Raw genomic sequence first — 1,153,433 nt, forward strand, 5'->3', positions numbered from 1 at the left:
TGAGCAGGAGGAGCTACTTCCAAGAGGGGGTGCTCCACGTCACAGGGAAAGACGGAAGGGGTTGGGCCGATGGCTGTGCTGGGGGGAGCGAGGGAAAAAAGAGGCCAGTCGAAGCAATGTGTCATGAAAGACGGATTGCTTTGTTTATTCTGCCTGTAATTGAGTCAGGAGGAAATAAAGAGTGGAATTTATGGCTGGCTGCCTGGAATGCTTTCTTTGCTGAGAGCAGCAACACGAAGCAGCTGGAAAGCTGACAGTTTGCTTCGACTCCACACACCCAGTTAATGAGAGCTCGAGAGGAGAGTCTCGAAAGGAAGAAAAGGAAGATGGAACGTCGTATTGAACAGCTGGAGAAGGAGAGATCTGATTTATTGGCTAAATCCGAGGAATTAAGAATTCGTTTGGAAGAAAGCAGAGCCAGATCTGCCAGAGCTTCTGGAGGGCCCCTGACCCGGTCTTTGCAGCTGGTAAGCAAATTTAATGGGCACCCCAGACTGTACATGGGTTTCAAGATGGACATGCATTTCTTATGATATTACCTAACAACGCCCCCCCCCCCAGTAGAACCGTCATATGACTTATAACAAGTGAGATTGGAAAATAAACTGTGTGGAAATAAAAATATCAACTAAAGCCTTAATAAAAGGCTCTCTTGTGACACAGTTTTTAATCGGGATCCACCATTATGAGACAGACTTTGTTGCGAGATTAATAGGCACAGGGGGAGGCGAGCCACTACTCTGTTATCATGTTTGTATTCTAAGTTCGACTTGGCAAATCTTCCCTGGAAAGCCTAATTTATGATGCAACCTGTCTGGGAAAATTAATGAGCAAACGCCTAGATTTTATTCATCGGAACTGAGAATGATGGTGTCTGCCGCTTGAGGAGGACTTTTGGATCAGCTTGTGAGAATTTATTGCAAACAAAAGACTTACCAGCTTTTTTAAAAAAAGGGAGAGCCTTACAAAGTTCACACAGAAGGATAATATTGTTTACTTTAACTCGCCTGTGAAAACAACTCAGAGGCTATTAAGAAGAAAAAGGATAACAACAAGAAGATTGAAAGATGGGACTAGTGAACACTAAAAGCAGCAGAAATATGAGATGACTGGACCCTTACTGAACTCGAAGCATGGGAACTGGGAAAAGTTGTGGACCACCGGGATGAAATTTACGGCATGTAATGCCTTAAGAGAAAATGTTATGAAAATGATTTACAGGTGGTGCATGACCCCAGTCAAGCTTGCAAAAATCTATCATTTGCCGGACAATAAGTGTAAGGAAAATGAAGGCACCTTCTTTCACCTTTGGTGGACATGCCCAAAGATTAAGGCTTTCTGGGAAATGATATATAATGAACTGAAAAAGGTATTTAAATATACCTTCCCGAAGAAACCAGAGGCCTTCCTCTTGGGTATTGTCGACCAGGGGGTGTTAAATAAGGATAAAACTTTTTTTATGTATGCTACAACAGCAGCAAGAATACTCATCGCAAAGTACTGGAAGACACAAGATCTACCCACCTTGGAAGAATGGCAGATGAAGGTGATTGACTACATGGGATTGGCAGAAATGACGAGCAGAATCCGAAACCAGGGAAGAGAAACAGCGGAAGAAGATTGGAAAAAATTCAAGGACTATTTAAAGAAGTATTGCAAAATTAATGAGTGTTAAAATGATGTTGGATTAGAAAATAAGCAGTTACTAGCGGTAATGGATAAGCTAAGGAGAATAAGTAAGATTAAATCCAAGTTAAAATAAGGGAAGGATTTGCTGAATAACTGATTAGAAATTGGAATACAGAAAGGGGAAGTATGAGCAAGTCGGGGAAGTAAATTATAAGAAAATAAGATTTTGAAATTGTACTTGTTTTTTGTTCGTTGTGTTTATTGTATTGTTTTGTTTTGCTTTTGTTGTTATAAAAATTATGGAAACTTTAATAAAAAAATTATATAAAAAAATAGCTAATCACAATGTTCTAGTCAGTAGCAGATGGTGTGTGGGAGGGTTATCCATGTTACAACAGTCAAATAGGTTTCTTTTCCTCTTTATTACTGTAAATTAGGGGAAAGGGCAGGTTGATGTACCATCTGAGAAAAGCAGAAGTAAGAAGTATTCTTTACATCGTCAGGGGAAAAGCTTGTGCGCGCGCTTATTGGTTTGATTTTTTTGCTGCAATATGCAATTATGTCATGTTTTAGGCTGTATGTACTCAGGTATAAAACCCTACTGCACTAGGGTTTCAGTGCCCAGGCTCTGGAAACGATTCCACTGGGTCATTATTGCTCGAGCAATAAACATAACCTTCTTTTTCTCCACTGCTGCGTCTGTCAATTCTTGGACACAACTTGAGTGGGCCACAGGTATTCTATATACCCTTGCAACAAAATCAGGGGGATATTTGGAAATTTACTGCGTATTAAGTACAGCTCTTCTGAGACTATATTCCAACAACAATCTGGTCTGGCTTCTGACTCTCTGGGAGGGAAATATATATTTAAAAGAAGAATTTCATTGTGAACATTGGAAAATGATATCAATTGTGCATACTGTCCAATATTTCTAATGCAATTAATGTTAAGCTTAGAAGACTGTTTAATATCACAGATCAAACCGGCTTTGGGGCATCATTTTCCTGACATTTTAGTAGCGAGTAAATTATAAGTAATAAAATTAGGAATATCTAAAGGTTTAAGAGACCAAGTTTCCTGCAAAAGGATTATATCATGAGAATCAAGGAAATTTATAAAATCTGGGTCAGCTATTTTACATGATAGTCCGGCTACATTCCAGGACATGATAGAAAGAGTTTGCAGAGATCTATGATTTACAGATACTAATGGTCAATCCGATAAAGGGAGGACATTTCCTGTAGTGATCAGATGGGATTACCATGAGGAATTATAAAATATACATCAAGCCATTGTGTCCACGATGAATGCATTGTGTTGACTGGGTTTGATGTATTGACAATAATTTCTGATCAAATCCCACAACCCTGTGCATCACTGGCCATTTTGTCTACTGTCCATTTCTCTCTTGCTTGACAAGTCATTTACACAGCCCAGCTGCCAGTTGCTTCGCCAGGCATGCATCCTGGGCTGTGAAAGATAGTGGACAGCTTCTTTGATGTAGCTTTTCTGATATGTTAATCTCAGGATGTTGATCTTAGGGCCTGGAAATAGTTTCACATGAAGGTGATAATGATCGCTGTCCTCCTGGCCATCCTTCTTATCATGTGTATCGCTTGCTTATGACCTCAGGGGTTGCCAAACGTACTCCTTTTAGTTCTGTTTTATTTACCCCAGAAGTATGCCTTTTTAATTAGTTTTTGTAGTTTAACTTTGTCCCCATGTGGGATTTGTTGAAATGCTCAGAAGAAATCTGATTGCTTCTTACAAACACTCTGTAAAAAGTTCTTTTGTGAATAAAACGACCTGGGCCAGGGAGTAGAGAGACAGATTATTATACACACCCTTCCCAGAGTCTTGCTGGTTCAAGCTTCTGTGTGGATTCTTATTAATCAGAGTTCAATCCTTACTTTACTTTAGGAATGCCTCAATTTCCACTTAATTTGTTTACTTCACCAGAAGGATTAATATCAGAAGAGCATTCCAGTTCAGGCAAAGAAGACCATGTCATTGTGAGAACTTCATCAACTTTCTGGGTCTTTAACAGCTGGGAATTGTCGTCTGTTTTGGGCAACTTGGTGTTATCGTCAGCTGATGTCCCTTTAGTCATTTGCGTAAAAGAAGAATGAAGATCAATCAGAGAGCCACAGTTAGAATGCTGGGCTGGAAAATCTCTCTGTGTATTATCTGTTGTTAATCGTTTTGGTAGAGCACGCTCCTGTGCTGTACTTTCCAGCTCAAGTCTAGAAGCCCTGGCACTCTTTATGGGAGTAATAAGAGGGCTGATGTTACTGTCTTTAAAGTGTCTTTTCAAAGTGATATTCCATCTTCTCATATAAAAGTTCCTTTGAATTAAAAGCGAGGGAAGAGCAGGGGAGCTGAAGGTAAGAATTATCCATTTCAAAAAGATGCTCCTTGATAGCCAGGTGATTTCTGCCAGTTCAGAGGGTGAAATATTGTGATGCAGAATTTGTGATAGTGCGTGCATTATTTCCCATTTACTATCCCACCTGTTAACATTGTCCATATTATTTCCAACTAAAACTACCACTTTTCGATCCTGAAATATCAAATTTGATTTAGGAGATTTATAGGTTTTGTTTAAAGTTTGCTTATTCATTGCCTTTTGTGGTGAAGAGTGGCAAATATTTTTATTTGCATAAGCAAAAAAAACCTGTTGAGTGGGCACATTCGTCTTGGAGCTCCCACTAGTGGCATTTGCATTTCGTCCATTTGGGGAGGAGACAGCTTTAAGATCTTCTTCCAGTTTAATCTGGACTGTATTCAATTGCTTGTACAGATTAGATATTGTTCTATACATTAATTCAGTTTGCTGGGCCAGTAAAATTATTCCATCAGCCGATTTAGATGGAAGGTTCTTAGCACTGGGATGAGCAGTGGAGTTTCATACTTCTCCCTGCGAACAGCACGATAAAAAAGATTGTGAGTCTTGCAACGTATCCGGGCATTCCAAGGCATGGCCAGATGTTGGGTTGAAATAACCGACAGACGAGTAGCAAGTGTCATGTGGGAGGCATCTCTCAAGCAAGTCTCGAGGAGTCCCTTTTATTGAATATTACAGCAATTGCCACGTATGTGCTTATTGCTGATTGGTTAACACAAGTACAAAGCAAAGGTTACATATAGGCATTAATCACCAATAGATTAAAGGCTGGGAAAGGGAGCACAGAACTAGACAGGCATGAAAACCTCCTCATTAAATTATAACTAGTGATTGATATAGCAAAGCTTAAACAATTACATTCCGATAGATGTGGTCAACTATGCATTAAGAACAGGTCAGAGTGTAATGTTTTCATGAACTCAATATGAACTGAACATTCTGGGATGATGAGGGAATGTCTTAGTATTAGAACAGTTTGTGTAGCATCATGTGCAGAAGCAAAGCTTAGAAGCAAAGCTTCCCATCATGCCACAGTCATGTGCAGAAGCAAAGCTTACCTTCAGCCAGAACCTCTGTATTTTACCGGCAAGGGGGTTTAGGTTGAACTCACATCTAAGTTCTCAAATTTATTCACTGTTGGTATGCCTGTAAGAGTTTCAATAAGGTCCACATCAGCTAGGAAAGTGCTAATTTTCAATTGTTTCTTGGCAGAGCTGGGTGAGTTTTCAGAAAATCTCGTTCTACGCTTCTTTCCTCCCATATCTCAGCTCGAGGCTTCCCTCATCCACAACTCAAACCTCCAAGTGTAATCTCCATAGAACCATAGAACCATAGAGTTGGAAGAGACCACAAGGGCCATCGAGACCAACCCCCTGCCAAGCAGGAAACACCATCAGAGCACTCCTGACATATGGTTGTCAAGCCTCTGCTTAAAGACCTCCAAAAAAGGAGACTCCACCACACTCCTGGGCAGCAAATTCCACTGTCGAACAGCTCTTACTGTCAGGAAGTTCTTCCTAATGTTTAGGTGGAATCTTCTTTCTTGTAGTTTGGATCCATTGCTCCGTGTCCGCTTCTCTGGAGCAGCAGAAAACAACCTTTCTCCCTCCTCTATGTGACATCCTTTTATATATTTGAACATGGCTATCATATCACCCCTTAACCTCCTCTTCTCCAGGCTAAACATGCCCAGCTCCCTTAGCCGTTCCTCATAAGGCATCGTTTCCAGGCCTTTGGCCATTTTGGTTGCCCTCCTCTGGACACGTTCCAGTTTGCCAGTGTCCTTCTTGAATTGTGGTGCCCAGAACTGGACACAGTACTCCAGGTGAGGTCTGACCAGAGCAGAATACAGTGGCACTATTACTTCCCTTGATCTAGATGCTATACTCCTATTGATGAGGCCCAGAATTGCATTGGCTTTTTTAGCTGCCGCGTCACACTGTTGGCTCATGTCAAGTTTGTGGTCAACCAAGACTCCTAGATCCTTTACACATGTACTGCTCTCAAGCCAGGTGTCACCCATCTTGTATTTGTGCCTCTCATTTTTTTTGCCCAAGTGCAATACTTTACATTTCTCCCTGTTAAAATTCATCTTGTTTGTTTTTGCCCAGTTCTCTAATCTGTCAAGGTCGTTTTGAAGTGTGATCCTGTCCTCTGGGGTGTTAGCCACCCCTCCCAGTTTGGTGTCATCTGCAAATTTGATCAGGATGCCCTTGAGTCCATCATCCAAGTCGTTGATAAAGATGTTGAATAAGACCGGGCCCAAGACAGAACCCTGTGGCACCCCACTAGTCACTCTTCTCCAGGATGAAGAGGAACCATTGATGAGCACCCTTTGGGTTCGGTCAGTCAGCCAGTTACAAATCCACTGAGTGGTAGCATAGTCAAGACCGCATTTTACCAGCTTCTTTACAAGAATATCATGGGGCACCTTGTCAAATGCCTTGCTGAAATCAAGGTAGGCTACATCCACTGCGTTCCCTTCATCTACCAGGCTTGTAATTCTGTCAAAAAACGAGATCAGGTTGGTCTGACATGACTTATTTTTCAGAAATCCATGCTGACTATTGGTGATCACAGCATTCCTTTCTAGGTGCTCACAGACTGTTTGCTTAATGATCTGCTCCAGAATCTTCCCTGCTATTGATGTCAGACTGACTGGGCGGTAATTATTTGGGTCCTCTCTTTTCCCCTTTTTGAAAATAGGGACAATATTTGCCCTCCTCCAGTCTGCCGGGACTTCGCCTGTTCTCCAGGAATTCTCAAAGATGACTGCCAGTGGTTCTGAGATCACATCTGCCAGTTCTTTTAATACTCTTGGATGCAGTTCATCTGGCCCTGGAGACTTGAATACATCTAAACTAGCCAAATATTCTTGTATTATCTCCTTAGTTATTCTGGGCTGTGTTTCCTTTGCTGAATCATTTGCTCCAAATTCTTCAGGTTGGGCATTGTTTTCTTTATCGGAGAAGACTGAGGCAAAGAAGGCATTGAGGAGTTCAGCCCTTTCTGTGTCCCCTTTTGCATTTCACCATCTTCTCCTCTGAGTGACCCCACTGTTTCTTTGTTCTTCCTTTTGCTACGAACATACCCATAAAAGCCTTTTTTGTTGCTTTTAACCTCTCTAGCAAGCCTGAGTTCATTCTGTGTTTTAGCTTTTCTGACTTTGTGTCTACACGTGCTGGCTATTTGTTTGAATTCTTCTTTGGTGGCTTCCCCCCTTTTCCATTTTTTGTACACATCCTTTTTTAATCTTAATTCAGTTAAAAGTTCTTTAGATAGCCACCCTGGCTTCTTTAGGCACCTTCCATGTTTCCGTCTCATTGGTATTGCCTGACGTTGTGCTTTTACTATCTCCCTCTTAACAAACTCCCAGCCATCATGAACTCCCTTTCCTTTTAGTATTGCTGTCCATGGGATCTCACCCAGCACTTCCCTAAGTTTTATGAAGTCGGCTTTCTTAAAGTCAAGAAATTGAGTCCTAGTATGCTTGGCTGCTCCTTTCCGCTGTATAGTAAACTTCAGAAGAGCATGATCACTCGCGCCTAATGATCCTTCCACTTCTACCCCACTAACCAGGTCATCAACATTGGTTAGGACCAGATCTAAAATGGCTGTTCCTCTTGTTGCTTCTCCCACTTTCTGGACAATGAAGTTGTCTGCAAGGCCAGTGAGGAATCTGTTTGACCTTATGCTCTTGGCTGAGTTTGACGTCCAACAAATATCCGGGTAATTGAAGTCCCCCATTACTACTATCTCCCTTCCTTTTGCATGCTTGGCCATCTGTTCCAGGAAGGCATCATCTATGTCCTCCGTTTGGCTTGGGGATCTATAGTAAACTCCCACAATGAGATCTCTGTTATTCTTCTCTCCCTTAATTTTGACCCAAATGCTCTCACTTTGGCTTTGAGGTTCTAAATCTTGGATCTCTTCACAGGTATACACATCCCTGACATATAACGCCACTCCTCCTCCTTTCTTGTCTGGTCTGTTTCTCTGAAATAGATTGTATCCCCCCATTATTACATTCCAATCGTGGGACTTATCCCACCAGGTTTCAGTGATGCCTATTATGTCATATTTAGTTTGCTGTACCAAGAGCTCAAGCTCATCTTGTTTATTTCCCATGCTTTGCGCATTAGTGTACAGACATTGAAGTCCATTAATCATTCCCCCGTGTCTCTTATTTAAGGATTTTTTCCTCCCACCACTAGGTCCGCGTGCTGTTTGCTCCATTTGGTCTATGACATTTGGATGATCATTCTCATTAATTGATAGACTCCTACCTTCAGGAGCACTGTCTCCCTCCCCCACATTAGTCAGTTTAAAGCCCTCCTGATGAGGTTTCTGAGATTTTTGGCAAAAACATTTCTCCCAACCGTTGTGAGGTGCAGCCCATCACTTACCAGAAGTCCATCTTCAAGAAACTGCAGTCCGTGATCTAAGAATCCAAACCGTTCCTGTTTACACCATTTGCGAAGCCAGCTGTTCACTTCCACTATTTTCCCCTCTCTCCCTGGGCCACGTCGTTCAACTGGGAGGATAGACGAGATGACAATTTGTGCATTTAGTTGCTTCAATTTCCTGCCAAGAGCCTCGTAGTCTCTTTTGATCTTCTGGAGGCTATTGCTTGCAGTGTCATTGGTTCCCACATGAACCAAGAGGAAGGGGTATTTGTCAGTGGGTTTTATGATTCCTTGCAGTCGTTCAGTTACATCTTGGATCTTAGCCCCGGGGAGACAGCACACTTCCCGAGACATCTTGTCAGGCCCACAGATCACTGCTTCTGTTCCCCTCAGTAGGGAATCCCCTATCACCACTACACGCCTCCTCTTGGGTTTGGTCGGGGTTCTTCCGTGAGCTGTCCGTTCCAAGGTCGCCTGCACATTCCCTGAGGACTGACTTTGCTGCTCGTCTTCATATACCTGATCGACTGTAATGAGGGAGAGATCCTCAAATGGAGTCTGCTCTTCATCTTCCATGCTAGGGGAGAGGACCTCAAAGCGATTGTGTATTTCTAAACAATCAGAGCGAACCCTGGGCCTCCTACTTCTTTGAGTCACGTTTCTCCATATATCTGGCTCCTGTGTTGGTGAACTAGCCTCCTTCTCAGGGGAGTCCCCTGTCTCCTCCTTGGTGGGGACGGTGTGCTCTGTTGCTTCCAAGAAGAGCTCCAGCTCTCTAATTCTTTGGAGCGTAGCTACACGTTCCTCCAGTTGCTGGACTTTGTCTTTTAAAAGGGCAATCAAAGCCCTTTCACACCCTGGGTGTCCTTGGTCCTCAGGGCAGGCAAGGTGACGCCCACCTTCGTGGAATGGCGCCAGCTGGGGCTCCAGCAAGGCAGTGCAGCAGGACTTTAATCCCGAGGCCCTCGTCTCCTTAGGATGCTGGACTCATCCAATCCCCTATTATTAATTTATACTCGTTTCAGGAGCTGTGACCACTAATTGTTGATGAACGTCAAGGCTGGAAGATCTCGGCGACCTTCCAAACGTTTGTTGGCAGGAGATTAAAACAGCTACTATAGCTGATATGTAGCCAATAAAGATTATGTCAGCCCAGATAATTATTTTAGCTTTAAAAGTTTAAAAAAGATAAAATTGGCATAACATAAAACAAACTAAAAAGACCAGAGGTCAGGATGAAGCTGCCTCCCTCGGCACCATCAGCTAATGTTCCCAAAGCATACTCTCTCGTGCATGCTGTTTCAAAGTCTGCTTTTTCTGGTGTTTTCATCATATAATACTCAGTGGTCTAGCCACATAAATTTCTGCAGCTGGGTGAACCCTTGTAATGTAATTTGATCACCAGACACAGGCAGCCTTTCTGTGTTGCATCTCCTACAGTGCCATAGTTATTGGTGTTTCACAACTTTCTGACTTGTTGCAGGACCTTAGCCAGACCTAGCAGAGTATACGCAGAGTTCACGAAAACAGTCGGCTACAGACAGGATGGACGAAGCAGGAACCAGTAACTTGTACTTGTAGGTGTTTATTATATACAGTGGACTATTTACAGGAACAGAACAGAACACGGATCTTTAACTAGCTCTCTCTTACACGACTCACAACTCTCAACCTCCAACTCCTCCAACAACTAACACATTCAAGTCAGTAGGCCATAAATCATTATTCCCGTGGGAGAGCTTGACCAATCATGGAGCTGTCTTCATGCCTCTGTATCACCAGGCAGATTTTACTTCTTTACATTGCCTTGGCTGTCGGCCAACTCCTAATTGACTCTGTGTGAAGCTGCACGTATTCAAAATCCCAACAATAGTCCAGAGAGGAGTGGTAGGCATTCAGTTAATAGGATAGCTCCAAGGCACTTCAGGTCTTTCAGGTCTTTTGCCTCCTCTTCCAGAGGGAAAGACCATCTCACCCTCCAATCCTGCCCTGCTTCTGTCAGGTTCCTTTTCTTTTCTTTTGGAGGAATTTATTGGGACTGGTAAAAGAGTTACTGTCTTTTTAAGAACTCAGTTGCAGAGGGAATTCTAGGAAATCGGGGGGGGGGCACCATTTTTGTTTGTTTTGTTGCTTCTGCCAATTGTGAGAGAAATGAAATCCCTTGTTGTTGTTGTTGTTTAGTCATGTCCGACTTTCGTGACCCCCATGGACCAGAGCACGCCAGGCACTTCTGTCTTACACTGCCTCCCGCAGTTTCGTCAAACACATGCTGGTAGCTTCAAGAACACTATCCAACCATCTCATCCTCTGTCGTCCCCTTCTCCTTGTGCCCTCCATCTTTCCCAACATCAGGGTCTTTTCCAGGGAGTCTTCTCTTCTCATGAGGTGGCCAAAGTATTGGAGCCTCAGCTTCACGATCTGTCCTTCCAGTGAGCACTCAGGGCTGATTTCCTTCAGAATGGAGAGGTTTGATCTTCTTGCAGTCCATGGGACTCTCAAGAGTCTCCTCCAGCACCATAATTCAAAAGCATCAATTCTTCGGCGATCAGCCTTCTTTATGGTCCAGCTCTCACTTCCATACACCACTACTGGGAAAACCATAGCTTTAACTATAGGGACCTTTGTTGGCAAGGTGATGTCTCTACTTTTTAAGATGCTGTCTAGGTTTGTCATTGCTTTTCTCCCAAGAAGCAGGCGTCTTTTAATTTCGTGACTGCTGTCACCATCTGCAGTGATCATGGAGCCCAAGAAAGTAAAATCTTTCACTGCCTCCATTTCTTCCCCTTCTATTTGCCAGGATGTGATGGGCCCAGTGGCCATGATCTTCGTTTTTTTGATGTTCAGCTTCAGACCATATTTTACCCTCTCCTCTTTCACCCTCATTAAAAGGTTCTTTAATTCCTCCTCACTTTCTGCCATCAAAGTTGTGTCATCTGCATATCTGAGATTGTTGATATTTCTTCCGGTGATCTTAATTTCGGCTTGGGATTCATCCAGCCCAGCCGTTCGCATGATGAATTCTGCATATAAGTTAAATAACCAGGGAGACAATATACAGCCTTGCCATACTCCTTTCCCAATTTTGAACCAGTCAGTTGTTCCCTATCCAGTTCTAACTGTAGCTTCTTGTCCCACATAGAGATTTTTCAGGAGACAGATGAGGTGATCAGGCACTCCCATTTCTTTAAGAACTTGCCATAGTTTGCTGTGGTCGACACAGTCAAAGGCTTTTGCATAGTCAATGAAGCAGAAGTAGATGTCTTTCTGGAACTCTCTAGCTTTCTCCATAATCCAGCACATGTTTGCAATTTGGTCTCTGGTTCCTCTGCCCCTTCGAAATCCAGCTTGCACTTCTGGGAGTTCTCGGTCCACATACTGCTTAAGCCTTCCTTGTAGAATTTTAAGCATAACCTTGCTAGCATGTGAAATGAGTGCAATTGTGCGGTAGAATATGAAATTGGGCAAATCTCCAGGGCCGGATGGTTTGACTGCAAAATATTATAAATCTTTGAAAGAATGGTTAATACAGCCTTTGAAGGAAGTTTGCAATGAAATATTGGGGGGGGGGAGGCACCCGAGTCATGGAAAGAAGCTTACATTACACTGATACCGAAAACAGAAGCGGAAAAGACACAGCTTAAGAACTACCGTCCCATATCTTTACTTAATGTGGATTATAAAATTTTTGCAGAAATTATGGCTAAAAGATTAAAAAAGGTGCTGGTAGAAGAAATTCATAAAGACCAAGCGGGCTTTCTCCCGGGGAGACATTTGTCAGACAACACAAGGAACATAATTAATATTTTGGAAAAATTACAAGTGAATATTAATACTAAAGTAGTTTTGATATTTGTGGATGCGGAGAAAGCCTTTGATAATATTTCTTGGAGTTTTATGAAGAAAAATTTACAGGGAATGGGGGTAGGTCAAGGCTTTGAAAACAGTATAGGTGCAATATATTCAGAACAAAAGGCAAAATTAATTGTGAATAACGTAGTTACAGAAAAGTTTAAGATTGAGAAAGGAACACGACAGGGCTGCCCAATCTCCCCACTGCTTTTTATCTTGGTCCTGGAGGTTTTGCTCAATATGATCAGAAAGGACCAATTGGTTAAAGGTATACAACTCGGAGCTAAACAGCATAAATTGAAAGCTTTTGCTGATGATTTGGTTTTGACATTACAGGAGCCAGAATCCAGTACCAAAAGAGTATTGCAATTAATTCAAGAATTTGGTCAAGTTGCGGGATTTAAGCTGAGTAAGTTGAAAACTAAGGTGCTAGAGAAAAATTTAACAGAGATTGAGAAGGAGAGGTTTCAGAAGGAGACAGGATTAACACTGGTCAAAAAAGTTAAGTATCTAGGGGTCCATATGACTGCTAAAAATGTGAATTTATTTAAAGACAACTATGAAAAATGTTGGTTGGAAGTGAAAAAGGATTTAGAAATATGGTCAAAATTGAAGTTATCACTGCTGGGCCGAATTGCTGCGATAAAGATGAATGTATTGCCTAAGATGTTGTTTCTGTTTCAAACATTGCAAATTTTGGACAGGATGGACTGTTTCAAGAAATGGCAGAGAGATATCTCGAGATTTGTCTGGCAGGGCAAGAAACCTCGAATAAAATTTAAGATTCTAACTGATGCTAAAGAAAGAGGTGGATTTGCCCTGCCAGACCTTAAACTTTATTATGAATCAGCCGCATTTTGTTGGCTGAAAGACTGGCTGCTTCTTGAAAACACGGACGTCTTGGATTTAGAAGGTTTTAATAATGTTTTTGGATGGCATGCATATCTGTGGTATGACAAGGTCAAAGCACACAAAGCTATTAAAAACCATATTGTTAGGAAAGCATTGTTTAATGTCTGGGTGAGATATAAGGATTTGCTTGAAAGTAAAACACCAAGGTGGCTGTCACCAATGGAGGCCAAGGCTCTGAAAAAAATTAATATGGAGACAAACTGGCCAAAATATTGGGAAATTTTAGAACAAGACGGAGATAGATTAAAGCTGCAGAGTTTTGACAATTTAAAAACTAAAGTACGAGACTGGCTTCATTACTATCAAATAAGGGAGGTTTATAATTTAGATAAGAAAATTGGTTTTCAGGTGGAAAAGTCAAAATTGGAAACAGAATTGTTAGATCCTAAAACCAAGAATTTATCAAGAATGTATAACTTGATGTTGAAATGGAATACACAAGATGAAACGGTTAAATCTGTTATGATCAAATGGGCACAAGATGTTGGACATAATATTATGTTTGCTGATTGGGAGCAGTTATGGACCACAGGTATTAAGTTTACGGCTTGTAATGCCTTAAGAGAAAATATAATGAAAATGATTTACAGGTGGCACTTAACCTCAGTCAAGCTGGCAAAAATTTACCATCTGCCCGATAACAAATGTTGGAAATGTAAAGAGACGGAGGGCACATTCTTTCACCTTTGGTGTACATGCCCAAGGATTAAGGCCTTCTGGGAGATGATTTATAATGAAATGAAAAAGGTATTTAAATATACCTTCCAGAAGAAACCAGAGGCCTTCCTCCTGGGCATGGTCGGCCAATTGGTGCGAAAGGAGGATAGAACTTTTTTCATGTACGCCACAACAGCAGCAAGAATACTCATCGGAAAGTACTGGAAGACACAAGAATTACCCACCCGAGAAGAATGGCAGAAGAAAGTGATGGACTATATGGAATTGGCTGAGCTGACTGGCAGAATCCGGGACCAAGGAGAAGAGTCGGTGGAAGAAGATTGGAAAAAATGTAAAGTATATCTTCAAAAATATTGTAAAATTAAGGACTGTTACAAAGGTGTTGGAAAAAGAAAATTAGGTAGTTTTGGTAGATATGAGATAAAGGATTAAGTAAAAATGAGTTGATGAAATTGATGAAAGAGAGGACGTTAAACTATATTGTTTTAAATTAAATTACTTAAATGAAAATAAGGTTGGAAGGATTTGCTGAAAAAATGATTTGAATTAGAATACAAAATTGGGAGGTGTGAGGAGGTCAAGGAAATAAGTAAAGGAAGAAAGCTATGTAAAGGTTTAATCTGTTCTTTTTTATTTAATTTTCTTTTTTCTTAATTGAATGTATTTTTATACCTTCTTTTTCTTTTTTTCTGTTACTGTTGTATTCTTTTTTATATTTTGTATTGTTCTTTTTTCTTTTTGAAATCTTAAATTTTGAATAAATATTATATTACAAAATAATAATAATAAAAGCCTTCCTTGTAGAATTTTAAGCATAACCTTGCTAGCGTGTGAAATGAGTGCAATTGTGCGGTAGTTGGAGCATTCTTTGGCACTGCCCTTCTTTGGGATTGGGATGTAGACTGATCTTCTCCAATCCTCTGGCCACTGCTGAGTTTTCCAAATTTGCTGGCATATTGAGTGTAGCACCTTAACAGCATCATCGTTTAAAATTTTAAATACCGTATTTTTTGCACCATAACACTCACTTTTTTCCTCCTAGAAAGTAAGGGGAAATGTCTGTGCGTGTTATGGAGGAAATGCCTACGGGTGGCATGCCTACGGATTTTCCTCCTCTAAAAACTATGTGCGTGTTATGGTCAGGTGCGTGTTATAGAGCGAAAAATACGGTAGTTCAGCTGGAATATCATCACTTCCACTGGCCTTGTTATTAGCAGTGCTTTCTAAGGCCCATTTGACTTCACTCTCCAAGATGTCTGGCTCAAGGTCAGCAACCACACTACCTGGGGTGTACGAGACATCCATATCTTTCTGGTATAATTCCTCTGTGTATTCTTGCCACCTCTTCTTGATGTCTTCTGCTTCTGTTAGGTCCTTTCCACTTTTGTCTTTTATTATGGTAATCTTTTATACTCAATTTCAATCCGTTACCCCCGAGGATGTGGACAGGCTGCTTGGACGTGTGAAACCAACCACCTGTCTCCTTGATCCTTGCCCATCCTGGCTAATAAAAGCAAGCCGGGAAGGGATGGGCGATGGGCTCTGCAGGGTGGTGAATGCTTCCCTCTGTGAGGGAACATTCCCAGATCCGCTGAAAGAGGCGGTCAATAAACCGCTTCTTAAAAAACCATCTTTAGACCCGGCCAGTATGGCCAACTATCGCCCAGTCTCAAATCTTCCATTCTTGGGCAAGGTGATTGAGCGAGTGGTTGCTGAACAACTCCAGGCACGCCTGGAGGATGTGGACCATTTGGATCCCTTCCAATCAGGATTCAGGCCTCACCATGGGACTGAAACTGCCTTGGTCGCGCTGGTTGATGATCTCCGAACAAAGATGAGAGCTGTTTCCTAGTTCTGCTGGATCTCTCAGCGGCCTTTGATACAATCGACCATAACATCCTTCTGGACCGTCTAGAGGGGCTGGGAGCTGGGGGCACTGTTATACAGTGGTTTTGCTCCTTCCTCCTGGGCCGTGTTCAGAAAGTGGTGGCGGGATGAGTGTTCAAACCCCTGGACCCTCACTTGTGGGGTGCCTCAGGGTTCCGTCCTCTCCCCCATGCTTTTTAACATCTATATGAAGCCGCTGGGAGAGATCATCAGGGGGTTTGGACTGGGTGTCCATCAATATGCAGATGATACCCAGCTCTACCTCTCTTTCAAATCAGAACCACTGAAGGCGGTGAAGGTCCTGTGTGAGTGCCTGGAGGCGGTTGGAGGATGGATGGCGGCTAATGGATTGAAGTTGAATCCTGACAAGACAGAAGTACTGTTTGGGGGGGACAGGGGGTGGGCTGGTGTGGAGGACTCCCTGGTCCTGAATGGGGTAACTGTGCCCCTGAAGGACCAGGTGCGCAGCCTGGGAGTCATTTTGGACTCACAGCTGTCCATGGAGGCGCAGGTCAATTCTGTATCCAGGGCAGCTGTTTACCAGCTCCGTCTGGTACGGCTGAGACCCTACCTGCCCGCAGACTGTCTCGCCAGAGTGGTGCATGCTCTAGTTATCTCCCGCTTGGACCACTGCAATGCACTCTTTGAAGGTGACCCAGAAACTACAACTAATTCAGAATGCGGCAGCTAGAGTGGTGACTGGGGGCAGCCGCCGAGACCACATAACACCGGTCTTGAAAGATCTACATTGGCTCCCAGTATGTTTCCAAGCACCATGGGAGCAGGGCCGGGGCGGGAGAGTGCTAGAGTTCTGTCTAGTCACGTTGAGTGGGACCAGCCTCGGTCCAGTATACCTGAAGGAGCGTCTCCACCCCCATCATTCTGCCCGGACGCTGAGATCCAGTGCCGAGGGTCTTCTGGCGGTTCCCTCAATGCGAGAAGCAAAGCTACAGGGAACCAGGCAGAGGGCCTTCTCGGTAGTGGCGCCCGCCCTGTGGAACGCCCTCCCATCAGATGTCAAAGCGATAAACAACTAACTGACATTCAGAAGACACCTGAAGGCAGCCCTGTTCAGGGAAGTTTTTAATGTATGATTTTGCTGTATTTTTGGTTTCTGTGGAAGCTGCCCAGAGTGGCTGGGGAAACCCAGCCAGATGGGCGGGGTACAAATAATAAATTATTATTATTATTATCTTTGTACGAAATGTTCCTTTCATATCTCCAGTTTTCTTGAACAGATCTCTGGTTTTCCCCATTCTCTTGTTTTCCTCTGTTTCTTTGCATTGCTCATTTTAGAAGGCCTTCTTGTCTCTGCTTGCTATTTTTTGGAAATCTGCATTCAATTTCCTGTATCTTTCTCTATCTCCCTCGCATTTTGCTTGCCTTCTCTCCCCCGCTATTTGTAAGGCCTCGTTGGACAGCCACTTTGCTTTCTTGCATTTGCTTTTCATTGGGGTGGTTTTCATTGCTGCCTCCTGTATAATGTTGCGAGCCTCCATCCATAGTTCTTCAGGCACTCTGTCCAGCAAATCTAAATCCTTAAACCTGTTCCTCACTTCCACTGTGTATTCATAAGGGCTTAGATTGTATCTTACTGGCCCAGTGGTTTTTCCTACTTTCTTCTGTTTAAGCTTGAATTTTGCTATAAGAAGCTGATGATCTGAGCCACAGTCAGCTCCAGGTCTTGTTTTTGCTGACTGTATAGAGTTTCTCCATCTTTGGCTGCAGAGAATATAATCAATTTGATTTCGATGCTGCCCATCTGGTGATGTCCATGTGTAGAGTCGTCTCTTGTGTTGTTGGAAAAGAGTGTTTGTGATGACCAGCTTGTTCTCTTGGCAGAACTCTATTAGCCTTTGCCCTGCTTTGTTTTGAACTCCAAGGCCAAACTTGCCAGTTGTTCCTTTTATCTCTTGACTCCCTACTTTAGCATTCCAAACCCCTATAATGAGAAGAAGACCCTTCTTTGGTGTCACTTCTATAAGGTGTTGTAAGTCTTCATAGAATTGGTCAATTTCGGTTTCTTCAGCACCAGTAGTTGGTGCATAAACTTGGATTACTGTGATGTTAAAAGGTCTGCCTTGGATTCATATCGAGATCATTCTATCATTTTTGAAATTGCATCCCAGTACAGCTTTCACCACTCTTTTGTTGACTATGAGGGCCATGAGGAGATTTCACCCCTCCCATACCCAAGAATCTCCTGATCATCTCCTGATGGTCTCTGCTGACTCTCCAGAGAGTAGGAGGTGTGTCCTGCCTATCTACTTATTCTGCCCAGCAACATATCTGAGTGTGAGAGAGAGTCAGTCAGTCAGTGTATCGGAGAGAGTGAGAGTGTTGGAGATCCTAGAGATAAGATTGCTGCTAAGAGCAGCTGCAGACTCTCAGTGTAGCATTGATTTATGCTTAGAATATTCAGCTCTGTATATAGTTTTGTATCATAGTTGTAGTTACAGAATAAAAGGAAGATATTCTACAGAGCTGCTCTCCGAGTGGTTTATACTCTGCAAGACTCTGCAAACTCTGCTGCGCAACGACTGTATTATTGAGACAGTGAATCCGGTGCTCTCAGCTCTAAGCTGTGAGTCCACAGCACTGTGACCTGTTCCTGTGAGAAAGGAGGTCTCTGGCGGTGCTACCCAGCTCGCCCAGCCCAGTCGGGGTTGAGGTGCATGAGTCCAGTTGGTGCACTGGCTCTAGGGCGATGCTGACATCAGTTGTGGGCCCAGTCGTTGTGCCAGTCGTCTGACCTGGCGTTGTTCCAGTCATCCCAGGCGTCCCAGTCGTCCCAGTCGCCAGAGGTTTCTGTTGCTGATTGCCGGACGGTGGAACGGACGCTGCATGCTGGACTGATTTGCGGTGCCCAGAAGCAGAGCTGTTTTGGAGCAGAGTATTCAAGCTGCCGCTGTCGCTGTTGCTGCTGCTTGATTTATGGAGGTATGTTGCTGACTGCCAAAGGAAGAAGATAGCATCCCTGTTTGCCTGTTAATTGCGCTCTGAGTGGGAGAGAAAGTGGCTGAAGGAGTCAAGGCTTCATCTGTGTTGCACGAGGGAAGTGTCTTGCTCTAAGTAATAGCAGACATGGCCTGTGCACATTCTGGCCAGATGGCTCTGTCCTTTCCTCTCCTCACGCCTGAAACCTATGCAGTTTGGCAAGTAAAGATGAAAGTGCTTTTACAGAGGGAAAAGCTATTTCACACGATAGAAGATGACCCTCCCGATGAGGATGCAGATGATTGGGCTGAGTGGCATGCTGCAGATATGAAAGCCCGAGGGACAATTGTTTTGAGTGTTTCAGACCACTTGCTGGTGAACTTAGAGGGTCAAGAGACTGCACAAGCTGTTTGGCATAAGTTGAGAGATATGCATCTGAGGCAGAATGCTGGTTCCAGTGTGATTTTCTTTAAGAAGCTGTGCAGGCTGCTGTTGGAGAAAGGTGGTGATTTGCCTAGCCATCTATCTCAATTAAAGCGTCTCAGACAGGACCTTGTTCAGCGAGACCTGGCTATTTCAGAGGCTGTATTTGCAATGCTAATGATCAATAGCCTAGATGAGTCTTATGATGGAGTAGCTGCCCAGATTTCCACAATGCCTTCTGACCGGCTAACAGAAGATTATGTGTCTAGCGTGCTCCTGAATGAGTGGGATCGCAGACAGGCTGTTAGAGAAAGCCGGGACTGTGCTGTTAAAAATGTGCTTGAAAATGTGCCTGAGTCTTCAGCAGGGGAAAGTGAAAGTGAAACTGCTGCTGTTAAAGCTTTGAAATTGAAGCGGTGCTTTTCGTGTGGAGCACAAGGCCATTTGAGTTTCCAGTGCAAGAAGTCTTCAAAGAAGAAGGGAAACTTCAGAGGCAGAGGGGGAGGAGGAAGAAATCCCCAAGCACCTGCTACTTCAAAGGCCTTGATCTCTCACTGTTCCACTCAACGTGGGCGGAGTTTCTTCGTGGTCGACTCTGGCTGTTCAAACCACATGGCCAAAGATAAGAATCTCTTTGTTCAGCTTGAGAAGCAAGAGAAAGAAATTCATCAAGCAGATGGGACAGTTCTCACGAGTGTGGCTCAGGGAACTGTGTTCTTAAACAGCCTGAATGCAACTATTAAGAATGTCCTGTATGCGCCTGATATTCAGGACAATTTGTTGAGTGTTTCCCAGCTTGATCGTCAAGGGTTTAAGGTGGTGTTTGCTAAATCTCGCTGTGAAATTCTTAGAGATGGCAAGCTCATTTTGTATGCAAAATGTGTAAATGGATTGTACCAATTGCCTTTTGTTTCAGGTACAGGCACTGCAGAAGCAACTGAGAAAGAGTATTGCAATTTGTCTGTAGATAAGAATGAGAAGTTGCATGACCAATGTATTCATTATTACCATCGCGCTTATGGTCATTTGAATTTCCAGGCTGTGGCAAAAATGCCTGATATGGTTCAGGGTATGAAATTGAAAGAATGTCCCTACCACATGAAATGTGTTTCTTGTGCTGAGAATAAGGCAAGGCAAGCTCCCAAAGGTACAGAGTCTGGGAGAGAGGCCAAGAAACCATATGAAGTCATTCATGCAGACTTAGTGGGGCCTCTAGCGCTCTCTAGAGGCAATTCAAGGTTTTTCATGGTTCTGATAGACTCCTATTCGAAATATGTTTGGGTCTATATGCTGCAGAAAAAGTCTGAAGCCTTTACCAAGTTTCGCCAGTTTTGTAAATGGCTCAGAAATGTACATAATGAGAATGTACGTTTTCTTTTCACAGACAGGGGTGGAGAGTTTTGTTCAGAAGAGTTTGAGAATTTTCTTTCTGAACAGGGCATTGAGCATAGGACCGCCACGCCCAGATCACCCTGGCAGAATGGTTTATGTGAGAGAGTGAACCAGACCCTGCAGCAAGGAATCAGAACACTGTTACATGATTCGGGGCTACCCAATCCTTTTTGGGCTGAAGCTCTTTCGTTTTTCTGTCATGTGTATAACAGGAGGTACCAGTCTAGTATAAATTGCACCCCATATGAGATGCTTCACGGAAGAAAGCCATGTGTAAAGCATTTTAAAATTTTTGGTTCGGAGGTTTGGGTGCACACCTCGCAAGGTGACAAACTGAGCAAGCGTGGAGAACATGGTGTTTTCCTAGGTTGTGAGAAAGGGTCTTATCGTGTTCTGATCACAGACACGAAAACCATAAGGCTGACCAGGAGTATTGATGACAATCCACAATGGGACAGAGTTGGCGTTTTTCAGTGCCATCCCATTTGTGATGATGGTGCAAAAGGGGCAAAGAAAGTTAAGAGGCAGGCTAGTGTTGTTGGTGGTGATAATCCTGATGCCAATGTAGTTCCAGATGATGGCACAGATTATCAGAGCCCAAAAGCCTCAGGTGAGTCTGACGCTGACTCAGACTTAGCAGCTTCATATACTTTAGCTCCCCATTCTCCCAAAGAGGAGGAAGCACCAGAACAAGAGGATCAAAGAGTTCTGCGCAGGTCCGAGAGAACAACCAAGGGTGTACCGCCGAAAAGGTTTTCTGAAGAGTTTGCAAAGACTGCGGTCACGAGCAACTCTGGTGGAGTTTTCAAACCTAGCATGAAGTGTGCTGAGAGTAGTAGCACAAAACGCTTTATTTATTTCCTTACCTGATATTTGAAGGAAAGCGTGTATTTGAGTTCTGAAAAGTGGTTTGTTCAAATCTGCCTAATTAGAAATGTCAATTTGTATTTGAAAGGAAGAAATGTGTGTGAAGATTTTTCTAGAAGCTGCTTATTCTTTTATGTGTTCACAATGTGTATTTTGTGTAAACTTCAGGTTGAGGTTTGTGTTTTAACTCTTTCCTAATAGACACAGAATGGTTGCAGTGACTGTTTAATGATGTGATAAAGTGTCTTAGATAAGGGGGAAAAGAGATACCTGCAAATATGTTAACCAAGGTTGTAAGCAGAGAACAACTTTTGGAGTGTATGTGTAAATTGCAGTTATGTTAAAGATTCTTGAAATGGTCGGATGAAATGGGGGAGGATGAGGAGATTTCACCCCTCCCATACCCAAGAATCTCCTGATCATCTCCTGATGGTCTCTGCTGACTCTCCAGAGAGTAGGAGGTGTGTCCTGCCTATCTACTTATTCTGCCCAGCAACATATCTGAGTGTGAGAGAGAGTCAGTCAGTCAGTGTATCGGAGAGAGTGAGAGTGTTGGAGATCCTAGAGATAAGATTGCTGCTAAGAGCAGCTGCAGACTCTCAGTGTAGCATTGATTTATGCTTAGAATATTCAGCTCTGTATATAGTTTTGTATCATAGTTGTAGTTACAGAATAAAAGGAAGATATTCTACAGAGCTGCTCTCCGAGTGGTTTATACTCTGCAAGACTCTGCAAACTCTGCTGCGCAACGACTGTATTATTGAGACAGTGAATCCGGTGCTCTCAGCTCTAAGCTGTGAGTCCACAGCACTGTGACCTGTTCCTGTGAGAAAGGAGGTCTCTGGCGGTGCTACCCAGCTCGCCCAGCCCAGTCGGGGTTGAGGTGCATGAGTCCAGTTGGTGCACTGGCTCTAGGGCGATGCTGACAGGCCACTCCATTTCTTTTACGGGTTTCTTGCCCACAGTAGTAGATGTGATGGTCATCCGACTGAATTCGCCCATTCCTGTCCATTTTACTTCACTGATGCCCAGGATGTCAATATTCTTGCCATCTCATTTTTGACCACATCCAACTTACCCAGGTTCATATGCAATATTTTTCTTTACAGCATTGGACTTCCCTTTCGCTTCCAGGCATTTCCGCAACTGAGCGACCTTTCGGCTTTGGCCCAGCCGCTTCATCAGCTCTGAATCTACTTGTACTTGTCCTCCACTCTTCCTCAGTAGCATGTTGGACGCCTTCCAACCTGAGGGGCTCATCTTCCAGCGTCATAACTTTTATATGCCTGTTGTCTTTGTCCATGGAGTTTTCTTGGCAGGGATACTGGAGTGGCTTGCCGGTTCCTGCTCCAGGTGGATCACGTTTGGTCAAAACTCTCCACTATGACCTGTCCATCTTGGGTGACCCTGCACGGCATAGCTCATAGCTTCTCTGAGTTATTCAAGCCCCTTCTCCACGGCAAGGCAGTGATCCATGAAGAGGATGAAATGATGAAATCCCTTAAAGGGCCCCTAAAGAGCTGCCCATGTGGGTGGCACTGTAGTCTAAACTACAGAGCCTAGGGCTTGCCGATTGGAAGGCCGGCAGTTCGAATCCCGCGGTGGGGTGAGCTCCCGTTGCTCGGTCCCTGCTCCTGCCAACCTAGCAGTTCGAAAGCATGTCAAAGTGCAAGTAGATAAATAGGTACCGCTCCAGCGGGAAGGTAAACGGTGTTTCCGTGCACTGCTCTGGTTCGCCAGAAGGAGCTTAGTCATGCTGGCCACATGACCCGGAAGCTCTACGCCGGCTCCCTCGTCCAATAAAGTGAGATGAGCGCCGCAACCCCAGAGTCGTCCTCGACTGGACCTAACGGTCAGGGGTGTAGGGATATCGTGGAGCAGGGAGTGGGGTCCGGAGGGAGCACACTTCCCCGCCAGCAGGCAGCCACAGTCTGCCTGCACGCGTGACCTTGGGGTGCAGGGCAACCCCCCCCCAGACAAGCCACAGCTGTCTGTACATCGTTCCACCTCTGCCTGACCTTTCGCGATCTCAGCAGTTTGCGGTGTCCTGTCTGTAACCGTTTTCCTTTGAGACCTTTTGTCTCCATTCGACATACATTGTGCAAGGGGAAAATGACGCTGTGGAACAGGTGCCAAAATAACTTCATACCACCCCACGATTTCGGGACAGAAGATGTGTAAAGGTCACAGCCCAAAAATGTATTTGCCTGGCTTGCATGTTTGTCTCAATAAAAGGAGGCTCCACAGGAATGGTGGTAGCTCGCTCGCTTCAGACCACCTGTGCGCAGCTCACATGATGATCAACACCTGTCTTGGGCCTTCACTTCACAGGGGTCCCTTTACCTTTTAATGAGCTGCCCAAACCATCTCTTGATGGTGTAAAATAAGTCATTCTGGTCTGGAGAAAAACTTCTGCATGGCCTGTTGGGCTCCTCACACAGTAACAGAGGGGTAAAATCAGGCAAGTAAATGCTGGATATGCAGGCCCAGTACTTGCCAGTACATCCCCACTCCTCAGGACTTAAGGCAAAGTGGCCCTTTCTCCCCACAGTCTTCTTGGTGATCCCACTAGTCCAAAATACACACTCTCCCCTCCCCCTGCTTCCCACATGACTTCCCAGAAATGGCTGCCTTCATGGTTGAATCTCTCTGGATTTTGCGCAGGGCTTGAGGTTTGTCTCCTCACATTTTTCTTGGACAGGAGGAGCCTAGGATGGGCTTTGTCTGGATCCACAGTGACATTTGCTGTCTGAAGATTTCTGAATTAACATATCATCTTCCTGAAGATTTTATATTCACTTCCTGCTTTAACATATTCTCCCTCTCTCTCTCCTTTCCTCTCTAATCCCAGCTTATTACATTTATATTATGTTATGTACTGAGTTGAATAGGATCCAAAATGCAGCAGTCTGATTGGTCCTAGAACAATAGGCTCCAGAATGCAGCAGTCTGATTGGTCCACAGGAGCCACCCAATCCAGCTCCAGGTGGAAGTGAATCCACGACCTGATTGGCCTACAGGAGAATCCTGGAATTAGCCAATCACGTGGGGCCCATTGTGTAAATAATGTATATAAAGCAGACATTCTGGTGGAACTTCCATTTTCCTCCTCACCACTATGAGCTGAATAAAGAGCATGAAATCCACTCTCGACTCTGAGTATATTTCATATTAATAAAAGTATTGTTACTTTATTATTATTGCCAGTGTCGAACCAAAAGGCTACTGCATTACTGGTGGTGGGGGAGGTGTAGGTGGGATGCTGAGGCCCACTGGCAGTCCCTTGACCGTTTGCAAAGCTATTGCTGGTAGCAAAATCTCTACAATGAAGGATGAGGCTAAGTGCTCTGGAAACCCAAACTGGACCAGTGACTTGCGACCACAGCATGCAATCAACTTAAGTGCTTATTGCTGTTGGTGTTGCTGAATACGCTGGTGGTTCAGGAACTTCAAGATACAGCTCATTTAACTCTAATCAATTTTAAATCTACCACTTGCTGATCGTCTTATCTATCAGACAAAGTTACCTTTCAGCCTTGCCTTGTGATCTTCGGGAATACAAATCTCTAGACTTCCTGTGTTAAAGAGAATCCTGAACGAATGCTTTGAGAATAAGGCTGACTTTCATTCACTCTTTCTGCTCTGCTGTGCTAGCACCCAATGATATGTAAATGTAATGAACTAAGGTACCTATTTAATCATATTTGTGTAAGATTTTGACCAGCTTCGGCCCATCTGAAGCTGATACAGGCTCCTCTTATCTTGAGCCCAAGCAGAGTAGTCCACACAGCAGAAGGATAAGCAGTATGTGCTACATTCTTAACTTTATTTACGCTCTATGCTGAGAGAATACAAACATGCATCCTGCCTCTGTGAGAGCAGAGAAGCAACTCATCTCGGAAACAAAGAACACTGAGAGAACAGTGAAAAACAGGAAACCAGTGTACGTCACATCCAGTCTCCCATTTCCCGTGGGAACCCAACAATAACTCTGACTGTGGAATGTAAACAATTGTCTTGTGGCAAGCATTTTGCTGCACAGTGAAGAAAGCAGAAACCAACAATTTGTTAGAATAGTTCTTGCATTTAAAGTGGGTCTTCTTTGTTTTCTTACAAGGGTAACCTAGCCAGCACTTCATTCTGAAGTTTCAGAAACAAAGTTTGTTCTGGAATCTGGGTGGTTTCTCATTTAGAATCTACTTTGTATTTAGCCAAGCCTAAAGTTGCAGTCTATGCTTCCTTGGAAGCAAATTCCAATGAAACAGTAGAGCATATGCAAGAAGTAAATGTGAGATATACACTAAGTAGAAAATATGCATCTGCTGCCAAGTGAGAAGCTCCCAGCATTCAAAGTACAGGCTTCTTTAGCCCTTTTATCATTGTTGTTAAAGCCATGCTTAAGCTGGGCAGCTGAAGCAGAACATGGACTAACCTTCCTTAGATAGAATTGTTCATATCTAGGCCAGGATCAGCTAAGCTGTGTTCCTTCACATATTGCCAGACTCCCATCTTCCATCACTGCTGACCATTGGCTATGCTGCCTGTGGCTGATGGGAGTTTGAGCCCAACAAGATCTGGAGGGCCACAAGAAGTCGTCCCCCCGACTATGCCATAGCCTAAAGCACAACAACCAACTCTCCTTCCTCCACATCTTGTCCTGTTGCGCAGCCAAATGAAGATGAGTAAGGGGATAAGGCAATAATTAAAAACAATAATCATTCTACTGCTTCCTCTAAGAATAGAGCACATTTTTGCATTTCTCTGGAAAAACTGAAAGATTACTTAGGAGGAAGTGTGCCTTTTAGGTAAATGCATCTGTAATCAGCAGGCTGGTTTTAGGCTAGGAACTGCTTACTATTTCAGTTTTTTCTGGCTGAGCTGACAGTGATGAGCAAGCAAAAGTTGGACATCTTGTAATGATGCTACTATGGCAGCCGAGAGGCCACAAGTGCCTTGAGTGCCAAGAAAAACAAACATGGAGCCTGGCACGCTTCCTCTTGCGCAGCTTTGCTGTTGTCCGTGCCGATCCAAAAATCCTTTGCCTCTTTGGCTGTTAGCAGAGAGTACACAGCGGCGAGAAGCAATTGCAGACAGTGTGGGTAATAAATTCAGAGCAGACACAAAGGCCTTCTTATCTTCTTAGCCTTTAATCATATAGAATAACAGCATAAATTCAGACCTGGCGAGAACTGACACATTCTCCCTCTCGCATAGCGACAGACTGAAACACTTAGCGTCAAGCCACTCCCGTATGTGTTTCTAACCACGCCTCAGGAAAGAGACGTCACCAGAACTCTTTAACCCTGTGAGTTCTGAAACCAATAACACCCCCTCTCGTCTTGAATCCTGAGGGAAACTGTGAAACCCCTATTTACAGACCTCTTTGAGTTCAACTCACCTCCCATTGCCTTTTGCCTCCCACTGGCATCTATCCCAGGCAATTGTTGAATCCCTTCCACACTCCCAGAATCACACTGTGCTAAACCAACCCACGCACTGGTGACCTGAAACCTCTCCGGTGGAACCCCCTTCGTGGTGCGAGTTGACCGCCGGAGCACAACCTCGGGTGCTCCTCCTGACCCACTGGGATCAGCAAGTGTGTCTCCAGCAAGCTCAGAAGACTCCCCCTCTGACTTGCTGCGTCTTCGGGCCTCCTGCACTTGTCTAACAGGAGATGAAGGCTCGCTCTTGGGTTCCCTCTTAACCTGTGGAGAAACCCACCCCTGTGCTTGACCATCATCAGCAACCTGGTCTTCAGCAACAGGCTCCGCCTCTGCCTCTCCTTCCTCCCTTTCTTCCTCCCTTTCCTCCCCCTCAGAATCGGACAAGCATTCTGAGAGAAAATCAGAACTAACCTTAGGTCGTGACCAACCACCCTGCTCAAAGAACTCAGCATGCTTGCTGACCAGCAGCTTGGTCTGATCACCCTCTGGGTATGCAAACTTCCACCCATTTGTTGCAGGATCATACCCACAGAAGATCATGTCCTGGTACCTAGGACCACCCTCCTTCCGTTGCGCTGTTGGTATTGGCACTGAAGCCCTGGAACCAAACGAACGGAAGAAATGCACCTGTGGCTTTTGCTTGTGCAACAGAAAATACGGTGTGTCACCTACATCGTGATTGTAGGACCTGTTAAAAACAAAGCTGGCAAATTTCCAAGCCTCACTCCAAAAGCTCTGAGGCAGCCCAGAGTCACACAGCAAAACCCTGACAGCTTCAGCCAGTGCTTCACTCCTGTGCTCTGCCACGCCTCTCTCTTGAGGAGACTTTGCACCCGTCACCTGGTGACGAATTCCCTTTTGCTTGAAGAACTCCTTCAGAGCAGACCCAGTGAACTGTGACCCACGGTCGCTCCTGAACTCTTGCACCTTGGTGGAGAACCTTAGTTCCACCTCCGCAACCCAATCCTGGATGAGTTGCACCGCCTCCCTCTGTGACCTGAGAGAGAAACACCATAAATTCTGAGAAAAATCATCTGCCATCGTTAGCAGATACCTGGCCCCACCCAGACTCTCACACTTCATTGGTCCTGTAAGGTCTGTGTGAATCAACTCAAAAGGTTTTGTGGTTACCCTCTTTACTCCGGGAAACCTGCACCTTTGAACCTTGCTGCATGCCCTGCACACTAGGGATCCCTCACATGGTGTGATTTTACAACCTTTGGTGCAGCCGGGCAATCTCTTAACATCTTCCAAACAAGCATGAGACATTCTCTTGTGCCATATATGAATACATGAATCATGGCTGGGAACACTAGCACACTGCGCCTTTGCTTTTCCTGCATTCCCCCCACCCTCCAGAGGTGTTTCCAGAACAAAGAGATTGTTCTTGCATTCCACGTAGACAAGTTGTCTCCCCCCTCTGAAAATGGAACAGGTATCATTTTCAAAACAAATTTTGTACCCCTGCTTCGCAAGAGCAGGTATCGATAACAGGCAACACTTCATCCCTGGTACAATGAAGCACTCCAGCTCCACCTGCAAAACAGAAACATAGACATTTGCAGCATTAGAAACTGTCTTTTTTGTCCCATCAGCTAATGTAACAGTCATTCTAGTTGAAACAGCCCTGCAATTCCGCAGCTCCCCAGCAGATGGCGTCCCAATGAGGTGATGACGGGCACCCGAATCCACAACCCATTTCACCATTCTGTCCTTGCTGGTATTGTTCTGTAGTGTTGCCATGGCAGCAACAAACGTCCCGCTGCACCTGTCCTTGGCAGCCTCTGAAACCGCAACATCCTGCGTTGCTCTGAAGACTGGACTTATCTCAGAGTTCCCAGACAACTCTGCAGGCCTTATCTCCCTCTGCAGCAGATGGCTAGCCTTGAAGCCTTCAGCTCTGTCCTGTTTCCCAGGCTTCGACTTACGACGCAAACAACTCTTGGCAGCCTTTGGAAAAAGAGGCTTCTCTGAGCTTTTACTGCTCACCGCCCCCCCCCCACTGCTCCCAGGGCTCCCAGGACGCTTTCCTGCACCCCCAGTGATGGGTAAAGGGCCCCCAGCAGCTTGCCTCTCTCCAAGCTCCTCACACAGATACGTTGAAGCACCCACGCAGCTTTTAGACTCTGCAAAACTGGCAGCAACAGCAGCAGTGGCAATAGTCCCTTCGTCCCCCTCAGGGGTCCCACAGCCTTTCCCAGCTGTGCACCGGCTTCCACGAAGGTGGTCAGTGCCATCTTGCCTCTCCTGTTCTGATGCAGCCATCTCCCGGCCCTTGCTTCCGCCCCCAGCTTTACACACTTCCTGGAGAGCTAGCCAAGCGACCTCAGGCTTCCTTGCATCCAGAACAATGGGCCTTAAATCAGCACTTACATTCTCAGCCAGAAAAGTAAGCACACGCTCCTCAGCTTCACGTTGGCTTTCAACCGCCCCAGCTGACGTAGACATCGGTTGGACCAATTCCCAGAGCTTGGCTCCAACTAGGGACAACTCTGCTAAATAACTCCACTCCAGCCACGTTTGAGTGGTTAACTTCGCACATGGCAGCTTAAGCTCAAAGCCATGTTCCTGGGACTGAGCCATCTCCTCATCCCCCGGGGTAAGCTTACTCACGATTGGCATCAGCTTCCTCCGGCCTCCGGCAGATCGGCTTCTCCTCCCAGCGGGCTCCTTCCAGCCTCAAAGAAACAGCAAAGCTCCGGCTGGCCCCAGCAACCTTCCTGCTGGCTTCCCCCACACGTGGGACGTTCCTGCAATGCTTCAAAGCGTTGGCAAACACCCATAACCTATGGCAGCCGAGAGGCCACAAGTGCCTTGAGTGCCAAGAAAAACAAACATGGAGCCTGGCACGCTTCCTCTTGCGCAGCTTTGCTGTTGTCCGTGCCGATCCAAAAATCCTTTGCCTCTTTGGCTGTTAGCAGAGAGTACACAGCGGCGAGAAGCAATTGCAGACAGTGTGGGTAATAAATTCAGAGCAGACACAAAGGCCTTCTTATCTTCTTAGCCTTTAATCATGTAGAATAACAGCATAAATTCAGACCTGGCGAGAACTGACACATTCTCCCTCTCGCATAGCGACAGACTGAAACACTTAGCGTCAAGCCACTCCCGTATGTGTTTCTAACCACGCCTCAGGAAAGAGACGTCACCAGAACTCTTTAACCCTGTGAGTTCTGAAACCAATAACAAGCTATGCTCCAAGCTATGCTACAAGCTATGATTCCTTGAACAATGCATTGAAATTAGATGTCAGATTCACCAATCTGACCCGTACACCGCTATGCACCAGGATAGGTGCTGTCTGTGGTGATGCTGGGCCTGTGCGCCATAAAGAACAAATAGACGGGGGAGTGGCAAGCCTGCCCGCAAATGACTTAATTGATTTCCTACACCCCCCGCTTGGTACCCTGGTCTCTACGTGCTACGAGCCTGGCATTGGTCTACCCAAGCAAGACCAGTCTGAAATGCTCTCGTCCTCATATGCCTCGATGCCGGAATTGGAGGCTTCTATTATTCTAAGCCCAACACGCAATCAAGATCCACAGCAATTGTCAAACTTTGACCCGCTAGCAGTACCGACGCAAGATACAGCTGTTGACCTGCTACCTATACAGCCTACACGGGTCGGCAAAGCCCTTGCTCTGCAAAAACCAGCTGAACATCATGATATTCGTAATGGTGTCATCGAAGATCCTCTGGGCCAAATCAACCTAATGGCCCCTCAGTTAAAGCTATCACACCTACCTAGGGACCAGCGACCTCAAACCTGGAACCACCAAGCAGGGCAGAAAGAGGAGGAGCCCAGCTCAGGAGCCTCAAACCACCGGAAAAGAGATTGACTGCCACTATTTCCACCATCACCCTATTTCCACATCCTATCTTGGAATGTGGCGGGATGGCTATCTAAGCAGGGTGATGTCGACCTTCTGGATTTCATTACAAAATTTCAGATTATATGTTTACAGGAGACATGGTGTCTAGATCTCCATGTCCCTTCTTTACAGGGATACGAAGCCTTTGCTACCCCTGCGATAAAACCAAATTCCCGAGGCTGACCTAGTGGTGGTCTAGTCACTTTTGTTTCTACCAAGCTAAAGTGCAAGGCCCGGCAACAGCAGTGGGTGAAGAGCAACAATTTACAAATCTTACTTATTTCTAGTAGTGAAGGAGGAGATTTCCTTTGCTTTAATATATATATACCTCCCATAGGCACAAATCCCAGTAGTTACAAATCTGGGAAGATTTAGAGCTATGTTTGGAGAAGGCTGAATTAGAACTCCCTGGCATGGATATCCTGCTGGCAGGTGATTTCAACGCCAGGATAGGAAATGACATTAATACGTACTGCTCTAAATCTCAGTTCCTGCCAGAGGCAGATTGGTTTATTCCCTGGTCCTCTGAAGATAAGGTCTTGAATAAGGCAGGCATCACATTAATGGAGACTGCCTTCAAACATAATTTGTATAATTTGCATGGTACCCATATGGACAGGTCAGGGGGTTTCTTTTCTTTTCTTGGGCCTAGAGGTGCGAGCGTTATTGATTATATCCTGGTCTCCCCAAAACTCTTGGAGAGGTCACAGGGCTTCAGGACTTTCAATAGAATTGAGAGTGATCATCTTCCTATATCAATTTCACTAATTCCCCGTGGTTTGGAGGATCCGAAATACCGCAATCACTGTGCAGACCCACCTCCAACTCTGGCCCTTCGTAGGCGTAAATGGAACAGCGACCTGGAATCAAAAATCAAACAACACCTGCATTCATCAGACTTACTGGCCTTGAGAGACCAGTGTATCTTATCTAATTCTGACCCCTTTTCAACATTTCAGCAGGTCTCAGAGTCGCTCTTCCCACTACTCACGAACTCCAATCCTCCCAAACAACAAAACAATTCGAGGGCCTGACTTCCGGGTTGGCGCCATCGCCGAATGGCGGACTCCCTCCAAGCTCCGGAGGGAGTCTGCTCGGCAGGGGCTGGGTCCTACCGCGCTGGCAACGCGGGAACCCTTAAAAACCACGGGCACGGAGCCCGTGGACATGGGGACTCGGCTGGTACCGTTAGCGCCCTCCCGACTCGTGAAGGAGCCTTTTTAAAGGCTACGGATCGGGTGCCGGGGAGTGGCGTGGTACTGTGAGTCTATCGCTTCCCCTGCCGAGCGCAGCCGCATGCCATTCGTCGGAGAGCGCTGGCTTCTTCCATTGGAAATTTGGACATTTAACAACAACCCGTGAGTAATTGGGTAACCGGGCATAAAAGGAGGGGGAAAAAGAATTTTTTCTTCGGATTCGGCACGAGCGGGGGGGATCTAAAAAGGAAGTCAGTCCCCTCCCTGATTGTAAACACGCTAAAACAAGGACTGGGAAACCAAGATCGTTTCAGAAGTTTATTGCTGACAAAAATGATCAATTCCACGATGGGATACTATAAGAATTGTGCTGGAGGAGAAAAGTTGAGGGCGAGAGGGAAAAGGCAACCCCCCCCCCCTGGGAACCGGGGCGATTCGGAGAACCTGGTGGGAGAGACGGAGAATTTGACAGCTGTCAAAGTAGCTGTCAATCTTGAGAATATAAAGAGGACTTTGTTACAAGTATTTTGCTGGTTAATTCTGTTATAATTGGACATAAATATGGATACAAAATGTCGGGGGGGGGGAAGAAACAACAACTTGACTTTTGGATTAGAGGACACAAAGTTATTGCAACCCCCCTAGAGGGGTTTCGTGACATTACAAGTGGCGTATGTGGAAAACTACTCCGGGATGTGCACAGGTCTTATCTCCTGGGAAAGCAGCAAAACTGAAATATTATTTTGTCTACAGAGGTGTTCATAATACAATAGAATTTTTCTATTGAAGCAAGGAAGGAACTGGACGTAAGTTTTTGTTCCTGAATAACAAACCTCTGTAGAGATACTAGATTTCGGAATAAGAATGGCTTTGCAGCTGAACAAGACAGAAACCTGAGAAAGTAAGAAACAAAAGAGCAAAGGACCAACTACGTCACGGAAAGAACAATGGGAGGAGCAACAAGGACCAAGGAAAACTAAAGGCCTCTATCAGACTGGATTTTTGAAGTTAAACATCATTAAAACAGTAAATTTAAAGAAAACCGGCAAGATGGATTGAGGAAAATTTGGCTGTGGACTTGAGACCTCCAGGCCGACAACATATAGACTGATAATAATAATAATAATAATTTATTATTTGTACCCCGCCCATCTGGCTGGGTTTCCCCAGCCACTCTGGGCGGCTTCCACAGAAACCAAAAAACACTAAAATATCATACATTAAAAGCTTCCCTGAATAGGGCCGCCTTAAGATGTCTTCTGAATGTCAGGTAGTTGTCCATCACCTTGACATCCAATGGGAGGGCATTCCACAGGGCGGGCGCCACCACCGAAAAGGCCCTCTGCCTGGTTCCCTGTAGCTTCGCTTCTCGTAATGAGGGAACCGCCAGAAGGCCCTCAGCGCTGGACCTCAGTGTCCGGGCAGAACGATGGGGGTGGAGACGCTCCTTCAGGTATACTGGGCCGAAGCCGTTTAGGGCTTTAAAGGTCAACACCAGCACTTTGAATTGTGCTCGGAAACGTACTGGGAGCCAATGTAGGTCTTTCAAGACCGGTGTTATGTGGTCTCGGCGGCCGCCCCCAGTCACCAGTCTAGCTGCCGCATTCTGGATTAGCTGTAGTTTCCGAGTCACCTTCAAAGGTAGCCCCACGTAGAGTGCATTGCAGTAGTCCAAGCGGGAGATAACTAGAGCATGCACCACTCTGGCCAGACAGTCCGCGGGCAGGTAGGGTCTCAGCCTGCGTACCAGGTGGAGTTGGTAGACAGCTGCCCTGGATACAGAATTGACCTGCGCCTCCATGGACAGCTGTGAGTCCAAAATGACTCCCAGGCTACGCACCTGGTCCTTCAGGGGCACAGTTACCCTATTCAGGACCAGGGAGTCCTCCACACCAGCCCGCCCCCTGTCCCCCAAAAACAGTACTTCTGTCTTGTCAGGATTCAACTTCAATCCATTAGCCGCCATCCATCCTCCAACCGCCTCCAGGCACTCACACAGGACCTTCACCGCCTTCACTGGTTCTGATTTGAAAGAGAGGTAGAGCTGGGTATCATCTGCATATTGATGGACACCCAGTCCAAACCCCCTGATGATCTCTCCCAGCGGCTTCATATAGATGTTAAAAAGCATGGGGGAGAGGACGGAACCCTGAGGCACCCCACAAGTGAGGGCCCAAGGGTCTGAACACTCATCCCCCACCACCACTTTCTGAACACGGCCCAGGAGGAAGGAGCGAAACCACTGTATAACAGTGCCCCCAGCTCCCAACCCCTCTAGACGGTCCAGAAGGATGCTATGGTCGATTGTATCAAAGGCCACTGGGAGATCCAGCAGAACTAGGAAACAACTCTCACCTTTGTCCCTAGCTCGCCGGAGATCATCAACCAGTGCGACCAAGGCAGTTTCAGTCCCATGATGAGGCCTGAACCCTGATTGGAAGGGATCCAAATGGTCCGCATCCTCCAGGCGTGCCTGGAGTTGTTCAGCAACCACACGCTCAATCACCTTGCCCAAGAATGGAAGATTTGAGACTGGGCGATAGTTGGCCATACTGGCTGGGTCTAAAGATGGTTTTTTAAGAAGCGGTTTAATGACCGCCTCTTTCAGCGGATCTGGGAATGTTCCCTCACAGAGGGAAGCATTCACCACCCCGCAGAGCCCATCGCCCAGCCCTTCCCGGCTTGCTTTTATTAGCCAGGATGGGCAAGGATCAAGGAGACAGGTGGTTGATTTCACGCGTCCAAGCAGCCTGTCCACATCCTCGGGGGTAACGGATTGAAATTGATTCCATGCAACTTGACCAGACAGGGCTCTAGCACTCTCCCGCCCCGGCCCTGCTCCCACGGTGGTGTCTAGCTCCTTCCGAATATGAGTGATTTTATCTGCAAAAAACTTTGCAAAATCGTTGCAGGAGATCTTGGGGTCTTTACAAGGCCCCGGTGGTAAAGGTGGTTCCGTTAAATTGCAAACCACCTGAAAGAGTCTCCTGCTACTATTTTCTGTAGATGCAATAGAGGCGGTGAAGAAAGTCTTCTTCGCCGTCGCTATCGCCACTTGGTAGGCTCGACGTTGAGCTCTAACCTGTGTCCGGTCAGATTCGGAGTGAGTTTTCTGCCACCGACGCTCTAGCCGTCTCAGCGATTGTTTCATCGCCCTCAGCTCCGAAGAAAACCACGGGGCTGTCCGGGCTCCATGCAATCGGAGAGGGCGCTTCGGAGCCAGACAGTCGATAGCCGTGGTTAACTCCGCATTCCAGCGGGCCACCAGGGAATCAGCTGAAAGGCCATCAACATGGGATAAAGCATCCCCTACCACTCTCTGGAAACCATTTGGATCCATTAAGTGGCGGGGGCGGACCATCCGAATTGGTCCCACCTCCCTGCGGAGGGGAAGGGTCGCGGAGAAGTCCAGTTGCACCAGGAAGTGATCTGACCATGGCACTTCTTTTGTTTCACTTTTACCTAGTGTCATATCACCCATGTCACTAGAGGTGAACACTAGGTCTAAGGCATGTCCGTGACTATGAGTTGGGCCAAACTTATTCAGGGACAGCCCCATGGAGGCCATGCTTTCCACGAAGTCCCAAGCAGCCCCTTGTAAGGTCATGTTGGCATGGATGTTAAAATCCCCTAGGACAACCAAACTAGGTATCTCCAGGAGAACATCCGTGATGACCTGAAGCAGCTCGGGCAGGGAATCCTTGGTGCAGCGGGGAGGTCGGTACACCAAAAGGAATCCTGTACTGCCCCTATTGCCCAACTTCCAGAACATGCACTCAGAAAACTGGGTCTTCCCAGTAGGACGCCTGATGCAAACTAATGACTTCCTAAAAATCACTGCAACCCCCCCTCCCCGCCCACATGACCTGGGTTGCTGTGCATAAGAGAAACCTGGTGGGCAAGCGGCAGCAAGGACAGGCCCATCTGCCTCATTCAACCAGGTCTCTGTCACACAAGCCAGGTCAAATCCTCCATCCACAATCAGGTCGTGGATGGCAGTGGTTTTATTCATCATTGACCTGGCATTACACAGCAACACCTTCAGGTTATGTGGGTTTCCCCTGTTGATTCCAGTATCCATCTGGTCAGGGCCAGACCCGGAGGCAGGGATAGTCTTCAAACAACGACTAAACCTGCCTCCTCGGTAATGACATGGTCTGGTCTTAGTGTAACTCCGCCTCCTGCCCATGATCACCGAGATCGGATGTCCCAGTGCTTCCCCCCCCGTGGAGCTTGTCCCAGCCATCGTGTTGGCTGGGGCCTCACTCCCAGGCGGCCCTGATCCCGCCCCTTAAAAACAAAACACAAACTATACAGAACCAATAAAACAACAGAAAACAAAAACCGAACAATTATACCAAAAATTAATCCCCAACCAAATGGACATGGGGAATCTAAACCGGGGAAGGGAGGGGGAATTCTAGAATCCAAAGGCTATGTAACCAACTTTTTGAATTTTCTTCTATCTTTTATCTTTTATCTTTCTATATAACTTTGGTATTTTGATTTAACATGTTTTGGGAAAAAAGGGGGAATTCGTGGAAGGAAACGGGGTAGATCTTGGGGGGAAAATCTTTTTTCTTTTTCTATTTTGTTAAGTGATGCTAAGATTGTAATTTAAATTGGCTAATAGGTACAACATATTAGGTTTAAATTGGGAATGAGAGCTTGTGGAACCAACTTAGGGAAAGGGGAATACAGTCGGGAAGGGAAGGAGGGAGTCCCAGAAAGAAGGTTATGAAAACAAGGGTTTAAAGTTGGCCTCTTTATTTCTTTCTTTTCTTTATCTTTTCTATCTTTTCTATTTTGTTATTATTGGAAATTTTAATAAATATGATTTAAAAAAAAAAACAATTCGAGGGCCTGGTTCAACAAAGACTGTAGGAATCTAAGATCTTTGCTTAGGAAATTACAAAATAAGGTAAAACAGGAAGGGACCCTGTCCTCAGTGGAAAACCTGCACAGGTGGCGTTCTCATTATAAAAATACTCTAAAATTTAAGAAATCCCTCTACAGAAAGGAACAATGGGAGGCACTTGACAAAGCGATCAAATTGCGGGACGACAAAAAGTTCTGGGAAATAATTGCCCAGGGAGCCTCACCCAAAGGGAAAATTGTAACCAACAATATTTCATCTAACTTATGGTATCAACATTTCCCCCGGCTATATACAGCTCCAAACATTGCTAAACCGAGCCAGTTTCCTCCTCTTAAAAACGATCTATTAATGGGCTGGGATCCTGTTACCGAATCAGAATGCTTACAGCTAATTAAAACACTCAAGAATGGCAAAGCTCCCGGTGAGGATATGATTCCTCCTGAGGTGCTTAAACTAAATGCCCAGTGGTGGGCTGCTATTTTGGCCCAACTTTTTACGGTAATAAATGATACATGCAAAATCCCAGAAAACTGGAAACTGAGCCTGGTAGCCCCCATCTATAAGAAGGGAGACCCCCAAGACCCCTCAAACTATCACCCCATAAGTCTCCTGGACATTGTGTATAAACTTTATACTTGCTACCTGCTAAATAAACTGGTTGACTGGGCTGACCACTCTAACTTGCTTAATCCGGAACAGGCAGGGTTTAGAAAGGGCCATAGTACAACAGGCCATTGTTTGGTACTACAGACAATGATAGATAAGTATACAAAGGTACATAAGAGCAAACTTTTTGTGGCTTTTGTAGATCTCACATCCGCTTTTGATTCAATCTGTAGGGACAAATTATGGCAAAAACTATATGTTTTTTTAAAAAAATATTTTTATTACATTTTTCAGATACAAAATCAGAAGTATATGCAAAACACAATAAATACAAAAGAAAGGAATACAAAGGAAAGAAAAAGAGAAGAAAGAAGGAAAAAGGAAAAGAAAGAAAAAGAGAAAGAAAAAATCCAACTTTTCAAAACTTTTTTTAGAAAACCAACCGGACTTCCCCACATCTTCCTCATCCTGCGTTCTTTGCAATAAAGATATCAGCAAATTATTACCTTGTTTCATATCTTATTTTGTACCTTTCAAATATTATATTTTTAAATTTAAATTACTTTTTATCAATTGCTTATACCTTAAATTAATCATAGTATTACTTTAAATTTCCACCTTTTCATACTTATAACTTGGTTTCCTGTTTCATCAAATCTATTTTTTTTTATAAAATTTTTATTGGTTTTACAAAAGTTTTTATAACAAACAAACATAAAAGAAAAACAGACAAACAAACAGATATAATTTCAAAATGTCCTTTCATAAACTTCTTTCCTCGGACTTCCCCATACCTCCCCTTTCTGCATCCTCATGTCCAAATTTTATAGCAACTTATAAATGTTTTTTCCCATCCTAATTCATCATAGTCCTTTCTTGATCTAATCTTATATTACTGCAACCCTTTCTCTCTGTAAAATCTCGACAAACTAAACTTCATCAAGTTTATAATAGTTCTTAAGATAAATCTTAAATTTCTTCCAGTCTTCTTCCACAGTCTCCTTTCCCTGGTCACGAATTCTGCTCGTCATTTCCGCCAATGTCATATAGTCAATCACTTTCATCTGCCATTCTTCCAAGGTGGGTAAATCTTGTGTCTTCCAATACTTTGCGATCAGTATTCTTGCTGCTGTTGTTGCATACATGAAAAAAGTTCTATCCTTTTTTGGCACCAATTGGCCGACAATGCCCAAGAGAAAGGCCTCTGGTTTCTTAAGGAAGGTATATTTGAATACCTTTTTCATTTCATTATATATCATCTCCCAGAAAACCTTAATCTTCGGGCATGTCCACCAAAGGTGATAAAAAGTACCTTCATCCTGTTTCATCAAATCTAATTGCTGAAGCTGAGATTTCCACATCGTGCAAATTCTTAAGATTCATACAACTTATAATATTTTTGTAAATAGTCTTTAAATTTTTTCCAGTCCTCTTCCATTGTTTCTTCTCCCAAATCTCGAATTCTGCCAGTCATTTCAGCCAGTTCCATATAGTCCATCATTTGCGTCTGCCACTCTTCCAGTGTGGGTAGATCTTGTGTCTTCCAATATTTTGCGATGAGTATTCTTGCTGCTGTAGTTGCATACATAAAAAAAAGTTCTATCCTTCTTTAACACTTTCTGGCCGACAATGCCCAGGTGGAAGGCCTCTGGTTTCTTGGGAAAGGTATACTTAAATACCTTTTTAACTCATTATAAATCATTTCCCAGAAGGCCTTCACTTCTGGACAGGTCCACCAGAGGTGGAAGAATGTCCCTTCAGCCTCCTTACATTTCCAACATTTATTATCAGATAAATGGTATATTTTTGCTAGCTTGACTGGGGTCATGTACCACCTATATATCATTTTCATAATGTTTTCTTTCAAGGCATTACATGCCGTAAATTTCATACCGGTGGTCCATAACCTTTCCCAGTCTTCAAACATAATGTTATACCCAATATCCTGGGCCCATTTTATCATGGCTGAGTTAACTTTCTCATCCTGAGTGTTCCATTTAAGCAGCAAGTTATACATTCTTGATAATAACTTAGTCTTTGGTTCTAACAGTTCTGTCTCTAGTATCGATTTTTCCCCCTGGAATCCTATTTTTTTATCCAATTTAAAAACCTCTTGAATTTGAGCGTAATGTAACCAATCTCGCACCTTATTCTTTAATTTCTCCAAGCTCTGCAACCTCCAATTATCTCCAATTTTTTCTATTATTTCCCAATATTTCGGCCAACCGGCTTCCATATTGGGTTTTTTTCGGGCCTTAGCCTCTATTGGTGATAACCATCTCGGGGTCTTATTTTCTAATAAGTCTTTGTATTTTGTCCAGACCATAAATATTGCTTTTCTGACAATATGGTTTTTGAACATTTTGTGAGTCTTTACCTTGTCGTACCACAAATATGCATGCCATCCTAAAGAATTATTAAACCCTTCCAGATCTAGGACACCAGTGTTCTCTAAAAGTAACCAATCCTTCATCCAGCAGAAGGCTGCAGCTTCATAATATAACCTTAGGTCCGGCAGGGCAAATCCCCCTCTTTCTTTTGCATCAGTTAAAATTTTAAATTTTATCCTGGGCTTTTTGCCCTGCCAGACAAACTTAGAAATATCTTTCTGCCACTTTCCAAAACATTCCACTCTGTCCACGATCTGTAGGGTTTGGAACAAAAACAACATCTTTGGCAATACATTCATCTTTATAGCTGCAATTCGACCCAACAAGGAAAGTTTCAATCTTGACCAAATTTCTAAATCCTTTTTTATTTCTGACCAACATTTTTCATAATTGTCTTTAAATAAATTCAGGTTTTTAGCAGTCAAATTTACCCCTAGGTATTTCACCTTCTTTACAATTTTTAAGTCTGTCTCATTCTGAAACCTTTCTGATTCCTCAGTTGTCAATTTTCCCCCCAAAACCTTAGTTTTTTGCTTGTTCAGTTTGGCAAAAACTATATGAAACAGATATTGATAGACGACTTCTCAAAATACTTAGAGAGTTACATTCAGACACCACAGTTAAAATCAGAACTGGGATGTCAGGCAACTATACTGACCCACTGCCACTGGAGAAAGGGGTTAAACAGGGCTGTTTGTTAGCGCCCGTTCCTCTTTAATTTCTATATAAACGACACTGTTCAACATATGGCAAAGTATAAGGCATCAGCTCCTGCCCTGGAAGGCAAACACCTGAATATATTGCTCTATGCGGATGACATGGCTGTCATGGCACTCACTCGAAGGGGCCTACACAGCATGCTGGAGGGGCTCGCAGCTTATTGTTCCCAAAACTCTCTAAAGATAAATTATGACAAAACAAAAATTGTGGTATTTACTAGAGCTCGCCACACATTTAGATGGTCTTTAGATGAACACAAAATTGAACAGTGTCTTTTTTTTAAGTATCTTGGTATCACTTTCCAAGCTACATCTAGCTGGCTTGCCCACTTCAAGACTGTAGCCCTTCTAACACGTAGGACAATCGGTGCTCTGCTCAGCTTTTTTTATTCAAGGGGAGGGCAACTGGTGATCCCGGCACTAAAAGCTTTTGTTGGAAAAGTGATTCCCCAGATGTTATATGGAGTAGAACTCTGGGGATGGAATCAGAAGCTGTTAGAACGGCTTGAAATCTTCCAAAATTTTTATCTCAGAAGAATTCTAGGCCTCCCTCAGAGTACTCTGGCAGCTCTCCTAAGAGTGGAAGTAGGATTACCTTCTGTGTCTGCCAGGGCCCACTTAAGATTCCTGCGTTTTTTCACCAACCTCATAGATGCCCCGAACACCTTATTGGCTAAACAAGCCTTTGTATCATTACAAAATAATGCTACTTGGCGTAAAAACCTACTAGATATCCTATCCAGATACAATCTACCTGAGTTTAATACTCTCAAATTGTGGAGCCCTGATAAAGTTCAGGAATGGATCTTTGAAAAAGACGCCCTTTTGGACTCCACAAAGATAAAAAACTCGGGGTTTTCCTACTGGCTTCCCCGAGTAAAAGCAGTCAAAATCTGTGCCAACTACTTGGTGGAGATCACTGATCCCACTCTTTGGAGAGCTTTCACTATGGCACGGTTTCAAACATTGCCAACTGCATATCTGACCAGTAGATTCACAAAAACCCCAGTAGAACATCGTTTATGTCCTTGCCTTATGAAAACTAAAGAGGATCTTACACATTACCTCCTCTATTGCCCCATCTACTCGGGCTTTAGAGACGCATTGCTGCAAATTATACCTAACTCTATAACCAATCCTGAAGATAGAGTAAAATTTTTGTTAGTTGATGCAAACCCACGTATTACCCATGTGGTAGCGGTTTTTGTGATGAAGGCCATGAAAGCCAGGGAAAGATTTATGGATGACAATGTAAAGACCCCTTCATCGTCTGTTTAACTCGTTGCTTGTTTTCCCTCTCTTTCTATTTTGTGGGATGAAGGCATTTGTTGGCATAGTATCTAATGAATTTTAATATTTTTAACTATTGTGTTGATGTTTGTGTACAGGCATGGTCCTCACAATAAACGGATTTGTTGTTGATGTCAGATTCTATATTTTTCTTAACTGTTGGCTTTTGAATTTTAAATACCACTAAGGCCTGAATACTGATTCTATTGTGGATCATATATATATATATATATATATAGGCTCTGTTCCAGTAACAAGAAGCCGAAAGCACCAGCCTGAAGATGACGAGTGAGACCTCGTCGAAACGTCGCACAGACACCCCGACTCTTACACGGGAAGACACCCGAAGACACCAAAACCTGCATTCCTGTACCCGTGAAAATCTACGAAAGCATATATATATATATATATACACACACACATTTTTATTAAAGTTTCACAAATTTTTAAGCAAACACAAAAACACAAACAAACACAACACAAATAATAAGTATAGTTTCGGATCCTTATTTTCTTAACATCTTTCCCTGACTTCCCCACACCTCCCCTTCTTGTATTCCAATTCCAATAGTTAGCTCAGCAAGTTCTTGTCCCCAACTTTACCTTATTATTATTATACTTAATTCATCTTAATTAACCAATTTTAACTTATAGACCTCAGTTTAAACAACAATACTCATTCTTTACACCCTTTTCTAAGGTTGACCCAAATTCCCTTCCACAAATTTCCCAATTTTTATATTAATTACAAAACAAAATAACAGAGAGACAACATATAATCATACACCCTTTGGATTCCCAAAACTCTCACCCCCCCCTTTCCCGGTTTCGATCCCCAAAAAATGTCCATCCGTCTATCAACTATCAGCCTGGAGATCTCACGTCCGAGGCCCTCAAATCTCTCTCAGTCCCTCTCTGCTGGTTTTTTTGGTAGTCCTTTATATTAGACATCAAGTCTCGGAGAAGCTCTGTCCCAATAGGGTCTATGTTTCTTCCAACCAGACCTCCATGTTCAAAAGTGGAGCCCAAATCTTGTTTCTTGTTCCTTTTAAGTCCAAATGTCCCAAATGTCCCAAAAGCTCCAACTTTCGCCTTGATCAGATTTGTAATCCATAGGTCTTCAGATCTCCCCATAGGGGGATCCCTCCATTCTTCATTCTCCGATTCAAACCAAATTCTCATCATCCAGGTCTTGTTTTTCTTAGTATCCATCTTAGGAGGCCTCTGGCTCTCCTTTGTCGTCTGCGGCATCTCAGCTCCTCCTTCCCACTCCTCTGAAACAGCACATATCTCTTCTTGTTCAGCTGCATAGGTTTCTTGAGTCAAGTCCTTGACAAATTCAGCAAGTTTGTTTACTTTTAAATTCAAAGTTGTAGCATTTGTAGCCAAAGCTTCACTCTGACCTTGTAACTTTCCCAAAAGAAAAAACATTCTGTCCAGCTCAGCCTGTATTTTTCCACCTGCAGCCATTGTAATGACTCAGAACCCCCTCTAGAGGGATTCTGGTTACTTAATGTTCCTTCCAACTCCAATCCAACAGTCAAGTTAATTTGTTTCTATTCTTCTTTGTTTTCAACAGTTTAAAATCAAATTGTAACAAAAATAACCAGCAAAGATAACAGAAGCCAAATTTTCTTTTCCCCCCCCCAACTTTGACAGCTAATTTGACAGCTGTCAAACTCTTTATGTCTCCTCAACAGGCTCTCTCGCGGATCGCTCCCGGGTCCCAGGGGGTTGCACTTCAGCTCTTAAAATCGACTCTTATCCTCCAGCAAAATTACTTATACTGCCAAGTCGTGAAATTAGTAGCTTTTAGCCAATAAAGAGAAGAATGTTCTCTCGACCTTAGTTATCTACTTCTTGCTTTAATTTATCTACAGGACTTCCTTTTAGCACCTCCCCTGATCGTGCCTAATTCAGAAGAAAAGAAAAAATTTAGTTCCAATTTCCGTACTACTCACGGGTTGTTACTTTTAAAGTCCAAATGTTCAAAGAAAGAAGTCAGCGCTCTCCGGCCATGGCATGCGGCTTTGCTCCATAGGAGAAGCGGTCTACTCTCAGCACCACGCCTCTCCCCGTCCCCCGCTCCGCAGCCTTTAAAAAGGCTCCTTCGCGGGTCGGGGGCGCAAACGGTGCCCGCCGAGTCACCAAGTCCACAGGCTGCAGCGCCTGTGGTTTCTGAGGGTCCCCGCGTCATCACGGCGGCAAGACCCGTCTTCTACGGAGCCGATTCCCTCCGGAGCTCGGAGGGAATCCGCCATTGGCCGATGGCGCTGACCCGGAAGTCCCTGATTCTATTGTGGATCTTTAAGCCTCCGATTTCTGTGTCATTTTTGCATGTTGATGCATCTTTCATTTGCTTATGTGTGCCTTGTAAGCTTCTAGATCTGCAGATGCTCGGTTTGACTATAGAAAAATGGTAGTATGTTCTCTGCTATGGTGATTCTGCTCATCTTTTGCTCATGCAGGCATGTTTTGGATAATGCAGCAGGAAGCATATGTAAATAGATTAAGAATAGCAGTGAACCCTGTCGCACAATTGAAGAAAAGGATTAAACTATTATGCATCAGCAAGCTTTTTAAAAAAGTAAAATAAAACATTTGACAACACCAACAGCTTTTAAATTGGGAAGGGCTATGAATACACAGAAATCAAGTTTCAGACTCTAGTGCTAGTCTTAGTGAGATGGGATCCCTGCTGAAATTCTAGCAAACATTAAATTGAAGTCAAGCAATGTGGTGTAACATTTTACCTAGAATGGCACATTCCCCACATTGCTAACAAACTTGCAATTAAAAAACACACCAAATAAATAAGCCTGTACTAGACACATCACCTTGCCAACAAAGGTCCGTATAGTAAAAGCTATGGTTTTCCCAGTAGTGATGTATGGAAGTGAGAGCTAGACCATAAAGAAGGCTGATCGCCGAAGAATTGATGCTTTTGAATTATGGTGCTGGAGGAGACTCTTGAGAGTCCCATGGACTGCAAGAAGATCAAACCTCTCCATTCTGAAGGAAATCAGCCCTGAGTGCTCACTGGAAGGACAGATCCTGAAGCTGAGACTCCAATACTTTGGCCACCTCATGAGAAGAGAAAACTCCCTGGAAAAGACCCTGATGTTGGGAAAGATGGAGGGCACAAGGAGAAGGGGACGACAGAGGACGAGATGGTTGGACAGTGTTCTCGAAGCTACCAGCATGAGTTTGACCAAACTGCAGGGGGCAGTGGAAGACAGAAGTGCCTGGCGTGCTCTGGTCCATGGGGTCACGAAGAGTCGGACACGACTAAACGACTAAACAACAACAACAACAGAAAATAACATAACTTTTTTTTTTAAACCACTTCATTTGGAAACTAATAACATGCCTTCTTAGTGGTAAAAACAAGGTAAATTTTTAATCTGTGGCAAATGCTTGTCTGTGGTTGAAATGTTTATTGAACTGTGATGCCAGCGGAGCCTGCACCATAAAAATTATGGATCCACGGCTTCCTGGCAACGCCATGGCCCAAAAACGTAGTTTTGAAGCACGGATCCTCAAGGATCCTCACTCTTTTCGCATTGGTGCTCCCCAAACTCACCATCAAATCACACATCATAGCCACGGGCACAGCCTGCACCACAAAAATCACGGATCCACAGCTTCCTGACCATACCGTGGCCCAAAAACGTGGTTTTGAAGCACGGATCCTCATGGATCCTTATGCTTTTTGCATTGGGCAACCCCAAATTCACCGTCAAATCACACATCATGTCCAGGGGCGGAGCCTGCACCACAGAAAACTCGGACCCACGGCTTCCTGGCCACTCCATGGCCCAAAAACGTGGTTTTGAAGCACGGATCCTCATGGATCCTTACGCTTTTTGCATTGGGCAACCCCAAACTCACCATCAAATCACACATCATGTCCAGGGGCACAGCCTGCACCACAAAAAACTCGGATCCACGGCTTCCTGGCCACTCCAAGGCCCAAAAACGTGGTTTTGAAGCACGGATCCTCATGGATCCTTACGCTTTTCGCATTGGGCCACCCCAAACTCACCGTCAAATCACACATCATTCCCAGGGGCACAGCCTGCACCACAAAAAACTCGGATTCATGGCTTCCTGGCCACTCCATGGCCCAAAAACGTGGTTTTGAAGCACGGATCCTCATGGATCCTCACGCTTTTTGCATTCGGCCAACCCAAACTCACCGTCAAATTATACATCATGGCCAGGGGCACAGCCTGCACCACAAAAAACTCGGATCCACGGCTTCCTGGCCACTCCATGGCCCACAAACGTGGTTCCGAAGCACGGATCCTCATGGATCCTCACGCTTTTTGCATTGGGCCACCCCAAACTCACCGTCAAATCACACATCATTCCCAGGGGCACAGCCTGCACCACAAAAAATTCGGATCCACGGCTTCCTGGCCACTCCAAGGCCCCAAAACGTGGTTCCGAAGCATGGATCCTCATGCTTTTTGCTTTGGGCCAACCCAAACTCACTGTCAAATCACACGTCATGTCCAGGGGCACTGCCTGCACCACAAAAAACTCGGACCCACGGCTTCCTGGCCACTCCAAGGCCCAAAAACGTGGTTTTGAAGCACGGATCCTCATGGATCCTCACGCTTTTTGCATTGAGCCACCCCAAATTCACCGTCAAATCACACATCATGTCCAGGGGCACAGCCTGCGCCACAAAAAACTCGGATCCATGGCTTCCTGGCCACTCCATGGCCCAAAAACGTGGTTTTGAAGCACGGATCCTCATGGATCCTTACGCTTTTCGCATTGGGCCACCCCAAACTCACCGTCAAATCACACATCATGTCCAGGGGCACTGCCTGCACCACAAAAAACTCGGATCCACGGCTTCCTGGCCACTCCAAGGCCCAAAAACGTGGTTTTGAAGCACGGATCCTCATAGATCCTCACGCTTTTTGCATTGGGCCACCCCAAACTCACCGTCAAATCACACATCATTCCTAGGGGCACAGCCTGCACCACAAAAAACTCGGATCCACGGCTTCCTGGCCACTCCATGGCCCAAAAACGTGGTTCCGAAGCAAGGATCCTCATGGATCCTCACGCTTTTTGCATTGGGCGACCCCAAACTCACCGTCAAATCACACATCATGTCCAGGGGCACAGCCTGCACCACAAAAAACTCGGATCCACGGCTTCCTGGCCACTCCAAGGCCCCAAAACGTGGTTTTGAAGCACGGATCCTCATGGATCCTCACGCTTTTTGCATTGGGCCACCCCAAACTCACTGTCAAATCACACATCATTCCCAGGGGCACAGCCTGCACCACAAAAAACTCGGATCCACGGCTTCCTGGCCACTCCAAGGCCCAAAAACGTGGTTCCGAAGCACGGATCCTCATGGATCCTCATGCTTTTTGCATTGGGCCAACCCAAACTCACTGTCAAATCACACGTCATAGCCAGGAGCGGAGCCTGCACCATAAAAATTATGGATCCACGGCTTCCTGGCAACGCCATGGCCCAAAAACGTAGTTTTGAAGCACGGATCCTCAAGGATCCTCACTCTTTTCGCATTGGTGCTCCCCAAACTCACCATCAAATCACACATCATAGCCACGGGCACAGCCTGCACCACAAAAATCACGGATCCACAGCTTCCTGACCATACCGTGGCCCAAAAACGTGGTTTTGAAGCACGGATCCTCATGGATCCTTATGCTTTTTGCATTGGGCCACCCCAAATTCACCGTCAAATCACACATCATGTCCAGGGGCAGAGCCTGCACCACAGAAAACTCGGACCCACGGCTTCCTGGCCACTCCATGGCCCAAAAACGTGGTTTTGAAGCACGGATCCTCATGGATCCTTACGCTTTTTGCATTGGGCAACCCCAAACTCACCATCAAATCACACATCATGTCCAGGGGCACAGCCTGCACCACAAAAATCACGGATCCACGGCTTCCTGGCCATACCGTGGCCCAAAAACGTGGTTTTGAAGCACGGATCCTCATGGATCCTCACGCTTTTTGCATCGGGCCATCCCAAACTCACCGTCAAATCACACATCATGTCCAGAGGCACAGCCTGCACCACAAAAAACTCGGATCCACGGCTTCCTGGCCACTCCAAGGCCCAAAAACGTGGTTTTGAAGCACGGATCCTCATGGATCCTTACGCTTTTCGCATTGGGCCACCCCAAACTCACCGTCAAATCACACATCATTCCCAGGGGCACAGCCTGCACCACAAAAAACTCGGATTCACGGCTTCCTGGCCACTCCATGGCCCAAAAACGTGGTTCCGAAGCACGGATCCTCATGGATCCTCACGCTTTTTGCATTGGGCAACCCCAAACTCACTGTCAAATCACACATCATGTCCAGGGGCACAGCCTGCACCACAAAAAACTCGGATCCACGGCTTCCTGGCCACTCCAAGGCCCCAAAACCTGGTTTTGAAGCACGGATCCTCATGGATCCTCACGCTTTTTGCATTGGGCCACCCCAAACTCACCGTCAAATCACACATCATTCCCAGGGGCACAGCCTGCACAACAAAAAACTCGGATCCACGGCTTCCTGGCCATACCGTGGCCCAAAAACGTGGTTTTGAAGCACGGATCCTCATGGATCCTCACGCTTTTTGCATCGGGCCATCCCAAACTCACCGTCAAATCACACATCATGTCCAGAGGCACAGCCTGCACCACAAAAAACTCGGATCCACGGCTTCCTGGCCACTCCAAGGCCCAAAAACGTGGTTCCGAAGCACGGATCCTCATGGATCCTCATGCTTTTTGCATTGGGCCAACCCAAACTCACTGTCAAATCACACGTCATAGCCAGGAGCGGAGCCTGCACCACAAAAAACTCGGATCCACGGCTTCCTGGCCACTCCAAGGCCCAAAAACGTGGTTCCGAAGCACGGATCCTCATGGATCCTCATGCTTTTTGCATTGGGCCAACCCAAACTCACTGTCAAATCACACGTCATAGCCAGGAGCGGAGCCTGTACCATAAAAATTATGGATCCACGGCTTCCTGGCAACGCCATGGCCCAAAAACGTAGTTTTGAAGCACGGATCCTCAAGGATCCTCACTCTTTTCGCATTGGTGCTCCCCAAACTCACCATCAAATCACACATCATAGCCACGGGCACAGCCTGCACCACAAAAATCATGAGTTGCACTACAAAAATCACAAAAATCCCCTTACCTGCACTGTTAATTTCACCACTGCAATATTATTATTAGAGCCGATAGGAGAATATATGACTACCGTATTTTTCGCTCTATAGGACACACTTTTTACCCTCCAAAAATTAAGGGGAAATGTGTGTGCGTCCTATGGAGCGAATGCAGGCTCCTTGGTTTCAGCGATAGCAACACGAAGCCTCCGAAGCACAGAGGGAGCGCTCCCTCCACGCTCCAGAGGCTACGCGTTGCTTTCGCTGAAGCCAGGAGAGCGAGAGGGGTCGGTGCGCACCGACCCCTCTCGCTGTCCAGGCTTCAGGGATAGCCGCCTGAAGCCTTTGGAGCACAGCGCAAGTTCCTGCTGATCTCCGAAGGCTTGTGGTAAGCCGCCTGAAGCCTGGAGAACGAGAGGGGTCGGTGCACACCGATCCCTCTTGCTCTCCAGGCTTTGCTTCGCTGGAGAGGCGCTGCACATTGTTTCCTCTCTGCGCAGCGCCCCTTCAGTGAAGCTGGAGGAGAAATGGAAGGGGCTCCGTTTCTCATCCCGCTTCGCTGAAGGGGCGCTGAGCGGAGAGGGGGAGAATTTTTTTCTCCTTGTTCTCCCCTTCCTATGGTTCGGTGCATCCTATGGTCCGGTGCGTCCTATAGAGTGAAAAATACGGTATATATTGTACCAAGATATGGTTCATCTTCAAAAACAGATCAAATACATGCCAAAGTATTAAAGAGGAGAAAAAATATGAAACTGCTTACATACTGTCAACTAATATCCAGATTCAAGAAAGACTGTATGGCAAACATTTAAATCAGTGAAAAGATAGAATCTGAGTCCATCATAACAGAGTTCTACCTTCTGGGTAAAATTTATAAACTATTACTCAAATATGACACCAAGCCCGAACAAGCAAAACCTTATATGACAAAATGGATGCAAAATTTTTAAGAGCAGTTCACAGTAGAACAGTGAGAACAATTGTGAATAAAGGAATAAAATTTACTGCAAATTAAGCCCTAAAACAAAATTGGTACAGTGGAACCTCGGGTTGCAGACATAACCTGTGACTGAGGCACGTCCGCAACCCACAGCATTCGCATCCTGAAGCGCCATGTCTGCACAGGCACTGGTGCAATTTGGCGCTTCTGCGCATATGAAAGACCCAGTTCTCTGAGTGCATGTTCTGGAAGCTGGGCAATAGGGGCAGTACAGGATTCCTTTTGGTGTACTGACCTCCCCGCTGCACCAAGGATTCCCTGCCCGAGCTGCTTCAGGTCATCGCGGATGTTCTCCTGGAGATACCTAGTTTGGTTGTCCTAGGGGATTTTAACATCCATGCCAACATGACCTTACAAGGGGCTGCTTGGGACTTCGTGGAAAGCATGGCCTCCATGGGGCTGTCCCTGAATAAGTTTGGCCCAACTCATAGTCACGGACATGCCTTAGACCTAGTGTTCACCTCTAGTGACATGGGTGATATGACACTAGGTAAAAGTGAAACAAAAGAAGTGCCATGGTCAGATCACTTCCTGGTGCAACTAGACTTCTCCGTGACCCTTCTCCTCTGCAGGGAGGTGGGACCAATGCAGATGGTCCGCCCCCAACACTTAATGAATCCAAATGGTTTCCAGAGAGTGGTAGGGCATGCTTTATCCCATGTTGATGGCCTTTCAGCTGATTCCCTGGTGGCCCGCTGAAATGTGGAGTTGACCAGGGCTATCGACTGTCTGGCTCCGAAGCGCCCTCTCCGACTGCATGGAGCCCTGACAGCCCCGTGGTTTTCTTTGGAGCTGAGGGTGAGGAAACAATCGCTGAGACGGCTAGAGTGCCAGTGGCAGAAAACTCATTCTGAATTGGACCGGACACAGGTTAGAGCTCAATGTCGAGCCTACCAAGTGGCGATAGCAACGGCGAAGAAGACTTTCTTCACCGCCTCTATTGCATCTACAGAAAATAGTAGCAGGAGACTCTTTCAGGTGGTTTGCAATTTAACGGAACCACCTTTACCACCGGGGCCTTGTAAAGACCCCAAGATCTCCTGCAACGATTTTGCAAAGTTTTTTGCAGATAAAATCACTCATATTCGGAAGGAGCTAGACACCACCGTGGGAGCAGGGTCGGGGCGAGAGAGTGCTAGAGCCCTGTCTGGTCAAGTTGCATGGAATCAATTTCAATCTGTTACCCCCGAGAATGTGGACAGGCTGCTTGGATGCGTGAAACCAACCACCTGTCTCCTTGATCCTTGCCCATCCTGGCTAATAAAAGCAAGCCGGGAAGGGCTGGGCAATGGGCTCTGCGGGGTGGTGAATGCTTCCCTCTGTGAGGGGGCATTCCCAGACCAGCTGAAAGAGGCGGTCATTAAACCGCTTCTTAAAAAAACATCTTTAGACCCGGCCAGTATGGCCAACTATCGCCCAGCCTCAAATCTTCCATTCTTGGGCAAGGTGATTGAGCGGGTGGTTGCTGAACAACTCCAGGCACGCCTGGAGGATGCAGACCATTTGGATCCCTTCCAATTGGGATTCAGGTCTCCTCATGGGACTGAAACTGCCTTGGTCACGACAATCGATCATAACATCCTTCTGGACCGTCTAGAGGAGCTGGGAGCTGACGGCACTGTTATACAGTGGTTCTGCTCCTTCCTCCTGGGCTGTGTCCAGAAAGTTGTGGTGGGGGATGAGTGTTCAGACTTACTTGTGGGGTGCCTCGGGGTTCCGTCCTCCCCTCCATGCTTTTTAACATCTACAGGAAGCTGCTGGGAGAGATCATCAGGGGGTTTGGGCTTGGTGTCCATCAATATGCGGATGATACCCAGCTCTACCTCTCTTTCAACTCAGAACCAGTGAAGGTGGTGAAGGTCCTGTGTGAGTGCTTGGAGGCGGTTGGAGGATGGATGGCAGCTAGTGGATTGAGGTTGAATCCTGACAATAATGAAGTTCTGTTCTTGGGGGACAGGGGGTGGGCTGGTGTGAAGGACTCCCTGGTCCAGAATGGGGTAACTGTGCCCCTGAAGGACCAGGTGCACAGCCTGGGAGTCATTTTGAACTCACAGCTGTCCATGGACGCACAGGTCAATTCTGTATCCAGGGCAGCTGTCTACCAGCTCCATCTGGTACGCAGGCTGAGACCCTACCTGCCCGGAGACTGCCTCACTAGAGTGGTGCATGCTCTTGTTATCTTCTGCTTGGACTACTGCAATGTGCTCTACGTGGGGCTACCTTTGTAGGTGACCCAGAAACTACAACTAATCCAGAACGCAGCAGCTAGTCTGGTGACTGGGAGTGGCCACCAAGACCATATAACACATGTCCTGAAAGACTTACATTGGCTCCCAGTACATTTCTGAGCACAATTCAAAGTGTTGGTGCTGACCTTTAAAGCCCTAAACGGCCTCGATGCAGTATACCTGAAGGAGTATCTCCACGCCCATCATTCTGCCCAGACACTGATGTCCAGCACCAAGGGCCTTCTGGTGGTTCCCTCACTGTGAGAAGCAAAGTGACAAGGAACCAGGCAGAGGGCCTTCTTGGTTGTGGCGCCCGCCCTGTGGAATGTCCTCCCATTAGATGTCAAAGAGATAAACAACTACCTGACATTTAGAAGACATCTGACGACAGCCCTGTTTAGGGACGTTTTTAATGTGTGACTTTTACATTTTTGACACTGCTAAACCTCAAGAATGTCCAAGGCAGAGATTGTGATGATCTTACCTGTGAATGTAAATTATCAAACCAACTAGATGGAGACCACCAAAGTAACCATGAAAAACAATCACCTGTCTTGCGTCAATTCAGCTACAAATGGTTTTGGGACAAAAGTTGGTTGCTTTGCAGGGGTAGTAATTATAAATGGAGGTTTAACTGCAAGTTTTCTTGAGAACAGATTTTGTCAGTGCAAACTTTGAAATAGGGGGTTTCCAACGTGGTGCCCATGGGAATCATGTTGCCTGCTGACAGCTTTCCTGGAGTCCACCACGTGTTTTTAGAAAAAGAGCAGGATTAGTGGTGAATTGTGCCCAGCATGACTTCAGATTGTTCATAGTACATTTGATTGACTACAGGGGCATATGAAGGGGCAGCGGGGTGATGGTGCCCCAGGGTGCCATGCTGGGGGGAGAGTGACAGTAAGGTCGCTGTACTGGCTGCCGCTCTTGCGGCAACTGTACAGGCAGCCCCTCTCACAGTGACCGTATGGGCCATACGGGCAGCTGCTCTCGCGGCGACTGTACAGGCTGCTGCTCGCGTAGCGTCCGTACAGGCAGCTCCTCTCACGGCGGCCGTACAGGCTGTATGGGCAGCCGCTCTCCTGGCGACCATACGGGCAGCCATGCATGCACAGTCCGTACAGGACATCATCCAGGACTTGTTACCATATTATAGCTGCCACAAAATCTATTGGCATGCCACCAGAACCAGGGAAGCCTTGCCAGTTGCAGCTCACACAGTTGAAGTGAAATAAAAGACAGAAGAGTAGAAGAGTAGATCGGGAAGAAAGTTCCCCAGACTGCAGGAAAAGATAACAGTAGCTCCAGCATCTGATTCAGTGCAGGCTGCTGAGGGGTTTGACTCCTTAAGATCACCAACTGACTATGAGACACCTGGAAAGCACTCAGCCTCAGATGACCTCCACTCCAAAAGGTGGGAAAGAGGATTTGACAGTGACCAATATTGATTATTTTGATAGCAGCCCCATATTCTCAACACAAAGTGAGAAGTGTTTGGACAAATCACTGATTTGTACATCAGTTCCCCCATGGCACAACTGTACCTTCCCCACACTCAGTCTACAAACCATGGGACTTTGGTTCAGTTGGCAACATCTGTGTGTATGACTATGACCTAAACACACTGAAAGGATCAAACTGGATAAATGATCGCATAATAGATGCCTTTCTTGCCTCCAGGGTGATCATGACCAAAGAGCTAGGTCACAATGGAACAATTTTCCCACTTACCATACTTGCCACTTCATGCAGATATGTCAAAGATTGCCAGTGCAAGCTCTGAAGAACTGTTTGAGATTTGGAGTGCTAAAGAAACATGTTTTGATTATTCCAGTAAATGACAGAGAAGTCCACTGGAAACTGATAGTAATCATTTTTAAAAGGAAGACCATGCTCTATCTAGATTCCAAACATGGATTGAACCACTCTGTGATTGATGCAATAACATCCTTCTTAGCATGTCTGTATGAGATGGATTCAAAATATCCCTATAGTTTTGCGGCTGATCATTTTTTGCACCAACTGATATACCCAGGCAAGGTACCGTAATTCCAGTGACTACGGTCCTTTCACATGTACCATTGCCAATCTGATTGCTTCTGCTGCCCAATTACAGTTCATACAAAAGGATATGGCTGCCATTAGACCCTGGATTGCAAAAGAAATAATACAGTACTGTGGGAAAACCTATTTTGAAGGACAAGACAAATATTTTCAAGTGGAAATTGATGCTGTTCCTCCCAAGAAGAGACAAATCTTGAACGAGAGTTACATTACTGTGTCTCGATCATGCCCAGAGGGATGGAAGGATACACTAACCTATTGCTCAGATATCCTTGTTTGAAGGCTGCTGGTCACTATGTTTCTTGAAGGAAGGGTGCAGGAGGCCCAGTGGTGACCTAACTATGGCTTACTGTGAAGGAAACTGCAAGGACTGGTACCACTGCTTTCGCATAGGCATTGATTCAAAAGATCTTCCAGAGGTTTTTGTGTGTCCAGACTGTCAATCCACTGTGGCCAAATAGATTTTGAAACTGCGAACTGTCATATTCCACAGGTTGGTATAATACAGCAAAATCCAAACATATAGTTTTCATCATCATGGCAGGGATGGTCCTTTTCCATAGAATTCTTATTTATGGAGTTAGTTTTTATATCCTGCTTTTCTCTACTTGAAGGAGTCTCAAAGTGGCTAAAAATCTCCTTTCCCTTCCACCCCCACAACAGACACCTTGTGAGGTAGGTGGGGCTGAGAGAGTTCAGAGAGAAGTGTGACTGGCCCAAGGTCACCCAGCAGCTGCAGGTGGAGGAGCGGGGAAGCGAACCCAGCTCACCAGATTAGAGTCCACCGCTCTTAACTACTACACCACAGAAACGTATCTCTTAAAACTCTGGAGCAAGCTGTTCAGTTCAGCCTCATAGTGATACTGATTTGTGGAGGGAAGGTTGGTGATGAGCAAGATCTGTTCCCATTTCCCAACACAGAGACCATAGAGCAGTTACTTTTGGGGGCTGAACCTGCAGAGTGTTTCTGTTCAGAATTTCCGTGGCAGAAATTGGCTAAGTGCCTTTATAAACATTCAGCTTCTCAAATCGAACCCCATCATGAAACTTTCAGGTGTAGCTGTTGGAGGTGGAGGGCAGAAAAGGTGCTAGTCCTTACCTCCCTCCTCCCAGCCTATCATTGCCCAATGGGCTGAATTTCAGGGCTTTTGCATGTAAAGGGCAAGCTTGTTCTTTACTTGTTTAGACTCTTTAAACTTGGAAACAGATATTTGGCTCCATGACCAAAATGACCAAAAGGGTCAGCTTCTAGAGGACTGGAAAGATCATAATTGTACTTCCCCTACCCTCAGCCCTAACTCCGTTGAGTATTTTTTGTTATGAGACTGAGTGTTTGGGGCTGATGCTGTAGCATTCTTGTCTGGGGGCTTGATGGAAAAACAGAAAAGCGACCCTCACCTAACTCTCCAATGCCCTTCAACAAGAATGCTGTAGGAAATATTGCTAAGCCCAAAGGGAGGCAAGAATTTGCTTCAGCTCACCTTGTTAATGGCAGAGCAAAAGCTATGCGTGTGTCATTCTCAATCAGTCTACTTTCAGGACTGATTTTAGAACCCTCTTATATCAGGCCACATGGTCACTGGAGGTGGCCCCATCATGCAAACATGACTATCCACACAGGGACCATCTATTTTTGTGTTTTTTTCTGATACTGGATTTTAAGTTACAGTTACATCTTTTAAAACAGCTGTCAGTATATCACACTGTATTCCACTTGCCTTCCAAAGGAACACGTGGCTCTCCCCACATAGCGGGTTAGGTTGAGACTGCTGATCCACAGTGATCAGTAATTTTTACGGTAATTACAATCCTGCTTTCCCTTGTACCAGCTTACCTTGACTTCAGTAAGGCCTTTGAAAAGGTCCCCCATGATATTATTGCAAAACAACTAGTAAAATGTGGGCTAGACAAAGCTACTGTTAGGTGGATTTGTAATTGGTTGATGGGCTGAACCCAAAGAGTGCTCATCAGTGGCTCACCTTCATCCTGGAAAAAAATGACTACTGGGGTTCCACAAGGTTCTGTCCTGGGCCTGGTGCTATTCAATATTTTTATAAATGATTTGGATGATGGAATAGAGGGTGTGCTAATCAAATTTGCAAATGACTGCAAACTGGGAGGGGTTGCTAATACACCAGAGGACAGGGTCAGAATTCAAAATGACCTGAATAGCCTAGAGAGCTGGGCCAAAACCAACAATATGGAGTTCAATAGGGAGAAATGTAAGGTACTGCACCTGGATAGAAAAAATGAAATGCACAGGTGGGGGACACTTGGCTTGACAACAGTACCTGTGAAAGGGATCTGGGAGTCTTAGTCGACCACAAGCTGAACATGAGTCAACAGTGTGATGTGGCAGCTAAGAATGCCAATGCAATTCTGGGCTGCATCAATAGGAGTATAGTGTCTAGATCAAGTGAAGGAATGCTACCACACTATTCTGGTTGGTTGGTCAGACCACACCTGAAATACTGTGTCCAGTTGAAGAAGGATATTGTCAAGTTGGAGCATGTCCAGAGGAGGGTGACCAAAATGTAAAAGGTCTGGAATTCAAGCCCTATGAGGAGGGACTTAGGGAGCTGGATTTGTTTAATCTAGAGAAGAGAAGATTAAGGAGTGACATGATAGCCATGTTTAAATATTTGAAGGGATGTCATGTTGAAGAGGGAGCAAGCTTGTTTTCTGCTGTTCTAGAGACTAGGATGCAGAATAATGGATTCAAACTATGGGAAAAGAGATTCCACTTGGGCGTGGTAAGCCAGTCAGGGAAAAAGGGAGGCATACTATGTTTAGGGCACCGTTTCCAGCCCCTTCCCCTTTTTGGGGTGAGCATAGTCTAAAAAGGGCTGCTCAGTCATGGATACAGCTGCTGAGCTGCTCAACGGCCTCATTCCTTGAGTCAGAACGACTGACCGCCCATGTGTCGGTTCATGACTATGGGCTTCACATTCCTGCCACAGTAGTCATTTAGTGATGGCCATGGGGGGAGGGTTTGGGGAGGTTGGGTTTGGTTTTTGGAAGACGCCTGTGCGTGAATTTGTTTTATGTGTGTAGATTAGTGCACGCTGACCAACGCACAGTCTTCGCAGTAGGGCTCTGTTCTGATGGCATAAGTAGTCACGACAAACTGGTGGATCCTATCTGCTGCAGCCTTCATCCGCCTTCAGAGCCGTTGTAACACACTGCTTGTTATCACCCGCCTGTTCTGCCGTTGAGGGCTTCTTGGATCATTCTTTGTCTAACTCCTTCCCTGTTATGTACTAAGCTTGGATCCTAGAACAATAGGCAAGTAGGATCCTAGAATGCAAGAACTGATTGGCTTGCAGGAAAAGACCAATCAGGCTCCAGGAGGGAAGCAGAATCAGCTAGTCAGACGGGACTCATTGTGTAAATAATGTATATAAAAGCCTGAGGTTTGGGGGGGAATTCAATCACTGTTTTACAAGCTGCAATAAAGAGCATGAAATCACTACAGGACTCTGAGCATATTTAATTTTCTTTGACCTTACCACCTTGGGTGACCCTGCTGGGAGTACGAGATTCCCAATGGCTTCACTCTCAAGGGTCATAGGAATGTGCAAGCCCACTCACCATGACAAGTGAGATAACTGAGATAGATTGCACTGAGCCCTGGTTCTCATTAGACAAAGCGTTCCACCAAAAAGGCTCTGGCTCTGGTTGAGGACAGCTGGATATGTTTTGGGCCAGGGACCACCAGAAGGTTGCTGTTAGATGAGCGTCACACTCATGGGGGGTGTATTGGAAGATAATTCCCACAGATAAGAAAGGTCACAGACTGTTTAGGGCTTTAAAGATTAGCACCGAAACCTTGACTCTGATTCGATACTCCACCTGGAGCCAATCCAGCTGATGAACAACCAACTGAATGTGGGCTCCCCACAAAGTCCAAGTAAGAACTCGTGCACCTGCATTTTAGACCATTTGGAGTTTCTGGAGCAGTCTCAAGGGTAGCCCTGCATATTTCTCACTCTCTCGCATTTATACCCTGCTCTCCCCGGCTCAGGTGTACAGCAAGTTAAAGTAGTCTAGTCTGCAGGTGACTACTGCATGGATCACCACGGCTAGGTTGGAAAGGGACAGGTACAGTACCGATCTCCTAACCTGACATAGATTCAAAAATTCCAGTTTGGCTACATTTGTGACCAATGCCTCCATAGAGACAGAAGCATCCAGGATCACACCGGGACTCCTGATAGCGGCTACAGGTGACTATTGCGCCCCATTAAGAGCTGGGAGCTGGCAAACCAAACTGAAATTATTCTGGCCCAGCCATTGGACGCCTATCCTTAAAGGATAGAGATGCAGCCGACTCAGTTTCCTCCATCCCAGCACACCCACCTAAAAATTGGCCAATATATCCAGGGTAGCATCTGGCAGTAGATCCATGATGTTTGTGGCCAGATCTGTGGTTATGTACAAGATATTTGAATAAAGGGTGAATTTGGGGTTCCCCAATGCAAAAAGTGTGATGATCCATGAGGATCCGTGCTTCAAAACCACGTTTTTGAGCCATGGAGTCGCCAGGAAGCTGTGGATCCGTGTTTTTTTGTGGTGCAGGCTGTGCCCATGGCCATGATGTGTGATTTGACGGTGATTTAGGGGTGGCCCAGTGCAAAAAGTGTGAGGATCCACGAGGATCCGTGCTTCAAAACTACATTTTTGGGCTACGGTGTCGCCAGGAAGCCATGGATCCATGATTTTTGTGGTGCAGGTTGTGCCCCTGGCCATGATGTGTGATTTGATGATGAGTTTGGGCTGATCTAGTGCAAAAAGCGTGAGGATCCATGAGGATCCGTGCTTCAAAACCACGTTTTTGGGCCATGGAGTGGCCAGGAAGCCGTGGATCCGAGTTTTTTGTGGTGCAGGCAGTGCCCCTGGACATGATGTGTGATTTGACGGTGAATTTGGGCTGATCTAGTGCAAAAAGCGTGAGGATCCGTGGTTCAAAACCATGTTTTTTGGGCCACGGTATGACCAGGAAGCCGTGGATCCGTGATTTTTGTGGTGGATTCTGTGCCCCTGGCCATGATGTTTGATCTGATGGTATTTTGGGCTGGTCTTGTGCAAAAATCAACAGGACCCATGAGGATCCATGCTTCGGAACCACGTTTTTGGGCCACGGTATGGCCAGGCAGGCGTGGATCCGAGTTTTTTGTGCTGTAGGCTGTGCCCCTTGGTATGATATGTGATTTGACAGTGGGTTTGGGTTGGCCCAATGCAAAAAGCGTGAGGATCCATGAAGATCCTTGCTTCAAAACCACGTTTTTGGGCCAAGATATGGCCAGGAAGCCGTGGATCCAATTTTTTTGTGGTGCAAGTTGTATCCCTGGCCATGATGTGTGATTTGACGGTGAATTTGGGCTGATCTAGTGCAAAAAGCGTGAGGATCCATGAGGATCCGTGCTTCAAAACCACATTTTTGGGCCACAGTATGACCAGGAAGCCATGGATCCATGATTTTTGTGGTGCAGGCTGTGCCCCTGGACATGATGTGTGATTTAATGGTGTGTTTGGGTTGGCCCAATGCGAAAAATCTGAGTTTTCTGTGGTGCAGGCTGTGTCCCAGGCTATGATGTGTGATTTGACAGTGAGTTTGGGGTGGCCCAATGCAAAAAGCGTGAAGATCCATGAGGATCCGTGGTTCGGAACCACGTTTTTGGGCCACGGTATGGCCAGGCAGGCATGCATCCGAGTTTTTTGTGGTGCAGGCTGTGCTCCTGGCCATGATATGTGATTTGACAGTGACTTTGGGTTGGCCGAATGCAAAAAGCGTGAGGATCCAAGAGGATCCGTGCTTCGGAACCACGTTTTTGGGCCATGGAGTGGCCAGGAAGCCGTGGATCCGAGTTTTTTGTGGTGCAGGCTGTGCCCCTGGACATGATGTGTGATTTGACAGTGAGCTTGGGTTGGCCCAATGCAAAAGGCGTGAGGATCCATGAGGACCCGTGCTTCGGAACCACATTTTTGGGCCATGGAGTGGCCAGGAAGCCGTGGATCCGAGTTTTTTGTGGTGCAGGCTGTGCCCCTGGGAATGATGTGTGATTTGACGGTGAGTTTGGGGTCACCCAATGCAAAAAACGTGAGGATCCATGAGGATCCGTGCTTCGGAACCACGTTTTTGGGCCATGGAGTGGCCAGGAAGCCGTGGATCCGTGATTTTTGTGGTGCAGGCTGTGCCCCTGGACATGATGTTTGATTTGATGGTGAGTTTGGGGTGGCCCGATGCAAAAAGCGTGAGGATCCATGAGGATCTGTGGTTCGGAACCACGTTTTTGGGCCACGGTTTCGCCAGGAAGTCGTGGATCTGTGATTTTTGTGGTGGATGCTGTGCCCATGGCCATGATGTTTGATCTGATGGTGACTTTGGGCTGATCTAGTGCAAAAATCATGAGGATTCAGGAGGATCCGTGCTTCGGAACCACGTTTTTGGGCCACGGCATGGCCAGGCAGGTGTGGATCCGAGTTTTTTGTGGTGTAGGCTGTGCCCCTTACTATGATATGTGATTTGACGGTGAGTTTGGGTTGGCCCGATGCAGAAAGCGTGTGGATCCATGAAGATCCGTTCTTGAAAACCACGTTTTTGGGCCACGGTTTCGCCAGGAAGCCGTGGATCGGTGATTTTTGTGGTGGATGCAGTGCCCATGGCCATGATCTTTGATCTGATGGTGACTTTGGGCTGATCTAGTGGAAAAATCATGAGGATCCATGAGGATCCGTGTTTTTTAACCATGTTTTTGCGCCCCTGCGCCCCCCGAAACAGTGGATGCGTGATTTTTTTGATGCTTTCTACAGAGTAAGACATGGTCTACAATATCATGGTGGTTTTATTTAATTTGAATGAAAAAATCATATGAATTCACGAGGATCCGTGTAGATCCGCCTTTTACCTTTTTCCCTTGCCCGCCTGCCTGCTTGGAAGTCAGCGCCTTTCAGCCTGGGGCACATCGACATCAAGGCTTCAGCTCCCACTTACTCAGGCGGGGTGGGGGATAACAAAGGAGGGGCCGATTGTGACATAAGGCACCATAATGATGCTACAGGGACGTTTTTCCCCTGCACGTGGAGACAGGCTCCCAGCACAATGACAGTGCTGCCTAGCGGTGCTTTGAAATGACAGTAAAACATCAAGATTCAGTATTGTCTCCCGAAGCAGACGGATTCCAACACCAACTTTTGGAAGAATATTTAGCAGCTTTGCAGAGAGACTGGGTCTAAAAAGGTTATGTATGGATTGGACCCTGGCTGGGATCTTCTGCCTGTGTAACTGCCCCTGAGCCCTTAGTTGGCGGGACCTCTGCCCCAGCCCTTCTTGAAGAGCTTGAAACTTGGGGGCTGATTTGGAAGGGATGCTAACTCATAAGAGAAAGGGAGAGTTACCCCTGTTACATCATATATTAGACTTGGGGTGGGGAGGGAGGTGATTTTCTTTGTACAGATCAGCACTTTTTAAAAGTATTAACAGTGGATTACAAATTTTAAAAAAGCTAATGAGTTTGACAAACTGTACTACTGTGTACATTTCTCTTTTATTTTAGTTAGTTGTACTGTATTTATATTGTAAATAGACATAAAATAATCAAAACATTAATAAAATCAGCAGTTAAAATATACATATTTAAGAAACACATACAGTATTGAATACATTGAGGCTTGCATTGCAGGGGGTTGGACTAGATGACACTCTGGGTCGCTTCCAACCAAAATGCAAAACTCTGTGTATTTGAAGAAAGAGCAAAGCTTGATGGCAGAACACCTGCTTCGCATTCAGAAAGTCCCAAGTTTGATCCATGGCACCATATTCATCTCCTTTTTGTGCTGCTTTCATGTTTGCTACAAACACTGCAGAACACTGCAAATTCCTGTTCTCCTCCTTGAACTCCAAGGAACTCAGGGGGCCCTCTACTTCCTCCTGCCCTGTTATCCTTCCAGCAAGCCTGTGAAGGAGGTTCATCTGAGAGTGAGTGAGTGGCCCAAGATCTCTTAGTGACCACTATGGCTGAGTGGGGATTTGGTTTCTGGTTTCCCTGCTTGCTGCAGAACTGCAGCTCTTTGTGCATTTCAGGGGTTTGGACTAGATGACCCCCAGGGCACCTTCCAACTCTACGTTTCTATGATTCTACATTTTGTGGGTCTTTAAAAGCCTGGCCATTGCATAATCTCTGTTGGGCTGGTGTTGCGAATAAGTGTCTTGAGCTTTTTAATTAACCCCATTTGAAGTTGCAAATGTTTGTTAGTCTTTTGAAGTGCTAACACAAGGCTTTGAGCATGAGGGTGCTGCAACAGACTCAGGAGCCAGTTAGGCTGAGAGGGAGTAGCTAGCCCAACATCACCCAGTGCGTCTCATGGCTGAGCAGGAAATTGAGCGCTGCTCTCCAAGGTCCAAGCCCAGCACTCTAACCACTAGGCCACATGGACTCTCCTGGAATCTTGGCATCGTGGCCGTGCGTTCCATGTCACCAAGCAACAGCTGTTTGAACTGAGGTTCTGGCATCCTCAGTGTGGAGAGGTTGGCAGAGGTTTGCTGTAGTGACCCTTGCTTATTTGGATTAGAATATGGCATCTCAAAGACTCCTGGAGGTAAGTGAAAGTTGGCATTTCCAGGGGACTTAGCTTTAGGACGTAGAATAATGGTATCACCAAGTTTGGCAAAGAGCTATCAAAGGTCAAAGGAAGCTTCTGTTTGTGTTCGTTGGTTTGTTTATTCGAATGTAAGCCTGTGACTTGGGAGTGTCTTGTTTTTGATTTTGTATAAGCCTCTCTGGGAGCCTTTTTGGCTGAGAAGAGGAGTACAAATGCTCTGAATGAATGAACGAAACAAAGGAACAAACGAGTTCTCCCTGTGGACCTCTCTGACCTTCATGTCTTGTTTCAGGTCACCTTCCTTCCTGCGGAGCAGCTTTGGGAGGCCAAGTGCTTCCTGGCCTTGCTGTTGAGAGCACCTTGCTGTTGAGAGCACCTTTGAGCCCTTGGACATCTCCCACTTGCTGCAAGAGTTCAGCAGCAAAGCAGTGGAGGTAGGATGCTGCCAGGGTAGGAGAGAAGAATCTCCGCCTTGAAGGAGGGGAGTCCACTTCATGCCATTGAGTGGCCATGACACGTGTTTGTTGGGAAGGGCCTCACAATGTAAGAATAAGAACCTCAGCCCAAGGGTCCTGAGACAGCCCCACTTCCTGGTACTATCTGAGTGACCCTCTCCTTCATCTCTGACAGGTGGAGGTGCTGCTGGAGGCCTCCCAAAAGATCACTCCGGGGTCTACAATGGAGAGCAGAGAAGTGGCCATCTTAGCTTATCATCACCTGGAGAAAGTGGTTGAATACCTCCTCCAATTTCCTTTCGTGTATGGGGCACTCAAGCTTCTACCGGCCTAAGGGAGATGTTGGGAATCTGCAGGGCTTGCTCAGAAAGTAACTCTCTCCCCGAGGGGGGAGGCCAGGCAGCTAGAGAACCCGGTCCCCACAGTGTCAGCAGCCAGACTCCAAATCTCTTCCTCCATCTGGATTCCCAGCTGATTTGCTGCCTCATGGCAACAGACAGAGGATTTGGAGGGCTCCCACCGTGGTACCATAGCCAGGTTAGGTCCTTTAACAGGAAGAGCAACAGAGCAGAAGCCGAGAAGGCAGGGACAGGCCTCTGTCCTCTAGGGGAGGCAGCAAGGGGTGAGATTGGTGCAGGTTTCCCCTCTCTTTTTGCCATCTGCAGAGATGCAGCAGCACAGAGGGGCTGATCCAGATCACTGAGGGATCCTTCTGGAGTGCAGGAGACCAGTGAAGACCAAGCCATTTTCTCTCTCTGTGGCTCACAAAGGGACAAATGGAGTCCATTTTCCTTCAGCCTCTGGGGTTTTCTGGTCCAGCTTGGTTTTCCAAGGGAGACTATCCTTCAGGCGGCTACTAGGGAGAAAGGATGAGGAAGGAATTCGATTCTATTTGCATGTCAAGGCAGATCTGCATAATTCATAGTTTCTGGAAATATCAACTTCTGGGGGAGCCTTGTACATGTGGTTTTCCAGTTTGGTGCTTGGTGTTTTGGCCATTGTCAGACACGATGGTGTCTGGCAAGTCGTGTGTGGTGAAGATCTGCCACAGGGCCCAGATGATGTCCCTGGAGGTCATTGTTGAGACTGGCATCACCCCGAGTCACTTTGAGAAAGAGTCCACAATGATCAGGAATGTCTGGCCTTGGAATGGGCAGCGAAATCAATGTGGAGTCTTGACCACAGTGTATGTGTCATCTCCCACTGTTGAATCAGGGCCTTGGGCATGGCCAGTTGGGACTCTTGGCAGGTCTGGCAGTGCTGGACCCACTCTTCTACTGCTGCATCAATGCCTGGCCACCAGACGTAGCTCCTGGCCAAAGCTTTCATGCAGACAGTGCCTGGATGACTCACATGGAAAGCCTCCGGCACTCTGGTCCGCAGCTTAGCAGGGATCATGACCCAGTTTCCCCATAGCAGGCATCCCTTGTGGACTGACAGTTCATGTTGCTGGGGACGAATGGGGAGAACTCTGCATCAAGGCGACTTGCTGGCCACCCCCTCCACACCCAGTTGAAGATGCGGGAGATGGTGCAATCCTTTGCCAAAGTGCATGGCGACATCTGTGGCATGGAGCAGTGGCTGGAGCAGAATCTCCAGTAGCATCACACCATAGGCTGAGGATGGGTCGGTGTTAATGTCTGCCAATGACAGGCGGCTTAGGGCATCTGTGTGGCCCAGTTTCCTACCAGGATGGTGGTGCAGCACGTAGTCATATGCATTGAGAAAGATGGACCACCTTAGCATCCTTGGGGACTGGATCTGGGATGTCTGCCGATCAGGAGCAAAAAGGCCCAGCAGAGGTTTGTAGTCAGTCACGATCATGAAGTGGCGGCTGTAGATGTAGTCAGTCTGGGCAAAATTGTGTTCCATAGATGACAAGGTCCTGGAGTAAAATGCAATGGGGGCCTCCCGCCCATCCAGCAACTGGTGGCTGAGGACCATGCTGATTCCATACGGGGAAGTAATAGAGGCAAGCACAACGGGCTTGGTCTCATCGGAATGGGTAAGGATGCTGTCAGAGGAGAGCAGGTGTTTGACAGCATTGAAAGCAGCATCCTGAGCATAGCCCCAGTTCCAAGGGGCTTTCTTGTCCAATAGCCGGTGCAGGGGCTCCGCTATTGCTGCCTTATGGGGAAGAAAGGAGTGGTAGTAGATCAGCAGGCCCAGGAAAGACTGCAGCTCTTGTTTCAAGCGTGGTGGTGCAGCACTTTGGATGGCCTTGACCTTTGCCAGTGTGGGGTGGATGCTGTCAGCATCAATCAGGAACCCAAGGAACTCAACCTTGGGCACCCCCAGCTGGCATTTTTCTTTCTTCACCTTAAGGCTGGCATCTTGGAAATGGCACAGGACTTCTCGAAGACGGGCTGCAAGTTCTGCCTCGGACTCCCCTGTGATGAGGACGGCATCAAAATAAGGAATGACGCCCAGGAGGTCTTTCAGGACATCTTCCATGAGGTTTTGGAAGAGGTCTGGGGCCACACTGACACCAAACTGTAGTGTCTTGACACGGAAAGCCCTGCGGTGGGTCACAATTGTCTGTGCCTCAGAGGTAGCCTCAACGACCAGAAGTTGTTGCTATGCCTGGGCCAAGTCGAGCTTTGCAAAGACTTTTCCACCGGCCAGCGATACAAGGAGATGACTCACAACTGGAGCAGGATACGCATGCTGCTGCAGGGTCTTGTTGAGGGTGCACTTGTAGTCAGCGCAGATCCTCACATCCCCGTTTGCCTTAAGGGGAGTGACAATTGGGGTCTCCCACTGAACATACAGGACTGGGTCAAGACCTCTTGTTTGATGAGGTGACCTAGCTCTGCATCAACCTTGGGTTTCAGGGCGAATGGCAGTTGCTGAAGTTGCAGTGGCAGGCAGTCTGCCACAAAGCCGCAACAAAGGCAGCAATGGATTCACCTGAGGCCTGGTCTTATTTGTAGAAGGCATGCTGGCAGGCAATCTCTGATGACTGGGGAGCGAAGTGGGTCCTCAGCTTCAGCATTATTGCATCGAACATTGTATTGCTCAGTTTGGCTGGGGCCACTGGAGCCTGGGCAATTTTGAACGTAGCAGGCCCCCCCACACTGAACAGCATAGCCCGCTTCAGTTTGGAGTCAGTCACGTTATTGGTTGTGAGGAAGAACTCAAGCCGGGTGGCACAGGAGTCCCGTTTCCCTGGAACCGTGGTGTCAAATTCCTCAATGTGGCCCTGGGTGGCCATGACATCCGCTCTGTGTGATCTGCCTTGTGGCTGCAGTCAGTGATTTCAGCTCAGCTGAGGCAACAGTTTTTCAGCAGTGGTTTCAGCTTGTGGAAGCTAGCCAGGGATGCATACCTAGCCTTACATCCCACCTTCGTCACCAGTGAAGTGTAGGTGAGTTCCCACGAGGCAAGACATGGTGATACCAGCAAGAAACTTTATTGAACTACATAACAGCGAAACAGGGGCAAAGCAACTGCTTATATACATTTCTGAAAGCTTTGGCCATTCCCACTCCCAACATGATTGGCTGTTTAAACTTCCAAACTGTGACTCACAACTCAGAGTTCAAGGGCCAATGGCAGAGGCCCAAATCCTGAAATGTTCTGTGATTGGACATCATGTATCGAATCAGAACACAGGAGCTCAGAATCCTTAGTCCAGACTCAAGCTCAGGCAAACACAGACCACTGAATACATAGCATCCACCCTCCCCAATTTAGACGGCAACCCCAGTGGGGGTTCCCCAACATGCATCCTTTGGAATTTGGACCTCACCGCTACTATGTACTCTAAGTAATCATTTACCTTAAATATTCTGTGGCTCATGTCAAGGCTTCGGATTGTCTCCAGTTTTAGTTCTCTTCAGAGTAGACCAATTGGATTTGATGTACATGATGAACTTTGGTCCATTCATAAATAAATCAGCAGGAATTTCATTACCTGGCATATAGGACACCGTTACGAGTCCTTTCTGAACACATTCTCTAGCATGTTGCAGCTTCAATTGCAAGTGCTTCGTGCTTTGCTTACAACCTTCAGAAGTCAGCAAAGCCAAACATGCTTTGTTGTCCTGATAAACCTGGATTGGACACTTTACAGGAATTCTCATGTCTTTACACAATTGTAACAACCATTCACAATCCACAAGTGAATAAGACAGTGCATTCAGTTCAGCTTCACAAGAACTTAAGCTTACTGTTGTTTGCTTCTTGCACGACCAATCAAATAGGCCCTGATTGTACATGTAGCAAACTCCAGACGTGCTTTTCCTATCTGTAGTGTCACTTCCAAAACTCGCATCAGTAAATATCTCAAGACCGCAAGACTTCTGCTTGTTAAATCTCAGTCTGTAATGCATAGTGCCTTTCAAATAGCGTGCTATGCGTTTCAGAGCTTTCCAATCCTTAACGGTAGGATTGTTGACATGCCTGCTTAGCAAGTTACAGCTAACTGCAATGTCAGGTCTTGAACATCTGGCAATGAAGTTTAGTTTGCCTAGCACACTTCTGTACAGTGTCGTGTCAGAAAATGCTTCTTCAGTATCATCTACCTGATAATCTGTTGTCATCAGTGTGTCTACAGGGTTAACATCCATCAGGTTTAGTTTGGTTAATACATCAGCGATTTTCTGTGACTGGTGTACTAAAATATTACCATCTTGTAGTAGACAGGTAGCCGTGTTGGTCTGCCATAGTCAAAATAAAAAAATTCCTTCCAGTAGCACCTTATCTGAAGAAGTGTGCATGCACACGAAAGCTCATACCAAGAACTAACTTAGTTGGTCTTTAAGGTGCTACTGGAAGGAATTTTTTTATTACCATCTTGGTCTCTCTCTATTTCCAGAGATAGGTAGTTGGTTACCTCACCAAGATCTTTCATGTCAAAGTGCTCTTTCAGTTGAGCTAGGGCACTATTGTATATTTTGACATCCTTCCAAAGGTAAAGTATATCATCAACATAAAATAAGCAATACAGCTTCTTTTGCCCTTCCTCTTTGACAAATACACATGGATCAGCTTTACCTTGCTGGAAACCTAGAGAAAACAACACTTCAGTGAGTTTCGAGTGCCAGCATCGTGCACTTTGCTTGAGACCATATAGGGACTTTTTCAGAGAAGAAACAAATCCCTGTTTTACCTGTACGCCATCAGGTGGAAGCATATAAAGTGATTCACCTAAGGTTCCGTACAAAAATGCTGTATTCATATCGTGATGAGAAACGTGCAGATTCTCTTCTGCAGCAAGTTTGAGCATAAGCCTAATGCTCTCATATCTCATGGTGGGTGAGTAGGTCTCATGATAGTTGTCTCCTGGTACCTGTGAAAAACCTCTGGCTACCAATCTGGCTTTGTGTCTGACTACCTTGCCATTTTGATCTGTCTTTGCTTGAATACCCATTTGTGTCAAGCAGTTTCATCCCTGGAACTGTTGGAACTAGCTCCCATGTTTTGTTCCTCTCTAAGGAATCAAGCTCAGCCTTCATGGCAGTTAACCATGGCTCAGCATCCTTCGAGTCCAAAGCCTGGATCTCTTGGAAGCTTGAAGGTTCAAATACCTTCTTGGAGCTATTAACAGCAGTTACAGCTTTTGCTGCTTTAGCAAATTCATCAGCAAATCTCGTTGGAGGTCTTCCTTTCATGGCTCTTTCAGACCTGTGAATTAGACGTAAGTCTTCAATGCTCTCCTCTTCTTTCTTAGGAGAAAAGTGGCCTATAGTGAACAGTGGTTCCTCCAATTCTCGATCAGAGCCTTCAGAGGGTCGCAGAGAGGCCTTAGCACTCTTTAAATCCTCTGAATCATCTGATTCAGTTTCAGATTCAGAATCAGAACCTTCATCAGTGGGTGTGGGGTTTTGCTGCTGTTTATCCTCAGACTCTTCACTGTCATCAGGATTACATTGGTAAATTCCCACATTCTCCCCCCACTTGGCATTGTACTCAACACTTCTAGTGAGTCTAACTGTGTTAGTGTCAGTCATCATTACTCTGTAAGAACCTTTCTGATATCCTAGAAAGATACCATTCAAACCACGTTTGCCTAACTTGGAGCTTTGTGGTGTGTGAACCCACATGTCAGAACCAAAAATTCTCATGTGTTTGATGAATGGTTTCTTGCCAAACATCTTTTCATAGGGGGTACAACCAATCGGCGATGATAATCTGTGATTATAAGTATAAACAAAACAGCCGAGCGCTTTTGCTCAATAACTCTCTGGTAGATTTGCATCATGCAGCAAGGTTTTCAACTAACATGTTGGTCCAGCTCCGGCTCTCAGGCATGGCTCACTGAGCTTCTCGCAAGCATTTGCAATCCAAATTAATGGCTTACTGGCTGTCTAACAGAGGTGAAACCAAAGGAAAAAGGAACAGGAGAAGAGGATAAGGAGCAAACTGAGAGAATTGCAGAAACATGAAGCGGCTGGTCACTTTCACCCTAGGGCTTCCAATGGAAGGTGAAATCTGTTGAAGAGCTCATTTCTGAGTTCTTCTTGACTTCTAACCCTCTTCTCTTCTGGAGGCCACAAGGAGGGCTCTTTGCCATCTAGCCCCACAAGTCAAGTGGCGGGCACATCCCAAAAGCTTTGGCCTCCACTTTGTACTCCACCTGTCAGCTAAGCATCTGGTAAGGTCACTTTGCTTTGTTTGCAGCTTTGCACAGGGTTATCCCATTTCAACTTCCCAACAATCCAGTAGAGGTTAGTTATGTATGCCTAGCTGGGGCAGCAGGTGTCCCCAATGCTGCCTGCCTGCCCAGGGTCCTGGTCCTTGCAGGACTCTCTGCAATCCTCTTGAGTGGGGGGAGCAGGCAACCCCCCAGCAGCAGTTTGGTTCCATTCCTCCATTATAAAAAGCCTCCTTTTTATTATTTATTCACCAACAGTGGTGATAATTTCTGGGGCAACAAGAGGGTCTAATGTTACTGATACTCAGTACCCTTCTAACAGAACATCCTTTCTGTCTTTCCTGCGTGAAACAATGAATCCACACTGGAAAATGGCGGCCTATCGACTGGAGCATGGGAGGAGGCCTCTGGAAACAAGAAGACCCACACAAGAATGTCATCTGCCAGGAAAGGAGGCTCAGCAAAGACACCGTCTGCAACCTCGATCCACACCCTTATAGTGACATTGGGTATTAGAGACTTTTTGCTGATTATTTAAAGAATTACTACAGTGAGGTGAAAACGCAAGCAGGACTTGGAAGTATGAGCAACAGCTTCCTCAACCGTGTTCTACAGAAGAACTTATATAGTTTAGGGAAGTTTTTAATGTCTGACATTTGAATGTATTTTTAATCTTTTGTTGGAAGCCGCCCAGAGTGGCTGGGGAAACCCAGCCAGATGGGCGGGGTACAAATAATAATAAATTATTATTGTTGTTGTTGTTGTCAGGGGGCTGCCATCGAAAGGTGGGAGGGGGGCAGAAGAGTACAGGGAGCCTCCAACATTGTTGAGAAGTAGCACTTCGTCGAGGCAGAGGGGGAAAGGGGGGGCGAGGCGAGGCAAAGGCTCACAGACGTTACTGTGAGCCCAAGCACCTCGCTCAGCCAGGCTGGTTGGGAAACGGACATGCCGCTTCTGTTTCCCAGTTTTTGCAAGAGTGTCAAACGTAAGGAGGGGAGGCGGAGATTTGGGGTGGCCAAGTATTTATGGGGGGGGGGACCGGAAAGGGCCACTCCCGGAACCTGCAAGTGACTGTGACAGACATGAACTTTGGATCTCTGAACTGTACATAGTTTGCACTTAATAAAACCTGTAAAAGACAGGTCGGAGTCTTGGCTGTTTACTCGCGAGCAATCACCTGCAAACCTGACAATTATTGTTGTTGCTGCTGCTGCTGCTGCTGCTGTTGTTGTTGTAGTGTTTGGGCAAGACTGAAAAATGTCTGGGGAAATTAATCCTGCCGTCCAGTCAGCGCTTCCCCTGTGCAGCTCTGTTCGGGAGCTGACCTGGCAGGAATAGCAGAGTAGCAGCGGTCCTGCATCCGTGTGAGATGAGGGATAAATCAAGTCCAAAGACAGATCGGTTCTTATCTCTAGAAGCGTTTATTTACAAAGCAATAAATCCATCAGAACATTCTGGCATCTCTGTGCTCTCCAAAAGCACACACTGTCTCTCTGCAGCCTTTGCTGCGTCTCTCTCTCAGTCTCAGTCAGAATCGAAAGCACTTCTCTGAACACACACAGACTATGACGCACTTCCCTGCGTCAAGCTCCTCCCAGATACAGGACACCACGGAGTTTTAACCCTGTCAGTTCCAAACTCTACAGCCCCTCTTGTCCTGCATCTGGGTACAACAGCCAACAATGCTTTCCCCATACACAGACCCTCACAGAACTCCTCGTGCTTCTGGAAGGTTAATGGTTTAGTGAAACCATCAGCGAGGTTCTTGGTTGAGGGACAGTATTTCAGAGCAACTAGCCCCTCATGAACGCTCTGACATACATTCTGGAAACGTATGTCCAAATGTTTGGTCCTCGCCTTGAATTGCCCCGTCTCGGCCAATTTGAGGCACGGTTGATTGTCTTCATGCACCACAACGGGCAGACAATTCTCTCCACAGATTTCCTCGACCAAACACACATAGAACTCCAACTCTCTGCAAACCTCTGATAGCGCACTGAACTCAGCTTCAGTAGACGAAAGCGCTATGAGACTTTGCTTCCGGGACCTCCACCCAACTACTGAGTCCCCAAACTTCACCACTAGGCCTAACACTGATTTGCGGTCCTGAAGGTTAGCCCAATCCGAATCCACCCAGGCGGTCAGCTTGACACCGCCCTCAGCTGACATCTTGAGGCAAAAGTCTTTGGTATCTTGCAGGTAACGTAGCACCCATTTAATACCATTCCAGGCCTGCACACTAGGACTTGAAGCCTCTCTACTGAGCAGATTGACAGCAAACGCAATGTCTGGTCTGCTCCACTGTGACAGATACAATAGACTACCCAGAGCTGACTGAAAGAGTTCAGTATTTTCGAACACAACGCGTTCTACTTGCTGACACTCCTTCACGTAACCAGTCTCCATGGGTGACCTGCACAATCAGACATCCTGAACTTCTCAAGCAACTGTTCAATCTTACCTTTCTGGCGAAGCAAAAAGCTTCCATCACTTGCTCTTGTGATCTCTAAGCCTAAATACGACTTGACGTCTCCAAGCTGCTTTAACTTGAACCGCTTTCCAAGCTCCCTAGCAAACTTTTCCACCTGTTCACTAGTCCGTGCCATTATCGAGATATCAACGAATACAAGAATCACTTGCTGTTTCAAGCCTGCATCCCTAATGTAAAGACAACTGTCTGCAACACTTCTCCTGAAACCTAGCTCTTCTAAGGCTTCATGCAGGCACATATTCCAATTCCTGGCAGATTGGCGTAATCCATAGATGGATCTGTGCAACTGCCACACGACGCCTTGCTCACTGACTTCAAACCCTGGAGGAGGAAGCATGTACAACTCCTCCTGGAGGTCTGAGTTCAGGTAGGCGACATCTACATCAAAATGGTTCACCTTCCAACCTCTCTGTGCTGCTATCGCCAAAAGCGTTCTCAAAGTCTCTGCTCTCGAGGTCGGCGAATAGACCTCTGTGAAGTGGACACCCTTCCTCTGTGTGAATCCTCGGGCCACTAATCTCGCTTTATACTGTGGTTCTCTAGCTTCTGTGGGTTTAAGTCGGTAAACCCACCTGCAACTCACAGCTTGCTTTCCAGCCGGCAGCTGTGTGAGTGAGAACACACCAAAAGACTCCATTGAGTTCATCTCCTTCTGCATCGCCTCACGCCATTTGCTAGCTTCTTCCTGAGGCAATTTCTGAACATCCTCAAAGGATTGAGGTTCACATCTAGCCACACCAACCCAGACACTAGTGGCTTCATACCTTTCCGGTGGCTTACCCTTGGTTGACCTTGCTGACCTCCTCAGCGTGAACTCTGGAACTGTGCCTGATTCACTTGGATCAACCCTACCATCTCCTGTGTCAGAAACCTCCCCCTCTGACCTGCTGCGCCTTTTTGGCCGCACAGCTGGGTCTGCTGGTGAGGATGGCTCACTCCTTGGCTCAGACTTGACCGAGACCTGTGGAGGGGTCTTGGGACTCCCCTTTGGAGAGGTTCGGAGCCTCTGCCCTGGAGATCCCGGCTCTGGACTCTGTGGCTGTGGACTGTGCACCTCAGCAACAGGTTCAGCCTCGTCCTCCTCCTCTTCCTCATCCGAGTCTAACAGAACATCCGGGTTTCCGTGTAGACGTTTCCACCCACTCTGCTCGCAAAACTCAGCACTGCCGCTAATAAGCAGCTTAGACTGGTTGCCAGTAGGGTATGCGAAACGGCACACCTTTGAACTCGGCTCATAGCCTACAAAGATCATCTTCCTAGACCTTGGCTCACCCTTTCTGCGCATGGCCTTTGGAATGAGGACCCAAGCCTCACAGCCAAACACTCGCAGAAAATCCGTTTTCGGTTTCTTCCCATGAAGCAGAAACAGAAAGTACGGAGTGTCTCCCACACTTGAATTGAACACCCTGTTCTGAACAAAGCATGCTGTCTCATAACTCTCAGCCCAAAAGCACTGTGGCAAACCCGAGTCTGCCAACATAGCGTTCGCTGATTCCTGTAGGGTCCGAAACTTTCTCTCCGCCACCCCGTTCTGTTGCGGAGAATAAGGGGCAGTCAAACGATGACTGATACCTTTCTGCCTGAAAAACGATTGCAACGCAGAACCTGTGAACTCCCCCCCCCCCCCGCGATCAGATTGAAAGGAAATCACCCTGGTAGAGAAACGCAGCTCTACCACTGTGATCCAATCTCTGATCAGTGCAGCCACCTCTGACTTCTGTTTAAGTGTGAACAACCAGGTGTGTTTCGAAAAATCATCAATCAGAACCAGAATCCATTTAGACCCAGCTAAAGAAGGTGTTGGCATGGGTCCTGACAAATCTGCATGCACAAGTTCAAAGGGTTTACTGGTTCTCCTCTCTGACCTGGGGTATGTGCATGTTGTGACCTTCAATTGCTTACAGGCTTGACAATCTAGGTATCTGTCACATGCCTTGAACCTACAACCAATTGTGTTCTCTGCGGCTTTTTGTACATACGACCACGATGCATGCGCAAAGCGTCTGTGCCACAAGTGCAAACAATCATGGTGTGGTGGGACATTTGCACACTGCACTTGGGCATCTTCAATGGACTTTCCACTAGCCCCATTTTCCACCAGTCCCATTTTACCAACAGCCCCATTTTCAATGGGCATCTCCACCAGAAAGAGCCTGTCTTTCCTCTCAACACTGTAGATCTTCTTCCCATCCCTGTAGAAGGAACACAGATCGTTAGAGAACAGAACATCAAACCCAACAGCCATAACCTCTGACACACTTAAAAGAGAATGTGCAAGCTCCGGAACCAAAAAGGCTTGCACCTCAGCATCTAGAAAAGAACAATATAAAAACCCAGTTTCAGTCAGTGGTCTCTGAGACCCATCAGCTAATGTGACATAGCGTCCAGTTTTAACTGTCTTGCAGTTCCTCAGGAGCCCTCTGGAGTTCACGAGGCAATGAGAAGCTCCGGAATCGATTACAAGAGATAAAATGTCTCTCTGGCTGTTTTCCAAAGCTGCCATGGCGTTGCTCGCACCCCCACTGCCAGTGTCCTTCCTGGCTGCCATGGTTACAGCCTCCCCCCGACTAGGGCTTTCGCAGCTTCCCAGAGACACCATTGCAGCTGTGAGATGATAAGACGCCTTGTCTTTGTTTTTCTCCTGGCCTGTTGCTTTCCCACATCTCTGCTGGGAACCGGCCCTGGAACTGCCGCTTATCTGCTTTGTTGACATTCCACGCTGGCCAGTGTCCTTGCCGCCTGGGCCTCTGCAGAACAATGCCCTTCGCTGTTGGACTCAGAGCACAAACAACTCTTGGAGACTTTGGCTTTCTCAGAGCTCTTGGAACGGCTTGCACCCCCACTGCTGGGTGCCCAGCTGCCTGAGGAACGGTCTGCAACTGCCTTCCTCTTCCCAGCTCTCAGCCTCTCTCCAGCACCATCACACAGACGTGTTGAAGCATGGAAACAGCTTCCCAAAACAGCTCCAGCCCCCTCTGGGCTTGATGCTTTCTCTGGGCAACTCTCAGCCCCCTCTGGTCTGGCTCCCACTTCGGCTTGACAAGCCATCTTCAGTGCCTGCCACGCGACCCAGGGCTTACTTCCTTGCAGCCTTGGCAACAGCCAAGCATCAACGCTGGCCCTTAAAATGGCTAGCACCCTTTGCTCTCTCTCCAGAGCAGCAGCCACGTCTGCTTCTGCAGACTTCTCACTGGACTGGGCAAATACTGGATCGGCCTGGGTGCAGTCCCAAAGCTTCCTTTCTGCCAGCCAGTAGTACATGCGTGTACTCCAGGCTTCCCAATTGGCACCATGCAGCCTTTCACCGGGGTAGCTCTCATGGCCTTGCTGTGCCTGAGCAGCCATCTTCCTCCCCCCGGGGCTTAAGCGTACTCACGCGATTGCCAGCTAGCTGGACTTCCGAAGCAGCCGTTTACTCTTGGCTCCGCTCTCCAGCAGCCTCTCCCACTGCCCATCCTGGCAGGAGCTCAAAGCTGGCAGTCTTCCTCCCTCCTCACACATGTCAGGAAACACGGAACTTCCATAACCTCTGGGGAAATTAATCCTGCCGTCCAGTCAGCGCTTCCCCTGTGCAGCTCTGTTCGGGAGCTGACCTGGCAGGAATAGCAGAGTAGCAGCGGTCCTGCATCCGTGTGAGATGAGGGATAAATCAAGTCCAAAGACAGATCGGTTCTTATCTCTAGAAGCGTTTATTTACAAAGCAATAAATCCATCAGAACATTCTGGCATCTCTGTGCTCTCCAAAAGCACACACTGTCTCTCTGCAGCCTTAGCTGCGTCTCTCTCTCAGTCTCAGTCAGAATCGAAAGCACTTCTCTGAACACATACAGACTGTGACGCACTTCCCTGCGTCAAGCTCCTCCCAGATACAGGACACCACGGAGTTTTAACCCTGTCAGTTCCAAACTCCACAAAATGTCCTAGAAAGAAAGTCCTCATGATCCCCCATTGAAGCAGGGCTAGTCAAGAAATTAAATGTGAACAAGAACTGGGGCACATACAAGGAACTCCTTGATCTTAGAGAGGGTACTATCAGGCTTTAAAAAGAGAGGTTAAAATGGATATATTGAATAGTATTGGTGAAATATGCCGCATTCAGGGATAAATAACACTTTATCAATTTATGTAAGAATGTATGAGAGTATATTATATTGCATTTTTAAATATCGTTTTATTTCTTTTTTATATGCATCATTGTTCTTTCCCCCCTCACTCCCACCGTTTTCCTTGGTATCACTTAATTTTTTTATGGTGTGTAACGCCAGGTCTATAGGCAACAAAACTGCCACCCTGCAAGATTTCTTTACCTCGCAGGGGGTCAACCTGGCTTGTGTGATGGAGACCTGGGTGCGCGAAGGGGAAACAGTTACCTTACGAGAGATGGTGCCCCCGGGTTTCTCCATCCTCCACTAGTCGCAGACCGTGGGCCGGGGGGGGAGGGGTGGCATTATTAATCTGGGAAGATTGTTTTTTCAGGGCTCTGCCATTGCCATTGATCCCCGGCATTGGATGTGTTGGCCTAGTGTGGGACTCCGAGGAGAGCTTGGCTGTCTGGCTGGTGTACCGGCCACCTAGCGCACCAGCAGCCACCCTGTCAGGCCTACTGGAGGCAGTGGCCAGCTGGGCCTTGGAGTTCCCTAACCTATTGGTATTGGGGGACTTCAACATCCATGCTGATGCCACTCCCTCCTCACAGGCTCTGGACCTGGTGTCTTCCACGGCAACATTAGAGTTCTCCCAGTTTGTTTCAGGCCCCACACATCAAGCAGGCCACACACTAGATTTGATCTTTGGCGCAGGCATAGATGTGATCATGTTCCCTTCGATGAAGGTGCCATGGTCTGATCACTACACTCTGAAAGCCAGGATTGACTTTCCACCCCCACCCTGCTTAGGTGGCGAGCCAATTTGGGCTCGCCCGCAGAGGCTGATGGACCCTGATAGATTCCCTCAAGCCTTGCGGGACCTTGCTCCCCCTGACGACTCATTGACTGAGCTTGTTGAGGGCTGGAATACTCGGCTCTTGGTGACCATCAATAATAATAATAATAATAATAATAATAATAATAATAATAATGTAATGGGATGATGAGCTGCTTGTGCGTAAAATCCAAATCCCTCAGAGTTTGTTCAAGTCCGCAAACCTCTGTCTGTAACGGAGCCCCTTAAGCATTGCTCCGTCAGTCACTGGCAGATTCCGACAGTGGTTGCTTTCGGAATTGCTTCCAACATAAAAGCTCCTTAACGGAAACACGTCTTCTGGACTCACGTCGTGACAGTTTCCGGCGCGGAGTGGGTGTCCCTATAGGAGGTCCAGAAACCTCCCCACTGTTCTCGCTGGAAGTGTCTCTGAGCCATCCCTCCTGCTCACTTTCCCTCAGAGACCCGCCTCTCCCCCTGCTGGTTCCCTCCTCAGCTGCTGAGTCTCTTCCAACCTCCGTGAGCCCTTCCACCACCTGTCTTTCCGATGGCAGTTCCCTGACATCCACCTCCCCTCCAGGGCCCCCTTCACCCCCTCCCGCTCCCTCCCTTATGGGCGGTGAGGAGGTAAAACCCCGGAAAGAATCTCCTTCATCTTCAGACGTCTCAAACATTTCCCTCCACCGGTTGCGGTTCCTGGTCTCAAAGTACTCCTCCCCATCGGAATCTATTCCTCCTTCCAACTCCGATTCTGTGAATCCTTCCAACTCCTCCTCCTCGTCGGTGGTGCCAAAGTATTCCTTCCGGAACCTCGCTACAGGCTGAGGTTTCCGTGGGAACCTTTGATGGAACGTTTCTATTAAGACCTCGTCATCGACATCCTCTGCCATGACCCAGGTGTTTTCTGACTCCGGTTCCCCTTCCCACATTACCAAATACTCCACCTGATCACCCTTCCATCTGGAGTCGATGATCTCCGCCACCTGACTGCTATGTTCCTTTTCTTCTATTGCTGGTCCCCGGGTGAACATCCCTTCCCGTTCCCCCTTATACGGTGACAGTAAAGACCTGTGGAATACTGGGTGCAGTTTCATGTGGTTCGGTAACCGGAGCCTGAAAGCCACTGGGTTGACCTGTTGCGTGACCTCAAAGGGACCCAATCTTTTGGGTCTTAACTTCTTACAACCCCCTTTGAACGGCAACCCTTGGGTTGACAGCCACACCTGGTCCCCCACCCTAATGGTTTCACCTTCCCTTCTGTTTTTGTCTGCTTGCCTCTTATACTCTGCCTTGGCCCTTTCTAAATTGAGTTGGAGCTGACGATGGATCGCCTCCATTTCTTCTACAAACTGTTCGGCTGCCGGGACGCTCCATCTCTCCCCTCCTCCCCCGGGAAAAGCCCTGGGATGACACCCATAATTGGCCAAAAAGGGGCTCATCCCTGTGGACACATTCTCCGCATTGTTGTAGGCAAATTCCGCCAGCGCCAACTTGTCTACCCAATCATTCTCTCTGTCATTGACATAACACCTCAGGTATTGCTGGAGGATACCGTTTGCCCTTTCCGCCTGCCCATTAGTTTCCGGGTGCCGGGCCGTCGAAAAATTTACCTCTACGTGCAGTAAGCTCATGAGTTTCCTCCAGAACCTGGACGTAAATTGTTTCCCTCTGTCTGAGACCACCCTCAAGGGGGCGCCGTGCAACCTAAAAATGTGTTCTACAAACAATTTAGCTGTCTCTTCCGCCGTGACTGCATGCGAACAGGCTATAAAGTGGCACATTTGTGTTAATAGGTCTACCACGACCATGATGGCTGTTTTCCCTTTGGACTTCGGCAGATCAGTCATAAAATCTATCGACACTGCCTCCCATGGTCGTTCTGGCGTGGGTAACGGTTCTAATAACCCCGCTGGCGCCCGCCTCTCCCCTTTGGCTCTCTGGCATTGGTCACACCCTCTTACATACTCCCGTACATCTTCCCTGACCTTGGGCCACCAAAATTCCCTGGTGACCAACCACATGGTCTTATGTTGCCCAAAATGCCCCGATGTGGGGCTGTCATGCAACTGCTTGAGTACTCTCCCCCTCAATTCTCCTTCGGGTATATACAGTGCCCCCTTGTAATATAATGCCCCGTTTCTTTCCTCAAAACCTCCGGTTTCCTCTCCCTCCCTCCTGAGACCTCTGAGCTTATTCTGGGCGTATTCATCATTCTCCGTTTCCTCTACCAGTTCTCTTTGCCCCACCAATGCCGCCCCACACACCCAGCGGTCCTCTGGGATAACATGTCTCTCTTCGGGTGCCCCCTCCCCCTCCAAATATTCAGGTTTGCGTGAGAGAGCGTCCGCCCTGACATTCTCTGGGCCTGGCACGTAACAAATTTCAAAGTGGAATTTGGAGAACTCCTGGGCCCATCTCACTTGCCGTTGGTTGAGTACTCGTGCCGTCCTCCAATACTCTAGGTTCTTGTGGTCAGTGCACACTTGCACCTTATGTTGTGCGCCAATCAATGGGTGTCTCCATCTTCGGAACGCTTCGTGAATGGCGAGTAGTTCTCGGTCATACACCGTGTAGTTCCTCTCGGATTTGTTCAGCTTTCGCGAGAAAAAGGCGCACGGTCTCCACTCCGACTTCTCCTCCCCAGGCTGCAGTAGCACCGCCCCCACCGCCCGGTCCGATGCATCGGTCTCCACTCTCATTGGTTTTTGTAAATCCACATGTAGGAGTTGTTCTTCAGAAGCGAACGCCCTTTTCAGTTCCTCAAAAGCTCGCTGCGCCTCCGCCGTCCAAACGAATTTTTTCTTAGTACTGAGACAGTCCGTAATGGGAGCCGTCAGGTGGGCAAAATTTCTGATGAACTTCCGATAGAAGTTTCCAAACCCTAGGAATCTTTGCACATCCTTTTTCGTTCTCGGTGTCTTCCATTCCAGCACCGCCTGGACCTTGTCTGGATCCATGGCCAATCCCTTGTCTGACAGGCGGTACCCCAGGAATTCCACCTCCTTGGTATGAAACTGACATTTCTCCAGTTTCACCCACAGCTGGTTCGCTTGCAGTTTGCCCAACACTTCCCTGACGTCTCTCACATGCTGCTCCTCATTCTCTGAATACACCAACACGTCATCTAAGAAGGCCACACAATTCTTGTAAAGCAAAGGTCCCAAGACGTGGTTCATAAACAATTGAAAACACGCTGAGCCTGCCTGCAGACCGAAGGGCATAACGAGATATTCAAATGCCCCCAATGGGGTGAACATGGTGGTCTTCCATTCATCTCCCTTCCTTATCCGTATCAGGTTATACGCCCCCCTCAGGTCCAGTTTAGTAAAAATCTTTCCCTTCCTGACCCTTGTCAAAATGTCATCAATTCTGGGCATAGGGAAAGTCACTGGTTCTGACACTGCATTTAAGGCCCGAAAGTCCACGACCAGCCTCGGCTTGTCCGTGTTTTTCTTGTCCACAAAAAACACTGGGCTACCACCCACCGCTCTGGACTCTCTGATGAAACCTCTCTTCAGGTTCTTGTCAATGAACTCCCTTAACTCCTGCATCTCCCTGTCTGACATGGCGTACAGCTTGCCTACAGGGAGCTGCGCCCCAGGGAGTAAATTGATTTGACAGTCAAAGGGTCTATGCGGGGGTAGTTTGTCTGCTTCCCTCTCGCTGAAGACGTTGCTCAGATCTGCGTATTGTCGTGGCACCTTCCCTTTCTCCGTTACTTCCGTCCCTGCTAGAGTGGCTTTGGCCCCTCCTTGAGCCTCCCCCTCTTTGCAGTGTTCAAGACAATGTGCTGACCCAAAGGAGACCACTCTCTGATGCCAGCCCACTAGTGGATCATGTAATGCTAGCCAGCTCATTCCCAAAATAATGGGAGCTCCTCCCAAGGTAGTCACATTAAACGCTATTAGCTCAGTGTGTCTTGCTACCCTCATTATCATTGGGACGGTCTGTTGGCTGACTTCTCCTCCCAACAGCTCCCTCCCGTCAATCGTGGTCACCTGCAAAGGGTTGCTTAAAGGGATAGTCTGTATCTGGTGTTCAGCCGCAAACTCCTCGCTCATGAAATTGCAGGAGCTGCCTGAGTCCAATAGCGCCTTTATTTTTAGTGGGTGTCCGTTTGGCAGCTCTAGTAACACCTCTATCACTAGGGCGGGTTTAGGCGGTTCCGGCGTGGGCACTTTCACTGCTCTTTGGCCTGGCTGCTGTGCCCCGACGGTGGCAGCCAGGCGTTGGCTTTTACTTGCTGCGGAACTTCTTCCTCCCTCTCCCCAACAGCTCCCGCCATCCCTTGCCATTCCTTTCTTTGGGGGCAGACTCTGGCAAAGTGACCTGGCTGTTGGCAGAGATAACATTTCTCGGCGCCTTTCCCCTCCTTCTTCCGCCCTTCACTGGGCTTTGAAACTGCGCGCGCGCGCGCTGTTCCAATTTCCATCGGCTCTCCTGGCGGGAAGAGAGGCTCTGGAATCTCTGGAATGTGAAACTCCCTCCAACGTTCCCCCTTCCCTTCCCGCCTCTCCAAGGCTCTCGCCTCCTGGCGTGCTCCTATGGTCAGCGCAGATTTGGTCAGCTGGTCCATAGACTCCGCCCTGGGGCCCCGGGAAAGTTCGTCTTTCACGGCCGAAGAAAGCCCTTCTTCAAAAAGCATTTGTATGGGTGCCGCCGATAGATCCCACCCCAATCTATGGATCAACATGGTGAACTCAGTCCAGTACTCACGGACAGATCGGCTTCCCTGTTTACAAGCCATTAACTGTCTGCGTACCACTCCCTGCTCAATATCGCTGGAAAACATCATGTCCATGGCACGAAAAAACTTCATCGTGTCCTTTAGGATGTCATTATTTGCTGCCATCAGGGGCATAACCCAGTCTTTCGCCCCCTTTTCAAGATGCCCAATCACAAAAGCCACCCGCGATTCCTCGTCGGGAAAGTCATCAAACTGCAGATTGAGGGCATATTGCATCTCTGTTCTGAAGGCAAGATAGTCCTTGGGCTCCCCCCCCCAAATTTCTGCACCAATCCTGGCACCTTTCTGGCTAGCGAGGTGGTTTTCGCCTTCTCTGCATCTTGAGCCCTCCTCTCCTCAAGCCTCGCCGTCTGCAGCGCTAGCTGGACCTCCAACACCCGGTACCTTTCTTCCAGGCTAGGACCCGCTCCAGCTCCTGCTTCTCCGGTTCCGGCTGGGTTGCTCATGATGCCTTCTCCTGCACAAGCTGCTTTCAAGGACTGTCGGAATGCTGTGATGGGATGATGAGCTGCTTGTGCGTAAAATCCAAATCCCTCAGAGTTTGTTCAAGTCCGCAAACCTCTGTCTGTAACGGAGCCCCTTAAGCATGGCTCCGTCAGCCACTGGCAGATTCCGACAGTGGTTGCTTTCGGAATCGCTTCCAACATAAAAGCTCCTTAACGGAAACACGTCTTCTGGACTCACGTCGTGACAGTTTCCGGCGCGGAGTGGGTGTCCCTATAGGAGGTCCAGAAACCTCCCCACTGTTCTCGCTGGAAGTGTCCCTGAGCCATCCCTCCTGCTCACTTTCCCTCAGAGACCCACCTCTCCCCCTGCTGGTTCCCTCCTCAGCTGCTGAGTCTCTCCCAACCTCCGTGAGCCCTTCCACCACCTGTCTTTCCGATGGCAGTTCCCTGACAAATAATAATAATAATAATAATAATAATAATAATAATAATAATAATAATAATAATAATAATAATAATAATAAATTTTTATTTATATCCTGCCCTCCCCAGCCAAAGCCAGGCTCAGAGCGGCTAACATCAAATGTATAATATATTAACATAAAATCAGACAATCAATTAAAATACATCCTCAAATCAGATCAGGATCAGAATAAAATCCAATCAGATGGCACCCCGCAGATTAGGGTTGGGGACCTTAAATGCTCACCAGGCCCAACTGTTTGTGCTGAACTTATATGGGCTTGTGAGAAAAATTGGGAGGCCACTTTCATGCAAGTTCTTATGAAAGGGGAGAGGGAGTCAGACTGAATCCCGACCAAAGGCCTGGCAGAACAGCTCCGTCTTGCAGGCCCTGCGGAAAGATGCCAAGTCCCGCAGAGCCCTAGTTTCTTGTGGCAGAGCGTTCCACCAGATTGGAGCCACAGCCGAAAAAGCCCTGGCTCTAGTTGAGGCCAGCCTAACCTCTCTGTGGCCTGGGACCTTCAAGATGTTTTTATTTGAAGACCGTAAGTTCCTCTGTAGGACATACCAGGAGAAGCGGTCCCGTAGGTACAAGGGTCCTAGGCCGTATAGGGCTTTAAAGGTTAAAACCAGCACCTTAAACCTGATCCTGTACCCCACCGGGAGCCAGTGCAGCTGGTATAGCACTGGGTGAATGTGATCTTGCAGCGAGGACCCCGTAAGGAGTCTCGCCGCGGCATTCTGCACCCGCTGGAGTTTCTGGGTCAGTCTCAAGGGCAGCCCCAAGTAGAGCGAGTTACAATAATCCAGTCTGGAGGTGACCGTCGCGTGGATCACAGTGGCTAGGTCAGGGCGAGAGAGGTAAGGAGCCAACTGCTTAGCTTGGCGGAGATGAAAAAATGCCGCCTTTGTTGTAGCTGCAATCTGCACCTCCATGGAAAGGGAGGTGTTGAAGATTACACTCTTAACGGACGGTGCTGGCACTAATTGCACCCCCGCAAGAGATGGGAGTTGCCCCCCCCCAATCCCATATCGTCCCTTCCCAGCCAAAGGACCTCTGTCTTCGAAGGATTTAACTTCAACCGGCTCCCACGTAACCATCCAGCCACAGCTTCCAAACATCTGATCAGTGTGTCTGGGGCCGAGTGTGCTGGTCCCGGGGGGGGGGGAGGTACTGATACCGTAGCCGAAGTTCAGTCCAGAGTCACTAGCAGGGTAGACAATCACCAGATGAGACGCGAGGTCTGAAACAGGGAGCCAGGCAGGGGAACAGGAACGCTGGTAGGGCAGCAGCAGGAAGCCAGGCGGGGAACAGGAACACGGGTAGGTCAGCAGCGGGCAGCCGGGCGAGGAACAGGAACACCGGAGGGTAGAAGCAGGAAGCCGGGCGTGGAACAGGCACCACCGGGAGTGCAGATCTAGGTCTGGGTAAAAGCAGGTACTCCACAACGACGTTGCTCCCGCAACCTGGGACCGGGCTGCCTGACCTTTATTTTCTTCTAAGGCCGGGGGCGGTCCCGCCCCCCAGGAGCCCCGCCTCTCCTGGCCTTAAGGCGAGCATTCCTCCTGGGAGAGACCAGTTCCCTTCGCCTCTCTGCCCTAAGCCTCTGCAGTTCAGGAGAGGCCGAAGGGTTACTGGGCCCCGGGGGAGGCTCACCTGTAGCCACTGAGTCCTCCAGCACCTCTGGGGCCAGAATGGTCTCACCTGGTGCCTGCCCCTGAGGATCTGGCACAGGTGCAGGCTCCTCAGCATCTAGGCCTTGCCCCAGTGCAGCCGGCCCTGGAGGCGGGGACTCCTGTGCCGGCTGGGATTCCTCCGGTTCACTCTCAGACTCGGAATCCCAGGCCATCACACCGAGTCAGGGTGGCCATCCATCAACAGATAGAGTTGAGTGTCATCAGCATACTGATGGCAGCCCAAACCAAAACTCCAGGCAAGCTGGGCAAGGGGGCGCATAAAGATGTTGAAAAGCATTGGGGAGAGTATTGCACCCTGAGGCATTCCACACACCAAGGAGTGGCGCGATGACAGTTCCCCCCCAAGCACCACCCTCTGTCCCTGACCAGAGAGAAACGAGTGCAGCCATTGAAGGACTGAGCTCTGGATCCCCATGTCGGCAAGGCGGTGGTCCAGGAGTTCGTGGTCGACCATGTCAAAAGCTGCTGACAGATCTAGAAGAATCAGCAGCCCCGACCCGCCTCGATCCAGCTGCCTACGGAGATCATCTGTTAGGGCGACCAGAGCCATCTCGGTCCCATTACCAGCGCGGAAGCCGGACTGGAATGGATCCAGGGCCGATGTTTCATCCAGAAACCCACCAAGCTGTTCAGCAACCGCTCTCTCAATCACCTTACCCAGGAATGGAAGGTTCGAAACCGGGCGGTAATTGGATAGATCTAAAGGATCTAATGATGTTTTCTTTAAGAGCGGGCGCACCACTGCCTCCTTCAATTCCCCTGGGAATGTCCCCGTGCCAAGGGACAAATTGATGATATCCCCCAGGGGGGCCCGCATCTCGTCTGGACACGCTCTAATCAGCCAAGATGGGCACGGGTCAAGAGGACAGGTGATGGGCTTTCCAGCTCGGAGGAGTCTGTCCACATCGGCTGGGAATATCCGGTCAAAGTGGTCCAATACTGGACCCGAGGACAGTCGAGGGGCCTCCAGTTCCTTTATTTACTGTGGCGGAGGTGAGTCTGGGCCCCGCCCCCTGGGCCTGGTGGAGTGGGCCTGCAGGAGGGAGCGGCCTTCCCCAGAACTCAGAGTGGCAGCAGCAGCGGTCGCATCTAAGCGCCCTCTGCGACCCCGCAGAAACCGGGCTCCCTGGTTTACCGAGGAGCTCCAGAAAATGAAGCGGGACCTCAGATGGCTAGAGCGAGTATGGCAGGGTGCCTGCGACGGAGCTTCAAGAACATCTTATACATTTTTAATGAAAACCTATGAGATGGCAGTGAAGGCCGCTAAGAAGTCTTACTTCTCGGCCTCCATTGCATCTGCTAGCTCTCGCCCGGCGCAGCCTTTTAGTATAATTAGGTCTTTAATGTCCCTTGAGGGACAGCCAAAATTAAATAACAATTTGACACACAGCTGTGAGTCATTTGTGAGCTTTTTTTCGGAGAAGGTCCTGTTGCTCCGCCATGACCTCCCTGCCAATTTGGATACAATAATGGAACTGGAGGCCCCTCGACTGTCCTTGGGTCCAGTATTGGACCACTTTGACCGGATATTCCCAGCCGATGTGGACAGACTCCTCCGAGCTGGAAAGCCCATCACCTGTCCTCTTGACCCATGCCCGTCTTAGCTGATTAGAGCGTGTCCAGACGAGGTGCGGGGCCCCCTAGGGGATATCATCAATTTGTCCCTTGGCACCGGGACATTCCCAGGGGAATTGAAGGAGGCAGTGGTGCGCCCGCTCTTAAAGAAAACATCATTAGATCCTTTAGATCTATCCAATTACCGCCTGGTTTCGAATCTTGGGTGATTGAGAGAGTGGTTGCTGAACAGCTTGGTGGGTTACTGGATGAAACATCGGCTCTGGATCCATTCCAATCCGGCTTCCGCTCTGGTCATGGGACTGAGATGGCTCTGGTCGCTCTAACAGATGATCTCCGCAGGCAGCTGGATCGAGGCAGGTCGGGGCTGAAATTGTGATTTTATGTAAACTGTGTTACTTTTATTGTTGTTAGCTGCTCTGAGCCCGGCTTCAGCTGGGGAGGGCGGGATATAAATAAATTATTATTATTATTATTATTATTATTATTATTATTATTATTATTATTATGAATTCTTTCATCATTTTTTTTTTATTGAAAAAGGGTAAATATGGAAACCATGGAAGGGGAGGACAGGAAGAAAATGCATAAAGTACCGTAACTTAGACTTTATGTTAACATTTTAAAAGTTTTTTTTTAAAAAAAATCAATAAATAAGATTTTTTTAAAAAATAAATAAAAGAAAAAGAGATGCTTGGTTGAGAACTCTTCCTTGAGACTCCTCCCCAGCACATTGTCTCTGACATAGTCCTGGGGTCCCCACCTTCTTCTTCTTTGGTGATCACTCGTAGCCAAGTAAGATTCTTCCATGAATACGGTCTTAACAGTGAGTCCGTAAGTGACTATGGAGGCCAATTCTGGACCCACATGTCCTTCCACAGTGGGGACATAGTTTTCCAGGCAGGAGTTTATCACGGTGAGGATTTGCCAAATGTTCCTTCCTCTTAGCACATTTCTCCCTTTCGTGCTGAGTTTGAGCATCTTCAAAGACTATGACACCTTTGGTAAATGCTGTTCCCCAACTGGAGCGCTCGCAGGCCAGTGTTTCCTAGTTGCTGGTGTTTATACAACTTTTTAAAGATTTGCCTTGAGAGAGTCTTTAAACCTCTTTTGTTGAGCACCAGTATTATGCTTTCTATTTTTAAATTCAGAATAGAGTAGTTGCTTTGGAAGACAATAATCAGGCATCCACACAACATGACCATTCCAACGAAGTTGATGTTGAAGAATCATTGCTTCGGCACTGGTGATCTTTGCTTCTTCCAGTACACTGGAATTAATTCGCCTGTCTTCCCAAGTTAGATGTAATTTTTTTCAGACACACTGTTGATGGAATCTTTCAATGAGTTGGAGATGGCATTTATAAGTGGTCCATGTTTCACAAGCATACAGTAAGGTTGGTAGTACAACAGCTTTATACACCAGCATTTTTGTTTCCCTGCAAATGTCCTGGTCCTCAAACTCTCTGCACTTCAATCAGGAGAAGTTGGAAGCTCTCAAAGTTGGTGGCCATCACTGCCTCCTGTGGCAGTGAGCTCCACAGGTTTAACTATGTGCTGCATGAGTAAGAGTTCTGGTGTTATGAGAGAATTGTTTTGTTATTTATTTATTTATTTTATTTTATTTATATTCCACCCTATCCCCAGAGGTTTCAGGGCAGCTCACAGAACAAAACTAGAACACAAAATCACAAAATATATAATTATCCATCTGCAAGGATCTTCTGGTGAGCAATTGTAACAAGTATGGCTATGGATCTTTGCCAATGGTTTCATAAGAAACGCCCCTTCTGGTTTTTTTTAAAGCAGGCAAATTGACTCTGCCACTGAATAGAAGATTAATATGTAAGGCAAAATATCCCATGAACCAGCACAAAAGAGGCATTTTAGAAAGCTTGGAGGTGGTGGTGGGAGAGGGGAAGGAGACACGAGACTTTTGCAACTGCTGATCTATAAAAAGCAGCTCAGCCAGCAAAAGGAGATGGAAATCAAGTTGATGAGTGCCTGAGATCCTGATGAGGTTGCTAAAACCCAGCTCTGGAGCTTGCATTTCTGCAACTGAACAGCTGAAGGCAGATGCATAAAGCATCAGATTATAAAACACACCCTGTTTATCTGAAATGTGGACATTTAAAGAGCACCTTTGACTGAAGAAAATATCCTTTATAAAAATACAAGGCCAGTGGAAGTGATGATATTCCAGCTGAACTATTCAAAAGTTTAAAAGATGATGCTGTTAAGGTGCTACACTCAATATGCTAGCAAATTTGGAAAACTCAGCAGTGGCCAGAGGATTGGAGAAGATCAGTCTACATCCCAATCCCAAAGAAGGGCAGTTCCAAAAAATGCTCCAACTACCGCACAATTGCACTCATTTCACACGCTAGCAAGGTTATGCTTAAAATTCTACAAGGAAGGCTTAAGCAGTATGTGGACCGAGAACTCCCAGAAGTGCAAGCTAGATTTCAAAGGGGCAGAGGAACCAGAGACCAAATTGCAAACATGTGCTGGATTATGGAGAAAGCTAGAGAGTTCCAGAAAGACATCTACTTCTGCTTCATTGACTATGCAAAAGCCTTTGACTGTGTCGACCACAGCAAACTATGGCAAGTTCTTAAAGAAATGGCAGTGCCTGATCACCTCATCTGTCTCCTGAGAAATCTCTATGTGGGACAAGAAGCTACAGTTAGAATTGGATATAGAACAACTGACTGGTTCAAAATTAGGAAAGGAGTACGGCAAGGCTGTATATTGTCTCCCTGCTTATTTAACTTATATGCAGAATTCATCATGCGAAAGGCTGGGCTGGATGAATCCCAAGCCGGAATTAAGATTGCCGGAAGAAATATCAACAACCTCAGATATGCAGATGACACAACCTTGATGGCAGAAAGTGAGGAGGAATTAAATAACTTTTTAATGAGGGTGAAAGAGGAGAGCGCAAAATATGGTCTGAAGCTCAACATCAAAAAAATGAAGATCATGCCCACTGGGCCCATCACCTCCTGGCAAATAGAAGGGGAAGAAATGGAGGCAGTGAGAGATTTTACCTTCTTGGGCTCCATGATCACTGCAGATGGTGACAGCAGTCACGAAATTAAAAGGCGCCTGCTCCTTGGGAGAAAGGCGATGGCAAACCTAGACAGCATCTTAAAAAGCAGAGACATCACCTTACCAACAAAGGTCCGTATAGTTAAAGCCATGGTTTTCCCAGTAGTGATGTATGGAAGTGAGAGCTGGACCATAAAGAAGGCTGATCGCCGAAGAATTGATGCTTTTGAATTATGGTGCTGGAGGAGACTCTTGAGAGTCCCATGGACTGCAAGAAGATCAAACCTATCCATTCTTTTTTTTTTTAATAAAATTTTTTATTGCGTTTCTTTTCATAGGTTCACAGGTTCAGTCACAAAACAACAAGCAAGAAACAGTTTTCAAAAATAAAGAATAATAGAGAAAAAGAGAAAATTAAATATGCTTCAAATCATCTTTCAAGAAGTTACTTTCCATTGGACCTCCTCACATCCTCCCAGCATTGCATTCTTTAATCTAACAATATCAGCAATTTATTACCTTATTTCACCACTTATTATACCTTTGGATTCATTATGTTACCAATTTCAAAAATTTGTAATTTAATTTTAATACTTTTATAATAAACATAATATATTTGTTTCGAATTTATCTCCTTTTTTTGTCATCACTTACTTTATCATTTACCTAATCAAATTGCGGAAGCATAACGTTTCCTAATCGTGCACAATCTTAACATTCAAACAACTTATAGTGTTTTTGCAAATAGTCCTTAAATTTTTTCCAGTCCTCCTCAATTGTTTCTTCGCTCAGATCTCGAATTCTGCCGGTCATTTCTGCCAACTCCACATAGTCCATCAACTGCGCCTGCCAGTCCTCCAGTGTGGGTAAATCTTGTGTCTTCCAGTGCTTTGCAATAAGTATTCTTGCTGCTGTGGTTGCATACATAAACAAAGTTCTGTCTTTCTTTGAAACCTTCCGGTCCACCATGCCCAGAAGGAAAGCCTCCGGTTTCTTGGGGAAGGTATATTTAAATACCTTTTTCAATTCGTTATATATCATTTCCCAGAAGGCCTTTACTTTCGGGCAGGTCCACCAGAGGTGAAAGAATGTCCCTTCTGCCTCCTTACATTTCCAGCATTTGTTATCAGACAGGTGGTATATTTTAGCCAACTTGACTGGGGTCATGTACCACCGGTATACCATTTTCATAATGTTTTCTTTCAAGGCACTACATGCCGTAAATTTCATACCGGTGTTCCATAACCTTTCCCAGTCCTCAGACATTATGTTATGTCCTACATCCTGTGCCCATTTTATCATAGCAGATTTAACTGTCTCATCCTGTGTATTCCATTTAAGCAGCAAGTTATACATTCTCGAAAGTACCTTAGTTTTTGGTTCTAGCAACTCCGTCTCCAGTTTCGATTTCTCCACCTGGAAACCAACTTTTTTATCCATTTTAAAGACCTCTTGAATTTGAGTGTAATGTAGCCAATCTCGCACCTTATTTTTTAGTTTATCCTGGCTCTGTAGTTTCCAGTTATCTCCAGATCTTTCAATTAATTCCCAATATTTTGGCCAGTAGGCCTCCATATTGGGCCTTTTTTTGAGAACCTTGGCCTCCACCGGTGATAGCCACCTCGGGGTCTTATTTTCTAATAAATCCTTATACTTCATCCAAACGGCAAAAATTGATTTTCTGACAATATGGTTTTTAAACAATTTATGCACTTTCGCCTTGTCATACCACAAATATGCATGCCAACCAAAAGCGTTATCAAACCCTTCCAGATCTAGGACATCAGTGTTCTCCAACAAGAACCAATCTTTTAACCAGCAGAAGGCTGCAGCTTCGTAATATAGCCTTAAGTCCGGCAGGGCAAACCCCCCTCTTTCCTTTGAGTCAGTTAGTATTTTAAATTTTATTCGGGGCTTTTTGCCCTGCCAGACAAACCTAGATATATCCTTCTGCCATCTTCCAAAGCATTCCACTCTGTCCACGACCTGTAGGGTTTGAAACAGAAATAACATCTTCGGCAAAACACACATCTTTATAGCTGCAATTCGACCTGACAAGGTAAGTTTCAATCTTGACCAAATTTCCAAGTCCTTTTTAATTTCCAACCAGCATTTTTCATAATTATCTTTAAATAAATTCAGGTTTTTGGTGGACAAAGATACCCCCAGGTACTTCACTTTTTTAACCACACTTAATTCTGTTTCTTTCTGGTACCCCTCCGTCTCTATAGGTGTTAAATTTTTAGTCAAAACCTTGGTTTTTTGTTTGTTTAGCTTAAATCCCGCCACCCGACCAAACTCCGAGATCAGTTCAAGAACTCTTTTTGTGCTAGATTCTGGCTCCTGTAATGTTAAGACTAGGTCATCTGCAAATGCTTTCAGTTTGTACTGTTTCGCTCCGACCACTATACCCTGCACCAACCGGTCCTCCCTAATCATATTCAGCAACACCTCCAGGACAGAAATGAATAAAAGAGGAGATAGAGGGCACCCCTGTCGTGTCCCTTTTTCAATTTTGAGTTCCTCCGACACCACATTGTTCACTATCAGTTTAGCTTTTTGTTCTGAATAGATTGCCTCTATTCCATTTTCAAACCCACGCCCCACACCCATCCCTTCCAAGTTTTTCTTCATAAACATCCAAGAAATGTTGTCAAATGCTTTCTCCGCATCAATAAAGATTAACACCGCCCTTGTGTTCCTAATCCGCAAAAGTTCCAATATATCGATAATGTTCCTAGTGTTATCAGACATGTGTCTACCAGGAAGAAAGCCTGCTTGGTCCTTATGAATTACTTCATTTAGTACTTTTTTAAGTCTACTTGCTAAAATGTCTGCAAATATTTTGTAATCCACATTCAGGAGTGAGATGGGACGGTAATTCTTAAGCTGGGTCTTTTCCAGTTCTGACTTGGGTATCAATGTGATGAATGCTTCCTTCCACGTTTCCGGTGCTCTCTTCCCCTCCATAATCTGATTGCAAACCTCCAACAATGGTTGTATCAGAAAATCCTTCAAAGTCCTATAATATTTGGAGGTGAGTCCGTCTGGGCCTGGAGATTTGCCAAGTTGCATGTTCTGAATGGCACCTTCAATTTCCTGTTGAGTTATTTTACAGTTTAGAGTTGATCTTTTATCTTGACTTATTTTAGATAATCCATTTGTCTTTAAAAATTGGTCTATTTCCAGCTCTTTCTGAGGCCCCTGTGCATAAAGATCTTTAAAATATCTGTGGAAGCACTTCCTTATTTCTTCTGGTTTCTGAACTGTTCTGCCTTGAATCTCTAAGTTTGTAACCGTATTTAGCTTTTGCCTTTTTTTCAGCTGCCAGGCTAGCAGCTTTCCACATTTATTTGCTGATTCAAACGATCTCTGCTTCATTTGTTTAATTTTCCATTCTATCTCTTGATTGATCAATTTCGAATATTGTGCCTGATGGAATTTAATTTCTCTCAGCACCTCCTTTGACTTTGGTTTAGTTCTCAGCTTTTTCTCTCCTTCACTTATTTTCTCTCGGATCTTCTCCTTTTTTCCATTCCAAAATTTTCTCTTTATTGTGTTCTGTTGTATCCATGATCAGTGCAGATGGTGACAGCAGTCACGAAATTAAAAGACGCCTGCTCCTTGGGAGAAAGCCGATGGCAAACCTAGACAACATCTTAAAAAGCAGAGACATCACCTTGCCAACAAAGGTCCGTATAGTAAAAGCCATGGTTTTCCCAGTAGTGATGTATGGAAGTGAGAGCTGGACCATCAAGAAGGCTGATCGCCGAAGAATTGATGCTTTTGAATTATGGTGCTGGAGGAGACTCTTGAGAGTCCCATGGACTGCAAGAAGATCAAACCTATCCATTCTTAAGGAAATCAGCCCTGAGTGCTCACTGGAAGGACAGATCGTGAAGCTGAGGCGCCAATACTTTGGCCACCTCATGAGAAGAGAAGACTCCCTGGAAAAGACCCTGATGTTGGGAAAGATGGAGGGCACAAGAAGAAGGGGACGACAGAGGATGAGATGGTTGGACAGTGTTTTCGAAGCTACAAACATGAGTCTGACCAAACTGCGGGAGGCAGTGGAAGACAGAAGTGCCTGGCGTGCTCTGGTCCATGGGGTCACGAAGAGTCGGACACGACTAAACGACTAAACGACAAAACAAAAGTACCTCTCTTTGTGCATGCGTCCCTAGTCCCTTTCTGTCACGTCACTTCTGCCAGCCGGTGGTGACTGTGTTTCTGGGTCCGACTGAGTGGTTGACGCGTCCGTTCTGTCAGAAACCGGCGGGTGAGTTAAGAGAAAGGGTTTTATCTTCCACATTTTTTTTTCCTTGGAGTTTAAAGGGTGCGTGAAATGTCTGTGTATTGCAGTCGTTGGGGGTGGGTTTTTGTTTTGTTTTCTGGAGGGTGCAAAGCAGCCTTCAGTACTGCCTACGGAGACATTGTAGCAACCATAGGCACAGCAACCTGTTCCTTCTTCTGCCACCGCCTATAACAGGCAGCTAGGCCTCGTAACCATAGAAACTTTCAGAAAGTGCCAACACTCCCTGCCTAGAGATTTTTCAACAAGACGCCCAATTCCAGCTAATGAGCTCGTTCCGCTTGGCTCATGCAGCAGCCCTTGATTGGACCGCGACACCGGTAGGACGGCCCAATGAGGCTCGAGGACGGCCGAGAGGAAAGAGAAGGGGAGGGGAAGGGAAGGAAAGCGACACAACCAAGGCCGACGGAGCGGTGCGCGACGGGGCCTAACGTCAGGGATGGAGCGGACCTATCGGCTCCGGCCAGCTTAGTGGCAAGGGACCAATCGGGAGGCTCCAGCGAGAGAAAATGGGCCAATAGTGGGACTGCACGCAAGGCCACGGGAAGGTATATAAGAGCCGAGGGGGACATATGGGTCAAACCGGTGAGCTTTGAGTGAGAAAATCACAATTTGTATTGTTGCGTTTGTCGGATAGTGCGTGAGGTGACCGCGAAGTCCTGTTACCTAATACAGGTAAGGCTTGGGGTGGCCTAGTGCTTGAGCGGAGGAAGAGGCGGGGGCCGGGGCCTAACGAGAAGGGGAGGGCGGCTTCTCCAAATCTATCGGGCCTTGCGGGGTCCCCCTTGCCCTCATAATGCCACTTCGTTCTCATTTACCCAGGTTCCCATTGAGAAAAATCCTATTGCGGCTCTTGGTCCAAAGCGCGCGCCATTTTTATTCGCATTTCCTGCCAGATCCATATTCTCCCTTGGTGGTGGTGGTTGGGTGGCGATTGCAGTGATTACAGTATTTGGTATGCATGCATGAATAAAAGGGGTTTATATCGCAGAATAGGAGATGATGTTTGTGTGGGGTATTCTTTTTCGTTCCCCCTTGCTCCTTACCTGGGAGAGGGGATTTTTTGCAAAAAGCAGAACTTGCTAGATGTTTCTATATGGTGTTGGTTTTGTATATTGATAACCTTTACCGGTTTGGGGTAAATGGTAATAGCTGGGTTTCTGGTGATGGGGACAGCGACTACTCCCTTCTCCCACTTCACCTTATGAGAATGGTGAAGGCAAAACAGCTGTGGTTGCAGTGAACAACGTTAATTATTTGATTTGAGGCTACTCATTTTACAGTGACTCCATATACCAAAAAAATGGGAGGGGGAGCAGCCTATCTCTGGCACTGGATTACATACTTACTCTTTGCCTTTAATGTTGGGGTTGTCTGAACTAAAGTTAAGAGGTTGGTAGCCTTTTTTTGATGTTAGGTTTTGCAGCTTTTACATACTGCCTTTCCACATTATTTTTCTCAATGGATGCCTGTAGAATTTAGCAGTGTGGGGGGGTTCACATTCATGTTTAAGTATCAGGAGAGCTACATATTTTCTTAACCCCTTTGCTGCCTTTTCCTTGAACAGAAAAGTTTCCTGGGCCTCCTTTGTATAGGATTTGGGGTGGGGTGTTTTCTTTGAGCTGCCTGCATGTTTGCAGGCTGTGGGTCTTGGTAGCCTCTAGTCCTGATTGGCCCTCCCAGCCTTTGCTAAGGATGTGTGGGACCAGTAATACTTACTCTGTAAATCTGCCCCCATTTCCATTAAACGGGCATAATGGTATTGTCTTTTTGCTCATAGTATTGCCACTGATGGTTGATTTTACTTATTACAGGGTTTTCTCTCTCTCTGATTGTGAATATTTGGTACAAGGGCAGAATGAAGTATGCCCTTGTCTGCCTGTTGCTCATTGGCAGTGTATTTGCTGCTGATGACGACGACAAAAAGGAGGATGTGGGGACTGTCGTTGGCATTGATCTGGGAACCGCATATTCCTGGTAAGTAAAAGAAGGGTGCCTATTTGATTGACTGGCTTCTGGGTCTCTTGAATAGCTTATGGCCACTGCACCAAAATATGGCCAAGATTCTGCACTAGTGTATGCAAACGAATTGTACTGTATTACTATTTTAATTCACTTGGTACAAGTCAAGGGAGTAATAATACAATATCTATTCAACTCAAACTATTTTGTTTTAGTGTAGTCTTACAACTAAAAGCTTGAGTACTGGCCAGAAACATTAGTATTAGGCTGCCCAGAGGATACAACTAGCTTGCTTGCTGCACCTCATCATAGGGATCAGATTTTTTGCTTGATGTGATTGATTTTCTCCTGTGTGCTGTTGGTTTTGTGTGAATTCTGTTTTTGTTGGTGGTGGTCATTTTTCCTTGGTTGTGTTAATGCATATTAATGTACTGTATTTTAGGTGGATTATATTTTGTGAACCACCCAGAATAATAATAATATAATAATGAGTGGCTTCCAACATAATATTAAAATACAATAATCTATTAAACATTAAAAGCTTCCCTAAACAGGGCTGCCTTCAGATGTCTTCTAAAAGTCTGGTAATTGTTTTTCTCTTTGACATCTGGTGGGCGGGTGTTTCACAGGGCGGGTGCCACTACCGAGAAGGCCCTATGCCTGGTTCCCTGTAACTTGGCTTCTTGCAGCGAGGGAACCACCAGAAGGCCCTTGGCGCTAGACTTCAGCGTCCGGGCAGAACGATGGGGGTGGAGACGCTCCTTCAGGTATACTGGGCCGAGGCCATTTAGATGTTTAAAGGTCAGCACCAACACTTTGAATTGTGCTCGGAAATGTAATGGGAGCCAATGTAGGTCTTTCAAGGTCGGTGTTATGTGGTCTTGGCCGCTCCCAGTCACCAGTCTAGCTGCCACATTCTGGATTAGTTGTAGTTTCCAGGTCACCTTCAAAAGTAGCCCCACGTAGAGCACATTGCAGTAGTCCAAGCGAGAGATAACTAGAGCATGTACCACTCTGGCGAGACAATCTGCGGGCAGATGGGGTCTCAGCCTGTGTACCAGATGGAGCTGGTAGACAGTTGCCCTGGACACAGAATTGACCTGCACCTCCATGGACAGCTGTGAGTCTACCTCTTCCCGAATCTGAGCGACTTTATCTGCAAAAAAACTTTGCAAAATCATTGCAGGAGATCATGTGGCCCGTACTGGTCCCCGATGTAGCAGGTGGTTCTGCTAAATTGCGAACCGCCTTAAAGAGCCTCCTGCTGCTGTTTTCTGCAGATGCAATAGAGGTGGTGAAGAAAGTCTTCTTCGCCATTGCTACCACCACTTGGTAGACTCGACATTGAGCTCTAACCCATGTCCAGTCAGCTTCAGAATGAGTTATACGCCACCGGCGCTCTAGCCGTCTCAGCAATTGTTTCATTGCCCTCAGATCCGTGGAAAACCACGGGGTTGTCCAGGCTCCATGCAGTCGGAGAGTGCGCTTCGGAGCCAGACAGTTGATAGCCCTGGTTAACGTCACATTCCAACGGGCCACCAGGAAATCGGCTGAAAGGCCATCAGCATGGGATAAAGCATCCCCTACCACTCTCTGGAAACCATTTTGATCTATTAAGTGGTGGGGGCAGACCATCCAAATCGGTCCCACCTCCCTGCAGAGGGGAAGGGTCGCGGAGAAGTCCAGTTTCACCAGGAAGTGATCTGACCATGGCATTTCTTTAGTTTTGCTTTTACTATTTAAAGAAGCCTTCAAATAATACATATATTTTTAAAAGTAACTTCCATTCTCTTTTACAGTGTTGGTGTTTTCAAGAATGGGCGTGTGGAGATAATTGCTAATGACCAGGGTAACAGAATCACACCCTCCTATGTGGCCTTCACACCAGAGGGGGAACGTCTTATAGGTGATGCAGCAAAGAACCAGCTGACTTCAAACCCTGAGAATACTGTATTTGATGCCAAGCGCCTCATTGGTAGAACATGGAATGATCCTTCTGTGCAGCAGGATATAAAATACCTACCTTTCAAGGTACTCATTTTGTGCCTTTTATGTTATGGTACAGTGGTACCTCGGGTTACATACCCTTCAGGTTACATACACTTCAGGTTACAGACTCTGCTAACCCAGAAATAGTGCTTCAGGTTAAGAACTTTGCTTCAGGATGAGAACAGAAATCGTGCTCTGGCGGCAGCAGGAGGCCCCATTAGCTAAAATGGTGCTTCAGGTTATGTACAGACCTCAGGAATGAATTAAGTACTTAACCTGAGGGTACCACTGTATATATAAAGTACATTGAACAGCTTTTGGTGTGAAATTTGAACCCAGCTTGTCCCCAGCCCTAGCACTTTCCTAGAGACACTAGGTTACTAAGGTATGTATGAAGTGTTTTTCCAGTCCACACAACTTATGGCTCTGCTTTCACTCTGCTCAAGATACCAGCATCAAAGCGTGGGTTATTCTGCATCTGGCAACCTGATGGGCAGGTTGTTTGGTCCTGCTGCATCCTCAATGGAACCTCTTTAAGTCCACCACAAGATTAATATTGTAGATGTGGTGCTTTTGGTTTTTAACCATGCCCACTTGTACCTGTCTTTACAGGTCATTGAAAAGAAGTCCAAGCCCCATATTCAGGTTGATATTGGAGGTGGCCAAATGAAGACCTTTGCCCCAGAAGAAATTTCAGCAATGGTTCTGACTAAAATGAAGGAGACTTCCGAGGCCTACTTGGGAAAGAAGGTAAGATGTTATTTCAGCTGAAGCACACAAGCAAAAAGAATAGGCACTGAGGGGAGCCTTTGTGAATCTACCATGTATGGAGACTGGCCAGTGGTTGGTCTAATCCTTTACTGCTTACTCTAGTTAGCAGCAGGTCTCAGATGCCTTTCTGATCTAGAGATAATTCTAAACTGGATTGAACATGTACTATTCTGCATGCAGTTTAAGTGTTCTACCGCTGAGCTTTAATGCCTCCTAACAGGCCTGGCTGCTTGTACATGAGGAGTCCATGTCTTCTGGGTTCCCTGGGACATAAAATGGATGGGGGTGGTAGAACTGTTCTCCAAGCTGAGGCAGCCAATCTGTAGCCTTCTGGATCTGTTTGAATTCCAATTTCCAATATCCCTGACAGTTGACAATGCTGGATGGGGCTGATGAGAGCCCAGCAGCAATCCACTCTACGTAGTCTTGAAAGGTGCATTCTAGACAATCGGGATCCCTCCCCCTCCCCCCAAAAAACTGTATTAGATGTTAATTTGGAAACAGCAATCCAAATTATTCTCATTCTTCTCCAGGTCACCCATGCTGTTGTCACTGTGCCAGCTTACTTCAACGATGCCCAGCGCCAGGCTACAAAGGATGCTGGTACTATTGCAGGGCTGAATGTCATGAGAATAATCAATGAGCCGTAAGTAGGGTTTTAATAGTCTTCTGCCAGTATTTGGGATTTATGTGGGCTTTTCTCACATTTACCAAACTAACAAGTTGCTCTTACAGGACTGCTGCTGCTATTGCTTATGGCCTAGACAAGAGGGAGGGCGAGAAGAACATCTTTGTCTTTGACTTGGGTGGTGGAACTTTTGATGTCTCCCTCCTCACAATTGATAATGGTGTCTTTGAAGTTGTGGCAACCAATGGAGACACTCACCTGGGTGGGGAAGACTTTGACCAGCGTGTAATGGAACATTTCATTAAGCTCTACAAGAAGAAAACTGGAAAGCATGTTCGGAAGGACAACAGAGCTGTTCAGAAGCTTCGTCGAGAAGTTGAAAAAGCCAAAAGAGCGCTTTCTTCTCAACACCAATCTAGAATTGAGATTGAATCTTTCTTTGAAGGAGAAGACTTCTCTGAAACCTTGACAAGAGCAAAATTTGAAGAACTGAACATGGTAGGTATCTTGAATTTTAAAATGGGTAATTGCAGTAATTGCTGTACACAAAACATAAAAGTGGGAGAGATGTAATAATAATAATAATAATAATAAATAATAATAATTAATTTATTATTTCTACCCCGCCCGTCTGGCTGGGTTTCCCCAGCCACTCTGGGCGGCTTCCAACAAAGATTAAAAATGCATTCAAATGTCGCACATTAAAAACTTCCCTGAACAGGGAAGTTTAGATGTCTTCTAAATGTTAGGTAGTTGTTTATCTCTTTGACATCTGATGGGAGGGTGTCCCACAGGGTGGGCGCCACTACCGAGAAGACCCTCTGCCTGGTTCCCTGTAGCTTGGCTTCTCACAATGAGGGAACCGCCAGAAGGCCCTCAGCGCTGGACCTCAGCGTCCGGGCAGAATGATGGGGGTGGAGACACTCCTTCAGGTATACTGGGCCAATTATAGTAACATGTAGTACATGCATGTCATGGGAAAAATAAAGTGGTGCCCTCCTGTGTGAAATGTTATCCCACTCCCAAGACACTATGCTGGTCAAACTGTACCAACAGCAGAGAATAAATTGGTTCCCTAATGGCTTGAGTCAAAATTGCTTGTCCTCTAAAAGATAGCAGTGACTGATCTTTGTGGATTCTCCTGTTAAAGACAAATGAGATGTTACGAGTAGGCCCATCTGATCTCAAATAGCATCACACATGGGCATCTTGGGCGCAGGATGTATCTGATAATTTGGTGACTGTATCATCTTGTGGCCTTGTTCTGTGATTGCCTTTCCACATCAATTAAGGGATTTTAAATTCTGCTTGTAGGATCTCTTCCGTTCCACCATGAAACCTGTCCAGAAAGTCCTAGAGGATGCAGACCTAAAGAAGTCTGACATTGATGAAATTGTGCTTGTTGGTGGCTCTACTCGCATCCCCAAAATACAGCAGCTTGTGAAAGAATTTTTCAATGGCAAGGAACCCTCTCGTGGAATCAACCCTGATGAAGCTGTAGCTTATGGTGCTGCTGTGCAGGCTGGCGTACTCTCTGGGGATCAAGATACTGGTAAGTCTGAGTGACTTAAATGCTGCATGAGGTGTTGGGCAGAGTAGCGTGTACAAGTGAAAAGCTTCCAGTCAGCCTCATAACTGTTTGGAATGGAAGATCTTTGTCTTTGCTGGCTGTCAAGTTTGTCACTACAGCTAGATAAATTATGGTGATGCTTCATCACTTAAAACCTCCTTTTCATTCTTAGGGGATCTGGTGCTGCTTGATGTGTGTCCTCTGACCTTGGGCATTGAGACTGTTGGTGGAGTAATGACCAAACTTATCCCAAGGAACACTGTTGTCCCCACCAAGAAATCACAGATCTTCTCCACAGCTTCAGATAACCAGCCAACTGTGACAATTAAGGTTTATGAAGGTAAGTGGCCGACCAACATCATTTGGCTTGGAAACTTTCAGAGTATTTTGTCTTCTGGGCATTAAAGAGTAAGAGGTGAATCCAACACAGCTTAATTTTGCAATGCATGTTTCCACATTTGTGAGGTTCCTTAACATGCTTTGAGTATCACTAGCTGTTGATTATTAATAGAAACACAAGTGAGATGCCTTTTAAAAAATAACCTTGTACTTGCATGATTACCAGAGTATAATCTGAGTGATTTCATGTGAAATGAAATCCCCCCCCCCCCCCGTAGGAGAACGTCCTCTTACAAAGGACAATCATCTCTTGGGAACTTTTGATCTGACTGGAATCCCTCCTGCTCCCCGTGGCGTCCCTCAGATTGAAGTTACCTTTGAAATAGATGTGAATGGAATTCTTCGTGTTACGGCTGAGGACAAGGGCACAGGCAACAAAAATAAGATCACTATCACCAATGACCAGAATCGTCTTACTCCAGAAGAAATTGAGAGGATGGTCAATGATGCAGAGAAGTTTGCTGAGGAAGACCAAAAGCTGAAAGAGCGGATCGATGCTAGGAATGAGCTGGAAAGTTATGCCTACTCACTGAAAAACCAGATTGGAGATAAGGAGAAGCTCGGTGGCAAGTTGTCATCTGAAGACAAAGAAACAATAGAGAAGGCTGTAGAGGAAAAGATTGAGTGGCTAGAGAGTCACCAAGATAGTGATATCGAGGAATTCAAAGCCCAAAAGAAGGAACTGGAAGAGGTGGTGCAACCAATTGTGGGCAGGTTGTATGGTAGTGCAGGCCCACCCCCTACCGAGGAAGAAGCAGCAGGAGGAGATAAGGATGAATTGTAGACCTCAGTTTCCTAGATGTTGGTGCTGTAAATATTGGACTTTGAACTTTTGTTTAAACTATTTGAACTCTAGATTTGGAATGTGACCAGAATCTTCACATTGAGTGGAGTTGGAAATGCTAGCCCAAAAGTGGCTGTATACTGCTTTTCATTAGCAGTTGATAAATGTCCAGCAGGGGGGTGGGCAACCTGACAAGGGGAGCGGGTGAAGTATTGAAACCATTCTATTTAACAAGTTGGGTTGTGTGTGTTATGTGGAGAACTTTTCTACCCTCCAAGTGACAACAATAAATTTGTTACTTACACTGGATCTGGGTCTATTTGATCTTTGTAACACAAATGCTTATAGGAACTAAGAACACACCAGGACCAGAGCTATAGTTTTGTCTGCATGTTTCTTGGTCTGACCCCCTCAGAAACCACCTTCCTCAGAGCAGAATACAATTGTACAACAAATTATTCCCGTGCATGTCTGCTAGGGAGATGCGGGAGGCGCTGTGGGTTAAACCACAGAGCCTAGGACTTGCCGATCAGAAGGTCGGCGGTTCAAATCCCCGCAACGGGGTTTGAGATCCCGTTGCTCGGTCCCTGCTCCTGCCAACCTAGCAGTTCAGAAGCACGTCAAAGTGCAAGTAGATAAATAGGTATCGCTCTGGCGGGAAGGTAAATGGCGTTTAGTGCACTGCTTTGGTTTGCCAGAATCGGCTTAGTCATGCTAGCCACATGGCCCGGATGCTGTACGCCGGCTCCCTCAGCCAATAAAGCGAGATGAGTGCCGCAACCCCAGAGTCGGTCACGACTGGACCTAAAGGTCAGGGGTCCCTTTACCTTTACCTATGTCTGCTAGGTGGTAGCAGGCCATTGGGTGATGACTTGACAAGCCACTGTAACATTAGAATCAGAATTGTACAATTGAAAGATACCCTCAGGGTCATCTAGTGGTCCTTAATGTTTACATGTTTTGTTTCTAGATGAGAAATGTGTAAATGAGCTCAGAGTAAGTATGCTTTATTGTGCCAGGTCAGAATACCTCAAGCTGGATCTCTGAATAATTTAAGTAATTTCAGGCCCAGAAATATACAAGAGAGAAGCTAAGGGCTGGATCAAGCACACAAGGGAGATGATTTTGGATAACTTAATCCCTAACTTTATCAGCTGCTCAACTCTGCAGTTTGTTTGCTTGATCACACAAGAAGCAGCCCATCTACTATATTAGTTAACCATAACTAACAGACCCATGATGTGTTGCTTATTTAGTATTCAAGCTGTCTGGCTCTTTTGATAATAATAATAATAATAATAATAATAATAATAATAATAATAATAATAATTTATTATTTATACCCCGCCCATCTGGCTCGGCCTCCCCAGCCACTCTGGGCGGCTTCTATAGAAACCAAAAATACAGTAAAATATCACACGTTAAAAACTTCCCTGAACAGGGCTGCCTTAAGATGTCTTCTGAATGTCAGGTAGTTGTTTATCGCTTTGACATCTGCTGGAAGGGCGTTCCACAGGGCGGGCGCCACTACCGACAAGGCCCTCTGCCTGGTTCCCTGTAGCTTTGCTTCTCGCAATGAGGGAACCGCCAGAAGGCCCTCGGCGCTGGACCTCAGCGTCCGGGCAGAATGATGGGGGTGGAGACGCTCCTTCAGGTATACTGGACCGAGGCCGTTTAGGGCTTTAAAGGTCAGCACCAACACTTTGAATTGTGCTCGGAAACGTACTGGGAGCCAATGTAGGTCTTTCAAGACCGGTGTTATATGGTCTCGGCGGCCTCCCCCAGTCACCAGTCTAGCTGCCGCATTCTGGATTAGTTGTAGTTTCCGAGTCACCTTCAAAGGTAGCCCCACGTAGAGCGCATTGCAGTAGTCCAAGCGAGAGATAACCAGAGCATGCACCACTCTGGCGAGACAGTCCGCAGGCAGATAGGGTCTCAGCCTACGTACCAGATGGAGCTGGTAAACAGCTGCCCTGGACACAGATTTGACCTGTGCCTCCATGGACAGCTGTGAGTCCAAAATGACTCCCAGGCTGCGCACCTGGTCCTTCAGGGGCACAGTTACCCCATTCAGGACCAGGGAATCCTCCACACCTGCCCGCCTCCTGTCCCCCAAAAACAGTACTTCTGTCTTGTCAGGATTCAACCTCAATCTGTTAGCCGCCATCCATCCTCCAACCACCTCCAGACACTCACGCAGGACCTTCACCGCCTTCACTGGTTCTTATTTAAAAGAGAGGTAGAGCTGGGTATCATCCGCATACTGATGAACACCCAGCCCAAACCTCCTGATGATCTCTCCCAGCGGCTGCATGTAAATGTTGAAAAGCATGGGGGAGAGGACAGATCCCTGAGGCACCCCACAAGTGAGAGCCCAGGGGTCTGAACACTCATCCCCCACCACCACTTTCTCAACACGGCCCAGGAGGAAGGAGCGGAACCACTGTATAACAGTGCCCCCAGCTCCCAGCCCCTCAAGACGGTCCAGAAGGATGTTATGGTCGATGGTATCAAACGCCGCTGAGAGATCCAGCAGAACTAGGAAACAGCTCTCACCTTTGTCCCTAGCCCGCCGGAGATCATCAACCAGTGCGACCCAGGCAGTTTCAGTCCCATGGTGAGGCCTGAATCCCGACTGGAAGGGATCCAAATGGTCCACTTCTTCCAGGCGTGCCTGGAGTTGTTCGGCAACCGCTCGCTCAATCACCTTGCCCAGGAATGGAAGATTTGAGACTGGGCGATAGTTGGCCATCGTGGCTGCATCTAAAGATGGGTTTTTTAAGAAGTGGTTTAATAACCGCCTCTTTCAGCAGCTCTGGGAAGGCTCCCTCATGGAGGGAAGCATTCACCACCCCACGAAGCCCATCGCCCAGTCCTTCCCAGCTAGCTTTTATAAGCCAGGATGGGCAAGGATCCAGGAGACAGGTGGTTGGTTTCACTCGTCCAAGTAGCCTGTCCACATCCTCGGAGGTAACAGATTGGAATTGATCCCACTCAACTTGACTAGACAGAACTCTAGCACTCTCCCGCCCCGGCCCTGCTCCCATGGTGGAGTCTACTTCTTCCCGAATCTGAGCGATTTTATCTGCAAAAAACTTCGCAAAATCATTGCAGGAGAACATGTGGCCCGTACTGGGCCCCGATGTTGCAGGTGGTTCCGCTAAATTGTGAACCACCTGAAAAAGTCTCCTGCTGCTGTTTTCTGCAGATGCAATAGAGGCGGTGAAGAAATTCTTCTTCGCCGTCGCTATCGCCACTTGGTAGGCTCGACTTTGAGCTCTAACCTGTGTCCGGTCAGATATGTAATGAGTTATCCGCCACCGGCGCTCTAGCCGTCTCAACGATTGTTTCATTGCCCTCATATCCGTGGAAAACCACAGGGCTGTCCGGGCTCCATGCAATCGGAGAGGGCGCTTCGGAGCCAAACAGTCAATAGCCCTGGTTAACTCCGCATTCCAGCGGGCCACCAGGGAATCAGCTGAAAGGCCATCAACATGGGATAAAGCATCCCCTACCACTCTCTGGAAACCATTTGGATCCATTAAGTGGCGGGGGTGGACCATCCGAATTGGTCCCACCTCCCTGCAGAGGGGATGGGTCGCAGAGAAGTCCAGTTGCACCAGGAAGTGATCTGACCATGGCACTTCTTTCGTTTCGCTTTTACTTAGATCACCAACATCCATAGAGGTAAACACCAGGTCCAAGGCATGTCCATGGCTATGGGTTGGGCCAGACTTATTCAGGGACAGCCCCATGGAGGCCATGCTTTCCACGAAGTCCCGAGCAGCCCCTTGTAAGGTCGTGTTGGCATGGATGTTAAAATCCCCTAGGACAACCAAGCTAGGTGTCTCCAGGAGAACATCCGCCACGACCTGAAGCGGCTCGAGCAGGGAATCCTTGGTGCAGCAGGGAGGTCGGTACACCAAAAGGAATCCTGTACTGCCCCTATTGCCCAACTTCCAGAACATGCACTCAGAAAACTGGGTCTTCCCAACAGGAAGCAAACTAATGACTTCCTAAAAATCACTGCAACCCCCCCTCCCCGCCCACATGACCTGGGTTGCTGTGCGTAAGAGAAACCTGGTGGACAAGCAGCGGCAAGGACAGGCCCATCTGCTTCATCCAACCAAGTCTCTGTTACACATGCCAGGTCAAGTCCTCCATCCATGATCGCGTCATGGATGGCAGTGGTCTTATGAATCAATGACCTGGCATTACACAGCAGCACCTTCAGGTCATGTGGGTATCCCTTGCTGATTCCAGTATCCATCCGGTCAGGACCAGACCCGGAAGCAGGAATAGTCCTCAGACAACGACTAAACCTGCCCCCTCTGTAATGACATGGTCTAGTCTTAGCGTAATGCAATGAAACCACTTGGCCAATAACCTGTTTTAATTACAATCTGCTGCCCATTGTTGGCAAAAGCTGTGTGCCCTTAGGAGTTAATGGTACTTTCCTATCTGTACTGAACTGTTTCAGTGCAGTAAATCTGTTATATGGGAAATTGTCCAATCCTGAACCCTCCAGCACTAATTGTTATTAGCTTCATCTAACACATCCTGATTCATCCCATTGTTGGCAGGAGAGCACCATTTGGGGTTCAGTACCTGTAGAAACTACACATTTCATTTTCTGAGGGTCTTATTTTACTTCCATGGTACTACGAAGCAGTCAACCACCCAAATTTGATTTAAGGAAATGATTACATTAAAGGAGGTCAACTCACTGGTATTTTATTAAACACTTCCCTTCCTTTCCCAGCCATTGGACACACTGAAACTTTAAAGAGGCAGAAATATGCACACACACTTCATTTGTAGTCCTCCGGCACAAAATGTGGATTGTCTTGCATTACATGGAGGGTGGCAGATATAGATTATTAAACAGCTACATTTAGTTAAAACATTTTACTTAAGAAGAGTTACAGTACTGTCTTTGTAGATTTACCCTTTAATATCCATTCCACCAAACACTAAGCATAAGTGTTCATCTGGGCAGCCTTGAGATAGATTGTCTCCATTAGAGCCTCCAGCTCCTTCCTTCCCGTTGCTGTCCTCATTGGAAGACACTTTCCACGGAACAACACACATAGACTGGTCCAGACGAGCAGAAGGCACAGGAGTTTTAAACTCCAGCTTTGTCCAATGTCCCCTTTCTGCAGTTAAAAAACCAAACAGAAAACTATGCAAAAAAGGGGGGGTTGCAGCAGCTTCTTTTCAGTTAAAACCACTATTTGTCAATCTTGGAAAATTAGACCTGAAGCTTCTACAGGGAGTGGAAATATTGGGGATCTCTTTTCCCTCTTAACATTTTAAGTGACATACATGGGAACAGTGACTGCTGACAGCTTGTATGGTTTTAAAAGCAGCAAAGATAGATTCATGGAGGATATAGCAAACCAGTTGTTGGGAATCAAAAAGGGGAGACTGCAGTTTCGCACAATTCCTGCTTGCAGGCTCCTGACTGAGAACAGTATGTGGGACTATTTAGACCAGAAGGGTTCTTGTGGGTGTTGTGGAACACTGAAACACTGAGCGGCTCTTGGGCACCTTTTAAACTATTCCCATCTAGACCAGGAGTAAGAAACTCGTGGCCTGCCAGATGCTGTTGGATTCCTAACTTCCAACAGCTCCAACCAGCATGGCCAAGGGTGGGGATTCAGCAACATATTGCAGAGCCACAAGTTCAGATGGGTTGGGTAAAAATAACAAATTACCGTAAATTTTGCTCCAAAACACGCACTTTTTTGCTCCTAGAAAGTAAGGGAAAATGCCTGTGCGTGTTATGGAGCAAATGCACTCGACTGGATCCATGGCTGCCGTCAGTCAAGCAAAGCGGGAGCCGCTTGCAGGGCTTTGCACGGCTCTAGCTTTGCTTGCTTTACAGCCAGGAGGAGGAGGAGGAGCCGAGGAGGGAGGGAGGGAAGGAGAGCCATGGCAGCAAAGCGGGCAGCAGCCGCTTACACGCGAGGAGGGACAGACGGGAGCCATAGGGAGCCGGAAAAGCGCCGCTTAGCCAGCAACAGCTGCTGCAGCCTCAGCTGGCAACGCTCCCTAAACGGAGCAATGAGGCTGCAGAGGGACGGCAGGGCACAGGAGGGCTCTGAGCCACGAGCGCAGTGAAAACCAGTAAAAAGGTTTTTTAAAAGGCTGATGGGGACAGGAGGGCACGGGATGAGGGAGAGGGGGAAATTACGATTCTCCCAGCATCTCAGCTAATCCGCTGAGCAGGACTTGGGGTGCAGGGGACTCACCATTAGCTGCGTAAAGCAGCAAAGAGGGAGAGAAGGAGCAAAGTGGGAGAGGAAAGGAGCTGCTTACACTGCTGTAAGTGGCTGCTGTCCGGTTGGCTCCTTTAAAGCAACAGTGCTCTTTCCCTCCCCCCTCCCCTCTCAGCGCGCCGAAAAGCTCCTTTTCCACACACCCCACTCGAGCTCCTTCTCCCCTTAAATCCCTCTCCTGCATCATTAGCCACATCCTTCTCTACACACCCCACGCGTGTTCCTTCTCCCCTTAAATCCCACTCCTGCTTCATTAGCCACATCCTTCTCTACACACCCCACGCGTGTTCCTTCTCCCCTTAAATCCCACTCCTGCTTCATTAGCCACATCCTTCTCTACACACCCCACGCGTGCTCCTTCTCCCCTTAAATCCCTCTCCTGCATCATTAGCCACATCCTTCTCTACACACCCCACGCGTGTTCCTTCTCCCCTTAAATCCCACTCCTGCTTCATTAGCCACATCCTTCTCTACACACCCCACGCGTGTTCCTTCTCCCCTTAAATCCCACCCCTGCTTCATTAGCCACATCCTTCTCTACACACCCCACGCGTGTTCCTTCTCCCCTTAAATGCTTTTCCTTCCCTCCCCACTTAAAACGTGGTTACAAAGCACGGATCCACATGGATCCTCAGGATTTTTGCACTGGGTTACCCCACGTTCACCATCAGATCACATAGCATATCCATGGCTACAGCCTGCACCAAAAAACACACACGCACCCACTGTTTCATGGGGCTGCAATGGTGCAAAAACGTGGTTACAAAGCATGGATCCACATGGATCCTCAGGATTTTTGCATTGGGCTACCCCAAACTCACCGCCAGATCACGTCTGTGGCCACAGCATGAACCACAAAAATCATACATCCACTGTTTCATTTAGAATATTTTTTTCTTGCTTTCCTCCTATAAAAACTATGTGCGTGTTATGGTCAGGTGTGTGTTATAGAGCGAAAAATACGGTACGTACTATTATTCCTGACCTAGCCCACTGCTGCCTAATACTGACTGAAAGCAGCTCCTCAAGGTTTCTGCTAGTGAGAGAGGAGAGAGAGAATACCCTTACGATACGATAATCTTTATTGTCATTGTCTCATACAGGTTAAAGAAATTGGAGTTCTTGTTGGAAATGCACTGAAAAAGATATACCAAGAACTCTGGCCACAACTTTCAATTTGAGGAATAATTCCTACTCAAGAGTTGAAATGAAAAACGTATATATACTGCTAAGAATAACAGTTTGAAGCTAGTAGTAAATTTAAATATAACATGTAAGTACGATGGTTTTAAAGTAATGGTAAGTTTAGATACAACGTTTAAGTACAGAAATAATGTAGTTTCAAATATGCAGTTGTCAGGGGTTCAGGAGCAGAGGCAAGGGCAAGGGAGGAAACAGAGAGCGAGGGGGAGGAGGCAGAAGAAAGGATGAGTGATGACAACGACCCGAGATCTCCGAGTCTTTCCAGTGAATCGGAAGATTCACAGAAAGGAGCACCAGTGGCCAGGGCAAGGGGGGAGCCTAGGGGGACACCCCAGGAGGAAAGGGCCAGAGGGAGCTCAGAGGGGAGCAGTTGGAAATCGGGACCAGCGTCACCAACAGAGAGCAGGGGAGAGGAAGGGAGTCAGGTATCAAGCGCTGGCAGCTCACAACAGGAGGGAGGGCACGAGTCAGGAGTGGCCACACCTCCATCAGGGAGCGAAGAAACGGTCAGACGGAAAGTGGAAGGTTGGGCGCGCGCGCCAAGTTCAAATGCACAGGAAGGTGGCGCAGTAAGCAGCCCGGAAAGGGAGCCAGGTCCTAAAGCCCGGCGCAAGGAGACAGAAGGGTCCGGGGGGTCAGCGTCAGAAGAGTCCCGGAAGGAAGAGACCCCGGGGGGCAGAGGGACCCAGAGAAGAACAGTCAGGCGGAAAAGGTGGAGTAAGGCTAGGATATTAAGTTGGTGTACAGGAGGCGGGGACCCAGACAGAGCTTCGCCGATCTAACCATAAGACGTAGAGTTGCATGCAGCAGCTTGAGAATGGGAACTGTAACTCAATAAAGACTTTTACTAAATGATCGCTGGCTAGCGTGATCCTCTGTGAGCTAGGATCGGGGAGCAACTCTGACAGTAAGCTCCGTCTCCAAAATTGTGGGCATCTACGGCCTCACGGAGAGGAGAGAAAGCGGGTGCCTACTAGCGAGCTCACGAACGGCAGACAACATGACGGCTGAACAGCAGATAGCGGAACTCAGAGAAGCAGTGACACGACTGAATGCCGAGGCACTTGCATCCAGGAAGAGAGAGGAGGACGCAGCTGCCGCCTACAGGGATCTCCAGGTCAGGTTGGAAGTGCTTACAAAGCAAGGGGAACTGACACCCAGACGGGAGGGGATTGGGTTGGGAAGAAGAACAGGCGGTCTGGTCTCTCACTTCGATGGGAATCTGCAACAGTACCCCAACTTTAGAGCAGATGTAATGTGTGCACTGCAACTGCTGAACAAAGACTTTAGAGATGAGCAAGAGAAAGTGGGGTTCATCATGTCCCATTTGCATGGAGATGCTAAAGCATGGCTGCGCAATTTGTGGAGGGATAAGGATCCGGCGCTCCAAAATGCGGATGTCTTTATTAAAGCGATGGATGGGTGTTTTTTATCAAGCATTGACGTGGATCTTGCTCGGCAGCAGATACATGGACTGAAGCAAGGGAGGGCCAGCGTAAGGCAGTACCATGCCCGCTTTTTCGCTTTGGTCAGTGCCCTGGAATGGGACAGAGATTCGGCTCCTGTAAGAGACCTGTTTTGGGAGAGCTTGCACGGCTCGGTTAAAGATGAAATTGCGAGGGGGGAGAGACCCCGGACCACGCAGGAGATCGTTCAGAGGGCGCTGGCGGTGGGGGTGCGGCTGGAAGAACGTCCGTGGAGCAGGGACGAAGGGCGTGGAGGGCGCGAACCAGCCAGGGGCTCCTCCTTCCTTCCCAGAGAAGCAGCGCGTGCGCAATCCACGCCTCCGCCAGGAGGAGGAGCGGAACCTATGGAGGTTGGAGGTGCAAGGGCTCAGTCAGCAGCCAGAGCCCTAGCACCGGGAGCAGTGAAAGCGAAGCCTCCTAGAGGGAACAGGAAGTGTTATATCTGCGATGATCCACAGCATATGGCGAAAGAGTGTCCCCGGAGGCTCCACAAGCACACTGCAGCCTCAGCAATGGTAACTGCAGCAACGCACGAAGGAGAACCACAGCAGGGAAACGACGCAGTCTGGCTGGAGGAAGAGGCACTGGGGCCCAGCCAGACGTGTCAGTGATGCAGTCCCCAGAGATTTTACAGCCCATGGACCCCCTCCCGCCCAAGCCAGTAGTGAGGCTCACCGCATCGCTCCAGCTGCCCAATGGAATCACCATGGACGTGCCAATTACCATCGACTCAGGCAGCAATGCAGACTTTATAGGGCAGGACTTTGTCGACCGGCACGCCATACAGTTGCTGCCTGCCACGCTGCCCCTGCAGGTTGTCACGGTGGATGGCAGGGAGCTGCTAGGGGGGCAAGTAGTGAAGCAGACGCCACCAATGGTGATGCGACTTGGGAATCACAGGGAAATCATCAGCTTCAACGTCACTCAACTATCGGACACGCCCATTGTATTGGGCATGAGTTGGCTGGACAAGCACAGCCCGACGCTGGCTTGGTACCAGAGGCAGCTGACCTTCGGCTCTTCCTTTTGTGCTGAACACTGCATCGTGCCCCGGCAGGAGGGAGAGGAAGAGGAGTCACAGCTGCAGCTAGGCACGCTGCAAGCGGTTCCCCACAAGTACGCAGAATTTTTGGAGGTTTTCTGCGAGAAGGAGGCAGACAGGCTACCCCCCCACAGACCATATGACTGCACAATTGACCTGCTGCCGGGGGCGGCGCTGCCCAAAGGGAAGCTGTATTCCATGTCTGAGGACGAACTGCAGGAACTCAAAGAGTTCATAGATCATAATTTGGAGTGCGGTTTCATCCGAGAGTCCAAGGCAGCGGGGGGCAGTCCTGTATTCTTTGTTAAGAAGCGGGACACGCCCCAAAAAAGGCTGGTCGTGGACTATCGCATCTTAAACAGTGTGACCAAGCCATCGGACTTCCCCATGCCCCGAATCGACGACCTCCTCGCAAAGGTACGGAAGGGCAGCGTGTTCACCAAGTTGGACCTGCGAGGGGCGTACAACCTCATTTGCATGCGGGAAGGAGATGAGTGGAAGACAGCCATGTTCACGCCCCTGGGTACCTACGAATATAGAGTTGTGCCTTTTGGATTGCAAAATGGCTCCCACGTGTTTCAAGCGTTCATGCATCACGTGTTGGCGGGGCTCCTCTACAAGACGTGCGTCTGTTTCTTGGATGACATCCTGATCTTTTCGGAATCGCAGCAGGAGCATGACAGACACGTCAAGGAAGTGCTGAGCAGGCTACAGCAGCATAGGCTTTACGACAAGCTGGAGAAGTGCCAGTTCGACGTGACGGAGGTGGATTTCCTGGGCTACAAGTTGTCTGACAAGGGGCTCGCCATGGACAGCGCCAAGGTTCGAGCAGTGTTGGATTGGAAAAGCCCACGCAACCGGAAGGAGGTCCAACGGTTTGTCGGCTTCGCGAACTTCTATCGCAAGTTTATCAAAGGCTTTGCTATGCAGACGGCGGCCATCACGGACACGCTCAGCTCCAAGAAAAAGAAGTTCATCTGGACAGAGCAGGCGGAGCAGTCCTTTCAGGCACTCAAGCGGCTCTTCGCGTCGGAAGAGCAGCTGCTTCATGTCAACCCCAGCAGGCCGATGAGGGTGGAGACAGACGCCTCGGACAGAGCCGTGGGAGCAGTCCTGCTGCAGAAAGACCCGCAGGGGGCTTGGAGGCCGGGAGCGTTTTACTCCAGGAAGCTCAGCAAGTCCGAACAGAACTACACCATCTGGGACAGGGAGTTGCTGGCCATTCATGCAGCGTTCAAAGCGTGGAGGCACTTCCTGATCGGCGCCAAGCACACGGTGCAGGTCTGCACGGACCACAAGAATCTGGAGCACTGGCGCACGGCACAGTTCCTGAACCAGAGGCAGATACGTTGGGCTGAGTTCTTTGCGAACTTCGACTTCCGAATAGAGTATGTCCCAGGGGTCACCAACATCATGGCGGATGCTCTCTCCCGTAAGCCGCAGTATCTGGAGGAGGCAACGCCAGCGGCCGCCATGCACATCTTCGCACCTACAGTGTGGGCGTGCGCTGCGGCAACAGTTGACCTGGAGGCGGTGCGACGAGCGTTGCAGGATGACTCCTTCGCGCAAGCAAAGATGGCAGAGGTGCACAGGGGCACGGCAGCGACCGACGAGTTCCAGCTGCGAGATGGATTGCTCATCCGTAAAGGGGCCATCTACGTGCTGGGAGACGAACTTCGCGCCAAGGTACTGCAGTAGCTGCACGACGCGCCCACTGCCGGGCACTTTGGCAAGGAGAAGACGATGGAATTAGTCGCCAGAGACTTCTGGTGGCCCGGAATGAGAGGGGAAGTCGCGGTTTATTAAAAAATGATGGTTTATTCAAGCCAAGGGCTTGAATGAACATCAAGACTACAATTCTTTTCTTTAATAAGAAAGAATTCAATCGAAGAATGCGGAGAGGAAGGAGCTGGTGGGGGGGCACCCGGATATGAAACAGGGACCTCTTGATGTGCAGTCAAATGCTCTACCACTGAGCTATACCCCCTTATTGTTGTTGTTATCATTCTATTATTATTTATCTGTTATTTATTTATCTATTTATTGTTATTATTTATTATTATTGTTATTTATTAAAATCTAATCCAGTATTATTTGTTCAATCAATTACCACTGTAAGTAGAATTAATTACTGATACTATCAATTGTCTACCGTAACTGATGATGATATGAAATAATTATTCATTATAGGGGATTGATCGAAAAAAACGCTGCTCATGATCATCAATGAACGATCTAAATGCATTTAGGCAGTGTGGAATACCGTATTTTTCGCCCTATAAGACCCATAGGACGCACCTAGTTTTCAGGGGGGGAAATCAAGGAAAAAAATATGATTCCCCCCCCCCCCCGCAGCTCTGGGCGCTACTCCAAGACCTTCTCCCTGCTTTTGCGGGAGGTGCCGGAATTCCCCCACCTCCCGCAAAAGCCCACAGGAGCCCCACTTGACTCCTGCGGGCTTTTCGACCAGGAGGGAGAAGGGACTGAAAGGGCCAGTCAGTCCCTTCTCCCTCCTCGGGGAAAAGCCCCCAAGAGCAGCTCGCTCTTTAAAGGGTGCGCGGCTCCTGCAGGCTTTTCTAGGAGGTGGGGGAATTCCCCCCCTCGTAGAAAAGCCGGGGAGCCCCTTTAAAGAGCGCACGGCTTTTGCGGGAGGTGGGGGAATTCCCCCATCTCCCCCAAAAGCCAGCAGGAGGGAGAAGGGACTGATGCGGTCAGTCAGTCCCTTCTCCCTCCTCGGGGAAAAGCCCCCAAGAGCGGCGTGCTCTTTAAAGGGTGCACGGCTCCTGCAGGCTTTTCTAGGAGGTGGGGGAATTCCTCCCCTCGTAGAAATGCAAGCAGAAGCCGCGGAGCCCCTTTAAAGAGCGCGCGGCTTTTGCCTGCTTTTGCGGGAGGTGGGGGAATTTCCCCATCTCCCGCAAAAGCCCAAAGGAGGGTTGGAGAGTAGTGGCAAGGCGTCGCGCGCCTTCCCGCTGCCCCCCATCCTCTGGGGCTGGCGATGGGGGAAGCGCTGCTTTCCCCACCGCCAGCCTCATACCCGGGTTGGAGAGCAGCGGCAAGGCGTCGCGCGCCTTCCTGCTGCCCCCCATCCTCTGGGGCTGGCGATGGGGGAAGCGCTGCTTTCCCCACAGCCAGCCTCATACCCGGGTTGGAGAGCAGCGGCAAGGTGTCGCGCGCCTTCCTGCTGCCCCCCATCCTCTGGGGCTGGCGATGGGGGAAGCGCTGCTTTCCTCCACCGCCAGCCTCAAACAGCAGACTCTCCTGGCTTCAGCTGAAGCAACGCGAAGCCTCCGGAGCGCAGGCTTCGGAGGCTTCGTGTTGCTATCGCTGAAGCCAAGGAGTCTGCATTCGCCCCATAAGACGCACCCACATTTCCCCTTCATTTTTGGAGGGGAAAAAGTGCGTCTTATAGGGCGAAAAATACGGTATGTTTGGGGTTATTATCCCATCCATGTGGCACCCCCGATGAATTACGGCTATTGGCACCCATGCAGCCTGAGGTGTGAGTTGATTCTGTTGCAGAGCGCTTCCTCTTAGGCGCCATGGATAACATGCTAAAGCTACTGCCACAAACACGTGCCACCGCTTACAAGCAGTTGTACAGGGACGTGTTATTGATTCTGAAACAAATATACTAATTAACGATTGTTTTACTTATAATAAACAATGATTCTCAAGCATTCAGTTAAATGTTTAATTGTTTATCCCATTAGTATGTGCTTGCGTGTGTTATTTATTACTCTCTCTATATATATATTAATATTTATTATTATTATTTATTCCTTTTTTAATTTTTCTTAAAAAATAAGATGCTTCCTACTTCATATTATAATATCTCATTCAATCCCCTGCAATGCAGAATATACCGGGGTCCCATACGGGGATCAAACCAGCAACCTTAGCATTATCGGCCCCATGCTCTAACCAGTTCAGCTATCCAGGCTCTCTAGAATTGTGTGGGACCCCGAGGGTGATTTAGTCCAACCCCTTGCAAAGCAGGAATATATAATTGTTCCATACAGGGATCAAACCTGCAACCAGTGGCGTAGCGTGGGGGGTGCCAGGGGTGCCGGCCGCACCGGGCGCAACATTTTGGGGGGCGCGTTTGGCCGGCCCCCCTCGAGGAAGCGGGAACCTCTCCAAGGCGCAGCGCGCCGTCGGTGGAGGAAAAGAGCCGCGCAGCAGCAGCAGCAGCAGCAAAGCCGGGAGCTGCTTGCAGGGCTTTGCACGGCTCTAGCTTTGCTTGCTTTACAGCCAGGAGGAGGGGGTGGAGCTGAGGAGGAGGGAGGGAAGGAGAGCCATGCCAGCAAAGCGGGCAGCAGCTGCTTACACGCGAGGAGGGACAGACGGGAGCCATAGCGAGCCGGGAAAAGCGCTGCGTAGCCAGCAACAGCTGCTGCAGCCTCAGCTAGCAAAGGTCCGTGCGCTCTCTAAACGGAGCAATGAGGCTGCAGAGGGACGGCAGGGCACAGGAGGGCTCTGAGCCACGAGCGCAGTGAAAACCTGTAAAAAAGTTTTTTTTAAAGGCTGCTGGGGACAGGAGGGCACGGGATGAGGGAGAGGGGGAAATTACAATTCTCCCAGCGTCTCAGCTGATCCGCTGAGCAGGACTTGGGTTGCAGGGGATTCGCCATTAGCTGTGTAAAGCAGCAAAGAGGGAGAGAAGGAGCAAAGCGGGAGAGGAAAGGAGCTGCTTACACTGCTGTAAGTGGCTGCTGTCCGGTTGGCTCCTTTAAAGCAACAGTGCTCTTTCCCTCCCCCCTCCCCGCTCAGCTCTCCGAAAAGCTCCTTCTCCACCCACCCCATGCGAGCTCCTTTTCCCCTTATTAGCCACATCCTTCTCCACCCACCCCACGCGTGTTCCTTGTCCCCTTAGCAGTGGCGTAGCGTGGGGGGTGCAGGGGGGGCCGGGCGCAACATCTGGGGGTTAGGGTTAGGGGGCGCAAATCCACGGGTTAGGGGGCGCAAATTACTTGCCTTGCCCCGGGTGCTGACAACCCACGCTACGCCACTGCCTGCAACCTTGGTGTTATTGTCACCACGCTCTAACCAACTGAGGGTTCCGAAATATATGTAAATTATTTATTATTAATGAATTTTATTTTATTTTATTTATTTATTTTTTATGTTATTTGTTTATTTATATATTTATCTATGGATTTGTTTAATTAATTAATCAATTTAATCTTGGTATGTGACATCATTCCACTTATTTTCTTTTATTATTATTAATGTATATTTATCATTATTTATTTATTTATTATAATAATTTTCCAAAAAAATAAATAAATAAATTACATCCACTTATTTTATTTATTATTAGTAGTATTTTATTCTATTATTTATCTATTCATTTTTATTTATTTATTTATTTATTTATTTATTTATTTATTTATTTATTTATTTATTGTTGTTGTTGTATTATTTATTGTTATTGTTACAGGACGACAAAGAGAAATGAGGCCGGGGAGAGGCTGGCACTGCAGCATAAAGGCTGCTGGACACGCCCCCCCCCCATGGCACCTGGTTGGGCGGCCACGGGGGGGGGGGGCGTGAGTGCTAGCCAGGGGAGCTGGAGGCAGGGGGCAACGCCCCCTGCTAGGAGCGATGTTCGGGCTCCCGCCCACAACCACTCCCCTCTCTTTCAGGGAGGAGAGTCTTTACCATTACTTTAAAACCATCGTACTTACATGTTATATTTAAATTTACTACTAGCTTCAAACTGTTATTCTTAGCAGAATATATACGTTTTTCATTTCAACTCTTGAGTAGGAATTATTCCTCAAATTGAAAGTTGTGGCCAGAGTTCTTGGTATATCTTTTTCAGTGCATTGTCTCATACAGAACAACAAAATTGAAAAAATCTACATAAGACATTTAAAACCAACAAGCCAGCTATCCCAGCCTGGTTAACCCCCTAAAAACTCTGATACCCCATTTTTAAATACAATATACTCCCATAGAGACTCCTTACACTGCATTTGGATAGAAACTGTTTCTCAGGCGGCTAGTCCTAGTCTTTATAACCCTGTACCTTCTTCCAGAAGGCAGAAGCTGAAAGAGATCATTTCCGGGGTGTGCACTATCCTGCACTATCTCTGCAGCTTTCTTATGGCACCTGGAAGCATAGATTTGATCCAAGGTGGGAAGAATGCACCCAATTATTCTCTCTGCAGTCTTTACAACTCTGGACAGCATTCCTATCACCTGCTGCAAAATATCCTTTTAACTGGATAATATTTGGGATTAAACCTGGGACCTTTCTGCATGCAAAACACCTGCTCTTTCACTGAGCTATAGATGCTCTTGATAAACTTGAAGCTGCGTTATTCCATATCAATCTTTTTGCACACGTAGCCCAGTATCACCTGTTCCCTGATGCTCTTCCCTCTCCATCTTGTTAAAAACTGCAGACTCAAGGGACTGATCCTGGGACCTTTTTCATGCAACAGATGAGCTCTACCTCTGATCTACTACTCCCACTCCCTTTAGTATGTGGTGACAGTGTTTATAATCCTGGGGGGCGGGGGGAGTCACACTACATAATCAGAGGCCACATAAGCACTTTGTTTTGGATTACAGCTCCCATCAGCTTCAGCCACTACTTGCTTCAGATAAGTCAAGGTTGTGGGGAGGTTACATGGCTGGGGCTGCCATCTCAAAATTGCTGGCGATGGCACATACGCAAAGAGGATTCCCCAGTATAATGTTCCCAATGGAAGCTAACCAAAGACATCATCATAAGAAACACCCACTTATGTGATATTTACACATTGTGTCCAGTGCTCCTGTTGGGTCCATTCCACCAAATATATACAAATGGCCCTGAAACACAGCTGCTGAGTGGGCTGCCCGCCCTGCTGGTACAGATCCAGTAGCCAACAGGGTCTCCCACTTCATTTCAGCTGCAAGCACATTAAATCAATCCACATCAGTGCTCATCAGGTGCAAAGCTTAAGCAAACTGAGCTTGAAACACACATAACAGGGCTGCATGCACATTCAGTGATTCTACAACAGGAAAATGAATTTGGTAAAGAGTTTGGGACAGTTACGTCAAAGTTAAGATTCTAGCTGTAATGACAGCAAAGATTATTGGGGGGGTGGCTTAAACAGATGGGAAATGCCTGAAAAAGAGGAATCAAAGGAAGGCTGAATGGAATTTAGAATTTATTTTTCTCATTAATGTCTTCCTTTCCATAAAGGAACTTATGGCAGCATACATGGTTATCCTCCCCTTTCCTCCCTTGTATCCTCACAACACTGCACAGTAGGTTAGACTGAGAGATTGTGCCTAACCTAAGGTCACCCAGTGAGATCTGAGTGGGAATCTGATTCCTCGTCTTCCTGGATATTGTCAAACGCTACCCACTACCCCACACCACCTCCTAAGGCTGTACCACAATTCTGTAGTAACACAGCCTGCAGGTGGAAACTGTAAACAGGATCCTACAGTATTTCTCACATTCTTAACCTTTAAGGCTTTATAACATGGGTAGGCAAACTAAGGCCCAGTCGCCTTCTAAATTTGGCCGACAGACGGTCCGGGAATCAGCATGTTTTTACATGAGTGGAATGTGTGCTTTTATTTAAAATGCATCTCTGGGTTATCTGTGGGGCACAGGAATTAGTTCATTTTTAAAAAAATTCAAAATATAGTCTGCCCCCCCCCCACAAGGTCTGAGGGACAGTGGACCAGCCCCCTGCTGAAAAAAAATGCTGACCCCTGCTTTATAATGTGTAGCTTCTAAAAGCTAAAGTTTTATGGCTTTGGGTTTTTTTAAGGCAAGATGGGAAGATAAGAATCCCTTTCCACAAAGTTTGCACCACTGAGTACTTATTTGTATCAAAGCAGAAGAGATAATCAAAAAGGGTATCACCTGCCAATCCGCCATGTATGTAGAGCCTGTTCTCGACAGCCACCACGGCATGGCCATGTCGAGGAGCAGGAGGGTCGCCCCAAACTTCTGGCTGCAGCCATGTCAGAGTGGCTACAGGTGGCGAGAGAGAAATGTATTAAGATGAAGCAACAGCTACCTCAAGGTCCTTGCTCCCTGCTTCCCACACATAGGGTTGCATTTAGCTATGTTTTACCTAAGAGTAGACCCATTGCAATTAAAAGGCCTACATTAGTCATGTCTATCCATTTCGACGGTTTTTCTCTAAGTAGGGCTAACAGGATTCAACTCCTACTTTGCTCCATCTGCTGCCAGGCCCAGGGGAATCAGCTAAACATTTAGTTTGGGAAACATCTGCACAGGAGCAGAGGAAGCTTACCAGAGTCAAAGATGTGAAGCTGCTGGTCTTTGACTGGATCCACCCCTTTATCGCCTCCTCCAAATACATATAAATGGTCGAAAGGAGAGGAAAGATGGCGACGAAGTAAGACGCGCTTGCCGGAGCTCCCCTCCCTTTCCAAGTTCATGCTGTAAGTTACTCCGCTCCTATTTTTCTCTGGAAGTTGGCACGGTAATGTTTTGATGATAACGCCAGGAACTCACTCTGTGGAAGCTTGCAAAGGCAGCGCCATAAATCTCCTTAATGAGCTTCACTATCAACCTGATTAGCTGTAACTTGGGCAGCCACTGGCCGCGCTTCACTGGCCTTCCACCAGCTCTTGCTTAGATAACCGAGCTGCTCAAGGGGTTTAGCATGACGAATCTAAAACGTGGCCGTACCTCTTCGGTAGAAGACTGTTCCTTTAATGCCTCAGAACCTATGTCTAAGGTTTTGAAGCCTACTGGGCTGGATTCACCACCTAAGATCTTAGAGCCTTCTATCTCATCATTGGAGGAGTTTTTCTGCAATCTTGTGCCTCCATCAGCTGTTACTTCCAGGCAGTTAGATTGCCTACATAATCCTGCAATGACTCCAAACAACCTTTTAAACACCTCCAAGCAGGTAGATTGTCCATATGATCCCACAACGACTTCAAATACTCCCTTGCTAGGAGACAAATCGCTGTTGGATATGACCTCCAGCCCAGATGGCCTCTCTCCCTATCCTGATCCTCATCGTAAATCTTTATGTGATATAGTACGATCAGTGGAGCTGAGGACTTTGCAGAAATATTGCCTGCACTTGGCTGATGAAATAAAGGCGCTATCAGCTTCCATCAATATGTTAGAGGAAAAACTAAATGCCTTCACCAAAACCCCTGCTTCGATTTTGAATCCGCCATTAAATCATCAGGGTCCTGATAATCATGAGGCACAGAGCCTAAGTAGGGAGCAGCAGCTAGTAAACCTCCAACTCACTCCTAACAATATATAGAATCATAGAATCATAGAATCATAGAATCATAGAGTTGGAAGAGACCACAAGGGCCATCGAGTCCAACCCCCTGGAAGCAGGAAACACCATCAGAGCACTCCTGACATATGGTTGTCAAGCCTCTGCTTAAAGACCTCCAAAGAAGGAGACTCCACCACACTCCTTGGCAGCAAATTCCACTGTCGAACAGCTCTTACTGTCAGGAAGTTCTTCCTAATGTTTAGGTGGAATCTTCTTTCTTGTAGTTTGGATCCATTGCTCCGTGTCCGCTTCTCTGGAGCAGCAGAAAACAACCTTTCTCCCTCCTCTATGTGACATCCTTTTATATATTTGAACATGGCTATCATATCACCCCTTAACCTCCTCTTCTGCAGGCTAAACATGCCCAGCTCCCTTAGCCGTTCCTCATAAGGCATCGTTTCCAGGCCTTTGGCCATTTTGGTTGCCCTCCTTTGGACACGTTCCAGTTTGTCAGTGTCCTTCTTGAATTGTGGTGCCCAGAACTGGACACAGTACTCCAGGTGTGGTCTGACCAGAGCAGAATACAGTGGCACTATTACTTCCCTTGATCTAGATGCTATACTCCTATTGATGCAGCCCAGAATTGCATTGGCTTTTTTAGCTGCCGCATCACACTGTTGGCTCATGTCAAGTTTGTGGTCAACCAAGACTCCTAGATCCTTTACACATGTACTGCTCTCAAGCCAGGTGTCACCCATCTTGTATTTGTGCCTCTCATTTTTTTTGCCCAAGTGCAATACTTTACATTTCTCCCTGTTAAAATTCATCTTGTTTGTTTTTGCCCAGTTCTCTAATCTGTCAAGGTCGTTTTGAAGTGTGATCCTGTCCTCTGGGGTGTTAGCCACCCCTCCCAGTTTGGTGTCATCTGCAAATTTGATCAGGATGCCCTTGAGTCCATCATCCAAGTCGTTGATAAAGATGTTGAATAAGACCGGGCCCAAGACAGAACCCTGTGGCACCCCACTAGTCACTCTTCTCCAGGATGAAGAGGAACCATTGATGAGCACCCTTTGGGTTCGGTCAGTCAGCCAGTTACAAATCCACTGAGTGGTAGCATAGTCAAGACCGCATTTTACCAGCTTCTTTACAAGAATATCATGGGGCACCTTGTCAAATGCCTTGCTGAAATCAAGGTAGGCTACATCCACTGCGTTCCCTTCATCTACCAGGCTTGTAATTCTGTCAAAAAACGAGATCAGGTTAGTCTGACATGACTTATTTTTCAGAAATCCATGCTGACTATTGGTGATCACAGCATTCCTTTCTAGGTGCTCACAGACTGTTTGCTTAATGATCTGCTCCAGAATCTTCCCTGGTATTGATGTCAGACTGACTGGGCGGTAATTATTTGGGTCCTCTCTTTCCCCCCTTTTGAAAATAGGGACAACATTTGCCCTCCTCCAGTCTGCCGGGACTTCGCCTGTTCTCCAGGAATTCTCAAGGATGACTGCCAGTGGTTCTGAGATCACATCTGCCAGTTCTTTTAATACTCTTGGATGCAGTTCATCTGGCCCTGGAGACTTGAATACATCTAAACTAGCCAAATATTCTTGTACTATCTCCTTAGTTATTCTGGGCTGTGTTTCCTTTGCTGAATCATTTGCTCCAAATTCTTCAGGTCGGGCATTGTTTTCTTTATCGGAGAAGACTGAGGCAAAGAAGGCATTGAGGAGTTCAGCCCTTTCTGTGTCCCCTGTTTGCATTTCACCATCTTCTCCTCTGAGTGACCCCACTGTTTCTTTGTTCTTCCTTTTGCTACGAACATACCCATAAAAGCCTTTTTTGTTGCTTTTAACCTCTCTAGCAAGCCTGAGTTCATTCTGTGCTTTAGCTTTTCTGACTTTGTGTCTACACGTGTTGGCTATTTGTTTGAATTCCTCTTTGGTGGTTTCCCCCCTTTTCCATTTTTTGTACACATCCTTTTTTAATCTTAATTCAGTTAAAAGTTCTTTAGATAGCCACCCTGGCTTCTTTAGGCACCTTCCATGTTTCCGTCTCATTGGTATTGCCTGACGTTGTGCTTTTACTATCTCCCTCTTAACAAACTCCCAGCCATCATGAACTCCCTTTCCTTTTAGTATTGCTGTCCATGGGATCTCACCCAGCACTTCCCTAAGTTTTATGAAGTCGGCTTTCTTAAAGTCAAGAAATTGAGTCCTAGTATGCTTGGCTGCTCCTTTCCGCTGTATAGTAAACTTCAGAAGAGCATGATCACTCGCGCCTAATGATCCTTCCACATCTACCCCACTAACCAGGTCATCAACATTGGTTAGGACCAGATCTAAAATGGCTGTTCCTCTTGTTGCTTCTCCCACTTTCTGGACAATGAAGTTGTCTGCAAGGCCAGTGAGGAATCTGTTTGACCTTATGCTCTTGGCTGAGTTTGACGTCCAACAAATATCCGGGTAATTGAAGTCCCCCATTACTACTATCTCCCTTCCTTTTGCATGCTTGGCCATCTGTTCCAGGAAGGCATCATCTATGTCCTCCGTTTGTCTTGGGGATCTATAGTAAACTCCCACAATGAGGTCTCTGTTATTCTTCTCTCCCTTAATTTTGACCCAACCTTGCAAACAGCAGAGGAAACGATAGTAGTGATCAATATGCTTGAACATCGCTCACTCCTGCTTCCCCTATTATGCCTGGAGAAATCGCAAAGCTGCTGTGATCTCATTGCAAATGTTGACCAGGTCCTACTTGGCCCAGGGTGGTCTTCTATCATTAGAATGGCTGCCAGAGACTCCAAAATTTAAGCGCTTGCTGCTCAAGTTTGACTCGACCAGGCTTCCTGCACTTTTGAGCAAACTTCGAAATCGCCTCAACTGGTTTGGAATCTTTCCACAAAGATGCTTCTTTAACAACTGTAGGGGCGTTATTGGGAAAATCCCAAACTCAGCAAATTTGGTTAGCCGGTCTACAAGGAGGACTGAGGATTATGACCGGAATTTGCAGCAACGGACCCTTCCTATGAACCCCTCCCCACGATTTACTAGCCAACCATCCCACCGGCAAGAAGGGACTGCCTTAAGGGGTAGAGCTTTGACGGGTCCAGCTTTGGCCATTATAGATGCTTCTAAAGATTGGCAGACACAAGCCTATGTGGACCCCCCTGCAGCGATAACGATCTCCAATCCTCAAAATAGCTGCATTCCCTGTGCTGATACCATGACGATGCAAGAGACACTGGGAGATCCAGTAGCTCTTTGGACAAACACTGAGGCAGTGGCAAGGCTAAGCAAGCTACTGGAAGCTAACCGAAAAGGATGTCTTTCTTCTGTCTTACATAGTGCTTTCCCATCAACAAGCCTCGATCCTCAAGGCACGACTCTTGCAACTACAGAGCATACGGCAAACGACGAGTCTATGGACTTGTCGGTTAGTAACACCCCCTCGTACCAAGATTTTCTCTTACAGCGATCTATAAATTCGCTCCAGCCACTGGCTGCTCCTGTGACATGTGACAACTTGAATCTGAAATGCAAACAATCAAAAATCACTGCTTTTTTTCACCCTACTGCCCCTTCACGCAGTGTGCACCCCCATTTGGATTCTCAAGGATTAACCACGCAAGAGAATTCATGACTTGAGGGAAACACAAAGCGGCCTCTTACATTACTATCATGGAATGTGGCTGGTATTAAATCTAATCTGACAGATCCATCATTTGTTGCTTATATAAATGGCAGCCACATCCTTCTATTCCAAGAGTTATGGGCCTGTGAGGACTTCTATCTAACAGGTTACAAGGGCTGCCACGCAGAACTCGTTATCACATGGTAGACCGCAAGGAGGCTTGGCTACTTTTGTTTCCTTAGCCATAAATCTTCAGGCGGAAAAAATTGACATCCAGTCGTCACTCATGCTGATTATAAAGTTGCAAACAGCAGAGGAAACGATAGTAGTGATCAATATCTACTTATGTCCAATTTATAAGAGAAATTTGGTTGATCTGAGATGGCAGGAAATCCAAGTGACATTGGAAATGCTTTTTGATAAATACCCCGAAGCCACTTTTCTGTTGGCGGGAGATTTTAATGGACGCCTGTCACACACTGATCAAATCTTATTTTCTAAATTTAGCAAGTACCCGTCTTCACCTCTTATGACTACAGATCTTTTACCAAGGAAATTCAAAGATAACATAGCCACTTACGCAGGTTTCAAATGCAGGCAAACCTTGCTGGCCCTCAATTTCCTCCTGCTAAATGGGGCAGTCAGCTCAGACTACCCTGCCGAATTCACCTATTGGTCAGGTTCACGCGCATCCACTATTGATTTTGTATGGATATCTCCTGACCTTACCCCAAAAATATCCAGCTTTAAGGTGGCTTCAAGATTGGAGAGCGATCACTTCCCTCTAGAAATTTCCCTGACTGGCTGACGAACTTGATAGGCACGCCTTTGTGCACCTATCAAATGATCATCTGGAGATAAGACCTACAGCCCTTAAGTGGACCTCCAATTCGGCCCAGCAGTTGAACGAACTTCTCTGGTCTGATCAGCTCCAAATAAAAAGGGCTTCCCTTATGCAGGTGGGTGAGCCTCTACCAATGTATGACGATTTAGTAGAACTTCTAAAACCAACACTAGCTTGGCCCCCCACCAAGCATGGTAAACAGTTTTTCCACAAAAAATGGTTCGATGAGGAATGCAAAAACTTCAAGAATCATCTGTATAATGAATGGTTGGCATACAGAGCATCAAATGACCCCATGCCAAATAACCGTCTTCTCACCCTCAGGAGAAGTTATAAAGCCCTACTAAAAGAAAAGAAGCTCGAGGCAGAAAGAAACAATTGGAACAACCTTTTGATAGCTGCAGAGAATAGAAATCCAGCTTCTTTTTGGCAGTTAATTTCCAGATACCTGGGTAGGCCGCTTGCAAGAATAGAACCCCACATCTCAGCGGACACTTGGGAAAGATACTTCGCCGATCTGTATGCAGCTCATGATGCCTGCGGAGATACGGTGGAGCTGGAAGCACTGCCCGATTGGGACCCAGTTACATGCCCTGAAGTTGAAACTCTCATAGATCGATTTAAAGCAGGCAAGGCCCCTGGTGATGACCTTATATCCATCGATGCCATCAAAGCAAATAAAGATTGGTGGATCCCACTTTTAGTAGCACTTTACACGCACATAAACAAAACAGCAAAATTTCCCTCAAGCTGGAGCTCTGCGTTGATTGTATTAATACATAAGAAAGGCCCACGTACAGAGCCGAGCAACTTTAGGCCAATCAGCCTGCTAAATGTCATTGGGAAGATTTACTCGGGGTACCTGCTAAACAAACTATCGAAATGGATGGAGGACAACAATATCATTGCCGATGAACAGGCGGGGTTTCGCCCTGGAAGATCTACCATAGACCAAATATTAACCTTGAATCATCTGGCGGAAAAGTATGCCGGTAAAGCCCCAAAGGTTCTTCATGTGGCTTTCATTGACCTTAAGCAGGCATTTGATCGAATCTCTAGAAAGCAGCTATGGACAAAACTGGCTGCTACAAAGATCGATCGTCGTCTCCTTCATCTGATTATCAGCCTCCATACAAACATCTTTCTGAGAATCAGGCTAGACAATAAAGGCCTAGTCTCCAACCCTGTTAACACCACTAGAGGGGTAAGACAGGGTTGTCTATTGGCCCCAGCATTGTTTAATTTTTACATTAACTCACTGGTGACCCACATGGCCAATGATGCTTTCCACCCCCCCAAATTAGCAAGCCGATCTCTGAATGTTCTTCTGTATGTGGACGCCGCCGCACTTCTTGCCAGATCCCCTATTGGACTGAGGAGAATGTTGCAAGCTCTACATGAATACTGTGATCAGCATGAGCTCCAACCCAACTATGCTAAGACCAAGATCATGGTCTTCTCTGCCCGACCGAGACTCCATCGATGGTTGATGAACGGGATCCCCTTAGAGCAGGTTAACTGCTTTAAATATCTGGGACAAGTAATACGGTCAAATAGGTCTTTTCTGGCTCATAGAGAGCCAGTGTGGTGTAGTGGTTAAGAGCGGTAGTCACGTAATCTGGGTAACCGGGTTCGCGTCTCCACTCCTCCACATGCAGCTGCTGGGTGACCTTGGGCCAGTCACACTTCTGTGAAGTCTCTCAGCCCCACTCACCTCACAGAGTGTTTGTTGTGGGGGAGGAAGGGAAAGGAGATTGTTAGCCGCTTTGAGACTCCTGAAGGGGAGTGAAAGGCGGGATATCAAATCCAAACTCTTCTTCTTCTTCATAGAGACTATATAACAACCAACGCATCTAAAGCAGCCATCCAGATTAGATCCCTATATGCTAAGAATCAGGCTCAATCAGTGAAGATAGCCTTGAGACTCTTTCAAATGAAAGTCCTCCCCCTTCTTTTGGTGGGCATTTCTTTAGGCTCCCGTAGGGATTTTTTGAAACTGGATTCTATCCAAACGCGATTCCTTAGAGCCATCCTTAGGATTCCCCCCTCGGTAGCGGGTGCGGTTATGAGACTAGAGGTCGGCTGGCAAGCTCTACGGTATGTGGCCTTGAAGAGGAAGCTCTGGCTATGGCTCAAGCTTTGTTTTAAACCAGTGGGTATTGCCCCCTTGGTATTGAGGGACGATTTCCAATCATCGTGGGAAAGGGAGGTCACTAACGAGGTTCAATCCTGCGGATTGTCTCACCTTTACCTTGAGTCTATGACGTACAATCAAGCTAGAGCTGTGATCTCCCGGAGACTGAGTGACATTGCCAGACAAGAGGACATAGCCCAGGTAAAACCAGGGATGTTCCTAGGGGACCAGATTTATCGGATCTTACCAGCCCCCTACCTTGCAGAAATTCACTATGTGGAATACCGTAGACTTCTTACAGCGGCTAGATTAAATGTCCTTGACTCTGCGATATTGTGGGGAAGGTACAGGGGAGTACCATACGCCCAGAGAACCTGTCATTGTGCCATGGGTGTGGTTGAGTCCACTGAACACATTCTTTTGACTTGCCCTTCTTATGCAGAGCTTAGACAAAATTTTATAGACTCACTCCTATGTCAATCTAGCTTCCTACCCGGAGAAAACCAGGTTTTACACTTGCTGAATAACGTCACTAGAGCTATACCTTCCTTGGTGGCCAAATTTCTTTTTTTAGCTTTTAAGCGTCGCAAGACTATAATTGACTGTATTGATATGGGGCTATCTGTTTAGCCCATTTTAGTGTTGACTAAGTTCTAAAATTTTCCTGGAGTTTTTAACTGTGTACTGACAAATGTATTTTTTTTTTACTGACTGACGGTCAAATAAAATGATTGATTGATTGATATAAATGGTCCCCAATCACTGCTGAGGATGTATAATAAGTCCGAAGGGATGGTGGAGTGCTGATCACCTTAGGGCTCATCCAAGTTCCACCTTCTAACGTGGAAAACAAAAATATTTGTAAGCTACAATATTGAAAAATTGGGGATTGCACACAAGCACAGAAAATGGGGGTGGGTGCGAATTACACGTCACATGTGGAAGAAAGAAATGGAATTCCTAGTCCCCTTTGGTTACCAGGCGAGTGCTTAAATGCAAGGCTAATTTAGTGGTGTTGTTGTTTAGTCGTTTAGTCGTGTCCGACTCTTCGTGACCCCATGGACCAGAGCACGCCAGGCACTTCTGTCCTCCACTGCCTCCCGCAGTTTGATCAAACTCATGCTAGTAGCTTCAAGAACACCATCCAACCATCTCATTCTCTGTCGTCCCCTTCTCCTTGTGCCCTCCATCTTTCCCAACATCAGGGTCTTTTCCAGGGAGTCCTCTCTTCTCATGAGGTGGCCAAAGTATTGGAGCCTCAGCTTCACGATCTGTCCTTCCAGTGAGCACTCAGGGCTGATTTCCTTCAGAATGGAGAGGTTTGATCTTCTTGCAGTCCATGGGACTCTCAAGAGTCTCCTCCAGCACCATAATTCAAAAGCATCAATTCTTCGGCGATCAGCCTTCTTTATGGTCCAGCTCTCACTTCCATACATCACTACTGGGAAAACCATGGCTTTTACTATACGGACCTTTGTTGGCAAGGTGATGTCTCTGCTTTTTAAGATGTTGTCTAGGTTTGCCATCGCCTTTCTCCCAAGGAGCAGGCGTCTTTTAATTTCGTGACTGCTGTCACCATCTACACTGATCATGGAGCCCAAGAAAGTAAAATCTCTCACTGCCTCCATTTCTTCCCCATCTATTTGCCAGGAGGTGATGGGCCCAGTGGCCATGATCTTCGTTTTTTTGATGTTGAGCTTCAGACCATATTTTGCGCTCTCCTCTTTCACCCTCATTAAAAGGTTCTTTAATTCCTCTTCACTTTCTGCCATCAAGGTTGTGTCATCTGCATATCTGAGGTTGTTGATATTTCTTCCGGCAATCTTAATTCCGGCTTGGGATTCATCCAGCCCAGCCTTTCGCATGATGAATTCTGCATATAAGTTAAATAAGCAGGGAGACAATATACAGCCTTGCCGTACTCCTTTCCCAATTTGGAACCAATCAGTTGTTCCATATCCAGTTCTAACTGTAGCTTCTTGTCCCACATAGAGATTTTGCAGGAGACAGATGAGGTGATCAGGCACTCCCATTTCTTTAAGAACTTGCCATAGTTTGCTGTGGTCAACACAGTCAAAGGCTTTTGCATAGTCAATGAAGCAGAAGTAGATGTCTTTCTGGAACTCTCTGGCTTTCTCCATAATCCAGCGCATGTTTGCAATTTGGTCTCTGGTTCCTCTGCCTCTTCTAAATCCAGCTTGCACTTCTGGGAGTTCTCGGTCCACATACTGCTTGAGCCTTCCTTGTAGAATTTTAAGCATAACCTTGCTAGCCTGTGAAATGAGTGAAATTGTGCGGTAGTTGGAGCATTCTTTGGCACTGCCTTTCTTTGGGATTGGAATGTAGACTGATCTTCTCCAATCCTCTGGCCACTGCTGAGTTTTCCAAACTTGCTGGCATATTGAGTGTAGCACCTTAACAGCATCATCTTTTAAAATTTTAAACAGTTCAGCTGGAATACCATCACTTCCACTGGCCTTGTTATTTGCAGTGCTTTCTAAGGCCCATTTGACTTCACTCTCCAGGATGTCTGGCTCAAGGTCAGCAACCACACTACCTGGGGTGTACGAGACATCCATATATTTCTGGTATAATTCCTCTGTGTATTCTTGCCACCTCTTCTTGATGTCTTCTGCTTCAGTTAGATCTTTACCACTTTTGTCCTTTATTATGGTAATCTTTGTACGAAATGTTCCTTTCATATTTCCGATTTTCTTGAACAGATCTCTGGTTCTTCCCATTCTGTTGCTTTCCTCTATTTCTTTGCATTGCTCGTTTAAGAAGGCCTTCTTGTCTCTCCTTGCTGTTCTTTGGAAATCTGCATTCAATTTCCTGTATCTTTCACTATCTCCCTCGCATTTTGCTTGCCTTCTCTCCTCCGCTATTTGTAAGGCCTCGTTGGACAGCCACTTTGCTTTCTTGCATTTCTTTTTCATTGGGATGGTTTTAGTTGCTGCCTCCTGTATAATGTTGCGAGCCTCCATCCATAGTTCTTCAGGCACTCTGTCCAGCAAATCTAAATCCTTAAACCTGTTCCTCACTTCCACTGTGTATTCATAAGGGATTTGGTTTAGATTGTATCTTACCTGTCCAGTGGTTTTTCCTACTTTCTTCAGTTTAAGCTTGAATTTTGCTATAAGGAGCTGATGATCTGAGCCACAGTCAGCTCCAGGTCTTGTTTTTGCTGACTGTATAGAGCTTCTCCATCTTTGGCTGCAGAGAATATAATCAATCTGATTTCGATGTTGCCCATCTGGGGATGTCCATGTGTAGAGTCGTCTCTTGTGTTGTTGGAAAAGCGTGTTTGTGATGACCAGCTTGTTCTCTTGACAGAACTCTATTAGCCTTTGCCCTGCTTCGTTTTGATCTCCAAGGCCAAACTTGCCAGTTGTTCCTTTTATCTCTTGATTCCCTACTTTAGCATTCCAATCCCCTATAATGAGCAGAACATCCTTCTTTGGTGTCACTTCGATAAGGTTTTGTAAGTCTTCATAGAACTGGTCAATTTCAGTTTCTTCAGCACCAGTAGTTGGTGCATAAACTTGGATTACTGTGATGTTAAAAGGTCTGCCTTGGATTCGTATCGAGATCATTCTATCATTTTTGAGACTGCATCCCAGTACAGCTTTCGCCAGTCTTTTGTTGACTATGAGGGCCACTCCATTTCTCTTACGGGTTTCTTGCCCACAGTAGTAGATATGGTAGTCATCCGAACTGAATTCGCCCATTCCCGTCCATTTTAGCTCACTGATGCCCAGGATGTCAATATTTATTCTTGCCATCTCATTTTTGACCACATCCAACTTACCCAGGTTCATGGTTCTTACATTCCAGGTTCCTATGCAATATTTTTCTTTACAGCATTGGACTTTCCTTTCGCTTCCATGCATATCCACAACTGAGCGTCCTTTCGGCTTTGGCCCAGCCGCTTCATCAGCTCTGGATCTACTTGTACTTGTCCTCCGCTCTTCCCCAGTAGCATGTTGGACACCTTCCGACCTGAGGGGCTCATCTTCCAGTGTCATAACTTTTATATGCCTGTTGTCTTTGTCCATGGAGTTTTCTTGGCAGGGATACTGGAGTGGCTTGCCGATTCCTACTCCAGGTGGATCACGTTTGGTCAAAACTCTCCACTGGTACTTTGATTCAAAGTAACGTCAAAGACAAACTAGAACTTGAAACTACTGAACTGTACTTCCTCAAGAGATTTAGTGCTATAAGTTAGGGACTGAATTGAAACATTTTGGGGTTTTAAATCAAATTACATGTGCCAGTTTTCTGACTGATGGCTTGGATGTTATAAACAACTATTTTGTGTGTATGTCAATGGCCACTGTTAAAACACAAGTATCACCATCTCTACATATTATTTCCTTCTGATCTCACAATTCCACCTTCTGACCCACTAGTGCAGTAACTCAGGATAATACTTCATGCATCTAAAGAAGCCAGATTGTAGTGTGCAAAAGCTGATGCCATAATAAATTTATTAGATATAGACGGTGACACAAGACACTGTTGTTTTTGCTGCAGTACGCTAACCCAGCTACCACTCTGAAATAAGTTTTATTGTTATTTTCATCATCTAACAGATAGCCAGTGTGGTGTAGTGGTAAGATTGTTGGACTAAGTCCTGAGAAACTAGGATTCAACCCCCTGACTAAGGCCAAGTGAACTTGGACCAATCACTCTCTCCTAGCTTAACCTACCTCAATGGGTTGTTGTGAGGATAACTGTCAGGGGTTCAGGAGCAGAGGCAAGGGCAAGGGAGGAAACAGAGAGCGAGGAGGAGGAGGCAGAAGAAAAGATGAGTGATGACGATGACCCGAGATCTCTGAGTCTTTCCAGTGAATCAGAAGATTCACAGAAAGGAGCACCAGTGGCCAGGGCAAGGGGGGAGCCTAGGGGGACACCCCAGGAAGATAGAGCCAGAGGGGACTCAGAGGGGAGCAGTTGGAGATCGGGACCAGCGTCACCGCCAGAGAGCAGGGAAGAGGAAGGGGGCCAGGGATCAAGCGCTGGCAGCTCACAACAGGAGGGAGGGCACGAGTCAGGAGTGGCCACACCTCCATCAGGGAGCGAAGAAACGGTCAGACGGAAAGTGGAAGGTTGGGCGCGCGCGCCAAGTTCAAATGCACAGGGAAGTGACGCAGTAGGCAGCCCGGAGAGGGAGCCAGGTCCTAAAGCCAGGCGCAAGGAGACAGAAGGGTCCGGGGGGTCGGCGTCGGAGGAGTCCCGGAGGGAGGAGACCCCGGGGGGCAGAGGGACCCAGAGGAGAACAGTCGGGCGGAAAAGGTGGAGCAGGGCTAGGATATTAAGTTGGTGTACAGGAGGCGGGGACCCAGACAGAGCTTCGCCGATCTAACCATAAGACGTAGAGTTGCACGCAGCAGCTTGAGAATGGGAACTGTAACTCAATAAAGACTTTTACTTAATGATCGCTGGCTAGCGTGATCCTCTGTGAGCTAGGATCGGGGAGCAACTCTGACAGTAAGCTCTGTCCCAATAAATTGTGGGCATCTACGGCCTCACGGAGAGGAGTGAAAGCGGGTGCCTACTAGCGAGCTCACGAACGGCAGACAACATGACGGCTGAACAGCAGATAGCGGAACTCAGAGAAGCAGTGACACGACTGAATGCCGAGGCACTTGCATCCAGGAAGAGAGAGGAGGACGCAGCTGCCGCCTACAGGGATCTCCAGGTCAGGTTGGAAGTGCTTACTAAGCAAGGGCAACTGACACCCAAACCGGAGGGGATTGGGTTGGGGAGACGAACAGGCGGTCTAGTCTCTCACTTCGATGGGAATCTGCAACAGTACCCCAACTTTAGAGCAGATGTAATGTGTGCACTGCAACTGCTGAACAAAGACTTTAGAGATGAGCAAGAGAAAGTGGGATTCATCATGTCCCATTTGCATGGAGATGCTAAAGCATGGCTGCGCAATTTGTGGAGGGATAAGGATCCGGCGCTCCAAAATGCGGATGCCTTTATTAAAGCGATGGATGGGTGCTTTTTATCAAGCATTGACGTGGATCTTGCTCGGCAGCAGATACATGGACTGAAGCAAGGGAGGGCCAGCGTAAGGCAGTACCATGCCCGCTTTTTCGCTTTGGTCAGTGCCCTGGAATGGGACAGAGATTCGGCTCCTGTAAGAGACCTGTTTTGGGAGGGCTTGCACGGCTCGGTTAAAGATGAAATTGCGAGGGGGGAGAGACCCCGGACCACGCAGGAGATCGTTCAGAGGGCGCTGGCGGTGGGGGTGCGGCTGGAAGAACGTCCGTGGAGCAGGGACGAAGGGCGTGGAGGGCGCGAACCAGCCAGGGGCTCCTCCTTCCTTCCCAGAGAAGCAGCGTGTGCGCAATCCACGCCTCCGCCAGGAGGAGGGGCTGAACCTATGGAGGTTGGAAGTGCAAGGGCTCAGTCAGCAGCCAGAGCCCTAGCACCGGCAACAGTGAAAGCGAAGCCTCCTAGAGGGAACAGGAAGTGTTATATCTGCGATGATCCACAGCATATGGCGAAAGAGTGTCCCCGGAGGCTCCACAAGCACACTGCAGCCTCAGCAATGGTAACTGCAGCAACGCAGCAAGGAGAACCACAGCAGGGAAACGACGCTGTCTGGCTGGAGGAAGAGGCACTGGGGCCCAGCCAGACGTGTCAGTGAAGCAGTCCCCAGAGATTTTACAGCCCATGGACCCCCTCCCGCCCAAGCCAGTAGTGAGGCTCACCGCATCGCTCCAGCTGCCCAATGGGATCACCATGGACGTGCCAATTACCATCGACTCGGGCAGCAATGCGGACTTTATAGGGCAGGACTTTGTCGACCGGCACGCCATACAGTTGCTGCCTGCCACGCTGCCCCTGCAGGTTGTCACGGTGGATGGCAGGGAGCTGCTAGGGGGGGCAAGTGGTGAAGCAGATGCCACCAATGGTGATGCGACTTGGGAATCACAGGGAAATCATCAGCTTCAACGTCACTCAACTATCGGACACGCCCATTGTATTGGGCATGAGTTGGCTGGACAAGCACAGCCCGACGCTGGCTTGGTACCAGAGGCAGCTGACCTTCGGCTCTTCCTTTTGTGCTGAACACTGCATCGTGCCCCGGCAGGAAGGAGAGGAAGAGGAGTCAAAGCTGCAGCTAGGCACGCTGCAAGCGGTTCCCCACAAGTACGCAGAATTTTTGGAGGTTTTCTGCGAGAAGGAGGCAGACAGGCTACCCCCCCCCCCACAGACCATATGACTGCAAAATTGACCTGCTGCCGGGGGCGGCGCTGCCCAAAGGGAAGCTGTATTCCATGTCTGAGGACGAACTGCAGGAACTCAAAGAGTTCATAGATCATAATTTAGAGCGTGGTTTCATCCGAGAGTCCAAGGCAGCGGGGGGCAGTCCTGTATTCTTTGTTAAGAAGCGGGACACGCCCCAAAAAAGGCTGGTCGTGGACTATCGCACCTTGAACAGTGTGACCAAGCCATCGGACTTCCCCATGCCCCGAATCGACGACCTCCTCGCAAAGGTACGGAAGGGCAGCGTGTTCACCAAGTTGGACCTGCGAGGGGCGTACAACCTCATTCGCATGCGGGAAGGAGATGAGTGGAAGACAGCCATGTTCACGCCCCTGGGCACCTACGAATATAGAGTTATGCCTTTTGGATTGCAAAATGGCTCCCACGTGTTTCAAGCGTTCATGCATCACGTGTTGGCGGGGCTCCTCTACAAAACGTGCGTCTGTTTCTTGGATGACATCCTGATCTTTTCGGAATCGCAGCAGGAGCACGACAGACACGTCAAGGAAGTGCTGAGCAGGCTACAGCAGCATAGGCTTTACGCCAAGCTGGAGAAGTGCCAGTTCGACGTGACGGAGGTGGATTTCCTGGGCTACAAGTTGTCTGACAAGGGGCTCGCCATGGACAGCGCCAAGGTTCGAGCAGTGTTGGATTGGAAAAGCCCACGCAACCGGAAGGAGGTCCAACGGTTTGTCGGCTTCGCGAACTTCTATCGCAAGTTTATCAAAGGCTTTGCTATGCAGACAGCGGCCATCACAGACACGCTCAGCTCCAAGAAAAAGAAGTTCATCTGGACGGAGCAGGCGGAGCAGTCCTTTCAGGCACTCAAGCGGCTCTTCGTGTCGGAAGAGCAACTGCTTCATGTCAACCCCGGCAGGCCGATGAGGGTGGAGACAGACGCCTCGGACAGAGCCGTGGGAGCAGTCCTGCTGCAGAAAGACCCGCAGGGGGTTTGGAGGCCGGGAGCGTTTTACTCCAGGAAGCTCAGCAAGTCCGAACAGAATTACACCATCTGGGACAGGGAGTTGCTGGCCATTCATGCAGCGTTCAAAGCGTGGCGGCACTTCCTGATCGGCGCCAAGCACACGGTGCAGGTCTGCACGGACCACAAGAATCTGGAGCACTGGCGCACGGCGCAGTTCCTGAACCAGAGGCAGATACGTTGGGCTGACTTCTTTGCGAACTTCGACTTCCGAATAGAGTATGTCCCGGGGGACACCAGCATCATGGCGGATGCTCTCTCCCGTAAGCCGCAGTATCTGGAGGAGGCAACGCCAGCGGCCGCCATGCACATCTTCGCACCAACAGTGTGGGCGTGCGCTGCGGCAACAGTTGACCTGGAGGCGGTGCGGCGAGCGTTGCAGGATGACTCCTTCGCGCAAGCTAAGATGGCAGAGGTGCACAGGGGCACGGCAGCGACCGACGAGTTCCAGCTGCGAGATGGATTGCTCCTCCGTAAAGGGGCCATCTACGTGCCAGGAGACGAACTTCGCGCCAAGGTAATGCAGCAGCTGCACGACGCGCCCACTGCTGGGCACTTTGGCAAGGAGAAGACAGTGGAATTAGTCGCCAGAGACTTCTGGTGGCCCGGAATGAGAGGAGAAGTCGCGGACTACGTGGCGAGGTGTGACACCTGCCAGAGGGCCAAACCAGTGCACAGACCGCCGGCCGGACTGTTGGAACCGCTGCAAACTCCGTTCGAACCTTGGGAGAGAGTGGCCCTGGACTTTGTCACGGATCTGCCCAGCTCGAGGGGCAAGACGGCCGTGCTGGTGGTGGTGGACTTGTTCTCCAAGATGGCACATTTCATTCCGTGTGCTAAGGTGGCCACGGCGGAACAAACAGCCAAACTGTTCATAGACCACGTGTTCAAGGTTCACGGTCTGCCGCGGTCTATTCTGTCCGACCGAGGGCGACAGTTCATCTCAAATTTCTGGCAGAAGCTGATGGGCTTCCTGAACGTCAAGATCAACCTGGCGTCGGCTAGACACCCGCAGACCAACGGGCAAGCGGAGCGGGTCAATGCCATCATGCAGCAGTACCTGAGATGTTATGCGAATCAACAGCCTGCGACGTGGGTGGATTACCTGCCTCTCGCCGAGTTCGCCTGCAACAACACGAAGCACGTGTCCACGGGGGTCACGCCGTTCTTCGCCAACAACGGGAGGCACCACAGAACCTTCCCGGGACTGGAAAGAATGGGGGAGGGGGAGCCGCAGACAGCAGATGCGTTCGCGTCAGAGTTGCAGGAGGTCCACGATCAGCTGCGGCGGCACCTGGATCTGGCCAAACACGCCTACAAGGTACAAGCGGACAAACACAGAAGGGTTGGCGAAGAGATCCATGTGGGAGACTGGGTCTGGTTAGCAGCCCACGCAGTGCCGGCCAGGTCGTTGGCGAAGAAGAAACTAGGGCATAAACAACTGGGGCCCTACCAAGTCGAAGAGCAGGTCAACCCGGTGGCTTTCAGGCTGGCGCTTCCGGAGGGTTCCAGGATGCATCCGGTGTTCCACAGATCAGTGCTCACTCCCTACAAGGCACCTCACAGATTTCAGGAACCAGGCACGGCACCAAGTCCACTCCGAGAGAGAACCGAGCAAGGGGGAGTGGCACAGGAGGAGCGCCTCAACGAAGTCACAGAGATTTTGGACTCTAGATGGGGGGAAGAGGGGGTAGAATACTTTCTCGCCAAGGAGGGCACCCCGGCCAGTGCCAACAGCTGGGTGCCAGGCTACGCTCTAGACGAACCTCTGCTCAAAGAAGAGTTTCATGCCCTCTTCCCACACAGGCCCATGCCAGCTGATTTTTTTTGACGACTGGCTTTTCACGCCCACGCTTTCAGCCAGCACGTTCCGGGGGTTCGACTCGGACGAGGAACCGACACGCGACGCACGTTCCCCGGAGGGGTCACCCTCGGGATCTGCCTCAGAACCCTCGTATTGGTGGGACGATAGACCAGAGGAGCAGTGGCGCAGAAAGTGGCTGGAGGGTCCAGGACGAGCGACGCCCCCAGGAGGAAGCGAGGGAGAGACGGACATGGACGTTTTCGGGGATGACCCAGGTTTCGAGCACGGCGGCACAGAGATGGAAGCGGAGGTGACCGTCGTCGACGAGAGCAGGGAGGAAGAACCGGAAGACTTCAGATGGAGGCCCGCCACGGGAAGCGACCTGTACCCGACATTCGTCCCCCTGACACAGCAGCACCCAGCTCCCGCACTGGAAGGAGGGGAGGGGGGAAGAGGGGGCTTCGAGGGGGGGGATGGATGTCAGGGGTTCAGGAGCAGAGGCGAGGGCAAGGGAGGAAACAGAGAGCGAGGGGGAGGAGGCAGAAGAAAAGATGAGTGATGACGACGACCCGAGATCTCCGAGTCTTTCCAGTGAATCAGAAGATTCACAGAAAGGAGCACCAGTGGCCAGGGCAAGGGGGGAGCCTAGGGGGACACCCCAGGAAGATAGAGCCAGAGGGGACTCAGAGGGGAGCAGTTGGAGATCGGGACCAGCGTCACCGCCAGAGAGCAGGGAAGAGGAAGGGGGCCAGGGATCAAGCGCTGGCAGCTCACAACAGGAGGGAGGGCACGAGTCAGGAGTGGCCACACCTCCATCGGGGAGCGAAGAAACGGTCAGACGGAAAGTGGAAGGTTGGGCGCGCGCGCCAAGTTCAAATGCACAGGGAAGTGACGCAGTAGGCAGCCCGGAGAGGGAGCCAGGTCCTAAAGCCAGGCGCAAGGAGACAGAAGGGTCCGGGGGGTCGGCGTCGGAGGAGTCCCGGAGGGAGGAGACCCCGGGGGGCAGAGGGACCCAGAGGAGAACAGTCAGACGGAAAAGGTGGAGCAGGGCTAGGATATTAAGTTGGTGTACAGGAGGCGGGGACCCAGACAGAGCTTCGCCGATCTAACCATAAGACGTAGAGTTGCACGCAGCAGCTTGAGAATGGGAACTGTAACTCAATAAAGACTTTTACTTAATGATCGCTGGCTAGCGTGATCCTCTGTGAGCTAGGATCGGGGAGCAACTCTGACAATAACTATTCTCAGGAGAGCTATATTTGCTGCTCTGAGCTCCTTGCTATGATAGTGGGATGCAAATATTGGATATGAATAAATTTAGAAATTGGACAGCTGCATGTTTGAAATCTTTTTTCAAAAATACTCCCAAGAAGTAATAAAATGAAAGGAAAATAACTGATACGGAGGTCCAGAACTTGCACACAATTACTGTTCCCAGTTTCACTGGCTCTTCCAAACACCCAGAGGCTCGTGGGCCAGCTTGTGGGAATGAAGGTGGCATGCTCATGCTGCGGCAAGAGACCCCACCAGGCAGGTGCCGTCCAACAGTGTGCATCTGGGAGCCAGAAAGACACGTAAGAGCCTGGTAGTAGGATCAAGCCAAAGGGGGCTCATCTAGTCCAGCATCCTGTTCTCACAGCAGTGCCTGATTTCGGGCAGTGTGGGTGCTTCCCATACATAGGGCACCAAAAGAGGGAGAGCAAAATTGAGATGGTCCATTTCAGTGTGCCAAATTTTGTCATAACTTAGTGCACCAGTTTACCAAAGATTACCAAAGTCTGCCCCTGCTCAGAGGCCAGCCAGATGCCCCAATGCAAAGCCCACAAGCAGGACCTAAAAGCAGCAGCACTCTCTGCAATTGCTGTCAGGTAACGGACGTGGGTGGCGTTGTGGGTTAAACTACAGAGCCTAGTACTTGCGCATCAGAAGGTCAGCGGTTCGAATCCCCGTGACTGGGCTTGAGTCATTTGACATGATTTCTGATCAATCCCACAAGCCTCCGCACCTCTGCCCATTTTCTCTATGCCTGGTAGTCACATAGCACAGACTAGTTGTTCACCAGGCATCCTGAGTACATAAAGATAAGGAGGTAGCTTTGATGTAGCTTTTGGTAATCTTTAGGTAGCTTTTAGGGCCAGGAACAGAGTTTACATGGAGGTGGTAAAATTGTGGGGGGAAATGGCATCCGGCACTCTTCCTCTGTGCCTTTGGACGGTCATGCCGATAGAAAACCTTAGCTCTTTGCAGCTCTCAGCACAGTAGAGTTCTTTACACAGCGGCAGGAAGTGTTGCCTTGTGTGTGGATAATAAATCAGACTGAATGCAGGCTTCTTGCTAATCTCCAACAGTCTTTAATGTGAAAGAAAACATCATAAATCAGCCCGGCGAGAGAGCAGACATCCTTTCTTCTCTCAGCCAAAAAACAAAAGGAAACTCACACACAGAGAGATTCCCGTATGTGAACATAACCACGCCTCAGAATGTGAGACGTCACACAGAACTGTTAACCCTGTAAGTTCTGTTTCTCCTCATACCCCCTCTCGTCTCGCATCCTGAGGGAAACTGTGAGTGCAACCCCAAACGCAACTGTCAGGGGTTCAGGAGCAGAGGCAAGGGCAAGGGAGGAAACAGAGAGCGAGGGGGAGGAGGCAGAAGAAAAGATGAGTGATGACGACGACCCGAGATCTCCGAGTCTTTCCAGTGAATCAGAAGATTCACAGAAAGGAGCACCAGTGGCCAGGGCAAGGGGGGAGCCTAGGGGGACACCCCAGGAAGATAGAGCCAGAGGGGACTCAGAGGGGAGCAGTTGGAAATCGGGACCAGCATCACCGCCAGAGAGCAGGGAAGAGGAAGGGCGCCAGGGATCAAGCGCTGGCGGCTCACAACAGGGGGGAGGGCACGAGTCAGGAGTGGCCACACCTCCATCGGGGAGCGAAGAAACGGTCAGACGGAAAGTGGAAGGTTGGGCGCGCGCGCCAAGTTCAAATGCACAGGAAAGAGACGCAGTAGGCAGCCCGGAAAGGGAGCCAGGTCCTAAAGCCCGGCGCAAGGAGACAGGAGGGTCCGGGGGGTCGGCGTCAGAAGAATCCCGGAAGGAAGAGACCCCGGGGGGCAGAGGGACCCAGAGGAGAACAGTCAGGCAGAAAAGGTGGAGCAGGGCTAGGATATTAAGTTGGTGTACAAGGGGCGGAGACTCAGACGGAGCTTCGCCGATCTAACGCATAAGACGTAGAGTTGCACGCAGCAGCTTGAGATTGGATACTGTAACTCAATAAAGACTTTTACTTAATGATCGCTGGCTAGCGTGATCCTCTGTGAGCTAGGATCTGGGAGCAGCTCTGACAGCAACCCTTCACAGAACTCCCCATGTCGCTGGAAGGTCAAGGGTTTGGTAAACCCATCAGCTAGGTTCTCCCGGCTCGAACAATACCTGAGCCATATCCAACCTGCTTGGACACTCTGACATACATTCTGGAAACGTATGTCCAAATGCTTGGTTCTGGACTTGAACTGTCCAGATTCTGCCAACCTAAGACAAGGTTGATTGTCTCCCTAAACAGTTATGGGCAAGCAACAATCCCCACAGATCTCTTGGATCAAGCACCGGTAGAAGTCCAACTCCCTGCACAAATCCGATAACGCACTGAACTCAGCCTCAGTGGAAGAAAGTGCAATAAGACTTTGCTTCCGGGACTTCCACCCAACCAGGGATTCCCCGAACTTTACCACCAGCCCAGACACAGACTTCCTGTCTCCAAGAGATGCCCAATCGCTGTCACTCCAGCACGTAAGCCGTGCGTCACCTTCAGCTGACAACGTGAGGCAAAACTCTTTGGTATCCTGCAAATACCTCAACACTCTCTTGATGCCTTGCCAGGCATTCACACTGGGCTTTGCAGCCTCCCTGCTGAGCAGATTCACAGCAAACGCTATGTCCGGTCTGCTCCACTGAGAGAGATACAACAGACTCCCTAGCGCTGACTGAAACACCTCAGGGTTTTGGAACTCAGAACGCTCCCCAAGCTGACTGTCCTTCACGAAGTTGGTCTCCATGGGCGTTCTGACCCCTGCACAGTCAGACATCCGGAACTTCTCAAGCAACTGCTCAATCTTGCCTTTCTGACTGAGCAAGAAACTCCCGTTCTCTGACCTCGCCTTGTATTGTGGTTCTCCAGACGCTGTGGGCTTAATCCTGCAGCTCACGGCCTGCTTGCCCTCTGGCAGCTTCGTGGTGGAGGACACACCTAAGGACCTCATTGAGTTCAACTCCTTTCCCATTGCCTCTTGCCACTTCCTGGCTTCTGCTTCAGGCAACTGTTGAACCTCCTCAAAACTCTCAGGTTCGCACTGCGCTAAACCAACCCACACGCTGGTGACCTCAAACCTCTCAGGTGGCACCCCCTTCGTAGTGCGTGTGGAGCATCTGAGCACTGTCTCGGGTGCTCCCTCTGACCCACTGGGGCCAGCAAGTGTGTCTCTGACATCAGAAGACTCCCCTCTGACTTACTGCGTCTTCTGGCCTTCTGCACTTGACTAACGGGAGATGAAGGCTCACTCTTGGGCTCTCGTTTAACAACCTGTGGAGATGCCCCTCCCTGTTGTTGACCCTGGTCAGAGACCTGGTCCTCATCAACAGGTTCAGCTTCTAACTCTCCCTCCTCAGCAGAATCAGACAGACTCTCTGAGAGAACGTCAGGATTCGCATGGATCCTTGACCAACCACTCTGCTCACAGAACTCAGCACTTCTGCTGACTAGAATCCTGGACTGATCGCCTTCTGGATAGGCAAACCTCCACCCTTTTGTCGCAGGCTCGTACCCACAAAAGATCATTTTCCGGGACCTCGGGTCACCTTTCTTGCGTTGAGCCTTTGGCACAAGCACCCAAGCTTCGCAACCAAACACACGGAAGAAATCCACCTTGGGCTTCTTCCGGTGCAGCAGAAAATAGGGTGTGTCTCCTACAACAGAGCTATAGGACCTGTTTAAAGTGAAATTGGCCGCTTTCCAAGCTTCGGCCCAAAAACTCTGAGGGAAACCAGAGTCAAACAGTAGAGCGTCAGCTGCCTCAGCTAGCGTTCTGTTCCGGCGTTCCGCTACGCCATTCTCCTGAGGAGAAAAAGCAACCGTCAACCTGTGACGTATCCCCTTCTGGCGGAAGAAACTCTGCAGAGCAGACCCGGTGAACTCTCCGCCTCGGTCGCTCTGAAAGCTCTGCACCTTGGTGGAAAACTGTAGTTCCACCGCCGCAACCCAATCTTTGATCAGTTGTGCTGTCTCGCTTTTCCGTTTCAGCGAGAAAACCCAGCCGTTCCTCGAAAAATCATCTGTCAGCGTAAGCGCATACCTGGCCTCGCCCAGACTCGGCACTGGCATGGGTCCACAAAGGTCTGTATGCACAAGCTCAAAAGGCCTTGTGGTTACCCTCTCCGATCTGGGATAACTGCACCTTTTTATCTTTGCTCTTTTGCATGCCCTACAATCCAAAAATTTATCACATGCTTTCAGCTTGCAACCCTCAGTGCACTCCGGCAACTTCTGGATATATTTCCAACAGCTATGCGACATTCTCCTGTGCCACAAGTGAGCACACGAATCATGTGTGGGAACGTTAGCACACTGCGCCTGTGCTGTCTCAGCGTTCCCCTTACCTTACAGAGGTGTCTCCAGAACAAAGAGGTTGTTCTGACATGCAACACTGACCAGTTGTTTCCCACCCCTGGAAATAGAACAGACATCATTTTCAAAGCAAACCTTATAACCCTCCTTTACAAGAGCAGATACAGATAAAAGACAACATTTCATTCCTGGCACAACGTAGACTTCCAGCTCTGCCTGTAAAAAAGAAACAAACACATTTCCAACAGTGGTTAAATGTCTCTGTGATCCATCAGCAAGACTAACTGTTTTCCCAGTTGAAACAGCCCTGCAGTTCCGCATTTCGCCACTAGGTGGCGATGACATCAGGTGATGGCTGGCTCCTGAGTCGATGACCCAACGCAGCATGCTGCCCTCACTGGAGTTGTCCTTCAGCGTTGCCCTAGAGGCAGCAGCAAGGTGATAAGAAGAACCGTCCTTCTCACTTCCTCTGTCACGTCCTCCCTTCGCATTGCCACGCTGGCCTCCTCTCCTAGACTGGCTGCCATGGAAACCTGACTGGCTGCCACGAGGACTTGGCTGACTGCCATGGGAAGCGACCTTGGAGACATCCTGCCCGGCCTCTCTGGCTCTCCTGGGACAGGACCGACGCAGATGGTCGACAGACGCGCAGACAAAACAATGACGAGTGGAAAAAACCTGAACTGTGCCTTCTGCTGGCTTGCCCCCCCCCCCACTGCTGGCAGGGCACTCTGCGCCAGCTCGGCCCTCTCTGAGACGGCGTTCCTGCTCGTCACACAAATGACCAGTCACATACTGCAGCGTAAGATCCGCTGGATTCATCGATTCCAAAGTTAGACACAAATCGTCATAACTTTTGTCCAAAGAGCTGAGCAAAATATAAACTTTCAGTTCCTCAGTAAAGTTGACTTTAAAAGTTGACTTTTAAAGTTGACAGTCTCAGCTTGTTGAAAACAGAGAGCATCTCAGTCACATGCGGTCTGATGCTATCACCAGGACGCAGCTTCATCTCAAACAAGCTTCTGGTGGTGTGGATCTTTGCCCCAGCTGTGGTCCTGTGGTGCACTCTCTCTAGTGCCTGGTAGACCTCCTGGGCAGTCTCAAGACCCTCCACCAAAGGTAGCTGTGAGCCCTCCAAACTGAGCACTATAGCTCCTAGGGCTTTCTGGTCTTTCCTCTGTGAGGCTTGGGCAGCTGCAACAGCCGCTGCTCCAGCTGCAGCTTGCTGTGGGGGCCCTTGGGTCGCCTCCCACAGACCCTTGGCTACTAGCCAGGCCTTCAGCTTCCTTGACCACTCCTCCCAGTTGCTTCCATCTAATTTTGCAAAAGGGACGGAGTATGACTCCTGGCCATCTGCCATCTTTTCCCCCGGGGCTGAGCCTACTCACGTAACAGCAGCTCCTCTTGGCACCCGGTCCTAAGATGAGATCCTCCCCAGCAAGCCTCACTGCCTCAAACGTTAGGCAGCGCTCCAGCTGGCTTCCACACACAGGCACGACGTGGCAACAGCTTCCAAAGCTTGGCTAACTTCCATAACCTGTGGGAAAAAATGGCGTCCGGCACTCTTCCTCTGTGCCTTTGGACGGTCGTGCCGATAGAAAACCTTAGCTCTTTGCAGCTCTCAGCACAGCAGAGTTCTTTTCACAGCGGCAGGAAGTATTGCCTTGTGTGTGGATAATAAATCAGACTGAATGCAGGCTTCTTGCTAATCTCCAACAGTCTTTAATGTGAAAGAAAACATCATAAATCAGCCTGGCGAGAGAGCAGACATCCTTTCTTCTCTCAGCCAAAAAACGAAAGGAAACTCACACACAGACAGATTCCCGTATGTGAACATAACCACGCCTCAGAATGTGAGACGTCACACAGAACTGTTAACCCTGTAAGTTCTGTTTCTCCTCACAAAAATGCCTGTATTTCCTTTCCTATAGGTTTATGTCAGGGAACTGACATCGGAGGAAAGGGAAGTGGTAGGGCTCCCAGAGACTGGGAGAGAGTCAACAGCCAAAGCAGGGACCAGCAGGGGGAGCGCGGGGTCTCTGGAGGAGGATCTCAGTAATGCTGAGAGAGACGCAGCAGCCCAGGCAGGAAGCAGCAGGGGAGAGAAAGGGGTGAGAGACACTTCGAGCGAAAATAGCGGGGAGGTGTCAGAAGCAACTGCAGGGAGACCTATGCTTCGCCGGAAGCTGTCACGTCGTGAGTCCAGGAGACGCGTTTCCGTTAAGGAACTTCTTTGCTGGAAGCGCTTCCGCAGACAGCCACTGTCGGACTCTACAAGTGACTAGAGCAGACATGTCTGAGGAGCTCTGTCACACACAGAGGTTTGTGGGGTCGCACAAACTCTGAAGGGGCACTATTTTAAGCACAAGCAGCTAATCATCCCCTGATAGCAGTCCGACAGTCTCTGTACGCTGCCTGTGCAGGAGAAAGCATCATGAGCGACCCAGCAGGAGCCGGAGCCGCAGGGGGTGGAGCTGGTCCAAGCTTGGAAGACAGATACCGAGCATTGGAGGTCCAACTTGCGCTGCAGACGGCGAGGCTCGAGGAGAGGAGGGCTCAAGATGCAGACAAGAAGGGGAGAACCACTCAGTTCCCCAGAAAGGTACCAGGATTAGTGCAGAAGTTTGGGGGGGACCCCAAGGATTACCATGCCTTTAGGACTGAAATGCAATATGCCCTGAATGTGCAGTTTGATGAGTTCCCTGATGAGGAATCCCGAGTTGCTTTCGTAATTGGGCATCTTGAGAAGGGGGCGCGAGATTGGGTTCGACCCCTGATGGCAACGCACAACGATATCCTGAAGGACACTATGAAATTCTTTCGTGCAATGGATATCATGTTTTCCAGCGATATTGAGGAAGGGGTGGTGCGCAGACAGCTAATGGCTTGCAAGCAGGGAAGCAGATCTGTCCGTGAGTACTGGACTGAATTTACCATGCTGATTCACAGATTGGGGTGGGATTTATCGGCAGCACCCATTCAGATGCTATTTGAAGAAGGTCTTTCTTCAGCTGTGAAAGACGAGCTGGCCAGGAGCCCCAGGGCGGTGTCTATGGATCAGCTGACCAAATCTGCGCTGACCATTGGAGCGCGCCAGGAGGCAAGAGCCTTGGAGAGGCGGGAAGGGAGAGGGGAACGTTGGAAGGAGTTACGCATTCCAGACATTCCTGAGCCAGCTTTCCCGCCGGCAGAGCCGATGGAAATCGGAACAGCCCGCGCGCGCGCAGTTTCAAAGCCCAGTGAGGGGGCGAAGAAGGAGGGAAAGGGAGCCCGGAAATGCTATCTCTGCCAACAGCCAGGCCACTTTGCCAGAGTCTGCCCCCAGAGGAAGGAATGGCAAGGGATGGTGGGAACTGTTGAGGGGGAAGAGCAGGGAGAAACGGAGCAGGTAAAAGCCAACGCCTGGTTGCCAGCAGGGCACTGCAGCCAGGCCAAAGAGCAGTGAAAGTGCCCCTTCCCCAAGTGCCAGTGCCAGAAGCTCCTCGACCTGCTCTAGTGATTGAAGTGTCACTAGAGTTGCAAAATGGACACCCCCTAAAAATAAAGGCGCTGTTGGACTCAGGCAGCTCCTGCAATTTCATGAGCAAGGAGTTTGCTGCTGAACACCAGATACAGACTATCCCCTTAAGCAACCCCCTGCAGGTGACCACGATCGATGGCAGGGAACTGTTGGGAGGAGGCGTCAGCTTGCAGACCATCCCAATGATAATGAGGGTGGCAAGGCACACAGAACTGATAGCGTTTAATGTGGCCACCTTGGGAGGCGCTCCCATTATTTTGGGAATGAGCTGGCTAGCCCTACATGATCCGCTGGTGGGCTGGCATCAAAGAGTGGTTTCCTTCGGTTCCGCACATTGCTTAGAACACTGCAGGGGGGAAAAGGGGTCAGCAGGGGCCCAAGCCACCTTAGCAGGGACGGAAGTGATGGAGAAGGGGAAGGTGCCATCACAGTATGCTGATCTCAGCGACGTGTTCAGCGAGAAGGAAGCTGACCAACTACCCCCGCATAGGCCCTTTGATTGCCAGATCAATTTACTCCCTGGAGCACAGCTTCCTGTAGGCAGGTTGTATGCCATGTCAGACAGGGAGATGCAGGAGTTGCGAGCGTTCATTGACAAGAACCTGAAGAGAGGCTTCATCAGAGAGTCCAAGGCAGCGGGGGGTAGCCCAGTGTTTTTTGTGGATAAAAAAAACACGGACAAGCCGAGGCTGGTATGTGACTTTCGGGCCCTAAATGCAGTGACAGAGCCGGTGGCTTTTCCTATGCCCAGGATTGATGATATTTTGACCAGGGTGCGAAAAGGAAAGATTTTTACCAAGCTGGACCTAAGGGGGGCGTACAACCTGATACGTATAAGGAAAGGGGATGAATGGAAGACCACCATGTTCACCCCTTTGGGGGCATTTGAATATCTCGTTATGCCTTTTGGATTACAAGCAGGCTCCGCGTGTTTTCAAGCCTTTATGAACCATGTACTGGGGCCTTTGCTCTACAAGAATTGCGTGGCCTTCTTAGATGACGTGTTGGTGTATTCGGAGAATGAGGAGCAACATGTGAGAGACGTCAGAGAAGTGTTGAGCAGGCTGCAAGCCAACAGACTGTGGGTGAAACTGGAGAAGTGTCAGTTTCATACCAAGGAGGTGGAATTCCTGGGGTACCGCTTGTCAGACAAGGGGTTGGCCATGGACCCCGGCAAGGTTCAAGCGGTGCTGGAATGGAAAACACCCAAGACTAAGAAGGATGTGCAGAGGTTCCTAGGGTTTGGAAACTTTTATCGTAAGTTCATCCGAAACTTCGCTCACCTGACGGCGCCCATCACGGACTGTCTCAGCAGCAAAAAGAAGTTTGTTTGGACGGGGGAGGCGGAGCGAGCGTTTGAGGAACTGAAAAGGGCCTTCGCCTCTGACGAACAACTTCTACATGTGGATTTACAAAAAAAGCTGAGGGTCGAAACAGACGCTTCTGACAGAGCCATAGGGGCGGTGCTTCTTCTGCAGCCGGGGAAGGAGGGGTCCGAGTGGCGACCGTGTGCCTTCTTTTCGCGAAAGCTGAACAAATCTGAGAGAAACTACACGGTGTACGACCGGGAACTTCTTGCGATTTATGAGGCCTTCCGGAGATGGAGGCACCTACTAATTGGTGCACAACAGAAGGTGCAAGTGCGCACGGACCATAAGAATCTAGAGTATTGGAGAACTGCGCGAGTGCTCAACCAACGGCAGTTGAGATGGGCCCAGGAGTTCTCCAAATTTAACTTTGAGATTTGTTACGTACCAGGTCCGGAGAACGTTAGGGCGGACGCTCTCTCACGCAAACCTGAATATTTGGAGGGAGAGGGTGCACCCGAAGAGACCCATGTCATTCCCGAGGACCGCTGGGTGTGTGGGGCGGCATTGGTGGGGCTTAGGGAACTGATAGAGGGAACGGTGCAGGATGAATATGCCCAGGACAAACTCAGGGGTCTCAGGAGGGAGGGAGACAAACCCGGGGGTTTTGAGGAGAGAAACGGGGCGTTGTACTACAAGGGAGCGTTATACGTACCTGAAGGGGAATTGAGGGAAAAGGTACTCAAGCAACTGCACGATAGCCCCACAGCAGGGCATTTTGGGCAACACAAAACTATGTGGCTGGTTACCAGGGAATTCTGGTGGCCCAAGGTCAGGGAAGATGTGCGGGAGTATGTGAGAGGGTGTGACCGATGTCAACGAGCCAAGGGGGAGAGGCGGGCACCGGCAGGTTTATTAGAACCACTACCCACGCCGGAAAGACCATGGGAGGCAGTGGCAATAGATTTTATGACTGATCTGCCCAGGTCCAAAGGGAAGACAGCCATTATGGTTGTGGTAGACCTGTTAACCAAGATGGCCCACTTTATAGCCTGCTCACATGCGGTCACAGCAGAAGAAACCGCTAAATTGTTTGTGGAAAATGTGTTTAGATTGCATGGTGCCCCCTTGAGGGTGGTTTCGGACCGAGGGAAACAATTTACTTCCAGGTTCTGGAGGAAGCTCATGAGCTTATTGCATGTAGAGGTGAATTTTTCCACTGCCCGCCATCCAGAAACCAACGGGCAGGCGGAAAGAGCTAATGGTGTCCTCCAGCAATATTTGAGGTGTTATGTGAATGACAGAGAGAATGATTGGGTGGAGAAGCTGGCGTTGGCAGAATTTGCCTATAACAATGCAGAGAACGTGTCCACGGGAATGAGCCCTTTTTTGGCCAATCACGGGTGTCATCCCCGAGCCTTCCCAGGGGGGGAGGGGGAGAACTGGAGCGTTCCAGCCGCAGAACAGTTCGTTGAAGAAATGGAAGCGATCCATCGCCAGCTCCAACTTAATTTAAACAGGGCGAAGGAGGAATATAAGAGGCAGGCAGACAAAACCAGAAGGGAAGGAGAAAGCATTAGGGTGGGGGACCAGGTGTGGTTGTCCACCCAAGGGTTACCATTTAAAGGAGGTTGTAAGAAGTTAAGGCCCAAAAGGCTGGGCCCATTTGAAGTCACGCAACAGGTCAACCCAGTGGCTTTCAGACTCCGGTTACCGAACCACATGAAGTTGCACCCAGTGTTCCACAGATCATTGCTGTCACCGTATATAGGGGACAGAGAGGGGAGGGTCAATAGGGGACCAGCTATGGAGGAAAAAGAACACAGCTACCATGTAGCGGAGATTCTCGATTCCAGGTGGAGGGGAGAGCAAGTAGAGTATTTGGTAATGTGGGAAGGGGAGCCGGAGTCGGAAAACACCTGGGTCAGGGCAGAGGATGTAGATGACGAGGTTTTGATTGAAACTTTTCATCAGAGATTCCCTCGGAAACCCCAGCCAGTGGCGAGGTTCCGGAGGGAATACTTCGCCACCACCGACGAAGAAGAAGAGTTGGAGGGGTTCGCTGATTCCGAGGTGGAGGAGGATTCAGCGAGTCGGAACGAAGACCGATGGAGGGAAATGTTCGAGACGTCTGAAGATGAAGAGGATTCTTTTAGGGGTTTCAGCTCCTCACCGCCCAGAGGAGAGAGTAGGGGCGGGGGAGAGGGGGGCCCTGGAGGGGAGGTGGATGTCAGGGAACTGACATCGGAGGAAAGGGAAGTGGTAGGGCTCCCAGAGACTGGGAGAGAGTCAACAGCCAAAGCAGGGACCAGCAGGGGGAGCGCGGGGTCTCTGGAGGAGGATCTCAGTAATGCTGAGAGAGACGCAGCAGCCCAGGCAGGAAGCAGCAGGGGAGAGAAAGGGGTGAGAGACACTTCGAGCGAAAATAGCGGGGAGGTGTCAGAAGCAACTGCAGGGAGACCTATGCTTCGCCGGAAGCTGTCACGTCGTGAGTCCAGGAGACGCGTTTCCGTTAAGGAACTTCTTTGCTGGAAGCGCTTCCGCAGACAGCCACTGTCGGACTCTACAAGTGACTAGAGCAGACATGTCTGAGGAGCTCTGTCACACACAGAGGTTTGTGGGGTCGCACAAACTCTGAAGGGGCACTATTTTAAGCACAAGCAGCTAATCATCCCCTGATAGTTTATGACCTCCGGGGTTTGCTAAATGCATTCCTCTTTGGTTCCTGTTTTATTTAACCTAAACATGTATGCATGCTCAAATAGTAAATAGTTCTTTGTAGTTAAGAGGCTTCCTCTGATCTCACTTTGTCCCCACATGGGATTTTTTGAAATGCTCAGAGGAAATCTGATTGGTTGTTACAAACGCTGTGTTAAAGTTCTTTTGTGAATAAAAACGGCCTGGGCCAGGGAGTGGCATTGCACACTTTTCTCCCAGAGTCTTTCTGGTCAAGCCTCGTGTCTATTTTATTAATCAGGGTCCAGTCCTTCCTTTACCTTCAGAACGCAACAGATGACTTTCCCTTTCCTGCTGCCTGGCTCTGCAGGAGTTAGGTACAAGGAGTTTTGCCCCACATGGGCACAGGGACTGTCCCCCAGGTGGGAGAAGGGCATACCTGGCATGGAGAAATAAGCAAAACGGATCTCAGCAAGGCTGCTGTTCCATGTGGAGCAGAAGATGGAGCGTGTCTCTTTAAGCCTGCAATGCTATCTATGCACACTTACTGTGCTACCAAATACAGCAGTTCTTGTGAGGAGAACCTGAGCTTACAAGATTAAACAGCTCAGAGTGTGCGTCCTGCCTACTGTGGGGCGGAGAGACTCTGCGTCACTTCCAAGAGTCTCAGTTCTTTGTTCTGTTCTGTTCTGTTTTCGTTTTCGTCCAGGGCAGACACATTTGTACAATGTTCCATACTCTGCTGGATAATGGATAGTTTACGCTGTAAATTCCTGCCAACCTAGCAGTTCGAAAGCACGTCAGAGTGCAAGTAGATAAATAGGTACCTCTCTGGCGGGAAGGTAAACGGCGTTTCCGTGCGCTGCTCTGGTTCGCCAGAAGCGGCTTAGTCATGCTCCCTCAGCCAATAAAGCGAGATGAGCACTGCAACCCCAGAGTCGGTCAGTAACTCTGCGTGGCAGCCTGATTTATGCATATTGATGCACAGAAAACAGAAGGCTTTATTTTTGACCGCTGTGAGACTCTGCTTTTGCTCAGAGCTTTTGGAATGTGTGCTGCGCAACAGAAGCACGCCGGACCTTATCTCTCTGAGCAATAAATTATTCTCAGAGGTTATGGAAGCCGAAGCTTTTACGCTGTCAGAGAAAGCCTGCTTTTATGTGCTGTGTGCTGAAAAGCTGCTGGCTGCTGAAGAAGAAAGCCCAGCGTATATAGAGTTAGCAAAAATGACACAGAAGATCAGTTATCAGAAAAATACAAAACTTATTAAAGATTGGAACAAATTTATTTCATACATGGAAACAAATTTAGGAAATATCAAAATCACAGTAGGTGTAATATAAAACCTGCGATGAATTGGTAAAGATGGTAAAAAGACACTGCAGAAGATAACATTGGGATATAACTCAAACCGTGGTGGAGGGAAGTCAGATTAACAATACAGTATGAATTAAGGTTTTTTTATGTGGTTTATTTGTGCTTATGTATTTTGCTGTTTTTTATCCTTTTTGGACTGTTTGTGGTTTTCTGTATTTTATGCTAGAAATAAAATAAAAAGAATTTGAAAAAGAAGAAGAAGAAGAAGAAAGCCCAGCTCTGAGACCCTGCCTGGAGGGAAACAGGGAGTCTCGCTGGCTGCAAGCTGTGTGCTGCAAAGAGTTGCTGGAGGCCTCTCCTCGGAAGACGGCTGGTACGCATGAGTACTTCTGAGCCCCAAGGGAGGACCGGGGGAGGAGATGGCAGAGCTCCAGGAATCTTTTGATGTCCTGTTTGAGAAGCTCACTGGCCAGAACTGGGAAATCTGGTCCAGAAGAGCAAGGGGGTTTTTGGCTGTGAGGCTTGGGTCCTTATACCAAAGGCCAAATGCAGAAAGGGTGGCCCTAGGTCCCAAAATATGATTTTCTGTGGGTATGAGCCAGGGACCAAGTGGTGGAGATTTGCCTATCCATCAGGGGATCAGTCCAGAATTCTGCTTAGAATTAGAGAAGCTAGATTTCAAGAAGAGTCTTGCTGACAGTTGCTTGTACCTTAAAGGGTCAGGAGAGTCACAGGAAATGGTGTCAATCTTCGCTGATGACATAATTTACACCGCAAGGGCAGACAAACAGGTACAGAAGTTTGCCAAAGAGCTTGGGAAGCGGTTTCAGCTCAAGAACCTGGGTGCAGTAAAGATCTACCTGGGCGTGGAGATAGCTAGAACTGAGGATGGTAGCTTCTTGCTCAGTCAGAAAGACAAGATTGAGCAGTTGCTTGAGAAGTTCAGAAAGTCTGATTATGCAGGGGTTAGGACACCCATGGAGACAAGCTACGTGAAAGACAGTCAGCAAGCAGAACGCACTGAGTTCGAGAACGCTGAGCTCTTTCAGTCAGCTCTGGGTAGTCTGTTGTATCTGTCCCAATGGAGCAGACCGGACGTTGCTTTTGCTACCAATCTGCTCAGTAGGGAAGCTACAAAACCCAGTTTAAGTGCCTGGCATGGTTTCAAGCGGGTACTGCATTAGCTGCAGGATACCAAGGACTTCAGTCTCAAACTGTCAGCTGCAGGTGAGACGAAGCTCACATTCTGGGCAGACAGAGACTGGGCGGATCTGGATGACAGGAAGTCCGTATCTGGGATAGTAATAAAGTTCGGGAAATCTTTTGTTGGGTGGAAGTCCCGGAAGCAAAGTCTCGTTGTGCTATCCTCTACTGAGGCTGAGTTCAGCGCACTGTCAGATTTGTGCCGGGAACTGGAGTTCTATAGATGCTTGGTGCAAGAGATCTGTGGGGATTGTAGCTTGCCCATCACTGTTTGAGGAGACAATCAACCCTGTCTGAAGCTAGCAGAATCTGGACAGTTTAAGGCCAGAACCAAGCATCTAGACATACGTTTCCAGAATGTGTGTCAAAGTGTCCAGTCAGGTTTGATAGAGCTCAAATATTGTGCCAGCCACGATAACTTGGCTGATGGTTTCACTAAACCATTGAGCTTCCAGCGTCATGGGGAGTTCTGTGGTGGTTTGGAATTGGGATAAGTGGTGATACTTGCTTGCTCCCAGTAGTGCAGGACGAGAGGGGGTGTGAGGAGAACCTGAGCTTACAGGGTTAAACAGCTCAGAGTGTGCGCCCTGCCTACTGTGGGGCGGAGAGACTCTGCGTCACTTCCAAGAGTCTCAGTTCTTTGTTCTGTTCTGCTTTCGTTTTCGTCCGGGGCAGACACGTTTGTACGATGTTCTGTACTCTGCTGGATAATGGATAGTTTATGCTGTAAATAAAGTGCTTTTAGTTTTAGTAACTCTGCGTGAGAGCCTGATTTATGCACATTGATGCACAGAAGACAGAAGGCTTTATTTCTGACTGCTGCTAGACTCTGCTTTTGCTCAGAGCTTTTGGAATGTGTGCTGCGCAACAGAAGTACGCCAGAGTATCTCTCTGAGCAATAAATTATTCTCAGAGTTCTTTCCAAGGTTATGAGGACAAAAGGAATAAGGAGGTGGAAGGGGAACCAAAACAGTTTTATTAACTAATAAACAGCAGGCATGCAAAGCATAACATAAAACATACCCAATCTCCCCTTCAGCTGCCCAGAGCCCCAGGTAGAGCAGCAGGAGAAAGACCCCGACCGTCGGTCTCCCAGCACCAGGTCCTTTGATCTGGGTAGAAGCTCTCCGGTCCCCTCCCACCTATGGCTTTTATAGCCTGCCTTGATGTAATCAAGTGCACCTGGCATTACCCATGATTAGCCCAGGACCCTGAGATGGAACTAATACAAAGCGGCTGAGAGTCTCCCACTACCTGCAGCTGGGCATCCAGCCAGCACTTGCAACACAGAAGAACCCAATAAACTCCCGACAGGTGTGTGAAACACAAGAATCCAGCAGACATCAAACTGGGGGTGTTAAAGGGAAAGGGACATGCCACCTAACTCCTCAAAATACAATTCTCTTCCGCATTTCCACTACACTTACCCAGGAGTAAACACCACTGAACAAACATGCATAAATGCTGTAGCAGCTACTAGGATGAGCCGGGAACCAGGGTAACCCTGGGCTATGAACTCAGTCAGAGAGTCTCAGGGAAGTCACTCTCAGCCTCTCCATCTAAAACAAGGCTGGGTAACCTTGCTGGGCTGTTCTATGGATTATTGAGGGTGTATGTGCAAAATACTGTGAATACCCCAATCTTATTATTCATACAAGAGTGAAACAAACTGCTGCAGTATGGACTTTGCCAGACAGCCTCTCTTCCAGGATACTGCCTTCCACCACCAAATTTTCTCCTCCCTGCTTCTCAGAAGCCAGTCATTATTCCTTGCTCAGTGTGTACATTTCACCCTAAGTGAGCTGTTTTGCCCTCTCTGGGTCCAATCACTCCCCCCCCCCCAAAAAAAAGGTAGTTTTAAACTTTTGAAAAACTTCAAGCTCTTCCAAGCCTGTTGTGGGTACGTGGTGCTGTTTTACCTACTAGAAGATGCTATGCAGCTTTAGCCAAATGGATGCCCTCCAGGTATTTGGGACTACAACTCCTATCAGCTCCAGCCAACATGGTCGTTGTCATCCAAAAGATCTGAAATGCACCTTCTTGGCAAAGACTGTCTTCTCTCTGTCCCATCAACACCAGAAGCCCATTAGGTGGTGACAGGAGAGAGAGCCCCTTCTGTGGCTGCTCCTCTAGATAGGATTCCCTCCGAAGAGAGGTTATATGAGCCCCCTCCTTGTTATCCTTCCACAAGCAGACTAAGGCCTTCCTGTTCAGACAGGCCTTTGGGAACTTAAGGTACAGGCGATGCTGACCACTGGGCTGCTGTCAAGACAAACAGGATTTCAATTACTGGTTCCAAATGTGTTCTGATGTATTGTAAACTATTGTTCCTAACTAGTTTGTTTTTATGACTTTGTATTTTATAATGCTGCATCAAAATGTTGAATCCCAACTTGAGAGAAAGCTGGGATATAAATATAATAGGCAAATGGATAAATAATACACAGTAGTATACAGGATAGCATCCTCACCCCCTGGTACACCAGATTTCTGCAACCTGGTGTACAGTCATGTTCTTTTGAGGATAACGAGAATTGTTCTTTAAATCATCTGGAGGGCACCAGGGTCGGGGGAGGTTGATGTGCACAACATTTTAAAAAATTAGTTCTTTACTGAGGTTTGCATATTTCAAAAGAAAGAGTCACAACACAATCATAAGGTAATACTACCAATAAATAAGTTACCAGAGCTGCCACCCCCTACAGTGATAAACAAAATCCATACCCCACACTACAATTCAAAATGAAAGTGTGGTGTTGTGGTTAGAGTGTTGAACTAGGGGTCTGGGAAACCAAATTCAAATCTGCACTTAGCCATGAAGCTCACTGGGTGTCCTAGAGTCAGCCCCTTCACTCTCTGCCTAACCTACCTCACAGGGTTGTTTTGAGCATAAAGCGGGAAGGAGAACTATAAGGGGCACTTTGAGCAGCTTGGAATAAAATATGGGATATAAAATAAACATGGCAATACAATTAATATAGAAACCTGTCAAAAGCAGCATTAGAACATTGTAGGTGTTGTCTCCCCTTCATGGATCACTGCCTTGCCGTGATGAAGGGGCTTGAATAACTCAGAGAAGCTATGAGCTATGAGCTATGCCGTGCAGGGCCACCCAAGATGGACAGGTCATAGTGGAGAGTTTTGACCAAACGTGATCCACCTGGAGCAGGAACCGGCAAGCCACTCCAGTATCCCTGCCAAGAAAACTCCATGGACAAAGACAACAGGCACATAAAAGCTATGATGCTGGAAGATGAGCCCCTCAGGTCAGAAGTCATCCAACATGCTGAGGAAGAGGACTTCCGGAGGCGGCGCGAAACAGCAATGGCGGTCCTCTTTGCGCTGTGAAGAGGGGCTCTGCGGAAAAGGGTCGTCCGCTGCGGCAGAGTGGAGACCCGTTAAGAAAACCCACAGGTAGAGTGAGCCTGTGGTCGTGGGACTCGGCGGGCACCAAGAGCGACCCCGGAAACGAAGAAGGGACCCCGTAAGGGGCTCCGGAACGTGAAAGGGGTAGCGGTGCTGTGAGTTCATCGCTCTTTCCGCGGAAGTGAAGCCGCGCGGCTGCTGCTGATGAGCGCTGACCTTTCTTCTTTGAACATCCGATTCTAAACAACATACCCGTGAGTAAGAATCACAAGATTTGGGAAATTAAATTGCGGAATTTGGCTGAAAACGGGAGACGTCAAAAGGAAGTCCGTCTTCCGACTCTGCTTAAAGTTTAAAGCAAAGACTCTCAAAAGCGGAAGCGCTGAGAGGGGGAATTTTAAAGTTGGCTTTCACTCTGCAAATTCGGAATTTGTTACTTAGAAGTAAAAAAGACTGTATTTGTGTAAATTGTCTGGATATGGACTGGGACTTCTCCTTTCCTTGGTGGATTACAAAATTTTGAGAATCCAGTTTGCGGACTGTCAGGATACAAAAGAACCATCAATCTGCGGTAACTGTATCTAAAGCTGAATGTGCTACATTGGAGCTTTACTTTGAGATACAAATAAGGAACTGTTGCATGCACCATTGTTAAGAACTTTCTTTTTAACTTGGGTAAAGCTCTGCAAGTCCAAAGGGATATTGAAGGATTTTCCTCCCTTTTTTCTCCTTTTTTCGGACCGCTGGGAACTTAATGGTGGAAAGTTTTTACTTTTCTTCTAACTTTTGGGGAGCTCCCCCTACAGGACTGTGGAATATTTAGTCTCTGAGAACTGCTTGTTGTTTTGTAAATCTTCTGTCTGGATGTTTATACTCTGGACTGTCTTTCCCATGGGATTTGCAATTTGACCTTGACACATAGACAGCTGTGGAATGAGTGGCTCAGCAAAAACAAGGGCTGCCAAATCAAAAGCAAAACAATCTGAACTGTTGCAATCAACTTTGACTGTGCAGCCACGTAGATCATCTGTCCCAACTGTTATAGGCCTGCAAGAAGGAGAAGTTAAACAGCCAGCTCCAGGGGATATGGCTTCAGGAGGGCTTGATCCAGTCTCTAAAGAAATTTTGGAACAACTGGCAGCTTTAAATAAGAAAGCTGATGAACAGGCGACAAAATTTGATCAAGTGACAGCTACTATTAACAAAGTGACTGATCAAGTCTCCCAAAATACACAAGCAATTGGGAATATTCAAACAACAACGGCAGAGAATCGCAAACTGGCTGAAGAAGCAAATTTAAAAGCAGAACAAGCCAACAAGAAGATTGAGGAAGTAAGAAGGGAAGTAAGGCCACTGAGCAGGCAAATCAACGAACAGCAAGCCTATCTGTCTATGGTGGAATTGAAAAATCGGGAAAGCAATCTTAGATTGAGAAATATACCAGAACTTGAAAAAGAAGATTTGATTGGCTTTCTGACGGCAGAAATATCAAAGTTCTGGGGTATAGCAGAAGATAAGGACTTTAAAATCGTCACCGCTTTCAGATTGGGAAGAGTGGTGAGGAAGGACAAATCGAGAGATTGCCTGATCATTTTGAGATCTAGGCAAGAAAAAGATAACATACTCGGCCTGCATTTTAAAAATTCATTGGTGATCCAGGGTAGGACAGCAGAAATCTACAGAGACGTACCGAAACAACTTTTGGATTTAAGAACTACATACAAAGATCTAGCAGCATTACTGAGAAACAACACAATTCCCTATAGGTGGGAATTCCCCCAAGGACTATCTTTTAACTTCAAAGGGAAAAAAGTAAAAATCAGAACAGCAGAGGACCAAGAAAAGTTCCTGAACGACCACGGGGAAGACCTTCGGAAAGGAGTGGCAGGAGTTTGGCCACCACCTCCGCCTGGCTCAACACCTGCTCCACCTCCGGATCTGGACGATAAGGGAGACGCATCCCTATTGGACTGACAAATTGATTCAGGATGTCTCTGCAGCTACTTAGTTGGAATATTCATGGCGCAAATTCCCCGGAGAAAAGAAGAAGGATCTTTCACATATTGAGGAAAGAACAATTGGACATTATTTGCTTGCAAGAAACACATGTGACTAGGCTCCATAGGAAAGTTTTAATTAACAAAAGATTAGGTCAAGAATTTATTTCATCAGACAAGGTTAAGAAAAGAGGTGTAGTGATCTATGCAAAGGAGAACCTGTCACCAAAATTTCTGTTTAAAGATGAGCAAGGAAGAATTTTGGCGATTGAAATACAAACACAAGGAGAAAAATTTTTGATAGTAGGAATTTATGCACCTAATGAGGGGAAATCGGGATTTTACAAAAAGCTGCATGAGATAATGCTGGATTATATTGACTACACCAACATCATTATGATGGGAGATATGAATGGGGTGGTCTCCACCTACATGGACAAGTCACAAAACCAAAATTTAACTAAAGATGGCAGACTACCTAAAACTTTCTTTGAACTAACTGACAGTATGGACTTGATCGACATATGGAGGACAAAGAACCCCTTAGGTAAAGAAGGAACATTCTTTTCTGAGGCCCACCTATCATGGACAAGAATCGACCAAATTTGGACAACTAGAGGACTGGTACCTAAGATTAAAAAAATAGAAATCTGCCCTAAAACCTGCTCCGACCATAACGCTTTGAAAATGGAATTGAGACTTACTCCAGCTGGTTCCTTCAGATGGAAAATGAATGACACCCTGTTTAGAGATCACGAGAATGTGAAGAAGGCCCAAAAAACCTTGAAGGATTACTTTGAAATAAATTTGAACACTTCGGTGGAAAAGAGAACAATCTGGGACGCGAGTAAAGCGGTCATGAGAGGGTTTCTGATACAACAGAATACAATTAAGAAAAAACTCTGGAATGGGAAAAAGGATAAGATATTAGAGAAGATAAGAGACGGTGAGAAGAAGTTGAGACTCAATCCAAAATCAAAAGAAGTTCTAAGAGAAATTAAATTCTATCAAGCACAATATGAGAAATTGATAAATCAAGAAGTTGAATGGAAAATTAAACAAATGAAACAAAGATCATTTGAATCAGCGAATAAATGTGGGAAGCTGCTAGCATGGCAGTTGAAAAAGAGACAAAAATTGAATTTTGTTACTAATCTGGAGGTCGAAGGGGAAAATATTCAGAAACCAGAAGAAATCAGAAAGTGTTTCCAGAGATATTTCAAAAAATTGTTTACACAAGGGCCCCAGGAAGAGACTGAGATAGTCAAATTTTTAAAAATTAATGGATTACAAAAATTAGCTCAAGAGAAACAAACAACCCTGAATCATAGAATAACACAACAGGAAATTGAGGGTGCCATTCAGAATATGCAATTAGGTAAATCCCCAGGTCCGGATGGACTTACCTCCAAGTATTATAAGACATTAAAAGACTTTTTGACTCAACCATTAATGGAGGTATGTAACCAGATTATGGAGGGGAAAGGAGCACCAGAATCGTGGAAAGAAGCTTTCATCACATTGATACCAAAATTGGAATCTGAAAAGACTCAACTCAAGAACTACCGTCCCATCTCACTCCTTAATGTGGATTACAAAATTTTTGCTGACATTTTGGCAAGTAGATTTAAAAAAGTCTTAAATGAAGTAATTCACAAAGACCAGGCAGGCTTTCTCCCAGGTAGACATTTGTCTGGTAACACTAGGAACATTATTGACGTTTTGGAATTATTGCAGACCAATATGAACACGAAAGCAGCGTTAATCTTCATAGATGCAGAGAAGGCCTTTGACAACATTTCTTGGAAGTTCATGAAGAAAAACCTGGAAGGGATGGGAGTGGGACGGGAGTTCCAAAATAGTATAGAAGCAATCTATTCAGAGCAGAAGGCTAAATTGATAGTGAACAATGTGGTGACAGAAGAGTTCAAAATTGAAAAAGGGACACGACAGGGGTGTCCTCTTTCCCCTCTGTTATTTATTTCAGTCCTGGAGGTGCTTTTGAATTTGATTAGGGTTGGTGCAAGGAATACAGGTCGGAGTGAAACAATACAAATTGAAAGCTTTTGCAGATGACTTGGTTTTAACATTACAGGAGCCAGAATCTAGTACAAAAAGAGCTTTAGAATTAATTTATGAGTTTGGTCGGGTGGCGGGATTTAAGTTGAATAAGCAAAAAACCAAGGTTTTGGGAAAAAATCTGACACCTTCAGAAATAGATGGGTTTCAGAAGGAGACAGAGTTAAATGTGGTTAAAAAAGTGAAATACCTAGGGGTCAATTTGTCTGCTAAAAAATTGAACTTATTTAAAGATAATTATGAAAAATGTTGGTCAGAAATCAAAAAGGACTTAGAAACCTGGTCAAGATTGAAACTTTCCTTGTTGGGAAGAATCGCAGCTGTAAAGATGAATGTATTGCCAAAGATGCTGTTTTTGTTTCAAACCCTACAGATCGTGGACAGAGTGGAATGTTTTGGAAAGTGGCAGAAAGATATTTCGAGGTTTGTCTGGCAGGGCAAAAAGCCCAGGATAAAATTTAAAATACTAACTGATGCGAAAGAAAGAGGGGGATTTGCCCTGCCGGACTTAAGGTTATACTATGAAGCTGCATCTTTCTGCTGGATGAAAGATTGGTTCTTATTAGAAAACACTGATGTCCTAGATCTGGAAGGGTTTAATAATGCTTTTGGATGGCATGCATATTTGTGGTACGACAAGGTAAAGGTTCACAAATTGTTTAAAAACCATATTGTCAGAAAAGCTTTATTTACTGTCTGGACTAAATATAAGGACTTGTTAGAAAACAAGACCCCGAGGTGGCTATCACCAATAGAGGCAAAGGCCCGAAAAAGACTTAATATGGAGGTTGGTTGGGCAAAATACTGTGAGATAATAGAAAAAATTGGAGACAATTGGAGGTTGCAGAGTTTAGATAAATTAAAAAACAAGGTGCAAGATTGGTTACATTATGCCCAAATTCAAGAGATCTTTAAAAAGGATAAAAAAATAGGTTTCCAGGTGGAAAAATCGAAGTTAGAGACAGAATTACTTGAACCAAGGACTAAAGTTCTTTCAAGAATGTATAATTTGCTGCTTAAATGGAACACTCAGGATGAGACAGTCAAATCAGCCATGATAAAATGGGCTCAAGACATTGGGTACAACATTATGTTTGAAGACTGGGAAAGGTTATGGACCACTGGTATGAAATTCACGGCATGTAATGCCTTGAAAGAAAATATTCTGAAAATGATATATAGGTGGTACATGACCCCAGTCAAGCTTGCAAAGATATATCATTTGTCTGATAATAAATGTTGGAAATGTAAGGAGGCTGAAGGGACATTCTTTCACCTCTGGTGGACATGCCCGAGGGTGAAGACCTTCTGGGAAATGATTTATAATGAGTTAAAAAAGGTATTTAAGTATACCTTTCCCAAGAAACCAGAGGCCTTCCTCCTGGGCATTGTCGGCCAGAAAGTGTTAAAGAAGGACAGAACTTTCTTTTTATATGCAACTAGAGCAGCAAGAATTCTTATCGCCAAACATTGGAAGACACAAGATTTACCCACACTGGAAGAGTGGCATACGCAACTGATGGACTACATGGAATTGGCTGAAATGACTGGCAGAATCCGAGATCTGGGAGAAGAAACAATAGAAGAGGACTGGAAAAAATTTAAGGACTATTTACAAAAACACTATAAGCTATATGAATGTTGAGAATTTGCAAGGTCTGGAAAGATTAGCTTCAGCAATAAAATTTGAGGATGGGGGAAACTAAGTTATAATTATGAAAGTACCAAGGTTTAAAGTAATTTTTATGTTTATTTTAGGAAAAAGGTAATTTAACAATAAGTACCTTAAACTTAAAGTATAATTATTTGAAAGTACAAAAAACGCATGAAACAAGGTAACAATTTGCAGATATTTTTATTGTAAAGAATGCAGGGTGAGGAAGATGTGGGGAAGTCCAGTTGATTATGAAAAAAATTGTCTTGGAAAGATGAATCTTTTTTCTAATTTTCTTTTTTCTTTTTCTGTTCTGTTGCTTTTGTTATATATCTGATTATATATTTGTACCTGGAAAAAAGCAATAAAAAATATCATATAAAAAAAAAACATGCTGAGGAAGAGCGGAGGACAAGTACAAGTAGATTCAGAGCTGATGAAGCAGCTGGGCCAAAGCCGAAAGGTCGCTCAGTTGCGAATATGCCTGGAAGCAAAAGGAAAGTCCAATGCTGTAAAGAAAAATATTGCATAGGAACCTGGAATGTAAGAACCATGAACCTTGGTAAGTTGGATGTGGTCAAAAATGAGATGGCAAGAATAAATATTGACATCCTGGGCATCAGTGAACTAAAATGGACGGAAATGGGCGAATTCAGTTCAGATGACCATCATATCTACTACTGTGGGCAAGAATCCCGTAAAAAAATGGAGTGGCCCTCATTGTCAACAAAAGAATGGCAAAAGCTGTACTGGGATGCAATCTCAAAAATGATAGAATGATCTCGATACGAATCCAAGGCAGACCTTTTAACATCACAGTAATCCAAGTTTATGCACCAACTACTGGTGCTGAAGAAACTGAAATTGACCAATTCTATGAAGACTTACAACACCTTATAGAAATGACACCAAAGAAGGATGTTCTTCTCATCATAGGGGGTTGGAATGCTAAAGTAGGGAGTCAAGAGATAAAAGGAACAACTGGCAAGTTTGGCCTTGGAGATCAAAACGAAGCAGGGCAAAGGCTAATAGAGTTCTGCCAAGAGAAGAAGCTGGTCATCACAAACACTCTTTTCCAACAACGCAAGAGACGACTCTACACATGGACATCACCAGATGGGCAGCATCGAAATCAAATTGATTATATTCTCTGCAGCCAAAGATGGAGAAACTCTATACAGTCAGCAAAAACAAGACCTGGAGCTGACTGTGGCTCAGATCATCAGCTTCTTATAGCAAAATTCAAGCTTAAACAGAAGAAAGTAGGAAAAACCACTGGGCCAGTAAGATACAATCTAAGCCCTTATGAATACACAGTGGAAGTGAGGAACAGGTTTAAGGATTTAGATTTGGTGGACAGAGTGCCTGAAGAACTATGGATGGAGGCTCGTAACATTATACAGGAGGCAGCAAGAAAACCACCCCAATGAAAAGGAAATGCAAGAAAGCAAAGTGGCTGTCCAACGAGGCCTTACAAATAGCAGGGGAGAGAAGGCAAGCAAAATGCGAGGGAGATAAAGAAAGATACAGGAAACTGAATGCAGATTTCCAAAAAATAGCAAGGAGAGACAGGAAGGCCTTCTTAAACGAGCAATGCAAAGAAATAGAGGAAAACAAGAGAATGGGAAAAACCAGAGATCTGTTCAAGAAAATTGGAGATATGAAAGGAACATTTCGTACAAAGATTACCATAATAAAGGACAAAAGTGGTAAGGACCTAACAGAAGCAGAAGACATCAATAAGACGTGGCAAGAATACACAGAGTAATTATACCAGAAAGATATGGATGTCTCGTACACCCCAGGTAGTGTGGTTGCTGACCTTGAGCCAGACATCCTGGAGAGTGAAGTCAAATGGGCCTTAGAAAGCACTGCTAATAACAAAGCGCAAAATATGGTCTGAAGCTCAACATCAAAAAGTACAAAGATCATGGCCACTGGTCCCATCACCTCCTGGCAAATAGAAGGGGAAGAAATGGAGGCAGTGAGAGATTTTACTTTCTTGGGCTCCATGATCACTACAGATGGTGACAGGAGCCACGAAATTAAAAGACGCCTGCTTCTTGGGAGAAAAGCAATAACAAACCTAGACAGCATCTTAAAAAGCAGGGACATCACCTTGCCAACAAAGGTCCGTATAGTTAAAGCTATGGTTTTCCCAGTAGTGATGTATGGAAGTGAGAGCTGGACCATAAAGAAGGCTGATCGCCGAAGAATTGATGCTTTTGAATTATGGTGCTGGAGGAGACTCTTGAGAGTCCCATGGACTGCAAGAAGATCAAACCTATCCTTTCTGAAGGAAATCAGCCCTGAGTGCTCACTGGAAGGACAGATCGTGAAGCTGAGGCTCCAATAATTTGGCCACCTCATGAGAAGAAAAGACTCCCTGGAAAAGACCCTGGTGTTGGGAAAGATGGAGGGCACAAGGAGAAGGGTACGACAGAGGACGAGATGGTTGGACAGTGTTTTCGAAGCTACCAGCATGAGTTTGACCAAACTGCGGGAGGCAGTGGAAGACAGGAGTGCCTGGTGTGCTCTGGTCCATGGGGTCACGAAGAGTCGGACACGACTAAACGACTAAACAACAACAGGTGTTGTCTCCCCCCTTTTATTGGATTTTTTTTACAAAACACAATAATTCTTTCTTTTTTAAAGTTAGTGGTTTCCTGTTCCTTTGTTTGTTTCAGTTGCTCTCTGCTTTCATAGAGAGAGGATGCTTATTTCCTTTTTTTTTTTTTTAGAAAATAAAATTTTTATTGGTTTTACAAAGTTTTTTTAAAAACAAACAAACACTTAAAAAGACATACAAACACGTATAATTTCATAACATTTTTTCATAAACCTCTTTTCCGGGACTCCCCCATACCCCCCCTTTCTGCATCCCAATGTCCAAAATTTTATAGCAACTCCCAATTGTTCCTTTCCACCCTCTGTCATCTTAGTCTTTTCTGTATTCTGACCTTATATCACTGTATCCCTTTATTCCTGAAAACCACAACATTCTAACATTCATCAAGTTTATAATAGTCCTTAAGATAGCTTTTAAATTTTCTCCATTCTTCCTCCGCCGTCTCTTTTCCCTGATCACGGATTCTGCCTGTCATCTCAGCCAGTGTCATATAGTCCATCACCTTCGTCTGCCATTCTTCCAGAGTGGGTAGATCTTGTGTCTTCCAATACTTTGCGATAAGTATTCTTGCTGCTGTTGTAGCATACATAAAGAAAGTTCTGTCCCTTTTTGACACCAAATGGCCGGCAATGCCCAAGAGGAAGGCCTCTGGTTTTTTCAAGAAAGTACATTTAAGTACCTTTTTCATTTCATTATAAATCATTTCCCAGAAGGCCTTAATCTTCGGGCATGTCCACCAAAGGTGATAAAAAGTACCTTCAGTCTCTTTACATTTCCAACACTTATTATCAGGCAAATGATAAATTTTTGCCAGCTTGACTGGGGTCATGTACCACCTGTAAACCATTTTCATAATGTTTTCCTTTAAGGCATTACATGCCGTAAATTTGATACCAGTGTTCCATAACCATTCCCAGTCAGCAGACATAATGTTATGACCAATGTCCTGTGCCCATTTAATCATAGCCGATTTAACTGTTTCATCTTGTGTATTCCATTTCAGCAGCAAGTTATACATTCTTGATAAGTTCTTAGTATTGGGTTCTAACAATTCAGTCTCTAATTTTGATTTTTCCACCTGAAAGCCAATTTTCCTATCCTGTTTGAAAAACTCCATTATTTGATGATATTGAAACCAATTTTGTACTTTATGTTTCATTTTCTCATAACTTTGCAATCTCAATTTGTCTCCCTCCTGTTCCAAGATTTCCCAATACTTTGGCCATCCGACCTCCATATTGAGTTTCTTCACTGCTTTGGCTTCCACTGGAGACACCCATCTAGGGGTTTTGTTTTCCAACAGATCTTTATACCTTATCCAAACATTAAACAATGCTTTTCTAACAATATGATTTTTAAAGGCGCTATGCAGCTTAATTTTATCATACCATAAATATGCGTGCCAACCAAATGCATTATTAAAGCCTTCCAGATCCAAAATGTCTGTGTTTTCGAGGAGCATCCACTCTTTCAGCCAGCAAAACGCTGCTGCCTCATAGTACAGTTTTAGGTCCGGCAGGGCAAAGCCCCCTCTTTCTTTAGCGTCTGTCAATATTTTAAATTTGATTCTGGGTTTTTTGCCCTGCCAGACAAACTTCGAGATATCTTTCTGCCACCTCTTAAAACATTCCATCTTGTCAAGAATCTGCAAGGTCTGAAACAAGAATAACATTCTAGGCAATACGTTCATCTTAATCACTGCAATTCGGCCTAACATTGACAATTTCAAATTTGACCATATTTCTAGATCTTTTTTGATTTCTGACCAGCATTTTTCGTAATTATCCTTATACAAATTCAAATTTTTAGTTGTCAGATAAACCCCTAGATATTTCACCTTCTTGACCACCGTCAACCCTGTCTCCTCTTGGAATTTCTCCTTCTCCATATCTGTTAAATTTTTTCCTAGAACTTTAGTTTTTTGTTTATTCAACTTAAATCCAGCTACCTGGCCAAACTGTTGGATTATTTCTAGCACCTTTTTCGTACTAGTGTTTGGCTCTTGCAAAGTCAATACTAGGTCATCTGCAAATGCTCTTAGCTTGTAATGTTTAGCTCCGACCTGTACACCTTTAACCTGCTGGTCATTTCTAATCATATTCAGCAACACCTCCAGAACGGAAATAAAAAGCAATGGGGAAATTGGGCACCCCTGTCGTGTTCCTTTTTCTATCTTGAGTTCCTCAGTTATTACATTGTTTACAATCAACTTAGCTTTTTGTTCAGAGTATATTGTACCCAAGCCGTTCTCAAAACCTTGGCCTACCCCCATCCCATGAAGATTCTTTATCATAAAACTCCAAGAAATATTGTCAAAGGCTTTCTCCGCGTCCACAAAAATCAATACTGCTTTAGTATTTATATTCACTTCTAATTTTTCCAAAATGTCTATTATATTCCTTACATTGTCTGATAGGTGTCTTTTTGGGAGAAAGCCTGCTTGGTCCTTATGAATCTTCTCCATCAACACTCTTTTAAATCTTTTTGCCAAAATGTCTGCAAAAATTTTGTAATCCACATTAAGTAATGATATTGGGCGGTAGTTCTTAAGTTGAGTCTTTTCAGTCTCTGTCTTTGGTATGAGTGAGATATACGCTTCTTTCCACGATTCAGGTGCCTTTTTTCCCTCTAAGATCTCATTACAGACTTCTTTTAACGGTTGAATCAACCACTCCTTCAAAGATTTGTAATATCTAGAAGTCAGTCCATCTGGTCCTGGAGATTTGCCCAATTGCATTTTCTGAATGGCAGCCTCTATCTCTTGTTCTGTTATTCTCTGATTCAGATCCAACTTACTCTGATGAGAGATTTTTTGTAATCCATATTTGTCGAGGAATTTGTCTATATCTTCTTCATTTTGCGGTCCTTGAGTATAGAGTTTTTTAAAATAACTTAAAAAGCAATTTCTAATTTCATTAGGTTTAGATATATTCTTTCCATCCACTTCTAGACTTGTGACTGTATTTAATTTCTGCCTTTTCTTCAGTTGCCATGCCAGAAGTTTACCACATTTATCTGCCGATTCAAATGTCTTTTGTTTCATTTGCTTTATCTTCCATTCAATCTGTTGGTTCATCAATTCCATATATTGTACTTGATATAACTTAATCTCTCTTAATATCTCCTGGGACTTTGGTTTTACTCTTAATTTTTTCTCTCCTTCCTTTATCTTTTCCAAAATCTTTTCCTTCTTCTCATTCTGTTTCTTCCTCTTTATTGAGTTTTGTTGAATCAGAAAACCTCGCATCACAGCTTTGCTTGCGTCCCAGATCACTCTTTTCTCCACATCGGCCCTTAAGTTTATTTCAAAATAGTCCTTTAAAGTTTTTTGGGCCTTCATGAGGATCTCGTTATCTCGAAAGAGGGTGTCATTCATTCTCCATCTAAATTGACCAGTTGTTGTAAGTTTCATTTCCATCTTCACAGCGTTATGGTCGGAGCAGGTTTTTGGGCAGATTTCTACCTTTTTAATCTTTGGAGCCATCCCACTAGTAATCCAAATTTGGTCAATTCTGGTCCAGGTCATCATTGCTTGGGAGAAAAAGGTTCCCTCTCTCTCAAGAGGGTTTCTTGTTCTCCATATGTCTATTAAGTCCATATTTTCCGAAATTTCAAAAAAAATCTTAGGAAGTCTCCCTTCCTTGGTAACTGTCAGTCTTTGTGCCTTATCCATGTTAGTGGAGACCACACCGTTCATGTCTCCCATAATTATCATATTATAATCCAGATAGTCCGTCAAAGTTTCATGAAGTTTCTTAAAGAACTCAGCTTTGCCATCATTTGGTGCATAAATTCCAACTATCAAAAATTTTTCTCCTTGTACTTGGATCTCAACTGCCAAGTATCTCCCTTGTTCATCTTTAAACATCATTTTTGGAGCCCACTTCTCTTTTACATATATGACAACTCCTCTTTTTTAACTTTGTCTGATGATATAAATTCTTGTCCTAATCTTTTATTTATAAGTAATCTCCTGTGAGCTCTGGTTATATGGGTCTCTTGTAAGCATATCAAATCCAGTTGTTCTCTGTTCAAAATATGAAAAACTTGTCGTCTCCTCAAAGGCATGTTGAGCCCATTACAATTCCAACTAAGGAATTGCAGGGCCATCTTGTTATTTTTCTGACACTCCTCCAACAGCTCCAAGTTGTTGCTCTTCCTCTGATGGTGGTGGTTTATGTCCAAACGAAAGATTCAGAATGTCTAATGCTCTCCTCTGTTCTGCAAGTGGGTCCACAGTTCCCTTCTGTAAGTCCTCTCGATTTCTTTCCAAAAATTTCTCTTTATCTTGAATAGTCTTTATTTTCACCTTCTTCCCCTTGTAATCGAAGGACAATCCCTGTGGAAATTCCCACCTGAAAAGTATAGTGTTCTTCTTTAGCAGATAAACCAGATCCTTATAAAAAGCTCTCAAATCCAGGATGTGTTTAGGAATGTCTTTAAAAATCTGTACAGCTGAATTTCCAATTTGCAAGGCCTTTTCAAAATGTAGTCTTAATATTTTGTCTCTTTCTTCCTTGGATCTAAGTGTAATCAAACAATCTCTCGGGGTCTTTCTGTTCTGCTTTTTACCCAGTCTAAACGCTGTTGTGATTTTAAATTCGTCTTCCTCCAGATCTTCCCAACAGTCAGCGAACTCTTGTGTTAAAAACTCCACGAGATTGTCACCTTCGTTCTCTGGAATCAATCTCAATTTCAAATTTCTCTCTTTTCTCTGTAATTCCCACAGAGCCAGAGTTGCATCATGCTCATGCACCTTTTTGGCAATCGGTTCTAAGTTCTCTTGGGTCTCTCCAGCAATAGCTCTAGCTTCTTCAGCAATTTTACGTGTGGCAGAATTTTCCTCGACCAATTTATTTATAGATTCTGTATTCTGATCTAATCTTGCTGATATTTCTGTTAATTTTTGTGTATTTTCTGAAGTCTGTTTTGTTAGAGACTCCAGGGATTGGTTTATCTTAAGTAAGGCTTGTGTCACAGCATCCATGGAGACAGCTGTCACTTTTTCTTGTCCTATTGTTCCTGTAGGTCCTGCAGGAGTTGCACCTGTGATCGAGCCTCTTTTCTTTAGTTGCTGTTGCTGCTGCTGGTGCTGTTGTTGTTGTTTAGTCTTGGCTCTTGTGACTATCTCTTCTTTTGAGCCACTCATGTCAAGGTCGTTTCCCACGGGAGCTATTTCCTGATGGAAAGTTCCACTGTCTTGAGCTATGTCGGCCTTTACTTTACTTTACCCTCTAGGGGGAGCAAATCAAAATGTCCAAATACAAAGGCAAAGAGAATATCCAAATACGTAGGTGTCAGGGGTTCAGGAGCAGAGGCGAGGGCAAGGGAGGAAACAGAGAGCGAGGGGGAGGAGGCAGAAGAAAGGATGAGTGATGACGACGACCCGAGATCTCCGAGTCTTTCCAGTGAATCAGAAGATTCACAAAAAGGAGCACCAGTGGCCAGGGCAAGGGGGGAGACTAGGGGGACACCCCAGGAAGAAAGAGCCAGAGGGGACTCAGAGGGGAGCAGTTGGAGATCGGGACCAACGTCACCGCCAGAGAGTAGGAAAGAGGAAGAGCGCCAGGGAGCAAGCGCTGGCAGCTCGCAACAGGAGGGAGGGCACGAGTCAGGAGTGGCCACACCTTCATCGGGGAGCGAAGTGACGGTTAGACGGAAAGTGGAAGGTTGGGCGCGCGCGCCAAGTTCAAATGCACAGGAAGGTGGCGCAGTAGGCAGCCCGGAAAGGGAGCCAGGTCCTAAAGCCCGGCGCAAGGAGACAGGAGAGTCAGGGGGGTCAGCGTCAGAAGAATCCCGGAAGGAAGAGACCCAGGGGGGCAGAGGGACCCAGAGGAGAACTGTCAGGCAGAAAAGGTGGAGCAGGGCTAGGATATTAAGTTGGTGCGCAAGGGGCGGAGACTCAGACGGAGCTTCGCCGATCTAAGCATAAGACGTAGGGTTGCACGCAGCAGCTCGAGAATGGAGACTGTAACTCAATAAAGACTTTTATTTAACGATCGCTGGCTAGCGTGATCCTCTGTGAGCTAGGATCTGGAAGTAACCCTGACAGTAAGCTCCGTCTCATCAAATTGTGGGCATCCACGGCCTCGCGGAGAGGAGGGAAAGCGGGTGCCTACAAGAGAGCTCACGAACGGCAGACAATATGACGGCCGAACAGCAAATAACGGAACTCAGAGAAGCAGTTTCACGACTGAATGCCGAGGCGCTGGCGTCCAGGAAGAGAGAGGAGGAAGCAGCTGCCGCCTACAGGGATCTCCAGGTCAGGTTGGACGTGCTTACGAAGCAAGGGCAACAGACACCCAAATCAGAGGGGATTGGGTTGGGGAGACGCACAGGCGGTCTGGTCTCGCACTTCGATGGGAATTTGCAACAGTACCCCAACTTTAGAGCAGACGTAATGTGTGCACTGCAACTACTGCACAAAGACTTTAGAGATGAACAAGAGAAAGTGGGGTTCATCATGTCCCATTTGCATGGAGACGCAAAAGCATGGCTGCGCAATTTGTGGAGAGATAAGGATCCTGCGCTCCAAAATGCGGACGCCTTTATTAAAGCGATGGATGGCTGTTTTTTATCAAGCATTGACGTGGATCTTGCCCGAAAGGAGGTGCATGGACTAAGGCAAGGGAGGGCCAGCGTAAGGCAGTATCATGCCCGCTTTTTCGCCTTGGTCAGTGCCCTGGAATGGGACAGAGATTCGGCTCCTGTCAGAGACCTTTTTTGGGAGGGCTTGCACAACTCGGTTAAAGATGAGATTGCGAGGGGGGAGAGACCCCGGACCACGCAGGAGATCGTTCAGAGGGCGCTGGCGGTGGGGGTGCGGCTGGAAGAACGTCCGTGGAGCAGGGACGAAGGGCGCAGCGGGCGCGAACCAGCCAGGTGCTCCTCCTTCCTTCCCAGAGAAGCAGCGCGTGCGCAATCCACGCCTCCAACAGGGGGAGGGGTGGAACCGATGGAGGTTGGGAGTGCAAGGGCTCAGTCAGCAGCCAGAGCCCTAGCACCGGCAGCAGTGAAAGCAAAGCCTCCTAGAGGGAACAGGAAGTGTTATATCTGCGAGGATCCAGGGCATATGGCGAAAGAGTGTCCCCGGAGGCTCCACAAGCACACTGCAGCCTCAGCAATGGTGACTGCAGCAACGCAGCACGGAGAACCACAGCAGGGAAACGACGATGTCTGGCTGGAGGAAGAGGCACTGGGGCCCAGCCAGACGTGTCAGTGAAGCAGTCCCCAGAGATTTTACCGCCCATGGACCCCCTCCCGCCCAAGCCAGTAGTGAGGCTCACCGCATCGCTCCAGCTACCCAATGGAATCACCATGGACGTGCCAATCACCGTCGACTCGGGAAGCAATGCAGACTTCATAGGGCAGGACTTTGTCGACCGGCACGCTATACAGTTGCTGCCTGCCACGCTGCCCCTGCAGGTTGTCACGGTGGATGGCAGGGAGCTGTTAGGGGGGCAAGTGGTGAAGCAGACGCCACCTATGGTGCTGCGGCTTGGAAATCACAGGGAAATCATCAGCTTCAACGTCACTCAACTCTCGGACACGCCTATTGTATTGGGCATGAGTTGGCTGGACAAGCACAGCCCGACGCTGGCTTGGTACCAGAGGCAGCTGACCTTCGGCTCTTCCTTTTGTGCTGAACACTGCATCATGCCCCAGCAGGAAGGGGAGCAAGAGGAGTCACAGCTGCTGCTAGGCACGCTGCAAGCGATTCCCCACAAGTACGCAGAATTTTTGGAGGTTTTCTGCGAGAAGGAGGCAGACAAGCTACCCCCCCACAGACCATATGACTGCAAAATTGACCTGCTGCCGGGGGCGGCGCTGCCCAAAGGGAAGCTGTATTCCATGTCTGAAGACGAACTGCAGGACCTCAAAGAGTTCATAGATCATAATTTGAAGCGCGGTTTCATCCGAGAGTCCCAGGCAGCGGGGGGCAGTCCTGTATTCTTTGTGAAGAAGCGAGACACGCCCCAAAAAAGACTCGTAGTGGACTACCGCATTTTGAACAGTATCACCAAGCCATCGGACTTCCCCATGCCCCGAATCGACGACCTCCTCGCAAAAGTACGCAAGGGCAGCGTGTTCACCAAGTTGGACCTGCGAGGGGCGTACAACCTCATTCGCATGCGGGAAGGAGATGAGTGGAAGACAGCCATGTTCACGCCCCTGGGCACCTACGAATATAGAGTTATGCCTTTTGGATTGCAAAATGGCTCCCACGTTTTTCAAGCTTTCATGCATCACGTGTTGGCGGGGCTCCTCTACAAGACGTGCGTCTGTTTCTTGGATGACATCCTGATCTTTTCGGAATCGCAGCAGGAGCATGACAGACACGTCAGGGAAGTGCTGAGCAGGCTCCAGCAACATAGGCTTTACGCCAAGCTGGAGAAGTGCCAATTCGACGTGACGGAGGTGGATTTCCTGGGCTACAAGTTGTCTGACAAGGGGCTCGCCATGGACAGCGCCAAGGTTCGAGCGGTGTTGGATTGGAAAAGCCCACGCAACCGGAAGGAGGTCCAACGGTTTGTCGGCTTCGCGAACTTCTATCGCAAGTTCATCAAAGGCTTCGCTATGCAGACAGCGGCCATCACGGACACGCTCAGTTCCAAGAAAAAGAAGTTCATCTGGACGGCGCAGGCGGAGCAGTCCTTTCAGGCACTCAAGCGTCTTTTCGCGTCGGAGGAACAGCTGCTTCATGTCGACCCCAGCAGGCCGATGAGAGTTGAAACAGACGCCTCGGACAGGGCCGTCGGAGCAGTCCTGCTGCAGAAGGACCCGCAGGGGGTTTGGAGGCCCGGAGCGTTTTACTCCAGGAAGCTCAGCAAGTCCGAACAGAACTACACCATCTGGGACAGGGAGTTGCTGGCTATTCATGCAGCGTTCAAAGCATGGAGGCACTTCCTGATTGGAGCCAAGCACACGGTGCAGGTCTGCACGGACCACAAGAATCTGGAGCACTGGCGCACGGCACAGTTCCTGAACCAGAGGCAGATACGTTGGGCTGAGTTCTTTGCGAACTTCGACTTCCGAATAGAGTATGTCCCGGGGGACACCAACATCATGGCGGACGCGCTCTCCCGTAAGCCACAGTATCTGGAGGACGCCACGCCAGCGGCCGCCATGCACATCTTCGCGCCAACAGTGTGGGCGTGCGCGGCGGCGACAGTGGACCTGGAGGCGGTGCGACGAGCGTTGCAGAATGACTCCTTCGCGCAAGCAAAGATGGCAGAGATGCAAAGGGGCACGGCAGCGACTGACGGGTTCCAGCTGAGAGATGGATTGCTCATCCGCAAAGGGGCCATCTACGTGCCGGGAGACGAACTTCGCGCCAAGGTACTGCATCAGCTGCACGACGCGCCCACTGCCGGGCACTTTGGCAAGGAGAAGACGGTGGAATTAGTCGCCAGGGATTTCTGGTGGCCCAGAATGAGAGGGGAGGTCGCGGACTACGTGGCGAGGTGCGACACCTGCCAGAGGGCCAAACCAGTGCACAGACCGCCGGCCGGACTGTTGGAACCGCTGCAAACTCCGGTCGAGCCATGGGAGAGAGTCGCCCTGGACTTCGTCACGGATCTGCCCAGCTCGAGGGGCAAGACGGCCGTGCTGGTGGTGGTGGACTTGTTCTCCAAGATGGCACATTTCATCCCGTGTGCGAAGGTGGCCACGGCGGAACAAACCGCCAAACTGTTCATAGACCACGTGTTCAAGGTTCACGGTCTGCCACGGTCTATTCTGTCCGACCGAGGGCGGCAGTTCATCTCGAATTTCTGGCAGAAGCTGATGGGCTTCCTAAACGTCAAGATCAACCTGGCGTAGGCGAGACACCCGCAGACCAACGGGCAAGCGGAGCGGGTCAATGCCATCATGCAGCAGTACCTGAGATGCTATGCGAATCAACAGCCTGCGACGTGGGTGGATTACCTGCCGCTCGCCGAGTTCGCCTACAACAACACGAAGCACGTGTCCACGGGGGTCACGCCGTTCTTCGCCAACAACGGGAGGCACCCCAGAACCTTCCCGGGACTGGAAAGACTGGTGGAGGGGGAGCCGCAGACAGCAGATGCGTTCGCGTCGGAGTTGCAGGAGGTCCACGATCAGCTGCGGCGGCACCTGGAGCTGGCCAAACACGCATACAAGGTGCAGGCAGACAAACACAGAAGGGTTGGCGAAGAGATCCATGTGGGAGACTGGGTCTGGTTAGCAGCCCACGCAGTGCCGGCCAGGTCGTTGGCCAAGAAGAAACTAGGGCATAAGCAACTGGGGCCCTACCAAGTCGAAGAGCAGGTCAACCCGGTGGCCTTCAGGCTGGCGCTTCCGGAGGGTTCCAGAATGCATCCGGTGTTCGACAGATCGGTGCTCACTCCCTACAAGGCACCGCACAGGTTTCAGGAACCCGGAACGGCGCCGAGTCCGCTCCGAGAGGGAACCAGGCAACGGGGAGTGGCACAGGAGGTGCGCCTCAACGAAGTCACGGAGATTTTGGACTCCAGATGGGGGGAAGAGGGGGTAGAATACCTTCTCGCTAAGGAGGGCACCCCGGCCAGTGCCAACAGCTGGGTGCCGGGCTACGCTTTAGATGAACCTCTGCTCAAGGAAGAGTTTCATGCCCTCTTCCCCCATAGGCCAATGCCAGCGGACTTTTTCGACGACTGGCTTTTCACGCCCACGCTTTCAGCCAGCACGTTCCGGGGGTTCGACTCGGATGAGGAACCGACACGAGACGCCCGTTCCCCGGAGGGGTCGCCCTCGGGATCTGCTTCAGAACCCTCGTATTGGTGGGATGATCGACCAGAGGAGCAGTGGCGCAGGAAGTGGCTGGAGGGTCCAGGACGAGCAACGCCTCCAGAAGGAAGCGAGGGAGAGACGGACATGGACGTTTTCGGGGACGACCAGGGTCTCGAGCACGGCGGCACAGAGATGGAAGCAGAGGTGACCGTCGTCGACGAGAGCAGGGAGGAAGAACCGGAAGACTTCGGATGGAGGCCCGCCACGGGAAGCGAACTGTACCCGACATTCGTCCCCTTGACACTGCAGCACCCAGTTCCCGCACCGGAAGGAGGGGAGGGGGGAAGAGGGGGCTTCGAGGGGGGGATGGATGTCAGGGGTTCAGGAGCAGAGGCGAGGGCAAGGGAGGAAACAGAGAGCGAGGGGGAGGAGGCAGAAGAAAGGATGAGTGATGACGACGACCCGAGATCTCCGAGTCTTTCCAGTGAATCAGAAGATTCACAAAAAGGAGCACCAGTGGCCAGGGCAAGGGGGGAGACTAGGGGGACACCCCAGGAAGAAAGAGCCAGAGGGGACTCAGAGGGGAGCAGTTGGAGATCGGGACCAACGTCACCGCCAGAGAGTAGGAAAGAGGAAGAGCGCCAGGGAGCAAGCGCTGGCAGCTCGCAACAGGAGGGAGGGCACGAGTCAGGAGTGGCCACACCTTCATCGGGGAGCGAAGTGACGGTTAGACGGAAAGTGGAAGGTTGGGCGCGCGCGCCAAGTTCAAATGCACAGGAAGGTGGTGCAGTAGGCAGCCCGGAAAGGGAGCCAGGTCCTAAAGCCCGGCGCAAGGAGACAGGAGAGTCAGGGGGGTCAGCGTCAGAAGAATCCCGGAAGGAAGAGACCCAGGGGGGCAGAGGGACCCAGAGGAGAACTGTCAGGCGGAAAAGGTGGAGCAGGGCTAGGATATTAAGTTGGTGCGCAAGGGGCGGAGACTCAGACGGAGCTTCGCCGATCTAAGCATAAGACGTAGGGTTGCACGCAGCAGCTCGAGAATGGAGACTGTAACTCAATAAAGACTTTTATTTAACGATCGCTGGCTAGCGTGATCCTCTGTGAGCTAGGATCTGGAAGTAACCCTGACAGTAGGAAAAAGACAAAAGGAAAGATTTAAAACAAGTATAGCAGGAGGCTTGTAACTGCAAATTGCCACAGTTTCCCAATAGATACTGTCTCAGCCTGCTCTGGTATACTGTAGCCAAGCAATACAAAAACTTTGTATCATCATGTAACTTTCACAGGCAGAAGTCAGTTCAGTGTCCTATTGTCTTATTAGGCAGACCGTTTCAGGTTCTTGAGACAGCAGAGAGTTTTTCTTTTATATAAATCATGCAGTTGCTAATGTCTCTCTTGCCTCCCCTCTGCCCTGCTAGCTGGAGGGGAGATCTAAAGTCCAAATGTCAGGTTTAATTAATCAAAAGCAAAGTCTTTGATGGATGCAGCTTTACATTTCCGTTGCTTTCACTTTCATGCAGTCGGGGGAAGGCAGACTTCCTTAATTTTTAACCTCCCCGTTTTCAGCCAAATTTCCAGGTTATTAATTCCAAATAAGCGTTCCGTTTTACTCACGGGTTCTTTCTGTCCGAAATTTACAGGAAGGAATCGGCGCTCTCCACTAATAGCGACGCGGCTTCACCCTGCGGGCTGGGTAGCGATTCTCAGCACCGCGCTCCCCCGATGTCGTTCCAGAGCCTTTAAAAAGGCTCTTTCTGCGGTAAAGGGGGGGCGCTTCTGGTGCCCACCGAATCTCCTCGTTCACAGGCTTCCGCGCCTGTGATTTTAGGGGTCCCCCGCTTGCCGTAGCGGGACAGACCCGAACTCGCAGGGCAGTCCTTTTCCGGAGCTCGGAAAAAGGACCGCCATTAGCGTTGGCGCCGACCGGAAGTTTTTCGAGGATGCTTATTTCTTTGCTGTCTGTGTAGTAAGAAATAAACCATAGTGATGCAGCCATAAATCTCATCACTTCCCTGTGCTGGAAACTCTGCTGGATGGGAATGTGCCTGAGGCCTCATCAAAGGCTCAGGTCGTTAATCACGTCGGGAGGCGATTCTGAAGGACTCGGCCGGAGGAAAATGAGCTTTATCAGCTTGGCCAAACGGAGATCTCGACACTTTCAATGGTATATAACTTTGAAAGACATACAGAAGATGAATAATGAAATGAATGGACGTTGCTGGAAATGTCATAGACCTCAAGGAACCTTTTTTCATTTATGGTGGACCTGTGAAAAGACCAAAAAGTTTTGGAGAAAAGTTCATTTTGAAATGCAAAAAATGTAAAAAAAAAAAAACCAACCTAAAATTGCATTGGACCCCAAAACTATGCAGTTGGAATTGACTCCTTCTTTGGGGTGGAAAGCACAAATTCAACACCTACTTAACAAGGCCAAAACTTTGTCATATGCGCTCCTCCGATTTTTCTTTTCGGATGGAGCTTTGCATGTTCCCTCGGCCCTAAAGGTGTTCAAGGCAAAAGTGGTTACCGTGCTTGCTTATGCTGCCCCGCTCTGGGCCGTGATGACAGACCTTGCTCCTCTTGAGACTCTGCAAAACCAATTCCTACGACGGCTTCTAATGCTCCCCCCGTGCGTAAGCAACGCAGCCATGCGACTAGAATTGAAGATCGCATCCTTAGAAACTTGCCTGTGGAAGCAAGTCTTCAATTATTGGTTATCATTGTGGCATAGATTACCAGACCATTACCTTGTCCAATGCTTATGGCGAGATGAATTCTCCAGCCTTTGGACTAGTAGAATTCATGCCAAACTCCTGAGTTATGGAATCTCTCCTTTAGATTCCTTAAAACTAGATCAAATCACTGCTCAAAGACTGATCCGCCAAAGACTGGATGACATCGATTTACAGCGAAATTATACGCTGGGGGGAGGTGTTTGTTCGCCCCAGAACATTGGTATCACTTTAACTTATTGCGTTCCATCATACCTCTCCTCCCTTTCGACTGCTGCCCATAGGCTGGCCTTCACCAAAGCGAGGTTTAACGTTTTTCCCTCCAATGTCCTGAGACATAGATTCTCAAAGGGCCAAGCCTCCGCTATGTGCGAATGTGATAAGGAGACGCCGGAGTCGCTTCAGCACATTATGTTCACTTGCCCCTTATTCAATGTGCCACGGGCAAATTTGTTGGGATCAATCATACAGAAACTAGAGGGTACCCCACCAAAATTCCACCTTGCCCAAATCTTGCAGGATAAGGATACCCATACGACCCTGAAAGTGGCTAGGTTCCTGGTCGCTGTCCTTACCCAAAAGCGTTGCCAAGGAGCACCACAAGCTAATTAAGGCGTAGTATGCCATTCCACCTTATAGTATTTTATTGTTATAGTAGTGTTTCAGCGGCCGTTTTTTCCCACGTGCACAAGCTGTTATTTATCTGTATGGGCCTACGGCCGTAATAAATAAATTATTATTATTGACTCCTTCAGCTACTGTATTGTGAAATCATCAGTGGAACTATTTAGTTATATGGCCACAGCAGTTAGAGTGGTGTTGGCTAACATATGGAAATCTGACTTATGTCTGGAAATAGATGCATGGAAAGAGAAACTATCAGAATATGCAGTAATGGCAAAACTCGCCAATTTAGTAAATAATAGACTCATGGAGGAACATAAAAAACTTGGAATCTTTATAATTTGTATACAACTTAACAGAACTGTAACAAAATGAACATCTGTATGGATTTGTATAATAGACCTTAGGTTACAAAAATATTTCCTGTTTAAAAATAGAAGCTTTGTGTGTATATGATAAAGAAAAAAGTATATAGTAGAAGAAATCTTGTCTGTCTGATCTAGAAATGAAATCATATTTTTAAATAATTTTTGCTTTAGATTTTTATAATCATATATGGTATTTCTCCAATAGCAAACTACCTAGAATTGGAAATAATATTTAGTACACTAACCTTTGTTTAACTCTTGATAAATGTCAGCTTGCTTAGTTATTTTATACCATTGTGATTCAATGTTATATTTGCGCTCAACAAGGGAAACCCACATGACCTGAAGGTGTTGCTGTGCAATGTTAGGTCAATGATTCATAAGCCCACTGCCATCCATGACTTGATCGTGGATGGAGGACTTGACCTGGCATGTGTAACAGAGACTTGGTTGGATGAAGCAGATGGGCCTGTCCTAGCTGCTGCTTGTCCACCAGGTTCCCCTTACACACAGCAACTCAGGTCATGTGGGCGGGGGGGGGGGGTGCAGTGATTTTTTAGGAAGTCACTAACTTGCACCAGGCGTCCTACTGGGAAGACCCAGTTCTCTGAGTGCATGTTCTGGAAGTTGGGCAATAGGAGCACTACAGGATTCCTTTTGGTGTACTGACCTCCCCGTTGCACCAAGGATTCCCTGCCCGAGCTGCTTCAGGTCATGGTGGATGTTCTCCTGGAGACACCTAGTTTGGTTGTCCTAGGGGATTTTAACATCCATGCCAACACAACCTTACAAGGGGCTGCTTGGGACTTCGGGGAAAGCATGGCCTCTATGGGGCTGTCCCTGAATAAGTTTGGCCCAACTCATAGTCATGGACATGCCTTAGACCTGGTGTTCACCTCTAGTGACATGGGTGATCTGACACTAAGTAAAAGTGAAACAAAAGAAGTGCCATGGTCAGATCACTTCCTGGTGCAACTGGACTTCTCAGCGACCCTTCCCCTCTGCAGGGAGGTGGGACCAATTCGGATGGTCCGCCCCCGCCTCTTAATGGATCCAAATGGTTTCCAGAGAGTGGTAAGGGATGCTTTGTCCCATGTTGATGGCCTTTCAGCTGATTCCCTGGTGGCCCGCTGGAATGCAGCGTTAACCAGAACTATCAACTGTCTGGTTCCGAAGCGCCCCCTCCGATTGCATGGAGCCCAGACAGCCCCATGGTATTCTTCGGAGCTGAGGGCGAGGAAACAATCACTGAGACGGCTAGAATGCCAGTGGCAGAAAACTCATTCTGAATCGGACCAGACAAGGGTTAGAGCTCAATGTCGAGCCTACCAAGTGGCGATAGCGACTGCGAAGACGACTTTCTTCACCGCCTCTATTGCATCTACAGAAAATAGTAGCAGGAGACTCTTGTAAAGACCCCAAGATGTCCTGCAATGATTTTGCAAAGTTTTTTTGCAGATAAAGTCGCTCAGATTCGGAAGGAGGTAGACACCACCTTGGAAGCAGGGCTGTGGCGGGAGAGTGCTAGAGCCCTGTCTGGTCAAGTTGCATGGAATTAATTTCTTTTTTATATATATAAATATTTATTAAGTTTTCACAAATGTTAAAAACACATACAATACACACAATACAAAGATATACATACAATAACAAACAAACACGTATAATTTCAACTCCTTTTTTTCCTTAAACTTACTTCATCGACATTCTATACAAGATCTCAAAGTAGCTGTTTTACTACAAAGGAATTTCAGAAATAGACTGGAAAGAGAAGCTGCTGAATTGCAACTCATTACCAAACTTAAAACCATGGAGAGACCTGGTCTGAACAGAGACATTGTATTCTTATCTCATTATACATGACTAAGCCATTTTTCACCTTCTCACCCCCTGCCTTTTCCTGTAAGACCTATTGCAGTCGTTAAGAGTCGTCAACAGGCTCATCTCAGCTATCTGCCAATCTCCCATTCCCACCACCCTTCTGAGTAATACCCCTCCCCACCTTTTCACTATATAGAAGGATCTGGCTACTTCTGTTTCAGTGTATCTGAAGAAGTGTGCATGCACACGAAAGCTCATACCAAGAACTAACTTAGTTGGTCTTTAAGGTGCTACTGGAAGGAATTTTTTAATTTTCACTCCTTCAAGGCTTTGTAATATCTGGAAGTCAAACCATCCGGTCCTGGAGATTTGCCCAATTGCATGTTTTGAATGGCACCTTCTATCTCTTGTTCGGTTATTTTCTGATTCAGATCTATCTTATTTTGATGAGAGATTTTTTGTAATCCATATTTCTTTAGAAACTCATCTATATCCCCTTCTTTCTGCGGCCCTTGCGAGTAAGGTTTTTTAAAGTAACTTTGGAAACAGTTTCTAATCTCATTTGTCTTATAGATATTCTTTCCTTCAACCTCTAAGCTTGTAACCGTATTTAATTTTTGTCTTTTCTTCAATTGCCAAGCCAGAAGTTTGCCACATTTATCTGCAGATTCAAATGTCCTTTGTCTCATTTGTTTAATCTTCCATTCTATTTCTTGATTTGTCAATTCCAAATATTGCGTCTGAAATAGCTTAATTTCTCTCAAAATCTCTTGGGACTTTGGTTTAGATCTCAATTTCTTTTCTCCTTCTTTTATCTTTTCCAAAATCTTGTCCTTTTTCTCATTTTGGCTTCTCTTCTTTATTGTATTTTGTTGTATTAAAAATCCTCGCATAACAGCTTTACTTGCGTCCCAAATTACTCTTTTTTCAACATCTGTTTTTAAATTTATTTCAAAATAGTCTCTCAACGTTTTTTGGGCCTTTTTGTAGATCTCTTCATCTCTAAATAAGGTGTCATTCATCCTCCATCTGAAGGAGCCAGCTGTTGTTAACTTCATCTCCATCTTTACAGCATTGTGGTCGGAGCAGGTTTTTGGGCAGATTTCCACTTTCTTTATCTTTGGAGCCATCCCACTAGTAACCCATATTTGGTCAATTCTAGTCCATGTCATCATAGCTTCAGAAAAGAAAGTTCCCTCTCTCTCGAGAGGGTTCTTTGTTCTCCAGATGTCAATCAAGTCCATGTTTTCAGTCATTTCAAAGAAAGTCTTTGGTAGTCTCCCGTCTTTGGAGGCTACCTGTCTTTGTGCTTTGTCCATATTTGTAGATACTACTCCGTTCATATCCCCCATCAAAATTAAATTGTACTCCAAGTAATCCAGTAAGGTCTCATGCAACTTCTTAAAAAATTCAGATTTCCCCTCATTTGGTGCATAAATTCCCACGATCAGAAATTTTTCTCCTTGAACTTGAATTTCAATTGCCACAAATCTTCCTTGTTCATCTTTAAACATCAATTTTGGTAACAATTTTTCCTTTGCATAAATCACAACTCCTCTTTTCTTAACTTTGTCAGAGGAAATAAATTCTTGTCCCAATCTTTTGTTGATAAGTAATTTTCTGTGCAGCCTCGTCACATGTGTTTCTTGTAAACAAATCAAGTCCAATTGTTCTTTTTTCAATATATGAAACACATTTCTCCTCTTTCGAGGAAGGTTCAAACCATTGCAGTTCCAGCGTAGAAGTTGCAGAGCCATCTTACAGTTATTTACTTGCCCCTCCTGCCGCTCCGAGTAGTTGTTCGTCAGTAATCGGTAATTTCAGTCCAAATGATAGATTGGCAATATCAGGTATTACTTCTGCTGATGATCTAGGTTCCACTCCAACCACTTCTTTCAGAAGGTCTTCTTCGTTGTCTCGTAAAAATAGCTCCTTGTCACTCACAGATTTAATTTTTATTTTCCTTTCCTTGTACTTAAAAGATAGGCCTTGAGGAAATTCCCACCTGAAGAGTATTCTGTTCTTTTTCAGTAGGTCAACCAAATCTTTATAATGAGCTCTGGCGTCTAAAATGTGCTTGGGTATGTCCTTGAAGATTTCCACAAAGGAATTTTCAATTTCCAACGTCCTTTGGTAATGTAGGTTCAATATTTTATCTCTTTCTTCTTTTGATCTTAAAGTTATCAGACAATCCCTTGGTTTCTTTCTGTTCTGTCTTCTGCCCAATCTGAAAGCAGCCTCTATTTTAAATTCTTCTTTCCCCAGCTCCTGTTGCCAAAAGTCCAAAAATTCTTTTGTGAGAAAGTCCGCCAAACTATCTTTCTCACTTTCAGGCACTGCTCTTATTCTCAAATTTCTCTCTTTTCTTTGCATTTCAAGCATAGACAAAGCCAGCTCATGTTCTTCCAATTTTTTATGAACTGGTGGTATCTTTTCCTGGGTGGTGACAGCAATCTCTTTAGCTTCTTCTGCAATTTTTCGAGTTGTGGCTGATTCTTCTAAAAGTTTCCCGATAGACTGCGTGTTAGAATTCACCTTCTCACCCAGGTCATTAATACTTTTCGTGTTCAAATCAAGCTTTGCTGCAACCTCAGCCAGTTGTTTCCTAGATTCCGCCAATTGTTTGCTGGATTCCTCACCTTGTTTAGTCAAATGTTCCAAAGATTCATTTATCTTACAAAGAGCTTGCGTTACAGCATCGGTAGACATAGCTTTTGGTTTTGTCTGGTCAGCTGCAGCTGTTACTGTACCAGAAACTGAGGCCCTTCTCCGGTGTGAGGCGTCAGTCCTCTGTTGTTTACCCGATCTGGTTCCATATGCCATAACACTCTCACACCAGCCAAGGTCGTTCCCACGCTTGTAGGTTGTTTTCAAGTGGAAGTTTCCAATGGCTTAACTTCTACAGTCCCATTTGCAGCTATTTTAACCAAATCCTCTAGAGGGGGAAATCTCCAGAGTGCTTGCAACAAAATGTCTCTTTAAAAAGATTCCAAGTTTCCTGTTGTAACAATTCCCCCAAAGTCTTATAATCCAGTAATTCTGTATCTTTCACAGAGTTAAGTTAAGTTAAATATCAATTTAGAAGAATTTCCTTTAACAAAGTGACAGTCCTCTATTTGGCTTCCCTGTCAAGACAGTCCGTTCCCAGGGTTTTAAGACAGCAGATGTAATTCCAAAAAGTTCCTTTTTCATGCAGGTATATCAGATAAGTCTTCCTCCCCCTCTGCTCCTGCATGCATGAGGGGGATTTCAAATTCAATGTCTAGTTTACTGATTTTCAAAGTAGTCGTCTTAAGTTACGCTTTGCGCTCTCTTTGCTTTGATCTTTCTGCAGTCCGGAAAGGCAGACTTCCTTATTTTTGCCTTTCCCGTTTCCAGCCGAATTGTTCAATAATTTGTTCCAATTTCAGATAGTTATTTGTATCCTACTCATGGGTAGTTGTTTTCAGTCCGAATTACAGGAAGGAATCAGCGCTCTCCGACAATGGCGACGCGGCTTCACTCCACGGGCTTGAATGATGACTCTCAGCACCGCTCCTCACACCCGCTGCCGTTTCGGAGCCTTTAAAAAGGCTCCTTCGCGATTTCGGGGGGGGAAAGGTGCCCGCCGAGTCTCCTTGTTCACAGGCTTCCGCGCCTGTGACTTTTAAGGGTCCCCGCTTCGCCGTAGCGGTCAAACCCGAACTCGCGGAGCAGATTCCCTCCGGAGCTCGGAGGGAAATCCGCCATTGATCGCTGGCGCTGACCGGAAGTTGCATGGAATTAATTTCAATCCATTACCCCCGAGGATGTGGACAGGCTGCTTGGACGCGTGAAACCAACCACCTGTCTCCTTGATCCTTGCCCATCCTGGCTAATAAAAGCAAGCTGGGAAGGGCTGGGCAATGGGCTCTGTGGGGTGGTGAATGCTTCTCTCTGTGAGGGAGCCTTCCCAGACCTGCTGAAAGAGGCGGTCATTAAGCCGCGTCATAAAAAAAATCTTTAGACCCAGACAGTATGGCCAACTATTGCCCAGTCTCAAATCTTCCATTCTTGGGCAAGGTGATTGAGCGTGTGGTTGCTGAACAACTCCAGGCATGCCTGGAAGAAGCGGACCATTTGGATCCCTTCCAGTCGGGATTCAAGCCTCATCATGGGACTGAAACTGCCTTGGTCGCACTGTTTGATGATCTCCGGCGGGCTAGGGACAAAGGTGAGAGCTGTTCCCTAGTTCTGCTGGATCTCTCAGCGGCTTTTGATACAATCGACCATAACATCCTTCTGGACCGTCTAGAGGAGCTGGGAGCTGAGGGCACTGTTATACAGTGGTTCCACTCCTTCCTCCTGGGCCATGTCCAGAAAGTGGTGGGGGGGGGATGAGTGTTCAGACCCCTGGGCCCTTACTTATGGGATGCCTCAGGGTTCCATCCTCTCCTCCATGCTTTTTAACATCTACAGGTGAAACTCGGAAAATTAGAATATTGTGGAAAAGTTCATTTATTTCAGTAATTCAACTTAAAAGGTGAAACTAATATATGAGATAGACTCATGACATGCAAAGCGAGATATGTCAAGCCTTTATTTGTTATAATTGTGATGAGCTTTATGCTGAAGGGGAAGTTATTGTTACAGCAGACTTTACCATATTTTTCGCTTCATAGGGCGCACCGGACCATAGAGCGCACCTAGTTTTTGTCAAAAAAACAACAACAAAGGGTCCTAACCTCCCTTTGTTGCCTCAGCCTGGTCCTCGGACCCTTGTCATCATAAAAGAGTCCACGAGAAAAATATCCTTGCAGAGTACTTTCTGCTTTTATTATTAAAAGTCTTTGTGCAAAAGCGACTGACCAACTGTACACACCAACACTACCAGCTTTCACTAACCAACCAACCAACCCAACCAACAAACATTTCTCACTGTATATATATACAACCCGGTGCAGGTCGCTGACTCATGCTGACCCAGCTTTTTTAAGCATTAAATAAACAGCGGCAATTTTAGCCGTGACACCCCTTCTGTTTCTTAAATGCGAAAAAACTCAACAGAAACAATACATACATACACTATATACATAAACCCAGTTTTGTCATCAATTCATTATGATATGTTGCTGGCAAAGGCTTGGTAAACAAATCAGCAATATTATCTTGTGACTGACAATACTCCAGTTTGATTACCCCATTCTGTACACAATCTCTAACATTCGCATGACGGATAGCAATATGTTTTGATGCGGATTTCATTATTTCCAAGCCCGCTAATGCAATGCACGATTGGCTATCTTCATACACTTGGATAGGTAAATCTACTTTACAATCTAGATCTTTTAGTATCTGTTATAAACCACATGATTTCATTGCATGCTAGCGACAGGCTCCCATATTCTGCCTCACAGGATGAGGTCGCAACAAATCCTTGCTTCTTTGACCTCCATCCAATTATGGAATTGGCAAACATCATAACCATTCCACTTGTAGATTTTCTAGTAGCTACACAGCTTCCCCAGTCCGCATCAACAAATACTTCTAGTTTTTTTCCATCTTGTGTACTAGATATCTTCAAACATACATTTAATGTCCCCTTTAGATATCTGATAAGCCTTTTCAAAGCACACCAATTGGCAGTACTGGGTTTAGATACACGCTGGCTCAGAACATTTGTAGCACACGCAATGTCTGGCCTTGACCACTGGCTTAAATACAACAGTGATCCTATTTTTGAGTGATACAACTCAGGCTGATCAAATTCATAATCACACACTGTCTTTGGGAAATCTGGTGTCATGGGAGTCTTAACTGGCTTGCAGTTTTCCATGCCAAACTGCTCTATCAAACGAAGAATTTTCTCTTTCTGGCTCAATAGGAAGCTTCCATCAGCTTCCTGCCTTACTTCTACTCCCAAGTAATTGCTTACAGGTCCTAAGGCTTTAAGCTTAAACCTCTTTTCCAGCTGACTTGTGAGCTTCTGGATCTCATCTGTGGAACTCCCTGCTACAAGCAAATCATCAACAAAGACTAAGAACATTAGATATTTGTTGCCTGTCCCCTTGGTGTACAGGCATGGATCAGCCACACTCCTTTTAAAACCAAGTTTTACAAGGGCTTCATTTAAACACTGGTTCCAACACCTTCCACTTTGTTTGAGACCATAAACAGACTTTTTCAAACGCCAGACTGCACCATTCCCCTCTTCAAACTCAGGGGGTTGTCTCATTAACACTTCATGGTCTAAATTTGCATGCAGATATGCAGCATCAACATCAAAATGGTGCACTATGGAGAGCATTAAACGAAAAGTTTCACTCTTTACAGTGGGAGAAAACACTTCATCATAACTCTCCCCTTTAATCTGAGTGAACCCTCTGGCTACTAATCTGGCTCGAAAACGTGGTTCCCCAGATGCAAGGGTTTTCCTTTTATAAACCCACTTGCATGACACCACTCTGCCACCAGGTGGTGGCATTATGACCTCAAACACTTTGTTATGTTTAAAAGAGTCCATTTCTTCTTTCATAGCTTGTTCCCACAAAGCACGTTCCCCGGGGGTAAGTCTAAGACTTCATTATAACTTTGTGGTTCCACACAACTCACATTGCATACTCTCTCTCATCCTAGGGTCAAACGCTGAGGAGGTACACCCTTGCTTGAACGCTGGGAGCGCCTAGGCACAACTACTTCTTCTTCCCCCCTTATCTCTGGCTCTTCTTCCTCTTCCTCTAGAGAAGTATTATCTATTGCCACATCTTTTGGGGAAATCTGTGCCGCCTCCTCATCCTGCTCCTGTGTTGCCAGTGGCTGAGAAGAAACTTCTTCTCTTACTTGCAGGGGCAGTAGGCAATCTGGGTTGGCATGGATCGCAGTCCATCTGTCCTGGTCAGCAAAGTCTGTGCTTGGTGACAGAACCACGCGTCCTGGGCGTAAACTGAAACGCCATCCTTTGCCATAGGGCTGATATCCCACAAACCGCAGTCTCTGCACTCTAGCACCCCCTTTTTGGCGCTGAGCTTTGGGGATATTTACATGTGCCCAAGAACCCCAGTTATGGAGCATTGTCCACTCTGGTTCTTTCCCAAACAATACACGATAAGGAATATCTTTTATAGAGCTAGACCAGGTTCTGTTAATCAAAAAGTTTGCTGTAAGGAAAGCCTCGCCCCACAGCCTATGGTTGTGACCCAATCCTGCATCCACTAGCAGACAGTCCTTTACTGACTGTATTGCAGCCCCACATCTTTCACACAGACCATTTTCAGCAGGGCTATAAGGGTTAGTCAAACGGTGAGTGATCCCCTTACGTCGCAACCATGCCCCAAATTGTTTGTTCAGAAATTCTCCGCCCCTATCTGTTTGCAGCTGCACAACAGGACGAGCGAAGAGCTTTTCAGCTTGGGCAACCCATTCTCTGAATCTGGGGAAACACTCAGATTTCTGCTGTAACAAAAACAACCAACTAAAACGTGATTTATCATCTATTACCAGAAAAGCATATCTGGCGCCCCCTTCACTCTTCTGTGGAAAAGGGCCTATCACATCACAATGGACAAGTTCTAAAACCTCTTTAGATACTCTGTCACTTTTAGAAGCCCCAGGCTTCCTCTTAGATTTGGCCATTTTACATACATTGCAATCTAGGAAACAGTTACAGCTATTTACTTTTAGATTTTTGCACACCTTTTGCATCTCTGAAAGCACACGGAAATTTGTGTGACCCAGTTTCCTGTGCAGTTCATGTACACACCCCTTATGAACTGGCAAATTATCCTGAACCACCTGGGCTGCTTTAACAGGCTTGTCCTGCATTACATATACAGTGGTGCCTCGCAAGACGAAATTAATCCGTTCCGCGAGTCTCTTCGTCTAGCGGTTTTTTCGTCTTGCGAAGCAACCCTATTAGCGGCTTAGCGGATTAGCGCTATTAGCGGTTTAGCAGCTATTAAAGGCTTATCGGCTATTAAAGGCTTAGCGGATTAGCGGCTAAAAGGCTATTAGCGGCTTAGCGGCTTAGAAAAAGGGGGGAAATCAGGAAAAAATCGGAACACTCGCAAGACGTTTTCGTCTTGCAAAGCAAGCCCATAGGGAAAATCGTCTTGCGAAGCAGCTCAAAAACGGAAAACCCTTTCGTCTAGCGGGTTTTCCGTCTTGCGAGGCATTCGTCTTGCGGGGCACCACTGTAACCCATTTTGCATCTTTGCATGGCCACATACCTGAATTCCATTCTTTATCAGACAACCATCCTGCGTGAACTTAACACTATATCCTGCATTAATCAAACAGCTTACAGACAGTAAACAATAGTCCAAACTGCTGACAGAGTCTCTGGTAGAGTAGTGTTCAAGCACTGCAGGAAACATGTTCCCTGGCCATCAATCTTGCTTCTACAACCATCAGCAAGATAGATTGAGTCTTTTCCATTGGCTGGCTTCCCCAGGGTCTTAAAGTCCTCCCGACTGTTGCAGATAATCCTGCTGCTGCCAGAGTCCAGCAACCATGTTCCTCGAGGTATCTTTCTCTCCTCTCGAGAAAATGCAGACACAAACTGAGCAGAACGTGTGTTCTTCTTCCCTGAAGAGAACCCCTTCTGCTTACGTTTCTGCGTCGATTGCTGTCTCTGCTCCACGTCGTCTCCTGGAAGTCTAGCCCTGCACTGACGTTGGAGATGCCCAGGTTGGTTGCATCTATAGCATCTCCTCACCGCCATGGCCAAGTCCAAACCTTGGCGTTGCTCCATTGGCAGATTCTGCTGCTGGCCCTCTCGGCTGTAACTCCTCCGCTCTTGGAGTTCAGCCTGTCTATCTGACCTTCTTTCTGCTTCTTCGGTCAATCTTCCAACCACATACTCAAGGGTCAGATCTCGGGGACGCATACTCTCCATGCTGTTAATCACAGGTGTGATGGGATGATTAGCTGCTTGTGCGTAAAATCGTGCTCCCTCAGAGTTTGTGCCACTCCACAAACCTCTGTGTGTGACAGAGCTCCTCAAACATGTCTGCCCTAGTCACTCGTAGATTCCGACAGTGGTTGCTTTCGGAATCGTCTCCAGCATAAGAGCTCCTTAACGGAAACCCGCCTTCTGGACTCACGGCGTGACAGTTTCCGGCGAGGCGTGGGTCTCCCTATGGGAGCCTCAGATACCTCCCCACTGTTCTCGCTGGAAGCGTCTCTGAGCCCTCCCTCCTGCTCGCATTCCCTCAGAGACCCACCTCTCCCCCTGCTGGTTCCTGCTTCAGCTGTTGAGTCTCTTCCTTCCTCCCTGAGCCCCTCCACCACCTGTTCCTCCGATGGCAGTTCCCTGACATCCACCTCCCCTCCAGGGCCCCCCTCACCCCTCCCATTTCCTCTCCTCTGGGAGGTGTAGAGGTAAAACCCCGAAAAGAATCTTCTTCATCTTCAGACGTCTCGAACAATTCCCTCCATCGATCGCCGTCCTGGCTCGCTGAATCCTCCTCCTCCTCGGAATCTGTGAACCCCTCCAACTCCTCTTCTTCGTCGGTGGTGGCAAAGTATTCCCTCCGGAACCTCGCTACAGGCTGAGGTTTACGTGGGAACCTCTGATGAAAAGTTTCTATTAAAACTTCGTCATTGACATCCTCTGCCCTAACCCAGGTGTTTTCCGACTCCGGTTCCCCTTCCCACATTACCAAATACTCTACTTGATCTCCCTTCCACCTGGAATCGAGGATCTCCGCTACATGGTAGCTTTGTTCCCTTTCCTCCATTGCTGGTCCCCGAGTGACCCTCCCTTCTCTGTCCCCTTTATACAGTGACAGCAATGACCTGTGGAAAACTGGGTGCAGCTTCATGTGGTTCGGTAACCGGAGTCTGAAAGCCACTGGATTGACCTGTTGTGTGATTTCAAATGGACCCAGTCTTTTGGGTCTTAACTTCTTACAACCCCCTTTGAAGGGTAACCCTTGGGTTGACAGCCACACTTGGTCCCCCACCCTAATGGTTTCACCTTCTCTCCTGTGTTTGTCTGCCTGCCTCTTATATTCCTCCTTGGCCCTGTCTAAGTTAAGTTGGAGCTGGCGATGGATAGCTTCCATTTCTTCTACGAACTGTTCGGCAGCTGGAACGCTCCATCTCTCCCCCTCCCCCCCGGGAAAGCCCTGGGATGGCACCCGTAATTTGCCAAAAAGGGGCTCATCCCCGTGGACACGTTCTCCGCATTGTTGTAGGCAAATTCCGCCAATGCCAACTTCTCCACCCAATCATTCTCTCTGTCATTGACGTAACACCTCAAATATTGTTGGAGGATGCCATTGGCTCTTTCCGCCTGCCCATTGGTTTCAGGATGCCGGGCAGTCGAGAAATTTACCTCTACATGCAGTAAGCTCATGAGCTTCCTCCAGAACCTGGAAGTAAATTGTTTCCCCCGGTCTGAAACCACCCTCAAGGGGGCGCCATGCAACCTAAACACATTTTCTACAAACAATTTAGCGGTTTCTTCTGCCGTGACCGCATGCGAGCAGGCTATAAAGTGTGCCATTTTGGTTAACAGGTCTACCACAACCATGATGGCTGTTTTCCCTCTGGACCTTGGCAGATCAGTCATGAAATCTATAGCCACTGCTTCCCATGGTCTTTCTGGTGTGGGTAGCGGTTCTAATAACCCTGCCGGCGCCCGCCTTTCCCCTTTGGCTCGCTGGCATTGGTCACAACTCCTCACATACTCCCGCACGTCTTCCCTGACCTTAGGCCACCAAAATTCCCTGGTCACCAGCCACATGGTTCTGTGTTGCCCAAAATGCCCCGCTGTGGAGCTGTCGTGCAGCTGCTTGAGTACCTTCCCCCTCAACTCTCCTTCAGGTATATATAATGCTCCCTTGTAGTACAACGCCCCGTTTCTCTCCTCAAAACGTCCGGGTTTATCTCCCTCCCTCCTGAGTCCCCTGAGTTTGTCCTGTGCGTATTCATCGTTCTCCGTTCCCTCTACCAGTTCTCTTTGCCCCACCAATGCCGCCCCACACACCCAGCGGTCCTCTGGAATGACATGTCTCTCTTCGGGTGCTCCCTCCCCCTCCAAATATTCAGGTTTACGTGAGAGAGCGTCCGCCCTAACGTTCTCTGGGCCTGGCACATAACAAATCTCAAAGTTAAATCTGGAGAACTCCTGGGCCCATCTCAACTGCCGTTGGTTGAGCACTCGTGCCGTTCTCCAATACTCTAGGTTCTTGTGGTCAGTGCACACTTGCACCTTATGTTGTGCGCCAATTAGCAGGTGCCTCCATCTCCGAAAAGCCTCATGGATAGCAAGAAGTTCTCGATCGTACACCGTGTAGTTCCTCTCGGATTTGTTCAGTTTTCGCGAAAAAAACGCACACGGTCTCCACTCTGACTCCTCCCCCCCTGGCTGCAGGAGAAGCACCGCCCCAATGGCTCTGTCTGATGCGTCTGTTTCGACTCTCATCTTTTTTTGTAAATCCACATGCAGAAGTTGTTCTTCAGAGGCGAAGGCCTCTTTTAGCTCCTCAAAAGCTCGCTCCGCCTCAGTCCAAACAAATTTCTTCTTACTGCTGAGACAGTCCGTTATGGGCGCCGTCAGGTGGGCAAAGTTTCGGATGAACTTACGGTAAAAGTTCCCAAACCCTAGGAACCTCTGCACATCCTTCTTTGTTTTGGGAGTTTTCCATTCCAGCACTGCCTGGACCTTGCCAGGATCCATAGCTAATCCCTTGTCTGACAGGCGGTACCCCAGGAACTCCACCTCCTTGGTATGAAACTGACACTTCTCCAGTTTCACCCACAGCCGGTTGTCTAGCAGCCTGCGCAACACTTCTCTGACGTCTCTCACATGCTGCTCCTCATTCTCAGAATACACCAACACGTCATCCAGGAAGGCCACACAATTCTTGTAAAGCAAAGGCCCTAGTACGTGGTTCATCAGCGATTGAAAGCACGCTGAGCCTGCTTGTAATCCAAATGGCATAACGAGATATTCAAATGCCCCCAAAGGGGTGAACATGGTGGTTTTCCATTCATCCCCTTTCCTTATACGTATCAGATTGTACGCCCCCCTTAGGTCCAGCTTGGTAAAAATCTTTCCCTTCCGCACCCTGTTCAAAATGTCATCTATTCTAGGCATGGGAAAGGCCAATGGTTCTGACACTGCGTTTAAGGCCCTGAAATCACACACAAGTCTCGGCTTGTCCGTGTTTTTTTTATCCACAAAAAACACGGGACTACCTCCCACTGCCCTTGACTCTCTGATGAAACCCCTCTTCAGGTTCTTGTCAATGAATTCTCGTAACTCCTGCATTTCTCTGTCTGACATGGCATACAACTTGCCTGCGGGGAGCTGCGCCCCAGGCAGTAAATTGATTTGACAATCAAAGGGTCTATGCGGGGGTAGTTGGTCAGCTTCCCTTTCGCTGAACACATCGCTGAGATCTGCGTATTGTCATGGTACCTTCACCTTCTCCGTTACTTCCGTCCCTGCTAGGGTAGCTTGGGCTCCTGCTGAACCCTTTCCCTCCCTGCAGTGTTCTAAGCAATGTGCGGAACCAAAGGAAACCACTCTCTGATGCCAGCCCACCAGTGGATCATGTAACGCCAGCCAGCTCATCCCCAAAATAATGGGAGCCCCTCGCAAGGTGGCCACATTAAACGCTATCAGTTCCGTGTGCCTTGCCACCTTCATTGTCATTGGGACGGTCTGCAAGCTGACTTCCCCTCCCAACAGCTCCCTGCCATCGATCGTGGTCACCTGTAGGGGGTTGCTTAAAGGGATCGTCTGTATCTGGTGTTCAGCTGCAAACTCCTTGCTCATGAAATTGCAGGAGCTGCCCGAGTCCAACAGCGCCTTAATCTTCAGAGGGTATCCGTTTTGCAACTCTAGTGACACCTCTATCACTAGGGCAGGTTTGGGAGGTTCTGGCATGGGCACTTTCACTGCTCTTTGGCCTGGCTGCTGTGCCCCGACGGTGGCAGCCAGGCGTTGGCTTTTACTTGCTCCGATATCTCTTCCACTCCTCCCTCAACAGCTCCCACCATTCCTTGCCATTCCTTCCTCTGGGGGCAGACTCTGGCAAAGTGACCTGGCTGTTGGCAGAGATAGCATTTCCGGGCGCCTTTTCCCTCCTTCCTACCCCCTTCGCTGGGCTTTGAAACTGCGCGCGCGCGCGCTGTTCCGATTTCCATCGGCTCTGCCGGCGGGAAAGCTGGCTCAGGAATGTCTGGAATGCGGAACTCCTTCCAACGTTCCCCTTTACCTTCCCGCCTCTCCAAGGCTCTTGCCTCCTGGCGCGCTCCTATGGTCAGCGCAGATTTGGTCAGCTGATCCATAGACACCGCCCTGGGGCTCCGGGACAGTTCGTCTTTCACAGCCGAAGAAAGACCTTCTTCAAATAGCATCTGAATGGGTGCCGCCGATAAGTCCCACCCCAATCTGTGAACCAGCATGGTAAACTCAGTCCAGTACTCACGGACAGATCGGCTTCCCTGCTTGCAAGCCATTAGCTGTCTGCGCACCACTCCCTCCTCAATATCGCTGGAAAACATGATATCCATTGCACGAAAGAACTTCATAGTGTCCTTTAGGACGTCATTGTGCGTTGCCATCAGGGGTCTAACCCAGTCCCTCGCCCCCCTCTCAAGATGCCCAATCACGAAAGCAACTCGCGATTCCTCATCAGGGAACTCATCAAACTGCACATTAAGGGCATATTGCATCTCTGTCCTAAAGGCATGGTAGTCCTTGGGGTCCCCCCCAAACTTCTGCACCAATCCTGGTACCTTTCTGGTGAACTGGGTGGCTCTCCCCTTCTTGTCTGCATCCTGAGCCCTTCTCTCCTCAAGCCTCGCCGTCTGCAGCGCAAGTTGGATTTCCAACGCTCGGTATCTTTCTTCCAAGCTTGGACCAGCTCCAACCCCTGCTCCTTCGGTTCCGGCTGGGTCGCTCATGATGCCTTCTCCTGCACAGGCAGCGTACAGAGACTGTCGGAATGCTGTGATGGGATGATTAGCTGCTTGTGCGTAAAATCGTGCTCCCTCAGAGTTTGTGCCACTCCACAAACCTCTGTGTGTGACAGAGCTCCTCAAACATGTCTGCCCTAGTCACTCGTAGATTCCGACAGTGGTTGCTTTCGGAATCGTCTCCAGCATAAGAGCTCCTTAACGGAAACCCGCCTTCTGGACTCACGGCGTGACAGTTTCCGGCGAGGCGTGGGTCTCCCTATGGGAGCCTCAGATACCTCCCCACTGTTCTCGCTGGAAGCGTCTCTGAGCCCTCCCTCCTGCTCGCATTCCCTCAGAGATCCACTCCTCCCCCTGCTGGTTCCTGCTTCAGCTGTTGAGTCTCTTCCTTCCTCCCTGAGCCCCTCCACCACCTGTTCCTCCGATGGCAGTTCCCTGACATCCGGCAACCAGCTTTCAGGCAAACTTGAAAGGATAATGTAGGTTTGGTCAGTCTCATCGTAACGCTTACCTCTCTGCTGTAGTTGAAGAAACAGAGATTTCAGCGTTTGAAGATGAGTTGCCAAATTCTCACCTTCTTTCATAACAGTCCTGAACAGCCTTCTGGTCAGAGAAATTATAGTTCCAGCAGTTTCTCTGACATACATTGCCCTTAATAAATTCCAGCACTCAAACGCTGTGCTGGCATTTGCTACATGCAATAAATGGGAGTTGCTCAAACACAGCATAATTTGGGCACGAGCCCTTTCATCCAGACGTTTTTTCTCAGCAGAGTCCCGTTTCAAAACCTCAGTTTCAAGACAATCCCACAGTCCATCTCTCCTTAACAACTGCTGCATCTTAATTGACCAACTCAGTCAGTTGCTTTCTGAAAGAAGTTCAAAAGGGATGCCTCCCCCAATATTTACAACTTGGGAAGACTGGAAATCTGCCATCTCTGCTGGTGCTTGCTGAGCCCCTTCTGTGGGGCCTCCAGCAATCTCTCCTGACTCTCTCTTTAGAGTCCAACTGGATGGTCCTGGCTAGCACTCACCGGCTTCTAGCTGCTGCCTCTGCTGACCCTCAGGTCCCGCCTGGCTCTGCAACTGGTGTAGCCACTCTGTGAGTCACCTACTGTGGTCTTCTAGCAGTTCAAACTGTTCCAGTAGCCGATGCTGAGTCCTTTCCTGATCCTCAGATCCTAGCCGCTCCAGCATCGCTGCAGACAGTTACAGCTTGCCACCAACTGCTCCAACGCACAGCCACTGGCTCCATACACCACCAGGACTCACCAGCTCCCTGCTCAGATGCTGCCAGTCGTTTTGCACTTTGCACATGCTCAGAAACACTGGGCCCATAACCTGTCAGTGTTTGTAAAAAAAACAACAACAAAGGGTCCTGACCTCCCTTTGTTGCCTCAGCCTGGTCCTCGGACCCTTGTCAGCATAAAAGAGTCCACGAGAAAATTATCCTTGCAGAGTACTTTCTGCTTTTATTCTTAAAAGTCTTTGTGCAAAAGCGACTGACCAACTGTACACACCAACGCTACCAGCTTTCACTAACCAACCAACCCATCCAACAAACATTTCTCACTGTATATATATAAAACCTGGTGCAGGTCGCTGACTCATGCTGACCCAGCTTTTTTAAGCATTAAAGAAACAGCGGCAATTTTAGCCGTGACAGTTTTTAGGGGGGGGAATAAAGAAAAAAAATTCTCCCCCCTCCCAGCCCCAAAGAGCAAAGAAGCCAAGCGAGCAGGATCCATCCCGCTGGCTGTCTTGGCTTCCTCTTTAGCCACGCACAACCTCTCCAGCCGGGAGAGGCTGCGTGCGGCTTTGGCAGAAGCCAAGACAGCAAGCGGGATGGATCCCGCTCGCTGTCTTGGCTTCTTTTTTAGCCACGGGGCTGGGGCGGGGGAAGCCCGAGCTTCCCCCGACCCCAGCCCCAGCCCCCGAAACAGGTTCAGGAGCGGCGGCAAGATTGCACGCAACCCCGCCGCCGCTCCCGGAGCTTGCGGGGCTAGGGGTGGGGGAAGCCCAAGCTTCCCCCGACCCCAGCCCCCAGAACAGGCTGCTATCCGCGGATAGCTGCCTGAAGCCCGGGGAGCGCAGCGGGAGTTGGTGCTGCACTCCCCGGGCTTCAGGCTTCAGGCTGCTATCCGCAAGCCTTCGGAGCACTCTCCAGGCTTCAGCAAAAGCCTGCATTCACTCCATAGGACGCACACACATTTCCCCTTCATTTTTGGAGGGGAAAAAGTGCGTCCTATAGAGCAGTGTTCCCCAACCTTGGGCCTCCAGCTGTTTTTGGACTACAACTCCCATAATCCCTAGCTAGCAAGACCAGTGGTCAGGGATGATGGGAACTGTAGTCCAAAAACAGCTGGAGGCCCAAGGTTGGGGAACACTGTACTTTCAGATTATCTAAATGGGGATTAAAGGATGTTTTTGAGAGGGGAAACCCCAACACCAAACCTACCTTCTTCTCTAACAGACATAAGACTTTCTCTTATATTTTGTTGTTGTTGTTTAGTCGTTTAGTCGTGTCCGACTCTTCGTGACCCCATGGACCAGAGCACGCCAGGCACCTCTGTCCTCCACTGCCTCCCGCAGTTTGATCAAACTCATGCTGGTAGCTTCAAGAACACCATCCAACCATCTCATTCTCTGTCGTCCCCTTCTCCTTGTGCCCTCCATCTTTCCCAACATCAGGGTCTTTTCCAGGGAGTCTTCTCTTCTCATGAGGTGGCCAAAGTATTGGAGCCTCAGCTTCACGATCTGTCCTTCCAGTGAGCACTCAGGGCTGATTTCCTTCAGAATGGATAGGTTTGATCTTCTTGCAGTCCATGGGACTCTCAAGAGTCTCCTCCAGCACCATAATTCAAAAGCATCAATTCTTCGGCGATCAGCCTTCTTGATGGTCCAGCTCTCACTTCCATACATCACTACTGGGAAAACCATGGCTTTTACTATACGGACCTTTGTTGGCAAGGTGATGTCTCTGCTTTTTAAGATGTTGTCTAGGTTTGCCATCGGCTTTCTCCCAAGGAGCAGGCGTCTTTTAATTTCGTGACTGCTGTCACCATCTGCACTGATCATGGAGCCCAAGAAAGTAAAATCTCTCACTGCCTCCATTTCTTCCCCTTCTATTTGCCAGGAGGTGATGGGCCCAGTGGCCATGATCTTCGTTTTTTTGATGTTGAGCTTCAGACCATATTTTGCGCTCTCCTCTTTCACCCTCATTAAAAGGTTATTTAATTCCTCTTCACTTTCTGCCATCAAGGTTGTGTCATCTGCATATCTGAGGTTGTTGATATTTCTTCCGGCAATCTTAATTCCGGCTTGGGATTCATCCAGCCCAGCCTTTCGCATGATGAATTCTGCATATAAGTTAAATAACCAGGGAGACAATATACAGCCTTGCCGTACTCCTTTCCCAATTTTGAACCAATCAGTTGTTCCATATCCAGTTCTAACTGTAGCTTCTTGTCCCACATAGAGATTTCTCAGGAGACAGATGAGGTGATCAGGCACTCCCATTTCTTTAAGAACTTGCCATAGTTTGCTGTGGTCAACACAGTCAAAGGCTTTTGCATAGTCAATGAAGCAGAAGTAGATGTCTTTCTGGAACTCTCTAGCTTTCTCCATTATCCAGCGCATGTTTGCAATTTGGTCTCTGGTTCCTCTGCCTCTTCTAAATCCAGCTTGCACTTCTGGGAGTTCTCGGTCCACATACTGCTTGAGCCTTCCTTGTAGAATTTTAAGCATAACCTTGCTAGCGTGTGAAATGAGTGCAATTGTGCGGTAGTTGGAGCATTCTTTGGCACTGCCTTTCTTTGGGATTGGGATGTAGACTGATCTTCTCCAATCCTCTGGCCACTGCTGAGTTTTCCAAACTTGCTGGCATATTGAGTGTAGCACCTTAACAGCATCATCTTTTAAAATTTTAAACAGTTCAGCTGGAATACCATCACTTCCACTGGCCTTGTTATTTGCAGTGCTTTCTAAGGCCCATTTGACTTCACTCTCCAGGATGTCTGGCTCAAGGTCAGCAACCACACTACCTGGGGTGTATGAGACATCCTTATCTTTCTGGTATAATTCCTCTGTGTATTCTTGCCACCTCTTCTTGATGTCTTCTGCTTCAGTTAGGTCTTTACCACTTTTGTCCTTTATTATGGTAATCTTTGTACGAAATGTTCCTTTCATATCTCCAATTTTCTTGAACAGATCTCTGGTTCTTCCCATTCTGTTGCTTTCCTCTATTTCTTTGCATTGCTCGTTTAAGAAGGCCTTCTTGTCTCTCCTTGCTATTCTTTGGAAATCTGCATTCAATTTCTTGTATTTTTCATTATCTCCCTCGCATTTTGCTTGCCTTCTCTCGCCTGCTATTTGTAAGGCCTCATTGGACAGCCACTTTGCTTTCTTGCATTTCTTTTTCATTGGGATGGTTTTAGTTGCTGCCTCCTGTATAATGTTGCGAGCCTCCACCCATAGTTCTTCAGGCACTCTGTCCAGCAAATCTAAATCCTTAAACCTGTTCCTCACTTCCACTGTGTATTCATAAGGGATTTGGTTTAGATTGTATCTTACCTGTCCAGTGGTTTTTCCTACTTTCTTCTGTTTAAGCTTGAATTTTGCTATAAGAAGCTGATGATCTGAGCCACAGTCAGCTCCAGGTCTTGTTTTTGCTGACTGTATAGAGCTTCTCCATCTCTTATATTTACTACGTGCTAATTAAAGAAGGGAATGAAATCAGTGTTAGAACAGCAAAGACTATGGGAATATGGATTTCAGACCATGCTACACTATTTGTGGAGCTGGGACTGGAAGAGGATGGAAAAAGCAGGCGATGGCGGTACAATAACCTAATAATGGCAAAAGAGATTGACAGGGAATATATCAGAAAACAAATTGGTTGGTATTTTAAAGAGAACAATGGTTCGGCCGAGATCCCGGTAGTATGGGACGCTTTCAAAGCTGTTATAAGAGGACATTGTATACTGAAAGAGATTGCGATTAAGAAGGGGAGACAGGAAAAAATTAAAGAGATAGAAATTTTGTAACAACAGCAGCAGGTTAAATTTCTAAGGAGCAGACAGGAGCAGTTAAGAAAGTTAAAACAGGAATTGGATGAGCTGGATATAGTTGCAGTGTGGAAGAGAGATAATATGATCAAAAATGATTTTCAGAGAACCTCAATAGGATCATATAAGAGACTGGCAAACTATTTTAAAAAAGAAGGGATAAACAGAGGGTGAAGGTCATTAAGACCAGAAGGAAAATACTTACACAAAGCTCTAGAGAAATAAGGAAAGAATTTGCAGAATTCTATGAATCTTTATATAAAGAAGAAAATAAAAATATTAGTAGGGAAAGTTTGGGGTTTAAAATCGAAGAAAGTGATAGAGTAAGACTGAAGGAGGAAATTTCTTTGGAAGAAATAGAGAATGTAGTTAAATCATTTAAAAGTAAGAAATCCCCAGGATTAGATGGAATTACGGCAGACTTTTATAAAGAAACAATTGATAACCTGGGTTCAGAACTTTTAAAAGTATTTAATAATATCTTAGAAGGGGGGAAAGCCCCAGACACTTGGAAACTAGCGGAAATAGTAGTGATTGAAAAACTGCAAAAGGACCCTACAGAGGTGGAGTCATACAGACCAATTAGCCTATTAAATCAAGACTATAAGATATTTACAAAGATCCTGGCAAGGCGACTGGAAAAGGTACTACCTAAAATAATTAAGGAAGATCAATATGGATTTGTTAAGGGAAGATACATAGGCCATCCTATAAAAAATGTGTTAAACGTATTAACAAGCAGGGTAAAAGGAAAATTGGTGGTCTTAAAATTGGATGTGTATAAGGCCTTCGATATGATTAGACATAAATTCTTATGGAATATTATGCGGGAGGTAGGATTAGGAGAGAACTTTGTGGAAGCAATCCAGGAATTGTATAGAGAAGGGAAGGCTGTGATCAGAGTGAATGAGGCGGTTTCAGATCAATTCAATATACAAAGAGGAGTTAAGCAAGGATGTTCACTCTCACCACTACTATTTGCATTGGGTATGGAGTACTTGGCAGATAGAATACGAAACTCAGTAAGGATAAGAGGATATAAGAAAGGAAAGGAAGAAATCAAGTTAAACATGTATGCAGATGATATCCTATTATTATTTACAAACCCCTTAGAGGGTGTAAGAGAACTTATGATAATCCTGATGGACTTTAAAGAGGAGTCGGGATTGGGAGTAAATTTGGAGAAGTCTGAAATTTTATTTTGGGATGTAAATAAAGAGAAGAAGGAAATTGCAAAAATGACAAAGATGGATATCAATAGGGGGGGAATTAAATACTTGGGTGTAAATATTATTAAAAATATTGCTAGGATTCCAGATGTAAATTACAAAGAAGCGTGGAGGAAGATCAAGAAGGATATAAAATCATGGAAAAATAAGAATTTATCTATTCTAGGTAGGATTAGAGCATTTAAAATGTTTCTGGTACCAAAATTATTATATTTATTTCAAGTAATTACACTACCCATTAGGAAAATATGGTTCAAAACATGGAATAAGGTATTTAAAAATTGGATTTTTGGAAGTAAAAGAGTTAGAGCCCCAGACATGGTAAATTATTCATCTCAAGAAGAGATGGGATGGGGAATACCGAACTTAGAATTTTACTATGAAACATTCCACTTCAAAAATCTAATAGATATTGGATATAAGGATGGGATTAAATGGATAAGGCTGGAGAATGGAATAAATGAAGGAATAGGAAGAGAAGGGATATTTAATAGAGATATTAATACGGCTTTTAAGAAGACAATAGGACCAAGGAAAACTGTGTTAGGAATTTGGAAGAATTGGAATACGAAATGGATGCCAACATACTCAAGGTGGACGCCGTTAAAATATATGCAGGAGGGTCAAAGGGAACCGGGTTGGTGGAAGAAATTAGAAAATCAGGGATTTTATAAATTAAAAGATATGTTCAATGAAGAAGGGAATTTAATTACAAAAAAGTTTTTTTAGAAAAAAATAGGAAAACAATATTGGCTGAAAGTGCAAGGACTTTGTGATTTAATAAAAAGGGAAAGAGCAGAGGAAACAATGAGGACAGAAATGAAAATAGATATGGTGCTGAACAAAAGACAAATAACAGAGAAAGGGATAGCAGGGATCTTATATAAACTGATGATAAGCGACAAAGAAAGAATGATAAAGATAATCCAGATTAAATGGGAGCAGGAAGGTATGATCCATCCAAACACGGCCCAAGAATTGATGAAGAATATAAACAATATTAAAATAGAAAAGTATAAAGAATTAAGTAGAATTTTTTTTATTAAAATGGTATAGAACTCTGGCACAAATGGCGTATATAGTGAAAGGGTTTAGTCCCAAATGCTGGCATTGTGGTCAGGAAAAAGGACTATATTCACACATGTGGTGGGAATGTAATCTGGTTAAGGAATATTGGCAAAAGATTATAAAGGTAATTTCTGGATTATTTCAAATAAACATAGAAGTTAATAGGGATTTGTTATTTTTGGGAATACTGGGAAATAAGAAAGTAAAAAGTAATAAGCAAGAGTTGTACAAGATTATGATTTTAGCTGGAATGGCAGTTATTGCTTTGGGATGGAAAGAAAAGGCCAAATGGAATATGGAAAAATTGAATGATTATGTTTTTGAATATGTACAATCAGAAATATTCGCACAGATAGTGGCAGAGGATAGATGGGAAAATAAATGCCAACGAATCACAAATAAATGGGCATTTTACAGGAAATGGATAGAAAGAGGGGAAGCCAACCCTAACATACAAGCTCGAATGAACAGTCTGTGTACATGGATAAAGATATGAAGAAGGAAGGCCTGACTGGGGGCAGGGAGGGCTGGAGTGGGGAGGGAGGGGAAAGGAAAAAAAAGTAAACCGGATGGTATTTTGAATTGATTTTGTTATGTAAGCCTTTTTTCATAAACCATATATATTAATGTTATGTAGTTATGCATTGTAGTATGAATGACTTTTGTTTTGTATTCTTTGTTTTATCAGAGTTATATATGCGTCTCTCCAGGTTTCAGGTGCCCTCTCCCCTCTCAGTATCTCCCCTCTGCCAAAGGTTGAATTAGCCATTCTTTAAAGGTTTTATAATATTTGGCAGATAATCCATCCGGTCCTGGAGCCTTGCCCAATTGCATCTGGTTTATTGCTATCTCAACCTCCTGTCTTGTAATCATGCCATTGAGTAGTGATCTTTTATCTCCGGGAATTTTCTGCAGTTCATTTGTCCTAAGAAATTGCTCAATTTTATCTTTATCTTCTTTACCTTTTTTATACAGCAGTTTAAAATATTTCTGAAAGCATTTTCTAATATCCCCAGGGTTTTCCACAGATTTTCCCTCCGATACAATATTTGTGATCATATTTTGTTTCTGTCTCTTTTTTAATTGCCAAGCCAGCAATTTTCCACATTTATTTGCAGATTCAAATTTTCTCTGTTTCATTAATTTTATTTTCCATTCTATTTCTTGATTTATGAATTGAGAAAATTGAGTCTGCAAAGCTTTAATTTCTTTTGTATCTGTTGGCTTTTTGGCTTTGATCTTAAACTTTTTTCTTTCTCTTTGATTTGAGATAGGATTGTTTCCTTTTTTCCTTTTGTATCTTTTTCTTTATGGCATTCTGTTGTATGAAGAATCCTCTCATAACAGCTTTACTAGCGTCCCAAATGACTCTTGTTTCTACCTCTGTGTTTATATTTAATTCAAAATAGTCTTTTAGAGTCTTTTGGGCCTTTCCCACCACCTGTTCATTCCTCAACAACCCATCATTCATCCATCTGAAGGAACCCTGCAGATACAATTTCATTTCCAATAACACTGCATTATGATCAGAGCATGTTCTAGGACGTATTTGAATGTTTGTTGCCCTTGGAGCTAAATCCCTGGTAATCCATAGGTAATCATTTCGTGAAAATGTTTGGAACGAATTTGAGGAAAAAGTATAAACTTTCTCTGTAGGATTTCGTAGTCTCCAAATATCTGACAGATCATATTTGTCTACCATATCAAAAAACAATTTTGGGAGTCTGCCTGCATTTTGAACTTTTTGCTCTTGTGATTTATCCATAAGTGTGGAGACTACTCCATTCAAATCTCCCATTAATATTATTTTGTAATCCAGGTATTCATTGAGCTTTAAATCCAAGTTTCTAAAAAAAATCCTCTTTTCCATCATTTGGTGCATAAATTCCCAATAAAATATATTTATCGCCTTGTGCTGTAATTTCCACGGCAATGTATCTCCATTCCTCATCATTAAACAACAACATGGGGTTCCATTTTTCTTTAACATAAAAAACCACTCCTTTTTTTTACCTTATCTGATGAAATAAATTCCTGTCCAAGTTTTTTTTTCCTGTAAAATTTTTCTATGCAGTCTAGTAACATGTGTTTCTTGTAAGCAAATTATATCCAAATTGTGTCTCGCCAAATTATGAAAAACTTGGCCTCTTTTTTCCAGAGAATTTAAACCACTGACATTCCAGGAGTAAATTTTTAAAGACATCTCAATTTTTTAGGGGCCTTCAGCCCCAGCACCCAAAGGAGGAGAACTTTCCCAGCAGAGTTCTTTTGCGTTTTTCTCTAGAAATCTCTCTTTCCCTCCCACAGTTCTGATTTTTTGTTTCCTCCCTTGAAATTTAAAGGAGAGGCCCTCTGGGAATTCCCACCTGAAGAAAATATTTTTCTGCCTTAGGGCAGTTGCCAAATCTGTGTAGTTATTTCTCAGGGATAAAAAATGTCTTGGGACTTCCTTAAACAAAATCACAGCTTTTCCATCTATCTTTAAACTTTTTTTATAATGGTGTCCTAATATAGTGTCTCTTTGATCTTTTGTTTTGAAAATCACCATGCAGTCATGTGTGATTTTAGAGTCCTTTTTAGGGCCAAATCTGTATGCTTTATCAATCCACAAGTTTAATTCTTCTTTTGAAATTCCCCAGTAAGTTGAAAATTCTTGAATAAGCCAACCCCTCAGATTGTCCTGCTCCTTCTGGACTACCCCTCTCAATCTCAAATGATTCTCCCTCTCCTTCATTTGAAGAAACGCAATTGAATTTTGCGCTTCCTGCTGTACTGTTTCTAAGTCTCGGACCCTTACAGTTTCCAACTGTGTAATTCTTGCCTCATGTGTAGTTATATCTGATTTCACTGTCTTCAGGTCCTGCTTCAGTTCAACAAAATCATTCCTCAAATCTTGAATAGTTTTTTGATTCCCTCTTACTTCTGTTTTAATTTTCTGAAGAAGTTGCATTACAGAATCTTCAAATGTTGGTGTTCTAGAGTCTCTTCTTGGCTTAAGTTTTGCTTTCTCTGGTCTCTCTGACTTCTCTGTCTTGTCTCCTTTGTCCCCCCACCCATCCATACTTTCTTTCTCCCCCCCCCCAAGGTCAGCTATAGCCACAAGGGGGAGATAGTGAAGTAAACAGGCTAGGTTCCCAGCTTTCAAAAGTCCCCACTCCAAAATAAGAGTATTTCCTTTCCACAGTCTTTTAATCTGTGCAAGTCTTTTTATTTTTACTCCTCTAACCAAGTCCCCAAAAATTTATTTTCAGCCTTTAACTTAGTAACCAGAGGTTAGAGATACCGTTCCAAATATTTTTAGAGTTCTGGAAGCTGTAGTTACTTTGTATTCCCCAAAGCGGAAAACTAAAGTTGAAAGTATCCGATTCCTTTATTACGTCACAATGGAGTTTAGCCTTCCCTCACCCGGGAGGTCTGCTCCCACAAAGAAGATATAGCAGTTCAAACAGTTCCCAAATTCTTCTGCAGGGAAATTAATTTTAGTCCTTCCCCCCCTTCCCCCTGCTAGAAAGGGGTGATTAGTACACTTGAAAGTTTTCTCAAAGAATAAAGTTAAAGTTGCGGCTTTTGGTAACGTTAGCTGCTTTCACTTTTACTTCAGCGGAAGGGATCGACCTCCGTTTTTAAATCCCTTTCCTTCCCAATTTGTAATTCCAGTTTTGATCACTTTACTCACGGTTTTCAGAAGATTTAAATCTAATTTATTCTTTGCAGGAATTGGCCGCTCACGATCGCCGGACTCAGAGCTTGACGCTTTGAAGGAAGCGAATTGATTCCCCAGTGCCACCGTCTCCAACCCTGCTCACACTCAGCGCTCTTTTTAGAGCTTACCGGGGAGCAGGGGAGTCGTTCCAGGCACCCCCAGGAACTCCAGGTCCTCAGAACGCTCAATCTGAGGGGTTTTCGGTGTGCCGCTGCGCTCTAGCGGCTCTCCCCTGTCTACAAAGTGCCGGTGCCCTTTCCACGAAAGGACTCCTGTCCGCCATAATCGGGCGAGCGAACCGGCAGTCCCTGAAGTACGGTTCCTCATGGATCCTCACGCCTTTTGCATTGGACCACCCCTAACTCACCGTCAAATCACACAACAAGTCCAGGGGCACAGCCTGCACCTTAAAAAATTTGGATCCACGGCTTTCTGGCCATGCCATGGCCCAAAACTATGGTTCTGAAGGACAGATCCTCATAAATCCTCTCGCTTTTTGCATTGGGCCATCCCTAACTCACCGTGAAATCATATATCATGTCCATGGGCACAGCCTGCACCTCAAAAAACTCAGATCCACGGCTTCCTGGTCATACCATGGCCCAAAAACGTGTCCTCAAAGCATGGATCCTCATAGAACCTCATGCTTTTTGCATTGGGCCACCCCTAACTCACTGTCAAATCACACATCAAGTCCAGGGGCACAGCCTGCACCTCAAAAAACTAGGATCCACGGCTTCCTGAACATACCATGTGTCAGGGAACTGCCATCGGCTCAGGGGGGAGAAGGGAAAAGCCGGATGGATTACAGAGAGCCACCAAAGAACGTGGGAAGCAGCTCCTACTCAGCGGAGGAGAGTAACCACACCTCCAGTGGAGAGGAGCTTCAGGGCTCAGAGGAGGCGAGGCGGTGCCAGGACACCTTGCCTGGGCAAAGCGGGGAGGAGAGAGGTCCTCCGTTACCCACACCCTCCTTGCACAGTAAGCTTTCGCACCGAGAGGGGAGGCGCAGACTGGGCGTCAAGAAACTACTTTGCTGGGGAAGGTTTAAGGACTGCCCACTCACGGATTCTGCCAGTGAATGAGCCAGCCACGGGAGAGTGGGCTCTGGACAGAGAAAGTTTATTTTGGAGACTTCCGGTCGATCGCGAAAGCGGGTGCAAGCGAGATTCATCTCTTTGGAGAGAATCTGGCTTTCCAAAGGGAAAGGGGGAATTGCTAGGGCGCTGCATCCCCCCAAAATACTCTTGGAGGGAGATCCAGGAGTCAGGATCCCAGCAGAGTAGTTTTTGCGGTCTCTCCGTCGTCAGGTAACCTCCTTTGAGGTGAAGAGAACGGTGAGATTGAGACACTGGCACCGCGGGGACGCCATTGTCTGCCCTCGGAAAGCGCAGCCCCAGGCTTGCAAGCTGCAGCGATTGATTCTCAAACACTAAGAAACCCGAATTTAATTGGATTATCGAGGATAAGAGGATTTGTGTGATTCGGGAGCAGCGAGGTTCAAAAGGAGGCCAGCCTCGTCTGGAGTCTAATTCATATGCAAAGACTACCCACAGAGCGGAAGGAACAGTGAGTTACCTCAAACGGAGTTTTTTTATATATATATTTATTTACAAAAGACATTTACTTAATTAAAGAACGTGGATTGGAGTTTGGAAGGGGTAAAACCTGGAGTAAGAACGTTTTATTTGTCTTTTTGGTGGGCCTCTGAGATCGCAGGCAGAGGAAACTTCCAAGTAAATTTTTACTTTCGATTTTAAAAGAACTGCGTAGTAAATTTTTATGAAGCCCTCCTTTGATTTTTTGGGTTCTTTTTCTGTTTTGTGCCAAAGCAGTGGTATGAAGAAGTGAAGAAATTAAAATTAAAATAGACTGAACTGTTATTTTTCTTAAGTTGGTTAACTTAAATTGGAAAATAAGGAGCAGAGGGAAGATATTTACTCACCCCCTCCCCCTGCTTCTGGCTTTTGAAGACACTGAAAAGAACAGAGAATCACCATTCTCTTCCTTTCTTTTTTGTCTTTCTTCTTGGGTTACCTCTTCTTTTTGAGATGCTAAATTTCTTTTTGGGACATTAGATCATTTTTATAAGATAAAAATTCTTTGTTCCCTCTCCATCTCTGCTGATCCCTCATTTTTTATAACTGCTTTGATTTGGTTTAGCTTGAGCTTAGCGGCTCTTAGAGATCTGTATCTCTCTCTCTCTCTCTCTCTCTCTCTCTCTCTCTCTCTCTCTCTCTGTGCCTCTGTTAACCCTTTCCTTACCCAGTTAACCCTTCCCTCACCCTATGTTGTGTATACTTAAATATAATCTCTAAGATATTTTTGTGTCATCTGCTTTACTTTCTGAGTTGGTTTTGTTATCCTGAGTCTCTAGTTGTTTACTCTATCACTTTCTTAATCTTTTATTACTTTTGGTATTATTTTATTCCCCTTTCTCCACTTGATGGATCATAATCGTACTGGCTGGATTAGCCAAACAAGTGGCAAGAAAAATTAACCCTTCATTTCTTTGGATGTTATAAATTTCGATTGTGGATTAGCCAAGCAAGTGGCAAGAAAATTAAACTTCTTTTTTAAAAAAATTGACGCTATAACTCAGATTGAGAATTATTAAGAAATGTCCCATTCACAGAAAAAAGGTGGTGAAGGGGCAACACCTGGAGAAAGAAGAGGAGCAAAACAAGAGACAGAACCGAAAGGAGATCTTGTAAAGATGCTTACAGAGATAAAGAAAGACATTAAGCAAAGTGAGAAAAACCTAGAGACAAGGTTGGAACAGATGGACAAAAAAATTGATATGACAGTTAATGAATTGAAAGGACAAATGAAGGAGATGACAAAAAGAACACAGAGTTTAGAAGAGGGATTGAAAAGAACAAAATTAGAGATGAGGGAGGTTAAGAGGGAGGAGGAGAAGATGAGAGCTGAAGTTTCAGAAATTAGTAAGACGCAAGAAGATATTTGGGATGCGATTGCCATGAATGACCTGAGGCAGAGAGAGCAGAATTTGAGGTTGAGATCAGTGTCTGAGGTACAAGGGAAGAATTTAAGGGAGAAATTGACATTAGAAATTGCACAATGGTTAGGTATGGAAGTGGAAGAGGTGAGGAAAACAATTCAAAATGTATTTTGGATTAAGACAAGATTGGCCAAAGCAAAGAAATTTCCAGGCGATTGTCTAATTATTTTCAAAGATACAGAAATAAAGAATTTGATACTACAGAAAAACAGAGAAAAAAGATTGTTAATCGATGGAAATTTCATAATTATCTTTAGGGACGTTCCACTTCGCTTGTTGAAAAAATGAGATCCTTACAAGCCATTGACACAAATTTTGAGGAAAAATCAAATTGAATTTAAATGGGAATTTCCAGAGGGGATCTCCTTTTTTTACAAAGGGAAAAAGTTTAAGCTCACAAACCCAGATGAAGCACAGAAGTTCATGAGAAGATACAAGGAACTGGGAAGAGAAGAAGAAGCAGCCGGAGCTGGAGCGGGGGTAGGATTTGCGATTCCAGCGGGAGCGGAGGGAGGGGAGAGGGATCGGAAGGAGGAATTAGGAGACGGAGAAGAAGAGGAACAGGAAGAGGAAGAAGAGGAGGAACAGGAAAAAGAAGAAGTAGAAGAACAGGTTTAAGACCTTAATTTATTGGACTCACAAAGAAAGAACACAAGATGGCGCTGAAACTATGGACTTGGAATATTAATGGGAGTAACGATAAAAAAACGCAATAAAATTGAACAGTATTTGAAGAGGAAGAATTTGGATATTATTTGTTTACAAGAGACTCGTGGCGAGAAGACATAGAAAGGTATTAATTAATAAGAAGTTAGGAAACGAATTTATTTCATCAGACAACAAGAAGAGAGGGGTGGTGTTGTACATAAAAAACAAATTGGAAGCTCAACAGATTTTTAAAGATGAAGAAGGTGGGGTTATGGCAGTTCAAGTCAAATGGCAAGGCGAAAAACTGATAGTAGTCGGGATTTATGCACCTAATGGAAATAAAACTGATTTCTACAAAGAATTGAAAAGTTATTGGAATTCATGGATCAGAAAATCATAATAATGGGGGATATGAACGGAGTGGTGTCAATGGAAATGGATAGACTAAGAGCAAGTGGGAAAGTTAAAGAAGGGAAATTACCTAAAACTTTTTTTTTCCGATGATTGAGAACTGTAACCTGATAGATATTTGGAGATTAAGACACCCATTAGAAAAACAATTCACTTACCACTCAGAAGCAAATCAGTCAATGTCAAGAATCGATCAGGTTTGGGTTTCTAGTGAACTAACACAAAGAATTTCCAAAATTGAAATATAGCCAAAGGTATTGTCAGATCATAATGCAATAAAGTGTGTTATAAAAGGAATAGAATAAAAATCATTTCGATGGAGAATAAATGAGAGTCTTCTGGACGATCAGAAAATAATAGAAAAAGCACGTAAGAACTTAACGGATTATTTCGTGAATAACTGTAATAAAGGTACGAAAACTAACACGGTATGGGATGCCAGCAAAGCGGTGATGCGGGGATTCTTTATTCAGCAAAATACAATCAAAAACAAATTTAGAGAAAAGGGGAGGAAAGAAATTTTAAAACAAATAATGGAAAATGAGAAGAGTTTAATCGAAAAACCAAACAATTTGAAAACAAAGCAAAATATTAAAATATTACAAACACAATTTGCAATGATAATAAATAAAGAAGTAGAATGGAACATGAGACAGAATGAGACAGAAAAATTTTGAGTTTGCAAAAAAATCTGGAAAATGGTTGGCATGGCAAATTAAGAAAAGAAAGGAACAGAATACAATCAATAAAATTAGAGTAGATGGAAAGGAAATAGATAATCCGAAAGAAATCAGGAAAGGATTTGAAGACTTTTATAGACATTTATATAAAAGAACTGAGATAAGTGATATTAAAAAAATAGAAAAATTCCTGAGGAGAAAAGAGGTGCAAAAAATCCTGACTGATAAAAAAGACAGACTGAACGACCCAATTGAAGTAGAGGAAATCAATGAAGCTATAAAAGAATTGAAAAGTGGGAAGACACCGGGGCCGGATGGATTTACTGCAAGATATTATAAGGAAATGAAACACATCCTACTTGTGCCAATGAAAGAAGTTATGAACAATATATTAAAGAAAGGAGAATTACCTGAAACATGGAAAGAAGCATATATTACATTTATTCTGAAGCAAGATTCTGATTTAATGAAAGTAAAAAATTATCGGCCAATTTTGCTGTTGAATAATGATTCTAAATTATTTGCAAGCATATTAGCAAGCAGGTTAAAAAAAATATTGAAAGAAATTATACATAAAGATCAGGTGGGTTTTCTTCCTGGCAGACAGATGAAAGATAACATAAGGAATATAGTTAATATAATTGAATATCTGACAACCAGGAATGAAAAACAAGCAACGTTAATTTTTGTGGATGCGGAAAAGGCCTTTGACATTCTTTCACGTTATAGCACATTTCTAGAGACTGGTGTTTCTAAAGGAACTTTTATTAGTGCCCAATGCCAGTCGGTTTGCATTAAGTTTATGAATAAAAATAATTCAGCACACGCGGATTTAAGCGCCCAGCCACCACCACCCCCGCCTGCCTGCAAAAGAGCCACGTGTACCGTCGTCACGTGTGACGTACACAGGGCCGAATTCTCCCAGGGAGAGGGGATTTTGCGCCGCGTGGCAAGCGGATCCCCCCTTGGGTAGCCCAGTTCCCCGCACAGCCGTCGGAACGCCCTGACGCGCGCACAGACTTCGGGAAGGCGAAGGGACGCAGCGCGCGTGTGAATGGCGGCGGGCTTGGGGTGCCTTTCTTTCTTGCTCCCTCGAGGAACTGCTCCCACAGCACAGGGTTACAGCCCAGGACTTTTGGGGCAGAGACATACTGGCATCCTGCGCTCCTGTGGTGCAAAAGACCCCATGGGAAAGGCCTTGGGAAGACCGAGGGGGCGGCAGTTTGGGTCCACATGCCCCACCGCCCCGCACCCACCCAGCAACTCCGAATTCTCTCCTTTCGGATCCTGCGGCGCCTGACTGCGGCAAACGTTCCCACCTTGCCGGCGGCTGGTCCTCTCCAAAGCGAGCGCACCTAGGCTGCAACCTAGAAACCGCCGCCAGTGGTCATCCCTCCTCGCCGCCCCCCCCCCCAAGCCGGGCGCATCCAGAATGGGGAGCCAGGAGGGATGGAGAGGCGTGCCGTGCGCCTCCGCAGCGAGGGCGCATAGATGGCGAGAGGCCTGCAACATTCCCGGTCTGCGCTCGCCCCCGCGACGCCGGCGCGCATCCTCTGGCCCCCAGCCCAGCCTGGCTCCATTTTGATCCGATGTAAGCCTCGGCATGTAAGCCTCGGCAGCCCGCCGCCACCCCCCACCCCCGCTCGCTAACGGCGCAAGCACATCATCTAGCAGTCGCCTCGGGTGCCTAAAGAGGGCAGCCAAGCTCTCGCTTTTCTTCGCGCAAACTGGGGCTAGGGGTTTAGAATACGGATGGGGGTTAGGGAGAGGGGTTAGGGGTTTAGGATAGGGGTTAGGCAGGGACGGATTTAGGTTTGATGAGGCCCTCGGCTACTGAAGGTAATGGGGTCCTTTTTATGTCCAGCTGTCCTTTGTCCACAACAAATTGTCGTTGTTTTTTGTGTCGAATAGGAGCCCACACAACACAAAACATTGTTGCTGTATGTAGGCTTTATTTTATTTGTTTTTTATCTTCTCTTTTGGAAATGTACATCCAGGTTTTTTTTTCCTTTAATTTTTTTTGGGGCCCCCAAGAGAGTGGGACCCAAAGCAAAAGCTTGTTTAGCTTATACGTAAATCTGGCACTGGTCAGGGAACGTCAACATAAGCTCTGTAATCGCCGAAAGCCGATAGGAAACCCAGCCAGATGGGCATGGCATAAATTATTATTATTATTATTACTACTATTATTATTTCCTGCAAGGAAGGTGTTACGTACTGAGTTGAATAGGATCCAAACTGCGAAGTCATTATGAATAAAATAAGGGAAACACCAGAAATTAGAGGAATTAAAATTGGAGCAAAAGAATACAAATCAAAGGCATATGCCGATGATTTGGTAATATCATTAGAAGAACCAACAACAGGCATTGATAAAGTTTTAGAGCTACTTGAAGAGTTTGGAAAGCTGTCCGGATTCAAGCTAAACAAAGTCAAAACAAAGATAATAACAAAAAATTTGGCTGAAGACGCAAGAAATCAGTTAGAGCGGCAAACAGGGATTAAGGTAGTGAAAAAGGTGAAATATTTGGGTATTTGGATATCCACAAAAAACATAAATTTAGTAGAAGATAACTACAATAGAACTTGGAAAGAGATTAAAAAAGACTTGGACAGTTGGAGCAGATTAAAACTCTCGTGGGTGGGAAGAATGGCTACTATTAAAATGAGCATTCTCCCAAGACTGATATTTTTATTTCAAAACATCCCAGTGATTAGGGGCACAACAATGTTTAAAGAATGGCAGAGGACCCTGTCCAGATTTATCTGGCAGGGGAAAAGAGCAAGAATTAAATTTAAACTGCTTACAGACCGAAGGGAAAGAGGTGGGTTCGCTGTTCCAAACCTAAAATTGTATTATGAGGCCTCATGCCTGTGTTGGATTAAGGACTGGATAACCCTGGGAAATACGCATTTGTTAGATTTAGAGGGTTTTAATGCCAGATTTGGTTGGGATGCGTATCTGTGGCATGATAAAGAAAAGGTGCACAAGGGATTCTCCAACCATGTCATTAGAGGGGTGTTACTGGAAGTATGGAACAGAAATAAAAGACTGATTGAAAGGGGCACCCCCTGGTGGCTATCACCGATTAACATCTTAACAATCAAAAAACTAAACATGGAAAGCCAAAGATGGACCTATGAAGACCTCTTGGTTAAATCAGATAAGGGATGGAAAATGAGACCATATGAAGATTTAAAGGATAAATTAACGGGGTGGCTTCAGTGCCATCAAATTAATGCCCTCTGGAATGAACATAAAAAAGTAGGGATGAATGAAAAAAAATCTAAATACCAGGTAGAAATAATAGAAGGAAATACCAAACTTCTATCCAAAATGTATAATCAATTACTAGAGTGGGATACCAAGGATGAAGAGGTGAAAGAGGTTATGATTAAATGGGCCATAGATTTGGGATATAATTTGGATTACGATAGGTGGGAGAAACTTTGGAACAAAGATATGAAATTCACAGCTTGTGTTGGACTCCGAGAGAATATGGAAAAGATGATGTACCGTTGGTACATCACTCCAGTGAAACTGGAAAAGATGTATAGGACCGGGGACAAAACCTGCTGGAAATGTAAAAAAAAGGAGGGTGATTTCCACCATATGTGGTGGACGTGTGAAGAAGTGAAAAGGTTCTGGGGCCTCATTTACGATGAATTAAGAAAGGTCTTGAAATATACATTCCCTAAAAACCCCGAAGCCTTTCTTTTAGGAATGGTCGGAGATGAGATTAAGAAGGAAGATCAAACCTTGTTTCAATATGCAACGGTAGCAGCCAGGTAATTGCTAGCGCAAAATTGGAAAACACCTAACATCCCAACTATCAGAGAATGGCAAATTAAGTTATTTGAGTATATAGAGTTAGCAAAAATGACACAGAAGATCAGGTATCAGAAAAATACAAAACTTATTAATGATTGGAACAAATTTATTTCATACATGGAAACAAATTTAGGAAATATCAAAATCACAGTAGGAGTAATATAAAACCTGCGATGAAGAGGTAAAGATGGTAAAAAGACACTGCAGAAGATAACATTGGGATATAACTCAAACCGTGGTGGAGGGAAGTCAGATTAACAATACAGTATGAATTAAGGTTTTTTATGTGGTTTATTTGTGCTTATGTATTTTGCTGTTTTTTTTATCCTTTTTGGACTGTTTGTGGTTTTCTTTTTTTGGTGTATTTTATGCTAGAAATAAAATAAAAAGAATTTGGAAAAAAAAGAATAGGATCCAAACTGCAGCAGTCTGATTGGTCCTAGAACAATAGGATCCAAACTGCAGCAGTCTGATTGGTCCTAGAACAATAGGATTCAGAATGCAGCAGTCTGGTTGATCCTAGAACAATGCAGCAGTATGATTGGTCGGCAGGAGCCACCCAATCCAGCTCCAGATAGAAGTGAATCCACAACCTGATTGGCCTACAGGAGAATTCCGGAATTAGCCAATCACGTGCAGCCCATTGTGTAAATAATGTATATAAAGCAGATACTTTGAGAGGACTTCCATCCTCCTCACCACTATGAGCTGAATAAAGAGCATGAAATCACTTTGCAACTCTGAGTATATTTCAGAAATGCTTCCGGCAGAACCATCCAGCTTCACCCTGTAGTCATAAAATCACAATAAACAGACATCAGTAGGATGGACGGGATGTTTTAGATTTTTTAAAATAAATTGTGGATTTTGATCCACCCTGGAATATGTGTTTTTGTGTATGTGTGTGGTACCTCGGGTTAAGAACTTAATTCGTTCTGGAGGTCCGTTCTTAACCTGAAACTGTTCTTAACCTGAAGCACCACTTTACCTAATGGGGGCTTCCACTGCTGCTGCGCTGGCCCTGCACGATTTCTGTTCTCATCCTGAAGCAAAGTTTTTAACCCGAGGTACTATTTCTGGGTTAGCGGAGTCTGTAACCTGGACCGTATGTAACCTGAAGCGTCTGTAACTCGAGGTACCACTGTACATACATGAGAAGCACCCAGTTTCCCTGATGGAGTCCTGGCTGAAATTCCATTTCCCAAGCCGTGGTGAGCCAGGTTGGCAAATCATTTACTTGGGGGGGGGGGGCAATAATGACTTTTTCAACATGTGACCCAGGGAGGGCGTCCTTCGCGTGCTGAACTTGCCAAACTGGTTTGAACTCCACCTTCGGAACAGTAAATGCTCCACCCCCCTCAACTGCTAAGTAAATTGGTAAGACTCGATTTAAATTCTTTTTTACAGAAAGGTTCAACCTTCCTGGCATCCTCTTCATATGGAAAAGCGGCTGAAGATTTCCTTTTTGAGATAATAAAATACCCCTTTACAGAAAGATTCAGTCTTGCTGGCATCCTCTTTATTATTGACAAGCGGAGGAAGGTTTCCTTTTTGGAGTAGTAAAACCATACATTTTCAGAGTAGTTTTTCCCCACTGCTATCAAAAATGACTTAGGTTTAATAAGTTAACTCTTTCTATTTGGACAACATTTCGGGTCTGGGTTAAAGGCGGATCTACACAGATCCTGAAGGATCCACCACTTTTTAAAAAAGAACTCCAACAAATGCAGTGTCAAATCACACCTGGAAGGCACGCCTAAAGACTGGACTATAAAAAACGTGGATCCAACACTTTGCCACGCTGCAGCACCACAAAAACATGGATCCGAGGCATGGATCTTCATGAATTCATATGATTTTTATATTGAAACAAAATAAAAACACCATGATACTGTAGACCACATCTTAGTCTGTAGGCAGAACCAAAAAAATCATCCACTGTTTCGTGGGGCCACAATGGCGCAAAAACATGGCTAAAAAACAGGGATCCTCATGGATCCTCATGATTTTTGCACTAGATCAGCCCAAAGTCACCATCAGATCAAACATCATGGCCATGGGCACAGCATCCACCACAAAAATCATGAATCCACGGCTTCCTGGTGACACCGTAGCCCAAAAACGTGGTTTTGAAGCACGGATCCTCATGGATCCTTACGCTTTTTGCATTGGGCCAACCCAGACTCAACGCCAGATCACACGTCATAGCCAGGGGCACAGCCTGCACCACAAAAAACTCGGATCCATGGCTTCCTGGCCACTCCATGGCTCAAAAACGTGGTTTTGAAGCACGGATCCTCATGGATCCTCACTCTTTTCACATTGGGGCTCCCCAAACTCACGTCAAATCACACATCATAGCCAGGGGCACAGCCTGCACCACAAAAATCATGAGTTGCACTACAAAAATCACAAAAATGCCCTTACCTGCACTGTTAATGTCACCACTGGAAATTTATTATTAGAGCCAATAGGAGAATGTATGATTATATATAGTACCAAGATATGGTTCATCTTCAAGAACAGATCAAATACATGCCAAAGTATTAAAGAGGAGAAAAAATATGAAACTGCTTACATACTGTCAGCTAATATCCAGATTCAAGAAAGACTGTATGGCAAACATTTAAATCAGTGAAAAGACATAATTTGAGTCCATCATAACAGAGTTCTACCTTTTGGATAAAATTTATAAACTATTACTCAAATATGACACCGAGCCCAAACAAGCAAAACCTTATATGACAAAATGGATGCAAAAATTTTAAGAGCAGTTTACAGTGGAACAAGGAGAACAATTATGAAGAAAGGAATAAAATTTACTGCAAGTTAAGCCCTAAAACAAAATTGGTACAGTGGAACCTCGGGTTGCAGACATAACCCATGACTGAGGCACGTCCGCAACCCACAGCGTTCGCATCCTGAAACGCTGCGTCTGCACAGGCGCCGGAGCAATTTGGCGCTTCTGCGCATGTGCAAGCGGCAGAACCCGGAAGTAACCCGTTCCGGTACTTCCAGGTTTCCCGTGGTCCGCAACCCAAAAACACGTAACCTGAAGCGGCCGTAACATGAGGTATGACTGTACAAAAATGTTATTTCAATGGTATATAACTTTGAAAAATATACAGAAGATGAATAATGCAATGAATGGACATTGCTGGAAATGTCATAGACCTTAAGGAATCTTCTTCCATTTATGGTGGACCTGTGAAAAGACCAAAAAGTTTTGGAGGAACGTTCATTTTGAAATGAAGAAATGTAAAAAAACAACAACCTAAATTTGCATTGGACCCCAAAACTATGCCGTTGGGAATGACTCTTTCAGCTACTGTATTGTGAAATCGTCAGTGGAACTATTTAGTTATATGACTACAACAGTCAGAGTGGTGTTGGCTAACATATGGAAATCTGACATATGTCCTGGAATAGATGCATGGAAAGAGAAACTATCAGAATATGCAGTAATGGCAAAACTCACCAATTTAGTAAATAATTCACTCATCTTTATAATCTGTATACAATTTAACAGAACTGTAACAAAATGAACATCTGTATGAATTTGTATAATAGACCTTAGTTACAAAAATATTTCCTGTTTAAAAATAGAAGCTTTGTGTGTATATGATAAAGAAAGAAATATATAGTAGAAGAAATCTTGTCTGTCTGATCTAGAAATGATTTTTATAATCATATATGGTATTTCTCCAATAGCAAACTACCTAGAATTGGAAATAATATTTAGTACACTAACCTTTGTTTAACTCTTGATAAATGTCAGCTTGCTGAGTTATTTTGTACCATTGTGATTCAATGTTATATTTGCGCTCAACCAGGGAAACCCACATGACCTGAAGGTGTTGCTGTGCAATGCTAGGTCAATGATTCATAAGACCACTGCCATCCATGACTTGATCGTGGATGGAGGACTTGACCTGGCATGTGTATCAGAGACTTGGTTGGATGAAGCAGATGGGCCTGTCCTAGCTGCTGCTTGTCCACCACGTTTCTCTTACACACAGCAACCCAGGTCATGTGGGCGGGGGGGGGGGGGGTGCAGTGATTTTTAGGAAGTCACTAGCTTGCATCAGATGTCCTAAAGGGAAGACCCAGTTCTCTGAGTGCATGTTCTGGAAGTTGGGCAATAGGAGCACTACAGGATTCCTACTGGTGTACTGACCTCCCCGCTGCACCAAGGATTCCCTGCCCGAGCTGCTTCAGGTCATGGTGGATGTTCTCCTGGAGACACCTAGTTTGGTTGTCCTAGAGGATTTTAGCATCCATGCCAACACAACCTTACAAGGGGCTGCTTGGAACTTCGTGGAAAGCATGGCCTCTATGGGGCTGGTGGCCCGCTGGAATGAGGAGTTAACCAGGGCTTTCAACTGTCTGGTTCCGAAGCGCCCCCTCCTATTGCATGGAGCCCAGACAGCCCCATGGTTTTCTTCGGAGCTGAGGGCAAAGAAACAATCACTGAGACAGCTAGAACGCCAGTGGCAGAAAACTCATTCTGAATCGGACCAGACAAAGGTTAGAGCTCAATGTCAAGCCTACCAAGTGGCGATAGCGACTGCGAAGAAGACTTTCTTCACCACCTCTATTGCATCTGCAGAAAATAGTAGCAGGAGACTCTTTCAGGTGGTTCACAGTTTAACGGAACCACCTTTACCATTGGGGCCTTTTAAAGACCCCAAGATCTCCTGCAACGATTTTGCAAAGTTTTTTTGCAGATAGAGTCGCTCATATTCGGAAGGAGGTAGACACCACAGTGGGAGCAGGGCCGGGGCGGGAGAGTGCTAGAGCCCTGTCTGGTCAAGTTGCATGGAATCAATTTCAATCCATTACCCCCGAGAATGTGGACAGGCTGCTTGGATGCGTGAAACCAACCACCTGTCTCCTTGATCCTTGCCCATCCTGGCTAATAAAAGCAAGCCGGGAAGGGCTGGGCAATGGGCTCTGCGGGATGGTGAATGCTTCCCTCTGTGAGGGAGCATTCCCAGACCTGCTGAAAGAGGCGGTCATTAAACCGCTTCTTAAAAAAACATCTTTAGACCCGGCCAGTATGGCCAACTATCACCCAGTCTCAAATCTTCCATTCTTGGGCAAGGTGATTGATCGGGTGGTTGCTGAACAACTCCAGGCATGCCTGGAGGATGCAAACCATTTGGATCCCTTCCAATCGGGATTCAGGTCTCATCATGGGACTGAAACTGCCTTGGTCGCGCTGGGTGATGATCTCCGGCGGGCTAGGGACAAAGGTGAGAGCTGTTTCCTAGTTCTGCTGGATCTCTCAGCGGCTTTTGATACAATCAATCATAACTTCCTTCTGGACCGTCTAGAGGAGCTGGGAGCTGAGGGCACTGTTATACAGTGGTTCCGCTCCTTCCTCCTGGGCTGTGTCCAGAAAGTCGTGGTGGGGGATAAGTGTTCAGACCCCTGGGCCTTTACTTGTGGGGTGCCTCAGGGTTCCGTCCTCCCCTCCATGCTGGATCCTTAGGTTTTTTATGTTTGGTCACCCTGAAATCACTATCAAATCACACATGATGTATATGACCACAGAATGAACCACAAAAACCACAGAGCACAGCCAAGGAACAAACACTATATTAAATACTTTAATCCTCATGGATCGTCATGATTGTTAAATGGACTCCACCAAATTACATTGTAAGATCACACCAATGTCCATGGAATGACTGAAATAAAAAAAGCAAGAACATTGTATTAAAATGACATTCATATCCATAGCATCCACTGTGAAGAACTGCACCTGGAAATTTTTGACGCTGCTAAACTATATCCAAGGCAGAGATTGTGATGATCTTACCTGTGAATGTAAATTATCAAACCAACTAGATGGAGACCACCAAAGTAACCATGAAAAACAATCATCTGTCTTGCGTCAGTTCAGCTACAAATGGTTTTGGGACAAAAGTTGGTTGCTTTGGGGGGGGTAATTATAAAAGGAGGTTTAACTGCAAGTTTTCTTGCCAACAGATTTTGTCAGTGCAAACTTTGAAATAGGGGGTCTCCAACGTGGTGCCCATGGGCATCATGGTGCCTGCTGACAGCTTTCCTGGAGTCCACCATGTGTTTTTAGAAAAAGAACAGGATTAGTGGTGAATTGTGCCCAGCATAACTTCAGATTGTTCATAGTACATTTGATTGGCTGCAGGGGCATACGAAGGGGCAGTGGCGTGGTGGTGCCCCAGGGTGCCACGCTGGGGGGAGGGTGACAGTATGCTCGCTGTACTGGCTGCCGCTTGTGCGGCATCCGTGTGGGCTGCCGCTCTTGCGGCAACTGTACAGGCAGCCCCTCTCGCAGCGACCGTGTGGGCCGTACGGGCAGCTGCTCTCACGGCAACTGTACAGGCTGCTGCTCACGTAGCGTCAGAACAGGCAGCTCCTCTCACGGTGGCCGTACAGGCTGTATGGGCAGCCGCTCTCCTGGCGACCATACAGGCTGCCGCACGTGCGGCGTCCATACAGTCTGCCATGCATGCACAGTCCGTACAGGACATTGTGTGCGCACCCATCATCCAGGCCTTGTTACCATATTATAGCTGCCACAAAATCTTATCAGCATGCCACCAGAACCAGGGAAGCCTTGCCAGTTGTAGCTCACAGAGTTGAAGCGAAATAAAAGACAGTAGAGTAGATCGGGAAGAAAGTTCCCCAGACTGCAGGAAAAGATAACAGTAGCTTCAGCATCTGATTCAGTGCAGGTTGCTGAGGGGTTGGACTCCTTAAGATCACCAACTGACTATGAGACACCTGGAAAGCACTCAACCTCAGATGACCTCCACTCCAAAAGGTGGGAAAGAGGATTTGACAGTGACCAATATTGATTCTTTTGATAGCAGCCCTATATTCTCAACACAAAGTGAGAAGTGTTTGGACAAATCACTGATTTGTACATCAGTTCCCCCATGGCACAACTGTACTGTCAGGAAACTGACATCGGAGCAACAGGAGAAGGAGAGGCTCTCCGATTCTGCAGGAGAAGGTACCAGCACCAGGGGGAGACGCAGCTTGATAGAGGGGGAAGGAAATCAGCGTAACACCAAGGATCCAGGAGAGCAAATGGGGGAAGAGGGGAAAGGGCTCCGGGATTCTTCCCTGGACGTCAGTGAAGAGAGCACTGGTCCTCCACTACCCACGCCCTCCCTGCGCAGAAGACTCCCGCGCAATGAGAGGCGGAGACGATTGGGTGTCAAGCAGCTTTTATGCTGGCAAAGGTTTAAGAAACGCCCACAGACAGATTCTGCTAGCGACTGAGGCAGCCACGCGGAGATGGGCTGTGCAGTCAAGATGGTTTAACCCAGGCCGTTAAGCTCCTAAACGGGGACAGTTTACGCACGAGTAACTCCAAACCACTACATGTACGTTCCCCACACTCAGTCTACAAACCATGGGACTTGTGGGTTCAGTTGGCAACATCTGTGTGTATGACTATGACATAAACACACTGAAAGGATCAAACTGGATAAATGACCGCATAATAGATGCCTTTCTTGCCTCCAGGGTGATCATGGCCAAAGAGCTAGGTCACGATGGAACAATTTTCCCACTTAATTGCCACTTCATGCAGATGTGTCAAAGATTGCCAGTGCAAGCTCTGAAGAACTGTTTGAGATTTGGAGTGCTAAAGAAAGATGTTTTCATTATTCCAGTAAATGACACAGAAGTCCACTGGATACTGATAGTAATCATTTTTAAAAGGAAGACCATGCTCTACCTAGATTCAAAACATGGATTGAACCACTCTGTGATTGATGCAATAACATCCTTCTTAGCATGTCTGTATGAGATGGATTCAAAATATCCCTATAGTTTTGCGGACTGGTCATTTTTTGCACCAACTGATATACCCAGGCAAGGTAATTCCAGTGACTACGGTCCTTTCACATGTACCATTGCCCATCTGATTGTTTCTGCTGCCCAATTACAGTTCATACAAAAGGATTTGGCTGCCATTAGACCCTGGATTGCAAAAGAAATAATACAGTACAGTGGGAAAACCTATTTTGAAGGACAAGACAAATATTTTCAAGTGGAAATTGATGCTGTTCCTCCCAAGAAGAGAAATCTTGAAAGAGAGTCACATTACTGTGTCTCGATCATGCCCAGAGGGATGGAAGGATACACTAACCTGTTGCTCAGATATTTTACCTTCCTTGTTTGAAGGCTGCTGGTCACTATGTTTTTTGAAGGAAGGGTGCAGGAGGCCCAGTGGTGACCTAACTATGGTTTACTGTGAAGGAAACTGCAAGGACTGGTACCACTGCTTTTGCATAGGCATTGATTCAAAAGATCTTCCAGAGGTTTTCATGTGTCCAGACTGTCAATCCACTGTGGCCAAATAGATTTTGAAACCGCGAACTGTCATATTCCACAGGTTGGTATAATACAGCAAAATTCAAACATAGATTTCATCATCATGACAGGGATGGTCCTTTTCCATAGAATTCTTATTCATGGAGTTGGTTTTTATATCCTGCTTTTCTCTACTTGAAGGAGTCTCAAAGTGGCTAAAAATCTCCTTTCCCTTCCACCCCCGCAACAGACACCTTGTGAGGTAGATGGGGCTGAGAGAGTTCAGAGAGAAGTGTGACTGGCCCAAGGTCACCCAGCAGCCTGCATGTGGAGGAGCTGGGAAGCGAACCCAGCTCACCAGATTACAGTCCACCGCTCTTAACCACTACACCACAGAAACGTATCTCTTAAAACTCTGGAGCAAGCTGTTCAGTTCAGCCTCATAGTGATACTGATTGGCGGAGGGAAGGTTGGTGATGAGCAAGATCTGTTCCCATTTCCCAACACAGAGACCATAGAGCAGTTTCTTTTGGGGGCTGAACCTGCAGAGTGTTTCTGTTCAGAGTTTCCGTGGCAGAAATTGGCTAAGTGCCTTTATAAACATTCAGCTTCTCAAATTGAACCCCATCATGAAACTTTCAGGTGTAGCTGTTGGAGGTGGAGGCAGAGAAGGTGCTAGTCCTTACCTCCCTTCTCCCAGCCCCATTATCAGTTGCCCAATGGGCTGAATTTCAGGGCTTTTGCATGTAAAGGGCAAGCTTGTTCTTTACTTGTTTAGACTCTTTAAAGTTGGGAACAGATATTTGGCTCCGTGACCAAAATGACCAAAAGGGTCAGCTTCTAGAGGACTGGAAAGATTGTACTTCCCCTACCCTCAGCCCTAACTCCATTGAGTATTTTTTGTTATGAGACTGAGTGTTTGGGGCTGATGCTGTAGCATTCTTGTCTGGGGGCTTGGTGGAAAAACAGAAAAGTGACCTTCACCTAACTCTCCAATGCCCTTCAACAAGAATGCTGTAGGAAATATTGCTAAGCCCAAAGGGAGGCAAGAATTTGCTTCAGCTCACCCTGTTAATGGAAGAGCAAAAGCTATGCATGTGTCATTCTCAATCAGTCTACTTTCAGGACTGATTTTAGAACCCTCTTATATCAGGCCACATAGTCACTAGAGGTGGCCCCATCATGCAGACTTGTCTATCCACACAGGGACCATCTATTTTTCTTTTATTCTGATACTGGATTTTAAGTTACAGTTACATCTTTTAAAACAGCTGTCAGTATATCACACTGTATTCCACCTGCCTTCCAAAGGAACATGTGGCTTTCCCCATGTAGCGGGTTAGGTTGAGACTGCTGATCCAAAGTGATCAGTAATTTTTACGGTAATTACAATCCTGCTTTCCCTTGTACCAGATTACCTTGACTTCAGTAAGGCCTTTGAAAAGGTCCCCCATGATATTATTGCAAAAAAGCTAGTAAAATGTGGGCTAGACAAAGCTACTGTTAGGTGGATTTGTAATTGGTTGATGGGCTGAACCCAAAGAGTGCTCATCAGTGGCTCATCTTCATCCTGGAAAAAAATGACTACTGGGGTTCCACAAGGTTCTGTCCTGGGCATGGTGCTATTCAATATTTTTATAAATGATTTGGATGATGGAATAGAAGGCATACTAATCAAATTTGCAAATGACACCAAACTGGGAGGGGTTGCTAATACCCCAGAGGACAGGGTCAGAATTCAAAATGACCTGAATAGGCTAGAGAGCTGGGCCAAACCAACAATATGAAGTTCAATAGGCAGAAATGTAAGGTACTACACTTGGGTAGAAAAAATGAAATGCACAGGTGGGGGACACTTGGCTTGACAACAGTACCTATGAAAAGGATCTGGGAGTCTTAGTCAACCACAAGCTGAACATGAGTCAACAGTGTGATGTGGCAGCTAAGAACACCAATGTGATTCTGGGCTGCATCAATAGGAGTATATTGTCTAGATCAAGCGAAGGGATGCTACCACACTATTCTGGTTGGACAGACCACACCTGAAATACTGTGTCCAGTTCTGGGCACCACAGTTGAAGAAGGATATTGTCAAGCAGGAGCATGTCCAGAGGAGGGTGACCAAAATGTAAAAGGTCTGGAATCCAAGCCCTATGTGGCGAGACTTAGGGAGCTGGATTTGTTTAATCTAGAGAAGAGAAGATTAAGGGGTGACATGATAGCCATGTTTAAATATTTGAAGGGATATCATGTTGAAGAGGGAGCAAACTTGTTTTCTGCTGTTCTATTTTTTTTTAAAAAAAAAATTATTAGATTTTCCACAGTGATAACACAAACCGCAAAGCAAAATGATACACAAAAACAGAAAAAGAAAAAGAAGAAAGAGGGGGAAAGGGGGGGACAATAAACAGATAAACAATAACAACACACTTAATTATTCACAAATCCAACCTTTTAAACATCTTGGTTGACTTCCTCAAATCCCTCCCTTCTGAGTTTCCTTGTAATTAAAAGTAACAGCTTTCCAATATCATTATTAAACTAAAACAATTTCCAGTTATAGTCCATTTTATTCACTTTTCTTAACATTCTAAATCCCATTTATTTAATTATAACTTAACTTATCCTAGGCCTATTTGTTTCTTTCAAGTAATTTCTAATTTTTTATATTACAATATTTATTCAAATAGTCCTTGAATTTCCTCCAGTCCTCTTGAAACTCCTCTTCTTTCTGGTCGCGGATTCTTCCAGTCAGATCAGCTAGCTCCGAAAAGTCCATCATCTTCATCTGTCAATCTTCCACTGTTGGCAGTTCTTGTGTTTTCCAATTTTTAGCAAGTAATATTTGGGTGGCCGTTGTGGCATACAAAAATAATTTAACATCTTTCTTGGGCAATTCTAAACTTGTTATTCCAAGAAGAAAGACCTCTGGTTTCTTAATAAATGTATATTTCAACTTTTTTTTTTCAGTTATGGGGTACCGCGTCGCTCTAGCGGTTTCCCCGACCATCAAAGCACCGGTGCTCTTTCAAGCAAAAGAGCTCCCTTCCAGCAGAACGGGCAGCCAATCCAGAAGTCTCTGTTTTCTGCTGTTCTAGAGACTAGGATGCAGAATAATGGATTCAAACTATGGGAAAAGAGATTCCACCTAAACATTAAGAAGAACTTCCTGACAGTAAGGGCTGTTGGACAGTGGAACATGTCACCTTGGAGAGTAGTGGAGTCTCCTCCTTTGGAGGTTTTTAAGTGGAGGCTGGCTGGCCATCTGTCAGGAGTGCTTTGCTTGTGTGTTTCAGCATGGCAGGGGGTTGGACTAGATGGCACTTGCGGTCTCTTCCAGCTCTATGATTTTATGATTCTATGTCACTAGCTCGTACACTGCACTGTTCCATTAGATAGATATTGTTGCTATTTTTTAAGCTAAAGGTTATGTATAGCTGTCATCTATTACCATAGTCTTTGAGCCAGTGTGGTGTAGTGGTTAAGAGTGGTGGACTCGTAATCTGGTGAGCTGGATTCGCTTCCCCACTCCTCCACATGCAGCTCCTCACAGGGTGTCTGTTGTGGGGGAGGAAGGGAAAGGAGATTGTTAGCTGCTTTGAGACTCCTTAAGGGGAGTGAAAGGTGGAATATCAAGTCCAAACTCTTCTTCCAAACTCTTTGTAATAGTGACATTTCCCATAAATATGCTGAGACACAACCGAATAATGTTATAGATTTCAATGGGATTCATGGAAGGGCCAAGTTTATTGAGCAGTTTAAATGAATGGGGCATGGAAGTGCTTAACTGGTTCTTGAGCAGGGCCAAAACCTGGGGGAAGGAATCTTCCGTCTCTGTAGCAAACAGCAGGCACAACAACATTTTGTATGGAATGCAGGCTTCCGGAGGCGGCGCAAAACGGCAATGGCGGTCCTCTTCGAGCTGTGAAGAGGGGCTCCGCAGAAAAGGGTCGTCCGCTAAGGCAAAGCGGAGACCCATCAAGAAAAACCACAGGCAGAGTGAGCCTGTGGCCGTGGGACTCGGCGGGCGCCAGAAGCCCCCCCAGAAACGAGGAAGGAACCCCGTAAGGGGCTCCGGAACGTGGAAGGGGGAGCGGCGCTGTGAGTTCATCGCTCTTTCTGCGGAAGTGAAGCCGCGCGGCTGCTGCCGATGAGCGCTGACCTTTCTTCTTGGAACATTAGACTCTAAACTACAAACCCGTGAGTAGGGGAATTTAAAAATTTCGGGACTAAAGCGATTGAATTTGGCTGAAAACGGGAGACGCAACCAGGAAGTCCGTCTCCCGATTGTGCTTAAAAGATCAAAGTAAAGATTTTGACAAGCTGGAAGCACTTTAAAAAGGGCTGGGAAAAGTGTGGACTTTCGTGCAACAATTGAACTTGCTTTTAAGAACTTAAAAGAGACAATCTTGCTTTATTTTTGCTGGCTTTTGATTGGACTTTTCCTCTCCTTTGTGGATTTACAAATGACTGAGTAGCTCAAAGTCACGGACTGCCAGGGCAAAAAAGAACTGTCAAACTGCGGAAACTGTTTTTAATTCGGAAAGTGCTACATGCGAGCGTTACAGTTTGGATACAAATAGGGAAACTGTTTCTTGCACCTTTCTTGAGACTTTGTTTTAACTTGGGGAAAAACTCTATATGTCAAAAGGAATTAGAAGGCTCCCTTCAAATCTGTTTTTAACTGCTGGGACTTTAATGGCGGAATAACTCTTTCTTTCTTCTGAAGTACAGTTGCACTCCCCCTAGAGGTCTTTGGATTTACAACTGTCTGGGAACTGTATTTTGTTTTGATTCTTTGCTGCCTTGTTGTTTACTTTCTGGAATTGTCTTTCCCATGGGACTGCATATAGTCTGACCTTGACACGTAGTCAGGATTGGAATGAGTGGCACAGGGAAAGCAAGATTGGCTAAAACGAAAGCTAAACAATTGGTACAAACAACTTTGACTTCTCAGCCACGCAGATCATTTGTCCCAGCTGTTTTAGGGACACAAGAAGGGGAAGTTGGGCAGACACCATCAGAGGATATGGCTGCAGGAGGATCGGAAACAGTTTTAAATCAAATTTTGGAACAACTGGCAATTTTAAATAAAAAAGCGGATGAGCATTCGTCCAAAATTGACCAAGCCACAGCCACTATTAGTAAATTGACTGATCAAGTTGCTCAACATACACAAGCAATTGGGAATCTCCAGGAAGTGACTGCAGAAAATCGTAAATTGGCTGAGGAAGCCAATCAAAAAGCAGTGGAAGCCAATCAGAAGGCCGAGGCAATAAAAGTGGAGGTAAAGCCTTTGCACAAACAGATCAGTGAACAGCAGGCCTACCTGTCTATGGTTGAACTGAGAAATAGGGAAAGTAATCTCAGACTGAGAGCTATCCCAGAACTTGAACAGGGAGACTTGATTGGCTATTTGACATCAGAATTCTCAAAGTTCTGGGGTATAGAAGAAGACAAGGACTTTAAAATTGTAAGTGCTTTTAGATTGGGAAGAGTGGTGAGGAAGGACAGATCCAGAGACTGTTTGATTATCCTGAGATCTAAGCAAGAGAGAGATAAAATATTAGGCCTTCACTTTGGAAAATCACTGGATATTCAAGACAACAGAGCAGAAATTTACAAAGACATCCCGAAACAACTCTTGGACTTGAGAGCAACATATACGGAATTAACAAAACTACTGAGAGGCAACTCGATTCCTTTTAGGTGGGAATTTCCTCAAGGACTATCCTTCAACTTCAAAGGAAAGAAAGTCAAAATTAAAACAGCAGAAGACCAACAAAAGTTTTTGAACGACCACGAAGAGGACCTTCAGAAAGGAGCAATAGCATCCTGGCCACCACCTCCGCCGGGACCTACACCTACACCTGCACCCTCGGGACCAGAGGACTCAAAGGAAGAGACGCCACCACCAAAGGATTAACAGATTGATCCAGGATGCCTCTGCAGCTTCTTAGTTGGAACATTAATGGTGGGAATTCCCTGGAAAAAAGAAGAAGAATATTTCATATATTGAAAAAAGAACAATTGGACATTATTTGCTTGCAGGAAACGCATGTGACCAGGCTCCATAGGAAAGTGCTAATCAATAAAAGACTAGGCCAAGAATTTATTTCATCGGATAGAGTTAAGAAAAGAGGAGTGGTGATTTATGCAAAGGAGAGCCTGTCACCAAAATTTTTATTTAAAGATGAGCAAGGAAGAACTTTGGCTATTGAGATACAGACTCAAGGAGAAAAGTTTTTAATTTTAGGAATTTATGCATCGAATGAGGGGAAATCAGAATTTTATAAGAAACTGCATGAGACGACTTCCGGAGGCGGCGCGAAGCAAGTAATGGCGGTCCTCTTTGCGCTGCGAAGAGGGGCTCCGCAGGAAAGGGTCGTTCGCTGCGGCAAAGCGACGACCCACTAAGAAAAACCACGAGCAGAGTGAGCTCGTGGCCGTGGGATCCGGCGGGCACCAAGAGCGACCCCCGAAACGAAGAAGGGACCCCGTAAGGGGTTCCGGAAGCGCGGAGGGGAAGCGGTGCTGTGGATTCATCGCTCTTTCTGCGGGAGTGAAGCCGCGCGGCTGTTACTGATGAGCGCCGACCTTTCTTCCTTCTACATTGGATTACAAATCAACTACTCGTGAGTAAGACTTACTCGAAATTGGATTACAAATTTATGAATTCGGCTGAAAGCGGGAGACGAGAAAAAGGAAGTCCGTCTCCCGACGATGCTTAGTGATCAAAGGCAAAGATCTGACAAGCTGGAAGCAGCACAGAGAGGTTTTAAAGTGAGAGACATCATACGTCCAGAGAAGTCGGAAATTGAAGGAGGCAAGTTACTCTTATTTTCTTGTTATTTTCTGTACCTTATTTGGGGACTTTCTCCTCTGCTAGACCTTTAAAAACTTTAAAGACTTTAAAACCCCCAGTCTCCGGACTTGCAGTGGGACAAAAGGCTACTTTGCGGATACATTTACAACCTGAAATGGATATTTAGAGGCATTACTGTTGGATACAATTAAACAACTGTACCTTGCACCTTTTAAGAAACTTGTGGCAACATTGTGAGAGCTCTGCCAGAGGGAAAAGGTCTTTTCCAAGGATTATTGTTAATTTACTTAACTGAAGGAACTTTAATGGCGACTGAAACTTTGTTTCTTCTTTCCTGAACTGTAACATCACTCCCTCTAGTGGAGTTTGGGATTTACAACTTTCTGGGAACCAACTTTGCTTTGTCTCTCTGTGGTTTGGTTGTTTACTCCAAGGCCTGTCTTTCTCATGAAACTTTTGACAGTTTGACCTTGAATCCTAAGACAGGTGTGGAATGAGTGACAGAGTGAAAACAAGAGCTGCGTCGAAGGCAGGGAAAGGCAAACTGACACAAACAACCCTGTTTTCTCAGGGACGTAGATCTTCGGTCCCTGCTGTTTTACAGACTGCACCCTCGCCAACAACTCCAGCTGAAGAAGCTGAACAATTAACAGGCGAGGATATGGCATCTGGAGGATCTAACACTTTGCTAGAGGAAATGCTACAACAATTCGCAATTTTGAATAAAAAAGTGGATGATCAAACTGCAAAAATTGACTTAGCCACATCCTCAATTACCAAACTTTCAGAACAGGTGGCTAAACACTCACAAGATATTGGTAATCTAAACGACGTAACATCTGAAAATCGAAAATTGGCGGAGGCTGCGATTGGGAAAGCAGAGGCTGCAGCCAAAGGAGTGGAGGAACTGAAAGGAGAGGTAAGGCCGCTCCACAAACATATTACGGACCAGCAGGCCTACCTGTCTTTGGTGGAATTGCGAAACAGGGAAAATAATTTGAGATTACGCTCTATCCCAGAGATTGAGAAAGAGGATTTGACTGGTTTCTTAACGGCAGAATTTTCCAAATTCTGGGGTATAAATCAAGATACAGACTTCAAAATAACGACTGCATTTAGATTGGGAAGAGTTGCCGGGAAGGACAGGCCTAGAGACTGTTTGATTATTTTAAGGACTAAACAGGAGAGAGACAAGCTACTTGATTTACATTTCAACAAAGCACTTGTGATCCAGGACAGAAGAGCACAAATTTACAAGGATATTCCTAAACAATTACTGGATCTAAGAGCTAACTATACGGATCTAGCTGGACTTTTGAGAGGTAACGGAATACCTTACAGGTGGGAGTTTCCACAAGGTCTTTCGTTTAAATACAAAGGAAAGAAGATAAAAATCAAAACGAAAGAGGATAGCCAGAAGTTTCTACACGATCACGGAGAAGACTTACAGAAAGGAGCGGCAGCTATTTGGCCACCACCAGAGTTAGGAAAAGAGTTACCACCCTCGGATTCGGACAAAAAAGAAGATACCCAACAAGAGTAACAACAGATTGACACAAGATGTCTCTGCAGCTGTATAGTTGGAACATTAATGGCGCGAATTCCCCTGAAAAACGCAAAAGGATCTTCCATATTTTAAAGAAAGAGAATTTGGATATAATTTGTTTGCAAGAAACACATGTGACCAGGCTACACAGGAAGGTGTTAACAAATAAAAGATTAGGCCAAGAATTTATCTCATCAGACAGAGTAAAGAAGAGAGGCGTGGTGATTTACGCCAAAGAGAATCTTTCACCAAAATTTTTGTTTAAAGATGAACAAGGAAGAATCCTGGCTATTGAAATTTCGACCCAAGGAGAAAAAGTTTTGATATTGGGAATTTATGCACCAAATGAGGGGAAATCAGAATTTTATAAGAAGCTGCATGAGACATTATTGGACTATCTGGACTATTCTAACATCATTATGATGGGAGATATGAATGGGGTTGTCTCTACTTTGATGGATAAGTCACAGAATCAGAACTTGACTAAAGATGGAAGACTACCAAAAACTTTCTTTGAACTAACTGACAATATGGATTTAATCGATCTATGGAGGACGAGAAACCCCCTAAGTAAAGAAGGAACTTTCTTTTCTGAAGCCCACCTGTCATGGACAAGAATCGACCAAATTTGGACAACTAGAGGGCTGGCACCTAAGACTACAAAAATAGAAATCTGCCCAAAGACTTGCTCCGACCATAACGCTTTGAAAATGGAAATGAGATTTATTACTGCCGATTCCTTCAGATGGAAAATGAATGACAACCTGCTAAGAGATCAAGAGATTGTAAAGAAGGCCCAAAAAGCTTTAAAGGACTATTTTGAAATCAACTTAAATACCTCGGTGGAAAAAAGAACAATCTGGGACGCGAGTAAAGCTGTTATGAGAGGGTTTCTGATACAACAGAATACGATTAAGAAAAAACTCTGGAATGGTAAAAAAGACAAGATATTGGAGAAGATAAGAGACGGTGAGAAAAAATTAAGATTGAATCCAAAATCAAAAGAGACTCTAAGAGAAATTAAATTCCACCAGTCACAATATGCGCAACTGATCAACCAAGAAGTGGAATGGAGAATTAAACAAATGAAACAAAGATCATTTGAGTCGGCAAATAAATGTGGGAAACTGCTAGCTTGGCAGTTGAAAAAGAGACAAAAATTAAATTATGTTACCAATCTAGAAGTTGAAGGAAAGAACATCCAGAAACCCGGAGAAATTAGAAAGTGCTTCCAGAAATATTTCAAAAAATTATACACACAAGGATCCGAGGATGTAGCCGAGATAGAACAATTTTTGAAAGAAAATGGCCTTCCAGAACTATCTCAAGAGAAGAGATCAATCTTGAATTGCAAAATAACACAACAGGAAATTGAGGATGCCATTCAGAATATGCAGTTGGGCAAATCTCCAGGACCGGATGGACTCACCTCCAAGTATTATAGGACGTTAAAAGACTATTTGATACAACCACTAGAGGAGGTTTGCAACCAGATTATGGGGGGAGGGAAGGCACCAGATACGTGGAAAGAAGCATTCATCACACTGATACCTAAAGTGGAAACTGAAAAGACTCAACTTAAGAACTACCGCCCCATCTCACTCCTAAACGTGGATTACAAAATATTTGCGGATGTTTTGGCTAACAGATTTAAAAAAGTATTAAATGAAGTAATCCATAAGGACCAAGCAGGCTTTCTCCCAGGTAGACATTTGTTTGACAACACCAGGAATATTATTGATATTCTGGAACTTTTACAAACAAATATTAACACCAAAGCAGTGTTAATTTTTATTGATGCGGAGAAGGCCTTTGACAATATTTCTTGGAAATTTATGAAGAAAAACTTGGAAGGGATGGGAGTGGGAAGGGGGTTTGAGAATGGAATAGAGGCAATCTATTCTGAACAAAAAGCTAAGTTGATAGTGAACAATGTGGTGACAGAAGAACTTCATATTGAAAAAGGAACACGCCAGGGGTGCCCCCTATCCCCTTTATTGTTTATTTCGGTCCTGGAGGTTTTGCTGAACATGATAAGGGAGGATCGGCAGGTACAAGGAATACGGGTCGGAGCGAAACAATATAAACTGAAAGCATTTGCAGATGATCTGGTTTTAACACTACAGGAGCCAGAACCCAGTACAAAAAGAGTTTTGGATCTGATCCAGAAATTTGGTCGGGTGGCGGGTTTTAAGCTGAACAAGCAAAAAACTAAGGTGTTAGGGAAAAATCTGACGGCTATGGAAACAGAAGGGTTTCAGAAAGAGACAGAACTAAACATTGTTAAAAAAGTGAAATACCTGGGGGTGAACTTGTCTTCTAAGAATTTGAATTTATTTAAAGACAATTATGAGAAATGTTGGCTAGAAGTTAAAAAAGATTTAGAAATTTGGTCAAGACTGAAATTATCCTTGTTAGGCCGAATTGCAGCTATAAAGATGAACGTTTTGCCAAAGATGTTGTTTTTGTTTCAGGCCCTGCAGATTGTGGACAGAGTGGAATGCTTTGGAAAGTGGCAGAAGGATATTTCTAGGTTTGTCTGGCAGGGCAAAAAGCCCCGAATAAAGTTCAAAATATTAACTGATGCAAAAGAGAGAGGGGGGTTTGCCCTGCCGGACTTAAGGTTATATTATGAAGCGGCGGCCTTCTGCTGGATGAAAGATTGGATTTTACTAGAAAACACTGATGTCCTAGATCTGGAAGGCTTTAACAATTCGTTAGGTTGGCATGCGTATTTGTGGTATGACAAGGGTAAATCATATGGAATGTTTAAAAACCATATTGTCAGAAAAGCAATATATATGGTCTGGAAAAAATATAAAGACTTATTGGAGAGTAAAACTCCGAGGTGGATCTCACCAATAGAGGCCAAAGCTCGGAAAACAACCAATATGGAGGCATACTGGCCGAAATATTGGGAAATAATAGAAAATATTGGAGGTAATTGGAGACTGCAGAGCTTTGAAAAACTAAAGGATAAGGTGCAAAATTGGCTGCATTATGCCCAAATTAATGAGGTTTTTAAGTTAGACAAAAAAACAGGTTTCCAGGTGGAAAAATCGAAACTTGAGACAGAATTGCTTGAACCAAAGACCAAGTTATTATCGAGAATGTATAGCTTGCTGCTTAAATGGAACACTCAGGATGAGACAGTTAAATCAGCAATGACAAAATGGGCCCAGGACATTGGTTATAATATTATGTCTGAAGACTGGGAAAGGTTATGGACCACCGGTATGAAATTTACTGCATGCAATGCTTTGAAAGAAAACATTATGAAGATGGTATACAGGTGGTACATGACCCCGGTTAAGCTTGCTAAGATTTACCATTTGTCCGATAACAAATGTTGGAAATGCAAGGAAGCTGAGGGGACATTCTTTCACCTCTGGTGGACTTGCCCAAGACTGAAGGCCTTCTGGGAAATGATCTACAATGAGTTAAAAAAGGTGTTTAAGTACACCTTTCCCAAGAAACCAGAGGCCTTCCTTCTGGGCGTTGTCGGCCAGAAGGTGTTTAAAAAGGATAGAACCTTTTTTATGTACGCTACAACAGCAGCAAGAATTCTTATCGCCAAGCATTGGAAGACCCAAGATTTGCCCACACTGGAGGACTGGCACTCGCAATTGATGAACTACATGGAACTAGCCGAGATGACTGCAAGGATCCGGGACTTGGGAGAAGAAGCAATGGAGGAGGACTGGAAAAAATTTAAAGACTATTTGCAAAAGTATTATAAGTTATATGAAACATAAGATGTCGTATGATTGGGAACTTAGCTCCAGTAATGAAGCTTGAATATTTAAGAAATTTGATAAGATTTATGAAAGAACCAAGATTTAAATGGGTAAAAACGATATTATGGTATATTTTTAGAGTATATGGTGACCAAGAGATTTAAATCTAAATTGCAATTGAAAATATAAAGAAATACACGAAATAAGGGTATAATTTGCTGATAAATTTATTGTTAAGAATGCATTGTGCGGGGGACGGGGGAAGTCCAATGGAAATTTGAAATAAGTCACTGAAGTGGTCGTGCTTCTTTTCTTTTTTATTTCCTTTCTTCTTGTCTTTTCTTTTTATTCTTTGATTGTTCTGTTATTTCTGTAAAAATGTAATAAAAATTATTATAAAAAAAAAAAAAAAAAGAAACTGCATGAGACAATGCTGGACTATTTGGACTATACCAACATCATTATGATGGGAGACATGAATGGGGTGGTCTCCACAAATATGGACAAGTCACAAAATCAAAATTTAACAAAAGACGGCAGACTACCTAAGACCTTTTTTGAACTAACTGACAATATGGACTTGATTGACATCTGGAGGACAAAGAACCCCCTAGGCAAAGAAGGAACATTTTTTTCTGAAGCCCATCTGTCTTGGACAAGAATCGACCAAATATGGATAACTAGAGGGCTGGCACCCAAGACCAGAAAAGTGGAAATCTGCCCCAAAACCTGCTCCGACCATAACGCGATGAAAATGGAAATGAGACTTACCCCAATCGGTTCCTTCAGATGGAAAATGAATGACACCCTATTAAGAGATCAGGAGATTGTGGAGAAGGCCCAAAAAACTTTGAAAGATTACTTCGAAATAAATTTGAATACCATGGTGGAAAAAAGAGTAATCTGGGACGCAAGTAAAGCCGTTATGAGAGGGTTTTTGATACAACAGAACACGATAAAGAAAAGACTTTGGAATGGAAAAAAGGATAAGATCTTAGAGAAGATAAGAGATGGTGAGAAAAAATTGAGATCAAAACCAAAATCGCAGGAGGTTCTGAGAGAAATCAAATTCCACCAAGCACAATATGCTAAATTGATAAATCAAGAAGTTGAGTGGAAAATTAAACAAATGAAACAAAAATCATTTGAATCAGCGAATAAGTGTGGGAAACTGCTAGCATGGCAGTTGAAGAAGAGACAAAAATTGAATACGGTTACAAACCTAGAGATTGAAGGGAAAAACATCCAGAAACCAGAGGAAATTAGAAAGTGTTTCCAGAGATACTTCAAACAACTTTATACACAAGGGCCGCAAAATGAGACGGAGATAGACCAATTTATAAAAATTAATGGGCTACCGAAATTGTCCCAGGAAAAGAGAACAATCCTGAACTATAAGATAACACAACATGAAATTGAGGGTGCCATTCAGAATATGCAACTAGGCAAATCTCCAGGGCCAGATGGTCTTACCTCCAAGTATTATAAAACATTGAAACATTGTTTGATACAACCACTATTGGAGGTTTGTAATCAGATCATGGAGGGGTTTGGTCGGGTGGCGGGATTCAAGCTAAACAAGCAAAAAACTAAGGTTCTGGCTAAAAATTTGACATCTACAGAAACAGAGGGGTACCAAGAAAGAAACAGAATTAAGTGTGGTTAAAAAAGTGAAATACCTGGGGGTATTTTTGTCCACCAAAAACTTGAATCTATTTAAAGATAATTATGAAAAGTGTTGGTTGGAAATTAAAAAGGACTTGGAAATTTGGTCAAGATTGAAACTTACCTTGTCAGGTCGAATTGCAGCTATAAAGATGTGTGTTTTGCCGAAAATGTTATTCCTGTTTCAAACCCTACAGATCGTGAACAGAGTGGAATGCTTTGGAAAATGGCAGAAGGATATATCTAGGTTTGTCTGGCAGGGCAAAAAGCCCCGAATAAAATTTAAAATACTAACTGACTCAAAAGAAAGAGGGGGGTTTGCCCTGCCAGACTTGAGGTTGTATTATGAAGCTGCAGCCTTCTGTTGGTTGAAGGATTGGTTTCTGTTGGAGAACACTGATGTCCTAGATCTGGAAGGGTTTGACAATGCTTTTGGTTGGCATGCATATTTGTGGTATGACAAGGCGAAAGTTCATAAATTGTTTAAAAACCATATTGTCAGGAAATCAATTTTTGCCGTCTGGATGAAGTATAAGGATTTATTAGAAGGAAAGACCCCGAGGTGGCTATCACCGATGGAGGCCAAGGCTCTAAAAAAAAGGCCCAATATGGAGGCCTACTGGCCAAAATATTGGGAATTAATTGAAAGAACTGGAGACAACTGGAAGCTACAGAGCCAGGATAAACTAAAAAGTAAGGTGCGAGACTGGTTACATTATGCTCAAATTCAAGAGGTTTTTAAAATGGATAAAAAAGTTGGTTTCCAGGTGGAAAAATCGAAACTGGAGACGGAATTATTAGAACCAAAAACTAAGGTACTTTCGAGAATGTATAACTTGCTGCTTAAATGGAATACACAGGATGAGACAGTTAAATCTGCTATGATAAAATGGGCACAGGATGTTGGACATAACATTATGTCTGAGGACTGGGAAAGGTTGTGGAACACCGGTATGAAGTTTACGGCATGTAGTGCCTTGAAAGAGAACATTATGAAAATGGTATACCGGTGGTACATGACCCCAGTCAAGCTTGCAAAGATATATCATCTGTCTGATAACAAATGTTGGAAATGCAAAGAGGCAGAAGGGACATTCTTTCACCTCTGGTGGACCTGCCCGAAAGTGAAGGCCTTCTGGGAAATGATATATAATGAACTGAAAAAGGTATTTAAATACACCTTTCCCAAGAAACCGGAGGCCTTCCTTCTGGGCATGGTGGACCGGAAGGTGTTAAAAAAGGATAGAACTTTGTTTATGTATGCAACCACAGCAGCAAGAATTCTTATCGCAAAGTATTGGAAGACACAAGATTTACCCACACTGGAGGACTGGCAGACGCAGATGATGGACTACATGGAATTGGCAGAAATGACTGGCAGAATTCGAGATCTGAGCGAGGAAACAATTGAGGAGGACTGGAAAAAATTCAAGGACTATTTGCAAAAATATTATAAGTTGTTTGAATGTTAAGATGGTGCACGATTAAGAAACGTTATGCTTCTGCAACTTGATTAGGTAAATGACAAAGTAAGTTATGACAAAAAAAGGAGACAAATTTGAAACAAATATATTATGTTTATTTTAAAGGTATTAAAATTGGATTACAAGCTTATGAAATTGGTAACATAAAAAATTGAAAGGTACAGTAAGCGGTGAAATAAGGTGATAAATTGCTGATATTGTTAGTCTAAAGAACGCAATGTTGGGAGGATGTGAGGAGGTCCATTGGAAAGTAACCTATAGAAAGATGATCTGAAACATATTTAACTTTTTCTTCTTCTTTATTTTTCTTTATTTCTAAAAATTGTTTCTTGTTTCTCGCTTTGTAACTGAATCTGTGAACCTATGGAAAGAAACGCAATAAAAAATTTTTTTAAAAAATGTAATCAGATCATGGAGGGGAAGAAGGCGCCGGAAACGTGGAAAGAAGCTTTCATCACATTGATACCTAAATTGGAAACTGAAAAGACTCAACTTAAGAACTACCGTCCCATCTCACTCCTAAATGTGGATTACAAAATTTTTGCAGATATCTTGGCAAATAGACTTAAAAAAGTGTTAAATGAAGTTATTCATAAAGACCAGGCAGGCTTTCTCCCAGGTAGACATCTGTTTGATAACACTAGGAACATTATTGACATTTTGGAACTTTTGCAAACCAACTTAATCATGGAAATTTGAAGTGTCAGGCATAGCTCTAATGGCTTTAGCCCAAACGTAGCAGAGTTTTCCTGCACAGCGAAGAAGCTAGTCGAGGTGGAAATGACTAGTCAGCTAGACTCAGAATAACTATTTACAGGATTTATTAAAAGGAAAAAATAAAACCAGCAGAGTTTCTGCATACAAAACAAAGCAAATAAATCCTTTCTTTCTCTCTCTCTCTTAACCATACACAGCACTTCTAACTCCTAACACACCTCACACCAAACTGTGCTAGCATTCCCAGATAACAGAGTTGAGTGCTGGTCGTTAACCAATCAGAGTTAGTAGTTTCTAGGTCAAGCAGACCTTGGCTTTCTGCCAAGAGTAAATTGACACTGCCTTGAGTTAATTGTGTGAAGCCAGAATCTGCAAGTTCCCACAAAATCAATTAACAGAAACTGAACACCCCCTCACAGATTCTGCTGGACAATTAACATCAAAAAACACCTATGTAGGAGATTATTTTTCCAGCAAACCTAAACCCTTGCACATTTGCTTGTTCTTTATCTTTGCCAATGGTTTAGTTAATACATCTGCTACATTTTCTTCACTTGATACATAAGTACATGTGATTATATTGTCTTGTACACAGCAACGTACATTTTGGTATTTTACAGAGATATGTTTGGAACGTGATTTGAAACCCTCTGTTTTACTTAAGGTTATACAAGCCTGATTATCAATGTAAACTTGTACTGGTTCTCCACAATTTACATTTAAATCTGCTAACAAATGCTTGAAATAAATCACCTCGTTGCACAATTCACTCAATGCGGCGTACTCGGATTCCGTTGATGACACACTTACAACGTCTTGCTTGCGTGACCGCCAGCTGATTAAAGCTCCACCGACCATTATGACTAGTCCTGTGACAGATTTTCTATCTGGCAAATTTCCCCAGTCACTATCACAGTAGCAACTCAACATTTCGTCCTCGGAAGAATTTAATTGTAACATATAGCCAATTGTCTGTTTGAGGTATCTCAGAACTTGTTTTACCCCTTTCCAGGCATTTAGTGTGGGTTTTGAGACCAATCTACTTAATATGCCTACTGCGTAGCTAATATCAGGTCTGGACCACTGTGCTAGATACAATAAACTTCCAATTACAGAGTGATATACATCAGGATGTTCAAATTCAGGACTCTCATCTATATGAAGTGTTTTTATGAAACCTGGATCCATAGGCACCGCTGCCCCTTTGCAATCCTGCATCCTGTATGTAGTCAGTAGTTGTTTAACTTTGTTCTGCTGACTAATTAGGCAGCTGCCATCTTGGGCCCAGCACACTTCCAACCCTAGATATGTCCTAACCGGGCCTAAGTCTTTCACTTTGAACTTACTGGACAATTGCTTGGCAAACCTTTTAGTTTGTTTATCTGTTTTACAGGCATACAATACATCATCTACATAAATCAGACAAAACTCTTGATCACTGCCTGTACCACGTACATAAACACAATTGTCAGCTGTACTCTGCTTGAAACCAAATGACACTAAGGCCTCATGGAAACATTTGTTCCAAGATCTTGCAGCCTGTTTGAGACCATATAGAGCTTTGTTTAATTTCAACACTCTATTGGAACCTGTCTCATAACCAGGCGGTTCGGCTAGATACAGGTCTTCTGATATTGATGCATGTAAATATGCAGTCTGGATATCAAAATGGTTTAACAGGAGTTTTCTCTTTGCTCCAAGCGTTAAAATCAGCCTTACACTGTCCCCCTTAGCAGTAGGGGAAAAAGTTTCGTCATAATCTTTTCCAGGCCTCTGAGAATATCCTTGAGCCACTAAACGAGCTTTGTATTTGTACTCTCCTGTCACCAGAGGTTTAAGTTTGTACACCCACCTGCAGCCTACAATCTTTGCCCCCTCAGGCACTGCTACTGGTGTAAAGACCTTGTGCTCATTCAGAGAGGACATTTCTTCCTCCATTGCCTGTTTCCAGAGCTCTGCCTCCTCTTTTGGTAACTTTAACACCTCCTGAAACTCTTGGGTTCTGCAATTACACTAAACACATTTGCAGTATCTGGAGAAAAACGCACCGGAGGCACTCCTTTGTTTTGTCTTTTAGATCTTCTGTGAGAAAATTTTTCTTCTGACCCACTTTCCTCCTCAGAACTACGACCTCTCTTTTGTTGCTTAGCAACTGGTCTCTGGCTAATTCCACTTTCTTGAGAGCTCTTATCTGAACTTTCCTCCCCCTCAGACTCTGGTTCTCTATGTTTACCTTCAGAGTCATGAAGCTCCTGGGAAGGTTCAAACCAAACCTCAGTATTGGCATGTAGTCTCTCCCAGCCACTATGTTCACAAAAACTGGCATTCCTGGAGATCACAATGCCATTTGTCCCTTCAGCAAAACGGAAACCTTTCCCCAGCTCCTGGTAACCCACAAACACTAACTGTTTGGTCTTAGGATCTCCCTTCTTTCTCATTTGTTTTGGAATTAATACCCAGGCTTTTGATCCAAACACATGCAAATGGTCAATTTTGGGTTTTTTCTGAAACAATTTAAAGTACGGGGTTGTACCTATTGTTTGATGAAAGAGCCTATTTTGGAGATAACACGTGGTGAGCATGCTCTCCCCCCAATAAGACATGGGCAAATCAGCATCATCAAGCATGGCAAACATCATATCTTGTAAAGATCTGTTTTTTCGCTCTGCAACGCCATTCTCCTCTGGGGGAAAAACGTTCGTTTTTCTATGCCCAATGCCACGCTTTTGTAACCAATCTCTAAAGGCATTTGACATAAATTCGCCACCTCTGTCCGTCTGAATCCTTCTGAGTTTAATGGACAGAAATCTTTCCACAGATGTCTTTAAACTTAGTGAACACGTCACCCTTATTCTTCATGGGAAAAACCCAAGAGTAACGCGTGGCGTCATCCACAATTGTTAGTGAAAAGCGCGCTCCACCCCTGCTTACAGCAAATGGACCAATTACGTCCATGTGAACCAGCTGTAGCGGTGACTCACTAACTCTGTCACTTCTGGGGTAAGAGACTCTGTGGGTTTTAACCTTTTTACAAACATTACAATCAAGGTACTTGTTACAACTCTTTAAATTACCCCCATCAGCCAATTCAGACATTTTTAGTACACTTTTCCAGCAAGCATGCCCCATTTTCCTATGCAATAAGTGCACACAGTTGTCATGTATAGCTTTGTTATTCACTGCAGGCTGAGATTTACTGACTACTGCTGCAACTTGAGATCCTGCTTTAAGCCAAAACAAGCCTCCCTCTGACTTAGCAGTGCCTAAAATCTCACCAGCCTTCTTAATAATGCAACTGTCTCCTTCAAAATACACTTTAAACCCAGCTTTTAGCAAACAATAGATAGATAGATAGATAGATAGATAGATAGATAGATAGATAGATAGATAGATAGATTCTTTATTGTCATTACACTAGTGCAACATTGCACAAGTGCAACGAAATTGGATGCCATCCCTTAAAAACAACAAAAGCAAAACAACAGCAACAACCAAACAAACCACCTTCCAACCACACCCACACCCATCAAACTCCCAGGTCTCACTATCGAGTTACAGCATTCAAAAAGGCCACAGCTCTTGGATAGAAACTGTTTTTTAGTCTATTTGTCCTTGACTTGATGTTTCTATACCTCCTGCCAGAAGGCAGTAGTGCAAACAGACTGTATCCCGGGTGAGATGGATCCTGCAGGATGTTGTTTGCTTTCCTAAGGCAACGGGAACCGTACAGTTCTTCCAAAGGTGGGAGAGGGTGACCAATAATCCTTTGGGCTGTGGTTATGACCTTCTGGAGCACCTTCCTCTCCCTAGCTGTACAACTGGAGAACCAAGCACAAATACAGTATGTAAGTATGCTCTCTATGGAGCCTCGGTAGAAGGACACCAGCAGTCTCTCACTCAGATTGTTCTTTTTTAAAAGTCTGAGGAAATAAATTCTCTGCTGGGCCTTCTTCACCAGAGCAGTGGTATTTGCGCTCCAAGTCATGCCCTGATCCATAGTCACTCCCAAAAACCTGAATTCCGCCACCCTCTCCACCCGTTTCCCGTTGATATACAAGGGCTGAATGTCCGCCTTTTTCTTCCTGTAATCCACCACCAATTCCTTGGTCTTAGCCGTATTAAGAGCCAGATTGTTCTCTCCACACCAAACACAGAGCCGCTCCACCTCGTCCCGATAGGCGGACTCATCCCCTCCTGAAATGAGCCCCACCACCGTAGTATCATCAGCAAACTTGATGATTTTGTTGCTGGAGTAGATGGCTGTACAGTCATACGTATAGAGAGCATAGAGCAGGGGACTCAACACGCAACCCTGTGGTGAGCCGGTGTTAAGGCTAAGGGCTGTGGACACATGTGACCCTACTCTAACCCTCTGAGAACGTTCTGACAAAAAATCCAAAACCCAGAGACAGGTGGAGTTGGGGAGTCCAATCGTCTCTAGCTTGGACACCAGTCTATGGGGGAGGATAGTGTTAAAAGCAGAGCTAAAATCCACAAACAGCAGCCTCACATAATTCCCCGGCCGCTCCAGATGGGACAGAGCAGCATGGAGAGTGGTGGTGATAGCGTCTTCTGTGGATCTATTTGCCCTGTATGCAAACTGGTAGTTGTCAAAAGTTGATGGAAGACAGGAAGTAATATGACGGCGCACCAGTTTCTCAAAACACTTCATGATGATTGGAGTCAGTGCAACTGGTCTGTAGTCATTCAAACTACTGATTGTGGATTTTTTAGGCAGAGGGACAATAGTTGACGACTTCAGGCAGGGTGGGACAATAGACTGGTGTAAGGACTTATTGAAGATCTTAGTGAAGACCCTCGCCAGCTGATCCGCACAGCCCTTCAACACCTTTCCATCAGGTCCAGCCGCCTTCCTCGGATTCACCATCCTCAATACTTGTCTCACCTCGTGCTCCTCTACAGTGAATGAGGGGCCCCTATGGGCTGGTGGCTGTAATACCGGCGTCTCAGGTGGCTCCTTCTCGAAGCGAGCAAAGAAGAGACATCAGATTGCTCCTTAATGAAGGCACACAAAGTACATTTTGCAGGCATTCACGAAGACAAGGAACAAAAACTGTACCCCCCGAAATCACTTCGGAAGTACTTCCGTCTGCTAGAGCCACCTGGCTGCGCTGTGCTGAGTTCTTGGAAACAAACAATTCATCTGAATTTACGATGTGCCGAGACGCTCCCGAATCGACCACCCAGACAGCTTGTTTCTCATCAGCAATCTTGGCCACGGCGGTCACCAGCTGAGCCGACTGTTTTTGTTTGAAGAATTTCTTTTATGCTGCTGCTGCTGCTGATCTCGTCTCTGCTCCTGCACCGGCAACTGAGACTTGACCAACTCCGGACATTGTCGTTTTAGATGCGCTGAAGACCCACATCGGAAACAACGCCTAACAGCAAACGCTGACTCCTCACCAGTACGCTGCTTTTGCTTCACCTCTGGCACGGCATGAGAACTCCTTCCAAACCGCCCACCAGTAGAAGTCTCTGCAGCCAACGACCTTTCTTGCCTCTTCTGCCATTCTTCAATCAAACGCCCAGTAACGTAACTGACTGATAAATCACGCTCCTGTATGCCTTCTAGAGACAAAACTAAATTATCCCAGCTTTCCGGGAGAGAACTCAAAATAATAGCCACCTTCTCCTGCTGGTCTAACGCACAGTCTCTTTCCTGTAGCGCAGCAAACTTTAACTGTAAACTGTGTAGGTGTTCCTGCATTGTAACCCCAGGCTGTAACATTGCCTTGTACAATGCCATGCGAATGAACAGCTTGGAAACCGCTGTCTCACGCACATGGAGTTCTTTAAGTGCTTGCCACACACCTCTAGCTGTCTTGATTCCCCTCACATACGGCAACTGGGAATCTTCCAGCCCCAAGACAATTGTGGCCCTTGCTCTTTGGTCTTTATCGAGGTCTTCATCATCAGGCTTCGTAGGAAACTTACTCACCACTTGCCAGAGACGATCCCTCTGCAGCACTGCCTGCATGCGTTCCGACCACAGCAAGTAATTGGAGTCATTCAGACGCTCAAAAGCCATCTGAACTGGTTGTGAGGCCATCTTGAGAGCGATGTCCCTGGAACCCGGAACCAGCTACTCACGACCACCGAGAGAGAAAACAGGAACCACAGCACCCAGCACTCACACGCTGCAACTGTTGTCCTTGTGTCCACTGCGTCACCAGCTCACAACAGTCAGGAACCAGCCAGTGTCCATCTGCTGCACCGACAGGAACAACAACTTCTGGGACTACTGGAACCAACACCGTTGATGCTGACACCACCACAACTCAGGCTGGCAGAACAATGCCCATAACCTCATGGAAATTTGAAGTGTCAGGCATAGCTCTAATGGCTTTAGCCCAAACGTAGCAGAGTTTTCCTGCACAGCGAAGAAGCTAGTCGAGGTGGAAATGACTAGTCAGCTAGACTCAGAATAACTATTTACAGGATTTATTAAAAGGAAAAAATAAAACCAGCAGAGTTTCTGCATACAAAACAAAGCAAATAAATCCTTTCTTTCTCTCTCTCTCTTAACCATACACAGCACTTCTAACTCCTAACACACCTCACACCAAACTGTGCTAGCATTCCCAGATAACAGAGTTGAGTGCTGGTCGTTAACCAATCAGAGTAAGTAGTTTCTAGGTCAAGCAGACCTTGGCTTTCTGCCAAGAGTAAATTGACACTGCCTTGAGTTAATTGTGTGAAGCCAGAATCTGCAAGTTCCCACAAAATCAATTAACAGAAACTGAACACTTAAACACAAAAGCAGTGTTAATTTTTATTGATGCAGAGAAGGCCTTTGACAACATTTCTTGGAAATTCATGAAGAAAAACCTGGAAGGGATGGGAGTGGGACGGGGGTTTGAAAATGGAATAGAGGCAATTTACTCAGAGCAAAAAGCTAAACTGATAGTTAATAATGTGGTGACAGAAGAGTTTAAAATTGAAAAAGGAACACGACAAGGTTGCCCCATATCCCCTTTGTTATTTATCTCAGTCCTGGAGGTGCTCTTGAACATGATTAGGGAGGACCGGTTGGTGCAAGGAATACAGGTCGGAGTGAAACAATACAAACTGAAAGCTTTTGCAGATGACTTGGTTTTAACATTACAGGAGCCAGAATCTAGTACGAAAAGGGTTTTAGAATTAATTCATGAGTTTGGTCGGGTGGCGGGATTTAAACTGAACAAGCAAAAAACTAAGGTTTTGGAAAAAAATTTGACAACCGAGGAATCAGAAAGGTTTCAGAAAGAGACAGATCTAAAAATTGTAAAGAAGGTGAAATACCTAGGGGTAAACTTGACTGCTAAAAACCTGAACTTATTTAAGGACAATTATGAAAAATGTTGGTTAGAAATTAAAAAGGATCTAGAAACTTGGTCAAGATTGAAACTTTCCTTGTTGGGTCGAATTGCAGCTATAAAGATGAATGTATTGCCAAAGATGTTGTTTTTGTTTCAAACCCTACAGATTGTGGACAGGGTGGAATGTTTTGGAAAGTGGCAGAAAGATATTTCTAAGTTTGTCTGGCAGGGCAAAAAGCCCAGAATAAAATTTAAAATTCTAACTGATGCAAAGGAAAGAGGGGGATTTGCCCTGCCGGACTTAAGGTTATATTATGAAGCTGCAGCTTTCTGCTGGATGAAGGATTGGTTACTTTTAGAGAACACTGATGTCCTAGATCTGGAATTTTTTAATAATGCTTTTGGATGGCATGCATATTTGTGGTACGACAAGGTTAAGGTTCACAAAGGGTTCAAAAACCATATTGTCAGAAAAGCAATATTTATTGTCTGGATAAAATACAAAGACTTACTAGAAAACAAGACCCCGAGATGGTTATCACCAATGGAGGCTAAGGCCCGAAAAAGACTCAATATGGAGGCCGGTTGGCCGAAATATTGGGAAATAATAGAAAAAATTGGAGACAATTGGAGGTTGCAGAGTTTGGAGAAATTAAAGAATAAGGTGCGAGACTGGTTACATTACGCTCAAATTCAAGAGGTATTTAAATTGGACAAAAAGATAGGATTCCAGGTGGAAAAATCGAAGTTAGAGACAGAATTGTTAGAACCAAAGACTAAAGTTCTTTCAAGAATGTATAATTTGCTGCTTAAATGGAACACTCAGGATGAGACAGTCAAATCAGCCATGATAAAATGGGCTCAAGACATTGGGTACAACATTATGTTTGAAGACTGGGAAAGGTTATGGACCACTGGTATGAAATTCACGGCATGTAATGCCTTGAAAGAAAATATTCTGAAAATGATATATAGGTGGTACATGACCCCAGTCAAGCTTGCAAAGATATATCATTTGTCTGATAATAAATGTTGGAAATGTAAGGAGGCTGAAGGGACATTCTTTCACCTCTGGTGGACATGCCCGAGGGTGAAGACCTTCTGGGAAATGATTTATAATGAGTTAAAAAAGGTATTTAAAATATACCTTTACCAAGAAACCAGAGGCCTTCCTCTTGGGCATCGTCGGCCAGAAAGTGTTAAAAAAGGACAGAACATTTTTTATGTATGCGACTACAGCAGCAAGAATACTTATGGCAAAATATTGGAAGACACCAGATTTGCCCAAGCTGGAAGAGTGGCAGACGCAATTGATGGACTATATGGAATTGGCCGAAATGACTGGCAGAATCCGAGATTTGGGAGAAGAAATAATGGAAGAGGACTGGAAAAAATTTAAGGACTATGTACAAAAACATTACAAGTTGTATGAATGTTAAGAAACTGCACGATTTTGAAAAATATGGCTCCAGTAACTTAATTCTGAGATACAGAAAACTAAGTTATAAGTAAGAAAAGGTCGAAATTTAAAGTAATATTATATTTAATTTAAGGTACAAATAATTGACAAAACTACTTTAAATTTAGAAATGTAACATTTGAAAAGTACAAAATAAGGCATAAAACAAGGTAATAATTTACTGGTATTTTTTATTATAAATAATGCAGGGTAAGGGAGATGTGAGGAAGTCCAGTTGGTTACATTTTTTATTCTTTGTTATCTATGTCGTTTGTTGTTGTTGGTAGACTTGTACTTATTTCTTTGTGTGTTATCTTTTTGGTGAAGGGAGTTTGTGTGTTTACTTTTTATTTTGTGTTTGGAAACTTAACAAAATATTTTTTTAAAAAAAACATTTTGTATGGAATGCAGAGCCAGTTCTTCTCATGAGCAAGCAAGGGGCGCCCCTGAGGTGCTGGATGCACCACTAGAACTGGCGGCATGGTGTGAGTACCAAGGTTGGTTTTGCTCTCTGCATTTTTCCTGAAGTTGTTGAGCTGTGAAAATCATGTCCACTGTCCCCCTAGAAGGCTGAAAACCATTTTGGGATTCAGGAAGGGTCACCTCGGATAATGTTAAGAGACGATTTGCTAAGATCCTTGCAAGAATTTTGCTGGCCACAGCTAATACAGAGATGCCTTGATAGTTTCCGCAATCAGTTCTGTCACCTTTTTAAAAAGAGATTGATAATTTTGGCATCCCTGAAGTCTGCTGGGATCGCTTCTCTCTCCCAGATTTTTTTGATGAGCTTGTGAAGTTGTTGTGTAAGTTCAATTCCACCCACTTTGAAGATTTCAGCAGGTATCCCATCAGGTCCACTGGCTTTGTTGTTTTTCACTTGGTTAATAGCTGTACACAACTCTCCCAGATTTGGAGATACAGCAAGCTCATCTCTAATTTGTTTTTGCGGGATTTGTGAGAGGACCTCAGCAGCTATGGGGGAGTTGTGGTTAAGGAGATGTTGGTAGTGTCTTTTCCAGCACAGTGCAATAGCTTCTTTATCTTTTAGAAGTGTGGTACCATCTGCTGAGCGTAGGGGGCATATGCCATGATTTATTGGTCCATAGATGGTCTTTGTGGCTTTAAAGAAACTGTGCATCATGAATGTCGGCTAAGTGCTGAGTCTCTTGAGCTTTTTTTATCCACCAGGTGTTTTTTAGTTCTCTGGTTCTTAGCATTGGCATAGAGTTTTTTTCTTAGTGGCACAGTTTCTATCTCTTTGCCAGATCTGAAATGCCTTCCTTTTCTTCTCAATCATGCATTCAATCTCACTGTCATTCTCATCAAACCAGTCCTGGTGTTTCCTGGTTTGGTATCCAATAGTTTGTTCACAGACTGCAATAATGGATGTTTTTAGCTTGGTCCAGTGTTCCTCGATGTTATCAGGGAATTCTGAAAGCAGATGGTCCTTAAGAGTCGTTTGGAAGCAATCCCGCTTAATGGGAACTTGAAGGGCTTGAGTGTTCATTTTGCGGCTTGGTTTTCTTCCCTGAAGCCTGTGTTGAGGTATAATCTTGATAGCCATCATGGCGCGTATTAGTTGGTGATCTGTCCAGCAGTTGTCGGCGCTCATCATAGCTCTGGTAAGGAGCACATCACATTGATCTTTAGCACGGACAATAACATAGTCTAAGAGGTGCCAGTGGTTTGACCGAGGATGCCTCCATGAAGTTTTAAATTTATTTTTCTGTCAAAAGAGTGTTTTGGTAATAAAGCCACTCCCAACATAAGGGGGGGTTGCGGGCTCACGCCCCCATCTACATTCTCGCGGGGCTGGCTGCAGCCCCGCGGGACTCGGGGATTCCCTGGCTCATCAATATTCATCATTCTCTGTGCCAGCCAATCGGCTGGCGCCGGGGGCGGGATTAGTAGCAGGCATTTAAGGTCGGGGCAGCCCGTGCTCGCCGCTTTCTTTTCTTTCAGCAGCTGCGGTTTCCCACCCACCCTCTAGGTTTGCATTTGGACTTAGCTATGGGCTTCGGCTGGTCGCTGCAAGGGGCATGGTAGGAGTTTTTCCATTTGGCTAATTGGCTGTATTTTGAAAGCCACTTGGTTTTTTCGCCTACCTAGCAAAATGTCACAACACCTTTGGTTTTGGCGGTTAGGCATTGGCAGGGGTATTGTTATGCAAATGAGTTGGGTGGAGGAGCGCCATCACCTCCCCCAAAATCATGAAGGGTAGTTCGTTAAAGGATTCCGGGGGGCGTCGCCTCGTCCGAAACCTATGGAGGCTAGGGCCTAAAGCGCGCTCCCGAGCGGTAACCCCTCGGGGAGCACCTAGGGATGTGCATCTCAGGGGCTCCCCCTGTTGGTGCTTAACCCTTCCCGGTTATACCGGTTAGTCTGATAGGGCCAATGCCTAAAGCCAATACCGCTCTTACCTGTAATCAATAAAGTTGTGGCCATTTTTCGCCCATTTAACCTTAATTCTTGTGTCCGGTGTCTTTATTCATTCCATCTGTGGGAGGGGGCGGGAATCGCCACGCAACAAGGTTGTGTGCTGCACATATCGTCAAAAGTAAGATTCCGTTCTGGTTGCTGTTGCCAACTCCTTCTTTCCCAATAGTCCCAGGCCACAGATCGAAATCTCGCCCAGCTCTTGCATTAAAATCACCCAGGAGAATAATTTTATCTTCCTTAGGCATCTCTGATAGGATGGTGTCAGGGGTTCAGGAGCAGAGGCGAGGGCAAGGGAGGAAACAGAGAGCGAGGGGGAGGAGGCAGAGGAAAGGATGAGTGATGACGACGACCCGAGATCTCCGAGTCTTTCCAGTGAATCAGAGGATTCACAAAAAGGAGCACCAGTGGCCAGGGCAAGGGGGGAGACTAGGGGGACACCCCAGGAAGAAAGAGCCAGAGGGGACTCAGAGGGGAGCAGTTGGAGATCGGGACCAACGTCACCGCCAGAGAGTAGGAAAGAGGAAGAGCGCCAGGGAGCAAGCGCTGGCAGCTCGCAACAGGAGGGAGGGCACGAGTCAGGAGTGGCCACACCTTCATCGGGGAGCGAAGTGACGGTTAGACGGAAAGTGGAAGGTTGGGCGCGCGCGCCAAGTTCAAATGCACAGGAAGGTGGCGCAGTAGGCAGCCCGGAAAGGGAGCCAGGTCCTAAAGCCCGGCGCAAGGAGACAGGAGAGTCAGGGGGGTCAGCGTCAGAAGAATCCCGGAAGGAAGAGACCCAGGGGGGCAGAGGGACCCAGAGGAGAACTGTCAGGCGGAAAAGGTGGAGCAGGGCTAGGATATTAAGTTGGTGCGCAAGGGGCGGAGACTCAGACGGAGCTTCGCCGATCTAAGCATAAGACGTAGGGTTGCACGCAGCAGCTCGAGAATGGAGACTGTAACTCAATAAAGACTTTTATTTAACGATCGCTGGCTAGCGTGATCCTCTGTGAGCTAGGATCTGGAAGTAACCCTGACAGTTGGTATCCAGCTGAGAGTAAAAATTTTCTTTAATGTCTTCATCGGCATCCAGTGTTGGTGCATAAGTGCTTATAATAGTAGCCTGTTGGTTTTTTGTGAGCTTTATTCGAAGGGTTGAGAGTCGCTCATTAATGCCAGTAGGGACTTCTGAGAGGAGCTTCACAAGGTCGTTTTTCATAGCGAAGCTTATCCCATGTATTCAATGTTCTTGTTCAGATAGACCTTTCCAGAAGAATGTGTAGCCTCCTTTTTCTTCCTTCAATTGTCCCTTGCCTGCTCTTTGAGAGTCTTGAAGTGCTGCAATATCGATGTTAAAACATCGCAGCTCTCTTGCAATGATGGCAGTTCTGCGTTTAGGACGTTCACTGTCTGTGTTATCTGACAAAGTCCATATATTCCATGTTCCAAAGTTCAATTGTCTTTTACGACCCCTGGGTGGTGACCCCACTGGGCACGGTAATCCAGTCAGGGAAAAAGGGAGGCAGACTATGTTTAGGGCACCATTTCCAGCCCCTCCCCCTTTTTGGGGTGAGCAGAGTGGATCCTAAAAAGGGCTGCTCAGTCATGGATACAGCTGCCGAGCTGCTCAACTGCCTCGTTCCTTGAGTCAGAATGACTGAATCTGTATCCACCGCCCATGTGTCGATTCATGACTAGGGGCTTCCAGATTTCACATTCCTGCCGCCGTAGCCATTTGCTGATCACCATAGGGAGGTTGGGTTGGGTTTTTGGAAGACGCCTGTGTGTGAATTTGTTTTATGTCTGTAGATTAGTGCACACTGACCAACCGCACAGTCTTCACAGTAGGGCTCTGTTCTGACGGCATGAGTAGTCACAACAAACTGGTGGATCCTATCTGCTGCAGCCTTCATCCACCTTCACAGCCGTTGCAACACACCGCTTGTTATCATCCACCTGTTCTGCCATTGAGGACTTCTTGGATCATTCTTTGTCTAGCTCTTTCCCTGTTATGTACTAAGCTTGGATCCTAGAACAATAGGCAAGTAGGATCCTAGAATGCAAGAACTGATTGGCTTGCAGGAAAAGACCAATCAGGCTCCAGGAGGGAAGCAGAATCAGCCAATCAGACAGGACTCGTTGTGTAAATAATGTATATAAAAGCCTGAGGTTTGGGGGAAAATTCAGTCACTGTTTTACAAGCTGCAATAAAGAGCATGAAATCACTACAGGACTCTGAGCATATTTCATTTTCTTTGACATTACTGCCTTGGGTGACCCTGCTGAGAGTACGAGATTCCTGATGGATTCGCTCACAAGGGTCATAGAAATGTGCAAGCCCACTCACCATGACAAGTGAGAGAACTGAGATAGATTGCACTGAGCCCTGGTCTCATTAGACAAAGCGTTCGACCAAAATGGCTCTGATTCTGGTTGAGGACAGCTGGATATGTTTTGGGCCAGGGGACACCAGTAGGTTGCATTTAGATGAGTGTCACACTCATGGGGGGTGTATTGGAAGATAATTCCCACAGATAAGAAAGGTCACAGACTGTATAGGGCTTTAAAGATTAGCACCAAAACCTTGACTCTGATTCGATACTCCACCTGGAGCCAATCCAGCTGATGAGCAACCAACTGAATGTGGACTCTCCACAAAGTCCAAGTAAGAACTCATGCATCTGCATTTTAGACCATTTGGAGTTTCTGGAGCAGTCTCAAGGGTAGCCCTGCATAGCTCTCTCTCTCTCTCTATCACATTTATACCCTGCCCTCCCTGGCGCAGGTGTAGAGCAAGTTAAAGTAGTCTAATCTGCAGGTGACTACTGCATGGATCACCATGGCTAGGTTGGAAAGGGACAGGTACAGTACCGATCTCCTAACCTGACATAGATTCAAAAATTCCAGTTTGGCTACATTTGTGACCAATGCCTCCATAGAGACAGAAGCATCCAGGATCACACCGGGACTCCTGATAGCGGCTACAGGTGACTATTGCGCCGCATTAAGAGCTGGGAGCTGGCAAACCAAACTGAAATTATTCTGGCCCAGCCATTGGACGCCCATCATTAATGGATAGAGATTCAGCCGACTCAGTTTCCTCCATCCCAGCACACCCACCTAAAAATTGGCCAATATATCCAGGGTAGCATCTGGCAGTAGATCCATGATGTTTGTGGCCAGATCTGTGGTTATGTACAAGATATTTGAATAAAGGGTGAATTTGGGGTTCCTCAATGCGAAAAGCGTGAGGATCCATGAGGATCCATGCTTCAAAACCAAGTTTTTGGGCCACGGTAAGGCCAGGAAGCCGTGGATTCGAATTTTCTGTGGTGCAGGCTGTGCCCATGGGCATGATGTGTGATTTGACGGTGAGTTTGGGGTGGCCCAATTCAAAAAGCGTGGGGATCCATGAGGATCCGTGCTTCAGAACCACGTTTTTGGGCCATGAAGTGGTCAGGAAGCCGTGGATCCGTGATTTTTGTGGTGCAGGCTGTGCCCCTGGCTCTGACGTGCGATTTGACAGTGAATTTGGTTTGGCCCAGTGCAAAGAGCCTGAGGATCCATGAGGATCCGTGCTTCAAAACCAGGTTTTTGGGCCATGGAGTGGCCAGGAAGCCGTGGATTCGTAATTTTTATGGTGGAGGCTGTTGGAAAACAAGCCTTCTTCGGGAGAATCTGGCCCCTCTCCCAGCTCCCGGCTTGACTTTCCGGTGATCTGCCTCTGGCTGCGTTCCCAGACAGACCAGGGAGATCTTGATATAGGCGACATCTCCCAGCGTGGGAAAATGCACACCCACTTCTCCCCCTTCCGCAGGGGAAAGAAGAGTAGTCAGAAATCTATTTACATGATGTTTATTTCTGACATTACAGCTCTACAGAAAACGTGTCCGATCACTTCAGACTCCATCCAGCAAGTGACAAATACTTCCTTTACATACGCAAGAGGAAAGTCTCAAATTACACTGAGCAAATTCCAGTGAATCGCCCTGTGAAATGACTGTCCCACTGATTCCCACAGACAGTCCCATCATGTGATGTTTTCAAGCTACCAGTTTGCAGCTGCGTTGCTTTCATATTGTAACACAGGCTGTGTCCCTGGCTGTGACGTGTGATTTGACAGTGAGTTTGGGTTGTTCCAATGCAAAGAGCATGAGGATCCATGAGGATCCATGATTTTTATGGTGCAGGCTGTGCCCCGGGCTATGACGTGTGATTTGACAGTGAGTTTGGGTTGTTCCAATGCAAAAAGGATGAGGATCCATGAGGATCCGTGCTTCAAAGTCAGGTTTTTGAGCCACAGTATGACCAGGAAGCCATGGATCTGAGTTTTTTCTGGTGCAGGCTGTGCCCATGGGCATGATGTGTGATTTAACAGTGAGTTTGTGGTGGCCCAATTCAAAAAGCATGAGGATCCATGAGGATCCGTGCTTCAGAACCATGTTTTTGGGTGACGGTAGGGCCAGGAAGCCGTGGATCTGAGTTTTTTGTGGTCCAGGCTGTGCCCCTGGACATGATGCATGATTTGACGGTGAGTTTGGGGTCACCCAATGCAAAAAGCATGAGGATCCATGCGAATCCGTGTTTCAAAGCCACGTTTTTGAAACACGGTATTACCAGGATTTCCGGTTTGGATCGCAAGCAGCAGGGAGCCCGGAGAAGCCGCTGAAGGGCTTTTCCGAGCTACATGGGGGCTTGGGGGCTACGCAAAGGCACTGCGACCCCCAAAATCTCAAGGGGGACACCCTTGAGGGATAAGCTACCCAGCAGTGTTGGAGCGGTTCCAACGTTTTTTCGGTTTTGTTTTTTTAAAGGGACTCGAGAACGACGGGACTGAGAAACGCGAACGGTAAGTACCGCCGACTCCGTTTTGCGATGCCTCTAGCTCCCACTGGAAAAGCGACAAACCTCTGTAACTTTAAGAACAGAACCCTTAGTGTTTACGGAGTATTTTTTGGCTAAAAAATTGGATAATACACTAAGTGAGCTCTGGATGCAGAAGGATTTAAGTGAGGAGCCCGACCCGATTTTCGGAGTGATAATGGCGCAGGATACAAAATCGCAAGAGCAAAGAAAGGAAGTGACCATTCACCCGCTGTAGGAACAGAAAAGTGAAAGTCCTCAGCAATTTTTAAGCGAGGCAAAGGAAACTAAATAAAACAAAAGTAACGAAAAAGACCTTTAGAGACTTTGTTTTCTTTCTGGGGAGAGTATTAAAAAAATAATAGAAAGAACTGAACAGAGTGGTCATAAAGAGAGAAATATTTTGCAGCCTTAAACTTTAAACTGGAATACAAGGGAGAAGGAGGGGAGAAGAGAAAAGACGAAATAATAACATAAAAGCTTTAGAACAACTACTAAACTACAATCTCTCCTCACCATCTTCTCTATTTAAATCCTGAACCTCTTATATTACAACTTAGGCAACCGAACAAGTAAGAATTTAAATTTGATTTTTTTTAAAAAAAAAACTTAACTTCAGACTTTAACTTCTCCCTTTTGAAGACTTTGGATTCTTAATTTCTTCTTCTCTTCTGTTTATTTGGACATTTAACCCTTCTCATTCAACCAATTGGATTTAATTTTGAATCTCCTAGATTTTTATATTTTTGGAGCTTTTTAGAATCATATATGAACTGAGTTATAGAGGTATGTACTTATGATTACTGGGGTATATATTCCCCTCCATTAGATGGACTGGATTTAATTTTGGATCTCTGGATCTTCCCTCAACCCAACCCAATATTGGATTAAGCCAGCAAGTGGCTGAAGACCATAGAGTTTAAAATAAATAAATAAAAATTGGGACCCTCTTTTTTCCTTCTTTGGATCGCGGTGGACGTTGGAGGATTAGCTGTTTAGAATTTATCTGACTGTATATTAGAGACTGCGTTTACTTTTTTCCCCATTGACTGCCTTAGTGCTTTTTTGGACATAGAGGCAACTTAGATTTCTAAATATCTGTCACCTTATCCTGACAAAATATTTGAGTTGGATTAAGCTAACCAAGTGGCTGAAGATCGGACAGAAGGAAAAGAAAGAACGAACAGAGAGCTCCTATTTATAACAAAAGTTGGATATATGTTAAACTTATGATCTCTCTGATGGTTTTTTCATACAAAGGCTTTCTTGTAAGGTCATTATTTCATTAACGGCCTTTTTATAAGGCCATTATCTTTACATAACTAACGATTTTCTCACAAGGCTATTATTGAATTAACTTGAACTAACTTGAGTTAATTGTAAATTAATTTCGGACTTTAATTTAATTCTGTTTATTGATTGCAAGTTTATTAATTGGGATTTTGAATTGGGAAATTAATTGATATTTGGGGTTTGGTTTTGGATTTGGAAACTCCTCAGGTTAAATTTGAATGAAGAACATTTTAGTGTCTCTGGAAGAACTTAAAGAGACTGGGAATAATTTGATTTGCTATATTCGTTACAAAAATACCCCATATGTGTTTTGATTTTATTTGGTGAGAAACTTGGAATTAGATTGCACAAGAAAGGGAAAACTTAAGTGCTGTTGAATATATTGATTGATAATTGATTAAAATTGGTCAAGATTGTGTGCCCTATAGGGGAGAGAATAAATATTACAAGAGTTTAAATTAAAAAAAAAGTGGAAAGGGAGAAAATGTCTGGGGGAAAATGGAAAAAAGATAGAAGGAACACCATCAGATAGGAAAGCATCCAGACAAGAAGAAATTAAGGACCTAGATATTTTATGGCTAAAAATAAAGGAGGAATTCAAACAGAGTGAAATACATATGGAGAAAAAGCTAGGAGAGATGCATGAGTCGATAGACAAGAAAATAGAGGGAGTAGTAGGAGAACTCTCTAGTAAGATTAAAGATTTAACAGTTCGATCAAAGACTATGGAAGAAACAAACAAAAAGATACAGAAATAAATGAAAGAACAAAGGAAGGAGACAGAAAAGATAAAAGATGAAATAGGAGAATTGAATAAAACTCAAGATCAAGTTTTGGACAATTTAGCAATGATTGAAATGAAACAGAAACAGCTAAACCTAAAGTTTAGAGGAGTAGGAGAAGAAGCAAATGAGAACATTAAAGAAAAAATGACTAAAGAATTAGCGAAATGGTTGGAATTGAAAGAAGAAGAGGTCGCCTATACGATGGAAAATGCTTTTAGAATAAAAGTGAGGTCTTAACAAGTAAAATCTAAAAAAGTTCCAGGAGACTGTTTAGTAATATTTAATTCGATAGAGATGAAAAATATAATATTAAAAACAAGCTATAAAAAAATTAATAATTGAAGGTAGACCAATTATCATTTAAAAAGAAATACCAAGCAGACTCCTACGCAAAAGAGAAGGCTATAAACAGCTAGTAAGTGTTCTGAAAAGAAACGGCATACAACACAGATGGGAGTTCCCAGAAGGGATCTCCTTTTATAAAGATAAAAGATTCAGGATTACCGAGACCCAAGAAGTGAAGAAATTTCTGCGGAGATATGAGAAAGATCTTGGAAAAGTAGAGGAGAGATATGGAGGAAGAAATGGAGACTTAGAGGTGAGAAGAAGAAGGAGAGAGAAAGAAAAAGAACAAGAAGATAAAAGAAAGGAAGAAGAAGTAGAAGAAGAGGAAGAAGAAGAAGGAACAGTGGGAGGAGAAGAAGAGGAGGAAGAGGACACAGAAAACAAAACCACTTGAATTTAAATTATTAGTTGGTTGTAGATTGGAAAGTAGGCATAACAATGAATCTGAAAATTTTGTCATGGAATGTGAACGGTTTAAATGAAAAAACCAAAAGGAATAAAATTGAGAATGTTTTGAAAAGAAAGAATTTTGATTTAATCTGTATACAGGAGACCAAAAAGCATAAACATATTTTGACAAACAAAAAATTGGGGGTTGAGTTTATTAACTCTATCACAAAAAGAGGGGTAGTGATATATGTCAAAGAAAAATGGGAACCCAAATTAATTTGCAAAGACGATGAAGGAAGGATTTTGGGGGTACAAATTAACTTCCAGGGTGAAAAATTTAATGTGATAAACATCTACGCCCCGAACTTGAATAAAATGGAATTTTTCAAGAAGTTGGAACAAATATTGTTAGAGTGTAACAAGACGATATTACTGGGAGACTTTAATGGAGTGCCGGCACCAGAAATAGACAGACAGTCAGAAAAGAAAAAACGTAACCAAGGGAAACTGCCAAGATCCTTTAACAACCTGGAAGAAAACTTAGATTTAATAGACATCTGGAGACATAAGCATCCAATAGAGAAACAATTCATCTTTTTTTCAAATCCACATAAGAGTTGGGGCAGAATCGATCAAATCTGGGTCTCAAGAGAATTAACATTAAGAACCTTGAAATGTGAAATCTAACCTAGAACTCTCTCCGATCACAACTCAATAGTTTTAGAAATAAAAGGTGTATCACAAGGTGGGTTCAGGTGGAGAATGAATGAATATTTACTGGATAATGAAGAGGTTATTGAAAAGGCTAAAGTTACCTTAAAAGACTATTTTAGTATGAATCTTCATAAAGAAACACGTATAGATGTAGTCTGGGACGCCAACAAGGCGGTTCTAAGAGGTTTTCTTAATAATAATAATAATAATAATAATAATAATAATAATAATAATAATAATTTATTATTTATACCCACTCTGGGCGGCTTCCAAAAGAATATTAAAATACTATAATACATCAAACATTAAAAGCTTCCCGAAACAGGGCTGCCTTCAGATGTCTTCTAAAAGCCTGGTAGTTGTTGTTCTCTTTGACATCTAGTGGGAGGGCGTTCCACAGGGAGGGCGCCACTACCGAGAAGGCCCTCTGCCTGGTTCCCTGTAACTTGGCTTCTCGCAGTGAGGGAACCGCCAGAAGGCCCTCGGTGCTGGACCTCAGTGTCCGGGTAGAACGATGGAGGTGGAGACGCTCCTTCAGATATACTGGACCAAGGCCGTTTAGGGCTTTAAAGGTTAGCACCAACACTTTGAATTGTGCTCGGAAACGTACTGGGAGCCAATGTAGGTCTTTCAAGACCGGTGTTATGTGGTCTCTGCGGCCGCTCCCAGTCACCAGTCTGGCTGCTGCGTTCTGGATTAGTTGTAGTTTCCGGGTCACCTTCAAAGGTAGCCCCACGTAGAGCGCATTGCAGTAATCCAAGTGGGAGATAACCAGAGCATGCACCACTCTGGCGAGGCAGTCCGCAGGCAGATAGGGTCTCAGCCTGCGTACCAGATGGAGCTGGTAAACAGCTGCCCTGGATACAGATTTGACCTGTGCCTCCATGGACAGCTGTGAGTCCAAAATGACTCCCAGGCTGCGCACCTGGTCCTTCAGGGGCACAGTTACCCCATTCAGGACGAGGGAATCCTCCACACCTGCCCGCCTCCTGTCCCCCCAAAACAGTACTTCTGTCTTGTCAGGGTTCAACCTCAATCTGTTAGCCGCCATCCAACCTCCAACCGCCTCCAGGCACTCACACAGGACCTTCACTGCCTTCACTGGTTCTGATTTGAAAGAGAGGTAGAGCTGGGTATCATCCGCATACTGATGAACACCCAGCCCAAATCCCCTGATGATCTCTCCCAGCGGCTTCATGTAGATGTTGAAAAGCATGGGGGAGAGGACAGAACCCTGAGTCACCCCACAAGTGAGGGCCCAGGGGTCTGAACACTCATCCCCCACCACCACTTTCTGAACACGGCCCAGGAGGAAGGAGCGGAACCACTGTATAACAGTGCCCCCAGCTCCCAGCCCCTCAAGACGGTCCAGAAGGATGTTATGGTCGATGGTATCAAACGCCGCTGAGAGATCCAGCAGAACTAGGAAACAGCTCTCACCTTTGTCCCTAGCCCACCAGAGATCATCAACCAGTGTGACCAAGGCAGTTTCAGCCCCATGATGAGGCCTGAATCCCGACTGGAAGGGATCCAAATGGTCCGCTTCCTCCAGGCGTGCCTGGAGTTGTTCAGCAACCACTCGCTCAATCACCTTGCCCAAGAATGGAAGATTTGAGACTGGGCGATAGTTGGCTATCGTGGCCGCATCTAAAGATGTTTTTTTAAGAAGCTGTTTAATAACCGCCTCTTTCAGCGAGTCTGGGGAGGCTCCCTCACGGAGGGAAGCATTCACCACCCCACGAAGCCCAACGCCCAGTCCTTCCCGGCTAGCTTTTATAAGCCAGGATGGGCAAGGATCAAGGAGACAAGTGGTTGGTTTCACTCATCCAAGCAGCCTGTCCACATCCTCGGGGGTAACAGATTGGAATTGATCCCACACAACTTGACTAGACAGGACTCTAGCACTCTCCCGCCCCGGCCCTGCTCCCACGGTGGAGTCTACCTCTTCTTGAATCTGAGTGACTTTATCTGCAAAAAACTTTGCAAAGTCATTGCAGGAGATCGTGTTGCCCCTACTGGGCCCTGATGGAGCAGGTGGTTCCGCTAAATTGCGAACCACCTGAAAGAGCCTCCTGCTGCTGTTTTCCGCAGATGCAATAGAGGCCGTGAAGAAAGTCTTCTTCGCCGTCGCTATCGCCACTTGGTACGCTCGACATTGAGCTCTAACCCGTGTCCGGTCAGATTCAGAATGGGTTATCCGCCACCGGCGCTCTAGCCGTCTCAACGATTGTTTCATTGCCCTCAGATCCGTGGAAAACCATGGGGCTGTCCGGGCTCCATGCAATCGGAGAGGGCGCTTTGGAGCCAAACAGTCAATAGCCCTGGTTAACTCCACATTCCAACGGGCCACCAGGGAATCAGCTGGAAGGCCATCAACATGGGATAAAGCATCCCCTACCGCTCTCTGGAAACCATTTGGATCCATTAAGTGGCGGGGGCGGACCATCCGAATCGGTCCCACCTCCCTGCAGAGGGGAAGGGTCGCGGAGAAGTCCAGTTGCACCAGGAAGTGATCTGACCATGGCACTTCTTTGGTTTCGCTTTTACTTAATGTCAGATCACCAACATCCATAGAGGTGAACACCAGGTCTAAGGCATGCCCGTGGCTATGAGTTGGGCCAGACTTATTCAGAGACAGCCCCATGGAGGCCATGCTTTCCATGAAGTCCCGAGCGGCCCCTTGTAAGGTCGTGTCTCCAGGAGGACATCCGCCACGACCTGAAGCAGCTCGGGCAGGGAATCCTTGGTGCAGCGGAGAGGTCGGCACACCAATAGGAATCCTGTACTGCCACTATTGCCCAACTTCCAGAACATGCACTCAGAGAACTGGGTCTTTCCAATAGGACGCCCGGTGCAAACTAATGACTTCCTAAAAATCACTGCAACCCCCCCTCCCCGCCCACAAGGCCTGGGTTGCTGTGCATAAGAGAAACCTGGTGAACATGCAGCGGCAAGGACAGGCCCATCTGCTTCATCCAACCAGGTCTCTGTCACACATGCCAGGTCAAAACCTCCATCCACAATCAGGTCGTGGATGGCAGTGGTTTTATTCATCATTGACCTGGCATTGCACAGCAACACTTTCAGGTCATGTGGGTTTCCCTTGTTGATTCCAGTATCCTTCCGGTCAGGACCAGACCTGGAGGCAGGGATAGTCCTCAGACAACGACTAAGCCTGCTTCCTCGGTAATGACATGGTCTGGTCTTAGCGTAACTCCTCCTCCTACCCATGATCACTGAGATTGGTTGTCCAAGTGCATCCCCCCCTGTGGAACCTGCCCCAGCCATTTTGTTTGCTGGGACCCACTCCCAGGCAGCCCTGACCCCTCCCCTTAAAATCAAATTAAAGCCTATACAAAAAACAAACTAACAGAACAATAAAACTATAAAAACAAAAAACAAAGTTACAAACACAACATAATTAAATTAAACAAATTCCCCCACCCAACTAAACACCCACCCCACACACCCGAGGCCTCCCTGGAGCCCCATAAGCTGCGGAGGTGAGTATGGGGCCCGCCCCCAGGCCCAAGGTGGAAAAAGGGCTTCAAGGGGGAGCGGTCCTCCCCACAAGCTCACGGCAAAGTGGCAGCAGCAATGTCCCGAGGCCTCCTTGGAGCCTTATATGCTGTGGTGGAGTATGGGGCCTGCCCCCAGGCCCAAGGTGGAGAATGGGCTTGCAGGGGGAGAGGTCCTCCTCACAAACTCACGGCAGAGCGGCAGCAGCAATGTCCCGAGGCCTCCTTGGAGCCTTATATGCTGAGGTGAAGTATGGGGCCCACCCCCAGGCCCAAGGTGGAAAAAGGGCTTCAGGGGGGAGCGGTCCTCCCCAAGACTCACTGGGAAAGCGGCAGCAGCAATGTCCCGAGGCCTCCTTGGAGCCTTATATGCTGTGGTGGAGTATGGGGCCCACCCCCAGGCCCAAGGTGGAAAAAGGGTTTCAGGGGGGAACGGTCCTCCCCACAAGCTCACGGCAAAGCAGCAGCAGCAATGTCCCGAGGCCTCCTTGGAGCCTTATATGCTGTGGTGGAGTATGGGGCCCGCCCCCAGGCCCAAGGTGGAGAATAGGCTTGCAGGGAGAGAGGTCCTCCTCACAAACTCACGGCTGAGCGGCAGCTATAAGAGGAAAGTAAGAGAACAAAAGAAAGAGGAAATCCTCATGCAGTTAAGAGAATGTGAGAAAAAATTAATAGTAAATCCTAAAGACGAACAAAACACACAAGTAATAAAAATATTACAAACACAGTACTCAATGCTAACAAGTCAAGAAGTTGAATGGAAAATTAAGTCAATGAAACAAAAATACTTTGAATCAGCTAACAAAACAGGAAAATTATTAGCTTGGCAATTGCGAAGAAGGCAAAAACAAAATGTGATAAATAAGATAAAAATAGTGGAGCAATTGATAGAAGACCCAAAAGAAATAAAGGAAAACTTCCTCAAATTTTATGAAAAATTATATAAAAAAGAAGATGAAGAGATAATCAAAATAGAAAATATTTTTTTAAAATAATATTTTTTATTGCTTTTTTCCAGGTACAAATCTAAAGTCTGATATATAACAGAAACAACAAGAACAGAAAAAAGAAAAAAGAAAATAAAAATTCATCTTTCCAGAACATTTTTTCATAACCAACCGGACTTCCCCGCATCTCCCTCACCCTGCATTCTTTGCAATAAAGATATCAGCAAATTGTTACCTTGTTTCAAGCGTTCTTTGTACTTTCAAATAATTATACTTTAAGTTTAAAATACTTATTATCAAATTACTTTTATCCTAAAATAGGCATAAAAATTACTTTAAACTTTGGTCCTTTCGTAATTTTAACTTAATTTCCCAAATCATCAAATTTTATTGCTGGAGCTAGACTTTCCAAACCATACAAGTTCTTAACATTCATATAGCTTATGATGTTTTTGTAGATAGTCCTTGAATTTTTTCCAGTCCTCCTCCATTGTTTCTTCTCCCAGGTCTCGGATTCTGCCAGTCATTTCAGCCAGTTCCATATAGTCCATCAATTGCATCTGCCACTCTTCCAGCGTGGGTAAATCTTGTGTCTTCCAATGTTTTGCGATAAGAATTCTTGCTGCTGTAGTTGCATACATAAAGAAAGTTCTATCCTTCTTTAACACTTTCTGGCCGACAATGCCCAGAAGCAAGGCCTCTGGTTTTTGGGAAAGGTATACTTAAATACCTTTTTTAGCTCATTATAAATCATTTCCCAGAAGGCCTTCACTTTCGGGCAAGTCCACCAGAGGTGAAAGAATGTCCCTTCAGCCTCCTTACATTTCCAACATTTATTATCAGACAGGTGATATATCTTTGCAAGCTTGACTGAGGTCATGTACCACCTATATATCATTTTCATAATATTTTCTTTCAAGGCATTACATGCCGTGAATTTCATATCGGTGGTCCATAACCTTTCCCAGTCCTCAAACATAATGTTGTACCCAATATCCTGTGCCCATTTTATCATGGCTGATTTGACTGTCTCATCCTGAGTATTCCATTTAAGCAGCAAGTTATACATTCTTGAAAGAACCTTAGTCTTTGGTTCTAACAGTTCTGTCTCTAATTTCGATTTTTCCACCTGGAAACCTATTTTTTTATCCATTTTAAAGACCTCTTGAATTTGAGCATAATGTAACCTGTCTTGCACCTTGTTTTTTAATTTATCTAGGCTCTGCAACCTCCAGTTATCTCCAATTTTTTCTATTATCTCCCAATATTTTGGCCAACCAACCTCCATATTAAGTCTTTTTCGGGCCTTAGCCTCTATTGGTGATAACCACCTCGGGGTCTTGTTTTCTAACAAGTCCTTGTATTTAGTCCAGACAATAAATAAAGCTTTTCTGACAATATGGTTTTTAAACATTTTGTGAACTTTTACCTTGTCGTACCACAAGTATGCATGCCATCCAAAAGCATTGTTGAACCCTTCCAGATCTAGGACATCAGCGTTTTCTAATAAAAACCAATCTTTCATCCAGCAGAAAGATGCAGCTTCGTAATATAACCTTAAGTCCGGCAGGGCAAATCCCCCTCTTTCTTTTGCATCAGTTAGTATTTTAAATTTTATCCTGGGCTTTTTGCCCTGCCAGACAAACTTCGAGATATCTTTCTGCCACTTTCCAAAACATTCCACTCTGTCCACGATCTGTAGGGTTTGAAACAAAAACAACATCTTTGGCAATACATTCATCTTTACAGCTGCAATTCGTCCCAACAAGGAAAGTTTTAATCTTGACCAGGTTTCTAAGTCCTTTTTGATTTCTGACCAACATTTTTCATAATTATCTTTAAATAAGTTCAATTTTTTAGCAGACAAATTGACCCCTAGGTATTTCACTTTTTTAACCACATTTAACTCTGTCTCCTTCTGAAACCCATCTATTTCTGAAGGTGTCAGATTTTTTCCCAAAACCTTGGTTTTTTGCTTATTCAACTTAAATCCCGCCACCCGACCAAACTCATAAATTAATTCTAAAGCTCTTTTTGTACTAGATTCTGGCTCCTGTAATGTTAAAACCAAGTCATCTGCAAAAGCTTTCAATTTGTATTGTTTCACTCCGACCTGTATTCCTTGCACCAACCCTAATCAAATTCAAAAGCACCTCCAGGACTGAAATAAATAACAGAGGGGAAAGAGGACACCCCTGTCGTGTCCCTTTTTCAATTTTGAACTCTTCTGTCACCACATTGTTCACTATCAGTTTGGCCTTTTGCTCTGAATAAATTGCTTCTATACTATTTTGAAACGCCCGTCCCACTCCCATCCCTTCCAAATTTTTCTTCATGAACTTCCAGGAAATGTTGTCAAAGGCCTTCTCTGCATCTATAAAAATTAAAACTGCTTTCGTGTTGATATTGGTCTGCAATAATTCCAAAATGTCAATAATATTCCTGGTGTTGTCAAACAAATGTCTACCTGGGAGAAAGCCTGCCTGGTCTTTATGAATTACTTCGTTTAACACCTTTTTAAATCTGTTTGCCAAAATATCAGCAAAAATTTTGTAATCCACATTAAGGAGTGAGATGGGACGGTAGTTCTTAAGTTGGGTCTTTTCAGATTCCAGTTTAGGTATCAATGTGATGAAGGCTTCTTTCCACGATTCTGGTGCCTTTTTCCCCTCCATGATCTGGTTACAAACCTCCATTAATGGTTGAATCAAAAAGTCTTTTAATGTCTTATAATACTTGGAGGTAAGTCCATCTGGGCCTGGAGATTTACCTAGTTGCATATTCTGAATGGCACCCTCAATTTCCTGTTGTGTTATTCTGTAATTCAGGATTGTTCTCTTCTCTTGAGATAGTTTTTGTAATCCATTAATTTTTAGAAATTGGTCTATCTCAGTCTCTTCCTGAGGCCCTTGCGTGAACAGTTTTTTGAAGTATCTCTGGAAACACTTTCTAATTTCTTCTGGTTTCTGAATATTTCTCCCTTCATCCTCTAGATTGGTAACAAAGTTCAATTTTTGTCTCTTTTTCAACTGCCATGCTAGCAGCTTTCCACATTTATTCGCCGATTCAAATGATCTTTGTTTCATTTGTTTAATTTTCCATTCAACTTCTTGATTTATCAATTTCGCATATTGTGCTTGATGGAATTTAATTTCTCTTAAAACTTCTTTTGATTTTGGTTTTAGTCTCAACTTTTTCTCTCCGTCTCTTATCTTCTCTAATATCTTATCCTTTTTTCCATTCCAGAGTTTTTTCTTAATCGTATTCTGTTGTATCAGAAACCCTCTCATAACTGCTTTACTTGCGTCCCAGATTGTTCTCTTTTCCACTGAGGTGTTCAAATTTATTTCAAAGTAGTCTTTCAAAGTTTTTTGGGCCTTCTTCACAGTCTCCTGATCTCTTAACAGGGTGTCATTCATTTTCCATCTGAAGGAACCGGCTGGAGTAAGTCTCAGTTCCATTTTCAGAGCGTTATGGTCGGAGCAGGTTTTTGGGCAGATTTCCATTTTTTTAGTCTTAGGTGCCAACCCTCTAGTTATCCATATTTGGTCGATTCTTGTCCATGACAGGTGGGCCTCAGAGAAGAATGTTCCTTCTTTACCTAGTGGGTTCTTTGTCCTCCAGATGTCAATCAAGTCCATACTGTCAGTTAATTCAAAAAAGGTTTTAGGTAGTCTGCCATCTTTAGTTAGATTTTGGTTTTGTGACTTGTCCATGTAGGTGGAGACCACCCCATTCATATCTCCCATCATGATGATGTTAGTATAGTCTAAATAGTCCAGCATTGTCTCATGCAGCTTCTTATAAAATTCCGATTTCCCCTCATTTGGTGCATAGATTCCTACTATCAAAAATTTTTCTCCTTGTGTTTGTATTTCAATTGCCAAAATTCTTCCTTGCTCATCTTTAAACAGAAATTTCGGTGACAGGCTCTCCTTTGCATAAATCACTACACCTCTTTTCTTAACTTTGTCTGATGAAATAAATTCTTGGCCTAGTCTTTTGTTGATTAACACTTTCCTATGGAGCCTAGTCACATGTGTTTCCTGCAAGCAAATAATGTCCAATTGTTCTTTTTTCAATATATGAAAGATCCTTTTTCTTTTCTCCGGGGAATTTGCGCCATTAATGTTCCAACTAAGTAGCTGCAGAGACATCCTGAATCAATTTGTAAATCCTATGGAGATGCGGCTTCCTTTTCGTCCAGGCCCGGAGGTAGCACAGGTGTTGATTCAGGCGAAGGTGGTGGCCAGGCTCCTGCCACCCCTTTCCGAAGGTCCTCCCCGTGGTCGTTCAAAAACTTTTGTTGGTCCTCTGCTGTTCTGATTTTAACTTTTTTTCCCTTTGAAGTTAAAAGATAATCCTTGGGGGAATTCCCACCTGTAGGGAATTGTGTTGTTTCTCAATAATCCTGCTAGATCTGTATATGTAGTTCTTAAATCCAAAAGTTGTTTTGGTATGTCTCTGTAGATTTCTGCTTTTTTGCCTTGAATCACCAGTGAATTTTTAAAGTGTAGGCCTAGTATGTTGTCTCTTTCTTGCCTAGATCTCAAAATGATCAGGCAATCTCTAGATCTATCCTTCCTCACCACTCTTCCCAGTCTAAAAGCGGTGACAATTTTAAAGTCCTTATCTTCTTCTATGCCCCAGAACTTTGATAATTCTGCTGTCAAAAAGCCGATCAAATCTTCTTTTTCAAGTTCTGGTATTGCTCTCAGTCTGAGATTGTTTTCCTGATTTTTCAATTCCACCATAGACAGATAGGCCTGCTGTTCGCTGATTTGCCTGCACAGTGGCCTTACTTCCCTTCTTACTTCCTCAACCTTCTTATTAGCTTGTTCTGCTTTTTGATTTGCTTCTTCAGCCAGTTTACGATTCTCTGCAGTTGTTGTTTGAATATTCCCAATTGCTTGTGTATTTTGAGAGACTTGCTCAGTCAATTTGTTAATAGTGGCTGTCACTTGATCAAATTTTGCCGCCTGTTCATCAGCTTTTTTATTTAAAGCTGCCAGTTGTTCCAAAATTTCTTTAGAGACTGGGTCAAGCCCTCCTGAAGCCATATCCCCTAAGACTGGCTGTTTGGCTTCTCCTTCTTGCAAGCTTAAAACAGTTGGGACAGATGATCTGCGTGGCTGCACAGTCAAAGTTGTTTGCAACAGTTCAGTTTGTTTTGCTTTTGATTTGGCAGCCCTTGTTTTTCCTGCGCCACTCATTCCACAGCTGTCTATGTATCAAGGTCAAATTGTAAATCCCATGGGAAAAACAGTCCAGAATATAAACATCCAGGCAGAAGATAACCAAAACAATATGCAGTTCTCAGAGACTAAATATTCCACAGTCCTATAGGGGGAGCTCCCCTGTAGTTAGAGAAAGGGAAAAACTTTCCGCCATTAGATTCCCAGTGAACCAAAAAAAGGGAAAAAGGGAGGAAACGCCTTCAACATCCCTTTGAACTTGCAGAGCTTTACCCAAGTTAAAAACAAAGTCTCAATAATGGTGCAAGCAACAGTTCCTTATTTGTATCCCACAGTAAGGCTCAGATGTAGCACATTCAACTAAATACAGTTTCCGCAATTTGACAGTTCTTTTGTATCCTGACAGTCCGCAGACTGGTTTCTCAAGGTTTTTATAATCTGCCAAGAAAAGGAACAATCCCAGTCCAAGTCCAGTCAATTACACGAAAATAATCCTTTTTACTTCTAAGTAGCGAGTTCAGAATTTGCACAGTAAAAGCCAACTTCCTTTAAAGTCCCCCTTTCAGCGCTTCCCGCTTATCAGGGTCTTTGCTTTGAACTTTAAGCAGAATCGGAAGATGGACTTCCTTTTGACGTCTCCCATTTTCAGCCGAATTCAATAATTTAGTTCCCCAAATCTTGTAGTTCTTACTCACGAGTATGTTGTTTAGAATCGGATGTTCAAAGAAGAAAGGTCAGCGCTCATCAGCAGCAGCCGCGCGGCTTCACTTCCGCGGAAAGAGCGATGAACTCACAGCACCGCTCCCCCTTTCACGTTCCGGAGCCCCTTACGGGGTCCCTTCTTCGTTTCCAGGGTTGCTCTTGGTGCCCGCCGAGTCCCACGACCACAAGCTCACTCTGCCTGTGGGTTTTCTTGACGGGTCTCCGCTCTGCCGCAGCGGACGACCCTTTTCCGCGGAGCCCCTTTTCACAGCGCGAAGAGGACCGCCATTGCCATTTTGCGCCACCTCCGGAAGTGTCAAAATAGAAAATATTTAGAAGACTATAGTGGGAAAACTATAACAGAGGAAGAAAGAACTCAATTAAATAAACCCATAAAGATAGAAGAGATCCAAGATGCGATAAAGAAGATGAAACCAGGAAAAGCCCCAGGACCGGATGGATTGTCAGCTAAATATTATAAAGTATTAGAAAACCAACTAATGCCAGTGCTATGTGATATCATGAATAACATCTTAAGAGGAGGGAAGTTACCAGAGACATGGAAGGAGGCCCACATTACGATGATACCTAAACCTGATACTGACAAATTAAACATAAAAAATTATAGGCCCATATCATTATTAAATAACGATTACAAAATCTTTGCAGAGGTGATGGCAAGTAGACTTAAAAAATGTCTAACAAATTTAATACACAAAGATCAAGCAGGATTCCTTCCGAATAGGTTACTCAAGGATAATGTAAGGCACATTATAAATATCATTGAATATCTGGAGTGTAAGAATGAAATAACTGCGGCGCTAATCTTTATCGATGCTGAGAAGGCATTCAATAATGTCTCATGGCAGTTCCTACTAAAAAGTATGGAGAAAGTAGGGCTAGAGGGCGAATTCATGGAAGGAATAAGAGCGATTTATTCGAACCAATCTGCCAAACTGATTATTAATGACAATTTAACAAATTCATTTAAAATTGAAAAAGGAACAAGACAGGGATGCCCTCTATCCCCTCTTTTATTCATTATGGTTTTGGAGGTAATCGCGAACAAAATAAGAGCAACACCAGAGATACGAGGGATTAAAGTAGGCACGAAGGAATACAAACTAAAAGCGTACACAGACGATTTGATGTTATCCTTAGAAGAGCCGCAAGAAAGTGTTCGTAAGGCTTTGGAAATATTAGAAGAGTATGGTAAACTATCCGGTTTTAAGTTAAATAAATTAAAGACAAAAATGTTGACCAAAAATTTGGAAAAAGATGTAAGAATTAGAAAATTAGAGATACAGAATGGAATTAAGGTGGCTAAAAAAATAAAATATTTGGGAATTTGGTTAACCACGAAAAATATAAATTTAATCCAGGACAACTACTCTACAACATGGAAGGAAATTAAAAAAGATTTAGAAACGTGGAATAGAGTAAAACGTTCGTGGTCGGGAAGGATGGCGTCAATAAAAATGAATATACTCCCAAAAATGTTATTTTTATTCCAGAATATTCCAGTGATCAGAGGATCTTCAATGTTTAAAGATTGGCAAAAAACTCTTTCGAAATTTATATGGCGGGGGAAAGACCGAGAATCAGATTTAAATTACCGGTACTCACAGATCGGAAAGAAAGAGGGGGATTCTCGGTGCCAAACCTGAAACTATACTTCGAAGCCTCCTGTTTTTGCTGGATCAAGGATTGGATTAATTTGAAAAACACAGACTTGTTAGACCTAGAAGGTTTCAACAACAGATTCGGATGGCACGCTTATTTGTGGCTAAATAAAGAAAAGGTGCATAAAGGTTTTTCTAACCATATTATCAGAGGGCCATTATATGAAGTTTGGGAGAAAAATAAAAAAAACTTTTGGAATGGAAAACACCCTGGTGGTTATCACCAATTGACATCCTAACAACCAAAAAAGCAAACATGGAAGGGGAAAGACTGACCTATGAAGACCTACTGATAAGAACGGAAAGTGGTTGAAAATTGAGAACAATTTCATCAAATAAATGCAGTATGGAAGGAAGATAAAAAAATAGGGATAAATGAGAAAAAATCTAAATTTCAGATAGAAATAATAGAAGGTAAAACCAAGTTGTTATCTAAAATGTATAGTATATTGTTAGAATGGGACACTAAAGATGAAGAAATAAAGGAGGTTATGATAAAATGGGCAATGGACTTGGGATACAATATAGAATACGATAATTGGGCGAACTTATGGAGCAGAGGAATGAAATTCACGGCCTGTGTTACGCTTAGAGAAAATTTGGAATAAATGATGTATAGGTGGTACATTACACCGGCAAAATTAGGAAAAATGTACAAAACAGGAAATAAGGCTTGCTGGAAGTGTAAAATCAAAGAAGGCAATTTCTACCATATGTGGTGGACTTGCGAAAAAAGGAAGAAGTTTTGGGAACTTGTTTATAATGAATTAAAAAAAATATTTAAATACACCTTTCCTAAAAAACCGGAAGCCTTCTGTAAGGGTTGGGAGTTACTCGTGCGTAAACCTTCCCGTTTGGAAGCTTGGTTGCATAGGTTAAACCGTCTTGACTGCACAGCCCATCTCAGCGTGGCTGCCTCAGTCGCTAGCAGAATCTGTCTGTGGGCGTTTCTTAAACCTTTGCCAGCATAAAAGCTGCTTGACACCCAATCGTCTCCGCCTCTCATTGCGCGGAAGTCTCCTGCGCAGGGAGGGCGTGGGTAGTGGAGGACCAGTGCTCTCCTCACTGACTTCCAAGGAAGAATCCCGGAGCCCTTCCACCTCCTCTAACATTTGCTCTCCTGGATCCTTGGTGTTATGCTGATTTCCTTCCCCCTCTAGCAAGCTACGTCTCCCCCTTGTGCTGGTGCCTTCCCCTGCAGAATCGGAGAGCCTCTCCTTCTCCTGTTGCTCTGATGTCAGTTCCCTGACATCCACCTCCCCTCCAGGACCCCCCACCCCCTGCTCGACCGGTGGAATCGATTTCTCTCTCTTCTTCGTCCGACGAGACGGGGAAACCCCGGAAGGAACTGTCACCATCCTCAGTGGATTCAAAACCCTCTTCCCACCTGCTTTGGTTCCCACCCACGGGATGAACCTCCCAGTCCGATTCTTCCTCGGATTCTGAAAACCCCTTGAAACCCTCTTCGTCATCTGTGGTTCCAAATTGTTCCTCCCAGAACCTCTCCAAGGGTTTGGGCTTCTCCGGGAACCGGCGGTGGAATACTTCCACCATATACCTGTCATCGACGACTTCCGCTGGAACCCACGTGTTTTCAGACCCGGGCTCCCCTTCCCAAGCCACCAAGTACTCCACCTGACGACCTCGCCACCTCGAATCTATTATTTCCGTGGCTGAGCGCTGGTGTTCCTTTTCTTCTACTTGCGGTTGTGGGGGGACTCCTACCTCTCGCCCCGGGAATTCCCGCCCCTCCCTGTGTGGTGAGAGCAAGGACCTGTGTAACACAGGGTGTATTTTCATATTGTTGGGCAACTTAAGCTTGAATGCTACGGGGTTTACCTGTTGCGTTACCTCAAATGGCCCCAGCCGTCGGGGCTGCAACTTCTTGCACCCCCCTTTAAAGGGTAACCCTTGGGTGGACAACCACACCCTGTCCCCCACCCGTATGGTTTCCCCTTCCCTGCGGTGCTTGTCTGCCTGCTTCTTGTAAACAGCCTTGGCCCTCTCTAAGTTCATCTTAAGTTGCTGGTGTAGTGCTTCCAAGTTGCTGGTGTAGTGCTTCCATTTCTTCCACGATCTGCTCCGTCGCGGGTACACTCCAGTTTTGCTCCTCACCCCCCGGGAAGGCTCTGGGATGGCATCCATAATTGGCCATAAACGGACTCATTCCCGTAGACACGTGTTCAGCGTTATTGTACGCAAATTCAGCCAGCGCTAGTTTCTCTACCCAATCGTTCTGCCTCTCGCTGACGTAGCAGCGTAAGTATTGCTGGAGTATACTGAAGAAGTGTGCATGCACACGAAAGCTCATACCAAGAACTAACTTAGTTGGTCTTTAAGGTGCTACTGGAAGGAATTTTTTTATTTGGAGTATACTGTTTGCCCTTTCCGCTTGCTCATTGGTCTCTGGGTGCCTTGCCGTCGAGAACCCCACCTCGACTTGCAGCAAGCTCATGAGCTTCCTCCAGAACCAGGAGGTAAATTGTTTTCCGCGGTCGGAGAAAACCCTCAAGGGGGCGCCATGCAACCTGAAAATGTGCTCTACGAACAATCGTGCCGTCTCTTCTGCCGTCACCGCATGTAAGCAGGCTATGAAATGGCACATTTTGGTCAGCAAGTCGACTACTACCATGACCGCTGTTTTCCCCCGAGATTTGGGCAAATCAGTCATAAAATCAATGGACACCACCTCCCAGGGTTTGCTCGGTGTGGGTAAGGGTTCCAGTAAGCCTGCTGGGACCGTCCGCTCCCCTTTTGCCCTTTGGCAGCGGTCGCACCCTCGTACATATTCCTGTACATCCTCCCTCACCCGTGGCCACCAGAACTGTCTGGTGACCAGCATCATCGTTTTGTGCTGTCCAAAGTGCCCCACTGTGGGGTTGTCGTGGAGTTGTTTGAGTACCCTTTCCCTTAGGGCTTCCCCCGGTACATACATAGCCCCTCTATAGTACAACACCCCTTCTTTCTCCTCAAACCCTTCTGGTGCCTCTCTCCCATCTCGTAGCTCCCTGATTTTAGTTCTTGCAAATTCATCATTCCTAGTAAGCCCTGCCAGTTCTCTTTTCCCCACTAGGGTTCCCCCCCACACCCATCGGTCCTCATGTATGATGTGTCGTGTCTCCGGCGGCCCCTCTCCTTTGAAGTACTCTGGCTTCCGCGAGAGAGCATCTGCTCTCACGTTTTCCTCCCCGGGCCCATACTGGATTTCGAAAGAAAACTTGGAGAACTCCTGCGCCCAGCGAATCTGTCTCTGGTTGAGTACGCGTGCAGTCCTCCAGTACTCTAGGTTCTTGTGATCGGTGCACACCTGGATTCTGTGTTGCGCTCCTATCAGTAGATGACGCCAACGACGAAAGGCAGCGTAGATCGCGAGCAGTTCTCGGTCATACACGGTATAGTTTTGCTCCGACTTGCTCAGCTTCCTCGAGAAAAAGGCACACGGTTTCCATTCCTGTTTGCTCCGCCCTGGCTGCAAAAGGAGCGCCCCTATGGCTCTGTCTGACGTGTCGGTCTCCAACCTCAGGGGTTTCTCCAAGTCTACGTGTAATAGTTGCTCTTCCGATGCGAACGCCTTTTTCAATCTTTCAAAGGATTGCTGAGCTTCCTCCGTCCACACAAACTTCTTTTTGCTACTGAGACAGTCCGTGATGGGTGCAGACAAATGGGCGAAGTTCTTGATGAACTTCCTGTAGAAGTTGCTGAAACCTAGGAACCTTTGTACATCCTTCCGCGTTTTGGGGGGTTTCCATTCCAACACTGCTTGCACCTTGCTTGGGTCCATCGCTAAGCCCTTGTCAGACAACTTGTACCCCAGAAACTCCACTTCTCGGGCATGAAACTGACATTTCTCTAGCTTGACCCACAACTGGTGTTTCTGCAATTGCTGTAGCACTTCCCTAACGTCTCGTACATGTTGCTCCTCGCTTTCTGAATAAATCAATACGCCGTCCAGGAAGGCCACACAGTTCTTGTAAAGCAGTGACCCCAACACGTGGTGCATGAAAGCTTGAAAACAGGCGGAGCCTGACTGTAATCCAAAAGGCATGACTAAATATTCAAAGGCCCCTAGGGGGGTGAACATGGTGGTCTTCCATTCATCCCCCTCCCTCATCCTGATCAAGTTGTAAGCCCCCCTGAGGTCTAGTTTGGTAAAAATCTTTCCCTTCCTCACTCTCGTCAAAATGTCGTCAATTCTGGGCATTGGGAAAGTCACGGGTTCCGACACCAAATTTACGGCCCTGAAGTCCACTACAAGCCTAGGTTTATCCGTGTCTTTTTTGTCCACAAAAAACACCGGACTACCTCCCACTGCTTTCGATTCTCTTATGAATGCTCTCTTTAGGTTCTTGTCAATAAACTCCCGTAACTCCTTCATCTCCCTGTCCGACATGGCATACAGCTTACCAACCGGCAGCTGCGCCCCCGGGAGCAAGTTGATTTGGCAGTCAAAGGGCCTGTGGGGTGGTAGCCTATCTGCCTCCTTCTCACTGAAGACCTCCCTCAGATCAGCATATTGTGGCGGCACCTCCCCTTTCCATTCCACTGCCATTCCTGCCACTCGGGCTACACTCATCCTTGGTGTTTCCCCTCCTAGGCAGTGCTCCAGGCAGTAGGCTGACCCAAAGCTGACTGTCCTCTGATGCCACACCACCACGGGATCATGTTGTGCTAGCCAGCTCATCCCTAATATTATTGGGGCCCCCGCTAGTGAAGCAACGTGAAAGGCGATCGTCTCTGTGTGCCTAGACACCCTCATTCTCATTGGTGGGGTCTGGTGTGTCACTTTCCCTCCTAGAAGCTCCCTCCCATCAATGGTGGTTACTTGCAAGGGGAAATCCAAAGGTAGCAAGTGAAGCTGGTGCTCTAATGCAAAGTCCTTGCTGAAGAAATTGCAGGAGCTGCCCGAATTCAGCATCCCCTGAACCTTGACTGGGTGCCCATTCGGGAGTTCTAGCACCACCTCAATGGCTATAGCTGCCTTTGGGGAATCTGGTTTGGGCACTTTTACTGGTTGCTGGCCTGGCTGCTGTGCCCGTTGATTGGCAGCCAAGCGTTCCCGTTTCCCTGCTCCTGTGTCTGTTGCACCTCCTCCTCACCCCCCACGGCTCCCACCATTCCTTGCCAGGCCTTTCTTTGTGGGCAGACTCTGGCAAAATGTTCTGGCCGCTGGCAGAGGAAACATTTCTTGGTCGTCTTTACGTCCTTTCCCTCTCTCTTGCAACTTTCGCTGGAGCTGGAAGCCTCCCGGGCGCGCGCACCACCTATTTCCATTGGCTCCGCCGGCGGGGAAGGCTGCCTTGGTATCTTAGGAATTTGGTAGTCATGACAACGCTGCTCTCTGCCTTCCCGCCCTTCCTGAGCCCACGCTTCCTGCCTCACACCAATCGCAAGTGCAGCTTTGGTCAGCTGGTCCATGGACTGTGGGCGGGGTGTGCACGAAAGCTCATCCTTGACCGTTGGTGACAACCCCTCCTCAAACAACATTTGTATGGGTTCAGAGTCCAGCTGCCACCCGAGACGGTGAACTATCATTGCAAAACGTGACCAGTAGTCTCTAACTGACTGGTCTCCATGTTTACAGCTCATCAGTTCCCGTTTTGTCACACTTTCCTCAATAATGCTGGAAAACATCGCGTCCATCGCCTGATAGAATTTCCGTACGTCCCGCATGGCTGCATTCTGCGTCGCCATCAGGGGCCTGATCCATGCCCTAGCCCCATCCTCCAGGTGACCCACGATATAAGCCACTCACGCTTCATCGTCTGCAAAATCGCTATGCTGCAATTTCAAGGCGTATTCTATTTCTGTTCTAAACGCCCCATAATCTTGAGGTCTCCCCCCAAACTTATGCACCAGTCCCGGTACCTTCCTTGCTATGGGGGTTGGCTTGCTCTGGGCATCTTGAGACCGTCGTTCGTCCAGCCGCGCTGTCAAGAGGGCTATGTGCTGTTCCAATTCGCTGTTTCTCTCCGCCAGCGATTGTCCTCCAGCAGCCCCTTCCGTGGCTCTGACTTCTCCTGTCTCACTCATGATGCCGCCTGCTTGTTGCGCACGAGCAACTTTCGGTGACAGACAGATTGCTGTAAGGGTTGGGAGTTACTCGTGCGTAAACCTTCCCGTTTGGAAGCTTGGTTGCATAGGTTAAACCGTCTTGACTGCACAGCCCATCTCAGCGTGGCTGCCTCAGTCGCTAGCAGAATCTGTCTGTGGGCGTTTCTTAAACCTTTGCCAGCATAAAAGCTGCTTGACACCCAATCGTCTCCGCCTCTCATTGCGCGGAAGTCTCCTGCGCAGGGAGGGCGTGGGTAGTGGAGGACCAGTGCTCTCCTCACTGACTTCCAAGGAAGAATCCCGGAGCCCTTCCACCTCCTCTAACATTTGCTCTCCTGGATCCTTGGTGTTACGCTGATTTCCTTCCCCCTCTAGCAAGCTACGTCTCCCCCTTGTGCTGGTGCCTTCCCCTGCAGAATCGGAGAGCCTCTCCTTCTCCTGTTGCTCTGATGTCAGTTCCCTGACACCTTCCTACTAGGAATAATTGAAACCAAAAAGATACAAAGTTTATTAGTGATTGGAATAAATTTATAGTATACATTGAAGGAAATTATAGAAACTTTAAAACCACAGCACGTTTGACATAAAACTTACGATGCGCAAACCATTAACAATGAAGCTGCAGAAAAAAGAAAGAAGTTTTATTAAGAAGCCCGAAATTGGGAGGGAAGGAGGTCAATAAGTACGTAGAGGAAAGATTTAAAGAAAGAGACAAGGAATTGTAATGAAAATTTATTTTACTTTTATGTTGTGAATGGATTTTTTTGATATTGTTTATTTGTTTTCTTTTGGTTATTTAAATGAAAATTAATAAAAAGAATTAAAAAAAAAAGAAACACAGTATTACCAGGAAGCCGTGGATGTGAATTTTCTGTGGCGCAGGCTGTGCCCCTGGACATGATGCGTGATTTCACGATGAGTTTGGGGTCGTCCAATTCAAAATGTGTGAGGATCCATGAGGTTCCGTGATTCAGAACCACGTTTTTGGGCCATGGAGTGGCCAGGAAGCCATATATCCGTCATTTTTGTGGTGCAGACTGTGCCCATGGGCATGATGTGTGATTTGACGGTGAGTTTGGGGTGGCCCAATTCAAAATGCGTGAGGATCCATGAGGATACGTGCTTCAAAACCAGGTTTTTGGACCATGGAGTGGCCAGGAAGCCATGGATCTGTGATTTTTGTGGTGCAGTCTGTGCCCCTGGCTCTGACGTGTGATTTGACAGCGGGTTTTGGTTGTTCCAATGCAAAGAGCATGAGGGTACTGTGAGGAGAACCTGAGCTTGCAGGGTTAAACAGCTCAGAGTGTACGCCCTGCCTACTATTTGGGAGGGGGGAGATTCTGTGTCATATCCAAGAGTCTAAACCCTTTGTCTTTCTCTACTTTCGCTTTTGAAGAGAGAGGACGTGTTTTCACGATGCTGTTCACTGTGATAGAGAATGGATAGTCTGCTGTAAATAAAAACTGTTTCTAGCTGCTAAGATCCTGAGTGGACTTTATTTAAGCACACTGAAGAATGCACTGGAGTTTTGCAGCTTTCTCTTACCGCTGCTGATCTCTGCTTTTGCACAGAGCATTGGAATGTGGACTTTGGAATGCAGAGGCCTGGCCGGTAGCTGCGCAGCGAAAGCGGGCCGGACGCCAGGCTTATCTGAGCAATAAATCTTCTTCAGGTTATGGACGACAGGTTACGTCAATTAGAGAAAGCCTGCTTTGAAGTGCTGTGTGCTTAGAAAAGGCTGTAAAAGCTGAGAAGCTGCTGTTTTTGCTGCCGAAGACAAAAAGACCTCCTTTGAGGCTTTGCCTGGGAGAAAAGCAGGGAGACTGGCTGCAATGCTGTGTGCTGCAAAGAGCCACTGGAGGCCTCTCCTTTGAAGCTGGCTGGTACGCGTGAGTACTTCAAAGCCCCAATGGGAGCACTGGGGGAGGAGATGGCTGAGCTCCAGGACTTTTATGATGTCCCGTTTGAAAAGCTCATAACCCAGTCCTGGGATATCTGGGTTAGGAGAGTAAGGGGGTGGTTTTTGGCCACAGGGCTCTGGAGTATAGCCCAGAAGGAGCCGGCCCCACCCATGCCAGTTGCTGCTGAAGATGGCGGAGCAGACCTGGAGGCTGTTTTGTTGGAAGATAGAGAGCAGAGAATGCAAAGAGAGCTCTGCATGTTGAAAGCAAGCGTGGATGCTTTGCTGTTGCCCCACCTGGAGGGCGTTGAGTCAGCTCAGGCCGCCTGGCAGGTGCTGAGGAGTCTGTGTGAAAGCTCAGCAGGAGCCCAGGGCTGGGAGAAAGCCGAGAGCAGGGAGGAAGCCGAGAGCCCAGTGGGGGCTGCTGGCCATGTTCCTGAAGTTACAGCTGGGAGTAGCTGCTTTGTCTCCGAGGGGCCGTGTGATGTAGAGGCCCGCAACCAGAGTGCTGGGGAGCGTGCGGACCCAGGCTGTGCACCCAAAGGTGGGGGTGCTGGGTGTTAAGGGATTCAGAACTCACAGGGTTAAAGAGTTCTGAAATGACGTCTCACATTCCTGAGGCGTGGTCACAGACACTTACGGGAGTGGTTTGCTCTGAGTGTTCCAGTCTGTCTGTGTCTCGTACGCTATGCGAGAGGAAGAATGTGCGAGGTTTCGCCGGGTGTGATTTATGCTGTTATACTACATGATTAAAGGCTAAGAAGATAAGGAACGCCTTGTGTTTGTTCTGAATTATTACCCAACACTGCAATTGCTTCTAACCGCTGTGATCGCTCTGCTAACCGGCCAAAGAGGAGGAAGGACGTTTGGATCGGCACGGACAGTTAGCAAGCTGCGCAACGGAAGAGTGCCGGACTCCATGTTTGGCCCTGTTGGCCCTCTTGGAACAAAGGAATGGCTGAAGAGGGAGCTGTGAGAGCTGTTGCTACGCGTCGCCGCTGTTATCGCTGTGGCTCCCCCTCCCATCTGGTCAGTGGCGTAGCGTGGGTTGTCAGCACCCGAGGCAAGGCAAATAATTTGCGCCCCCTAACCCGTGGATTTTAGCACTCGAGTCTCTTCCACTAGATTAGTTAAAGAAACCCTTACCCCCTAAGCACATGTATTGTTTGTTATGAAAATACTGATGTAATTAAAGTAAAATGCATCTAAATACAAGTTTATTTTCAAACACTTTTGTCAGGGAACTGACATCAGAGGAAAGGGAGGTGGTAGGGCTCCCAGAGGCTGGGAGAGAGTCAGCAGCTAAAGCAGGGACCAGCAGGGGGAGCGAGGGGTCTCTGGAGGAGGATCTCAGTAATGCTGAGAGAGACGCAGCAGCCAAGGCAGGAACCAGCAGGGGAGAGGAAGGGGTGAGAGACACGTCCAGCGAAAACAGCGGGGAGGTGTCAGAAGCAACCGTAGGGAGACCCATGCTTCGCCGGAAGCTGCCACGTCGAGAGTCCAGGAGACGCGTTTCCGTTAAGGAGCTTCTTTGCTGGAAGCGCTTCCGCAGGCAGCCACTGTCAGACTCTACTAGTGACTAGAGCAGACATGTCTGAGGAGCTCTGTCACACACAGAGGTTTGTGGAGCCGCACAAACTCTGAGGGGGCACAATTTTAAGCACAAGCAGCTAATCATCCCCTCACAGCAGTCTGACAGTCTTTGTACGCTGCCTGTGCAGGAGAAAGCATCATGAGCAACCCAGCCGGAACCGGAGAGGCAGGGGTTGGAGCTGGTCCAAGCTTGGAAGAAAGGTATCAAGCTTTGGAGGTCCAACTTGCGCTGCAGACGGCGAGGCTCGAGGAGAGAAGGGCTCAGGATGCAGACAAGAAAGGGAGAACCACTCAGTTCCCCAGAAAGGTACCAGGATTGGTGCAGAAGTTTGGGGGGGACCCCAAGGATTACCATGCCTTTAGGACAGAGATGCAATATGCCCTTAATGTGCAGTTTGATGAGTTCCCTGATGAGGAATCGCGAGTTGCTTTCGTAATTGGGCATCTTGAGAAGGGGGCGTGAGACTGGGTTCGACCCCTGATGGCAACGCACAATGATATCCTAAAGGACACTATGAAGTTCTTTCGTGCAATGGATATCATGTTTTCCAGCGATATTGAGGAAGGGGTGGTGCGCAGACAGCTAATGGCTTGCAAGCAGGGAAGCCGATCTGTCCGTGAGTACTGGACTGAATTTACCATGCTGATTCACAGATTGGGGTGGGATTTATCGGCGGCACCCATTCAGATGCTATTTGAAGAAGGTCTTTCTTCGGCTGTGAAAGACGAGCTGTCCCGGAGCCCCAGGGCGGTGTCTATGGATCAGCTGACCAAATCTGTGCTGACCATTGGAGCGCGCCAGGAGGCAAGAGCCTTGGAGAGGCGGGAAGGGAGAGGGGAACGTTGGAAGGAGTTCCGCATTCCAGACATTCCTGAGCCAGCTTTCCCGCCGGCAGAGCCGATGGAAATCGGAACAGCGCGCGCGCGCGCAGTTTCAAAGCCCAGTGAGGGGGCTAAGAAGGAGGGAAAAGGAGCCCGGAGATGCTATCTCTGCCAACAGCCAGGCCACTTTGCCAGAGTCTGCCCCCAGAGGAAGGAATGGCAAGGGATGGTGGGAGCTGTTGAGGGGGGAGAGCAGGGAGAAACGGAGCAGGTAAAAGCCAACACCTGGTTGCCACAGTCAGGGCACTGCAGCCAGGCCAAAGAGCAGTGAAAGTGCCCGTGCCAGAAGCTCCTCGACCTGCTCTAGTGATTGAAGTGTCGCTAGAGCTGCAAAATGGACACCCCCTAAAAATAAAGGCGCTGTTGGACTCAGGCAGCTCCTGCAATTTTATGAGCAAGGAGTTTGCTGCTGAACACCAGATACAGACGATCCCTTTAAGCAACCCCCTTCAGGTGACCACGATCGATGGCAGGGAACTGTTGGGAGGAGGAGTCAGCTTGCAGACCGTCCCAAGGATAATGAGGGTGGCAAGGCACACAGAACTGATAGCGTTTAATGTGGCCACCTTGGGAGGCGCTCCCATTATTTTGGGAATGAGCTGGCTAGCCCTACATGATCCGCTGGTGGGCTGGCATCAAAGAGTGGTTTCCTTCGGTTCAGCACATTGCTTAGAACACTGCAGGGGGGAAAAGGGTTCAGCAGGGGCCCAAGCCACCCTGGCAGGGACTGAAGTAATGGAGAAGGTGAAGGTGCCACCACAGTATGCAGATCTCAGCGACGTGTTCAGCGAGAAGGAAGCTGACCAACTACCCCCGCATAGGCCCTTTGATTGCCAGATCAATTTACTCCCTGGAGCACAGCTTCCTGTAGGCAAGTTGTATGCCATGTCAGACAGGGAAATGCAGGAGTTGCGAGAGTTCATTGACAAGAACCTGAAGAGAGGCTTCATCAGAGAGTCCAAGGCAGCGGGGGGTAGCCCAGTGTTTTTTGTGGATAAAAAGCACACGGACAAGCCGAGACTTGTATGTGATTTCAGGCGGTTAAATGCAGTGACAGAGCCGGCGGCTTTTCCTATGCCCAGGATTGATGATATTTTGACCAGGGTGCGGAAGGGAAAGATTTTTACAAAGCTGGACCTAAGGGGGGCGTACAACCTGATACGTATAAGGAAAGGGGATGAATGGAAAACCACCATGTTCACCCCTTTGGGGGCATTTGAATACCTCGTGATGCCTTTTGGATTACAAACAGGCTCCGCGTGTTTTCAATCGTTCATGAACCACGTACTGGGGCCTTTGCTCTACAAGAATTGCGTGGCCTTCCTAGATGATGTGTTGGTGTATTCGGAGAATGAGGAGCAACATGTGAGAGACGTCAGAGAAGTGTTGAGCAGGCTGCAAGCCAACAGGCTGTGGGTGAAACTGGAGAAGTGTCAGTTTCATACCAAGGAGGTGGAATTCCTGGGGTACCGCTTGTCAGACAAGGGGTTGGCCATGGACCCCGGCAAGGTTCAAGCAGTGCTGGAATGGAAAACACCCAAAACCAAGAAGGATGTGCAGAGGTTCCTAGGGTTTGGAAACTTTTATCGTAAGTTCATCCGAAACTTCGCCCAGCTGACGGCGCCCATCACGGACTGTCTCAGCAGTAAAAAGAAGTTTGTTTGGACGGCGGAGGCGGAGCGAGCGTTTGAGGAACTGAAAAGGGCCTTCGCCTCTGAAGAACAACTTCTGCATGTGGATTTACAAAAAAAGCTGAGGGTCGAAACAGACGCATCTGACAGAGCCATAGGGGCGGTGCTTCTTCTGCAGCCGGGGAAGGAGGAGTCAGAGTGGCGACCGTGTGCCTTCTTTTCGCGAAAGCTGAACAAATCCGAGAGGAACTACACGGTGTACGACCGGGAACTTCTTGCGATTCATGAGGCTTTCCGGAGATGGAGGCACCTGCTAATTGGTGCACAACATAAGGTGCAAGTGTGCACGGACCATAAGAATCTAGAGTATTGGAGAACTGCGCGAGTGCTCAACCAACGGCAGTTGAGATGGGCCCAGGAGTTCTCCAAATTTAACTTTGAGATTTGTTACGTGCCAGGCCCAGAGAACGTTAGGGCGGACGCTCTCTCACGCAAACCTGAATATTTGGAGGGGGAGGGAGCACCCGAAGAGACCCATGTCATTCCAGAGGACCGCTGGGTGTGTGGGGCGGCATTGGTGGGGCAAAGGGAACTGGTAGAGGGAACGGTGCAGGATGAATACGCCCAGGACAAACTCAGGGGTCTCAGGAGGGAGGGAGACAAACCCGGGGGTTTTGAGGAGAGAAACGGGGCGTTGTACTACAAGGGAGCGTTATATATACCTGAAGGGGAATTGAGGGAAAAGGTACTCAAGCAACTGCACGATAGCCCCACAGCAGGGCATTTTGGGCAACACAAAACCATGTGGCTGGTTACCAGGGAATTCTGGTGGCCCAAGGTCAGGGAAGATGTGCGGGAGTATGTGAGAGGGTGTGACCAATGCCAACGAGCCAAGGGGGAGAGGCGGGCACCGGCAGGTTTATTAGAACCACTACCCACGCCTGAAAGACCATGGGAAGCAGTGGCAATAGATTTCATGACTGATCTGCCAAGGTCCAGAGGGAAAACAGCCATCATGGTTGTGGTAGACCTGTTAACCAAGATGGCCCACTTTATAGCCTGCTCACATGCGGTCACAGCGGAAGAAACCGCTAAATTGTTTGTGGAAAATGTGTTTAGGCTGCATGGCGCCCCCTTGAGGGTGGTTTCAGACCGAGGGAAACAATTTACTTCCAGGTTCTGGAGGAAGCTCATGAGCTTATTGCATGTAGAGGTGAATTTCTCAACTGCCCGTCATCCAGAAACCAACGGGCAGGCGGAAAGAGCTAATGGTGTCCTCCAGCAATATTTGAGGTGTTATGTGAATGACAGAGAGAATGATTGGGTGGAGAAGCTGGCGTTGGCAGAATTTGCCTACCACAATGCAGAGAACGTGTCCACGGGGATGAGCCCCTTTTTGGCTAATCACGGGTGTCATCCCCAAGCCTTCCCAGGGGGGGAAGGGGAGAACTGGAGCGTTCCAGCTGCAGAACAGTTCGTTGAAGAAATGGAAGCGATCCATCGCCAGCTCCAACTTAACTTAAACAGGGCTAAGGAGGAATATAAGAGGCAGGCAGACAAAACCAGAAGGGAAGGGGAAAGCATTAGGGTGGGGGACCAGGTGTGGCTGTCCACCCAAGGGTTACCATTCAAAGGGGGTTGTAAGAAGTTAAGACCCAAAAGGCTGGGCCCATTTGAAGTCACGCAGCAGGTCAACCCAGTGGCTTTCAGACTCCGGTTACCGAACCACATGAAGCTGCACCCAGTGTTCCACAGGTCGTTGCTGTCACCGTATAAAGGGGACAGAGAAGGGAGGGTCAATAGGGGACCAGCTATGGAGGAAAAGGAACACAGCTACCATGTAGCGGAGATTCTCGATTCCAGGTGGAAGGGAGATCAAGTAGAGTATTTGGTAATGTGGGAAGGGGAGCCGGAGTCGGAAAACACCTGGGTCATGGCAGAGGATGTAGATGACGAGGTTTTGATAGAAACTTTTCATCAGAGATTCCCTCGTAAACCTCAGCCAGTGGCGAGGTTCCGGAGGGAATACTTTGCCACCACCGACGAAGAAGAAGAGTTGGAGGGGTTCTCTGATTCCGAGGCGGAGGAGGATTCAGCGAGCCGGAACGAAGACCGATGGAGGGAAATGTTCGAGACGTCTGAAGATGAAGAGGATTCTTTTCGGGGTTTTAGCTCCTCACCGCCCAGAGGAGAGAGTAGGGGCGGGGGGGAAGGGGGCCCTGGAGGGGAGGTGGATGTCAGGGAACTGACATCAGAGGAAAGGGAGGTGGTAGGGCTCCCAGAGGCTGGGAGAGAGTCAGCAGCTAAAGCAGGGACCAGCAGGGGGAGCGAGGGGTCTCTGGAGGAGGATCTCAGTAATGCTGAGAGAGACGCAGCAGCCAAGGCAGGAACCAGCAGGGGAGAGGAAGGGGTGAGAGACACGTCCAGCGAAAACAGCGGGGAGGTGTCAGAAGCAACCGTAGGGAGACCCATGCTTCGCCGGAAGCTGCCACGTCGAGAGTCCAGGAGACGCGTTTCCGTTAAGGAGCTTCTTTGCTGGAAGCGCTTCCGCAGGCAGCCACTGTCAGACTCTACTAGTGACTAGAGCAGACATGTCTGAGGAGCTCTGTCACACACAGAGGTTTGTGGAGCCGCACAAACTCTGAGGGGGCACAATTTTAAGCACAAGCAGCTAATCATCCCCTCACAACTTTATTGAGTGTGAACATGCATCACACATTCTCCACATTTTCAGCAGGTCTATGAATACAAATCTACAAATGTAGTAACCTAGCATGGGCCATGCTATTATATGTCGTCTCACAACCATCGTAAACGACAAAAAATATCAAGAACAAAAACTAAACATCAAAATGAAACCATACCCTGGAGATGATCCAAGACTGGGCTAGATGGAGCCAACTTCCTCAATCCTATACCTCTAATTGTAATTCTTTAATAGAAGTGCAAGATATCAATCTGTATATACAGATTAATTTAAATTCGCCTGCTTTTAATTTGCGCAAATTTTTCAAAAACGGAACTGAAATCTACATTAAAGTCTCTCTCAATTGACAGTATTGCTAGATTACTCAGTCTTTCTTGGCTCATTGTAGATCTCTGATATGTTTTAATTAGTTTAAGTTTTGAGAAACTTCTTTCACAACTCGCTGTAGAAACAGTGATAGTAAGAAAGATTCTTAATGTGACAACAAAGTTAGTTAAACTTTCTTGCAGCTTCCACTTATACACCCAGCGAAGCAAATCTAAAGCTGACCAGTTTGCAACCTGCTCATCAGGATTGACCTCCTTATACAAGATAATGTGGTGCCGAAGTCGAGTTATTTCAGTAAGCATAGATGCAGCATTCAATTCTGTGTACTGAGCACACATGTGCAGAATTTGTTTCTTAATAAAATCATCTTTTCCAGTATCCAACAATGTTTGGATTTGCAAAAAAGCAAATCGCTGGTGAAGTGTATTCATCTGTGTAGTACGTTTTTTAATTTCTGCCTGAAGCTGATCAATTGCTTCCAGTTGTTCTCTGCTTGTTTCCTGTATTAAGGTCAAGCCAGCATCGCAACTCTTCTCACCATCCATCTTCTTGCGTCTTCCAACTCTTCTCTCTGTAGGTATGCAATAGGTTTTGCATACCTGCAGAGCTTTCTCAGTTGCCTTTGACACTAGACTATCACGTTTTTCATGACAAAATAAAGCCAATGCTTTTAATTTTTGCACGCATTGATCAAGCGCAAGTCCTTCTTGCTGCAGGTAGATCTGAGTATCATTTACTTCGGTTAGTACTGGGTTCCAAAAATGCAAGAAAGAGAAAAAAACATATGTCATTATGCAAACTAAAAGACTTCCTGCATCACCCCTGGTTTCAGAGGTTTCTTCCGGCCCATCTCTCAATGCTTCCAAAGCGTCTGTTATTTTCTCAGTGTGTTCAGCAAGTACGCATACAGCTTCATGCTTTGAACTCCATCTTGTGTTACACGATCGCTTTACACTAATTGGTACATGTTTCTTAAGGATATCCCACCTGTGGGTGGAGCTTGAGAAAAATGCATACACCTTTTCCACAGTGCCAAAGAAAGTAACAGACTTTGTCCCAACACCAACTGCATGCATCCCAGCAAGATTGAGCGAGTGATTGTTACATGGCACAAACATTGCTTTGGGATTCATATCCAAAATACGTTTTTGTACACCACTAATGTGTCCAGCCATAGTCGCAGCATTGTCGTATCCCTGGCCGTAGCAATGCTCTAGTTTAAGGCCATCAGCTTGCAACTTGTCACAAATTTGTTTTGTAATGACATCAGCTGATTTCCCATATAACTGAATAAAGTCAATAAAAGACTCTGTCACATGGACTCCTGAATCTTCAATATGCACATATCGAATCACTTGGGACATTTGGTCAGTGTGTGAAATATCAGGAGTGCTGTCAAACATTATAGCAAAATACTTGGCCTTTATGATATTTTGAAAGATGACTGTTCGAATGTGATCACTGAGCAGGCTAATAAACTCATTCTGGCTCTGTGGAGAGAGATAGGACACAATGTAGTCATCTGTGTGTTGTACTCTGTGAAGATGTTGTTTGGCAACTGGGTCATATTTGGCAAGTAACTTGAAAGTTTCTAAGAAATTTCCACAGTGGACTTCCGGGGTTGACGCGATCTGGGAATGGCGGATTCCCTCCGAGCTCCGGAGGGAATCGGCTCAGCAGGGGACGAGTCTTTGCCGTGCCGGCGACACGGGGACCCTTAAAACCGCAGGCGCGGTGCCTGCGGACTGAAGACTCGGCGGGTGCCTTAAGCGCCCCCCCTGATTCGCGAAGAGCCTTTTTAAAGGCTGCGGAGGGGATACGGGGGTGGCGCGGCACTGAGAGTCCATCGCTACCTCTGCTGAGCGAAGCCGCGAGCCATGACCGGAGAGCGCTGACTTCCTTCCTTGAAATTCGGCTGAAAAAACAACCCGTGAGTAATTTGGACTTGGCTTTTAAGAAATTTATCTACTGAATTTGAGACGATCGGGGGATGTGCTAAAAGGAAGTCCGCACCCCCCACCTTGCAGACGATCTAGAGCAACGAAAAAAGAACTAAGCTGGAGTGCCTACCCTGTAAAGGGTGAGTTTTAAAAAAAAAGACAGTAACTTCCATGATTTGGAAATTTTGAGCAGGAGAGAGGAGTGTTGGATGTTTTGTGTTCTGTTGTAAACAACCCCCCCTCCCGGGCCCGGGAGCGTCCTGCTTTGGAGCTGGTTTAAGAAGTGCAGAGTTTGACAGCTGTCAAAGCTGTCAAACGGACTGTTAATAGTGGAAAATTGCTACCTAAGTTACCTCTGGATTAAAAAGAGTTACAATTGATCTAAAATTGTTGGAAATAAAGAAACAATAACAAGACAAAGGACTGTTGGGGAAAAGAATACTAAGTAACCAGATTCCCTCTAGAGGGAATTCTGTGGAACTACAATGGCTGTGGATGGAAAGATACTGGGAGAAATCGAAAGGATGTTCTATTTGGTCGGAATTTTACAAGAGCAGACTACGGCTATGAGTGAACAATTGATGACCTTGACTTCTGAAACAAGTAGTCCTGCTGAATGTAACGAGGACCTTAATGAGAAAGAATCCACAGCTGAACCAGAAATGATAATAAAAGAAGATGAGAAGACAAAACAAGAAAGAGAAGAAGTGAGGTGGGAAAAATACTGAGCAGAAGCTGACGCCTGTGGAATACAAACAAGGAGATTATTGGAGCAAATCTACTATAAATCCACGAAAGATGCAGAAGACGAAAGTGGAGGCCCTGGGAGTCTATGAAATTAAGGAATTTAAAATAAAGAAATATAATCGGGGCCTCCACATAGACTCTGACTTTGATTACCTTCAGGATTCATGCCTTGTGGAAACTCTTCAGCAGCTGTTTGCAAATATGGGAAGAGACTTTGGATTGATGGTGAAAGAACTCTTTCGAGATGTGACGACTGGCATAAAGGATTACCAACAAGACCGGCAGAGAGGGACTGAAAGAGACTGGAGGGCCTCGGACGTGAGGAACCCGGGCTAGGAACTGTTATTTTGGACATGCTTTGGGAAGGGACGCAAACCGGGGATGGGAGGGAGGGAAAAATTAAGTTTTAACAACACTCACGATTATGGGATTTGGTTAAAAAGATCATTATTCAAGACAAAATGGGAAATCGATGGAAGGGAATTGAGGTCCAACTTAGAAAAAATTAATTTTGTTTGTTTTTATAAAAGGACTAATATTAAGATAGAGAAATGCCAATTTGCTGACATAAATTTGGAAATGGGGATGCAAGGGAGGGGGTAGGGGGAAGTCAATGACCAGGGTTAGGAAATAACATTTTCGGGAAAGTATGTATGTTTGTTGTTGTTTTCTCTTTTTTTTTTCTTTGTTTATGTGTTTATTTGTTTTTTGTGTTTTTGTTTTTGTCTATATAAAATGTGAAAACCCAATAAAAATTTTATAAAAAAAAAAAAGAAATTTCCACAGTTACCATCTGTATTTAAATCTTCAGAGTGACCACGTAAGGGTAAGGTTTGCCTTGCTAGATACAGAACACAATCAAGTATTCTGACTAAGATTGCCTTCCATTTTTCAAATGACCTCTGTTGTGCAAACTGGGCAGCAACATCAATAGTCTCCTGTTTATGCAGCCGCATTTCTAATTCTTTCCACATAGTAAATGCACTCAAGTGATGTGAACTGCGCTCATGCTCTACCAATCTAGGGCTTAACTTTCTCCATGCATTAAATCCACTTGACTTTCCAAATGAACTTTTCCCTTTAGCCTTCTGAAAAAGCATGCAAGGAAAGCAATATGCAGCATTGTTTACAGGAGAAAACACCAACCATGTCCTTAACATAGTCTCACCATTCTCCAAATGTATGTAGAACCAATCCTTGCAAAATGACCTGCCATTACTGTCTCTTGGAAACCATGCATCCTTATTCTGCAGTTCCTCTGTCCCTCGCCTGACGAGTTCAGTTTTCAAGGTTTCATCCATTGTTTCAGGCCAATAGCCAATATCAGTAAAAACTTTTTGGTCAATATTTTCTGGCAGATCTGGCTGAGTATAAACATCCTTAGATGAAACTGTCTCCGCTTCTAATGCAGGAACAGGAATGTCCACCGACACAGGATCAGGATTATGAGTCTCCTGTGGTGCTGCTGATGGTCCTGCTGTATTTTCATCAGTACCCACCAAAAACCGGTGAAGGCTTCCAGCTAACTTAGCTTGTTTCTCTGTCTCTATCTTTCTCCTTTTCCTGCCTTGTGCACCAGATTCTTTTTTGTATGGCATGATATAGGTGTAGTATTCTGCTGAAATTCTAAGAAAAGGAAAAAAAAAATCACTTTCTTGCCTTGCTGCACTTTTTGCACCCCTTCATTGTATAATGTCAATAGCACTGCAGTGAGAGAGAGTGAGTGAGCCAGGTAGGGGCAGAGAGCTGCGAGTGCGAGCGCACAGTGGCGTAGCGTGGGTTTTCTGAGCTTGCACAGAGTGCTTTTCCTCCCTATGGGCAGAGCCAGCTTGCTCCTAAATACAGTGGTGCCTCGCAAGACGAAATTAATTCGTTCCGCAAGTTTTTTCTTCTTGCGAGGCACGGTTTCCCATAGGAATGCATTGAAAATCAATTAATGCGTTCCTATGGAAACCGCTTGCCAGGCTGGCGGTGCGGAGAAGGGCTTTTCTCCACACCGCAAGCCTTCAGGACAGGTACGAGAACAGAGGGGAAGGAGCGCAGCACTTCTCCTCTGTTCCCGGGGCTTGCGGTGGGAGGAGGGTTTTTCCTCCCCACCGCCAACATTCAGAACAGCATTCTGAATGTTGGCGGAGGGAAGGAAAACCCTCCTCCCACCACAAGTCTTCAGGACAGCCATCCGAAGGCTGGCGCGGGGAGAAGGTCTCTCCGCCCCACCGCCCGGCTTCGGAGCAGCCTTCCGAAGGCTGGTGGTGGGGCGGAGAGCCCTCCTCCCGCCGCCAGCCTTCGGAGCATCCTTCCGAAGCCTGGCGGCGGGAGGAGGGCTCTCCGCCCCACCGCCCGGCTTTGGAGGAGGTCTGAGGACAGTGGGGAAGACGCGCTGCGCTTCCCCGCTGTCCCGGAGATTTCCCTATAGGCTTTCGTCTTGCGAAGGAAGCCCATGGGGAAATTTGTTTTGCGAAGCGCCTCCAAAACGGAAAACCCTTTCGTCTAGCGGGTTTTCCGTCTTGCGAGGCGTTCGTCTTGCAGGGCACCATTGTACCTGAGCTCTACAGTTAGAGACTCACCATTTCCCCAGTTGGCTTGGCCCCCAATTTCTCTTACTATAGAATTTGGGGCTGCTGGTAAAGGAAATCATTATTCTTCCCCCTTGCTATCCCCCCCCCAAAGCATAAGAGAGGGACTCCCAAGAAGGTGAAGTGGGACTTCACCCCAGGGTATCTCGGAAGCCCTCGAGGCAGCGACGCCTCCACCCCCTGGAAACAGCAGGAAGGGAGAGCGCTCTTGTGCCCCGGTCCTGCTTTGAGTGCTTCTCATTGACACGTCTGCTTGGCCACTTACTTTACATGGGCCCTTGTGGCCTTGATCCAGTAGCCGGGTCCTTCTTTGGAAAGAGCGAGTGCCTCCTAAGCACGTGCAGAGCACCTCCTAAGCACGTGCAGAGCGCCTCCTAAGCACGTGCAGAGCGCCTCCTAAGCATGTGCAGAGCGCCTCCTAAGCACGTGCAGAGCGCCTCCCTCCGCCCCTGCCACGGGGAGCTCAGCCTGCACGTGGGCAGGCCCTTTGCGTCACGTGCGCTTGGCGCGCTGCTCTTTCCAGCTTCCCTCCGGGCCAGCGGCTCCACCTCTTTTCCTTTGCCTCTTTGAGCCGCTTAATTCCCAGCAAGGAATTAGCAGGCTCGCTCCACCTCCTCCTCCTCCTGACTTTGCAAGGATGTAGCAGGCTCGCTCCTCCTCCTCCTCCTCCCGACTTTGCTGCTGCTGCTGCTGCTGCTGCGCAGCTTTTTTCCTCTAGCGACGGCACGCTGTGCCTTGGAGAGGTTCCCGGGCGGTTCCTCGAGGGGGGCCGGCCAAACGCGCCCCCAAAAATGTTGCGCCCGGTGCGGCCGGCACCCCTGGCACCCCCCACGCTACGCCACTGCATCTGGTGAGAGAATGTCCAGTGGAGGCACAGGAACAGCCGAAGGCCGTCTCCCGTAGCAACCAGATAAAGGGCTCTTCTTCAAAGCGTGGGAAAGGCAAGCCGAAGGCAGCTGGCAGAGACACTGAACATAAACATTTGGCAGCCTCTATGGCTGCAGTCAAGAGTTGTCAACAGGATGCTGTGTTGGCTTTTGTGATCTACAGTGGCGCTTCCCATCACCTAGTGCCATCTGCAGGATTCCTGGAGAACTGCACCTCTGTAACTTCTGGGAAGACTGTCTGTTTAGCAGATGGGACTCGACACCCACTCACGCAGACTGGCTCACTGTTTTGTTCTTTCTTACAGGATTCAATCCAGGCTTTTGTTTTGTTTTGTTTTTAAAGATATTTATTAAGATTTTCAAAATATTACAAAAGAAAAAAGAAAAATACAAAATAAAAATAGTTAAAAACAATTCAGTCTTTCAATCACTTATCTTTCATTTGCTTATTTCCCGGACCTCCTCACGCCTCCCTTTTCTGTATTCCAGTTCAGTTTGTTAGTTCAGCAAATCCCTCCCCTCTTTGTTCATCCTAGTCTTCAATCTTAAAATATTGTAAAATTAGATTTTTACCTATTAATAGTCCATTTTCTCATATTCCCTTAAACATTACAGCAAAAGACCACTTAATTTCTATCCAACATCATTCTAACATTCATTAATTTTACAATATTTCTGTAAATAGTCTTTAAACTTTTTCCAGTCTTCTTCCACCGACTCTTCTCCCTGGTCTCGGAGTCTGCCAGTCATTTCTGCCAGTTCCATGTAGTCCATCACCTTCATCTGCCATTCTTCCAAGGTGGGTAGATCTTGTGTCTTCCAATACTTTGCGATAAGTATTCTTGCTGCTGTTGTGGCATACATAAAGAAAGTTCTATCCTTCTTTGGCACCAATTGGCCGACTATGCCCAACAGGAAGGCCTCTGGTTTCTTTAGAAAGGTATATTTAAATACCTTTTTCATTTCATTATAAATCATCTCCCAGAAAGCCTTAACCTTTGGGCACATCCACCAAAGGTGAAAGAATGTACCTTCGTTTTCTTTACATTTCCAACATTTATTATTGGGCAAATGATAGATTTTTGCAAGCTTGACTGGTGTCATGTACCACCTGTATATCATTTTCATAATATTCTCTCTTAGGGCATTACATGCCGTAAATTTCATACCTGTGGTCCACAACTGTTCCCAGTCAGCAAACATAATGTTATGTCCAACATCTTGTGCCCATTTAATCATAGCAGATTTCACCGTTTCATCCTGAGTATTCCATTTCAAAAGCAAGTTATACATCTTTGACAAAATCTTAGTTTTAGGTTCTAACAGTTCTGTTTCTAATTTTGATTTTTCCACCTGGAAGCCAATTTTCTTGTCCAAATTGTATGCCTCCTGTCAGGGAACTGCCATCGGAAGGACAGGTGGTGGAAGGGCTCACGGAGGTTGGGAGAGACTCAGCAGCTGGAGAGGGAACCAGCAGGGGGAGAGGTGGGTCTCTGAGGGAAAGTGAGCAGGAGGGATGGCTCAGGGACACTTCCAGCGAGAACAGTGGGGAGGTTTCTGGACCTCCCATAGGGACACCCACTCCTCGCCGGAAACTGTCACGCCGTGAGTCCAGAAGACGTGTTTCCGTTAAGGAGCTTTTATGTTGGAAGAGATTCCAAAAGCAACCACTGTCGGAATCTGCCAGTGACTAAAGGAGCCATGTTTGAGGCGCTCCGTCACGGACAGAGGTTTGTGGACTTGAGCAAACTCTGAGGGACTACGATTTTACGCACAAGCAGCTCATCATCCCATCACAGCATTCCGACAGTCTTTGAAAGCAGCTTGTGCAACAGAAGGCATCATGAGCAACCCAGCCGCCACCGGAGAAGCAGGAGCTGGAGCGGGTCCAAGCCTGGAAGAAAGGTACCGGGTGTTGGAGGTCCAGCTAGCACTGCAGACGGCGAGGCTCGAGGAGAGGAGGGCTCAAGATGCAGGGAAGGGGAAGACCACCCCACTAGCCAGAAAGGTACCAGGATTGGTGCAGAAGTTTGGGGGGGAGCCCAAGGACTATCATGCCTTTCGGACAGAGATGCAATATGCCCTCAATCTGCAGTTTGATGACTTCCCTGACGAGGAATCGCGAGTGGCTTTCGTAATTGGGCATCTCGAAAAGGGGGCGAAAGACTGGGTTAGGCCCCTGATGGCAGCGAATAATGACGTCCTAAAGGACACGATGAAGTTTTTTTGCGCCATGGATCTGATGTTTTCCAGCGATATTGAGCAGGGAGTGGTGCGCAGACAGTTAATGGCTTGCAAACAGGGGAGCCGATCTGTCCGTGAGTACTGGACTGAGTTCACCATGCTGGTTCACAGATTGGGGTGGGACCTATCGGCGGAACCCATTCAAATGCTGTTTGAAGAAGGGCTTTCTTCGGCTGTGAAAGACGAACTTTCCCGGGGCCCCAGGGCGGAGTCTATGGACCAGCTGACCAAATCCGCGCTGACCATAGGAGCGCGCCAGGAGGCGAGAGCCTTGGAGAGGCGGGAAGGGAAGGGGGAACGTTGGAAGGAGTTCCGCATTCCAGAGATTCCAGAGCCAACTTTCCCGCCGGCAGAGCCGATGGAAATCGGAACAGCGTGTGCGCAGTTTCAAAGCCCAGTGAAGGGGGAAAGAAGGAGGGGAAAGGCGCCAGGAAATGCTATCTCTGCCAACAGCCAGGTCACTTTGCCAGAGTCTGCCCCCAAAGAAAGGAATGGCAAGGGATGGCGGGAGCTGTTGGGGGGAGAGAGGAAGAAGTACCGGAGCAAGTAAAAGCCAACGCCTGGCTGCCACCGTCGGGGCACAGCAGCCAGGCCAAAGAGCAGTGAAAGTGCCCACGCCGGAACCTCCTAAACCAGCCCTAGTCATAGAGGTGTCGCTGGAGCTACCAAATGGACACCCTCTAAAGATAAAGGCGCTGTTGGACTCAGGCAGCTCCTGCAATTTCATGAGCAAGGAGTTTGCAGCTGAACACCAGATACAGACTATCCCTTTAAGCAACCCCCTGCAGGTGACCACGATCGATGGTAGGGAGCTGTTGGGAGGAGAAGTTAGCCTATAGACCATCCCAATGATACTGAACTGATAGCGTTTAATGTGGCCACCTTGGGAGGAGCTCCCATCATTTTGGGGATGAGCTGGCTAGCGTTACATGATCCGCTAGTGGGCTGGCATCAGAGAGTGGTTTCCTTTGGGTCAGCACACTGCCTAGAACACTGCAAAGAGGGAAAAGCTTCGGCAGGGGCCCGAGCCACGCTAGCAGGGACTGAAGTAACGGAGAAATGGAAGGTGCCACGACAATACGCAGATCTTCGCAACGTCTTCAGCGAAAGGGAAGCTGACCAACTACCCCCGCATAGACCCTTTGACTGTCAAATCAATTTACTCCCTGGGGCGCAGCTCCCTGTAGGCAAGCTGTACGCCATGTCAGACAGGGAGGTGCAGGAGTTAAGGGAGTTCATTGACAAGAACCTGAAGAGAGGTTTCATCAGAGAGTCCAGAGCGGTGGGTGGCAGCCCAGTGTTTTTTGTGGACAAGAAAAACACGGACAAGCCGAGGCTGGTCGTGGACTTCAGGGCCGTGAATGCCGTGTCAGAACCAGTGGCCTTCCCTATGCCCAGGATTGACGACATTTTGACAAGGCTGCGGAAGGGAAAGATTTTTACAAAGCTGGAACTAAGGGGGGCGTACAACCTGATACGAATAAGGAAGGGGGTGAATGGAAAACCACCATGTTCACCCCATTGGGGGCATTTGAATATCTCCTTATGCCCTTCGGTCTACAAGCAGGCTCAGCGTGTTTTCAATCGTTTATGAACCACGTCCTGGGGCCGTTGCTTTACAAGAATTGCGTGGCCTTCTTAGATGACGTGTTGGTGTATTCAGAGAATGAGGAGCAGCATGTGAGAGACGTCAGAGAAGTGTTGGGCAGACTGCAAGCGAACCAGCTGTGGGTGAAACTGGAGAAGTGTCAGTTTCATACCAAGGAGGTGGAATTCCTGGGGTACCGCCTGTCAGACAAGGGATTGGCCATGGATCCAGGCAAGGTCCAGGCGGTGCTGGAATGGAAAACACCCAAAACAAAGAAGGATGTGCAGAGATTCCTAGGGTTTGGGAACTTCTATCGTAAGTTCATCAGAAACTTTGCCCACCTGACGGCTCCCATTACGGACTGTCTCAGCAGTAAGAAGAAATTCGTTGGGACGGAGGAGGCGGAGCGAGCTAAAAAGGGCCTTCGCCTCTGAAGAACAGCTCCTGCATGTGGACTTACAAAAACCGATGAGAGTGGAAACGGACGCATCAGACAGAGCGATCGGGGCGGTGCTTCTGCAGCCGGGGAAGGAGGAGTCAGAGTGGAGACCGTGTGCCTTTTTTTCGCGAAAGCTGAACAAATCCGAGAGGAACTACACGGTGTATGACCGAGAACTACTCGCTATTCATGAGGCGTTCCGGAGATGGAGGCACCTGCTAATTGGCGCACAACATAAGGTGCAAGTGTGCACTGACCACAAGAACCTAGAGTATTGGAGAACGGCACAAGTGCTCAACCAACGGCAAGTGAGATGGGCCCAGGAGTTCTCCAAATTTAACTTTGAGATTTGTTACGTGCCAGGCCCAGAGAACATTAGGGCGGACGCTCTCTCACGCAAACCTGAATATTTGGAGGGGGAGGGAGCACCCGAAGAGAGACATGTCATTCCAGAGGACCGCTGGGTGTGTGGGGCGGCATTGGTGGGGCAAAGAGAACTGGTAGAGGGAACGGAGAATGATGAATATGCCCAGGACAAACTCAGGGGTCTCAGGAGGGAGGGAGACAAGCCTGGAGGTTTTGAGGAGAGAAACGGGACATTGTATTACAAGGGGGCACTGTATATACCTGAAGGAGAGTTGAGGGGGAAGGTACTCAAGCAGTTGCACGATAGCCCCACAGCGGGGCATTTTGGGCAGCACAAAACCATGTGGTTGGTCACCAGGGAATTTTGGTGGCCCAAGGTCAGGGAAGATGTACGGGAGTATGTGAGAGGGTGTGACCAATGCCAGCGAGCCAAAGGGGAGAGGCGGGCGCCGGCGGGGTTATTAGAACCGCTACCCACACGTGAAAGACCATGGGAGGCAGTGTCAATAGATTTTATGACTGATCTGCCGAAGTCCAAAGGGAAAACAGCCATCATGATTGTGGTAGACCTGTTAACCAAAATGGGCCACTTTATAGCTTGCTCACATGCAGTCACGGCAGAAGAAACAGCTAAATTGTTTGTAGAACATGTTTTTAGGTTGCATGGCGCCCCCTTGAGGGTGGTTTCAGACCGAGGGAAACAATTTACGTCCAGGTTCTGGAGGAAGCTCATGAGCTTACTGCATGTAGAGGTCAATTTTTCGACTGCCCGGCATCCTGAAACCAACGGGCAGGCGGAAAGAGCAAATGGTATCCTCCAGCAATACCTGAGATGTTATGTCAATGACAGGGAGAATGATTGGGTGGAGAAGCTGGCGTTGGCGGAATTTGCCTACAACAATGCGGAGGACGTGTCCACAGGGATGAGCCCCTTTTTGGCTAATTACGGGTGTCATCCCAGGGCTTTCCCCGGGGGAGGAGGGGAGAGATGGAGTGTCCCGGCTGCCGAACAGTTTGTAGAAGAAATGGAAGCGATCCATCGTCAGCTCCAACTCAACTTAGAAAGGGCCAAGGAGGAGTATAAGAGGCAGGCAGACAAAAACAGAAGGGAAGGTGAAACCATTAGGGTGGGGGATCAGGTGTGGCTGTCAACCCAAGGGTTACCATTCAAAGGGGGTTGTAAGAAGTTAAGACACAAAAGATTGGGCCCATTTGAAGTCATGCAACAGGTCAACCCCGTGGCTTTCAGACTCCGGTTACCGAACCACATGAAGCTGCACCCAGTATTCCACAGGTCGTTACTGTCACCGTATAAAGGGGACCGAGAAGGGAGGTTCACATGGGGACCAGCAATGGAGGAAAGGGAACACAGCAGCCATGTGGCGGAGATCATCGACTCCAGGTGGAAGGGGGATCAAGTGGAGTATTTGGTAATGTGGGAAGGGGAACCGGAGTCAGAAAACACCTGGGTCATGGCAGAGGATATCAATGACGAGGTCTTAATAGAAACTTTCCATCAAAGGTTCCCACGGAAACCTCAGCCTGTAGCGAGGTTCCGGAGGGAATACTTTGCAACCACCGACGAGGAAGAGGAGTTGGAGGGGTTCACAGAATCGGAGTTGGAAGGAGGAATAGATTCCGAGGAGGAGGAGGATTCGGAGGCCAGGAACTGCAACCGATGGAGGGAAATGTTCGAGACGTCTGAAGATGAAGGGGGTTCTTTCCGGGGTTTTACCTCCTCACCGCCCAGAGGAGAGGGAACGGGAGGGGGTGAAGGAGGCCCTGGAGGGGAGGTGGATGTCAGGGAACTGCCATCGGAAGGACAGGTGGTGGAAGGGCTCACGGAGGTTGGGAGAGACTCAGCAGCTGGAGAGGGAACCAGCAGGGGGAGAGGTGGGTCTCTGAGGGAAAATGAGCAGGAGGGATGGCTCAGGGACACTTCCAGCGAGAACAGTGGGGAGGTTTCTGGACCTCCCATAGGGACACCCACTCCTCACCGGAAACTGTCACGCCGTGAGTCCAGAAGACGTGTGTCAGGGCTGCCTCAGGTCTCAGCTCACGAAAGACCAACGCCAAACTCTTCTTATATACAAGGACGTTTGTTGCAGTTCATAGTAAGTTCCACAACCGAGGCACGCAGCCCCCACGTCTGTTAACCTTAGACGGTAGAAGTCCCCTCTGAATCCGTCCCTCCCCTACACCAGTTTAAGAGGCTTACGCTGCCCCACCTCTTTCTCTCTTTCCTTTTCCGCGGGGTCCTTCTGCCCGCTGGGGTTCCGCTTCTTCGGGATTCTCCTGACGCTGAATCCTCAGACTGCTCTCCCCCCCTCCTGCGTGCTTTGGGCCCTGGCTCCTCCCCCGGGCTCCCTGTACTTCCGCGCGCCTCTACATTTGAACTTGGCGCGCGCGCCCAACCTCTAACCTTCCTTTTGACAGTTATGCTACTCCCCTCACTGCCCTCCTCCCCTTCCGGGAGAATGGCTTCCTCTGAGCCCTCCTCTTTCTCTGCTGCCAGAGCTGCTTCCCCTGACACACTGGAAACTCCCCCCCCCCTTCGCTGGGTTCTGGTGGGGAACCCGGCCCTGATTCCCAGCTGCCACTTTGGGGTCCCCTGCTGGCCCCCCGCTCCTGACACTCTCCCCCTGGGGCTCCCCTTGCCCTGACCACGGGCGCCCTCTTCTGGGAATCCTCTGATTCGCTGGAGAGACTCATGGAATCCCTAGCGTCATCGTCATCCTCTTCCTCGCTGTCCTGGGATTCCTCTCCATCGCTCTCCATCTCCTGCCTTCCCTGTGCCTCTGTCCCTGTACCCCTGACATCCACCCCCCCTCGAAGCCCCTTCTTCCCCCCTCCCGCTGCTCGGGTGCAGGTTCCGGGAGCTCCGCAGTTGCCGGGGTAGATGTTGGATACAGTTTGTCGACGTCAATCTCCTCTGCTTCCAGTTCAGTGTACGTGTGCTTGAAACCGAGGTCCTCTCCCAACACATCCATGTCCTCCCCTCCCCCTGTTACTTCGGACGGTGCTGTTTGCCAGGGCCCTCTCAGCCATCTCCTGCGCCACTCCTCTTCCGGTTGGTCGTCCCACCAGTAAGAGCGGTCCGTGTCCACCCCGGAGCACGATCCCCTTGGAGGGCTCGATTCTGGCGTGGTCTCCTCTGCGGAGGAGAACCCCCGAAAAGTGCTACCTGAAAGTGTGGGCGTAAAAAGCCAGTCGTCGAAATACTCTGCTGGCATGGGCCTGTGTGGGAAGAGTGCATGGAACTCGTCCTTAAGCAGAGGTTCCTCCAGAGCATAGTCCGGCACTATTGGCACTGGCCGGGGTACCCTCTCTGGCGAGGAGGTATTCCACTCCCTTCTCCTCCCATCTCGAGTCCAGAATTTCCGTGACCTCGTTGAGTGTCGCGGCCCTCGGTGACTTCCCCCCCCCTTGGTGACTCCCTGCGTGGGTCTGGCGCCGTCCCTGGCTCCTGAAACCTGTGTGGGGCTTTGTAGGGCGTAAGCACCGACCTATGAAAGACCGGGTGCATTCTGGAACCTTCTGGGAGGGTCAACCGAAAAGCTACGGGATTGATTTTGGCCTCAACTAGGTATGGCCCCAGCTGCTTGTGTCCTAGCTTCTTCTTAGCTAAGGACTTAGCCGGCACCGCCTGGGCTGCTAACCATACCCAGTCCCCCACCTGTATGTCTTCTCCTGGCCTCCTGTTCCTGTCTGCCTGCACTTTGTAGGCGTGTTTAGCTAGCTCTAAATGCCGTCGGAGTTCCACGTGGATCTCCTGCAATTCTGCCGCCAAATGCTCAGCTCCCTGCGTCTCTCTCTGCGCCGTCGTCTCCAATCCCGGAAAGGTTCTGGGATGCCGCCCATTGTTGGCGAAGAACGGTGTCACCCCCGTGGACGCGTGCTTCGTGTTGTTGTAGGCAAACTCGGCCATCGGTAAGTAGTCCACCCAAGTTGCAGGCTGCTGATTGGCGTAACAGCGCAAGTACTGCTGCATGATGGCGTTGACCCTCTCCGCTTGGCCGTTGGTCTGCAGGTGTCTCGCCGACGCTAAGTTGATCTTGACGTTCAGGATACCCAGGAGCTTCTGCCAGAAACTGGAAACGAACTGGCGACCGCGGTCGGACAAGATGGACCGTGGCAGGCCGTGCACTCTGAACACGTGGTCTATGAACAGCTTGGCGGTCTGCTCCGCTGTCGCCACCTTCGCGCAAGGAATGAAATGCGGCATCTTGGTGAACAGGTCTACAACCACAAGCACCGCCGTCTTGCCTCGCGAACTGGGCAGATCAGTAACAAAGTCCAGCGCCACCCTCTCCCACGGTTGTAGTGGCGTCTCCAACGGTTCCAACAGTCCCGCTGGCTTCTTGTGCACTGGCTTGGACCTCTGGCAAGTGTCACACCTGGCGACGTAATCCGTGACCTCCCCTCGCATCTGGGGCCACCAAAAGTCTCTGGCTACTAATTCCGCCGTCTTTTCCTTGCCGAAGTGGCCCGCGCTGGGTGCGTCATGCAACTGCTGCAGGACCTTCGCGCGGAGATCGTCCCCCGGAACGTAGAGAGCCCCTTTACGGGTTAGCAGGCCGTCGTGTATCTGGAACTCGCCGTCCTTCGCCGTGCCTCTTTGCACCTCCTCCATCTTGGACTGTGCGAACGGATCCGTCTGCAGCGCGCGACGCACCGCCTCTAGGTCCACAGCTGCTGAAGCACACGCCCATGCCTGCGGTGCGAAAATGTGCTTGGCTGCCACCGGTGCCGCTTCCTCGAGGTATTGCGGTTTCATGGAGAGCGCATCTGCTATGACATTGTTGTCGCCTGGGATGTACTCTATCCTGAAATCGAAATCCGCAAAAAATTCCGCCCAGCGTATGTGCCTCTGGCTCTGGAGCTTCGCCGTGCGCCAATACTCTAGGTTCTTGTGGTCCGTGCGGACCTGCACGGTGTGCTTGGCTCCGATGAGGAAGTGCCTCCACGCCTTCAAGGCTGCGTGGATGGCCAACAACTCCCTGTCCCAGATGGTGTAGTTCTGTTCCGATTTGCTGAGCTTCCGGGAGTAGAAAGCGCAAGGCCTCCAGTTCCCCTGTGGGTCTTCCTGTAAGAGGACGGCCCCCACCGCTCTGTCAGATGCGTCCGTCTCAACCCTCATGGGCCTGCCGGGATTCACGTGAAGCAGCTGTTCTTCGGATGCGAAAAGGCTCTTAAGCCTCCTGAAGGACTGCTCCGCCTGATCTGTCCAGGTGAACTTCTTCTTCTTGGAACTGAGGGTGTCCGTGATAGCTGCCGTCTCCTTGGCGAAGCCCCTGATGAACTTGCGGTAAAAGTTGGCGAAACCGACGAACCTCTGTACCTCCTTCCGATTTCGCGGGCTCTTCCAGTCCAACACCGCGCGGACCTTGGCGCTGTCCATGGCTAGTCCCTTGTCGGACAGCCTATAGCCCAGGAAATCCACCTCCGTCACGTCGAATTGGCACTTCTCCAGCTTGGCGTAGAGCCTGTGCTCCCGTAGCCTCTGCAGGACCTCCTTGACGTCACTCTCGTGAGCCTCCTGAGATTCCGAGAAGATCAGGATGTCGTCGAGGAAGCAGACGCACTTCTTGTAGAGTAGTCCCGCTAGCACGTGGTGCATGAATGCTTGGAAACAGTGGGAGCCATTTTGGAGACCGAACGGCATAACTCTGTATTCATAGGTGCCCAACGGCGTGAACATGGCCGTCTTCCACTCATCACCCTCTCGCATGCGTATGAGATTGTATGCTCCTCGCAGATCCAACTTCCTCACCGTTGCAAGCAGGTCGTCAATTTTGGGCATGGGAAAGGCCGTGGGCTTTGTCCTCGAATTTATGAACCTATAGTCTACGATCAGTCTTTTTTGGGGCGTGTCTTTCTTCTTCACAAAAAACACAGGACTGCCCCCTACTGCCTTGGATTCCCGGATGAAACCCCGCTGCAGGTTGTGATCTATGAACTCCCTGAGCTCCTGCAGCTCATCCTCGGACATGGAATACAGCTTCACAGGCGGCAGCGTTGTCCCAGGCAAAAGGTCAATGGCGCAGTTGTAGGGTCGGTGAGGTGGCAACTGGTCAGCCTCCTTTTCGCAAAAGACCTCCAAAAACCCCTTGTACTTGAGAGGTACTGCTTGCGCCATGCTGAGATGTAACTGCTGCCCCTCCTCCTGGCCTTCCTCCTCCTGACCGGTCTGGATGCAATGCTGCGCGCAGTAGGAGGAGCAAAAGGTGAGCTGCCGCTGGTACCATGCCATGGCCGGGCTGTGCCTATCCAGCCAACTCATGCCTAACACTATAGGCGTGTCTGACAGGCGGGTGACGTTAAAACTGATGACCTTGCGATGATTCCCAATCTGCATCATCATGGGCGGCGTCTGCTGTACCACTTGCCCACCTAGCAACTTCCTGCCATCTACCGTGACTACGTTCAGGGGCAGTGTGGCTGGTAGAAGGTGTATGTGATGCTGTTTGACAAACTGCACCCCCACGAAGTCTGCGTTGCTCCCACTGTCAATTGTAATGGGGACTTCCAGGGTGCATCCATTGGGTAGCCGAAGAGTTGCAGTAAGCTGCACCACTGGCTTGGGAGGTAAAGGATCTGTAGGCTGCAAAAGTGCTGGGGATTGCCCTATTGACTCGCCTGGTGGAACCCCAGCATCTCTGCTTCCAGCCAGGCATTGTCGTTTCCCTGAAACTGCTCTTCGTGGAGCGCTGTTGCTGTTACCATTGCTAAGGCTGCAGTGTGCTTCTGGAGCCTCCGGGGACACTCTCTGGCCATGTGCTTTGCACTGTCACAGATGTAACACTTCCTGCTCCCTCTAGGAGGCTTCGTCTTGACTGCTCCGGATGCTGAGGCTCCTTCAGCTGCCTGAGCCTTTGCACCACCCAGTTCCATCGGTTCCTCCCCCTCTTTCAGCTGAGGTGAGGGATGCGTACGTCCCAGGTCCCGGGGAATAAAAGGAGGCACTCTAGCTGGTGCGCGGTCCTGGCGACCCTCCTCATTGCGCCAAGGGCGTTCTTCGTGGCTCACTCCTATTGCGAGCGCCCTCTGCACAACTTCTGCTAGGGTTTGAGGTCTATCCCCCCTAGCCAATTCATCTTTTACAGAGCCAGAGAGCCTCTCCCAGAACAAGTCTCTGATTGCCAGGGAGTCTTTCTCCCACCCCAGCACATTCAGCAATGCGAAAAAGCGAGAATGGTACTGACGTACGGTAGCCTAGCCTTGCCGTAATCCATGCATCTCTTTGCGTGCAACATCCACATCCACGGTAGATTGGAAGCAAGCGTCCATGGCTTTGATAAATTCATCAGAGTCCCTTCGAGCAGGACCATCTTCGCGCCATAAATTGCGCAGCCAAGCTCTTGCTTCCCCATGCAAGTGGGTCACAATGAAACCCACTTTTTCCTCCTCATCTTTAAAGTCCTCGCGAAGCAAATGCAGCGCATACACGACGTCTGCTCGAAAACTGGGGTACTGCTTCAGGTTCCCATCGAAGTGGGCTACTAAACTGCCCCCCCTTCGGCCCAGACCTATTCCTGCAGATTTGGACCCCGGGAACCCCACTTTGCATGCATGATCCCACCTGGCTTGCAGATCTTGGCATCGCTTTTCTGCTTCTTCCCCCTTCTGCTGGGAGATCACAACCGCAGTGGAAAGCTCGGACACTGCGCTGCGCAGGGCTGTTATTTGCTCCTCCACATTCATGGCCGCCAAACTTCGTGAGCTTCGCAAAAAAAAAAAATTTGCGTTCTTTTTGGAGGGGACTTACTGTCAGGGCTGCCTCAGGTCTCAGCTCACGAAAGACCAACGCCAAACTCTTCTTATATACAAGGACGTTTATTGCAGTTCATAGTAAGTTCCACAACCGAGGCGCGCAGCCCCCACGTCTGTTAACCTTAGACGGTAGAAGTCCCCTCTGAATCCGTCCCTCCCCTACACCAGTTTAAGAGGCTTACGCTGCCCCACCTCTTTCTCTCTTTCCTTTTCCGCAGGGTCCTTCTGCCCGCTGGGGTTCCGCTTCTTCGGGATTCTCCTGACGCTGAATCCTCAGACTGCTCTCCCCCCCTCCTGCGTGCTTTGGGCCCTGGCTCCTCCCCCGGGCTCCCTGTACTTCTGCGCGCCTCTACATTTGAACTTGGCGCGCGCGCCCAACCTCTAACCTTCCTTTTGACAGTTATGCTACTCCCCTCACTGCCCTCCTCCCCTTCCGGGAGAATGGCTTCCTCTGAGCCCTCCTCTTTCTCTGCTGCCAGAGCTGCTTCCCCTGACACACTGGAAACTCCCCCCCCCCTTCGCTGGGCTCTGGTGGGGAAGCCGGCCCTGATTCCCAGCTGCCGCTTTGGGGTCCCCTGCTGGCCCCCCGCTCCTGACACTCTCCCCCTGGGGCTCCCCTTGCCCTGACCAAGGGCGCCCCCTTCTGGGAATCCTCTGATTCGCTGGAGAGACTCATGGAATCCCTAGCGTCATCGTCATCCTCTTCCTCGCTGTCCTGGGATTCCTCTCCATCGCTCTCCATCTCCTGCCTTCCCTGTGCCTCTGTCCCTGTACCCCTGACAACGTGTTTCCGTTAAGGAGCTTTGATGTTGGAAGAGATTCCGAAAGCAACCACTGTCGGAATCTGCCAGTGACTAAAGGAGCCATGTTTGAGGCGCTCCGTCACGGACAGAGGTTTGTGGACTTGAGCAAACTCTGAGGGACTACGATTTTACGCACAAGCAGCTCATCATCCCATCACACCTCCATTATCTGATAGTAATGAAGCCAGTCTTGCACTTTATCTTTTAATTTCTCAAAACTCTGCAGTTTCAATTTGTCTCCTTCTTGTTCCAAAATTTCCCAATATTTCGGCCATTTGGCCTCCATATTGAGCTTTTTCTGAGCCTTTGCTTCCATCGGTGACAACCACCTTGGGGTTTTATTTTCAAGTAAGTCCTTATATCTTATCCAGACATTTAACAATGCTTTCCTAACAATATGGTTTTTAAATGCTTTATGTGCTTTAACCTTGTCATACCACAAATATGCATGCCACCCAAAAACATTATTGAAACCTTCTAAATCCAAAATGTCTGTGTTCTCAAGAAGCAGCCATTCTTTCAGCCAGCAAAATGCTGCTGATTCATAATAAAGTTTAAGGTCTGGCAGGACAAGTCCACCTCTGTCCTTTGCATCAGTTAATATTTTAAATTTTATTCTGGGCTTCTTGCCCTGCCAGACAAATCTAGAAATGTCTCTCTGCCACTTCTTGAAACAGTCCATTTTGTCCAAGATTTGCAATGATTGAAACAAAAATAACATTCTTGGCAATACATTCATCTTTCAATCCAGGCTTTTGTTGTTCCAGGACTGTCCTGCGCGTTGCTGTCTGTCAGTGCACTTCTTGCTGAGAACTACAGAGTGTGTTTTGAGAACAATAAGTGCTCTATTTCTAAGAATGGACAGCACCTAGTCAGTGTTGAATGTAAAGACAGGTTGTTTGTGATAGATGCTTCTTTTGCAGGTCCAGATGACACGGAGGAGGCTCAAGCACAGTGTGCCAACGTTCCAGTTCATGATGCGTGTGCTCACCTCTGGCACCGACGCATGGCACATGTGTCCTGGGGGTCAGTGAAGAAGATCCCAGAGTGTACGCAAGGGTGCAAAATGAAATCATGTGCTAAGTTTCTAGATTGCAGAGCGTGCAAGTCCGCAAAGGTGAAAACGTGCACATACCCTAGGTCTGAGAGGGTGACCACTAGGGCTTTTCAGTTAATTCATGCAGATTTGTGTAGTCCGATGTCTGTGACCAGTATGGGCGGAGCCAAATATGCGCTGGTTCTGATTGATGACCATACGCGGAACTCCTGGCTCTTCACGCTCCGACACAAAAATGAAGCTGCGCCGCTAATCAAAGACTGGATTGTGGCTGTGGAACTGCAGTTTTCCACACGGGTGCAAAACTTTCAGAGCGATCGCGGAGGGGAGTTCACCGGGTCTGCGCTACAAAGTTTCTTCCGCAATAAGGGGATTCAACACAGATTGACTTCTCCACACAGTCCCCAGCAGAATGGGATCGCGGAACGCAGGAACAGGACTCTAGGGGAGATGTCTGCAGCTCTTTTGTTTGATGCCGGGCTCCCACAGCGCTTTTGGGGGGAGGCTTGGCGAACGGCCAACTTTATTCTGAACAGGTCATTCAATTCAGTGGTAGGAGACGCACCGTACTTCTTGCTGCACGGAATGAAGCCGAAAGTGCACTACTTCCGCGTTTTTGGCTGTGAGGCTTGGGTCCTCATACCAAAGGCCAAACGCAAGAAAGGTGAACCCAAGTCCCAAAAGATGATTTTTTGTGGGTATGAGCCAGGGACCAAGGGGTGGAGGTTTGCTTATCCGTCAGGGAATCAGTCCAGGATTCTGCTCAGCAACAGTGCTGAATTCTGTGAGCAGAGTGGCTGGGCAAGGATACATGGGAACCCTGACATCCTGTCAGAGAGTCTGCTTGACTCTGCTGATGAAGGAGAGGAAGAGGTTGAACCTGCTACTGAGGCTCAGAGTCCAGACCCAGTGCAGGCAGAGGGGAGAACTTCTCCCAAGGCTGTGAAGATCGAGCAACGCAGTGCTCAATCTTCCCCCACAGGTTCAGCTGAGAAGTCCAGAAGGCGCAGTAAGTCAGAGGGGGAGCTCTCTGATGCCAAGGATGTTTTGGCTGGCCCTAGTGGGTCAGAGGGGGTTCCTGAAGTAGTATTGCGCCGTTCAGCTCGGACAACCAAGGGGAAACCTCCTGAAAGGTTTGCCGTCACTAGCGTGTGGGTCGGAATGGCACAGTGTGAACCCGAGAGTTTTGAGGATGTTCAGAAACTGCCTCAGGAAGAAGCCAGAAAATGGCATGAGGCGATGCAGAAGGAGATGAACTCAATGGAGTCTCTAGGTGCGTTCTCCCTCACGAAGTTGCCGGTGGGCAAACAGGCCGTGGGTAGCTGCTGGGTTTACCGTCTTAAGCCCACAGCAACAGGAGAACCGCAGTATAAGGCCAGATTAGTGGTGAGAGGATTCACGCAGCACAGGGGGTTGCATTATATGGAAGTTTATGCTCCCACCTCTAGGAGTGAATCTCTACGCTTGGTCTTGGCCGTTGCTGCACAAAGAGGTTTGCTGGTGCATCATTTTGATGTGGATGTTGCTTACTTGAACTCAGACCTCCAGGAGGATCTGTACATGCTTCCTCCTCCAGGGTTTGAGGGCAATGAGCAAGAGCAAGGTACTGTGTGGAAACTTCACAAGTCAATTTACGGCCTGAAACAGTCGGCCAGGAATTGGAACTTGTGCCTGAATGAAGCTTTGGAGAAGCTAGGTTTCAGGAAGAGTCTTGCTGACAGTTGCCTGTTCCTTAGAGGATCAGGAGACTCACAGGAACTGGTGTTATTTTACGTTGATGACATCATCCATGTTGGAAAGGCAGACAAACAGGTGCAGAAGTTTGCCAAAGAGCTTGGAAAACGGTTTCAGCTCAAGAACCTGGGTGCAGTAAAGATCTACCTAGGCGTCCAGATAGCGAGAACTGAGGATGGTAGCTTCTTGCTCAGTCAGAAAGGCAAGATTGAGCAGTTGCTTGAGAAGTTCAGAATGTCCGACTTCCGGAGGCGGCGCGAACGGCAATGACGGTCTCCTTCCAGTGGTGAAGGGGAAGCTCCGCAGAAACGGGTCGTCCGCTACGGCGAAGCGGAGACCCAAGTCGGAAACCCACAGGCAGTGAAAGCCTGTGGCCGTGGGACTCGGCGGGCACCAGTAGCGCCCCCCGAAATGAAGAAGGGACCTCGTAAGGGGCTCCGGAACATGGAAGGGCTGGCGCGGTGCTGTGAGTTGATCGCTCTTTCTGTGGAGTGAAGCTGCTGTCAGTGAGCGCTGACCTTTTTTCCTGGGAACATTCGGCTAGAAAAGCAACAACCCGTGAGTAGAGGAATTGAATGAATTTGGGACTAAATTGACTTAAAATTCGGCCAAAGCGGGAGACGCAACCAGGAAGTCCGTCTCCCGGTTCTGTTTAAAGATCCAAAGCAAGGACTTTGATCTGCCTGGTGCCTTTAAAGCGGTGCTTTAAATGAACTAATCCGTGCATTAACTGAACCGATTTTGTTTTGATACTAGTGGATTTAATTCTCCTATTTGTGGACTTCTTTTTTACCTCTTCCTTTGGATTTACAAATTTATCAAGGAACCTAGGCAGTCGGGCTGCCAGACTGTTAGAGCTGTCAGATTGTGGACTTTGTTACACTGGATTGTTACATTTGATTGCTACCTGAACTGTTACACTGAAACACTGTTTCTGGCACTTTTTAGAGACACTGTTGTACTTTAAAGACTAACTCTGCTAACCATAAGAGATCTGAAGGTCTTTTGGAACTTTGAGGCTGTTTTGACATTGTTATAAATGCTTCGAGGCTTCGGAAAAACTTGAAAAAACTTTTTATGAACAACAACTTTGTTTTTCCCCTCAAGATACGTTTGAACTCCCCCTAGAGGATTTTGGATTTACAACTGTCTGGGACTTTTTTTTTTCTCCTTCCCCCTTTCTATTCTCTGGGCTTGTGGATTCCCATGGGAATTGTATACAGATTGACCTTGGCACGTAGACAGAAGTGGAATGAGCGGCACTGGGAAAACAAGATCAGCCAAAGCTAAAGCCAAACAAACGACCTTAACCTCACAGCTGCGTAGATCATCTGTTCCTGCTATCTTGGTGGCACAAGAGGAAGAAACTGAGCAAACCAGGCCGGAAGGTATGGCTGCAGGAGGATCTCCCTCAGTACTGGACAAAATTTTTGAAAAGTTGGAAGGTTTGAGTAAACAAGTGGCTGAGCAATCATCTAAAATTGACCAAAATACAGCCAGTGTTAACAAATTGACCCAACAAGTTGCTCTGAATGCACAATCAATTGGGAAACTATTTGAAGCCACCACAGAAAATCGTAAATTAGCTGAGGAAGCTAATCAGAAAGCTGAGGCTTTAAAGGAGGAGGTAAAACCTATGCACAAGCAGATTGGTGATCAGCAGGCCTATCTGTCTATGATAGAACTACGAAGCAGGGAAAACAACTTGAGATTGAGGTCAATCTTAGAACTTGAACAAGGGGACCTAATCGAGTACTTGACAAAAGAATTTACAAAATTTTGGCCTTTGGAAGAAGACAAGGACTTTAAAATTGTGAGTGCTTTCAGACTTGGAAAAGTAGCGAGGAAAGACAGGCCCAGAGACTGTTTGATTGCTTTGAGAACAAAGGAGGAAAGAGATAAGATACTGAGTGCACATTTTCAAAAGTCACTTGAAATTCAAGATTTGAGAGTGGAAATTTATAAAGATATTCCGAAACAATTACTGGAACTCAGATCTAGCTACACAGAGTTGGTGAAACTGCTGAGGAGTAATTCAATCGTCTTTAGGTGGGAATTTCCTCAAGGACTATCTTTTACATTTAGAGGGAAGAAAGTGAAAATCAAAACGGCCGAAGATAAAGAAAAGTTTCTGAGTGACTACGGAGAAGACCTTCAGAAAGGGATCGTGGGAGCCTCAGGGTCTGGGCCACTGCCTGTACCTACACCTTTGGGGCCTGAAGAACAGAAGAAAGAGATACCACCACCAAAGGGATAATAGATTTGTCCAGGATGTCTCTGCAGCTCTTAAGTTGGAATATTAATGGCTGCAATTCCCCGGAAAAAAGGAGGAGGATATTTCATCTATTAAAGAAAGAAAAATTAGATATTATCTGCTTGCAGGAAACACATGTGACCAGGCTCCACAGAAAAGTACTAATTAACAAGAGACTAGGCCAAGAATTTATTTCATCGGATCGAGTGAAGAAGAGAGGAGTGGTGATATATGCAAAGGAGAGCCTGTCACCAAAATTCCTTTTTAAAGATGAGCAAGGAAGAATTTTGGCAATTGAAATACAAACACAAGGGGAAAGGTTTTTGATACTGGGAATTTATGCACCGAACGAGGGGAAATCGGAATTCTACAAGAAGCTGCATGAGACAATGCTGGACTATCTGGACTATAGCAACATCATTATGATGGGCGACATGAATGGGGTGGTATCTACAAACATGGACAAAGCGCAAAACCAAAGTGTGACAAAAGAGGGCAGACTACCAAAAACCTTTTTTGAACTAACTGACAATATGGACTTGATTGACATTTGGAGGACAAAGAACCCCCTGGGAAGAGAGGGGACATTCTTCTCTGAAGCCCAACTGACATGGACAAGAATCGACCAAATATGGATAACTAGAGGACTGGCACCTAAGACTAGAAAGGTGGAAATCTGCCCAAAAACCTGCTCCGACCATAACACAGTAAAGATGGAAATGAGACTAATTCCAACCGGCTCCTTCAGATGGAAGATGAATGACACCTTGTTAAGAGATCAGGAGATTATTAAGAAGGCCCAAAAGACTTTGAGTGACTATTTTGAAATAAATTTGAACACTACAGTGGAAAAAAGAGTAATCTGGGATGCTAGCAAAGCGGTTATGAGGGGGTTTCTGATACAACAGAATATGACAAAGAAAAGAGTGCAGAATGAGAAAAAAGACAAGATCTTGGAGAAAATAAAGGAATGTGAGAAAAAGCTAAGATCGAAACCAAAGTCACAGGAGATTCTGAGAGAAATCAAACTTTACCAAGCACAATATTCTAAACTGATAAATCAGGAAGTTGAGTGGAAAATTAAGTTAATGAAACAAAGGACTTTTGAATCGGCAAACAAATGTGGAAAACTGCTAGCATGGCAGTTGAAAAAGAGACAAAAATTGAACACGGTTACTAATCTAGAGATTGAAGGGAGAAATATTCAGAACCCTGTGGAGATTAGAAAATGCTTCCAGAGATATTTCAAACAACTTTACACTCAAGGGCCGCAAAAAGAGACTGAGATAGACCAATTCTTAAGAAGCAATGGATTACCAAAATTATCTCAATCAGGACAATACTGAACTATAAAATAACACAACAAGAAATTGAAGGTGCCATTCAGAATATGCAACTGGGCAAATCTCCAGGGCCAGATGGGCTTACCTCCAAGTACTATAAGACATTGAAAGATCATCTGATACAACCATTAAAGGAGGTTTGCAATGAGATTATGGAGGGGAAGAAGGCACCGGAATCGTGGAAAGAAGCTTTCATCACATTGATACCTAATTCGGAAACTGAAAAGACACAACTTAAGAACTACCGTCCCATCTCTCTTTTAAATGTGGATTACAAAATTTTTGCAGACATTTTAGCAAATAGACTAAAAAGAGTGTTAAATGAAGTGATTCACAAAGATCAGGCAGGCTTTCTCCCTGGTAGGCATTTGTCTGATAATACAAGGAATATAACTGATATTTTGGAACTTTTGCAAATGAACACTAATACAAAAGCAGTATTGATCTTTATTGATGCAGAGAAGGCCTTTGATAATATCTCATGGAAGTTTATGAAGAAAAACCTTGAAGGGATGGGAGTGGGACGGGGGTTTGAAAATGGTATAGATGCAATCTATTCAGAACAAAAAGCAAAACTGATAGTTAATAATGTGGTGACAGAAGAGTTTAGGATTGAGAAAGGAACACGACAAGGTTGCCCTATTTCCCCATTGCTATTTATTTCGGTCCTGGAGGTGCTCTTGAACATGATCAGAGGGGACCGGTTGGTTGAAGGAATCCAGGTCGGAGCCAAACAGTATAAACTTAAAGCTTTCGCAGATGACTTGGTCTTGACATTACAGGAGCCAGAATCTAGTACGAAAAGGGTGTTAGAACTGATTCAAGAATTTGGTCGGGTGGCGGGATTTAAATTAAACAAGCAGAAAACTAAGGTTTTGGGGGGGAAATTGACAACTTTAGAAACAGAAAGGTTTCAGAAAGAGACAGATTTAAATGTGGTTAAAAAGGTGAAATACCTAGGGGTAAATATGACAGCCAAAAATTTGAATTTATTTAAGGATAACTATGAAAAGTGCTGGTCAGAAATTAAAAAGGACCTAGAAAGTTGGTCAAGATTGAAGCTTTCCTTGTTGGTCGAATTGCTGCTATAAAGATGAATGTATTGCCAAAAATGCTGTTTTTGTTTCAGACCTTACAGATTGTGGACAAGGTGGAGTGTTTCAGGAGGTGGCAGAGAGATATTTCTAAATTTGTCTGGCAGGGCAAAAAGCCCAGAATAAAATTTAAAATATTAACTGATGCTAAGGAAAGAGGGGGGTTTGCCCTGCCAGACTTAAAGTTGTATTATGAATCAGCAGCTTTCTGCTGGTTGAAAGATTGGCTACTTCTTGAGAACACTGATATCCTGGATTTGGAAGGGTTCAACAATGTATTTGGGTGGCATGCATATTTGTGGTACGACAAGGTAAAAGCTCATAGAGCTTTTAAGAACCATATTTTCAGGAAGGCAGTGTTTAATGTCTGGACAAAATACAAAGATTTATTAGAAAGTAAGACCCCAAGGTGGTTGTCACCAATGGAAGCTAAGGCTCAGAAAAGACTCAATATGGAGGCCAATTGGCCGAAATATTGGGAAATATTAGAAAAAGATGGAGACACTTGGAGATTGCAGAGTTTTGAGAAATTAAAAGATAAAGTGCGAGATTGGTTACATTATGCTCAGATCAGGGAGGCCTTTAATTTGGACCAAAAAACAGGCTTCCAGGTGGAAAAATCGAAATTAGAAACAGAACTGTTAGAACCCAAAACTATGGTACTTTCAAAAATGTATAACTTGCTGTTAAAATGGAACACACAGGACGAAACGGTTAAATCAGCTTCGATAAAATGGGCGCAAGACATTGGCTATAACATTATGTTTGCTGACTGGGAACGATTGTGGACCACCGGTGTAAAATTTACAGCATGCAATACCTTGAAAGAAAATATTATGAAAATGATATATAGGTGGTACATGACCCCAGTCAAGCTTGCAAAAATATACCACTTGCCAGACAATAAGTGTTGGAAATGTAAAGAAACTGAAGGAACATTCTTTCACCTTTGGTGGACGTGTCCAAAGGTCAAGGCCTTCTGGGAAATGATCTATAATGAACTAAAAAAGGTATTTAAATATACCTTCCTTAAGAAACCAGAGGCTTTCCTTTTGGGCATTGTCGGCCAAATGGTGCCAAAAAAGGACAGAACTTTCTTTATGTATGCGACAACTGCAGCAAGAATACTCATCGCAAAGTACTGGAAGACACAAGATTTGCCCACGATGGAAGAATGGCAGACGCAACTGATAGACTATATGGAACTCGCAGAAATGACTGGCAGAATCCGAGACCTGGGAGAAGAGACAGTGGAAGAGGACTGGAAAAAGTTTGCAAAAGTATTATAAACTGTATGAATGTTAAGATGATGCAGGACAGAAAATAATCTGGCATTAGTAACTTAGTGGAAAGAGGTATGAAAATAAGCAAACCATAAGAACAAGGATGAAATTTTGATTAATATTATGTCAAGCTTAAGTATCTAAATATTTGATAATAAAGTTCAAAATTGGAGACATAATATTTGAAAGCTACAAAATAAGATTTGAGAGAAGGTGAAGCACTGCTGAATATAACTTTATAAAAGGGAACGCAGGAAAGGGAGATGTGAGGAAGTCTGAAAGGAAGGTTATGGAAATTTGGTTTTTTGAAACTTAATTATGCTGTATTTCATTTGTTTTGTGTTTATTTTTCTTTCTATTTTGGTGATGGTGTTTTATGTGTTTGGTGATGCATTGTTTAAAACCTTTAATAAATATTTTATTAAAAAAAGAGAGAAGTTCAGAATGTCCGATTGTGCAGGAGTTCGGACACCCATGGAGACAAACTTCGTGAAAGATAGCCAGCAAGCAGAAAGTGCTGAGTTTGAGAATGCTGAACTCTTTCAGTCAGCTCTAGGTAGTCTGTTGTATCTGTCCCAATGGAGCAGACCAGACATTGCCTTTGCTACCAATCTGCTAAGTAGGGAAGCGTCAAAGCCCAGTGTGAGTGCTTGGCACGGTATCAAGCGGGTACTGCGCTACCTGCAGCATACCAAAGACTTCTGTCTTAAGCTGCCAGCTGAAGGTGAGGCGAAGCTCACATGCTATGCGGACAGTGACTGGGCGAATTCGCAGGACCGCAAGTCTGTGTCTGGGTTGGTGGTAAAGTTTGGGAAGTCACTAGTTGGGTGGAAGTCCCGGAAGCAAAGTCTCATTGCGCTGTCTTCTACTGAAGCTGAATTCAGTGCACTGTCAGATTTGTGCCGGGAACTAGAGTTCTATAGATGCTTGGTGCAAGAGATCTATGGGGATTGTAGCTTGCCCATCACGGTTTGGGAGGACAATCAAGCTTGTTTTAAATTGGCTGAATCTGCGCAATTTAAGGCCAGAACCAAGCATCTGGACATACGTTTCCAAAATGTGTGTCAGAGTGTTCAGTCAGGTTTGATTCGGCTGAAGTCTTGTGCCAGTCACAGTAACTTGGCCGATGGATTTTCCAAACCTTTAAGCTTCCAGCGCCATGGGGAGTTTTGTGGTGGTTTGGAGTTGGGGGTAAGTTCTGTACATACTTTCCCCACAGTAGTGCAGGGTGAGAGGGGGTGTGAGGAGAACCTGAGCTTACAGGGTTAAACAGCTCAGAGTGTACGCCCTGCCTACTATTTGGGAGGGGGGAGATTCTGCGTCATATCCGAGAGTCTAAACCCTTTGTCTTTCTCTACTTTCGCTTTTGAGGAGAGAGGACGTGTTTTCACAATGCTGTTCGCTGTGATAGATAATGGATAGTCTGCTGTAAATAAAAACTGCTTCTAGCTGCTAATATCCTGAGTGGACTTTATTTAAGCACACTGAAGAATGCACTGGAGTTTTGCAGTTTTCTCTTACCGCTGCTGATCTCTGCTTTTGCACAGAGCATCAGAATGTGGACTTTGGAATGCAGAGGCCTGGCCGGTAGCTGCGCAGCGAAAGCGGGCTGGACGCCAGGCTTATCTGAGCAATAAATCTTCTTCAGATACATTAGGTTCCATCCTTCAGAACCACGTTTTTGGGCCATGGAGTGGCAAGGAAGCTGTGGATCTGATTTTTTTGTGGTGCAGGCTGTGCCCTTGGACATGATGTCTGATTTGACGGTGAGTTTGGGGTGGCCCAGTGCAAAAAGCATGAGGATCCATGAGGATCCGTGCTTTAAAACCGCATTTTTGAGCCACGGTGTCGCCAAGAAGCCGTGGATCCGTGGTTTTTGTGGTGCAGGCTGTGCCCATGGGCATGATGTGTGATTTGACGGTGAGTTTGGGGTGGCCCAATGCAAAAAGCATGAGGATCCATGAGGATCCGTGCTTCAAAGCCAAGTTTTTGAGCCATGGTATGACCAGGAAGCCGTGGACCTGAGGTTTTTGTGGTGCAGGCTGTGCCCCTGGACATGATGCGTGATTTGACAATGAGTTTGGGGTGGTCCAATGCAAAAAGCGTGAGGATCCATGATGATCCGTGCGTCAAAGCCATGTTTTTGAGCCACAGTATGACCAGGAAGCCGTGGATCTGAGTTTTTTGTGGTGCAGGCTGTGCCCTTGGACATGATGTGTGATTTGACGGTGAGTTTGGGGTCGCCCAATGCAAAAAGCGTGAGGATCCATGAGGATCCGTGCTTCAAAACCAGGTTTTTGGGCCATGGAGTGGCCAGGAAGCCGTGGATCCGTCATTTTTGTGGTGCAGGCTGTGCCCTTGGCTCTGACGTGCGATTTGACAGTGAATTTGGTTTGGCCCAATGAAAAGAGCATGGGGATCCATGATGATCCATGCTTCAAAACCAGGTTTTTGGGCCATGGAGTGGCCAGGAAGCTGTGGATCTGAGTTTTTTGTGGTGCTGCCTGTGCCCATGGGTATTATGTGTGATTTGCCGGTGAGTATCGGGTGGCCCAATGCAAAAAGCGTGAGGATCCATGAGGATCCGTGCTTCAAAGCCAGGTTTTTGAGCCACGGTATGACCAGGAAGCCGTGGATTCGAATTTTCTGTGGTGCAGGCTGTGCCCCTAGACCTGATGCGTAATTTGATGGTGAGTTTGGAGTGGCCCAATTCAAAAGGCGTGAGGATCCATGAGGATCCGCCCTTTAAAACCACGTTTTTGGGCCACGGTGTCGCCCAGAAGCCGTGGTTCCGTGATTTTTGTGGTGCAGGCTATGCCCATGGGTAACATATGTGATTTGACAGTGAGTTTTGGTTGTTCCAATGCAAAGAGCATGAGGATCCATGAGGATCCGTGCTTCAAAACCAGGTTTTTGAACCATGGAATGGCCAGGAAGCCGTGGATCTGTGATTTTTGTGGTGCAGGCTGTGCCCCTGCCTGTGACGTGCCATCTGACGGTGACTTTGGGCTGATCTAGTGCAAAAATCATGAGGATCAATGAGGATCTGTGCTTGAGAACCAGGTTTTGGGGCCATGGAGTCTCCAGGAAGCCGTGGATCCGTGATTTTTGTGGTGCAGGCTGTGCCCCTGGCTCTGAGGTGTCATTTGACAGTGAATTTGGTTTGGTCCAATGAGAAAAACGTGAGGATCCATGAGGATCCGTGCTTCAAAACCACGTTTTTGAGCCATGGTATGACCAGGAAGCCGTGGATTCGAATTTTCTATGGTGCAGCTGTGCCCCTAGACCTGATGCGTAATTTGATGGTGAATTTGATTTGGCCCAATGCGAAAAGCATAAGGATCCATGAGGATCCGTGCTTCAGAACCACGTTTTTGGGCCACGGTATGGCCAGGAAGCCGTGGGTGTGAATTTTCTGTGGTGCAGGCTGTGCCCCTGGACATGATGCGTGATTTGACAGTGAGTTTGGGGTCGCCCAATGCAAAAAGTTTGAGGATCCGTGCATCAAAGCCACGTTTTTGAGCCACGGTATGACCAGGAAGCCGTGGATCCGTGGTTTTTGTGGTGCAGGCTGTGCCCCTGGACATGATGCGTGATTTGACGGTGAGCTTGGGGTCACCCAATGCAAAAAGCGTGACGATGCATGAGGATCCGTGCTTCAAAGCCAATTTTTTGAGCCACGGTATGACCAAGAAGGCGTGGATTCGAATTTTCTGTGGTGCAGGCTGTGCCCTTGGACATGATGGTTGATTTGATGGTGAGTTTGGGGTGGCCCAATTCAAAAAGCGTGAGGATCCATGAGGATCCTTGCTTTAAAACCACGTTTTTGGGCCACGGTGTCGCCCAGAAGCCGTGGATCCATGATTTTTGTGGTGCAGGCTATGCCCATGGGCAACATATGTGATTTGACATGAGTTTGGATTGGCCCAATGCAAAAAGCGTGAGGATCCATGAGGATCCGTGCTTCAAAACCACGTTTTTGGGCCATGGAGTGGCCAGGAAGCCATGGATTCGAATTTTCTGTGGTGCAGGCTGTGCCTTTGGACATGATGTGTGATTTGACGGTGAGTTTGGTGTGGCCCAATACGAAAAGCGTGAGGATCAGTGCTTCAAAACCAGGTTTTTGGGCCATGGAGTGGCCAGGAAGCCGTGGATCTGAGTTTTTTGTGGTGCTGCCTGTGCCCATGGGCATTATGTGTGATTTGCCGGTGAGTATCGGGTGGCCCAATGCAAAAAGCGTGAGGATCCATGAGGATCCGTGCTTCAAAGCCAGGTTTTTGAGCCACGGTATGACCAGGAAGCCGTGGATTCGAATTTTCTGTGGTGCAGGCTGTGCCCCTAGACCTGATGCGTAATTTGATGGTGAGTTTGGCGTGGCCCAATTCAAAAGGCGTGAGCATCCATGAGGATCCGCCCTTTAAAACCACGTTTTTGGGCCACGGTGTCGCCCAGAAGCCGTGGTTCCGTGATTTTTGTGGTGCAGGCTATGCCCATGGGCAACATATGTGATTTGACAGTGAGTTTTGGTTGTTCCAATGCAAAGAGCATGAGGATCCATGAGGATCCGTGCTTCAAAACCAGGTTTTTGAACCATGGAATGGCCAGGAAGCCGTGGATCTGTGATTTTTGTGGTGCAGGCTGTGCCCCTGCCTGTGACGTGCCATCTGACGGTGACTTTGGGCTGATCTAGTGCAAAAATCATGAGGATCAATGAGGATCTGTGCTTGAGAACCAGGTTTTTGGGCCATGGAGTCTCCAGGAAGCCGTGGAGCCGTGATTTTTGTGGTGCAGGCTGTGCCCCTGGCTCTGAGGTGTGATTTGACAGTGAATTTGGTTTGGTCCAATGCGAAAAACGTGAGGATCCATGAGGATCCGTGCTTCAAAACCACGTTTTTGAGCCATGGTATGACCAGGAAGCCGTGGATTCGAATTTTCTATGGTGCAGGCTGTGCCCCTAGACCTGATGCGTAATTTGATGGTGAATTTGATTTGTCCCAATGCGAAAAGCATAAGGATCCATGAGGATCCGTGCTTCAGAACCACGTTTTGGGGCCACGGTATGGCCAGGAAGCCGTGGGTGTGAATTTTCTGTGGCGCAGGATGTGCCCCTGGACATGATGCGTGATTTGACAGTGAGTTTGGGGTCGCCCAATGCAAAAAGCGTGAGGATCCATGCGGATCCGTGCTTCAAAGCCACGTTTGTGAGCCACGGTATGACAAGGAAGCAGTGGATTCGAGTTCTTTGTGGTGCAAGCTGTGCCCATGGGCATGATGTGTGATTTGACGGTGAGTTTTGGTTGTTTTAATGCAAAGAGCAAGAGGATCCATGAGGAAAAAGCATGAGGATCCGTGCATCAAAACCACGTTTTTGAGCCATGGTATGACCAGGAAGCCATGGATTCGAATTTACTGTGGTGCAGACTGTGCCCATGGGCATGATGCGTAATTTGACAGTGAGTTTTGGTTGTTCCAATGCAAAGAGCATGAGGATCCATGAGGATCCATGCTTCAGAACCACGTTTTTGGGCCATGGAGTGGCCAGGAAGCCGTGGATCTGAGTTTTTTGTGGTGCAGGCTGTGCCCCTGGCTCTGAGGTGTGATTTGACAGTGAATTTGGTTTGGTCCAATGAGAAAAACGTGAGGATCCATGAGGATCCGTGCTTCAAAACCACGTTTTTGAGCCATGGTATGACCAGGAAGCCGTGGATTCGAATTTTCTATGGTGCAGCTGTGCCCCTAGACCTGATGCGTAATTTGATGGTGAATTTGATTTGGCCCAATGCGAAAAGCATAAGGATCCATGAGGATCCGTGCTTCAGAACCACGTTTTTGGGCCACGGTATGGCCAGGAAGCCGTGGGTGTGAATTTTCTGTGGTGCAGGCTGTGCCCCTGGACATGATGCGTGATTTGACAGTGAGTTTGGGGTCGCCCAATGCAAAAAGTTTGAGGATCCGTGCATCAAAGCCACGTTTTTGAGCCACGGTATGACCAGGAAGCCATGGATCCGTGGTTTTTGTGGTGCAGGCTGTGCCCCTGGACATGATGCATGATTTGACGGTGAGCTTGGGGTCACCCAATGCAAAAAGCGTGACGATGCATGAGGATCCGTGCTTCAAAGCCAATTTTTTGAGCCACGGTATGACCAAGAAGCCGTGGATTCGAATTTTCTGTGGTGCAGGCTGTGCCCTTGGACATGATGGTTGATTTGATGGTGAGTTTGGGGTGGCCCAATTCAAAAAGCGTGAGGATCCATGAGGATCCTTGCTTTAAAACCACGTTTTTGGGCCACGGTGTCGCCCAGAAGCCGTGGATCCATGATTTTTGTGGTGCAGGCTATGCCCATGGGCAACATATGTGACTTGACATGAGTTTGGATTGGCCCAATGCAAAAAGCGTGAGGATCCATGAGGATCCATCCGTGCTTCAAAACCACGTTTTTGGGCCATGGAGTGGCCAGGAAGCCATGGATTCGAATTTTCTGTGGTGCAGCCTGTGCCTTTGGACATGATGTGTGATTTGACGGTGAGTTTGGTGTGGCCCAATACGAAAAGCGTGAGGATCCATGATTATCAGTGCTTCAAAACCAGGTTTTTGGACCATGGAGTGGCCAGGAAGCTGTGGATCCGTCATTTTTGTGGTGCAGGCTGTGCCTTTGGCTCTGACGTGCGATTTGACAGTGAATTTGGTTTGGCCCAGTGAAAAGAGCATGGGGATCCATGATGATCCATGCTTCAAAACTAGGTTTTTGGGCCATGGAGTGGCCAGGAAGCCGTGGATCTGAGTTTTTGTGGCGCTGGCTGTGCCCATGGGCATTATGTGTGATTTGCCGATGAGTATCGGGTGGCCCAATGCGAAAAGCATGAGGATCCATGAGGATCCGTGCTTCAAAACCACGTTTTTGAGCCACGGTATGACCAGGAAGCCGTGGATTTGAATTTTCTGTGGTGCAGGCTGTGCCCCTAGACCTGATGCGTAATTTGATGGTGAATTTGATTTGGCCCAATGCGAAAAGCATAAGGATCCATGAGGATCCGTGCTTCAGAACCACGTTTTGGGCCACGGTATGGCCAGGAAGCCGTGGGTGTGAATTTTCTGTGGTGCAGGCTGTGCCCCTGGACATGATGCGTGATTTGACAGTGAGTTTGGGGTCGCCCAATGCAAAAAGCATGAGGATCCGTGCTTCAAAACCACGTTTTTGAGCCACGGTATGACCAGGAAGCCGTGGATTTGAATTTTCTGTGGTGCAGGCTGTGCCCCTAGACCTGATGCGTAATTTGATGGTGAATTTGATTTGGCCCAATGCGAAAAGCATAAGGATCCATGAGGATCCGTGCTTCAGAACCACGTTTTTGGGCCACGGTATGGCCAGGAAGCCATGGGTGTGAATTTTCTGTGGTGCAGGCTGTGCCCCTGGACATGATGCGTGATTTGACAGTGAGTTTGGGGTCGCCCAATGCAAAAAGCATGAGGATCCGTGCTTCAAAGCCAATTTTTTGAGCCACGGTATGACCAAGAAGCCGTGGATTCGAATTTTCTGTGGTGCAGGCTGTGCCCTTGGACATGATGTGTGATTTGACGGTGAGTTTGGGTGGCCCAATTCAAAAGCGTGAGGATCCATGAGGATCCGTGCTTTAAAACCACGTTTTTGGGCCACGGTGTCGCCCAGAAGCCGTGGATCCATGATTTTTGTGGTGCAGGCTATGCCCATGGGCAACATATGTGATTTGACATGAGTTTGGATTGGCCCAATGCAAAAAGCGTGAGGATCCATGAGGATCCGTGCTTCAAAACCACGTTTTGGGCCATGGAGTGGCCAGGAAGCCGTGGATCTGAGTTTTTTGTGGTGCTGCCTGTGCCCATGGGCATTATGTGTGATTTGCCGGTGAGTATCGGGTGGCCCAATGCAAAAAGCGTGAGGATCCATGAGGATCCGTGCTTCAAAGCCAGGTTTTTGAGCCACGGTATGACCAGGAAGCCGTGGATTCGAATTTTCTGTGGTGCAGGCTGTGCCCTAGACCTGATGCGTAATTTGATGGTGAGTTTGGCGTGGCCCAATTCAAAAGGCGTGAGCATCCATGAGGATCCGCCCTTTAAAACCACGTTTTTGGGCCACGGTGTCGCCCAGAAGCCGTGGTTCCGTGATTTTTGTGGTGCAGGCTATGCCCATGGGCAACATATGTGATTTGACAGTGAGTTTTGGTTGTTCCAATGCAAAGAGCATGAGGATCCATGAGGATCCGTGCTTCAAAACCAGGTTTTTGAACCATGGAATGGCCAGGAAGCCGTGGATCTGTGATTTTTGTGGTGCAGGCTGTGCCCCTGCCTGTGACGTGCCATCTGACGGTGACTTTGGGCTGATCTAGTGCAAAAATCATGAGGATCAATGAGGATCTGTGCTTGAGAACCAGGTTTTTGGGCCATGGAGTCTCCAGGAAGCCGTGGAGCCGTGATTTTTGTGGTGCAGGCTGTGCCCCTGGCTCTGAGGTGTGATTTGACAGTGAATTTGGTTTGGTCCAATGCGAAAAACGTGAGGATCCATGAGGATCCGTGCTTCAAAACCACGTTTTTGAGCCATGGTATGACCAGGAAGCCGTGGATTCGAATTTTCTATGGTGCAGCTGTGCCCCTAGACCTGATGCGTAATTTGATGGTGAATTTGATTTGTCCCAATGCGAAAAGCATAAGGATCCATGAGGATCCGTGCTTCAGAACCACGTTTTGGGGCCACGGTATGGCCAGGAAGCCGTGGGTGTGAATTTTCTGTGGCGCAGGATGTGCCCCTGGACATGATGCGTGATTTGACAGTGAGTTTGGGGTCGCCCAATGCAAAAAGCGTGAGGATCCATGCGGATCCGTGCTTCAAAGCCACGTTTGTGAGCCACGGTATGACAAGGAAGCAGTGGATTCGAGTTCTTTGTGGTGCAAGCTGTGCCCATGGGCATGATGTGTGATTTGACGGTGAGTTTTGGTTGTTTTAATGCAAAGAGCAAGAGGATCCATGAGGAAAAAGCATGAGGATCCGTGCATCAAAACCACGTTTTTGAGCCATGGTATGACCAGGAAGCCATGGATTCGAATTTACTGTGGTGCAGACTGTGCCCATGGGCATGATGCGTAATTTGACAGTGAGTTTTGGTTGTTCCAATGCAAAGAGCATGAGGATCCATGAGGATCCATGCTTCAGAACCACGTTTTTGGGCCATGGAGTGGCCAGGAAGCCGTGGATCTGAGTTTTTTGTGGTGCAGGCTGTGCCCTTGGACACAATGCGTGATTTGACGGTGATTTTGGGGTCGCCCAATGCAAAAAGCATGAGGATCCATGAGGATCCGTGCTTCAAAGCCAAATTTTTGGGCCATGGAGCGACCAGCAAGCTGTGGATCCATGATTTTTGTGGTGCAGGCTATGCCTATGGGCATGATATGTGATTTGACGGTGAGTTTGGGGTGGCCCAATGCAAAAAGCGTGAGGATCCATGCTTCAAAACCATGTTTTGGGCCATGGAGTTGCCAGGAAGCCGTGGATCCGAATTTTCTCTGGTGCAGGCTGTTTCCCTGGCCATGATGTGTGATTTGATGGTGACTTTGGGCTGATCTACTGTAACAATCATGGGGATCTATGAGGATCCGTGATTCGGAATCACGTTTTTGGGCCACGGTATGGCCAGGAAGCCGTGGATTCGAGTTTTTTGTGGCGGAGGCTGTGCCCATGAGCATGATGTGTTATTTGACAGTGAGTTTGGGGGTGGCCCAATGCGAAAAGCGTGAGGATCCATGAGGATCCGTGCTTCAAAACCACAAAGTTCTAATAAAGTGCTAATAACAAAGTGCTAATAAACAAAAGATTAGGCCAATAATTTATTTCATCAGACAGAGTCAAAAAGAGAGGCGTGGTGATCTACGCAAAGGAGAATTTATCACCAAAATTTTTGTTTAAAGATGAACAAGGAAGAATCCTGGCAATTGAAATACAAACCCAAGGAGAAAAAGTTTTGATATTAGGAATCTACGCACCAAATGAGGGGAAATCAGAATTCTACAAGAAGCTACATGAGACATTACTGGACTATCTGGACTATTCTAACATCATTATGATGGGAGACATGAATGGGGTCGTCTCTACCTATATGGATAAGTCACAGAACCAGAACCTGACCAAGGATGGAAGACTACCAAAAACTTTCTTCGAACTAACTGACAATATGGATTTGATTGATCTATGGAGGACGAGAAACCCCCTAGGTAAAGAAGGAACTTTCTTTTCTGAGGCCCACCTGTCATGGACAAGAATCGACCAAATTTGGACAACTAGAGGGCTGGCACCTAAGACTACAAGAGTAGAAATCTGCCCAAAGACTTGCTCCGACCACAACGCTCTGAAAATGGAAATGAGATTTACTACTGCCGATTCCCTCAGATGGAAAATGAATGACAACCTGCTAAGAGATCAAGAGATCGTAAAGAAGGCCCAAAAAGCTTTAAAGGACTATTTTGAAATTAACTTGAACACCTCGGTGGAAAAAAGAATAATCTGGGATGCAAGTAAAGCTGTTATGAGAGGGTTTCTGATACAACAGAATACGATTAAGAAAAAATTCTGGAATGGGAAAAAGGATAAGATACTAGAGAAGATAAGAGATGGAGAGAAAAAATTAAGATTGAATCCAAAATCAAAAGAGACTTTAAGAGAAATTAAATTCCACCAGTCACAATATACGAAATTGATCAACCAAGAAGTGGAATGGAAAATCAAACAAATGAAACAAAGATCTTTTGAATCTGCGAATAAATGTGGGAAACTGCTAGCTTGGCAGTTGAAAAAGAGACAAAAATTAAATTATGTTACCAACCTAGAAGTTGAAGGGAAAAATATTCAGAAACCGGGAGAAATTAGAAAGTGCTTCCAGAAATATTTTAAAAAACTGTATACACAAGGGTCCGAGGAAGTAACTGAGATAGAACAATTCTTGAAAGACAATGGCCTACCAGAACTATCTCAAGAGAAGAGATCAATCTTGAATTGTAAAATAACACAACAGGAAATCGAGGATGCCATTCAGAATATGCAGCTAGGCAAATCTCCAGGCCCTGACGGACTTACCTCCAAATACTACAGGATGTTAAAAGACTACTTGATACAACCATTAATGGAGGTTTGCAACCAGATTATGGGGGGAGGGAGGGCACCAGATACGTGGAAAGAAGCATTCATCACACTGATACCTAAAGTGGAAACGACTCAACTTAAGAACTACCGTCCCATCTCACTCCTAAACGTGGATTACAAAATATTTGCAGATATTTTGGCTAATAGATTTAAAAAAGTATTAAATGAAGTAATTCATAAGGACCAAGCAGGCTTTCTCCCAGGTAGACATTTGTTTGATAACACTAGGAATATTATTGATATTCTGGAACTTTTACAAACAAATATTAACACTAAAGCAGTGTTAATTTTTATTGATGCGGAGAAGGCCTTTGACAACATTTCTTGGAAATTTATGAAGAAAAACTTGGAAGGGATGGGAGTGGGAAGGGGGTTTGAGAATGGAATAGAAGCAATCTATTCAGAACAAAAAGCTAAGTTGATAGTGAACAATGTGGTGACAGAAGAACTTCATATTGAAAAAGGAACACGTCAGGGGTGCCCCCTTTCCCCTTTATTGTTTATTTCAGTCCTGGAGGTTTTGCTGAACATGATAAGGAAGGATCGGCAGGTACAAGGAATACGGGTCGGAGCGAAACAATATAAACTGAAAGCATTTGCAGATGACTTGGTTTTAACATTACAGGAGCCAGAATCTAGTACAAAAAGAGTTTTGGAATTGATTCAGAAATTTGGTCGGGTGGCGGGTTTTAAGCTGAACAAACAAAAAACTAAGGTGTTAGGGAAAAACTTGACAGCTACTGAAACAGAGGGGTTTCAGAAGGAAACAGAACTAAATATTGTTAAAAAAGTGAAATACCTGGGGGTCAATCTTTCTTCCAAGAACTTGAATTTATTTAAAGATAATTATGAGAAATGTTGGTCAGAAGTTAAAAGAGATCTAGAAATTTGGTCAAGATTGAAATTATCCTTGTTAGGCCGAATTGCAGCTATAAAAATGAACGTTTTGCCAAAAATGTTGTTTTTGTTTCAAGCCTTGCAGATTGTGGACAGAGTGGAATGTTTTGGAAAGTGGCAGAAGGACATCTCTAAATTTGTCTGGCAGGGCAAAAAGCCCCGAATAAAGTTTAAAATACTAACTGATGCAAAGGAGAGAGGGGGGTTTGCCCTGCCAGACTTAAGGTTATATTATGAAGCTGCGGCCTTCTGCTGGATGAAAGATTGGATTCTGTTAGAAAACACTGATGTCCTAGATCTGGAAGGCTTTAATAATTCGCTAGGTTGGCATGCGTATTTGTGGTATGACAAGGGAAAAACACACGGAATGTTTAAAAACCATATTGTCAGAAAAGCAATATTTATGGTCTGGAAAAAATACAAAGACTTATTGGAAAGCAAAACTCCGAGGTGGATATCACCAATAGAGGCCAAAGCTCGGAAAAAACCCAATATGGAGGCCTGCTGGCCGAAATATTGGGAAATAATAGAAAACATTGGAGGTAATTGGAGGTTGCAGAGCTTTGAAAAACTAAAAGGTAAGGTGCAAAATTGGCTACATTATGCCCAAATTAATGAGGTCTTTAAGCTAGACAAAAAAACAGGATTCCAGGTGGAAAAATCGAAACTTGAGACAGAGTTGTTAGAACCAAAGACCAAGTTACTATCGAGAATGTATAACTTGCTGCTTAAATGGAACACTCAGGATGAGACAGTTAAATCAGCCATGATAAAATGGGCTCAGGACATTGGTTATAATATCATGTCTGAAGACTGGGAGAGGTTATGGACCACCGGTATGAAGTTTACTGCATGTAATGCTCTGAAAGAAAATATTATGAAAATGGTATACAGGTGGTACATTAGTCAAGCTGGCTAAGATATACCATTTGTCCGATAATAAATGTTGGAAGTGTAAGGAAGCTGAGGGGACATTCTTTCACCTTTGGTGGACTTGTCCAAGATTGAAGGCCTTCTGGGAAATGATTTATAATGAGTTAAAAAAGGTGTTTAAGTACACCTTCCCCAAGAAACCGGAGGCCTTTCTTCTGGGCATTGTCGGCCAGAAGGTGTTAAAGAAGGATAGAACTTTTTTCATGTATGCTACTACAGCAGCAAGAATCCTTATTGCTAAGCATTGGAAGACTCAAGATTTGCCCACACTGGAGGACTGGCAGACGCAATTGATGAACTACATGGAACTAGCCGAGATGACTGCAAGGATCCGAGATTTGGGAGAAGAAGCAATGGAGGAGGATTGGAAAAAATTTAAAGACTATTTGCAAAAGTATTATAAGTTATATGAATCTTAAGATGCCGTATGACTTGGAATGTTAGCCCCAGCAACGAAAGTGGATTATATATGAAATTGGATAATATTTATGAAAGAATCAAAGTTTAAATGGGTAAAAATGACAATATGTTATATTTTTAGAGTAAATGGAAAATAAGAGATTTAAACTTAAACCGCAATTGAAAGTACAAAGAAACACATGAAACAAGGTTATAATTTGCTGATAACTTTATTGTCAAGAATGCACTATGTGGGAGATGTGGGGAAGTCCGATAGAAATCTGAAATAAGTTGTTGAAATAGTTGTGATTTTCTGTTTTTTCTTTCTTTCTACTTTTTATGTTCTTTCTTTTCTCTGTTTTATCTGTAATTTGGAAAAAATGTAATAAAAATTATTATAAAAAAAAAACAAAACCACATTTTTGGGCCATGGAGTTGCCAGGAAGCTGTGGATCCGAGTTTTTTGTGGTGCTGGCTGTGCCCATGCGCATGATGTGTGATTTGCTGGTGAGTTTGGGGTGGCGCAATGCGAAAAGCATGACGATCCATGAGAATCCGTGCTCCAAAACCACGTTTTTGGGCCACGGTATGGCCAGGAAGCCGTGGATTCAAATTTTCTGTGGTGCAGGCTGTGCCCTTGGACATGATGTGTGATTTGAAAAGCGTTAGGATGAGTGCTTCAAAACCAGTTTTTGGGCCATGGAGTGGCCAGGAAGCCGTGGATCCATCATTTTTGTGGTGCAGGCTGTGCCCTTGGCTCTGACGTGCGATTTGACAGTGAATTTGGTTTGGCCCAATGAAAAGAGCATGGGGATCCATGATGATCCACGCTTCAAAACCAGGTTTTTGAACCATGGAATGGCCAGGAAGCCGTGGATCTGTGATTTTTGTGGTGCAGGCTGTGCCCCTGCCTGTGACGTGCCATCTGACGGTGACTTTGGGCTGATCTAATGCAAAAATCATGAGGATCAATGAGGATCTGTGCTTGAGAACCAGGTTTTTGGGCCATGGAGTCTCCAGGAAGCCGTGGATCCGTGATTTTTGTGGTGCAGGCTGTGCCCCTGGCTCTGAGGTGTGATTTGACAGTGAATTTGGTTTGGTCCAATGCGAAAAACGTGAGGATCCATGAGGATCCGTGCTTCAAAACCACGTTTTTGAGCCATGGTATGACCAGGAAGCCGTGGATTCGAATTTTCTATGGTGCAGGCTGTGCCCCTAGACCTGATGCGTAATTTGATGGTGAATTTGATTTGTCCCAATGCGAAAAGCATAAGGATCCATGAGGATCCGTGCTTCAGAACCACGTTTTGGGGCCACGGTATGGCCAGGAAGCCGTGGGTGTGAATTTTCTGTGGCGCAGGATGTGCCCCTGGACATGATGCGTGATTTGACAGTGAGTTTGGGGTCGCCCAATGCAAAAAGCGTGAGGATCCATGCGGATCCGTGCTTCAAAGCCACGTTTGTGAGCCACGGTATGACAAGGAAGCAGTGGATTCGAGTTCTTTGTGGTGCAAGCTGTGCCCATGGGCATGATGTGTGATTTGACGGTGAGTTTTGGTTGTTTTAATGCAAAGAGCAAGAGGATCCATGAGGAAAAAGCATGAGAATCCGTGCTCCAAAACCACGTTTTTGGGCCACGGTATGGCCAGGAAGCCGTGGATTCAAATTTTCTGTGGTGCAGGCTGTGCTCTTGGACATGATGTGTGATTTGAAAAGCGTTAGGATGAGTGCTTCAAAACCAGTTTTTGGGCCATGGAGTGGCCAGGAAGCCGTGGATCCATCATTTTTGTGGTGCAGGCTGTGCCCTTGGCTCTGACGTGCGATTTGACAGTGAATTTGGTTTGGCCCAATGAAAAGAGCATGGGGATCCATGATGATCCATGCTTCAAAACCAGGTTTTTGAACCATGGAATGGCCAGGAAGCCGTGGATCTGTGATTTTTGTGGTGCAGGCTGTGCCCCTGCCTGTGACGTGCCATCTGACGGTGACTTTGGGCTGATCTAGTGCCAAAATCATGAGGATCAATGAGGATCTGTGCTTGAGAACCAGGTTTTTGGGCCATGGAGTCTCCAGGAAGCCGTGGATCCGTGATTTTTGTGGTGCAGGCTGTGCCCCTGGCTCTGAGGTGTGATTTGACAGTGAATTTGGTTTGGTCCAATGCGAAAAACGTGAGGATCCATGAGGATCCGTGCTTCAAAGCCACGTTTTTGAGCCATGGTATGACCAGGAAGCCGTGGATTCGAATTTTCTATGGTGCAGGCTGTGCCCCTAGACCTGATGCGTAATTTGATGGTGAATTTGATTTGTCCCAATGCGAAAAGCATAAGGATCCATGAGGATCCGTGCTTCAGAACCACGTTTTGGGGCCACGGTATGGCCAGGAAGCCGTGGGTGTGAATTTTCTGTGGCGCAGGATGTGTCCCTGGACATGATGCGTGATTTGACAGTGAGTTTGGGGTCGCCCAATGCAAAAAGCGTGAGGATCCATGCGGATCCGTGCTTCAAAGCCACGTTTGTGAGCCACGGTATGACAAGGAAGCAGTGGATTCGAGTTCTTTGTGGTGCAAGCTGTGCCCATGGGCATGATGTGTGATTTGACGGTGAGTTTTGGTTGTTTTAATGCAAAGAGCAAGAGGATCCATGAGGAAAAAGCATGAGGATCCGTGCATCAAAACCACGTTTTTGAGCCATGGTATGACCAGGAAGCCATGGATTCGAATTTACTGTGGTGCAGACTGTGCCCATGGGCATGATGCGTAATTTGACAGTGAGTTTTGGTTGTTCCAATGCAAAGAGCATGAGGATCCATGAGGAAAAAGCATGAGGATCCATGCTTCAAAACCACGTTTTTGGGCCATGGAGTGGCCAGGAAGCCGTGGATCTGAGTTTTTTGTGGTGCAGGCTGTGCCCTTGGACACAATGCGTGATTTGACGGTGATTTTGGGGTCGCCCAATGCAAAAAGCATGAGGATCCATGAGGATCCGTGCTTCAAAGCCAAATTTTTGGGCCATGGAGCGACCAGCAAGCTGTGGATCCATGATTTTTGTGGTGCAGGCTATGCCTATGGGCATGATATGTGATTTGACGGTGAGTTTGGGGTGGCCCAATGCAAAAAGCGTGAGGATCCATGCTTCAAAACCATGTTTTGGGCCATGGAGTTGCCAGGAAGCCGTGGATCCGAATTTTCTCTGGTGCAGGCTGTTTCCCTGGCCATGATGTGTGATTTGATGGTGACTTTGGGCTGATCTACTGTAACAATCATGGGGATCTATGAGGATCCGTGATTCGGAATCACGTTTTTGGGCCACGGTATGGCCAGGAAGCCGTGGATTCGAGTTTTTTGTGGCGGAGGCTGCGCCCATGAGCATGATGTGTTATTTGACAGTGAGTTTGGGGGTGGCCCAATGCGAAAAGCGTGAGGATCCATGAGGATCCGTGCTTCAAAACCACATTTTTGGGCCATGGAGTTGCCAGGAAGCTGTGGATCTGAGTTTTTTGTGGTGCTGGCTGTGCCCATGCGCATGATGTGTGATTTGCTGGTGAGTTTGGGGTGGCACAATGCGAAAAGCATGACGATCCATGAGAATCCGTGCTCCAAAACCACGTTTTTGGGCCACGGTATGGCCAGGAAGCCGTGGACCCGTGATTTTTGTGGTGCATGCTGTGCCCATGGCCATGATGTTTTATCTGAGGGTGACTTGGGGCTGGACACAGTATGGCCACGAAGTCGTGGATCTGAGTTATTTGGGGTGCAGGCTGTGCCCCTGGACATGATGTGTGATTTGACGGTGAGTTTGGGGTGGCCCAATGCAAAAAGCATCAGGATCCATGAGAACCCGTGCTTCAAAACCAGGTTTTTGGGCCATGGAGTGGCCAGGAAGCCATGGATCCTAGTTTTTGGTGGTGCAGGCTGTGCCCATGGGCATGATGTGTTATTTGACAGTGAGTTTGGGGTGGCCCAATGCAAAAAGCATGGGGATCCGTGCTTCAAAACCACGTTTTTGGGCCATGGAGTTGCCAGGAAGCCGTGGATCCGAATTTTCTGTGGTGCAGGCTGTGCCCCTGGACATGTGTGATTTGACGGTGAGTTTGGGGTGGCCCAATGCAAAAAGCATGAGGATCCATGAGGATCCGTGCTCCATAACCACATTTTTGGGCCACGGTATGGCTAGCAAGCTGTGGATCCGTGATTTTTGTGGTGAATGCTGTGTCCATGGCCATGATGTTTTATCTGATGGTGACTTTGGGCTGATCTAGTTCAAAAATCATGAGGATTAATGAGGATCCGTGTTTTTTAACCATGTTTTTGCGCCCCTGTGGCCCCACGAAACAGTGGATGCATGATTTTTTTGATGCTGTCTACAGAGTAAGACATAGTCTACACAGTATCATGGTGGTTTTATTTAATTTGAATGAAAAAATCATATGAATTCTTGAGGATCCGTGCCTCGGATCCATGTTTTTGTGGTGCTGCAGCGCGGCAAATTGTTGGATCCACGTTTTTTATAGCCCAGTTTGTAGCCGTGCCTTCTAGGTGTGATTTGACACTGAATTTGTTGGAGTTATTTTTAAAAAAGTGTAGGATCCATGAGGATCCGCCTTTTACCCAGACCCAAATAAAACCATCCCTCACCACTGGTCCTGTTAGCTAGGGACCATGGGAGTTGTAGGTCAAAAAAATCTGGAGGGCCAAAGGTTGGAAACGCCTCCGCCCTCGGCCATCTTTCCCGCTCTCCCCCCCGCCCCGCCCCGCCCCTTGCGCGACACGCCTCAGCCTTAACTTTCGCTGAGGGGAGGCGAGCGTTACCGAAGCGCGCACATTTCTTTGGCTTAGGCGAGGCGACTGTCCTGCATGGCGCAAGCGCGCCTCATCAAATTACCGCAGTGTATCGGCTTTCGCGCGGCGGAGGGATACACGCGAACGTTTTCCTCTCTCGGCGGCCGTTTCGGCTCCTCCAGCCCAAGCTATTTCGGCGTCCCGCCTCCTTTCTTCTTTCCGACTTCTCCTCCGGCGGCAGGGAAGCGCGTCGCCCCGCGGAAAGGGAGGGACTACTTTGTCAAAAGAAGATCCGGCCGCGGCTAGCGTCCTCCTCCGCGCGCGTCCCCGACCGCCATTTCGTGAGTCGTCGCTGCCCCCGGCGGACGTGGATCCGAGCCCTGTCGCCGGAGCCATGGCGACCTCCGTGGGCAACGTCTCCGACAGCACAGGTACTGGCGGCGGCGAAGGAAGCGCTTCGCCCCTCAGGAGGGAACCGCGAGGAGCGCGCGAATCCCCGGGCGCTGGGAGGCGAGGGAGCCTCTCCTTAGGTGTCGGACTGAGGAGGAGGCGGCGGGGTGGGGTCCCCAGGCCTGGCTCCCGACGGTGAGAGGGCCGGTCCGCGGTGGGGGTCTCCGCCTTGGATACCTCAGAGGTTTTGAGACTACGACTCCCATCATTCCTAGCTAACAACACCAGTGGTCTGGGATGATGGGAATTGTAGTCTGAAAAACATCTGGAGGGCCGAGGTTGCCTATGCCTGGTCTAGTGACAACAACTGGTGATGATTATTAACTTATTATTTATACCCCGCCCATCTTTTTTAAAATATTTTTTATTCATTTTACATATAGTCGCATTGCATGACAACATGTCTTCATACGAAATCTCTTTGGCTCTGCTGAGCCTCCCTCCCGCCCAATGGTTTTTTACAAACTTCAATTTTGTTTCCATGCATTTCACGTCCTTTCCTGTTCTTGTGATGTCATTCCGGAAGTTAATTACATTATTCATCCTGAATTTGGTTGCCTTTCTTCTGGCAAATCTTCAGATCACCCTGCTACTGGTGTTAATTACTTACAGTTGTCTTTCAAATGTAAATTTATTCTAGTCTTTGTGGAAGGCTTGATCTCGCTGGTTCCGGATTCTTCCTGTCAGTTTCACCCAGTGATGGCAAAACTTGGTCCTCCAGCTGTTTTGGGACTACAATTCCCATCATCCCTGACCACTGGTCCTGTTAGCTAGGGATGATGGGAGTTGTAGTCCCAAAACAGTTGGAGGGCTGAGTTTGGGGGGTGCCTGACCTATACCCTACCCATCTGGCTGGGTTTCTCCAGCCAGTCTGGGCGGCTCCCACCAAAATATTAAAATACACCTTTTGTCCGGCTGTAAATCTTCATGTTTAGGGGAGCTTCTTCTTTACACTAAGCCAAATAAATAGGAGCCAGAGGGAGAGCTGAAATTGAGGTGCTCTTGCTTCTTTTCCCTCTCTTATTGTTTGCTCTCTCTTTTGCTCTTGTTTCGATGCGGGTGATGCACAAGGAGAGCCTGTGTTGAGTTCACTTAGCCTATAGAGCCTATTCACAGTAGGCTCTCCCGCAGGCCTTCTGGCGCTTCCCTCCCTGTGAGAAGCAAGGTTGCAGGGAGCCAGGTAGAGGGCCTTCTCGGTGGTGGTGCCCGCCCTGTGGAACGCCCTCCCATCAGATGTCGAGGAAATCAAGAATTAAAGAAATTTGGGGAAAATACAGTCTTATACACGGAAAAATACAGTCACTAGGCAGGGCAGCAGCTGTTTGCTGGGATGGGCGGGCAACCTCTGTGCCTTTCGGCAGCCTTGAAACCCAGCTTGACCAAACTGCCCCCTGGGGCAAATAAGTAAGTGGATTTACACTTCTTAGATCTGCTCATCTTGAGTTGCTGGTTCACTCCCCCCCCCCCCAACATGCCTCTGGTCTGAATATCCTGAATTACCTGTGCATCTCTGGCTGAAGACTTGGTTTATTGAGGAAAGACACTCGCACAATCTAGTACTGTACAGGGGTCAGCAAACTTTTTCAGCAGGGGGCCAGTCCACTGTCCCTCGGGCCGGATTATTTTGGGAAAAAATAATAATGAACACATTCCTATGAACCCAGAGATGCATTTGAAATAAAAGCACGTTCTACTTGTGTCAAAACACCAGGCAGGCCCCACAAATCAACCAGAGGTGCATTTTAAAGAAAAGGACACATTCTATTCATGTCAAAACACAATTCCTGGACCATCCGCATGCCGGATTGAGAAGGCAATTGGGCCGGATCCGGCCCCCGGGTCTATCAGTAGCAGGGTGATCTGAAGATTTGCCAGAAGAAAGGCAACCAAATTCAGGATGAATAATGTAATTAACTTCCGGAATGACATCACAAGAACAGGAAAGGACGTGAAATGCATGGAAGCAAAATTGAAGTTTGTAAAAAACCATTGGGCGGGAGGGAGGCTCAGCAGAGCCAAAGAGATTTCGTATGAAGACATGTTGTCATGCAATGCGACTATATGTAAAATGAATAAAAAATATTTTAAAAAAGATGGGCGGGGTATAAATAATAAGTTAATAATCATCACCAGTTGTTGTCACTAGACCAGGCATAAGATAGAGACATAGATGATTGATTGATTGATTGATTGATAGATAGAGGGGCGGATTTAAGTTTGATGAGGCCCTAAACTACTGAAGGTAATGGGGCCCTTGATATGTCCAGCTGTCCTTTGTCCACAACCAATTGTTGCTGTTTTTTGTGTTGAATATATGCTATATGGTAACTTATGGACCTACCGTATTTTTCACTCCATAAGACGCACTTTTTTTCTTCCAAAAAAGTAAGGGGAAATGTCTGTGCGTCTTAGGGAGTGAATGCGTGGTCCCTGGAGCCGAATTGCCCAAGGGCAAAAAGCAGGTCATGCTTTTTTTTTTTTGAAAGAGGAAAGTGGGTGTTGAAACAAAGCCGCTGAGAGATAAGGGACGCTGGAGAAAGAGTAGGCTGCCTGGGAGGGGGGAGGTAAAGACAGCAAACTTGCAAAGGGGGGAAGCAGGAAGGCTAAAGCAATAAGGAGAGGAATTAGAAGAAAAGGAGGAGCAAAAAACTTCTCCAGCTAAGGAAAAGACACTAAGGCAAAGGAGGGAAGGGAGTGTTGAAAGGAAGCAGCTGATGGTGGGATCGGGAGAGAGATAAGGGACGCTAGCAGAGGCTGCCTGGGAGGGGGAAGGTAAAAGCCCATGGATCCTCAGAATTTTTACATTGGGTCACCCCAAATTCACCATCAAATCACATAGCATGTCCATGACTATAGCCTGCACCAAAAAAAATCACGCACCCACTGTTGTCTGGGGCCGCAATGGCGCAAAAACATGGTTGCAAAGCACGGATCCACATGGATCCTCAGGATTTTTGCATTGGGTCAGCCCAAATTCACCATCAGATCACATGTCTGTGGCCACAGCATGAACCACAAAAATCATACATCCACTGTTTCATTCAGAATTTATTTTTTTTATAAAAATTTTTATTGGTTTTCCACAATTTATATAAACACAAACAATACACAATACAAACAGACAAACACATAAACAAACATGTATAATTTCCAATCCTTATTTCTTAAACCTTACTTCACCGACTTCCCCATACCTCCCCTTTCTGCATCCCAATTTCCAAATTAGTTTCAGCAAATCCTCCCTGTTTCATTCAGAATTTCGTTCAGAATATTTTTTTTCTTGTTTTCCTCCTCTAAAAACTAGGTGCGTCTTATGGAGCGAAAAATATGGTGATGGGTATCTAAAGCTACTTGCACATCACAAATAGGAGCCGACACAACACTAAACACTTGCTGTATGTCGGTTTTATTTTATTTGTTTTTTATCTTCTCTTTTGGAAATGTACATCCAGTTTTTTCTTCTTCAATTTTTTGAGGCCCCCCCAAGAGAGTGGGGCCCTAAGCTAGAGCTTGTTTAGCTTATACATAAATCCGGCACTGGGTGGTTTACTTGCAAAGGTCCTATGTAGGTAGTGTGACATGTGAATGTGGTGTAGTCTAAATCTCAGATCCTACTTGAGTGCTGTGCCTGGTCATTGGCAGCACATGAAAATAAAAAAATAGGTCTACACAATAGAAATTCAGCTTTAGGTGTCAACCTGCTCTGCTGATCTTGTCTGCTGACCTCGTAATAAGCTGCCGGCTTGAAAGGAAAATTACAGAGAAGCATACATTGAGTCCCAACTCCTTAAGAAGCCATCTGCTCCTTGCATATTCTCATTTAACTACAGTGTGTTGATTTATTTTGTTTTTGAACAAAAGAACCCAACTTGTTTGAAATGCAGTTGCAGTCAGAGGTTCTATGAAGCCCCTTCTCAGGGGCAGGTGCCCCTTCCAGGAGCAGCAGAGAATGTAGGAATAATAATAATAATAATAATAATAATAATAATAATAATAATGCAGCAACAAGACGCTGTTCAGGACACATTTCCGAATCTCATGATGATGATGACAACAATACTACTACTATTACTACTACTACTACTAATAAATTAATTCTGCCCCGCCCATCTGGCTGTGCTTCCCCAGTCACCCTGGGCAGCTTCCAACAGAAGATTAAAAAGACATTAAAACATCAGTCATTCAAAACTTCTCTAAACAGGTAAGGGTGGGGATTGGTGTACCTTTACACTGCCTGGAAGAAAGAGACGAGTCCGTGGTCAGTATTTGGTGTATGTCCGAATGTCAACCACTAGAACTTTGATCTCAGTTGGAAAACAGTTCAAAATGTCCAAATGAAAAATTCTTTATATACAGGCGATTCTCAACTTAACTTGGGGGGTTACGTTGGCTTATGAAACCACCTTGGGTTCGACAGAGAGTGGGATTGCCAAAGGCTTTTTACCCAGACACATGGCCCTTTCAATTTTTTATTTTTAGGGAAGTTTTGAATGACTGATGTTTTAATTATTTTTAATCTTTTGTTGGAAGCTGCCCAGAGTGCCTTGGGAGACCCAGCCAGATGGGCGGGGTAGAAATAATAATAATAATAATAATAATAATAATAATAATAATAATAATAATAATAATAATAATTAGCCAAGCATGGCAAGCTGAATGTGCGCAGGTTAAATGTGCGTAAGTTGCGAGTTTCATCTTTTACGACGTGAGTGACCATTGTGCCCTAAATGTAACCAACCTGTTAGCCTTTCTGGAACAGAAATGAGCATTTTTGTAAGTGGCGTGTGTGAAGTTTGCTCCATACGGCTTGAATCCTATGCCTCTCAATTCAGCTAGCTCATGATCAACATTGTATTTTTATTTTATTTTATTTATTGCTTGCCTATTTCTTGTCCTTCCTATAAAGGGGTCAGGGGGCAGCCTACACGGTTCTCCCTCTGCTCCTTGCTCCCTCGCGCCAACCCTGGGAGGTTTGGTTGAGCGACGGTTACTGGTCTCTCACTTCGCAGCAGAGCATTTGAACCTGAATTTAACTGGGCCTTTGCCCTTTTCTCTGACAGCAATTTCCCCTTCATCCCAATCCGCAGTTCTTTGGTCACATGGTTTGCTCTGCGTCTTCTTTTGGGAAACCCAGCCAGATGGGTGGGGTATAATAATGACAATAATAATAATTATTTATACCCCGCCCATCTGGCTAGGTTTTCCCAGCCACTCTGGGCGGCTTCCAACAAAATATTAAAATACAATAGTCCTTCAGATACCAAAAGCTTCCCTAAATTAAGTGATGATGATGATGTTGATGTTGGGAGCCACCCAGTGTGGCTCGGGAAACCCAGGCAGATGGGCAGGGTAGAAATAATAAATTATTATTATTATTACTACTACTACTACTACTACTACTACTATCAGCTTTCCCTCCCTCCCTCCCTCCCTCCCTCCCTCCCTCCCTCTCTTTTCCATGCAAGCTGCCTGTCTCTTTCTCTCTTTCTGCAGCACACATTATGGGGTTCAAGTCTCGCCTGGTTTTTCTGCCACAGGCGGGCAGGATGTTGGCTCAGCCTTGGGCAACACCCAGTTACAGGGGTCAGCAGACTTTTTCAGCAGGGGGCTGGTCCACCGTCCCTCAGACCTTGTGCTGGGCTGGACTATATTTTGAAGAGAAAAAAAAAGAACAAATTCCTATGCCCCACAAATAACCCAGAGATGCATTTTAAATAAAAGCACACATTCTACTCATGTCAAAACACGCTGCTTCCCAGACCGTCTGTGGGCCGGATTTAGAAGGCAGTGGGGCCAGATCCAGACCCTGGGCCTTGGGTTGCCTACCCCTGCTCTTAATATTGACAAGTGGAGGAAGGTTTTCTTTTTGGAATGATAAAATCCTTTTTTAACAGAAAGGTTCAACCTTGCTGGCATCCTCTTATTATTGACAACTGGAAGGAAGGCTTCCTTTTTTGAATCATCAATTTTCAGAGTCGTTTTTACAATTATATCAAAAATGACTGATTTGGTTCTACTATTAGAAATACATAGACCGATAATTATGAAATGATGGTGAGGTTTAATAAGTTAACAGTTTCTATTTGGACAACTTTTCTGCTGTACTTGATTGGAAGGAGAAAAAGAATCATTTCCTTCATCACAATTTAAACAATTAATTTAACTGAAACAACAACATGAGCATATGTATCCATGTTGGTTAACTGATGTGGTTGAACAATTTTTTAATAAAAAAACCCTTAAGACAGAGTTTTAGCACACATGAAAAACTTAAAACAAATCCTTATTTCCTGATGAATAGCCTTTGGACTATAACTTAAATAGAAAACTCTCTTTAGAATAAATTTTCCTCCAAAAGCATTTTATTTTAAAAATCCAATTTAAATTTAAAAAATCCGATTTAAATAAAAAAAATCCGATTTGAATAAAAAAGTCTGATTTTTTTAATTTAAAAAGTTAATTAAAAAAAACCATGGATTTTTATCCACCCTGAGCAGGAGCAGTCGTCCTTAAGAAAAAGAGGCCAGAATGGGCCAGTATAGATGGCTTTTCTTCTTTCAGTTCTCAAAGATCTTAACCTCGCTCAAGGTTGTCATCTGAACTGTTGTTGTTTAGTCGTGTCCGACTCTTCGTGACCCCATGGACCAGAGCACGCCAGGCACTTCTGTCTTCCACTGCCTCCTGCAGTTTGGTCAGACTCATGTTTGTAGCTTCGAGAACACTGTCCAACCATCTCGTCCTCTGTCGTCCCCTTCTTCTTGTGCCCTCATTCTTTCCCAACATCAGGGTCTTTTCCAGGGAGTCTTCTCTTCTCATGAGGTGGCCAAAGTATTGGAGCCTCAGCTTCACGATCTGTCCTTCCAGTGAGCACTCAGGGCTGATTTCCTTAAGAATGGATACGTTTGATCTTATTTCAGTCCATGGGACTCTCAAGAGTCTCCTCCAGCACCATAGTTCAAAAGCATCAATTCTTCGGCGATCAGCCTTCTTTATGGTCCAGCTCTCACTTCCATACATCACTACTGGGAAAACCATAGCTTTAACTATACGGACCTTTGTTGGCAAGGTGATGTCTCTGCTTTTTAAGATGCTGTCTAGGTTTGCCATCGTCTTTCTCCCAAGGAGCAGGCGCCTTTTAATTTCGTGACTGCTGTCGCCATCTGCAGTGATCAGGGAGCCCAAGAAAGTAAAATCTCACTGCCTCCATTTCTTCCCCTTCCATTTGCCAGGAGGTGATGGGCCCAGTGGCCATGATCTTCGTTTTTTTGATGTTGAGCTTCAGACCATATTTTGCGCTCTCCTCTTTCACCCTCATTAAAAGGTTCTTTAATTCCTCCTCACTTTCTGCCATCAAGGTTGTGTCATCTGCATATCTGAGGTTGTTGATATTTCTTCCGGCGATCTTAATTCCGGCTAGGGATTCATCCAGCCCAGCCTTTCGCATGATGAATTCTGCATATAAGTTAAATAACCAGGGAGACAATATACAGCCTTGCCGTACTCCTTTCCCAATTTTGAACCAATCAGTTGTTCCATATCCAGTTCTAACTGTAGCTTCTTGTCCCACATAGAGATTTCTCAGGAGACAGATGAGGTGATCAGGCACTCCCATTTCTTTAAGAACTTGCCATAGTTTGCTGTGGTTGACGCAGTCAAAGGCTTTTGCATAGTCAATGAAGCAGAAGTAGATGTCTTTCTGGAATTCTCTAGCTTTCTCCATAATCCAGCGCATGTTTGCAATTTGGTCTCTGGTTCCTCTGCCTCTTCTAAATCCAGCTTGCACTTCTGGGAGTTCTCGGTCCACATACTGCTTAAGCCTGCCTTGCAGAATTTTAAGCATAACCTTGCCAGCATGTGAAATGAGTGCAATTGTGTGGTAGTTGGAGCATTCTTTGGCACTTCCCTTCTTTGGGATTGGGATGTAGACTGATCTTCTCCAATCCTCTGGCCACTGCTGAGTTTTCCAAATTTGCTGGCATATTGAGTGTAGCACCTTAACAGCATCATCTTTTAAAATTTTAAATAGTTCAGCTAGAATATCATCACTTCCACTGGCCTTGTTATTAGCAGTGCTTTCTAAGGCCCATTTGACTTCACTCTCCAGGATGTCTGGCTCAAGATCAGCAACCACACTACCTGGGGTATACGAGACATCCATTTCTTTCTGGTATAGTTCCTCTGTGTATTCTTGCCACCTCTTCTTGATGTCTTCTGCTTCTGTTAGGTCTTTTCCACTTTTGTCTTTTATTATGGTAATCTTTGTACAAAATGAACTAGCCAGATGTTGAGCTCAGAATCAATCACAGTTGTTCCATTATTTGAAAAATAAGACTTTGGAGCCTTTTTGCCCCCAAATGACAACTGGATATTCCGTTTTGGCGACTGCAACCTTGGTCTAAGGCAGGCATCCCCAACCTGCGGCCCTCCAGGTGTTTTGGCCTACAACTCCCATGATCCCTAGCTAACAGGACCAGTGGTCAGGGATGATGGGAATTGTAGTCTCAAAACAGCTGGAGGGCCGAGTTGGGCCGCCACTGCTCTAGATCAGGCATGGCCCTACTTGTCCCTCCAGCTGTTTGGGGACTACAACTCCCATCATCCCTTGCTAACAGGACCAGTGGTCAGGGATGTTGGGAATTGTAGTTTGACGTTTAGCTGATCTGTTTGCATTCGCCCTACAGACCCCCTTGAGGTTTTGCATCACGCCAGACATTGCGCCTTTTTATTTGCACACCGCTGTCTGTCGGCTTTTGGCTCCCCTCTTCTAACTTTTTGTTTCCCCCCCATCCGAATGTCTTGGTGATCCTTCAGAACCAACAAAACGTCTGCTTTCCTTCCAAGGGCTGGCAGAGTTGGCTCACCGGGAGTACCAGGCGGGAGACTTCGAAGCTGCTGAGAGGCACTGCATGCAACTGTGGAGACAGGAGCCCGACAACACCGGCGTCCTGTTGCTGCTCTCATCCATTCACTTCCAGTGTCGCAGGCTGGACAGGTAGGAGGCTGGGGCCTTTCTTTCTTTTTCTTTTTAAAATATTATCAGTTTTTCCATGTATACATCCTCTAACAATATTTCTCTAACAATTTTCCATATTCCCCCCCTCCTCCCCTGGACTGCCCTCATATTCCCATTTTGTTTTATTTCCATATTACTCACCCTGTGTGTTGTTTCCCAAAATTTCCCCCATATGTATAATCTTACTTTTTGTTATATACAATTGTTTTTGTTTATTCAAACCCTGCCAGTGAGTCCAATTGTGTTGCTTCTTCATATATTCCATAAATGGTTCCCATTCTCTTTTAAAGTCTTGGTTATCCTTTTCATGTAATTTATCTGTTAATTTTGCCAGTTCTGCATATTCCAGAAGTTTCCCTTGCCATTATTCTTTCGTTGGTATTTCTTCTGTCTTCCAAGCTTGTGCTAATATAATTCTTGCAGCTGTTGTTGCATACATAAATAATATTCATTTTTTTCTAAATCTTGATCTAAAATTCCTAGGAGGAATGCTTCTGGTTTCTTTACAAAAGTCTTTTTAAGCACCCCCCCCCCCAATTCATTATATATCATTTCCCAATAATTTCTAACCCTTTTGCATTCCCACCACATATGATAAAATGTACCATATTTTTCTTTACATTTCCAACAGGTTTTAGATCCCTTTTTATACATTTTTGCCACTTTCTCTGGCGTAATATACCATCTATAAATCCTTTTCATATAATTCTCTTTCAATAAGATACAATCTGTAAATTTTAAATTCACCTTTCACATCTTTTCCCAATCTTCCAGTTGTATATTATTACCTAAATCCTGAGTCCACTTTATTTGTGCTGACTTTACCATTTCATCCAGCATTTCCCCATATAACGGGAGACTATACATTTTTTTTTAGTAATTTCATATCACTCTCAATTAGCTCTTCTTGAAAGTTTGACACTGTGTAGCTGAAACCTTTTTTATTGTCTTCCTTAAACTGTTCGTTCAATTGTCTATGATGTAACCAACTTTGCAATGTAGTCTTTAGTTCCTTATATTCTTTCATCTTTAACCCTTTTTAAGCCTCTATTAATAATTCTCTGTATGTCAGCCATTTCTCTCTCTTACAAAGATGCTTTAATGCTAATACTTCCACTGGCGAGAGCCACCATGGAGTTTTGGGTTCTAAAAAATCTTTATATTTATTCCATACTTTTATAAGCATTTTTCTTATTATATGATTATTAAAACCTTTGTGTTTTTTATCTTTCCCATACCATAAATATGAATGCCAACCAAATCTATTATCATGTCCTTCCAAATCTAATATTTCATCGCTCTCTAATTTTATCCAGTCCCAAATCCACGTGATGCAAACAGCTTCATAATACAATTTTAGGTCTGGAAGGGAGAAGCCTCCTCTATCTTTAGTATCTATAAGTATTTTGTATTTTATTCTAGGCTTTTTCCCATTCCAGACAAACTTAGAAATATAGTTTTGCCAGTTTTTGATGCAGACAAAGTTACTTATGAGGCTGGGTCCTTTCAATGTAATAATAATGAAACCATAATACATTTCATTTGTATCTCGCCTTCCCCTGCCAAAGCTGTGCTCAGAGCGGCTAACACAGGCTTCCTCAACCTCAGCCCTCCAGATGTTTTTGGCCTACAACTCCCATGATCCCTAGCTACCAGGACCAGTGGTCAGGGATGCTGGGAACTAAAACAGCAGAGGGCCGAGGTTGAGGAAGCCTGAGCTAACATCATAGAAATAACAAAAGAAAAAAAATGGTCCAGTAGCACCTTAGAGACCAACTCAGTTTGTTCTGGGTCTAAGCTTTCGTGTGCAGGTGCCCTTCTTCAGATACATGGAAACCAAAGCCTGTATAAGAACTAGTATGAAAAAAGAGGTCTCCCAGCATTCTCCCAGGCCCATATAAGAACAGCGTAAACAGTTGGGCCTGATGAGCGTTTACTGTTCCCAACCCTAATCCTGCGGTAAGCCATCTAACTAGGTTTTAATTTGATCTTGACTTGTTTTCAGGAGGTAATTTCATTATTGTTTGATTTTATACCAATGTTAACTCTTAACACAGCATTTGTAAGAACCAATCAGATTTCTTCTGAGCATTTCAAAAACATCCCCACGTGGGACAAAGTCAGATCAGAGGAATTCTTTTTAACTACAAAGAACTAAATTGAGCGTGCATACATGTTTTAGGGTAAATAAAACAGGAATCAAGGAGGAATGCATTTAGCAAACTCCAGAGGTCATAAACAGGCAGTAAACAGGAGAGGAAGGACGGCAAGGAAAGATAGGCATTTTTATCACCTCCTTGTCCTTTTTTAAATGGCAAGGAAAGATAGGCACTTTTATCATCTCCTGGCCCTTAAGATCTACCTAAACTAACAAAAGCTACATCAAAGCTATCTCCTATCTTTATGGCCCAGGATGCCTGGTGAACAACTGGTCTGTGTAAAATGCTCTATACGTGACTGTCAGGCAGAGAGAGAAGAAAATGGCAGAAGTGCAGAGGCTTGTGGGATTCGATCAGGAATCATGTCAAAATGGCTCAAGCCCAGTCAAAGCAATGCATTCATTGCTGACACAATGGCTTGCTACATTTTTCATAATTCCTCATAGCAATCCCACGTGACCACCACATCTCACCGTTTTTCATTTATTTAATTTTTTTTAAAAAAATGTTTAGTTTTTTGTAAGAAGAGCTTAAGATAGTAGATGTTAAGGTAGTAGAGGTATTGTATCCTCTCCATTGTCCTGCATGTGTTCATGTATCACGTAAAGATCTCCAGCAGACATTCCTGAAGTAGAGCTTGACATCCTCTGCCTATTCTTTTTAAAAATTGAGCGACTAGGCATGACCAACGTCAGTCTGCTGAGGCAGCACTGAGCATCACATAAATTGGCGGGAATGTAATTATAACTTTGATTACACGTGAAGAACCAGCCATCTGGTAAGTGCACATGAGCATAGTTAAAAGTAATCTGTTGAACACGTGAACTGTTAGGATATTTCCGTTCCACCTTAAAAGGGAGCAGGCTTTGTGAGTCACAGAGTCTGCATATTTCCTGTTCACAGGAAGTTTATATTTTGTCTATTGCTTTCCTTTCTCTCTCTGTGCCTGAGACATCGAAGCAGGCAGTCATGTTTTTTCCTTTGTTCTGACTAATGCTGAATAAAGTTGTAAATATGCTCTCCTGAGTGCATCTTTCGTTGTGTGAACTCTGCTGATAGAGCGTGCACTAGAGCTCTGGAATGTGGCAAGCTATTTCTGAGGCTTCGTGTCGCTAATTGACTGATACTGTATCTACGGGAGATCGATGGATCGCAACGGAGATGACATGGAGGCTTGATGGCCTTTGTCTTCCTGGCAGTATCCCAACATGAACAATTCCAAGTTGGCCTTCCTGTTTCCAAACAGTGAGTTGCTTTCTCACTGCAATTCACAATCTGAGCCAAGAGGTGTCTGGCGGTGCTGCAACTCTAGGTGTGTATAATGATATTGCATCCAGAGGTAACTTTTGTGTTACTGTTCCCCAATCATGGAGATTGGTATAACCAATGACACTTTCAGGAATCCATTCAAGAAAACCACTTTCACATGTCTTGTGTCGTGTCATATGAAAATGTTGTGTACAAACTGGGATCATATAATCTCCTAAGGCAGTGTGCATATCATATGTTTCACTCAGACAAAAATGAGAGACATTAGTGTTAGGACTGGTCGTTGTCCTCTTCAGATCACCACACAAACACTTCTTGTTCTTTTATAACTTTTTATTGCGTATTAACAAAACATTCTTATAAACGGTTCTTAAATATTATTCCTCAGAGTCACTTTCAGATACCTTCTGAGCTCTGCTTCTCCGTGACCAGCCACTCTCAAAATGGCGAAGGAGCTGCTCCTTTTGCTTTCCTGCTCTTTTTTCTAACCTCCTGGCTAGAGCTGGCTTGTATCTCCCCTTCTCCGAATCTGAGCTAGAACTTAACCATTGCCGTCCCTGTGAACATCCTGTTCCTCCCTGTTGTTCCTGTTGCTCTCTTCTATTAGATTCACTGCTCTCCTCCCCCCCCCCCCCCTTTGTGGAAAACTTTCTCCCTCTGGGAAACTGGAAACTTCTAACTCTAAGTCTTCCCTGACAATTAGTAATTTCAGCTAAACGCATCCTCAAATTATAGGTATGACTAGAAGAAGTGTCAGGGGGAAGATAGATACATTGAGTACTAGGTATCAAGAAAAAAATAATATACATGTTAAAATCAGCATAGAGTTCATATTTAGCTGAGTAATCAAGGCTACTAAAAAAGTCTCTGGTTCTGCTGGAACATCATGATGCTGAAGTTGTGTCCTGGCATCAAAGGTCAGGGTCTTCAGCATTCCCCATGTCACCTTTGGGCATCCCTCAGCCTTTTGAGCATGAGGACAGGCACGACGGACTTTCACACAGGGCTGCTGAACCTGTAGAGGCGGAGTCAGGGTCATGGTCCTTGCAAAGTTCGGAATGGGTTTCTGCAGGTCTTGGTGCCAGCGCATGTCTTGGCTGATAGGGATGGATACAGCAACCTGGAATCCACAAAGGACCTGAGGAAGTAAGAACAGTAGGGCATCCCTGCCCCCAGGTAATCAAAGGAACAGGTCCCTCTCACTGCAGGTTGGGGAGCTGCTGGTACGTCACTAGAGGGCGTTCCAGAGGTACCTCTTTCCTTCAATGGCGTTCCATAGGAGAAAATTTATTAGGAAAGGAAACAGTTAATGAAGGACACCCACCAATAATATCCTTAGCTTGTGTCAGAGGAATGGAAAATTGTTTAGGCAGCTGCTTGGCTCCCTGGTGAAAAAATACATGGCTGTCAATTGCATTAGAAAATAACGGACATAAATATTTCAGAGCAAAATCAGCATGTTGATTACCTTCTGAAATGACATTCGTGAATCCTGTGTGGGAGCGAAAGTGAGCAGCATAGAAAAGGCACAGTTCTATTTGTCAAGAGATTTTTCAGTGTCAAAAACAGAGAGAGTAGATTAAAATCTAGCATAGGAGAAAGATAGGAATTAGCCAAATGTGATGAAAAGATTAAACACATATTGAGTATCCACAGTGATCTCTCTGCACTCATCTGATTAGCTGTAAAAAAAAGAAGCCAGTTATAAGAGTCCTTATATGTTAAAACACCTCTAGAGGGAGCTTCTTCCTTAGAAAGTGTAAGTGCGTTTTGTACAGGAACCAATTTCCTTGGCACCTGTTGAATCAAAACCAGGCATGGACCTTTAGGAGGGTTAAAATGAACTGTCCCAATATAATCAGTAAATGTAATCTGACAGGGAAGAGAAGAACTCATTAGGGACTCGTGCTCCTGTTTAGAAAAAATGCAAATAACAAGCAGCAATATTTCGAGGCGGTGTATTAGGCAAAGGTAGCCACTCTAAAATCGCTATTCTGTCAGCAGTGGCTGGGGAAAAAAGGAGTCCTGTAAGTGAAGACATTGTATTAAGGAGAATCACGTGTATGAGGTGACCCCAAAACTCTGCAACTGCTGTAAAGTAAACTCATTAGGAATTTTCAGTTCAGGGAGGAAAGGAGAAAAAACAGTCTGTAATAGGCAATGAAGAATGAGTCTCACTGTCTGAGGTGGAATCGGACCTGTATGCTATGTCTTAATTTTATAAACCACCATAGGGAACTGAAAATTAGCAAGTTCTGCTGTCACTAGGTCGAAACCAGCACTGCCTTTAGTGGCATGGCTCAGATCTGCCACAGGATACAGTGTGTTAAAAGCAATTGGCTCTGCTGTTGTGACTTTGGTAGAAGACTGACAATCAGCTGGCACAACTGTCTTTGTTCTCCCATTTAAACCCAGGCTGGAAGGCCACCTGTCGTGGCATTGCCTGTCTTTAGCAGAATGACCTGATGGAGACAAAGCTGCTGCTAGGAGGGCAGATTTGTGAGTCTCAGTGCCAATATTCTGGCAAGGCTTAATCATTTGAGCACTATCTGTTTCTGGCTTCTGATAAATCGCTTTAAGAGCAGTCTTGCATTCAGCATTTTCATTTTCATAAGCCAATTGCTTCATTAAAACTTCAGAGGCCTCAAGGTTTGGAATTAATGTACTGGCTCCTCTTAGCTCATCAAGAAGGTCAGTAGTAAACATACTATGCAAGTCATTTTCTGTCACACTTCGCTTCAATTTTTTAAAAACTGCGAAGGGCAATGATTAGTGGGCTCTCTGTCCCTGTGCATTCTGAACAATAGAACAGATAGCAATCCCACGTGACCACCACAATTAGTCCTGCAGGAAAAAGCAAGGGATGGTACGCAGATGACTAAAAATAGCTTTAGCATATGCAATGAGACAAGAATTCAATATCTCTATTCAGACCAGGTCTCTCCATAGTTTTCAGTTTAATAATAAGTTGTAATTCAGCAAGTTGTAAACTCCATAGTTTGCAGTTTAGTAGTACCGTAGTTTTCGCTCCATAACACGCGTTTTTTTCCTCCTAGAAAGTAAGGGGAAATGTCTGTGCGTGGGAGCGAATGCTTCCCTCCTCCGTGGTTGCTGAATGGGGAGGAGAGAGGGACAGAGTGCCTGCTTCTTTAAAGGAGCAAAGCGGGAGGGGAGGGGAGCCGCTTACACGAGTGTAAGCGGCTCCTGTCCGGTTGGCTCCTTTAAAGCAAGCAGGTTCTGCTTCTCTCCCTCCTCCCCACTCAGCAGCTCTTCTCCCGCTTTGCTGGAAATAGCAGGAAAGATTTTCAGCTCGCTAAGGGGGGGGGGAGGAGGGAGAGAAGCAGAGCCTGCTTACTTTAAAGGAGCAAAGTGGGAGAGGAGCCGCTTACACTCCTCCGGTTGGCTCCTTTAAAGCAAGCTGGCTCTCTGTATCTCTCTCCTCCCACTTTGCTGGAAATAGCAGGCAAGATTTTCAGTCTCCTCCCGCTTTGCTTTTCAGCTCACCAAGGGTGGGGGGGAGGGGGAGGAGGGAGAGAAGCAGAATCTGCTTGCTTTAAAGGAGCCTACCGGCGAGTGTAAGCGGCTCCTGTCCGGTAGGCTCCTTTAAAGCAAGCAGGCTCTCTGTCCCTCCAGCAAAATTTTTCAGCTCGCTAAGGAGGGAGAGAAGCAGAACCTGCTTTCTTTAAAGGAGCCTACCGGTAGGCTCCTGTAAAGCAAGCAGGCTCTCTGTCCCTTCAGCAAAGTTTTTCAGCTTGCTAAGGGGGGGGGGGGAGGGAGAGAAGCAGAGCCTGCTCCATGCGTGCTCCTTGTCTCTTGAGTGCTTTTTCTTCCCTCCCCACTTAAAACGTGGTTACAAAGCACAGATCCACATGGATCCTCAGGGTTTTTGCACTGGGTCACCCCAAATTCACCATCAGATCACATAGCATGTCCATGGCTACAGTTTGTACCAAAAAAATCACGCACCCACTGTTACCTGGGGCTGCAGTGGTGCAAAGACATGGTTACAAACATGGATCCACATGGATCCTCAGGATTTTTGCATTGGGCTACCCCAAACTCACACCGTCAGATCACATGTCTGTGGCCACAGCATGAACCACAAAAATCATACATCCACTGTTTCGTTTAGAATTTTTTTTTTCTTGTTTTCCTCCTCTAAAAACTACATGCGTGTTATGGTCGGGTGCGTGTTATCGAGCGAAAAAGACGGTAAGTTGAGTTATCACTCAACTGCAACTATGGAGAGACCTGGTCTTAATAGAGATATTGAATTCCTGTCTCATTACATATGCTAATCATCTGCATACAGTCCCTTGCATTTTCCTGTAGAACTAATTGCAGTCGTTCACACTTGCCAAGAGGTTGACCATACACATTGAGTCCTACTACCGTCCTGAGAAAAACCCCACCCTACCCTCCCTCTGTATATCAGGGTTTGGTGACTTCTCCAACCTCAACAGGTTTACCATACCCATTGAGTCAATCACTCATCTCCTACTACCATCCTGAGAAAAACCCCACCCCACCCTCCCACTATATATAAGGGTCTGGGGACTTCTGTTTCTGTGTATCTGAAGAAGTGTGCATGCACACGAAAGCTTATACCGAGAACAAACTGAGTTGGTCTCTAAGGTGCTACTGGACAATTATTTTTTTAAAAAAATATATTTTGACTGTGTCAGACCAACACGGCTGCCTACCTGAATCTAGAATCATATAAAGAATACAATATGCATAAAAACAAGCAATCAAACTGTCAGGGAACTGCCATCAGCTCAGAGGCGAGAGGTGGAAGGGCAGTTAGGTTACAGGGAGCCTCAGGTTACAGGGAGCCTCAGGTTACAGGGAGCCTCCAAAGATCGTGAGAAGCAGCACTTCCTCCGTGGAGGAGGAAAGCCACGCCTCCAGTGGGGAAGGGATGCAGGGCTCAGAGTATGCAAGGGAGAGACACAGCACCGAACATGAACAAAGGGGGGGGGAGGCAGGTCCCCCTCTGTCCACGCCCTCTTTGCGCAGTTGGTTTACACGCAGAGTGGGGAGGCGTAGGGTGGGGGTCAAAAGACTACAGTGGTACTTCGGGTTAAGTACTTAATTCGTTCCGGAGGTGCATTCTTAACCTGAAACTGTTCTTAACCTGAAGCACCCCTTTTAGCTAATGGGGCCTCCCGCTGCTGCTGTGCCACCGGAGCATGATTTCTGTTCTTATCCTGAAGCAAAGTTCTTAACCTGAAGCACTATTTCGGGGTTAGCGGAGTCTGTAACCTGAAGCGTATGTAACCTGAGGTACCACTGTACTCTGCTGGGGAAGGTTTAAGGACCACCCACTCCCAGATTCTGCTAGCGAGTGAGCAGACATGGAATTGAGTCGATCTGCATTGTGAACGTTTTGGACAGATAATAAAGCCTTGAAAAGACCAACGGGGAGTCTTGCCTGTTTGCTCTCGAGCAACCACGCCGGCATACATAACACAAACGATTAAAATGCATCCTAAAATTAATTCAAATAAATTGCAATTAAGATTAGACTGGACAAATGACAATCCTCAGGTTAAAATTGAATGCGGTTAGTACTCGCCAGGACCAACTGTTTCCACTGATATTATAAGGACCTGTGAGCAGGCTGGGAAACCTCCTTCATGCTTGTTCTTATACAAAGAGAAAATGAGTCAGGGTGAACCCTCTGAGTCAGGACAGAACAGCTCTGTCTTGCAGGCCCTGCAAAAAGATCATAGAATCATAGAGTTGGAAGAGACCACAAGGGCCATCGAGTCCAACCCCCTGCCAAGCAGGAAACACCATCAGAGCACTCCTGACATATGGTTGTCAAGCCTCTGCTTAAAGACCTCCAAAGAAGGAGACTCTACCACACTCCTTGGCAGCAAATTCCACTGTCGAACAGCTCTTACTGTCAGGAAGTTCTTCCTAATGTTTAGGTGGAATCTTCTTTCTTGTAGTTTGGATCCATTGCTCCAAATGTCCAGTCCCTCTTGTGAGAGGGAGTTCAAGCAGGCTGCGGCCATGACCAAAAAGGCCCTGGCTCTGGTCGAGGCCAGTTTAATCTCCCTGGGGCCCGGGATCTTCAGGGTGTTGTTATTTGTAAACCGTAAAGTCCTCCGTGGGGCATACCAGGAGAGGCGGTCCTGTAGGTACGAGGGTTCTAGGCCGTATAGTAAAAGTAAAAAGTAAAGTAAAAGCCTATTGGGATATGATCTATAACAGGGATGTCCAGCAGGTCGATTGCGATCTACTGTTAGACCCCTGGGAGGGTTTGGTCGATCGCGGTCGATCGCTGGGTCCCTTTCCGATGGTAAATTAGAATCCAGCCCCGACCCCTCAGACTGCCCTCTGCAGAATGGAAGATGGAGTTTACTGAGTGAGGCTGTCTGTTTCCTCTGCGATCTGTTGGCGAGTGGCCATTCCCCTTCCTCCCTAACAAAAGCTCAACAACTTTGCCCTGTATTCCCCCAAAATGGGGCTTTCTTCCTCCCTAAAAAGGCGGTAGATCACTGGCAGTTTTTAATTATGTGAGTCGATCGCAGTCTCTTGGGAGTTTGCCACCCCTGATATAGAACAAGTTAAAGAAAATGTGTAAAAAGACATTTACCAGAAAACCAGAAGCATCTTTGTCAGGAAGAATAGGTGGTGAGATTCCGAAAATGGACCATAGTCTTTTCAGGTGTGCGACTACAGCAGCAAGGATTTTACTAGCTCATAAACGGAAGCCACAGGATATGCCAATGGCACGAGAATGGCAGTTGAAGATGAACTGGCAAAGCGGGCAGGGAAATTCTGAAACCAGCAAGATCAAATGTTTCCAAAAGGCTGGAGCAGATTTATACAAGATAGGAAAGCCCATTGTACGCAAACTGTCCGGACTCGAAGAAGACGACTTATCATATATATCTTTTTATTGATTGGTTATATTTTAAGAAGACGAGATAGAAAGTCAGGAGGAAGGCGTATGCATGCGATGAGATAACAAATATTTAAGGGAACCATGAGGTGGGGAGGGAAGGAGGGCGTCATTTTATTTCAGGGATGTCCAAAGAGGGCCAGAAGTGAACATGCGTGAGGGCCGACCAAAGTTGTTGAGCTTTTTTGAGATTTTACCCCAAACTTGTTGAGTTCTTTTAGGATTTCACCCCAAAGTTGTTGAACTGACATTCCTTCTTTATTTGAAGATTGTGGAAAATGTGATTGCATTTTATTAATATAACTGCAGGCGGAACGATTGTCCTTGTGCAAATAACCCCAAAATGTTTTAAATGACCATGCTCTTTCCCAAGGGCGCCTGCATTTCTTAAACCTAGTTGTGAAAGGATATTCGAAAAAAGAGTGCAGAACAGGTGAAAAGCAATGACCTTTTTGTCATTTATTCACATGGTATTTCCATTAATGATGATTGTAGTAGTACTGCACAGAGCGTTATTAATGCAGGAGAAATAACAAACAGCATTCCTTGTTTTAGACATAGTTAAAATGTGTGGTTGGTGTTTATTACCATACTAGGTTTTTTCCTAAAAAATAATGTCAAAAATTAGGGGGCATCTTATACTCTGGGCCAGGCATAGGCAAACATGGCCCTCCAGCTGTTTTGGAACTACAACTCCAATCATCCCTGACCATTGGTCCTGTGAGCTAGGTATGATGGGAGTTGTAGTCCCAAAAGATCTGGAGGGCCAAGTTGGGCCACGCCTGATCTAGAGCAGTGGTGGCCCAACTCGGCCCTCCAGCTGTTTTGGAACTACAATTCCCATCATCCCTGACCTACTGGTCCTGTGAGATAGGGATCATGGGAGTTGTAGGCCAAAAACATTTGGAGGGCCAAGTTTGCCTATGCCTGCTCTAGGCCACCCCCCAAATTTTCTTAAATCTTTGAGTCCCCCAAAGTAGGGAGCTTCTTGTACAGTGGTACCTCTGGTTACGAACGCTTCTGGCTACGAACACTTCAGGTTATGAGCTTCACTAACCCAAAAGTAGCAGCTCCTGGTTGCAAACTTTGTGCAGCAGGAGACCCCATTAGCAAAAGCGGGCCTCAGGATAAGAATGGTTTCAACTGAAGAACGGACCTCCAGGACGAATTAAGTTCGTAACCAGAGGTACCACTGTACATGGGGGCATCTTATAGATGAAAAAATATGGTATATCTTAATTCAGAAGGTTTTTTACTTAAAAAAACACTTCAGTTTTTCAGCTTAACGTCTTACGATTGATTATCCAACAACCAACATGAAAACAAGATTCCAAAGAATCTCCTGGACTTGCCTCCTCCCCATTGTGGGTCCTTTTGTTAACCATTTCCTCTGGCATGTTTTATAATAATCCACATCTTTTACATCTCTGTTAGGTCCAGAATTCAACATTAATCTACAAGTGTCATAATCATCCGGAGTCAGCAGACTTTTTCAGCAGGGGGCCGGTCCACTGTCCCTCAGACCTTGGGGGGGACGACTATATTTTGGGAGGAAAATGAACAAATTCCTATGCCCCACAAATAAGATGCATTTTAAATAAAAGGACACATTCTACTCATGTAAAAACATGCTGATTCCCGGACTGTCCATGGACCGGATTGAGAAGGCAATTGGGCCGGTTCCTTAGTTTGCCTACCCATGATTCTAGCTGTCTACAATGGTTTTTAAGATAAATTATATATTTCCCCCATTCCTTACTGAAATTTTGGTCTTCCTGATTTCTGATTCTTTCGGTCATTTTTGCCAATTTGGCAAAATTTGGAACTCCTAATGGGCCCAGATGAAAAGAGTGGGCATCTTGTCAGGTTGCACAAAATGCAAGTTACTTTTCCCACCACTCAAGCAGAATTTGTTTGCGTCAAGCCAGGAATAATGGTTTTGTGTTGAAGTTCTGTACATTTCTGTACACCATCAAATAATGTGATGGTACCAAAGCGGGTTGAAAGTACCTATTAGATAAGGCACTTTTTATCGTATGTGGTGGGAATGTAAAATAGTTAAAAACTTTTGGGAAATGATATATAATGTATTGGAAAAAAATGTTCAAAATGACATTTGTTAAAAAGCCAGAAGCTTTTTTGCTAGGCATTTCAGCTCATGAACTACCAAAAAAAAAAAAAAAGGAAAATATTCATGTATGCTACAAGAGCGGCAAGAATTTTATTAGCTCAAGGTTGGAAGACTGAAGAAGTACCGACGAAAGATCAGTGGCAAGAAAAACTGATGAACTATGCAGAATTAGCAAAGTTAACAGATAAATTGCATGAAAAAGACAATAGAGACTTTAAAAATGAATGGGAATCTTTAACAACCTATTTACAAAAACAACATAAAGAAATGGACTCTGGCAGGTTTTGAATAAACATTCACAATTTTATTTAATTAAAATATGGAGGAAGATACGGTAACAATATTTAAAGTACATCAACATGCAGAAAACAATGTTTGTAACAAACCAGAAAGGGAAGATGAGGGAAGTCGCCGGGGGGGGGGGGTATGTAAAATTGAATCATTGTTGATTGTAATTTGTTATAAAAGAGGAAATATTATATCTATATCTATATATCTATATCTATATCTATAGTTAGATAAATGGGGACGCTGGTGGCGCTGTGGGTTAAACCACAGAGCCTAGGACTTGCCGATCAGAAGGTCAGCTGTTCAAATCCCCAGGGGTGAGCTCCTCTTGCTCGGTCCCTGCTCCTGCCAGCCTAGCAGTTCGAAAGCACATCAAAGTGCAAGTAGATAAATAGGCACCACTCCGGCAGGAAGGTAAACGGTGTTTCCGTGTGCTGCTCTGGTTCGCCAGAAGCGACTTAGTCATGCTGGCCACATGACCCGGAAGCTGTACGCCGGCTCCCTCGGCCAATAAAGCGAGATGAGCACCGCAACCCCAGAGTCGGTCATGACTAGACCTAATGGTCAGGGGTCCCCTTTACCTTTAGATAGATAGTAAGTAAGTAAGTAAGTAAGTAAGTAAGTAAGTAAGTACCTATTAGATTAAATGCCAGACAATCTTGCGTTTTCCCCCTCCCCAGGTCTGCTCACTTCAGCACTTTGGCAATCAAGCAGAACCCACTGCTGGCCGAAGCCTACTCAAATCTGGGGAACGTGTACAAGGAACGGGGCCAACTGCAGGAGGCAATTGAGCACTATCGGCATGCCCTGCGCCTCAAGCCGGACTTCATTGACGGATACATCAACCTCGCCGCTGCTTTAGTTGCCGCAGGCGACATGGAAGGAGCGGTGCAGGCCTATGTCTCTGCCCTGCAGTACAACCCTGTAAGTTGAATTCCGCCGGGAGAAGGCAGAGTTCTCTGCGAAACCTAAGTCGTGGCTTTGAACCGGCGCGATTCTGAAAGCGATTCCGTTTTCAGATTCGAAAGCTTTGCAGCTGGCTCTTCATATTCCGAAATGTCCAAGTCTCCTCGGAAGTGGGACGCGGGTGGCACTGTGGTGCAAACCACTGAGCCTCTTGGGCTTGCCAGTCGGAAGGTCGGCGGTCCGAATCCCCGCTACAGGGCGAATGCCTGTTGTTAGGTCCCAGCTCCTGCCGACCTAGCAGTTCGAAAGCATGTCCGAGTGCAAGGAGATAAATAGGCGCTGCTCTGGCGGGAAGGCAAACAGCGTTTCTGTGCACTGCTCCGGTTTTGCCAGAAGCGGCTTAGTCGTGCTGGCCACATGACCCTGGAAAAAACTGTGGACAAACGCCGGCTCCCTCGGCCAGTAAAGTGAGATGAGCGCCGCAACCCCAGAGTTGTTAGTGACTGGACTTTACTGTCGGGGTCCTCTACATTTATCTTTTAAGTCTCTTAGTTATTCTCGAGGCTGTAGTGGTACTGCAGTATAGTGGTACTGTGCCTGTGTCTCAAGGCTTGGACTCCCCTCAGTAGTTTCCTAGTCTTTTTTTGAAGCTGGTTTGCTGATGCATAGAAGTACGGGATCACTTTTGCTCTGACCATTTGAAAGACCGTTTTTAAACACTCTTAAACAAGTGCCCAGGTGATGGCTTACACTGCCCATCTATCATAATAAATAACAAGATGAAAAAAAATATTTTTAAATAATTCCTTTGGTACCTTAAAGATCAACTAAATATAAGCTTTCAAGGTATGAGCTTGCATGTGTAATACACACTTCATCAGATACTCAGGAAGGGTGTCAAAAGCGGTCAGTTGAAGTCTCAAAAAATTGCAAAAGGTAGGTTGCCAGAATACATTTCCCTAATACGCGGTCATTTTCATTCACGACTCAGGCAACCCCTATTTGCCCTGAAGAAGAGTATTCTGCCTTAAAAGAGGCCATAGCATTTTCTTTCAGCGAACTGCAAGCTGTCAAATTAATCCCCTCTTTCCATAACCGTTCCCCATCTTCTAATTGTGTATCAGGGACGGCCAACTCCCAAGAGACTGCAATCTACTTACAAAATAAAAAAGTGACAGTGATCTACCTCCGTTGGGGGGGGGGGTTCAGGTCAAAGCTCATACACTGAAAGCTTATATTTAGTTGATCTTTAAGGTGCCACTGGAGTTATTAAAAAACATTTGTTCATCTTTCAACTTGTTAATTCTTATAGCTATCACAGATCAACATGGCTATGCACCTGAAACTGCCCATCTATGCCACTCTCCTTTCATTGCTTGTGTCTCCCCCGTTGTTGGTACCAGTCCAGGAAGAGCAGAGAACATACAGCCACATATATTAATCTGGGGCAGCACTTTGGGGGGTCTTAAGTGGGGCTGACTTTGTCCCCATGTTGAATCTGCTGTGTTATTCTTGGTGGTGTTTTCAAGACCTGTCCGTTTCCGCAAGATTCTGATGTTTAAAGGAACCAAGCATACAAAGGATGAAGATAATGAGAGACTGTACAATCTCTATATACAGTGGTCCCTTGGTTCTCAAACTGAATCCGTTCCAGAAGTCCGTTCCAAAACCAAAGTGTTCCAAAACCAAGGCTTTCCCATAGAAAGTGATGCAAAACAGATTAATCCATTCTAGACTTATAAAAACAACCCCTAAAACAGCCATTTAACATGAATTTTATTATCTAATGAGACCATTGATCCGTAAAATGAAAGCATTCATCAATGTTCTGTACTATAAAAGAAATAAGACAGTACCATAGATGATAATTTTTTTTAAAAAAACATTCCTGACCTTCACTGATGATAGTCATTGTTTGGATAGGGGGCTTTGATCCATTTCTGCGGTCATACAATCAATCAACCATAAAACGCAAAATGAGCCACAGTCAGGAAAATGAAAAAGCCACACAAACAAAAATGCAAAAATAGCGAAAACAAAAGCACCAAATATTGCCTCAGAACACTGCAATCAGAAATGGAAGGCTTCAATTGCGATGGTGGGGGGGGGGGGGCTTAAATTAGCTGCTCAAGGATGCAAACGGGATGGGGAAAAACTTGCCGTATTTTTTACTCTATTGGACGCACCCATAGGACACACCATAGGAGGTGGAGAATAAGAAACAATTTTTTTCTTGTTTCCCCCCTCAAAAACAAGGTGCGTTTAAGGTGTGTTCAAGAGCAGGCCTTGCCGCTGCCCCCCGAGCTTGTGGGGCCTGCGGTGGGGGGAAGCGCTGCTTTCCCCCACCGCCAGCCTTAAAGATCCCTGAAGCCTTTGGAGCGCAGCTGCACTCCAAAGGCTTGAGGCTTCGGGGACATCCTTTGTAGACTCCACAGGGGGGCAGGGTGCCTTCACCCCGCCGCCCCGCGGAGGCTTTGCGCAGCCCTCCGTCTCGCTGTTTTGGCTTCGAGGACAGCAGGCTGCTATCCACAAGCCTTTGGAACTCCCGCCGGGCTCCACAGGCTTGCGGAGAGCTGCCCGAAGCCCGAGGTGCACAGCGCCACGCTCCCCGGGCTTTGGGCTGCAGGCAGCTGTCTGCAAGCCTGTGGAGCCTGGTGGAAGTTCCCGCCGGGCTCCGCAGGCTTGCGGATAGCTTCCTCAAGCTTGGAACGCGAGAGGGGTTGGTGCGCACTGACCCCTCTCGCTCTCCAGGCTTCAGCGAAAGCCTGCATTCACTCCATAGGACGCACACACTTTCCCCCTTCATTTTTGGAGGGGAAAAAGTGTGTCCTATAGGGCGAAAAGTACGGTAATTATGATGGGGGGGGGACTTAAATTTGCTGCGTACAGGTAAAATGGATGAAAAAACCCTTGATTATGATGGGGGGACAAAAATTTGCTGCACAACAGTAAAAATGGAAGCTCAGGAGTCCATTCGGCTTCCGAGGCAAAGTTAAAAACCCGGAACACCTCCTTCCGGCTTTGCAGCGTTCGAGTTCTAAGTTGTTCAGGAAGTAAGCTGCTCGAGAACCAAGGCCCCACTGTATATAATCTTTTGATGTCACTATTGCCTCTTTTGGGGACTGACCCAATGCATTTAATTTCCAGGACTTGTACTGCGTGCGTAGTGACCTGGGGAATCTGCTCAAAGCCCTGGGTCGCTTGGAAGAAGCCAAGGTAGGTGTTCTGTAGAATGAGTTTTAAAACATCGGTCTTTTGAGAATGTGAACGCTTGTGCCAAGTCTTCGATGCTCCACTGATCTGCAAGACTCCCGAGAAATGGCTGAGAAGCCGAAGGCCTTGAATTCCCCCAGCGTAGTTGTGGGGCCAGATCTGGCAAGCCCCCATTAATACTTGTTTTAAGACGTTGAGTCTTGCCGCAGAACGAGACTACCCACTATTGTGATGTGACTCAGGGGCGCCACCATTCTCTGATCTGGAAAGAAACATTCCTTCCAAACTGAGGCTTGCCTTCTGACTTAGTCCGCGGTTCCTGTGAGAAGCAGGCACTCTTCTAAAGTCCTTTGCGGCTTGTAAGTGGAGAAGAACCTTATTGAATGTTTCCTTCTGAATATGGCATTGAAAAAAAGATGATTCTTTAACCTTTTCCCGCCCCCGTCTCCATAGTGGAAGAAAGGCTGGCAAACAGTCCTGGTCCTGGTTTGCTTCTTTCGAACAATCTGTCTTTGTCCAAAGGGTTGAGTGACGTGGCTGGTTTGCTCGGGAGATGAGCTGATCAAAGAAAAATGTGCGGCCGAGAGTGGGAAGGTGGCTTCTAGCAGTCCGGTTTGCAGCCGAGAATTTGAACCCCAAAACGGCTCTCTGCCAAGCGGGGGCTTTCAAATGGGACCCGAAATTGCCTTGTTACAAGCCACCTTACAAAGCTGTGCTGCTGGGACACGGAGGAACGAGAAGGAGCACCAGAGGTCCTTCCCTTCCAACCCCACGCGCCTGCTTCTGAGTGGGGTGCGTCAACAGTGTAGCTTCCGACTGGTTGCCGTTCAGGGCGGGGGGTGGGTGGGGAGAGGAGAAAGCCTGCTTTTCGGGAGAATCCGCTTTCAGGTTCTGGGAACGGACAAATTCCAAGCACCGATTGGGCAGGCAGCCGCTCCGGCCAGCCCCATTGCGTCGACTCTGAATGGGGTGGGGGCATCCAAACACCTTCTCCAAAGCACCAGGCGGACAGCTAACTCGAATCGCACGCCACCGCGGCTTCTAGCGTGATTGGTCACCGGCCGAGACATCGCGCCTGCCTTAGGTTGCTGACTTCTTTGTTTCAGAGCTCTGGAGAGACGCCTAGCTTGAAAGTGTTATTCCATTTTTTGCAAGAACTCCATTAAACCGGGGGGGGGGGGAGAATACATCTATATATATTCTGGACAAACGGCAATGTATTTCTTTGGCCATCAGTGCATTTGCAAGACCAAACCAGCACAATCTTTACCACCTGAATTGAAATACAATTGTTGCAGGAGTTTCGGAGCCTTTCTTCCAGTTTGCTGTTGCCCCCCATTAACCCCTTTCCCTTCTGCATGCCCCCCCCCCCGTTACAGACCAACCGCCCTCCACCCCCCCTGTGTTAAGACATACCCAGAGATTATTGATTGCTTTGTTGGAACTTTTTACTAATGATCTTGTTTTATTTTCTCTCTCGTTTTTGGTTTTCCAACACTGATATTACATTTAGAAGGTTTCAGGTGGGGGAAACCTTTTCCATGCGTAAGGAGAGGGAGCTCGAGGGCTGGATCTAAAGCAGAGACTCTCCTCCTCCTCCTCTTCTTCCAGGAAGGAACACACCGAAAACTCACATGAGAAATATGGTAACGGGTTTGTAACTGCCACGACAAAAAACATTTGCTCCGTGCCTGAATATTCTGTCCTGTGGCTTTGGAAACTGCTTAAATATTTTCTGTACGAGCGAGTAACGTTAGAGAGCAATTGATAGTCCTAGCCACGTTTCTTTCCGAGAAATAAACGTAAAAAAAGTACCTTAAGATTTAAGAGAGATAATTGGGAAAGGACTTAATTAAAGCATCTAACTCTTCCTGGTGGTTCATTTTTTTTATCCTTTTTCCCTTCTTTGTTTGGATTGCAGCGTTCTGCTCTGCCGATGACGCGCTGTGGTCCTGTGGTAGCGCAAAGGCGGCGCAGCGGAAACGCGCACTGCGTGTGATGGGGCCCTTGTGAATGGTGGACTAGATGATTCATCTCCACCCGGGCGGCTCCTCTAGGCCTCTTGACGAAATTGGGTTGTGATGCATTGAGGTTTCCGGCACAAATTTAAGACCCCCGTCTCCGCCCCCAGTTTTCATGCAGGCCTGTCCGGGAGATGAATCGGTCTGGTTGGCCTCTCACAGCACCCATGGGCATTGCGGCAAAGCGCGGCGGTTGGCAGCGAGGGTGCGAGCGACGTGCTGTTAGGGGGCGCTGGCGACTTCTCGCGCTTGCATTGCAGGGACCGGGACCTTTGTACAAAGCTGTCATTTGAGGTTGTGAAGGTAACATTCAGGTGTGCGTCTTGGACAGGTGAGTTTAGGCTCAGAGAGCCAAGTTTTTGTTCTTTGAAAAGAGAGAGAGAGACCGTGTCTTTCGTGCGGTACCCTGCATCTTCTAATTTAATTTCTACTTGCAGTGGTGCCTTGGTTCTCAAACTAAGTCCCTTCTGAAATCAAAGCATTCCGAAACCAAGGACGCCAGCAAGGCTGAACCTTTCTGTAAAAGGGGTACCACGGTTCTCAAACTGAATCTGTTCCGAAACCCAGACGTTCTTTCCCATGGAAAGGAATGCAAAACGGAGCCATCTGTTCCAGGCTTTTAAAAACAACCCCTAAAACAGCCATTGAACACGGATTTTGCTATCTAACTAGACCATTTATCCATGAATTGAAAGCAATAATGTACTGTATTGTACAATAAATAAAACAGTATTGTAGATGATAAAAATTAAAATTAATTTTTTTCCTTACCTGCACTGATGATAGTCATTGTTTGGATGGGGGGGCTTTTATCCCTTTCCGCAGTCACACCATCCATCCATCCATCCATCCATCAATCAATTAATCCATGCATCGGTAGTAAAGTCATTGTTTGGATGGGGGGCTTTGATCCCTTTCCACAGGCAAACAGTCCATCAGTATTTGAACTGGGTTCCACAGTCACAAAAACAAAGTAATTGAAAAAGACTCCAAAACAAAATCACAAAATAAATTACAAAAACAAAAGCACCAAACTTAATCCATTCCAGAAGTCCGTGGCACTTCCGAAACGTTCAGAAAGCAATGTGTTTGAGTAGCAGGAATTTTATGATTCTCAAAAGGAAACCTGCCCTTGTCCATTAGGGCAGTTTATAAAAAACTGCTCCAAAGGTCTTATCTTACTACACTAGGGATTATATAGCTGTTTCTGAAATGTCATGCATATCAGTTAGTATCTTGACCCTCCTCCACGAAAAGAGCTGTTTACTTGGCTGTTTTCCTATGTCATGAAGGCTGAAATTTCAATTCAGTGGAGCAGGGTCAAGATATTAACTGATATGCATGAAATTGGATTATATATAATCCCTAGTGTAGTAAGATAAGACCTATGGAGCAGGCATTTTCAATAAAAAAGTTTTGTATTGTCCATATAAAGAGGATGCCAACAAGGTTGAACCTTTCTGTAAAATAAGAATTTTAACGCTTTCTTCCGGGTTTTCGGCGTTTGAGAACCAAGGCACCATTGCAATTTTGACTTAGCTGGACAATATTTGGGAGAGACAGGCCCACAGGTCATCTGAAGAGCTACTAGACCTCAGTCGGGATGCTATCCAAACTGCGTCGCAATCCAAACAGTGGCGTATCGCAAGCCAGTTGCGAATCCGAAAGCAGCTTCCCTGGACTTGGCTGAGGAATTGCTCGCTAGGAAAGAATTGCTATATATTGAAGGATCAGCGTAACTGATAATGGTGAATTTGCACTTGGGTCCTGGTTTGCGCCAGCGCAGCTCCATCCGCCAGCAGGCTAGTTTTGGCGCGAGCGAACCTCTACTGCAGGATCACTTTTGGCCGGTCAGAGGAGGGGGACTAATGGGAATTTTTTTCTTGCTTTTCTTTTGTGCAAATATCCCGTTCCCCCTGTACCTACTGCCCCTCGACTCTCCCAAGGCCTGCTACCTGAAAGCCATCGAGACCCAGCCCAACTTTGCAGTGGCGTGGAGTAACCTCGGCTGCGTGTTCAACGCGCAAGGGGAAATCTGGCTGGCGATTCATCATTTTGAGAAGGTAACTGTCCCGGGGGTTCTGGGCTCTGTAGACATGGGAAGGCCTGGAAAAATAATAATAATTATAACGATGATCGTGATAATCCACTATAAGCCCCATTAATTGGGCTAGTAGTGTTCTCTCTTTGAAATATATATATATTTATTTTTTTCATTCATAACAATCCAATCTAAGCCACTTTAATTGGGCAAGTAGCATTCTCTTTTTAAATCATTTTTTATTAATTTTTTCATCAATAATCCAATCTAAGCCTCATTTGCTGCGGAGACTAATGGCGGTGAGCTCTGTGTCGTCTGCTTAAGGGATGACACGGTCCAGGCAATTAGAGCATTAGGGGTGACCGCCAGGGCTGGCGCACCCCCGGAAAAACCCCCATGGTGGAGTGGGGGTCGTAGGGGTCCAGCAGAGCGCAATAATTCGGCCCCCCCCCCAAATCCCCCAGCTGTCGTTTTGCGCACGGGGGCAAAGGAGGAGGCTTGAGTCCACTCATGGCTCCAACGCACTCTTCTACTGAAGCCACATACTGCCACAGAAGCAGCGGATTTTCCAATTAGAGGTAAAGGCCAAATAAAGCTTTAAAAAAGAAGAATTAGGATTAAATTGACTCATTTGGTAAAACAGAAGCCAAAAAGAAAGTCAGCTTCCGATTTCTGCGGACAGGCTCTGCAAGGGACTTTTTTGTGAATGGGAGACAGAGAGGCATTTACAGCCATGGAGATTTTGTAAGAGTTTGACTTGGACTTTTGAGACTGTTTCCTTCTTTTGGATAGACTTTAGAAACAGTTGTGTCAAGTTACCCCGGGGGGGGGGGGGAGGATACAAATTAACAGCTGGAGAGAACTTGACAGATTGATACCTTTGGCAGAGTAGGAAGCAAAAATACGGGGGGGGGGGGGGAAGGCTGTGGAAATACGAGCTTTAATCCCAGCCCTGGAACTTGGAGGCATTAAATTGGGGCTAAGCAGGAGAACTCTCTACCTTATTGAGGGAGAAATTCCTAAAGGAGGAAGGAGAACCTGGAATAGCTTTGGAATTAACATCAGTGCCTTTAGAAGACCAGGGGATTTAAGAAATACTACCTGTCAAAAAATATATATGGGACTTATATATAAAGCCAAAAAGTTGGAAAAATTTGGATTACAAAATACTAAAGAACAGTTTACATGGACGTGGAATTCGACATTGACTTTTAGTTTGAAAGTACAGCCTGGATTTATAAAAAGTTGGACTATTATTTCCCACCATCTTCTGGAAAATGAAAGGACAGGACTGAAGAGAAGTATATGATTTTATATTAATTTTATATGTCGCCTGGATTGGGACTGGTCTTGTTTGTTTGTTTGAGTTGATTTGACTTGGAACTGTTTTTTCTTTCTGTTTTTTAAGAGCTTGGGTATAAGAACTGCTACTTTCTGTATTTTATACAGTGAGGTATTCTTTTATATCCTTCCTTTGTCTGTTCTTGGGCTATTTTATGTTTTTTTGTCTGTTTTTGGTTTACTGTCTTGAGGGATTGCTAGGAGAGGGAAGGTTGCTTAAAGGGAAATAAAACTTTCATGGTTCAGTCTGGGAGTGGGAAAGTATTTACACTTCTGAGCTGAGCCAGGAAGCGCAGGTGTGGCCTTGAAGAGTTCAAAACAAGAGTGCCGAACTGTGGGAAAGACTGCTGGCCTAGATATGGTGGGTAAGCAACAGGCAGGAGCGGTTACTAGGAAATCTGCTATGGACAAAAGACGAGCAATTGTGCAGGAAGAGACATTAGAAAAGTAGGGAAAGCAGAACATACTGATTTCCTTACACAACAGTTTATGGAATTCAAGAAAGAGATGGTTCAGTCAATGAAAAGTTTTACTCAACAAGTGCATATGGATATGGAGAAATCTAATAAATTGTTGACAGAACAAGTGCATAGGGATATGGAGAACTCCCAACAAGTTACTGACAGAACAATTTGGAAAATTAGGTGAAAAGGTCAATAATTTAGAAACCAAAGTGGATAAATTGGAAAAAAACTACTGAGGAGTTAGGGCGCTTGAAGGAGAAACAAAAAGCAGTCATGGGGACAGTGGGAGGACTACAAGAGAAGCAAAATGAGTCGGAAGATCAAATCCTCCTTTTACAGCTAAGAGAGAGAGACAGGACAGTAAGAATAAGAGGCCTACCAGAATCAGAGACAGAACAGAATTTAGATCCATAAGTTACACAGACTATTGCAGAATGGAGAGCTGTTTCAGAGTAAAGACGAGAGAAAGTAGACTGAGAAAGTGGCCAGGATATGTCCTATTAACACTAGTTTCAAAAAAAAATGAAGGATGCAATCCTTCAAAAAAGTTTTGAGGACAGTCTGCTGGTTGCTGAACAGAAAGTTGACATTTTTCGGGAAATTCCACTGAAATTGAGACTTGGGAGGCATATGTACTGGTTTTTAGCAACAGCATTGAAGAGGGTGGACATCGGGTATAAATGGGAATATCCAGAAGGGATTTCATTCACATTTATGGAAAAAAGATATAGGTTGACAACAGAATACCAGGCCAAAGAATTTTTTGAAAAACATAGGAGAGACTTAGACCCTGGACATGACACGAGAACAGACCCAATAGCAGAACAAAGAGCTGCTTTGGAGCGGCTGTCGTTGGAATGAGCAACAGGTGGAAAAACAGATATTGTAACTGACTCTGATAATGGCCAATCTTAAAATATTGAGCTGGAATGTGAACGGTTTGAACTGCAAAGCTAAACGTAACAGGATTCAACTGTAATTTTAAAACAAAAGCTAGATATAATTTGTCTTCAAGAAACACACATTGCAAGAAAGCATAAAAGAGTTTTAATTAATAAAATATTAGGATTGGACTTTATCTTGGCGGATAAGGCAAAAAAGAGAGGAGTAATTTTTTACATTATTCCTGCATTAGAACCCAAATTGATTCAGAAGGATGAGAAAGGTAGGATTTTAATAGTTCAAATAAAAATTCAGGGAGAGAAGGTGATCTTGGTGGGAATTTATGCCCCCAATGAGAAAAAAGCAGGTTTTTTTTAAACAAAAAATGGAAACTTGAATTTGCAGACCAAAAGATGATTTTAATGGGTGATTTACTGGTGAAACTCGGAAAATTAGAAACTCATGGAAAAGTTCATTTATTTCAGTAATTCAACTTAAAAGGTGAAACTAATATATGAGATAGACTCATGGCATGCAAGGCGAGATATGTCAAGCCTTTATTTGTTATAATTGTTATAATTGTGATGAAAACCCCAAATTAACAATCTCAGAAAATTAGAATATTAAATGAAATCAGCAAAACAAGGACTGCAAATAGAGCTATATTGGACCTCTGAGAAGTAGACGCATGCATATGTACTCAGTGCTTGGTTTGGGCCCCTTTTGCATCAATTACTGCCTCAATGCGGCGTGGCATGGATGCTATCAGCCTGTGGCACTGCTGAGGTGTTATGGAAGATCAGGATGCTTCAATAGCAGCCTTCAGCTCTTCTGCATTGCTCGGTCTCATGTCTTTCATCTTTCTCTTGGCAATGCTCCATAGATTCTCTATAGAGTTCAGGTCAGGCGAGTTTGCTGGCCAATCAAGCACAGTAATCCCATGGGCATTGAACCAGGTTTTGGTACTTTTGGCAGTGTGGGCAGGTGCCAAAGTCCTGCTGGAAAATGAAGTCAGCATCCCCATAAAGCTCGTCTGCGGAAGGAAACATGAAGTGCTCCAAAATCTCCTGGTAGACGGCTGCGTTGACCCAGGACTTAATGAAGCACAGTGGACCAACACCAGCCGATGACATGGCTCCCCAAATCTCTTTTCTGATGAGAGCAGCTTTTGCATCTCATTTGGAAACCAAGGACCCAGAGTCTGGAGGAAGAATGGGGAGGCACACAATGCCAGATGCTTGAACTCCAGTGTGAAGTTTCCAGTCTGTGTTGATTATTAGATGATCAAAAATTTATGGAAAAAGTTAAAAACTGAGTGATTATTTTGAAATAAACATTCAGAGACAGACAAAATTGCAGATGATCTGGGACACAAGGCAGTAATGAGGGGACTGCTTATACAACAAAACTCATTTTAAAAAATTTGAAAGAATAAAGGAAGAAAGAGATTTTGGATGAAATTGTGGATAAGGAGAAACAATTGTCAAAGAAAGCAAATAAAGAGTCAGTTAAACAGGCAATTAGAACATTACAAACTCAATACACTATGATAGTTAATGAGGAAATTAGTTGGAAAATAAAAAGAATGAAACAAAAATATTTTGAGCATGCCAATAAATCAGGAAAACTGCTAGCGTGGCAGTTGAAGAAAAGTGAACAAAGAAACTCCATAAACAAAATTAACATAAATGGAAAGATCACAGATAAGATGAAGGAAATAAGAGCAGCATTTGTAAAATATTTCTCAGAATTGTAAAGGAAAGGGAAGGAATTTTTTTTTTAATTGAGGAATATATTAAAAGTAGTAATCTGCCAAAATTAAAGAGGAACAAATGGTGATCTTAAATACTCAAATAACAGTTCAAGAAGTGTTAGAGGCAATAAAGTGGACAAAAAATGGCAAATCTCCAGGTCCAGATGGATTAACAGCAAAGTATTATAAAAAAATAAGTGAACAATTGGTAAACCCATTGAAAGATGTCACGAATGAGATTTTAAATACAGGTGAAATTCCAGAAACATGGAAAGAAGCCTACATCACAGTAATTCCAAAACAAGATTCAGATTTGCTGCAAATTAAAAATTACAGGCCTATCTCATTGTTAAATAATGATTATAAATTATTTGCAAACGTTTTAGCTAATAGAATAAAAAAATACAGTGGTGCCTCGCAAGACGAAATTAATTCGTTCCGCGAGTTTTTTCGTCTAGCGAATTTTTCGTCTTGCGAAGCACGAAATCCCATAGGAATGCATTGAAATTCAATTAATGCGTTCCTATGGTCAAAAAAAGTCCAAACAAAGCCAAATTTGGTACAACAAGAGTTTATTAAGTGCTCTTTAAAGTCACACATACTGTAAAGAGCATTTCAAAAATTGAAGGAACAATAAATTAAGTTTCTAAACATGACAGAAAAAAACAACATGGCCCAATGGTCACAGAAAATCATAAAAATTCAAAAAAACCCCACACAAGCTCCCAGATTCTTGCAAACCCCTCCTCAACTGTTTCCCCAGCCACCCACCACACAGAAATTCAAATCCAGATTTTTTTTTAAAAAACAGCAGAGTGGCCCAATGGTCACAGAAAATCATAAAAATGCAGAAAAAAAACACACAAGCGCCCAGATTCTTGCAAACCTCTCCCCAACACCAAGTCATTGAATTCCAAACACCGAAACCCAAAAACCAAAACCCCCCCAAAAAAGTTTTAAAAGAAGTTTTGGAAAAGCTTCAAAAATCACCAAAAACCTCAAAAAAGGCTACCACACCGCGTTCTATGAGTTACTCCTCGAAGTCAAGTCGCAACTGTATTAACGGTGTTAAGAAAAAGGAAACAAACTTGCAAGACGTTTTCGTTTTTCGTCTTGCGAAGCAAGCCCATAGGGAAATTCGTCTTGCGAAGCAGCTCAAAAAACGGAAAACCCTTTCGTCTAGCGAGTTTTCCGTCTTGCGAGGCATTCGCCTTGCGGGGCACCACTGTATTAAATGAGTACATATATCAAGATCAGGCAGGATTCCATCCAGGTAGACAAATGAAAGAGAATATAAGAGAGGTTCTGAATGTAATAGAATACCTGGAGGTCAAAAATGAAAAGAAAGCAGCAATGTTGTTTATAGATGCCGAAAAAACCTTTAACAACGTCTCTTGGAATTTCATGACAAATTACTTGAAGAAATTAATTGTGGAATTAAATTTTTAAAGGGAATACAAGCAATATATTCAGAACAAAAAACTAAATTAATTGTAAATCAGGTGATAGCGGATGATTGTAAGATAAATAAAGGAACTAGACAAGGATGTCCACTATCACCACTCTTGTTCATTCTGGTCCTGGAAGTACAGTGGTACCTCGGGTTAAGAACTTAATTCGTTCTGTTCTTAACCTGAAGCACCACTTTAGCTAATGGGGCTCCTGCTGCCGCCGCGCCGCCACAATGCGATTTCTGTTCTCATCCTGAAGCAAAGTTCTTAACCCAAGGTGCTATGTCTGGGTTAGTGGAGTCTGTAACCTGAAGCGTCTGTAACCTAAGGTACCACTGTACTTGCTAGAAGTATAAGAGCAGACAAAAAGAGACCACTGGGATAAAAACTGGGAAAAATGAGTTTAAATTGAAAGCATATGTTGATGATTTAGTGATTACAGTGGAAGACCCCAAAAATTCTCTCCCTAGAATCATAGAAAAAATTCAAAAATTTGGGGAAGTGGCAGGATTTAAATTAAATAGAAATAAAACTAAGTTATTAATAAAAAAATTGAAGGAAGAAGAGGAAAAAGAGTTGGAGCAAAGCATTGAGATAGAAGTCCATAAAAAAGTAAAATATTTAGGGATTTGGTTAACTGCAAAAAATATAAACATTTATAAAGATATGAAAAAATTGGCTTGAGATAAAAAGAAATTTAGAAATATGGAGCAGAATGAACCTCTCCCTACTCGGAAAAATAGCAGCGGTAAAAATGAGTGTTTTGCCAAAAATGCTCTTTGTTTTTCAGACGTTCCCATTAATGGTAAAAGATGATTGCCTCAAAAGATGGCAGAAGGAAATTTCCAAGTTTATCTGGGGGTGCAGAAGGCCAAGGATTAAACATAAGATACTTACAGATACAAAAGAAAGAGGTGGCTTTGCCTTCCCAGACCTGAAATTGTATTATGAGGCTGCATGTTTGGTATGAATTCGGGACTGGTTTTGTTGCTCAAACCACTTGGCAAGAAAGGGAAGTGGCTTACATATCGTGATTTATTAAACGATCAAAAAGGAAAATGGAAATTAAAAGAGTACAGGGAGATAAAAGATCATTTTCAGAGCTGGTTACATTATAGGCAATTACATGATATATACAAAGAAGATAACAATAAAGGATTTAGTTATACCACTTCTAGATTTCAAAAGGAAGTTATAGAAGGAAAAATAAAGTTGCTGAAGGGTGCATATAGTATTCTGTTAGAATGGGAAACAAAAGATGAGGTGGTAGAATCAGTCATGATCAAATAGGCACAAGATATAGGACATAATATACAATTTGAGGATTGGGAAAAACTGGAAAACAGATTTAAAATTTACAGACTGTTCTCTCTTGAAAGAAAACTATATGAAAATGATGTACAGATGGTATACAACATCAGTACAGATAGCAAAAATGTACAAAACCGGGTCAACCATATGTTGGAAATGCAAAGAAAAAGAAGGGACCTTTTATCATATGTGGTGGGTATGTAGAGAAATAAATGATATATAATGAATTGAAGAAAATGTTCAAAATGACGTTTTTTTAAAAACCAGAAGCATTTTTGTTAGGGATTGTAGGACAAGACCTGCCAAGGGTAACAAAGAATTTATTTATATATGCTACAACAGTGGCAAGAGGCTTGATAGCACAAAGACGGAAGAATCAGGAAACCACGGCAAAGGAGCAGTGGCAAGAGAAATTTACCGTATTTTGCGCCCCATAGGACGCCCCGGCCCATAGGACGCACCTAGTTTTTTTTTTGGGGGGGAATGAAGAAAAAAAATTATTCCCCCCCCCCCAGGTGCGGGGCTGGAAGAACCAGGTCGGGGAACAGCGGGAAGGCACGCTCTGCCTCCCCGCTGTCCCCCGAGCTTGTGGGGCTGGCTATGGGGAGAAGTGCGCTGATCCCGGGACTGCAGGCAGCTCTGCGCGGCCATCGGGAGAGGGGCGGGACTTCGCGCCCGGCTCCTGGTTTCCGCGCAGAGCTGCTCTGATCCCGGGACTGCAGGCAGCTCTGCGCTGCCATCGGGAGTGGGGCGGGACTTCACGCCCGGCTCCCGGTGGCCGCGCAGAGCTGCTCTGATCCCGGGACTGCAGGCAGCTCTGCGCGGCCATCGGGAGCAGGGCGGGACTTCGCACCCCGCTCGGTGGCTGCGCAGAGCTGCGCTGATCCCGGGACTGCAGGCAGCTTTGCGTGGTCATCGGGAGCGGGGCGGGACTTCGCGCCCGGCTCCCGGTGGCTGTGCAGAGCTGCGCTGATCCCGGGACTGCAGGCAGCTCTGCGCAACCCTCGGAGCCGGTCTCCCGAGGGTTGCGCAGAGCTTCCTGAAGCCTGGAGAGCGAGAGGGGTCGGTGCGCACCGACCCCTCTCGCTCTCCAGGCTTCAGCAAAAGCCTGCATTCGCCCCATAGGACGCACACACATTTCCCCTTCATTTTTGGAGGGGAAAAAGTGCGTCCTATACGGTACTGACATACAAAATGTGAGCTGAGGACAACTGACTTCAAAGAAGACTGGGAACTTTTTACAAATTACTAAAAAAAAAACAAAACACCAAAATGAATTGGACTCCCTGGCAGTTTTTGAATAAACATACACAAATTTATTGATTGTTAACACAGTAAATAGATAATATAAGGATTTATACAATTTTACAGTATGCAGATAATAATACATGTTGAGAAATCAGAGAGAGGAGCTGAGGGAAGTCTCGGGGGGAGGGAGGTGGGGGGAGAGTGAATATGATATGTTTTGATACTGTGTTAAGTTGAAATTGTTAATAATTTTTTTTTTTAAAAAAGCCCCATTAATTGGGCAAGTAGCATTCTCTTTTTAAATATTTTTAAATTCTTTTTTTCATTAATAATCCAATATAAAGGTAAAGGTAAAGGTACCCCTGCCCGAACGGGCCAGTCTTGCCAGACTCTGGGGTTTGTGCGCCCATCTCACATCTATTGGCCGGGGGCCAGCGCTGTCCGGAGACACTTCCGGGTCACGTGGCCAGCGTGACAACGCTGCTCTGGCGAGCCAGAGCCGCACACGGAACGCCGTTTACCTTCCCGCTGGTAAGCGGTACCTATTTATCTACTTGCCCCCGGGGGTGCTTTCGAACTGCTAGGTTGGCAGGCGCTGGGACCGAGCAGCGGGAGCGCACCCCGCCGCGGGGATTCGAACCGCCGACCTTTCGATCGGCAAGCCCTAGGCGCTGAGGCTTTAGCCCACAGCGCCACCCGCGTCCTAATAATCCAATATAAGCCACATTAATTGGGCAAGTAGCATTCTTTCATCTTCTTATTTTAAATAATTTTTAATTTTTAAATAATAATTTTTTCATTCATAACAATCCAGTCTAAGCCCCATTGGGTTAGTAGCATTCTCTCTGCCGTCGTTGCATACATAAAAAGTCTTTTCTCTTGGAAACTCTTTGCCTATTATACCTAGTAAGAAGGCTTCTGGCTTTTTGACAAATGTATTTTTAAACAATTTCTTTAACTCATCGTATATCATTTCCCAGAAAGCCTTGACCAATGTACATGTCCACAATATAAGGAATAATAATAATAATAATAATAATTTATTATGTATACCCTGTCCATCTGGCTGGGTTTCGCTAGCCACTCTGGGCGGCTTCCAACAAAAGATGAAAAAGAGATTAAAACATCAGTCATTCAAAACTTCCCTAAACCGGGAAAATTGAAGAAGAAGAAAACAGTCGTCCCCCCGTTTCCCCCCGGGAAATTTGAAAAAAACCACATGTGCGTGGAATATTCAATCTATATCAAACTCTTTTTTTTTCAATTTTTCCCCCAGAAAAAAATCGGCTTTGGAAAAATAGGGGAGGAAACTGGTTTTTTTGCCCAATTTTTCCGGGTTTTTTCTCCATGCCTTCCCATCTCTAGTTTTGTGGTGTATCTATGTCAAAAACACTTCCGAGTTTGTGACGGTCATCATACTGCGTAGCAAGTCACATAATAACAGCTGATTGTAATAAAACAAGTCAAAATTGGATGCATTTCTCATATATATATATATATATATATATATATATATATATATATATATACACACACACAAGAAACCAAATCATTACATTAAAGTGTTGTTGTTTTTTAATTGTCTATACAATTAATGTTAATCCCACATTATGGGATTATTTGACTTCTCTACCCTTCCTCCCCTGATTCCTTTGAATTATCTTCATTCATGCATGTCAATTTAATCTTCAGGTCTAATTACCTCCAAATTTAATCATTGCCTATAACATTACAGCTGGTTTTTTAAAAAATCCTGCTAATGTATTAACTTGTGTACACTGCTTTTGTCAATATGCAATAAACATTTCCCATTCTTTTTTGTATTAAAATTGGAGGCATTTCTTCTACTGCAATGGGCCTCCAGCGTCCTGTTGGTACCATTAGTGATTTCTCATACAGTTGATATTCCCTGCATAGATAGGTTAGATAGATGATAGGTAGGTAGGTAGATTAGGTAGATAGATTAGATAGGGTAGGTAGGTAGATTAGATAGGTAGGTACATGGATAGATTAGGTAGATAGATTAGATAGGTGGATTGGATAGATAGGGTAGGTAGGTAGATTCAGGCATGGCCAAACTCAGCCCTCCAGGTGTTTTGGGACTACAATTCCCATCATCCCTGACCACTAGGGATCAGGGATGTTAGCTAGGGATGATGGGAGTTGTAGTCTCCAAACAGCTGGAGGGCCAAGTTTGGCCATGCCTGGATTAGATGGTAGGTAGGTAGATAAGGTAGGTAGGTAGGTAGGGTAGGTACAGTAGATTGGTAGATAGATTAGGTAGCTAGGTAGGTAAATAGGAAGGTAGGTAGATAGGTCAGTAGGTTTAATGGTAGGTAGATTAGATTAGGTAGGTAGGTAGATATATAGATTAGGTAGGTAGGTAGATCAGGTAAATTAATGTAGGTAGGTAGGATTGACCCACTTATTTAAAAGTAACCATGCTGTTACATTAGTAACAAAAATCAATTGTCTTAAATATTCTCAGGCGGTGACCCTGGATCCCAACTTCCTGGACGCTTACATTAATCTGGGGAACGTCTTGAAGGAGGCGCGTATATTTGACAGGTAAGCAAATAGGCGTATAGTATATATACTCTCTTTTTTATATAAATGGTTTTTATTGGTTTTACGTATAATCACATTACGTATTATATTCTCAGTTTAGTGGTTGCACCCATACCCAAACTAACTCCCATTGCCAGTGGGCATATGTGTTCAATCCCTTGTTGCCTTAGAGGGTGGATTTGATTTAAATCAAATTGATCTAACTCACAATTTAAATCCCTAATCCGTAAGACTTGTTTTAAATCCTCTTTTTACAGAAAGGTTCAACCTTGCTGGCATCCTCTTAATATGGACAAGCAGAGGAAGGTTTCCTTTTTGGTTCTACTCTTAGAAATACATAGACAGATAATGATGAAATGATGGTGAGGTTTAATAAGTGAACAGTTTCTGTTTGGACAACTTTTCTGCTGCACTTGATTGGAAGTCCTTTCCTTCATAACAATTTGAACAATTTAACATCTTTCTTGGGCAATTCTAAACCTGTTATTCCAAGGAGAAAGGCCTCTGGTTTCTTAATAAATGTATATTTCAACATTTTTTTCAGTTCGTTATAAATCTTCTCCCAGAAGTCTTTCACCTTGGGACAAGTCCACCACATATGGAAAAAAGTACCTTCTTTTTCTTTACATTTCCAACAAAGGTTATCACTTTTGTGATAAATCTTTGCTAGTTTTACAGGGGTCAAGTACCATCTATACATCATCTTCATAATGTTTTCCTTTAACAAAGTACATGCAGTGAACTTCACCCCTTTCCTCCATAGCTTCTCCCAATCCTCCATCATTATTGTCAGGGAACTGCCATCGGAAGGACAAGTGGTGGAAGGGCTCACGGAGGTTGGGAGAGACTCAGCAGCTGGAGAGGGAACCAGCAGGGGGAGAGGTGGGTCTCTGAGGGAAAGTGAGCAGGAGGAATGGCTCAGGGACACTTCCAGCGAGAACAGTGGGGAGGTTTCTGGACCTCCCATAGGGACACCCACTCCTCGCCGGAAACTGTCACGCCGTGAGTCCAGAAGACGTGTTTCCGTTAAGGAGCTTTTATGTTGGAAGCGATTCCGAAAGCAACCACTGTCGGAATTTGCCAGTGACTAAAGGAGCCATGTTTGAGGCGCTCCGTCACAGACAGAGGTTTGTGGACTTGAGTAAACTCTGAGGGACTACGATTTTACGCACAAGCAGCTCATCATCCCATCACAACGTGTTTCCGTTAAGGAGCTTTTATGTTGGAAGCGATTCCGAAAGCAACCACTGTCGGAATCTGCCAGTGACTAAAGGAGCCATGTTTGAGGCGCTCCGTCACAGACAGAGGTTTGTGGACTTGAGCAAACTCTGAGGGACTACGATTTTACGCACAAGCAGCTCATCATCCCATCACAATTATGTTATGTCCCACATCCCTTGCCCAATCAATCATAACCGATTTAACTTGGTCATCCTTTGTGTGCCACTCCAACAACAAACTGTACATTTTAGACATATTCTTATCATTAGTATCTAACAACTCCGTTTCCAATTTGGTTTTTTCTGTTGCAAAACCATTTCTCTTATCCATCTTATATAATTCGTTAATTTGATAATATTGTAACCAATTCACTTTATCTTTCATTTGTTCAAATGGTTTTAATTTAAAACCTTCCTGATTCTCTAACAACAAATCTGAATACCTCAACCATTTGTTTTCCATATTTAACTTTTTTTGGGCCTGTGCTTCCATTGGTGAAATCCATTTTGGTGTTTTTCTTACTAAGAGATCTTTGTATCTAGTTCGTACACTGTATAATGACTTTCTAATTAACATGATTCTTAAAACCACTGTGGGCCTTTACCTTGTCATACCATAGATATGCATGCCATCCAAAACGATTATCCAATCCCTCCAAGTCTAGCGCATCATCATTCTCTAATTGAATCCAATCCTTGATCCAGCAGAATGCGGCAGCTTCAAAGTGTATCTTCAAATCTGGTAGGGAAAAGCTCCCTCTCTCTTTTATATCTGTAAGTAATTTATATTTAATTCTAGGTTTTTCCCCCTGCCAGATAAATTTAGACAATGCCTTCTGCCATTCTTTAAAACATTTAACATTATCAATGATTGGTAAAACTTCAAATAAAAACAGCATCTTCGGCAATGCATTCATCTTAACCACCGATATTCGGCCCATCAATGAAAGTTTTAGTTTTGACCATATCTCAAGATCTCTCTTGATTTCATTCCATAATTTTTCATAGTTATCTTTATAAAGATTCAAATTCTTTACCGATAAGTTCACACCCAAATATTTAACTTTTTTCACAGAAACAAGGCCTGTCCTTTCAAAAAGGTTTTTTCTTTCCTCATTATCTAAGTTTTTTTTCTAAAACTTTGGTTTTGCTCTTGTTTAATTTAAATCCTGCTTATCTGCCCAAACTCTTGAATCAGCTCCAGTGCTTTTACTGCACTGGCTTCTGGATCTTGTAAAGTTAAAACCAAGTCATCAGCAAAGGCTTTTAATTTATATTGCTTGGATCCCACTACAATGCCTTTAACCTCCTCCTCTTTCCTCAACATGTTTAGCAAAACCTCCAGAACAGAAATAAATAGCAGAGGGGAAAGCGGGCACCCTTGCCTGGTTCCTTTCTCAATTCTGATTTCCTCTGAGACCACATTATTAACTATGATTTTTGCTTTTTGTTCAAAATAGATTGCATTGATACCATTTAAAAATTCCTGGCCAACCTCAATTCTTTCTAGGTTTTTCATCATAAATAACCAAGAAACATTATCAAAGGCCTTTTCAGCATCAATAAATATTAACATTGCTTTACAATTTCTTTTCGCTTCCAACCTTTCTATTATATCAATTATATTTCTAATGTTACGTTTCATATGTCTCCCAGGCAGAAATCCTGCCTGGTCCTTATGTATATAATTTGATAGAACCTTTTTTAATCTATTGGCCAAAATGTTTGCGAAGATTTTATAGTCTACATTAAGTAATGAGATTGGTGTATAATTTTTTACATCAGATCTATCTTGATCTATTTTTGGAATCAGAGTGATAAATGCATCTTTCCAGGTTTCGGGAGCTTTGTCCCCTCTTAAAATCTTATTACACACATCTGCCAACTGTTGAATTAGCCAATCTTTCAATATTTTATAATATTTTGCAGAAAGACCATCCGGTCCCGGGGCTTTGCCTAACTGCATCTTATTTATTGCCATCTCAACCTCCTGTCTTGTAATCATGCCATTTAGTAGGAACCTTTTATCCTCGGGAATTTTCTGCATTTCATTCGCCGCAAGAAATTGCTCAATTTTATCCTTATCTTCTTTACCTTTTTTATACAGCTGTTTAAAGTATTTCTGAAAACATTTCCTTATATCTGCAGGGTTTTCCATAGATTTTCCATTAGATACAATGTTTGTAATAGTACTTTGCTTCTGTCTCTTTTTTAATTGCCAAGCCAACAATTTCCCACATTTATTCGCAGATTCAAAGTTTCTCTGTTTCATCATTTTAATTTTCCATTCTATTTCCTGGTTAATAATTTGAGAAAATTGAATCTGCAATGCTTTAATTTCTTTTGGAATCTGTTGACTCTTTGGCATTAATCTTAAACTCTTCTCTTTGTCTTTTATTTGAGACAGAATTTTATCTTTTTTCTCATTCTGTATCTTTTTCCTTATCGAGTTCTGTTGTATGAGGAAACCTCTCATTACTGCCTTGCTTGCATCCCAAATGACTCTTGTTTCAACCTCTGTGTTCATATTTAGTTCAAAATAATCTTTTAGAGTCTTTTGGGCTTTACTAATCATCTGTTCATTCCTCAACAACTCATCATTCATCCTCCATCTAAAGGAACCCTTCAGGTATAATTTCATCTCCAAAACCACTGCATTATGATCTGAGCAAGTCTTAGGGCAAATTTCTGTTTTAGTAACCTAAGGAACCAAATCTCTGGATATCCATAAATAGTCGGTTCTCGAGAAAGATTGATTTGAATTTGAGAAAAAAGTGAAATCTCTCTTCATTGGATTTTGTAGCCTCCATATGTCCGACAAATCGTATTTATCAGTCATATCAAAGAAAATCTTTGGTAGTCTGCTGGAACTTGGATTTTTCCAGCAAAAGAAATTTATCGCCTTGTGCCGTAATTTCAACTGCAATGTACCTCCCTTCCTCATCTTTAAGCAACAATTTGGGGTTCCATTTTTTTTAACATAAAAAAACCACAACTCTTTTTTTCACTTTGTCGGATGAAATAAATTCCTGCCCAAGTTTCTTATTTTGGAGAATTTTCCTATGAAGTCTTGTAACATGTGTTTCTTGTAGACAAATTATGCCCAAATTCTGTCTTGCCAGTACGTGATAAACTTGATTCCTCTTAAATCGCGAATTTAGACCATTCACATTCCAGGAGTAGATTTTCAAAGACATCCTGATTTGTTAGGGGCCCACTGCCCCTGCCCCTAATGAAGGAGAACTTTCCAGTCCAAGCTCTTTTGCGTTTTTCTCCAAAAATCTTTCTTTCTCTCCAACAGTTGTTATTCTTTGTTTCCTTCATTGAAATTTAAAAGATAATCCTTCTGGGAACTCCCACCTGAAGAAAATGTTCTTTCTTCTTAGGGCACTGGCCAAATCCGTATAGTTATTTCTCAGGGCCAAAAAGTATGTCGGAATGTCTTTAAACAGAATTATTCCCTTCTCATCTATCTTTAAACTTTTTTTTGTAATGGTGGCCTAAAATAATATCTCTCTGCTCTTTGGTTTTTAAAATCACCATACAGTCATGTGTGATCTTAGTATCTTTTTTAGGTCCAAATCTGTAGGCTTTATCAATCCAGGAATTTAATTCTTCTTTTGAGAGGCCCCAATACGCTGCAAATTCTTCAGTTAACCAATCCTTCAAATTATCCCGCTCTTTCTGGGGTATGCCCCTCAATCTCAGATTACATTCCCTCTGTTTTAGCTGGAGAGACGCAATTGAAATTTGAGATTGTCGCTGAATTGCCTCTAAATCAGCAATTCTCACAGTTTCCAAATGCGCCAGTCTTGACTCATGTGCTGATACATCTGAATTAACTTGCGTCAAATCTTGTCTTAATTGAGCAAAGTCACTTTTTAATTCCTATATAGACTTTTGATTTCCTCTTACTTCTGTTTTAATTTCCTGAAGCAATTGCAACACAGACTCCTCAAAAGCTGGTGACTTAGAGTCCCTTCTTGGTTTAGTTTTTGCTTTCTTTGTCCTCTCTCTCCTTTCTCTCCCCCATCCATAACTTGCAATTCTTTTGTTCAAGGTCAGTCTCAAAACAAAGGGGAGATAAGGAGACAGACAGTTTCTCTTCTCAAGCCTCTCCACCAGTCTTAATATAAAAGTCAACAGTCTCTCTAACTTGTAATCCTTTATTAATTCCCCAGAAGTTAATAACACAGTCCCAATTTACAATTTATATTTGGGGGTAGGGGTACTGTTTAAAAGAGAAAGGGAAAGGGAAAAGAAAAACCTTTGAGTTCGGGCGGCTGCAGTTACTTTTTCCCCCCCAAGTAGGAAAACGAAAGTTGAAAGTGTCCTTTTCTTTACAACGTCATAATGAAGTCTAGTCTTCCCGACCGGGTAGTCCGCTTCCACAAAGAAAATACCTCGTAAATCCAAACTGTCTGCAAGGATTAAAAGAGTCTGAAAAGTATATCCCCCTTCCCCCTGCTAGTAGGAGGGATACAGAGATTAATTTGAAAGTCTTTAGAAAGTCGTAAATTTTAGATCTCGGCTTCAGCTGATGTAGCTGTTTTGTCTCTTAATCAGAGGAAGGGACTGACCTCCATTTTTTTAAGCCCCTGTCCTTTCCAAATAAATGTCCAAATTTTTAATTTATTACTCACTCTTTTCCCATCAAAGTTGCTTGGAGAAATTGGCCACTCACGATCGCCGGACTCAGAGCTTCATGTGATGAAGGAAGCGAGTCTATTCCCAAGTGGCTCCGTCTCCAACCCCACCCGCTCTCGGAGCCCTTATCAAGAGCTTACCGGGGGGTGAGGGAGTTGTTCCAGGCACCCGCAGGAACACCAAGTCCTCGGAATGTTCAATCCAAGGTTTTTAAGAGGTACTGCGTCGCTCTAGCGGGTTCCCCAACCTTCAAAGCACCGGTGCTCTTTCAAGTGAAAGAGCTCACCCTTCCAGCAGAACGAGCAGCCAACACGGAACTGATGGTGAGGTTTAATAAGTGAACAGTTTGTGTTTGGACAACTTTTCTGCTGCACTTGATTGAAAGTCCTTTCCTTCATAACAATTTGAACAATTTATTTAACTAATAAAGGAAGGTTTCCTTATCGGAATAATCAAATCCCCTTTTTTACAGAATGGTTCAGCCTTGCTGGCATCCTCTTAATATGGACAAGCAGAGGAAGGTTTCCTTTTTGGTTCTACTCTTAGAAATACATAGACAGATAATGGGCAATTCTAAACCTGTTTCCTTTTTGGAGTAACGAGTTTTCAGAAATGCATAGACTTATTAGAAATTTATAGACCAGTACTGATGAAATGACGGTGAGGTTTAATAAGTTAACTGTTTCTGTTTGGACCACTTTTCTGCTGTACTTGACTGGAAGGAGAAAAAGAATCATTTCCTTCAGAACCATTTAAACAATTTATTTCACTAAAGGAATAACAATATGGCACAGTGTTTTTACCGTTCTGTCAAAAACAAAGGTTCTCCTGTCTTTTTTACAGAAAGGTTCAGCCTCGCTGGCATCCTCTTAATAGCCCTCCCAAAGCATTTTTTGGGGATTTTTATCCACCCTGATGATAATGAAACTGAACCACTCCTTGCTCTCATTTCAGAGCCGTGGCAGCCTATCTACGGGCCCTGAGCCTGAGCCCAAACCACGCCGTCGTCCATGGCAACCTGGCCTGTGTGTATTACGAACAGGGGCTGATCGACCTGGCAATCGATACCTACAAGCGGGCCATTGAGCTCCAGCCCCACTTCCCCGACGCCTACTGCAACCTGGCCAACGCACTCAAAGAAAAAGGCAGCGTAAGAAACCCTTCTGCTTTCTGTATGTCAGAGGGTTTGCTGAATAAACCCTTACGGAGGATGGTGATCTCAAAATTGGGCTTTGGGGGGAGGGACTTGGGGAACAGTACTTAAAAGAAGTCCTCTTTTATTTTTTAATATAATTTTGATTCAATTTTCATATCTTCCCTTTGTCACGTTCATATCAAATCATATAATCACATACAACTTTGCTCATACCGAGTGTCTACTTCCTCCCCCCGTTCCCACTCCCTGGTTTACTTAAGCAATCACAATCCTCTTAGCGCAGGCATGTCCAAAGTCCGTTGGGGGGGGGGGCCTAATCCGACCCGCCAGTCAGTTTAATCCAGCCCCTGTGGCAGTTTATTTCCTAGGGTAAAATCCTAAAAACACCTCAACAAGTTCGACCCTTTAAAAATCTCAACAACCTCAACCCTAAAGAAAAGCTCAACAATTTGGGGTAAAACCATAACAAAAACCTCAACAACTTCAATCCCAAAAAAAAAGGTTAACAATTTTGGTTGGCCCTTACGGCCCTTCACTTCATCAAATCTGGCCAACTTTGAAAAAAGTTTAGACACCACTGTTTTAGAGATCGAGCGCCCAAACCAAAACCCACTGATTGATTGAAGTGCCAACATGTCTGTCAGAGCTGCTTCCAGATCCCAGCTCACAGAGGACCACGCTAGCCGGCAACACTGTACAAAAGTCTTTATTGAGTTACAGTTTCCATTTTCAAGCCGCAGCGCGCAGCTCTACGTCTTAGAAGCTAGACCGGCGAAGCTCCGTCTGAGTCTCCGCCTCCTGTACACCAACTTAATACTCTAGCCTTACTCCACCTCTTCCGTCTTTCCTTCCTTCTCTGGGTCCCTCTGCCCCCCGTGGTCTCTTCCTTCCTGGACTCTTCTGACGCTGACCCCCCGGACTCTTCTCCCTCCTTGCGGCGGGCTTTAGGACCTGGCTCCCTATCCGGGCTGCTTACTGTGCCGCCTTCCTGTGCATTTGAACTTGGCGCGCGCGCCCAACCTTCAACCTTCCTCTTGACTGTTTCCTCGCTCCCCGATGGAGGTGTGGCCAATCCTGACTCATGCCCACCCGCTTGCGGCGAGCCGCCTGATCCCGATACCTGGGACCCCTCCTCCCTACTGCGCTCTGGTGGGGAAGCTGGCCCCGATTTCCAACTGCTGCTCTCTGAGTCCCCTCTGGTCCCTTCCTCCTGGGGTGTCCCCCTAGGGCCCCCCCTTGCTCTGACCACTGGCGCTCCTTTCTGTGAATCTTCCAATTCACTGGAAAGACTCAGAGATCTTGGGCCGCTGTCATCGCTCATATTTCCTTCGGATTCCTCCCCCTCGCTCTCTGTTTCCTCCCTTTCCTGTGCCTCTGCTCCTGAACCCCTGACATCCATCCCCCCCTCGAAGCCCCCCCTTCCCCCCTCCCCTCCTTCAGGTGTGGGTGCTGGGTGCTCCATTGTTATGGGGGTGAGTGCCGGATACAGTTCGTTTCCCGCGGCGTACATCCAACTGGATAAGTCCGGCTCTTCCTCCTTGCGCTCGCCGACGTCGATCACCTCTGCTTCCATCTCTGTGCCGCCGTGCTCGAACCCAAGGTCCTCCCCGAACACGTCCAAGTCTGTCTCTCCCTCGGTCTCTTCTGGGTACGTTGCTCGCCCGGGACCCTCCAGCCACTTCCTGCGCCACTGCTCCTCTGGCCGATCATCCCACCAATACGAGGGTTCTGAGGCAGATCCCGAGGGTGACCCCTCCGGGGAACGTGTGCTCAGTGTCGGTTCCTCGTCCGAGTCGAACCCCTGGAACGTGCTGGCTGAAAGCGTGGGTGTGAAAAGCCAGTCGTCGAAAAACTCGGCTGGCATGGGCCTGTGTGGGAAGAGGGCATGAAACTCGTCTTTGAGCAGAGGTTCCTCCAAAGCGTAGCCCTGCACCCAGCTGTTGGCACTGGCCGGGGTGCCCTCTCTGGCGAGAAGGTATTCTACTCCCTCTTCCCCCCATCTTGAATCTAAAATCTCTGTGACCTCGTTGATGGGCTCCCCCTCTGGCAACCCCCCCTGCGTGGTCCTTTCCCCGAGCGGGCTCTTTGCCGTCCCTGGCTCCTGAAATCTGTGAGGTGCCTTGTAGGGAGTGAGCACTGATCTATGGAATACCGGATGCATCCTGGATCCCTCCGGAAGTGTCAGCCGGAAAGCCACCGGATTGACCTGTGCCTCGACTTGGTAGGGCCCTAGCTGCTTATGCCCGAGCTTCTTCTTAGCTAACGATCTGGCCGGCACTGCTTGGGCTGCCAACCAAACCCAGTCTCCCACCTGTATTTCTTCCCCAACCCTCCTGTGTCTGTCAGCCTGCACTTTGTATGCGTGCTTAGCTAGCTCTAACTGCCTTCAAAGCTGTTCGTGGACCTCCTGCAACTCTGACGCGAATGCGTCCGCTGCCTGTGGCTCCCCCTGCCCCACCCTCTCTAATCCCGGGAAGGTTCTGGGATGCCTCCCATTGTTGGTGAAGAACGGCGTCACCCCCGTGGACACGTGCTTCGTGTTGTTGTAGGCGAACTCGGCGAGTGGCAGGTAGTCCACCCACGTTGCAGGCTGCTGATTTGCGTAACATCTCAGGTACTGCTGCATGATGGCATTGACCCGCTCCGCTTGTCCGTTGGTCTGCGGGTGTCTCGCCGACGCTAGGTTGATCTTGACGTTCAGGATGCCCATCAGCTTCTGCCAGAAGTTCGAGATGAACTGTCCCCCCCGGTCGGACAGTATAGACCGTGGCAGACCGTGAACCTTGAACACGTGATCTATGAACAGTTTGGCGGTCTGTTCCGCCGTGGCCACCTTCGCACACGGAATGAAATGTGCCATTTTGGTTAACAAGTCCACTACCACTAGCACTGCTGTCTTGCCCCTCGAGCTGGGCAGATCCGTGACAAAGTCCAGGGCCACCCTCTCCCACGGTTCGAGCAGAGTTTGCAGCGGTTCCAGCAGTCCCGCCGGCGGTTTATGCACTGGCTTAGCCCTCTGGCAGGTGTCGCACCTCGCAACGTAGTCCGCGACTTCCCCCTGCATCTTGGGCCACCAGAAGTCTCTAGCGACTAATTCTATCGTCTTCTCTGTGCCAAAGTGCCCGGCTGTGGGTGCGTCGTGCAACTGCTGCAGTACCTTAGCGCGAAGTTCGTCTCCCGGCACGTAGATGGCCCCTTTGCGGATGAGCAACCCGTCGCGCACTTGGAACTCGTCTCTCTTCGCCGTGCCCCTGTGCACCTCTTCCATCTTTGCTCGTGCGAAGGAGTCCTGCAACGCGCGACGTACAGCATCCAGGTCTACGGTTGCCGAAGCGCACGCCCACGCTTCTGGTGCAAAAATGTGCTTGGCCGCCGCTGGCGTCGCCTCCTCGAGGTATTGCGGCTTCCTGGACAGTGCATCCGCCATGACGTTGTTGTCACCTGGGACGTACTCTACCCTGAAGTCGAAGTCCGCAAAGAACTCCGCCCAACGTATGTGCCTCTGGTTCAGGAACCTCGCCGTGCGCCAGTACTCCAGATTCTTATGGTCCGTGCGGACCTGCACTGTGTGTTTGGCTCCGATCAGGAAGTGCCTCCACGCCTTGAATGCTGCATGAATGGCAAGCAACTCCCTGTCCCAGATGGTGTAGTTCTGCTCCGACTTGCTGAGCTTCCTGGAGTAGAAGGCGCACGGCCTCCAATCCCCATGCGGGTCTTGCTGCAACAGGACTGCTCCCACGGCCCTGTCTGAGGCGTCCGTTTCAACCCTCATCGGTTTGCTGGGATTTACATGCAGTAGCTGCTCTTCGGACGAGAAGAGACGCTTGAGTTTCTGAAAGGACTGCTCCGCCTGCTCCGTCCAGATGAACTTCTTCTTCTTGGAGCTGAGCGTGTCGGTAATGGCCGCCGTCTGCATCGCGAACCCCTTGATGAACTTGCGATAGAAGTTAGCAAAGCCGACAAACCGCTGGACCTCCTTCCGGTTGCGCGGGCTCTTCCAGTCCAACACTGCGCGAACCTTGGCGCTGTCCATGGCGAGCCCCTTGTCCGACAATTTGTATCCCAGGAAATCCACCTCCGTCATGTCGAACTGGCACTTCTCCAGCTTGGCGTACAGTCTATGCTCCTGTAGTCTTCGCAGAACTTCCTTGACGTCTCTGTCGTGAACCTGCTGCGATTCAGAAAATATCAGGATGTCGTCCAGGAAGCAGACACACTTCTTGTAGAGGAGCCCCACTAACACGTGATGCATGAAAGCTTGAAAACAGTGGGAGCCATTTTGTAATCCAAATGGCATAACTCTGTATTCGTAGGTGCCCAGGGGCGTGAACATGGCCGTCTTCCACTCGTCGCCCTCCCGTATGCGAATAAGGTTGTACGCCCCTCGCAGGTCCAACTTGGTGAACACGCGTCCTTTGCGCACCGTCGCGAGGAGGTCGTCGATCTTGGGCATGGGGAAAGCCGTGGGGTTGGTTTTCGAGTTCAAAATCCTATAGTCCACCACAAGTCTTTTTTGGGGCGTGTCCTTTTTCTTCACAAAGAATACGGGACTGCCCCCCACTGCCTTGGACTCGCGGATGAACCCGCGCTCCAAATTATGATCTATGAACTCCCTGAGTTCCTGTAGTTCATCTTCAGACATGGAATACAGTTTCCCTGTCGGCAGCGTCGCCCCTGGCAGGAGGTCAATCTTGCAGTCATAGGGCCTGTGGGGAGGTAGCTTGTCCGCCTCCTTCTCGCAGAAAACCTCCAAAAATTCTGCGTACTTGTGGGGGACTGCTTGCAGCGTGCCTACTTGCAGTTGTGTCTCCTCTTCTTCCCCCTCCCGTCTGGGTAGGATGCAGTGTTCTGCACAGTAAGAGGAGCCGAAGGTTAGCTGCCGCTGGTACCAAGCCAGCGTTGGACTGTGCCTGTCCAGCCAACTCATGCCCAATACTACAGGCGTGTCCGACAGTTGGGTGACATTAAAGCTGATGACTTCCCTGTGATTTCCAATTCGCATCACCATCGGTGGCATTTGCTTCACCACCTGCCCCCCTAGCAATTCCCTGCCATCCACCGTGACAACCTGCAGGGGCAGCGTGGCCGGCAGTAACGTTATATTGTGCCGCTCGATGAAATCCTGCCCTATAAAGTCCGCGTTGCTGCCAGAGTCAATGGTGATTGGCACGTCCATTGTGAGTCCATTGGGTAGCTGGAGCGATGCGGTGAGCTGCACTACTGGTTTGGGCGGGAGGGGGTCTGTGGGCTGCAAAATCTCTGGGGACTGCTTCACTGACTTGTCTGGCTGGGCCCCAGTGCCTCTGTTTCCAGCCAGACTCCGTCATTTCCCTGCTGTGGTTCTCTGTGCTGAGTTGCTTCTGTTACCGTCGCGGAGGCTGCAGTGTGCTTGTGGAGCCTCTGGGGACACTCTTTCGCCATGTGCTGAGGACTGTCACAGAGGTAGCACTTCCTGTTCCCTCTGGGAGGCTTCGCTTTGACTGCTCCCGGTGCTAGGGCTCTGGTTGCTGACTGAGCCCTGGCACCTCCAACCTCCATAGGTTCCCCTCCCCCTCCTGGCGGAGGCGTGGATTGCGCACGCGCGGCATCCTTGGGAAAGAAGGAAGGCACTCTTGCCGACTCGCGTCCTCCACGCCCTTCTTCCCTGCTCCATGGACGTTCTTCTAGCCGTACCCCAATCGTCAGCGCCCTCTGAACGATCTCCTGAGTGCTCCGGGGTCTCTCCCCCATCGCGATCTCGTCTTTTACCGCACTGTTCAACCCTTCCCAGAAAAGGTCTCTGACTGGAGCTGAATCTTTGTCCCATTCCAGGGCACTGACCAGTGCAAAAAAGCGGGAATGATACTGCCTCACACTGGCCCTCCCTTGTTTCAGCCCATGTATCTCTTTTCTGGCGATATCAACGTCTATATTTGATAAAAAACACGCATCCATCACTTTAATGAAGGCATCCGCACTTCGGAGCGCCGGATCCTTATCTCTCCACAGATTGCGCAGCCACGCTTTAGCGTCCCCATGCAAATGGGATAGGATAAACCCCACCTTCTCTTGCTCATCTCTAAAGTCTTTGTCCAGCAGTTGCAGCGCAAACTGCACATCTGCTCGGAAGTTGGGGTACTGCTGTAAATTCCCATCGAAATGAGATACGAGACTGCCTCCTCTTCTCCCCAGCCCAATTCCCTCCGATTTCGGTCCCGGTTGCCCCTGCTTTGTAAGCACTTCCAACCTGACTTGGAGATCCTTGTAGGCGGCAGCTGCTTCCTCCTTCCTCTTCCTGGATGCGAGTATCTCGGCGTTTAGTTGTGTCACTGCATTTTGCAGGGCTGCTATCTGCTGTTCAGTATTCATCTCGTCCGACTTTAGTGAGCTCGCGAAGAAGCACCAATCTTCACCCCTCGCTGCGCCCACTCACGCTGCGAGGCTTTTGGTGCCAAAAGAGAGGAGACTGAGCTTACTGTCAGAGCTGCTTCCAGATCCCAGCTCACAGAGGACCACGCTAGCCGGCAACACTGTACAAAAGTCTTTATTGAGTTACAGTTTCCATTTTCAAGCCGCAGCGCGCAGCTCTACGTCTTAGAAGCTAGACCGGCGAAGCTCCGTCTGAGTCTCCGCCTCCTGTACACCAACTTAATACTCTAGCCTTACTCCACCTCTTCCGTCTTTCCTTCCTTCTCTGGGTCCCTCTGCCCCCCGTGGTCTCTTCCTTCCTGGACTCTTCTGACGCTGACCCCCCGGACTCTTCTCCCTCCTTGCGGCGGGCTTTAGGACCTGGCTCCCTATCCGGGCTTCTTACTGTGCCGCCTTCCTGTGCATTTGAACTTGGCGCGCGCGCCCAACCTTCAACCTTCCTCTTGACCGTTTCCTCGCTCCCCGATGGAGGTGTGGCCAATCCTGACTCATGCCCACCCGCTTGCGGCGAGCCGCCTGATCCCGATACCTGGGACCCCTCCTCCCTACTGCGCTCTGGTGGGGAAGCTGGCCCCGATTTCCAACTGCTGCTCTCTGAGTCCCCTCTGGTCCCTTCCTCCTGGGGTGTCCCCCTAGGCCCCCCCTTGCTCTGACCACTGGCGCTCCTTTCTGTGAATCTTCCGATTCACTGGAAAGACTCAGAGATCTCGGGCCGCTGTCATCGCTCATATTTCCTTCGGATTCCCCCCCCCCTCGCTCTCTGTTTCCTCCCTTTCCTGTGCCTCTGCTCCTGAACCCCTGACAATGTCAATTGAACCTGTATACCTCGTTTTTTCTGTGGGTTTCACATTTCTTCTTTATGACTGCTGCCGTCATCAATAACCCTTCATCAAAGTTACTGTGCTAACGTTCTTCATTAGATTATCTTTCCATTGATATATAATTTTATGGTATAACTCAGCGCTTTTTTTCTTTAAAAAAATGTTTAGGCTCGGGGGGGGGATAAATACAGTTGCAGTCGGTTCAAATTGGAAAAGAAATTTCCTGAAATGGAAAAAAAAAATATAAATTAAAAACACATCAAGTTTCATCAGTATATTCCTACAGAAGATTTAACTGGAAGTCTTCAATGATGGCATATGACTTTAATTACACTTCTGGTCCTTCTCCGCGAACCAGCATTGTTATGTTATTTCCATTTAGCAAAATCTGGTCTAGCTTTGTAATTCTTCATCCTTAGGGATGATCTCAAATTTTGTAACATCTTTCAATACCATGTTGACAAAGTCCTTGAATGCTAGGAGTGTGCCAACAATTTATCACTTTTCATCATGATGTGAATTTGTGAGCCTATGCACTTGTCCCCCAGCTCAAGAGGCAGAAGCTGAGACGGGTTGGTAGTCGCGTTGGCTGCCATTTTGCCCCAAATCCGGACTAATTGAGTCCGCCATTCTCTTAAGTTTTCAAACAGCTTAGTTCTTGAACTACTTGGAACCCGGATACTTCAAAGCCTGAAAGGAGTGTTCCAATTTTGGAACTTTTTCCAGAAGCAGAACGTGCTCTGTTCTCAGCATAACTTCCGTTTTGAGTACCACAGAGGGAGGGAAGGCAGGCCAGGCGGCAAGCGAGCAGCAAGGGATGTCACTGCCACCCCCCCCCCAATCCACCTCCTGCTTGCAGGCAAGTAGGAGTGAGATTGGGCTGCTCTGTTGGCAGCGTTGCTGCTTGCACGGGAACAGGAGCTGGATCGGGGCAGCTCAGCTGGGGCGATGCACGCTCCGTCGCACTTTCCATTGAGGGGGTTGTGGCTGTGCTCCCCTCAAGGGGGAGATTTAAAGGAGCCCCCACATACGCACCAGAGCCCTTGCAAGGCAGCCAGGCTGAATAGTTACTGAGGGTGTGGTAGGTGGAAGCTGCATCAGAGAGCCCCTGCACCACCCAAAGGCAGCCAGGCGCTCCCCAGCTGAGCTGCCCAACCCTGCTCCTACTTGAGAGCAAGCAGGAGCGGAGGCAGGGATCTCTCAGGAGCAGAGTGGAGGCTCCGCACTCCCCAGCTGATCGTAGGACACTTAACTCTTGGCTCTGCCTAAACCAGGCATGGTCCAACTTGTCCCTCCAGCTGTTTGGGGACTACAAGGCCCACCATCCCTGACCACTGGTCCTGTGAGCTGGGGATGGTGGGAGTTGTAGTCCCCAAACAGCTGGAGGGCCAGGTGGTGGAATGACAGAACAGCTGAGGCTGCTTACAGAACCCCCTCTAACAGTGGACCAGGCACCCCAAGAAGCAACGGAGGAAAAGCAGTCGTGGCAATTCGCACCTGAGACATACAAGCAGCGCTCTTTACAAAAGAAATCCCCTTTCGCCACTCAAGCCCTCGGGTTTACATTCCCCCATTTTCGTGACACCTCCTCCTAAGTCACCCACATTTTGCCGGCATAATAGACACCAATTGCATCTCCTTGGCTAAACAGACTCTTGTGCAGGCATAGGCAAACTTGGCCCTCCAGCTGTTGGGGGACTACAGTGCCCATCATCCCTGACCACTGGCCCTGTTAGCTAGGGATGATGGACGTTGTAGTCCCAAAACAGCTGGAGGGCCAAGTTTGGCCACACCTGATCTTGAGCATTGGTTGCCAAACTTGGCCCTCCGGCTGTTTTGGGACTACAGCGCCCATCATCCCTGACCACTGGTCCTCTGAGCTAGGGATGGTGGGCATTGTAGTCCCAGAACAGCTGGAGGATTGTCCCAAGAGCGCCTGGACTCAAATCGTCTATTGAAAACTTCCCTCTGGTGGTTTATCACCACCACAGCTACTCACTTTGGGTGTCAGTAAAGCAAATGGTCTAATTTGCCGGCGCCTCAATGGTATCGAGCGTCGGAACAACTTGGCCACAATCAGGAAATTTTGCCTGCAGTATGACTCTGTTTCCCCTCCCCATTTCGAGACTCTGGCACCCTATTGGCATAATCTAGCAATCCCAAAATACAGACGCGCTTTCACTCTTGCGAGATTGAATGTATCGCCCTGGGCTGAACTTGAAGGACGATGCCAACAGATTCCACCCGAAAAATGCTCCGGTCCCTGCGGACGCAGCCAGACCGAATTGGCGGTGCATGCCCTTTATAAAAAGGAATTAGATTATCACCCCTCTTTTTTTGTCCATTCCAGGTCGCCCAACCGCTGCCAGATTGGCAGATCAAAAGGAGCAGGTGACAGCAGAGGTGGCAAGGTTTTAAGCCGGGGCAATCAGAATAAGATCCAGTATTTCACTTTTGATTCAAAACCCCAAAATGTATTTTACACCATGGACTTTTTATCTCTATTCTTTGTATATCGTAGGGGTGCCCAAACTTTTTCCAAAGAGGGTCAGATTTGATGAAGTGAACATGCGTGAGGACAACCTGGACAGTTGTTGAGCTGGTTTTTTTTAAGGATTTGTTGATTATTTTTTTTTAATTAGGCCCCCGAAACTGACTTTGGACGTGCCTGGTATATCATATTGTTGTTTTATTGCTGTGGCCGATGGCTGACGCAAAGAACGATTCCTTCACACATTCCCCAGCTGCCCGTTCCTACTTGCGAGCAAGCGGGAGCCGGCTGGGGATCTCTCGGAGGCTTTGTGCTTCCCAGCTGAGCCATAGGTTAGCCACCGCTGCATGAAACAAATCCAGCCATAGAGGCTGGCACATGAATCGGGGTCATTGCAGCGCAGCCTTTTGGGCGCCTGTGAACCACATCCTAATATTTGCGTAAAAACTAAGTTTTGTGTTTCGAAGGTTGCTGAGGTCGAGGAATGCTACAACATGGCCTGCAAACAATTCGCGTACATACTCTGTTTTATGTTTTAAAGGTTGCCGAAGCCGAGGAATGCTACAACACGGCTCTCCGTCTATGCTCAACTCACGCGGATTCTCTTAATAACCTGGCCAACATCAAGCGAGAGCAAGGGAATATCGAGGAGGCTGTCTGCCTCTACCGGAAAGCTCTTGAGGTACCTGCGTGGAGAATTACAACAATAATAATTATTATAATTGACACACAAGGGTTAGGCATGCATACCCTGGATGCCTGGTTTGGGGCTTTTTACAAATCGCCAATCAGATTTTTTTGATCAATAATGGAAATAATGGTGACGAACTGAAAGTGAAATAGCATTTTAAGGTTCGACAAAGCATGGTGTTCATTTGGCCCGATAAGTCACTTTGGGAAAGAAAAGGGTCTGTGCCTGTTTTTATAGTCATGGGCCTCCTAGAATGATTGAAAATCTGCTTTTTCATCAGAAAAACAAAGCAAGGCAATGAAATTGAAATAAAAGCTGGACACTTGCCACTCCTTGTCAGCTGAGCTTGATCATCTGATAGTCTTATTTTCTAACAGTATTTCCTGTGCATGCTAAAAAGGCAGTCCATAGGCCCCTAATTATTATTGTTATTATTATTATTGTTAATTTTTACAAGTTATTCCAAATGGCGATTTGTTTTGCGGCCGGCCGGCCCCCGACATGTTTGAGCATAAAACAGGGGCTCTTTAAAATACGGCATTGATCATTTGACAGTTTGATCTCCTAACAGTATTTCCTATGCACGCTAAAAAGGCAGTCCATTAGGTCCCTAATTATTATTGTTTATTATATAATAATAATAATAATAATTTTTACAAGTTAATTCCAAATGGTGATTAATTTCACGCTCGGTCCCCGCAACCTTTTGGCCTAAAAAGGGGGCTTTTTAAAATATGGCATTGATCGTTTGATAGTCTGATTTCCTATGCATGCTAAAAAGGCAGTCCATAGGCCTATTATTATTATTATTATTATTATTATTATTATTATTATTACAAGTCATTCCAAATGAGAATTTGTTTTGTGGCCAGCCCCCGCCACGTTTCAGCCTAAAAGTGGGGCTTTTTAAAATATGGCATTGATCATTTGACAGTCTGATCTCCGAACAGTATTTCCTCTGCATGCTAAAAAGGCAGTCCATAGGTCACTAATTATTATTATTAATAATTTTTACAAGTCATTTGAAAGGTGGAATTATTTCGCACCCGTAACCTTTGAGCCTCAAAGAGCGGCCTCCGTCTCTTTAGAATACAGTCATACCTTGGGTTACAGATGCTTCAGGTTGCATTTTTTCGGGTTGCGGACTGCCGAAACCCGGAAGTACCGGAACGGGTTCCTTCCGGGTTTCGGCAGTCACGCATGCTCAGAAGCTCTAAATCGTGCATTGCGCATGCGCAGATGCGTCAAATCGCAACCTGCACATGTGCAGACGCACCGCTGCGGGTTGCGAACGTGCAACCCACACGGATCACGTTCCCAACCCGAGCGTCCACTGTACAGCCTTCTCGGGGGAACTAAGAGTGATCTTCTTCCCTGCAGGTCTTCCCAGAATTTGCGGCTGCGCATTCGAATTTAGCCAGCGTTTTGCAACAGCAAGGAAAGCTCCAGGAGGCTCTTATGCACTACAAGGAGGCCATCAGGTGAGCTTCCAAAGCCATGGGAAAAATAGATTGAAAGAGCTCCTCCTTATTGTATTTTAATTTTGCTGGAAGCAGCCCAGACTGGCTGGGTATAAATAATAAATTATAGCTCGGCTTTTAATACCATCCTCCCAGATATTCTTATTAAGAAGCTGATGGATCTGGACCTTTCTTCTACCATCTGTGACTGGATTAAAGACTTTTTGAGGGATTGGACACAAACAGTGAGGATTGGGACTGTTACAGCTACCCCCCTGAAGCTTAGCACTGGCACCCCACAGGGATGTGTGCTAAATCCCTACCTGTACTCATTGTACACATATGACTGCATATCATCTGATCCATCCACAGTAATTATTAAGTTTGCAGATGATACTACCATAATGGGCCTAATTGTAGGCGGAGATGAAACAGCGTATGGGGGAGGTTCAAAAAGTATTTACTTGGTGCTCAGAGAATAACTTGCACCTAAATAGTAGTAAGACAAAGGAGATGGTGTTGGACTTCTGGAGGAAGAGAGGGGAACTTGCCCCGTTGTATATCGGGGGGGGGGGGGGGAGGCTGTGTGGAGAGAGTGTCGTCCTTTAAATTCCTGGGAGTTTACTTTAGTGAGGACCTCACTTGGAAAATCAACATAATTCAGGTGGTCAGAAAGGCCCAACAGAGACTCCATTTCCTCAGGGTTTTACAAAAGAATAATGTTAAACAACAACTGATGAACTCCTTCTACCGGTCCACAATAGAAAGTGTCCTTTCATATTGTATCACAGTGTGGTATGCTGCCTGACAGCCACGGACAGAAAGTCTCTGTGGAGGGTGGTGAATACAGCACATGATATCATGGGCTGTCCCTTGAGTCCGCTAGATGACATTGCAAGGGATCGTTGCCTTAGAATAGTGAGAAAAATTCTCAGGGATGACTCACACCCTGGCCAGCACCTCTTTAATCTTCTACCCTCGGGCAGGAGATAAGAAGCATAATCAGCCGTACCAACAGGCTAAAAAATAGCTTCTATCCGTGGGCTGTTAGGCTGTTGAACAGAAAATAACATTGCGAAATTGACTTGCAAGGTGGTGCATTGTTCGATAAGAGACTGAGTGGGGGGTGGAGGGAGGCTCGTTTAATTTCATTGTACACAGGATGTGCAATGACAATAAAGGTATTATTATTATTGTCAGGGGACTGCCATCAGAACAGGGGAGGGAGGCAGGGGCGCCGTTGGGATACAGGGAGCCGCAGAAACTTCTAAGGAGCAGTTCCTCGTCCAGCGGTGGGGAAAGCCACACCTCCAGTGGAGAAGAGAGGGAAGGGGCCAGCCAAGCGAGGAGCGGGCTCGAAGATGCTGCTGAGAGCCCAAGCGGAGGTGCACACGCCACTTCTGTCGCCCAACTTGCGCAGAGGGGTGAAACGCAAGGAGGGGAGGCGGAGAATTGGGGCGTCTTAAGTTCTTACGTTGGGGGAGAAGCCGGAAGGGGCCACTCCCAGATTCTGCAAGTGACTAAGACGGACATGAACCTTGTGTATCTTCACTGTAAATAGTTGGCACAATAAAACCTGTAAAAGACAGGTCGGAGTCCTGCCTGGTTACTCACTGAGCTGATAAGGCTCATTTTCTTACGAGCCCTCCCAGCAGAGCATCAAAACAACACAGCGGAAGGATGAGATAGGTATGAGCTACATTTTTATGCTTTATTACTAAGCTATGCAGAGAGCAAAGAAATATACATCTTCTCCCTGTGAGAGCAGAGAGCAACTGAACAAAGGAAACAACTGAACAAAGGAAACAGGAAACCAGTAACGTCACATCCCGTCTCCCTTTCCCCTGAGACTCCAATAGTATCTGGACTCTTTGGAATGTAAACACAGTCCTGTGACTGCAAGCAGCAGCACAGTGAGGAAACAGAAACTAACAAAAGGTACCGGGGCTGGAGAGCAAATTTAGCGGGAACCCTCAAGAGTACCTTGCCTTTAAGACTGAGTTTAAATACGCTGGACTTGCAAAAGAAAGAGTTTGACAATGATGAGGAGAGGGTGGCATTCATAGTTGCCCACTTAGAAGGAGCAGCCCGGGAATGGGTGAGAGCCCTGATAGCGGCGGGAAACGATGCCCTCCAGGACTTGAGGAAATTTTATGAGGCGATGGACGCAATGTTTATCAGGCGCACAGTAGAAGGGCCCTATCCGTGCCCTCCCAAGGCGGGCATAGTAGTCAAGGTGGTGCTGGAGCTCCCTAATGGCCACCTGGTGGAAGTGCAGGCCTTGGTCGATTCAGGAGCCAGTGCAAATTTCTTCATCAGAGACTGCCTTGGAGCATCAGTTGCACCTGCTCCCGCTAGACTTTCCCTTGCAAGTCACCACCATTGATGGGAGAGTTGCTGGGGGGGGGGAGTGACACACCAACCCCCCCCCATGAGAATGAGGGTCTCCAAACACTCCAGGACCATTGCTTTTCATGTGACCATCTTGGCAGGACCTCCTATCATTCTGGGAATGGGCTGGCTGGCTCTCCATGATCCGGTGGTGTCGTGGCACCAGCGATCCCTCACCTTCAGGTCGGCACACTGTGTGGAACACGGTCTGGGAGGGGAGGAGCCACGGGAGAGGAAGGCAAAGGTCGCTATGGCGAGTCTGGGGGAGAAGAAGATAATTCCTCAGCAGTATGCGGATTTTGAGGAAGTTTTCAGCGAGCGGGAGGCTGACAAGTTACCCCCACACAGGCCGTATGATTGTCAGCTCAATTTAGTCCCAGGGGCCAGACTGCTGGCGGGTAAGCTGTACTCAGTGTCAGACCAAGAGATACAGGATCTGAAGGAGTTTAATTACAAGAACTTGAGAAGAGGTTTCATCGGAGAATCTAAGGTGGTGGTGGGGAGTCCAGTGTTGTTTGTGGACAAAAAGGGGACAAAAGTGCGTCGCCTAGTGGTGGATTTCAGAATTGTCAACTCCTTGAACCCCTCGCTTTCCCCATGCCTTACATCGATGACGTATTGGTGAGAGTACGCCAGGGCAGAATTTTTTACTTTACCTCAGAGGAGCTTACAACCTGATCAGGGTGTGGGAGGGAGACGAATGGAAGACGACCATGTTTACACCATTAGGGGCATTTGAGTATCTCATTATGCCCTTCGGACTACAAGGCAGAAGTCCCTGTTTCCAGGCCTTCATGCATCACGTGCTGGGTTCCCTCCTGTACTGTGTCTGTTTCTTGCATGACCTCTTGGTCTTTTCAGAGAATGAGAAACAGCATGTGGAGGACGTTCTGCAACTGTTGGAGAAGCTCAAGGAGCATCAGTTGTGGGTCAAACTGGAGAAATGCCAGTTTCATGCTTGTGAGGTCGAGTTCCTGGGGTACCGGCTGTCGGATAGGGGACTTGCCATGGATCAGGAGAAGGTGAAGGCTGTGTTAGACTGGGAAAGCCCCAAGATGAAGAAGGATGTGCAGGGATTCCTGGGCTTTAGCAACTTCTACTGAAAGTTTATCAAGAACTTTGTGCATTTGTTGGCGCCCATAACTGGTTGTCTCAGTGGGAAGAGAAAGTTTATGTGGACTAAGGAGGTGCAGCAGGCCTTTTGAAAGCTTAAAGAAGGTCTTTGCATCAGAGGAGCAGTTCTTGCACGTGGATCCTGACAAACCCTTGCGGGTGGAGACGGATGCTTCACATTGGGCCATTGGCACAGTCCTGTTACAACAAGATGCAGGGGGAGATTGGAGGCCTTGTGCCTTTTTCTCCTGGAAGCTGAACAAATTGGAGCAAAATTACACAATTTATGACAAAGAATTGCTGGCCATTTATGCGGCTTTTAAGCAGTGGAGACACTTTCTGATGGGGTGCAGCAGCAGATCCAGGTGTGGACAGGCCACAAGAACTTGGAATATTGGCACACCGTGTGTGCTTTTTCAGAGGCAGATCCGTTGGGCAGAGTTTTTTGCCAATTTTAACTTTAAGATCCAATACGTCCATGGAGAGCAGAACGTGAGAGCAGACGCGCTATCCAGGAAGCCTGAGTACATGGAAGATGAAGGGCCACCCATGGCCAGACATAGGTTCCAGGAGGACAAATGGACCTGTGGGGGAGCACTGGCAGGGGAGGCAGAACTGGTGAGACTCACCAAAGACGATGACTTTGCTCAAAGGAAATTAGGCGAGCTCAAGGAGGGGCTGGGAGCAGATGGGGGCTTTGAGGAGAAAGGGGGGCTGTTATTCTACAAAGGGGCACTGCCGTATTTTTTGCTCCATAAGGCGCACCTGACCATAAGGCGCACCTAGTTTTTAGAGGGGGAATCAAGCTGCTCTTTGGGGCTGGGGGGGGGACCGGGCTTTCCCCTCCAGCCCCGACAAGTTCTGGGAGAAGCGGGCTGCACACAGCCTGTCCGCAGCTATTTGGGGCCACACGTGCAGCCTGTCCGCTTCTCCCAGATCTTCTCGGGGCTGGAGGGGGAAGCCCGCCCCCCCCAGCCCCGACAAGCTCTGGAAGCATTCCCCACCTCCCTTTAAAGAGCGCACGGCTTTTGCGGGAGGTGGAATTCCCCCACCTCCCGCAAAAGCCCACAGGAGCCGTGCACCCTTTAAGGAGCACACGGCTCGTGTGAGCTTTTCTACGAGGAGGGAGAAGGGACTGACTGGCCGCGTCAATCCCTTCTCCCTCCTGGGGAAAAGCCCACAAGAGCTGCAGGGAGCTTGTGTGTGGCTCTTGGGGGCTTTTCCTGCCTGCCTCCCCCCCGCATTCGCGCCATAAGACGCACACACATTTCCCCTTACTTTTTAGGATGGAAAAGTGTGTCTTATGGAGCGAAAAATACGGTATGTACCGGGAGAGCCTTTGAGGGTCAGAGTCCTCAAGCAGCTCCATGACAACCCTACAGCTGGGCATTTTGGGCAACACAAGACCATGTTGTTAGTTACGCGGGTTTTCTGGTGGCCCAAGGTAAGGGAGGATGTGCGGGAATATGTACGAGGATGCGACATGTGTCAGCAAAGAGGGAAAGGGCGGCTCTGGCGGGGCTTACCCACACCGGGGAGACCATGGGAGGCAGTGTCCATAGACTTCATGACAGACCTGCCCATGTCCCGAGGTAAGACGGCTGTCGTGGTGGTGGACCTGCTGACCAAGATGTGTCACTTTGTGGCATGCTCCCATGCGGTGACAGCTGAGGAAACTGCCAAGTTCCTGGATCACATCTTTTGGCTGCATGGGGTCCCTTCTAGGGTAATTTCGGACTGTGGAAGACAGTTCACCTTGTGTTTTTGGCGCAAGCTCATGAATTTGTTGGAGGTAGAGGTGAGCTTCTCCACAGCCAGGCACCTGCAGACTAATGGACAGGTGGAGAGAGCGAATGCCATTTTGCAGCAGTACTTGCGCTGCTATGTCAATCAGCGGCAGAGTGATTGGGTGGAGAAGCTAGCACTGGCAGAGTTTGCGTACAATAATGCTGAACACCTGTCCACAGGGATGAGTCCCTTTCTTTCCAATTACGGGTGTCATCCCAGGGCCTTTCCTCCTCCACAAAAATAGCTGTTTACTTGGCCGTTTTCCTATGCCATGAAGGCTGAAATTTCAATTCAGCGGAGCAGGGTCAAGATATTAACTGATATGCATGAAATTTCAGGTATAGCTGTATAATCCCTAATGTAGTAAGATAAGACCTTTGGAGCAGGCATTTTTTAAAAAAAGTTTTTTATGAACCGCCCTACTGAACACCCAATGCCTTTCAGTGGAGCAGGGTCAAGATATTAACTCAGGCATGGCCAAACGTGGCCCTCCAGCTGCTTTGGGATTACAATACCCATCATCCCTGATCACTGGTCCTGTGAGCTTGGGATGACGGTAGTTGTAGTCCCAAAACAGCTGGAGGGCCAAGTTGGGCCATGCCTGTATTAACTGATATGCATGAAATTTCAGATATAGCTATATAATCCTAGTGTAGTAAGATAAGAAGAAGAAGAGTTTGGATTTGATATCCCGCCTTTCCCTCCCCTTCAGGAGTCTCAAAGCGGCTAACAATCTCCTTTCCCTTCCTCCCCCACAACAAACACTCTGTGAGGTGAGTGGGGCTGAGAGACTTCAAAGAAGTGTGACTGGCCCAAGGTCACCCAGCAGCTGCATGTGGAGGAGCGGAGACACGAACCCGGTTTCCCAGATTACGTGACTACCGCTCTTAACCACTACACCACACTGGCCCTTTGGAGTAGGCATTTTCAAAAAAGAGTTTTTTATGAACTGCCCTAATGACCACCGCATGGGGTAGAAAGAGCCCTCTCGACCCTTTTTCCCCCTGCGTAACTTTGATGTGTTTTTGTACCAAAAATACGCTTTTTATCTCTCCCTCCGCATCAGAATCAGCCCCAGTTTTGCAGACGCCTATTCCAACATGGGGAACACCTTGAAGGAAATGCAAGACGTCCAAGGAGCTCTGCAATGCTACACAAGAGCCATCCAAATAAATCCTGCATTTGCCGATGCCCACAGCAACCTCGCTTCCATCCATAAGGTGAGCTTTGCGTCTCTGCTAAATCTCTTTTTTTCGGGGGGGGGGGGGACGACGACGGGGAAATCCATTAGTTTTTACAAAGGAAAACAATTGGCGAAAGCCATCCCAAATCGAGACATGTCGCAAAAAGAAAAAGGGAAAATCAGAATTTATGCTGGAAGTGCGAGGAGGCACACCGATACATTTATGGTGGGGTTGTGGAATAGTTCAAAAATTCATGAGGAAATAAAAAAGATTCTCAGAATTAATTTAGAGAAAAAACCAGAGGCATATTTACTGAGTATAAGATGTAAACAAATTCCACAAGATCGAAAGATATTATTCTTATATGCAACAGCCGCAGCAAGGCTACTGCTTGCACAAAACTGGAAAGGGAAATATATACCCACAAAGGATGACTAGATAAAGAAATTGCATTTATAGAATTGGCAAGGTTAACTGCAGTAATAAGGTACCAATCAAACCAGAAAATAGAAATACAATGGAAATGGTTTGAGGATTACATGTCCAAGTACTGCTCAAAAACTAACATGTTGATATGTTTGGATTAATGTTTGTAAAGCTGGTGAAAAAAACCAAGTTAAAAGAGTTAAGAAATATAAATTTAGATTAAAATTGCAATGTGAATGTGAGTGAAGGAAGTCACATGGGTATTTGGGTAAATAGTTAGTTGGGTATAGGGTTTAGGGTTAGATGTGGGGAATCCATGTATATAGTATTATATATGTAATGTATAGTGTTGAAAATGTACGGCAACTAACATGTAAAATGAAATCAATAATAAATAGGGGAAAATGTAAAGTGTAATATAATATATAGGAGGGTGAGGGACAGTCGAGGGAAGTCGCAAGGGTGTTTTAATGTCTGTAATTTATGGTGGTAGGGTAATATAAATGTGTATTATTGTGTTTATGTGTTTGTAAATAAAATTTAAAAAAAGAAAAAAGGGGAAAAATTGTACTTTTCAGTGTCAGGTGGGGTTTTATTACTCCAAAATAAAGTAAAAAATGCGGGGGGGGGGTCGTCTTATACGGGCGATTGGGTGGGTGAATGGCTTGTTTTCTTAAATTTGAGCCCCCCGAAATAGAGGGCGTCTTATACAGGCGGGAAAGCATGGCAGATTCCTACACCCAAAAATCACATTGTGACTTCCGATCACCCCAATGCGATCCCTATGTCATGTTTCCGACGGTGCCCTTTCACTCGTCTCTCTGAGATCTCAAATGCATTGCATTTGTCCTATTTCCTGCTGTCCTTCATCAATCCACACCCGCCGAAGAATTTAAATTTTTCCAGCCTTCTTTTAGACCAGACATGTCGCAAGCCTTGCCCAGGGGCCTAATCCAGTTTACTTACTGGGGCAAAGCTCAACAACTTCGGGGTAAAATTGCCCCGAAAAGGTCAACAACGCAGTATATGCCCTGGGGTAAAAATCTAAAAAAAAAAAGCTCAACAAGTTTTTGGGATTAAATCCTAAAGAAATCTCAACTTCAATCCTAGAAAAAAAAGCTCATCATCTTTGGGGTTAAATCTTGCCGGTCGATTTAATCTGGCTTCCTGGGGTAAAATCCTAAAAGAAGCTAATCAAATCTGGCCCCCTTTGGGAAAAAATTGGGCACCCCTGTTTTAGACAATACTCTGCAAGTGTCCTGTTTGCTATGAAATGTTTGTTCTGAAACCTCTCATAAGTCTGCCTGTAGGGCAGCTGGAGGGCTGAGTTCGCCTATGGCAGGCACCCCAAAACTGGGGCCTCCAGATGTTTTGGACTACAATTCCCATCATCCCTGACCACTGGTCCTGCTAGCTAGGGATCATGGGAGTTGTAGGACAAAACATATGGGGGGCCGCAGGTTGGGGATGCCTGTCTTGAGCTCATTAGGTATGCTATCCCAAAATTATCTTTATTTTTTTTACATGTCCACCTGGCGTGGATCATTGTACCGTTCGTCTCTGCTTCATCTTTGGTTTTACTGGTTGAGACAAAAAGCAGGTGGCAATTGCTAAAATATCTCTCCCCTCCCTTTCTAGGATTCCGGAAATATCCCAGAGGCAATTGCTTCGTATCGCACCGCCCTGAAACTGAAGCCGGACTTTCCCGATGCTTACTGCAACTTGGCGCACTGTTTGCAGGTGAGGAGGGCTTTTTCACCAATATAAGGGCTAACACTTCTGGGGTTTCCAGTGTTTGGGAACCGAAGCGTTTAAGTCCCAAGGTACCACAGTAGTGGTAAGGAATTGTCCAGTAGCACCTTAGAGACCAACTCGGTTTGTTCTGGGTCAAAGCTTTTGTGTGCAGGCACTCTTCTTCAGGTACACAGAAACAGAAGTCACCAGACCCTGATATATAGTGGGAGGGTGGAGTCAGGTATTTCTCAGAAGGGTAGGAGGAGATGCCTTGTGGGGGTCAGGTGGGATTGCTATGAGGAATTATGAAAAATGAAGCAAGCCATTGTGTCGGCAATGAAAGCATTGCGTTGACTGGGTTTGAGTCATTGACAATAATTTCTGATCAAATCCCATAAGCCTCTGCATCTCTGCCCATCTTCTTTACTGTTCATTTTCTACACCTGACAGGCATGTATAAGCATTCTAAAACACAGGCCAGTTGCTTCACCAGGTATCCTGGGTCATAAAGATAGAAGGTAGCTTTGATGTAGGAGATGATTAGCATATGTAATGATTAGCGTATGTAATGTTTCTGAAATTCTTTTGTAAGAAGACAGCTGCTTGGAGATCCTGTATTGAATGTCCTGGGAGATTGAAGTGTTCTCCTACTGGCTTCTCTGTCTTGCGATTCCTGATGTCAGATTTATGCCCATTTATCCTCCCAGGACATTCAATACAGGATCTCCAAGCAGCTGTCAGAAACAGACTTGAAAGAGAAGTTGCTGAATTACAACTTATTACTCAACTGAAAACGATGGAGAGACCTGGTCTGAATAGAGATACTGGATTCCTGTCTCATTACATGTGCTAACCATCTGCATACTATCCCTTGCTTTTTCCTGTAGGACTAATTGCAGTCATTCACAGTCGCCCACAGGTTGACCAAACCCATTGAGTCATACTACCCTTCGGAGAAAAACCCTACCCTCCCTCTATATATCAGGGTCTGGGGACTTTTCCTTCCACTATATATCAGGGTCTGGGGACTTCTGTTTCAGTGTATCTGAAGAAGTCTGCCTGCGCACGACAGCCAAGTGTTATTATCATTAAATACAAGGATTAAGAAGGTGTCAATCATGGAGGCACAGGTCTGTAATCCTTTTTTACCGAAAGGTTCAGCCTTGCTGGCATCCTCTCAATATGGACAAGCAGAGGAAGGTTTCCTTTTGGGAACAGTAAAATCACCCGTCCCCTACTACCCTTCTGAGAAATACCCCACCCTCCCACCTATATATAAGGGTCTGGTGACTTCTGTTTCAGTGTATCTGAAGAAGTATGCATGCACACAAAAACTTATACCAAGAACAAACTGAGTTGGTCTCTAAGGTGCTACTGGACGTTAAAATTTTTTTAAAATATATTTAGACTGTGTCAGACGAACACGGCTACCTACCTGAATCTAGAACGTAATTCAGGGTTTTCTTTGCCTCCTCTCAGATCGTTTGCGATTGGACCGATTATGACGAGAGAATGAAGAAGCTTGTCAGTATTGTGGCTGACCAGCTGGAGAAGAACCGACTCCCTTCGGTGCACCCCCATCACAGCATGCTTTATCCGCTATCTCATGGCTTCCGAAAGGCTATCGCTGAGAGACATGGGAACCTCTGCCTGGACAAGGTGGGTCTGTGCCAGGCATGGCCCAACTTGGCCCTCCAGCTGTTTTGGGACTACAGTGCCCATCATCCCTGACCACTGGTGCTGTGAGCTACGGATGGTGGGAGTTGCAGTCCCAAAAGAGCTGGAGGGCCAAGTTGGGCCATGCCTGATCTAGAGCAGTGGTGGCCAAACTTGGCCCTCTAGCTGTTTGGGGACTACAATTCCCATCATCCCTGACTGCTGGTCCTGTTAGGTAGGGCCTCCCACATCTTTGAATAATAATATTCAAAGGGAAAAAAAGTTATTATTATTACATGTCGTTTCTGTAACATGGCTTCCTTGAATCCCCCTGCCAGATCAACGTCCTCCACAAGCCGCCCTACGAACACTCCAAGGACTTGAAAGCCAGTGAGGGCCGGCTCCGCGTGGGCTACGTCAGTTCTGACTTCGGCAACCACCCCACCTCCCATCTCATGCAGTCCATCCCAGGCATGCACAATTCGGACAAATTCGAGGTGAGGTGCACAAGAGGGTGGCCGTGCGAGTAGCTCAGGCAGCAGAGCGCCGAGACTCTGAATCTCAGGGTCGCGGGTTCGAGCCCCATGTTGGGCCAAACGAACAAACGAATCGTCATCTGTGTCAGCCCTCGGCTGTAGCAATAAAACAAGACGATCTGCAAAGAATAGAACTGAAAAGGCAACGATATCAAATACATTTGAGGGTTTTGAATCGAGAGTGGGTTTTATTCTGACTGCTCTAGCTCAAAACCTGGCCACCTTTGTAAGTACCGTATTTTTTGCTCTATAAGACGCACCAGACCACAAGATGCACCTAGTCTTTAGAGGAGGAAAACAAGAAAAAAAATATTCTGAATCTCAGAAGCCAGAACAGCAAGAGGGATCGCTACACAGTGAAAGCAGCAATCCCTCTTGCTGTTCTGGCTTCTGGGATAGCTGTGCAGCCTGCATTCGCTCCATAAGACGCACACACATTTTCCCTTACTTTTTAGGAGGGAAAAAGTGTGTCTTATGGAGCGAAAAATACAGTATGTACCGGGAGAGCCTTTGAGGGTCAGAGTCCTCAAGCAGCTCCATGACAACCCTACAGCTGGGCACTTTGGGCAACACAAGACCATGTTGTTAGTTACGCGGGATTTCTGGTGGCCCAAGGTAAGGGAGGATGTGCGGGAATATGTACGAGGATGCGACACGTGTCAGAGAGCAAAGAGGGAAAGGGCGGCTCTGGCAGGGCTTACCCACACCGGGGAGACCATGGGAGGCAGTGTCCATAGACTTCATGACAGACCTGCCCATGTCCCGAGGTAAGACGGCTGTCATGGTGGTGGTGGACCTGCTGACCAAGATGTGTCACTTTGTGGCATGCTCCCATGCGGTGACAGCTGAGGAAACCGCCATGTTCCTGGATCACATCTTTTGGCTGCATGAAAAGGCCTTGGCCCTGGTTGAGGCCAGTTGAACATCCCCGAGGCTTGGGACCTCCAAGATATTATTATTTGCGGACCGTAAGGTCCTCCGCGGGTCATGCCAGGAGAGGCGGTCCTGCAGGTACGAGGGGCCTTGGCTATATAGGGCTTTAAAGGTTAAAACCAGTTCCTTGAATCTGACCCTGTACTACACTGGGAGCCAGTGCCGCTGGTATAGCATTGGACAAATGTGATCCCGCGGTGAGGACCCCGTAAGGAGTCTCGCCACGGCATTCTGCACCTGCTGGAGTTTCTGCGTCAGCTTCAAGGGCAGCCCCGCGTAGAGCAAGTTACAATAATCGAGCCAGGAGGTGACCACCACATGGATCACCATGGTGAGATCAGGGCAAAAGAAGGCAGGGACCAGCTGCTTAGAGCAGCAAAGGTGGGAAAATACCGCCTTTGCTGTAGCTGTAACCTGTGTCTCCATAGAGAGGGAGGCGTCGAAGGTTACACTCAAACTCTTGACGGAAGGCGCTGGCACTAATTGCGCCCCTGCAAGAGATGGGAATTGCCCCCCCAGCCCCATTTTGTTCCAGCCCAACCAGAGGACCTCTGTTTTCGAAGGATTTCACTTCAACCGGCTCCCGCACAAGCATCTGGCCACAGCTTTCAAGCCTCTGGTCAGTGTGTCCGGGGCCGAGTCAGGATGGCCGTCCATCAACGGATGAAGCTGGGTGTCATCAGCATATTGATGACAGCCCTGCCCAAAATTCCAGACATGCTGGGCAAGGGGCGCATAAAAATGTTTAAAAGCATTGGGGAGAGGATTGTGCCCTGCAGAACTCCACACACCAAGGGGTGCCGTGACGACAACTCCTCCCCTAGCGCAATCCACTGTCCCCGACCTGAAAGGAAAGAGTGCAGCCATTGTAAGACTGTGACCTGAATCTCCACGTCCTTTGCTGTCACCTGCTCCTCTTGATCTGCCAAGAGAGAGGACGCTGGGGCAGTGGTTGGGCGACCCGGAATGGGCAATAAAAGAGGGGTGATAATCTCACTCTTCAAGTCTTTTTATAAAGGGCATGTGCCACTGATTTGGTGCTGCCATCTCTGCAGGGACATGAGCGTTTTTTGGGTGGAATCTGTTGGAATCGTCCCTCGAGTCCAGCCAAGGGCGAGACATTTTAATCTTGCGACGGTCAAAGCACGTCTACATTTTGGGATCACTCAGTTATGCAGATCGGGTGCTGGAGAGTTGAAATGGGAAGGGGGGAGAGAGTCATACCACGGGCGAAATTTCCTGATGGCAGCCAAGTTGTTCTGACGCTTGAGATCATTTAGGCACTGACAGATTAGACCAGGCACCCCCAACCTTTGGCCCTCCAGATGTTTTGGACTATAGTTCCCATCATCCCTGACCACTGGTCCTGTCAGCTAGGGATCATGGGAGTTGTAGGCCAAAGCATCTGGAGAGCTGCAGGTTGGGGATGCCTGGATTAGACTGCTTGACTGTTTTAAGATGTATTTTAATTAATTGATTGCCTGTTTCTATGTTCTTTGTATACTGTATTAGTTTTATCATGTTAGCTGTCCTGAGCCTGGCTCCGGCCAGGGAGGGTGGGGTACAAATATGAAATAATTATTATTATTAAAATCCAAAGTCAGTAGCTGTTGTGGGGATAAGCCACAAGAGGGAAGCTCTTGGGCAAAAGATTCCCGCATTGCAGGGGGTCATACTAGATGAGCCTCATTGCCCTTTCCAACTCCCCAGTTCTACAATTCTCTGTCAGCGATTGCTTCATCTTGGAGGAAAGCTGTGATGGTTTATGCGCTTCGTAAATTCTGGCATTTTCCTGCAGCGTTTGGGAAAGATGGGCTTTGTCCGATGTCCCCCCCCCCCCCCGTGTTTTGCCGCTTCTCGCGTGCTCCCTGCTCAAATGACCCTCAAATGTATTTTATACAATGGACTTTTAATTTCCATTCTTTGTATATCGTATTGTTTTATTGCAATTGCCAACACAAAGAAAGATTAATTCATTCATTCAGTGACTGGTCAGCCTCAGTTCTAAGCATCTCCTCTCTTTCCCAGGTCTTCTGCTATGCCCTCAGCTCTGACGACGGCACAAACTTCCGGGTCAAGGTGATGGCTGAAGCAAATCACTTTATTGACTTATCTCAGGTGAGAGCTCTTTCCCCCCTATATATCCTAAATAACGCTCTTGCCCGGGCAACCTTTTCCAGAAGATACTTGTCATTTCGAGGAGTTTAGCGATCTTAAAAAATAATAATAATAATAATAAAATTTTATTTATACCCTGCCCTCCCCTGCCGAGACCGGGCTCAAGGCGGCTAACATCAGTTATCAAATACATTAAAACACAAAATCAAACAATTGGTTTAAAATACAATTCTAATCACATTTAAAATCAAAATAAAACTCAGAGATACGGTCATCTCTTCCTGCCTCTGTTTACTTCCCTCATGCTAAAGCTCTTTGATGGCCGAGAACAGGCTTTTAATGCATAATCTGGCAGAAGGAAGAAGCGCTAATGTTGTGTACTTTCTGTTCTTGGATGCTAGACGTTGTTAGGAGGAATGTGCGGTATCGGAAGAGGGGGCTAAATAATGAATAATCGGCACTAGCAGATTCTTCAGGTATCTGAAGAAGTGTGCATGCACACGAAAGCTTATACCAAGAACAAATTTAGTTGTTCTCTAAGGTGCTACTGGATAATTAATATATTTCGACTGCACTAGCTAGTGAGGCAAACCATCCAGGCTAGCGATCAATAATCTATAAATCAGATTTTGGGGCAGAGCTTGGAAACTCATGTCTGAACTCATGGCTGAAGGGTCGTGCAACATGGGGTGATGTGGGGTGGTGGTGGTCACTTTGCCGCTTCTCAGGAGCTTTCCAGTGGCTGGTTGAAGTTCTTGCTTGGTAATATATATATAACAGGGTAGATTTGATTTAAATCAAATAGATTTAAATCATGATTTAAATCACTAATCGGTGTCCAAACTTTTTCCAAAGAGGGCCAGATTTGATGACGTGAACATGCGTGAGGGCTGGCCAAAGTTCTTGAGCTTTTTTTAGGATTGAAGATGGACTTTGGACGTGCCTGGCCTTAACCCGAACCCCAACTCTCACTCTAGCCCTTGCCTTTGCCCTAGCTGTAAACCCTAAACCTCAAAACCCTAAGTCTAACAGTAATTCTTACCCTAGCCCTAGCTCCAGCCCTAGCCCTTAGCCTTTGCCCTAGCCCTTTCCCCTAAACCCCTAACCCTAAACTACATTTCATATGATTCCTGGATGCTCTCAAGTCATGGGTGCAGAGTAGTTCTTCAGATACCCTGCCCAGTTTTGTCACGGAGCACGTCTCCTGAGCTATGGCAATCTGACCAAAACGTCGCACTTTCCTGCAGTGCAGGATTTTGCAAAAGCAACGGCAAGTGCACTGTATGAGGGAAAGAAGCTCAGAAGGACAATTCGAGGGCTGTGACATCGTCGCCGGGTTGTCGAGTCAACCTGAAAGATGCCTTAGCAGATGTAGTAGTAGTGTCAGATGCTGGTGTGGTTGCTCGAGAGTAAACAGGCAAGACTCCGACCTGTCTTTTCCAGACTTTATTCTTGGTGCAAACTATTTACAGTGAAGAGCGTCGTAAGTTCATGTCTGGCTCAATCGCTATCAGAATCTGGGAGTGGTCGGTTGTTGGGTTGGAATAAACGACAGACGAGTAGCAAGTGTCATCTGGGAGGCATCTCCCGAGCAAGTCTTGGGGAGTCCCTTTTATTGAATATTACAGCAATTGCCACGTATGTGCTTATTGCTGATTGGTTAACACAAGTACAAAGCAAAGGTTACATATAGGCATTAATCACCAATAGATTAAAGGCTGGGAAAGGGAGCACAGAACTAGACAGGCATGAAAACCTCCTAATTAAATTATAACTAGTGATTGATATAGCAAGACTTAAACAATTACATTCCGATAGATGTGGTCAACTATGCATTAAGAACAGGTCAGAGTATAATGTTTTCATGAACTTAATGTGAACTGAACATTCTGGGATGATGAGGGAATGTCTTAGTAGTAGAACGGTTTGTGCAGCATGTGCAGAAGAAAAGCTTAGAAGCAAAACTTCCCATCATGCCACTGTCATGTGCAGAAGCAAAGCTTCCCTTCATCTCCCCCTTTCGTTTTTGATTTAAAGGTGAGTGGGACAAAAATACTTCGGGATACGTGGTTTGCCAGCGCATGCCCGAAATAAGTCCGTCCACATCTCCCCTAATGTTTACTGTTGGTGCTGCCATTTCGCAAAGTAGGCAGCAATGATTTTGTTGGGTGGCTGAGGAGGAGAAAAACACTGAAACCAAAGGCGTATGAGACCAGGAATGCATTGGATGAAGCAACATAGCAAAATTAATATACATATTATGACAATGGCATATTGAAAGAGATTACGAAACCAATTCAGGTTTGGCAACCAACCGGTGAGCCACTGGGTGAATGAATCCCAGAGGACAGATAATCCAACGTCCTGTTTGATGTGGTGTGTAAGATTTTGCAAATGAGAGATTTGCTTTTGAGTGGCTTTAGAATTATCAGTAATATTAAAACAACACGTCATCCACTTGTTCACAGCCATAATGATGAAGCATCAGTAAATGATCTATAGCAGCACAATTTTGCAAAAGTCCATGTTGGAGTTCACTCTGTTCTTTATTCAAAAGGTGAAGAGCTTGTGAAGTAAAATTTAAAGCCTTTGCTGCGGAGCAGGCTAAAGAATTAATATTCCTACTATTCCGTACAGCCAATCCAGGGACTCCTAAGAGAGAAACAGCTAAAGAAATATATTCAGATCTACTGGGAAGAGAAACAGAATCATCACAATCATTAGTCAATTCTATAGAGCGGCAATATCTTAGAGCGGGACAGATGATGCTTTTTGGGTAATATGATGGACAAACGGCTTAAACAACAAGGTGTGCCATTGCTAATGTTTGCTGGAATATAATTGAATGTATAGCCTGGACACGACCAGAACCAGCCTTCAGGCAGCTCTGTATATTTATATACATAGGAAATATTTACATAATTAGAGCAATTAAAATTATCCTTGCCCAATTTCACACAGTTGGTTTTTGTGCAATTGACCATACGGGCGCAAGTGACATTAAAGGAAGCCATGTATGTGGTCAACAAATCAATGGCCAACGGTGGGCGTCAGCGCACTTGGTTACCCCAGTTCTGGTAACCGGAATAACCAAGGGTGCGGAGAGAATCATTTTGGGGTAGGGATGAATAAAACCAGGTATCATTTTGCATATCAAGAGGGTCATGGCAAACAGGGATAAGGCAAGAGCCAAGGATTTCACCAATGGATACCTGCTGGGTGAGGCAGAAGGAAGAAGAAGAAGAAGAAGAAGAGTTTGGATTTGATATCCCGCCTTTCACTCCCTTTAAGGAGTCTCAAAGCGGCTAACATTCTCCTTTCCCTTCCTCCCCCACAACAAACACTCTGTGAGGTGAGTGGGGCTGAGAGACTTCAAAGAAGTGTGACTGGCCCAAGGTCACCCAGCAGCTGCATGTGGAGGAGCGGAGACGCGAACCCGGTTCCCCAGATAACGAGACTACCGCTCTTAACCACTACACCATACTGGAACCACCGCTATTAGGAGCGGAAGCAGAGAGGGGCAAAAACAAAACGCTGAAAATGAGCACTATCATGGAATTTATATTAAGGCAGGAAATGAGACACAGAAGCAAATTATCAGGGGTTGCTTCTAGCTGCTTTTCCTTTCTAAGCTGTTCAGCTTGAAATGAGAGTGATTTTATTTGGCCCCACGTCACTGGTCCATTACGATTTCCCCGCTTGCGGGGAAGTGCAAGCTTACTCATTAAATTGAATGGTAGCTTGTAATTGTTGTAATAAGTCTCTGCCCCACAGATTGAGGTGGATTTTTAACACACAGGGTTGGATGTATGCAATGGTTTCAGAGCTATCAGGCAGAGAAACAGGCAGCCACTGTACGCTTTTGGAAGAGGTTTGAGCTCCACCCACACCCCAAACTGCAGATGCAGACTCAAGGGGCCACGTGGGGTCCCAGCAACTACTGGAAATTACAGAAATGTCTGCGCCCGTGTCAATCAAGCCTTCTAGAACTTTACCATTGATTTTATACTTACGAAGAAGTTTCTGTTCACCAATCCTCTGGATTACAGCTAACAGCTGTGGAGGGAAAGGAGAGAGCTCGTGCAAATTACTATCCATAATAGAAGCAGTAGGGTGAGAAGGGAGCACCACCAAATGCGCCCAGGACTCACCCTTTTTTAACTGCATGGGCATATGGCTCCAAAGTTGAACCATTATTGTGCCCACATAGTCAGGATCTAGGACTCCTGGAATAACCAGGATTCCTTCTTTGGCCGCAGAGAATTTGGGTAAAATTAAGCCTGCGACCTTAGGTGGTAGTGGGCCCGCCAATTGGGTGGGCATAAGCACAATTTCACCAGGTAAAACAGTGTCTTTGGCCTCTTGATTGATCAAATCAATGGTAAAATCAGAGGGCATATTTTTTGGAAAATTTTCAGCAGTGGAAACGAAAGGCGGAGGGCTCTCTATTTGTCCTGGCCCGAGAGTTGGGCTGCCATGGAGTTTCCCGAACTCCTGCACTGATTTGCCCAATGATAGCCTTTCCCGCATTTCGGGCATTTTTTGGAAGGTTTAGCCCTATTGGCATCACCATTCCTGTTTTCTCCCCCGCCAGGGGCTCTGCATTGTTTAGCAAAATGGCCTGGGCCTTTGCAATTGAAGCAATTGCCCGTAGGCTTATTGCTAGCCTGGATTGCGCCGGCAAGCAAAGACATCGCATGGCTCTGGCTGCCAACATCTGCACAGGCTTGAATCATATCGGCCAGGTCATATTTAGGGCAATGTATGATTGACTGCAAAGCCTTTTTGCAATCGGTGTTTGCATTTTCAAAAGCCAATTTTTTCATCAATTCATTTTGAGCTGTAGTGTTATCAATCTGCCTAGTGACTGATTCTTTCGAACTATCTATAAAGTGATGGTAGGGCTCCGAATGCTGTTGCTTAATATTAACAAAGGAGCTCAGCGGTTGCCCTGAGACAGGGACTTTCCGAAAGGCGCGTTGTATTTTTTTTTTTAATATTTATTAAAATTTTCAAAATGTTACAAAAAGAGAAAACAGAAAATAGCAACAAAAGAAAATACAAAGAATCCCCTTCCCACCGTGTAAAGAAGAAAGAAGAAAATTCCAAATAAAAAAACAAAATTGCAAAAATCCCAAACTTTAAAAAGAAAAAAAAACATTTAAAAACAAGTTCATTATTTTCAGACCCTTAACTGTCATTACCTTCTTTCTTAGACCTCCTCCTCCTCCCTTCCTTTGTATCCTAGTTGTTAATTATCCCAGCAAATCCTTTCCTTTCCACGTTTCATAAAATTCTATCATTACATTACCCTAGACTATTTTAATCCTATCTTTTCTATAATAAGATAAACCTTAAAAATTTAAAGCTTAAGTCTTAACCTTGCCAGCTTCTTATAATCATAATATTCTTTCATAATTCTTTGAGCATCTTTGCTAAAGCCAGGTGATTTCTTCCAACATTTTTCTATCATTCATCAACTTTATAAAACATTCTGATAATGATAAAGGGGGAAAAAAGAAAGGTATAAACAAGTCCAATCTTTATCCAACGCCCCTTCCTCCTGGTTCCGGGATTTGTCAGTCCTTATTCCCATCAGTCTAGCCCGGTAACCTTATGTCCGAGGCCCTCAAGTCACTTCCATGGCCCTTCCGCGGCTCTTCTTCATATTTGTAGTTGTAATTTCCCTTATCTCCTGCTCGTGGTAACTCCAGCTTAACAATATCTCTTGCTCGTGGTAGCTCCAACTTAGCAATGTTTTTAACTCTTCTCGACAGATCAGACCCTTTTCCGTGTTTATCGCTGCATTCCATGTGGTAATTAAAAGCATATTTCAAGGGCCCTCCAAAGTTGAGAGCCCCGACAGTCCCAAACATTTTGCAGCCCATTACCATATTTGAAGAGTCCAGACATCCCAACATAGGGGGGTCAATCCAGCCCCCCATTTCCAAACCACACCAAACTTTTCCTTTCCAAATCTGGCTTTTTCCAAATTCATTTGTCCAATCCAAAAGATCATACTCCTGTTGGGTCTGTTCTGTCAAAACACACTCCTGATTAAATGCCACAAACTCCTGTTCTGTCAAAACACACTCCTGGTTTGAATCCTGAGTATGCTCCACATATTTTCCTGCTGTCTGGTCAAAACATTCCACTGCCTGTTTAAGATTTCTAGTCGAAATGACCATCCAGTTCACCTTTTCGTGTAATTCTTCCAGTAGAGCATTTGTTTTGTAAAAGGCACACACCAAGGCTTCTGGATACATTGTCCTACAAGGTCAAATACTTTCCCACGATTATTCTGTAGCAGCTGTCAGTTCCCTGGAGTTAGTTACAGTTTCACAAGCTCCCCCTAGGGGGAAGACTTCTGTTTATTCTTGCTACGGAGTTTCCTTTTTTTAAAATGCTTTAGATACTTTGTCCACATATCTTCCTTTAAAATGCGAAAGGGAACAGTGGAATCGCAAAGTTTCTCTTCTTTTAGCTATCTATCAAAAAGCAATTGTCTTGGTGAACTTTCACGTCAGTCCTGACACCCCGCTCCAGGATCAGGACGGAGGAAAGTTACTTCCCTTTAAAGTCACTTCAAACAGTCCAAAAAAAAAGCTTCACAATTTAAAATGTTGAAATCCAATCTTTTAAAGACAATTTCCTGAGCTCTAGTATAAATTGCCTTTGCTTTATTCTGTTTACAAAAGAACGGAAGGGTGACTTCCTGTTTAGCCCTTCCCGCTCCATACCCAATTCGATAGATTTTTTTAAAGTCCGATTCTGTCCTTCTCACAAAATCTTTGTTTAATATCCAATTGTTCAAATAATAAGTGCTCATGGGTGCTTATTTTTAGAGTCCAAATTGTCCCAGGAAAAAAGGCAGCGCTCTCCGGCAACAGCTGTACGGCTTCGCTCCACGGAAATAGCGATTGACTCACAGCACCGCGCCACTTCCCCCTCCTCACTTCGGAGCCCGTTGGTGGGTTCCTTAGCGGATTGGGGGGGGCGCTAAAGGTGCCCGCTGAGTCCCATGGTCACAGGCTTCATCCGCCTGTGATTTTTAAAGGGTCCCCGCTTCGCCGTAGCGGAGAAGACCCTGTTTACCGCGGAGCCAGTCCCTCCAGTTCAGAGGGAGTCCGCCATTGCCGGTGGCGCCACCCCGGATGTCCGAAAGGCGCGTTGTACACAGGTCACGGTGCGACTGAAATGTAAAGGTGTCAACGTCGCCTGGACTGTTATATTATCATCCTGACCAGCGCCATAAAGTTGACTGGCTGAATGCTGTGGATCAGCCAGGGCTGATGCGCTATGTTTAAATTCACTTTCAAAAACTACATATTGAGCCAGGGATAAAAGCATTCGCATCAAATCTTTCCAATCTTGGGGTAGCATAGTGTAGCCATTCGCTATCCCCTCCAGCATCCCTATCACATAAGAGGATTTTAGGCCAGAATCAGTAATGGCTTTCCTTAATTCTCTCAGAACAGAATAAGGAAGTGCCTCGTACATCACCTGCTGTTGAGCAGTTCCTGGGTTTGTATAGGTGATAGGGAAAGCAGATGGCATTTCACCAGCCCATTCAGTCTTTTCCTCTAAGGACAGGAGCCCTTTCTGCCTAGCCAGAGAAAGCGCGGCGTGCACAGCTCCTGTAGGAGAGCACGCAGGGGCTGTGGCAGGCGAAGGAGGGATGGGGGGAGGATGTGGGTTGAGGCGTAGGGAGGGGTTGACAGGGTTGCGAAGGAGGCAAAAGCTTTGGGTAAGGTGGGGGATTGTCTGCAATGGCTAGAAGGGCAGGGGCCGACGGAGATGCCTGAGGTCCTAATTTAGCAATGGCATCTGCACATTTCTGCCAAGTGAGCAGACAATGAATCTGAGCCCTCGGTTCTGCGAAGAGGGTTTTCCCGATCTTTTGCCAAGCCTCTATCCCCAAGGAGCCTGCCTCAGGGTACCGGGGCATTGGCAAGCAATCGCACATAACAATTGTTCAATTTCTTTTAAAGAAATATGAGCACCCGCTGTCTAACGAGATGGAGCAGCTCCTTGGCATGCTCCTTTTGGAATTTTGTCAATCCCCCCCCCCCATACTCACGAAGTAGCGCGCTGAGACTTTTCCAGTCGAGTGAAGTACAGGGGCCGGCTGCGTAAGGGATCTGGCAATCACATCGGGGTCACCAGATGTTGGGTTGGAATAAACGACAGACGAGTAGCAAGTGTCATCTGGGAGGCATCTCCTGAGCAAGTCTCGGGGAGTCCCTTTTATTGAATATTACAGCAATTGCCACGTATGTGCTTATTGCTGATTGGTTAACACAAGTACAAAGCAAAGGTTACATATAGGCATTAATCACCAATAGATTAAAGGCTGGGAAAGGGAGCACAGAACTAGACAGGCATGAAAACCTCCTAATTAAATTATAACTAGTGATTGATATAGCAAGACTTAAACAATTACATTCCGATAGATGTGGTCAACTATGCATTAAGAACAGGTCAGAGTATAATGTTTTCATGAACTCAATGAGGGAATGTCTTAGTATTAGAACGGTTTGTGCAGCATGTGCAGAAGAAAAGCTTAGAAGCAAAACTTCCCATCATGCCACAGTCATGTGCAGAAGCAAGGCTTCCCATCATGCCACAGTCATGTGCAGAAGCAAAGCTTCCCTTCAGTCGGTCTTTGTACCTCCCCCAGCATAAAAGTCACGTCACCCCCAGCCTTTTCCGCCCCTCCCTACACTGAAGCCTACTGTGCAGAATGGCCGCTGGCAAGGGCGTACTTCCCGCCTCTCCGGTTTGCTCAGGCTCAATGTTTAGGCTCTCCCTAGCATCCCCTGGTCCCTGCACCTCTTCTCTACTGGAGGTGGGCTTTCCTCCTCCCCGGAAGAGGAACTGCTTCGCAAGATTTTTGGAGGCTCCCTATAACACAACTGCCCTTCCATCTCTCGCCTCTGAGCTGATGGCAGTTCCCTGACAAGTAGTAGTAGTAGTAGTAATAAATTTATTACTTATACCCCGCCCATCTGGCTGGGTTTCCCCAGCCACTCTGGGTGGCTTCCAACAAGAGATTAAAAAAGACATTGGTCCTGGAGGTTCTGCTAAACATGATTAGAAGGGACCGGTTGGTTAAAGGTATACAGCTAAACAGTACAAATTGAGAGCATTTGCAGATGACTTAGTACTGACGTTACAGGAGCCAGAATCTAGTACTAAAAGGGTTTTAGAATTAATTCAAGAATTTGGTCAAGTGGCAGGCTTTAAACTGAATAAGTTAAAAACTAAGGTTTTAGAGAAAAATTTAACACTGACTGAAAGAGATAGGTTTCAGAATGAGACAGGATTGACTGTGGTAAAGAAAGTGAAATACCTGGGGATTAATATGACAGCCAAAAATGGGAACTTATTTAAAGATAATTATGAAAAATGTTGCACGGAAGTGAAAAAAGATTTAGAAATTTGGTCAAATTTGAAGCTTTCACTCTTGGCCCGAATTGCTGTGATAAAAATGAATGTACTGCCGAGAATGTTGTGTTTATTTCAGACACTGCAAATCGTGGACAAGATGGATTGTTTTAAGAAGTGGCAGAGAGATATTTCTAGATTTGTCTGGCAGGGCAAGAAGCCCAGAATAAAATTTAAGATACTAACAGATGCAAAGGAAAGGGGTGGATTTGCCCTGCCAGACCTTAAACTTTACTATGAATCAGCAGCCTTTTGCTGGTTGAAAGAATGGCTACTTCTTGAAAACACAGACATTCTGGATTTAGAAGGTTTTAATAATAATTTAGAAGGTTTTAATAATAATTTGGATGGCATGCATACTTATGGTATGATAAGGTCAAAGCTCATAAAGCATTTAAAAATCATATTGTTAGGAAAGCACTGTTTAATGTCTGGATAAGATATAAAGACTTGTTGGAAAATAAAACCCCAAGGTGGCTGTCACCAATGGAAGCGAAAGCTTTGAAAAGGCTCAATATGGAGGCCAAATGGCCGACATACAGTGAAATTTTGGAACAAGAAGGAGACAAACTGAAATTGCAGAGTTTTGAATAATTAAAAAACAAAGTGAGAGATTGGCTTCATTATTATCAGATAATGGAGACATATAATTTGGATAAGAAAATTGGCTTCCAGGTGGAAAAGTCAAAATTAGAAACGGAACTGTTAGAACCCAAAACTAAGAACTTGTCAAGAATGTATAATTTGCTGTTGAAATGGAATACTCAGGACGAAACGGTGAAATCTGTTATGATTAAATGGGCACAGGATGTTGGACACAATATTATGTTTGCTGACTGGGAACAGTTATGGACCACAGGTATGAAGTTTACGGCATGTAATGCCTTAAGAGAGAATATTATGAAAATGATATACAGGTGGTACATGACCCCAGTCAAGCTTGCAAAAATCTATCATTTGCCCGATAATAAATGTTGGAAATGTAAAGAAACTGAAGGTACATTCTTTCACCTTTGGTGGACGTGCCCAAGGATTAAGGCTTTCTGGGAAATGATATATAATGAATTGAAAAAGGTATTTAAATATACCTTCCTGAAGAAACCAGAGGCCTTTCTCCTGGGCATTGTCGGCCAATTGGTGTCAAAGAAGGATAGAACTTTCTTTATGTATGCAACAACAGCAGCAAGAATACTCATTGCAAAGTACTGGAAGACACAAGAACTACCCACCCTGGAAGAATGGCAGATGAAGGTGATTGACTACATGGAATTGGCAGAAATGACTGGCAGAATCCGAGATCAGGGAGGAGTCGGTGAAAGAAGACTGGAAGAAATTTAAAGGCTATTTACAGAAATATTGTAAAATTAATGAATGTTAGAAGGATGTTGGAAAGAAACTAAGTGGTTTCCAGCTGTAATGCTTTAAGAGTTATGGGGGGAAAAGGGTTTTACAAATGGGTAAAAGTTTAATGGTAAGGATTTGCTGAACTAACAAATTGAACTGGAATACAAAGAAGGGAGGTATGAGGAGGTCCAGGGAAATAAGTGTAAGGAAGCTATGTTATGGAAAATTAATGTGTTTTTAACTGTTTTTATTTTGTATGTCCCCCCCCCCACTTTTTTTGCTATAACTTAACCCTTAATAAATATCTTCTTTAAAAAAAAGAGATTAAAAAGACATTAAAACATCAGTTGTTAAAAACTTCCCTAAACGTGCTTCTAATGTTTGCGTTTCAGGTCCCGTGCAATGGCAAGGCGGCCGACCGCATTCACCAAGACGGCATCCATATCCTCATTAACATGAATGGCTACACCAAAGGAGCCCGCAACGAGCTGTTTGCTCTCCGGCCGGCCCCAATCCAGGTAAAGGAAGTCACAGTGAAAAATGTTGATCATACAGTGGTCCCTTGGTTCTCAAACTTCATCCCTTCCAGAAGTTAGTTCCGAAACCAAAGCGTTCCCAAACCGAGGCACGCTTTCCCATAGAAAGGAATGCAAAACGGATTAATCAGTTCCAGGCTTGGAAAAACAACCCCTGAAACAGCCATTTAACATCAATTTTACACTCTAACGAGACCATTGATCCCTAAAATGAAAGCAATCATCAATGTACTGTACTATAAAATAAATAAGACAGTATTGTAGATGATAATTAAAAAATATATATATTGCCTTCACTGATGATAGGGATGGGGGGCTTCAATCTATTTCTGCAGTCACACCATCCATCCGTAGCTAAAGTCATTGTTTGGCTCGGGGGCTTCTATCCATTTCCGCAGTCACACAATCCATCCATCTGTCCGTCCATCAGTAGCTAAAGTCACTGTTTGGATGGGGGGCTTTTATCTCTTTCCGCCGTCACACAGTCAATCCATCCATCCATCTGTCATGCAATCCATCAATCAGTAGCTGAACTGGGCTCCACACAGTCACAAAAACAAGTTAACAAAAAAAGCCTCAAAAACAGAAACGCAAAATAGCAAAAACAAAAGCGCCAAATTTAATTCGTTCCGGAAGTCTGCCTGACTTCCAGAATGTTTGAAAACTGAGGCACGGCTTTCGATTCGTGCAGGCACCCTGGAAACAATTGCCGACAGCCGTGTCGGATGTCCGGCTTCCGAAAAACGTCCGGACACCAGAACACTTTCTTCCGGGTTTTTGGAGTTTGAGAACCCATGGTACTACTGTGTGCCCCAAATATTCCTTACTGTAGTCGTAAGATGTTAATGCTGTGATGTTAAAAAATGTCATTAAGACCGACCGCTCTGGGAAGTAAAAAAAAAAGCCTCCTGGGTCCTTAATTGTGTGATAAATCTTGCTTTATGTGGCCTTTTTGTAGCGCTTGCCTCTTTAAGAAGCTCTTAGGTTGGTTGGTTTGTTTGCAAACTTCAGACCAGGGCGGATTTGATTTAAATCAAATCGATTTAAATCACGATATAAATCACAATTTAAATCACTAGTCAGGCTTGATTTAATTAAAAACAACAACAACAACAACAACAGAAAGGCATTCCTGCTGGTATAATTTTTAATATTTACAACCAGATGAAGGTTTCGGTTTTGGAATCATAAATTTTCAGAGTAGTTTTGACAGTCCTATCAAAAAAGAAATACATAGACCGATTATGATGAAATGACGGCGAGGTTTAATAAGTGAACTGTTTCTATTTGAACAACTTTTCTGCTGTACTTGATTGGAAGGAGAAAAAGAATCATCTTCATAACAATTTAAACCATTTATTTAACTAAAACAATAACATGACAGCATATGTATCCATGTTGGTTAACTGATGTGGTTAAACATTTTTTTTTAAAAAAACAGGCTGAGTCTCTTCACATATGAAAAACTTAAAACAAATTCTTATTTCCCGATGGCCTTTGATGTAACTTAAACAGAAAATCTTTAGAAAGATTTTCCTCCAAAAGCGTTTTATGATTTAAATCGAAACAATCCGATTTAATTTGTTAAAAAATCCTGAAGTACAGTCCCTGGGGGTTTAAGCTCAGACTTCAAAAAGATTCTCATCATGGTGTTTAGATAACGGAGGTGTTTGGTATTTTTTTCTTCTTCTCTACTTAACATCTACAATTGGTTTTCAATGCCAAGCCTCATTAAGAACTTAATATTTTTAAAAAAGAGGACCGATGGATTTCTGTTTACAATTAGGCATTTAATTGTGCAGCCTTACATAAGACTTGAAAGACTTGATAAAGATGGAAGAGGAGGCAAGATGGCTCTCGCTAATATGAAGCAGCATGAAAAAATATATTCCTCCCTTTCTTTGAGGCGAGTAGGCGTTATGCGCTGACTGATTTTGCAATGATTTGAGATAACAACTTGGAACAATATACAGTGCATTATGAGCGAGAGAGAAGGCTAAGTGGTGTCTAGCAGCGCCCCCCTTTAGGGCCCAGAGGGGGGAGAGTTTCAGTCTCCAAATGACGTGATATTTGTGGAATACAGTTTCATTGTAATATTGCAAACAGTTTTGCCTAACAGTTTAACTTGGAAGGTACTGGTTCAATAAAGGTCAAAAGGAAGATTTGGACAATTAATGAGTTGCCGCGCCATTAAACTTCAGATAACAGATTTGGACAATTTCCCGGATTGGAATGGAGTCAGAGGAAGCTGCGCTGATAAAAAGACTGTTGGAAAAATGTATACTAACAAAGCTGTATTCGACGGATGAAAGTTTATTATGTTTGACATGATTGAGAATCATGGACTCGGGGACGAAGAATTATAAAGCGTCAAAATGGAAATGTGGAAAATATGGAAACAAGAAGGAGAGGCAGGACTGAGATGTGGAGATATGTGTCAGGATTGGTCGTTGTCCTCTTCAGATCACCACACAAACGCTTGTTATTTTATAACTTTTTATTGCGTATTAACAAAACAATCTTATAAACGGTTCTTAACTATTATTCCTCAGAGTCACTTCTTTCAGATACCTTCTGAGCTCTGCTTCTCCGTGACCAGCCACTCTCAAAATGGCAAAGGTGCCCTTCCCTTCGCTTTCCCGCTCTTTTTTCTAACCTCCTGGCTAGAGCTGGCTTGTATCTCCCCTCCTCCCAATCTGAGCTAGAACTGAACCCTTGCCTTTCCTGGGAACAGCCAGTCCCTCCCTCTTGTTCCTCTTGCTCTCTTCTATTAGATTCACTGCTCTCCTTCCCCCCTTGGGGAATCATAGAATCATAGAATCATAGAGTTGGAAGAGACCACAAGGGCCATCGAGTCCAACCCCCTGCCAAGCAGGAAACACCATCAGAGCACTCCTGACATATGGTTGTCAAGCCTCTGCTTAAAGACCTCCAAAGTAGGAGACTCCACCACACTCCTTGGCAGCAAATTCCACTGTCGAACAGCTCTTACTGTCAGGAAGTTCTTCCGAATGTTTAGGTGGAATCTTCTTTCTTGTAGTTTGGATCCATTGCTCCGTGTCCGCTTCTCTGGAGCAGTAGAAAACAACCTTTCTCCCTCCTCTATGTGACATCCTTTTATATATTTGAACATGGCTATCATATCACCCCTTAACCTCCTCTTCTCCAGGCTAAACATACCCAGCTCCCTTAGCCGTTCCTCATAAGGCATCGTTTCCAGGCCTTTGACCATTTTGGTTGCCCTCTTCTGGACACGTTCCAGTTTGTCAGTGTCCTTCTTGAATTGTGGTGCCCAGAACTGGACACAGTACTCCAGGTGTGGTCTGACCAGAGCAGAATACAGTGGCACTATTACTTCCCTTGATCTAGATGCTATACTCCTATTGATGCAGCCCAGAATTGCATTGGCTTTTTTAGCTGCCGCGTCACACTGTTGGCTCATGTCAAGTTTGTGGTCAACCAAGACTCCTAGATCCTTTTCACATGTACTGCTCTCAAGCCAGGTGTCACCCATCTTGTATTTGTGCCTCTCATTTTTTTTTGCCCAAGTGCAATACTTTACATTTCTCCCTGTTAAAATTCATCTTGTTTGTTTTTGCCCAGTTCTCTAATCTGTCAAGGTCGTTTTGAAGTGTGATCCTGTCCTCTGGGGTGTTAGCCACCCCTCCCAGTTTGGTGTCATCTGCAAATTTGATCAGGATGCCCTTGAGTCCATCATCCAAGTCGTTGATAAAGATGTTGAATAAGACCGGGCCCAAGACAGAACCCTGTGGCACCCCACTAGTCACTCTTCTCCAGGATGAAGAGGAACCATTGATGAGCACCCTTTGGGTTCGGTCAGTCAGCCAGTTACAAATCCACTGAGTGGTAGCATAGTCAAGACCGCATTTTACCAGCTTCTTTACAAGAATATCATGGGGCACCTTGTCAAATGCTTTGCTGAAATCAAGGTAGGCTACATCCACTGCGTTCCCTTCATCTACCAGGCTTGTAATTCTGTCAAAAAACGAGATCAGGTTAGTCTGACATGACTTATTTTTCAGAAATCCATGCTGACTATTGGTGATCACAGCATTCCTTTCTAGGTGCTCACAGACTGTTTGCTTAATGATCTGCTCCAGAATCTTCCCTGCTATTGATGTCAGACTGACTGGGCGGTAATTATTTGGGTCCTCTCTTTTCCCCTTTTTGAAAATAGGAACAACATTTGCCCTCCTCCAGTCTGCCGGGACTTCGCCTGTTCTCCAGGAATTCTCAAAGATGACTGCCAGTGGTTCTGAGATCACATCTGCCAGTTCTTTTAATACTCTTGGATGCAGTTCATCTGGCCCTGGAGACTTGAATACATCTAATCTAGCCAAATATTCTTGTACTATCTCCTTAGTTATTCTGGGCTGTGTTTCCTTTGCTGAATCATTTGCTTCAAATTCTTCAGGTCGGGCATTGTCTTCTTTATCGGAGAAGACTGAGGCAAAGAAGGCATTGAGGAGTTCAGCCCTTTCTGTGTCCCCTGTTTGCATTTCACCATCTTCTCCTCTGAGTGACCCCACTGTTTCTTTGTTCTTCCTTTTGCTACGAACATACCCATAAAAGCCTTTTTTGTTGCTTTTAACCTCTCTAGCAAGCCTGAGTTCATTCTGTGCTTTAGCTTTTCTGACTTTGTGTCTACACGTGCTGGCTATTTGTTTGAATTCCTCTTTGGTGGTTTCCCCCCTTTTCCATTTTTTGTACACATCCTTTTTTAATCTTAATTCAGTTAAAAGTTCTTTAGATAGCCACCCTGGTTTCTTTAGGCACCTTCCATGTTTTCGTCTCATTGGTATTGCCTGACGTTGTGCTTTTACTATCTCCGTCTTAACAAACTCCCAGCCATCATGAACTCCCTTTCCTTTTAGTATTGCTGTCCATGGGATCTCACCCAGCACTTCCCTAAGTTTTATGAAGTCGGCTTTCTTAAAGTCAAGAAATTGAGTCCTAGTATGCTTGGCTGCTACTGTCCGCTGTATAGTAAACTTCAGAAGAGCATGATCACTCGCGCCTAATGATCCTTCCACATCTACCCCACTAACCAGGTCATCAACATTGGTTAGGACCAGGTCTAAAATGGCTGTTCCTCTTGTTGCTTCTCCCACTTTCTGGACAATGAAGTTGTCTGCAAGGCCAGTGAGGAATCTGTTTGACCTTATGCTCTTGGCTGAGTTTGACGTCCAACAAATATCCGGGTAATTGAAGTCCCCCATTACTACTATCTCCCTTCCTTTTGCATGCTTGGCCATCTGTTCCAGGAAGGCATCATCTATGTCCTCCGTTTGGCTTGGGGATCTTGCTTTCTCTCTCTGAGAAACTGGAAACTTCTAACTCTTCCCTGACATCATGCTTCAGAGATCCAGATCGTGGGGACCTCCGAAAAATTTATAATTATAATTTGGACTATAATTTGGTCTTTTGTATTGTAGTTTTTTATTTTAATTGGAGTATTATGATTGGATATATTAACTGGATGTTTTTATTGGAAAATCAATAATTCTTAATTATGTGATCGACTATCTTGCTTTCTGTGGCCTTTTGTGTAGCTCTTGCCGGAAGACACGGTCCTCTTTAAGAAGCTCTTAGGTTTTTTGTGTTTTTTTGCAAACTCTGGATATCTTGCCAGAGGTATTTTAGGTAAGGATATTTCAAAAAAATTGAGTGAAATTTTTCTATATGCCACTGCTGCGGCCAGTACATTGGCAGCAATGAATTGGAAAGGGGAACCAGTCCCGACGCTATCAGATTGGAAATTCAAATTACAGGAATACATGGAAATGGCGCAAATAACCAAGAGATTGAGAGGCAATACAAAACAATAATTTAGTAAAAAATGGGAAATGTGTAAGATTTACTTATAGAAATATAATAGTGGTATAATATCGATGGCAGCGTTCAAATGACCCTTGTTTAAAGGTATAGCGGAGAAATAAGGTAAAGGGTACAAACTGTTGCAAGAACGTATTGGAAAATACAGAAAGAATAAGGTAACAATGAAGTACATTAATAATACAGTGGTACCCCGCAAGACGAATGCCTCGCAAGACGGAAAACCCGCAAGACGAAAGGGTTTTCTGTTTCGGAGGCACTTCGCAAGACGAATTTCCCTATGGGCTTGCTTCGCAAGACGAAAGCCCATAGGGAAATCTCCGGGGACCTGTTTTAAATTGCTGGCGGTCGGGAGCAAAGACTTTCGTCCACAGCCGGCCTTCAGAAGAGGTCCTGGACCTCTTCTGAAGGCCGGCAGGGGGCAAAAGTCTTTGCTCCCCCCGCCTGCCTTCCCGGGACAGCGGAGACTTCTCCGCTGCCCCGGGCGATCTTAAAATGCTGGCGGGCGGGAGCGAAGCGTTCGCTGCCGACCCCCAGCATTTTAAAATCTCCCCGGGACAGCAGAGAAGTCCCGCCCCGCTCGGGATGGCGGCGCAGAGCTGTCTGCCGTGCCGGGATCAGCGCGGGCTCTGCACTGCCATCGGGAGCCGGGGGAGAAGCCCGCCCCGCTCCAGATGGCCGCGCAAAACTGTCTGCCCTCCGGGGACGGCAGGCACATCTGCGCCGCCATCCCAAGCGGGGCGCTAAGTCCCGCCCCGCTCTGGATGCCAGCGCAGAGCTGTCTGCCGTCCTGGGACTGCAGGCAGATCTGCGCCACCATCCCGAGCGGGGCGCTAAGTCCCGCCCCGCTCGGGATGGCGGCGCAGAGCTGTCTGCCCTGCCGGGACTGCCATCCCGAGCGGGGCAGGAGCCTCCATAGGCGCGCGTCACCTCTCCAGCCGGGGGAGGGTCGCAGGGGGCTGCTTTAGCCCCCCGCGTGCTCTCCCAGCTGGAGAGGTGACGCGCGCCTATGGAGGCTCCTGCCATAGGCGCGTGTCACCTCTCCAGCCGGGGGAGGGTCGCAGGGGGCTGCTTTAGCCCCCCGCGCGCTCTCCCAGCTGGAGAGGTGACGTGCGCCTATGGAGGCTCCTGCCATAGGCGCGTGTCACCTCTCCAGCCGGGGGAGGGTCGCAGGGGGCTGCTTTAGCCCCGCGCGCGCTCTCCCAGCTGGAGAGGTGACGTGCGCCTATGGAGGCTCCTGCCATAGGCGCTCGCCACCTCTCCAGCCGGGGGAGGGTCGCAGGGGGCTGTTTTAGCCCCCCCCCCCCGCGCACTCTCCCAGCTGGAGAGGTGACGTGCGCCTATGGAGGCTCCTGCCATAGGCGCACGTCACCTCTCCAGCCGGGGGAGGGTCGCAGGGGGCTGCTTTAGCCCCGCGCGCGCTCTCCCAGCTGGAGAGGTGACGTGCGCCTATGGCAGGAGCCTCCATAGGCGCACGTCACCTCTCCAGCCGGGGGAGGATCGCAAGGGGCTGGGGGGAGATAGCGATCTCCCTGCAGCCCCTTGCTGCAAAAGACGTCGGGGAAGCGGGGAAGCGAAGCGCTTCGCTTCCCGCTTCCCCCGGACCTCTTCTGAAGCAAGGGGCTGGGGGGAGATAGCGATCTCCCTGCAGCCCCTTGCTGCAAAAGACGTCGGGGAAGCGGGAAGCGAAGCGCTTCGCTTCCCCGCTTCCCCCGGACGTCTTTTGCAGCTGTTCCGAAGTGGGGAGGGGGGCGGGGACACCTGCCCCAGCCGCCCCACTTCGGAAAGCTGTTCCGAAGTGGGGAGGGGGGGCGGGGACAGCTGCCCCAGCCGCCCCACTTCGGAAAGCTGTTCCGAAGTGGGGCGGGGGGGGGGCGGGGACAGCTGCCCCAGCCGCCCCACTTCGGAAAGCTGTTCCGAAGTGGGGAGGGGGGGCGGGGACACCTGCCCCAGCCGCCCCACTTCGGAAAGCTGTTCTGAAGTGGGGAGGGGGGGCGGGGACACCTTCTGAAGGCGGGCAGGGGGCGAAAGTCTTTGTCCCCCCTGCCTGCCTTCCCAGGGGCTTTTAAATCGCCCCGGACAGCGGAGAAGTCCTCCGCTGTCCGGGGCGATTTTAAAATGCCGCCCGCCAGCATTTTAAGATCGCCCCGGACAGCGGAGAAGTCCTCCGCTGTCCCAGGGTTTTTTTAAAATGCTGGGGGTGGGAAGAAAAGCCCTTGCCCCCCCCCCCAGCCTTCAGAAGAGGTCCGGGGACAGACTGTCCCCGGACCTGGTCTGAAGGCGGTTTCCCTAGGAACGCATTAATTGATTTTCAATGCATTCCTATGGGAAACCGTGCATCGCAAGACGAAAAAACCGCAAGACGAAGAGACTTGCGGAACGAATTAATTTCGTCTTGCGAGGCACCACTGTAATAATAGTTATATATATAAATCTTCCACCCATCTGGCTGGGTTTCAACACTAGAAAGGAACTTTGCATCGGGTAATGATAGGAAGTCTGCTTAACATTAGGAAAAGGATTGGAAAAAGGAGACTGCACAAATTTAACCCAAGCTTAATTTTTGCCAATTCATAGAAGGAAGATTTGTACATGGATACTTACTTTTTTTGTTGAATTAGGAGTGTGTATATTATTTATTCAGGTAGGTAGCTGTGTTGGTCTGATGCAGTCGAAATATATATATATATTTTGAATGTCCAGTAGCACCTTAGAGACCAACTAAGTTTCTTCTTTATATTATTTACATTATTATATTAATAATTATATTATATTTATATTGTTTATATTATTATTCAGTGTATCCGAAAAAGTGTGCATGCAAACGAAAGCTTGTACCGAGAACAAACTGAGTTGGTCTCTAAGGTGCTACTGGACCATATATGTGTGTGTGTGTGTGTGTGTGTGTGTGTGTGTGTGTTCATTCATGAATTTCAATAAAGTTAAAAAATAAAAAGCTTTGGATATCTTGTTTCGCTGCCTTACTGTATTTTAATATTTTGTTGGGAGCCGCCCAGAGTGGCTGGGGAAACCCAGCCAGATGGGCGGGGTATAAATAAATTATTATTATTATTATTATTATTATTATTATTATTATTATTATTATTATTAACCCTCATTTGTTTGCCTTCCAGGCGATGTGGCTGGGCTACCCGGGAACCAGCGGGGCTTTATTCATGGATTATATTATCACTGACCAAGAAACGTCCCCGGTGGAAGTGGCGGAGCAGTATTCCGAAAAACTGGCTTACATGCCCAATACCTTCTTCATTGGCGATCACGCGAATATGTTCCCACACCTGAAGGTATTTGATAAGAGGGCAAGTGGGAACAGTCTGCTTTTTACTACCGTCTTTTTTCTTGGAAAAAGGCCCAAATCCAAATTGTCGCGTTTTTTCAGACACGTTGTACATATTTCTTTCAGAAAAAAGCCGTCGTTGACTTCAAATCCAATGGGCATATCTATGACAACCGAATTGTTTTGAACGGCATCGACCTGAAAGCATTCCTCGACAGCCTGCCTGATGTGAAAATAGTGAAGGTCAGGAAAATTTGGGCGTGTGTAGGTGGTTTTGGAGTCTAGCTCCTAATAATAATAATAAACTTATTTGTATCCCGCCCTCCCTGGCCGAAACCTGGCTCAGGGCAGCTAGTAACAAATATATCACATTAGTATAAATTCAAACAATTATTATTATATTTTTACTGCGAAGTAAATACATCAAAACAAAACCATACATAAAGAATAATATCCAGTAAAAGAAAGAAGGAAAAAGTACCGTATTTTGCGCCCCATAGGATGCTCCGGCCCATAGGACACACCTAGTTTTTTTTTTGGGGGGGGAAATAAAGAAAAAAAATTTTATTTCCCCCCCAGGTGCGGGGCTGGAAGAACCAGGTCGGGGAACAGTGGGAAGCCACGCTCTGCCTCCCCGCTGTCCCCCGGGCTTGTGGGGCTGGCGATGGGGAGAAGTGCGCTGATCCCGGGACTGCAGGCAGCTCTGCGCCGCCATCCTGAGCGGGACGGGATTTAGCGCCTCGCTTCTGGTGGCCGCGCAGAGCTGCGCTGATCCCGGGACTGCAGGCAGCTCTGCGCCGCCATCCGGAGCGGGGCGGGACTTAGCGCCCCGCTCCCTATGGCCGCGCAGAGCTGTGCTGAGCCGGGGACTGCAGGCAGCTCTGCGCAACCCTCGGAGCCAGTCTCCCGAGAGTTGCGCAGAGCTTCCTGAAGCCTGGAGAGCGAGAGGGGTCGGTGCGCAAAAGCCTGCATTCGCCCCATAGGACGCACCCAGATTTCCCCTTCATTTTTGGAGGGGGAAAAGTGCGTCCTATAGGGCGAAAAATACGGTAAATGAGAAAAAGGAAAAAATGCAAAGAAAAGTACAGTCAAAGAATAAAGAAAAGTATTGTATTTCAATACAACAAACACTATTTTACAAAATAATAATAATAAAAATAGACTGCATATCCCTTCTGCCCTTAAGGTCTTCAACGCCAAAATTACAGCTCAGTTGCGCTCTGGTATTCCAGTCTGGCTGCCAGGGTTTACCCAGTTGGTTGAACAACTACAGGCAGCTTTTCTCTTCAAGATTTTCACTGTCCCACGCTGTGTACCCTATGCAGCCCTGTGTCTAGAGGGAGGTCAACACAAGGTAGAGACTGTCACCTGGGCGAGATTTCTTCTATCCTGGTTAAACATCTGCCTTACATCAGATAAAGATCCTCTCCTCAGCGAAGTTTTGTTAGACCCCTTGCTTTCCCCAGGGCTACAACAGTTTAACAAGAAGGTATAGCAACTTGGGCTGTCAGTGGAACTTTTGCGATTGATGTCCCTACCATCTGCCAAGGCTATAATAAAAACTAGATTGTGGGATATGGAACGCCAAGAACTAACAGTAGCAGCAGAGAAAATGTGTTCCCCTCTTTATTTTCAACTTTCTTGGGCACATGAAATTAACCATATTTACCTTGAATTAATTACCTTGCTTAACCCTCAAGAAAAAAGGGCATTTTCACTGGCCAGGTTTAATTCAAATCCATCCAACCTCCTTTGGAGAAGGTTCTCAGGCAGGGTGAAAGGAGAAAGAACTTGCCCATGTGAAGCCCACCTGGTGGAAATAATAATAATAATAATAATAATTTATTATTTATACCCCGCCCATCTGGCTGGGCCTCCCCAGCCACTCTGGGCGGCTTCCATAAAAACCGAAAATACAGTAAAATATCACACGTTAAAAACTTCCCTGAACAGGGCTGCCTTAAGATGTCTTCTGAATGTCAGGTAGTTGTTTATCGCTTTGACATCTGCTGGAAGGGCGTTCCACAGGGCGGGCGCCACTACCGAGAAGGCCCTCTGCCTGGTTCCCTGTAGCTTTGCTTCTCGCAATGAGGGAACCGCCAGAAGGCCCTCGGCACTGGACCTCAGCGTCCGGGCAGAATGATGGGGGTGGAGACGCTCCTTCAGGTATACTGGACCGAGGCCGTTTAGGGCTTTAAAGGTCAGCACCAACACTTTGAATTGTGCTTGGAAATGTACTGGGAGCCAATGTAGGTCTTTCAAGACCGGTGTTATATGATCCCTAGCTGCCGCATTCTGGATTAGTTGTAGTTTCCGAGTCACCTTCAAAGGTAGCCCCACGTAGAGCGCATTGCAGTAGTCCAAGCGGGAGATAACCAGAGCATGCACCTCTCTGGCGAGACAGTCCGCAGGCAGATAGGGTCTCAGCCTACGTACCAGATGGAGCTGGTAAACAGCTGCCCTGGACACAGATTTGACCTGTGCCTCCATGGACAGCTGTGAGTCCAAAATGACTCCCAGGCTGCGCACCTGGTCCTTCAGGGGCACAGTTACCCCATTCAGGACCAGGGAATCCTCCACACCTGCCCGCCTCCTGTCCCCCAAAAACAGTACTTCTGTCTTGTCAGGATCCAACCTCAATCTGTTAGCCGCCATCCATCTTCCAACCGCCTCCAGACACTCACGCAGGACCTTCACCGCCTTCACTGGTTCTGATTTAAAAGAGAGGTAGAGCTGGGTATCATCTGCATACTGATGAACACCCAGCCCAAACCTCCTGATGATCTCTCCCAGCGGCTGCATGTAAATGTTGAAAAGCATGGGGGAGAGGACAGAACCCTGAGGCACCCCACAAGTGAGAGCCCAGGGGTCTGAACACTCATCCCCCACCACCACTTTCTGGACACGGCCCAGGAGGAAGGAGCGGAACCACTGTATGACAGTGCCCCCAGCTCCCAGCCCCTCTAGACGGTCCAGAAGGATGTTATGGTCGATGGTGTCAAAGGCCGCTGAGAGATCCAGCAGAACTAGGAAACAGCTCTCACCTTTGTCCCTAGCCCGCCGGAGATCATCAACCAGTGCGACCAAGGCAGTTTCAGTCCCATGGTGAGGCCTGAATCCCGACTGGAAGGGATCCAAATGGTGCGCTTCTTCCAGGCGTGCCTGGAGTTGTTCGGCAACCGCTCGCTCAATCACCTTGCCCAGGAATGGAAGATTTGAGACTGGGCGATAGTTGGCCATCGTGGCCGCATCTAAAGATGTTTTTTTAAGAAGCGGTTTGATAACCGCCTCTTTCAGCGGGTCTGGGAAGGCTCCCTCACGGAGGGAAGCATTCACCACCCCACGAAGCCCATCGCCCAGCCCTTCCCGGCTAGCTTTTATAAGCCAGGATGGGCAAGGATCCAGGAGACAGGTGGTTGGTTTCACTCGTCCAAGCAGCCTGTCCACATCCTCGGAGGTAACAGATTGGAATTGATCCCACTCAACTTGACTAGACAGAACTCTAGCACTCTCCCACCCCGGTCCTGCTCCCACAGTAGAGTCTACTTCTTCCCGAATCTGAGCGATTTTATCTGCAAAAAACTTTGCAAAATCATTGCAGGAGAACATTTGGCCCGAACTGGGCCCCGATGTTGCAGGTGGTTCCGCTAAATTGTGAACCACCTGAAAAAGTCTCCTGCTGCTGTTTTCTGCAGATGCAATAGAGGCGGTGAAGAAATTCTTCTTCGCCGTCGCTATCGCCACTTGGTAGGCTCGACGTTGAGCTCTAACCTGTGTCTGGTCAGATTCTGAATGAGTTATCCGCCACCGGCGCTCTAGCCGTCTCAACGATTGTTTCATTGCCCTCAGATCCGTGGAAAACCACGGGGCTGTCCAGGCTCCATGCAATCGGAGAGGGCGCTTCGGAGCCAAACAGTCAATAGCCCTGGTTAACTCCACATTCCAGCGGGCCACCAGGGACTCAGCTGAAAGGCCATCAACATGGGATAAAGCATCCCCTACCACTCTCTGGAAACCATTTGGATCCATTAAGTGGCGGGGGCAGACCATCCGAATTGGTCCCACCTCCCTGCAGAGGGGAAGGGTCGCGGAGAAGTCCAGTTGCACCAGGAAGTGATCTGACCATGGCACTTCTTTCGTTTCGCTTTTACTTAGTGTCAGATCACCAACATCCATAGAGGTAAACACCAGGTCCAAGGCATGTCCGCGGCTATGGGTTGGGCCAAACTTATTCAGGGACAGCCCCATGGAGGCCATGCTTTCCACGAAGTCCCGAGCGGTCCCTTGTAAGGTCGTGTCGGCATGGATGTTAAAATCCCCTAGGACGACCAAACTAGGTGTCTCCAGGAGAACATCCACCACGACCTGAAGCAGCTCGGACAGGGAATCCTTGGTGCAGCGGGGAGGTCGGTACACCAAAAGGAATCCTGTACTGCCCCTATTGCCCAACTTCCAGAACATGCACTCAGAAAACTGGGTCTTCCCAATAGGACGCCTGGTGCAAACTAATGACTTCCTAAAAATCACTGCAACCCCCCCTCCCCGCCCACATGACCTGGGTTGCTGTGCGTAAGAGAAATCTGGTGGACAAGCAGCGGCAAGGACAGGCCCATCTGCTTCATCCAACCAAGTCTCTGTCACACATGCCAGGTCAAGTCCTCCATCCATGATCGCGTCATGGATGGCAGTGGTCTTATGAATCATTGACCTGGCATTGCACAGCAGCACCTTCAGGTCATGTGGGTATCCCTTGCTGATTCTAGTATCCATCCGGTCAGGACCAGACCCGGAGGCAGGAATAGTCCTCAGACAACGACTAAACCTGCCCCCTCTGTAATGACATGGTCTAGTCTTAGCGTAACTCCTCCTCCTACCCGTGATCACTGAGATCCATTGTCCCAGTGCATCCCCCCCGTGGAACATGCCCCAGCCGTTTTGTGGGTGGGGCCCACTCCCTGGCAGCCCTGACCCCTCCCCTTAAGAACAAAATAACATCTTAAACAAACAAACAAAACCAATAAAACAATACAAACAAAAAATATGTAAAAATTACAAAAACATCAAATTAAAAATAATTCCCCAAGCCCAACCAAACATCCATCCCACCCCCACCCCCCACATACAAAAAATCCAAAGAAAATTTTAAAAACACTCTGTGCCTCTCCGGCAATAACAACTGTCCTAGTGAGGCCTGTCAGGGCCCGCCCTGGGCCAGACAAGAGCAGGCAAGAGCAGGGCCCTCAAGCACTCACTCAGGGAGTCTTCCTGGGCAGCAGGCCGCAAGCAGCACGCAGTCCTTATGAGGCCCCAGGCCAGATGGTAAGTGGCAAGAGCAGGGCCCTCAAGCACTCACTCAGGGGAGTCCTCCTGGGCAGCAGGCCGCAAGCAGCACACAGTCCTTATGAGGCTTCAGGCCCCGCCCCAGGCCAGATGGTAAGTGGCAAGAGCAGGGCCCACAAGCACTCAGGGAGTCCTCCTGGGCAGCAGGCCGCAAGCAGCACGCAGTCCTTATGAGGCCCCAGGCCCCGCCCCAGGCCAGATGGTAAGTGGCAAGAGCAGGGCCCACAAGCACTCACTCAGGGAGTCCTCCTGGGCAGCAGGCCACAAGCAGCACGCAGTCCTTATGAGGCTTCAGGCCCCGCCCCAGGCCAGATGGTAAGTGGCAAGAGCAGGGCCCTCAGGCACTCACTCAGGGGAGTCCTCCTGGGCAGCAGGCCGCAAGCAGCACGCAGTCCTTATGAGGCTTCAGGCCCCGCCCCACATATGGTTCTTAATTGTAAACTATATGCTGATCTCAGTCAGCAATTTCTAGATCAACTCTGTATCCCCAAATGGAAACCAGAGTTGGAGGTCATACATTTTCTATTACTGGTGAATGATTAGGAGCTCACCAAGTTAGTGGCTAAATATCTCTGTTTGGTTTTTTGTCGTCGAAATACACTGCATCTCCCTGGAGACCTAGAGATGTGACGATAGACTGCTCTACCTCCTTTCTTTTAGCAAATGTTTTGTGCCACTGGGGAAGTGGTGATTCTCTATTGATTTGTTTTGGATGTTTGTATGTGATGCCAATAAAAGGTTTGATGATGATGAAATACTTTTTCCCTTCACTGTATATATGGAAAATGTTTGCAGTGTATGGAAAAAAACAAAAAACTGAAAAGAAAAAACTTAAAGAAAAAAGAGAAAGCACATTATCCACAAGAGAAGAGCTTTCCCACAGGCATCGGACCAGCACATGAGTAGTAGTAGTAGTAGTAGTAGTAGTAAAAATCATTTATACCCTGCCCATCTGGCTGGGTTTCCCCAGCCACTCTGGGCGGCTTCCAGCAAAAGATTAAAATACAATAAAGAGCAGCTTTTTCAATCTATTTTTCCCCCATGGCTTTTAAAATCGTGGCCCAATGCAAGATGGTTCTTTTAAAATCACAGTGATCCCTTGGTTCTCAAACTGAATCTGTTCCGGAAGTCCGCTCCGAAACCAAGGCATTCCACAACCGAGGTGCGCTTTCCCATGGAAAGTCACACAAAACGGATTAATCCGTTCCAGACTTCGAAAAGCAACCCCTAAAACAGCAATTTAACATGAATTTTACTATTGTATTGTGTTTTTAATATTCGATTGGGAGCCACCCAGAGTGGCTGGGGAAACCCAGCCAGATGGGCGGGGTATAAATAATAAATTATTATTATTATTCTCTAACAAGACCATTGATTCATAAAATGAAAGCAATACTCCATGTACTGTACTCTAAAATAAATAAGACAGTATTGTAGGTGATGAAAATTTAATAATTTGTTTTCTGACCTGCTTTGATGATAGTCATTGTTTGGAGGGGGGCTTTGATCCATTTCCGCAGTCACAGTCCATCCATCCATCCATCCGTAGCTAAAGTCATTGCTTGGAGGGGGGGCTTTGATCCACTTGCCTATGCTTGGTCAAGGGTGTGCAAGTTGCAATCCAGCAACATCCAAATGATGTTGTTGATCAGGCATCCCCAACCTTCGGCCCTCTAGATGTTTTCGACTACAATTCCCATCATCCCTGACCACTAGTCCTGTTAGCTAGGGATCATGGGAGTTGTAGGCCAAAACATTGGGATGGCCAAAGGTTGGGGATGCCTGTTGTTGTTGATGATGATCATTGTAATGATGCAGCTTCCTTCCTCCCCCCCCCCCCCAAGCTATACATATACAGTGGTCCCTTGGCTCTCAAACTTGATCTGTTCCGGACATCCCTTCGAAAACCAAAGCGTTCCAAAACCGAGGTGTGCTTTCCCATGGAAAGTCACGCAAAACGGATTAATCAGTTCCAAACTTTTAAAAGCAAACCCCTAAAATAGCAATTAAACATGAATTTTACTCTTGAATGAGACCATGGATCCATCAAATGAAAGCAATCAGCCAGCAACGTACGGCAGTCGCACAATTGGTAGCCGAACCGGGTTCCACCCATTCGCAAAAACAAAAGCGCCGCCCAAACAAAAATGCAAAAGACGTCAAAAACAGACCTCAGCAGAACACTCAAATCTAAAGCATCGCGCTCAAATCGGAGCATGTTCTGCTTCCGGAAAAAAATTCTAAACCGCAATACTTCCTTCCAAGTTTGCAGCGCTTGGCTTCCAAGTTGTTTGAGTCCCAAGGTGTTTGGGAACCGAGGTGCCACTGTGGTACAAATGGGCCAGCACCCAGTTGCTTCCCCCCCTTTAATTATTATTTTTTAAAAAATAATTGTTACTGATTTTCTTTCTTGCCCGTTTCCCAACTCCTGTATGCAGTAAATGTCTGGCATAATGGGGACCTGCCAAAGCTCGATGGCTTTCAGGCAAGATTTATACGATCTCTGCTGCAGGTACCTAACTGCGTCCCCAACTCCGTACTTCTGTTGGAAGCTGGTGAATGCCCAATTTCAGCTAGAGCGTGGTGGGCTGCCCTAAAACATTGGCTTAGGATTTCAGTATTTAATCTAGGGAAGGGTCTGTACCAACATTTGACCAATGAGGAATTTGTCAGCAAATGGCAGAAAACCATGGCTAAAAAAGCCACCTCTATTGGTCTGTCTCTCCCCCCCCCCAACTGTATTACCTGGGTTATGAAGGCGCCCAAAAGGTTTTAAAGCAAAGATTATGGGACAATGCACACAGTGACTTGCTATCTCGATCACACGCAGTCTGTAGTCCGCTGGCAGCAAGAGTTCAATATGGGTATGTCTTTGAGTTAACATCTTACATCAAAAACCTGACAGTACCTAACTATCGAAGGCTTTTCACCAAAGCCAGACTAAATGTCTTCCCCTCTGCAGTGCTGGATGGTAGGTTGAGAGGCGTTCCCTACCAGGACAGACTTTGCTCGTGTGCTCAAGACATCGATTCCATAAATCATATTTTGTTGCATTGTGCGAAGTATGAGCAGGCCAGGGCTGAACTGATACTACCCTTGCTGGTACCTTTCCCGGGAAAATCAGAGGCTCACTATGTCAGGTTCCTACTGGAAGACCGGACAAAAGCTAGAACGTTGGCAGTGGCAAAGTTTTTATCGGTGGTTGCAAGAACAAATGAGCCCTATATTCTAAACAAAATGCTTGATTAACCTGGAGGTAGGCTGTATGAACTGTGTATTGATTTGTAATGTTTTGTTGGGTCTCTGGACCGTAATAAAGATTGATGATGATTTTCTTTCCTCCTAACAAATATTCAGCATCCTCACTTAGCATTCGTTTTCCCATTTCCCTCCTCCCTGTCAACGTCCCCCAACTTCCATTTCTGGTTTGTTACACCAAATCAGGCATCCCCAACCTTCGGCCCTCCAGATGTTTGGACTACAATTCCCATCATCCCTGACCACTGGTCCTCCTAGCTAGGGATCATGGGAGTTGTAGGACAAAACATCAGGAGGTCTGCAGGTTGGGGATGCCTGCACCAAATGTTACATTCTGCTGTTTATACATAATGTTCTTTTATCCCATTATACCGTATTTTTCGCTCTATAAGATGCACCCGACCATAAGACACACCTAGTTTTTAGAGGAGGAAAACAAGAAAAAAATATTCTGAATCAAATGTTGTACTAAACTATTTAATAAACATAGGGGCGATGGGAGTTGTAGTTCAACAACATCTGGGGACCCACAGGTTGAGAAAGGCTGAATTATGGTATGTGAGGTGGGGCTTACCTGTCCCCCCCCCCCAATATTTTATTCAAGTTGGAAGAGGGAAGGAAGGGAGAGGGAGAGCTCACATTTGTGCGTGCCTGTGGCGGGCAGCTGCCTCCGAGGTGACGCCGGAACTGGAGCAAAAAGAGGAGGAGGAGACGCCGGGACAGGAGCCGTGACAGCTGGGAGGAGGGGCGGAAGGGGCTGCCATCTGTCCCTCCTTCTGGCTCCTGTCTGCTTTGCTGCTTTAAAGCTAGCCACGGAGGAGGGAAGGAAGGGTAGCCATGGCTCCCATCCGTCCCTCCACCACGGCATTCGCTTCATAGGACGCACAGACATTTCCCCTTACTTTTTATGAGGGAAAAAGTGCATCTTATGGAGCGAAAAATACGGTATTTATTGTTCTCTGGAAATGAAGTTGTAAATGTTTTATTTAAATCCTGCCAGTAAGTCCATGGTTTTCTGTGTTTTTTTTTCTGCAAGTAAGTTGTAAAAGGCTCCCATTCTTTTTCAAAGTCCCTCTTGCCCATTTCACGCAGTTTGTCTACTGACTTTCTTAGCTCTGCGTAATTCACCAGTTTTTCTTGACACTCGATGGTCTTTCTCCTGTCTTCCAGTTTTGTGCTATTGGGATTCTTGCTGCTTTCGTGGGGTGCATAAATAACGTCCAATTTTTCTCCGGCAATTCTTGTCCTAAAATACCTAATGAAAAAGCTTCTGGTTTTTTCACAAAAGATTGCAAGATGATTTTAAAAATTTGGGAAATGATATATAATGAACTGGAAATAACATTTTTTTTAAAAAAAAATGATATTTATTAAGAATTTTAAAATTACAGGAAAAACAAAAAAGAAAAAGAAAGAGAAAAAAACAAAAGAAAAACAAACCACAATCAAACAATACAAATTAGTAAAAATCAAAGTCAAAAAATATCAACAAAACAGAGCACAATAAAAAAAAAAGCCACAGAAATTTAAAAACAAATCCAATATTCTCAAATTCTTAACTGTCATTACCTTCTTTCATTGACCTCCTCACTCCTCCCTTTTTTTGTATCCTAGTTGTTAATTATCACAGCAAATCCTTTCCATTTTTCCTAATATTCTGTCATTTCATTACCTTAGTCTATTTTAACCTTATCTTACTATAAAAAACCCTAAAACTTAAAACTTGCATCTTATTTATACCAATTTCTCATAACCATAACATATTCTTACATAATTCTTTTAACATTTTTACTAAAGCCAAATAATTTCGTTCCAACATTTTTCTAACATTCATCAATTTTGTAAAACAATCCTAATAATTTTTTTTTCTCCAAATTTTCTTCCAATCTTCATCCAGCGTCTCTTCCTCCTGGTCCCGGGTTTTGTCAGTCCTTTCTATCCCATCAATCTGGCGCATTAACCTGGTAATCTTATGTCCAAGGCCCTTAAGTATCTTCCATGTCCCTTCCGCGGCTCTTCTTCATATTTATACCTGTACTTTACTTTGTCTCCTGCTCCTTTCACTCGTGGGAACTCCAGCTTGACAATGTTTTTGACCCTTCTCGACAAATCAGCCCCTTTTCCATAAAGGTAAAGGTAAAGGTACCCCTGCCCGAACGGGCCAGTCTTGACAGACTCTGGGGTTTGTGCGCCCATCTCACATCTATTGGCCGGGGGCCAGCGCTGTCCGGGGACACTTCCGGGTCACGTGGCCAGCGTGACAACGCTGCTCTGGCGAGCCAGAGCCGCACACGGAACGCCGTTTACCTTCCCGCTGGTAAGCGGTACCTATTTATCTACTTGCCCCCGGGGGTGCTTTCGAACTGCTAGGTGGGCAGGCGCTGGGACCGAGCAGCGGGAGCGCACCCCGCCGCGGGGATTCGAACCGCCGACCTTTCGATCGGCAAGCCCTAGGCGTTGAGGCTTTAGCCCACAGCGCCACCCGCGTCCCGCTCCCCTTTTCCATAGTCCACACTAAACTCCATGTGGTATTTAGAAACATGTTTCAAAGTCCCTCCAGAATTAAGAGCCCTCACAACCCCAAACATCTTGCGGCCCATTGCCAGACTTGGAAAGTCAAAACATCCCTGCATAGGGGGGTCTATCCAACCCCCCATTTCCAAACCAAACAAAACTTTATCTCTCCAAATCTGGCTTTTTCCAAGTTCATTTATCAAATCCAACAACTCATGTTCCTGCTGGGCCACAACTCCCTCCATCTCTGGCATCCGAGGTTCAGCAACATCTTCTTCCCTCATCTGATCTGTCAGAGCACACTCCTGATTTGATTCCTGGGTGGGCTCTATATAGTTACCCACTACCTGTCCAAAATTTTCGATCGCAACAGTCATCAAGTCCGTCTTCTCATGTAGCTGATCCAATAGGGCACTTGTTTTACAGAGAGCACGCACCAGAGCTTCTGAATACATTGTTCTGCAAGGTCAGAAGTCTGTTCCCACGATTGTAATCTGTTGCAGCTGCAGAGCTCCCCATTTCAAATTTAGTAACAGTTTCACAGGCTCCCTCTAGGGGAAGAACTTCTATTTGTTCTTTTCTTTTAAAGGCAGATCTAACAACAAAGTTTCCTTTTTCAGATATTTTGTCAATATTTGTTCCTTTAAAATGCGAAGGAGAACAATGGAATCACTATGTTTCTCTTCTTTTAACTATCTGTCAAAGACGTTTGTCTATGGTCAATGAGCTTCCCAAAAAACGTCAGTCCTGACACCCGGCTCCCAGGTTCAAGACGGTGGAAAATTACTTTTCTTTGCACTCTTCTCCTGCTCCCGAAGGGGGTTCAACAATTTTAAATGATGAAAGTTGATCCTTTACAAACTATTTTCTGAACTCTAGTTTGCCACGTCTTTGCTTTAATCTATCTACAAGAAGCGGAAGGCTGACTTCCTGTTTAAACCTTCCCGTTTCAGTGCCAAATTAAGAAGAATTTCTTAGTCCAATTTTCCTTTCTACTCGCAGGTCGTTATTTAAAGTCCAATTGTCCAAAATTAAGTTACTCACAGGTAATTGTTTTAAAAGCCAAATTGTCCCAGGAAAAAGGCAGCGCTCTCCGGCAACGGCTGTGCGGATTCGCTCCACGGAAGAAGCAGTTGACTCTCAGCACCGCGCCACTTGCCCCTCTTCGCTCCGGAGCCCGTAACGGGGTTCCTTTACGAGTTGGGGGGGGCACGAAAGGTGCTCGCCAAGTCCCATGGTCACAGGCTTCATCCGCCTGTGATTTTTGAAAGGGTCCCCACTTCGCCGTAGCGGGAAGACCCGTTTTCCGCGGAGCTAGTCCCTCCGGATCAGAGGGAGTCCGCCATTACCGATGGCGCCACCCCGGAAGTACTGGAAATAACATTTTTTTCCCAGTTCATTATATACCGTTTCCCTTTTTTAAAAATCATCTTGCAATCCCACCGTGTACAATAGCCCCCCCCCTTAAAATGCCTGAAACGCAGACAAAATAAAGCCACAAGAGGGGTCAGAAAACCAGATTGTAACCGACTTGAGTGGCTGTCTGCGAAATCCTTTTCAATTTCTGTGCTATGCTTCTAATGGACAGGAGTGGCAGTGAGGCAGTTAACATGCAGCCAAATGGGCGGGGTTTCAATGATAAATTATCATTATTATTGTATTATCTTGGTTTCCAGATGAAATGTCCTGACGGCGGGGATGACGGTGCCACCGGGCTCAGCATGCCCATTATTCCCATGAACACCATTGCCGAAGCCGTGATTGACATGATCAATCGCGGGCAGATTCAGATCACCATCAATGGATTCAACATCAGCAATGGGCTGGCGACGACTCAGGTGAGAAGGTTGGGAGAACAGTAATAATAACTAATAATAATAATAATAAATTTATACCCCACCCATCTGGCTGGGTTTTGGGACTGAAGGGAATTTCTTTTCTTTTTAAAAAATATTTTTTTTGGTTTTTCCACGTATACATCCTCGAACAATATTTCTCTAACAATTTTCCATATTTCTCCCCCTCCTCCGCTGGACTTCCCTCATATTCCCATTTTGTTTTATTTCCATATTACTCACCCTGTGTGTTGTTTCCCCAAAAAAATCCCAATACTGTACATATAGTCTTGCTTTTCGTTATACACAATTGTGTTTGTTTATTCCAGGCATCCCCAACCTTTGGCCCACTAGATGTTTTGGACTACAATTCCCATCATTCCTGACCACTGGTCCTGTTAGCTAGGGATCATGGGAGTTGTAGGCCAAAACATCTGGAGGGCCAAAGGTTGGGGATGCCTGGTTTATTCAAACGTTGCCAATGAGTCCAATTCTTTATGTTGTCTCTTCATATATGTTGTAAATGGTTCTCATTCTCTTTTAAAGTCTTGGTTATCCTTTTCATGTAATTTATCTGTTAATTTTGCCAGTTCTGCATATTCCATAAATTTCCCTTGCCATTGTTCTTTCGTTGGTATTTCTTCTGTCTTCCAAGCTTGTGCTAATATAATTCTTGCCGCTGTTGTTGCATGCATAAATCATTTCCAATTTTCTTTTTTTTAATCTTGATCTAAAATTCCTAGGAGGAATGCTTCTGGTTTCTTAACAAAAGTCTTTTTAAACAGGGGTTTTTTCCAATTCATTATATATCATTTCCCAATAATTTCTAACCCTTTTGCATTCCCACCACATATGATAAAATGTACTGGACGGAAGGGACTTTCGAGGAGCCACGGGGCTGGGACTGCCCAGAAGCAGAATCCACCTGCAATTCAACGAGATGATGATGATGTTGATAATTGATTAAGGAATGATTGAAATAAGAATTTATTATGATTTATACCCAGCCCATCCGGCTTGTACAGCCCTGAGCCTCTGTTTCCAAAAAGCAAGCTGGACCTTCTGAGAGAGTCCTGGTAAATTAATTTGGGCCCCTAAAAAAAGCTAAACAGCTTTGGCCCCCAATAATAATAATAATAATAGTAATAATTTTTTATTTGTACCCCCGTCCTCCCCGGCCGGAGCAGGGCTCGGAGCGGCTGTAACCATATCAATAATACAATATACATAAAAAGAAGCAATCAATTAAAATGCACCCCAAAATTAATTCAGATAAATTAAAATTAAAACGGGACAAATGGCAAACCTCAGGTTAAAATGGAAAGCAGTTAATACTCTCCAGGACCAGCTGTTTACACTGATATTATAAGGACCTGGGAAACCTTGCTCTTATACAAAGAGAAAATGAGACTAAAAAAAAGCTCCACAAGTTTGGTCAATCCAATGGGCAGTTGTTGCTTTTTTATAGTGGGAATAGATTGCAGTCTCTTGGAAGTTGGACATGCCCGCTTTAAATCATTTACTTTTCAAGAGTTCAGTGCAATCTATAGCAACTTGGATGCAAATTGAATATAAAATGTCACCATTCGCAAATAACGAAAATGCAGGAGGCTTGAAAAAGCCGAGTGTTGTTATTCAGTGTTCCTTTTTAATTTGTAGACCGCTTTATGTTTTTAAGGGGAAAAAACCCAAAGCAGTTGACGTTAATACGTCAAATAAAGCAATCCAGGATGAAACAGCGTAGAATAAAGTCTGGTGTAAAGTATACCAGCCTTCTTAGTGGTGGCGCTTGCCCCGTGGAACGCCCTCCCATCAGATGTCAAGGAAATAAGCAACTGTCTGACTTTTAGAAGACGTCTGACGTTTTTCATGTTTGATGTTTTATTCTGTTTTCAGTGTTCAGTTGAGAGTCGCCCAGTGGCTGGGGAAACCCAGCCAAATGGGCAGGGTAGAAATAATAATAAATTACTACTACTACTATTACTACTACTATTAAGGCGGGGTAGAAATAGTAAAATATTATTACTATTATTACTACAGTGGTTCCTCTGGATGCGAACGGGATCTGTTCCGTAGCCCCGTTCACATCCAGAGCAGAACGCAGCCCGCGACTGAGCATCTGCGCGGGCCGCAATTTGCCGCTTCCATGCATGCGTGTGACGTCATTTTGAGTGTCTGCGCATGCACGAGCAGCGTGGGGCCTGCCTGGTGTTTTGACATTAGTAGAATGTGTGCCCTTTTATTGAAAATGCATCTCTGTGTTATTTGTGGGGCATAGGAATTCGTTCATTTTTTCTCTCTTCAAAATCTAGTCCGACCCCCCACAAGGTCTGAGGGACAGTGGACTGCCCCCTGCTGAAATAGTTTGCTGACCCCTGGTCAATATGGTCAATAAAGAAAAGCTCTTGCCTGTTTATTGGGTTCTTGTCCACTCATTCTAAGGCAGGTTTCCTCAACCTCAGCCCTCCCGATGTTTTGAGACTACAATTCTCATCATCCCTGACCACTGGCCCTGTTAACTAGGGATGTTGGGAGTTGTAGACCCAAAACATCTGGAGGGCCGAGGTTGAGGAAGCCTGTTTAAAGGCAAAAGTTGCTCAAGTATAATCGTTTGCTTTGCCAACCTTCTGATCTGACGCTACATAGCACTGAGTCGAAGCTCTGCCCCTTGAGCTTCCTTCCGATCTTCCCTCTCCGTCTTCTCCTTCAGATCAACAACAAGGCGGCGACTGGCGAGGAGGTCCCACGAACCATCATCGTCACCACCCGCTCCCAGTACGGGCTGCCGGAGGACTCTGTGGTGTACTGCAACTTCAACCAGCTTTACAAGATCGACCCAGCCACTCTGCAGATGTGGGCCAACGTGAGTAGCTCCCTGTGGCGAATCGGAAGTCGCTGGTTTGCACCTATTGGGCGCCCTCTTGGGAAGACCCAGTCCTCTGAGTGTGTGTTCCGGAAGCTGGGCAATAGGTGCAGTGCAGGATTCATTTCCTCTCCGCTGCACCAAGGATTCCCTGTCTGTTCTCCTGGAGACCCCTAGCTTGGTTGTCCTAGGGCAGGCATGTCCAAAGTCTTTTTCGGGTGCCCAATCCGGTCAGTTTAATCTGGTGCCTGTGGCTGATTATGGGGTAAAAAAGCTCACCAACTCCAACCCTAAAAAAAGCTCAACAACTTTGGGGTTAAATCCTGCCGGTCCAGCCCCTGTGGCAGTATATACCCTGGGGTAAAATCCCAAAAAAACCAACTTCAATAAATCTGGCCCTCTTTGAAAAAAGTTTGGACACCCTGGATTTTAACATCCACGCTGACCTGACCTTCCAAGGGGCCGCTCAGGATTTCGTAGAAAGCATGGCCTCCGTGGGGCTGTCCCTGAATGAGTTTGGCCCAATTTATAGCCGCGAACATGCCTTGGACCTGGGGTTCACCTCTATGGACGGGGGCGATCTGACACTGAAGCGAAACAAAAGAAGTGCTGTGGCCGAATCACTTGGACTTCTCCACAACCCTTCCCCAATGCAAGGAGGCGGGACCAATTCGGATAGGCTGCACCCGCCACTGAATGGATCCAAATAGTTTCCAGAGAGTGGTAGGGGATGCTTTATCCCATATTGATGGCCTTTCAGCTGATTCCGTGGTGGCCCACTGGGATGTGGAGTTAACCAGGGCTATCGACCGCCTGGCTCTGAAGCGCCCTCTCAGATTGCATGGAGCCCAGACAGCCCCACGGTTTCCCCCGGAGCTGAGGGTGATGAAACAATCGCAGAGACAGCTAGAGCACTGGTGGCAGAAAACTCATTCTGAATCGGACCGGTTAGAGCTCAACGTCGAGCCTGCCGAGTGGCGATGGTGACAGCGAAGAGGGCTTTCTTTGCCGCCTCTATTGCATCTGCAGGAAACAGCAGCAGGAGACTCTTTCAGGTGGTTCGCAATTTCATGGAACCACCTTTGCCACCGGGGTCTGGTAAAGACCCCAAGGTCTCCTGCAAGGATTTTGCAAAGCTTGGAGCAGGCTTCCTCAACCTCGGCCATCCTCAACCTCAGCCCTCCAGATGTTTTGAGAATACAGTTCCCATCATCCCTGACCACTGGTCCTGCTAGCTAGGGATCATGGGAGTTGTAGGCCAAAAACATTGGGAGGGCCGAGGTTGAGGAAGTCTGGGTTGGAGGATGGATGGTGGCTAACAGATGGAGGTTGAATCCTGACAACATTTTGGGGGGACAGGAGGCGGGTGGGTTTGGGGGACTCCCTGTTCCTGAATAGGGCAACTGTGCCCCCAAAGGACCAGCTGAGCAGCCCGGGAGTCATTTTGGACTCCCTGCTGCCCATGAAGGAGCAGGTCCATTCTGTGTCTGGGGCAGCTCCATCTGGGACGCAGGATGAGACTCCACCTAAAGGAGCACCTCCACCCCGGATGCCGGGGTCCCTCTCCCGAGGGCCTTGTGCCGGTTCCGTTATTACGAGATGTGAAGCTACAGGGAACCAGGCAGAGGGTCTTCTCAGTGGTGGCTCCCTCTCCCATCAGATGCCAAGGAAATAAACAACTATCAGACTTTTAGGAGACATCTGAAGGCAGCCTTGTTTCGAGAAGTTTTGAATGACTGATGTTTTAATGTATTTCTAACTTTTTGTTGGAAGCCGCCCAGAGTGGCTGGGTAGAAATAATAAAATTATTATTATTATCATTATTATTTGCAGATTCTGAAACGTGTCCCGAACAGCGTTCTGTGGCTGCTGCGTTTCCCGGCTGTGGGGGAACCAAACATCCAGCAGTACACGCAGAACATGGGCCTCCCCCAGAACCGGATCATCTTCTCTCCCGTTGCCCCCAAAGAGGAGCATGTGAGGAGGGGGCAGCTGGCCGATGTCTGCCTGGACACCCCCCTTTGCAATGGGCACACCACCGGGATGGATGTGCTCTGGGCCGGAACCCCCATGGTGACCATGCCAGGTAAGATGGCGGCGTGAGTCAGTATAATTATGATGATGATGATGATGGATATTGTTCTGGTATTGGGTGCCGACACACACTGCGTTGAGTTGGACCTGGGATTCCCACTGGGGGTGGGGGTGGGGGATGGTTGAGCGGTTGGCCTGTGTATCCCAAGAGTTCAGTTGTGAGCCAGGTGGTTATGCTAGTGGGAGGGAAGGAAGACATGGGGGGGGTTATCCAGTTTGGGCGATGGGCCCTTCTACTTGGGCCGTTCCCTTAATCCACCAAGATGTTCCTCTACAACAGGGGTCTGCAAACTTTCTCAGCAGGTGGCCGGTCCACCGTCCCTCAGACCTTGTGGGGGGCTGGACTAGATTTTGAAAAAAATAATGAATGAATTCCTATGCCCCACAAATCACCCAGAGGTGCGTTTTCAATAAAAGCACACATTCTACTCATGTCAAAACAACAGGCAGGCCCCACTCATAACCCAGAGATGCATTTTCAATAAAAAGACACATTCTACTCGTGTCAAAACACATGTCCACGGGCTGGATTGAGAAGGCGATTGGGTTGGATCTGACCCCTGGCACTTAGTTTGCCGACCCATACTTAACAAGATGAGGACAGACCATGCTTGCGACGGAGCTTTGTATGACCTGCCACCCTCCGTTTTGCAGGAGAGACCCTTGCCTCGCGTGTCGCGGCCTCGCAGCTCACTTGCCTCGGGTGCCCTGAGCTCATCGCGAAGAGCCGGCAGGAATACGAAGACGTCGCCGTGAAACTAGGGACAGATCCAGAATTGTAAGTAGACGCGCAACTGGGGGGTGGGAGAGACCACAGCGTTGGTTGCACAGCTCACGAAGCCCAATGGGAGCATTCAGCATCCCATTTCTTTGGAGAAAAACCTTCCTGGAATACAGTGGCGCCTTGGTTCCCAAACGCCTTGGCACTCAAACAACTCGGAAGCCAAACACTGCAAACCAGGAAGGAAGTGTTCTGGTTGGCAGACTTTTCCTGGTAGCCAAACGTGCTCCGTTTTGAGTGTGACGCTTCCGATTTGAGTGCCATGCTTCTGATTTGAGTGCCACACTTCCTTTTTTTGTGCCGCAATTCCATTTTGAGTGCCACACTTTTTTTTCTAGTGTTACGCTTCCGTTTTGAGTGTTTCACTGAGGTCTGTCTGTTTTTGCTGTGTTTTTTTGCATTTTTGTGGGTCTTTTTCTTTTGTTTTTATGACTGTGGGGAGCCCAATTCAGCAACTGATGGATTGATTGTGCGACTGCGGTACATTAGTTAATTGCTTTCATTTTATGGATCACCGGTCTCATTAGAGAGTAAAATTCATGTTCAATGGCTGTTTGAGGGGTTGTTTTCAAAAGTCTGGAACGGATTAATCCGTTTTGCATTACTCTCCTTGGGAAAGTGCACCTTGGTTTTAGAACGCTTTGGTTTTGGAACAGACTTCCAGAACGGGTTAAGTTTGAGAACAATGGTACCTGTTTTACAGAAAGGTTCGTCCTTGCTGGCATCCTCGGTTTTGGAACACTATGGAGGCCGGGGGGTGGATGCAGATTCCTTTTTGAAATCATAAAATCCCTTTTTACAGAAAGGTTCAGCCTTGCTGGCATCCTAATAATATTGCCAACCAGAGGAAGGTTTCCTTTTCGGAATAATAAATTTTCAGTCGTTTTTACAGTTATATAAAAAATGACCGATATGGTTCTAATATTAGAAATACACAGACCGATAACTATGAAATTATATTGCAATGATAAACATATAAAGTTTTATGGACATGTGTGAGCAAGTATATCAGAATGGAACCGAGACTGGGATTCCGTTTTGGAATCCTAAAATCCTTGTTTTACAGAAAGGTTCCACCTTGCTGGCGCCCTCTGAATACAGACAACCTGGGGAAACTTTTCTTTTTGCAATAACAAGGATATAAGGTTTTATGGACAAGTATATTTGAATGGAACCAAGAGGGGGATTCCTTTTTGGAATCGTAAAACCCTTGTTTTACAGAAAGCTTCAACCTTGCTGGTATCCTCTTAATATGGACAACTGGAGGAAGGTTTACTTTTTACAACATACAAGGTTTTATGGACGTGGAACCAAGAGGGGGAGTGGAGGGAGGTCAACCCAAAATTACCATTTAATTTGGTTGTGACCCCCCCTTTTTTTCTTTTCCTTTCGGGAAAATAAATGAAATGTTGATTAATAAATGAATTAATAATTAATAACGAATACTTTTCTCCCGTAGCCTGAAGAACATCCGCGGCAAGGTGTGGAAGCAGAGGATATCCAGCCCCCTCTTCAACACCAAGCAGTACACACTGGAACTGGAGCGGCTCTACCTCCTGATGTGGGACCACTTCTCCGCTGGCCACAAACCGGACCACATCCTCAAGCCCGGCGAATCGGCCTCGAGATCCGGAGCTGTGCAAGAGACATGAATCCTTCAGGATACATACCTCCTTCCGGAGCAGAGGGAAGCGGGAGTCAAGGATGCGATTTGTGTGGCGACCGGAGGCTCACTCTTGCATGACGGGGAGGCCAGCAATTTCTGACACCCCCCCTGAACCCCACCTTTTCCGGATCTTCTTGCCATGGGAAGGCACAAAGGGATTGGCAGTCGATTCCGATTTCCCGTGAACGAATCTCTTTTTTTTTTCCTTCTCCCTACGCGAATCTGGAGCTTTTGGAGAGAACCTTTTTAGGAATTCCTCTTGCTCCGTCAGTGGCTCTCTTTTTACGGCATTTTAAGTCCGCATCCTTCTTCCAAGGACGGCGGGAGGGAAAATTTGGCGCCAGCAGCAGCGAAGCTTTTACGGGTTTTATAAACCACTCGAACCAACATCTGCTTTCTTAACGTTGGACTTCTCTCTGGGGCTGCCCTTGGTTTTGGTTTTTTCGGCTTCAATTCATGCTGGGTCGACTGCGTCAAAAAAGCAAACGCAATTTAAGACGTAAAGATTTGGTTTTCTCAGCTTCAATTCATGCCGGGTCAACTGGGCCGAAAAAGCAAAAGACCTAAACTTTTGGCTTTTTCAGCTTTAATTCATGCCAGGTTGATTGCGCCAAAAAAGCAAACGCAATTTAAGGCGTAAAGTGGGGGAAAATAGCAACCCGGTGCCAAACTGCGCGTCCTTCCAGGGCAGTGTCAAATTATGTACAGAGGTGCAGGCCTGCGCACTGCCACCAATGCTGAAAATGAAATAAAAGAGCGTTGGTTTTTGCTCAGGTTGGCGCATTCAGATGTGTGCTTCGCGGTTGATGGAACAATTATGTGCCGGGCCACTGGTGTTTTGACTTTGTCAAATGCAGCTCTTCCAGGTAAGTATGGGTTTCCGCCTCCACTTCGACGAGCTTTTTGGAAAGATCACGGTCGAGTGCAAACCTCCATTTTCACATCTGAAGCGTCGCTAGCCGGCTTTTAAACCCACAAAAATGATTGATCGGAGGGCAAAACGTGCATCCGATGGGTTGCATCCAAAGTTATTTTCCAAATCGCTTCCCTGCCTGACACCGAAAAGATTCAGAGCGGCGCATTTTCTGTGCTTTTGGTGGTGCTGCACATGGATCCAGGCCAATAATTGCTGGCCGGCCTAATGCCCCTTTCCTTATATTCCGAATTTGACCCTCAGGTATGTAGCCCTGAGCTGTGCTTAAACCTTTGCAGTTCTTTTCGTTTTGGCTTAATATGGGCTGGATTATATTGATTATCTATATATAGATAATATTGGCAAGAAGCATTTAGTCGTCCAAGCCCTGAGGTTAAATCTTCCATCTTTGCGGTGCCAGTTCCCTTCGTTTGGGCTTAATATGGGCTGGATTATATCAATCTATATATAGATAATATTGGAAGAAGCATTGGTCCCGAGCCCTGAGGTTAAATCTTCAATCTTTGCAGCACCAGTTCTCTTTGTTTGGGCTTATTAGGGCTGGATTATATTGATTATCTATATATAGATAATAAAATAGGCGAGAATCATTTAGTCGCTCCCGAGCCCAGCGCTTTCTTTTTGCGGTGAAGAATTCTGAATTTCGCTGCTGGCGGAGAAGCGGCAGCTGGCTATGCATCTACTTGGGAGTAAACTAGGGAGTCAAGCTTCCACTTTCTGTTCAGAGATTGGGGAGTCGAGCTTCTGCTTTCGGTCTGGAGATTGGGGAGTCGAGCTGAGCTTTCGCTTTCCACCAGAAGATGATTTCCTGGGAAGGTTAACCACTGTGTGTAGTTTTTTAAATGGCGAGGGAAGAATGGGTCTTTCCTCCCATTGTGTTTCTTTCTGCTTACTCACTGTAACGGCTTTTGTTTCCAGATATGTGTTGGAGAAATAAAAATGAAAATCACTGACTTGGAACGTTTCCTCTCTTTTTTTGGCAATAGGTTTCATTGAGTTTGCTTATTAGGATGGTTATTTGATTCATTCTTCAAAATGAGAGGCGGCTTGGCAAAGGAACCAGCCCCAGGACCAGCCCATAATAATTCATCACCATAACAATAACAACAACAACAACAATAATAATACTAGTTACAGATAGGTAGCCATGTGGGGTCTGCCATAGTAAAAAAAAAAAAATTCCTTCCAGTAGCACCTTAAAGACCAGCTAAGTTTGTTATTGGTATGAGCTTTCGTGTGCATGCACGCTTCTTCAGATGCCTGCATCTGAAGGTATAGGCATCTGAAGAAGTGTGCATGCACACGAAAGCTCATACCAATAACAAACTTAGCTGGTCTCTAAGGTGCTACTGGAAGGAATTTTTTAAAAAATTTGTTTCAACAACAATAATATAATAATAATTTATTTATACCCCACCCATCTGGCTGGATTTCCCCAGCCACTCTGGACGGCTTCCAACAAAGATTTAAAATACATTAAAACGTCAGTCATTAGAAACTTCCCTGAACAGGGCTGCCTTAAGATATTACTATTACCAGGGCTTTTTTTCTTCTTTAAGAAAAGGTTAAGGGGTACTCTCATTTTGATTCAAGAAAATCGCCATTTTATAGGTCAAATGGGGGGAAAATAAGTACAGTAAGTGAACAAAAGTACAAAGATTTACAAAATGTTAGGGGTATGCGTACGTACCCCTGTGTCCCCCCAGAAAAACAGCACTGATGATGATAATAATCAGTGCTTTTTTTCCTTAAAAAATGTTTAGGGGTGTAGTGGTTAAGAGCGGTGGACTCGTAATCTGGTGAACCGGGTTCGCTTCCCCGCTCCTCCACATGCAGCTGCTGGGTGACCTTGGGCTAGTCACACTTCTTTGAAGTCTCTCAGCCCCACTCACCTCACAGAGTATTGTTGTGGGTGAGGAAGGGAAAGGAGAATGTTAGCCGCTGTTAGACTCCTTCGGGTAGTGATAAAGCGGGATATCAAATCCAAACCATTCTCTCATTTTATACAGTGGTGCCTCGCAAGACAAAAATAATCCGTTCAGCGAGTCTCTTCATCTAGCGGTTTTTTCGTCTTGCAAAGCAACCCTATTAGCGCTATTAGCGGTTTAGTGGCTATTAAAGGCTTAGCGGCTAAAAGGCTATTAGCGGCTTAGCGGCTTAGAAAAAGGGGGGGAGCGAAAAAAATCACAAGAAAGTCATTAGTTTGCACCAGGCGTTCTATTGGGAAGACCCAGTTCTCTGAGTGCATGTTCTGGAAGTTGGGCAATAGGGGCAGTACAGGATTCCTTTTGGTGTACCGACCTCCCCGCTGCACCAAGGATTCCCTGTCCGAGCTGCTTCAGGTCGTGGCGGATGTTCTCCTGGAGACACCTAGTTTGGTTGTCCTAGGGGATTTTAATATCCATGCCGACACGACCTTACAAGGGGCCGCTCGGGACTTCGTGGAAAGCATGGCCTCCATGGGGCTGTCCCTGAATAAGTTTGGCCCAACCCATAGCCGCGGACATGCCTTGGACCTGGTGTTTACCTCCATGGATGTTGGTGTTCTGACACTAAGTAAAAGTGAAACAAAAGAAGTGCCATGGTCAGATCACTTCCTGGTGCAACTTGACTTCTCTGCAGGGAGGTGGGACCGATTCGGATGGTCCGCCCCCGCCACTTAATGGATCCAAATGGTTTCCAGAGAGTGGTAGGGGATGCTTTATCCCATGTTGATGGCCTTTCAGCTGATTCCCTGGTGGCCCGCTGGAATGTGGAGTTAACTAGGGCTATTGACTGTTTAATAATAATAATAATAATAATAAATTTTATTTATATCCCGCCCTCCCCAGCCGAAGCCGGGCTCAGGGCGGCTAACAACAATCAAAATAGTTCAACATTCTAAAACATTCATTATAAAATTAATTAAATCAAATTAAAATCAAATTAATGGCAACCATCAAGCAAAATATTGTGCAGATTGCCAGAGGAGGGGGTCAGGCTGCGCCCTGACAAAAGGCCTGGTGGAACAGCTCTGTCTTGCAGGCCCTGCGGAAGGATGTCAGGTCCTGCAGGGCCCTAGTCTCTTGTGACAGAGCGTTCCACCAGATTGGAGCCGCGGCCGAGAAGGCCCTGGCTCTAGTTGAGGCCAGCCTAACCTCTCTGAGGCCTGGGTTCTTTAGGGTGTTTTTATTTGCAGACCGTAAATTTCTCTGGGGGACATACCAGGAGAGGCGGTCCCGTAGGTACGAGGGTCCTAGGCCGTATAGGGCTTTAAAGGTTAAAACCAGCACCTTAAACCTGATCCTGTACTCCACCGGATCCTGTACTGCACCGGATGGATATGATCTCGCAGCGAAGACCCCGTAAGGAGTCTCGCCGCGGCATTCTGCACCCGCTGGAGTTTCTGGGTCAGTCTCAAGGGCAGCCCCACGTAGAGCGAGTTACAATAATCCAGTCTGGAGGTGACCGTCGCATGGATCACAGTGGCTAGGTCAGGGCGAGAGAGATAAGGAGCCAACTGCTTAGCTTGGCGGAGATGAAAAAATGCCGCCTTTGTTATAGCTGTAATCTGCGCCTCCATAGAGAGGGAGGTATCGAAGATTACACCCAAACTCTTCACGGACGATGCTGGCACTAATTGCACCCCCGCAAGAGACGGGAGTTGCCCCCTCAGTCCCATATCGCTCCGTCCCAGCCAGAGGACCTCGAAGGGTTTAACTTCAACCGGCTCCCACGTAACCATCCAGCCACAGCTTCCAGACGTTTGGCTCCGAAGCGCCCTCTCCGATTGCATGGAGCCCGGACAGCCCCGTGGTTTTCCACGGATCTGAGGGCAATGAAACAATCGTTGAGACGGCTAGAGCGCCGGTGGCGGATGACCCATTCTGAAGCTGACCGAACACAGGTTAGAGCTCAATGTCGAGCCTACCAAGTGGCGGTAGCGACGGCGAAGAAGACTTCCTTCGCCGCCTCTATTGCATCTGCAGAAAACAGCAGCAGGAGACTTTTTCAGGTGGTCCGCAATTTAGCGGAACCACCTGCTACATCGGGGCCCAGTACGGGTCACATGATCTCCTGCAATGACTTTGCAAAGTTTTTTGCAGATAAAGTCGCTCAGATTCGGGAAGAGGTAGACGCCACCGTGGGAGCAGGGCCAGGGCGAGAGAGTGCTAGAGTCCTGTCTAGTCAAATTGCGTGGGATCAATTCCAATCTGTTACCTCCGAGGATGTGGACAGGCTGCTTGGACGAGTGAAACCAACCACCTGTCTCCTTGATCCTTGCCCATCCTGGCTTATAAAAGCTAGCCGGGAAGGGCTGGGCATTGGGCTTCGTGGGGTGGTGAATGCTTCCCTCCGTGAGGGAGCCTTCCCAGACCTGCTGAAAGAGGCGGTTATTAAACCGCTTCTTAAAAAACCATCTTTAGATGCGGCCACGATGGCCAACTATCGCCCAGTCTCAAATCTTCCATTGCCTTGGTCGCACTGGTTGATGATCTCCGGCGGGCTAGGGACAAAGGTGAGAGCTGTTTCCTAGTTCTGCTGGATCTCTCAGCGGCATTTGATACCATCGACCATAACATCCTTCTAGAGGGGCTGGGAGCTGGGGGTACTGTCATACAGTGGTTCCGCTCCTTCCTCCTAGGCCGTGTTCAGAAAGTGGTGGTGGGGGATGAGTGTTCAGACCCCTGGGCTCTCACTTGTGGGGTGCCTTAGGGTTCTGTCCTCTCCCCCATGCTTTTCAACATCTACATGCAGCCGCTGGGAGAGATCATCAGGGGGTTTGGGCTGGGTGTTCATCAGTATGCGGATGATACCCAGCTCTACCTCTCTTTCAAATCGGAACTAGTGAAGACGGTGACGGTTCTGTGTGAGTGTCTGGAGGCGGTTGGAGGTTGCATGGCGGCAAACAGATTGAGATTGAATCCTGACAAGACAGAAGTACTTTTTCTGGGGGACAGGAAGCGGTCAGGTGTGGAGGATTCCCTGGTCCTGAATGGGGTAACTGTGCCTCTGAAGGACCAGGTGCGCAGCCTGGGAGTCATTTTGGACTCACAGCTGTCCATGGAGGCACAGGTTAAATCCGTGTCCAGGGCAGCTGTGTACCAGCTCCATCTGGTACGTAGGCTGAGACCCTATCTGCCGGCGGACTGCCTCGCCAGAGTGGTGCATGCTCTAGAATCATAGAATCATAGAATCATAGAATCATAGAGTTGGAAGAGACCACAAGGGCCATCGAGTCCAACCCCCTGCCAAGCAGGAAACACCATCAGAGCACTCCTGACATATGGTTGTCAAGCCTCTGCTTAAAGACCTCCAAAGTAGGAGACTCCACCACACTCCTTGGCAGCAAATTCCACTGTCGAACAGCTCTTACTGTCAGGAAGTTCTTCCTAATGTTTAGGTGGAATCTTCTTTCTTGTAGTTTGGATCCATTGCTCCGTGTCCGCTTCTCTGGAGCAGCAGAAAACAACCTTTCTCCCTCCTCTATGTGACATCCTTTTATATATTTGAACATGGCTATCATATCACCCCTTAACCTCCTCTTCTCCAGGCTAAACATGCCCAGCTCCCTTAGCCGTTCCTCATAAGGCATCGTTTCCAGGCCTTTGACCATTTTGGTTGCCCTCCTCTGGACACGTTCCAGTTTGTCAGTGTCCTTCTTGAACTGTGGTGCCCAGAACTGGACACAGTACTCCAGGTGTGGTCTGACCAGAGCAGAATACAGTGGCACTATTACTTCCCTTGATCTAGATGCTATACTCCTATTGATGCAGCCCAGAATTGCATTGGCTTTTTTAGCTGCCGCGTCACACTGTTGGCTCATGTCAAGTTTGTGGTCAACCAAGACTCCTAGATCCTTTTCACATGTACTGCTCTCAAGCCAGGTGTCACCCATCTTGTATTTGTGCCTCTCATTTTTTTTGCCCAAGTGCAATACTTTACATTTCTCCCTGTTAAAATTCATCTTGTTTGTTTTTGCCCAGTTCTCTAATCTGTCAAGGTCGTTTTGAAGTGTGATCCTGTCCTCTGGGGTGTTAGCCACCCCTCCCAGTTTGGTGTCATCTGCAAATTTGATCAGGATGCCCTTGAGTCCATCATCCAAGTCGTTGATAAAGATGTTGAATAAGACCGGGCCCAAGACAGAACCCTGTGGCACCCCACTAGTCACTCTTCTCCAGGATGAAGAGGAACCATTGATGAGCACCCTTTGGCTTCGGCTCTGGTTATCTCCTGCTTGGACTACTGCAATGCGCTCTACGTGGGGCTACCTTTGAAGGTGACCCGGAAACTACAACTAATCCAGAATGCAGCAGCCAGACTGGTGACTGGGAGCGGCCGCCGAGACCATATAACACCGGTCTTGAAAGACCTACATTGGCTCCCAGTACGTTTCCAAGCACAATTCAAAGTGTCGGTGCTGACCTTGAAAGCCCTAAACGACCTCGGTCCAGTATACCTGAAGGAGCGTCTCCACCCCCATCGTTCTACCCGGACACTGAGGTCCAGCACCGAGGGCCTTTTGGCGGTTCCCTCACTGCGAGAAGCCAAGTTACAGGGAACCAGGCAGAGGGCCTTCTCGGTAGTGGCGCCCTCCCTGTGGAACGCCCTCCCACCAGATGTCAAGTCAGCTAATAATAAAAATAATAAAGTCATACCTCGGGATAAATACGCTTCAGGTTGAGCACTTTCGAGTCGAGAAGTAACGGAGCGCTCAAAATGACGTCACACATGTGCGGAAGCAGCGAAACGCGGCACACACAGACGCGCTGTCGCGTCTTATGTTCCGTCCCGTTCGCATCCCGAGGTACCACTGTAATAATAGAGTCCCATGGATTGCAAGAAGATCCAGCCTCTCCATTCTGAAGGAAATCAGCCCTGAGTGCTCACTCATCAAACTTCAATCTGGCCCTGGGTGTAGCGCGCCAAGGGGTAAACTACAGTTCCCAGGAGCCCCAAAGGGGAAGCTGTGAGCTTTGCATGTGAGGATGACGCGACGTGTACACTCACGGGTCCTCCTCCTTCAGGGGGCAAAGAAGTGACGTGCGACTCGCCTCGTAACGGGACGCGGCCTTTTTTCGGTTTTCAATTTCACGGGTCTGAGGTGAATTTTGGCAGGAAAATGGGATTCGAACCCGCCGCTCCGGGGGGGGACGGGGCGAGCGAGCACGGCGCTGAGGGGGAATGCGCGTTCCCGCTCGCTCCATCCCTTGAGGGGCCGCTCGAAGGCCGTAAGGGGGAGCACATGCACGGCGCTCAATCCCTGCCTCCCTTAAGGCGCTGCCAGGGGCGGAGTCAGTCGCGCATGCCGCCTGCCTGACGCACGGGGGACGCTGAAGGCGGCCTCCCTCTTTCCCTCCCCCGCGCATGCGCCTCCAGTCAGTCCGCAGCAGTCGGCGTGGTACATTTTGGCGGGAAAGGGGGCCTCGTGCCGCTCCAAGGGGCGGGGCTCGAGTGTGCGCCGCTCCCTCCCTCCCTTGAGGCGCCACCAGGGGCGGAGTCAGGCACGCGAGGGAGCGTGCGTGCGCAATCCGTTTGACGGACGGAGAATGCTCAAGAGTGCATATGCCGCGCCTCCAGTCAGTCCGACGAAGTTGGCTCGTTACGCTTGGCGGCCCAAGTGGGAGTCTGGGAGGAACGGAGCGTGCGCCTGCGAGTGGGGCTTCCGCCCTCCCACCCCGACACCGCCGCCGCCTCGGGTCCGAAGATGGCGGAGGGCAACCGCGCCGCCGCGGGCCCCAAATTCCTTGCCGCTGCCTCCGAGGGGGCTTCGAGAGAAGATGGGCGAGAGGGGGCAGGGAGAGGAGAGGGGCAAGTAGAGGGAGGGGGCAGAGAGAGGGAGAGGAAGGGGTAGGGCCGGCTGCTCCTCCCCTTCTCACCCCCCTCGCAATGGCACTCCACAACCCCCCCAACAGTGACACCCCTCCTCCAACTCCTCACCCCCTCGCAAGGGCACCTCGTGACACACACCCCACTTCAGGGGTCTCCTTTGACGGCGCCCCCCCCCATGTTGACATTGGCATTTCGCTTAAGTCCTTTCCTGCCTGCCCATGCCAGCCTGGCCCTTAGTGTCATGTGGGGCGGAGTTCCTGTTCTCCCCTCATTTTTTCTCATAATGGGCACGCAAGGTTAATAAAAATCAATGTTTTTATGAAAAAAAAACAAAAGAAATGAGATTTTTGAAAAATTTAAATTGAATTTTTTGGATTGAAATTGGATTTTTTAAATTTAAATCAATTTTTTTGGATTGAAATTGGATTTTTTTATATTTAAATTGGATTTTTAAAATGAAATGCTTTGGGATGGAAAATCTTTTTCAGTTGCATTACAGCCATCAGGAAATAAGGATTTGTTTTCAGTTTTCCATGTGTGATAGAACTCAGTCTAAGGTGGGTTTTTGTTGTTGTTTTTTTAATCGTTTTGTAGCCTTATTAGACTTTACCAATTGGTAGGGTGAGCATTGCTCCCAGAACAGGGAGGAAGGAGTCAAATGACACCAAGGTTTGGTTCAGAGAAAGAGTTTATTCTGCTCTCCGGATAGCAGAAGGCACTGCGTGAATCGGTTCACAGCAAGCACAAAAGCAAGAGAAATTGTATACAGTATACCGTATTTTTTGCCCTATAGGACGCAATTTTTCCCCTCCAAAAATGAAGGGGAAATGTGTGTGCGTCCTATGGGGCGAATGCAGGCTTTCACTGAAGCCTGGAGAGCCACAGCGCCAGCCCCACAAGGTCGGGGGACAGAGGGAGGCGGAACGCCGCCATCCCGCTGTCTCCCGAAGTGGTTTGGAGGCTGACGGGGAGACCCCGCCGCCAGCCCCGCAAGCTCCGGGGACAGTGGGGAGGCGCAGCGCGTCTTCCCGCTGTCCCCGGACCTGGTCTGAAGGCGGGCAGCTAGGAGAAGAGCGCTTCTCCCCGCTGCCTGCCCCGCAAGCTCCGGGGACAGCTGGGACGCGCAGCGCATCTTCCCGCTGTCCTCGGACCTGATCTGAAGGTGGGCGGCGGGGAGAAGAGCGCTTCTCCCCACTGCCTGCCCCGCAAGCTCCAGGGACAGCTGGAAGGCGCAGTGCGTCTTCCCGCTGTCCCCAGACCTGATCTGAAGGCGGGCGGCGGGGAGAAGAGCGCTTCTCCCCGCTGCCTGCCCCGCAAGCTCCGGGGACGGCTGGGAGGTGCAGCTGTCCCCGGACCTGGTCTGAAGGCAGGCTGCGGGGAGAAGAGCGCTTCTCCCCGCTGCCGGCCCCACAAGCGCCTGGGTGGAAAATAATTTTTTTTCCCTTTTATTTCCCCCCCCCCAAAAAAAAAACAACTTGGTGCGTCCTATGGGCCGGTGCGTCCTATGGGGCGAAAAATACGGTATATATCCTCCAGGCACCCTCTCCCCCTTTCCCCAGGAATCCAGACACGTAAGCTTATACACGCAAGTTGACATCACAGACGTTTCTGTTCCTGTACTCTTAACCATAAAAGGGTTTCCTGTTCCTGTACTCTTGACCATAAAAGGGTGTTCCTGTTCCTGTATTCCTTATCTTGGGGCAAGAAGGTCACCAACTCTAAGAGTACTCCTGGCGCCGTTCCTGGGGGGCTGACAAGGTCTGTGCGTCAGTTTGGTCAGGGGGTAAGATAAGACCCAGATGTGTCATCCCTGCTCCACTTAGGAACTGACAAGGCCATTCATTAGGCGTCACGGACTGATAAAGGATAGAGCTTTGTTTATACAGCTGTGTTCTTGTTATGCATTTGCTCAAGTGCTCAAGTTAATGGTTTTTAGCTAATGCACCCTTGGAGAAGAAAAAATGAGGATTTTGGGGCCCGTTTCAGACTGCCTGCACAGTCAGATTTTAGATTTTGGAAACCCATTCCTTCATTCCCTCTTCTTTTGGACAGCCTTCCGGCTCGTCCCAAGGCACTGGCCGGTATTCTCGTGTCAGTGCTATAATCTGGGGCCGAATCATTCGCGACATTATATGCATCATATTTTGTAAACATTGCAATAAGCAGGGTATACAGGAGCAGAGAAGAAGCAAAATCAGCAAGAGGTCCAGTAGCATCAGTAGAAGTCCTCTAAACCACCCAAGGTTCGGAAGCCACTCAGTCACTCAGCTATTTCGAATAGCTTCACCATGGTCAGAAATGTTAAAGCCACAGGCTCCTCCCGTCAAATTTAACGTGGCACAAAATCCGGCAGAACCCAAAATCGGGGCCGTAACTGAGGACTCATTCCAAGGCACAGGGAGGAGGGGTATTCCTCCCAAAGCATCTGTAGGTCCCAGAGTGCAGACTGTGCAATTGGTTCGGTTTGCAGAATAGGCTACCATTTCTGCCATTTGCAACCATTTATTGTACGTGTTGCGGGCACCCCGCTCTCTCATTAACTGCTGGGTTACCTTAAGCGGTGTGGGTGCGCTGATGGCCAGAAATAAGAAGAATACCATCCTGGCCAAAACCATGGTCACCCGCAGTCCTGTCTGTGGCATTTAGGCAGAGGGACCTAACTATTACCTATTACCTGGGTTACCTCCCACAAAACTATATACAAAGCTATATATTCAAAGGGAAAGAAAAGAAAAGGATAGAAAAGGTCCTCTTCTAGTCCACGCTGGATTCTTCTGCCGTGCGTAGAGGTGCCAGCTTCCAGGGGTGGCACCAGCAGGGCGGTTGTCTGGTGGGCGCCAAGAAATGGTGAGTCGAAGGGGTTGGTGTAGATCAGTCGTAACAGTCCAATCTGATGCTGCCTTCTTTGCACTACTGCTTGCATGCAGGGAGGCAAGCCTTGTTCCGTAGTGGTTAATTTTTCAGACAAATAGGCTATGGGTTGGTCATCATCAGGGTCTGTGGCCTTCTGGACTACTTCCACTACCTTAGCCATATTGATGGGTTTTTTAGCCGCTTTCCTCATGCCTTCTAACACGATTCTATGATATGTTTCTAATGTTGCTCTCCCATTAGTGGTATTCTAGTCCCAGTTAGGGGTTTGTCTAGGATAAGCTATTGCAATTGCAGCATCAATATTGCCTGCTGCTCTCAGATGCTCTCTAGCCCCGGCATGTACCTTCTGGACCTCCTCAGTGGTGAGTATTGTATCCATAAGTTGGCTTACATTGTCATAAGTAGGCATGAAAGTTTTAAACACACCTTCAAATAGTCTAATTATTTTATTTTAGCTGGATCCTCTTCAAAAGAAGGATTCTGGTTTTCCCAATTGCAAACATCCGTGCTTTTAAATGGCACATGTTGCATAGTAAAAGTGTGTGGAGGCCGGTTGCCCTGGGCGTTGTTCGGCTCCAAGGGGGTCATACACCTGGCGGAGTGGGGCCACCAGATTGGGGCCAGGCAGGGGTATGGGGCCTTTGGGTTTTTTATATGTCTCTTTAAGTTTAGCGACTATGCGCCATTTGGCTGCCATGTCCCATGCAGCTTATAATGCCTTCTGTTTCTTCGGCCAATTCCTATCCCTGTACTCTGCTGCCCTCAGGACCAAAGGCGTCCACTTTATCGCTATATGGTCTTACATACTGAAATACCCTTTTGTACTGCCTTTTTGTGCACTTCATCTCCTTCTCTAAGTCCTTTCTAAATTCTTCAATCCCAACATCATTTTCCTCCTCGCTTTCCTCCTCCTCATCCTCTCTCTCTCTCTCTCTTTTTGACACTGACACAAAGATGAAGTACGTTAACACGGTAACACAGGTGATAATCTGGCATCTAAAATCATTCCCACAAACAGAAAGCTTAAAAACACATTAAAAAACCATGTACCAGATGCTGGCTTTTCTCAAGGTTAAATGTGATTATAGCATATACACACACAAATTGCAGGCAGAGATTAAATCACAAAAGAATGAGATCCTCTTGGAAGGTAGCATACTACTGTGATTATCCTACCTTTTCCTCTAAGATATGTGTCAGGGAACTGACATCAGAGGCACGGGAGAAGGAGAGGGTCTCTGATTCTGCAGGAGAAGGTCCCAGCGCTAGGGGGAGACTGGGCTGGGAAGAAGGGGAAGGGAATAAGTGTAACACCAGGGATCCAGGAGAGCAACGGGACCAGGAGGTGCAGGGGCTCCAGGACTCTTCGCTGGAAGTTAGTGAGGAGAGCCCAGGCACCCCGCTACCCACGCCCACCCTGCGCAGGAGACTCCCGCGCATTGGGAGGCGGAGACGCTTGGGCGTCAAACAGCTCTTATGTTGGCAGCGCTTTAAGAAATGCCCACAGACAGATTCTACGAGTGACTAAGGGCAGCCACGCTGAGATGGGCTGTGCAGTCCGAAGGGTTTAACCAGGCAATCTAATGCCCAAACGGGGCAGGATTACGCACGAGTAACTCCCAACCACTACAGCAATCTGTCTGTCACTGAAAGTTGCTCGTGCGCAACAAGCAGAAGGGGGATCATGAGTAAGACCGGAGAAGTTGGAGCCACGAAAGGGGCGGCTGGAGGCCAATCGCTGGAGGAGAGAAACCGCGACTTGGAGGAGCACATAGCCATCCTGACGGCGAGGCTGGACGAACGACGGTCTCTGGATACTCAGGGGAAGCCCACCCCCATAGTGAGGAAGGTACCGGGACTGGTGCATAAGTTTGGGGGAAAGCCTCAAGAGTATGGGGCGTTTAGAACAGAAATAGAATATGCCTTGAAGCTGCAGCAAAACGATTTTGAAAATGACGCAGCGAGAGTTGCTTATATTGTGGGGCACTTGCAGGATGGGGCTAGAGAGTGGATTCGGCCGCTTATGGCGACGCAGAATGACGCCATGGAGGATCTACAGAAATTCTTCCAGGCAATGGACGCTATGTTCAGTAGCGATGTGCAACAGAGTGTGACCAAACGGGAACTGCTGAGCTGTAAGCAGGGAGAAGGGTCAGTTAGAGACTATTGGTCACGTTTTGCAATGATCGTTCACCGTCTGGGGTGGCAGCTGGACTCGGAACCCATACAAATGCTATTTGAGGAGGGGTTGTCACCAACGGTCAAAGATGAGCTTTCGCGCGCACCCCGCCCACAGTCTATGGATCAGCTAACCAAAGCAGTCCTTGCGATTGGCGTAAGACAGGAAGCGCGGGCTCAAGAGAGGCGGGAAGGGAGAGAGCAGCGTTGTCATGACTACCGCATTCCTAGAATACCGAGGCAGCCTTCCCCGCCGGCGGAGCCAATGGAAATAGGCGGTGCGCGCGCCCAGGAGGTTTCAAACTCCAGCGAGAGTCGCAAAAAGGAGGGAAAGGATGTAAAGACGACCAAGAAATGTTTCCTTTGCCAACGGCCAGGACATTTTGCCAGAGTCTGCCCACAAAGAAAGGCCTGGCAAGGAATGGTGGGGGCCGTGGGGGGCGAGGAGGAGGAACCACAGACCCCGGAGCAGGGAAACGGAAACGCTTGGCTGCCAATCAGCGGGCACAGCAGCCGAGCCAACAACCAATGAATGTGCCCAAACCAGATTCTCCAAGAGCCGCAATTGCCATTGAGGTGGTGCTTGAACTCCCAAATGGGCACCCAGTGAAGGTTCAGGGTATGCTGGACTCAGGAAGCTCATGCAACTTTTTTAGCAGGGACTTTGCCTTAGAGCACCAGCTTCACCTGCTACCTTTGGATGCACCTCTGCAAGTCACTACCATTGATGGGAGGGAACTGATTGGGGGGGAAGTTACCCACCAGACCCCACCAATGAGAATGAGAGTGTCTAGGCACTCAGAGACAATCGCCTTCCACGTTGCCTCATTAGCGGGTCTCCCAATAATATTAGGGATGAGCTGGCTAGCGCAACATGATCCGGTGGTGGCGTGGCATCAGAGGACCGTCAGCTTTGGGTCTGACTACTGCCTGCAGCACTGCCTAGGCGGGGAATCGCCGAGGATGAGCGTAGCCAGAGTGGCAAGCACTGCGGTGGAGGGTAAAGGGAAGGTGCCACCACAATATGCTGATCTGAAGGAGGTTTTTAGTGAAAAGGAGGCAGATAGACTGCCCCCCCCCCACAGGCCGTTCGATTGCCAGATCAATTTGCTCCCTGGGGCGCAGCTGCATGTGGGTAAGCTGTATGCCATGTCAGACAGGGAGATGAAGGAGTTACGGGACTTTATCGACAAGAAGCTAAAGAGAGGGTTTATAAGAGAGTCAAAGGCAGTGGGGGGTAGTCCAGTATTTTTTGTGGGCAAAAAGGACACTGATAAGCCGAGGCTTGTAGTGGACTTCAGGGCAGTAAATTTGGTGTCAGAACCTGTGACTTTCCCTATGCCCAGAATTGACGACATTCTGACGAGAGTGAGGAAGGGAAAGATTTTCACCAAGCTAGACCTTAGGGGGGTTTACAACTTAATCCGGATGAGAGAGGGAGATGAATGGAAGACCACCATGTTCACACCCCTGGGGGTCTTTGAATATCTCGTTATGCCTTTCGGATTACAGTCAGGCTCCGCCTGTTTTCAAGTGTTCATGCACCACGTGTTGGGGTCTCTGCTTTACAAGAACTGTGTAGCATTCCTGGACGACGTCTTGATATATTCAGAAAATGAGGAGCAACATGTGAGAGATGTCAGGGAAGTGCTACAACGATTGCAGAAACACCAGTTGTGGGTCAAGCTAGAGAAATGTCAGTTTCATGCCCGAGAGGTGGAGTTCCTGGGGTACAAGTTATCTGACAAAGGCTTAGCGATGGACCCAAGCAAGGTGCAAGCAGTATTGGAGTGGAAAACCCCAAAGACACGAAAGGATGTGCAGAGGTTCCTAGGTTTCGGCAATTTCTACAGGAAGTTCATCAAGAACTTTGCACACTTGACAGCCCCCATCACGGACTGTCTCAGTAGTAAAAGAAAGTTTGTGTGGACGGAGGAAGCCCAGCGATCCTTTGAAAGATTGAAGAAGGCGTTCGCGTCGGAAGAACAATTACTACATGTGGATTTGGAGAAACCGCTGCGGTTGGAGACGGACGCATCAGACAGAGCCATAGGGGCGGTTCTGTTGCAGCCAGGACTGAACAAGCAAGAATGGAAACCGTGCGCCTTTTTCTCGAGGAAGCTGAGCAAGTCGGAACAAAACTACACCGTGTACGACTGAGAACTGCTAGCAATTTACGCCGCCTTTCGTCGGTGGCGCCATTTGCTGATAGGGGCGCAGCACAAGATCCAGGTTTGTACAGATCACAAGAACTTGGAATATTGGCGGACAGCACGGGTGCTCAACCAGAGACAGATTCGCTGGGTGCAGGAGTTTTCCAAGTTTTCCTTCGAAATCCAGTATGTGCCAGGAGAGCAAAACGTGAGAGCAGACGCTCTCTCACGGAAACCAGAGTACTTCGAAGGGAAGGGGCCGCCGGAGTCCCGACACGTCATACCTGAGGACCGTGTGGGGGAACTCTAGTGGGCACGAGAGAACTGGCAGGACTCACTAGGGACGATGAATTTGCCCGAACAAAAATCAGGGAACTCCAAAATGGGAGGGGAGCACCAGAGGGGTTCGAAGAAAAGGAAGGGGTGTTGTACTACAGGGGGGCAATGTACGTACCGGGGGAGGCTCTAAGAAGAAGGGTACTCAAACAACTACATGACACCCCTACAGCGGGGCACTTTGGGCAACACAAAACCATGATGCTGGTGACCCGACAATTTTGGTGGCCACGGGTGAGGGAAGATGTACGCGAATATGTAAGAGGGTGTGACCGCTGCCAGAGGGCCAAAGGGGAACGCACGGTACCAGCGGGTTTGCTGGAACCCTTACCTACACCAAACAAACCCTGGGAGGTGGTGTCAATTGATTTCATGACGGATTTGCCCAAATCGAGGGGAAAAACAGCAGTGATGGTAGTAGTCGACTTGCTAATCAAAATGTGCCATTTCATCGCCTGTTCGCATGCGGTGACGGCGGAAGAAACGGCACGGTTGTTTGTAGAGCACATTTTCAAGCTGCATGGTGCCCCCTTGAGGGTTCTCTCAGACCGCGGAAAACAATTTACTTCCCGGTTCTGGAGGAAGCTCATGAGCCTACTGCAAGTCGAGGTCAGCTTCTCGACAGCGAGACACCCAGAAACCAATGGGCAAGCGGAAAGGGCAAACAGCATACTCCAGCAATACTTACGCTGCTACGTAAGCGAGAGGCAGAATGATTGGGTAGAGAAACTAGCGTTAGCGAAATTTGCGTACAATAACGCTGAACATGTGTCCACAGGAATGAGTCCATTTTTGGCCAACTATGGGTGTCATCCCAGGGCATTGGTAATGAGGAACAGAGCTGGAGTGTGCCCGCAGCTGAACAGTTTGTGGAAGAAATGGAAGCGTTACATCAACAGCTCAAGATGAACCTAGAGAGGGCCAAGGCCAATTACAAAAGCAAGCAGATAAACACCAAAGGGAAGGGGAAACCATAAGGGTGGGGGATCGAGTGTGGCTGTCCACTCAAGGGTTACCCTTTAAGGGAGGGTGCAAGAAGTTGCAGCCTAGATGACTGGGGCCATTTGAAGTTATACAACAGATAAACCCCGTGGCGTTCAAGCTCAGGTTGCCCGACAACATGAAAATACATCCCGTGTTCCACAGGTCCTTACTTTCACCACACAGAGAGGGGCGGGAATTCGAGGGGCGGGAGGTAGAAGTCATGACACAACCACAGGTAGAAGAAAGGGAACACCAAAGTTTGGCCGCAGAGATAGTTGATTCAAGGTGGCGAGGTCGGCAAGTGGAATACTTGGTGGCGTGGGAAGGAGAGCCCTGGTCGGAAAACACGTGGGTGCCAGCAGAGGCAGTTGGCGACGAGCATATGGTGGAAGTGTTCCACCGACGGTTCCCAGATAAGCCCAAGCCCTTAGAGAGATTCTGGGAGGAACAATTCGGCACCACAGAGGAGGAAGAGAGTTTCGAAGGGTTTTCAGAATCCGAAGAAGAATTGGATTGGGAGGGTCATTCCATGGGTGGGAACTTTAAGCAGGTGGGAAGACGTTTTCGCACCCACAGATGAGGAGGACAGCTCATTCCGGGGTTTCCTTGGCTCGCCGACCAGAGAAGAGGCCACAATAGAGCCCACAGGTCGGAGGGGGAGTGAAGGGGGCCCTGGGAGGGAGGTGGATGTCAGGGAACTGACATCAGAGGCACGGGAGAAGGAGAGGGTCTCTGATTCTGCAGGAGAAGGTCCCAGCGCTAGGGGGAGACTGGGCTGGGAAGAAGGGGAAGGGAATAAGTGTAACACCAGGGATCCAGGAGAGCAACGGGACCAGGAGGTGCAGGGGCTCCAGGACTCTTCGCTGGAAGTTAGTGAGGAGAGCCCAGGCACCCCGCTATCCACGCCCACCCTGCGCAGGAGACTCCCGCGCATTGGGAGGCGGAGACGCTTGGGCGTCAAACAGCTCTTATGTTGGCAGCGCTTTAAGAAATGCCCACAGACAGATTCTACGAGTGACTAAGGGCAGCCACGCTGAGATGGGCTGTGCAGTCCGAAGGGTTTAACCAGGCAATCTAATGCCCAAACGGGGCAGGATTACGCATGAGTAACTCCCAACCACTACAATATGCTTCTGTTTTAAATTCTTTCTGCAGAATATTCACTGCGAAAGGAAGTTTTGTTGGGCTGCACTTGAAAGTTGATTGACTTTTTAAATAAAAAAAACTGTAGGACAGTCAGACAGTTTCCCCTATTGTTCTTTATCTGCAATTAATTTTAATCTTGATATACATATTCATGTACTTAATTGACTTGGGACAGTGGTTCAGTTAAAATTAGGGCACTACAATAGGTTAAGTGCTACCTGCTGTATGACTGAATTTTCTTATAAGAAAACATCTGATAACAGTTTGAAAGGGTGTTCCTATTAAACAGGAGGAATTGAAGCAAGTGAAATTAAGTGGTGCCCACTTAAATGAAACAAAGGATTGACAGACGCAGCAATTTGGAGAAAATGAAGGTGAAGTTTATTGCTGAGCAATAATGGACCCAGTTTGAATCCTTTCCAAAAGACTGGGGCCCCAAAGCATTCAAGTTCTGAGGTTAAATACATGTGCGCATCACAGATCATGAGACAATCACGAACACCAGCGAAAATTAACCAATGAGCGCGCTTTCTGCCATGCTCCTGGCCGTGCACAGAGTTCACTCCCAACTTCTGCTTTCCTGTACAGTAACGTACACTCTGACCTTTTCTCTAGTTTGATGGAACAGGGAAACAAGACTTCAGGGAGGGGATCTCTTGGCGCTAACTCCCCTATGCATCTGCTCATGTAGGGAGTTTTTGTGGTTTGGCCCTTCCTGTTTCGTGGACCATTTTAGTCTGGATCTGAGGGGGAGTTTTGTACCAGCGCCTTCTGATTTATGGCTTCCCCTTTTCTCTAGGTTGTAAAATGTACTGGGGGAAAGGTCGGTGTCTGGACTTGCGGTTTCAAGCAGTTTTGCAGTTAAGCTAGGCAAAGCTTTCCTTGATTCAAATGGATTATAAAAATCACTGTAAGCCCTGATTATGTGTGAGCATATGTGAATATATTGATTACTGATAACTGCTTATATGAATCAGGGTAGCCCTCCTTTTCTTGCTTTAGAATAAGCAACTAATGCTGACTTTCAGATAAGTGACATCAGAACTCAAAGAAACAGCAAAGAAAGAGCACACACTGTATTCAGAATGTTTAAGAACCCACAGTAGACATTGACTTGATGACCATGCTGAGTAAGTATAAACTCATTTCTGCATCTGAATGGCACACAGGAGACAGAATGCAACTCAACTTTTAGCATATCTATTTAATTTAAGCATATGTAGAGCAGATGGGGGGGGGGGTTGAGAGAGCAGGTACCAAGACACCGTTTAGGGGAAAGGTTCCTGCTTGATCCTTTTCATAATGTGAAACTAAATATCTGACCTGAGCACTAAGTCTGAAGACAGATCCTGGAAAACATGTGACCTTATGTCATGGGCAGTAAATTGGGACATAATCCAACCAAATGCGTGCACTTTGAAGTCCCACAGGAAGCATGATGCCAGCACATACAATAATAAGTTGCACCTGGCACCACAACTGGGTGCAGGTGGATGTCAACTCAGGCCCAATACTTTCTTGGCAGCCCCAAGTCCCGTATCATGTTTCTCTCTGCCCTAAGGGTAGATTGTCTTTGCATGTATATTTTTAAAGCTTTGCTTTCGAAACTGTAGACATTATATATATATATATATATATGCTTTCGTAGATTTTCACGGGTACAGGAATGCAGGTTTTGGTGTCTTCGGGTGTCTTCCCGTGTAAGAGTCGGGGTGTCTGGGCGACGTTTCGACGATATTTATGATATTTATTAAGGTTTCAAAGAAAAAAATTACATAGATAAAAAAAGAAAAAAAGACAGAAATAAGAATAAAAGAAAAATACAAAATACAAAAAAAGATAAAAAACACTTTAAAAAATACATCAATCTTTCCACCTTACATTCATTTCCTTGCTTCCCTGACCTCCTCACACCTCCCTTTTTTGTATTCCAATTCAGTTAGTTAATTCAGCAATTTCTTTCCCTCTTTGTTTTTATCTTAATCCTTTAACTTAGTATATTATAACTTTGGATTCTCACCAGTTAATAATCCATTTTTACATACACCTTTATAACATTGCTGCTTAAACCACTTAACTTCATTCTGACATCATTCTAACATTCATTAATTTTGCAATATTTCTGTAAATAATCTTTAAATTTCTTCCAATCTTCTTCCACTGACTCTTCTCCCTGGTCTCGGATTCTGCCAGTGATTTCCACCAATTCCATGTAGTCCATCACCTTCATCTGCCATTCTTCCAGAGTGGGTAAGTCTTGTGTCTTCCAATACTTTGCAATAAGTATTCTTGCTGCTGTTGTGGCATACATAAAGAAAGTTCTGTCCTTCTTTGGCACCATTTGGCCGACCATGCCCAGGAGAAAGGCCTCTGGTTTCTTCAGAAAGGTATATTTAAATACCCTTTTCATTTCATTATAAATCATCTCCCAGAAAGCCCTAATCCTTGGGCACGTCCACCAAAGGTGAAATAATGTACCTTCAGTCTCTTTACATTTCCAACATTTATTATCGGACAAATGATAGATTTTTGCAAGCTTGACTGGGGTCATGTACCACCTGTATACGAAACTGTAGACATTATAAACACACAAATATTGGGTAAGATTTACCCACTAGTTCTCTTATTTTAATGGCTGCAGACTACTCCTGAACCATTAGGGCCCAACTGAATGCTTTGGTAAAGGTGTGGCAGATTTCTTTTCTTTCTGTCAGTGCCCTCGGCTGATGAACAAAACAATAAAAACAATAAAAGGCACATTTTTCCAAGAGAATATATGTCTTGGAGTTGCACATAATCCCCACCAGGTGTCAGCAACTGGCAGATATTACTCAGAAATTTTAAATTAATGCCCAATAGTTCAAAGGGAAAGGGGAATGGTTGCTGCTCACGATTCCTAAAGTTACTCCAAACCTAATATCTCTCCCCCCCCCCCCAGGTGGCCGCAAATATAAACTTGAAAGTCTTTTGATACATTCATGTAAAGGTTTGAATTGCACACCCGTTTCTTTGATTTCATTTACACCTTACATACGTCAGATAAAAATAGTTCTGGGAAAAATGCAGTTCCAGTCAAAACACAAAATTCTTCCTCTTCCAATTATTCACCGTGGTACAGCAGCATACAGAATCCTAGCCAGTTTTTCAAAACTTGTATAGTTTAAATACAGAAACCAAACCAGAGATAGCTCGAGTTTCTCACAGTGCAAAGCTACTTTCCCTCCTAGCCTAAAAAAAAAAGGATTTTCTTCCTTCCTTGAGGTTTTAAATAAAACCAGGAGAACGGCACTATTTTGCCTCTTTCATTCAAAGGTACAAAATTTTGTGGTGAGATCAAGGCAACTGCACCTTTCAGCATTGCAACAGCTGTGGATTAATTCTTTAGAAACTGTTTTTACTCATGAAAACCTCAACCAAGAAGCTGAGCAAGACTGTGACTAAGTGTGTTGCTGGTCACACACAGCCTCTATGCAATTCAGTTTTTACTGAATTTAGTAAATTCTCTTTCAATAATAGCATCTGAATATATTAATTTCATTAATACTAATCAGCATAAACACTCAACCGTCTTTACAACACACTAACCAACTTTTTTCCTGTTCTAACATTCTCACTTCTCTCCTGATCTGCATGAACATCGGATTTAAACCCCCAATCATGGGTTCTTAAACCCCCAATCATCTCCCTTTGTGGCGTCCTTCCAATTATCATCCAGAAAACACACACACACTGCAAGGGGGTCGATTTACTGCTTGTACCCCCCATGATTTGGGACACTCCGACCACCTAGCATTATTTTTCACTCAGTCACCTTTCTCCGCGTCCTGTTAGTGGCCTAGACAGACTCGTGTCACCAGGAACCGCACTTCAAGGACCACACTTCGCTTTGCCAGTGGCTCTGAGCCCCAACGTCTCATGCACTCAAACATTCACTGGAGTGTCCCCATACACATAAAAAAAGCCTTATTAGACTTTACCGATTGGTAGGGTGAGCGTTGCTCCCAGAACAGGGAGGAAGGAGTCAAATGACACTGAGGTTTGGTTCAGAGAAATAGTTTATTCTGCTCTCTGGATAGCAGAAGGCACTGCGTAAATCGGTTCACAGCAAGCACAAAAGCAAGAGAAATTGCATACAGTATATATATCCTCCAGGCACCCTCTCCCCCTTTCCCCAGGAATCCAGACACGGTTATACACGTAAGTTGACATCACAGATGTTCCTGCTCCTGTACTCTTAACCAATGCTGACACAGATGGCTTACTCTATATTTGTTATAATTCCTCATAGCAATCCCACCTGATCACTGCATCTCACCGTTTTTTATTTATTTAAATTTTATTTATTTAATTTTTTTGTAAGAAGAGTTGAAGATGTTGCAACAAATTTTAATGGGTACCAGTGATCAATTCAGATAGTTCAAGAATTGACAGACGCAGCAATTGGAGAAAAAGAAAGTGAGGCTTATTGCTGAGCAATAATTGACCCAGTGGAATCTTTTCCAAAAGACTGGGCCCCGAGCTCTGTCGCCCAGGGGTTTTTATACCTGAGTACATACATCACAGATCATGACATAATCAAATACAATTGCGAATGGAAGCAAAATAAGCTAATGAGCGCATACAAGCCTTGCTCCTGACCGTACAAAGAGTTCTCTCCCAACTTCTGCTTTTTAGTTTGAACATGCAGTCTTGGGGCAGCCTTGACCTTTCTCCTAGATTTATTGCAAGAATAGAAACTTAAGGCAAGAAGGAACTTTAACTGTTACTCCCAGGCGGCCATCTGTTTATAAGGGACATTTTGCGGTTAGCACCTTCCTGTTTCACTGCATAGACTTTGTCTGGACAAGGGGGGAAAGTGCCAGCACACCAGATTTATCGCTTCCCTTCTTGTAGAGAGAGAACAAGGAGGTACTGGGACAAAGTTCATTTAAACTTTGCAGATTTAAGCAATTTGCTGTTAAGCTAAGCAGAAGCTTTCATGATTCAAACATGGATTATAAAATCATTATAAAAATATCTGGTTATACGTGGACATATATGAATATATTGATAACTGATAACTGATTATATGGATAACTGATTATATGAAAAGCATAAGGGTAAAATTCCTCCAGGTCCTGCGTCAAAGATAGTTTTTTGTAAGAAGAGTTTAAGATAGTAGAGGTTAAGGTAGCAGGGGTACTGTGTTCTCTTCATGTTCATGTATGTGTTCTTGTATCACAGAAAGATGTCTAGTAGACATTCCTAAAGGAGAGCGCAACAACCTTTGCCTATTCTTTTCTAAAACTGAGCAACTAGGCAGGACCCATGTCAGTCTGCGAGGGCAGCATTGAGCATCAGATAAATTTGCGGGAATGTAGTTTGATTACACATGAAAAACCAGCTATCTGGTAAGAGCACATGAGCATAATTAAAAGTAATCTGTTGAACACGTGAACAAGTCCAAGTTGGCCTTCCTGTGTCAGTGAAAGACAGCGAGTTGCTTTCTTACTGCAGTTCACAATCTGAACACAAGAGATGTCTGGCGTGGCTGCAACTGTAGGTGTGTATAACGAGATTGCATTGAGGGGTAACTTTTGTGTCACTGTTCCCCAATCATGGAGATTGGTATAACCAATGATACCTTCAAGAATCCATTTAGAAAACCACTTTCCCATGTGTGTGGCATGTGCCATATGAAAGGCTGTGTACAAACAGGAATCATACAATTTTCTAAGGCAGTGTGCATATCACATGTTTCACTCAGACAAAAATGAGAGACAGTAGGAAATTTAGCTAAATGCATCCACATATTATAGCTATGACTAGAAGAAGTGTCAGGAGGAAGATAGATACATTGAGTAAAAGGTAAAGGTACCCCTGCCCATACGGGCCAGTTGTGTCCGACTCTAGGGTTGTGCGCCCATCTCACTTAAGAGGCCAGGGGCCAGCGCTGTCCAGAGACACTTCCGGGTCACGTGGCCAGCGTGACGAAGCTGCTCTGGCGAGCCAGCACCAGCGCAGCACACGGAAACGCCGTTTACCTTCCCGCTATAAAGCGGTACCTATTTATCTACTTGCACTTAAGGGTGCTTTCAAACTGCTAGGTGGGCAGGAGCTGGGACCGAACGACGGGAGCTCACCCCGCCGCGGGGATTCGAACCACCGACCATGCGATCGGCAAGCCCTAGGCGCTGAGGTTTTACCCACAGCGCCACCCGCGTCCCTTGATACATTGAGTACTAGGTATAAACCCCCCCAAAAAAACAAATAATATACATGTTAAAAGCAGCATAGAGTTCATATGTAGCTCAGTAATTAGAGCTACTAAAAAAGTCTCTGGTGCTTCTGGAACATCATAATGCTGAAATCGTGTCCTGGCATCAGAGTCCAAGGTCTTCAGCATTCCCCATGTCACCTTCGGGCATCCCTCAGCCTTTCGAGGATGAGGATGGGTGCAATGGACTTTCGCACAGGGCTGCTGAGCCTGTAGATGCAGAATCAGGGTCATGGTCCTTGCAAAGTTTGGAATGGGATTCTGCAGGCCTTGGTACAAGCGCATGTCTTGGCCTATAGGGATGGATACAGCGACCTGGAATCCACAAAGGACCTGAGGAAGTAAGAACAGTAGGGCATCCTGCCCCTAGGTAATTAAAGGAACAGGTCCCTCTCACTGCAGGTTGGGGAGCTGCTGGTACGTCACTAGAGGGCATTCCAGAGGTCGTTCCAGAGATACCTCTTCCCTACAATGGCATTTCATAGGATAAAATTTATTAGGAAAGGAAAAAATTGATTTAAGGTAAAGTTAACAGGAGCTAAAGTGCAGGAAGGACATCCATCAACAATATCCTTAGCTTGTGTCAGAGGAATGAAAAATTATGTTATCAGCTGCTCAGTTCCCTGGTGAAAAAATGCATGGCTGTCAATTGCATTAGAAAATAACGGTCAGAAAGATTTCAAAGCAGAATCAGCATGTTGATTTCCTGCTGAAATTATATTCTTGAATTCTGTATGGGAGCAAAATGTGAGCATCAGAAAGGCATAGTTCTATTTATCAAGAGATTTTTCAGTGTCAAGAACAAAGAGTAGATTAAAATCTAGCATAGGAGAAAGATAGGAATTAGCCAAATGTGATAAAAAGATATCCCACTTCACACAAAAAGCACAAAATGCAGTGGAAGTGTGGGCTGGTCTCTGTCAGTTTCCTGGTTAGCTACAAAAAAATATGCCAGTTATTTTCAGAATCCTTATAAGTTTAAACACTCGAGGTGTTGAATAGGAACCTGTTTTTGGACAGAAACCAATTTTCAGGGTACCTGTTGAATTAAAACTAGGTGTGAATCTTTAGGAGGGTTAAAATAAACTACCCCAAGTTAATCAGTAAATGCAATCTAATAGGAAAAAGAAGAACTCATTAAGCACTTGTGAAGGGAAGTTCTGTCTGTCTCTGCACATGACTGTGGCATTATGGGAAGTCTTGCTTCTAAGCTTTTCTCTGCTTCTGTACATACTGTACAACCTGTTCTAAATACCAAGACATTCCCTCATTTCTCTAGGATGTTCAGTTCATCTTAAGTTCATGAAAACATTATACTCTGACTGACCTGTTCTTAATGCATAGTTGACAACATCTACGGAACACGATTATTATATTCTTTCATGTTATGATCAATCATTACTAATTGTTTTAGTCATGTTATATCAATCATTAGTTATAATTTAATTAGGAGATTTCATGCCTGTCTAGTTCTGTGCTCCCTTTCCCAGCCTTTAATCTATTGGTGATTGATGCCTATATGTAACCCTTGCCTTGTACTTGTGTTAACCAATCAGCAACAAGTTGCTTTGTGTTTGTATCAACCAATCAGCAACGCGCGCACCTGTGGCAATGTTGTAATATTCAATAAAAGAGTCTTCTCGGAGCTTGCTCCAGAGATGCCTCTCACATGACACGTGCTACTCGTCTGTCGTTATTCCAACCCAACATCTGGTGACCCCGACGTGATCCAGATCCCTTACGCAGCCAGCCCTCATACTTCACTCGACTGGAAAAGTCTCAGCGCGCTATTTCGTGAGTATGGGAGGGGAATTGACTAAATTCCAGAAAGAGCATGCTAAATAATTGCTTCATCTCGTTAGACAGCGGGTGTTCATATTTCTTTAAAAGAAATTGAACAATTGCTATGCAAGATTGCTTGCCAGTGCCCTTCCTATCCAGAAACAGGTTCTTTGGAAGTAGAAACTTGGCAAAAGATCGGAAAAACCCTTTTTGCAGAACCAAGGGCTCCGATTCATTGTCTGCTCACTTGGCAGAAATGTGCAGATGCCGTTGCTAAATTAGGACCTCAGGCATCTCCATCTCCTTCGGCCCCTGCGCTTCTAGCCATTGCAGACAATCCCCCACCTTACCCCAAGCTTTTGCCTCCTTCGCAGCCCTGCCAAACCCTCCCTACGTCTCAACCGTCTCAGCCTGCATCCTCCCCCCCATCCCTCCTTCGCCTGCCACAGCCCCTGCTTGCTCTACAGGAGCGCTGCGCTTTCTTTGGCCAGGCAGAAAGGGCTCCTGTTCTTAGAGGAAGAGTCTGAATGGGCTGGTGAAATGCCATCTGCTTTCCCTATCACCTATACAAACCCAGGAACTGTTCAACAGCAGATATTGTATGAGACGCTTCCTTATTCTGTAATGAGAGAATTAAGGAAAGCCATTACTGATTCCGGTCTAAAATTCTCTTATGTAATAGGAATGCTAGAGGGAATAGCAAATGGTTATACAATGCTTCCTCAAGATTGGAAGGCTCTGATGCGCATGCTTTTATCCCCGGCTCAGTATGTAGTTTTTGAAAGTGAATTTAAACATAGCGCGTCAGCCCTGGCTGATCCATAGCATTCAGCCAATCAACTTTATGGCGCTGGTCAGTATGATAATATAACAGCCCAGGCGACGCTGACACCTTTACATTTCAGTCGCACCGCGACCTGTGTACAACGCGCCTTTCGGAAGGTCCCTGTCTCAGGGCAACCGCTGAGCTCCTTTGTAAATGTTAAGCAACAGCATTCGGAGCCCTACCATCAATTTATAGATAGATTGAAAGAATCAGTCACTAGGCAGATTGATAACACCACAGCTCAAAATGAATTGATAAAAAAATTGGCTTTTGAAAATGCAAACACCAATTGCAAGAAAGTGTTGCAGTCAATCATACATCACCCTAAATATGACCTGGCCGATATGATTCAAGCTTGTGCGGATGTTGGTAGCCAGAGCCATGCAATGTCTTTGCTTGCCGGCGCTATCCAAGCTAACAATAAACCTACAGGAAATTGCTTTAATTGCAGGCACCCAGGCCAAAATCAAATATCTTTAATACGGTCAGTGACCAGAAAGCAATTTATAAAATATGACATTAAGAGTAGTATTGTGCTACAAGTAGCAGTAAAAATATGGCCAATTCTCAGAATTGGTGCTTATATTTATGACCAGGTTTCGAGTTTTAAGTTTTTAAAATTCAATTCAGAAGTCGCTACTGTTTATTATCGTTCCTTCGATGTTTACAGTTTGAGCTCCTTTGTAGACATCATTGCTCGTCTTATTCTTGTTGCAATGTAACAGTACTTTGCCACGGATCTGTTAATTTTGGGCTCTTTGTCAGCTAAGAGGTGTCTGATATAGGTGTCGTCTGTACTACGAGGTATTTTCCTCAGAATCGGTTCGATCAGCTCTTTTCTTGAGTCTCGATATAATGGGCAGTATAAGATGACATGCCCAATGGTTTCGATTTCATTGCTGTTACAGGGACATAATCTTTGTTCGATCAGTATTTTATTGTATCTTCCCTCTAGAAGAGCTGAAGGGAGAGCGTTAAAGCGGGCCCTGGAAAATGCCCATCGGTGTTTAGCGTTGTCTAGAACTTTGAGATAGTTTACTAGATGGGGCCTTGGGGCCCAGGCCATTTTGCTAAACAATGCAGAGCCCCTGGCGGGGGGGCAAACAGGGATGGTGCTGCCAATAAGGCTAGACCTTCCAAAAAATGCCCGAAATGTGGAAAAGGCTATCATTGGGCAAATCAGTGCAGGAGTCCGGTAAACTCCATAGCGGCCCCACTCTCAGGCCAGGACAAATAGAGAGCCCTCCGCCTTTAGTTTCCACTGCTGAAATTTTTTCAAAGAATATGCCTTCTGATTTTACCATTGAATTGATCAACCAAGAGACCAAAGACACTGTTTTACCTGGTGAAATTGTGCTTATGCCCACCCAATTGGCAGGCCCACTACCTCCTAAAGTCGCAGGTTTAATTTTACCCAAATTTTCTGTGGCAAAAGAAGGAATCCAGGTTATTCCAGGAGTTCTGGATCCTGACTATGTGGGCACAATAATGGTTCAATTTTGGAGCCATATGCCCATGCAGTTAAATAAGGGTGAGTCCTGGGCGCATTTGGTGGTGCTCCCTTCTCATCCTACTGCTTCTATTATGGATAGTAATTTGCAGGAGCTCTCTTCTTTCCCTCCACAGCTGTTAGCTGTAGTCAAGAGGATTGGAGAAAAGAAACTTCTTTGTAAGTATAAAATCAATGGTATAGTTCTGGAAGGCTTGACTGACACGGGCGCAGACATTTCTGTAATTTCCAGTAGTTGCTGGGACCCCACGTGGCCCCTTGAGTCTGCCTCTGCAGTTTGGGGTGTAGGTGGACCTCAAACCTCTTCCAAAAGCATACAGTGGCTGCCTGTTTCTCTGCTTGATAGCTCTGAAACCACTGCATACATCCAGCCCTGTGTGCTAAAAATCCACCTCAATCTGTGGGGCAGAGACTTATTACAACAATTACAAGCTACCATTCAATTTAATGAGTAAGCTTGTGCTTCCCCTCAGCTGGAAATCTACGTGTCCGGTATGGGTAGAACAATGGCCCATAACGGGGGAAAAGCTACTTGCTTTAAAACAATTGGTGAATGAACAATTATTGGCAGACCATATAGAGCCTTCAGTTAGCCCCTATAATACCCCCATCTTCGTCATAAAAAAGAAGAGCGGGAAATGGAGATTTCTCCAGGATTTAAGGAAAATTAATGAAATCCGTGAACCCATGGGGCCCTTGCAGTGTGGTCTGCCTAATCCAAATGTGATTCCACATTCCTATCAATTGGCTATAATAGATTTGCAAGATTGTTTCTTCTCCATTCCCCTACAGGAGAAGGATCATAAATTCTTTGCTTTTACTATTCCTGTGTTAAATAACAGTCAGCCCACGGAACGGTACCAATGGAAAGTCCTACCACAAGGAATGTTGAATTCCCCTACCATGTGCCAATATTATGTGAATCAAGCCCTTCAGCCTTTTCGTTTGCAGTATCCACACCTCTCAATTTACCATTATATGGATGACGTGCTTCTCAGTGGGCCACGCCTTCCCCCTCAATGGAAACATGATTTGATAACCTGTTTGTCGCTTTATGGTTTGAAAATTGCTCCAGAGAAAGTCCAGGAATCTTCTCCCTTTCATTATTTGGGACACAAAATGATAGCTAGCTACTCTATTCCTATAGTCCCCGAACTTCATGTTCCAAAAACAATGAAACATGGCTTCCGGAGGCGGCGCGAAACGGTAATGGCGGTCCTCTTCGTTCAATGAAGAGGGGCTCCGCGGAAAAGGGTCGTGCGCTGCGGCACAGCGACGACCCATACAGAAAAACCACGGGTAGAGTGAGCCCATGGCCGTGGGATCCGGCGGGTACCAGGAGCGACCCCAGAAACGGTGAAGGAGCCTCGTAAGGGGCTCCGGAATGTGGAAGGGGGAGCGGTGCTGTGGATTCATCACTCTTTCTGCGGAAGCGAAGCCGCGCGGCTGCTGCCGATGAGCACCGACCTTTCTTCTAAGAACATCCGATTTTAAACAACATATCCGTGAGTAAGAACTCTAAGATTGGGAACTAAATTATTGAATTCGGCTGAAAACGGGAGACGTCAAAAGGGAAGTCCGTCTTCCGATTCTGCTTAAAGCTCAAAGCAAAGACCCAGACAAGCGGGGAGCGCTGAAAGGGGGACTTAAAAGGAAGTTTGCTTTTTCTGTACAAATCTTGAACTCTCTATTTGGAAGTAAAAAAGACTACCTTTCTGTGAACGGATTGGATTTAGACTGGGACTATTGCTCTTCATGGTGGATTATAAAATTAGTGAGAAACCAGTCTGCGGACTGCCAGGATACAAAAGAACTGTCAAATTGCGGGTACTGTATTCAAACTGAATGTGCTACATTTGAGCCCTGTTGGGGGATACAAATAAGGAACTGTTGCATGCACCACTATTGAGACTTTGTTTTTAATTTGGGTAAAGCTCTGCAAATTCGAAAGGATTTTGAAGGTACTTTCCCCCTTTTTTTTCTCTTTCTTTTTTGGTTCACTGGGATTAATGGCGGAAAGTTTCTTTTTCCCTTCCTCGACTACATGGAAGCTCCCCCTATAGGACTGTGGAATATTTGTCTCTGAGAACTGCATATTGTTTTGTTCATCTTCTGCTTGGATGTTTAGACTCAGGATTGTTTTTCCCATGGGATTTACAATTTGACCTTGACACACAGACAGCTGTGGAATGAGTGGCACAGCAAAAACAAGAGCTGCCAAAAAAGCAAAACAAACTGAACTGTTGCAAACAACTTTGACTGTGCAGCCACGTAGATCATCTGTTCCAGTTGTTTTAGGCTTGCAAGAAGGAGAAGATAAACAGCCAGTTTCAGGGGATAAGGCTGCAGGAGGGCTTGATCCAGTCTCTAAAGAAATCTTGGAACAACTGGCTGCTTTAAATAAGAAAGCTGACGACCAGGCAATAAAATTTGACCAAGTGACAGCCACTATTAATAAGCTGACTGATCAAGTTTCTCAAAATACACAAGCAATTGGAAATATTCAAACAACAACGACTGAGAATCGTAAACTGGCTGAAGAAGCAAATCAAAAAGCAGAGCAAGCCAATAAGAAAGTTGAGGAAGTAAGAAGGGAAGTGAGGCCACTGAGCAGGCAAATTAATGAACAGCAGGCCTATCTGTCTATGGTGGAATTGAAAAATCGGGAAAATAATATCAGACTTAGAGCAATACCAGAACTTGAGAAAGAAGATCTGATTGGCTTTCTGACAGCAGAATTATCAAAGTTCTGGGGTATAGCAGAAGACAAAGACTTTAAAATTGTCACCGCTTTCAGATTGGGAAGAGTGGTGAGGAAGGACAGACCTAGAGACTGCCTGATCATTTTGAGATCTAGGCAAGAAAGAGACAACATACTAGGCCTACATTTTAAAAATTCATTGGTGATTCAAGGCAAGAAAGCAGAAATCTACAGAGACGTGCCGAAACAACTTTTGGACTTAAGAACTATATATAAAGACCTAGCAGGATTGCTGAGAAACAACACGATTCCTTATAGGTGGGAGTTCCCTCAAGGACTATCTTTTAACTTCAAAGGGAAAAAAATAAAAATCAGAACAGCAGAGGACCAAGAAAAGTTTTTGAACGATCACGGGGAAGATCTGCGGAAAGGAGTGGCAGGAGTTTGGCCACCACCTTCGCCGGAATCAACACCGGGGCCACCTCCGGGTCTGGACGAAAAAGAAGACGCATCCCTGTTAGGACTTACAAATTGATTCAGCATGTCTCTGCAGCTACTTAGTTGGAACATTCATGGTCTAAATTCCCCGGAGAAAAGAAAAAGGTTTTTTCATATATTGAAAAAAGAACAATTGGACATTATTTGCCTGCAAGAAACACATGTGATCAGGCTCCACAGGAAAGTGCTAATTAACAAAAGACTAGGCCAAGAATTTATCTCATCAGACAAAGTTAAGAAAAGAGGTGTAGTGATTTATGCAAAGGAGAACCTGTCACCTAAATTTTTATTTAAAGACGAACAAGGAAGAATTTTAGCGATCGAAATACAATCACAAGGAGAAAAATTTTCGATAGTAGGAATTTATGCACCAAATGAGGGGAAATCGGAATTCTACAAGAAGCTACATGAGACAATGCTGGACTATCTGGACTATACCAACATCATTATGATGGGAGATATGAATGGGGTGGTCTCTACCCATATGGATAAGTCGCAAAACCAAAATTTAACTAAAGATGGCAGATTACCTAAGACTTTTTTCGAATTAACTGATAGTATGGATTTGATTGACATTTGGAGGACAAAGAACCCCTTAGGTAAAGAAGGAACATTCTTCCTGGACAAGAATCGACCAAATTTGGACAACTAGAGGATTGGCACCTAAGACTAAAAAAATAGAAATCTGCCCTAAAACCTGCTCCGACCATAATGCATTGAAAATGGAATTGAGACTTACCCCAGCTGGTTCCTTCAGATGGAAAATGAATGACACCCTGTTTAGAGATCAGGAGATTGTGAAGAAGGCTCAAAAAACCTTAAAAGACTATTTTGAAATTAACTTGATCACTTCGGTGGAAAAGAGAACAATCTGGGACACAAGTAAAGCAGTCATGAGAGGGTTTCTGATACAACAGAATACGATCAAGAAAAAACTCTGGAACGGTAAAAAGGACAAGATATTAGAGAAGATAAGAGATGGAGAGAAGAAATTGAGATCGAAACCAAAATCAATAGAAGTCTTGAGAGAAATTAAATTCCATCAAGCACAATATGCGAAATTGATAAACCAAGAAGTGGAATGGAAAATTAAACAAATGAAACAAAGATCATTTGAATCTGCAAACAAATGTGGAAAACTGCTAGCATGGCAGTTGAAAAAGAGACAAAAATTGAACTTTGTTACCAATCTGGAGGTTGAAGGGAGAAACATTCAGAAACCAGAAGAAATTAGAAAGTGTTTCCAGAGATATTTCAAGAAACTTTATACGCAAGGGCCTCAGGAAGTGACTGAGATAGACCAATTTTTAAAAGCAAATGGACTACCAAAATTATCTCAGGAAAAAAGAACAATCTTGAATTATAAAATAACACCACAGGAAATCGAGGGTGCCATTCAGAATATGCAACTAGGCAAATCTCCAGGCCCAGATGGACTTACCTCCAAGTATTATAAGACATTAAAAGACTATTTGATACAGCCACTAACGGAGGTTTGTAACCAGATTATGGAAGGGAGGAGGGCACCGGACACGTGGAAAGAAGCTTTCATCACATTGATACCTAAATTGGAAACTGAAAAGACCCAACTTAAGAACTACCGTCCCATCTCACTCCTAAATGTGGATTACAAAATCTTTGCAGATATTTTGGCAAGTAGACTTAAAAAAGTGCTAAATGAAGTAATTCATAAAGACCAGGCAGGCTTTCTCCCAAGTAGACATTTGTTTGACAATACTAGGAACATTATTGACATTCTGGAACTTTTGCAAACTAACATGAATACTAGAGCAGTGCTAATTTTCATTGATGCGGAGAAGGCCTTTGACAACATCTCTTGGAAGTTTATGAAGAAAAATTCGGAAGGGATGGGAGTGGGACGGGGATTTGAAAATGGTATAGAAGCAATCTATTCAGAGCAAAAAGCTAAATTGATAGTGAACAATGTGGTGACAGAAGAGTTTAAAATTGAAAAAGGGACACGACAGGGGTGCCCTCTCTCTCCCCTTTTATTTATCTCAGTCCTGGAGGTGCTTTTGAATTTGATCAGGAACGACCAGCTGGTAGAAGGAATACAGGTCGGAGCGAAACAATATAAACTGAAAGCCTTTGCAGATGATCTGGTTTTAACACTACAGGAGCCAGAATCTAGTACAAAAAGAGCTTTAGAACTAATTCATGAGTTTGGTCGGGTGGCGGGATTTAAGTTGAATAAACAAAAAAGTAAGGTTTTGGTAAAAAATTTGACACCTTCAGAAATAGATGGGTTTCAGAAGGAAACGGAGTTAAATGTGGTTAAAAAAGTGAAATACCTGGGGGTCAATTTGTCTGCTAAAAATTTGAACTTATTTAAAGATAATTATGAAAAATGTTGGTCAGAAATCAAAAAGGATTTAGAAACTTGGTCAAGATTAAAACTTTCCTTGTTGGGAAGAATCGCAGCTGTAAAGATGAATGTATTGCCAAAGATGCTGTTTTTGTTTCAAACCCTACAGATCGTGGACAGAGTGGAATGTTTTGGAAAGTGGCAGAAAGATATTTCGAGGTTTGTCTGGCAGGGCAAAAAGCCCAGGATAAAATTTAAAATATTAACTGATGCGAAAGAAAGAGGGGGATTTGCCCTGCCGGACTTAAGGTTATACTATGAAGCTGCAGCCTTCTGCTGGATGAAAGATTGGTTTTTATTAGAAAACACTGATGTCCTAGACCTGGAAGGGTTTAATAATGCTTTTGGATGGCATGCATATTTGTGGTACGACAAGGTAAAGGTTCACAAATTGTTTAAAAACCATATTGTCAGAAAAGCTTTATTTACTGTCTGGACTAAATACAAGGACTTGTTAGAAAACAAGACCCCGAGGTGGCTATCACCAATAGAGGCAAAGGCCTTCTGGGAAATGATTTACAATGAGTTTAAAAAGGTATATAAGTATACCTTTCCCAAGAAACCAGAGGCCTTCCTTCTGGGCATTGTTGGCCAGAAAGTGTTAAAGAAGGATAGAACTTTCTTTTTGTATGCAACTACAGCAGCAAGAATTCTTATTGCCAAATATTGGAAGACACAAGATTTACCCACGCTGGAAGAGTGGCAGATGCAATTGATGGACTATATGGAACTGGCTGAAATGACTGGCAGAATCCGAGATTTGGGAGAAGAAACAACGGAGGAGGACTGGAAAAAATTTAAGGACTATTTACAAAAACATTATAAGCTATATGAATGCTAAGAATTTGTATGGTTTGGAAAGTCTAGCTTCAGCAAAAAATTTGATGATTTGGGAGACTAAGTTATAACTATGAAAGGACCAAAGTTTAAAGTAATTTTTATGTTTAATTCAGGACAAAAGTAGTCTGACAATAAGTACCTTAAACCTAAAATACAATTATTTGAAAGTACAAAAAACGCATGAAACAAGGTAATAATTTGCTGACATTTTTATTAAAGAAAGCGGAGTGAGGGAGATGTGGGGAAGTCCAGTTGGTTATGAAAAAACGTTCTGGAAAGCTGAATCTCTTTTTTTGTTTTTCTTGTTTCTTTTTCTGTTCTGTTGCTACTGTTGAATATCTGACTATATTTGTTTACCTGAAAGAAAGCAATAAAAAATATTATTAAAAAACAAAACAAAAACAATGAAATATGTCCAGCTGCAGCAATTGCTGGGCAATATCAACTGGATAAGACCCTATTTTAAAATCCCTCTTGAAGTTTTACGGCCGCTTTTTTCAGCCTTAAAAGCCCATCACTCTCCTGGTGCGAAAATCATATTGACCTCCTCTCAACAGAAGACTGTTGCCCAGTTAAAGGAAATCATGCGTCTCCACTGGGTTGATCGAGCAATTCTTAATGTTTTGCCCGATGTAGTCATAATGACAGATTCTGTCCAACCTTTTGCGGCCATTATACAGTTAGGCCCATCAAAAGTTCACATAATTGAATGGCTATATTTACATCATACACCAAAAAACACGGTGACTCCTTTAGTGGATCTCCTTGCTCAGCTCATCAGCAAGGGACGCCGTCGATGCAAAAGCCTCTTTGGCATTGATTGCCGCCAAATTATTGTGCCCATGCCCTTGGAACAATGGGAAACTGTTCTCTCCACTAGCATGGATTTGCAGTGCGCTTTAGCCGATTTTGTTGGGGTAACCAAGTACGCCGACGCCCACCTTTGGCCATTGATTTATTGACCCCATACGTGGCTTCCTTTAATGTTACTTGTGTCCGTATGGTGAATTGCACAAAAACCAATTGTGTGAAAATAGGCAAGGATAATTTCAATTGCTCTGATTATGTAAATATTTCCTATGTATATAAATATACAGAGCTGCCTGAAGGCTGGTTCTGGTCGTGTCCAGGTTACACATTCAATTATATTCCAGCGAACATTAGCCATGGCACACCTTGTTGTTTAAGCCGCTTGTCCATCATATTACCCAAAAAACATCACCTGTCCCGCTCTAGATATCGCCGTTCTGTAGAATTGACTAACGATTGTGATGATTCTATTTCTCTTCCTAATAGGTCTGAATATATCTCTTTAGCTGTTTCTCTCCTAGGAGTCCCTGGATTGGCTGTACGCAATAGTACGAACATTAACTCTTTAGCTTGTTCTGCAGCAAAAACCCTGAATTTTACTTCTCAACCGCTTCATCTTCTAAATAAAGAGCAGAGTGAACTCCAGCATGGTCTTCTGCTATCGATTATCTATTGATGCTTCATCATTACGGCTGTGAACAAGTGGACGACATGTGTTGTTTTAATATTACTGATAATTCTAAAGCCATTCAAAGCCAAATCTCTCATTTGCAAAATCTTACACACCACATTAAACAGGACGTTGGATTTTCTGGCCTCTGGGATTCTTTCACCCAGTGGCTTACCGCTTGGTTGCCAAACATGACTTGGCTTCGTAATCTCTTTCAATATGCCATTGTCATTATATGTATATTAATTTTGTTATGTTGCTTCCTCCAATGCGTTCTTGGCCTCATAAGTCTCTTGTCTCGGCTCCTCTCTCCCCCTCAGCCACCCAATAAACTCCTTGCTGCCTATTTTGCGAAATGGCAGCACCAACAGTAAACATTAGGGGAGATGTGGGCGGACTTATTTCGGGCATGCGCTGGCATACCACGTATCCCGAAACATTTTTGTCCCATCAACCCTGGCGAACTTATTTCAGGCATGCGCTGGCAAACCACATATCCCGAAATATTTTTGTCTTATTCACCCAGAACACCTCACAAACAAGAAAAGAAAGGGGGAGATGAAGGGAAGTTCTGTCTGTCTCTGCACCTGACTGTGGCATTATGGGAAGTCTTGCTTCTAAGCTTTTCTCTGCTTCTGTACATACTGTACAACCTGTTCTAAATACCAAGACATTCCCTCATTTCTCTAGGATGTTCAGTTCATCTTAAGTTCATGAAAACATTATACTCTGACTGACCTGTTCTTAATGCATAGTTGACCACATCTACGGAACACGATTATTATATTCTTTCATGTTATGATCAATCATTAGTAATTGTTTTAGTCATGTTATATCAATCATTAGTTATAATTTAATTAGGAGGTTTCATGCCTGTCTAGTTCTGTGCTCCCTTTCCCAGCCTTTAATCTTTGGGGAAATAAATCTTTGGGTCCAGGCAGCGCTTCCTTGGCGTAGGCTCTGCTCTCACCCTGACCTGGCCAAAGAAATTGCAGAGTAGCAGCGGTCCTGCTTCCGTGTGAGAAAAAGGGATAAATCAGTCCAGAGACAGTCCGTCCTTATCTCTAGTAGCTTTATTTACAGAACAATAAATTTCATCAGACACCATCAGAGCATTCCGGCATCTTTGTGCTTTTCCAAAAGCACTCTCACAGCAGCCTCTAAGTTGAGCTGCTTCTCTGTCCGTTGCTGAGACAGATCTGAAGAGCGTCAGAGCAACATCCTGTGACGCACTTCTCTGCATGGAGCTCCTCCCAGCTCCTCCCAGATCCGGATACAGGACACCAGTGAGTTTTAACCCTGTCAGTTCCAAACTCCACACCCCCTCTTGTCCTGCATCTGGAGACAACAGTCAACAATGCTTTCCCCATACACAGACCCTCACAGAACTCTTCGTGCTTCTGGAAGGTTAATGGTTTTGTGAAACCATCAGCGAGGTTCTTTGTTGAGGGACAGTATTTTAGAGCAACTAGCCCCTCATGAACGCTCTGACATACATTCCGGAAACGTATGTCCAAATGTTTGGTCCTCGCCTTGAATTGCCCCGTCTCAGCCAATTTGAGGCAAGGTTGATTGTCTTCATGCACCACAACAGGTAGACAATTCTCTCCACAGATTTCCTTGACCAAACACACATAGAACTCCAGCTGTCTGCAAGCATCTGATAGCGCACTGAACTCGGCTTCAGTAGATGAAAGCGCTATGAGACTTTGCTTCCGGGACCTCCACCCAACTACTGAGTCCCCAAACTTCACCACTAGGCCTGACACTGATTTGCGGTCCTCAGAGTTAGCCCAATCCGAATCCACAAAGCAAGTCAGCTTTACTTCTCCTTGAGCTGGCAGCCTAAGACAAAAGTCTTTGGTTTCCTGCAAATACCTCAGAACTCTCTTGATGCCATTCCAGGCTTGCACACTAGGGTTTGAGGCTTCCCTGCTCAGCAGATTGACAGCAAACGCAATGTCAGGTCTGCTCCACTGGGACAAGTACAACAAACTCCCTAGGGCTGACTGAAACACTTCAGTATCTTCGAACGCAGCGCGTTCTACTTGCTGGCTGTCCTTCACAAAACTAGTCTCCGCTCTTGAGGTCGGCGAATAGACCTCTGTGAAGTGGACACCCTTTTTCTGTGTGAATCCACGTGCCACTAATCTCGCTTTGTACTGTGGTTCTCCTGTTTCTGTGGGTTTAAGCCGGTAAACCCACCTGCAACTAACAGCTCGCTGGTTAGCCGGTAGCTGTGTGAGTGAGAACACACCAAGAGACTCCATTGAGTTCATCTCCTTCTGCATCGCCTCACGCCATTTGCTAGCTTCTTCCTGAGGCAACTTCTGAACATCCTCAAAGGATTCAGGCTCACACCTAGCCACACCAACCCAAACACTAGTGGCTTCATACCTTTCAGGAGGCTTACCTTTGGTTGACCTAGCTGACCTCCTCAGCGTGAATTCTGGACCTGCGCCTGATTCACCTGGATCGGCTCTACCATCTCCTGTGTCAGAAACCTCCCCCTCTGACCTGCTGCGCCGTTTCGGGCGTACAGCTGGTTCTGCTGGTGAGGATGGCTCACTCCTCGGCTCAGACTTGACAGAGACCTGTGGAGGGGTCTTGGGACTCCCTTTTGGAGAGGTTTGGGGCCTCTGCCTTGGAGATCCCTGCTCTGGACTCTGTGCCTCAGCAACAGGTTCAGCCTCGTCCTCCTCATCACCTGAGTCTAACAGAACATCTGGGTTCCCGTGAAGACGTTTCCACCCACTCTGCTCGCAAAACTCAGCACTGCCGCTAATAAGCAGCTTAGACTGGTTGCCAGTAGGGTATGCTAAACGCCACGCCTTTGAACCCGGCTCATAGCCTACAAAGATCATCTTCCTAGACCTTGGCTCACCCTTTCTGCGCGTGGCCTTTGGAACCAAAACCCAAGCCTGCGAACCGAAAATGTGGAAAAAGTCCACCTTCGGTTTCTTCCCATGAAGCAGAAAGTACGGTGTGTCTCCTACACTTGAATTGAACACCCTGTTTTGCACAAAGCATGCTGTCTTATAACTTTCAGCCCAAAAGCGCTGTGGCAAACCCGAGTCTGCCAACATAGCATTCGCTGATTCCTGTAAAGTGCAAAACTTCCTCTCCGCCACCCCGTTCTGTTGCGGAGAGTAGGGGGCAGTCAAACGATGACTGATACCTTTCTGCCTGAAAAACGATTGCAGCGCAGAACCTGTGAATTCCCCCCCGCGATCAGATTGAAAGGAAATCACCCTGGTAGAGAAACGCAGCTCTACCGCTGTGATCCAATCTCTGATCAGTGCAGCTGCTTCTGATTTACATCTAAGCGTAAATAGCCAGGTGTGTTTCGAAAAATCATCAATCAGAATCAGAACCCATTTAGACCCAGCTAAAGAAGGTGTTGGCATGGGCCCTGACAAATCTGCATGGACCAGTTCAAAGGGTTTGCTGGTCCTTCTCTCTGACCTGGGGTATGTGCATGTTGTGACCTTTGATTGCTTACAAGCTTGACAATCTAGGAATTTGTCACATGCCTTGAACCTACACCCAATTGTGTTCTCTGCGGCTTTTCGCACATACGACCACGCTGCGTGCCCAAATTTCCTGTGCCACAGATGAATACAATCATTGTGTGGTGGGACATTAGCACACTGCACTTGGGCATCATTAATGGACTCTCCACTAGTCCCATTTTCCACCAGCCCCATTTTCCCACCAGCCCCATTTTCAATGGGCAGCTCCACCAGAAAGAGCCTGTCTTTCCTCCCAACACTGTAGATCTTCTTCCCATCCCTGTAAAAAGAGCACGAATTGTTAGAGAACAGGACATCAATTCCAATAGCCAATAATGCTGACACACTCAAAAGAGAATGCGCAAGGTCTGGGACAAAATAAGCTGGCACTTCACAACCTAGAAAAGAGCAAAACAAAGACCCAGATTCAGTCAGAGGTCTTTTTGACCCATCAGCTAACGTAACAGAGCGTGCAGTTTTAACTGTCTTGCCGTTCCTCAGGAGCTCTCTGGAGTTAACGAGGCAATGCGAAGCTCCACTGTCAACAACAAAAGAAAAACTGTTGCTTTGGCTGTTTTCCAAAGATGCCATGGCGTTGGTTGCACTCCCACTGTGAGTGTCCTTCCTGGTTGCCATGGCCACAGCCTCCCCCCGACTAGGGCTTTCGCTGCTTCCCAGGGATACGAATGCAGCTGTGGGGTGATAAGGCGTCTTGTCTTCCTCCTGGCCTGCAGCTTTCCCATGCCTCTGCTGAGCACCGGCCCTGGGAACCTGCTTTGTTGACATTCTACGCCAGCTGGTGTCCTTGGCAGCCTGGGCTTCCAGCGGATGCTTCCCAGCGCTGTTGGACGTCGCCACAAAGCACAAACAACTCTTGGAGACTTTGGCTTTCGCAGAGCTCTTGGATCGGCTTGCACCCCCACTCTTGGGTGCTCTGCTGCCTAGGGAACAGCCTGCCACTGCCTTCCTCTTCCCAGCTCTCAGCCCCTCTCCAGCACACAGTCCATCACACAGATGTGTTGAAGCATGGACACAGCTTCCCACAACAGCTCCAGCCCCCTCTAGACACAGGGCATTCTCTGGGCAACTCTCAGCCCCCTCTGGTGTGGCTCCCACTAAGGCTTGACATGCCATCTTCAGTGCCTGCCACACGACCCAGGGCTTCTTCCCTTGGAGCTTTGGCAACAGCCAAGTATCAACGCTGGCCCTTAAAATGGCTAGCACCCTTCGCTCTCTCTCCAGAGCAGCCACGTCTGCTTCAGAAGCTTCTGCAGACCTCTCACTGGACTGGGCAAAGACTGGATCGGCCTGGGAGCAGTCCCACAGCTTCCTTTCTGCCAGCCAGCGGTGCATGCTCTTACTCCAGGCCTCCCAATTGGCCCCATGCAGCCTTTCGCCGGGGTAGCTCTCATGGCCTTGCTGTGCCTGAGCAGCAGCCATCTCCTCCCCCCGGGGCTTCAACGTACTCACAAATTGGACCTCCGAAGCAGCAGCCGTCCCTCTTGGCTCTTGGCTCCGATCTCCAGCATTCTCCCACTGCCCTTCCTGGCAGGAGATCACAGCAACTCAAAGCTGGCAGTCTTCCTCCCTTCTCACACGTGTCAGGAAACACGAACCATCCATAACCTTTGGGGAAATAAATCTTTGGGTCCAGGCAGCGCTTCCTTGACGTAGGCTCTGCTCTCACCCTGACCTGGCCAAAGAAATTGCAGAGTAGCAGCGGTCCTGCTTCCGTGTGAGAAAAAGGGATAAATCAGTCCAGAGACAGTCCGTCCTTATCTCTAGTAGCTTTATTTACAGAACAATAAATTTCATCAGACACCATCAGAGCATTCCGGCATCTTTGTGCTTTTCCAAAAGCACTCTCACAGCAGCCTCTAAGTTGAGCTGCTTCTCTGTCCGTTGCTGAGACAGATCTGAAGAGCGTCAGAGCAACATCCTGTGACGCACTTCTCTGCATGGAGCTCCTCCCAGCTCCTCCCAGATCCGGATACAGGACACCAGTGAGTTTTAACCCTGTCAGTTCCAAACTCCACATAATCTATTGGTGATTAATGCCTATATGTAACCCTTGCCTTGTACTTGTGTTAACCAATCAGCAACAAGTTGCTTTGTGTTTGTATCAACCAATCAGCAACGCGCGCACCTGTGGCAATGTTGTAATATTCAATAAAAGAGTCTTCTCGGGGCTTGCTCCAGAGATGCCTCTCACATGACACTTGCTACTCGTCTGTCGTTATTCCAACCCAACAGACTTGTGTTCCTGTTTTAGAAAAAAGCAAATAACAAACAGCAATATCAAATCCAGTGTCAGGCAAATCAGAGTGTAGCCACTCTAAAATCACTATTGTGTCAGCAGTGTCTGGGGGAAAAAGGAGTCCTGTAGGTGAAAACATTGTATTAAGAAGAATCACGTATATGAAGTTGTTGTAATTGCAGAGTCCTGTACTTAGCGGAATGATGAGCAGTACGTGCCACATGCTTAACTTGCTTTATTTACAGTTCAATGTTGAGAAATTACAAACATGCATCTTGCCACTGCGGGAGCAGAGAAGCAAACGTCCTTCTCCTCGGAACAAAGAACTCCGAGAGAACAGTGAAAAACAGGAAACCAGTGTACGTCACATCCAGTCTCCCATTCCCGTGGGAAAACCCAACAGTGCTCTGACTGTGGAATGTAAACATTGTCTTGTGACAAGCACTTCGCTGCACAGTGAAGAGAGCAGAAACCAACATCCTCCCCCTTTCTGTGAACATCACTGGGCAGCGTGTTCGTACAATATCAGTACAAACCCAATTTCTGTACATAGGTACAGTGTTGATCCCTTGATACAATCTTGGACAATACATCAGCAGGAATTTCATTACCTGGCATATAGGACACCGTTACGAGTCCCTTCTGAATATGTTCCCTAGCATGTTGCAACTTCAATTGCAAGTGCTTCATGCTTTGCTTACAACCTTCCGAATTCAGCAAAGCCAAACATGCTTTGTTGTCCTGGTAAACCTGGATTGGACATTTGACAGGAATTTTCATATCTTTGCACAATTGTAATAACCATTCACAATCTTTAAGTGAATAAGACAGTGCATTCAGTTCAGCTTCACAAGTACTTAAGCTAATTGTTGTTTGCTTCTTGCATGACCAATCAAATAGACCCTGATTGTACATGTAGCAAACTCCAGTCGTACTTTTCCTGTCTGTAGTGTCACTTCCAAAACTTGCATCTGCAAAAATCTCAAGACCACCAGACTTCTGATTGTTAAATCTCAGTCTGTAATGCATAGTGCCTTTCAAATAGCGTGCTATGCGTTTTAGAGCTTTCCAATCCTTAACAGTGGGATTGTTAACTCGTTTGCTTAGCAAATTACTGCTAACAGCAATGTCAGGTCTTGAACATCTGGCAATGAAGTTTAGCTTGCCTAGCACACTTCTGTACAGTGTAGTGTCAGAAAATGCTTCTTCAGTGTCATCTACCTGATAACCTGTTGTCATTAGTGTGTCTACAGGGTTAGCATCCATCAGGTTCAGTTTGCTTAACACATCAGCAATTTTCCGTGACTGGTGTACTAGAATGTTACCACTTTGATCTTTCTCTATTTCCAGAGATAAGTAGTTGTTTACCTCACCAAGATCTTTCATGTCAAAGTGCTCTTTCAGTTGAGCTAGGGCGTTATTGTACATTGTGACATCTTTCCAAAAGAATATTATATCATCAACATAAAACAAACAATACAGCTTCTTTTGCCCCTCCTCTTTGACAAATACACATGGATCAGCTTTCCCTTGTTGAAAACCTAAAGAAAACAATGCTTCAGTGAGTTTTGTGTGCCAGCACCGTGCACTTTGTTTGAGACCATAAAGGGACTTCTTTAGAGCACAAACAAATCCCTGTTTTACCTGTACGCCATCAGGTGGAAGCATATAAAGTGATTCACCTAGATATCCGTACAAAAATGCTGTATTCACATCGTGGTGACTAACGTGTAGATTCTCCTCTGCAGCTAGCTTGAGCATAAGCCTAATGCTCTCATACCTCACTGTGGGTGAGTAGGTCTCGTGATAGTCTTCACCTGGTACCTGTGCAAAACCTCTGGCTACCAATCTGGCTTTGTGTCTGACTATCTTGCCATTTTGATCAGTCTTTGCTTTGAAGACCCATTTGCTTCCAAGCAGTTTCATTCCTGGAACTACTGGAACTAGCTCCCATGTTTTGTTCCTTTCTAAGGAATCAAGCTCAGCCTTCATAGCATTTAACCATGACTCAGCTTCCTTAGAATCCAAATCCTGGATTTCTTGGAAACTTGAAGGTTCAAATACCTTCTTGGAGCTTTTAACAGCTGCTACTGCTGTCTTAGCAAATTCATCAGCAAATCTCTTTGGAGGTCTGCCTTTTGTGGTTCTTTGTGACCTGCGAATTAGCCTTAAGTCCTCAACACTTTCCTCTTCCTTCTTAGGAGAAAAGTGGCCTATTGTGAACAATGGTTCTTCCAATTCTTGATCAGAGCTTTCAGAGGGTCGCACAGAGGCTTTCGCACTCTTGAAATCCTCTGAATCATCCGATTCAGTTTCAGACTCAGAATCAGAACCTTCATCTGTGGGTGTGGGTCGTTGCGGCTGCTTTTGCTGTTGCCTATCCTCAGTCTCATCACTGTCATCAGGATAACATTGGAAAATTCCCACATTCTCCCCCCACTTGGCATTGTACTCAACACTTCTTGTGAGCTTAATTGTCTTAGAGTCAGTCATCATTATTCTGTAAGAACCTTTCTGATAACCTAGAAAGATACCATGCAATCCACACTTGCCTAACTTGGAGCTTTGTGGTGTGTGAACCCACATGTCAGAACCAAAAATTTTCATGTGTTTGATGTACGGTTTCTTGCCAAACATCTTCTCATAGGGGGTACAACCAATCGCTGAAGATAACCTGCGATTGTAACTGTAAACAAAACACGAGAGAGATTCGGCCCAATAACTCTCTGGAAGATTGGCATCATGCAGCAAGGTTTTTAACCCTTGAAGCAATGTCTGATTTGCCCTTTCGCAAAGTCCATTCTGCCATGGCGAGTGAGGACTGGACAAATCGTGTTGAATTCCTTTCTCAGTCAGAAAAGCTTCAAACTGCTGAGAAGTGAATTCTCCCCCGCGATCTGTGAAAAGAGTCTTTATCTTCTTACCATGCACATTTTCCAACCAAGCACAGAATTCCTTAAACCTTGGAAAAGCCTCTGATTTCTGCTTGAGATTGTACACATAAATATACCTGGAAAATGCATCAATGAGAACCATGAAGTACCTATTTCCACCCAAAGAGGGTGATAGTGGACCAACTAAATCAGCATGAACAACCTGGTATGGTTCTGTAGCTTGCCTACTAGACACCTTACCTTTCGCAGCCATTTTCACCTTGTTTGCTGCGCATGCCTTGCACTTCATGTGGTACCTGCAGGGTTTAATAGTCATACCTTCAACCAAGGCAGGCATTTTAGATACTGCCTCAAAATGCAAATGACCAAATTTCCTGTGAAAATCGTGAATACATCCTGCATGCAAACTTTTGTTAGAACCTGCAATGCAACAAGTCTCATTCTGCACCACATCATCATAATACAAAAGAAACAAACGATCAACACATTCAGCATGCAATACATAATCGTCTTTCTTTGTGATGGTGCATTTCTTGTTCTTGAAGGAAACGTCAATGTTCCGTTCATTCAGCTGCATAACACTGAGTAGATTGTGTGTGGCATCTGGTACGTAAAGCACATCTTGTATCGATAAGTCCAAACTGTGAAGAACAACAGTTCCGTAGCCTTGACTGGGGATCGTGTGGTCATCTGCCTGGTGAATCGCACCTTCCTGCGGTGTAAAAGACACGAACAGTCGCTTATCGTTGCACATGTGGTGGGTAGCTGCTGAATCAACAACGAAGAAAGATCTAGACGTCTTCTGGACCTTTGCAACCTTTGGAGTGAAGCGTGAGACCATTGCCTTGTGCTGCGTTGTCCTGGACACTGGACCTTTGCCTTTGCTTTGGCCTTTTCCACGCGATGAACTTCCGCTGCGCTGCTCTGTCTTGGCCCTGGGATATCTGCATTCCCTCTTCATATGGCCTAGACGTCCACACGAGTAGCATTTCACTGCCTTCAAAGCTTTGGCGCCCTCTGGTGGTTCCACTGCACTCAGGGATGACGTCTGTGAAGACTCCCCCTTACCCATGCAGCTAGCACCTCACCTGTCCACTTCATTCAGAATCACGGCAGTAACATAGGCTACTGTGAGCTGAGCAGTTGGCTGAACAGCAATCTGAGTGGCAACGGACTCCCAACTTGGACCCAAAGAATGTAGTATCATGAAGGAATACACAGCCTCTGGAAAGGTGAGTCCTCTCTGTTGCAGCTCATGTCTCAGATTCTGCATTTCCATCAGATGTGTACGCACATCTCCACCTTCAGCAAGAGCCATACCATGCAGCTTGGCATAGTAGTACATTGAGGAACCAGCTTCTGTCCTCAAGTGAGCCTCTCTTAAAGTGTCCCAAATTTCTCTGGCTGTGGTCTTATCACGCAACAGGCAGAGCTCTTCTGGGGATACTATCAATGTAAGAGTTCCCATCGCTTTGGAATCTTTAGCTTTCCACTCGTCTGTAATTGGAGCTGGGGGGTTGTCTGTAATAACTTTATACAGACTCTCTTTCCGCAGAATAGCCTCTGCATAGAGAACCCAGTCCGCGTAGTTTTTCTTATTGAGCTTAGGAATTCCAAAAGCATCAGCCAGCTTTGCATTATCCATCATTGCTGCTTTAAACAAGCTGCGTCTGTGTACAGCTGCTTCCAAAAGCACTTGTAAAAGTACTTTCGGTTTTCAAGCCTCCCAAGCCTGTGAGCTTGTGCCTTAGAGCCTTTGCCTGTATCACGGCAAAACGGCTTTAAAAGTTCAAAGTCCAGCCATAAAGCCATAAACTAGAAGCTGGCAGGCTGCCCGGAGCATGAGCACATACCTTCTCATCAATCAAACTCGACGCGCAGAGCAGATAACGCCGATCCGTTTCTCTGTTCCTCTGCCGGCATTCCGACTCGGCTTCTGGAGTCCATCCTTCAGTTTGATTGCGTCTTTCTGGGCCCGAAACCAAAAATGTTGTAATTGCAGAGTCCTGTACTCAGCGGAATGATGAGCAGTACGTGCCACATCACAGAATCACAGAATCACAGAACTGTAGAGTTGGAAGGGACCCTGAGGATCATCTAGTCCAACCCCCTGCAATGCAGGAATATGCAGCTGGTCCATACAGGGATTGAACCTGCAACCTTGGTGTTATCAGCACCACGGTCTAACCAACTGAGCTATCCAGGCTCATGCTTAACTTGCTTTATTTACAGTTCAATGTTGAGAAATTACAAACATGCATCTTGCCTCTGCGGGAGCAGAGAAGCAAACGTCCTTCTCCTCGGAACAAAGAACTCCGAGAGAACAGTGAAAAACAGGAAACCAGTGTACGTCACATCCAGTCTCCCATTCCCGTGGGAAAACCCAACAGTGCTCTGACTGTGGAATGTAAACATTGTCTTGTGACAAGCACTTCGCTGCACAGTGAAGAGAGCAGAAACCAACAGAAGTGACCCAAAAACTGCAACTCCTGTAAAGTAAATTCATTAGGAATTTTAAGTTTAGGGAGGAAAAGAGAAAAAATAGTCTGCAAAAAGCGATGAAGAATGAGTCTCACTGTCTGAGGTGGAATCAGACCTGTATGCTATGTCTTAATTTTATAAACCACCATAGGGAACTGGAACTGAAAAGTAGCAAGTTCTGCTGTCATTAGATTCAAACCAGCACTGCCCTTAGTGGCATGGCACAGATTTGTCACAGGAGACTGTGTGTTAAAAGCAACTGTGTTAGAATCAATAGCTGGCTCTGCTAATTTAGCTTCAGTAAAATCCTGACAATCAGCTGGCACAAGAGTCTTTGTTCTCGCATTTAAACTCAGGCTGGAAGGCCACCTGTCCTGGCATTGCCTGTCTTTAGCAGGAGGCACTGAAGGAGACAAAGCTGCTGCTAGGAGGGCAGATTTGTGAGTCTCAGTGTCAATATTCTGGCAAGGCTTAATCATTTGAGCAATCTTTGTTTCTGGGTTCTGATAACTTGCTTTAAGAACAGTCTTGCAATCAGCATTTGCATTTTCATAAGCCAATTGTTTCATTAAAATTTCAGAGGCTTCAAGGTTTGGAATTAAAGTACTGGCTAAGGCCCATCAAAAATACCATGCAAGCCATTTTCTGTCATACTTCGCTTCAGTTGTTAAAAAACTGCTCTCTGTCCCTGTGCATTCTGAACAACAAGATAGACTGCTAATAATTGTAAGGTGTCAGGTGTTTTTTCTTCACTGCTTCCTTCTGCCATATTTTGAATAACCATTTTTTGCACTGTGGTCTGAGGCCCTTGCGGGCATTGGTCCACCACAGAAGGTGGCATGGAATTTACATTCGACCCAGGCAAATCTTTGGCAAAGGAAGGTGCCAATGGAATTACCTTTGGCATGACCTCAGAGAGAGGCTGGAAATCTAGAGGTTGAGATGGAGGGAACAATATTACAGCATTTTTAAAGGCAGCTAGGGGTTGCAACAATGTGGGAGCATTCATAGAGACAACTGGTGGTTGGAGCAAAGGGTTAGAGAGCTTTCCAGTTGCGTCTCTACACAAATGCCAGGTGTGCAAGACTTGTACAGATGCCTCAGGATGTCTATGGAGTGCATCTCCCAGCTCATTCCATTTCTTAATGTCATACGTACCCCCCTCTGGAAACCAGGGGCAAAGTCTAGCAAACTCTAACAACAATTTTTATACTAGGGGTGCTAAATGCTTATCATGCCCTGCCTGAGCTAGCAAAATTATTCCTATGCTTTTCCTGCCTATGTGAAAGCTTGCTTCCCAAGATCTCACCTGGAAGGTAATAGACGCGCGTCTTTGGACTTCCGGTCAGCGCCAGCGATTAATGGCGGATTTCCCTCCGAGCTCCGAAGGGAGTCTGCTCCACGAGTTCGGGTCTGGCCGCTACGGCGAAGCGGGGACCCCAAAAAAATCACAGGCGCGGAAGCCTGTGAATGAGGAGACTCGGCGGGCACCTTTGCGCCCCCCCAAAACCGAGAAGGAGCCTTTTTAAAGGCTCCGGAATGGTAGCGGGTGTGTGGCGCGGTGCTGAGAGTCGTCATCCGGTCCGTGGAGTGAAGCCGCGTCGCCATTATTGGAGAGCGCTGATTCCTTCCTGAAATTTGGATCTAAAGTAACTACCCGTGAGTAGGATTTTAAAGACTTATTTGACTTGGAGCTAATTTTAAAGAAATTCGGCCGGAAACGGGAAAGGTACAAAAAGGAAGTCTGCCTTTCCGGACTGTAGAAAGATTAAAGCAAAGAGAGTGCAAAGCTGTAACTTGAGAAGGATTATTCCTGAAATTAAGTAAAATTAACATTAAAACAACATCCCCCCTCTTGCAGGCAGGAGCAGAGGGGGAAGAAGGATTTTATCTACCTGCCTGAAAAGGAACTTTGAAAAATTTACCCGCTGCCTCAAACCCTGGGAACGGACTGCCTTGACAGGGAAGCCGTTCAGAGGACTGTCAACTTGCTAAGGGAATTCTTTTTGAAGTGATACTTTAACTCTCTGAAAGATACAGAATTGTTGGACTGTTTTGAGCCTGGAATAACTTTGGGAATTGTGACAGTAGCCTTCTTTGAGACATTGGGGACTTTTAAAAGAGACATTTTGTTGCCAAAACTGTAAAGTGAAGTTGGATATTTCTCCCCCTAGAAATCAATTTTTGCTGAAATCTCAGCCACTTGTTTGTTAGTGTCAGCCCCGTTTTTTTCAGAAATCCCAGGGATTCATCTCCCCCTAGAGAATTCCTGCTTGGCAGGGGGTTGGACTCGATGGCCCTTGTGGTCTCTTCCAACTCTATGATTCTATGATTCTATGATTCGGTTGTAACAGTAACATTTAAGACTGGAAATTTCCTTTGCAAAACAAAGTTACATGCGTGAGAACGACCTTGGCTGTGTGTGAGAGTGTTATGGCAGATGACAGAACTACCAGGTATGGTAAACAATATAAGACTAACACTTCACACAAGCGAAGAGCTTCAATATCAAGCACTGTAGCAGCTGCAGCTGTGCAGACAAAATCAAAAGTCATGTCATCTGATGCAGTGGCACAAGCACTTTGCAAAATAAATGAATCTCTGGGATTTCTGAAAAAAACAGGGCTGACACTAACAAACAAGTGGCTGAGATTTCAGCAAAAATTGATTTGAATACAAAAAGCATCAATGAATTGGGTAAGAAGGTGAATTCAAATACACAGTCTATTGAAAAACTTTTAGAAGAGTCGACCACAACTCGAAAGATTGCAGAGGAAGCTAAGGGTATTGCAACTGATACCCAGGAAAAGATACCACCAGTGTGTAAAAAATTAGAAGATCATGAGCTGACTTTGTCTATGCTTGAACTGCAAAGAAAATAGAGAAATTTGAGAATTAGAGCGGTACCTGAAAGTGAGAAGGATAATTTGGTGGACTTTCTCACGAAAGAATTTTCGGACTTTTGGAAACAGGAGTTAGAGAAGGAAGAATTTAAGATAGTGTCAGGGAACTGCCATCGGAGGAACAGGTGGGGAAAGGGCTCACGGAGGCTGGGAGGGACTCAACAGCTGAAGCAGGGACCAGCAGGGGGAGAGGTGGGTCTCTGGAGGAAAGTCTCACGGAGGCTGAGAGAGACGCAGCAGCTAAAGCAGAAACTAGCAGGGTGAGAGGAGGATCTCTGAGGGAAAGCGAGCAAGAGGGAGGGCTCAGGGACACGTCCAGCGAGAACAGTGGGGAGGTGTCTGAAGCTCCCATAGGGAGACCCATTCCACGCCGGAAGCTGTCACGCCACGAGTCCCGAAGACGTGTTTCCGTTAAGGAGCTTTTATGCTGGAAGCGCTTCCGAAAACAACCACTGTCGGAATCTGCAAGTGACTAGAGCAGACATGTCTGAGGAGCTCTGTCACACACAGAGGTTTGTGGAGTTGCACAAACTCTGAGGGACTACGATTTTACGCACAAGCAGCTCATCATCCCATCACAGCATTCCGGCAGTCTCTGTAAGCTGCCTGTGCAGGAGAAGGCATCATGAGCGACCCAGCCGGAACCAGAGAAGCAGGAGTTGGAGCGGGTCCAAGCTTGGAAGAAAGGTACCGAGCGTTGGAAATCCAACTGGCGCTGCAGACGGCGAGGCTTGAGGAGAGAAGGGCTCAGGATGCAGACAAGAAGGGGGGAGCCACCCAGTTCACCAGAAAGGTACCAGGATTGGTGCAGAAGTTTGGGGGGGACCCCAAGGACTACCATGCCTTTAGAACAGAGATGCAATATGCCCTCAATGTGCAGTTTGATGAATTCCCTGACGAGGAATCGCGAGTGGCTTTTGTGATTGGGCATCTTGAAAGGGGGGCGCGGGACTGGGTTAGACCCCTGATGGCAACGCATAACGACGTCTTAAAGGACACCATGAAGTTCTTTCGGGCAATGGATCTCATGTTTTCCAGCGATATTGAGCAGGGAGTGGTGCGCAGACAGCTAATGGCTTGCAAGCAGGGAAGCCGATCTGTCCGTGAGTACTGGACTGAGTTCACCATGCTGGTTCACAGATTGGGGTGGGACTTATCGGCGGCACCCATTCAAATGCTATTTGAAGAAGGCCTTGCTTCGGCTGTGAAAGACGAACTTTCCCGGGGTCCTAGGGCGGATTCTATGGATCAGCTGACCAAATCTGCGCTGACCATAGGAGCGCGCCAGGAGGCGAGAGCTTTGGAGAGGCGGGAAGGGAAGGGGGAACGTTGGAAGGAGTTCCGCATTCCAGACATTCCAGAGACAACTTTCCCGCCGGCAGAGCCGATGGAAATCGGAACAGCGCGCGTGCGCGCAGTTTCAAAGCCCAGTGAGGGGGGAAAGAAGGAGGGAAAAGGCGCCCGGAAATGCTATCTCTGCCAACAGCCAGGTCACTTTGCCAGAGTCTGCCCCCAGAGGAAGGAATGGCAAGGGATGGTGGGAGCTGTTGAGGGAAGAGAGGAGGAAAAACCGGAGCAAGTAAAAGCCAACGCCTGGTTGCCAATGTCGGGGCACAGCAGCCAGGCCAAAGAGCAGTGAAAGTGCCCACGCCAGAACCTCCTAGACCTGCCCTAGTGATAGAAGTGTCGCTAGAGCTGCAAAATGGACACCCCCTAAAGATAAAGGCGCTGTTGGACTCAGGCAGCTCCTGCAATTTCATGAGCAAAGAGTTTGCAGCTGAACACCAGATACAGACTATCCCTTTAAGCAACCCCCTGCAGGTGACCACGATCGATGGCAGGGAGTTGTTGGGAGGAGAAGTCAGCTTGCAGACCGTCCCAATGATAATGAAGGTGGCAAGGCACACCGAACTGATAGCGTTTAATGTGGCCACCTTGGGAGGAGCTCCTATTATTTTGGGGATGAGCTGGCTAGCGTTACATGATCCACTGGTGGGCTGGCATCAGAGAGTGGTTTCCTTTGGTTCAGCACATTGCTTAGAACACTGCAAAGGGGGAAAGGGTTCAGCAGGAGCCCAAGCCACCCTAGCAGGGACGGAAGTAATGGAGAAAGTAAAGGTACCACCACAATACGCAGATCTCAGCGACGTGTTCAGCGAGAAGGAAGCTGACCAACTACCCCCGCATAGACCCTTTGACTGTCAAATCAATTTACTCCCTGGGGCACAGCTTCCTGTAGGCAAGTTGTATGCCATGTCAGACAGAGAAATGCAGGAGCTAAGAGAGTTCATTGACAAGAACCTGAAGAGAGGCTTCATCAGAGAGTCCAGAGCAGTGGGAGGTAGCCCAGTGTTTTTTGTGGATAAAAAAAACACGGACAAGCCGAGACTTGTGTGTGACTTTAGGGGGTTAAACGCAGTGTCAGAACCCTTGGCTTTCCCTATGCCCAGGATTGACGACATTTTGACCAGGGTGCGGAAGGGAAAGATTTTTACAAAGCTGGACCTAAGGGGGGCGTACAACCTGATACGTATAAGGAAAGGGGATGAATGGAAAACCACCATGTTCACCCCTTTGGGGGCATTTGAATATCTCGTTATGCCATTTGGCTTACAAGCAGGCTCGGCGTGCTTCCAATCGTTTATGAACCACGTACTGGGGCCTTTGCTTTACAAGAATTGTGTGGCCTTCCTAGATGACGTGTTGGTGTATTCTGAGAATGAGGAGCAGCATGTGAGAGACGTCAGAGAAGTGTTGAGCAGGCTGCAAGCCAACCGGCTGTGGGTGAAACTGGAGAAGTGTCAGTTTCATACCAAGGAGGTGGAGTTCCTGGGGTACTGCCTGTCAGACAAGGGATTGGCCATGGATCCCGGCAAGGTCCAGGCAGTGCTGGAATGGAAAACACCCAAAACCAAGAAGGATGTGCAGAGGTTCCTAGGGTTTGGGAACTTTTATCGTAAGTTCATCCGAAACTTTGCCCACCTGACGGCGCCCATTACGGACTGTCTCAGCAGTAAGAAGAAATTTGTTTGGACTGAGGAGGCGGAGCAAGCTTTTGAGGAACTGAAAAGGGCCTTCGCCTCTGAAGAACAACTTCTGCATGTGGACTTACAAAAAAAGATGAGAGTCGAAACAGACGCATCAGACAGAGCCATAGGGGCGGTGCTTCTTCTGCAGCCAGGGAAGGAGGAGTCAGAGTGGAGACCGTGTGCCTTTTTTTCGCGAAAGCTGAACAAATCCGAGAGGAACTACACGGTGTACGACCGAGAACTTCTTGCTATTCATGAGGCTTTCCGGAGATGGAGGCACCTGCTAATTGGCGCACAACATAAGGTGCAAGTGTGCACTGACCACAAGAACCTAGAGTATTGGAGAACGGCACGAGTGCTCAACCAACGGCAGTTGAGATGGGCCCAGGAGTTCTCCAAATTTAACTTTGAGATTTGTTACGTGCCAGGCCCAGAGAACGTTAGGGCGGACGCTCTCTCACGCAAACCTGAATATTTGGAGGGGGAGGGAGCACCCGAAGAAAGACATGTCATTCCAGAGGACCGCTGGGTGTGTGGGGCGGCATTGGTGGGGCAAAGGGAACTGGTAGAGGGAACGATGAATGATGAATACGCCCAGGACAAACTCAGGGGTCTCAGGAGGGAGGGAGATAAACCCGGGGGTTTTGAGGAGAGAAACGGGGCGTTGTATTACAAGGGAGCGTTATATATACCTGAAGGTGATTTGAGGGAGAAGGTACTCAAGCAACTGCACGATAGCCCCACAGCAGGGCATTTTGGGCAACACAAAACCATGTGGCTGGTTACCAGGGAATTTTGGTGGCCCAAGGTCAGGGAAGATGTGCGGGAGTATGTGAGAGGGTGTGACCAATGCCAGCGAGCCAAGGGGGAGAGGCGGGCACCGGCAGGGTTATTAGAACCGCTACCCACACCTGAAAGACCATGGGAAGCAGTGGCAATAGATTTCATGACTGATCTGCCAAAGTCCAGAGGGAAAACAGCCATCATGGTTGTGGTAGACCTGTTAACCAAAATGGCCCACTTTATAGCCTGCTCACATGCTGTCACGGCAGAAGAAACCGCAAAATTGTTTGTAGAAAATGTGTTTCGGTTGCATGGCGCCCCCTTGAGGGTGGTTTCAGACCGAGGGAAACAATTTACTTCCAGGTTCTGGAGGAAGCTCATGAGCTTACTGCATGTAGAGGTCAATTTTTCGACTGCCCGGCATCCTGAAACCAACGGGCAGGCGGAAAGAGCCAATGGCATCCTCCAGCAATATTTGAGGTGTTATGTCAATGACAGAGAGAATGACTGGGTGGAGAGGCTGGCGTTGGCGGAATTTGCCTACAAGAATGCGGAGAACGTGTCCACGGGAATGAGCCCCTTTTTGGCTAATTACGGGTGCCATCCCCGGGCTTTCCCGGGGGGGGAGGGGGAGAACTGGAGCGTTCCAGCTGCCGAACAGTTCGTAGAAGAAATGGAAGCGATCCATCGCCAGCTCCAACTTAACTTAAACAGGGCCAAGGAGGAATATAAGAGGCAGGCAGACAAAAACAGAAGAGAAGGTGAAACCATTAGGGTGGGGGACCAGGTGTGGCTGTCAACCCAAGGGTTACCATTCAAAGGGGGTTGTAAGAAGTTAAGACCCAAAAGATTGGGCCCATTTGAAGTCACGCAACAGGTCAACCCAGTGGCTTTCAGACTCCGGTTACCGAACCACATGAAGCTGCACTCAGTTTTCCACAGGTCGTTGCTGTCACCGTATAAAGGGGACAGAGAAGGGAGGGTCACTCGGGGACCAGCAATGGAGGAAAGGGAACACAGCTACCATGTAGCGGAGATCCTCGATTCCAGGTGGAGGGGAGATCAAGTAGAGTATTTGGTAACGTGGGAAGGGGAACCGGAGTCGGAAAACACCTGGGTCATGGCAGAGGACGTCAATGACGAGGTTTTAATAGAAACTTTTCATCAGAGGTTCCCACGTAAACCTCAGCCTGTGGCGAGGTTCCGGAGGGAATACTTTGCCACCACCGACGAAGAAGAAGAGTTGGAGGGGTTCACAGATTCCGAGGAGGAGGAGGATTCAGCGAGCAGGAACGGCGACCAATGGAGGGAAATGTTCGAGACGTCTGAAGATGAAGAGGATTCTTTTCGGGGTTTTACCTCCTCACCGCCCAGAGGAGAGGGAACGGGCGGGGGTGGAGGGGGTCCTGGAGGGGAGGTGGATGTCAGGGAACTGCCATCGGAGGAACAGGTGGGGAAAGGGCTCACGGAGGCTGGGAGGGACTCAACAGCTGAAGCAGGGACCAGCAGGGGGAGAGGTGGGTCTCTGGAGGAAAGTCTCACGGAGGCTGAGAGAGACGCAGCAGCTAAAGCAGAAACTAGCAGGGTGAGAGGAGGATCTCTGAGGGAAAGCGAGCAAGAGGGAGGGCTCAGGGACACGTCCAGCGAGAACAGTGGGGAGGTGTCTGAAGCTCCCATAGGGAGACCCATTCCTCGCCGGAAGCTGTCACGCCACGAGTCCCGAAGACGTGTTTCCGTTAAGGAGCTTTTATGCTGGAAGCGCTTCCGAAAACAACCACTGTCGGAATCTGCAAGTGACTAGAGCAGACATGTCTGAGGAGCTCTGTCACAGACAGAGGTTTGTGGAGTTGCACAAACTCTGAGGGACTACGATTTTACGCACAAGCAGCTCATCATCCCATCACAGATAGTGACCGCATTTAGACTCGGCACAAGACAGAATAGAAAGAGGCCAAGAGACTGTTTGATAACTTTAAGATCAAAAGAGGAAAGAGATAAAATACTGAATTTGCATTACCAAAGAACCTTGGAAATTGAAGAATCTTTTGTGGAGATCTTCAAGGATATACCGAAGCATATTCTGGACGTAAGAACTTACTACAAAGATTTGGTGGTTCTACTAAGAAAGAACAAAATACTCTTCAGGTGGGAATTCCCTCAAGGCCTATCCTTTAAGTATAAAGGAAGGAAAATAAGAATAAAAACAGTGAGTGACAAAGACAAGTTTTTGAGAGATAACGAAGAAGATCTTCAGAAAGAAGTGGTTGGAGTGGAACCAACCCCATCAGGGGGGGAAAGTAAATAACTGCAATATGGCTCTGCAACTTCTAAGTTGGAATTGTAATGGTTTGAACCTTCCCCGGAAGAGGAAAAATGTGTTTCACATACTGAAAAAAGAACAATTGGACTTGATCTGCTTACAAGAAACACATGTGATGAGGCTACATAGAAAACTACTTATTAACAAAAGATTAGAACAAGAAAAAAAAAGAGGAGTTGTGATTTATGCAAAAGAAAATTTGCTACTGAAATTGATGTTTAAAGATGAACAAGGAAGATTTGTGGCAATTGAAATTCAAGTTCAAGGAGAAAATTTTTTGATTGTAGGAATTTACGCACCAAATGAAGGGAAATCTGAATTTTTTAAGAAATTGCATGAGATTTTACTGGACTATTTGGATTATAACTTAATCTTGATGGGAGACATGAATGGAGTAGTATCTACAAATATGGACAAGGCGCAAAGACAGGTAGTTTCTAAAGATGGAAGATTACCAAAGACTTTTTTTGAAATGACTGATAACATGGACTTGATTGACATTTGGAGAACAAAGAACCCTCTCAAGAGAGAGGGAACTTTCTTTTCTGAAGCTATGATGACATGGACTAGAATTGACCAAATATGGGTTACTAGTGGGATGGCACCAAAGATAAAGAAAGTGGAAATCTGCCCCAAAACGTGCTCCGACCACAATGCTGTAAAGATGGAGATGAAGTTAATAACAGCTGGTTCCTTCAGATGGAGGATGAATGACACCTTATTTAGAGATGAAGAGGTATACAAAAAGGCCCAAAAGACTTTGAGAGACTACTTCGAAATAAATTTAAAGACCAATGTTGAAAAAAGAGTAATCTGGGACGCAAGTAAAGCGGTCATGCGAGGATTCTTGATACAACAAAATGCAATAAAGAAGAGAATCCAAAGTGAGAAAAAAGATAAGATTTTGGAAAAGATAAAAGAAGGGGAAAAGAAACTAAGATCTAAACCAAAGTCCCAAGAGATTTTGAGAGAAATTAAGTTATACTAGACACAATATATGGAATTAATGAATCAAGAAATAGAATGGAAAATTAAACAAATGAGACAAAAGACATTTGAATCAGCAGACAAATGTGGTAAATTATTGGCCTGGCAAATCAAGAAAAGACAAAAATTAAATACGGTTACAAATTTAGAAGTGGAAGGAAAGAACATCTACAATCCAAATGAAATTAGAAACTGCTTCCAGAGATATTTCAGACAATTATATTCACAAGGGCCGCAGAAAGAAAAGGACGTAGATGAGTTTCTTAAGAAACATGGATTACAAAAAAATTCTCATCAAAGTAAAATAGTTTTGAACCAGAAAATAACTGAACAGGAGATAGAAGGTGCCATCCAAAACATGCAACTGGGCAAATCTCCGGGACCGGATGGGCTGACCTCCAGATACTATAAGGCTTTGAAGGAGTGGTCACTACAACCTTTGAAGGAAGTCTGCAATAAAATTCTAGAGGGGAAAAGGGCACCAGAATCGTGGAAAGAAGCTTATATTACACTCATACCGAAAATAGAGACTGAAAAGACTCAGCTCAAGAACTACCGCCCTATATCGTTACTCAATGTGGATTACAAAATCTTTGCTGACATTTTGGCTAAAAGGCTGAAGAAAGTATTGATGGAAGAGATTCATAAGGACCAAGCAGGGTTTCTCCCAGGAAGACATTTGTCAGACAATGTGAGGAATATAATAGATATTATGGAAAAACTAGAAGTGAATATAAACACTAAAGCAGTATTGATATTTGTGGATGCGGAGAAAGCTTTTGACAACATTTCTTGGAGTTTTATGAAGAAGAATCTACATGGGATGGGGGTAGGTCAAGGATTTGAGAATGGTATGGGTGCAATATATTCTGAACAAAAGGCTAAGTTAATTGTAAATAATGTGGTTACGGAAGAATTTAAAATAGAAAAAGGGACACGACAGGGGTGCCCAATTTCCCCATTGCTTTTTATATCGGTCCTGGAGGTCCTGTTAAACATGATTAGAAGGGACCAGTTGGTTAAAGGGGTACAGGTCGGAGTTAAACAGTACAAATTGAGAGCATTTGCAGATGACTTGGTACTTACATTACAAGAGCCAGACACTAGTACCAAAAGAGTCTTAGAATTAATTCAAGAATTTGGTCAAGTCGCAGGATTTAAACTGAATAAATTAAAAACTAAGGTATTAGACAAAAAATTAACAGCTACTGAAAGGGGGAGGTTCCAGAATGAAACAGGTTTAACTGTGGTTAAAAAAGTGAAGTACTTGGGTATTAACATGACAGCTAAAAATGTGAACTTATTTAAAGACAATTATGAGAAATGCTGGACGGAAGTAAAAAAGGATTTAGAAATATGGTCAAATTTGAAGCTTTCACTGTTAGGCCGTATTGCTGTGATCAAAATGAATGTATTGCCCAGAATGTTGTTTTTATTTCAAACATTGCAAATTGTGGACAAGATGGATTGTTTCAAGAAGTGGCAGAATGATATTTCGAAGTTTGTCTGGCAGAGCAAGAAACCCAGAATAAAATTTAAGATTTTAACTGATGTAAAAGAAAGAGGGGGATTTGCCCTGCCAGATTTTAAACTCTGCTATGAATCAGCAGCTTTCTGCTGGTTGAAAGACTGGCTGCTTCTTGAGAACACAGACATTTTGGATCTGGAAGGTTTTAACAATATTTTTGGGTGGCATGCATATTTATGGTATGACAAGGTTAAGGCCCATAAAGCTTTTAAAAATCATATTGTTAGGAAAGCTTTATATAATGTCTGGATTAGATATAAAGAAATAAAACCCCGAGGTGGTTGTCGCCAATGGAAGCTAAGGCTGTGAGAAAACTCAATATCGAGGCCAAATGGCCGAAATATTGGGAAATTTTGGAACAAGAGGGGGATAAAATGAAATTGCAGAGTTTTGAGAAGTTAAAGGACAAAGTGCGAGATTGGCTCCATTATTATCAAATAATGGAGGTTTTTAAGTTGGACAGGAAAATTGGCTTCCAGGTGGAAAAATCAAAATTAGAAACAGAACTGATAGAACCCAATACTAAGAACTTGTCAAGAATGTATAACTTGCTGTTGAAATGGAATACACAAGATGAAATAGTGAAATCAGCTATGATAAAGTGGGCACAATATATTGGTCATAACATTATGTTTGCTGACTGGGAACAGTTGTGGAACACCGGAATGAAATTTACGGCATGTAATGCCTTAAAGGAAAATATTATGAAAATGATCTATAGGTGGTACATGACCCCAGTCAAGCTTGCAAAAATTTACCACTTGTCTGACAATAAATGTTGGAAATGTAAGGAAATTGAAGGTACTTTTTTCACCTTTGGTGGACGTGCCCAAGGATTAAGGCTTTCTGGGAAATGATATATAATGAAATGAAAAAGGTATTTAAATATACCTTCCTTAAGAAACCAGAGGCCTTTCTCCTGGGCATTGTCGGCCAATTGGTGCAAAAGAAAGACAGAACATTCTTTATGTATGCTACAACAGCAGCAAGAATACTCATCGCAAAGTATTGGAAGACACAAGATCTACCCACCTTGGAAGAATGGCAGATGAAGGTGATAGACTACATGCGACTAGCAGAAATGACTGGCAGAATCCGAGACCAGGGAAAAGAGATGGCGGAAGAAGATTGGAAGAAATTTAAGAATTATCTTAAGAAATATTGTAAAATTCATGAGTCTTAGAATGATGTGGTTTTCAAAATCAATTGGAGTACAGCTGTAAAGATTAAGTGAAAGAAAAGTAAGGATGATAATTAGACAAAATTAAGGGTGAGGATTTGCTGAACTAAACTTTTGAAATGGGAATGCAGAAAGGGGAGGTATGAGGAGGTCGGTGAAATAAGTTTTAAGAAAATAAGGTTTTGAAACTATACTTGTTCTTTTTTATTGTATTTTTGTTTGTGTTTGTGTGTATTGATATGTCTGTTATAATTTGTAAAATCCTAATAAATATTTATAAAAAAAGTAATAAAAAAAAATAGACGCGCGTCTTTGGGGCTCGTTCCGAGCGAATGAGATCCTAAGTCCGGGAATTGTTTTGCAGTAGATGATCCACCGCGACCGAGGGACAGCAGGTTGCTAGCTCCGAGGGGAGTCCAATCCTGGGGGTTTCCTTTTGCTGAGGTTTCCTTTTAGCTTTGCCTCACACGCTGAGGTTCCCCCCCCCCAAGCCTCACACGGTTCCCTTTTAGGTTTGCCTCACACGTTTCTTTTTAGCTTAGCCTCACATAGTTTCCTTTTTAAGTTTGCCTCACACAGGGCACCACTTGAGGCGTTCCCAAAGTAAAGGAAGGATTGAACTCTGATTAATAAGAATACACACAGAGGCTTGAATCAGCAAGACTCTGGGAAGGGTGCGTATAATAATCTCTCTCCGTGTCTCCCCAGCCCCTGGCCCAGGTCATTTTATTCACAAAAGAACTTTTTACAGAGTGTTCGAAAGAACCAATCAGATTTCTTCTGAGCATTTCAACAAACCCCACGTGGGAACAAAGTTAAACTACCAAAACTAATTAAGCACACATATTTCTGGGGTAAACAAAGAAAAGAACTACAAAGGAGTACATTTGGCAATCCCTGAGGTCATAAACAAGCAATATACATGATAAGGAGGATGGCCAGGAGGACAGCAATCATTATCACCTTTATGTGAGATCTGTTTCCTGGCCCTAAGATTAACATCCTGGGATTAACATATCAGAAAGGCTACTTCAAAGAAGCTGCCCACTGTCTTTGATGACCCAGGAGCCTGCATGGCGAAGAAACTGGCAGTGTACGTGACTTGTCAAGAAAGAGAAATGGAACAGGGATGCAGAGGTGTGGCTTGATCAAGAATCATATCAAAATAGTTTAAACCCAGTCAACGCAATGCTTTCATTGCTGACACAGATGGCTTACTCTATATTTGTTATAATTCCTCATAGCAATCCCACCTGATCACTACACTTTTAAACTTCTCCAGAGTGTGTACTGTCCAAAAAGAGACACAATTCTGTGTCTAGCTAGAATCAGGCAAGACGTTTGTGAACAGTTACAGTAGGGAATTAATTCAGGGCAAGCTGACAGCTGTAGGTGATGGTTTAGAGTAACTGGATTGAGTGTTGCAACCAGCATTTATCATTTAAATACTTTGAGGTGATTGTTTTTGGTGCAGCCTTGGGGGGATTGTTGCCATCACAGAACGGTTGTCATGGAGAGGAGAAATGCTTTTCCTTCTTCCTTCTTCCCTCCATTCCGCAGTGCTGAGTTCGAGTGAGGACCGAAATCAGGGACAAGGAGGCCGGCTGCCTTGTTTTGTTTTCAGAATTCTTAGTGTCAATTGTAGAAACGTAATTTATTTTGATCAGCTGCTGTAGAAGCATCTTTCCCTATGAAACCAGGAGCCATTAATACTACTACTACTACTACTACTACTACTACTAATTTATTTCTACCCCGCTCATCTGGCTGGGTGCTCACCCAAGATTTGACGATAGATGGTCCCATCCATCATCCCTTCAATGCGGTGAAGGTGTCCTGTCCCCTTAGCAGAAAAGCACCCCCAAAGCATAATATGCCCCCCTCCATGTTTGACGGTGGGGATGGTGTTATTGGGATCATAGTCAGCATTCCTCCTCCTCCAAACATGGCGAGTTGAGTTGATGCCAAAGAGCTCGATTTTGGTCTCACCTGACCACAATGCTTTCACCCCTTTCTCCTCTAGGTCACTCAGATGTGCACTGGCAAACTGTAGATGAGCCTGTACATGTGCTGTCTTGAGCAAGGGGACCTTGCGGGCTCTGCAAGATCTCAGTCCTTCATGGCGCAGTGTGTTACCAACCATTTTCATGGTGACCAGCTGCCCTGAGATCATTGACAAGTTCCCCCCTGTGTAGTTTTGGGCTGCTTCATCACGGTTCTCCTGATCATTGCAACGCCACGAGATGAGATCTTGCATGGAGCCCCAGGATGATTTTTATAATGGAATAAGGGCTATATACACCGAACAAAGAGCGAAGCTGATAGTGAACAATGTGATAACAGAAGAAATCGAAATATCAAAAGGGACTAGACAGGGCTGCCCGCTCTCACCTCTGCTGTTTATATTGGTCTTGGAGACCCTCTTGAACTCAATTAGGAAAAATGAAAGGATAAAGGGGGTGACGGTAGGCCAAAATGAATACAAAACTAAAGCTTTCGCCGACGATTTGGTTATAACGGTGGAAGATCCGATGACTAGTGTAAAGGAAGTGTTAGAGGAAATTGGAAAATTTGGTGAAGTGGCAGGCTTTACATTAAATAGGAAAAAAACTAAAATTCTAACTAAAAATATGGAGCAATCAATGATTGAGGTGTTTCAGCAGCAAACGGGAATTGAAGTTGTCAAAAAGGTAAAATATCTGGGAATTTGGATTACACCGAAAAGTATTGATTTGTATCAGAATAATTATGTCCCGACATGGAATGGAATTAAGAAAGACCTGGAAGGATGGGGAAGGTTAAAACTATCCTTTTGGGGTAGAATAGCAATGACCAAGATGAACGTGCTACCCAAAATACTATTTTTATTTCAGATGATCCCAATATTAAGAGGAGTTAAAAATTTTAAGGAGTGGCAAAGATCGATTTCAAGATACATCTGGCAGGGCAAAAAACCGAGAATTAAATATAAATTGCTAACGGATGCAAAAGAGAGAGGAGGATTTGCCCTGCCAGACCTGAAGCTATACTACGAGGCATCATGTCTTTGCTGGGTAAGAGAATGGATAAAGCTTAAAAATACAAAACTATTGGACTTAGAGGGATTCGACAATAGGTTCGGGTGGCACGTTTATTTATGGCAGGAGAAAAAAAAGGGTCATAAATCGTTTGAAAACCATATATTCCGGAAATCGCTAATCGAAGTATGGGACAGATATAAAAATATATTAGAAAGGGGGGTACCACATTGGTTATCCCCTTTAGAGATGATGGGAGTTAAGAAACTCAATATGAGAAGTAACTGGATCACATACGGAGATTTGGTAATTAAAGAAGGGGACAAATGGAAAGTAAAACCATATGAACAAGTGAAAGAACATGTATTTGACTGGCTGCACTATTTGCAGATAAGTGATAGGTTTAAAAAGGAGGTGAAAGAAAAAGGGTATGAGGAAAAGGACTCGAGGTTTCAAACAGAAATTGTTAACAACGATTATAAAATTATATCCAAAATGTACAAAATCTTATTAGAATGGCATACGATGGACGAGGAGGTGAAAGAGGTAATGATTCATTGGGCCAGAGATCTAGGGTACAGTATAGAGCTGGAAGAGTGGCAAAAGATATGGAATCAAAATCTGAAATTCACAGCATGCATAACATTAAAAGAAAATGCCATGAAGATGGTATATAGATGGTACTTAACACCGGTTAAATTGGCCAAAATGTATAAGATCTGCAATAAATGCTGGAGATGTAGAGAGAAAGAGGGCACATTTATGCATATGTGGTGGGAATGCGAGAAAGTGAAGGGTTTCTGGGGAAAAATATACGATGAGATAAGGAAAATGCTAAAATATAGCTTTGTAAAGAAACCAGAGACCTTTCGACTAGGGATAACCAGAAGGGAAATAAAAAGGAGGGATTTTAAACTCTTCCAGTATGCAGCAACTGCCGCGAGGACGCTGATAGCTCAAAGGTGGAAACAAGAACAAGTACCGACTCTGGATGAATGGAGAAATAAACTAATTGATTATGCAGAATTGGACAAACTAACGGGGAAAATCAGACTTCAAAGAGACCATAAGTTTTTGGAGGACTGGGGAAAATTTAGAGAGTATTTGAAAACTATATGTGAGGAGAATACAACGCTAGTGTGTTTTAAAGAGGCTTTGTGAAAAGTGAGGAATATCGCAAGAATGTAAATAAGGATATAAAGAATCTTTTTTCTTTTTTTCCTTTTTTTAAAGGTGATATTATTATTAAGAAATGTGTAAATAGGAGAATTATTTTGGATGACTGTCAGAGGAGTGGAGGGAGGTTCAACAATCTAAAATATGTGATGTGGAAAATTGAAAGATGGAAGTTTTTATAGAAAATGTAATAAAAAATATTTGCAAAAAAAAAAAAGAGATCTTGCATGGAGCCCCAGACAAAGGGAGGTTGACAGTTATTTTGTGTTTCTCCCATTTGCGAATTATCACACCAACTGTTGTCACCTTCTCACCAAGCTGCTTGACAATAGCCTTGTAGCCCAGTCCAGCCTTGTGCGGGTCTACAATCTTGTCCTCGACATCCTTGGACAGCTCTTTGGTCTTGGTCATGGTGGCTACTTTGGAATCTGCTGGATTGATTGCTTCTGTTGACAGGTGTCTTTTGTACAGGTACTGTAAAGAGCTGGGATTACAGGTAAGACCTCTCCCTTACAGCAGGTGCTTCTAATCTCAGCTCGTTACATACAGTGACGATACCAGGTAGCCTGACATCTGGCTGGTTGATAGGGGATCGAATACTTATTTCATTCATTATAATGCACATCAATCTCTGTCTTTTGTCATCTGGGTTTCTGGGGGTTGTCCTGTTTTTATTCTGTCTCTCACAGCTACAATAAACCTACCATTAAAATTCTGGACTGGTCATTTCTTCGCCAGAGGACAAATGGGCAAATTTAACAGGGGATCAAATACTTCCCCCCCTCACTGTATGTTTTGCATTCTCAGCCTTTATCCCTGAACAGTTTCATATAGTGGTTTTGGCAGACCCTTCATTTAACCTAGATTCAGGTAGGTAGCCGCAGTCGAAATAATTTTTTTTAAAAAAATGTCCAGTAGCACCTTAGAGACCAACTCAGTTTGTTTTGGGTAGAAGCTTTCCAAGTGGGTATGAACCTCAATGCTTAAAATCCCTGTTAGAGGACAAGGATCCAGAGATCACATTCAGGGTGGCCAAATTTTTCTCCAAAGGGTAGTAGGACTCAATGGGTATGGTCAACCTGTGGACGACTTGTAGAGTATGGTGGTTATAGGGTTAACCTTCTTGTGTTCTGTATCCGGGGGGGAGGAGCGTCTACACGAAGCTGTGCTGTGCTGTCGTCACAGTCTTTGTTCCGTGAGTTGGTTTCAGTTTTAGACTGAGCGTGCGTCGAGCACGGAGAGGATGTCTGAGAGTTTGGATGGTGATTTATTGCTTGTAAATAAACACTTATAGATAGAAGAAGCTGTCTCTGGACTGCATCACTCCCTCTGCTCTCACACGAAGGCAGACTGCTGCGTCTGCAATTTTTCCTACCTAGGTCGTTTTCCTCAGAGTGTGCGCAGAAGAAACGGCTGGACGGTGGAATCATAAATCTTCACGACTGTTAACGACTGCAATTAGTCTGACAGGAAAAAGCAAGGGAGAGTATGCAGATGACTCAAAATAGCATCTGTAATGAGTCAAGAATCCAATATCTCTATTCAGACGAACTCTCCCCATCATTTTCAGTTGAGTGATAAGTTGCAATTCAGCCACTTCTCTTTCAAGTCTATTTTTGAAATCCTTTTGTCATAAGACAGCTGCTTGGAGATCCTGCATTAAATGGCCTGGGAGATGGAAGTTTTCTCCTACTGCAGTGATGGCCAAACTCGGCCCTCCAGCTGTTTTGGGACTACAATTCCCATCATCGCTAGCTCACAAGACCAGGAGTCAGGAATTATGGGAATTGTAGTCCCCAAACAGCTGGAGGGCCAAGTTGGGCCATGCCTGATAATTTGGCCCTCCAGCTGTTTTGTGACTGCAAGTCCCATCATCCCTAGCTCACATGAGCGGCAGTCAGGGAGGATGTGTGTTGTGTCGGCATGCAGAGGGTCTCAAGGCCAGCTGGCTAGCCCCAGCTGAGTCGTCTCCTTCCAGCTGTCCCACTGCGAAGACCCATTGGCCTCTGCTCCAACGTAAATCAGCGACCCAGGCTTCAAAGCCAGGGCACACTATATCAGCAGAGCGAACTGCGCACACAGAATAGACGTGAGGCTTGTGGAAGCATACTACAACTACGGATTTATTAATCATAAATCAGGACAAAGAAACATGTCTCTCTCTTTGTCTGCTCTGAGAGACAAAGAGAAGCAAAAGCTATACACAACGGAAGTTCCTAGCAGGCTGTGCTGGTATGTAAACAGACATGTGACATGCAACAGTTCCATGTCTGCAACTAAAGGTGGAATGGAATTTTCCAACATCCTCCCCCTTTCCATGTAACCTATGGCGCAGTATTTCAACCCAACTGCAACCGCTGTACATATACCTGAAGTTGTTCTCTGTTAAGAACTTTAGACAACAGATCTGCAGGAATTCCGTTTCCTGGCATGTAGGACACCTGAATGAGTCCTTTCCAAACACACTCCCATGCAAAATGTAATTTTATCTGCAAGTACTTTGTTCTTTGCTTACAACTCTCTGAAGCTAGCAAAGCCAAACAGGACTGGTTGTCTTGATAAACCTGTATAGGGCATGCAACAGTTCCATGCCTGCAACTAAAGGTGGAGTGGAATTTTCCAACAAGTTGTAGTCCCCAAACAGCTGGAGGGCTGAGTTTGAGGAAGCCTGGCATAGTCCATCACAGGCATAGGCAAATTCGGCTCTTCATCTGTTTGGGGACTACAATTCCCATCATCCCTGACCACTGGTCCTGTGAGCTATGGATGATGGCAGCTGTAGTCCCAAAACAGCTGAAGGGCCAACTGGCTTATCTGCCTTGTGATTCCCGATGTCAGATTTAGGCCCATTTATCCTCTGACGCAGGGTTTGGTCTGTTGGTCCAATATAGAGAGCTGAAGGGTGCTGCTGGCATTTGATGGCATACACAACGTTCGAAGATGAGCCATTAAATAGGCCTGAGATGGGATGTTTGGCGTTGTTGGGTCCAGCGATGGTGTTGTCTGGGTGTATATGGCAGCAAAGTTGACATCTGGGTTTATTGCACGTTCTGATACCCGTTCCCATGTTAAGTCTCCTTTCTGTATTATTGTGGGTGAGGAGTTTTAGAACTATGAACTTTTTATTTTTGGAGAAATCTCTGCCCAAAGAACAGGTTTGAATACTGTCGTACCAGCAAGTCCCCCCCCCCCATTGTTTTATCTTTATTTAGCCATATAACATTACATATACATATACATATACATATACATATACATATACATATACATATACATATACATATACATATACATATACATATACATATACATATACATATACATATACATATACATATTATATATCCAACAAAAGAAGAAAAGATAGAAAAAAAGAAAAATGGAAGAAAAAGAAACTAGAAACGAAACAGTATCCAATAAACTTCTTTGTAAGGAATACAAGCCCTCCTTTCTCCTATTAGTTATTTCCTATAACTTTTTTTCTATTTTTATAATTATAACATCTCCTCTTACGACTTCAGGCTCGACTCCCTGATTCGTATCTTGACTCCCCCCCCCCACAAACGGTTCCTAATAAATCATATTTCTGTTTGTCTGTTCTCTGTTAGCAAATCTATAGGTAGCCTGTGGGATTTTAGTCTATGCTAAGCCAAGCAAAGTCCTTGGAACCACCTTTTTCCATGTAGTTTATAAAAGCATCCCATTCTCTCCTTATTCTCACATTTGAGTGACTTCTTATTGATTCTGTAAGTTGAGCTAGTTCTAGATACTCACTGAGTTTTAAGAGCCATTCTTCTTTTGTCAGCAATATGTTGCTTTTCCAGGGTTTTGCAATCACGATCTTGGCGGTCGCATATAGAAAGACTCTTTTTATTGTCTTTTGGAACGTCTGTTGTGAAACTTCCTCATAAAAATAATTCTGTTTTTTTTGGCGTGATACATGAAGAGATAAAAAAAATGATCAGATGTACCAGCAAGTCTTGCATGAAGCCTGCTGCCGGAAATAAATTGTGGATTTTCGTTGTAATAACTGTGATTGTGGTCTGTTTTACAGTTGCAGCAGCCCAGGTGTTGGCAGAGGAAAGAAGAAGCCAAAGTTGTGCTAGTCCTGTTCCAGTCCAGTCTCCAGTTGGTATGAAATCTTCAACCAGGCCAGGTAAAATCCTTGCTTTAATAATAATAATAATAATAATAAATCCATTCCTGTGACTTCCTTGGTTGTGGCTCTTCACAGTCCTTCTGCTTTTCAGTTCACGAATCTGTGCTGCTACTTTTTAAGTTGCGTATTCTCCTTCTCAAAAGAGTCCCATTTTGACATCTTTCAAAAGCTCGGTAAGAACTGGTCTACTTGGGCCAATGAAGATGCTGCTTTTGTTTTGCAAAGCAGGAAATGACCACACACCAGAGCATATACTTTTCTCTTAAAATAATCTTTATTATACATCAATTTACATCAGGCATGCCCAACTTGGCCCTCCAGCTGTTTTGGGACTACAACTCCCATCATCCCTAGGTAACAGGACCAGTGGACAGGAATGATTGGAGTTGTAGTCCCAAAACAGCTGGAGGCCCAAGTTTGGCCATGCCTGCTCATGTTAGTTATTCTACTTTTTCTTGTGTTTCTCTAATCAGATTTGAATATGCCTTCCCTCTATTTTCAAGATTTAATCTGTATCTGCCAGGGGACTTGCGTTGCCCGGATCATTTTAAAGATTTTCTTTGAAATTTGTCCATTCTTTATTGACTTTTTCAATAGCCTTTTCTCCTCTTCTCCCTGCTAGTTTTGCAAGATGGAAATACAGGTGAAACTCAAAAAATTAGAATATCATGGAAAAGTTCATTTATTTCAGTAATTCAACTTAAAAGGTGAAACTAATATATGAGATAGACTCATGACATGCAAAGCGAGATATGTCAAGCCTTTATTTGTTATAATTGTGATGATCATGGCCTACACCTGATGAAAACCCCAAATTAACAATCTCAGAAAATTAGAATATTACATGAAATCAGCAAAACAAGAATTGCAATTAGAGCAATATTGGACCTCTGAGAAGTAGAAGCATGCATATGTACTCAGTACTTGGTTTGGGCCCCTTTTGCATCAATTGCTGCCTCAATGCGGCGTGGCATGGATGCTATCAGCCTGTGGCACTGCTGAGGTGTTATGGAAGACCAGGATGCTTCAATAGCAGCATTTAGCTCTTCTGCATTGCTCAGTCTCATGTCTCTCATTTTTCTCTTGGCAATGCCCCATAGATTCTCTATGGGGTTCAGGTCAGGCAAGTTTGCTGGCCAACCAAGCACAGTAATCCCATGGGCATTGAACCAGGTTTTGGTACTTTTGGCAGTGTGGGCAGGTGCCAAAGTCCTGCTGGAAAATGAAGTCAGCATCCCCATGAAGATCATCTGCGGAAGGAAGAATGAAGTGCTCCAAAATCTCCTGGTAGACGGCTGTGTTGGCCCTGGACTTAATGAAGCACAGTGGACCAACACCAGCTGATGACATGGCTCCCCCAATCAACACAGACTGTGGAAACTTCACACTGGACTTCAAGCATCTGGCATTGTGTGCCTCCCCATTCTTCCTCCAGACTCTGGGTCCTTGGTTTCCAAATGAGATGCTTCTGACGTTGTTTCTTGTTCAGGAGCGGCTTGACAAGAGGAATACAACATTTGAAGCCCATCTCCAGGATCTGTCTGTGTGTGTTAGGTCTTGATGCGCTAACTCCAGCCTCAGTCTACACCTTGTGGAAGTCCCCAGCACGTTTGAATGGTCTTTTTCTGACAATCCTCTCCAGGCTGCGGTCATCCTTGCTGCTTGTGCACCTTTTTCTTCCACACTTTCCCCTTCCGCATAACTTTCCATTAATGTGCTTCGATACAGCACTTTGGGAAAATCCAACTTCTTCTGCAATTACCTTTTGAGGCTTTCCCTTCTTATGGAGGGTCTCAATGATGGCTTTCTGCACAACTGTCAGGTCAGCAGCCTTCCCCATGATTGCGCTTCCTACTGAACCCATTGCAGGTGTTATGGATTGAATAGCTACTGCACCTTTTCACAATATTCTAATTTTCTGAGATAGTTAGTTTGGGGTTTTCATCAGCTGTATGCCGTAATCATCACAATTATAACAAATAAAGGCTTGACATATCTTGCTTTGCACATCATGAGTCTATTTCATATATTAGTTTCACCTTTTAAGTTGAATTACTGAAATAAATGAACTTTTCCACGATATTCTACCTGTAATTTTCCCGAGTTTCACCTGTATTCCGTCGTTTTTGCTAGCAAGCCTGATTTGGTGGGGTTATTGTTACTTTTTCAGTTTGGGGCTATCGGGATTCTTGCTGCTGTGGTGGCGTACATAAATAAGGCTCTACAGTGGTACCTTGGGTTACATACACTTCAGGTTACATACGCTTCAGGTTACAGACTCTGCTAACCCAGAAAAAGTGCTTCAGGTTAAGAACTTTGCTTCAGGATGAGAACAGAAATCGTGCTCCGGTGGCACGGCAGCAGCAGGAGGCCCAATTAGCTAAAGTGGTGCTTCGGGTTAAGAACAGTTTCAGGTTAAGTACAGACCTCCGGAACAAATTAAGTACTTAATCCGAGGTACCACTGTACAAGTTTTCTCCACCCCCATCGTTCAGCCCAGATGCGTGGGTCCTTCTCCCGAGGTTCTTCTGGCAGTTCCCTCCCTGCGAGAAGCGAGGTTACAGGGAAGCAGGCAGAGGGCCTTTTCAGTGGTGGCTCCCTCTCCCATCAGATGTCAAAGAAATAAACAACTATTGGACTTTAAGAAGACATCTGAAGGCAGCCCTGTTTTTGGACGTTTTTGATGTTGAATGCTGTCCTGTTTTTTTCATATTCGGTTGCGATCCACCCAGAGTGGCTGCGGAAACCCAGCCAGATGGGCGGGGTATAAACAATAATTTATTATTCTATTATTATTCTCTTCCCGAAAGTTTCTCATTGTGACATTTTTACAAAGCTTGGTAAGAATTGGTCTGCTTGGGCCGATGAGGATGCCGTTTTTGTTTTGTGAACCCGATATCCCCCAAAATGCAAGGGAATTATTTCTATATGCAACAGTGGCTTCGAGAATCTTAATAGCATCAGACTGGAAGGGAGAAAAAGGACCATCAAAATGGAAGTGGCAACAAAAGTTAATGGAGTGCGCAGAATTAGCCAAGCTATCAGGAAGAATAAGAGACCGTGTAGACCAAGTCTTTTTCAACAAATGGAATTTATTTAAAAACGACATACATATAATGTATAAGACTATATCCTCCCCCCATTTTTAAAAAAAGTTTAAAATTGGGGGTTGTCTTCTACACGAAAAAAGAAAGATTTTTCCTCCAAAAGCACTTTATTTTAAAAATCCGATTTAAATTTTAAAAATCATTGATTTTTATCCACCATGCCCTGGTGCATGTATTCCCATGTTAACCAGTATCCCTGCACGTCAGGCTGGAGTTGCACTCCTGGGAAAAGAAAGTTGCGCCCATTGGTCACTTGTTCCTCCAGAAACCTCAGCCCTGTAACCAGTTCAACTTTGCCATCCTTTCCAGTGATTGATGGGTCCACTTTGAGAACAGAAGAGAGGCAAAGGCTGGCCAGGGAGCGGAGAGAGGAGCGCGAGAAGCAGCACAGTAGGGATATATTTAAAAATACAGACATTTGATTACCATTCAAATCGATTTAAATCACAATTTACCGGTAAACCACTTGTCAGTCAGACCGGATTTAAATCGCTAGTCTGTAAGACTTGATTTAAATCTTTTTTTAAAAAAAATCTTGCTGGCATTCTCTTAATCTGGACAAGCAGGGGAAGGTTTTCTTTTTGGAAGAATAAGTTTTCAGAGTGGTTTTGACAGTTATATAAAAAATAACTGATTTGGTTCTACTATTAGAAATACATTGATGAAATGATGGTGAGGTTTAATAAGATAACTGCTTCTATTTGGACAGCTTTTCTGCTGCACTTGATTGGAAGGAGAAAAATAACCATTTCCTTCATAACAATTAAAACAATTTATTTAACTAAAACAGTAGCATTATAACATATGTGTAATGGGTTTAGGGGCTGCTCGTGCATAAGTTGCCGCCACTCGTGGCTAGGTTACCTGGTTAAACCCTTTCTGACTGAACAGCCTCCAGCATTGTGACTGTCTCAGTCGCTGGCAGAATCCGTCAGTGGGCGTTTCTTAAACTTCTTCCAGCACAAAAGTTCCTTGACGCCAAGTCTCCTCCTACTCTCCCTGCGCGGAAGTCTTCTGTGCAGGGAGGGTGTGGGCAGTGGAGTACCCGTACTCTCTCCACTGGTCTCCGGCGAGGAGTCTTGGAGCCTCCTCCCCAATTCCCCCATCTGCCCCCCTTCTCTACTGGTGTTACGCTGATTTCCTTCCCCAGCAGATGGGCTCCCTCTCTCCCTACTGGGACCCTCTCCGCCATCCCTTTGGAGCCTTCCCTCCGCTTCCAGCTCTGATGGCAGTTCCCTGACATCCATCTCTCCCCCCCCAGGACCCCCCCACCCTCAGCCCGACCTTCTGATCCAACCTCATCCCTTTCCTTGGCCGATGATGCGGGGAAACCCCTGAAGGAGCTGTCGCCATCCTCTGAGGATTCAAAACCCGCTTCCCACCCGCTTCGAACTCTTGCCGCGGGGTGGGCCTCCCAGTCTGATTCTTCTCCCTCTGACATTTCCCCTCCTTCCTCTTCAGAGGCAGGAAAACCCACAAATTCCTCCTCGTCATCTGTGGTACCAAATTCTTCCTCCCAGAATCTCGCTAGTGGTTTTGGTTTGTCTGGGAACAGGCTGTGGAATTCTTCCACTAGATACCCATCATTGACTGCCTCCGCGGGGACCCAAGTGTTTTCTGACTCGGGTTCTCCTTCCCAAGCCACTAAGTACTCTACCTGGCACCCTCACCACCTTGAATCGAGTATTTCCGTGGCTTGGTTGTGGAGCTCCCTCTCCTCTACCCGCGGGTGGGCGGTGACTCCTCCCTCCCGCCCCGGGAATTCCCGCCCCTCCCTGTACGGTGAGAGTAGGGACCTATGGAACACTGGATGCTGTCAGGCAACTTGAGCTTGAATGCCACAGGGTTCACCTGCTGTGTTACCTCAAAAGGTCCCAGCCTCCTTGGCTGCAACTTCTTGCACCCTCCTTTTAGGGGTAACCCTTGGGTTGACAACCACACTCGGTCTCCCACCCGTATGGCATCCCCCTCCCGACAGTGCTTGTCTGCCTGCCTCTTATAAACTTCCTTGGCCCGCTCCAAGTTCATCTTGAGTTGCTGGTGCAATGCCTCCATTTCTTCCACAAACTGCTCTGCCGCAGGTACACTCCACCCTTCCTCCCCCCTCCCCGGGAAGGCCCTGGGGTGACACCCATAATTGGCCATGAACGGGCTCATGCCCGTGGACACATGTTCAGCGTTATTGTACGCAAATTCAGCCAGCGTTAGTTTCTCTACCCAATCGTTCTGTCTCTTGCTGACGTAGCAGCGTAGGTATTGCTGGAGTATACTGTTCGCTCTTTCTGCTTGCCCGTTGGTTTCTGGGTGTCGCACCGTCAAGAAGCCCACCTCTACCTGCAGCAAGCTCATGAGCCTCCTCCAGAACCGGGAAGTAAATTGTTTCCCGCGATCTGAGATGACCCTTAAGAAAAACAAGATTGATTTCAGATGGGAATTTCCGGAAGGAGTCTCGTTCTTTTACAAAGGTGTGAAAAGAAGATTGACAAGCCCCGAGGAAATAGGAAAATTCACAAGAAGATACAAAGAACTACAAGTGGGAGAGGAAGAGGTCAAGGGGGCAGAAGGAGGAGTAGGACCAAGGGAGGAGCTTGAATCAGGAGAAGAAGAGGAGCAGATTGGAAAAGAATCAGAAGAAGAGGAAGAAGAGGAAGAGGAAGAAGAGGCAGACAGATTATAAGGCAATAACTCAAATTTAATTAATTGTAAGAAGAATGACGTTAAAACTATGGAACTGGAATATTAATGGGATGAACGATAAGAAAAAACGAAATAGAATTGAACATATTTTAAAAAAGAAGAATTTGGACATCATATGCTTACAAGAAACTCATGTGGCAAAAAGACACAGGAAAATTCTGATCAACAAAAGATTAGGGAACGAATTCATATCTTCAGATAAAGAGAAAAAAAGAGGTGTTGTTTTATATATCAAAAACAAAATTGAATCTCACCAATTATTTAAGGATGAAGAAGGGAGAATTATAGCGGTTCAAATCAACTGGCAAGGCGAAAAATTGATAATTGTCGGGATCTACGCACCAAATGGAAATAAGACTGAATTCTAGAGATTACTGGAGGAAAAACTATTTGAATACATGGACCCAAAAATTATAATAATGGGAGATATGAATGGTGTGGTATCAGTGGAAATGGACAGACTAAGAAAAGTAAAGAACAAAGAAGGGAAGCTGCCTAAGACATTTTTCATGATAACCAAGAATTGTAATTTGATTGATATTTGGAGACTCAGACACCCATTGGAGAAGCAATTTACATACTACTCAGAACCGAATCAGTCAATGTCAAGAATAGATCAAATATGGGTATCGAATGAACTGACTCTGAGAATCCAACAAATTGAAATACAGGCTAAAGTGATTTCAGACCACAGCCCAATAGAAATGGAGTTAAAAGGCTTTGAAGAAAGAACCTTTAGGTGGAGAATGAATGACAATCTATGGGACGATCAAAAGTTTGTTGGAAAAACACAAAAGAAACTATCTGAATACTTTATGGATAACATTGATAAAGGCACAAAAACAAGTATTGTGTGGGACGCAAGCAAAGCAGTAATGAGAGGTTTTTTCATTCAGCAGAACGCACTAAAAAAAATAACAAGGAAAAAAGGACAAAAGAGATCTTAAGACAGATTATGGATAATGAGCAAAAATTGATTTAAAAACCTAACAATCTGAAGATAAAGCAGGAAATAAAGACTCTCCAAACTCAATTTGCAATGATAATAAACAAAGAGGTTGAATGGAATATCAAAAGGTTAAGACAGAAAAACTTTGAGTTTGCAAATAAATCAGGAAAATGGCTTGCGTGGCAACTTAAAAAGAGAAAGGAACAGAATACAATTAACAAAATTGAGAGAAATGGAGAAGAAACAGCTGACCCGAAAGAAATTAGGAAAGGATTCTTGGACTTCTACAAGCAATTATACAGAAATAAAGAAAGGAATAATAAGAAGAAAATAGAAAGATATTTAAAAGAGAAAATGGTGCGGAAGATCCCGACAGACCAAAAAGACCAGCTGAATGCCCCAATACACAAAGAAGAAGTAAAAGAGGTGATAAAGGAGTTGAAAAGAGGGAAGGCACCGGGCCCGGACGGGTTTACACCCAGTTATTACAAAGAAATGAAAGATGTGTTGATGGCCCCGTTGATTGAAGTAATGAACAACATTCTAAAAGAAAGAGACATTCCAGAAACATGGAAAGAAGCATTTATTACAATAATCCCAAAACAAGATTCGGATCTATCCCAAGTTAAGAACTATAGGCCTATTTCTTTACTAAACACAGACTATAAGATCTTTGCAGGAATCCTAGCGAAGAGATTGAAAAAGATATTAATAAAACTTATACATAAAGATCAAGCAGGTTTCCTACCAGGCAGACAAATGAGAGATAATATAAGAAATATAATTAATGTTATTGGATATCTTTCTGATAGGTGTGATAAACAAGCAAGTTTAATGTTTGTGGATGCGGAGAAGGCCTTCGATAATGTAATTTGGGAATTTATGTTGAAAAACTTAGACTATATGGAGGTGGGACAAGAGTTTTTCAATGGCATAAAGGCAATCTATACAGAACAGAGAGCAAAATTGATAGTGAATAATGTTATTACTGAAGACATAAAAATATCCAAAGGAACAAGACAAGGATGCCCACTTTCGCCATTGTTATTTATAACGGTTCTGGAAGTCTTCTTAAATGCAATTAGACAAAATAAGCAAATAAAAGGGGTAACAGTAGGTTTAAATGAGTACAAAGTTAAAGCCTTCGCAGACGATTTGGTATTGACTATGGAAGAACCAATAGAAAGTATAAAGGAGGTATTGGATGAGATGGAGCAATTCGGAAGGGTAGCAGGATTTAGACTGAACAAGAGAAAGACTAAAATGATTGTAAAAAATATGGAACAAGATATGATTGAATTAATGCAGCAACGAACGGAGATTGAGGTGGTAAAAAAGGTTAAATACTTGGGAATTTGGTTATCACCTAAGAATATTGACTTATATCAAAATAATTATATCCCAGTCTGGAAGGGAATAAAGAAGGATCTGGAGGTGTGGGCCAGAATGAGACTATCATTTTGGGGAAGAATATCTATGGTAAAGATGACGGTGCTACCCAAGATGTTATTTTTATTTCAGACTATACCCATAATAAAGGGTATAGGAACCTTTAAAGAATGGCAAAAGGTGATCTCAAGGTATGTCTGGCAAGGGAAGAAGCCTAGAATAAAATTTAAGTTATTAACGGACGCAAAAGAAAGAGGTGGCTTCGCCCTGCCAGACATGAGATTGTATTACGAGGCAGCATGCTTATGCTGGTTAAAAGAATGGATAAAGTTAGAAAAAATCACATCTTCAGAGGTTCATTAATAGAGGTTTGGGACAGATATAAAAACATACTGGAGCCAAAAGTCCCACATTGGTTATCCCCGCTAGAGATAATGAGTGTTAAGAAAACTAATATGAGAGGAAAATGGGGTACATATGGAGAACTGGTAACCAATGAAGGAGGGAAATGGAAATTAAAACCATATGACCAAGTTAAAGAGTACACATATGACTGGCTGCATTATTTCCAAGTAAATGAAAGGTTTAAAAAAGATTTGAAGGAAAAAGGTTATGTGGAAAAAGAATCAAGTTTCCAAAAGGACATAATAAATAATGACTATAAAACTCTGTCAAAAATGTATAAGATACTGTTGGAGTGGTACACGAAGGATGAAGAGGTGAAATCGGTAATGGTACAGTGGGCAAAAGATTTTGGATACAATGTTCAACTTGAGGATTGGGAAAAGTTGTGGAGAGAGAATATAAAATTTACGGCATGTACGTTATTGAAAGAGAATGTGATGAAAATGTTTTACAGATGGTACATGACACCCGTAAAATTGGCAAAGATGTATAAGGTTGATAACAAATGCTGGAAATGCAAATTTAAAGAAGGGACCTTCTTTCATCAGTGGTGGGATTGTAAGAAAGTGAAAAGTTTTTGGGAAGAGATATATAATGAAATGAAAAAAATGTTAAGATATACTTTTGTGAAAAAACCGGAAGCTTTTCTTTTAGGCATTGTAGGAAAGGACATAAGAAGAAAGGACTGTAAGCTTTTCCAATATGCTGTAACGGCAGCCAGAATCTTGTTGGCCCAGAAGTGGAAACAAGAGGAAATACCAACGGTAGAAGAGTGGAGATTAAAACTGACAGATTATGCAGAACTGGATAAATTAACTGGGAAAATTAGATACACCAAAGATCAAAAGTTCATTGAGGACTGGGGAAAATTTGTGGGTTATCTGGAAAATACCTGTGGTGTAAATACAACGCTAGTGGGACTTCAAGAGGCACTGTAAAAAAAACAAATAAGTATTGTTTATTAGAAATAATGAGAGCAGGGAGGGACAAATGGCAATATGAAAGAAGGGAATGTGTATTAAAGTTATAATTATGAATGATTGTCAGAGACGCGGAAGGAAGTCTAAAATGGTTATAATCTGTTGTATTTTGGATAAAATGTATAACTGGATGAAAATCAATAATTTTTTTTTAAAAAAAAAAAGTCCCAAAGAAATTGCAGGAGCTGCCTGAATCCAGCAGCCCCTCAACCTTGACTGGGTGCCCATTCGGGAGTTCTAGCACCACTGCTATGGCTATCGCTGCCCTGGGGGGGTCAGGCTGGGGCACTTCTATTGGTTGCTGACCTGGCTGCTGGCCCCTTTGGTTGGCAGCCAGGCGCTGTCGTTTCCCTGCGCCTGCCCTTCGTCCCCCTTCTCCTCACAACCAGCAACCCCCACCATCCCTTGCCAGGCCTTTCTTTGAGGGCAGACCCTTGCAAAATGTCCCGGCCTTTGGCAGAGGAAACACTTCTTGGTGGTTTTCCAATCCTTCCCCTCCCTCTTGTGACCTTCACTGGAGTTTGAAACCTCTCTCGCGCGCCATCTATTTCCATTGGCTCAGCCTCCTGGGAAAGCTGTCTTGGTATTTCAGGAATGCGGTAGTCATGGCAACGTTCCCCTCTCACTTCGCGTTTCTCCTGAGCCCGCGCTTCCTGCCTCACTCCAATCGCAAGCACAGCCTTGGCCAGCTGATCCATCGACTGCGGGCGGGGTGCGCGGAACAGCTCGTCCTTCACCGTTGGGGACAACCCCTCCTCAAACAACATTTGAATAGGCTCAGAGTCCAGATCCCACCCGATACGGTGGATCAACATCGCAAAGCAAGACCAGTAGTCTCTAACTGACTGGCTCCCCTGCTTGCACCCCATCAGTTCTCGCCGAGTCACACTTTGCTGGACTTCACTGGAATACATCGCATCCATCGCCTGAAAGAATTTCTTAAGGTCCTTCTTTGGCACCAATTGGCCGACAATGCCCAGGAGAAAGGCCATAAGGGGCCTAATCCATTCCAACGAAGTAAACTGGACATTGGAATAGAGACCCCCCTCTTGCTGGCAGGAACAGAGGGGGAGGAAAGTAGACTTTGGATAACCTGCATGAAAAGGGGCTACTGAAAAATTTTGCCGCTGTGTCAAACCCCTTGGAACGGACTGCCTAAATAAGGAAGCCGGACAGAGAACTGTCACTTTGTTAAGATCTTCCGAAAGTTACTTAATTACTGGACTGCTGGGTTCTTGAAAGATACTAAATTACCAGACTGTTAAGCTTTGGATATACACTGGGGAACTGTTGCAATTGACTTTTCGAAGGCTTGGGGGGATTTGATGAAAAGACATTTTGTTGTAAAAGTCTTGGAAACTTTTCCCCCTAGAGGACTCTGCTGAAATAGCTGCAAAGTGGATTACAATAACTAAGTCATTGGAACTTTCCATTCAAAAACAATTTACAGGCGTGGGAACGACCTTGACTGGGACATGAGTGGTTCAGCAGAAGAGACAACAACTAGATCTGGCAGACCATACAAGACTAAAATTTCACAACAGCGAAGAGTTTCGGTCTCAGGCACACCAGTGGTTGCAGCTGCAACTGGGCAGACAAAAACAATTATGTCAATAGATCCTGTGACACAAGCTTTCGTTAAAATAAATGAGTCCTTGGAATCTCTGACAAAACAAGGTGCGGACAATAGGAGACAATTGGCAGAGCTCTCAGCAAAACTTGATCTGAACACGCAAAGTGTAAATGAACTTGGGAAGAGGGTGTCTTCAAATACAGAGACTATTAATAAACTTCTAGAGGACTCTGCCACTACTCGAAAGATTGCAGAAGAAGCTAAAGTTTCTGCAGATGCCACTCAGGATAGGATAATACCAGTCTGTAAAAAGTTAGAAGAACATGAACTGGCTTTGTCTATGCTCGAAATGCAAAGGAAGGAGAGAAATTTGAGATTAAGAGCAGTGCCTGAAAGTGAGAAAGATAACCTGGTGGACTTCCTTTCCAAAGAATTTTCGGACTTTTGGCAACAGGAGTTAGAGAAGGAAGAAATTAAGATAGTGTCTGTGTTTAGATTGGGCAGAAGACAAGACAGAAAGAAGCCAAGGGACTGTTTGATAACTTTAAGATCAAAAGAAGAAAGAGACAAAATATTGAATCTGCATTTTCTTTTTCTTTTTTTTTTTTTAGATTTTAAAAGACCTTTATTGTAATTCAGCATTTAAAAAACATCCATACCTCAAATATAAAGAAAAAATTAAAATACAAAACCAATTTTGAGTTCCTTACTACTTAAGTACACAAACCTTATACAAATCCATTACATTATTGACTTCCCACCACCACGTCAAGAGCCATAACTCAGCAATATATTCAGCAGTGTCTTCATCTTGTCATTGTTCAAACCTCGCGGTTTTTATATCATACCAACTGTAATTTTTACATTTCCCGAAGTCAACTCCATATATGAGAGAAATTTATTCCAGTCGTTAGTAAATTTATTATTTCTCTGTTGCCTGATCTTTTGAGTCATCATTGCTATGTCCATATGTTCAATTAATTTGTTCTGCCAATCGCTGATCGTTGGGATATTAGATACTTTCCAGTTCTGTGCTAACAGTATCCTTGCGGATACTGTTGCATATTGAAAAAAGGTTTGATCGTCTTTTTTAATTTCTTCTCCTATCATTCCTAAGAGAAATGTCTCGGGCTTTTTAGGGAATGTATACCTTAATATCTTTTTTAACTCATCATACACCACCCCCCAAAACCTTTTAACTTCTTCACAGGACCACCACATATGAAAGAAATCTCCTTCTTTCTTCTTACACTTCCAGCACGTCTTGTCCCCGGTTTTATACATTTTGGCTAGTTTTTTTGGTGTGATGTACCACCTGTACATCATCTTTCCCATGTTTTCTCGGAGTCTGACGCAGGCTGAAAATTTCATATCTTTAGTCCATAATTTTGTCCATCTTTCGTGTTCAATGGGGTGTCCTAAGTCTATGGCCCATTTAATCATAATATCTTTGATTTCCTCATCCATTGTATCCCAATCTAATAACTGGTTATACATTTTAGTTAGGAGTTTAGATTTTCCTTCTATTATTTCTAATTGGAATTTAGATTTGTTCTTGCTCATTCCGGCTTTTTTATGTTCCCTCCAGATAGCATTAATTTGGTGGTATTGTAACCATCCCGCTAATTTATCTTTTAGTTCTTCGTATGGTTTAATTTCCCATCCTTTATCTGATTTTCTTAGGAGGTCAGCATATGTCCACCTTTTACCTTCCATGTTTAGTTTTTTAGTTACTAGGATGTCAACAGGTGATAGCCACCAAGGGGTATCTTTTTCTACTAATCTTTTGCACCTGTTCCACACCTCCAGCAGCGCTCCTCTTATAATGTGGTTGGAAAATCCTTTGTGTATTTTCCCCTTATCCTGCCACAGGTACGCATGCCACCCATGTCTGGCATTGAAACCCTCCAAATCCAATAGATCAGTATTGTCCAGTACTATCCATTCCTTAATCCAGCAGAGGCACGAGGCCTCGTAGTATAGTTGCAGGTTTGGGGCTGCAAACCCTCCTCTTTCCCTTTTGTCGGTGAGCAGCTTATATTTAATTCTGGCCCTTTTACCCTGCCAGATAAACCTGGAGAGGGTCCTCTGCCAGTCTTTAAACATTGTTGTGCCCCTGACAACTGGTATATTTTGGAATAGGAATATCATTTTTGGAAGGATACTCATTTTGATGGCAGCCATTCTACCCTCCCAAGAGAGTTGTAATCTGCTCCAGCTATCCATGTCTCTTTTACACTCTCTCCAAGTTCTGTTATAGTTATCTTCCACCAGATTTATATTTTTTGAGGTAATCCAGATACCCAGATATTTAACCTTTTTCGAAACCATTATCCCGGATTCCATCTCGATTTTATTTTTTAATTGTTCGTCTACGTTTTTTATCAACATCTTCGTTTTAGTTTTGTTCAGTTTGAAACCGGATAATTTACCGAACGTTTCCATTAACTCAATCATTGTGTTAATCCCTTTTGCGGGGTCTTCTATTGAAGCTACTAAGTCATCGGCGTAGGCCTTAACTTTATATTCTTTTGTGCCTATTCTAATGCCTCTTATTTCCGATGTTTCTCTTATCCTGTTTAGTATAACTTCCAGAACCAAGATAAATAACAGGGGTGACAAAGGGCACCCCTGTCTTGTACCTTTAGTGATCTTGAATGAGTTAGTTAGGTTACTATTAATAATTACTTTCGCTCTTTGATCTGAGTAAATTGATTTTATACCTTCTAGAAAAGGCCCTCTTATTCCTACCTTCTCCATGCACTTTATAAGAAAGTGCCAGGACACATTATCGAAAGCCTTCTCGGCATCTATAAAGACTAAGGCAGCGGGGATATCAATTCTAAAATCCAAGTATTCAATTATGTTAATTATATGTCTTACGTTATCCTTAATCTGCCTGCCGGGCAGGAAACCGGCCTGGTCCTTGTGGATCGCTCTGTTCAAATATTTCTTTAATCTGCTAGCCATTATTCCTGCAAAGATCTTGTAGTCATCATTGAGCAGTGATATTGGTCTAAAGTTCTTTATATCAAGCACATCCGAGTCTGCTTTCGGGATTACAGTAATGTATGCCTCTCTCCATGAATCAGGTATTTCTCCCCCTTGTAGAATATTATTCATTACATTGCACAAAACCGGGGCCAGATGTTCCTCTAGGGTTTTATAATATTTTTGAGACAGGCCATCCGGGCCTGGGGCTTTCCCCGGTTTCATTTTCTTAATTGTGTTCCTGACTTCTTCCACCGTTATTAGGTCATTTAAGAGTGCCTTTTCTTCTTCTAATAATTGTTCCCCTCCACTGCTTTCCAGATACCTACTTATCTCATTTATGTCCTCATCTTCCTTTTTTTTATACAAAGTTTCATAAAATTGCTGGAACTTTTCCTTTATCTCGTTAGGGTCTTCTATTGTTTGAGTTTCAAATTTAATTTTATTGATCACTCTTTGTTTTTTCCTTTTCCTCAGTTGCCACGCTAGTAATTTACCTGTCTTATTTGCCGACTCGAAGTATTTCTGTTTCATCATTTTTATTCCCCACTCTATTTCTTGATTTATCAATGTTGAGTATTGAATTTGTAATAATTTACCGAGTTGTTTGGTCTTCTCATCTTCAGGGTTTTTTATTAATTTCCTCTCTATTTCTTTTAGCTGTTTAATTATTTCGATCTTTTTTGCCTCTCTCAAGTTCTTTTTATATTTATTCTGTTGGATCAGGAAACCCCTAAGTACCGCTTTACTTGCATCCCAGACCACATCGATTTTTGTTCCTTTATTCAGGTTTTGATCAAAATATTCTTTCAAAGTGTTCTTTGCCTTATCGATTATATCATCCTGTTCCAATAGGTGGTCGTTCATTCTCCATCTATAGGGTCCTGATGACTTACACATTATTTCCAAAAATATAAGATTGTGGTCCGAGAGTGTTCTGGGATCTATTTCGCATTTCACCGATCTTGTCGAGAGCTCTCTGGAGACCCAGATCTGGTCTATTCTACCCCAACTTTGATGGACTCCCGAGAAATGTGTAAACTGCTTTCCTGTAGGGTTTTTGAACCTCCAGATGTCAATTAAATCTAGATTTTCTTGGAGGTCATCAAAAGTTTTGGGGAGTTTCCCCTGGTTCTTTTTCCTCTTTTTTCTACTTCTATCTATCTCAGGTTCTGGGACTCCATTCATATCGCCAAGTATGATTAAATTATGATTTTCCAATTCTAGTAGTACTTGTTCCAATTTTCTAAAGAATTCTGCTTGGTTTATGTTGGGGGCGTAGACCGAGACTACGTTAATTCTTTCACCTTGGTGAGTAATTTGGACTCCCAGAATCCTCCCTTCTTCGTCTTTGTAGATTAATTTGGGTTCCAGTTTCTCTTTCACGTAGGTTACCAAGCCTCTCTTTTTATTCACCTCTGAGTTTATAAATTCTACTCCTAATTTTTTGTTAACCAGTATATGTTTATGTTTTTTAGCTACATGGGTCTCCTGGCAGCAAATCACATCACATTTTTTATTTCTCAGGACTTTCTCTACTTTATTTCTTTTTGATTTTTCATTTAAACCGTTAACATTCCATGTTAGAAAAGTTAAAGACATTGCTAAAATTAAATATCAAGTTTATTTCTAACTTTCAATTCCTGGCTTCTTCCTCTTCTTCTATATACTCCTCTTCTACCTCACCTTCCTCTTCCTCCCTCCTCCCATCTCCCTCTCCCTCCCCCGCTCGCAACCCCGCCCCCCCTCCTCCTCGGCTCTCCCGTTTCCAACGTCCTTTCTGTCTATTGCTCTATTGTCCTTTTTGCCCAACTCCCTTTCATATCTCCTCAAAAACTTCTCTATCTCTAATGGGTTGGTCAGTTTAAATCTCTTGTCCTTGAAGAAGAAAGCGATTCCTTCAGGGAATTCCCATCTAAATTGAATATTGTTCCTTCTGAGAACACCTGTTATGTGTCTATATCCCTCCCTTTTGCGTAGCAACCTAACTGGGATCTCTTTAAGTACAATTATTGGTCTACCGCCTATTGTTAATTTTTTGTGATAGCTCGTCTTAAGTATCAAATTTCTCATTCCTATTGAATTAAACACTACTAAGCAATCCCCAAGGGGTTTCTTAGTCCTGTTCTGGTATGTTCTTACTTTAATTCTAAAGGCGTTATCTATCGTAAATGCGACCTCCTCCTCCTTCACCTCTAACCACTTTGCTAATTCCGTGGTTATTTTTTCCCTAACATTTTCGTTCGTCTCCTCTTCTATACCTCTAAATTTTAAGTGCATTTGCCTTTGTCGCATTTCTGTCATTGCAATACTGTCCCATATCTGTTCCTGTGATTTGTTCAGTTCACGCATCTCCTCCTTCACCTTTTCTGTCTCCCTTTTCTGTTCTCTCATGTCTTTTTGAATTTTTTTGTTAGTTTCCTCGAATGTCTTGGTTTTGACCGCTAACTCTTGAACTTTATTGGAGAGCTCCCCTATTGCTCCCTCTATTCTCCTATCTATCCTCTCCTGTAATTCCTCTAGTTTATTTTCTATATGGTTTTCATTCTGCTTAAGTTCCTCCTTAATTTTTAGCCACAGAAAATCTAAATCTTTAATTTCTTCCTGTCTAGATACTTTCCTTTCGCCTGGAGTTCCCCCTCCCCTTTTCCCATTCTTCCCCTGCATTTTGTTTTTAATTGTCCACTTCAGTCTTTTAGAGTTAGTTCTCTCCCCTTAGGGGCTCACAATCTGTCTCACTGGATGCGCCAATTGTGTAGTCATGAGATGCCACTCTCCCACAGTTCACTCTCACACGGTCCTTTTCTCCTTCTTGCCTGTCGAAGATGTCATATAAATCCACTTTTACAAATGGGCCACAAATGCTCTTAGTTAAAGTGGTCTTAAGGGGAGGTAGTGGTAAGGTAGTGGTAAATAATTCCAAAGTCTTGTCTGAATAAGGAAAGCAATTCAAGTCCGTGGCTTAAAATGATTATCCTGAATAATAACTCCCACTACATCAAAAATCTCTTTATAGCTACGTTGGGGTTTCCGATCTGTCCCGTTATCTCTGTCCAGCAGGGGGTCTCTATCATACATTCACAATCCTATCCTTTTCTCTCTCTACAACTGGGAGCTTAGTGAAGTATCCAATAACAAAATTACAAAATATCAAGGTATCATAATAATTGTTAGGTTGCTTATTGTGCTATTCAGGCGGTCAGTAAGCTCTTATTAATTATTGGAGGGGGGGAGGTGGGAGAGCAATATATGGGTTTAACAGGATGAGTAAGGGAGATGGGGCAGAGGGTATAGCTATCTTTAAAGAAGCTGTAAAGGGGGGAAGAAACAGAGGATAGGTGATATAAGGGGTGGAGAGAGAAGAAGTATTCAATATGGAATAAAAGGAGAAGAGATATTCAACATGGAATAAAACGGTACACAAACTTCAATATAAAGCCACCTGATCCAATCGGAAAATAAAGTTTCACCGCTTAGGGGACGGATAAGTCCTTAATGTATCTATTTCCAGAGGTGGGTAACAACGAAAGCAGTCTTAATAGTTCCTTGCCTGGGCCTCCTCTGTGTTCCCTTTTCTCCTTATCCCCACAGGATGTTTCTTCAGCAGCGTTTGTTACTACCTAGGTTTGATAAAATATTGCTGGAAGTCCACAAAAGTCCACAAAAGTCCACAAAAAAAATAAATAGTTGTCTCAGGTAATAAGCCAAATAAGCAGCCAAACTTGTATCCTCCCCAGAGTCCAAACAAGTGAATGAGCAACTCAGGCAATTCAAACAAACAGTTCTAAACCAATCTGTGTGTAATAATATAGTAATTTTTACTCCGGACTAAATATAAAGTGCTCACTTCGTTCGTCCAAGGCTTTCTCTCTTCGTTTTGTGCGTGTACAGCTCGGCTGTTAAGAGTTACCTTCCTTTCTAACTACCGACGATTTCAAAGTCTGCGCCATTTTCGCCCTCCTTCGGGTGGAGACGATACAGAAGAAAAAAAACCTATTGCAACCCGGACTCACCCATCTTCTTGTCTTTTTAGCGTTATTTTAGGATCGTCAACGATGGGGATTCCGTTTTAGGTTTGTAGAGGTTCGTCGCCTTTCTCGGTGGGAGCTAGGGGCATCATAACTCGGAGACGGAATTCTCCCTAGTTGCGCACGCGGCCCCTCCCTGTGCCTCTTCGCCGTGCGGGAAGCCACAGAAATGGAGCGCCGCCCCCGCGCTGCCGGGAAAACCTTCCCCCAGGGGTACCCCCCCTGGGCTTCCGCTTTTCTGGGGAGCGCAGTGCCCTTGCGACACCCCCGAATCCCCGAGTTATTCGAAGAGCTTTTTCACGTAGCTCTCCGCGCTCCCTCTCCGTCAGCGACCGGAACTCTTCAAAGAACTCTGGAAATTGAAAATTCTTTGGTGGAGATTTTCAAAGATATACCAAAGCACATTTTGGATGCAAGAGCCCATTACAAAGAGCTGGTTGATTTATTGAGAAAGAACGGAATACCCTTCAGGTGGGAATTTCCTCAAGGCCTATCCTTGAAATATAAGGGAAGGAAAATCAGAATAAGATCTGTCCAAGATAAAGAGCAATTCTTACGAGATAACGGGGAAGATCTTCTGAAAGAGACGGTTGAAGTGGAACCAACCCCTGCAGTAAAGGAAGCAACAGACATTTTGAACTTAACATTTGGATTGAAATCACCGACGGAAGGTGAACAACTACTTGGAGCAGTGGGAGGGAAAAGTAAATAGCAACAGGATGGCTCTGCAACTTCTAAGTTGGAATTGTAATGTTCTTAACCTTCCCCGAAAAAGGCGAAATGTTTTTCATATATTGAAAAAAGAACAATTGGACTTGATTTGTTTACAAGAAACTCATGTGACAAGATTGCATAGAAAACTCATCAATAAAAGATTAGGACAAGAATTTATTTCATCTGACAAAGTTAAGAAAAGAGGAGTGGTAATCTATGCAAAGGAAAAATTCTCCCCGAAATTGATGTTTAAAGATGAACAAGGAAGATTTTTGGCAATTGAAATTCAAGTTCAAGGTGAAAAATTCTTGATATTGGGGATTTATGCACCAAATGAAGGGAAGTCAGAATTCTTTAAGAAGCTGCATGAGATCTTACTGGACTATTTGGATTACAATTTAATCTTGATGGGAGACATGAATGGAGTAGTATCTACAAATATGGACAAATCACAAAGACAGGTAGTCTCCAAAGATGGGAGACTACCAAAGACTTTTTTTGAAATGACTGAAAATATGGACTTGATTGACATCTGGAGAACTAAGAACCCTCAAGAGAGAGAGGGAACTTTCTTTTCTGAAGCTATGATGACATGGACTAGAATTGACCAAATATGGATCACTAGTGGGATGGCTCCAAAGATAAAGAAAGTGGAAATTGGCCCAAAAACCTGCTCCGACCACAATGCTTTAAAGATGGAGATGAAGTTAACAACAGCTGGCTCCTTCAGATGGAGGATGAATGACACCTTATTCAGAGATGAAGAGGTCTACAAAAAGGCCCAAAAAACTTTGAGAGACTATTTCGAAATAAATTTTAAAACAGAGGTAGAAAAAAGAGTAATTTGGGACGCAAGTAAAGCTATTATGCGAGGATTCTTAATACAACAAAATTCAATAAAAAAGAGAAATCAAAATGAAAAGAAGGACAAGATCTTGGAAAAGATAAAAGAAGGAGAAAAGAAATTGAGATCTAAACCAAAGTCCCAGGAGATTTTGAGAGAAATTAAGTTACATCAGACGCAATACATGGAATTGATGAACCAAGAAATAGAATGGAAGATTAAACAAATGAGACAAAAGACATTTGAATCTGCGGATAAATGTGGTAAACTTCTGGCTTGGCAATTGAAGAAAAGGCAAAAATTAAATACGGTTACAAGCCTAGAGGTGGAAGGAAAGAACATTTATAAGCCAAATGAGATTAGAAATTGTTTCCAGAGTTATTTCAAAAAATTATATTCACAAGGGCCGCAGAATGAAAGAGACATAGATGAGTTTCTTAAGAAATTTGGTCTACAAAAAATATCTCACCAAAGTAAAATAGACCTGAATCAGAAAATAACTGAACAAGAGATAGAAGGTGCCATTCAAAACATGCAACTGGGCAAATCTCCAGGACCAGATGGGTTGACTTCCAGATATTACAAAGCTTTGAAGGAGTAGTTGTTACAACCTTTGAAGGAAGTCTGCAATGAAATTTTGGAGGGGAAAGGGGCACCAGAATCGTGGAAAGAAGCGTATATTACACTCATACCGAAAACAGAGACTGAAAAGAATCAGCTTAAGAACTACCGCCCTATATCATTACTTAATGTGGATTACAAAATTTTTGCAGACATTTTGGCAAAAAGATTGAAAAAAGTATTGGTGGAAGAGATTCATAAGGACCAAGCAGGCTTCCTCCCAAGAAGACACTTGTCAGACAACGTGAGGAACATAATAGACATTTTGGAATTATTAGAGGTGAACATAAACACGGAAGCAGTTCTGATATTTGTGGATGCGGAGAAAGCCTTTGATAATATCTCTTGGAGTTTTATGAAGAAGAATCTACATGGGATGGGGGTAGGGCAAGGATTTGAGAATGGTATGGGTGCAATATATTCAGAACAAAAGGCTAAACTAATTGTAAATAATGTGATAACGGAAGAATTTAAAATAGAAAAAGGGACACGACAGGGGTGCCCAATTTCCCCACTACTTTTTATATCAGTCCTGGAGGTTTTGCTAAACATGATTAGAAGTGACCAGCTGGTTAAAGGGGTTCAGGTCGGAGCCAAACAGTATAAATTAAGGGCCTTTGCAGATGACCTGGTACTTACTTTACAAGAGCCAGACACTAGTACGAAAAGGGTTTTAGAACTAATTCAAGAATTTGGTCAAGTTGTAGGATTCAAGTTGAATAAACAAAAAACTAAAGTTTTGGAGAAAAATTTAACAGCTATGGAAAGGGGAGAGGTTCCAGAATGAAACAGGGTTGACAGTGGTTAAGAAGGTGAAATACTTGGGGATTAATATGACATCTAAGAATGTAAATTTGTTTAAAGACAATTATGAGAAATGCTGGACAGAAGTCAAAAAGGATCTAGAAATATGGTCAAATTTGAAGCTTTCCTTGTTAGGCCGAATTGCAGTTATTAAGATGACTGTATTGCCTAGAATGTTATTTTTATTTCAAGCATTGCAAATTCTTGACAAGATGGACTGTTTCAAGAGGTGGCAGAAAGACATTTCGAAATTTGTCTGGCAGGGCAAAAAACCCAGAATAAAGTTTAAAATTTTAACGGATGCAAAGGAAAGAGGGGGATTTGCCCTGCCGGACTTAAAACTGTACTATGAATCAGCAGCTTTTTGCTGGATGAAAGAGTGGTTGCTCCTCGAGAATACAGATATCTTGGACTTGGAAGGTTTCAATAATGTATTTGGATGGCATGCATATCTATGGTATGATAAGGTTAAAGCGCATAAAGCTTTTAAAAATCACATTGTTAGGAAAGCATTATATAATGTCTGGATCAGATATAAAGATTTGTTGGAAAATAAAACCCCAAGGTGGCTGTCGCCAATGGAGGCTAAAGCTGTGAAAAAACTTAACATGGAGGCCAAATGGCCAAAATATTGGGAAATTTTGGAACAAGAGGGAGATAAACTGAAATTACAGAGTTATGAGAGATTGAAGTTTAAACTACGAGACTGGCTCCACTACTATCAAATAATGGAGGTGTATAAACAGGACAGGAAAATTGGCTTCCAGGTGGAGAAATCAAAACTAGAAACAGAGTTGTTAGAACCCAATGCTAAAAATCTGTCAAGAATGTATAACTTGTTGCTGAAATGGAATACACAAGATGAAACAGTTAAATAAATGTTGGAAATGTAAAGAAACTGAAGGTACATTCTTTCACCTTTGGTGGACGTGCCCAAGGATTAAGGCTTTCTGGGAAATGTTATATAATGAACTGAAAAAGGTATTTAAATATACCTTCCTTAAGAAACCAGAGGCCTTTCTCCTGGGCATTGTCGGCCAATTGGTGCCAAAGAAAGACAGAACTTTTTTTATGTATGCCACAACAGCAGCAAGAATACTCATCGCAAAGTATTGGAAGACACAAGATCTACCCACTCTGGAAGAATGGCAGATGAAGGTGATAGACTACATGGGACTGGCTGAAATGACTGGCAGAATCCGTGACCAGGGGAAAGAGACGGCGGACGAAGACTGGAAGAAATTTAAAATTTATCTCAAGAAACATTGTAAAATTAATGAATGCTAAAATGTCGAGGTTTTAGAAAAAAGGGTATTACAGCTGTAAAAGATTAAGTAAAGGAAAAGAATAAGGGAAAATTTAATAAAACCAAGGGGCAGGATTTGCTGAAACAAATTTGGAAATTGGGATGCAGAAAGGGGAGGTATGGGGAAGTTGGCGAAGTAAGGTTTAAGAAAAAAGGATTTGAAATTATACATGTTTGTTTATGTGTTTGTTTGTTTTTATTGTGTAATGTTTGTATTTGTGTTTATAAAAATTGTGAAAAACCAATAAAAATTTTATAAAAAAACAAACAAACTTGTTGTAAAGGGAATTGGGGGTTGCTTGTGCATAGAGGGTGCGGATGCTCTAGGCAACGTTCCCTGGCTAAACCTTTCCCTGGCTGGACAGCCTTTACTCCGTGGCTGTGTCAGTCACTGGCAGAATCCGTCAGTGGGCATTTCCTGAACTTCTTCCAACATAAAAACTCCTTGACACCAAGTCTCCGCCTAGACTCCCTGCGCGGAAGTCTTCTGCGCAGAGTGGGCGTGGCCAGCGGAGGTCCTGGACTCTCCCCACTGGTCTCTGTGGAAGAGTCCTGGAGCCCTCTCTCCGAAGTCCTTCCCTGATCCCCTTCCTCCCAGGTGTCACGCTGATTTCCTTCCCCAAGGGAAGTGTTTTCTCTCCCTCTGCTGGTCCCTTCTCCCGCATCGTCGGAGAGCCTTACCTCCACTCTTGGCTCCGATGGCAGTTCCCTGACACTTGTGTACCAGCCCCGGTACCTTCCTTGCGATGGGGGTGGGTCTGACCTGAGCATCCTGAGCTCGTCTTTCGTCCAGCTGCGCCATCAGGAGAGCTACATGCTGTTCCAAATCTCGGTTTCTCTCTACCAGACCTTGCACTGCAGCTGCTTGCTCCGTCTCTCCAGCTCCTCCGGTCTGGCTCATGGTGCTGCCTCTCTGGAGCTACCCACAAGCAACGTCGGTGACTGACGGATTGCTGTAATGGGTTTAGGGGTTGCACGTGCGTAAGTTGCCGCCACTCCTGGCTAGGTTACCTGGTTAACCCTTTCTGACTGAACAGCCTCCAGCATTGTGACTGTCTCAGTCGCTGGCAGAATCCGTCAGTGGGCGTTTCTTGAACTTCTTCCAGCACAAATGTTCCTTGACGCCAAGTCTCCTCCTACTCTCCCTGCGCGGAAGTCTTCTGCGCAGGGAGCGTGTGGGCAGTGGAGTACGAGTACTCTGTCCGCTGGTCTCCGGCGAGGAGTCTTGGAGCCTCCTCCCCGATTCCTCCAAAAGCATTTTATTTTAAAAATCCGATTTAAATTAAAAAAAACGATTTAAATAAAAAATATGATTTTTTAAATTTTGTTTTTTAAAAAATCGTTGATTTTTATCCACCCTGGTTGAAATTTGCAGCGGCCAAAGAAACACAGATATTGGAAAAGGAGAAAAAGGCCAAACTCCAGTATGAGAAGCAAATGGAGGAGAGACAGAGACGACTGAAGGAACAGAAGTTGAAGGAGCAACAAAGGAGAGTAGCAGTAGAGGAAAAGCGGAAACAGAAGCTGGAGGAGGAGAAGGTATTGTAGAGCTGAATGCTGTTGCATTAGAGCAGGCATGGCCCAACTCGACCCTCCAGCTGTTTGGGAACTACAATTCCCATCATCCCTGACCACCCGTCCTGTTAGCTAGGGACAATGGGAGTTATAGTCCCAAAACAGCTGGAGGTTCGAGTTCGGCCACCACTGATTTAAATAGTTAAGAGCAGGCATGGCCCAACTTTTCCCTCCAGCTGTTTGGGGACTACAATTGCTATCATCCCTGACCGCTGGCCTGTTAGCTAGGGATGATGGGAGTTGGAGTCCCCAAACAGCTGGAGGGCCAAGTTGGCACTAGTTGTATCTGTCTTAATCCTCTTTCAAAGTTGTTTTAATTTTTTAAAATCTTTATTAAACATTCAGCCATTATGTACATAAGAGTACACAATGTAACGTGTATACAAACTCCATGTACAAACTCCATATACAGTGGTACCTTGGGTTAAGTACTTAATTCGTTCTGGAGGTCTGTTCTTAACCTGAAACTGTTCTTAACCTGAAGCACCACTTTAGCTAATGGGGCCTCCTGCTGCTGCCGTGCCACAGGAGCACGATTTCTGTTCTCACCCTGAAGCAAAGTTCTTAACCCAAGGTAATATTTCTGGGTTAGTGGAGTCTGTAACCTGAAGCGTATGTAACCCGAGGTACCACTGTACAAAGTTTGCTAAGAAAGGGAAGAAAGGAAAAGGAAAAAAATAGGAGGAGGATAATAATAATAATAATTTATTTCTACCTTGCCCATCTGGCTGGGTTTCCCCCAGCCACGCTTGATAGCTTCCAACAGAATAATAATAATAATTATAATAAAAATAAAAAATTATTATTTCTACCCCTCCCATCTGGCTGGGTTTCCCCAGCCGCTCTTGGCGGCTCCCAACAGAATAATGATAACGATTTTTGTTATTCCAATCATTATTCAAATATTCTTTAAATACTATCCATTCTTTATTAACCTTCTGAGTCAAGTATCTTCGAAGTCTCTCTGTCTTTTTTGCCAGTTGTATATATTCTACCATTGGGGTCGGCAAGGTTTACCAGCCATGGGCTGGATCACTCCCACAAAGATCGTCCGTGGGCCGGACTGGTTCAGCGCGATGCCGGAAATTGAGCCTGCGCATGCCCAGATGCTGGAAATCGTGCCTGCGCAGAAGCGATTTCTGGCGTCTGGACATGCACAGACATGATTTTCGGTATCCGCTCGTGCGCAGACACGATTTCCGGCACCACGCGGCGAATCCCCCGCTGTGCTGGGGGACTCACCGAGTGGGCAGCTCGGTTCGGGGACGGCTCGTGGGCCAGTAAAACGGTCTTCGTGGGCCGCATCTGGTCCATGGGCCGCACGTTGCCAACCCCTGTTCTGACATTTGGGCCCGCCCATTGGGTTTTGTGGGAATATTCTCACTTTTTCAATTCATCACCACTCAAATTCTGGCTGCTGTCATTGCATGCATGAAGAGTGCTCTCTAACCTTTTTCTTAATTTCTGTCGGCATGATTTCTAATTAGGAAGGCCTCCAGGGTTTTTTTGTAAATGGGCATTTGAGTATCTTTTTCAGTTCAGTATATATAATAAAGGTAAAGGACCGGCGTTTGCACCACAGTGCCACCCGCGTCCCACTTCCGAGGAGACTTGGACATTTCGGAATACGAAGAGCCAGCTGCAAAGCTTTCGAATCTGAAAACGGAATTGCTTTCGGAATTGCGCTGGTTCAAAGCCACGACTTAGGTTTCGGAGAGAACTCTGCCTTCTCCCGGCGGAATTCAACTTACAGGGTTGTACTGCAGGGCAGAGACATAGGCCTGCACCACTCCTTCCATGCCGCCTGCGGCAACTAAAGCAGCGGCGAGGTTGATGTATCTGTCAATGAAGTCCGGCTTGAGGCGCAGAGCGTGCCGATAGTGCTCAATTGCCTCCTGCAGTTGGCCCCGTTCTTTGTACACGTTCCCCAGATTTGAGTAGGCTTCGGCCAGCAGCGGGTTCTGCTTGATTGCCAAAGTGCTGAAGTTAGCAGACCTGGGGAGGGGGAAAACGCAAGATTGTCTGGCATTTAATCTAATAGGTACTTACTTACTATCTATCTATCTATCTATCTATCTATCTATCTATCTATCTACCTATCTATCTATCTATCTATCTATCTATCTATCTATCATCTATCTATCTATCTATCTATCTATCTATCTATCTATCTATCGGTAAAGGGGACCCCTGACCATTAGGTCCAGTCATGACCGACTCTGGGGTTGCGGTGCTCATCTCGCTTTATTGGCCGAGGGAGCCGGCATACAGCTTCCAGGTCATGTGGCCAGCATGACTAAGTCGCTTCTGGTGAACCAGAGCAGCACACGGAAACACCATTTACCTTCCTGCCGGAGTGGTGCCTATTTATCTACTTGCACTTTGATGTGCTTTCGAACTGCTAGGCTGGCAGGAGCAGGGACCGAGCAAGAGGAGCTCACCCCTGGGGATTTGAACAGCTGACCTTCTGATCGGCAAGTCCTAGGCTCTGTGGTTTAACCCACAGCGCCACCCGCGTCCCCATCTATCTAGCTATATATATATATATAGATAGATAGATAGATAGATAGATATAGATATATATAGATAGATATAATATTTCCTCTTTTATAACAAATTACAATCAACAATGATTCAATTTTACATACCCCCCCCCCCGCGACTTCCCTCATCTTCCCTTTCTGGTTTGTTACAAACATTGTTTTCTGCATGTTGATGTACTTTAAATATTGTTACCTTATCTTCCTCCATATTTTAATTAAATAAAATTGTGAATGGGAGAGAGGCCAAGATGGCAACGGAGGTAGCAGCCTAATTAGAGCCTCCGATTTCAACTAAGCGTTTTTATTAGTTTTAGCCTCTTCAAGACCCCAAAACTGCACCTTAAGGACCTTAAAGACTGTTGGCTGTCTGTCTTGTCGCCTCGTTTTAATTAGTTTATTCTTTTATTCTTTTTTATAAGATATTTATTAAAGTTTCCAATTTTATACAAACAAAAAAGAAAAAGAAACATAAAAATATGAAAAACACATAAATTTCACAGCCTATTTTCTTATAGCTTTTCCCCCCGACCTCCTCATACCTCCCCTTCTTGTATCCCCAGATTAAGTTGTTTATACAGCAAATCCTTATCTCAACATCTTAAATTATTATAACTTCAAATTCTTACTTAAAGAAAAAGAAAACCATTTTATCATAGTTACAGCTTGAAACCACTTAATTCCAATCCAACATCATTCAACATTCCTTAATTTTGCAATATTTTTGTAAATAGTCCTTGAATTTTTTCCAGTCTTCTTCTGCCGACTCTTCTCCCTGGTCACGGATTCTGCCAGTCATTTCTGCAAGTCCCATACAGTCAATCAGCTTCATCTGCCATTCTTCCAAAGTGGGTAGGTCTTGTGTCTTCCAGTACTTTGCGATCAGTATTCTTGCTGCTGTTGTGGCGTACATAAAACAAAGTTCTATCCTTCTTTAACACCAATTGGCCGACCATGCCCAGGAGAAAGGCCTCTGGTTTCTTCGGGAAGGTATATTTAAATACCTTTTACAATTCATTATATATCATCTCCCAGAAAGCCTTAATCCTTGGGCACGTCCACCAAAGGTGAAAGAATGTACCTTCAGTTTCTTTACATTTCCAACATTTATTATTGGGCAAATGGTAGATTTTTGCAAGCTTGACTGGGGTCATGTACCACCTATATATCATTTTCATAATATTTTCTCTTAAGGCATTAAATGCCGTAAATTTCACTCCGGTGGTCCACAACTGTTCCCAGTCAGCAAACATAATATTATGTCCAACATCTTGTGCCCATTTAATCATGACCGATTTAACCGTTTCATCCTGAGTATTCCATTTCAACAGCAAGTTATACATTTTTGACAAGATCTTAACTTTAGGTTCTAGCAGTTCTGTTTCCAATTTAGATTTTTCCACCTGGAAGCCAATTTTTTTATCCTGGTTGTAAGCCTCAATTATCTGATAATAATGGAGCCAATCTCTCACTTTATTTTTCAATTTCTCAAAACTCTGCAGTTTCAATTTATCTCCTTCTTGTTCCAAAATTTCCCAATATTTTGGCCATTTGGCCTCCATATTGAGCTTTTTCTGGGCCTTTGCTTCCATCGGTGACAGCCACCTTGGGGTTTTATTTTCCAATAAGTCTTTATATCTCATCCAGACATTAAACAATGCTCTTCTAACAATATGATTTTTAAATGCTTTATGTGCTTTAACCTTGTCATACCACAAATATGCATGCCACCCAAAAACATTATTGAAACCTTCTAAATCCAAACTGTCTGTGTTCTCAAGAAGCGGCCATTCTTTCAGCCAGCAAAATGCCGCTGATTCATAATAGAGTTTAAGGTCTGGCAGGGGAAAACCACCTCTGTCCTTTGCATCAGTTAATATTTTAAATTTTATTCTGGGCTTTTTGCCCTGCCAGACAAATCTAGAAATGTCTTTCTGCCACTTCTTGAAACAGCTCATTTTGTCCAAAATTTGCAATGATTGAAATAAAATTAACATTCTTGGCAATACATTCATCTTTATAACAGCAATTTGGCCTAATAAGGAAAGCTTCAAATTTGACCAAGTTTCTAAATCCTTTTTAACTTCCGTCCAACATTTTTCATAATTATCTTTAAACAGATTTCCATTTTTAGCTGTCATATTAATCCCCAAGTATTTCACCTTCTTAACCACCGTCAAACCTGTTTCGTTCTGGAACTTCTCTCTTTCCATCGATGTTAAATTTTTCTCCAAAACCTTAGTTTTTAATTTGTTCAATTTGAATCCTGCCACCTGACCGAACTCTTGAATTAATTCTAATACTCTTTTATTTACTCTGGTTTCTCTTCAGATCGTATAAATCTTTCGCCTTTTATTCTTTTATTCTTTTATTGTTTTATCGTCGCACTGTTTACTGATACTGCTACACTGACTTACAACCTTGGAGCTCCCGGACGACGGATTGGCTTGAAATACAACCAAAGAAGCAGAGGAAACCGCTGAACTCCATTGAGCCTAACCTCGATAAGATAAGTCCAAGAACTCCCCCATGAATACCCTCCCGCCCCAAGTTAAGGCTTAAAGAGGGAAAGGTAGGGAGGCTCCCTGATCCAACAGCCTGGACACCGGTTTTCCAAACTTTACCTCTACCTTTTTTTCTACAATAAAGTGCCCAATAAGGGAAGCTCTCAACCTAGAGAATGGTGTTTACAAGACAGAGCTATAAAGAGCTGGGAATCCCCCTCACCAAAGCGGCTGAACCCTCTACAAGAGGAAGGCAGGTGAAAATATCACAATACTTTAAACCGAAAACAGATAAAATAAATAATGCTGACAAACGACACCCCCACGAATGGTCCATAGACCGCACCAGGTACGGGGAGCTAATGGAAATAGACGAAAAAGGGGTGGGAGTCAATCTGGCAACGGAAATAAAACAAGTTGCCATAGAAGATGAAACCTCAGTGATTCAACCGGGGCTGGAGCAGGAACAAGAGTCACAAGAGGAAAACCCAGTAATTAAGACAGATGAGCCCTCCCAAAGACCTAGGCCCGGGGAGAAGATGGGGTGTCACATTGTGACGAATGAGGACCTGGAGGACACAAGAGCCCAATATCTGGACTTGGAATGCCTCCCCTACATACTAACAGGGCTATATAATGATCTGTTAAACGAACAGAAGTTGCAGATAGGCAGAAAACTGGTACACATCAAAGACTTCCTCTCAGAATGCTTGGGCCTACTTACCACTCTGACTGAAATAACTAGGAGAATAGACAACTTGCATTCATATAAAATTCTCTCTAGCACACCAAACGATAACACCAGTAAGGAAAATAAAACCCGACATAATGTGGAAAAAAGGGAAAAAAATCTAGGATCAAAGCAAACCAGAAGGGAAACTTAATTGACCCTAAGAAACCCCTCTTAAAGGGAAGTGCCCCAGGAATAAAGAGAAGAAGCCCAAGAACGTAAAAATGGGAAGGAAGACAAAGCTCCCATCTCGAACAAAGAAAATGAACTTCACAAGACTATTTAAGCTATTAGAAAATTCAAATCCAACGAACCCAGCTAACCCAGTCCTGCCACCCCTTGATAAAAGCCGAAGCCCAAGCCCAAATAAAAACCTCCATAAGGCTGGGCTTTTCAATTCAACAGAGGAACTCCATAAGGCTAGGCTTCACAATCCAACAGAGCAACTAGCGCTCCCGAATGGAACCGCGGGAAAATCAAGAGAAAACCCGATACCTAAGCAAAAAACTACTCCTAAAACAACATACTCTCGCAGAAATCTAATTCTAAATAAACAAAAACTCATCATCCTACCTGTATACATGCACAAATATCTCCTTTCTCCAGCACAACAGAGAATTTATATTCTCAAGAAAACTGAATTAGCCGTTAGAGGGTTCGTCCCAGCAGAAAACATCATTAATGTTAAATTTCTGCCATCAGACAAGGACCTAAACAGAGTTGTGGTAACATTCAGAGACTGGCACACAACCAAACTAGTTTCAGACAATAAGGACAAGCTACAAAGAGTTGGATTGCAGGTGACTCGCCTATTCGAAGTGTCCGGTACTCCCATTCCTCTCATCGAAACAATCAAGACTGATAAGATAAAAATAAAGCCAACAATGTCTATGACGGACGAGAACTGTAAGATGCTTCAACTAGAGGCAGACAAAGCCCCAAACCAGCTGGCTAAAAGACCAAAAACCCTACCCCCAAACCACGTACCAGATGAAAGCTCCAACATAGAGAAGGAAAACCGCTTCATAGCAACTATTGAACAAATACATAAAGCTCAGGACGCACTAATTGAAAGATTAGCATCCATAAGGAAATCTATTACACTCCTAGCCACACCCGTCACCAGAGAATTTAACTATGCAACCTATACCACAAAACCTTTATCCAACAGTGAGTGGATACTAAGGCTATTCCTATCGCCAGAGGAACTCGGACCTACGGAACCACCTATAACAAAGAAAACAATAACACATCAAGCTGAAATAGCGGTACCACCAGGCAAGAACGGTTCAATCTTTGTGGACAACCTAGGAGCCTTAGACACCATTCACACGGACTGAAATAAGGTCACGGGGAAAGAACGCCCCTCCGGGACACTAAAATATGTCCAAGTTCACACCGTGCCAAAATGTCCCACTACACACCCCAAAACAGACATAATGAATGATAAACCCCAAATTGGCTATAAACCTAAGTTTGATTGTCCCTTGAGATGTCTGACAACCAAAAATCACAAGCTGACCACCTGTACGTGGAACATCGCAGGGTGGGGAGCTAAAAGCAAAGATCCCAATCTAATGGACTTCCTCACTAAATTTGACATCCTGTTCATCCAGGAAACCTGGTCGATAGACGAGCTCTACCTGGATAATTACCAATCGTGTATTAAAAGAGCAACACCTAGTCAAAGAGGGGGCAGACCCAAAGGAGGCTTAGCCTTACTGTTCTCAACGCAGATACAAGCTAATATTATCCAATTACCCTCCAATGATGAATGGTCTGTAGCAGCAGTTTTAGATTTCGGACAAAGCAAACTGCTATGCATAAACTTATACTTACCTACATGTCATCGGCAGGCACAAGTAGAACAACTATGGAAAGAAGTGGAAGCCCACGTGGTGCAATGGAGGAGACAACACCCGTCAGCCATGATATTACTAGCTGGTGACCTAAACGCAATGGCCTCCAGAAATGGAAACTATCCCACCCCTAATGATAAGATCATCCTACGATAAGACATGCAACATTGGAGGACTACATTTAGCACACATGGCCTACAAACAGAATCTACACTTACTGAATGGGGCTATAAAAGGAGATTATCCTGGTCAGGACACAAACTGTCAACGATAGATTATTGCATTGTTTCCCAGGACCTGATCCCTAGGATATCAAAATTCACCATTACAGCAAGAGCTGAAAGTGATCATCTACCTTTATCCCTCGTGTGTGATTTACCCTTCGATCTGCCCAAACCACAACACAGATATCAACCAGATCTAACACCCGGAACAGGCCTCAAGAAAATCAGATGGAACGGACAAGTGAGCGAGCGGATATCTAATGATGCGGATATCTAACTGGTATAAAACTGAGGAGAGCTACCGCCTCTCAAAAGCAATTATAGAAGGGTGCTTAGAAATAGAGGAGAGTGCCCCGAACATGATGACAACATATGAAATGCTTATACAAAAAATTCAAGAGTTTGTTGTAAAACCGAATTCCAAGTCTCCCCACCGTCGGAAAACTTCCAGGGAGTGGTTTGATCATGAGTGTATTACCTCCAAGAAATCATTGATCCACTCCTTCATCTGCCATAAGGATAATCCAACAGAGGATAACAGACAAAAGATGCTTGAAGCCAAAAGAAGTTACAAAAAAATTCTGACACAAAAGAAAAGATACACAATGAAGTTATTATGGCAGCAACTGATAGAGGCCTCCAAATCAAGTAACCCATCATTATTCTGGAGAATCGTAGCTGTACAGCTGGATAGGGGCCTATCACAACTATCCTGCTGCATATCAATGAAAGCCTGGGAAACGCACTTCCATAATCTTTACGAGGAATCCAGCGAAGAGTCCTATGCATTAGACATACCCGATGATCAGATACAGCCATGGCCAGCAGTCTCATTAACAGAGGCCCATCTGCTGATTGACCAACTAAAGAACGGGAAAGCCCCCGGAATTGACTGTATACCAGCGGAACTATTTAAAACCAATGCGAACTGGTGGGCCCCCTTGCTAGCCTCTCTGTTCACATATATAGATAGAACCGCACAGATCCCACACGACTGGGGGACTTCCATCATTATTCCCATTTACAAGAAAGGCTCGAGGGATGATCCCTCCAATTATAGACCTATAAGCCTCCTGAATATAATAAGTAAATTATACGCTAAACACCTCAGCGAGAAACTGTGCGAATGGATAGAAAGAGCGAAGATTCTTGATGATGCACAGGCAGGATTTAGACAAGGGAGATCTAGCAAGAAGACTGAAGTCCATATTGGTGGAAATTATTCACAAAGACCAGGCCGGATTTCTTCCAGGCAGGAATATGAGGGACAATATAAGAAATATAGTTAATATGCTAGAATTCCTATCGGTTAGAATCGATAAGCAGGCGATAATGATGTTTGTAGACGCGGAAAAAGCGTTCGACAACGTGGCGTGGGACTTTATGATGAAGAACCTAGAACACCTGGATGTAGGCAGATATTTTTTTAATGGAGTGAACGCAATATACAGAGATCAAAAGGCCAAAATGATCATAAACAATATTGTGACAGAAGAAATAAAGATACAGAAGGGAACACGACAGGGATGTCCACTCTCCCCGTTGCTGTTCATAATGGTATTGGAAGTACTTCTGAATTCAATCAGACAAAACGGGAAAATTAAAGGAGTGACAATTGGACAACACGCTTATAAGACCAAAGCATTTGCAGACGATTTAGTCATTATGACGGAAGACCCAATAACTACAATAGAAGAAATCCTAAAGGAAATAGACCAATTTGGAGAAATAGCAGGCTTTAAATTAAATAAGAGGAAAACAAAGATGATGGTAAAGAATATAGATCAAAGAACAATAGAAATAATCCAAGAACAGTCACAGATACAGGTGGTTAAGAAAATAAAATATTTGGGGATCTGGCTTACGCCTAAAAATATAGACTTATTTAAAAATAATTATGAGCCAGTGTGGAGAGAAATAAGAAAAGACCTGGAAGCATGGGGAAGACTGAAACTGTCTCTTTGGGGAAGGATCAATACTATTAAAATGAATGTATTACCGAGGGTATTATTTTTATTTCAGACCATTCCCATAATTAAGGGAAGTAGAGTGTTCAAGGAATGGCAGAGAGTACTATCAAGATTTATATGGCAGGGCAAAAAACCCCGTATAAAATATAAACTGTTGACAGATAGAAGGGAAAGGGGAGGCTTTGCCTTACCGGATTTGGGACTCTACTATGAGGCAGTATGTCTCTGCTGGATAAAAGATTGGGCCAAGCTAAAGAATAAGGAGTTACTCGATTTAGAGGGTTTTAATAACAGATTCGGCTGGCATGCCTATCTGTGGTGTGGTAAGAGGAAAATGCACAAGGGGTTTGAAAATCACATTTTTAGAGGCCCACTTATCGAAGTATGGGAAAGATATAAGTACATACTAGAACCTAAGATCCCACACTGGCTTTCACCCCTCGAAGTGATGAGCCTCGAGAAAATCAATATGAGTGGAGACTGGGCAACATATGAACAACTGCTAACGAAAGAGAATGGGAAATGGAAATTAAAACCGTATGAGCAGATCAAGGGGTACGTGTATGACTGGTTGCACCATGTCCAAGTTAACGAGATGTTTAGAAAAGAGGCCAAAGATAGAGGGTATGCAGATAAAGAATCAAAATTCCAGACGGAAATTATAAATAGCGAGGTGAAAATAATATCTAGAATGTATAAGATGTTGCTGGATTGGAATTTGGCAGACGAAGAAGTTAAGACAGTAATGATTCGATGGGCCAATGATGTGGGCCACGCTATACAATTTGAAGATTGGGAGAATGTATGGAGAGAGGGTCTGGATTTTACTGCGTGTATGACGGTGAAAGAGAACGTTATGAAGATGTTTTACAGGTGGTACATAACACCTGCGAAATTGTCAAAAATGTACAAAGTAGACAGCAAATGTTGGAAGTGTGAAGAGATTGGCCTATAATTTTTTAAATCTTTAAATCTGTCTTTTCGTTTTCGGTCTTAGGGACTAATGTAATATACGCCTCCTTCCAGGAGCTAGGAATCCTCCCTTCTCGGAGAATATTATTAATTACCTCCGTTAGTACCGGCACTAATAAGTCTATCATTTTTTTATAATATTTTGCCGGTAGGCCATCCGGACCGGGGGACTTCCCGTTCTTCATTTTATTAATAGCGTCCCGGACCTCTTTTACAGACACCGCCTTATTTAGTTTCATTATTAAATTGCGATTATAAGATCTTCGCAGACATCATGGCAAGCAGACTCAAAAAATTACTAAATAGATATATACATAGAGACCAAGTGGGATTCTTACCGGGTAGACAATTGAGAGACAACGTCCGGCATGTATTAGATATTATGGAGTTTTTAGAGGCAAGACCAGATGTCCCAGCGGCCCTTATCTTTGTTGACGCAGAAAAAGCTTTTGACTGTGTGTCTTGGGAATTCCTGCTACAAAAACTCGACAAGGTGGGTATAAGAGGCCCCTATCTGAAGGGTATTAGGGCAATCTACAAAGAGCAGCAGGCCAGGTTGATTGTTAATAATAATTTGACTAAGTACTTTCCGATTACGAAAGGTACAAGGCAGGGCTGCCCTTTGTCACCCTTATTGTTTATTTTGGTCTTAGAAACAGTCGCAAATAAAATAAGAACGACCCCGAGTATTAAGGGTATAAGAATTGGAGAGAAAGAGTACAAATTAAAAGCATACGCAGACGACCTAGTCTTTTTCTTCGAGAACCCATCTGAAACCACCAGTAAGGCGATAGAACTTTTGGAAGAGTATGGCAAATTATCTGGATTCAAGCTAAATAGGGGGAAAACTAAAATACTAATAAAGAATCTTACTGCACAAGAAAGATCACAGTTAGAACAGCAGGTGAATATTAAAGTAGTAAATAAGGTGAAATACCTGGGAATCTGGTTGTCCCCAAAGAACATTAATTTGGTTGAGGATAATTACAATAAATTGTGGAAGGAAATTAAGAAAGATATGAACATCTGGCGTAGATTGAATTTATCTTGGACCGGGAGGATGGAATCGATTAAGATGTGTATCCTCCCGAGACTGCTATTCCTGTTCCAGAATCTGCCAGTTATAAAAGGCACCACCTGCTTTAAAAATTGGCAAAGGACCCTGACCAAATACATTTGGCAAGAGAAGAAACCCAGGGTGAAACTTAAATATTTGATGGATTCTAGGGAAAGAGGGGGTTTCGGCGTACCGAACCTAAGGCTCTATTATGAGGCGGCATGCCTACTATGGATAAAGGACTGGGCCTCCCTGAAAGATACTGATCTACTAGACCTGGAAGGGTTTGATTTAAGATTTGGGTGGCATGCCTACCTCTGGCAGGGAAAGGACAAGGTCCATAGAGGATTTACTAACCATATAATTAGGGGATCACTCATAGAAGTTTGGAACAGGAAGAAAAATGTGATTGAACAAAATACTCCCTGGTGGCTTTCACCTGTGGATATCATTAAAATAAAGAAATTAAATATGACTGGTAAAAGGTGGACTTACGAGGATTTATTAATTAAAACAGAAGAAGGGTGGAAATTAAGAACACAGGATGAATTGAAAGAGAAGATTAAGGATTGGTTCCACCTTCACCAAGTTAGTGCAATATGGAGGGAACATAAGAGAATAGGTATGGGAGAAAATAAATCAAGGTACCAAACCGAAATTATGGAGAGTAATAGTAAATTACTGTCTAAGATGTATAGGCAATTGCTGGAAAGTGAAAATAAAGAAGTGTTAATTAAAGAGGTAATGATTAAATGGAACAAAGATCTAGGATATGAGATAGGATATGACAAATGGCAAATATTATGGAAAAAAGGGATGAGATTTACTGTATGTGCTGACTTACGTGAGAATATGTACAAGATGATGTACCGCTGGTATTTGACTCCAGCAAGATTAGGGAGAATGTATAGAACAGCAGATAATACCTGCTGGAGGTGTAAAGATAAGGTGGGGACTTTCCTTCATATCTGGTGGACCTGTGAGGAAGTGAAGGGTTTCTGGGGTCAAGTTTATGAGGAGTTAAAGAAAATTTTGAAGTATAACTTTCCCAAGAGGCCTGAAGCGTTCCTCCTAGGGATGATAGGAGAAGAGATAAAAAAGACAGATCAGATTTTCTTCCAATACGCCACCACCGCTGCGAGAATTCTAATAGCAAAGAATTGGAAATCCCCAGAAATACCTACAATGAGAGAGTGGCAGGAGAAAGTATATCAATACTTGGAATTGGCGAGACTTACACAATATATTAGGCGAGATAATCCGAAAAAAAAGATAGAAGAATGGTCTAAATTCATAAGCTACCTTGAGATTAATTTGAGAATTAATAATTTAACAGTAGATGATGTTTAACTCCTACGACATATAAAGATAAATGAAAATAACTGCAGAAGATAAATGTAGAATACTTAATCCAAAGCTGAGGTTAATGGAAGTCAATTGTATGTAAGGGTATGATTGAAAGTGGTTTACTTTGTAATGTTTGTTTCTTCTTTTTTTTCTTTCTTTTTTCTTTTTCTACTTGTTTTGTTACTCTTTTCTTTTTAGAAGCATCTGTCTTAATGTGTCATTCGTATTGTATTTTTTAATGATACAATTACTTTTGTATGAGAAAGTATACTTGATTGCAATAAAGTTTTTCAAAAAAAAAAAAAAAAAAAGGAAGTGTGAAGAGAAGGAGGGTGTTTTTTATCACATGTGGTGGGAGTGCAGGAGAGTGAGAGAATATTGGGAGGAAGTATATATTGAATTAAAAAAGGTTCTAAAATATACGTTTACCAAAAAACCCGAAATTTTCCTGCTAGGAATACTAGGGAATGAAATTAAGAAGAAAGACCACAAATTTATGTATTATGCAGTAACAGCAGCAAGGATAGTCCTTGCTCAGAAGTGGAAAAAAAAGGAAATGCCAACAATAGAGGAGTGGAGATCGAAGTTACTAGACTACGCGGATTTGGACAGATTGACTGGAAAGATCAGACATTTAAGAGACCAAAAGTTTGTCAAGGACTGGGGGAAATATGTGGATTACTTGGAGCATCTTAGTGAAGGTCAAATAACGTTAAGGGGATTCAGAGAAGCACTGTGAAAGAGGAAGAGGTATTGTCCAAGGTAAATAGAGGTAGAAGAATGTCTAATGACAATACATACTAGGTAATGTGTATCTTAGAATTTTATTGCGGAAGATTTACGGGCGGGTTGAAGGAAGTCCAGGAAGAAACGACTATGTTAATTTGACAGGTGGAAAACTTTTTATTTGCATATATGGTATATCTGTCTTGTGTTGTTATTCTTGTTCTTTATTCTTATGCTTTAGTATTTCATTCTTTTTTCTTTACTTTTAGAAAACTAATAAAATATTTATCCGAAAAAAAAAAAAATAGACAAGGGAGATCCACAATGGATCACTGCCTGATCTTACAGCACCTAGCTGAGAAATACACGTCGCACCACAATCACCACCTCTTCGCAGCATTTGTAGATTTTAAAGCAGCCTTTGACTCCATCCCAAGAACTCGACTCTGGGACAAACTCAACAAATCATCCATAGACCGACGTCTGCTGCTACTAATATACAAACTGTACAACAACACACGACTTCGTATAAGATGCAGCCAAGAAGGTCAAGTCTCTAATTTCATTAGAGCAACAAAGGGAGTTAAACAAGGATGCATTTTGCCCCTCTTTTTGTTCAACATCTATATAAACTCCCTAATAGACCACCTACAAGGAGCGGATACACACGCCCCAAAATTAACTGCCTATCCTACTCTATGCAGACGATGCGGTTATATTGTCCCAGACTCAGATGGGTCTCAAAAGAGCTCTTAACAGCTTATCCCAATATTGTAGAGAAGAGAAACTAGCAGTGAACTATCAAAAAACAAAAATCATGGTTTTCTCTAACAAAAGGAAAATATACAGATGGAATTTAGACAATCAGGAGAGTGAACAAGTGACATGCTTTAAATATCTAGGAGTGATATTCCAAGCATCAAGGAAGAAGACTGCCCACATAAACTACAGCTCCTTTACAGCTCAAAAAAGTACAACGGCAATCCTAAGATTCCATCGTACAACGGGAGGAAATTTCATTCCTGCTACAATTAAACTATTCGTTGCAAAACCAGCAGCACAAATCCTATACGGCGCACCACTCGTCTCCCTCTCTAATCTAGACCCATATGAGAAGATACAATCAGGCTTCCTTAGATCACTCCTGCAAACACCTAAATGCGTCCCAAACGCCGCCCTACGACTGGAAGCGGGCTTATACAGCATTAAAGCCAAAGTATGGATAAGAACCTTATGCACTTGGCTAAGACTTAACAACTCGCCGGTTGGACTACTTTCCCTGATGCTTCTTGACAAATTCCAATCTAGCTGGTTGAAGGGCATTCTCAGAAAACTGGCCACATATGGTCTCTCCCCAGAGTATTTATTAAGTTTAGAAGGGGGAAGGGCCAAGAACATAATCAAAGAAAGACTCAGGGACATTGAAACCCAAAATGACTTTAACCAACTTCCGATAACTTATAAACTTCTATACAATTCCCAAAGGCCCCATCTAGCAAACTATCTCAAAGTTCTAGACAACGCTAAACACCGATGGGCATTTTCCAGGGCCCGCTTTAACGCTCTCCCTTCAGCTCTTCTAGAGGGAAGATACAATAAAATACCGATCGAACAAAGATTATGTCCCTGTAACAGCAATGAAATTGAAACCATTGGGCATGTCATCTTATACTGCCCATTATATCGAGACTCAAGAAAAGAGCTGATCGAACCGATTCTGAGGAAAATACCTCGTAGTACAGACGACACCTATATCAGACACCTCTTAGCTGACAAAGAGCCCGAAATTAACAGGTCCATGGCAAAGTACTGTTACATTGCAACAAGAATAAGACGAGCAATGATGTCTACAAAGGAGTTCAAACTGTAAACATCGAAAGAACGATAATAAACAGTAGCGACTCCTGAATTGAATTTTAAAAACTTAAAACTCGAAACCTGGTCATAAATATAAGCACCAATTCTGAGAATTGGCCATATTTTTACTGCTACTTGTAGCACAATACTACTCTTAATGTCATATTTTATAAATTGCTTCCTGGTCACTGACCGTATTAAAGATATTTGATTTGTGAATGTTTATTCAAAACCTGCCAGAGTCCATTTCTTTATGTTGTTTTTGTAAATAGGTTGTTAAAGATTCCCATTCATTTTTAAAGTCTCTATTGTCTTTTTCATGCAATTTATCTGTTAACTTTGCTAATTCTGCATAGTTCATCAGTTTTTCTTGCCACTGATCTTTCGTCGGTACTTCTTCAGTCTTCCAACCTTGAGCTAATAAAATTCTTGCCGCTCTTGTAGCATACATGAATATTTTCCATTTATTTTTTTGGTAGTTCATGAGCTGAAATGCCTAGCAAAAAAGCTTCTGGCTTTTTAACAAATGTCATTTTGAACATTTTTTTTCAATACATTATATATCATTTCCCCAAAGTTTTTAACTATTTTACATTCCCACCACATATGATAAAAAGTGCCTTATCTAATAGGTACGGTACTTTCAACCCGCTTTGGTACCATCACATTATTTGATGGTGTACAGAAATGTACAGAACTTCAACACAAAACCATTATTCCTGGCTTGACGCAAACAAATTCTGCTTGAGTGGTGGGAAAAGTAACTTGCATTTTGTGCAACCTGACAAGATGCCCACTCTTTTCATCTGGGCCCATTAGGAGAACAACGGGAGCTCACCCCGTCACAGGGATTTGAACCGCCAACCTTCTGATCGGCAAGTTCCAGGCTCTGTGGTTTAACCCACAGCGCCACCCACGTCCCTCATTATATATATATTGTGACTATTTCCTCCATGCACTAAACTGGGATTCCCAGAAGCAACTGGCTGCCCAGTGCTCAAAACAAGATGACTAGATCAGCCATTGGTCTGATCTAGCAAGCCTGCTCTCCGTTCTTTTTGTAAATGGGAATGTAAGTATTTTTTTAAATTAACCACATACTGTTTTAAAAAGCTTTGAACTGCCCCCTTTAAAAAAGCTCAACAACTCTGACCTGCCCTAAAAATACTGCTCCCCTAAAAATACTTCAACAACTTTGACCTGCCCCCCTTAAAAACTCAACAACTTTTGTCTGCCTCCCTAAAAAAAAGTTCATGGATGGATGGTATTTTGGCCTTCTCCCTGAAAAAGCTCAACAACATTGACCTGCCCCCCCCCCCAATTCAACAATTTTGGTCTGCCTCCCTAAAAAAAGGTGCATGGATGGACTGATGGATGGATGGATGGATGGATTTTGGCCTGCTCCCCTAAAAGCTCAACAACCTATGACCTGCCCCCTTAAAAGAACCTCAACAACTTTGGTCTGCCCCCCTAAAAAAGTCAACAACCTCGACCTGCCCCCTAAAAAAAGGTGGATGGATAGATGGATTTCTGCCTGCTCGCCTAAAAATACTTCAACAACTTTGACCTGCCCCCCCAAAAAAACTCAACAACTTTCGTCTGCCTCCCTAAGAAAAGGTGGATGGATGGATGGATTGCTGGATTAACTGATATGGTTAAACAATTAAAAAACCCAAAAAAACCCTTAGACTGAGTTTTAGCACACATGAAAAACTTTCAACAAATCCTTATTTCCTGATGAATAGCCTTTGGACCATAATGTAACTTAAACAGAAAACTATCTTTAGAAAGGTTTTTCCTCCAAAAGCATTTTATTTTTAAAATCCAATTTAAATAAAAATAATCTGATTTAAATAAAAAATAATCCGTTTTTTTTTAAAAAAACAAAAAACCTTGATTTTTATCCACCCTGTTAAAACTCCTCCAGGGAGGGATTCTCGCCCAGTTTAGGGAAGTTTTTAATGTTTAACACTGTCTTGTGTTTTTAATAATTGATTGGAAGCCGCCCAGAGTGGCTGGGGAAACCCGGCCAGATGGGCGGGGTATAAATATTATTATTATTATTATTATTAGTAGTAGTAGTAGTAGTAGTATTATTAATAAATGTGTGTGTGTGTGTATATATGTGTATATATATGTATATGTGTGTGTGTGTGTGTGTGTGTGTGTGTGTATATATATATATATATATATAATATTGTATGTATATATATTATATTATTTGCATTAATAATAAAATTTTTCCAGAGAGTAACGCTCTCACAGTTACCGCTGCCTAACTCCATAGATTCAACAGGAGCACTATGAGGGAGTGCTGCATTGGACCCTGGAGCGGAGCCAGCGGCTGGAAACCCAACAGAAGAGATGGTCGTGGGGTGGCTCTGTGACCTGGCAAGCCAGGTAGTTGTCTGCCGCCCTTTCTGTCACCCTGGAGAGATGCTGCCAGCCAGAGTCGTCATCTTCTCCTCCTCCTCCTTTTCTTCCTCTTCTCTTCTTCTTCTTCTTCTTCTTTCCCCCTCCTCCTCCTCCTCCTCCTTTTCTTCTTCTTCTTCTTCTCCTCTTCTTCGGCAATCCCTCGTAGCCGAGGAAGATCTTCCATCAACACTGTTTTAGCAATGATTCCGGAAGTGACTGCAGAGTCCGATTCTGGATCCACATGTCCTTCCACAGTGGCGGAAATTGGTTTCTGGGTGGGAGTTGATCCCGGTGTGGATTTGCCCAGCGCACCTTCCTCTTCGCCCGTTTCTCCCTTGCGTCCTGAGTTTGAGTGTCTTCAAAGCCCAGGATGCCTTTGGTCAAGGCTGTTCTCCAACTGGAGTGCTCTCAGGCCAGTGTTTCCCAGTTGTCGGTGTTTATACTACATTTTCAAAATTTTGCCTTGAGATCTTTCAACCTCTTTTGTGGACCACCAGCATGACGCTTTCCATTTTTAAGTTCGAAAGAGAGTAGTTGCTTTGGATTTGCTTTGAGACGGTCTTTAAAATGCTGCCAGCCAGAGTAGTCAGTGCTGGGCCAGATAGACCACTAGTCTGGCTCCCTGTAAGGTAGCTTTGGATATATGAAAATCTGCATAGTAATGAAGTGTGGTTTGATTTAAAAGTAAAGGTGAAGGGTTCAGTAAATGTGGCCTGTTTAAACTGGCTCTTTCTACAGAAAACAGGATAGCTTTCCTATGTCAATTATCTCACAGATACTTGTTAGACCAGGGGTCAGCAAACTTTTTTAGCAGGGAGCCGGTCCACTGTCCCTCAGACCTTGTGGGACCGGACTATATTTTGTATAAAAAGAAAAAAAAGAATGAATTCCTATGCCCCCCAAATAACCCAGAGATGCTGTAAGGATATCAGGGGGTTACTCGAGAGCAGTCAGGCAAATGCCTCCCTGGTCAGCTGTAAAGCCTCGTTATTGGTGCCAAAAACCCTTCACCATGCAGAGCGCCACTATTCCATGGCTTGCTCATTCACTGGCAGAATCTGTGAGTGGGCAGTCCTTAAACCTTCCCCAGCAGAGTAGTTTCTTGGCGCCCAATCTGCGCCTCCCCTCTAGGCGCGGAAGCCTACTGCGCAGGGAGGGCGTGGGCAACGGAGGACCTCTCTCCTCCCTGCTTTGCCCAGGCAAGGTGTCCTGGTACCACCTCGCCTCCTCCGAGCCCTGAAGCTCCGCTCCACTAGAGGCGTGGTTACTCTCCTCCGCTGAGGAGGTGCTGCTTCCCACGATCTTTGGGGGCTCTCTGTAATCCATCTGGCTTTTCCCCTCTCGCCCCTGAGCCAATGGCAGTTCCCTGACATCCACCCCCTCCTCAAGACCCCCCTCCCCATTGGTGAGGTCTTTAAATGTCTCCTCCTCTAGAGCGTCGGCCGGCGATGTAGGAAAACCCCAGAAAGAACGGTCATCCTACTCCGTGGATTCAAAAGCTGCTTCCCATCCTCTCTGTTCCCTTCTCGCTGGTTGGACCTCCCAGTCTGATTCTTCTCCCTCAGACTCCTCCCGGCAGCCTTCCTCCTCTTCTGAGGCAGGGAAACCTACGAAGTCCCCTTCATCGTCCATGGGTCCGAACTCCTCCTCCAAGAACCTGGCTATGGGTTTAGGCTTATGCGGGAACAAACCATGGAATTCTTCCACCAGATAACCCTCTGTGATGGATTCTGCGGGAACCCGCGTGTTTTCGGATCTACGTTTTCCCTCCCAGGCCACCAAGTACTCTACCTGGCGCCCTCTCCACCTAGAATCGAGTATTTCCGTTGCTTCATTACAGTGTTCCCTCTCCTCTGCCCATGGATGGGTAGTCACCCCTTTCTCCCTCCCTGGGAAGCCCCACCCCTCCCTATAATGCAAAAGCAGGGACCTATGGAACACCGGATGTATCCTCATGCTATCCGGCAATTTCAGTCTGAAGGTCACTGAGTTAACCTGCTGTATTACCTCAAAGGGCCCCAGCCATGTAGGCTCAAACTTTTTGCAACCTCCCTTTGGGGCAAACCCTGGGACGAAAACCGCATCCTGTCCCCCACCCATATGATCTCTCCTGGCCTGCGATGCCTGTCTGCCTGCCTTTTGTAGACTTCTTTAGCCCTTTCCAAATTTAGCCGGAGTTGTTGGTGCAAAGCCTCCATCTCTTCTGCAAATTGCTCTGCCACTGGCACACTCCATTCCTCCTCTCCACGCTCTGGGAAGGCCCTGGGGTGACACCCATAACTGGCCATGAAGGGGCTCATTCCCGTGGACACGTGTTCAGCGTTGTTGTACGCAAACTCAGCTAGCGCCAATTTCTCTACCCAATCGTTCTGCCTCTCACTGACATAACAGCGTAGGTACTGCTGCAATATTCCGTTCGCTCTTTCAGCCTAGCCATTGGTTTCTGGGTGCCCTGCCGTCGAGAAGCTCACCTCTACCTGCAGCAAGCTCATGAGTTTCCGCCAGAACCGCAAGGTAAATTGTCTTCCTCGATCAGATACAACCCTCAATGGCATCCCATGCAGCCTAAAAATGTGGTCCACAAACAGCCTGGCTGTCTCCTCTGCTGACACCGCATGAGAGCAGGCCACGAAATGACACATTTTGGTCAGTAGACCGACCACCACCATCACTGCTGTTTTCCCCCTTGACTTGGGCAGATCTGTCATAAAATCAATGGACACCACCTCCCGGGGCCTCTCCGGTGTCGGTAAGGGTTCCAGTAACCCCGCTGGTGCGGTTCTTTCCCCTTTGGCCCTCTGGCACCTGTCGCACCCCCGGACATATTCTCGTACATCCTCCCTTACCTTGGGCCACCAGAACTGTCTGGTGACTAGTAGCATGGTCTTATCCTGCCCAAAATGCCCAGCTGTTGGGTTGTCATGGAGCTGCCTAAGTATCTTGGACTTCAATGTCTGTCCCGGCACATAAAGTGCCCCTTTGTAGTACAGGAGCCCTCCTTTCCCCTCAAACCCCCCATTTTCCCCCTTTCCATCTCTAAGCTCCCTGATTTTAGTCTGAGCAAACTCATCGTCTCTAGTCAGCCCAGCCAGTTCTTGCTCCCCTACCAGTGCTCCCCCACACGACCAGCGGTCCTCTGGGAACACGTGCCTGGCCACAGGAGGTCCTTCCCCTTCCATGTACTCAGGTTTCCTGGAAAGTGTGTCCGCCCTCACATTCCCCCCCCCCCGGTACGTATTGTATTTCAAAGTGATAATGTGAGAACGTCTGCGACCATCTGACCTGTCTCTGGTTAGGCACACGTGCTGTCCGCCAGTATTCCAGGTTCTTGTGATCCGTTCGGACCTGGATCTGGTGCCCCGCCGAAATTAAAAAGTTTCTCCACTGCCGAAAGAAATGGCCAGCAATTCTTTGTCATAAACAGTGTAATTTTGCTCTGACTTGCTCAGTTTCCTGGAGAAAAACGCACAAGGTTTCCAGTCCTCCCCTGACCCTTGTTGCAACAGTACTGCTCCGATGGTCCAGTCTGAAGTGTCCATCTCCACTCTCAGTGGCTTCCCCAGATCCACATGCAGGAGCTGCTCCTCAGAGGCGAAAGCCTTCTTTAACCTTTCAAAGGACTGCTGTGCTTCCTTGGTCCACGCAAACTTCTTGCCGCTGAGAGAATCCGTTATGGGTGCTGTCAAGTGCGCAAAGTTCTTGATGAACTTACTGTAAAAGTTGCTGAACCCTAGGAACCTCTGCACATCCTTCTTTGTTTTGGGGCTCTTCCATTCCAGCACTGCTTTCACCTTCTCCAGGTCCATGGCCAGCCCCTTGTCCGACAGTCAGTACCCCAGGAACTCCACCTCTCGAGCATGGAATTGGCATTTCTCCAGCTTGACCCACAACTGATGCTTTTTCAATCTCTCTAGCACCTGCCTGACGTATTTTATGTGCTGTGCTTCATTTCCAGAGAAGATTAAAACGTCATCCAAAAAGGCCACGCAATTCTTGTACAGCAGGGGGCCCAACACGTGGTGCATAAAGGCTTGAAAGCAGGTGGAGCCCCCAGGCATGACGAGATACTCAAAAGCCCCCAGGGGGGTGAACATGGTTGTCTTCCATTTGTCCCCCTCTCTCACTCTAATCAGATTGTATGCTCCCCTTGGGTCCAGCTTGGTAAAAATTTTCCCCTGCCTCACACGCGTCAAAACATCGTCAATTCTGGGCATGGGGCCATTCTGGGCATACGGCCTTTAATTCCCTTATGAAACCCCTCTTCAAGTTCTTGTCAATAAACTGCCTCAACTCTTGCACCTCCTGGTCGGACATGGAATACAGCTTACCCACTGGCAACTGGGCCCCTGGAAGCAGGTTGATTTGGCAGTCATAGGGGGGGGCAGCTTGTCAGCCTCTCGCTGAACACCTCCTTCAAATCTGCATACTGTGGTGGCACGCCCCCTTTGAGGATGTTTCACCCCTCCCATTGCAAGAATCTGCTGACAATGTTTCAGAAAGGAGGGGGCGGATTTTGTTCATTGCTTCTTCCGTTTCAGCCTGACTTCAATTCCGTGGTTCGCTCATTCACTGGCAGAATTTGTGAGTGGGCGGTCTTTAAACCTTCCCCAGCAGAGTAGTTTCTTGATGCCCAGTCTGCGCTTCCCCTCTCGGTGCAGAAACCTACTGCGCAGGGAGGGCGTGGGTAACGGAGGACCTCTCTCCTCCCTGCTTTGCTCAGGCAAGGTGTCCTGGTACCGCCTCCTCTGAGCCCTGAAGCTCCTCTCCACTGGAGGCGTGGTTACTCTCCTCCGCTGAGGAGGTGCTGCTTTCCACGATCTTTGGGGGCTCTCTGTAATCCATCCGGCTTTTCCCCTCTCACCCCTGAGCCGATGGCAGTTCCCTGACAGATGCATTTTAAATAAAAGCACACTTTCTACTCATGTAAAAACACGCTGACCGTCCGTGGGCCGGATTGAGAATGCGATTGGACCGGATCCAGCCCCTGGGGCTTAGTTTGCCTACCCATGTGTTAGACGTTTGATTTTTGAAGTTGGCCTGCAGGAGAGAATGAGTACAGAGTCAGATCTACTTATTTTGATTAGTGATACTGGTTCTTTGATTCTAAATATGGCTGATTCTCAGTCATTAGAATAGAAGAGCAGATTTGCTGGATCAGACCCATCTAATAAACAACAACAACAATTTAAACCCCGCCCATCTGGCTGGGTTTCCCCAGCCACTCTGGGCGTCTTCCAACAAAATATTAAAATACAATAAGATGCAAAAAATCTAGTCATCTTGTTTTGGGCATTGGCCAGCCAGTTGCTTCTGGGAATTGCAGTTTAGTGTGTGGAGGAAATAGCCACCCATTGCTGTTTGTCACCCCCACAACGGCTACTCGGAGGAACTTTCCGTTTGTGCCTGGACATTCACTTAGCTATCATGGCTAATCCCCTTTCCTGACAGCAACATCAACAACAACAACAACAATTATTATTATTAATATTAATACTCCACCTATCTGGCTGGGTTTCCCCAGCCACTCTGGGCGGCTTCCAGCAGAATATTAAAATACAGTGATTCTGTTGTAAATAAAAATATGCCCTTTTCCCTTATGGGGTATCCAAGAGCCCATATAGAGTCCTTACATAGGTTCCCTATTGGTAGGAGAAAATAACAGAGGCCAACCAGAGAATATTGAGAAGCAAAGCAGCTAGTAAGCTTGATCTTTATTGATCTGTTGCAACAGGGTACTCCCCTCACACGCAGGAGAGGAAGAGGACCCAGAACAATGGCCTGCAAGGCCTTATAAAGACTTTTGAAATTCCCCTTCTCTAGATCAGGACCACCCCCAGAAACATTATGCATACATCACAGAAGGGGTGTAACCTAAGACCACCCCTCAGATACATCCCACCTACATCACAGAAATTTAAATATTGTTTTTCTCTTCTCCTTGTTTATCTCCTGTCTAGCAGGTTACTTGATTGGATTTTCTGTGGAGCCTGGCCATTCTTTTGTAGTGGTAAAATACTTATTTCCTGGGCCAGGTCACAGGCTCACACCTTATTCAAACACAGATTAAGACAGGATTTGTGAAGGAAGAGACAATGGGGAGGCTTTTCCATTTTTAACCTTGCAGAGAAAGGATTTGGTCAGTTTAGGAATCAAAATGGTTCCAGGTTGGTTTTCCTGTGCTGATCTATGTATGTGCAGTTATGAACATTACCATATATCTAAGACTATAAAATTCCTATCACATTATTCCCCCCTTTGGGGCTAGAATTTTTCTTAAAAATTTTTGCCCCACAAATAATAACATCGTATGTTGTAAATGGATGTGTTTGTATAAATATATCATAAAAATAACACATGTTGCGTTTTGCTACTAAATTACTTGTGGCATTCTAACACTTTGGGAGAGACCATTTACTCAATAGTGTTCTATGCTTTTCACCTAGCAGGAAGGTAAGGTCCACTAATGACTGAAAAGTGCAGTTTGCTTCCCCCCCCGCCATTTTTGTGTTCTCAGGTGTCAAGGTAGCTCTTCTGTGGTCTCACACTGACATAGTGCTACAGCAACACATCCTGTCTGTTGAATCCCCTCAGGGCTTTCATTTAACCATGTTGCCTAGCATTCACCATAGCTGGCACAGGTTTGGGCATCTCGTGAGGGAGATACCTTTGCCTTGGCCTTTAGCTATGGGATTTTATTATAGGCTGTGGTTTTGGACTCATGAGAGGTTGCTCACTTGCACTTAAAGGACCAAAAAGCTAATTGCAGCTTGGATACACTTGCCCAATTCAAACGTGAGTCCAATTTGAATTTATCTTGCCCCATGGTTCTCAAGTCTTCAAACCAATCTGTTAAAAGAAAACCATTCTTAAAAAGGGCACTTTGTCCAAATAAGTCAATTTAACTCTATAAGGGATCATTCCTGCTAAACTAAAGCATATCCACCTTCATGTACCTGGTGTTTTATGGATCCAGAAGTTTGTCCTTGGCAAAACGAGGTTTAACACATATTAAAATGGATAGGGAAAGATTGGCATAGTGCCAGGTGGGACAATGAAATGTGGTTATCTAAACATTGGACTACACAATAGTGTGAGCTATTAGAAAGTATAAAATGCATGAGAATTCTCCATTGGTGTGTAAGCAATAAGACATTAAACATAAAAACAGTTACACACAATAAATTGCCCCCCTTTGTGGAAATCACACTGTCAGACACATTTCAACATTCTTACGTAATAACACATAATACAAAAAAAACTAATTAAATATCAGTTGCCTATCTTGAGACAATTGTGATCTTCTCAATCCTGGAGCACAGTCTTAAGGTTCAAAAGTGGGAAAATGTCCTTGCAATTCAACTCCTCCCCCCTTTGTCAGGTCCACTCCCCCCCCCCCGGCAGTCTATATCCTTTGAAAGAGATAGCTGTGGGCAGTCTATATCCTTTGAAAGAGATAGCTGTGGGCACGTTGAAAACTCTGTTGTTGCTGGTCTTGTGATGGGTTGACTGAGTTGAGGGGTTGTTGCTGCTCATCATTGCACATCTGTAGAAGTGATATCCTGTAAGGGGCAGGGTTTTGGGGTGACTTAAAAACACAGTTAGACAAGAAAGGGGCGAAAGGCAAAAAGGATGTCCTCCAGTTTCCATGGGAAGCTGTAAATAATAACAATCTTAGTGGATTAAACATTTTATTCATTATCACATTTCCATATAATTACTGTTATTATCTGCTAAGTTTGTTTGCTTTCCTTCACTTAATTTTTGTTGTTGTTGTTCTTTTCATATTATAAAATAAAAAATTACTCCACATGTATAGAAAGAGAACTGTAAAAAATACAAAGGTTAAAAAATAAAAAGAAAGCAAAAAATTAGATTACCAGTTAGATGAAAATGGACTTGACACAAAGACATCAGATTCAGAAAATAACTATTATTAAATAGTACAAAGATATTATCAAAACCACACATATTACTACTGGACTGAAAAAATGGGAAAACAATGGGGAAAAACTTAAAATTCACCATGTGCTATCTGATAAAAGAACTTCATGAAACTGACTTTCAACATGTGATGAACATGTCCCCAAAGTAAAACACAAACACACGAAATGAGCTATGAGGAACCAAAAATAAATGCTAAGACACACAATTAATAAGCAACCTGAAGTAACCTGAAGTAATCTGTTTTGGCATTCTAACATCCGAAATGAAAATAAAAGTGTTTCTTGATGTGACATCAGCTGTAATGTTAATAGCGGAATATTGGGAAATGAGTTAATACCAATAAAAATGAATGGCAATTTTAAAGTTGTGCAAATAACTTGCACTAGCCAAAATGACAGAATTAATAAGAAATGCTCAGGCAAAAAGGTAAACAAATACCATTCCACAAACAATGTTTGGTTGTGCTTCGATTAATTTCATATATATATAATGGAAGAACTGATAAAACGAACTTAATAAACGAAAACAAATCATTTGTAACCTAAAAAAAAAATGTCAAAGCCACAAAGAGATAGATGGAAATCAACTAATAGAGCAGGGATTCAGACTTGTTTTGCTGAACAGAAAGAAAATGACTGTTTGCCTTTAAGGGAAGAAAGACAAAAAGAAAAACAAATGCAATTACTTTTTATAGAGTATTTAAATCACTGTTTGCATCCCGTCATTATCATTTGTGCTGTGGGAGAAAAGAAAGGACACTCTGTTAAAAGGGAAAATTATTTCATGTGAGAGGTCTGTCAGGAAATGCTGTTCCTAAAATGCATAGGCATATACACACCTGTTGAAAGGGAAAATTATTTTATGTGAGAGGTCTGTCAGGAAATGCTGTTCCTAAAATGCATAGGCATACACACACACACACACACACACACACACACACACACACACACAACTGTTATAAAATTTAAATCCCATGGGGGGGGGGAACTACTCAAGAGAGGAACTCACAGTGGGAGTGCTTTGATATTTACCTGTGAAAAGAATTTGGCATGTCCAGTACTTCACTCTTTTGTATTAGTAGCCCCTGGAGCAAAACACATTAAGGGTGATTTCCCTCAATGGTTCCAAGTTTTCTTTTACATTTGGAAGAAACCTCCTCTCCCCCCTTACAGTTCCCCCCTTCCTCTCTCTCTCTTCTTTAGCTGATCTAGCCTCTGTGCATGTGCAGAGTTCATGTCTCAGCAAACCTTTATACTATTGAAAATGTTGCATCCTTTGGCTCAATTAGAATAAGGAAGGGAAAGGTAAGGAGTAGATTTTAAAAATAGGGTTAGATTTTAAAACAAAAAAGAGAAACTCAGCAATTCAAGTATTCACCATTCAGCCCAAGCAAAGGAGTGCTTCCTTTATGTACAGGAAAGGGCTATTATTGGTCATTTTATCTGGTCATTCGCGGAACAATCAACCGCTCTCTTATTTATGAGTAAAAATGGCCAGGTAAGGAGTAGATTTTAAAAATAGGGTTAGATTTTAAAACAAAAAAGAGAAACTCAGCAATTCAAGTATTCACCATTCAGCCCAAGCAAACGAGACTGCTTCCTTTATGTACAGGAAAGGGCTAATATCCCTCTGGCCATTCGCGGAACAATCAACCGCTCTCTTATTTATGAGTAAAAATGGCCAGAGAGTTAGAATTCATAGGATTTTTTATTTATTATTTTTTTAACATTCTCAGTCATGGTCAAGGCTAATTCTACTTAACTATATGAATTTTTATGTGCTTAAACTTTGAGTAGACTTTTAAGTCTGATTTTTGTAAATAATAGACAAAATGATAAACACTGTAATCACTTAAATGCCTGATATCACCAGTTCTGCTTCAAACATCACGAGCAAATCTGGGCTGAATTTCAACACATCAGCTACAAATTGGGAAAGTTGAAAGGGACCTGGGGTCATCTAGTCCAACCCTAAAATACAGGGTTCATAGCAAGATTTGTACTACCAGAAACACACACATTCACCTCTCACCTTTAAAAACAAAGAGCAAATCTGGGCTGGATTTCAACTCATCAGCCACAAATTGGGAAAGTTGAAAGGGACCTGGGGTCATCTAGTCCAACCCTAAAATACAGGGTTCATAGCAAGATTTGTACTACCAGAGAGACACACACATACTTATGTACACAGACACAACTGGGGAAGAGACCACAAGCCATGCGCCTATCACAAGCCATGCGCCTATCATGTACTAAGGAAGAGGAAAATAAAAGTACCCAACCCTTTTAGCAGATCTTGAAGCTAGTTTGAGTGAGTGTTTACTTCCTTAGACTAAAGAGTGAAAGTTCCTAGATAAATTATCTTTAAAGACTGAAGTGAACATTTTCCTAAGATAGGGAGAGGATCTCTTATAAAGCATAGTTAAAACAGCCATAGATTTGATTTAAAAGGAATACAAAAGTGACAATTTTTCCTGAACTTGCAGAGGAATAGTAAGCCTAATCTATGCCCCCCCCCTTGCAGTTTCCTTTAAAGGAAGCTTACTCGGGAGTAAATTTACCTGGCACAGAATAAGAAGAAGGGAAAAAAAACAACCTGAAAGAGACAGAATGAAACAAGGGGGGGGGGGCATTTTCTAAGAAAAGAGTCCAGGACGTCTTATAGAGACTGATATCAGGAGCCTTACAATAACTCTTCTGTCCAACCAGATCAAAGTTAAAACTGGACTCACATATTTTTCTTAGAAGGAACACCATACTTTCATAGGCATATACTTAATGAAGTACATACACTGCATTTTAGCTTGAGAGAGCAGTTGGCTCAACTAGGCTTTTGCAGCAGAAACATTAGGTTAACACAAGTAGCACGTATACAGGATTTTACCACTTGGGAGAAAAACTCTCTTTTAGAGCCTCTCTCAAATAACAAACATTTGCACACTTCATTCTCCATTTTGTCTTGTTTTTAAGACTGATAAGGTTCAACATGGCTTCCTTAGATTTAGAATTTGGAGCAAGCTTGCATTTTTATTTTAGATGGCACATTTAAGATAAGCAGCTGCTGGATGTTACCTAAGTACAATTTAAACACAGGAAAAAACGTTTCTTAAACACAAATTGAAGGGGACTGTCAGAGTCCAGGCGGGAAGTAAGCACCAACTGGGCTTCTTTCCCATCAGGAGTCTGTGGGTTCATTTCTTTTGATTGAGGTGCACCCATTTTAAGAATTTTTAATAGCGCTAGCTTTTACTTTTATACTGCAGTCGGGGTTTTATCCCCACTTTTCAGGAAACACAATAAATAACCCACAGTACACTCAATTTGGACAACTCCGAGAATTTGTACTGTGACACACCACCGTTCGTCTGGCCTGACTTACTAGGCTGGTACAGCTGTTGGCCTTTCCTGGCTACTAAGCTAACAGTGCGGTCAGCGATCTCAACCCCCCCCCCTTTGGTCATTACTCAGCCAGGGAGCCCACAGCAACCTCCTGCCTCTTACAATCTAACCTGAGAGTTCCCTACTGGACGCTTGCGTAGCGCAGTGCCAGATTGGGACTCAGAAATGACAAAGAAGGAAAGGAATCAGGTGCCCTTGCTTTCTCTGCTCACAGGTCATCTCTAACAAAGATCGCCATGGCAGAGGTGCGGCTGCACCTGGGAGTTATAGTTTTGGGAATTATAGTTTTCAGTGCAGAAGAAATTGCACAACCTTTCTGGGCAAAACTCCGAAGGAATAGGTTGGCATACAGAATTAAGTGGAAGAAATCACACACAACCTTTGCCTGGGCATACTCCGAAAGGCTAGGACTGGTGTTGAGATCGAGGGGACAGAAAGAAGGAGAAGGCAATTTTTAGATGAGGAAAAAAGTAGAAATTTTAGATTTGAAGGGAAAAGGAAGAATTAAAGAATTTTGGTTGCTGTGGTTTAGAGACCCCAACCCACTACCCGTGTTTCCTACTTAATACTCACTTCCGCATGCGCTGTTCCTGGTGATCCCACGATCTCTTGACTGGTTGTTTAAGGCCGGCCTGATCAAGATTTGCTTCCTCTGGTTAGCCCCACTGAAACTCCAAGTTATTTCCAGACCCTGGGACCGATGGAAGACTGGTTATTCCTCCTGGCAAACTGCCTGGTGCGCGCTGGATAACCAGTCCTTCCTCGTTTCCAGAATCCGGGTAACCAAAAGTCCCTTCGTGCGTGGTCGCCATCTGTTGTAAATAAAAATATGCCCTTTTCCCTTATGGGGTATCCAAGAGCCCATATAGAGTCCTTACATAGGTTCCCTATTGGTAGGAGAAAATAACAGAGGCCAACCAGAGAATATTGAGAAGCAAAGCAGCTAGTAAGCTTGATCTTTATTGATCTGTTGCAACAGGGTACTCCCCTCACACGCAGGAGAGGAAGAGGACCCAGAACAATGGCCTGCAAGGCCTTATAAAGACCTTTGAAATTCCCCTTCTCTAGATCAGGACCACCCCCAGAAACATTATGCATACATCACAGAAGGGGTGTAACCTAAGACCACCCCTCAGATACATCCCACCTACATCACAGAAATTTAAATGTTGTTTTTCTCTTCTCCTTGTTTATCTCCTGTCTAGCAGGTTACTTGATTGGATTTTCTGTGGAGCCTGGCCATTCTTTTGTAGTGGTAAAATACTTATTTCCTGGGCCAGGTCACAGGCTCACACCTTATTCAAACACAGATTAAGACAGGATTTGTGAAGGAAGAGACAATGGGGAGGCTTTTCCATTTTTAACCTTGCAGAGAAAGGATTTGGTCAGTTTAGGAATCAAAATGGTTCCAGGTTGGTTTTCCTGTGCTGATCTATGTATGTGCAGTTATGAACATTACCATATATCTAAGACTATAAAATTCCTATCACAATTCAACCAATATTCAAAGCTTCTCTAAACAGGGCTGCCTTCAGATGACTAAAGATGATTGGGCAGAGGGGGCAACTTTTTAAATAGACAAGCTTTCCATTTCCCTTGCTGGGGATGCCTCCTCCTGGAGACATTTCTACCTCAGAAATAGTGAATCGGGTCCAGTTGCTCGCTGTTAAAACCTGTCCGGCTTGGAGCAAGGCGCTCCTGGCAGATTCTGCTTGTAATATGAGTGTAATGATGAAGTGAAGAGTTGGCGAAGAGTTTTGACGAGGCTTCCTGGTGCTTGATAACACCTGAGTCTTTTGCATTCACATTGAACATTAATATTGAAGGGGAAATAAGCTTCCTTAATCTACATTTTGATCAGGGAAATTCCAGGGTGAGAGACTCCTCAACAGTCCACCTCGCCAGGGTGCCAGTCCCCCCGCGGATCCATGCAGTCAGTAAAAGAAGGAAGTCCCAGCACAGGAATTTGGAGCAAAACAGCAGTCAGTAGACCATGCTCTTTATTGTTGCACCTCAGGTCCCCCCCCCCCAGGAGTAAGAACCCCGAGCATGGGGCAACGTCGACTTTTAAAACTTCCCTCTTTTCTCCAGAATACACTTCGAGCAGCATCATTGATACATCATCATTACATCACTGACATGTCACCAAAGGGGAGGGGTGACATTAGTTCAACCTTGGCAAACATGTCCAGGCAAGTCCTTGGTACAAGATTAGCGCAGGCCAGGCATGGCCCAAGTTGGCCCTCCAGCTGTTTTGGGACTACAACTCCCATCATCCCTAGCTAACAGGTCCAGTGGTCAGGGATGATGGGCATTGTAGTCCCAAAACAGCTGGAGGGCCGAGTTTGCCTATGCCTGGACTACAACTCCCATCATCCCTAGATAACAGGACCTGTGGGTCAGGGATGATGGGCATTGTAGTCCCAAAACATTGGGAGGGCTGAGTTGGGACACGCCTGGCATAGGCAAAACATGTCCAGGCAACTCCCAAGTGCCCACCATCAAAGGGCAAGAGAGCTCCCTTTGCACATCCATCGCCTGGGGCAAGTCTGGCGATGGGCTTTTGGAAACTAACTGCTCAGCAATTGTCACCCCTGGGTGGGGTGTGTGAACATGTCCTAACGCTCAAGGGGTGGTGGTGGGAGGTGGCAGGGGAAAAGAGTCCTTTTTCCGAGGGCAAAAATGGCATTGGAATGGAGGAAATGGGGTTGGTTTTATATGATTGATCAAGCAAGGTCTCTTCCCTGAGCTGTCACGTCGAAAGGATGCATTCAGGCATAATATTTGTGACATTTAACAGCTTTAAAGATGTGCCCCCCCCGTCATTTCTGTAATTAATTTGATGTACTTCCTGGCTGAAACACGCCCTCGTGGTGATAGAGCCCATGCTTTGCATTTGGAAGAGCCCAGGTGCAATACATAGCTTCTCAGGTAGAGCTGGGAACGTTCCCTGCCTGAATCCCTGAGGACCTGCTGCCGGCCAGTGTTGACAGTACTGAGCTAGGTAAACCAATGCTCTGACCCAGGATAAGACAACTTCCTATGTTTTTTAATGACTGATGTTTTAATGTGTTTTTAATCTCCTGTTGGAAGCCGCCTAGAGTGGCTGGGGAAACCCAGCCAGATGGGTGGGGTATAAGTAATTATTATTATTATTATTATTATTATTATTATTATTATTATTATTATTAGGCAGATTGGGGATTTAATTAATGTTACACTTCGTAATCGGATTGTTCAATATGAGTGCCAGTTATTTCAGATTAAGAACCTTAATCCTGCTTTGCCCCTTATTCCTGAATGTTTTCCTTGTGAATTCTCTCATACTTGTTTCACCATTGTGATTTTCGTTTACAAACTTTATTTCACAGAGTCGTCAATTCCAGATGAAGGTGGGTCTAGGATCTATTTGCCTGCTTGTTCTTATTTGAACTAACCCCACCAGCTTTGGCATTCTCCTTCACTAGCTGGATTTAGGCAACGCTAGCTTCCTGTCTAGAACGGCGTTGCTTAGAGGCCTTCCATAACCCGGGCAGAGCTGCCTTCCTCTTAACCATTCAATTGCTTGCATGCAACTTGTCAGGGAACTGCCATCTGTTCAGAGGCGAGAGGTGGAAGGGCAAGTGTTATAGGGAACCTCCAAAAATCTTGCGAAGCAGTTACTCCTCTAGCGAGGAGGAAAGCCCCACCTCCAGTGGAGAGGAGGTGGTGGGACCAGGGGATGCTAGGGAGAGCCTCAACACCGAGCCTGAGCAAAGCGGAGGGGAGGGAAGTACCACTTTGCCAGCGCCCATTCTGCACAGGTTTTGGCGCAGGGAGGGGAGGAGAAGGTTGGAGGTCACACAACTGTTATGCTGGGGGAGGTACAAGGACCGACCACTCCCAGATTCTGCTAGCAACTGAGCCAGACATGAACTTACGATGCTCTTCACTGTAAATAGTTTGCACTAAGAATAAAGCCTGGAAAAGACAGGTCGGAGTCTTGCCTGTTTACTCGCGAGCAACCACACCACCACCTGACACAACTGATTTGCTACTGTTGGAAAAACGCCCCCGGGAAGGGTGCCACCTTCCCAAGACACCGAGGCTTCTCTCCGGTGGTCACTCTCTAGCTGGAAATTGCCCTCAGTCCAGAGAGACCGGTAATAAGCGACCCCTCCATCCTGAGAGGAGCACACTCGTCTTCTGGTATCCCATCACAGAAGAAAGAGACAGTCAGTAGTCTACACACTACTTTATTTACAGACTGTACATGGAGCTCTCATCCAACATGTCTGCTCTCCTGAGCAGCAAGCACAGAAGTACAACTCGACACCCACTTCACTGAGAAGCGAAAGTAACTCTCCAGTTACTTGAGAACAAGCAGAGACTTCCTGTCTCACGCTCACAGACATCACATGGTGTCAACAACCATTGTGCTGAGGCATCAGGCATAAGCCTGCATTTTATTAATGTTTGATCAGGACTTGTATATTAAAGAGAGAGCTTAGATTTTCAAAAGTTTCAAGCCAGCAGTTTACAACCTTGGTAATGTTTATTCTCCTAGACAAGGGCCCCTTTGATTGATAGCAGAAAACAATTCTCAAAGTCGTAAAAGCTGGAATTACAGACTGAGTGAGGACACTGACCCTATATGTTACAGAAGATAAAAAAGGCAGAAATAAATAATTAGGAATGAGTAAATAGTAAAATAATGCCAATGTGCCTCCCAGTAAAATGAGCCAGATCTTCTTTCCAAGGTTAAAGACCAAATGGAGAAGCATCTGGCTGGCAAGTCTTTTTTTAAAGCTGTTTCTTTCTTAAACTGAAGAGAGTTAAAGGGCAATAAATGTTGGGAAGAGCTAATGGGAAAAGCAGCTGGCTGGAGAAGGGGGGGGGAATGTAAACTGGAGAGGCTTCTTTTAAAGCGGTTTTTTACTGTGTTCCTTTTTACTAAGTTCCTTTTCTACTTTACAAAGGCCTTATTCCTTTTAAAAGGCTACCTATGTTATGTATTAAATATATTGTCTTAAATGTAATTATGCAAAGGATTTAAGAAATGCTAGATTTCATATAGTTGTAAGAGTTAAATTAAGTCAGCCACCAGCCTAGCCCTGCCAGACGGAAAGACGCCATCTGAGCAGTCCTGATATATTAGTTGTCAGACATTTGTTTAGAAACCTTCAAATGAAGGAGATCTTTCAATGTTGATGTGAAACTCAAGATCCTTGACATATGTTTAAGATAAAAATTTAAGATTAACCATTTGTTTTAGAAGGCAATAGGGCAAGGAGGGCAAGAGGTGAGCTGGTAATTAAGATGCCTTGTTGAGACACATGTAAGATATATTACTACTTATTTGTCATTTATAGATGTAACAATATATAGCTCTTTGTGTTCCATATAAGGACAGGAGGATATGGGTGTATCTTCTAGGATTGGTTCTAGCAATCAGCCAATAGGAAATTCAACCAGGCTGATTGGACAGAGGTAGCCACAGGAGGAGCAAAGGGGGCTGGATTAAGGGAATATAAGTGCTGGCCATAATGGCAGGAGGCCAGGCCAGAGCTTGGTAACCATATACCACTGTGCCTCTCATTTATTTGTCTGACAAATAAATAATTATTTTAATTTCTCTATTGCTGCGTTGAATATTTCATTCCAGCTAAGCGTTAACCACAAGCAGGGTGCTACAGTGCTGCTCCTTGCAGCTGGTGAGAAATAAAAATCCCAACAGCTACTTCCTTTTTGACATCTAAAGAATTCATATGACCTGCTTGCTCATAAGATTATTGTATACACTGCATGGAAACCTTAGGGATGGCCCCTTGGAATATTCTCTGGTGTCTGGTGTAATATAGGCTAGATGCTGCCTCCACCATAGGAACTCATTACCTGCCTAACTGTTCACCCACCCAGTCTGCTACCCTGCTATTTCTATGAACTGAATCACAGACCCCCAGAGTTGCATGTCCCAGGCAGACATCCTTTTAGGAGTTGTCCCTGTGTCTTAAGAGTTTGAATGAATGAATGAATGAATGAATGAATGAATGTTTATTTGCGTCAGCCATCGGCCGTAGCAACAAAACAGCAATGCAACAGACAAAGAACAGAAATCAAAAGTCGATGGTATAAAACACACTCTAGGGTCCTCAGTCAGCAGTCAAATAGTGGACCTTATTCTGATGGCCCCAGCTCGAAACCTGGCAGCCTTTACTGTCATCTGCTCCTCTTGATTTGCCAAAAGGAAGGAGACTGTGGCAATGGTTGGGCGACCCGGAATGGACAATAAAAGAGGGGTGATAATCTCATTTCTCAAGTCTTTAGAAAGAGTGCAGGCCAGATAGCAAAATTCATGTCAAATGGCTGTTTTAGGGGTTGTTTTTCAAAGTCTGGAATGGATTAATCCGTTTTGCATTCCTTTCTATGGGAAAGCGCACCTTGGTTTTGGAACGCTTTGGTTTTGGAACGGATTTCCGGAACGGATTAAGTTTGAGAACTTGAATCAAATCCACCCTGTGCTAAAGTAATAATTCCTTTTTTCAGGCAGCAAGCGCTCTACCTCCTCAGCAAACCTCAAGCAAGGGGAAACTGTCATCAATAAGCGCCTTTCATCCTCCGCAGCACGTCTGAATTCTCCCAGGAAGGGTGAGTGTATGTTTGCAAAACCCAGTATGCTTTCCCACCTTTACAACCTCTTTGTGATATTTTTGCCTTAAATGCCCCCCCTTTTTTTTACTCATTTTGTTAACCTAGCTTACTGTGCATATCTCCACCCATTGGTTGCTGGATGTGAGGAGGTCTGTTAGAACAGAAGAGTCATGGTAAACACTTCACAGACCACTCGGTTCTGGAATTCAGAAAGCCAAATTATGACCCCTAATTTCACGCCTACTCTTCCATACTAACCCATCAGGATTTGCATGCTGTCAATCACAAGCACTTCAGTTTGATCCAAGACTTAAGTACTGTGTTTTTCCGTGTATAAGACTATATCCCCCCCCCCAATTTTTTAAGTTTAAAATTGGGGGTCGTCTTATGCATGGAATGTTGCAATTAATTATTTCTCAATTTTGGGCACAAAAAAGAGGGGTTGTCTTATACATGGGGGTGTCTTCTACACGGTAGTCAGGTGTCTGAAAATTGGTGGTGGTCCCCCCTTTTTCTTTTTCTTTTATTTCCTTTTGTTCAAAATTTATTTATTTAAAGAATACAGCAAAAATAGAACATCAACAGAAAAAAAATGAAATGAAATTGAGAGAGAGGAAAAAAACACAGTTCAAAACCATTGAAAACAAATATACTTGTTGTATAGTACTCCGCCCGCCCGCCCGCAGCTTCCCTCTGCTATAATTCGACTTCTTTAAATCACTATCTCCACATTTATCCTTGCATTCTCCGATTCCGCCGCTAGCATCCCCAGCTAGAGAGCAGTCTTACCATGAGAGCAGTCTTACCATGCATACGGTTTGCAACATACTTCTCTCTGTATGCCCAATTTTTCTCTGCTGTGTTGTGTGAGGCTTTTCTCGTAGAGAGTCGGGTTCCCTCGACTGTTTACTGTTAAAAGTGATTTGTGTACATCTCCTGTCCTGAGATGTTCTAGATCTCACAAACAGCAGACAAGGTTGTGTCTGGGCTGCACAATTTCATACTTCAGGTGGGGGCTTCCATGAACGAACACTAGATCCACACATGGTCACGTTAACCTCCACCTGTAAACAAAAATGCTTCATCCCAAACATCACCATCATCATCACTCTGGGCAGCTCCCAATCGAATATTAAAAACACAAGACAGCATGAAACATTCAAAACTTCCCTAAACAGGGTTGCTTTCAGGTGTCTTTTATAAGTAGGATAGTTGCTTATTTCCTTGACATCTGATGAGAGGGTGTTCCACAGGGCGAGCGCCACCACAAATAAGGCCCCCTGCCTGGTTCCCTGTAACCTTGCTTCTTGCAGGGAGGGAACCACCAGAAGACCCTCGGGAGAGGGATCCCGGCGTCCGGGGTGGAGACGCTCCTTCAGGTCTACTGGGCCGTTGAGGTCTTTCAAGGTCAGCACCGACACTTTGGTTTTTTTATAATAATTTTTATTAATTTCTTAAATTTATATTACCTTTAAATATCCAAACTAATCATCCTCCCCCTTATCCATTTTTGCAATAATTCCAATAATATTCCTCACAAAACTTCTTGCAAACCTACAAACGTCGTCTGATCTTCACAAATACTTTTCAAATAATCCATAAATTTACTCCAGTCTTCTGTGAATTTCTGGTCCCGCCGATTTCGAATCCTCCCTGTTAGTTTATTCAGTTCTGCATATTCCATTAATTTCATCCATTCTTCTTTCGTTGGTAATTCTTCTTGTTTCCATTTTTGGGCCAATAATATTATTGCTGCTGTTACTGCATATAAAAAGAGCTTACATTCCTTTCTATTTATATCACTCCCTACAGTTCCCAGTAAAAATGCTTCTGGTTTCTTTATAAATGTATATTTCAACATTATTTTATCTCATTATATATCATCTCCCAGAAGCTTTTCACCTTTTTACATTCCCACCACATGTGATAAAATGTTCCCTCTTTTTCTTTACATTTCCAACATTTATTACTAACTTTATACATTTTAGCTAACTTAACGGGTGTAATATACCATCTATACATCATTTTCATCACATTTTCTTTTAGGGCATTGCATGCAGTAAATTTTAAGCCTTCTTTCCATAATTTTACCCAATCACTCGGCTGTATATGTGAGGAGAACCTGAGCTTACAGGGTTAAACAGCTCAGAGTGTACGCCCTGCCTACTGTTGGGAGGGGGGAGGTTCGTCATTTCCGAGAGCCTCAAGCCTTTGTTCTCTCTCTACTTTCGCTTTTGAGGAGAGAGGACGTGTTTTCACGATGCTGTTCGCTGTGATAGATAATGGATAATGGATAGTCTGCTGTAAATAAAACTGCTTTTAGCTGCTAAGATCCTGAGTGGACTTTATTTAAGCACACTGAAGAATGCACTGGAGTTTTTTGAAGCTTTCTCTTACCGCTGCTGATCTTTGCTTTTGCTCTGATACGGAAGGGGGGGGGCATGTCTTCTTCACCTCCTTCTTCGCTACAATATATCCATTTATTTCCAGTTGTCAATGTCAAAAGGGACTAAAATCTATAAAATTCATAGAAAATCAACGTGCCAATTTGCTCAATTTCTCTAGGACCCCATGACACCTCCCCTGTCCTCCATAAACCCTCAAGCAAGGTGTCAAGACCCTAATCCTGTCAAATCACTCTGCCAAGCCTTTCCACCGGGCAATGCCAGGTGACAGACTATGCATACATTGACCATTGTCTTCTCAGGATGTGCTTATCTGCGCATATCTCCAGCTCTCTGCATATTCCCCCCTCCCTCCTCCATATCTCCAGCTCTCTGCATATTCCCCCTCCCTCCTCCATATCTCCAGCTCTCTGCATATTCCCCCCTCCCTCCTCCATATGTTAATCCGGTGTAACCCAACCTCTTCCTAATGTATTCGTGATGTAATCTGTGTAACCCAACCTCTTCTTAATGTATTCATTATGTAACTGGGATGTATTTTGCACTGTATTCTGGGATATGGAGGGAAATTTCAAAAGTTCATGTCACCCCTTTCTCGCTGTTCAATCTCGCCTTGAACCTGTTGTGCAATAAACTTGGATCTTCTGCAGTTTGCTCCTGCATCCGGCTGAGCTCATTTTCTTCCGCAGGGACCTGCGGACTTAGTCCGACGAGCTGGGTGGCAGAGTAACCCCGCACCCAGATTTTTCTGTAACAGTTGGTGCCCCAACGTGGGGCTTGCGGTTCTCCCGAGCTGCTGACTGGGGGCCCCGAAATCTTCAGCCGGCTCCGGGCCATTTTGCCTGGGAAGATCCTTTTGGACCCCCAGCCATCTTCCGGGCGGTAATCGAAAGCCCTAGGAGTTCAGCCGGGGAGCAAAAGAGGGATCCAGCCGGCTTATTCATCGATCCCGGGATCAATGTTGAAGACGCGTGAGTATAGGAAAAGAAATCCAGTGCACTGGTGGGAAGGGGGTGGAAATCTCCTGGCAACTGAATTCTCTGCCCTCCTCTCTATCGCTCCTTCTTGCCTTTCTCTTGGTCCGGTTAGTGAGAGAGACCATGGACCGCCGCTCGACCCAAAAGGGGGGTTCTGAGCTCTATCTCTTTCTCCTCTAAAAATCTCCAGAAAGCAGCACCAATTGAGAGTCCGAAAGTAAGACGGAGAGACCCGGCTTGGAAAGACAGCCGACTCTCCGCAACGGGCATCTCAGTTGAAAGCAAGGGGCTGGAGTTCTTCTTCCGAACTTCCCGAGCGCCCTTACGGAGGGGGCAGGAAGGGGTCTTGCTTTCTATCATTAATCCCAGCCGCACTGGTCGGGCCACGTAACACGTCTATCGTGCGTGAGCCCGCTTCCAAAAGCAAGGGGGATTTTCGGTTCAAAACTCTATCCAGGGATCACCCGATCTGGCACCGCACAGCGCGGGCGTTCAGTAGGGCCCCTTTTCCTGAGATTGTGATGATAGGTAGGAGGTTGCCAGGAGGGATAGCCCAGGAGGAATTGGGCAGGATTTGGCAGAGTGGAAAGGAACCCCAGGATTTGGAATAGGAAATAAGGAAAGGAATAGAGGAAACTAGATAGGTAGAGCTTGCTAAAACCCATTAGGAAGTTGCCAAGCAACAAGAGATAGAAAAACTCTAAATAGCCCCCTGTACAAGTTAACCAGATCCCAATCAACCCTTCTCTTTCTCCCTTCTCTATCCCAGACACCCCCCAAAAAAGAAAAAACAACAAAAAGCAACAACAGCAACGCATGCATATATAAAGGGGTACCCAGTCAACCAAGCGTTGTGAGCCCTGCCAGTCTGATTAACTGGTGGTGTGTTTGAAGAGGCAAAGAGGCTCATAAACCCATGTGGGACCTCCTACTAATTTCACTTAATGAAGCCAAAGGAAGCAGCCCAACTCCTTGCAATAACCAGCTAAAGGATGAGAATATATATGTTTACATGTTGCCTGTTATGTGTGTTGTCTGTTACATGTTGTCTGTTATGTGTGTTATCTGTTCCTTCTGTCTCTGACAGACTGCCTTTCTTGAGTGTGCATAGTTTAAGCCACAAGCTAGCTTCGAAATTTTAAATCTAAGGAAGCCATGCTGGACCTTATCAATCCTAAATAAGAAAAATGAGAATGAGGTGGCCAAATGTTTACCCCACCTTGCTTTGCCGCAACCTTTGAGATTGTAAGTCTACAGTCTATTTTGGAATGTGAAGTTAACCTAATGTTTCTGCTGCAAAAGCGTAGTTGAGCACAACTGCTCTCTCAAGCTAAAATGCAGTGTCTGTATTTCGTTAAGCACATGCCTATGAAAATAGGTGTTCTTTCTAAGAAAATTGTCAATAAAAGGTAGAAGCTTCGATAGACAACAATTGCCTATCTATAGAGTCCAGTCCTGATATCAGTCTCTAAGATCAGCCAGGGTTTCCTGGTTTCTTATTGGAAAATGCCTCCCCCACTTGTTCCAGTCTCTTTCAGGCCCCCCCTTTTTCTTACTTCTGTGCCGAGTGAATTTACTCCCGAGTAAGCTTCCTTCAACAAGGGAAGGGGGCACATTCTTTGCATTCTTTAGTCTCAGGAAGTAAACTCTCACTCAAACTAGCTTCAAGATCTGCTAAAAGGGCTCTGTATAAAGTTGGGTACTTTTATTTTCCCCTTCCTTAGTACATGATAGGAGCATTGATTATGGTCTCTTCCCCAGTTGTGCCTGTGTACATAAGTATGTGTGTGTCTCTCTGGTAGTACAAATCTTGCTATGAACCCTGTATTTTAGGGTTGGACTAGATGACCCCAGGGTCCCTTTCAACTTTCCCAATTTGCGGCTGTGTGGAGGGCCATGTGTCTACAAGCATGTGATGAGTTGAAATTCAGCCCAGATTTGTTCTTTGTTTTTTTAAGGATGAGAGGTGAAAGCCGTGATGTTTTGAAGCAGAACTGGTGAGGTCAGGCATCTGAGTGATTACAGTGTTTATCATTTTGTCTATTATTAACAAAAATCAGACTTAAAAGTCTACTCAAAGTTTAAGCACATACAAATTCATAATCAAGCAGAATCAGCCTTGACCAATCCTGTAAATAAAGGGCAGAAAATTTTTTGTCTGCAAACGGTAAGGCTGAAATGACTTGAGAATGTTAAAAATCCTATGAATTCAGACTCTCTGGCCAATTTTTCCCATTCCGCGAATGACCAGACTGATGTTAGCCATTTCCTATACATAAAGGAAGCATTCAGCTTTGCTTGGGCTGCAATTGCTAGCTTTGGTGAATATTTTAATCTAACCCTATTTTTTTAAATCTACTCCTTACCCTTCCCTTCCTTTATTCTAATTTAGCCAAAAGGCGCAACATTTCAATGGTGTAAGAGGTTTGCTGAGACATGAACTCTGCACATGCACAGAGGCCAGATCAGTTTAAAAAGGGGGGGAAGGGGGGAACTGTAAAACCTATCCAAATTTCCTTATGTAAAACTTGGAACCATTGAGGGGAAATCACCCTTAATGTGTCTTTTGCTCCAGGGGCTACGTAAGACAAAAGGGTTCGCCTCCCCAATGGAATTTAAATTTTATAAGTTTTTTTTTTGCTGTGTGTATATGCCTATACAATTTAGGAACAGCATTTCCTGACAGACCTCTCACATGAAATAATTTTCCCTTTTAACAGAGTGTCCTTTCTTTTCTCCCACAGCACAAATGATAATGAGGGGATGCAAACAGTGATTTAAAGTAACTGCATTTGTATTTCTTTTCTTCTTTCTTCCCTTAAAGCCAAACAGTCACTTTCTTTCTGTTCAGCAAAACAAGTCTGAATCCCTGCTATATTAGTGACTTCCCTCTATCTCTTTGTGGCTTTGACATTTTTTTTAGGTTACAAATAATCTGTTTTCGTTTATTAAAATCAGTTCTTCCATTATATATATGAAATTAATCGAAGCACAACCAAACATTGTTTGTGGAATGGTATTTGTTTACCTTCTGCCTGAGCATTTCTTATTAATTCTGTCATTTTGGCTAGCGCAAGGTACTTGCACAACTTTATATTGCCATTCATTTTTTTTCTTGGTATTAACTCATTTACCAGTATTCCACTATTAACATTACAGGATGTTGTCACATCATTTGGGATGTTAGAATGCCAAAACAGATTACTTCAGGTTACTTCAGGTTTCTTATTAATTGTGTGTCTTATCATTTATTTATTTTTGGTTCCTCATAGGTCATTTTGTGTGTGTGTGTTTTACTCTGGGGACATGTTCATCACATGTTGAAAGTCAGTTTCATGAAGTTCTTTTATCAGATAGCACATGGTGAATTTTAAGTTTCCTCCCCATTGTTTTCCCATTTTTTTCAGTCCAGTGGTAATCTGTGTGGTTTTGATAATATCTTTGTATTATTTAATATTAATTCTTTTCTAAATCTGATGTCTTTGTGTCAAGTCTGTTTTCATCTGACTGGTAATCTAATTTTTTGCTTTATTTTTTATTTTTTAACCTTTGTATTTTTTTACAGTTCTCTTTCTATACATGTGGAGTAATTTTTTATTTTATAATATGAAAAACAACAACAACAAAAACTAAGTGAAGGAAAGCAAACAAACTTAGCAGATAATAACAGTAATTATGTGGAAATGTGATAATAATATTGAAATGAATAAAATGCTTAATGTGCTAAGATTTTTAATTATCTGCAGCTTCCCATGGAAAACTCAAGGACATCCTTTTTGCCTTTTGCCCCTTCCTTGTCTAACTGTGTTTTTAAGTCCCCAAACCCTTGCCCCTTACAGGATATCACTTATACAGATGTGCAATGATGAAAAGCAGCAACAACCCCTCAACTCAGTTCTTCGCCATCACAAGACCTGCAACAACAGACACCAGAGTTTTCAAAGTGCCCACAGCTATCTCTTTCAAAGGATATAGACTGACGGGGGAGTGGGGCTGACAAAGGGGGGAGGAGTTGAATTGCAAGGACATTTTTCACTTGAATCTCAAGCCTCTGTGCTCCAGGATTCAAAAGATACATGCGTAAAAGATCACAATTTTGTCAATATGCAACTGATATTTAATTAGTTTGTTTTGTGTATTATGTGTTATTATGTAGGAATGCTGAAGTGTGTCTGATAATGTGTTATCTCCACAAAGGGAAAATTTCTGTGCGTAATTGTTTCTGTATAATGTAGGATACATAACTATGAACAGCAGAAGGATATGGCTTACACCCCAAGTTTTCATGGAGGATTCCCATATATTACAATGCTTTCCAATAGAGCAAGCTATATTTAGATTAAGTCAACTGATGATCATATTTCCTTGTCCCACCTGGCACTCTGCAGAGTGCCAACCTTCCCTACCTATCTATTTATGTATTTAATGTTTTTCTATACATGAAGTTCCCAGATTTTTACTATTTCTTTCTTTCTGTTCCAGAAAACTATTTCAAATATTTTCTATGACTTCTCTGCATCTCTTGCAGATTCAGTACTGTCTTCAAGTAGCAATCGTTCTGTATTTATTTACTTATTAATCTTGGTTTTCCCGTATAGCTGTGAAATTAATCTAACCACAACCAAGTATTATTATCGGAACCATATTTTATCAGGTAGATTTGAAGCAACGCTCCTTATTATTATTTGAGATGTTTTGATTAGGATGCCAGATGAAAATGGGTGTAGATCATGTCCCAAATTTTATTTATTTATTTGAGGACACGACTACCATATGTTATATTATTATTGATAACAAGAAACGTGTATATGCCTTGATGTAGCAAGAATGGTCCCTTATAGAGTTAAATTGACTCATTTGGACAAATGCCCCCCTTAAAGAATGGCTTTGGTTTTAACATATTGGTTTTGAAAAGTTGAGAACCATGGGGCAAGATAAATTCAAATTGGACTCTGCTGGAATTGGGCACGTGTATCCAGGCTGCAACTAGCTTTTGGTCCTTTAAGAGCAAGTGAACAACTTTTCATGAGTGCAAGACCACAGCCTATAATAAAATCTCATAGAAAGGCCAAGGCAAAGGCATCTCCCTCACGAGATGTCCAAACCTGTGCCAGCTATGGTGAATGCCAGGCGACATGGTTAATTGAAAGCCCCGAGGGGATTCAACAGAATGTGTTACTGTACCACTATGCCGGTGTGAGACCACAGAAGAGCTAGCTTGGCACCTGAGAACACAAAAACGGTGGGGCTAAAAAGTAAACTGCATTTTTTTTCAGTCAGTAGTGGACCTTCCTGCTAAATGTAAAGCATACACCACTATTGAAAATGTTTCTCCCAAGAGCTAGGATGCCACGAGTAATTTAGCAACAAAATACAACAGGTGTTCTTTTATATAATACCCTATATGCAGCTACCTGCACTGCTATACTTGCAAATGACCGTAAGAGGCATGGCTTGCAAGCCCCTTTCAGGTTTGCATAAACCTACACATCTGGTATTATTTAGCGCATATCTATATAACACGCGCGTACATTGTATTCGTCCGTGTTACTCCCTCTTTTGCTGCCCTGCTCAACCCACCTCCTTTTCCATTAGAGTCTATTCCTGCTCACAAGGCACCCCTACATTCACCGAGATTTAGGGTGCGGAGAAAAGATTTGCAAGTTCTTACAGAACTTTAATGCAAATCTATCTCCGAATGGGGGACTGATACGGAAGGGGGGGCATGTCTTCTTCACCTCCTTCTTCGCTACAATATATCCATTTATTTCCAGTTGTCAATGTCAAAAGGGACTAAAATCTATAAAATTCATAGAAAATCAACGTGCCAATTTGCTCAATTTCTCTAGGACCCCATGACACCTCCCCTGTCCTCCATAAACCCTCAAGCAAGGTGTCAAGACCCTAATCCTGTCAAATCACTCTGCCAAGCCTTTCCTCCGGGCAATGCCAGGTGACAGACTATGCATACATTGACCATTGTCTTCTCAGGATGTGCTTATCTGCGCATATCTCCAGCTCTCTGCATATTCCCCCCTCCCTCCTCCATATGTTAATCCGGTGTAACCCAACCTCTTCCTAATGTATTCGTGATGTAATCTGTGTAACCCAACCTCTTCTTAATGTATTCATTATGTAACTGGGATGTATTTTGCACTGTATTCTGGGATATGGAGGGAAATTTCAAAAGTTCATGTCACCCCTTTCTCGCTGTTCAATCTCGCCTTGAACCTGTTGCGCAATAAACTTGGATCTTCTGCAGTTTGCTCCTGCGTCCGGCTGAGCTCATTTTCTTCCGCAGGGACCCGCGGACTTAGTCCGACGAGCTGGGTGGCAGAGTAACCCCGCACCCAGATTTTTCCGTAACAGTTTAAACAGGATTTTAAAGAAAAAGGATTTAACGAAAGTAGATCAAAGTTTGAATCAGAGATATTAAGCAATGATTTTAAAATTTTGTCTAAAATGTATAAATTGCTGCTTGAATGGCATTTGAAGGATGAGGACGTAAAGTCGGTTATGATTCATTGGGCTAAAGATTTTGGGTATAATATACTCTGAAAGGAGATTGATTTATTGCTCAGATAAGCCTGGCGTCCGGCCCGCTTTGGCTGCACAGCTCTTGCTGGCCAGGCCTCTGCATTCCAAACTCCACATTCCGATGCTCTGAGCTGTTACGGAAAAATCTGGGTGCGGGGTTACTCTGCCACCCAGCTCATCGGACTAAGTCCGCGGGTCCCTGCGGAAGAAAATGAGCTCAGCCGGAGACAGGAGCAAACTGCAGAAGATCCAAGTTTATTGCGCAACAGGTTCAAGGCGAGATTGAACAGCGAGAAAGGGGTGACATGAACTTTTGAAATTTCCCTCCATATCCCAGAATACAATGCAAAATACATCCCAGTTACATAATGAATACATTAAGAAGAGGTTGGGTAACACAGATTACATCACGAATACATTAAGAAGAGGTTGGGTTACACCGGATTAACATATGGAGGAGGGAGGGGGGAATATGCAGAGAGCTGGAGATATGGAGGAGGGAGGGGGGAATATGCAGAGAGCTGGAGATATGGAGGAGGGAGGGGGGAATATGCAGAGAGCTGGAGATATGCGCAGATAAGCACATCCTGAGAAGACAATGGTCAATGTATGCATAGTCTGTCACCTGGCATTGCCCGGAGGAAAGGCTTGGCAGAGTGATTTGACAGGATTAGGGTCTTGACACCTTGCTTGAGGGTTTATGGAGGACAGGGGAGGTGTCATGGGGTCCTAGAGAAATTGAGCAAATTGGCACGTTGATTTTCTATGAATTTTATAGATTTTAGTCCCTTTTGACATTGACAACTGGAAATAAATGGATATATTGTAGCGAAGAAGGAGGTGAAGAAGACATGCCCCCCCCTTCCGTATCAAAACATTTCATTCACCTGGCGGTAGTGCAGCCAATCATTCACATATTCTTTAATTTCTTCATATGGTTTCATTTTCCATTTACTTCCTTCCTTTTGTATTAACTTCCCATAAGTTATCCATTTCCCACTCATATTGACCTTTTTCATGCTCATTGCTTCTAGTGGAGATAACCAATGTGGTATTTTACATTCCGATAGGTTTTTATACCTATCCCAAATTTCTATTAAAGATCTTCAAAATATATGGCTTCCAAATCCTTTATGGACTTTTGTCTTATTATACCATAAATATGCGTGCCACCCAAATCTATTATCATAACCTTCCAAATCCAACAATTCCGTATTTTCTAATAACATCCATTCCTTTAACCAACAGAGGCAGGATGCTTCATAATACATTTTCAAATCTGGCAGGGCAAAGCCTCCTCTTTCTTTTGCATCTGTTAACACCTTAAACTGTATTCTCGGCTTCTTTCCCTGCCAGATATACCTTGAAACTGTTTTTTGCCAGTCTTTAAATATTGCTGCCCCATTGATTATTGGAATTGTCTGAAACAAAAATAACATCTTTGGTAGCACATTCATCTTAATAGCTGAAATCCTCCCCCAAAATGATAACTTCATCCTTCCCCATATTTCTAGATCTCTTTTAATACCATTCCACACCGGCGTGTAGTTGTTTTGAAATAGATCAATATTTTTAGGAGTTAACCAAATTCCCAAATACTCTTTTAACAACTTCTATACCTATTTGTTGCTGCAATACTTCCACCAGGTCCTGTTTCATATTTTTAACTATTATCTTAGTATTCTTTTTGTTCAGTTTGAAACCTGCCACCTGCCCAAACTGTTGTATTTCCTCTAATACTTCTTTGACACTTGTAATTGGCTCTTCAATTGTTAATACCAAGTCATCGGCAAATGCTTTCACTTTGTACTCATTTCGACCGACTGAAATTCCCTTTAATAATAATAAATAATAAATTTTATTTCTATCCTGCCCTCCCCAGCCGAAGCCGGGCTCAGAGCAGCTAACATCAAATGTATAACACATTAACATAAAATTAGACAATCAATTAAAATACATCCTCAAATCAGATCAGGATCAGAATAAAATCCAATCAGATAGCAACCCGCAGATTAGGGTTGGGGACCTTAAATGCTCACCAGGCCCAACTGTTTGTGCTGAACTTATATGGGCCTGTGAGAAAAATTGGGAGGCCACTTTCATGCAAGTTCTTATGAAGGGGAGAGGGAGTCAGACTGAACCCCGACCAAAGGCCTGGCAGAACAGCTCCGTCTTGCAGGCTCTGCGGAAAGATGTCAAGTCCCGCAGGGCCCTAGTCTCTTGTGACAGAGTGTTCCACCAGATTGGAGCCACAGCCGAAAAAGCCCTGGTTCTGGTTGAGGCCAGCCTAACCTCTCTGTGGCCTGGGACCTCAAAGATGTTTTTGTTTGAAGACCGTAAGTTCCTCTGTGGGACATACCAGGAGAGGTGGTCCTGTAGGTATGAGGGTCCTAGGCCGTATAGGGCTTTAAAGGTTAAAACCAGCACCTTAAACCTGATCCTGTACTCCACCGGGAGCCAGTACAGCTGGTATAGCACCAGGTGAATGTGATCTCGCAGCGAGGACCCCGTAAGGAGTCTCGCCGCGGTGTTCTGCACCCGCTGGAGTTTCTGGGTCGGTCTCAAGGGCAGCCCCACGTAGAGCGAGTTACAATAATCCAGTCTGGAGGTGACCGTCGCGTGGATCACAGTGGCTAGGTCAGGGCGAGAGAGGTAAGGAGCCAACTGCTTAGCTTGGCAGAGATGAAAAAATGCTGCCTTTGTTGTAGCTTCAATCTGCGACTCCATGGAAAGGGAAGATTACACCCAAACTCTTAACGGACAGTGCTGGCACTAATTGCACCCCCGCAAGAGATGGGAGTTGCCCCCCCAATCCCATATCGTCCCTTCCCAGCCAAAGGACCTCTGTCTTCGAAGGATTTAACTTCGACCGGCTCCAATGTAACCATCCAGCCACAGATTCCAAACATCTGATCAGTTTGTCTGGGGCCGAGTCAGGATGGCCATCCATCAACAGATAAAGTTGGGTGTCATCAGCAAACTCCGGACAAGCTGAGTGAGGGGGCGCATAAAGATGTTTAAAAGCATCGGGGAGGGTATTGCCCCCTGAGGTACTCCACACACCAAGGAGTGGCGCGATGACCATTCCCCCCGAAGCGCCACCCTCTGTCCCTGACCAGAGAGAAACGAGCGCAGCTATTGAAGGACTGTGCCCTGGATCCCCACGTCGGCAAGGCGGTGGTCCAGGAGTTCATGATCACCCTTGTCAAAGGCTGCTGGCAGATCTAGAAGAATCAGCAGCCCCGACCCGCCTCGATCCAGCTGCCTGCGGAGATCATCTGTTAGGGCGACCAGAGCCATGTCGGTCCCATGACCAGCGCGGAAGCCGGATTGGAATGGATCCAGAGCCGATGTTTCATCCAGAAACACACCAAGCGGTTCAGCAACTGCTCTCTCCATCACCTTACCCAGGAATGGAAGATTTGAAACCGGGCGGTAATTGGATAGATCTAAAGGCTCTAATGATGTTTTCTTTAAGAGCGGGCGCACCACTGCCTCCTTCAGTTCCCCTGGGAATGTCCCGGTGCCAAGGGACAAATTGATGATATCCCCTAGGGGGACCCACACCTCGTCTGGACACGCTCTAACCATTCATTAGTTCATTCTTCCTTATTGACCTTAAGAAGACTTCCAGTACCGATATGAATAATAGTGGTGATAGAGGACACCCTTGTCTTGTACCTTTAGTAATTTCTATATTTTCTGTTACTATATTATTTACAGTCAATTTTGCTCTCTGTTCCGAATATATTGCTTTTATTCCATTTAGAAAGAATTGACCAGTATCCATTATTTCAAATTTTTTAACATAAATTCCCAGGATATATTATCAAAAGCCTTTTCCGCATCCACAAAAATTAACATTGCTTGTTTTTCATTCCTGGCAGTTAGATATTCAATTATATTAATTATATTCCTTATGTTATCTTTCATCTGTCTACCAGGTAGAAAACCTGCTTGATCCTTATGGATAATTTCATTCAATATTTTTTTCAATCTATTTGCCAATATGCTTGCAAATAATTTATAGTCATTGTTTAACAGGGAAATTGGTCTATAATTCTTTACTTGTGTTAAATCCGAGTCTTGTTTTTTTTTTTTATAATCATATTTATTAAAATTTCCAATAATAACAGAATAGGAAAATAAGAAAGATAAAGGAAAGAAAGAAAAAGAGAAACTAATTTAGACCCTTCTTTTCATAACCTTCTTTCTGGGACTTCCTCCTTCCCCTCCCGATTGTATTCCCCTTTATCTAAGTTGGTTCCACAAGTTCTCATCCCCAATTAAACCTAATATATTATACTCATAAACCAATTTAAATTTACACCATCTTAGCATCACTCCTCGTCTTATAATAGAACAAAATTTTCCCCAAGATCCGCTCTCATTCCTTCCACGAGTTCCCCCTTTCTAAAAAAAAGAAAAAACAGAAACGTAAAATATCAAAGTTATAAAGAATATAAGATAGAAAGTATAGAGAAATTCAAAAAGTTGGTTACAAAGCCTTTGGATTCTAATGTTCCCCCTCCCTTCCCCGGTTTTGATTCCCCATGTCCATTTGTCTGTATGTTGTCGGCCTGGAGATCTTAAGTCCACAGCCAAATTTATCTCAGTCCATCATGCTGTTTTCTTCGGATTTGGTTGTCTTAATGATGTTTAACTTCGAAAATCCAATCTAATAGAGGCCTTTAATTTTCTTTAATCTTTTGTTGCTCCTCCCATTATTCTTTCCGTGTCGTATTCAGTCATCTACTCTTTTATTTCTTGGTTTCTCAGGTTTCTGTCTTGTTCAGCTGTCAAAACATTCTTGTTCCAAAATTTAACGTCTCTACAGAGGTTTGTTATTCAGGGACACAGACTTACGTCCAGTTCCTTTCTTGCTTCAATAGAAGATTCTATTGTGTTATAGTCACCTCTGTAGACAAAATAATATTTCAGTTCTGCAGCTTTCCCAGGAGATAAGACCTTTGCACATCCCAGAGTAGTTTTCCACATACGACACTTGTAATGTCCCGAATCCCCTCTAGAGGGATTACAATAACTTTGTATCCTCTAATCCAAAAGTCAATTTGTTGTTTCTTTTTCCCAACAGTTTATATCCATATTTATATCAAATTGTAACAAAATTAACCAGCAAAGAACTTGTAGCAAAGTCCTCTTTATAATTTCCAGTTTTGACAGCTCCTTTGACAGCTGTCAAAATCTCCATCTCTCTTCGCCAGGCTGTCCGAATCGCCCCGGTTCCCAGGGGGGGGTTGCTTTTTCCTCACCCTCGACTCCTCTCCTCCAGCACAGTTCTTATAATTCACATCGTGGAGTTGGTAATTTTTATCATCAATAAGCTTCTGAATAGATCTTGGTTTCTCAGTCCTTGTTTTAGCATGTTTACAATCAGGGAGGGGACTGACTTCCTTTTTTGGATCCCCTCCCGCTCGTGCCAAATCCGGAAAAAATTTTCTTTTTTCCTCCTTTTAAACCCGGTTGCCCAATTACTCACGGGTTGTTGATCAATTGTCCGAATTTCCTTTGGAAGAAGCCAGCGCTCTCCGCCGAATGGCATGCGGCTGCGCCCGGCAGGGGAAGCGGAGGACTCAAAGCACCACGCTACTCCCCGGCGCCCGATCCGTAGCCTTTAAAAAGGCTCTTTCACAAGCCGGGAGAGCGATAACGGTGCCAGCCGAGTCACCATGTCCACGGGATCCGTTCCCGTGGTTTCTAAGGGTCCCCGCGTCGCCGGCGCGGTAGGACCCAGCCCCTGCCGAGCAGACTCCCTCCGGAGCTCGGAGGGAGTCCGCCATTCGGCGATGGCGCCAACCCGGAAGTCAAATCCGAGTCTTGTTTTGGAATAAGTGTGATATATGCTTCTTTCCAAGTTTCTGGCAATTCTCCCTTTTAAAATATATTATTCATCACTTCTTTCATTGGCACAAGTAGGGTGTGTTTCATTTCTTTATAATATCTTGCTGTAAATCCATCCGGTCCCGGTGTCTTTCCACTTTTCCATTCTTTTATAGCAACTTTAATTTCTTCTGTTTCAAGTAGGTCGTTCAGTGTTAGGGAATTGCTGACAAGCTAGCTGAGATAAAACTCCAGGCAGCCAGCCATATCTGTACAAAGATTTATTGGTTAGCTTCAAAGTCCTTACAAGAGTTCAAAACGCACACTCCATCACGATGAGTCAGATGGATCATCTGACGTTTTCTTTCGCCGCGCCCAGCAGACCCATTTCCGCAGATCAGCCCTCCTCTTTCCTCTGCTCTGTGAGTGGCTGATAACCTGGTACTGGCTCACCCCTCCCCGTTCCACTGTCTCCGAACGTTTCTTTCTCTTCCTCCTCTGACGAGGAAGAATAGCTGCTGATTAAAGACTTAGACTCTCTGTAAGTGCCTCTCTTCTCCCCCCTCACCTCCTTCTCAGCCTCCAATTCCCTGACATCCACCCCCTCCCCAAAGGCCCCCTCCCGCTCGGGAGAACCGACCGTTCCCGATTCTCCCTCCTCTGGAGTGGCGGGGGTGAAACCTGAAAAATTCCCCTCTCCCTCATCTGTACAGGTGAAACCCAGAAAATTAGAATATCATGGAAAAGTTCATTTATTTCGGTAATTCAACTTAAAAGATGAAACTAATATATGAGATAGACTCATGACATGCAAAGCGAGATATGTCAAGCCTTTATTTGTTATAATTGTGATATTATGGCACACAGCTGATTATGGGGTACAGCTGATAAAAATCAAAGTTTCTTTGATGTATATTAATCTTAGGATGTTAATCTTAGGGCCAGGAAACAGATCTCACATTAAGGGGATAATGGTCACTGTCCTCCTGGCCATCCTCCTTATCATGTGTATTGCTTGTTTATGACCTCCGGGGTTGCCAGATGCTCTTCTTTGTAGTTCTGTTCTTTGTTTACCCCATAAATATTTGTGCTTAATTAGTTTTAGTAGTTTAACTTTCTCCCCACGTGGGTTTGTGGAAATGCTCAGAAGAAATCTGATTGGTTCTTACGAACACTCTGTAAAAAGCTCTTTTGTGAATAAAAACTACCTGGGTCAGGGGGCTGCGGAGACACGGACAAGCACCGAGAGACACGATTATACGCACCCTTCCCAGAGTCTTGCTGGCTCAAGCCTCCGTGTGTATTCTTATTAATCAGAGTTCAATCCTTCCTTTACTTTGCGAACGCAACATAGTGGTGCCCCGTGTGAAGCCACCTAAAGGAACCATGTGAGGCAAACTTAAAAAGGAAAACTGTTTGAGGCTTGTAAAAAACCTCAGCAGTTGAGGCACAGCAAAAGGAAACCTCAGCAAAAGGAAACCTCCATGATTGGACTCCCCTCAGAGCTAGCAACCTGCTGTCCCTCGGTCACGGTGGATCATCTCCTGCAAAACAATTCCCGGACTTAGGATCTCATTCGCTCGGAACGAGCCCCAAAGACACGCGTCTATTACCCTTCAGGTGAGATCATGGGAAGCACGCTTTCACAAGTGCAGGAAAAGCATAGGAATAATTTTTTATATTTGCTAGCTCAGGCAGGGCATGATAAGCATTTAGCACCCTTAGTTATTCACGAAGTAATCTGTTAAATTTTTCCGCGCTTTCTCAATTATTTTTTGATCATCTAATAAGCTCTCATTTAGCCTCCATCGAAAGGATTTTTCCTCTATTCCTTTTATTTCACACTTTATTGCATTATGATCCGAAAGTATCTTTGGTTGTATTTCTATTTTTGTCACTCTTGGTGTTAACTCGCTGGATAACCAAACATAGTCTATTCTTGACATTGATTGATTGATTGATTTGGCTCTGAAAAATCAGTAAATTGTTTTTCTAATGGGTGCCTTAATCTCCAAACATCTATCAAATTGCAGTTCTCAACCATAGAGAAAAAAAGTCTTAGGTAATTTTCCTTCCTTTGATTTTTCACTTGATCTCAACCTGTCCATTTCCATTGAAACTACTCTGTTCATATCACCCATTATTATGATTTTCTGATCCACAAATTCAAATAGTTTTTCCTCTAAGTCTTTATAAAATTCAGATTTACATCTGTTCGGTGCATACACTCCGACTATTATCAATTTTTCGCCTTGCCATGTGACTTCTACTGCAATTATCCTGCCTTCTTCATCTTTAAAAATCTGCTGAGCTTCAAATTTATTCTTTATGTACAAAACCACTCCTCTCTTCCTGCTTCTATCAGATGAAATAAATTCATTTCCCAATTTTTTATTGATCAATACTGTGATGGGATGATGAGCTGCTTGTGCGTAAAATCCAAGTCCCTCAGAGTTTGGTCAAGTTTGCAAACCTCTGTCTGTAACGGAGCCCCTTAAACATGGCTCCGTTAGTCGCTGGCAGATTCCGACAGTGGCTGCTTTCGGAATCGTTTCCAACATAAAAGCTCCTTAACGGAAACACGTCTTCTGGACTCTCTGCGTGACAGTTTCCGGCGAGGAGTGTCCCTACAGAAGGTCCTGAAACCTCCCCACTGTTTTCGCTGGAAGTGTCTCTGAGCCATCCCTCCTGCTCACTTCCCCTCAGCTCACCTCCTCTCCCCCTGCTGGTTCCCTCTTCAGCTGCTGAGTCTCTCCCAACCTGTGTGAGCCCTTCCACCTCCCTTCCTTCCGATGGCAGTTCCCTGACATCCACCTCCCCTCCAGGGCCCCCTTCACCCCCTCCCGCCCCCTCCTCTATGGGCGGTGAGGAGGCAAAACCCCGGAAAGAACTTCCTTCATCTTCCGACGTCTCGAACATTTCTCTCCACCTGTTGCGGTTCCTGGTCTCGAAGTACTCCTCCTCCTCAGAGTCCATCTCCCCTTCCCCTTCCGAGTCCGGGAATCCTTCCAACTCCTCCTCCTCATCGGTGGTCCCAAAGTATTCCCTCCGGAACCTCTCCACAGGCTGAGGTTTCCTTGGGAAACTTAGATGGAACGTTTCTATCAATACCTCGTCATTGATATCTTCTGCCATTACCCAAGTGTTTTCTGACTCCGGTTCTCCTTCCCACGCTACCAAATACTCCACCTGATCCCCCTTCCACCTGGCGTCAAGGATTTCTGCCACATGGCTGCTGCATTCCCTTTCTTCTATGACCGGTCCCCGTGTGGACATCCCTTCTCGTCCCCCCTCATACGGTGACAGTAACGACCTGTGAAATACTGGGTGCAGTTTCATGTGGTTGGGTAACCGGAGCCTGAAAGCCACTGGGTTGACTTGTTGAATGACCTCAAAGGGACCCAATCTCCTGGGTCTTAATTTCTTACAACCCCCTTTGAACGGCAACCCTTGGGTTGACAGCCACACCCGATCTCCCACCCTTAGGGTTTCACCTTCCCTTCGGTTCTTGTCTGCCTGCCTCTTGTATTCTTCCTTCGCCCTTTCTAAGTTGAGTCGGAGCTGACGATGGATTGCTTCCATTTCTTCTACAAAATGCTCGGCTGCCGGGATGCTCCATCTCTCCCCTCCTCACCCTGGGAATGCCCTGGGATGACACCCATAGTTAGCCAAGAAGGGGCTTATCCCTGTGGACACATTCTCTGCATTGTTGTAGGCAAATTCCGCCAGCGCCAACTTCTCTACCCAGTCATTCTCTCTGTCATTGACATAACACCTCAGGTATTGCTTGAGGACACCGTTTGCTCTTTCCGCCTGCCCGTTGGTTTCAGGGTGCCGGGCAGTCGAAAAATTGACCTCCACCTGCAGTAAGCTCATGGGCTTCCTCCAGAACCAGGAAGTAAATTGCTTTCCTCTGTCTGAGACCACCCTCAATGGCACCCCGTGCAACCTAAAAATGTGTTCTACAAACAATCTCGCTGTCTCTTCCGCCGTGACTGCATGCGAGCAGGCTACAAAGTGGCACATCTTTGTTAGTAGGTCTACCACGACCATGATGGCTGTTTTCCCCTTGGACTTTGGCAGATCAGTCATAAAATCTATCGACACTGCCTCCCAAGGTCGTTCTGGTGTTGGTAAGGGTTCTAATAGCCCCGCCGGCGCCCGCCTCTCCCCTTTGGCTCACTGGCATTGCTCACACCCTCTTACATACTCCCGTACATCTTCCCTCACCTTAGGCCACCAAAATTCCCTGGTGACCAACCACATGGTTTTGTGTTGTCCAAAATGCCCCGCCGTGGGGCTGTCGTGCAACTGCTTGAGTACCCTCCCCCTTAACTCTCCTTCGGGTATATACAGTGCCCCTTTGTAATACAAAGCTCCATTTCTTTCCTCGAAACCCCCTGGTTCCTCCCCCTCACCCCTAAGACCTCTGAGCTTACTCTGGGCGTATTCATCATTCTCTGTTTCCTCTACCAGTTCTCTTTGCCCCACCAATGCCGCCCCACACACCCAGCGGTCCTCTGGGATAACATGTCTCTCTTCGGGTGCCCCCTCCCCTTCCAAATATTCAGGTTTGCGTGAGAGAGCGTCCGCCCTAACGTTTTCTGGACCTGGCACATAACAAATTTCAAAGTGGAATTTGGAGAACTCCTGGGCCCATCTCACTTGCCGTTGGTTGAGCACTCGTGCCGTTCTCCAATACTCTAAGTTCTTGTGGTCCGTGCACACTTGCACCTTATGTTGTGCCCCAATTAATAAATGCCTCCATCTCCTGAACGCTTCATGAATGGCTAGTAGTTCTCGGTCATACACCGTGTAGTTCCTCTCAGATTTGTTCAGCTTTTGCGAGAAAAAGGCACACGGTCTCCACTCCGACTTCTCCTTCCCAGGCTGCAGAAGCACCGCCCCCACGGCCCGGTCTGATGCGTCCGTTTCCACTCGCATTGGTTTTTGTAAATCCACATGCAGGAGCTGTTCTTCCGAAGCGAACGCCCTTTTCAGTTCCTCAAAAGCTCGCTCCGCCTCCGCCGTCCAAACGAATTTCCTCTTACTGCTGAGACAGTCCGTAATGGGAGCCGTCAAGTGGGCAAAATTTCTGATGAACTTCCGATAGAAGTTTCCAAATCCAAGAAATCTCTGCACATCCTTCTTTGTTTTCGGTGTTTTCCATTCCAGTACCGCTTGGACCTTGCCAGGATCCATGGCCAATCCCTTGTCCGACAAGCGGTACCCCAGGAATTCCACCTCCTTGGTATGAAACTGACACTTCTCTAGCTTCACCCACAGCTGATTGGCTTGCAGTCTGCCCAACACTTCCCTGACGTCTTTCACATGCTGCTCCTCATTCTCTGAATATACTAACATGTCATCTAAGAAGGCCACGCAATTCCTGTAAAGCAAAGGCCCCAGGACGTGGTTCATAAACGATTGAAAGCACGCGGAGCCTGCTTGTAGGCCAAAGGGCATAACTAAATATTCAAATGCCCCCAATGGGGTGAACATGGTGGTTTTCCATTCATCCCCCTTTCTTATTCGTATCAGGTTGTACGCCCCCCTCAGGTCCAGTTTAGTGAAAATCTTTCCCTTCCTGACCCTTGTCAAAATGTCATCAATTCTGGGCATAGGGAAAGTCACTGGTTCTGACACTGCATTTAAGGCCCGAAAGTCCACTACAAGTCTAGGTTTGTCCGTGTTTTTTTTATCCACAAAAAACACTGGGCTGCCCCCCACTGCCCTGGACTCTCTGATGAACCCTCTCTTCAGTTTCTTGTCAATGAACTCCCTTAGCTCCTGCATCTCTCTGTCTGACATGGCGTACAGCTTGCCTACAGGGAGCTGTGCCCCAGGGAGTAAATTGATTTGACAGTCAAAGGGTCTATGTGGGGGTAGTTTGTCTGCTTCCCTCTCACTGAAGACGTTGCTCAGGTCAGCGTATTGTTGGGGCACCTTCCCCTTCTCCGTTACTTCCGTCCCTGCTAGAGTGGCTCTGGCCCCTCCTTGAGCCTCCCCCTCTTTGCAGTGTTCTAGACAATGTGCTGACCCAAAGGAGACCACTCTCTGATGCCAGCCCACTAGCGGATCATGTAACGCTAGCCAGCTCATCCCCAAAATAATGGGAGCTCCTCCCAAGGTAGCCACATTAAATGCTATTAGCTCTGTGTGTCTTGCTACCCTCATTATCATTGGGACGGTCTGTTGGCTGACTTCTCCTCCCAGCAGCTCCCTTCCATCGATCGTGGTCACCTGCAAAGGGTTACTTAAAGGGATAGTCTGTATCTGGTGCTCAGCAGCAAACTCCTTACTCATGAAATTGCAGGAGCTGCCTGAGTCCAATAGTGCCTTTATCTTTAGTGGGTGTCCGTTTGGCAGCTCTAGTAACACCTCTATCACTAGGGCGGGTTTAGGAGGTTCCGGCGTGGGCACTTTCACTGCTCTTTGGCCTGGCTGCTGTGCCCCGACGGTGGCAGCCAGGCGTTGGCTTTTACTTGCTCCGGTACCTTTTCCTCCCTCTCCCCGAGCCTCGCCGTCTGCAGCACTAGCTGGACCTCCAACACCCGGTACCTTTCTTCCAGGCTTGGACCCGCTCCAGCTCCTGCTTCTCCGGTTCCGGCTGGGTTGCTCATGATGCCCTCTCCTGCACAAGCTGCTTTCAGGGACTGTCGGAATGCTGTGATGGGATGATGAGCTGCTTGTGCGTAAAATCCAAGTCCCTCAGAGTTTGGTCAAGTTTGCAAACCTCTGTCTGTAACGGAGCCCCTTAAACATGGCTCCGTCAGTCGCTGGCAGATTCCGACAGTGGCTGCTTTCGGAATCGTTTCCAACATAAAAGCTCCTTAACGGAAACACGTCTTCTGGACTCTCTGCGTGACAGTTTCCGGCGAGGAGTGGGTGTCCCTACAGAAGGTCCTGAAACCTCCCCACTGTTTTCGCTGGAAGTGTCTCTGAGCCATCCCTCCTGCTCACTTCCCCTCAGCTCACCTCCTCTCCCCCTGCTGGTTCCCTCTTCAGCTGCTGAGTCTCTCCCAACCTGTGTGAGCCCTTCCACCTCCCTTCCTTCCGATGGCAGTTCCCTGACAAATACCTTTCTATGTTTTCTCACCACATGAGTTTCTTGTAAACAGATAATATCCAAATTCTTTTTTTTTCAAGAAATGTTCAATTTTATCCCGTTTCTTTTTATCATTAATTCCATTCACATTCCATGTCCATAATTTCAGTGCCATTTTGTGTTTCTTTTACCAATAAAAGTATAAAAGTCTTAAACTTCTTCTTCTTTTTCTTCTTCTTCCTCTTCCTCTTTACCATCCTTTTCTTCTTCTTCTTCCAATCCTGCCAGGCCTGCTGCTCCTGCTCCTGCTGTTTCCTCTCCCTTTCCCAACTCTTTATATCTTCTCAGGAATTTGTGTGTTTCGTCAAAGTTTGTAAATTTGAATTACTTCCCTCAATACACAACCTTTTTTCTCTATTTTTCTGTAATATCAAATTCTTCATTTCTCTATCTTTAAATATAATCAATCACCTATAATTTCTTTGCTTGAACAGATCTTGTTTTAATTCTAAAGGCATTCTGAATTGTTTTTCTGACGTTTTCCACTTCCATACTTAACCACTTAACCACTGCAATCTCTAATGTTAATTTTTCCATTATATTCTCTCCTTGTACTTCAGGCACAGATCTCAATCTCAAATTTAATTCTCTTTGCCTCAATTCATTCATAGCAATCGCGTCCCATAGTTCTTCTTGCGTTTTATTAATTTCTAAAACCTCTCCCTTAACCCTTTCTTCCTGCTTCCTCACCTCCCTTACTTCTAATTTTGTTCGTTTCATTCCTTCTTCCAGGCTTTGCGTTCTTTCTGTTATTTCCTTCATTTGTCCCTTCAACTCATTGACTCTCATATCGGATTTTTTATCCATCTGATCTAATCTCGTCTCCATTTTCCCCCCACTTTGTTTAATCAAAGTGATTAAACATCAAGCATTGGTCACACATGTACACACCCTGGAAAGGACTTCTCCTGATGAACAGATGGTTGGCACTATTACTGGTCACCGGTTTGGGGCAAAGATGAGGAGGGATGCCTAGAAGCAAGTCCTCTGTCTCCTGAACAGGAAGACTCCCCTGTGGTGAGTGCCTGAGGTCCCTTCTCTTGCCACTTACCATCTGGCCTGGGGCGGGGCCTGAAGCCTCACAAGGACTGCTTGCTGCCTGCTGCCCAGGAAGACTCCCCTGTGGTGAGTGCCTGAGGGCCCTTCTCTTGCCACTTACCATCTGGCCTGGGGCGGGGCCTGCAGCCTCACAAGAACTGCTTGCTGCCTGCTGCCCAGGAAGACTCCCCTGTGTGAATGCCTGAGGGCCCTGCTCTTGCCACTTACCATCTGCCCTGGGGCGGGGCCTGAAGCCTCACAAGGACTGCTTGCTGCTTGCTGCTTGCTGCCTGCTGCCCAGGAAGACTCCCCTGTGTGAGTGCCTGAGGGCCCTGCTCCTTCTTGCCACTTACCACCTGGCCCAGGGAGGGCCTGACAGGCCTCACAAGGACTGCTCCTGCCACTTACTATCTGGCCCAGGGTGGGGCCTCACAAGGATGGTTGTTGCCACTGATGCTGCTACTGCCCAGGAGGACCCGGAGGGGTGTATAGTTCTTTTTAACATTTTTTTTAAAAAATATATATATTTTCCTTTCCCTTTAGATTTTTTATATATGGGGGTGGGATGGATGTTTGGGTGGGCTTGGGAATTTGTTAGATTTTGATGAATTTGTAATTTTTGCAGTTTTTATTTGTATTGTTTTATTGTTTTCTGGGTTGTTTTTGTTTTTTGTTTTTATTGTTTTAAGGTATTATTGTTTTAGGCTGCGAAAGAGTAACATTAATTGCCATCAATGGAGGCTAATATGAGGCCTGGGATTGCTACCGTGGAGGGGCGAGGGAGGTATGGCGGTGGGGGCAGATGTTATAGGCGAAGGGGATCAAGATATGGATACGCTCGTACCCCTTCCAATCTGCGCCCCATCCCGAGGGACGAGGGTAGGGTGAGCAAGGATTACTCACCTCCGTCACTGGTGCTGTGCAATGCCAGCTCTATAGGCAATAAAACCGCCACCCTGCGAGATTTCTTTATCTCGCAGGGGGTCGACCTGGCTTGTGTGACGGAGACCTGGGTGCGCGAAGGGGAAACAGTTACCTTACGAGAGATGGCGCCCGCGGGTTTCTCCGTCCTCCACCAGTCGCGGACTGTGGGCCGGGGGGGAGGGGTGGCATTATTAATCCGGGAAGATTGTCCTTTCAGGGCTCTACCATCGCCATCGATCCCCGGCATTGAGTGTGTTGGCCTAGTGTGGGGCTCCGAGGAGAGCTTGGCTGTCTGGCTGGTGTACCGGCCACCTAGCGCACCAGCAGCCACCCTGTCAGGCCTATTGGAGGCGGTGGCCGGCTGGGCCTTGGAGTTCCCTAACCTATTGGTATTGGGGGACTTTAACATCCATGCTGATGCCACTCCCTCCTCACAGGCTCTGGACCTGGTGTCTTCCATGGCGACACTAGGGCTCTCCCAGTTTGTTTCGGGCCCCACACATCAAGCAGGCCACACGCTGGATTTGATCTTTGGCGTAGGTATAGATGTGATCATGTCTCCTTTGATGAAGGTGCCATGGTCTGATCACTACGCTCTGAAAGCCAGGATTGACTTTCCACCCCCACCCTGCTTAGGTGGCGAGCCGATTTGGGCTCGCCCGCAGAGGCTGATGGACCCTTATAGATTCCGTCAAGCCTTGCGGGACCTTGCTCCCCCTGGCGACTCATTGACTGAGCTTGTTGAGGGCTGGAATACCCAGCTCCTGGCAGCCATTGATGAGATCGCACCTAAGCGCCCTCTGCAACCCCGCAGAAACCGGGCTCCCTGGTTTACTGAGGAGCTCCGGAAAATGAAGCGGGACCTCAGACGGCTAGAGCGAGTATGGCGGGGTGCCCGTGACGGAACCTCAAGAACATCTTATAGGGCTTTTATGAAAACCTACGAGATGGCGGTGAAGGCTGCTAAGAAGTCATACTTCTTGGCCTCCATTGCATCCGCTAGCTCTCGCCCAGTGCAATTATTAGGTCTTTATAATCAGGTCTTTAACGTTCCTTGAGGGACAGCCAAATTTAAATAACAATTTGACACACAGCTGTGAGGCATTTGCGAGCTTTTTTGCGGAGAAGGTCTTGTTGCTCCGCCATGACCTCCCTGCCAATTTGGATACAATAAAGGAACTGGAGGCCCCTCGACTGTCCTCGGGTCCAGTATTGGACCACTTCGACCGGATATCCCCAGCCGATGTGGACAGACTCCTCCGAGCTGGAAAGCCCACCACCTGTCCTCTCAACCCGTGCCCGTCTTGGCCGATTAGAGCGTGTCCAGACGAGGTGCGGGCCCTCCTGGGGGATATCATCAATTTGTCCCTTGGCACGGGGACATTCCCAGGGGAACTGAAGGAGGCAGTGGTGCGCCCGCTCTTAAAGAAAACATCATTAGATCCTTTAGATCTATCCAATTACCGCCCGGTTTCGAATCTTCCGTTCCAGGGTAAGGTGATTGAGAGAGCGGTTGCTGAACAGCTTGGTGGGTTTCTGGATGAAACATCGGCTCTGGATCCATTCCAGTCCAGCTTCCGCGCTGGTCATGGGACCTAGACGGCTCTGGTTGCCCTAACATATGATCTTCGTTGACAGCTGGATCGAGGTGGGTCGGGGCTACTGATTCTTCAAGATCTGTTAGCAGCTTTCGACATGGTCGATCACAAACTTCTGGACCACCGCCTTGCCGATGTGGGGATTCAGGGCACAGTCCTTCAATGGCTGCGCTCGTTTCTCTCTGGTCGGGGACAGAGGGTGGTGCTTGGGGGGGGGGAATTGTCATCGTGCCACTCCTTGGTGTGTGGAGTACCTCAGGGTGCGGTACTCTCCCCGATGCTTTTCAACATCTTTATGCGCCCCCTCGCCCAGCTTGTTCGGAGATTTGGGCTGGGTTGCCATCAGTATGCCGATGACACCCAACTCTATCTGTTGATGGATGGCCATCCTGACTCGGCCCCAGACACACTGACCAGATGTTTGGAAGCTGTGGCTGGATGGTTACGTGGGAGCCGGTTGAAGCTAAATCCTTCGAAGACACAGGTCCTGTGGCTGGGACGGGGCGATATGGGATTGGGGGGCAACTCCCATCTCTTGCGGGGGCGCAATTAGTGCCAGCACCGTCCGTTAAGAGTTTGGGTGTAATCTTCGACACCTCCCTTTCCATGGAGGCGCAGATTGCAGCTATAACAAATGCGGCATTTTTCCATCTCCGCCAAGCTAAGCAGTTGGCTCCTTACCTCTCTCGCCCTGACCTAGCCACTGTGATCCACGCGACGGTCACCTCCAGACTGGATTATTGTAACTCGCTCTACGTGGGGCTGCCCTTGAGACTGACCCAGAAACTCCAGCGGGTGCAGAATGCTGCAGTGAGACACCTTACAGGGTCTTTGCTGCGAGATCACATTCCCCCGGTGCTATACCAGCTGCACTGGCTCCCGGTGGAGTACAGGATCAGGTTTAAGGTGCTGGTTTTAACCTTTAAAGCCCTATACGGCCTAGGACCCTCGTACCTACGGGACCGCCTCTCCTGGTATGCCCCACAGAGAAACTTACGGTCTTCAAATAAAAACATGTTGAAGGTCCCAGGCCACAGAGAAGTTAGGCTGGCCTCAACTAGAGCCAGGGCTTTTTCAGCTGTGGCTCCGATCTGGTGGAACACTCTGTCACAAGAGACTAGGGCCCTGCGGGACTTGACATCTTTCCGCAGGGCCTGCAAGACAGAGCTGTTCCACCAGGCCTTTGGCCAGGGCACAGCCTGACTCCCTCCCTCGGCAATCTTCACGGAGCTCTGGCCCAATGGTTGCCAGTGGCTTAAATTAATTAATTTTATAACGAATGATTTTAGAATGTTGTTTATGCTGTACTTTTGTACTGTTTTATTGTTGTTAGCCACCCTGAGCCTGGCTTCGGCTGGGGAGGGCGGGATATAAATAAAATTTATTATTAATGTCCTTTTTAATGTCTGTAAACATTTTTAAAATGTCTCCTTTAAATTCAGTTTCTTGTTTGGATCCTCTTCTTTCTGAAGGCGTCACATTTTCTTTTGGACTTCTGCCTGTCCAGTGCGCTTCCCTGTGCCAAAAAACACTGCTTTCTCTCAGTGCAATCTTCTGGGGGAAAACTTCACCTGAGGCGGAAAGAGCAGAGATGCAGCGGCGTTGCTGTCGTGTGGGAGAAGAGGGAGTGATAAAGTCCAGAGACAGAGTCTTCTATTCTAGAAGCTTTATTTACAAGCAGTAAATTACACCGTCTGAACTTTCAGACATCTTTCTCCTTGCTCAAACACACTCCAACTGAAATCGAAAGCAGATTCACAGAACAAAGAGAACTGTGACGTGACATCCTGACTTCCCGTAGGAGTCCCTCCCTCAGACACGAAGCACCAGAAAGGTTAACCCTGTAACCACCCTGTTACCACCAAACCCAGTGTTATCCCAAACCCAGACCTTCGCAGAACTCTCCATGCCTCTGGAAGGTTAGTGGTTTCGTGAAACTTTCAGCGAGGTTCTTGGCTGAGGGACAGTACTTCAGCGCAACCAATCCCTCATGAACACTCTGACACACATTCTGAAAGCGAATGTCTAGATGTTTGGTCCTGGCCTCAAATTGCCCCAATTCGGCCAATTTCAGGCACGGTTGGTTGTCCTCGAAAACCGTGATGGGCAAACTATTCACTCCACAGAGCTCCTGGACCAAACAAGCATAGAACTCTAACTCTCTGCACACCTCAGAAAGTGCACTGAACTCAACCTCAGTGGATGAAAGCGCTACGAGGCTTTGCTTCCTGGACCTCCACCCAACTACTGAGTTCCCAAACTTCACCACTAGGCCGGACACGGACTTGCGATCCTGAAGATTAGCCCAATCCAAGTTCACCCAATCGTTTGTAAAGGATCAACTTTCATCATCTAAAACTACTGAACCCCCTTCGGAAGCAGGAGAAGAGGGGGGATTTTTTCCGGATTGTTTAAACCTGCAGAAGAGAGTGTAAAGAAAAGTAATCTTCCACCGCCTTGAACCTGGGAGCAGGGTGTCAGGACAGACGTTTTTGGGAAGTTCATTGACTATAGACAAATGTTTTTGACAGACAGTTAAAAGAAGAGAAACATAGTGATTCCATTGTTCTCTTTTGCATTTTAAAGGAACAAATATTGACAAAATATCTGAAAAAGGAATCTTTGTTGTTAGATCTGCTGTTAAAAAGAAAAAGAAAAAAGAAAAGAGATTGATACAAATAGATGTTCTTCCCCTAGAGGGAGCTTGTGAAACTGTTATTAAATTTGAACTGGGGAGCTTCGCAGCTGCAAACAGATTAAGATCGTGGGAACAGACTTCTGACCTTGCATAACAATGTATTCAGAGGCTCTGGTGCGTGCTTTCTGCAAGACAAGTGCTTTATTGGAAAAGTTACATGAGAAGACGGATTTGATAACTGTTGCGATTAGAAATTTTGGACAGGTAGTGGGTATCTATATAGAGCCCACCCAGGAATCAACTCAGGAGTGTGCTCTGACAGATCAGATGAGGGAGGAGGTTGTTGTTGGACCTCGGGTGGCAGAGATGGAGGGAGCTGTGGCCCAGCAGGAACATGAGTTGTTGGATCTGACAAATGAACTTGGAAAAAGCCAGATTTGGAGAGATAGAGTTTTGTTTGGCTTGGAGATGGGGGGCTGGATAGACCCCCCTATGCAGGGATGTCTTGACTTTTCAAGTCTGGCAATGGGCCGTGCGGAGTTTGGGGTTGTGGGGGTCCTCAACTCTGGAGGGACCTTGAAACATGCTTTTAAATACCACATGGAGTTCAGTGTGGACTATGGAAAAGGGGCTGATCTGTCAAGAAGGGACAAAAATACTGTCAAGTTGGAGTTTCCACGAGTGAAAGGACCAGGAGACAAAGTAAAGTACAGGTATAAATATGAAGAAGAGCCGCGGAAGGGACATGGAAGATACTTAAGGGCCTTGGACATAAGATTACCAAGTTAATGAACTAGATGGATGGGATAGAAAGGACTGACAAAACCCGGGACCAGAAGGAAGAGACGTTGGATGAAGATTGGAAGAAAGTTTTTTTAAAAAAATTATTTAGGATTGCTTTGTAAAATTAACGAGTATTAGAAAAATGTTGGAACGAAATTATTTGGCTTTAGCAGAAATGTTAAAAAGAACTATGCAAGAATATGTTATGGTTATGAGAAATTGGTATAAATAAGATTTAAGTTTTAAGTTTTAGGGTTTTTTATAGTAAGATAAAGTTAACATAGATTAAGGTAATTTAATGACAGAATATTATGAAAAATGGGAAGGATTTGCTGTGATAATTAATAACTAGAATACAAAAAAGGGAGGGGTGAGGAGGTCGATGAAATAAGGTAATGACTGATAAGGATTTGAGAATATTGGATCTGTTTTTAAATTTTTGTGGTTTACTTTTGTTTTTTGATTTGATGTGTTATGTGTTTTGGTTTTGCTTTTTGCTTTTGATTTTTATCGATTTGTACTGTTTGATTGCTGTTTGTTTTTCCCTTGTTTTTTTCTTCTTTGTCTCTTTGTTTTCTTCTGTAATTTTAAAATGCTTAATAAATATCATTAAAAAAAAAAATCCAAGTCCACCCAAGCAGTCATCTTAACCTCACCCTGAGCTGACAACTTTAGGCAAAAATCTTGCAGATACTGCAGAACTCTTTTGATGCCATTCCAGGCCTGTACACTAGGACTTGAAGCCTCTCTGCTGAGCAGATTAATAGCAAACGCTATGTCTGGTCTGCTCCACTGGGACAGATACAACAGACTACCTAGAGCTGACTGAAAGATTTCAGCATTTTCAAACACAGCGCATTCTGCTTGCTGACTGTCCTTTACGTAGCCAGTTTCCATAGGACTTCTCACACCTGCACAATCACTCATCCTGAACTTCTGAAGCAGTTGCTCCATTTTACCTTTCTGGCTGAGCAAAAAACTTCCATCCTGTGTTCTAGAAACATCCACGCCCAGATAAGTACGAACAGCTCCAAGCTGCTTGAGCTTGAACCTTTTCCCAAGCTCCTTGGTGAACTTTTCTACCTGTTTACCAGTCTGTGCAAGGTATAAAAGATCGTCAACAAAGATTAAAAGAGCTTCCTGTGTCTCACCTGACCCTTTTAGGTAAAGACAACTATCAGCAACACTTCTCCTGAAACCTAGCTTCTCTAAGGCTTCATTCAGACACATATTCCAGGTTCGGGCAGATTGACGTAACCCATAGATGGATTTGTGCAACTGCTACACAATGCCTTGCCCATTGATCTCAAAACCTGGAGGAGGAAGCATGTACAACTCCTCCTGGAGATCTGAGTTCAGGTAGGCAACATCCACATCAAAGTGGTTTACCTTCCAACCTCTCTGTGCTGCAACAGCTAAGAGCATGCGCAGAGTCTCACTCCGAGAAGTAGGCGAATACACTTCCGTGAAATGAATCCCCTTCCTCTGTGTGAAACCCCTGGCAACGAGTCTCGCTTTATACTGCGGTTCTCCAGCTTCTGTGGGTAAACCCATCTGCAACTCACAGCTTGCTTGCCAGGCGGCAACTCTGTGAGCGAGAACACACCAAGAGACTCCATTGATCTCATCTCCTTCTGCATTGCCTCATGCCATTTACTGGCTTCTTCCTGAGGCAATTTCTGAACATCCTCAAAGGACTCAGGTTCACACCTAGCCACACCAACCCACACACTAGTGGCCTTGAACCTATCAGGTGGCCTGCCCTTGGTTGACCACGCTGAACTCCTCAGAGTGAACCCTGGCTCCCCCTCTGACACATTAGGTCCAGCAAGACCATCCTCAGTGTCAGAAACTTCCCCCTCTGATCTGCTGCGCCTTTTTGAACCTGACAGCCGGTCCAGCAGGAGAGGAAGGCTCACTCTTTGCTTCCGACTTGACTGTGGTTTGAGGAGGTGTTCTTGGTTTCCCCCTTTGAGGGATCCTGAGCTGTCCCTGCTGTGGACTCTCCCCTGCGGCGGACTTTGTTGCTCTGGACTTTGGTCCTCAGCAACAAGTTCCTCCTCCTCCTCATCTGAGTCAAAGAACTGCTGTGAAAGCACGTCTGGATTGCCATGCAGACGTGACCACCCAGCCTGTTCACAGAACACTGCACTGTTGCTGATCACCAGTCTGAACTGGTTCCCACTCGGGTATGCAAACCTCCAAGTCTTTGAGCCAGGCTCATACCCTACAAATATCTTTTTCTTAGACCTTGACTCACCCTTCCGGTGTAGAGCCTTTGGAATGAGGACCCAGGCCTCACAACCAAACACACGGAAGTAATGCACCTTGGGCTTTTTACCGTGCAGCAGGAAATAGGGTGTGTTCCCTACACTTGAATTGTACACTCTATTCTGTGTAAAAACTGCAAATCTCCAGGCTTTGGCCCAAAAACACTGGGGTAGCCCTGCATCAAACAAAATGGCCGACACCGATTCCTGCAAAGTCCTATTTTTCCTTTCCGCAATTCCATTCTGTTGTGGACTATGGGGCGCAGTCAACCTGTGGCTGATTCCCTTCTGTCGGAAGAAATTCTGCAACGCAGACCCAGTGAACTCCGCCCCCGTGTCACTTGAAAACTCCTCACCTTGGTGGAGAAGGTTACCTCTACTGCTGTGATCCAATCTTTGATCAACCCAGCAGCCTCTCCCTTGGTTTTTAAAGAAAATACCCAAGCAGATCTCGAAAAATCATCAATTAGGAGAAGAACGTACTTTGACCCCCCACCCCCACCCCAGGGACTCTACAGACATGGGGCCACACAAATCTGCATCCGCTAGTTCAAAGGGACTAGTGGTCTTCCTTTCTGACTTGGGATGAGAGCATGTGACAACCTTCGATTGCTTGCAGGCTCGGCAATCCAGGAATTTGTCATAAGCCTTAAATTTGCACCCTTCTGTTAGTTCAGGGGCCTTTTTAACATAATTCCAATTTGAGTGACAAAATCTGCGATGCCATAGATGTGCACAATCACTATGGGGCTCTACATTCACACATTGCACCCTTGCATCCTCAGTGGCATCCTCAGTAACAATTGGCATCTCCACAGTAAAAAGCCTGTCCTTGCATTCCACAGTATACAGCTCCTTGCCGTCCCTGGAAAAAGAACACGTTATTTGCAAAAGATACACAGAAACCATCAGCAACTAGAGCAGGTACACATAACAGGCAATTTGCTATCTCTGGCACAACATAGGCCTGAACTTCATGATTGAGAAAGGAACAATAAAGCATTCCAGTCTGTGTCAACGGCCGTCTACTCCCATCAGCTAAGGAAATGAAACGACCAGTTTTTACTTCCTTGCAGTTCCTCAGAAATCCTGAAGAGGGCACGAGCGTGTGTGTCGCTCCAGTGTCAACAACAAGAGACAAAACAGCTGGCTGTTGGTCTTCCTCAAGAGTTGCCATAGCAACACTGCCCCCTCTGCTCCCCCCCCCACCCGACTGGGGCCTTTGCAAGTGTCCTTCATGGTTGCCATAGAAGCAGCACGTCCAGTTGCCATGGCTGCAAGGCCTCTGTCGATGTTCTCACACTGCATCGTCTGGCAACCGTCGCTTATCAGCTCTTCCTGCAGCTGCACGACCTTGGAGCTCTCAGCAGAACAATGCCTCTCGCAGCCAGACTCCAGCTCTCGGCGAAAACAGCTTTTGGAGACTTTTGGAGACAAAGGCTTTCCAGAGCTTTCACTGCTGCCTGCACCCCCACTCTTGGGTGCCCAGCTTCTGCCTGCACCCCCTCTGTTGAGTGCAGGGCTTCCAGAGAAACAGCCTGAGGAACAGCCTGCGACTGCTTTCCTCCCAGCTCTCAGCCTCTCTCCCAGCTCATCACACAGATGTGCTGAAGCATCCAAACAGCTCCCAGGCACAGAAACAGGAACAGACACAGAAACAGTCCCTTCACCCCCCACTGGGGGCACGAGGCTTTCATGGCTCTTTCTAGCCCCATATTGGCTACCAAGGCTCACTGCCTTCTCAGGGCTCTTCTCAGCCACTTCTGGGCTCCACACTTTGCCCCCTTCTCGGTCCTTGGCTACTACCCCGGCCTCACATGCCTCCTGTAGTGCCTGCCAAGCTGCTGAGGGGCCCTTTCCTTGAAGGAGTGGCAGAAGACAAGCCTCAAAGCCTGCTTCTAGAATGCCATGCGCTTGCTTCTCCATCTCTTGAACAGCCACCATTGCTGTCTCAGGTTTCCCACTGGCTTCTGCAGCAGCCTGAGACTCTGAGGGGTCCACACACGACCACAGCTGTTTCCCCAGCAGGAGAAACCTCATCCTCACTGACCACTCAGGCCAATTATGTCCATTTAGTCTCTCAAACAGAACATTAAAGGATTCAAAAACCTGTCCTTGGGGCTGAGCAATATCTTCCCCCCTTATTTGGCCAGAGATTACTCACTCTTTTCGCCAACCGGGCTCCAAAGAATGCTCAGCTCCTTTTTCACCAGCGACCTCAGAACTGCCTTTTCCTTCCCGGCAGGAGATCCAGCTGGCAGCCGTCTCTTTGCACTCCCTTCTCATCACTTAGCAACCAAAACGTCGGCTCCATAACCTTTTGGACTTCTGCCTGTCCAGTGCGCTTCCCTGTGCCAAAAAACACTGCTTTCTCTCAGTGCAATCTTCTGGGGAAAAACTTCACCTGAGGCAGAAATAGCAGAGATGCAGCGGCGTTGCTGTCATGTGGGAGAAGAGGGAGTGATAAAGTCCAGAAACAGAGTCTTCTATTCTAGAAGCTTTATTTACAAGCAGTAAATTACACCGTCCGAGCTTTCAGACATCTTTCTCCTAGCTCAAACACACTCCGACTCCTTGCTCAAACACACTCCGACTGAAATCGAAAGCAGATTCACAGAACAAAGAGAACTGTGACGTGACATCCTGGCTTCCCTTAGAAGTCCCTCCCTCAGACACGAAGCACCAGAAAGGTTAACCCTGTAACCACCAAACTCTACATTTTCTCCTGTTTTTTTCTGTGAATGAGACATTGTTTCTCTTTTTCCTGTCGCTGTCCTTATAGAAAAGTCCAAATTTCTTTAAAATAAAAAAATGAAGAGACAAAAGGAGGAAGGTGAATATTTCTGCCACTTGTTTGGCTAATCCAGCCAATGGGCAGTCCAAAAATAAGAAAAAAACAAAAAAGAGAAAGAAAGATGACAATCATCACAAAACGTAACAAAAAGTTAATAAAAACAATCCTCCGCCACTTGCCAATCCAATTATTTAATCAAGATTCCAGCAGCACCATATACTTTAAATTCCAATCCGATATTCCCAAAAAGAAAAAAAGACAATTCAAATAAAATAAAACAAGAAAAAATTAAGAATAAGAAATCAAAAATTAGAATAAAAGAGAGGAGAGAAAAGAAGAGATGGAAAAGACAGGGAGAGGGAGAAAGGAGGGAAAGGGAGGGAAGAGGGGAAATTAAGCACAGAATATTAAAAATACGCTGTCCCAAGAGAAAAAAGAAAAAAAGAAAGGGAGATGGGAAAGGCGACCCAAAAGGGGAAAGAAAAAATAAAAACAATTAACGTTCTCTTCGCCAAAGCAGCAGGACCCGAAAATATTTTTCTCAAAAGAAAGGAGCCAAGTTTAATCCATCCTTAAAAACACAGTCTGGCACCATAAAATATAAAAATAATCAGCCTAAACACTCCAACATCCACATCAACAAAGTCAGAAGCAGGAGGGGGGGGGTAAGCAGTTCCTTCTCCTTACTCAGCTTTCATCCAAAAGAAATTAGAGGAAATTAACGTAAAATAAAGAGTCAATAATTCAGTTTGGGCTTGGGAGTTTCTCCACAAAGCTGCTTTGGCATATACAAAAGTAAAAAAATAAATAAACATTCCATCACGAGGCTTCTTAACAGTTAACTACGCAGTTCGTTAAAATCGAAAGTAAAAATTGCAGGGAAGATTCTCTTCCCACAGTTCCAGAAATTCACCAAAAGACAAAGAAAAAATCCCCTAGTAAGGGCTTTCACCCCTTCCTTCGTTAAATCCACCGTCTTAAATTAAGTGTTTATTTTAAATCAAATATTCCGCTGTAGGGTAACTCACTGTTTCTTTCGTTCCGTGGGTACTTCTTGCATGTAAATAAGATCCCAGTGGGGCTGACCTCCTTTTTAGCACCCCGCTGCTTCCAAATCGTTATTAATATTTTCCCCCCGATTATATTCACCAATTAAATCCGGATTTTTTAATGTTTCAGAGTCTGCTGCTATGCCGGGCAAGCTTGAGGCTGTGCTTCTCGAGGGTAGAAAATGGCGTCTCGCGCTGGCGTCTCAATCTCGCTGCTCTTTTTGCTCCTTAAAGGAGCTTTTTTTGGCAGCGGAGAGACTGCTCTACGGCTTGCTGGGATCCTGTCCTCAGGATCTTCCTCCCGAGGCTTTTGGGGGCTTGCGGCGCCCTTGCAAAACCCCTGATTCCCCCCGAAAAGCTGGATTCTCCCCGGAGGGCTGAATCCCGCTTGCATTCGGCTCTGCGGTAATCCAGAAGCCCAGCACTGACACTTTGAATTGTGCCCGAAAACGTCATGGGAGCCAATGCAGGTCTCAGGACTGGTGTTATATGGTCTCGGAAAGACTTTATTTTACAGAAAGGTTTAACCTCACAGGCATCTTCTTAATACACTTTGAATTGGGCTTGGAAACATACTTTGAGCCAGTGCAGGTCTTTCAGGACTGGTGTTATATGGTATGGGCGGTCCTAGTCCCCAGTCTGGTTGCTGCATTCTGGATTAGTTGCAGTTTCTGGGTCACCTTCCAAGGCAGCCCCACGTCAAGCGCATTGCAGTAGTCCAAGCGGGAGATAACCAGAGCATGCAGGTAGGGTCTCATCCTGCATCCCAGATAGAGCTGCCCTGGACACAGAATGGACCTGTGCCTCCATGGGTCCCAAATGACCCCCAGGCTGCGCAGCTGGTCCTTCAGGGGCACAGCTGCCCCATTCAGGACCAGGGAGTCCCTCACATCCACCCACCCCCTGTCCCCCAAGAACAGCACTTCTGTCTGTCGGATTCTCAGGCCTCAGTCAGAGGTAACTGGCCACTCTCCAGGCACTCGGCTTGAGATCCTTGTTGACCTCCCCGTCTGCATCTCCCGGCAGGATACAGGCTAGGTCACTATCAGCGATCCCACTCAGCGTGAGAGGGACACACCATTCCTCCCTCCTCCCTGCTTCCCTCAGGGAGGGGAAAGAGACAGACAGAAATCTATTTACATGTCTTTATTTCTGTCATTGCAGCAGTACAGAGAAACACGTCTGCACTCTCCAGATTCCAACAGTAGAGAGAGATAAACTCCACCCCTGTACTTCCAGTACAGGTCAGATGACACTCTGAGCTAACATCCGGTGCTCAGTACAGTGAATAGACTGCCCCTTTGTTCCCATAGTACAGTCCCAAACATCAACATCCTGTTTTGCATTCCAGCAACTTGCAGCTCGCTCCCGCATTGCTGCTTTTTTCTGACATCCTCCCCCAAAAGTATCAATGTGCGTTGCGAGCAAAGTGTGATCCAGAGAAGAATACAAACAGTTGTTATACATATAACAATCCCCTGTTGTTTCAGTTCCACCCTTGGAACTCCCCGCCACTGGTTTCTCCAGTGTACCTCTCTGGTTGTCTGGCTTCCAAGGAATGAGTGCATCTGCATTACCTTGGCTTGCACTTCTCTGTTGTGTCTTTGTCTCTGACTTTGACACAGCTTCAACCTGTCTTGGGTTGTTAACAATAGTAACACATGCAACAGCTAAGTTAGCAAACTCTTTTGAATACCTCTTGGGTTGTACACCCTTTGTACTTCTCTCAGACCTGCGTATGAGGTGCTGATCCTCTCTGCTTACTGGTTCAGCCACTGGACTCTTAGGAGAACCAGATCCAATAGTAAACAGTGGTTCTTCCTTCATCTGTGAAGGCCTATCCATTGTGTAAGACTTCCTCTTAATGACTGTGTCAACTGAGCTCTGTGAGCTATCACTGTTATCATCACCACTGTAATCAGTAAAATCATCATCATCTGAATTGTCCTCAGTGGGAAATGTGTGAACAATTACTCTCTCCTCTTCAGGAGTACTCTCTAGAAATTTTGTGAGAATCACCTGACCAGATTCAGACAAAATTACTCTGTAGAGACCCTTTTCATATCCCACAAAAATGCCTCTGGCATTCTTTACTCCACCTGGAGCTTCTGTTCTCACATGAGACCCAAAAACCTTAAAATAGGCAACAGAAGGTTTTCTATGGAACAGCTTCTCAAAAGGAGAACTTCCCAACTCTTTTGAGACCTTTCTCAACCACGCGTGACAATAAGACATTAACGACTCCGCCCAATACTCATGTGGCAAATGTGAACTAAGCAATTGTGCATTCATCCCCTTTTGCAATTCTTTGTTCACCCTTACACAGACACTCCTGTTCCACGCTTCCGCTGAAACAGCAACCTGGTGGTTAATCCCTTTCTCATCCAGGAACTTCTGAAAATCCTGTAACAGAAAAATTGGCTTCTCATCTGTGAAGAGACAATCAATGTTAGCATCATGCACATTCTTAACCTTGTCACAAAACTCCTTAAACCTTTCTAAGGCTTCTTTTGGTTTCTCTAATATATATACCCACACATAATGAGAGAAACAATCCACACACACAAGGTAATATCTTGCATTGCCTCTAGATGGTGCTAGAGCAGTGTTTCCCAACCGGTGTTCCGCGGCACACTAGTGTGCCGCGAGACGTTGCCTGGTGTGCCGTGGGAGGGAGGCGGGCGAGTCGGGCGGTGAGAGGCGGGGTGGCGGCGGCGAGGAGAGGCCGCCCAGCATGGGGCTCTCGCCGTCTGCCTGCCTGGCTGCCTGCGTGGCGCTGACGTCACGGGGCTGTAACGTGCCCCACATAGGCACACGCGGGGCGGTGAGCGAGCTCCCTCCCACATCCCATCGCCGCTCGCTTCGGCTGGCCTACTGGGCTGTCGCAGGCGGAAGGCCTGCGCATACGCGAGGTTTTCGCGCCTTCGGGATTCCCTTCACGCCTTCCTCCTCCCGGGTCCTTGAGAGCACGGGAAGCGGCAGCGCGAGACCGGCATTGAGCCTGGTAGGTATTGCGCTTGCCAAGGCAGTCATTTGGGAAATGAAAACTTGCAAAGCAAGCAACCAGTTCAATCTGAAGTACGTGTATGCTTAATATCCTGTATCTGAAACCTGTTCTGCCCCCTCCCCCACACTTGGTGCCATTTTCATCTACACATGCAGCAGAGTAAGTTGACCCAGAATAGTACCAATTCAGATGGCAGATGGGAGAATGACAGTGCTGAATGCTTTCCCATGTAGAACAGTCCCTGCAAATAAAAACCTAGCATATTTGGAAGAGGGATGCTAGCCTAACCATTACCTTCTATGCTGTTACTATTTTTTTATTTTTTTTTACATAAGTAAAAAGTGACCTTTCCCCATCTGGCATGGTGGTGTGCCTCGAGATTTTTTTCATGAAACAAGTGTGCCTTTGCCCAAAAAAGGTTGGGAAACACTGTGCTAGAGGACCAATCACATCAGCATACACCCACTGAAATGCCCTGTCGACCCTGGTCACCTTCCGGGCGCTCTTGGTCACACCTGCAAGAGATATTTCGTTAGTATCAAATGCATTACATTTCATGTAATCACTGTGATCAAATGTTAACAAATACAGTCCATCTTTCTCTCTGGCAGAAAGATACAGCTCTCCATCTTTGAAGATCTTGCAGCTTTCACTATCATAGGACAGTTTCAGTCCTTTCTTTGCAATCTGCGACACACTCAGCAGATTGAACTTCAATTCAGGAACCAGGTACACATTGTCTATAGTCAAGTTCAGACTCACAAGATACACAGTTCCAACCCCGGTCGCTTCCAGCTCCTGACCGTTGGCCTGCTTCACAGTGAAACTTTGCTTCTTAAACGTCGAAAACAGACCTCTGTGTGGGGTCATGTGTTTCGTGGCTCCAGTGTCAATTACAAACGCGTTCTCCACCTCTGGTGTGGTTCCTTTCGACATTAAAGCCTTTGCAGGTTTCACCTGGGACTTGGTACGACTTTTGCCTGACGCCTCAGGCCTTGCAGAGCTCCCCTTGGCTCCTTTCTGCTGACGTGGCTTCTTACAGTTCCGCTGAAGATGCCCAGTCTGTCCACAATTGTAACATCGGACAGCGCTCAAAGCTACAGCATGCTCCTCAGTAGCAACAGCAGTGGGGGAGTCAGAACTCCGTGCCTCTCTCCCCCGTCCTTCACATCCAGTGCAGCAAGGCGATCGTGTTCATTCAGAACAACGGCACACACCCTCTCCGAAGTGAGATCCTGGGCTGGTAGGGAACCAAGCTGACTGGCAACCGTTTTGTAAGTCCGATTAAGGCTGTTGATAATCATGAAGCAAAATACCTCCTCTTGTAGACGGAAATTGCGCTCCTCCATCTGCTGATGCAGGAACTTCATCTCAGTCAAATGCGCTTGTACATCTCCATCAGGCGCAAGCCTCAGATTGGTCAGCTTTTCAAAATACAGCAACGCTGAAGAACCAGCATCCCTTTGATGTGTTCTACGCAGTGTTTCCCAAATCTCTTGTGCGTTCACTAAATCCCGGATATGCACGAGTTGCTCATCTGAGACGCACAGAATTATAGCCGTCCTGGCTTTCACATTCTGTGAATTCCAACCTGGCGTTGGGGCTGCTGGAATGGGGTTCTCAATCACCCCAAAAATCCTCTGATTCTGTAGCAGAGCTTTCATCTTTATAGACCAAGATGAGTAATTGTCATTAGTCAGGGGAGGTGGGTAAGGTAAGCCTCCCCCCTTCTTGGCATCCATTTTGAATCCAAGCCTCAGCTCTCACTCTCGAGCCTGTAAAATCCAACAGTCTCTTTTGGTTGTTTACTGCCTTCTCCTCACTTGGCAGATAAACCGCAAGCTGCATAAAATGTCCTTGCACAGAACAGGGAGATAGTCAAAATACTCTCCGTGTTCCAGCCCCTTTAGCCAGTAAGTTTCCACTCTACTGACTTCCAGTTGCTTAGCAACAGTGCATTCCAGCATTATCTAGGAATGCAAGGTATTCGGCTGTTTTCCTGTGCTGGCTTTTGCCTAACACAGACACACAGCGAACCGAAGATTTTTTTTCTTTACGCGTTCACTTCACACAGCCATAAATTCTCCATACCTTGGGGCTCCGTTGCTTGGCTTTCACTCCGTCTCGATGCCCAGCCGTCTGTTTAGCTTCTAGCTGCACGTTGACTTATCTTCCTCCCTTGGTGCAGAGGATGAAGAACGATCCATCAACCTCTCATGCAGATTTTCAAGGATCAAAACCACCGGCAATGCTACCAGATGTCGGATTCTCAGGCCTCAGTCAGAGGTAACTGGCCACTCTCCAGGCACTCGGCTTGAGATCCTTGTTGACCTCCCCGTCTGCATCTCCCGGCAGGATACAGGCTAGGTCACTATCGGCGATCCCACTCAGCATGAGAGGGACACACCATTCCTCCCTCCTCCCTGCTTCCCTCAGGGAGGGGAAAGAGACAGACAGAAATCTATTTACATGTCTTTATTTCTGTCATTGCAGCAGTACAGAGAAACACGTCTGCACTCTCCAGACTCCAACAGTAGAGAGAGATAAACTCCACCCCTGTACTTCCAGTACAGGTCAGATGACACTCTGAGCTAACATCCGGTGCTCAGTACAGTGAATAGACTGCCCCTTTGTTCCCATAGTACAGTCCCAAACATCAACATCCTGTTTTGCATTCCAGCAACTTGCAGCTCGCTCCCGCATTGCTGCTTTTTCCTGACACTGTCTTGTCAGGATTCAACCTCAACCTGTTACCCACCCTCCAACCGCCTCCAGGCAGTCACACAGGACCTTCATCTGCCTGCACTTGCCTCCCTGTGCAATAGGGCGGTTCATAAAAAACACTTTTTTGAAAATGCCCTCTCCAAAGGTCTTATCTTACTACACTAGGGATTATATAGCTATATCTGAAATTTCATGCATATCAGTTGATATCTTGACCCTCCTCCACGAAAAGAGCTGTTTACTTGGCCATTTTCCTATGTCGTGAAGGCTGAAATTTCAATTTTGCGGAGTAGGGCCAAGATAGTAACTGATACTGTCAGGGGCTCAGGAACAGAGGTACAGGGGAGAGAGGAAATGGAGAGTGAAGGGGAAGAATCTGAGGGCAGCGTAGGGGAGTATGACAGTGGCCCGAGAGATTCCATGAGCTTCTCCAGCGAATCAGAAGATTCCCAGAAGGAGGCGCCGATGGTCAGGGCAAGGGGGGTCCCAGGGGAGACACACCAGAAACAAGGGGCCAGCGGGGACTCCCAAAGCAGCAGCGGGAGATCAGGACCAGCTTCCCCACCAGAGCGTAGTCCCATGTGTCCCATGTGTCAGGGCCAGCGTCTCCTCCAGCAGGGAAAGAAGATGAGTCAGGGCTGACCACGCCTCTATTGGAGAGTGGGGGAACGGAGGGGAGGTCAGGTCCAGCTAGCCTCCCCGAAGGGGGAAGCAGTGACAGGAGCAGTGTAACGGTCAGGAGGAAGGTTGCCGGCTGGACGCGCGCGCCAAGTTCGAATGTACAGGCGCGTGGGACAGCAGAAAACCCGGATTGGGAACCAGGTCCTAAAGCCTGCCCGAGGCAGGGGGAAGACTCAGGGGACTCAGCGTCAGAAGAGTCTAGGAAGGGCGAGACCCCAGCTGACAGGCAGAACCAGAGGAGGAAAGAGCAGAGGAAGAGGTGGAGCAAGGCTAGAGTCTTAAACTGTTGTCTGGGGGGAGGAGATTCAGACGGAGCTTCGGCGGTCTAGAGTTTCAGACGTAGAGCTGCACGCTGCGGCTGTGAAAGCGAAACTGAACTTCAATAAAGACTTTTGTATATAACAACGAACTGGCGTTGGTCCTTTGTGAGCTGGGACCTCGGGCAGCTCTGACAGATACGTTTTGTATATTTGAAATATACACCTGGACTTGTTTCGATTAATTTCTAAAGGAGACTTTGCAGTTTTTAAAGTCATAATTAGGAAAAATTGTAATAATCACATATAAAAGAAACAGTATACAATAAGTAAATAAGTATATTTTTATGCTATTTTTGTGTGTGTAAGGGGATAGGAGTTTAATTTTGATAATTAAATTTTCAGTGGTGGTGGGTTTGTTTGCATGTGTGAGTTGTTGTGGACTATGTTGTTGGGATACTGCCAGGGAGACAAAGGCCATCATGCCTCCACGCCGATTCCGGACGATCCATAAATATACTTTCCCGAAGAAACCAGAGGCTTTCCTCCTGGGCATAGTGGACCAATCGATGTTAAAGAAGGATAGAACCTTTTTCATGTATGCTACAGCAGCAGCAAGAATTCTCATCGCAAAGCATTGGAAGACACAAGATCTACCCACTTTGGAAGATTGGCAGATGCAGCTAATGGACTATATGGAGATGGCGGAAATGACTGGCAGAATCCGAGACCGGGGAGAGGAGACGGTGGAGGAAGATTGGAAGAAATTTAAAATTTACTTGCAGAAATACTGTAAAATTTATGAATGTTAAGGACATTGAAATGAATCGCAGGGGCTTTAGCAACGAAGTAAAATGTAAGATTGGATTAACAACAGATAAATTAATAGGATATGAATTTGCTGAATTAATTTTTTAAAAAAGGGATACAAGAACGGGAGACGTGAGGAAGTCGGGAAAATAAGCTAATTGAAGATGAGAAATTAAGAAAGAGGGAATTTTTGTTTTCTGTTACTATATGTGTTTTTATTTCTTTTTTTTCTTTTTCTTTTGATGTGTTTAATGTTTGTATTTTTGTACTGTATTTTTCTTTGTGATTTTGTATTTTCTTTGTCTATGTATGCTTTTTTATTGTGAAAACTTAATAAAATATTTATAAAAAATAATAAAAAAGATCCATCGATCTCCCGTAGATACAGTATCAGTCAATTAGCGACACGAGCCTCAGAAATAACATGCCACATTCCGAGGCTGGTGCATGCTCTTTCAGCAGAGTTCGCACAGCGAAAGATGCACTCAGGAGAGCGTTATTTACAACTTTATTCAGCGTTGATCAGAACAAAGAAAAAAAACATGACTGACTGCTTCGATGTTCAGGCGCAGAGAGAGACAAAAGTTATGTACAAAACATAAACTTCCTGTGAACAGGAAATACTCAGGCTGTGACACAACAACCTGCTCCCTTTTTAAGGTGGAACGGACATATCCTAACATATGTTGTAAATAAAGTATTAATTTATTTTTTTTAAAAAAAGAGATATTAACTGATATACATGAAATTTCAGATATAGCTTTATAATCCCTGGTGTAGTAAGATAAGACCTTTGGAGCAGGCATTTTCAAAAAAGAGTTTTTTATGAACTGCCCTACTGTGCAAATCGCACTCCCCACAGCCCACCAAACCGTGGACCACAAGGAAATGTGTTGCGAGCCAGATGTAGGCTGCAAGTTGCCCACTGAGGATTTCAGATCAACAGAATAGCTAACCCTGGTGACGCTTGTTTCATCCGCTCCCCCCCTTCTTTCACTGCAGCAACACCAAAAGATTTTGCTTCCTGTTTGATTTAAAACAGAGTTTCACGTTAACATCTGAACTTGGGGAACTGTGCCTCTTTAAACTTAAATGTAAAGACAGAATCAAACCATAATGAAGGACAAGCTGCACAGCCTGGGGGTCCTTTTGGACCCATGGAGGCGCAGGTCCATTCTGTGTCCAGCGCAGCTCCATCTGGAACACAGGATGAGACCCTCCCTGCCCGCGGACTGTTTGGCCAAAGCAGTGGATACTCTGGTTATCTCCCGCTTGGACTACTGCAATGCGCTCTACGTGGGGCTACCTTTGAAGGTGACTCTGAAAGTGCAATTAATCCAGAATGCGGCAGCTAGACTGGGGACTGGGAGTGGCTGCCGGAACCATATAACACTGGTCCTGAGAGACCTACATTGGCTCCCGGGATGTTTTCAGGCCCAATTCAAAGTGTCGTTGCAGACCTTGAAAGCCCTCAACTGCCCAGTATACCAGAAGGAGCGTCGCCACCCTGGACGCCGGGGTCCCTCTCCTGAGGGATGTCAATATTAAGAGGATGCCAGCAAGGTTGAACCTTTCTGTAAAATAAAGGATTTAAATTAAGTCTTACTGAGACCACATAACCCCAGTCCTGAGAAACCTGCATTCACTCCCAGGATGTTTCCGAGCTCAATTCAAAGTGTTGGTGCTGACCTTGAAAGCCCTCAACAGCCTCAGTCCAGTAGACCTGAAGGAGCGTCTCCACCCCGGACGCCGGGGTCCGTCTCCCGAGGGCCTTCTGGCGGTTCCCTCCCTGCGAGAAGTGAGGTTACAGGGAACCAGGCAGAGGGCCTTCTTGGTGATGGCAACCGCCCTGTGGAACGCCCTCCCACCAGATGTCAAGGAAATAAGCAACTATCTGACTTTTAAAAGACATCTGAAGGCAGTCCTGTTTAGGGAAGTTTTTAATGTTTGATATTTTAGCGTGTTTTTAATATTTTGTTGGGAGCCACCCAGATGGGCGGGGTATAAATAATATATTGTTGCTGTTGCTGTTGTTGTTGTTGTTGTTGTTGTTGTTGTTGTTGTTGTTCTTGTTCTTGTTCTTGTTCTTGTTGTTATATTATTATTATTATTATTATTATTATTATTATTATTATTATTATTAAAGTTTAAATATCAAAGGCAGAATCAAACCATAACGTAATATAAACAAACCACAGTTTCCTGAGTTGGATGTAACAGCAGACTGGTTTCTTTAAAATTTGACATGAAATCTTCCGATCTCGTGGCCATGATGGAGAGGAAGGCGTGTGTGCCCTTGAGCCTCAAATGGGAAGTCATTGACTTCTGAACTGTTGAGGGAAATTTATGATTGATGTTTTCATGTATTTTTACTCTTTTGTTGGAAGCCTCCCAGAGTGGCTGGGGAAACCCAGCCAGATGGGCGGGGTCAAAATAATAAATGATGATGATGATGATGATGATGATGAACCAGGCCTGAATCTGGGCAGATGGTTCATTCTCTACTTGCCGTAATTGCCCTGAGCCCCACTGTTTCTGTTATTTTGTGGGATTGGGACCTAGGAAGTTGCCTTCCCCGCAAGCAGACAATTGGCCTGTCCAAGTCAATACTCTTCATACTAAGTAGCATATTAATTTCAGATAGGGGTCTTTCCAGCCCTACCTGGAGACCCCCCCAGGGGTTGACCCTGGGGTGTTCTCTGCATGCGAAGTACCATGTTTTTCTGTGTATAAGACGCCCCCCAATGTATAAGACAACCCCTATTTTTGAGCGCAAAATTAAGAAATAAACAATGGCAACATTCCGTGTATAAGATGACACAAAGCTATCAGCATACAGGGTTGTAGGCAAATAGAAAGGGTAGTTCACAGGCCCTGTCAATTAAAAAAAAGTGGTTGAGAAATTTCCACCCCGAGAAATAATTGCTTTCTGATTTAATTGAGAACGTGCTTCCTGTTTCCATCTACATGGCGTTTTATATGCAGCGCCGTTCAGATTGAAGAGCATGATCATCTTCTGTCAACCTTCATAATTGGCTTGATTGAGATACTGTTTTTTCTGTGTATAACATGCCCCCATGTATAAGACGCCCCTTATTTTGGGGGACTCCGAATTAAGAAAAGGGGGGGATTGTATCTGTGTATAATACGACCCCAACAAAATGATTAAAATACAATAGTGCGTCAAACATTAAAAGCTTCCCTAAACAGGGCTGCCTTCAGATGTCTTCTAAAAGTCTGGTAGTTGTTTTTCTCTCTGACATCTGGTGGGAGCGCGTTCCACAGGGTAGGTGCCACTACCAAGAAGGCCCTCTGCCTGGTTTCCTGTAACTTGGCTTCTCGCAGGGAGGGAACTGCCAAAAGGCCCTCGGCGCTGGACCTCAGTGTCTGGGCTGGATGATGGGGGTGGAGACGCTCCTTCAGGTATACTGGGCCGAGGCCATTTAGGGCTTTAAAGGTCAGCACCAACACTTTGAATTGTGCCTGGAAATGCAATGGGAGCCAATGTAGGTCTTTCAAGACCGGTGTTATGTGGTCTTTGCGGCCGCTCCAAGTCCCCAGTCTAGCTGCCGAATTCTGGATTAATTGCACTTTCAGAGTCAGCTTCAAAGGTAGCCCCACGCAGAGCACATTGCAGTAGTCCAAGCGAGAGATAACCAGAGCATGCACAACCCTGGTGAGACAGTCTGTGGGCAGGGAGGGTCTCAGCCTGCGTACCAGATGGAGCTGGTAAACAGCTGCCCTGGACACAGAATTGACCTGCGCCTCCATGGACAGGTGCGAGTTCAAAATGAATCCCAGGCTGCGCACCTGGTCCTTCAGGGGCACAGTTACCCCATTCAGGACCAGGGAGTCCTCCACACCTGACCACCTCCTATCCCCCCAAAATAGTACTTTTGTCTTGTCAGGATTCAACCTCAATCTGTTAGCGGCCATCCATCCTCCAACCGCCTCTGGACACTCACACAGGACCTTCAATGCATTCACTGGTTCTGATTTAAAAGAGGTAGAGCTGCGTATCATCTGCATACTGATGAACACCCAGCCCAAACCCCCTGATGATCTCTCCCAGCAGCTGCATGTAGATGTTAAAAAGCATGGGGGAGAGGATGGAACCCTGAGGCACCCCACAAGTGAGAGCCCAGGGGTCTGAACACTCATCGCCCACCACCACCTTCTGAACACGGCCCAGGAGGAAGGAGCGGAACCACTGTATAACAGTGCCCCCAGCTCCCAGCCCCTCTAGACGGTCCAGAAGGATGTTCTGATCGATGGTGTCAAAGGCCGCTGAGAGATCCAGCAGAACTAGGAAACAGCTCTCACCTTTGTCCCTAGCCCATTGCAGATCATCGACCAGTGCGACCAAGGCAGTTTCAGTCCCATGATGAGGCCTGAATCCCGACTGGAAGGGATCCAAATGGTCCACTTCTTCCAGGCGTGCCTGGAGTTGTTCAGCAACCACTCGCTCAATCATCTTGCCCAAGAATGGAAGATTTGAGAATGGCGATAGTTGGCCATATTGGTCGCATCTAAAGATGGTTTTTTAAGAAGCGGTTAGATAACTGCCTCTTTCAGTGGGTCTGGCAAGGCTCCCTCATATAGAGAAGCATTCATCACCCCGGCTGGCTTTTATAAGCCAGGATGGGCAACTTTATGAGCGACTTTATTTGCCAAAAACTTTGCAAAATTATTGCAGATCATGTGGCTTGTACTGGGCCCTGATAGGGCAGGTGGTTCTGCTAAATTGCAAACCACATGAAAGAGTCTCCTGCTGCTGTTTTCTGCAGATGCAATAGAGGCGGTGAAGAAAGTCTTCTTCGCCGTTGCTGTCACTACTTGGTAGGCTCAACATTGAGCTCTAACCCGTGTCTGGTCAGATTCAGAATGAGTTATCCGCCACCGGCACTCTAGCTGTCTCAGTGATTGTTTCCTTGCCCTCAGCTCTGAAGAAAACCATGGGGCTGTCCGGGCTCCATGCAATCGGAGAGGGCGCTTCGGAGCCAGACAGTCAATAGCCCTGGTTAACTCCACATTCCAGCGGGCCACCAGGGAATCAGCTGAAAGGCCATCAACATGGGATAAAGCATCCCCTACCACTCTCTGGAAACCATTTGGATCCATTAAGTGGCAGGGGCGGACCATCGAAATCGGTCCCACCTTCCTGCAGAGGGGAAGGGTCACGGAGAAGTCCAGTTGCACCAGGAAGTGATCTGACCATGGCACTTCTTTATTTTCACTTCTACTTAGTGTCAGATCACCAACGTCCATAGAGGTGAACACCAGGTCTAAGTCATGTCCGTGGCTATGAGTTGGGGACAGCCCCATGGAGGCCATGCTTTCCATGATGTCCCGAGTGGCTCCTTGTAAGGTCGTGTCGGTGTGGATGTTAAAATCCCCTAGGACAACCAAACTAGGTGTCTCCAGGAGAACATCCGCCACAACCTGAATCAGCTCAGGCAGAGAATCTTTGGTGCAGCGGGGAGGTCGGTACACCAAAAGGAATCCTGTACTGCCCCTATTGCCCAACGTCCAGAACATGCACTCAGAGAACTGGGTCTTCTCAATAGGACGCCTGGTGCAAACTAAGGACTTCCTAAAAATCACTGCAACCCCCCCCTCCCCGCCCACAAGGCCTGGGTTGCTGTGTGTAAGAGAAACCTGGTGGACAAGCAGCGGCGAGGACAGGCCCATCTGCTTCATCCAACCAAGTCTCTGTCACACATGCCAGGTCAAGTCCTCCATCCACGATCAAGTCGTGGATGACAGCCGTCTTGTGAATCCTTGACCTGGCATTGCATAGCAGCACCTTAAGGTCATGTGGTTGATTCCAGTGTCCTTCTGGTCAAGCCCAGACCCGGAGGCAGGGATAGTCCTCAAACAATGACTAAACCTGCCTCCTCATTAATGACATGGTTTGGTCTTAGTGTAACTCCTCCTCCTACCTGTGATCACTGAGATTGGTTGTCCCAGTGCACCACTCCCCCCCCCCCGGGGAACCTGCCCCAGCCATTTTGTTGGCTGGGACCCACTCCCAGGCAGCCCTGACCCCTCCCTTTAAAAACAAAATAAAACCTATTAAACAAAAACAAACAATAAAGCAATAAAACCCCAAAACAGTAAAAGTTACAAACATACCAAAATTATACAAATTCACAAACTCGACTAAACATCCATTCCACCCCCCCACACCAGAAATAATTTTAAAAGGTAAAAAAGAAATTTAAAAAACATTTTAAAAAGAACTCTGCGCTATTCTGAGTTCTCCTGGGCAGCAACAGCAGCAGTCCTTATGAGGCCTGTCAGGCCCCACCCTGGCCAGGTGGTGAGTGGCAGGAATGGGACCCTCAGGCACTCAAGCAGGGGAGTCGTCCTGGGTAGCTGTACCTGTATAGCTATATAATCCCTAGTGTAGTAAGATAAGACCTTTGGAACAGGCATTAAAAAAAAAAAGTTTTTTTATGAACTGCCCTAAGAGGCAACCTGCCCTGCATGATCAGAATAAAAAGGGCAGAACTGGAGGACAGGACAAATCAATATGAATTTAGGGATAGGGCAGGCAATGGGTGGGTAACTTTCAAGCGGGGGAACCCTTGAGACGAGGGGGTGAGTTGGAGGCTGGGGGCCACAGACGAGTACAGTGGTACCTTGGTTCTCAAACGCCTTGGTATTCAAACAGCGAAAACCTGGAAGGAAGTGTTCAGACCTGGAGGCAGAGCTAATCATGGCCCAGTTTTATCCTTGCAGGCTCAACTAAAAGAAGTTCTTCGTTAAACAGACTGAATAACAAAGTTCCTCCAAATTCTGAGCAGCCAGAATCCAAAGGTTTGCAAGCGGAGCAGAAAGGTGCAAAAATCAGCAGCAACTAGGCCCCTGACAACCTTCGAAAACCTCCTCCTAACAATAAAGGGAAACGGTAAAGGGACAGTATCCGCAATATACAAAATACTACTCCAAAATCCCACAAACCCCCTAGATGCAATCAAAAAACAATGGGAGAATGACATAGGCTATGAGATTAACCCCACTCAATGGACCAGAATGTGGTCTAAACCCCCCTTTAAATCCATATCAACGAAAAGAAAAGAACTCACACTGAAACTCACCTACAGGTGGTCCCTAACACCAAGGAAACTAGCGCTAATACACCCAGGAACCTCACCAAAATGCTGGAGAGGGTGCACCTCCACAGGAACATACCTCCACATGTGGTGGGAGTGTCCCAAAATCCAACTATTCTGGACAACAGCCATACAATAAATATGTAAAATAACTAAGCAAGTAATAGGCATCACCCCAGAATTGGCCCTACTAAACATCTTCCAAGACAACAATGCCCATTTACACCACAAAGAACTCATAACCCACCTACTTTCAGCAGCCAGAAACACCATAACCAGACACTGGAGAGACCTGTCAGGAGTAAGCATGGACCAATGGTACCAAATAGTATGGGAAACAGCCCTACTAGAAAAATTAACTAATAAACTGAAATTGACACGGGGACAAACAGAAGAAGACGCCTTCACCCCGGTATGGCTCCCCTTTATCACATACACAGCCCAACAGGACAATGACAATAATCCACCAACAGCATACAAATCAATATGGCTAACCTGATCCGAAACACCCACCCACCTCACTCACACACAAAAACAAAGCTCACCACAGCCAATCACAAGCAAACAATCACACCCTAGGCCAACCCCAACCTCTCTCACCACCAAAGGAACACAAGTGAACAACACAAGTAACGCTGACACCAAACTCTACATACATTAAACATAATAGAAACACCGCCACCCGACCCCACCCCCATCCATCTTCCCTCTCTCCAGCCCCCTTTCTTTTTTCTTTTTTCCTTTTTCTTCTTCTCCCCCTAATGCCTCAACAAATGAAACGGATTTGTAAAAATGCTACAGGGGGGGGGGGGAGAGGCATCACACTTACTTCTGTAAAACAAGAAAATCCTTAATAAAATATTTATTTTTTTAAAAAATCAGATTTCCTCCTCCCCCCGCAAAAAAAACCAGGATAAGTGGGGAAATTGGTTGCTAGTGAAAGCCGTTTTTTAAATAAACTCTGGTCTTATTGATAAGAATGTTTAATATTCAAATACAACAGCAGTCCACTGTTAATGTAAAGCACATCAATCCACCAGGATCTTTGCCTGCATTAACTACATTAAGACAAAAAAGAAATATGCAGGCATACTTAACTTCAGTGGGGCTTCTGCAGGAGGACTGTATGTCTGTCATTTGTGCACTAGCGGTGCAGGGTGGCTGAAAAACAGATTTTTAAAACATCTATTTTTACCTCTTTCTTGCTTTGATCTAAATTGGGCTTTATTTTTTTTTAAATTATCGAGCTTCCCTTAAGAATAACGAGTTTTAAATCATATGTGAGTGTAGGTTCTCGCTGTCTCTCTACAATGTTCTTTCTTTCTAAATGAACTTTGACTTGCGATAGACCCCCGTCCTTTCTTTCGTTAGGCTGCTTGCTTGGTTTTTGGATTTTCTGTTGCAACCCTCTTTGGTTTGTTCCTGCCCTTCAGCTCGCCATTCCCAAGTCAGTCCTCTGGAGAGCAACGTGCTCAGCTGCCTGCTCACCCCCACCCAGGCCTCCCTAGCTAGGAGTAAAAGTGCCGCCACCTTGTCAGCTGATGGCAAAGATCCCTCAGGTAACAGGGCACCAGGGTGGATAAAAATCAATGATTTTTAACACATTTGATGTGGGCCTGCCGTTGCACTTCATTATGAGTGGTGCATCTGGCCAATGCACTTACTAAACCTCTCTGTCAGGGAACTGACATCAGAGCAGAGGGGAGAGGCGAGGCTCCCAGATTCTGCAGGAGAGGGAACGAGTAAGGGAAGAGAGAGAACGTCATCTGGGGAAGGAAGTCCAGGTGACACCAGGAAGAAGGGAGAGGGAGAGAGCTTCTCGGAGGTGAGGCTCCGAGACTCTTCCAGTGAAGTCAGTGAGGAGGGTGGAGGACCACCACTTGGCACGCCCACTCTGCGCAGAAGACTTCCGCGCAGAGAGGCGAGGCGAAGGTTGTCCGTTAAGGAATTCTTATGCTGGAGGAAATTTAGGAGACGCCCACTCACGGATTCTGCTAGCGACTGAGCAGCAGCGCCAAGGGCTGCTCAGTCAGGGGAAGACACAACCACCCCTAAGCAGTTTGGAACAGCTGGAGCTTTACACACAAGCAAGCCCAATTCCCTTGACAGCAATCCGTGAGACCTTTACGTGGCTTGTGTGCAAGAGAACCGGGGTACAGTCATGAGTCAAACCGGAGGAGCCGGCGCAGGAGAAGGGGCCAAAGGCGGACAGAGTCTGGAGGAGAGAAACCGAGACTTGGAGCAGCAACTGGCTCTACTAGCGGCGCGGCTGGATGAAAGGAGGACACATGATGCCCAGGGGAAGATTACCCCCATCGCAAGAAAGGTACCGGGACTTGTGCAGAAGTTTGGGGGCAACCCCAGAGATTATAACGCTTTTAAGACAGAAGTGCAGTATGCGCTGGATCTGCAGTACGATGACTTTGCCGACAATGGGGGAAGAGTCGCTTTCGTGGTGGGGCACCTGGAGGGGCGGGCCAGAGATTGGGTTCGACCCTTAATGGCGGCGGAGAACGCGGCTTTGAAGGACCTGAGAAAGTTTTTTAGCGCGATGGATCACATGTTCTCGAGCGATGTTGAACAGAGTGTGACTCGCAAAGAACTGATGGGGTGCAAAAAAGGAAACCAGTCAGTGAGAGAGTACTGGTCGAGATTTGCCATGCTGATCCATAAACTTGGGTGGGATCTGAGTTCTGAACCAGTACAAATGTTATTTGAGGAGGGCTTATCCTCTTGGGTGAGAGACGAACTTTCCCGCTCATCCCGCCCGGAATCGATGGACCAGCAAGTTGGCGCTCACTGTAGGAGTCCGACAAGAGATGCGCGCTCTGGAAAGGCGGGAAGGGAGAGCAGAGCGTTGGCATGACAACCGCATTCCAGACATACCAGCGTCTACTGTGCCACCCGAGGAGCCAATGGAGATTGGAGGAGCGTGCGCGCGCGGGTTTTCAAACTCCAGTGAGGTGCGTAAGAAGGAGGGGAAAACCAGTAAGAGGTGTTTCCTATGCCAGCAGCCGGGACATTTTGCCAGAGCATGCCCTCAGAAGAAGGCGTGGCAAGGAATGGTGGGGGCAGTGGGGAGTGAGGAGGAAAAGAAAGAGGTGCCGGGAAACGGCAGTGCTTGGCTGCAGGAAGGCGGGCACAGCAGCCAGGCGAGCAACCAATAGAAGTGCCCAAACCAGACCCTCCCCGAGCAGCCATCGCCATAGAGGTGGTGCTAGAACTCCCAAACGGACACCCCATCAAAGTGAAGGCGCTGCTGGATTCAGGCAGCTCTTGCAACTTCTTTAGCAAGGATTTTGCGCTAGAACACCAGCTACAGGTGGTGCCTCTAGAACATCCCCTGCAAGTAACCACTATTGATGGGAGAGAACTTTTGGGAGGGGAGGTGACCCACCAGACCCCGCCCATGAAAATGACAGTTTCCAGACACACTGAGACAATTGCCTTTCACGTAGCCACCTTAGCAGGACCACCTATCATACTGGGAATGAGTTGGCTGGCACTGCACGACCCAGTAGTAGGGTGGCACCAGCGGACAGTCACCTTTGGGTCAGCTCACTGCGTAGAGCACTGCCACGAAGGGGAAACCCCGAGGATGGCAGTAGCCAGGGTGGCAGGGATGGTGGTGGGAGAAAAGGTGAGAGTACCACCTCAGTATGCAGACCTGGAAGAAGTCTTCAGCGAGAGAGAGGTGGATAGACTGCCTCACCGGCCCTTTGACTGTCAGATCAACCTACTCCCAGGGGCTCAGTTACCAGTGGGTAAGCTGTACGCCATGTCAGACAGGGAGATGCTGGAGTTGCGGAAGTTCATTGACAAGAATCTGAAGAGGGGCTTTATACGTGAATCAAGGGCGGTGGGGGGCAGTCCAGTGTTCTCTGTGGACAAAAGAGACTCCAAAGAACCCCGCTTAGTCGTAGATTACAGGTCCGTCAACCGGGTGTCGGAACCGGTGACCTTCCCAATGCCCAGGATTGATGACATTTTGGCCAGGGTAAGGAAAGGGAAGGTTTTTACCAAGTTGGACCTTCGAGGGGCGTACAATTTGATAAGGATGAGGGAGGGGGATGAATGGAAAACCACGATGTTCACCCCTCTGGGGGCCTTTGAGTATCTCGTTATGCCCTTCGGATTACAATCGGGATCCAGCACATTTCAAGCATTCATGCACCACATGCTGGGGTCCCTGCTGTACAAGAATTGTGTGGCCTTCCTGGACGACGTGCTTATCTACTCAGAGAACGAGGAGCAGCATGTGAAAGATGTCAGGGAAGTGCTGAAAAGGCTGCAGGAGCATCAGCTGTGGGTCAAACTGGAGAAATGCCAATTCCATGCCCGAGAGGTGGAGTTCCTGGGCTACAGGTTGTCAGACAAAGGTCTGGCAATGGACCCAGGCAAGGTGCAGGCCGTGCTAGAATGGAAGCCTCCCAAGAACAGGAAAGACGTGCAGAGGTTCTTGGGGTTTGCAAATTTCTACAGGAAGTTCATCAAGAACTTCGCCCATCTAATGGCACCCATAACGGATTTTCTCAGCAGTAAGAAGAAGTTCGAATGGACGGAAGAGGCCCAGCGTTCCTTTGAAAAGCTTAAGAGGGCTTTCGCGTTGGAAGAGCAGCTCCTACATGTGGATCTGCGGAAGCCGATGAGGCTAGAGACGGACGCGTCAGACAGAGCTGTAGGAGGCATATTGCTCCAGCAGGCAAATACCAGAGGCCTTCCTCCTGGGCATTGTGGGCCAGAGAGTGTTAAAGAAAGATAGAACTTTCTTTTTATATGCAACTACAGCAGCAAGAATCCTTATAGCCAAATATTGGAAGGCACAGGAGCTACCCACGCTGGAAGAGTGGCACACGCAACTGATGGACTATATGGAACTGGCGGAAATGACTGGCAGAATCCGAGATCTGGGAGAAGAGGCAGTGGAAGAGGACTGGAAAAAATTTAAGGACTACCTACAAAAATATTATAAGTTATTTGAATGTTGAGAATTTGCTAAGTTTTTTGGGAAAAACATGCTTCAGTATTGAAATATGAGAACGACGGAAATTAAGTTATGACTGTGAAAAGTTTAAATTCTAGAGTATACAATTAGAGGAAAGTACAAAAACACATGAAACAAGGTATCAATTTGCTGTTTAGATTTATTGTAAAGAAAACAGGGGATGGAAGATGTGGGGAAGTCCGGTTGATTATGAAAAAAGTTTCTGAAAAGTGAATTTTCTTTTATTTAATTCTTCTTTTTCTTTCTGTAAAACCGCTTTAGCTGTGTTATTGAAGATGTATTCTGACCTTGGAAAAAAGCAATAAAAAATATTATTAAAAAAAAACCAAAAAAACCCCACATATTGCTCCAGCAGGGAAAGGGGGAGTGGAAGCCGTGTGCCTTCTTTTCCAGGAAGCTGAACAAGTCAGAGCAAAACTATACAGTGTACGATCGGGAACTGCTGGCAATTCACGAGGCCTTTCGATGATGGAGACATTTTCTCATAGGGGCACAGCACAAAGTCCAGGTGTGTACTGACCACAGGAACCTGGAATATTGGAGAACGGCGAGAGTGTTGAACCAATGACAGGTGTGGTGGGCTCAGGAGTTTTCCAAGTTTAATTTTGAGATTAGGTACGTGCCTGGGAAGGAAAATGTCAGAGCAGATGCCGTCTCCCGCAAGCCCGAATACGAGGAAGGGGAGGGAGGGCCAGAAGCGCGTTATGTCATACCCGAGGACAAATGGGTGTGTGTGGGAGTGTTCGTAGGGAGGCAAGAGCTGGCCGGTTTGACGAGGGATGATCAGTATGCACAAACCAAGATCAGGGAAACTGGTATTACTGGGGAAACTCAGGGGGGGGGGGTTGAAGTAAAGGATGGGGCATTGTACTATAAGGGTGCATTGTACATACCTGAGGGGGATTTGAGGAGCAGAATACTCAAACAACTGCATGACAACCCCACGGCAGGACATTTTGGCCAGCATAAGACAATGCTACTGGTCACCAGGCAGTTTTGGTGGCCACGGGTGAGGGAAGATGTGAAGGAATATGTACGCGGGTGCCAGTGCTGCCAGAGAGCGAAGGGGGAGAGGACAGCACCTGTGGGGTTACTGGAGCCTTTACCGACACCAGAGAGGCCATGGGAGGTGGTATCAATTGATTTTATGACGGATTTCCCCAAAGCCAGGGGGAAAACGGCAGTAATGGTGGTAGTTGACTTGATGACCAAAATGTGCCATTTTATTGCGTGCTCGCATGTGGTGACTGCAGAAGAAACAGCAAAGCATGTTTTCAGGTTGCATGGCGCCCCCTTGAGGATTTTATCCGACAGAGGCCGACAATTCACGTCCAGATTCTGGAGGAAGCTTATGAGTCTGCTGGATGTCGAGGTTAGTTTCTCAACGGCCAGACATCCAGAAACCAACGGACAAGCAGAGAGAGCTAACAGCATACTTCAACAATATCTACGCTGCTACGTCAACGAGAGGGAGAATGATTGGGTGGACAAATTAGTGCTGGCTGAGTTTGCATACAATAACGCAGAACATGTGTCCACAGGGAGGAGTCCGTTTATGGCGAATTACGGGTGTCACCCCAGGGCTTTCCCAGGGGAAGGGGAGGGAAGTTGGAGTGTTCCCGCAGCTGAAAAATTTGTGGAAGAGATGGAGGCTTTACACCAACAGCTTAAGTTAAACCTGGAAAGGGCCAAGGACGAGTACAAGAGGCAGGCAGTGGCGGCTGCAACAGCAGAAAAGAGCTCCTGGAGCCAGCCAGAGTAAAAGGCTCTGTCTGACCGATTCCCGGGCTTCCAGGACTTCTGCTGCCAGCTCTGCCAACTGAGAGGAACTGGGGGTGCCTTTCAAAGGAGCCAAAACACCCCCCACGACCCTGATTGAGCCGGAAAGGCACCCGACCCCCCCACCCCCCCAACAGCCGAGAGGAGCTCCAAATCCAGGAAGACAGGGGAGCTAACACAGAGAGGGAGAAAAAGAAAAGGGGGGAAGAAGAAGAAAAAGAAAGAAAAAGGAGCCCTAACTTTACTTTACCGCTGCTGCCCCCATCTCTGCCGACAAAGAAGAGGGGAGGTAGGTGAGCACGGAAGGCAAAAGAGGCTCCGAAAACACGTGGCTGAGCCGACTGGAGCCTACCCCTCCAGCTGCAAAGCCGCATGACAAAGGAGATAGCAGAAAAGAAAGGAAGAAACTACCCCCTTCTTTTCTCCTTTTTTTTTTTAAAAAAAATCTCTTTTTAACCCCTTCCTACCCCTCCCCCCTTTTTTAAAAAAAAGAAATTCTTTTTTATTCCCCCCCCCCCATATACCTACTTTCATCATTTTTCTTTTTAAAAGAGGGGCCACGGCTGCTGCAGCCACCCTTTATTTGAATCTTTATTTTTATTTCTATCTTTTCTACACACTATTTAAAGACACACTTTTCCACACACACACACCCTCAATTTAAACCTCATTTTATTTTCACCTCAAACTCCCCTCTTAAGAATTAAAATGGCAGTACCCAGAAGACAGCCCTGAACCACCACAGGCCATTTCCTGGGACTGCCACTTCGCCCCAGACTTTCCACTCCCTTTTACCTATCCTCTTTTACCTATACTTTACTCATTTTTTTAAAAAAAATAATAATAAAAAGCTCTATCTATCTATCTATCTAAAGACAACCCTACTTTTTTTTTTACCTTTAATTCTCATTTTTATCCTTTACCCGTACATTTTTAATTACTTTTTTACAAACAAAAAATAATAACAATAATTAGGGGAAAATATTATTATTTATCTTTTTCTTTTTTTAAAAAAAACCCACACATTTCCCCCCCCCCTCTCTTTTTAAAGCCCTTTCTTTTCTATTTGTTGGCTTGTTTTTGAGGGGGGAATCTTTTGCCCCCAGCTACGACCACCACTCTCTTTTAAAACAAAAATTCCCTCCATATCACTGCTATTGTTATTGATACTCTCCCCCTCAACTCCCCCCCTCTTATTTTTCTCTCCCATTTTTCTCTCCCCTCTCTCTCTTCACCCCTCCTCATTTTTTCCCTTTATCCCACCTTTCATTTTCCATCCCCAATTTTGTTTTCTATCCCTTTTATTTTTTAAAATCAACCCCCCTTTTTAGCCTGTTTGTCAGTTTGTTTTTGAGAGGGGAGCCCTTCCCCCCACCCCCTCTTTTAAAATAAGACTTTTCCCCATACCATTGCAGCAGCTCTCCCTCCCTCCCTCCTCCCCTCTCCCCCTCTCTTTTCTTCTCCTTCCTTTTCCCACCCTTCCCCCTCCTCCTCTCCTTTTCTCTCCCTCCTCCCTCTCTCCATCCCCCCTTCCCCTAAAGGAAATACATACACACATTCATATCACCCTATCATAATTTGCCCCCCTCATACTATAGCTAAAACTACTGCTGCAATCTAATACCGCTGATATTACTGTACTATCTCTCCTCACTCTTTCAACTCCCTTTTTGTCTCTCTCTCTCTCCTCTTTTACTCCAATCTCCCCTCTCCCCCCGCCTCCCCCTTCTTCCTTCTTTCTTCTTCTTCTTCTTCTTCCCTTTTCTCCTTCCACCCTTTAGATATAGCCTATCAGTCCGTCTCTGTTTCTAAGCGCACTCCCAACCCCAATTTCCACCTTAACTGGACCCCAGTACCCCTTTTGGGTATATACAACCCCCTCCTAAACAAATATTTCCCCTGGCCACACTCCTCTAATCTCTTGCATCTCTACCTGCTAACCCCCCTCCCTTTATATGAACTGTCTGTCCATTAGTCTACCCATCTCTGCTTACCTGCCCCCCAAGCCTCGGCGGCATCGCTGAGGCAACTACAGAAAACCCAAGAGAAGTTCTTAAAACACAGGCTAGAAGTGACACAAATGACCACCTAATCCAAACGCTCTGTACAGCCACCAGCCAACAAAGCCTGATCAGCTCAGCAACGCAACAATACCCAGGAATCACCACTGCCACAACTCCTAACCACCACACGCCCTACCCCAAGAGGACGCCAAGCCAACCTCAAACCAAAACTATCAGGGAGACTGAGATGACACCAACCAGGGAGATGGCAAACAATGCTAAGATGGTAACTCCCCTTCAAGATGATGACCACCCAATAACGAAACGAGATCTGAGGGAAATGGAAGCAAGATTAGAAGAAACACTGAAGGCCACAATGGCTCCCATGCAGGTACTAATCAACAATCTAACCTCCAAAGTGGAAGCTCTAGAGAACAAAAACCAAATGCAAGAAAGAATAATAGAGCAATACCGGGAGGAGAACACACGTGTGAACAAGAAACTGGACGAACTGGTAAACCAAATGGAAGCAGAACACAGAGAGATGAAAATTAAGCAAGCGGACCTCGAAGACCGCAACAGACGTTGTAACATCCGCTTCCGCAACTTTCCTGAAAAAACAGAGGAGAAAAGCCCAGCAGACCTAATTATACGCTGGCTGAAAAACACAATCCCAACCCTGAAACTTGAAGCAGATGACTTGGAGAGGGCTCACAGAGCCCTAAAACCTATGCCAAAACCCAGCGCCCCCCCAAGAGACATCATTGTATGCTTCACACACTACAAAAAGAAGGAAGAGATATGGCACCAACTCAGAAACTCAAGCAACCTTCGATATGGCGAAACCCCTATTCTGGCCTTACAGGACCTGTCTCAGGATACCCTAAACCGGAGGAAAAGCCTGCGCCCATGCACCCAGCGTCTCCAACAAGCAGGGATCAAATACCGATGGGGCTTCCCCTTCCGCCTCATTGTAAAAACCAACACAACACAACACATAGCTACCAACATACCTGAGGCCCTGCAACTACTAAAGAACCTTGAACTCGACCTCCCACCGGAATGGCAACCGACAAACCCACCAAGCGACAGCCCCAACCACGAGGAAACAACAGCAAACAACTGGACAACGGTACAGAAGAAAAAGAGACAACAGAAGCGGCACAACAACGCAAACCAATACAGGCAAGCATCATGCTCAGAACCATCCCGCCGGCCATACGACACAAGAAACCAGACCAAGATTAACCAAACCAATTCATCGCAGATGGACAACCCTACAACAACAACAGCCGCAGCTGAATGAAGAAACCAGGAAAAAACCACAAACTGAAGGACTGGTGATTCCCCCCCCTCTTTCCCCCTCCCCCCCAAAACATAGATTTAGTTAACACCATCAGCATCCCCCCCAACCCCACACCCCCACAGAAATCCCCACCCCAACACCAATCCAGACGACCTCAACCACATTCCCCATCACCCACACATTCAACACCCCTATACTCCATACTAGGGAAAAACAAATCTTCCAACCTTAATAACACAACCCACAATCAGGCTAAAATCTGATACCCAACCAGCACTATGGTGGCACCAGAGCGTACCAGCACCCACATCCCCACCCCAACACACCAACAATGTTGCTCATAACACTGGCAACATTGCTTATGAACCTTATACCTGACATTGACGCTACAAAGTCACTTCACACTGTCTCGCTGATCACCCCCTATTGCAAACAACAGGGGGGATGGCCTGTCCTTGAACACGGCCTTCCACACCAGCTGAGACCTAGGACCAACTGGCTAAATGCCAAATGGCCTAAAATACGCCAAACAAACACCTATATGATTACATATAGGAAACTCTCTACAACTTACCCCCTACTCTTTAACCCAAATCTTACTCTAATCCCATTACCCCCCCACCCACCACACCCTAGGTCAGCGCAACCCCACTGGTTCTTTAAACAACACGAAGAGAGAGACACAAGACAACCCGAACGGGTTGGCAGGGAATTGCCCCACATAATAGATAAGCAAGATGGCTAACCTAAAAGCAATCACATTAAATGTGAGGGGGCTGGGAAACCCCATCAAAAGAAAACGCATCACCTCATACATAAACACCATGAAACCACACATCACCTTCCTACAAGAAATACACAACCCACCCAAAGGCAGCAAACTCCTGAGCGACCCCCGCTTCAGTCAACAGTGGGTCGCACGAGGCTCAGGGAAAGCTCGTGGGGTAGCCATAATACTCAGTAGAGACCTGAACTTCACTGCCACAACAGTCCTCAAGGACAGAAAAGGCAGATTCATTTTCGCTAAAGGGACACTAGATGGCAAAATCAAACTGACAATCGGCTCCATATATGCCCCAAACATGAAACAATTAGAATTCTTCCAGAAGACACTAAACAAATTCCTCTCCTTCTCTGAAGGGGAAGCAATCCTAGGAGGGGACCTCAATCTAAATATGAAAGGTCTATCCCTGAAAGATATCCACCCCACAACCCCATGGGCAACCTTCCTCCGAAGGAAACCCCCAACAACTAGGAACTCTTACAAGTTACTAAAAATGCTAAAAAACAGGGGTCTCTATGACATTTGGGGTGAGCAAAACCCGGGAGACACCAGCCATACATTCCAATCGGGACGCCATGATACAGTGTCCAGACTAGACAGCATTCTACTCACACAGGGTCTGATTCCCTCAGTGGAATCAACAAACATAGGTAACATTAAAATCACAGATCACGCCCCAGTAGAAGTCATCATTAAAATAGGAGAAGGAACACAAACCACCCCATCATGGTCCTTCAGCCCCATCCTAACTACAAACAAACAAATTAGAGAGAGTCTCACAAAAACCCTCCAAAACTACTTCAAGGAAAATGATGTAAACAATATAACAACCCCCCTCCTATGGGACGCAATGAAAGCGGTCACCAGAGGAGCTTGCATAAAAGAGAAAACATTCCTTAAAAAACAAACCTCCTCAAAAATTAGCAAAATAGAACAAGACATCACAGCCCTCTCATCACGCTACAAACAAACAGGATCTAAAAAACTCCTCAAACTTATAGAACAAAAAAGGAGAGAACTAGACTCCCTAGAAATTAACAAAACAATGATCAACATTCTATACTCTAAACAACGCTTCTACGAATATGGAGGGAAAAACTCCAGATTACTAGCAAATAGATGTAGGAAAAAAGCACTCAAAACAAGAATACACTGCATCACCAAAAAAGACGGCAACATAACATTCTCCCCCAAAGAAATAATCTCAGAATTTGCAGAATTTTACTCCAACCTATACACCTCCCATAACCCACCAGAGAAGGAAATCGAAAAATTTCTAGCAGGACTGACCATGCCTACCCTAACTGATGAGGAACAGGAATTCATGGACAGCCCTATCACCCCAGAGGAAATAGATGCGGTCCTCAAAAAACTAAAACCACATAAAGCCCCAGGCCCAGACGGCTTCACAGCAGAATTCTATAGGAAATTTAAAGAACCCTTGATGCCCTACATGACCCGCCTATTCAACGACATCATAAAAGGGGGCCCCATCCCCAAAACCTGGACCCACTCCAAAATAGTCTCCATCCCAAAACCACTAAAAGACAGCCTCAAAGTCGAATCATACCGCCCAATCTCATTAATAAACCAAGACTACAAGATATTCACATCAATCTTGGCCAACCGCCTAAAAATCTTCCTACACAAGTTAATAGCCCCAGACCAGACTGGCTTTGTCCCTGGCCGCAATATAACAGACCCCATCAGGAAACTACTGAACCTGATCGAACACAGCAAGGCAACCAAACTCCCATTGACAATTATGTCCCTAGACATCCTCAAAGCCTTTGATTGCGTAGAGTGGAAATACATATTAGCAGTACTAACTAACATGAAATTTGGCCCCAACTTCCTACAAATCCTCAAACAGATATACTCCCAAGCCTCAGCAAAATGCAGAACTAACAATATGGATTCTAATACTATAGCTATCCAAAGAGGCACGAAACAAGGATGCCCACTGTCTCCCTTCTTATTTATCCTGGCTCTGGAACCCCTAGCAATCCGCATCCGAGCAGCCGCAGACATCAAGGGAGTGGAAATAAAAGGCAGAACCTATAAATTAGGGCTCTTTGCAGATGACCTAATGGTCACAACACCAGACCCCATAAGCACAGCAACCTCCCTAATCAGAGAACTCAACACATTTGCAGTGGTGTCGGGCCTACAGGTAAATTTTACAAAGTCAGAAGCTATGTGCTTCAACACCCCTCCTCACACCCAAAAAGAACTCATGAAGGTCACCAAAATAAAACTTTGCCACACCAAGTTCAGATACCTAGGGGTACAAATAACCAGAAACCTCAATAAATTGTACCTCCACAACTACAAGCCCCTGTGGCAACAAATTAACAAAGACCTAAAGAGATGGAATAACATGAATTTCACTCTCTCAGACAAAATAGCCATGATCAAAATGATCACACTCCCAAAACTAACCTACCTATTCCAAACCCTCCCAATCTGGATCCCCTCAACCCAACTTCGCAGTTGGCAGAGAAAACTACACTCTTTCATCTTCTCACAGAAAAAACCAAGAATAAGCCCCAAATACCTGCACCTCCCCACCTCAGAAGGAGGATGGGGAATCCCCAACATAGAAGCATATTACATTGCCAACCAAATACGCCATATAATCCCATATATACTAGAAGATGAGACAAAACAATGGGTACACCTAGAGAGGGACACAATTGAAAACACCTGCACCACAACATACCCACTCCTCCCGAACAAACTTAAGAAAATTCCCACAACACTTAACAGGTACACACAGACCATGCTCAAAGCATGGAAAACACAAATAGGCAAACTATCCCCAACCCCATCCCCACTAATCCCCCTGGCGTACCACCCATTATTCTACCATGCAGCACAAAACCTCCAGATAAAAACCTGGCGAGCCAAAGGCTTATATCGCCTAATAGACTTTTATAAAAATAACAAACCCCTGTCAACACAAGAAATACAAGACAAACTAGAAGACACCCAAATGCCCTGGTTAACACAACACCAACTACACACCCTCTTAAACAACCCAACAGTAAAATCAGCAGCAACTAGGCCCCTGACAACCTTCGAAAACCTCCTCCTAACAACAAAGGGAAACGGTAAAGGGACGGTATCCGCAATATACAAAATAATACTCCAAAATCCCGCAAATCCCCTAGACGCAATCAAAAAACAATGGGAGAATGACATAGGCTATGAGATTAACCCCACTCAATGGACCAGAATGTGGTCTAACCCCCCCTTTAAATCCATATCAACGAAAAGAAAAGAACTCACATTGAAACTCACCTACAGGTGGTACCTAACACCAAGGAAACTAGCGCTAATACACCCAGGAACCTCACCAAAATGCTGGAGAGGGTGCACCTCTACAGGCACATACCTCCACATGTGGTGGGAGTGTCCCAAAATCCAACTATTCTGGACGACAGCCATACAAGAAATATGTACAATAACTAAGCAAGTAATAGACATCACCCCAGAATTGGCCCTACTAAACATCTTCCAAGACAACAATGCCCATTTACACCACAAAGAACTCATAACCCACCTGCTCTCAGCAACCAGAAACACCATAACCAGACACTGGAGAGACCTGTCAGGAGTAAGCATGGACCAATGGTACCAAATAGTATGGGAAACAGCCCTACTAGAAAAATTAACTAACAAACTGAAACTGACACGGGGACAAACAGAAGAAGACACCTTCACCCCGGTATGGCTCCCCTTTATTACACACACAGCCCAACAGGACATTGACAATAATCCACCAACAGCATACAAATCAATATGGCTAACCTGATCCAAAACACCCACCCACCTCACTCACACACGAAAACAAAGATCACCACAGCCAATCACAAGCAAACAATCACACCCTAGGCCAACCCCAACCTCTCTCTCCACCAAAGGAACACAAGTGAACAACACAAACAACGCTGACACCAAACTCTACACACATTAAACATAATAGAAACACCGCCACCCGACCCCACCCCCATCCATCTTCCCTCCTGCCACCCCCCTTTTCTTCTCTCTCTCTTTTTTCTTCTCCCCCTAATGCCTCAACAAATGAAATGGATTTGTAAAAATGTTACATGAAAAAAACAAACCAAAAATGAGGCACTACACTTCTGTAAAACAAGAAAATCCTTAATAAAATATTAAAAAAAAAAAAACAAGAGGCAGGCAGACAAGCACCACAGAGAGGGAGAAACCATAAGAGTGGGGGACCAGGTGTGGTTGTCTACCAAAGCGTTACCGTTCAAAGGAGGGTGCAAGAAGCTACGGCCAAAGAGACTGGGACCGTTCGAAGTAGCCCAGCAAGTTAATCTGGTGGCCTTTAGGCTCAAATTGCCATCTCACATGAAACTGCACCCCGTGTTCCACAGGTCCTTACTCTCACCGTTCAGGGAGGGGAGGGAATTTCTGGGTCAGCAAAGTGAATCACCCTTGCATCCACAGATGGAGGAAAGGGAACTCAGTGGCCATGCAGCTGAAATTCTTGATTCCAGGTGGAGAGGGGGGGCGAGTGGAATATTTGGTGGCGTGGGAGGGGGAGCCAGAAGAGGAAAACGCATGGGTCCCAGCAGAAGAGATTAGGGACGAGTATCTGCAGGAGGAGTTTCATAGCAGGTATCCGAGAAAGCCCAAACCACCAGAGAGGTTCTGGGGGGAGCAATTTGGCACCACCGATGAAGAGGAAGAGTTTGCGGGTTTTCCCGCCTCCAAAGAGGAGGAAGGGGAATTGTCCGAAGAAGAATCCGACTGGGGAGATTGGGGAGAGAGAAGAGACAGCAGCAAATGGAGAGGGGTGTTTGAATCATCAGATGGAGGGGAGAGTTCCTTCCGGGGGTTTCCTGCATCACCATCTGAGGAAAGGACGGGGGGGGTGGAGGGCCCTGGGAGGGAGGTGGATGTCAGGGAACTGACATCAGAGCAGAGGGGAGAGGCGAGGCTCCCAGATTCTGCAGGAGAGGGAACGAGTAAGGGAAGAGAGAGAACGTCATATGGGGAAGGAAGTCCAGGTGACACCAGGAAGAAGGGAGAGGGTGGAGGACCACCACTCGGCACGCCCACTCTGCGCAGAAGACCTCCGCGCAGAGAGGCGAGGCGAAGGTTTCAGTATCTGCTTTCAGGCTTGGAAGGCTTAGAAGGAAAGAGAAGCCCAGAGACTGTCTGATAATATTGAGATCTAAGGAGGAAAGGGATAAGATTTTGGGCCTACACTACGGAAAGTCACTGGACATTTTGGATAAAAGAATTGAAATCTACAAGGATATTCCTAAACAATTGCTGGACCTTAGATCTGACTATTCGGAACTAGCAAGACTGCTGAGGAGTAACTCAATTATCTTCAGGTGGGAGTTCCCTCAAGGACTATCTTTTACTTTCAGAGGGAGAAAGAATAAAATTAGAACACTGGAGGATAGAGACAAGTTTTTGGCGGCACATGGAGAAGATCTTCACAAAGGACTTGGAGTACTCCCAGGGCCCGAATCTCCGGGGGAGCTGGCACCCTCGGACCCTCAAGAACCCGAGAACAAGGTACCACCCCAGCAAGAATAACCAGATTTATTCAGGATGTCTCTGCAACTTTTGAGTTAGAACATAAATGGCGGTAACAGTCCAGAAAAAAGGAGAAAAATCTTTCATATATTAAAAAAGGAACAATTGGACATTATCTGCTTACAAGAAACACATGTGATTAGGCTCCATAGAAAAGTGTTAATAAATAAAAGACTCGGTCAGGAATTTATATCTTCGGACAAAGTAAAAAAGAGAGGTGTGGTGATTTATGCAAAAGAGAGCCTTTCACCTAAATTTCTGTTTAAAGACGAACATGGAAGAATTTTGGCAATAGAAATACAACATCAAGGAGAAAAAATTTTGATATTAGGAATCTATGCTCCAAATGAAGGGAAATCGGAATTTTATAAGAAGTTGCATGAGACTATGCTGGATTATCTGGACTACAACAACATCATTATGATGGGAGATATGAATGGGGTTGTATCAACTAACATGGATAAGTCACAGAATCAAAAGGTTACTAAAGACGGAAGACTACCAAAGACCTTTTTTGAAATGACAGACAATATGGATTGGATTGATATTTGGAGAGTGAGAAACCCTTTGGGAAGGGAAGGAACATTCTTCTCTGAAGCCCAACTGACCTGGACAAGAATCGACCAAATATGGATAACTAGAGGTCTGGCACCCAAGATTAGAAAGGTGGAAATCTGCCCAAAGACATGCTCCGACCATAACGCACTGAGAATGGATATGACATTGATCCCAACCGGTTCCTTCAGATGGAAGATGAATGATGGCTTGCTTAGAGATCAAGAGATTGTCAAGAAGGCCCAAAAAACTTTAAAGGACTATTTTGAGATTAACATGAACACTACGGTGGAAAAAAGAACTATCTGGGACGCAAGTAAGGCCGTGATGAGGGGGTTCTTGATACAACAGAATACTATAAAGAAAAGGAAACAAAATGAAAGGAAGGACAAAATTCTGGAAAGAATTAAAGAGTTAGAGAAGAAGCTAAGATCTAATCCGAAGTCTCAGCCGACTCTGCGAGAAATTAAACTTCATCAAGCGCAATACTCCAAACTGATAAACCAGGAAATAGAATGGAAGATCAAAATAATGAAACAAAAAACTTTTGAATCGGCTAACAAATGTGGAAAACTACTAGCTTGGCAGTTGAAGAGGAGACAAAAATTAAATACAATAACAAGTTTAGAGATTGAAGGAAGAAGTATTCAGAACCCCGGAGAGATCAGAAAGAGTTTCCAGAGATACTTCAAAAAATTATATACTCAAGGGCCACAAGACGAAACAGAGATGAAACGATTTTTGGAGAAAAATGGACTAACAAAGTTGTCAGAAGAAAACAGAACAATCCTGAATGGCAAAATAACACGACAAGAGATTGAGCAGGCCATCCAGAACATGAAACAGGGCAAATCGCCAGGGCCAGATGGGCTGACCTCCAAGTACTACAAGATACTGAAAGACTATTTGACACAACCATTGTTGGAGGTCAGCAACGAAATTATGGAGGGGAAGAAGGCGCCGGAATCGTGGAAGGAAGCTTTTATCACGCTGATACCAAAGTCGGAAATTGAAAAGACACAACTTAAGAACTACCGTCCCATCTCCCTTTTAAACGTGGATTACAAAATATTTGCAGACGTTTTGGCAAGTAGATTCAAGAAAGTTTTAAGCGAAGTAATTCACAAAGACCAGGCAGGCTTTCTCCCAGGCAGACATATGTCTGCTAATACAAGGAACATTATAGATATATTGGAACTTTTGCAAACAGACATAAATACTAAAGCAGTTTTAATTTTTATAGATGCGGAGAAGGCCTTTGACAACATATCCTGGGAGTTTATGAAGGGGAATTTAAAGGAAATGGGAGTGGGCTCGGGGTTCGAGAATGGGATTGATGCAATATATTCAGAACAAAAGGCCAAATTGATAGTTAACAATGTGGTTACAGAAGAGTTTTAAATTGAAAAAGGTACACGACAAGGCTGCCCGATTTCCCCGCTACTATTTATTTCGGTTCTGGAAGTGCTCCTGAATATGATTAGAGGGGACGGGCTGGTGGAAGGGATCCGGGTTGGAGGGAAACAATACAAACTCAAAGCGTTTGCAGATGACCTAGTTTTGACACTACAGGAGCCAGAATCTAGCACGAAAAGAGTACTACAACTGATTCAGGATTTTGGACGAGTGGCGGGATTTAAACTAAATAAACAAAAAACTAAGGTCTTGGGAAAAAACCTGACAGATACTGAGTCGGGACGGTTTCAGAGAGAGACAGAATTAACTGTGGTTAAGAAAGTGAAATACCTAGGGGTAAACATAACAGCAAAAAATTTGAGTCTATTTAAAGATAATTATGAGAAATGTTGGTTGGAAATTAAGAGGGACTTGGACAGTTGGTCAAAATTAAAACTTTCATTGTTAGGCCGAATAGCTGCCATCAAGATGAATGTATTGCCAAAAATGTTATTTTTGTTTCAGACTTTGCAGATTGTAGACAAAACGGAGTGCTTCCGGAAGTGGCAGAAAGATATTTCTAAATTTGTCTGGCAGGGCAAAAAGCCCAGAATTAAGTTCAAGATACTAACGGATGCGAAAGAAAGAGGGGGCTTTGCCCTGCCAGACTTAAAATTGTACTATGAAGCCGCAGCTTTCTGCTGGCTAAAAGACTGGCTACTTCTTGAGGACACGGATGTACTGGATCTGGAAGGTTTTAACAATGCATTTGGATGGCATGCATATTTATGGTATGATAAGGTTAAGATCAATAAGGCCTTTAAGAACCATATTGTCAGGAAAGCAGTATTCAATGTCTGGATAAGATACAAAGACTTACTGGAGAATAAAACTCCGAGGTGGCTGTCACCCTTGGAAGCTAAGGCCCCAAAAAGAGCCAATATGGAGGCCAATTGGCCAAAATATTGGGAGATATTAGAAAGAGATGGAGAAAATTGGAAATTGCAGAGTTTAGAGAAAATAAAAGATAAAGTGCGAGACTGGCTACACTATGCTCAGATTAAAGAAGTATTCAAGAATGACAAAAAGTTAGGATTCCAGGCGGAGAAATCGAAGTTGGAAACAGAACTGTTAGAACCTAAGACTAAAGTACTTTCAAAAATGTATAATTTGCTGCTGAAATGGAACACACAAGACGAAATGGTTAAATCGGTAATGATAAAATGGGCACAGGATATTGGGCATAATATTATGTTTGAGGATTGGGAAAAGTTGTGGACCACTGGGCTGAACTTCACTGCATGTAATGCTCTGAAGGAAAATGTAATGAAAATGATATACAGATGGTACATGACCCCAGTTAAATTGGCTAAGATATACCATTCGTCTGATAATAAATGTTGGAAATGTAAGGAAAATGAAGGAACATTCTTTCACCTCTGGTGGACGTGCCCCAGAGTGAAGGCCTTCTGGGAGATGATTTATAATGAATTAAAAAAGGTGTTTAAGTATACCTTTACCAAAAAACCAGAGGCCTTCCTCTTGGGCATTGTTGGCCAGAATGTGTTAAAGAAGGACAGAACATTTTTTATGTATGCAACAACGGCAGCAAGGATACTGATCGCTAAGAATTGGAAGACTCAAGAACTACCCACCCTGGAAGAATGGCAGATGCAGCTGATGGACTATATGCAGCTAGCTGAGATGACCGGCAGAATCCGAGATCTGGGAGAAGAGAGAGTTGAAGAAGACTGGAAGAAATTTAAGACTTATTTACAAAAACATTGTAATTTGGTTGAATGTTGATAGGGATGCCAGAACAGAAATAATTGTCTATCACTAAACTAGATTTAAGTTTAACTATATTTTAATGACTGAACCTAAAGACTACGAACAAAATGATAATTTGCTTGGAAATAACTTTACAACGATGCAAGTGTGTGGGGGAGGTGTGAGGGAGTCCAAAGTTATGATGAAAAGATGTTAAATAATTAATGTTGTTTTACTGAATATGCCTTTATGTATTGAAAAACCTTAATAAATATATATTGGGGAAAAAAAGAAGGTTGTCCGTTAAGGAATTCTTATGCTGGAGGAAATTTAGGAGACGCCCACTCACGGATTCTGCTAGCGACTGAGCAGCAGCGCCAAGGGATGCTCAGTCAGGGGAAGACACAACCACCCCCAAGCAGTTTGGAACAGCTGGAGCTTTACACACAAGCAACCCCAATTCCCTTGACACTCTCCTTCCAACTCAATGAAAGATATAGCAAGGACAGACAAAAGGGGTTCGCCGTAGAAACATCAAAATGAAAACCGAATCCAGGCACCCACAAACTCAGCCTTCCAACTGTTTTGGGACTACAACTCCCATCATCTCTAGCTAACAGGACCACTTTTTTTGATTTACAGTAAATCGATTTTTTAAAAATTTAAATTGGATTTTTAAGATAAAATGCTTTTGGAGGAAAAAATCTTTCCAAGGATTTCCTTTTAAGTTACATTCTAGTCAACAACAAATTTTCACTGTTTTTTGTGTTGAATATATGCTATATGGCATGGGTAGGCAAACTAAGGCCCAGGGGCCGGATCCGGCCCAATCGCCTTCTCAATCCGGCCCGCATACGGTCCGGGAATCAGCATGTTTTTACATGAGTAGAATGCGTCCTTTTATTTTAAATGCATCTCTGGGTTATTTGTGGGGCATAGGAATTCGTTCATTTCCCCTCCAAAAAATATAGTCCACCCCCCCCACAAGGTCTGAGGGACAGTGGACCGGCCCCCTGCTGAAAAAGTTTGCCGACCCCCTGTTCTACATGAATGAATGGGAAAGACTCTGGAGAGAAGATATTAAGTTCACTGCACATTATAACTTGAAAGAAAATGGGATGGAAATGTTTTCTTGATGGTACCTGATCCCAGGCAAACTGGCCAAACCGTCTAAAACAGGCTTCCTCAACCTCGGCCCTCCAGATGTTTTGAGACTACAATTCCCATCCTCCCTGATGATGGGATATAATCTACAACGAAGAAGGGCATGCTGTGGAAGTCCAGGTTTGACAGCTGTTCCTCTTCAGAGCAGAAGGGAAGGGCGGACCCTCTTTGCGTACGCAGGATAGTGGACTGGGGGTCTTAGCCTGGGTAGGCAAAACTCATCCCTGTGTCACGGGATGTGCTCCCATCCGGCCCACTTCGCAGAACATGAGACATACAGTGGTACCTTGGTTCTCAAACACCTTGGTTCCCAAAGTGTTCCGGTTTTCGAACATTTTTCGGAAGCCAGACATCAAATGCGGCTGTCGGCTATTGTTTCCGAGGTGCCCGTGCCAATAGGAAGCCGCACCTCGGTTTTCAAACATTTCGGAAAGTCAGACGGACTTCAGGAACAGATGAAGTTTGGCACTTTCGTTTTTGCTCTTTATTTGACGCTGAGGCTTTTTTGGTTGATTTGGTTTTGTGACTGTGTTCAACTACTGATGGACTGATTGTGTGACTGCGGAAACGGATCGAATCCCCACATCCAAACAGTGACTTTAGCTACTGGTGGATGGATGATTTTTTAAATTTTAAAAAAGTGTTTATTAATTTTCCAATAAGAACATCCAATTAACATATCAAATCCAATCCAATAAAAATAAAAAAAATAAAAAAGTCCAATTGTACTATTTTGGCAACTCCCAAATCGTTAGTCTTTCCCTTCCAGCTGTTATCAGAGATACAGAAGAAAAACCTTCAAAGACTCCTTGTTGATTTATTCTTATGCGAACTGCTTGCTATGTAGCTATATATCAGACATGACGATCAATTAGCCTTTGGAATCCACCGAGTCCCCCCTCCGGGCCCTGGAGGGGGGCTGCCAGGCATCCATTTAGCCTTTTATCTCGCTCATAATGAAAAAATTCTTTTTGCAAACAGTTGCATATTTAATATTGTCTCCAATCTTTATAACCAACCACCGGTTAGCTCCTGTTTCTCTTAATTAGGGAGGTATTTCAGATATTCTGGGTAGGCGCCATTTTCTTCTTTGTTTTTGTCTTTAACAGGGATTTCAAATCTGCGAATAAGTCCCAATTATATATAAAAGTCCATCTGTGCTCACTTTTTAAAGAGCAATTTAGGCTCTTAATGAGGCTTGGCATGCAGAACCAATTGTTAATGTTAGAAGAAGAAAAAAACATACCAAGCCCCTCCAGATTCCAAACATCATGATGAGGATCTCTTTGAAGTTCGATCTTTTACACCAGAGACTGTACATACTGAAGGTTTTTTCCCAGCTTTGTCAGTTCACAGCATGTCTGTTTGTTTTTCAAATCTTTATATTTTCCCAAACAGATGCGTCCGGCTATGGGGTGGCATTGCAGGAATGTCAGTCGTCCTTTGCTCCGTGACCCAGTGCCCCTGCTGTCTGCCACATCAGCAATCTGGGGCCAACCGCGGGTCGTCAAGACAGTCCTCCCCTGCCCTGGGGGGGGGGAGGCTGCCAGGGCTAATTACCCCCATATCAGCCCTGAATTATCAGAACGGCTGGAGTCCAATCATGTGGGAGTCCGCCATTTCCCACCGCCGGAAACAGGAAGTGATTGATTAATTGATTGATTGTGTGATGGCAGAAATGGATCAAAGCCCCCCATCCAAACAATGACTTTAGCTACGGATGGATGGATTGTGTGACTGCAGAAACGGATAGAAGCCCCCCATTGTCATGGTCCAGTTTACGGGCAGTTGGAGTCCCAGCTTGGTACGTCAGGACTGGGGTAGAGGTCAAGAAGCAGGAATCAGCAGTCCAGGGGTCAGAAAGCCAAGAGTCCATGAGTCAGGAAACCAGGAGTCAGGAAGCCAAGAGTCCGAGGGTCAGGAAACCAGGAGTCAGGAAACCAAAGCACAGCTAGGCGGGTAGCGTGTTGCTGTGGCAAAGAGCCAGGGAAAAAGGCTGGTCTTATATACCTGTCAGGGAACTGCCATCGGAGGAACAGGTAGTGGAAGGGCTCACAGAGGTTGGGAGGGAGCCAGCAGCTAAAGCAGGGACCAGCAGGGGGAGAGATGGGTCTCTGGAGGAAGGTCTCATGAATGCGGAGAGAGACGCAGCAGCTAAAGCAGGAACTAGCAGGGAAGAGGGAGGGATCAGGGACACGTCCAGCGAGAACAGCGGGGAGGTGTCAGAAACTCCCATAGGGAGACCCATTCTTCGCCGGAAGCTGCCACGTCGTGAGTCCAGAAGACGCGTTTCCGTTAAGGAGCTTCTATGCTGGAAGCGCTTCCGCAAACAACCACTGTCGGAATCTACAAGTGATTAGGGCAGACATGTTTGAGGAGCTCTGTCACACACAGAGGTTTGTGGAGTTGCACAAACTCTGAGGGACCACGATTTTATGCACAAGCAGCTAATCATCCCATCATAATACCCCTCCTGGCCCTTGCCACCAGGTGCTACGAGTCTTCTGTCAAGCCTCACCTGTGCTGCCGTGCCTTGCCCTTCCAGGCCAAACTCAGGAAGGCCCTAGTCCTGCAAGGCCCTACCAGTCACAGGGCCTGGCTCCTGCACGCACTCCTGACAGTACTCCCCCCAATAGGAAAACGGGGTTCCACCTCCGTTTAAGGCCCGGGCTTGTCTGGGAACTGCCAGTGAAAGGCCCAAACCTTGGCAGGTGCGTGCAGGAGGTCGGCCGGTTCCCATGATCTTTCCTCAGGCCCATAGTCCACCCAGTCAATTAGATAGTGGAGCTTGCCACAGAGCTGTTTCAAGTCCAGGATCTGGGCAACCGGGAACTCCTCATGGCTGTCAACCTGGACTGGCGGCGGTGGGGCGATGCGACCCGGAAAATAGTCTGCATGGCAGAGCTTGAGCTGGGATACATGAAACACTGGGTGGATCTTCAGGGAGGGGGGAAGCTCCAACTTGTAGGCGACCGGATTGATCTGCTGCAGGATGGTGAATGGTCCCTGGTACCTGTAGTCCAGCTTAGCCGAGGGATGTCCAGTGTGGTGGTGCTCCAAGGACAGCCAGACCTTGTCCCCGACCTGGAACGAGGGCCCCTGCTGACACCGTCAGTCAGCTTGCGCCTTATAACACTGGGGAACAAAAAAAAAATCATTTTCTGTTGCATGAGATTTTTCAACTGTTCTTATATGTTCTTTCAATGCTGATTTCAAATCTGAAATCAATTTCCGTGTACATGCTATAGTTATCTTTCAATTTCTGACTTTTGCCGATATGCCATATTTACACTGGGGATAAGTAGACGCTGACATGTTGATCTACCCTAACCACATGGTAATTATTGTTTTGCAAACTTAATTTTTCTTTATTTTTACAGTTTTGTAACCTAAATATTTGTATTTTTCAGATCGGACCATGGCTTCTTCAAGTAGACAAAAATGTGTAAACAAAAAAAAAATGTTCCCCAGTATACTGTGTATCCCAAGGGAATACATTTTTTTGCATACCTCCAACTGTACATAGATATAAATGTCATTTTCAATGCTATACATGCCATGTTCAATGCTATATAAGTCACTCACATTTATACTCATATTGTACTACTTTGACTATGTGTTTAATAACATATTGAATTCTTGCATTGTGAAAAACAAAGATTATGGTGAAAAGTGAAAAACATGAATTGCAAAAAACCTAGAGCTTACAGAACAAAACCAACTTCAGATATGAAATCAGCACGTCGAAAGTAGGTTAGAACAACTGCAGGTGTCAATGCAACAAAAATTTTGTTCCCCAGTGTAATCGGCCTTGGCTCTCTCTAGGTGCTGTACCAGTCAGCTTGTGTCTCCTGAATGTGGGAGACCTGATAATTGGCAGAAGTCACAAGAGATGCTGCCAGTGTGCAGGGGTGGTGGCACGGGTGGTACCTGAAGTTGGCATAGAAAGGGCTCTGTCCCGTGGAGGCACGGCAGGAGTTGTTGTAGGATAACTCAGCCAATGGCAGCAGATCCGACCAGTTGTCCTGATGATAGCTCAAGAAGCAGTGGAGATACTGCTCCAGAACTTGATTAACCCTCTCCGTCTGGTCATCTATTTATGGGTGATATGCGGAGGAGAGTCGCCTTTCGATACCCAGTCCTTTGAGAAAGGCCGTCCAGAACTGGGGGCCTTTCTGAGACCACCATGTCCAGGAGCCCATGTAGCTGGAATCAAGAAACAGATGGGCCGTCTGTTGCGCTGTGGGGAGGCTTCGGACCGGGATAAAGTGTGCCGTCTTGGTGAGTGAATCCACCACCACCAGAATGTCCCTTGGACACCGGCAGGTCCACGATGAACTCCATAGAAAGCGTTTACCATGGTCTGTGGGGGGTGGGTAATGGCTGGAGGACTCCCAGGAGTCTCTGTTGCTGCACCTTGGTCCGAGCACAAATCTCACAGGACCGCATATATTTCTTAATGTCCAACCGAACCCCTGGCCACCAGAAGGCCTGGGACAGTAGCTGCAGTGTTTTTGCGTACCCGCGATGTCTGGCGATTTGTGCGTCGTGGCACTGCTCAAGGACCTGGGTCCTGAGCAGCCCCTCCAGAATGTAGAGCCGGCTGTGATGGTACACACACCCATCCCGAACATCAAGCGGTGCACCCCCCGGTCCCAAAGGCACCGGGACGGTATCTAACCGGTCCTTGGCAAACGGATCCTGGCGCACAGCTAGGCAAACCTGTCCCTGAAAGTCCTGCTCCCAGGTTCCTTGGAGGAAATTGTGTTTTTTTTTAAATTATATTTTTATTGGTTTACAAATAAAAAAAAGAAAACAAAGTTGTACATTCAAACTTCTTAATTACCTCTTAATTCCATTTTTTTGACTTCCCTCAATTTGTCTGAACTTCCTTCATTTTATAACTTTTAACACAATCCTATTTATTGTTATTTATTCTGGTAGCTTCAATTTCATTGTTTATACTTATTAGATTTTCACATCACAGAGCTTCCTTAAAACTTACAAACGTAATCTGGTTATCACTTAGTTTTTGCAAATATTGAATAAACTTCTCCCAATCGTCTGTAAATCTTTGATCTCGTCGATTCCGAATCCTTCCTGTCATTCTGTCCAATTCCGCATAGTCCATCATTTTGGCTCTCCAATCTTCTATCGTAGGCAGCTCCTCTTGTTTCCATTTCTGGGCCTTCAATATTCTTGCTGCAGTCACTGCGTATAAGAATAACTTCTCTTTCTTGTTTATCTCATTCCCTGTAATACCTAGCAAAAACGCTTCTGGTTTCTTAGTAAATGTATATTTCAACATTTTCTTCAATTCATTATAAATCATTTCCCAGAAGCATTTTACCTTCTTACACTCCCACCACATATGAAAAAAGTGCCTTCCTTTTCTTTACATTTCCAACATTTGTTACTTATCTTATACATTTTTGCTAACTTTACGGGGGTTATATACCATCGATACATCATCTTCATAACATTTTCTTTTATAGCAGTACATGCAGTAAATCTTAAACCATCTTTCCAAAGTCTTTCCCATTCCTCCATTTGTATATTATGTCCTATATCTTTGGCCCAATCAGTCATCACAGATTTTACCTCCTCATCGTTCGTATACCATTCCAGCAATATCTTATACATTTTTGCTAAGATCTTACAGTCATTATTTAATATGTCAGTCTGAAATTTGGATTCTTTATCAGCAAAGCCCCTTTCATTTAAATCTTTTCTAAACATCTCATTAATTTGAAAAAAAATGCAGCCAGTCATTCACATGATTCTTAACTTCTTCAAATGGTCTCATTTTCCATTTTCCTTCACTTTTACATATTAATTTCTCATATGTTACCCAACCCCCTGTCATATTGACTTTCTTCACGCTCATCGCTTCCAGTGGTGATAACCAATAAGGAGTTTCTTGTTCCAACAGATTTTTGTATCTTTCCCATACTTCAATCAAGGACCTTCTTATAATATGATTTTCAAAACGTTTGTGGACCCGTTTCTTATCATACCACAAGTACGCGTGCCACCCAAATCTATTATCAAAACCTTCTAAGTCTAACACATCCGTATCTTGTAATTTTATCCATTCCTTTAACCAACAGAGGCAAGATGCTTCATAATATAATTTCAGGTCTGGCAGGGCGAAGCCTCCTCTTTCTTTTGCATCTGTTAAAATCTAAAATTTTATCCTCGGCTTCTTACCGGAGGATAAATTTTATCTGTTAAAATCTTAAATTTTATCCTCGGCTTCTTACCGGCTTCTTTCCTTGGAGGAAATTGGTCGGGGTCAACATGGGTGCTGGCTCTGAACCTTCATCCTCGGAGCCTGAATCCCTCCGGGAGAGAGCGTCGGCCTTCCCGTTCTGGGCACTGGGACGATAGGTGACCTGGAAGTTAAAGCGCCTGAAGAGCAGGGCCCAGCGCGCTTGGCTTGGCTTGAGGCATTTCATGGCTTGGAAATGTTCGAGGTTCCGATGATCCGTGAGGAGCTGAACCGGGTGCCGGGCCCCTTCCAGCAAGTGACGCCATTCCTCGAACGCCACTTTAATGGAGTTCACGGTCCCAAATATCATAATTCCGCTCCGCAGAAGTAAGCTGATGGGAGAAGAAAGCACAGGGGTGAAGCAACTGCTGTGGCCCCTGCCTTTGAGACAGCACGGCCCCAATGGCCGGGTCTGAGGCCTCCGCCTCCAGCACAAAGGGGAGCTGTGAGTCTGGAAGGGCCAGGATGAGGGCAGAGGTAAAAGCCTCCTTCAGGAGCTTGAAGGCCTCTTGCGCAGCTGGCGTCCACTGGAACACGGCGTCCTTCAGGGCCAGGGCGCAGATAGGGGCAACCAGATGCAAAATTCTTTGAATGAAGTGGCGGTAGAAGTTGGCAAACCCGATGAACCATTGTACCCCCTTTACATCCCGGGGGGGGGGGCTCCAGTCCAGCACTACCTGCACCTTTCAGGGGTCCATCTGGAGGCCTGTAGGGGAGATGATGTAACCCAGGAACTCCATGCACTCCTAGTGGAGCGCACACTTTTCCAGCTTGGCATACAGCCGGTGCTGCCTAAGATGCTGCAGGACCAGACAGACATGCTGGTGATGCTCCTCTGGGGACGTTGAAAATATCAATACGTCATCCAAGTACACGACTGCTGTGGTTCTAGACAGTCAAGAGTTAACACTCCATGAAGCCTTCTGATTCACTGGGTGCACTGCCTGTTAGTTTCTGTTTCCTCACTGAGCAGCTGCTTGCAGTCCCAGGACTGTTTACATTCCACAGAGTCCAGATACTGTTGGATTCTCACGGGAAAGGGAGACGGGATGTGACGTTACTGGTTTCCTGTTTCCTTTGTTCTTTCGTTCCCTTTGTTCAGTTGCTCTCTGCTTCTCACAGAGAGGAGATGTGTTTTTCTTTGCGCTCTGGATAGCTTAGTAATAAAGTATAGCAATGTAGCCCGTGCCTGTCTCATCCTTCTGCTGTGGCGTTGTGGCATTGTTTTAATGCTCTGCTCGGCTCAAAGGAAGATGAGCCTTATCAGCTCGGACGACCGGAGCTGAAATTCGAATACTGCCTACATGATCCGGGCATTTTCCTTTGGTTTTTTTTTTAAAAATGATATTTTATTGAATTTTAACAAGAAAAAAGGTTACAAAAAACATCAACAAAAAAGACATAACAACAAACGATAGAAAAAATAAACACCAGAAAAACCCCAAAACCAAAAATCCCACATAAAAACAGGAACAAAAAACGGAAAAAAAGAAAAAATACAGATAAAAATCCCTCCCTTCAATTTCTATCATTCTTTTACTTATTTTCCTGACTTCCTCTCGCCTCCCTCTTTGTATTCCATTTAAAAATTTATTCAGCAAATTCGTACCCTCTTATCTTACCCTTAATTATATGTCCTCATATGATATTACTTCATATTTTCATTTATAATCAAACCATTCTTTCCAATTTTTATTTCACCTTATTACTCAGCCACTTCATTTTTTTACATTAATTTCATTAATTTTATCTTATCCTCAGATCTCTAAAAATTCTGAAATTTTAACCATATTTAACCTTTCTGCAAAAGCCAATTACTTCCTTTCCAACATCTCTTAGTATTTCCTTAGTATTACACTAATTCCATAAATATAGATTAATTACAAAAAACATTTCTCATTCTAAGTTTATCCAACGTCCTTTTTACTGGTTCCGGGTGATGTCAGTCCTTATGTCATCATATCCTTATCAGTCAGGTGTTCTAATGTCTAAAGCTCTCAAGTCACTTCCAAGCCCCCCCCCTGCGAGTTTTCTTGTTTTTGCTTATGGTTGCATACATCCTTGTTCCCTGTTGGATTCTTTCGCATTTTCTTCTCTTTCTCTTTGGGGAGCCAATCATCAGGGAATTCCGTACAGTAATATTCTTCATTTCCTTTTATCCAATTATCCAATTATCCCATTCCCCGGTGTTGCACTCCCCAGTATTTAGTTTATAATCCAAAGAGTAGTTGTTCCAAACAAGATCTTCCACTTGTTTCACAGTCCCACCAGAGATAGAAATTTTCTTAAATCCAAAATTCAACCAGTGTCCTCCAAATTCCATCTCCCAGTGTTTGAGATACATTCACAATCTCTTCCATCTTTCTCTGCCCTTGCACTTGCTCTGTCAAGCCAGTTTCCTGGGTAAATTGTTATGCAGTTTCTGTAACTGCATTTCCCATTGGCACCTCTTTGCAGCTGTTATGTAGTCCAACTTTTGATTCATCAGAGACACTTTCTCATCCAGGGCAGATAAAACTTCCTCTCTAATCATTTCTGTCAAGGTCGAGGAGCTGGTCCCACGGTCTATTTTCCCCAGTTACTATGTTCTCTTTATAAGTTGACACAGACACACTGGTAGACTTCCTCTAGGGGGTGTAGTTACTTTTTAGCATCCATTTTTAAAATGTATCCAACAAGGAAGAAAGGAATTACTTTCGATTTTTCAATTTTCCGATATTTTATTTCCTTTCAATATAGGACAAACAGGCAGAAAGCAGCGTTGGAATTATTTTTCCCCTTTTCCCTTTTCCATATTCAAATTGTAAGCATCACCGACAGTTTCTTTCCTGTCATTCCGTCCCCAGGTTAGGGACAATGGAGACTTACTTTCTTAACTCACTTACTGCAGGATTAGAAAGTCAAATCCCCCCCCTTTTCATCCTGCTGTCTAGGGGGATTTGGTAGTAAAGATGCAGGAAATTTCAGGCTTTCAATTTATCCGGCTTTTAGCTTGTAAAATCTTTGCTTTAATCTTTATACAAAGAACGGGGGGGGGGGGCGGACTTCCTGTTTGCGCCTTCCCGTCTCGGGTCAAATTCAAAGGTATATTTTTAATCCAAAGTTTCAATTGTCCTACTCACGGGTTGTTGTTTAAAATCCGAATTGTCACAGGAAAAAGGACAGCGCTCTCCGACATCAGCTGTGCAGCTTTGCTCCGCAGAAGTAGCGATTGACTCTCAGCACCGCGCCAACCCCAGTCTCACTCCAGAACCCTTTAGAGGGTTCCTTTGCCGAACGGGGGGGGGGCGCAAACTGCTTTTGTATTAATGTTCACTTGCAAAAGTTCCAAAATGTCAATAATGTTCCTTATATTGTCCGACAAGTGTCTACCTGGGAGAAAGCCAGCCTGATCTTTATGGATCACTTCATTTAACACTCTTTTTAATCTATTTGCTAAGATGTCTGCAAAGATTTTGTAATCCACATTCAACAGGGAAATGGGACGGTAGTTCTTAAATTGTGTCTTTTCAGTTTCAGATTTAGGTATCAATGTGATGAAAGCTTCTTTCCACGACTCCGGTGCCTCCCCCCCCCCATAATCTCATTGCAAACCTCCTTTAACGGTTGAATCAAATAGTCTTTCAAAGTCTTATAATATTTGGAGGTAAGCCCATCCGGCCCTGGAGATTTGCCCAGTTGCATATTCTGAATGGCACCTTCAATTTCTTGTTCTGTTATTTTACAGTTCAACATTGTCTTGTTCTCTTGAGATAGTTTTGGTAGACCATTGTTTCTTAAAAATTGATCTATCTCCGTCTCTTTTTGCGGCCCTTGAGTGTAAAGTTGTTTAAAGTATCTCTGGAAGCATTTTCTAATCTCCACAGGGTTCTGGATATTTCTTCCTTCAACCTCTATATTGGTGATCGTGTTCAATTTTTGTCTCTTTTTCAACTGCCAAGCTAGCAGTTTTCCACATTTATTTGCTGATTCAAAAGTCCTCTGTTTCATTTGTTTGATTTTCCATTCCACCTCTTGATTTATCAATTTTGAATATTGTACTTGGTGAAGTTTAATTTCTCTCAGAATCTCCTGTGACTTTGGTTTCAGTCTTAACTTTTTCTCGCCTTCCTTTATTTTATCTAAAATCTTATTTTTTTTTAATTCTGAGCTTTTTTCTTTATCGCATTCTGTTGTATCAGAAACCCCCTCATAACCGCCTTGCTTGCATCCCAGATTACTCTTTTTTCCACTGTGGTTTTCAAATTTATTTCAAAATAGTCCCTCAAAGTCTTTTGGGCCTTTTTAACAATCTCCTGATCTCTAAATAAGGTGTCATTCATCTTCCATCTAAAGGAACCGGATGTAGTTAGTCTCATTTCCATCTTTACTGCGTTATGGTCGGAGCAGGTTTTTGGGCAGATTTCCACCTTTCTAGTCTTAGGTGCCAGTCCTCTAGTTATCCAAATTTGGTCAATTCTTGTCCATGTCATTTTGGCTTCAGAGAAGAATGTCCCCTCTCTTTCCAGGGGGTTCTTTGTCCTCTAGATATCTATCAAGTCCATATTGTCAGTTAGTTCAAAGAAGGTTTTTGGAAGTCTGCCTTCTTTTGTCAAACTTTGGTTCTGTGCTTTATCCATGTTCGTGGACACCACCCCATTCATGTCTCCCATCATAATGATGTTGTTATAGTCCATATAGTCCAGCATTGTCTCATGCAGCTTCTTGTAAAATTCCGATTTCCCCTCATTCGGAGCATAAATACCCAAAATTAAGAATTTTTCCCCTTGTGTTTGTACTTCAATTGCCAAAATTCTTCCTTGCTCATCTTTGAAAAGGAATTTTGGTGACAGGCTCTCCTTTGCGTAAATCACAACTCCTCTTTTCTTCACTCGGTCCGATGAAATAAATTCTTGGCCTAATCTCTTATTAACTAGCACTTTTCTATGGAGCCTAGTCACATGTGTTTCCTGCAGGCATATAATGTCCAATTGTTCCTTTTTTAATAAATAGAAAATCCTCTTCCTTTTTTCCGGGGAATTACAGCCGTTAATATTCCAACTTAAAAGCTGCAGAGACATCCTGAACGTCTCTATTCTCCCTGTGGTGGTGTCTCTTTCTCCTGGTCTTTAGGCCCCAAAGGTGGAGGTAACACTCCTGGTAGTCCGAAACCTGGGGCTCCCAATTCTGCGATCCCTTTCTGAAGGTCTTCACCGTAGTCACTCAGAAATTTTTCCTTGTCTTCAACTGTTCTGATTTTCACTTTCTTCCCTCTAAAGTTAAAAGATAATCCTTGGGGAAACTCCCACCTAAAAACAATTGAGTTACTTCTCAACAATTTTACAAGATCTGAGTAGCAGGATCTAAGCTCCAATAAGTGTTTCGGGATATCTTTGTAGATTTCCACCCTCAGACCTTGAATTTCAAGAGATTTTTGAAAGTGTGAACTCAATATCTTGTCTCTTTCCTCCTTTGTCCTCAAAGAAATCAAACAGTCTCTAGGCTTGCCCTTTTTCACAGCCTTTCCCAGCCTGAAAGCGCTGACAATTTTAAAGTCTTCTTCTTCTTCCAAAGGCCAGAATTTTGTAAATTCCTTTGTCAAATAATCAATTAAATCTCCTTTTTCAAGCTCAGAAACTGACCTCAATCTCAAATTGTTTTCCTTACTTCGTAATTCAATCATAGACAGGTAGGCCTGCTGTTCGCCTATCTGTTTGCGCATAGGTTTTACCTCCTCTTGCACGGCTTCTGCTTTTTGTTTTGCCTCCTCAGCTATTTTGTGATTTTCTGTAGTAGCTTCAAATAATTTCCCAATTGATTGTGCATTTGCGGCTACTTGTTTAGTCAAATTGTCCACACCGGCTGTGTTTCTGTCAATTTTAGATGATTGCTCAGTTACTTGCCTGCTCAGGTCTTCCAATTTTTCCAAGATTTTTTCAAGTACTGAGCCCCCACCTGCAGCCATTCCTTCTGTCTCAATCTGCTCTGGTTCTTCCTCTTGCGGCAGCACAGTGGGAACCGATGATCTACGCAGATGTGAGATTACCGTGGTTTGTTGTGTCTTAGCCTTAGCTGATCGTGTTTTCCCAGCTCCACTCATCCCAGTTCTGTCGACGTGCCAAGGTCAGTCAGTGAGCTAATCCCGTGGGAATCCACAAGCCAGAGAAAGAAAAACAAAGGAGAGAGAAGGAAAAAAAAAAAACAGTTCCCCAAAAGTTATAATCCACAGTTCCTCTAGAGGGGGTCTCAATAGGTTTTACGGAAAAAAGAACAAAAGTCATTAATCATATAAACTCAACAGTGTCCAACAGCTTCAACATTCCAGAAGTCCCTTCAGTTCTTTAAGTCTTAGCAAAGTTAATCCTTAAGTTACTTACAATGCCACGAAAAAGTGTCAGATTCCGTAAAACAATGTATCAGTTCAGCAGCCCAGACATGAATCCAATGTATCCATCCACAAATCCAAGTCCATAAAACTAACAGCTTTAACTATCTGGCAGACCGACTGCCGGGATATCTTGATAATAAACTTATAAATCCACAAGGGAAGAGGAAAATAGCATCCAATGATAAAAGAGTATAAAGGTAAAGTCAAGTGTTGTTAAAGCAGCTCAGGTTACTTGGTGCACAGATTGGTTCCTTTTAAGAGCTGACTTCAAAGGCGTTAGAAAAGTCCAAGTCTTTGCTTTAGATCTGTCAAACAGCGCCGGGATACGGACTTCCTGGTTGCGTCTCCCGCGATGGCCAAATTTCTACAATTTCGTCCCAAATCAAGCATTCCCCCTACTCACGGGTTGCTGTTTTTTATAAGCCGAATGTTCCCAGGAAAGAGGTCAGCGCTCACCGGCAGCAGCTTTGCGGCTTCACTCCACAGGAAGAGCGATCGAATCACAGCACCGTGCCAGCCCTTCTGCGATCCGGAGCCCCTTACGGGGTCCCTTCAACGTTTTGGGGGGCACTGATGGTGCCCGCCGAGTCCAGCTTGGGTCTCCGCTTCGCCGTAGCGGACGACCCTTTCCCTGCGGAGCTTCCCCTTCACAACAAGAAGGAGACCGCCATTACCGTTTGCGCCGCCTCCGGAAGTCTTGCTGTACTTCTTTTTAACGAAGAAGATGGCGGTCCCAGCAGGGGACGTGGAGGGGCGAATGAAACCCCTGGCAAGGTTGTCGTCTAGGTACTCTCGAAGGGCCCCTAGCTAAGGAGCCGACAAGTCATAAATGCGGCTGAAGGGAATCTCTGCTCTGAGCTGCAAGTCAGTAGGGCAATCATAAGTCCGATGGGGTGGCAACACCTCTTTTTTATAATAATTTTTATTAAGTTTTCCATTTTAAGAATCCAATCCAATCATATTAAATATTCCAAATTATGCAAATACATATAATAAAGTCCAAATATTTTGCCAAATTATAAATTTTTGTTGCGGCTTCTCATGCTTCAAGTTCAGTGGGGTCCAATCATCTTATGTTTCTACTGCTTTGAGTGTCCAATAGTTCCTTCTTTAAATGTTCCTGCTGTTATCCTTCTTTCTTTCATAGCCTCTGAGTTGTTTCCACAGGCGAGCTGAAATGAGCAATAATATGCTTCTGTGTGAACTTTGTATGACTCTCTTTTTTCCCCTGCAGTTGGTAAGTCTTTTATTTGCAGTATGTCCTCACATGCTGGTGTTTATGTCAAATCAATCCAAAAGTCCTTCTCTAGTGGCAGACGCCATCTTCTCTCAATTCTGATGAAATAAAATCTAGGCGTTTGCTCATTAATTTTCTGAGACAGGTTGCACCAAACATTAGACTTTCCAGGGGAGGTTTGCCAAATCGGAGTTGAAATACAGATATAATAACAAAGTAAGAGCTCGCCTCCCCCTATGACTATTAATCTCTGCAACTCAGTCTGTCTCATAATGGCGGATCCAGATTAAAAGTGTGTCACAGACATCAAATTATCATAGTCCTTAATTTCCTTCCCCTCTTTCCCATTTTCTTGTCTGGATGGTCTCCTTTCAACAGGCGTTCCCACCACCTTCTTCATTTTGTATTTCTGTTGGTCTTAATTAACTAAGAGAAAGAGAAAGAAAGAAAAAAAAGGAAAAAAGAGAAAAAGAAAAGAAAGAAAAAGAAGAAGCAAAGAAAGAAAAAGTTCTTTCCCACCCCTAGGGGGTCGCTCAACTGTAATTTAGGAAATTTCTTTGTTTTCCCAATATAATACCTTTCTGGCCCCACACAGTGGCGCTTTACTTGCATTCATTCTTTTAGTTCTTCAGTATGCAGTCTCTTTCCGCTCACCACTAGGGGGTCAGTTTGGTGAGTCGTTTACAGTCACAAAAAGCAAATGAGGGAAGTAGAAAATTCTCAAGGTTTAGATCAGGAAATGGGGATAATATGCGAGGTGGGTTCAAAACCGGGGCAGAACAGGTGGGAGGGGGAGTCAAAGGCAAACCAAAAGATTATCACAGAGAAGCAGCAGGATCCAGCAAGAGCGTAAAATCTTGCCACAATACTGTGTTTAAGTCTTCTTTCTTTCCTTTTCTTTCCACTTAACTGTTTACTCCCCGTTTTCTGTAGCAATAGGTTAAATATTTAAGGCGCCCAGGTTATCTTCTCCTAGATGATTTCAGCTGTGTACCACTTTAAGAGGAAAACGGGAAGTGGATCACACAATGGCGTCGGGAGGTACCACTCTTTTCCAAATTTCTCCTCTTGCAATTCACTTTCTACTCCCCAAACCTCACGCCGTGTCCGCCCCTCTCAATAGCAAACTCAGCTTTCAGTCAATTAAGCACCAAGTAACAAAGGGAAGAGGGGACGCGGGTGGCGCTGTGGGCTAAAGCCTCAACGCCTAGGGCTTGCCGATCGAAAGGTCGGCGGTTCGAATCCCCGCGGCGGGGTGCGCTCCCGCTGTTCGGTCCCAGCGCCTGCCCACCTAGCAGTTCGAAAGCACCCCCGGGGGCAAGTAGATAAATAGGTACCGCTTACCAGCGGGAAGGTAAACGGCGTTCCGTGTGCGGCTCTGGCTCGCCAGAGCAGCGTTGTCACGCTGGCCACGTGACCCGGAAGTGTCCCCGGACAGCGCTGGCCCCCGGCCAATAGATGTGAGATGGGCGCACAAACCCCAGAGTCTGTCAAGACTGGCCCGTTCGGGCAGGGGTACCTTTACCTTTACCTTTTAACAAAGGGAAACAGTTTCAGCTTGAACACATTATACGGTGGGGGGTATATACAAAATGCCGTAACTCGATATAAAGTCTCATTTAAATATCCTAGACTGGATGAAAAATTACCATCCCTTTCAGTCGCTGGTGTAGCGCACTCTGACCAGGGTAGAGCAGAAATGTTTCTGTCCGCTTTTCTAATATACAGCTATTTTCAATCAGTCCCTTGCCTCAGAGTTTTACACTTTGTATCTGAGGTCTCTCCGCAACGCCCACTCGGCAGTTACAGTCTTACTCCCTCTCCTCTCCCAGTCTTCCGTTACACGCCCATTACTCTTACCGCTAAAGCAAATTCCTTATTCTTTCATATCATAATATCTTTGTTATGCTGGTTTCTTTAACTTACATTCAATCCGTTATTGTTTTAGTTATGGCCCAGCTTCTTAATTGTTGTTGGAGGCTTGCCGCTTTCACTCGGAGCCTGAGGCTTCACAACACGGGGTCTGTTGCTTCCCTTTCATGCTGCAGCTCCAATCCTGTTCTCAAACTCAATTTAAAATGTCCGAAACAGGAGAGCACCGGCAGCACCACAAGGTACCTGTCCCCCAAGATAATCCTCTTGGGGTTTTGAGGTCCACGGAGCCTTCGTGACACCTCTAGACCCCCGCGTTGTTCGAGACCCCCCCGGAGGGCAGCCTCGCGCTCCTTCCTGTGGCTGCGGTTTGATGGCTGAAATAAGGAAAGAGCTTAAACATAATGAACAATATATTGAGAAAAAACTACTGGAAGTACAAGACTCATTGAATAAGAGATTAGAGGGGGTGGTGGGAGAGTTAACAGGAAAAGTAAAAGATTTATCTCTAAGATCTAAAGCACTTGAAGACTCAATGAAAAGGGTTCAAAAAGATACTAAAGAAAATAAGAAAGATATGGACAGGATTAAGACAGAGGTGAAGGAGATAAACAAAATACAGGAAGAGTTACTGGATAGTGTTGCGATGACTCAAATGAGACAGAAACAATCAAACCTGAAATTTAGGGGGATCCCTGAGGAACCTAATGAAAACATACGATCTAAACTGGTTAGAGAATTGGCAGTTTGGTTAGATATGAAGGAAGACGACATTGGATATTCAGTTGCAAATATTTTTCGGATAAAAACAAAATCAGCTAAAGCCAGAGGGAAGAAACTGCCAGGAGATGTCCTGGTTATGTTTAACTCTCTGGATATGAGAAATGAAATACTAAAGTTAAACTATAATCAAAAATTATGTATTGAGGGAAGGCCAATTATTATATTTAAAGAGATTCCTTCGAGATTTCTTCGTAAGAGAGATGTTTATAAAAAACTAACTAACCAATTGAAGAAGAACGGGATCCAATATAGATGGGAGTTCCCGGAAGGGATTTCATTCTATTTCAAGGAAAAAAGATTCAAACTATCCAGCTCACTAGAACTGGACAAATTCGCAAGAAGATATGAGAAGGAACTGGGAAGGTTGGGAGGGGGGATCCAGAAGGGGCGCAAATGGGGGAAGAGAGGGGTGGAGGTGAAGAAAGTAAAGAGGGAGAAGAGGAGGAAAACCTAGACGAAGAAAAAGAAGAGGAAGAGACAGATAACAAGGAACAGTAGACCTAACTTAGGTTTGACCACTTACTGATTGTACATTAAAAATGTCTTTAAAAATAACCTCGTGGAATGTGAACGGGCTCAATAATAAAAATAAAAGAAACCAAATTGCTCATGTATTGCTTAAAAAGAACCTAGACACAATCTGTCTACAAGAAACTCACGTAACAAAAAAAATAAAAGAATTTTAAGTAATAAGAGATTGGGGTTGGACTTTGTGGCATCGGATAATGTCAAGAAAAGAGGAGTGGTGATATATATAAAAGAAAAATTGGATCCAAAACTAATACATAAAAATGAAGAGGGGAGAACGATAGTAGTACAGATTACCCACCAAGGAGAAAAGATAATCGTGGTTGGGATATATGCACCCAATGACAAAAAATCAGCATTTTATTCTGAATTAGGTAATAAATTGCTAGTATGGATGGACCAACAAATGATATTGATGGGGGACTTTAATGGAGTGGTTCTCCCAAACCTGGATAGATCAATAAGAAAACAGGAAATGAAGGAGGGCAAATTACCGAAAACCTTCTTCGAATTAGTGGAAAATTTGGGATTAATTGACGCATGGAGATTTAAAAATCCCACGATAAAACAATTCACTTTCTTTTCAAACCCAAATCAAAGCTGGGGGAGAATAGACCATATTTGGGTCTCAAAGGAATTGACGCAAAGAGTAATTAAGACCGAAATCCTCCCACAAACTTTATCTGATCACAATCCAGTATATATGGAGGTAAAAGGAAAAGATTTCAGAACATTAAGATAGAGAATGAATGAAAATCTATTCAATGACCAAAAGATAGTAAATAAAGCAAAAGAGACAATTGAGGAATATTTTAAGTGGAATTTGAATAAAGAAACATCTCTTGAAACGGTGTGGGACGCTGGGAAGGCTGTCATGAGGGGTTTCCTTATTCAGAAAAATAGCATCTCAAAAAAGATAAAAGAGAAAAGGAAAGAAGAAATCTTACTATATCTCATGGAGAATGAAAGACAATTAACTATTAAACCAGGAGATGAAACACTGAAACAAAACATAAAGATATTCCAATCCCAATTTTCTATGATAGTGAACCAGGAGATTGAATGGAGGAAAAAACAAAACACGATATGTAAAATAAGGGATGGAGAAAGGATAGTGGAGGACCCAAAAGAGATAAAGAAGATATTTCAGAAATACTATAAGGAATTATATAAAAGAGAAAAAGAGATAGATAATGAGATAGAAGATTACTTGAAAAAATACCAATTGCAACAGATCTCGACTGAGGAAAGAGAATATCTAAACCAGACAATTACAGGGGAAGAAATTAGGAAAGCAATAAAAAAAAAATGAGAATAGGGAAAGCCAGATGGTATCTCGGCTAAATATTACAAAATATTAAGTGACCAAATTTCCCCAATGCTATGTGAAGTCATGAATAATGTATTAAAAGAAGGGAGAATTCCAAACACCTGGAAAGAAGCGTATATTACCTTAATCCCTAAAAAAGATACAGATGGTTTAGAGGTAAAAAATTATAGACCTATTTCGTTATTAAATAACGACTATAAATTATTCGCAGACGTACTGGCGGAAAGGTTTAAAAAAGTCTTAAATAAAAGAATCCATAAAGACCAAACGGGTTTCCTCCCGGGGAGACAATTGAAAGACAACGTAAGAAACGTGATAGACATTATTGAATATTTGGATAGTAGAATAGACAAACAGGCGGCGCTGATTTTCATTGACGCCGAGAAGGCATTTGACAACGTCTCCTGGCGTTTCATGAAGGAAAATTTAAAAATGATGGGAATTGGTGAAGGATTTAGAAAAGGTATTGACGCTATTTACCAAGAGCAGAATGCCAAACTTATAATAAACAACAATATATCGGAGGCCTTTGATATTGCCAAAGGGACTAGGCAGGGCTGTCCCTTATCTCCTTTGTTATTTATAACAGTGTTGGAAGTGTTTAATAAAAGGTTAAGGGAAACACCAGAAGTTAAAGGAAATAAGGTAGGAAATAAGGAATTCAAAATAAAAGCATTTGCAGATGACTTGATATTAACATTGGAGGATCCTAAGAACAGTCTACAAGAAGCCTTACAGAAATTAGAGGAATTTGGAAAAGTAACAGGTTTTAAGCTTAACAGGAATAAGACCAAAATGATAACAAAAAATATAACCAAGGAAGATATAGCAGAGTTAGAACAAAGGACAGGAATTACGGTTGTTAAGAAGGTAAAATATTTAGGAGTGTGGATCACAGCAAAAAATAGAAACTTATATAAAGATAATTACGAGGCTACTTGGAAGGGTATCAAGAAAGACTTAGAAATCTGGGAGAGACTGAAACTTTACTTCTTAGGGAGGATCTCAGTTATTAAAATGAATGTCCTGCCCAGAATGTTATTTCTGTTCCAAACTATACCAGTAATGAAAGGACTAAAGCAGTGTAAAGATTGGCAAAGGATCCTAGCGAGATTTATTTGGCAGGGGAAAAGATCAAGAATAAAAATGAAAATACTGGTAGACAAAAAAGAAAGAGGGGTTTTTTCTTTACCAGATTTGAGTCTATGTTATGAAGCGGCTTGTTTAACGTGGGTGAAAGACTGGATAAAGCTAGAGAATACTGATATCCTGGATTTTTTTATTTTTTTAAAAAAGATATTTGTCAGGGGTACAGGGACAGAGGCACAGGGAAGGCAGGAAATGGAGAGCGATGGAGAGGAATCCCAGGAGAGCGAGGAAGAGGATAGCAATGACGCAGGGGATTCCATGAGTCTCTCCAGCGAATCAGAGGATTCCCAGAAAGGGGCGCCTGTGGTAAGGGCAAGGGGAGCCCCGGGGGGAAAGTGTCAGGAGCGGGGGGCCAGCAGGGGACCCCAAAGCGGCAGCTGGGAATCAGGGCCAGCCTCCCCACCAGAGCGCAGCGAGGGAGGGGGAGGTTCCAGTGTGTCAGAGGGAGCAGCTCCGGCGACAGAGAAAGGGGAGGGATCAGAGCAAGCCGTTCTCCCGGCAGGGGATGAAAGCAGTGAGGGGAGTAGCATAACTGTCAAAAGGAAGGTCAGAAGTTGGGCGCGCGCGCCAAGTTCAAATGAGGAGGCGCGCGGGAGAACAGGGAGCCCGGAGGAGGAGGGGCCAGGACCCAAAGCCCGCAGGAGGGGGCAGGAGCAGTCTGGAGACTCCGCTTCAGGAGAAAGCAGGAGGGAAGGAACCCCGACGGGCAGAAAGACCCTGCGGAAAAGGAAAGAGAGAAAGAGGTGGGGCAGCGTTAGCTTATTAAACTGGTGTAGGGGAGGGACCGATTCAGAGGGGACTTCTAATGTCTAGGAGAAAGAGACGCGGGGCTGCACGCCTCGGTTGTGGAACCAATAATGAACTGCAATAAACATCCTTGTATATAAGAAGAGCTTGGCGTTGGTCTTTTGTGAGCTGAGACCTGAGGCAGCCCTGACAATATTTATTGAAAGAATTTTTGAATATAAGAAAAAATAAAAAATAAACATACAAAATAATAAGCAGTTAAAAACACGCATTAATTTTCAATAACATAACTTCCATACCCTTATTTCCTCCGACCTCCTCATACTTCCCTTCTTTGTATTCCATTTCAGTTTGTTAGTTCAGCAAATCCTTACCATTAAACTTTTACCCATTTATAATCCTTTTTTATATCTCCTAAAGCATTTCAGCTGGAAACCGCTTAGTTTCTATCCAACATCTTTCTAACATTCATTAATTTTACAATATTTCTTTAAGTAGTCTTTAAATTTCTTCCAGTCTTCTTTCACCGACTCTTCTCCCTGGTCTCGGATTCTGCCAGTCATTTCTGCCATCCTGGATTTAGAGGGCTTTGATAACAGGTACGGGTGGCACTCGTACCTGTGGTACGAAAAGGTGAAAGTTCATAGAGGCTTTCTAAATCATATAATTAGAGGATCATTATTTCAAGTATGGGAAAGAAATAAGAACCTGCTGGAAAGGAAGACTCCATGGTGGATCTCACCAATAGATGTCCTAACTCTCAAAAAAACTAATATGGAGGGGGGGAAAGCCACCTATGAAGAACTTATCAATAAAACTGATCAGGGCATAAAACTTAAGCCCTATGAGGAGGTAAAGAACGTACTCACGGGATGGCTGCAATACCATCAAGTGAATGATCTGTTAAAAGATGATAAAAAGAAACTGGGATTTGAAGATAAAAAATCTAAATTTAATGTGGAAATCATTGAAGGCAAAAACAAAACATTATCTAGGATGTATGACCTCTTACTGGAGTGGTATACAAAAGACGAAGAGGTGAAGGAGGCTATGATAAAATGGGCCATAGACATTGGTGTCAGGGAACTGCCATCGGAGGAACAGGTGGGGAGAGGGCTCATGGAGGCTGGGAGGGACTCAGCAGCGAAAGCAGGGACCAGCAGGGGGAGAGATGGGTCTCTGGAGGAAGGTCTCATGAATGCGGAGAGAGACGCAGCAGCTAAAGCAGGAACTAGCAGGGAAGGGGAAGGATCTCTGAGGGAAAGCGAGCAAGAGGGAGGGCTCCGGGACACGTCCAGCGAGAACAGTGGGGAGGTGTCAGAAGCTCCCATAGGGAGACCCTTTCCTCGCCGGAAGCTGTCACGTCGTGAGTCCAGAAGACGTGTTTCCGTTAAGGAGCTTCTATGCTGGAAGCGCTTCCGAAAACAACCACTGTCGGAATCTGCAAGTGACTAGGGCAGACATGTCTGAGGAGCTCTGTCACACACAGAGGTTTGTGGAGTTGCACAAACTCTGAGGGACCACGATTTTACGCACAAGCAGCTAACCATCCCATCACAATTGGTTATAATATTGACTTTGTAAAGTGGCAAGAATTGTGGAATGTAAATATGAAATTCACGGCGTGTACGGCATTAAGGGAGAATCTCTGGAAGATGATTTATAGGTGGTATCTCACACCAGTTAAATTGGCCAAGATTTACAAGCTGAAGAATAAGAAATGCTGGAAATGTGGAGAGGGGAATGGTGAGTTCTATCATATGTGGTGGACATGCAGGAAAGTAAAAGGCTTTTGGGAACTGATCTACAATGAGCTTAAAAGGATTTTTAAATATACTTTCCCCCAAAAGCCTGAAGCTTTCCTGCTAGGAATAGTTGGCAAGGAAATTAAAAAAGAGGACAAAAATCTGTTTCCATATGCCACAACGGCCGCTAGAACTATGTTAGCCCAAAGCTGGAAAGCAGAATTAGTACCTACTATGGACGACTGGCAGAACAAGATGATAAATTATGCTGAACTAGCTAGAATAACAGTAAGACTAAGAGACCAGGATGACCGGAAGTTTCATGAAAATTGGAATAAATATCTGACGTATATAAGAGATAAGTATAGAACTTTGATGACTCTGGCAGGGATAGAATAACTCTAACAGTGTTTGGCAAATATGTAAAGGAGATAAAACACGTAACTTTAGAAATTATCTGATACTTACCAATAAAGTGAAGGGAAGTCTGAGGCTCGGCGGAGCCTAAAATAACTGTGTACCATATATATGACTCTTGTAACAGCTATGTTATATGCAACTTATGTAATCTAGACTGTATATATGTATAATCAATGAAAATTAATAAAAATGTATAAGCAAAAATAATAATAAAAAAGTGTGTCACAGAAGAGTCTTTTATCTTCTTCCAAGTATTTCAAAGAACAAAGGCTTTAGTTGATATTATTAATATTTATTAATATTATTATTTCCACACAGTTTATATTTTCCAATCTCACTTACTATAAGTAATGTAGACGGTTCTTCTGGGGGGGGGGGGCATTGTTAGGTATTATCGTAGTAGAAAAAGAAAACATTTTATCCCCCCTCCTTTCCGTTCCGTTCCAACATACCGGTTTAGATGTTATTCTTTGATGTTATTTTTCTTCCTCCTGTCACTCTTGACACCTCAGTGGCTGTAGTTGGCAGATTAATTACCCTTTCTTCGCCCGAAGCATGTCCAAAATTCTTAAATCCAATCTTTTATCTTAAGAAATGGAACTTGAAGCGCTCACAGAGACAGCGTTCAGGAGCTCCAAACTCCCTCGAGGGCTTTCCATCCAGTGCCCCCACCCCCTCCTTCTTTACGAACTCGGGGGTGGTTTGTGGGCAGCCGCGGATGAGAACGCATCTTCCCTTCCACCGGGAAGAATTTGGGAGGCTGATTACTCCCATCTCAGCCTCTAAATTACCTCATGGGAGCTGGAGAGATAGTATTGTCGGCCATCTTCCAAGGCGCCCCTAGGGAGCCCTGAGGGTGGCAACACCTCAGCCTCTTTCTTCTAGAATACGTCTGCCAAATCCTGGTAGTGCCAGCGTCCGGTGGCCCTGTCCTGTCTGGGGTGGTCCCATGCAAAGTGGAAGAAGTGGGGGCCAGTCGGTGGGGGTTCGCGGGTTCCGGCTGTGATGGAGGCAACACAGGGGGCTGGGCACAGACGTCATGGCAGAAAGACGATGAGAAACACAGTGTCTGTTGAGCCCAGGAAATGGCGGGGTCATGCCAGACCAACCAGAGGCTCCCGAGGACCACTGAAAAAATGTGGGGTCTGAACCAGTTCAAATGTTAATAGTTCCTGGTGCCGGCGTGCCACCAACATGGCCAGCGGGCAGGTGTCATGGGTAATGGGTCCCAGTGTGAGGGGGTCCTGTCCAGGCCAACCACTGGAACAGGTGATGCTTTTACTACAGATGGTACCTGGTGCTTCTCAGTGACACTGATGTCCATGAAGACGGCAGAGGCTCCAGAATCAATCATTGCCTCCAGGGCCAGCATGCCCCACTGGGAAAGGAGAATGCGGATAGGGAGCAGGAAATAGGGGGGGGGCACAGCGACTGGGCCCCAGGTGAGCCCCTCCTAGCACAGCCGGGGCTTGTCGTTTCCCGGCGTGAACCTCTTTGCCGGGCACCCTGACACGAAATTGCCTCCCTCTCCGCAGTACAAGCACAGTCCCAGGGCCCAACTCTGGCTTTTCTCTCGACTGGAGAGAGAGCAGCGGGCCGCACCCACTTGCATGGGCTCCTCCTCTTTTTTTTATAATAATATTTTTTATTGCTTTTTTTCCAAGATCAGAATACATCTTCAATAACACAGCAAAAGCGGTTTTACAGAAAGAAGAAAAAAGAAAAAAAAAAAGATTAAGTAAAAGAAAATTCACGTTTTAGAATCTTTTTTCATAATCAGCTGGACTTCCCCACATCTTCCATCCCCTGCTTTCTTTACAATAAATCTAAACAGCAAATTGATGCCTTGTTTCGTGTGTTTTTGTGCTTTCCTCTAATTATGTACTCTAGAATTTAAACTTTTCACAGTCATAACTTAATTTCCATCATTTTCATATTTCAATACTGAAGCATGTTTTTCCCAAAACTTAGCAAATTCTCAACATTCAAATAACTTATAATGTTTTTGTAGATAGTCCTTAAATTTTTTCCAGTCCTCTTCCACTTCCTCTTCTCCCAGGTCCCGGATTCTGCCCGTCATTTCAGCTAGTTCCATGTAGTCCATCAGTTGCGTATGCCACTCTTCCAGCGTGGGTAGCTCCTGTGCCTTCCAATATTTAGCTATAAGGATTCTTGCTGCTGTAGTTGCATATAAAAAGAAAGTTCTATCTTTCTTTAACACTCTCTGGCCCACAATGTCCAGGAGGAAGGCCTCTGGTTTCTTATGAAAGGTATACTTAAATACCTTTTTCAACTCGTTATAAATCATTTCCCAAAAAGCCTTCACCCTCGGGCATGTCCACCAGAGGTGAAAGAATGTTCCTTCAGCCTCCTTACATTTCCAACATTTGTTATCAGACAGATGGTATATCTTTGCAAGTTTGACTGGGGTCATGTACCACCTGTACATCATTTTCATAATATTTTCTTTTAAGGCACTACATGCCGTAAATTTCATACCGGTGGTCCATAACCTTTCCCAGTCTTCAAACATAATGTTGTGCCCAATGTCTTGTGCCCATTTTATCATGGCTGGTTTAACTGTCTCATCTTGAGTATTCCATTTAAGCAACAAGTTATACATTCTTGAAAGCACTTTCGTCTTAGGTTCAAGTAGTTCTGACTCTAATTTTGATTTTTCCACCTTTTTATCCTTTTTAAAAATCTCTAAAATTTGGGCATAGTGAAACCAGTCTCGCACCTTTCCTTTCAATTTTTCAAAACTCTGCAGCCTCCAAGTATCACCAACTCTTTCAATTATCTCACAATATTTTACCCAGGCAGTCTCCATGTTACTTAATTTTATGGCCTTAGCCTCCGTCGGTGATAGCCACCTCGGGGTCTTATTTTCAAGTAAGTCTTTATATTTGGTCCAGACGGCAAATAAAGCTTTCCTGACAATATGGTTTTTGAACAATTTATGAATCTTTACCTTGTTGTACCACAAATATGCATGCCACCAAAAGCATTGTTAAACCCTTCCAGATCTAGGACATCAGTGTTTTCTAACAAAAACCAATCCTTCATCCAGCAGAAGGACGCCGCTTCATAATACAACCTTAAGTCCGGCAGGGCAAATCCCCCTCTTTCCTTTGCGTCTATTAATATTTTGAGTTTTATTCGGGGCTTTTTGCCCTGCCAGACAAACTTCGTAATGTCCCTCTGCCACTTTCCAAAACACTCCACTCTGTCCACGATCTGAAGGGTTTGAAACAGAAACAACATTCTTGGCAATACATTCATCTTAACTGCTGCAATTCTTCCCAGCAAGGAAAGTTTCAATCTTGACCAAATTTCTAAGTCTTTTTTAATTTCAGACCAACATTTTTCATAATTATCTTTAAACAAATTCAAATTTTTTCCAGTCAAGCTAACCCCCAGGTATTTCACTTTTGTAGCCACATTTAGTTCTGTTTCCTTCTGAAACCCATCTATTTCTGAAGGTGTCAAGTTTTTTGCCAAAACCTTAGTTTTTTGTTTGTTCAACTTGAATCCCGCCACCCGACCAAACTCAGAGATTAGTTCTAAAGCTCTTTTTGTGCTGGACTCTGGCTCCTGCAGTGTCAAAACCAAATCATCTGCAAAGGCCTTCAGTTTATATTGTTTTTCTCCGACCTGTATTCCTTCCACCTGCTGATCCTTCCTGATCAAGTTCAGCAACACCTCCAGGACAGAAATAAATAACAAGGGTGATAGGGGGCACCCCTGTCGTGTCCCTTTTTCAATTTTGAACTCCTCTGTCACCACATTATTTACTATCAATTTGGCTTTTTGTTCTGAGTAAATTGCTTCGATACCATTTTGAAACGCCCTTCCCACTCCCATCCCTTCCAAGTTTTTCTTCATAAATTTCCAAGATATGTTATCAAAAGCCTTCTCCGCGTCTATAAAGATCAAAACTGCTTTCGTATTCAATTTTGTCTGTAGTAGCTCCAAAACATCAACAATATTCCTGGTGTTATCAGACAAATGTCTACCTGGGAGAAAGCCTGCTTGGTCTTTATGAATTACTTCATTTAAAACTTTTTTCAATCTATTTGCCAAAATATCAGCAAAAATTTTGTAATCCACGTTTAGGAGTGAGATGGGACGGTAGTTCTTAAGTTGGGTCTTTTCAGATTCCAATTTTGGTATCAAGGTGATGAATGCTTCTTTCCACAATTCTGGTGCCCCTTTCCCTTCCATAATTTGGTTACATACCTCCATTAGTGGCTGGGTCAAATATTCCTTCAATGTCTTATAATATTTGGAGGTAAGTCCATCTGGGCCTGGAGATTTGCCTAATTGCATATTCTGAATGGCACTTTCAATTTCCTGTTGTGTTATTTTGTAATTCAGGGCTGTTTGCTTGTCTTGTGTTAGTTTTTGCAGGCCATAGCTTTTTAAAAAATTTTTATCTCAGTCTCTGCTTGGAGTCCTTGGGTATACAATTTTTTAAAATATCTCTGGAAACACTTTCTGATTTCTTCTGGTTTCTGAATACATTCTCCTTCGACCTCCAGATTGGTAACATAGTTCAATTTTTGTCTCTTCTTCAGCTGCCATGCCAGCAGCTTCCCACATTTATTTGCCGATTCGAATGATCTTTGTTTCATCTGTTTAATTTTCCATTCAACTTCTTGATTTATCAATTTCGCATATTGTGCTTGATGGAATTTTATTTCTCGTAAAACTTCTTTTGATTTTGGATTTAGTCTCAACTTTTTTTCTCCGTCTCTTATCTTTTCCAAAATCTTGTCCTTTTTACCATTCCAGAGTTTTTTCTTGATAGTATTCTGTTGTATCAGAAACCCTCTCATAACGGCTTTACTCGCGTCCCAGATTATTTTCTTCTCCACCGAAGTATTCAAATTTATTTCGAAATAATCTTTTAGCGTTTTTCGGGCCTTCTTTACAATCTCCTGATCTCTAAACAAATAGTCATTCATTCTCCATCTGAAGGATCCAGCTGGTGTAAGTCTCAAATCCATTTTCAAAGCATTATGGTCAGAGCAGGTTTTAGGGCAGATCTCTATTTTTTTAGTCTTAGGTGCCAGTCCTCTAGACATCCAGATTTGGTCGATTCTTGTCCAAGATAGATGGGCTTCAGAAAAGAATGTTCCCTCTTTACCTAGAGGGTTCTTTGTCCTCCAAATATCAATCAAGTCCATATTGTCTGTAAGTTCAAAAAACGACTTTGGTAGTCTGCCATCTTTAGTCAAGTTTTGATTTTGTGACTTGTCCATGTATGTGGAGACAACCCCATTCATGTCTCCCATCAAGATGATATTAGTATAGTCCAGGGGTCGGCAACCTGCGGCTCCGGAGCCGCATGCGGCTCTTTAACGCCTTTGCCGCGGCTCCGGGGCGGAGGCGAGGGGAGGAGGCGCATTTTCCGCAAAGCCATTTCCGAGCTAGAGAGGAGACGGGGTTGCGAGCTAACCCCTCCCACACTCCACTCGCGGGGGCTGGCCTTTTGCCCCCGCGAGAACAGGGGAATCCCCGGGCGTCCCTGCAACCCTGCCCGCCAATCGGCGGGGCCGGGGAGGCGTGGCCTAGCCCATTTAAGGCCAGGCACGACCGGGGACCGCCCTCTTTGCCCCGTTCCAGCTCGCACCCTCTCCCTTCCTTCCCCTCGCGGTGTGTGGGATTCCACTCCCGGCAGTCCTTCTCTGCCGTCCTCGCTGCTTTCCTCCCCCCCGCTTTTCTCCCTCTCTAGCCTCCTCTAGGCGTGGGTTGAAGCTGCGGCGGCCATTTCTTTAAAGGGCACCGATAAGGGAAAATCGTCGGCGCCATCTTTGTGGGCGCACGTGGGAGTCGCGGGAGCGGCCATTTTGGTTGAGGGCTGTAAGCAGGCTGCATTGAAAGGGGGCATGTAAGCTGGTCACTGTTTTGAAGGGGAGTGAAGAACACACACTCAAAAAAAGGTAACTTGTTAATTTAACGTTTATTTCTATGAGGAGGAGTAATTCTGAGGGGTCAAACAAAAAAATAATAAAAAAGTGTCAAAAAAAGTTATTTTAAAATGACGAGGATGACATTGGGCCCTCATTATTAATTATTATTTACATCAGGCACTGATTATGATTTATGGTACACTGGGGCCCTGATTAATTTTCTATGGCATTTTGGGGCATTGATTATTGGACATAGCAAATTTTGCTATGGGGCCCTCTGATTTCTAGTTACGTCCCTCTTTTGGACCCCCAATAGGCCAGCCATGGATAAAGGCAAGAAAAGAAAAATTTCTGAAGAAAACAGAATGTTTAATGATACATGGACAGAATCATTTGCCTTCTCTACTGACAAGACTGGTTTACCAGTATGCTTAATATATGGTGAGAAATTTGCAAACAACAAAAAGTCAAATATTGCAAGACATTTCCACAATAAACACACAGCCTTTGCTGAAAAATATCCAGATGGAGATGAGAGACGAAAAGCCATTGCAGAACTTATGAGGAAGGTTGATAGGAGCAAAAATAATTTCAAGAATTGGGTGAAGTCTGCAAATTCCACAACATATGCTAGTTTTGTAGCCGCTCAGGAAATAGTCAAGCACAGTAAGCCGTTCACAGTGTTATATTTGTTTTAAATGTCGCAATGGTTTTGCGGCTCCCAGTTGTTGTTTTTTCTTCGGAAACGTGTCCAAGTGGCTCTTTTTGTCTTAAAGGTTGCAGACCCCTGGTATAGTCAATATGGTCCAGCATTGTCTCGTGCAGTCTCTTATAAAATTCCGATTTCCCCTCATTTGGTGCATAGATTCCTACTATCAAAAATTTTTCTCCTTGTGATTGTATTTCAATCGCCAAGATTCTTCCTTGTTCATCCTTAAACACAAACTTTGGTGCTAGGCTCTCCTTTGCATATATCACTACTCCTCTTTTCTTAATCTTGTCCGATGAAATAAATTCTTGGCCTAGTCTCTTGTTGATTAAGACTCTCCTGTGGAGCCTAGTCACATGTGTTTCTTGAAGGCAAATGGCGTCCAATTGTTCCTTTCTCAATATATGAAAAATCCTTTTCCTTTTTTCGGGGGAATTTGCGCCATGAATGTTCCAGCTAAAAAGCTGCAGAGACATCCTGGACCAATTTGTTAAGCAATAGGGTTGTTTCCCTTATCGTCTATGTCTGGAAGTGGATCTGGTTTTGCACCAGGCGGAGGAGGTGGCCAGGTACCTGCTACTCCCTTCCGAAGATCCTCCCCGTGGTCGTTTAGGAACTTTTCTTGCTCCTCTGCTGTTCTGATTCTCACCTTCTTCCCTTTCAAGGTAAAAGATAGTCCTTGCGGAAATTCCCACCTGTAGGGTATTGTGTTGTTTCTCAATAAGCTTGCCAGGTCTTTATATGTAGCTCTTAAATCCAGTAGCTGTTTTGGTATGTCTCTGAAGATTTCTGCTGTCTTTCCCTGGATCACCAATGAATTTTTGAAATGCAGGCCGAGTATATTATCTTTTTCTTGCTTAGATCTCAAAATGATCAAGCAGTCTCTTGGTTTGTCCTTCTTGGCCACTCTTCCCAATCTAAAGGCGGTGACAATTTTAAAATCCTTCTCTTCTGCCAGGCCCCAGAACTTGGATATTTCTGTTGTCAAAAAGCCAATCAAGTCTTCTTTTTCTGATTCTGGGATATTTCTAAGCCTAAGATTGCTTTCCCTGTTTTTCAGTTCCGCCATGGACAGGTACGCTTGCTGTTCAGTGACCTGTCTGCTCAGTGGTCTTACTTCCCCTCTTAATTCCTCTATTCTCTTTTTGTTTTGGTCTGCTTTTGTATTTGCTTCCTCGGCTAGTTTTCGGTTTTCTGTTGTAATCTTTTCAATGTTGCCTACTGCCTGTGTAATTTGAGCGACTTGATCTGTCAGTTTATTAATTGTAGCTGTGACCTGGTCAAATTTAGCCGCTTGTTCCTCAAATTTAGCTGCTTGCTCATCAGCTTTCTTATTTAATGCTGCCAGCTGATCCAATATTTCTTTAGAGACAGGGTCTAGCCCTCCTGCAGCCATATCCCCAAAAGCTGGCTGCTTGGGTTGTCCTTCTTGCAGACCTGTCACAATAGGGACAGATGATCTACGTGGCTGCACAGGCAAAGTTGATTGCAAGAGTTCAGTTTGTTTTGCTTTCTTAGCAGCCCTTGTTTTTGCTGCACCACTCATTCCACAGCTGTCCAAGTGTCAAGGTCAAATTGTAAATCCCATGGGAAAAGCAATCCGAAAAAGTAAACATCCAGACATAAAAATTCCAAAACAACCAGCAGTTCTCAGAGACTAATAATTCCACAATCCAGCAGGGGGAGCTCCCCAGAAATTAGGGAGAAGGATAAAAAAATTTCCACCATTAAGTTCCCACAGAAAAAGTTAGGTAAAATCCAAAACAAGGAGGGAGCCCTCTAAGTTCAGTTTTAACTGCAAAGAATAAAAGTTCTTTACAAAGGTGCATGCAACAGTTCCTTTTTTATAACTTACAAAGTAGCCCAATGTGACTTTATATTTTTATATACAGTTACCGCAGTCTGATGTTACTTTGTATCCAGGCAGCCCGAGAGCAGGATGTCGTAACTTTGTAATCCACAAAAGGTAGAAAGAGGAATCACAGTCTCTGTCCGCTTATAATACAGTTTTAACTTTTCCTTAACTTTTAAACGATCAAATCCGAATTTGCAGGGTATATTCCAACTTCTTTTAAACTCCTTTCAGCGCTTCCGCTTTAATAAGTCTTTGCTCAATACTTTAAACAGAGCCGGAAGACTGACTTCCTTTTTAGCGTCTCCCGCTTTCAGCCGAAATTCAGAAATTTAGGTTCAAATAGAGTCTCGAATTTCTTACTCACAAGTATGTTGTTTCAAATCAGATTTTCAAAGAAGAAAGGTCAGCGCTCATCAGCAGCAGCCGCGCGGCTTCACTTCCGCGGAAAGAACGATGGATTCACAGCACCGCTACCCCCTCCACGTTCCGGAGCCCCTTACGGGGTCCCTTCTGCGCTTCCAAGGTCGCTCCTGGTGCCCGCCGAACCCCACGGCCACGGGCTCACTCTACCCGTGGTTTATCTGAGTGGGTCGTCGCTGTGCCGCAGCGTACGACCCTTTTCCGCGGAGCCCCTCTTCAACAGCTGAAGAGGACCGCCATTGCCGTTTCGCGCCGCCTCCGGAAGTCCTTGCATGGGCTCCTCCTCAAGCCCCACCGCCGCATTGGGCTCTGGGGGCCCCCTCGAGCGGCGCTTGGAATCACTATCAGACAGGCGCGTATCGATGTTAATACAAAGTGTGATAAAGTCTGTCAGGGCTGCTGGGGGGGGGGTCGCTCGCACCAATTTGTCTTTGAGGCATGGATGAAGTTCCTGGCGGAAGTGGAACTAACAGGCAGCTTCATTCCACAGGAATTCTTTATCAGCAAAGCCCCTTTCATTTAAATCTTTTCTAAACATCTCATTAATTTGAAAAAAAATGCAGCCAGTCATTCACATGATTCTTAACTTCTTCAAATGGTCTCATTTTCCATTTTCCTTCACTTTTACATATTAATTTCTCATATGTTACCCAACCCCCTGTCATATTGACTTTCTTCACGCTCATCGCTTCCAGTGGTGATAACCAATAAGGAGTTTCTTGTTCCAACAGATTTTTGTATCTTTCCCATACTTCAATCAAGGACCTTCTTATAATATGATTTTCAAAACGTTTGTGGACCCGTTTCTTATCATACCACAAGTACGCGTGCCACCCAAATCTATTATCAAAACCTTCTAAGTCTAACACATCTGTATCTTGTAATTTTATCCATTCCTTTAACCAACAGAGGCAAGATGCTTCATAATATAATTTCAGGTCTGGCAGGGCGAAGCCTCCTCTTTCTTTTGCATCTGTTAAAATCTAAAATTTTATCCTCGGCTTCTTACCGGAGGATAAATTTTATCTGTTAAAATCTTAAATTTTATCCTCGGCTTCTTACCGGCTTCTTTCCTTGGAGGAAATTGGTCGGGGTCAACATGGGTGCTGGCTCTGAACCGTCATCCTCGGAGCCCGAATCCCTCCGGGAGAGAGCGTCGGCCTTCCCGTTCTGGGCACTGGGACGATAGGGGACCTGGAAGTTAAAGCGCCTGAAGAGCAGGGCCCAGCGCGCTTGGCTTGGCTTGAGGCATTTCATGGCTTGGAAATGTTCGAGGTTCCGATGATCCGTGAGGAGCTGAACCGGGTGCCGGGCCCCTTCCAGCAAGTGACGCCATTCCTCGAACGCCACTTTAATGGCAAGGAGTTCACGGTCCCAAATATCATAATTCCGCTCCGCAGAAGTAAGCTGATGGGAGAAGAAAGCACAGGGGTGAAGCAACTGCTGTGGCCCCTGCCTTTGAGACAGCACGGCCCCAATGGCCGGGTCTGAGGCCTCCGCCTCCAGCACAAAGGGGAGCTGTGAGTCTGGAAGGGCCAGGATGAGGGCAGAGGTAAAAGCCTCCTTCAGGAGCTTGAAGGCCTCTTGCGCAGCTGGCGTCCACTGGAACACGGCGTCCTTCAGGGCCAGGGCGCAGATAGGGGCAACCAGATGCAAAATTCTTTGAATGAAGTGGCGGTAGAAGTTGGCAAACCCGATGAACCATTGTACCCCCTTTACATCCCGGGGGGGGGGGGGCTCCAGTCCAGCACTACCTGCACCTTTCAGGGGTCCATCTGGAGGCCTGTAGGGGAGATGATGTAACCCAGGAACTCCATGCACTCCTAGTGGAGCGCACACTTTTCCAGCTTGGCATACAGCCGGTGCTGCCTAAGATGCTGCAGGACCAGACAGACATGCTGGTGATGCTCCTCTGGGGACGTTGAAAATATCAATACGTCATCCAAGTACACGACTGCTGTGGTTCTAGACAGTCAAGAGTTAACACTCCATGAAGCCTTCTGATTCACTGGGTGCACTGCCTGTTAGTTTCTGTTTCCTCACTGAGCAGCTGCTTGCAGTCCCAGGACTGTTTACATTCCACAGAGTCCAGATACTGTTGGATTCTCACGGGAAAGGGAGACGGGATGTGACGTTACTGGTTTCCTGTTTCCTTTGTTCTTTCGTTCCCTTTGTTCAGTTGCTCTCTGCTTCTCACAGAGAGGAGATGTGTTTTTCTTTGCGCTCTGGATAGCTTAGTAATAAAGTATAGCAATGTAGCCCGTGCCTGTCTCATCCTTCTGCTGTGGCGTTGTGGCATTGTTTTAATGCTCTGCTCGGCTCAAAGGAAGATGAGCCTTATCAGCTCGGACGACCGGAGCTGAAATTCGAATACTGCCTACATGATCCGGGCATTTTCCTTTGGTTTTTTTTTTAAAAATGATATTTTATTGAATTTTAACAAGAAAAAAGGTTACAAAAAACATCAACAAAAAAGACATAACAACAAACGATAGAAAAAATAAACACCAGAAAAACCCCAAAACCAAAAATCCCACATAAAAACAGGAACAAAAAACGGAAAAAAAGAAAAAATACAGATAAAAATCCCTCCCTTCAATTTCTATCATTCTTTTACTTATTTTCCTGACTTCCTCTCGCCTCCCTCTTTGTATTCCATTTAAAAATTTATTCAGCAAATTCGTACCCTCTTATCTTACCCTTAATTATATGTCCTCATATGATATTACTTCATATTTTCATTTATAATCAAACCATTCTTTCCAATTTTTATTTCACCTTATTACTCAGCCACTTCATTTTTTTACATTAATTTCATTAATTTTATCTTATCCTCAGATCTCTAAAAATTCTGAAATTTTAACCATATTTAACCTTTCTGCAAAAGCCAATTACTTCCTTTCCCCTATCGCCCGGTCTGAGGCCCCTATTGCCCGGTCTGAGGCGTCTCACTTGCTATAAGTAATGTAGACGGTTCTTCGGGGGGGGGCGTTGTTAGGTATTATCGTAGTAGAAAAAGAAAACGTTTTATCCCCCCTCCTTTCCGTTCCGTTCCAACATACCGGTTTAGATGTTATTCTTTGATGTTATTTTTCTTCCTCCTGTCACTCTTGACACCTCAGTGGCTGTAGTTGGCAGATTAATTACCCTTTCTTCGCCCGAAGCATGTCCAAAATTCTTAAATCCAATCTTTTATCTTAAGAAATGGAACTTGAAGCGCTCACAGAGACAGCGTTCAAGTGCTCCAAACTCCCTCGAGGGCTTTCCATCCAGTGCCCCCACCCCCTCCTTCTTTATGAACTCGGGGGTGGTTTGTGGGCAGCCGCGGATGAGAACGCATCTTCCCTTCCACCGGGAAGAATTTGGGAGGCTGATTACTCCCATCTCAGCCTCTAAATTACCTCGTGGGAGCTGGAGAGATGGTATTGTCGGCCATCTTCCAAGGCGCCCCTAGCGGAGCCCTGGGGGTGGCAACACCTCAGCCTCTTTCTTCTCGAATACGTCTGCCAAATCCTGGTAGTGCCAGCGTCCGGTGGCCCTGTCCTGTCTGGGGTGGTCCCATGCAAAGTGGAAGAAGTGGGGGCCAGTCGGTGGGGGTTCGCGGATTCCGGCTGTGATGGAGGCAACACAGGGGGCTGGGCACAGACATCATGGCAGAAAGACGATGAGAAACACAGTGTCTGTTGAGCCCAGGAAATGGCGGGGTCATGCCAGACCAACCAGAGGCTCCCGAGGACCACTGAAAAAATGTGGGGTCTGAACCAGTTCAAATGTTAATAGTTCCTGGTGCCGGCGTGCCACCAACATGGCCAGCGGGCAGGTGTCATGGGTAATGGGTCCCAGTGTTGGGGGGGGTCCCGTCCAGGCCAACCACTGGAACAGGTGATGCTTTTACTACAGATGGTACCTGGTACTTCTCGGTGACACTGATGTCCATGAAGACAGCAGAGGCTCCAGAATCAATCATTGCCTCCAGGGCCAGCATGCCCCACTGGGAAAGGAGAATGCGGATAGGGAGCAGGAAATGGGGGGCGCAGCGACTGGGCCCCGGCTGAGCCCCTCCTAGCACAGCCGGGACTACCCTGACACGAAATTGCCTCCCTCTCCGCAGTACAAGCACAGTCCCAGGGCCCAACTCTGGCTTTTCTCTTGACTGGAGAGAGAGCAGCAGGCCGCACCCACTTGCATGGGCTCCTCCTCAAGCCCCACCGCCACATTGGGCTCTGGGAGCCCCCTCGAGCGGCGCTTGGAATCACTCTCAGACAGGCGCGTATCGATGTTAATACAAAGTGTGATAAAGTCTGTCAGGGCTGCTGGGGGGGGGGTCGCTCGCACCAATTTGTCTTTGAGGCATGGATGAAGTTTCTGGCGGAAGTGGAACTAACGGGCAGCTTCATTCCACAGGGTGTCCTCAGCCCACCAACGGAACTCTGCGGCGTACTCAGTAACCAAGCGAGTACCCTGCCAGAGGTTCTGCAGGGCCATCTCAGCGGTCTGGGCACGGTTCAGCTCCCCGAACATGCCCTCCAGGGTGATGATAAAGTAGTCTAGATTCCCCAGCAGGGGGTTGTTGGCCTCAAGATATGGAGTAACCCAGGAAGGTGCCGGACCCACAAGCAGGCTAACCATGAAGCACACCTGGCTCCATGGAGTGGGAAAGTCTGTAGCGCAGGTGGCAAACATCAGCCGGCACTGGCTCACAAAACCCTGAAGGGATTAAGTTTGAGGACCAAGGTTTAGTGAAGTTTTTAATGTTTAATGCTGTATTGTGTTTTTAATTATTATTATTATTATTATTAGGTATCACTGTACTCAACTTGCCTTGTGACAGCCCAGTTCCATGATGCTAGGAGCATGGGCAAATCCCACTCGCCATTGCAGTAGCATGGGCCACACTAGACCTGGAGGGGTTGCTGTGCTAATACAGTGGTCCCTTGGTTCTCAAACTGAATCCGTTTTGGAAGTCTGTTCCAAAACCAAAGCGTTCCAAAACCAAGGCGCGCTTTGCCATAGAAAGGAATACAAAATGGATTAATCTGTTCCAAATTTTGAAAAACAACCCCTGAAACAGCCATTGAACATGAATTTTACTCTTTAATGAGACCATGGATCCGTAGCATGAAAGCAATCATCAATGTACTGTACTATAAAAGAAATAAGACAGTATGGTAGGTGATAAAAATTAAAATTACCGTACTTTTCTGTGTATAAGACTAGGTATTTTTACTAGAAAATTCATGTAAAAAATTGGGGGGTAGTCCTATACACGGATACAATCTGTGCTGGTCCCGGGTGGAGGTTACCGTGAGGCGTGGTCAGAGACCGGTCCTGGGTCGAGGGTCTGGAGACTATCCACCAAGGGCGAGGCGGGGTCCAAAGCGAGGAGCCGGGCAAGGTCGGGAACTCTGGAAGAACAGGTCTGGGTGCTGGCAGAAACAGGTTTCCAACGATGTTGCTCCTGCAACCTGAGACCGGGCAGACTGGCCTTTATCTTCTCTGAGGCCAGGGGCGGTCCCGGCCCACAGGTGACCCGCCTCTCCTGGCCTTAAGGCAAGCACTCCTCCTGAGAGAACCCAGTTCCCTCAGCCTCTCAGCTCAGGAGAGGCTGGAGGGTTACTGGACCCAGGAGGAGGCTCACCTTCCCCTGACAGGGCTGGGAGAGGCGCACCTGCAGGCAATGGGTCCTCAATCACCTCCGGAGCCAGAGTGGATTCATCTGGTGTCTGCTCCTGAGGATCCGGTACAGGTGCAGGCCCTTCAGATTCAAGGCCCTGCCCCAGCTCAGCCGGCCCTGGAGGCGGGGACTCCTGTGCAGGCTGGGATTCCTCTGGTTCAACCTCTGAATCAGATTCCCAGGCCATCACACCATCCCTCTTCCCAGCCCCCCCCCCTCTACCGAGGGTCTGGACCCGGCTTGCTGGGGTACACCGCATGGAAATCACAGAAGCAGGCAGGCACATGGACGTTGGCTGCTGGTTCCCAGGAACCGTCCTCAGGTTCATACCCCTTCCAGTCTATGAGATACTGCAGAATTCCCCTGCGGTATTGGGAGTCCAGAAGGCGTTCCACCTCGTACTCGGGCTCCCCCTGAACCAAAACTGGCTGCGGTTGGGGACGGTTCGGGTGGAACTCGTCGGGCGGGGCCACCGGATTCAGAAGGGACCTGTGGAATACCGGATGAACCTTCAGGGTTGCGGGCAACCGGAGACGGAATGCCACAGGCGAGACCTGGTCCATGATGGGAAACGGGCCGGTGAAGCGGGCGTCCAGCTCCTGCGAAGGCCGAGAGGGGTGGAGGTGACGAGTGGAGAGCCATACCGGGCCTCCAACATGGAGTTCCAGCCCCACCTGGCGGTGGCGGTCGGCCTGGGCCTTGTATGCCTCCTTGGCCTGGCGCAGTTGCTCCATCAATAGTTGTTGCGGAGACTGGAGCTCCTGAAGCCACTCTGTCACCACAGGGACTGCGGATGCCGGCAGCACATCCGGGAACAACTGCGGATGGTAACCGTAACTGGCCTGGAACGGGGTCTGCTGGGTGGACACATTCACCGCGTTGTTGTAGGCGAACTCCGCCAACGGTAGGTGGTCGACCCAGTCATCCTGCTGGTAGCTGCAGTAACACCGGAGGTACTGCTCCAGCACCGCGTTTGCCCGTTCCGTCTGGCCATCGGTCTGTGGGTGGTAGGCTGACGATAGACAGACCTCTGTCCTGAGGGTCTGGTGCAACGCTCGCCAGAAACGGGATGTGAACTGAACGCCCCGGTCGGACACCACACGCTCAGGTAGGCCATGCAGGCGGAAGACATGCTGAAGTTATAGCTGAGCGGTTTACTTTGCTGTGGGTACGGATGGGCACCATCTTAATGGGCACAGTGCACCATCTTAGTGAAATGGTCAGAGAAAACTAGGAGGCAGGTACAGCCATGAGACGGGGGTAAGTCCATCACAAAGTCCAGCGAAACCGTGTGCCAAGGATGTGGTGGGACTGGCAACGGCTGAAGTAGGCCGGGGGGTTGTCCGGTAGGGCCCTTGGCCCGCCGGCAGACGTCACAACCAGTGACGTAGCGAGCCACGTCAGCCTTCAGGCGGGGCCACCAAAACTCGCGGCTTACCAGATGGGTGGTCCAAGACAGCCCAAAGTGTCCCGCTGCTGGGGCATCATGGGTCATCCGGAGAACCTCAGCCCACAGTGGCCCTGGCGGGGTGTACAGGCGACCGTGGTGCAGCAGAAGGCCCTGGTGCAAGACCAGCCCCGGATACTGAGGGCATGACCCTTTGGCCAATTCCCGGAGTCGTTCCTGGGCCCAAGCGTCGACCCGCTGCTGTTCCCGCACCCGAGCCTGCAGTGGATCAGCCTCCTGAGTGGTTGGTACTGCTTGCTGTACCGTGTCTGCCATGTCTTCAGGTTTCCGGGACAGGGCATCCGCCTTCTGGTTTTGGGAGCTAGGGATGTAGCGGATCCGGAACTGGAACCGGGAGAAGAACAACACCCACCGGATCTGCCTTTGGTTCAGTTTGCGGTCTGGAGGTACTCCAGTTTGTGGTCTGGAGGTACTCCAGGTTCCGGTGGTCGGTTCTCACCTCCAACGGGTGTCATGCCCCCTCAAGATGGTGGCGCCAGACCTCAAAGGCCACCTGTGCAGGCTGGGATTCCTCCGGATCCTTCCAGCTGCGTTTTTAGGGTATGAGAAGTATGTGAATTCCTTCTTAAATGGATTTTGAGTTCTCCATACATCATCTATACTCAACATTTCTGTTAACTGAAAGAAAGTTGTTGGTAATTTCATTTGTTTCCTTTTTGGGGTCTTTTTAGTTCTGTCCAGATCTGGGGCTACCACCCCATTCTGGTCCCCTAATAATATAATCTTTTCTCCCACATACTCCAATAGTTTCCCTTCTAAGGTTTGGTAAAACTCACTCTTCTTCTCATTTGGAGCATATATACCAATGGCTATAATCCTTTCTCCTTGTACATTTATTTCTATCACTACTACTTTTCGCTGTGAGTCTTTAAAGATCAATTTTGGTTCCAAATAGGATTTAGCGTAAATTACAATTATAAAAAATAAAATCCACAGTCACACAAAATGCATCCATCTATCAGTAGCTAAAGTCATTGTTTGGATGCAGTCACACAATCAATCCAACAGGAACTGAACTGGGTTCTGCACAGTCACAAAAACAAATGAACCGAAAAAACCTTAAAAAAAAACAAACCGCCAAATAGAGCAAAAACCAAAGCACCAAACTTCATCTGTTCCGGAATTCCGTTGGACTTCTGAAATGTTCAAAAGCCAAGGCGCGGCTTCTGATTGGTGCAGGCGCCCCGGAAACAATCGCTGACAGCTGCGTCGGACGTCCAGCTTCCGAAAAACGTCCAGAAACCGGAACGCTTCCTTCCGGGCTTTTGGCGTTTAAGAACCAAGGTACTACTGTACTGCAGCTAGACCTGCTGCTGGAAATTTGAAAAATTGTGTTCTTTCTGGGACACTGGTGGAGATCCCTTGTGGGAACCATATTGGGCCTGTCTGCCAAGGAGGTACAAATCACATACCTACACGGCAGTCAATTTTGCTCGGATTCTATTTGATTCTATAAGAAGCTGGAATGCCTTCCCTCATACCCCTATCCCCCCACTATATTGCATTTCAAACACAGCTGCTCGGTGTTTTCTTAAAGTCCTGCACATCATGCACCCACTGTTGACTTTTCTTACATTTATTTTATTATGATGTGTGCTTCCACTTCCGCACGCCAGCCTCCCGAGGAAATTGCACAGTACAAAACATGAGTAGGCAAACTTAGGTCTGTGGGCCAGATCCGGTCCCATCTCCTTATCAATCCGGCCCTTGGACAGTCCAGGAATCAGCGTGTTTTGACATGAGTAGAATGTGCCCTTTTATTTAAAATGCACCTCTGGGTGATTTGTGGGGTATAGGAATTTGTTCTTCCCCCGCCCCCTTCAAAATCTAGTCCGGCCCCCCACAAGGTCTGAGGGACAGTGGACCAGCCCCCTGCTGAAAAAGTTTGCTGACCCCTGGTTTAGAGTCTCTCCTTTCCTTCTCTCTCTGTCTTCTTTCCCCACCTGCTTTCTCCCTCAGTGATCTGTTTGCCCTGCCAAATTCCCAACTTTACAGAATCTCCCCTCTATCCCTGTTCAGCTCCCAGCAGCGCTGTCAGTTCCCCGGCCCACATACCCAAAGTTCCCATGTGCCGCTGCAGCACGGACCGACTGAAGGCAGCCGCCTCTCTGCCAGGAAACATCTCACCAGAAACGGCACAGGTGGGTCAGCTGCATTTGGGTTCCGGGCAGGTTGTTGGTTTAATAAAAATACCAATGACTTCCTCAAAGCTGATGGATCTCTTGATAGTTTTGATAGGACGATAAAAGCACTTCTCTCACAGCAGTTTTAAGGATGATGTTCCAGATACTATTAATGGTACAGGCCTGTTTCTGAACCTTGATTTCTATTTTTGTAATAAATTGTCCAGCAGCGCCTTAGAGACCAACTCAGTTTGTTCTGGGTCTAAGCTTCCGTGTGCAGGCAGACTTCTTTAGATAGACAGAAACAGAAGTCCCTAGACCCTTATATATAGTGGGAGGGAGGGGTGGGGTGGGGTTTTCTCTCGGAAGGGTAGTAGGAGATGGGTTATGCTTCCAAAACAGAAACCTTCCTCTGCTTGTCCATATTGAGAGGATTACATCTTCTTAATACTTGTATTCAATAATAATAACACTTGGCTGTCGTGTGCAGGCAGACTTCTTCAGATACACTGAAAGCAGCTGTCTTCTTACGAAAGATTTTCAGAAAGAGACTTGAAAGAGAAGTGGCTGAATTGCAATTTGTTACTCAACTGAAAACGATGGAGAGACCTGGTCTGAATAGAAATATTGGATTCTGGTCTCATTGCATATGCCAGTGATGGCCAAACTTGGCCCTCCAGCTGTTTTGGGACTACAACTCCCATCATTCCTAGCTGACAGGACCAGTGGTCAGGGATGATGGGAATTGTAGTCCCCAAACATCTGGAGGGCCGAGTTTGGCCATCACTGACATATGCTAAAGCTCTTATTGGTCATCTGCATACTATCCCTTGCTTTTTACTGTCGGACTAATTGCAGTCATTAACAGTCACCAACAGGTTGACCATACCCATTGAGTCCTACTACTGAGAAGAGCGCCTGCACACAAAAGCTTAGACCCAGAACAAACTTTGTTGGTCTCTAAGGTGCTACTGGACATTTTTATTTATTTATTTCGGCTATTTTTGGTCACCTGCATACTCTCCCTTGCTTTTTCCTGCAGGACTAAATTGCAGTTGTTCACAGTCGCCCACAGGTTGACCAAACCCATTGAGTCCTACTACCCTTCGGATAAAAACCCCACCCCACCCTCCCACTATATATAAAGGTCTGGTGACTTCTCCTCCCACTGTATATCAGGGTCTGGGGACTTCTGTTTCAGTGTATCTGAAGAAGTCTGCCTGCGCACAACAGCCAAGTGTTATTATTATTCAATACAATGATTAAGAAGCTGTCAATCATGGAGGCACAGGTCTGTAATCCTTTTTTACCGAAAGGTTCAGCCTTGCTGGCATCCTCTCAATATGGACAAGCAGAGGAAGGTTTCCTTTTGAGAACCATAAAATCACACATCTCCTACTACCCTTCTGAGAAATATCCCACCCCACCCTCCCACTATATATAAGGGTCTGGTGCCTTCTGTTTCTGTGTACCTGAAGAAGAGCGCCTGCACACAAAAGCTTAGACCCAGAACAAACTTTGTTGGTCTCTAATGTGCTACTGGACATTTTTATTTATTTATTTCGGCTATTTTTGGTCACCTGCATACTCTCCCTTGCTTTTTCCTGCAGGACTAAATTGCAGTTGTTCACAGTCGCCCACAGGTTGACCAAACCCATTGAGTTCTACTACCCTCGTAGAAAAACCCCGCCCCACCCTCCCACTATATATCAGGGTCTGGTAATAATAATAATAATAAACAATAATAAACTTTTATTTGTATCCCACCCTCCCTAGCCGAAACCGGGCTCAGGGCTGCTAACACTAAATATGAAATTACCTCCTGAAAACAAGATTCAAAGATAATTAAGATTAAAAGATAATTAGATGGCTTTCTCAGGATTAGGGTTGGGAACAGTAAACTCTCACCAGGCCCAACTGTTTATGCTGTTGTTATATGGGCCTGTGAGAATGCTGGGAGGCCTCTTGTCATACTAGTTCTTATACGGACTTCTGTTTCCGGGTATCTGAATAAAGGCGCATGCACACAAAAGCTTCAACCCAGAACAAATTTCGCTGGTCCCTAAGGTGCTACTGGACCACTTTTTAATTTTTTAATTTACGTATCTGAAGAAGTGTGCCTGCACACAAAAGCTTATACCCAGAACAAACTGAGTTGGTCTCTAAGGTGCCACTGGACCATTTTTTTATTTATTTTATTCGACTGCATCAGACCAACACAGCTACCTACCTGAATCTTATATTTTTCTGTTGGTTTACTCAGTCTTTTTCAATTACTAATATCTGTTCAAACTGAAGAGCTAATATACTTAACAAGAAAGTTCTTACAGGGCTGGAGGGAGATCCTTTAATAATAATAATAATAATAATAATAATAATAATAATAATAATAATAATAATAATACAGTGGTACCTCAGGTTACATAAGCTTCAGGTTACATACGCTTCAGATTACAGACTCTGCTAACCCAGAAATGTTACCTCGGGTTAAGAACTTTGCTTCAGGATGAGAACAGAAATTGTGCAGCGGCGGCGCAGCGGCAGCAGGAGGCCCCATTAGCTAAAGTGGTGCTTCAGGTTAAGAACAGTTTCAGGTTAAGAACAGACCTCCAGAACGAATTAAGTTCTTAACCTGAGGTACCACTGTAATAATACAGTGGTACCTTTGGTTGCGGACAGGGATCCATTCCGGAGCTCTGGTCAGATCCCAAAGTTTTTGCAACTGAAGGTGTCTGTTCTGCACAGGTGCACAGTGTGGTAGAGCACTTTTGCACAGGCGCACACTGCGAACCCCAGGAAAATGCTTCCACGTTTGCCACGTGCGTATCCCGAAGGATACGTAACCAGAGGTGCGCGTAAGTAGAGCTACCACTGTAATAATGATGATGATAATGATAATGATAATGATAATAATAATAATAATAATAATACTTTTTAATGATAATAATGATGATGATGTATTATTTATTTATTTTTTATAATAATTTTTATTACATTTTTTCCAAATTACAGATAAAACAGAGAAAAGAAAGAACATAAAAAGTAGAAAGAAAGAAAAAACAGAAAATCACAACTATTTCAACAACTTATTTCAGATTTCTATCGGACTTCCCCGCATCTCCCACATAGTGCATTCTTAACAATAAAGTTATCAGCAAATTATAACCTTGTTTCATGTGTTTCTTTGTACTTTCAATTGCGGTTTAAGTTTAAATCTCTTATTTTCCATTTACTCTAAAAATATAACATATTGTCATTTTTACCCATTTAAACTTTGATTCTTTCATAAATATTATCCAATTTCATATATAATCCACTTTCGTTGCTGGGGCTAACATTCCAAGTCATACGGCATCTTAAGATTCATATAACTTATAATACTTTTGCAAATTGTCTTTAAATTTTTTCCAATCCTCCTCCATTGCTTCTTCTCCCAAATCTCGGATCCTTGCAGTCATCTCGGCTAGTTCCATGTAGTTCATCAATTGCGTCTGCCAGTCCTCCAGTGTGGGCAAATCTTGAGTCTTCCAATGCTTAGCAATAAGGATTCTTGCTGCTGTAGTAGCATACATGAAAAAAGTTCTATCCTTCTTTAACACCTTCTGGCCAACAATGCCCAGAAGAAAGGCCTCCGGTTTCTTGGGGAAGGTGTACTTAAACACCTTTTTTAACTCGTTATAAATCATTTCCCAGAAGGCCTTCAATCTTGGACAAGTCCACCAAAGGTGAAAGAATGTCCCCTCAGCTTCCTTACACTTCCAACATTTATTATCGGACAAATGGTATATCTTAGCCAGCTTGACCGGGGTCATGTACCACCTGTATACCATTTTCATAATATTTTCTTTCAAAGCATTACATGCAGTAAACTTCATACCGGTGGTCCATAACCTCTCCCAGTCTTCAGACATGATATTATAACCAATGTCCTGAGCCCATTTTATCATGGCTGATTTAACTGTCTCATCCTGAGTGTTCCATTTAAGCAGCAAGTTATACATTCTCGATAGTAACTTGGTCTTTGGTTCTAACAACTCTGTCTCAAGTTTCGATTTTTCCACCTGGAATCCTGTTTTTTTGTCTAGCTTAAAGACCTCATTAATTTGGGCATAATGTAGCCAATTTTGCACCTTACCTTTTAGTTTTTCAAAGCTCTGCAACCTCCAATTACCTCCAATGTTTTCTATTATTTCCCAATATTTCGGCCAGCAGGCCTCCATATTGGGTTTTTTCCGAGCTTTGGCCTCTATTGGTGATATCCACCTCGGAGTTTTGCTTTCCAATAAGTCTTTGTATTTTTTCCAGACCATAAATATTGCTTTTCTGACAATATGGTTTTTAAACATTCCGTGTGTTTTTCCCTTGTCATACCACAAATACGCATGCCAACCTAGCGAATTATTAAAGCCTTCCAGATCTAGGACATCAGTGTTTTCTAACAGAATCCAATCTTTCATCCAGCAGAAGGCCGCAGCTTCATAATATAACCTTAAGTCTGGCAGGGCAAACCCCCCTCTCTCCTTTGCATCAGTTAGTATTTTAAACTTTATTCGGGGCTTTTTGCCCTGCCAGACAAATTTAGAGATGTCCTTCTGCCACTTTCCAAAACATTCCACTCTGTCCACAATCTGCAAGGCTTGAAACAAAAACAACATTTTTGGCAAAACGTTCATTTTTATAGCTGCAATTCGGCCTAACAAGGATAATTTCAATCTTGACCAAATTTCTAGATCTCTTTTAACTTCTGACCAACATTTCTCATAATTATCTTTAAATAAATTCAAGTTCTTGGAAGAAAGATTGACCCCCAGGTATTTCACTTTTTTAACAATATTTAGTTCTGTTTCCTTCTGAAACCCCTCTGTTTCAGTAGCTGTCAAGTTTTTCCCTAACACCTTAGTTTTTTGTTTGTTCAGCTTAAAACCCGCCACCCGACCAAATTTCTGAATCAATTCCAAAACTCTTTTTGTACTAGATTCTGGCTCCTGTAATGTTAAAACCAAGTCATCTGCAAATGCTTTCAGTTTATATTGTTTCGCTCCGACCCGTATTCCTTGTACCTGCCGATCCTTCCTTATCATGTTCAGCAAAACCTCCAGGACTGAAATAAACAATAAAGGGGAAAGGGGGCACCCCTGACGTGTTCCTTTTTCAATATGAAGTTCTTCTGTCACCACATTGTTCACTATCAACTTAGCTTTTTGTTCTGAATAGATTGCTTCTATTCCATTCTCAAACCCCCTTCCCACTCCCATCCCTTCCAAGTTTTTCTTCATAAATTTCCAAGAAATGTTGTCAAAGACCTTCTCCGCATCAATAAAAATTAACACTGCTTTAGTGTTAATATTTGTTTGTAAAAGTTCCAGAATATCGATAATATTCCTAGTGTTATCAAACAAATGTCTACCTGGGAGAAAGCCTGCTTGGTCCTTATGAATTACTTCATTTAATACTTTTTTAAATCTATTAGCCAAAATATCTGCAAATATTTTGTAATCCACGTTTAGGAGTGAGATGGGACGGTAGTTCTTAAGTTGAGTCGTTTCCACTTTAGGTATCAGTGTGATGAATGCTTCTTTCCACGTATCTGGTGCCCTCCCTCCCCCCATAATCTGGTTGCAAACCTCCATTAATGGTTGTATCAAGTAGTCTTTTAACATCCTGTAGTATTTGGAGGTAAGTCCGTCAGGGCCTGGAGATTTGCCTAGCTGCATATTCTGAATGGCATCCTCGATTTCCTGTTGTGTTATTTTACAATTCAAGATTGATCTCTTCTCTTGAGATAGTTCTGGTAGGCCATTGTCTTTCAAGAATTGTTCTATCTCAGTTACTTCCTCGGACCCTTGTGTATACAGTTTTTTAAAATATTTCTGGAAGCACTTTCTAATTTCTCCCGGTTTCTGAATATTTTTCCCTTCAACTTCTAGGTTGGTAACATAATTTAGTTTTTGTCTCTTTTTCAACTGCCAAGCTAGCAGTTTCCCACATTTATTCGCAGATTCAAAAGATCTTTGTTTCATTTGTTTGATTTTCCATTCCACTTCTTGGTTGATCAATTTCGTATATTGTGACTGGTGGAATTTAATTTCTCTTAAAGTCTCTTTTGATTTTGGATTCAATCTTAATTTTTTCTCTCCATCTCTTATCTTCTCTAATATCTTATCCTTTTTCCCATTCCAGAGTTTTTTCTTAATCGTATTCTGTTGTATCAGAAACCCTCTCATAACAGCTTTACTTGCATCCCAGATTATTCTTTTTTCCACCGAGGTGTTCAAGTTAATTTCAAAATAGTCCTTTAAAGCTTTTTGGGCCTTCTTTACGATCTCTTGATCTCTTAGCAGGTTGTCATTCATTTTCCATCTGAAGGAATCGGCAGTAGTAAATCTCATTTCCATTTTCAGAGCGTTGTGGTCGGAGCAAGTCTTTGGGCAGATTTCTACTCTTGTAGTCTTAGGTGCCAGCCCTCTAGTTGTCCAAATTTGGTCGATTCTTGTCCATGACAGGTGGGCCTCAGAAAAGAAAGTTCCTTCTTTACCTAGGGGGTTTCTCGTCCTCCATAAATCAATCAAATCCATATTGTCAGTTAGTTCGAAGAAAGTTTTTAGTAGTCTTCCATCCTTGGTCAGGTTCTGGTTCTGTGACTTATCCATATAGGTAGAGACGACCCCATTCATGTCTCCCATCATAATGATGTTAGAATAGTCCAGATAGTCCAGTAATGTCTCATGTAGCTTCTTGTAGAATTCTGATTTCCCCTCATTTGGTGCGTAGATTCCTAATATCAAAACTTTTTCTCCTTGGGTTTGTATTTCAATTGCCAGGATTCTTCCTTGTTCATCTTTAAACAAAAATTTTGGTGATAAATTCTCCTTTGCGTAGATCACCACGCCTCTCTTTTTAACTCTGTCTGATGAAATAAATTCTTGGCCTAATCTTTTGTTTATTAGCACTTTCCTATGAAGCCTGGTCACGTGAGTTTCTTGCAGACAGATTATGTCCAAATGTTCTTTCTTCAAAATATGGAAAATCCTTTTGCGTTTTTCCGGGGAATTTGCGCCATTAATATTCCAACTATACAGCTGTAGAGACATCCTGTATCAATCTGTTGTTGTTCTTTATGGGGCGTCTTCTTTTTTATCCAAATCCGAGGGTGCTGGCTCTTTTCCAGACTCTGGTGGAGGCCAAAGGGCTGCTACTCCCTTCTGCAGGTCTTCCCCGTGATCGTGTAGAAACTTCTGGCTATCCTCTTTCGTTTTGATTTTAATCTTCTTTCCTTTGTAGTTGAATGATAGGCCTTGTGGAAACTCCCACCTGTAAGGTATTCCGCTACTTCTCAGAAGTCCAGCTAGATCAGTGTAGTTGGATCTGAGGTCCAGTAATTGTTTAGGAATATCCTTGTAAATTTCTGCTCTTCTGTCCTGGATCTCAAGTGCTTTATTAAAGTGTAGGTCAAGTAGTTTGTCTCTCTCCTGTTTGGTCCTTAAGATGATCAGACAATCTCTGGGCCTGTCCTTCCTGGCAATTCTTCCCAGTCTAAATGCAGTTGTTATTTTAAAGTCTGTGTCTTCCTTTATACCCCAGAATTTAGAGAATTCTGTTGTCAAAAAGCCGGTCAAATCCTCTTTCTCAATCTCTGGGATGGAGCGTAATCTTAAATTATTTTCCCTGTTTCTCAGTTCCACCATAGACAGATAGGCCTGCTGGTCACTGATGTGTTTATGTAGTGGCCTTACCTCTCCTTTCAATTCATCCACTTTCTGAATTGCCTGATCAGCTTTTTCGTTTGCAGCCTCGGCCAATTTCCGACTCTCGGATGTGGCATCTTTTAGATTCCCAATTTCTTGTGAGTGCTTAGCCACTTGTTCAGATAGTTTAGCGATTGAAGATGTGGCTAAGTCAATTTTTGCTGTTTGGTCATCAACCTTCTTATTCAAAATTGCAAATTGTTGTAGCATTTCCTCTAGAAGAGTGCCAGATCCCCCTGCTGCCATATCCTCAGTTGTTGGCTGTTCAGCTTCCTTAGATGGAGCTGTTGTTGAGGGTACAGCTCCCTGTAAAACAGCAGGGACTGAAGATCTACGAGCCTGAGAAATCAGAGTTGTTTGTACAAATTGGCCTTTCCCTGCTTTCGACGCAGCTCTTGTTTTTGGAGGCCCGCTCATTCCACACCTGTCTTTGGATTCAAGGTCAAGCTGTCAAATGTTCCATGGGAAAGACAGGCCTCAAAGTAGATAACCAAACCACAGAGAGTCAAAACAAAGTTGGTTCTCAGGAATTTGTAAATCCCAAACTCCACTAGAGGGAGTATTGTTACAGTTCAGGAAAGAAGGAACAAAGTTTTGGTCGCCATTAAAGTTCCTGCAGTTGAATAAGTTAACAATAGTCTTTAAAGAAAACTTTTTTCCACTGGCAGAGCCCTTTCAATGTTGCCACAATAGTCTATCTGAAGGTGCAAGATACAGTTGTTTAATTGTATCCTCCAATGATGCCTCTATGTATCCGTTTCAACTTTGTATATGTATCCGCAAAACAACCCTTTTCCCCCTGCAAGCCCGGGACTGGGTTTTTTAAAGTTTTTAAAGTCCACAAAAGGAGAAGGTCTCCAAGTAAAATCAACACAATAGCAGAAAGAAAAAAGAAGGCTTGCCTTTCCCTTCAGTTGCTAGCTCCGCCAGACGCATGATACTTCCCGTTTTAAAATCCCTTTCTATTGCTTCCAGCTTGTCGGTTCCTTTGCCTTTGATCACTAAACACTACCGGGAGACGGACTTCCTTTTTCTCGTCTCCCGCTTTCAGCCAAATTTTCAATTTACAGTCCCGAATTAATACTCTTCTTACTCACGAATAGATGATTTAGAGTCCAATACTTAAGGAAGAAAGGTCGGCGCTCATCAGCAACAGCCGCGCGGCTTCACTCCCGCAGAAAGAGCGATGAATCCACAGCACCGCTTCCCCTCCGCGCTTCCGGAGCCCCTTACGGGGTCCCTTCTTCGTTTTGGGGGTCGCTCTGGGTGCCCGCCGGATCCCACGGCCACGAGCTCACTCTGCTCGTGGTTTATCTTAATGGGTCGTCGCTTTGCCGCAGCGAACGACCCTTTCCTGCGGAGCCCCTCTTCGCAGCGCAAAGAGGACCGCCATTACTTGTTTCGCGCCGCCTCCGGAAGTCATGATGATGTATTATTTATACCCCACCCATCTGGCTGGGTTTCCCCAACCACTTTGGGAGGCTCCTAAGAGCAGTGTGTCTTTCAGGTAGCGTATTTGAAGTCCAATACTATCATCATCTATGAATTGAACTTAGAAATCCTTCTGTTCCATGTGTTTGGGCAGGCTTCCTCAACCTCAGCCCTCCAGATGTTTTGAGACTACAATTCCCATCATCTCCGACCACTGCTCCTGCTAGCTAGGGATCATGGTAGTTGTAGGCCAAAAACATCTGTAGGGTCGAGGTTGAGGAAGCCTGTGTTTGGGAGATCAGGTAGGCCCTTTGGCCAGAGCTCGGAACACCTAAAGCAGCTTCACACGTCCTCTATTCAGTTGCAGAATTGTCCGAATTGTCATTGTATTTTAATATTCTGCTGGAAGTGGCCCAGAGTGGCTGGGGAAGCCCAGCTAGATGGGTGGGGTATACATAATAAATTATTGTTATTATTAATAAAAAGATGAAAGTTTTATTTATATTTATTTTATTAAAAGATGGCCCAAAAAGAACTCCCTTAAGAGAATTAAGTATTTTTGTCTTAAGACAGTCTTTAAAACAGGCTTCCTCAACCTTGGCCCGCCAGATGTTTTGAGACTACAATTCCTGACCACTGGTCCTGCTAGCTAGGGATCATGGGAGTTGTAGGCCCAAAATATCGGGAGGGCTGAGGTTGAGGAAGCCTGCTTTAAAAGAATCTTTCCCCCCAATTTTTTTAAAAAATAATTCCAGTAGCACCTTAAAGACCAACTAAGTATAAGCTTTCTAGGTATATTATCATTATCATTATCATTATCATTATCATTATCATTATCATTATCATTATCATTATCATTATCATTATCATTATTGGGTAATATTGCAATACAAATTGCTTGTTGCTTTTCTCATTTCCTTATGTCCTGCATGCCTTTTAGAAAGCGGCAGCTTACCAGTATGTGTCTGTTCTTCCTGCAGAAATCAGAGCCCACAAAGCAGCCCTCATCTACTGGGAGACGCGCTCCGTCGCCATCTTTGCCCGGTCCCAGGCGGTCTCCCTCTCCTGCCAGTGTGGTTAAACGCACTCCGTCTCCAACGGCAATCAGGTTTCTATTCAGCTCCTCTTCAAAACTCTTACTCTAGAGTAAAACCAGCTTGGTCCTCCCTGCCACCCTTGGTTGGTCTCCTCTTTGTCCAGAAAGGGACAATTGCGTTTGAGCTGCCTGCAGACTGTCTCACCAGAGCATGCTCTGATAATCTCCTGCTTGGACTACTGCAACGCGATCTATGTGGGGCTACCTTTGAAGGTGACCCAGAAACTGCAATTAATCCAGAATCACACAGGACCTTCACCGCCTTCACTGGTTCTGAATTAAAAGAGAGGTAGAGTTGGGTATCATCCACGTATTGATGAACCCCCAGCCCAACCCTCCTGATGATCTCTCCTAGCGGCTTCATATAGATGTTAAAAAGCATGGGGGAAGAGGCACCCCACAAGTGAGAGCCCAGGGGTCCCCCCACACCACTTTCTGGACACAGCCCAGTAGTTCTTAAGGCTATTGAAATATACAATAATTTTCTAAGCTCTGTTGATCCTTATAATTTCCATGAGTAAAGATTTCTGAGCAAATTTCCTTGTATTTCACTGTTGTAAAAAAAGTGCTGTAAGGGGTAGTAGACCTGGACCTATTTAAATGCAGCCTTAACCCCGGAGTCAGAACTTCCCATATTTTCTCAAGACTTAGGAGCTAAGGAGTTGCCTGCCCCAGAATATACTGTATTTTTCCATGTACAGTCATACCTCCGGTTAAATGTGCTTCAGGTTGAGCGTTTTCGGGTTGCGCTCCGCGGCAACCCGGAAGTAACAGAGCATGTTACTTCCGGGTTTCGCCGCTCGTGCATGTGCAGACGCTCAAAATGACGTCATGCATGGAAGCGGCAAATTGCGACGCGCAGACGTGGGTTGCGTTCACTTCAGGATGCGAACGGGGCTCCGGAACGGATCCCATTCGCATCCAGAGGTACCACTGTATAAGACTATATTTCCCCCCAAATTTCTTAAGTTTAAAATTGGGGGTTGTCTTGTACATGGAATGTTGCCATTATTTATTTCTTCATTTTGGGCTCCAAAAATAGGGGTCGTCTTATACACAGGAAAATACGGTGGCTGTACATGTTTCTGTGCAGTCCAGTTCTCTGATTGATCCCTTTTTCTCATCAGACAAAAGTCTCATCCAAGTTCACCCAAAAGACAGTGGCCACCATCTCCTGTTTTGGTCTCCAAGCCAGCGCCAATTCAGCGTCCGTCCATCACCCCGAACATCATTAACGTCGCCAAAAAGCAAAGTGACCTAGTGTGTCTACCAAAGGAGAGGGTGGAGGATCCCGAGGGTCAGGATCCTGGCTCGGCGGCCGTTCTGCACCCCTCCTTGGAGAGAAAACTGGCTGCAGCTGCTCCCAAGAACAAAGAAGGTAAGAGAACCTGCGCAAAAGTTGATCTGCTCGCCTGTTGATCCACCCTTCTTCCCTTCCCGGGTCTCGCTCAAAGATTTTCCTCACTGGAAGAATGGTTGCCAGAGCCTTTGGACAATGATACATTTATCTGCTGTTGCAGATGAGCTTTCAGGAATGCCCCATGACTAAATGTGGTCAAACGTGTATAACACCGTTGATTTTTGCATCTGTTGATATTTATTTTCTCAGCAATTCTAGTTGGTGAACAAAATCAGCGTAGTTTCTTAATAGTTTTCACATAAGTCCAGTCCAAGGTGGCTATGGGGTTGCAGCGTTCCTCTCACTTTCAGGCCGAGGGAGCCGGTGTCTGTCCGCAGACAGCTTTCCGGGTCGTGCGGCCAGCAGGACTAAACGGCGGCCAGCAGGACTAAACCCAGCAGGTTTCTGGCGCACGACAGAAACCAGAGTGCACGGAATGCCGTTTACCTTCCCGCCTCAGCGGTGCCTATTTATCTACTCACACTGGCACGCTTTCGAACTGCTAGGTTGGCAGGAGCTGGGGCAGAGCGAAGGGAGCTCAGCCCGTTGCCGGGATTCGAACCACCAACCTTCCGATCGGCAAGCCCAAGAGGCTCAGGGGTTAGACCACAGCGCCACCCCCGTCTCTATAGGAAGCGTAGCAGGTGATGTATAATTGGCTTTTGTTTCATCAGAATGAGTAATTAAACACAAAGATGGTTTGACTTCTTACTGACTTGCCTCTGCATATCTTCTTGCCAGCAGCCAACAGTCTCGGGGCTTTAGATCATGGGTAGGCAAACTAAGGCCCCGGGGCCAGATCCAGCCCAATCGCCTTCTAAATCCGGCCCACAAGGCTCAATTTGAAAATCAATTAGCAAATATACAGGGTATATTAGTTAAGTCTTTATTTCCCATGTCTGATGCCTTTGGAACTGTGCTAAGTTGGCACTTCTGAAGCTTGTGGTTCTACTAATACCAAGGGGGGGGGGATGGATTTCTCAGGTGTTGTGACCTCTGACTGAGGAAGAGAGCGGTGTAAGTTCCCCTGAAAAGTTGGTTTCATTGTGTGCACAGTTGCTTAGGGGACAAAGAGTCACTTTTGGTCCCCCCGAGGGAAACTTAAAACAATGCGGAATGAATGCCTCAATTGTCTCCCCTCCTTGCCCCTGTGCATAAGGAGCACATCCTCTACCCCTCTGAGCAGGATGGACACACCCTCTGTCACCTCTCAAAAAAGAGACATTTCGGAGATGTCTTGGGCATTTGTCTCCCTGGAGAAGGACTTAGGGGCTACCTTAGCAGAAAAAGGAGTTTGGCCCAGGCACTTGGTGGAGGCATCTCTCTCTACCAACAGCCACAGGTGAGTGGGTTGCTTGGCTGCTACATTCGATGTCAAATGCACATGATTTGGAAGCATGATTCTCCTGGAGGGCTTCCCTCCAGGTTAATGCTTTAGGCTGATTGTCGTACGACTAATCCCTCTTGCGCAAGTCTTAATCGTTCGTCTCTCCCCGCCCCTTAGCTATTATGTAGAGCACGCTCACATCAGGTACATCCAACAGGTAGATCACGGGGTGTTCCTGGCCAATCTCTGGTCTCCTCCCCCCCCCCGTTGTTGTTTTTTAAAAGCTCGGAAGGAATGGGTTTCTGTGCAGTCAGTTTAAAACTGACTCAAACCCCCCCCCCCTTTTCTTGTTTCTCCAAGAGAGCACTCTAAAATGCATAAAACTTGAGCTGTTGAGCAAATGCATAACAAGGACACAGCTGGATAAACAAACTCTCTCCTTTATCAGTCACGGCAAGGGATGACCCTGACTGTACCAGTAGAACAGAGAAGACACGCCTGTGCCTTATCTTATGTCCTGACCACAAAAGACGCACAGACCTAAGTCCGGGAAGAACGCCAGAGCGTGTTCTCGGAGATGACGACCTCTTCCTCCAAGATAAGAGTAGGAAGAAGAAGATCCTTTTATGGTCAGAAGTACAGGAAAGAATACCCTTTTATGATTAAGAATACCAGAGCAAGAGCATATGTGATGTCAACCTACGTACATAGGCTGACGTGGTTGGATTCCTGGGGAAGGAGGGAGAGGGTGCCTGGAGGATATATATACTGCATGTAATCTCTTATTTCTTTGGACTTGCTGTGGACTCACCACACAGCTGTGGACTCTGCTATCCGGAGAGCAGAATAAACTCTTTCTTTGAACCAACCTCGGTGTCATTTGACTTCCTTCCTCCTGTCCCGGAGCAACGCAGACCCAATCGGTGAACTCCAATAAGGCTACAGCTCCACTACTGCTTCCTAAAAAAAAGCTCAATCGCTCTGGCCTCTGGCTTCCTAAGAAAAGCTGAACAACCTTGCCTTGCTAAAAAGCTCAACAATTCTGCCTTTCCCAAGAAAGCTCAGCGACTTTTGCTTCCTTGCAAAAAAGTGGGCCATCCGATTAAGTTCCACTGTCGGACTGGGGATTCAGGACCCTCTACTGTGTTCTATATAATCAGCTTTTGATTATGTTCTGTGCATATCACAATGCTCCTTCAGTTCCATTCATTTCATTTATTCATATATTCTGTTTCATTAATTCATATATTCTGTTTCATTCATTCATGTTTCATTCATTCATATACAGTGGTGCCTCACAAGACGAAAAGAATCCATTCTGTGATTCTCTTCGTCTAGCGGTTTTTTCGTCTTGCGAAGCAAGCCCATTGACGGATTAGCGGATTAGCGCTATTAGCGGCTTTTAGCGGCTTTTAGCGGCTTATCTGCTGATCGGATCAGCTGATAAGCGGCTTAGCGGCTTATAAAAAGGGGGGGAGGAAAAAAAACCAGCAGGAACTCGCAAGACATTGTCGTCTTGTGAAGCAAGCCCATAGGAAATTCGTTTTGCGAAGCACCTCCAAAACGGAAAACTCTTTCATCTAGCGAGTTTTCCGTCTTGCAAGGCATTCGTCTTGTGGGGCACCACTGTATTCCGTTCCATTTATTCATTTGCTTCTGGAAAAAAACCTCCACAACTTTGGCCCACCCAACGACAACCGATCGATCCCTGCCAGTTTTCATACACTGTGAGTAGATCGCAGTCTACTGAGAGTTGGATGTCCCTCTTAGTCTAGTGCAAGTCTCAATGATTCGTCTTCCCCTCCTCCTCGCTATTACATAGAGCACGCTAAATGTTACGTGTCCGCTTGCTCCGTTTGACAATATTTCACTGTAGCCTTTTCCGTTTCGATCGGGGTCTGCGTTGCTCCCAGGGGGAGGGAGGAAAGAGCCAAAACGACACCGGGGTTGGTAAAGAGAATGAGGTTTTTATTCTCTGCTTTCTGGAATAGCAGAAAAGCCACTGCGTGGTCAGCCACAGCAAGCACAAAAGAAACGGGAATTTCATTCAGTATATATCCCCTCCAGACACCTCCCTCCCCCTTCCCAGGAATCCAAACCTCATGAGCTCATACTCGTAAGTTGACATCCTTGAGCATCCTTGAGCAGGAACAGATCCTTGAGCAGGAACAGGAACAATTCGTGTGTGCTAATCTTGGGTCAAGGAGAAGGTTACTGTGGGGTGCCCCTGGCGCCATCTCCGGGGGTGCAGGCTGATTGACAGGCCTGTCAGGCAAGGCTTGTGGTCAGGATGTTTACAGCCTATAAGATAAGGCCTGGATCTTCCATTCCCCTTTCACCCGGAATTGACAAGGCCATACATCATATTTTTTTTTAAATATTTTATTAAGTTTCCAAATACCAAGTTAGAAGTATACACAGAGAAAATAAGTATAAAAAAGAGATAAAAGGGAAAAAAAAACCAACCCCAACCATTCAAAACGTTTTTTGTATAACTAAATGGACTTCCTCACATCTCCCTAACCCTGCATTCTTTATAATAAAAATATCAGCAAATTATTACCTTGTTTCATACCTTATTTTATACTTTTCAGATGTTGTACTTCTGGATTTAAAGTACTTTTTTATCAAATACTTATACCTTAAATTAAACATAATATTACTTTAAATTTCGACCTTTTCTTGCTTATAGCTTGATTTCCTGTTTCACAAAATCTAATTGCTGGAGCTAAAGTTTCCGAATCGTGCAAATTCTTAACATTCATACAACTTATATTGTTTTTGTAAATAGTCCTTAAATTTTTTTCAGTCCTCTTCCATTGTTTCTTCTCCCAAATCTCGGATTCTGCCAGTCATTTCAGCCAGTTCCATGTAGTCCATCAATTGCGTCTGCCACTCTTCCAGTGTGGGCAAATCTTGTGTCTTCCAGTATTTTGCGATGAGTATTCTTGCTGCTGTAGTAGCATACATAAAAAAGGTTCTGTCCTTCTTTAACACTTTCTGGTCGACAATGCCCAAGAGGAAGGCCTCTGGTTTCTTAACAAAGGTATATTTAAATACCTTTTTTAACTCGTTATAAATCATTTCCCAGAAGGCCTTCACTCTTGGACATGTCCACCAGAGGTGAAAGAATGTCCCTTCAGCCTCCTTACATTTCCAACATTTATTATCAGACAGGTGATATATTTTTGCCAGCTTGACTTGGGTCATGTACCACCTATATATCATTTTCATAATATTTTCCTTCAGGGCATTACATGCCGTGAATTTCATTCCGGTGGTCCATAACCTTTCCCAGTCCTCAAACATGATGTTATACCCAATATCCTGAGCCCATTTTATCATGGCTGATTTGACTGTCTCATCCTGAGTATTCCATTTAAGCAGCAAGTTATACATTCTCGAAAGTACCTTAGTCTTTGGTTCAAGCAATTCTGTCTCTAGTTTCGATTTTTCCACCTGGAATCCTATTTTTTTATCCAGTTTAAAGACCTCTTGAATTTGAGCGTAATGCAACCAGTCTTGCACCTTATTCTTTAATTTTTCTAAGCTCTGCAACCTCCAATTATCTCCAGTTTTTTCTATTATCTCCCAATATTTCGGCCAGCCGGCCTCCATATTGAGTCTTTTTCGGGCCTTAGCCTCCATTGGTGATAACCATCTCGGGGTCTTATTTTCTAATAAGTCTTTGTATTTTATCCAGACAGTAAATATTGCTTTTCTGACAATATGGTTTTTGAACATTTTGTGAACCTTTGCCTTGTCGTACCACAGATATGCATGCCATCCAAAAGCATTGTTAAACCCTTCCAGATCTAGGACGTCAGTGTTCTCTAAGAGTAGCCAATCCTTCATCCAGCAGAAAGCTGCCGCTTCATAATATAACCTTAAGTCCGGCAGGGCAAATCCCCCTCTTTCCTTTGCATCAGTTAGAATTTTAAATTTTATCCTGGGCTTTTTGCCCTGCCAGACAAACTTAGAGATATCTTTCTGCCACTTTCCAAAACATTCCACTCTGTCCACAATCTGTAGGGTTTGAAACAAAAACAACATCTTTGGCAATACATTCATTTTTATGGCTGCAATTCGACCCAACAAGGAAAGTTTCAATCTTGACCAAGTTTCTAGATCCTTTTTGATTTCTAACCAACATTTTTCATAATTGTCTTTAAATAAGTTCAAATTTTTAGCAGACAAATTAACCCCTAGGTATTTCACGTTTTTAACCACATTTAACTCTGTCTCTTTCTGAAACCCTTCTGCTTCTAAAGGTGTCAATTTTTTCCCCAAAACCTTAGTTTTTTGCTTGTTCAGCTTAAATCCCGCCACCCGACCAAACTCATAAATCAATTCTAAAACTCTTTTCGTACTAGATTCTGGCTCCTGTAATGTTAAAACCAAGTCATCTGCAAAGGCTTTCAGTTTATATTGTTTCACTCCGACCTGTATTCCTTGCACCAACCGGTCCTCCCTAATCATGTTCAAGAGCACCTCCAGGACTGAAATAAAGAAAAGAGGGGATAGGGGGCACCCTTGTCGTGTTCCTTTTTCAATTTTAAACTCTTCTGTCACCACATTGTTAACTATCAATTTAGCTTTTTGCTCTGAATAAATTGCCTCTATACCATTTTCAAACCCCCGTCCCACTCCCATCCCTTCCAAATTTTTCTTCATAAACTTCCAAGAAATATTGTCAAAGGCCTTCTCCGCATCTATAAAGATTAACACTGCTTTTGTATTGATATTAGTTTGCAAGAGTTCCAAAATGTCAATAATATTCCTAGTGTTATCAAACAAGTGTCTACCTGGGAGAAAGCCTGCCTGGTCTTTATGAATTACTTCATTTAGCACTTTTTAAAGTCTACTTGCCAAAATATCTGCAAAAATTTTGTAATCCACATTTAGGAGTGAGATGGGACGGTAGTTCTTAAGTTGAGTCTTTTCAGATTCCAATTTGGGTATCAATGTGATGAAAGCTTCTTTCCACGATTCCGGCGCCTTCTTCCCCTCCATAATTACAAACCTCCAATAATGGTTGTATCAAAAATTCTTTCAATGTCTTATAATACTTGGAGGTAAGTCCATCTGGTCCTGGAGATTTGCCTAGTTGCATATTCTAAATGGCACCCTCAATTTCTTGTTGAGTTATTTTATAATTCAGGAATGTTCTCTTTTCCTGGGATAGTTTTGGTAGTCCATTAATTTTTAAGAATCGATCTATCTCAGTCTCTTCCTGCGGCCCTTGCGTATAGAGTTTTTTGAAATATCTCTGGAAACACTTTCTAATTTCCTCGGGTTTCTGGATATTTCTCCCTTCTATTTCTAGGTTAGTAACCGTATTCAATTTTTGTCTCTTTTTCAACTGTCATGCTAGCAGTTTCCCGCACTTGTTCGCTGATTCAAATGATCTTTGTTTCATCTGTTTAATTTTCCACTCAACTTCTTGATTTATCAATTTAGCATATTGTGCTTGATAAAATTTAATTTCTCTCAGAACCTCCCGTGATTTTGGTTTTGATCTTAGCTTTTTCTCACCATCTCTTATCTTCTCTAGGCTCTTATCCTTTTTTTCATTCCAAAATCTTTTCTTTATCGTGTTCTGTTGTATCAAAAACCCTCTCATGACTGCTTTGCTTGCGTCCCAGATTGTTCTTTTTTCCACCGTAGTGTTCAAATTTATTTCGAAGTAATCTTTTAAAGTTTTTTGGGCCTTCTTCACAATCTCCTGATCTCTTAGTAGGGTGTCATTCATTTTCCATCTGAAGGAACCGATTGAAGTAAGTCTCATTTCCACTTTCATAGCATTATGGTCGGAGCAAGTTTTTGGGCAGATTTCCACTTTTCTAGTGTTAGGTGCCAGCCCTCTAGTTATCCATATTTGGTCGATTCTTGTCCATGACAGATGGGCTTCAGAAAAGAAAGTTCCTTCTTTACCTAAGGGGTTCTTTGTCCTCCATATATCAATCAAGTCCATGTTGTCAGTTCAAAAAAAGTTTTAGGTAGTCTGCCGTCTTTTGTTAAATTTTGATTTTGTGACTTGTCCATATTTATAGAGACCACCCCATTCATATCTCCCATCATGATGATGTTAGTATAGTCCAGGTAATCCAGCATTGTCTCATGCGGCTTCCTATAAAATTCTGATTTCCCCTCATTCGGTGCATAGATTCCTAATATTAAAAACTTTTCTCCTTGAGCCTGTATTTCAATTGCCAAAATTCTTCCTTGCTCATCTTTAAATAGAAATTTTGGTGACAGGCTCTCCTTTGCATAAATCACCACTCCTCTTTTCTTGACTTTGTCCGATGAGATAAATTCTTGGCCTAATCTTTTATTAATTAACACTTTCCTATGGAGCCTAGTCACATGTGTTTCCTGCAAGCAAATAATGTCCAATTGTTCTTTTTTCAATATATGAAAAATTCTTCTTCTTTTTTCCGGGGAATTCCCGCCATTAATGTTCCAACTAAGAAGCTGCAGAGACATCCTGGATCAATCTGTTAGTCTTGTGGTGGCGTCTCTTTCTTTTGATCCTCTGGTCCCGAGGGTGCAGGTGTCGGTACAGATACAGGCGGAGGTGGTGGCCAAGATCCTGCTGCTCCTTTCTGAAGGTCCTCTCCGTGGTCGTTCAAGAATTTTTGTTGATCTTCTGTTGTTTTGATTTTAACTTTCTTTCCTTTGAAGTTGAAGGATAGTCCTTGAGGAAACTCCCACCTAAAAGGAATTGTGTTGCCTCTCAATAGTCTTGATAATTCTGTATACGTAGCTGTCAGGGGTTCAGGAGCAGAGACGCAGAGAAGGGAGGAAACAGAGAGCGAGGGGGAGGAATCCGAAGGGAGAATGAGTGATGATGACGACCCGAGATCTCCAAGCCTAAGCAGTGAGTCAGAGGACTCCCAAAAGGGAGCCCCAGTGAGCAGAGCAAGGGGGGGATCCGGGGGGACACCCCAGGAGGAAGGGAACAGAGGAGATTCAGAGAGCAGCAGCTGGAAGTCGGGACCCACGCTCATAACTGAGAGCGGCAGCAGCTGGAAGTCGGGACCCACGCTCAAGACTGAGAGCAGCAGGGAGGAAGGTAGCCAGGCATCGGGTTCCGGAGGCTGTCAGCAGGAGGGAGGGCACGAGTCAGGGGTGGTCACGCCCTCCTCAGAGAGCGAGGCAACGGTTAAGAGGAAGGCAGGGAGTTGGGCGCGCGCGCCAAGTTCAAATGCAGAGGAAGCTGGCGCAGCAAGCAGCCCGGAGAGGGAGCCGGGTCCCAAAGCCCGCCGAAAGGAGGAGGAAGGAAGTGGGGGGTCTTCAGCGTCGGAGGAGTCTAGGAGGGAGGAGACTAGGAGGAGCAGTGGGACCCAGAGACGCAGGGAGAGGCGTAGGAGGTGGAGCAAGGCTAGGGTATTAAGCTGGTGCACAGGGGGCGGAGAGTCAGACGAGACTTCGTCGACCTAGAATGGAAGGTGTAGAGCTGCACGCTGCAGTTCGGACATGAAACTTGTAACTCAATAAAGACTCTTATAAAGTGAACGTTGGCTAGCGTGGTCCTGTGTGAGCTGGGACCTGGTGGCAGCTCTGACAGTAAGTCTCGTCTCCCCTACAAAGAAGTTCCAGGCGCCTGAAACACCGCAGCGGGAGAAGGCGCAGCGAGGGGTGAAGAGGGGTGCCTGGACTCAAGCTCACAAAATCGGCAGGCATGACGGCTGAACAGCGAATCGCAAATCTGCAAGAGGCAGTGACACAATTAAACACAGAGATATTAGCATCCCGAAAGAGGGAGGAGGAAGCAGCGCTCGCCTACAGAGATCTCCAAGCCAGGTTTGAAGCGTTTGCCAAGCAGGTACAAACGGGACCCAAGCCGGAGGGAGTTGGGTTGGCAAGGAGATCAGGCGGTCTTGTGCAGCATTTTGATGGGAACCTGCAACAGTACCCCAATTTTCGAGCAGATGTACTGTGTGCACTGCAACTGCTGGCAAAGGACTTTAGAGATGAGGAAGAGAAGGTGGGGTTTATCCTATCCCATTTGCATGGAGATGCTAAAGCTTGGCTGCGCAATTTGTGGAGGGATAAGGATCCAGCGCTTCAAAGTGCGGATGCCTTCATCAAAGCGATGGATGCATGCTTTTTATCTAGCATAGATGTGGATCTTGCGCGACGGGAGATACATGGACTTAAACAAGGCAGGGCCACGGTACGACAGTACCACGCACGCTTTTTCGCACTCGTCAGCGCTTTAGAATGGGACCGAGATTCGCCTCCAGTAAGAGATCTCTTCTGGGAGGGTCTCAGCAACCCAGTTAAGGACGAAATTGCGAGAGGGGAGAGACCCAAGAGCACGCAGGAGGTGGTCCAGAGGGCGCTATCTGCGGGAGTGCGGCTAGAAGAACGCCCATGGGCCAGGGAGGAGGGGCGTAGTGGGCGCGAAGCAGCGAGAAGTTTTTCCTTCGTTCCCAGAGAAGCAGAGCGTGCGCAATCCACGCCTCCGCCAGGAGGGGGAGCAGAACCTATGGAGGTGGGAGGTGCCAGGGCTCAGTCAGCAACCAGAGCCCTAGCACCAGGAGCAGGCAAATCTAAGACTCCTAGAGGGACCCGGAAGTGCTACATCTGCGAAAGTCCGCAACACTTGGCGAAAGAGTGTCCCCAGAGGAGCCTGAAGCACACTGCAGCCGCTGCTAAAGTGGAGACAGCTACACAGCACAAAGAACCTCTGCAGGGAAACGACGATGTCTGGCTGGAGACGGAAGTACTGGGGCCCAGCCAGACGTATCAGTGAAGCAGTCCCCAGAGATCTTGCAACCCACAGACCCCCTCCCGCCCAAACCGGTCGTGCAACTGACCGCATCGCTCCAGCTGCCCAATGGACTCCCAATAGACGTCCCGATCACTGTGGACTCTGGGAGTAATGCAGATTTTATGGCGCAGGATTTTGTGAAGCGACACGCTATACAGCTACTGCCTGCCACTCTGCCCCTGCAAGTCGTCACGGTGGATGGGAGAGAGTTACTAGGGGGGCAAGTGGTGCAGCAAACGCCGCCAATGGTGATGCGATTAGGTAACCACAGAGAAGTCATCAGCTTTAATGTCACTCAGTTGTCGGACACTCCCATCGTCTTGGGCATGAGCTGGCTGGACAGGCACAGTCCGACACTGGCGTGGTACCAGAGACAGCTGATCTTCGGTTCTTCTTATTGCGCTGAACACTGCATTATACCCAGAAGGGAGGGGGAAGAGGAAGAATCGCAACTACAGTTGGGGACGCTGCACACAGTTCCCCACAAATACGCGGACTTTTTGGAGGTCTTCTGCGAGAAGGAGGCGGACAAGCTACCCCCTCACCGGCCATATGACTGCAAGATTGACCTCCTGCCAGGGGCGACGCTGCCTAAGGGGAGGCTATACTCCATGTCTGAGGACGAAATGCAGGAACTCAAACAGTTCATTGATCATAATCTGGAGCGTGGCTTCATCAGAGAGTCCAAGGCAGTGGGGGGCAGTCCCGTTTTCTTCGTGAAAAAGAAAGACACGCCCCAAAAAAGACTCGTTGTGGACTACCGCCTCTTGAACCAGATGACCAAGCCGTCTGATTACCCCATGCCCAGGATTGACGACCTCCTCGCGACGGTGCGCAAGGGACGCGTGTTCACCAAGTTGGACCTACGAGGGGCGTACAATCTCATCCGCATACGGGAGGGCGATGAGTGGAAAACGGCCATGTTCACGCCCCTGGGCACCTACGAGTACAGAGTTATGCCCTTTGGATTACAAAATGGCTCTCACTGTTTTCAAGCTTTCATGCATCACGTATTGGCGGGGCTCCTCTACAAGAAGTGCGTCTGCTTCCTGGATGACATCCTGATATTCTCTGAATCGCAGCAAGCTCACGACCAAGACGTGAGGGAGGTGCTGAGGAGGTTGCAACAACATAGACTGTACGCCAAGCTAGAGAAGTGCCAGTTCGACACGACGGAGGTGGATTTCCTGGGATACAAGTTGTCGGACAAGGGACTAGCCATGGACAGCACCAAGGTTCGCGCGGTGTTGGATTGGAAGAGCCCGCGAAACCGGAAGGAGGTACAGCGGTTTGTCGGCTTTGCCAACTTCTATCGCAAATTTATCAAGGGGTTCGCGATGCAGACGGCGGCCATTACGGACACGCTCAGCTCCAAGAAAAAGAAATTCATCTGGACGGAGCAGGCGGAGCAGTCCTTTCAAGCGCTCAAGCGTCTCTTCGCGTCGGAAAAGCAACTGCTGCATATCGACCCCAGTAAACCGTTGAGGGTAGAGACAGATGCGTCAGACAGAGCCGTGGGAGCCGTCCTGCTGCAGCGAGACCCGCAGGGGGTCTGGAGGCCGGGAGCGTTCTACTCCAGGAAGCTCAGCAAGTCGGAGCAGAACTACACCATCTGGGACAGGGAGTTGCTGGCCATTCATGCAGCGTTCAAGGCGTGGAGGCATTTCCTGATCGGCGCCAAGCATACAGTGCAGGTTTGCACGGACCACAAAAATCTGGAGCACTGGCGCACGGCGCAGTTCCTGAACCAGAGGCAGATACGTTGGGCAGAGTTCTTTGCGGACTTCGATTTCCGAATAGAGTACGTCCCAGGAGACACCAACATCATGGCGGATGCACTGTCCCGGAAACCGCAATACCTAGAAGAGGTGACGCCAGCGGCGGCCATGCACATCTTCGCACCAACGGCGTGGGCGTGTGCCTCAGCTACGGTAGACCTGGATGCGGTGCGGCGTGCGTTGCGGGACGACTCATTCGCGCAAGAGAAGATGGCAGGAGTGCACAGAGGCACGGCTAACACAGACGAGTTCCAGGTGCGGGACGGCTTGCTCCTACATAAAGGGGCCGTCTATGTGCCTGGAGACGAACTTCGAGCCAAGGTACTGCAACAGTTGCACGACGCACCCACGGCCGGTCACTTTGGCACAGAAAAAACGGTGGAATTAGTCGCGAGAGACTTCTGGTGGCCCAGGCTGAGAGGGGAGGTCGCGGACTACGTCGCGAGGTGCGACACCTGCCAGAGGGCCAAGCCGGTACACAGACCGCCGGCGGGACTGTTAGAACCGCTGCAAACGCCGTTTGAACCGTGGGAGAGGGTGGCCCTAGACTTTGTCACGGATTTACCCAGCTCGAGGGGCAAGACAGCTGTACTAGTGGTGGTGGACTTGTTCACCAAGATGGCACATTTCATTCCGTGTGCGAAGGTGGCCACGGCGGAACAAACCGCCAAACTGTTCATAGATCACGTGTTCAAAGTGCATGGTCTGCCGCGGTCTATACTGTCCGACCGCGGACGCCAGTTCATCTCGAATTTCTGGCAGAAGCTGATGGGTTTTCTACATGTCAAGGTCAATCTGGCATCGGCAAGACACCCGCAGACCAACGGGCAAGCAGAGAGGGTCAATGCCATCATGCAGCAGTACCTGAGATGCTATGCCAATCAACAGCCTGCGACGTGGGTGGATTACCTGCCGCTCGCCGAGTTCGCTTACAACAACACGAAGCACGTGTCCACAGGGGTGACGCCGTTCTTCGCCAACAATGGGAGGAATCCCAGAACCTTCCCGGGACTGGAGAGAGTGGGGGAAGGAGAACCACAGACGGCGGACGCGTTCGCGTCAGAGTTGCAGGCGGTCCACGATCAACTCAGACGGCAGCTGGAGCTAGCTAAGCACGCCTACAAGGTGCAAGCTGACAAGCACAGGCGGGTTGGCGAAGAGATCCACGTAGGAGACTGGGTCTGGTTGGCAGCCCACGCAGTGCCGACCAGGTCACTAGCCAAGAAGAAGTTGGGGCACAAGCAAATTGGTCCGTACCAAGTCGAAGCACAGATCAACCCGGTAGCTTTCCGGCTGGCGCTGCCGGAGGGTTCCAGAATGCATCCGGTGTTCCACAGGTCGGTGCTCACTCCCTACAAGGCACCTCACAGATTCCAGGAGCCCGGGACGGCACCGAGTCCGTTCCGGGAGCGGACGGAGACGCGGGGGGTGGCGCAGCAGGACCCCATCAACGAGGTCACGGAGATTTTGGACTCCAGATGGGGGGAAGAGGGAGTCGAATACCTCCTAGCCAGAGAGGGCACCCGGGCCAGCGCCAATAGCTGGGTGCCAGACTACGCTTTGGAGGAACCCCTGCTCAAGGACGAGTTTCATGCCCTTTTCCCACACAGACCCATGCCAGCGAGCTTCTTCGACGACTGGCTGTTCACGCCCACACTTTCTTCCAGCACGTTCCATGGATTCGACTCGGACGGGGAACCCGCACTGAGCACCCGTTCCCCAGAAGGATCACCGGCGGGTTCGGCGTCAGACACCTCGTATTGGTGGGACGATCGACCAGAGGAGCAATGGCGCCGGAAGTGGCTGGAGATGCCAGGTCGAGCGACCGACGCAGAGACTGACACGGACGTGTTCGGGGAGGACCTTGGGTTCGAGCACGGCGGTACAGAGATGGAAGCGGAACAGGTCAACGTCGACGACCGCGAGGAGGAAGAATCGGAGGTCTTCAGTTGGCGGCCAACCACGGGGAGCGAACTGTATCCGGCATTCCCTCCCGTGATGATGGAGCACCCAGCACCCACACCTGAAAGCGGGGAGGGGGGAAGGGGGGGCTTCGAGGGGGGGATGGATGTCAGGGGTTCAGGAGCAGAGACGCAGAGAAGGGAGGAAACAGAGAGCGAGGGGGAGGAATCCGAAGGGAGAATGAGTGATGATGACGACCCGAGATCTCCAAGCCTAAGCAGTGAGTCAGAGGACTCCCAAAAGGGAGCCCCAGTGAGCAGAGCAAGGGGGGGATCCGGGGGGACACCCCAGGAGGAAGGGAACAGAGGAGATTCAGAGAGCAGCAGCTGGAAGTCGGGACCCACGCTCATAACTGAGAGCGGCAGCAGCTGGAAGTCGGGACCCACGCTCAAGACTGAGAGCAGCAGGGAGGAAGGTAGCCAGGCATCGGGTTCCGGAGGCTGTCAGCAGGAGGGAGGGCACGAGTCAGGGGTGGTCACGCCCTCCTCAGAGAGCGAGGCAACGGTTAAGAGGAAGGCAGGGAGTTGGGCGCGCGCGCCAAGTTCAAATGCAGAGGAAGCTGGCGCAGCAAGCAGCCCGGAGAGGGAGCCGGGTCCCAAAGCCCGCCGAAAGGAGGAGGAAGGAAGTGGGGGGTCTTCAGCGTCGGAGGAGTCTAGGAGGGAGGAGACTAGGAGGAGCAGTGGGACCCAGAGACGCAGGGAGAGGCGTAGGAGGTGGAGCAAGGCTAGGGTATTAAGCTGGTGCACAGGGGGCGGAGAGTCAGACGAGACTTCGTCGACCTAGAATGGAAGGTGTAGAGCTGCACGCTGCAGTTCGGACATGAAACTTGTAACTCAATAAAGACTCTTATAAAGTGAACGTTGGCTAGCGTGGTCCTGTGTGAGCTGGGACCTGGTGGCAGCTCTGACAGTAGCTCTAAGATCCAAGAGTTGTTTCGGAATGTCCCTGTAAATTTCTACTCTGTTGCCTTGGATATCAATTGATTTTCCGAAGTGAAGGCCTAATATTTTATCTCTCTCTTGCTTGGATCTCAAGATGATCAAACAGTCTCTGGATCTGTCCTTCCTCACCACTCTTCCCAATCTAAAAGCACTTACAATTTTAAAGTCCTTATCTTCTTCTATACCCCAGAACTTTGAAAATTCTGATGTCAAAAATCCAATCAAATCTCCCTGTTCAAGTTCTGGGATAGCTCTCAATCTAAGGTTGTTTTCCCTATTTCTCAGTTCAACCATAGACAGGTAGGCCTGCTGTTCACTAATCTGTTTGTACAACGGCTTTACCTCCACCTTTATTGCCTCGGCCTTCTGATTGGCTTCCACTGCTTTTTGATTGGCTTCCTCAGCCAGTTTACAATTTTCTACAGTTGCTTCCTGAAGATTCCCAATTGCTTGTGTATGTTGAGCAACTTGATCAGTCAGTTTGCTAATAGTGGCTGTGGGTTGGTCAATTTTGGATGAATGCTCATCCGCCTTTTTGTTTAAAATTGCCAGTTGTTCCAAAATTTGGTTTAAAACTGTTTCAGAACCTCCTGCAGCCATATCCTCTGGTAATGTCTGCTCAGCTTCCCCTTCTTGTGTCCCTAGAACAGCTGGGACAGATGATCTGTGTGGCTGCGAAGTCAAAGTTGTTTGTACCAATTGTTTAGCTTTCGTTTTAGCCAATCTTGCTTTGCCTGTGCCACTCATTCCAATCCTGACTACGTGCCAAGGTCAGACTATGTGCAATCCCATGGGAAAGACAATTCCAGAGAGTAAACAACAAGGCAACAAAGAGTCAAAACAAAATGCAGTTCCCAGACAATTGTAAATCCAAAGTCCTCTAGGGGGAGTGTAACTGTACTTCAGAAGAAAGAAAGAGTTGTTCCGCCATTAAAGTCCCAGCAGTTAAAACCAATTTCAAAGAGAACCTTCAAATTCCTTTTGGCATGTAGAGCTTTTCCCCAAGTTAAAGCAAAGTCTCAAAAGCGGTGCAAGAAACAGTTTCCCTGTTTGTATCCAAACTGTAACACTCGCATGTAGCACTTTCAATGTCGAATACAGTTTCAGCAATTTGACAGTTCTTTTTTAGCCTGGCAGTCCGAGGCTTTGGGTTTCTTAATCATTTATAAATCCACCAGGGAGAGGGAAAGTCCGATCAAAGTCCAATAGAAATAAAACAAAATTGTCTCTTTTAGTTTCTTAGAAACAAGTTCAGTTATTACACGATAATCCAAACTTTTTACAGTCCTTTTTAAAGCGCTTCCCGCTTGTCAAAATCTTTGCTTTGATCTTAAGCACAGTCGGGAGACGGACTTCCTGGTTGCGTCTCCCGTTTTCAGCCGAATTTAATCCCTTTAGACCCGAAAATTTTAAAATCCCTACTCACGGGTTTGTAATTTAGAGTCTGATGTTCCAAGAAGAAAGGTCAGCGCTCATCAGCAGCAGCCGCGCGGCTTCGCTTCCGCAGAAAGAGCGATGAACTCACAGCACCGCTCCCCCTTCCACGTTCCGGAGCCCCTTACGGGGTTCCTTCTTCGTTTCTGGGGGGGCTTCTGGCGCCCGCCGAGTCCCACGGCCACAGGCTCGCTCTGCCTGTGGTTTTTCTTGATGGGTCTCCGCTTTGCTGCAGCGGACGACCCTTTTCTGCAGAGCTCCTCTTCACAGCGCGAAGAGGACTGCCATTGCTGTTTCGCGCCGCCTCCGGAAGTCCTCGACAAGGCCATACATCATTAAGCCTCCATGGATTGATAAGGGAGACGGCTATGTTTGTACAGCCTGGTTCCTGTTATCCGGTTAATGCACTTCAGCTAATAGACTCTTGAGGAAAGAATTTCTAAAGAATTTGGGGGCTTATTGGGCCTGGGGCCTGGGGCCTGTTTTAGGTAATTCTGTGTTCAGGCTTGGGTAGCCTGTCCCTTCATCACGTTTTGAGCAAATACACCCCTGGCTTCAGACACGCATGTTTTCCTTGCAGAGCCGCCGGCCTCCTACACCTTCCTACCTGAGTTGCCACCCTCTATCTTCGGCCCCTCGTCTCTGTGGGATGTGAAACACAAGAGCAGTCAAGTACAACATTCCAAGAGAGAACATGTTTAGACATGGGGAGGGATGTTTGTCCAGCCAGCAGGTAAACTTCCTGTTTCCCTCTGGGCTGGGACAGACTTCCTCTACATGTGACTAGAGGTGGGTGTGGCCTCACCTGTGCAGGTACTGACAAAAGCACAGGGCAGGGCAGCCATCTCTCTTTCTTTCACCACATGCATCGAAGAAGCAACATCTACTGAGTGAAAGATGCACTCTTGGCTCCCAGCCAAGAGAGGACAAAGGGACTGTCGTCTTATAAGACAGATTCCAAGTGTATGTTACTTCATTAAGGTTAAGTCTGCCTTCTGGGATCTGATTGTGAACAGAATGTGAGTAAACTCTTTTTATACTTTTGTAAAAAACTGTCGTCTCTTCTATTTTATGAGGGAATAAGGGGAAATTACCAGAATAGTTATTATAGAGGCTTTCGCGAGCCTGAGCAAACGCTGCCATTGCAAACTTAAAATAAAGGGGAATGTTTTACTCTGCTGAAATTGGGGAACTTGTTAACACAAGTTGGATAAGGATATAATCAGACAAAATATCCTCTCCTGCATCCCTGAACATTCCCACAGTCTCCTGCCGCCACACCTTTCTGCCCTCAGGATTTCCAGCCCGCCTCCTCTGTTGCAAGGAAGATCCTTTTCAGATATAACAACAACAACAACAACAACAACAACAACAATAATAATAATAATAATAATAATTTATTATTGATACCCCGCCCATCTGGCTGGGCTTCCCCAGCCACTCTGGGCAGCTTCCAAAAGAATATTAAAATACTATAATACATCAAACATTAAAAGCTTCCCGAAACAGGGCTGCCTTCAGATGTCTTCTAAAAGCCTGGTAGTTGGGACTTCCGGAGGCGGCGCGTTCAGCAATGGCGGTCCTCTTCAGCTGCTGAAGAGGGGCTCCGCGGAAAAGGGTCGTGCGCTGCGGCACAGCGACGACCCAGTCAGAAAAACCACGGGTAGAGTGAGCCCGTGGCCGTGGGGTTCGGCGGGCACCAGGAGCGACCTCGGAAACGCAGAAGAGGGGGGGTTTCGGAACGTGGAGGGGGTAGCGGTGCTGTGAATCCATCGCTCTTTCCGCGGAAGCGAAGCCGCGCGGCTGCTGCTGATCGGCGCTGACCTTTCTTCTTTCAACAATTGAATGGAAAACAACATACTCGTGAGTAAGAAACTTGAGGCTTTATTTGAACTTAAATTTGGCGAAATTCGGCTGAAAGCGGGAGACGCTAAAAAGGAAGTCAGTCTTCCGGCTCTGTTTAAAGCATTAAGCAAAGACTTTTTAAAGCGGAAGCGTTGAAAGGAATTTAAAAGAAGCTGGAATATACTTTGCAAATTTGGATTTGACTGCTTAAAAGTTAAAGGAAAGTTATACCAGTTTTATAAGTGGATAAAGACTGTGATTCCTCCTTCCATCTATCTTTCTGTGGATTACAAAGTTAAGAAACCCTGCTCTCGATCTGTCTGGATACAAAGAAACATCGGACTGTGGTAACTATAGATAAAAAAAATATAAAGTTACACTGGGCTACTTTGTAAGCTGTAAAAAAGGAACTGTTGCATGCACCTTTGTAAAGAACTTCTATTCTCTGCAGTTAAAACTGAACTTGGAAGGTCCCCCCCTGTTTTGGATTTTATTTGATTTTCCTTCTTTTCTGCTGGAATTTAATGGTGGAAATTTTCTATCCTTCTCCCTAATTTCTGGGGAGCTCCCCCTGCTGGATTGTGGAACTATTAGTCTCTGAGAACTGCTGTTTGATTTGGATTTTTTATGTATGGATGTTTACTTTTTTCGGATTGTCTTTCCCATGGGATTTACAATTTGACCTTGACGCTTGGACAGCTGTGGAATGAGTGGTGCAGGAAAAACAAGGGCTGCTAAGAAAGCAAAACAAACTGAACTTTTGCAAACAACTTTGCCTGTGCAGCCACGCAGATCATCTGTTCCTATTGTGACAGGTCTGCAAGAAGGACAATCCCAGCAGCCAACTTTTGGGGATATGGCCGCAGGAGGGCTAGACCCTGTATCTAAAGAAATATTGGATCAGTTGGCAGCGTTAAATAAGAAGGCTGATGAACAAGCAGCTAAATTTGAGGAGCAAGCGGCTAAATTTGATAAGGTGACAGCTACAATTAATAAACTGACAGACCAAGTCGCTCAAAATACACAGGCAGTAGGGAATATTGAAAAAACTACAACAGAAAATCGAAAATTAGCTTTGGAAGCAAATACTAAAGCAGATCAAAATAAAGAAAGGATTGAGGAATTAAGAGGAGAAGTAAGACCACTGAGCAGACAGGTCATTGAACAACAAGCGTACCTGTCCATGGCGGAATTGAAAAACAGGGAGAGCAACCTTAGGCTGAGAAATATCCCAGAATCAGAAAAAGAAGACTTGACTGGCTTTTTGACAACAGAAATATCCAAGTTCTGGGATCTGACAGAAGAGAAGGACTTTAAAATTGTTACCGCTTTTAGATTGGGAAGAGTGGCCAAGAAGGACAAACCAAGAGACTGCTTGATCATTTTGAGATCTAAGCAGGAAAAAGACAATATACTCGGCCTACATTTTAAAAATTCATTGGTAATTCAGGGAAAGACAGCAGAAATCTTCAGAGACATACCAAAACAGCTACTGGATTTAAGAGTCACATATAAAGACCTGGCAAGCCTATTGAGGAATAACACAATACCCTACAGGTGGGAATTCCCTCAAGGACTATCTTTTTCCTGGAAAGGGAAGAAGGTAAGAATCAGAACAGCAGAAGAGCAAGAAAAGTTTCTAAACGATCACGGGGAGGACCTCCGGAAAGGGGTAGCAGGAGCCTGGCCACCTCCTTCGTTTGGCTTTAACCCGGTTCCACCTCCAGTCAAAGATGATAAAGGAGAAGCCCCTACTGGCTAATAAGTTGATCCAGGATGTCTCTACAGCTTCTCAGTTGGAATATTAATGGCGCAAATTCCCCTGAAAAAAGGAAAAAGATTTTTCACATATTGAGAAAAGAACAATTAGACGTCATTTGCCTTCAAGAAACTCATGTGTCTAGGCTCCACAGGAGAGTATTAATTAATAAGAGACTAGGCCAAGAATTTATCTCATCAGACAAAGTTAAAAAAAGAGGAGTAGTGATCTATGCAAAAGAGAGCCTAGCACCAAAGTTGGTGTTTAAAGACGAATTTGGAAGAATTTTGGCAATTGAAATACAAGCACAAGGAGAAAAATTTTTGATAGTAGGAATCTATGCACCAAATGATGGGAAATCGGAATTTTATAAGAAGCTGCATGAGATAATGCTGGACCATATTGACTATTCTAACATCATCTTGATGGGAGATATGAATGGGGTTGTCTCCACTTACATGGACAAGTCACAAAACCAAAATTTGACCAAAGATGGCAGACTCCCAAATACTTTCTTTGAACTTACAGACAATATGGACTTGACGGATATTTGGAGAACAAAGAACCCTTTAGGTAAAGAGGGAACATTCTTTTCTGAAGCCCACCTATCTTGGACAAGAATCGACCAAATCTGGATATCTAGAGGACTGGCACCTAAGACTAAAAAAATAGAGATCTGCCCTAAAACCTGCTCCGACCATAATGCTTTGAAAATGGACTTGAGACTTACACCAGCTGGATCCTTCAGATGGAGAATGAATGACTATTTATTTAGAGATCAGGAGATTGTGAAGCAGGCCCAAAAAACGCTGAAAGATTATTTTGAAATAAATCTGAATACCTCGGTGGAAAAGAGAATAATCTGGGACGTGAGTAAAGCTGTTATGAGAGGGTTTCTGATACAACAGAATTCTATCAAGAAAAAACTTCGGAATGGTAAAAAGGACAAGATCTTGGAGAAGATAAGAGACGGAGAGAAAAAACTGAGATTAAACCCAAAATCAAAAGAGTTTTTAAGAGAAATAAAATTCCATCAAGCACAATATGCGAAACTAATAAATCAAGAAGTTGAATGGAAAATTAAACAGATGAAGCAAAGATCATTTGAATCGGCAAATAAATGTGGGAAGCTGCTGGCATGGCAGCTGAAAAGGAGACAAAAATTGAACTTTGTTACCAATCTCGAGGTCGAAGGAGAATGTATTCAGAAACCAGAAGAAATTAGAAAGTGTTTCCAGAGATATTTTAAAAAATTGTTTACCCAAGGACACCAAGCAGAGACTGAGATAAATCAATTTTTAAAAAGTCATGGCCTGCAAAAACTAACACAAGATAAACAAACAGCCCTGAACTATAAAATAACACAACAGGAAATTGAAAGTTCCATTCAGAATATGCAATTAGGCAAATCCCCAGGTCCAGATGGGCTTACCTCCAAATATTATAAGACACTGAAGGAATATTTGGTTCAGCCACTAATGGAGGTATGTAATCAAATTATGGAAGGGAAGGGGGCACCAGAATCGTGGAAAGAGGCATTCATCACTTTGATACCAAAATTGGAATCTGAAAAGACCCAACTTAAGAACTACCGTCCCATCTCACTCCTAAATGTGGATTACAAAATTTTTGCTGATATTCTGGCAAATAGACTGAAAAAGGTTTTAAACGAAGTAATACATAAAGACCAAGCAGGCTTTCTCCCGGGCAGGCATTTGTCTGACAACACCAGGAATATTGTTGACGTTTTGGAGTTATTACAGACAAATATGAACACAAAAGCAGTTTTGATTTTTATAGACGCAGAGAAGGCCTTTGATAATATATCTTGGAAATTTATGAAGAAAAATTTGGAAGGAATGGGAGTGGGAAGGGCGTTCCAAAATGGTATTGAAGCAATTTATTCAGAACAAAAAGCTAAATTGATAGTAAACAATGTGGTGACAGAGGAGTTTAAAATTGAAAAAGGGACACGACAGGGATGCCCCCTATCACCCTTGTTATTTATTTCTGTCCTGGAGGTGCTGCTGAACTTGATTAGGAAGGACCAACAGGTGGAAGGAATACAGGTCGGAGAAAAACAATATAAATTGAAGGCCTTTGCAGATGATTTGGTCTTGACAGTACAGGAGCCAGAAACTAGTACAAAAAGAGCTTTAGAGCTAATTTCTGAATTTGGTCGGGTGGCGGGATTTAAGCTGAACAAACAAAAAACTAAGGTTTTGGCAAAAAATATGACTTCTTCAGAAGTAGATGGGTTTCAGAAGGAAACAGAATTAAACGTGGTAACAAAAGTGAAATACCTGGGGGTTAACTTGACTGGAAGAAATTTAAATTTGTTTAAAGACAATTATGAAAAATGTTGGTCTGAAATTAAAAGGGACTTAGAAATTTGGTCAAGATTGAAACTTGCCTTGTCGGGAAGGATTGCAGCAGTCAAAATGAATGTATTGCCAAGAATGTTATTTTTGTTTCAAACCCTCCAGATCGTGGACAGAGTGGAATGCTTTGGAAAGTGGCAGAAGGACATTGCAAAGTTTGTCTGGCAGGGCAAAAAGCCCCGAATAAAATTTAAGATATTAACAGATGCAAAGGAAAGAGGGGGATTTGCCCTGCTGGACTTAAGATTGTACTATGAAGCTGCATCCTTCTGCTGGATGAAGGATTGGTTTCTGTTAGAAAACACAGATGTCCTAGACCTGGAAGGGCACAGCAATGCTTTTGGGTGGCATGCTTATTTGTGGTACGACAAGGCAAAGTCTCATAAATTGTTTAAAAACCATATTGTCAGGAAAGCTCTATTTATTGTCTGGACTAAATACAAGGACTTACTTGAAAATAAGACCCCGAGGTGGTTATCACCGACGGAGGCCAAGGCCATTAAACTACGTAACATGGAGAGTGGCTGGGCAAAATATTGTGAGTTAATAGAAAGAGTTGGTGATACTTGGAGGTTGCAGAGTTTCGAAAAATTGAAGGGAAAGGTGCGAGACTGGTTTCATTATGCCCAAATTCTAGAGGTTTTTAAAAAGGATAAGAAAATTGGTTTCCAGGTGGAAAAATCAAAACTAGAGACAGAATTACTTGAACCTAAGACTAAAGTGCTTTCAAGAATGTATAACTTGTTGCTTAAATGGAATACTCAAGATGAGACAGTTAAATCAGCTATGATAAAATGGGCACAAGACATTGGGTACAACATTATGTCTGAAGACTGGGAAAGGTTATGGACCACCGGTATGAAATTTACGGCATGCAGTGCCTTAAAAGAAAACATTATGAAAATGGTATACAGGTGGTACATGACCCCAGTTAAACTCGCAAAGATATATCATCTGTCTGACAATAAATGTTGGAAATGTAAGGAGGCTGAAGGTACCTTTTTTCACCTCTGGTGGACATGCCCGAGGGTGAAGGCTTTCTGGGAAATGATTTATAATGAGTTGAAAAAGGTGTTTAAGTACACCTTTCACAAGAAACCAGAGGCCTTCCTCCTGGGCATTGTGGGCCAGAGAGTGTTAAAGAAAGATAGAGTTTTCTTTTTATATGCAACTACAGCAGCAAGAATCCTTATAGCCAAACATTGGAAGGCACAGGAGCTACCCACGCTGGAAGAGTGGCATTCACAGCTGATGGACTACATGGAACTAGCTGAAATGACCGGCAGAATCCGAGATCTGGGAGAAGAAGCAGTGGAAGAGGACTGGAAAAAATTTAAGGACTATCTACAAAAACATTATAAGTTATATGAATGTTGAGAATCTGCCAAGTTTTCGGGAAAAACATGCTTCAGTATTGAGATTTGTAAATGGTGGAAATTAAGTTAGGACTTTGAAAAATATAAATTACAGACTATATAATTAAATGAAAGCACAAAAACACATAAAATAAGGTATCAATTTGCTGTTTATTTTTATTGTAAAGAAAGCAGGGGATGGAAGATGTGGGGAAGTCCAGTTGACTATGAAAATAGATCTGGAAAAGTGAATCTTCTTTTATAACTTCTTTTTTTTCTGTAAAACTGCTTTTGTTGTGTTAATGACGATGTATTTTGACCTTGGAAAAAAAGCAAATAAAAAACTATTAAAAAAAAAAAAAAGCCTGGTAGTTGTTGTTCTCTTTGACATCTGGTGGGAGGGTGTTCCACAGGGAAGGCGCCACTACCGAGAAGGCCCTCTGCCTGGTTCCCTGTAACTTGGCTTCTCGCAGTGAGGGAACTGCCAGAAGGCCCTCGGTGCTGGACCTCAGTGTCTGGGTAGAACGATGGGGGTGGAGACGCTCCTTCAGATATACTGGACCAAGGCCGTTTAGGGCTTTAAAGGTTAGCACCAACACTTTGAATTGTGCTCGGAAACGTACTGGGAGCCAATGTAGGTCTTTCAAGACCGGTGTTATGTGGTCTCGGCGGCCGCTCCCAGTCACCAGTCTAGCTGCCGCGTTCTGGATTAGTTGTAGTTTCCGGGTCACCTTCAAAGGTAGCCCCACGTAGAGCGCATTGCAGTAATCCAAGCGGGAGATAACCAGAGCATGCACCACTCTGGCGAGACAGTCCGCGGGCAGGTAGGGTCTCAGCCTGCGTACCAGATGGAGCTGGTAAACAGCTGCCCTGGAAACAGATTTGACCTGTGCCTCGATGGACAGCTGTGAGTCCAAAATGACTCCCAGGCTGCGCACCTGGGTCCTTCAGGGGCACAGTTACCCCATTCAGGACCAGGGAATCCTCCACACCTGCCCGCCTCCTGTCCCCCAAAAACAGTACTTCTGTCTTGTCAGGATTCAACCTCAATCTGTTAGCCGCCATCCAACCTCCAACCGCCTCCAGGCACTACGATCCGATGTCCCGGATCCGTGCTCCCTCTCACTCCTTGGGCGTTTGCAGGGCAGAGTTTGCAGGGCATCAGTTGAAGAAGGAGCAAAAAGGGTTTTCTTGTGTCTGTGTGTTTCTTTGTGGCTGATTAGCTGTTTTCCCTGTGTAAAGGTCAGAGGGGGCAGGGTTTCTGTTGAGGCAGGGGATTAGCTGTGGGAGGAGCTTATCAGAGTTTGCAGGGCATCAGTTGAAGAAGGAGCAAAAAGGGTTTTCTTGTGTCTGTGTGTTTCTTTGTGGCTGATTAGCTGTTTTCCCTGTGTAAAGGTCAGAGGGGGCAGGGTTTCTGTTGAGGCAGGGGATTAGCTGTGGGAGGAGCTTATCAGAGTTTGCAGGGCATCAGTTGAAGAAGGAGCAAAAAGGGTTTTCTTGTGTCTGTGTGTTTCTTTGTGGCTGATTAGCTGTTTTCCCTGTGTAAAGGTCAGAGGGGGCAGGGTTTCTGTTGAGGCAGGGGATTAGCTGTGGGAGGAGCTTATCAGAGTTTGAAGGGCAGCGGCGCGCGCCGCTAGGCGCGCGCAGTTAGATCCATCTTTTAGATTTAGGGGAGCTAGTCTCAAACGTTTGTTGGGGGAGATCTAGGTGTTTTTGTGTGGGGGGGGGAAGTTATTTGTCCTGTCTTCAAGCTTTTTATGATGGAGGACCTCTGTAGCCAACCCCAACGACACGATCTCAAGATGGAAGGGGAGGGAACAGCTGCAGTCGCCTGCGATTCCTGCGCAATGTTTGCCATCTTGCCAAAGGTTGCAGGCAGCTTTACCTGCAGCAATTGCATGTTGATTGCCCTCTTAAAAGACAAAGTCCAGCAACTTGAGGAACGTGTAGCTACGCTCCAAAGAATTAGAGAGCTGGAGCTCTTCTTGGAAGCAACAGAGCACACCGTCTCCACCAAGGAGGAGACAGGGGACTCCCCTGAGAAGGAGTCTAGTTCACCAACACAGGAGCCAGATATATGGAGAAACGTGACTCAAAGAAGTAGGAGGCCCAGGGTTCACTCTGATTGCTTAGAAATACACAATCGCTTTGAGGTCCTCTCCCCTAGCATGGAAGACGAAGAGCAGACTCCATTTGAGGATCTCTCCCTCATTACAGTCGATCAGGTATATGAAGACGAGCAGCAAAGTCAGTCCTCAGGGAATGTGCAGGCGACCTTGGAACGGACAGCTCACGGAAGAACCCCGACCAAACCCAAGAGGAGGCGTGTAGTGGTGATAGGGGATTCCCTACTGAGGGGAACAGAAGCAGTGATCTGTGGGCCTGACAAGATGTCTCGGGAAGTGTGCTGTCTCCCCGGGGCTAAGATCCAAGATGTAACTGAACGACTGCAAGGAATCATAAAACCCACTGACAAATACCCCTTCCTCTTGGTTCATGTGGGAACCAATGACACTGCAAGCAATAGCCTCCAGAAGATCAAAAGAGACTACGAGGCTCTCGGCAGGAAATTGAAGCAACTATATGCACAAATTGTCATCTCATCTGTCCTCCCAGTTGAACGACGTGGCCCAGGGAGAGAGGGGAAAATAGTGGAAGTGAACAGCTGGCTTCGCAAATGGTGTAAACAGGAACGGTTTGGATTCTTAGATCACGGACTGCAGTTTCTTGAAGATGGACTTCTGGCAAGTGATGGGCTGCACCTCACAACGGTTGGGAGAAATGTTTTTGCCAAAAATCTCAGAAACCTCATCAGGAGGGCTTTAAACTGACTAATGTGGGGGAGGGAGACAGTGCTCCTGAAGGTAGGAGTCTATCAATTAATGAAGATGATCATCCAAATGTCATAGACCAAATGGAGCAAACAGCACGCGGACCTAGTGGTGGGAGGAAAAAATCCTTAAATAAGAGACACGGGGGAATGATTAATGGACTTCAATGTCTGTACACTAATGCGCAAAGCATGGGAAATAAACAAGATGAGCTTGAGCTCTTGGTACAGCAAACTAAATATGACATAATAGGCATCACTGAAACCTGGTGGGATAAGTCCCACGATTGGAATGTAATAATGGGGGGATACAATCTATTTCAGAGAAACAGACCAGACAAGAAAGGAGGAGGAGTGGCGTTATATGTCAGGGATGTGTATACCTGTGAAGAGATCCAAGATTTAGATCCTCAAAGCCAAAGTGAGAGCATTTGGGTCAAAATTAAGGGAGAGAAGAATAACAGAGACCTCATTGTGGGAGTTTACTATAGATCCCCAAGACAAACGGAGGACATAGATGATGCCTTCCTGGAACAGATGGCCAAGCATGCAAAAGGAAGGGAGATAGTAGTAATGGGGGACTTCAATTACCCGGATATTTGTTGGACGTCAAACTCAGCCAAGAGCATAAGGTCAAACAGATTCCTCACTGGCCTTGCAGACAACTTCATTGTCCAGAAAGTGGGAGAAGCAACAAGAGGAACAGCCATTTTAGATCTGGTCCTAACCAATGTTGATGACCTGGTTAGTGGGGTAGAAGTGGAAGGATCATTAGGCGCGAGTGATCATGCTCTTCTGAAGTTTACTATACAGCGGAAAGGAGCAGCTAAGCATACTAGGACTCAATTTCTTGACTTTAAGAAAGCCGACTTCATAAAATTTAGGGAAGTGCTGGGTGAGATCCCATGGACAACAATACTAAAAGGAAAGGGAGTTCATGATGGCTGGGAGTTTGTTAAGAGGGAGATACTAAAAGCACAACGTCAGGCAATACCAATGAGACGGAAACATGGAAGGTGCCTAAAGAAGCCAGGGTGGCTATCTAAAGAACTTTTAACTGAATTAAGATTAAAAAAGGATGTGTACAAAAAATGGAAAAGGGGGGAAACCACCAAAGAGGAATTCAAACAAATAGCCAGCACGTGTAGACACAAAGTCAGAAAAGCTAAAGCACAGAATGAACTCAGGCTTGCTAGAGAGGTTAAAAGCAACAAAAAAGGCTTTTATGGGTATGTTCGTAGCAAAAGGAAGAACAAAGAAACAATGGGGTCACTCAGAGGAGAAGATGGTGAAATGCAAACAGGGGACACAGAAAGGGCTGAACTACTCAATGCCTTCTTTGCCTCAGTCTTCTCCGATAAAGAAAACAATGCCCAACCTGAAGAATTTGGAGCAAATGATTCAGCAAAGGAAACACAGCCCAGAATAACTAAGGAGATAGTACAAGAATATTTGGCTAGTTTAGATGTATTCAAGTCTCCGGGGCCAGATGAACTGCATCCAAGAGTATTAAAAGAACTGGCAGATGTGATCTCAGAACCACTGGCAGTCATCTTTGAGAATTCCTGGAGAACAGGCGAAGTCCCGGCAGACTGGAGGAGGGCAAATGTTGTCCCTATTTTCAAAAAGGGGAAAAGAGAGGACCCAAATAATTACCGCCCAGTCAGTCTGACATCAATAGCAGGGAAGATTCTGGAGCAGATCATTAAGCAAACAGTCTGTGAGCACCTAGAAAGGAATGCTGTGATCACCAATAGTCAGCATGGATTTCTGAAAAATAAGTCATGTCAGACTAACCTGATCTCGTTTTTTGACAGAATTACAAGCCTGGTAGATGAAGGGAACGCAGTGGATGTAGCCTACCTTGATTTCAGCAAGGCATTTGACAAGGTGCCCCATGATATTCTTGTAAAGAAGCTGGTAAAATGCGGTCTTGACTATGCTACCACTCAGTGGATTTGTAACTGGCTGACTGACCGAACCCAAAGGGTGCTCATCAATGGTTCCTCTTCATCCTGGAGAAGAGTGACTAGTGGGGTGCCACAGGGTTCTGTCTTATTCAACATCTTTATCAACGACTTGGATGATGGACTCAAGGGCATCCTGATCAAATTTGCAGATGACACCTGTCAGGGGATGATTAGCTGCTTGTGCTTAAAATTGTGCCCCCTCAGAGTTTGTGCGGCTCCACAAACCTCTGTGTGTGACAGAGCTCCTCAGACATGTCTGCTCTAGTCACTAGTAGAGTCTGACAGTGGCTGCCTGCGGAAACGTTTCCAGCAAAGAAGCTCCTTAACGGAAACGCGTCTCCTGGACTCACGACGTGGCAGCTTCCGGCGAAGAATGGGTCTCCCTACAGTTGCTTCTGACACCTCCCCGCTATTTTCGCTGGACGTGTCTCTCACCCCTTTCTCTCCCCTGCTGTTTCCTGCCTGGGCTGCTGCGTCTCTCTCAGCATTACTGAGATCCTCCTCCAGAGACCCCTCGCTCCCCCTGCTGGTCCCTGCTTTGGCTGCTGACTCTCTCCCAGTCTCTGGGAGCCCTACCAACTCCCTTTCCTCTGATGTCAGTTCCCTGACATCCACCTCCCCTCCAGGGCCCCCTTCCCCCCCGCCCCTACTCTCTCCTCTGGGCGGTGAGGAGCTGAAACCCCGAAAAGAATCCTCTTCATCTTCAGACGTCTCGAACATTTCCCTCCATCGGTTTTCGTTCCGGCTCGCTGAATCCTCCTCCGCCTCGGAATCAGAGAACCCCTCCAACTCTTCTTCTTCGTCGGTGGTGGCAAAGTATTCCCTCCGGAACCTCGCCACTGGCTGAGGTTTACGAGGGAATCTCTGATGAAAAGTTTCTATCAAAACCTCGTCATCTACATCCTCTGCCATGACCCAGGTGTTTTCCGACTCCGGCTCCCCTTCCCACATTACCAAATACTCTACTTGATCTCCCTTCCACCTGGAATCGAGAATCTCCGCTACATGGTAGCTGTGTTCTTTTTCCTCCATAGCTGGTCCCCTATTGACCCTCCCTTCTCTGTCCCCTTTATACGGTGACAGCAACGACCTGTGGAACACTGGGTGCAGCTTCATGTGGTTCGGTAACCGGAGTCTGAAAGCCACTGGGTTGACCTGCTGCGTGACTTCAAATGGGCCCAGCCTTTTGGGTCTTAACTTCTTACAACCCCCTTTGAATGGTAACCCTTGGGTGGACAGCCACACCTGGTCCCCCACCCTAATGCTTTCCCCTTCCCTTCTGGTTTTGTCTGCCTGCCTCTTATATTCCTCCTTCGCCCTGTTTAAATTAAGTTGGAGCTGGCGATGGATCGCTTCCATTTCTTCAACGAACTGTTCTGCAGCTGGAACGCTCCAGTTCTCCCCTTCCCCCCCTGGGAAGGCTCGGGGATGACACCCGTGATTAGCCAAAAAGGGGGCTCATCCCCGTGGACACGTTCTCTGCATTGTTGTAGGCAAATTCTGCCAACGCCAGCTTCTCCACCCAATCATTCTCTCTGTCATTCACATAACACCTCAAATATTGCTGGAGGACACCATTAGCTCTTTCCGCCTGCCCGTTGGTTTCTGGATGACGGGCAGTTGAGAAATTCACCTCTACATGCAATAAGCTCATGAGCTTCCTCCAGAACCTGGAAGTAAATTGTTTCCCTCGGTCAGAAACCACCCTCAAGGGGGCGCCATGCAGCCTAAACACATTTTCCACAAACAATTTAGCGGTTTCTTCCGCTGTGACCGCATGTGAGCAGGCTATAAAGTGGGCCATCTTGGTTAACAGGTCTACCACAACCATGATGGCTGTTTTCCCTCTGGACCTTGGCAGATCAGTCATGAAATCTATTGCCACTGCCTCCCATGGCCTTTCCGGCGTGGGTAGTGGTTCTAATAAACCTGCCGGTGCCCGCCTCTCCCCCTTGGCTCGTTGGCATTGGTCACACCCTCTCACATACTCCCGCACATCTTCCCTGACCTTGGGCCACCAGAATTCCCTGGTAACCAGCCACATGGTTTTGTGTTGCCCAAAATGCCCTGCTGTGGGGCTATCGTGCAGTTGCTTGAGTACCTTTTCCCTCAATTCCCCTTCAGGTATATATAACGCTCCCTTGTAGTACAACGCCCCGTTTCTCTCCTCAAAACCCCCGGGTTTGTCTCCCTCCCTCCTGAGACCCCTGAGTTTGTCCTGGGCGTATTCATCCTGCACCGTTCCCTCTACCAGTTCCCTTTGCCCCACCAATGCCGCCCCACACACCCAGCGGTCCTCGGGAATGACATGGGTCTCTTCGGGTGCACCCTCCCCCTCCAAATATTCAGGTTTGCGTGAGAGAGCGTCCGCCCTAACGTTCTCTGGGCCTGGCACGTAACAAATCTCAAAGTTAAATTTGGAGAACTCCTGGGCCCATCTCAACTGCCGTTGGTTGAGCACTCGCGCAGTTCTCCAATACTCTAGATTCTTATGGTCCGTGCACACTTGCACCTTATGTTGTGCACCAATTAGCAGGTGCCTCCATCTCCGGAAAGCCTCATGAATCGCAAGAAGTTCCCGGTCGTACACCGTGTAGTTCCTCTCGGATTTGTTCAGCTTTCGCGAAAAGAAGGCACACGGTCGCCACTCTGACTCCTCCTTCCCCGGCTGCAGAAGAAGCACCGCCCCTATGGCTCTGTCAGAAGCGTCTGTTTCGGCCCTCAGCTTTTTTTGTAAATCCACATGCAGAAGTTGTTCATCAGAGGCGAAGGCCCTTTTCAGTTCCTCAAACGCTCGCTCCGCCTCCCCCGTCCAAACAAACTTCTTTTTACTGCTGAGACAGTCCGTGATGGGCGCCGTCAGGTGGGCGAAGTTTCGGATGAACTTACGATAAAAGTTTCCAAACCCTAGGAACCTCTGCACATCCTTCTTGGTTTTGGGTGTTTTCCATTCCAGCACTGCTTGAACCTTGCCGGGGTCCATGGCCAACCCCTTGTCTGACAAGCGGTACCCCAGGAATTCCACCTCCTTGGTATGAAACTGACACTTCTCCAGTTTCACCCACAGCCTGTTGGCTTGCAGCCTGCTCAACACTTCTCTGACGTCTCTCACATGTTGCTCCTCATTCTCCGAATACACCAACACGTCATCTAAGAAGGCCACGCAATTCTTGTAGAGCAAAGGCCCCAGTACGTGGTTCATGAAGGCTTGAAAACACGCGGAGCCTGTTTGTAATCCAAAAGGCATAACGAGGTATTCAAATGCCCCCAAAGGGGTGAACATGGTGGTCTTCCATTCATCCCCTTTCCTTATACGTATCAGGTTGTACGCCCCCCTTAGGTCCAGCTTTGTAAAAATCTTTCCTTTCCGCACCCTGGTCAAAATATCATCAATCCTGGGCATAGGAAAAGCCGCCGGCTCTGTCACTGCATTTAACTGCCGGAAATCACATACAAGTCTCGGCTTGTCCGTGTGCTTTTTATCCACAAAAAACACTGGGCTACCCCCCGCTGCCTTGGACTCTCTGATGAAGCCTCTCTTCAGGTTCTTGTCAATGAACTCTCGCAACTGCTGCATTTCCCTGTCTGACATGGCATACAACTTGCCTACAGGAAGCTGTGCTCCAGGGAGTAAATTGATCTGGCAATCAAAGGGCCTATGCGGGGGTAGTTGGTCAGCTTCCTTCTCGCTGAACATGTCGCTGAGATCAGCATACTGTGGTGGCACCTTCCCCTTCTCCATTACTTCAGTCCCTGCCAGGGTGGCTTGGGCCCCTGCTGACCCCTTTTCCCCCCTGCAGTGTTCTAAGCAATGTGCTGAACCGAAGGAAACCACTCTTTGATGCCAGCCCACCAGCGGATCATGTAGGGCTAGCCAGCTCATTCCCAAAATAATGGGAGCGCCTCCCAAGGTGGCCACATTAAACGCTATCAGTTCTGTGTGCCTTGCCATCAGGGGTCGAACCCAGTCTCGCGCCCCCTTCTCAAGATGCCCAATTACGAAAGCAACTCGTGATTCCTCATCAGGGAACTCATCAAACTGCACATTAAGGGCATATTGCATCTCTGTCCTAAAGGCATGGTAATCCTTGGGGTCCCCCCCAAACTTCTGCACCAATCCTGGTACCTTTCTGGGGAACTGAGTGGTTCTCCCCTTTTTGTCTGCATCCTGAGCCCTTCTCTCCTCGAGCCTCGCCGTCTGCAGCGCAAGTTGGACCTCCAGAGCTTGATACCTTTCTTCCAAGCTTGGACCAGCTCCAACCCCTGCCTCTCCGGTTCCGGCTGGGTTGCTCATGATGCTTTCTCCTGCACAGGCAGCGTACAGAGACTGTCAGACTGCTGTCAGGGGATGATTAGCTGCTTGTGCTTAAAATTGTGCCCCCTCAGAGTTTGTGCGGCTCCACAAACCTCTGTGTGTGACAGAGCTCCTCAGACATGTCTGCTCTAGTCACTAGTAGAGTCTGACAGTGGCTGCCTGCGGAAACGTTTCCAGCAAAGAAGCTCCTTAACGGAAACGCGTCTCCTGGACTCACGACGTGGCAGCTTCCGGCGAAGAATGGGTCTCCCTACAGTTGCTTCTGACACCTCCCCGCTATTTTCGCTGGACGTGTCTCTCACCCCTTTCTCTCCCCTGCTGTTTCCTGCCTGGGCTGCTGCGTCTCTCTCAGCATTACTGAGATCCTCCTCCAGAGACCCCTCGCTCCCCCTGCTGATCCCTGCTTTGGCTGCTGACTCTCTCCCAGTCTCTGGGAGCCCTACCAACTCCCTTTCCTCTGATGTCAGTTCCCTGACAACACCAAACTGGGAGGGGTGGCTAACACCCCAGAGGACAGGATCACACTTCAAAACGACCTTGACAGATTAGAGAACTGGGCAAAAATAAACAAGATGAATTTTAACAGGGAGAAATGTAAAGTATTGCACTTGGGCAAAAAAAATGAGAGGCACAAATACAAGATGGGTGACACCTGGCTTGAGAGCAGTACATGTGAAAAGGATCTAGGAGTCTTGGTTGACCACAAACCTGACATGAGCCAACAGTGTGACGCGGCAGCTAAAAAAGCCAATGCAATTCTGGGCCTCATCAATAGGAGTATAGCATCTAGATCAAGGGAAGTAATAGTGCCACTGTATTCTGCTCTGGTCAGACCACACCTGGAGTACTATGTCCAGTTCTGGGCACCACAATTCAAGAAGGACACTGACAAACTGGAACGTGTCCAGAGGAGGGCAACCAAAATGGTCAAAGGCCTGGAAACGATGCCTTATGAGGAACGGCTAAGGGAGCTGGGCATGTTTAGCCTGGAGAAGAGGAGGTTAAGGGGTGATATGATAGCCATGTTCACATATATAAAAGGATGTCACATAGAGGAGGGAGAAAGGTTGTTTTCTGCTGCTCCGGAGAAGCGGACACGGAGCAATGGATCCAAACTACAAGAAAGAAGATTCCACCTAAACATTAGGAAGAACTTCCTGACAGTAAGAGCTGTTCGACAGTGGAATTTGCTGCCAAGGAGTGTGGTGGAGTCTCCTTCTTTGGAGGTCTTTAAGCAGAGGCTTGACAACCATATGTCAGGAGTGCTCTGATGGTGTTTCCTGCTTGGCAGGGGGTTGGACTCGATGGCCCTTGTGGTCTCTTCCAACTCTATGATTCTATGATTCTATGATTCTATGATTCTATGATTCTATGATTCTATGATTCTATGATTCTATGATTCTATGACTCTTCTACTACCCCTTTCCACGCCAATTTAATGGATGGCGCCTGTTCCCCAAGCATGCTCCCTACGCCTCAGGACCTTGGGGAAGACCAGGGAGCTAAGGGTGGTTTCCTGCGCAACTTTGCTCTGGAGACTTCATGGCAGGGAGATGGGGCGGCTGTCAGCCCTCTCTAGTTCTTTAATTTCCCATCCCCTCAGAGGATCGACCCAGGCTACATTTATACCTCCCGTTCCACTATCAGTAGGAGGTTGCCAAATAACCAGCCGGTGACTATGGCAACGGACACCTTCCAAACCATGTGGTGCAGTGTTGACAACATCAGCCAGGAGCTCCAGGTGCTGAACACCCACCTAACCGATCTCTCGCACTACTTTAGCACACTGCCTCATCCTAGCGATGCTCCTCAGAATGGCCCCGAATATTATGGCTGAAGAGACCGAGATCGCCCAACCTTTCTAGATCAGGCCTTGTGTGCTTGGACCCATGTCAGACCTTGACTGGGAGGCACAAAAGCATATTTCTTGTCAGGGAACAGCTCTTCCCCATTATGCACCCATAGCTGTGAACAGCCAGGGAAGAGACTGTGGCGACCTTGTGCATTCATAATCCCTAGGTACTAGGCTGCGATCGCGTGACTTGGGGGAATGCTTGGAACCACCAGATTAATATGTCTACTTTACTCAATTTGATACTTCTATTGCCATACCACTTTGAATCAAAAAGCAATGCTGGAAGTTGTCTCCAGTGGTGTACGTGTGCAACCTTTGGCAGTAAAAAGTGTCTCTTCAAATGCACAGAGCAGTCTTCTTTTATTTTAGCCATGTCTCAGCAAGTGCCATGCATATTAAAACACTGGCGATCCTTCCAAACAATATCTTGAGAATTTAGAACAGTAGCCCTGTCCATGATAATAGTCCAACCATATTTTTCCGTGTATAAGAGAAGGGTTTTTAACCAAAAAAAAAGGTTTAAAATTGAGGGCTCGTCTTATATACGGGTAGTGCTGAGGGGTGTTTTCTTAATTTGGAATACCCCAAAATAGGGGGCATCTTATACATGGGGGCGTCTTATAGACGGGAAAATACTCTGTATTGTGTTACATGTTCTATAGGATAAGGGTCGGTGGGTTGATCTGCGTGGGTTCTGCATTATTCAGACTTGAGAGCAAGAAACTTTTGAGCCCAGGAGCAACTAATAGTTCTACAAGTCTCTCAGTTGCTTTGCTGTCTTAAATTCATAAAGAATGGTGAAAGTTAAACTAGGGGTTGGGAACTAAATTGGTTCTCGGACACCAGAAAGAGTTGGGATGGCAGGGAGGACATAGATAGGAAATAAAATAAAGATTTTGCTGCAGGGGGTGTGGGGTTCTGGAATGAGTTGTCCCTCTCACTTCCATTCCCTGCAGAAAATGGACCTTCACAGTCGGTCCAATGTAACAGTCTATGTTCCCTATAGTTATAGTTGTTCTGAAGTCATGGAGACAAGCTCCTAAAAGCATGGGGAGGCAAACTAAGGTCCGGGGCCCGGATGTGGTCCAATCGCCTTCTCAATCCGGCCCATGGACGGTCCAGGAATCAGCGTGTTTTGACATGAGTAGAATGTGTCCTTTTATTGAAAATGCATCTCTGGGTTATTTGTGGGGCATAGGAATTCGTTCAGCCCCCCACAAGGTCTGAGGGACAGTGGACTGGCCCCCTGCTGAAAAAGTTTGCTGACCCTTGCCTAAAAGGCAAAGATGCATGTAGACTGCTATAGATGAAGAGAGACTTTCCTCTTCCTTCTGCCAGTTTATGAAGAGTTCCGACTTACACTTTCACGGGCTTTTTCCTCATACAAACCTTTGCCTCTTCAGTTGGGAGCCTCCAGGCACCATACATTTCTGTCTATAAGACGCCCCCTTGTATTAGACCCCCCCTCTATTTTGGGGACTCAGTTTTAAGAAAATGAGGGGAGATGGCCCAAAGTTGTTGAGCTTCTCCCCCCATGCAGCTACGGGCAGGAAACTCCCTATCTAGGGAGTGTGTCCCGCACAGCAGCATTGGGGGAAGTTACGCTCCTGTCAACTGACGGGTGGGTGCGCCGCTTCCCCCCTCCCCCATGCCACTATCCATGTATTGGACGACCCCCATTTTTGGACACAATTTTTGAGTCAAAAAACCTCGTCTAACACACGGAAAAATACGGTCATACGAAAGAGAGACTGAGTGGTATTTCCCCTCCTTCCAAAAAGTTGTCTTCCTAAAAGCTGGCATTGCAACATGGTTCACAGGCCTCCCAGATCCTGTTCGTTGATGCCAGCACTTCGGCATGCCTTTGCTTCTTGTGCTTGGCTTTGTGTTTGCTTTTTAAATGACCATCTTTCCTTTCCAAGCGATTGGCTTAGGTGATCTTGCTCTGCTTCAGGGAAAGGTGTGTGTGGTTTTTTCATGGTCATCCGTATGTTGTTGGACTCCATCCACAATACACAAAGCACAACAGGCTGAATGATAATCACTCTGAAAATTTTACTGGTTATTTCCTATCGCAAAGGTCTAGTCCACTATGTGCAACCTACACAGTTCATATGCACGGTGTATATAACCTAGGGGCTAATTCCAATATTAATACATTTTTTCTTTTCATGTATTTTCGTACTGCTTCTTCTCGTAAGTTCCTGTATAACACAAACCTTAGGTAAGACTAGAAAAGTCCCCAAGGTATTGAAAACAACACAGCTGATGTAGACTGCTGGCATAAGCTGGTTGCTAACTTGGGCAGAACAAGGTTTCTGGATCTCTCCCTGAAGGGCTTCCTCCCTTCCTCGGCTGATACTAGATGTCACGGAGCCAGCTGCGACAGCTCCTGAGTTGGATGAGGAGGAGCGAGAGGGGCTGCAGAAGAGGAAGCACTGGAAGGTGTGGGAGAGCAAGGGGAGGTGGAGGTTGGGCTGCCTGATGTTAGGGAGCCCCAGCACCACTCCAGTTCTAGCACAGAGGAAGAGGGCACACCACTTTTAGCCGCTCAGGACAGGAGGGGGTTAAAGCGTAGGGAACGACACAGACGTATGAGATTACCCAGATTGCTTTGCTGGAGGTGGAGCCGAAAACCCGTACTCCCAGGATCTGCTGCCGATGACTCGGACACGTGAAAAGATGCTCTGTACTTTGTAAATAATTGTACAATAAAGACTGTAAATACCACTGCCGTCAAGCCGAGGGATTTATTGCGAAGGGCAAACCTCCCTCCTTTACACTAGATTGTCAATGTGTATAACAGGTACATAAGTAATTGTACATGAATAATTGAGATATCTTGGACTAGCCCTTTGCGATAGGAAATAACCAGTAAAATTTTCAGTTATTTTGTTAATCTTTTTTTAATTGATTTGACATTTTCAAAACAAATTTCCAATATCAATACTAAACATTCATTTTTTTTCAATCCCCCCCTTGACTTCCCTCAGCTTCCATTTCTGGTTTATTACGTCAAATGAAACATTCTGCTGTTTGTATATAATACTATGTTATCACATTGTTATATTTCTTGTTTGGTGTAAATAAAGTTGTAAATGTTTATTTGGGTCTGCATAAAAGGCGGATCTACACGGATCCTCATGGATCCTCCACTTTTTAAAAAATAATTCCAACAAATGCAGTGTCAAATCACACCTAGAAGGCACGCCTACAATCTGGACTATAAAAAACGTGGATCCAACACTTTGCCGCGCTGCAGCACCATAAAAACATGGATCCGAGGCACGGATCCTCATGAATTCATATTATTTTTATATTGAAACAAAATAAAAACATCATGATACTGTAGACCACATCTTAGACTGTAGGCAGAACCAAAAAAATCACGCATACACGATTTCGTGGTGCCGCAGTGGCGCAAAAACATGGTTAAAAAACACGGATCCTCATGAATCCTCATGATTTTTGAACTAGATCAGCCCAAACTCACTTTCAAATTACACATCATGTCCAGGGGCACGACATCCACCACAGAAATCACGGATCCATGGCTTCCTGGCCACACCATGGCCCAAAAACGTGGTTTTCAAGAACGGATCCTCATGGATCCTCACACTTTTTGCATTGGGCCAACCCAAACTCACCGTCAAATCACACATCATAGCCAGGGGCACAGCCTACACCACAAAAAACTCAGATCCACGCCTGCCTGGCCACGCCCTGGCCCAAAAACGTGGTTCCGAAGCACGGATCCTCATGAATCCTCATGATTTTTGCACAAGACCAGCCCAAAGTCACCGTCAGATCTAACATCATGGCCATGGGCACAGCATCCAGCACAAAAATCACAGATCCACGGCTTCCTGGCCACTCCATGGCCCAAAAACGTGGTTCCGAAGCACGGATCCTCATGGATCTTCACGCTTTTTGCATTGGGCCACCCCAAACTCACAGTCAAATCACACATCATAGCCAGGAGCACAGACTGCACCACAAAAATCACAGACCCACAACTTCCTGGCAACACCATGGACCAAAAACGTGGTTTTGAAGGACGGATCCTCATGGATCCTAACACTTTTTGCATTGGGCCACCCTAAACTCACCATCATATCACACATCATGTCCAGGGGCACAGCTGCACCACAAAAGACTAGGATCCACGGTTATCTGGCAACGCCATGGACCAAAAACTTGGTTTTGAAGGTCGGATCCTCACGGATCCTAACGCTTTTTTCATTGGGCCAACCAAAACTCAATGGCAAATCACATATCATAGCCATGGGTACAGCCTACACAACAAAAAACTCGGATCCACGGTTATATGGCAACGCCATGGACTAAAAACGTGGTTTTGAAGCATGGATCCTCATGGATCCTCATTATTTTTGCACTAGATCAGCCCAAAGTCAACATTAGATCAAACATCATGGCCAGGGGCACAGCATCCACCACAAAAATCACGGATCCACGGCTACCTGACCACTCCGTGGCCCAAAAAGGTGGTTTTGAAGCACGGATCCTCATGGATCCTCAAGCTTTTTGTATTGGGCCAACCCAAACTCACTGTCAAATCACATATCATGGCCAGGGGCACAGCATCCACCAAAAAAATCATGGATCCACGGCTTCCTGGCAAATCCATGGCCCAAAAACGTGGTTTTCAAGAACGGATCCTCATGGATCCTCACACTTTTTGCATTGGGCCAACCCAAACTCACCGTCAAATCACACATCATAGCCAGGGGCACAGCCTACACCACAAAAAACTCGGATCCACACCTGCCTGGCCACGCCGTGGCCCAAAAACGTGGTTCCGAAGCACGGATCCTCATGAATCCTCATGATTTTTGCACAAGACCAGCCCAAAGTCACCGTCAGATCTAACATCATGGCCATGGGCACAGCATCCACCACAAAAATCACAAATCCATGGCTTCCTGGCCATACCATGGCCAAAAAACGTGGTTCCGAACCATGGATCCTCATGGATCTTCACGCTTTTTGCATTGGGCCACCCCAAACTCACTGTCAAATCACACATCATAGCCAGGAGCACAGCCTGCACCACAAAAAACTCGGATCCACGACTTCCTGGAAAATCCATGGCCTGAAAACGTGGTTTTGAAGCACGGATCCTCATGGATCCTCACGGTTTTTGCATTGGGCCATCCCAAACTCACCGTCAAATCACACATCATGTCCAGGGGCAGAGCCTGCACCACAAAAAACTCGGATCCACGGCTTCCTGGCCACTCCAAGGCCCAAAAACTTGGTTTTGAAGCACGGATCCTCATGGATCATCACGCTTTTTGCACTAGATCAGCCCAAACTCACCATCAAATCACACATCATGTCCAGGGGCACTGCCTGCACCACGAAAAACTCGGATCCACGGCTTCCTGGCCACTCCAAGGCCCAAAAACGTGGTTTTGAAGCACGGATCCTCATGGATCCTCATGCTTTTTGCATTGGGCCAACCCAAACTCACTGTCAAATCACACGTCATAGCCAGGAGCAGAGCCTGCACCATAAAAATTATGGATCCACGGCTTCCTGGCAACGCCATGGCCCAAAAACGTAGTTTTGAGGCACAGATCCTAAAGGATCCTCACTCTTTTCGCATTGGGGCTCCCCAAACTCACCATCAAATCACACATCATAGCCATGGGCACAGCCTGCACCACAAAAATCATGAGTTGCTCTACAAAAATCACAAAAATCCCCTTACCTGCACTGTTAATGTCACCACTGCAATATTATTATTAGAGCCGATAGGAGAATATATGACTACCGTATTTTTCGCTCTATAGGACACACTTTTTACCCTCCAAAAATTAAGGGGAAATGTGTGTGCGTCCTATGGAGTGAATGCAGGCTCCTTGGCTTCAGCGATAGCAACACGAAGCCTCCGAAGCGCAGAGGGAGCGCTCCCTCCGGACTCTGGAGGCTACACGTTGCTTTCGCTGAAGCCTGGAGAGCGAGAGGGGTCGGTGCACACTGATCCCTCTTGCTCTCCAGGCTTTGCTTCGCTTGAGAGGCACTGCACAATGTTTCCTCTCTGCGCAGCGCCCCTTCAATGAAGCTGGAGGAGAATCCAATAATGAAGTCATGTTCTTGGGGGACAGGGGGTGGGCTGGTGTGAAGGACTCCCTGATCCAGAATGGGGTAACTGTGCCCCTGAAGGACCAGGTGCACAGCCTGGGAGTCATTTTGGACTCACAGCTGTCCATGGACGCACAGGTCAATTCTGTATCCAGGGCAGCTGTCTACCAGCTCCATCTGGTACGCAGGCTGAGACCCTACCTGCCGGAGACTGCCTCACTAGAGTGGTGCATGCTCTGGTTATCTCCTGCTTGGACTACTGCAATGTGCTCTACTTGGGGCTACCTTTGAAGGTGACCCAGAAACTACAACTAATCCAGAACGCAGCAGCTAGTCTGGTGACTGGGAGTGGCCACCAAGACCATATAACATATGTCCTGAAAGACTTACATTGGCTCCCAGTACATTTCTGAGCACAATTCAAAGTGTTGGTGCTGACCTTTAAAGCCCTAAACGGCCTCGATGCAATATACCTGAAGGAGCATAATAGATGCCTTTCTTGCCTCCAGGGTGATCATGGCCAAAGAGCTAGGTCACAATGGAACAATTTTCCCACTTACCGTACTTGCCACTTCATGCAGATATGTCAAAGATTGCCAGTGCAAGCTCTGAAGAACTATTTGAGATTTGGAGTGCTAAAGAAAGGTGTTTTGATTATTCCAGTAAATGACAGAGAAGTCCACTGGAAACTGATAGTAATCATTTTTAAAAGGAAGACCATGCTCTATCTAGATTCCAAACATGGATTGAACCACTCTGTGATTGATGCAATAACATCCTTCTTAGCATGTTTGTATAAGATGGATTCAAAATATCCCTATAGTTTTGCGGCTGATCATTTTTTGCACCAACTGATATACCCAGGCAAGGTACCATAATTCCAGTGACTACGGTCCTTGCACATGTACCATTGCCCATCTGATTGCTTCTGCTGCCCAATTACAGTTCATACAAAAGGATATGGCTGCCATTAGACCCTGGATTGCAAAAGAAATAATACAGTACTGTGGGAAAACCTATTTTGAAGGACAAGACAAATATTTTCAAGTGGAAATTGATGCTGTTCCTCCCAAGAAGAGACAAATCTTGAACGAGAGTTACATTACTGTGTCTCGATCATGCCCAGAGGGATGGAAGGATACACTAACCTGTTGCTCAGATATCCTTGTTTGAAGGCTGCTGGTCACTATGTTTCTTGAAGGAAGGGTGCAGGAGGCCCAGTGGTGACCTAACTATGGCTTACTGTGAAGGAAACTGCAAGGACTGGTACCACTGCTTTCGCATAGGCATTGATTCAAAAGATCTTCCAGAGGTTTTTGTGTGTCCAGACTGTCAATCCACTGTGGCCAAATAGATTTTGAAACTGCGAACTGTCATATTCCACAGGTTGGTATAATACAGCAAAATCCAAACATATAGTTTTCATCATCATGGCAGGGATGGTCCTTTTCCATAGAATTCTTATTTATGGAGTTAGTTTTTATATCCTGCTTTTCTCTACTTGAAGGAGTCTCAAAGTGGCTAAAAATCTCCTTTCCCTTCCACCCCCACAACAGACACCTTGTGAGGTGAGTGGGGCTGAGAGAGTTCAGAGAGAAGTGTGACTGGCCCAAGGTCACCCAGCAGCTGCATGTGGAGGAGCGGGGAAGCGAACCCAGCTCACCATATTAGAGTCCACCGCTCTTAACTACCACACCACAGAAACGTATCTCTTAAAACTCTGGAGCAAGCTGTTCAGTTCAGCCTCATAGTGATACTGATTTGTTGAGGGAAGGTTGGTGATGAGCAAGATCTTTTCCCATTTCCCAACACAGAGACCACAGAGCAGTTTCTTTTGGGGGCTGAACCTGCAGAGTGTTTCTGTTCAGAATTTCCGTGGCAGAAATTGGCTAAGTGCCTTTATAAACATTCAGCTTCTCAAATCGAACCCCATCATGAAACTTTCAGGTGTAGCTGTTGGAGGTGGAGGGCAGAGAAGGTGCTAGTCCTTACCTCCCTCCTCCCAGCCTATCATTGCCCAATGGGCTGAATTTCAGGGCTTTTGCATGTAAAGGGCAAGCTTGTTCTTTACTTGTTTAGACTCTTTAAACTTGGAAACAGATATTTGGCTCCATGACCAAAATGACCCAAAGGGTCATGTGATGGGATGATGAGCTGCTTGTGCGTAAAATCGTAGTCCCTCAGAGTTTGTTCAAGTCCACAAACCTCTGTCTGTGACGGAGCCCCTCAGACATGGCTGCTCTAGTCACTTGCAGATTCCAACAGTGGTTGCTTTCGGAATCGCTTCCAGCATAAAAGCTCCTTAACGGAAACACGTCTTCTGGACTCGCGGCGTGACAGTTTCCGGTGAGGAGTGGGTCTCCCTATGGGAGGTTCAGAAACCTCCCCACTGTTCTCGCTGGACGTGTCCCTGAGCCCTCCCTCTTGCTCGCTTTCCCTCATAGACCCACCTCTCCCCCTGCTGGTTCCTGCTTCAGCTGCTGAGTCTCTCCCAGCCTCCATGAGCACTTCCACCACCTGTTCCTCCGATGGCAGTTCCCTGACAGGTCAGCTTCTAGAGGACTGGAAAGATCATACTTGTACTTCCCCTACCCTCAGCCCTAACTCCGTTGAGTATTTTTTGTTATGAGACTGAGTGTTTGGGGCTGATGCTGTAGCATTCTTGTCTGGGGGCTTGATGGAAAAACAGAAAAGTGACCCTCACCTAACTCTCCAATGCCCTTCAACAAGAATGCTGTAGGAAATATTGCTAAGCCCAAAGGGAGGCAAGAATTTGCTTCAGCTCACCTTGTTAATGGCAGAGCAAAAGCTATCTGTGTATCATTCTCAATCAGTCTACTTTCAGGACTGATTTTAGAACCCTCTTATATCAGGCCACATGGTCACTGGAGGTGGCCCCATCATGCAAACATGACTATCCACACAGGGACCATCTATTTTTGTTTTTTCCCCCCTGATACTGGATTTTAAGTTACAGTTACATCTTTTAAAACAGCTGTCAGTATATCACACTGTATTCCACTTGCCTTCCAAAGGAACACGTGGCTCTCCCCACATAGCGGGTTAGGTTGAGACTGCTGATCCAAAGTAATCAGTAATTTTTACAGTAATTACAATCCTGCTTTCCCTTGTACCAGCTTACCTTGACTTCAGTAAGGCCTTTGAAAAGGTCCCCCATGATATTATTGCAAAACAACTAGTAAAATGTGGGCTAGACAAAGCTACTGCTAGGTGGATTTGTAATTGGTTGATGGGCTGAACCCAAAGAGTGCTCATCAGTGGCTCACCTTCATCCTGGAAAAAAATGACTACTGGGGTTCCACAAGGTTCTGTCCTGGGCCTGGTGCTATTCAATATTTTTATAAATGATTTGGATGATGGAATAGAGGGTGTGCTAATCAAATTTGCAAATGACTGCAAACTGGGAGGGGTTGCTAATACACCAGAGGACAGGGTCAGAATTCAAAATGGCCTGAATAGCCTAGAGAGCTGGGCCAAAACCAACAATATGGAGTTCAATAGGGAGAAATGTAAGGTACTGCACCTGGATAGAAAAAATGAAACGCACAGGTGGGGGACACTTGGCTTGACAACAGTACCTGTGAAAGGGATCTGGGAGTCTTAGTCGACCACAAGCTGAATATGAGTCAACAGTGTGATGTGGCAGCTAAGAATGCCAATGCAATTCTGGGCTGCATCAATAGGAGTATAGTGTCTAGATCAAGTGAAGGAATGCTACCACACTATTCTGGTTGGTTGGTCAGACCACACCTGAAATACTGTGTCCAGTTGAAGAAGGATATTGTCAAGTTGGAGCATGTCCAGAGGAGGGTGACCAAAATGTAAAAGGTCTGGAATTCAAGCCCTATGAGGAGAGACTTAGGGAGCTGGATTTGTTTAATCTAGAGAAGAGAAGATTAAGGAGTGACATGATAGCCATGTTTAAATATTTGAAGGGATGTCATGTTGAAGAGGGAGCAAGCTTGTTTTCTGCTGTTCTAGAGACTAGGATGCAGAATAATGGATTCAAACTATGGGAAAAGAGATTCCACCTGGGCGTGGTAATCCAGTCAGGGAAAAAGGGAGGCATACTATGTTTAGGGCACCGTTTCCAGCCCCTTCCCCTTTTCGGGGTGAGCATAGTGGATCCTAAAAAGGGCTGCTCAGTCATGGATACAGCTGCTGAGATGCTCAATGGCCTCATTCCTTGAGTCAGAACGACTGACCGCCCATGTGTCGGTTCATGACTAGGGGCTTCACATTCCTGCCACAGTAGCCATTTAGTGATCGCCATGGGGGGGAGGGTTTTGGGGGGTTGGGTTGGGTTTTTGGAAGATGCCTGTGCGTGAATTTGTTTTATGTGTGTAGATCAGTGTGTGCTGACCAAGTAGGGCTCTGTTCTGATGGCATGGAGTAGCCACGACAAATTGGTAGATTCCTATCTGCTGCAGCCTTCACCCGCGTTGTAACATATCACTTGTTATCATCCACTTGTTCTGCCGTTGAGGATTTCTTGGATCATTCTTTGTCTAGCTCCTTCCCTGTTATGTACTAAGCTTGGATCCTAGAACAATAGGCAAGTAGGATCCTAGAATGCAAGAACTGATTGGCTTGCAGGAAAAGACCAATCAGGCTCCAGGAGGGAAGCAGAATCAGCCAATCAGACGGGACTCATTGTGTAAATATCAAGCCTGAGGTTTGGGGTAAAATTCAGCCACTGTTTTACAAGCTGCAATAAAGAGCATGAAATCACTACAGGACTCTGAGCATATTTAATTTTCTTTGACCTTACCAACTTGGGAGACCCTGCTGGGAGTACGGGATTCCCAACGGCTTCGCTCACAAGGGTCATAGGAATGTGCAAGCCCACTCACCATGACAAGTGAGAGAACTGAGATAGATTGCACTGAGCCCTGGTTCTCATTAGACAAAGCGTTCCACCAAAAAGGCTCTGGCTCTGGTTGAGGACAGCTGGATAGGTTTTGGGCCAGGGACCACCAGTAGGTTGCTGTTAGATGAGCGTCACACTCGGGGGGTGTATTGGAAGATAATTCCCACAGATAAGAAAGGTCACAGACTGTTTAGGGCTTTAAAGATTAGCACCAAAACATTGAACCTGATTCGATACTCCGCCTGGAGCCAATCCAGCTGATGAACAACCAACTGAATGTGGGCTCTCCACGAAGTCCAAGTAAGAACTCATGCATCTGCATTTTAGACCATTTGGAGTTTCTGGAGCAGTCTCAAGGGTAGCCCTGCATATTTCTCACTCTCTCGCATTTATACCCTGCTCTCCCCGGCTCAGGTGTACAGCAAGTTAAAGTAGTCTAGCCTGCAGGTGACTACTGCATGGATCACCACGGCTAGGTTGGAAAGGGACAGGTATTGTACTGATCGCCTAACCTGACATAGATTCAAAAATTCCAGTTTGGCTACATTTGTGACCAATGCCTCCATAGAGACAGAAGCATCCAGGATCACACCGGGACTCCTGATAGCGGCTACAGGTGACTATTGCGCCGCATTAAGAGCTGGGAGCTGGCAAACCAAACTGAAATTATTCTGGCCCAGCCATTGGACGCCCATCTTTAATGGATAGAGATTCAGCCGACTCAGTTTCCTCCATCCCAGCACACCCACCTAAAAATTGGCCAATATATCCAGGGTAGCATCTGGCAGTAGATCCATGATGTTTGTGGTCAGATCTGTGGTTATGTACAAGATATTTGAATAAAGGGTGAATTTGGGGTTCCCGAATGCAAAAAGTGTGATGATCCATGAGGATCCGTGCTTCAAAACCATGTTTTTGAGCCATGGAGTGGCCAGGAAGCTGTGGATCCGTGTTTTTTGTGGTGCAGGCTGTGCCCATGGCCATGATGTGTGATTTGACGGTGAGTTTGGGTTGGCCAATGGAAAATGCATGAGGATCCATTAGGATCCATGCTTTGAAACCACGTTTTTGGGCCACAGTATGGCCAGGAACCCGTGGATCCGGGTTTTTTGTGGTGCAAGCTGTGTCCCATGGCATGAAGTGTGATTTGACAGTGATTTAGGGGTGGCCCAGTGCAATAAGTGTGAGGATCCACGAGGATCCGTGCTTCAAAACTACATTTTTGGGCTACGGTGTCGCCAGGAAGCCATGGATCCGTGATTTTTGTGGTGCAGGTTGTGCCCCTGGCCATGATGTGTGATTTGATGGTGAGTTTGGGCTGATCTAATGCAAAAAGCATGAGGATCCATGAGGATCCGTGCTTTAAAACCACATTTTTGGTCCACGGTGTTGCCAGGCAGGTGTGGATCCGAGTTTTTTGTTGTGCAGGCTGTGCCCCCTGGTATGATATGTGATTTGACAGTGAGTTTGGGTTGGCCCAATGCAAAAAGCGTGAGGATCCATGAGGATCCGTGCTTCGGAACCACAATTTTGGGCCATGGAGTGGCCAGGAAGCCGTGGATCCGAGTTTTTTGTGGTGCAGGCTGTGCCCCTGGACATGATGTGTGATTTGACAGTGAGTTTGGGCTGATCTAGTGCAAAAAGCGTGAGGATCCATGAGGATCCGTGCTTCGGAACCACGTTTTTGGGCCATGGGGTGGCCAGGAAGCTGTGGATCCGAGTTTTTTGTGGTGCAGGCTGTGCCCCTGGACATGATGTGTGATTTGACGGTGAGTTTGGGGTGGCCCAATGCAAAAAGCATGAGGATCCATGAGGATCCGTGCTTCAAAACCACGTTTTTGGGCCATGGAGTGGCCAGGAAGCCGTGGATCCGAGTTTTCTGTGGTGCAGGCTGTGCCCCTGGACATGATGTGTGATTTGACGGTGAGTTTGGGGTGGCTCAATGCAAAAACCGTGAGGATCCATGAGGATCCGTGCTTCAAAACCACGTTTTTGGGCCATGGAGTGGCCAGGAAGCCGTGGATCTGAGTTTTCTGTGGTGCAGGCTGTGCCCCTGTGAATGATGTGTGATTTGATGGTGAGTTTGGGCTGATCTAGTGAAAAAAGCGTGAGGATCCATGAGGATCCGTGCTTCAAAACCACATTTTTGGGCCTTGGAGTGGCGAGGAAGCCGTGGATCCGAGTTTTCTGTGGTGCAGGCTCTGCCCCTGGACATGATGTGTGATTTGACTGTGAGTATGGGTGTGGCCCAATGCAAAAAGCGTGATGATCCATGAGGATCCGTTCTTGAAAACCACGTTTTTGGGCCACGGTTTCGCCAGGAAGCCGTGGATCCGTGATTTTTGTGGTCGATGCTGTGCCCCTGGCCATGATCTTTGATCTGATGGTGACTTTGGGCTGATCTAGTGCAAAAATCATGAGGATCCATGAGGATCCGTGTTTTTTAACCATGTTTTTGCGCCCCTGCGCCCCCCCGAAACAGTGGATGCGTGATTTTTTTGATGCTTTCTACAGAGTAAGACATGGTCTACAATATCATGGTGGTTTTATTTAATTTGGATGAAAAAATCATATGAATTCACGAGGATCCGTGTAGATCCGCCTTTTACCTTTTTCCGCAAGAAAGCAAGGGCGAAACCAAGCAACGTGAGCCGCGCTCGCTGTAGGCCGCAGCTGGGGGGGGACCCCTGGGGAGCCCCAACAAATGTCCCGTTGTCTACAGCAACTCTGGAGAATTACTGCCAAAACAGCTGTTTAAATTGCTCCCATCAGCTGCTTGGCGGGAGGCTTAAAAGTAGTTGGCGGATAACCGGTAGCGGCCACGTGGGCTAAAGCAAACGGAGGGTAAGGTAATAAAAGAAGGGGTTAAGACGGTTTTGCGGTAATATTAGTAACTCTGCTGCAGCGGGGCGCAGGGGATCACAAATAGACACACACTCCCCCAGCACACACAGTGGCGAAACCAACTTCGGACTGTTTGCACTTGCGCGCGAAATGAGCGGGGCTAGCCAGAAAAGGATACTTTTTGTGTTTGTGTTTGTGTTTGTGTGTGTAACCAGGCACTAGGAGTGGGGGGAGACAGCAGACTAGCAGATTTGGAAATAGAAAATTAGGAACCCCCTGCTTAACAACCCTGAAATTAAACCGAACACCAGAAGTGGGGGGGGGGGGAATAGGGAAGTTAGCTCAACGAAAAGTAAACTGAAGCAATTTACATCCAAGCAAAGATCCAAACTCTCCCAGTACTCCAATCACAAGGAATTAGCTCCGATAGCAATAAATAGCCCCCCCCCCCACTCTAAGCCTTGCGAAATACTTCCCTGGCTTCTGCAGACAGCAAGGAGGTTAGACCTGTTGACTCGCGATGGGACGACAAAAAGTGAGAGCTGGAGGCTGGCGCCGCAGCAATTTAGGCTGCAGTACACGCCCCCTTGAAGGCACCTGGTTGGGTGCTTGGCCGAGGGCACCAGCCAGGTGAGTGGGATGCAGGGGGCAAATGCCCCCTGCTTGAGGCGGAGTCCGGCTCCCGGCCACAACCACTCCCCTCTCTTGCAGGGAGGAGAGTCTTTGCAAAGGCATATGTGGAACATTACAAAGAACAAGTTCATTTTCTGCAAGTACTGCTTCTTAAAGTTGTCACGTCTGACACTTGTATTTGTAAAGACATACGTGAAACACAAAAAAGCTTCTATTTGGACATTAAAGGTAAAGGTACCCCTGCCCGAACGGGCCAGTCTTGACAGACTCTGGGGTTTGTGCGCCCATCTCACTCAAGAGGCCGGGGGCCAGCGCTGTCCGGAGACACTTCCGGGTCACGTGGCCAGCGTGACAAAGCTGCATCTGGCGAGCCAGCGCAGCACACGGAACGCCGTTTACCTTCCCGCTGGTAAGCGGTCCCTATTTATCTACTTGCACCCGGGGGTGCTTTCGAACTGCTAGGTTGGCAGGCGCTGGGACCGAGCAGCGGGAGCGCACCCCGCCGCGGGGATTCGAACCGCCGACCTTTTGATCGGCAAGCCCTAGGCGCTGAGGCTTTTACCCACAGCGCCACCCGCGTCCCTAATTGGACATTACGTACGTATATAAGAACTATTTGTATTTCCTGTTCAAAATGTTGGTCTTTAATTGCTTCTACTTAATTTGATAATGTGAAAAGAGGTGTGTTTATATGATGTATAAATAATTCATATAGTTAAACACAGCCAGGAACTGATATACACCCGAATAAATTTGCTTTATTTCCTGTTGGGCAGCGGCCGCAGACACATTGCAGGCTCAGAATTCTATCCCAGCCAATGTCAAGCAATGTGGCCTTTTCTGAAAGTGAGCCTCCATGGTTTTACTAGCGCTCCTTGCCTCGATTTTCGAGGTGCCTTGTCTCCTTGCCTTAGTCCGCCGCCTGGTTTCTGATACGCTTTCCAACATCGCCCCAAAGCAATTACTTTGGCAATACCACCAACTGATGAGTTAATCTCACACCTTTAAGCTCGAAAGGGGGGGGGGGTGGCCCAAAGGGCCAAAATAAATGTGTTAATGTGTACCTCTGGAAATCCTTCAGTGCGCTTCTAATAGGGAAGTTATGGTAACCTGTTGCTTTATGAAACTGAGGATTTTGCAAGTCGCCCCCCGCCATTGGGGCAGGAATACAGTCGTACCTCCGCTTATGTATCCCTCTGGATACGTAAACTTCGGGATGCGAACACGGCAAACCCGGAAGTATTTTTATGGGTTTCACCGCACACAAATGTGCAGAAGTGCTAAACTGTGCCTTGCGCATGCGCAGAAGCGGTCTTCTGGTTGCGACTTCCTTGGAACGCGGCCAGACCTCCAGAATGGAACCCTTTCGCAACTGGAGGTACAGCTAATTTAGGGTTACCAGACGTCCTCGTTTCCCGGGGACAATTCCTGGATTTGCGAATAAGTCCCCGGACAAATTCCATCCCTGGAATGTCCCCGGATGTCATCTAATGTCCCCAGGAAACGCAGCTGCAGCAGTCTCAGCAGCCTGGAGCAGTTGGCTCTGGCTGGCTTCAAGAGCTGCTCAGAAGTCCCCATATGATGGTGGTGCAAGGGCTCTAAGATGAAGCTTCCAGGCTGCCTCCACCTTCCCTGACCCCAGCAACTAAGCTGTGAAGGGAGGCTTCACACTGCCTATCAGAGTTTGCATGCAAGCAGGAGGGGGCAGGGATCTCTCAGTTAGGCAACGGGAAGCCTCCCTTCCCAGCTGAGGGATCCCCACCCCCTCCTGCTTGCAGGCAAGTAGGGACAGGATTGCGGCTGCTCCGATGGGAAGGGAGACATCATGCTGCCCGAGCCTCACGGCTGCTGCCACTCTCGGCCCTCCTTCTCCACCTTCCATGCCTGACCCACCGTGCACCACTTCCCCACCACCACTGAAGAACCAACAACTCAGGGGCTGCCCAGGCTCATGGAGAAAGGAGATGGAAGCCTCGGAGGAAGCGGAAACATGGCGGTTGAGGTCAAGGCGGCAGCCACCCCTTTGCCACCTCCATCACTGCAGCATCAACGTCCAGAACGTGTAGTATTTATTTACTTATTTACTTATTTAATTAAAGTGTCCCCAGATTCATTGGAGAGGGAAAAAAAGGTAACCTTAATTGTGAATCACAAAGATGCAGCTCACGACACGTAACACAGGTTCCCGACATGCACACTAACACAATGTAACAGCACACGGGAATCCAAGCTTAGTCGACAGATATGGGTGAGCATCAAACGTGAATCGGCACAAAGGGCCAGTCCTTACTGCGCATGTGTATTAAACATAAAATGAGGTGATGATGTGCACCAGGCATAGGCAAACTCAGCCCTCCGGACGTTTTGGGACTACAACTCCCATCATCCCTAACTAACAGGACCAGTGGTCAGGAGTGATGGGAACTGTAGTCCCAAAACATCTGGAGGGCCAAGTTTGGCCATGCCTGATCTAGGGCACAATGATCTTTGTTTCTTTTTTCTTTTTTTGAAAAAAAAAATTATTAACAATTTCAACATAGCAAATTATCCAAACAAATCATCTTCCTTGTTCCCCCTCATTTCCCCCCCCACCTCCCCAACAAACCCTCCCTCCCTCCCCCCTACCACTTCCCTCAGCTCCTCTTTGATTTCTTATCCAATGTTAACTTCTGCATATTATAAAACTGTATACATCCTTATATTATCTGTCTTCTATGTTATCCCTCAATAAATTTGTGTATGTTTATTCAAAACCTGCCAGGGATTCCAATTCATTTTGGGGTTTTTTTTAGATAATTTATAAATGGTTCCCATTCTTCTTTGAAGTCACAGTTGTCATTGTCTTGTAGTTTGCATGTCAATTTCGCCAGTTCTGCATAGTTCATCAATTTCTCTTGCCACTGTTCTTTTGTCGGGGTTTCCTCATTCTTCCATCCTTGTGCAATCAAGACTCTTGCCGCTGTTGTAGTATATATAAAGGTAAAGGTACCCCTGCCCGAACGGGCCAGTCTTGACAGACTGTGGGGTTTGTGCGCCCATCTCACATTTATTGGCCGGGGGCCAGCGCTGTCCGGGGACACTTCCGGGTCACGTGGCCAGCGTGACATCGCTGCTCTGGCGAGCCAGAGCCGCACACGGAACGCCGTTTACCTTCCCGCTGGTAAGCGGTACCTATTTATCTACTTGCACCCGGAGGTGCTTTCGAACTGCTAGGTTGGCAGGCGCTGGGACCGAACAGCGGGAGCGCACCCCGCCGCGGGGATTCGAACCGCCGACCTTTCGATCGGCAAGCCCTAGGCGTTGAGGCTTTAGCCCACAGCGCCACCCGCGTCCCTGTAGTATATATACCGGTAAATAAATTCTTTATTTTCCTTGGCAGGTCTTTTCCTACAATTCCTAACAAAAATGCTTCTTTTTTTTTTTACAAATGTTAATTTAAACATTTTCTTCAACTCATTATATATCATTTCCCAAAAAAATTTTATTTCTCTGCGTTCCCACCACATATGGTAAAAAGTCCCTTCTTTTTCCTTACACTTCCAACATATGTTAGACACGGTTTTGTACATTCTTGCAATCTGTACTGGTGTTATATACCATCTATACATCATTTTCATATAATTTTCTTTCAAAAGAGAACAATCTGTAAATTTCAAATCTGTTCTCCACAATTTTTCCCAATCCTCAAATTGTATATTATGCCCTATATCTTGTGCCCATTTGATCATGACCGATTTCACCTCCTCATCTTTTGTTTCCCATTCTAGCAGAATGCTATATGCACCCTTCAGCAACTTCACTTTCCCTTCTATCACTTCCTTTTGAAATCTAGTAGTATAACTAAATCCTTTCTTGCTGTCTTCTTTGTATATCTCGTGTAATTGCCTGTAATGTAACCAACTCTGAAAATGATCTTTTATTTCCTACTCTTTTAGCTTCCATTTTCCTTCTTGGTCCTTTAGTAAATCACTGTATGCAAGGCATTTTCCTTTTTTACCAAGTGGCTTGAGCAGCAAAACCTCAAGTGGTGAGAGCTACCAAGGTGTCTTCTGTTCTATTAAACCTTTATATCTTATTGGTGTTTCACAACTTTATGACTTGTTGCAGGACCTTAGCCAGACCTTAGCAGAGTATACACAGAGTTCACGAAAGCAATTGGTTGCAGGCAGGATGGACAAAGCAGGAACCAGTAACTTGTTCCTTATAGGTGTTTATTATCTATAACTCTAGGGAGAATATTTTTTGGATCTTCCACTGTAATCACCAAATCATCAGCATATACTTTCAATTTAAACTCTCGTTTCCCAGTTTTTATCCCAGTAATCTCTTTATCTGCTCTTATATTTCTGGCAAGTACTTCCAGCACCAGAATGAACAACAGCGGTGATAATGGACAACCTTGTCTGGTTCCTTTTTGTATCTTGCACTCATCCGTTATCACCTGATTTACAATTAATTTTGCTTTTTGTTCTGAATAAATTGCTTGTATTCCTTTTAAAAAATTAGATCCACATTTTATTTCTTCAAATAACGTTGTCATAAATTTCCAAGAGAAATTGTGAAAAGCTTTTCTGGCATCTATAAACATCATTACTGCTTTCTTTTCATTTTTAACCTCCAGGTACTCTATTACATTCAAGATGTTTCTTATATTATCCTTCATTTGTTTATCTGGAAGGAAACCTGCTTGATCCTGGTGTATATACTCATTTAATATTTTTTTCAATCTATTACTTAAATGTTTGCAAATAATTTAGAATCATTGTTTAACAATGAGATAGTAATAATATAATAATAATAATAAATTTTATTTATATCCCGCACTCCCCAGCCGAAGCCGGGCTTAGGGCGGCTAACAACAATCAAATAATGCAGCATTATAAAAACATCTCATTCTAAAAATTAATTAAAATCAAATTGATGGCAACCATTAAGCAAAATTCTGTGCAGATTGCCAGAGGAGGGAGTCAGGCTGCGCCCTGACCAAAGGCCTGGTGGAACAGCTCTGTCTTGCAGGCCCTGCGGAAAGATGTCAGGTCCCGCAGGGCCCTAGTCTCTTGTGACAGAGTGTTCCACCAGATTGGAGCCGCAGCCGAAAAAGCCCTGGCTCTAGTTGAGGCCAGCCTAACATCTCTGAGGCCTGGGACCTTCAAGATGTTTTTATTTGCAGACCGTAAGTTCCTCTGTGGGACATACCAGGAGAGGCGGTCCCGTAGGTACGGGGGTCCTAGGCCGTATAGGGCTTTAAAGGTTAAAACCAGCACCTTAAACCTGATCCTGTACTCCACCGGGAGCCAGTGCAGCTGGTACAGTACCGGATTAATGTGATCTCGCAGCGAAGACCCCATAAGGAGTCTCGCCGCAGCATTCTGCACCCGCTGGAGTTTCTGGGTCAGTCTCAAGGGCAGCCCCACGTAGAGCGAGTTACAATAATCCAGTCTGGAGGTGACCGTCGCGTGGATCACAGTGGCTAGGTCAGGGCGAGAGAGATAAGGAGCCAAATGCTTAGCTTGGCGGAGATGAAAAAATGCCGCCTTTGTTATAGCTGTAATCTGCGCCTCCATAGAGAGGGAGGTATCGAAGATTACACCCGAACTCTTAACGGACGGTGCTGGCACTAATTGCGCCCCCGCAAGAGATGGGAGTTGCCTCCTCAATCCCATATCGTCCCGCCCCAGCCAGAGGACCTCTGTCTTCCAAAGATTTAACTTCAACCGGCTCCCATCCAGCCACAGCTTCTAGACATCTGGTCAGTGTGTCTGGGGCCGAGTCAGGATGGCCATCCATCAACAGATAGAGTTGGGTGTCATCGGCATACTGATGGCAACCCAACCCAAAACTCTGGACAAGCTGGGCGAGGGGGCGCATAAAGATGTTAAAAAGCATCGGGGAGAGTATCACACCCTGAGGCACTCCACACACCAAGGAGTGGCACGATGACAATTCCCCCCCAAGCGCCACCCTCTGTCCCCGACCAGAGAGAAACGAGTGCAGCCACTGAAGGACTGTGCCCTGGATCCCCACGTCGGCAAGGCGGTGGTCCAGGAGTTCGTGATCGACCATGTCGAAGGCTGCTGACAGGTCTAGAAGAATCAGCAGCCCCAACCCGCCTCGATCCAGCTGCCTGCGGAGATCATCTGTTAGGGTGACCAGAGCCGTCTCGGTCCCATGACCAGCGTGGAAACCGGACTGGAATGGATCCAGAGCCGATGTTTCATCCAGAAACCTGCCAAGCTGTTCAGCAACCGCTCTCTCAATCACCTTACCCAGGAATGGAAGATTCGAAACCGGGCAGTAATTGGATAGATCTAAGGGATCTAATGATGTTTTCTTTAAGAGCGGGCGCACCACTGCCTCCTTCAGTTCCCCTGGGAATATCCTGGTGCCAAGGGACAAATTGATGATATCCCCCAGGGGGGCCCGCACCTTGTCTGGACATGCTCTAATCAGCCAGGATGGGCACGCGTCAAGAGGACAGGTGGTGGGCTTTCCAGCTCGGAGGAGTCTGTCTACATCGGCTGGGGATATCCGGTCAAAGTGGTCCAATACTGGACCCGAGGACAGTCGAGGGGCCTCCAGTTCCTTTATTGTATCCAAATTGGCAGGGAGGTCATGGCGGAGCAACAGGACCTTTTCCGCAAAAAAGCTCGCAAATGCCTCACAGCTGTGTGTCAAATTGTTATTTAAATTTGGCTGTCCTTCAAGGGACGTTAAAGACCTAATTATACTACATAATTGCGCCGGGCGAGAGCTAGCGGATGCAATGGAGGCCGAGAAGTAAGACTTCTTAGCGGCCTTCACTGCCATCTCATAGGTTTTCATAAAAGCCCTATAAGATGTTCTTGAGGCTCCGTCACGGGCACCCCGCCATACTCGCTCTAGCCGTCTGAGTGTTAGCATATTTCCGTTCCACCTTAAAAGGGAGCAGGCTTTGTGAGTCACAGAGTCTGCATATTTCCTGTTCACAGGAAGTTTATGTTTTCTGTTGCTTTCGTTTCTCTCTCTCGGTGCCTGAACACTGAAGCAGGCGGTCATGTTTTTTCTTTGTTCTGACCAACGCTGAATCAACTTAAATAATGCTCTCCTGCGTGCATCTTTCGCTGTGCATTATCTGCTGATAAGAGTGTGCATCAGCTCTGGAATGTGGCAAGCTATTTCTGGAGCTCGTGTCGCTAATTGCTGATACTGCGTGTCTACGGGAGATCGATGGACGTCCGGAGGCGACGTGGGGCCATGATCACTGGCCGTGGCAAAGTTTCTTTGGGAGATGATCTTTGTTTCTTATAACCAGGGCTGTCTTGAGCACATGCGCTGCCGGGGTGCAAAGATCTGCCCAACGTCCCCAAATTTAGTTTTGTTGTTTAGTCGTTTAGTCGTGTCCGACTCTTTGTGACCCTGTGGTCCAGAGCACACCAGGCACTCCTGTCTTCCACTGCCTCCCGCAGTTTGGTCAAACTCATGTTGGTAGCTTCGAGAACACTGTCCAACCATCTCGTCCTCTGCCGTCCCCTTCTCCTTCCGCCCTTCATCTTGCCCAGCATCAGGGTCTTTTCCAGGGAGTCTTCTCTTCTCATGAGGTGGCCAAAGTATTGGAGCCTCAGCTTCAGGATCTGTCCTTCCAGGGAGCACTCAGGGCTGATGTCCTTCATAATGAATCGGTTTGATCTTCTCACAGTCCATAGGACTCTCAAGAATCTCCTCCAGCACCAGAATTCAAAAACATCAATTCTCCAGCGATCAGCCTTCTTTGTGGTCCAGCTTTCACTTCTCACTGGGAAAACCATAGCTTTAACTTAGGGGTCAGCAAACTTTTTCAGCAGGGGGCCGGTCCACTGTCCCTCAGACCTTGTGGGGGGCCAGTCTATATTTTGAAAAAGAAAAAAATGAATGAATTCCTATGCCCCACAAATAACCCAGAGATGCATTTTAAATAAAAACACACATTCTACTCATGCAAAAACACACTTATTCCAGGGCCCTTCTCAGGTCAGATTGAGAAGGTGATTGGGCCGGATCTGGCCCCCGGGCCTTAGTTTGCCTACCCATGCTTTAACTATACGGACCTTTGTCTGTGCTTTTTAAGATGCTGTCCAGGTTTGTCATTTAGTTTAGCCGCCCCCAAATTTTTTAGGGGGGGGGCAAACTCAAAATTGTTGAGCTTTTTGGGGGGAGGGAGGGAAATCGCTTGCCTGTAACAACAGCTTTTGCTTTCCTGACTCGCCGGGAATATTTGCCGCCACGGAATGACAGAACGGCGACCGGGCCAGGGTGGGGACTTTCGCTCCCTTGCTTTTCACTGCCGCCGATCGAGAGGGACCAGCACAGTGGCACCTCCACTTGCAGGCGGGATCTGTTCCAGAGCTCTGGCCGGATTCCGAGGTTTCCGAAACCGGAGGCGCCTGTTATGCACACGCGCGGGTTTGCCATGCACGTATCCCAAAGAATACATAACAAGAGGGGCATGTAAGTAGAGGTACCGCTGTATACAGTAGGTATACATCGGGCGCCCCCCAGAATCTGGTGTCTGGGTGCCTCACATCCCCTTGTACCCCCGGGTCAAGACGGCCCTGAGTGTAACGCTCAAAACGGAGCACGTTCGGCTACCGGGAAAAGTTTGCAAACCGGAACACTTTCTTCAAGGTTTGCAGTGTTTGGCTTCCAAGTTGTTTGAGTCCCAAGGCGTTTGAGAACCAAGGTCACGCCGTATAGTAGCATTTAAAAGGCACTTTGCTCCTTGTTTTCCGAAGGAGCATTCGTCTTTCTCTCCTTCCCCCGCCCCACACGCAGTCTGCCTCTCGATGTGAAAAATTCCTCAAAGCTTCAGTCATTTCCCCTTTGTGCAGTTATCTAAACTGTGTGCACACACAGTGAGGAGATAATTTTGAATTACGACAATGGAAAACAACCAGAAAGCCGCCTGGGGCTGGAATTGTGAGCCATATACAGGATCCAGATTAGTTTTCACAGGGTGTTGGCTGACTTGATGTGAAGGGCCACCACACCTTCTCCTGCTGGATTTCGCCAAACTTAATTCCTGAATCGTGACCTTTCCTTGTTTTAGCTTGCGTTGCCTGTGACCTGGAGCGGACTGTGCATTAACAGGACAGCTTTGGGGTGAAGAGTATTGTTTCTAGGACAGTTCCCTAGGAGGAACTGTTTTATTGCTGTTGTTTCGTCATTTAGTCGTGTCCGATTCTTACAATATTACAATATCCAGCTCAAAGGGCTAGCAATTATTTCCAACGGCTAGTTTGTTTTCATTTAAAACATTTCTAAACCAGAGGACAGGCCACCCTTAGCGTGATCTCCAGATCCTTATCCTCGATCCAGAATTTTAAGCACTGAGGTTCAGACCCACTTGGAATTTTCTATATAACAGGGGTGATCAAATCCTCATAGAAAAGACATCGTAGCAAGACATGAGAGATGGTTTCCGCCTCCGTCAGGCCGCAGGGGCAGACTGGCTCCACATATGGTTTACCCACATATCTGTCCTGCAATAAGGCAGATGGCAGCATGTTGAATCTAGTGAGGGTGAACGAATGTCTATATTTACATACAGGGCCGTCTTAAGAGTATGCGGCGCTGGGGTGCAAAGATCCACCCAGCGCCCCTAGGTTGCCCAAAGTTGTTGACCTTCTTTTTAGGAAATAGTTGTTTACCTTTAGAATGCTTGCGGGATGAATTTATGCACCGAACGAGAGGAAATCGGAATTTTATAAGAAACTGCATGAGACAATGCTGGACTATCTGGACTATAGCAACATCATTATGATGGGAGACATGAATGGGGTGGTTTCTACAAACATGGATAAGTCACAAAGCCAAAGCGTGACAAAAGATGGCAGACTACCCAAAACTTTTTTTGAACTAACTGACAATATGGACTTGATTGATATCTGGAGGACAAAGAACCCCCTAGGAAGAGAAGGAACATTCTTTTCTGAAGCCCAACTGACATGGACGAGAATCGACCAAATATGGATAACTAGAGGACTGGCTCCTAAGACCAGAAAGGTGGAAATCTGCCCAAAAACCTGCTCCAACCATAATGCAATAAAGATGGATATGAGACTAACTCCAACCGGCTCCTTTAGATGGAAGATGAATGACACCTTGTTAAGAGAGCAGGAGATTATCCAGAAGGCCCAAAAGACTTTGAAGGACTATTTTGAAATAAATTTGAACACCACAGTGGAAAAAAGAGTAATCTGGGACGCAAGTAAAGCTGTTATGAGGGGGTTTCTGATACAACAGAATACGATAAAGAAAAGAGCACAGAATGAGAAAAAGGACAAGATTTTGGAGAAAATAAAGGAAGGCGAGAAAAAGCTAAGATCGAAACCAAAGTCACAGGAGATTCTGAGAGAAATTAAACTTTATCAAGCACAATATTCTAAACTGATAAACCAGGAAGTTGAGTTAAGTTAATGAAACAAAGGACATTTGAATCGGCAAACAAATGTGGGAAACTGCTAGCATGGCAGTTGAAAAAGAGACAAAAATTGAACACGGTTACTAACCTAGAGATTGAAGGGAGAAACATTCAGAACCCTGCGGAAATTAGAAAGTGCTTCCAGAGATACTTCAAACAACTTTATACGCAAGGGCCGCAAAAAGATACCGAGATAGACCAATTTTTAAGAAGAAATGGATTACCAAAACTGTCTCAAGAAAATAGGGCAATTTTGAATTATAAAATAACACAACAAGAAATTGAAGGTGCCATTCAGAATATGCAATTGGGCAAGTCTCCAGGGCCAGATGGGCTTACCTCCAAGTATTATAAGACACTGAAAGATTATCTGACACAACCATTAATGGAGGTTTGCAATGAGATTATGGAGGGGAAGAAGGCACCGGAATCGTGGAAAGAAGCTTTCATCACATTGATACCTAAATCGGAAACTGAAAAGACACAACTCAAGAACTACCGTCCCATCTCTCTCTTAAATGTGGATTATAAAATTTTTGCAGACATTTTGGCAAATAGATTTAAAAGAGTGTTAAACCAAGTGATTCATAAAGATCAGGCAGGTTTTCTCCCAGGTAGACATTTGTTTGACAATACAAGGAACATTATTGACATTCTGGAACTTTTGCAGACGAACATTAATACAAAAGCAGTGTTGATTTTTATAGATGCGGAGAAGGCCTTTGACAACATCTCATGGAAGTTTATGAAGAGAAATCTTGAAGGGATGGGAGTGGGACGGGGGTTTGAGAATGGTATAGAGGCAATTTACTCAGAACAAAAAGCTAAATTGATAGTTAACAATGTGGTGACAGAAGAGTTTAAGATTGAGAAAGGAACACGACAAGGTTGCCCTATTTCCCCTTTGTTATTTATTTCAGTCCTGGAGGTGCTCTTGAATATGATTAGAGGGGACCGGTTGGTTGAAGGAATTCAGGTCGGGGCCAAACAGTACAAACTTAAAGCTTTTGCAGATGACTTGGTTTTGACACTACAGGAGCCAGAATCTAGTACGAAAAGGGTCTTAGAACTGATTCATGAGTTTGGTCGGGTGGCGGGATTTAAATTAAACAAGCAAAAAACTAAGGTCTTGGGGGAAAAAATGACAACTTTGGAGTCAGAAAGGTTTCAGAAAGAGACAGATTTAAATGTGGTCAAAAAGGTGAAATACCTAGGGGTTAATATGACTGCCAAAAACTTGAATTTATTCAAGGACAATTATGAAAAGTGTTGGTCAGAAATTAAAAAGGATCTAGAAAGCTGGTCAAGATTGAAGCTCTCCTTGTTGGGCCGTATTGCTGCTATAAAGATGAATGTACTGCCAAAAATGCTGTTTTTTATTTTACCCTACAGATTGTGGACAAAATGGACTGTTTCAAGAAGTGGCAAAGAGACATTTCTAAATTTGTCTGGCAGGGCAAAAAGCCCAGAATAAAATTTAAAATATTGACCGATGCTAAGGAAGGAGGGGAGTTTGCCCTGCCAGACCTAAGGCTGTACTATGAATCAGCAGCTTTCTGCTGGCTGAAAGATTGGCTGCTTCTTGAGAACACTGATGTTTTGGATCTGGAAGGGTTTAACAATGCCTTTGGATGGCATGCATATTTGTGGTACGACAAGTCGGAGACATAATATTTGAAAATTATAAAATAAGAATTGAAATAAGGTGATAAATTGCTGCTTATAATTTTATAATTGGGAACGCAGGAAAGGGAGATGTGAGGAAGTCCAAAGGTTATGGAAATATGATTTATGGACAGTTGTCTTTGTTGTACTTTTTTTTCTGTTCTATGTTTATCTTTTTGTTTTTCTCTGTTCTTCTTTGTTTGTTATATTTTGGTGATGGTATCTTACATGTTTGGTGATTTTTTGTTTAAAACTCTCAATAAATATCTTTTTTTAAAAAATAGAATGCTTGCGGGATGCAGTGACTCACAACACCAATCAACGGGGCTGCCAACGCTCCACGCACAGGGGCATACAAAGGTAGGTGCGGGTTCCATGCTGGGGGGGATGTCGGGCGGCACAGTTGCTGCGCTGTCCGCCCGCTGCCTCCCCCCCCCCCAGCTGCATGGCGGCTAACTGTTTGGGCTGTGTGTGCAGTGCCCAGAGCGCCATGTAACGTTGTAAGCACTGCATGACACATCCTGTTGTGTGCGCTGAGCTGTGGGTTCCTGAAATGCCCAAGCAGATGCTGCCTTGAGAGAGCTAACTGTAACTTCCTCATTCTTAGACCCAGTGGATGCTACATGTTTTTTCCTCAATCTGCAAAGGTTCTAGCAAAACAGTTCAAACTGGCTCTTTGCACAGACGCAGGTTTTAGTTCGCACCTGTCCTCACTGTTCCAAAATGCCTCAGTCATTTCCTCATGCAGTTGTGGCAAATGGATGTGACGTTTGTAACACATTTTAAGCCCCAATTCTGTGGTTCACGTCACTGTAGATACCCTCTCTGGTTTGATCTGGGCTACCGCCAGTGATCCGAAGCTGCAGTGAAGGTGAATTCAACAGGTCAAGCCATTGTGAAACCTGCCAATCGCTACCTGGAAGGCACCTTTTGGAAACATTAGGAAATGGGGAGAAGTGCAGGACCCTAGGTGAAATCCAGTGTAAATTAAACATTTTGTTGTTTTCAATTAACCATCTTGCTTCTAATTCAGATCAGCTTGCACCAGCAGACAGGCATTTCTGCAAATCCAAGGACCTTGAGCTTAACAACCTATTTTGTTAACAGCTACCGGATCTGCAGTGGCATGGCCCTGATCACTTGGGGGCAGGGCTATGTGTTGAATGGTCTCTTTAAATTTGAAGGTCCGTTATTGTTCCACAAGATGTGTATTTCTTTAAGGGCTAGAGCAAATAACGTGACCTAGTTTTACAGCTGTGAAGCAGTATAGCAGGTGCTGTTAAGTTGTGGTAATTAAGCTGTTGGGTATGGTATATAAAGAGCAGCATGTAGCTCTCTCGGTACCCTGGTGGATGGGTTGTGCTTATTGATATATTATAATTAATGTAAAAGGAGTTTTTGTTTTTGTTATTAAAACTTAGGAAAAGTTATGTTTGCATTCCTTGTAATGTGTGGTCTCGCCAGCACGCCTTCTGCAGCGCACCTAATCTGCAAATAGCCAACAACTTTGGTTATGGGCCCAGCTGCTGAGTGGATGACTGCACATTTTTGGACGTTGAGAAAGGTTTGAAAACTGCTTCTCCTGTTGGTGTGGTTCTGTGGGTCTGGAAGAGTTCCAGAATGGCTGACCGGGTTCCAGAAGCTGAGAAAGCTCTGGCCTTCCCACAGCTGACAGATGATAACTATAGTTTATGGTCGTTTCGGGTGGAGGCACTTTGACCTCTCGGGAAGTGTGGACCTATGTAACTGATGACCCTCCTGACCCTGTGCTTGGTCAAAAGGAGACGTGAAAGCCAGGGCGATAATTAATTTGGAAGTCAGCGACCAGCAAGTAGTCTATATAAGGAATAAGAAAACTGCCAAAGAAATGTGGGACAGTCTTGCAGCAGTGCATATCAGAAAAGAATCAGCATCTGCATTGACTTTTTTCAAGCAGCTGTACCAGACAAAGTTGCAGCCTGGTGGTGATTTGGCAGCACACTTGAGATGTCTGGAGGTGATACGCAGCGAAGTGATTCAAAGGGACATGGAGATACCTGATATTCAGTATGTATTTATCATTCTTTGTTCCCTTAATGAGGACTTCGATGGTGTAGCTAGCCAGATATCTGCCTAAAACAACATTCCATATATTTTTAAAATCTGTATCTGTTTTGCATAACAGAAAAAAAGGAGAAAGAAGAAAACAAGAAGAAAGAAAGAAAATAGAAAAGAAGAGAAAAATGGAAAAAAAGAAAAAAGAAAAATCATGAGAAAAATAAATGTGACTTCCGATTAGACTCATTGTACAGTACTGTTGCTCCTATTATTGTTTTATGCACACTTTCAAATTACCATTTTATTTTCTCTGTCCTTATCAGTAGTAGGGTTAAGGGTGCCAACTCAACAGGAAAAAAGACGAGTTTTATCCAGTAATGGATCTTCAGGATCCATATCTGAGTGCTTACAGGGATTTGACTGACCTCCAAGCGGGCAGCTATATTTGCCACGCAAGAAGGGATCCCCTAGAAGGGAGCAATGACCGCTCCCCGCTTAAAATGGGGGGCACCCTTTGCGTGGATGCGTGCAGCCCCTAGATCTGGAGCGGCTCCAACAGCATAGGCTTGGCTTTGCCTTCCCTCAGGTGGGATACCTGGAGGTCTCCGCCTACCTCAGTCAGTTGTCCAATCCCACCTGGGGGAAGCGTTGCCAAGGAGACCAGGCCAGGTAGGGGAGGGATTACCTGCCCACACAATAGAGGGAGGATCTTACCTAGGAATCCTCACTTGGCTCCAGAGCTTCTCCTGGAAGGACCTCGCGGATTTCCTCGCTCCAAAGGTAAGCCTGGGGCCTTTGGCCTCCCACCCCCACACCCCCGCGACAGGGTTCCCAAAGGATAGCGGGGAGGGGGGAAACGGATTTAAGGATCCCCTTTTAAAGGGGATCCTTTTCCCTAGGCGGGCCCTGATGCCCCAGAGTGCTGGGTGGTGGCACGGGGACCCCTCTGGCTGCCCCCCATGCCTATGGGGGCGTGTGGGCCGCGGGGGGGGGGAGGCAACGCCACACACAGCCCTTCCCTTTCCCCTGCCAGGCCTGGCAGCCCAGGCGTGCGGCGGGGGTAGCGGGGGGGGTCCCCGGTCACCCCCCAGGGCCTCGGTGGCCTACAGGCGGCCTTTTTAGGCTGCAGGGAGGTCCGCCATGTTTTTGGAGGCCTTACTGGGCCTCGGGGGGGGGGGCTCCGCGGCGTTCCACGGTCTAATCGGGCCTCCTGCAGCCCTGGAGCCTCCCCTGGGCGGCGGGGGCATTCCTGCCGCCCCGGGATTGCCGGGGGGCGCGGGCGGCGCCGCGTGGCCTCCCCCGGCTCCAAAGGCCTAGCTAGGCCTCAGGGAGGCCTGGCCGGGCCTCGGGAGGCTCCGCGGCCTAATCGGGCCTCCGGCGGCGCCGGAGCCTCCCCTGGGTGGCGGGGGGCCTTCCCGCCGCTACCGCGATCGCCGGGGGGGCCGCGGGCCACGCCGCACGGCCTCCCCCGGCTTCGGAGGCCTAGCTGGGCCTCGGGGAGGCTCCGCGGCCTAGTCGGGCCTCCTCTGGGCGGCGGGGGGCCTTCCTGCCGCCCCCGCGATCGCCGGGGGGGCCCGCGGGCCGCGCCGCGTGGCCTCCCCCGGCTCCAGGGGCCTAGCTGGGCCTCGGGGAGGCCTGGCCGGGCCTCAGGAGGCTCCGCGGCCTAATTGGGCCTTCGGCGGCCCGGGAGCCTCCCCTGGGTGGTGGGGGCCTTCCCGCCGCTACCGCGATCGCCGGGGGGGGCCGCGGGCCGCGCCGCGCAGCCTCCCCCGGCTCTGGAGGCCTAGCCGGGCCTTGGGGAGGCCTGGTTGGGCCTCGGGGAGGCTCCACCGCGTTGCGCGGCCTAGTTGGGCCTCCGGCGGCCTCGGAGCCTCCCCTGGGTGGTGGGGGCCTTCCTGCTGCCCCCACGTACCATGGGGGGGCCGCGGGCCACGCTTCGCTGCCTCCCCCAGCTTTGGCCGGCCTTTTTAAGGCCACAGGGAGGCTCTGCCGCCTCGCACGGCCCATACCAGGCCTCTGGCGACCCTGTGGCCTCCCTTGGGCGCCGGGGGGGGACCTCTGCAGCCGACGGGCATACCCGCCCCCCCCCCTGAGATGGCCCCGGGGGACAGTGTGGACCTCTGCTTGCCCCCACCCCCTTAAACTGTGTGGCAGGGGGGTGGCGCCGCATCACGGGGCCCTGCCAAACTGCTGTAGGACTGGTCCCTGTTGGGGGCGTGCAGGGCCTGCTTGGTGGTGGCTCCATGTCTGCAGCCATGTCAATGGCGATCGCATGGCGGCACCCATTGCGCTGGTGGCTACATGGCGGCGGCCACCCTGGATCAGGCTGCATGGGCGGTCATGCTTCGGTGGCCCTCAGGCGCACCTATGGCCTCATCAGGTACGTATTGGTTTTACATCTCACTATCATAGCTTGCCAGCAGGTGCAGTGGACAGCAGGCATCGCGCTCATTATCGACGAGGGGAGACTGCCCATGGACCTCAACTGAAATCTGTGCAGTGATTTTCTAAACTATTGCTTGTTTATTTTGCAGCCTTCAGTAGCGATCCCTGCTGCGACTCAGTCCTTGCCTTATCTCCTCCCCTCCCATTATTTGTTTTTTTTTAAATACTTATTAGAGTTTCGAATAATACAAAAAACAAAAAGAAAAAAGAAAGAAAAAAATCCATCCTTTACAATCCCATTTTCAATAACTTTTTTCCGCGACTTCCCCTCACCTCCCCTTCTTGTATTCCACGTCCAAATATTTATCCAACAAGTTCTTATCTCTAATTTCTTAACCTTAATTTGTTATTATATTTTAGATTAAATTTTAAACCTTAATTCATTATTATATTTACTTCAATTTATATATCAACTTTTAACTTATATACCTCAATCATTTATAAAAAACTTTTTCTAAGATCGACCCTGTTTCCCTTCCACGAATTCCCCATTCTTATACTAATAGCAACACAGAATTAACCACAGAATAGAAAAGATCAAGCCCCCTTTGGATTTCCAAACCCCACCCTCCCTTCCCCGGTTTCAATCCCAAAACCATAGTTCATTAGTCCATCTATTATCAGCCTAGCAACCTCACGTCCGAGGCTCTTAAATCTCTCTCAGTCCCTTTCTGCCGGCTTCTTTGAAAGTCCCTTGTATTTAACACCCAGTCTCGAAGGGGCACTCTATAATATCCATGTTCCTTCCAGCCAGGCCTCCTTGTTTAAAGGTGGAGCTCAAATCCTGTTTCTTAGATACAAATGTCCCAAGGGCTCCAGCTTCCACCTTGATCAAATTAATATCCATCTTGACAGGCCTCCGGCTCTCATTTGCCTTCTGTAACATTTCAGCCCCTCCTTTCTGCTCCTCCTGTTCGGTGTATATCTCTTCCTCCTCTTCCTCAGTCTCTAGTTTCTTTTCTTGTCCAGCTGCCTGGGTTTTGTACGTCAAGTCCTTTTCCAGCTCAATAGATATATTTGCTGTTGACTTCAAATTTGTAGCACTTGTAGACAAAACATGACCTTGCTCGTACATCTTTCGCAGCTTTCCCATGAGAAAAACAACCTCATCCAAGTCAGCCAGTATTTTCCGACCTATTTCCATTCTTGTAATGTCCCTGAACCCCCTCTAGAGGGATTCTGGTTATTTAGTATTCCTTTCACTTCCAATCCAAAAGTCAAGTTAATTTGTTTCAGTCCTTCTTTATTTTCAACAACTTGTAACAATATAACCGGCTAAACCAAAGCTTTCTATTTTTTCCGACTTTGACAGCTAATTTGACAGCTGTCAAAATCTTCTATATCTCCTCAGCAGGCTCCTCTCACGGATCACTCCCGGTCCCGGGAAGGGTGGCACTTGATCAGAAAATAAGCTCTTATCCTCCAGCACAGTAACTTATACTTTTAAATCCGTGGAATTAATAACTTTTATCCAAAAAGGAAAAAAAGACTCTTCTCTCGACCTTAGCTGTCAAATCCTTGCTTTAGAATGTTTACAATGGGGGGGAGACGGACTTCCTCTTTGCACCTCCCCCGCTCGTGCCGAATCCACAAAAAAGGAAAAATTTTAATCCAGTTTCCAAATTACTCACGGGTTGTTGTTCTTGGTTTTTAGTCCAAATTTTCAAAGGAAGAAGTCAGCGCTCTCCGACGAATGGCATGCGGCTTCGCTCGGCAGGGGAAGCAGTAGACTCACAGCACCACGCCGCTCCCCGTCCCCCGTTCCGTAGCCTTTAAAAAGGCTCCTTCGTGGGTCAGGAGGGCGCTAACGGTGCCCGCCGAGTCACCAGGTCCACGGGCATCCGCGCCCATGGTTTTTGAGGGTCCCCGCGTCACCGCCGCGGCAAAACCCGACCCCTGTCGAGCAGACTCCCTCCGGAGCTCGGAGGGAACCCGCCATTTGGCGATGGCGCCAACCCGGAAGTCCCTCCTCCCCTCCCATTATTTGAACCCTTACCTTTATCACTAGTGTGTGTTTGCAAATTGATAGCGGGCATTTCCTACCAATCATTGCCCCCCCTTGTTCTACGGATTCCCTAGCATACCCTACTCTATTAGCCCCACACCATGCCACCAAAGCGTCAGGCTGCTTCTCCGCCCCGCATCAGAAGGGGCACTGTAAGGGGCGCGCCCACCAAGCCTGCCCAGAGACAGGCCACTGGACAGCGGAAGGCACGTGCGACCAGGGAGGAGCAGCCCAAGAAGACAGCGGCACCTAGAGGGTCTTCTGGGTCCATAAGCCCACTAGTCGTGGCAAGCCGCGCCGGCAAGGGCTCAGCTGCCAAGCCGAGATGTACAGAGAGCTCCTCCTCTACCCGCTCCTGCCTTAGTAGCAGTCTCTCGCACGCGGTGCGTGGAGACAGTAGGGATAGGACCATTGCCCGGCTGAGGCGCCACCTGGAGCGGCGGGATTCGTGCACAGGGCGCTCTGGGTCACCTCACAGGCGAGGGCGCAGTAGCAGCTCCGCTGACCACCGTGTCCAGGAAGGCGGATCACGCTCATCATCCCTAAGTCGCACAGATCGTGTCATCGCGGGAGGAAACACCGCAAATCCAGGAGGAGGGGCCACAAGTCCAAGAGGGACTCTTCTGGATCATCTAGTTCCTCAGGTAGGTCCAGCTCCACTGATAGTAAACGGGGGGGGGGCATCAAAGGCTATTGGGTTACAGGCCCCCATGCCCCAGGGCTGCCGCACTGGGTCTGGCGGTGCCGCAACCGGAGGCACAGGTGTGAACATGGTGCTATTGCGCCGTGCGGCGAGGAGGGCATTGACTCCAGAGGTAGCATTAGGAAATCCAACTTCAAAAGAACCGACCAGCCCCCAGGCCTTCGCCTGCGCGAGAAGTTGCGGGAACGCATCTGTCAGAGCTGCCACCCAGTCCCAGCTCACATAGGACCAAGTCCGCCAGCGTTCACTTTATAAGAGTCTTTATTAAGTTACAGGTTTCATTTCCGAACTGCAGCGTGCAGCTCTACACCTTCTGCCCTAGGTCGGCGTAGACCCGTCTGAGTCCCCGCCTCTTGCACACCAGCTTAATACCCTAGCCTTGCTCCACCTCCTTCGCCTCTCCCTACGTCTCTGGGTCCTTCTGCCCCCCTGGGCCTCCTCCCTTCTACTCTCCTCTGACGCTGACCCCCCTGATCCTTCTGCCTCCTTGCGGCGGGCTTTGGGACCTGGCTCACTCTCCGGGCTGCTTACTGCTCCAGCTTCCGCTGCATTTGAACTTGGCGCGCGCGCCCAACTCTCTACTTTCCTCTTAACCGTTGCCTCGCTCTCTGAGGAGGGCGTGACCACCCCTGACTCGTGCCCTCCCTCCTGCTGACAGCCTCCGGAACCCGATGCCTGGCTACCTTCCTCCCTGCTGCTCTCAGTCTTGAGCGTGGGTCCCGACTTCCAGCTGCTGCCGCCCTCAGTTATGAGCGTGGGTCCCGACTTCCAGCTGCTACTCTCTGAATCTCCTCTGTTCCCTTCCTCCTGGGGTGTCCCCCCGGATCCCCCCTTGCTCTGCTCACTGGGGCTCCCTTTTGGGAGTCCTCTGACTCACTGCTTAGGCTTGGAGATCTCGGGTCGTCATCATCACTCATTTTCCCTTCGGATTCCTCCCCCTCGCTCTCTGCTTCCTCCCTTCTCTGCGTCTCTGCTCCTGAACCCCTGACATCCATCCCCCCCTCGAAGCCCCCCCTTCCCCCCTCCCCGCTTTCAGGTGTGGGTGCTGGGTGCTCCATCATCACGGGAGGGAATGCCGGATACAGTTCGCTCCCCGTGGTTGGCCGCCAACTGAAGACCTCCGAGTCTTCCTCCTCGCGGTCGCCGACGTTGACCTGTTCCGCTTCCATCTCTGTACCGCCGTGCTCGAACCCAAGGTCCTCCCCGAACACGTCCATGTCAGTCTCTGCGTCGGTCGCTCGACCTGGCATCTCCAGCCACTTCCGGCGCCATTGCTCCTCCGGTCGATCGTCCCACCAATACGAGGTGTCTGACGCCGAACCCGCCGGCGATCCTTCTGGGGAACGGGTGCTCAGTGCGGGTTCCCCGTCCGAGTCGAATCCATGGAACGTGCTGGAAGAAAGTGTGGGCGTGAACAGCCAGTCGTCGAAGAAGCTCGCTGGCATGGGTCTGTGTGGGAAAAGGGCATGAAACTCGTCCTTGAGCAGGGGTTCCTCCAAAGCGTAGTCTGGCACCCAGCTATTGGCGCTGGCCCGGGTGCCCTCTCTGGCTAGGAGGTATTCGACTCCCTCTTCCCCCCATCTGGAGTCCAAAATCTCCGTGACCTCGTTGATGGGGTCTTGCTGCGTCACCCCTCGCGTCTCCGTCCGCTCCCGGAACGGACTCGGTGCCGTCCCTGGCTCCTGGAATCTGTGAGGTGCCTTGTAGGGAGTGAGCACCGACCTGTGGAACACCGGATGCATTCTGGAACCCTCCGGCAGCACCAGTCGGAAGGCTACCGGGTTGATCTGTGCTTCGACTTGGTACGGACCAATTTGCTTGTGCCCCAACTTCTTCTTGGCTAGTGACCTGGTCGGCACTGCGTGGGCTGCCAACCAGACCCAGTCTCCCACTTGGATCTCTTCGCCAACCCGCCTGTGCTTGTCAGCTTGCACCTTGTAGGCGTGCTTAGCTAGCTCCAGCTGCCGTCTGAGTTGATCGTGTACCGCCTGCAACTCTGACGCGAACGCGTCCGCCGTCTGTGGTTCTCCGTCCCCCACTCTCTCCCGTCCCGGGAAGGTTCTGGGATTCCTCCCATTGTTGGCGAAGAACGGCGTCACCCCTGTGGACACGTGCTTCGTGTTGTTGTAAGCGAACTCGGCGAGCGGCAGGTAATCCACCCAGGTCGCAGGTTGTTGATTGGCATAGCATCTCAGGTACTGCTGCATGATGGCATTGACCCTCTCTGCTTGCCCGTTGGTCTGCGGGTGTCTTGCTGATGCCAGATCGACCTTGACATTTAGAAAACTCATCAGCTTCTGCCAGAAATTCGAGACGAACTGGCGCCCGCGGTCGGACAGGATAGACCGCGGCAGACCATGCACTTTGAACACGTGATCTATGAACAGTTTGGCGGTTTGTTCCGCCGTGGCCACCTTCGCACACGGAATGAAATGTGCCATCTTGGTGAACAAGTCCACCACCACTAGTACAGCTGTCTTGCCTCTCGAGCTGGGTAGATCCGTAACAAAGTCCAGGGCCACCCTCTCCCACGGTTCAAACGGCGTTTGCAGCGGTTCCAGCAGTCCCGCCGGTGGTTTGTGCACCGGTTTGGCCCTCTGGCAGGTGTCGCACCTCGCAACGTAGTCCGCGACTTCCCCTCTCAGTCTGGGCCACCAAAAGTCCCTTGCGACTAATTCCACCGTTTTTTCCGTGCCAAAGTGCCCGGCCGTGGGTGCGTCGTGCAGCTGCTGCAGTACCCTGGCGCGAAGTTCGTCTCCCGGCACGTAGATGGCCCCTTTACGTAAGAGCAAGCCGTCTCGTATCTGGAACTCGTCGCCCTTCGCCGTGCCCTTGTGCACCTCTGCCATCTTCGCCTGCGCGAAGGAGTCGTCCTGCAACGCCCGCCGCACCGCATCCAGGTCTACTGTGGCTGAAGCGCACGCCCACGCTGTTGGCGCGAAGATGTGCATGGCTGCCGCTGGCGTCGCCTCTTCGAGGTATTGCGGTTTGCGGGACAGTGCATCCGCCATGACGTTGGTGTCGCCTGGGACGTACTCTATTCGGAAATTGAAGTCAGCAAAGAACTCCGCCCAACGTATCTGCCTCTGGTTCAGGAACTGAGCCGTGCGCCAGTGCTCCAGATTCTTGTGATCCGTGCAGACCTGCACCGTGTGCTTGGCGCCGATCAGGAAGTGCCTCCACGCCTTGAAAGCTGCATGAATGGCCAGCAACTCCCTGTCCCAGATGGTGTAGTTCTGCTCCGACTTGCTGAGCTTTCTGGAGTAGAACGCTCCCGGCCTCCAGACCCCCTGTGGGTCCCTTTGCAGCAGGACAGCTCCCACTGCTCTATCGGACGCGTCTGTCTCTACCCGCATCGGTCTGCTGGGGTCGATATGCAGCAGTTGCTCTTCCGACGCGAAGAGACGCTTGAGTGCTTGAAAGGACTGCTCCGCCTGCTCCGTCCAGATGAATTTCTTTTTCTTGGAGCTTAGCGTGTCCGTAATGGCCGCCGTCTGCATCGCGAACCCCTTGATAAACTTGCGATAGAAGTTGGCGAAGCCGACAAACCGCTGGACCTCCTTCCGGTTGCGCGGGCTCTTCCAATCCAACACCGCACGAACCTTGGCGCTGTCCATGGCTAGCCCCTTGTCCGACAACTTGTAACCCAAGAAATCCACCTCCGTCGTGTCGAACTGGCACTTCTCCAGTTTGGCGTACAGTCTATGCTGCTGCAGCCTATTCAGCACCTCCCGAACATCTTGGTCATGGGCTTGCTGCGATTCGGAGAATATCAGGATGTCATCCAGAAAGCAGACGCACTTCTTGTAAAGGAGTCCCGCCAACACATGATGCATGAAAGCTTGGAAACAGTGAGAACCGTTTTGCAATCCAAACGGCATCACTCTGTATTCGTAGGTGCCCAGAGGCGTGAACATGGCTGTCTTCCACTCATCGCCCTCCCTCATGCGGATGAGATTGTACGCACCTCGCAGGTCCAACTTGGTGAACACGCGTCCCTTGCGCACCGTCGCTAGTAGGTCGTCAATCCTGGGCATGGGGAAATCAGAAGGCTTGGTCATCTTGTTTAAGAGGCGAAAATCCACCACCAGTCTTTTTTGGGGCGTGTCTTTCTTCTTCACGAAGAAAACAGGACTGCCCCCTACTGCCCTGGACTCCCGGATGAAACCGCGCTGCAAATTGTGATCTATGAACTGTTTGAGTTCCTGTAATTCGTCCTCAGACATGGAATACAGCTTCCCTTTCGGCAGCGTTGCCCCTGGTAGGAGGTCAATCTTGCAGTCATATTGCCTGTGCGGTGGTAGCTTGTCAGCCTCTTTCTCGCAGAAGACCTCCAGAAAGTCTGCGTATTTGTGGGGGACTGCTTGCAACGTTCCCAACTGCAGTTGTGATTCCTCCTCCTCTCCCTCCTGTCTGGGCAGGATGCAGTGTTCTGCGCAATAAGAGGAGCCGAAGATCAGCTGTCTCTGGTACCAAGCCAGTGTCGGACTGTGCCTGTCCAGCCAACTCATGCCCAACACAATGGGCGTGTCCGACAGTTGGGTGACATTAAAACTGATGACTTCCCTGTGGTTGCCAAGGCGCATCACCATCGGTGGCGTTTGCTTCACCACCTGCCCCCCTAGCAACTCTCTGCCATCCACTGTGACGACTTGCAGGGGCAGAGTGGCAGGCAGTAGCTGTATAGCGTGCTGCTCCACAAAATCCTGCGCTATAAAGTCTGCGTTGCTTCCAGAATCCACAGAAAGCGGCACTTCGATAGTGACGCCATCGGGTAGCTGGAGAGATGCTGTGAGCTGCACTACTGGTTTGGGTGGGAGGGGGTCCGTGGGTTGCAAGATCGCTGGGGACTGCTTCACTGATGCGTCTGGCTGGGCCCCAGTGCCTCTGTCTCCAGCCAGACATCGTCGTTTCCCTGCTGTGGTTCTCCTTGCTGCGTTGCTGCAGTCACCATTGCTGAGGCTGCAGTGTGCTTGTGGAGCCTCCGGGGACACTCTTTCGCCAAATGGCCTGGATCCTCGCAGATGTAACACTTCCTGTTCCCTCTAGGAGGCTTCGCTTTCACTGCTGTCGGTGCTTGGGCTCTGGCTGCTGACTGAGCCCTTGCACCTCCAACCTCCATCGGTTCCCCTCCCCCTCCAGGCGGAGGTGTGGATTGCGCACGCGCTGCTTCTCTTGGAATGAAAGAGAAACTTCTCGCTGCTTCGCGCCCTCCACGTCCTTCATCTCTGCACCATGGACGTTCTTCCAGCCTCACCCCCACAGTCAGCGCCCTTTGGACCACCTCCTGCGTGCTTCGGGGCCTCTCCCCCCTTGCAATCTCATCCTTGACCGCAGAGCTTAGACCCTCCCAGAACAGGTCTCTGACAGGGGGCGAATCCCGGTCCCACTCTAAGGCACTGACCAGCGCAAAAAAGCGGGCGTGGTACTGCCGGACGCTTGCCCTCCCTTGTTTTAGTCCATGAATCTCCCGTCGGGCAAGATCCACATCAATAGTAGACAAAAAACACGCATCCATCGCTTTGATAAAGGCATCTGCATTCTGAAGCGCCGGATCTTTATCCCTCCACAAATTGCGTAGCCACGCTTTAGCATCCCCATGCAAATGGGATAGTATGAACCCCACTTTCTCTTCCTCATCTCTAAAGTCTTTTGCCAGCAGTTGCAGTGCGCACATTACGTCTGCTCGAAAATTGGGGTACTGTTGTAAATTCCCATCGAAGTGAGCCACAAGCCCTCCTGCTCTCCGTGCCAACCCAACCCCCTCCGGTCTGGGTCCTGGCTGCCCGTGTTTAACCCATGCTTCAAACCTGGCGTGGAGATCTCTGTAGGCGGCTGCCGCATCCTCCTCCCTCTTCTTGGATGCCAGTACCTCCGCGTTCAATTGGGTAACTGCCTGTTGCAGCGCTGCAACTGTCTCTGCTTCCGTCATCTCTGCTAACCGTCGTGAGCTTGCTCCCAAACACCGATCCCCTCCTCCAGCTGCCTCTCTCTCCGCTGCGAGATATCAGGTGTCCGAAGCTTTTGAGAGACGGGTCTTACTGTCAGAGCTGCCACCCAGTCCCAGCTCACATAGGACCAAGTCCGCCAGCGTTCACTTTATAAGAGTCTTTATTAAGTTACAGGTTTCATTTCCGAACTGCAGCGTGCAGCTCTACACCTTCTGCCCTAGGTCGGCGTAGACCCGTCTGAGTCCCCGCCTCTTGCACACCAGCTTAATACCCTAGCCTTGCTCCACCTCCTTCGCCTCTCCCTACGTCTCTGGGTCCCTCTGCCCCCCTGGGCCTCCTCCCTTCTACTCTCCTCTGACGCTGACCCCCCTGATCCTTCTGCCTCCTTGCGGCGGGCTTTGGGACCTGGCTCACTCTCCGGGCTGCTTACTGCTCCAGCTTCCGCTGCATTTGAACTTGGCGCGCGCGCCCAACTCTCTACTTTCCTCTTAACCGTTGCCTCGCTCTCTGAGGAGGGCGTGACCACCCCTGACTCGTGCCCTCCCTCCTGCTGACAGCCTCCGGAACCCGATGCCTGGCTACCTTCCTCCCTGCTGCTCTCAGTCTTGAGCGTGGGTCCCGACTTCCAGCTGCTGCCGCCCTCAGTTATGAGCGTGGGTCCCGACTTCCAGCTGCTACTCTCTGAATCTCCTCTGTTCCCTTCCTCCTGGGGTGTCCCCCCGGATCCCCCCCTTGCTCTGCTCACTGGGGCTCCCTTTTGGGAGTTCTCTGACTCACTGCTTAGGCTTGGAGATCTCGGGTCGTCATCATCACTCATTTTCCCTTCGGATTCCTCCCCCTCGCTCTCTGCTTCCTCCCTTCTCTGCGTCTCTGCTCCTGAACCCCTGACAGCATCCTTAATGGGGAGTTTGTGGATTTGTTTGATCTGCTATCCCCTGCCTCTTCGACATGCCTAAAATCTAAATCCGCCGAGCAGAGGAAAAAAGATAAAAAAGTGAGTGTTGAGCGTACCTTTCGTAATTGGCTCACTGCATACACCACTTACGTGGGTATTATAGTCGCTAGTTACCCTGACAGGGGTTGGCACCTGACTAACTACCTACTTATCATCCTATAGGATGAAGGCATGTCTGGGGGGGAGGCGGCACTTGCCTATGACCAGGCATTCAGGGAGCGGGCAGCAGGGGACGACACAGCTAGATGGGATATTTAAGATGATGACGTGTGGTCTGAGTTGGTTGCCCCATTCTTCAAGAAAGGGTCTGACAATGTGAAACAGTCCAAATACCAATCCAAGGCCCCCAAGAGATCTTGCTGGGGGTATAACAACGGTTCCTACTTCAGATAAAAATGCCGATTTGCGCATGAATGCGAGCGCTGTAGTGGATCTCACCCCACCACAAAATGTTTTCGGGGGAAGAAGTTTTCAAGGCTCCCGTGGATCAGGCGCAGGCACATCTCAAGACAAAAGAGAGGCCGGAGCCTCTACAGGCTCCTCTGGCACACAGCAAAGCAAAAACAATGCCCGCAAATAGTGTTCTCCTTTCCCTAGCCCCCTCACCCGTATCTATATCAGCAATGCTGCCTTTTTTACTCCAGTACCCCAATAAAAAGGCAGCAAAATACATTGAGGAGGGCTTTAGGGAAGGTTTCCACATCCTAGTGGTAGGCACCCCTTCATGCACCAATCCCCCCAACCAAAAGTCTGTCCGAGATATGCCACACATTGCCGAGAAGAAGATCACCAAAGAACGCTTGCTGGGGCGAGTGGCAGGTCCCTTCTCAGAACCTCCATTTCCCACCCTCATAGTGTCTCCACTAGGTATCGTGCCTAAGAAGGCCCCAGGCGAGTTTCGATTAATACACAACCTTTCTTACCCAAAGGGTGGGTCAATAAATGATGCCATTCCTCAAGAACAATGCTCAGTCAAATATGCATCTCTTGATCAGGCAATCAGGCTGGTTAGGGAGTGCGGCCCGGCCGCGCTCATGGCAAAATGTGACATCGAATTGGCCTTCCGTTTGTTAACAGTCCACCCCAGGGACTTCTGGTTGTTAGGTTTCAAATCATAACTGGGTATTGAACTGGATTCTGTCAGCCAAACCTCTCGCCTGCCCCTGGCCGAACTCACCACGTTGAGGGAATTGGTTACTACCATGATGGCCCAGAAAACGACCACGGTGCGTCAGGTCCAGACACTCTTAGGACACCTCAATTTTGCAGGCAGGGTTATCTCGCCCGGTCGTGCCTTTTGCGCACACCTAGCCCGTCTCACGGCTGGCGGTGTTGCCCCCCATCACCACATCAGGGTCACTCATACCATAAGGGAGCACCTCAAAATATGGCTGACCTTCCTGGAAAGTTACAATGGGGTATCCTTTTGGTGAGATTGGCTGCTGCTTAAGGAGCAGCTACAGGTGCACTCTGACGCCTCTGGTCGCTCTGGCTTCGGTGTCTACTTCAGGGGTCACTGGTGTGCGCAGCCTTGGCTGACATCTTGGCACGCGGAGGGCATTACACGCGATTTAACTTTTCTTGAGTTCTTCCCAATCCTAGTGGCTCTCCGGGTTTGGGGGCACCTCCTCAAGGACACCAGGGTGTGCTTCTGGTCGGACAACCAGGCGATGGTAAGAATCATTGCGAAGCAATCTGCAAAATCCAACAGGGTAATTCGCGTGCTCCGTCTCTTCGTGCTGGAATGTCTGAAAGGTAACATCTCCTTTTCCGCACGGTTCATCCCGGGCCTCAATAACGACATTGCAGATGCCCTGTCTCGCTTTCAGATGGACCGTTTTCGCGACCTAGCACCTGAGGCCGATCAACTCCCAGAAGCCTTTCCGGAGGACCTCTGGGAACTTGGACGAGAGAAGTGACAGCAGGAGTACTGAGCCCCCTTGCACCATCAACATTGCAATCCTACACCAGAGCATGGTCGCAATTTGAGGGGTTCAGAGATAAGTTTGGTTTACGACGCAGACGTGCAGCTAAGGAGTATGATGTTCTAAAATATTTGGTTCACCTAAAGCGTAGAGGCATGGCCCCTTAAGACCATCAGCCTGCACAAGGCGCTATCTCATACTTCAGCAACTGTTTTTGGCTCCCAGACCTCTGTAACACTTTCCACGTAAGGAAGCTTTGCAGGGTGGCGTCGCTCCCACCCGCCCATTCCAGATAAGAGGAGGACAGTAGCCACTGAGATCCTCCGGCTGATATGGGATGCGCTCCCCAGTATTTGCTGGTCCAACTATGAGGTTAGGCTCTTCAGGGCGGCATTCTCCCTGGCCTTCTTTGGTGCGCTCCGTATCGGAGAGTGCGTTGGGGGCACATTGTCATCTCATCGCAGGGGCTTGTCTGTGGCTGATATCAACCTTGACAGGCGCATGCTACAAGTCAAAATCCGAGCCTCCAAAACCGATCAACTAGGTAGGGGTACCACGCTAAGTCTAGCCTCCTCCCCACACACTGGACCATGCCCGGTCGCGAACACACACAAATTCCTGAAGGTACGTCCTCCAGTACCAGGCCCTCTCCTCATTCATGCATCAGGCCGCCCCATGACCCGTTGCCAATTTGTCTCAATATTGCGTAAGGCCATCCATGCTTGTGGAGGCGACCCGGCACAATTTTCCGGGCATTCCTTTCGTATCGGTGCAGCAACCATGGCAGCTGCAAGCGGCCTCCCGGCAGAACACATAAAAGCGATGGGGCGGTGGTGTTCAGCTGCCTTCAAAGGCTACATTAGATACAACCAGCAGACACTGACAGATACCATATAATCCTTTCTTTCAGGCTCAACCCCCAAACATGTGTGGATCTTCGGCCACAGCATAGTGCATTGGGAGGCCATCCATGCCACCACTGGTCCAGGCGAAGAACATCTGGGTCTGCAGCCAAAGATCTCCATTGCCTGGTTCGGACAACGTGGAAGGCGTTGGGATCCCCTGCTCCTTCGGTTGCGTCACGAACTTGCGTTCTGCGGTGGGATGCCCTGCTCCCTCGGTTGCGTCACAAACTTGCGTTCCACGGTGGGATGCCCTGCTCTCTCGGTTGCGTCACGAACTTGCGTTCCGCCACCCGCCAAGCGCGGTTGTGCTCCACCTCGGCGAAAATGACTTGGTCGTGCGTAAAAGCATAATTTTGATCAAAACAGCGATCGCAGACCTGGAAAGCGTACACGCCACTCACCCCAATATCACGATTTTCTGGTCCGAACTTCTGCCACGCTTGCATTGGCGTGGCAACATCAAACCCACTAGACTTAATTACACTGTGGAAAAAATCAATAGGGCAGTGCGCTCTGCATGGGAGGTTGGGTCATGAAACACCCCAACATTAAAGCTTACATGCAGGAGCTATTTCGCCCCGATGGCGTGCACCTATCGGACCTTGGTAACGAGCGTTGGCTGAGCGACATCAGGCATGGCCTGATTGATTGGTGGAGGATGGCAAAGGCGTCTTTCAGATGTAGGTAGTCTTGGCGGCGAGACCGCAATCTTTGCGGTCTCGGGTGGCGGTATCAGGCCTTGGGTGGAATCCTTTTGTCCATCTTCCTCTTGCGGCGGCGATACCAGGGTTCCCCGTTAAAGGGGTTTTCTGAAGGGAGGCTTTGGCCGTACACCGAAAGGTTGTCATTGCTCTCTCCTGCGGCGGCGGCGTTACGGGGGCGGCCATCTCTGCTTGAACATATGTTCTCCAGAGCCGGCCCACCCCCCCCACACACACACACTGGATAACCCTGATGCTCCCTAGGTCCCCGGCTGGGGACCGGGGAGGGAGAACGCCCAATGCCTGAGCCAAGGTCTACCCACATTTGAAATTTAATAAAGTTGTGGCCAATTTAATCCCATAGCACGTTGTCTTGAGTCGTTATTCCACATGACGGGGGACCGTGCAGGATCTGGGGACTCCGCCTGTCCACGCAATAAAACTTGGTTTGAAAGCTTTCTAAGGGAACAAGGTTTTGAAAGCTGCAGATCTGGAAGCCATAAGTCCATTGTGATAGTACCTTTGCGGCAAAGACCCGAGAGGCTGCCATAATATATTTGCCAGCTTTTCCATAAAAAAATCCTTATGATAGCTTTAGAGGATCTTAGGGTGTTGGCAATAGTGTTTTTAACCTGACCATTCCACGAACCCTTTCCCTGGAAAGTTATGCCCAGATATTTAAAGGCTTGTACCTGCTCAATGAGTCGATTGTCAATTACCCATTTGGGTCTCATTTTTTTTTTTTTTTTTTGGAAAACACCGTAACTTTAGATTTGGTATATTTTTTTTATGTTAGGGAGGGTGGTTTACAAAGGTTTTCAAATAAAAACAAACTAGCCATTGCTAGCACTTTGAACTGGATTTTGCAACGAGCCAAAAGGCGGTGAAGGCATTTCAATGAACGGAACAAGATATTGCCGCGGGGTGGGGTGGTGGAAGGTTGCACTCTGCATGTGATCAGAGGACATGTCAACTACAACTGCGGCAAGGATTCTACTCGCCCAAAGATGGAAAAGTGATGAAATACCAACGAAAGGACAATGGCAAGAAAAACTGGTGGAATATGCTGAATATGCTGAAATAGCAAAATTAACTGAAAGACTTTGAGTCAAGTTTGGAAACCATTTATGTTGTATATACAGAATCAATCTAAACAAATGGACTTGCTTGCTTCTATGTTAACAAACATAGAAATGATAGAAAGTCAGGATAGAACAACATTTCATTTAAGGCTATATTACTGAAGTATAGTATTGTAAGCAGAACCATTTTTTTTTCATGAAAAAAACCAGAAGGGGAAGTCATGGGGGGGAGGGGGAAAGAGGGGAATTTAATCTGTTATTATGTGTTAAGATATATCTGTGGAAAAGATAATAATGTAAAATGCAATAAAAATTATTTTAAAAGAGGAAAAGACTGCAAAACCCTGTTTTCAGGACTTCACAAGTTACAGCGCTGAGCCATTCACCAAAACACGGTTCGTTCATTTATTCATCTGCCTTCTTTCAAGCAGATGTTTCCCAGGATGGGTCGGGGGTGGGAGGTGATAATTGTGGCTGAGCCCTGGTTCAGATTAAACCCTGGATACTATTCCATTGCCTTCAGATGAAGCCTCCAAAAGGTTTTATATGCATGTTGCTTCCCTTTTCTCAGCCTCCTGCTCCATCCCACTGGACACCTTTGGTGCAGGATCCGGGTCTGTGCTGCCTCAGGATCGTCCAGACATGGGACATGGGACCATGGGAATTGAAAGACAAGGAGGTTATGAATAGGCGGAGCCAGGATTTTGGGTACGCAATCCAGATGGATCAGTGAGAAAGGCTATGGAGACAAGATATCACTTTTACTGCCTGTTACACAATCAAGGAAAATCTAACAAAGATGTGGTACAAGTGGTACGTGACCCCTGCCAGATGAGCTAAAGCATATAAACTAAAATCAAATGCATGTTGGAGATGTAAGACGACAGAAGGAACAAGGTATCGTGTATGGGGGATATGACAAAACCCAAAAGTTCTGGAATAATATCTATGAAGAATTAAAAGAGGTTCAAAACTACATTCAAGAAAAGGCCAGAAGCGTTCCTTCTAGGTATAGTGACAAAATGCATGCCCATCAATAAGAAAAAATTCCTCTTTGCGACAGCTGCCGCTAGGATTTTAGAGGCAAAAAACTGGAAGGGAGATATAGTCCCACCAGTGGCAGACTGCCAAGTAAAATTTATTGAATTGGCCCAAAGGACAGCAGCAATCGGATGACAACCAAATAAAAAACTCAGGAAATAATGGAAATGTGTAGAGGAGTCTATGGCAAAACATTGTTCCCAAAGAAACTGACTGATATGCTTAGGCTGATGATTGCAAAGTTAGGATCAAAGTTGGAGAAGATTTTATGGATTTCTATGTGGGACAAGAAGCTACAGTTAGAACTGGATATGGAACAACTGATGGGTTCAAAATTGGGAAAGGAGTACAACAAGGCTGTATATTGTCTCCCTGCTTATTCAGCTTATATGCAGAATATATCCTGTGAAAGGCTGGACTGGATGAATCCCAAACTGAAATTAAGATTGCCAGAAGAAATATCAACAACCTCAGATATGCAGATGACACAACCTTGATGGCAGAAAGTGAGGAGGAATTAAAGAACCTTTTAATGAGGGTGAAAGAGGAGACCGCAAAATATGGTCTGAAGCTCAACATCAAAAAAACAAAGATCATGGCTACTGGTCCCATCACCTCCTGGCAAATAGAAGGGGAAGAAATGGAGGCAGTGACAGATTTTACTTTCTTGGGCTCCGTGATCACGGCAGATGGTGACAGCAGTCACGAAATTAAAAGACGCCTGCTTCTTGGGAGGAAAGCAATGACAAACCTAGATAGCGTCTTAAAAAGCAGAGAGATCACCTTGCCAACAAAGGTCCGTATAGTTAAAGCTATGGTTTTCCCAGTAGTGATGTATGGAAGTGAGAGCTGGACCATAAAGAAGGTTGATCGCCGAAGAATTGATGCTTTTGAATTATGGTGCTGGAGGAGACTCTTGAGAGTCCCATGGACTGCAAGAAGATCAAACCTATCCATTCTGAAGGAAATCAGCCCTGTGTGCTCACTGGAAGGACAGATCCTGAAGCTGAGGCTCCAATACTATGGCCACCTCATGAGAAGAGAAGACTCCCTGGGAAAGACCCTGATGTTGGGAAAGATGGAGGGCACAAGGAGAAGGGTACTGTAGCCTTATTAGACTTTACTGATTGGTGGGCTCTGCGTTGCTCCCAAGGTACTGGCCGGTATTCTCGTGTCAGTACTATAATCTGGGGCCGAATCATTCGTGACATCATTTTACGCATCATATTTTGCAGGCATTGCATCAAGCAGGGTATACAGGAGCAGAAAAGAAGCAAGATTAGCAAGGGGCCTATTAACATCATTAAAAGTCCTCTAAGCCACCCAAGGTTCGGAAGCCACTCAGTCAACCAAGACATGTCCCATCCGTTCCAGGTTGGGACAGGAACATGGGCTACTTTTTCTATTTCTGCTGCCAGGTGTCGCATAGCTTCACCATGGTCAGAGATGTTAAAGCAACAGGCTCCTTCTGTCAAATTTAACGGGGCACAAAATCCGGTGGAACCCAAAATCGGGGCCGTAACTGAGGACTCATTCCAAGGCACAGGGAGGAGGGGTATTCCTCCCAAAGCATCTGTAGGTCCCAGAGTGCAGACCATGCAATTGGTTCGGTTTGCAGAATAGGCTACCATTTCTGCCATTTATTGTACTTGTTGCGGGCACCCCATTCTCTCATTAGCCTCTGGGTTACCTTAAGTGGTGTGAGCGCGGTGATGGCCAGAAATAAGAAGAATACCATCCTGGCCAATACCATAGTCACCCGCAGTCCTATCTGCGGCATTTTTAGGTGGAGGGACCTATTACCTGGGTTACCTCCCACAAAGCTATATACAAAGCTATATATTCAAAGGGAAAGAAATGAAAAGGATAGGAAAGGTCCTCTTCTAGTCCACGCTGGATTCTTCTGCCGTGCGTAGAGATGCCAGCTTCCGGGGGTGGCACCAGTAGGGCGGTCGTCTGGTGGGCGCCGAAAAATGTTGAGTCGAAGAGGTTGGTGTCGATCAGTCGTAGCAGTCCAATCTGATACTGCCTGGGGTTTGCTTCATCCTTCAAATCAGGCCTGCTGGAATATACTTCATCCATTACTTGTATGCAGTCATGTGTTGGAGGCCCATCTTTTCCCATAAGTATTAGCGTAACCGGGTTAAGAGCCTCAGTAACTCGAAGCTGCAGCCGCGGGTGCATGAGCAGTGCTTGGCACTTCATCATCTTTGCTTGGGATAGAAAAATAAGTTCCTTTCATGTCCAACAATGCTGGCACAGCATGAGGAGTGACACACGTGGTTTCCTGTCCAAAAGTGAATTTGTCAGCTTTTGTAATCAGAGTGGCAGCAGCCACTACTGTTCGCATGCAGGGAGGCAAACCTCAGTGGTGAGTATTGTATCCATAAGTTGGCTTACATCATCATAAGTAGGCATATAAGTTTTAAAACACACCTTAAAATAGTCTAATTATTTTAGCGGGAGGAGGATCCCAACTGCAAACATACGTGCTTGTAAACGGCACATGTCGCACAGTAAAGGTGCGTGGAGGCCAGTTGCCCTTGGCGTTGAGCGGCTCCAAGGGGTCATACACCTGGCGGAGCGGGGCCCCCAGATTGGGGCCTATGGTCTTATATACTGAAATACCCCTTTGTACTGCCCTTTTGTCCACTTCATCTCCTTTTCTAAGTCCTTCCTAAATTCTTTAATCCCAACATCATTTTCCTCCTCCTCCTCTCTCTTTTATTCTTCTATTTTTTTTGGACACTGACACAAAGATGAAGAAGAGTTTGGATTTGATATCCCGCCTGTCACTCCCTTTAAGGAGTCTCAAAGCGGGTAACATTCTCCTTTCCCTTCCTCCCCCACAACAAACACTCTGTGAGGTGAGTGGGGCTGAGAGACTTCAAAGAAGTGTGACTGGCCCAAGGTCACCCAGCAGCTGCATGTGGAGGAGCGGAGACGCGAACCCGGTTCCCCAGATTACGAGACTACCGCTCTTAACCACTACACCACACTGGTACGTTAACAAGGTAGCACAGGTACCTGAAATAAAGTAGCACTGGCATCTGAAATCATTTACACAAACAGAAGCTTAAAACCACATAAGTATTTGTTTGAGCTATTGTTGTCATCACAGCAAGTGTAAAGTCAGAATATTCACTGCGAAAGGGAGTTTTGTTGGGCTGCACTTGAAAGTTGATTGACACACAGAAGGAGACAGAGTGCAACTCAACTTTTAACACCAACCTTTTGCATATTTATCCAATTTAAGCATATGCAGAGCAGATGGGGGGGGGGTTGAGAAAGAGCAGTACCAAGACACCGTTTTTAGGGGAAAGTTTCCTGCTTGTTCCTTTTCATAATGTGAAACTAAATATCTGACCTAGAGCACTAGGAACAGGGCAGAACATCTATTATTATTTTAAGAGCACAGATTTCAACTCTGAAATCGGTCAGAGCCGGATTTCGACTTCTCTAACACAGCTGTTAAAGTAACAACGGGGAGTTTGGCTGCATCCACAGCAGCAGTAGCCTGGTGTCCACCTGCACATGTCCCCAATCTTTCATACAATATGCACTGGGAGCAAGGAACTGCACAGCAAAATGATGCCAGCACATACAATAAGTTGCACCTGGCACCACAGCTGGGTGCAGGTGGACGTCAACTCAGGCCCAATACTTCGTGGCAGCCCCAAGTCCCGTATCATGTTTCTCTCTACCCTAAGGGTAGATTGTCTTTGCATGTATATTTTTAAAGCTTTGATTTTGAAACTGTAGACATTGTAAACACACAAATATTGGGTAAGATCTACCCACTAGATCTCTTTTTTGAATGTTTAGCCGCAGACTACTCCTGAACCATTAGGGCCCAACCGACTGCTTTGGTAAAGATGTGGCAGAAGATTCTTTGCTCTCTGTCAGCGCCCTCGGCTGATGACCAAACACCCCCTGGTGCAGTTGGTACGTGGAGGGGGCCAAATTACTCCTCCCTCCTCTTCTTTTGGGGCTGGCAGGCTTACTGCTCCAATAACAGCCAGAGAAGGGAAAAACAATAAAGGCACATTTTTCCAAGAGAACATATGTCTTGGAGTTGCATATAATCCCCACCAGGTGTCAGCAGCTGGCAGATATTACTCAGAAATTTCAAAATTAATCCCCAGATAATTCAAACTTGAATTCAAATAGAAACCTGAAAGTCTTTTGATACATTCATATAAAGGTTTGTTTATACCTTACATACTTCAGATAGAAATAGTTCTGGGGAAAATGCAATTACAATCAGAACACAAAATTCTTCCTCTTCCAATTATTCACCATGGTTCAGTAGCATACCAGTGATGAGTTCGTCGTACATACTTTCTCCATTTACCTTAATACATCAATTTGTGTGCAAACATTAAAAATCACTTTTCCTTCAAAGGAACCATACTCTTAGCTTTGAACCAAAAAGATTCCCTTCCCTACTGCTACTTTTCTAGAAATCTTGACCGTTCTATTCCATGTAATATTAAGAACTACAGGCCTCCCCATACATTCTTGCATACCTACTTACTCAAGACCACAGTGCTAGTTCGTTTCTACACCCATTTTCCACCTTGATCCATGAATACAGACAGTGTTCAAGTAATTTGAAGAAAATTATTTTGCAGAAGCATTTTGACAGTAACATTGAACTTTGTTCAATATTGCCTTTCACCCAAGAGAAACTCAGAGGAATCGCCTACTGGGTAACTGTATCAATAAGCATTGAGGTATTTGTCTATCAACATCTTGATTCTGCTGTCACATTAACACATTTGACAACTTTGGAGGTTACATCAACACAAAGAACTTCAATATCTCCCTTTCTCATATAAGATGTCTGCGTTGGAAGTAGGCTTGTCTACCCTGAGTATATGTGTGTCTCAGAACAGAAAAATTTCAAAGCATTGAGCACTTTCCACAGCTTAATGTGAACAGGGAAATAAAAGTTATTTTGCCTAAGACCTCTCCTGGCATGTACACTCAGAGCCATCTCAATTTTCAATTAATAGATGTCCAAGGAGTATCTTTCATGGGAGGGACATACTAAAAAGCACAAACAACATTCCAGGTCCCTACTCTTGCCGTTAATTTATGGATGGTTAGCTGTCCAGCCAGCCAAAAAAAGAGGGCTGCTCTATAATATATTATATTCTTAATTCAGAAGGACTTTCTTTATTCCTGGACTTTTAAATAAAACCAGGAGAATGGCACTATTTTGCCTCTTTCCACGCAAACGTACGAAGTTTCGTGGTGAGAGATCAAGGCAACTGCACCTTTCAGCATTGCAACAGCTGTGGATTAATTCTTTAAAAGCTGTTTTAGTAAATGCAATTCAGCTTTTACTATATTTTGTAATTTCTCTCTCTCAATAATAGCATCTGAATATATTAATTTCATTAATACTAATCAGCATAAACACTCAACCATCTTTACAACCCACTACCCAACTTTTCTTTTGTTCCTACATTCTCACTTCTCTCCTCTCTCTACCTCCCACCTTCTTTTCTACTTCCCTCTACCTTCTCCAGCCCTGACTACTTCAGCACCTTCTGCATAACATTTGGGACACAATTGTTCATCCCTTCTACAAATAAAAATTATACGCATTTCAAAAATTTTTTTGAAGAAAGGTAGTGCGAAAATCAATTTTGGTATCAAATCGTGTGCTAATCCTGAGTTGAGATTTATAATAAATCTAACTTGCACACCCCTTTAAGTTTTAAAAGGTACAAATTATAATTAAAGCACATAATGCCCCTCCGTTTCACGGGGATCTTTTGGAAACAGATTCATCATACAATCACAGTTAGCGAGATGCAATCTTGAAAAGACTCATGAGGTACGCACACAACACAGGTCTACAGAACCACCTCTATGATAACAAAAAGAGGTCATATGCTTAAATGACCCAGGTACTCCTGCTCTTGCTCTGAGGGTTGGTATGCTATGCAATATTTGCAATTTGTAATTTTCCTGAGTGTTCTCTGGCCCCATTTTCTGTGTTTAACACACACACCCTGCAAGGGGGACGATTTACTGCCTTCTCACCCATAACCCGGGACACTCTGACCACCTAGTATTATTTCTCACTCAGTCACCTTTCTCCGCGTCCTGTTAGTGGCCTAGACGGACTCGCGTCGCTAGAAACCGCACTTCAAGGACCACACCTCGCTTCGTCAGTGGCTCTGAGCCCCTAATAATAATAATAAATTTTATTTATATCCCACCCTCCCCAGCCGAAGCCGGGATCAGGGCGGCTAACAACAATAAAACAGTACAAAAGTACAACACAACACAGCACTCTAAAATCATTCATTATAAAATTAATTCAAATCAAGCCACTGGCAACCATTGGGCCAGAGCGCTGCAAAGATTGCTGAGGGAGGGAGTCAGGCTGTGCCCTGGCCAAAGGCCTGGTGGAACAGCTCTGTCTTGCAGGCCCTGCGGAAAGATGTCAAGTCCCGCAGGGCCCTAGTCTCTTGTGACAGAGTGTTCCACCAGATCGGAGCCACAGCCGAAAAAGCCCTGGCTCTAGTTGAGGCCAGCCTAACCTCTCTGTGGCCTGGGACCTTCAAGATGTTTTTATTTGAAGACCGTAAGTTTCTCTGTGGGACATACCAGGAGAGGCGGTCCCATAGGTACGAGGGTCCTAGGCCGTATAGGGCTTTAAAGGTTAAAACCAGCACCTTAAACCTGATCCTGTACTCCACCGGGAGCCAGTGCAGCTGGTATAGCACCGGGGGAATGTGATCTCGCAGCAAAGACCCTGTAAGGTGTCTCACTGCAGCATTCTGCACCCGCTGGAGTTTCTGGGTCAGTCTCAAGGGCAGCCCCACGTAGAGCAAGTTACAATAATCCAGTCTGGAGGTGACCGTCGCGTGGATCACAGTGGCTAGGTCAGGGCGAGAGAGGTAAGGAGCCAACTGCTTAGCTTGGCGGAGATGAAAAAATGCTGCCTTTGTTATAGCTGAAATCTGACCTCCATGGAAAGGGAGGTGTCATAGATTACACCTAAACTCTTAACGGATGGTGCTGGCACTAATTGCACCCCTGCAAGAGATGGGAGTTGCCCCCCCAATCCCATATCGTCCCGTCCCAGCCACAGGACCTCTGTCTTCGAAGGATTTAGCTTCAACCAGCTCCCACGTAACTATCCAGCCACAGCTTCCAAACATCTGGTCAGTGTGTCTGGGGCCAAGTCAGGATGGCCATCCATCAACAGATAGAGTTGGGTGTCATCAGCATACTGATGGCAACCCAGCCCCAAACTCCGGACAAGCTGGGCGAGGGGGCGCATAGAGATGTTGAAAAGCATCGGGGAGAGTATTGCACCCTGAGGCACTCCACACACCAAGGAGTGGCGTAATGACAATCCCCCCCCCAAGCGCCACCCTCTGTCCCCGGCCAGAGAGAAACGAGCGCAGCCATTGAAGGACTGTGCCCTGGATCCCCACGTCGGCAAGGCAGTGGTCCAGGAGTTCGTGATCAACCATGTCGAAAGCTGCTGACAGATCTAGAAGAATCAGCAGCCCCGACCCGCCTCGATCCAGCTGTCTACGAAGATCATCTGTTAGGGCAACCAGAGCCGTCTCGGTCCCATGACCAGCGCGAAAACTGGACTGGAATGGACCCAGAGCCGATGTTTCATCCAGAAACCTGCCAAGCTGTTCAGCAACCGCTCTCTCAATCACCTTACCCAGGAATGGAAGATTCGAAACCGGGCGGTAAAAGAGCGGGCGCACCACTGCCTCCTTCAGTTCCCCTGGGAATGTCCCCGTGCCAAGGGACAAATTGATGATATCCCCCAGGAGGGCCCGCACCTCGTCTGGACACACTCTAATCAGCCAAGACGGGCACGGGTCGAGAGGACAGGTGGTGGGCTTTCCAGCTCGGAGGAGTCTGTCCACATCGGCTGGGGATATCCGGTCGAAATGGTCCAATACTCCAATACTGGACCTGAGGACAGTCGAGGGGCCTCCAGTTGGCGGAGCAACAGGACCTTCTCCTCAAAAAAGCCTCAAAAAGGCCTCAAAAAAGCTCGCAAATCAGGAGTGCTCTGATGGTGTTTCCTGCTTGGCAGGGGGTTGGACTCGATGGCCCTTGTGGTCTCTTCCAACTCTATGATTCTATGAAATGCCTCACAGCTGTGTGTCAAATTGTTGTTTAAATTTGACTGTCCCTCAAGGGACATTAAAGACCTAAGTATGCTAAATAATTGCGCCAGGCGAAAGCTAGCGGATGCAATGGAGGCCAAGAAGACAGACTTCTTAGCGGCCTTCACTGCCTTCTCATAGGTTTTCATAAAAGCCCTATAAGATGTTCTTGAGGCTCCGTCACGGGCACCCCGCCATATTCGCTCTAGCTGTCTGAGGTCCTGCTTCATTTTCCGGAGCTCCTCGGTAAACCAGGGAGCCCGGTTTCTGCGGGGTCGCAGAGGGCACTTAGGTGCGATCTCATCGATGGCTGCCAGGAGCTGGATATTCCAGCCCTCAACAAGCTCAGTCAATGAGTCGCCAGGGGGAGCAAGGTCCCGCAAGGCTTGACGGAATCTATCAGGGTCCAACAGCCTCTGCAGGCGAGCCCAAATTGGCTAACCACCTAAACAGGGTGGGGGTGGAAAGTCAATCCTGGCTTTCAGAGTGTAGTGATCAAACCATGGCACCTTCATCGAAGGAGACATGATCACATCTATACCTACGCCAAAGATCAAATCAAGCGTGTGGCCTGCTTGATGTGTGGGGCCTGAAACAAACTGGGAGAGCCCTAGTGTCACCATGGAAGATACCAGGTCCAGAGCCTGTGAGGAGGGAGTGGCATCAGCATGGATGTTGAAGTCCCCCAATACCAATAGGTTAGGGAACTCCAAGGCCCAGCCGGCCACCGCCTCCAGTAGGCCTGACAGGGTGGCTGCTGGTGTGCTAGGTGGCCGGTACACCAGCCAGACAGCCAAGCTCTCCTCGGAGCCCCACACTAGGCCAACACATTCAATGCCGGGGATCGATGGCGATGGTAGAGCCCTGAAAGGACAATCTTCCCGGATTAATAATGCCACTCCTCCCCCCCCCGGCCCACAGTCTGCGACTGGTGGAGGACGGAGAAACTCGGGGGCGCCATCTCTCGTAAGGTAACTGTTTCCCCTTCGCGCACCCAGGTCTCCATCACACAAGCCAGGTCGACCCCCTGCGAGGTAAAGAAATCTCGCAGGATGGCGGTTTTGTTGCCTATAGACCTGGCATTGCACAGCACCAGTGACGGTGGTGAGTATTCCTTGCTTACCCTGCCCTCGTCCCTCGGGATGAGGCGCAGATTGGAAGGGGTACGAGCATATCCATATCTTGATCCCCTTCGCCTATAACATCTGCCCCCACCGCCATACCTCCCTCGCCCCTCCACGGTAGCAATCCCAAGCCTCATATTAGCCTCCATTGATGGCAATTAATGTTATTCTTTCGCAGCCTAAAACAATAAAACCTTAAAACAATAAAAACAAAAAACAAAAACAACCCAGAAAACAATAAAACAATACAAATAAAAACTGCAAAAATTACAAATCCATCAAAATCAAACAAATTCCCAAGCCCACCCAAACATCCATCCCACCCCTATATATAAAAAATCTAAAGGGAAAGGAAAATTTTAAAACGTTTTAAAAAGAACTCTGCACCCCTCCGGGTTATCCTGGGCAGTAGCAGCAGCAGTGGCAACAACCGTCTTTGTGAGGCCCCACCCTGGGCCAGATAGTAAGTGGCAGGAGCAGTCCTTGTGAGGCCTGTCAGGCCCCGCCCTGGGCCAGGTGGTGAGTAGCAAGAGCAGGGCCCTCAGGCACTCACACAGGGGAGTCCTCCTGGGCAGCAGAGCAGTCCTTTTGAGGCTTCAGGCCCCGCCCCAGGCCAGATGGTAAGTGGCAAGAGCAGGGCCCTCGGGCACTCACACAGGAGAGTCCTCCTGGGCAGCAGAGCAGTCCTTTTGAGGCTTCAGGCCCCACCCCAGGCCAGATGGTAAGTGGCAAGAGCAGGGTCCTCCAGCACTCACACAGGGAGCAGGGCCTAACGTCTCATCCACTCAAAACATTCGCTGGAGTGTCCCCATACACACACAAATACACATACATAGAAACCACATGCACCTCCCCCATCCCCAAAATTCCCTTTTACCAAAATCCTTTTACCAAACTGGTGGCACTCTACTGCTCCTACTGTGTGGGGCTGATCAGACCCCTGACTCCCACAAAACAAACTGTGGAGCTTACCTTTCCCCTGAGTACCCGTCCCATGCGGCCGTTGTCTCTTTCTCCTGTCTCTGCAGCGTCTCCACTCAGGGACGGGGTGGGGGCTCCCCCTAGAAATGGTAGGGTGCGCGTTTGGAGCCACAAATGCCGAACCGAGCTGTTCGCTTTGCAGTGACGCCTCAGTCCTTCGTCCCTCGTCCTCAGGGAACGCATTTCCCGGCCAACGCACCAAGTAATGTAGCTGTATTAGACTTTACCGATTGGTGGGCTCTGCGTTGCTTCCGGACGGGAGGAAGGAAGTCAAATGACACCGAGGGTTGGTTCAGAGAAAGAGTTCTTTATTTCTGCTCTCCGGAGCAGCAGAAAGGCACTTGCGTGGTCAGTCCACAGCAAGTCCAAAGAAAGCCACTTCCGGGCTGAAGAGGAGGTGGGGTTGCGGGCCCACCCCTCCCACACTCGCGGGGGCTGGCTCTTAGCCCCTGCAAGAGCGAGGGAATGCCCGGGCGTGTCTACGACCCGGCCTGCCAATCGGCGGGCTGGGGAGGCGTGGCCTAGCCCATTTAAGGCCGGCGCGCCCGGGGACCGCCCTCTTTGCCCCATTCCAGCTCCCTGGTTTTGCTTCGCTCCAGATCGTAGCGCATTTCGCCTGCCTCTTTCTGCCGACCAGCTGCTTGAGCTGAAATCACTACGGGACTTAGGTCTCAGAAGAGCTGAAATCACTGACCGCTTCTGGCTGGATTGTCGGCAGTAAGGGCAAGTGCGCGCGCTCGGTAGAGTGCCGGAGGTCGTGCATCGGTTGCGGAGGATTACCTTCCGACCCTTCCCGGACATTTAAGAGAGGAAAAGTCGCCTAAGGTCGGGCGCTGCGGAGCGGAAAGAATATTCTTAACTATGCTTGGAGATCAGTGTCCCTACTTCCTCCCCAGACCGTGCTCTGAGAGCGGTATCCCTACTTCTTCCCCGAGGGACCGGGGGCCGGTAACGTATCTGGGGGCTGCAGACGTTTGGTAAGGATTTCTATTGTTGTGCCTGGTTGTGGGGTGGGTTTCCCTATCTGTTCAATTCCTTTTGGCCGAGGGTTCTGCTGATTGCTGTAAAAAGCGTGCGCGACCTCACCCCCCCCACTCACCACTCAGGTGGGGAGAGCCTGTAGAGGCGTTTGGAGCTTTGTGGTTACTTTCTTTAGGCTTTCCCCTTTTCTGGTTTGTGCATCCTGCTTGAGCTGTCCTGTTCAGTTCGGTCACGTCTCCCTGTTTCCGCGGCAACCGTATCATCGGGGGGTGTGTGTCACGTGGCGAAGCTTCGGTGGCCATCTTAACTGAGGTGCGCTCTGCTGGTTAACACTCGGCGCCATTCTTGTTGTGGGAGCACGTGGGGAAGCGCGGGCGGACATTTTCGATAAGGGTGTGTGGCTGGTAAGCGTCCGGCGCCATTTTCTATAGCCCACGTGGGGGAAGCTCGGGCCGCCATCTTGAGTAAGGTATGGGTGGCTGGCAAATATTTAGCTCAAAATTGACAGTTTAGAAGGGGTTCTGCTTTGGCGCTTGCTGGGCGGGGGAGGAAAATCGCCATTAATTTTTTTTAATAATTTTTATTAACAGGCCAATCACATCACATTATCCAAATCACATTAGTTCCAAATTATACAGCCAAATTTTAAATTTTGTTGGGGGTACCCATACATCAAGGTCCGAACGAGCCCAAAACTCAGAACGAGTCCAAACATCACTTATATTACTGCTTTAATTAAACAGTTCTATCCAGTTCAATCCAGATAGTCCTTTATTACTTTCTTCATCTTCTTGTTGTTATCGTATATTCCTTTCTTTGCGATCTCTGATAATTTTCACAAGCAGATTGAAAACAGGCGTCCTCTGTGTGGGTTTTGTACTCTCCAAAGATCATATCGCTCAGGGACAGCCTCTGTTCAACGCTTCCATAAAAAAATTAATCTTCGGTCTGTCCTTTACTTTTCTCAGGCTTGCCAAATAAATCAGGAGGCTCTGTCAGGCCAAGATTGCGTTCCAACATTCCTTCTCTTTCCAATGGTCCTGATTCTCCTCCCCCTGTCCTTCTTTCTCCGGCAAGCCTGTCTTGGTGAGATGTCATTTTTTAACTGCGTCATAAAATTTTTCCTCTTTCTCACCGTTCACCAATCCTCTCTCCTGTTATAATCCATCCCACACAGTTCTTGAATTCCTGCTTGTGATTAGTAAAAACGCAACGATCTTATTTCTATCTGGGGTGAAGGGTTATTAATATCACATCGTGCAAAGAAAAAAAAGTTTTTTCCTCCACCCCCCTTCATTCCAAACATACAGTCTCTTAATGGTGATTCATCAGAAGATTTACTTATCCGTCCGTCACTCCCGGTCACAGAGATCCATTAATTAGCAGTCTTATCTCTCGAACGTTACTTGATGTATGTGCTTCAGCTTCATTCCAATCGTATGTTTCCAATTATAATTCTGAGCTGAAGCTAACCAGCACACACTGATTGGAATCGGCGTCAGGAAGATCTGACTTCATCGAGGGCTCGTGCCAAGTGTTCGGCACCCCCATCTCTCGGATCATGGGGTGCATTGTGAACACCGCTGGCAAGGCAGCCCCCCGTCTCCTGGGGGGGTAGGAAGACTGCATACTTCCCATAGCAGCCCCTTAATTACCTCGTATGGGTCAGAGAGATGTTATTGTCGGCCATCTTCCAACGCGCCACCTGGTGCCCCCCTGAAAAATCGCCAATTTTAATCCCGACTCAGTGGGCTACGTAACCCCCTCCAGTCGAGGTGTCGGGAGTCACGCTAGCTAGGGTACAGTGTTTCGGTGAGGCCCCCTTTTCTGCCCAGTGAGGCGCTGATCGGAAGACAAAAGGTGCATTGCAGGCAGCAGACAGGGTTCCTCGTTCCGCTAGCGGGCTTGGTTTAGAGGAAATATGTGCGGTTTACTTGCTGCTTGATAATTGGGGAAATTTCTCTTCACCAGACCTTTGAAAGCCTTTCTGGGGGGGGGGGGCAAATAGGCTATCCCTGCTAGCCGTGCTGTTTCTACTTGCTCATTGTACAATTCAGCTTAAGGGTTGTTTCTCAGGAGTGATTAATTGAAGTAATAACTTACGCGCCATAGTGGGGGTCTCAAAGAGGCTCGCTTCTTCATAGTTATAAGGGACATACAAAGTAACGTTCGTGGGAGTCAACTGCAGCGTCACTAGGGGGTTTGGCTCTCCCCAGGCAGCGGTTTCGCTACGGGCAATTTATCTCAATTATATCTGAAGGCAATTTATTTGGTCACTGGTGCTTGGCACACTGAACCTCTGAGTCAGTTGTGAGTCGGTAGGCAGCCAAGGCGCACTGCTTAGGCATTGAGGCTGCATTAGTCCTGCTCTAATTCTGCACGATTTTCAGTTTACTGTGGTTAACTCTTCTTCCTTCCTTGTGAGCTTCACTAATAATGCCTCAACAATACTTTGGTACAAAATCTTACCTTTAATTGCTCACCTTTTATACCTTGCTATACCCCTTATACATTTAAATAACTCTTACCTATAATATCTAATATCTGAAATAGACAGGTTCTTTAGCGGCTGGCTGCCAGTGTAGGAAATACTGAACTAGTTCTGCGGTTCTCCTCTATATCCAGTGTCGATATTGCTGTGACACCTACTAGCAGGCACGCCTTGCCTTCCTTCCTCTTTCCTCCATGTTAGGGTGAAATAAAACAAACAAACAAACAAACAAATAAATAATACAAAAAATAAAATTATAATAATAAATAAATAAATGGGGGGACAGTGTGATCAATACTGAACTAGCTGTTGGGTGATTATTTTGAAGGTTTCTTTTCTTGTCTTTTGTAAGTAGGATGGCTTTCGGTGGAGATCAGCAGTCATCTTCCACAGGTAACGGGGGCGCCCAATTGCCAGCCATGCCGTGTGACCCGCAAGCTTTTGCTCAATTTTTCACGGCTTTTGAAACCTTCTATAGGCACTGTAGGCCGAGGGTTGTCGCACTCCCAACTCTGGAAGCATCGCAGGATGTTATACCCGACACCCCTCTTGCCTGCCAGGCGCAAGCTGGCACATCAGCTTCTGCGTCTGACGATGCCCAACTCGAAAGTGCCTCTGCCGAATGCCCCCACAGGCGCTCCCAATCACTGAGTTTGAAACCCACTTCAGGTTCCAGTAAGGGTAAGGCTCAGGCAAAGGTTGCCAATAAGGGTAAGGCGCCAGCAATTCCACTTCACAGGTCCTAGACATCCCTAGTGTTTTTCAGCAGCATTCCCCTCAGCACAGTTCAACTGAAGGTGGCTTGGGTTCCGGCTCAGAGGATGAGCAGCAGGTACCCCAAGCCGCCCCACCGGCAACCAGCGGGAACCCGGCCAACAGTGAGGTGCAAGGGGGCAAAATAAAATCCAAAAAGAAGCACACTTCGGCAAAGAAGAAGTAAGCAGTCTGATACAGAAGACGACTCAGGTACGTCCTCCTCCGATTCTGATAGTGATGGTCCTCTGGAGGGGTACTGGGGTTATGGCGAGGATAGTCATGGGCTTCCTTTATGGGCGCATGAAAGAAGAGCCAGTTCACACCGTAAGACCTTTAATGGAACATTGGAATGGAAGGAGGGGGCATTGGTGGAAGATGTTAAGATTTCCACCAACTTGTCTACGGATTTCATTTTAGGTAACCATTTGTCACAGAGAAAAAGGAATAAGATTCTCAATGGCGACTACGTAAATATATTTACCCTCCTACCTCCTACCAAATTAATGGGGAAAGGGGAAAGGGGAAAAGAGGCGCTCCTTTGGTAAGCGTAAATACAGGACGCCGAGGGCCGAGCGCACCTTTGACAACTGGTTAGACGGGTTCCAGGTTTTTATGGGAGTAGTCTGCGTGGCTTATCCTAAACGGGCCATGGATTTGGTTGTTTATCTGGAGACTTCCGGGGAGGTGCCTCCGGCAATGGCGGAATTCCTCTGATCGGGAGGAATTTGCCCCATGGGAATCTGGCTCTGGCCGCCATGGCGAAGGTGGAGACCCGCAAAAAATCACAGGCGGGAGAAGCCTGTGAGTGTGGGTTTTGGCGGACACCTTTTGTGCCTCCCCTACTCGCGGGGAAACCCGGTTTCGGGGGTCTGGAGCGACGTGGGGTGAGCGGCGCGGTGCTTCGAATCGTCTGCTTCTTCCATGGAGCGAAGCCGCATCGCTGTTGTCAGAGAGCGCTGACCTTTTCCTGTGGACAATTTGACTTTAAAGTAATTACCCGTGAGTAGAGCTGAAGCGGCAGAATTGGAATTTTAAACGTTTAATTTGGTATCGTAACGGGGAGGTTCAATACAGGAAGTCCGCCTTCCCCTTTTGTAAATAGACTGAGGCAATGAGGCTGCAAGCTGGAGTCTTGGAAAGCCTTTTGTAAAAGACTAAATTTCCATCGGCAAAGAACATTAAACCCCCCCTTGGAGGCAGGAGAAGAGGGGGGGAAGTTGTGGACTGAGTATGCCTGTGGGAGAGAGCGAAGAGAGTTAAAATACCGTGGCTCTGACCCTGGAAACGGGCTGCTAGCAGGACTGACGTCTTTTGGAATGTTCATTGACAGCGTTTAGAACGTTCATTGACAGCTAGCTAAATAAGAGAAATACATTGTTTCTACTGTCTCCGGCTGCTTTTAAAAAGGAGTAAAAGTAACTGAAAATTGAAACTAACTTTGGATTGTTTGAATTGTGTTTAAAAGAGGACATTATTGACTATTATAAATAGAAACTGTTTCCCCCTAGTGGAAGCCTTTGAAACTGGTTGCTTTACAAGAGCTGGGCTAGGGGAATTTCCGGCTGCAAGATAAAAAACTGTGAGACTCTGGGACTGACCTTGAATCTTTTAAGTGCTATGGCAAATGGAAAGGGAAAAACAGACCAGTCAACTGCTGACAAAACATTAGGGTCTGGGAGGACTTGGCAACAACCCAGGAGAGGTTCAACATCAGGCCCCCCTGCTTCTTCTGCTGCTGCCTTTGCACCAGTACACTCAAAACCAAGAGGAATGTCGACAGAAGAGGCCTTAGTGGCTGCATTATATAAGATAAATGATTCACTGGAACAGCTTAACAAGAAAATAGATGCGATAAATGTGAAAGTGGATGTTCCAACTACTAAAATCGACTTAAATACAGAAAGTATAAATAATACCAATACAGAAACCACCCAGAAATTGATACAGGAATCTACTTTGATACGTCAAACTGCGGAGGAAGCCAGGGAGAAAGCCGTTGCTGCTGAATGTAAAGTAACACAACTGGAGAGAGAGAGAGTCCCAGCCCTACAAAGGCAATTTGATGAACATAAGTTGACGCTTGCTATGATTGAACCTAAAGAAAAACAGACGAATCTGAGGATTAGAGTTCACCTTTGGTGGACATGCCCAAGGATTAAGACACTCTGGGAGATGATATATAACAAAATGAAAAAGGTATTTAAATATACCCTTTTGAAGAAACCAGAGGCCTTTCTCCTGGGCATGGTCGGCCAATTGGTGTTAAAGAAGGATAGAACTTTTTTTACGTATGCAACAACAGCAGCAAGAATACTCATCGCGAAGTATTGGAAGACACAAGATTTACCCACCCGGGAAGAGTGGCAGATGAAGTTAATGGACTATATGGAACTGGCGGAAATGACTGGCAGAAATCCGAGACCAGGGAGAAGAGTCGGTGGAAGAAGACTGGAAAAAGTTTAAAGACTATTTATAGAAATACTGTAAAATTAATGAATGTTAGAAGAATGTTGGAATGAAGTTATATGGCTTTAGTAGAAATGTTATAAGGAATTAAGTATAAATAGATTAATAGAATATTAAAGGAAAAAATAAGGTTAGAATGTGTTAAGATAATTATAGGATAGAAAACAGAGGAAGATGGAAAGGAATTGCTGAAACAATTAACAGAAGTGGAATACAAAAAGGGAGGTGTGAGGAGGTCGTCGAAATAAGTGAATGAAAGATAAGATACTGAAATTGTTTGATGTGTTTTAAATTGTTTTTGTTTTTGTTTTGTTTTGTCAGTTTAATGTGTTAGTGTTATGTAGTGTTTGTGTATTGTATTGTTCTTTTTTATTGTTCTTTTTTGTGTAGTGTTTAAATTGTTGAAAAAGTAATAAATATTATTTTTTTTAAAAAAAAGATCTGGTTGCTTATCTGGCTTACATGAGGCGGGCTCATACGCTGGCTGGTGAGACTGCTGCATTAACATATGATGAGAATTTTCGTAGAAATGCTTCTCTACTACCCTCTACCCGTTGGGACCTAAGGGACCCAAATTACTGGGGCGAGGACATTGGCCCGTACATAGAAAAGAAGCACCATGATGCAGTGAAGTCGGGTAAGGCAGAAGCAAAACAGCGCCGCCAGTGCTGGGAGTACAACAGGGGTGTCTGTTCCCAGCCTACCTGTAAGTATCTCCATGAATGTGAGCGGTGCCTGGGCAACCACCCTGCCTCTGCATGCTTTAAAAACAGGCAGCAGCCCTTTCGGGGGGGGGCAGGGGGTACTTCAACAACAATGCCAGGGGTGCCCCCGGATCCGCTCACCAAGGAGCCAGTAACCGCCAGTAACATGTCCCTCGGACTTGCCTTCTCCCCCATCCGCCTCCAGCCCCTCAAAACCCTACTAGACCAATACCCAGATAAAAAAGCTGCAAAATACCTTTGGGATGGGTTCTCCTTGGGGTTTAGAATCCCGGTGGCATTTCCCCCCAACACCGGGGACCCCCAAAATCAAAAATCCATTAGGGAACGGCCTGAGATAGTTAGAAAAAATATACAGAAAGAAATTAATGCAGTTAGGGTCGCAGGTCCCTTTTCCGAGCCCCCCCTGGAAGGGCTCCACCTATCCCCCCTGGGCATCATACCAAAAAAGGCTCCGGGGGAATTTTGCATGATCCACAACCTAAGGGGAGGCTTTACCTGGACGACTTTATTTTGGTCGCAGATAATAGACAACGGTGCTCTGCCCTCTTGGAGGCATTCACTACCCTAGCGGGGGAGCTCGGAGTACCACTGGCTGCCGACAAAACGGAGGGTCCTGCCACGTCTCTAGTCTATCTGGGCATTGAGTTGGACACCGTTGCCCAAACTTCTAGGCTGCCCAAGGAAAAACTGGTCGCCCTTAAGGCATTGATACAGCAGCTCCTGCCCCTAAAGAAGGTTACCCTTAGGCAAATTCAATCATTGTTGGGTCACCTAAATTTCGCTTGTAGGGTGGTGACGCCGGGACGGCCCTTTTGTGGCCGCCTGGCCAGATTGTCAGTGGGTCTTAGGGCACCCCAGCATAGGGTGCGCCTCTCCAAAGAAGTTAAGTCTGATCTGGAAGTCTGGCTACGATTCCTCGACAGGTATAACGGCATATCCTTATGGCAAGATACCATGGCACTCAATGCTGACTTGCAAGTCCAATCAGACGCGGCAGGTTCTCTGGGATTTGGGGTTTATTTCAGGGGACAGTGGTGCGCTCAAAGGGGGCATGCAGACTTGCTGGGCAAGCCCATTACTCGGGACCTTACATTCTTGGAATTTTTCCCTATTGTAGTGGCCGTACATTTATGGGCAGGAGACTTCCGCAATCATAAGGTTTGTTTCAACACAGATAATCAGGCAGTAGTAGCGGTTCTTTCTAGACAGTCTGCGCGTTCCAACAGGGTGGGAAACTTGTTACGGTCCTTCGTCCTCTTGTGCCTTGAGCAGAATATATATTTTTCAGCCAAATTCGTACCTGGTGTTAATAATGACATCACGGATGCTCTGTCTCGTTTTCAGATGGAGCGCTTCCGCTCATTAGCGCCGGACGCTCAACAGTCACCGCTGCCTTTCCCGGAGCATCTCTGGAGCTTTGGGAGCGAGAAGTGATGAAGGGAGTATTGGGTGCAGTTGCCCCTTCCACAATGAGATCCTATAAGAAAGCTTGAGCCGACTTCCTAAAGTTTTGCAACAGTATACCCAACGCAAGGCAGGATTCCATTCCTTCAATGAGGGAGGTCCTCCGCTACTTAGCTCACTTGAAGGAGCTGGGCAGGGCACCAAAGACTCTCAACATTCAGTCCACGGGGATGTCATACTTTTGTAAAGCCTTTTTCGCTACTGATCTGTGCGCTGAATTTGTAGTACATAAAGCTTTAGAGGGCTGGCGCAGGCTCCAGCCTCCTAGCACTGACAAGAGGATGGCCCATAACTTACGACATTCTGACCCAGATACATAAGAGATTAAGAGCAATATGCTGGTCAAAATATGAAGCTCGCCTATTCTCAGCCGCTTACTCCATAGCCTTCTTTGGTGCCCTCTGCATAGGGGAGGTAGTATGCAAGGGTGGGGTGGCCCACTGCCAGAGGGGCATCCTCTTAAGTGACCTGACCCTGTCCAGTACCGACCTAATTGTGCAAGTACGTAGCTCTAAGATGGACCAGTGGGGTAAGGGGGCCCTCCTTCGCTTACCAGCGGCACATGGGAGCAGACCATGCCCGGTTAGGGATACGAGGCGTTTCCTCTATCTAATACCCAACAGCCCCGGCCCTTTCTTAATTCACGTGGATGGATCGCTCTTGGCCAGGCACCAGTTTACTCGCATGATGCGCATGGCTTTGGCAGCATGCAGGCTGCCTGCAGCTGAATTTGCAGCTCACTCCTTTCGGATTGGAGCCGCTACCACAGCAGTACACCTCGGACTCTCAACCGAGAGGATAAAGGACTTGGGGCGGTGGAAATCTAATGCGTATAAAGCTTATGTTAGAAAGAATCTATGACTAGCTGCTGGCTTCCTGACCTGGGTTTTTCTGTCCATTTTCTTTCCAGATTACATGAGGGTGCGCATTTGGTTGGTGGGCCACGAATCAAGCCATGAGCACCGGTTTGGGGCAAAACTTGAACTTACCTTCAAAGGTTGAGGTGGCATGGATTGCGCGAAGAGGGATGCGCTGGAACGAATTCAAGCCAGCCGTGATGGCGAAGGCCGCCTCTGAGGGCCCACCTGATGCCTTGGTTATCCAGTTGGGTGAGAACGACCTAGCATACCGCAAAGCTATAGACTTGAGATGGAACATCTTCGATGATTTTGCTGCTTTGATGGCGGTTTATCCAAACATTGCCATCTTGTGGTCCTCGCTGCTTGAAAGGAGGACGTGGAGGGATAGATTGAGCCTAGTTGCAATCAATAGAGCAAGAAAAGTTTTGGAGCGGGCTGTGGCACGTTGAGTGGCAGCTCGGGGGGGGGGGGTCATAGGCCACCCCGGCATCCAGTACAGCAGCGAGGCCCTCTACAAATCTGATGGCGTGCATCTGTCTGATGCTGGAAATGACATTTGGTTGGGGGACATCATAGCAGGGATTAGGAGTTGGTTACAGGTTTGAAGGTATTGGCAGCGAGCTTTGCTCGATTGGCGGTTAGGCATTGGCAGGGGTAATTGTTATGCAAATGAGAGGGGGGAGGAAGCGCCATCACCTTCACCCAATGAGAAAGGGTAGTCCGGTAAAGGACTCTGGGAGGGCGTTGCCTTGTCCGAAACCTAGGGAGGTGAGGGCCTCTGGCACGCCCCGAGCGGTGACACCCGTGGGATCCTAGTTGGCGTGCTTCAACAGGACTCCCACAGCTGGTGGATAACCCTTCCCGGTGTTGGGATATGAGTACAACGCAGCTGCAAACAAGCACCCCCACTGTTATTGCTACAGAGGAGCAGGCTGTAGCTTTGAACGTTGTTCGTTGTTACAATTGTGGCCAGCTTGGGCATATTCAGAGGAACTGTAAAAAGCCATGTCAACAGAAAGGAGCCAAAGGGGGCTCTGCAAAGCCTGAGGCTTCAGGCAAGGGTCGTGCCAAGTCGCAGGCAAGACCAGCAAAGGCTTTGATGTCGCCAAAAGCCACATCATCAGTAGAAAACACGTTTATTATCGATGCTGGAGCAACCGAGCACCTCACGTCACGCCGGGAATTGTTTTCTACGTTTCAGAAGCAATGCTTCACTGTGAAACAAGCCAACGGTCAGGAGATGGAAGCTACCGGAATTGGAACTGTTTATCTGGAGAGTCTGAACTTGACTATAAGTAATGTTTATTATGTTCCGGACTTAAAGTTCAATTTGCTGAGTGTTTCTCAGATGACAAAGAAAGGACTGGTGTTGTCCTATGATAAGCAGAGTTGTAAAATCTTTAAAGACGGAGAACTGTACCTTTCTGCCAGAGAGAAAGATGGACTGTATCTATTGACTTTTGATGAGAATGATTACAAAATGTGCACTGCATGTGAATCTAAAATGCTTTCTCTTGCAGGTGTATCGAAAGAAGCCACGGGAAGAAAGGCAACAAAGATTAACAGTGTTTTTCAGCGAGTGTATGCTGATGTAATTGGTCCTCTAGCACCATCTAGAGGCAATGCAAAATACTATCTTGTGTTTGTTGATCACTATTCTCAATATGTATGGCTATATGTATTGCAATCACCAAAAGAAACCTTAGCAAGGTTTAGAGAGTTTTGTGATAAGGTTAAGACTGTTCATGATGCTAATATTGATTATCTTTTCACAGATGAAAAGCCAATTTTTCTTTCACAGGATTTTCAGGATTTCCTGGAGAAACGAGGGACAGAGCATAAAGTTGCTGTCTCAGAAGCTTCATGGAACAAGAGTGTGTGTGTTAAGGTGAACAAAGAGTTGCAGAATGGCATGAAAGCACAATTGCTGAGTTCACATTTGCCACATGAGTTCTGGGCTGAATCTTTATCGTCTTTTTGTTACACTTGGGTGAGAAAAGTTCCAAAAGGTATGGAAAGTTCTCCTTTTGAGAAGCTCTTCCACGGGAAACCTTCTGCAACACATTTTAAGGTTTTTGGATCTCACGTCCATACAGAAACTCCACAAGGGGTCAGAAATGCCAAAGGCATTTTTGTGGGTTATGAAAAGGGTCTCTACAGAGTAATTTTGTCTGAATCTGGTCAGGTGATTCTCACAAAGTTTCTAGAGAGCACTCTGAGACAGGAGAGAGAGGTTCTCCACACATTTCCCACTGATGACAATGCAGATGAGTATTCTGATACTGAGAGTGACACAGAGAGCTCAGAGAGTTCTGCTGACACAGTCATTGAGAGGGGTTCACACACAATGTCTAGTCCTCCACAGGTTGAGGCTGAACTAGAATTGACTGAACCACTGTTTACTGTTGGGAGTGGTTCTCCAAAAGGTCCAGAGGATGAACCAGTCAGCAAGGAAGATCTGCACCTCATTCGCAGGTCTGAGAGAGTAACAAAGGGCATACCACCCAAGAAGTATTCTCAAGAGTTTGCTAACTCAGCTGTTGCATGTGTTACTATTGTTAACAACTCAAACCAAGTTAAAGGTGTGTCTAAGTCAGAGACAAAGACACAACTGGGAGTTGCAAAGCGTAACACTACCTTCCCTAGCCAAGGCAATGTAGAAGCACTCATTCCTTGGAAAACAGACAACCAGAGAGTTACACTGGTGAAACCAGTGGCGGGTAGTTCCATAGGTGGAACTGAAACAACAGGGGATTGTTACGTGTATAACAACTGTTTGTTTTCTTCTCTGGATCAAGCTTTGTTCGCAGCTAACGTTGAATCATATGGGGGAGTATGTTGGGATATGAGTACAACACAGCTGCAAACAAGCAGCTTGATGTTTACATCACATGATGTGGCTAGTCCTGGGAAAGAATGTACCAGGCAGTTCACAGGGATTTGTTCTGTGTGTAATATGAGACCTTCCTGTTGCGTATGTGAAGGAAGTCTTAGTCAGTTGCTTGGAGGAGACTGAACTGAACAGACATGTTTTTGTACAGATGTAAAGTCAGAAATAAACCGTAGAAATGTAAAAGACTTTCTGACTATCTTCTTTCTCCTGCTGGTATGCAAGGGGAGAAGGGGGTGTGCATCTTCCACGCTGGGGGATGTTGCCTATCAAGACCCCTCTGGACTGCCGAGATGCCAGCCAGAGTAGGTCACCAGAGACAAGCCCCTGGAGCCTGGAGAGGGGCCAGCCTCTCCCGAGGGGGCATGTAATCCAACACCCAGTCTCCATGCCGGGTAGTCGATAGGAGCCAATGCCTAAGGCCAATACCTTCCAATTCCTTTTTTTTTAAATTAAATATTTTTTATCATTAATTCCTGTAATCAATAAAGTTGTGGCCTTTTTATGCCCATTAACCTTAAATAATGTGTCCGGTGTCTTCATTTCACATGGGGGAGGGGACTTGCCACGCAAATGAGAGATTTCATGCAGTATATATATCCTCCAGGCACCCTCTTCCCCCCTTCCCCAGGAATCCAGGCACCTCAGCTTGTACACGCAGGTTGACATCACAGATGTTCCTGCTCCGGTACTCTTAACCATAAAAGGGTTTTCCTTCCTGTACTTCTGACCATAAAAAGATATTCCTGTTCCTATACTCTTATCTTGGAGCAAGAGGTCACCAACTCCAAGAACACACTCTGGCACTGTTCCCGGACTAGGTCTGTGCGTCAGAGTGTGGTAAGATAAGACCCAGACATGTCATCCCTACTCCACTGGAACAGCCAAGGTCATCCATTGCCGTGACTGATAAAGGAGAGAGCTTTGTTTATACAGCTGTGTTCTTGTTATGCATTTTGCTCAACAGCTCAAGTTAATGCATTTTAGAAATGTTCCCTTGGAGAAAGAAGAAAAGGGGGGTTTTGGGTCCCTTTCAAACTGACTACACAGAAACCCATTCCTTCAGTATGACAGAGGACGAGATGGTTGGACAGTGTTCTCAAAGCTACCAACATGAGTTTGACCAAACTGCGGGAGGCAGTGGAAGACAGGAGTGCCTGGCGTGCTCTGGTCCATGGGGTCACGAAGAGTCGGAAACCACTAAACAACAGCAGCAAAATGTAAAGTAACCCCTTCATGGATCACTGCTTTGTTGTGGCGAAGGGGCTTGAATAACTCCAATAAGCTATGAGTTATGGCATGCAGGGCCACCCAAGACGGACAGGTCATAGACTAAATGTGATCCACCTGGAGAAGGAACTGGCAAACCACTCCAGTATTTTGCCAAGAAAACTCCATGGACATAAAAAAAGGAGAAGCTTTGAGAAGAAAAGTGAGAGTTTCCAAGGCATGCTCTGGTTCATGGGGTCACAAAGGGTTGGACACGACTAAGATGACTAAACAACAATGTAAAGTAGATTGCTTTAAAACAATATTAAAAGAATATTAAATTAACGAAATAATGCCGAGCACTATTTAGGGCAGTGGTGTCCAAACTTTTTTCAAAGAGAGACAGATTTGATTAAGTGAAGGGCCATGAGGGCTGGCCAAAGGGCCAACCAAAGTAAGTTGTTGAGCTTTTTAGGATTGAAGTTTTTTTTTTAAAAAAATTAATTTTATTTTTTACCAACAACCAAAACACAAACAGTGAAACCCCCAAGGTGGCTGATACATTGGGTATACATATTCAATAATGTGGTACCTCGGGTTACATACGCTTCAGGTTACATACGCTTCAGGTTACAGACTCCTCTAACCCAGAAATAGTACCTCGGGTTAAGAACTTTGCTTCAGGATGAGAACAGAAATCGTGCAGCAGCGGGAGGCCCCATTAACTAAAGTGGTGCTTCAGGTTAAGAACAGTTTCAGGTTAAGAACGGACCTCCGGAACGAATTAAGTACGTAACCATAGGTACCACTGTATGGTATTTGAGTATGGCAATATACTTATTCAATAATATACATACTCAATAATATTGAATAATAACATGTTCAAATCAACCATATGTACACGTCTATATACCTTAACACTCCTCCCTCCACAAGGTTTATTTAACTTTAAACATTTTAATTGCCCCAAATTGTTCAAACCTACCCAAATAATTCAATATGACCATGTCATTACCGAGGAGGCAGGTTTAGTCGTTGTCTGAGGACTATCCCTGCCTCCAGGTCTGGTCCTGACCGGAAGGATACAGTAATCAGCAAGGGAAACCCACATGACCTGAAAGTGTTGCTGTGCAATGCCAGGTCAATGATGAATAAAACCACTGCCATCCACGACCTGATTGTGGATGGAGGATTTGACCTGGCATGTGTGACAGAGACCTGGTTGGATGAAGCAGATGGGCCTGTCCTTGCCGCTGCTTGCCCACCAGGTTTCTCTTACGCACAGCAACCCAGGTCATGTGGGAGGGGAGGGGGGGTTGCAGTGATTTTTAGGAAGTCATTAGTCTGCACCAGGCGTCCTATTGGGAAGACCCAGTTTTCTGAGTGCATGTTCTGGAAGTTGGGCAATAGTGGCAGTACAGGATTCCTTTTGGTGTACCGACCTCCCCGCTGCACCAAGGATTCCCTGCCCGAGCTGCTTCAGGTCGTGGCGGATATGCTCCTGGAGACACCTAGCTTGGTTGTCCTGGGGGATTTTAACATCCATGCCAACACAATCTTACAAGGGGCCGCTCGGGACTTCATGGAAAGCATGGCCTCCATGGGGCTGTCCCTGAATAAGTTTGGCCCAACTCATAGCCGTGGACATGCCTTAGACTTGGTGTTCACCTCTATGGATGTTGGTGATCTGACACTAACTAAAAGCGAAACAAAAGAAGTGCCATGGTCAGATCACTTCCTGGTGCAACTGGACTTCTCCGCAACCCTTCCCCTCTGCAGGGAGGTGGGACCGATTTGGATGGTCCGCCCCCGCTACTTAATGGATCCAATTGGCTTCCAGAGAGTGGTAGGGGATGCTTTATCCCAAGTTGATGGCCTTTCAGCTGATTCCCTGGTGGCACGCTGGAATGCGGAGTTAACCAGGGATATTGACTGTCTGGCTCCGAAGCGCCCTCTCCGATTGCATGGAGCCTGGACAGCCCCGTGGTTTTCCCCGGAGCTGAGGGTGATGAAACAATTGTTGAGACGGCTAGAGCGCCGGTGGCAGAAAACTCATTCTGAATCAGACCGGACACGGGCTAGAGCTCAACGTCGAGCCTACCAAGTGGCAATGGCGACGGCGAAGAGGGCCTTCTTCGCCGCCTCCATTGCATCTGCAGAAAAAAGCAGCAGGAGACTTTTTCAGGTGGTTCGCAATCTATCGGAACCACCTGTACCACCGGGGCCTGGTAGGGACCCCAAGATCTCCTGCAATGCTTTTGCAAAGTTTTTTGCAGATAAAATCGCTCAGATTCAGAAGGAGGTAGACTCCACCGTGGGAGCAGGGCCAGGGGGGGAGAGTGCTAGAGTTCTGTCTGGTCCTGTTACATGGGATCAATTCCAATCTGTTACCTCCGAGGATGTGGACAGGCTGCTTGGATGAGTGAAACCAACCACTTGTCTCCTTGATCCTTGCCCATCCTGGCTTATAAAAGCTAGCCGGGAAGGACTGGGCGATGGGCTTTGTGGGGTGGTGAATGCTTGCCTCCATGAGGGAGCCTTCCCAAACCCGCTGAAAGAGGCGGTCATTAAACCGCTTCTTAAAAAAACATCTTTAGACCCGGCCAGTATGGCCAACTATCGCCCAGTCTCAAATCTGCCATTCTTGGGCAAGGTGATTGAGCGGGTGGTTGCTGAACAACTCCAAGCACGCCTGGAGGAAACGGACCATTTGGATCCCTTCCAATCGGGATTCAGGCCTCACCATGGGACTGAAACTGCCTTGGTCGCGCTGGTTGATGATCTCCGGCGGGCTAGGGACAAAGGTGAGAGCTGTTTCCTAGTTCTGCTGGATCTCTCAGCGGCCTTTGACACCATCGACCATAACATCCTTCTGGACCGTCTAGAGGGGCTGGGAGCTGGGGGCACTGTCATACAGTGGTTCCGCTCCTTCCTCCTGGGCCGTGTCCAGAAAGTGTTGGTGGGGGATGAGTGTTCAGACCCCTGGGCTCTCACTTGTGGGGTGCCTCAGGGTTCTGTCCTCTCCCCCATGCTTTTTAACATCTATATGAAGCCGCTGGGAGAGATCATCAGGGGGTTTGGACTGGGTGTTCATCAGTATGCAGATGACACCCAGCTCTACCTCTCCTTTAAATCAGAACCAGTGAAGGCAGTGAAGGTCCTGTGTGAGTGCCTGGAGGCGGTTGGAGGATGGATGGCGGCTAACAGATTGAGGTTGAATCCTGACAAGACAGAAGTACTGTTTTTGGGGGACAGGGAGCGGGTTGGTGTGGGGGATTCCCTGGTCTTGAATGCGGTAACTGTGCCCCTGAAGGACCAGGTGCGCAGCCTGGGAGTCATTTTGGACTCACAGCTGTCCATGGAGGCGCAGGTTAACTCTGTGTCCAGGGCAGCTGTCTACCAGCTCCACCTGGTACGCAGGCTAAGACCCTACCTGCCCGCGAACTGTCTCGCCAGAGTGGTGCATGCTCTAGTTATCTCATGCTTGGACTACTGCAATGCGCTCTACATGGGGCTACCTTTGAAGGTGACCCGGAAACTGCAATTAATCCAGAATGCGGCAGCTAGACTGGTGACTGGGAGTGGCCGCCGGGACCACATAACACCGGTTCTGAGAGATCTGCATTGGCTCCCAGTACGTTTCCGAGCACGATTCAAAGTGTTGGTGCTGACCTTTAAAGCCCTAAACGGCCTCGGTCCTGTATACCTGAAGGAGCATCTCCACCCCCATCGTTCAGCCCGGACACTGAGATCCAGCGCCGAGGGCCTTCTGGCGGTTCCCTCATTGCGAGAAGTGAGGCTACAGGGAATCAGACAGAGGGCCTTCTCGGTAGTGGCGCCTGCCCTGTGGAACGCCCTCCCATCAGATGTCAAAGAGATAAATAATTACCTGACATTCAGAAGACATCTTAAGGCATCCCTGTTCAGGGAAGTTTTTAATATGTAATGCTGTACTGTTTTTAACACTGATTGGGAGCCGCCCAGAGTGGCTGGGGAAACTCAGCCAGATGGGCGGGGTATAAATAATAAATAAATAAATAATAATAATAATAATAATAATAATAATAATAATAATAATATCCTCTCAAACCAATCCTCCTCTTTCTCACTGAGCTTAAACCCTTTCATTCTATGTATGAATTGAATTGAACTTTATTACGGTCACAGACCAGGATAAAAAAACAAAAACAAGCCAGCAACATATAAATAAAATAGCAGTTAGGATATTTTTTTTTTAACTGATAAATGTTGGAGCAAATAAGGACAAAGAAACAAGCATAGGATAAAACATCTGAATAAAATACAAGATTAAACACGGATAATGGATGGATAATTAAAACAGATAAGAACTAAAACCAAATAAAAACATGCAGTTAAAACACCTGTAAGAGTGTAAGAACTAAAAGACTCGCAGTTAAAACAACTATAAGAGGCTGCAGAGTAGAGGCCTCTGAAATAGATGACTCACAGCATTAGAAACTGATGTGCAAATATGGTTAAAACAGACAATTAAAACAATGTATCACAATAAATTTAGAAACAATGTGCAACAATAAACTATCCCAGGGAGTTGACTCAGAGTCACCCATGGAACTGAGTTTGGGGATTTTCATGCCGGGCTATTTTGAGTTGGGAGATGGTCTGCGCCTACAGATTTGTACACAGAATCTGGCGACCATCCAGGTCTTCTTCTGATCTTTGCCTAGCAGCAAAAGGTCACATTTTTGCTTTTGCGGGAGGTCGGCGAGCCTCACCAGTAGGGGATCAATGAACTTACTACGTGCCTCTTCATAAAAGGGACATCTAAAGAACAAGTGTTCGGGGCTTCCTATCTCTCCCAATGGACAGGTGCAAAGTCTCTGGGCATAGGGGACTTTTCTAAAGGCTCCATCCAGGACCGGTGAGGGAAGAGCCGCGCTTCTGGTGAGTGTAAAGGCCCTTCTTGCATTTCTAGATACGAGAAAGAAGAGATATGCTGCCGGTGCAGCGATATATCTCTCGATCTCTCCAATTTTATAGTCGGGGCACCTTGTGCAGTCCTGTTGTCTCTTGGTATCTAATATTCTTTGCCCGACTGTGGCTTTTGCCTGGTCCAAGCCCAGACTTAGAAGGGCTTGAGGGGCAAAACCCAGTCTCTGGAGGGTGTTCAGAACTGCAGTCTGCCAGCCTGACTGGAATTGGTCACAGAGGATCAATGGGGCTATCCCTCGGGGGAGCAGATTCAATGTAAGCCATTTGTAGATTGATGTTAGGCAGATGCTAGTCTCCACTCTCATCATCCCCGTTTCCAATCTCACCCATGCGTTTGAGAACATCTGGGGACTTGGAGGAGAGCTCTAAGAAGTCTAGATTGAACTCTCTCAAGGGGGGGGGGGAGAAAGCAGAGGAAGGCGGACCCAAAAAGGAACATTTTGGGCCATATCATGAGGGAGGAATTTTACCCTGATGATATTTTCTGCTGTCACAAGGCCCCTGGTGACTAATCCGTTTTTTTCGGGAATATTTACTTTTCTTTGAGCATATGATGGGTATCCTCTATTTGTGGGAAGTATTGTGAAGGCAAGTTTGTGATTATTTAACATTAGCTTCCAACAAGTCTGTGTTGTTTTATCTTGATCCTTTCTTGTTATGTTAGGGTACACGGGATTTCTTTGCGATGTCAAGAGAAGGGTTGGTTGCATGGGAGCCGGAATTTCCTTTGGATTTCCTATTTCCCCACTAGAGGGCGGTGTGTGATCTGCTGGGGCGTGGGGCTTTTCCTCAGAGTGCTTTATTGGCATGCATGAGTTTGTGATTTTCTTTTGGGTTGTAGGAGCAAAATTCTTTGTTGTTATATTCTCCAGCAGCTTAAAGAACTTCTGGAAATTCATTTTTTTAGTCCGGTGGGTCGGCGTTCCCTTTTGGCCTCTCAATTTGATGTTTTTGGTCTTCTTCATTTTTTGTGTTGAGCATTTTCTCTTTAAGATTGGTTTCTTGGGAGCAAGGGACCCTCCCTCCTGCACTGAATTGTTTCTGTTTGTTTTTTTGTAATCGAGTCCCAGCTTGGTTTCACCTCCCTTAGTCCTAGTCCCAGATGTCATGTGAGGGAACGCGACCTCATGGTTCTTAATCAATTCAGTTAGGGTGGTAAGCAGGTTCAAGCTTTCCGAAAGGAAATTTTTAATTGGCTCAAGTTCTTTGCTTATCTGTGTGAAATGAGTTTTGAGTAACTCTTCGAACATCCCTGACAAATAGAAGATAAGGTTGTCCGGGGGCTGTAACCTTAAGCTGTTTGGCCATTTGTCTGTCTCAGTCGAGGAAGGGCACCTTAAATTCTCTCCTGATAGGGAGGGGAGGCTCGTTTGACATGGCTTCTAGGTTTTCAAGGAATAGCTCCTGTTCTAAACTTGCTTCAGGTCCCTCTTTGGCTAGCTCAGCTTGTTTTAGTTCTGTTGCCAAGTCCACTCCCTCACCTCCGATGTTAGTTTTTTCCTCCCTTCCATTCCAGGTGTGGTCAATAGACCACTCATGAGAATGGAGGTTTCCTGGATTATTTGCTTCATCAGCCTTGGGATGGAAGTAGGTTGACATTTTGGCCTGTTTTTTCTTTGTGGGAATTGTTACAGGTTGTAAAGGTGAAATCCCCAGTTCTTTGCAACGTTGTCTTGTAAGTACCATCTTTGTACTCAGAAATAAATGGGGCTATTTTATCCAACCCACAGCTTTATGGGCTTTTCAAGGGAGGTGGTTCAAAGTTGATTTAAGTAGCTTTAAAAGGGAAGGGAGGTTTAAAAGTCCACCCAACAGCTCCAGGAGTCTTTTACTGATAAAAGTTGGCAGATATTTTCATAGGTTGAGCCTTTTTATCAGGGTAATTTGATCATTAGAGCTCCTACTCACGCAGCAGAGACTCAGTTGAGACTTGACCTGGTGCCATCTTCCCCGGAGTGTTTTCTCATTCTATGTATCTTCACAGTTAGGTATTCTAAAATTATAATATTATTCAGTTTTTTCCTCCATTGGTTCACCCCTAGCTCTTCTGCATTTTTCCAATTACTCGCTATAACCTGTCTGGCTGCAATTACCATCAGTTTTACCCATTTACATTCCTCTTTTGTTTTTAACTCAGTGCTACTCAGGCTAATAAGAACCATTAATTTAGATATTTCCACATTCCTTCCCACAATTCCCGATATTTCTATACCAATCTGTTTCCAAAATTTATTAACTAACGGACAATCCCACCACATATGACTGTACGTTCCCATCACTCCACATTTCCTCCAGCAATTCTTACTTCCAGATTTTGTAATATGATATAACCTTACCAGTGTATAATACCATTTTTGTACCAACTTCAATCCTTGTTCCTGGATTATCCTAGAGGTCGCAACAAAGGGTGGTTGCTGTAAGATTATTTCCCAATTTTCATCTAAAATCTGTTCCTGAATATCTAACTTCCAATATTCTTTCAAACTTTTCTTTGGTGATTTCCCCTTGTCTAATAACACCTTACACAATTTTGAAACTATTTTGGCCCTATCTGTCCTATATCCTTTCATTAATTCTTTGAAGGGTGTAATAATTCTTTTACTACATTTTTAAACTTCTTCCTTCAGCAGAGAGGAAATTTGTCTTTTCTGTAACCAATTAATTTTATTCCTGTTCCATTGTACCTTCTATTCTCCAATTATTCTCCATCTCCTCAATTGAGATGAGATCTCCTTTAATTTACCCCCTACCTCCTTTGGGATGAGCTCCCTTAATAGGGCCATTTTACCATAATACCACATTTGGTATGGGGAGAGAGGTCAGGAAAAAGCTCCCTTCTCCACTTCTCCCATACCCAGATGGACCCCGTAAATGTTGATATTTTATCTACTTCCCTTTTATTTTTCCTCCTATCAAATATTCTTATTTTCCCTCCTACTACTTCCAAATTCTCCCGCTCAATACACCCCAAATCTTCCCCCTGTTCTCCCTCCAACCAAATCATAAGATGTCTCAGTTGGTAGGCTTAGTAATATAAAACCAAGTTGGGAATCCCCCATCCTCCATCTTGGATCCTATGATACCTGTATCTACCTGCCGTCCTTGGTTTCTTGGATGCAAAAACAAACCTATCAATTTTCCCTTGCCACCCTTTCAATATCCGTTCCAATATGTGCCAGGGTAATACATTAAAAATGATAAGTTAATCTGGGTAACAAAAACATTTTAACTAATGCATTTCTTGTACTAATTGTTTCCTTCCTTTTCTCCCATATTTTCAACTTCTCTTTTTTTGCAAAAAAATTATTACTTTTTATAATATCAACAACAAACAAAAACATAAAACAAACAAAACATAACAAACATAAATCATAACCTTATTGAAAATAACAGTTATTTGCTTTGTAAAACGACTTCCTCGTTTCCCCTTAGTTGAATTTCATTGCATATCCTTATAACGGTTTTCCAAATCCCAATTTTAATACCCATTAAATTAAACATTAACATCTTTAAATCTTCTCCTTCTTGTCTTAGACACATTGTTTTATCAGTTAACATAAATACAATCCTAAGCCCATTAAGTATCTGGAAGCTATTTCCAATTATTTTAGCTTAACAAATTTAGCTAAGTAATCATTAAATTTCTTCCATTCTTCATGGTGTTCCTCCTCCTTCTGGTCGTGGACTCTTCCGGTTAGATCGGCTAGCTCCATAAAATCCATCATCTTCATCTGCCATTCTTCTACTGTTGGTAATTCTTGAGTTTTCCACTTTTTAGCTAACAAAATACGAGACGCGGTTGTGGCATACAAAAATAGATTAACATCTTTCTTGGGCAATTCCGAACCTGTGAAAGGCCTCTGGTTTCTTTATAAATGTATATTTCAACATTTTTTTTCAATTCATTATAAATCTTTTCCCAGAAGTCTTTCACCTTGGGGCAGGTCCACCACATATGAAATAATGTTCCTTCTTTTTCTTTACATTTCCAACATGTATTATCACAATTATGATACATCTTTGCTAATTTTACAGGAGTCAAATACCATCTATACATCATCTTCATAATATTTTCCTTTAACAAAGTACATGCGGTGAACTTAACCCCTTTCTTCCACAATCTTTCCCAGCCCTCAAACATTATATTATGTCCTAAATCTCTTGCCCAGTCTATCTTCACCGATTTAACTTGTTCATATTTCGTATGCCACTCCAGCAAAAGCTTGTACATTTTAGATAAGTTATTACCTTCAGTATCTAACAACTCCATCTCCAACTTAGATTTTTTCCAAGGCAAAACCATTTTTCTTATCCAATTTATACAATTCGTTAATCTGGTGGTAATGTAGCCAGTTTAGCTTATCTTTAATTTGCTCAAATGGTCTTAATTTATAACCTTCCTCTTCCTCTATTAATAAGTCATAATATCTCAACCATTTGGTATCCATATTTATTTTTTTCTGGGCCTTTGCCTCCATTGGTGAAAGCCATCTGGGCATCTTTCTTTCTAAAAGGTTTTTGTATTTTATCCAAACATTATACAATGATTTCCTAATTATATGATTTTAAAATGCTTTATGGGCTTTTACTTTATCATACCACAAATATGCATGCCAACCAAACACATTATCAAATCCCTCCAAATCTAGTAAATCTGTATCTTCTAATTTCATCCATTCTTTAATCCAACAAAGTGCGGCAGCTTCAAAATAGATTTTTAAGTCTGGCAGAGAGAATCCCCCTCTTTCTTTAGAATCCGTAAGTAATTTATATTTAATTCTAGGTTTCCTCCCCTGCCAGATAAATCTAGAAAGAGCTTTTTGCCATTCTTTAAAACATTTCACATTGTCTATAACTGGGAGGGCTTGAAACAAAAAAAGCATCTTTGGCAGCACATTCATCTTAATCACAGAAATCCGGCCCATTAATGACAATTTTAAGTTAGACCATACCTCTAAATCTCTTTTGGTTTCATTCCATATTTTCTCATTGTTGTTGTTGTTTAGTCGTTTAGTCGTGTCCGACTCTTCGTGACCCCATGGACCAGAGCACGCCAGGCACTTCTGTCCTCCACTGCCTCCCGCAGTTTGATCAAACTCATGCTAGTAGCTTCAAGAACACCATCCAACCATCTCATTCTCTGTCGTCCCCTTCTCCTTGTGCCCTCCATCTTTCCCAACATCAGGGTCTTTTCCAGGGAGTCCTCTCTTCTCATGAGGTGGCCAAAGTATTGGAGCCTCAGCTTCACGATCTGTCCTTCCAGTGAGCACTCAGGGCTGATTTCCTTCAGAATGGAGAGGTTTGATCTTCTTGCAGTCCATGGGACTCTCAAGAGTCTCCTCCAGCACCATAATTCAAAAGCATCAATTCTTCGGCGATCAGCCTTCTTTATGGTCCAGCTCTCACTTCCATACATCACTACTGGGAAAACCATGGCTTTTACTATACGGACCTTTGTTGGCAAGGTGATGTCTCTGCTTTTTGAGATGTTGTCTAGGTTTGCCATCGCCTTTCTCCCAAGGAGCAGGCGTCTTTTAATTTCGTGACTGCTGTCACCATCTGCAGTGATCATGGAGCCCAAGAAAGTAAAATCTCTCACTGCCTCCATTTCTTCCCCATCTATTTGCCAGGAGGTGATGGGCCCAGTGGCCATGATCTTCGTTTTTTTGATGTTGAGCTTCAGACCATATTTTGCGCTCTCCTCTTTCACCCTCATTAAAAGGTTCTTTAATTCCTCTTCACTTTCTGCCATCAAGGTTGTGTCATCTGCATATCTGAGGTTGTTGATATTTCTTCCGGCAATCTTAATTCCGGCTTGGGATTCATCCAGCCCAGCCTTTCGCATGATGAATTCTGCATATAAGTTAAATAAGCAGGGAGACAATATACAGCCTTATATAGATTCAAATTTTTCCCAGACAGGTTCACCCCCAAATATTTAACTTTTTTCACAAAATCTAGGCCCGTTTTTTCTTGTAATATTTTCCTTTCTTCATCATCCAGATTTTTCTCTATTACTTTGGTCTTGCTCTTGTTTAATTTAAATCCTGCTACCTAACCAAAGACCAAACTCATGTATTAGCTCCAGTGCTTTAACTGCACTGGAGTCTGGATCTTGTAGTGTCAGTACTAAATCATCAGCAAAGGCTTTTAATTTGTATTGTTTCGAACCTACTGTAATACCTTTAACTTGTTCATCTTTTCTAATCATACTTAGCAAGACCTCCAGTACAAAGATAAACAGCAGAGGGGACAGTGGGCACCCTTGCCTGGTTCCCTTTTCAATTCTAATTTCCTCTGAAACCACATTATTTACAATAATTTTAGCTTTTTGTTCTTGATAGATCGCTTTAATACCATTTATAAAATCATGACCTATCCCCATACACTCTAAGTTATGTAACATAAAACTCCAAGAAACATTGTCAAAGGCTTTCTCAGCATCAATAAACATTAACATTGCTTTACAACTCTTTCTTGCTTCTAACTTTTCCAAAATATTCACAACATTTCTAATATTGTCTTTCTTATGTCTTCCAGGCAGAAATCATGCCTGGTCTTTATGAATATACTCAGATAAAACCTTTTTTAGCCTATTAGCCAGTATATTTGCAAAAATTATATAATCCACATTAAGTAGGGAGATTGGTCTGTAGTTTTTAACGTTGGATCTATCCTGACCCTGTTTAGGAATCAGAGTAATGTAAGCTTGTTTCCAGGTTTCAGGTGCTTTCCCCTCCTGTAAAATTGAATTAGATATTTCTACCAGAGGTTGCATAAGCCAATCTTTCAATGTCTTATAGTATTTCGCTGATAGACCATCAAGTCTTGGTGTCTTGCCAAGCTGCATTGAATTTATTGCATGTTCCACTTCCTGACTTGTAATTACGCCATTTAGTAGATTCTTTTTATCATTCGGAATCTGTTGCAGTCCGTTGTTCTTCAGAAATTGCTCGATTTTCCCTAGATCTTCTTTTTCTTTTTTATACAGTTGCTTATAATATTTATAAAAACATTTTCTAATGTCTGCAGGTTTCTCTACCGATTTTCCTTCTGTAACAATGTTTGTAATAGTACTTTGTTTTTGTCTCTTCTTTAATTGCCAGGCTAATAATTTCCCACATTTATTTGCAGATTCAAAATTTCTTTGTCTCATCCTGCTTATCTTCCATTCAATTTCTTGGTTTACTGACTGTGAATATTGAACCTGTAAGGCTTTAATTTCTTTTTGGATCTGCAAATTCTTTGGGTTTCCTCTAAGCTTCTTCTCTTTTTCTTTCAGTTGTTCCATAATTTTGTCTTTTGTCTCATTCTGTGACTTTCTCCTAATTGCGTTTTGTTGTATCAGAAACCCTCTCATTACCGCTTTGCTGGCCTCCCAAATCACCCTTATTTCCATTCCTTGAGTCATATTAAGTTCAAAATAATCCTTTAGGGTTTTGGGGGCTTATTTACAATTGATGAATTTCTCAACAAATCGTCATTCATTCTCCATCTGAAGGAACCCTGAACAAACATTTTCAAGTCCATAGAAACTGCATTATGATCCGAGCAAGTTTTAGGGCAAATTTCTGTTTTTGTCACTTTAGGAACCAAGTCTCTGGATATCCATAGATAGTCTATTCACGAAAATACTTGCTTTGCATCTGAAAAAAAGGGAAGTCTCTTTCCATTGGCTTTCTAATTCTCCATATATCTGACAGATCAAATTTTTCAGTTAGATCAAAGAAAGTCTTCGGTAGTCTGCCAGAGTTCGTAACCTTTGATCTCTGAGTTCTGTCCATCAAAGTAGATGCAACTCCATTCAAATCCCCCATCAAAATAATTTTATAATCCAAGTATTCCAGCAGACTTGCTTCCAGGTTCTTAAAAAATTCCGCTTTGCCATCATTAGGTGCATAGATTCCTAATAACAAATATTTCTCGCCTTGTGCTGAAATTTCAACTGCGATATATCTTCCTTCCTCATCTTTGAAAGCAAATTTTGGATTCCATTTATCTTTGATGTAGAAAACCACTCCTCTTTTTTTGACTTTGTCAGAAGAAATAAATTCTTGACCCAATCCTGTAGACAAATTATGTCCAAATTTTGTTTCTCCAAAATATGATAATTTTTTTCCCTTTTTGTGGCAGGTTCATGCCATGAACATTCCATGAATAAATTCTCAACGCCATACTGTCTATTTACGAGGAGGCTGCCTCCGCTCCCCGCAGCTGTGGAGTTTGCAATCCAAGTTCTGCCGAGTGCTTCTGCATAAATCTATCCTTCTCCTGAAGATTCTTAATCTTTTGCTTTCTTCCTTCAAATTTGAAGGATAGGCCCTCTGGAAATTCCCACCTGAAAAAAATGTTCTTTCTCCTCAGAATGTCTGTCAAATCCTTGTACTGGGATCTCAAATTCCAAAGAAACTTGGGAATTTCCTTAAAAAGGACCACCGCTTTATCAGGGACTTTGAGGCCTTTTTATAGTGATGTCCCAAGATGATATCTCTTTGTTCCCTGGTCTTAAAGACCACAATACAGTCGTAAGTTATTTTAGTCTCTTTTTTAGGTCCAAATCTATAAGCTTTCTCCACCCAGTCTTCAACCTCCTCTTTTTTCAGATCCCAGAATTCAACAAAATGGTTTATCACACATTCTCTGAGTTTATCATGATCCTGTTCCAGATTAGGAAATCCTCTCAATCTCAGATGAGATTGTTTCTTGGCCAGCTGTAAATGAGCTATAGCTATTGCATTTTCCTGTTGCAAACGTTCCAGGTCCTGGACCCTGACATTCTCCAATTGTGTCACTCTTTCATCATGTGTATTAATTTGCTTTTTGACAACTTGCATATCGGTGCTTAACTGGTTAATCCTTTCTTCCAATTTATTTACAGCGCTTGTATTGCAGCCCAGTCCTTCTTTAATATCATTTAACGCTGACAATACCGACTCCTCAAATTGCGTCGTTGCTTTAGAGCCACGTCTAGGCTTTTCTTTTTCTGAAGTCATAACTGAGGAATGTCAAGGTCAATCCCACAGTCTGCCAGAACAATGGAGAAAAACAGTTTCTCTCCTTTCCACCAGCCAAATCGAAAGCAGCTTCCTTAGTCTTTAAAACTGCTTCAATCACAACAAAAAATATGGCAGAGAGAAGTTTATCCAAAACGCTCTTTCTTGAGAGGAAGTAAGACAGTTTTTATCACTTTAGAACGTTACTAGTCAGTGCAGGACAATTTATAAACTGTTCAGTCGAGGTGGAGATTAAGTTTATTCACTTTCATTATAAAATCACCATGGAGACTAGCCTTTCCTCTCGGCTGGTCCGCTGCCAAAAGAGGATATCTCAGTCTAATTAGGCAAGTTTCCAATTGTAATAAATCATTCACACACCCCTATGTTCCTGTCAGGGGATGATTAGCTGCTTGTGCTTAAAATTGTGCCCCTTCAGAGTTTGTGCGGCCCCACAAACCTCTGTGTGTGACAGAGCTCCTCAGACATGTCTGCTCTAGTCACTAGTAGAGTCTGACAGTGGCTGCCTGCGGAAGCGCTTCCAGCAAAGAAGTTCCTTAACGGAAACGCGTCTCCTGGACTCACGACGTGGCAGCTTCCGGCGAAGCATGGGTCTCCCTGCAGTTGCTTCTGACACCTCCCCGCTATTTTCGCTGGAAGTGTCTCTCACCCCTTTCTCTCCCCTGCTGTTTCCTGCCTGGGCTGCTGCGTCTCTCTCAGCATTACTGAGATCCTCCTCCAGAGACCCCTCGCTCCCCCTCCTTGTCCCTGCTTTAGCTGCTGACTCTCTCCCAGTCTCTGGGAGCCCTACCACCTCCCTTTCCTCTGATGTCAGTTCCCTGACATCCACCTCCCCTCCAGGGCCCCCTTCTCCCCCGCCCCTACTCTCTCCTCTGGGCGGTGAGGAGCTGAAACCCCGAAAAGAATCCTCTTCATCTTCAGACGTCTCGAACATTTCCCTCCATCGGTCTTCGTTCCGACTCGCTGAATCCTCCTCCACCTCGGAATCAGAGAACCCCTCCAACTCTTCTTCTTCGTCGGTGGTGGCGAAGTATTCCCTCCGGAACCTCGCCACTGGCTGGGGTTTACGAGGGAATCTCTGATGAAAAGTTTCAATCAAAACCTCGTCATCTACATCCTCTGCCCTGACCCAGGTGTTTTCCGACTCCGGCTCCCCTTCCCACATTACCAAATACTCTACTTGCTCTCCCTTCCACCTGGAATCGAGAATCTCCGCTACATGGTAGCTGTGTTCTTTTTCCTCCATAGCTGGTCCCCTATTGACCCTCCCCTCTCTGTCCCCTATATACGGTGACAGCAACGATCTGTGGAACACTGGGTGCAACTTCATGTGGTTCGGTAACCGGAGTCTGAAAGCCACTGGGTTGACCTGTTGCGTGACTTCAAATGGGCCCAGTCTTTTGGGTCTTAACTTCTTACAACCTCCTTTAAATGGTAACCCTTGGGTGGACAGCCACACCTGGTCCCCCACCCTAATGCTTTCCCCTTCCCTTCTGGTTTTGTCTGCCTGCCTCTTATATTCCTCCTTCGCCCTGTTTAAATTAAGTTGGAGCTGGCGATGGATCGCTTCCATTTCTTCAACGAACTGTTCTGCGGCTGGAACGCTCCAGTTCTCCCCCTCCCCCCCTGGGAAGGCTCGGGGATGACACCCGTGATTAGCCAAAAAAGGGCTCATCCCCGTGGACACGTTCTCTGCATTGTTGTAGGCAAATTCTGCCAACGCCAGCTTCTCCACCCAATCATTCTCTCTGTCATTCACATAACACCTCAAATATTGCTGGAGGACACCATTAGCTCTTTCCGCCTGCCCGTTGGTTTCTGGATGACGGGCAGTAGAGAAATTCACCTCTACATGCAATAAGCTCATGAGCTTCCTCCAGAACCTGGAAGTAAATTGTTTCCCTCGGTCAGAAACCACCCTCAAGGGGGCGCCATGCAGCCTAAACACATTTTCCACAAACAATTTAGCGGTTTCTTCCGCTGTGACCGCATGTGAGCAGGCTATAAAGTGGGCCATCTTGGTTAACAGGTCTACCACAACCATAATGGCTGTTTTCCCTTTGGACCTGGGCAGATCAGTCATGAAATCTATTGCCACTGCCTCCCATGGCCTTTCCGGCGTGGGTAGTGGTTCTAATAAACCTGCCGGTGCCCGCCTCTCCCCCTTGGCTCGTTGGCATCGGTCACACCCTCTCACATATTCCCGCACATCTTCCCTGACCTTGGGCCACCAGAATTCCCTGGTAACCAGCCACATGGTTTTGTGTTGCCCAAAATGCCCTGCTGTGGGGCTATCGTGCAGTTGCTTGAGTACCTTTTCCCTCAATTCCCCTTCAGGTATGTATAACGCTCCCTTGTAGTACAACGCCCCATTTCTCTCCTCAAAACCCCCGGGTTTGTCTCCCTCCCTCCTGAGACCCCTGAGTTTGTCCTGGGCGTATTCATCCTGCACCGTTCCCTCTACCAGTTCCCTTTGCCCCACCAATGCCGCCCCACACACCCAGCGGTCCTCGGGAATGACATGTCTTTCTTCGGGTGCACCCTCTCCCTCCAAATATTCAGGTTTGCGTGAGAGAGCGTCTGCCCTAACGTTCTCCGGGCCTGGTACGTAACAAATCTCAAAGTTAAATTTGGAGAACTCCTGGGCCCATCTCAACTGCCGTTGGTTGAGCACTCGCGCAGTTCTCCAATACTCTAGATTCTTATGGTCCGTGCACACTTGCACCTTCTGTTGTGCACCAATTAGTAGGTGCCTCCATCTCCGGAAGGCCTCATGAATCGCAAGAAGTTCCCGGTCGTACACCGTGTAGTTCCTCTCAGATTTGTTCAGCTTTCGCGAAAAGAAGGCACACGGTCGCCACTCTGACCCCTCCTTCCCCGGCTGCAGAAGAAGCACCGCCCCTATGGCTCTGTCAGAAGCGTCTGTTTCGACCCTCAGCTTTTTTTGTAAATCCACATGTAGAAGTTGTTCATCAGAGGCGAAGGCCCTTTTCAGTTCCTCAAACGCTCGCTCCGCCTCCCCCGTCCAAACAAACTTCTTTTTGCTGCTGAGACAGTCCGTGATGGGCGCCGTCAGGTGGGCGAAGTTTCGGATGAACTTACGATAAAAGTTTCCAAACCCTAGGAACCTCTGCACATCCTTCTTGGTCTTGGGTGTTTTCCATTCCAGCACCGCTTGAACCTTGCCGGGGTCCATGGCCAACCCCTTGTCTGACAAGCGGTACCCCAGGAATTCCACCTCCTTGGTATGAAACTGACACTTCTCCAGTTTCACCCACAGTCTGTTGGCTTGCAGCCTGCTCAACACTTCTCTGACGTCTCTCACATGTTGCTCCTCATTCTCCGAATACACCAACACGTCATCTAAGAAGGCCACGCAATTCTTGTAGAGCAAAGGCCCCAGTACGTGGTTCATGAAGGCTTGAAAACACGCGGAGCCTGTTTGTAATCCAAAAGGCATAACGAGGTATTCAAATGCCCCCAAAGGGGTGAACATGGTGGTCTTCCATTCATCCCCTTTCCTTATACGTATCAGGTTGTACGCCCCCCTTAGGTCCAGCTTTGTAAAAATCTTTCCTTTTCGCACCCTGGTCAAAATATCATCAATCCTGGGCATAGGAAAAGCCGCCGGCTCTGTCACTGCATTTAGGCGCCGAAAGTCACATACCAGCCTAGGCTTGTCCGTGTTTTTTTTATCCACAAAAAACACTGGGCTACCCCCCGCTGCCTTGGACTCTCTGATGAAGCCTCTCTTCAGGTTCTTGTCAATGAACGCTCGCAACTCCTGCATTTCCCTGTCTGACATGGCATACAACTTGCCTACAGGAAGCTGTGCTCCAGGGAGTAAATTGATCTGGCAATCAAAGGGCCTATGCGGGGGTAGTTGGTCAGCTTCCTTCTCGCTGAACACGTCGCTGAGATCAGCATACTGTGGTGGCACCTTCCCCTTCTCCATTACTTCAGTCCCTGCCAGGGTGGCTTGGGCCCCTGCTGACCCCTTTTCCCCCCTGCAGTGTTCTAAGCAATGTGCGGAACCGAAGGAAACCACTCTTTGATGCCAGCCCACCAGCGGATCATGTAGGGCTAGCCAGCTCATTCCCAAAATAATGGGAGCGCCTCCCAAGGTGGCCACATTAAACGCTATCAGTTCTGTGTGCCTTGCCACCCTCATTATCATTGGGACGGTCTGCAAGCTGACTCCTCCTCCCAACAGTTCCCTGCCATCGATCGTGGTCACCTGCAGGGGGTTGCTTAAAGGGATAGTCTGTATCTGGTGTTCAGCAGCAAACTCCTTGCTCATAAAATTGCAGGAGCTGCCTGAGTCCAACAGCGCCTTTATTTTTAGGGGGTGTCCATTTTGCAGCTCTAGCGACACTTCAATCACTATAGCAGGTCGAGGAGCTTCTGGCACGGGCACTTTCACTGCTCTTTGGCCTGGCTGCAGTGCCCTGACGGTGGCAACCAGGCGTTGGCTTTTACCTGCTCCGTTTCTCCCTGCTCTCCCCCCTCAACAGCTCCCACCATCCCTTGCCATTCCTTCCTCTGGGGGCAGACTCTGGCAAAGTGGCCTGGCTGTTGGCAGAGATAGCATTTCCGGGCTCCCTTTCCCTCCTTCTTCGCCCCCTCACTGGGCTTTGAAACTGCGCGCGCGCGGGCTGTTCCGATTTCCATCGGCTCTGCCGGCGGGAAAGCTGGCTCAGGAATGTCTGGAATGCGTAACTCCTTCCAACGTTCCCCTCTCCCTTCCCGCCTCTCCAAGGCTCTTGCCTCCTGGCGCGCTCCAATGGTCAGCGCAGATTTGGTCAGCTGATCCATAGACACCGCCCTGGGGCTCCTGGCCAGCTCGTCTTTCACAGCTGAAGAAAGACCTTCTTCAAATAGCATCTGAATGGGTGCTGCCGATAAATCCCACCCCAATCTGTGAATCAGCATGGTAAATTCAGTCCAGTACTCACGGACAGATCTGCTTCCCTGCTTGCAAGCCATTAGCTGTCTGCGCACCACCCCTTCCTCAATATCGCTGGAAAACATGATATCCATTGCACGAAAGAATTTCATAGTGTCCTTTAGGATATCGTTGTGCGTTGCCATCAGGGGTCGAACCCAGTCCCGCGCCCCCTTCTCAAGATGCCCAATTACGAAAGCAACTCGCGATTCCTCATCAGGGAACTCATCAAACTGCACATTCAGAGCATATTGCATCTCAGTCCTAAAGGCATGGTAATCCTTGGGGTCCCCCCCAAACTTCTGCACCAATCCTGGTACCTTTCTGGGGAACTGAGTGGTTCTCCCCTTTTTGTCAGCATCCTGAGCCCTTCTCTCCTCGAGCCTCGCCGTCTGCAGCGCAAGTTGGACCTCCAGAGCTTGATACCTTTCTTCCAAGCTTGGACCAGCTCCAACCCCTGCCTCTCCGGTTCCGGTTGGGTTGCTCATGATGCTTTCTCCTGCACAGGCAGCGTACAGAGACTGTCAGACTGCTGTCAGGGGATGATTAGCTGCTTGTGCTTAAAATTGTGCCCCTTCAGAGTTTGTGCGGCCCCACAAACCTCTGTGTGTGACAGAGCTCCTCAGACATGTCTGCTCTAGTCACTAGTAGAGTCTGACAGTGGCTGCCTGCGGAAGCGCTTCCAGCAAAGAAGTTCCTTAACGGAAACGCGTCTCCTGGACTCACGACGTGGCAGCTTCCGGCGAAGCATGGGTCTCCCTGCAGTTGCTTCTGACACCTCCCCGCTATTTTCGCTGGAAGTGTCTCTCACCCCTTTCTCTCCCCTGCTGTTTCCTGCCTGGGCTGCTGCGTCTCTCTCAGCATTACTGAGATCCTCCTCCAGAGACCCCTCGCTCCCCCTCCTTGTCCCTGCTTTAGCTGCTGACTCTCTCCCAGTCTCTGGGAGCCCTACCACCTCCCTTTCCTCTGATGTCAGTTCCCTGACAGTTCCCAAAGAAGGGAAAGGGGAAAATTTGCTTCCAGTTTTAGAAGTTTTTCTTTACTTTTAGGCTTCGGTCTTTGCACGCAGATTCATATTTTTGTTCAACAAAAGGGGAGCGACCTCCTTTTTCCATATCTCCCTTATCTTCTCAGATAACTCTAAGATTGATTTAGGAGTACTTACAGTTCCGAATTGCTTGTTCTTTTTTATGGAGGAATTGATCACCGCTGGTTGCCAGTCTCAGAGCTTCGCAGTTTCGAAGCGAGCAGTCATTTCCGCTGAGCCGCGTCTCTACCCCACTCACTCTCAGAGCTCTTACGAGCTTACCGGGGACTGGAGGAGTCGCAGATAAGGCTTGCCGGATAAACCAAGTCCTCAGAACGCCCGATCTGAGGTTTTTAATGGGGAACTGTGTCGCTCTCACAGTCTCTCCCTTCTTCAAAGTGCTAGAATTTTTTCAGCCGAAAGAATCCATGACTGCCATACCACGTGACTAACCAGGAAGTCCCCATATTTTCAACTTTGACTGACTATCGCTCCAAGTTGTTTAATAATTATATTCAAATATTGTCTTCGCATTTTTAGTTATCCTTATCCCTAAATATTTTACCATCTTATTTGCTATAGGAATGCCCAATAATTTAGAGGCTTCTAGTTGAATTTTAGATTTCACATTTAAACATATCATTGATGATTTATTAAAATTAACTTTTAACCCTGATACCTTTGAAAATCCTTGCAAAATTCTTTTTAAAGGCACCATTGCGGTCCCCAGGTCCCTAACCATCACCATCGTACATTGTCAATAACTCCCCCTCTGCTCTCCCTTTCCTGCGGATTTCAAATCCTTTAATCTCATTATCCTTTTTGAGTTTAATTGTTAATGGTTCCAGTGCTAAAATAAAGAGCATGGGAGAAAGTGGGCATCCTTGCTTTGTATCACTTAGCACCTGAGCACCCTGCCGACCCACCAATTCCTACCATTGCTTTGGACTCCATATATATTGCCTCCACCACCTGTTGAAATTTCACTCCTGGTGCTGATTGCAGATTCATAGAGTCGATTGCTGATCTAACTTCCTCCTCTGATATATCCTTATCCAATTCCCTTCTATTTTCTTCATTAAATTCTGGGAGTTCCAATCCTTCACAAAATTGATCCACCTCTTCATCCTTAATTCCTTTATTTGCATACAATCTATTATAGAAACCTAAAAAGGTCTCCAATATTTTCTTAGGGTCTGTTTCCAATTCCCCTTTATTATCTCTAATAGCTCTAATATTTTTCCTTACCTGATAATTTTTAATTTTGTTTGCTAATATTTTCCCTCCTTTCCCTTCAAATTCATAATATTTTTGTTTACTGTACCATATATTTAATGTAGTTCTATTTATATCTAGAACTTTCAACTCTTCTCTCTTTTGATCTAATTTTTCCTTATCCTTCTTTTGCTTTGACATCCTAAATTTCTCCTCCAATATCCTGACCTCCTCTTCTACCTCCTTTATCCTTCTATCTTTCCCCCTTTTTAACACTGACAGGCTCTGAATACATTCTCCCCTAATGACTGCCTTCATTGCTTCCCATTTTGTTGTTAATGGGATATCTGGGTCTTTATTTTCCTCAAAATACCTTTCTAATGCTATTTTAATTTTAAACTTACTCTGCTCATCAGCTACCAACCAAGGGTTAAACCTCCAAGAATAGGACCTATTAATATGACCTATTTGAAGGAAGGCAGATATAGGTGCATGGTCAGTGATCTTAATCATTCCAATATCCATTCCCTTCACCCATTCCCTAGCCACTTGCAATATTAAAATTCCATACAGTGTTGAGAATGTTTCATGTGGGCTAGAATAAAATGAATATGAGTGATCCTTGGGGAACAACTCCATCCATAGTTCCAATAATCCAAACTTTCCACACAATTTTTTAAACTTCCCTTTCCCTTTTTGGAACTATTTCCCCCTCAGAAATCAACATTAAAGTGTCGTCCCCCCCTACTTTTGAATGAGGCGAGAATTTCTCTATATTCTGTGAACACTTACAAAGAAAATCCAGCTGGTGCTTGTTAGGAAGTTAAATTGACGCTAATGCCACCGGCTGTCCCTCCAAGCAGCCTTGAACAAAAACAAACCTTCCATTCTTATCTCTTAACACCTTATTCTCCACAAAGTCAACTTTGGATTTAATTACAATTCCCACTCCTCTACTTTTCAAAGTTCCAGAAGCCGTAAATTTTTCCCTTTCCCAAAGTCAGGAAAATTACCGTAACCTCCCTCCCCCCCCCCATTATATGTTTCTTGCAAAAATACAGCACCAGCCTTCAGTTCTTGAATATACTTCCCAATCCTCACTCTCTTCACCTGATTACCTAAACCTCTCACATTAAGAGTTGTACACATAACATTCACATTCTTTATTATGTCTTTCCCAATCATATCACTTCTCCTTTTTCCTCCTTTTGTACCATTCCCGTCTGGAGATAAACCAAACCCCACCCCACCCCTTCCCAACTAACCCTTTTGTGAGCCCTACCCTTCCACCCCCACACAAAAAATCCAGGCAAAAAAACAAGAAAATAACTGTGTGCCGCAATTCTAGGCACACTTCTTGCACCTGGAGTACAACCCAATATGCTTCCATTCATCCTCACATTTATTTTTCCAATTACTCCTCTCCTCTTTTTTAGCCTCACTTCCAACCCATCCATATCTACCCACATCCCACACATTATAACTCCCCTTACCATCCCATACAGCACAACACAACACAACGCACAAACACCTTTCCACACTCACTCATCCAACCAACCCACATTCACTCCCATATTGGGGGGGGGGGTAAGTTGGAAGGGAGTTTGCAAGTTCCCCTAGTCTGAAGAAAGAAAAAACACCCCCCTCGAGCCGCCCCGGTACTCTTTCTTCCTGCCTTCTGTCTTCGAGGGTTCTTCACTTCTTATATTTCACTCTGTCTCTGAAATCCCATGACTTTTTCTCAGTCTTCTTTTCCTTCCTCTTCTGCCACCCCTGAGTTTGTTCTCTTTCTTCTCTTAAGTCATTTTCTTCCAAGTCTGGAGTCCCTTTAAAGTCCTTGGGTAACTGCAATCCCACTTGTTTAAATAACGCCACCATCTGCTGTTGATCTTTTGCGTACAATGTTTCTCCTTTATACTGCATTCTTAAAGCAAATGGTGCCATTCTCCAATTGTTTTTCATATCTTTTTCTTGCAGCACCATGGTAAATGCCCGTAAATTCATTTTCCTTTTAATTGTTTCCAGAGATAAGTCCTCAAAGACCATCACTTTCTTGCCATTATACAACAGTTTATCAAGTCTTTCCAAGTTTTTCAACGCCTTGAATACCTGCTCTCTGTGTGTGTATCTCCCAAAGCGCATTATCACGTCTCTCGGCCAATTTGACTCATTTCTCAGCTTCCCGACCCTATGTATGCAGTTGAGCGAGTCTTTCGAAATTCCCAATTCCGGCAACAAATTGGCCATCCACTCAACCACTTTCTCCATATCTTCTGTCTCCGGGACATTTTTTAGACGTGAATTCGACCTTCTGGCTCTATTTTCTAAGTCCATTAATTTATCATTAACATACTCATTATTTGTCTTCAGTTTCCTGGTCTGCTCTTGCAATACCTTAATTTTTTCCTTGTTGGCCTGTGCCAATTTCCAAGCAGCATTAACATTTTCTGCTATCAGTTCTATTTTTTTAAAAAAGATATTTATTACAAATTTTTAAACAAAAAATCACCAAACATATAGAATACCATCACCAAGATATAACAAACACAAGCAAACAGAAAATAACAGAAAAATAAACATACATTAGAAAAAAATACAACATAACAACTGTCTGTAAATCCTATTTCCATAATCTTTGGACTTCCTCACATCTCCCTTTCCTGCGTTCTCAATAATAAAATTAAAAGCAGCAATTTATTACCTTATTTCGATTCTTATTTTGTGATTCTCAAATACTATGTCTCATACTTTAAATAACTTTCTCAAATACTGAACTGCTTAATTTAAACATAATATTGCTTCAAATTTCATCTTTTTCTTAAACATCACTTACTCTCATATATCTTTCAACTAAATTACTGATGCCATGTTATTTTCCATCGTGCAGTTTCTTAGCATTCATACAGCTTATAATGTTTTTGTAAATAGTCCTTAAACTTTTTCCAGTCCTCTTCCACTGTCTCTTCTCCCAGATCTCGAATTCTGCCAGTCATTTCTGCCAATTCCATGTAGTCTATCAGTTGCGTCTGCCATTCTTCCAAAGTGGGTAAATCTTGGGTCTTCCAATGTTTTGCAATAAGTATTCTTGCTGCTGTTGTTGCATACATAAAGAAAGTTCGGTCCTTCTTTAACACCCTCTGGCCGACAATGCCTAAAAGGAAGGCCTCTGGTTTCTTAGGGAAGGTATACTTAAATACCTTTTTTAACTCCCAGAAGGCCTTAATTCTCGGGCAAGTCCACCAAAGGTGAAAAAATGTTCCTTCAGTCTCCTTACATTTCCAACATTTATTATCATGCAAGTGGTATATTTTTGCAAGCTTGACTGGGGTCATGTACCACCTATATATCATTTTCATAATGTTTTCTTTCAAGGCATTACATGCCGTGAACTTCACACCGGTGGTCCATAACCTTTCCCAGTCAGCAAACATAATATTATACCCAATGTCCTGTGCCCACTTTATCATAGCTGATTTGACCGTTTCATCTTGTGCGTTCCATTTTATCAGCAAGTTGTACATTTTTGAAAGTACCTTAGTTTTAGATTCTAACAGTTCTGTTTCCAATTTCGATTTTTCCACCTGGAATCCTATCTTTTTATCCAAATTAAAAACCTCCTTAATCTGAGCATAATGTAACCAATCTCGCACTTTATCCTTTAATTTCTCCAAACTCTGCAATCTCCAAGTATCTCCATCTTTTTCTAGTATTTCCCAATATTTCGGCCATTTGGCCTCCATATTGAGTCTTTTCCGGGCCTTAGCTGTTAAGTCCAACCCTGTACAGTCTTGCATGCACACAGACATGCCATTTGAATGGCAATGCCCATCAACTATGGGGGCTCCAGACCCCCTCAAATATTGATTTACTGGGAGGACCGAAGGGACCTTAGCAGTTGGATTTGGCTCCTGTGATTCAATATTGCCAATGGGGCAACATAGAGCAGGTTAGCATAAGGGACTCAGGGGGAATGGGGCAGGGGGTGCTGCCACCCCCTGGCACCTGCCTCACTCAGCCTAATGGTCTTCTTCTTCTTCTTTGGTGATCCCTCGTAGCCAAGTCAGATTGTCTTCCATAAACACAGTTTTAACAATGAGTCCATCAGTGACAGTGGAGGCCAATTCTGGATCCACACGTCCTTCCATAGTGGGGACATTGGTTTCCGGGCGGGAATCGATCCCGGTGTGGATTTGCCAAATGTGCCTTCCTCTTAGCACGTTTCTCCATCGTGTCCTGAGTTCGAGTGTATTCCAAGCCCACAACACCTTTGGTCAAGGCTGTTCTCCCATTGGAGCACTCGCTGGCCAGTGTTTCCCAGTTGTTGGTGTTTACACTACATTTTTTGCCTTGAGGTTTTTCAACCTCTTTTGCGGACCACCAGCGTTACACTTTCCATTTTTAAGTTCGGAAGAGAGTCGTTGCTTTTGAAGACGATACACAACCTGACCGGTCCAACAAGTTGGTGTTGAAGAATTGTCACTTTGACATGGGCGATCTTTGCTTCTTCCAGTACGCTGGCATTAGTTTGCCTGTCTTTCCGAGTGATGTGTTTTCCGGAAACCCCGTTGATTGAATCTTCCGAGGTGTTGGAGGTGGTGTTGATAAGTGGTCTGTGTTTCACAAGCAGACATTAAGGTTGCTGGTACAAAAGCTTTGTAAATGAGCCTTTTGGTTTCCCTGTGAATGTCCTGGTCCTCAAACACTCTGCGCTTCAGTCGGGAGAAATCCGTGCTGACAGAGCTCAGGCGCTGCTGGATTTCGGCATCAATTTCAGCCCTTGCAGAAAGAGAACTGCCCAGGTAGGAGAAGTGATCAACATTTGATCGTGTGAAGTGTGATTCAATATCGGCAATGGGGCAACATAGAGCAGGTTAGCATAGGGAACTCAGGGGGAATGGGGCAGGGGGTGCTGCCACCTCCTGGCACCTGCCTCACTCAGCCTAATGGTAGGTGAGATATCAATTTCAGTATTTGCAACCCTGCTGTTTACGAGCTGCCACAGGAGATGAGAGTTGCTCTTGTGCCTGGACCCGTCTTGTGGTTTTCCTTAGACCAGGTGTTATGTACTGAGCTGAATCCTAGAACAATAGGATCCAGAATGCAGCAGTCCGATTGGTCAGCAGGAGCCACCCAATCCAGCTCTAGCTGGAAGTGGATCAGCAACCTGATTGGCCTGCAGGAGCAGCCAATCAGGCTTCTGGAGGAAGTGAATCCGCAACCTGGTTGGCTTACAGGAGCCACTCAGAATTAGCCAATCACGCAGGGCCCATTGTGTAAATAATGTATATATAGCTAGACGTTTTGGGGAAAGTTTCATCCATTGCTACAAGCTGAATAAAGAGAATGAAATTCACACTCGACTTTTTTTTGCTGCTTCTTCTACTTCAGGCTTCCTCAACCTCGGCCCTCCAGATGTTTTTGGCCTACAACTCCCATTATCCCTAGCTAGCAGGGCCAGTGGTCAGGGATGATGGGAATTGTAGTCTCAAAACATCTGGAGGGCTGAGGTTGAGGAAGCCTGCCTTAGACCTTAAAGCAGCTGAGCTTAGATTTATCTCTTAGTTCCCCACACTCACTATAATAATTTATAATGATAATTTATTCTTTCTACCCCGCCCATCTGGCCAGGCTTCCCCAGCCACTCTAGGCAGCTCCCAATCAAATATTAAAAACACAAGACAGCATGAAACATTAAAAACCTCCCTAAACAGGGCCGCCTTCACATGTCTTTTAAAAGTAGGATAGTTGCTTATTTCCTTGACATCTGATGGGAGGGTGGGCACCACCACCAAGAAGGCCCTCTGCCTGGTTCCCTATAACCTCGCTTCTCGCAGGGAGTGAACCGCCAAAAGGCCCTCGGGAGAGGGACACCGGCATCCGGGGTGGAAACGCTCCTTCAGGTCTACTGGGCCGACGCCGTTTAGGGCTTTAAAGGTCAGCAGCAACCCTTTGGATTGCGCCCAGAAACGTACTGGGAGCCAATGCAGGTCTCTCAGGACCGGTGTTACCGTATGTGGCCAGTCTAGCTGCCGCATTCTGGATTAGTTGTAGTTTCCAGGTCACCTTCCAAGGTAGCCCCACGTAGAGCGCATAGCAGTAGTCCAAGCGGGAGATAACTAGAGCATGCACCACTCTGGCGAGACAGTCTGCATGCAGGGAGGGCCTCAGCCTGCGTACCAGATGGAGCTGGTAAACAGCTGCCCTGGACACAGAATGGATCTGCGCCTCCATGGGTCCAAAATCACCCCCAGGCTGCGCAGCTGGTCCTTCAGGGGCACAGTTGCCCCATTCAGGACCAGGGAGTCCTCCACATCTGCCCACTCACAACAGGACTTCTATCTTGTCAGGATTCAACCTCAACCCGTTAGCGGACTTCCATCCTCCAACCGTCTCCAGACACTCACAGAGGACCTTCACCGCCTTCACTGGTTCTGATTTGAAAGAGAGGTAGAGCTGGGTATCATCCGCATATTGATGGACACCCAGCCCAAACCCCCTGATGATCTCTCCCAGCGGCTGCATGTAGATGTTGAAAAGCATGGGGGAGAGGACAGAACCCTGAGGCACCCCACAAGTGAGGTCCCAGGGGTCCGAACACTCTGTTGTTTACATGCTGCCACAGGAGAGGAGAGTTACTCTTGTGCTTGGATCCAGCTTGTGGCTTTCCTTGGACCTTAAGAGCAGTCAAGCAACGACTGGTCTCTTAGCTCCCCACACTCCCTGCTTTCCACATTATGCTAAGCAGAGCATCCATGTACTATTTTGAGTTGTGGCAACTATGGGAGGCTGAACATTTGATCTCTCTGCCTCCTTCTGTGTGTGCCGAGTTGACTTCCAAACACTATGGAAACTAAGCTCTAAGGTTGGCTGTGTGACAACGGGATTAAGGCGATTCTTCAAGTTGAAACGAAATATATGCATATCCATGAAGGTCTGTTTGGTGGCTTGCAGCCCGGCAACTTATTTTAGAACACCATTTGGCTCGCGTTGGATGCCATGCTGGCTATTTGCAGGGTAACATTTCTGCTTAATCCTTCCCACAGGACCTCTCCATTTAGGGCTCTCGAAAAGCTTTGTCTGCCTTTGTAAAGAACGACGGACACAATGTGACCATTGCCATTCCAATTGGCCCCCAAAATATTCCTGCTGGTCTGTCTCTATGTTAAGGAGCAAAATTGATTCTTCCTATATTTGTGTAAATATTGACTTCCAGACAAAATGGAGGTGCCTGATTTTTTGCTGCTTTGTTATCTTCTGATCATTCTTTTACACTAATAATAATAATAATAATAATAATAATAATTTATTTATACTTCAGCTGGGCGGCTCCCAACTGAATATTAAAATTACAATACAGCATTCAACATTCAAAACTTACCTAAACAGGGCTGACTTCGGATGTCTTTTAAAAGTAGGATAGTTGCTTATTTTCTTGACATTTGACGGGAGGGCATTCCACTGGGCACGTGCCACCACCGAGAAGGACCTCTGCCTGGTTCCCTGTAACCTCACTTCTCGCAGTGAAGGAACCTCCAGAAGGCCCTCAGTGCCGCCCGTATAATATTTTTTATTTTAAAAAATGATTTTAAAAATCAAAAATAACAACACAAATAGCCACAGGCAAACACAAGCTGTTAGACCACATGAAAAGTTACCCCCCGTCCCTGTGGATCCCTGAAAGAAGCCCTGTGTGGTATTGGATCTGGGTGACCCTATTTTTTGATTTAGTTTTTTATAAGAAAAAACTGCTCTTTTCCTCTTATGGGGTACCCAAGAGCCCATATAGAGTCCTTAAGTGGGTTCCATATTGGTCTGAGAAAATAACAGAGGCTGACCAGAGAATATTGAGAAGCAAAGCAGTTAGGAATCCTGATCTTTATGAAACGGTTGCAAGAGGGTCTGCCGCTCACCCTACGCAGGAGGGAGGAGGAACCCCAAACATTGGTATGCAAGCTCTTATATAGACTTTTAAATTGCCCACCCTGTAGCTCAAGGCCACCCCTTAAAACATCATGCATATATCCTTAAAGGGGCAGTCTGCAGCAGAAATCCTGTCTGCCAGGGTATTGTTGGAGCCTCCGCTACAACCAAGCAACTCCTCATCCTCCGGTCGAGTCCTCTGACATGATTAACGACCTGAGCCTTTGATGAGGCTCCAAGCACGTTCCCCATTACACAGAGTATACAGCAGCATGAGGAAGGACAAGAAGTTTGAGCTACATTGCAAAGAGTTTTATTTCCCTAACTACGCAGACAGAAAAGAAACATCCTCTCTCTGTGAGAGCAGAGAGACAACTGAAAAACAAAGGAACAGGAAACAGTAACATCACATCCATCTCTCGTCTTCCGTGAGACTTCCAACAGCCAGGAATGCCTGGTATGCAAAACAGAGTCCTGTGACTCCAAGCAACTGCACAAACAGAAACTAACATCCTCCCCTTTTCTGCGAATACCACTGGGCAGTGTGTCAGTACAATCTCAGTACAAACCCAGTTTCTGTACATAGGTACAGTGTTGATCCTTTGGAACAACCTTGGACAATAAATCAGCAGGAATTTCATTACCTGGCATGTAGGACACCGTTATGAGTCCTTTCTGAACACATTCTTTAGCATGTTGCAGCTTCAATTGCAAGTGCTTCGTGCTTTGCTTACAACCTTCAGAAGTCAGCAAAGCCAAACATGCTTTGTTGTCCTGATAAACCTGGACTGGACACTTTACAGGAATTCTCATGTCTTTACACAACTGTAACAACCATTCACAATCCACAAGTGAATAAGACAGTGCATTCATTTTTTTTAAAAAAAAAGTTATTGCATTTTTTCCAGATAAAGATATACAGTCAGATATAGAAAAAAACAAAAACAACAAGAAAAGAAAAGAAAAAAGATGGATCATTTCAAAACTTATTTCAATCTTCTATCGGACTTCCCCACATCTCCCACACAATGCATTCTTGACAATAAAATTATCAGCAAATTATAACCTTGTTTCATGTATTTCTTTTGTACTTTCGTTTGCATTTTAAGTTTAAGTTACTTATTATCCATTTACTCTAAAAACAAATATAATATCATTTTAAACATTTAAACATTGGTCCTTTCATTGGTTTACTTAGTTTCATATATCATCCACTCTCATTGCTGGAGCTAACCTTTCCAAATCATGCGAATTCTTATAATTCATATAACTTATAAAGTTTTTGCAAATAGTCCTTAAATTTTTTCCAATCCTCCTCCATTGCTTCTTCTCCCAAATCTCGGATCCTGGCAGTCATCTCGGCCAATTCCATATAGTCCATCAATTGCGTTTGCCACTCTTCCAGTGTGGGCAAATCTTGAGTCTTCCAATATTTGGCAATAAGAATTCTTGCTGCTGTAGTTGCATACATAAAAAATGTTCTGTCCTTCTTTAACACCTTTTGGCTGACAATGCCCAAGAGGAAGGCCTCCGGTTTCTTAGGAAAGGTGTACTTAAACACCTTTTTTAGCTCATTGTAGATCATTTCCCAGAAGGCCCTCACTTTTGGACAAGTCCACCAGAGGTGAAAGAAAGTCCCTTCAGCCTCCTTACATTTCCAACATTTATTATCAGACAAATGGTATATCTTAGCAAGCTTGACTGGGGTCATGTACCACCTGTATATCATTTTCATAATGTTTTCTTTCAGGGCATTGCATGCCGTAAATTTCATACCGGTGGTCCATAACCTTTCCCAGTCTTCAAACATAATGTTGTACCCAATATCTTGAGCCCACTTTATCATGGCTGATTTAACTGTCTCATCCTGAGTATTCCATTTAAGCAGCAAGTTATACATTCTCGATAGTACCTTAGTCCTCGATTCTAACAGTTCTGTCTCTAGTTTCGATTTTTCCACCTGGAATCCTGCTTTTTTATCCAACTTAAAAACCTCATGAATTTGAGCATAATGAAACCAATCCTGCACCTTATTCTTTAGTTTTTCATAGCTCTGCAACCTCCAATTATCTCCATTTTTTTCTACTATTTCCCCATATTTCGGCCAACCGGCCTCCATATTGGGTTTTTTCCGGGCCTTAGCCTCCACTGGTGATAACCACCTCGGGGTCTTACTTTCTAGTAAGTCTTTATATTTTGTCCAGACCATAAAAATTGCTTTTCTGACAATATGGTTTTTAAACATTTTATGTGTTTTTACCTTGTCGTACCACAAATACGCATGCCATCCTAACGAGTTATTAAAACCTTCCAGATCTAGGACATCAGTGTTCTCTAACAACATCCAATCTTTCATCCAGCAGAAGGCTGCAGCTTCATAATATAACCTTAAGTCTGGCAGGGCAAACCCCCCTCTTTCTTTTGCATCAGTTAGTATTTTAAACTTTATTTGGGGCTTTTTGCCCTGCCAAACGAACTTTGAAATATCCTTCTGCCACTGGACAGCTGCCCTGGACACAGAATGGATCTGCGCCTCCATGGGTCCAAAATCACCCCCAGGCTGCGCAGCTGGTCCTTCAGGGGCACAGTTGCCCCATTCAGGACCAGGGAGTCCTCCACATCTGCCCACTCACAACAGGACTTCTATCTTGTCAGGATTCAACCTCAACCCGTTAGCGGACTTCCATCCTCCAACCGTCTCCAGACACTCACAGAGGACCTTCACCGCCTTCACTGGTTCTGATTTGAAAGAGAGGTAGAGCTGGGTATCATCCGCATATTGATGGACACCCAGCCCAAACCCCCTGATGATCTCTCCCAGCGGCTGCATGTAGATGTTGAAAAGCATGGGGGAGAGGACAGAACCCTGAGGCACCCCACAAGTGAGGTCCCAGGGGTCCGAACACTCTGTTGTTTACATGCTGCCACAGGAGAGGAGAGTTACTCTTGTGCTTGGATCCAGCTTGTGGCTTTCCTTGGACCTTAAGAGCAGTCAAGCAACGACTGGTCTCTTAGCTCCCCACACTCCCTGCTTTCCACATTATGCTAAGCAGAGCATCCATGTACTATTTTGAGTTGTGGCAACTATGGGAGGCTGAACATTTGATCTCTCTGCCTCCTTCTGTGTGTGCCGAGTTGACTTCCAAACACTATGGAAACTAAGCTCTAAGGTTGGCTGTGTGACAACGGGATTAAGGCGATTCTTCAAGTTGAAACGAAATATATGCATATCCATGAAGGTCTGTTTGGTGGCTTGCAGCCCGGCAACTTATTTTAGAACACCATTTGGCTCGCGTTGGATGCCATGCTGGCTATTTGCAGGGTAACATTTCTGCTTAATCCTTCCCACAGGACCTCTCCATTTAGGGCTCTCGAAAAGCTTTGTCTGCCTTTGTAAAGAACGACGGACACAATGTGACCATTGCCATTCCAATTGGCCCCCAAAATATTCCTGCTGGTCTGTCTCTATGTTAAGGAGCAAAATTGATTCTTCCTATATTTGTGTTAATATTGACTTCAAGACAAAATGGAGGTGCCTGATTTTTTGCTGCATCCTGAGTATTCCATTTAAGCAGCAAGTTATACATTCTCGATAGTACCTTAGTACCTTAGTCCTCGATTCTAACAGTTCTGTCTCTAGTTTCGATTTTTCCACCTGGAATCCTGCTTTTTTATCCAACTTAAAAACCTCATGAATTTGAGCATAATGAAACCAATCCTGCACCTTATTCTTTAGTTTTTCATAGCTCTGCAACCTCCAATTATCTCCAATTTTTTCTACTATTTCCCCATATTTCGGCCAACCGGCCTCCATATTGGGTTTTTTCCGGGCCTTAGCCTCCACTGGTGATAACCACCTCGGGGTCTTACTTTCTAGTAAGTCTTTATATTTTGTCCAGACCATAAAAATTGCTTTTCTGACAATATGGTTTTTAAACATTTTATGTGTTTTTACCTTGTCGTACCACAAATACGCATGCCATCCTAACGAGTTATTAAAACCTTCCAGATCTAGGACATCAGTGTTCTCTAACAACATCCAATCTTTCATCCAGCAGAAGGCTGCAGCTTCATAATATAACCTTAAGTCTGGCAGGGCAAACCCCCCTCTTTCTTTTGCATCAGTTAGTATTTTAAACTTTATTTGGGGCTTTTTGCCCTGCCAAACGAACTTTGAAATATCCTTCTGCCACTTTCCAAAACATTCCACTCTGTCCACGATCTGTAAGGTTTGAAACAAAAACAACATCTTTGGCAATACGTTCATCTTTATAGCTGCGATTCGGCCCAACAAGGAAAGTTTCAATCTTGACCAAATTTCTAGATCTTTTTAAACTTCTGACCATAAGACAGTGCATTCAGTTCCGCTTCATAAGAACTTAAGCTTACTGTTTGCTTCGTGCACGACCAATCAAATAGACCCTGGTTGTACATGTAGCAAACTCCAGACGTGCTTTTCCTGTTTGTAGTGTCACTTCCAAAACTCGCATCAGCAAATATCACAAGACCGCCAGACTTCTGATTGTTAAATCTCAGTCTGTAGTGCATAGTGCCTTTCAAATAGCGTGCTATGCGTTTCAGAGCTTTCCAATCCTTAACCGTAAGATTGTTGACATGTCTGCTTAGCAAATTACAGCTAACTGCAATGTCAGGTCTTGAACATCTGGCAATGAAGTTTAGTTTGCCTAGCACACTTCTGTACAGTGTAGTGTCAAAAAATGCTTCTTCAGTATCATCTACCTGATAATCTGTTGTCATTGGTGTGTCTACAGGGTTAGCATCCATCAGGTTCAGTTTGCTTAACACATCAGCAATTTTCTGTGACTGGTGTACTAAAATATTACCATCTTGGTCTCTCTCTATTTCCAGAGATAGGTAGTTGGTTACCTCACCAAGATCTTTCATGTCAAAGTGCTCCTTCAGTTGAGCTAGGGCGCTATTGTACATTTTGACATCCTTCCAAAAGAATAATAATAATAATAATAATAAATTTTATTTATATCCCGCCCTCCCCAGCCAAAGCCGGGCTCAGGGCGGCTAACAACAATCAAATAATCAGTCAAATAATCACACAATCTAAAAATATTTCATTATAAAATTAATTAAATCAAATTGATGGCAACCAATTATGCAGAATTATGTGCAGGTTGCCAGAGGAGGGAGTCAGGCTGCGCCCTGACCAAAGGCCTGGCGGAACAACTCTGTCTTGCAGGCCCTGCGGAAAGATGTCAGGTCCCGCAGGGCCCTAGTCTCTTTTGACAGAGCGTTCCACCAGTTTGGAGCTGCAGCCGAGAAGGCCCTGGCTCTAGTTGAGGCCAGCCTAACCTCTCTGAGGCCTGGGACCTTGAGGATGTTATTATTTGCAGACCGTAGGTTTCTCTGTGGGGCATACCAGGAGAGGCGGTCCCGTAGGTACGAGGGTCCTAGGCCGTATAGGGCTTTAAAGGTTAAAACCAGCACCTTAAACCTGATCCTGTACTCCACCGGGAGCCAGTGCAGCTGGTATAATACCGGATGAATGTGCTCTCGCAGCGAAGACCCCATAAGGAGTCTCGCCGCGGCATTCTGCACCCGCTGGAGTTTCTGGGTCAGTCTCAAGGGCAGCTCCACGTAGAGCGAGTTACAATAATCCAGTCTGGAGGTGACCGTCGCATGGATCACAGTGGCTAGGTCAGGACGAGAGAGATAAGGGGCCAACTGCTTAGCTTGGCGGAGATGAAAAAATGCCGCCTTTGTTATAGCTGTAATCTGCGACTCCATAGAGAGGGAGGTATCGAAGATTACACCCAAACTCTTAACGGACGGTGCTGGCACTAATTGCACCCCCGCAAGAGATGGGAGTTGCCCCCCTGATCCCATATCTTCCCGCCCCAGCCAGAGGACCTCTGTCTTCGAAGGATTTAACTTCAACCGGCTCCCACGTAACCATCCAGCCACAGCTTCCAGACATCTGGTCAGTGTGTCTGGGGCCGAGTCAGGATGGCCATCCATCAACAGATAGAGTTGGGTGTCATCAGCATACTGATGGCAACCCAGCCCAAAACTCCGGACAAGCTGGGCGAGGGGGTGCATAAAGATGTTAAAAAGCATCGGGGAGAGAATTGCACCCTGAGGCACTCCACACACCAAGGAGTGGTGTGATGACAATTCCCCCCCAAGCGCCACCCTCTGTCCCCGACCAGAGAGAAACGAGCGCAGCCATTGAAGGACTGTGCCCTGGATCCCCACGTCGGCAAGGCGGTGGTCCAGGAGTTCGTGATTGACCATGTCAAAGGCTGCTGACAGATCTAGAAGAATCAGCAGCCCTGACCCGCCTCGATCCAGCTGCCTGCGGAGATCATCTGTTAGGGCGACCAGAGCCGTCTCGGTCCCATGACCAGCGCGGAAGCCGAACTGGAATGGGTCCAGAGCAGATGTTTCATCCAGAAACCTACCAAGCTGTTCAGCAACCGCTCTCTCAATCACCTTACCCAGGAATGGAAGATTCGAGACCGGGCGGTAATTGGATAGATTTGAGGGATCTAATGATGTTTTCTTTAAGAGCGGACGCACCACCGCCTCCTTCAGTTCCCCTGGGAATATCCCGGTGCCAAGGGACAAATTGATGATATCCCCCAGGGGGCCCCGCACCTCGTCTGGACACGCTCTAATCAGCCATGACGGGCACGGGTCAAGAGGACAGGTGGTGGGCTTTCCAGCTTGGAGGAATCTGTCCACATCGGCTGGAGATATCCGGTCAAAGTGGTCCAATACTGGACCCGAGGACAGTCGAGGGGCCTCCAGTTCCTTTATTGTATCCAAATTGGCAGGGAGGTCATGGCGGAGCAACAGGACCTTCTCCGCAAAAAAACTCGCAAATGCCTCACAGCTGTGTGTCAGATTGTTATTTAAATTTGGCTGTCCTTCAAGGGACGTTAAAGACCGAATTATACTAAATAATTGCGCCGGGCGAGAGCTAGCGGATGCAATGGAGGCCGAGAAGTAAGACTTCTTAGCAGCCTTCACTGCCATCTCATAGGTTTTCATAAAAACCCTATAAGATGTTCTTGAGGCTCCGTCACGGGCACCCCGCCATACTCGCTCTAGCCGTCTGAGGTCCCGTTTCATTTTCCGAAGCTCCTCGGTAAACCAGGGAGCCCGGTTTCTGCGGGGTCGCAGAGGGCGCTTAGGTGCGATCTCATCGATGGCTGCCAGGAGCTGGGTATTCCAGCCCTCAACAAGCTCAGTCAATGAGTCGCCAGGGGGAGCAAGGTCCCGCAAGGCTTGACGGAATCTATCCGGGTCCATCAGCCTCCGCGGGCGAGCCCAAATTGGCTCGCCACCTAAGCAGGGTGGGGGTGGAAAGTCAATCCTGGCTTTCAGAGCGTAGTGATCAGACCATGGCACCTTCATCGAAGGAGACATGATCACATCTATACCGGCGCCAAAGATCAAATCCAGCGTGTGGCCTGCTTGATGTGTGGGGCCCGAAACAAACTGGGAGAGCCCTAGTGTCGCCATGGAAGACACCAGGTCCAGAGCCTGTGAGGAGGGAGTGGCATCAGCATGGAAGTTGAAGTCTCCCAATACCAATAGGTTAGGGAACTCCAAGGCCCAGCCGGCCACCGCCTCCAGCAGGCCCGACAGGGTGGCTGCTGGTGCGCTAGGTGGCCGGTACACCAGCCAGACAGCCAAGCTCTCCTCCCTCGGAGCCCCACACTAGGCCAACACATTCAATGCCGGGGATCGATGGCGATGGTAGAGCCCTGAAAGAACAGTCTTCCCGGATTAATACTGCCACCCCTCCCCCCCGGCCCACAGTCCGTGACTGGTGGAGGACGGAGAAACCCGGGGGCGCCATCTCTCGTAAGGTAACAGTTACCCCTTCGCGCACCCAGGTCTCCGTCACACAAGCCAGGTCAACTCCCTGCGAGATAAAGAAATCTCGCAGGGTAGCAGTTTTGTTGCCTATAGACCTGGCATTGCACAACACCAGTGAAGGAGGTGAGTAATCCTTGCTCACCCTACCCTCGTCTCTCGGGATGGGGCGCAGATTGGAAGGGGTACGAGCATATCCATATCTCGATCCCCTTCGCATATAACATCTACCCCCACCGCCATACCTCCCTTGCCCCTCCACGGTCGCAATCCCAAGCCTCATACTAACCTCCATTTACAAATAGAAAACAAAACAACCAAAACAATTATGCCCAAACAAAACCAATCCCCGCCCCACTCAGTGTCCAACCCCAAAAACAAAACAAAATGGAACAAACAAAAATACATAAATAAAAACCACCATTCACGGTGGTACAACAAAGTAAACAATAAAAGCACCTTTAAAACACCTTAAAATATATATAAACATCTTTAACATTTGCAGCAGATAATGAAATAATATAATATTATAAAAAACAACAACCCCCATTTAAGGTGCTGCAAATTAAAAGCAATTAAAACATTTAAAACTATTTTGTCCATTGCTGCCGGTAGCTGCTCTGTCCTCTAAACTGTGATGGTAGTGCAGGCCCCGCCCCCTAGGCCGGATGGAGTTGGCAGGAGAGGGAGCGGTCCTCCCAACACTCATGCGAGCAGCAGCACCAGCAGTCGTGTCCCGGAGGCCTCTCCCAGACCTCTTATGCTGTGGCGATGAGTGCAGGCCCCGCCCCCTAGGCCGGATGGAGTTGGCAGAAAGGGAGCGGTCCTCCCAACACTCACGCAAGCAGCAGCACCAGCAGTCGTGTCCCGGAGGCCTCTCCCAGACCTCTTATGCTGTGGCGATGAATGCAGGCCCCGCCCCCTAGGCCGGATGGAATTGGCAGGAGAGGGAGCGGTCCTCCCAGCACTCACGCGAGCAGCAGCACCAGCAGTCGTGTCCCGGAGGCCTCTCCCAGGCCTCTTATGCTGTGGCGATGAATGCAGGCCCCGCCCCCTAGGCCGGATGGAGTTGGCAGAAAGGGAGCGGTCCTCCCAACACTCACGCGAGCAGCAGCACCAGCAGTCGTGTCCCGGAGGCCTCTCCCAGGCCTCTTATGCTGTGGCGATGAATGCAGGCCCCGCCCCCTAGGCCGGATGCAGTTGGCAGAAAGGGAGCGGTCCTCCCAACACTCATGCGAGCAGCAGCACCAGCAGTCGTGTCCCGGAGGCCTCTCCCAGGCCTCTTATGCTGTGGCGATGAATGCAGGCCCCGCCCCCTAGGCCGGATGGAATTGGCAGGAGAGGGAGCGGTCCTTCCAGCACTCACGCGAGCAGCAGCACCAGCAGTCGTGTCCCGGAGGCCTCTCCCAGGCCTCTTATGCTGTGGCGATGAGTGCAGGCCCCGAGTGCAGGCAGAAAAGTATATCATCAACATAAAATAAGCAATACAGCTTCTTTTCCCTTCCTCTTTGACAAATACACATGGATCAGCTTTACCTTGCTGAAAACCTAGAGAAAACAACACTTCAGTGAGTTTAGAGTGCCAGCATCGTGCACTTTGCTTGAGACCATATAGGGACTTTTTCAGAGAACAAACAAATCCCTGTTGCGTGGCAAGTCCCCTCCCCATGTGAAATGAAGACAATGGACACAGTATTTAAGGTTAATGGGCATAAAAGGCCACAACTTTATTGATTACAGAATTGGAAGGTATTGGCCTTAGGCATTGGCTCCTATCGACTACCCTGCATGGGGACCGGGAAGGGTTGTCCACAAGCCGTGGGAGTCCTGTTGAAGTACGCCAACTAGGATCCCAACGGGTGTCACCGCTCTGGGGCGTGCCGGAGGCCCTTACCTCCCTAGGTTTCGGACAAGGCAACGCCCCCCGGAGTCCTCTACCGGACTACCCTTTTCTTTTGGGGAAGGGGATGGCGTTTCCTTCCCCCTTTATTTGCATAACAATTGACCCCTGCCAATGCCTAACCGCCACTCAAGCAAAGCTCGCCGCCAATACCTTCAAGCCTGTAACCAATTCCTAATCCCTGCTATGATGTCCCCCAACCAAATATCGTTTCCATCGTCTGACAGATGCACGTCATCACATCTGTAGAGGGCCTCGTTGCTGTACTGGATGCCAGGGTGGCCGATGACACACCCGCCCAGAGCCGCCACTCTACGCTCAACGGCCTGCTGCAAGACCTTTCTTGCTTTATTGATTCCAACCGGGCTCACACAATCCCTCCATGTCCTCCTCTCAAGCAACGAGGACCACAAACTAGTCATGTTTGGGTAAACCGCCATCAATTCAGCAAAGTCGTCAAAAATGTTCTATCTCAAGTCACTAGCTTTGCGGTACGCTAGGTCATTCTCCCCCAACTGGATAACCAGGGTATCAGGTGGGCCCTCGGAAGCAGCTCTCGCCATGACAGCTGGCTTGAATTCGCACCAACGCATGCCTCTTCTCGCCATCCAGGTCAGCTGGACACCCATTGGTAAGTTCAAGTTTTTACCCAGCCCGGTACTCATTGCCCGATGCCTGGCCCAATGCACAATACTATGGCCTACCAGCCAGATGCGTACCCCTCGGCATTCTGAAAAGGAAATAGACAGGGAAAGCGAGGTCAGGCGTGCACCCACAAGTCATAAATTCCCTCTTACGTAAGCTCTGAATGCATTTGATTTCCAGCGGCCCAGGTCTTTTATCCTCTCTGCAGAGAGCCCGAGATGCACAGCAGTGGTTGCAGCACCGATCCGAAAAGAGTGAGTCGCAAATTCGGCCGCGGGCAGCCCGCATGCAGCCAAAGCCCTTCGCATCACCCGAGTAAACTGGTGCCTGGCCAAAGGCGAGCCATCGGCATGAATTAAGAGGGGCCTGGGCTAGCGGGCCTTAGGTAAAGGAAACGCCTCGTATCCCTAACCGGGCATGGGCCAGGGCCTTGCACTGCTGGTAACCTTAGAAGGGCCCCCCTCCCCTGCTGATCGGTCTTGGAGCTCCTAACTTGGACTATAAGCTCATTTGATGGCAGTGTCAGATCACTTAAGAGGATACCCCTCCGGGCGTGGGAAGCCCCTCCGTCACAAACCACTTCCCCTATGCGAAGGGCCCCAAAGAAGGCTATGGAGTAAGCAGCCGAGAACAGGCGAGCCTCATATTTTGACCAGCATATGGCATGTAATTTTTTGTGTATCTGGGTCAGAATGTCAAAAGTTAAGGGCCTCCTCCTGTCAGAGCTAGGTGGTTGCTGACGGCGCCACCCTTCTAAAGCCTTACGCACTATAAATTTAGCACACGGGTTGGTGTCGAAAAAAGTTTTGCAAAAATATGAAATTCCTGCGGACTGAATATTGAGAGTCTTAGGAGCCCTGCCCAGTTCCTTCAGGTGGGCAAAATAGTGGAGGACCTCCCTCGCTGAGGGAACAGAGTTGCGTTTCGCCTTGGGAAACTTATTGCGGAACTTTAGGAAGTCGGCCCACGCTTTCTTGTAAGATCTCATTGTGGAAGGGGCGACTGCACCAAATACTCCCTTCAACACTTCTTCCTCCCAAGACTCCAGAGATGCTCCGGGAAAGGCATCGGTGACTGTTCCGCATCCAGCGCTAACAAGCGGAAGCGCTCCATCTGAAAGCGAGACAGAGCATCCGCGATGTCATTATTAATGCCGGGTACGAATTTGGCTGAGAAATATATATTGTTCTCGAGACACAGGAGGACAAGGGACCGCAACAAGTTTCCCACCCTAGCGGAGCACGTGGACTGTCTGGATAGAACCGCTACCACTGCCTGGTTATCTGTGTTGAAACATACCCTATGATTGCGAAACTGCTCTGCCCAGAGATGCACTGCCACTAGGATAGGGAAAAATTCCAAAAATGTGAGGTCCTGAGAAATGGGCTGGCCCGGCCAGTCTTCCGGCCACTGTGAAAGCCTCCAGGAGGGCGGAGCACTGCTGCCTGTTATCTGCCACCAAAATAAAATCATCGAGGTAATGTGAGACGCCCGACGACCCTGTCCTAAGGCGTAGGGCCCAATCCAGAAATGTACTAAACGACTCAAAAGCTGAGCAAGCCACGGAGCAACCCATAGGCATTGCTTTGTCAATGAAATACGCCCCCTCGAATCTAAAGCCCAGCCAACGGAAGTCCGCTGGATGGACGGGAAGAAGGCGAAACGCCGACTCAATGTCACATTTGGCAAGGAGTGCCCCCCGCCCAAATTTGCGGATCATTTTTACTGCATGGTCGAAGGAGGCATATTTCACTGTACAAAGCTCCTGGGGAATCGCGTCATTGACCGAGCCCCCCCTTGGGTAAGAGAGGTTGTGGATCATGCGGAATTCCCCTGGGGTCTTTTTTGGTACAATGCCTAATGGGGATAGATGAAGTCCTTCCACTGGAGGCTCAGCAAAGGGACCTGCTACCCTACCTGCACTGATTTCCTTCTCTAACTTTTCCCTAATTATCTCTGGCCTTTCCCTGACTGATTTTTGATTTTGTGGGTCCCCGGTGTTAGGGGGGAAAGACACCGGGATTCTGAAACCCGTGGAAAACCCCTCCCAAAGATACTGCGCAGCTTTCCGATCGGGATATTGATCCAGCAGGGTTCTGAGGGGCTGAAGACGGATGGGGGAAAAGGCTAAGCCAAGATGCAAGTTACTGGCGGCTACCGGGCCCTTGGTGGGAGGATCCGGGGCGCCCCTGTTGTTGCTGTGGGAGAACCCCCGGCCCCCACGAAAGGGCTGCTGTTTGTTCTTGAAGCACGCAGAGGCGGGGTGGTTGCCCCAGCACCGCTCGCATTCGTGAAGATACTTACAGGAGGGTCGCGAGCATACACCCCTGTTGTACTCCCAGCAGTGGCGCCGCCGTTTTGCCTCCGTCTTACCCGCCTTGGCTGCATCCTGGTTTTTCTTTTCGATGTAAGGGTTGACGTCCTCGCCCCAGTAATTAGGATCTGTTAGATCCCATCGAGTGGAAGGCAGGAGAGAAGCGTTTCTACGGAAATTCTCATCATATGTTAAGGCGGTAACTTCTTCCGCAAGCGCATGCGCCCTCCTCACGTGAGCCAGATAGGCAACCAAATCCATGGAGCGCCGCGGATAAGCCGCGCAAACAACTCCCATGAAGACCTGGTAGCCATCCAGCCAATTCTCAAAGGTGCGCTCTGCCCTAGGCGTCCTATACCTCCGCTTACCGAAGGAGCGCCTCTTCTCACCTTTTCCCGTTATCTTAGTCGGAGGGATAAGGGTGAACATGTCCACATAGTCACCGTTGAGGATCTTATTCCTCTTCTTCTGTGACAAATGGTTCCCCAGTACAAAATCAGTGGATTGATTAGTGGCAACTTTTACATCCTCCACTAGTGCCCCATCCTTCCATTCTAGCTCACCATTAAAGGTCTTACGATGGGAATTGGCCCTCCTTTCATGCGCCCAAAGCGGGATCCGATGATTCCCTTCCCCCAGGCCCCAGTAGCTATCCATGGGGCCCTCACCATCCGAATTCGAGGATGACGTACCTGAGTCGTCCTCTGTCTCAGACTGCTTACTTCTTTTCTTCTTAGAAGACGTGTGCTTTTTCTTGGACTTCCTCTTCCCTCCTTGTGCCTCGACGTTGGCTGGGTCCACACTGATGGCTGCCTGAGCACCTTGAGGTTGCACCTGCTCCTCCTCCAAGGCGGAGCCCGCGCTGTCATCGGTAGAGCTGTGCTGTGGCTGCTGCTCCTGAAACACACTAGGAATGTCTACAACCTGTGAAACAGCGTTGCTGCTGGCACCCGTGGCCGTAGCCTTCCCCTTGCCAGTACCCTTTGTTGCAGCCTTTCCCTTGTCATTGCTTTGGTTGGCTTTCCTAGCAATGGCTGCCTGGGCACGGGTATTAGGGCGGCCTACGGTCCCCACGTCCGACTGGTTGCTAACCCCTACAACGACTGGGATGACCTGCTGACCCTGACCGCAGGGCGGAGTATCGGGTATCACGTCTTGTGATGGTTCCGAGGCTGGAAGGGCAACAGGCCCCTTGGGCCTACACTGTCTGTAAAAGGTTTCGAAGGCCATGAAAAATTGGGCGAAGGCTTGAGGGTCGCACGGCATGGCCAGCATCTGAGCGCCCCCACTGCCTGTGAGAGGTGCCATCTGATTACTGGAAGTGGATGGCTGCTGGTCCCCGCCTAACGCCATTACTTATGCTAAAGCGGCTGGTATTATTCGCCTAACTATATGGAGACGCCTACCTAGGCAGACTGTGTACCTCCACTAGTACAATATATCCTAAACTAGGTTAAAAACCACCACCAACCACTGGCAGCGATCAGCCACACAGCCAAAAGCTGCGCCTAGCTCAGTATTGTCTACACTGCCTTGGCACAACGTTGAATCTGGCTAGGCAGGATGCCCTAGCTCAGTATTATCAACACTGACCCACTGTTCCTAATCTGTGGAACTGGCTACCCAAGTTCAGTATTATCAGCACTGGCTAAGGTTCTACTTAAAATTAGAAATGCTGGCTGTGACAAATTAGACAATCTCAACCGTGACTTAGCTGTAACTTTACTCTTTAGGAGTTAACAGCACCTATTCCAATAATACGTACACCGGTAGCTGAAACTCAAATCCAATAAACACTAGCTCAGAACCAGTGGCCCAATGAATAAAAGAATTAAATTTTACCTATCTATACGAATATGCTATTATTAGTTTTCAAACTATATCTAGAATTGTGTTTCTATCCAATAGGCTCAAATTAAAATTTCCCTAAATCAATTAATTAAGGCAAACACAAATCCCAGTGAGAGAGGACCTTTATTTGTTGAAGGCTATTAGTTTAACTTGTAGAAGGAATGAGAGGGCTTAGTAGCCACTGCCAAGAATCACCACTAAACCAGGCACTGTGCCCCCTCAGCAAAATCACGTAGAGTTATTTACAGCACTCAGCATTGCAGTCCCGAATAATCTCCACTATACCCGGCACTGTGCCACAACAGGACAAATTCCACTAAAAATTATTTCCAGCACTCAGCACTTTAGCCCCCCAGACGGATGAGAACCACGAAATCCAATCAATTAACACCCGATGCTTTCTGACTTACTGCCAAAAGCGATGTGCAACTAAAACCCTTAAAGGAAAGTACTTAAGCAGTAAATATATATATATATATATATATATATATATATATATATATATATATATATATAAAAACTGCGTACGCAAGGTCTGGCTGAACTGTGAGAAAACCTTGCTTGCCCAATCACTGCTTGCTTGCGCTGCTACCTCCGCTATCCCCAAGAATACTGTGCTAGCGTTCAGAATATATTCCTGCCGGCACTCGCCACACCTAAAATGGCCGCCCGGGCCTCTCAAGTGACCTTCCTAAGATGGCGCCCGTGGTCTTCCCCTCGCCCCCAACAAAGATGGCCGCTTGCGCTACCACCATGTGTGCCCCCCAAAGATGGCGCCGGTTCTCCGCCCTTAGCAAAGCCCTCAACAGAAATGGATGCCGCAGCTTCACCCACGCCTCGGAGGCAAGTGGTTGCTGTAGCAACCAGGCAAACCAACCCGGCAAGAAAGGCAAGGACATTGGAGAGGAGAAAACGCAAGGGAAAAAATGCGATGCAAACCAGGAGGCCAAGTAACCGGGGGGGGGGGCGGATTTAGCACAGGGATGAACCGAGATCCCTTCAGCAAGCCCGACGCCAAGGGGGAGACAAGCCAGGGGACAGCTAAACAAGGCAACCCGCGTGAAACCCAAGAACGTGGACAACTGAAGGGGGAAACCAGAGCACCCGAGAGAAAAGCCGGGAAGACAATGAAGCACCACCGCCGGCACGTAATCCTACGACCCGCGCGAGAATGAAGGAGCGGAAGGTGGCAGCGAACCGGGGCGCACCGCTCCACGTACTTTACCAGTCCTGCTCTCCGGTCTCGACCGCGACGCTCCAGCAACTCCAATAGTGATCTTCCGACGAATCCAAAAGTGACTAGGTGAGTTCCGCACGCAAGCCAATAAAGTGGACCGTTCCTACAGAGCCGCCCGTGCCTCCCAACCTTCTATCTGCCGGCAAGCACCCCAGCAACAGTGATTTCACCTCCGGAGGAGACCGTGGTCTCCTTAGTGATTTAGCTCCGTAGGGTGAAGCCGAGCATGAGGCAGAAGGTGAGGCTCGCAGCGACTCGAAAACAGCGACAAAACCACTCGAAAAAACTGCTCAGCTGGAAAGGGGCAAAGAGTGCGGTCCCCGGGCATGCCTAGTCTTAAATAGTCACCGACACGCCCGGGGATTCCCTAATCATGTGGGGGCAATGGCCAGCCCCCGCGTGTGGGATGTGGGAGGGATTTCTGCCCGCAACCCCCTCTCCTCCCAGGTCGGAAATGGCTTTTTACCTGTACGCCATCAGGTGGAAGCATATAAAGTGATTCACCTAAGGTTCCATACAAAAATGCTGTATTCACATCGTGATGAGAAACGTGTGGATTCTCTTCTGCAGCAAGTTTGAGCATAAGCCTAATGCTCTCATATCTCACGATGGGTGAGTAGGTCTCATGATAGTCTTCTCCTGGTACCTGTGGAAAACCTTTGGCTACCAATCTGGCTTGTGTCTGACTACCTTGCCATTTTGATCTGTCTTTGCTTTGAAGACCCATTTGCTTCCAAGCAGTTTCACCCCTGGAACTGTTGGAACTAGCTCCCATGTTTTGTTCCTCTCTAAGGAATCAAGCTCAGCCTTCATGGCAGTTAACCATGGCTCAGCATCCTTCGAGTCCAAAGCCTGGATCGCTTGGAAGTTTGAAGGTTCAAATACCTTCTTGGAGTTATTAACAGCAGTTACGGCTTTTGCTGCTTTAGCAAATTCATCAGCAAATCTCTTTGGAAGTTTACCTTTTGTGGCTCTTTCAAACGTGCGAATTAAACGTAAGTCTTAAACGCTCTCCTCTTCTTTCTTAAGAGAAAAGTGGCCTATAGTGAACAGTGGTTCCTCCAATTCTTGATCAGAGCCTTCAGAAGGTCGCAGAGAGGCCGTAGCAGTCTTGAAATCCTCTGGATCATCTGAGTCAGTTTCAGATTCAGAACCTTCATCAGTGGGTGTGGGGTTTTGCTGCTGTTTATCCTCAGACTCCTCAGTGCCATCAGGATAACATTGGGAAATTCCCACAGCCTTTCTGTATTAGTGTCAGTCATCATTACTCTGTAAGAACCTTTCTCATATCCTAGAAAGATACCATGCAAACCACGTTTGCCTAACTTGGAGCTTTGTCGTGTGTAAACCCACATGTCAGAACCAAAAATTCTCATGTGCTTGGACTTCCGGAGGTGGCGCGAAACTGTAATGGCGGTCCTCTTCGTTCTCTGAAGAGGGGCTCCGCGGAAAAGGGTCGCACGCTGCGGCATAGCGGCGACCCATTAAGAAAAACCACGGGTAGAGTGAGCCCGTGGCCGTGGGACTCGGCGGGCACCAGAAGCTACCCCAAAATCACAGAAGGGACCCCGTAAGGAGATCCGGAGTGAAGGAGGGGGAGCGGTGCTGTGAGTTCATCGCTCTTTCCGCGGAAGCGAAGCCGCGCGGCTGTTGCAGATGAGCGCTGACCTTTCTTCCTAAAAATCAACACCAAGCTGCAAGCAACATACCCGTGAGTAAGGGGATTAAAATTGACAAAGAATCTGTTGAATTTGGCTGAAACCGGGAGACGAGAAAAGGGAAGTCCGCCTCCCGGCATTGCTGGTAAGATCAAAGCAAAGATCTGAGAAGCGGGAAGCATCTTAAAAGAGACTGTGGGAAGTTTAAACTTTCGTGCACTTATGGAGTTGCTTTTTTCTAAGCGGAAAATAGAAACGGTTACTGAATAAAAGGGACTTTAAGCATTAAGTTGGAACTTTCCTCCTATTTCTTGGGCTGCAACTTTAAAGAGCCAGATTGTCGGGCTGCCAGGGAGGAGAGATTTTGCTAAACTGCGGATACAGTTACTGAAACTTATTGGAACTTAACTGATACTTTTGAGCAGAAACAGACTGGATGTGACATTGTTACAGGCACCTTCTATGAAACTTTGTTGAACTTTAAAAAGTGCTCTGGGGAACTTTTGGTCTGTGAAGGGACTATTGTATTTTCTGAACTGAGTCAAATTGGAACTTTAATGGCGGAAAACTTCCTTCTTTGCTTCTGAAGTCTGGTGGCACTCCCCCTAGAGGGCTTTGGGATTACAAAAACCTGGGAACTGACTTTTGTTTTGACTTTCCCTTTACTGGCTGTTCATAATTGGATCTGTCTTTCCCATGGAACAATAGACAATCTGACCTTGAACACTGACAGATGTGTAATGAGTGGTGCAGGGAGAACAAGAGCATCTAAAGCCAAGGAAACTAAAGAGGCCAAGGAAAAAGAAAAGGAAAAAAAACCAGCACAACTTTTACAAACAACTCTGACCCAAGGACGCCGATCGTCGGTTCCAACTGTGCTAGTGGCACAAAAGGTGGAAGCTGAAAAAACTGAGAAGCCCACTGAGGAAGATATGGCAACAGGTGGATCAGATGCAGTTTTGAAACAAATATTGGACCAATTGTCAAAGTTAAATCAAAAGGTGGACAACCAGTCTTTGAAAATAGATAAAGCGACATCCTCGATTCAAAAACTGACTGAACATGTTTCCCAGCACACACAAGCAATAGAGAATCTGCAAGGAGCAACAGCTGAAAATCGTGAATTAGCTGGGGAAGCTATTCAGAAAGTGGGAGTCTTACAGAAGGAGGTCGAGGAGATAAAGGGAGAAGTTAAGCCTCTGCACAAACAGGTGGGTGAACAACAAGCCTACCTGTCAATGGTGGAATTGAAAAATCGCGAGAACAACCTTAAATTGAGAGGCATCCCAGAACTTGAGCAAGGAGATCTGATTGAATATTTGACACAAGAATTTTCCAAGTTCTGGGGTATAAAGGAAGACACAGACTTTAAGATTGTTTCGGCATTCAGACTGGGAAGATTGGTAAGGAAGGACAGAGCCAGAGTTAGCAAAATTGCTGAGACACAACGCAATACCCTATAGGTGGGAGTTTCCACAAGGATTATCTTTTACTTACAAAGAAAAGAAGGTTAAAATTAGAACAACTGAAGATAATCAAAAGTTTCTGCACGACCACGGGGAAGATCTTCAAAAAGGAGCAACTTGGCCACCACCCCCACCTATTCCAGCACCGCCTGGAGGCGGGCCAACGCCTACACCCTCGGGATCTGAGGAAAAGGAAGACACCCCACTTTAAGAACAATATAATAGAACAGGATGTCTCTGCAGCTACTTAGTTGGAATATAAATGGCGGAAATTCCCCGGAAAAAAGAAGGAGGATATTTCATATTTTAAAGAAAGAACAATTGGATATAATATGTCTTCAAGAAACACATGTGACTAGGCTCCATAGGAAAGTACTAATTAACAAAAGATTAGGTCAAGAATTTATCTCATCGGATAAAGTCAAAAAAAAGAGGTGTGGTGATATATGCAAAGGAGAACCTGTCACCAAAATTCTTATTTAAGGATGACCAAGGAAGAATCCTGGCAATTGAAATTCAAACACAAGGTGAGAAAATTATGATATTAGGAATCTATGCACCAAATGACGGGAAATCAGAATTCTACAAGAAGCTGCATGAGACAATGCTGGACTATATGGACTATTCTAACATCATTATGATGGGAGATATGAATGGGGTGGTGTCAACAAATATGGACAAATCTCAAAACCAAAATTTAACAACAGACGGCAGACTTCCTAAAACGTTTTTTGAAATGACAGACAATATGGATCTGATCGACATATGGAGGACAAAGAACCCCTTGGGTAAAGAAGGAACCTTTTTTTCTGAGGCCCACCTGTCATGGACACGAATCGACCAAATTTGGATATCTAGAGGGCTGGCACCTAAAACAAGAAAGGTGGAAATCTGCCCAAAAACCTGCTCCGACCATAATGCTTTGAAAATGGAATTGAGACTTATCCCAACCGGATCCTTTAGATGGAGAATGAATGACACCTTACTAAGAGATCAAGAGATCGTGAAGAAGGCCCAAAAAACACTAAAGGACTACTTTGAAATAAATCTGAACACTACGGTGGAAAAAAGAACGATCTGGGACGCAAGTAAAGCAGTCATGAGAGGGTTTCTGATACAACAGAATACAATTAAGAGAAAACTCTGGAATGGAAAAAAGGAGAAAATTTTAGAGAAAATAAGTGAAGGAGAGAAAAAGTTGAGAACTAAACCAAAGTCAAAGGAGGTGCTAAGAGAAATTAAATTCCATCAAGCACAATACTCGAAATTGATTAACCAAGAGATAGAATGGAAAATTAAACAAATGAAGCAGAGATCGTTTGAATCAGCAAATAAATGTGGAAAGCTGCTAGCATGGCAGCTGAAAAAAAGACAAAAGTTAAATACGGTTACAAACCTAGAGATTCAAGGAAGAATAGTTCAGAAACCAGAAGAAATTAGGAAGTGCTTCCACAGATACTTTAAAGATCTCTATGCACAGGGGCCTCAGAAAGAATTCGAAATAGACCAATTCTTAAAGACAAATGGACTATCTAAAATAAGCCAAGATAAAAGATCAATCCTGAATTGCAAAATAACTCAACAGGAAATTGAAGGTGCCATTCAGAATATGCAACTTGGCAAATCTCCAGGCCCGGATGGACTCACCTCCAAATATTATAAGACTTTGAAGGACTTTTTGATACAACCGTTGTTGGAGGTTTGCAATCAGATCATGGAAGGGAAGAGGGCACCGGAAACGTGGAAAGAAGCATTCATCACATTGATACCTAAGTCAGAATCGGAAAAGACCCAGCTCAAGAACTACCGTCCCATCTCACTCCTGAATGTGGATTACAAAATATTTGCAGACATTTTAGCAAGTAGATTTTAAAAAGTATTAAATGAAGTAATTCATAAGGACCAAGCAGGCTTTCTCCCTGGTAGACATATGTCTGATAACACCAGGAACATTATCGATATATTGGAGCTTTTGCGGATTAGGAACACAAGGGCGGTGCTAATCTTTATTGATGCGGAGAAAGCATTTGACAACATCTCTTGGATGTTCATGAAGAAAAACTTGGAAGGGATGGGAGTGGGGCGGGGGTTTGAAAATGGATTAGAGGCAATCTATTCAGAACAAAAAGCTAAACTGATAGTGAACAATGTGGTGTCAGAGGAACTCAAAATTGAAAAAGGGACACGACAGGGGTGCCCTCTATCTCCTCTGTTATTCATTTCTGTCCTGGAGGTGTTACTGAACATGATTAGGGAGGACCGGTTGGTGCAAGGTATAGTGGTCGGAGTGAAACAATACAAATTGAAAGCTTTTGCAGATGACCTAGTTTTAACATTACAGGAGCCAGAATCTAGTACAAAAAGAGTTCTTGAACTTATCTCGGAGTTTGGTCGGGTGGCGGGATTCAAGCTAAACAAGCAAAAAACTAAGGTTCTGGCTAAAAATTTGACATCTACAGAAACAGAGGGGTACCAGAAAGAAACAGAATTAAGTGTGGTTAAAAAAGTGAAATACCTGGGGGTATTTTTGTCCACCAAAAACTTGAATCTATTTAAAGATAATTATGAAAAGTGTTGGTTGGAAATTAAAAAGGACTTGGAAATTTGGTCAAGATTGAAACTTACCTTGTCAGGTCGAATTGCAGCTATAAAGATGTGTGTTTTGCCGAAAATGTTATTCCTGTTTCAAACCCTACAGATCGTGGACAGAGTGGAATGCTTTGGAAAATGGCAGAAGGATATATCTAGGTTTGTCTGGCAGGGCAAAAAGCCCCGAATAAAATTTAAAATACTAACTGACTCAAAAGAAAGACCTAGTTTTAACATTACAGGAGCCAGAATCTAGTACAAAAAGAGTTCTTGAACTTATCTCGGAGTTTGGTCGGGTGGCGGGATTGAGCAAATGCTTGCTCAAATTCAAGAGGTTTTTAAAATGGATAAAAAAGTTGGTTTCCAGGTGGAAAAATCGAAACTGGAGACGGAATTATTAGAACCAAAAACTAAGGTACTTTCGAGAATGTATAACTTGCTGCTTAAATGGAATACACAGGATGAGACAGTTAAATCTGCTATGATAAAATGGGCACAGGATGTTGGACATAACATTATGTCTGAGGACTGGGAAAGGTTGTGGAACACCGGTATGAAGTTTACGGCATGTAGTGCCTTGAAAGAGAACATTATGAAAATGGTATACCGGTGGTACATGACCCCAGTCAAGCTAGCTAAGATATATCATCTGTCTGATAACAAATGTTGGAAATGCAAAGAGGCAGAAGGGACATTCTTTCACCTCTGGTGGACCTGCCCGAAAGTGAAGGCCTTCTGGGAAATGATATATAATGAACTGAAAAAGGTATTTAAATACACCTTTCCCAAGAAACCGGAGGCCTTCCTTCTGGGCATGGTGGACCGGAAGGTGTTAAAAAAGGATAGAACTTTGTTTATGTATGCAACCACAGCAGCAAGAATTCTTATCGCAAAGTATTGGAAGACACAAGATTTACCCACACTGGAGGACTGGCAGACGCAGATGATGGACTACATGGAATTGGCAGAAATGACTGGCAGAATTCGAGATCTGAGCGAGGAAACAATTGAGGAGGACTGGAAAAAAATTCAAGGACTATTTGCAAAAATATTATAAGTTGTTTGAATGTTAAGATGGTGCACGATTAAGAAACGTTATGCTTCTGCAACTTGATTAGGTAAATGACAAAGTAAGTTATGACAAAAAAAGGAGACAAATTTGAAACAAATATATTATGTTTATTTTAAAGGTATTAAAATTGGATTACAAGCTTATGAAATTGGTAACATAAAAAATTGAAAGGTACAGTAAGCGGTGAAATAAGGTGATAAATTGCTGATATTGTTAGTCTAAAGAACGCAATGTTGGGAGGATGTGAGGAGGTCCATTGGAAAGTAACCTATAGAAAGATGATCTGAAACATATTTAACTTTTTCTTCTTCTTTATTTTTCTTTATTTCTAAAAATTGTTTCTTGTTTCTCGCTTTGTAACTGAATCTGTGAACCTATGGAAAGAAACGCAATAAAAAAATTAAAAAAAAATTCAAAAAAAACACACAAAAATTCTCATGTGCTTGATGTATGGTTTCTTGCCAAACATCTTTTCATAGGGGGTACAACCATTCGGTGGTGACAATCTGCAATTAAAGGAATAATCAAAACAGCCGAGCGCTTCTGCCCAATAACTCTCTGGAAGATTGACATCATGCAGCAAGGTTTTCAAGCCTTGAAGCAATGTTTGGCTTGCCCTTTCACAAAGTCCATTCATCCAAGGAGACCGTGGACTTGAAAGGTCATGTTGAATTCCTTTCTCAGTCAGAAACACTTCAAACTGCTGAGAAGTGAATTCTCCCCCGCGATCTGTAAATAAACATTTCACTTGTTTGTCATGCACATTTTGCAACCAAGCACAGAATTCCTTGAACCTAGGAAACGCTTCTGATTTCTGCTTGAGATTGAACACATGAATATACCTGGAATATGAATCAATGAGAACCATGAAGTACTTGGCTCCACCCAAAGAGGGGGCTAGTGGACCAACGAGATCAGCATGCACTACCTGATATGGTTCTGTAGCTTGTCTACTAGACACTTTACCTTTCGCAGCCATTTTGACCTTGTTTGCTGTGCATGCCTTACACTTCATGTGGTCGGGGACAGAGGGTGGCGCTTGGGGGGAATTGTCATCGCGCCACTCCTTGGTGTGTGGAGTGCCTCAGGGTGCGATACTCTCCCCGATGCTTTTCAACATCTTTATGCGCCCCCTCGCCCAGCTTGTCCGGAGTTTTGGGCTGGGTTGCCATCAGTATGCTGATGACACCCAACTCTATCTGTTGATGGATGGCCATCCTGACTCGGCCCCAGACACACTGATCAGATGTTTGGAAGCTGTGGCTGGATGGTTACGTGGGAGCTGGTTGAAGCTAAATCCTTCGAAGACAGAGGTCCTGTGGCTGGGACGGGACGATATGGGATGGGGGGGGGGGCAATTCCCATCTCTTGCGGGGGCGCAATTAGTGCCAGCACCATCCGTTAAGAGTTTAGGTGTAATCTTCGACACCTCCCTTTCCATGGAGGTCAGATTGCAGCTATAACAAAGGCGGCATTTTTCCATCTCCGCCAAGCTAAGCAGTTGGCTCCTTACCTCTCTCACCCTGACCTAGCCACTGTGATCCACACGACGGTCACCTCCAGACTGGATTATTGTAACTTGCTCTACGTGGGGCTGCCCTTGAGACTGACCCAGAAACTCAGCGGGTGCAGAACGCTGCAGTGAGACTCCTTACAGGGTCTTCGCTGCGAGATCACATTCACCCGGTGCTATACCAGCTGCACTGGCTCCCGGTGGAGTACAGGATCAGGTTTAAGGTGCTGGTTTTAACCTTTAAAGCCCTATATGGCCTAGGACCCTCGTACCTATGGGACCTCCTCTCCTGGTATGTCCCACAGAGAAACTTACGGTCTTCAAATAAAAACATCTTGAAGGTCCCAGGCCACAGAGAGGTTAGGCTGGCCTTAACTAGAGCCAGGGCTTTTTCGGCTATGGCTCCGATCTGGTGGAACACTCTGTCACAAGAGACTAGGGCCCTGCGGGACTTGACATCGTTCCGCAGGGCCTGCAAGACAGAGCTGTTCCACCAGGCCTTTGGCTGGAACGCTCTGTCACAAGAGACTAGGGCCCTAAGAGAATCAAAGGCGGTGGGGGGCAGTTCGGTGTTCTTTGTGGACAAAAAATACACTAATCAACCCAGGCTCGTTGTGGACTACAGGGCCGTCAATTTGGTGTCGGAACCCGTGACCTTCCCAATGCCCAGGATTGACGACATTTTAACACGGGTGAGGCAGCGGAAAATTTTTGCCAAGCTAGACCTCAGGGGAGCATACAACTTGATTAGGATGAGGGAGGGGGACGAATGGAAGACCACAATGTTCACACCCCTGGGGGCCTTGGAGTACCTAGTTATGCCTTTTGGATCACAGTCGGGCTCCGCCTGTTTTCAAGCTTTCATGCACCACGTGTTGGGGTCCCTGCTGTACAAGAACTGCATAGCCTTCTTGGACGACGTCTTAATCTATTCGGACACTGAGGAGCAACATGTCAGAGACGTCAGGGAAGTGCTAAAGAGACTGCAGAAGCACCAGTTGTGGGTCAAGCTGGAAAAATGTCAGTTTCACGCCAGAGAAGTCGGGTTTCTGGGGTACAAGTTGTCAGAAAAAGGCCTAGCGATGGACCCAAGCAAGGTGCAGGCAGTGCTGGAATGGAAGGCCCCCAAAACCCGGAAGGACGTGCAGAGGTTCCTAGGGTTCAGCAACTTCTACAGGAAGTTCATCAAGAACTTCACCCACTTGACAGCGCCCATCACGGATTGTCTCAGTAGCAAAAGGAAGTTCGTCTGGACAGAGGGAGCCCAGCAATCCTTTGAAAGACTGAAGAAGGCGTTCGCTTCGGAAGAGCAGCTCCTGCACGTTGATCTGGAGAAACCCATGAGGCTAGAGACCGACGCGTCCGACAGAGCCATTGGGGTGGTTCTTTTGCAGCCAGGGAGGAGCAAGCAGGAATGGAAACTGTGTGCCTTTTTCTCGAGAAAGCTGAGCAAGTTGGAGCAAAAATATACTGTTTATGACCACAAACTGCTTACGATCTATGCGGCGTTTCGTCGATGGCGACATCTGCTAATAGGGGCACAGCACAAGATCCAGGTGTGTACAGATCACAAGAACTTGGAATACTGGAGGACTGCACGAGTACTCAACCAGAGGCAGATTCGATGGGCACAGGAGTTCTCCAAGTTTTCCTTCGAAATCCGATACGTGCCAGGAGAGGAAAATATAATAGCAGATGCTCTCTCCCGGAAGCCAGAGTACATGGAAGGAGAGGGACCACCGGAGATACGACACGTGATCCCCGAGGACCGATGGGTGTGTGTGGGGACCTTGGTGGGGAAACGAGAACTGGCCAGGCTTACTAGAAACGACGTGTTCGCACAAACTAAAATCCGGGAACTCTGAGACGGAAGAGAAAACCAAGGAGGTTTTGAGGAAAAGGAAGGGGTGCTGTACTATAAGGGGGCGCTGTATGTACCGGGGGAGACCCTGAGGGGAAAGGTACTCAAACAACTCCACGACAACCCCACAGCTGGGCACTTTGGACAGCACAAAACCACGATGCTCGTCACCAGGCAGTTCTGGTGGCCAAGGGTGAGGGAGGATGTACGGGAATACATACGGGGGTGCAACCACTGCCAAAGGGCAAAGGGGGAGCGGGCTGCCCCCGCAGGATTACTGGAACCCTTACCCACGCAGGGAAAACCCTGGGAGGTGGTGTCCATTGATTTTATGACCGATTTGCCCAAGTCCCGGGGGAAGACAGCGGTCATGGTAGTAGTCGATCTACTGACAAAGATGTGCCATTTCATAGCTTGCTCACATACGGTGACCGCTGAGGAGACAGCCAAGTTTTTGTGGATCACATCTTCAGGTTGCATGGGGCTCCCTCGAGAGTAATTTCGGATCGTGGGAAACAATTTACTTCCCGTTTCGGGAGGAAGCTCATGAGCTTGCTGCAGGTAGAGGTGAGCTTCTCGACGGCGAGACATCCAGAAACCAACGGGCAAGCAGAAAGAGCGAACAGTATACTCCAGCAACACCTACGCTGCTACGTCAGCGAGAGGCAGAACGACTGGGTAGAGAAACTAGCACTGGCTGAATTTGCGTACAATAACGCTGAACATGTGTCCACGGAGATGAGCCCGTTCATGACCAATTATGGGTGTCACCCCAGGGCCTTCCTGGAGAGTGGGGAGGAAGGGTGGAGCGTACCTGCGGCAGAGCAGTTTGTGGAAGAAATGGAGGCCCTGCACCAGCAACTTAAGATGAACTTAGAACGGGCCAAGGAAATTTACAAGAGACAGGCAGACAGGCACCGTAGGGAAGGGGAGACCATACGGGTGGGGGACCGGGTGTGGTTGTCAACCCAAGGGTTACCCCTTTAAGGGGGGGGTGCAAGAAGTTGCAGCCAAGGCGGCTGGGGCCGTTTGAGGTAACACAGCAGGTGAACCCCGTGGCGTTCAAGCTCAAGTTGCCTGACAGCATGAAGATACACCCGGTGTTCCATAGGTCCCTACTCTCACCGTACAGGGAGGGGCGGGAATTCCCGGGGCGAGAGGGCGAAGTCACCACACACCCGCAGATAGAGGAGAGGGAACACCACAACCGGGCCACGGAAATACTCGATTCAAGGTGGCGAGGGCGCCAGGTGGAGTACTTGGTAGCTTGGGAGGGAGAACCTGGGTCGGAAAACACGTGGGTTCCTGCGGAGGCCATCAATGACGGGTATCTTGTGGAGGAATTCCACAGCCTGTTCCCGGACAAACCCAAACCACTAGCGAGATTCTGGGAGGAGCAATTTGGAACCACAGACGAGGAAGAGGACTTTGTGGGTTTTTCTGTCTCCGAAGAGGTGGGAGGAGAGGCTTCGGAGGAAGAAGAATCAGAATGGGAAGACCACCCAGCGGGGAGAGATCGGAGCGGGTGGGAAGCGGGTTTTGAATCCACAAAGGATGGTGACAGCTCCTTCCGAGGATTCCCCTCATCGTCGGCCAAGGAAAGGGACGAAGTTGGATCGAAAGATCGGGCCGGGGGTGGAGGGGTCCTGGGGGGGAGGTGGATGTCAGGGAACTGACATCGGAGCCAGAGGCGGAGGCAAGGCTCTCAAGCGATGCTGGAGAAGGGCCCAGCAAGGAGAGAGGCAGCTCATCAGCTGGGGAAGGAAATCAGCGTAACACCAGGGATAAAGGGGGGCAGATGGGGGAATCGGCGAGGGGGCTCCAAGACTCCTCGCCGGAGACCAGCGGGGAGAGCACGGGTCCTCCACTACCCACACCCGCCCTGCGCAGAAGACTTCCGCGCAGGGAGAGTAGGAGGAGACTTGGGGTCAAACAGCTTTTATGCTGGAAATGGTTTAAGAAACGCCTACTGACGGATTCTGCTAGTGACTGAGGCAGCCACGAAGTGAAGGGCTGTCCAGACAGAAAGGGTTTAACAAGGTTACATAGCCAGGAGTGGCGGCAACTTACGCACTTCTTGCACCCCCCCTTAAAGGGTAACCCTTGGGTTGACAACCACACCCGCTGTCTGGTCATCTATTTATGGGTGATATGCGGAGGAGAGTCGCCTTTCGATACCCATTCCCTTGAGAAAGGCCATCCAGAACTGGGACGTGAACTGGGGGCCTTTCTGAGATCACCGTGTCCAGGAGCCCATGTAGCCGTAATACGTGTTCAAGAAACAGATGGGCCGTCTGTTGCGCTGTGGGGAGGCTTCGGACCGGGATAAAGTGTGCCGTCTTGGTGAGTGAATCCACCACCACCAGAATGTCCCTTGGACACCGGCAGGGCCACAATGAACTCCATAGAAAGCGTTAACCATGGTCTGTGGGGGTGGGTAATGGCTGGAGGAGTCCCAGGAGTCTCTGTTGCAGCACCTTGGTCCGAGCACAAATCTCACAGGACCGCATATATTTCTTAATGTCCAACCGAACCCCTGGCCACCAGAAGGCCTGGGACAGTAGCTGCAGTGTTTTTGCGTACCCGCGATGTCTGGCGATTTGTGCGTCGTGGCACTGCTCAAGGACCTGGGTCCTGAGCAGCCCCTCCAGAATGTAGAGCCGGCCATGATGGTACACACACCCATCCCGAACATCAAGCGGTGCACCCCCCGGTCCCAAAGGCACCGGGACGGTATCTAACCGGTCCTTGGCAAACGGATCCTGGCGCACAGCTAGGCAAACCTGTCCCTGAAAGTCCTGCTCCCAGGTTCCTTGGAGGAAATTGTGTTTTTTTTAAAATTATATTTTTATTGGTTTACAAATAAAAAAAAGAAAACAAAGTTGTACATTCAAACTTCTTAATTACCTCTTAATTCCATTTTTTTGACTTCCCTCAATTTGTCTGAACTTCCTTCATTTTATAACTTTTAACACAATCCTACTTATTGTTATTTATTCTGGTAGCTTCAATTTCATTGTTTATACTTATTATTAGATTTTCACATCACAGAGCTTCCTTAAAACTTACAAACGTAATCTGGTTATCACTTAGTTTTTGCAAATATTGAATAAACTTCTCCCAATTGCCTGTAAATCTTTGATCTCGTCGATTCCGAATCCTTCCTGTCATTCTGTCCAATTCCGCATAGTCCATCATTTTGGCTCTCCAATCTTCTATCGTAGGCAGCTCCTCTTGTTTCCATTTCTGGGCCATCAATATTCTTGCTGCAGTCACTGCGTATAAGAATAACTTCTCTTTCTTGTTTATCTCATTCCCTGTAATACCTAGCAAAAACGCTTCTGGTTTCTTAGTAAATGTATATTTCAACATTTTCTTCAATTCATTATAAATCATTTCCCAGAAGCATTTTACCTTCTTACACTCCCACCACATATGAAAAAAGTGCCTTCCTTTTCTTTACATTTCCAACATTTGTTACTTATCTTATACATTTTTGCTAACTTTACGGGGGTTATATACCATCGATACATCATCTTCATAACATTTTCTTTTATAGCAGTACATGCAGTAAATCTTAAACCATCTTTCCAAAGTCTTTCCCATTCCTCCATTTGTATATTATGTCCTATATCTTTGTCCCAATCAGTCATCACAGATTTTACCTCCTCATCGTTCGTATACCATTCCAGCAATATCTTATACATTTTTGCTAAGATCTTACAGTCATTATTTAATATGTCAGTCTCAAATTTGGATTCTTTATCAGCAAAGCCCCTTTCATTTAAATCTTTTCTAAACATCTCATTAATTTGAAAAAAAATGCAGCCAGTCATTCACATGATTCTTAACTTCTTCAAATGGTCTCATTTTCCATTTTCCTTCACTTTTACATATTAATTTCTCATATGTTACCCAACCCCCTGTCATATTGACTTTCTTCACGCTCATCGCTTCCAGTGGTGATAACCAATAAGGAGTTTCTTGTTCCAACAGATTTTTGTATCTTTCCCATACTTCAATCAAGGACCTTCTTATAATATGATTTTCAAAACGTTTGTGGACCCGTTTCTTATCATACCACAAGTACGCGTGCCACCCAAATCTATTATCAAAACCTTCTAAGTCTAACACATCCGTATCTTGTAATTTTATCCATCCCTTTAACCAACAGAGGCAAGATGCTTCATAATATAATTTCAGGTCTGGCAGGGCGAAGCCTCCTCTTTCTTTTGCATCTGTTAAAATCTAAAATTTTATCCTCGGCTTCTTACCGGAGGATAAATTTTATCTGTTAAAATCTTAAATTTTATCCTCGGCTTCTTACCGGCTTCTTTCCTTGGAGGAAATTGGTCGGGGTCAACATGGGTGCTGGCTCTGAACCGTCATCCTCGGAGCCCGAATCCCTCCGGGAGAGAGCGTCGGCCTTCCCGTTCTGGGCACTGGGACGATAGGTGACCTGGAAGTTAAAGCGCCTGAAGAGCAGGGCCCAGCGCGCTTGGCTTGGCTTGAGGCATTTCATGGCTTGGAAATGTTCGAGGTTCCGATGATCCGTGAGGAGCTGAACCGGGTGCCGGGCCCCTTCCAGCAAGTGACGCCATTCCTCGAACGCCACTTTAATGGCAAGGAGTTCACGGTCCCAAATATCATAATTCCGCTCCGCAGAAGTAAGCTGATGGGAGAAGAAAGCACAGGGGTGAAGCAACTGCTGTGGCCCCTGCCTTTGAGACAGCACGGCCCCTATCGCCCGGTCTGAGGCGTCTCACTTGCTATAAGTAATGTAGACGGTTCTTCGGGGGGGGGCGTTGTTAGGTATTATCGTAGTAGAAAAAGAAAACGTTTTATCCCCCCTCCTTTCCGTTCCGTTCCAACATACCGGTTTAGATGTTATTCTTTGATGTTATTTTTCTTCCTCCTGTCACTCTTGACACCTCAGTGGCTGTAGTTGGCAGATTAATTACCCTTTCTTCGCCCGAAGCATGTCCAAAATTCTTAAATCCAATCTTTTATCTTAAGAAATGGAACTTGAAGCGCTCACAGAGACAGCGTTCAAGTGCTCCAAACTCCCTCGAGGGCTTTCCATCCAGTGCCCCCACCCCCTCCTTCTTTATGAACTCGGGGGTGGTTTGTGGGCAGCCGCGGATGAGAACGCATCTTCCCTTCCACCGGGAAGAATTTGGGAGGCTGATTACTCCCATCTCAGCCTCTAAATTACCTCGTGGGAGCTGGAGAGATGGTATTGTCGGCCATCTTCCAAGGCGCCCCTAGCGGAGCCCTGGGGGTGGCAACACCTCAGCCTCTTTCTTCTCGAATACGTCTGCCAAATCCTGGTAGTGCCAGCGTCCGGTGGCCCTGTCCTGTCTGGGGTGGTCCCATGCAAAGTGGAAGAAGTGGGGGCCAGTCGGTGGGGGTTCGCGGATTCCGGCTGTGATGGAGGCAACACAGGGGGCTGGGCACAGACGTCATGGCAGAAAGACGATGAGAAACACAGTGTCTGTTGAGCCCAGGAAATGGCGGGGTCATGCCAGACCAACCAGAGGCTCCCGAGGACCACTGAAAAAATGTGGGGTCTGAACCAGTTCAAATGTTAATAGTTCCTGGTGCCGGCGTGCCACCAACATGGCCAGCGGGCAGGTGTCATGGGTAATGGGTCCCAGTGTTGGGGGGGTCCCGTCCAGGCCAACCACTGGAACAGGTGATGCTTTTACTACAGATGGTACCTGGTACTTCTCGGTGACACTGATGTCCATGAAGACAGCAGAGGCTCCAGAATCAATCATTGCCTCCAGGGCCAGCATGCCCCACTGGGAAAGGAGAATGCGGATAGGGAGCAGGAAATGGGGGGCGCAGCGACTGGGCCCCGGCTGAGCCCCTCCTAGCACAGCCGGGACTACCCTGACACGAAATTGCCTCCCTCTCCGCAGTACAAGCACAGTCCCAGGGCCCAACTCTGGCTTTTCTCTTGACTGGAGAGAGAGCAGCAGGCCGCACCCACTTGCATGGGCTCCTCCTCAAGCCCCACCGCCACATTGGGCTCTGGGAGCCCCCTCGAGCGGCGCTTGGAATCACTCTCAGACAGGCGCGTATCGATGTTAATACAAAGTGTGATAAAGTCTGTCAGGGCTGCTGGGGGGGGGGTCGCTCGCACCAATTTGTCTTTGAGGCATGGATGAAGTTTCTGGCGGAAGTGGAACTAACGGGCAGCTTCATTCCACAGGGTGTCCTCAGCCCACCAACGGAACTCTGCGGCGTACTCAGTAACCAAGCGAGTACCCTGCCAGAGGTTCTGCAGGGCCATCTCAGCGGTCTGGGCACGGTTCAGCTCCCCGAACATGCCCTCCAGGGTGATGATAAAGTAGTCTAGATTCCCCAGCAGGGGGTTGTTGGCCTCAAGATATGGAGTAACCCAGGAAGGTGCCGGACCCACAAGCAGGCTAACCATGAAGCACACCTGACTCCATGGAGTGGGAAAGTCTGTAGCGCAGGTGGCAAACATCAGCCGGCACTGGCTCACAAAACCCTGAAGGGATTAAGTTTGAGGACCAAGGTTTAGTGAAGTTTTTAATGTTTAATGCTGTATTGTGTTTTTAATTATTATTATTATTATTATTAGGTATCACTGTACTCAACTTGCCTTGTGACAGCCCAGTTCCATGATGCTAGGAGCAACGAATAATGATAATGATAATGACAAAGAAGTGAGAGTCACCTCAAAGGGGGAGCCCGAGTTGGCCCTTGGCGATGGCATGGAATTCAATCATTTCCAATTAATAATCAGGACCCTGCGCTGCATCTTTAAGAGCATAAATGGGATCTCCATGCAGGTGAATAATCTCCATCAAAAGCTTGAGGCCCACTTGCTGGAGCTGCAGCACAACCTCACTCTGCCTCCGAGGGATTTAAAGGGACAGAGGTGTACCTCCCCTGTTAGACATGAAAGTGGTACTGGTGGCCACCTCTTAAAAACTCAATTGGACTCTCAATCTCTGATTTTACAACCAAACAAAATATGCCTAACTATACGCAGCAGTGACCCCAGGTCCCCAAGGTGGAATAATCCGAGAGATGTCAAAGTTCATCTAAGGCAGCTCCTCCAGATTTGGCCTCCGCTAATAGACCTCAGTACAGTGAAACTTTTGCACTACCACCATCGGTTCCAAAAAGTACTGCTCTCCTTCCAGTCACCAAAAATTCCCTCCATACTGGTTAGGCGTAAAGCGTTTTTGGCCACCTGGGGCATCTTCCCAACGAGAGTCTTTAACGACACCAGGATTAAACCTCTTCTCCGTAGTATCGTACAAAAAGGTATCCGCTCGCCAGACAGGCGTGACATAGTCTCGAAACCCAAGCCGCCCACCTGGGATCCTCACCCTCCCTCTCAGCCCAAGCTTCCTGGTTTATCTACTCCAGCAACAGAGAAGCATGACCAAAGCGGGCCAAGTCATCTGGCCACCTCTGAGGAGAGGGACCTTATTTCATCCTATGGCGAATTGCCATTACTAGAACAGCAGGAAGTTATAAACAGGCTCGATACACTTAAGCAGCAACTTACATATGTACTTCAAGAGAAAATCTCCCCAAAACCTGGTCATAGCAACCTATTAAATCAAAGGAACGCAGTCATGAAGGGGCTAACACCCCAGAAACCCCTGCCAAACACTGGGACTCCAATAACGGATGATATGGCAGTCTGCCTTCATGAATCTCCTCAGGTCACAGCAGAACATACACCCCTACTCTGCCCAACTGAAATCCACGCCGAAATCTCTGAGGCGCCCCTAATCACATTATCGGAGACTCAACCATCCAATGGTTGCATCTTCCACGACCCCGGGAAAACCCTAGATGCTATTGAAGAGACAAAATGACTCTCACCCCTACTATTATCCTGGAACGTTGCTGGATGGCAATCGAAAAGAAGGGACAAAGACGTTTTAGCCTACGTATCACAGTTCAAGATCATCCTGCTCCAAGAAACCTGGATGCAAAATCCTTTTGAACTACACAATTACTTTGCTTTCCACTCCCCTGCCTCAATCGGCCCAAAAGGCGGAAGACCGGCGGGAGGTTTGAGCACCTTCGTATCGACGGATCTAGGAGCCTCCCCTATCCAACTGAAAACCGACAAAAAATGGATTCTGGCCGTTAAAATATTCTCCACCCATTTTAAGATCATATGCATCAATGTTTATATTCACCCACTTATGAAACAAACTGATCTTAAAAACATCTGGAACGAACTGGAAGACTGCATTCTCCTTGTCTCAAATAAGTTTCCCTCTGCCTCCTTAATTATTGGCGGGGATTTTAATGCAAGGCTAGGCCACTCAGACGAACAGTTAATCAAGGAAAGTGGAATGGGTCCCCTAAATGCTAATGATGAACATTGGCCCCTATTCAGGGGTCACTCACTTGACCCAGTTACCAATTTTGCTGGTACATGTCTTTTTTTAATGGCACTTAGATTAAACCTTGTTATCTTAAACGGCCTCTCCTTGGGAGACTGCCCTGGCCAATTTACTTACTGGTCAGGCTTAAGGCACTCTGTTATTGACTACATCCTTGTCTCCCAAGAACTCTTTGATGAATATATTGAATTTACTGTAGACATAAGAACCGAAAGTGACCATTTACCCCTAAATCTTAAAAGGACTGAATTTTGGGAACCCTCTAGACGCGGGCTTGCCCCGCAGACTCCTGATCCTAGTGCTTTACAACAAATAGGCAAATCCAGAATTAAATGGTCCCCTTATGTTAATAACAATTTTGGTATTTGGATACAATCAATGGAAGGTCAACTCCTCTGGGCTGATTTGACTTCCAACGACACTGAAGAGACCTCCCCAATTGACCATTATAACACATTAATCCGAAAACTCCAACCGTTATTGTCAAGACCCAGAAGATCTAACCAAAATGACTCCCCTACCAACAAAAAATGGTTTGACCACGAATGCACTCAGGCAAAACTTATACTCAGGGAATGCTTTAAGGTCTTCCAGCAAAATCCTAACCCTATCACTAAATTAGAGTTACAACTTAAAAAAAAGAACTACAAAGAGCTATTAAAAACCAAAAAAAGAACCGCAGACTCTCTCATTTGGCAGGCCCTCATAAAAGCGTCAATAGAAAAAGATAATTCCAATTTCTGGAAAATTATCTCCAGTCAAACCAAAGCTCCTAATGAGGGCACAATAATTCCTGCAAATTCATGGGAAGAGCACTATAAAGGGCTGTTTAGGGAACATCGTCCTTCTGCGCCGCTTAACATCCCCTTAGATAATGCTACACCATGGCCCCCAACATCTGAAACTGAAATCACTTCGCTAATCCTACAAATGAAATCTGGCAAAGCTCCAGGAAGTGATTTCATTGTCGCTGAACTTTTGAAAGCGCAAATAAACTGGTGGGCCCCGGTCCTTGCAAATCTATTTTCATATATAGATAAGACGACTGAAATCCCTAAAGACTGGGGACTAGCTATAATTGTTCCCATATTTAAAAAGGGCAACCCCTCTGATCCATCCAATTATAGACCAATTAGTCTCCTGAATGTGATCTGTAAACTTTATACAAAACACCTATGCCTAAAACTATGTGAATGGTTAGATCATAACAACTTGCTAGAAATTGAACAAGCAGGGTTTACATCCGGACGTTCCACCATTGATCACTGCTTAGTGCTAGATTACCTTGTCTATAAGTATGCGAAACATTGGAAAAAGTCATTATATGCGGCCTTTGTGGACCTAAAGGCAGCATTTGATTCTGTATCCAGGAGTAGGCTCTGGGCCAAATTGGCCAATATGGGTATCAACAGAAGGTTATTACTTCTGATGATTAAGCTTCATGAGAACAATACCCTCCAGATAAGACTTGCACAGGACGGCAGACTCTCTAGAGAAATCCCAGTCCAAAGAGGAGTTAGACAAGGATGCCTATTAGCCCCACTCCTATTTAACATCTATGTTAACTCCCTGGCCACATGCTGCCGTGAAATTGAAACCCACCCCCCTGTGCTCTCTAACGGCAGAAAAGTATCAGTCTTAATGTATGCGGATGATGCTGTTCTTCTCTCCCAAACCAAAGTGGGTCTGAAACGTGCCCTAGGAAAGTTTAGTGACCAATGTAACACTGAACTGTTAACAATTAACTTTGCCAAAACCAAAATTGTACATTTTAACCGCTCCTTCAGGAAGGATAATTGGAGCGTAAAGGGAAACGCCATTGAACAGACTAAGACCTTTCAATACTTAGGCATTACTTTCTCTTATAATGCCAAATTGTCAACACACCTGACCACATCAGCTATATCAGCAGAAAGAAGTGCAAATGCTATCCTTAGATTATTCAGAAGGAAAGGAGCGGGCTTCCTCCCGATGGCCCTAACAGTCTTCCAAGCAAAATCTTTAGCCCAACTTCTATATGGCTCTCAAATTAACCCCTCTGCCAACCTTAAGACCCTTGAAACAGTACAATCTAAATTCTTAAGATCATTATTTGCTACTCCTAAGTGTACACCTAATGCAGTCTTGAGGCAAGAGGCAGGACTGCCCAGAGTGGAATTAAAAGTCTGGGAACAAGCAATATCCCTCTGGCTGAAAATCCACTACAATCCTAAGGGTCTATTACCTTGTTTCCTGGCCGCAGTTCCCTATCCTCCTTGGCTTATGCAAATAACTAACAAGATCAAACAAATTGGTCTAAACCCTGAAAATCTTTTTATTGGAACTCTGAACAAGGCAAAAGCTATTGTCACTCGGAGACTTTATGATATCGAATTACAACAAGAAGGCGCCCTACTCCCGGAGACGTATAGATGTTTAAAAGCTTGGCCTAATTTTGCAGCTGCCTCTTACTTAACCAACATCACTAACGAAGCCTATAGATGGGCTTTCTCTAGAGCCCGCTTTGAGACAATGCCCTCAGCAGTGCTGTACGGCAAATTCACGCGGGTTCTAATGCATGCGCGTCTCTGCCCTTGTATGTCTAATAAGGTAGAATCTGTCACACACACACTCCTATTCTGCAAATTTTATAGTGAAGAACGAGTTCAACTTATTTTACCGCTTCTATCAAAATTTATACCCCTTCAATATTATTTGGAATCCTGCCCTGAAATTCTCCGAAAATACCTCCTGGAAGATTCCTCAAGCTCAATATCATATGAGGTGGCTAAATTTTGCACTTTAGTAATTAGGAAGCGTAAATCTCTTCTGTTGAATGGCACACTGCGAAGTTCCCTTGCGTAACCCTTTTCCTTTTCTGAGGTTGTTGTTGATTTCTTCTTGTCTGATCTTGTGGGGTTTAGTGTCACTGGCTTTGGCCGCAATGAAACTTGAAACTTGAAAAGGACAGCATGGTTTTCATGAAGCAGAACTCTGTCCTGATACCAGTACCAAATTATTTTAGTTTCTTTTCGATTTTTATAGTTCTTTAGATATACCCTCTGTTTTAATACTGTTTAACTTTCCAAAATGTTTTATAGATTCTAAATGATTGTGCTCCACCCTACTTATGCTGGTCTATGACCGTAATAAAGATTTGAAGAAGAAGATGCTAGGAGCATGGGCAAATCCCACTCGCCATTGCAGTAGCATGGGCCACACTAGACCTGGAGGGGTTGCTGTGCTAATACAGTGGTCCCTTGGTTCTCAAACTGAATCCGTTTTGGAAGTCTGTTCCAAAACCAAAGCGTTCCAAAACCAAGGCGCGCTTTGCCATAGAAAGGAATACAAAACGGATTAATCTGTTCCAAATTTTGAAAAACAACCCCTGAAACAGCCATTGAACATGAATTTTACTCTTTGACGAGACCATGGATCCGTAGCATGAAAGCAATCATCAATGTACTGTACTATAAAATAAATAAGACAGTATGGTAGATGATAAAAATTAAAATTACCGTACTTTTCTGTGTATAAGACTAGGTATTTTTACTAGAAAATTCATGTAAAAAATTGGGGGGTAGTCCTATACACGGATACAATCTGTGCTGGTCCCGGGGGGAGGTTACCGTGAGGCATGGTCAGAGACCGGTCCTGGGTCGAGGGTCTGGAGACTATCCACCAAGGGCAAGGAGGGGTCCAAAGCGAGGAGCCGGGCAAGGTCGGGAACTCTGGAAGAACAGGTCTGGGTGCTGGCAGAAACAGGTTTCCAACGACGTTGCTCCAGCAACCTGAGACCGGGCAGACTGGCCTTTATCTTCTCTGAGGCCAGGGGCGGTCCCGGCCCCCAGGAGACCCGCCTCTCCTGGCCTTAAGGCGAGCACTCCTCCTGAGAGAACCCAGTTCCCTCCGCCTCTCTGCCCTCAGCCTCTGCAGCTCAGGAGAGGCTGGAGGGTTACTGGACCCAGAGGCAACCTCACCTTCCCCTGACAGGGCTGGGAGAGGTGCACCTGCAGGCAATGGGTCCTCGATCACCTCCTGAGCCAGAGTGGATTCATCTGGTGTCTGCTCCTGAGGATCCGGCACAGGTGCAGGCCCTTCAGATTTAAGCCCCTGACCCGGCTCGGCCGGCCCTGGAGGCGGGGACTCCTGTACAGGCTGGGATTCTTCAGGTTCAGCCTCTGAATCAGATTCCCAGGCCATCACAGAGAGAGAGAGAGAGAGAGAGAGAGAGAGAGAGAGAGAGAGAGAGAGAGAGAGATTTTCCGGTTCCTTTTTGACATTTGCCATCTGCTGCTCCTCTCTGCGAACCCTTCGGGACCACATTTCTCTTTGGCTTCGGCTAATTCCACCTGTTGCTGAAACCAAACACCCCTGACTGGTTGCTGAGAGGTGTTTGGCAAAGAGAGTTTGACTGGGGGCATATATCAGCAGCAGCTTCGAATCCTCCTCCAAGCCTTGCGCTTTTTCTCTTCCTTCTTCTCTCCTTTCTATTACGACATGGGTCGGCAAACTACGGCCCGGGGGCCGGATCCAGCCGCATCACCTTCTCAATCCAGCCCGCGGACAGTCCAGGAATCGGCATGTTTTTACACAAGTAGAATGTGCCCTTTTCTTTAAAATGCACCTCTGGGTGATTTGTGGGGCCTACCTGGTATTTTTACACGACTGGAATGTGCCCTTTTCTTTAAAATGCGTCTCTGGGTTATTTGTGGGGCATAGGAATTTGTTCATCCCCCCCCCCTTCAAAATATAGTCCGGCCCCCGCAAGGTCTGAGGGACAGTGGACCCACCCCCTGCTGAAAATGTTTCCAGAACCCTGAATTATGGTCTCCATCAGTGCCAGATTTATGTCTAGGGGAGTAAGTCGGTTGAAGCCTAGGGCTTTAGATGCACTTTCTTCAAGAGATAAGTTTAGGATGAAACCCTTTCTTCTTATAATACAGGCATGTCCAACAGGTAGATCGTGATCTACCAGTAGATCACTGGACGTCTGTGATAGATCACTGGCTTGCGCCAAAGAAGCTCAACATATTTGGCCCTCCTAAAAAAAGTTCAAGAACTTTGACCTGAACCCCTCAAAAGGGGGTAGATCACTGCCAGTTTTTTTTAAATAATATTTTTATTGCTTTTTTTTAAATACAGATATAAAGTCAGATATAAGACAGAAATAACAGAAAGAAGAAAAAAGAAGAAAGAAATCCAACTTTTCAAGACATTTTTTCATAACCAATTGAACTTCCCCACATCTCCCTCACCCTGCATTCTTTACAATAAAATTATCAGCAAATTATTACCTTGTTTCATGCATTTCTTTGTACTTTCAAAATATTATATTTTAAGTTTAAGATGCTTATTATCAATTTACTTTTGCCTTAAATTAGGTATAATATTACATTAAACTTTAGCTCTTTCATAATTGTAACTTAATTTCCTGTGTCTCCAAATCTTGTTGCTGAAGCTGGATTTTCCAAATCATGCAAATTCTTAACATTCATATAACTTATAATATTTTTGTAAATAGTCCTTAAATTTTTTCCAGTCCTCTTCCATTGTTTCTTCTCCCGAGTCTCGGATTCTGCCAGTCATTTCCGCCAGTTCCATGTAGTCCATCAATTGCGTCTGCCACTCTTCCAGCGTGGGCAAATCTTGTGTCTTCCAATGTTTTGCAATAAGTATTCTTGCTGCTGTGGTTGCATACATAAAAAAAGTTCTATCCTTCTTTGACACTTTCTGGCCAACAATGCCCAAGAGGAAGGCCTCCGGTTTCTTGGGAAAGGTATACTTAAATACCTTTTTTAACTCATTGTAGATCATTTCCCAGAAGGCCTTCACTCTTGGACAGGTCCACCAGAGGTGAAAGAATGTCCCTTCAGCCTCCTTGCATTTCCAACATTTATTATCAGACAGGTGATATATTTTTGCAAGCTTGACTGGGGTCATGTACCACCTATATATCATTTTCATAATATTTTCCTTCAAGGCATTACATGCCGTGAATTTCATTCCGGTGGTCCATAACCTTTCCCAGTCCTCAAACATAATGTTATACCCAATATCCTGCGCCCATTTTATCATGGCTGATTTAACTGTCTCATCCTGAGTGTTCCATTTAAGCAGCAAGTTATACATTCTCGAAAGTACCTTAGTCTTTGGTTCAAGCAGTTCTGTCTCTAGCTTTGATTTTTCCACCTGGAATCCTGATCACTGCCAGTTTTTAACTCTGTGAGTAGATCACAGTCTCTTGGGAGTTGGCCACCCCTGTAATATACCATCTATACAACATTTTCATATAGTTTTCTTTTAGCAGTATGGAATAGGACGGTTCATAAAAAAACTCTTTTTTGAAAATGCCTGCTCCAAAGTTCTTATCTTACTACACCAAGGATTATATTGTTGTTGTTGTTGTTTAGTCGTTTAGTCGTGTCTGACTCTTTGTGACCCCATGGACCAGAGCACGCCAGGCACTCCTGTCTTCCACTGCCTCCCGCAGTTTGGTCAAACTCATGCTGGTAGCTTCGAGAACACTATCGAACCATCTCATCCTCTGTCGTCCCCTTCTCCTTGTGCCCTCCATCCTTCCCAACATCAGGGTCTTTTCCAGGGAGTCGAGTCTTCTCATGAGGTGGCCAAAGTCTTGGAGCCTCAGCTTCAGGATCTGTCCTTCCAGGGAGCACTCAGGGCTGATTTCCTTCAGAATGGATAGGTTTGTTCTTCTTGCAGTCCATGGGACTCTCAAGAGTCTCCTCCAGCACCATAATTCAAAAGCATCAATTCTTCGGCGATCAGCCTTCTTTATGGTCCAGCTTTCACTTCCATACATCACTACTGGGAAAACCATAGCTTGAACTATACGGATCTTTGTTGGCAAGGTGATGTCTCTGCTTTTTAAGATGCTGTCTAGGTTTGTCATTGCTTTTCTCCCAAGAAGCAGGTGTCTCTTAATTTCGTGACTGCTGTCACCATCTGCAGTGATCATTTATATCATTTAGTCGTAGACAAATTAGACTGCTTTACTAAAACCCAAAGAGGAGGCAGGGAACCCAGGGAGACAATATACAGCCTTGTCGTACTCCTTTCCCAATGTTGAACCAATCAGTTGTTCCATATCCAGTTCTAACTGTAGCTTCTTGTCCCACATAGAGATTTCTCAGGAGACAGATGAGGTGATCAGGCACTCCCATTTCTTTAAGAACTTGCCATAGTTTGCCGTGGTCGACACAGTCAAAGGCTTTTGCATAGTCAATGAAGCAGAAGTAGATGTCTTTCTGGAACTCTCTATCTTTCTCCATAATCCAGCACATGTTTGCAATTTCTGGTTCCTCTGCCTCTTCTAAATCCAGCTTGCACTTCTGGAAGTTCTCAACCTTACGCTTATTTCCCCAGACCTCCTCATACCTCCCTTCTTTGTATTCCACTTCAATTTGCTAGTTCAGCAAGTCCTTACCATTAAGCTTTTACCCATTTATAAACCTTTTTTTTCGTATCTCCTAAAGCATTACAGCTGGAAACCCCTTCGTTTCTATCCAACATCCTTCTAACATTCATTAATTTTACAATATTTCTGTAAATAGTCTTTAAATTTCTTCCAGTCTTCTTTCACCAACTCTTTTCCCTGGTCTCGGATTCTGCCAGTCATTTCTGCTAATTCCATGTAGTTGATCACCTTCATCTGCCATTCTTCCAGAGTGGGTAAATCTTGTGTCTTCCAATACTTTGCAATGAGTATTCTTGCTGCTGTTGTAGCATACATTAAAAAAGTTCTGTCCTTCTTTGGCACCAATTGGCCGACAATGCCCAGGAGAAAGGCCTCTTTCTTCTTTCCACTTTTGTCTTTTATTATGGTAATCTTTGTACGAAATGTTCCTTTCATATCTCCAATTTTCTTGAACAGATCTCTGGTTTTTCCCATTCTATTGTTTTCCTCTATTTCTTTGCATTGCTCGTTTAAGAAGGCCTTCTTGTCTCTCCTTGCTATTTTTTGGAAATCTGCATTCAGTTTCCTGTATCTTTTAGTATCTCCCTCGCATTTTGCTTGTCTTCTCTCCCCCGCTATTTGTAAGGCCTTGTTGGACAGCCACTTTGCTTTCTTGCATTTCCTTTTCATTGGGATGGTTTTCGTTGCTGCCTCCTGTATAATGTTACCAGCCTAAATCCATAGTTCTTCAGACATTCTGTCCACCAAATCTAAATCCTTAAACCTGTTCTTCACTTCCACTGTTTATTCATAGGGGATTTGATTTAGATTGTATCTTACCGGCCCAGTGGTTTTTCCTACTTTCTTCAGTTTAAGCTTGAATTTTGCTATAAGAAGCTGATGATCTGAGCCACAGTCAGCTCCAGGTCTTGTTTTTGCTGACTGTATAGAGCTTCTCCATCTTTGGCTGCAAAGAATATAATCAATCTGATTTCGGTGCTGCCCATCTGGTGATGTCCATGTGTAGAGTCGTCTCTTGTGTTGTTGGGAAAGAGTGTTTGTGATGACCAGCTTGTTCTCTTGGCAGAACTCTATTAGCCTTTGCCCTGCTTCGTTTTGAACACCAAGGCCAAACTTGCCAGTTGTTCCTTTTATCTCTTGATTCCCTACTTTAGCATTCCAATCCCCTATAATGAGAAGAACATCCTTCTTTGGTGTCATTTCTAGAAGGTGTTGTAAGTCTTCATAGAATTTGTCAATTCCAGTTTGATTATGAGGGCCACTCCATTTTTTTTACGGGATTCTTGCCCACTGTCAGGGAACTGCCATCAGCTCAGAGGCGAGAGGTGGAAGGGCAGTTAGGTTACAGGGAGCCTCCAAAGACCGTGAGAAGCAGCACTACCTCTGCAGAGGAGGGAAGCCACGCCTCCAGTGGGGAAGGGATGCAGGTCTCGGATGATGCAAGGGAGAGACACAGCACCGGCATGAACAAAGCCGGGGGGAGGCAGGTCCCCCTCTGCCCACGCCATCTTTGCACAGTTGGTTTACACACAGAGAGGGGAGGCGTGGGGGGGGTGTCAAAAGACTACTCTGCTGCGGAAAGTTTAAGGACCGTCCACTCCCAGATTCTGCTAGTGAGTGAGCAGACATGGAATTGAGTTGATCTGCATTGTGAACGTTTTGGACAGATAATAAAGCCTTGAAAAGACCAACGGGGAGTCTTGCCTGTTTGCTCTCGAGCAACCATGCTGGCATACACAACACCCACAGTAGTAGATATGATGGTCATCTGAACTGAATTCGCCCATTCCTGTCCATTTTAGTTCACTGATGCCCAGGATGTCAATATTTATTCTTGCCATCTCATTTTTGATGACATCCAACTTATCAAGGTTCGTGGTTCTTACATTCCAGGTTCCTATGCAATATTTTTCTTTACAGCATTGGACTTTCCTTTCGCTTCTAGGCATATCCACAACTGAGCGACCTTTCGGCTTTGGCCCAGCTGCTTCATCAGCTCTGAATCTACTTGTACTTGTCCTCTGCTCTTCCTCAGTAGCATGTTGCACGTCTTCCGACCTGAGGAGCTCATCTTCCAGTGTCATAACTTTTCTATGCCTGTTGTCTTTGTTCATGGAGTTTTCTTGGCAGGGAATTTTCTTGGCAAGGGATTACCGTATTTTTTGCTCTATAAGACTCACTTTTTCCCTCCTAAAAAGTAAGGCGAAATGTGTGTGTGTCTTATGGAGTGAATGCAGGCTGCGCAGCTATCCCAGAAGCCAGAACAGCAAGAGGGATTGCTGCTTTCACTGCGCAGCGATCCCTCTTGCTGTTCTGGCTTCTGAGATTCAGAATATTTTTTTTCTTGTTGTCCTCCTCCAAAAATTAGGTGTGTCTTGTGGTCTGGTGCGTCTTATAGAGCAAAAAAACCACACAATATATAGCAATATCTGAAATTTCATGCATATCAGTTAATATCTTGACCCTGCTCCACAAAAATAGCTGTTTAGTTGGCCGTTTTCCTATGTTGTGAAGTCTGAAATTTCAATTCATTGGAGCAAGGTCAAGATATTAACTGATATGCATGAAATTTTTAAAAAAGAAAAGAAAAAAGGGTAAATCTCTAGTCCTCCTAGAAAGAAAGTTGTGAAGCAAATATGCAGGTACCATTCTAAGCAATTTACATATGTGAAATGAGCTCCCATCTGTCAGTGTTTTTAGCCAAAGGGCAAAGTCAGAGCTGTGATTAATAAGTAAGCTATTTGGACACCAAGCATTAGGAATCCCTTGCATCCTAAAGAGTTGCTCTTTTCTCCTCCCACTTTAGTTCACTTTTCCAGCTTAAGTCTTATTTTCCAGTCCTTGAAATCTCCATAGCTTGCCTTTTGTTTCCCCCTCTAATTTATGCCATGTCCCCCATGGCAATCATGTTATGACTAGCAGCCACAGCACTCTCTCAAAAATCGAAATGTGCCCACTGGTCTAAAAAAGTTGGCAATCCCTTGCCTAAAGGATGTATCCTATAGCAAATGAAGCTGCTTATAGCTACAAGAGTCAAGCTTGTAACTGGCTATCCTCTTGTTATTGTCTCTGCTATTAATATTTCCTGGGTATATCTAAGAGAGATCTTATTTGCAGAATGCAATGCAACACAACTGATTTCCAGATAATAAGACTGTGCAATAGTGACTGACAAATAACATGTATGTATATTGTGGATCATCACCTTGTCGTGGTGAGTGGGCTTGCATGTTTCACCCTTGTGAGTGAAGCCGTCGGGAATCTCGTACTCCCAGCAGGGTCACCCAAGGCAGTAAGGTCAAAGGGAAGGAGATAGACAAAGAATGATCCAAGAAGTCCTCAACGGCAGAACAGGCGGATGATAACAAGCGGTATGTTACAACGGCTGTGAAGGCGGATGAAGGCTGCAGCAGATAGGAATCTACCAGTTTGTCGTGACTACCTCATGCCATCGGAACAGAGCCCTACTGCGAAGACTGTGTGTTGGTCAGCATGCACTTGGAATATTCCGTTCCACCTTAAGTATAGGCATGATTGTTGTGTGTCACCTGCCTGTTTACACTCCAGCACAGCTTGCTGGGAACTTCTGTTTGTGTATAGCTTTTGCTTATGCTGTCTTGCTTTGGACACAAAGGAGAGCAGACATGTTTCCTTTTTGTCCTGAAGTACACTGAATAAAACTGCTTGCAAATATGTTCACATATGCCTCTCCTGCCACTTCTGTTGCACAGTGTTTTACTCTGCTGAGTGTGCGTGCCCAGCTTCTGAAGGCTTCTGAAGCTTGGGTCACAGTTTCATGCTGATCCAAGGACTGGAGATCACCCAGCACACCAGCCTGTGGGCTGGAGCCGCTGGGCGCCTGCCAATTGCCCCTGATTCCTTGGCTGCATCCCAACACTACACACATAAAACAAATTCATGCACAGGCATCTTCCAAAAACCCAACCCAAACCCCCAAAGTGCCATGGCAATCGGCAAATGGTAACGGGGGCAGGATCGTGAAATCTGGAAGCCCCTAGTCATGAACTGGCACATGGGCGGTGGATACAGATTCAGTCATTCTGACTAAAGGAATGAGGCAGTTGAGTAGCTCAGCAGCTGTATCCATGACTGAGCAGTCCTATTTAGGATCCACTCTGCTCACCCCGAAAAGGGGAAGGGGCTAGAAAAGGTGCCCAAAATATAGTTTGCCTCCCTTTTTCCCTGACTTGATTACCGCACCCAGTGGGGTCACCACCTAGCGGTTGTAAAAGACAATTGAATTTTGAAACATGCAATATATGGACTTTGTCAGATAACACAGACAGTGAGCATCCTGAACGCAGAACTGCCATCATTGCAAGAGAGCTGTGACATTTAAATACCACTATTGCAGCGCTTCAAGACTCTCGAAGAGCAGGCGAGGGACAACTGAAGGAAGAAAAAGGAGGCTACACAGTCTTCTGGAAAGGTCTATCTGAACAAGAACATCAAATACATGGGGTAGGCTTCGCTATAAAAAATGACCTTGTGAAGCTCCTGTCAGAAGTCCCTACTGGCATTAATGAGCGGCTCTCAACCATTCGACTAAAGCTCACCCAAAACCAACAGGCTACTATTATAAGCGCTTATGCACCAACACTGGATGCCGATGAAGACATTAAAGAAAAATTTTACTCTCAGTTGGATACCGTCCTATCAGAGACGCCTAAGAAAGATAAAATTATCCTCCTGGGTGATTTTAATGCAAGAGCTGGGCGAGATTTCAATCTGTGGCCTAGGACTATTGGGAAAGAAAGAGTTGGCACCAGCAACCAGAACGGAATCTTGCTCTTGACAATATGTGCAGCGCACAACCTTGTTATTACCAACACACTCTTTTGACAGAAAAATAAATTTAAAATTTCATGGAGGCATCCTCGGTCAAACCATTGGCACCTCTTACACTATGTTATTGTCCGTGCTAAAGATCAACGTGATGTGCTCCTTACCAGAGCTATGACGAGCGCCGACGACTGCTGGACAGATCACCGACTAATACGCTCCACGATGGCTATCAAGATTATACCTCAACGCAGGCTTCAGGGAAGGAAACCAAGGCGCAAAATGAACACTCAAGCCCTTCAAGATCCCATTAAGCGGGATTGCTTCCAAACAACTCTTAAGGACCATCTGCTTTCAGAATTCCCTGATAACATCGAGGAACACTGGAGCAAGCTAAAAACATCCATTATTGCAGCCTGTGAACAAACTAATGGATACCAAACCAGGAAACACCAGGACTGGTTTGATGAGAATGACAGTGAGATTGTACGCATGATTGAGAAGAAAAGGAAGGCATTTCAGATCTGGCAAAGAGATAGAAACTGTGCCACTAAGAAAAAAACCTATGCCAACGCTAAGGCTGAGGTTCAAAGAAGAACCAGAGAACTAAAAAACACCTGGTGGATAAAAAAAGCTCAAGAGATCCAGCACTTAGCCAACACTCATGATGCACAGAGTTTGTTTAAAGCCGCAAAGTCCATCTATGGGCCAATAAATCATGGCATATGTTCCTGTCAGGGAACTGACATCGGAGCTAGAGGCGGAGGGAAGGCTCTCAAATGATGCTGGAGAAGGGCCCAGCAGGGAGAGAGGCAGCTCCGCAGATGGGGAAGCAAATCAGTGCAACACCAGGGATATAGAGGGGCTGATGGGGGAATCGGCGAGAGGGCTCCAGGACTCTTCACCGGACACCAGCGGGGAGAGCACGGGTCCTCCGCTACCCATGCCCACCCTGCGCAGAAGACTTCTGCGCAGAGAGAGTAGGAGGAGACTGGGTGTCAAACAACTTTTATGTTGGAAAAGATTTAAGAAACGCCCACTGACTGATTCTGCTAGCGACTGAGGCAGCCATGAAGTGAAGGGCTGCCCAGACTGAAAGGTTTAGCAAGGCAACAAAGCCTGGAGAGGCGGCAACTTACGCACGAGCAACCCATACACATTACAGCAATCCGTCAGTGCCTGACGTCGCTCGTGCACAGCGACAGGCAGGCAGCATCATGAGCAAAACCGGAGAAGCTGGCGCCACGGAGGGAGCAGCTGGAGGGCAAAATCTGGTGGAGAGGAACCGAGATTTGGAACAGCATGTGGCTCTGCTGACGGCGCGGCTGGACGAAAGGAGGTCTCAGGATGCTCAGGTCAGACCCACCCCCGTAGCAAGGAAGGTACCGGGACTGGTACACAAGTTTGGAGGGAAACCCCAGGACTACAGTGCGTTCCGAACGGAAATAGAGTACGCTTTGGAACTGCAACAGAATGATTTCGCAGACGATGGGGAGAGGGTTGCCTATATTGTGGGACATCTGCAGGTTGGGGCCAGAGATTGGATCAGGCCCCTAATGGCAACGCAGAATGCCGCCTTGAAAGACCTGAGGAAATTCTTCCAGGCGATGGATGCGATGTATTCCAGTGATGTACAGCAAAGTGTGACTCGGCGGGAACTGATGGGTTGCAAACAGGGGAACCAGTCAGTTAGAGACTACTGGTCACGCTTTGCCATGTTAGTCCACCGGCTCGGGTGGGATTTGGACACGGAACCTATTCAAATGCTGTTCAAGGAGGGGTTGTCCCCGACGGTGAAGGACGAGCTTTCCCGCGCACCCCGCCCGCAGTCGATGGATCAGCTGACCAAGGCTGTGCTTGCGATTGGTGTAAGGCAGGAAGCGCGGACCCAGGAGAAGCGGGAAGGGAGAGAGCAACGTTACCATGACTACCGCATTCCTGAAATACCAAGGCAGCCTTCCCCGCCGGCGGAGCCCATGGAAATAGATGGGGCGCGCACGCGGGGGAGATTTCAAACTCCAGTGAAGGTCGCAAGAGAGAGGGAAAGGATGGGAAAACCACCAAGAAGTGTTTTCTCTGTCAGCGGCCAGGACATTTTGCCAGGGTCTGCCCGCAAAGAAAGGCCTGGCAAGGGATGGTGGGAGCTGCAGGGGGTGAGGAGGAGATGGTAAAGGAGCAGGGAAACGCCAAAGCTTGGCTGCCACTCAGCGGGCACAGCAGCCAGGCCAGCAACCAATAGAAGTGCCCAAACCAGACCCCCCCAGGGCGGCTATAGCCATAGAAGTGGTGCTAGAACTCCCAAATGGGCACCCAGTCAAGGTGAAAGGGCTGTTGGATTCAGGCAGTTCCTGCAATTTCTTCAGCAAGGACTTTGCACTAGAGCTCCAGCTCCATCTGCTGCCCCTGGATTTCCCCTTGCAAGTAACCACCATTGATGGCAGGGAGCTTCTGGGAGGGGAAGTGACGCACCAGACCCCACAAATGAGAATGAGGGTTTCCAGGCACACGAAGACTATCGCCTTTCACGTAGCCTCGCTGGCAGGGCCCCCAATAATATTAGGTATGAGCTGGCTAGCACAACATGATCCAGTGGTGGCATGGCATCAGAGAACGGTCACCTTTGGGTCCACTTACTGCTTGGAACACTGTCTAGGGGGAGAAACCCCAAGGATGACTGTGGCCAGGGTGGCTGGGATAGCTGTGGAGCCGAAAGGGGAGGTGCCACCACAATATGCTGACCTGCAGGAGGTCTTCAGCGAGAAGGAGGCAGCTAGACTACCCCCACATAGGCCCTTTGACTGCCAAATCAACTTGCTCCCTGGGGCGCAGCTACCGGTGGGTAAACTGTATGCCATGTCGGACAGGGAGATGAAGGAGTTGCAGGAGTTTATTGACAAGAACCTGAAGAGGGGGTTCATAAGGGAATCAAAGGCGGTGGGGGGCAGTCCGGTGTTCTTTGTGGACAAAAAAGGGACTAACCAGCCCAGATTGGTCGTAGATTTTAGGGCGTTAAATTTGGTATCAGAACCCGTGACCTTCCCAATGCCCAGGATTGACAACATTTTAACACGGGTGAGGCAGGGAAAGATTTTTACCAAGCTGGACCTCAGGGGAGCCTACAATTTGATTAGGATGAGGGAGGGGGACGAATGGAAGACCACAATGTTCACCCCCCTTTGAGTACTTAGTTATGCCATTTGGATTACAGTCAGGCTCCGCCTGTTTTCAAGCTTTCATGCACCACGTGTTGGGGTCCCTGCTGTACAAGAACTGCGTAGCCTTCTTGGACGACGTCTTAATCTATTCGGACAATGAGAAGCAACATGTCAGAGACGTCAGGGAAGTGCTGAAGAAACTGCAGAAGCACCAGTTGTGGGTCAAGCTGGAGAAATGTCAGTTTCACGCCAGAGAAGTCAAGTTTTTGGGGTACAAGTTGTCAGACAAAGGCTTAGAGATGGACCCAAGCAAGGTGCAGGCAGTGCTGGAGTGGAAGGCTCCCAAAACCCGGAAGGACGTGCAGAGGTTCCTAGGGTTCAGCAACTTCTACAGGAAGTTCATCAAGAACTTCGCCCACTTGATGGCGCCCATCACAGATTGTCTCAGTAGCAAAAGGAAGTTCGCCTGGACAGAAAGTGCCCAGCAATCCTTTGAAAGACTGAAGAAGGTGTTCGCTTCGGAAGAGCAGCTCCTGCACGTTAATCTGGAGAAGCCCATGAGGCTAGAGACCGACGCATCCGACCGAGCCATTGGGGCGGTACTTTTGCAGCCGGGGGGGGGGAGCAGGACTGGAAGCCATGTGCCTTTTTCTCAAGGAAGCTGATCAAGTTGGAGCAAAACTATACGGTGTATGACCGTGAACTGCTGGCGATCTATGCGGCGTTTCGCCGATGGAGACATCTGTTAATAGGGGCGCAGCACAAGATCCAGGTTTGTACTGATCACAGAACTTGGAATACTGGAGGACCGCACGAGTACTCAACCAGAGACAGATTCGATGGGCACAGGAGTTCTCCAAGTTTTCCTTCGAGATCCGATACGTGCCGGGAGAGGAAAACGTAAGAGCAGATGCTCTCTCCCGGAAACCGGAGTACATGGAAGGAGAGGGACCGCCGGAGATCCGACACGTGATCCCTGAGGACCGATGGGTGTGTGGGGGAGCCTTGGTTGGGAAACGAGAACTGGCCAGGCTGACCAAAAACGACGTGTTCGCTCAAACTAAAATCAGCGAACTCCGAGACGGGAGGGAAAACCATGGAGGGTTCGAGGAAAAGGAAGGGGTGCTGTACTATAAGGGGGCGCTGTATGTACCGGGGGAGACCTTGAGGGGGAAGGTACTCAAACAACTCCACGACAACCCTACAGCTGGGCACTTTGGACAGCACAAAACCATGCTGCTCGTCACCAGGCAGTTCTGGTGGCCAAGGGTGAGGGAAGATGTACGGGAATACGTACGGGGGTGCGACCGCTGCCAAGGGGCAAAGAGGGAGAGGGATGCACCCGCAGGGTTACTGGAACCCTTACCCACGCCGGGAAGACCCTGGGAGGTGGTATCCATTGATTTTATGACAGATTTGCCCAATTCAAGGGGGAAGACAGCAGTCATGGTAGTAGTCGATCTCCTGACAAAGATGTGCCATTTCATAGCTTGCTCACATGCAGTGACGGCAGAGGAGACAGCCAGGTTGTTTGTGGATCACATCTTCAGGCTGCATGGGGCTCCCTCGAGGGTCATCTCAGATCGCGGGGAAAAATTTACTTCCCGGTTCTGGAGGAAGTTCATGAGCTTGTTGCAGGTCGAGGTGGGCTTCTCGGCAGCGCGCCACCCGGAAACCAACGGGCAAGCAGAAAGAGCGAACAGTATACTCCAGCAACGATTGTGTAGAGAAACTAGCGCTGGCTGAATTTGCGTACAATAACGCTGAACATGTGTCTACAGGAATGAGCCCGTTCATGGCCAATTATGGGTGTCACCCCAGGGCCTTCCCGGGGAGGGGGGAGGAAGGATGGAGTGTACCTGCAGCAGAGCAGTTTGTGGAAGAAATGGAGGCATTGCACCAGCAACTCAAGATGAACTTGGAGCGGGCCAAGGAAGTTTACAAGAGGCAGGCAGACAAGCACCATTGGGAGGGGGAGGCCATACGGGTGGGAGACCGAGTGCGGTTGTCAACCCAAGGGTTACCCCTAAAAGGAGGGTGCAAGAAGTTGCAGCCAAGGAGGCTGGGACCTTTTGAGGTAACACAGCAGGTGAATCCTGTGGCATTCAAGCTCAAGTTGCCTGACAGCATGAAGATACATCCGGTGTTCCATAGGTCCCTACTCTCACCGTACAGGGAGGGGCGGGAATTTCTGGGGCGGGAGGGAGGAGTCACCACCCACCCGCGGGTAGAGGAGAGGGAACACCACAACCAAGCCACGGAAATACTCGATTCAAGGTGGCGAGGGCGCCAGGTGGAGTACTTGGTGGCTTGGGAGGGAGAACCCGAGTCAGAAAACACGTGGGTCCCTGCTGAGGCGATCAATGACGGGTATCTAGTGGAAGAATTCCACAGCCTGTTCCCAGATAAACCGAAACCACTAGCGAGATTCTGGGAGGAAGAATTTGGAACCACTGACGACGAAGAGGACTTTGTGGGTTTTCCGGCCTCCGAAGAGGAGGGAGGGGAGGTGTCAGAGAGAGAAGAATCAGACTGGGAGGCCCACCCCGCGGGAAGATATCGGAGCGGGTGGGAAGCGGGTTTTGAATCCTCAGAGGATAGCGACAGCACCTTCAGGGGCTTCCCCGCATCGCCGGCCGACGAAAGGGACGAGGTTGGATCTGAAGGTCAGGCCGGGGGCGGAGGGGGTCCTGGGGGGGGAGGTGGATGTCAGGGAACTGCCATCAGAGCTAGAGGCGGAGGGAAGGCTCCAGAGGGATGCAGGAGAGGGTCCCAGTAGGGAGAGAGGCAGCTCATCTGCTGGGGAAGGAAATCAGCGTAACACCAGTGGAGAAGGGGGGCAGATGGGGGGATCGGAGAGGAGGCTCCAAGACTCCTCGCCGGAGACCAGCGGAGAGAGTACGGGTACTCCGCTGCCCACACCCTCCCTGCGCAGAAGACTTCCGCGCAGGGAGAGTAGGAGGAGACTTGGCGTCAAACAACTTTTATGCTGGAAAAGGTTCAAGAAACGCCCACTGACGGATTCTGCCAGTGACTGAGACAGTCACGATGCTGGAGGCTGTTCAGTCAGAAAGGGTTTAACCAGGTAACCTCGCCAGCAGTGGCGGCAACTTACGCACAAGCAACCCCTAAATCCATTACAGTGTGTTATATGTTTTCTTTCCTAATTTGTTTAAAAAAAACTACAGGCAGCCCTGTTTAGGGAAGCTTTTAATGTTTGATGGACTATTGCATTCTAATATTTTGTTGGGCGGGGTAGAATTAATTAATTAATATATATATATATATATATTGAAGATGACGAGTGAGACCTCGTCGAAACGTCGCACAGACACCCCGACTCTTACACGGGAAGACACCCGAAGACACCAAAACCTGCATTCCTATACCCGTGAAAATCTACGAAAGCAAATATATATATATATATATATATATGCAGGTTTTGGTGTCTTCGGGTGTCTTCCCGTGTAAGAGTCGGGGTGTCTGGGCGACGTTTCGACGAGGTCTCACTCGTCATCTTCAGGCTGGTGCTTTCGGCTTCTTGTTACTGGAACAGAGCAGAATCTGGTGTTTGAGTTCCTATAAATACTGTTGAGGGGTGTGGTGTATAGCCTCCAACGTTCTGGGCAGAGAGGAAGTTCCTAGATTAGTGTGCCTTTTCTTCTTTTGTTCCTTAATTACTTGAGGGATATCTTGAGTGATTTCATGAGTGATATTCTGAATACCACTGGGTGGGTCATTAAGTGTAGATTAGTTGCTAAAGCTTTCGTGTCTTGACCTCTTGAGCTTGTGAAGAGTTTTTCTGAGAAGATGGCTGTGCTGCATTTAGTTGTGCTCTGGCTTGGCTTCGTGTATAGGGGCGAGCTGTGATTTTGTGCCTTGTGCCAGCAAGGCACAAACTAGAGAAACGCCAGAAGCCCATCCACCCTCCACAACAACCCATGAAACAAACAGTACATAACATATCAGACAGGATCCTCACCCCAACTGAAACCAAAGTACTCTCCAAAGGTTTCAACTTTGCAGTCGCCCCGAGACGCATCCCCACGGAAAACATCATATGCGGAGTCGAAGCTAGCCTGACCAAAATCGACCCAGATGAAGCCAATAAAATCAGACTTGAAGTCACCAACATCCTCTGCTCCAGCAAACCACCCAGAAGCAATTTACACAAAGAAGAACAGAAAGCACTCACCAACCTGAGGAAAGACAACAACATAATCATTCTCCCAGCAGACAAAGGCAACGCCACTGTTGTGATGAACACATCGGACTACCAAGCAAAACTATCAAATCTACTCCAAGACCCTACCTACCAACCTATAAAAACAGATCCCACCACCTATCTGGAAAAAACCACCAAATCCAAAATAAAAGCCTCTCCTATCAGTGAAGAAATCCAGCTAAGAATCATCCCCAGAGAAAAATCATCCAGATGCCCCAAACTCTACGGTCTCCCCAAGATACACAAAGAAGGAACACCACTCAGACCAATAGTCAGCTCCATAGGCTCACCTCTACAAAATCTCGCTAAATTTCTCGCTAAGCAACTTCAGCCCTATGCAGAATCCATCGCTTCACACGTTACTAACTCCTTCCAGTTCATAGAAACAATAAAGAAGCAATACCTACATCCCGATGACCTTCTTGTGAGCTTCGATGTTGTATCTCTCTTCACTCAAGTGCCCATTAATGAAGCCTTGACAGCCATCCAAAACAAATACAATCCCCCCAAATACATCCTGGACCTGACCAACCACTGCCTAACCAACACGTACTTCATCCACAATGGACAAAGATACAAACAGATAGAAGGAGCACCTATGGGATCACCCCTCTCACCGGTCATCGCAAATTTGTACATGGAACACTTTGAAACCAATGCTTTAGACAAGTCAGAACACAAACCCAAACTTTGGCCCAGATATGTTGACGACACCTTTGTAATTTGGCCACACGGGAAAGAAAAACTAGATAGCTTCCTCACACATCTCAACAGCCTACACCCCAAAATACAATTCACTATGGAAATAGAAGACAACAACCAACTCCCCTTTCTTGACGTCCTAATCTACAAAAAACCTGATGGCTCCCTAGGACACACTATCTACCGGAAAAAAACACACACCAACCGCTACTTACATGCACAATCACACCACCACCCTGCACAAATAAACTCCGTAGCCAAGACTCTCATCTCCAGAACCAAACGCCTGGCTGACAAAGACCACTTGACAACTGAGTTACAGAATCTCTCAAATGTGTTAATCGCCAATGGATACCAGAAAAACAGGGTTACGAAGCTAATCCAAAAAGAAACACCCCCCAAAAACCAAGACACAGAAGAAAACAATGGCATGGCCCTCCTTCCTTATATCAAGGGCACTACAGACAAAATTAGCAAAATCCTCCATAAACACAATATCAAAACAGCCTTCTGCACCAACCAAAAAATAGCCAATATCCTCAGAAACCCAAAAGACAAAATCCAGCTGGAAAACCAAGGGGTCTATGAAATACCCTGCAAAGTCTGCCCAGCCACGTACATTGGACAAACAAACAGACGAATAAATGCACGTATCGCAGAACACAAGAATGCCGTCAAAAAAGAAGAAAAAACTTCCTCTCTTTTCCAACACATGAAAGAAACAAGACACGAAATTAATTTTGCAGATTCCAAATTGCTCTTTAACATGGAACATCACCACAAGAGAATAATCATGGAAGCCATCGAGATAGAGAAACACCCTCACAACATGAACAAGCGTGACGACACGTCCCGCCTGCCAGACATCTGGAAATTAGCCCTCCCCACAAAAACCGACACCAGAACCAGAGGCACACAGAACGCCGTCACCAATCAACCACACCAGACCCAAACCCAGACCCTCTCCACAGACATATTACAAACTCCATCCAGTAGCCAAACTATAGTGGCACCTCCGGATGCTGCACCCCCCTGCAATCCCTACACAGATCTGGCTGGCACAAGGCACAAAATCACAGCTCGCCCCTATACACGAAGCCAAGCCAGAGCACAACTAAATGCAGCACAGCCATCTTCTCAGAAAAACTCTTCACAAGCTCAAGAGGTCAAGACACGAAAGCTTTAGCAACTAATCTACACTTAATGACCCACCCAGTGGTATTCAGAATATCACTCATGAAATCACTCAAGATATCCCTCAAGTAATTAAGGAACAAAAGAAGAAAAGGCACACTAATCTAGGAACTTCCTCTCTGCCCAGAACGTTGGAGGCTATACACCACACCCCTCAACAGTATTTATAGGAACTCAAACACCAGATTCTGCTCTGTTCCAGTAACAAGAAGCCGAAAGCACCAGCCTGAAGATGACGAGTGAGACCTCGTCGAAACGTCGCACAGACACCCCGACTCTTACACGGGAAGACACCCGAAGACACCAAAACCTGCATTCCTGTACCCGTGAAAATCTACGAAAGCAAATATATATATATATATATATATATATATATATATATATGCAGGTTTTGGTGTCTTCGGGTGTCTTCCCGTGTAAGAGTCGGGGTGTCTGGGCGACGTTTCGACGAGGTCTCACTCGTCATCTTCAGGCTGGTGCTTTCGGCTTCTTGTTACTGGAACAGAGCAGAATCTGGTGTTTGAGTTCCTATAAATACTGTTGAGGGGTGTGGTGTATAGCCTCCAACGTTCTGGGCAGAGAGGAAGTTCCTAGATTAGTGTGCCTTTTCTTCTTTTGTTCCTTAATTACTTGAGGGATATCTTGAGTGATTTCATGAGTGATATTCTGAATACCACTGGGTGGGTCATTAAGTGTAGATTAGTTCAAGCTCAAGAGGTCAAGACACGAAAGCTTTAGCAACTAATCTACACTTAATGACCCACCCAGTGGTATTCAGAATATCACTCATGAAATCACTCAAGATATCCCTCAAGTAATTAAGGAACAAAAGAAGAAAAGGCACACTAATCTAGGAACTTCCTCTCTGCCCAGAACGTTGGAGGCTATACACCACACCCCTCAACAGTATTTATAGGAACTCAAACACCAGATTCTGCTCTGTTCCAGTAACAAGAAGCCGAAAGCACCAGCCTGAAGATGACGAGTGAGACCTCGTCGAAACGTCGCCCAGACACCCCGACTCTTACACGGGAAGACACCCGAAGACACCAAAACCTGCATATATATATATATATATATATATATATATATATTTGCTTTCGTAGATTTTCACGGGTACAGGAATGCAGGTTTTGGTGTCTTCGGGTGTCTTCCCGTGTAAGAGTCGGGGTGTCTGTGCGACGTTTCGACGAGGTCTCACTCGTCATCTTCAGGCTGGTGCTTTCGGCTTCTTGTTACTGGAACAGAGCAGAATCTGGTGTTTGAGTTCCTATAAATACTGTTGAGGGGTGTGGTGTATAGCCTCCAACGTTCTGGGCAGAGAGGAAGTTCCTAGATTAGTGTGCCTTTTCTTCTTTTGTTCCTTAATTACTTGAGGGATATCTTGAGTGATTTCATGAGTGATATTCTGAATACCACTGGGTGGGTCATTAAGTGTAGATTAGTTGCTAAAGCTTTCGTGTCTTGACCTCTTGAGCTTGTGAAGAGTTTTTCTGAGAAGATGGCTGTGCTGCATTTAGTTGTGCTCTGGCTTGGCTTCGTGTATAGGGGCGAGCTGTGATTTTGTGCCTTGTGCCAGCCAGATCTGTGTAGGGATTGCAGGGGGGTGCAGCATCCGGAGGTGCCACTATAGTTTGGCTACTGGATGGAGTCTGTAATATGTCTGTGGAGAGGGTCTGGGTTTGGGTCTGGTGTGGTTGATTGGTGACGGCGTTCTGTGTGCCTCTGGTTCTGGTGTCGGTTTTTGTGGGGAGGGCTAATTTCCAGATGTCTGGCAGGCGGGACGTGTCGTCACGCTTGTTCATGTTGTGAGGGTGTTTCTCTATCTCGATGGCTTCCATGATTATTCTCTTGTGGTGATGTTCCATGTTAAAGAGCAATTTGGAATCTGCAAAATTAATTTCGTGTCCTGTTTCTTTCATGTGTTGGAAAAGAGAGGAAGTTTTTTCTTCTTTTTTGACGGCATTCTTGTGTTCTGCGATACGTGCATTTATTCGTCTGTTTGTTTGTCCAATGTACGTGGCTGGGCAGACTTTGCAGGGTATTTCATAGACCCCTTGGTTTTCCAGCTGGATTTTGTCTTTTGGGTTTCTGAGGATATTGGCTATTTTTTGGTTGGTGCAGAAGGCTGTTTTGAAGTGGCTGGGAGGACGGATGGAAGGTGGCATTCTCATATTTCCTCCTGTCACTCAAGGCTGCTTAAAAAGGGCCTGGGCATGGATGAACTATTAGTCACAATCACCAAATAGAGAAATTCGGCTGCAGTCAACAGCAAGCAAAGAAAGGCATTGGAACCTCACTTCTGTATAATGTTTCATACTGAATCGGCATATAAATTCCTTAATGGGGAGGCAGCCCAGCGAAAGGGCCAAGAGCAGGCTTCCTCAGCCTCGACCCTCCAAATGTTTTTGGCCTGTTTTTGAAGGACCAGCTGCGCAGCCTGGGGGTCATTTTGGACCCATGGGGGCACAGGTCCATTTTGTGTCCAGAGCAGCTCCATCTGGGACGCAAGTGGAGACCCACCCACTGTCTGGCCAGAGTGGTCAGGATCCAACCTCAACCCGTTCACCGCCATCCATCCTCCAACTGTCCCAAATGGTCCTTTCCATAGAGGCCATAATACATGGTCCTTAGTTCTCAATCCATATACATAACTTCTGATCCTATGGGTAACATAATATTAACCTTTTTTTGCTTCTTCTTCTACTTCAGGCTTCCTCAACCTCGGCCCTCCAGATGTTTTTTGGCCTACAACTCCCATGATCCCTAGCTAGCAGGACCAGTGGTCAGGGATGATGGGAATTGAAGTCTCAAAACATTTGGAGGGCTGAGGTTGAGGAAACCTGTTCTACTTTATCAGCAATTTCCCATCTTGGCCTAATCTCTTGTCTTGTTTCCTCTCTTCTCTCCTTTTTGGCTTTGCGCATTCATTTATCCCTGATTTTGCTGCTGTGACTGTGCCTGGGTATAAGCTACCGTATTTTTCGCTCTATAGGACGCACTTTTTCCCCTTCAAAAATGAAGGGGAAATGTGTGTGTGTCCTATGGAGCGAAGACGCCATAGCCCCGCGACCCTCTCCCGGCTGGAGAGGTGACGCGCGGCTATGGCAGGAGCCTCTATAGCCGCGCGTCACCTCCCCAGCCGGGAGAGGGTCGCGGGGGGCTGCTTTAGCCCCGTGCGCGCTCTCCCGGCTGAAGAGGTGGCGCGCGGCTATGGCAGGAGCCTCTCCGCTGCGCCTTTCCGCTGCTCCCTGACCTGCTCTTTGGGGCTGGTGGTGGGCTTCCCCCCGCCAGCCCCAAAGAGCAGGTCGAAAGGAGCCTGAAGCCTGGAGAGCGAGAGGAGTCAGTGCACACTGACCCCTCTCGCTCTCCAGGCTTCCATGGTAGCCGCCTGAACGCACCTTAAACGGCACCTTGTTTTAGAGCGGGAAAACAAGAGGGGGAAAGTTCTCTCCCTCTCTGTGCAGCGCCTCCTGCCTCTTCACTGAAGGGGCGCTGGGCAGAGAGGGGGAGAATTTTTTTTTCTTGTTCTCCCCCCTCTAAAACAAAGTGCGTCCTATTGTCCGGTGCGTCCTATGGTGCGAAAAATACAGTGCTTCGAAAGGAAGCAGGGCACATTTGGGATACCAGCTGTAATGATAGTTTGCAGCACCTAAAATTTGCAAACGCCTCTGATATTGAGAAACAAGGAAGCAAGTTGAATGCCTTGGGACACAGTTTCAGGTATTAAGATTGCAAAGAGGTATAGTTTATATAGTTAGTTTATATAGTTTATACAGTTACAAGTGAAGTGTCAAATTTTCCGGAGACCCCGTTAACAGAATCTTTCGAGGAGTTGGAGGTGGCGTTGATAAGTAAGTATAAGAGCTGGTAAAGGGCAATTAAGCAGGCCTATCACTAACTTCAAATGCAGCTCATGGACTGGGCTCTAAACAACTGCCAGATCCTTTTTGCAGGAGACAGGACAGAGAGAAGCTTCCGGGACAGCCTTGTCCCTGCTTAGACTCTCCACTAAACTCCTTAGCCGTCATTCTTTTAAATTTTGTTGTCGTTTAGTCGTGTCCGACTCTTTGTGACCCCATGGACCAGAGCACGCCAGGCACTCCTGTCTTCCACTGCCTCCCGCAGTTTGGTCAAACTCATGCTGGTAGCTTCGAGAACACTGTCCCACCATCTCGTCCTCTGTCGTCCCCTTCTTCTTGTGCCCTCCATCTTTCCCAACATCAGGGTTTTTCCCAGGGAGTCTTCTCTTCTCATGAGGTGGCCAAAGTATTGGAGCCTCAGCTTCAGGATCTGTCCTTCCAGTGAGCACTCAGGGCTGATTTCCTTCAGAATGGATACGTTTGATCTTCTTGCAGTCCATGGGACTCTCAAGAGTCTCCTCCAGCACCATAATTCAAAAGCACCAATTCTTCGGCGATCAGCCTTCTTTATGGTCCAGCTCTCACTTCCATACACCACTACTGGGAAAACCATGGCTTTAACTATACGGACCTTTGTTGGCAAGGTGATGTCTCTGCTTTTTAAGATGCTGTCTAGGTTTGTCATTGCTTTTCTCCCAAGAAGCAGGTGTCTCTTAATTTCGTGACTGCTGTCACCATCTGCAGTGATCATTTATATCATTTAGGCGTAGACAAATTAGACTGCTTTACTAAAACCCAAAGAGTGAAGTTTTGGATAGACCATTTGAGTCCAGGCGCTCTTGGGACAATCTTGCAGCACTAGGGATATTAGCTCAGGGGGATTTGAGTTTAGGCGAAGCCACAAGTTAAATGTCCTGTGCAAGATCCGTAATTCTACTGAAGGGAGATTGGCCTCAAGGTTCAATGATGTGTTTGGGACACAGGGTGGTACAGAAAAAAATTGCCTTAGAAACTTTGCATGCAGGGAAGCCCCAAGCTAGACCCCTGGAACCACCACTTAAAAACACCTGGAGTCGCATTTTAATCAAAAAACCCCAAGACCTGCTGCCTTTATGCGTATGGAGCTCAGTGGACAAATATCCTGACCTGGTACCAAGCAGCTTCCTAGGGTGATGTTACTGGATCCATATTACAGATCAGGTAGACTGAGGCAGAGGGCGAGAGAAAGGGTGTTAACTTCTGTTACGAAAATGGCGGGGGGGGGGCACATCTTTAAAGTTGTTAAATGTTACAAATATTATGCCTGAATGTATCCCTTCGACTTGACAGCTCAGGGAAGATACCTAGCTTTAAAAAATCATATAAAATCAACCTCTTTGCCAGTTTCCTCCATTCCAAAGCTATTTTGCCCTTGGAAAAAGGACTCTTTCCCCTGCCACCTCTCCAAGTGTGAAGACATGTATACACACCTCCTACCCCAGGAAATGCCCAGAGGTGACAATTGCAGGGCTCATTGTTTGCCAAGGGAAGCGAAATCTCATCACCAGACTTGCCTCAGGCTCCAGACATGCAAAGGAAGTTTTATTGTACTTTTGGGTGGTGGGTACGTAAGACCTATTTGTCTGTGCTAATCTTGTGTAACCTCCCCTTTCTGACGATTTTAGTGGTGTAGCATTGACGTATAGATGATGTTGTGCAAACTGTGGGAAAGTTTTAAAAGTCCATGTCGCCCCAATGCTTGGGGTTCTTACTGCCATTTGAACCTGTTGCACAACAATAAAGGATCAAAGTCTAACGACCGCTGTTTTGCTCCAAATTACTTGGCTGGAATTTCCTTCTTTTACTGACTGCATGGACCCACGGGGGACTCGCATCCCAACGAGCTGGGCTGTTGAGTAGTCTCTCAACCCAGAATTTTCTTTAACACGTGCTTGGGTGGGCTCACAGCTTGGCCCCTTGTCTCTGTCTTCCATAAGCACTTTACTTATGTGTGCCCTTTTATTGAAAATGCATCTCTGGGTTATTTGTGGGGCATAGGAGTTCGTTCCTTATTTTTTTCTAGTCTGGCCCCCCGCAAGGTCTGAGGAACAGTGGAGTGGTCCCCAGCTGAAAAAGTTTGCTGACCCCTGAGTTAGTTTACATAGGTTACATTTGTTGGAAGCAGGACTCTCAGAAAGAGTCCCATTCTGTGAATAAAACAGTATTTAAACAGCATTCAAAATGCTCTACAAAAGAAATCAAACCACAAATGTTTCATTTCCCAATATAACACAACCGCCTATGGGCACTCACATTAGCTCATCAGCGAAGTTGCCTGAACCATAATAATAATAATAATAATTTATCATTTCTGCCCCGTCCATCTGGCTGGCTCTCCCCAGCCACTCCAAGCTGCATCCAACAAAAAATTAAAAAGACAGCTGTTCAAAACTTCCCGAAATTATGCACCCCCACCGAGAGGGCTCAGATTCCTACAGGGGCTACTCAGCGTTTTGGACGTTTTCGGAGACTGAAGTAGCTGGGCAGGTATTTATATCCTGTTGGTGGTGCCCTATTCTTCTCCCCTGAGATCACCTAAAATGGTAAGATGTTTTCTGTGGTATGAGGGCCACCAGTCTGGGGCAAAGGGGTGTGGACATCTCCTGGTGGCCCCCGCCCCCATATTAATAGCCTCCCTGAACTCTCAAACTGAGACATGCTCTTTATCAGCTGAGCTCCTAAAGTAGGGCTGGTTGGGAATTGGTCCTCGCTGAAGAATGGCTTATCACAGGCACGCAGGTAACCCTCCTCTGCGCCCCAAATATATATATGACTTTTCATTGCCTTTTGTGCTTTGGGCAAGAGTTCGGGCTGGCTTGCTTGCTCTTTCAACAGGATTTCGCTGTGCTGGAAATCCTTCATTTGAGCTGGAGGGGCTTTCCAGCAAATAAGGGGACCCTCTGTGCAATGATATTCCTTCCAGGGAAGGTAGGAGTGGGCAGTAGGGCAGTTCAAAAAAACCTCTTTTTTGAAAATGCCTGCTCCAAAGGTCTTATCTTGCTACACTAGGGATTATATAACTGTATCTGAAATTTCATGCATATCAGTTAATATCATGACCCTCCTCCACGAAAAGAGCTGTTTACTTGGCCGTTTTCCTATGCCCTGGAGGCTGAAATTTCAATTCAGCGGAGCAGGGTCAAGATATTAACTGATATGCATGAAATTTCAGAGATAGCTATATAATCCCTAGTGTAGTAAGATAAGACCTTTGGAGCAGGCATTTTTTTTAAAAAAGAGGTTTTTATGAACCGCCCTACTGAACACCCAATGCTTTTCAGTGGAGCAGGGTCAAGATATTAACTCAGGCATGGCCAAACGTGGCCCTCCAGCTGCTTTGGGATTACAATGCCCATCATCCCTGACCACTGGTCCTGTGAGTTTGGGATGACGGGAGTTGTAGTCCCAAAACAGCTGGAGGGCCAAGTTGGGCCATGCCTGTATTAACTGATATGCATGAAATTTCAGAGATAGCTATATAATCCCTAGTGTAGTAAGATAAGACCTTTGGAGCAGGCATTTTTTAAAAAAAAAAAGTTTTTTTTATGAACTGCCCTAGTAAGCAGAGGTTCTGCTTCTTCCAGTATACTGGCATTAGTTCGCCTGTCTTCCCAAGTGAAGTGTCAAATTTTCCGGAGACCCCGTTAACAGAATCTTTCGAGGAGTTGGAGGTGGCGTTGATAAGTAAGTATAAGAGCTGGTAAAGGGCAATTAAGCAGGCCTATCACTAACTTCAAATGCAGCTCATGGACTGGGCTCTAAACAACTGCCAGATCCTTTTTGCAGGAGACAGGACAGAGAGAAGCTTCCGGGACAGCCTTGTCCCTGCTTAGACTCTCCACTAAACTCCTTAGCCGTCATTCTTTTAAATTTTGTTGTCGTTTAGTCGTGTCCGACTCTTTGTGACCCCATGGACCAGAGCACGCCAGGCACTCCTGTCTTCCACTGCCTCCCGCAGTTTGGTCAAACTCATGCTGGTAGCTTCGAGAACACTGTCCCACCATCTCGTCCTCTGTCGTCCCCTTCTTCTTGTGCCCTCCATCTTTCCCAACATCAGGGTTTTTCCCAGGGAGTCTTCTCTTCTCATGAGGTGGCCAAAGTATTGGAGCCTCAGCTTCAGGATCTGTCCTTCCAGTGAGCACTCAGGGCTGATTTCCTTCAGAATGGATACGTTTGATCTTCTTGCAGTCCATGGGACTCTCAAGAGTCTCCTCCAGCACCATAATTCAAAAGCACCAATTCTTCGGCGATCAGCCTTCTTTATGGTCCAGCTCTCACTTCCATACACCACTACTGGGAAAACCATGGCTTTAACTATACGGACCTTTGTTGGCAAGGTGATGTCTCTGCTTTTTAAGATGCTGTCTAGGTTTGTCATTGCTTTTCTCCCAAGAAGCAGGTGTCTCTTAATTTCGTGACTGCTGTCACCATCTGCAGTGATCATTTATATCATTTAGGCGTAGACAAATTAGACTGCTTTACTAAAACCCAAAGAGTGAAGTTTTGGATAGACCATTTGAGTCCAGGCGCTCTTGGGACAATCTTGCAGCACTAGGGATATTAGCTCAGGGGGATTTGAGTTTAGGCGAAGCCACAAGTTAAATGTCCTGTGCAAGATCCGTAATTCTACTGAAGGGAGATTGGCCTCAAGGTTCAATGATGTGTTTGGGACACAGGGTGGTACAGAAAAAAATTGCCTTAGAAACTTTGCATGCAGGGAAGCCCCAAGCTAGACCCCTGGAACCACCACTTAAAAACACCTGGAGTCGCATTTTAATCAAAAAACCCCAAGACCTGCTGCCTTTATGCGTATGGAGCTCAGTGGACAAATATCCTGACCTGGTACCAAGCAGCTTCCTAGGGTGATGTTACTGGATCCATATTACAGATCAGGTAGACTGAGGCAGAGGGCGAGAGAAAGGGTGTTAACTTCTGTTACGAAAATGGCGGGGGGGGCACATCTTTAAAGTTGTTAAATGTTACAAATATTATGCCTGAATGTATCCCTTCGACTTGACAGCTCAGGGAAGATACCTAGCTTTAAAAAATCATATAAAATCAACCCCTTTGCCAGTTTCCTCCATTCCAAAGCTATTTTGCCCTTGGAAAAAGGACTCTTTCCCCTGCCACCTCTCCAAGTGTGAAGACATGTATACACACCTCCTACCCCAGGAAATGCCCAGAGGTGACAATTGCAGGGCTCATTGTTTGCCAAGGGAAGCGAAATCTCATCACCAGACTTGCCTCAGGCTCCAGACATGCAAAGGAAGTTTTATTGTACTTTTGGGTGGTGGGTACGTAAGACCTATTTGTCTGTGCTAATCTTGTGTAACCTCCCCTTTCTGACGATTTTAGTGGTGTAGCATTGACGTATAGATGATGTTGTGCAAACTGTGGGAAAGTTTTAAAAGTCCATGTCGCCCCAATGCTCGGGGTTCTTACTGCCGTTTGAACCTGTTGCACAACAATAAAGGATCAAAGTCTAACGACCGCTGTTTTGCTCCAAATTACTTGGCTGGAATTTCCTTCTTTTACTGACTGCATGGACCCACGGGGGACTTGCACCCCAACGAGCTGGGCTGTTGAGTAGTCTCTCAACCCAGAATTTTCTTTAACACGTGCTTGGGTGGGCTCACAGCTTGGCCCCTTGTCTCTGTCTTCCATAAGCACTTTGGTGCTCGTTCACCCTAGCTGTGCTCCTGTGCTGTAGGACTGGCGTTTGCAGTTCATGCTTCAATCCCACTTTGCCTGCTGATGGACGGATGGAGGCTGCAGAAATTGTTTTGCGTCCTTCCAGAGACATTTGACCCCCCCCCCCGCAAGCTATTTGCTTACCAGTTGCCTGCCCTCCCATTTGTTGAATGTGTTCTGCAAACCGTTGCCACAATGCAAAATACTTGGTATATAGCCAGACCAAATTCCGGGTAATCGAGTGAAAGGGCAAGCAACTAAGGAAACAATGGGGTCATGGGCCTATATTTAGATTGGAGGGTGGGTGGGTGGGAGAGAACATTGCAGAAACAAATTAGCCATGAGCACATTGGTTTTACTTGGCTGTCCCGGACCTTAGAAAGGGGTGCTCTGCGTAGCCCCCCGCTTGCTTACTTCTCTTGTTCTGAGCTTGCAGGCCTCACCCTGTAGCTGTGAGAGCTTCAGACAGGAATGGCAGTCTGGCAGCCCCTGCTCCAGATCTGTTCTCTGTCTGAATCTAACGCTGTTTGAAATAAATTAAAAATTGTCCAGCAGTGCCTTAGAGACCAACTCAGTTTGTTCTGGGTCTAAGCTTTCGTGTGCAGGTGCCCTTCTTCAGATACATGGAAACCAAAGTCTGTATAAGAACTAGTATGAAAAAAGAGGTCTCCCAGCATTCTCCCAGGCCCATATAAGAACAGCGTAAACAGTTGGGCCTGATGAGCGTTTACTGTTCCCAACCCTAATCCTGCGGTAAGCCATCTAACTAGGTTTTAATTTGATCCTGACTTGTTTTCAGGAGGTAATTTCATTATTGTTTGATTTTATACCAATGTTACATATTTGGTGTTAGCCGCCCTGAGCCCAGTTTCATCCGAGGAGGGCGGGATACAAATCAAAGTTTATTATTATTATCAGACCGTGATATATAGTGGGAGGGTGGGGCGGGGTTTTTCTACGCAGGGTAGTAGAACTCAATGGGTATTATGCAGATGACCAAAATTAGCCGAAATAAATAAAAAAAAAATGTCCAGTAGCACCTTAGAGAACAACTCAGTTTGTTCTGAGTCTAAGCTTCGTGTGCAGGCCCCCTTCTTCAGATACATGGAAGCAGAAGTCACTAGACCCTTACATATACTAGGAGGGTGGAGTGGGGTATTTATCAGAAGGGTAGTAGGAGACAGGTGATTTTATGGTTCCAGAACTGAAACCTTCCTCTGCGTGTCCAGGATTACAGACCTGCGCCTCCATGATTGACACCTTCTTAATCCTTGTATTTAATGATAATAACACTTGGCTGTCGTGCGCAGGCAGACTTCTTCAGCTACACTGAACCAGAGGTCCCCAGACCCTGATATTTAGTGGAAGGAAAAGTCACCAGACCCTGATATATAGAGGGAGGGTAGGGTTTTTCCCCGAAGGGTAGTAGGACTCAATGGGTTTGGTCAACCTGTGGGCGACTGTGAATGACTACAATTAGTCCTACAGGAAAAAGCAAGGGATAGTATGCAGATGATTAGCACATGTAATGAGACAGGAATCCAATATCTCTACTCAGACCAGGTCTCTCCATCATTTTCAGTTGAGTAATAAGTTGCAATTCAACCACTTCTCCTTCAAGTCTATTTCTGAAATTCTTTTGTCATAAGATAGCTGCTTGGAGATCCTGTATTGAATGTCCTGGGAGACGGAAGCTTTCTCTTCCTGGCTTCTCTGTCTTGTGATTCCCGATGTCGGATTGATGCCCATTTATCCTCTGGTGCTGGGTTTAGCCTGTTGGTCCAATATACAGAGCCAAAGGGCACTGCTGGCATTTGATGGCATACACCAGGCATGGCCCAAGTCCGTCTCAGGGGCCTAATCTGGCTCACAAGTCAGTTTAATTTGGCTCCTGTGGAAGTTTATTTCCTAAAAATCCTTTAAAAACTCAACAACTTTGGTCGGCCCTTTGATCACAGCCCTTCACTTCATCAAATCTGGCCCTCTTTGAAAAAAGTTTGGACACCACTGGCTACACCATGGGTAGGCAAACAAAGGCCCAGGGGCCAGATCCAGTCCAATCACCTTTTCAGTCCGGCCTGCGAATGGTCCAGGAATCAGCGTGCTTTGACATGAGTAGAATGTGTCCTTTTATTTAAAATGCATCTCTGGGTTATTTGTGGGGCATAGGAATTCGTTCATTCCCCCCTCCCCTGAAAAAAAACACCACTAGTCTGGCCCCCCCACAAGGTCTGAGGGAAAAAATTGCTGACCCCTGGCCATATACACTGTTTGAAGATGAGCCATGAAATAGGCCTGAGATGATGATGATGATGATGATGATGATGATTTATTTATACTCCGCCCATCTGGCTGGGTTTCCCCAGCCACTCTGGGCGGCTTCCAACAAAAGATTAAAATACAATAGTCCATCAAACATTAAAAGCTTCCCTAAACATTAAAAGCCTTCAGATGTCTTCTAAAAGTCTGGTAGTTGTTTTTCTCTTTGACATCTGGTGGGAGGGCGTTCCATGGGGTGGGCGCCACTACCGAGAAAGCCCTCTGCCTGGTTCCCTGTAACTTGGCTTCTTGCACTGAGGGAACCACCAGAAGGCCCTTGGCGCTGGACCTCAGTGTCCGGGTAGAACAATGGATGGAGATGCTCCTTCAGGTATGGGATGTTTGGTGTTGTTGGGTCCAGCAATGGTGCAATCCAGGAATGTGTGGGCAGCAAAGTTGGCACCTGGGTTTATTGTAGGCTCTGGTACCCGTGTCCATGTTAAGTCTGTATGATTGTGGGTGAGGAGTTGTTTAAGATTGGGCGGCTGACAGTAGGCGAGGAAAGGTCTTCCTCCCAGAGCTTGGGAAAGGTAACTGTCGCCGTCTAGGAGAGGTTGCAAATCTCTGATGAGGCATTGAACTATTTTAACTTGGGAGCTGGATGTGATCGCCAGTAGCGTTCTGTTGTTTTCTCTTTGGGGTGTTTTCTCGCAGCATGCTCTTTCTGGGGATCAGTTTGGCCTTGTAGATCTGTCATTGAACTTTGAGTTCCAACACCCCTGAATCTAGGATCTGATGTTGCTTGAAAGAAGATCAACGTCCTTTTTAGAACCCAAAACTCCATGGTGGCTCTCGCTGGTGGAAGCATTAGCATTAAAACCTCTTAGCAAGAGAGGAAATTGGCCGACATACAGAGAATTATTAATAGAGGTGGAGAAAGGGTTGAAGCTGAAAGAATATGAAGAACTAAAGACTACATTGCAAAGTTGGTTACATCATAGACAATTAAACCAACAGTTTAAGGAAGACAGTAAGAAAGGTCTCAGCTACACAGTGTCAAACTTACCAAAAGAGATAACTGAGAGTGATACGAAATTACTTTTTAAAAATGTATCATCTCCTGTTATATGGGGAAATGCTGGATGAAATGGTAAAGTCAGCACAAATAAAGTGGGCTCAGGATTTAGGTCACAATATACAACTTGAAGACTGAGAAAAGGTGTGGAAGGTGAATTTAAAATTTACAGACTGTATTTTATTGAAAGAGAATTATATTAAAATGATGTATAGATGGTATATTACGCCAGAGAAAGTGGCAAAAAAAGTATAAAAAGGGATCTAAAACCTGTTGGAAATGTAAAGAAAAATATGGTACATTTTATCATATGTGGTGGGAATGCAAAAGGGTTAGAAATTATTGGGAAATTATATATAATGAATTGAAATAAATGTTTAAAAAAACTTTTGTTAAGAAACCAGAAGCATTCCTTCTAGGAATTTTAGATCAAGATTTAGGAAAAAAAGAAAATTGGAAATGATTTATGTCTGCAACAACAGCGGCAAGAATTATATTAGCACAAACTTGGAAGACAGAAGAAATACCAACGAAAGAACAATGGCAAGGGAAACATATGGAATATGCAGAACTGGCAAAATTAACAGATAAATTACATGAAAAGGATAACCAAGACTTTAAAAGAGAATGAGAACCATTTACAACATATATGAAGAGACAACATAAAGAATTGGACTCACTGGCAGGGTTTGAATAAACCAACACAATTGTGTATAACCAAAAGCATTGGGGAAACTTTGGGAAACAACACGCAGGGTGAGTAATATGGAAATAAAACAAAATGGGAGTATGAGGGCAGTCCAGGGGAGGAGGGGGGGAATATGGAAAATTGTTAGAGAAATATTGTTAGAGGATGTATACATGAAAACACCAATAAAAAATATTTTTGAAAAAGAAAACCAATAAAAAATATTTTAAGAAAGAAAGAAAGACGATCATTGCCCAGAGCAATTTTAGCCAAGAATGTGAACTGTTGGGGAAACCCTGGGAGTTTGTCTTTCTCCTGTGTCCTGTCTCTTGATGGATGAGGTGGCGGCTCGCCTGATGAATGGGAGACAGGTCAAGGTTAACATAGCTGGAATGGAAGCAATGTGTTCCTTAGTGGACTAGGAAGCAAAACGGGCCGTCCCGCTCTGCAAAGAGCTGCTGGGACTCACATCATGTTATAAAAAACCCACACCGCTCCTTTTTCCTGTATGGGGTACCCAAGAGCACAGCATCTAGAGACCTTAAGTGGGTTCCCTATCGCAGGGGTGGCCAACTCCCAAGAGACTGTGATCTACTCACAGAGTTAAAAGCTGGCAGTGATCTACCCCCTTTTTGGGAGGAGGAAAGCCTGTTTTGGGGGGGTTCAAGTCTAAGTGGGAGACCTTTTTTTAGGGAGGAAAGTTGTTGAGTTTTTTGGGTTTTTTTGAGGATGGAGAAAATAATAGAGGCCAACCAGAGAATATTGAGAAGCACAGCAGCTAGGCTATTGGCTATTATGTGTGACCTCCCATTCTAAAAAGACCATAAAATCAAAGAACATCCAATTGCCGTATTTTTCCGCGTATAACACGCTCCCGTGTATAAGATGCCCCCTATTTTGGGGGACTCAAATTTAAGAAAACAGGGCCCCCTTTTAAACATTTTTTGAAGTAAAAAAGCCCCTAGTCTTATACATGGAAAAGTACAGCACCTAGGCAATGGATTCTTTGGATCCTGAACAACCAGGACTTCTTAGAAAGAGACGGAAAAGTCAACGGACAAACAAAACTGTTTGGTTTACAAGGCCGCACAGAGCTGGGCCTGGAACAGCATAGTTTGGATATTTCAAGCCCTTGTTTGGGAGAAGTGAAGGCTTGACTTGATTCCGATGCCAGTGTGGTGTAGTGGTTAAGAGCGGTATTCACGTAATCTGGGAAACCGGGTTCGTGTCTCCGCTCCTCCACATGCAGCTGCTGGGTGACCTTGGGCAAGTCACGCTTCTCTGAAGTCTCTCAGCCCCACTCACCTCACAGAGTGTTTGCTGTGGGGGAGGAAGGGAAAGGAGAATGTTAGCCGCTTTGAGACTCCTGAAGGGGAGTGAAAGGCGGGATATCAAATCCAAACTCTTCTTCTTCTTCTTCCGACAACCTCCCAGGCCCCGTGCTAGATCTCAAACACCGTCTTTCAGAACGTGGGGTTTCAAAGATATTTTTTCCGTGTCCAAGAGGTCCTCCTCGCTGTGTTTTTTTTAAATGTTGGTTTCCTGTTCTCTGCTGTGATGGTCTCCTTGTCGAGAATCACCCAGTTAGGTGTTTATTGATCCATGTAACGTTGGGAAATGTCAATCACTTCTCCTACCTGGGCAGTTCTCTTTCCACAAGGGCCGATGTTGATGCCGAAATCCAGCACTGCCTGAACTCTGCGAGTGCAGCTTTCTCCCGATTGAAGGGCAGAGTGTTTGAGGACCGGGACATTTGCAGAAAAACCCAAATTTGCTATGGTACTACCAACCTGACTGTCTGCTTGTGAAACACAGACCACTTATCAACGCTGTCTCCAACTCCTTGAAAGATTCCATCAACGGGGTCTCCGAAAAATTTGGGAAGACACAGGCAAACTGTACTGGAAGAAGCAAAAATTGCCAGTGTCGAAGTGACGATTCTTTAACATCAACTTCTTGAATTCTGACAAGACAAAAGTATTCTGTTGGGGGGACAGGGTGTGTGTGTGTGTGTGTGAGGGACTCCCTGGCCCTGAATGGGGCAACTTTGCCCCTGAAGGACCAGCTGCACAGCCTGGGGGTCATTTTGGACCCATGGGGGCACAGGTCCATTCTGTGTCCAGGGCAGCTCCATCTGGGACACAGGATGAGACCCCACCTGCCCAGAGCAGTGCATGCTCTGGTTATCTCCCGCTTGGACTACTGCAATGCACTCTACTTGGGGCTACCTTTGAAGGTGACCTGGAAACTTAAACTAATCCAAAATGTGTTGGAAAAATGCTCTGGGGAAAATGGCACCCCCCCCCCCGACCTCTGAGCGTCTCCCAGTAGGCACGTCTCTGGAATGGCATGTCCCTTCATCTCCATAGTGCCTCTCTGCGACACTTTTCATCTGAAAAGTGCACACAAGTCTTCTAGCATCACACAGCAAGAAGAAAGAAACATCCGTAGATCTAAACTACATTTTATTTAGATTCTATACAGACAATCCATAATCACGTCTGTGTTCTCCAAGCTCTGGCAGAACAACAACTGTTGCATACTGCAAAAGTGAAAGTACAGTTACAATAACATGCTCAGGCGGAAGAGATAAGACAGTCTTCCGTTATCACACTCTTCTCAGACATCTCATGCGATTTATATTAATCACAGCAGCAGCATCGGCTGCATAAAAATTGTAACATAATGCAGCAGCCAGGCTGGTGACTGGGACCCCCGAGATGACATCCACTGGGCCCAATTCATAGCATATTAATTTTTTTTACCTTCCTGTAATAAAAAGGGGGGGGTAGTCTTCCCAAAAGGAAACCTTCCTCCGTGGGTCAACGTGAAGAGGATGTCAGCAAGGTTGAAGTTTTTTCTGTAAAATAAAGGATTTGACCGGGACCACATAACACCGGTCCTGAAAGACCTACATTGGCTCCCTCCCAGGACGTTTCCAAGCACAATTCAAAGTGTTGCTGCTGACCTTGAAAGCCCTAAACAGCCCAGTAGACCTGAAGGAGCATCTCCACCCGGAGCATCTCCACCCGAGGGCCTTCTGGTGGTTCCCTCCCTGTGAGAAGCGAGGTTACAGGGAAGCAGGCAGAGGGCCTTCCTCGTAGTGGCGCCCACCCTGTGGAACGCCCTCCTGTCAGATGTCAAAGAGATAAACAACTATCTGATGTTTAGAAGACATCTGAAGGCAGCCCTCTTTAGGAAAGTTTTGAATGACTGATTGACTGATGTTTTAATGTATTTTTAACCTTCTGTTGGAAGCTGCCCAGAGTGGTTGGGGAAACCCAGCCAGATGGGTGGGGTATAAGTAATAAATAATAATTATTATTATTATTATTATTATTATTATTATTATTATTGGCTGACCTTTGCTTCCTGTTACACATTATGATAAGATCTGGACAACTAAAGGTGGACCCATGTGTGGGAATGAGTTTTATTCTTAGGCAGGCATAGGCAACCTTTGGCCCTCCAGATGGCCTACATCTCCCATGATTCCTAGCTAACAGGACCAGTGGTCAGGGATGATGGGAATTGTAGTCCAAAACATCTGGAGGTCCAAAGGTTGCTTATGCTTGTCCCACACCATGTTCCGAGCTGCAGGTGCTTTTCCCATTTGCCGTGCACTGACCATGTGCTTCGCTGTCTCCCTCCCTGCCTCCTTTGCCCTAAATAATAACAACTTCTTCTTCTTCTTCTTCTTCTTCTTCTTCTTCTTCTTCTTCTTCTTCTTCTTCTTCTTCTTCTTATTATTATTATTATTATTATTATTATTATTACAGGGCCTACCAGCTACACGGTGGGCACCATGTCGGAGCGCTTTGATTGCCACTATTGCCGGGACAACCTGCACGGGAAGAAGTATGTGCAGAAGGAAGGGCGCCACTGCTGCATCAAATGCTTCGAGAAGTTCTGCGCAAACACCTGCGCCGAGTGCAAGAAACCCATCGGGGCCGATTCCAAGGTGGTTATTTTAATAGTTTGCTTGTTTGCTTAATGCAAGCATAGGCAAACTTGGCCCTCCAGAAGTTTTGGGACTACAATTCCCATCATCCCACCACTGGTCCTGTTAGCTAGGGATCATGGGAGTTGTAGTCCCAAAGCATCTGGAGGGCCAAGGTTGCCTATGCCTGGCTTAATGGATATTTCTATCCCACACTTCCCCACCCCCCTAAAGTAGTGTGGGGCTGTTTAGGGAGGCGGGAGAGGACCCGCTGTTTAATACAGGCATAGGCAAACTCGGCCCTCCAGATGTTTTGGGAGTACAACGCCCATCATCCCAAGCTAACAGGACCAGCAGTCAGGGATGATGGGCATTCTAGTCCCCAAGCAGCACACATGAAAAACTATAAACAAATCCTTATTTCCTGATGAATAGCCTTTGGATTCTGGACACATGGTCAGCAGACCCTGTGCACCTTCCAGTGGACATTCAATGGAATGGCTTTCACCCCACCATCAACCTAACAAAGAACCAATCTATGCAATAAATACATTTTCTGGACACTACTATAAAAAGACAGGATGGGCACATAGACACATATTTTTTTATATATTTCTTCCTAACTTGCGCTAGCAAGTCCCTTTGCTGAGCAGAGTGCATTCCCCTTTTGAATGCACAGCGGCTGGCTTGAGGCAAGCTTCTCACACAGGCAGGGATGATCTACCGGTAGATCTGTGGCCGATCCTGGTAGATCGCCAGATCCTTATTGTGTACAAAAAGTTACTGGGGTAGGGGAGAGCTACAAAAAAACTTCTATGCAATCCTCCCCCCAACACACTCTTGCCTTTAAATGGGAAACAGTGAAAATCATCGGGTGGAGGGGAAATGTGTAGAGAAATTGGAACGGAAGCTCAATAAGCTAAGGCTGTCATATAGAGAGAGAAAGAGAGAGAGAGAGAGAGAGAGAGAGAGAGAGAGAGAGAGAGAGAAGAGAGATGATTGATTGATTGATTGATTGATTGATTGATTAGATAGATGATAGATGATAGATGATAGATGATAGATGATAGATGATAGATGATAGATGATAGATGATAGATGATAGATGATAGATGAAGATATAGATAGATAGATAGATAGATAGATAGATAGATAGATAGATAGATAGATCAGGACCAGGGAGTCCCCCCCACCTGCCCCCCCACAACCGCACTTCTGTCTTGTCAGGATTCAACCTCAGTTCTGCTGCCTTCTCCTCCTCCCTCCCTCCAGGAACTGCATTTCAAGAACCGCTACTGGCACGAGAACTGCTTCCACTGCTTTAAGTGCTCTGTGTCTCTGGTCAAAGAGCCCTTCATGCTGAAGGAGCACAACAAAGTGTGGTGCAACAAGTGCACTATGGATCAGGCCCCCCACTGCAAGGGCTGCCAGAAGCCCATCGTGGCAGGTAGGACTCCTCTAGGCTGCCTTGCGCCCCTTTGCTTCTTGCCCCCCTCGATCATGGAGCATTGCCCTGGGACGGCCAGCAGGCTTACGGAACATTTCTCTTACCAAGATACTTACATAACATGAATTCATTTTTAACTTTGCGCACAAAACCAGGGCTGTCTTGAGTATGAGCACTGCTGGGATGCAAAGACCCACCCAGCGACCCCGTACTACTACTACTACTACTACTACTACTACTACTACTACTAATAATAATAATAATTTATTTCTACCCCGCCCATCTGGCTGATTTCCCCCAGCCACCCTGGGTGGCTCCCAATCAAGTGTAAAAAAACAATACAGCATTAAATATTAAAAACTTCCCTAAACAGGGCTGCCTTCAGATGTCTTTTAAAAATAGGATAGCTGCTACTTTCCTTGACATCTGATGGGAGGGTGTTCCACAGGGTGGGCGCCAATACCGAGAAGCCCTCTGCCTGGTTGCCTGTAACCTCACTTCTCGCAATGAGGGAACCACCAGAAGTCCTTCATGGTGGAGACACTCCTTCAGGTATACAGGACTGAGGCCGTTTAGGGCTTTAAAGGTCAGCTCCAACACTTTGATTTGTGCTCAGAAACGTCCTGGGAGCCAATGCAGATCTCTCAGGACCGGTGTTATGTGGTCCTGGCAGCCGCTCCCAGTCCCCAGTGTAGATGCTGCATTCTGGATTAGTTGTAGTTTCCGGGTCACCTTCAAAGGTAGCCCCACGTAGAGTGCATTGCAGTAGTCCAAGCGGGAGATAACCAGAGCATGCACCACTCTGGCGAGACAGTCTGTGGGCAGGTAGGGTCTCAGCCTGCGTACCAGATGGAGCTGGTAGACAGCTGCCCCGGACACAGAATTGACCTGCGCCTCCATGGACAGCTGCAAGTCCAAAATGACTCCCAGGCTGCGCACCTGGTCCTTCAGGGGCACAGTTACCCCATTCAGGACCAGGGAGTCCTCCCCACCAGCCCACCCCCTGTCCCCCAACAACAGTACTACTGTCTTGTCAGGATTCAACCTCAATCCGTTAGCCGCCTTCCATCCTCCAACTGCCTCCAGGCACTCACACAGGACCTTCACTGCTTTCACTGGTTCCAATTTAAAAGAGAGGTAGAGCTGGGTATCATCCGCATATTGATGGACACCCAGCCCCAGCCCCCTGATGATCTCTCCCAGCGGCTGCATGTAGATGTTAAAAAGCAGAGGACAGAACCCTGAGGCACCCCACAAGTGAGGGCCCTGGGGTCTGAACACTCATCCCCCATCACAACTTTCTGGACAAAAGTTAGTTTAGCCCTTCGCACATGCGCCGCTGGGGTGCAAAAACCCGCCCAGTGCCCCCAAAATTTAGTTAATTTTGCATGCACGGCACCATGGAGAATGACAAGTGCCACCGTAGAGTCGGACAAGCGCCACCATTGCGAATGACAAGCACCACAGCTTTGGTAAATGAGCACACAAAATCGAAAGTCCTCGAGTGAAACAGTAGATCTACATTTTGGGAATACCTAGGTATAGATGTCTTTTGTTTTTCTAGCTCTGGCATAGGCAAACTGGACTCTCCAGATGTTTGGGGACTACAACTCCCATCACCCCTGTCCACTGGTCCTGTTAGCTAGGGATGATTGGAGTTGTAGTCCCCAAACAGCTGGAGGACCGAGTTTGCCGACACCTGTTCTAGCTTTATTAAAAATTATCGTATTTCCCCGTTTATAGGACTAGGTCCCCCCCCCTAAAAAATAATGTCAAAAATGAGACGGCGTCTTATGCACGGATCCATCTCACCCCCCTCGTTTTCTTCAATCTGAGTCCCCCCAAATAGAGGGCATCTTATGCATGGGGCCGTCTTATAGACGGGGAAATACAGTATTTATTATTTCATAACAGGTAGATAGTTAAGAGCTGAGGCAGCTCTTAACAAAGCCAGATGGCAAGAACCATATAATCAAAACCAGAAATCAGGTAGCTATTGTGGAAATAGGTATTCTTCATTGCCTGTTGGAATAGAGTTTTCGGCGGGTATTTAAAAGTGGAAACAGAGGGTTCCCACTGAATCTCTGGTAGCAGAATATTCTGCAATAATGGTTTGTTTCCTTTTCATTGTCAAATGAACATTCAGGCATCACTGCTTGCAGAAAGCAGAGTTGCGAACTGTTGCTCGGCTTTCTGATTCACATGGGATTTATGACCTGGAGGAGCACACAAGCATTTTTCCAACCCCACCCCACTATATTCAGTGTAATATAGTCCAAGAGATTTATTATTATTAATTTTCATCATTATTTCATTTCATTCTTATGCAGAATCTGCAGTGTCAGTTATGACATTGATAAAATCCCCATTTCCTCTTTCATGCTGTTTCTGTGACTTTCCTCCGCCACAACACGAGAGTCTTTCATATATTTTGAACTTGTCATTGTATATGTGTGTGTGTGTCAAGCTTTTTTGAGGGAGGAGGAAAGCCCCGTTAAAAGGGGAGGGGGTTTAAAGTCACTCAAAAAAAGATCGCTATCGATCAAAACAGCAACACAGAAAAAACTCCGTCTTCCCTTCCAGAGATCATACAACAACGGAGGGGCATGGCAGGAGTCAGTTTCAGCAATGAGCCAGACATCAACCGCTATCTACCAAAACCTCACGGGGATCTACCAGTAGATCACAATCGACCTGTTGGACATCCCTGCCCTATCCCTATCTCCTATCCCTAACCCCTATTCCTATCTGTAACTCCTATCTATAACCCCTATGCCTATCCCCTAGTGTCTTGTGTTTTAAATATTCAATTGGGAGCTGCCCAGAGTGACTGGGGAAACCCAGCCAGATGGGCGGGGTATAAGTAATAAATTATTATTATTATTATTATTATTATTATTATTATTATTATTATTATTATTATTATAGCTGTCAGCTTGCCTTTCTTGAATCACAATTTTCTCAGCGCTATGAATTGCATCAATCTGGCAGCGAGCACCACCTCCTTCCCTCCCTCTCTTTGCAGGCGACCAGAATGTGGAATACAAGAAGACTGCCTGGCACAAGGAGTGCTTCACCTGCAGCCAGTGCAAGCAGGTGATTGGCACCGCCAGCTTCTTCCCCAAGGATGATGAGATTTATTGCACCTCCTGCCATGAGCAGAAATTCGCCAAGACCTGCATAAAGTGTAAGCAGGTAAGTCGGGCCAACACCCCCCCCCCGCTTACCTGGATCCCATTCGGATCCTGGCTTTCCTCCAAAGGGCTTGGAGCTGTGTTCATTATCAGGGTTTCCTCCGCTGGTTCAGAAGGAGGAAGATGTGCCCACTCTCCTTTCGGCGCGGCCTATCTTGGTGCAGTTCTTGAACAGAGGACATATGGTGGAGATAAGGTCAGGGTCAAGGGAACCCTGGATGGTTCAGTCCAGTCCAAGGCGGCGATGGGGTTGTGGCGCTCATGGGGTTAGGGATGTTGGGATACTGCCAGGGAGACAAAGGCCATCATGCCTCCACGTCGTCTCAGGACGATCCATCAATCTCCCGTAGATACAGTATCAGTCAATTAGCGACACGAGCCTCGGAAATAGCTGTCCACATCTCAGGACTCATGCACGCCCTTTTCGCAGAGTTCGCACAACGAAAGATGCACTCAGGAGAGCAGCATATTTACAGCTTTATTCATCGGTGGTCAGAACAAAGGAAAAAACATGACTGCCTGCCTGCTTGTCGAGGCACAGAGAGAGAACAAAAGCTATATACAAAACAGAGACTTCCTGTGAGCAGCAAATACGCAGGCTGTGACTCACAACAGCCTGTCCGGTTTTTAAGGTGGAACAGAAATATCCTAACAAGGGATAGGGCAGGCATGTCCAACAGGTAGATCGTGATCACTGCCAGTTTTTAACTCTGTGAGTAGATCGCAGTCTCTTGGGAGCTGGCCACCCCTGGGATAGGGGATGGGGATAGGGGTTATAGATAGGGATAGGGATAGGAATGAATAGGGGATAGGGATAGGGATAGGGATATGGATAGGGATAGGGGTTAGGGGTTAGGAATAGGGGTGTTATGTACTGAGTTGAATAGGATCCAAACTGAAGCAGTCTGATTGGTCCTAGAACAATAGGATCCAAATTGCAGCAGTCTGATTAGTCCTAGAACAATAGGATTCAGAATGCAGCAGTCTGATTGGTCCTAGAACAATGCAGCAGTATGATTGGTTGGCAGGAACCACCCAATCCTGCTCCAGATAGAAGTGAATCCACAACCTGATTGGCTTACAGTAGAATTCCGGAATTAGCCAATCATGTGCAGCCCATTGTGTAAATATTGTATATAAGCAGATACTGTGAGGGGACTTTCATTCATTCCTCCTCACCACTATGAGCTGAATAAAGAGCATGAAATCACTTTGCGACTCTGAGTATATTTCAAGGGGCTAGAGATAGGAGTTAGGGATAGGGGATAGGGATACGGCAGGGGTCAGCAAACATTTTCAGCAGGCCCCACAAATAACCCAGAGATGCGTTTTAAATAAAAGCACACATTCTACTCATGTCAAAACATGCTGATTCCTGGACCGTCCGCCAGCAGGATTTAAAAGGCAATGGGGCCTTAGTTTGCCTACCCATGGGATAGGGGAAAGGGATAGGGCAGGCATGTTTTGGGGGCCTAATCTGACCAGCCGGTCAATTTAATCTGGCCCGCATGGCAGTATATGTCCTGGGGTAAAATCCTAAAAAAAGCTCAGCAACTTAAATCCTAAAAAAAAATCGTGATTTAAATCATGACTGACTAGTGATTTAAATCACTAGTCAGTCAGACTTTATTTAAATCCTTTTTTTACATAAAGGTTTGACCTTGCTGGCATCCTCTTAATATTTACAAGCGAAGGAAGGTTTCCTTTTTGGAATAATAAATTTTCAGAGTAGTTTTTACAGTTAAATAAAAAATGACTGATTTGGGGGGGGCTGCTAGGGGCGCCTTGGAAGATGGCCGACAATACCATCTCTCTGGCTCACACGGGGTAATTTAGGGGCTGATTATGGGAGTACATCAGCCTCCCGAATTTTCCCAGGGGATGGGAAGATGCAGCCTCATCCGCGGCTGCCCATAAATCACCCCCGAGTTCGAAAGAAGGAGGGGGTGGGGGCACTGGACGGAAAGCCCTTGAGTGAGCTCCGGATCTCCCTGACACTACTTCTGAGAGTGACGCTAGTTGCATTACTTAAGATTAACGATTGGATATAAAAAGTAAATGCACATGTTTCGAGCGAAGGAAAGGATATTTTAACTGCTAATTAAGCTAGCCACTGAGAAGTTAAAAGCGACGGGAATGAACTGAACAGAAGATTACCTCTAAGAATTACAGCTATGTCGGTATGTGGAAACGGAACGGAAAGGGGGGGGGAGCTTCTTCTTTTATTTACGATACTGCCTAACAACCCCTCCCCTAGAAGAACCGTCACATGACTGATAGCAAGTGAGATTGGAAAACAACTGTGTGGAATAGACTGTGTGGAAACAAAAATATTAACTAAAGGCTTTGCTTTTTAGAAGATATGGAAAGAAAATGAAAGGCTCTCTGATGACACACTTAATCGGGATCTGCCATTATGAGACAGACTAAGTTGTGAGATTGATAGTCAGAGGGGGAGGTGAGCCATTGCTTTGTTATCATGTTTGGATTGTGTCTTTGAGTCGAGAAACCCTCCCCTGGAAAGACTGATTTATGGTGCAACTGGTCTGGGAAAATTAATGAGCAGACTCTTAAGACTTTATTACATCGGAACAGACTAAAATGGCGCCTGCCACTCGAACAGGACTGTTGGATCAGCGTGTGGTGATTTAAGGAGAGCCTTACAAAGTTCACACAGAAATATAACAATGTTTGGTTTAACTCGCCTGCGAAAACAACTCAGAGGCTATTAAGAAGAAAAATGATAACAACAAGAAGACTGGAAGATGGGATTTGTGAATATCAAAAGCAGCAGAAATATGAGATGATTGGATCCTTACTGAGCTCGAAACATAGGAACCCCCAACAAAAAAATTAAAATTTGGCAAAATATTTGGATTATGTAATATGTATTGGTATAATTTGGAATAATTAATGTGATATGATTGGATTGTTAAATGGAAAACTTAATAAAATTATTATTAAAAAAATGACTGATTTGGTTCTACTATTAGAAATACATTGACAGATAATGATGAAATGATTATGAGGTTTAATAAGTTAACTGTTTCTATTTGGACAATTTTTCTGCTGTACTTGATTGGAAGGAGAAAAAGAATCATTTCCTTCATAACAATGTAAACAATTTATTTCACTAAAACAATAACATGATAGTATATGGATCCATGTTTGTTAACTGATGCGGTTAAACAACAACAACAAACCTTAGACTGAGTTTTAGCACTTAAAAACAAATCCTGATGAATAGCTTTTGGACTATAATGTAACTTAAACAGAAAAGTATATTTAGAAAGATTTTTCCTCCCAAAGATTTTATTTTTAAAATCCCGATTTGAATTAAAAAAATAAATAAATCCCATTTAAATCAAAATAAAGACTTGGTGGGGTTTTTAAAGTCATAATTTGAAAAAAATTGTAATAATAATTCATAAAGGAAACAGTTTATAAGAAGGAAATAAGGAGGCCATGCACAGCATAAATGAAGTCTTTTATTTTGTCGTTTCTTTTATGTTATGTTCATGTCTAATGGTGGTGGATTTGTTGATTTGAGTTGTGGTGGATTTATGTTGTAAATCATGGGTAGGCAAACTAAGGACTGGGGCCCGGATCCGGCCCCATTACCTTCTAAATCTGGCCCGTGGGCGGTCTGGGAATCAGTGTGTTTTTACATGAGTAGAATGTGTGCTTTGATTTGAAATGCATCTCTGGGTTATTTGTGGGGAATAGGAATTCGTTCATTTCCCCCCAAAAAATATAGTCTGGCCCCCCACAAGGTCTGAGGAACAGTGGACCGGCCCACTGCCAAAAATGTTTTTCGACCCCTGTTGTACAGTGGTACCTTGGTTTACAACCATAATCCATTCTGGAGGTCCATTCGTAAACCAAAACAGGTTGTCACCCAAGGCGCCCTTTCGTCAATGGGGCCTCCCCAAAAATTTTGTTCGTAATCCAAAAAAGAGGTTGTCATCCAAAAAAGGTTGTGAACCGGGGCACGCCCTTCCGGGTTGGACGTGTTTGTAATCCAAAACATATGCAAACCAAGACGTATGCAAACCACTGTAAATAAAATTTAAATTGAATGAAAAAATTAAATACAAATGGTTGTCAAATAAATTCAAATTTATCCCCCCCCCAAAAAAAATCTGAATTATTTATTTATTTTTAAATCATTGATTTTTATACACCCTGCTTTAAACAGAAGAGAGAAAGCTTCCACAGGTGACACAGGGTTTCGGGGCAGCTGGGATGAATGGTTCCCCAGGAGTCCAAGCAGCGCTTGACCTCTGACTTCCTTCCCCAGGTCATCACCTGCGGAGGGGTCGCCTACCAGGAGCAGCCATACCACTCTGAGTGCTTTGTGTGCGCCACCTGCTCCAAGAAACTGGGAGGGCAACGCTTCACAGCTGTGGAGGATCAATTCTACTGTGTCGATTGCTACAAGTCCTTTGTGGCCAAGAAATGCAGCGGTTGCAAGAACTCAATCACAGGTGGGTTAGTGATGGGTCGGGGGTGAGTGCCTGGAGGCGGTTGGAGGACGGGTGGCGGTTAACAGGTTGAGGTCGGATCCTGGCAAGGCAGAAGTCTGGTTGTGGGTGGGCCCCCTGGCCATGAACGGGGCAACTGTGCCTCTGAAGGACCAGCTCCTCAGCCTATTTTGGACTCATGGGGGTGCAGGTCCGTTCTGTGTCCAGGGCAGCTCCATCTGGGATGCAGGATGAGACCCCACCTGCCCATAGTGGCACCTGCTCTGGTGATCTCCTGCTTGGACTACTGCAGTGGTGGTCCAACTCGGCCCTCCAGCTGTTTTGGGACCACAACGCCCACCACCCCTGACCACTGGTCCTGTTAGCTAGGGGTGATGGGAGTTGTAGTCCCAAAACAGCTGGGGGGCCAAGTTTGCCTATTCCTGAATGAAGTGACCTGTGTGCTTCCTTCTCCTTCCTTTTTAACCCTTCCCTCCCTGCTCCTCCTCTGAACCGGAAGGTTTCGGGAAAGGCACCAACGTGGTCAGCCATGAAGGCCACTCCTGGCACGACTACTGCTTCAACTGCAAGAAGTGCTCCATCCCGCTGGCCAACAAGCCCTTCGTCTTCCACAGCGAGCAAGTCTACTGCCCCACCTGCGCCAAGAAGCTGTAAGGGGAGGAGCCAGGGGCAAAGGGGGGCGTGGCCTCACCTCTTCCACAGAGGGGTTCGATCTGTGTGCTTGGAGACAACCTGCCCACTCTCCTGCCCGCATTTTAAGCTTCCCCATCCCCATCCTTAAGAGGTGCCTGGCATCTCCCCCCTCCCCATCCAATTCGTGATGTTCAATAAAAGCTCTGCCTTAGCATCCTACCTGCTGCTAACCTTGCTTAAAATCACTTTTTTATTTACGGAAAGGTTCGACCTCGCTGGCATCCTCTTGCTTTCTCGCCATGCTCTGTGGATGCCCGCCAAAGTTTACGCTCAAGCTTCGCACATCCAAATGTACTTACTGATAACCCGGGTGGATTTGATTTCAATCACGATTCAGGAAGACTGGATTTCAATCACTAGTCAGGAAGACTTGATTTAAATCATTTTTTTTTAACAGAAAGATTCAACCTCGCTGGCATCCTCTTGCTTTTTTGCCATGCTTCCCGGATGTCAGCTGACATTTAGGCTGAAGCTTTGCACATCCAAATAGACCACACTTCCCTTCCCCTATTTTGGGGGGACTAAAAATTTTGTTGTTGAGCTTTTTTTAGGGGGCGTTGCCGCAAATCGCCCACCAGCCGTGGTCACCGAGGGGTCTTTGAAGCCTTGAGTCTTATATAAAACCTCGTCTTCTACACGGAAAAGTACAGTACTTGCAGATAACTGAGCACATACAGCTAATTACAGGCTTTTTCCGTGTATAACATGTCCCCATGTGTAAGACACCCCTATTTTGGACTGGACTTAACTGTCGGGGTCCTTTACCTTTATCTTGGGGGACTCAAAATTAAGAAAATGGGGGGGGGGGGAGATTGCCCCCGGGTATAAAACTGGGAACATCATACACCCAAAGGATCTATTTTTGGTATTATAAACAGACATTGACTGATAAATAAGACCACGACCGGAACTGTGAGAATTTGCTAGGATTCAACTTTACTGTTTTGGAGTGTTATATAAGAGTTTATAGTTTACTGTTTATAACCTATTGTTTACAGATCTAAAGGCTACTGATCCGGTCTTAGAAAAAGCAAACACGGGGTGAGAGATAAATTATAATAAGGAAAGGAAGTGAGTGTAAGGAAATCGCGGGAGGGATCAAGAAGGACAAGCGTGGGCGGAAAGGGACGGCGGGGAAAGGGACTACATAAAATACAAGATGTCTCATACAGGAAAGAAGGGAACAAATGGGGGTACACCAGGAGAGAGGAGAGGCTCTAAACAGGAGACAGACTTCAAGACAGATATTCTGAAGATGTTTGCAGAGATCAAACAAAGTCAAGTAAATGTCGAATATAAGTTAGAATCGGTGGACAACAGAATTGGGAAATTAGATAAAAAAATGGAGGAAACTGTGAATGAAATTAAGGGCCAAATAAAAGAAATATCTAGGAGAGCGCAGCTCACAGAAGAAGGTTTGAAAAGGACAAAGGTAGAGATAAGAGAGGTCAGAAGAGATAAAGAAAAGATCAAATCAGATGTGATGGAAATATATAAGACACAGGAAGAGATAAAAGACATTATAGCAATGAACGAACTGAGGCAGAGGGAGGTAAACCTGAGGCTGAGAGCAGTCCCAGAGATACAGAACGAGAATATCAAAGAAAAGTTGACGAAGGAGTTAGCAGAATGGATGGGTCTGCCTGCAGAAGAAATGGCCAATAGTATACTAAACGCATTTAGAATGCGTGTTAATGCAACAAAAGCAAAGAAATTTCCAGGCGATTGTCTGATTACATTCGAAAATAAAGTAATGAGGGACAGGATCCTCCAAAGGAATAGAGAAAAAAGACTGAATATAGATGGAAACTATATAATTATTTTTAAAGACGTCCCAATAAGACTGCTTAAAAAGAGAGATGCTTATAAACCTTTGGTGCAAACATTGAGGAAAAATAGGGTTGAGTTTAGGTGGGAATTCCCGGAAGGGATATCATTTACATATAGAGGTAAAAAACATAAGCTGATAAATTCTGAAGAAACCGGGAAATTCCTTAGGAAATACAAGGAACTTAAAGCGGAAGCACAAGAGATAGGAAGAGAGGAGAGAGCCTCACCAGGAGAACTAAGAATGTTGGAGGAGGAGGAGGGGGGGAGGGTGGGTCGGAGGAGGAAGAGGAAAAAGAAGAGGAAACAGAGGATTTAGAAAATATACAATAGACAAGAAAATTTCAAAAATAACAAAAGGATAATACACGGGCTATGGGGTTAAAAATCTGGAATTGGAATGTTAACGGGATGAATGACAAAAGAAAGAGAAATAAAATTGAACAATGTCTGAAAAGGAAAAACCTGGATGTTATCTGTCTCCAGGAGACACATGTGGCCAGAAAGCATAGAAAAGTGATAATTAACAAATGGTTGGGAAATGAGTATGAAGCCCTGGACAGGGTTAAAAAAAGAGGTGTGGTATTGTACATTAGTAATAAGATAGAAGCTAAAACAATGTTTAAAGATGAGGAGGGGAGGATGATAGCGGTTAACATCATTTGGCAGGGGGAAAAAATATTGTTAGTGGGGATATACGCGCCGAATGGCAGCAAAACTGAATTCTTTAAGAAACTAGAAGAAAAATTAATGGAATATGCCGATCAAAAAATAATATTAATGGGGGATATGAACGCAGTGGTCTCACTTGAGATGGACAGACTTAGAGATAGAGCAAATAAAGAAGGGAAGTTGCCAAAATCTTTTTTTTCCATGGTGGAAAACTGCTGTTTAGTAGATATTTGGCGCTTGAGACACCCGCTAGAAAAGCAATTTACCTTTCATTCAGAACCCAACCAATCCTTTTCTCGACTGGATCAGATCTGGATTTCAAAAGAACTATGTCCAAGAATTAAATATATAGAGATAAAGCCAAAAGTAATCTCAGATCATAACCCACTAGAGATGGAAGTGGACAGTTATGAGAAAAGATCTTATAGATGGCGATTAAAAGATTACTTGTTGGATGATCAAAAGGTGGTGGAAATGGCAAAGAAAAAATTGACGGAATACTTTAAGGATAATTGTGGCAAAGGAACGAAAGAAAATATAGTTTGGGATGCCAGCAAGGCGGTCATAAGAGGATTTTTTATTCAACAAAATGCAATTAAAAATAGAAATAGAGAAAAAAACAAAGAGGAAATTTTAAGACAAATATTGATAAACGAACGAAAATTAGTTCAGAAACCCAATTGTTCAGAAACAAAGGAAAGAATAAAAATTCTTCAAACCCAGTCCGCCACAATAATAAATAGGGAGGTGGAATGGAATATAAAAAGACTTAAACAAAGAAACTTTGAACATGCTAATAAACCAGGCAAATGGCTTGCCTGGCAAATTAAAAAAAGGAAAGAACAAGGGATAGTCAATAAAATAACAGTAGAGGGGGAAGAAAGAACTGATCCTAAAGGAATAAGGAGTGAGTTTATAAGTTTTTATAGCAACTTATATAACGATCAAGAAAAGATAGGACAAAGGAAGATAGAGAGATTTTTGAAAGACAAAGGAGGACAAAAAATTCCACTGGAAGGAAAACAAAGACTGAACATACCTATTGAAAATAAGGAAATAGAGGAGATAATTAAAAATTTGAAGAGGGGAAAAGCCCCAGGTCCCGACGGGCTCACGGCTGGCTATTATAAGGAAATGAAATCAGTCTTGGTGGAACCTCTGAAAAAGACAATGAATATAATATTAAAGAAAGGGGAATTCCCGGAAACCTGGAAAGAGGCGTTTATCACATTCCTACCTAAACAAGATTCGGACCTAACTCAAGTCAGAAATTATAGACCAATCTCATTGTTGAATGTAGATTATAAGATATACGCAGGAATCCTGGCAAGAAGGTTAAAAGATGTACTGGCAGATGTTATTCATAAGGACCAGGCGGGATTTCTGCCAGGTCGGCAGATGAGAGACAATATAAGACACATTGTGGACATGTTAGAATTCTTATCTATTAGGTTTAATAAACAAGTTACAATGATGTTCATCGACGCCGAAAAGGCGTTTGATAATGTGATATGGAACTTTATGTTAAGAAACTTAGAGCACATGGGTGTAGGCAGTGATTTCTATAACGGGGTGAAAGCAATATATACGGATCAGAAGGCCAAGCTGATTGTAAATGGCACAGTAACGGAAGAGATTAAGATAAGGAAGGGTACAAGGCAAGGATGCCCACTCTCCCCGTTACTATTTATAACAGTGTTAGAAACCCTCCTAAACTCTATAAGGAAAAATGGAAATATAAAAGGCGTGACTTTAGGTCAGAACGTATATAAAACCAAGGCTTTTGCCGATGATTTAGTGGTGATGACGGAAGACCCATTAACATCAACAGGAGAGATAATGAGAGAAATAGAATCATTTGGAAAGGTGGCTGGATTTAAATTAAACAAGACAAAAACAAAAATGATATATAAGAATGTGGACCCAAAGACAATAGAATCAATTCAACAGCAATGGCAGATAGGGACGGTAAAGAAAGTTAAATATCTTGGCATCTGGATAACATCTAAAAATATGGACCTTTACAAAAATAATTATGAGCCAGTATGGAGGGAAATAAGGAAAGACTTAGAGAAATGGGGACGATTAAAACTATCATTATGGGGAAGAATAAACATGATAAAGATGAACGTTTTACCAAGATTGATGTTTTTGTTTCAGTCTATACCTATAATTAAAGGGAGTAAGACTTTAAAAGAATGGCAGAGGGTAGTTTCGAGGTTCATATGGCAGGGCAAAAAACCCAGAATCCAATTCAAATTACTCACAGATGTAAAAGAAAGGGGGGGTTTGCGCTGCCAGACCTTATGTTATACTATGAGGCGACATGCTTAAGTTGGTTAAAAGATTGGGTCAAATTAGAAAATACGGAGTTACTCGATCTGGAGGGTTTCGATAACCACTTCGGCTGGCATGCTTACCTGTGGAAGAATAAAACGAAAGTACACAGGGGATTTAGCAATCACATTTTTAGAGGACCGATAATAGAAGTGTGGGAAAGATACAAAAATATATTGGAACCGAAAACACCTCACTGGTTAGCACCACTCGAAATAATAAACAGGAAAACTATCAACATGGGAGGCAACTGGGCAACATACAACCAACTAGTAACTAAAGTGGATGGGAAATGGAGAATCAAACCCTACGAGATGATTAGAGAATATGTGTACGATTGGTTTAGTCACCAACAGATTAACCAGATGCTTAGTAGAGACATTAAAGAAAGAGGGTATGTAGACAAAGACTCAAAATTCCAGACGGAAATAATAAATAACAAGGAGAAAAACATATCTAAAGCATATAGGATGCTGTTAGACTGGAATCTGGGAGACGAGGAGGTGAAATCAGTGATGATTCGTTGGGCAAAAGACGTAGGCCACAGTATACAATATGAGGACTGGGAAAGATTATGGAAAGAGGGATTGAATTTCACAGCGTGTACGGCGTTAAAAGAAAACGTTATGAAGATGTTTTATAGGTGGCATCTGACACCTGTAAAACTTTCAAAAATGTACAAGGTGAACAACAAGTGTTGGAGATGTAAAGACGCAGAGGGCACCTTCTACCATATGTGGTGGGAGTGTGGAAAGGTAAAACAGTTCTGGGAAAAGGTATATACAGAACTGAAAAAGATATTGAAGTACACGTTTATAAAAAAATCAGAAACTTTCCTATTAGGAATACTACAACGAGAGATAAGAAAGGAGGATTGCAAAATGGTATACTATGCGGCTACGGCAGCAAGGATCTTAATAGCTCAAAGATGGAAACAGGAAGAAACTCCAACAGTAGAGGAGTGGAGATGTAAACTAACTGAATATGCAGAGCTAGACAAATTAACGGGAAAGATCAGATATATAAAAGATCAAGTGTTCATCAGGGACTGGGGAAAATATGCAAACTATCTGGAAAACATCAGTGATGGACAAATAACGTTAAGGGGGTTTAGAGATGTACTGTGACAGACTAAGGTTATTGTATAAGGAAAATAGAGAACAAAATTGGACACAATGACAATATAAAGGATGAAACGTGTGACTTTACTTATTTACTCCGTATGATTCGCGGCCAGGCTGAAGGAAGTCCCAAAAGAAAGAAATATGTTATGAAAAAACTATGGAAATAAGAACTTTGTGCGCTTTTTTGTTGTGAGTGAGACTTTTTGCCTTTTTCTTTATATGTTTGTGTTTTGTTGATCTTTTGTGTGTGTTTGGTTTGTATGGAATAAAAATAAAAAGAATTTGAAAAAAAAAAACTACCCCCCCCCTTTTAACATTATTTTTTAGTAAAAAAACAACGCTAGTCTTGTACACGGAAAAGTACGGTAGGTTACTAACTTCTGAGTGAGCGGTAAGATGTGGGCTGAAATCACACGGCTGCTTTTGAAAGGGAAAATTTTTGCTCTTCTTTCTTGGGGAGCAAAAGATCGGGGAAGAGTTTGGGGCTGTTTTAAAGGATCGTTGACCAGGAACACCCGCATTTAAAAGCCTAAACAGGGCTGCCTTCAGGTGTCTTTTAAAAGCAGGATAGTTGCTGATTTCCTTGACATCTGATGGGAGAGAGAGCCACCACCGAGAAGGCCCTCTGCCTGTATAACGCTGAATCTTGGGGTGGGGTGGGGCAAAATACTTGTGTCAAAAATCCCACAAAAGCCAGGAAACAGCCGGCCTGAGCCCTTTGCAATGTTGCTTTCCACAAGCAATGATACCTTCATATTTGTTTGACAATCAAAAGCAGGGGTCACCAAAAAGCAGGGGTCACCAAACTTTTTCAGCAGGGGGCTGGTCCACTGTCCCTCGGACCTTGTGGGGTGCCGGACTATATTTTGGGGAAAAAATAATAATGAACGAATTCCTATGCTCCACAAATAATGCATTTTAAATCAAAGGGCGTATTCTACACGCTGATTCCCGGACCGTCCGGGGGCTGGATTGAGAAGGTGATTGGGCCAGATCTGGCTCCCGGGCCTTAGTTTGCCTACCCATGCCCTAGGTCAGGCACATTCAACAGTGTCAGGGGTTCAGGAGCAGAGGCAAGGGCAAGGGAGGAAACAGAGAGCGAGGGGGAGGAGGCAGAAGAAAAGATGAGTGATGACGACGACCCGAGATCTCCGAGTCTTTCCAGTGAATCAGAAGATTCACAGAAAGGAGCACCAGTGGCCAGGGCAAGGGGGGAGCCTAGGGGGACACCCCAGGAAGATAGAGCCAGAGGGGACTCAGAGGGGAGCAGTTGGAGATCGGGACCAGCGTCACCGCCAGAGAGCAGGGAAGAGGAAGGGCGCCAGGAATCAAGCGCTGGCAGCTCACAACAGGAGGGAGGGCACGAGTCAGGAGTGGCCACACCTCCATCGGGGAGCGAAAAACGGTCAGACGGAAAGTGGAAGGTTGGGCGCGCGCGCCAAGTTCAAATGCACAGGAAAGTGACGCAGTAGGCAGCCCGGAGAGGGAGCCAGGTCCTAAAGCCCGGCGCAAGGAGACAGGAGGGTCCGGGGGTCGGCGTCGGAGGAGTCCCGGAGGGAGGAGACCCCGGGGGGCAGAGGGACCCAGAGGAGAACAGTCAGGCGGAAAAGGTGGAGCAGGGCTAGGATATTAAGTTGGTGCACAAGGGGCGGAGACTCAGACGGAGCTTCGCCGATCTAACCATAAGACGTAGAGTTGCACGCAGCAGCTTGAGAATGGAAACTGTAACTCAATAAAGACTTTTACTTAATGATCGCTGGCTAGCGTGATCCTCTGTGAGCTAGGATCGGGGAGCAACTCTGACAGTAAGCTCCGTCTCTTAAATTGTGGGCATCTACGGCCTCACGGAGAGGAGAAAAAGCGGGTGCCTACTAGCGAGCTCACGAACGGCAGACAACATGACGTCTGAACAGCAGATAGCGGAACTCAGAGAAGCAGTGACACGACTGAATGCCGAGGCACTTGCATCCAGGAAGAGAGAGGAGGACGCAGCTGCCGCCTACAGGGATCTCCAGGTCAGGTTGGAAGTGCTTACGAAGCAAGGGCAACTGACACCCAAACCGGAGGGGATTGGGTTGGGGAGACGAACAGGCGGTCTGGTCTCTCACTTCGATGGGAATCTGCAACAGTACCCCAACTTTAGAGCAGATGTAATGTGTGCACTGCAACTGCTGAACAAAGACTTTAGAGATGAGCAAGAGAAAGTGGGATTCATCATGTCCCATTTGCATGGAGATGCTAAAGCATGGCTGCGCAATTTGTGGAGGGATAAGGATCCGGCGCTCCAAAATGCGGATGCCTTTATTAAAGCGGTGGATGGGTGCTTTTTATCAAGCATTGACGTGGATCTTGCTCGGCAGCAGATACATGGACTGAAGCAAGGGAGGGCCAGCGTAAGGCAGTACCATGCCCGCTTTTTCGCTTTGGTCAGTGCCCTGGAATGGGACAGAGATTCGGCTCCTGTAAGAGACCTGTTTTGGGAGGGATTGCACGGCTCGGTTAAAGATGAAATTGCGAGGGGGGAGAGACCCCGGACCACGCAGGAGATCGTTCAGAGGGCGCTGGCGGTGGGGGTGCGGCTGGAAGAACGTCCGTGGAGCAGGGACGAAGGGCGTGGAGGGCGCGAACCAGCCAGGGGCTCCTCCTTCCTTCCCAGAGAAGCAGCGCGTGCGCAATCCACGCCTCCGCCAGGAGGAGGGGCGGAACCTATGGAGGTTGGAAGTGCAAGGGCTCAGTCAGCAGCCAGAGCCCTAGCACCGGCAACAGTGAAAGCGAAGCCTCCTAGAGGGAACAGGAAGTGTTATATCTGCGATGATCCACAGCATATGGAGAAAGAGTGTCCCCGGAGGCTCCACAAGCACACTGCAGCCTCAGCAATGGTAACTGCAGCAACGCAGCAAGGAGAACCACAGCAGGGAAACGACGGAGTCTGGCTGGAGGAAGAGGCACTGGGGCCCAGCCAGACGTGTCAGTGAAGCAGTCCCCAGAGATTTTACCGCCCATGGACCCCCTCCCGCCCAAGCCAGTAGTGAGGCTCACCGCATCGCTCCAGCTGCCCAATGGAATCACCATGGACGTGCCAATCACCATTGACTCAGGAAGCAATGCGGACTTTATAGGGCAGGACTTTGTCGACCGGCACGCCATACAGTTGCTGCCTGCCACGCTGCCCCTGCAGGTTGTCACGGTGGATGGCAGGGAGCTGCTAGGGGGGCAAGTGGTGAAGCAGACGCCACCAATGGTGATGCGACTTGGGAATCACAGGGAAATCATCAGCTTCAACGTCACTCAACTATCGGACACGCCCATTGTATTGGGCATGAGTTGGCTGGACAAGCACAGCCCGACGCTGGCTTGGTACCAGAGGCAGCTGACCTTCGGCTCTTCCTTTTGTGCTGAACACTGCATCGTGCCCCGGCAGGAAGGAGAGGAAGAGGAGTCACAGCTGCAGCTAGGCACGCTGCAAGCGGTTCCCCACAAGTACGCAGAATTTTTGGAGGTTTTCTGCGAGAAGGAGGCAGACAGGCTACCCCCCCACAGACCATATGACTGCAAAATTGACCTGCTGCCGGGGGCGGCGCTGCCCAAAGGGAAGCTGTATTCCATGTCTGAGGACGAACTGTAGGAACTCAAAGAGTTCATAGATCATAATTTGGAGCGCGGTTTCATCCGAGAGTCCAAGGCAGCGGGGGGCAGTCCTGTATTCTTTGTTAAGAAGCGGGACACGCCCCAAAAAAGGCTTGTAGTGGACTATCGCATCTTAAACAGTGTGACCAAGCCATCGGACTTCCCCATGCCCCGAATCGACGACCTCCTCGCAAAGGTACGGAAGGGCAGCGTGTTCACCAAGTTGGACCTGCGAGGGGCGTACAACCTCATTCGCATGCGGGAAGGAGATGAGTGGAAGACAGCCATGTTCACGCCCCTGGGCACCTACGAATATAGAGTTATGCCTTTTGGATTGCAAAATGGCTCCCACGTGTTTCAAGCGTTCATGCATCACGTGTTGGCGGGGCTCCTCTACAAGACGTGCGTCTGTTTCTTGGATGACATCCTGATCTTTTCGGAATCGCAGCAGGAGCATGACAGACACGTCAAGGAAGTGCTGAGCAGGCTACAGCAGCATAGGCTTTACGCCAAGCTGGAGAAGTGCCAGTTCGACATGACGGAGGTGGATTTCCTGGGCTACAAGTTGTCTGACAAGGGGCTCGCCATGGACAGCGCCAAGGTTCGAGCAGTGTTGGATTGGAAAAGCCCACGCAACCGGAAGGAGGTCCAACGGTTTGTCGGCTTCGCGAACTTCTATCGCAAGTTTATCAAAGGCTTTGCTATGCAGACGGCGGCCATCACGGACACGCTCAGCTCCAAGAAAAAGAAGTTCATCTGGACAGAGCAGGCGGAGCAGTCCTTTCAGGCACTCAAGCGGCTCTTCGCGTCGGAAGAGCAGCTGCTGCATGTCAACCCCAGCAGGCCGATGAGGGTGGAGACAGACGCCTCGGACAGAGCCGTGGGAGCAGTCCTGCTGCAGAAAGACCCGCAGGGGGTTTGGAGACCGGGAGCGTTTTACTCCAGGAAGCTCAGCAAGTCCGAACAGAACTACACCATCTGGGACAGGGAGTTGCTGGCCATTCATGCAGCGTTCAAAGCGTGGAGGCACTTCCTGATCGGCGCCAAGCACACGGTGCAGGTCTGCACGGACCACAAGAATCTGGAGCACTGGCGCACGGCACAGTTCCTGAACCAGAGGCAGATACGTTGGGCTGAGTTCTTTGCGAACTTCGACTTCCGAATAGAGTATGTCCCGGGGGACACCAACATCATGGCGGATGCTCTCTCCCGTAAGCCGTAGTATCTGGAGGAGGCAACGCCAGCGGCCGCCATGCACATCTTCGCACCAACAGTGTGGGCGTGCGCTGCGGCAACAGTTGACCTGGAGGCGGTGCGACGAGCGTTGCAGGATGACTCCTTCGCGCAAGCAAAGATGGCAGAGGTGCACAGGGGCACGGCAGCGACCGACGAGTTCCAGCTGCGAGATGGATTGCTCATCCGTAAAGGGGCCATCTACGTGCCGGGAGACGAACTTCGCGCCAAGGTACTGCAGCAGCTGCACGACGTGCCCACTGCCGGGCACTTTGGCAAGGAGAAGACGGTGGAATTAGTCGCCAGAGACTTCTGGTGGCCCGGAATGAGAGGGGAAGTCGCGGACTACGTGGCGAGGTGTGACACCTGCCAGAGGGCCAAACCAGTGCACAGACCGCCGGCCGGACTGTTGGAACCGCTGCAAACTCCGTTCGAACCATGGGAGAGAGTGGCCCTGGACTTTGTCACGGATCTGCCCAGCTCGAGGGGCAAGACGGCCGTGCTGGTGGTGGTGGACTTGTTCTCCAAGATGGCACATTTCATTCCGTGTGCTAAGGTGGCCACGGCGGAACAAACCGCCAAACTGTTCATAGACCACGTGTTCAAGGTTCACGGTCTGCCGCGGTCTATTCTGTCCGACCGAGGGCGACAGTTCATCTCGAATTTCTGGCAGAAGCTGATGGGCTTCCTGAACGTCAAGATCAACCTGGCGTCGGCTAGACACCCGCAGACCAACGGGCAAGCGGAGCGGGTCAATGCCATCATGCAGCAGTACCTGAGATGTTATGCGAATCAACAGCCTGAGACGTGGGTGGATTACCTGCCTCTCGCCGAGTTCGCCTACAACAACACGAAGCACGTGTCCACGGGGGTCACGCCGTTCTTCGCCAACAACGGGAGGCACCCCAGAACCTTCCCGGGACTGGAAAGAATGGGGGAGGGGGAGCCGCAGACAGCAGATGCGTTCGCGTCAGAGTTGCAGGAGGTCCACGATCAGCTGCGGCGGCACCTGGAGCTGGCCAAACACGCCTACAAGGTACAAGCGGACAAACACAGAAGGGTTGGCGAAGAGATCCATGTGGGAGACTGGGTCTGGTTAGCAGCCCACGCAGTGCCGGCCAGGTCGTTGGCGAAGAAGAAACTAGGGCATAAACAACTGGGGCCCTACCAAGTCGAAGAGCAGGTCAACCCGGTGGCTTTCAGGCTGGCGCTTCCGGAGGGTTCCAGGATGCATCCGGTGTTCCACAGATCGGTGCTCACTCCCTACAAGGCACCTCACAGATTTCAGGAACCAGGCACGGCACCAAGTCCGCTCCGAGAGAGAACCGAGCAAGGGGGAGTGGCACAGGAGGAACGCATCAACGAAGTCACAGAGATTTTGGACTCTAGATGGGGGGAAGAGGGGGTAGAATACTTTCTCGCCAAGGAGGGCACCCCGGCCAGTGCCAACAGCTGGGTGCCGGGCTATGCTTTAGACGAACCTCTGCTCAAAGAAGAGTTTCATGCCCTCTTCCCACACAGGCCCATGCCAGCTGATTTTTTCGACGACTGGCTTTTCACGCCCACGCTTTCAGCCAGCACGTTCCGGGGGTTCGACTCGGACGAGGAACCGACACGCGACGCACGTTCCCCGGAGGGGTCACCCTCGGGATCTGCCTCAGAACCCTCGTATTGGTGGGACGATAGACCAGAGGAGCAGTGGCGCAGAAAGTGGCTGGAGGGTCCAGGACGAGCGACGCCCCCAGAAGGAAGCGAGGGAGAGACGGACATGGACGTTTTCGGGGACGACCCGGGTTTCGAGCACGGCGGCACAGAGATGGAAGCGGAGGTGACCGTCGTCGACGAGAGCAGGGAGGAAGAACCGGAAGACTTCAGATGGAGGCCCGCCACGGGAAGCGAACTGTATCCGACATTCGTCCCCCTGACACAGCAGCACCCAGCTCCCGCACCGGAAGGAGGGGAGGGGGGAAGAGGGGGCTTCGAGGGGGGGATGGATGTCAGGGGTTCAGGAGCAGAGGCAAGGGCAAGGGAGGAAACAGAGAGCGAGGGGGAGGAGGCAGAGGAAAAGATGAGTGATGACGACGACCCGAGATCTCCGAGTCTTTCCAGTGAATCAGAAGATTCACAGAAAGGAGCACCAGTGGCCAGGGCAAGGGGGGAGCCTAGGGGGACACCCCAGGAAGATAGAGCCAGAGGGGACTCAGAGGGGAGCAGTTGGAGATCGGGACCAGCGTCACCGCCAGAGAGCAGGGAAGAGGAAGGGCGCCAGGAATCAAGCGCTGGCAGCTCACAACAGGAGGGAGGGCACGAGTCAGGAGTGGCCACACCTCCATCGGGGAGTGAAGAAACGGTCAGACGGAAAGTGGAAGGTTGGGCGCGCGCGCCAAGTTCAAATGCACAGGAAAGTGACGCAGTAGGCAGCCCGGAGAGGGAGCCAGGTCCTAAAGCCCGGCGCAAGGAGACAGGAGGGTCCGGGGGTCGGCGTCGGAGGAGTCCCGGAGGGAGGAGACCCCGGGGGGCAGAGGGACCCAGAGGAGAACAGTCAGGCGGAAAAGGTGGAGCAGGGCTAGGATATTAAGTTGGTGCACAAGGGGCGGAGACTCAGACGGAGCTTCGCCGATCTAACCATAAGACGTAGAGTTGCACGCAGCAGCTTGAGAATGGAAACTGTAACTCAATAAAGACTTTTACTTAATGATCGCTGGCTAGCGTGATCCTCTGTGAGCTAGGATCGGGGAGCAACTCTGACAAACAGGTATATTGTGATCTACTGGTAGATATTGGGGTGTTCCTGGTAGATCGCTGGCCCCTCAGTGATCTATTTCCCCCAAAAAAAGCTCATTAGCTTTGGCTTCCCCCCAAAAGCCCAAAAGCGTTGGCTTCCTAAAAAAGCTCTAGAACTTTGGCTTTCCAAAGAAAAGCTCTAGAACTTTGGTTTCCTAAAGAAAGCTGAACAACTTTGCCTCTCCCAAAAAAAGCTCAGCCACTTTTGCTTCCTAGCCAAAAAGTGGGCCAACAGATTAAGTTCTGTTATTGGACTGGGGATTCAGGACCTTCCACTGTGTTTTATATAATCAACTTTTGATTATGTTCTGTGTATCTCGCAATGCTCATTCTGTTCCATTTATTCATATATTCCATTCCATTTATTCATATATTCAGTTTCTTTTTTTTAAAAAAATGATATTTATTGGGGGGGGGAATTTAAAGTTACAAAAGAAAAACAAAGTAGAAAAACAAGAAAAACAAGAAAAACAAGCCACTTCCAACCATACATACACAAATTCAAAATAAGAGAGGGGGGGGGAAACAAAAATACACCACAAACATTTAAAAACATTTAAAAACAAATCCATTATTCTCAACTCCTCAACTATCATTACCCTCTTTCCTTGACCTCCTCCTCCTCCCCTTCCTTGTATCCTGGTTGTTAATTGTCACAGCAAATCCTTTCTATATTTCATAATATTCTGTCATTACATTACTGTGATGGGATGATGAGCTGCTTGTGCGTAAAATCGTAGTCCCTCAGAGTTTGTTCAAGTCCACAAACCTCTGTCTGTGACGGAGCCCCTCAGACATGGCTGCTCTAGTCACTTGCAGATTCCGACAGTGGTTGCTTTCGGAATCGCTTCCAGCATAAAAGCTCCTTAACGGAAACACGTCTTCTGGACTCGCGGCGTGACAGTTTCTGGCGAGGCGTGGGTCTCCCTATGGGAGGTTCAGAAACCTCCCCACTGTTCTCGCTGGACGTGTCCCTGAGTCCTCCCTCTTGCTCGCTTTCCCTCAGAGACCCACCTCTCCCCCTGCTGGTTCCTGCTTCAGCTGCTGTGTCTCTCCCAGCCTCCGTGAGCCCTTCCACCACCTGTTCCTCCGATGGCAGTTCCCTGACATCCACCTCCCCTCCAGGACCCCCTTCACCCCCTCCCGTTTCCTCTCCTCTGGGCGGTGAGGAGGTAAAACCCCTAAAAGAATCCTCTTCATCTTCAGACGTCTCGAACATTTCCCTCCATCTGTCGCCGTTCCGGGTCGCTGAATCCCCCTCCTCCTCGGAATCTGTGAACCCCTCCAACTCCTCTTCCTCATCTGTGGTAGCAAAATATTCCCTCCGGAACCTCGCTACAGGCTGAGGTTTACGTGGGAACCTCTGATGAAAAGTTTCTATTAAGACCTCGTCATTGACATCCTCTGCCATGACCCAAGTGTTTTCCGACTCCGGTTCCCCTTCCCACAATACCAAATACTCTACTTGATCTCCCTTCCACCTGGAATCGAGGATCTCCGCCACATGGTTGCTGTGTTCCCTTTCCTCCATTGCTGGTCCCCGAGTGAACCTCCCTTCTCTGTCCCCATTATACAGTGACAGCAACGACCTGTGGAAAACTGGGTGCAGCTTCATGTGGTTCGGTAACCGGAGTCTGAAAGCCACTGGGTTGACCTGTTGCGTGACTTCAAATGGGCCCAATCTTTTGGGTCTTAACTTCTTACAACCCCCTTTGAATGGTAACCCTTGGGTTGACAGCCACACCTGGTCCCCCACCCTAATGGTTTCACCTTCCCTTCTGTTTTTGTCTGCCTGCCTCTTATACTCCTCCTTGGCCCTGTCTAAGTTGAGTTGGAGCTGACAATGGATTGCTTCCATTTCTTCTACGAACTGTTCGGCAGCAGGGACGCTCCATCTCTCCCCTTCCCCCCCTGGGAAAGCCCTGGGATGGCACCCGTAATTAGCCAAAAAGGGGCTCATCCCTGTGGACACGTTCTCCGTATTGTTGTAGGCAAATTCCGCCAACGCCAGCTTCTCCACCCAATCATTCTCTCTGTCATTGACATAACACCTCAGATATTGCTGGAGGATGCCATTGGCTCTTTCCGCCTGCCCGTTGGTTTCAGGATGCCGGACAGTCGAAAAATTGACCTCTACATGCAGTAAGCTCATGAGCTTCCTCCAGAACCTGGAAGTAAATTGTTTCCCTTGGTCTGAAACCACCCTCAAGGGGGCGCCATGCAACCTAAACACATTTTCTACAAACAATTTAGCTGTTTCTTCTTCCGTGGCAGCATGTGAGCAGGCTATAAAGTGGGCCATTTTGGTTAACAGGTCTACCACAACCATGATGGCTGTTTTCCCTCTGGACTTTGGCAGGTCAGTCATGAAATCTATTGCCACTGCTTCCCATGGTCTTTCAGGTGTGGGTAGCGGTTCTAATAACCCTGCCGGCGCCCGCCTCTCCCCTTTGGCTCGCTGGCATTGGTCACGCACATCTTCCCTGACCTTGGGCCACCAAAATTCCCTGGTAACCAGCCACATGGTTTTGTGTTGCCCAAAATGCCCCGCTGTGGGGCTATCGTGCAGCTGCTTGAGTACCTTCCCCCTCAACTCTCCTTCAGGTATGTATAACGCTCCCTTGTAATATAATGCCCCGTTTCTCTCCTCAAAACCTCCGGGTTTATCTCCCTCCCTCCTGAGAACCCTGAGTTTGTCCTGGGCGTATTCATCATTCTCCGTTCCCTCTACCAGTTCTCTTTGCCCCACCAATGCCGCCCCACACACCCAGCAGTCCTCTGGAATGACATGTCTTTCTTCGGGTGCTCCCTCCCCCTCCAAATATTCAGGTTTGCGTGAGAGAGCGTCCGCCCTAATGTTCTCTGGGCCTGGCACGTAACAAATCTCAAAGTTAAATTTGGAGAACTCCTGGGCCCATCTCACTAGCCGTTGGTTGAGCACTCGGGCCGTTCTCCAATACTCTAGGTTCTTGTGGTCAGTGCACACTTGCACCTTATGTTGTGCGCCAATTAGCAGGTGCCTCCATCTCCGGAAAGCCTCATGAATGGCAAGTAGTTCTCGGTCATACACCGTGTAGTTCCTCTCGGATTTGTTCAGCTTTCGCGGAAAAAAAGCACACGGTCTCCACTCTGACTCCTCCTTCCCTGGCTGCAGAAGCACCGCCCCTATAGCTCTGTCTGATGCGTCAGTTTCGACTCTCATCTTTTTTTGTAAATCCACATGCAGAAGTTGTTCTTCAGAGGCGAATGCCCTTTTTAGTTCCTCAAATGCTCGCTCCGCCTCCTCAGTCCAAACGAATTTCTTCTTACTGCTGAGACAGTCCGTAATGGGCGCCGTCAGGTGAGCAAAGTTTCGGATGAACTTACGATAAAAGTTCCCAAACCCTAGGAACCTCTGCACATCCTTCTTTGTTTTGGGTGCTTTCCATTCCAGCACCGCCTGGACCTTGCCGGGATCCATGGCCAATCCCTTGTCTGACAGGCGGTACCCCAGGAATTCCACCTCCTTGGTATGAAACTGACACTTCTCCAGTTTCACCCACAGCCGGTTGGCTTGCAGCCTGCTCAACACTTCTCTGACGTCTCTCACATGCTGCTCCTCATTCTCAGAATACACCAGCACGTCATCTAGGAAGGCCACACAATTCTTGTAAAGCAAAGGCCCCAGTACGTGGTTCATAAACGATTGGAAGCACGCCGAGCCTGCTTGTAGTCCGAAGGGCATAACTAAATATTCAAATGCCCCCAAAGGGGTGAACATGGTGGTTTTCCATTCATCCCCTTTCCTTATACGTATCAGGTTGTACGCCCCCCTTAGGTCCAGCTTTGTAAAAATCTTTCCCTTCCGCACCCTGGTCAAAATGTCGTCAATCCTGGGCATAGGGAAGGCCACTGGTTCTGACACTGCGTTTAAAGCCCTGAAGTCACACACAAGTCTCGGCTTGTCCGTGTTTTTTTTATCCACAAAAAACACTGGGCTACCTCCCACCGCTCTGGACTCTCTGATGAAACCTCTCTTCAGGTTCTTGTCAATGAACTCTCTTAGCTCCTGCATCTCTCTGTCTGACATGGCATACAACTTGCCTACAGGGAGCTGTGCCCCAGGGAGTAAATTGATTTGACAGTCAAAGGGTCTATGCGGGGGTAGCTGGTCAGCTTCCCTTTCACTGAACACGTCGCTGAGATCTGCGTATTGTCGTGGTACCTTCACTTTCTCCGTTACTTCCGTCCCTGCTAGGGTGGCTTGGGCCCCTGCTGAACCCTTTTCCTCTTTGCAGTGTTCTAAGCAATGTGCTGAACCAAAGGAAACCACTCTCTGATGCCAGCCCACCAGCGGATCATGTAATGCTAGCCAGCTCATCCCCAAAATAATAGGAGCCCCTCCCAAGGTGGCCACATTAAACGCTATCAGTTCGGTGTGCCTTGCCACCTTCATTATCATTGGGACGGTCTGCAAGCTGACTTCTCCTCCCAACAGCTCCCTGCCATCAATCGTGGTCACCTGCAGGGGGTTGCTTAAAGGGATCGTTTGTATCTGGTGTTCAGCTGCAAACTCTTTGCTCATGAAATTGCAAGAGCTGCCTGAGTCCAACAGCGCCTTTATCTTTAGAGGGTGTCCGTTTTGCAGCTCTAGCGACACTTCTATCACTAGGGCAGGTTTAGGAGGTTCTGGCGTGGGCACTTTCACTGCTCTTTGGCCTGGCTGCTGTGCCCCGACGGTGGCAGCCAGGCGTTGGCTTTTACTTGCTCCGGTATTTCCTCCTCTCTTCCCTCAACAGCTCCCACCATCCCTTGCCATTCCTTCCTCTGGGGGCAGACTCTGGCAAAGTGACCTGGCTGTTGGCAGAGATAGCATTTCCGGGCACCTTTTCCCTCCTTCTTTCCCCCCTCACTGGGCTTTGAAACTGTGCGCACGAGCGCTGTTCCGATTTCCATCGGCTCTGCCGGCGGGAAAGTTGGCTCTGGAATGTCTGGAATGCGGAACTCCTTCCAACGTTCCCCCTTCCCTTCCCGCCTCTCCAAGGCTCTCGCCTCCTGGCGCGCTCCTATGGTCAGCGCAGATTTGGTCAGCTGATCCATAGAAACCGCCCTGGGACTCCGGGAAAGTTCGTCTTTCACAGCCGAAGCAAGCCCTTCTTCAAATAGCATTTGAATGGGTTCCGCCGATAAGTCCCACCCCAATCTGTGAACCAGCATGGTGAACTCAGTCCAGTACTCACGGACAGATCGGCTCCCCTGCTTGCAAGCCATTAGCTGTCTGCGCACCACTCCCTGCTCAATATCACTGGAAAACATCAGATCCATGGCACGAAAGAACTTCATTGTGTCCTTTAGGACGTCATTATTCGTTGCCATCAGGGGTCTAACCCAATCTCTCGCCCCCCTTTCAAGATGCCCAATCACGAAAGCCACTCGCGATTCCTCGTCAGGGAATTCATCAAACTGCACATTGAGGGCATATTGCATCTCTGTCCTAAAGGCATGGTAGTCCTTGGGGTCCCCCACAAACTTCTGCACCAATCCTGGTACCTTTCTGGTGAACTGGGTGGCTTTCCCCTTTTTGTCTGCATCCTGAGCCCTCCTCTCCTCAAGCCTCGCCGTCTGCAGCGCTAGCTGGACTTCCAACACCCGGTACCTTTCTTCCAAGCTTGGACCCGCTCCAACTCCTGCTTCTCCGGTTCCGGCTGGGTCGCTCATGATGCCTTCTCCTGCACAGGCAGCTTACAAAGACTGTCGGAATGCTGTGATGGGATGATGAGTTGCTTGTGCGTAAAATCGTAGTCCCTCAGAGTTTGTTCAAGTCCACAAACCTCTGTCTGTGACGGAGCCCCTCAGACATGGCTGCTCTAGTCACTTGCAGATTTCAACAGTGGTTGCTTTCGGAATCGCTTCCAGCATAAAAGCTCCTTAACGGAAACACGTCTTCTGGACTCGCGGCGTGACAGTTTCCGGCGAGGCGTGGGTCTCCCTATGGGAGGTTCAGAAACCTCCCCACTGTTCTCGCTGGACGTGTCCCTGAGTCCTCCCTCTTGCTCGCTTTCCCTCAGAGACCCACCTCTCCCCCTGCTGGTTCCTGCTTCAGCTGCTGTGTCTCTCCCAGCCTCCGTGAGCCCTTCCACCACCTGTTCCTCCGATGGCAGTTCCCTGACAATTACCTTAAACTATTTTAATCTTATCTTACTATAAAAAACCTTGAAACTTAAAACTTAAATCTTATTTTTACCAACTTCTCATAACCATAATACTCTTGCATAATTCTTTAAACATTTTTACTAAATCCAAGTATTGATTGATTTGATTTATTACGGCCATTGGCCCATATCTAAAACAATACATCAAGATTTATCCATGAACAAACAATTTAAACAGTTCCAAGTTAAAACACCCATATAAAACCAATTTTACTTCAATTAAGTAAACACTATATACAATAAGCTCCCTCTATGTCAACCGCAATTCAAATCCCTCGGATTTTGGGGGATATGCGTCTTAGTTCTGGCACTTATTGATGGTTCTTAAGTTTGGCTAAGCTGTCAGAGTCATACAGTGATCCATTTCTCCTCTTATGAAATAAGACATTAATCAGGTATCTAGCGACTGCAAGGGATCTACTTGAGTCTTCATCGTTTAATAAGTATATTATTTGGGCTTCCTGAGGTCTGTCAGCAATTCTCGATAAATATGGGGCCAGAAACTTGGACTGTGAAGCCGAATGTAATGGACAACAGAAGATTATATGATATAACGATTCTATAGATCCACTTTTACAGTCACAGAGGAGTGAGATCTGTCCGTTGGAGAGTCTGTTACCCAACACATTTGATGGGAAAACATTGAATCTAGCCTTTATAAAGGCATACCTGTGCATCACCACAGATAAGGTAGTTAAATAAGATGGAAGTTTCGTTGGTGGTGTTAAGCCAAGGTTTATCGGCGAACAGGTGCCACCACCTGCCGCAATATTAAATTGTAAATCGATCTCCTCTAATTTGTGAGTTATAATTCTCTTGGCAGAAATTAAATCCAATTTTAGTAGTTCAGATGGAGATAGTCCTAAGGACACAAGTTTCCCATGTATTATTTTTGCCCAAGGGCTAGGGAAGTCATCTCTCCAGAGACACTGTATCAAGTGGAGATTTGGGAGTTTATGCCATAATGCCAACCAGTAACAGAGGATGCATTTCCATAGTGTGGTTTCTAGAGATGTCACATTTAGTTCGAGTCGTATAGCAGTATTGCCTACACACCTGGGTAATTTTAGCAACCTTCTTAGCAGTTGGTTTTAGATTACCTCCAATTGGGTTAGATTAACAAAGGACCCCCATATTGGGATTGCATATGCTATTGTTGCAATCACCTTTGCCTTGAAAACTTTTAATACTGATGGAATATGGAAAGCCCCATCTGAAAAGAAAAAACGCAGTAGCGCAAAGGAAAGGGCTTTAGCTCTATTTAATACATATGCAAGATGGACCTTCCAGCCCATGTTGTGTTGGAGAAGGACTCCCAAGTATTGAAATTTAAAAACTTGGTCTATGGCTTTCCCGTCTATTCTCCAATTATAGGTTTTTCGACTCTTGGTGAAAATTAGGACTTTGGACTTTGCATGATTAATTGTAAGAAAATTTGATTTGCAGTAAGCATCAAAAAATTTTAAGGCCCTCCTAAGGCCAACACTTGAAAACGATAGGATCACTGCGTCGTCTGCGTAGAGTAGAAGGGGGCAACGATATTGGGCAAGACGGGGGGCGTGGATCGTTTCTTGAGAATCTATCAGAGGCGCCCTCATATCGCTTATAAATAGATTTAAAAGGGTCGGAGCAAGGATACATCATTGACGAACACCTCTATTGATGGTTACTGGATTTGAGAGGTCGCCTGCCGGAGTGATTCTCACCCTAGCGGCCGATCCATCATGCAGTTTAGTTATTAGCCACAAAAGTCTTTTGTCTATTCCCCATTGTGCTAGTTTTCCCCAAAGTAGTCCTCTGGGGATGCTGTCAAAAGCGGCCTTTAAATCAATAAAGGCCGCACAAAGTTGGCCTCTATTTGGGGCGGAATATTTCCGGGCAAGGTGGTATAAAACTAAGACATGATCGACCGCTGACTGATTCGATCTAAAACCAGCCTGTTCAGGCCCAATCAGGTTGTCTAAATCCAAGTAGTTTCATTCCAACATTTTTCTAACATTCATCAATTTTATAAAACAGTCCTAGTAGTGAAAAAAAGAAATAAAAACAAATCCAATCTTCATCCAGCGTCCCTTCCTCCTGGTCCCGTGTTTTGTCAGTCCTTATTATCCCATCGATCTGGCGCATTAACCTGGTATCCTTATATCCGAGGCCCTTAAGTCTCTTCCATGTCCCTTCCGCAACTCTTCTTCATATTTGTAACTGTATTTTCCCTTTTCTCCTGCTCGTTTCACTCGTGGGAACTCCAGCTTAGCAATATTTTTGACCCTTCTCGACAGATCAGCCCCTTTTCCATAATCGACACTAAATTCCATGTGGTATTTAAAGACATGTGTCAGGGCTGCCTCAGGTCTCAGCTCACAAAAGACCAACGCCAGGCTCTTCTTATATACAAGGATGTTTATTGCAGTTCATTATCGGTTCCACAACCGAGGCGCACAGCCCCGCGTCTCTTAGGCTAGACGTTTGAAGTCCCCTCTGAATCAGTCCCGCCCCTACACCAGCTTAAGAGGCTTGTGCTAGTCCACCTCTTCCTGTCTTTCCTTTTCCGCAGGGTCTTTCTGCCCCCCTGGGTTCCTTCCCTCCTGCTCTCTCCTGAAGCGGATTCCTCAGATGCCTGTTCCCCCCTCCTTCGTGCTTTGGGGCCAGGCTCCTCCTCCGGGCTCTCTCCATTTCCGCGCGCCTCCACATTTGAACTTGGCGCGCGTTCGCTACCCCTGACCTTCCTCTTGACACTTACACTACTCCCTGTACTACTCTCCGCCTCTTCCGGCAGGACGTCCTGCCCCGATCTCCTTCCCCTGTCTCCATCCTGCTCCGCTCCGTGTGTCACACTGGGAACTCCACTCTCTTCACTTCGTTCCTGCTGGGAATCCGGCCCCGATCTCCCACTCCTACTCGGGGTTTCCCTGCTGCTTCCCTGCTCCTGGCAGGTCCCCCCTGTGACCCCCCTTGGCCTGACTAGGGGCGTCCCCTTCTGGGAATCCTCCGATTCACTTGAGAGACTCATGGAAGACCTCAAGTCATTGTCATCCTCTTCCTCACTGTCCTGGGATTCTTCCCCATCGCTCTCCGTCTCCCCCCTCACCTGTGCCTCTGTCTCTGAACCCCTGACATCCATCCCCCCTCGAAGCCCCCCTTCCCCCCTCCCGCTGCTCGGGCGCAGGTTCCGGTGGCTCCGTCATTGCGGAGGTCGCTGCCGGACACAGGTCGTCGACGTCGATCTCCTCTGCTTCCAGTTCATTGTTTGTGTGCTCGAACCCATGGTCCTCTCCCAACATGTTCACGTCCTCCCCTCCCCCTGTTGCCTGGGTGGGGTCTGCTTGCCAAGGACCCATCCGCCACCTCGTGCGCCAGTCCTCTTCTGGTTGGTCGTCCCACCAGTAAGAAGGGTCGGTGTCCACCCCCGAACACGATCCCCTTGGAGGGCTCGACTCTGGCGTCGTCTCCTCTGCGGAGGAGAACCCTCGGAAGGTGCTGGCGGAAAGTGTGGGTGTAAAAAGCCAATCGTCGAAAAACTGTGCTGGCATGGGCCTGTGTGGGAAAAGGGCATGGAACTCGTCCTTGAGGAGGGGTTCGTCCAAAGCGTAGTCCGGCACCCAACTGTTGGCGCTGGCCGGGGCGCCCTCCCTGGCGAGAAAATATTCTACTCCCTCTTCCCCCCATCTCGAGTCCAGAATCTCCGTGACCTCGTTGATTGGTTCGTCCCTAGGTGACCTCCCGCTCTTGGGCGACTCTCTGCTCGGTTCTGGTGCCGTCCCTGACTCCTGAAATCTGTGTGGGGCCCTGTAAGGGGTGAGCACCGACCTATGAAAGACCGGGTGCATTCTGGAACCTTCGGGGAGGGCCAGTCGAAACGCTACGGGATTGATCCTGGCCTCAACTTGGTACGGCCCTAGTTGCCTGTGTCCTAGCTTCTTTTTAGCTAACGACTTGGCCGGCATTGCTTGGGCCGCTAACCATACCCAGTCTCCCACCTGGATGTCTTCCCCCTCCCTCCTGTGTTTGTCTGCCTGCACCTTATAGGCCTGTTTGGCTAGCTCCAAATGTCTCCGTAGCTCGTCATGGACCTCTTGCAATTCTGCTGCGAAATGGTCGGCTTCCTGTGGCGCCCCCTCCCCCGTCGTTACGAGCCCCGGGAAGGTTCTGGGATGCCGTCCATTGTTAGCGAAGAACGGCGTCACCCCCGTCGACGCGTGCTTCGTGTTGTTGTAGGCAAACTCAGCCATCGGCAGGTAATCCACCCAAGCCGCGGGTCGCTGATTGGCGTAACATCTCAGGTACTGCTGCATGATCGCGTTGACCCTCTCCGCTTGGCCGTTGGTCTGCGGATGTCTCGCCGACGACAGGTTGATTTTGACGTGCAGAATCCCTAGGAGCTTCTGCCAGAAGCTGGACACAAACTGGCGCCCCCTGTCGGACAGAATGGACCGTGGCAAGCCATGCACCTTGAACACGTGGTCGATGAACAGTTTGGCGGTCTGCTCCGCTGTCGCCACCTTCGCACAAGGAATGAAATGCGCCATCTTGGTGAACAGGTCTACAACCACAAGCACCGCCGTCTTGCCTCGCGAACTGGGCAGATCAGTGACAAAGTCCAGCGCCACCCTCTCCCACGGTTGCAGTGGCGTCTCCAGCGGTTCCAGCAGTCCCGCTGGCTTCTGGTGCACTGGCTTGGACCTTTGGCATGTGTCACACCTGGCGACGTACTCCGCGACCTCCCCTCGCATCTGGGGCCACCAAAAGTCTCTGGCCACTAATTCCGTCGTCTTTTCCTTGCCGAAGTGGCCAGCGCTGGGTGCGTCGTGCAACTGCTGCAGAACCTTCGCGCGGAGATCGTCTCCCGGAACGTAGAGAGCACCCTTACGGGTCAGCAGGCCGTCGCGTATCTGGAACTCGTCGTCCTTCGCCGTGCCTCTCCGCACCTCTTCCATTTTGGACTGTGCGAATGGATCTGCCTGCAACGCGCGCCGCACCGCCTCCAGGTCCACGGCGGCTGAAGCGCACGCCCACGCCTGTGGTGCAAAAATGTGCTTGGCTGCCGCCGGTGCCGCTTCCTCGAGATACTGCGGTTTCCTGGAGAGCGCATCTGCTATGACATTGTTGTCGCCTGGGATGTACTCTATCCTGAAATCGAAATCCGCAAAGAACTCCGCCCAGCGTATGTGCCTCTGGCTCTGTAGCTTCGCCGTGCGCCAGTACTCTAGGTTCTTGTGGTCCGTGCAGACCTGCACGGTGTGCTTGGCTCCGATGAGAAAGTGCCTCCATGCCTTGAAAGCTACGTGGATGGCCAGCAACTCCCTGTCCCAGATGGTGTAGTTCTGTTCCGACTTGCTGAGCTTCCGGGAGTAGAAAGCACAGGGCCTCCAGTACCCCTGCGGGTCTTCCTGCAAGAGGACGGCCCCCACCGCTCTGTCAGATGCGTCAGTTTCCACCCTCATGGGCCTGCCGGGATTCACGTGTAACAGCTGTTCTTCGGACGCAAAGAGACTCTTAAGTCTCCTGAAGGACTGCTCCGCCTGGTCCGTCCAGGTGAACTTCTTCTTCTTGGAGCTGAGAGTGTCCGTGATAGCTGCCGTCTCCCTGGCGAAACCCCTGATGAACTTGCGGTAAAAGTTGGCGAAACCGACGAACCTCTGGACCTCCTTCCGCGTTCGCGGGCTCTTCCAGTCCAACACCGCACGGACCTTGGCGCTGTCCATGGCTAGTCCCCTGTCGGACAGCCTATAGCCCAGAAAATCCACCTCCGTCACGTCGAATTGGCACTTCTCCAGTTTGGCGTAGAGCCTGTGTTCCCGTAGCCTCTGCAGGACTTCCTTAACGTTGCTCTCGTGAGCCTCCGGCGATTCCGAGAAGATAAGAATGTCGTCGAGGAAACATACGCACTTCTTGTAGAGGAGTCCCGCTAGCACGTGATGCATAAAAGCTTGGAAAAAGTGGGAGCCATTTTGGAGACCAAACGGCATAACTCTGTATTCGTAGGTGCCCAACGGTGTGAACATGGCCGTCTTCCACTCATCACCCTCTCGCACGCGTATGAGATTGTATGCGCCACGGAGATCCAACTTGGTGAAGATCTTCCCTTTCCGCACCGTCCCGAGCAGGTCGTCAATCTTGGGCATGGGGAAGGCTGCAGGCTTTGTTTTCGAGTTTATGAAGCGATAGTCTACGATCAGCCTTTTTTGGGGCGTGTCCTTCTTCTTCACGAAAAACACAGGACTGCCCCCTACAGCCTTCGATTCTCGGATGAATCCCCGCTGCAGGTTGTGAGCTATGAACTCCTTGAGCTCCTGCAGCTCGTCCTCGGACATGGAATACAGCTTCGCAGTCGGTAGCGTTGTCCCTGGCAAGAGGTCAATTGCGCAGTCGTAGGGCCGGTGGGGTGGCAACTGGTCAGCCTCCTTCTCGCAGAAGACCTCCAAAAACCCCTTGTACTTGAGGGGTACAGCTTGCGCCATGCTGAATCTCAGCTGCTGCCCTTCCTCCGGGCCCTCCTCCTCTTGACCGGTCTGGATGCAATGCTGCGCGCAGTATGACGAGCCGAAGGTGAGCTGCCGCTGGTACCACGCCATGGTTGGGCTGTGCCTATCCAGCCAACTCATGCCTAACACTATAGGCGTGTCTGACAGGCGGGTGACGTTGAAACTGATGATTTCTCGGTGATTGCCAATCTGCATCACCATGGGTGGCGTCTGTTGCACCACCTGCCCACCCAGCAACTTCCTGCCATCCACCGTGACGACGTTCAAAGGCAGCGTGGCTGGTAGGAGCTCTATGCGATGCTGCTTGACGAAGTGCAACCCCACGAAGTCTGCGTTGCTCCCACTGTCAATTGTAATGGGGACTTCTAGGGTGCGTCCATTAGGTAGTTGGAGAGTTGCAGTGAGCTGCACCACTGGCTTAGGTGGCAGGGGGTCTGTAGGCTGCAAAAGCGCTGGGGACTGCCCTACTGACTTGCCTGGCTGTGCCCCAGCATTTCTGCTTCCAGCCAGGCATTGCCGTTTCCCTGAAATTGCTCTTCAGGTTGTGCTGCTGCAGTTACTGTTGCTAAGGCTGCAGTGTGCTGCCGGAGCCTCTGGGGACACTCTTTGGCCATGTGCGTCCCACTGTCACAGATGTAACACTTCCTGTTCCCTCTAGGAGGCTTTGTCTTGACTGCTCCAGACGCTGGGGCTCCAGCCGCTGACTGAGCCTTTGCACTCCCCAGTTCCATCAGTCCCGCCCCTACACCAGCTTAAGAGGCTTGTGCTAGTCCACCTCTTCCTGTCTTTCCTTTTCCGCAGGGTCTTTCTGCCCCCCTGGGTTCCTTCCCTCCTGCTCTCTCCTGAAGCGGATTCCTCAGATGCCTGTTCCCCCCTCCTTCGTGCTTTGGGGCCAGGCTCCTCCTCCGGGCTCTCTCCATTTCCGCGCGCCTCCACATTTGAACTTGGCGCGCGTTCGCTACCCCTGACCTTCCTCTTGACACTTACACTACTCCCTGTACTACTCTCCGCCTCTTCCGGCAGGACGTCCTGCCCCGATCTCCTTCCCCTGTCTCCATCCTGCTCCGCTCCGTGTGTCACACTGGGAACTCCACTCTCTTCACTTCGTTCCTGCTGGGAATCCGGCCCCGATCTCCCACTCCTACTCGGGGTTTCCCTGCTGCTTCCCTGCTCCTGGCAGGTCCCCCCTGTGACCCCCCTTGGCCTGACTAGGGGCGCCCCCTTCTGGGAATCCTCCGATTCACTTGAGAGACTCATGGAAGACCTCAAGTCATTGTCATCCTCTTCCTCACTGTCCTGGGATTCTTCCCCATCGCTCTCCGTCTCCCCCCTCACCTGTGCCTCTGTCTCTGAACCCCTGACAACATGTTTCAAAATCCCTCCAAAATTAAGAGCCCCCACAATCCCAAACATCTCACGGCCCATTGCCAGACTTGAAAAGTCCAAACATCCCTGCATAGGAGGGTCTATCCAACCCCCCATTTCCAAACCAAACCAAACTTTTTCTTTCCAAATCTGGCTTTTTCCAAGTTCGTTTGTCAAATCCGAAAGTTCATATTCCTGTTGGGCCTGTTCTGTCAGGGCACACTCCTGATTTAATTCCTGGGTGGGCTCCACATATTTTCCCACTGCCTGTTCAAAATTTCCCACTGCCTGTTCAAAATTTCTAATCGAATCAGCCATCAAATTCGTCTTCTCATGTAGCTGTTCCAGTAGGGCATTTGTTTTATAAAAAGCACACAACAGAGCTTCTGAATACATTGTCCTGAAGGTCAGATGTCTATTCCCACGATTGTAATCTGTAACAGCTGCCAGCTCCCAGGAGTTGGTTACAGTTTCACAGTCTCCCTCTAGGGGGAAAACTTCTATTTAATCTTTCTTTTAAAGACAAGTCTAGCAACAGAGTTTCCTTTTTTTCAGATATTTTGTCAATATTTGTTCCTTTAAGGTGCGAAAGGAAACAATGGAATCACTATGTTTCTCTTCTTTTAGCTATCTGTCAAAAGCGTTTGTCTCTGGTCAATGAGCTTCAAACTTCATTCCTGACACCCCGCTCCAGGATCAGGACGATGGAAAGTTACTTTACTTTAAACTCACTTCTGCAGGTTTAAACAGTCCAGAAAAGATCCCCCTTCTTCTCCTGCTGCCGAAGGGGGGCTCAACAATTTTAAATGATGAAAGCCAATCCTTTAGAAGCGATTTTCTGAGCTCTAGTTTACGTTGTCTTTGCTTTATTCTGTCTACAAAGAAACGGAAGGCTGACTTCCTGTTTAGACCTTCCCGTTTCAGTACCAAATTGAAGTAAAAATTTTAAGTCCAATTCCTTTCTGCTCGCAAGTCCTTATTTAAAGTCCAATTGTTCAAAGTTTAAGTACTCATGGGTGCTTATTTTAGAAGCCAAATTGTCCCAGGAAAAAGGCAGTGCTCTCCGGCAACGGCTGTGCAGCTTCGCTCCACAGAAATAGCAGTTGACTCACAGCACTACGCCACTTCCCCTTCTTCGCTTCGGAGCACGTTAGTGGGTTCCTTTGCGGGTTGGGGGGGCGCTAAGGGTGCCCGCCGAGTCCCATGGTCACAGGCTTCATCCGCCTGTGATTTTTAAAAGGGTCCCCGCTTCGCCGTAGCGGAAAGGACCCGTTTCGCACAGAGCTAGTCCCTCCAATTCAGAGGGAGTCCGCCATTGCCGATGGCGCCACCCCGGAAGTCCTTTCATATATTCAGTTTCATTCATTCATTTGCTGCCCTAAAAAAAAAAGCTCAACCATCTTGGCTTTTCCCAAAAAGCTCCACAACTTTGATCCATCCAACGACAACGGGTGGATCACTGCCAGTTTTTTTTAATACTGGGAGTAGATCACAGTCTATTGGGAGTTGGACGTCCCTGCCCTAGGTGATAGCATGTCAATATGCAGATCTGATCAGCATCACACAGTCCGGTCCAGACACGTCTCCAGAAAACCTGGCATTCGCAGATTAACACAATGAAACCCTCGATGCGCACAAAGGAATAAAACGCAAATGTTTGTGACATGCAATTTCCTCCACCCATTCTTACCAATATCACTTCCGATGAAGTGTCTCACGGGGAATCCACATGTGCTTGGTTCAATACTGTATAAAAAGTAAGAAACATCTCTCGCTTGGAGTCTTCTCCTTTCCTCCTTGGCGAGACTGGCTTTGACCCTGCTGCCGCAGAAATCTTTAATAAAGGCCCAGCGTCTTCGCTGCTTTGCTTCAACTTGCCTGGGTTTGTATTCCGTTTTTTCACTCCGACCGCAGGAACCTTCGCAGGTCCCATACAGACAGGAGTCCCTTATTTTTCACCGTTCCTGGAAGCCTCGCGTGGGAACATCAAACCATTGATGGACACCAGAGACAAAGTTTGACTAACTAGTAACAAGAAAAAACTCAGAATGGGTGAAAATGAGATCATAAGTATGGGGACAAGGTAAACAGGGTGATTCAGAAATGCTCAGATAAAAGTGATTACATCTGGAAGTCAGGGAGGGGGACGGGAGGAAGTCAAAGCCCAATTTGAGCAAAGATCTATGTGATGAAGAAATTTTATTTGGTTGTTACAAAGCAGGCATGTCCAACAGGTAGATTGTGACTGGACGTCTACAATAGATCACTGGTAGGTCACTGCCCCCCCAGAGAAGCTCAACAACTTTGGCCCCCCTTAAAAAGCTCAACATTTAAGCCCTGCACCCCCTTAAAAATGGTGCTTTCCTCCTCAAAGCTCAGCAACTTTGACCTGAAAGGGGGTAGATCACTGCCAGTTCAGATCACAGTTATAAAGGGAAAAAGAAAAAATGTAATCAATATTATATTAAAAGAAAAAGAAAATGAGATGATCATTATCCATAAGATAATCCCAACCGGGGGGGGGGGCGACCATGTGGTGCGTTGGAAGATGGCCGACAATAACATCTCTCTGACCCATACGAGGTAATTAAGGGGCTGCTATGGGAAGTATGCAGTCTTCCTACCCCCCCAGGAGATGGGGGGGGCGCTGCCTTGCCAGCGGTGTTCACAATGCACCCCCTGATCCGAGAGATGGGGGTGCTGAACACTTGGCATGAGCCCTCGGTGAAGTCAGATCTTCCTGACGCCGATTCCAATTAGCGCGTGCTGGTTGCTTCAGCTCAGAATTATAATTGGAAACATCGATTGGAATGAAGCTGAAGCACATATATCAAGTAATGTTCGAGAGATAAGATAAGATAAGACTGCTGATTAATGGATCTCTGTGACCGGGAGTGACGGACGGATAAGTAAATCTTCTGATGAATCACCATTAAGAGACTGTATGTTTGGAATGAAGGGGGGGGTGGAGGAAAAAACTTTTTTTTTCTTTGCACGATGTGATATTAATAACCCTTCACCCCAGATAGAAATAAGATCGTTGTGTTTTCACTAATCACAAGCAGGAATTAAAGAACTGTGTGGGATGGATTATAACAGGAGAGAGGATTGGTGAACGGTGAGAAAGAGGAAAATTTTCATGACGCAGTTAAAAAATGGCGTCTCGCCAAGACAGGCTTGCCGGAGAAAGAAGGACAGGGGGAGGAGAATCAGGATCATTCGAAAGAGAAGGAATGTTGAAACGCAAGCTTGACCTGACAGAGCCCCCTGATTCATTTGATTTATTTGGCAAGCCTGAGAAAAGTAAAGGACAGACCGAAGATTAATTAATTTATTTTTTGGAAGCGTTGAACAGAGGCTGTCCCTGAGTGATATGATCTTTGAAGAGTACAAAACCCACACAAAGGATGCCTGTTTTCAATCTGCTTGTGAAAATTATCAGAGATCGCAAAGAAAGGAATATACGATAACAACAAGAAGAGAAAGAAAGTAATAAAGGACTATCTGGATTGAACTGGATAGAACTGTCTAATTAAAGCAGTAACATAAGTGATGTTTGGACTCGTGCGGAGCTTGATGTATGGGTACCCCCAACAAAATTTAAAATTTGGCTGTATAATTTGGAACTAATGTGATTTGGATAATGTGATGTGATTGGCCTGTTAATAAAAATTATTTTTTTTAAAAAAAAAAGATAATCCCAACCAGGCGATTGAAGAGAGAAATATAAACCTGTTGTGGAAGCCCTAAAAGGAAATTCGATAGTACATAGGTGGGAATTCCCAGAGGGCATCTCCTTCTTCAAGGGGAAAAGGCAGAGGTTCACAACGCCGGAAGATGCCAAGAAATTTGGGACAAAGGCCACTTTTCAGAGAAATGCCCAATTGATTTTGATTTTGTGCCTGATTTCCAAACATTCCTGTCCCGCAAACTAGGCTGTACCATGTCTATGGAACAGAATCATGTAGAACAGGAACGTCCAACAGGTAGATCACGATCTACTGGTAGATTGCGGGGCGTTCCTGGTCAATCTTTGGCCCCTCAGGGATCTCCTCCCGCCCAAAATTTTAAAAAAAGAATAAAAGAATAGAAATAGCTCAACAACCACTGCTTCCTATTATGTTCTGTGTATATCGCTATGCTAATTTGGTTTCATTTATTCATATCTTCCGTTTCATTCATTCCTTCCGTTTCATCCATTCATTTGCTTCCTAAAGCTGAACAACTTTGCCTTTCCCAAAAAAAGCCCTGGCTCTGGTCGAGGCCAACCTAACCTCCCTGTGGCCCGGGATCTCCAAGATGTTTTTGTTTGAAGACCGTAAGGTCCTCCGTGGGACATACCAGCAGAAGCGGTCCCGTAGGTACGAGGGTCCTAGGCCATATAGGGCTTTAGAGGTTAAAACCAGCACCTTAAACCTGATCCTGTACTCCACCGGGAGTCAGTGCAGCTGGTATAGCACCAGGTGAATGTGATCCCACAGTGAGGACCCCATAAGGAGTCTCGCCACAGCATTCTGCACCCGCTGGAGTTTCTGGGTCAGTCTCAAGGGCAGCCCCACGTAGAGCGAGTTACAATAATCAAGCCTGGAGGTGACCGTTGTGTGGATCACAGTGGCTAGGTCAGTGTGAGAGAGGTAAGGAGCCAACTGCTTAGCTTGGCAGAGATGAAAAAATGCCACCTTTGTTATAGCTGCAACCTGCACCTCCATAGATGTCGAAGATTACACCCAAACTCTTAACAGTAATTGTGAAGAAAACTCCACCCCACCCTCTCTCTATATATAAGGTTCTGGGAACTTCTGTTTCAGTGTATCTGAAGAAGTGTGCATGCACACGAAAGCTTATACCCAGAACAATCTTCTTTGGTCTCTAAGGCGCTGCTGGACAATTTTTTAATTTATTTCGACTGCATCAGACCAACGCAACTACCTACCTGAATCTATTATTATTATTATTATTATTATTATTATTATTATTATTATTATTATTATTAGACCAAGAACAGGTCAATACAAAGTCAGTTTCAAAATCTCTGCATTCCTCCCTGCCGACAGCAACAGTTTTGGATCATCTGTTAAAAACCAACCGCAGGCTGCTTTCAACTGGAAAATTCATTTAACAGTGAATATGTGTTTACATACAGCATTCAACAGGCATTGGTTTGCACAGGGGGGGAAACCCAGCATCATCATGCTTGTCCAAAGGATTGTCTCTGCCAAAACGAAAAGAGTGATCATACAAAAATACATTTGGTTTCGTTTTGACCTAAGGCACTGCTCTGAAATATTTGGGAATGGCAAAATGGTTTGGGAGAGGGCGGAAGACGAGGAAGAGGCCCCATTAGTGAAAGCACACCTCTAGTTGAGAACAGTTTCAGGTTAAGAACGGACCTCCAGAACGAATTAAGTTCGTAATTAGAGGTACCACTGTAGTAGTAGTTAAATTATTGTAATTATCATATTATTGCTTTAGTTAAATAAATGGTTTAAATTGTGATGAAGGAAATGATTCATTTTCTCCTTCCTCACCATCATTTCATAATCATCTGTCTATGTCTTTCTAAGAGTAGAACCAAATCAGTCACTTTTGATATAACAGTAAAAACTACTCTGGAAATTTATCATTCCAAAAAAGAAACCATCCTCTGCTTGTCAAGATGAAGAGGATGCTAGCAAGGCTGAACCTTTATGTAAAGAAAGAGATTTTTAATTCAAGTTTTCCTGACTAGGGATTTAAACTGTGATAAAAAGTCGCAGGGCTGCCCCTTACCAGGCTGATCTTGCTTTTCGAGGCTCAGCTCGTCTTCTTTGACACCTTCATCCTCCACATTGGACTTGTCGTTGGTCTGTGTTAGAGGTAGCAGAAAGTCAGTTGCAAGATGAGTTGCTGGTTGTAAGACAGCCCTGTGCCCAGTTGGCATCTGAAGGACATCAAAAGCCATAGGAAACCTTCCTCTGGTTGTCAATATGAAAAGGATGCCAGCAAGGTTGAACCTTTTTGTAAAGAAAGTCTGACAGAGACCATATAACACCGGTCCTGAAAGATCTGCATTGGCTCCCGGGACGTTTCCGGGCACAATTCAAAGGGGCAGTGCAGACCTTGAAACCCCTAAATGGCCCAGTAGAAGAAACTTTCCTCTGGTTGTCACTATTAAGAGGATGCCAGCAAGGCTGAACCGTTCTGTAAAAGGATTTAAATCAAGTCTTTCCAAGATCATATAACACCGGTCCTGAAAGACCTAAGTTGGCTCCCAGTACGTTTTCGGGCAAAATTCAAAGTGCATTAAGAGGATGCCAGCGAGGGTGAACCTTTCTGTAAAATAAAGTCTGACTGAGACCATACATTAGCTCCCAGGACGTTTCCAGGCACAATTCAAACTGTCGGTGTGGACCTTGAATGCTTTCAACAGCCCAGCAGAGGAAACGTTCCTCTGGTTGTCAATATTAAGAGGATTCCAGCAAGGTTGAACTTTTCTGTAAAATAAAAGATTTCAATTCAAGTCTTACTGAGACCACATAACACTGGTTTCAGAAGGACCTACGTTGGCCCCTAATATGTTTTGAGGCACAATTCAAAGTTTCTGTGCAGACCTTGAAAGCCCTCGACTGCCCAGTAGTCCTGAAGGAGTGTCTCCACCCCGGACACCGGGATCCCTCTCCTGAGGGCCTTCTGGCAGTTCCCTCCCTGCAAGAAGCGAGGTTACAGGGAACCAGGCAGGGGGCCTTCTTGGTGATGGCCCCCGGTCTGTGGAACACCCTCTCATCAGATGTCAAGGAAATAAGCAACTATCCTATTTTTAAAAGACATCTGAAGGCAGCCCTGTTTAGGGAAGTTTTGAATGTTTGATGTTTTAATGCATTTTTAATCTTTGTTGGAAGCTGCCCAGAGTGCAGCCAGATGGGCAGGGTAGAAATAATAAGTTATAATTATTATAATAATTATTATTATTATTAGAAGCCGGCCAGAGTGGCTTTTAATATTTGATTAATTGTTGTATTTTAATCTTTTGATTGAAGCCGCCCAGAGTGGCTAGGGAAACCCAGCCAGATGGGCAGGGTAGAAATAAATAATAATAATAATAATAATAATAATAATAATAATAATAATAAAAGCTGTCAGTTGTAGTCTCAAAAGACTGCAAGAGGGAGGTTGCCAGAATACATTTCCCTAATATGCAATCATTTTTATTCACCGCTTAGGCAACCCGTATTTGCCTCTAGGAAGAGTATTCTGCCTTAAAAGCTGCCGACAAGAGCAGCAGATGAAATTATTGGACTATGCCAAATTGGCCAAACTGATGGGGAAAATCCGGAACCAGCGGGATTGGACTTTTCTGAAAGAGTGGGACAATTTATGTTATATCTGAAAGACAATTGTAAAAAACTTACATCGCTAGTCGGGTCACAGGAAGTTTTGTCCAGTTAAAATTACCATTCGTTACTTATCCTCGTTTTTTTAGTTTATATATAAGACGACGATTTAATAGTAAGAAGAAAGGTAGGAGATTGCAATATGAAGAGAATATTTTTGAAAGCCATCAATCGGGGAGGGGGAAAGTCACAGGCTTATGGAGCCAAACATTTCTTTTCTTTCCTTTTTCTTTTTAAATTTTATTGATGCCTTATTGACAATCTTATATAACAAATAAGGTGTACATCTTCTTGAATAAACAAAAATATAAACCGTATAAACAAAAACCATCTACAAGTAATACAGTCATACCTCGGGATAAATACGCTTCAGGTTGAGCGCTTTCGGGTTGCGCTCCGCGGCGACCCAGAAGTAACGGAGCGCGTTACTTCCGGGTTTCGCCGCTCGCGCATGCGCAGACGCTCAAAATGACATCACACGCATGCGCGGAAGCGGCGAAAAGCTGCACATGCAGACGCGCTGTCGCGTCTTACGTTCTGTTCAGGATGCAAATGGGGCTCCGGAATGGATCCCGTTCACATCCCGAGGTACCACTGTATTCTATATCTTTACAGACATTAAACTCAATTTATATTTTTAATATCTCTTTTATTTTCTCATCTATTTATTAACATAAATTAAAAGAGTGTAACTTGGTTTTCTATCATTTCCCGGTGTATACTCTCATTCTGATAATGAATGTACCTGTCACTATTAGCTTGTTCTTTATATATTTTTCTACTGGTCCCATCACCTCCTGGCAAATAGAAGGGGAAGAAATGGAGGCAGTGAGAGATTTTACTTTTTTGGGCTCCATGATCACTGCAGATGGTGACAGCAGCCACAAAATTAAAAGACGCCTACGTCTTGGGAGAAAAGCAATGACAAACCTAGACAGCGTCTTAAAAAGTAGAGACATCACCTTGCCAACAAAGGTCCGTATAGTAAAACCTATGGTTTTCCCAGTAGTGATGTATGGAAGTGAGAGCTGGACCATAAAGAAGGCTGATTGCCGAAGAATTGATGCTTTTGAATTATGGTGCTGAAGAAGACTCTTGAGAGTCCCAAACCTATCCATTCTTAAGGAAATCAGCCCTGAGTGCTCACTGGAAGGACAGATCCTGAAGTTGAGGCTCCAATACTTTGGCCACCTCATGAGAAGAGAAGACTCCCTGGAAAAGACCCTGATGGCGGACTTCCGGGTTGGTGCCTCCGGCAATGGCAGAATTCCTCTGATCGGGAGGAATTTGCCCCGTGGGAATTTGGGTCTGTACCGCCACGGCGAAGGCGGAGACCCGTAAAAATCACAGGCGGGAGAAGCCTGTGAACATGGGATTCGGCGGGCACCTTTTGCGCCTCCCCTACTCGTGGGGAAACCCGGTTTCGGGGATCCGGAGTGACGTGGGGTGAGCGGCGCGGTGCTTCGAATTGTCTGCTTCTTCCACGGAGCGAAGCCGCATAGCTGTTGCCGGAGAGCACTGACTTTTTCCTGTGGACATTTTGACTCTAAAGTAATTATCCGTGAGTAGAGCTGAAGTGGGAGAATTGGATTTTTAAACGTTTAATTTGGCATCAAAACGGGGAGGTTCAATACAGGAAGTCCGCCTCCCCTTTTGTAAATAAGCTAAAGCAATGAAGCTGAAGTCTTGGAAAGCCTTTTGTAAAAAGACTAAATCTCCATCGGTAAATAACTAAACCCCCCCTTTGGAGACAGGAGAAGAGGGGGGGAAGTGGTGGACTGAATATGCCTGTAAGAGAGAGTCAAGAGAGTTAAAATACCGCCGCTCAGACCCTGGAAACGGGCTGCTAGCAGGATCGATGTCTTTTGGAATGTTCATTGACAGCGTTTAGAACGTTCATTGACAGGTAGCTAAACAAGGGAATACATTGTTTCTACTGTTTCCGGCTGTTAAAAAAAAAAAGAAGGAGTAAAAGTAACTGAAAACTGAAACTAACTTTGGATTATTGGAACATTGTTTAAAAGAGGACAGTACTGACTAATACAAATAGAAACTGTTTTCCCCTAGTGGAAGCTTTTGAAATTGGTTGCTCTACAGGAGTTGGGCTAGGGGAATTTCCAGCTGCAAGATAAAGAATTGTGAGACTCTGGGATTGACCTTGGGTCTCTTAAGTGTTATGGCAAATGGAAAGGAAAAAACAGACGGAATGTCGACAGAAGAGGCCTTAGCGGTCGTATTAGTGAAAATAAACGATTCGCTGGAACAGCTTCACAAGAAAACAGACGTGATAAATGTGAAAGTGGATGCTGCAAATATTAAAATAGACTTAATTGTAGAAAGTTTAAATAATCTGGGACAAAAGGTGAATACCAATACAGAAACCATCCAGAAATTGATACAGGAATCTACTCTGATACGGCAAACTGCGGATGAAGTCAAGGAGAAAACCCTTGCTGCTGAATGTAAAGCAATACAACTGGAGAGAGAGAGAGTCCCATCCATACAAGGACAACTTGATGAACATAAGCTGACATTTGTTATGACTGAACTTAAAGAGAAACAGATGAATTTGAGGATCAGAGCCCTACCTGAGGAAAAGGAAAGCTTGACAGAGTTTCAGGAGGAGACAGGACTAACATCGGTTGAGAAAGAGAGGTATTTGGAGGTTAGTATTCATGGAACTTTGAAGTGTCAGGCATAGCTCTAATGGCTTTAGCCCAAACGTAGCAGAGTTTTCCTGCACAGCGAAGAAGCTAGTCGAGGTGGAAATGACTAGTCAGCTAGACTCAGAATAACTATTTACAGAATTTATTAAAAGGAAAAATAAAACCAGCAGAGTTTCTGCATACAAAACAAAGCAAAATAAATCCTTTCTTTCTTTCTCTCTCTCTCTCTACCATACACAGCACTTCTACTCCTAACACACCTAACACCAAACTGTGCTAGCATTTCTAGATAACAGAGTTGAGTGCTGGTCGTTAACCAATCAGAGTTAGTAGTTTCTAGGTCAAGCAGACCTTGGCTTTCTGCCAAGAGTAAATTGACACTGCCTTGAGTTAATTGTGTGAAGCCAGAATCTGTAAGTTCCCATGAGAATCAATTAACAGAAACTGAACACCCCCTCACAGATTCTGCTGGACAATTAACATCAAATAACACCTATGTAGGAGATTATTTTTCCAGCAAACCTAAACCCTTGCACATTTGCTTGTTCTTTATCTTTGCCAATAGTTTAGTTAATACATCTGCTACATTTTCTTCACTTGATACATAAGTACATGTGATTATATTATCTTGTACACAGCAACATACATTTGGGTATTTTACAGAGATATGTTTGGAACGTGATTTGAAACCCTCTGTTTTACTTAAGGTTATACAAGCTTGATTATCAATGTAAACTCGTACTGGTTCTCCACAATTTACATTTAAATCTGCTAACAAATGCTTGAAATAAATCATCTCGTTGCACAATTCACTCAATGCGGCGTACTCAGATTCCGTTGATGACACACTTACAACATCTTGCTTGTGTGACCGCCAGCTGATTAAAGCTCCACCAACCATTATGACTAGTCCTGTGACAGATTTTCTATCTGGCAAATTTCCCCAGTCACTATCACAGTAGCAACTCAACATTTCGTCCTCGGAAGAATTTAATTGTAACATATAGCCAATTGTCTGTTTGAGGTATCTCAGAACTTGTTTTACCCCTTTCCAGGCATTTAGTGTGGGTTTTGAGACCAATCTACTTAATATGCCTACTGCGTAGCTAATATCAGGTCTGGACCACTGTGCTAGATACAATAAACTTCCAATTACAGAGTGATATACATCAGGATGTTCAAATTTAGGACTCTCATCTATATGAAGTGTTTTTATGAAACCTGGATCCATAGGCACCGCTGCCTCTTTGCAATCCTGCATCCTGTATGTAGTCAGTAGTTGTTTAACTTTGTTCTGCTGACTAATTAGGCAGCTGCCATCTTGGGCCCAGCACACTTCTAACCCTAGATATGTCCTAACCGGGCCTAAGTCTTTCATTTTGAACTTACTGGACAATTGCTTGGCAAACCTTTTAGTTTGTTTATCTGTTTTACAGGCATACAATACATCATCTACAAAAATCAGACAAAACTCTTGATCACTGCCTGTACCACGTACATAAACACAATTGTCAGCTGTACTCTGCTTGAAACCAAATGACACTAAAGCCTCATGGAAACATTTGTTCCAAGATCTTGCAGCCTGTTTGAGACCATATAGAGCTTTGTTTAATTTCAACACTCTATTGGAACCTGTCTCATAACCAGGCGGTTCGGCTAGATACAGGTCTTCTGATATTGATGCATGTAAATATGCAGTCTGGATATCAAAATGGTTTAACAGGAGTTTTCTCTTTTTTTAAAAAAAGTAATATTTATTAGCGTTTCCAATAGTACAGAAAATCAAAAACAAAAAACAAAAAACAAAAGAATTCAACCTTTAAAGTCCCATTTTCAATAACCTCTTTCCACGACTTCCCCTCACCTCCCCTTCTTGTATTCCAAATCCAAATATTTATCCAACAAGTTCTTATCTCTAATTTCTTAACCTTAATTTGTTATTATATTCATTTATATTAAATTTTTACCCTTAATTCATTGTTATATTTAGTTCAATTTGTATATCAACTTTTAACTTATGTACCTTAATCATTTATAATAAAAAAAAACTTTTTCTAAGGTTGACCCTATTTCCCTTCCATGAATTCCCCATTCTCATAGTGATAACAACATAAAAATTAAACACAGAGTAAAAAAGATCAGGCCCCCTTTGGATTTCCCTACCCCACCCTTCCCTCCCCGGTTTCAATCCCAAAGCCATAGTCCATTAGTCCATTTATTTAGCCTGGTGACCTCACGTCCGAGGCTCTTAAATCTCTCACAGTCCCTTTCTGCCGGCTTCATTGAGAGTCCCTTATGTTTAACGCCCAGTCTCGGAGGGGCACTCTCTATGATGTCCATGTTCCTTCCCGCCAGGCCTCCTTGTTTAAAGGTGGAGCTCAAGTCCTGTTTCTTAAGTCCAAATGTCCCAAAAGCTCCAGCTTCCACCTTAATCAGATTAGTAATCCCTAGATCTTCAGATCTCCACAAAAGAAGATCTTTCCATTCCTCATTTCTAGGTTCAGACCAAATTTTCCTCTTCCAGTCCTTGTTTTCTTTAATAATCATCTTGGCAGGCCTCCGGCTCTCATTTGCCTTCTGTGACATTTCAGCCCCTCCTTTCTGCTCCTCCTGTTCAATGTATGTCTCTTCCTCCTCTTCAGTCTCTGGTTTCTTTTCTTGTCCAGCTGCCTGTATTTTGAACATCAAGTCCTTTTCCAACTCAATAGATATATTTGCTGTTGACTTCAGTTTTGTAGGACTTGTAGACAAAACATGGCCTTGCTCATACATCTTTCGCAGCTTTCCCATGAGAAAAACTACCTCATCCAGATCCGCCAGTATTTTCCGACCTATTTCCATTCTTGTAATGTCCGTGAACCCCCTCTAGAGTAATTCTGGTTACTTAGTATTCCTTTCACTTCCAGTCCAAAAGTCAAATTTATTTGTTCCAATCTTTCTTTATTTCCAACACCTTGTAACAATATAACCGGCTAAACCAAAGCTTTCAATTTTTTTTCCGACTTTGACAGCTAATTTGACAGCTGTCAAAATCTTCTGTAGCTCCTCAGCAGGCTCCTTTCACGGGTTACTCCCGGTCTCGGGAAGGGTGGCACTTAATCAAAAAAAAAAATAAACTCTTATCCTCCAGCACAGTAACTTATAATTTTAAATCCGTGGAATTAATAACTTTATCCAATCAGGAAAAAAGAAACTCTTCTCTCAACCTTAGTTGGCAAGTCCTTGCTTTAAAATGTTTACAATGGGGGGGAGACAGACTTCCTCTTTGCACCTCCCCCGCTCGTGCCGAATCCACAAAAAAGGGAAAATTTTAATCCAATTTCCAAGTTACTCACGGGTTGTTGTTCTTGATTTTTAGTCCAAATTTTTAAAGGAAGAAGTCAGCGCTCTCCGGCGAATGGCATGCAGCTTCGCTCGGCAGGGGAAGCAATAGACTCACAGCACAGCACCGCGCCGCTCCCCGTCCCCCGTTCCGTAGCCTTTAAAAAGGTCGGGAGGGCGCTAACGGTGCTTGCCGAGTCACCATGTCCACGGGCATCCGCGCCCGTGGTTTTTGAGGGTCCCCGTGTCGCCGGCACGGCAGAACCCAACCCCTGTCGAGCAGACTCCCTCCGGAGCTCGGAGGAAGTCCGCCATTCAGCGATGGCACCAACCCGGAAGTCCCCTAACAGGAGTTTTCTCTTTGCTCCAAGCGTTAAAATCAGCCTTACACTGTCCCCCTTAGCAGTAGGGGGAAAAGTTTCGTCATAATCTTTTCCAGGCCTCTGAGAATATCCTTGAGCCACTAAACGAGCTTTGTATTTGTACTTTCCTGTCACCAGAAGTTTAAGTTTGTACACCCACCTGCAGCCTACAATCTTTGCCCCCTCAGGCGCTGCTACTGGTGTAAAGACCTTGTGCTCATTCAGAGAGGACATCTCTTCCTCCATTGCCTGTTTCCAGAGCTCTGCCTCCTCTTTTGGTAACTTTAACACCCCCTGAAAACTCTTGGGTTCTGCAATTACACTAAACACATTTGCAGTATCTGGAGAAAAACGCACCGGAGGCACTCCTTTGTTTTGTCTTTTAGATCTTCTGGGAGAAAATTTTTCTTCTGACCCACTTTCCTCCTCAGAACTACGACCTCTCTTTTGTTGCTTAGCAACTGGTCTCTGGCTAACTCCACTTTCTTGAGAGCTCTTATCTGAACTTTCCTCCCCCTCAGACTCTGATTCTCTGTGTCTACCTTCAGAGTCATGAAGCTCCTGGGAAGGTTCAAACCAAACCTCAGTATTGGCATGTAGTCTCTCCCAGCCACTATGTTCACAAAAACTGGCATTCCTGGAGATCACAATGCCATTTGTCCCTTCAGCAAAGCGGAAACCTTTTCCCAGCTCCTGGTAACCCACAAACACTAACTGTTTGGTCTTAGGATCTCCCTTCTTTCTCATTTGTTTTGGAATTAATACCCAGGCTTTTGATCCAAACACATGCAAATGGTCAATTTTAGGTTTTTTCTGAAACAATTTAAAGTACGGAGTTGTACCTATTGTTTGATGAAAGAGCCTATTTTGGAGATAACACGCGGTGAGCATGCTCTCCCCCCAATAAGACATGGGCAAATCAGCATCATCAAGCATGGCAAACATCATATCTTGTAAAGATCTGTTTTTTCGCTCTGCAACGCCATTCTCCTCTGGGGAAAAAACGTTCGTTTTTCTATGCCCAATGCCACGCTTCTGTAACCAATCTCTAAAAGCATTTGACATAAATTCGCCCCTCTGTCCGTCTGTATCCTTTTGAGTTTAATGGACAGAAATCTTTCCACAGATGCCACCCAGCCTTTAAACTTAGTGAACACGTCACCCTTATTCTTCATGGGAAAAACCCAAGAGTAACGCGTGGCGTCATCCACAATTGTTAGTGAAAAGCGCGCTCCACCCCTGCTTACAGCAAATGGACCAATTACATCCATGTGAACCAGCTGTAGCGGTGACTCACTAACTCTGTCACTTCTGGGGTAAGAGACTCTGTGGGTTTTAACCTTTTTACAAACATTACAATCAAGGTACTTGTTACAACTCTTTAAATTACCCCCATCAGCCAATTCAGACATTTTTAGTACACTTTTCCAGCAAGCATGCCCCATTTTCCTATGCAATAAGTGCACACAGTTGTCATGTATAGCTTTGTTATTCACTGCAGGCTGAGATTTACTGACTACTGCTGCAACTTGAGCTCCTGCTTTAAGCCAAAACAAGCCTCCCTCTGACTTAGCAGTGCCTAAAATCTCACCAGCCTTCTTAATAATGCAACTGTCTCCTTCAAAATACACTTTAAACCCAGCTTTTAGCAAACAATCTACAGACATCAGATTGCTCCTTAATGAAGGCACACAAAGTACATTTTGCAGGCATTCACGAAGACAAGGAACAAAAACTGCACCCCCCGAAATCACTTCGGAAGTACTTCCGTCTGCTAGAGCCACCTGGCTGCGCTGTGCTGAGTTCTTGGAAACAAACAATTCATCTGAATTTACGATGTGCCGAGACGCTCCCGAATCGACCACCCAGACAGCTTGTTTCTCATCAGCAATCTTGACCTCGGCGGTCACCAGCTGAGCCGACTGTTTTTTTTAAAAAAATAATATTTTTTATTGGTTTTTAAAAAATTTTTTATAGACAATACAAACAAAGAAACAAACAAACATGTATAATTTCATCTCCTTTTTTCATAAACCTCACTTCTCTGACTCCCCCAAACCTCCCCTTTCTACATCCCAATTTCCAAAATTATTTCAGCAAATCCTAAACTTAATTTTATCAAATTTGTCCCTTATTTGTTCTTTTCTTTTACTTAATCTTTTGTCGCTGTAATCTCCTTTTCTTTCTAAAAACCTCAACATTTTAGCATTCATCAATTTTGGAATATTTCTTGAGATAAATTTTAAATTTCTTCCAATCTTCATCCGCCGTCTCTTTCCCCTGATCACGGATTCTGCCAGTCATTTCAGCCAATGTCATATAGTCTATCACCTTCATCTGCCATTCTTCCAGAGTGGGTAGATCTTGAGTCTTCCAATGCTTTGCGATGAGTATTCTTGCTGCTGTAGTAGCATACATAAAAAAAGTTCTGTCTTTCTTTGACACCAATTGGCCGACAATGCCCAAGAGAAAGGCCTCTGGTTTCTTAGGGAAAGTACATTTAAGTACCTTTTTCATTTCATTATATATCATTTCCCAGAAAACCTTAATCTTCGGGCACGTCCACCAAAGGTGATAGAAAGTACCTTCAGTTTCTTTACACTTCCAACACTTATTGTCAGGCAAATGATAGATTTTTGCTAGCTTGACTGGGGTCATGTACCACCTATTGATCATTTTCATAATATTTTCCTTTAAGGCATTGCATGCTGTAAATTTTATACCGGTGGTCCACAACCATTCCCAGTCAGCAAACATAATGTTATAACCAATATCCTGTGCCCACTTAATCATAGCTGATTTAACTATTTCATCTTGTGTGTTCCATTTCAGCAACAAGTTATACATTCTTGACAAATTCTTAGCATTGGGTTCTAGCAGTTCTGTTTCTAATTTTGATTTCTCTACCTGGAAGCCAATTTTCCTGTCTTGTTTATAAACCTCCATTATTTGGAAATAATGGAGCCAGTCTCGTACTTTTGTTTTCAATTTCTCATGACTCTGTAATTTCAATTTATCACCTTCTTGTTCCAAAATTTCCCAATACTTTGGCCACTTGGCCTCCATATTGAGTTTTTTCACCGCTTTAGCCTCCAAAGGCGACAACCATCTAGGAGTTTTGTTTTCCAACAAGTCTTTATATCTAGTCCAAACAATATATAGTGCTTTTCTGACAATGTGATTTTTAAAGGCCTTATGCACTTTAACTTTATCATACCATAAATATGCATGCCATCTGTGATGGGATGATGAGCTGCTTGTGCGTAAAATCGTAGTCCCTCAGAGTCTGTGCAAGTTCACAAACCTCTGTCTGTGACAGAGCCTCTCAGACATGTCTGCTCTAGTCACTTGCAGATTCCGACAGTGGTTGCTTTCGGAATCGCTTCCAGCATAAAAGCTCCTTAACGGAAACACGTCTTCTGGACTCGCGGCGTGACAGTTTCCGGCGAGGAGTTGGTCTCCCTATGGGAGGTCCAGAAACCTCCCCACTGTTCTCGCTGGACGTGTCCCTGAGCCCTCCCTCTTGCTCGCTTTCCCTCAGAGATCCACCTCTCCCCCTGCTGGTTCCTGTTTCAGCTGCTGATTCTTTCCCAGCCTCCGTGAGCCCTTCCACCACCTGTTCCTCCGATGGCAGTTCCCTGACATCCACCTCCCCTCCAGGACCCCCTTCACCCCCTCCCGTTCCTTCTCCTCTAGGCGGTGAGGAGGTAAAACCCCGAAAAGAATCCTCTTCATCTTCAGACGTCTCGAACATTTCCCTCCATCGGTCGCCGTTCCGGGTCGCTGAATCCTCCTCCTCCTCGGAATCTGTGAATCCCTCCAACTCCTCTTCCTCATCGGTGGTAGCAAAGTATTCCCTCCGGAACCTCGCTACAGGCTGAGGTTTACGTGGGAACCTCTGATGGAAGGTTTCTATTAAAACCTCGTCATTGACGTCCTCTGCCATGACCCAGGTGTTTTCCGACTCCGGTTCCCCTTCCCACATTACCAAATACTCTACTTGATCTCCCTTCCACCTGGAATCGAGGATCTCTGCCACATGGTTGCTGTGTTCCCTGTCCTACATTGCTGGTCCCCGAGTAACCCTCCCTTCTCTGTCCCCTTTATACGGTGACAGCAACGACCTGTGGAAAACTGGGTGCAGCTTCATGTGGTTAGGTAACCGGAGTCTGAAAGCCACTGGGTTGACCTGTTGCGTGACTTCAAATGGGCCCAATCTTTTGGGTCTTAACTTCTTACAACCCCCTTTGAATGGTAACCCTTGGGTTGACAGCCACACCTGGTCCCCCACCCTAATGGTTTCACCTTCCCTTCTGTTTTTGTCTGCCTGCTTCTTATACTCCTCCTTGGCCCTGTCTAAGTTAAGTTGGAGCTGACGATGGATCGCTTCCATTTCTTCTACGAACTGTTCGGCAGCTGGAATGCTCCATCTCTCCCCTCCCCCCCCCCCTGGGAAAGCCCTGGGATGGCACCTGTAATTAGCCAAAAAGGGGCTCATCCCTGTGGACACGTTCTCCGCATTGTTGTAGGCAAATTCCGCCAATGCCAGCTTCTCCACCCAATCATTCTCTCTGTCATTGACATAACACCTCAAATATTGCTGGAGGATGCCATTGGCTCTTTCCGCCTGCCCGTTGGTTTCAGGATGCCGGGCAGTCGAAAAATTGACCTCTACATGCAGCAAGCTCATTAGCTTCCTCCAGAACCTGGAAGTAAATTGTTTCCCTTGGTCTGAAACCACCCTCAAGGCGGCGCCATGCAACCTAAACACATTTTCTACAAACAATTTAGCTGTTTCTTCTGCCGTGACAGCATGTGAGCAGGCTATAAAGTGGGCCATTTTGGTTAACAGGTCTACCACAACCATGATGGCTGTTTTCCCTCTGGCCTTTGGCAGATCAGTCATGAAATCTATTGCCACTGCTTCCCATGGTCTTTCAGGTGTGGGTAGCGGTTCTAATAACCCTGCCGGCGCCCGCCTCTCCCCTTTGGCTCGCTGGCATTGGTCACAACCTCTCACATACTCCCGCACATTTTCCCTGACCTTGGGCCACCAAAATTCCCTGGTAACCAGCCACATGGTTTTGTGTTGCCCAAAATGCCCTGCTGTGGGGCTATCGTGCAGCTGCTTGAGTACCTTCCCCCTCAACTCTCCTTCAGGTATATATAACGCTCCCTTGTAATACAACGCCCCGTTTCTCTCCTCAAAACCTCCGGGTTTATCTCCCTCCCTCCTGAGACCCCTGAGTTTGTCCTGGGCGTATTCATCATTCTCCATTCCCTCTACCAGTTCTCTTTGCCCCACCAATGCCGCCCCACACACCCAGCGGTCCTCTGGAATGACATGTCTTTCTTCGGGTGCTCCCTCCCCCTCCAAATATTCAGGTTTGCGTGAGAGAGCGTCCGCCCTAACGTTCTCTGGGCCTGGCACGTAACAAATCTCAAAGTTAAATTTGGAGAACTCCTGGGCCCATCTCACTAGCCGTTGGTTGAGCACTCGGGCCGTTCTCCAATACTCTAGGTTCTTGTGGTCAGTGCACACTTGCACCTTATGTTGTGCGCCAATTAGTAGGTGCCTCCATCTCCGGAAAGCCTCGTGAATGGCAAGTAGTTCTCGGTCGTAAACCGTATAGTTCCTCTCGGATTTGTTCAGCTTTCGCGAAAAAAAGGCACACGGTCTCCACTCTGACTCCTCCTTTCCTGGCTGCAGAAGAAGCACCGCCCCTATGGCTCTGTCTGATGGGTCTGTTTCGACTCTCATCTTTTTTTGTAAATCCACATGCAGAAGTTGTTCTTCCGAGGCGAAGGCCCTTTTTAGTTCCTCAAATGCTCGCTCCGCCTCCTCAGTCCAAACAAATTTCTTCTTACTGCTGAGACAGTCCGTAATGGGCGCCGTCAGGTGAGCAAAGTTTCGGATGAACTTACGATAAAAGTTCCCAAACCCTAGGAACCTCTGCACATCCTTCTTTGTTTTGGGTGTTTTCCATTCCAGCACTGCCTGGACCTTTCCGGGATCCATGGCCAATCCCTTGTCTGACAGGCGGTACCCCAGGAATTCCACCTCCTTGGTATGAAACTGACACTTCTCCAGTTTCACCCACAGCCGGTTGGCTTGCAGCCTGCTCAACACTTCTCTGACGTCTCTCACATGCTGCTCCTCATTCTCAGAATACACCAACACGTCATCTAGGAAGGCCACGCAATTCTTGTAAAGCAAAGACCCCAGTACGTGGTTCATAAACGATTGGAAGCACGCCAAGCCTGCTTGTAGTCCGAAGGGCATAACTAAATATTCAAATGCCCCCAAAGGGGTGAACATGGTGGTTTTCCATTCATCCCCTTTCCTTATACGTATCAGGTTGTACGCCCCCCTTAGGTCCAGCTTTGTAAAAATCTTTCCCTTCTGCACCCTGGTCAAAATGTCGTCAATCCTGGGCATAGGGAAGGCCACTGGTTCTGACACTGCGTTTAAAGCCCTGAAGTCACACACAAGTCTCGGCTTGTCCGTGTTTTTTTTATCCACAAAAAACACTGGGCTACCTCCCACCGCTCTTGACTCTCTGATGAAACCTCTCTTCAGCTTCTTGTCAATGAACTCTCTTAGCTCCTGCATCTCTCTGTCTGACATGGCATACAACTTGCCTACAGGGAGCTGTGCCCCAGGGAGTAAATTGATTTGACAATCAAAGGGTCTATGTGGGGGTAGTTGATCAGCTTCCCTTTCGCTGAACACGTCGGTGAGATCTGCGTATTGTCGTGGTACCTTCACTTTCTCCGTTACTTCCGTCCCTGCTAGGGTAGCTTGGGCTCCTGCTGAACCCTTTCCCTCCTTGCAGTGCTCTAAGCAATGTGCGGAACCAAAGGAAACCACTCTCTGATGCCTGCCCACCAGCGGATCATGTAACGCCAGCCAGCTCATCCCCAAAATAATGGGAGCCCCTCCCAAGGTGGCCACATTAAACGCTATCAGTTCTGTGTGTCTTGCCACCTTCATTATCATTGGGACAGTCTGCAAGCTGACTTCTCCTCCCAACAGCTCCCTGCCATCGATCGTGGTCACCTGCAGGGGGTTGCTTAAAGGGATTGTCTGTATCTGGTGTTCAGCTGCAAACTCTTTGCTCATGAAATTGCAGGAGCTGCCTGAGTCCAACAGCGCCTTTATCTTTAGAGGGTGTCCGTTTTGCAGCTCTAGCGACACTTCTATCACTAGGGCGAATTTCGGAGGTTCTGGCGTGGGCACTTTCACTGCTCTTTGGCCTGGCTGCTGTGCCCCGACATTGGCAACCAGGCGTTGGCTTTTACTTGCTCCGGTATTTCCTCCACTCCTCCCTCAACAGCTCCCACCATCCCTTGCCATTCCTTCCTCTGGGGGCAGACTCTGGCAAAGTGACCTGGCTGTTGGCAGAGATAGCATTTCCGGGCGCCTTTTCCCTCCTTCTTTCCCCCCTCACTGGGCTTTGAAACTGCGCGCGCACGCGCTGTTCCGATTTCCATCGGCTCTGCCGGCGGGAAAGTTGGCTCTGGAATGTCTGGAATGCGGAACTCCTTCCAACGTTCCCCCTTCCCTTCCCGCCTCTCCAAGGCTCTCGCCTCCTGGCGCGCTCCTATGGTCAGCGCAGATTTGGTCAGCTGATCCATAGAAACCGCCCTGGGACTCCGGGAAAGTTCGTCTTTCACAGCCGAAGCAAGCCCTTCTTCAAATAGCATTTGAATGGGTTCCGCCGATAAGTCCCACCCCAATCTGTGAACCAGCATGGTGAACTCAGTCCAGTACTCACGGACAGATCAGCTCCCCTGCTTGCAAGCCATTAGCTGTCTGCGCACCACTCCCTGCTCAATATCGCTGGAAAACATGAGATCCATTGCACGAAAGAACTTCATTGTGTCCTTTAGGACGTCATTATTCGTTGCCATCAGGGGTCTAACCCAGTCCCTTGCCCCCCTTTCAAGATGCCCAATCACGAAAGCCACTCGCGATTCCTCGTCAGGGAATTCATCAAACTGCACATTGAGGGCATATTGCATCTCTGTTCTAAAGGCATGGTAGTCCTTGGGGTCCCCCCCAAACTTCTGCACCAATCCTGGTACCTTTCTGGTGAACTGGGTGGCTTTCCCTTTTTTGTCTGCATCCTGAGCCCTTCTCTCCTCAAGCCTCGCCGTCTGCAGCGCCAGTTGGATCTCCAACGCCCGGTACCTTTCTTCCAAGCTTGGACCAGCTCCAACTCCTGCTTCTCCGGTTCCGGCTGGGTCACTCATGATGCCTTCTCCTGCACAAACAGCTTACAGGGACTGTCGGAATGCTGTGATGGGATGATGAGCTGCTTGTGCGTAAAATCGTAGTCCCTCAGAGTCTGTGCAAGTTCACAAACCTCTGTCTGTGACAGAGCCTCTCAGACATGTCTGCTCTAGTCACTTGCAGATTCCGACAGTGGTTGCTTTCGGAATCGCTTCCAGCATAAAAGCTCCTTAACGGAAACACGTCTTCTGGACTCGCGGCGTGACAGTTTCCGGCGAGGAGTTGGTCTCCCTATGGGAGGTCCAGAAACCTCCCCACTGTTCTCGCTGGACGTGTCCCTGAGCCCTCCCTCTTGCTCGCTTTCCCTCAGAGATCCACCTCTCCCCCTGCTGGTTCCTGCTTCAGCTGCTGAGTCTCTCCCAGCCTCCGTGAGCCCTTCCACCACCTGTTCCTCCGATGGCAGTTCCCTGACACCATCCAAATGCATTATTAAAACCTTCTAAATCCAAGATATCTGTATTCTCGAGGAGCATCCACTCTTTCATCCAGCAGAACGCTGCTGATTCATAGTACAATTTTAAGTCCGGCAGGGCAAATCCCCCTCTTTCCTTTGCATCCGTTAATATCTTAAATTTTATTCTGGGCAATGTTTGAAACAAAAATAACATTCTAGGCAATACATTCATCTTTATAGCTGCAATTCGGCCCAACAATGAAAGCTTCAAATTTGACCATATTTCCAGATCCTTTTTAACTTCTGACCAACATTTCTCATAATTGTCTTTAAACAAATTCAAATTCTTAGATGTCATATGAACCCCTAAATATTTCACCTTCTTAACCACCGTCAAGCCTGTTTCATTCTGGAACTTCTCCCTTTCCATGACTGATAGATTTTTTTCCCAAAACCTTAGTCTTTTGTTTGTTCAATTTAAATCCAGCAACTTGACCAAATTCTTGAATTAATTCTAAAACCCTTTTTGTACTAGTGTCTGGCTCTTGTAAAGTAAGTACTAAATCATCTGCAAATGCCCTTAACTTGTACTGTTTAGCTCCGACCTGTACCCCTTTAACCAGCTGGTCACCTCTAATCATATTTAGCAACACCTCCAAGACAGATATAAAAAGTAATGGGGAGATTGGGCACCCCTGTCGTGTCCCTTTTTCTATTTTAAATTCTTCAGTTATCACATTATTTACAATCAGCTTTGCTTTTTGTTCTGAGTATATTGCACCCATACCATTCTCAAATCCTTGGCCTACCCCCATCCCATGAAGATTCTTTTTCATAAAGCTCCAAGAAATATTGTCAAAGGCTTTCTCCGCATCCACAAATATCAAAACTGCTTTAGTGTTTATATTCACCTCTAGTAGTTCCAAAATGTCTATTATGTTCCCCACATTATCTGACAAATGTCTTTTTGGGAGAAAGCCTGCTTGGTCCATATGAATCTCTTCCATCAGCACTCTTTTCAATCTTTTTGCCAAAATGTCTGCAAAAATTTTGTAATCCACATTAAGTAATGATATAGGGCGGTAGTTCTTAAGTTGAGTCTTTTCAGTCTCTGTTTTTGGTATGAGTGTAATGTACGCTTCTTTCCACAATTCTGGTGCCCTTTTCCCCTCCAAAATCTCATTGCAGACTTCCTTTAACGGTTGCACTAAAGCCATTTCCGACCTGGGAGGAGAGGGGGTTGCGGGCAGAAATCCCTCCCACATCCCACGCAGGGGCTGGCCATTGCCCCCGCGAGACTAGGGAATCCCCGGGCGTGTCAGCGACCTGGCCCGCCAATCGGCGGACCAGGGAGACGGGGTCTAGCCTATTTAAGACTAGGCACGTCCGGGGACCGCCCTCTTTCCCCTTGCCAGCTTAGCGGCTTTTTGTTTTTTTTCCTGTTCCCCGCACCGCCGAGTACCTACCTTGCCTTGTGGCCAACTTTCCTTCCTGGGGCGAAATCACGGAGATACTTTGGTCCCTTTGCCTGGATTATCGCAGTTTTGCTGGACTAGTGGAGTTCTCGCTGATTTGATTTGGAAGGATCAGGAAGGGTAACGTTGGCGCTGCGGGACGCTCCTGACCTGTACTACTTTCCTCCTTTCTGCTGTTGGCGGCCAGGGCTTCAGGCCGCTTGGGGGGTGCTGCTTCTACCGCTTTTCCGCTGCGCCCCATCCTCCTTCCTTGCGATCGGCAACGCGCCACATTGTAACTGAATGAAAGCCCCGTGGCTGTTCTTAAGAGCCGGGAGGCGTGCACGGGGCTCACTGATTGCTCCACTTCCCCCTCCCTGCTGCTTCTTCCGTGTTTCCGTCTCCTTTTCACTACCAAGGCAGGCGTGCTGTGAGTGTTTTGTTTTGATCTACCTTGCTGCCCCTGTGCGCCCCGCTGTCCTCCTTCCCTCCCCAGTAGCCCTCATCTCCTCACTCTTCTGAATTGTTGTGTCAGGTTGTCAAGGATTCCGCAGCACCCCGCCTCTTTGGGTGATCATTCTTGAAGTTTTAGCGGCCATTTCTGGTAAGGGCCACTGTAAGGGCAGGTTGTCGGCACCATCTTAGTGGTGCACATGGGTGAAGCGGGGGCGGCCATTTTGGAAAAGGCGCGGGGTGTGGGCAGCTTGTCGGCGCCATTTTGTTTGTGGTCACATGCTGAAGCCGGGGAGGCCATTTTAAGTGAGGCGCGGGTCACTGGCAGGATACTTTTACACATATTTAGCCTCACAAGCGCAAGCTGCACGGCAGCATTTTACACAGTTATAGCGGTTTTTATGTAGTGGTCTATCGTAGCTTATTAACGCTGGGAATTAATTACTGAGTGCTGCAGTGCGGGACGCCATACTGGTCAAGGGCAGAGTGTGGGCAGTCTGCCAGCACCCTCTTGGCCACGTGCTGAAGCCAGGGCGGCCATTTTTGAGTGAGGCGCGGGTCTCTGGCAGGATACTTCAAAACATATTTAGCCCCACAAACATAATCTACGCTGCCGTTTTTACCCAATAAAACTGAATAGTACGTCTGTGTAGTTCCCGCCCTTGGTGATTAGGCAAGCAGTGTTTCGCGTTGTACCTGGCAGAATTTAGAGTTAATTGCATTTAATTGCATTTAGAGTTAATTGAGTTAATTTTAGAGTTAATTGAGTTAATTGCGTTTAGCCCGCGTAGCTTATTGACGCTGGGAATAAATTGCTAACTGCTAGAGCATTCATCCCTATTCTTCGTATATTTAGCTGGCTTGGTGTGCGTTATTTGGCAGTATAACAGACGGCTGTTTGATTTAATTGCTTTTATTTTACATGGTTATTTTTCTGTTGGGGCCAAAGGGCTGAGAGTAAAGGGAAGTTTTCCTTCTGCCCATACTTGCTGCATTTTGGGGAAGCCTTGCACCTTTTCTCTTGCATTCTAGAAAGTCTTGCTTATAATCTTTTCCCTGCTTTTGCACACACTGTACAGTTCTGTTCTAAACACCAAGACATTCTCTCCTTGCTCAGCTCACCCCAAGTTCATGATGACTTGTTCTTTATGCCTAGCTGACCACATCTACAGAACTTGATTGTTATATTGTTTCGTGCCATATTAATCTCTAGTTACAATTTAATTAGGAGGCTTCATGCCTGTCTAGTTCCAGCTTCGATTCCCAGCCTTTACTCCATCGATGATAAATGATCACACGTAATCCCCACCTCTCACATGTAATTCCCACCTTATGCTTATGTATCAACCAATGAGCGACAAGCACACCTGTGGCAATGCTTGTAATATTCAATAAAAGAGGTTCTCAGGGTTCCGCCCGGACAGACGCCTCATGTTACACCTGCCTCTCGTCTCCTGTGATTTTTCATTCCTACATCTGGTGACCCCGACGTGCCAGATCCCTTGCGCAGCCGAGCAGCCAGCCAGCCCTCATACTTCACTTCGACTGGAGAAGTCTTAGCGCGCTATTTCGTGAGTATGGGAGGGGAATTGAGCAAGCTCCAAAAATTGCATGCTAGGGAATTACTGCAGCTGGTTAGGCAAAGAGGGGTGGGTGTACATATTTCTTTAAAAGAGATTGAACAATTGCTAGGTGAGATCGCATTCCAATGTCCCTGGTACCCTGGGGCAGGCTCCTTGGGGGTAGAGGCTTGGCAAAAGATTGGAAAAACTTTTTTTGCAGAACCCAGGGCTCCTATTCATTGTCTGCTAACTTGGCAGAAATGTGCAGATGCCGTGGCAAAATTAGGACCTCAGGCGTCCCAGGCGTCTCCCTCAGCCCCTGCATTTCTGTCTGTTGGAGACAACCCCCCTCCTTATCCTAAGCTTCTGCCTCCCTCACAACCCTGCCTGTCCCCCCCCTCTTGCCTGTGTCTGCATCTCCAGGACCTGTGCCTAAGCCCACATCCACCCCCAACACCCCCCTTCCCTCCCTCCTGTGTTTCCTTTGCCTGCATCCGCTTCTTCAGAAGCTGTGTCTCAGCCAACATCCACTTCCCCCCCTCTTTCTTCCCCCCACTTTCTTCCCTCCCTCCTTCCACCCCTCCCTTGCCTGCCTCAGCTCCTGCCTGTTTCACGGGAGCTGTCCGTGTTGCACTTTCTCAAGCTAGGCAGAAAGGTCTCCTATCCTTAGAGGAAGAGTCTGAGTGGGCTGGGGTGTTGCCATCTGCTTTCCCTATTTCTTATGCAAACCCAGGCACAGCACAACAACAGGTGCTATATGAAACCCTTTCTTATTCTGTAATGCGAGAATTAAGAAGTGCCATTGTTGATTCTGGTTTAAAATCCTCCTATGTAACAGGAATGCTGGAGGGAATAGCGAATGGTTATACAATGCTTCCTCAGGACTGGAAGGATCTGATGCGCATGCTTTTGTCCCCTGCTCAGTATGTAGTTTTTGACAGTGAATTTAAACATAACGCCTCGACCCTGTCTGATCCACAGCATACGGCCAACGAACTTTATGGTGCTGGTCCGTTTGATAATATAGCAGCCCAGGCGACGCTGAAACCTGCACATTTTAGTCGCACCGCGACCTGTGTACAGCGCGCCTTTCGGAAAGTCCCTGTATCAGGGCAACCACAGAGCTCCTTTGTCAATATTAAGCAACAGCATTCGGAGCCTTACCATCAATTTATAGATAGATTAAAAGAAGCAGTTACTCGGCAGATTGATAACACCACGGCTCAGAATGAGTTGATGAAAAAAATGGCTTTTGAGAATTCTAACACAGATTGCAAAAAAGCTTTACAGTCCATCATCCAACGTGTTAAATATGACCTGGCGGATATGATAAAAGCATGTGCGGATGTTGGAAGCCAGAGTCATGCGATGTCCTTGCTTGCCGGTGCCATCCAGGCTGGCAATAAGCCAACTGGTAACTGTTTTAACTGCAAGCGCCCAGGACATTTTGCAAAAGAATGCAGAGCACCTGGCGGTGGGGCGCACAGGAATGGTGATGCCAACAAGGCTAAACCTTCCAAAAAATGCCCGAAATGCGGTAAAGGCTATCATTGGGCTGATCAATGCAGGAGTCCGGGAAACTCCATTGCGGCCCCACTCTCGGGCCAGGACAATTAGAGAGTTTTCCGCCTTTAGTGTCCGCTGCTGAAAAACTTTCTAAACATACACCTTCTGAATTTGCCATTGATTTGATAAATCAAGAGAACAAAGACACTGTTTTACCTGGTGAAATTGTGCTCATGCCTTCCCAATTGGCAGGTCCACTACCTCCTAAAGTTGCAGGTTTAATTTTACCAAAATTTTCTGCGGCGAAAGAAGGGATCCAGGTTATTCCTGGTGTTCTGGATCCTGACTATGTAGGCACAATAATGGTTCAATTTTGGAGCCATATGCCCATGCAGTTAAAAAAGGGTGAGTCTTGGGCACATTTGGTGGTGCTCCCTTCTCATCCTACTGCTTCTATTATTGATAGTAATTTGCACGAGCTCTCTCCTCTTTCTCCACAGCTATTAGCTGTTATCCAGCGGATTGGTCATCAGAAACTTCTTCGTAAGTACAAGATCAATGGAAAAGTTCTGGAAGGCTTGATTGACACGGGCGCAGACATTTCTGTAATTTCCAGTGACTGTTGGGACCCCACGTGGCCCCTTGAGTCTGCCTCTGCAGTCTTGGGTGTGGGTGGCCCACAAAATTCTTCCAAGAGCGTACAGTGGCTGCCTGTTTCTCTGCCTGATAGCTCTGAAACCATTGCATACATCCAGCCCTGTGTGCTGAAAATCCACCTCAATCTGTGGGGAAGAGACTTACTGCAACAATTACAAGCTACCATTCAATTTAATGAGTGAGCTTGCGCTTCCCCTCAGCTGGAAATCTACTAGTCCTGTATGGGTAGAACAATGGCCGATTTCAGGAGAAAAATTACTTGCCTTAAAACAACTGGTGAATGAGCAATTATTGGCAGACCATATAGAGCCTTCAGTCAGCCCCTATAATACCCCTGTTTTTGTCATAAAAAAGAAGAGTGGCAAATGGAGATTTCTCCAAGATCTGAGGAAAATTAACCAGATCCTTGAACCCATGGGGCCTTTACAGTGTGGTATGCCTAATCCAAATATGATTCCACATTCATATCAATTGGCTATAATAGACTTGCAGGATTGTTTCTTCTCCATTCCCCTACAGGAGAAGGATCGCAAATTCTTTGCTTTTACTATTCCTGTACTAAATAATTGTCAGCCCAGGGAACGATATCAATGGAAGGTTTTACCACAAGGAATGTTGAATTCCCCTACCATGTGCCAATATTATGTGAATCAAGCCCTTCAGCCCTTCCGTTTGCAGTATCCACACCTCTTGATTTTCCATTACACAGATGACGTGCTTATTAGTGGACCACGCCTCCCCCCCCCCACTGGAAACGTGATTTGACAAATTGTTTGTCACTTTATGGTTTGAAAATTGCTCCAGAAAAGATCCAGGAATCTTCTCCCTTTCATTATTTGGGACATAAAATGATAGCTAGCTATTCCATTCCCGTTGTCCCTGAACTTCATGTTCCTAAAACAATGAAATATGTCCAGTTGCAGCAATTGCTGGGTAATATCAACTGGATAAGACCCTATTTTAAGATCCCACTCGAAGTTTTACGGCCGCTTTTTTCAGCCTTAAAAGGCCATCACTCACCTGGCGCAAAAATCACCTTGACCCTTTCTCAACAGCAGACTGTTGCTCAGTTAAAGGAAATCATGCGTCTCCACTGGGTTGATCGAGCAATCCTTAATGTTTTGCCCGATGTAGTCATAATGACAGATTCTGTCCAACCTTTTGCGGCCGTTATTCAGTCAGGCCCATCGAAAGTTCATATAATTGAATGGCTGTATTTACATCATACGCCAAAGAACACGGTAACTCCTTTAGTGGATCTCCTTGCTCAGCTCATCAGCAAGGGACGCCGTCGCTGTAAAAGCCTTTTTGGCGTTGATTGCCATCAAATTATTGTGCCCATGCCCGCTTTGCCGGTGAGTCTTGGGGAGGACCGCTCCCCCTGCAAGCCCATTCTCCACCTTGGGCCTGGGGGCGGGCCCCATACTCCACCTCAGCATATAAGGCTCCAAGGAGGCCTCGGGACATCGCTGCTGCCGCTTTGCCGGTGAGTCTTGGGGAGGACCGCTCCCCCTGCAAGCCCATTCTCCACCTTGGGCCTGGGGGCAGGCCCCATACTCCACCTCAGCATATAAGGCTCCAAGGAGGCCTCGGGACATCGCTGCTGCCGCTTTGCCGGTGAGTCTTGGGGAGGACCGCTCCCCCTGCAAGCCCATTCTCCACCTTGGGCCTGGGGGCGGGCCCCATACTCCACCTCAGCATATAAGGCTCCAAGGAGGCCTCGGGACATGGCTGCTGCCGCTTTGCTGGTGAGTCTTGGGGAGGACTGCTCCCCCTGCAAGCCCATTCTCCACCTTGGGCCTGGGGGCGGGCCCCATACTCCACCTCAGCATACAAGGCTCCAAGGAGGCCTCGGGACATCGCTGCTGTTGTTCTGCCAGTGAGTCTTGGGGAGGACCGCTCCCCCTGCAAGCCCATTCTCCACCTTGGGCCTGGGGGCGGCCCCCATACTCACCACAGCCACAACTCTAAGGACACTGCTGCTGTGGCAGCAAATGTTTAAGCGTGTTATATATTTTAAAATGTTTTAAAAGTGTTTTTACTTTTTACTTTGTTGTACCACCAGAAACGGTGGTTTTTATCCATGTATTTTTGTTTTGTTTTGTTTTGTTTTGGGTTGGGGTGGGATGGTTTGTTGAGTGGGGTGGGGATTGGTTTTGTTTTGGTGTATTTTTTGTTTGCTTTTATATTCTGTAAATGGAGGCGAGTATGAGGCTTGGGATTCCTACTGTGGAGGGGCGAGGGAGGTATGGCGGTGGGGGCAGATGGCATAGGCGAAGGGGATCAAGATACGGATATGCTCGTACCCCTTCCAATCTGCGCCCCATCCCGAGAGACGAGGGTAGGGTGAGAAAGGATTACTCACCTCCGTCACTGGTGTTGTGCAATGCCAGGTCTATAGGCAACAAAACCGCCACCCTGCGAGATTTCATCATCTCGCAGGGGGTCGACCTGGCTTGTGTGACGGAAACCTGGGTGCGCGAAGGGGATACTGTTACCTTACGAGAGATGGCGCCCCCGGGTTTTTCCGTCCTCCACCAGTCACGGACTGTGGGCCGGGGGGGAGGGGTGGCATTATTAATCCGGGAAGATTGTTCTTTCAGGGCTCTACCACCGCCATCGATCCCCGGCACTGAATGTGTTGGCCTAGTGTGGGGCTCCGAGGTGAGCTTGGCTGTCTGGCTGGTGTACCGGCCACCTAGCGCACCAGCAGCCACCCTGTCAGGCCTGCTGGAGGCGGTGGCCGGCTGGGCCTTGGAGTTCCCTAAACTATTGGTATTGGGGGACTTCAACATCCATGCCGATGCCACTCCCTCCTCACAGGCTCTGGACCTGGTGTCTTCCATGGCGACACTAGGGCTCTCCCAGTTTGTTTCGGGCCCCACACATCAAGCAGGCCACACGCTGGATCTGATCTTTGGCGTCGGTATAGATGTGATCATGTTTCCTTCGATGAAGGTGCCATGGTCTGATCACTATGCTATGAAAGCCAGGATTGATGTTCCACCCCCACCCTGCTTAGGTGGTGAGCCGATTTGGGCTCGCCCGCGGAGGCTGATGGACCCTGATAGATTCCGTCAAGCCTTGCGGGACCTTGCTCCCCCTGGCGACTCATTGACTGAGCTTGTTGAGGGCTGGAATACCCAGCTCCTGGCAGCCATCAATGAGATCGCACCTAAGCGCCCTCTGCGACCCCGCAGAAACCGGGCTCCCTGGTTTACTGAGGAGCTCCGGAAAATGAAGCGGGACCTCAGACGGCTAGAGCGAGTATGGCGGGGTGCCCGTGACGGAGCCTCAAGAACATCTTATAGGGTTTTTATGAAAACCTATGAGATGGCAGTGAAGGCCGCTAAGAAGTCCTACTTCTCGGCCTCCATTGCATCCGCTAGCTCTCGCCCGGCACAATTATTTAGTATAATTCGGTCTTTAACGTCCCTCGAAGGACAGCCAAATTTAAATAACAATTCGACACACAGCTGTGAGGCATTTGCGAGCTTTTTTGCGGAGAAGGTCCTGTCGCTCCGTCATGACCTCCCTGCCAATTTGGATACAATAAAGGAACTGGAGGCCCCTCGACTGTCCTCGGGTCCAGTATTGGACCACTTCGACCGGATATCCCCAGCCGATGTGGACAGACTCCTCCGAGCTGGAAAGCCCACCACTTGTCCTCTCGACCCGTGCCCGTCTTGGCTGATTAGAGCATGTCCAGACGAGGTGCGGGCCCCCCTGGGGGATATCATCAATTTGTCCCTTGGCACCGGGACATTCCCAGGGGAACTGAAGGAGGCAGTGGTGCGCCCGCTCTTAAAGAAAACATCATTAGATCCCTTAGATCTATCCAATTACCGCCCAGTTTCGAATCTTCCATTCCTGGGTAAGGTGATTGAGAGAGCGGTTGCTGAACAGCTTGGTAGGTTTCTGGATGAAACATCGGCTCTGGATCCATTCCAGTCCGGCTTCCGCGCTGGTCATGGGACCGAGACGGCTCTGGTCGCCCTAACAGATGATCTTCGTAGACAGCTGGATCGAGGCGGGTCGGGGCTGCTGATTCTTCTAGATCTGTCAGCAGCTTTCGACATGGTCGATCACGAACTTCTGGACCACCGCCTCGCCGACGTGGGGATCCAGGGCACAGTCCTTCAATGGCTGCGCTCGTTTCTCTCTGGTCGGGGACAGAGGGTGGCGCTTGGGGGGGAACTGTCATCCCGCCACTCCTTGGTGTGTGGAGTGCCTCAGGGTGCGATTCTCTCCCCGATGCTTTTTAACATCTTTATGCGCCCCCTCGCCCAGCTTGTCCGGAGTTTTGGGCTGGGCTGCCATCAGTATGCTGATGACACCCAACTCTATCTGTTGATGGATGGCCATCCTGACTCGGCCCCAGACACACTGATCAGATGCTTGGAAGCTGTGGCTGGATGGTTACGTGGGAGCCGGTTGAAGTTAAATCCTTCGAAGACAGAGGTCCTCTGGCTGGGACGGGACGATATGGGATTGAGGGGGCAACTCCCATCTCTTGCGGGGGTGCAATTAGTGCCAGCACCGTCCGTTAAGAGTTTGGGTGTAATCTTCGATACCTCCCTCTCCATGGAGGCGCAGATTGCAGCTATAACAAAGGCGGCATTTTTTCATCTCCGCCAAGCTAAGCAGTTGGCCCCTTACCTCTCTCGCCCTGACCTAGCCACTGTGATCCACGCGACGGTCACCTCCAGACTGGATTATTGTAACTCGCTCTACGTGGGGCTGCCCTTGAGACTGACCCAGAAACTCCAGCGGGTGCAGAATGCCGCAGTGAGACTCCTTACGGGGTCTTCGCTGCGGGATCACATTCATCCGGTGCTATACCAGCTGCACTGGCTCCCGGTGGAGTACAGGATCAGGTTTAAGGTGCTGGTTTTAACCTTCAAAGCCCTATACGGCCTAGGACCCTCGTATCTACGGGACCGCCTCTCCTGGTATGCCCCACAGAGGAACTTACGGTCCTCAAATAAAAACATCTTGAAGGTCCCAGGCCACAGACAGGTTAGGCTGGCCTCAACTAGAGCCAGGGCTTTTTCGGCTGCGGCTCCAACCTGGTGGAACGCTCTGTCACAAGAGACAAGGGCCCTCCAGGACTTGACAGCTTTCCGCAGGGCCTGCAAGACAGAGCTGTTCCACCAGGCCTTTGGTTAGGGCACAGCCTGACTCCCTCGTTTGGCAATCTTTACAATACTTTAGTTTATGGTTGCCATCAATTTTGATTTTAATTAATTCTTATGATGTTTTTATAATGTTGCACTATTTTAGTGTTGTTAGCCGCCCTGAGCCCGGCTTCGGCTGGGGAGGGCGAGATATAAATAAAATTTATTATTATTATTATTATTATTATTATTATTAGAACAATGGGAAACTGCTCTCTCCACTAGCATGGATTTGCAGTGCGCTATAGCCGACTTTGTTGGCCAAGTGGGTTGCCATATTCCAGCCGACCCTCGCCTGCAAATGAGCAAGCAAATCTCCCTGTCCTTTTCTTCCATATTATCCCCTGTCCCTTTGGATGCCCTTACTGTCTTTACTGACGGTGCCCCCTCTAGAGGGGTGGTTGCCTGGCAACAAAATGAAGAATGGCACAGCCTTTACACACTTCCACAAAAGTCTGCCCAGCGTTCTGAGTTAGCAGCTGCTGTCAAAGCTTTGCATCACTTTTCCAAACAACCTTTTAATTTGATTGTGGACAGCCTTTATGTCGCAAATGTCATAACTCGCCTACAGGGCAGTTATGTGAGTCCTTTATTGGATGACAACTTGTTGAGCGTTTTCCTTTCCTTACAATTGCTTCTTTCAAGTCGCTCCCACCCTTTATTTGTGGTGCACATTCGCTCTCACCAACCCTTTCCAGGCTTTATCACTGATGGCAATGCAAAAGCAGATTCCTTGCTTAGAGCTTTGCCTGTTTCTCCTATTGAAAGTCATGCCTTTCATCATCAAAATGCAAAAGCCCTTAGCCGCCAGTTCCAAATCCCGTTGGAAGCGGCACGTGCAATCATCCAGCAATGCCCTCAATGCTCTAATCAGACTGGCCACCCCAGCCCTGGTGTTAATCCCCGTGGACTGGAAGCCAACCAATTGTGGCAAATGGATGTAACTCACTTTGCCCCCTTTTCACCTTGGAAGTTCATACATGTTTGCATTGATACATTTTCAGGTTTTATTTGGGCCACCCCTCAAAGGGGTGAGCAAGTTAAGCATGTTTGCAATCATCTTGTTCGCACCATGTCAGTCATGGGCAAGCCCCATTCTTTAAAAACTGACAATGCCCCAGCGTACTGCGCAAAATCCTTTGCTCAGTTCTGTGAAACTTGGAATATTCGTCATTTATTTGGCATCCCCTACAATTCACAAGGCCAAGCGATCGTTGAACGTGCCAATCGCACCTTAAAAACAGCCTTAATTCGACAGGAAAAGAAGGCCGGAGTCCCAGCCTCGCTCTCCGAAAAGGAAGGCTGGTTGGCCAGTGTTCTCTTTACTCTCAACCATTTGAATCTCTCCATACAGGATCATCAATCTTATACTCGCCTGCAGAAGCATTTTCAACAAACAGAGATACTCCCAGCCCCACTGGTCCACTATAAGATATTGCCCTCCAACGAATGGAGTGAACCTGTAAAACTGATCACCTGGGGAAAGGGTTACGCTGCAGTTTCTACTCCACAGGGTGCTTGCTGGGTTCCTGCACGCTGCATTCATCTGCACCATGGCGTGGCGACAGACCCTTCCGGATCCAATACCGCAGTTCGATCACAAACTACAGATTGCCCAGGATGTGACGTCCAGCCCCCCCCCCCCAGGATTCGCAAGCAGGGAAATCGTAATGGACCTGTGACATGGGGCCAAATAAAGTCGCTCTCATTTCAGGCTGAACAGCTTAGAAAGGAAAAGCAGCTTGAAGCCACACCTGAGAATTTGCTTATGTGCATTATTTCTTGCCTTAACATTAACTCAATGGTAGTGATCGTTCTCAGCATTTTGTTTTTGCCCCTTTCCGCTGCCGCTCCTAAGAACGGTGGTTCCACACCGATGAATGTGTGGGAGTCTTTTGCAAAGACCCTCAATGTTTCTTCCTTTTGTCTAACCCAACAGGTATCTATAGGGGAAATCCTTGGCTCCTGCCTTATCCCTGTTTGCCATGACCCCTTAGAACTGCAAAAGGATACCTGGTTTTATTCATCTCTACCCCAAAATGATTCTCTCCGCACCCTTGGTTATTCCGGCTACCATAACTGGGGTAACCAAGTACGCCGACGCCCACCTTTGGCCATTGATTTATTGACCCCATACGTGGCTTCCTTTAATGTTACTTGTGCCCGTATGGTGAATTGCACAAAAACCAACTGTGTGAAAATGGGCAAGGATAATTTTAATTGCTCTGATTATGTAAATATTTCTTATGTATATAAATACACAGAGCTGCCTGAAGGCTGGTTCTGGTCGTGTCCAGGCTATACATTTAATTACATTCCTGCGAACATTAGCCATGGCACACCTTGCTGTATAAGCCGCTTGTCTATCATATTACCCAAAAAACATCATTTGTCTCGCACTAGATATCGCCGCTCTGTTGAATTAACTAACGATTGTGACGATTCAATTTCTCTTCCCAGTAGGTCTGAATATATCTCTTTAGCTGTTTCTCTCCTAGGAGTCCCTGGATTGGCTGTACGCAACAGTAGAAACATTAATTCTTTAGCTTGTTCTGCAGCAAATGCACTGAATTACACTTCTCAAGCCCTTCACCTTCTGAATAAAGAGCAAAGTGAGCTCCAGCATGGGCTTTTACAGAATAGGGCCGCTATAGATTATTTGCTGATGCTTCATCATTATGGCTGTGAACAAGTGGACAACATGTGCTGTTTTAATATTACTGATAATTCCAAAGCCATCCAAAAGCAGATCTCTCATTTGCAAAATCTTACACATCACATTAAACAGGACGTTGGTTTTTCTGGCCTCTGGGATTCTTTCACCCAGTGGCTTACTGCTTGGCTACCTAATCTTACTTGGCTTCGTAATCTCTTTCAATATGCCCTTGTCATTATATGCATCTTAATTTTGTTATGTTGCTTCCTTCAATACGTTCCTGGCCTCATAAGTCTTTTCTCTCGGCTTCTCTCTCCCCCTCAACCACCTAATAAACTCCTTGCTGCCTACTTTGCGAAATGGCAACACCAACAGTAAACCTATGGTGAGATGTGGACGGATTTATTTTGGGCATACGCTGGCAGACCACGTATCCCGAAGTATTCTTGTCCCATCGATCCTGGACGGATTTATTTTGGGCATGCGTTGGCAAACCACGTATCCCGAAATAATTTTGTCCCATCGACCCTGGCGAACTTATTTTGGGCATTTGTTGGCACACCACTAATCCTGAAATATTTTTGCCTTATTTACCCAGAATGCCTCGCAAACAAGAAAAGAAAGGGGGAGATAAAGGGAAGTTTTCCTTCTGCCCATACTTGCTGCATTTTGGGGAAGCCTTGCACCTTTTCTCTTGCATTCTAGAAAGTCTTGCTTATAATCTTTTCCCTGCTTTTGCACACACTGTACAGTTCTGTTCTAAACACCAAGACATTCTCTCCTTGCTCAGCTCACCCCAAGTTCATGATGACTTGTTCTTTATGCCTAGCTGACCACATCTACAGAACTTGATTGTTATATTGTTTCGTGCCATATTAATCTCTAGTTACAATTTAATTAGGAGGCTTCATGAAAGATTTTAAAAAATCTTTCCGTGTTGCTTTTCTAAAGTGCTGAGTGCTTACAATCTTCTGCTGGGCTCAGTGCCTAGGCCAGAGGAAACTCTTTGTTAATATATTTGACTGTTATAAAATAAAATAAAAAGAATATATATATATATATATATATATATATATATATATATATATATATATATATTTGCTTTCGTAGATTTTCACGGGTATAGGAATGCAGGTTTTGGTGTCTTCGGGTGTCTTCCCGTGTAAGAGTCGGGGTGTCTGTGCGACGTTTCGACGAGGTCTCACTCATCATCTTCAGGCTGGTGCTTTCGGCTTCTTGTTACTGGAACAGAGCAGAGTCTGGTGTTTGAGTTCCTATAAATACTGTTGAGGGGTGTGGTGTATAGCCTCCAACGTTCTGGGTAGAGAGGAAGTTCCTAGATTAGTGTGCCTTTTCTTCTTTTGTTCCTTAATTACTTGAGGGATATCTTGGGTGATTTCATGAGTGATATTCTGAATATCACTGGGTGGGTCATTAATTACTTGAGGGATATCTTGGGTGATTTCATGAGTGATATTCTGAATATCACTGGGTGGGTCATTAAGTGTAGATTAGATTGCTAAAGCTCTCGTGTCTTGACCTCTTGAGCTTGTGAAGAGTTTTTCTGAGAAGATGGCTGTGCTGCATTTAGTTGTGCTCTGGCTTGGCTTCGTGTATAGGGGCGAGCTATGGTTTTGTGCCTTGTGCCAGCCAGATCTGTGTAGGGATTGCAGGGGGGTGCAGCATCCGGAGGTGCCACTATAGTTTGGTTGCTGGATGGAGTCTGTAATATGTCTGTGGAGAGGGTCTGGGTTTGGGTCTGGTGTGGTTGATTGGTGACGGCGTTCTGTGTGCCTCTGGTTCTGGTGTCGGTTTTTGTGGGGAGGGCTAATTTCCAGATGTCTGGCAGGCGGGACGTGTCGTCACGCTTGTTCATGTTGTGAGGGTGTTTCTCTATCTCGATGGCTTCCATGATTATTCTCTTGTGGTGATGTTCCATGTTAAAGAGCAATTTGGAATCTGCAAAATTAATTTCGTGTCCTGTTTCTTTCATGTGTTGGAAAAGAGAGGAAGTTTTTTCTTCTTTTTTGACGGCATTCTTGTGTTCTGCGATACGTGCATTTATTCGTCTGTTTGTTTGTCCAATGTACGTGGCTGGGCAGACTTTGCAGGGTATTTCATAGACCCCTTGGTTTTCCAGCTGGATTTTGTCTTTTGGGTTTCTGAGGATATTGGCTATTTTTTGGTTGGTGCAGAAGGCTGTTTTGATATTGTGTTTATGGAGGATTTTGCTGATTTTGTCTGTAGTGCCCTTGATATAAGGAAGGAGGGCCATGCCATTGTTTTCTTCTGTGTCTTGGTTTTTGGGGGGTGTTTCTTTTTGGATTAGCTTCGTAACCCTGTTTTTCTGGTATCCATTGGCGATTAACACATTTGAGAGATTCTGTAACTCAGTTGTCAAGTGGTCTTTGTCAGCCAGGCGTTTGGTTCTGGAGATGAGAGTCTTGGCTACGGAGTTTATTTGTGCAGGGTGGTGGTGTGATTGTGCATGTAAGTAACGGTTGGTGTGTGTTTTTTTCCGGTAGATAGTGTGTCCTATCCCAAGATATCCCTCAAGTAATTAATGACCCACCCAGTGATATTCAGAATATCACTCATGAAATCACCCAAGATATCCCTCAAGTAATTAAGGAACAAAAGAAGAAAAGGCACACTAATCTAGGAACTTCCTCTCTACCCAGAACGTTGGAGGCTATACACCACACCCCTCAACAGTATTTATAGGAACTCAAACACCAGACTCTGCTCTGTTCCAGTAACAAGAAGCCGAAAGCACCAGCCTGAAGATGATGAGTGAGACCTCGTCGAAACGTCGCACAGACACCCCGACTCTTACACGGGAAGACACCCGAAGACACCAAAACCTGCATATATATATATATATATATATATATATATATATATATATATATATATTGCTTTCGAAGATTTTCACGGGTACAGGAATGCAGGTTTTGGTGTCTTCGGGTGTCTTCCCGTGTAAGAGTCGGGGTGTCTGTGCGACGTTTCGACGAGGTCTCACTCGTCATCTTCAGGCTGGTGCTTTCGGCTTCTTGTTACTGGAACAGAGCAGAATCTGGTGTTTGAGTTCCTATAAATACTGTTGAGGGGTGTGGTGTATAGCCTCCAACGTTCTGGGCAGAGAGGAAGTTCCTAGATTAGTGTGCCTTTTCTTCTTTTGTTCCTTAATTACTTGAGGGATATCTTGAGTGATTTCATGAGTGATATTCTGAATACCACTGGGTGGGTCATTAAGTGTAGATTAGTTGCTAAAGCTTTTGTGTCTTGACCTCTTGAGCTTGTGAAGAGTTTTTCTGAGAAGATGGCTATGCTGCATTTAGTTGTGCTCTGGCTTGGCTTCGTGTATAGGGGCGAGCTGTGGTTTTGTGCCTTGTGCCAGCCAGATCTGTGTAGGGATTGCAGGGGGGTGCAGCATCCGGAGGTGCCACTATAGTTTGGCTACTGGATGGAGTCTGTAATATCTGTGGAGAGGGTCTGGGTTTGGGTCTGGTGTGGTTGATTGGTGACGGCGTTCTGTGTGCCTCTGGTTCTGGTGTCGGTTTTTGTGGGGAGGGCTAATTTCCAGATGTCTGGCAGGCGGGACGTGTCGTCACGCTTGTTCATGTTGTGAGGGTGTTTCTCTATCTCGATGGCTTCCATGATTATTCTCTTGTGGTGATGTTCCATGTTAAAGAGCAATTTGGAATCTGCAAAATTAATTTCGTGTCCTGTTTCTTTCATGTGTTGGAAAAGAGAGGAAGTTTTTTCTTCTTTTTTGACGGCATTCTTGTGTTCTGCGATACGTGCATTTATTCGTCTGTTTGTTTGTCCAATGTACGTGGCTGGGCAGACTTTGCAGGGTATTTCATAGACCCCTTGGTTTTCCAGCTGGATTTTGTCTTTTGGGTTTCTGAGGATATTGGCTATTTTTTGGTTGGTGCAGAAGGCTGTTTTGATATTGTGTTTATGGAGGATTTTGCTGATTTTGTCTGTAGTGCCCTTGATATAAGGAAGGAGGGCCATGCCATTGTTTTCTTCTGTGTCTTGGTTTTTGGGGGGTGTTTCTTTTTGGATTAGCTTCGTAACCCTGTTTTTCTGGTATCCATTGGCGATTAACACAATCTACAAAAAACCTGATGGCTAATCTACAAAAAACCTGATGGCTCCCTAGGACACACTATCTACCGGAAAAAAACACACACCAACCGCTACTTACATGCACAATCACACCACCACCCTGCACAAATAAACTCCGTAGCCAAGACTCTCATCTCCAGAACCAAACGCCTGGCTGACAAAGACCACTTGACAACTGAGTTACAGAATCTCTCAAATGTGTTAATCGCCAATGGATACCAGAAAAACAGGGTTACGAAGCTAATCCAAAAAGAAACACCCCCCAAAAACCAAGACACAGAAGAAAACAATGGCATGGCCCTCCTTCCTTATATCAAGGGCACTACAGACAAAATCAGCAAAATCCTCCATAAACACAATATCAAAACAGCCTTCTGCACCAACCAAAAAATAGCCAATATCCTCAGAAACCCAAAAGACAAAATCCAGCTGGAAAACCAAGGGGTCTATGAAATACCCTGCAAAGTCTGCCCAGCCACGTACATTGGACAAACAAACAGACGAATAAATGCACGTATCGCAGAACACAAGAATGCCGTCAAAAAAGAAGAAAAAACTTCCTCTCTTTTCCAACACATGAAAGAAACAGGACACGAAATTAATTTTGCAGATTCCAAATTGCTCTTTAACATGGAACATCACCACAAGAGAATAATCATGGAAGCCATCGAGATAGAGAAACACCCTCACAACATGAACAAGCGTGACGACACGTCCCGCCTGCCAGACATCTGGAAATTAGCCCTCCCCACAAAAACCGACACCAGAACCAGAGGCACACAGAACGCCGTCACCAATCAACCACACCAGACCCAAACCCAGACCCTCTCCACAGACATATTACAGACTCCATCCAGTAGCCAAACTATAGTGGCACCTCCGGATGCTGCACCCCCCTGCAATCCCTACACAGATCTGGCTGGCACAAGGCACAAAACCACAGCTCGCCCCTATACACGAAGCCAAGCCAGAGCACAACTAAATGCAGCATAGCCATCTTCTCAGAAAAACTCTTCACAAGCTCAAGAGGTCAAGACACAAAAGCTTTAGCAACTAATCTACACTTAATGACCCACCCAGTGGTATTCAGAATATCACTCATGAAATCACTCAAGATATCCCTCAAGTAATTAAGGAACAAAAGAAGAAAAGGCACACTAATCTAGGAACTTCCTCTCTGCCCAGAACGTTGGAGGCTATACACCACACCCCTCAACAGTATTTATAGGAACTCAAACACCAGATTCTGCTCTGTTCCAGTAACAAGAAGCCGAAAGCACCAGCCTGAAGATGACGAGTGAGACCTCGTCGAAACGTCGCACAGACACCCCGACTCTTACACGGGAAGACACCCGAAGACACCAAAACCTGCATATATATATATATATATATATATATATATATAAAATAAATTAATAATAAATAAATATAATAATAACAATAATAGTAATAATAAAATAAATAATAAAAAACTATTGTTTACGTTTTTGTGTAAGTAATGGCCTCCGGTGGGGACCAGCAGCCATCCACCTCAGGTAATCAGATGGCACCCCCCACAGGCAATGGGGGCGCTCAAATGCCGGCCATGCCATGTGACCCTCAAGCTTTTGCTCAATTTTTCATGGCTTTTGAAGCTTTTTACAAACAATGTAGGTCCAAGGGGGCTTTGGCCCCCCCAGCCCATGAAGCCTCACAGGACGTGATACCAGATACTCCTCCTAGCTGTCAAGGGCAGCAGGGCGTCTCAGTCGGGGGTGGGGCTAGCACCCAGTCGGACACGGCGATAGTTGGTCGCCCTAATACCCATGCACAGGCAGCCATGGCAAAGAAAACCAACCAAAGCGGGGGCAAAGGAAAGGCTCCTGCAAGAGGTCCAGGTAAGGGGAAGGATGCGGCCAAGGGTGCCAGTGCCAACACTGCCTCACAGATTGTAGACACTCCTAGTGTGTTTCAGGAGCAGCAGCCCCAGCACAGTGCTACCGAAGACAGCTCAGGTTCCGCCCTGGAGGAAGAGCGTGCGGAATATCAAGGTACTCAGACTGCCGCCAGTGCGATCCCAGCCAACGTCGGGGTGCAAGGAGGGAAAAGAAAGTCCAAAAAGAAGCACACGTCTTCTAAGAAGAAAAGAAGTAAGCAGTCTGAGACAGAGGACGACTCAGGTACGTCATCCTCGGATTCGGATAGTGAGGGCCCCTTGGATGGCTACTGGGGCTTGGGAGAAGGGAATCATGGGATCCCACTTTGGGCACATGAAAGGAGGGCCAATTCCCATCGTAAGACCTTTAATGGCGTGCTAGAATGGAAGGATGGTGCTTTAGTGGAGGATATAAAAGTCGCCACTAATCAACCCACTGATTATATTTTGGGGAACCATTTGTCACAGAAGAGGAATAAGATCCTCAATGGTGACTATGTGGACATGTTTACCCTTCTCTCCCCGACTAAGATAATGGGTAAAGGTGAGAAGAGGCGCTCCTATGGTAAGCGGAGGTATAGGACGCCTAGGGCAGAGCGCACCTTTGAGAACTGGCTGGATGGGTACCAGGTTTTTATGGGAGTTGTTTGTGCGGCTTATCCGCGGCGCTCCATGGACTTAGTTGCTTATCTGGCTCACGTGAGGAGGGTGCACGCGCTCGCGGGAGAAATTGCCGCTTTAACATATGATGAGAATTTCCGTAGAAACGCTTCTCTCCTGCCTTCCACGCAATGGGATCTAACGGATCCTAATTACTGGGGCGAGGACGTCAACCCTTACATCGGAAAGAAAAACCAAGACTCAGTCAAGGCGGGTAAGACAGAGGCCAATCGGCGCTGCCACTGCTGGGAGTACAACAGGGGTGTATGCTCGCGACCCTCCTGTAAGTATCTTCATGAATGTGAGCGGTGCTGGGGCAACCACCCCGCCTCTGCGTGCTTCAAGAACAAACAGCAGCCCTTTCATGGGGGCTGGGGGTTCTCCCACAGTAATAACAGGGGTGCCCCCGGATCCTCCCACCAAGGGCCAGGTGGCCGCCAGTAACTTGCATCTTGCTTTAGCCTTTTCCCCCATCCGTCTGCAGCCCCTCAAAACCCTGCTGGATCAGTATCCCGACCAAAAAGCCGCGCAATACCTTTGGGAAGGGTTCTCCATGGGTTTCAGGATCCCTGTGTCTTTTCCCCCTAACACCGGGGACCCACAAAATCAGAAATCAGTCAGGGAAAGGCCAGAGGTAGTAAAGAAAAAGATAGAGAAGGAAATTAGTGCAGGGAGGGTGGCAGGTCCTTTTCTTGAGCCTCCAGTGGAAGGACTTCATCTATCCCCGTTAGGTATTGTACCAAAGAAGACCCCAGGGGAATTCCGCATGATCCACAACCTCTCATACCCAAGGGGAGGCTCGGTTAATGACGCGATCCCCCAGGAGCTTTGTACAGTGAAATACGCCTCCTTCGACCAAGCAGTAAAAATGATCCGCAAATTTGGGCGAGGGGCACTCCTTGCCAAATGTGACATTGAGTCGGCGTTTCGCCTTCTTCCCGTCCATCCCGCGGACTTCCGTTGGCTGGGGTTTAGATTCAAGGGGGCGTATTTCATTGACAAAGCAATGCCTATGGGCTGCTCCGTGGCATGCTCAGCTTTTGAGTCGTTCAGTACATTTCTTGAATGGGCCCTACGCCATAGGACAGTGTCGTCGGGTGTATCGCATTACCTCGATGATTTTATTTTGGTGGCAGATAGCAGGCAGCGGTGCTCCGCCCTCCTGGAGGCCTTCACAGCCTTGGCAGGCGAGCTAGGGGTACCATTAGCCGCAGAAAAAACTGAGGGTCCATCTACTTCATTGGTTTACCTAGGCATTGAGTTAGATACCGTAGCCCAAATGTCCAGACTGCCTCGGGAAAAACTGTGTGCCCTTAAAGAAACGATACTACAGCTGTTGCCGCTAAAGAAGGTGACCTTAAGGCAAATTCAATCCCTGCTAGGTCACTTAAATTTCGCTTGTAGGGTGGTGGCTCCGGGTCGACCTTTCTGTGGCCGGCTGGCAAGACTGTCGGCAGGTCTCAGGGCGCCACAGCATAGGGTTCGCCTCTCAAAAGAAGTCAAGGCAGATTTGGAAGTCTGGTTGCAATTCCTTGAAAATTATAATGGCATATCCCTGTGGCAGGACTCCCTGGCGCTTAATACCGACTTCCAGGTCCAGTCAGATGCGGCAGGGTCCCTAGGTTTCGGAGTTTATTTCAGGGGCCAGTGGTGTGCAAAAAGGTGGCCCGAAGACTGGCAGGGCCAGCCCATCTCTCGGGACCTCACATTTTTGGAATTATTCCCGATCCTAGTGGCAGTGCACCTCTGGACAGAGCAGTTTCGCAATCATAGGGTCTGCTTCAACACAGATAACCAGGCAGTGGTAGCGGTTCTCGCCAAGCAGGCCACCCGCTCCGCTAGGGTGGGAAACTTGTTGCGGTGCCTCGTCCTCCTGTGTCTTGAGAACAATGTATATTTCTTGGCCAAATTCGTGCCCGGCATCAATAATGACATCGCGGATGCTCTGTCTCGCTTTCAGATGGAGCGCTTCCGCTTATTAGCACCGGATGCGGAACAGTCATCGATGCCTTTCCCGGAGCATCTCTGGAATCTTGGGAGGAAGAAGTGTTGAAGGGAGTATTCAGTGCAGTCGCCCCTTCCACAATGAGATCTTACAAGAAAGCGTGGGCCGACTTCCTAAAGTTCCGCAATAAGTTTCCCAAGGCGAAACACAACTCGTTTCCCTCAGCGAGGGAAGTCCTCCACTATTTAGCTCACCTGAGGGAACTGGGCAGGGCCCCTAGGACTCTCAATATTCAGTCCGCAGGGATTTCATATTTTTGCAAAACATTTTTCGACACCGACCCTTGTGCCAAATTTATAGTGCGTAAGGCTTTAGAGGGGTGGCGCCGGCAGCAACCACCGGGTTCTGACATGAGGAGGCCCATAACTTTTGACATTCTGACCCAAATACACAAAAAGTACGTGCCATATGCTGGTCAAAGTATGAAGCTCACCTATTCTCGGCTGCTTACTCCATAGCCTTCTTCGGGGCCCTTCGCATAGGGGAAGTGGTTTGCGACGGTGGGGCTTTCCAAGCCCGGAGGGGTATCCTCTTAAGTGATCTGACCCTGTCATCAAACGAGCTTATAGTCCAAGTTCGGAGCTCCAAGACCGACCAGCAGGGGAGGGGGGCCTTGTTAAGGTTACCAGCAGTGCAAGGTACTGGCCCCTGTCCAGTTAGGGATACGAGGCGTTTCCTCTACCTAAGGCCCAGTAGCCCAGGCCCCCTCTTAATTCATGCCGATGGCTCACCTTTAGCCAGGCACCAGTTTACACGGGTGTTGCACAAGGCTGTGGCTGCATGTGGGCTGCCCGCGGGCGAATTTGCGGCTCACTCTTTTCGGATCGGTGCGGCAACTACGGCTGTGCATCTTGGGCTCTCCGCAGAGAGGATAAAAGATCTGGGCCGGTGGAAATCAAATGCATTCAGAGCTTACGTAAGAGGGAATTTGTGACTAGTGGGTGCATGCCTGACCTTGCTTTCCCTGTCTATTTCCTTTTCAGAATGCCAAAGGGTACGCATCTGGCTGGTCGGCCACAGTATTGTGCATTGGGCCAGGCAGCGGGCAATGAGTACCGGGCTGGGTAAAAACTTGAACTTACCAGCGGGTGTCCAGCTGACCTGGATGGCGAGAAGAGGCATGCGTTGGTGTGAATTCAAGCCAGCTGTGATGGCGAGAGCTGCCTCAGAGGGCCCACCTGATGCCCTGGTTATTCAGTTGGGGGAAAATGACCTGGCGTACCGCAAAGCTATTGACTTGAGATGGAACATTTTTGACGATTTCGCTGATCTGATGGCGGTTTACCCAAACATGACTATCTTGTGGTCCTCGTTGCTTGAGAGGAGGACATGGAGGGATTGTGTGAGACCGGTTGGAATCAATAAAGCAAGAAAGGTCTTGCAGCGGGCCGTGGAGCGTAGAGTGGCGGCGCTGGGCGGGTGTGTCATCGGCCACCCTGGCATTCAGTACAGCAACGAGGCCCTCTACAGATGTGATGGCGTCCATCTGTCGGATGATGGAAACGATATTTGGTTGGGGGACATCATAGCAGGGATTAGGAATTGGTTACAGGCTTGAAGGTATTGGCGGCGAGCTCTGCTCGAGTGGCGGTTAGGCATTGGCAGGGGTCTATTGTGATGCAAATGAAGGGGGGAAGGAAACGCCATCACCTTCCCCCAAAAGAAATGGGTAGTCCGGTAGAGGACTCCGGGGGGCGTTGCCTTGTCCGAAACCTAGGGAGGTAAGGGCCTCCGGCACGCCCCCGAGCGGTGACACCCATGGGATCCTAGTTGGCGTACTTCAACAGGACTCCCACGGCTTGTGGACAACCCTTCCCGGTCCCCATGCCGGGTAGTTGATAGGAGCCAATGCCTAAGGCCAATACCTTCCAATTCTGTAATCAATAAAGTTGTGGCCTTTTATGCCCATTAACCTTAAATACTGTGTCCAGTGTCTTCATTTCACATGGGGGAGGGGACTTGCCATGCAAAGCCATTTCCGACCTGGGAGGAGAGGGGGTTGCGGGCAGAAATCCCTCCCACATCCCACGCGGGGGCTGGCCATTGCCCCCGCGAGACTAGGGAATCCCCGGGCGTGTCAGCGACCCGGCCCGCCAATCGGCGGACCAGGGAGGCAGGGCCTAGCCTATTTAAGACTAGGCACGCCCGGGGACCGCCCTCTTTGCCCCTTGCCAGCTGAGCGGTTTTTTCCCAACCCACCCACCCATTAGGTTTTAGGTAGCTTTGACCTTGCTATGGACTTCAGTTGGTCGCCGCAAGGGGCCTGGTAGGAATTTTTCCAAGTTGGCACACTTCGAGCCTTTTGGTTTTTTCGCCTACCTCGTAGCAAACGTCACAACTTATTCGGTGTTGGCGGTTAGGCATTGGCAGGGGTCTATTGTGATGCAAATGAAGGGGGAAGGAAACGCCATCACCTTCCCCAAAAAGAAATGGGTAGTCCGGTAGAGGACTCTGGGGGGCGTTGCCTTGTCCGAAACCTAGAGAGGTAAGGGCCTCCGGCACGCCCCAGAGCGGTGACACCCGTTGGGATCCTAGTTGGCGTACTTCAACAGGACTCCCATGGCTTGTGGACAACCCTTCCCGGTCCCCATGCCGGGTAGTTGATAGGAGCCAATGCCTAAGGCCAATACCTTCCAATTCTGTAATCAATAAAGTTGTGGCCTTTTATGCCCATTAACCTTAAATACTGTGTCCAGTGTCTTCATTTCACATGGGGGAGGGGACTTGCCACGCAACCACTCCTTCAAAGCTTTGTAGTATCTGGAAGTCAGCCCATCTGGTCCTGGAGATTTGCCCAACTGCATATTTTGGATGGCACCCTCTATCTCTTGTTCTGTTATTTTCTGGTTTAGATCCACTTTACTTTGATAAAAGATTTTTTGTAATCCATATTGCTTGAGAAACTCGTCTATATCTTCTTCCTTCTGCGGCCCTTGCGACTATATTTTTTTAAAAAAACTCAAGAAGCAATTCCTAATCTCATTAGGTTTATATATATTCTTTCCATCAACTTCTAGGCTTGTAACCGTATTCAATTTCTGTCTTTTCTTCATTTGCCAGGCCAGAAGTTTGCCACATTTGTCTGCAGATTCGAATGTCTTTTGTCTCATTTGTTTAATCTTCCATTCAATCTCTTGGTTCGTCAATTCCATGTATTGTGTCTGATGTAGCTTGATCTCTCTCAGGATCTCCTGGGACTTTGGTTTAGATCTCAATTTCTTCTTTCCTTCTTTTATCTTTTCCAAAATCTTATCCTTCTTTTCATTTTGGTTTCTCTTCTTTATTGAATTTTGTTGTATTAAGAATCCTCGCATCACAGCTTTGCTTGCGTCCCAGATTACTCTTTTTTCCACATCTGTTTTTAGATTTATTTCAAAATAGTCCTTTAGGGTTTTTTGGGCCTTTTTGTGGATCTCCTCATCTCGAAATAGGGTGTCATTCATCCTCCATCTAAATGAACCAGCTGTTGTAAATTTCATCTCCATCTTTATGGCGTTATGGTCGGAGCAAGTCTTTGGGCAGATTTCCACTTTCTTAATCTTTGGAGCCATCCCACTAGTAATCCAAATTTGGTCAATTCTAGTCCAGGTCATCATAGCTTCAGAAAAGAAAGTTCCCTCTCTCTCTCGAGAGGGTTCCTTGTTCTCCAAATATCAATCAAATCCATATTTTCAGTCATTTCAAAAAAAGTCTTTGGTAATCTCCCATCTTTGGAGATTACCTGTCTTTGTGCTTTGTCCATATTCGTAGATACTACTCCATTCATGTCTCCCATCATAATTAGGTTGTAATCCAAATAGTCCAATAATGTCTCATGCAACTTCTTAAAAAATTCTGACTTCCCTTCATTAGGTGCGTAAATCCCTAATATCAAAAATTTTTCACCTTGGACTTGAATTTCAATTGCCAAATATCTCCCTTGTTCATCTTTAAACATAAATTTCTGGGAAAGTTTTTCCTTTGCATAGATTACCACTCCTCTTTTCTTAACTTTATCTGATGAAATAAATTCTTGACCTAATCTCTTGTTGATGAGTAGCTTCCTATGCAATCTTGTCACATGGGTTTCCTGTAAACAAATCAAGTCCAAATGTTCTTTTTTCAATAAGTGAAATACATTTCTTCTCTTACGAGGGAGGTTAAGACCGTTACAATTCCAACTTAAAAGTTGCAGAGCCATATTGAAACTATTTGCCTCCTGTCGCTCCGAGTAGCTGCTGTTCTGTCGGTAATTTAAGTCCAAACGACAAATTTAAGATGTCTGTTACTTCTTTTGTCTCTGATGTTAATTCCACTCCCACTGTTCCTTTCAGGAGATCTTCCCCGTAGTCATTCAAAAATTGGTCTCAGTCTTGAACTGATCTTATCCTGATTTTCCTACCTTTAAATTTGAAAGATAGGCCTTGAGGGAATTCCCACCTGAAAAGTATTTCGTTCTTCTTCAGCAGACCAACTAGTTCTTTATATAGTGTTCTTGCATCCAGAATCTCTTTTGGTATATCTTTAAAAATCTTCACAAAAGAATTTTCAATCTCGAGGGTTCTTTGGTAATGCAAATTCAATATTTTATCTCTTTCCTCTTTTGATCTTAAGGTTATCAGGCAATCCCTTGGCTTTTTCCTGCCTTGCACTCTGCCCAGTCTGAAGGCAGTCACTATCTTAATTTCTTCCTTCTCCAGCTCCTGAGCCGACTGTTTTTGTTTGAAGAATTTCTTTTTACGCTGCTGCTGCTGCTGCTGCTGCTGCTGCTGCTGATCTCGTCTCTGCTCCTGCACCGGCAACTGAGACTTGACCAACTCCGGACATTGTCGTTTTAGATGCGCTGAAGACCCACATCGGAAACAACGCCTAACAGCAAACGCTGACTCCTCACCAGTACACTGCTTTTGCTTCACCTCTGGCACGGCATGAGAACTCCTTCCAAACCGCCCGCCAGTAGAAGTCTCTGCAGCCAATGACCTTTCTTGCCTCGTCTGCCATTCTTCAATCAAACGCCCAGTAACGTAACTGACTGATAAATCATGTTCCTGTATGCCTTCTAGAGACAAAACTAAATTATCCCAGCTTTCCGGGAGAGAACTCAAAATAATAGCCACCTTCTCATGCTGGTCTAACGCACAGTCTCTTTCCTGTAGCACAGCAAACTTTAACTGTAAACTGTGTAGGTGTTCCTGCATTGTAACCCCAGGCTGTAACATTGCCTTGTACAATGCCTTGCGAATGAACAGCTTGGAAACCGCTGTCTCACGCACATGGAGTTCTTTAAGTGCTTGCCACACACCCCTAGATGTCTTGATTCCCCTCACATACGACAACTGGGAATCTTCCAGCCCCAAGACAATTGTGGCCCTTGCTCTTTGGTCTTTATCGAGGTCTTCATCATCAGGCTTCGTAGGAAACTTACTCACCACTTGCCAGAGACGATCCCTCTGCAGCAATGCCTGCATGCGTTCCGACCACAGCAAGTAATTGGAGTCATTCAGACGCTCAAAAGCCATCTGAACTGGTTGTGAGGCCATCTTGAGAGCGATGTCCCTGGAACCCGGAACCAGCTACTCACGACCACCGAGAGGGAAAACAGGAACCACAGCACCCAGCACTCACACGCTGCAGCTGTTGTCCTTGTGTCCACTGCGTCACCAGCTCACAACAGTCAGGAACCAGCCAGTGTCCATCTGCTGCACCAACAGGAACAACAACTTCTGGGACTACTGGAACCAACACCGTTGATGCTGACACCACCACAACTCAGGCTGGCAGCACAATGCCCATAACCTCATGGAACTTTGAAGTGTCAGGCATAGCTCTAATGGCTTTAGCCCAAACGTAGCAGAATTTTCCTGCACAGCGAAGAAGCTAGTCGAGGTGGAAATGACTAGTCAGCTAGACTCAGAATAACTATTTACAGGATTTATTAAAAGGAAAAATAAAACCAGCAGAGTTTCTGCATACAAAACAAAGCAAAATAAATCCTTTCTTTCTCTCTCTCTCTCTACCATACACAGCACTTCTACTCCTAACACACCTAACACCAAACTGTGCTAGCATTTCTAGATAACAGAGTTGAGTGCTGGTCGTTAACCAATCAGAGTAAGTAGTTTCTAGGTCAAGCAGACCTTGGCTTTCTGCCAAGAGTAAATTGACACTGCCTTGAGTTAATTGTGTGAAGCCAGAATCTGTAAGTTCCCATGAGAATCAATTAACAGAAACTGAACAAGTATGACCGCCAGAAATGTGAATTTATTCAAGGATAACTGTGAAGGACGTTGGATTGAAGAGAAGGGGGATTTGGAAATATGGACAAATCTGAAGTTGTTATTGTTGGGCCGAGTTGCTGTGGTGGGGATGAGGGTTGCTGTGTTGTCGGGGATGTTGCTTTTGTTTCAAACATTGCAAGCTTTGGATGGGATGGAGTGTTTCAGGAGGTGGCAGAGGGACGTCTCTAGATTTGTTTAGCAGGGCAGGAAGCCACGAGTAAAATTTAAGATATTGATGGATGCCAAAGAAGGAGGTGGACCTGCCCTGCCAGACCCCTAAACTTTGTTGTGAACCATCTGCTTTTTGCTGGCTGAGAGAATGGTTGCTTTTTGAAAGCACTGAAGTGTTGGATAATGGCAGATGAAGTTGATGGACTATATGGAATTGGCGGAAATGACCAGGCCCAGAGACTGTTTGATTATTCTAAGGACCAAACAGGAGAGAGACAAAATATTAGACCTTCATTTTAATAAATCACTTGAGATCCAGGACAAAAGAGCAGAGATCTACAAGGACATCCCTAAACAATTATTGGATCTCAGAGCCAACTACACTGACCTAGCCGGACTTTTGAGAAGCAACGGGATACCTTACAGGTGGGAGTTTCCACAAGGTCTATCATTTGACTACAAAGGAAAGAAGGTTAAAATCAAAACGAGAGAGGATAGCCAGAAGTTCCTACACGACCACGGAGAGGACCTGCAGAAGGGAACAGCAGTTTCTTGGCCTCCACCGCAACTAGGGAAAGAACCAGCACCCTCGGATTTGGACAAGAAAGAAGACACCCCATAAAAAGCAACAACAGATTGATACAGGATGTCTCTGCAGCTATACAATTGGAACATTAATGGCGCAAATTCCCCGAAAAAACGCAAAAGGATTTTTCATATTTTGAAAAAAGAACACCTGGATATAATTTGCTTGCAAGAAACTCATGTGACCAGGCTCCATAGGAAAGTCTTAATTAACAAAAGACTAGGCCAAGAATTTATTTCATCAGACAGAGTTAAAAAGAGAGGTGTGGTGATTTACGCAAAGGAGAACCTAGCACCGAAATTTTTGTTTAAAGATGAACAAGGAAGAATTTTGGCGATTGAAATACAAACCCAAGGAGAAAAAATTCTGATATTAGGAATCTACGCACCAAATGAGGGGAAATCAGAATTTTACAAGAAGCTGCATGAGACACTACTGGACTATTTGGATTATTCCAACATCATTATGATGGGAGACATGAATGGGGTGGTCTCTACCTACATGGATAAGTCACAGAACCAGAACTTAACTAAAGATGGTAGACTACCAAAAACTTTCTTTGAACTAACTGACAATATGGCTTTGATCGATATCTGGAGGACAAGAAACCCCTTAGGTAAAGAAGGAACTTTCTTTTCTGAGGCCCACCTGTCATGGACAAGAATCGACCAAATTTGGACAACTAGAGGGCTGGCACCTAAGACTATAAGAGTGGAAATCTGCCCAAAGACCTGTTCCGACCATAATGCTTTGAAAATGGAAGTAAGACTTGCTCCAGCCGATTCCTTCAGATGGAAAATGAATGACACCCTGTTAAGAGATCAAGAGATTGTAAGGAAGGCCCAAAAAGCTTTAAAGGACTACTTTGAAATAAACTTGAATACCTCGGTGGAAAAAGAATAATCTGGGACGCAAGTAAAGCTGTTATGAGAGGGTTTCTGATACAACAGAATACGATCAAGAAAAAACTTTGGAATGGAAAAAAGGATAAGATATTAGAGAAGATAAGAGACGGAGAGAAAAAATTAAGATTGAATCCAAAATCCAAAGAGACTTTAAGAGAAATTAAATTCCACCAGTCACAATATACGAAATTGATAAACCAAGAAGTGGAATGGAAAATTAAACAAATGAAACAAAGATCTTTTGAATCTGCGAACAAATGTGGGAAACTGCTAGCTTGGCAGTTGAAAAAGAGACAAAAATTAAATTATGTTACCAACTTAGAAGTTGAAGGGAAAAACATTCAGAAACCGGGAGAAATTAGAAAGTGTTTCCAGAAATATTTCAAAAAACTGTATACCCAAGGCCCTGAGGAAGCGACTGAAATAGAACAATTTCTAAAAGATAATGGCCTACCAGAACTATCTCAAGAAAAGAGATCAATCTTGAACTGTAAAATAACACAGCAGGAAATTGAGGATGCCATTCAGAATATGCAGCTAGGCAAATCTCCAGGCCCTGATGGACTTACCTCCAAGTATTACAGGACATTAAAAGACTACTTGATACAACCATTAATGGAGGTTTGCAATCAGATCATGGGGGGAGGGAGGGCACCAGAAACGTGGAAAGAAGCATTCATCACATTGATTCCTAAAGTGGAAACTGAAAAGACTCAACTTAAGAACTACCGTCCCATCTCACTCCTGAATGTGGATTATAAAATATTTGCAGACATTTTGGCAAAAAGATTTAAAAAAGTACTAAACGAAGTAATTCATAAGGACCAAGCAGGCTTTCTTCCAGGCAGGCATTTGTTTGATAATACCAGGAACATTATTGACATTTTGGAACTGCTTCAAACAAATATTAACACCAAAGCTGTGCTGATTTTTATAGATGCAGAGAAGGCCTTTGACAATATTTCTTGGAAGTTTATGAAGAAAAACTTGGAAGGGATGGGAGTGGGACGGGGGTTTGAGAATGGAATAGAAGCAATTTATTCACAACAAAAGGCTAAGTTGATAGTGAACAATGTGGTGACAGAAGAGTTCCATATTGAAAAAGGAACACGTCAGGGGTGCCCCCTATCCCCTCTATTATTTATCTCGGTCCTGGAGGTGTTGCTGAATATGATTAGGAAGGATCGGCAGGTACAGGGGATACGGGTCGGAACGAAACAATATAAACTGAAAGCATTTGCAGATGATCTGGTTTTAACACTACAGGAGCCAGAATCTAGTACAAAAAGAGTTCTAGAATTGATTCAAGAATTTGGTCGGGTGGCGGGATTTAAGTTAAATAAACAAAAAACCAAGGTATTAGGGAAAAATCTGACACCTTCTGAAACAGATGGGTTCCAGAAGGTAACAGACTTAAACATTGTCAAAAAGGTGAAATACCTGGGGGTTAACTTGTCTTCTAAAAATTTGAACTTATTTAAAGATAACTATGAGAAATGTTGGTCAGAAGTTAAAAAAGACCTAGAAATTTGGTCAAGATTGAAATTATCCTTGTTAGGCCGAATCGCAGCTATAAAAATGAACGTTTTGCCAAAGATGTTGTTCTTGTTTCAAGCCTTGCAGATTGTGGACAGAGTGGAATGTTTTGGAAAGTGGCAGAAGGATATCTCGAAATTTGTTTGGCAGGGCAAAAAGCCCCGAATAAAATTTAAAATATTAACTGATGCAAAAGAAAGAGGGGGGTTTGCCCTGCCGGACTTAAGGTTATACTATGAAGCTGCTGCCTTCTGCTGGATGAAAGATTGGATTCTGTTAGAAAATACTGATGTCCTAGATCTGGAGGGCTTTAACAACTCGTTGGGTTGGCATGCGTATTTGTGGTATGACAAGGCAAAAACATTTGGAATGTTCAAAAACCATATTGTCAGAAAAGCAATATTTTTGGTCTGGAAAAAATACAAAGACTTATTGGAAAGTAAGACTCCGAGGTGGTTATCACCAATAGAGGCCAAGGCTCGGAAAAAACCCAATATGGAGGCCGGTTGGCCGAAATATTGGGAAATAATAGAAAATATCGGAGATAATTGGAGGTTGCAGAGTTTTGAAAAACTAAAAGGTAAGGTGCAAGATTGGTTTCATTATGCCCAAATTAATGAGGTCTTTAAACTGGACAAAAAAACAGGATTCCAGGTGGAAAAATCGAAACTTGAGACAGAGCTGTTAGAACCAAAGACCAAGGTATTATCGAGAATGTATAACTTGCTGCTTAAATGGAATACTCAGGATGAGACAGTTAAATCAGCCATGATAAAATGGGCTCAAGACATTGGCTATAATATTATGTCTGAGGACTGGGAAAGGTTATGGACCACCGGAATGAAGTTTACGGCATGTAGTGCCTTGAAAGAAAACATTATGAAAATGGTATACAGGTGGTACATGACCCCAGTCAAGCTTGCTAAGATCTACCATTTGTCTGATAATAAATGTTGGAAATGCAAGGAGGCTGAAGGGACATTCTTTCATCTTTGGTGGACTTGTCCAAGAGTGAAGGCCTTCTGGGAAATGATTTACAATGAGTTAAAAAAGGTGTTTAAGTACACCTTTCCTAAGAAACCAGAGGCCTTCCTTTTGGGCATTGTCGGCCAAAAGGTGTTAAAGAAGGACAGAACGTTTTTTATGTATGCTACCACAGCAGCAAGAATTCTTATCGCTAAGTATTGGAAGACTCAAGATTTACCCACACTGGAAGATTGGCAGACGCAATTGATGAACTACATGGAGTTGGCTGAGATGACTGCCAGGATCCGAGACTTGGGAGAAGAAGCAATGGAGGAGGACTGGAAAAAATTTAAGGACTATTTGCAAAAGTTTTATAAGTTATATGAACTTTAAGAAGCCGCATGACTTGGAGGGTTAGCCCCAGCAATGAGAGTGGATTATATATGAAATTGGATAATATTATTGAAAGAACCAAAGTTTAAATGGTTAAAAATGACAATATGTTTTGTTCTTAGAGTAAATGGAAAATAAGGGATTTAAACTTAAATTGTAACTGAAAGAACAAAAGAAACACACGAAACAAGGTTATAATTTGTTGATAAATTTATTGTTAAGAATGCACTGTGCGGGAGGTGTGGGGAAGTTCGATAGAAAGTTGAAATAAGTTGCTGAAATGGTTTGACTTTTTCCTTTCCTTTTTTTTATCTTTTCTTCTATCCTTTCTTTTGTTCTATCTGTAATTGGAAAAAACGTAATAAAAATTATTATAAAAAAAAAAAGATCCGAGACCAGGGAGAAGAGTCGGGGGAAGAAGACTGGGAAAAGTTTAAAGACTATTTATAGAAATATTGTAAAATTAATGAATGTTAGAAGAATGTTGGAATGAAGTTATATGGCTTTAGTAGAAATGCTATAAGGAATTAAGTATAAATAGATTAATAGAAAATTAAAGGAAAAAATAAGGCAAGAATGTGTCAAGATAATTATAGGATAGAAAACAGAGGAAGATGGCAAGGAATTGCTGGAACAATAAATAGAAGTGGAATACAAAAAGGGAGGTGTGAGGAGGTCGTTGGAAATAAGCGAATGAAAGATAAGATATTGAAAATGTTTGAGGCGATTTTAAATTGTTTTTGTTTGTTTTTGTTTTGTTTTGTTTGTAGTGTTTTTGTATTGTATTTGTATTGTTCTTTTTTTCTTTTTTGTTTGTAGTGTTGTGTCGAAACTGTTCGAAAAGTAATAAATATCATTTTTTATTTTTTTAAAAAAAGGAAAAGACCCTGATGTTGGGAAAGATGGAGGGCACAAGAAGAATGGGACGACAGAGGACGAGATGGTTGGATGGTGTTCTCGAGGCTACCAGCATGAGTTTGACCAAACTGCGGGAGGCAGTGGAAGACAGAAGTGCCTGGCGTGCTCTGGTCCATGGGGTCACGAAGAGTCGGACACGACTAAATGAGTAAACAACAACAGCAACAAATCTGGCCCTTTCCTTTCCCCACTTGGAGATCCTCAAATGCCAGCAGGGAGTAGTGGTTAGACTCTGACTGCAGTGGTGGCCGAACTTGGGACTACAACTCCCATCATCCCTAACTCACAGGACCAGTGGTCAGGAATGATGGGCATTGTAGTCCCAAAACATCTGGAGGGCCGAGTTTGCATATGTCTGAGCTAGACTTTCTGTCACGGTCCGGTTCACGGGCGGTCAAAGTCCCGGCTGGGGATGTTGGGACCGGGGGCAAGATGGCGGGGTGGGAGCAGGAATGGAAGGCCAGGAGCCAGGAAGCCAAGAGTCCAAGGGTGAGGAAGCAAGGAGTCAAACGCAGCAAGGCAGGGAACGTGCCGCTGTGGCAAAGAGCCGAAGGGAAATGCTAACCTTATATCCCTTCCCGGCTCTTGCCACCAGGTGCTGTGAGTTACCAATCGGCCTCACCTGTGCGGCCGCGCATTGACTCTTCAGAACAAACTTAGGAAGGCCCCAGTCCTGCAGAGTCCTATTGGTCACAGGGCTTGGCTCCTGCACGCACTCTTGACACATTCCCTTCTTACTAGTAACTTGCATTTTGGGAAAAGTGCAGACAGCCTTGCAATTCAATCCTGTCCATATTTCCTTGGGAAAACCAATCCCACAGAGGAGGCTTGCTCCTGAGTAGGCACATACAGGATTGCATTCATCATACAGTTGCTCCCAAAGTTAGCCTCTAGATTCATTATGAAACTACCTTGGGGGGGGGGGTTTAAAGAGAAACTCGGCCCTCCAGATGTTTTGGGACTACAACACCCATCATCCCTAGCTAACAGGACCAGTGGTCAGGGATGATGGAATTGTAGTCTCAAAACATCAGGAAGGCCGAGTTGGGCCACCATTAGGTTAGACAGAGACCTGGCTCAAAATCCTCTCTCGGCTACAAAAGACACGTTGGTGGGTCATGGGCCTGTCATGGTATCTCCCTCCTAAAATCCCCCACAGAGGGGTTCAAATAAATAAAAGGGGATGGGGAGGAAGCCAGGAACACTTTGCTGAGCTCCACTGTAGAAGCAGCACAGGACTGATGTTTGGGGACTACAATTCCCATCATCCCTGACCGCTGGTCCTGTTAGCTAGGGATGATGGGAGTCGTAGTCCCCAAACAGCTGGAGGGGGCCAAGTCGGGCCACCACCGTGTGAGACAATTAAATGAAAGTGACCCCAAATGCCAAATATCACTGTTAGGCCATAGAGCATGGGTAGGCAAACTAAGGCCCGGGGGCGGGATCCAACCCAATCGCCTCCGAAATCTGGCCTGTGGACAGTCCAGGAATCGGCGTGTTTTTGCACGAGTAGAATGCGTCCTTTTATTGAAAATGCATCTCTGGGTTATTTGTGGGGCATAGGAATTCATTCATTGTTTTTTCTTCTTCAAAATATAGTCTGGCCCCTGACAAGGTCTGAGGGACAGTGGACTGGCCCCCTGCTGAAAAAGTTTGCTGACCCCTGCTATAGAGCATACACAACACCCCACCCCAAACCCCTGCCAGCGTACATTTTTTTTACAACAAACCCAAGTCCCGGTCTTCGACTTGTGTCCAGTACTATGGTCTGCATCCACCCAAGGGTTTATCCAGCTGCTTTTTCATGAAGCATTATATGTCTCTTTTGAAGGATATATTGTATATGACAGGGACGTCCAACTCCCAAGAGGCTGCGATCTACTCACAGGGTAAAAAAATGGACAGTGATCTACCCATTGTCGTTGGATGGATGGATGGCTTTCAAGGTCCGCACCAACCCTTTAAATTGTGCTCAAAAATGTCCTGGGAGCCAATGTAGGTCTTTCAGGACCAGTGTTACATGGTCTCAGCCAGACTTGATTTAAATCCTTTATTTTACAGAAAGGTTCAACCTTGCTGGCATCCTCAATATTGACAACCAGAGGAAAGTTTCCTCTACTGGGCCCTTGAGGGCTTTCAAGGTTTGCACCAACACTTTGAATTGTGCCCAGAAATGTTCCGGCAGCCAATGCAGTTCTTTCAGGACCGGTGTTATGTGGTTTCAGTGGCTGCTCCCAGTCCCCAGTCTAGGCTTCCTCAACATCGGCCCTCCAGCTGTTTTGGGACTACAACTCTCATTTTCCCTAGCTAACAGGACCAGTGGTCAGGGACGATGGGAATTGTAGTCCCAAAACATCTGGAGGGCCAAGTTTGCCTATGCCTGCTCTAACACGGGGGGGGGGAGGGGACCCTGCAGCCCGTGGGTCATATCTAGTTGCCAAGACCTCCAATATCTGTCATGGGGGGTGGGGGTGGAGAACGCCACATCTGCTACATGATGCAGGAATAATAATAAATAAATAAATAATAATAATAATAATAATAATAATAATAATAATAATAATAATAATAATTAATAATTATTATTTACTATTTCTACCCCACCCATCTGGTTGAGCCTCAGCCCCAAAAAGATTAGCCCCCCCGACTCTTAGCAGCTTAATAGTAGGTATGGGGAGCCTGTGGCGGGACTCGAGATTTTGTGGGGCTCCAGCTCCCTTCAGCCCCAGACAGCGTGGCTGTTGTGTTTGCAGAGTCTTTTGCACAACGGAATGATGAACAGTACGTGCCACATGCTTAAAGTTGCTTTATTTTCAGTTCAGTATTGAGAAATCACAAACATGCATCTTGCCTCTGCGGGAGCAGAGAAGCAACCGTCCTCCTCCTCGGAATGAAGAACACCGAGAGAAACAGTGAAAAACAGGAAACCAGTGTACGTCACATCCAGCTTCCCATTCCCGTGGGAAAACCCAACAGTACTCTGACTGTGGAATGTAAACATTGTCTTGTGACAAGCACTTCGCTGCACAGTGAAGGAAGCAGAAACCAACATCCTCCCCCTTTCTGTGAACATCACTGGGCAGCGTGTTCGTACAATATCAGTACAAACCCAACTTCTGTACATAGGTACAGTGTTGATCCCTTGATACAATCTTGGACAATACATCAGCAGGAATTTCATTACCTGGCATATAGGACACCGTTACGAGTCCCTTCTGAATATGTTCCCTAGCATGTTGCACCTTCAACTGCAAGTGCTTCGTGCTTTGCTTACAACCTTCCGAATTCAGCAAAGCCAAACATGCTTTGTTGTCCTGGTAAACCTGGATTGGACATTTGACAGGAATTTTCATGTCTTTGCACAATTGTAACAACCATTCACAATCCTTAAGTGAATAAGACAGTGCATTCAGTTCAGCTTCACAAGTACTTAAGCTAATTGTTGTTTGCTTCTTGCATGACCAATCGAATAGACCCTGATTGTACATGTAGCAAACTCCAGACGTACTTTTCCTGTCTGCAGTGTCACTTCCAAAACTTGCATCTGCAAAAATCTCAAGACCACCAGACTTCTGATTGTTAAATCTCAGTCTGTAATGCATAGTGCCTTTCAAATAGCGTGCTATGCGTTTCAGAGCTTTCCAATCCTTAACAGTAGGATTGTTAACTTGTCTGCTTAGCAAATTACAGCTAACAGCAATGTCAGGTCTTGAACATCTGGCAATGAAGTTTAGCTTACCTAGCACACTTCTGTACAGTGTAGTGTCAGAAAATGCTTCTTCAGTGTCTTCTACCTGATAACCTGTTGTCATTGGTGTGTCTACAGGGTTAGCATCCATCAGGTTTAGTTTGCTTAACACATCAGCAATTTTCCTTGACTGGTGTACTAGAATGTTACCACTTTGATCTTTCTCTATTTCCAGAGATAGGTAGTTGTTTACCTCACCAAGATCTTTCATGTCAAATTGCTTTTTCAGTTGAGCTAGGGCGTTATTGTACATTGTGACATCTTTCCAAAAGAATAAAATATCATCAACATAAAACAAACAATACAGCTTCTTTTGCCCCTCCTCTTTGACAAATACACATGGATCAGCTTTCCCTTGCTGAAAACCTAGAGAAAACAATGCTTCAGTGAGTTTTGTGTGCCAACACCGTGCACTTTGTTTAAGACCATAAAGGGACTTCTTCAGAGCACAAACAAATCCCTGTTTTACCTGTACGCCATCAGGTGGAAGCATATAAAGTGATTCACCTAGAGATCCGTACAAAAATGCTGTATTTACATCGTGGTGATTAATGTGTAGATTCTCCTCTGCAGCTAGCTTGAGCATAAGCCTAATGCTCTCATATCTCACAGTGGGTGAGTAGGTCTCGTGATAGTCTTCACCTGGTACCTGTGCAAAACCTCTGGCTACCAATCTGGCTTTGTGTCTGACTATCTTGCCATTTTGATCAGTCTTCGCTTTGAAGACCCATTTGCTTCCTAGCAGTTTCATTCCTGGAACTACTGGAACTAGCTCCCAAGTTTTGTTCTTTTCTAAGGAATCAAGCTCAGCCTTCATAGCATTTAACCATGGCTCAGCTTCCTTAGAATCCAAATCCTGGATTTCTTGGAAACTTGAAGGTTCAAATACCTTCTTGGAGCTTTTAACAGCTGCTACTGCTGTCTTAGCAAATTCATCAGCAAATCTCTTTGGAGGTCTGCCTTTCGTGGCTCTTTGTGACCTGCGAATCAGCCTTTGGTCTTCAACACTTTCCTCTTCCTTCTTAGGAGAAAAGTGACCTATTGTGAACAATGGTTCTTCCAATTCCTGATCAGAGCTTTCAGAGGGTCGCATAGAGGCTTTCGCACTCTTGAAATCCTCTGAATTATCCGATTCAGTTTCAGACTCAGAATCAGAACCTTCATCAGTGGGTGTGGGTTGCTGTTGCTTATCCTCAGTCTCATCACTGTCATCAGGATAACATTGGAAAATTCCCACATTCTCCCCCCACTTGGCATTGTACTCAACACTTCTTGTGAGTTTAATTGTCTTAGAGTCAGTCATCATTATTCTGTAAGAACCTTTCTGATAACCTAGAAAGATACCATGCAATCCACGCTTGTCTAACTTGGAGCTTTGTGGTGAGTGAATCCACATGTCAGAACCAAAAATTTTCATGTGTTTGATGTATGGTTTCTTACCAAACATCTTCTCATAGGGGGTACAACCAATCGCTGAAGATAACCTGCGATTGTAACTGTAAATGAAACACGAGAGAGCTTCGGCCCAATAACTCTCTGGAAGATTAGCATCATGCAGCAAGGTTTTTAACCCTTGAAGCAATGTTTGATTTGCCCTTTCGCAAAGTCCATTCTGCCATGGCGAGCGAGGACTGGACAAATCGTGTTGAATTCCTTTCTCAGTCAGAAAAGCTTCAAACTGCTGAGAAGTGAATTCTCCCCCGCGATCTGTGAAAAGAATTTTTATCTTCTTACCATGCACATTTTCCAACCAAGCACAGAATTCCTTAAACCTTGGAAAAGCCTCTGATTTCTGCTTGAGATTGTACACATAAATATACCTGGAAAATGCATCAATGAGAACCATGAAGAACCTATTGCCACCCAAAGAGGGTGATAGTGGACCAACTAAATCAGCATGAACAATCTGGTATGGTTCTGTAGCTTGCCTACTAGACACCTTACCTTTCGCAGCCATTTTCACCTTGTTTGCTGCGCATGCTTTGCACTTCATGTGGTACCTGCAGGGTTTAATAGTCATACCTTCAACCAAGGCAGGCATTTTAGATACTGCCTCAAAATGCAAATGACCAAATTTCCTGTGAAAATCATGAATACATCCTGCATGCAAACTTTTGTTAGAACCTGCAATGCAACAAGTATCATTCTGCACAACATCATCATAATACAAAACAAACAAACGATCAACACATTCAGCATGCAATACATAATCGTCTTTCTTTGTGATGGTGCATTTCTTGTTCTTGAAGGAAACGTCAATGTTCCGTTCATTCAGCTGCGTCACACTTAGAAGATTGTGTGTGGCATCCGGAACGTAAAGTACATCCTGTATTGATAAGTCCAAACTGTGAAGAACAACAGTTCCGTAGCCTTGACTGGGGATTGTGTGGTCATCCGCCTGGTGAATCGCACCTTCTTGCGGTGTAAAAGACACGAACAGTCTCTTGTCGTTGCACATGTGGTGGGTAGCTGCTGAATCAACAACGAAGAAAGATCTAGACGTCTTCTGGACCTTTGCGACGTTTGGAGTGAAGCGTGAGACCATTGCCTTGTGCTGCGTTGTCCTGGACACCGGACCTTTGCCTTTGCTTTGGCCTTTTCCACGCGATGAACTTCCGCTGCGCTGCTCTGTCTTGGCCTTGGGATATCTGCATTCCCTCTTCATATGGCCTAGACGTCCACACGAGTAGCATTTCTCTGCCTTCAAAGCTTTGGCGCCCTCTGGTGGTTCCACTGCACTCTGGGATGACGTCTGTGAAGACTCCCCCTTATCCATGCAGCTAGCACCCCGGCGATCTGCTTCATTCTGGATCACGGCAGTAACATAGGCTACTGTGAGCTGAGCAGTTGGCTGAACAGCAATCTGAGTGGCAACGGACTCCCAACTTGGACCCAAAGAATGTAGTATCATGAAGGAATACACAGCCTCTGGAAAGTTGAGTCCTCTCTGTTGCAACTCATGTCTCAGATTCTGCATCTCCATCAGATGTGTACGCACATCTCCACCTTCAGCAAGAGCCATATTATGCAGCTTGGCATAGTAGTACATTGAGGAACCAGCTTCTGTCCTCAAGTGAGCCTCTCTTAAAGAGTTCCAAATTTCTCTGGCTGTGGTCTTTCCACGCAACAGACAGAGCTCTTCTGGGGATACTATCAATGTAAGTGTTCCCCTTGCTTTGGAATCCTTAGCAGCCCATTCATCTGTAATTGGAGCTGGGGGGTTGTCTGTAATAACATTAAACAGACCTTCTTTCCGCAGAACAGCCTCTGCATAAAAGACCCACTCCGTGAAATTTTTCTTATTGAGCTTAGGAATCCCAAAAGCATCAACCAGCTTTGCATTATCCATCATTGCTGCTTTAATCAAGCTGCGTCACAGTACTACAGCTTCTTCCAAAAGCACTTTTAAAAAGTACTTTCGCTTTCTCAGCCATTGCCTGTATCGCGGCAAAACGGCTTTAAAAGTTCAAAGTCCAGCCATAAAACCATAAACTAGAAGCTGGCAGGCTGCTCGGAGCATGAGCACATACCTTCATCAATCAAACTTGACGCGCAGAGCAGATAACGCGATCCGTTCCTCTGTACCTCTGCCGGCATTCTTCAGTTTGATTTACGTCTTTCTGGGCCCATAACCAAAATGTTGTGTTTGCAGAGTCTTTTGCACAACGGAATGATGAACAGTACGTGCCACATGCTTAAAGTTGCTTTATTTTCAGTTCAGTATTGAGAAATCACAAACATGCATCTTGCCTCTGCGGGAGCAGAGAAGCAACCGTCCTCCTCCTCGGAATGAAGAACACCGAGAGAAACAGTGAAAAACAGGAAACCAGTGTACGTCACATCCAGCTTCCCATTCCCGTGGGAAAACCCAACAGTACTCTGACTGTGGAATGTAAACATTGTCTTGTGACAAGCACTTCGCTGCACAGTGAAGGAAGCAGAAACCAACAGTGGCCAGTGGCTTGGAATGGTGAGAGTCGGGATTGTCTTCTTCTTTGGCGATCCCTCGTAGCCGAGTGTCAGGGGATGATTAGCTGCTTGTGCTTAAAATTGTGCCCCCTCAGAGTTTGTGCGGCTCCACAAACCTCTGTGTGTGACAGAGCTCCTCAGACATGTCTGCTCTAGTCACTAGTAGAGTCTGACAGTGGCTGCCTGCGGAAACGTTTCCAGCAAAGAAGTTCCTTAACGGAAACGCGTCTCCTGGACTCACGACGTGGCAGCTTCCGGCGAAGAATGGGTCTCCCTACAGTTGCTTCTGACACCTCCCCGCTATTTTCGCTGGACGTGTCTCTCACCCCTTTCTCTCCCCCGCTGTTTCCTGCCTGGGCTGCTGCGTCTCTCTCAGCATTACTGAGATCCTCCTCCAGAGACCCCTCGCTCCCCCTGCTGGTCCCTGCTTTGGCTGCTGACTTTCTCCCAGTCTCTGGGAGCCCTACCAACTCCCTTTCCTCTGATGTCAGTTCCCTGACATCCACCTCCCCTCCAGGGCCCCCTTCCCCCCCGCCCCTACTCTCTCCTCTGGGCGGTGAGGAGCTGAAACCCCGAAAAGAATCCTCTTCATCTTCAGACGTCTCGAACATTTCCCTCCATCGGTTTTCGTTCCGGCTCGCTGAATCCTCCTCCGCCTCAGAATCAGAGAACCCCTCCAACTCTTCTTCTTCGTCGGTGGTGGCGAAGTATTCCCTCCGGAACCTCGCCACTGGCTGAGGTTTACGAGGGAATCTCTGATGAAAAGTTTCTATCAAAACCTCGTCATCTACATCCTCTGCCATGACCCAGGTGTTTTCCGACTCCGGCTCCCCTTCCCACATTACCAAATACTCTACTTGATCTCCTTTCCACCTGGAATCGAGAATCTCCGCTACATGGTAGCTCTGTTCTTTTTCCTCCATAGCTGGTCCCCTATTGACCCTCCCTTCTCTGTCCCCTTTATACGGTGACAGCAACGACCTGTGGAACACTGGGTGCAGCTTCATGTGGTTCGGTAACCGGAGTCTGAAAGCCACTGGGTTGACCTGCTGCGTGACTTCAAATGGGCCCAGCCTTTTGGGTCTTAACTTCTTACAACCCCCTTTGAATGGTAACCCTTGGGTGGACAGCCACACCTGGTCCCCCACCCTAATGCTTTCCCCTTCCCTTCTGGTTTTGTCTGCCTGCCTCTTATATTCCTCCTTCGCCCTGTTTAAATTAAGTTGGAGCTGGCGATGGATCGCTTCCATTTCTTCAACGAACTGTTCTGCAGCTGGAACGCTCCAGTTCTCCCCTTCCCCCCCTGGGAAGGCTCGGGGATGACACCCGTGATTAGCCAAAAAGGGGCTCATCCCCGTGGACACGTTCTCTGCATTGTTGTAGGCAAATTCTGCCAACGCCAGCTTCTCCACCCAATCATTCTCTCTGTCATTCACATAACACCTCAAATATTGCTGGAGGACACCATTAGCTCTTTCCGCCTGCCCGTTGGTTTCTGGATGACGGGCAGTTGAGAAATTCACCTCTACATGCAATAAGCTCATGAGCTTCCTCCAGAACCTGGAAGTAAATTGTTTCCCTCGGTCAGAAACCACCCTCAAGGGGGCGCCATGCAGCCTAAACACATTTTCCACAAACAATTTAGCGGTTTCTTCCGCTGTGACCGCATGTGAGCAGGCTATAAAGTGGGCCATCTTGGTTAACAGGTCTACCACAACCATGATGGCTGTTTTCCCTCTGGACCTTGGCAGATCAGTCATGAAATCTATTGCCACTGCCTCCCATGGCCTTTCCGGCGTGGGTAGTGGTTCTAATAAACCTGCCGGTGCCCGCCTCTCCCCCTTGGCTCGTTGGCATTGGTCACACCCTCTCACATACTCCCGCACATCTTCCCTGACCTTGGGCCACCAGAATTCCCTGGTAACCAGCCACATGGTTTTGTGTTGCCCAAAATGCCCTGCTGTGGGGCTATCGTGCAGTTGTTTGAGTACCTTTTCCCTCAATTCCCCTTCAGGTATATATAACGCTCCCTTGTAGTACAACGCCCCGTTTCTCTCCTCAAAACCCCCGGGTTTGTCTCCCTCCCTCCTGAGACCCCTGAGTTTGTCCTGGGCGTATTCATCCTGCACCGTTCCCTCTACCAGTTCCCTTTGCCCCACCAATGCCGCCCCACACACCCAGCGGTCCTCGGGAATGACACGGGTCTCTTCGGGTGCACCCTCCCCCTCCAAATATTCAGGTTTGCGTGAGAGAGCGTCCGCCCTAACGTTCTCTGGGCCTGGCACGTAACAAATCTCAAAGTTAAATTTGGAGAACTCCTGGGCCCATCTCAACTGCCGTTGGTTGAGCACTCGCGCAGTTCTCCAATACTCTAGATTCTTATGGTCCGTGCACACTTGCACCTTATGTTGTGCACCAATTAGCAGGTGCCTCCATCTCCGGAAAGCCTCATGAATCGCAAGAAGTTCCCGGTCGTACACCGTGTAGTTCCTCTCGGATTTGTTCAGCTTTCGCGAAAAGAAGGCACACGGTCGCCACTCTGACTCCTTCTTCCCCGGCTGCAGAAGAAGCACCGCCCCTATGGCTCTGTCAGAAGCGTCTGTTTCGACCCTCAGCTTTTTTTGTAAATCCACATGCAGAAGTTGTTCATCAGAGGCGAAGGCCCTTTTCAGTTCCTCAAACGCTCGCTCCGCCTCCCCCGTCCAAACAAACTTCTTTTTACTGCTGAGACAGTCCGTGATGGGCGCCGTCAGGTGGGCGAAGTTTCGGATGAACTTACGATAAAAGTTTCCAAACCCTAGGAACCTCTGCACATCCTTCTTGGTTTTGGGTGTTTTCCATTCCAGCACTGCTTGAACCTTGCCGGGGTCCATGGCCAACCCCTTGTCTGACAAGCGGTACCCCAGGAATTCCACCTCCTTGGTATGAAACTGACACTTCTCCAGTTTCACCCACAGCCTATTGGCTTGCAGCCTGCTCAACACTTCTCTGACGTCTCTCACATGTTGCTCCTCATTCTCCGAATACACCAACACGTCATCTAAGAAGGCCACGCAATTCTTGTAGAGCAAAGGCCCCAGTACGTGGTTCATGAAGGCTTGAAAACACGCGGAGCCTGTTTGTAATCCAAAAGGCATAACGAGGTATTCAAATGCCCCCAAAGGGGTGAACATGGTGGTCTTCCATTCATCCCCTTTCCTTATACGTATCAGGTTGTACGCCCCCCTTAGGTCCAGCTTTGTAAAAATCTTTCCTTTCCGCACCCTGGTCAAAATATCATCAATCCTGGGCATAGGAAAAGCCGCCGGCTCTGTCACTGCATTTAACCGCCTGAAATCACATACAAGTCTCGGCTTGTCCGTGTGCTTTTTATCCACAAAAAACACTGGGCTACCCCCCGCTGCCTTGGACTCTCTGATGAAGCCTCTCTTCAGGTTCTTGTCAATGAACTCTCGCAACTGCTGCATTTCCCTGTCTGACATGGCATACAACTTGCCTACAGGAAGCTGTGCTCCAGGGAGTAAATTGATCTGGCAATCAAAGGGCCTATGCGGGGGTAGTTGGTCAGCTTCCTTCTCGCTGAACACGTCGCTGAGATCAGCATACTGTGGTGGCACCTTCCCCTTCTCCATTACTTCAGTCCCTGCCAGGGTGGCTTGGGCCCCTGCTGACCCCTTTTCCCCCCTGCAGTGTTCTAAGCAATGTGCTGAACCGAAGGAAACCACTCTTTGATGCCAGCCCACCAGCGGATCATGTAGGGCTAGCCAGCTCATTCCCAAAATAATGGGAGCGCCTCCCAAGGTGGCCACATTAAACGCTATCAGTTCTGTGTGCCTTGCCACCCTCATTATCATTGGGACGGTCTGCAAGCTGACTCCTCCTCCCAACAGTTCCCTGCCATCGATCGTGGTCACCTGCAGGGGGTTGCTTAAAGGGATAGTCTGTATCTGGTGTTCAGCAGCAAACTCCTTGCTCATAAAATTGCAGGAGCTGCCTGAGTCCAACAGCGCCTTTATTTTTAGGGGGTGTCCATTTTGCAGCTCTAGCGACACTTCAATCACTAGAGCAGGTCGAGGAGCTTCTGGCATGGGCACTTTCACTGCTCTTTGGCCTGGCTGCAGTGCCCTGACGGTGGCAACCAGGCGTTGGCTTTTACATGCTCCGTTTCTCCCTGCTCTCCCCCCTCAACAGCTCCCACCATCCCTTGCCATTCCTTCCTCTGGGGGCAGACTCTGGCAAAGTGGCCTGGCTGTTGGCAGAGATAGCATTTCCGGGCTCCTTTTCCCTCCTTCTTAACCCCCTCACTGGGCTTTGAAACTGCGCGCGCGCGGGCTGTTCCGATTTCCATCGGCTCTGCCGGCGGGAAAGCTGGCTCAGGAATGTCTGGAATGCGGAACTCCTTCCAACGTTCCCCTCTCCCTTCCCGCCTCTCCAAGGCTCTTGCCTCCTGGCGCGCTCCAATGGTCAGCGCAGATTTGGTCAGCTGATCCATAGACACCGCCCTGGGGCTCCTGGCCAGCTCGTCTTTCACAGCCGAAGAAAGACCTTCTTCAAATAGCATCTGAATGGGTGCTGCCGATAAATCCCACCCCAATCTGTGAATCAGCATGGTAAATTCAGTCCAGTACTCACGGACAGATCTGCTTCCCTGCTTGCAAGCCATTAGCTGTCTGCGCACCACCCCTTCCTCAATATCGCTGGAAAACATGATATCCATTGCACGAAAGAACTTCATAGTGTCCTTTAGGATATCATTGTGCGTTGCCATCAGGGGTCGAACCCAGTCTCGCGCCCCCCTCTCAAGATGCCCAATTACGAAAGCAACTCGCGATTCCTCATCAGGGAACTCATCAAACTGCACATTAAGGGCATATTGCATCTCTGTCCTAAAGGCATGGTAATCCTTGGGGTCCCCCCCAAACTTCTGCACCAATCCTGGTACCTTTCTGGGGAACTGAGTGGTTCTCCCCTTTTTGTCTGCATCCTGAGCCCTTCTCTCCTCGAGCCTCGCCGTCTGCAGCGCAAGTTGGACCTCCAGAGCTTGATACCTTTCTTCCAAGCTTGGACCAGCTCCAACCCCTGCCTCTCCGGTTCCGGCTGGGTTGCTCATGATGCTTTCTCCTGCACAGGCAGCGTACAGAGACTGTCAGACTGCTGTCAGGGGATGATTAGCTGCTTGTGCTTAAAATTGTGCCCCCTCAGAGTTTGTGCGGCTCCACAAACCTCTGTGTGTGACAGAGCTCCTCAGACATGTCTGCTCTAGTCACTAGTAGAGTCTGACAGTGGCTGCCTGCGGAAACGTTTCCAGCAAAGAAGTTCCTTAACGGAAACGCGTCTCCTGGACTCACGACGTGGCAGCTTCCGGCGAAGAATGGGTCTCCCTACAGTTGCTTCTGACACCTCCCCGCTATTTTCGCTGGACGTGTCTCTCACCCCTTTCTCTCCCCCGCTGTTTCCTGCCTGGGCTGCTGCGTCTCTCTCAGCATTACTGAGATCCTCCTCCAGAGACCCCTCGCTCCCCCTGCTGGTCCCTGCTTTGGCTGCTGACTTTCTCCCAGTCTCTGGGAGCCCTACCAACTCCCTTTCCTCTGATGTCAGTTCCCTGACACCGAGGAAGATCTTCCATCAACATGGTTTTATCAATGAGTACGTCTGTGACAGTGGAGGCCAATTCCGGATCCGCATGTCCTTCCACAGTGGGGTTTCCGTGTGGGAGTTGAACCCAGCGAAGGTTCCTTCTCTTTGCCCCTTTCTCCCTTGCGTCCCGAATTCAAGTGTCTCCAAAGCTCAGGATGCCTTTGGTCAAGGCTGTTCTCCAACTAGAGCGCTTGCAGGCCAGTGTTTCCCAGTTGTCGGTGTTTATACAACATTTTTAAAAAGATTTTCCTTGAGATCTTTCAACCTCTTTTGTGGACCGCCAGGCATGACATTTTCCATTTTTAAGTTCGGAAGAGAGCAGTTGCTTTGGAAGATGACACACAACATGACCAGCCCAAAGTTGATTTTGAAAAATCATCACTTCCACACTGACGATCTTTGCTTCTTCCAGTACTCTGGCATTAGTTCGCCTGCCTTCCTGAGCGACGTGTCCAATTTTCTTTGGACCCCGTTGACAGAATCTTTTGCAATGCGCTGGACGCCTTGCAGTTTGGAGAGCTGTTCCTGTTTTGCGGTTTCCATTCGGGTGGGATTTTGGAAACAGAAGGGTTTTCCGGTGGTGATTCCTCCCCCTCCCCCCAATTTTAGCGAGAAGAGGCCAAGGCAAAAGCTCTGGAGGAAGACGAGAAGCAGTGTCAGGAACGGGAGCGGATTGTGCAGCGGAACAAGCAAGAGCGGCTGGAGAAAAAAAAGGTGAGACGCCTGCCTTTTCTGCTCTCAGTCCTCTGCTTCAAATGAATGAATGAATGAATGAATGGAACTTTATTTCCGTCAGCCATCGGCCATCACAATAAAAGAGCATTGCAATGTGTATATATCAGGCACGTTCAACAGGTAGATAGTGACCAACTGGTAGATCGCAGGGTGTTCCTGGTCGATCTCCAGTCTCTCAGGGATCTCCTCCCCCCAAAAAAAAATGCTGAAAAAAAGAATAAAAAGCTCAACAAGTACTCTTTCCTTAAGAAAGCTCAACCACTCTGGCTTCCTAAGAGCAACTGAGCAAAGCTGAGCAACTTTGCCTTTCCCAAAAAAGCTCAGCAATTTTGGTTTCCTAAAAAAAGCTGAACAACTTTGCCTTTCCAAAAAAAAAGCTCAGCAACTTTTGGTTCCTAGCCAAAAAGTTGACCATCAGATTAAGGCCCACTATCAGACTGGGGATTCAGGACCCTCCACTGTGTTTTATATAATCGACTTTGGATTATGTTCTGTGTATATCACAATGTTCCTTCAGTTTCATTTATTCATATATTCCATTTCCTTCATTCATTTGCTTCCTTAAAAAAAGCCCCAAAACTCTGGCTTCCCCAAAAAAGCTCAACAACTGAGCCCTCAACGGCCTCGGCCCAGTAGACCTGAAAGAGCATCTCCACCCCTGATGCCGGGGTCCCTTCTGGTGCTTCCCTCCCTGCGAGAAGCCAAGTTACAGGAAACCAGGCAGAGGGCCTTCTCAGTAGTGGCGCCCGCCCTGTGGAACGCCCTCCTGTCAGATGTCAAGGAAATAAACAACTGACTTTTAGAAGACATCTGAAGGCAGCCCTGTTTAGGGAAGTTTTTAGTGTTTTATTTTGCTTTTAATTCTGTTGGGAGCCGCCCAGAGTGGCTGGGGAAACCCAGCCAGATGGAGGGGTAGACATAATAAATTATTATTATTATTATTATTATTATTATTATTATTATTATTATTATTATTATTATAGCTGTCAGTTGAAGTCTCAAAAGACTGCAAGAGGGAGGTGGCCAGAATACTGTTATTTTTCCGTGTATAAGACTGTATCTTTACCCAATTTTTAAAAGTTTAATATATTGTTTATACTTTATATTGCTTATACTTTAGCTGTTAAACATTTTCTGAAGTTGGAACTCTAATGCTGAAAGAAGATTCAGCACAACTAGATTAATCAGATTTTATGGAATCGTTGAGTAGCAGAGAGAAGCTATTGGGTGACCGCTCAACACCTACTTTGCAGCCCTGCTTAGGGAAGTTTCTAATGGCTGATGTGTTAACCTGAGGATTGCTTGTAATAATAATAATAATAATAATAATAATAATAATAATAATAATAATAGTAAATGTATTTTTAATCTCCTGTCAGAAGCCGCCCAGAGTGGCTGGGGAAACCCGGCCAGATGGGCGGGGTAGAAATAATAAATTATCATCATCATTATTATTATCAAGTAGGGGCAGGAATCACCGAAGATGAAACGACATGAAGGTTTTCGTCCACCATTGGGGATTATTGCAGTAAGAGGTCCCAACACAATTGACTAGTGTATAGATTTTAAAATGGAGCTTGGCATGCACTTCAGAAACCTAAAATGAAAATTAAGATCCATTGGAAAATATAGTCTGGCCCCCCACAAGGTCTGAGGGACAGTGGACCGGCCCCCTGCTGAAAAAGTTTGCTGACTCCTACTATATGGTAATTTAGGGACCTAATAGGTCTCTAAAGCCATTTGCACATAGCAAATAGGAGCCTACACAACACAAAACACTGTTGTTGTAGGTCAGTTTTATTTTATTTGTTTTTTATCTTCTATTTTGGAAATGTACATCCAGTGTTTTTTTCCCCTTTTAATTTTTTTGGGGACTTCCGGAGGCGGCGCCATCGGCAATGGCGGATTCCCTCTAGTTCTGAGGGAGTAGCTCCGCGGAATTCGGGTCTTGCCACTACGGCGAAGCGGGGACCCCCTTGAAAATCACAGGCGGGTGAGGCCTGTGACCGTGGGACTCGGCGGGCACCCTTAGCGCCCCGCCAATCAGCAAGGGAACCCTGGAAAGGGCTCCAGAGCGAAGCGGGGAGTCTGGCGCGGTGCTGAGAGTCAACTGCTTCTTCTGTGGACTGAAGCCGCGCAGCTGTTGCCGGAGAGCACCGACCTTTTTCCTGTGACAATTCGGCTAAGAAACAACTACCCGTGAGTAGGTTAAGTCTGAAGATCGGGGAACTTAAGGGGGGGGGAAAGGATTAATTCGGCACTGAAGCGGGAAGGTGTAAACAGGAAGTCCGCCTTCCTTTTATGTAAATAGATAAAAGCAAAGGCTGTCAAAGCAAAGAGCCTGAAAACCGCGTTGAAAAAGACTCAAATCCTACATCAACAAAAAGAGAATTCCCTCCCTGCGGTGCGGGGAGAGGGGAGGGAGAAGGGGATGTATCTTTTGCCCGCAAAAGAAGAGAGAAAGGGAACTAAGACCACCACTTAATGCCTGGGAACGGACTGTCAAGGGACATTGAAACTGCCGTATTGGGAAACGCGCTGTCAAAGGACAATGTAACTTTTTGACAGCTAGCTCGGTAAGAAGGATACTTTGATTCTGAAAAGTCTTACTTGATCTGAAACTGTTGCTCTTTTTGACTAAAGGGGGGAATTTCGAAAGTTGGAATAGCTATTTTATTGCTACAAACTGGAACTGCTATTGTGTCCCCCTAGAGGAACTTTGAAATTGCTACAATTGGCCAGGGAATTTTCCACTCTAAACTGGCCATACCAAAGGGGAATTTTTCACCATAAACAAGTAATCGTGGGACTGACCTTGATCCTTAGATAAAGTGTTATGGCAGACTTGACTCAGGAAAAAACAACAAGATCTGGTAAAATTAGACTGCAGCAGCGTAGACCGTCAGCACCTGGCCTCCCTGCCCCACCAGGGGAAGATCCAGCCCAGGTGGCGTCTAAAGGAATGGCAGCTGAGGGGGGTTTAGCTACAGCCTTAGATAAAATTTTTGAATCTTTGGAAAAGTTGAGCAAACAAGTGGCTGAAGCGACAACTAAAATTGATCAAAACACTACAAGCATTAATAATTTGGGGCAGAAGGTGAACTCAAATACTGAATCTATTGAGAAACTGCTGCAGGAATCTACTTTGAACCGAAAAATAGCTGAAGAAGCTAAAGAAAAAGCATTGGCTGTAGAGGAAAAGATGTCACCGATTTGTAGGCAGCTTGAGGACCATAAGTCTTTGCTGTCTATGATTGAATTGAAAGAAAAAAAGACAAATTTAAGGATTACGGCTGTACCTGAACTTGAGAAGGACAGTTTGATTGACTTTCTTACGCAAGAATTTGCAGACTTATGGAATTTAGACTCAGACAAGTTGGATTTCTAGATATTAAGTGCGTTCAGACTCAGAAGAGGGGGGAGAAAGAACAGGGTGAGAGACTGTTTGATTACCCTCCGATCAAGAGAGGAGAGTGACAGAATATTAAGTCTGCACTTCCAAAGGACCTTGGAAATAGGTGAATCAAGAGTGGAGATATTCAAGGATATTCCTAAACATCTTTTGGATCTTAGGTCTAACTACGGAGATCTAGTGGCCCTGCTAAGAGGAAATAGAACCATCTTTAGGTGGGAATTCCCCCAAGGCCTATTGTCAGGGAACTGCCATCAGAGGGACAGGTGGTGGAAGGGCTCACGGAGGTTGGGAGAGACCCAGCAGCTGAAGCAGGAACCAGCAGGGGGAGAGGTGGGTCTCTGAGGGAAAGCGAGCAGGAGGGAAAGCTCAGGGACACTTCCAGCGAGAACAGTGGTGAGGTTTCTGGACCTCCCATAGGGAGACCCACTCCTCGCCGGAAACTGTCACGCCGTGAGTCCAGAAGACGTGTTTCCATTAAGGAGCTTTTATGTTGGAAGCGATTCCGAAAGCAGCCACTGTCAGAATCTGCCAGTGACTAGAGGAGCCATGTCTGAGGGGCTCCGTCACAGACAGAGGTTTGTGGACTTGAGCAAACTCTGAGGGACTACGATTTTACGCACAAGCAGCTCATCATCCCATCACAGCATTCCGACAGTTTTTGAAAGCAGCTTGTGCAGGAGAAGGCATCATGAGCAACGCAGCCGGAACCGGAGAAGCAGGAGCGGGAGCGAGTCCAAGCCTGGAAGAAAGGTACCGGGTGTTGGAGGTCCAGCTAGCGCTGCAGACGGCGAGGCTCGAGGAGAGGAGGGCTCAGGATGCAGACAAAAAGGGGAAAGACACCCAGCTCGCCAGAAAGGTACCAGGATTGGTGCAGAAGTTTGGGGGGGAGCCCAAGGACTATCATGCCTTTCGGACAGAGATGCAATATGCCCTCAATCTGCAGTTTGATGACTTCCCTGACGAGGAATCGCGAGTGGGTTTCGTGATTGGGCATCTTGAAAGGGGGGCGAGAGACTGGGTTAGGCCCCTGATGGCAGCGAATAATGACGTCCTAAAGGACACGATGAAGTTCTTTCGCGCCATGGATCTGATGTTTTCCAGCGATATTGAGCAGGGAGTGGTGCGCAGACAGTTAATGGCTTGCAAACAGGGGAGCCGATCTGTCCGTGAGTACTGGACTGAGTTCACCATGTTGGTCCACAAATTGGGGTGGGACCTATCGGCGGCACCCATTCAAATGCTGTTTGAAGAAGGGCTGGCTTCGGCTGTGAAAGACGAACTTTCCCGGGGCCCCAGGGCGGATTCTATGGACCAGCTGACCAAATCTGCGCTGACCATAGGAGCGCGCCAGGAGGCGAGAGCCTTGGAGAGGCGGGAAGGGAAGGGGGAAAGTTGAAAGGAGTTCCGCATTCCAGACATTCCAGAGCCAACTTTCCCGCCGGCAGAGCCGATGGAAATCGGAACAGCGCGTGCGCGCGCAGTTTCAAAGCCCAGTGAGGGGGGAAAGAAGGAGGGAAAAGGCGCCCGGAAATGCTATCTCTGCCAACAGCCAGGTCACTTTGCCAGAGTCTGCCCCCAGAGGAAGGAATGGCAAGGGATGGCGGGAGCTGTTGAGGGGAGAGAGGAAGAAGTACCGGAGCAAGTAAAAGCCAACGCCTGGCTGCCACCGTCGGGGCACAGCAGCCAGGCCAAAGAGCAGTGAAAGTGCCCACGCCGGAACCTCCTAAACCTGCCCTAGTGATAGAAGTGTCGCTAGAGCTGCCAAACGGACACCCTCTAAAGATAAAGGCGCTGTTGGACTCAGGCAGCTCCTGCAATTTCATGAGCAAAGAGTTTGCAGCTGAACACCAGATACAGACGATCCCTTTAAGCAACCCCCTGCAGGTGACCACGATCGATGGCAGGGAGCTGTTGGGAGGAGAAGTCAGCTTGCAGACCGTCCCAATGATAATGAAGGTGGCAAGACACACCGAACTGATAGCGTTTAATGTGGCCACCTTGGGAGGAGCTCCCATTATTTTGGGGATGAGCTGGCTAGCGTTACATGATCCGCTGGTGGGCAGGCATCAGAGAGTGGTTTCCTTTGGGTCAGCACATTGCCTAGAACACTGCAAAGAGTGAAAGGGTTTGGCAGGGGCCCGAGCCACCCTAGCAGGGACTGAAGTAACGGTGAAAGAGAAGGTACCACGACAATAAGCAGATCTCCGCGACGTCTTCAGCGAAAGGGAAGCTGACCAACTACCCCCGCATAGACCCTTTGACTGTCAAATCAATTTACTCCCTGGGGCACAGCTCCCAGTAGGCAAGTTGTATGCCATGTCAGACAGGGAGATGTTGGAACTAAGGGAATTCATTGACAAAAATCTGAAGAGAGGTTTCATCAGAGAGTCCAGAGCGGTGGGAGGCAGCCCAGTGTTTTTTGTGGATAAAAAAAACACGGACAAGCCGAGGCTGGTGTGTGACTTCAGGGCGTTAAACGCAGTGTCAGAACCAGTGGCCTTCCCTATGCCCAGGATTGACGACATTTTGACAAGGGTGCGGAAGGGAAAGATTTTTATTGAAATCAAACCTTTATTAGGCATTGTACAAATAAAACCATAAAAGAGAAAATAACATGTAAGTGACTTGAAATATATATAAAAAGGCAGCGGTTGGCTACATACATATATATATATATACATATAGAGTCAGTGGTTTTCCTTGTTAACCTGCTCCTTGGAGGGCTGCTACCAAAAACTCAGCTACCCCTGCCGTTACCCTTTGGTCAACGTCGGATAGGCAGAATCCCACACATTCACCTTGCTGGGGTTCCAGGCCACCCAAAAGAGGGGACAGCACGCGTTGACGGAGCGTACTGTACAATGGGCAATGAAAGAGAATATGCTCTACAGTGTCCGGGACATTCATAGAACATCTGCAGAGTCTCTTGTTTCTAGGGATGTTTTGATATCTTCCCCAGACAAATGCTGAGGGAAAAACATTCAACCGGGCCAGCATAAAAGCCCTACGTTGGGCTGGAATTATTAATTTAGTGACGTAATTGGCTCTGCTATCTAAGATATTTAAATCATAGAATATGGGGGAGCAAATTTTGTTTACAGCTGCCATAATAATTTGTCTCTCGACATCCTTTAGTCTAGTTAGGATATTATGGAAAATGTATTGCTCATTAGAATTGTACAGGGGCTCCAGCTCGATGCCTAAAGATTCAATCTTTTTTTCAAGGTACTGATACCATCTTGATTTATAGGAGTCTTCGAGCAAATCAGCGAGCAGGCTTGATGGAGAGCAGCGAAAATGGCAGCGTAACCAGTACTTTATTGAGGTGGACCAGGCCCAGTATTCCATTGTGTGTATGCCTATTTCTGCACACATTGTTTCATATTTGATCACAGCTGGGAGTCCAAGAATACGTCTCAGAAAGCTGGAGTGAATCTTTTTTAAATCACTGTTATATGCTTGGACCCATAGTGGGATTCCATAGAGTATCTGGGCTTGCACTTTTGTTTGAAATATCTGATTGGCCGCAGGAATAAATTGATTACCTTTCTGATAATAAAAACGGGCAACTGCTGATGAGGTGCACTTTGCCTGTTTTATGGCGTTTGTGCGATGATTTGCCCACCCTAAATTGCTCTGGAATAAGATTCCCAGATACCTATAGATTTTTACTTGTTGGATTTCTTGCCCTCTTATTTTCCATTTCTCTAGTTTCCAACCATTCGAGAAGACCAAAATTTTTGTCTTCTCATAATTTATTGAGAGTTTATTACATTCGCAGTAAAGGATCAGAGAAGATATAAGACGTTTCAGACCCAAACTCGTTAATGATAGTAGAACTGCATCGTCTGCGTATAATAAGAGAGGAACTGGTTTCTGATTAAGTTTAGGGGCATGTGATTCTATTTTTTGAAGGTGATCTGGCAAGTCTGATAAGAATAAATTAAATAGAAAGGGGGCAAGAATACACCCTTGTTTTACCCCTTTCGAGTTTGGGATGTCTAATGAAAGGTGACCTTTGGTGCTAAGTTTGACTTGACAGACATTGGAAGAGTATAGATTTTGTATTAAAGTCAGTAAGCGCTGATCAATTTTTAATTCTGCAAGTTTCCTCCACAGCTTTGGGCGGTCAATTGAGTCGAATGCACCACGAAAATCTACAAAAGCAGCATATATCTTAGATTGCCTTTGGGATCTATATTTTTCAACCAAATGCATAAGTATAAGGCAGTGGTCTAATGTAGAGCAACCTTTGGAGAAACCTATTTGTTCTTTCCCTGGTAAATTTAAATTTTTCATCCATATAAGGAGTTTAGATAGGAGGTGCTTAGCGTAGATTTTCCCTATCACTGATAGTAAGCTTATCGGTCTGTAATTCTTTGGTTCTTTTGGGTCGCCATTTTTAAAGATTGGGATAATTATTGATCTTAACCATATCTCCGGTATGATCCCATCTTTGTCTATGAGAGTAAACAATTGAGCTAGGGGTTCTGCCCACCAATCTATATAGGTCTTAAATAATTCTATTGGTAGACCGTCTGGCCCAGGCGATTTCCCCGATTTGAAATTTTTAACTATCTCTCTAATTTCCACTTCTTCTACCCTTGGCCACTCCTGGAGTTTATTGATTTTATTTATAGCGGTCTCATTTCCTTTAAGTTCACTGTGTAGATTGTTAAATACAGATGTAAAGTATTGGGACCATTTGGATTCTGCAATTGGTGGTTGGGTTAGTTGATTTTCGGCTTTCAGTCCTCCGTACACTAGGTTCCAGAACGCTTTGTTGTTTTTACTCTGAATTGAGTCAAATAGTTGTAGCCATTTTTGGGTTGCATATTTCTGTTTCTTTTCGGCCAGAATGTAATGATATTTTCTTTTTTCATCAAGATAAGAGGGCTCTAGTTTAATGCGATTATTTTTAAATGTTTGACGCAGTTTTCTTTTTAGCTGGAAACATTCATCGTCAAACCAGGGGCTAGCGCTATGTTTAAGTATCCAACCTTTAAGTGGAGTACTAAGCTCTACAAACATTTGGAAGATTTCATTATAAGTTTTCAGAATATCACTGCAGGGATTAGTGGTCTTTAAATTGGATAATACTTGTTTTCTCAGGTTGGCTGTAAGTTTTTGCCCCACTGCTGCACTCATTTCCTGAGACCATTTTAATTGAGTCATTTGTTTGTATTGCGAAGGTTCTATGATATTGTACTTAGTTATTTTGGTTTCGTTCTTTAAGTTTATAGACAGCGATAGTGGCTGATGGTCGCTTTCAGTACGCGTTCCAATTTTGAGGTCCATGATCGAATTTATAATATTATAAGGGGCAAGAATATAGTCGATGACACTGCATCCTCGGGGGGAGAAGTATGTAAACTCCCCGCTTCTATCGCCTTCTGTTGAGCCGTTCACAATCTGCAAATTAAAGTTGTTACATAATTCAAGTAGGCGTAAGCCTTCGTTGTTTACAACCCTATCTCTGGAGAAACGTCCTATTTTCAGGGCATGTGCGATATCATTATCAGTATTCCAATTTAATTTGCTACATAGTTGTTCATTGTTGGTTCCCACTCTAGCATTAAAATCACCTGCTATTATCAGTGAAGCATTTGGGTATTTATCGGTCAAATTTTCTATATAGAGGGTTAGCTGTGACCAATTTTCACTGCTGCTGTTGTTTTTGGTTGGGGGGATGTAGACGTTTACAAGTAGCAAGGTATCGTCTTTTTGTGTTAAAAGTAGAGCTTGTGCAAGTGGAAAGCATTTTTCTAGCTGCTTGATCTCAAACCCTAAGTTGTCTTTGATCATACAACAGAACCCTGCTTTCGGCCGGCCCTTCGTGTTTGTTTTCAAAGCGGGTTTCGTATAGGAGGTGAATCCATTAATTTTAATATCTCTAGTTGACCATGTTTCTTGTAGAAGTATTAATTCAAAATCTTTGAAGAAGTTCATTAGGTCTGGGTCTCCGCCTTTGTTTCCCCACCCTGCAATATTCCAGGACAGTAAGCGTAGAATCCGTTTTTGAGTTGGTGGGTGGTTGGCAGTATTTAGTCATTCTAGTTCTGTTATTGAGTCCAGCGAGGAATTTTGTCTTGTGTAGATACAGCCATTTGTCGCTGCTTTCGGTGGGGAGGGTAATGGTGGATCTTTTAGATTCTTTTTTTAAAGTGCGGGGAATTAAAATTTCCTCCCTTTCTTGATTTTCTTCCTTAACTGTTCCTTGTTCCTGAGAGATTTCTGTGGTTGGTGGACTGTTATGGACAGTAGGACTGTTTTCAGTCTCTACTTCCATTTCTTTGGCCTCATTTGGTGTTGAGCTCAGTGTGCCAGGTCTGTTGGAGGTCATCTTTTGTTCGGCAATGTTAGACTCCTTTGTAGTACTTAAATAAAGGGTACCTATTTCGTTTGGAGCTAGTATTTGATATCTCAGCCAGGAATTTGTGGTCTCTTTACTGGAGTTTTTCCTTGCCATTTCATATTTTGAATGAGGCTGGATTTGAAGCTCTGCATCTATAGATTTGAAAGTTCTATTAATAGCTCTCTTTTTGACTATGCATTTTGGGGAGAAGGCTGGTAAGTGTAAAGTTTGATTGTGTATTGTTTCTACTGCATTTTGTTGACCTTGTTGGTGAATTTCGGTCAATCTGGCCTGCAGTTTCGTCAATTTACTGAGTATATTTATTTGTTCTTTATCTGGTAGCTTGGTAAAATTACTCAGCAGATCTTCTTCTTCTGGGACTGTCCAGTCTATTGTGTCAAAAGCGAGGCTGTTGTTTGATGCTACAGTCGCTTGGTTTGGGAGCTCGGATTTTTCTTGCGTGATTTCCCGGGTAGCTGGCTGCAGTTTCTCCCATCTGCTGAGTTCTTCCACGGGAGTAGGGCAGATGTCGGCTTCTGGTGGAGTGGCCTTGTTCATCTTATTTTGTCTTTTAGATGCGATCAATGGACTGAGTGATATATCTTCGAAGTGTCGACGCGGAATAATTCCTTTCTGGGCTAAATGAGCCTTTTCCCTTAAGATTTTGGTTGGAATTTTATGACTACCAAATCTTAGTAGTACTTTTTTGGAGTATCCATCGTTAGTGAGCCTCTTGACTGCTTTTAAGTCAATACTTCCACCCTCAAGGCCTAGGAGCAGATTTAGATGGTGTCTGGCCCAGAAGGATGACTCCCAGTAAGGTAGAGGCCCTCTATATGGAAAAATGTGGAGAACAATCTCACATGGCTTCAATATCAGGTTGAATGAGTGAGGGGGGCTTCCTCTGGTTTTTGGCTGGTTTAGAGGTATAAATTTGTATTTGTTCTGTTTACCTCCAGGGCTTGTTAAGGATGGCAAAAAGGGAGTGAGTTGCCTCCTTTCATCTGGGTTATCCAGCTTCTTGGAGATGTTTTGTAATTGTTCAAAGATTTTTTGAACTGTTTGAGCAGTCAATAGGCAGCATTCCTCCAGCAGCTCCACCTTTCTACCAATTAGTGCTTGTGCCTCAATTATGGGAGTAGTAGCCTTGTCTACTGGGAGCTGTGTTAAAGCTGGACCTAAGGGGGGCGTACAACCTGATACGAATAAGGAAGGGGGATGAATGGAAAACCACCATGTTCACCCCATTGGGAGCATTTGAGTATCTCGTTATGCCCTTCGGTCTACAAGCAGGCTCAGCATGTTTTCAAGCGTTCATGAACCACGTCCTGGGGCCTTTGCTTTACAAGAATTGCGTAGCCTTCTTAGACGACGTGTTGGTGTATTCAGAGAATGAGGAGCAGCATGTGAGAGACATCAGAGAAGTGTTGAGCAGGCTGCAAGCGAACCAGCTGTGGGTGAAACTGGAGAAGTGTCAGTTTCATACCAAGGAGGTGGAATTCCTGGGGTATCGCCTGTCAGACAAGGGATTGGCCATGGATCCCGGCAAGGTCCAGGCGGTGCTGGAATGGAAAACACCCAAAACAAAGAAGGATGTGCAGAGGTTCCTAGGGTTTGGGAACTTCTATCGTAAGTTCATCCGAAACTTTGCCCACCTGACGGCGCCCATTACGGACTGTCTCAGCAGTAAGAAGAAATTCGTTTGGACTGAGGAGGTGGGGCGAGCATTTGAGGAACTAAAAAGGGCCTTCGCCTCGGAAGAACAGCTCCTGCATGTGGATTTACAAAAACCGATGAGAGTGAAAACGGACGCATCAGACAGAGCGATCGGGGCGGTGCTTCTGCAGTCAGGGAAGGAGGAGTCAGAGTGGCGACCGTGTGCCTTTTTTTCGCGAAAGCTGAACAAATCCGAGAGGAACTACACGGTGTATGACCGAGAACTACTCGCCATTCATGAGGCGTTCCGGAAATGGAGGCACCTGCTAATTGGCGCACAACATAAAGTGCAAGTGTGCACTGACCACAAGAACCTAGAGTATTGGAGAACGGCACGAGTGCTCAACCAACGGCAAGTGAGATGGGCCCAGGAGTTCTCCAAATTTAACTTTGAGATTTGTTACGTGCCAGGCCCGGAGAACATTAGGGCGGACGCTCTCTCACGCAAACCCGAATATTTGGAAGGGGAGGGGGCACCCGAAGAGAGACATGTCATTCCAGAGGACCGTTGGGTGTGTGGGGCGGCATTGGTGGGGCAAAGAGAACTGGTGGAGGGAACGGAGAATGATGAATATGCTCAGGACAAACTCAGGGGTCTCAGGAGGGAGGGAGACAAACCTGGAGGTTTTGAGGAGAGAAACGGGACATTGTACTACAAGGGAGCACTGTATATACCTGAAGGAGAGTTGAGGGGGAAGGTACTCAAGCAGCTGCACGATAGCCCCACAGCGGGGCATTTTGGGCAACACAAAACCATGTGGTTGGTTACCAGGGAATTTTGGTGGCCCAAGGTCAGGGAAGATGTACGGGAGTATGTGAGAGGTTGTGACCAATGCCAGCGAGCCAAAGGGGAGAGGCGGGCGCCGGCGGGGTTATTAGAACTGCTACCCACACCTGAAAGACCATGGGAAGCAGTGTCAATAGATTTTATGACTGATCTGCCGAAGTCCAGAGAGAAAACAGCCATCATGGTTGTGGTAGACCTGTTAACCAAAATGGGTCACTTTATAGCCTGCTCACATGCAGTCACGGCAGAAGAAACAGCTAAATTGTTTGTAGAAAATGTTTTTAGGTTGCATGGCGCCCCCTTGAGGGTGGTTTCAGACCGAGGGAAACAATTTACTTCCAGGTTCTGGAGGAAGCTCATGAGCTTACTGCATGTAGAGGTCAATTTTTCGACTGCCCGGCATCCTGAAACCAACGGGCAGGCGGAAAGAGCCAATGGCGTCCTTCAGCAATATCTGAGGTGTTATGTCAATGACAGAGAGAATGATTGGGTGGAGAAGCTGGCGTTGGCGGAATTTGCCTACAACAATGCGGAGAACGTGTCCACAGGGATGAGCCCCTTTTTGGCTAATTACGGGTGCCATCCCAGGGCTTTCCCGGGTGGGGGGGGAGGGGAGAGATGGAGCGTCCCAGCTGCCGAACAGTTCGTAGAGGAAATGGAAGCGATCCATCCTCAGCTCCAACTCAACTTAGACAGGGCCAAGGAGGAGTATAAGAGGCAGGCAGACAGAAACCGAAGGGAAGGTGAAACCATTAGGGTGGGGGACCATGTGTGGCTGTCAACCCAAGGGTTACCATTCAAAGGGGGTTGTAAGAAGTTAAGACCCAAAAAATTGGGCCCATTTGAAGTCAACCAACAGGTCAACCCAGTGGCTTTCAGACTCCGGTTACCGAACCACATGAAGCTGCACCCAGTTTTCCACAGGTCGTTACTGTCACCGTATAAAGGGGACAGAGAAGGGAGGTTCACCAGGGGACCAGAAATGGAGGAAAGGGAACACAGCAGCCATGTGGCGGAGATCCTTGATTCCAGGTGGAAGGGAGATCAAGTGGAGTATTTGGTAATGTGGGAAGGGGAACCGGAGTCGGAAAACACCTGGGTCATGGCAGAGGATGTCAATGACGAGGTCTTAATAGAAACTTTTCATCAGAGGTTCCCACGGAAACCTCAGCCTGTAGCGAGGTTCCGGAGGGAATACTTTGCAACCACAGACGACGAAGAGGAGTTGGAGGGGTTCACAGACTCCGAGGAGGAGGAGGATTCAGAGACCCGGAACTGCAACCGATGGAGGGAAATGTTCGAGACGTCTGAAGATGAAGAGGATTCTTTTCGGGGTTTTACCTCCTCACCACCCAGAGGAGAGGGAACGGGAGGGGGTGACGGGGGCCCTGGAGGGGGGTGGATGTCAGGGAACTGCCATCGGAGGGACAGGTGGTGGAAGGGCTCACGGAGGTTGGGAGAGACCCAGCAGCTGAAGCAGGAACCAGCAGGGGGAGAGGTGGGTCTCTGAGGGAAAGCGAGCAGGAGGGAAGGCTCAGGGACACTTCCAGCGAGAACAGTGGGGAGGTTTCTGGACCTCCCATAGGGAGACCCACTCCTCGGCGGAAACTGTCACGCCGTGAGTCCAGAAGACGTGTTTCCATTAAGGAGCTTTTATGTTGGAAGCGATTCCGAAAGCAGCCACTGTCGGAATCTGCCAGTGACTAGAGGAGCCATGTCTGAGGGGCTCCATCACAGACAGAGGTTTGTGGACTTGAGCAAACTCTGAGGGACTACGATTTTACGCACAAGCAGCTCATCATCCCATCACACCTATCTTTTACCTTTAAAGAGAAAAAGTTCAAAATAAGATCAGTGGAAGATAAAGAAAAATTTCTGAAAGAACACGGAGAAGATCTGCAAAAAGAAGCCGAAGAAGAGCTAAGAGCCTTAAAACCAGGAATACAAGACATAGTACCACTACCTTTGGGATTGGACAAGTTAGAGAAGGCGGTACCACCGACAGAACAAGAACAACTACTTGGTGCAGTTGGAGGAAAGTAAAATAAATACATCATGTCCCTGCAACTATTAAGTTGGAATATTCATGGACTTAATTCCCCGGAGAAAAGGAAAAAAGTTTTTCATTTATTGAAAAAGGAACAATTGGACTTGATTTGTTTGCAGGAAACACATGTGATAAGGCTTCATAGGAAAGTATTGATTAATAAAAGATTGGGCCAGGAGTTCATTTCATCGGACAAGGTTAAAAAGAGAGTAGTAATTTACGCCAAAGAAAGCCTATCACCGAAATTTATCTTTAAAGATGACCAAGGAAGATATGTGGCAATTGAAATCCAAACACAAGGAGAAAAATTCTTGATAGTAGGATTATATGCACCAAATGAGGGGAAATCTGAATTTTTTAAGGAGTTGCATGAGACATTGTTAGACTATATGGATTACAACATTATTATGATGGGAGATATGAATGGAGTGGTATCTACAAATATGGAGAAGTCGCAGAGACAGTTAGTTACTAAAGATGGCAGACTACCAAAAACCTTTTTTGAACTAATCGGCAATATGGACTTGATTGACATATCGAGAATAAAGAATCCCTTGGGTAGAGAGGGGACCTTCTTCTCTGAAGCCAAACTGACATGGACAAGAATTGACCAAATCTGGATAACTAGAGGACTGGCACCTAAGACTCGAAAAGTGGAAATTTGCCCTAAAACTTGCTCTGACCATAATGCTGTGAAAATGGAGATGAAACTAACACCTGCCGGTTCCTTCAGATGGAGGATGAATGACACCTTGTTTAGAGATCAAGAAGTTACTAAGAAGGCCCCAAAAACCTTGAGAGACTATTTTGAGATAAACATGGGGACTTCCGGAGGCGGCGCGAAACGGCAATGGTGGTCTCCTTCGCACTGTGAAGGGGAAGCTCCGCAGAAACGGGTCGTCCGCTACGGCGAAGCGGAGACCCACACCGGAAAACCACAGGCAGAGTGAGCCTGTGGCCGTGGGACTCGGCGGGCACCAGAAGCGCCCCCCGAAACGAAGAAGGAACCTCGTAAGGGGCTCCAGAACGTGGAAGGGCTGGCGCGGTGCTGTGAGTTGATCGCTCTTTCTGTGGAGTGAAGCCGCATAGCTGCTGCCGATGAGCGCTGACCTTTTTTCCTGGAACATCCGATCTGAAAAGTACCAACCCGTGAGTAAGAGGGACTGAAGGAATTGGGGACCAAATTGATTTTAAAATTCGGCTAAAGCGGGAGACGCAACCAGGAAGTCCGTCTCCCGGTTCTGCTTAAAGTTCTAAAGCAAAAGACTTTGATCTGCCTGACGCCTTTGAAGTGGCATCAAAAGTTTTTAACTCGTGCATTATTTGAACTGTTTTGTAGAGACTAAGGATTTAAAATTCTTTTTTTCTCTCTCTCTCTGGTTCTGGACTTGGTTTTACCTCTCCCCGTGGATTTACAAATGCATTAAGAAATCCAAATACTCGGGCTGCCAGATTAAATAGAGCTGTCAAATTGCGGACTCCATTTTTGTTATTGGGAACTGCTACATCTGAGCGTTACTTGACTGGATACATTGTAATGCTGTTTCTGGCACTCTTTAGAGACATTGTTTCATATTAAGGATTTACTCTGCTTACTACAAGAGAGCTGAAGGTTTTCTCTTGGAAATTTATGGCTGTTTGGACATTATTAAGAGTAACAAATACATTCTCTCCCTCAAGATACTTTTAAACTCCCCCTAGAGGATTTTGGATTTACAGCTGTCTGGGATCTGCTTTTTGTTTTTCTTCTCTCCTGTCTTGTTGTTTACTCTCTGGACTTGTGGATTCCCATGGGACCATACACGGTTTGACCTTGGCACGTAGACAGGAGTGGAATGAGTGGCTTTGGGAAAACAAGATCGGCTAAAGCTAAAGCTAAACAATTAACACAAACAACTTTGACTCCACAGCCGCGCAGATCATCTGTTCCTACTATTTTGGTGACACAAGAGGAAGAAACTGAGCAGACTTTGCTAGAAGGTATGGGTGCAGGAGGATCTGCCTCAGTATTAGATAAGATTTTGGAAAAATTGGAAAGTTTGGACAAAAAGGCAGATGAGCATTCGGCTAAGATTGACCAAACCACAGCCAGTGTTAATAAACTAACTAAACAAGTTGCTCAGCACGCACAATCAATTGGGAACCTCTTTGAAGTCACCATAGAAAATCGCAAACTAGCTGTGGAAGCTAATCAAAAAGCTGAAGCATTAAAGGAAGAGGTAAAACCATTGCATAAACAGATTGGTGAACAGCAGGCCTACCTGTCTATGATTGAACTTCGTAACAGGGAAAATAACCTGAGACTGAGGGCAATCCCAGAATTTGAACAAGGGGACTTAATTGACTATTTGACAAAAGAATTTTCTAAGTTCTGGCCTTTAGAGGAAGACAAAGATTTTAAAATTGTGACTGCCTTCAGACTGGGAAGAGTAGCAAGGAAAGATAGACCCAGAGACTGTTTGATCATTTTGAGATCCAAGCAAGAAAGAGATAAAATATTAAGCCTACACTACGAAAAGTCACTTGTAATTCAAGATAGGAGAGCAGAAATTTACAAAGACATCCCGAAACAACTTTTGGACCTTAGATCCACCTATACAGAGTTAGCAAAACTGCTGAGGAGCAACTCAATTCCTTTTAGGTGGGAATTTCCCCAAGGATTATCTTTTACCTTTAGAGGGAAGAAAGTGAAAATTAAAACAGCCGAGGATAAAGAAAAGTTTTTGAACGACCACGGAGAGGACCTTCAGAAAGGGATCACAGAAATTCCAGGGTCTGGGCCATTGCCTATACCTACACCTTTGGGGCCTGAGGACCAGAAGAAAGAGACGCCTCCACCAAAGGAATAACAGATTTGTCCAGGATGTCTCTGCAGCTTTTCAGCTGGAATATTAATGGCTGTAACTCCCCGGAAAAAAGGAGAAGGAGACATTTTGGCAAGTAGATTCAAAAAAGTGTTAAATGAAGTAATTCATAAAGACCAGACAGGTTTTCTCCCAGGTAGACAATTGTCCAACAATACTAGGAACATCATTGATATTTTGGAACTTTTGCAAACAAATATTAATACAAAAGCTGTGCTGATTTTTATAGACGCGGAGAAGGCCTTTGATAATATTTCATGGAAGTTTATGAAGAAAAACCTTGAAGGGATGGGAGTGGGACGGGAGTTTGTGAATGGTATAGAGGCAATTTATTCAGAACAAAAAGCTAAATTGATAGTTAACAATGTGGTGACAGAAGAGTTTAAGATTGAGAAAGGAACACGACAAGGCTGTCCTAGCTCTCCTCTGTTATTTATTTCTGTCCTGGAGGTGCTATTGAATATGATTAGAGGGGACCGGTTGGTTGAAGGGATTCAGGTCGGAGCTAAACAGTATAAACTTAAAGCTTTTGCAGATGACTTGGTTTTGACACTACAGGAGCCAGAATCTAGTACGAAAAGGGTCTTAGAACTGATTCATGAGTTTGGTCGGGTGGCAGGATTCAAATTAAACAAGCAAAAAACAAAGGTTTTAGGAAAAAATTTGACACCTTTGGAGTCAGAAAGGTTTCAGAAAGAGACAGATTTAAATGTGGTTAAAAAGGTGAAATACCTAGGGGTTAATATGACTGCTAAAAATCTGAATTTATTCAAGGATAATTATGAAAAGTGTTGGACAGAAATCAAAAAGGACCTAGAAAGCTGGTCAAGATTGAAACTTTCTTTTTTTAAAAAAAAATTATTACATTTTTTCCAGATAAAGATGTACAGTACAAGAAAACAAAGAAAATCAGAAAAGAAAAGAAAAAAAGACAGATTATCTCCAAAGCTTGTTTCAATCCTCCATCGAACTTCCCCACATCTCCCGCGCAATGCAACCTTGACAATAAATTTGTCAGCAAATTATAACCTTGTTTCTTGTGTTTCTTTGTTAGTTTCCATTGCATTTTAAGTTTAAATTATTTGTTATCCATTTACTCTATAATCAAATATATTATCATTTTTAAACATTTAAACATTGATCCTTTCATTTGTAATATCTAATTTCATATATATTCCACTCTCGTTGCTGGAGCTAACCTTTCCAAATCATGCGAAATTTTATAATTCATATAACTTATAAAACTTTTGCAAATAGTCCTTAAATTTTTTCCAATCCTCCTCCATTGCTTCTTCTCCCAGATCTCGGATTCTGGCAGTCATCTCGGCCAATTCCATATAGTCCATCAATTGCGTTTGCCACTCTTCCAGTGTGGGCAAATCTTGAGTCTTCCAATATTTAGCGATAAGGATTCTTGCTGCTGTAGTTGCATACATAAAAAACGTTCTATCCTTCTTTAACACCTTTTGGCCGACAATGCCCAAAAGGAAGGCCTCCGGTTTCTTGGGGAAGGTGTACTTAAACACCTTTTTTAACTCATTATAGATCATTTCCCAAAAGGCCTTCACTTTTGGACAGGTCCACCAAAGGTGAAAAAATGTCCCTTCAGCCTCCTTACATTTCCAACATTTATTATCAGACAAATGGTATATCTTAGCAAGCTTGACTGGGGTCATGTACCACCTGTATATCATTTTCATAATGTTTTCTTTCAGGGCATTACATGCCGTAAACTTCATACCGGTGTTCCATAACCTTTCCCAGTCTTCAAACATAATGTTATACCCAATGTCCTGAGCCCATTTTATCATGGCTGATTTAAGAGTCTCATCCTGAGTGTTCCATTTAAGCAGCAAGTTATACAGTCTCGATAATACCTTGGTCCTTGGTTCTAACAGTTCTGTCTCTAGTTTCGATTTTTCCACCTGGAATCCTGTTTTTTTATCCAACTTAAAAACCTCATGAATTTGGGCATAATGAAACCAATCTTGCACCTTATTCTTTAGTTTTTCATAGCTCTGCAACCTCCAATTTTCTCCAATTTTTTCTACTATTTCCCAATATTTCGGCCAGCCGGCCTCCATATTGGGTTTTTTCCTAGCCTTGGCCTCCACTGGTGATAACCACCTCGGAGTCTTACTTTCTACCAAGTCTTTGTATTTTGACCAGACCATAAATATTGCTTTTCTGACAATATGGTTTTTGAACATTTTATGTGTTTTTACCTTGTCATACCACAAATACGCATGCCAACCTAACGAATTATTAAAACCTTCCAGATCTAGGACATCAGTGTTCTCTAACAAAAACCAATCTTTCATCCAGCAGAAGGCTGCAGCTTCATAATATAACCTTAAGTCTGGCAGGGCAAACCCCCCTCTTTCTTTTGCATCAGTTAATATTTTAAACTTTATTCGGGGCTTTTTGCCCTGCCAAACAAACTTTGAAATATCCTTCTGCCACTTTCCAAAACATTCCACTCTGTCCACGATCTGTAAGGTTTGAAACAAAAACAACATCTTTGGCAGTACGTTCATCTTAATAGCTGCGATTCGGCCCAACAAGGAAAGTTTCAGTCTTGACCAAGTTTCTAGGTCTTTTTTAACTTCTGACCAACATTTTTCGTAGTTATCTTTAAACAAATTCAAATTTTTGGAAGACAAGTTGACCCCCAGGTATTTCACTTTTTTAACCACATTTAATTCTGTTTCCCTCTGAAACCCATCTGTTTCTGGAGATGTCAAGTTCTTTCCCAATACCTTAGTTTTTTGTTTATTCAACTTAAATCCCGCCACCCGACCAAATTCTTGAATCAATTCTAAAACTCTTTTTGTACTAGATTCTGGCTCCTGTAATGTTAAAACCGAGTCATCTGCAAAGGCTTTCAGTTTATATTGTTTCGCTCCGACCCGTATTCCTTGTACCTGCCGGTCCTTCCTAATCATATTCAGCAGCACCTCCAGGACTGAGATAAATAATAGGGGGGAAAGGGGGCACCCCTGCCGTGTTCCTTTTTCAATATGAAACTCTTCTGTCACCACATTGTTCACTATCAGCTTAGCTTTTTGTTCTGAATAAATTGCTTCTATACCATTTTCAAACCCCCGTCCCACTCCCATCCCTTCCAAATTTTTCTTCATAAACTTCCAAGAAATGTTGTCAAAGGCCTTCTCTGCATCAATAAAGATTAACACTGCTTTAGTGTTAATATTTGTTTGCAAAAGTTCCAGAATGTCAATAATATTCCTAGTATTGTCAAACAAGTGCCTACCTGGGAGAAAGCCTGCTTGGTCCTTATGAATTACTTCATTTAGTACCTTTTTAAGTCTACTTGCCAAAATGTCTGCAAATATTTTGTAATCCACATTTAGGAGTGAGATGGGACGGTAGTTCTTAAGTTGAGTCTTTTCAGTTTCCACTTTAGGTATCAATGTGATGAATGCTTCTTTCCACGTTTCTGGTGCCCTTCCTCCCCCCATAATCTGATTGCAAACCTCCATTAATGGTTGTATCAAATAGTCTTTTAACGTCCTATAATACTTGGAGGTAAGTCCATCTGGGCCTGGAGATTTGCCCAACTGCATGTTCTGAATGGCCTCCTCGATTTCCTGTTGTGTTATTTTGTAGTTCAAGATTGATCTCTTCTCCTGAGGCAGTTCTGGTAGGCCATTGTCTTTTAAAAACAGATCCATCTCAGACACTTCCTCGGGCCCTTGGGTATACAATTTTTTGAAATACTTCTGGAAGCACTTTCTAATTTCACCCGGTTTCTGAATATTTTTCCCTTCAACCTCTAGGTTGGTAACATAATTTAATTTTTGTCTTTTTTTCAACTGCCATGCTAGCAGTTTTCCACATTTGTTCGCAGATTCAAAAGATCTTTGTTTCATTTGTTTAATTTTCCATTCCACTTCTTGGTTTATCAGTTTCGTATATTGTGACTGGTGTAATTTAATTTCTCTTAAAATCTCTTTTGATTTTGGTTTAGATCTCAACTTTTTCTCTCCATCTCTTATCTTCTCTAATATCTTATCCTTTTTTCCATTCCAGAGTTTTTTCTTAATCGTATTCTGTTGTATCAGAAACCCTCTCATTACAGCTTTACTTGCGTCCCAGATTGTTCTTTTTTCCACCGAGGTATTCAAATTAATTTCAAAATAGTCCTTTAAAGCTTTTTGGACCTTCTTTACAATCTCTTGATCTCTTAACAGGTTGTCATTCATTTTCCATCTGAAGGAACCGGCTGGAGTAAATCTCACTTCCATTTTCAGGGCGTTATGGTCGGAGCAGGTCTTTGGGCAGATTTCCACTCTTGTAGTCTTAGGTGCCAGCCCTCTAGTTGTCCAAATTTGGTCGATTCTTGTCCATGACAGGTGGGCCTCAGAGAAGAAAGTTCCTTCTTTACCTAAGGGGTTTCTTGTCCTCCATATATCAATCAAGTCCATATTGCCGATTAGTTCAAAAAAAGTTTTTGGTAGTCTGCCATCCTTGTTTAAATTTTGATTCTATGACTTATCCATGTAAGTAGAGACCACCCCATTCATGTCTCCCATCATCTCGAAGGGGGGGGGCGAAAGACTGGGTTAGGCCCCTGATGGCAGCGAATAATGACATCCTTAAGGACACGAGGAAGTTCTTTCGCGCCATGGACCTGATGTTTTCCAGCGATATTGAGCAGGGAGTGGTACGCAGACAGTTAATGGCGTGTAAACAGGGGAGCCGATCTGTCCGTGAGTACTGGACTGAGTTTACCATGTTGATCCATAAATTGGGGTGGGAACTATCGGCGGAACCCATAGAAATTCTCTTTGAAGAAGGGCTTTCTTCGGCTGTGAAAGACGAACTTTCCCGGGCGCCCAGGGCGGAGTCTATGGACCAGCTGACCAAATCCGCGCTGACCATAGGAGCACGCCAGGAGGCAAGAGCCTTGGAGAGGCGGGAAGGGAAAGGGGAACGTTGGAGGGAGTTTCGCATTCCAGAGATTCCAGAGCCACCGTTCCCGCCAGGAGAGCCGATGGAAATTGGAACAGCGCGCGCGTGCGCAGTTTCAAAGCCCAGTGAAGGGCGGAAGAAGGAGGGGAAGGGCGCCAAGAAATGTTATCTCTGCCAACAGCCAGGTCACTTTGCCAGAGTCTGCCCCCAAAGAAAGGAATGGCAAGGGATGGCGGGAGCTGTTGGGGAGAAGGAGAAAGAGGTCCAGGAGCAAGTAAAAGCCAACGCCTGGCTGCCACCGTTGGGGCACAGCAGCCAGGCCAAAGAGCAGTGAAAGTGCCCACGCCGGAACCTCCTAGACCCACCCTAGTGATAGAGGTGTTACTAGAGCTGCCAAACGGACACCCACTAAAGATAAAGGCTCTATTGGACTCAGGCAGCTCCTGTAATTTCATGAGTAAGGAGTTTGCAGCGGAACACCAGATACAGACTATCCCTTTAAGTAACCCTTTACAGGTGACCACGATTGATGGAAGGGAGCTGTTGGGAGGAGAAGTCAGCCAGCAGACCGTCCCAATGGTAATGAGGGTGGCAAGACACACTGAGCTAATAGCGTTTAATGTGGCTACCTTGGGAGGAGCTCCCATTATTTTGGGAATGAGCTGGCTAGCATTACATGATCCGCTAGTGGGCTGGCATCAGAGAGTGGTCTCCTTTGGGTCAGCACATTGTCTAGAACACTGCAAAGAGGGAAAACTCAAGGAGAGGCCAAAGCCACTCTAGCAGGGACGGAAGTAACGGACAAAGGGAAGGTGCCCCGACAATACGCAGACTTGGGCAATGTCTTCAGCGAGAGGGAAGCAGACAAACTACCTCCGCATAGACCCTTTGACTGTCAAATCAATTTACTCCCTGGGGCCCAGCTCCCAGTAGGCAAGCTGTACGCCATGTCAGACAGGGAAATGCAGGAGTTAAGGGAGTTCATTGACAAGAACCTGAAGAGAAGTTTCATCAGAGAGTCCAGAGCGGTGGGTGGCAGCCCAGTTTTCTTTGTGGATAAAAAACACACGGACAAACCGAGGCTTGTAGTGGACTTCCGGGCCTTAAATGCAGTGTCAGAACCAGTGACTTTCCCTATGCCCAGAATTGATGACATTTTGACTAGGGTCAGGAAGGGAAAGATTTTTACTAAACTGGACCTGAGGGGGGCGTACAACCTGATACGAATAAGGAAGGGGGATGAATGGAAAACCACCATGTTCACCGCTTTGGGGGCATTTGAATACCTCGTTATGCTTTTCGGCCTACAAGCAGGCTCAGCGTGCTTTCAATCGTTTACTGGGACCTTTGCTTTACAAGAATTGCGTGGCCTTCTTAGATGACGTGTTAGTATATTCAGAGAATGAGGAGCATCATGTGAGAGACGTCAGGGAAGTGTTGGGCAGACTGCAAGCGAACCAGCTGTGGGTGAAACTGGAGAAGTGTCAGTTTCATACCAAGGAGGTGGCATTCCTGGGGTACTGCTTGTCGGACAAGGGATTGGCCATGGATCCTGGCAAGGTCCAAGCGGTACTGGAATGGAAGACACCGAAAACGAAGAAGGATGTGCAAAGATTTCTAGGGTTTGGCAACTTCTATCGGAAGTTCATCCGAAACTTTGCCCACTTGACGGCTCCCATTACTGACTGTCTCAGCAGTAAGAGGAAATTCGTTTGGACGGCGAAGGCGGAGCGAGCTTTTGAGGAACTGAAAAGGGCGTTCGCTTCTGAAGAACAGCTCCTGCATGTGGATTTACAAAAACCGATGAGAGTAGAAACGGACGAATTGGACCGGGCGGTGGGGGCGGTGCTTCTGCAGCCTGGGAAGGAGAAGTCGGAATGGAAACCGTGCACCTTTTTCTCGCGAAAGCTGAACAAATCTGAGAGGAACTACACGGTGTATGACCGAGAACTACAAGCCATTCACGAAGCGTTCCGAAGATGGAGGCACTTATTAATTGGCGCACAACATAAGGTGCAAGTGTGCACTGACCACAAGAACCTAGAGTATTGGAGAACGGCACGAGTACTCAACCAACGGCAAGTGAGATGGGCCCAGGAGTTCTCCAAATTCCACTTTGAAATTTGTTATGTGCCAGGCCCAGAAAACGTTAGGGCGGACGCTCTCTCACGTAAACCTGAATATTTGGAGGGGGAGGGAGCACCCGAAGAGAGACATGTCATCCCAGAGGACCGCTGGGTGTGTGGGGTGGCAATGGTGGGGCAAAGAGAACTGGTGGAGGGAACGGAGAATGATGAATACGCCCAGGATAAGCTCAGAGGTCTTAGGAGGGAGGGAGAGAAACCCGGGGGTTTCGAGGAAAGAAACGGGGCATTGTATTACAAAGGGGCACTGTATATACCCGAAGGAGAATTGAGGGGGAGGGTACTCAAGCAGTTGCACGACAGCCCCACAGCGGGGCATTTTGGGCAACACAAAACCATGTGGTTGGTTACCAGGGAATTTTGGTGGCCCAAGGTGAGGGAAGATGTACGGGAGTATGTAAGAGGGTGTGACCAATGCCAGCGAGCCAAAGGGGAGAGGCGGGCGACAGCGGGGTTATTAGAGCCGTTACCCACACCAGAACGACCACGGGAGGCAGTGTCGATAGATTTTATGACTGATCTGCCGAAGTCCAAGGGGAAAACAGCCATCATGGTCGTAGTAGACCAACTAACAAAGATGTGCCACTTTGTAGCCTGCTCACATGCAGTCACGGCGGAAGAGACAGCGAGATTGTTTGTAGAGCACATTTTTAGGTTGCATGGCGCCCCCTTGAGGGTGGTCTCAGACAGAGGGAAACAATTTATGTCCAGGTTCTGGAGGAAGCTCATGAGCTTACTGCACGTAGAGGTCAATTTTTCGACTGCCCGACACCCTGAAACCAACGGGCAGGCGGAAAGAGCAAACGGTATCCTCCAGCAATACCTGAGGTGTTATGTCAATGACAGAGTGAATGATTGGGTAGAGAAGTTAGCGCTGGCGGAATTTGCCTACAACAATGCGGAGAATGTGTCCACAGGGATGAGCCCCTTTTTGGCTAATTATGGGTGTCATCCCAGGGCATTTCCCGGGGAAGGAGGGGAGAGATGGAGCGTCCCGGCAGCCGAACACTTTGTAGAAGAAATGGAAGCGATCCATCATCAGCTCCAACTCAACTTAGAAAGGGCCAAGGAAGAATACAAGAGGCAGGCAGACAAGAACAGAAGGGAAGGTGAAATCATAAGGGTGGGAGAGCAGGTGTGGCTGTCAACCCAAGGGTTGCCGTTCAAAGGGGGTTGTAAGAAATTAAGACCCAAAAGATTGGGTCCATTTGAGGTCATTCAACAGGTCAACCCAGTGGCTTTTAGGCTCCGGTTACCGAACCACATGAAACTGCACCCAGTATTCCATAGGTCGTTACTGTCACCGTACAAGGGGGGACGAGAAGGGATGTCCACACGGGGACCAGTCATAGAAGAAAGGGAATGCAGCAGCCATGTGGCGGAAATCATCGACTCCAGGTGGAAGGGTGATCAGGTGGAGTATTTGGTAGCGTGGGAAGGGGAACCGGAGTCAGAAAACACCTGGGTAATGGCAGAGGATGTCAATGACGAGGTCCTAATAGAAACGTTCCATCAAAGGTTCCCAAGGAAACCTCAGCCGGTGGCGAGGTTCCGGAGGGAATACTTTGGCACCACCGAGGAGGAGGAGGAGTTGGAAGGATTCACGGACTCGGAGTGGGAAGGAGGAGGAGTACTTAGAGACCAGGAACAGCAACCAGTGGAGGGAAATGTTCGAGTCGTCGGAAGATGAAGGAGGTTCTTTCCGGGGTTTTGCCTCCTCACCGCCCATAGAGGAGGGGGCGGGAGGGGGTGAAGGGGGCCCTGGAGGGGAGGTGGATGTCAGGGAACTGCCATCGGAAGGACAGGAGGTGGAAGGGCTCACAGAGGTTGGGAGAGACTCAGCAGCTGAAGAGGGAACCAGCAGGGGGAGAGGAGGAGCTCCGAGGGAAAGTGAGCAGGAGGGATGGCTCAGAGACACCTCCAGCGAAAACAGTGGGGAGGTTTCAGGACCTCCTGTAGGGACACCCACTCCTCGCCGGAAACTGTCACGCCGAGAGTCCAGAAGACGCGTTTCCGTTAAGGAGCTTTTATGTTGGAAGAGATTCCGAAAGCAACCACTGTCGGAATCTGCCAGCGACTGACGGAGCCATGCTTAAGGGGCTCCGTTATAGACAGAGGTTTGCGGACTTAACCAAACTCTGAGGGACTTGGATTTTACGCACAAGCAGCTCATCATCCCATCACAGTTATGGACCACCGGTGTGAGGTTCACGGCATGTAGTGCCTTGAAAGAAAATATTATGAAAATGATATATAGGTGGTACATGACCCCAGTCAAGCTCGCAAAAATATATCATTTGCATGACAATAAATGTTGGAAATGTAAGGAGACTGAAGGAACATTCTTTCACCTGTGGTGGACTTGCCCGAGGGTTAAGGCCTTCTGGGAAATGATTTATAATGAGTTTAAAAAGGTATTTAAGTATACCTTTCCTAAGAAACCAGAGGCCTCCCTTTTGGGCATTGTTGGCCAGAAGGTGTTAAAGAAGGATCGAACTTTTTTTATGTATGCAACAACAGCAACAAGGATACTCATCACAAAACATTGGAAGACACAAGATTTGCCCACGCTGGAAGAATGGCAGACGCAACTGATAGACTACATGGAGCTGGCTGAAATGACTGGCAGAATCCGAGACTTGGGAGAAGAGACAGTGGAAGAGGATTGGAAAAAGTTTAAGGACTATTTACAAAAACATTATAAGTTGTATGAATGTTAAGAAAATGCACGATAGAAACCAACATGGCATCAGCAATTTGGTTGAAAGATATTATGAGAATAAGTGATGTTTAAGTAAAAGATGAAGTTTGAAACAATATTTATGTTTAAACTAAGCAGTTAAGCACATGACTAAAATATTTAAAGTCTGACATAATTTTTGAGAATTACAAAATAAGAATTGAAACAAGGCAATAAATTGCTGTTTATAACTTTATTATTGAGAATGCAGGAAAGGGTGATGTGAGGAAGTCCAAAGGTTATGGAAATATGCTTTATGAACAGTGGTTTTGTTGTATTCTTTTCTGTCTATTTCTGTTTCTTTGGTTATTTCTGTTTTCTTTTGATTGTTACTTTTTGGTGATGGTATTTCATATGTTTGGTGATTTCTTTTGTTTGTTAAAAACTTGCAATAATTTTTTAAAAAAAAAATATTTTGAGATAAACATGAACACTACTATTGAAAAAAGAGTAATCTGGGACGCAAGTAAAGCAATTATGAGGGGGTTTCTTATTCAACAGAATGCAATAAAGAAGAGAACTCAAAATGAGAAAAAAGATAAAATCTTGGAAAAAATAAAAGAGGGTGAGAAGAAACTGAGAGCGAAACCAAAGTCACAAGAGATTCTGAGAGAAATAAAGTTATACCAAGTTCAATATATGAAGATGATGAATCAGGAAATAGAATGGAAAATTAAACAGATGAGACAAAGGACATTTGAATCGGCTAATAAATGTGGAATACTGTTAGCCTGGCAAATGAAAAAAAGACAAAAACTCAACACCATTACTAACTTGGAAGTGGAAGGAAAGAACATTCAGAATCAAGTGGAAATTAGAAAATGCTTCCAGAGGTATTTTAAACAGTTATATTCACAAGGGCCACAGAAAGATTGAGATTGAATCCTGACAAGACAGAAGTACTGTTTCTGGGGGACAGGAGGCGGGCAGGTGTGGAGGATTCCCTGGTCCTGAATGGGGTAACTGTGCCCCTGAAGGACCATGTGCACAGCCTGGGAGTCATTTTGGACTCACAGCTGTCCATGGAGGCACAGGTTAAATCCGTGTCCAGGGCAGCTGTGTACCAGCTCCATCTGGTACGTAGGCTGAGACCCTATCTGCCCGCGGACTGCCTCGCCAGAGTGGTGCATGCTCTGGTTATCTCCCGCTTGGACTACTGCAATGCGCTCTACGTGGGGCTACCTTTGAAGGTGACCCGGAAACTACAACTAATCCAGAATGCAGCAGCCAGACTGGTGACTGGGGGCGGCCGCCGAGACCATATAACACCGGTCTTGAAAGACCTACATTGGCTCCCAGTACGTTTCCGAGCACAATTCAAAGTGTTGGTGCTGACCTTCAAAGCCCTAAACGGCCTCGGTCCAGTATACCTGAAGGAGCGTCTCCACCCCCATCGTTCTACCCGGACACTGAGGTCCAGCACCGAGGGCCTTTTGGTGGTTCCCTCACTGCGAGAAGCCAAGTTACAGGGAACCAGGCAGAGGGCCTTCTCGGTAGTGGCGCCCTCCCTGTGGAACGCCCTCCCACCAGATGTCAAAGAGAACAACAACTACCAGACTTTTAGAAGACATCTGAAGGCAGCCCTGTTTCGGGAAGCTTTTAATGTTTGATGTATCACAGTATTTTAATATTCTTTTGGAAGCCGCCCAGAGTGGCTGGGGAAACCCAGCCAGATGGGCGGGGTATAAATAATAAACTATTATTATTATTATTATTATTATTATTATTATTATTATTATTATTATGAGGTTGATTTAGACCAATTTTTAAAAATAAATGGACTTCAAAAAATCTCTCAAGAAAATAAGTTACTGTTGAATTACAAAATAACAGAACAGGAGGTGGAAGGTGCCATTCAGAACATGCAGTTGGGCAAATCTCCAGGGCCAGATGGCTTAACCTCAAAATATTATAGATCCTTGAAGGAGTGAATAATACAACCACTAAAGGAGGTTTGCAATGAAATTTTGGAGGGGGGAAAAGCGCCAGAGTCGTGGAAAGAAGCTTATATTACACTAATACCGAAAACTGAGTCTGAAAAGACGCAACTCAAGAATTACCGCCCCATATCCCTGCTTAATGTGGATTACAAAATTTTTGCAGACATTTTGGCTAAAAGACTGAAAAAAAAAAGTTAACCCTTCACTACACCTAACAAAACCCCAAGGTGGTTGTCACCGATGGAAGCGAAGGCTCAGAAAAAGCTCAATATGGAGGTCAAATGGCCAAAATATTGGGAAATTTTGGAACAAGAAGGAGACAAATTGAAATTGCAGAGTTTTGAGAAATTAAAAGATAAAGTGCAAGACTGGCTTCATTACTATCAGATAATGGAGGCATATAACTTGGATAAGAAAATTGGCTTCCAGGTGGAAAAATCAAAATTAGAAACAGAACTGTTAGAACCTAAAACTAAGATTTTGTCATAGATGTATAACTTGCTGTTGAAATGGAATACTCAGGATGAAAGAGTCAAATCTGCTATGATTAAATGGGCACAAGATGTTGGACATAACATTATGTTTGCTGACTGGGAACAGTTGTGGACCACAGGTATGAAATTTACGGCATGTAATGCCCTAAGAGAGAATATTATGAAAATGATATACAGGTGGTACATGACACCAGTCAAGCTTGCAAAAATCTATCATTTGCCCGATAATAAATGTTGGAAATGTAAAGAAACTGAAGGTACATTCTTTCACCTTTGGTGGACGTGCCCAAGGATTAAGGATTTCTGGGAGATGATCTATAATGAAATGAAAAGGTTATTTAAATATACCTTCCTGAAGAAACCATAGGCTTTCTCCTGGGCATGGTCAGCCAATTGGTGCCAAAGAAGGATTGAACTTTCTTTATGTATGCCACAACAGCAGCAAGAATACTCATCGCAAAGTATTGGAAGACACAAGATCTACCCACCTTGGAAGAATGGCAAATGAAGGTGATGGACTATATGGAACTGGCAGAACTGACTGGCAGAATCCGAGACCAGGGAGAAGAGTCGGTGGAAGAAGATTGGAAAAAGTTCAAAGATTATCTACAGAAATACTGTAAAATTAATGAATGTTAGAATGATGTTGGATAGAAATTAAGTGGTCTTTTGCTGTAATGCTATAAGGGAATATGAGAAAATGGTTATTAACAGGTAAAAATTTAATGTTATAATATTTAAAAATTGAAGATTAAGGTGAATGAAGAGGGGAGGGATTTGCTGAATTAAAAATTTGAACTGGAATACAGAAAAGGAAGGCGTGAGGAGGTCCGGGAAATAAGCAAATGAAAAATATGTGATGGAAAGACTGAATTGTTTTTTAACTATTTTTATTTTGTATTTTTTCTTTTTCTTTTTGTAATTTCTTGAAAATCTTAATAAATATCTTATTAAAATAATAATAATAATTTTTTGGGGGGCCCCCAAGAGAGTGGGGCCCTAAACTAGAGCTTGTTGAGCTTTTACGTAAATCCGGCACTGGGTGTCCTTCTGACTTTCCAAGGCAGGCCACCTTAGTCACCAAAAGCACAGATGACCTGCTGAAAGAATGGCTGCTTCTTGAGAACACAGACCTTTTGGATTTAGAAGGTTTTAATAATGTTTTTGGGTGGCATGCATACTTGTGGTATGACAAGGTTAAAGCACATAAAGCATTTAAAAACCATATTGTCAGAAGAGCATTGTTTAATGTTTGGACAAGATATAAAGACTTACTTGAAAATAAAACCCCAAGGTGGCTATCACCAATGGAGGCGAAGGCTCAGAAAAAACTTAATATGGAGGCTAAATGGCCAAAATATTGGGAAATTTTGGAACAAGAAGGAGACAAATTGAAATTGCAGAGTTTTGAGAAATTAAAAGATAAAGTGCGAGACTGGCTACATTACTATCAGATAATGGAGGCATATAACTTGGATACGAAAATTGGCTTCCAGGTGGAAAAATCAAAACTAGAAACAGAACTGTTAGAACCTAAAACTAAGATTTTCTCAAAGATGTATAACTTGCTGCTGAAATGGAATACCCAGGATGAAACGGTCAAATCTGCTATGATTAAATGGGCACAAGATGTTGGACATAACATTATGTTTGCTGACTGGGAACAGTTGTAATGCCCTAAGAGAGAATATTATGAAAATGATATACAGGTGGTACATGACCCCAGTCAAGCTTGCAAAAATCTATCATCTGCCCGATAATAAATGTTGGAAATGTAAAGAAACTGAAGGTACATTCTTTCGCCTTTGGTGGACGTGCCCAAGGATTAAGGCTTTCTGGGAGATGATATATAATGAATTGAAAAAGGTATTTAAATATACCTTCTTGAAGAAACCAGAGGCCTTTCTCCTGGGCATAGTCGGCCAATTGGTGCCAAAGAAGGACAGAACTTTTTTTATGTATGCCACAACAGCAGCAAGAATACTCATTGCAAAGTATTGGAAGACACAAGATCTACCCACCCTGGAAGAATGGCAGATGAAGGTGATGGACTATATGGAACTGGCGGAAATGACTGGCAGAATCCGAGACCAGGGAGAAGAGTCGGTGGAAGAAGATTGGAAGAAATTTAAAGACTATCTACAGAAATATTGCAAAATTAATGAATGTTAGAATGATGTTGGATAGAAACTAAGTGGTCTTTAGCAGTACTGCTGTAAGAGAATATGAGAAAATGGTTATTAATAGGTAAAAATTTAATGCTATAATATTTTAAAATTGAAGTTTAAGATGATTGAAGAGGGGAGGGATTTGCTGAATTAAAAATTTGAATTGGAATACAGAAATGGGAGGCGTGAGGAGGTCTGGGAAATAAGCAAATGATAATATGTGATGGAAGGACTGAATTGTTTTTAATCATTTTTATTTTGTATTTTCCTTTTTTCTTTCTTTCTATTTTGTAATTTTTTAAAAAATCTTAATAAATATTTTATAAAAAAAACCAACAAAAGCACAGATGACCAGAGGCATTTACGTTTTTAGACACGCTATTCACAACTTAACAGCAACGGAATGGCAATATGAAAGCAGAATAGCTAATATTACGGATGGCTTGAATGACTGCCCCTTATTGATTTACCGCATTTCCCCATGTATAAGACGCTCCCATGTATATGATGACCCCTCTTTTGTTATTTGGTAAGCCTGTAAGCGTTGTACAGAGGCTGTCCCGGATCGACATGATTTTTGGAAAAGTACAAAACCCACATAGAATGCCTGCTGTTATCCTGCTTGTGAAAATCATCAGAGATTGCAAAGAAAGGAAATTTATGATAACAACAAGAAGAGAAAAGAAGTAACAAAGGACTTTCCGGATCAAACTGGAGAGAACTGTCTAATTAATGCAGTAAGATAAGTGATGCTGTTTTGGACTCGAGCTGAGCTTGATGTATGGGTACCCCCAACAAAATTTAAAATCTGGCTGTATAATTTGGAATCAATGTGATAATGTGATGTGATTGGCCTGTTAATAAAAAATATTTTTTTAAAAAAAGATGACCCCTCTTTTTTGAGCCCAAAATAAAGAAAGAAATAATAGCAACATTCCATGTATAGGACAACCCCCCCCCATTTTAAGCTTGGGGAGGGGAATATAGTCTTATACAGGGAAAAAGACAATACCTTTCATACCTAGACAAGATAAAACATTGTTTTTAGATGCTACAACCACAGCAAGAATATTACTAGCCTAACGATGAAAGCAAGAAGAGATCCCAACGAAAGAAGAGAGGCAGATGAAATCAATGGACTATGCTGAATTGGCGAAATTGACTGGGAAAATTCGGAACTGGCAGGGCCAGAATTTCTTGAAAGACTGGAATAAATTTATGTTGTATTTAAAAGACAACTGTAAACAATTGACATCACTAGTAGGGTTACAAGAAGCTTTGTAGGTTAAATTATCATTTATTACTTAATGCAATTCACAAATTGTTTTTTAAGATTATGATTTAACAGTAATATTAATAAGAACAAAATGCATACCAGAGATTGAGTTGGAAAACCATTGCGTGGACAGGCGGAGTCCCCAGATCCCGAGCGGTCCCCCCCCCCCCCGTCATGTGGAATAACGACTCAAGACAACGTGCTATGGGATTAAATTGGCCACAACTTTATTAAATTTCAAATGTGGGTAGACCTTGGCTCAAGCATTGGGCGTTCTCCCTCCCCAGTCCCCAGCCGGGGACCTAGGGAGCATCAGGGTTATCCAGTGGGGGGGGGGGAATGGGCCGGCTCTGGAGAACATACATTACGCCGCCGCCACAGGGGAGAGCAATGACGACCTTTCGGCTTACGGTCAAAGCCTCCCTTCAGAAACCCCTTTAACGGGGAACCCTGGTATCGCCGCCATAAAGAGGAAGATGGACTAAAGGATTCCACCCAAGGCCTGATACCGCCAAAGTTGTGACGTTTTGCTACGGGAAAGGCGAAACCTGCCAATGCAGGGAAATTCCTTTCCGGCCCTTTAACAGCGACCTTAACGTAGCAGCACCCGCATACCTGTGAAGAAAAGTTAACCTGCAAAATAAGACATTAACTGAGGGTGGGTAGGGTGGGAGAAGCTCTGGAGCCAAGTGAGGATTCCCAGGTAAGATCCTCCCTCTATTGTGTGAGCAGGTAATCCCTCCCCTACCTGGCCTGGTCTCCTTGGCAACGCTTCCCCCAGGTGGGATTGGACAACTGACTGAGGTAGGCGGAGACCTCCAGGTATCCCACCTGAGGGAAGGCAAGCCAAGCCTATGCTGATGGAGCCGCTCCAGACCTAGGGGCTGCGCGCATCCACGCAAAGGGCGCCCCCCATTTTAAGCGGGGAGCGGTCATTAGTCAAGGAGGGAAGTTCTAGGCTTATCAGCCAAACATTTCTATATTTAATTAATTTATTTATTTTTAAAATGATATTTATTACTTTTCCAACAATTTCAACACAACACTACAAACAAAAAAAGAAAAGAAAAAGAACAATACAAATACAAATAAAGCAAAAACAAACAAAAACAGTTTAAAAACACCTCAAACATTTTCAATATCTTATCTTTCATTCGCTTATTTCCAACGACCTCCTCACACCTCCCTTTTTGTATTCCCTTTTTTTTTCAAATTCTTTTTATTTTTATTCCATAAAGAAGATAAAGACTAACACACAGATAAAAGAAACAAAACACAAAAAAGAAAAGACTTGCCAACAAAATAAATAAAAAGTACACAAAATTCTTATTTTCACAATTCTCCCATCACATATCTGTTTCTTTCAGGACTTCCTTCAGCTTGGCCGCAAATCATACGAAGCAAATAAATAAGGTTACACGTTTCATCGTTTATATTGTCGTTGTATCCAATTTTGTTCTCTATTTTCCTTACACAATAACCATAGTCTGTCACAGTGCATCTCTGAATCCCTTTAACGTTATTTGTCCCTCACTGATACCTTCCAGATAATCTACGTATTTTCCCCAATCCTTAATGAACACTTGGTCTTTTATATATCTATTTTTTCCCATTAGTTTATCGAGCTCTGCATATTCCGATAGTTTAGATCTCCACTCCTCCACTGTTGGGGTTTCCTGCTGTTTCCACCTCTGAGCTATTAGGATCCTTGCTGCCGTAACCGCATAGTATACCAGTCTACAATCCTCCTTTTTTATCTCTTGTTTTAATATCCCTAATAGGAAGATTTCTGGTTTCTTTATGAACGTGTACTTTAATATCTTTTTTAATTCTGTATATACCTTCTCCCAGAACTGTTTTACCCTTCTACACTCCCACCACATGTGGTAGAAGGAGCCTTCTGCATCTTTACACCTCCAACATTTGTTATCCACCTTATACATTTTTGAAAGCTTCATAGGTGTCAAATGCCACCTATAAAACATCTTCATGACATTTTCCTTTATCACAGTACACGCCGTAAAGTTCAACCCGTCTCTCCATAATCTTTCCCAGTCCTCATATTGTATACTATGACCTACGTCTTTTGCCCAGCGGATCATCACTGATTTGACTTCCTCGTCACCTAAATTCCAGTCTAACAGCATCCTATACATTTTAGATATGTTTTTCACTTTGTTATTTATTATCTCCGTCTGAAATTTCGAGTCTTTATCTGCATAGCCACTTTCTTTGATATCTTTGCTAAACATCTGGTTAACCTGTTGGTGATTAAACCAATCATAAACATATTCTTTTATCTGCTCAAAGGGTTTAGTTCTCCATTTCCCATCTACTTTAGTTACTAACTGGTTGTATGTTGCCCAGTTGCTTCCCATATTAGTGGTTTTTCTGCTTGTTATTTCAAGAGGTGATAACCAGTGTGGTGTTTTCGGTTCTAATACGTTTTTATATCTTTCCCACACTTCAATTAGCGGACCTCTGAAAATATGGTTACCAAACCCCTTATGTGCTTTCATTTTATTCTTCCACAAATAGGCGTGCCAACCAAAATGGTTATCGAAGCCCTCCAAATCGAGTAGCTCCGTATTTTCCAGTTTAACCCAATCTTTTAGCCAACTTAGACATGATGCCTCATAGTATAGTTTCAGGTCTGGCAGGGCAAAGCCCCCCCTTTCCCTTACATCTGTCAGTAATTTGAATTGGATTCTGGGTTTTTTGCCCTGCCATACAAATCTCGAGACTGTCCTCTGCCATTCTTTGAGAGTCCTACTCCCTTTTATTATAGGGATAGACTGAAATAGGAACATCAGTCTTGATAGAACACTCATCTTAATCATATTCATTCTTCCCCACATTGACAATTTTAACCGTCCCCATTTTTCTAAATCTCTCTTTATTTCCCTCCACATCGGTTCGTAATTATTTTTATATAGGTCTATATTTTTCGATGTTAGCCAGATGCCGAGGTATTTCACTTTTTTGACCGTCCCTATCTGCGATTGCTGTTGAATTAATTCTATTGTCCTTAAGTCTACATTTTTATATATCATTTTTGTTTTTGTCTTATTTAATTTGAACCCAGCCACTTCTCCAAATAATTCTATTTCCTTCATTATCTCTCCTATTGATGTTGATGGATCTTCCGTCATCACAACTAAGTCATCAGCGAAGGCCTTAGTTTTGTACACATTCTGTCCTAAAGTCACTCCTTTTATGTTTCCATTTTGCCTTATAGAGTTTAAGAGGACTTCTAGCACTGTTATAAATAGTAACGGAGAGAGCGGACATCCCTGTCTTGTTCCCTTCCTTATCTTAATCTTTTCCGTTACTGTACCATTTACAATCAATTTGGCCTTCTGTTCTGTATATATTGCCCTCACCCTGTTAGAAAAATCATTGCCTACATCCATATATTCTAAGTTTCTCAACATGAAGTTCCATATCACATTATCAAACGCCTTCTCGGCATCGATAAACATCATTATAACTTGTTTGTCAATCCTAATAGACAAGAATTCTATCATGTCAATGATATATCTTATGTTGTCTCTCATCTGCCGACCTGGCAGAAATCCTGCCTGGTCCTTATGGATAATGTCTGCTAGCACATCTTTTAACCTTCTTGCCAGAATTCCTGCAAATATTTTATAGTCTATGTTCAGCAATGAGATTGGTCTATAATTTTTGACTTGAGTTAGATCCGCATCTTGTTTAGGGAGAAACGTAATATACGCCTCCTTCCAGGTTTCTGGGATTTCCCCTTTCTTTAAAATTATATTCATAGTCTTTTTCAGGGGTCCCACCAGAATAGATTTCATTTCTTTGTAATAGCCGGCAGTAAATCCGTCGGGGCCTGGAGCTTTGCCCCTCTTTAGATCTCTGATTACCTCCTCTATTTCCTCATTTTCAATTGGGGTATTCAATCTTTGTTTTCCTTCTACTGAGATTTTTTGTCCCCCTTTATCTTTCAAGAATCTTTCTATCTTCCTTTGGCCTACCCTCTCTTGATCTTTATACAGATTTCTATAGTAGTTAATAAATTCACTCCTTATTCCTTTAGGGTCAGTTCTTTCTTCCCCGTCTACCATTATTTTATTAATTGTCCCTTGCTCTTTCCTTTTTTTGATTTGCCAGGCAAGCCATTTGCCTGGTTTGTTCGCAAATTCAAAGTTTCTTTGCCTAAGTCTTTTGATGTTCCATTCTACCTCTCTGTTTATTATTGTGGCAAACTGAGTTTGTAGGATTTTTATTTTTTCCTTTATTTTTGAGCAGTTAGGTTTTTGGACTAATTTTCGTTCATTTACCATTATTTGTCCTAGAATTTCCTCTTTATTTTTTTCTCTATTCCTATTTTTGATTGCGTTCTGTTGGATAAAGTACCCTCTTATTACTGCCTTACTCGCATCCCAAATTATATTCTCTTTTGTTCCTTTATCACAGTTATCCTTAAAATACTCTGTCAGTTTTTTCCTTGCCCTTTCCACCACCTTTGTGTCATCTAACAGGTAGTCTTTTAGTCTCCATCTGTAGGTTCTTTTCTCAAGACTTTCAAATTCCATCTCTAATGGATTATGGTCTGATATTACTTTCGGTCTTATTTCTATAGATTTGACTCTTGGACAAAGTTCTTTTGAAATCCAGATCTGATCTATTCGTGAGAATGATTGGTTAGGTTCTGAATAAAAGGTGAATTGCTTTTCTAGCGGATGTCTTAGGCGCCAAATATCCACTAAACTGCAGTTTTCCGCCATAGAGAAGAAAGATTTTGGTAGCTTCCCTTCTTTGTTTGCTCCATCTCTAAGTCTATCCATCTCAAGCGAAACAACTGCGTTCATGTCCCCCATTACGATTATTTTTTGATCCACATAATCCATTAGTTTTTCTTCTAATCTTTTAAAGAATTCAGTTTTACTGCCATTCGGGGCATAGATCCCCACTACCAACAGCTTTTCCCCTTGCCAATTGATGTTAACCCCTATCATCCTCCCCTCCTCATCTTTAAACATTGTTTTAGCCTCTATTTTATTACTGATGTACAATACCACACCCCTTTTTTTTTACCTTATCCAGGGTTTCAAACTCATTTCCCAACCTTTTATTAATTAACACCTTTCTATGCTTTCTGGCCACGTGCGTCTCCTGGAGACAGATAATGTCCAAGTTTTTCCTTTTCAAACATTGCTCAATTTTATTTCTCTTTTTTTTATCGTTCATCCCATTGATGTTCCAATTCCAAATTTTTAGACCCATAGCGCTTATTTTTTCCTTTTATTATTTTTTTAAAGTTTTCCTATCTATTGTGTATTCTCTGAGTCCTCCGCTTCCTCTTCATCTTCCTCTCCCGACCCGCTCCCCTCCTCCCCCCCTCCTCTAACACTCTTGGTTCTCCTGATGGGGCTCTATCTGCTCTTCCTGTTTCCTGTACCTCCGCTTTAAGTTCCTTATATTTCCTAAGGAATTTCCCAGTTTCTTCATGATTTATCAGCTTGTGTCTCTTACCTCTGTATATAAATGATATCCCTTCCGGGAATTCCCACCTAAACTCAATCTTATTTTTCCTCAATGTCTGCACCAAGGGTTTATATGAATCTCTCCTTTTGAGTAGTCTTATTGGGACATCTTTAAAAATAATTATATAATTCCCATCTATGTTCAATCTCTTTTCTCTGTTCCTTTGGAGGATCCTGTCTCTCATTTCTTTATTTTTAAATGTAATCAGACAATCGCCTGAAAATTTCTTTGCTTTTGTTGCATTAACACGCATTCTAAATGCGTTCAGTATGCTATTGGCCATTTCCTCCACTGGCAAGCCCATCCATTCTGCTAGCTCCTTCGTCAATCTTTCTTTAATGTTCTCGTTCTGTGTCTCTGAGACAGCTCTCAGCCTCAGATTCACCTCCCTCTGCCTCAATTCATTCATCGCTATAATGTCTTTCATCTCTTCCTGTGTCCTACTTAATTCCATCACTTCTGATTTGATCTTTTCCTTATCTCTTCTAATATCTCTTAACTCCACCTTTGTCTTTTTCAATCCTTCCTCTATGAGCTGCGTCCTTCTAAATATTTCTTTTATTTGGCCCTTTAGTTCATTCACAGTTTCCTCCATTTTTTTGTCCAGTTTCCCAATTCTGTTATCCACCAATTCTAACTTATGTTCAACATTAGCTTGGCTCTGCTTAATCTCTGCAAACATCTTCAGAATATCTGACTTAAAGTCTACCTCCTGTTTAGAGCCCCTCCTCTCTCCTGGGGTTCCCCCATTCGTTCCCTTCTTCCCTGTATGAGACATCTTATATCTTTGTATCAATCCCTCTCCCCCACCGTTCCTTTCCGCCCAAAGTTATCCTTCTTAGTATCTCTCACTACTTCCTTACATTCCCTTTCTTTCCTTATTAAGATTTACATTTCGTACCCTGTTTACTTCCTTAAAGACAAAGATCGGTAATCATTAAGTCCATAAACAATAATCGGAGTACCCCTATAGAATAATCAGAGGCAGTACCATTAACCCGTAATAGATCCTCACTATCCCGATCGTATTCTTACTTATAAATCAGTGTCTAATTCCTAATACAGAAGTAATTCCTTTGGTCATGTAATGCTTCCCAAAGCAAACTGGTGTTTCCAAGAGCAAACGTTTCTTCCCTTCTCCCAGCCCACTAGTCCGGCTGTTGTTTGGTCCAGAGGTTGTGCAAGCTTCAGGGGGCTTAATAAAGAAGGGGGGTTAAGTAGGAAGAAAAGGGGACAGGGGGGACGTATAGTGGGGAGGAAGGGAGGGAAAGGGAGCAGGGAAAGGAGAAGATTAGTTGCAGTTCACACCGGCTCCATCTTGTCCTCGGAAGATCTCCAAATTAACCCACGCTCTCGCTGGATCTCTGAATCCGCACCCGCTCTCGCAGAGTCTTTGAAGTATCCTTAAAGCTCTAAAAGGCTTTCGCGTTTTCAACCCTCTTTTTTCCAAATGTAAAATATGCAGTTCTCGATAGAAAATACAGTTCTGAATAAAGCGCAAACAAATAGCCCGTCCTTTTTTTTCTCCCCTCTTCGCAGACACTGCGCTCAAGCTTCTAATGGCGGCGGGGGCTTCTCTTCCGGGGTTTCTCACTTGCGCGTATAACGTTAAAAGCAAAAAAGAGAAATGTCCCCTCTCCTCTTTACAGCCTCCTGTTCACCAAGGACATCAGCTCTCACTTTTCCCCTGGACCCTTTCAAGTATCCTTCGCCCCTCCAAGGCTGTTTTCCTTCCTTTTCTTCCTTTATAGTTATATTTATTTCTCGGGGGGGGGGGGGACCTGAGAGAGAACCGCGTTACCGCCCGGGCAGATCACTCACTTTCTTTTGCGCTGGATTCCCGCCGTGTCTAGGTTGGTTTCGGCTGTCGGCTGAACTCTGTTTACCTCTCTCTGTTACCCTGAGACTTCTTTGTTTCTACTCTTAGCCACAAAGTTACAAGTATCAGAGTTCTTTTTTTTGAAAGCAAGCCGCTCTTCCTGCAAGCGCAGGGCTTCGCTATCTGAAGGCGAGAAAATGGCTCCCCTGGACCCGTTGAATCTCTCCGCTACACTCTTCGCCTCTCTCGAGGTTACCTGGTAGCCGGTTTGATCCTTTCTCTGGTCGTGCCGGGGACTGGACTCCTTGAACACCCTTCCAAGGAGTTTTGGGGGGTCTCCGCGCCCTGGAGTCGCCCCTATCCTTCAAGATAGCTCGGGTTTCACCTCGCGGTGTAAACCCCTGCTTGCGCTGGAATCGCAGCTCACCGGAAGTCCTCCTCACACCTCCCTTTTTGTATTCCACTTCTATTAATTGTTTCAGCAATTCCTTTTTAAAAATATATATATATATTTATTAAAGTTTCACAAATTATACAGACAAACACAACAATACAAACAAACACAAACAAAAAAAAGAACAAGTATAATTTCAAACCCTTATTTTCTTATAACTTACTTCTCCGACCTCCTCATACCTCCCCTTTCTGCATTCCAATTTCAAATTTTAATTCAGCAAATCCTCACCCTTAAATTTATCTAATTTTTAACCTTTCTTTTCTTTTAACTTAATCCTTACAACTGTAATCCACTTAATTTCTAAACCAGCATCATTCTAACATTCATTAATTTTACAATGTTTCTTAAGATAGTGCTTAAATTTCTTCCAATCTTCTTCCGCCGTCTCTTTTCCCTGGTCTCGGATTCTGCCGGTCATTTCTGCCAGTCCCATATAGTCTATCACCTTCATCTGCCATTCTTCCAAGGTGGGTAGATCTTGTGTCTTCCAATACTTTGCGATGAGTATTCTTGACATCCTGGGCATCAGTGAGCTAAAATGGACGGGAATGGGCGAATTCAGTTCGGATGACTACCATATCTACTACTGTGGGCAAGAAACCCGTAAGAGAAATGGAGTGGCCCTCATAGTCAACAAAAGAGTGGCGAAAGCTGTACTGGGATGCAGTCTCAAAAATGATAGAATGATCTCGATACGAATCCAAGGCAGACCTTTTAACATCACAGTAATCCAAGTTTATGCACCAACTACTGGTGCTGAAGAAACTGAAATTGACCAGTTCTATGAAGACTTACAAAACCTTATCGAAGCGACACCAAAGAAGGATGTTCTGCTCATTATAGGGGATTGGAATGCTAAAGTAGGGAATCAAGAGATAAAAGGAACAACTGGCAAGTTTGGCCTTGGAGATCAAAACGAAGCAGGGCAAAGGCTAATAGAGTTCTGTCAAGAGAACAAGCTGGTCATCACAAACACGCTTTTTCAACAACACAAGAGACGACTCTACACATGGACATCCCCAGATGGGCAACATCGAAATCAGATTGATTATATTCTCTGCAGCCAAAGATGGAGAAGCTCTATACAGTCAGCAAAAACAAGACCTGGAGCTGACTGTGGCTCAGATCATCAGCTCCTTATAGCAAAATTCAAGCTTAAACTGAAGAAAGTAGGAAAAACCACTGGACAGGTAAGATACAATCTAAACCAAATCCCTTATGAATACACAGTGGAAGTGAGGAACAGGTTTAAGGATTTAGATTTGCTGGACAGAGTGCCTGAAGAACTATGGATGGAGGCTCGCAACATTATACAGGAGGCAGCAACTAAAACCATCCCAATGAAAAAGAAATGCAAGAAAGCAAAGTGGCTGTCCAACGAGGCCTTACAAATAGCGGAGGAGAGAAGGCAAGCAAAATGCGAGGGAGATAGTGAAAGATACAGGAAATTGAATGCAGATTTCCAAAGAACAGCAAGGAGAGACAAGAAGGCCTTCTTAAACGAGCAATGCAAAGAAATAGAGGAAAGCAACAGAATGGGAAGAACCAGAGATCTGTTCAAGAAAATCGGAAATATGAAAGGAACATTTCGTACAAAGATTACCATAATAAAGGACAAAAGTGGTAAAGATCTAACTGAAGCAGAAGACATCAAGAAGAGGTGGCAAGAATACACAGAGGAATTATACCAGAAAGATATGGATGTCTCGTACACCCCAGGTAGTGTGGTTGCTGACCTTGAGCCAGACATCCTGGAGAGTGAAGTCAAATGGGCCTTAGAAAGCACTGCAAATAACAAGGCCAGTGGAAGTGATGGTATTCCAGCTGAACTGTTTAAAATTTTAAAAGATGATGCTGTTAAGGTGCTACACTCAATATGCCAGCAAGTTTGGAAAACTCAGCAGTGGCCAGAGGATTGGAGAAGATCAGTCTACATTCCAATCCCAAAGAAAGGCAGTGCCAAAGAATGCTCCAACTACCGCACAATTTCACTCATTTCACATGCTAGCAAGGTTATGCTTAAAATTCTACAAGGAAGGCTCAAGCAGTATGTGGACCGAGAACTCCCAGAAGTGCAAGCTGGATTTAGAAGAGGCAGAGGAACCAGAGACCAAATTGCAAACATGCGCTGGATTATGGAGAAAGCTAGAGAGTTCCAGAAAGACATCTACTTCTGCTTCATTGACTATGCAAAAGCCTTTGACTGTGTTGACCACAGCAAACTATGGCAAGTTCTTAAAGAAATGGGAGTGCCTGATCACCTCATCTGTCTCCTGCGAAATCTCTATGTGGGACAAGAAGCTACAGTTAGAACTGGATATGGAACAACTGATTGGTTCCAAATTGGGAAAGGAGTACGGCAAGGCTGTATATTGTCTCCCTGCTTATTTAACTTATATGCAGAATTCATCATGCGAAAGGCTGGGCTGGATGAATCCCAAACCGGAATTAAGATTGCCGGAAGAAATATCAACAACCTCAGATATGCAGATGACACAACCTTGATGGCAGAAAGTGAAGAGGAATTAAAGAACCTTTTAATGAGGGTGAAAGAGGAGAGCGCAAAATATGGTCTGAAGCTCAACATCAAAAAAATGAAGATCATGGCCACTGGGCCCATCACCTCCTGGCAAATAGATGGGGAAGAAATGGAGGCAGTGAGAGATTTTACTTTCTTGGGCTCCATGATCACTGCAGATGGTGACAGCAGTTACGAAATTAAAAGACGCCTGCTCCTTGGGAGAAAGGCGATGGCAAACCTAGACAACATCTTAAAAAGCAGAGACATCACCTTGCCAACAAAGGTCCGTATAGTAAAAGCCATGGTTTTCCCAGTAGTGATGTATGGAAGTGAGAGCTGGACCATAAAGAAGGCTGATCGCTGAAGAATTGATGCTTTTGAATTATGGTGCTGGAGGAGACTCTTGAGAGTCCCATGGACTGCAAGAAGATCAAACCTCTCCATTCTGAAGGAAATCAGCCCTGAGTGCTCACTGGAAGGACAGATCGTGAAGCTGAGGCTCCAATACTTTGGCCACCTCATGAGAAGAGAGGACTCCCTGGAAAAGACCCTGATGTTGGGAAAGATGGAGGGCACAAGGAGAAGGGGACGACAGAGAATGAGATGGTTGGATGGTGTTCTTGAAGCTACTAGGCATGAGTTTGATCAAACTGCGGGAGGCAGTGGAGGACAGAAGTGCCTGGCGTGCTCTGGTCCATGGGGTCACGAAGAGTCGGACACGACTAAACGACTAAACAACAACAACAATTCTTGCTGCTGTTGTAGCATACATAAAAAATGTTCTGTCTTTCTTTGACACCAATTGGCCGGCCATGCCCAGGAGAAAGGCCAATTCATTGATGCTTTTAGTGTTCAAGTCAATTTTTGCTGAAATCTCAGCCACTTGTTTATTAGTTTCTGCACCTTGTTTAAGCAATTCCTTTCCATCTTCCTCTGTTTTCTATCCTATAATTATCTTAACACATTCTAACCTTATTTTTTCCTTTAATATTCTATTAATCTATTTATACTTAATTCCTTATAACATTTCTGCTAAAGCCATATAACTTCATTCCAACATTCTTCTAACATTCATTAATTTTACAATACTTCCATAAATAGTCTTTAAACTTTTTGCAGTCTTCTTCCACCGACTCTTCTCCCTGGTCTCGGATCTTGCCGGTCATTTCCGCCAATTCCATATACAGTGGTGCCTCGCAAGACGAAATTAATTCGTTCCGCAAGTTTTTTCTTCTTCCGAGTTTTTCGTCTTGCGAAGCACGGTTTCCCATAGGAATGCATTGAAAATCAATTAATGCGTTCCTATGGAAACCGCTTGCCAGGCTGGCGGTGCGGAGAAGGGCTTTTCTCCCCACCGCCAGCCTTCAGGACAGGTACGGGAACAGAGGGGAAGGGGCGCAGCGCTTCTCCTCTGTTCCCGGGGCTTGCGGTGGAAGGAGGGTTTTTCCTCCCCACCGCCAACATTCAGAACAGCATTCTGAATGTTGGCGGTGGGAAGGAAAACCCTCCTCCCACCGCAGGTCTTCAGGACAGCCTTCTGAAGGCTGGCGATGGGGCGGAAAGACCTCCTCCTGCCGCCAGCCTTCGGAGCAGCCTTCCAAAGGCTGGCGGTGGGGCAGAGAGCCCTCCTCCCGCCGCCAGGCTTCGGAGCATCCTTCCGAAGGCTGGCGGCGGGAGGAGGTCTTTCCGCCCCACCGCCAGGCTTTGGAGCAGGCTTCCGAAGGCTGGCGGTGGGGCGGAAATACCTTCTCCCGCCGCCAGCCTTCAGAAGGATGCTCCGAAGGCTGGCAGCGGGAGGAGGTCTTTCCGCCCCACCGCCAGCCTTCGGAGCAGCCTTCCAAAGGCTGGCGGCGGGAGGAGGTCTTTCCGCCCCACCGCCAGCCTTCGGAGCAGCCTTCCAAAGGCTGGCGGTGGGGCGGAAAGACCTCCTCCCGCCGCCAGCCTTCGGAAGGATGCTCCGAAGGCTGGCGGCGGGAGGAGGTCTTTCCGCCCCACCGCCAGGCTTTGGAGCAGGCTTCTGAAGGCTGGCGGCGGGAGGAGGTCTTTCCGCCCCACCGCCAGGCTTTGGAGCAGGCTTCGGAAGGCTGGCGCCGGGAGGAGGTCTCTCCGCCCCACCGCCAGCCTTCGGAGGAGGTCCGAGGACAGTGGGGAAGACGCGCTGCGCTTCCCTGCTGTCCCGGAGATTTCCCTATGGGCTTTCCTCTTGCGAAGCAAGCCCATAGGGAAATTCGTTTTGCGAAGCGCCTCCAAAACGGAAAACCCTTTCGACTTCCGGAGGCGGCGCGAAACAGCAATGGCGGTCCTCTTCGGTCTCTGAAGAGGGGCTCCACAGAAAAGGGTCGTCTGCTGCGGCACAGCGACGACCCACAAAGAAAAACCACGGGCAGAGCGAGCTCATGGCCGTGGGACTCGGCGGGCACCTGGAGCGACCCCCAAAACGAAGAAGGGACCCCGTAAGGGGCTCCGGAAGCGTGGAGGGGAAGCGGTGCTGTGAGTTCATCGCTCTTTCTGCGGGAGTGAAGCCGCGCGGCTGCTGCTGATGAGCGCCGACCTTTCTTCCTGAAACATCAGGCTACAAACTACTTACTCGTGAGTAAGGACTATTATTTGTGGGACTAAAACCTCTAAATTTGGCTGAAAGCGGGGGACGAGAAACAGGAAGTCCGTCTCCCGGCAGTGCTTAAAGATCAAAGGCAAAGAAATTAACAAGCTGGAAGCAGTTTTAAAAAGGATTATAAATTTGGGACTGTTATGCGCTGGAAGAACTGGCTTACAAAAGGGGTAAGACAAGAATCTTTTCTTATATTGTATTGGATTTTAATGGGGACTTTCCTTCACTTTATGGATTATAAAGAATTAAGACACCAAACATCGGACTGACAGGAGAAGAAAGAGAACTGTCATTGCGGAAACTGTGTTTACAAGAGAAACAGTTGCAGTTGAGTGTTACTGGAAGATACAATTAACGAAACTGTAACTAGCACCTTTTAGGAGAGACTTTGTGGCAATCTGGGAAGTGCTCTGTAAGTTAAAAAAGTTTAAAGGACTTTTGGTAAACTTTTTGTGACTGCAGGGACTTTAATGGTGGACAAATTTCTTTCCTTATTATTTGAACTGTAACAACACTCCCCCTAGTGGAGTTCTGGATTTACAACTGCCTGGGAACAAACTTTATTTTGACTCTCTGCTGTTCTGTTATTTACATTTGGGATCTGTCTTTCCCATGGGATAATATACAATTTGACCTTGACTCATAGACAGGACTGGAATGAGTGGCCAACCAAAAACAAGAGCTGCAAAAACGAAAGCAAGGCAAGCTCAACTTCTGCAAACAACTCTGACTACTCAGTCACGTAGATCATCTGTCCCAGCTGTTTTGGGAGTCCAGGAAAAGGGAGCTGAACAGTCAACAACAGAGGGTATGGCTGAAGGAGGATCTGATACCATCTTAAAAGAAATGCTAGAACAATTTGCAATTTTGAACAAGAAGGTGGACGATCAAACGGCAAAAATTGACCTAGCCACATCCTCTATTACAAAACTGTCTGAACAAGTAGCACAACATTCACAAGCAATTGGGAATCTTAAAGAAGCAACTGCGGAGAATCGGAAACTGGCTGAGGCAGCAAATTTAAAGGCAGAGCAAGCAAATCAGAAAGTTGAGGCCATAAAAGGGGAGGTAAGGCCACTCCACAAACACATCAGTGACCAGCAGGCCTATCTGTCTATGGTGGAATTGAGAAATCGGGAAAATAATTTGAGACTTAGATCTATTCCAGAGCTTGAGAAGGAGGACCTGATTGGCTTTTTGACAGCAGAATTTTCTAAGTTCTGGGATATAGAAGTAGACAAGGACTTTAAAATAACAACTGCGTTCAGATTGGGAAGAATTGCAAGGAGGGACAGGCCCAGAGACTGTTTGATTATTTTGAGATCTAAACAGGAGAGAGACAAAATACTAGACCTCCATTTTAAGAAATCACTTGATATTCAAGGCAAAAGAGCGGAAATTTACAGAGATATCCCAAAACAACTTTTGGACCTTAGAACCACATATACTGATTTAGCAAGACTATTGAGAGGCAACGCGATTCCTTACAGGTGGGAGTTTCCCCAAGGTCTATCCTTCAACTACAAAGGAAAGAAAGTTAAAATTAAAACAATAGAAGACAACCAGAAGTTCCTGCACGACCACGGAGAGGACCTACAGAAGGGAGCAGCAGTTCATTGGCCACCGCCACAGTCTGGAATAGAACCAACACCCACACCCTCGGGTCCGGACGAAAAGAAGGACACCCCATAAAGAGGAACAACAGATTGATTCAGGATGTCTCTGCAGCTGTACAGTTGGAATATTCATGGAGCAAATTCCCCGGAAAAAAGAAGAAGGATCTTTCATATTTTGAAAAAAGAACATTTGGACATTATTTGTTTGCACGAAACACATGTGACAAGACTCCACAGGAAAGTGTTAATTAACAAAAGACTAGGCCAAGAATTCATTTCATCAGATAGAGTTAAAAAGAGAGGTGTGGTGATCTATGCAAAGGAGAACCTGTCACCGAAATTTTTGTTTAAAGATGAACAAGGAAGAATCCTGGCAATTGAAATACAAACTCAAGGATAAAAAGTTTTGATATTAGGAATTTATGCACCAAATGAGGGGAAATCGGAATTTTACAAGAAGCTACATGAGACACTGCTGGACTATCTGGACTACTCCAACATCATTATGATGGGAGATATGAACGGGGTGGTCTCTACTTATATGGATAAGTCACAGAATCAAAACCTAACCAAGGATGGCAGACTTCCAAAAACTTTTTTTGAATTAACTGACAATATGGATTTGATTGATACCTGGAGGACAAGAAACCCCTTAGGTAAAGAAGGAACTTTCTTTTCTGAGGCCCACCTGTCATGGACAATAATCGACCAAATTTGGACAACTAGAGGGCTGGCACCTAAGATTAGAAGAGTGGAAATCTGCCCAAAGACTTGCTCCAACCATAACGCTCTGAAAATGGAATTGAGACTTACTCCAGCCGGCTCCTTCAGATGGAAAATGAATGACAACCTACTAAGAGATCAAGAGATTGTAAAGAAGGCCCAAAAAACTTTAAAGGACTATTTTGAAATTAATTTGAACACCTCGGTGGAAAAGAGAACAATCTGGGACGCAAGCAAAGCTGTAATGAGAGGGTTTCTGATACAACAGAACACGATCAAGAAAAAACTCTGGAATGGAAAAAAGGATAAGATATTAGAGAGGATAAGAGATGGAGAGAAAAAATTGAGATTAAAAACAAAATCAAAAGAGATTCTAAGAGAAATTAAATTCCACCAGACACAATATACGAAATTGATAAATCAAGAAGTGGAATGGAAAATTAAACAAATGAAACAAAGATCTTTTGAATCGGCGAATAAATGTGGAAAACTGCTAGCATGGCAGTTGAAAAAGAGACAAAAATTGAACTTTGTTACCAATCTAGAGGTTGAAGGGAAAAATATTCAGAAACCAGATGAAATTAGAAAATGTTTCCAGAAATATTTTAAAAAACTGTATACGCAAGGGCCTGAGGAAGTGTCTGAGATGGATCAATTTTTAAAAGCTAATGGCCTACCAAAATTATCTCAGGAGAAGAGATCAATCTTGAACTACAGAATAACACAACAGGAAATCGAGGATGCCATTCAGAATTTGCAGCTGGGCAAATCTCCAGGCCCAGATGGACTTACCTCCAAGTACTATAAGATATTAAAAGACTATTTGACACAACCACTAATGAAGAAGAAGAAGAAGAGTTTGGATTTGATATCCCGCCTTTCACTCCCTTTAAGGAGTCTCAAAGCGGCTAACATTCTCCTTTCCCTTCCTCCCCCACAACAAACACTCTGTGAGGTGAGTGGGGCTGAGAGACTTCACAGAAGTGTGACTGGCCCAAGGTCACCCAGCAGCTGCATGTGGAGGAGCGGAGACGCGAACCCGGTTTCCCAGATTACGTGACTACCGCTCTTAACCACTACACCACACTGGCTCTCAATGGAGGTTTGTAATCAGATTATGGAGGGAGGGAGAGCACCGGAAACGTGGAAAGAAGCTTTCATCACATTGATACCTAAAGTGGAAACTGAAAAGACTCAGCTTAAGAACTACCGTCCCATCTCACTCCAAAATGTGGATTACAAAATATTTGCAGATATTTTGGCAAGCAGACTCAAAAAGGTATTAAATGAAGTAATTCATAAGGACCAGGCAGGCTTTCTCCCAGGCAGACATTTGTTTGACAACACTAGGAACATTATTGATATCCTGGAACTTTTGCAAACTAACATTAACACTAAGGCAGTGTTAATTTTTATTGATGCGGAGAAGGCCTTTGACAACATTTCTTGGAAGTTTATGAAGAAAAACCTGGAAGGGATGGGAGTGGGACGGGGGTTTGAAAATGGTTTAGAAGCAATTTATTCAGAACAAAAAGCTAAGTTGATAGTGAACAATGTGGTGACAGAAGAGTTCCAAATTGAAAAAGGAAAACGACAGGGGTGCCCTCTCTCCCCCCTATTATTTATCTCAGTCCTGGAGGTGCTCTTGAATATGATTAGGGAGGACCGGCTGGTACAAGGAGTACGGGTCGGAGTGAAACAATATAAACTGAAAGCTTTTGCAGATGACCTGGTTTTAACATTACAGGAGCCAGAATCTAGTACAAAAAGAGTTTTAGAACTGATTCAGGAGTTTGGTCGGGTGGTGGGATTTAAGTTGAACAAACAAAAAACTAAAGCTTTGGGAAAAAACTTGACATCTTTAGAAACAGAGGGGTTTCAGAGGGAAACAGAGTTAAATGTGGTCAAAAAAGTGAAATACCTGGGGGTTAACTTGTCTTCCAAAAATTTGAACTTATTTAAAGATAACTATGAAAAATGTTGGTCAGAAGTTAAAAAGGATCTAGAAATTTGGTCAAGATTGAAACTTTCCTTGTTGGGCCGAATAGCAGCTATAAAGATGAACGTATTGCCAAAGATGTTGTTTCTGTTTCAAACCTTACAGATCGTGGACAGAGTGGAATGTTTTGGAAAGTAGCAGAAGGATATTTCAAAGTTTGTTTGGCAGGGCAAAAAGCCCTGAATAAAGTTTAAAATACTAACTGATGCAAAAGAAAGAGGGGGATTTGCCCTGCCAGACTTAAGGCTATATTATGAAGCTGCAGCCTTCTGCTGGATGAAGGATTGGTTACTTTTAGAGAACACTGATGTCCTAGATCTGGAAGGTTTTAATAATTCGTTAGGATCATAAAATGTTCAAAAACCATATTGTCAGAAAAGCAATATTTATGGTCTGGATAAAATACAAAGACTTACTAGAAGGTAAGACCCCGAGGTGGTTATCACCAGTGGAGGCCAAGGCTCGAAAAACCCCCAATATGGAGGCCGGCTGGCTGAAATATGGGGAAATAGTAGAAAAAGTAGGAGATAATTGGAGGTTACAGAGCTATGAAAAATTAAAGAATAAGGTGCAAGATTGGTTTCATTATGCTCAAATTCAAGAGGTTTTCAAGTTGGACAAAAAAATAGGATTCCAGGTGGAAAAATCGAAACTAGAGACAGAACTGTTAGAACCAAGAACCAAGGTATTATCGAGAATGTATAACTTGCTGCTTAAATGGAACACTCAAGACGAGACAGTTAAATCAGCCATGATAAAGTGGGCTCAAGACATTGGGCACAACATTATGTTTGAAGACTGGGAAAGGTTATGGACCACCGGTATGAAGTTTACGGCATGTAATGCCCTGAAATAAAATATCATGAAAATGATATACAGGTGGTACATGACCCCAGTCAAGCTTGCTAAGATATATCATTTGTCTGATAATAAATGTTGGAAATGTAAGGAGGCTGAAGGGACATTCTTTCACCTTTGGTGGACTTGTCCAAAAGTGAAGGCCTTCTGGGAAATGATTTATAATGAGCTAAAAAAGGTATTTAAGTATACCTTTCCCAAGAAACCGGAGGCCTTTCTCTTGGGCATTGTCGGCCAAAAGGTGTTAAAGAAGGACAGAACGTTATTTATGTATGCAACTACAGCAGCAAGAATTCTTATTGCAAAACACTGGAAGACTCAAGATTTACCCACACTGGAAGAGTGGCAGACGCAATTGATGGACTATATGGAATTGGCCGAGATGACTGCCAGAATCCGAGATTTGGGAGAAGAAGCAATGGAGGAGGACTGGAAAAAATTCAAGGACTATTTACAAAAATTTTATAAGTTATATGAATTATAAGATTTCGCATGACTTGGAAAGGTTTGCTTCAGCAATGAAAATAGATGGTATATGAAATTAAGTTATATTAAGGAAAATATCAAGGTTTAAAATAACATCATATTTGTTTATAGAGTAAAGTGACAATAAGTAATTTAAACTTAAAACGTAATTATTTAAGAGTACAAAAGAACGCATGAAACAAGGTTACAATTTGCTGATATTTTTATTGTCAAGAATGCACGGTGGGGGAGATGTGGGGAAGTCCGGTAGAAGACTGAAAGAAGCTATGAAATGATGATTTTTTTTTTTTTTTGTTCTTGTTTCTCTGTTTATCTGACTCTGTGTTTCTATCTGAAAGAAAAAATGCAATAAAAATATTTTTTTAAAAAAACAAAACAAAACAAAACGGAAAACCCTTTCGTCTAGCGGGTTTTCCGTCTTGCGAGGCGTTCGTCTTGCGGGGTACCACTGTATTCCATCAACTTCATCTGCCATTATCCAACACTTCAGTGTTTTCAAGAAGCAGCCATTCTCTCAGCCAGCAAAAAGCAGATGGTTCACAACAAAGTTTAGGGGTCTGGCAGGGCAAGTCCGCCTCCTTCTTTGGCATCCGTCAATATCTTAAATTTTACTCGAGGCTTCCTGCCCTGCCAAACAAATCTGGAAACATCCCTCTGCCACCTCCTGAAACAATCCATCCCATCCAAAACTTGCAATGTTTGAAACAAAAGCACCATCCCCGGCAACACAGCAACCCTCATCCCCACCACAACAACTCGGCCCATCTATATTTAATTTATAGGAAAGTTGTTATGATGGAAAATTTTGAAAAACCAATAAAATTATAATTATAAATATATATATATTAGAGATTAATTTGGAAATCCATTTGTCAGAGTTGCTCCCCGATCCTAGCTCACAGAGGATCACGCTAGCCAGCGAACATTAAGTAAAAGTCTTTATTGAGTTACAGTTCCCATTCTCAAGCTGCTGCGTGCAACTCTACGTCTTATGGTCAGATCGGCGAAGCTCCGTCTGAGTCTCCGCCCCTTGTGCACCAACTTAATATCCTAGCCCTGCTCCACCTTTTCCGCCTGACTGTTCTCCTCTGGGTCCCTCTGCCCCCCGGGGTCTCCTCCCTCCGGGACTCCTCCGACGCCGACCCCCCGGACCCTTCTGTCTCCTTGCGCCGGGCTTTAGGACCTGGCTCCCTCTCCGGGCTGCCTACTGCGTCACTTCCCTGTGCATTTGAACTTGGCGCGCGCGCCCAACCTTCCACTTTCCGTCTGACCGTTTCTTCGCTCCCTGATGGAGGTGTGGCCACTCCTGACTCGTGCCCTCCCTCCTGTTGTGAGCTGCCAGCGCTTGATCCCTGGCCCCCTTCCTCTTCCCTGCTCTCTGGCGGTGACGCTGGTCCCGATCTCCAACTGCTCCCCTCTGAGTCCCCTCTGGCTCTATCTTCCTGGGGTGTCCCCCTGGGCTCCCCCCTTGCCCTGGCCACTGGTGCTCCTTTCTGTGAATCTTCTGATTCACTGGAAAGACTCGGAGATCTCGGGTCGTCGTCATCACTCATCTTTTCTTCTGCCTCCTCCTCCTCGCTCTCTGTTTCCTCCCTTGCCCTTGCCTCTGCTCCTGAACCCCTGACATCCATCCCCCCCTCGAAGCCCCCTCTTCCCCCCTCCCCTCCTTCCGGTGCAGGAGCTGGGTGCTGCTGCTGTGTCAGGGGGACGAATGTCGGGTACAGGTCGCTTCCCGTGCCGGGCCTCCATCTGAAGTCTTCCGGTTCTTCCTCCCTGCTCTCGTCGACGACGGTCACCTCCGCTTCCATCTCTGTGCCGCCGTGCTCGAAACCTGGGTCGTCCCCGAAAACGTCCATGTCCGTCTCTCCCTCGCTTCCTCCTGGGGGCGTCGCTCGTCCTGGACCCTCCAGCCACTTTCTGCGCCACTGCTCCTCTGGTCTATCGTCCCACCAATACGAGGGTTCTGAGGCAGATCCCGAGGGTGACCCCTCCGGGGAATGTGCGTCGCGTGTCGGTTCCTCGTCCGAGTCGAACCCCCGGAACGTGCTGGCTGAAAGCGTGGGCGTGAAAAGCCAGTCGTCGAAAAAATCAGCTGGCATGGGCCTGTGTGGGAAGAGGGCATGAAACTCTTCTTTGAGCAGAGGTTCGTCTAGAGCGTAGCCTGGCACCCAGCTGTTGGCACTGGCCGGGGTGCCCTCCTTGGCGAGAAAGTATTCTACCCCCTCTTCCCCCCATCTAGAGTCCAAAATCTCTGTGACTTCGTTGATGCGCTCCTCCTGTGCCACTCCCCCTTGCTCGGTTCTCTCTCGGAGTGGACTTGGTGCCGTGCCTGGTTCCTGAAATCTGTGAGGTGCCTTGTAGGGAGTGAGCACCGATCTGTGGAACACCGGATGCATCCTGGAACCCTCCGGAAGCGCCAGCCTGAAAGCCACCGGGTTGACCTGCTCTTCGACTTGGTAGAGCCCCAGTTGCTTATGCCCTAGTTTCTTCTTCGCCAACGACCTGGCCGGCACTGCGTGGGCTGCTAACCAGACCCAGTCCCCCACCTGGATCTCTTCGCCAACCCTCCTGTGTTTGTCCGCTTGTACCTTGTATGCGTGCTTAGCCAGCTCCAGGTGCCGCCGAAGCTGATCGTGGACCTCCTGCAACTCCGACGCGAACGCATCTGCTGTCTGCGGCTCCCCCTCTCCCATTCTTTCCAGTCCCGGGAAGGTTCTGGGGTGCCTCCCGTTGTTGGCGAAGAACGGCGTGACCCCCGTGGACACGTGCTTCGTGTTGTTGTAAGCGAACTCGGCGAGAGGCAGGTAATCCACCCACGTTGCAGGCTGTTGATTCGCATAACATCTCAGGTACTGCTGCATGATGGCATTGACCCGCTCCGCTTGCCCGTTGGTCTGCGGGTGTCTAGCCGAAGCCAGGTTGATCTTGACGTTCAGGAAGCTCATCAGCTTCTGCCAGAAGTTCGAGATGAACTGCCGCCCCCGGTCGGACAGTATAGACCGCGGCAGACCGTGAACCCTGAACACGTGATCTATGAACAGTTTGGCGGTTTGTTCTGCCGTGGCCACCTTCGCACACGGGATGAAATGTGCCATCTTGGAGAACAAGTCCACCACCACTAGCACCGCCGTCTTGCCCCTCGAGCTGGGCAGATCCGTGACAAAGTCCAGGGCCACTCTCTCCCACGGTTCGCACGGGGTTTGCAGCGGTTCCAGCAGTCCCGCCGGCGGTCTGTGTACTGGTTTGGCCCTCTGGCAGGTGTCGCACCTCGCCACATAGTCCGCGACCTCCCCTCTCATTCTGGGCCACCAGAAGTCCCTGGCGACTAATTCTATCGTCTTCTCCTTGCCAAAGTGCCCGGCAGTGGGTGCGTCGTGCAGCTGCTGCAGTACCTTGGCACGAAGATCGTCCCCCGGCACGTAGATGGCCCCTTTACGGAGGAGTAATCCATCGCGAACTTGGAACTCGCCGGTCGCCGCCTCGCCCCTTTGCGCCTCTGCCATCTTGGCTCGCGCGAAGGTGTCGTCCTGCAGTGCTCTCCTCACCGCATCCAGGTCAACTGTCGCCGAAGCGCACACCCACACGGTCGGTGCGAAGATGTGCATGGCGGCCGCTGGCGCCGCCTCCTCTAGATACTGTGGTTTACGGGATAGGGCATCCGCCATGACGTTGGTGTCTCCTGGGACATACTCTATTCGGAAGTCGAAGTTCGCAAAGAACTCAGCCCAACGTATCTGCCTCTGGTTCAGGAACTGCGCCGTGCGCCAGTGCTCCAGATTTTTGTGGTCCGTGCAGACCTGCACCGTGTGCTTGGCGCCGATCAGGAAGTGCCGCCACGCTTTGAACGCTGCATGAATGGCCAGCAACTCCCTGTCCCAGATGGTGTAATTCTGTTCGGACTTGCTGAGCTTCCTGGAGTAAAACGCTCCCGGCCTCTCCAAACCCCCTGCGGGTCTTTCTGCAGCAGGACTGCTCCCACGGCTCTGTCCGAGGCGTCTGTCTCCACCCTCATCGGCCTGCTGGGGTTGACATGAAGCAGCTGCTATTCCGACGCGAAGAGCCGCTTGAGTGCCTGAAAGGACTGCTCCGCCTGCTCCGTCCAGATGAACTTCTTTTTCTTGGAGCTGAGCGTGTCCGTGATGGCCGCCGTCTGCATAGCAAAGCCTTTGATAAATTTGCGATAGAAGTTCGCGAAGCCGACAAACCGTTGGACCTCCTTCCGGTTGCGTGGGCTTTTCCAATCCAACACTGCTCGAACCTTGGCGCTGTCCATGGCGAGCCCCTTGTCAGACAACTTGTAGCCCAGGAAATCCACCTCCGTCACGTCGAACTGGCACTTCTCCAGCTTGGCGTAAAGTCTATGCTGCTGTAGCCTGCTCAGCACTTCCTTGACGTGTCTGTCGTGCTCCTGCTGCGATTCCGAAAAGATCAGGATGTCATCCAAGAAACAGACGCACGTTTTGTAGAGGAGCCCCGCCAACACGTGATGCATGAACGCTTGAAACACGTGGGAGCCATTTTGCAATCCAAAAGGCATAACTCTATATTCGTAGGTGCCCAGGGGCGTGAACATGGCTGTCTTCCAGTCATCTCCTTCCCGCATGCGAATGAGGTTGTACGCCCCTCGCAGGTCCAACTTGGTGAACACGCTGCCCTTCCGTACCTTTGCGAGGAGGTCGTCGATTCGGGGCATGGGGAAGTCCGATGACTTGGTCACACTGTTTAAGATGTGATAGTCCACCACCAGCCTTTTTTGGGGCATGTCCCGCTTCTTAACAAAGAAAACAGGACTGCCCCCCGCTGCCTTGGACTCTCGGATGAAACCGCGCTCCAAATTATGATCTATGAACTCTTTGAGTTCCTGCAGTTCGTCCTCAGACATGGAATACAGCTTCCCTTTGGGCAGCGCCGCCCCCGGCAGCAGGTCAATTTTGCAGTCATATGGTCTGTGGGGGGGTAGCCTGTCTGCCTCCTTCTCGCAGAAAACCTCCAAAAATTCTGCGTACTTGTGGGGAACCGCTTGCAGCGTGCCTAGCTACAGCTGTGACTCCTCTTCCTCTCCTTCCTGCCGGGGCACGATGCAGTGTTCAGCACAAAAGGAAGAGCCGAAGGTCAGCTGCCTCTGGTACCAAGCCAGCGTCGGGCTGTGCTTGTCCAGCCAACTCATGCCCAATACAATGGGCGTGTCCGATAGTTGAGTGACGTTGAAGCTGATGATTTCCCTGTGATTCCCAAGTCGCATCACCATTGGTGGCGTCTGCTTCACCACTTGCCCCCCTAGCAGCTCCCTGCCATCCACCGTGACAACCTGCAGGGGCAGCGTGGCAGGCAGCAACTGTATGGCGTGCCGGTCGACAAAGTCCTGCCCTATAAAGTCCGCATTGCTGCCTGAGTCGATGGTAATTGGCACGTCCATGGTGATTCCATTGGGCAGCTGGAGCGATGCCGTGAGCTGCACTACTGGCTTGGGCGGGAGGGGGTCCATGGGCTGTAAAATCTCTGGGGACTGCTTCACTGACACGTCTGGCTGGGCCCCAGTGCCTCTTCCTCCAGCCAGACAGCGTCGTTTCCCTGCTGTGGTTCTCCTTGCTGCGTTGCTGCAGTTACCATTGCTGAGGCTGCAGTGTGCTTGTGGAGCCTCCGGGGACACTCTTTCGCCATATGCTGTGGATCATCGCAGATATAACACTTCCTGTTCCCTCTAGGAGGCTTCGCTTTCACTGTTGCCGGTGCTAGGGCTCTGGCTGCTGACTGAGCCCTTGCACTTCCAACCTCCATAGGTTCCGCCCCTCCTCCTGGCGGAGGCGTGGATTGCGCATGCGCTGCTTCTCTGGGAAGGAAGGAGGAGCCCCTGGCTGGTTCGCGCCCTCCACGCCCTTCGTCCCTGCTCCACGGACGTTCTTCCAGCCGCACCCCCACCGCCAGCGCCCTCTGAACGATCTCCTGCGTGGTCCGGGGTCTCTCCCCCCTCGCAATTTCATCTTTAACTGAGCCGTGCAATCCCTCCCAAAACAGGTCTCTTACAGGAGCCGAATCTCTGTCCCATTCCAGGGCACTGACCAAAGCGAAAAAGCGGGCATGGTACTGCCTTACGCTGGCCCTCCCTTGCTTCAGTCCATGTATCTGCTGCCGAGCAAGATCCACGTCAATGCTTGATAAAAAGCACCCATCCATCGCTTTAATAAAGGCATCCGCATTTTGGAGCGCCGGATCCTTATCCCTCCACAAATTGCGCAGCCATGCTTTAGCATCTCCATGCAAATGGGACATGATGAATCCCACTTTCTCTTGCTCATCTCTAAAGTCTTTGTTCAGCAGTTGCAGTGCACACATTACATCTGCTCTAAAGTTGGGGTACTGTTGCAGATTCCCATCGAAGTGAGAGACCAGACCGCCTGTTCGTCTCCCCAACCCAATCCCCTCCGGTTTGGGTGTCAGTTGCCCTTGCTTAGTAAGCACTTCCAACCTGACCTGGAGATCCCTGTAGGCGGCAGCTGCGTCCTCCTCTCTCTTCCTGGATGCAAGTGCCTCGGCATTCAGTCGTGTCACTGCTTCTCTGAGTTCCGCTATCTGCTGTTCAGCCGTCATGTTGTCTGCCGTTCGTGAGCTCGCTAGTAGGCACCCGCTTTCTCTCCTCTCCGTGAGGCCGTAGATGCCCACAATTTATGCAGACAGAGCTTACTGTCAGAGTTGCTCCCTGATCCTAGCTCACAGAGGATCACGCTAGCCAGCGATCATTAAGTAAAAGTCTTTATTGAGTTACAGTTCCCATTCTCAAGCTGCTGCGTGCAACTCTACGTCTTATGGTCAGATCGGCGAAGCTCTGTCTGGGTCCCCGCCTCCTGTACACCAACTTAATATCCTAGCCCTGCTCCACCTTTTCCACCTGACTGTTCTCCTCTGGGTCCCTCTGCCCCCCGGGGTCTCCTCCCTCCGGGACTCCTCCGACGCCGACCCCCCGGACCCTTCTGTCTCCTTGCGCCGGGCTTTAGGACCTGGCTCCCTCTCCGGGCTGCCTACTGCGTCACTTCCCTGTGCATTTGAACTTGGCGCGCGCGCCCAACCTTCCACTTTCCGTCTGACCGTTTCTTCGCTCCCTGATGGAGGTGTGGCCACTCCTGACTCGTGCCCTCCCTCCTGTTGTGAGCTGCCAGCGCTTGATCCCTGGCCCCCTTCCTCTTCCCTGCTCTCTGGCGGTGACGCTGGTCCCGATCTCCAACTGCTCCCCTCTGAGTCCCCTCTGGCTCTATCTTCCTGGGGTGTCCCCCTGGGCTCCCCCCTTGCCCTGGCCACTGGTGCTCCTTTCTGTGAATCTTCTGATTCACTGGAAAGACTCGGAGATCTCGGGTCGTCGTCATCACTCATCTTTTCTTCTGCCTCCTCCTCCTCGCTCTCTGTTTCCTCCCTTGCCCTTGCCTCTGCTCCTGAACCCCTGACACCATTAGTCGAGGAGAAAGGGAGGCTTAGGCTGAAATAGCCAAATGGCTTTATTTTTTGCATAATAGATGGATGTTTCAATGGAAAATATTTGGAAAAACCAATAAAAATTATTATAAATATTTAAAAATACAGTACCTTTCCTCCTCTTCTCTTTGAGCTCTCTCCTGGTCTTCGTGCTCCCTCTGCTCCCTCGCAAGATGGTGCTTCTCGGCCAAGATCCTTGCTGTGTCTTCAGCTGTTGTGGTCGCCGGAACGGTTTTGCTACTTGCATCTGGAAAAAGAAGGGGTCGGAATGAATGGAGCCAGTTGTCGGCGCAACCGCCTTATCCTCTGAAAAGCGTTCCCTGTATTAAGTTCTGTTTCCTGCCTAGGCAGTGAAAGCCAAAAGTTAGCTATTTTGTATCAGATGGGATTTTATGTTTGGAAAACAAGTGCAGAAACCAATAAAAGCATTATATATGTGTTTGTTTGTGCCTCCCATGAGATCAGACCCCCAGTAGTGCCAGAAATTCAGGGTCAATACATTTGGAGGGAAACCAAAATGCTCGTTTACAAAGCTATTTTACTACCAACCTTACTGTATTACTGTATGCTTGTGAAACATGGACCACTTATCAACGCCATCGCCAACTCCTCCAAAGTCTCCATCAGAGGTAGGCATGACCAAAGTTTTGGTGGACCTGTGGCAGTATATATGTCATGGGGTAAAATCCTAAAAAAAAGCTCAACAACTTCGGGGTAAAATTGTAACTTCAATCCTAAAAAAAGCTCAGCAACTTTGGTTGGTCCTCACACATGTTCACTTCATCAAATCTGGCCCTATTTGAAAAAAGTTTTGGCACCCCTGATCAAAGGTGTCTCTGGAAATTTGTACACATCACTTGGGAATGCAGGCGAACTAATGCCAGCGTACTGGAAGAAGCAAAGATTGCCACTGTTGAAGCAATGATTCTTCAACCTCAACTTTTGACCAGTCGTGTTGCGTATCATCTTCCAAAGCAACTCCTCTATTCCGAACTTAAGAATGGAAAGCGTCGTGCTGGTGGTCCACAAGAGGTTGAAAGATTTCATTTATTTTTTTTTATAAAATTTTTTATTGGTTTTCCACAATTTATATAAACACATACAATACACAATACAAACAGACAAACACATAAACAAACATGTATAATTTCAAATCCTTATTTCTTAAACCTTACTTCACCGACTTCCCCTTACCTCCCCTTTCTGCACCCCAATTTCCAAATTAGTTTCAGCAAATCCTCCCCCTTAAGTTTATCTAATTTTCCCTTGTTCTTTTCTTTTACTTAACATTTTACAGCTGTAATCCCCTTTTTTCTATACCCTCAACATTTTAGCATTCATTGATTTTGCAATATTTCTTAAGATAAATTTTGAATTTCTTCCAATCTTCTTCCACCATCTCTTTCCCTTGGTCTCGGATTCTGCCAGTCATTTCAGCCAGTCCCATATAATCTTTCACCTTCGTCTGCCATTCTTCCAGAGTGGGTAGATCCTGTGTCTTCCAATACTTTGCTATGAGAATTCTTGCTGCTGTAGTAGCATACATAAAAAAGTCCTGTCTTTCTTTGGCACCAATTGGCCGACAATGCCCAAGAGAAAGGCTTCTGGTTTCTTGGGGAAAGTACATTTAAGTACCTTTTTCATTTCATTATATATCATTTCCCAGAAAGCCTTAATCTTCGGGCACGTCCACCAAAGGTGATAAAAAGTACCTTCAGTTTCTTTACATTTCCAACACTTATTATCAGGCAAATGATAGATTTTTGCTAGCTTGACTGGGGTCATGTACCACCTGTAAATCATTTTCATAATATTCTCTCTTAAGGCATTACATGCCGTAAATTTTATACCGGTGGTCCACAACTGTTCCCAGTCAGCAAACATAATATTATGACCAATGTCTTGTGCCCACTTAATCATAGCTGATTTAACAGTTTCATCTTGTGTATTCCATTTCAGCAACAAGTTATACATTCTTGACAAATTCTTAGTGAGGTTGAAAGATTTCAAGGCAAAGCTGAAAAAACGTAGTATAAAACCGAAAACTGGGAAACACTGGCCGGTGAGCGCTCCAATGGGAGAACAGCCTTGACCAAAGGTGTCCTGGGCTTTGGAGACACTCGAACTCAGGACGCAAGGGAGAAACGGGCGAAGAGGAAGGAAGCCTCACCGGTATCGACTCCCGCCCGGAAACCAATGTCCCCACTGTGGAAGGACGTGTGGATCCAGAATTGGCCTGCACAGTCACTTGCAGACTCACTGTTAAAACCGTGTTTATGGAAGACAATCTGACTTGGCTACAAGGGATCGCCAAAGAGAGGAGGGGGGGAAGAGGGGGAGAAAAATAAAAAGAAGGAGGAGAAAAAGAAGGAGGAGGAGATCCTGAAGGTAGAGTAAGGTGATCCTCACCTTCAATTAAGTAAAGAACAAGAGGCCAATTAGCACAACCCCTCGAGTTGATGTAGGAGTTCCCATAGCTCTGTGGAACGGTACATGCAATGGAGGTAGAAGACCTCCAGTTCAAGCCTTATCAAGTTATAAAGACCAGGGTGGATTTGACTGAAATCCAATCAATTTAAATCCCGATTTAAATCACTAGTCAGTAAGACTTACCGTAATTTAAATCATTTTTTAAACAGAAAGGTTCAACCTTGCTGGCATCCTCTTCATATTGACAACCAGAGGAAGGTTTCCTTTTTGGAGGAATAAATTTTTACAGTTCTATCAAAATGACTGATTTGGTTCTACTCTTAGAAATACATAGACAGATAATGATGAAATGATGGTGAGGTTTAATAAGTTAACGGTTTCTGTTTGGACAACTTTTCTGCTGTACAGTCATACCTCGGGTTCAAGACGTTTCAGGTTGCGTTTTTTTGGGTTACGGACCCTCCAAAATCCGGAAGTACCAGAATGGGTTACTTCCGGGTTTCAGCGGTTGCGCATGCGCAAAAACGCTAAATTGCGCTTTGCGCATAAGCACCGAATCGCAACCCACATGTGCACAGATGCGCCGCTGCGGGTTGCAAACACTGCGGGTTGCGAATGTGCATCCTGCACGGATCACGTTCAGAACCCGAGCGTCCACTGTACTTGATTGGAAGGAGAAAAATAATCATTTCTGTTATGTGTGCCGGTGTGGTTGCTCGAGAGCGAACAGGCAAGACCCCCACTGGTCTTTTCAAAGTCTTTATTATTGATGCAAAAACATTCACAGTGCAGAACGTCTCAATTCCATGTTTTGCTCAGTCACTAGCAGAATCTGGGAGTGGGCGGTCCTTAAACTTTCCCCAGCAGAATAGTCTCTTGACCCCCATCCTACGCCTCCCGTCTCTGCGCGTAAACCGACTGCTCAGAGAGGGCGTGGGCAGAGGGGGACCTGCCTCCCCCCCCCCCGCTTATTTCAGGCTCAGTGCTCTGACTCTCCCTTGCATACTCTGAGCCCTGCATCCCTTCCTCACTGGAGGCGTGGCTTCCCTCCTCCACAGAGGAAGTGCTGCTTCTCACGATCTTTGGAGGCTCCCTGTAACCCAACTGCCCTTCCACCTCTTGCCTCTGAGCTGATGGCAGTTCCCTGACAATTTCCTTTGTAACAATTTAAACCATTTCTTTCACTAAAACAATAACATGGTAGCATGTGGATCCATGTTTGTTAACTGATGTGGTTAAACTATTAGAAATACATTGAAAGATAATTATGAAATTATTGTGTGGTTTAATAAGTTAACTGCTTCTATTTGGACAACTTTTCTGCTGTACTAGATTGGAAGGATAAAAATAATCATTTCCTTCATAACAATTTAAACAATTAATTTCACTAAAACAATAACATGATAGCATATAACAAGTTTAATCAAGATGGCGCTGGGGTAAGATGCACCTGTTAAAGCTCCTCAATTAGATGTTGGGGGCTCCTACTCCTTTTAACTTTTTTAACTTTTCAACTTTTTAATCTTTTAACCCTCTTCTTATCAAAAGTTTGGCAACCTGGGGTTTTATATCAGAGAACCTGTGAAGTTGGCGCTGTAAATTAGATCTAACGAAGTCGAACAGCTTAACAGCCGCCGCCCAGCCTATTTCAAGGACTCGTAACTCTAAACAATTTAATTAATCTTCTGAACTTTTTCCGAACTGACTCTGACTCAGGTTTTGACTCGGCATTTTAAATGAACTAAGGGAGGTGAAGCTGTGTTGCAGGAATGTTCCATTTGGGCTTGCCTCTGCCCTTCTGGCTTGTGGGTCCAACTGTGCTGTGTGCCTGCTCTGTCCTCCCAGCTGTGGGTCCGGCTGTCTTGCATGCCAGCGGTGCTCCTGGACTGAGACAGACTGGTTGAGTGCTCGGCATGGAGCCTGGGTCAAGATATATTACTCTGCAGATGACTCAATTGAAAGGCATCTAGGGAAGCCAGAGAGGGGGGGTTCCACCCTCAAGACGCCAGAGACTCTTAAGCCACAGGGCTGGCAGCTGGTTGTAGCAGAGGAGAGGTATCATCCTGTGGCCCTGAGAACACCAGCTGTGGGGGAAACCAGAGGACTCCTGATGCCAAGAGGAACACCTTCTCTGCCACTACAAATGCTAGTGCAACAGCAAGAGGAGGGCCCCCTGAGACCATTGGGCATGGCATTGACATCGAACAGGCATTTACTGAGCCTGCCCCGCCTTCCTCTGCCCATGCCCCGATGTCGCCTGGTTGTTCAGGTTGGCAGATTCAGAGATCATTCGAGCAGACTCGAGCTGACACATGATGCTACTGAGGCATCAGATCAAGGCCTGCATTTTAAAATGAGCTTAAAAAAATATATTTGCAAATGTTTGTATGTTTTATGCCAGGCATAAAGCAGCTGGCTGGGTGCTTTGGCAGATGTTTGTCTTCCTGCTCAGAGGCCCCTCTGATTTATAGCAGTAGCAGGAGACAAGCTTCTCAAAGTTGTAATAGGAAAATTACAGCCTGGGGGCAAAGGTTACAGTGACCCTACATATTACAGAATACAATCAAGCTGCAAAAACACAATTAAGAGTTGGTAAATAGTGAGATTTATTGTTTAACAGAAATACCATGTGCCTCCCATCAGACTCGAGCCACATCTTCCTAAGGTTAAAGGGCAAGAGCTAATAGCAACAGCAGCTGGCTTGAAAGGGGGGTGTAAATTTAAGGGGTTGCTTTTGGAAACTGTTTTTACTAAGTTCCTTTCCTTCTAAAAATCTATGTTATGTATGAAATATATTGGCTTAAATGTAATTATGCAAAGGATTTAGAAAGTAAGAAATGTTAGATTCTTATGTTAGATTCTTATTTCATTGATGGTGTGTGAGAAGGTGAACCCAAGATCTCTGTTTAAGATAAAAATTAAAACCATTAGCCATCTGTTTTGGAGTGAATAGGGCAATAGGGTAATAGGGCAATAGGGCAAAAGGTGATCTGGTAATTAAGGTGCCTGGTCGAGGCAAATATAAGATATATGGCTACTTGTCTGCCATTTATGGATAGAAGGAAATATAGCTCTTTGTCTCCCATAAAAGGTAATAGGAAATGGGTGTATCTTTTATGATTGGTTCTAGCAAACAGCCAATAGGAATTTCAACCAGGCTGATTGGACAGAGGCAGCCAAAGGAGGAGCAAGGGGGCTAGGCTGAGGGAATATAAGTGCTGGCCATCAGGGCTGGAGGGGCAGAGCTTTGGTATCCATATACCACTGTGTCTCTCATTTATTTGTCTGACAAATAAATTATTATTTTAATTTCTCTATTGCTGCGTTGAATATTTCATTCCAGCTAAGTGTTAACCACAAGCAGGGTGCTACACTACAAGAACTTTGTGTTGCTACAAGAACTTCGTCTGCTACAAGAACCATTCCCCCCCTTTCCCCCCTCCCCCCTTCCTTTGCCATTTGTTTTAGTCCTTTGTTTCATGATAATATTAAAGTTTTTGCTTGCTTACTGTTAGATGCTTGATTGTTGTTCTCCTGTTATTTAGGTGTTTTTTCTTCCTTTATGTACGTTATATGGTAGTTCTGTTTAGCTGTGGAATATTTTGGGGTTTATTTTTTAATTTAATTAATTGGTTTGTCTAATATTATAATAGTAGGCTGACAAAGAATATAATAGTTTCATATAATCAGAGAGGTAGCTGCTGATAAGCTGGCTTGTTCTACTCGACTAATTAGAGTTATCGAGTTGTTGATACTATAAGCAGAACAACTAGGCTGGGAAAGAATAACATCAATAGAGGCTAGTATGAGGCTTGGGATTGCTACCGTGGAGGGGCGAGGGAGGTATGGCGGTGGGGGCAGATGTTATAGGCGAAGGGGATCAAGATATGGATACGCTCGTACCCCTTCCAATCTGCGCCCCATCCCGAGGGACGAGGGTAGGGTGAGCAAGGATTACTCACCTCCGTCAGTGGTGCTGTGCAATGCCAGGTCTATAGGCAACAAAACCGCCATCCTGCGAGATTTCTTTACCTCGCAGGGGATCGACCTGGCTTGTGTGATGGAGACCTGGGTGCGCGAAGGGGAAACAGTTAACTTACGAGAGATGGTGCCCCCGGGTTTCTCCGTCCTCCTCCAGTCGCGGACTGTGGGCCTGGGGGCGATAGAGGGGTGGCATTATTAATCCGGGAAGATTGTTCTTTCAGGGCTCTACCATCGCAATCGATCCCCAGCATTGAATGTGTTGGCCTAGTGTGAGGAGAGCTTGGCTGTCTGGCTGGTGTACCGGCCACGTAGCGCACCAGCAGCCACCCTGTCAGGCCTACTGGAGGCAGTGGCCGGCTGGGCCTTGGAGTTTCCTAACCTATTGGTATTGGGGGACTTCAACATCCATGCTGATGCCACTCCCTCCTCACAGGCTCTGGACCTGGTGTCTTCCATGGCGACACTAGGGCTCTCCCAGTTTGTTTCGGGCCCCACACATCAAGCAGGCCACACGCTGGATTTGATCTTTGGCGTAGGTATAGATGTGATCATGTCTCCTTTGATGAAGGTGCCATAGTCTGATCACTACGCTCTGAAAGCCAGGATTGACTTTCCACCCCACCCTGCTTAGGTGGCGAGCCGATTTGGACTCGCCTGCAGAGGCTGATGGACCCTTATAGATTCCGTCAAGCCTTGTGGGACCTTGCTCCCCCTGGTGACTCATTGACTGAGCTTGTTGAGGGCTGGAATACCCAGCTCCTGGCAGCCATTGATGAGAGCGCACCAAAGCGCCCTCTGCGACCCCGCAGAAACCGGGCTCCCTGGTTTACTGAGGAGCTCCGGAAAATGAAGCGGAACCTCAGATGGCTAGAGCTAGTATGGCAGGGTGCCCGCAACAGTGCCTCAAGAACATCTTACAGGGTTTTTATAAAAACCTACGAGATGGCAGTGAAGGCCGCTAAGAAGTCTTACTTCTCGGCCTCCATTGCATCCGCTAGCTCTTGCCCGGCGCAATTATTTAGTATAATTAGGTCTTTAACATCCCTGGAGGGACAGCCAAATTTAAATAATAATTTGATACACAGCTGTGAGGCATTTGCGAGCTTTTTTGCGGAGAAGGTTCAGTTGCTCCACCGTGACCGTGACCTCCCTGCCAATTTGGATACAATAACGGAACTGGAGGCCCCTTGACTGTCCTCAGATCCAATATTGGACCACTTTGACCGGATATCCCCAGCCGATGTGGACAGACTCCTCCAAGCTGGAAAGCCCACCACCTGTCCTCTTGACGCGTGCCCATCCTGGCTGATTAGAGCGTGTCCAGACAAGGTGCGGACCCCCCTAGGGGATATTATCAATTTCTCCCTTGGCACCGGGACATTCCCAGGGGAATTGAAGGAGGCAGTGGTGCGTCCGCTCTTAAAGAAAACATCATTAGATCCTTTAGATCTATCCAATTACCACCTGGTTTCAAATCTTCCGTTCCTGGGTAAGGTGATTGAGAGAGCGGTTGCTGAACAGCTTGGTGGGTTTCTGGATGAAACATCGGCTCTGGATCCATTCCAATCCGGCTTCCGCGCTGGTCATGGGACCTAGATGGCTCTGGTCGCCCTAACAGATGATCTCCGCAGGCAGCTGGATCGAGGCGGGTCGGGGCTGCTGATTCTTCTAGACCTGTCAGCAGCCTTCGACGTGGTCGATCACGAACTTCTGGACCACCGCCTTGCCGACGTGGGGATCCAGGGCACAGTCCTTCAATGTCTGCGCTCTTTTCTCTCTGGTCGGGGACAGAGGGTGGTACTTGGAGGGGAACTGTCATCGCGCCACTCCTTGGTGTGTGGAGTGCCTCAGGGTGCGATTCTCTCCCCGATGCTTTTCAACATCTTTATGAGCCCCCTCGCCCAGCTTGTCCAGAGTTTTGGTTTGGGCTGCCATCAGTATGCTGATGACATCCAACTCTATCTGTTGATGGATGGCCATCCTGACTTGGCCCCAGACACACTGATCAGATGTTTGGAAGCTGTGGCTGGATGGTTACGTGGGAGCCGGTTGAAGTTAAATCCTTCAAAGACAGAGGTCCTTTGGCTGGGAAGGGACCCATCTCTTGCGGGGGTGCAATTAGTGCCAGCACCGTCCGTTAAGAGCTTGGGTGTAATCTTCGACACCTCCCTTTCCATGGAGGCGCAGATTACAGCTATAACAAAGGCGGCATTTTTTCATCTCCGCCAAGCTAAGCAGTTGGCTCCTTACCTCTCTCGCCCTGACCTAGCCACTGTGATCCACACAATGGTCACCTCCAGACTGGATTATTGTAACTCGCTCTACATGGGGCTGCCCTTGAGACTGACCCAGAAACTCCAGCAGGTGCAGAATGCCGCGGCGAGACTCCTTATGGGGTCCTCGCTGCAAGATCACATTCACCCGGTGCTATACCAGCTGCACTGGCTCCCGGTGGAGTACAGGATCAGGTTTAAGGTGCTGGTTTTAACCTTTAAAGCCCTATATGGCCTAGGACCCTCGTACCTATGGGACCGCCTTTCCTGGTATGTCCCACAGAGGAACTTACGGTCTTCAAACAAAAACATCTTGGAGGTCCCAGGCCACAGAGAGGTTAGGCTGGCCTCAACCAGAGCCAGGGCTTTTTCGGCTGTGGCTCCAATCTGGTGGAACGCTCTGTCACAAGAGACAAGGGCCCTGCAGGACTTGACATCTTTCCGCAGGGCTTGCAAGACAGAGCTGTTCCACCAGGCCTTTGGCCAGGGCACAGCCTGACTCCCTCCTTTGGCAATCTCTAGCCCAATGGTTGCCATCAATTTGATTTGAATTAATTTTATAATGAAATGATTTTAGAATGGTGTATTATTTTATTGTTGTTAGCCACCCTGAGCCCGGCTTCGGCTGGGGAGGGCGGGATATAAATAAAAATTTATTTTTATTGTTATTATTTATATGTATCAATGTTGGTTAACTGATGTGGTTAAACGATTTTCTTTAAAAGAAAAAACTTAAGACTGAGTTTTAGCACACATGAATAGCCTTTGGACTATAATGTCACTTAAACAGAAAATTATCAACATTTATTATCGGCTGTGGGGAGGACTGCAGGGCCTGCTCCCTTCTAGGGCCTTTTCCAACTGGCCCAGGGGGCGTGCCCCAGGCCCTTATTTGGAACAAACTTTTGGGGAAGTGTGGGAAGTGTTCTGCCATTGCTTCCCTGTTCCAAGTGTTTAATGTGTTTTAAAATGTCCTCAAGCAGTCGGTGGCAATTTAAATTTTTATTTCTTTAGTTCCTTTTTTCCTTTGTTGGGGTGGGTGGGTGGGATGGATATTTGGTTGGGGATTAATTTTAATTTTAGTATAATTGTTCTGTTTTTGTTTTTTGTTGTTTTATTGGTTCTGTATAGTTTCTGTTTTGTTTTTAAGGGGCAGGATTAGGGCTGTCTGGGAGTGGGGCCCCAGCCAACACGATGGCTGGGACAAGTTCCACAGGGGGGGAAGCACTGGGACATTCGATCTCGGTGATCATGGGCAGGAGGAGGAGTTACGCTAAGACCAGACCATGTCATTACCGAGGAGGCAGGTTTAGTCATTGTTTGAAGACTATCCCTGCCTCCGGGTCTGGCCTTGACCGGATGGATATTGGAATCAACAGGGGAAACCCACATGACCTGAAGGTGTTGCTGTGTAATGCCAGGTCAATGATGAATAAAACCACTGCCATCCACGACCTGATTGTGGATGGGGGATTTGACCTGGCATGTGTGACAGAGACCTGGTTGGAGGAAGCAGATGGGCCTGTCCTTGCCGCTGCTTGCCCACCAGGTTTCTCTTACGCACAGCAACCCAGGTCATGTGGGCGGGGAGGGGGGGGGGTTGCAGTGATTTTTAGGAAGTCATTAGCTTGCATCAAGCGTCCTACTGGGAAGACCCAGTTTTCTGAGTGCATGTTCTGGAAGTTGGGCAATAGGGGCAGTACAGGATTCCTTTTGGTGTACCGACCTCCCCGCTGCACCAAGGATTCCCTGCCCAAGCTGCTTCAGGTCGTGGCGGATGTTCTCCTGGAGACGCCTAGTTTGGTTGTCCTAGGGGATTTTAACATCCATGCCGACACGACCTTACAAGGGGCCGCTCGGGACTTCGTGGAAAGCATGGCCTCCATGGGGCTGTCCCTGAATAAGTCTGGCCCAACTCATAGTCATGGACATGCCTTAGACCTGGTGTTCACCTCTAGTGACGTGGGTGATCTGACACTAGGTAAAAGTGAAACAAAAGAAGTGCCATGGTCAGATCACTTCCTGGTGCAACTGGACTTTTCTGCGTCCCATCCCCTCTGCAAGGAGGTGGGACCAATTCGGATGGTCCGCCCCCGCCACTTAATGGATCCAAATGGTTTCCAGAGAGTGGTAGGGGATGCTTTATCCCATGTTGATGGCCTTTCAGCTGATTCCCTGGTGGCCCGCTGGAATGCGGAGTTAACCAGGGCTATCGACTGTCTGGCTCCGAAGCGCCCTCTCCGACTGCATGGAGCCCGGACAGCCCCGTGGTTTTCTTCGGAGCTGAGGGCGATGAAACAATCGCTTAGACGGCTAGAGCATCGGTGGCAGAAAACTCACTCCGAATCTGACTGGACACAGGTTAGAGCTCAACGTCGAGCCTACCAAGTGGCGATAGTGACGGCGAAGAAGACCTTCACCGCCTCTATTGCATCTGCAGAAAATAGTAGCAGGAGACTCTTTCAGGTGGTCCGCAATTTAACGGAACCACCTTTACCACCGGGGCCTTGTAAAGACCCCAAGATCTCCTGCAACGATTTTGCAAAGTTTTTTGCAGATAAAAATCACTCATATTCGGAAGGAGCTAGACACCACCGTGGGAGCAGGGCTGGGGCGGGAGAGTGCTAGAGCCCTGTCTGGTCAAGTTGCATGGAATCAGTTTCAATCTGTTACCCCCGAGGATGTGCACAGGCTGCTTGGACGCGTGAAAACAACCACCTGTCTCCTTGATCCTTGCCCATCCTGGCTAATAAAAGCAAGCCGGGAAGGACTGGGTGATGGGCTCTGCGGGGTGGTGAATGCTACCCTCTGTGAGGGAACATTCCCAGATCCACTGAAAGAGGCGGTCATTAAACCGCTTCTTAAAAAAAATCTTTAGACCCGACCAGTATGGCCAACTATCGCCCAGTCTCAAATCTTCCATTCTTGGGCAAGGTGATTGAGCGAGTGGTTGCTGAACAACTCCAGGCACGCCTGGAGGATGCGGACCATTTGGATCCCTTCCAATCGGGATTCAGGCCTCATCATGGGACTGAAACTGCCTTGGTCGCGCTGGTTGATGATCTCCCGCGAGCTAGGGACAAAGGTGAGAGTTGTTTCCTAGTTCTGCTGGATCTCTCAGCGCCCTTTGATACAATCGACCATAAAATCCTTCTGGACCGTCTAGAGGGGTTGGGAGCTGGGGGCACTGTTATACAGTGGTTTCGCTCCTTCCTCCTGGGCCGTGTTCAGAAAGTGGTGGTGAGGGATGAGTGTTCAGACCCCTGGGCCCTCACTTGTGTGGTGCCTCAGGGTTCCGTCCTCTCCCCCATGCTTTTTAACATCTATATGAAGCCGCTGGGAGAGATCATCAGGGGGTTTGGACTGGGTGTCCATCAATATGCAGATGATACCCAGCTCTACCTCTCTTTCAAATCAGAACCAGTGAAGGTGGTGAAGGTCCTGTGTGAGTGCCTGGAGGCGGCTGGAGGATGGATGGCAGCTAATGGATTGAAGTTGAATCCTGACAATATGGAAGTACTGTTTTTGGGGGACAGGGGGCGGGCTGGTGTGGAGGACTTCCTGGTCCTGAATAGGGTAACTGTGCCTGGGAGTCATTTTGGACTCACAGCTGTCCATGGAGGCGCAGGTCAATTCTGTATCCAGGGCAGCTGTCTACCAACTCCACCTGGTACGCAGGCTGAGAACCTACCTGCCCGCAGACTGTCTCGCCAGAGTGGTGCATGCTTTAGTTATCTCCCGCTTGGACTACTGCAATGCGCTCTACGTGGGGCTACCTTTGAAGGTGACTCGGAAACTACAACTAATCCAGAATGCGGCAGCTAGACTGGTGACTGTGGGCGGCCGCCGAGACCACATAACACCGGTCTTGAAAGACCTACATTGGCTCCCAATACGTTTCCAAGCACAATTCAAAGTGCTGGTGTTGACCTTTAAAGCCCTAAATGGCCTCGGCCCAGTATACCTGAAGGAGCGTCTCCACCCCCATCGTTCTGCCCGGACGCTGAGGTCCAGTGCCGAGGGCCTTCTAGCGGTTCCCTCATTGCGAGAAGCAAAGCTACAGGGAACCAGGCAGAGGGCCTTCTCGGTAGTGGCACCCGCCCTGTGGAACGCCCTCCCATCAGATGTCAAAGCGATAAACAACTACCTGACATTCAGAAGACATCTTAAGGCAGCACTGTTCAGGGAAGTTTTTAATGTGTGATATTTTAGTGTATTTTTGGTTTCTATGGAAGCCGCCCAGAGTGGCTGGGGAAATCCGGCCAGATGGGCGGGGTACAAATAACAAATTATTATTATTATTATTATTATTATTATTATTATTATTATTATTATTACAAACTTAGTTGGTCTCTAAGGTGCTACTGGGCAATTTTTATATTTTTTTATATATTTCGACTGCATCAGACTAGCACAGCTACCTACCTGAATCTATGCTATTTTTGTGATAGACAACTGAGAGGAGAAAACTGGGTCGACTTATTTGTAGAACATCATTCCTGTTTATAAAACTCAATAATAATTATTATTTAAAAGCTTTGGAAAGATTTTTCCTCCCAAAGCATTTTAAATCAAAAAATTCTGATTTCAATCAACAAAATCTGATTTAAATTTAAAAAAAAAAAGATTTTATTTTTTTAAAAAAAAATCATTGATTTTTATCACATTGGGTAGTGAGCGGGTGCTTCCTGCTGAGACCTTGGTGTACCGCCATCAGTCAAACCATGCTGGCCAACATGACCAGTGGTCTAACTCAGTATAAGGCAAGCTCATATAGGGACCTAGGAAACTGCCTTCTACCAAGTCAGACCATTGGGCCTATCTAGCTCAGCAGTGTCTACACACTGACTGGCAGCGGCTCTTCAATCAGGGCTGCCTCCCAGCACCCCCTAGAGATGCGACTGGGAATTGAACCCAGGACCTTACAGGCACGTCCAACTCCCAAGAGACTGTGGTCTACTCCCAGTATAAAAGAAGCTGGCCATGATCTACCCATTGTCGTTGGGTGGATCAAAGTGGTGGAGCTTTTTTGGGGAAGCCAAAGTTGTGGAGCTTTCTTTTAGGAAGCAAATGGATGAATGAAACAGAATGAGTGAATGAATGAAATGGAATGTATGAAAGAATGAGATGGAATGTATGAATGAACAAAACTGAATACATGAATGAATGAAACAGAATACAGTCATACCTCAGGTTAAATACACTTCGAGTTGAGCGCGTTCGAGTTGTGCTCCTCGGCAACCCGGAAGTAACGGAGCGCGTTACTTCCGGGTTTTGCCGCTTGCGCATGCACAGACACTCAAAATGACGTCACATGCATGCACAGAAGCAGCGAAAAGCGACGCGCGCAGATGTGCCGTCACTAGTTACGTTTACCTCTATATGCGAACGGGGCTCCGGAACGGATCCTGTTCGTATCTAGAGGTAGCACTGTACATGAATGAATGAAACGGAATACATGAATGAATGACACGGAATGAGCATTGCAATATGTACAGAACATAATCAAAAGCCGATTATATAAAACACATTGGAGGGTCCTGAATCCACAGTCCGACAGTGGAACTTAATTGGATAGCCTACTTTTTTTGCTAGGAAGCAAAAGTGGCTGAGCTTTTCTGGGAAAGGCAAAATTGTTCAGCTTTTCTTAGGAAACCAAAGTTGTTGAGCTCTTTTTGGAAAGGCTAAGTTGTTCAGCTTTTTGTGGAAGCCAGAGTGGTTGAGCTTTTTTTAGGAGGCAGTAATTGTTGAGCTTTTTTTTTATTCTACCAGTAGATCGTGATCTACCTGTTGGACGTGCCTGCTCTACCACTAAGCAACAGCCCTTCCTTGTTGGACAATGAAGAAAAATAAGCTAGCCTTGAGGTATCTGTTCCTGTCAGCATTTGAGTGATTGAGACAGCATGCCAAGCGACTGTCTGGTTCCTGAAGCCAGGCAAGGGCTTCACAGTTCCTCTTTTACCTAATGTACCAGGATGGATAGTATTTAAATCAAATAAATTTAAATCACAATTTAAATCACTAGTCAGTAAGACTTGATTTAAATGATTTTTGCAGAAAGGTTCAACCTTGCTGGCATCATCTTCATATTGACAACCAGAGGAAGGTTTCATTTTTGGAATCATAAATTTCCAGAGTAGTTTTCACTGTTATATAAAAAATGACTGATTTGGTTCTACTCTTAGAAAGACATTGACAGATAATGTCGAAATGATGGTGAGGTTTAATAAGTTAACTTTTTCTATTTGGACAACTTTTCTGCTGTACTTGAATGGAAGGAGACAAATAATCATTTCCTTCGTAACAATTTATTTAACTAAAACAATATCATGATAGCATATGTATCCATGTTGGTTAACTGATGTAGTTAAACATATTTTTTTAAAAAGACTGAGTTTTAGCACACATGAAAAACTGAAAACAAATCCTTATTTCCTGAAGAACAGCCTCTAGACTATAATGTTACTTAAATAGAAAACTATATTTAGAAAGATTTTTCATCCAAAAGCATTTTATTTTAAAAATCTGATTTTTTTAAAAAAAATCAGTTTTAAATAAAAAAAAATCCAATTTAATTTTTTTTAAATCCGGGTTTGTTTGTTTTTTAAAAAATAAAAACCACTGATTTTCACCCACCCTGTAATGTACCTATGTAAAAACAGACCATGATTTCAGCACCAGTGCCATTTTTCTAGAAAAAGAGGTGCCACGAACCCTTCCCTCATTCTCTTCTAAGAATGGCAATGGAAAGGTGCCAGAACCCACCTGGGATTGAGTTCTGGCAAGTTCCAGCTGGAAATAAAAGCCCTGCTTGGCACAGACATCAATGACAGGGTCAAGCCACAAAACAGAATGAAGACGAGGAAACTGTGGCCCTCCCACTCCATTGGTCATGCTCATGCTTTTGAATATGCGCCGCCGGGGTGCAAACACCTGCCTGGCGCCCCCCAATTTCAACACGACTGATCTCAGGACCAACTCCTTCCCGCGTTCCCGCCCAGGCAAAGCCAAGCGTGCCAGGTGGCCTCCACACCTGCGCACCCTGGCTGCAGACCGCCAGGCAGGATGGAACCGTGGAAAAGCCACATGCGCGCCAGGCTCCGCAGCCCGGAGCTATGTGGCGGGGCTCCTGGAATTTTTCCTCCCTCTCTGGCTGCCCGTTTGGAGTAGTAGGTCGAGGTGGGTAATGCTAGCGGAGGCACAGGGCCTTCTCCGGCGCGTCCGGTGCACATGGGATAGTGGTGCCAGCGCCCTGGTACCTGCTTGGCTGTGCTAGCAGGCGGGCGGGGTGTCACAAAAGTGGAGCAAGGCAAATCGCCGCCGCGGGAGGGAGCGGCCCTGTATGACCACCTTCTCCGCCAGATCCTGCTAACGCCAATTCGGAGCGACGCCAGAGTCCAGCCACACAGCTGCCAGGGCGCAGTCGGCGTCGGGAGCCCAGCGCCCCCCAGAATTGGCCGGATCTGGCACCCCTGGGTAAAAACGGCCTTTGGAGTCAAAACGAGTTCAATACCAAGTCAAAACGAGTTCAATACCTTGCTATGCAAATACCGTTGCCACAATACTCGTTGGCAGGATAATAATAATAATAATAAATAATAAATTTTATTTATATCCCGCCCTCCCCAGCCGAAGATGGGCTCAGGGTGGCTAACAACAATCAAAATAGTCCAACATTCTAAAACATTCATTATAAAATTAATTAAATCAAATTAAAATCAAATTAATGGCAACCATCAAGCAAAATTTTGTGCAGATTGCCAGAGGAGGGGGTCAGGCTGCGCCCTGACAAAAGGCCTGGTGGAACAGCTCTGTCTTGCAGGCCCTGCGGAAGGATGTCAGGTCCTGCAGGGCCCTAGTCTCTTGTGACAGAGCGTTCCACCAGATTGGAGCCGCGGCCGAGAAAGCCCTGGCTCTAGTTGAGGCCAACCTAACCTCTCTGTGGCCTGGGATCTTTAGGGTGTTTTTATTTGCAGACCATAAATTTCTCTGTGGGACATACCAGGAGAGGCGGTCCCGTAGGTACGAGGGTCCTAGGCCGTATAGGGCTTTAAAGGTTAAAACCAGCACCTTAAACCTGATCCTGTACTCCACCGGGAGCCAGTGCAGCTGGTATAGTACCGGATGGATATGATCTCGCAGCGAAGACCCCATAAGGAGTCTCGCCGCGGCATTCTGCACCCGCTGGAGTTTCTGGGTCAGTCTCAAGGGCAGCCCCACGTAGAGCGAGTTACAATAATCCAGTCTGGAGGTGACCGTCGCGTGGATCACAGTGGCTAGGTCAGGGCGAGAGAGATAAGGAGCCAACTGCTTAGCTTGGCGGAGATGAAAAAATGCCGCCTTTGTTACAGCTGTAATCTGCGCCTCCATAGAGAGGGAGGTATCGAAGATTACACCCAAACTCTTAACAGACGATGCTGGCACTAATTGCACCCCCGCAAGAGATGGGAGTTGCCCCCTCAATCCCATATCGCTCCGTCCCAGCCAGAGGACCTCTGTCTTCGAAGGATTTAACTTCAACCGGCTCCCGCGTAACCATCCAGCCACAGCTTCCAAGCATCTGGTCAGTGTGTCTGGGGCCGAGTCAGGATGGCCATCCATCAACAGATAGAGTTGGGTGTCATCGGCATACTGATGGCAACCCAGCCCAAAACTCCGAACAAGCTGGGCGAGGGGGCGCATAAAGATGTTAAAAAGCATCGGGGAGAGAATCGCACCCTGAGGCACTCCACACACCAAAGAGTGGCGCGATGACAATTCCCCCCCAAGCGCCACCCTCTGTCCCCGACCAGAGAGAAACGAGCGCAGCCATTGAAGGACTGTGCCCTGGATCCCCACGTTGGCAAGGCGGTGGTCCAGAAGTTCGTGATCGACCATGTCGAAGGCTGCTGACAGGTCTACAAGAATCAGCAGCCCCGACACGCCTCGATCCAGCTGCCTGCGGAGATCATCTGTTAGGGCGACCAGAGCCGTCTCCGTCCCATGACCAGCGCGGAAGCCGAACTGGAATGAATCAAGAGCAGATGTTTCATCCAGAAACCTACCAAGCTGTTCAGCAACCGCTCTCTCAATCACCTTACCCAGGAATGGAAGATTCAAAACCGGGCGGTAATTGGATAGATCTAAAGGATCTAATGATGTTTTCTTTAAGAGCGGATGCACCACTGCCTCCTTCAGTTCCCCTGGGAATATCCCAGTGCCAAGGGACAAATTGATGATATTCACCCAGGGGGGCCCGCACCTCATCTGGACACGCTCTAATCAGCCAGGACGGGCACGGGTCAAGAGGACAAGTGGTGGGCTTTCCAGCTTGGAGGAGTCTGTCCACATCGGCTGGTTATATCCGGTCAAAGTGGTCCAATACTGGACCCGAGGACAGTCGAGGGGCCTCCAGTTCCTTTATTGTATCCAAATTGGCAGGGAGGTCATGGCGGAGCAACAGGACCTTCTCCGCAAAAAAGCTCGCAAATGCCTCGCAGCTGTGTGTCGAATTGTTATTTAAATTTGGCTGTCCTTCAAGGGACGTTAAAGACCTAATTATACTAAATAATTGCGCCGGGCGAGAGCTAGCGGAGGCAATGGAGGCCGAGAAGTAGGACTTCTTAGCGGCCTTCACTGCCATCTCGTAGGTTTTCATAAAAACCCTATAAGATGTTCTTGAAGCTCCGTCACGGGCACCCCGCCATACTTGCTCTAGCCGTCTGAGGTCCCGCTTCATTTTCCGAAGCTCCTCGGTAAACCAGGGAGCCCGGTTTCTGCGGGGTCGCAGAGGGCGCCTAGGTGCGATCTCATCGATGGCTGCTAGGAGCTGGATATTCCAGCCCTCAACAAGCTCAGTCAATGAGTCGCCAGGGGGAGCAAGGTCCCGCAAGGCCTGACGGAATCTATCAGGGTCCATCAGCCTCTGCGGGCGAGCCCAAATTGGCTCGCCACCTAAGCAGGGCGGGGGTGGAAAATCAATCCTGGCTTTCAGTGCGTAGTGATCAGACCATGGCACCTTCATCGAGGGAGACATGATCACATCTATACCGGCACCAAAGATCAAATCCAGCGTGTGGCCTGCTTGATGTGTGGGGCCCGAAACAAACTGGGAGAGCCCTAGTGTCGCCATGGAAGACACCAGGTCCAGAGCCTGTGAGGAGGGAATGGCATCAGCATGGATGTTGAAGTCCCCCAGTACCAATAGGTTGGGGAACTCCAAGGCCCAGCCAGCCACCGCCTCCAACAGGCCTGACAGGGTGGCTGCTGGTGCGCTAGGTGGCCGGTACACCAGCCAGACAGCCAAGCTCACCTCGGAGCCCCACACTAGGCCAACACATTCAATGCCGGGGATCGATGGCGATGGTAGAGCCCTGAAAGAACAGTCTTCTCGGATTAATAATGCCACCCCTCCCCCCCGGCCCACAGTCCGCGACTGGTGGAGGACGGAGAAACCCGGGGGCGCCATCTCTCGTAAGGTAACAGTTTCCCCTTCGCGCACCCAGGTCTCCGTCACACAAGCCAGGTCGACCCCCTGCAAGGTGAAGAAGTCTCGCAGGGTGGCGGTTTTTTTGTCTATAGACCTGGCATTGCACAACACCAGTGACAGAGGTGAGTAATCCTTGCTCACCCTACCTTCGTCCCTCGGGATGGGGCGCAGATTGGAAGGGGTACGAGCATATCCATATCTCGATCCCCTTCGCCTATGACATCTGCCCCCACCGCCATACCTCCCTCGCCCCACTACGGTAGCAATCCCAACCCTCAAACCAACCTCCATTTACAAAATAGAAAACAAATCAAATCAAAAACAATTGTACCAACAAAACAAATCCCCACCCCACTCAATATCCAACCCCAAACCAAAATAAAACGGAACAAAGTAAAAATACATCAGTAAAAACCACCATTCACGGTGGTACAACAAAGTAAAAAGTAAAAACCCCTATAAAGCATTTTATAATATATAAAAACATTTTAAACATTTGCCACGGCAACACCAGTGTCCTTAAAACAGTAGCGGTGGCGAGTGTGGGCCCCGCCCCCTAGGCCTGGAAGAGTGTGCCTACAGGAGGGAGCGGCCTTCCTCAACCCCCACGGTGGAGCCGCAGCAATGGTGTCCCAGTGCCTCGTGCGGCCTCTTAAGCTGTGACAGTGGTGAGTCAGTCTGGGCCCCGCCCCCTGGGCCTGGTGGAATCAGCCTGAGGAGGGAGCGGCCTTCCCAACTCACAGTGCAGCAACAGCAGTGGTGTTCCGGTGCCTCGTGAGACCTCTTAAGCTGTGGCAGTGGTGAGTCAGTCTGGGCCCCACCCCCTGGGCCTGGTGGAATCAGCCTGAGGAGGGAGCGGCCTTCCCAACTCACAGTGCAGCAACAGCAGTGGTGTTCCGGTGCCTCGTGCGGCCTCTTAAGCTGTGGCAGTGGTGAGTCAGTCTGGGCCCCACCCCCTGGGCCTGGTGGAATCAGCCTGAGGAGGGAGCGGCCTTCCCAACTCACAGTGCAGCAGCAGCAGTGGTGTTCCGGTGCCTCGTGAGACCTCTTAAGCTGTGGCAGTGGTGAGTCAGTCTGGGCCCCACCCCCTGGGCATGGTGGAATCAGCCTGAGGAGGGAGCGGCCTTCCCAACTCACAGTGCAGCAACAGCAGTGGTGTTCCGGTGCCTCGTGCGGCCTCTTAAGCTGTGGTGGTGGTGAGTCAGTCTGGGCCCCGCCTCCTGGGCCTGGTGGAATCAGCCTGAGGAGGGAGCGGCCTTCCCAACTCACAGTGCAGCAGCAGCAGCAGTGTGTAGGTGTTTTTGGCCTACAACTCCTAGCTAGCAGGACCAGTGGTCAGGGATGATGGGAATTGTAGTCTCAAAACATCTGGAGGGCCGAGGTTGCCTGTGCCTGGCCTATGCCTAGATCAGGCATGGCCCAACTTGGCCCTCCAGCTGTTATAGTACTACAATGCCCATCATTCCTAGCTAAGAGGACCAGTGGTCCGGGATGATGGGAACTGTAGTCCCTAAACAGCTGGAGGGCTGAGTTGGGCCAGCACGGCTCTAGATCAGGCATGGCCAAACTTCCCCTCCAGCTGCCTTGGGACTACAACTCCCATCATCCCTAGCTAGGACCAGTGGTCAGGGATGATGGGAATTGTAGTCTCAAAACATCTGGAGGGCCGAGGATGAGGAAGCCTGATTTAAATAAACAGGAAAAAGGTAAAAGGCGGATCTACACGGATCCTCGTGAATTCATATGATTTTTTCATCCAAATTAAATAAAACCACCATGATATTGTAGACCATGTCTTACTCTGTAGAAAGCATCAAAAAAATCACGCATCCACTGTTTCGGGGGGGGGGCGCAGGGGCGCAAAAACATGGTTAAAAAACACGGATCCTCATGGATCCTCATGATTTTTGCACTAGATCAGCCCAAAGTCACCATCAGATCAAAGATCATGGCCAGGGGCACAGCATCGACCACAAAAATCACGGATCCACGGCTTCCTGGCGAAACCGTGGCCCAAAAACGTGGTTTTCAAGAACGGATCTTCATGGATCCACACGCTTTCTGCATCGGGCCAACCCAAACTCACCGTCAAATCACATATCATAGTAAGGGGCACAGCCTACACCACAAAAAACTCGGATCCACACCTGCCTGGCCACGCCCTGGCCCAAAAACGTGGTTCCGAAGCACGGATCCTCATGAATCCTCATGATTTTTGCACTAGATCAGCCCAAAGTCACCATCAGATCAAACATCATGTCCAGGGACACAGCATCCACCACAAAAATCACAGATCCACGACTTCCTGGCGAACCCGTGGCCCAAAAACGTGGTTTTGAAGCACGGATCCTCATGGATCATCACGCTTTTTGCATTGGGCCACACCCATACTCACAGTCAAATCACACATCATGTCCAGGGGCAGAGCCTGCACCACAGAAAACTCGGATCCACGGCTTCCTCGCCACTCCAAGGCCCAAAAACGTGGTTTTGAAGCACGGATCCTCATGGATCCTCACGCTTTTTGCACTAGATCAGCCCAAACTCACCGTCAAATCACACATCATGTCCAGGGGCACAGCCTGCACCACAAAAAACTCGGATCCACAGCTTCCTGGACACTCCATGGCCCAAAAATGTGGTTCCGAAGCACGGATCCTCATGGATCCTCACGCTTTTTGCATTGGGCCAACCCAAACTCACTGTCAAATCACATATCATACCAGGGGGCACAGCCTGCACAACAAAAAACTCGGATCCACACCTGCCTGGCAACACCGTGGACCAAAAATGTGGTTTTAAAGCACGGATCCTCATGGATCCTCATGCTTTTTGCATTAGATCAGCCCAAACTCACCATCAAATCACACATCATGGCCGGGGGCACAACCTGCACCACAAAAATCACGGATCCATGGCTTCCTGGCGACACCGTAGCCCAAAAATGTAGTTTTGAAGCACGGATCCTCGTGGATCCTCACACTTATTGCACTGGGCCACCCCTAAATCACTGTCAAATCACACTTCATGCCATGGGACACAGCTTGCACCACAAAAAACCCGGATCCACGGGTTCCTGGCCATACTGTGGCCCAAAAACGTGGTTTCAAAGCATGGATCCTAATGGATCCTCATGCATTTTCCATTGGCCAACCCAAACTCACCGTCAAATCACACATCATGGCCATGGGCACAGCCTGCACCACAAAAAACACGGATCCACAGCTTCCTGGCCACTCCATGGCTCAAAAACATGGTTTTGAAGCACGGATCCTCATGGATCATCACACTTTTTGCATTCGGGAACCCCAAATTCACCCTTTATTCAAATATCTTGTACATAACCACAGATCTGACCACAAACATCATGGATCTACTGCCAGATGCTACCCTGGATATATTGGCCAATTTTTAGGTGGGTGTGCTGGGATGGAGGAAACTGAGTCGGCTGAATCTCTATCCATTAAAGATGGGCGTCCAATGGCTGGGCCAGAATAATTTCAGTTTGGTTTGCCAGCTCCCAGCTCTTCATGGGGCGCAATAGTCACCTGTAGCCGCTATCAGGAGTCCCGGTGTGATCCTGGATGCTTCTGTCTCTATGGAGGCATTGGTCACAAATGTAGCCAAACTGGAATTTTTGAATCTATGTCAGGTTAGGAGATCGGTACTGTACCTGTCCCTTTCCAACCTAGCCGTGGTGATCCATGCAGTAGTCACCTGCAGACTAGACTACTTTAACTTGCTGTACACCTGAGCCGGGGAGAGCAGGGTATAAATGCGAGAGAGTGAGAAATATGCAGGGCTACCCTTGAGACTGCTCCAGAAACTCCAAATGGTCTAAAATGCAGATGCATGAGTTCTTACTTGGACTTCGTGGAGAGCCCACATTCAGTTGGTTGTTCATCAGCTGGATTGGCTCCAGGCGGAGTATCGAATCAGGTTCAATGTTTTGGTGCTAATCTTTAAAGCCCTAAACAGTCTGTGACCTTTCTTATCTGTGGGAATTATCTTCCAATACACCCCCCGAGTGTGACGCTCATCTAACAGCAACCTACTGGTGGTCCCTGGCCCAAAACCTATCCAGCTGTCCTCAACCAGAGCCAGAGCCTTTTTGGTGGAACGCTTTGTCTAATGAGAACCAGGGCTCAGTGCAATCTATCTCAGTTCTCTCACTTGTCATGGTGAGTGGGCTTGCACATTCCTATGACCCTTGTGAGCGAAGCCGTTGGGAATCCCGTACTCCCAGCAGGGTCTCCCAAGTTGGTAAGGTCAAAGAAAATTAAATATGCTCAGAGTCCTGTAGTGATTTCATGCTCTTTATTGCAGCTTGTAAAACAGTGGCTGAATTTTACCCCAAACCTCAGGCTTGATATTTACACAATGAGTCCCGTCTGATTGGCTGATTCTGCTTCCCTCCTGGAGCCTGATTGGTCTTTTCCTGCAAGCCAATCAGTTCTTGCATTCTAGGATCCTACTTGCCTATTGTTCTAGGATCCAAGCTTAGTACATAACAGGGAAGGAGCTAGACAAAGAATGATCCAAGAAATCCTCAACGGCAGAACAAGTGGATGATAACAAGTGATATGTTACAACGCGGGTGAAGGCTGCAGCAGATAGGAATCTACCGATTTGTCGTGGCTACTCCATGCCATCAGAACAGAGCCCTACTTGGTCAGCACACACTGATCTACACACATAAAACAAATTCACGCACAGGCATCTTCCAAAAACCCAACCCAACCCCCCAAAACCCTCCCCCCCATGGCGATCACTAAATGGCTACTGTGGCAGGAATGTGAAGCCCCTAGTCATGAACCGACACATGGGCGGTCAGTCGTTCTGACTCAAGGAATGAGGCCATTGAGCATCTCAGCAGCTGTATCCATGACTGAGCAGCCCTTTTTAGGATCCACTATGCTCACCCCGAAAAGGGGAAGGGGCTGGAAACGGTGCCCTAAACATAGTATGCCTCCCTTTTTCCCTGACTGGATTACCACGCCCAGGTGGAATCTCTTTTCCCATAGTTTGAATCCATTATTCTGCATCCTAGTCTCTAGAACAGCAGAAAACAAGCTTGCTCCCTCTTCAACATGACATCCCTTCAAATATTTAAACATGGCTATCATGTCACTCCTTAATCTTCTCTTCTCTAGATTAAACAAATCCAGCTCCCTAAGTCTCTCCTCATAGGGCTTGAATTCCAGACCTTTTACATTTTGGTCACCCTCCTCTGGACATGCTCCAACTTGACAATATCCTTCTTCAACTGGACACAGTATTTCAGGTGTGGTCTGACCAACCAACCAGAATAGTGTGGTAGCATTCCTTCACTTGATCTAGACACTATACTCCTATTGATGCAGCCCAGAATTGCATTGGCATTCTTAGCTGCCACATCACACTGTTGACTCATATTCAGCTTGTGGTCGACTAAGACTCCCAGATCCCTTTCACAGGTACTGTTGTCAAGCCAAGTGTCCCCCACCTGTGCGTTTCATTTTTTCTATCCAGGTGCAGTACCTTACATTTCTCCCTATTGAACTCCATATTGTTGGTTTTGGCTCAGCTCTCTAGGCTATTCAGGCCATTTTGAATTCTGACCCTGTCCTCTGGTGTATTAGCAACCCCTCCCAGTTTGCAGTCATTTGCAAATTTGATTAGCACACCCTCTATTCCATCATCCAAATCATTTATAAAAATATTGAATAGCACCAGGCCCAGGACAGAACCTTGTGGAACCCCAGTAGTCATTTTTTTCCAGGATGAAGGTGAGCCACTGATGAGCACTCTTTGGGTTCAGCCCATCAACCAATTACAAATCCACCTAGCAGTAGCTTTGTCTAGCCCACATTTTACTAGTTGTTTTGCAATAATATCATGGGGGACCTTTTCAAAGGCCTTACTGAAGTCAAGGTAAGCTGGTACAAGGGAAAGCAGGATTGTAATTACTGTAAAAATTACTGATTACTTTGGATCAGCAGTCTCAACCTAACCCGCTATGTGGGGAGAGCCACGTGTTCCTTTGGAAGGCAAGTGGAATACAGTGTGATATACTGACAGCTGTTTTAAAAGATGTAACTGTAACTTAAAATCCAGTATCAGGGGGGAAAAAACAAAAATAGATGGTCCCTGTGTGGATAGTCATGTTTGCATGATGGGGCCACCTCCAGTGACCATGTGGCCTGATATAAGAGGGTTCTAAAATCAGTCCTGAAAGTAGACTGATTGAGAATGATACACAGATAGCTTTTGCTCTGCCATTAACAAGGTGAGCTGAAGCAAATTCTTGCCTCCCTTTGGGCTTAGCAATATTTCCTACAGCATTCTTGTTGAAGGGCATTGGAGAGTTAGGTGAGGGTCACTTTTCTGTTTTTCCATCAAGCCCCCAGACAAGAATGCTACAGCATCAGCCCCAAACACTCAGTCTCATAACAAAAAATACTCAACGGAGTTAGGGCTGAGGGTAGGGGAAGTACAAGTATGATCTTTCCAGTCCTCTAGAAGCTGACCTGTCAGGGAACTGCCATCGGAGGAACAGGTGGTGGAAGTGCTCATGGAGGCTGGGAGAGACTCAGCAGCTGAAGCAGGAACCAGCAGGGGGAGAGGTGGGTCTATGAGGGAAAGCGAGCAAGAGGGAGGGCTCAGGGACACGTCCAGCGAGAACAGTGGGGAGGTTTCTGAACCTCCCATAGGGAGACCCACTCCTCGCCGGAAACTGTCACGCCGCGAGTCCAGAAGACGTGTTTCCGTTAAGGAGCTTTTATGCTGGAAGCGATTCCGAAAGCAACCACTGTTGGAATCTGCAAGTGACTAGAGCAGCCATGTCTGAGGGGCTCCGTCACAGACAGAGGTTTGTGGACTTGAACAAACTCTGAGGGACTACGATTTTACGCACAAGCAGCTCATCATCCCATCACATGACCCTTTGGGTCATTTTGGTCATGGAGCCAAATATCTGTTTCCAAGTTTAAAGAGTCTAAACAAGTAAAGAACAAGCTTGCCCTTTACATGCAAAAGCCCTGAAATTCAGCCCATTGGGCAATGATAGGCTGGGAGGAGGGAGGTAAGGACTAGCACCTTCTCTGCCCTCCACCTCCAACAGCTACACCTGAAAGTTTCATGATGGGGTTCGATTTGAGAAGCTGAATGTTTATAAAGGCACTTAGCCAATTTCTGCCACGGAAATTCTGAACAGAAACACTCTGCAGGTTCAGCCCCCAAAAGAAACTGCTCTGTGGTCTCTGTGTTGGGAAATGGGAACAGATCTTGCTCATCACCAACCTTCCCTCAACAAATCAGTATCACTATGAGGCTGAACTGAACAGCTTGCTCCAGAGTTTTAAGAGATACGTTTCTGTGGTGTGGTAGTTAAGAGCGGTGGACTCTAATATGGTGAGCTGGGTTCGCTTCCCCGCTCCTCCACATGCAGCTGCTGGGTGACCTTGGGCCAGTCACACTTCTCTCTGAACTCTCTCAGCCCCACTCACCTCACAAGGTGTCTGTTGTGGGGGTGGAAGGGAAAGGAGATTTTTAGCCACTTTGAGACTCCTTCAAGTAGAGAAAAGCAGGATATAAAAACTAACTCCATAAATAAGAATTCTATGGAAAAGGACCATCCCTGCCATGATGATGAAAACTATATGTTTGGATTTTGCTGTATTATACCAACCTGTGGAATATGACAGTTCGCAGTTTCAAAATCTATTTGGCCACAGTGGATTGACAGTCTGGACACACAAAAACCTCTGGAAGATCTTTTGAATCAATGCCTATGCGAAAGCAGTGGTACCAGTCCTTGCAGTTTCCTTCACAGTAAGCCATAGTTAGGTCACCACTGGGCCTCCTGCACCCTTCCTTCAAGAAACATAGTGACCAGCAGCCTTCAAACAAGGATATCTGAGCAATAGGTTAGTGTATCCTTCCATCCCTCTGGGCATGATCGAGACACAGTAATGTAACTCTCGTTCAAGATTTGTCTCTTCTTGGGAGGAACAGCATCAATTTCCACTTGAAAATATTTGTCTTGTCCTTCAAAATAGGTTTTCCCACAGTACTGTATTATTTCTTTTGCAATCCAGGGTCTAATGGCAGCCATATCCTTTTGTATGAACTGTAATTGGGCAGCAGAAGCAATCAGATGGGCAATGGTACATGTGAAAGGACCGTAGTCACTGGAATTATGGTACCTTGCCTGGGTATATCAGTTGGTGCAAAAAATGATCAGCCGCAAAACTATAGGGATATTTTGAATCCATCTTATACAAACATGCTAAGAAGGATGTTATTGCATCAATCACAGAGTGGTTCAATCCATGTTTGGAATCTAGATAGAGCATGGTCTTCCTTTTAAAAATGATTACTATCAGTTTCCAGTGGACTTCTCTGTCATTTACTGGAATAATCAAAACACCTTTCTTTAGCACTCCAAATCTCAAATAGTTCTTCAGAGCTTGCACTGGCAATCTTTGACATATCTGCATGAAGTGGCAAGTACGGTAAGTGGGAAAATTGTTCCATTGTGACCTAGCTCTTTGGCCATGATCACCCTGGAGGCAAGAAAGGCATCTATTATGCTCCTTCAGGTATATTGCATCGAGGCCGTTTAGGGCTTTAAAGGTCAGCACCAACACTTTGAATTGTGCTCAGAAATGTACTGGGAGCCAATGTAAGTCTTTCAGGACATATGTTATATGGTCTTGGTGGCCACTCCCAGTCACCAGACTAGCTGCTGCGTTCTGGATTAGTTGTAGTTTCTGGGTCACCTTCAAAGGTAGCCCCAAGTAGAGCACATTGCAGTAGTCCAAGCAGGAGATAACCAGAGCATGCACCACTCTAGTGAGGCAGTCTCCGGCAGGTAGGGTCTCAGCCTGCGTACCAGATGGAGCTGGTAGACAGCTGCCCTGGATACAGAATTGACTTGTGCGTCCATGGACAGCTGTGAGTCCAAAATGACTCCCAGGCTGTGCACCTGGTCCTTCAGGGGCACAGTTACCCCATTCTGGATCAGGGAGTCCTTCACACCAGCCCACCCCCTGTCCCCCAAGAACATAACTTCATTATTGGATTCTCCTCCAGCTTCATTGAAGGGGCGCTGCGCAGAGAGGAAACATTGTGCAGTGCCTCTCAAGCGAAGCAAAGCCTGGAGAGCAAGAGGGATCAGTGTGCACCGACCCCTCTCGCTCTCCAGGCTTCAGCGAAAGCAACGTGTAGCCTCCAGAGTCCGGAGGGAGCGCTCCCTCTGCGCTTCGGAGGCTTCGTGTTGCTATCGCTGAAGCCAAGGAGCCTGCATTCACTCCATAGGACGCACACACATTTCCCCTTAATTTTTGGAGGGTAAAAAGTGTGTCCTATAGAGCGAAAAATACGGTAGTCATATATTCTCCTATCGGCTCTAATAATAATATTGCAGTGGTGACATTAACAGTGCAGGTAAGGGGATTTTTGTGATTTTTGTAGAGCAACTCATGATTTTTGTGGTGCAGGCTGTGCCCATGGCTATGATGTGTGATTTGATGGTGAGTTTGGGGAGCCCCAATGCGAAAAGAGTGAGGATCCTTTAGGATCTGTGCTTCAAAACTACGTTTTTGGGCCATGGCGTTGCCAGGAAGCCGTGGATCCATAATTTTTATGGTGCAGGCTCTGCTCCTGGCTATGACGTGTGATTTGACAGTGAGTTTGGGTTGGCCCAATGCAAAAAGCATGAGGATCCATGAGGATCCGTGCTTCGGAACCACGTTTTTGGGCCTTGGAGTGGCCAGGAAGCCGTGGATCCGAGTTTTTTGTGGTGCAGGCTCCGCTCCTGGCTATGACGTGTGATTTGACAGTGAGTTTGGGTTGGCCCAATGCAAAAAGCATGAGGATCCATGAGGATCCGTGCTTCAAAACCACGTTTTTGGGCCTTGGAGTGGCCAGGAAGCCGTGGATCCGAGTTTTTCGTGGTGCAGGCAGTGCCCCTGGACATGATGTGTGATTTGATGGTGAGTTTGGGCTGATCTAGTGCAAAAAGCGTGATGATCCATGAGGATCCGTGCTTCAAAACCAAGTTTTTGGGCCTTGGAGTGGCCAGGAAGCCGTGGATCCGAGTTTTTTGTGGTGCAGGCTCTGCCCCTGGACATGATGTGTGATTTGACGGTGAGTTTGGGATGGCCCAATTGCAAAAACCGTGAGGATCCATGAGGATCCGTGCTTCAAAACCACGTTTTCAGGCCATGGATTTTCCAGGAAGTCGTGGATCCGAGTTTTTTGTGGTGCAGGCTGTGCTCCTGGCTATGATGTGTGATTTGACAGTGAGTTTCGGGTGGCCCAATGCAAAAAGCGTGAAGATCCATGAGGATCCGTGGTTCGGAACCACGTTTTTCGGCCATGGTATGGCCAGGAAGCCATGGATCTGTGATTTTTGTGGTGGATGCTGTGCCCATGGCCATGATGTTAGATCTGACGGTGACTTTGGGCTGGTCTTGTGCAAAAATCATGAGGATTCATGAGGATCCGTGCTTCGGAACCACGTTTTTGGGCCAGGGCGTGGCCAGGCAGGTGTGGATCCGAGTTTTTTGTGGTGTAGGCTGTGCCCCTGGCTATGATGTGTGATTTGACGGTGAGTTTGGGTTGGCCCAATGCAAAAAGTGTGAGGATCCATGAGGATCCGTTCTTGAAAACCACGTTTTTGGGCCATGGATTTGCCAGGAAGCCGTGGATCCATGATTTTTGTGGTGGATGCTGTGCCCCTGGCCATGATATGTGATTTGACAGTGAGTTTGGGTTGGCCCAATACAAAAAGCTTGAGGATCCATGAGGATCTGTGCTTCAAAACCACCTTTTTGGGCCACGGAGTGGTCAGGTAGCCGTGGATCCGTGATTTTTGTGGTGGATGCTGTGCCCCTGGCCATGATGTTTGATCTAATGGTGACTTTGGGCTGATCTAGTGCAAAAATAATGAGGATCCATGAGGATCCATGCTTCAAAACCACGTTTTTAGTCCATGGCGTTGCCATATAACCGTGGATCCGAGTTTTTTGTTGTGTAGGCTGTGCCCATGGCTATGATATGTGATTTGCCATTGAGTTTTGGTTGGCCCAATGAAAAAAGCGTTAGGATCCGTGAGGATCCGACCTTCAAAACCAAGTTTTTGGTCCATGGCGTTGCCAGATAACCGTGGATCCTAGTCTTTTGTGGTGCAGCTGTGCCCCTGGACATGATGTGTGATATGATGGTGAGTTTAGGGTGGCCCAATGCAAAAAGTGTTAGGATCCATGAGGATCCGTCCTTCAAAACCACGTTTTTGGGCCATGGTGTTGCCAGGAAGTTGTGGGTCTGTGATTTTTGTGGTGCAGTCTGTGCTCCTGGCTATGATGTGTGATTTGACTGTGAGTTTGGGGTGGCCCAATGCAAAAAGCGTGAAGATCCATGAGGATCCGTGCTTCGGAACCACGTTTTTGGGCCATGGAGTGGCCAGGAAGCCGTGGATCTGTGATTTTTGTGCTGGATGCTGTGCCCATGGCCATGATGTTAGATCTGACGGTGACTTTGGGCTGGTCTTGTGCAAAAATCATGAGGATTCATGAGGATCCGTGCTTCGGAACCACGTTTTTGGGCCAGGGCGTGGCCAGGCAGGCGTGGATCTGAGTTTTTTGTGGTGTAGGCTGTGCCCCTGGCTATGATGTGTGATTTGACGGTGAGTTTGGGTTGGCCCAATGCAAAAAGTGTGAGGATCCGTTCTTGAAAACCACGTTTTTGGGCCATGGTGTGGCCAGGAAGCCATGGATCCGTGATTTCTGTGGTGGATGTCGTGCCCCTGGACATGATGTGTAATTTGAAAGTGAGTTTGGGCTGATCTAGTTCAAAAATCATGAGGATTCATGAGGATCCGTGTTTTTTAACCATGTTTTTGCGCCACTGCGGCACCACGAAATCGTGTATGCGTGATTTTTTTGGTTCTGCCTACAGTCTAAGATGTGGTCTACAGTATCATGATGTTTTTATTTTGTTTCAATATAAAAATCATATGAATTCATGAGGATCCGTGCCTCGGATCCATGTTTTTATGGTGCTGCAGCGCGGCAAAGTGTTGGATCCACGTTTTTTATAGTCCAGATTGTAGGCGTGCCTTCTAGGTGTGATTTGACACTGCATTTGTTGGAATTATTTTTTAAAAAGTGGAGGATCCATGAGGATCCGTGTAGATCCGCCTTTTATGCAGACCCCTTTCTTGCGACGAAAAACCACTGTTAAATTACAGTTCTTCAAACCCCCCCCCCCCGTATTTGCTCCTCTTGCGTCCGTGATTTAAGAAACAAAACAAAACGCTTGCTTCTCCCCCTCCCCGCCGTGGCTTTAACAAAACAGTGAGAGCACGGGGAGTGTTGTGGGAGCGTGTGCTGGGCTGCCTGCTGTCTATATTCTTGCCGTTCCGGTCGTCTAACCCCCACCTGTGAAATGTTAGGAGTCTGTCTTAGTGGTTTTATACTCTCGGTACTGAAGCTGTATTCAGCTCTTGCCTCATCTGTGGCTGAGGATAAGTGTGAGTCAGAGCGTAGCGACTTTCCACCAGCCTGCTTCTGCTCCTTGGAGCTTCTTTAACTAAAAAATCCTGTCACCACCACCCCCTCTCACATTCCCCCCTTCCTCTCTTAATTTTTTCCCCCCTTTCATTTATTTCATTTTGCTTAAATCCCCCCCCCCTTGTGCTCTGAGTTTCAATCCCCCCCTTGCTTTGAGTAAAAGGTCGGCATTTATTTCCTGTTTTCCACAGAACCGCTGTTGTTGCTGCCGACCAGCAGGAAACTTAGTAGCTAACGAGCGATAGTTAAGGGCATTGTTCTTCAGCCTTCCCATTTGTAAAGAGGCAGCGTTCCCTGCAGCTGCATTCTCAGGGTTACCTTTTGTCTCTGATGGCATAAGTGATAGGCAGAGCATTTCGGTCTGCCTTTCAGTTATCTAGCTCAGTGTTTCCCAACCTTTTTTGGGCAACGGCACACCTGTTTAATGAAAAAAATCTCGCGGCACACCACCATTACAGCCCCGTGACGTCAGCGTGCAGCGTCACGCCGGGAGGGACGCACGAAAGTGAAAGTTTTCAGTTTTTTCCCTCCTTCCTGCCGGGGAACCTCCAAGCTTTGGGGGTGGGGGGGGGAGGAGGCAGCAAAGCGAGGCAGGAAGGAGAGCGCGGCTTGGCTGAGTGAGCTTTGGCAGGGGCAGGGAATGAGAGCCGCGAGGCAGGCGCTGCAGACGGAGGTGCTGCCCGCCGAGCTCGCAGCTCGCCCGTCGAAGCCTGCACGATCACCCGCCGCGGGGAGCCGGGGGCGGCGGCGCGGTTGCCGGGCAGCGGCGGAGGTGGTGGTGGCGGTGGCTGCTTGCCGCCCTCCTGGGCGGAGGCGGGCACGGTGGGCACCGGCACGGCCAAGGGCCCCTGCTTGGTGCCGTCGGATGTGGGAACTCGCTCGCTCGCCGCCCCGCGTGTGCTCGCCGAGCGGCGATAGGATGTAGCGAGCGGCGATGGGGCTAGCCGGAGAAGAGAGGGCGAGCCCCCTCCGCTCCGGCCCTAAAAAGGGCAAGCCACGCCCCCTCCAGCCAGCCAGGAGGCGTGGCCGGATGGGATTCCCCTGCTCTTGCGGGGGCTGAGATGGGATTCCCCGCTCACGTGGGGAAGGGCGTGATGCCCGCAACCCCACCTCCTGGGGCAGGCCCAGTGGCGAGCGGATGCGCAGGCCCAGTAGCGAGCGGCGATGGGATGTGGGAGCTCGCTCGCTCGCCGCCCCGCGTGTGCTCGCCGCCGCCGCCCCGCCTCTCACCGCCCGACTCGCCCGCCTCCACGGAACACAAGGCAAAGTTCCACGGCACACTAGTGTGCCGCGGAACACCGGTTGGGAAACACTGATCTAGCTAAGGGGTATTGGGAAAGAAAGATTGAGCTTTGTCCTGTGTGTGTGCTGAACACTTCCCCGGCTCCTTACCACCCCCCTCTAGTCCGTTACTGAGAGCCACTGGGCTACTGCCTAGAACATATATCTAAGGCTGGTGGCACGTTTGAACAGACAGTGCTAGCGTGCGTGATTCCCCATGTGTGTAGAGTGAGCGTGTTTCCTCTTCAATCCGCTCCCTCTTACATTTTGAGTGCCAACTGGGGCACTAGTGTGCGTGATTCCCTATGCGTGTGTGGCTACTGTGTGGTACAATTTGTGCCCTTACCCACAGCTGAAGACTGCGCTCTTTATAAGTCCTTGCTTGCCATTCTTAGTGCCTGTAGCTGCCTCTTTAAAAAGTCCCTGCCTTCCGTTTCGGGTCTGCATAAAAGGCGGATCTACACGGATCCTCATGGATCCTCCACTTTTTAAAAAATAATTCCAACAAATGCAGTGTCAAATCACACCTAGAAGGCACGCCTACAAACTGGACTATGAAAAACGTGGATCCAACACTTTGCCGCGCTGCAGCACCATAAAAACATGGATCCGAGGCACAGATCCTCATGAATTCATATGATTTTTATATTGAAACAAAATAAAAACACCATGCTACTGTAGACCACATCTTAGTCGGTAGGAGGAACCAAAAAAATCACGCATCCACTGTTTCGTGGTGCTGCAATGGCGCAAAAACATGGTTAAAAAACACGGATCCTCATGAATCCTCATGATTTTTGCACTAGATCAGCCCAAACTCACTTTCAAATTACACATCATGTCCAGGGGCACAACATCCACCACAGAAATCACGGCTCCATGGCTTCCTGGACATACCATGGCCCAAAAACGTGGTTTTCAAGAACGGATCCTCATGGATCCTCACACTTTTTGCATTGGGCCAACACAAACTCACCGTCAAATCACACATCATTCCCAGGGGCACAGCCTGCACCACAAAAAACTCAGATCCACGCCTGCCTGACCACGCCCTGGCCCAAAAACGTGGTTCCGAAGCACGGATCCTCATGAATCCTCATGATTTTTGCACTAGATCAACCCAAAGTCACCATCAGATCAAACATCATGGCCATGGGCACAGCATCCACCACAAAAATCACGGACCCACGGCTTCCTGACCATACCGTGGCCCAAAAACGTGGTTTTGAAGCACGGATCCTCATGGATCCTTACGCTTTTTGCGTTGGGCCACCCCAAATTCACCGTCAAATCACACATCATGTCCAGGGGCAGAGCCTGCACCACAAAAAACTCAGATCCACGCCTGCCTGGCCTCTCCATGGCCCAAAAACGTGGTTTTGAAGCACGGATCCTCATGGATCCTTACGCTTTTTGCATTGGGCAACCCCAAACTCACCATCAAATCACACATCATGTCCAGGGGCACAGCCTGCACCACAAAAATCACAGATCCACAGCTTCCTGACCATACCGTGGCCCAAAAACGTGGTTTTGAAGCACGGATCCTCATGGATCCTCACGCTTTTTGCATCGGGCCACCCCAAACTCACCGTCAAATCACACATCATGTCCAGGGGCACAGCCTGCACCACAAAAAACTCGGATCCACGGCTTCCTGGCCACTCCATGGCCCAAAAACGTGGTTTTGAAGCACGGATCCTCATGGATCCTTACGCTTTTCGCATTGGGCCACCCCAAACTCACCGTCAAATCACACATCATGTCCAGGGGCACTGCCTGCACCACAAAAAACTCGGATCCACGGCTTCCTGGCCACTCCATGGCCCAAAAACGTAGTTTTGAAGCACGGATCCTCAAGGATCCTCACTCTTTTCGCATTGGTGCTCCCCAAACTCACCATCAAATCACACATCATTCCCAGGGGCACAGCCTGCACCACAAAAATCATGAGTTGCACTACAAAAATCACAAAAATCCCCTTACCTGCACTGTTAATGTCACCACTGCAATATTATTATTAGAGCTGATAGGAGAATATATGACCACCGTATTTTTCGCTCTATAGGACACACTTTTTACCCTCCAAAAATTAAGGGGAAATGTGTGTGCGTCCTATGGAGCGAATGCAGGCTCCTTGGTTTCAGCGATAACAACACGAAGCCTCCGAAGCGCAGAGGAGCGCTCCCTCCACGCTCCAGAGGCTACGCATTGCTTTCGCTGAAGCCAGGAGAGCGAGAGGGGTCGGTGCGCACCGACCCCTCTCGCTGTCCAGGCTTCAGGGATAGCCACCTGAAGCCTTTGGAGCACAGTGCAAGTTCCTGCTGATCTCCGAAGGCTTGTGGTAAGCCGCCTGAAGCCTGGAGAACAAGAGGGGTCGGTGCACACCGATCCCTCTTGCTCTCCAGGCTTTGCTTCGCTGGAGAGGCGCTGCACAATGTTTCCTCTCTGCGCAGCGCCCCTTCAGTGAAGCTGGAGGAGAAATGGAAGGGGCTCCGTTTCTCATCCCGCTTCGCTGAAGGGGCGCTGAGCGGAGAGGGGGAGAATTTTTTTCTCCTTGTTCTCCCCCTCCTATGGTTTGGTGCGTCCTATGGTCCGGTGCGTCCTATAGAGTGAAAAATACGGTATATATTGTACCAAGATATGGTTCATCTTCAAGAACAGATCAAATACATGCCAAAGTATTAAAGAGGAGAAAAAATATGAAACTGCTTACATACTGTCAACTAATATCCAGATTCAAGAAAGACTGTATGGCAAACATTTAAATCAGTGAAAAGATAGAATCTGAGTCCATCATAACAGAGTTCTACCTTCTGGGTAAAATTTATAAACTATTACTCAAATATGACACCACCAAGCCCGAACAAGCAAAACCTTATATGACAAAATGGATGCAAAAATTTTAAGAGCAGTTCACAGTAGAACAGTGAGAACAATTATGAATAAAGGAATAAAATTTACTGCAAATGAAGCCCTAAAACAAAATTGGTACAGTGGAACCTCGGGTTGCAGACATAACCTGTGACTGAGGCACGTCCGCAACCCACAGCATTCGCATCCTGAAGCGCCATGTCTGCACAGGCACTGGTGCAATTTGGCGCTTCTGCGCATATGAAAGACCCAGTTCTCTGAGTGCATGTTCTGGAAGCTGGGAATAGGGGCAGTACAGGATTCCTTTTGGTGTACTGACCTCCCCGCTGCACCAAGGATTCCCTGCCCGAGCTGCTTCAGGTCATCGCGGATGTTCTCCTGGAGATACCTAGTTTGGTTGTCCTAGGGGATTTTAACATCCATGCCAACATGACCTTACAAGGGGCTGCTTGGGACTTCGTGGAAAGCATGGCCTCCATGGGGCTGTCCCTGAATAAGTTTGGCCCAACTCATAGTCACGGACATGCCTTAGACCTAGTGTTCACCTCTAGTGACATGGGTGATATGACACTAGGTAAAAGTGAAACAAAAGTGCCATGGTCAGATCACTTCCTGGTGCAACTAGACTTCTCCGTGACCCTTCTCCTCTGCAGGGAGGTGGGACCAATGCAGATGGTCCGCCCCAAACACTTAATGAATCCAAATGGTTTCCAGAGAGTGGTAGGGCATGCTTTATCCCATGTTGATGGCCTTTCAGCTGATTCCCTGGTGGCCCGCTGAAATGTGGAGTTGACCAGGGCTATCGACTGTCTGGCTCCGAAGCGCCCTCTCCGACTGCATGGAGCCCTGACAGCCCCGTGGTTTTCTTTGGAGCTGAGGGTGAGGAAACAATCGCTGAGACGGCTAGAGTGCCAGTGGCAGAAAACTCATTCTGAATTGGACCGGACACAGGTTAGAGCTCAATGTCGAGCCTACAAAGTGGCGATAGCAACGGCGAAGAAGACTTTCTTCACCGCCTCTATTGCATGTACAGAAAATAGTAGCTGTCAGGGGTTCAGGAGCAGAGGCGAGGGCAAGGGAGGAAACAGAGAGCGAGGGGGAGGAGTCCGAAGGAAAGATGAGCGATGACGACCCGAGATCTCTGAGTCTTTCCAGTGAATCGGAAGATTCACAGAAAGGAGCGCCAGTGACCAGAGCAAGGGGGGAGCTTAGGGGGACACCCCAGGAAGAAGGGACAAAAGGGGGTTCAGAGAGCAGCAGTTGGAAATCGGGGCCAACGTCCCCAACAGAGCGCAGTGGGGAGGAAGGGCGCCAGGCATCGGGATCCGGCGGCTCGCCGCAGGGGGGAGGGCATGAGTCAGGAGTGGCCACACCTCCATCGGAGAGCGAAGAAACGGTCAAGCGGAAAGTGGAAGGTTGGGCGCGCGCGCCAAGTTCAAATGCACAGGAAGGCGGCACAGTAAGCAGCCCGGAAAGGGAGCCAGGTCCTAAAGCCCGCCGCAAGGAGACAGAAGGGTCCGGGGGGTCAGCGTCAGAAGAGTCCCGGAAGGAAGAGACCACGGGGGGCAGAGGGACCCAGAGAAGAACGGTCAGGCGGAAAAGGTGGAGTAAGGCTAGGGTATTAAGTTGGTGTACAGGAGGCGGGGACTCAGACGGAGCTGCGCCGGTCTAGCTTATAAGACGTAGGGCTGCACGCTGCAGCTTGGAATTTTGCATGGAGATGCTAAAGCATGGCTGCGCAATTTGTGGAGAGATAAGGATCCGGTGCTCCGAAGTGCGGATGCCTTCATTAAAGCAATGGATGCGTGTTTTTTATCAAGCATAGGCGTGGATCTTTCCCGGAAAGAGATACACGGACTGAAGCAGGGGAGGGCCAGTGTAAGGCAGTATCATGCCCGCTTTTTTGCACTGGTCAGTGCCCTAGAATGGGACAGAGATTCAGCTCCAGTAAGAGACCTTTTTTGGGAAGGCTTGAGCGGCGCGGTTAAAGACGAAATTGCGAGGGGGGAGAGACCCCGGAGCACGCAGGAGGTCGTTCAGAGGGCGCTGACGGTTGGGGTGCGTCTGGAAGAACGTCCATGGAGCAGGGACGAAGGGCGCGGAGGACGCGAACCAGCGAGAGGGTTTTCCTTCGTTCCCAGGGAAGCCGCACGTGCGCAATCTACGCCTCCGCCAGGAGGGGGAGCGGAACCTATGGAGGTTGGAGGTGCCAGGGCTCAGTCAGCTACCAGAGCCCTAGCGCCGGGAGCAGTCAAGGCGAAGCCTCCTAGAGGGAACCGGAAGTGCTACATCTGCGACAGTCCTCAGCACATGGCGAAAGAGTGTCCCCAGAGGATCCACAAGCACACTGCAGCCTCTGCAACGGTAACTGCAGCTACTCAGCACAAAGAACCACAGCAGGGAAACGACGGAGTCTGGCTGGAGACAGAGGCACTGGGGCCCAGCCAGACGAGTCAGTGAAGCAGTCCCCAGAGATTTTGCAGCCCACAGACCCCCTCCCGCCCAAACCAGTGGTGCAGCTCACCGCATCGCTCCGGCTACCCAATGGCCTCACAATGGACGTGCCAATCACCGTTGACTCTGGCAGCAACGCGGACTTTATAGGGCAAGACTTCGTCGATCAGCACGCTATACAGTTGCTGCCTGCCACGCTGCCCCTGCAGGTCGTCACGGTGGATGGCAGGGAGCTGCTCGGGGGGCAGGTGGTGAAGCAAACGCCACCAATGGTGATGCGACTTGGAAATCACAGGGAAATCATCAGTTTTAATGTCACCCAACTGTCGGACACGCCTATTGTATTGGGCATGAGTTGGCTGGACAGGCACAGCCCGACGCTGGCTTGGTACCAGCGGCAGCTGATATTCGGCTCTTCCTATTGTGCTGAACACTGCATCCTGCCCCGGCAGGAGGGAGAGGAAGAGGAGTCACAGCTGCAGCTGGGGACGCTGCAAGCAGTCCCCCACAAATACGCAGGATTTTTGGAGGTTTTCTGCGAGAAGGAGGCGGACAAACTACCCCCCCCCACAGGCCATATGACTGCAAGATTGACCTCCTGCCAGGGGCGGCGCTGCCAAAAGGGAAGCTGTATTCTATGTCTGAGGACGAACTACAGGAACTCAGAGAGTTCATAGATCATAATTTGGAGCGCGGTTTCATCCGGGAGTCCAAGGCAGTGGGGGGCAGTCCTGTATTCTTTGTCAAGAAGAAGGACACGCCCCAAAAAAGGCTCGTAGTGGACTATCGGACCTTAAACAGCATGACCAAGCCATCGGATTTCCCCATGCCCAGGATCGACGACCTCCTCGCGACGGTGTGCAAAGGAAGAGTGTTCACCAAGTTGGACCTGCGCGGGGCGTACAACCTCATTCGCGTGCGGGAAGGCGATGAGTGGAAGACAGCCATGTTCACGCCCCTGGGCACCTACGAATACAGAGTTATGCCATTTGGACTGCAAAATGGCTCCCACTGTTTTCAAGCTTTCATGCATCACGTTTTAGCGGGTCTCCTCTACAAGAAGTGTGTCTGCTTCCTGGATGACATCCTGATATTTTCTGAATCGCAGCAGGCCCATGACAGAGACGTCAAGGAAGTGCTGAGCAGACTACAGCAGCATAGGCTGTACGCCAAGCTGGAAAAGTGCCAGTTCGACGTGTCGGAGGTGGATTTCCTGGGCTACAAGTTGTCAGACAAGGGGCTCGCCATGGACAGCGCCAAGGTTCGCGCTGTGTTGGATTGGAAAAGCCCGCGCAACCGGAAGGAGGTCCAGCGGTTTATCGGCTTTGCGAACTTCTATCGCAAGTTTATCAAGGGGTTTGCAATGCAGACGGCGGCCATCACAGACACGCTCAGCTCCAAGAAATAGAAGTTCATCTGGACGGAGCAGGCGGAGCAGTCCTTTCAGGCACTCAAGCGTCTCTTCGCGTCGGAAGAGCAGCTACTGCATGTCAACCCCAGCAGACCGATGAGGGTGGAGACGGACGCTTCAGACAGAGCCGTGGGAGCAGTCCTGTTGCAGCAAGACCCGCAGGGGGCTTGGAGGCCGGGAGCGTTCTACTCCAGGAAGCTCACCAAGTCGGAACAGAACTACACCATCTGGGACAGGGAGTTGCTCGCCATTCATGCAGCTTTCAAGGCGTGGAGGCACTTCCTGATCGGCGCCAAGCACACAGTGCAGGTCTGCACGGACCACAAGAATCTGGAGCACTGGCGCACAGCGCGGTTCCTGAACCAGAGGCAGATACGTTGGGCAGAGTTCTTTGCGGACTTCGACTTCCGAATAGAGTATGTCCCGGGAGACACCAACGTCATGGCGGATGCACTATCCCGTAAACCGCAATACCTGGAGGAGGCGACGCCAGCGACGGCCATGCACATCTTCGCACCGACAGCGTGGGCGTGCGCTTCGGCAACGGTTGACCTGGATGCGGTACGGCGAGCGTTGCAGGACGACGCCTTCGCGCAAGCAAAATTGGCAGAGGTGCACAGGGGCACGGCGACGACCGACGGGTTCCAGGAGCGCGATGGATTGCTCATCCGTAAAGGGGCCATCTACGTGCCGGGAGACGAACTTCGCGCCAAGGTACTGCAGCAGTTGCACGACGCGCCCACCGCCGGGCACTTTGGCACGGAGAAGACGATGGAATTAGTCGCTAGAGACTTCTGGTGGCCCAGAATGAGAGGGTAAGTTGCAGACTACGTGGCGAGGTGCGACACCTGCCAGAGGGCCAAGCCAGTGCACAGACCGCCGGCGGGGCTGCTGGAACCGCTGCAAACCCCATTCGAACCATGGGAGAGAGTGGCCCTGGACTTTGTCACGGATCTACCCAGCTCGAGGGGCAAGACAGCAGTGCTAGTGGTGGTGGACTTGTTCACCAAGATGGCGCACTTCATTCCATGTGCGAAGGTGGCCACGGCGGAACAAACCGCCAAACTGTTCATAGATCACGTGTTCAAGGTTCACGGTCTGCCGCGGTCTATACTGTCCGACCGGGGGCGACAGTTCATCTCGAACTTCTGGCAGAAGCTGATGGGTTTCCTGAACGTCAAGATCAACCTGGCGTCGGCGAGACACCCGCAGACCAACGGACAAGCGGAGCGAGTCAATGCCATCATGCAGCAGTACCTGAGATGTTATGCAAACCAACAGCCTGCAACGTGGGTGGATTACCTGCCACTCGCCAAGTTCGCCTACAACAACACGAAGCACGTGTCCACAGGAGTGACGCCGTTCTTCGCCAACAATGGAAGGCACCCCAGAACCTTCCCGGGACTGGAAAGAATGGGGGAGGGGGAGCCGCAGGCGGCGGACGCGTTCGCGTCGGAGTTACAGGAGGTCCACGATCAGCTCCGGCGGCAGCTGGAGCTAGCTAAGCACGCATACAAGGTGCAAGCGGACAAACACAGGAGGGTTGGCGAAGAGATCCAAGTGGGAGACTGGGTCTGGTTGGCAGCCCACGCAGTGCCGGCCAGATCGTTAGCAAAGAAGAAGCTAGGGCATAAGCAACTGGGGCCCTACCAAGTCGAGGCACAGGTCAACCCGGTGGCCTTCCGGCTGACACTTCCGGAGGGATCCAGGATGCATCCGGTGTTCCACAGATCGGTGCTCACTCCCTACAAGGCACCTCACAGATTTCAGGAGCCAGGAACGGCACCGAGTCCGCTCCGGGAGGGGAACGAGCAGGCGGGAGTGCCACAGGAGGAGCCCATCAACGAGGTCACAGAGATTTTGGACTCTAGATGGGGGGAAGAGGGAGTAGAATACCTTCTCGCCAGAGAGGGCACCTCAGCCAGTGCCAACAGCTGGGTGCCAGGCTACGCTTTGGAGGAACCTCTACTCAAAGACGAGTTTCATGCCCTCTTCCCGCACAGGCCCATGCCAGCCGAGTTTTTCGACGATTGGCTTTTCACACCCACGCTTTCCGCCAGCACGTTCCTGGGGTTCGACTCGGACGAGGAACCGACACTGGACACGCGTTCCCCGGAGGGGTCACCCTCGGGATCGGCTTCAGAACCCTCGTATTGGTGGGATGATCGACCAGAGGAGCAGTGGCGCAGGAAATGGCTGGAGGGTCCAGCTCGAGCGACGGACCCGGGAGTGACCGAGGCAGAGACTGACTTGGACGTGTTCGGGGAGGATCTTGGGTTCGAGCACGGCGGCACAGAGATGGAAGAGGAGGTGACCGTCGTCGACGAGCACAGGGAGGAAGAACCGGAAGTCTTCAGTTGGATGCCCGCCACAGGAAGCGAACTGTATCCGGCATTCGCCCCCATGACAATGGAGCACCCAGCACCCGCACCTGAAGGAGGGGAGGGGGGAAGGGGGGGCTTTGAGGGGGGATGGATGTCAGGGGTTCAGGAGCAGAGACGAGGGCAAGGGAGGAAACAGAGAGCGAGGGGGAGGAGTCCGAAGGAAAGATGAGCGATGACGACGACCCGAGATCTCCGAGTCTTTCCAGTGAATCGGAAGATTCACAGAAAGGACCGCCAGTGACCAGAGCAAGGGGGGAGCTTAGGGGGACACCCCAGGAAGAAGGGACAAAAGGGGGTTCAGAGAGCAGCAGTTGGAAATCGGGGCCAACGTCCCCAATAGAGCGCAGTGGGGAGGAAGGGCGCCAGGCATCGGGATCCGGCGGCTCGCCGCAGGGGGGAGGGCATGAGTCAGGAGTGGCCACACCTCCATCGGAGAGCGAAGAAACGGTCAAGCGGAAAGTGGAAGGTTGGGCGCGCGCGCCAAGTTCAAATGCACAGGAAGGCGGCACAGTAAGCAGCCCGGAAAGGGAGCCAGGTCCTAAAGCCCGCCGCAAGGAGACAGAAGGGTCCGGGGGGTCAGCGTCAGAAGAGTCCCGGAAGGAAGAGACCACGGGGGGCAGAGGGACCCAGAGAAGAACGGTCAGGCAGAAAAGGTGGAGTAAGGCTAGGGTATTAAGTTGGTGTACAGGAGGCGGGGACTCAGACGGAGCTGCGCCGGTCTAGCTTATAAGACGTAGGGCTGCACGCTGCAGCTTGGAATTGGAAACTGTAACTCAATAAAGACTTTTATAAAGTGAACGCTGGCTAGCGTGATCCTCTGTGAGCTAGGATCTGGAAGCAGCCCTGACAGTAGCAGAAGACTCTTTCAGGTGGTTTGCAATTTAACGGAACCACCTTTACCACCGGGGCCTTGTAAAGACCCCAAGACCTCCTGCATCGATTTTTCAAATTTTTATGCAGATAAAGTTGCTCATATTCGGAAGGAGGTAGACACCACCGTGGGAGCAGGGTCGGGACGAGAGAGTGCTAGAGCCCTGTCTGGTCAAGTTGCATGGAATCAATTTCAATCTGTTACCCCCGAGAATGTGGACAGGCTGCTTGGATGCGTGAAACCAACCACCTGTCTCCTTGATCCTTGCCCATCCTGGCTAATAAAAGCAAGCCGGGAAGGGCTGGGCAATGGGCTCTGCGGGGTGGTGAATGCTTCCCTCTGTGAGGGGGCATTCCCAGACCAGCTGAAAGAGGCGGTCATTAAACCGCTTCTTAAAAAAACATCTTTAGACCCGGCCAGTATGGCCAACTATCGCCCAGCCTCAAATCTTCCATTCTTGGGCAAGGTGATTGAGCGGGTGGTTGCTGAACAACTCCAGGCACGCCCGGAGGATGCAGACCATTTGGATCCCTTCCAATTGGGATTCAGGTCTCCTCATGGGACTGAAACTGCCTTGGTCGCGACAATCGATCATAACATTCTTCTGGACCGTCTAGAGGAGCTGGGAGCTGAGGGCACTGTTATACAGTGGTTCTGCTCCTTCCTCCTGGGCTGTGTCCAGAAAGTTGTGGTGGGGGATGAGTGTTCAGACTTACTTGTGGGGTGCCTCGGGGTTCCGTCCTCCCCTCCATGCTTTTTAACATCTACAGGAAGCTGCTGGGAGAGATCATCAGGGGGTTTGGGCTTGGTGTCCATCAATATGCGGATGATACCCAGCTCTACCTCTCTTTCAACTCAGAACCAGTGAAGGTGGTGAAGGTCCTGTGTGAGTACTTGGAGGCGGTTGGAGGATGGATGGCAGCTAGTGGATTGAGGTTGAATCCTGACAAGACAGAAGTACTGTTTTTGGGGGACTGGAGGCGGGCAGGTGTGGAGGATTCCCTGGTCCTGAATGGGGTAACTGTGCCCCTGAAGGACCAGGTGCGCAGCCTGGGAGTCATTTTGGACTCACAGCTGTCCATGGAGGCACAGGTCAATTCTGTATCCAGGGCAGCTGTTTACCAGCTCCATCTGGTACGTAGGCTGAGACCCTATCTGCCTGTGGACTGTCTCGCCAGAGTGGTGCATGCTCTGGTTATCTCCCGCTTGGACTACTGCAATGCGCTCTACGTGGGGCTACCTTTGAAGGTGACTCGGAAACTACAACTAATCCAGAATGCGGCAGCTAGACTGGTGACTGGGAGCGGCCGCCGAGACCATATAACACCGGTCTTGAAAGACCTGCATTGGCTCCCAGTACGTTTCCGAGCACAATTCAAAGTGTTGGTGCTGACCTTTAAAGCCCTAAACGGCCTCGGTCCAGTATACCTGAAGGAGCGTCTCCACCCCCATCATTCTGCCCGGACGCTGAGGTCCAGCGCCGAGGGCCTTCTGGCGGTTCCCTCACTGCGAGAAGCAAAGCTACAGGGAACCAGGCAGAGGGCCTTCTCGGTAGTGGCGCCCGCCCTGTGGAACACCCTTCCAGCAGATGTCAAAGCGATAAACAACTACCTGACATTCAGGAGACATCTTAAGGCAGCCCTGTTCAGGGAAGTTTTTAACATGTGATATTTTATTGTATTTTTGGTTTTTATGGAAGCCGCCCAGAGTGGCTGGGGAGGCCCAGCCAGATGGGCGGGGTATAAATAATAAATTATTATTATTATTATTATTATTATTATTATTATTATTATTATTATTATTATTATTGAATCCTGACAATAATGAAGTTCTGTTCTTGGGGGACAGGGGGTGGGCTGGTGTGAAGGACTCCCTGGTCCAGAATGGGGTAACTGTGCCCCTGAAGGACCAGGTGCACAGCCTGGGAGTCATTTTGGACTCACAGCTGTCCATGGACGCACAGGTCAATTCTGTATCCAGGGCAGCTGTCTACCAGCTCCATCTGGTACGCAGGCTGAGACCCTACCTGCCCGGAGACTGCCTCACTAGAGTGGTGCATGCTCTTGTTATCTTCCGCTTGGACTACTGCAATGTGCTCTACGTGGGGCTACCTTTGAAGGTGACCCAGAAACTACAACTAATCCAGAACGCAGCAGCTAGTCTGGTGACTGGGAGTGGCCACCAAGACCATATAACACATGTCCTGAAAGACTTACATTGGCTCCCAGTACATTTCTGAGCACAATTCAAAGTGTTGGTGCTGACCTTTAAAGCCCTAAACGGCCTCGATGCAGTATACCTGAAGGAGCATCTCCACGCCCATCATTCTGCCCAGACACTGATGTCCAGCACCAAGGGCCTTCTGGTGGTTCCCTCACTGTGAGAAGCAAAGTGACAAGGAACCAGGCAGAGGGCCTTCTTGGTTGTGGCGCCCGCCCTGTGGAATGTCCTCCCATTAGATGTCAAAGAGATAAACAACTACCTGACATTTAGAAGACATCTGACGACAGCCCTGTTTAGGGACGTTTTTAATGTGTGACTTTTACATTTTTGACACTGCTAAACCTCAAGAATGTCCAAGGCAGAGATTGTGATGATCTTACCTGTGAATGTAAATTATCAAACCAACTAGATGGAGACCACCAAAGTAACCATGAAAAACAATCACCTGTCTTGCGTCAATTCAGCTACAAATGGTTTTGGGACAAAAGTTGGTTGCTTTGCAGGGGTAGTAATTATAAATGGAGGTTTAACTGCAAGTTTTCTTGAGAACAGATTTTGTCAGTGCAAACTTTGAAATAGGGGGTTTCCAACGTGGTGCCCATGGGAATCATGTTGCCTGCTGACAGCTTTCCTGGAGTCCACCACGTGTTTTTAGAAAAAGAGCAGGATTAGTGGTGAATTGTGCCCAGCATGACTTCAGATTGTTCATAGTACATTTGATTGACTACAGGGGCATATGAAGGGGCAGCGGGGTGATGGTGCCCCAGGGTGCCATGCTGGGGGGAGAGTGACAGTAAGGTCGCTGTACTGGCTGCCGCTCTTGCGGCAACCGTACAGGCTGCCCCTCTCGCAGCGACCGTATGGCCCATACGGGCAGCTGCTCTCGCGGCGACTGTACAGGCTGCTGCTCGCGTAGCGTCCGTACAGGCAGCTCCTCTCACGGCGGCCGTACAGGCTGTATGGGCAGCCGCTCTCCTGGCGACCATACGGGCAGCCATGCATGCACAGTCCGTACAGGACATCATCCAGGACTTGTTACCATATTATAGCTGCCACAAAATCTATTGGCATGCCACCAGAACCAGGGAAGCCTTGCCAGTTGCAGCTCACACAGTTGAAGTGAAATAAAAGACAGAAGAGTAGATCGGGAAGAAAGTTCCCCAGACTGCAGGAAAAGATAACAGTAGCTCCAGCATCTGATTCAGTGCAGGCTGCTGAGGGGTTTGACTCCTTAAGATCACCAACTGACTATGAGACACCTGGAAAGCACTCAGCCTCAGATGACCTCCACTCCAAAAGGTGGGAAAGAGGATTTGACAGTGACCAATATTGATTATTTTGATAGCAGCCCCATATTCTCAACACAAAGTGAGAAGTGTTTGGACAAATCACTGATTTGTACATCAGTTCCCCCATGGCACAACTGTACCTTCCCCACACTCAGTCTACAAACCATGGGACTTTGGTTCAGTTGGCAACATCTGTGTGTATGACTATGACCTAAACACACTGAAAGGATCAAACTGGATAAATGATGCAATATACCTGAAGGAGCATAATAGATGCCTTTCTTGCCTCCAGGGTGATCATGACCAAAGAGCTAGGTCACAATGGAACAATTTTCCCACTCACCATACTTGCCACTTCATGCAGATATGTCAAAGATTGCCAGTGCAAGCTCTGAAGAACTGTTTGAGATTTGGAGTGCTAAAGAAACATGTTTTGATTATTCCAGTAAATGACAGAGAAGTCCACTGGAAACTGATAGTAATCATTTTTAAAAGGAAGACCATGCTCTATCTAGATTCCAAACATGGATTGAACCACTCTGTGATTGATGCAATAACATCCTTCTTAGCATGTCTGTATGAGATGGATTCAAAATATCCCTATAGTTTTGCGGCTGATCATTTTTTGCACCAACTGATATACCCAGGCAAGGTACCGTAATTCCAGTGACTACGGTCCTTTCACATGTACCATTGCCAATCTGATTGCTTCTGCTGCCCAATTACAGTTCATACAAAAGGATATGGCTGCCATTAGACCCTGGATTGCAAAAGAAATAATACAGTACTGTGGGAAAACCTATTTTGAAGGACAAGACAAATATTTTCAAGTGGAAATTGATGCTGTTCCTCCCAAGAAGAGACAAATCTTGAACGAGAGTTACATTACTGTGTCTCGATCATGCCCAGAGGGATGGAAGGATACACTAACCTATTGCTCAGATATCCTTGTTTGAAGGCTGCTGGTCACTATGTTTCTTGAAGGAAGGGTGCAGGAGGCCCAGTGGTGACCTAACTATGGCTTACTGTGAAGGAAACTGCAAGGACTGGTACCACTGCTTTCGCATAGGCATTGATTCAAAAGATCTTCCAGAGGTTTTTGTGTGTCCAGACTGTCAATCCACTGTGGCCAAATAGATTTTGAAACTGCGAACTGTCATATTCCACAGGTTGGTATAATACAGCAAAATCCAAACATATAGTTTTCATCATCATGGCAGGGATGGTCCTTTTCCATAGAATTCTTATTTATGGAGTTAGTTTTTATATCCTGCTTTTCTCTACTTGAAGGAGTCTCAAAGTGGCTAAAAATCTCCTTTCCCTTCCACCCCCACAACAGACACCTTGTGAGGTGAGTGGGGCTGAGAGAGTTCAGAGAGAAGTGTGACTGGCCCAAGGTCACCCAGCAGCTGCATGTGGAGGAGCGGGGAAGCGAACCCAGCTCACCAGATTAGAGTCCACCGCTCTTAACTACTACACCACAGAAACGTATCTCTTAAAACTCTGGAGCAAGCTGTTCAGTTCAGCCTCATAGTGATACTGATTTGTGGAGGGAAGGTTGGTGATGAGCAAGATCTGTTCCCATTTCCCAACACAGAGACCATAGAGCAATTTCTTTTGGGGGCTGAACCTGCAGAGTGTTTCTGTTCAGAATTTCCGTGGCAGAAATTGGCTAAGTGCCTTTATAAACATTCAGCTTCTCAAATCGAACCCCATCATGAAACTTTCAGGTGTAGCTGTTGGAGGTGGAGGGCAGAGAAGGTGCTAGTCCTTACCTCCCTCCTCCCAGCCTATCATTGCCCAATGGGCTGAATTTCAGGGCTTTTGCATGTAAAGGGCAAGCTTGTTCTTTACTTGTTTAGACTCTTTAAACTTGGAAACAGATATTTGGCTCCATGACCAAAATGACCAAAAGGGTCAGCTTCTAGAGGACTGGAAAGATCATAATTGTACTTCCCCTATCCTCAGCCCTAACTCCGTTGAGTATTTTTTGTTATGAGACTGAGTGTTTGGGGCTGATGCTGTAGCATTCTTGTCTGGGGGCTTGATGGAAAAACAGAAAAGCGACCCTCACCTAACTCTCCAATGCCCTTCAACAAGAATGCTGTAGGAAATATTGCTAAGCCCAAAGGGAGGCAAGAATTTGCTTCAGCTCACCTTGTTAATGGCAGAGCAAAAGCTATGCGTGTGTCATTCTCAATCAGTCTACTTTCAGGACTGATTTTAGAACCCTCTTATATCAGGCCACATGGTCACTGGAGGTGGCCCCATCATGCAAACATGACTATCCACACAGGGACCATCTATTTTTGTGTTTTTTTCTGATACTGGATTTTAAGTTACAGTTACATCTTTTAAAACAGCTGTCAGTATATCACACTGTATTCCACTTGCCTTCCAAAGGAACACGTGGCTCTCCCCACATAGCGGGTTAGGTTGAGACTGCTGATCCACAGTGATCAGTAATTTTTACGGTAATTACAAACCTGCTTTCCCTTGTACCAGCTTACCTTGACTTCAGTAAGGCCTTTGAAAAGGTCCCCCATTATATTATTGCAAAACAACTAGTAAAATGTGGGCTAGACAAAGCTACTGCTAGGTGGATTTGTAATTGGTTGATGGGCTGAACCCAAAGAGTGCTCATCAGTGGCTCACCTTCATCCTGGAAAAAAATGACTACGGGGGTTCCACAAGGTTCTGTCCTGGGCCTGGTGCTATTCAATATTTTTATAAATGATTTGGATGATGGAATAGAGGGTGTGCTAATCAAATTTGCAAATGACTGCAAACTGGGAGGGGTTGCTAATACACCAGAGGACAGGGTCAGAATTCAAAATGACCTGAATAGCCTAGAGAGCTGGGCCAAAACCAACAATATGGAGTTCAATAGGGAGAAATGTAAGGTACTGCACCTGGATAGAAAAAATGAAATGCACAGGTGGGGGACACTTGGCTTGACAACAGTACCTGTGAAAGGGATCTGGGAGTCTTAGTCGACCACAAGCTGAACATGAGTCAACAGTGTGATGTGGCAGCTAAGAATGCCAATGCAATTCTGGGCTGCATCAATAGGAGTATAGTGTCTAGATCAAGTGAAGGAATGCTACCACACTATTCTGGTTGGTTGGTCAGACCACACCTGAAATACTGTGTCCAGTTGAAGAAGGATATTGTCAAGTTGGAGCATGTCCAGAGGAGGGTGACCAAAATGTAAAAGGTCTGGAATTCAAGCCCTATGAGGAGGGACTTAGGGAGCTGGATTTGTTTAATCTAGAGAAGAGAAGATTAAGGAGTGACATGATAGCCATGTTTAAATATTTGAAGGGATGTCATGTTGAAGAGGGAGCAAGCTTGTTTTCTGCTGTTCTAGAGACTAGGATGCAGAATAATGGATTCAAACTATGGGAAAAGAGATTCCACTTGGGCGTGGTAAGCCAGTCAGGGAAAAAGGGAGGCATACTATGTTTAGGGCACCGTTTCCAGCCCCTTCCCCTTTTCGGGGTGAGCATAGTGGATCCTAAAAAGGGCTGCTCAGTCATGGATATAGCTGCTGAGCTGCTCAACGGCCTCATTCCTTGAGTCAGAACGATTGACCGCCCATGTGTCGGTTCATGACTATGGGCTTCACATTCCTGCCACAGTAGTCATTTAGTGATGGCCATGGGGGGAGGGTTTGGGGAGGTTGGGTTTGGTTTTTGGAAGACGCCTGTGCGTGAATTTGTTTTATGTGTGTAGATTAGTGCACGCTGACCAACGCACAGTCTTCGCAGTAGGGCTCTGTTCTGATGGCATAAGTAGTCACGACAAACTGGTGGATCCTATCTGCTGCAGCCTTCATCCGCCTTCAGAGCCGTTGTAACACACTGCTTGTTATCACCCGCCTGTTCTGCCGTGGAGGGCTTCTTGGATCATTCTTTGTCTAACTCCTTCCCTGTTATGTACTAAGCTTGGATCCTAGAACAATAGGCAAGTAGGATCCTAGAATGCAAGAACTGATTGGCTTGCAGGAAAAGACCAATCAGGCTCCAGGAGGGAAGCAGAATCAGCTAGTCAGACGGGACTCATTGTGTAAATAATGTATATAAAAGCCTGAGGTTTGGGGGGAAATTCAATCACTGTTTTACAAGCTGCAATAAAGAGCATGAAATCACTACAGGACTCTGAGCATATTTAATTTTCTTTGACCTTACCACCTTGGGTGACCCTGCTGGGAGTACGAGATTCCCAATGGCTTCACTCACAAGGGTCATAGGAATGTGCAAGCCCACTCACCATGACAAGTGAGAGAACTGAGATAGATTGCACTGAGCCCTGGTTCTCATTAGACAAAGCGTTCCACCAAAAAGGCTCTGGCTCTGGTTGAGGACAGCTGGATATGTTTTGGGCCAGGGACCACCAGAAGGTTGCTGTTAGATGAGCGTCACACTCATGGGGGGTGTATTGGAAGATAATTCCCACAGATAAGAAAGGTCACAGACTGTTTAGGGCTTTAAAGATTAGCACCAAAACATTGAACCTGATTCGATACTCCGCCTGGAGCCAATCCAGCTGATGAACAACCAACTGAATGTGGGCATCTGCATTTTAGACCATTTGGAGTTTCTGGAGCAGTCTCAAGGGTAGCCCTGCATATTTCTCACTCTCTCGCATTTATACCCTGCTCTCCCCGGCTCAGGTGTACAGCAAGTTAAAGTAGTCTAGTCTGCAGGTGACTACTGCATGGATCACCACGGCTAGGTTGGAAAGGGACAGGTATTGTACTGATCGCCTAACCTGACATAGATTCAAAAATTCCAGTTTGGCTACATTTGTGACCAATGCCTCCATAGAGACAGAAGCATCCAGGATCACACCGGGACTCCTGATAGCGGCTACAGGTGACTATTGCGCCCCATTAAGAGCTGGGAGCTGGCAAACCAAACTGAAATTATTCTGGCCCAGCCATTGGACGCCCATCATTAATGGATAGAGATGCAGCCGACTCAGTTTCCTCCATCCCAGCACACCCACCTAAAAATTGGCCAATATATCCAGGGTAGCATCTGGCAGTAGATCCATGATGTTTGTGGTCAGATCTGTGGTTATGTACAAGATATTTGAATAAAGGGTGAATTTGGGGTTCCCCAATGCAAAAAGTGTGATGATCCATGAGGATCCGTGCTTCAAAACCACGTTTTTGAGCCATGGAGTCGCCAGGAAGCTGTGGATCCGTGTTTTTTTGTGGTGCAGGCTGTGGCCATGGCCATGATGTGTGATTTGACAGTGATTTAGGGGTGGCCCAGTGCAAAAAGTGTGAGGATCCACGAGGATCCGTGCTTCAAAACTACATTTTTGGGCTACGGTGTCGCCAGGAAGCCATGGATCCATGATTTTTGTGGTGCAGGTTGTGCCCCTGGCCATGATGTGTGATTTGATGGTGAGTTTGGGCTGATCTAGTGCAAAAAGCGTGAGGATCCATGAGGATCCGTGCTTCAAAACCACGTTTTTGGGCCATGGAGTGGCCAGGAAGCCGTGGATCCGAGTTTTTTGTGGTGCAGGCAGTGCCCCTGGACATGATGTGTGATTTGACGGTGAATTTGGGCTGATCTAGTGCAAAAAGCGTGAGGATCCGTGGTTCAAAACCATGTTTTTTGGGCCACGGTATGACCAGGAAGCCGTGGATCCGTGATTTTTGTGGTGGATTCTGTGCCCCTGGCCATGATGTTTGATCTGATGGTATTTTGGGCTGGTCTTGTGCAAAAATCAACAGGATCCATGAGGATCCATGCTTCGGAACCACGTTTTTGGGCCACGGTATGGCCAGGCAGCCATGGATCCATGATTTTTGTGGTGCAAGTTGTATCCCTGGCCATGATGTGTGATTTAACGGTGAATTTGGGCTGATCTAGTGCAAAAAGCGTGAGGATCCATGAGGATCCGTGCTTCAAAACCACATTTTTGGGCCACAGTATGACCAGGAAGCCATGGATCCATGATTTTTGTGGTGCAGGCTGTGCCCCTGGACATGATGTGTGATCTGATGATGACTTTGGGCTGATCTTGTGCAAAAATCATGAAGATCCATGGGAATCCATGCTTCAAAACCATGTTTTTGGGCCACGGTATGGCCAGGCAGGCATGCATCCGAGTTTTTTGTGGTGCAGGCTGTGCTCCTGGCTATGACGTGTGATTTGACAGTGACTTTGGGTTGGCCGAATGCAAAAAGCGTGAGGATCCATGAGGATCCGTGCTTCAGAACCACGTTTTTGGGCCATGGAGTGGCCAGGAAGCCGTGGATCCGATTTTTTTGTGGTGCAGGCTGTGCCCCTGGGAATGATGTGTGATTTGCCGGTGAGTTTGGGGTCGCCCAATGCAAAAAGCGTGAGGATCCATGAGGATCCGTGCTTCGGAACCACGTTTTTGGGCCATGGAGTGGCCAGGAAGCCGTGGATCCGTGATTTTTGTGGTGCAGGCTGTGCCCCTGGACATGATGTGTGATTTGATGGTGAGTTTGGGGTGGCCCGATGCAAAAAGCGTGAGGATCCATGAGGATCTGTGGTTCAGAACCAAGTTTTTGGGCCACGGTTTCGCCAGGAAGTCGTGGATCTGTGATTTTTGTGGTGGTTGCTGTGCCCATGGCCATGATGTTTGATCTGATGGTGACTTTGGGCTGATCTAGTGCAAAAATCATGAAGATTCATGAGGATCCGTGCTTCGGAACCACGTTTTTGGGCCAGGGCGTGGCCAGGCAGGTGTGGATCCGAGTTTTTTGTGGTGTAGGCTGTGCCCCTTACTATGATATGTGATTTGACGGTGAGTTTGGGTTGGCCCGATGCAGAAAGCGAGTGGATCCATGAGGATCCGTTCTTGAAAACCACGTTTTTGGGCCACGGTTTCGCCAGGAAGCCGTGGATCGGTGATTTTTGTGGTGGATGCAGTGCCCATGGCCATGATCTTTGATCTGATGGTGACTTTGGGCTGATCTAGTGGAAAAATCATGAGGATCCATGAGGATCCGTGTTTTTTAACCATGTTTTTGCGCCCCTGCGCCCCCCCGAAACAGTGGATGCGTGATTTTTTTGATGCTTTCTACAGAGTAAGACATGGTCTACAATATCATGGTGGTTTTATTTAATTTGAATGAAAAAATCATATGAATTCACGAGGATCCGTGTAGATCCGCCTTTTACCTTTTTCCTTCCGTTTCTTCTGTTCTGCCGTTTCTTGGCTTGCAGCTGCTGCATTTTTGTTTCTGCTCCTCCCCCAATCGACTAATCAGCGTTAGTGTTCGGGAGAAAGCTTCAAGTCCCAACAAGTTTTGTTTTTTGTTTGTTGTTGTTATTGTTTCCAACTTGTTTCAATAATCCAGGGGCTTGCTTTGGGGGATAGAAGCATACAAGCAGATCTTTGTGAATCTCGCTAAAGCAGATAGCCCTAGGAGTTACGCCTGAGCCTTCTGCGGGCGGCAGACGACGTCCCATATTGTTTTAAATAAGAATGCCGCCCCCTTTTGAGTCGCGCTAAAGCATGAGCCTTTCCCTGCCGGTTTTGACTCAACATGTGGGCTGCGTTTAGTGAGTTATAACGGGCAGCCGGTCTAGTAGCTATCTCCTTGTTAGCCTGCCTTGTGCCTTATATTCAGCAGCTTTTTACCCGCTTTCTGTTTCTGACGTTGAGCCTTATTTCCTGATTTATTCCCCCTCCCCCCCCCCCCACAGTCCCCCCAGCCTTCAGAAGAGTTTTATTTCCTTCTTTCAGTCTGACTTATTCGGCTGCCTGGCTTAAGAAATCCCTTCACAATTGTCCCGGCTTCCAGGCAGGATACATTGTCGCTTAAAGACAGGCAGTTCGTGGTACATTGTTAATTCAGGTACCTGGCGGATGGCCAATCAAGGATACATTGTCTTTGGCAGCATTTTCCTTCTGCTGGGCCTCCAGCATAACCTTTTGTTTTCGAAGTTAGTTAAAGGGACATTTCCCAGAGAGCGATTTTCTTTGATTCCATTTGATTGCAGTGTGGGGGCTGCCTATTGTTCCATCCCTATATGCTTGAGTTATTTAGCTGTGTCTATCTGCCTGACGCTTTGCTTGGTGGCAAATAAATAAATTTATAGGCAAATACAAACCAAACAGTCAAGTGAAGAATAATTATTTCATATCATCATTAGTTATGGTAGACAATTGATAGCATCATCAATTAATTCTACTTACAGTGGTAATTAATTGAACAAATCTTACTGGAATAGATTGTAATAAATAACAATAACAATAAATAATAGAATAATAATAACAACAAATAAATAAATAAATAATGATAAATATACATTAATAATAATAATAAAAGAGAATAAGTGGAATGACATCACATACCAAGATTAAATTGATTAATTAATTAAACAAATCTATAGATAAATATATAAATAAACAAATAAAATAAAAAATAGAATAAAATTCATTAATAATAAATAATTTACATATATTTCGGAACCCTCAGTTGGTTAGAGCGTGGTGACAATAACGCCAAGGTTGCAGGTTTGATCCCTGTATGGAACAATTACATATTCCTGCTTTGCAAGGGGTTGGACTAAATGACCCTCTGGGTCCCACACAATTCTAGCTCAACTGGTTAGAGCATGGTGCCGATAATGCCAAGGTTGCTGGTTTGATCCCTGTACGGGACCCCGGTATATTACTGCATTGCAGGGGATTGAATGAGATATTATAACATGAAGTAGGAAGCATCTTTTTTTAAATAATAATAATAATAATAATAATAATAATAATAATAATAAGAATAAATAATAATAATAATAAATATTAATATGTATAGAGAGAGTAATAAATAACACACGCACTCACATACTAATGGGATAAACAATTAAATATTTAACTGAATGCTTGGGAAATCATTGTTTATTATAAGTAAAACAATCGTTAATTAGTATATTCGTTTCAGAATCAATAACACGTCCCTGTACAACTGCTTGTAAGCGGTAGCACGTGTTTGTGGCAGTAGCTTTAGCATGTTATCCATGGCGCCTAAGAGGAAGCGCTCTGCAACGGAATCAGCTCACACCTCAGGCTGCATGGGTGCCAATAGCCGTAATTCATCGGGGGTGCCACATGGACGGGATAATAACCCCAAACCTATTTTACACTGCCTAAATGCATTTACATCATTCATTGATGATTATGAGCAGCGTTTTCTTTCTTTCTTTCTTTCTTTCTTTCTTTCTTTCTTTCTTTCTTTCTTTCTTTCTTTCTTTCTTTTTATCAATCTCCTAACCCCATGCCCTCCGCTGCTACCCCTGATATGATACCAGATACCCAGGTGGTCCCGGAGAGCCCACCTCTCACCCAGGTTGACGACCTCCCAGGCACCTCTGCCGCCCTCTTCAACGATTCTCAGTTCTCAGGTGCAGGCCCAAGCTCTTGGACAGTAACTGCGGCAGTGCAAACTAGGTCTCGGGCTCACTTGGCATCATCTGGTCCTCAGAACTGCATTGGGTCGCCTGCGAGGAGGCCGCTGGCCTGTGTCAATAACCCTGTTGCGTCCAGTTCTTCCAGTCCTTCGCAGAATAAGCAGCCCAGGGTCCAGCTTCCAGAATTGGGCACCTCGTCGGCCGGTGAGGAGGAACAGCAGCTGGAGGGGGAGCTTCAGACAGCTGAGGGGGACAAACCGTCAGGCAAAAGACGCACCAAGAAGAAGCACGTGTGTAAGAAGAGCAGGTTGAAAACGGGCAACACAGATGAAGAGTCAGAACAGCCTATGTGCCTTCTGGGGGGCCGCCACCATTAGCTATGATAAAAAGTTCTGAAAGAAGGCTTTCAGGATCCCGCTAGCACGCTGGGATCAATTTGAAAAGGGCATCTGGTCTGTGGCGGTCATCCCATATGTTGAGAAGAAGCCATTAGATTCTTATCGCATGGGTAAGCCGGACTTAAGAAGGGAGCCAAAGTGCAAGGTGTGTTGGGAATTCAATAAGGGGTCATGCCAAAGGCAGTCTTGTAAGTATCCGCACGAGTGCGAGAGGTGTGCAGGGGTACACCCTGTCAGTATCTCAGCTCACAGTCAGAGGTAACTGGCCTCACACTCCAGAGGCAACCGACTGAGATACTTTTTGACCTTCCCGTCTGCGTCTCCCGGCAGGATCCAGGCAAGGTCATAAATCGGCGATCCTCCTCAAACGTGAGGAGAACACACCCTCCTCCTTCTCCCTCCCTGCATTCCCCCAGGGAGGGGAAGAAAGACAGACAGGAGTCCTATTTACATGTCTTTTATTCCTGTCATTTCAGCAGTACAGAGAAACGTTACTGCTCTCTCCAGACTCCGGCAGTAGAGTCACAACTCCACCCCTGTACTTCCAGTACAGGTCAGATGACACTCTGAGCTAACATCCGGTGCTCAGTACGGAGAATGGACTGCCCCTTTTTCCCACCAGTACAGTTCCAGACAACAACATCCTGTTTTGCATTCCAGCCACCTGCAGCTGGCTTTTGCATTGCTGCTTTTTCCTGACAACCTCCCCCAAAAGCATCAATGGGCAAAACACGATCCAGAGAAGAAAACAAACAGTTGTTATACATATAACAGTCCCCTGTTGTTTCAGTTCCACCCTTGGAACTCCCCACCACTGGTTTCCCCAGTGTACCTCTCTGGTTGTCTGGCTTCCAAGGAATGAGTGCTTCTGCATTACCTTGGCTAGCAGCTCTCTGTCGTGTCTTTGTCTCTGACTTAGACACTGCTTCAACCTGTTTTGAGTTGTTAACAATAGCAACACATGCAACAGCTAAGTTAGCAAACGCTTTTGAGTACCTCTTTGGTGGTACACCCTTTGTGACTCTCTCAGACCTGCGTATGAGGTTCTGATCCTCTCTGCTCACTGGTTCAACCTCTGGACTTTGTTGAGAACCAGTACCAATGGCTAACAGTGGTTCATCCTTCACTTGTGAAGGTCTATCCTTTGTGTGAGATTTCCTCTCAATGACTGTTACAACTGAGCTCTCTGAGCTATCACTGTCATCATCAGTACCACTGTAATCTGTGAAATCATCATCATCTGAATTGTCCTCTGTGGGAAATGTGTGTACTATTACCCGCTCCTGTTCTGGAGCACTCTCCAGAAACTTTGTGAGAATCACCTGACCAGGTTCAGACAAAATTACTCTGTAGAGACCCTTTTCATAACCCACAAAAATGCCTCTGGCATTCTTTACTCCACCTGGAGCTTCTGTTCTCACATGAGATCCGAAAACCTTAAAATAGGCAACAGAAGGTTTTCTGTGGAACAGCTTCTCAAAAGGAGAACTTCCCAACCCTTTTGAGACTTTTCTCAACCACATGTGAACATAGGACATTAACGACTCCGCCCAATATTCATGTGGCAAATGTGAACTCAGCAATTGCGCATTCACCCCCTTTTGCAATTCTTTGTTCACCCTCACACAGACCCCCCTGTTCCACGCTTCCGCCGAAACAGCAACTTTGTGGTCTATCCCTTTTCCATCCAGGAACTTCTGAAACTTCTGTAACAGAAAAATTGGCTACTCATCTGTGAAGAGACAGTCAATGTTAGCATCATGCACATTTTTAACCTTGTCACAAAACTCCTGAAACCTTTCTAAGGTTTCTTGTGGTTTCTCCATCATAAAAACCCAAGAATAATTAGTGAAACAATCAACACACACAAGGTAAAATCTTGCACCGCCTCTAGATGGTTCTAGAGGACCAATCACATCAGCATACACCCGCTGAAATGCTCTGTCGACCTTCTTGGTGCTCACACCTGCAAGAGAGATTATGTTAGAATCAGAAGAATTACATTTCATGTAATCACTTTGATCAAAAGTCAACAAATACAGTCCATCTTTCTCTTTGGCAGTAAGATACAGTTCTCCATCTTTGAAGATCTTGCAGCTCTTATCATCATAGGACAGTTTCAGTCCTTTCTTTGCAATCTGCGACACACTCAGCAGATTGAACCTCAATTCTGGAACCAGGTAAACATTGTTTATTGTCAAGTTCAGACTCTCAAGATACACAGTCCCAATTCCGGTCGCTTCCAGCTCCTGACCGTTGGCCTGTTTCACAGCGAAGCTTTGCTTCTTAAACGTTGAAAACAGTTCTCTGTGTGGGCACATGTGTTTCGTGGCTCCAGTGTCGATTATAAACGAGTTCCCAACATCTGGCGTGGTTCCTTTCGACATCAAAGCCTTTGCAGGTTTCACCTGACACTTGGTACGGCTTTTGCCTGACGCCTCAGGCTTCGCAGAGCTGCTCTTGGCTCCTTTTGGCTGGCGTGGCTTCTTACAGTTTTGCTGTAGATGCCCAGTCTGTCCACAATTGTAACATCGGACAGTGCTCAATGCTACAGCATGCTCTCCAGTAGCAACATCAGTGGGGGAACTTGAACTCTGTTCTTCCCTCCCCCTGTCCTTCACTTCCAGTGCAGCAAGTCGGTCGTGTTCATTCAGAACGACGGCAAACACCCTCTCCGAAGTCAGGTGTGCCGCTGGAAGGGAACCAAGCTGACTGGCAACAACCTTGTAAGTCATACTAAGGCTGTTTATCATCATGAAGCAAAACACTTCCTCCTGCAGACGGAAATTGCGTTCCACCATCTGTTGGCGCAGAAATTTCATCTCTGTCAGGTGCGCTTGAACATCACCATCAGGCACAAGTCTCAGTTTGGTCAACTTCTCAAAATACAGCAACGCTGAAGAACCAGCATCTCTCTGTGTTCTACGTAGCGTTTCCCAAATCTCTTGCGCATATTCTAAATGCTGAATATGCACCAATTGGTGATCTGAGACACACAGAATTATAGCAGTCCTGGCCTTTACATTCTGTGATTCCCAACCTTGGGTTGGTGCTGCAGGGATGGGATTTTCAATCACCCCAAAGAGCCTCTGATTCTGCAGCAGGGCCTTCATCTTTACAGACCAAGATGAATAATTGTCATTAGATAGGGGAGGCGGGTAAGGCAGGGCTCCCCCCTTCTTGGCATCCATCTTGAAGCCAAGCCTCTTTTTCACTTTCCAGCCTTGCTAAAATTCCAATAGCCTTTGCTGGGTTGTTTACTGCCTTTCCTGGCAGACAAAACTGCAAGCTGTTTCTCAGACCTTGCACAGCTTCGAAGATAGCCAAAACAAACTTCCCAGGCTCTCTCTCAGAGCCATCTGCGCAGTCAGTAAATTTCCACGTCTCTGACGGGCGTCGCTTAGCAACTGTGCATAGCAATCTCTGAACAGGAAAGCTTATCAAACCACAAGAATTCCTGGAATGCAGGCTGAGCTGCCAAGCTGCAGGCCTCTTCTCTCGGAGCTGTTGTTTTTCCCAAACGCAGCTCCCGTGAACCAGAGAATAAATCAATCTGCGTTCACTTTTTTTTAGCCCGAAATTCAGCATACCTTGGGCTCCGTTGCTTGGAAAAACACCTCCTCTTTCCACCAGCCGTCTGTTCAGCTTCTGGCTGCACGCAGACGTTTGCCTTTCCCTTGGTGCAGAGGATGAACGATCCATCAACCTCTCATGCAGATTTACGATGAATCAAAACCACCGGTCATGCTACCAGATGTCAGTATCTCAGCTCGCAGTCAGAGGTAACTGGCCTCACACTCCAGAGGCAACCGACTGAGATACTTGTTGACCTTCCCGTCTGCGTCTCCCGGCAGGATCCAGGCAAGGTCATAAATCGGCGATCCTCCTCAAACGTGAGGAGAACACACCCTCCTCCTTCTCCCTCCCTGCATTCCCCCAGGGAGGGGAAGAAAGACAGACAGGAGTCCTATTTACATGTCTTTTATTCCTGTCATTTCAGCAATACAGAGAAACGTTACTGCTCTCTCCAGTCTCCGGCAGTAGAGTCACAACTCCACCCCTGTACTTCCAGTACAGGTCAGATGACACTCTGAGCTAACATCCGGTGCTCAGTACGGAGAATGGACTGCCCCTTTTTCCCACCAGTACAGTTCCAGACAACAACATCCTGTTTTGCATTCCAGCCACCTGCAGCTGGCTTTTGCATTGCTGCTTTTTCCTGACACACCCAGCCGCAGCGTGTTACAAAGAGAAGCAGCCCTTTCAGGGAGGTCGGGGGTTCCACCATTCTAGCTCCAGTGGAGCCCCCGGAGCAGGGAACAGACAATAGGGACCCTCCGGGTCTAGCATTTTCACTGATCCAACTCCCTCCTCTCCGCAACCTCTTGTCTAGCTATCCAGACGAAAGCGCAGCATCCTTTCCTTGGAAGGGTTTTGTCAGAGGGTTTCAGAATACCAGTAACCGACTCTTTAATTGCAAAGGATTTCCGCTAACCAGATGTCAGTAAGGGAAAGGCTTGAGGTTGCAGAAAAAGAAAATAGCTAAGGAAGTGGCCGCAGGGAGGGTGGCTGGTCCATTCGTACACCCCCCATCCCAAACCTGCACATCTCGCCCCTTGGTATTGTACCCAAAAAGACCCATGGTGAGTTCAGATTAATCCACAACCTTTTTTACCCTAAGGGTCTCGCTTTCAGATGTCTCGCTTCCGGTTGCTAGCACCTGGAGCTCAATTGTTGCCTGAACCCTTTCCGGAGCACCTGTGGAACCTTGGAGACGCAAAGTGATTAAGGGAGTATTAGCGTCGGTCGCACCCTCCACCCTTAGATCTTACAAAAAAGCGTGGTGCGATTTCATGGGCTTTAGGTCAGGGATATTGGGGCTTTCGCCTAGCGTGCCACCCACCACGGATGACGTTCTGCAATACCTTTCCCATCTTGACGATTTGGGATGGGCCCAAAAAAACTTTAAAGATACACGTAGCCGCCATCAGCTTCTTTGCTAAAGCCATGTTTTCCTCTGACCCGTGCAGTGACTTCCTGATCCGCAGAGCTATTGAGGGTTGGGGCAGGCTACAACCCCCCTAGAGCCGTGAGCCAATTTCTTACGGGCTGCTATCTCAGATACGCACAAAGCTTAGGGGAATCTGCTGGGCCAAGTTCGAGGCCCGCCTCTTTTCCGCAGCATATGCGATCGCCTTCTTTGGCGCCTTGAGGGTCGGTGAAGTGGTAGCCGAGGTTGACGCAAGTGGGAGGAAGTGCAGTTGACCGAAGCTAGCATGACTGTGCGGATACGTCAATCCAAAACAGACCAGGCAGTAGGGGTTCCCTCGTAAAACTTACAGCTTCAGTGCAGCGGGGCCCATGCCCGGTCAAAGACACTAGACGGTACCTTTACCTCAGACTGCACGGCCCGGGTCCACTCCTGGTTCACGAGGATGGGTCACCTTTGTTGAGACACGAATTCACAAGGGCACTCCGCAAAGCTGTTGATGCCTGTGGTTTATCTTCCCAGGATTATTCGGCACACTCATTCAGGATTGGTGCCGCCACAACAGCTGCACGCTTGGGTCTGCCAGTGGATAAGATTAAAGAAATGGGCCGGTGGAAATCCGACGCTTATTGTGATGGCCTGGGATTCCGAGTCTGAGAGTGAACCGGAGGAATCCCAGCCGGCACAGGAGTCCCCGCCTCCAGGGCCGGCTGAACTGGGGCAAGGCCTAGATGCTGAGGAGCCTGCACCTGTGCCAGATCCTCAGGGGCAGGCACCAGGTGAGACCATTCTGGCCCCAGAGGTGCTGGAGGACTCAGTGGCTACAGGTGAGCCTCCCCCGGGGCCCAGTAACCCTTCGGCCTCTCCTGAACTGCAGAGGCTTAGGGCAGAGAGGCGAAGGGAACTGGTCTCTCCCAGGAGGAGTGCTCGCCTTAAGGCCAGGAGAGGTGGGGCTCCTGGGGGCCGGGACCGCCCCCGGCCTTAGAAAAAGATAAAGGTCAGGCAGCCCGGACCCAGGTTGCGGGAGCAACGTCGTTGTGGAGTACCTGCTTTACCCAGACCTAGATCTGCACTCCCGGTGTGCCTGTTCCTCGCCCGGCTGCCCGCTGCTGACCCACCAGTGTTCCTGCTCCCCCGCCCGGCTCCCTGTTTCAGACCTCGCGTCTCATCTAGTGATCGTCTACCCTGCTAGTGACTCTGGACTGAACTTCGGATACGGTATTAGTACCTCTCCCCCCCCCCCGGGACCAGCACAGTTTGCTCCCGCCACACCCGCACTTCCTCTTTGTTGGGGTGCGTTCGGGAAGAGTCAGAGGCCATGGCCAACCAAGCGGCTAGACTGTTGGCAATAGCCCAGGAGAACCAGGCCTTGACGCACACCATGCAGCAGCTCAGTAACGCGGTTACGGCACTTCAGCAGCGGTTGGACGCCCTCCCGGCTCCTGGGGCCGACGCCCCGGCTCCTGGCAAGTACCCAGTGGCCTTGCCTGAGAAATTTGATGGGGCCCCGGCCAGCTTTCCCATGTTTCTTGCCCAGGTCAAGCTGTACATTCAGGGGCGTGCCCGGAACTTCCCTGACGAACGCACCAAGGTGCACTTTTTGATTAGTTTGTTAAAAGACCAGGCGGCCAAGTGGGCGTTGCCGCTGCTCAGGCAGGACTCCCCTTTGCTGGCGGACTATGTGGGGTTTTGCAATCTGTTGGAGGCCGCGTTCGGCAACCCCCAGAAGGGGAGTCAAGCCAACCGGGCGATTTGGCGGTTGAAACAGGGCAAGTCCACGGTGGCCGCATACACCACGGAATTCCGGCTGCTGGCACAGGACTTGACCTGGAATTACTCTGCTCTTCAGGACCAGTATCTCGAAGGGCTTTCAGACGAGATACTGGACCAGCTGGCCACTATGGAACGCCCTACCACGCTAGACACCCTCATTCAACCGAGTCTACAGATAGACGATCGGTTAGAGGACCGTCATCAGGCTCGGGGCCGCCGGCACTTCCAGTTCTCGGCACCAGTTTCTACCAGCAGCCCCACAGGCACAGCTGAGTCATTGGAGGAATCTATGCAGCTTGGGGCAGTGCGGCCACGCCTCTCCCCCGCAGAGAAGTTGCGGCGTCGGGAGGGGAATCTATGTCTCTATTGTGGCGGAAGTGGACACTATGCCCGGTCCTGTCCTGAGAAACGCCAGCCACAGGGGAAACCGCTGATGGCCCTGGCTACCTGGGGTCCCAAACAGCACAGAATGGGGCTGCACCAATTGAACTACAACACCTTATGGTTCCGGTACGTCTATACCCTCCAGGTGGACCCTGGATTCTTACCCATGCTCTAGTGGATTCGGGGGCAACCCGCTCCTATATGGACGCTGCTTTTGCTGCCCATCATCGGGTGCCACTTCGGAACAAGCCAGAACCGGTACAGGTGGAGGCAATCGACGGACGGCTCCTGCGTTCGGGTGCCGTTACTCAGGAGACCCAGCCCCTGGTCCTGTGCCTCCAGCAGCACCGTGAGATGCGAACTTTGGATACTAAGAGAGTTTGTGTACTGGTCCAGTAAACGCTTCCGCTGCGCCACCAGCAACAGCTCTCTTTGCAGAGCATTAATTAAGTCCAGTGCAGAGAATCTTGTTGCAGTACAAGCTTCAGAGCCTCAGCAGCAAAGAAATAACGACACAGGGAAGCCTGTCTTTCCAAAGACAGGTTTATTGCAAAAGATAACAGAAACACCTCCGGAGCTTTCGGACATTTTTGCTTCACGCCCCACACAGAGAAAACAAACACTCTTTATATACTGAGCAACTTAACAACTTAACGAGCTTGACTACTTAAAGTCACATGACATTGCTAACTTGCCAGCGTCTTAGGTTTCACACCCTAACAGATACTGCCTCCATGCCCCGGTTCCCCCTGGTGCTTGGGATGGACTGGCTGGAGGCTCACAATGTGCAGATTGACTGGGTCAAACGGACTGTACACTTCCCAGACCCAAGTTCTTCTGCTGAGACTGAGATGCTAGCAGCTGCGCCCACTGAGGAGGCTGCTGCAACGCTCCCCGCTGAGTACCGGGACTATCACGACGTGTTCGAGGAACGGGGGGCAGACCAGCTGCCGCCGCATCGGTCCTTTGACTGCGGTATAGACCTCCAGCCCGGAGCGCCCCTACCGGTGAGTCGCTTATACTCTTTAACAGAGCCAGAGCGCGAGGCTTTGCAGGACTTCTTGCGCGAGAACCTGGAGCGTGGGTTCATTAGGCCTTCTACCTCGCCCACTGCTGCGCCAGTGCTCTTTGTTAAAAAGAAATGTGGGGAGCTCCGCCTTTGCCATGATTACCGGGCCCTGAATAAAATTACCATCCCAGACCGGTACCCCTTGCCCCTTATTTCGGAGTTACTGGAGCGGGTGCAAGGGGCGCAGGTGTTCACCAAGCTAGACCTCCGGGGTGCCTACAATTTGATTCGGATCCGCGCCGGGGATGAGTGGAAGACAGCATTCGGGACCCGGTACGGGCAGTTCGAATACCTAGTCATGCCCTTCGGTTTGTGCAACGCGCCTGCTGTGTTCCAACGGTACATCAACCACGGGTTCCAGGACTTGCTAGACAAGTACGTGGTGGTGTACTTGGATGACATTCTGGTTTACTCCCGTGACCCGGCGTGCCACGAAGGCCACGTCCGGACCGTGCTGCAGCGCCTGCGCGAGCACCGTCTGTATGCGAAGCTCAGCAAGTGCGAGTTCCATCAGCGGTCAGTGGACTTCCTGGGTCACCGACTCTCACCAGGTGGGGTGCAGATGGATCCTGGGAAGGTGGCAGCGGTTCGAGAATGGGCGGCACCTCGGAACCGCAAGGACCTACAGCGGTTCCTGGGGTTTGCCAACTATTACCGGACCTTCATTGCGGATTATGCTCATCGCACCACCCCGTTGACCCGACTACTGCGCCCCAAGACGCCGTTTTCCTGGGACAGAGAGGCAGAGGAGGCATTTCAAGGGTTGAAGGCCTGTTTCCAGAGAGCGCCAATCTTGCAACATCCGGATCCTTCTCGACCCTTTGTGGTAGAGACTGACGCCTCCAGTACGGCTCTCGGTGCCGTCTTGTCTCAGCAGTGCGGACCGGAAGCGCCACTCTTACCCTGCGCCTACTATTCCCGCCAGCTCCTCCCAGCGGAGCGTAACTATACCGTGTGGGAGCGGGAACTACTGGCCATCAAGGTGGCCTTTGAGGTTTGGCGCCACCATCTTGAGGGGGCTCGACACCCGGTGGAGGTGAGAACCGACCACCGGAACCTGGAGTACCTCCAGACCACCCGCAAGCTGAACCAAAGGCAGATCCGGTGGGCGTTGTTCTTTTCCCGGTTCCAGTTCCGGATCCGCTACATCCCTAGCTCCCAAAACCAGAAGGCGGATGCCCTGTCCCGGAAACCTGAAGACAACGCAGACACGGTACAGCAAGCAGTACCCACCACGATCCTACCACCAGCTGCATTCCTGGCCACCCAGGAGGTTGAGCCACTGCAGGCTCGGGTGCGGGAACAGCAGCGGGTCGACACTTGGGCCCAGGAACGACTCCGGGAACTGGCCGAAGGGTCATGCCCTCAGTATCCAGGGCTGGTCTTGCATCAGGGTCTTCTGCTGCACCACGGGCGTCTGTACATCCCACCAGGGCCGCTGCGGACTGAGGTTCTCCGGATGACCCATGATGCTCCAGCAGTGGGGCACTTTGGGCTGTATCGGACCACCCATCTGGTAAGCCGTGAGTTTTGGTGGCCCCGTCTGAAGGCTGACGTGGCTCGCTACGTCGCTGGTTGTGATGTCTGCAGGCGGGCCAAGGGGCCGACCGGGCGACCCCCCCGGCCTTCTTCAGCCGTTGCCGGTTCCACCACATCCTTGGCACACAGTTTCTCTGGACTTTGTAGTGGAGCTACCCCCGTCTCGGGGCTGTACCTGCCTCCTAGTTTTCTCCGACCATTTCACTAAGATGGTGCACTGTGCCCCCTGCCCATCCGTACCCTCAGCTAAGGAAACCGCCCAGCTGTACCTTCAGCATGTCTTCCGCCTGCATGGCCTACCTGAGCGTGTGGTGTCCGACCGTGGCGTTCAGTTCACGTCCCAGTTTTGGCGTGCTTTGCACCAGGCCCTCGGAACAGAGGTCTGTATCTCATCTGCTTACCACCCACAGACTGATGGCCAGACGGAACGGGCGAATGCGGTGCTGGAGCAGTACCTCCGGTGTTACTGCAGCTACCAGCAGGATGACTGGGTCGACCACCTAGCCTTGGCGGAGTTCGCTTATAACAACGCGGTGAATGCGTCCACCCAGCAGACCCCGTTCCAGGCCAGCTACGGTTTTCATCCACGGTTGTTTCCGGATGTGCTGCCGGCATCTGCGGTCCCTGCGGTGACAGAGTGGCTTCAGGAGCTCCAGTCCCAGCAACAGCTGTTGATGGAGCAGCTGCGCCAGGCCAAGGAGACGTACAAGGTCCAGGCCGACCGCCACCGCCAGGTGGGGCCGGAACTCCACGTCGGTGACCTGGTATGGCTCTCCACTCGCCACCTCCACCCTTCTCGACCTTCGTGGAAGCTGGACGCTCGTTTCACCGGCCCGTTTCCCATCGTGCACCAGGTCTCGCCGGTGGCATTCCGTCTCCGGTTACCAGCAACCCTGAAGGTTCACCCGGTATTCCACAGGTCCCTTCTGAGTCCGGTGGCCCCACCCGACGAGTTCCACCCGAACCGCAGCCAGTTTTGGTTCAGGGGGAGCCTGAGTACGAGGTGGAACACATTCTGGACTCCCGATACCGCAGGGGAAAGCTGCAGTATCTCATAGACTGGAAGGGGTATGGGCCGGAGGACCGTTCCTGGAAACCAGCGGCCAACGTCCACGCGCCTGCCTGCCTCCGAGAGTTTCATGCGGCGTACCCCAACAAGCCGGGTCCGGACCCGGGGCCCAGCCCGGTCCCAGGTTGCGGGAGCAACGTCGTTGTGGAGTACCTGCTTTACCCAGACCTAGATCTGCACTCCCGGTGTGCCTGTTCCTCGCCCGGCGTCCTGCTCCTGACTCTCCGGTGTTCCTGTTCCTCGCCCAGCTGCCCGCTGCTGACCCACCAGTGTTCCTGCTCCCCCGCCCGGCTCCCTGTTTTGGACCTCGCGTCTCATCTAGTGATCGTCTACCCTGCTAGTGACTCTGGACTGAACTTTGGATACGGTATTAGTACCTCTCCCCCCCCCCCCGGGACCAGCACACTTATAAAGGTTACATTTGTTAGAATGCGCTCTGCTCCTTTACCACTACTTACCCGTATTTTTCTTTCCTTTATTCTCAGCCGTTCTCAGAAGTGTCTGGATTTGTGGCCATGGTATAGTCCATTGGGCCCACGTACGGTCGGTTAGCTGTGGCCTCACCCCTAACCTTGGATTGCCACCTGGAGTGCGAGTTTTCTGGTTTTCGAGACGAGGCATGCGTTGGGAAGAGCTTATGCCATTGCTGAGAGGGAGAGTTGCCGTGTTTGGCCCTCCTGACATCCTTATTCTTCAATTAGGGGGAAATGACCTTGTTAGCAGAAGTGTGGACTTGTCGTGGCACATAAAAAGAGATTTGGATGAGATTGCTGCCTTGTGTCCTGGAACAACGGTGTTCTGGTCCTCCTTCCTGAAGAGAATTGTGTGGCACAGTGTGCAGAACTGTATGGCCATTGAAAAATCCAGGAAACTCTTAAATCGTGCAATAGCCCGTTGGGTGCGCTTTATGTATGACCGAGTCATCTCTCATGACCGTATCCGGATTGGCGACCAAGCCTTGTACCGGAATGATGGGGTTCATCTTTCAGACCAAGGGAATGACATTTGGTTAACTAGCATCAGCAGCATCAGGGATTGGTTACAGCTGTGAGGGTATTGGCGGCGAGCCCATTTTGGGCTCGGGTGGCGGTTAGGCATTGGAATAATGTGTTGTGGTGTCGAAGGGCTAGGTGTGGCCATCGCCTGCGCCTTCAATTTTTGGGTATTCCGTTAAAGGAATCCGGCGGTCGTGTATTTTGTCCGATGCCTGCTTGGCGGGAGGCCATGGCACGACTCTTGGTGACATCAGGGGAGAGCTTATAGTTGGATTAGCATCAACAGGCTCCACCTACTGGTGAATAAATCCCCTTTGTTTTTTAGATTCACCCCTCTCCGAGTGGGGTGGAGTCAGCTGACGTAATCCAATGCCTAAGCCAATACCTTTTCACTTGCTGTAATCAATAAAGTTGTGGCCTTTTCTTGCCCATTAACCTTATATCACGTGTCCTTGTGTTTCATTCCACTGCGCGGGGTTCGGGTCCTCGAACCACAAAGTATAGTTGTTGTATGCAATTGCTGTATGCAGGTATCAGATGAAAGATACGAAAGATCTTAACATATGCCTTTGCAAAATATAGTTGCTGTATGCAGGTATCAGATGAAAGAACTTAAGACAAGGATTCCTGGAATAATACCTTGTTTCTCCCTGCTGGGCTTCGTCAGCCATGCATACTCTAAATAATACAGATATACATAATAATGTAGTGTTTTTTTAAACAAATTAGGAAATGAAACATATAAGACGCATATTGAACAATGGATCTATTTTTTTTCCAATCAGTCCTTTATTAGGCATAGCAAAACACACATTATCAAACAAACACCGCATACAAATTGTGGAAAATACAAATTCAGCATAACAAGGTTTGTCCCAGTCAGATCTTTAACTCCAATGAAAATCAATTTGCATAAATAATACAGTATAACACTGCCACATCAAGAACCACTAAATCGCTCTGTAATGGCCCAGTCTTTCCACATGGATAGCACTCAAAAATTTAGCCACTATTAAAGTAATTTGATAATTCTTGCCTGAGAGCAGGTCCTGAACCTTTGGCGGCATAGAACCGAGCCTGTTAAGTTGTAAGTCCTCTAACAATTGTCTTCTGGCATAAGAAAAGAAAATATGCTCCAAAGTATCAGGTTCCTGCCTACCACATTTGCAGAGGCGCTCTGCTTCTGGGAGAGCTAAATGTGAGGAGAACCTGAGCTTACAGGGTTAAACAGCTCAGAGTGTGCATCCTGCCTATTGTGGGGTGGAGAGACTCTCACTTCCGAGAGTCTCAGTTCTTTGTTCTGTCTGCTTTCGCTTTTGTCCGGGACAGACACGTTTGTGCGATGTTCCGTGCGTTGCTGGATAATGGCTAGATTCTACTGTAAATAATTCTGCTGTGTGACTCTGCTTTGCTCAGAGCTTTGGAATGCGTGCTGCACAGCAGAAGCCTGTCGGACCTTTTCTCTTTGAGCAATAAATCTTCAGACTAAATATCTTCCTCTTACTATCATCGAGGGAAACATATTAAATCCGGCTAGCATAAACAGCCTGCACAGTTCATGATTCTTCAGATTTGTCATGTAACCCTTTTGAAAATCTCTACACAAAGGGAGATTTAAATAGATAGGAGAGCGAGTGCTGTGCTTTGCAACCTCGAGAGTAGAGAGAACACTTTTTCCTGTAAAATTCTTCCTGATAATTTCCCAAGTATCTTTGGGGTCAGAATTTTCAAAGTCAATTAGATGAAGCCTTATTGAGTTCAATTTTCTCCTACAAATCAATTATAAATTGTAAATTACATTATCACTTAAGAGGCCATAAAGGAGAGAGTTAGGAGATAGAGCTCTATAATGCAGGAAGATCCAATATTTCTAGGTTCTCAGCCATACTCTTACTGATAAAGGAAGTATTCCCAACTCACAACATATTGATTCATATTTAACAGAAATTACAAGTCCTAATAATAACCTTAGGGGATGCGGGTGGCGCCTACGACTTGCCGTTCAGAAGGTCGGCTGTTTGAATCCTTGCGACGGGGTGAGCTCCCGTTGCTCGGTCCCTGCTCCTGCCAACCTAGCAGTTCGAAAGCATGTCAAAGTGCAAGTAGATAAATAGGTACCACTCCGGAGGGAAGGTAAACGGCGTTTCCGTGTGCTGCTCTGGTTCACCAGAAGCGGCTTAGTCATGCTGGCCACATGACCTGGAAGCTGTACGCCGGCTCCCTCGGCCAATAAAGCGAGATGAGCGCCATAACCCGAGTGTCGGCCACAACTGGACATAATGGTCAGGGGTCCCTTTACCTTAATAATGACCTCAGAAGGGATGCATGAAATTTATCCAACTTCTTAAGGTCACCTGAAATCCACACTGGGGTGCCATATAAAAGTTGGGCACAAAGTTACATATCAATCACTTGCAATACAGCTGGAATATTGTGAGGTTTGGAGTTTACTGTGTTAACATCTCTGTGTGTCCTGCATCTGGGGAGGAGCTTTCTCTACATCCCGGAAAGCTGAGTTCTTTGTGAGTTACTTTCACTTTTCTGCCGAAAGAAGCAGAAGCCATGCTGGCTGTCTCTGATGGTCTGTTTGTTATTTTATATGTCTGATGTAAATAAAGCTGTTAGTTTAGAAGAACAACAGCTTGTGGACTCTCTCTTCTGCAAACTCACTCACACAAGAAGCATTCGCTGTGAGGCTCTGCTACAAGTCCAGGAATTATTTTGCTTTGGAAATGTACCGGACCAACAAATATATCTATTTCCTACATGAGAAAAAAAATAAGATTTAATATGGTGAGCTGTCACTTTAGCCTTAGCTATTGTAGCACAGATGTGTGTGTTCCAGTTCGTTATTTTTAAATACAATTCCCAGATAATTGAAATGCTTAACTTCTTGTATTAGATGTCCATTGATTTTCCATTTTTTTGGGTTCCCTCTTTGTAAATTGCATAATTTTTATCTTATCATAGTTAATTTTGATGTTATTAAGAGAGCAAAAGTTTGAGAAGCTCTTAAATAATTTTTTTAAATCCAAAGAAGAAAGTGAGATAATTACCGCACCATCTGCACAAAGTAATAAAAAAACTGAGATATTATTTAAATATGGAATATGAGTGGTTACATTTTGAAGAAATAATGTAAGGTCAGATAAAAAGAGATTAAATAGGGTAGGGGCCTTGCCTAACTCCTCGGTTATTCAGAATTGGGCCTACAAGTCTACCATCTTTTGAAACTTTAACATATATTTGGTTATTGGAGTGTAAACTTTGAATCAATGTAAGCAGGTATGGCCCCTTCATTGATCACTGCCTTGCCGTGGCGAAGGGGCTTGAATAAACTCAGAGAAGCTATGAACTATGCCGAGCAGGGCACCCAAGATGAACAGGTCATAGTGGAGAGTTTGGACCAAACGTGATCCACCTGGAGCAGGAACCGGCAAGCCACTCCAGTATCCCTGCCAAGAAAACTCCATGGAGAAAGACAACAGGCATATAAAAGTTATGACGCTGGAAGATGAGCCCCTCAGGTTGGAAGGCGTCCAACATGCTACTGAGGAAGAGTGGAGGACAAGTACAAGTAGATTCAGAGCTGATGAAGCAGCTGGGCCAAAGCCGAAAGGTCTTTGGAGGCTCCCTGTAACCTAACTGCCCTTCCACCTCTCGCCTCTGAGCTGATGGCAGTTCCCTGACAGTGGGCAAGAATCCCGTAAAAGAAATGGAGTGGCCCTCATAGTCAAACTGAAATTGACAAATTCTATGAAGACTTACAACACCTTCTAGAAATGACACCAAAGAAGGATGTTCTTCTCATTTTAGGGGATTGGAATGCTAAAGTAGGGAATCAAGAGATAAAAGGAACAACTGGCAAGTTTGGCCTTGGAGATCAAAATGAAGCAGGGTGAAGGCTAATAGAGTTCTGTCAAGAGAACAAGCTGGTCATCACAAACACGCTTTTCCAACTACAGAAGAGACGACTCTACACATGGACATCACCAGATGGGCAGCATCAAAATCAGATTGATTATATTCTCTGCAGCCAAAGATGGAGAAGCTCTATACAATCAGCAAAAACAAGACCTGGAGCTGACTGTGGCTCAGATCATCAGCTTCTTATAGCAAAATTCAAGCTTAAACTGAAGAAAGTAGGAAAAACCACTGGGCTGGTAAGATACAATCTAAATCAAATCGCTTATGAATACACAGTGGAAGTGAGGAACAGGTTTAAGGATTTAGATTTGGTGGACAGAGTGCCTGAAGAACTATGGATGGAGGCTCGCAATATTATACAGTAGGCAGCAACGAAAACCATCCCAGTGAAAAGGAAATGCAAGAAAGCAAATTGGCTGTCCAATGAGGCCTTACAAATAGCGGGGGAGAGGACTTCCGGTTCGGCGCCAGCGCTAATGGCTGCTCCCTCTCCGAGCTCCGGAGAGAGGACGGCTCTGCGAGTTCGGGTCTGACCCGCTACGGCAAGCGGGGGACCCCTAAAATCACAGGAACGGAGCCTGTGAACAAGGAGATTCGGTGGGCACCTGAAGCGCCCCCCTTTACCGCAGAAAGAGCCTTTTTAAAGGCTCCGGAACGACAACGGGGAGCGCGGTGCTGAGAATCGCTACCCAGCCCGCAGGGTGAAGCCGCGTCGCCATTAGTGGAGAGCGCCGATTCCCTTCCTGAATAATCTGGACAAAAAAGACCCGTGAGTAAGATTGAACCTCTATTCGTGCCAAAACTACCTGAAATTAGGCTGAAAACGGGAAAGGCGAAAATTAAGGAAGTCTGCCTTCCCCCGACTGCATGACAATTAAAGCAACGAAAGTTACTGAGCTACATCCGTATGGGATATTGCTTTTAACTGCTTGAATCCGACATTTGGACTTTGACTATCCCCTCTAGCTTGCAGGGCAGAGGGGAGGAATAAGTGACTTTATAAGCTGCATGACCAACTTAAAGGAAAGGGAACTTTCTGCAGCCTTCAACCTGGCACAAACTGCTATTAGAACAAAGGAACACTGAACTGACTTTAGATCCTTGTGAAAGTAACAAAGTGGAAGTCTCATTGCTTATTTGATACAAAGTTTTGGGACTTTGTGGACACAATATATCAGGGAAGGCTGGGACTTTATCTAATGGGAAAGTGTTGCAATATACATATAGAAGCCTCCCGATAAATTTGTTTTTCAAATACTCCTTGCCTTTGTTTGCGGACATTTTGATTTGCTCCCTCTAGAGGGTAAATTAAAAGTTGCTACGCTTTGGGACAGTGGAATTTTCCTTTAGGAGAAGGCTCTCGTGGGAAACGACCTTGGGATATGAGTGGCCCAGCAGACGAGATAAGCACGAGAGCCAAGACAAGGCAATATCAACAACAGCTACAGCAACACAAGAAAAGAGGCTCGATCTCAGGCATAACTCCTACAGTGACAACAGGACAAGAAAAAGGTACAGCAGTCTCCATGGATGCAGTGTCGCAAGCCCTTCTTAAGATAAACCAGTCTCTGGAGAATCTAACAAAGCAGACGGCAGAAAATACCAAGAAACTGACAGAGAACTCACAGAAATTGACAGATTTAACAACAAGACTTGACCTGAATACAGAATCTATAAACAGGCTTACGCAAGAAAACTCTGCCACACGACAAATTGCGGAGGAAGCCAGAACTATTGCGGGAGAGACCCAGGAAAAATTAGAACCGATTGCCAGGAAGGTCTATGACCACGACGCAACTCTGGCACTGTGGGAACTACAAAGAAAAGAAAGGAATTTGAAATTACGATCAATTCCAGAGGACGAAGGAGACAATCTTACGGACTTTTTAACGAAAGAGTTTGCTGATTCCTGGGAAGATCTAGAGGAAGACGAATTTAAAATCACAACAGCATTTAGACTGGGCAGAAGACAGAACAGAAAGGCGCCGAGAGACTGTCTGATTACCTTGAGATCGAAGGAGGAAAGAGACAAAATTTTAAGACTGCACTTTGAAAAGGCCTTACAAATTGGGAACTCACCGATACAGATCTTTAAAGACATTCCTAAACATATTTTGGACTTGAGAGCTTCTTATAAGGATTTGGTCTACCTGTTGAAGAAGAACACCATTCTCTTCAGGTGGGAATTCCCACAGGGACTGTCTTTTGACTATAGAGGGAAGAAGGTGAAAATAAAGACGATACAGGATAAAGACAGGTTCCTGCAAAGAAATCAGGAAGACTTACAGAAAGGAACTGTAGACCCAATTGCTGAGCAAAAGAGTGTAATAGACATCCTGAACCTTTCGTTTGGACAGAACCTTCCACCACCAACAGAGGAGGAACAACAACTGGGAGCTGTTGGAGGAATACCAGAAAAATAACAAGATGGCCCTGCAATTCCTTAGTTGGAATTGTAATGGGATGAACAGCCCTTTGAAGAGACGACAAATATTCCATATTTTGAACAGAGAACAACTGGACTTGATTTGCTTACAGGAAACCCATATAACCAGAGCACACAGGAGACTGCTTATGAATAAAAAATTGGGACAAGAATTTATTTCGTCGGACAAAGTGAAAAAAAGAGGAGTTGTGATTTATGTAAAAGAGAAGTGGGCTCCAAAAATGATGTTTAAAGATGAACAAGGAAGATATTTAGCGGTGGAGATTCAGGTACAAGGAGAAAAATTTTTGATAATTGGGATCTATGCGCCAAATGAAGGTAAAGCAGAATTCTTCAAAAAACTCCATGAAACTTTGATGGATTATTTGGAATACAATATGATAATCATGGGAGATATGAATGGTGTAGTTTCTACAAACATGGACAAGACACAAAGACTGACACTTACTAAAGAAGGGAGACTCCCGAAGACTTTCTTCGAAATGACTGAAAATATGGACTTAATAGACATTTGGAGAACAAGGAACCCTCTTGAAAGAGAGGGAACCTTTTTCTCCCATGCAAAGATGACCTGGACCAGAATCGACCAAATCTGGGTTACTAGTGGAATGGCTCCGAAGATTAAGAAGGTAGAAATCTGCCCAAAAACCTGTTCCGACCATAACGCCGTGAAGATGGAAATGAAATTTACAACAACTGGTCAGTTTAGATGGAGAATGAATGACACCCTATTTCGAGATAGAGAGATCCACATGAAGGCCCAAAAAACTCTAAAGGACTATTTCGAAATCAATCTAAAGGGCGATGTGGAAAAAAGAGTGATCTGGGACGCAAGTAAAGCTGTGATGCGAGGATTTTTGATTCAACAAAACTCAATAAAGAAGAGAAAACAGAATGAGAAAAAGGAAAAAAATTTGGAAAAGATAAAAGAAGGAGAGAAAAAATTAAGATCAAAACCAAAGTCCCAGGAGATTTTGAGGGAGATTAAGTTGTATCAAACACAATATATGGAATTGATGAACCAAGAGATAGAATGGAAAATAAAGCAAATGAAACAAAAGACATTTGAGTCGGCAGACAAATGTGGTAAACTTCTGGCATGGCAACTTAAGAAAAGACAGAAATTAAATACAGTCACAAGTCTAGAAGTGGATGGAAAAAATATATCTAAACCCAACGAGATAAGAAATTGCTTTGTGAGTTATTTTAAAAAACTCTATTCCCAAGGATTACAAAATGAAGAGGACATAGATAAATTCCTTAATAAATATGGATTACAAAAAATCTCTCATCATAGCAAGGTGGAGCTAAACCAGAGAATAACAGAACAAGAGATAGAGGGTGCCATCCAGGATATGCAATTGGGCAAATCTCCAGGGCCAGACGGACTGACTTCCAGATATTACAAATCTTTAAAGGAATGGCTAATACAACCGTTAAAGGAAGTTTGTAACGAGATCTTAGAGGGAAAAAAAGCACCCGAATCGTGGAAAGAAGCATATATCTCACTCATACCAAAGACAGAGACTGAAAAGACTCAACTGAAGAACTACCGCCCAATTTCGTTATTGAATGTGGATTACAAAATTTTTGCAGACATTTTAGCAAAAAGATTTAAAAGAGTACTGATGGAGAAGATTCACAGAGACCAAGCAGGCTTTCTCCCAAAAAGACACCTCTCAGACAATGTTAGGAACATAATAGACATTTTGGAAAAGTTAGAGGTGAACATAAATACTAAAGCAGTTTTGATATTTGTGGATGCGGAGAAAGCCTTTGACAATATTTCGTGGAGTTTTATGAAAAAGAATCTTCATGGGATGGGGGTAGGACAAGGATTTGAGAATGGTATGGGTGCAATATATTCCGAACAAAAAGCTAAGTTGATTGTAAATAATGTAATAACTGAGGAACTTAAGATAGAAAAAGGAACACGACAGGGGTGCCCAATTTCCCCATTGCTTTTTATTTCGGTCCTGGAGGTGTTGCTGAACATGATTAGAGATGACCAGCAAGTGAAAGGTGTACAGGTCGGAACCAAACACTATAAGTTAAGAGCGTTCGCAGATGACCTTGTATTGACCTTGCAGGAGCCAAATACTAGTACAAAAAGAGTGTTGGAAATAATCCAACAATTTGGGCAGGTAGCCGGATTTAAATTGAATAAACAAAAAACTAAAGTCTTAGGGAAAAACCTAACAGATATGGAAAAGAATAAGTTTCAAGAAGAGACAGGTCTGACGGTGGTTAAGAAGGTGAAATACCTAGGGGTTAATTTAACATCTAAAAACTTGAATTTGTATAAGGACAATTATGAAAAATGTTGGTCAGAAATTAAAAAAGATCTAGAAATATGGTCAAATTTGAGATTGTCAATGTTAGGCCGAATTGCAGTGATTAAGATGAATGTATTGCCTAGAATGTTATTTTTATTTCAAACTTTGCAGATTATTGACAAGATGGACTGTTTCAAGAGGTGGCAGAAAGACATTGCGAAATTTGTCTGGCAGGGCAAAAAGCCCAGAATAAAATATAAAATATTAACAGATGCAAAAGAAAGAGGGGGATTTGCCCTGCCGGACTTAAAATTGTACTATGAAGCAGCAGCATTCTGCTGGCTGAAAGAGTGGATGCTCCTCGAGAATACAGATATATTGGACTTAGAAGGTTTCAATAATGCATTTGGCTGGCATGCATATCTATGGTATGACAAAATCAAAGTGCATAGTGCCTTTAAAAATCATATTGTAAGGAAAGCGTTGTTTAATGTTTGGATGAGATATAAAGATCTGTTGGAAAACAAAACCCCTAGATGGTTGTCACCCTTAGAGGCTAAGGCCCACAAGAAAGTTAATATGGAGGTCGGATGGCCAAAGTATTGTGAGATCTTAGAACAGGATGGAGAGAAACTGAAATTAAAGAGCCATGAAAAACTAAAACCCAAAGTACAAGATTGGCTCCACTATTATCAAATAATGGAGGTTTTCAAACAAGACAGGAAAATTGGCTTCCAGGTGGAAAAATCAAAACTTGAGACAGAATTGTTAGAACCCAATACTAAGAATTTGTCAAGAATGTATAACTTGCTGTTGAAATGGAATACACAAGACGAAACAGTTAAATCAGTTATGATTAAGTGGGCACAGGATATTGGTCATAATATTATGTCTGCTGACTGGGAAAGGTTGTGGAACACTGGTATTAAATTTACGGCATGTAGTGCTTTAAAGGAAAATGTTATGAAAATGGTCTATAGGTGGTATATGACCCCAGTTAAGCTAGCAAAAATTTACCATTTGCCTGATAACAAATGTTGGAAATGTAAGGAAACTGAAGGTACTTTTTATCATCTTTGGTGGACATGCCCGAAGATTAAGGCTTTCTGGGAGATGATATATAATGAAATGAAAAAGGTATTTAAATATACCTTCCTTAAGAAACCAGAGGCCTTTCTCTTGGGCATTGTCGGCCAATTGGTGCCAAAAAAGGATAGAACCTTTTTCATGTATGCAACAACAGCAGCAAGAATACTGATCGCAAAGTATTGGAAGACACAAGATTTACCCACCTTGGAAGAATGGCAGATGAAAGTGATTGACTATATGACATTGGCGGAAATGACAAGCAGAATTCGTGACCAGGGAAAGGAGACTGCGGAAGAAGATTGGAAGAAATTTAAGATTTATCTTAAGAACTATTATAAACTTGATGAAGCTTAGAATGTCGAGATTTTACAGAGAGAAAGGGTTGCAGTAATATAAGATCAGATTAAGAAAGGACTATGATGAATTAGGATGGGAAAAAACATTTATAAGTTGCTAAAAAATTTGGACATGAGGATGCAGAAAGGGGAGGTACGGGGAAGTCCGAGGAAAGAAGTCTATGAAAGGACATTTTGAAATTATATTTGTTTGTTTGTTTGTCTTTCTTTTATGTTTGTTTGTTATAAAAACTTTTGTAAAACTAATAAAAATCTTTAAAAAAAAACAAAAACAAATAGCGGGGGAGAGAAGGCAAGCCAAATGCGGGGGAGATAGTGAAAGATACAGGAAATTGAATGCAAATTCCCAAAAAATAGCAAGGAGAGACAAGAGGGCCTTCTTAAACAAGCAATGAAAAGAAATAGAGGAAAACAATAGAATCGGGAAAACCAGAGATCTGTTCAAGAAAATTGGAGATGTGAAAGGAACATTTCGTACAAAGATTACCACAATAAAGAACAAAAGTGGTAAGGACCTAACAGAAGCAGAAG

The 1,153,433-nt window shown here is 46.2% G+C and overlaps 6 protein-coding genes, 4 long non-coding RNA genes and 1 pseudogene across 12 annotated transcripts; 6 read left to right on the forward strand and 5 right to left on the reverse strand.

The window, feature by feature from the left end:
• The first annotated feature begins 62,521 nt into the window (after positions 1-62,521).
• On the forward strand, positions 62,522-64,053 carry LOC309523344. Its single transcript, XR_014215314.1, has 3 exons — positions 62,522-62,842; positions 63,138-63,279; positions 63,476-64,053. It is a non-coding gene; the product is annotated as an uncharacterized lncRNA (long non-coding RNA).
• Positions 64,054-64,063: 10 nt separating this feature from the next.
• On the reverse strand, positions 64,064-956,222 carry LOC309523338. Its single transcript, XR_014215308.1, has 3 exons — positions 955,809-956,222; positions 245,407-245,847; positions 64,064-64,282 (listed from the first exon to the last, which is right to left on the reverse strand). It is a non-coding gene; the product is annotated as an uncharacterized lncRNA (long non-coding RNA).
• Positions 94,166-102,011, forward strand: LOC309523300 (endoplasmic reticulum chaperone BiP-like). The gene is made up of 9 exons (XM_082207088.1): positions 94,166-94,274; positions 95,414-95,576; positions 97,361-97,592; positions 98,163-98,300; positions 98,855-98,967; positions 99,057-99,447; positions 100,264-100,501; positions 100,692-100,859; positions 101,137-102,011. The coding sequence occupies exons 2-9, from the start codon at positions 95,458-95,460 to the stop codon at positions 101,700-101,702; spliced, it is 1,965 nt and encodes a 654-aa protein (XP_082063214.1). The 5' UTR covers positions 94,166-94,274; positions 95,414-95,457; the 3' UTR covers positions 101,703-102,011.
• Positions 106,633-120,115, reverse strand: LOC309523260 (rab9 effector protein with kelch motifs-like; the record flags this gene model as incomplete). Its single annotated transcript, XM_082207044.1, has 4 exons — positions 106,633-106,858; positions 118,447-118,613; positions 119,528-119,681; positions 119,968-120,115. 4 exons carry the CDS (start codon positions 120,113-120,115, stop codon positions 106,647-106,649), a joined length of 681 nt encoding a protein of 226 aa, XP_082063170.1. The 3' UTR covers positions 106,633-106,646.
• LOC309523359 lies at positions 239,536-241,170 on the reverse strand. The gene is made up of 2 exons (XR_014215328.1): positions 241,074-241,170; positions 239,536-241,042 (listed from the first exon to the last, which is right to left on the reverse strand). It is a non-coding gene; the product is annotated as an uncharacterized lncRNA (long non-coding RNA).
• Positions 332,422-449,015, forward strand: LOC309523294 (UDP-N-acetylglucosamine--peptide N-acetylglucosaminyltransferase 110 kDa subunit-like). Of its 2 annotated transcripts, none has more exons than XM_082207071.1 (22): positions 332,422-332,529; positions 341,390-341,540; positions 355,005-355,248; positions 358,378-358,446; positions 362,411-362,527; positions 373,444-373,523; positions 380,345-380,540; positions 390,808-390,948; positions 392,338-392,438; positions 398,776-398,929; positions 400,958-401,059; positions 402,533-402,712; positions 403,048-403,206; positions 406,207-406,296; positions 417,480-417,605; positions 426,614-426,784; positions 426,904-427,020; positions 439,566-439,727; positions 442,435-442,587; positions 444,421-444,673; positions 445,336-445,459; positions 446,922-449,015. In XM_082207071.1, the coding sequence occupies exons 1-22, from the start codon at positions 332,493-332,495 to the stop codon at positions 447,112-447,114; spliced, it is 3,120 nt and encodes a 1,039-aa protein (XP_082063197.1). In that variant the 5' UTR covers positions 332,422-332,492; the 3' UTR covers positions 447,115-449,015. The 2 variants fall into 2 exon arrangements, with proteins under 2 accessions (XP_082063197.1, XP_082063196.1); XM_082207070.1 differs by having other exon boundaries at positions 332,443-332,529; positions 341,360-341,540.
• On the reverse strand, positions 388,035-390,801 carry LOC309523327 (U6 snRNA-associated Sm-like protein LSm5 pseudogene; annotated as a pseudogene). Its single transcript has one exon. The product of its transcript is annotated as a U6 snRNA-associated Sm-like protein LSm5 pseudogene (transcript).
• On the forward strand, positions 508,230-807,853 carry LOC309523311 (uncharacterized protein). The gene is made up of 2 exons (XM_082207112.1): positions 508,230-508,981; positions 806,696-807,853. The coding sequence occupies exon 2, from the start codon at positions 806,747-806,749 to the stop codon at positions 807,779-807,781; it is 1,035 nt and encodes a 344-aa protein (XP_082063238.1). The 5' UTR covers positions 508,230-508,981; positions 806,696-806,746; the 3' UTR covers positions 807,782-807,853.
• LOC309523261 (MAP7 domain-containing protein 3-like) lies at positions 515,962-558,223 on the forward strand (the record flags this gene model as incomplete). Its single annotated transcript, XM_082207045.1, has 4 exons — positions 515,962-516,047; positions 519,467-519,547; positions 539,834-539,997; positions 558,116-558,223. The coding sequence occupies exons 1-4, from the start codon at positions 516,026-516,028 to the stop codon at positions 558,221-558,223; spliced, it is 375 nt and encodes a 124-aa protein (XP_082063171.1). The 5' UTR covers positions 515,962-516,025.
• LOC309523335 lies at positions 594,599-729,388 on the reverse strand. Its single transcript, XR_014215305.1, has 3 exons — positions 729,370-729,388; positions 598,945-599,047; positions 594,599-594,737 (listed from the first exon to the last, which is right to left on the reverse strand). It is a non-coding gene; the product is annotated as an uncharacterized lncRNA (long non-coding RNA).
• LOC309523312 (four and a half LIM domains protein 1-like) lies at positions 896,912-917,850 on the forward strand. Its single transcript, XM_082207113.1, has 6 exons — positions 896,912-896,959; positions 907,713-907,894; positions 909,146-909,320; positions 912,346-912,515; positions 916,815-917,001; positions 917,498-917,850. Exons 1-6 carry the CDS (start codon positions 896,938-896,940, stop codon positions 917,650-917,652), a joined length of 891 nt encoding a protein of 296 aa, XP_082063239.1. The 5' UTR covers positions 896,912-896,937; the 3' UTR covers positions 917,653-917,850.
• Positions 956,223-1,153,433: the final 197,211 nt, after the last annotated feature.

Source organism: Podarcis vaucheri, assembly GCF_965113315.1.
Source record: "Podarcis vaucheri genome assembly, chromosome: W".
Lineage (NCBI taxonomy): Eukaryota > Metazoa > Chordata > Lepidosauria > Squamata > Lacertidae > Podarcis > Podarcis vaucheri.

Bases quoted from the DNA above. Each gene is read 5' to 3' on its own strand.
- LOC309523300 (XM_082207088.1), top strand. From the start codon at position 95,458: ATGAAGTATGCCCTTGTCTGCCTGTTGCTCATTGGCAGTGTATTTGCT. The intron at 95,577-97,360 runs GTAAGTAAAAGA...TCTCTTTTACAG, and splicing joins CTGGGAACCGCATATTCCTG to TGTTGGTGTTTTCAAGAATG. The intron at 97,593-98,162 runs GTACTCATTTTG...CTGTCTTTACAG, and splicing joins TAAAATACCTACCTTTCAAG to GTCATTGAAAAGAAGTCCAA.
- LOC309523311 (XM_082207112.1), top strand. From the start codon at position 806,747: ATGTTCTGGAAGTTGGGCAATAGTGGCAGTACAGGATTCCTTTTGGTG.
- LOC309523312 (XM_082207113.1), top strand. From the start codon at position 896,938: ATGGCTTATCACAGGCACGCAG. The intron at 907,895-909,145 runs GTGGTTATTTTA...CCCTCCCTCCAG, and splicing joins CCATCGGGGCCGATTCCAAG to GAACTGCATTTCAAGAACCG. The intron at 909,321-912,345 runs GTAGGACTCCTC...CTCTCTTTGCAG, and splicing joins CCAGAAGCCCATCGTGGCAG to GCGACCAGAATGTGGAATAC.
- LOC309523294 (XM_082207070.1), top strand. From the start codon at position 332,493: ATGGCGACCTCCGTGGGCAACGTCTCCGACAGCACAG. The intron at 362,528-373,443 runs GTAACTGTCCCG...AAATATTCTCAG, and splicing joins CGATTCATCATTTTGAGAAG to GCGGTGACCCTGGATCCCAA. The intron at 380,541-390,807 runs GTAAGAAACCCT...TATGTTTTAAAG, and splicing joins CACTCAAAGAAAAAGGCAGC to GTTGCCGAAGCCGAGGAATG.